This window comes from Grampus griseus (assembly GCF_964374135.1).
Source record: "Grampus griseus genome assembly, chromosome: 1".
In the NCBI taxonomy this organism is placed as follows: domain Eukaryota; kingdom Metazoa; phylum Chordata; class Mammalia; order Artiodactyla; family Delphinidae; genus Grampus; species Grampus griseus.
This window is the reverse complement of record NC_139017.1, coordinates 24,543,188-25,696,620: the sequence shown is the minus strand read 5'-3', so window position 1 is coordinate 25,696,620 and position 1,153,433 is coordinate 24,543,188. Positions and strand designations below refer to the sequence as shown.

At 40.5% G+C, this 1,153,433-nt stretch overlaps 5 protein-coding genes and 4 pseudogenes across 15 annotated transcripts in view; 4 read left to right on the top strand and 5 right to left on the bottom strand.

The window, feature by feature from the left end:
• KIF26B (kinesin family member 26B) overlaps nucleotides 1-211,647 on the top strand; it is a gene marked incomplete at both ends in the record, with an annotated part of 500,266 nt that extends 288,619 nt beyond the window's left edge. The window contains 11 exons of the mRNA XM_082652451.1: nucleotides 58,819-59,002; nucleotides 116,892-117,098; nucleotides 122,357-122,450; nucleotides 123,645-123,907; nucleotides 126,689-126,872; nucleotides 150,270-150,429; nucleotides 187,708-187,870; nucleotides 188,888-192,302; nucleotides 206,883-207,085; nucleotides 207,516-207,666; nucleotides 211,499-211,647. Coding sequence (XP_082508577.1) covers nucleotides 58,819-59,002; nucleotides 116,892-117,098; nucleotides 122,357-122,450; nucleotides 123,645-123,907; nucleotides 126,689-126,872; nucleotides 150,270-150,429; nucleotides 187,708-187,870; nucleotides 188,888-192,302; nucleotides 206,883-207,085; nucleotides 207,516-207,666; nucleotides 211,499-211,647 — 5,173 coding nt within the window. The remainder of the gene's footprint in view (nucleotides 1-58,818; nucleotides 59,003-116,891; nucleotides 117,099-122,356; nucleotides 122,451-123,644; nucleotides 123,908-126,688; nucleotides 126,873-150,269; nucleotides 150,430-187,707; nucleotides 187,871-188,887; nucleotides 192,303-206,882; nucleotides 207,086-207,515; nucleotides 207,667-211,498) is intronic.
• Nucleotides 211,648-258,265: 46,618 nt separating this feature from the next.
• SMYD3 (SET and MYND domain containing 3) lies at nucleotides 258,266-969,655 on the bottom strand. Of its 2 annotated transcripts, XM_082676889.1 has the most exons (13): nucleotides 969,441-969,655; nucleotides 791,516-791,579; nucleotides 774,676-774,783; nucleotides 773,026-773,083; nucleotides 771,004-771,140; nucleotides 543,117-543,176; nucleotides 412,183-412,250; nucleotides 410,548-410,650; nucleotides 404,102-404,212; nucleotides 366,616-366,703; nucleotides 363,267-363,441; nucleotides 276,492-276,600; nucleotides 258,266-258,552 (listed from the first exon to the last, which is right to left on the bottom strand). In XM_082676889.1, exons 1-13 carry the CDS (start codon nucleotides 969,602-969,604, stop codon nucleotides 258,451-258,453), a joined length of 1,347 nt encoding a protein of 448 aa, XP_082533015.1. In that variant the 5' UTR covers nucleotides 969,605-969,655; the 3' UTR covers nucleotides 258,266-258,450. The 2 variants fall into 2 exon arrangements, with proteins under 2 accessions (XP_082533015.1, XP_082533016.1); XM_082676890.1 differs by lacking the exon at nucleotides 543,117-543,176.
• On the bottom strand, nucleotides 401,079-401,433 carry LOC309827977 (non-histone chromosomal protein HMG-14-like; annotated as a pseudogene). Its single transcript has one exon. The product of its transcript is annotated as a non-histone chromosomal protein HMG-14-like (transcript).
• Nucleotides 708,369-708,876, bottom strand: LOC309834422 (large ribosomal subunit protein uL23-like; the record flags this gene model as incomplete). Its single annotated transcript, XM_082673208.1, has 1 exon — nucleotides 708,369-708,876. One exon carries the CDS (start codon nucleotides 708,874-708,876, stop codon nucleotides 708,406-708,408), a length of 471 nt encoding a protein of 156 aa, XP_082529334.1. The 3' UTR covers nucleotides 708,369-708,405.
• Nucleotides 969,656-970,436: 781 nt separating the features above from the next.
• On the top strand, nucleotides 970,437-971,338 carry LOC309819925 (translocon-associated protein subunit alpha-like; annotated as a pseudogene). Its single transcript has one exon. The product of its transcript is annotated as a translocon-associated protein subunit alpha-like (transcript).
• Nucleotides 971,339-987,739: 16,401 nt separating this feature from the next.
• Nucleotides 987,740-1,003,935, bottom strand: TFB2M (transcription factor B2, mitochondrial). Of its 3 annotated transcripts, XM_082669949.1 has the most exons (9): nucleotides 1,003,809-1,003,935; nucleotides 1,003,493-1,003,605; nucleotides 1,002,713-1,002,801; nucleotides 999,157-999,310; nucleotides 998,676-998,824; nucleotides 996,266-996,355; nucleotides 993,442-993,504; nucleotides 990,156-990,307; nucleotides 987,740-988,487 (listed from the first exon to the last, which is right to left on the bottom strand). In XM_082669949.1, the coding sequence occupies exons 1-9, from the start codon at nucleotides 1,003,862-1,003,864 to the stop codon at nucleotides 988,310-988,312; spliced, it is 1,044 nt and encodes a 347-aa protein (XP_082526075.1). In that variant the 5' UTR covers nucleotides 1,003,865-1,003,935; the 3' UTR covers nucleotides 987,740-988,309. The 3 variants fall into 3 exon arrangements, with proteins under 3 accessions (XP_082526075.1, XP_082526073.1, XP_082526074.1); XM_082669947.1 differs by having other exon boundaries at nucleotides 1,003,493-1,003,935; XM_082669948.1 differs by lacking the exon at nucleotides 993,442-993,504 and having other exon boundaries at nucleotides 1,003,493-1,003,935.
• Nucleotides 1,003,936-1,004,151: 216 nt separating this feature from the next.
• On the top strand, nucleotides 1,004,152-1,119,999 carry CNST (consortin, connexin sorting protein). Of its 4 annotated transcripts, XR_014296596.1 has the most exons (13): nucleotides 1,004,152-1,004,334; nucleotides 1,043,713-1,044,138; nucleotides 1,071,380-1,071,585; nucleotides 1,080,149-1,080,179; nucleotides 1,081,963-1,082,049; nucleotides 1,082,494-1,082,608; nucleotides 1,085,396-1,085,417; nucleotides 1,085,590-1,085,686; nucleotides 1,093,052-1,093,944; nucleotides 1,096,321-1,096,371; nucleotides 1,114,108-1,114,243; nucleotides 1,114,597-1,114,893; nucleotides 1,117,391-1,117,480. XR_014296596.1 is itself a non-coding variant. In XM_082652498.1 (12 exons), the coding sequence occupies exons 2-12, from the start codon at nucleotides 1,043,763-1,043,765 to the stop codon at nucleotides 1,117,594-1,117,596; spliced, it is 2,220 nt and encodes a 739-aa protein (XP_082508624.1). In that variant the 5' UTR covers nucleotides 1,004,152-1,004,334; nucleotides 1,043,713-1,043,762; the 3' UTR covers nucleotides 1,117,597-1,119,999. The 4 variants fall into 4 exon arrangements, 3 of the variants coding, with proteins under 3 accessions (XP_082508624.1, XP_082508626.1, XP_082508625.1); XM_082652498.1 differs by lacking the exon at nucleotides 1,114,597-1,114,893 and having other exon boundaries at nucleotides 1,117,391-1,119,999; XM_082652500.1 differs by lacking the exons at nucleotides 1,043,713-1,044,138; nucleotides 1,114,597-1,114,893 and having other exon boundaries at nucleotides 1,117,391-1,119,999.
• A 10,777-nt stretch (nucleotides 1,120,000-1,130,776) lies between these two features.
• Nucleotides 1,130,777-1,138,070, top strand: LOC309819823 (hypoxanthine-guanine phosphoribosyltransferase-like; annotated as a pseudogene). Its single transcript has 3 exons — nucleotides 1,130,777-1,130,890; nucleotides 1,131,926-1,132,005; nucleotides 1,137,369-1,138,070. The product of its transcript is annotated as a hypoxanthine-guanine phosphoribosyltransferase-like (transcript).
• An 8,020-nt stretch (nucleotides 1,138,071-1,146,090) lies between these two features.
• LOC309819742 (large ribosomal subunit protein eL21-like) lies at nucleotides 1,146,091-1,146,577 on the bottom strand (annotated as a pseudogene). The gene has a single exon. The product of its transcript is annotated as a large ribosomal subunit protein eL21-like (transcript).
• Nucleotides 1,146,578-1,153,433: the final 6,856 nt, after the last annotated feature.

The following is a 1,153,433-nucleotide window of genomic DNA, read 5'->3' as shown; positions in this document are numbered from 1 at the left end:
TTAGCTGGAAGCATTTTCAAGAGAGCTGAAGCCCATTCTTATACTGTCTTCTAAATTTATCATTTATATTCTCAAGTAGGACAATAAAAGTGATTACTAAAGTTGAGCCTGTTATTCAGCCTTTGATAGTTATTTTTTAACTCTTGCTGGCCAAAAGGCACCTATGAAGATACAGAAGTCATTAGTGTGTTGACAAACACCATTACAGTGTTTTCAATATCTATTCACATAACAAAAAATTTTGTTTTACTGCACTGAAATATGTTATCTCTATTAATAAAAGTGCATCCTCATTAGTGAATTCTTGTCATACAAAGCTCTGTATCTCTTAGGGCTATGTGTAGGCATTTTCTGCTAAATATATGATATTCATGTTCATGAATTAATTAGTTATATCAACAGACATTTATTGAGCCTTGCCTGGCATGGTTCTAGGTGACTGAGTACAATGGGACAGTAAAAATAAGCTTCCTGCTCTCATAGATCTTACATTCTGATCAGGGGAGACAGACAATAAATAAACCAGAAAATATCTGACAGTCAAAAAGCTATGATGAAATAAGCCAGGAAAAAATCTAGAGGGAGAGCATTCCAGACACATCTCTACTCTTATAAGATGTACATAAAAGCACATGAGCCTTGCACATGGGAGGTATTATTGATGCATTTATTGAATGAATAAATGAATGGATGGGTGCATTTATTTTCCTGCTCATAAAACTTTCACCAGTAGACTGTTGGCGCTTAGTACTTTATTGTGCTAATAAAAGTGATCTTACCTTACGTAGTATTTTCCTTCCAAAGAGACTTCATGGAGAAGCGAGCGGCTGCCTTAGTTGGCCCTCTGTCTCTGGGCTCACTACACCCTCTTGCCCTCAGATAATTAAAACAAGTCAACTCCTCCTTACCTTTCGAGGCTATAATTTCTTCAGGGAACCTTCCCGATCTCTATGGACCTATATTGAAATTAGAGTTTATGTGCCTATCTCATTCTCTAAACCAGGCTCCTCCAGTGTGGACACAGAAAGTTATTTTCCTAATGCAACCAAGAAGTAGATGCAGGGGAACGATTTCCTTTTGAGACGAAAGTCACCGAGCCTGGCCATTTACCTCTGCGTATGTAGAACTGTGGTGTTCCCTTAGGTCTCTGCTTCCTGCCCTCATGCAAATTACCCTTTATTTAGGGAAAATAAATAAAGCATAAACAATAAGAGAACATTTGCAAACCAAGATGGTAAAGAATTGTGGAGAAATGCAGAGGGAATGACAGTAAGAGAATCAGCTGAATGAGTGGATGTCTCTCACCATGGTCTCCTTGACCTGCTCAATAGAGACCATTGGACCAAAGTAGGCCAATATCCAGTCTCTATCCTCCTCTAGTCTTTACTATTAGAGGCAAAGACATTGTTTTGAAAGACCAGTATGCAAGGGTTTTATGATGTATCTTTTATATGATAGTTCTTATTGTTTTCAATATTTTAATTGATGTCTTCGATTTGCCTGAGAGCTTTAAATATTTTATGATCTTGAAATGGCATGTGAAGGCATCAGGGCTTCTAATTGATGCCTGCCGTTTTCATTTGAGTGAGGTGGTGCTGTTACTGGAGTGGTGGTCATCTGGGTGGGTGTGCCCTGTCACTGGAGGAGATGGAAGAGCTTTTTAAAATCTGCACTATAAGCACTTACTCTTGCACTCACTCACTTTCTTTCTTTAATTACATAATTAATCCGTCCTTGATGAGAGGGGTGGAAACAAAGGAGGAAAGAAAGTAAGGCAAAAGGAAAACAAGTTAAATATTCATAATCCCAGCAGCTACTATTTTTTTTTTTTTTGGCTGCGTTGGGTCTTCGTTGCTGTGTGCGGGCTTTCTCTAGTTGTTGCAAGTGGGGGCTACTCTGCGGTGTGCTGGCTTCTCATTGTGGTGGCTTCTCTCGTTGCAGAGCACGGGTTCTGGGCACAAAACCTTCAGTAGTTGCATCACACGAGCTCAGTAGTTGTGGCACACGGGCCCTAGAGCACGCGGGCTTCACTAGTTGTGGCACATGGGCTCAGTAGTTGTGGCTTGCGGGCTCTGGAGCACAGGCTCAGTAGTTGTGGCACACGGGCTTAGTTGCTCCGTGGCATGTGGGAACTTCCCGGACCAGGGCTTGAACCCGTGTCCCCCACATTGGCAGGCAGATTCTTAACCACTGCACCACCGAGGAAGTCCCACCAGCAGCTACTATTAATATCTCAGTGTAAAGCTCTAAATACTTTGAAAAAAATATTTCCTTTTAAAATTTTACCACAGAGAAAATTACAATACCAATTTTCTCACTAACAGAGAACTTCCAGGCCAATAAATAGTTTTCAGACTATGTTCCAAGGAGTGGCAGGGGCCGCCCAGTTCAAGATAACAGGGACCCTGCAAAGGGCCAGGGGGCCCATCTGGTTTTCCCTCCTCAGGGCAACTCTACTCTTACTGAAATATATTGTGTAAAAAACAATTATTTTTGGTAACAGGGTTTCATTGCTCATATAAATAGCACCTTGTAAAAAAGTCACATTTCCATTGAGTAGAGTACTATGTGCCCATCCAAAGTTAAAAACTCTGATAAACACCTCTGTCCATATGCCCTCCCTCCCTGGATGTTGGGCTTTTGATTGGCCCTGGAGCAGCCATCTGTTGTGCCCTGCAGAGACCGTGGCCACCTCTGCCTGTTGGACTGAGCTGTGCAGACAGTTGACCTGCTGGCTGGGAGCCGGCTCAGACCTGTTCATGTTTATCAGGGGCGCCATTGCTGGCCCCAGTTCAGCTGAGGAAGAGTTGGTTGACTAACAAGTGAGTAGGCGGAACTGCACGGTGCCAGTTGCAGAGAAGGCAGTAGGGGCACCACGAGGTATCCTGGGGTGGGCCTAGGCTGGGGGTCAGAAGGTCACTGGTTGGATGGCAGTAATAATCGCAAGAAGAATGGGAGAAATGTTTACAAATCAAGTATCTGATAAGGGTCTAGTATCTGGACTATAAAAAGAACTCTTACAACGCAACAACAAAAACACAAACAACCCAGTTTTTAAAAGGGCAAAGGGTTTGAATAAACATTTCTCCAAAGATATACGAATGGTCAAAAGCATATGAAAACACGCTCAGCATTGTTAGTCGTTAGGGAACTGCAAACCCAAACCACAATGAGATACTATTTCACACCTACCACTAGGATAGCTATAATAAAAAAGACATGGTGTTTTTGCGGTGGTTTGAGTGTTGGCAAGGATGTGGAGAGATTAGAGCCTTAGACATTGCTGGTGGGAATGTAAAATGATGCAGCCACTGTGGAAAGCAGTCTGTCAGTTCCTTAGCAGATTCAACATAGAGTTGCCATTTGACCCAGCAATTTCACCTTTAGGTGTATACCCATGAGAAATGAAAACATACGTACGTTCAGAAACTTGTACACAAGTGTCCAGAGCGGCATGATTCATAAGAGCCCAAATGTCCATCAGTTGATGAATAGATAGACAAAATATTGTATATCCATACAATGAAATGTTATTCAACCATGAAAAGGAATGAAGTACAGATATATGCTAACAAGTGGATGAACCTTGAAAACATGGTAAGTGAAATAAGCTAGACACAGAAGGTCCCATGTGGTGAGATTTCCAGAATAGGCAAATCTCTAGAAACAGAAAGTAGATTGGTGGTTGCCCAGAACGGGGAGTGTTGGGGGAAATTGGGAATGACTCTTTTGGGGGGTAATGAAAGCGTTCTACAGTTGACTGTGGTGATGGTTTTCCAGCTCTGTGAATATACTAAAAACCACTCACTTGTATACTTGACATATAACATTATGTTAGTTGTAGGTGTACAACACAACGACTCAATATATGTATATATCATGAAATAATCACCACAGTAAGTCTAGTTAATATTCGTCACCACACTTAGTTCCAAATTTTTGCATGTGATGAAAATTTTTAAGATTTACTCTCTGTGAATATACTAAAAATCACTTGTATACTTTTCGATCGTGAGCTTTATGTTATGTGAATTTTAACTAAATAATAATTTAAAAATCAGTGAAAGTCAGGTTTATGTTGTTTTTGGCTCCTAAGAAGCCCCCTTAAATGGGCTTCTTACACTTGATTATGGAACAGTAATTAAACAGAGTATAAACAATACATACACCTCCATAAGTCAAAGGGAAAACGGAGTGTACGTGTGGTATACCTGGGAAAAACAGGCAGAGATGTTCTTCATCTGAAATAACTGATAGGAGAGGTAGAGAGAGAAATCTCAGTGGGTATGAGACATGATATTTTTGAGAGTGAGCCAGTACATTTTTGGCAAAAAGGAAGGATTTAGCAGGCCACTAGGTTGTAAAACTAAACTGTAAACTGGAGCAAATTTTCAGCATTACCTTCAATTACGTAGGGTTAGTAACTTGTATTGATGCTTTCTTAGTTCAGTCCTGTCTCTTTTTTTCGAAATCGTTGTTCTAAATCCTGACTTAGAAGGTGTATTTTTGAAGCTCAAGACACACAAGATTCATTCATTTAACAGATACCTTTCAAGCTCCTACTCTGTGCGGGGCAGTGTCCCGGGCACACCAGGGAACAAAGACAGATTCCTACCCTCACAGAGCTTAGATTCTAGCGTGTGTGGACACAGACCACAACTACACGCATAAGTCAGTCAATCAGGCAGTAGATTAGAAGGCGATAAAATCTGTGGAATAAAAGGAAGAGGAGCAGGTGTTAGGAGTGCATCGGTGCAAGTGGCTGTATTACATAAAAGGGCCCAGCCCTGCTGAAAGGTGAGATTTGAGCAAAGACACAGAGGAAGTGAGGGAGTTAACCAAGCAGGTGTCTGCGTGTCTCTGAGGGAACAGCATTCCCAGCAGAGGGAACACCACCACAAAGACTGAGAACGGGCCTATTATGTTCAAGGAACCACAAAGGGTCTGGATTGTCAGGAAAAGAGCCTGAATCCGAAAGGAACTAGGAGGGTCAGATGATGCAGAGCCTACCTAGGGGGCCATTGTGAGGAATTTCCCTTTTTAAAATTGAGATATAATTCACTTATCAGAATAGTTACCTTTTGAAAGCATCCAATTCAATGTTTTTCGGTATATTCTTGGATGTGCAACCGTCACCACTAATTCCAGAACATTTTCATCACCCCAAAAAGAAACTCTGTGCCCTGCAAGCAGTCACTTCGCATTCCCCCCTCCTCCCCAGCCCCTGTCAACCTCTAATCTACTTTCTGTGTCTATGGATTTGCTTTGTTCTGGACATTTCCTATTAATGGAATCGTACAATATGTGACTTCCTGTGTCTGGTTTCTTTCACGTACCATAATGTTTCCAGGCTCATCCACTTGCAACATGTATCAGAATTTCATTCCTTCTTATGGCCAAATAACATTCCATGGTAAGGATATGCCACATTTTGTTTATTCATCAGTTGATGAACATTTGGGTTGGTTCCACTTTTTGGCCCTTATGAATAATGCTGCTATGAACATTGTGTACAGGTTTGGTGTGGGTGTATGTTTTTATTTCTTTGGTATATGCCTACAGGTGGAAGGACTTTGTTTTGTTTTGTTTTGGGTAAAATGGGGAGGCACAGCAAGGTTTTGGACGTATCCGAGGATCACTCTGGCTGCCTTGTTGAGAAAAGACTGTGGCGTGAACAAAAGGGAGCCTAGGCAGAAAACCGTTACGTTGATTTAGGTGAGGAATGATGGTGGCTCAGACCAGGTTGGGAACAGTGATGGTGGAGAAGTGGTCAGACTCTGGATGTATTTTGAAGGTAGCCAGTATAATTTCTCTTTGAGTGAGAAAAAGCGAGGATATAAAGATTAATCCAAAGGTTTTTGGTTTGATCAACTGTAAGGATGGAGTTGTCATTACGTGAGATGAAAAAGACTTGAGAAGGAAGGGCAGGAGTTCAATTTGGATATATACTGAGGTTGAGGTGTCCGTTAGACATCTAAGAGGAGCTGTCAAGCAGGCAGTTGGATAAATGAGTCTGGAGTTCAGGAAATAGTCTGGGCTGGAGATATAAATTTGGGAGTCATTGGCATCTAGATGCTATTTAGAATCATGAAATTGAGTGAGATCACCAAGGTTCCCATTTACTTTAAGGGCCAAATAACATAAATATGGATAGATCGTGGTAATAGTTTCTGTTTATTGAGTTCCAGCAATGAGCTCATGTTATAACTGAAAACACACATCACAAGAGAAGCTTCTCTAGAAATGCACATTTAATGCGGTGATGCTACAGGCACCCAGCGTGTATATAAGAAGTCATTCACTAACGCCTTAGGGGCATATGCCTCGGTATCGTGTGAAGTCTCTTTTGTTCTAATCATGCTTTCCGTTTTTTGGTTATTTTCCTGTTCTCCCGCGTACACCTCAGCTTATGATCGGTGTGAAGGAGTAGGAATGGTTGTGCTGTTGAGACATTACCGCCCCAAAAGTTGGTGGTAACCTTACCTAACTTGACTAATTTGCAGTGTTCCCACGTAGAGAAAGTCGTTTGACAGCAGAAGGCAGGGGATGGTAAAAAGCACCTTTACGTTGTTAGATCACTGACCAAATGTTAAGTCCATCCATAAGAGGCAAGTAGAGTGCTGACTGGTCCGGAAACCACCTCAGGGAGGAATAATTTCAGATCTGAGGGGGTTGAGCCTGGAGGAAACGGAGAGGAGGAAGATAGGAGTTATACTGAAATATCTGAAAGGACCCAGACTCGTATGTTACTCTAGATAGAACCAGGATTCATGGGTAAGGTTTGCAAATTGACAAACTTCCATTTAAATAGGAAGGAACTTTCAGATCATTAAAGCTGCAGAACGATATGCAGGGTATTGGGTGCAGTTCAGCTGCCACCTCTTCGCCTGCTGTGCAGAAGGGGGATAGTCAGTCAGGGTGCAACCAGAGGGTCTCCAGGCTGGGCTCGGACCTCTGAGCACCAGCTTGTAAATCCCATGATTCTCAGGTAGTATGGCTTAAAAAAGAGAGGATGGACTTGCGAAGGGCCTTGGAGAGTTTCTACATTTCCGTGATGCAAATAAGCCCTCGTTCTTCAGAGGATTCTAGTCCGGTCTGGTATTGTTTAACCAGCGACTCTCAGGTTGAAGTGAATGGTTGGCTCGCAACAGTGCATTCCAAGAGTTAGAGCATGTGGGTGATCGGCTGGACAGACTGAGTCTGGGCAGGTGTTTTAGAAATACACTGCCCTTCTGTGCATGGATTGTACCTTCATTCTGTAGAGACCTTGGGATTCTCTGTTCTATTTATCTTATGTGTTCCAAATGCTAATGTAGTTTAATCCTAACACTTTTAGAGGGTTGAGAAAAGAAATGTTTCAAGTTTGAATACAAACCCTTGGAGTCATTAAATATTCCCAGTGAAAGCAACCCCAGAGATCACGTGGTCCCGTTTCCTCATTTTATAGAAGGGAAGATGCAAGGTCTACCCCAGAGCAGTTAGTTGATTCGAACCTTCTCTTCTTATTCCCACGATAGTGATTTATCCACAGTTACTTTACATTTAAGATTCAGAAACAACTACCTTATGAGAAGTACTTATAATGTGCCAGGCACTGCACATGCATTTGCTTATTTAAAATATCACCTGTAAGTGCTATCTTGGAATAGTCATGCTCTAGGAAGAAGCATCTGCTTAGAACCAATGGTGGACCAAATGGCTTTTCTGTTATCTTTTCTACCATGTGGGTTTCTCCATAAATGGTAACTGGCAAAGGCTCTCTTTACAACTCTGTGGCCGTCCCTGGGCTTAGAAAATGCCCACAGCCACCAGCTCAGCTGGCACACAAACTGTTTCGGGTCCTGTTCCCATGTTTCAGTCAATCTGTCTAGGGAACAATGGAACTCCTGAAACATTCTAATGCTCAAATGTAGTGTAAAAAGGACAACAGAAAACTTCAGGCTTCCGTGTTTGAACTACACCCCCGGTAATGGTTGGGGACTTGTCATTAAACAGGAAAACTCGATGTGTGCCCCAGCATCACTCAGTGTTCCAGTCTCCATGCTGTAGAGAGATGTAACACTTATTCCTATTCCCAGATCTTTCACCTTTTTACATGAGGCTAATATTTGAAAATTCTTTCTTTCCCTGGAGTGTCAGACCTCCTGTCAACTCACCATAAAGGCAAGGAATAGATTTTCTTTTTCAACAAGTGAGGACAGCTGTGGCCAAGTGTTGATGATTATTGTAAGAGAGGAATACAAATGTTACCATTACTGAGCGCTAAGTTTTGTTTATTTCTCCAGAATTTCCCAAGAGTCTCTAGGCTGGGAATCTTGACCACAGACTTGATGAACGTCCTTTGCCTCTTTGAAGAGTCTCTAGTTTGATGTGACAGCGTGCCGTAGCCTTCCCTCTTACCAGCAGCATAGCAGCATCAAACCAAATTGCACTCCTCTTGGAACTGTGTAATTTTACTGTCCTCGCTAATGAGGCCCATAGTGAAGGAAGAGAAAAATAACAAATGGGCAGTGTATTTGATTCTAGGAGAATTGCAAACCAAAGGTGGAGATTGTCAAGAAGGCATTTCAATGGGGAGAGACATTTATTTTTAAATAAGAGCTTCCAGTGAGTAATCCTTTGTAGCCAACCTTAGAACCAGATGCTCACTAGGTGGATGTATATTCAGAGATGCATATCGTTTTATATGAAGATCCAGAAAGCCGAATATAAACGTCATTAACCAGGTTCTTCTCAGGGCTTAGGAAGAAACTGCCCGAGGCCACCCTGGTTTCTATGTACATGATATATTCCATCTGCCTGCAGTCCTCCTTTGCAATGAGAAGTCTCACTGTTGGGTGAGATTGAGATGGGAAAGGGGCCAGTGGAAAACTCACTTCATCGATGGGCTGTGGAGCCTTAATTAATACGTTCCTCACTTGCCTCGTGCCTGGGGTGGCTGATGATTTCTATGGGTGTCCCCACCAACGAAGGGTTCACCCAGAGGCACATGTGGATTTCAGAGGAAGGCGTATGCCCTGAAGTCCAGTTCTAAGAGACTAACAAACACACACATAGTCTCCAATGTTGGAGCCTTGGAGTCTGGGAGTGTGGTGTGGTGAATCAGGGTAACAAGTGCATGGTTTTGGGGAATATGAAATTTCATCAATTCAAGTCCAAGTCATTGAAGAAAGCTTCCCCTTTGGGTACAAGAAAGCACAAGTGGTGTGTGCTAGGTTACACTGCCAGGCCTAGTTTTCTTTGGAAGGTGGGGAACTAGGTGTCAGCCAAAGCTCTGGGTCATCTTCTTTTGTGTCTCCTCGGATCTCAGGGGGTTTCACGAGTGCCTGGGGTCTATACAAACATTGATGTTTCATGTAGAATGCAAGAGCCTGGTGGAGAGAGGCTGTCTCAGAATCAGTTGTAATAAAAATAATATTTAATAATTGACATTATAGAACATTTACTTTGTCTCAAGCAGGGCATCATTTCTTTTCATCCTCACAACTTCTATTAGTGTCCCCTTTTATAGGTGAGAAAAATGAAACTTAGAGAGATCAGGAGAGTTATCCAAGGTTACCCAGCTGGCATTGAAATCCAGAGTCCCAGAGCTCGAGCCCTGAACTGCTCTGCCTCGTTCCAGAGCTGGTTTAAGTGCCTGGAATGTCACAGTCTCTTTCTTTAAATTGAAGTAGAGTTGATTTACAGTGTTGTGTGTCACAGTCTCTTTTACCACAGATACTTAACACCTGTCTTGGGGGGAACAGGAGAGGTGCAAGAATAAAGTTTAAATCGCTAACAAGAAATTTCCCTAATTAATTTTGGGAGGACATGCTGAGCATGTCTGAGCACGTTGCTACAGGTGCCATCGCAGGTGGGCACAGATTAAACACGTGCAGGGGTCACAACAGTGGAGCTACCAGAAGGTTAAAAAGGAGAAGGTAACTGGCAGAGCTGGAACATTCACTTTGCGAATTTTGTCAGGTTTGGTGTGGAAACCCCAAATTCTCATTACACAAAACAACTACTTGGAACTGAATCAGAAAGAATATTTCTTTTTATCTTAGTCTGTCAAATGTTTTTCTCTTCCTTTTCAACTTTTAGTAATGTATTTAGTAACATATTGATATAAAAATCTATAAGTAGGGGCTTCCCTGGTGGCGCAGTGGTTGAAAGTCCGCCTGCCGATGCAGGGGACACAGGTTCGTGCCCCAGTCCGGGAGGATCCCACATGCCGCGGAGCGGCTGGGCCCGTGAGCCATGGCCGCTGAGCCTGTGCGTCCAGGGCCAGTGCTCCGCAACGGGAGAGGCCACAACAGTGAGAGGCCTGCGTACCACAAAAAAAATAAAAAAAAATAAAAAAATCTATAAGTTAGTTTTCCTCATTGCATGTTTATGTTTTTGCTTATGTCTTTTCTTCATTCTAATACCTTCTCCTGAACTGAAGCTCTTCGCTGAAACGGTGCTTTGTCAAGTGTAACAGTCGAAATCTACTTCCACTCCAAAGATTTCCAGCTCCATATCTTTTCTGTCTTTCCCTTTACCTCTGACCGCTCTGCCTGTTCTCCCTTATTAAGTGTTTATCATTCTGGGTTGTAATTTTGCTCATTCTGGGCAATATTCTGAATCTTACCTCACTAAAGAAGGTGCTAATGAGATACTCCACATTATGCATCTGTGCTCTCCTACAGGTGCCAGTAAGCTCAAAGCATCTGATGGAGCCACGTAACTGCATCCATCTGAAGCCCAGACACAGTGAATGAAGGCACATAACCTTGGTCATCTGTCAGATGTACCTCATAACACTGTACAGACACTGAGTAACTTCTCTAGTACAGTTTAATGATATAGATTGGTCCCTCTGCTATTCCATGTAGTTTCGGGGATGGATCCCTCTCTGAAATATTTGGCGTACAAATTGGATTGATGGAAAAGAAATTTTGTTGCACAATGAAACAGATTTTGAAGCATTGTTCAAAGGTTGGAGATTTGGAGATTGTTCTAGCAATTTGGAACTTTCTTTTCTTTTTACTGTGGGCCGTTAACTAACTTTCTTCTCTCTCCCTCCCTCCCTCCTCTCTTTCTTTTTTTCTCCCTCCCTCCCTCCCTCCCTCCCTTCCTTACTTCCTTCCTTCCCTCCCTCCTTCATTTTTCTCCCTCTCTCTCTTTACTCCAAAGAAACTTCCAACAGAGTAGATTTCTGTGACAGGAGACCCCGAGAGTTGCTTTTCTTCTCTGGATTAAGTGGGATGACAAAAAAGCAGACACCTTGGTATTTTAAGTCTGTTTTTACAACAGAAGCCGAGAAATTAAAACAATGCTGACCAAGTATCCATCAATAGAGGAATGAATGGATAAACAAAATGTGGTAGACCCATACAATGGAATATTATTTGTCTATAAAAAGTCATGAAATTCTGACACATGCCCCAACGTGGATGAACCTTGAAGACATGATGCTAAGTGAAATAAGCCTACCACAAAAGGACAAATATTGTATGATTCCACTTATATGAGGTACCTAGAATAGGCAGGTTCATAAAGACAGAAAGTAGAACAGTGGTTGCCAGGAGTTAATGGGTACAGAGTTTCAGTTTGGGAAGATGAAAAGGTTTTGAAAGTGGATGGTGGTAATGGTTGTTCAACATTTTGAATGTGCTTCATGCTACTAAAATGCACACTTAAAACGGCAAATTTTATGTTATATACATATTTTACCACAATAAAAAATTTTATTCAGAAATTGCTGCATGTGAAGGTAGCCCGAGGAGAAAACTCTGCATCTTCTTATAAACTGGTGACCCTGTGTAGCCTTTCTCTGGGATCACAGATACTGTGGGGCAAGACTCTAAGGTGGTGATGGTGGCCCTTCCGCTTGAGTGGTATTGACATTTTTTCTATTGCTGTGATGAATAAATGAATAAAGGAAGGAGTTAAGATTCCATTCTGCTTTGCGTCTTGATCGACAGTCATTCTATCTTCTGGTTAAATGTAAGCATCTTTCTTTGCAGCAACCTCCTCCCAGCTGTTCTTCTTAAATATACTGGCATTTACTTAGACTTGACCTTTGCTAAAGGAGCTTTAAAGAAATCCATATACCCTGATTAAAAATAGAAGACTGTATGCTTTCTCAAGGGTTAATGTAGGCAAAGTGAAGAAACCTAATTTAAGTGCCTGTTTTTCCAGGCTCTTTTTGTAACACATTCCTATTGTATCCTGTCCATCCATTTGGGCTAACACTGCTTCATTGAGCGTTTTGTAAAATCACTGAGAAACTCTAGAAAAAGATTCCTGCCTTTTTTTAAGAGGGTCATATTTGGAACAAATACGTTCCAAGGAAGGAAGAAAAGCGTCTCTCGATTTGATAAATCTTTTCCAAGAAAGAAGTTGCGGCAAAGTGTAAGATTGAGCAGACAATTCAAGGGAAAAAAAGAGAGAGAACATTACATAGAGCACTATAAAAATGGTTCTTGTTACAGAACTTTAACATACATAAAGTAATTTAATTCCTAGTATCTCATTAATGCTCACAACGACACAGCAAAGGAGTTATTATTTTGTTCTGAAGTTGCAGCTTTCATAAATGACTCGCTCAAAGTCACACAGGCCACAGGAAGAAACCAAAGTCTGGCAGGCCTGAGTTCATGTCCCAAAGTCTAGAGTCCCGGGCCTGAGGGCTGGGTTAGTTGCAGAGGGCTGGGTCCCCATTAGTTACCCTTTGTGACTCTATGTATATGCAGAATGAACCCTTCATTGTAGAAAACTGAGTTGGGGGGAGGGTGTTTCGAGTTCCTGGAAGTGTTTCACCAATGCAACCATATTCTGCCGCCTCTTCCTTTGTGCACTTGTAAACATGATCCCACCACGTGTTTCTGAAACGGTCTTTAACATATGAATTTGAGATTTTAAATTGGACAGATTTAATAGATTGGTAGCTTATACAAATCTAAAAGAGAAGAGTGCCATGCTGGGACCCACTGTATGGTTTGTGTGGCCCAGTGCAAAAGGAGATGTGGGGCCCCTTGTTCAAAAATGATACAAAAGTTTCAAGATGGTGACAGCAGAGTATTAAACCAAGCACGGAGGGCTTCCCTGGTGGCGCAATGGTTGAGAGTCCACCTGCCGATGCAGGGGACACGGGTTCGTGCCCCGGTCCGGGAAGATCCCACATGCCACGGAGCGGCTGGGCCCCTGAGCCATGGCCGCTGGGCCTGCGCGTCCGGAGCCTGTGCTCCGCAACGGGAGAGGCCACAACAGTGAGAGGCCTGCGTACCGCAGGGAAAAAAAAAATGAGCAAACCCACCTGACATTTGGCCACAATTTTGGCAACAGACCCCAAGAGTAGGTACACTCCCTGAAAACACTACCAAATATACACTCCTTCTCACAGCGTAGGGTTGTATCAGAGGATGTGAGGAGACAGGGACCTGGCTGTGGCATCTGTCACAGCTCCGTCTGAGCAGTGCCACACAGCCTGGTTCCTGAAGGAACAACCTCTACAGAATGAACCACCCTTGCATCCTGGAAGAACCTGGCGCCTCCTGGTCTGTCCATTCCTGGGATTAGATCTGAACCATAGGCCATGTCACTCCTCTGCTGTGGCCCCATCCATCCCCCGTCTGGCTTTTGATGAATGGAAGGCTTGGGTCTGGGCTGTAATGGAGACTTACAGGAGAGTGAAGCATTTTAGCTTTAAGAAAATTATTATAAATATCTCAAGGCACTGAAGTGGTGCTCCATTTGCATTTCAGACACTAAAATCAGAGGTCAGATCTATAAGAGGTTAATTTTTTGAGTGAGTCCTTAATAACAGAGGCACCAAGATGAGATTCTGTATGCCTTCTCCCGGCTTTGCAGTTGGAAGATGCAAAATATACTGATAAGATTAAAGCTCTTCTAGTGACTCTTAAGGGAGCCTCATGCTCTTTTATTTGCAAATGACCTCTACCCTCCATCTCAGAGGACTCCCTGGGCTCCAGTGCCCTGGCTTCCCTTGCACTGGATCCTGTGGATTTGTATGGACAGGAAAGCAGACTCTTATCTCCTACAAGTCGCTGTCAGACATGGAACAGCTAGTCCAGCTTCCACACTCTGGCGGCTAGACCTCTTTGCTGAGCATCTAGGTAAAGACCACTTATGAATCATTATAAATACATCCACCATAAAGAAGTCTTTCTGAATGTTAGGCCGTTTCTTGAACAGCCTTCTTGAAACAACAGCCTAGGGAGGACTGACGCATCCTTTTCAACCCTCAAGAGCAGATATGAGAACGCAGCATCATTTGCTAAACTGCAGTTGCGTGTCCCTTATGAATAAACATGGATTGGATACATGATGCAAATATAGAAAAGATATTTCTATCTCATGGAAGTAAATCTGATGGCTCATTTCATTTTAAAATTATCCAGTCTATGATCAAGTCCTGGGCTAGAAATCTAAGAGGTGTCAGGCCCCATGATGGACTGAAGTGACTTTGGGATAGCCCGCAAGTGTTATCTCAGCCTGTCATTTTCCAAGACAGTGAGATTCAGTACATTTTAACCATAGTGCTGCATCCTTCTTGAAAGATTTAATTTTAGTGTTTGCTAAGTTTGTAATTTTTTAAAGCAAAAAAAAAAAAAAAGATTTATTTTCCATTTCTGATTCTTCTTTGGGATGTGAGTATGTAATGTCCGGGGTTATCTAAAGGAAGAAGCAAACTTTCTGTCCAGAAGGTGTCATAGTATAATATGGTGTAACTTAGTTTAATATAGATAAGAACTCTCTGTTTCTTTAGACACTGCTAATGCTATTTATATTGTTCTAGGACTACTCATAATAGCTAACATTCACTGAATGCTTACAGTGTGCGTGCCACTTTGCTAAGAACTTTATACTAATTATCTTAATTTTTACAGAAACATTTTGAGGCAGATACTGTTAATACCCTAATTTTACAGAGGGAAGAGACAGAGGGTCAGGGAGGTTAAGTAACGTGCCCGAGAACAGCTTGCTAATCAGTGATTGAGCTGTGTATAAAGTCTGTACATGTAACAATTGTACTGTTGTATATAGAACTGTCTGACTACCTGGGATAGTAAATCAGCTTGCTTGCCCACGATAATTAAATGTTGGTCTCTACCTTGAATATTGAACTTGGCAGTTCAGTGCTATCTGTGATTGATTTGTGATTATCTGCAATGGGTAGATCCAGGGAAAGGAAAGATGTGACTCGAGTTGCCATTCCTATATTAGATTATTTACAAACATGAGGGACTTCTTTGTGGACCACATGCCGTCTGGGCTTCTGTAGAACACATTTTTTAAAACTATTTATTTATATATTTTTTATTTTTGGCCGCATTGGGTCTTCGTTGCTGCACGCGGGCATTCTCTAGTTGCGGCAAGTGGGGGCTACTCTTCGATGGGGTGTGCGGTCTTCTCATTGCAGTGGCTTCTCTTGTTGCGGAGCACGGGCTCTAGGCACGCGGGCTTCAGTAGTTGTGGCTCGCAGGCTCTAGCGCGCAGGCTCAGTAGTTGTGGCGCAGGGGCTTAGTTGCTCTGCGGCATGTGGGATCTTCCCGGATCAGGGATCGAACCCGTGTCCCCTGCATCGGCAGGTGGATTCTTAACCACTATGCCACCAGGGAAACCCCTAGAACACATTTTTATTACACAGTCTATATTTGTATTTCTAGCTTGTCAGTGGGCTACTTTCTTCATAAAGAGTAGGCAGTTTCATATTAATGTCTTATCAAAAGCAATGCCCATTTTCCATAAATTCTACTTTGGCATTTGTTTTCTTTCTCAATACTGAGTCCTTGGAAAATGGTATGTACGATGAGAAATATTTGAGTGGTTTACTGCTGTATGTGAACCTTTCTCTCAAGAATCCCAGGTGCTTGTGATTTCCCTGTTTGCGAAGTACATTGTTAACTCCAATTATAGCTGGAGAAATAAAAACAGAGCAAGTAAATGCTGTTTCAAAATATCTGTAACATTGGCAAATAGATCAGATCCTCGTAATTCTTCATTTTTACAGGAAATTCAAACACATATCCACCTCTTCAGTGATGAAGAATTTTTGCTCTTTCACTTTGCTGCTTAGATTGGCATTTGTCCCATGAGAAATCACTGAACAGATTTAATTTTGTTTATTCTTTCTTTTGAGACAGCATATTTATTCTCCACCAGAATTATCCAAAGAATGAAATGAATTTCAACCAGAGATGTAAGGACCTAAAAAATTTAGGTCAAAGCTAACATATAAGACACTTTGTCTTGCTGACATTGGTCTGTTCACGTTTTTCTTCTGAAACGAAAATAACTATATGTTGATGTTTCAGAATTAAAAGTAAACCGCATCACTTACTGAGGTTGTTTCCTGTTACTCTGATATAAAAACTTCTATTTTTCTTCGTCTAGGGCATTCTGCTCATATCCAAGACAGCTCGATAGACACAGGTAACCTAAAAGTTCTGTGCTGGATTCAGAGTATGGTGACCTAACTTGGGCTAGATTGTACAAGCTGGCCCAGGGGAAATGTTACTCTAACCAGAGCAAGAGCCACTGGCCTCCAGGAGCTCCTTATGAAGGACAGAAAACAGGGAGCCCTAAGCAGGACAGTAGATTAATATCTAGTAAACTGAATTCTGGGTCAGGCCTTAACTCCTGAGTCATTTTGGCTAAGTTACCAAATTTCTCTTGACCTGTTTCCTTGATTATAAAATGGAAATAATAGACCAGAAAATCTCTAAGTTCCTGCCAAATTTAGGAGTTCCAGGCTCCCATGGTACTCTGTGCCGGGGACCTTCCTGGTGTCTGCTCTCACAGGAGGGCAGTGAAACAGCAATGCTGCTTCACTCTCTGCATCTTGCTGGGGGGGACATTCCCACTGAGCCCCCTGGACACAAGGGCTGAGCACTGTCAGCTCTTTCCCAGGAAGCAGTTTAAACACTTCACAGTTGTCAGAAATGCCGCTCTGGTGGCCTCTCTATGTTCTTGAGGTGTTTCACTGAAGCGGGATTCAGGTTCTCTGATGTTTCCTTTTCTTAAGATGATATTACAAGCTTTGTATGTTTTCTTCTGATGGGGAGAGGGAAGAGTTCAGTTCTCTTGAATACAGTTCACCTGTCAACTTAGAAAGACTTTTCAGTAACCTTAATTCCTTCTGTGTGCAACTAGGGCTAATAAGAGAACAGGGTTAAACTGGGCCATGAAAAAGCCAAGATTATCATACTTCACGATATTTAAAAAAAAAAAACAACAAAGGTGGAAAACCAGAGCAAATGATAAGGCCATCATGGCCACTGAAGTTTTGCACTGACTTGTGAAGCCAAGGGTATTTTCTAAACTGCCTTAGGCCAATTTGGTTATCTGTAATTATCTTTGGTAGATATCTTAGCTTCCCCTAGTTCAAGGTAAGTGGGGCCATAGGTTTCCTCCCACAAAACATTTTCAGGTGGTATTATAAAGTAAATAAACCTTAAACTAAACTCTGCCATAGTTACCAACACGTGTTAGCAAGCTGGCAAAAAAGTTGTACAATCTGTTTTGTAAACTTGATGAAGAGCCACATCGTTGTCCTTTCAGGCACACACTTCTTCAGCACCTTGCATAAAAGATACACTAGAGGCAGGTGTGGTTCTTTGCTGATGGCATGATTCATCTAGTTAAAGTTGGGCAAAAAAATCCTCCTGTAAGGATCTGAACAATGGACCAATTGGATTCTAATCTATAGGCTAATTGGGCTCCCTGGATTCTTATGTACTGTTTGTGTAAGAGCAAGATTACCTACATAATATTTCTATCCAATCCACATATTTTGAGCACAACCATTTGCACCAAAGAAAACCCGTTTCTAACTTGCATTATTTTAATTATCAATGTTTCTGCTGTTGACCAGTAATAAAGATAGCCAAACCAATTATAGTGACTGCCTCTGGACTGTTACCTTCCAATTAGAATCTCTCAGATAATAACTTGGACTGTCACAGGCACCGACCAATCAGAACAGATTCTTGTCTTAGCTGATGCTAAATTGAGGAAGGCCCCTACTGAGCCAGAGTTGTATCAGAGAGCTGCCAAGGCAATAGGACTTGAGTAGCTAAGATCTGAGAGAGAAGGGAACTACAGAGAGTTGAGAAGATGCTTTTCTTACTCAGGTCATCTGCTGAGAATACAGCAGACCTTTTGGCAATCTTATGGGAATTTGTGTTCAGGGCTGCTAAGGTAGGCAGGACTTGAGAGGTCAAGATCCTGGAGAGAAGGAAGTTATAGAAAAGTGAGCTAGATACTCCAGTATATTTTCTTTTGAAGCATTTGACAAATATTACTGTACAGAACAAGAAACTAAGGAGCTAACTAAAAAAACACTGAAGAGTTTTCAGTATCACAATGCTGACTAAAAAATATTGGCATTCAAAGCCCACCAAGGAGAAGAGGCATGACCAGATACCCCTTTGGGATCCTTAGAGAGCTACATGTAGGAGTAGAGGTAAACCCAAAGTAGACCAAGCCATACAAAAACTCAGTAAGTCTTTGATTGGGTTATGGTGATCACCCCCATTCTGCCTACCAGAGGATAAGGTCACTGAAGGAAGAGAGTATTTTCAAGAGTCTCTAAATTTTTTCATATTTTTTTTCAATAAAGAATTACCAGGCATACCAGAAAACAGGTCCAAGAGAAAAAAATAGGCAATGGAAAAAAAAACCCACTTATAAATGACCCACTTATTGGTGTTATCATTCATAGACTTTAAAATAACTGTGATTGGTATGTTGAAGAAAATTGGTGACATGATGAATAATTTCATCAGAAAACTGGAATTTTTAAAAACCAAATTCTGGAACTTAAAAAATGAAATAATGGATATTAAGAGCTCAATAGATGTATTTAACTGCAGATTAGATGCATTACAAGAAAGAATTTGTGAAAATGGAAAACAGATCAGTAGAAAATATTCAAGTGGATGCATGATGCACAGAGAGCAAAAAGGCTGAAAATACTGAAAAGAGCATAAGAGACACATGTAACATATATTACTCTACATAGCAACATGTGACTGGAGTCCCAGAAGAGGAGAAGAAGGAATAAGGCAGGAACAGTATTTTCTGAAAATGATCAAAGACATCAAAACATCGATTCAAGAAGCCTTGTATGCCCCAACTAGGATACATACAGAGAAAACCACAACTAGTCTCAATGTAGTAAAACTGCTGAAAACAAAACCAAAGAGAAAAATTGTGAAAGCAGCCAGAAAAAAAAATTCATTAATTTCAAAGGAGCAACAATAAGACCAATAGCTCACTTCTCAGAAGAAACAATGGATGCCAGAAGACAATGGAATATCATATTAACAGTTTGAAAGACTATAACTGCCAATGTAAAATTTCATAAATCCAGCAAAAATATTCATCAAAAGTTGATGTGAAATAGACATTTTAACACAAACAAAAGTTGAGAGAATCAATCACCAGTAGCCTAACATTAAAAGAAATACTAAAAGTATTTATACATGTAGAAAGAAAATGATCCCAGAAATGCAAGAAGGACTAGAGAGTGACAGAAAAGGTGAATATGTGCTTAAGTTGAAATATATTAAAAATATAAAATGGATTGATAGCTGGATAGAGAGATGAATAGATATGTAATAAAGCAAATATAGAAAAATGTTGATTAGAGAGTCTGAATAAGGGTTATATGGGCATTCACTATACCATTTCATAATAAAATGTTGAGAAAAATATATGGACAAATATAAATGAATATTGATCACACAAAACATAAATGAAGTCTCATGGAGTCTAAAATATATGTAGATTACATGTATGACCAAAATAATACAAAAAGTGGAAGAGGGCTAAATGACTTTCAAGTGTTATAAGATCACAGCAACATCTGGAAGTACTAAAAGCTATAATTTTACTGTACTATAATAAGTCAAGGACATGCATTGTAATTTCTAGAGTAACTAGTAAAATAATACATAGAAGGGGAAATAGAATGAAAAATACTTGATTAATCTAAAAGAAAGTAAGAAAGAGGAGAAAAGAGAACATAAAAGCAGGTGGACCAATAGAAAACAATTCTAAGATGTTAAATATAAACGCAAACATATCAGTAAGTGAATTAAATGGAAATTGACTAAATACTCCAACTAAAAGATAATTATAATCCTACTGCATTAAAAAAGAACAAAAGAAATCTAACTATATACTGCTTGTGAGAGACACTCCTTAAATAGAAGGACACAGAGAAGTTGAAAATAAAAGAATGAGAAAAGATACACCTTGTAAATACCAACCAAAATGAGCTGGTGTAGTTCTACTTAGATCAGAGAAAATAGATTTTAAGGGAAGAATCATCATTAAAGATAAATAGGAACATTTTATGATAATCAAAGGATGAATCCACAAGAAAGTTACAATTCTAAATTTGTATATATCTAACAACATAGCTCCAAATGTAAAAAGCAAAAATTTGACAGAATTAAGAGGATAAATAAATCAATCCATAATCATAGTGGGAGTCTTTAACACCACTCTCTAAGGAAATAATAGAACAGGCAGACAAAAAATTCAATAAGGATAAAGAAGATCTGAACAATTACTATTAATTAATTTTACCTGATTGATGTACATAGGCCATTGTACTCAATATTGACACAGTACAGGTTCTTTTTCCAAGTTACCAGAACTGACCATATGCTGGCTCATAAAACAGGTCTTGAAAAATTTCAAAGACCTAAATTTATTCAGAGTAAGTTTTCTTGACCAAAGAGGAACTAAGCTAGTAATCAATGACAAAGAAAATAGAAAAATCACCAAAGATTTGGCAAGTAAGCAATCCACCTATAAATAACCCATGGGTTGAAGAAGAAATTTCAGTGGAAATTAGATAATATTTTGAAATTCAATGATAATGAAAATTTGACACATGAAGTGCTAACCGATCATTCCTGAAGTGTGTATTTCTGATTAAGGCATTTTAAATATTAACTAACTTTCCCTATAGTGTAAATTAGTACTAACTCACATATGTATCACGCTATGTATGTTGAAGGACTGTATTTTAAAGCAAATCGCTGACAGTGACAGGAATGGAGATAATTATAGTAATGCCAGTGCTTTATGTGGAATTTCCAATTATTAAATAAAAAGCAATGCTTAGATGAAGCTAGTTTGAAAACACACTTGTTCTATCATATTATATTCATCCATCTAAAAATATACAAAAATATGAAAATAATGCACATGTAATTTCTAAAGTGATTTCTCAACATTCAGACATCATTTATTAAACATCAAATTCCCATCTTCTTCCATTTCCCTGTGTATCTCTTTTCCTACATGGAAGTCTTCCTGGCAGCCGAGGGAGGTAGAAGGGATGAAAACCTGGGATGCCATACTGTATATTCTCATATTTTCAACCCGATGGCTTTAGTGTGATCGGAGAAGCTGGAAACTGAATCAGAGACCTCAGGGGCAACCCAAGTGATGAGTCAGCCTGGATGTGAAAGTTATCACTGTTGGCTCCATGTGCTTAATTAGAAGCTAGTGGAATATTATCATCTCCTCTACCAGCAAAAATCTTCACTTGAGAAGCAAGTGGGTTAAGGAAGAACATGCTGAAAACAGAGTTTGTGAACCATAACTGAAAACTGTTTATCCACAGCAACCACCAGCAATAGCGAGGGTGGGAGAAAGTGCAGCCGTTGGCAGTCTTCTCACAGAGCCTGTGTGTAAGCAGCGGGTACTTTCTTTGAAGCTGTATCTGACGGCACTCAGTCCTGTTCGCTGGCCTTTCTTCCTGAACAGATAGTTTAAATCTGTGTGGATTGTCAGGTTTTCTTCCTCCTAATAATATAGTCATTAATATTTGACTTTCTTTCAGCCTGAAATTTTCAGTAAGTTAATAATAGCTGCCCTCACCAGCTGCCTGTGAGGAAGGTCAGTCTTGCCCACTGCCTCGTGGCTCTGTGCTTCTGCGGGGCAGCTCTGAGAACACCAGGCAAAGAGGCAGGAGCAAGGCTGGTCTCCCCTCACTCCTCTCTCTTGCCCACCTACATTTCCTTTAGTGGCTTCCATTTTTCTTTTCCTCCACACCTTCTGGGCCCTGGGGATGTGACGTCACTAAGTCCTAGGCTGGATAGAAAGATTCCTCTTTGGTCATCAATGGGAGGGAGGTGGCATTTTAGCTCCAGAAAGAAAGGAGCCAGGCTGTTGAAGGAAGTGAGTTTCACCTTTATCCTTACCCTGACTCTTGTGGAAGATACAAATCAATTAATTCACCCCATTCTTATTCAGCATCTTGCCATCCTAAGGTCCCTTCCCAACTCTTCGGAATTCCTTCTCTAATTAAGTACGGTGGTAGAAAATTCAAAGTTTTGCTTGTGTGTGTAAGGGGTGGGGGGGTGCGTATCCTTCCCTGGAGAGGGTCCTAACACTTTACAAAAATAATCTAGATTAATTCAACATCATCAGAGTATGAAGAGGTTAAATAAATTAGCCTAGATAGACTAAGTGATGTAGACAAGGCCACACAGTGAATTTAGTAGTAAAGTCAGATTAAAGATAGAGTCCCTACTTCATACTGACTTTTCCTGCCATATTCCTTGGGAACTATGAGATATGAGATTATTTTCTGATTTTATTTTTTCTGGACAGGTTAACCTGGCTAAATAGCTGGGGGCACAAAACCGACTTATAAATAAATAGGTAACTGTTAGTGGTATAATTTTTGTGACCCGAAAAGTTTCTACTCACAGATTTTCTATATCTATAATTTACTTACAAATAAATCAAGGGCCCGGGAGGCAAAGATGACAGCATCGCTTCAGAAAGCATGTGTTTCTTGGGAACAGCTTATTAGTACACATGGCTTTCAGATTAACCAATTGATGTCCTGGGCCTGAAGGGATAGAAAACTGCGCAGAAGCTTGTTTTGTTGGGGTTTTGCTTGTGGTGTTCAGGCTGGTAGGTCTGATGCCCGGTAAAGTGTGGAGGTGATTATGGATGCCAGGTAAACAGTGTGGAATGTGTGAAGAGGCCATTTTCCTTGGGGGAACTCTCCCTCCCTCAAGATTCTGCTGGGGCTTGGCCAGGGTGGGAGCATCACTTTCTCCCCAGCTCTTTGACCTTTCAGTGCGCACTCTGTTTCCGGCTGGGTGGCTGCGCGCCATTAAGTAGACTGTAGACAGACGACCCCCACTCTTGCTAAGAATATGGCAGTTTGGGGGACTGTGTGTCTTAAACTTCCATTCTCTAAGCCCCAGAGCAGAGCATTCAGAGGCATTCCTTCCAGTTCTGAAATTCCTTGGGATGAAGTTGTGGGTTTACCTCGCAGAACTGAAAAGGTAGAGCATTTCGCCAGGGTGCTGACCTCACACCTGTGAGCTGAACTGGCTGAGCCCTGGGAGTGACATCTGCCCCAATCTTCTGCTTTATAAAGTGATTATTTGAATTGAAGAAAGAGCATTGATCATTTGGCCCACATCCTGATTCCTAAATAAGACTCGTTTGCAATAAATGTATTGAATATCTCACATTTGAGGTCTGAGTTCTTCACACATCTAAGCTTTCTGAGTTGGGAAAAATACATTACTCTGTAAAGTACAAAACCTGTAACCCTATATGACCCAAAGAATAGGTTGAACGCTGGGTTCGTTGTAAATAACGTATGAATGACACCTGGTATGATACCTGTGAACTCGGTGCCTGAGTTGCTCAGTGCCTGAAGCCAATTTGGCAGGAGCGTCTTCTTCTTTTGCCAATAACTTGTCAAAAACGGACTTGGAGTTCCTTCCAAAGTCCCAGAAGAACATTCAAGACAAGGTAGCTTATGTAGCCTTCAGACTTCACAAGGGCAAGGGCTGGCTCCTGGCCCACTTGAAAAGCCACACTGAATTAGAGAAGGAATTCCAAAGAGCTGGGAAGGGACCTCAGATGGCAAGATGCTGAATAAGAATGGGATGAATTAACTGATTTGTATCTTACAACAAGAGTCAGGATGAGGATAAAGGTGGAATTCACTTCCTTCAACAGCTCAGGCTCCTTTCTTTCTGGAGCTAAAATGCCACCTCCATCCCGTGATGACCGAAGAGGAATCTTTCTATCCAGCCTAGGACTTAGTCATGTCACATCCCCAGAGCCCAGAAAGGAAGGCAGGCGATGCCAGGTCGCTTACAGGTATTCTTAGAGGAAGAATGAACTACTTAGCCCAATGGAGACAAGGTGCTGAGGAGGGATTGGGCACTGCCTAATAATTAAAATAGAGACCAAGCCCATGTGATGTGCGTGCCAAGCACTTTTAGATGTTTTATCTTAGACATCCTGGCAATCCTTGAGGTCAGAACCATTATCCCCATTTCACAGATAAAACAGTAGCTTAGAGAACTTAAATAATTTACACAAGGCAGTCTAGTGTAGTGTGTGATGGAGGGGACTCTGAAACCACATCGAGTGGGTCCAATTCTTGGCCTTGCCACTTAGCTGTGTGATCTGGAGAAAAGCTTTTAACTTATTTATGTTTCCATTTCCCCATCTGTGGAAGACAGATACTAATGTTATGTACTACACAGAGTTGTGATGAAGGTTAAATAAGCCCTTAGACTGGGCTGGCACGTGGCAAGTACTGTTCAGCATCTGTTGTGGTGGTTGCTTGTTTGTAGCTGTGCTGAGAGATTTGAAGCTAGATTAATTTGATGCTAGGGTTCTTTGTCGCCTGTTGTTTTATGATTTTATAAACTCAAGTGGAAGAAATTTCCTCTTTCTCTGGCATCTGAAGAGAGATGATAATCCTGCCTTAGCATGCAAAGGTATCATGGAGATCCATATTTACCTACAGAGCACCTTTTAAAGGGAAGATAATTACCATACTGAGCTAGGAGTTAGATTTCACATCAGAATTAGACTTCGTGACCTGAAGTATCAACGACTGCCTTTTTTTCTAAGACTAGCCGTATATTTAGAGGCATATAGAAGTCCGAAATAATCCTGTTCCTTTACCAACACACAGACAGAGGATTGTCAAGCCCTTTGCTAAATTTGGCGCTGCTACACTTCTGTCTTTAGAACCAGCAATTGCTTCATCGTGCACACATTGTGTTTCCCTGATATTTTGGTAGCTCTTGCACTGCTGCGCATTCATAGGATGCCAGGTGTACATCGATACAGTTCTCTGAGCATTTAGCCATCGAGGATCCAGCTAAGGTAGCATGCACTTCAGATAAGACGAACTCCAGACCCAGGACAGATAACCACGGTTTGCTTTTCTGATAAGAAAATCACTGTATCTCTTGTTTTAATAACTACTTGATACGAAAGGTCATTGTAGCGTGATTTCTTCCAACAAGAGATTTTAAATTTAGTGAAAAACTAGATAAAACATATATACTTTCTTACATCTTTTTGAGAACAGCGTCGAATAAGGGGCTGTTATGTTTAAAAAAAAGCAGTAGGGAGGGTGGGAGGGAGGGAGACGCAAGAGGGAAGACATATGGGAACATATGTTTATGTATGACTGATTCACTTTGTTATAAAGCAGAAACTAACACACCATTGTAAAGCAATTATACCCCAATAAAGATGTTTAAAAAAAAAAAAAAAGCAGGAACAATTATCCTGGAAAACCAGGACTCGTTTATGTTGGACGGCAGGCTCCGTAAGATCAAAATTAGGTTTGTCTTGTTCCAGGGGTTTTATACATATTTGTTTGATTGAATGAATGAGTGAATGTATGAAAATAATAGTTACGATCGTAGACATTATCTGAGTATGAGGAGAATGCCCTCTGGATAAGGAAAGAGAAGTAAAATGTCTGGGGAACTAAAGAACACAGGGCATCAGCAGGTACCAAATCCTTCCTTGTCAGGAGCTGTGTCTCCCTGAAAACCTATCTGTATTCATTGGAAAAGAACTTCGTGCTGAGCTCTTTTTTAAACTACACATGCATTGTCCTAATTTATCTTTTAAAAATTACATCTAGATTTTCATGTATCATTTTTTCTCATGCGTATCTCTGATTAACACACAGCTTTCATGTCTATTTGGTTGTGTATGATATGAAGTAAACTTCTGATTTTTATAAGGTACCATGATTTTCATGCTCTCTTTGGGTGGTGCCAACCACCCTGTGTATATACCACACGTCGAGTGAGTTTCTAAGACACTGGCTTTTCCCAAATTCGCCATTTACATTCTCGAAAGCGCTTCCTTTTTCCCACACAGATCTAACTAAATATTAGAAGTATTTGACCTTTCATTTTAAGACATGTTTGATGTTCTGACTCTTTTCAACAAAGGTCTCTGTTCTCAAATCCGTTCTATGTAGAGAAATCCTCAGTTCTTTTGAGAGGGATAAAAATCCTCTCTGAAGTCCACCAGACCAAAGATCAAGGCATCAGAGCCCCACTTATCTGCAGAGTGATTACAGTCTGTTAAAGAAGGCTCCATGGTGATGGGGATGCTTCAGCCCTTGGATAGACCGATGGGTCTGGAGCGAGAACTTGGGAGTTTTACTCTTGGCTTTGCCACGGGGTGGCTGTCTTGCCTTGTGAAGGTTTGAACATCAGGCTCTTCTCCTGTAAGGCTCTCGTAGTTCTCCAAGGCCCATTCAGCTGTACTGTGGAATTTGATGTCACATGGCTCCACTGGGGCCCACCCCAGGCATTAGCCAGAGGCATTTCCTAAGATGTTCCGGAGATGATTGCCGATGGCCATCTCCCAACTGCCAGGTGCAGCCAGTGCGAGGACTTCCCAGGGAAAAGAACCTGGTCCTGCTTTGGTCATTTTCTTCTACCGCTGGAGACTACTTCATGAAACACCAATTTCCAAGCTTTCAGAGCTGTCCTGTCCCCTCCACACACTCTTTGAGCAGGGTTGGTGAGGACAGGCCAGGAAGGCAGTGCTTCAGATGTGGGGAGAGTGGAGGCCCTGGGCTTAGATCTGTCTGGGAGCTTCCACCAACCGTCACTCCCTCCGCTCCACTGGGCATAGATGGCCCCATGCTAGGGCTTCCTCTCCAACCCCTCCACTTGCCTCCCTGTGCACTTTGCTCTCCCCTCTTTTCTCTCTGCTCTCTCCCTCCTTCCTCTCCTCAGTTAAGATTATACCTGTAACCCAATTTCATTCTTTTTTATGGCTGAGTAATATTCCATTGTGTATATGTACCACAACTTCTTTATCCATTCCTCTTTTGATGGACATTTAGGTTGCTTTCATGTCCTGGCTATTGTAACTAGTGCTGCAATGAACATTGGGTCACTTGTGGAAACATGGATGGACCTAGAGACTGTCGTACAGAGTGAGGTCAGTCAGAAAGAGAAAAACAAATACCGTATATTAACACATACATGTGGAATCTAGAAAAATGGTATAGATGATCTTATCTGCAAAGCAGAAATAGAGACATAGATGTAGATATCAAACGTATGGATACCAACGGGGAGGGGGTGTGGGACGAACTGGGAGATTGGGATTGACATATACACTACTGATACTGTGTATAAAATAGATAACTAATGAGAACCTACTGTATAGCACAGGAACTCTACTCAGTGCTCTGTGGTGACCTAAATGGGAAGGAAATCCAAAAAAGAGGATGCTGATTCACTTTGCTGTACAGTAAAAACTAACACAACATTGTAAAGCAACTATACTCCAATAAAAATTAATGTAAAAAAACTCCAAATGGATTAAAGACCTAAATGTAAGGCCAGACACTATAAAACTCTTAGAGGAAAACATAGGCACAACACTCTATGACATAAATCACAGCAAGATCCTTTTTGATCCACCTCCTAGAGAAATGGAAATAAAAACAAAAATAAACAAATGGGACCTAATGAAACTTAAAAGCTTTTGCATAGCAAAGGAAGCCATAAATAAGACAAAAAGACAACCCTCAGAATGGGAGAAAATATTTGCAAATGAAGCAACGGACAAAGGATTAATTTCCAAAATATACAAGCAGCTCATGCAGCTCAATTTCAAAAAAACAAACAACCTAAACCCAAAATGGGCAGAAGACCTAAATTTCTCCAGAGAAGACATACAGATTGCCAACAAACAAATGAAATGATGCTCAGCATCTCTGATCATTAGAGAAATGTACATCAAAACCACAATGAGGTATCATCTCACACCAGTCAGAATGGCCATCATCAAAAAATCTACAAACAATAGATGCTGGAGAGGGTGTGGAGAAAAGGGAACCCTCTTGCACTGTTGGTGGGAATGCAAATTGATACAGCCACTATGGAGAACAGTATGGAGGTTCCTTAAAAAACTAAAAATAGAACTACCATATGACCCAGCAATCCTACTACTGGGCATATACCCTGAGAAAACCATAATTCAAAAAGAGTCATGTACCACAATGCTCATTGCAGCACTATTCACAGTAGCCAGGACATGGAAGCAACCTAAGTGTCCATCGACTGATGAATGGATAAAGAAGATGTGGCACATATATACAATGGAATATTACTCATAAAAAGAAACGAAATTGAGTTATTTGTAGTGAGGTGGATAGACCTAGAGACTGTCATACAGAGTGAAGTAAGTCAGAAAGAGAAAAACAAATACCGTATGCTAACGCATATATATGGGATCTAAAAAAAAAATGGTACTGATGAACCCAGTGGCAGTGGAATAAAAACGTAGAGAATGGACTTGAGGACACGGGGAGGGGGAAGGGTAAGCTGGGGTGAAGTGGGAGTAGCATGGACATATATACACTACCAAATGTAAAACCGATAGCTAGTGGGAAGCAGCCGCATAGCACAGGGAGATCAGCTCGGTGCTTTGTGACCACCTAGAGGGGTGGGATAGGGAGGGTGGGAGGGAGACGCAAGAGGGAGGGGATTTGGGGATATATGTATACGTGTAGCTGATTCACTTTGTTATGAAGCGGAAACTAACACATGACTGTAAAGCAATTATACCCCAATAAAGATGTTTAAAAAAAAAGTTGTATGCATATCAACACTAGATAATCATTGTTGAACACACTTATCTGTATAAAATTATATTGTATCTTTACTATTTTAGAATATATTAAAGAGTTGTTTCGTTGTCTATTGAACTTCTAATCAGTAAATAATCCAAAACTGCCAAAAAAAAAAAAAAACAACCTTAACATAATAAATAAATAAATAAAATTATACCTGTGGCCTGGGCTGTCCCCATCTCACGATGAGGAAGCTTGGAAAACACAGAGTACAAAAGACTACAGGAGGCTACAAAAGATATTGTAAACTTTAAATATCTTAGATGAACCAATCCTTAACTTCCTACTGGAAGATGAACTGCAGAATGATTTAACCTTAGAAAATTAAGCAATAACTCATAGTATTGCTTATAATAAAAAAAAGAAAAGGAAAAAGCTATACCAGCTCCTACATGCCTGACTGCTCGAAATAGTGAGAGAGTTTTCTCATTAACAGACTCGGGATCCACACTGGTGGACAACTGAAGTTTTGAAGATGGAGAGGATTGTATACAAGGCACTGTGTACCACTCTCATTACATATTATAATGTTTCTTCATTCCTATGTCAACATGTCTTTTCCACATAACGTGGATCTTGAAAATAATGGCCAAATACAAACATTTGGAAAATGTGTAGATATGTTGGCACAGCACATCAAGAAACATAAATTACTTTTTAACCATCTCTGCGTTGCATCTCCAGAATATAGATGCTTTGTTTCAATATGAGTGTCTTTGAATTATTAAGGATTTTCATATGTTTAGTATTTCCCACATGGAAATTCACAGGTAATTTAGATATGATTCTCTTTTTAGTTTTTTTTCATTGTTTATAATGATTTGATAACCATTAAACCTTCTTCCTTGCATGTGAATACATACAGTTTTGTATAAAATGTGTCGCTAGAGTTTTAGCAGCTTGGATTTCCTTTCTTTTCAATCATTTTCATTGGAATAGTATCTTCTTATAAGAGGGAATAAGGAAACCACTCTCTCCAGGGCCTACTGCAGAGACAGTGCGGCCTAATTTCTTGTGTCCCCCAATCTATGCTTAGTCACATACCCAACACACTGTGTTTGGGGCTCAGAATCACACTTAACTGAATGCTCTTTCCTTTACTTTGCTGTCTTAAATCCTTCTGATTTTCCAAATTTTTCCAAACTTTCCAAATCCTCTGGGAAACTCTTCTTAATTCCTGAATTCCTTAATTCCTGATGGAATTCCTTAATTCCATCATCATTTGTATAGTTCCCTATCTGTCCAATAAACCGGAATTTAGCCTTAAAGTCTTCTGTCTCTTAATCTATATCTTGGCTGTATATGTGAGTTGATTTGTTTCTCCAAATCAGTGGATGGCCTTAGGTACCATGTTGTTATTCTACTTTTTGGTGTCCTCTGAGGACGGTAGGAGCACCATAGAATGTTACAGATGGGAGCTGTCTATGGGATCAGATGAACCAATGCTTTTAAAAAACACAATGTGTAACTGTAAAGCTCCAATTTCAAATGAAATCCTCAACGTATAAAACAGATAAAAGCAGAGCTACTCTGGTTGAAGGAGGCTCTGACTTTCCTCGTACCGCCCAGGTGGCGCCGGGGCTCCACAGCCTCTGATTTCCTCTAGATGAGGGAACTGAGACCTGGAGATCAAATCAGTTGCCCAGCACTTTGGTGGAAGAATGAGCCGTCATTGCTTTGAAGCTTTGACATCACTAGAGGAGATGTGTGTGGAGACCGCTGGTAGTAAAGCCCAAACAGAGCACAAGGACACCACTGCTTCACCCTGTGGCCTTGCAGGTTGGGTTCTCTGGAGGCCAACACGGAGCTGGACTTGGCCATGAAGGGTGTTTACTAGAGATTAAGCCTGTAGAAATGAGGAGGAGGATGCAGGATTATATAGAGGAAAATGTCAAACTGCCAAACAGGCCCAACAGAGCCTCCGTCAACCCCACAGGGAAGCTCTGGAGCATAAATGACCATCTTGGTGACCTGTATTGGACTTAATGGCTGGACCCTTGAACCCCCATCAACCATTGAATGTGGGTCACCCTGGGAAGGCCATACTCTTGGGTAAAGTGGCTTTCTGCAGCTGAGGCAAATCCTAAAAGAGCTGACAGCTGGAGGCTGACTGCCCACAGCTGGGGCAAGAAGACCTCCCTTGAAGAAAGATCTAGAAAGCACACCTCCACATCCAGTACCCATGGCCATTAGTGTTCTGGTGAACACAAGAGATAGTGGAGAGGCAGGTGGTGGCAGCAGCTTTCCCAGCTGTCTGCCAGGCCACTTCAGACTTCTCATTAGAGTCCCAACTCCATAGTACTGAGTGTGATGCTTGCTGAATAAACGTTTTGACAAATAGGCCAGTCCTTAAGATAGCTTCTCCTTTGTGTTTTAAGATGGAAGCCTTTTAAGATGGAATTCATTTCCATCTCTGTTTCACCAAGTTTCACATTCGGGGCTTCCCTGGTGGCGCAGTGGTTGAGAGTCCGCCTGCCGATGCAGGGGACATGGGTTCGTGCCCTGGTCCGGGAAGATCCCACATGCCGCAGAGCAGCTGGGCCCGTGAGCCATGGCCGCTGAGCCTGCGCGTCCGGAGCCTGTGCTCCGCAACGGGAGAGGCCACAGCAGTGAGAGGCCCGTGTACCGCAAAAAAAAAAAAAAAAAAAATATGACCACATTCACCTGTTGGGGCTTAATTTGGTACAGTGGGAAATGCAGCAGATTATGTGTGGAAAGATCTGGATTCTAGATCTCATTTTGGAAGTTATTAGCTGTGTCCTGAGAGCAAGCCATTTATCCTTTCTGAGCTATGATTCCTCGTTGTAGATGGGGTCTTGATACCAAACGAAACACTTTAAAAAGTATTCAACAGTATTTAAAAAGCCCCTTAGATAGTGATGTACCTCAGAGTTGTTGTGGGCCCTTTTCCTTTGGTGCTCCATCCATCCATCCATCCACCCAACCATGTATTCATCCATCCATTCATTCATTCATTCATTCAATTATTAGTGTCATTCCTAACTTTCAACTTACAATTCCTCCAAACTTTTTAAGCCAAGTAAATGGGAGATTCTGTTCTCTGCTAATTTAAGTGGCCCTTCTCCAGGAGATTTAGTGCAAGCTTTGTTCCCACTTCTTGCATCCCATCTCTGTAAGGACACTTCTTTGCCACCGTTGATTGCAAATGTGACAACTTTCTGAGCCCCAAACACATCAGTTTATCAAAAACCAACTCCGCTATATAGTACATCCCACTGGGTTCACCTCACTCTGGTGCTTTCTTTGCTTTTTTTGTCCTGTTAACCTCCTGTTTAGGTTAGCGCTTGGCAATTTTTTCTCTTCATTATTCATTAAGACCTGACTTTCTGACTAAATCCCAGATGTTATGACTTATTTAAAATTTTTTCTTTATTGTTAAGTGTATCATGCCTACAAAATAATATGTGAAACGTATTAAAGACCAACAGAGCAAACATCTATGTAACAACCACCCAGGTTAAGAAATACTCTTATGATATATTTAGCCACTTAATTAATGCACATTTATTGGGTACCTACTTTGTATCCAAAATTTGGGGATGTATAACAATGATTGAGTGATCATCCGTCTCCATAAAACAGCTCACCACCATCTACTAGGGAAGAGAGAGGCTGATAAATAATTGCAATGTATAAAGGTACTCGCAATAAGAAATACAAACAAAATGTGATTGGGACCATTACCTGCACCTGAGAGAGATAGAAAGGCTTCTAAGAGGATGTGGCTTTGGACCAGGCTTGTCTGGGGATGAAGAGAATTCTAGGCAAAGGCAACAGCAGTGTAGTCTCAGAGCTGTGAAAAGCATGGCACATTTGGAAAGTGGCAAGTCAGTCCTTCTCATAAGTCTCATTTTGTTTCTGTGACACTGCTGTCTCCTGGTTCCCCTCTTACCACTCCAGCCACGCATTTTTAGTTTGTGTTGTCACCCACCCGCCATCAGTGTTGGTGTTCTCACAGGTGTCCCATTTGGAGTTCTTCTCTTTTCATTCACTCATTTACTCAGTCCACACTGATGAAGAAACGGGTCTTCAGAAAGTCCAGCCTGCGTCAGAATCATAAGGTGCAGATTCTGGTCCCCAGCCGCTCAATCAGACTCTTTGGGGTAGGTCCCAGGATCTGCAGTTTAATGCTGTCACCAGCTATTTCTAATGCAGATGATCGGGACACTTGGAGAAACACGGTGAAGGGATTCCTTGTATGGAGAGAGGAGTGTTGTAGAGAACATTCAGGAATTGGTCAGAGATGGTCTTGTGCTGTCTACCTTCAGGTTTGTTTTCCAGCCAGCCAGCCCCTTCCTCGCGTTAACCTGCCTGCTTCAGATCCTCTCTTCCTGTTCCTTCTTCCTCCTCATACGCCTCCACCTGTTCCTGGCCATCTGCAGAGCCCCGTGTGTGTGTCACAGCCCTGCTCCAGGCCACTGCCTCCCTCGGGCACAGTCTGTGTCTGGGCTCTGTCTGCGGAGTGCCCCAAACAAAGGAGCATGGCACACAAAGTTGACAGTCACACTGAAAGCTTCTGCCTAGCCTCCTACCCTCTTCCTTCTGGGGGCTTCTGTCCTGAGGCAAGAAAAAAGAAACAGGAACCCCCCCTAAAAACCTGGGGAAGGCGGGATCAGGGATGGCATCAGAGGCAAAGGGCGCTGTTGGTCTGATTTTCACTTCCATCGCTGAGAGCATTTGAATAGTTTTAAGACATGCAAACTGTGAGAGTAGACATTTTCACTGAAATATATGAATGTAGATGTTAGCCTCGTGGGGATGTACGCCTGCATCTGTTTGTCTACAAGTGCTTACTTGCAGAGTCACACACATATCCAGAACCTTGGTTCTCTTGGCTTTGTCTGCACCAAATGTGTATATGGATGTATAATGAAAGATTTTAAACACTTGATTTTGATAGTCTGTTTTGCAGCTGCTGTGCTCAGAAAATTCATTCCTCAGCTACTGTGTGTTAATGAGAGTTCTAGCAAGTGTTTCTCTGCTGCTTTCTTTTCGTAAAGCTCCTCTCTTTCCTCTCTCTCTCTCTCCCCCCCTCCCTCCCTGCCTGCCTCTGCTCTTCCCTCCCTCTCTCTCTGAGATAGCAGACAAGAGAGAAACTGGAGCAGCTTCCCCTGAGAAGCGTGCTTGTGTGTGCAGATTGGCAGGATCCCGTGAGTTCCTCTTCCATCAATGCAGCGTTCTTGGAGGGAAATGCAATGTTGGAGCAGGGGCTGAGCTGGACCAGGAAGGTGGCTGGAAGCTCAGGGAGGCTGGGATCCTGGTTTAGCCAAAGGCTGGAATCACAGGAATGTTTCACCAGGGTCTGCTCTGAGAATTCCCAGACCCCCATGGATTTTAGAATTTCCCAGCCTTTTCTCCTTCACCTTCGCACTCTCTTACTTCCTCCTGAGATGGCCCCAGATCTGCAAGAGACATTTGAGAGAAGCTATTTATTAACAGATGTGAAGAAATGGATTCTGCACTTGATTATTTAGCCATGAATTATCAATGATGATGGATTGGAAAGCGGTGTAAGTAACAGTTATATATGTACCTGTAGTTAGATGGTCTGTTTCAGTTGCTTCTTTTTTTTTTTTTCTTTTCGTTTTAACTTTTCTGGTGAATTTCCTTTTGACAAAAGTGAAAAGAAAATGTATAAAGTGTAGAGAAGTTAGGAGGGTCCAGATTATATGAGCTTTCTCCTTTTTCAGTTGACTTGCAGAATACATCAGCTGTATCAAATGAGACACGCAAACTACCTACAGAGAATCTGCAAACATCCCCTGCAGGATGGGGCTAAAACAAGAAATAAATGAACCGGGGATCTGAACTGACAATCATTGCTATAATCAGACTTATTCAGAGGTGCTAAGAAATTTGACATTGGCTCATTTTAGAATCAAAGACAGAACTGACATGTGCTCTCTTCACAAGATCTTAAAAATGAAGTTAGCCTGTGGCTTTCGGAACAGGTTGTTTCTGGCTACATAAATATGAGATGGATTTTTTCCCCCTAATGTTGTTCAATGTTAACTATATTTACGTTCCACTTCAGCTTTTCTTGAGACAGAACACCTCCCATTCTAGAACGTAATGTCTGGTCACCCTAGGGCGGTATGACACTGGCATTTTGAAAGCTAGTCATTGCCAGTCAGAGGATTTTCCATCTTTCTGTGCTAGGGCTTGATTTAAGCACTTAATTTCTAGTATTTGGTGGGCAGGGGGAGAAACAACAAGTAACTTGAAGACCCAAATCAGTTCATTTCACAGGAGGAAGGACTAGCTATCTAAAAGATTAGAAATTGGAATTAAAGGATATGATTTGCCTTTTTTTCGAAATTTGAAATGAGGTTAATTTTGTATTGAAAGAGTAACAAACTTTGTTGATTTAAGGAAAAAAACACTTCAAAGGAAACTTTTAATACCATAAATCACTTAGGTAAGAACATCAAAACAGATGGCTGATATGTTTTTATGACTCGTTGCAACTTTCTGTTTTAGAGTCCATACAGCAGTGTTATTACAAATATGTCTGGCTTAAAACTTGCTTAAGTTATTTGGAAGTGGGATTTCTAACACGGACACTGTAATGAGCTTTTCTGAGTCATGTTTGCCTTTCTTCCTCATCACATCCATACCCCAGGCAGGGCTGTTGCCCTTCCCACCCACTCATCCCCCTGCCTGTCTCCCAGCCCCCATCCTTCCCTCTGAGTCTTGGAACATCATGAAAGACCCTTCTAAAGATTCCCTTTAGCACTCCCTGCCCAGCTCTGGACAGAGGGTGTACTGTAATGCAACACACAGGGCTGCCAAATTCGGAATTGAATGAGCTCAGTTGATTCCTGAATATTAAATCAGTTCTGTGAGCCATTGAATGAGATCATATCTTACAAAGCTGACCCAAAGTGTTCCTAACTTTATTGATGGGCATTTAACATTCTTCAAGGGCTGCAGCGCTGGGCACCTGAGGGGACCAGCCTAAAGCCAAACAAAATCCCCAAACTCTCTCGGATTCCTGCTGGTCAGATATACCTAGAGCCACGCCTTTTAAAATATGTCCTTTGTTATCAAGGGAAATCTGAGACAGAAAACACATGTTGGCAGTGTCACGTGAGTGCCGCTGCACATGAAGTGGCTGTATCACAAGGGGAAACGCTTTCGATCTTGTGCCGTTTTGTTTTGGTTTCTTGTTTAGATGGATTCTGTCAGACTCGAGCATCTGGAAGAGATTTGGAGGGGACTGAAAAACCTAAAGCAAAACATGCAGGGAAAAGGGAAATAATTTGAAAGCAAGGTCAGCCTAGAAATGGACTCATTCTCTTACCCAAATTCCATTTCCCATCCTTGGTTTTGGTTTCCTGTTAAAGCAGACACCGATCATAGCCTTCCTGGGTTCAGGGGGATAGAAATTCCTTCCTACTGCTTTTAGATTTTGAGCAAAGGAGGACGATCTCTCCAGAAACAGAAAAGAAAAGCCAATGAGAAACAATCTTTTACGTGTCTGCTCACTTAGAGGCAGCAGCTACCCTCGCTTTCCCCATCCCCCTCCTGCCCAGCCCAGGCTCTCTGTGCCTCAGAAATGTCCCCTGGAACCTCAAGTGTGTCCTATTAAGACAAAAGGATCAACTGCCAAGGGCAGGGTTTTCGTGGAGAGTGAGAGTGCTTTTTAGTGGTGAGTGAGCAAGGTGGGGGGGGGGCCAGTAACGCTCACACCTGCAAACAGTCTTTGAGAGAGGCAGCTGATTGGCATCAGTAGAACTACTGAGCGGTTAAAAAAATACTGGAAGTCAAGGTGAGAGAAAGAGGAGAAAGAAAGGGAAGGAGGAGGGCTGTCTCTGAGGAGTTTCAGGCAAAGTTCTGTTGAGTCCCCAAAAGGTCTAAATAATGCCCGACTTCAGTTAAGGTAGTCTGGAACTGATCACTACCTTGCAGATGGAACGGAACCTTCATCGTGGCCCAAGGTTCTGCTGAAAAGCTTTGCTGGAGATGCGCTGCCTGTTCTCTCGCTCTGCTCGGCGGCCCCTTCTCTGACTGTGTGCAGCTCTGGATCTCCATCTTCCCCGGTGACTGCTTCTGCTCTGTGAGTGGGAGCTTAAGGAAGGTTCTAAAACCAAGGATGGTCCTCAGATCTGTCACTGAGGAAAAGAGCTTCCATTAGGGTCCTCTTCACTCTTCTTAGCAGACAGCTCGCCTGGGTCTAGTTTGTGCCTTTGGTCTGCACGGATGGGCCTTATTAGCTTTACACCTGTCACAATTCTTCTCGCCTGTGAGCTCACTCCTCCCGGGTCTCGCCTGTACTGCAGGGAGTGCCTCACGTTCCTGGGGCATTTCGCTGCAGAGCCGTGGCCTGTTGACACATCGTGTCCATTCTTAACCTCCTTTGCCCACCCGCTCTCTTGGAGAGACTGCAGGGGAGAAATGTGTCTGCAGTAAATGTGGAGAAGGAATCTGCCGGGTGAAAAATGTCTCTGCAAGCTTTCCTAAGGAGGAAGGGCTTGCCTTCTGTCACTGCCTTCCTCTAGGAGTCCAAGAAGAGCTGCTGTTGGATTACAGCTAAATTCAGCAGGACCCACAGTTACTCTGCACAGTTGAGCTATTGGCCAGTAAATCACTTAGCGTCTCTAAGCATCTCTTCTTTGCCTCAGTAAAATGCATGCACAGCTTACCTCCTCAGGTTTTGCGAGAGTTCAATGATGATACATGACCAGGCTTAGCACAGTGCCTGGTCATATCCTTGGGAGGACGCTGACCTCGTGTTCTGCTGGTAGCCGTGGGCCTGTCGGCCAGACACTTTCAACAGAGGACCCACGTCCTAAGTGATGGGGATCCTGAGGAAGACAGTGTGATAGGACAGAAAGGGACCTGGGTAGGAGTCAAGACCTGGGTGTTTTAGTCCCAGCTCTGTCAGTAATCGCCATGTGACCTTGAGGAAGGTATCACCCCTTCTCTGTGCTCCGTCCCTACTGAAACACTTCTCTGTCCCTGAACAGGTTACTCTGTCACTCACCATGCCTCGATGCATGCCGGTCCCTCAGGCAGCTGTCCTCCCCCGCTCCTGTTCTTGGTTAATTCCTTTCTTCTCTTTCCTCTATGAGATCTACCCTGATCCCCTGTGCCGGATCAGGGCCCCCCCTCTGCAATTCCAAGGCACTCGCATCGGCAAGGCTTCGCCCCCCCTGCCTTCCCCACTGTGCTGTAACCACCTCTGTCTGAAGCTGTGCACTTGGTGTCAAGACCAGGACGCTGCTCCGTAAACACTTGTGGAATGGATGCGTGAGTGAAAGAAGGATGAGTGAAGGGTCCCTGCCGTCACCGTCGTAGGTCTCGCGTGGAGAAAAAATGAAAGAACGTATGTGAAAGGCTTTGATGAGAGACGGCCTTTAGTTTTAAGTTTGTAGGAGGCGCAGTGTACCTTTAGTACTAGTATTTTAAGTTGGTTTCTCGTACTAGGATGCATAAGTTTTAGTGGAACAAAAAAGCATTCTTTTTCGGTACTGTCCTCATAGTACGGACCCATTCTTTGTCATAGAAACAGGACAAGCTTTATGTGGGCCAGAGGCTCTGATGTTTGAAACTGTGAGCGACCGAACTTCTCATTCCACAGGGAGAGATAAGGGGCTCTGAAAGCCCAAGCCCCTGGGGGGCAGCCCTGTGTGGCTTCACTCTCCCGGGCATGAGTGGGCGGGGCAGGTCCCAGCTGCCCAGAGGACGCAGGAGGGAAATGGGGTTCTCAGAGCAGAGGTGGGAAGTGAGGAAGGAAAGGGGTCCTGGGGCACAGAAAATCAGCATCGTCGACTTCCTCAGCTTCATCACGGAGGCATGAAAGAGCAGGGAAGGAAAGAGCAGGGACTCTGGCGTCTGACAAGCCTGAGTTTGGATCCCAGCCCCATATGTGGGTCTTTGCTGCATTTAATGAGCCCTCTCGCTGGAGGTTATGGTTTCCCAGAGCAATGCTTGAACTCTGTCCCGTGATAAAACAGCTCTTCCTTGGTGTTAAGTCTGTTTTTCCTTCAGAAAAAAAAAAATTTTTTATTGCATGAAGAAGAGAAACATGTTTAACAGGAATAGTCGTTCCCAATGGCCAGTCCTGATGCAGAGCCGTAAGATGGCCAGAGATGACATGAGATCGTGTCCATGGGTGTGCTGTGTTAACAGACAACTCTGTAGGGATGTATATATTCCTATATATATATACGGAAAAGCCCCGCTGCAGCTGCCTTTGCCATTAGAATGAGTGCACTGTGGATCTGTTATTCACCTCTTCAGGTCCAGCCCAGGAGTTGTGTAGGCTCATTTTTCCCTTTCCTCTGACCCTTGATGTCTCCACAAATGAGCCACCTGCTGTATCTTGGTGTGAGGGCGGAGATGTGGGGTAAAGTAATGAGCCTGCAAGGCCTTCCTATGCCTATTGGCTGCTCTAAAGGGTAGTTGAGGGACACTGCGAAGCCACAAATCTGAGATGTCAGCTCATAAATATGTAAGCTCCTCGCTTAGGTAATAAGCTCCTTGACAGCCAAAACTGTCATTTGCACATTCTAGTCAGCTGAACACAAAGTTCCAGTTGCCAGCCTGTCCCTAGATGCTGGGGACTGAAAGCTGGTGAGTGGAGAGTGGGGAGGGAGGCTGGGCTGATGGCTGCCCGCCATGGCTGCTGTCCTCGCCCCCCGCCCCACCATCGGGGGCTTTGTCTCTGGGTATTTTGATTACTAAGTGTGGGGAAGAATTCTGCACCTGGGATAGGAAGAGGGTTAAATGTGTAAATGGGGACAGGAGAAATAGTTGCCAGCATTTAGGTTTTGGCAGCTGTAACCGAATCTGTCCAAATTTCAATCTCTGTTGTATTATGTTTCAAACTCTACTGGGAGTTTTAATAAAAATCGAATCACTAGTTTACGCTATGTATATCTCATTTGAAAATATAGGCCTGCAGTTCAGATTCAGGGCGGGAAGCAGCTGTTTGGTACACAAACAGTTACTGAGCGCCTAATCTGTTATAAGCACTTTGTAAGTTTGGGGGATTCAAACGTGGATCAAGGAGAGGTGTGCTTAGGACACAACTTAATTCTAGTGTAATACACCATATGATAAGCCACAGAGTAGGTCTATTGGCAAAATACGATCAGAACGTATGGAAGAAAAGGATAAATTCTCCTTTGGGCGGTAGGGAAGGAGTCCCAGGCATTAGAGCTGAGTCTAGAAGGATGAGTAGGGAGGTGGCAGCGAGGGGAGGGCATTTTAGACAGGAATTGGCTGGAGTCTCCGTTTATACACAGAAGCATGAAAGTGCATGGGTGTCATGAAATGATCTTCATATTAGATGGTTAAAACAAAATCGTTTTTGGAGTCTCAAAATAGGCAGTGATTAGTAATAGATCCCATTAAATAGGGATTATAATAATGATGAATTAACAGCTCGTATCAGACAAGATTCAAAATCACATCACATTTTCACAGCTGATTGGAAACAGTAGAACATGAGTCAAGTAGTATTGATACAAGGGAGAGGATGTATAGGAATGGCCGCACCCTGTGTTTAGAACCTTGGTTCTGTGCCTGAGTGGGTGGGTGGTCTCAGACTACTGGTTAACTCATGATATCTGTGTATCCATTTCTAAAAATCATTGCTTGAAAAGGAAGAGCTGCTCAGGAGAGAGAACAGGAGATTGAGTCCAAACAACTTGAATTCACTTGAAAAGTCAGAAAAAGTCACTGGGAAAGTATCTATATTAAAAGTACAGGATGGGGCTTCCCTGGTGGCGCAGTGGTTGAGAGTCTGCCTGCCGATGCAGGGGACATGGGTTCGTGCCCCGGTCCGGGAAGATCCCACATGCCGCGGAGCGGCTGGGCCCGTGAGCCATGGCCGCTGAGGCTGCGCGTCCGGAGCCTGTGCTCCGCAACGGGAGAGGCCACAACAGTGAGAGGCCTGCGTACCGCAAAAAAAAAAAAAAAAAAAAAGTACAGGATTACCTTTCAGGTAATTCAAAGTCTTTTTACAGTTGTAGTAAGCAGCCTGACTGTTAACCAGTTACTTTACTAAGGTACAGGCCCCAAATTCACGGTAGTGGGAAAGATACTAATGAGCCTTCTAAGACCCCAAAGAAGGGTGGGCCAATGTTTTAGATGCTTTTAACAGTAAGTCAAAGCATCAGAGTGGTTACAGAAGCACTTTAGCATTGGGAGAGCCCTTAGGGATCATGTGTTTTGTTGGCTTTTAAATCTTTGAAGAATGGTGTTTTGCAAAAGGAAACTGTGTATCTGGGAGCAGAGTTAGTGAGAACCACCGTACTCTGACATACTCGCTCTTGGGTCCACATATGCATTCATTCTTTCATTCACAAATGTTCATAACACACTTGCAACATGGGGGATAAATACTTGGATAAGATACCGGCTATATCATCCAGGAGCTTACAGCTTTGTAAGGAGGTAAGACATGGATGTAAAGAATACAAATGGGAAGTTATTTTTAAAATAAAATGAAAGGGAGCTATTAAAGTTCAGAAGACGGAAACTTATTTCCAAGTAAAATGGATGACTGTGCCCTGAAATAGAGAATTTGCTATATTAACTCAGACTTACATTTGTTTTATTTGAGAAGTTTTGAACATTCAATAAGGGGGAAAATTAGATAAAATTAAGTGTTTGACTTCACCATGTTTGTTTTCCTGGGGAAATGCAGAGCAGGATTAAAATTGAATTGTTGAATTGTCATTTGTTGACAGCCTAATAAGAACACATTATTCAAGTACAAGAAAATTATTGATTTAATTACCTTGAAAATATGATTGTGACGAATATCTATTTTTCTAAAAAAAAATCAAAGATTCATCAGTTAGTTAGCAATGAATGTGAGCTGTATTTAAAGGCATCTGGCCTCAGGAGAGCTACCCCAGGGAAAAGCCAAGGAAATGTGGACTTGGAGCCCCCTCTGGAGGAAAGAGAGAGAGCCCTCCCCTGTTGGTCTGGCAGCAAATGGTTTCTTTTCTAAAGGTCAGAAATGGAAAAAAGAAACATCTAATCAAATGACTTTGGAATTAACCTTATGAAACAGAAGTCTACAACCTTTAACTCATGAGAACCCAGTGAGGATATTTGTGTCAACAGGCAACTTCAGAAACATCCCTCCCCCAAAGGCTTGCTACAACAAATGCTGGACACAGACTAGTAATGAACACAATAATTATTAGTTTTATGAACATGATAGCTTGCCAAATCCCATACCACAAAATATTTTATGGATTATCATCATTTAAGAAGCAAGCAAAATGTAAAAACAAACCCCCAAAAGTCTGTTTATTCATTCATTCATTCTACAGTGTTTATTGAGTACCTACTGTGTACCAGGCACCATATTGGCAAGAAGTGAAATAAACAAAAGCCCTGCGTGAAACTTACGTGGGAGCAGGAGATAATTAAGCACCAGCTCTGACCATATGCCTTTCCTTAGGGAACACAGCAGGATGAGTGAGGGTGTGGGTATGGAGTCAAAGAAGCAAAGATACTGGTGAATCTGGGAATTCTCGGGTTAGACTGTGCCAAAGTCTTTAAAAAGAAATAGATAGAACCTTATTTTAGTTCCCCTAAAAATAAAAATAATCATCTTTCCCACAGATGATGAGGAACCTGTTAATGTAACCTGACAAGCTTGTTTTGGAAGATATTTAGAAATGTAAATATATCAAAATATGCCCCAATGCATAGCCTTGCAGAACCTCTGGGCTGGAGAAATCCTTAAATATAAATCACCTCCACCTAGACCAATGTTTCCAAACTTTTCTACTGGGAAGCGTGTGAGGACCATAGGGCGGCCCTATCAGGAAGACAGGATGACAGACTTTCTTCTTTAGTGTCATTAACTTTGGGCCACCTCTGTCCATCCATCCATCCATCCATCCATCCACTTATCCATCCATCTATCCATCCATCCATCCACCCACCCGTCCATCCTTACATACATGTTTATGGAATGCTCACTATGGACCAGGCAACGTTGGAATGCAATTGTAGAAAAGACAGACATGGCTCCTGACTTTATGGAACTTTTAGTATTATGAGGAAGACACAGTAATCACAGCCAATTGTAAAAAGCAGTATTGGCAAGTCATGCTTTTGGTCCAGCCCTCATCTTGACTGGGGACCACACCGGCAGGTGCCTGGCTGGTGTGAGAGACATGGCAGTCTGGTTCTATCAACCTTTGTGCAGCAGAGACAACTTATTTCCAGTGCATTAAGGAAAATGATACTGTCTACACCCAGTTTAAATTGTGGGCCAGTTTAAACAACTGTGTTAGTTTCCTTAACACAGTATTTTGGTTTTGCATATGTATTGATTTTTCTAAGTGCCCCCAGGACACTGCCTTATGTGTCTTGGTGAGGGTGAAAATTGGTTGTCCTGCCCCGGTCGTTCTGTCACATGGTTGATATAAGAATCTAGTTTCAGCCGGTGGTTTTCAGGCCAAAGCAACTGCACTGACGGAGATTTCCCTGACATCTGATTTAAGGTTGTAGAAGACCCCGATTTATCGACTGACATCGCCCTCTTTTCTGACCTTTCTTTGCTATAAATAAGGCCCTCCCAGCCAACAGCACAACCAAAACTTCCCTTCAAGATGCCCAGGGCTTGAACACATCAGAAAGCCCTGGTGGGCCGCGTTCTGAGTTGACTCAGAATGGAGCAGGGCTTAAAGCCAAGGCATCTCTTTTACCTTGCTTCTTATGATTTATATTTTAAGAAGCTTATGGGAAAGAATCTCTAAAAAACATTTAGATATAGCTTTCACATTAATATTTTATTATAATAATAATTGTAGCAAGCAGACATTTACTGGGTGTTCACTATGGTCCAGAAATGGTTTGAAGACATATGTTCTAAGAATATGTCTATTCATTTCAATCTTACAACAACCCCACGAGGTGGCCACTCTTGCATCCTGTTTTACAGCTGAGGAAGCTGTGGCACACGAAGGTCAAGGAACTTGAGGAAAGTTGCAGAGCTGTGAGTGTCAGACAGAAGATCTGAACCCAGCCAACTTGGCTCCGCAGTGTGTACTCTGGACTGTTTCTCCTTTCTGCCTCTTGAGCGAACTCTGAAATACTAAAGTACTTAATGCTAAATCAATGTTTGTTGGAGCATGTATTGAATCACACGACTTCCTTTACATACGTCTTTTCTCCACGCAGAGACTCTTTGAGGCCTGTTTAAATCATAGGCATGAAAGAGCCTGGAATGTTGTAATATGTGTTCGTAAGTTGAGATGGTACTTTAAACTACATGGGTGCTGGATGTAATCACGCTCCAAATTCTGCAAAAATGGTGATCAGGGCTTCCCTGGTGGCACAGTGGTTGAGAGTCCGCCTGCCGATGCTGGGGACACGGGTTCGTGCCCCGGTCCGGGAAGATCCCACATGCCGCGGAGCGGCTGGGCCCGTGAGCCATGGCCGCTGAGCCTGCGCGTCCGGAGCCTGTGCTCTGCAGCGGGAGAGGCCACAACAGTGAGAGGCCCGCGTACCGCAAAAAAAAAAAAAAAAAAAAAAAATGGTGATCATTTAACTTAGGATTCTAATAACTAAGAGTAACCACAGCATAAAAAATTTAACTTGACCCATTTTAAATTTCACCTACCTGAAAATAACAGGCCCACGAAAGTAAACAATAGTTAAATGTGCAGTTTGACGTGGCTCAGGTTTCTTTACGGAGTTAACCAGGACCTTTGAACTAAATCCTTGTTGTATTTTGACACATTTCTCTATTGCCTACAATTTAGTTCAAAATAATTTTTATACCAGTTTAATTGTTAATTGTTTGATAATTGTTTTCAAAAATACTTTTTTTCGCTACAAGACAAAAAAGTAACTATGAAGAATGTATTAAAGACTTTAGCTGAGAGAGATGTGAATTACTTGGGAGGAATCCACTGCATTATCTTTTTTATTATTCTCTATTATTTAATTTCTTTAGTATTCTTCCTGCCTTCTCCCTCCCTACCCATGCCCCATACACATACACATACGCACACGCACACGCACACACACACGCGTGCATGTCCAGACCCCGACAATCCCAGGCACAGCGTTAGAGAGAATAAGTGCAAGAGTGGAATGGGAGCAGTGGAGAGCATCCGTTCTTAATGGTTGAGTCCACGTCCTGGCGGTGGAGATGGGCATCCGGTCCTACTTCCTGTTCCCGTCCCAGGCTACTTCATAGCATAACTGCCTTGCTTGTGCAGAAATAATCAAGTGAGCAAGTACATGCATCAAAAAGTGAAGCATAGGTCTTTGTTAGCAGCTTTGATGCGAAGTCACAAAAAAAATTGCCCCTATAGTTTTATTGATTTTTTTTCTTTGGTGCTGAACCCCAGGGATGAACCAGCCCCTATAGTCCTTTTTGTTTTTTTTTTAATATCTAAACAAAATTTTTACTGTGTTAAAGTACACATAAACTTGCCCATCTTAACCATCTTTAAGTGTGCAGTTCAGTCGTATTAAGTCCATTCACACTGTTGTGCAACGTCCTCACCATCCATCTCCAGAACTCTTTATCTTGCAAAACTGAAACTCTAGACATGAAACGGTAACTCCCCATTCCCTGCTTCCCTCAGTCCCTGGCAACCACCATTCTACTTTCCGTCTCTAGGACTTTGACTACTCTAGGTACCATATATAAGAGGAATTAGACAGTATTTGTCGTTTTGTGCCTGACTTTTTTCCCTAAGCGTAACGTCCTTAAGGTTCATCCATGTTGTAGCACATGTCAGAATTTCCTTCCTTTTTGCCACCCCCTAGAGTCTTAATAGGCCGTGATTACTATAGATCCGTCCTACTTTCACAAGTTATTCTGCTCTGGAGCAATCTCTCACCTAGGCCGTCTGCTCTCGACTTTATTGAAAACAGAAGCTGCCTCCTTTCCTCTGCTTCCCAGCCTTTGAATGTGTCTGTGAGGAGTGCACTCTATTGCAGTGTGCTGTTGCCATGTTTTTCAGGGATCTGCACAGACTTCCTCCCAAGTGACCTGCCAGTAAAGTAAACAGGAGGGGCGGGGGTGTGAGTTTCTACCTCTCTCCCTCTAGTGGGGCTGCTGAGGTACCGACAGTCTAAAAGATTGCCCTGGATCTGGGGCTGCGCAGCCTTGCAGTAGAGGGCATGGGGGCAGGCATTCTGAGCCACTGCTGTGTCTGGTTCATATCTTTTTAATGCAGAGACCCCTTACAAATTGTTCTTGGAAATAACTTACTTAATGATTTCCTCAGATTTCAACTATACTAAATAATTTGTTAAATAAAAAGAAATATTGATATTAAAGGGGAAAAAAGAAATTACCTCCATTAGCAAACAGAGCTTCCATTCAAATTTAATTAACCAAGAAGCCCCCAAACCACAGAGTGTGTCACCCAGCATTGACAATTAATTAGCTTTGCTCTGAGAGAGCTACAGGTATTGAGCAAAGAGTTATGGATTAAAGGCTTTGTTTTCTTTGCAACCGCGGTCCATTTCTAGCCATCACACCTTGATAGCAGCTCGCTGCTTCAGGCAGCAAATTATATCTGAAGTATGTAATTTCATGTCAGTTTTTAATTTTACATGATCAAAGCATGGGAAAAATGAGAATAAAGCACTGTTTCTTTGAAAATAAAGACATTAAAAGTGAACAACACAACTGCTTTTCAGTTTCTTATGCTTTTCAAGATAATTTTCTACCAAACAGCTAAGGAAGGTAAATATTAAGGAAAACTAGGGAATTATTGGTTACCCTTGGCTTTTAAATGGGCTCTTGGTTTACGGTAGATCGTGCAGTTTCTTCCTTTGAACATTACATTAGCATATGTATAAATGATTTAACTAGAAACTACTGGCGTTAGCATCTAAAAGGCCACATGATGGAATGAAAAGAACATTAGATTCATTAGATTCTGGAAATCACATTATCTAGAATATGCGTATTCCTTGAAGGAATCATAATTTTACTTGGCTATTTCTTGCAATGTAGTAGATATCCATACATATATTATGGACAGTTGTTTCTCTGCAGAAAAATCAGACACTGGCATTCCACAAGGAATGGGCTTTAATTAGCCTATGATTGTCTTTTTCTCTGTCTTTATTTATAAGCAACTGAAATACCTAGATTGTAGATACATGGTTTTTATCAATTCCATTCAAGAAGACCAGCCAATTCTCAATTATTAATGTCCGTGAAAGACAGCAGTACTAACAATTAACTACAGAAAATCCGAACCAACTTTTTGGGGATGGATTTTTAAACTTACAATTGCACTGACTTGGGTCTGGTGGCTTAGGTGTTTACTGTTCTCTTTTCTTTTTAACTTTATTTATTTATTTTTGGCTGTGTTGGGTCTTCATTGCTGCACCCGGGCTTTCTCTAGTTGTGGAGAGCGGGAGCTACTCTTCTTTGCGGTGCGCGGGCTTCTCATTGCGGTGGCTTCTCTTGTTGCAGAGCACGGGCTCTAGGTGCATGGGCTTCAGTAGTTGTGGCTCGCGGGCTCTGGAGCGCAGGCTCAGTAGTTGTGGTGCACAGGCCTAGTTGCTCCGTGGCATGTGGGATCTTCCCGGACCAGGGCTCGAACCCGTGTCCCCTGCATTAGCAGGTGGATTCTTAACCGCTGCGCCACCAGAGAAGCCCTACAGTTCTTTTAATTTATTCACTGAGCCCGATTTGCAAAGCTCTGGCTCTGGAGGAGGTTAGAAGCGCCCTGGTTTCCCTGGTACTAAGCAGGCTTGGGTTGGGCAGATCAGGCCAGGGACCTAAAGCTCTGCAGCAGGGAGCATCTGGTCAGAAGGGACTGATGGCCAGACAGTCAGTTGGCACAGGGAAAGGTGCATGAGGACCTTAGTGCAAATAAGGAAGAAAGACAAGGAGATCCATCCAGGCTGGGGCAGAAGGCGTCTAAGCTGAACTCAAGTGGGCAAACAGAAGCCAAGATGTAGGTGATCAGGAAGCCAGGTTAGGAGTCTGGGATGACCAAGACCAGGGTTTGGCACAGGCTATAGAGCGGTATCAGGAGTGGGGAGAATTGGAGCACAGCTGGAGCTGAGTCCTCAAATCAGGTGCCTGACCACTGTCACCAGGTCAGACAGCAGGCAAGGCTGTGTCCCACAGGGATGGGGCAGTGTGCCTGCCCTGTGCTTTACCCCCACGTGGCCTTATCCAGGGCATCTGTAGTCAACACCCTTCAAGCAGAGTGCCCTGGAGGCGCACCTCCAGACCTCTGCGCCCGTTCTGCTTTTTCCCTACTCGGTAAAGTCCTTAGGAGTGTCGGAGTTGGAGTCTACCGCGCCAGATCAGCAGGCAGGAAGAAAGTGTAGCCTTGCATGTCTGCGTGGAGACAAGTAATGAAATAAAGAAGCTATCAGCTATGGAGTCACGAGCTGAAGTGTATGTCACATGGCGTCAAAGGCAGCTTACAAATCAGCAGTATGTTCCTTTAGCCTTTTATATTACACATCAAATGAGAATAAATTTTGGTTTATTCTATCCTCCAGTGTCCTTGAAAGAGTGGGGTGCTCTCTCTTAAAATATGAAAGATTGATGAGGCCTGAAGCAAGTTGCATTTTTCTGAGGTCACTGATGCTCAGAGACAGAACTTCCCAGTTTCTGACGTGTTTTCCTCTAGGGCTTGACCAGAGCTGGTGTCTCGGCAGTGTTCGGGTCTGACTTACTAGGTTTGCCGGACACACGGAAATAGAAAAAGAAGGCCCAGGTGTCCCCAGGCTGCCAAAAGAGTGCAGCCCCAACTTGTCAAGTTCTGGATGAGATTAAGTTCTTTAGGAGTTCGTTGGGAACCTCCTCTTGGGCCCTGGAACCTAGCCTCCTGCAGATGGCGTCTTGGCCATTAGTGAAGGCGCTCCCTCAAAGCCCCCATCACATGAAATATTAAACGTAGCTGCCAAGATCAGCCGCGATGTCTGGTATCCCACTGCCACGCGGCCCGAGGTGAACAGAGCTTGGGAGACCACAGAGTACTGAGCAGCTGCTGTATAATGAGCTGAAAGGGCTTAACCCCTGGCAAGACAAGTGGAAGAGTCTTTCTTAAAATGCTCCAAATCCCAGCAGACACCGAGGAAACTTACCTGAGCCCTGAGAAACCAGAGCATCAGAGAGACGGAGACAAAGGGCCTTGGCAGGTCATAGATTCTGCCACAGACACAGTGTTTATTTAGTGTTCCTGAAATCCAGATTTCCACAGCCAGGAAATAACAGATTCATGCTCTGTACTCTTGTTTAGCCTTCCATGCCAATGGCTAATTCTTTTATTATTAAATATCTCCTGCTTTATTGTGTGTATGAAAGTGTTTCTATTTTCACATAAGGAGCTTGTCTCAGCAAACACTTTCCTAGGAACCTGACTTTCAGCAAAGGAGAAGATTTTACTTTGAATAGCTTCTGTAAAAAAAAAAATTAGTTTATGAATGGGCTCCTTTTCATCCCGTTGTTTTTGCCTTTAGTCATATTTTCATTTACCCATAACATTCTCACTTGGGCCATGAAAAATCCAGAAACGAATGGATTAGCCATATTCACCAACAGTATGGTTTTCAAATTTTGCTTTTTACTTTTTTTGTACCGCTAGGCACGAGTGAATGGTGAGCAGTTCAGGGAAAGCTTCCAGCTTCTCCAAGCTTCTCTTTCTCGGCTGCTGGGGAGCCAGTAGAAAGTTCTCAGTAATGCTGGGTGGTGTGGATTCTTCTCATTGCCACAATTTAGGAGTAGATTCTTGAACACAGAGCAGCTGCGGTGTGACTCAGAGATGGCTTGAGTGACGTGCATAGCCTACGGATTGCATAGTTCTTTTGTGTATAGTTGTCGTTCAATAAGTATTGATTGATTGATTGAGTTTCCAGAACATTGTGTTGCATTCTCAGCAGCTTCCAGCATTCTTTTTGTGTCTGTAGAGGGAGAAGCATGAGGCGGTGGAGGATGGTACCTAGAATGGTGCCTGGTGGTGGTAGCTGTTGTATTGTAACTGTCATGCAAGGACTCCCTCCGGGTTGGGACTATAGGAACAGAGAAACCATTTTCATATAATTTGCCTTTCACATCCTAATTCTGGGCATGACCTGACTCACTCAGCTGAGACATTTTCCTCCTGTGATGTGAAGGTATGTTGCTAAGCAACTGGATCAGTAATTGGTAAATGCTTATATATGATTTGATTTGAGTTACATACAAAAATATGTAACTGCTTTTTCTGTCTTCATTTTTAGGCAAGTGATTATCATTTGGTTTTATGTTGCCTAAACAAAATAAAATAACTGCTCCTATGTACCAAATTGCATAACAGCATGAAGTGGTAGACCGACCCTGAGTCTAAAGCAGAAAACTCAAATCCTAGATCCCAGGTATGAAGATCACTAGTCCTGTGACTGTGGATAAAATCAGGTAACTTCTGTGCCTTCATTGCTTTTTAAATCTGTAATTTATGGTACAGACACCTTCTCTGCTTGCCTCATAGGGCTGAGTGTGATGGATGTGACAATGTGTGCAAAATGCTTTAGAAAGAGTAAAACATTCCAAGGTCTAAGCATTTCTAGAACACCAGATACATAGTCTTGGGACTTTGCATATGTTGGTGTAACTCCAAAGGCGAGATCGATTAAGAAGCCTTGAGTGGGTGCGCACTTTGCAAAAAGGTACAAAGCTATGGGGCAGGAAATAAGCTGCAGAAGAAAGGAAACACGTATGGACCTTCAGTGAGTTGATAATTCAGTGATGGAGGCAACACTAATGGCACCCAGAAGGAAAGACCACACTGCAAAGCAGCATCTCATTAAGTGTTACAACATAAGACATAGACTCTCAAGACCAGTTGCTGAGGCCTGAAGTAGTTGATGAGGGCAACTTGTAGAAGCTTTGATGAATGGGTAAATTTTTAAGAGAAGAATAAGGGAAAATTCATAGAGATTATCACTATGGGTTAATGCTTGCAGTAAGTTGCAAAAATCCATCCGTTTTCAAAGTATAATAGTGTCTGGCTGTAGTGTTTTAACACAATATTGTTTGAGGTTAACGGTCAGCCATGTTTTGTCTCCTAGCAGTAAACATTTTATTTGAAGTCATGTCATGAATTACCTTCCTACACTAATGAAATGGATCATTTACATAAAAATCAGAAAAACCCCAAGACCCATATGCTTTTCCGTCTCTGGAGACACAGAAATGACCTCAGTGACAGCCAATTAGAAAATGGAAAGGTGAAGGAGGACGCTCTTTATTCCCTGTTTGGAGAGTTTCCAAAATGACTAACATGCTTCATGGCAGTGCCAGAATACTTTTAAATAGGTGTTATTTCAAAGTGAAGCATAACTGGTATTTTTTTCCATATAGATGGATATCTTAATTGTTTCCAGACGCTTTGCCTCAGACCACTGGCTCTTGTCATATATCCTCGCTATTTATAATCCGTTCTATTTTCTTCTACCCCTGTGTCACTGACCCCATGGATTTCCTGGGAGCTGCTGTGATCTGTCACGTCATTGCTTATTATCAGACAGTCTCAATCCTCAGAGCATTGAAATATTTTATCATGGCACATAAGCCATTGGCGCCCGGCCACTGTCACGTTAAATTGCAGCCTGGATTGTCTTTTACCTGCTGACGGTGGCAATTTTACCACTCTCATCCCCCTCCTGGGTCAGGACCCTCTGTGGGCAGCAGATGTGGCAGTTCTGAGGGCCTTACCCTGCCCTCCTCTTGAGCAGTTTTTCAGTTAATATCTCACCAATCAATTGCCCGGGTCCCATTTAGTAGAGCTTGCATGACCTCTTAATTTTTATAAACCTTTTACCCACCTATCCAAGCATCTCACAGTCGAACACCCGCCTCAGACAGGATGAAATGCTTTCAGGATGTGGTCAGCAACACATGGGACATAGAATTTTTTAAAGGATAGAGAATTCTTAAAAAACGACTATACTGCCTGATATTCCTGCTTGGTATTCCCTAAGGAAAGTTCTTATTTTTTTTTTTTTTACATCTTCTTAACCCTAGAGATACATATACTCATTTTTTTAAATTAATTAATTAATTTATTTTTGGCTAATTAATTTATTTTTGGCTGTGTTGGGTCTTCGTTTCTGTGCGAGGGCTTTCTCTAGTTGCGGCGAGCGGGGGCCACTCTTCATCGCGGTGCGCGGGCCTCTCACTGTCGCGGCCTCGCTTGTTGCGGAGCACGGGCTCCAGACGCGCAGGCTCAGTAGTTGTGGCTCACGGGCCTAGTTGCTCCGCGGCATGTGGGATCTTCCCAGACCAGGGCTCGAACCCGTGTCTCCTGCATTGGCAGGCAGACTCTCAACCACTGCGCCACCAGGGAAGCCCCGAAAGTTCTATTCTTCATGAAGCTAATAATTCTTAAAATGTTGTTAGGTCAATGTATTAGTAATCCCTATACACTAAGGGTGGTAGACCCCCAACTTAAGTCTCATGGGATGCACTTAGAATGAAGCGCTTTCCATTGAAACACTCCGTATTTCTGAAAATGCAAGGTCAAATAGTCTATCACACAAATGCAAAAAAAAAAAAGAAATGTCAGAAAAGCCCCAAAAGTTTCCCCTCTGATCTGTATAACGGAGACCTGACTCTCTCCCACCTAACCAATTAAATTTACTAGATAATCATTTGCCTTTTTTTTTTTTTTTTTTTTGCGGTACGTGAGCCTCTCACTGTTGCGGCCTCTCCCGTTGTGGAGCACAGGCTCCAGACGCGCAGGCTCAGCGGCCATGGCTCACGGGCCCAGCCGCTCCGCGGCATGTGGGATCTTCCCGGACCAGGGCACGAACCCGTGTCCCATGCATCGGCAGGCGGACTCTCAACCACTGCGCCACCAGGGAAGCCCTGCCTCTTTCTTTTAAATCCAGGTAGATCTGGCCAATGAGCACCAGTAACTGTCCCATGTGAAGGTCATCTCAATTCTAAACTGATTCCTGAATTCAGATGGCATCACATAGATGTGTTAGGATAATTGTCTCCTATATGAGATGAGTAAGGCAATGGAGAGAAAGGGTAGAGCCCAGAGCAAAAATCTGAGCTCACTAGGTTTAAATTCTTTCCAGGTTCACATCATTGCTCCTATCCTCACAAGTCTGATACTGCTTTAGCATGGCATCACTTCCTTTATAGGAGCTTAGTGAATATTAATTTCATCCTGCTAGGGAGGCCACCTTTTTTTCTTGAAATAAGGTTCAGAGAATTAGATGAAGCCCATGGATATTTAAAGATGTGTGCAGGCATGAATAGCTCTCGGAAATATGTGATACTGTCCATGGTAGGAATGAGACAAGTGAATATTACTTATAATAGTTTTTTAGGTTAATTTTTTGTTGTTTAAAATCTTATAAGACAACCCACTCATCTGTCCCTTTCCTTATGAAGAAAACTTGTGTAAGGCATTAATAACACAAAATACACTTCTAGCCCAAATGTCTTTTCCTTTTCAATTCTTTCACGATTGCTTCTTCTTTATGTCACTGAATAATACAATTATACATGAATGATTTCTGTACTTCAACCTTCTCCTGTCTGCGTGTCATTGAAGTACTATATAAAAAGATCAGAAGATGCTGACTTCCAAGAAATCGCAACATATAAAATAGAGATCAAACAGTTGGTGATGATGATGTCAAAATTAAAATAAAATGTTCTTATACACTATATGGCTCTAAAATGTGATTTCTACTGATTTCTAAATTCTAGAATTCTTCTAATGTATTTATCTTATATACCTGTTTTCAGAAGAGAGTAATTTTTTATGTATTCTCCAAATAATTTACTGTATTCCTATTTTTCTGCATTGAAGCCAACAGAGGCTTCCCTAAATGAAATAGAGGTTCCAGGAATCATTTCAGAAACTGCATTGGAAGAGATTTTGGAAATCATCTGATGTTCCCAATGCATGCTTTCATCTCCCTGACAGTCCCTGTAAATGGTTTTGTAGCTACTACTTGGACACTTTCAATGACAAAAGCTATTTCATGAAGCAGACCCATCACTAATGGATTACTCCAATTTTTAGAAAGATGCCCCTTTCACTTATAAATCCCCAAATGCCTTTACGTTTCACCTGCCTGTTTTGCTGCCTATTCAGAGATGATCTGAAGCAATATGGGGAACAGAGACCTAGATTCAGTCTCAGCTCCACCACGTATTGTATTCCTCCAAAGTACCATCTATTAAGTACTTCCTGTGTGCTAAACCCTTTACCTGCACTCTTATTTAATTTTCATAAAGTGTCTATAAGGGTAGAAAATATTTTTGCTCTATCTTACGGTGCAGAAACTGAGGCTTGATAATAATATGTGTAATAATAATATTGATGATGATAGTATTGTTGAATGCCAGCTATATGCCAGGTGCTATACTAGGCCCTTTACACACATTATAAACATTATCAGAATTTAAGTAACTTGCCTATTATCTACCTAGTATCTGAAGCAGCTGGATGTTCAAATTCAGGTCAGATAGTCCAAGGAATCTGGATTTAACTCTTTAAGACTCATTTCTTTGTCTGTTAAATGGGAGTCCTATTATTATTTTCCTCACAAAGTTTTCTGAGATTCAAAATGATGGCCTATGAAACTATCTGGCATTATTGCTTGAAAAATACTTCCTGCTACATGTTATTTATTCATTTTTTTTAAAGACAGTTTTTTAGAAAAACTCTTCCTTCCCCTTTCTCCAGGTTTATATTCTCCAGGCTAAATGTTCCCAGTTCCTTCAATCTTTATTCACGTCATTCAACACGCAGGTATGACAGTCTGCCCTGTTGGAACTTACATTCTAGAGAGGAAACAGACAATAAACAATAAACCTGATAACTAAGTAAATCATCTACTATGTTAGAAGATAGTGAGTGCCATGATGGGGAGGGTGGGTGGGTAAGGCATGCAGGGCAAGTGAAATTAGGAGATGGGGAGTAGGTGGCCATGTAGCCAGCTACCGCCAAACCTAGTGGCTTTAAAGCAGCAATGATGGTGTATTACCTCTCATGGTTTCTGGAGTTCAGAAGTTCTGACAAGACAGAATGGGGATGTCTTACCTCTGCTCCACGATGCCTTGGGCCTCAGCCAGAAGACTTCAAGGGTGGCACCTGGAATCATCTAAAGGCTCATTTACTTACATGTCTGGTAGTTGACACTGGTTGTTCACTGGAGTCCTCAGTTCTTCTCTACATGGCCTTTTCCACATGGCCTGGGCCTTCTTGTGATGTGGAAGCTGAGTGCCAGGGGTGAGAGAGACAGGTAGAAGCCATATTGCTTTTTATGACCTAACCCTGGAGGCCATACAACATCATTCCCACCATATTCTGTTGGTCAAGGCAATTTCAGAGTTCTGCTTGGGTTCAAAGGGAAGGAAAATAGATTCCACCTCTCAATGGAGAACTGTCAATTTCATGTCATAGAAGAGCATGTGGGAGGGGATACATGTTGGTGCAGCTGTCTTACAGTCTGCTATGGTGTGCAGGGTAGGTTCATTGATAAGGTGTCATTTGAATGAAGATTTAAAGGAGGTAAGGGAGGGAGCCGTATGCCTATCTCTATCTAGGGCAGAGCATTCCAGGCTGAAGCAAGAGCCTGTGCAAAGGCCCTGAGGTGGGAGCGTACCAGGAGTACTTGGAGGCTGTTATGGCTGGAGCAGAGTAACTGAAGAAGAGAGTAGTAGGAAAGGTGGTCTGGGAGATATGAGGGAAGATATACGGAAGGCCTTATAGGCCATTGTAGTTACTTTGGCTTTTACTATGAGATGAGAAGCAAAATGGAGGGTCTTGTCTGGTTATGTTTTAAAAGAATCAGTCTGGTAACTGTGTGGAAAATAGATTGGGCCAGTGCAATGGGAGGTGGCAGGGAAGGTAACAGAAGAAGAGAGACAAGTTAGGAGACTACTGCAGTAATCCAGGCAAGAGAGGTTAGTGGCTCAGCCCAAGACAATATCAGTAAAGGTGGTGAGAGGGGTTAGATCATAGGTCTGTTTCGAAATTACGGCCAACAGATTTCCTAACGGATTGGATGTCTGGTGTGAGAAAAAGAGGAGGCAAAGATGTCTGGGCCATTGTAAGGATGGAATTGCCATTTTCTGAAATAGGGAAAGCTAAAGGCATACCGCTTTTTAGAGAAAGATCAGGAATTTAGCTTTAGAGATGCAAGTTTACGATACCTATTGGATATCTGAGTAGAATCGTTTTAGTGTGTTTTTGTTGTTGTTTGTTTTGTTTTACTGAGGTATAATTGACATACAACATTATATTAGCATCAGGTGTACGTCGAGATTTGTATATTTGTATAAATTGCAAAGTGCTCACCACAATAAGTCTAGTTAACATCTGTCACCATAGATGTCCTGGCACCTAAAGAAGAAAGTATAAAATAGTAGAAGGATCTCATCAGTGCTCTGATTGGGCAGGTAAGGTGGGGCTCAGAACCATGACATTTAGCAATCGTGGAGGTCATTCACAGCCTTGACAAGAGCTGTTTCAGAGGAGCTGTGGACCACATGCCTGACTGCAATGAGCTTATAGGCAAAGGGAGGAGATGAACTAGAGAAAGCAAGTAGAGACAACACTTTCCATGAGTTTTGCTGCAAAAATGAGCAGGAAACAGAGCAGTAGCTGGCTGGGTAAGAAGAATGAAGAGAAGGGCTTGTGTTTTCTTTTCTGAGGTGGGAGAAATAATAGCATGTTTATATGCCTTTGGGAATGATGCGGTAATACAGTGAAATTGTGATGTTATAGGAAAGAGAGAGGGAGAGAGAGAGAGGAATAGAGCACTGGATTGCTCTTCCTGGGAATGTCCTTCATATACTTTCATTTCAAGGACCCTCACTTCCTCCTCTGCAGGGTCTATGTGGGGAGAGTAAGTGGGCATGGGTAGTAGAGATAAGAAAAAGGAAAAAAGAAGCCAGCAGGCTACTACCTCTTCTGAGCTGCCTTTGAGTGTCACTCCTCCTCTCTGTCTCCACATTTGGACCGGGAACCCACAGCAGCTCCTTGGTCCTTTTGCCACCATCCAAAAGAATCCTAACGTGAATGGATTAAACACCACCTTTCGGTTCCTAGCAGATCATCATCTTCCGCCTTCTTTCTAACTCTCCTTTGCCTATAGGCGTCCTGACTTGAAAGCAGTAAGGGGCTGCTGAGCAGAGGCGTGAGTGTCAGAAGCATGCGATGCCCACACCCACCTTTGGAGGAGTCACTGTTTGTTCAGGGAGAGAATCTCACAGAATAAGGAAAACTGCCAAGAGATGTGCCAGACCAGCCGCTGAACAATTCCACTTCACCTTTCATTTTAGAGGGACAGCATCAGGAAGCGTGACAAAGAAAGCACGAGAAAAAATTACTCCTAGGTTTTTCTTTTTGCTGTTTGGGAAAAGAAAGCATGGTGGAAATCTCCTTTTAGTGTCTTCATTTTTCATCACCTTACAGTAGAGTCACCATAGAGGTCCCTAAGTTTGGCACATGGCATTGGGACTGTGCGGGTATCATTCCATCACAATCTGTCACTCCTCATGCATCCCATTCCTCTGTATTTCACTCTTGTGAAATAGATGTTCAGTTTTACAGCTAAGGAAAATTAAGCTTTGAAGTGGTAATTCTCTTTGCTGTATTTGTTCAGTGGCCATTTTGTAGCTCAGGGGATTTGTCAAAAGCACGGCAATTACGGATACAAAATTAAAACTAACCAGTCCAGAGCTTAAGATTCGGATATTAAGATGGAAGTTGGGGGGAAAGGGGTGCAAACGATGCTGATTTAATCTTTTTGGCCTGCTTTGCTTATGACCTGTTATGCAATTGGTAAGAACACAGGATGGATTGTAAGGTTTTGATGTGTAGAATAAAGTCACGGTAGCCCATTTGTTTTAAGCAGCAGCTAAAATGTTTAATAACCTTTGGTAAGGAAATTGGAATTCTTAGAACATGAGTATAGTGTGAAAAACACCAAGAATGAACCCGGAAGTGAGTATGTTACAGTCTGTGAAATGCCCTTGCCTGACTTTCCCTTCTTCTCTATGATAAGATTGTCATGTTTTAGGTGTCGCAGAACACTTGAACGATGGAAGATGTGATGTGAACAATCAATGTTATTAACGATGCGTCACCTTCCCTCTCACCTTTCTGTTTGCGTCCTCTGCCACCTCTGTGGGTTCTGACTGTATCACCCCTTGCACTTGCCCATGAACTGCATTTTGTGGTGAAAGACCACCCTACATAAAAGCCTGTTTTCCACGTGAGCCACGCCTAGTCTCAGAACCCTACACCTTGGCTGGAGTTTATTCTGTTTGGGTGTTATGTTTCTAAAACCGTTTGATTTGCATTTCCCCGTTGTGCTGGGGTGTGTGTTTTTCTTCCACAATCACGTCCACAACGTGCCTTGAGTGGTCACCGCGTGGTTCTTCCTCAGGCTGGTTTGGATTTTACAAAGTGTTAGAGTTTCTAAAAAATTCATAAGGTCTCTCACATTTGAGTTTATACCAGAAGTTATGGAATGATTAACCTAATAAGTGCTGTGTATCCCCAAAGATGGCCAGCTTTATTCATGCTTAAGCTGAGTGTTTGTGGAAAACCAACAATTCTTTGTAGATCGCAGCTGCAGGACCGTGCAGTGCTGTGGTGTCGTTCTGCCGTGTAAGTGATTGGGCAGCTCCCTGGGTTCACTCGGTTGCAGTCAGGGGCTACCACCAGGCACTCGGAGGAAGAAGAGAGAACCGCTGAGCTGCAATCAGAATTAGGGGCTTCTTTAAGAGAAGGAACAGAAAGTGACCCTAGCATATCTGATTGTGAATATATACTTTTTGTGAATTGTGAATATACTTTTTCCTTTATTGTCTTTTTCTGAATTTTTCCCTCCAGAGCTGCCCAGAAGTTAAATCTATCTTCTAAAAAGAAGAAACATCGGCCTTCCACTTCTTCTGTCGCCGAGCCACCTCTCTTTGCCACCAGCTTCAGCGGGATTCTGCAGACTTCCCCGCCCCCGGCCCCACCCTGCCTGCTGAGGGCCGTCAACAAGGTGAAGGACACCCCAGGCCTGGGCAAGGTAGGCACCTGTGCCATGTGCCACGCTGGCTCTGTGTGTGGGGCTCTGCATCAAAGGCAAGGACGAGAATGAGGGCTCGGTTTGTTTGCTAAAACAAGAAGGTGTCAGGGAGAGAAGGAGAAGAAGTGAAAGTGGTTTGGAAGTACTGTAAAATTTTCTTTGGTTACATATACTAGTAGTAAATTAAGACATTCCAGTTATTGGAGATGCGGTTTGATTTTGGCAGAAAGAAAACAGCCTTGTATTGTTTGACAGAACTGTACCCAATTAAGGAAAAGACCCCATAACACAAAAGACAGAGGCAGAGGCAGGAGAGACCAAGAGACACGGTATAGGAATAAGACATGAAGATGCTTCATCACTTCCCTGGCACAGTTTCATTGTTCCTCCCCTTCAGAGGAATCCCAAGTTCTACTTTTGAACCAGACCACTGGTGGGATTTCTGGGCAGCATTTTCTGTGTGCCATTCTAGCCAAGAAATGCAATTTTGAATTGTTAGAACTGCTTAGAAAGAGATGGGGAACATTATGATGAGATGTAGAAACACCATCACGAGACCTGGCTCAGCTATGTTTGGGGTAACTTCGTTTTTGGATGTCATCGCTTAACGGTCTCTTCTGAGATAAATGTCTGGGTGAAGTAACTTGTGGTTTACTCTTCAATGGGTAAATAAGCTGTGATTTATAAAAACATTTAGTTGAAGAAAGCGGTGGCTGTTTTCTTTCTTTTACTTTCCTCAGAAGGAGGATGGTACACACCACCTTGCCAGTTTCCCACCACCCGCTTAACAGGACTCATTTCGGGAGGTTGCGAGTCTTGCTGAAGGGAGTGGCTGCTCAACTGTTGGACGATTTTACTTATTTAGGTCACTGATTCCCTTTCACCTTGACCCTCAACATGGTTCTTCCCGGGTTCACGGTCTTCAGTGGCCTCAGCCTCACCAGTGGTCCTTCTGGAGTTTACCCCACACCCTCTGCCCTTCTTCCTTGGTGCTCTTCTCCCTTTTCTCGATGATTTCTCCTGCCTCCTCCCATACCCTCCCACCCCCTATTTCATCACCCACTGGGAAAGTCCTAACTTGCTAAGTTACTCCTTCCAACAGAGTCTACATTTTAAGATTATGTTGAATAGAGCAATGTTTATTCTAACGGAAAGCATCCAGTCCTGGAATGTTCCATGGCATTGGGCAGGGCTTTCCCAGGCCCAGAGGTAAAGTAGGAGACCAGGCAGCCTGCGAGGGCTGCTCTAGCATCACTGGCCAGGGAGGGAGATGGAGGAAACCACACGAGCAGGAATCATGCAGGTGGGAGTGGCATCCCCGCGGGGGCACACACACTGCGGTCATAGCGGATGGCTGAGAGGCTGCCTTCTAAGGAGGGTGGGTACAGGTAACTGCAGGGCTTTCAAAACTGTAGAAAACAATTGAATTGTGGTAAGGTACACATAACAGAAAATGTACCTTGTGAGCCATTTTTAAGTGTGCGTGGACTTTGGTTTTGCTAAGAGGAGTTTTGGAACTTTGGTACCGGAGCCGAACTGCCCTGGACACAGTGACATCAAATGTCTCCACTGCAGTCTCCTTCTCCTCTCCTGCTCTGAGTGACACCCTACTTCTCTTCTGAGTACATGTGAACCAATATTTAAATGCTGTCGCTCTAAAGAGGTACTATTCGCCAACCTGTAGTACTCATACACCCCACTACGGCCCTGTCCAGAACACCTTGAAATGAACCACATAAGAAACTATCTTCCTGCATCTATAACAGTGGCCCAGTCTCTGGTTCCTAAAAGGGTTGATGCAGATACATCTTCAGGTGGGCCTGGTCCCCAAGCCTAGGGTCTTCTGTCCCTTCCTTCCCCCATCCCTTCCCCTCTCCCTGGAATTCTGAGACAAAGGGATCAGGGCACCAGTCAGGCACTGAACCAGCAGAAAGACTGTTTCCAGCCAGGGTGACCTGGGACTTGCACGAAAATAATCTGGAAGGCACTGGTCTAATCTTGGTTTCGTGATGTACTCTATGTAGCGGCCAGTTAGAAGTATAATTATAAGTAAGATAAGCAGCATAAGACCAGGTATAACTACAATTAATATTATAATCATTCACACACTAAAGCATGCAAACCACACACTTATTTTTTTTTTATTAATTAATTTATTTTTGCTGTGTTGGATCTTCGTTTCTGTGCGAGGGCTTTCTCTAGTTGTGGCAAGTGGGGACCACTCTTCATTGCGGTGCGCGGGCCTCTCACTATCGCGGCCTCTCTTGTTGCGGAGCACAGGCTCCAGACGCCCAGGCTCAGTACTTGTGACTCCCGGGCGTAGCTGCTCCGCGGCATGTGGGATCCTCCCAGACCAGGGTTCGAGCCCGCGTCCCCTGCATTAGCAGGCAGACCCTCAACCACTGCGCCACCAGCGAAGCCCACGCACTTAGTTTTTTAACGTAAAGTACTATCCGTTTCTCTCATTTGCAGTCCGATGTGCTTCTTTCAGTGGGAGAGAAAGGGTGACATTATCCAGCCAGGAATGCAGGAAGCCCGGAGTTTGTCCATGGAGGTGGGGTCACCAGACTGGGTGTCACAGAAGGTGGCAGAAGGTGTGACTTCTGTCTGACGAGTGACCTCACGGCAGCTGTCCTGCTGAGCGTGGGGGTTGGGGCATTGGTGGCGAGAAAGTGACAGTGGGAGGGGGTGTGCTCTCTGGAGGGCAGTGTCATTATATACTTTTACTTGAGGACGTGTGATTGAAGCCAGAGGTCCGCGAGCACACCTCCCATCATGCTTCCTCCTGGTGAGACGTGTGCTTCACAGAAAGCCAGACGGCCTGGCCTTGACTCTGCCACGGAGGCACCGACCGTCTAAACTTGGTGGAGGCCCATTTCCCAGACTCATGCTTTTCCCACCCCGAGAGTCCACTACAACGAGGCACTGCATTCCTCTTATCCATATGGAAAAATCCCCGTAGGTTTATTTCTGTTGCATGTTAACGTTTCAAAGAAATACAGTGCAGTTTCATATAGAACATAAAAGAACTGGCGCTATATAGAGATCATTACATCTGAAGTAGAAAAGCTTGATTGAACTGCCAAAAGCAACTTAATGACTTAACCTGGGCGGGGTGGGGGGGGGCCCTTGAGGCGGGATGGGGAACAAACCCAGCGCAGCTGACGCCACTTCGCCCCACCTCTTATCCTTAACCACCAAGGACTTCCTCGGGAGACCTGAAGACAAGCTTTTGTGGGTTTGTTTAGAGCTCTCCTCTCATTTGTAGACGAGACAACGGAGGCCCCGATTTTCCAGTGCCTTCTGAGTCAAGCCCAGAGGTCAGGACCTGTAAGACATTTTATTCTCTTCCGTCTCACTGGGTGGCCTCTAGATATACATGACCTTTAAAAATCTGAGTGGAGACAAGAATGTAAGGGGACCATAATGGTAGCAAAATAAATTGGGAAGCGGTCACCTCCATCTGGTGGAGAAGGACATGTGTCCCTTTTCAGAGTCATGGATGGGCGAGAAAGGGCAGTGACGGGCCATGGTAGACACACAGCGAGTCAGAGGTGCTACACTGACCCCTCCCCTTGTCCCACTGCCGGTGATTTCCAGCAACAACTTCCTCCCTCCCCGCACCCCTTTCTCCACCCAGAGTCATTGCTGGCCACCAAGTGCATCTTGAGGCAAAAGCTTTTCTGGAGGCCACAGGGATGGAAGAACTTGGGGTAACTTCAGTGCACTTGGAGCTGAATCACAACACGCTCACAACACAGGAAACACCTCAGAATACCTAGCACCTAGAGCAGTACTTGGCACACGGCAAATATTTATTGAGCATCTTCTATGTGTCAGGCCCTGTGCTGGGCTCTAGGCTTGCCCTGATGGACACACAGGCAGAATGCCTGCCCCGACAGCACTTACAATCTAGTCATTATAACAGTCAGCCTTAGACATCTCACCGACTTGGATCATTATGAAGGGCTATTTGACTTAAGGAAAAGTTGGAATCACAGACTTCAAATAATTCTGCCTAACTTTCGAGTTATATAAAGAAGCTATAGTACTAAGTGGTCTTGTAGAGACATTTTAATGAATAGATAAAGATGATTAGTGGATCAAAGCAGCTTAGTCCCTGTTTATATTTCATGAGTTTGGCTTTATGTAAATGATATTTCTAATCTGTTTGAAAATGGTTCCTTCTCCTAAGCCAGTAAAAGCTCTTCATGAAATTTGTTTGCACAATTAATTAACATCCATGTTTAAGGTTTATTTGTTGGTGTGTCAGACCTCTTAGTATTGGATTACAAGCTTCTAGAGCAAAGCGTCTTATCTGTTTAACTCACTCAGTATTTAGCTCTGCAGCCTCACCACGGGTGCATAAATGCTTTTAAAGGGGAGAATAGTAATGGCCACAGTCACATTCATGATGATGACAGTTCACCTTGTTAATTCTACTCTTCCTGGCAGTATTCCTGAAGGGAAATACATGAAGCATGAAGGGAAAAGAAGCCTTCTTTTCCTTCATAATCTCCAGGAATGTCTCAAAAAGATGGAATCATCACCACTCAGCCTTTGTTCCCCCAGATATGTTTTGGGAATATAAGAAAACTCATATAGGTGGGTACTAGCAACAAGAGAAGAGACTCTATAGAATTTGAAAAGATCATAAAAATTGGATGAAACGAACATGAATAATTATGGAAAATTGAGCTGGAGACAGGTTGCGGAGGGCTTCTCCTACTCGATTCACTCGGTGAATATCTGTAGACATACTGTGTGCCAGGTACTGCAGGAGGTGCCACTGCTGGGGACAGTACACAGAAGCTGGTTGGCTGCTCTGGGCCACATGCCTGCAAAGGAGCGGGGGGTGTATATCCTGATCTCCATGAACTCTAGGCCCCTGTGAAAATGCCTGCCTGGCGTTCAGCCTCAGCCATCACTCCTGAGCTACAAATGCTCTTTCCTTCTCCTGGGGACCCCTGCTTATCCCTAGTCTGGGTAGAGGAAGGGTTGTGTGGTATCCGTCACACTGGATCCCCATCGCCACTCATGCCCATCCATCTGTGCATTTCCGAAGTGCCTCACTGAGATTTCTCCTCTGTAGACGGTGCAGCCCCAAGGCAGACAATTCCGCGGAGTCCTTGGAGTTGCGATTTAGAAATAGACTTGCTTGTTTGGCTAAATTATCTTTCTTATGCAATAAAGGCTGGAGCCATTATTCTTTTTTCTTCACAGTCCTCGATTTTAAGTCATCTGCCTCTTATTTAGCACTACTTTTCAAACCTGGTAGCAACATATTTTGACCTCTGTTAAAACATAAAACATGTATTCTCTAAATAACATCTCTCCCCGCAACACACCTGTACACACACACACACACACACACACACTCGCACTCACTCTCACTCACTACTTCGCTCATTTACCAGGTCCTATATTATCTAGGTTTAGTTTAATTCTAGACTTCCACTTATTTGGTAGTAAACTAATAGCATGGTAAAAAAATAAGTGAACCACGTGTGCTTTTCAGTAGAGATTCTTTCCCTTTACAGATTTCTTAACGTTTTTAGAGCAGAAGTCATTCGATTACTAAACCCTTGTGACACTGTAAGGAAGAAGAAGCCAAGATAACTGTTCAATTTATGTTCTCATTACAAGAGGAAAACAATAAGATAGAAAAATTAGATTAAAATAAGATTTTTTTAAGGTACAAATGTAGCTCTTATTCATTTTTTCAACAAGTAGAAATGGCCGATGTAGCTCTCTTGTTCAGGAAATGATGCCAGGTTATACCAAGGAGAAAATGTCATGCCTTCCAGCCCACCAAGGTCCGGGTTATTTAAATAGTATGCAAATTATCAAATTCCTCATTATCATTTCTACCATTCCTCATCCTGAAGCTTTATCAGAGAGAAAAGATTTGAGTCAGTCTGTAACATTCATTTCAAGTATTCTAATGTGATGGAAAATTCTCGATCCCACTACTCACCAGTGATTACTCCCCCCTTACACACGCCAGACAGTAGAAAGGAATCGTGAGCTTTCTATTTTGGTGTGCTTTGGGGGGTGGGGAGAAACAGACTGCGTAAATAATACATGCACATTCATCAGGATAGCTGGCCTGATAGCTTTGAAAATTGAATTGTTAGCTCTTCTGGGAAATAAACTCATGTGACCTTCCAGTCCCTAATTGCAGTTCTTTTCTGTGCTCGGTTGGTTGTGGTTGACTCGGCTAAGCTCCTGTAGTTAGAGTTTGGTTTTTTTCTCCTTCCTTTCTTTCTTATTTTGACCCTTCCTCCAACCTGCATCTCCAGAGAAAGGAGACTTAGGGAAAATGTTCTGACTCAAGGGAAAATGTTCTGACTCATTAATCTTCGCGGTTTCTTCTCCCCCCACCCACGCCGCCGTGTATGCAGAGGTGCACGCACCTGTCCTAGAGCCCGCCCCACTCCGCCGCACATGCGCAGCGTGATGCTCCGCTACCGGAAACCGGAGCTCAGGCACTGCAGGTGCCGCTGCCCGGAGCGCTGCTTCTGGAGCCTGACTGCGCCGCTAAGTGATGGGGAGAGAGTTTTTTCTACACCCCCTGCCATGCCACTCTTGAATTTAGCAGGCTCATTCTTGCAAAGACGGGGAAGTATTAGGAAGATGTTCTCCATTAAAGGCCACTGGACAGAAAAGTCGTGGTAAACCACGTGTAAAAGAAAGTACGGCGGCCATTGTTGTTTTTCATTATTAACATGACTGCCGTTAAGATAGCTGACCAAGTTGTATGGATATAGTTTTCTGTTGGCTTCATTATTAGGTCGAGAACGAGAAGGGTAAGGAGCACATTTCAGTTTAATTACATCAGATTTCTGATAGGATGGCACATTATATATAAAATACTCGTCTGGTTTTCTTTGCCTGAAATATCTACACAGAGCAAACTGTATGAAAGGACTCTTGGGTAAGCAGGGAGGAAGTTTGTACCCTTTCAATGCCAGATTACATAAAGGACACCCAAAAAACGTTGAGTATTTTAACGTAAGTCTATTTAGTACTAGGCATCCTAACTGGGCATTCAGCACTGTGTAGTGCTGAATGATAGAGCTGCATGATGGAGCTGTTGTAATGAGGCAGAAACACCAAGAGCATCTAAAGGACAAGACCCTAGTGGTCCTTGGCCCTGCTTACTCCTCAGCACCCGAGTTGCCCTGGGAGGGTGACATCGGGGAGATGCTGCTGCCTAGTGCTGGCGCTGTGGCGATGTGTAAGCACCATCAACATCCCTCACTGAGAAGTTTTCCCAAAGACCATCTTGTCCAGTCCTCCCACTGTGCATAGGAAGAAACTGAGGCCCAACAAGATGAAGTAACTTGTCAACCCATTTTTGTGGGAGAAGACAAAAATTTAAGCTTTGGGGTGTGAAAGATCATGAAAGTCATGAAGACTTTAAGGCAGAATTTGAGTGATTCTTAAGTTTTTCCCCCTTTATGTGACTTTCAGCTTCAATTCTAAGACTCTATTTTTTTAGGTAGTAAGTGGAACTGATAGGGAGGGGTGTGTGTGTGTGTGTGTGTGTGTGTGTGTGTGTGTGTGTATGCATACACATGCACATACTTGTGTGGAAGGAGGTGGAAGGTGATTTTTCTAAAGGGTCTTTTTAAAGGCTATAAACCTTTACCATAATTGGAGGATAGGTTTGGGGCCTCCCTGAATACCTGTAATCCCTAATTAGCATCCTGACTTATGGAATGAAAACACGAGATAAAATGAGGGAATTCTCTCTGGAATCAATGCCACTTTCTCAATTAAACAAAGGGCAATAAGTTGGATGATAGTGCCAGAATAGGGCTTTTGATCATTCTTTGTCCAAAAACCACATTTTAGTCAGGCTCAGCACAATTAGACAATTACTGATATCAAGAGTATGGGAACAGTAGGTATATTTTAAGCTAACATTTCTAACATCTTATCTTTCTGCGTCTTTCTCTTGCTGATGGCTGAAAGAGAAGTTAATCATGATTTGCTATAATTATCCCATTAAAATGGGATTGATAGTAATGTTTTATTTTTAAAAAATGGTGAGTCCAAACTGCTGAGTTAATTAGAAAGTTGTCCTTTGTGCCTCAGAGTAGGAAACGCTCTTCTTGCCTACTCAATGACTAGCATAGCAAAACATTTGAATTCCTTTCTAATGCTTCACTGAACTAAAATGTATCATTATGGAGGGGGAAAATCGTTCTGATACATTCTTAAAAGCAAAACATATTTTGCTTAGATTATTAAATAGTGTCTGAAATAAAAATCCTCTAGCTCCTGACAGCCACAACATAAGACTCCTTACGTTCTCTCATATTGCTTTCCAAGTTCAGGTTAGCTCTGTTCTGTGATGCTGTCTTCGTCCGTTCCAGCTACTGTCACAAAAATACCATAGACTGGGTGACTGAAACAACAAACACTTATTTCTCTCAATTCTGAAGGCTGAGCAGTCCAGGGTCAAGGTTCTGGCAGATCTGGTGTTTGATGAGAGCTCTCTTCCTGATTTGCAGACAGTCACCTTCTTGTTGTATTTCACATGGTAGAGAGCAGAGAGAGAGCACAAGCAAGCTCTCCTGTCTCTTCTTCTAAGGACACTAATCCCATTCATGAGGGTGCCACCCTGATGACCTAATCACCTCCCAAAGGCCCCACCTCCAAATACCATCACCTTGTGGGTTAGGATTTCAATATATGAATTGGGAACAGGTGAACAAGCATATGGTCCACAAACCAACCTCTAAGTTCCAGCATTGAATCTGAGTATTTGACTTTCTAGATGAAACAACAGAAATAGAACCGTGGCAGTAGCATTTAGTGCTAGGGACAAAATTCCTTCCAAGTTTCTTTTCCTGTTCCCTTGGTCTTGCCTGTGTGTTCCATGCTATAGCCAACTATTCAGATAGAAATTTTGTTTATTTGCAGCTTAGCTGAGATCTCCTTACCACCAACAACGAGTATTTGGTGATTCATTAGTGGAGCAGTGTACCAGCTGTAGCGAATCAAATCGTGAACTTGATCTGTTCCTTGTTTTAAGTATTTTGAGAAAACATTTTGCCATATTTGTACCAGAAAGTTTTCAGTGAAGGGCAAAGTTTTAAAAACCCAATCAGTAAAATACTCCCTGCACTGTGTCACATAAAGCAGTGGAAAGTTAAAAATCACAGGAAATGGGAAGATCAGAGAGCAGGATTGTTGGTCTGCCTTCCCCCACTCCGTCCCCCATTCTATAGAACACGGTAGAAGTAGCACCCTACAGGGGCCCCAAAGGACTCGAGGGCGAATAAAATGCCATTCAGACTACCACCAGCTACACGGCTCTGAAATCAGCCTGTCTGCTCTGGTTCTAAGTGCAAGTGGCCAGAGCCTGGGCAAGAAGGGCACCAGAAAACTTGCTCTTGTCTAGAGGTCCTGCTGTTTCTCTGCTCAGCTTCTGCTTGGCTGGTTCCTGCCCATCCCAGGGATATCTGCAGAAATGCCACTTCCTGGAGGAAGATTTCCCTGGTTAGGTGCCCCATTACGTGTTTTCATAGCACCCAAAGTTTCTCTTCATTGCATTCATCACCCTATAGATAACTGATCTCTATAGTTCCATGTTTAGTGGGTCTCTTTATTGGCCGTAAGCTTCATGAAAGCAGGGCTATGTCTCTCTCACCCCACTTTGAATCCTACCCAGGTGCTCAGTAAATAGTAGGTGTATTAGTCAGGGCTCTCTAGAGAAGCAGAACCAACAGGATGCATGCGTGTGTGTGTGTGTGTGTGTGTGTGTGTGTGTGTGTGTGTGGAGAAGAGAGGGAGAGAACACACAGTCGTGGAGGCTGGCAAGTCCAAAATGTGTGGGAAGGCCGGCAGGCTGGAGACCCAGGGGAGAATCTGCTGGCAGAATTCCCTTTTCTTCCAGGGAGGTCAGTCTTTTTCTATTAAGACCTTCGACTGCTTGTATGAGGGCCCTTCACGTTATGGATGGTCATCTGCTTTACTCAAAGTCTGCTGATTTAAATATTAATCTCATCTAAAAAATACCTTCACAGAAACATCTAGAATAACACTTGACCAAATATCCGGGTCCTGTGGCCCAGCCAAATGGCCACAAAAAATTAGCCATCATACTAGGTGAATGAATGGATGGATAGAATCATGATCTGGGTCTCCATTCTGCAGTGATGATCCTTTACATCTGTGTAAGGCTTGTGGCTTACACTTCCCTTCATCCGTATTGTCTCTCTCCATCTTTCATACAGTTCTAAGAGGTGGGCAGTAGGGGGCAGGAGGGAGTGTTAGGTCCTCCTGATGGATGAGATTCAGAGAAGGTAAGACACTTCCCAGAGGCGTCACAGCTTTTCAGAGTGGATGGGAACACCCTACATCTTTGTTTCCAGTATTCTTTTCCTGATCTTACACCATATATTGGCCATTTCTTTGTGCCACTGAAGCACCATTCTGAGTGTTTCACAGGTATTAGCTTGTTAAATCCTCATTACGAGTCTGTGGGAAGGGTCTGTTATAATCACCCCCATTTTACATCGGAGGAAGCCGAAACAGATATGAGGAATCTGCCCGAGTTTGCATGCCTGGTCCGTGGTGGGGCTGGGATATATATACGAGCCCTGGTTCTGGGACTTGTTCTCTGGATGGCTACATGATGCCGTCTCTCTACACACTTCATATGTAGTCATTTGGCTTCAGCAAAGACCCGGTAAGCAGACGTCCCTGGCTGTCATGGGGCAGCTGCGTTTGCAAGGTGGTGAACATGGACGAGGCAGGCACCAGGGCATCCTCTTCTGCTGCCAGCATCCTGCCGCTGTCCTCTCCACTCGTCATCTCAGAGAGCTTTGTAACTGTCCCTGTGGTGTTTTAGCCCTTGTATTGAAAGCTCTGATGGTTTGGATTGTCTTGTGTGGCTCCTATTTCCATGCAGTAAGCATGCCAGTGAAAGTAAACTAATGTTCAAAATGATTGTTAAAAGGCCAAAGCAAACCGGAAAATGTCCTGAATTCCATGAGAGAAAAGTCCATTGTACTTTAGCCGTATTCCAGAATGACAACAACTCTGGGTCAGAGCTGGGTGGGACAGGACCCCTGGCGCTGACTTAACAGTGAATCTCATACTACACTATATTGAGCCATGTGGGTGATTGAGTCCCATGAAAATTCTGTGTCTAGAACACTAGCTCAGTGCCGATAGCAATGTTTGAATGTTGACTTCTGTTTTAGGAGGTATGTTGTAGGTATTTATTGAGCAGTGGTCTGTGGAGACAGTGCTGGGAGAGGCAGCACGCCCTGAACCCATCCTGCCTGCCCTCCCTGTCTGGCTTCTGCTCTTAATTTTCTCTCATAATGGACCACTCTCTCCCGTGTCCACACCCACCCCCTCTTCCAGAGCCAGCTAAGTGCCTGCTTTCATCAGCATCCCATATCTATTCCCCAAGCCGGCTCCCCGGATCCTCTGATGTTTTGTACCATGTACTTCCCCTAGCCCAGATTCTGCTCATTAACCATTTACTGCTTTATATTGCTCTCATTGTTTTATGGGTATAATTTATCTCCTCCACTGAGTGTTTAGTCGTGAGAGTGGGGATCTTGGTTGATACTGCTTTCATATCCCCACAGATGCTTAGCCATAAAACAGGCAGACAGAACTTCCGGCACTGAAAGATATTAAAGTATAGAGTATAACGGTCATTTTATGATTATTTTTCCTGCTTTTGCCTACGCCATCCCTCACTCATTTATCCATCATCCATTCATGCATGTGTCTGTCCACTGGTTCATTCATAAGGCAGGTATGATGTACGTGCTCTGTGTCGGTCACTTTGGGAATACACAGATGAGTTCAAAATGGTCTCTGTCCTTAAGGATCCCCCACATTGCGATTTGGAAGAGTTAAAAATCATTCTTTAGGTAGCCAACTCAAACTAAAAATACCTGTTACTGTTATCATCATTCATGAGGCTGAAATTTGTACAAGATAATTGGCTTCCTGGTGAGTTTTCTCCCTTTTTACTGAATACACTGTCATCTTCCTAAAGTATTCAGATTGCACTGTCATGACAACTGATAGTGCAGCAGGCGGGGAAGGATGTACTTTTGTTTCGTTTTTAACACTTTGATGTACTACCTGCAGTTTCGCTGCGATTAGTTCGTATGAATGAATCACAGTGGCGTGCAGAGCGTTTGTGTTCCTGCAGACTCTCTTAAAAGAACTCATGTGTCCTTTACTTACAGATAGAATTCCCTTGAAAGTACGTGATAAGGAAGTTGTACGCGTCCTCTCTGAGGTGGGCTGAAGCAAGGGGCTTTGTTCAAGGTCGTAGAGAAAGCCGTCTACCATCCTGGGTTATGTTCCTCCATTGCCTCTGCATTCTCCATTCTGCTTTTCTCACCGAGGGAGCCGCTTCCGACCTTTCAAAGTTCCCATGTTGCCTGGTTTCTTTTGAGAATGCTCCTGTTAAGATATGAGACTAACATCGATGATCGGTGAGATTCTGAAGTTATCTCGAAAAATATGTGTACTCGATGGTGGTATAGTCTGGAGTGGGGATGAGCAGAGGGGACTAAAGGAGAATGAGAGGGGTTTGTATTAATTAGAAGTCTTTTTAGTTTCAGGCACTTTCACAGAAACTCAAACTGTCAGGAATGGGAGATGACTGGAGGGATGTTGGTGACTATGGCCCCAGACCCGGGAAAGTCAGGAAGGCCTGGAGCTGGGTCCACTGAGGATCCAGGACTGTCTTTCTCTCTCTGCCTCTCATTTGTGCTTCCTCCACGTTTTGGCTTCATTCTTCAGTTCAGACCAGCCTTGGCCCTCACACAGCTGCTGACGGCTCTAAAGCATCATTATCTTATAGCTCCCACCAGCAGACCCCACACACTCCTGTGACCCTAAGCTCAAAATTCCAGAGAAGGGCTGGAGTTGGCCCTGATTGGGTGTGGGGTGTAAAACAGTGTCTGCTCCCATCGGCATATCAGGATTGGAGTGGAGAGGTGTATGTCCGAGTAGAAGGAGATGCTGCCCCACAGCAGACAAAGGAAAGCCATCCTCTGCACTTTCAGAGGATTTGCAGGAAGGTTCAGTGAGCATTTAGGAAGAAAGACTAATGTAGGGGATGACGTACCTCAAATTCAGATGCGACCCAGTCAGTAGTTACTGAACTTTTGAAATAAGGGTTTCTTTGGGAGTTCATTTTGTGGACCACTCATTTAGCGGTTTCTGGGGAAGAGTGACATGCCTATTCAAGAGAGCTTAGAGAAAACAGAAAACAGGCATAAGCTCAGAGAGTGAAGTGGGGAGAAGTGCATGGGGAAGAAAATCTAAGACCTTGGAGACCTCAGAGGAGGACCTCAGCATCTCTGTGGCAGGTGAGCACTGACAGTCTTGTGGTTCTCTCTGAAGAGACAGAGATGCAGCCCCGAGTCAGGGCTCCAGCTTGCAGGTGGCGTTGATCCCAGATGAATGGTCTTACATCTGCCAGTTAATGCTGGCCGCAACCTGCTTACTCTGTAGAGCAAGGATTGCACAAAAATGCCCAAATTTTAGCACATTAATCTTCATCAAAATGATTTGTTTCTCTCTCTACCCCACTCCCACTGTGGCTCCCCACAGCCATCCCATTTCCCTAGTAGTGTGGAACTCACTGCCAGAAGGATGCACTCTCCCAAATTAACCCCATCTAGAAGTTACACTGTGAAACGTACACCTGGAGGGAGGCTGTAAGTGACATCTGTCTCAATCTAGGCCGTGGTCTAACTCCCAAGAAACACTCATTCAACAAACACTCCTGACTGCCTACTCAAAAGTACCAGGCACTGTGTGGAAGACACCAGCTATGTAATAGAGCAAAAACAGATAGAGGGTTTTTTTTTTTTTTTTTAATTTTAGGTTTCCAGAATTTTCCAAATATCTTGGATAGTATCAATAATATGTGTTCATATATATTCATCTTTAGTTAGCAGAAAATCTGAACAGATTGGTAGATTTTAAGTGGCCTTGAATTGGCAGTCTAGGAGAGAATCCAGATCTCTTTGCAGAGGGGTAGCCAAAAGGAAGCTCTCAGCATCTTCACTTTCTCCATTGTCATCACCACCAGCAGTGCGATGAGTTAATGAAGTTGAATGCGGTGCAGTGGAAGGAACATGGATTAGAGATGTGCGTCAGAATCCCAGCTGTCTTCCTTCATTTGCTGTGTGGCCTGAGGGACTTTCTTAGTCTGTTCAGGTTGCTATAACAAAATACCACAGACTGGGTAGCTTATAAATGACAGAAATTTTTTTCTCATGGTTCTGGAGGCTGGAAGTCTAAGATCAGGGTACCAGCATGGTCCAGTGAGGACCCTCTTCTAGGCTGCAGGCTTCTCATGGTATCCTTAACTTGACAGAAAGGTCGAGGGAGCACTCTGGGACTTCTTTTATAAGAGCATTAATCTCATTCATGGGGGCTCCACCCTCACAACGTAATCACCTCCCAAAGGTCCCACCTCCTAATAGCATCATCTTTGGGGGTTAGGATTTCAACATATACATTTGGGGGGAACACAGACATTCCGACCATAGCAGGAAGGGTTCTCTGGGTCTTAAGCTCATTATTTGCAGAGGGGGGAAAATAATTATACTTTGTCACAAGGTAATAGCAAGTCTGCAACAACTGTGCTTGAGGAAACAAGGCCAGCTAGATTTGGACTGTGGGAAAGCCTCTTCTCGTGGTCCCGTGGAGCTCAGGGCGTGGTGGGATGTTCCAGACCAAGAAAGGTTGGGACTGAGACTTCCAGTGATCCATCGGTGTGGAAGCTTTAGGCGGGCTGTTCACGAGATGGCTATGGGAGATGTGAGTTCATATTTAGGTCTCAACTTGGGTTTAAACCTATCAGGGGAAGAGGCACAGGTGAGATACAGGTATTTTTGGGGAAAGGTCCAGATTGAGGCCAATCTCGGAGGATGTCCATCCAACCAGAAGTGAGATATTTAGTCAACAGCCCTCCAAGGTTGAGGGGGAAAGGGGGTGACATTGAGGGGAACAACACTGGGTTTCAGGGACAAGAAATCCATCTTGGATACTAAGAAGGCCCTTGATTCTTAGAAAACTAGAGTCCTAGGATCACAGCCAGAGGAGCCTGGAATGAATGACCAACCATCTAGATGCAGGGCCAGTGGGTGACCACCTGCAGCTTCTTGGGGTCCTCTTGTGAAGGACAAGAGTGGTTCCCGGGCCCACAGGGGACTGAACCTGGATTGTGTCAACGGCTGCCCAAATTCTCCACCCCACTCCTGTCCAGCTGATCACATGGCTTCCCTTTTAAGCTCACCCTTGCCCTCAGCTGAACATCCAACACACTCAGCCGGGGGCTGCCTGGGGCTACTCCAGCCCTCCAGCCTGACCTTTCCCTGCTGGCCCCTTTGCACCCCAGTGAATGGCTTTCAGTCCTGCAAGGAGGGTTCTTCCTCTCACTTCCAGGCCTTTGGACCTGCTCCCACATCTTCCTCCTTGGTTCTTAACTCATCTTTCTTCTTCAGGCTTGAATTTGGGCGTTATTCTCCCCCGGAAGTTTCCCTTGGGCTCCCAAGCCTCTTGCTGTCCTCACAGCACCCGGTGGGGCTCCAGTTCAGTGTTTACTTCGCTGTGTTGGATCTGGCCCACTTCCCCCGGGGGCTCTGAAAGCAGGGACTTCATCTGACCATGTCCAGGCCCGGTCCTCCCTGCACACAGTAGGTGCTGGCTAAAGGTCCGTTCACTGAGGGTCACAGTGCAGAGAGCTTCCGGGACAGGGTGCCCACCATGTTTCCTGCCTGCCCTCTCAGAACATTCAGGTTAAATAATTTCAGTCACCATTTACTTGCAGAGCAACATAACGCTTGGGAAGGACACATTTATTTGCAAGGCCAAATGCATGACGTTGTCACTCACAAGACCTCAGTCCCAGTGTCTCACTTACCCAGGCTTGGAGATAGGTGAGAAGGGGAGAGGGTTAGGTAATGCATTTTCTGTCTAGGCAATTTAGTGTCACAGAAGATGCTCTCAAATCTTTGACAGGAGTCGAGGCAGAATTCTTGTCAGATTATATAAGAAAAACGACTCATCATTCTGCTACATCCACTGGAATCTATTATGGGTTTTCTTAAAGCCTTTGTGTATGCAGGCTCATGGTACTTAAATTAAAATTGAAGGAGATCTGTTTTTACTACCAAATGGATAGTGAGTAACAAAGGTTTTTGATTTGTTCTTGGGTAAGTCTGTTTTTTTCAATCAATATTTTCAGCATTTTGGCTGATTTCATGCCACATTATATGTTACTGACACGCCAGGCCCCTTCGAGGTGCCTCCCTGTCTGTTCACCTGACCTGGTCTCTGCCAGGGATGCTTGTCTCCCCATCACTTGCTGGCCTGGAAGAAATGCCGTTCTTCCCTCAAGGCCCAGCTCCTGCGTTACCTGCCACCTGCAGCTCCTCCCCCTGGTCCCACCTCCATGCACTGTGCATGTGCTCCTGTACAGACCATGAACGTGGAGGAAAGGGGCTGTATCTTACCTTTTTTGGGGGGGGTATTTATTCATTTGAATACACAGATGCCTGTCACTTCAATTCATTGAGCATCTCTCCCATTTGGCATCTCCTCGCTTGGAAGGAGACTCAGATACCCCCAAGATGCAGATCTTGCCCTTAAAGAGCTTTCCTTCTGCTAAGGGAGGAGAGAGACATGTTGAGCTACACATATGATGCTGGGCCTGGCAACTTACTATTTCATTTCTTTCCTATGAAATAAAATTGTAGCTTATAGTATTTTAATTTTAATTCTTCATTTTAATTCTGCCATGATATTTGTTTTAAAATTTAGAGATCATCAGATGTTAATCCTCTATTCCTCTTACTATATTCTGTTCCTAATTCTATTAGCAGAAGAACGAAGAGGGAACTTGGATTTTGTGTTGCTTTCACAGAGTACAGAGGTTTCAAACATCTCACTTCACATCATGAAGGTTCTCGGGGACCCCATAAGTTTCTGGGAACAGAGAAGTGCAACTCTGACAAGCTGTCAGTCTCTCCCCTCCTGAGGAAGTCTGATGTGGAAATCTCAGGTTGTGACACCTGCTGTCAGGTGCTCTGTCTTTCCTGAAGACATCCTTCCCTCCAGCTGTAAACTCCCTCACCACCCCTCACTCCCTGCCCCTACAGTGTTTTCATCAGACAATGGTGACAGACAGACCCTATCTCCACCCAGGTGGCCTCCCCCAGACTCCCCTGTGCTCTGAAGAGAATAGATTCTGGACTTCGGCGTCTCGCCTTCAAAATCACAGCCCCCAAGGGGTGCCATGCTCAAGAATAATGCAGCTTGTACCCTCTTCCTGTGGGAAGCCTGGTTGATAGCAGCACAGATGTGATAGAGGGTGGCCCCGATCCCTTAGGAGAAACGGAAGCACCTTAGAGAGGGGTTAAGTGCTGCCCCCAGAAGCCAGTCACCTGGTGCCCTGGATGCTGGGAACGTTTCCGGCTCACGGGCGGCTGTGTTATCATGAGGGGTGTTAGACAGACAGGAGGCAGTGCTGAAACCCCACAGTGCAGAGCTATTTCCAGTTTGGTCTTGGCCTGTTAATACTGAAACAGCAATGGTGCAGGCACAGACCGACAGACAGTACAGGGGTGGTGGAGGACGAGAGCTGGACGTGTTGGGAACAGCCTGGGCAGCCACAGATACAGAGGGAAGCCATGTGGTGTGTGGAACGCTCCCCTCCCGGGAGAAGAGCAGACCTGAAACAAGAAAGGTGGGGTCATGTGCACACACAAACCAAGTGAGTGAACGGCTTGTGTAACTAAGGGGCAGGTACGTTCACTGTGGAGAGAACCACTAGAGCCATTCTCTGTAATTCTGACTCAGCATTGATTTTTGAATCCCAGCAAAAAAGGGAATAGCGTTCTCATTTCCACGGTAATAATAATCGTAGCTAATACTTACATAGTGCTAACTGCTGAATACTGTTCTAAGTTTTTGGCATACGTTCACTTACATGAATGACACATACATAATACACACAGCATGCTTACCCGTACTAACTTATTTACATATATGGTGCACAAATGTGTGTTTACATACATTAACTCATTTACAGACGTAGTACATTTATGTATTGTCCTGGTCCATTGGGGCTGCTGTAACGGAATGCCATAGACGCGGTGGCTTAAACAACAAACATTTATTTCTCACAGTTGATTGATGAAGATGCTGGCAGATGTGGTGTCTGGTGAGAGCCTGCCTCCAGGTTCATAGATGACCGTCTTCTCGCTGTGTCCTCCCATGGTGGAAAGAGTGAGGGAGCTCTCTGGGGCCTCTTTTGTAAGGGCACGAATCCCATTCATGAGGCCACCACCCTTATGTCCTAATCACCTCCCAAAGGGTGCACCTCCAAACACCATCACACTGGGGGTTAGGTTTCAACATATGAATTCTGGGGGACACAAAGTTTTGGTCCATAACACATATGTTAGCTCATTTACATACACAATACATTTACATACATGAATTTAAATCTATTTTACTGGTGACAGACAGGCACGGAGAGTCCCACGCCTGAGGTCAAACAGATTAACTCTGGCTCCAGAGTCTTAGCTCCTGCGAGCTCTGCGTCAGCTTATGCTGCCTCTCACGGTGTGATTTGGATCAATAGCATGTCTGTGTGCATCTTACCAACTATTATTAGTAGTTTCATCAGCCCACCAGCCCCTCACAACAGACCCACAGAGCATTTTACAAATGAGGCAGAAACCGAGGTTTCCTAGTCATGGAGGGATTCAGTGGGGACGTGAGGGCTTGTCCAGCTCTGCGGCCTCATCCTCCTGCAGCATGTACTACAGTATTAAACCACCCCTCCAACCTTTTACCCCAGGGCCGCGGTGGTCACTGTTGCACACCTGGATGGCTGAGGGGGCAACTTCAGGAGGGACCACATCCTACCGGCAACTTAGTTCTCCAGCTGTCTCTGCTAGACTTGGCCATGAAACCACCTTCCAGCCGTGTGAGTGGCCACCGCCAAGAGTCAAGCCCAGAGATTAGGAAGGGCGGAGGATGGGGGTGGGGGGAGGCGGTGTCAGGAATCCTACAGAGAGGATGAGACGTGAGAGGGTAGTTTGGTTTGTGACTTTAACCTTTTGCACTTAATACGACAGACTTCAAAAAACATAACCTGGTGGCCAAAAACTGGCAATTTTTAGGTTTTACCCTTAAAATAGGAAGATCCTCACATTGCTCGAAAGGGATCTTCAGGGAGAAACTTACCAGAACTCGCACGGTTGGCTCTTCTGGTTCGGCACATGCTCATTAGGAAAGCCAGGCCAGGCCTTAGGATTTGAGCCTCTGTTCCCAACTTTTATGCACACCGATTCCCCTGGTGTCTGCACGACTAGTCATTTTCCCATCTGTCGACACAGTTAGGGAATCTACGTGTTAGCACAAGGCCGAGACCTCGGCTTCTCTGCTCTCTGCCTGGATGACCCATTGCTCTTGGAGAAATCCTTGAGAGCCCCCAGGAGGGCGTGAGTCCCCTTGTCTCTGCCCCTTTGTATGCACTTATCCCACTGCGTTGTCGTTCATTACTTGTCCGACTTCCCATCCGACGGTGAATTCCTTGTGAGAATTTGGAGAATCATTGCCTTGGCCATCTTTACATGGGCCGCCTTCCCACCTCCCAGCACAGAAGCTGGCACTCAGTACATGTGTGTTCAGGGAATGAATGTGAGCTCCTAACAGTGGATTCAGAAAGGAGCCTATTAAAGGCAGAAGTCAGCAAAATTCAAATATTTCACATCAAATTCCATTGTCTTCCTGAAGACACCCCCTGAGTGCAATGTTGAACCCGTCCTTGCTCCTTCCCACCCTCCCGGCCAGGCCCCAGCCTCCTTCCCGGGACTTTCCCACAGGTTCCTGTTTTCTCTACTGGGCATTCTTCTCTTTCTGACCCCGTTCAGTGTGTCCTCCCAACCACAGAATTATATTCCTAAACTCCAAGTGCGATCATTACACTTAATTACACTGGATTCCATTAAACAGCTGAGCAGGTCATGCTAGGCTCTGTACAATTCAATCCCAAATACCAGTGAGGCTCCCCACTTCGTTCCTACCCCCAAACGCCACCACCTGCACTGCAGCCAAACTGAAGCCTCAGTGTCTCCTGACCCTTTGTGTCCTGGAGTCTTCGCACCTGTTCTCTCTGCTGGAATTCACTTCCCCCCATACTCAGCCACACAAACTGCTAATCCTCTGGACCACCCTTCCCCAGGCAGAGTGCACTTGCACTTTCCTCCTGTCTCTGCCAGGACTTCTTCTTGGCCTGTCTCTCTTTACTACTGCTGAGACCTCCTCCAGGGCAGAAGCTGGTCATGATTGCATTTCCTGCTCCCAGCTTGATGCTGGAGTTGCTTCCCCTGCCCTTTTAAATGTGAACGGCTGTGAGGAGGGGACAACATTTTGAAAGCTTGGGGTTAAGTCCTGTCTGCAGTAACTCAGAAAGATAGGAGAAGGACCACCTCAACTGTGTATCTTTACATGAGGCATCAACAAAGGCTTTTCCATTGAAACCCAACCTCAAGATACATACATGTCCCCTCCCATTGCGGCAGAGGTCACAGACCCCAGGGAATGGTCTCCTTTCCAGAATAACGTTATAAAGAACAAAATTTGAATGCCCACAGTTTTTGGAGTTCACTGTGGTGAAATACACTAATTCAGACGTCACTGTCAGGAATGACGGACCCTCGCAAGTCATCTGCACAGTGTTCCTTAGTGTGTGTTCTCGCTCAGGTGAGAAATTAAGGTCATGACATTGGTAATGTCAACAGTATTCCACCTCTGAAATAGATCTACATGGAACAAGGGAGATGAGTTAATTTGCCTCTGTGGCCCTGCTTTAAAGGTGCACAGAGTTAGTTTGTGCAGATTAGTTTCGCGTTTGCTACAGGAAGTCAGTGAGCCATTTTCACGTCATGCGTGGAATAGGTAAGTTGGCTGCGGGGCCTCTCTTCTTTTCAGCTCAGCCTTTACCCCACTTGCCTCCCGCCTTCCAGGTAATACAATACCTGCACCCAAAGGGCCGCACGTTCCACCCCTCAAGTTCCATTCCTTCAGGGTCCTGCAAGTTAACGGCAAATTAGATGACAGTTGTGTGCACTGTACAGAATCTTTTCCAGAATCAGATAGAATATGAATGAGGGGATGAATGAATGCATGAATGAATACCAAACAAATAAATGCAATTCCTTGTGCTAAGATTAAAAACAAAGAAGGGAAAAAAAGAAATTAAGGGCAAAACTAATGATTATGTCTCTTTCCCCAAAGCAGAAGCTTTCAAAGGCAACATACTGTTTTCTAAAACTTGCTTCTCCGGCCATACTCGAGCCAAGAACACAAGGTCAAAGTTAAAATGGCTGTGTGCACCCCCATATCCTGGGTCCCGAGTGTGCATAGCCCTGCCCCCCAGCCCGGGCACAGGGTCAGAAGTAGCAAATGATGATTAATCAGGTGCCTCCTGTCTTAAGACACAGTCAACGTTTACTGTCTCTGCAGACCAGACTGTAGAAATAAGCAGACCCATAAAGGCCTGCAATTACTATTTCCCCGGAGATATTCCAGATGCTGCTGGGTAGACTGTGACAGTGGCAGCGCTCTTCCTGCTTCTGATTTATTCCATCCTGGAAGAGCTTTCCTTACATGGGCTTTTCCATAGAAGTGACCGCTCCTGGCCTTTCAGGAGCTGTTTCAAGTCTTCTTATTTGGCCACCCTTTCAGTGACTGGTGATGGACAGAGCTGTGCCCCCGAGTCCTACCTTGCCAAGTGGTGGAGTGGCAGACTTGCCTTCTCCGGCCCCCCGCCGAGCCTGTGCACCCTTCTTCCCTACCATCCCCAGGAGCTGCTGAATAGGTTTGATGCGAGACAGACCCTGGCTCGAAGGGGCCTATCCCACCCCAACCAAACGCTGACATTTTATTGTGACCTCCAGTGGCGTACAGAGATGACCAGTGGCAAGAACACCACCAGTTTGGATTGGAAGGGCTTTCTTACATTCTTCAAACCAAACCGCACTGATAATTCAGTGGTCCACCATGACAAACTCTGAAAAAACTGGCCTATTTGCTGAGTGGTTCCCACTAGCTGAGCTCTGCAGAATTGGGGGATGTCATGTAGCTGGATCTCAGGACAAAACTCTCCTTCAAATACTAAGAGTGCAAGCGGGATGGGGTTGTGTGGGAGCATGATGCTGTCATCATTCCCTGTTCGAGAGTTTTCGTCTATATTAACAGTCTTGGGTTAGAATTCAAAGGGGAAAAAGGCTCTCAGAGTCTTGTTTGCAAGGCTTGAAAGCGTGTGAAACGTCGCATAGTTGGAGGCATTTCCCTTGGCGTGTGCAAAGGCATGAAAGGGAACAGGGAGCTAGAGGGAGCATTTATTGATTAGCTGCTGGTCTGGGCCAGTGACATCACACTCTGGTCCTGGGGTCCCAGGGTCTCGTGGGGCTTCCTTGAGGGAGTTCTTAAAAGAAACTGAAGTCATAGAGAATTCGTTTATTCTGTGTCTTCACTTGCAAGTTCTGCCTCTTCACTCAGTGTCATAGCACCGGTAAAGGATATGAGAAATAATAAACAACCCCAAGGGTTTCATGATCTCCGAGTCTTAAAGCCATTCATCCAGGCTGTGCTTCTGAAGTGAGCCGATACAAGAGGAATGATTTTAAAAAAACTGGAGATTATGTTCTGTGATTTCCCTACTCTGAGCCAGGGCAAGTTAGACATTATTACCAGGTTTAAGATGATGAAGATGATTGGCTTTGCTCCATGCTCACTGGAGTAAGAGGAGAAATAGGTTTAAGGGGACACTAAGAGAGTTTGGTTGGGTGTGAAGAATATTCCCTAGTCAGTGAATAAATGTTGTGCTAGGCCACCAGGGAAGGTATGCAGCTTCATCACTGGGAATGGAGTTTGGATTTTGGAGCTAGAGGATTAAGCCAATGACCACTTAAGTTCTCGTTCCTTCTCTGTGTACGATTTACTTATAATTTACTCCACTGTCTATGGGTTGTCTTCCCAAAGTATCCCACTGGGCCTTAAGGGACACTTCCCCTCAAAGAAAGCAGAATGAAGAATCCAGCTTCTTGGATGGTCAAGAGTTCTTTTTGTCTTATCTTTCCCTTGAGGCAAACCTGTGAGTTAGATAGGGACAGATGTTTGTTTGTTTTTTTTTTTTTGCCTGTCACTGTTGTGGCCTCTCCCGCTGCGGAGCACAGGCTCCGGACACGCAGGCTCAGCGACCATGGCTCACGGGCCCAGCCGCTCTGCAGCATGTGGGATCTTCCCGGACTGGGGCACGAACCTGCGTCCCCTGCATCGGCAGGCGGACTCCCAACCACTGCGCCACCAGGGAAGCCCTGGGACAGATGTTTTTAATTTCCACTTTATAGATGAGAAAACTGAAATTCAAGGATGTCGAGTGATAATTCCACACAGGTTTGAAACTCTGGCATCATTTTTGTGTTGATTCTGCACACCCCTCATTCAACCCATCACCAAACTCTGCTGATTTTTCCCTTATAATGTTACCTGCATCTGTTGTTTCTCTCCACATGCACTGTCTCCCTTTAGGGCTGTCATCGCCCCATGCCTGGACCGTTACATTGGTTTCCTGCATCACCTTTTCGATGCCAGTTTTGCCTCCTCCTGGATGCTTCCCTGAGTTCTGGAGTCTTGGGAATATGAATTCACGTTTGTTCTGTTCATTCGGCAACTCCCATGGGTTGTGGGCACAGAGCTGAGGATGCTTGTGGCAGGAGAAGTTTCTGAGAGATTCCTTAACATACTGTGCCTTTTGTACTTCAGTGCTAACTCACAGCAGTGCTCAATATTTGCTTTCTATCTGTGGACCCCTGTTTATGTTAGACACAGAGTTGTATGAACGTGAATTTCCCCTTCAATGTTACACGGTCACTGAACGTCAGGTCACGAAAGTCAGGGAAAGCTCACACTGAAGTTGTTTTGTTTTGTTTTCCCAGAATAAGGATTCACTGGTTTCGTTGCAGACTGGGGATTGAGGCAACATTTATCCATCCTTGGAATTTCATGGTCACATTTCACAAAATTACAAGTAATTTTTAGCCTCTTAGTTACATCTAAACTTTTAAAACCTATCATTTAAAATATATCAATTAGAATAACACTGCCTGCTTTATAATCCACATTTTCATCGTTTGAAATAACAAAATTGCATTATATCCTATTTGGTTGCTCTCATGCCTCCTTCTCCAGTTGGGTTGTAAGTCTCTCAGTGACAAAGAACCATGCTTGTTTATGCATTAGGTACTAAATAAGACACTGAGTAAGTACCCATCACGTGGAATGACCCGTACTTACCTGCGGTCCTCTAGGAGTCATGTTGCTTGATATCAGTGATGCACCAGGGCGGGGAGGTGATGGTGTTGGGACTGAATGGGGCCCCTGCTCCCAGCTCCCACCTGTGTTTACACCACGACACCACACCACTTCCAAGTAAGCGTGTTGACTGTGAGAGATCTTCTCAGTTGTGAAAAGTTATTCGATCCCTAGATCAAGGTGCAGATAAGTCCGATTTCCAGTGGATACAGCCCCTTTGTCCTCTGAGCTCTGCTCGTCCTTCCCAGATGAGAAAGTGGTCAGAGGCGATGCAGTGTTCACTGCTCCGTGATTCCATACCCATTGGCTTTTCTTGAGAGGCCCTTGTCCATTAGCTTCACCTTCCCTTTGTCAGGCTCTCTAAACACTTCCAGTAACAGAATTAATTAGGCCTTTCTCTTGATTTAAAAAAAATAAGCAGAGCCTCGGGAGAGGCGTCATCCTGACATGCTCTCTGTGTGCACAGTGGAGTCTAGAGTGTGCCTCTCAAAGGCTTGCATTCTGTTTGGTCATATGTTAGCAGGGTGTCTTCAGTGTATTTACACGGATTCCATTGTGAGCCTCCAGATCCCACCCTGTAAGGACATTCATCCTTACTGCCCTTGACAGACATAGGAAAATTATTTCCTGGTGAGAATCACGTGCTTGTAAGAGCCAGCCTTTCAGAGGGGAATCTGCCGTCAAAGGGGCTAATCGTCCAAATGACGGATACACATGGCTGGCTTCCCTCTTTACGCCAACTTGATTGAGACAAGATGAGTGTGCCTCTGGCCTTAGCCATGGAGAATTATGTGAGAACAGCATCCTCAGGGAACAGCCTTTATCTGCTAAGTATGACAAGTGTGGCAAATGCACACAAAGCCCAGTTACCTTGGCTGCAAGACCAAGGGCCTGTGTCCCTGCTCCCACAGACAGGTGACTCTTCCTCCGTTCCTGTAGGAATGGTGCGCCCTTGGGCAGGCGGGATCTATTTACCTTTCGTCATTTGGCCTGGAATGTGGCATACCACCCTTGCATGCTTGGCTCTGGCTCCCATGGCAGGAGTCACTTTTGGAGACAGAAGGAGGTAGGTGACATTTTCCTCTCCGGACACAGAGAGTGTTGAGGTCCTGGGGTTTCATCACTTGGCTCCTGGCTTTTCATGGGAACAGAGGGGCTGCCTGACCACATGCTCAGGTTTTAGGGTGTGGCCCTGAGAAGGAGGCTGGACACACTTCTGTTGCTCCCGTACGTGCTGGTACCTCAGCCATCACTAACTGCTTGGAGGACCCTCTCACGGGCCCAGACCTCAAAGATGGTCCGCCATCCGGCCTCCGGCCTCCTCTGCACCCGTCACCATCCCAGGACAAATGGGGATGTTGCTGTGGCAGCCGTTTGGAATTCCCTTTAAACAGTCATTCTCAGACATAACCATAGAGGCAGGAAGCGGATTAGTGGATGCCAGCGGGTTAGAGGAGGGGAAATTGCGAGTCACTACTAAACAGGTATGGGGTTTCTTTCGGGGTGATGCAGGTATCCTGGACTTAGATAGTGGTGATGGTTGCACAACATTGTAAATATACTTTTAAAAAAAACACTTATTTCTCCTGGTTAAAATGGAAGATTTTATGTTATGTGAATTTTATCCCCCAAAATTAAAAATAAAATTAAAAAACCAAATATTCAATCTCATCCTCAGAAGGAATCATCCCAGCAATACTATTGCCCACGTTTATTTCAAGATACGTCACATACGTATATTATATGTTTGTTTTTGTTTAGCATGACCCTGTGAAATGCCCATCTGACAAAGGTAATCAAGTTATAAGGCCCTTTAGTGGTTCAGATGTGTTTAACATGAGAAAATGGCTCTGCCTCCTCTGTTGGAAAGGGCGCCCCCTAACACAGAAAGGGAGAAACACACCCTCCCCTCTTCCTGCCCCGACTCTGAGCGCTTGGAATTCTTATAAATACACATATCAGTAAAGTTCTTGACATTTTGCCCAGTACCTGAGGAGGAATAAAACTTTTCTAACCCAAATGAAACACACACACAATAAAATGCAAAAACAAAAAAGAAATCCGAGGAACACAGATGAAAAACAAGGGATGTGCCCTGCCGCATCCCTGAGATGATTACAAGTGGGGCTCATAGATGCAAATTTTATCTAAATTAAAATATTATATATTTTTCACATTAAGGCCCCAGCGTTTGCCTAGGCTACGATGCTTTTTAAATTAATGACAATTATTTTTCAATGACAATTTTTTCTGTATCATCTTATTGCTTATTTTTCTTTCAACTTATTTGATATCTCACTGACTCCTCCCCATTAAAAGGTTGGCTCTTGCTTATTGAAAAGTGGCCAAGGGGAAAAAAAGATCAATTTCTCATATAAGTTTTTTCTGAGAATGAAAATTGACATGCTTTGCTTGGGGGCCAATTTTAGAACAAACCTCAGTAGTCCTTAGAGACCATTTAATTTGAATAAGTATCCAAACAAGTAGGGACTGAGGCTGGGGAGATGCTCCTGGAGCAACCGCAGCAGGAGACTGGACGGACAGCAGGTGTGGCGGGGAGGCTGGGCGCCTCACTCCAGCCGTCCTATATCAGGGCTGGGGTCTCCCTGCCGAGGTTCTGGGGCTCAGTCTGCCTTGTGGCCCACCTTTTGCCTCTCTTGTTTGTGGGAGGGGCCATCAACTTCCCTTGCCTTAGTTTCCGTGGCGCTAAAGGCCAGGGGAGGTACCGTCTACACCAGCCTCGTGGGTGGGGAAGGGGGAGAGGTGTGCTTTTGCTCCAAACGTGCCTTTCCCTATAGTCCTTGCACATCGCCATCCTCCTTTTCAAAAAAGAGTGATGTTTGGGAAGATTATCTTTCTTGTATATTTTTCAAAGTATAAAATACTGACACGCTTTTCAAGTCTGTATGCTCCAACCCCAGATATGTCAGGTTCCTGGAGTTGGTGGCTGAACTCCCCACTGCCTTCTCTAACTCCCCCTCAGAGGGTCACTTGGTTCACATCACAGGGCCTCCGTCCTGTGGGCGAGGATGTTGGGGAAATGAAGATTTAAAATCCGTAACGTTATTAGCATTGTCAATACAATAATTTCATAAATGTTCCTGGGAGGAAACCAGGCGTTGACAGAGGCTACCTTTTCTATCAGTTTTCTTTTCGTGTGACATTTTCCCTGAATGGCTCTTGCTGAGTTATGGAAATGAGGCAGTTGTCGGGGAGAGTCTAGGGCCTGAACTCTTTTTTTAAATTTTTTTAATTTATTTAATTAATTAATTTATTTTTGGGTGCGTTGGGTCTTCGTTGCTATGTGCGGGCTTTCCCTAGTTGCGGCGAATGGGGGCTACTCTTCCTTGCGGTGTGCGGGCTTCTCATTGTGGTGGCTTCTCTTGTTGTGCAGCACAGGCTCTAGGTGCGCGGTCTTCAGTAGCTGTGGCATGTGGGCTCAGTAGTTGTGGCTCGTAGGCTCTAGAGCGCAGGCTCAGTAGCTGTGGCACATGGGCTTAGTTGTTCCGCGGCATGTGGGATCTTCCCGGACCAGGGCTCGAACCCGTGTCCCCTGCATTGGCAGGTGGATTCCTGCCAGGGAAGCCCTGCCTGAACTCTTTCTTGCCTCCACTTGTGCCCTTTCCTTGGATTTGCCTGGGGCCTTTCATGACCTGGAGCTGAGGGAGCATCGTCCACGCACATCCAGCCGCCTGCACACAGCAGGGAGGGTCAGGATTGCCATCACCTTCTAAGAGTCAGTCTTTTCAGGCTCTAACATTTGAAGAGTCTGACTGGCTCTGATGTGCCCCATTTTCCCCAGTCTGAACGTTCGAGAATGAAATGTAAACATTCAGCCTCTGAGACTCATAAGCACAGGTTGTCACTGAGGAGGCCACAGAGGGGTATCTAGGTAACCCAGACTTCCCTTGAAAACAGGCCTGGAGTTACCAGGTGTCCGTCTCTACGTGGAGTGTCATTGTTGTCACTGCTGGAGTTTCTTCTCCGTCATAAGACTTCTCCCTGTTCCTCAGCTCCCCCATCCTCCCAGTAATCATATTTGCTGTCAGCTATCTTTGTGGGGATTTAGTGACTTTTTTAGGGACGAATGCCAGCCCTGAGGCCCTGCAGAAGGACCCGTGATGTTGGTCTTTGTCTGTGTGACAGCCTGATGGGAGAAGTACCCTGAGCTACCAGCACGAGCTGATTGTCACTGTGTCGTGGCCACCTCTGAACCTGCACCCCGAGTGTCTGGGCATCAAATAGGTTTCCCTGGTGCCTTCCCAGGCCTTTTCTGCCTTGTTTCATTGATTATATAGCTAGCATTTCTTTAGAGCTTGGGAAAGGGGGTACTTTACTGCAACTCCTCTAAAAACCCATTTCCACATGAATCACCTCTGGCCTTTTTCTGTTTGGCACGTTGTTTAGATAAAGAGGAGTTTGTCTGTATCACTTCCCACCAGACTCTCCTAAGTGGAAGCCTTGGATTTGGAACCTGGGATTTTTTCTGCCCTCTAAATGAAAGCCTTGTTGACTAGGTTGTTGATAAAGTGCAGTTTCTTACAATTTCATAGCCTAAGGACTGCCTTAGCTACAGGCCGCATTCCCTTATTGTTACTGATATGAGCTACCGTATTTCTACTTGTATATTTCCGGGGATGAATTTTTGCTTCTCAGCATCACTCGTGATGCGATTCACATCTAAATTTAATCTAATGCTATTTACTTCCCCAAATACTTCAACTACACTTCAGAATCTTGTCTCCAAAAATGGTTTCGTAGGTGATCTCATGCAGACGTCTCGTTCTACAGATGAGAAAACAGAAATCTAGGGCAAGGTTTCTTGAGAGCGGCACTATGACATGGGGGGCAAGCTCATTCTGGCTTGTGGGAGGCTCCCTGGTGCACTGTGAGGTGTTGAGCAGTATCCCTGGCTTCTACCCTCTAGATGCCAAGAGCATCCCCCAAATTGTGACAAACAAAAATGTACCCAGACGTTACTAAATGTTCCGTGGTCGAGAACCACCCGTCTAGTGGGAGGCGCACAGCTAGGCTGTGACAGGGTCAAGATTAGTACCCAAGTGTCCTGACTCCCAGATCCACTCTGTCCAGGTTGGGCAACAGAATTAAGTTCTCAACCTGCGCAGAGCTCTGAGTAATAGTCAAGAGAGCTTCCACAGCTCTCGAGGGAGAGAAGAGGACTTAGGAGACTGAGGAACCAGGAGCAAGGAAGCACTTTATGGAACTCTGGGCAGACGTGTTCCCTTTAGCCAACCTCCCATCTACTAATTGAACCTGACCCAATGACTCATTGACTCAACTTCTGTGAGTGAACTGGACAATATGGCTTAGAAAATCATAAGATGTATGTCCAGAGAGAACAGATTTAGGGGAGAGAATACAAGAGGCAGAGGAATGTTTCTCCTGACCTTCCACACGCCCAGAACCTGGGACCAGCCCCGTGGCTGAGGCCCCGTGAGCCTCATGCAGTAGAGCCCCACGCATCCTCAGCCCGGTAGATGTCAGCTGGGCCCTGGTCTCCATCCTCCTGTGGAAGTCCTGACTCACACAGTTTCTTTGGCATTTTTTCCTAAGGTCTGACAAGCACCCAATTTGTACAGGGCTCCATTCTTCTCCTTTAAATCTGTGTCACTTTTCTGTCCTGGCCATGGGCTTAGAGAACACATACAGCACTAGATGTGAGGAGTGTGGCAGCTAACGCCTGCCCTGGGGTATTGCCACTTTCTGACGGAGGCAGACAAATGTAGTTACCAGGGAGTTCATAGGTGAGAGATCAGAAGTTTTCATGCTGGGCCTGATTCGGGGGCCTGGTATGAACCTGGGTTTCCGCTGTATCAAGGTAAGAAAACTCCACTGCCAGGGCTCTGGATTCTAACCTTCTAACTTTCCTGTTCTGAGCTCTGTCCTTGGCTCACTGGGCTCCTTGGAGGTGATCCTAGATGACTTTCCTCCAAACACAGGACCTCATTAGGTGGCTGTACCTACACGCAAAGCGAAAATTTCACTCAGTTCTCTGAGACTTTTGCTTAAATATGCTAGAAATGCCAAAATAGAAACAGAGCTTTTGCATGAAGTTATTTTGGGTAGTTAAATAGGCTCTAAGAGCATAGCTAATGAACTAAAGGGAATAATTCTGGTTATGCTACCAGAAATTGTGGTTTTATTCTAATAAATCATTACTCTGGAGAAAAGTCCTTTCTACACTTTTGCTGTCCTAGTTTTTTTTTTATTCTTCAAATGAACAGTAGGGTACCTTCTGTGTTTCTGAATTCTTCCCTCCCCAGCCACCTGGTCATAATCCAAAGGGAAAAACAAACTAGACTGATTCTGTGAGCTGTACTTCATTGCCATTGGCATGTGGATCACAGTGCTCCATTTTCCACCAAATAAAGGAAGAACATTCTGGAAACTTTGCACAAAGAAAAAATCATGTTTATCTCTACAGTTGAAGTTTCCTAGGGTGAAAACTAGCAGCAAATCAGATAAAAAAGGAGCCTCAGTTTTCTCTAATACCAGTCTGTGTTTCTGAACGTTTTCTTCTTTGAGGAAGAGTTGTGCCTCGTCCCGCTGAGCAAGCAGACTGTTTGATTGAGGGAAAGAGCTCACTCTCTCTGCCACATTTCTCCAGCTGTACAACGGGGATAAGAGCTGTACCAGCTGTCATTACAGTGATGCTCTGAGCAGAGCTGCTGCACCAGTTGGGGCAGAACTCAGACTCTTAGGGAAGGATGTCATCTCATAACAAAACCCCAACATGCCCACCCAGTATTTAACATTAAGCGGCCCCTTCTCACTCCACCACTTATATTCTTCCCTTTGCCATAGATGTCAAAACTAGAGTCTTCTCTCTCCTCCCCTTCCCCAAAGAGCAGCCACTGCCTGAAAACTGAGGGAAACGCAAGAGAAAAAGATACTTCCTGAGCAAAAGCGGGTGTATCAGCAGGGTCCTACTAGGAGGACGGTGTCACACTCACTTATTTTGAAAAGAATTATGGGTAAGGTGTAGAAAACTAGAAAGGCTAATATGGTAGCCCAGGGCCAGTAATAGCAGAGTGCCCATATCCCTAGGTTTGAAGAACGAAGGGAAGGGAGCAGCTTTCTGAGCCAGGGGAAAGGAAGGGTGGAGAGGTCTCCTGACTTGCGTTCCTCCCCCTGGAGTGTGAGAGCAGCGTCTGTTGATGTGATCCAGGCAGGCCCGCCTCCCTGGCACAGAGCAGGATGGAGAACGTTGGAGAATGCATCTGGAGGGCAAGGAGGGAAATTGGCCCAGCATGGATCAGAATAATTCTTTCAAAATAGCCCTCCTCACTTGCTGAGACTAAAAGGCTTTCACTCCTGCCACCCCTCCTTGTCCTTGGCTGGATGTGGCTTACACCTCCCACCCCCTGCCTCACTTGTCATGTTCCAACCTGTTTGTTGCCTTCATTCCTTCTTCTGCCAGTACTGTCATAATGGTTGGAGAAACTAAAGGTTATTTCAGATCATCTCTTTTGCTGCTAACAGCATGAGGTTTGTTCTGCCAGTAGAGTGACACAGACCCAGGATGGGCAGTTTACTCTGAGCTTACTGCATTCATCTTTCTCAGTAGCCACAGCTTGGCCAGATTCTGAGTGTGGGGGACACAGTGGCACAGCGACAGCTTTGGCCCACTCACTAGCCCGGTTGCTAAAAGGTGGATTCCACACTGCACGCCTTTTGGATGTCAACCCTTTTGATCCTCCTGAGTCACATTTAGAAAATTATTTCTCCAGATATGTTGTCAATGCCCAAGAGACCTGCAAGAGCTGATGCTACCTGGAAAGGTGTTCACAAGGCTCTCTACCTCTAGCTTTTTCCCGGGTTCAAACCTAGAGCTATTGATGAGACTTTGCCCTTGGTCAGAATAGCATTGAGTTTTGTTGCAAATACATTATTGAGCATTATAATGATACGGAGAGATGATAGATAGATAGATAGGTAGATAGATAGACAGACAGGTAAGTAGATAGAAGTATGTGTGTGTCTGTGTGTCTTTTGAAGACTGGGGTCAGTTTCCTTCTGTGAGCCATCCGTATTCCTGCCTTGACCTAAATTCAGACAGCTGACTGAGATTTCAGTCCTAGGGGTCTTCAGTTCCTGTAAGAGTCCACAACCACCGGCTTATTGACCCCTTTCTTCCAACTGGAAAACTATTAAATGAGAGGTAAGAGGCATGGACTCTATAACTGGTTCACTTCATCTAACTGTTGAACTTGCATATGTCACTTTACCTCTTTGGGTCTCAGGCAGTTTACCTGTAAATACAGTAAGCATGAAATGGTAGTTCCTCTCCAAGTGAGCAATGCAGAATAACTTAGCCATTTTACTAGCACTGAATGTAACTGTTACTTCCAGGCAAGTACTGAGACGTGAGTGAAGACCTTTATGGCCTTTGGAAATCAGGTCTATTGGAAGGAAGAAGCATGCTAAACTTCACATGACCGTTGTACCATCCCTAGTCCTGTCCAATGTGTCTGCAGAGTGATCAGCAGATCTTCTTAATGGAGGACTGCATGAGCTGAGAATTTACCATGAGTCCACCAAGGGAGTCATCGTATCCCTCAACCTGTCAATAAATTACACAGTAAAGATTTGAGTAATAGAGCAGAACAGTTTCAAAGGACTTGTTACAATCTATCAAGTCAATAACTTACAATTTTAGAAAATCCCTGAATACAAGTTTACAAAATTCTGAGCCATTTTACAACTTATCAGGCCATGAATCTAAGTTTTAAAAGTCCCTTAATATACTTAATCATAGTTGTGCTTATTTATTTATTTATTTTTGTGTTTTTTTTGTTTTTGTTTGAAATACAGAATGGTTTTTATTGGAAGATTCATAAATTCATTAATTTAGCAAATACATATATCTGCTATTTGCAAACCAGTGACCTGTGGAAGGAGTTAATAACTACTATAAGCTGAGTAAAACATTTACATATATTTTTTAAATACAAGGCGGGGGGGTTAATTTTATTTTACGTTTTTGTCTGAATTTTTGAATTTTATTTATTTTTTTATACAGCATGTTCTTATTAGTTATCCATTTTATACATATTAGTGTATACATATCAATTTCAATCTCCAAATTCATCCCACCCCCCTTACCCCCCAACCACTTTCCCCCCTTGGTGTCCATACGTTTGTTCTCTACAGCTATGTCTCTATTTCTGCCTTGCGAACCGGTTCAACTGTACCATTTTTGTAGATTCCACATATATGCGTTAATATACGATATTTGTTTTTCTCTTTTGGACTTACTTCACTCTGTAGGACAGTCTCTAGGTCCATCCACATCTCTACAAATGACCCTAAATCCTTCCTTTTAATGGCTGAGTAATATTCCACTGTATATATGTACCACATCTTCTTTATCCATTCGTCTGTCGATGTGCATTTATGTTGCTTCCATGACCTGGCTATTGTAAATAGTGCTGCAATGAACATTGGGGTGCATGTGTCTTTTTGAATTATGGTTTTCTCTGGGTATATGCACAGTAGTGGGATTGCTGGGTCACATGGTAATTCTATTTTTAGTTTTTTTGAGGAACCTCCATACTGTTCTCCATAGTGGCTGTATCAATTTACATTCCCACCAATAGTGCAAGAGGGTTCCCTTTTCTCCACACCCTCTCTAGCATTTGTTGTTTGTAGATTTTCTGATGATGGCCATCCTAACTGGTGTGAGGTGATATGTCATTGTAGGTTTGATTTCCATTTCTCTAATAATTAGTGATGTTGAGCAGCTTTTCACGTGCCTTGTGGCCATCTGTATGTCTTCTTTGGAGAAATGTCTATTTAGGTCTTCTTCCCATATTCTGATTGGGTTGTTTGTTTTTTTAATATTGTTTCCTTTGCTGTGCAAAAGCTTTTAAGTTTCATTAGGTCCCATTTGTTTATTTTTGTTTTTATTTCCATTACTTTAGGAGGTGGGTCAAAAAAGGTCTTGCTGTGATTTATGTCAGAGTGTTCTTCCTATGTTTTCCTCTAACAGTTTTATAGTGTCCAGTCTTACATTTAGGTCTTTAATCCATTTTGAGTTTATTTTTGTGTATGGTGTTAGGGAGTGTTCTAATTTCAGTCTTTTACATGTAGCTGTCCAGTTTTCCCAGCACCACTTATTAAAGAGACTGTCTTTTCTCCATTTGTATATCCTTGCCTCCTTTGTCATGGATTAGTTGACCATAGGTGTGTGGGTTTATCTCTGGGCTTTCTATCCTGTTCCATTGATCAATATTTGTGTTTTTGTGACAGTACCACATTGTCTTGATTACTGTAGCTTTGTAGTATAGTCAAAGTCAAGGAGTCTGATTCCTCCATTTTTTCCCCTCAAGATTGCTTTGGCTATTCAGGGTCTTTTGTGTCTCCATACAAATTTTAAGATTTTTTGTTCTAGTTCTGTAAAAAGTGCCATCGGTAATTTGCTAGGGATTGCATTGAATCTGTAGATTGCTTTGGGTAGTATAGTCATTTGCCCAATATTGATCTTCCAGTCCAAGAACATGGTATATCTCTCCATCTGTTTGTGTCCTCTGATTTCTTTTATCAGTGTCTTATAGTTTTCTGAGTACAGGTCTTTGACCTCCTTAGGTTGGTTTATTCCTAGGTATTTTATTCTATTTGTTGCAATGGTGAATGGAATTGTTTCCTTAATTTCACTTTCTGATCTTTTGTTGCTAGTTTATAGGAATGCAAGAGATTTCTGTGCATTAATTTTGTATCCTGCAACTTTACCAAATTTATTGATTAGCTCTAGTAGTTTTCTGGTAGCATCTTTAAGATGCTATATGTATAGTATCATTCATCTGCAAACAGTGACAGTTTTACTTCTTCTTTTACAATTTGAATTCCTTTTATTTCTTTTTCTTCTCTGATTGCATGGCTAGGATTTCCAAAACTATTTTGAATAATAGTGGTGAGAGTGGACATTCTTGTCTTGTTCTTGATCTTAGAGGAAATGCTTTCTGTTTTTCCATTGACAACAACGTTGGCTGTGGGTTTGTCATATATGGTCTTGGTTACGTTGAGGTAGGTTCCCTCTATGCCCACTTTCTAGAGAGAGTTTATAGTAAATGGGTGTTGAATTTTGTCAAAGGCTTTCTCTGCATCTATTGAGATGATAACATGGCTTTTATTCTTCAATTTGTTAATATGGTGTATCACATTGATTGATTTGCATATATTGAAGATTCCTTGCATCCCTGGAATAAATCCCACTTGCTCATGGTGTATGATACTTTTCATATGCTGTTGGATTCTGTTTGGTAGTATGTTGCTGAGGATTTTTGCATCTGTATCCATCAGTGATATTAGTCTGTAATTTTCTTTTTATTGTAGTATCTCTCTCTGGTTTTGGTGTCAGGGTGAAGGTAGCCTTATAGAATGAGTTTGGGAGTGTTCCTTCCTCTGCAATTTTTTGGAAGAGTTTGAGAAGCATGGGTCTTAGCTCTTCTCTAAATGTTTGATAGAGTTCACCTGTGAAGCCATCTGGTCCTGGACTTTTGCTTGTTGGGAGATTATTTTTTTTAAACATATTTATTGGGGTATAATTGCTTTACAATGGTTCGTTAGTTTCTTCTTTATAACAAAGTGAATCAGTTATACATATGCATATATCCCCATATCTCCTCCCTCTTGCATCTCCCTCCCTCCCACCCTCCCTATCCCACCCCTCTAGGTGGTAACAAACCACCTAGCTGACCTCCCTGTGCTATGCGGCTGCTTCCCACTAGCTATCTGTTTTACATTTGGTAGTGTATGTGTATCCAAGCCACTCTCTCACTTTGTTCCAGCTTACCCTTCCCCCTCCCCGTATCCTCAAGTCCATTCTCTAGTAGGTCTGCGTCTTTATTGCCATCTTGTCCCTAGGTTCTTCATGACCAATTTTTGTTTCTTTTTTAGATTCCGTATATATGTGTTACCACACAGTATTTGTTTTTCTCTTTCTGACTTACTTCACTCTGTATGACAGACTCTAGGTCCATCCACCTCACTACAAACAACTCAATTTCATTTCTTTTTATGGCTGAGTAATATTCCATTGTATATATGTGCCACATCTTCTTTATCCATTCATCTGTTGATAGACACTTAGGTTACTTCCATGTCCTGGCTATTGTAAACAGAGCTGCAGTGAACATTCTGGTACATGACTCTTTCTGAAGTATGGTTTTCTCAGGGTATATGCCCAGTAGTGGGATTGCTGGGTCATATGGTAGTTCTATTTTTAGTTTTGTAAGGAACCTCCATACTGTTCTCCATAGTGGCTGTATCAATTTACATTCCCACCAACAGTGCAAGAGGGTTCCCTAATCTCCACACCCTCTCCAGCATTTATTGTTTGTAGATTTTTTGATGATGGCCATTCTGACTGGTGTGAGATGATATCTCATTGTAGTTTTGATTTTCATTTCTCTAATGATTAATGATGTTGAGCATTCTTTCATGTGTTTATTGACAATCTGCATATCTTCTTTGGAGCAATGTCTATTTAGGTCTTCTGCCCATTTTTGGATTGGGTTGTTTGTTTTTTTGATATTGAGCTTCATGAGCTGCTTGTAAATTTTGGAGATTAATCCTTTGTCAGTTGCTTCATTTGCAAATATTTTCTCCCATTCTGAGGGTTGGCTTTTCGTCTTGTTTATGGTTTCCTTGCCGTGCAAAAGCTTTTAAGTTTCATTAGGTCCCATTTGTTTATTTTTGCTTTTATTTCCATTTCTCTAGGAGGTGGGTCAAAAAGGATCTTGCTGTGATTTATCTCATAGTGTTCTTCCTATGTTTTCCTCTAAGAGTTTGATAGTGTCTGGCCTTACATTTAGGTCTTTAGTCCATTTTGAGCTTATTTTTGTGTATGGTGTTAGGGAGTGTTCTAATTTCATTCTTTTACATGTAGCTGTCCAGTTTTCCCAGCAGCACTTATTGAAGAGGCTGTCTTTTCTCCACTGTATATTATTGCCTCCTTTATCAAAGATAAGGTGACCATATGTGCGTGGGTTTATCTCTGGGCTTTCTATCCTGTTCCACTGATCTATATTTCTGTTTTTGTGCCAGTGCCATACTGTCTTGATTACTGTAGCTTTGTAGTATGGTCTGATGTCCAGGAGCCTGATTCCTCCAGCTCTGTTTTCTTTCTCAAGATTGCTTTGGCTATTCGGAGTCTTTTGTGTTTGCATGCAAATTGTGAAACTTTTTTGTTCTCGTTCTGTGAAAAATGCCAGTGTAGCTTTGATAGGGAATGCATTGAATCTGTAGATTGCTTTGGGTAGTAGAGTCATTTTCACAATGTTGATTCTTCCAATCCAAGAACATGGTATATCTCTCCATCTGTTTGTGTCCTCTTTAATGTCTTTCATCAGTGTCTTATAATTTTCTGCATATCGGTCTTTTGTCTCCTTAGGTAGATTTATTCCTAGATATTTTGTTGTTGTTGTTGCAATGGTAGATGGGAGTGTTTTCTTAATTTCACTTTCAGATTTATCATCATTAGTGTATAGGAATGCAAGAGATTTCTGTGCATTAATTTTGTATCCTGCTACTTTACCAAATTCATTGATTAGCTCTAGTAGTTTTCTGGTAGCATCTTCAGGATTCTCTATGTATAGTATCATGTCATCTGCAAACAGTGACTGTTTTACTTCTTCTTTTCTGATTTGAATTCCTTTTATTTCTTTTTCTTCTCTGATTGCTGTGGCTAAAACTTCCAAAACTATGTTGAATAAGAGTGGTGAGAGTGGGCAACCTTGTCTTGTTCCTGATCTTAATGGAAATGATTTCAGTTTTTCACCATTGATGACAATATTGGCTGTGGGTTTGTCATATATGGCCTTTATTATGTTGAGGAAACTTCCCTCTATGCCTACTTTCTGGAGGGTTTTTATCATAAATGGGTGTTGAATTCTGTTGAAAGCTTTCTCTGCAACTATTGAGATAATCATATGGTTTTTCTCCTTCAATTTGTTAATATGGTGTATCTCATTGATTGATTTGCATATATTGAAGAATCCTTGCATTCCTGGGATAAACCCAATGTGATCATGGTGTATGATCCTTTTAATGTGCTGTAGGATTCTGTTTGCTAGTATTTTGTTGAGGATTTTTGCATCTATGTTCATCAGTGATGTTGGCCTGTAGTTTTCTTTGTTTGTGACATCTTTGTCTGGTTTTGGTATCAGGGTGATGGTGGCTTCATAGAATGAGTTTGGGAATGTTCCTCCCTCTGCTGTATTTTGGAAGAGTTTGAGAATTTGCCTGTGAAGCCATCTGGTCCTGGGCTTTTGTTTGTTGGAAGATTTTTAATCACAGTTTCAATTTCAGTGCTTGTGATTGGTCTGTTTATATTTTCTATTTCTTCCTGGTTCAGTCTTGGAAGGTTACACTTTCTAAGAATATGTTCATTTCTTCCAGGTTGTCCATTTTATTGGCATAGAGTTGCTTGTAGTAATCTCTTATGATGCTTTGTATTTCTGCAGTGTCCATTGTAACTTCTTTTTCATTTCTAAATTTATTGATATGAGTCCTCTTCCTCTTTTTCTTGATGAGTCTGACTTAAGGTTTAGCAAGTTTGTGTATCTTCTCAAAGAACAAGCTTTTAGTTTTATTAATCTTTGCTATTGTTTTCTTTGTTTCTATTTCATTTATTTCTGCTCTGATATTTATGATTTCTTTCCTTCTACTAACTTTGGGTTTTGTTTGTTCTTCTTTCTCTAGTTCCTTTAGGTGTAAGATTAGATTGTTTATTTGATATTTTTCTTGTTTCTTGAGGTAGGATTGTATCGCTATAAACTTCTCTCTTAGAACTGCTTTTACTGTGTCCTATAGGTTTTGGATCTTCGTGTTTTCATTGTCATTTGTCTCTACGTATTTTTTGATTTCCTCTTTGTTTTCTTCAGTGATCTCTTGGTTATTTAGTAACGTATTGTTTAGCCTCCATGGGTTTTTTTTTTTATGGGCTTTTTTCCCCCTGTAATTTATTTCTAATCTCATAGCTCTGTGGGCAGAAAAGATGCTTGATATGATTTCAATATTCTTAAATTTACTGAGGCCTGATTTGTTACCCAAGATGTGATCTGTCCTGGAGCTTGTTCCATGTGCACTTGGGAGGAACGTGTAATCTGCTGTTTTCGGATGGAATGTCCTATAAATACCAATTAAATCTACCTGTTCTATTGTGTCCTTTAAACCATGTGTTTCCTTATTAATTTTCTGTCTGGATGATCTGTCCATTGGTGTCAGTGAGGTGTTAAAGTACCCCACTATTATTTTGTTACTGTCAATTTCTTCTTTTATAGCTGTTAGCATTTGCCTTATGTTTTGAGGTGCTCCTCTATTGGGTGCATATATATTTATAATTGTTATATCTTCTTCTTGGATTGATCCCTTGATCATTATGTAGTGTACTTCCTTGTCTCTTGTAACATTCTTTATTTTAAAGTATATTTTATCTGATATGCATATTACTACTCCAGCTTTTTTTGATTTCCATTTGCATGGAATAACTTTTTCCATCCCCTCACTTTCAGTCTGTTTGTGTGCCTAGGTCTGAAGTGGGTCTCTTGTAGACAGCATATTTTGTATCCATTCAGCAAGCCTATGTCTTTTGGCTGGAGCACTTAATCCATTCACACTTAAGGTGATTATCAATATGTATGTTCCTATTCCCATTTTCTTAATCGTTTTGTGTTTGTTTTCGTAGGTTCTTTTCTTCTCTTGTGTTTCCCACTTAGAGAAGTGCCTTTAGCATTTGTTGTAGAGCTGGTTTGGTGGTGCTGAATTCTCTTAGCTTTTGCTTGTCTGTAAAGCTTTAGGTTTCTCCCTGTCGAATCTGAATGAGATCTTTGCTGGCTGGAGTAATCTTGGTTGTAGGTTCTTCCCTTTCATCACTTTTTTTTTTTTTTTTTTTTTTTTTTTTTGCGGTACGCGAGCCTCTCACTGCTGTGGCCTCTCCCGCTGCGGAGCACAGGCTCCGGACGCTCAGGCCCAGCGGCCATGGCTCACAGGCCCAGCCGCTCCGCGGCATGTGGGATCCTCCCGGACCGGGGCAGGAACCCGCGTCCCCTGCATCGGCAGGCGGACTCTCAACCACTGCGCCACCAGGGAAGCCCCCCTTTCATCACTTTAAATATATGTGCCACTCCCTTCTGGCTTGTAGAGTTTCTGCTGAGAAATCAGCTGTTAACCTTATGGGAGTTCTCTTGTATGTTATATGTCATTTTTCCCTTGTTGCTTTTAACAATTTTTCTTTGTCTTTAATTTTTGTCAGTTTGATTACTATGTGTCTCCGCGTGTTTCTCCTTGGGTTTATCCTGTATGGGACTCTCTGCGCTTCCTGGACTTGGGTGGTTATTTCCTTTCCCATGTTAGGGAAGTTTTTAACTCTAATCTCTTCATATATTTTCTCGGGTCCTTTCTCTCTCTCTTCTCCTTCTGGGACCCCTATAATGCGAATGTTGTTGTGTTTAATGTTGTCCCAGAGGTCTCTTAGGCTGTCTTCATTGCTTTTCATTCTTTTTTCTTTATTCTGTTCTGCAGCAGTGAATTCCGCTATTCTGTCTTCCAGGTCACTTATCTGTTCTTCTGCCTCAGTTATTCTGCTATTGATTCCTTCTGGTGTATTTTTCATTTCAGTTATTGTATTGTTCATCTCTGTGTGTTTGTTCTTTAATTCTTCTAGGTCTTTGTTAACCATTTCTTGCATCTTCTCGATCTTTGCCTCCATTCTCTTTCCAAGGTCCTGGATCATCTTCACTATCATTATTCTGAATTCTTTTTTTGGAAAGTTGCCTATCTCCACTTCCTTTAGTTGTTTTTCTGGGGTTTTATCTTGTTCCTTCATCTGGTACATAGTCCTCTGCCTTTTCATTTTTCTGTCTTTCTGTGAATGTGGTTTTTTTTCCCACAGCCTGCAGGATTGTAGATCTTCTTGCTTCTGCTGTCTGCCCTCTGGTGGATGAGGCTATATAAGATACTTGTGCAAGCTTCCTGATGGGAGGGACTGGTGGTGGGTAGAGCTGGGTGTTGCTCTGGTAGGCAGAGCTCAGTAAAACTTTAATATGCTTGTCTCCTGATGGATGGGGCTGAGTTCCCTCCCTCCTCGTTGCTTGGCCTGAGGTGATCCAGCACTGGAGCCTACCTGGGCTCTTTGGTGGGGCTAATGGCAGACTCCTGGAGGGCTCATGTTAAGGAGTACTTCCCAGAACTTCTGCCACCAGTGCCACCAGTGTCCTTGTCCGTATGGTGAGCCACTGCCACCCCTCCCCACCCCGCATCTGCAGGGGACCCTCCAACACTAGCAGGTAGGGCTGGTTCAGTGTCCTATGGGGTCACTGCTCCTTCCCCTGGGTCCTGATGCACACATTACTTTGTGTGTGCCCTCCAAGAGTGGAGTCTCTGTTTCCCCCAGTCCTGTCAAAGTCCTGCAATCCAATCCTGCTAGCCTTCAAAGTCTGATTCTCTGGGAATTCCTCTTCCCATTGCCGGACCCCCAGGTTGGGAAGCCTGATGTGGGGCTCAGAACCTTCACTCCCATGGGTGGACTTCTGTGGTATAAGTGTTCTGCGGCGTGTGCATCACCCACCCAGCGGTTATGGCATTTGATTTTATTGTGATTGCACCCCTCCTACCATGTCATTGTGACTTCTCCTTTGTCTTTGGATGTGGGGTATCTTTTTTGGTGAGTTAGGTACTTCTGGTACCTAAATGGGATTCAAGTATCCTGTCGATGACTGTTCAGCAGTTAGTTGTGATTCTGGTGCTCTCGCAAGAGGGAGTTAGTGCACATCCTTCTACTCCACCCTCTTGAACCAGTCTCCCACCTGTGCTTTTTTAAAGTGCTGAAATATGTTTTAGCCTGTTGAGCCACAGCAGTACAAGGAAAAAAAATGGCTTTAGGGAGTCCCACAAAACCTGCCAAAGCAGCCGTAAATATATTCAGCGTAAAGTCTGTTTGGTGTACAGTTTACATGCTGTAGGTTGGGCTTGACCTAAAGAGTTTGTATTAGCCCTCTTGCCTTGTCTTCCCAGGGAAGCAATTGTGGTAGAGAGGAAAATGTATATGACTTCCACCCAGAGCTGGGTTTCATCCTGTTTCTGCTGCTTATTTCTATGAGATTTTAGGGAAGCCATTTTGCTCCTCTGAACCTATTTCTTCTATGACAATAAAAGGCCTACCTTACAGGGTAGCTGGGAGATTTGGCAAAGAGCAAGGCAGAGGTAAGTCCTCAAGAGAGGCTTGTTAAATTGAAACCACTTGCAAGAGCTGGCACTGAGCAAAAGGGTCAACAGCATTCTCCACCACCACCACCTCCCCAAAACCCCTACACACCCACAGTGTCCCTCAGAGAGGCCAGCAGTCAGAATGCACTTACATCCGTATATTTTGTAAATTCAGACACACCCCCACCTCCCAGTCAGCATAACTACCACCTCCTACCCACCCCCTAGAAACAGAAGAAGCAAGAGTTTAGAATCTGAGCAGGTTGCTTTAAAAACATTTCCAACCCTGATCTAATTTGTTATTATTATTTAGAGAAAAGTCTTCCTCTTCCTTCCTATCGTCTTTTATTTTCCTTTGCACCTGCATCCAGAACCTTCCCAGGAAAGATTCCATTTCCCAATACTTCCATCTCTCATTTCTAAGTCTCAAATTAAAACCTTACGGTAGAATTGAGCTCCGACTGGGTGAAAGGCATCATCAGTGATACTGAGGATGTGAAGATAAACGAGATGCAGGCTCTACTTCAAGGCACTCATAGTCTTACAAATTTGAAAATGAGTTTTTTGCCTAGAACATAACTGCCATTTGTAACTGCCAGATCTTTGTATCAGCCCCTGGACTCGGCCACCTAAGTCTCTCTCTTAGCTGCCACCATAATGTCCTACCCAGACACCTCTACCCTACACTCAGTCTTCTGGGGGAAATTCATCATAGTCTCATTTACTCCCTTTTTACAGATGAATGTTTTTTTTTTTTATCATGCATGAGAGTTTATTAAATCAGTTCATTCTAAGTAGAGTTCACTAGAGCTTTCTCTAATGTTGCCCGAGGGCCCATTGCCATCTGGTCTGTGTTATAGGTAGATAGTATTATAATGAGATCTTCTGGTACCTAAATGGGATTCAAGTTGGATCTGGGTTATATCATCATCCTCACTTTGAGGGCGTCAAAGCTGGACAAACTGGCTGGAAGGTTGCCGGTTTTCACCTACCCAACAAAGCAAAATTTGCATTTCCTCTGCCCCACCCAGTGAGTGTTACATGTTTTTGGTGACTGGTTTATTCTGAAACACTTCCATCAAATTCAAGCATTGTTCGGGACGAACTGTGATCCGGAAGCAGAGGATCCTTCCCTGGTGAAATTACCCTAGGTAATTTCAGATTTTAATAACTGTTTTCCACATGAAATAAATATTGACCATTCTACCCAACCATACATGCTTTTTGATTCTAGAAATTGTTCAATGAAAGTGTTAAACATCATCCTCAGATATACTCACACTCATCCACACTCATGCCCGTAGAGTCACACACATTGCAGAGCCAGGACCGTGTTCTCCAGGAGGAAAAATGGTCTCAGAACGATTGCTGACTTCCTTTCATGTTGATTTCTTTATGAGTATAATTTTAATAAGATCCCAAATAATTGCTTGTTTGAGGGAAGAGGGAAATAAAAGAACTTATAGGAAGAGTTGGTCTGGATTTTGTTGTGGGAAGCTTATGCTTCCGTGACAGTAATAAAAGCCCTGGGGGGGGGACTTCCCTGGGGGCGCAGTGGTTAAGAATCCACCCACCAATGCAGGGGACACGGGTTCGATCCCTGGTCCGGGAAGATCCCACATGCTGCGGAACAACTAAGCCCATGTGCCACAACTACTGAGCCTGTGCTCTAGAGCCCGCGAGCCAGAACTACTGAGCCTGTGTGCCTAGACCACATGCTCTGCAACAAGAGAAGCCACCGCAGTGAGGAGCACGCACACCACAACGAAGAGTAGCCCCCACTCGCTGCAGCTAGAGAAAGCCCGCGTGCAGCAACAAAGACCCAATGCAGCCATAAATAAATAAATAAAATAAATTTATATAAAAAAAAGCGCTATAGGGTAAAAAAGCTACAGAACAAATAAGTATAAATGCAAGATTTGGGCTACTTTTAGTAGAAAGCTCCTTAACCTATTGATCCTTCCCTAGGTTAGCACTTATCTTATTTCACTTTAGAACTTGTCCTCAAGGAGAAATATGGAATAGAATCAGAAGCCAGTTTTATTTTGACAGCACAGAAACATTCTTTCTTTAGCTCCCAGAGTATTTAAAACTAATAAGACTGTCATTTGCCTTGGATTTAACATTCACATCAGTCGTGTTTTTGATCCACAATGGAGTTTGAAGGAAATATTCCATGAGGATGAAGCCAACATACCTCCTGAGCAGTGGTTCTCCAAGTGTGAGGCCCAGACTAGCAGCAGCAGCAGGAACTTGCTGGAAATGCTGATTCTCAGTCCCACCCCAGACTTCCTCCTGAATCAGAAACTCTGTGGGGGTGGAGGTGTGGCCAGAAATCTGTGTTTCAACAAGTAGTTTATGTTTGAGTAGTTTCCTGGTTTTTTTTGAGTATCCTCTTTATTTATTTATTTTAAAAAATCAATTTCGTTTAGTTTTTTTTTTTTTATTTGGTTGTGCCAGGTCTTAGTTGTGGCAGGTGGGCTCCTTAGTTGCTGCTCGCCTGCTCCTTAGTTGTGGCATGTGAACTCTTAGTTGCGGCACGCATGTGGGATCTAGTTCCCTGACCAGGGATTGAACCCGGGCCCCCTGCATTGGGAGCTCGTAGTCTTAACCACTGTGGCACCAGGGAAGTCTCTAGCTTGCTGTTTGTAAGTAAGAAAACATGAGCTTCCCCTTGCATGCTTATATGAAATCAATTCCCGGGAACGCAGTTACTGAAAACAAAAATGTGCCAAGGGAGACCATAGCTGGTGGCCAGTTGCCTCATACAAGTTTTTAAAGAAGAGAATCTGTGTTGTGTCCCTTGTGTGACTGATAGAAACCCAGTCACTGACTGGGAGCATGAATCAGCTGCAGGACAGAGTAATGTCCAATAGGTGAGCTAATACGTGATCCCAAGGGTGGAGGAGCGAAGGCTGCGGATTCTCCTCTACTAGGGAGAAAAGAGATGTTCTTTTCTGTCAGGTAGTTCCCTAACAACCACCGACATAGTCTGTTCCGTGGTAGAACAGAGCAGTCTACGTCCTGTGGCTTTATGTACAACTACCGTACAACAAGCGCTCTCTTCTTGAGAGTTCCGAAGCAGATCTGTCTGGCTCTTTCCCTGAATGCAAATGTTTTGGCATACTTTGCTTTCCTAGGTAAGGAGGGTGCCTTCCTCATTGGCATTTTAATAAATATTTATTTGTTGGTTGACTGGTTCATTATTCTCCTTGTCAGGTAACGTGGCTGCTTCTAGCACCAAGTTCACACGCATACAGCAGACTCCTGACTCTGCACAGAGTTGCCATTTACACAAGCCTCGCAGTAGACTCGTTGAACAAGTGGTCAGCACGTCTAAAATGCTACGCTATTAAAGTGCTAGTTACATAAACGCTCTCTTCCTTAACTTTTGTAACACCCCACAGTGGAAGAAAGTTGGTGGTGGTGTTAACACTGGTTTACAGATGGAGAAATCGGGACTATAGAGCTGTTATTCTATTGCAGAGGGATGGGAACCTCCCAGTTACTTTCCTTCTCTGTCCTTCAATGGCTCCCCATTATCCCAGTTAAGTACAAAGTTTTTAGTTTGGAAAGGAAGTCTCTCCACAATCTGACATCCACCTATTTTTGCAGTCAAATTTCTTACCCCTCCTCCACCCTGCCCACCCTAAACAGCATCAGAGTGAAATCATAAAACAATAGTCACTGAGCCCTTACTGTGTGCCAGGCTCTTTGCCAAGAGCTTCACGTGCATCAGCTCATGTAATCCCCATAAGAGTTTCCATGAGGTGTAGGCATTATTACCACCTCCACTTTATAGATGAGGAAACCGAGGCACAGAGAAGATGAGACACTTAACTCAAGTCCCCATAGCTACTTGCAGGTTCCAACACACCAGTCAGCCTCTGCCCACATGCTCCCTCTGCCTGGGTGCCTGCACCCTGCCTTAGGTGCCTAGCTGACCCTGACTCCTCTTCCAAGTCTCATGGATCATCTTCAGGAAACCTTTCCTGGCCCTGCTCCCCTACTGGAAATGTCCCCTCCCAACTGGGTCCTCATGGTTTCCCAGGACAAAGCTCTTTTGTTCCACCTGGTACACTTTTTATCTCACCTGATACACTAAGCCCTTTGAAGACAACAGCTGGTTTTTAAGCTCTGTAACCACAGAGCCTGGCATGGTACCTGGCTCAGACTGAGACGTGCTCAACAGATGTTGAAGGAATGAATGGATGGAGGCTTTCTGATTCCTGCTCTGGGTGTTTCCCCACTAGACTAGTTGGGGAGTGGCCAGGAGTTTAGGAGAGTCACTGGTCATTGCTTTGTCCAGTCCGTGTCCCTTGGGCAAATTTCTTCTAGCCTGAGGTTTCTAAGTCCAAACAAGATGAACTGTGTACCATGATCTGTTGAGGGGACAGCAGTTCAGGCTCCTTGGAAATACAAAGAGGGAAGTTTGTGGGTTCACCTAGAAGGCAAGATAAAACAGCCCTATGTAAGCTGGAGCCCAGGAACAAAGTTCTATCATGGTGATACCTCCCAGTAACAGAGTCCTGTGGCGGTGTCCATTCTACAGAGCCATGATCAAGCTCCCCCACGCGTTCTGATCTTTGAAGAAAAGCTGATTCCACACGATGCCAAAGGGCCTGTCGAGGGTATTTGTGGGACCTAAGTGAAGTTCACTTTCATAGTTTGGCAAGCTGTAGCTTCAGACCGTCCATCCCAGAACGTGGTAAATGCTTCTGACGTTTGCTTCAGACACAGCACGCTAGGATGGCTTTTCAGTTCTCAAATGCAGGAGTACGCCTGATTGATCAAGTGTCTTTCACTAAAGGTCGCTGAAGCCCCTCCGCCACAGGAGTGATGCCCCCCGTCCCAGGCCCTTTCCCCAGGCCCAGGCTTCTGGGCAAGGAGGATGACTGTTGTTGGATTATGGGTATATACCTGAATTTGTTGGGGTTTTTTTTTTTTTCAATTCTTAATATAATCACGCCGGAGAAGACTGCAATTAGGTAAACCTGACATTTACTTGGTACTTCTCTCCCCAAACTCCATCTGATTCTTCATACACACATTTTAAGAAAATAAGGAGAAAACATGTTCTCCAAATAATCCTCCATATTAGAGTTTACCGTTCTGCTTCGAACCTGCGTCCTGCTGCCAGCGAGGGCTTCCCTGCCAAGGTAGAGCCAGTTAAGGGAATTAGAGGGGGTCAGTGGTTTGCCTCTGGCCAGAGGCGGTGGGAGATTTTCACTAGCATTTGCCCCTTTGCCTCCCACTGGGCTTCAGTCACCCTCCTCCTCTTATCAGCATGTCCTTCACCTCCAGGGGCTGCCCAGGTTTATCAGATCCCATCGAGTTCTTCCAACAAGAAGGCAGCGTGAGCTCGGGGCTCTTTGGAGCTAAGCCGAGAGTTCAAGTTGCTTTGGTTCTAAGCCTAAAACCTGAAAATAAAGTAATCTGAAATGGAAATGCCACCTTCTCCCTTTTCTGTTCTACGTAGTTCTGACTTTCCTCACCCTCCCACCTCCGGCTGTGCCTCCCTTGCTCGGCCCTGGCCTGGCTCTGTGCATACTGTGCGTTTCATACGTGTTCAGTGGAATTGGACACATGCACTTCTGAGTAGGGAGGCCTTTCGGAGGAGCTCACAGCGAAAGCGTTGGAGTAATTGTGGCTAGTGTTGCTGTGATTGAACTCTCTTCATCTTTTTTATTGAAGGAGAATGAAAGTCTCTAAGACTCATTAAGGGTCCAGGGTTTGGGGACCGAGGTACTGGCGTCACGTCTTCCTCCTGCTTCCTTCTTCCCTCTCCTTTCCCTCTTTTAGTGTGAGAAGGTCAAGGGAGTGTGGAGCTGGGCATGGCCATCCATTGAGTACATCAGGCTTCAATGAAAGTTACATTTACCCTGAATGCCAGCTAAGACTGTTCCAGATTTCAACCTCTTGGCCCTAAAGATCCCTCAGGTGCTTTTTCTTACCAGGACAAGTCCCTCCTTCTTCTCTTTCCTAGAACTAGGGCTGCAGAGTTGCAGGCTGGAGAAACAGCCCAGTCCTGGAGTGTGCATCACGCCCACGGCTTTTCCAGGAGGGGACTTTTCCAGGAGGGGACTCGGTCCCCTGCATCGACCCCGACCTCCCCTGGGGGCCTGGAGAAGGACGTCTTCTCTCCCAACACCAAGCGTGCAGTCCTGTGGGCCTGGAGAAACCTCAGTGCTGAGCTTGAGGGGGTTCTGTGCTGGCTTACCTGACATCTGTCCCCAGGAAGCACTGAGAACCCGGGCTCATGCTGGCACCCCTAGGTTCTACTCAGGTCTCGTCCATACGGAGTGCTGCCAGGAATAAAATTATCATCCCATGAAGATGCACATATGTGATGGAACTTGGGAGCAGCATGGACAGTGTTCCTAAGTGACAGTTTTATAAAGAAAATGGACTGAAGTGATGAATGCCAGCAAAATACATAGCTAATTATTAGATGATCACAGCTGTTGCCTCTTTCATTTAGATAACTACGCTGTTTATGATGGTGCTTCACTAAATTCCATGGTGGACCTGGTAGCTAGCATTTCTGGATACTCCCCTGACCGGGCGATTTGACTTATTTTCAGAGTTCTGGGTGTTATTTATCTAGGTCAAAGGCCAGAAGCAGTGGGATAGTGCAATTCCTGGGACCAAGGAGAACCCAGTAATGAGGGACAGAAGACACTAAATCAAGTGTCAGGTTAGCAAGCTGAAGTCTTCAAATTTATAATAAACTGGGCTGCAGAAAAGAAAACAGCTTTCCCTTGGCCCTGTTGGTGGCCAAGCTGAACAGCATCTTTGGTGACAGACGAGCTGGCATCCGCAGATGCAGCGTTTCTTGAATGCTCGTGATTTAACAACAGCTCTATTAGTTAGCTCTCCAGTCGTAACCCATGAGCGAGCTTTACAGTAAATGGGCCCTTTATTAACTTATGAGTGCCCAAATCCAAACTGAGTCCACCTGAAAGAACTCTAATTTAAGGAGTGCCCATGGCTGCTTTTCTCAACAATTTCTTCCCTGATCTTTTATCTTTTGAATGGGTATTTCCAAAGATAAAATAACCACAATCACCAGAAACTAACCACAATAGTTTTCCTACCCAGTATTCAGAAAAATCTCCATTTGTCACTTACCCAGGATGTATCAAAAATCGGGCATCAGAGAGAGTGGGTGGCAGTTGGAAGACCTAAGCTAACTCTGTGTACAGATTGGGCGGCCTCGGGCAAGCCTTGCAGCCTCAGCTCTGTAGTGTATGGTGAGATGATGCTTTCTCTCTCTAGCTCTCTCTTATGGGCACAAACGATTAAGAATCTAGTGACTAGGTCTTCTGCACTCCCAGGTCAAAGGTGGTTAAAGGGAGAGCTGGGAGAGCAGAGATCATCTGCTAGATGGTAGCAGATAAATGGTAAATGGTAACTTATTTATTGAGGACCTACTTTGTGCCAAGTACTCAGCATGATTATTTGCTTAATAATCTTATAAAGCCCTCCAGATAGGGGCTATTATTTCCATTTTATTGTTGAGGAAACTGTTAAAATAATATGTTGCTAGTCACACAGCTTGTAAGAGCCAGGACGTCCTGACTTCGAAGTTCATGATCTTTCTAGATGTGGCTTGAGGGAGATTAAGTCACTTGTCCACAGATGCACATCCGTAAAAGGTACAACCAGAACTCAAACCCAGGCAGTGGGTCTCCAGAGCATGTGCTCCGAAACTCCAGGCTGTGCTCCACGTGGTCAGAGGGAAGACACTCAGACAGTGAGCGTTCTTAATATTGGAGAGGGTCAGAATCCCACATCCCACTTGACAGAGAATGCCTGTGTCTTAGGATGTAGCTTTTTTTTTTTAATATGTATTTATTCATTTATTCGGCTGTGCCGGGTCTTAGTTGTGGCATGTGGGATCTTTTAGTTGTGGCGTGCGGGCTCTTAGTTGCGGTGTGTGGGATCTAGTTCCCTGACCAGGGATCGAACCCAGGTCCCCTGCATTGGGAGCACAGAGCTTTAACCACTGGGCCACCAGGGAAGTCCCAGGATGTATATTTAAACAGCTTATCCATTTAAAATAAGTATCCTAGCACTGAACTAAGAGATGGGGCCTTTTCTAACAGGCTGCTGTCAGAGTCGCTGTCCTTGCTGACAGACTAGCCCCTGAAATGTGCCCATCTCCCTCCTCGAATCCTGACCAGATTTTTCCCAACCTGCTAATTGGTGTAAGGGGCCCCGCTCCCGAAGGCTGCCCGGCCATGAGCCTCACAGGAAGGGCTTGTCCCCTGGCTTCGTTCTCCCTCCTTCCAGCACTGTGGTCCTCTGATGGCTGCCTGGTGACAGATGCTGGTGATGGAGGGCGTCAGGGAATCTCCCATCCCCACTCCCCGAAGCGCTTCTTCGCAGAGCACCTCTCATTACGGCCCCGTTTCTGGTCTCGCACATGTTCTCCCACACTTAGCTCTATTATGCCACCACTTGTCTCCGTTCCCAGCCTGGCTTTGAATAACGTAAATCTTTCCTCTTGATAGCGTCGCTGCTCATTATTTTCTGTCTGGTACCACATGAGCTTACCCACTGGTACCTCTGAGAAGCCAGCCACCCACAGTGCAGGGACAGTCCCCCCCCCACCACCATCTCTGTAAAGGTGGCTCAGTGCGGGCCCAGCCCCAGGTGGGAGAGGTTCAAGCCCTGCTGGCTTTGGTGGGAGGACAGCGCTCTTTCTTTGGCTCCGACCCAGAACACACTCTGTGGGAGGAGTGGGTCAGGGGCCACTGCCCTTTCACCTTTGCCAGGCAACTGGCTTTGGACAAGTCACTTGAGTATCCTCTACTGAGTGGTTGATTTTATCAACACGGGGCAGATGCTGCCCCCAAACAGGCCCGGAGTGCCCTCAGCCTCCTGAAGTCTGCCCTCTACCCCCCAAACTCAGCACTGGATCCAACGGCTCTGGACCTCCAGGTGAAGATTAGCCTATGATCTTCGAATATGTCATGTAGGATTATTACTGTGGTTTTATGCAAAGAAATGCACTCCGATTTTGTTCTGTAACTAACAACTCAACTGTGCCTAGAATCTCTGGAGTCCCTCAGTGTGACCTGTGATTCTGTAACAGTAACTATGTTTCGATGGAATAATGACTTTGTAACGTAATGTTGAAAAGCTCCCTCTGTAAATATAGGGAGCACACACCTGCTTGGTGCTCCCTGGACTTCCCAGTATCGGAGTTATTTGAGACCTCCAAGATTATTACTATTTGGAATTTGATTCCATGGTCTCCTTAAAAACTTCTGGAAGGGCTTCCCTGGTGGCGCAGTGGTTGAGAGTCTGCCTGCCGATGCAGGGGACGCGGTTTCGTGCCCCGGTCCGGGAAGATCCCACATGCCGCGGAGCGGCTGGGCCCGTGAGCCATGGCCGCTGAGCCTGCGCGTCTGGAGCCTGTTCTCCGCAACGGGAGAGGCCACAACAGTGAGAGGCCCGCGTACCACAAAAAAAAGAAAAACAACTTCTGGAAGCTTTCAGGCACATGAAATCATCAAGATCTTCCTTTAGAAAAAGTAATTTCAGATTATTTCTAGAAACTTTACCAGAAAAGTGTTTAAACTTTCTCCTGTTCTAAAACCCAATTTTAATTTGTTTCTTTACAAAACATCTTTGCCTGTCTCTCGTATCAGGTGAAGCATGCACATTTGGCAAATCAAAAGGGGGAAAGAAAGTCACATTTGTGGGTTTCAGTGTGCCAGTGGTGGATTAGCAATAGAATCTTACATTATGTTATAAGGAGGAAACCACTCTTTAAATATTGGCTGGAAAGTCACACCCTTAATCACTTGCAGTGTGTTTTAGAAATTGGCACTATTGTAAAAATCTTTTACAATAGATTTGTCAGAATGTCCTAAGCAGAGAAGAATATGGAAGGTTGCTGCATTTCTTGGTAGATCAGAAAAGCGAGTGTGTTGAGAAGAATACATATCGAGAAGTATATACTGTTTAAGGTTCCTGTCTCTTCAGTCATCTTACTTGGAATGGTTGGAGAATTTTCCTGAAGTGGCTAATGTACCGTAAGTAGACAATGTGAGTACGTCTATCACGTGTGACCAAGACAGAAAAGAAGGGAATAAAATAAGGTCAATACCTCATTAGCTTTAGAGCCTCAGATCACATTTTTCATGGGTTACTCCCCTTTACAGAAGATGTCGGTAGACTGTATATTCTTTAATTTGGGGCGGGGGGAGGAAGAAGGAGGATATTTTATTCTTTGTCTCTCGTCACTGTGGATATATATGTTCATTAAATATCTGTTTTCCTTTAATTAAAAAAATTAAGCCTTGGAGAAAGGCTTCTAATGCTATTAATTTGATGTAGAAAGTCTACTTTATACTAGTCGGTTTGAAGAATATGAATTCATTCTTTTTTTCCCTCCCTTCCTTTTTTCTTTGAAGAATGATATTTTATACTTGTATGTTGCTCTAGAGTCTGTCTTTATTTCTTTATTTCTTCACACCTGTCCTGCAAGGGAGGTGACACAGCTGGCCCACTTTAGGGATAAGGAAACCAAGGCCCCTGCCTTAGGTGAACAGCCACACCACGGTGGTGGTGTTTGGATAAGAACCCAGTCTCCTGGCTCCTAGCAGGCAGTGCCCATCACACCTGGAACCTGTAAGAAAGGAGATGTACTTTAGGTACAATGGACCCTTTTGTTATCCCTCTGTGTTTTTCCCTCAAGAGCTGAATCCCATCCAAACATACGTAGAAACCAAGGAAGGCTTCCTGGGCTGCGCTGAGGGCAGCGCGGCACTGCCTCGGCCCTCCCCGTCGCTGTCATCAGGCAGGGCTGGACGTCAGCTCAGTCTCTCGCCTGGGCTTCGCTCTCGCTCATCTGAGGCTAAATCGCCCTTGAGAGACGGGACGGTGGGTGTTTACGTGGCCTACACGCATCACCGGGAGTCTCAGTGTCACCATCGCTGCCACTCTGCCTCAGCGAGAGGGACACAGGACGCCGGCCTGAGTTGTTAGTGCTCCCCTGGCTCTGCAGTTTGGCTCTTCTGTCTCGGGAGATGGCTCCTTTGGGTCTAGAATCCCTTCTGATGGTCTCACCCGCCCTACTTGCCCCACCATGCTTCCTGCTGGCAGATTTTGGTGCACCCATCTCACATGCCTCTGTGTGCCTTGGAGAACCATTTCCAGATGTGTTTTAGGAACTTAAGAGTAGATGTGGAAGGTAAAGATAATTCTGATACTGAGGATGGCTGTGTCCTCTCTGTGTCCCACTACCCCACCATCGTCTGTAGTCTTTCTCTGACTGGTGAGGGACTCTTTGGATGGTCAAATTTGCCCCCAGCCCTCCTGGGCCATATAGTCTGAAGAGAGCCTGCGGCCGGACAGCTTGGGGGTAGAGAGACAGGCAGCGAGGAACCTCCCTGGTCCTCAACCGTGCGCTTGTGCACTGAGCCTCAGGACGGGGGGGGGGGGGCGGGGGGCGCGGCGGGGGGAGGGAGTCTGGGTGACCACGTGGGCGGATCTGCCTGTCAGTGGGCTGCGCCGAAGGCTGTGGCAGCCGGCGCTGCTTCATGTTGATGGAGAGTCTGTCCAGTTCAGGCGCAAAGCTCTGCGAGTCTCACGTATCCACTCTCCATCAGTCCTGCCAGGCCATCCAGTAGGAGGCGCTGGGATGATTAATGAGCAGGACAGGAAGACAAGTGCTGCCTGGAGCAACCGCTGTCTGCCACCATCCACTGAATAATTAGATAACTGCGGCAAAGCGGGCTCTCAACCAGGGAGAGCTTTGGTAGGTGACGTGCTAAGCTAGTCCCAGAGAGTCAGGGCGTCAGGCCCACGCTCCCCCACTTGGGCCTCTCTAGCTCCTCTGCTGCTGGGCCTAAAACAGTGACAGTCCCCTGGACCCTGAGAGCTGGGGAGAAGGCTATGCACGTTGACAGCTGTGGGTACCCTCTACCCAGGGCAGCAGTCAGAGGGAGGGTTGACGTACATGTTGCCAAAAACCTACCAGTGTTTGCAACAAAAGCACAAACTCCTGGCAAGAAGTCGGGAGACTTTCTTGATCACAAGTGGTATCTCCTAAGCACTTTAATTACAGAGGATTAGCAGGAAGTGCAGTGCTGGGCTCAAGGAATAATGACACAAAGAAACGAAGCAGAGAAACCCAATTTCCTTCCTTTAAGGGGAAAAAATTATCCATTTATTTAAATGAATTACAAAGGAGAGAATGGAGTGTGGCATTTCCCTCAGCCCGGAATTCAGTGGATTTTTAAAGAGCTGCGTATCTCCTTGGTCAGACCAGAAGCTGGGATCTGCAGCCTATCTGCAGAAATTGAACTGCAGGCTCAGAAGTTCATTAAGATTCAGGAGCCTTCCCCCTGGACAAATGACTTACTGATCCAGCCCCTTCTGTGCTGCTTCTCCTTGCGGGCCCTTGCCTGGCTCAGTTCATATTGTACATTCAGCACCTCTAGTTACCCAGAAATTGCATGCAAAGTTGTGAAATAGAAAAGCAGTGGGCCATGTGACCCCATCAGTTCTGCCTGGGGTTGCATCATCCTTGACTTGTAGTGTTCAGGGGCTGGGCTAGGAGGTTTGCTTACAGAAAGACCAGAGGGGGGCTTCCCTGGGGATGCAGTGGTTGAGAGTCTGCCTGCCGATGCAGGGGACATGGGTTCGTGCCCTGGGAAGATCCCACATGCCACGGAGCGGCTGGGCCCGTGAGCCATGGCCGCTGAGCTTGCGCATCCGGAGCCTGTGCTCCGCAATGGGAGAGGCCACGGCAGTGAGAGGCCCGCGTACCGCAAAAAAAAAAAAAAAAAAAGAAAGACCAGAGGACCCAGACACCTACCAAAAGTTGCACTTTGAATACATGCTCTTAGCACACCTGCTGTGTAAGTGGGGCAAGTCTATAGTAATGAATGGAACTGAAATAAGATTGGAGACATTCATGGTGAACAAGAAAATTGCCAGAATGGAATGTAGACAGAAGTGATGGTTATTGTCATACACGCAGTGACTATGTGTGAAACTTGACGGGTTTTACTAACAGGAGCTTTTTTTTTTTTTTTTTTTTTTTGCGGTACGTGGGCCTCTCACTGCTGTGGCCTCTCCCGTTGCGGAGCACAGGCTCCGGACACGCAGGCTCAGCAGCCATGGCTCACGGGCCTAGCCGCTCCGTGGCACGTGGGATCCTCCCGGACCGGGGCACGAACCTGTGTCCCCTGCATCGGCAGGCGGACTCTCAACCACTGCGCCACCAGGGAAGCCCCTAACAGGAGCTTTTTAAGGCCCAGCACTTAATACCCAGCTCCATCTGCAGTGATTCCCCCATGGCATCCTGTTTTTGAATCCAGGGCAAGGAGTTCTAAAACCTTATCATTCACACCATGATTGGAAAATGCTAGGATATCGTGATTCAGATTGTGGCAATACAGAGAAGAGGAGGAGAAAAAGGAATCAGGCGCCTACCCTGTGCTCAGCACTTCACATGTCAATTCATTTCATTCCCACAACAGTCCCATGAGATAGGTGATGTTGTCCCTAATATACAGGTGAGAAAACTGAGGCTCCGAGAAATCTGACTGTGTATAGGAGCAATACTTGGCATAATGGAAAAAGTATGGGTTTTGGAGTCAGAGGTGGGATCAGAGCCTAGCCTTACCACCCGCAATTTCTGTAGCATCTGTTTTCTCATCTGTAAAATCTGGACGCCTATGCACTGGCCTGTTGGGAGGATTAAATAAGATACCATAGATAACAGCACAGCCTTAGCACACCATAGACCCTCAGGAAAAGGCAGGTACCATTGTATGACCTCAGAGAGAAAACCAAGATTTGCACCTTGAGGGGTCAGCCTCATGCCAACCTTCCACCATGACACCCGCCCCCTCCCCGGCCTCCGGATCCACACCTGAGTACTATTCTTAAGTGATAAGAACAAGCCCAGCTGGGACACAGTGCAAGCCCATCCGATGAGTCCAGTGCCCTAGGAATTCTTTACCTTTCAGCTTTGCCCACGGCAGATGAGTTCCCATGCCTCAGCAGACACGGCTGAGATAAGCAGGAGGGTGACCTCACTCGGTATGCACAGTGTAGATTATCCTCTGAGCATTTCTGTATGTTTGAAATCCTTTATGTAAAATTTGACAATCCCTTTCCCCAAAATTGCATGACTGAGATTTCTTCAGGCCTGAACATTGATTGGATGAAGAGGGCATGACACAGAGAGGAATTTAAAAATAACCCTGAATATAGCATCAGGATTTGCCACATCGTATTACAAAAATCTCCTGTCTCTGTGTCTGTGTGCCCTGCTCCTCTATGTATTATGTGTCTTCTGCATCCCCAGTGCCTAGCTCAGTGCCTGGCTCATCGAGTAGGTGAAGTAGCAACGCAGTAACAAAGAGCTGGTAAGGGAGCAAATGCTGGCCATTTCCCCGGGATTTGAGCCTCTAGAACTGTGTGTGTGACTTCAACTTGACTTCTGCTCACTTCAGAACTCTAGGGCAAGCAGTCCATTCCCACAAGTACCCCACTCGGCCCCGGGGTGGGGCTGAGCTGGGCTGAGCCCTAGAAATGTCCATGTTCAATGACTTAGAAGGTGGGTTAAAGGGGCACTGCTGCCTGTTTCCCACAGAGACGCACTTTCATCCCTTGAAACGATCATTCCTCTGCACTCACTTAATGGGATCCCAAATAACATGTTTCAAACAAGTCTTTTATCACTGTTGCCCCTTGGCACACATTTCAAATGCTGGCCATTAAAAACAGGCCGTTTCACAGGCTTCTAATGATGACACTAATAACTGTGGGTTTTTGTCTCTAAGAGTCCTGACGGGCAAGACTCAAGGAGTAAATTACGGAGCTAACTTTTATGTACAGGGTTTACTGATCTGTGAGCTTCAAGGGAACTACACCAGCCCCCCCAAAGCTTGGCAGTCCAGATTACCTTTTCATTTAAGTAATTGGGCCACCTGGGTACAGTTAATTTTCTATTTATATTAACAGGAAGACAAAGAACACGATGTGCCAGTTCTGTAATAAAGTAACAGACGTATCAAAATATTCTACCTGGTAATTATAAATCAATTGAGTTTTCCCGTGACCCGCTGAGGGTTATGTTGCTAATTCATTGTGCATTTTATCATAATTTGTCACGAGAAGATTCCATGCTGCCACACATACTTGTGTCTCCAGAGTACGTAAAGGTGCTCCATCATAAAGTATCCAACTGTCTTAATCCCTGTCATTTCCTGCTTTTGTTTCTTAACAGGTGAAAGTCATGCTTCGCGTTTGTTCCACGTTGGCTCGCGATACCTCGGAATCCAGCTCTTTCTTAAAGGTGGACCCACGAAAGAAGCAGATCACCTTGTATGACCCCCTGACATGTGGAGGTCTAAATGCCTTCCAAAAGAGAGGGAACCAAGTTCCTCCTAAGATGTTTGCCTTTGATGCGGTTTTTCCACAAGATGCTTCTCAGGTGGGTACAACCCCTTCTCAGGCTCAGGCGATATTGATTAGTTTCAAGAAGCTTTAACTATTCACTAGGACCCATGAGCTGGGAGGGTATCTTCCAGAGCACTCTGATGGGTCGCTTCCACTGTCTACACAACAACTTTCGGAAGCCAATTTGAATTCCTTTGAATAGTTCAGTCCTTTTGAATCGCTGGTGTCACACCTTGGGCAGGATTGTTGTGCCAGGATTTCAACAAAACATACTCTTGGAGAGAAGGAAGAGAGAGCCAATCAGTGAATGGCAAACAGAAGCAGGATGAGAGCAGGCAGAATTGGAAGTGTCGGGTACAGCTGCATCGAGATGCTGGCAACGGGTCCATTAAGACCCCACTCCTGCCTGGGCTTCTGGGTGTGAGCATGTAAGAAGGGAAAAGATGTTTCAAGGAGCTGGGTTAGAATTAGCAGGGTTTGGGACTTCCCTGGCGATCCAGTGGTGAAGACTTCGCCTTCCAATTCGATCCCTGGTCAGGGAGCTAAGATCCCACATACCTCTTGGCCAAAAAACCAAAACATAAAACAGAAGCAATATTGTAACAAATTTAATAAAGACTTTAAAAATGGTCCACATCAAAAAAAAAATTTAGAAAAAGAAAAGAATTAGGCAGGGTTCTAGGGCTCCAGAGAGGGCAAGTCCTACTGAGGACCTGGAGTGCTAGGCAGGGAAACTGAGGCTGACGTGCAGTCCTGTGGCCTGCATCAGGGGAGCGGAGAGGAAGAAGAGAGGCTGGGGAGAGCTGGTGTGTTGGTTAGCTATTGCTGCATTGGAAACCACCCTAAGCCTAGTGGATTAAAACCATAAGTATTTATTATTGCTCATGAGTCTGGAGGTCAGCTGAGCATTCCTCTGCTCCTAGCTCGGCTCACCTGTGTGTCAGAGATCAGCTCTGGGTTGGGTCGGCAGCTCTACTGATCTTGGCTGGACGCTATCACATGTTTGAGGGTTGGCTAGTTTTAGGCTGGTCCAGAATGGCCTTGGCCAGCTCACCTGGTCTGTGTTCCATGTTGTCTCTTATCAACCAGCAGCTGTCTTGGGCTTGCTCTCAAGGCAACGAGAGGATCCAAGCTTGCAGGCCTCTTGAGGTCTAGGCTCGGAATTGACACATCATCACTTCTGCTGAATGCGACTGGTCCAAATTCGAGGAGTGGGGGAGAGGCTCTGTCTCTTGATTGGAGGAGCTGCGAAGTCACATTGCAAGGGGCATGCACACAGGGAGGGGTGGAGAATTGTGGCCATTTTTGTTAGTCTGTTATGAGTATAATTTGGAGGCTTCTTGGGGGACCAGGGTGCCAAGATTCCTTAACCAAGGCTCCTGGAACCAATCCCAGTAGAACAGATGTGTACTAGAAGATTCACTTACACCATCTGGTGCAATTCATCTGCAATGAATTGGTGCAACTGGATCTTTAGTAGACATCTATAACCCAGGTTATAGGTGTACAGTGGCCTACTTTGCCTGCATTTTGGCATCAGACACATGCATCTTCCTGACAAATTTCCAGCACTTCCCAAGATTTAAACAAAACAGTGTGCACTCGGGTAACCAATAGCCTAGAGCAGAACCTGAAGACAGGGTGCTGATGGGTACGATTTGCAGCTCTTGCTAATTTCCTCCATGTGGTATCTGAGTATAGGAAGTAGTGATGTTCACACAGACACCATAGGCACTTAGCACGTATTATAGGCTCCATTCATTAGCAAGCTAAGCGTGTGGTTTTCCCAAAGAGTTTTACCATGAGAAGACAAAGTACTCTATGAATAAGTTCTGTAGGTTTTCTCCTCGTTACATTTTTTGTGTGTTGTACCACCCAGTGGGCTCACTAATCTAACCCTGACATTGGGTCTAATAAATGGCCTACAAGTAATTTAATTAACACAGTTAAAACTTTTCAAAAGCGAATCTCCCTAAGTCGTAAGAATTCCAAAGCAAACCCTAAATTAAGTGTGGACTATTAATGGGTTTTAGATTTATTCCGGAAAAGGGAGCCATTTTTATTGCTAGTCTTTGCTTACATTTCACACTTGGTTCCAGAGCTCATGTGCTCCCTCTTACAGTTGCTATCGCTTCAGAATGCTTGTTTTTGTTACATTTCCAATATAATAAATTACATTTCTATATAAATTTGTAGTTTTCAAGAAGTTTCATATACATTAACCCGTTCTACTCTTCCTGGAATTCTGTGGTATTGAAAAGGGAGGTAGTGCTGTTTTCACATTACAGACAAGGAAACTGAGATTCAAAAATTCAGTCTCTCATTCACAGACTCTTTCTTGAGTGGACATTTGTCCTGGAGTCTTCCTATTAACCAATCTGCGTCCTGCTCAGGATGGTGTTGTATCTTTGCCCTCTCGCCATTTTATCCACTAGCTACTACCAGTGTGTCCTTGGGCAAGTCACTCTACCTCTCTGGGTCTCAGTGTCTTCATCCATAAAATGAAGACAAGTTCAAAACGGGCCTCACTGGTCTGCTGTGATTCACTGTGTGGATACACGTGAGGTGCTTAGAGCAGAGGCAGAACACAGTGAGCGCTCAACAAGTGCTACTGTTTTTACCATGCTGTTGTCATTGTTAATAGTAATATCATGCTGCCGGCGTGTTCAGCCTCAGCCCCTGTGAAGGAGCACCCTCTGAGCCTCCGAAGCAGGAAAGCAGGAAAGCGTATAGAATGGGCCTCTGCTCTCAGGCCCCTGTTGTTGACCTGTGAGGCAGCAGCAACCGCCGTGACCCAAGGCGGTCATGAACTTTGCTTTTACCCGGTCTTTAAGGACATCCTCCTTATAAGCCACACTCAGTACCCTCTAGTGGCCTCGGCGGTCACCAGCTGCCCATTGCTGGGGCATACCTCTGCTGGTTCTGGCTTTGGGGAGGTGTCTTAGTCCATTTTCACTTCCTTAACAAAACAGCACAGACTGGGTAGCTTATAAGCAACAGAAATTTATTTCTTACAGTCCTGGAGGTTGGAAGTCCAAGATCAAGGAGCTGGCAGATTCAGGATCTGGCGAGGGCCCCTTCTTGATTCATAGACAGATGTCTTCTCACTACGTCCATTGTGGAAGGTCCAGGGAGGACTCTGGGGCCTCTTTTATAAAGGCACTAATCCCCTCCACGAGGGCTCCACCCTCATGATTAATCACCTCCCGAAGGCCCCACCTTCAAATACCATCACATTGGACATTCAGTTTTAACATATGAACTTGGTGGGGGGTATGGGGAACACAAACATTCCATCATCACTAGGAAGGGTGGGCAGCAGGACTGAGTCCTGCCGGTGGGTAACAGGCTTCCTGCACGCCCAGCCCTGCCTGTGGAGTCCACTTGGGAAGGCTCCTGCTTCTCTAGGCTCAAGGGGAAAGACAGCAAAGGGCCTCCAGGGGCCATTGTCAGCTAACAAACACCAGATGGACATGTTGCTGACCGCTCTCTTCTCAGTGGACACTGGGCAAGAATTCTGCAAGGGGAGGCCTGCCCACCCTGTGCCCGTGAGGCTGCTCCCGTTTCTCTCTGTCCTCAGGCCTTTGGACGGGTGATTCAGTAACGTGCGTGGATGTGGTCCACACACAACCATCTTTCTCTTTGCTGACCTTGAATCTAATACACTTTGTTTTATGTATGGCTCAAGGTGGGCTCTCAGCCTCCTGACCCCCATCTCACTTTATGTCTGAGGAAGGCAGAGTTCATTTGGTGATAACTTCTCCTGGCTCTGCAGAGGCACCTTCAGCAAATTCCATCAAGATTCCACCTCAGTCTCAGGGTTTAGCTCTGGACTCTCATTGCCTAGGCCCTGGGGGTGAGACAGATCCTGTGGTCCCCACCGCAGCCTCATCCTGCCACCCACTTCGTTCAGGAGGAGCCCCCAGCAGAGCTGCTGAGGCCATCACCAGAACAACTGACAGTTGTTAGGAGTGTGGTTTTTCAGTTTCGGTTCGGGAGAGAACATTGATTTTCGAACACTTAGCTTCATTGTGTTGTTGCAACCTGGAGCTGAATAACCACATTCAGTGCCGAGGCTGCCGTCCTCAGATTCCCACTGGGAGGCACGTTGCTCCGATGCCCACTGAGCCCCGGGTTTGCACGTCCTCTGAATGCTTCCAGATCTGACTCTGGTGCTGAGGGAGAAAGGAAGGTGCAGCACACGGCGAGTGATTCTGTCTTCCTGCTGCTGTGAAAGCCTCAGAGGCTAACCAGAGAGATTTCCCAGACCCCCAAGTTGGTTCACAAAATTTATTTTCTTATCATTTGCAGAGTGCTGTATTGGGTGTTAATGGGGAAATACAAAACGTTACCAAGAGACTGGCCTCTGTCTAAGGATGTAATAATCACATTGGAGATGAGACACATAACAGGCTGAAGACCACCCATTGTAACATACTGACCAGTGGTGATTAATAGTGTATACATTGAATGTATCTAGAGAGAAAGAAAGAAAAGGCTGGGTTTTTTGTTTTGTTTTTGCGGTACGCGGGCCTGTCACCGTTGTGGCCTCTCCCGTTGCAGAGCCCAGGCTCAGCGGCCATGGCTCACGGGCCCGGCCGCTCTGCGGCATGTGGGATCTTCCCGGACTGGGGCACGAACCCGCGTCCCCTGCATCAGCAGGCGGACTCTCAACCACTGCACCACCAGGGAAGCCCAAAAGTCTGGTTTTGAAAAGAGAAGGATGTAGATGGAGAAAGAGGAGAGAGTTATCAGGAAGACAAAGCAGACATGCATCACAAACCTCCTGCTTAGATTAGAACCATAATGTATCCCAAGGTCACTTTCCTGAAATGACACATCACCCTTTACCCTCTAACAAGCCTAGCCATTTCATAAGCTCTGAGTGTGTGTGTGTGGTGGTGGTGGAGGTGTGTGTGTGTAAAGGAAGGATCTAGTTAGCAGAGGGTGAATGGAATATTTAAATACTTGCCCGGGGAGGAGGCCAGAATGGCATGAGGTCCATGAAAGCACTCTGCGTTCCCGTTCCAGCCTGTTCGTGCCTGGCCTGCAGAGACAGCAGCTGAAATGTACCACAAATTAGCAGAAGGGTGGTTTGCTTTTAATGTGTGTAATGCTCAGGCTTGCGAGTGAGTGGGAAGTACGAAGGGTTCTGCGCACCTCCAGAACTGCGTTAGAGCCGACCCATCTGGAAATGCCATGGCTCTGGGACCCTGAGTCCCAGGAGAGCAGGTGCAAGTTTCCATTGTTAATGGTCGACTCACAGTTTGTGTCTCCTCTTGTGTCTGCCAGGCGGAAGTGTGTGCTGGAACCGTGGCAGAGGTGATCCAGTCTGTGGTCAACGGGGCAGATGGCTGTGTGTTCTGTTTCGGCCACGCCAAGCTGGGTCAGTGAGAGCTTTACTTTTTCATGCTGCTTGCTGGATTTCCCTATCACTTTATCCATTGTTCTGTATTGTACCCAGAGTCCTCGGATGAAGGGAAAGGTGGTTTCCCGCAGGTGCTGAATTGAATAATCATGAATAACCATTTCTGCTTCTGAAATATAGATGCTCATCCTAAGTGGATTCCCAGTCACCTAGGAAAGCCTTAGAGTCCAAGAAATGCACAAAAGGAGTAGTGGGGCTGTTCCCACTCGGTCCAGGTCAGGGTCACGCCCAGAAAGCCAGCAGGAGAATTACATTTCCTGAGCAGGGGTTGCTGGGGAGCAGAGATGACTCCCCTTCCCCAGAGTACTTGGGTTCAACGTAATGCCAGAGGGGCAGCCACCAAGCAAAGGCCGGACCACATTAGCACCTGTCTGGGGAGATAAGTCTGCCAGCATCCTTGCTTCCCACCACCCAACTGTCGGGAATCCACCTGTGCTGAAGCACCTGGGAAAGGCGGCCGCCACACACCTCTGTGAGGGTTTGATGACTGAATCCCCTTGAAGTGCCTTCTTAATCCTGACCTGTGGCCATCTGCTCACCAGGTCTCACTTTACATGCTTGATAAGTTAGTAATATGGCGAGTTCCAAAAAGTGTCCCTGGGCAGGGCTTCCAACAGCAGCTTTGCAATGATGGAGCCGGTTCTAGGCCAGGTCGGAAAGCCCATTTCATCTCACTGCCACTTTGGTCTTCCTGATCTCTGATCAAAGCAGTGATCCAGATTTGAATGGAATTTGCCCATGCAAAATATACGCAGCATTTAACTTGAAAAAGGATATAAAGTGTAAGTATGTGGAGTGAATCCGTGGGGTGGTGAAAAAAAGAACCATATCAGGGATGAAAGACTTCTGCCTTCCCACCATGAGAAAAACAGTACGGAAACTGGATAGCTTGTAACGTTTGAGATCCTCTCCTCAAGGTCAACTGTGGTTTAATCTTGTCGTTAGTCGGGGTTCTCACGTTCTTTATTATAGCTATTCCATCAGTAGTACTTGGAAATGTCAAATGTTTAATATTTCTCTCACCTTTTCCTTTCCTCTCTTCCCATTCCCCACTCCCCATGCCTCTCTTCTGCATCCTTGGCATCTATCTTGAGACTATAGAATGATGCCTGGACACTCAAGCTGCTTTTCTTTCCTTCCTCGCTCTCCCAGGAAAATCCTACACCATGATCGGAAAAGACGATTCCATGCAGAACCTTGGCATCATCCCCTGTGCCATCTCTTGGCTCTTCAAGCTGATAAATGAACGGAAAGAAAAGACCGGAGCCCGTTTCTCAGTGCGGATCTCAGCCGTGGAGGTGTGGGGCAAAGAAGAGAACCTTCGGGACCTGCTGTCGGAGGTGGCCACGGGCAGCCTGCAGGACGGCCAGTCTCCGGGCGTGTACCTGTGCGAGGACCCCATCTGTGGCACGCAGGTGATTGCTTCTGGGGCTTGGCTGGCTCCAAGGTGGCTCATCCCTACCTCGGCGGCTGGGGCGGTTCACCTCGTGACTCACTCAACATGCAACCGGGGGAGGCTTGCAAGTGTTTACTTTAAAGCGGACTGGAACTTTATGGCCTGCAGCTGCAGGGCAGCTGCTCGCCCAACCTAAATATTTGTACCTTGCATCTAATTGACAATGAACAGGAACCACAGTTGTTGTAGCACTGGGGGGAAATTGAATTCACTTTCTTTACTCCCCTTTCAAAACAAAAAAGAAAATACCATCTTTCTTTTGTTTAGCGACAAGCGGAAATGTTTACTGCTTTGCACAAACAGCTCCAGCCATCACTGGGGCTGTTTATGGCTCTATAAACTGCGTTTCTGGCACTGGTTTACAGCCGGACTAGTAGTGCTGTAGGAAAAACTAATAACCACTTTCTAATTGGAACCATGATATAATTGCTGGAACCATGGAAGCCAAGAGAAGTTCCAGTTCGCCTTTTCAGGATGTCATGCCTGTTGGGAGCGTTTCTCCCTCGCTGTTTGACAGTAGAGGTGGGCATGACCTGGGAGGACCCTGGTTCATATCCAGAATAATCAGGTTTTCCCGTCTTTAGCTATAGGCTCTATTTTCTAGTTTTATCAGATGCCTCCTTTTTAAATAGGTGTTCATTTTGATAAGTACCTGCCTCACCCCAGATGCGACTGTTTTCTCGGGTGAGGATACCCACTCTGTTACACCCATCTACTCATACCTGGCCATGTTCCTCCCCTGCTTAGAGCACCTCAGATCCTTCCACTTCCATTATGAATCCTCATGGTTCGCAAGAGGCCCTACACAACCTTCCAGCATCACCTGCTACCACTCCCCTCCTGCCACTCCTCTTAAATTACATTTAGGTCCCCTAAGGAAGCAGTGCCCCTCAAACTTCAGTGTGCATAAGAAGCACTGGTGATCTTGTTAAAATGCAGATTCTGGTTCCGTAGGTCTGGGATTGGGCCTCTGATGACGCATTTCTGACGAGCTTCCCAATGACTGACCACACTTTCAGTAGCAAGGCTCAAAGGCACCAACCATCCTCCCTCTTTTCACTCTGGGCCTTTGAACATCCTGTTCCCTGCACAGAAGGCTGCTGACTCCTCTCCTCTCGCTCTTCATCTGGCTAACTCCTTATTTGTTGGGTATCAGCTAGTTGGCTCTTCTTCCAGGAAGCCCTCTTAGATGTTTCTCCTGACTGTCGATTGTGATTGCCTGGTTAGTTCTCAGCAACTCCCAAAGGTCCTTACCATGTCTGACTAAAATTGGCTCTTCATAGGTTTAACAGATGCATCAGATACCATTTGGATATGAAACCTAATTAGAATGCAAACTAAGTGGTCATACAGACATTCATCCAGTGGCTCTCAAACTTCAGTCTTCATCAGAGTCACCTGGAAGACCTGTTAAAACACAGACTGCTGGGCTCCACCTCTAGAATTTCTGATTCAATAGGCCTGGGATAGAGCCCTCAAATGCGCATTTCTCAGCACCTGTGATGGAATCAGTGTCACCCTACCCACTGCTCCCACTCCAAGCATTACTTAGACATTCAAATATGCTATAACCGCCATTCACTTTTATAACTCCATTAATGAAGTTCCACAGAGGTGAAAGCTCTGGTTAACTGAAGATTAAGAAAAAGAGGAAGAGACCAACATCCTCTTCACCTTCTTGTTGAAAAATCTTAAACATTCTTTGGGTTATCTTTTCTGCGATAGTAAGTATAAAACAACGAGCACCACAGAACCTCTCTGAAGGTTGAGGATTTTGATGGCCTCAGGTTCCAGATATCGACTCTCATGATTCAGAATTATAGACACAGTTAGAGTCAGAATAGAAGACTGTCAACATTTGACCCTAAGGCACATACCGCAAATCATTCCTTTGAATAGATCAGAAATATTAGTTTACTTTTCTTCCCTCCCACCCCCAGTAGAGGAGTGCTGGTCAAATGCTGATAATATGGCCCTGAGTAAGGTTTACTATAATTACCAAGGCATCTCATAGGATTTAGACACGTTGTCCACAGTGCTTCTTTAATGAATTAATGAGTACGCCATGAACATGAATTTAGCAACTAAAGATAAAATAGATAGCCCTTAAATGATATAGATGAGACGCTCAAGTATCTTGGGTGTTTTCATATGTCTTTTACACTTACTTCTTATGTCTTTTACACTTACTTCTTATTTATAACTATGCTAGTAAATGTGGCCTAAAATTGGCTCTAATTAAATAGCTGGGAAAATTGAGAATTGAGTTAAAGCTAACTAAGTTTTTTCACTTCTTTGTGATACCAGTACTATCTGGACTAAAATCACACTTTGCAACCCACCTGCTTCTAAACGCTCTAGTCTTTGAAATCAAGATGTGGTCACATCCTTCATGTTTTCTTAGGTACATGGATTGCCCAGGATGTTGGTTTGCTGGCCTCTGCAGAGGTCAGGGTGGGACACCTGCCCCCGTGGATCACCCAGATACAACCATTTGCTTTTCACACCTGATACTTACAGATTCTACTTCAGTTGTAAAATGGGTGAAAATATGTTTCATCCAATAGCCTGCTCAGTGTTACTTTTCAGATATGAATAAATTAAGCTGAGAATTGCACATGGATAGAGGCCCTGGTTCCAGAAGGACGTCCAGCCTTCAAGAATGCGGAACAGACGGCCAGGCCCGAGTGGCAGGCAAACCGCCCGCCTGCAGCTTCAGTCCTTCCCTTGTGTCTTCCAGCTGCAGAACCAGAGTGAGCTGCGGGCGCCCACTGCAGAGAAGGCCGCCTTCTTCCTGGATGCTGCCATAACCTCCCGGCGGGGCAGCCAGCAGGACTGCAACGAGGACGACCTCCGCAACTCCCACATGCTCTTCACGCTGCACATCTACCAGTACCGCATGGAGAAGAGCGGCAAGGGGGGAAGTAAGTCGGCCTCTGCCCTCGAGCCTCCTTGGCCCTCCCTGGAGAGAAGCCTCTCCTCGAGGGCAGCTGTGACCTTTTTCTTGTTTGTTTGTTTGTTGTTTTGGGGTTTTTTTGTTTTGTTTTGTATTTTGCGGTACACGGGCCTCTCGCTGTTGTGGCCTCTCCCGCTGCGGAGCACAGGCTCTGGACGCGCAGGCTCAGCGGCCACGGCTCACGGGCCCAGCCGCTCCGCGGCATGTGGGATCTTCCCGGATTGGGGCACGAACCTGTGTCCCCTGCATCGGCAGGCGGACTCCCAACCACCGCGCCACTAGGGAAGCCCAGCTGTGACCTTTTAAAATGTAGTACGATCTGACCAGTGTGGTGTGCACCGATGTGTCTGTCATTCAAGACCGTTGTGTAGTCTGGGCTGATGTTTGCTTTCGAACAACCCAGGGGAAAGGGCTCACTCGGTAAAGATGATCTACAGATGTGATTGCCATGGGAACGTGAGAGAACAAATTTGAAAAAGAAAAATGGCTGCTTCATAGTATGTTTTTGTTCAAAAACCTTAAAGGTGCTCATCATGAAAGACCAACATGTATCTACCAAAGCACCCTGGCAATGTTACTAATCAGTAGCTTGAAGCCACTATATGGACCAGAAAGAAACAAAACCATGTCTTTTAAATAGTCTATAAATCAGACTTCTGAATAACGAACCAGATTCTGGCTGCCTCCCTGCCTCAGGTAATGCCCAACTGTGACATTTCTCTGTAAACACCTATGCCCAGGGCATGCTCTGTGAGCAGCTGCGCCTCCGGGAACCCGAATCAATGCTTATACGGTCCGCTCTTGGCTGTTTTCAAAGCTGGCACCGACCTCGGTGTAATGCTCCATCCTTTGTCTGCCAAGTAGTATATACTCTATGCTCAGGAGCTGAGTTCCAGCACTTAGCTGAGTGTCTCAGGTGGGATCCTGGGCAGTGGGCAAAGTAGTCGGTGGACCTCACTGGGCTTTTCTAAAGCAAGTGTGGGCCACAGGGCTGGGCTGGCTGGGCAGCAGCTTCCAGAGTCTCTCTCTGTCCACTTCTACAGGGCTTTCAAAACGTAGGCAACTGGCCCCCAGTGCTCTCCAAATGATTGCCTCAAGGGCACTGAATGCCCGAAAAACAAATAAAAACCCTGAGTTAAGAGACTAAGCCTGGTGCCTAGAAGTTGTGCAGCTAATTGCCTAATAGGAGGCAATCAACTAACCTAATTCCAGATGGAGCCTGGAATTAAGACATGCGACTGGGACCTTTGGATGGGCTCCCCAATTTGGGGTCCTTGTTGCCCAAAGACTTGGAAACCGGTTTTCCTGGAGATAGCTCTTGGGGGCTTCTGTTCCCCCTTTCCGCATGGGGGAAGTGGAAGATCCCTCCTCCCCCCATCTCGATGCCTTTGTTGGCCCAGTCTTCTGTTATTGTTCCTACTCCTTAGTTGTTGTTATTTAGTTCAGGTTTATGAGGTATAATTTAAATTCAGTAAAACTTACCCTTTTTATGTGTCGTTAAATGAATTTTGGCAAATCTGTTCAGTTGTGTACCCACCACCACTATCAAGATATAGAACAAAGCCATGGCTACAGAAAAGTCCTTCTTGCCTTACTAGTCAGTCCCCTTCCTAGCCCCTGGCAACCACTGATCAGATTTTTGTCCTTATAACCTTGCCTTCGTCCAGAACAACATGTAAATGGAATCACGTGGTCTATATGTGGCCCTTCAGTGTCTGGCTTCTTTCATTGAACATAACGCATTTGAGATGCATCCATGTTGCTACATGGACCAGTCATTCACCTACATTGCTTGCCGCCTGCTCCTTTAGTTTTGACTGGGCCCAGAGATGCACCCCTACCCCTACTCCCAGGACTAAAATCTCACCAGATATCCTCGCTGGGGCCAGAGTTCCCCTAATGCAGTCTCAGACCCGCCTCCTTGGCTACCTGCACTGACTGCTGCCCAGGAATCAAGAGGCACTGGCCATCACTTGCACCCAGGGAGACGTACCAGCCGCAGACCAGATCGCTCTTGACAACCAGTGATGGTGATCGAGATCTGACTGGGGATGAGCAAACTATATTGAATGCGAGTCTTTCAGGGGAGGTGGATTCTCAATGAAGCGCTCGCGTCACGTACAGCACTCCCATTTAGAATAAATTGCTTAAAGAAGGAAGCAAGGGATTAGGATAGGGATGAAATGATCCAGACCTTTAAAATCTGTAACAGAATTTTTTTTTCTTTTCTTTTTTTTTTTTTTTGCGGTACGCGGGCCTCTCACTGCTGTGGCCTCTCCCGTTGCGGAGCACGGGCTCCGGACGCGCAGGCTCAGCGGTCATGGCTCACGGGCCCAGTCTCTCTGCGGCATGTGCGATCTTCCCGGACCGGGACACGAACCCGTGTCCCCTGCAGCGGCAGGCGGACTCTCAACCACTGCGCCACCAGGGAAGCCCTGTACAGAATTTGATCCACAGTTCTCCTAACGATCTGGGAGCTGGCTTTAAATCCTGCCCTCACTGATTTTTCTGAGTTATGTCTTAGCAGCATGAATGTGGGAATCTGAAAAATGTTTATTTTATTCTTTTAAGCTACCAATCATAATCATAATCAAAGCCTGCAGTGAATTCTTGTACTCTCAGCAAAGGGTGACTTGCAAAAGATCTGATCCTGGACCCAAATGGCTTCCAAATGGCTCTGAGCAGAAAAGCTCAGGAGGGAAGGATAATCCCTCCCTCTAGGTTTCTAACCAAGTTAAAACAACTTGCTTTCAGGTTTTCACTTTCTTTCATGGTTCTGCTTTCAATTTGGAATCTGAAAGTAGAGAGGAATCTTGAAAACAAAGAAACAATTAAATTATTTCAACTATAAGAACTTAACGTATAGCTTCCACAAAAGTGTAGACTGGGACATTCCCTAAACCCAACAATCTACCCAAGTCCTCACCTAACAAATCTTGGGCACTTATTAAATATTTAACGTCAAATTCATTTTCTTCCTATTTATAAATTGTGAAAGTGAATGGCTTTTAAATAATAAGTTCAGGTTAAAAGACAAGGCAGATGCTATTAATGGCCTCCAAAACCTAGTGAGGTACTTTCTAACGTATCTGTAGATGAGAACAAAGAAAAGGCAGGCATCCAGGCTGATGTGGGTGTTAGCCCCGAAGGACCTGGGGGCATCACCTGCCTGCTACAGTACCTGGCTTCCAGTGAGGAAGGGAATCCAGGCCAGAATGCACACAGCCTCCTAGCCCACGGCTTGCTTGACTCAGTGCCTTTATATCTGTTTAAAATATAATGAGGAGATTTGGAGTGTTGTTTAAAACGGAAATTTTGTTTACTTATATATAAGCAACAATCCCTGCGGACCTGGCAGCCAGAACTCCATTAAGGAAAAGTTTATTAATTAGTCCCCCTGCAGGGAAACAGAGCAGAGCGAGCTGCTGATAACTGGCCATCAGAGGCCAGTGAAGATGCTGGATTCAGAGATCTCTGCTGCAAGAACTAAACACACCATGTGTATGTGGGCACCTGGAGCTTATACACATATATGCATTTTATAAACACACACGTACATACACATATGCACATATAAGTGGACAGACAAAAATGTTTACAACATGTCCAGGCAAGGTAGAAAAGAAAATTCTGTGTGGACGTATCACTGCTTTGCAGATAGCGCTGGGTTAAGCTTAAAATATTCCCTGCTTTAAAATCTTTGGAGCGTTAGTGGGGCTGATTCTTCACCTGTCGTGGAGCCTTCCCCTGCTTTGCAAAGCTATGTCTGTAAAGGCTTGAGATTCCCCTTGGGAACTGCAGCAATGGGGAAGGGACCCTAAAACCATGACAGTCAGGAGGTGCTCCTCATAAAGATGAGTGAATTAGGAGTCCAAAGCCAGATGCTACGAGTGATACTTCAGTGGAATACGTTCACAATACAGAATTTTCTAAGTCCTATTGATTAAGATGGTTTTTAAAAGCCTCACTTTGATGAGTCATCTAAGCTTGCAAGCAACTATTGCCCAGGACTGAGAATGACACTAGGTCTCTGATTTGTTCATTCACGTTATTGCCTCCAGGGGAAGTGTAGAGGCCAAGTGCGGACTGGGCTGGCTGTGTGTGCACCTGTGTACCAGCACCCGGGCATCCATCTGTGTGTGTGCACCTGAACCGCCGTGTGAGGACGTGGACATTCATCTCTGCCTGCACTCATCTGTTTACAAGTCTTATCTTGGTTTTCTTTTGACCACCAAACCCCTCTTTCCTATATCTTGGAATGGCTTGAATCAGCTGATGCCCTATCCAGGGCTGTGCTGTCTGTAGGACTCTAGAGATCCATTATTTGGGTGGTAGATGTAGGAAAAGGGATCTAGGAAGGAGCATTGCTTCTAAATGGTGCAGAACCGGGCCTCTGCTGTCCCGCATTGCAAAGCCCTGTGCAGCGAGGATGGCCACACATGGCGGGGCTACTTTAGGGCTCTCATGTTCCCCTTGGTCAACAGTGAAATGACAGTTTGATGTTTTTAGATTTTTGTAATACAATTTTTAAGATATTTGGCCAGGAGACAATTTTCCAAACCGTGCAGTGTGGAATTCCCACAGTGGTCTCTCATGGCCTTCCCACCACCTGCATCAGAGCAGCAGTTCCCAACCTCCTCTTGAAGCCTGAGACCCCTGCTCTACCTCTTTCAGCAGATAACCAGCTTCCTGTTTAAGGAGAAGAAAGTCAGTCTGGCTATGACCTCAGCTTCTGTCCTCTTAGCATCAAACCTCCTTGTCCCTGTACCTCATTTTCCCCCACTCCTTTCCCATAGGTCTGCTTCCTCCCATCTCCTTGCCTTCCTTATCCTTTCCCCTTCTGCCTTTTCTGGGACCCCACCAATTGGGACTCCATCAATCGTCTTTTTGTGCTTCTATTTTCAGTCTCTCCTACCACTGAAGTCAGGGCTGTCTCATCTTGGAAGGAAGGGAAAGGAAGGAACAATAACGTCAACAATAAAAAACCTTGTCTGTACCCTACTACCCCCTTGAGCTGCCTCCCCATAAGTCTTTCAGATTCTCCCCTCTGTGGAATATCTTTCTCCTTTAAGTCCCATAGCAGTTTGGGGGATGTGAAGCCACTGCCTTACTCACCTTATATCTCAGCCATTCTGGGCTTTCTAAGCCCCATCAGACTACAGGCTCCCTGAGGACAGGGTCCCCTGTCATCTGGCCCCCTGTCCTCCACAGCCTAGAGGTGTGCCTGCACATCAGACCTTACATGTCACACCACATGAAATGTGTGCTGTATGTTAAACAGTGAGTGAATTTCTCCATTACGTAGTTGCAGCTGTTTCAGAAAGAGAGCAACCATTCAATTACTTTTTGGGTAAGCAGGTGGTGTGAGTTCACAGCCCTGTTATACAACAGGGTCAGAAGGAGTTATCAGTTAACGAGAAAGTTAGGTTAAAAAGGGAAATCATATAAAAGGATACATTCATGTCTTAAAACACTTTCAGCTTAAAACATACAATTGTGTGTTTATTCATCGGTCTTCTGATACAGGGCCATGGCTTTCTCTTTGAGATGAGTTTTCAGCTTCAGATTCTGACTTTTGTAAACCACACTCATTAATAATAGTCTGGTTTTTGCTTTCAATTTCTTCTGAGCAATTGAAGAACTTAAGAGACACTTGTGCAGCTAACTGGGTATAGACTTTCCCTAGATTCTTACAATTTTTTCTACTCTGTAATTTCTCATTCACACCTGACTCAGCATCTTTTTTCAAAAATTAACTCATTTTAATCACATCTTTCCAAAGCATTGATTTCAGGTTTTTTTTAGAAATATTAGCTCTCTTTACATAATCATATTTTATTGGTTTACATAATATTTGATTATATTTTTATTTATAATATCAAGTACAAGTGGCATAATTAGGTTTAGGAGGAAACCCAGCTGACCTGTTGATAAGTGTACAGCTCATGTTTTTGGTGCAAAAGTGCATAGACAAACTGGGAACAGCCAACACACCTCACAAGCATACAACGTGCTGTGGGCATCAGGCAGCGTGCCTGACACAGCTGACGGAGGGCCTTGGTTAACCTGGCCAAGTGGCAAGACCATGGTTCCCAAACTTTGCTGCACAAGAGAATCACCTGGGGAGATTTTCGGCTAACCCCAGTGCCTGTGTCATTCTCCAGACCAATTACATTAGAAAGCCTGGGAGTGGGAGCCAGGCATCTGTATTTTCTAAAGATTCCACGGTGATTCTGATATGCAGCAAAGTTTGGGAACCACTAAGTTATAGGAAAGTGAGTTAAAAGAGTTTCTACATGCTTTATAGTTAGCTCTGGATTTTTGTCTTAGATTCAGCATCTGTTTTCTATGAGATCTTAAGTGATTTATTTAACATCTGTGAACCTCAGTTTCCTCATCTGTGTAAAATAGTGCCAGTTCTTGCACTACAGGATCATTGTAGGAATTAAGTGATTTTAGGAGAATTTAGCATTTCCTGGCACCATGAACATGAGCTGGGAGAGTCACTCAGGAGTGAATTAGTATATTGTTTCCTGTGGGAGAGTAAGGCATGTGGGTAATTTCATTTGGTCAAAGTCTAGACTTGAAATATACATATTCAAATATAAATAGTCTCAAGGCAGACTGGGTTATGTTCTAAACCTTGAAGCTGTGACCTCAGAAATCTGAAAAGTCCATGAGGAACCTGCTTCTTACCTGCCATTAATTATCACCTATTTTGTTCATTGATTCTAGAACTTCTTTCTCTCCAGCCACCTGCAGTCATGGAAATTCATGGTCACAGCAGGTGGCCTGTGCTCACTCACTTTGTACCATTTCAGATTTAGCACCATGTGTGAAGTTCAGAATTCTGTGACTAGTGAAACTCCAGTGGATATAGAGCAAAGTTGATTTTCCATTGTTAAAAATGTGACTCTCATTGTGACTCATGCAGGTATAATTATAGGTATTTTAAAATATTATTCTTCAGCCCAGTCTAAACTGTGCCTTTTGTTCTCTGTGTTCTGTTTTACTACATGCACATTATGCATTTTATTCCATTACATCAAATGGACTACTGAAAGTCCAAATTGGTCCCTGTCTTTGCCCTTTAATCTGTGGAGCGAATGAAATATCTGAGCCTCTCCTGTCTATATAATTAGGTTGCAAAACAGATGACAGTTTGCTTTAAAAATAACTATTTCCCTTGCACACTGCCGTGGACTGATCTTGCATGATACAAAATGGGATAAAAGAGAAGTAACATATTATGTCTTTCCTTTTAAGGATTTTAAAAAAATTAATTTTACTTATTTATTTTTTTAACATCTTTATTGGAGTATAATGCTTTACAATGGTGTGTTAGTTTCTGCTTTATAACAAAGTGAATCAGCTATACATATACATATATCCCCATATCTCCTCCCTCTTGCGTCTCCCTCCCACCCTCCCTATACCACCTCTCTAGGTGGTCACAAAGCACGGAGCTGATCTCCCTGTGGTATGCGGCTGCTTCCCACTAGCTATCTATTTTACATTTGGTAGTGTATATATGTCCATGCCACTCTCTCACTTCGTCCCAGCTTACCCTTCCCCTTCCTCATGTCCTCAAGTCCATTCTTGAGGATTCAGATGTAGATCTGCATCTTTATTCCTGTCCTGCCCCTAGGTTCTTCATAAACTTTTTTTTTTAGACTCCATATATATGTGTTAGCATATGGTATTTGTTTTTCTCTTTCTGACTTACTTTACTCTGTATGACAGACTCTAGGTCCATCCACCTCACTACAAATAACTCAATTTTGTTTCTTTTATCGCTGAGTAATATTCCATTGTATATATGGGCCACATCTTCTTTATCCGTTCATCTGTCCATGGACATTTAGGATGGTTCCATGTCCTAGCTATTGTAAATAGTGCTGCAGTGAACATTGTGGTATGTGTCTCTTTTTGAATTATGATTTTCTCTAGGTATATGCCCAGTAGTGGGATTGCTGGGTCGTATGGTAGTTCTATTTTTAGGTTTTTTTTTTTTTTTTTTTGCAGTACGCGGGCCTCTCACTGTTGTGGCCTTTCCCGTTGCAGAGCACAGGCTCCGGACGCGCAGGCTCAGCGGCCATGGCTCACGGGCCCAGCCGCTCCGCGGCATGTGGGATCTTCCCGGACTGCTGCATCGGCAGGCAGACTCTCAACCACTGCGCCACCAGGGAAGCCCTATTTTTAGATTTTTAAGGAACCTCCATACTGTTCTCCATAGTGGCTGTACCAGTTTACATTCCCACCAACAGTGCAAGAGGGTTCCCTTTTCTCCGCACCCTCTCCAGCATTTATTGTTTCTAGATTTTTTGATGATGGCCGTTCTCTCTGGTGTGAGGTGATGCCTCATTGTAGTTTTGATCTGCATTTCTCTAATGATTAGTGATGTTGAGCATCCTTTCATGTGTTTGTTGGCAGTCTGTATATCTTCTTTGGAACAATGTCTATTTAGGTCTTCTGCCCATTTTTGGATTGGGTTTTTTGTTTTTTTGATATTGAGCTGCATGAGCTGCTTGTAAATTTTGGAGATTAATCCTTTCTCAGTTGCTTCATTTGCAAATATTTTCTCCCATTCGGAGGATTGTCTTTTCATCTTGTGTATGTTCTCTTTTCCTTGCTATATTTTCCTTGAATTTTTCTTGCATTTTATTTATTTTTTATAGAGCAGGTTCGTATTAGTTATCTATTTTATACATATTAGTGTATATATGTCAATCCCAATCTCCTAATTCATCCCACCACCATCGCCCTTCCACACCCACTTTCCCCCCTTGGTGTCCATATGTGTGTTCTCTACATCTGTGTCTCTATTTCTGCCTTTCAAACCGGTACCTGTACCATTTTTCTGGATTCGACATATATGCATTAATATACGATATTTGTTTTTCTCTTTCTGCTCTTTATTTATTTTTGTTTTTATTTCCATTTCTCTAGGAGGTGGGTCAGAAAGGATCTTGCTGTGATTTATGTCATAGAGTGTTCTTCCTATGTTTTCCTCTAAGAGTTTGATAGTGTCTGGCCTTACATTTAGGTCTTTAATCCATTTTGAGTTTATTTTTGTGTATGGTGTTAGGGAGTGTTCTAATTTCATTCTTTGAAATATAGCTGTCCAATTTTCCCAGCACCACTTATTGAAGAGACTGTCTTTTCTCCACTGTATATTCTTGCCTCCTTTATCAAAGATAAGGTGACCATATGTGTGTGGATTTATCTCTGTGCTTTCTATCCTGTTCCACTGATCTATATTTCTGTTTTTGTGCCAGTACCATACTATCTTGATTACTATAGCTTTATAGGATAGTCTGAAGCCCAGGAGCCTGATTCCTCCAGCTCTGTTTTTCTTTCTCAAGATTGCTTTGGCTCTTCAGGTCTTTTGTGTTTCTATACAGATTTTGAAATTTTTTGTTCTAGGTCTATGAAAAATGCCATTGGTAGTTTGAGAGGGATTGCATTGAATCTGTAGATTGCTTTGGGTAGTATAATCATTTTCACAATGTTGATTCTCCAATCCAAGAACATGGTATATCTCTCCATCTGTTTGTATCATCTTTAATTTCTTTCATCAGTGTCTTATAGCTTTCTGCATACAGGTCTTTCATCTCCTTAGGTAGGTTTATTCCTAGGTATTTTATTCTTTTTGTTGCAATGGTAAATGGGAGTGTTTCCTCAATTTCTCTTTCAAATGTGTTATCATTAGTGTATAGGAATGAAAGAGATTTCTATACATTAATTTTGTATCCTTCTACTTTACCACATTCATTGATTACCTCTAGTAGTTTTCTGGTAGCATCTTTAGGATTCTCCATGTATACTATCATATCATCTGCAAACAGTGACAGCTTTACTTCCTCTTTTCCAATTTGGATTCCTTTTATTTCTTTTTCTTCTCTGCTGTGGCTAAATCTTCCAAAGCTCTGTTCAATAATAGTGGTGAGAGTGGACAACCTTGTCTTCTTCCTGATCTTAGAGGAAACGGTTTCAGTTTTCACCATTGAGAATGATGTTGGCTGAGCGTTTTTCATATATGGCCTTTATTATGTTGAGGTAAGTTCCCTCTGTGCCTACTTTCTGGAAGGTTTTTGTCATAAATGGGTGTTGAAGTTTTTCAACAGCTTTCTCTTCATCTACTGAGATGATCATATGGTTTTTCTCCTTCAATTTGTTAATATGGTGTATCACATTGATTGATCTGCGTATATTGAAGAATCCTTGCATTCCTGGGATAAACCCCACTTGATCATGGTGTATGATCCTTTTAATGTGTTGTTGGATTCTGTTGGCTAGTATTTTGTTGAGCATTTTTGCATCTTTGTCCATCAGTGATATTGGCCTGTAGTTTTCTTTCTTTGTGACATCCTTGTCTGGTTTTGGTATCAGGGTGATGGTGGCCTCGTAGAATGAGTTTGGGAGTGTTCCTCCCTCTGCTATATTTTGGAAGAGTTTGAGAAGGATAGGTGTTAGCTCTTCTCTATATGTTTGATAGAATTCACCTGTGAAGCCATCTGGTCCTAGGCTTTTGTTTGTTGGAAGATTTTTAATCACAGTTTCAATTTCAGTGCTTGTGATTGGTCTGTTTATATATTTTCTATTTTTTCCTGGCACAGTCTCGGAAGGTTGTGCTTTTCTAAGAATTTGCATATAGTTGCTTACAGTAATCTCTCATGATCCTTTCTATTTCTTCAGTGTCAGTTGTTACTCCTCCTTTTACATTTCTAATTCTATTGATTTGCGTCTTCTCCCTTTTATTTGTGATGAGTATGGGTGACGGTTTATCAATTTTGTTTATCTTCTCAGAGAACCAGCTTTTAGTTTTATTGATCTTTGCTGTCGTTTCCTTCATTTCTTTTTCACTTATTTCTGATCTGATCTTTATGATTTCTTTCCTTCTACTAACTTTGGGGTTTCTTTGTTCTTCTTTCTGTGATTGCTTTAGGTGTAAGGTTAGGTTGTTTATTTGAGATGTTTCGTTTCTTGAGGTAGGATTATATTGCTATAAACGTCCCTCTTAGAACTGCTTTTGCTGCATCCCGTAGCTTTTGAGTCGTCGTGTTTTCATTGTCATTTGTTTCTAGGTATTTTTTTTATTTCTTCAGTGATCTCTGGTTATTTAGTAGTGTATTGTTTAGCCTCCATGTGTTTGTACTTTTTACATATCTTTTTCCTGTAATTGATATCTAATCTCATAGCATTGTGGTCGGAAAAGTTACTTGATACGATTTCAATTTTCTTAAATTTACTAAGGCTTGATTTGTGACCCAAGATATGATGTATCTTGGAGAATGTTCCATGAGCACTTGAGAAGAAAGTGTATTCTGTTGTTTTTGGTTGGAATGTCCTATAAATATCAATTAAGTCCATCTTGTTTAATGTATCATTTAAAGCTTGTGATTCCTTATTTATTTTCATGTTTGATGATCTGTCCATTGGTGAAAGTGGGGTGTTGAAGTCCCCTACTATTACTGTGTTACTGTCGATTTCCCCTCTTATGGCTGTTAGCATTCGCCTTATGTATTGAGGTGCTCCTATGTTGGGTGCATAAATATTTACAATTGTTTTATCTTCTTCTTGGGTTGATCACTTGATCATTATGTAGTGTCCTTTTTGTGTCTTGTAAAGGTCTTTATTTTAAAGTCTATTTTGTCTGATATAAGAACTGCTACTCCAGCTTTCTTTTGATTTCCATTTGCATGGAATATCTTTTTCCATACCCTCTCTTTCAGTCTGTATGTGTCCCTAGGTCTGAAGTGTGTCTCTTGTAGACAGCATATATACGGGTCTTGTTTCTGTATCCATTCAGCCAGTCTATGTCTTTTGGTGGGAGCATTTAATCCATTTACATTTAAGTAACAGCATATATACAGGTCTTGTTTCTGTATCCATTCAGCAAGTCTATATCTTTTGGTGGGAGCATTTAATCCATTTATATTTAAGGTAGTTATCGATATGTATGTTCCTATTACCATTTTCATAATTGTTTCGGGTTTGGTATTTTAGGTCTTTTCCTTCTCTTGTGTCTCCTGCCTGGAGAAGTTCCTTTAGCATTTGTTGTAAAGCTGGTTTGGTGATGCTAAATTCTCTTAGCTTCTGCTTGTCTGTAAAGGTTTTAATTTCTCTGTCAAATCATAATTAGATCCTTGCTGGGTAGAGTAATCTTGGTTGTAGGCTTTTCCCTTTCATCACTTTAAATATGTCCTACCACTCCCTTCTGGCTTGCAGAGTTTCTACTGAAAGATCAGCTGTTAACCTTATGGGGATTCCCTTGTATGTTATTTGTTATATTTCCCTTGCTGCTTTTAATATTTTTTCTTTGTGTTTAATTTTTGATAGTTTGATTAATATGTGTCTTGGCATGTTTCTCGTTGGATTTATCCTGTATGGGACTCTCTGTGCTTTCTGGACTTGATTAACTATTTCCTTTTCCATATTAGGGAAGTTTCCACCATAATCTCTTCAAATATTTTCTCAGTCCCTTTCTTTTTCTCTTCTTCTTCTGGGACCCCTATAATTTGAATGTTGGTCCATTTAATGTTGTCCCAGAGGTCTCTGAGAGTGTCCTCAATTCTTTTCATTCTTTTTTCTTTATTCTGCTCTGCAGTAGTTATTTCCACTATTCTATCGTCCAGGTCACTTATCCATTCTCCTGCCTCAGTTTTTCTGCTATTGATTCCTTCTAGAGAATTTTTCGTTTCATTTTTTGTGTTGTTCATCATTGTTTGTTTGCTCTTTAGTTCTTCTAGGTCCTTGTTAAATGTTTCTTGTATTTTTTCCATTCTATTTCCAAGATTTTGGATCATCTTTACTATCATTACTCTGAATTCTTTTTCAGGTAGACTGCCTATTTCCTCTTCATTTGTTTGGTCTGGTGGGTTTTCACCTTGCTCCTTCATCTGCTGTGTGTTTCTCTGTCTTCTCATTTTGCTTAACTTACTGTGTTTGGGGTCTCCTTTTTGCAGGCTGCAGGTTCATTGTTCCCGTTGTTTTTGGTGTCTGTCCCCAGTGGCTAAGCTTTGTTCAGTGGGTTGTGTAGGCTTCCTGGTGGAGGGGACTAGTGCCTGGGTTCTGGTGGATGAGGCTGGATCTTGTCTTTCTGGTGGTCAGGACTGCATCCGGTTATGTGTTTGGGATGTCTGTGAACTTATTATGATTTTAGGCAGCCTCTCTGCTAACAGGTGGGGTTGTGTTCCTGTCTTGCTAGTTGTTTGGCATAGGGTGTCCAGCACTGTAACTTGCTGGTCGTTGAGTGGAGCTGGGTCTTAGTGTTTAGATGGAGATCTGTGGGAGAGCTTCCGCCATTTGATATTTCATGGATCTGGGAGGTCTCTGGTGGACCAATGTCCTCAATTCAGCTGTCCCACCTCAGAGGCACAGGCCTGACACCCGGCCAGAGCACCAAGACCCTGTCAGCCACATGGCTCAGAAGAAAAGATAGAAAAAAAGAAAGAAAGAAAAATAAAATAAAGTTATTGAAATAAAAAAATTTTAAAGTATTAAAAATTAAAAAGTAATAAAAAAAAGAAAACTGAAGAAAGAAAGAAGAGAGCAACCAAACCAAACAACAAATCTACCAATGATAACAAGTGCTAAAAATTATACAAAAACAACCCAAAAAACTGGCCAGACAGAACCCTGGGCCAAATGGTAAAAGCAAAGCTATACAGGTAAATTCATGCAAAGAACCATAAACATACACACTCACAAAAAGAGAAAAAGGAAAAAAATATATATATCTATATATAAAAAAAAGGAAGAGAGCAACCAAATCAATCAACAAATCTACCAATGATAATAAACTCGAAATACTAAACTAAGGTAAATATAAAACCAGAAACAAATTAGATGCAGACAGCAAACACCAAGTCTACAGTTACTCGCAATGTCCACTGCCTCAATTTTGGGATGATTCAGTTGTCTATTCAATTATTCCACAGATGCAGGGTACATCAAGTTGCCTGTGGAGATTTAATCCGCTGCTCCTGAGGCTGCCTGGAGAAATTTCCCTTTCTCTTTTTGTTCACACAGCTCCTTGGGTTCAGCTTTGGATTTGGCCCTGCCTCTGCGTGTAGGTCGCCTGAGGGCGTCTGTTCCCCGCCCAGACAGGAAGGGGTTAAAGTAGCAGCTGATTATGGGGCTCTGGCTCCCTCAGTCCGGGGAGAGGGAGGTGTACGGAATGCGGGGCAGCCTGCGGCAGCAGAGGCCAACATGACATTGCAACAGCCTGAGGTGCTCTGTGTGTTCTCCCAGGGAAGTTTTCCCTGGATCACGGGACCCTGGCAGTGGCGGGCTGCACAGCCTCCCGGGAGGGGAGGTGTGGATAGTGACCTGTGCTTGCACACAGGCTTCTTGGTGGCTGCAGCAGCAGCCTTAGCGTTTCACGCCTGTCTCTGGTGTCCGCGCTGATAGCCGCGGCTCATGCCCATCTCTGGAGCTCATTTAGGCGGTACTCTGAATCCCCTCTCCTTGTGCACCCCGAAACAATGGTCTCTTGTCTCATAGGAGGTTCCAGACCTTTTCCTGGACTTCCTCCCAGCTAGCTGTGGTGCACTAGGCCCCTTTAGGCTGTGTTCACGCAGCCAACCCAGTCCTCTCCCTGGGATCTGACCTGCGAAGCCGGACCCTCAGCTCCCAGCCCCCACCTGCCGCAGCAGGTGAGCAGACAAGCCTCTGGGGCTGGTGAGTGCTGGTCGGCACCAATCCTCTGTGCGGGAATCGCTCCACTTTGCCCTCTGCACCCCTGTTGCTGCGCTCTCCTCCATGGCTCCAAAGCTTCCCCTCCACCATCTCCGCCAGTGAAGGGGCTTCCTAGTGTGTGGAAACTTTTCCTTCTTCACAGCTCCCTACCAGAGGTGCCGGTCCCATCCCTATTCTTTTGTCTCTGTTTTTTCTTTTTTCTTTTGCCCTACCCAGGTACGTGGGGAGTTTCTTCCCTTTTGGGAGGTCTGAGGTCTTCTGCCAGCATTCAGTAGGTGTTCTGTAGGGGTTGTTCCACATGTAGATGTATTTCTGGTGTATTTGTGGGGAGAAAGGTGATCTCCACGTCTTACTCTTCCGCCATCTTGATGGTCTCTCACCCTTTTAAGGATTTTTATTGAGGAATAGTTGGAGGTAAACAAAATATAACATCCTTAATGTGGAAAATTCTTTGCCACAGGTGTACCAGAGCCACTGGAGGGCCTGCAATGAAATGTTGTGCTTTCTTTAAACCTTTATCACTGTTTTTCTCAGTACTTGATGTGGAAGTTGAGGGTGGGATGGGCAGAGAGACAAGGTTGGGCTCAGGACAGTGTTTCCCAGACATTTTCCTTGCTCTCCTGCATCAGCACTGTCCTGTGGACTCTGCCTGCAGATGTGTGAGCTTCCAGACACTGCCCGCATGCGCCTTGCACACCCAGCAGAACCCAGACACACCCTCATCCCACGCCCTGCATCAGCCTTCTCAGCCAACCCCTTTTCCACCTTGTCCCAGGTGACCTGGCTTCTCCAACAGCTTTGGGAAGTCACCATTTCTACCTTTGCTGTTTTCCTTCCATGCAGAGTAGAAAGCAGAGGGAATAGTGGCTGTCCTAGAGCAATAGGAGGTGGGCCAGTTCTGATGGTGTGGGCTGGGTCACCCTGGAAAGGTAGGAATCCAGAGGCCTGAGAAGTAGGAGTCTGCTGCTGCCTGGGGATTGGGGGCAGGAAAGGGAGATGATCCAGGAGCTCGGGTGATGTGCTGAGGGCCACACTCCCCTGGGCCAGTGGGGCTTAGGACAAAAAGGCAGCTCGTAGCTCCTGCTGTCCCCAGAACTGGCTGAGGCCACATGGTGTCGGATGAGGAGTATATGTCTTAAAGGTCTGAATTCTAGCTCTACCATGATCTTGGGCATATTTTCTTTTTTTTTTTTTAATAGCTTTAATGAGATATACTGTAGATACAATAATCCACACATACTTAAAGTATATAATTTGATAAGTTTTGTCATATGTATATACCCATGCAATCAAGATGTTGAACATATTCATCACCCCCAAAAGTTTCTTTGGGACCTTTTGAAATCACTCCCTCTAGCTCCTTTTCCTTCCCGCTCCCCATACCCAGGTAACCACCACTGAACTCGGCTTCGGTTCTTATACATTAGTTTGCATTTCCTAGAATTTTATATAAATGGAATTCTATCACACAGTCTGTACTATTTTGAGTAGCTTCTTTCACTTAGCGTAATTATTTTGAGATTTACTTTGTTGCATGTATCAATAGTTCATTTATTTATATTTCTAAGTAGTAATCCATTGTCTGGATGACCACAGTTTGCCTGTCTATTCATGTGCTGATGGACGTTTGTTTTATTTCCAATTTGGGTATTACAAATAAAAGTACCATACCCATTCATGTACAAATCTTTATATGGACATATATTTCCTTTTCTTTGGGGTGAATACCTAGACAAACTGGAATAGTTGGACCATACATGAATTTATAACTTTTTAAGAAACTGCCAACCTGTTCCCCAAGATGACCACACCATTTTATATTCCCACTAGCAGTACATGAGCATTCCAGTTCCTCCATATCCTCACCAACACTTAGTATGGCCAGTCTTTTCAATTTTAGCCTTTTATATGATAGATATGAAGTCGTATCTCACTGTGGTTTTAATTTGCATTTCATTAATGACCAGTGATGTTTAGCATCTTTTCATGTCCTCATTTGAAATCCATACATCTTTGGTGAGGTGTCTTTTGCCCTTTTTAAAATTGTTTTTTGTCTTACAGTTAAGTTTTGAGAGTTCTTTATGTACTCTGGTTATAAGTCCTTTATCAGATATATGACTTGCAAATACTTTCTCCCAGTCTGTGGCTTATCTTTTTACTCTCTTAACAGTGTATTTTGAAAACTATGAATATTCAAGGTTAATGAAGTTCAATTTATCTCTGTGTCTTTTATGAATCATGTTTTTAGTATCATATCTAAGAAATGTATGCCTAACCCAAGATCAAAAATGTGTCATATTATGCTTTCTTCTTGAAGTTTTATAATTTTATATTTTACATTTAGGTCTTTGATCCATTTTTAGTTAATTTGTATATATTTTTATGCATTAAAGTTTTTTATATGGATATATCATTTGCTGTAGAAACTATCCTATCTATACTAAATTACCTTCTCAACTTTGTCAAAAATTGTCCATATTTATGCAGGCTTATTTCTGGACTCTCTATTCTACTCCATTGATCTATTTTTTTAATCTTTACACCAATACCACACTGTCTTGATTATGGTGGATTTATAATAAGTCTTAAGATACTGTTGGCCATAACAGTATGAGAAAACCATAATTCAAAAACAGTCATGTACCACAATGTTCGCTGCAGCACTATTTACAATAGCCAGGACATGGAAGCAACCTAAGAGTCCATCGACAGATAAATGGGTAAAGAAGATGTAGCACATATATACAATGGAATATTACTCAGCCATAAAAAGAAACGAAACTGAGTTATTTGTAGTGAGGTGGATGGACCCAGAGTCTGTCATACAGAGTGAAGTAAGTCAGAAAGAGAAAAACAAATACATATATATGGAATCTAAAAAAACAAAATGGTTCTGATGAACCTAGGGGCAGGACAGGAATAAAGACACAGACGTAAAGGATGGACTTGAGGACACAGGGAGGGGGAAGGGTAAGCTGGGATGAAGTGAGAGAGTAGCACTGACATATATACACTACCAAATGTAAAATAGATAGCTAGTGGGAAGCAGCTGCATCACACAGGGAAGTCTGCTTGGTGCTTTGTGACCACCTAGAGGGGTGGCATAGGGAGGGTGGGAGGGAGATGCAAGAGGGAGGGGATATGGGTATATATGTATACATATAGCTGATTCACTTTATTATACAGCAAAAACTAACAGAACATTGTAAAGCAATTATACTCCAATAAAGATGTTTAAAAAAAAGAAAGAGGGCTTCCCTGGTGGCGCAGTGGTTGAGAGTCCGCCTGCCGATGCAGGGGACATGGGTTCGTGCCCCGGTCTGGGAAGATCCCACATGCCACGGAACGGCTGGGCCCGTGAGCCATGGCCGCTGAGCCTGTGCGTCCGGAGTCTGTGCTCCGCAACGGGAGAGGCCACAAGAGTGAGAGGCCCGCGTACGGCAAAAAAAAGAAAGATACTGTTAGCCTTCCAACTTGGTGCTTAGTTTATAAAATTGTTTTTTGGCTATTCTAGCTCCTGTGCATTTGCATATAAATTTTAGAGTCAGCTTCTGAATTGATTTTGTTGAATCACTTTCTACCACAAAAGCCTGCTGGGATTTTTTCATTGGGTTTTCATTGAATCTATAGATCACTTTGGAGAGAATTAACATCTTAATATTGAGTCTTCCGACCTATGAACACAGTTTATCTCTCTATTTTTTCAGGTCTTTATTAGTTTTTCTCAGGTGTGTTTTGTAGTTTTCAGTATACGTATCTTTTGTCAGATTTATCCTTAAGTATTTAATATTTTTGATGTTATTGTAAAAGATATTTTTAAATTTCAATTTCCAGTTGTTTGTTACTGGAAATTGTATTTAGAAGTTGTATTTAGAAATACAGTTGATCTCTGTCTGTTAATCTAGTATCCTGCAACCTTGCTAAACTCAATTATTAGTTCTAGTCGCTTTTTTGTGGATTCCATTAGATTTTCTACATAGATAATCATGTAATCTGCCAATTAAGACAGTTTGACTTATTTCTTTCCAGTCTGGATACCTTTTATTTCTTTTTCTTGCCTATTGAACTGGCTAGAACCTCCAGTACAATGTTGAATTGAAATGGTCAGAGTGAACATCCTTGTCTTGTTCCTGATCTTGGGAGGCATTTAGTTTTCTACCATTAAGAATGCCATTAGCTGTAGGTTTTTCCTAGACACTTTTTATCAAACTGAGGATATCACCTTCAATTTATATTTTGCTGAGCATTTTTATCAGTAGTGGATGCTGGAGTTTGTTAAATGCTTTGACTGCATCTACTGAGAGAATCATTTTTCTTTTTGGTTTGTTAATATGGTAATATCTGTTAAAATTATAATGATAGATCAATTTTTTGTTAACCAACCTTGTATTCCTCGGATTAGTCCCACTTACTCATGGTATAAAATGCTTTTAATATGTTCCTAGATACAGTTTTATAGTATGGTTCACTAATATTTTGTTTAGAAATTTTGCATCATTGTTCATGAGGGATATTGGTCTTCAACTTTTTTTCTCGTAATATCTTTATCTGTTTTGGGTATCAGTGTAATCCTGGCCTCATAGAATTAATTGGGAAGTTGTCTCTCCTATTTAATTTTCAGGAAGAATTTGTGTAGAATTGATATTATTTCCTCCTTGAATGTGTGATAGAATTCTCCGGTGCAGTTAAAGGCACTGCTTTCCCTGTGGAAAAGTTGTTAACTACAGATTCTATTTCTTTAATGGATGTAGAGCTATTCACATTATCTATTACTTCTTGAATGAGCTTTGGTACTTTGTATCTTTCAAGAAATTTGTTCATTCTTCCAAGTTGTCTAATTTCCTGGTGTAATGTTTCTTTATTGCCCTTTTTATATTTGTAGAAACTGTAGTGAGGCCACCTCTTTTGTTCTTGACATTGGTGATTTGTGTCTTCTCTTTCTTTGCTGATCAGTCATGCTAGAGATTTATCAATTTTATTGATCTTGAAGAACCAGCTTTGGATGTCATTGGTTTTCCCTATTGTTTTTTTAATTTTTTTATGTCATTGATTTCTGCTTTTATATTAATTATTTCCTTTCTGCTATTTAGTCTTTAATTTGCTCATCTTTTTCTAATTTACTAAAATGGAAGCTGAGGTAATTGATTTGAGACCTCTTGTTTTCTGATATAGGCATTTAATGGTATGAATTCCCTCCTAAGTACTTCTTTAAAGGCATCTTACTAATTTGGATATGTTGTGTTTTCATTTTCATTCACTTAAAAACACTTTCTAATTTGCTTTTTGGTTTCTTCTTTGACCCTAAGTTATTTTGAGCTGTTGAGTTTCAAAATATTTAGGGATTTTCCAGGTATCTTTCTGGATTGACTTCTAATTTAACTCTAGTGTGTCAGAAAACATAGTATGAATGACGTGAATCCTTTGAAATTTATTTAGACTTATTTTATGTACCAGAATATGGTCTATCCTGTTAAATGTTCTGTGTGCAATTCAAAAGAATGTGTATTCTGCTGTTGTTGGGTTGAGTGTTATACAAATGTCAAGTAGAATGAATTGGTTGATAGTTGTTCAGATCTTCTATATCCTTACTGGTTTTCTGTCTGCTTATTATATCAATTATTGAGAAAGGGGTATTTGAAATCTCCAACTGTAATTCTGGACTTGCCTGTTTATTCTTGCAATTCTATCAGATTTTACTTCACGTACTTGAACTTCTGTTATTAGATACATAAACACTTGTATTGTTATGACCGCTTGATGAATTGTGCCCTTTATCATTATAAAATGGCTCGCTTTCCCTCTAGCAATATTTTTGTCCTAAGTCTCTTTTGTTTGATATTGATATAGCCGCCCCCAGCTTTCTTATGGCTACTGTTTGCATGGTATAGCCTTTTCCATACTTACATTTTCAACCTATTGTTTCTGTATATCTGAAGTGCACTTCTCATAGGTAACATATAGTAGAGTCTTGCTTTTTTATCAAATCTGACAATATCTACTTTCTAATAAGGGTATTCAGACAGCTTACATTTAATGGGATTCTTCATATGGTGTGTTCCAAAGTATTATTTTTCTCTATGTTTTCTATTCAACCCATCTGTTCTTTGTTCTCCTTTTAATTTTATTTGCTTTCTTTTGAATTTATTGAGCACTGTAAATGATTCACTTTATATCCTTTGTTGGCCTTTTAGTTGTAACTCTTTATTATTTAGTGATTGCTGTAGGATTTATTGTATACATCTTTAAGTTATCACAGTCTACTTTTAAGCGATATTATACCACTTCATGTCTAGAATAAGAACCTTACAATAGAGTACTTTCATTTCTCCACTCCTAACCTTTGTGTTATTGTTGTCAAACATTTTAATTTTGCATATGTTATAGCCCACATGTTACATTGTTGTTATTTTTGCTTTAACAGTCAATTAGCTTTTAAGGAGATTTAAATAAGAGGAGGATAGCATGTATTTATTCACATAGTTGTCATTTCCAAAGCTCTTCATTCTTTTGTGTATATCCTTTGTGATGAATTCTTTCAGCTTTTTTAAGTCTGAAAAAGTCTTTATTTCCCTTTTATCTGAGAATGATATTCTGGTTGGGTGTACAACTCTAGGTTGGCAGTTTTCAGTACTTTAAAAATGTTGCTCCATTGTCTTCTCACTTGTATTATTTCCAAGAAATCTGCCATCATCTTATCTTTGTTCCTTTACATGTAGCATAATTTTTTTCCTTTGGTTATTTTCAAGATTTTTTCCATCATCACTAGTTTTAACCCATTTGATTATTATATGCTTTAGTGTAGTTTTCTTCATGTTTCTTGTGCCAGGGGATCATTGAGCTTCTTGGATCTGTGGGTTTATAGTTTTCATTAAATTTGGGAAAGTATTGACCACTGTTTCTTTAAATATTTTATCTGCACCACCCTCTGTGTCTTTCCCTTCAGGGACTTCAATTGCACACATATTAAGACACTTGAAGTAGTCCTATAGCTCTTTTTTTAAATCGGTTTCTGGTTGTTTGTTTTAAAATTTTATCTCTGTACTTCATCTTGGATCGTTTTTATTGCTATATTGTCAAATTCACCAATCTTTCTTTTTGCAATGTCTAATATGCTGTTAATCCCAACCAGTGTATTTTTCATCTCATACAATGTAGTTTTTATCTCTAAAGATTGAATTTGTATCTTTTTAATACATTCCATGTCCCTATTTAACGTTTTTAATGTTTGAAATAACATCATAACTGTTTTAATGTCCTTCTCTGTTGATTCTAATATCTATGTCAGTTCTGGGTTGGTTTCAATGATCTCTTCATTATAGCTCTCATTTTCTTGCTTCTTTTTGATTGGTTATTTTTGATTGGGTGCTGGACATTTCTTTATTTTTTTAATGTTTTTAATCTTTGTTTGGGGATGCAGTTGTTTAGAAACAGTTTGATCCTTTATGGCCTTACTTTTAAGATTTGTTAAGGTGGAACCCAGTCAGTTCTCAGTCTAGGGCTAAGTGTTCCTGACTACTGAAGCCAGACCCTTGCGGGTACCCTACCCAGTGCCCTGTGAATCTTGAGGTTTTCTAGTCTGGCTGTTGGGAACAAGCAGTATTCCTGGCCTTGTGTGAGTCCTGTGCGCTATTACTTCTAATCTTTTCCAGTGGTTAGTTCCCCAGCCATGGGTAGTTTCATCACTCTGTGCTGATCAGTACTAGGTTGAATACTTGAGAAGACCTACTACAAATCTCCAGAGTTCTCTCCTCTCCAGCACTCTGTCCTGGAAATGTTGCTACCTTGGCCTCCCTGGACTCTCAGCTCTAGCTCCTCAGTTCAGAGAGTCTGCCAGGCTCCACCTGAGTTCCCTCTCTCTGAGCCATGGCCCGAAAACTCTGTCAGTGCAGTAAGCTGGGAAACGGCTAGTGCTCACCTCCCTGACTTCCCACCTCTCCAGGATCACTGTCTTTTGCTGTTTGATGTCTAGTGTCTTGCAAACGGTTGTTTTACACATTTTGTTCAGTTTTTGGTTGTTTCCGGTAAGCGGAAAGATCTGGTCGCTGTTACTTCCTCTAGGCCAGAAGTGGAAGTTCTCATGAGCAAGTTTGTGATTTTCCCAGGGGAACTGAATGAGACTGATGTTTGTGCAGCACTTGGCACTTGGCAGGTACTCAGCAAATACCTGGGTGTTCCCTGACTCTGAACCTGGTTGTTCATTCTTCCTGGTTTTACTTTGGGTTATCAACCTGATTCCTGGCTGAGCTTTAGGTCACGGTCTCTATGACAGTCCATCAAAGCGGATAATCACTTATGGGCTATTTATGTTTTAATATCATCAGTTTCAGAATCCTGCTACACAAAGAAGATGAAGGTAAATGTAGACATTTACCTTCTCTGTGAAATTTCATCTAATCCAGCCTACATGAATTATTCATTTATTTATAGTAGAAATATCAGTAGGTTTTAGAAGATCAGGGATGTGTGGTGGACAGAATTTAAGAGGACCATGCTATTTGTTACCCCTCATAATTTTGAGGGGGTTTCCTACTAGGCCATGAACTTCAACCTTTTATTTCCTCTTTTGTCCCATCAGATTTCCCGAGGAGCTATATGAAGGACAGATGAATGTTTGCCAGAACTTAACCACTTCTTTCTTCTCTTGTCTTCTCTCCTGTGACAGTGTCTGGAGGCCGCAGCCGCCTGCACCTCATTGATCTTGGCAGCTGTGTGAAAGCTCTTAGCAAAAATCGGGAAGGAGGCTCAGGACTGTGCCTCTCACTGTCTGCTCTGGGCAATGTCATCCTGGCTCTCGTCAATGGCAGCAAACACATCCCATACAAGTAAGTGACTCTTCTACTCAAAGAATGGGATGAGGAAAGCATGGTGCGAGGGCTGTGTGTGGGATTCTCTGACCAGTGTCATCTGGGGAGAGTTGTACTACAGAGGTACAGTATGGACCACATTGTTAGTTCAGTGCCAGAAACCAGACTTCACTAACAATTGTGTAATGCATGATCTTCCAAATTCAAAAGCTACAGAAATATTTAAATTTACCCCAACGCTAACATTAGGCTGCTCAAGTCAGAAATAAGAAGAAGTTATCTCAGTTGAGGTCTCCAATCACAATTGCCATTGGTAGATTATTGTCACCATTGTACAGATGCTTTATAGTGACGAGAGCAAGGGCCATAAGATTGAATTACCCTTCCCTTAGGAATAGGGCTGCCATATTTAACCAATAAAAATATGGGATACACAGTTACATTTGAATTTCAGGTAAACAACAAGTAGTTTTTAGTATAAGCCTCCCCCCAGTGTTGCATCAGCTATATGGGCATCCTGTATTTTATCTGGTAGTCCTATTTAGGAGAACTTAAAAAGCTTGGGGAATTACCACCCACCATCCTATGCAGATGTTTATTTCACTTCCAAGATCCTTTTCCTCTTTCTGTTGCTGCTCCATGAAGATGAAATTAGAACTTCTCCTATGTCTGGAATAGCCAGAGACTTGCCATATCATCTGTGCTCATGAATGGCCCAGCCCTGGAGCCACCCCTCACCACCATCACCCCAACTCGTCTTTGTCATTGGACAATGTGATGATGGGATGATGGGTACTCTCCTGTTTTTTCAGGCCCTGCCAATGTCCAGCTGCACCTTCCACTAGCTGAACCTTCCTTCACATCTCATAAACTGAGGGTTATAGCTGTATATCTTATCTATATCTCAAGGATAAAAGGCTCAGAGTGATATGTGTATGAAAGTTTTTTGTGAAATGTGTAACACTCTAGTCAATAACCAATAATGATAATGTGGTTGAGCCTATCCTCGCCTATTTAAATGGAAATAACACCTACCTTACCGAGTTGCCTTGAGGATTAAGCAAATATACAGTACATAGAATCATTTTTGTTTAATCTGTAGGATCCTACAAAATATAAATTACTGTTGTGTAGGACGGAAAAGGCAAGTCGGGCAGTTTGTTCTACAATCGCTGAGGTTCAGGACAAGTCCTTAAGCTCTCCTTCCCCTCTGCCCTAAGCTGATGCCAACACTGTGCCTTTATTCTCCACCAGGAAGCCCATTACTAGACTACTTTAGGAGCTTAAATAGAGATTATAATCTTGTCTGTCTCAATTCTTGAAATTTGGAATCCTGGGATAAACCCAGAAATGGCTTTTCTACCCCTTGTGAGGATTCTTTTCTCTGAGAAAAAATTCAATAGAAGGTTTATATAGTTTCATTCAGTATCATTTCTGCAGTTGAATAAAGTCAACTTGTGATTACAAGGAAAGAGAGAAAGAGAGGAAGGAAGGATGGAAGGAAGGAAGGGAGGGAGGGAGGGAAAGCAGGAGGGAGGAAAAGAAAGAAAGAGGAAAGAAAGAAAGAAAAGAAGGAAAGAAAGAAAGGAAAGAGAGAGAGGGAGGGAGGGAGGAAAAGAAAGAAAGAGGAAAGAAAAAAAGAAAAAAAAAGGAAGGAAGGAAAGGAAGGAAGGAAGAAAGAAGAAAGAAAAGAAAGAAAGGAAAGGAAAGAGAGAAGAGAGGGAGGGGAAAAAAAAAGGTCTGCAGAGGTACTGTCAAGGTTGGAGATCTTAGAAAGGAAAGAGTTATCAGGCCTCATTGGTTTCCCTGTCCATAAAAAGGGAAGCATGTCTATTAATGTAATAACTTAATAGATCATGGCATAGACAGAGTTCAAAATACCACCTTATAAGGTCACTGATTATGTATTTTACTTACATTATTTCTGTAAAGTGACATACTTTTATGATTTCAATAGTTGAATTGATGGTAGGAGGGATGGATGAATGCAAGCATATGAAATTACTTTTACTTTAGATAAAGTAACTTCTTTTCGGTTCCAGTTGGGTTTTATTATAAACCTAAAGGGAAACATTAAGAATTGTTTTTATTAGTAGTTCAAGGTCTCTTGTTAAATTAAACATATCTAACATCAGCTAGCCACAACGACCAGCTACCTGCCCACTTGGGAGGGCTGACAAAGTGTGAAAACTCCACTCACCATTCTCTGCAGACATCTGTCTGCTTCAGTTCCCTTCCTTCCCTTCTGGCTCCGAGGGAGTGGTGATTAAAGCGTTTCTATGTCTGAAGTTGGCACAGACGTAACATAAATGTGGTGTCTATGTAAGACACAGGCATAGAGTTGTCCCCCACCATCAGGATCCTCCTAGGGATCTTGCAGAGTTGCCCACTGCTTGATGCCAGGAAACATGGTGGCCTGGCCATGCGGCCGGCTCTGTCCTCCCCGAAACATTTGTTGACAGTGCACTTGTACAGCCAGTTCTATCAGCCCTCCGTCCTTAATGCCCATCATTGTGTGTAAGCTTTCAAAGACCCTTGCTGTAATATCGTTTCAGATTCTCAGCCACAGCATATATTCAATATTTGGTTCTGCAAATACATTTGCAAAGTGATTAATCAACTAGAAACTATCCTCTTTCGAGGCACAGGAAGATAAGGCAAAGATTAACTCAGATCACCCAGCCAGCTGGTGGCAGGATCAAACCGCATCACTTTTCACAGCCTCAGAGACCTTGGCAGTTTGTTGCCAATCCACTCCCCCCAACCTCATCAAGCTCTGTAATATATTAGCTGCCTTTGCTCTGCACAGCATGAGGTCTTCAGCACAGCAGGCTGGCCCAGATTTCTTTTATCAGTTCAGTCGGCGCTCCAAAGCCACATCACATGGCATTTGTTAGCGTACTAAACACCTTTCCCATGTTAAACCTTGTCTTTGCAGTAGGTTCCTAAGACAGGGAAGCTTTTCTGCCCTTGCAGTTTCCTCTTATTCCTGTTCACTTACAGGAAAAAACGGAAAACCAAACTCCGTTCGCTACCTTCCCCCACTCTTCCAAAACACAAAAACCCACTCACGTTTGTCACCCTGGACACTTCTGTGCTTGGAACCTGCATCATTTGTGTTTGCTTCTGGGAAATTAACTGGAATGTGCACAGAGAGGATGTAGCCTGTCCTCGTTTCTCTTCATCATCGTTCCAGACTCTGTCATGTGAGCAAGCCTGAAAGCGAGTTTGTATTCATTACCCATCACAGGTGCTCCCACGGGCACTCTTAGGTGTGCTCTCAGTGGTTTTGACTTTGCAAATGATATTGCCTTTAGATATGACACATGCAAGTGCAGAACAGGTTCCCAGCCTCAGCCACGACATAGCACAGGCTCACCGACAAATCCAAGTGCTATAAATCAATCCCAAATGGTGACACCATTCAGAAAAGCATTCAGGGACAGCAGGGAGACCACCAAGGGCTCCAGCCTCCTAGTCAGTTCTGCACGGACAGGCTGCACAAAACTCCCTAACTTTGGGGAACCTCTTGTCTAGGGGAAGCTGTCATAGTCCTAAGCATGTTGACAGTGCATTTGCCAATTTCCTTCCGTCGCTCAGCCATTTGCTATTCCTCGACACTTCTTGGGCACTAAGGTTGTAGGAGCCTTCCCTTCGATAGATGAGAAAAATTAGGCAGAGACGTCGAAATGAATTCCCATGACAAAAACAAGCGTTGCAGGCACACACCACTAAAACTGGTGCCCACAAGGGCCACCACAGGAATCTGGCAGTGTGCCCTTAGCTTTGGCTAAAGTGCTGTTAGATCCCAGCTGATCTGCAGGACTACAGTCTTTCCAGAGACTTGGAAATTCTAACGACCCCCAAGTTCTCTCGGAATAGAATTTTTCGTCCCTTTTAGATGTCTGGTAAGGCGAAGCATACCCTTCACACTTACTTTAAGCCTGAAACATTTTTCCTTCGTTTGTAACTGTTATTCCATTTGGATAAATAATGACTTTAATAGGTCAAACGGTCTATCTGATTATTTGCCAACAAGATGCTGTCCTCTGTTTCTAAACAACAGATATGTTATCATGTCCCGGCTTCCGTTGAACAAGAGGTCATGGAAGGTCATTCTGTGACCCTCTCGGGTTGTGTCTATCTGAGATGCTATCCCCAAGTGGCTTGAAGCATGGTTCTGCATGAACAATCCCATGATCGAATTGGTGCTCGATGCCTCTCTTTTAGGGTTTTGGTCTGTGTGGTTCAGACCAAGACGAAATCCTTGTATTTTGGAATCTGTCACTGACATACTCTGGGGCTCAGGCAGCTGACTTCCTCACGCCCTTGTTCTCTCTGGAGAAGCAGGTGGAACCTGAGGCAGTTTGCTGTCACGAGGTTCAGTCTGCAGGCCAACACCACTGCAGGGGCCACTTTAGAAGCGGTTGTTCTACAAAAGTGATAAGGATGCCTGTCATCAGGATCTGGAACGGAGGCACTTTTCCTCCTAAGGCCCTAGTGAGGAGTCAGGCACTAAGGTCACGTTTAAGAGAAAAGCAGCATCAGAGCACAGCATTTCATTCAAACCAGCAAGCATCACTAGAGACTCAAATTCAAGTTGGTGACTTATGGAGAAATGACAGTTTGTAAACAGAGGCGACTTTTTCAAAATGTTAACACCTCTTCTCATCCATGCTGGAACCTGCAGGCCTAAGATGTCATAAGGCCTTCACAGGACTTGCATCTCTGAAGAATGTGGACGTTCCTATGCCTTGCTTTGAGAAATATTTCCCCCCAGTAGCCATTTAGATACCGGGTTTGTCTCTGCTTTCTCAGAACTGGAAACCCACTCAGTGTCTGGGAAGCTAGAGAAAGGAGCTCATGACCGATATGAGCTATAATACTCAGTTCCCCTGACTCACACAGGAGACAAAAGGTTTGTCCCTCGTGACTCAAATGCATATTATTTACAAAATGAAATTAAAAAGATATTTTCCAGGAAAAATGCAAAGGAATATCAATTCTGCAGATTTATTTAAGATAGCATGTAATGGAGAGCAGCTCTGTGTAAGAATCTTCGTGTGTGTGTGTGTGTGATATGAGACACATACATATGCATGTTTAGCAACCTGTAAATGTACGTTAATGCTGTATTATCTCCTCCTGATTTACAGGGAGAACATCAATTTAGAACTATTTGCACAAACTCCAGATACCAGTTTATAGCATTCCCTATTTAGAAATAAAATAACCAAAGTCTCAGGTTGCCAAGCAACGGCAGCAATGATAATTCTTAGTGTTGCTGCTTCAGAAATATACATTTTTATACATTTTAATGACTGTTAGGATGCAGAGGAAGTAAGTTCAGAAAATCACCAGCACATACGTCTCTTTTGTATGAGATTTTAGCATCTCTTTCCTTTCATGCTTCCCTCCTACCTCTGTTTGCTTCCCTGGCCAGTGGTATCTTCACATATAATTATGAAAATTTTCAGAGATTGATATTATTTTCTTAAGAGTTGAGGCATCAACTACCAGTAAATGAACTCTGCCAGGTGTATCACAGAAGCATGCAGGTCACTCAGGGAGAAATGAGGCTGTCTGGGGATCGGCTGGGATCACAAGCCCTGGGTTCAAGCAGCGGTCCTTCCACCACTGGTTTGACACATACACTGTACGCATCGTCCTTTTTGTTCCCAGGAGGACCCCTTCGTGCCCCCTCACAGAGCAGATTGTTAGGCCCCCAACTCAGTCATGATCCCTGGCAGCAAAGCCGTGGCATATATTTTTCTTTGTCTACCACGGCTAGTCCCTCTTGGATAATGAGCTTATGGTTTTAGGACTGAGCAGAAATCAGGAGGTTTCTTCATTTCCCTTTTGGCTTTTCAAGAGGTTTTCTTCCTTTATGTTCAATTTCTGAGAGTCCTAATCAGACTCTCTTCTCTCCAGATTCCGAACCAGTTGGCAAATAGATACAAGGGTATGGTTGGGAATTAAAATTCTCCATCTGCTGAATCCTAGCAGAGTGGAAGGAGGTCTCCTCCTATCCCCCCACAAGCATAGACCCCAGGACTCAGGAATGGGCAGAATTGGATCAGCAGAGCAATCCCTTACCCATAGAGCCACATGGCTCAAGAGGAGGGGTGTGTGTGACCTACAGGGGGACAGAGAGACAGACAGCATTGGGCTGTACGTGCCCATGGCCATGTTTACCAGTGCCACCAGTCAGACCTTTTTCCTCCTGTGAGAAGAAGTAAATAAAAGGGCAGAGGGCTTCCCTGGTGGCGCAGTGGTTGAGAGTCCGCCTGCCAATGCAGGGGACACGGGTTCATGCCCTGGTCCGGGAGGATCCCACATGCTGCGAAGCAACTAGGCCCGCGAGCCACAACTACTGAGCCTGCATGCCTGGAGCCTGTGCTCCGCAACGGGAGAGGCCGCGATAGTGAGGGGCCCGCGCACCGCGATGAAGAGTGGCCCCCGTTCGCCACAACTAGAGAAAGCCCTCGCGCGGAAATGAAGACCCAACACAGCCAAAAATGAATATAAAATTTTAAAAAAAAGGGGGGGCAGAAAGAAGGATGGGAACTTTGTTCTCCTTTTTTCCAAGGGGTTAGAGATTCCTGATTTATGGACTTGCTGGGTCATAGGGAGAAGGAAAAACTCGTTTCCGTTACTTGTTTTCTGGGTTTCCAGCTCGGATCCAGGTGGTTGGCGTGTGCATACGTGAGCTCTGGGTGAGGGCTCTTCCATGGTGTGAGCGTGGTGACAACAGATCGTGTCATCGTTTCCTTACTGTGCATCCGGAGCTGCTCTAAATGCTTCCTGGGTGTTTAATTCTGCCGAGAGCCTCATGGCATAGATACTGCTTTGGTCGTACTCATACTACAGATGGAGAAATTGCAACAAGAGGAGGAAGTGACTTGTCCATGTCTACGTGGCTGATAGGCAACAGGGCTACTCCACTGTCTCCTGGTATATCACCACTTCCTAGCACAGTGTCTGGAAGGCTGTGGTCCTCAATCAATATCTGTTGAAATAACAAATGAGGCCAGACAATGGATCTAATGTATCTGCAAAGCTTAAATATGTGCAGTAGGTTTTAAGTGAAAGCGTGAGTCCCAGGCGTGGGACCACCTGTGGCCAGCTGTACATTCAGGGTCATCTCCTGGCCTCACCTTTTCTGTGACGGTGAAGCTGGACTGACTGCCAGATACTTGTGACAGTGAGGAAAGTGAAATACGGAAGATGAGGACGGGAAAGAACTCTCCCTTCCAGAACCTAAGCCACTCGGCAGGGCTGAATCAGAGGAACCCAACAGTCCCAATCCCATATTCTGGGCACCTCCAGCAGACAATCTCAGCAAATCTCAGCTATTTCACAAGTCTTCTTCTCTCTCTTAATTTCTGTCATCTTTCTCATGTAAGAGCCTGAAAGTTCATGTAGCCATTTCATGTACCCCATTCACGGGCAAAGCTGCAGGATGCCCTGATGCTCTCTTAGGATACAAGACCCCCAGACAGCCCTCCTGCCTGGCCTCCAGCACAAGAAGGGTGACCATCTCCCACGCTGGAGCCTGCACATGGGCACAGCCTCCCGATAAGACAGTTTCCAGCCCACTTCCCCCCTGGTGGCAGCTTCTGTAGGTGTGTTGAAGCATTCCTGAGTGAACAGATTCCTGTCAGAATAGGAGAGGTTATCACCCAGTCTGGGTCTTGAAGTTCTGCTGAACAGGAAAGGTAAGGAAGGGAGAGTCAAGAGGTGAGGATGACAGCAAGGGTGTCAGGGCATGAGATAATGAGCTTCCTCCAACACCTGTCTAATGATAAAAGCTTTGGGCATTTCCACAATCGGCAGATGAGATAGTCAATCTATCAACTGGAATTTGTGAAGTTTCTTCAGGCTGCGCTCCCAGAGAAGTATGTGAAGTCAAAAATCTGTGGTTTCCGAAAGAGATGAATTGTGACACGGACCCGGGAGGTGACACTGAGCTGACACCAGGGAGGCATGGGTCCTCGTGCCAGTGCCACTGCCCACCTGCGAACGCTCACTCTTCCTGCGCTTTTCATTCTCCACCAGCTAAATCATAATAACCATCTTCTTTACCTCAGAAACGTGGTAGGTACCATTGAGACAATGTCTGCGATAGCCCTTTAAAGAAACAGGCTTCAAAGGCAAAAATATGACTGTTTTAAAATATTTCAAAACATTATAACCCAGACTGATCTGGCACTATTTATCTTTTTATCTTGATTTTAAACGTATGTGTTGCTTTTGGCCAAATGGATTATAATTACCTTTTGTTGAAACAGAAGCTTCATGCATTTTTCAACGAGTTTGTGTGCCTAATGTACAGGGTCACTGCCAGATACAGACATCTAATTTAAGAGAACGTAACCCTAAGTACTCTGCACAAGGAGAGAAGTAACAGGTTCCTTAGGAAGTGAAGGACTCCACCCGCCACCTCCCTCAGTGAGGCCGTCAGACCTGAGAGTGGGTGGAGGTTGTGGGTGAGCAGAGGGTGCTCGACCCCCAGTTGCATCTGTCTGGCCCACTGACCGCTGCCATTCAAATGTTTAAAGATACAAATGTTTCATATAACATGGCCTTTGAATACAAGCCACGCCTTTCTGGTGCTCAGCCAGAGACAGTGATGTGTTCCAACCCTGACCGTGTTAGATCTCCTGAGAGAAGCGTTTTGCTTCCAAAGAGATTTTTAAGGCTGACCTTGATGATACAAATTTTACCTTACACTTTAGATCCCAAGTGATACATAAAGTTTATTATTCATGAAGCACAGTGATATTCTGATCAGCAAGGTGAATTTTGGCCCAAAGGAGCCAGCTGAGTGAGGAGTTTACGCACCTAATTTTGTTACAAGTCTGATGGAGGCTACCAAACATATACAGGAGATACTCCGAGAAATACGTAGTAGAATATCTGTAAGTTCTTTGATCCATTTAGTCATTCATTATCTATTAATTAAAAAATACTTATTAGACCCCTACAATACACAAGACACTGGAAATATAACGGAGAAACATAGATGATCTCCACTCCTGGACAATTTACAGTGTAGGGGAGATAGAGACATAAACAGCCAGGTCCCACACCTGGTAATATGCAACACCGGTGTTTAACCCGCACCGTGGAAAGGGGAACCCAAGCAAGGCTGAGGGAATCAGAAATACTGTAGTAAAGGCTGTCTGGGGGGACTTCCCTGGCTGGCCAGTGGTTAAGACTTTGCCTTCTGATGCGGGGGGTGCAGGTTCGATTCCTGGTTGGGGAGCTAAGATCCCCCATGCCTTGTGGCCAAAAAAACAAAAACATAAAACAGAAGCAATATTGTAACAAATTCAATAAAGACTTTAAAAATGGTCCATATCAAAAAAAAAAAAATCTTAAAAAAAAAGGCTGTCTGGGCAGAGGTGGTGATCCTGAAACTCTCCTCACTGACTCCCACTCTTTCTCCATTCTCACTCCTCTGTTTTCCAAAGTTTCCCACAGTCCATCCTTAAATGCTTGAGCCATTTCACAGCTGTTCTGTCATTCCCTAGAATGATGTAGACATTGCCTGATACAAATCATGATAAACTGCTGGGCCAAATGCAAGACTCCGAATCTACAGCTAATTGTTATCTTTAATGATAACTAATCATCATATCACAAGTCATGTTGCTACTAGGAGAAAACAGCCAAAGTGGGAGGGCTTTAATTTAGTTCGGGGCCAATGCACATGGAGCCCAAGATGCCCTCGGGTACGCACAGGGCTCCACGATTAGTCAAGGATAGCTTGATTTAGGCACAGTTAGTCATTAGAAGGGATAGAGCATACAAATGAGTTGGGGCTTAATTCATTTAAAAACTGTCTTGAACGTTAATAGAGCTTCAATCAGAGTATCCAACCATAAATTCTCACCTGTTTCACAACTGGTTCAGGCTTCATTGAGCATTAATAGATTTTTTTTCGCCCATGCAAATGAGGCGATAATTCATTTCATGTGTAATTGAACAATTTCCAAATAGTTATATTCATGGAGCAGTTAAGTTGTACCAAATTGTCTAATGTACCTAGCAATTTTTTAAGTAAAATAGAGCTGAATTTTATTTTTGATATAATAAAGAGAGAACTGAAGAAATAGAGATGGTTATGGTACATTTGTTACTGCTTTGAAGAGTAGTAGACTTTACGATATTCCTTCGGGGCAATGGCCACAATTGCTACTTATTTTTGTTTTTCCTGACCATTCTTTCTTATCCTACTCCCTACCAGCAAAATCAGTAAAAATGTTGGGAGTTTCTAGGTTTGGATGAAAGGAAGTAGTGTCAGGGCCCACACTTTATAAGCATGCGTTTCCTAGTTCTGTGCCGCAACATGCCAATTTTACTGAGGGTTAAATACATCTGTCCTAAAAGTACTGTGTGAGCTCTTCCCTTCAGACCACTTACCTTATGCCTCCCATGAACCTTGCATCCCCGAGCATGAAATCCTATGCTGAGGACTAGCTGCAATTGTTGTTTGTATTGAGAGGATTCGTATGTAGTTTCCTGAACAAAGTCCAGGGAAGGCCCTAGGGCACATGACATACCCACTGTTTCCTTCTGAGGATTCTTTGTGGTGAAGGCAAAGAAGGCTTTAGTTTCATCTACCCTCCACACAGCTGCCAGAATGTGTCTTTAAAATGTAGTTCTGATGTCACCCCCTTCTTTAAATCCATCAATGGCTCCTTGTCAGCTACACGTTCAAACCCTTTTATGGCCTAAGAGGCTGTTTATAATTTGGGCCATGCCCACCTTTCTGATCATAGAAACTATGTACAGTCTCCTGAAGCCCCCATGCCCTCTCACGCTCCCATGCTTTGTCGATGCTACTTCTTCTGCTTACAGTGGCCTTGTCCATTCATTCATTCATTCATTCAATGAATAGTTACCAAGAACATGCTATATTTCAGGACTGACCTGGATCTCCGTCTCTCCTTAGTGAGTTTCTGCTTATTTCTCTTACATGTTTTAATTGTGAACTGTGTCATATATACAAATGTAGAAGCACACGTGCCCAATCTATAAAATAACAAGTTAAATACCTGTGTGCCCACCACCCAGGTTAGGAAATAGAACATTTCAGTGCCTCGGAAGGCCCCTGTGTGCTCTTCTGTGACTGTGCTGCCCTTCCGCCTTTCCCAGAGGAGACCACTGTGCTGAAAAAGTTTTGTGTTTACAATCCTTTTGCTTGACTTACAATTTTACCACCTAAATTTGTAGCCCTAAAAACTATATTGTTTAGTTTTGTCTGTTTTTGAACTTTTCCTACATAGAATTGTACTCTCCCTGGCCCTTCTATAACTTACTTTTTTCAATTAATATTTCACTTTGACATCCATATTGATGTGTGTAGCTATAGTTTATTAATTTTCATTGATGTGTGAGCTTTTCATTGTGGGAGGATATCTAACCCATGTCTGCATCTGATGAGATGACCACATGGCTTTCCTCCTTTAATTCTTTAATATGGTAAATTACATAAATCAAGTTTCTAATATTAAAAATTCTGGCATTCCTTCCTGCATCTCCTTTGAGGCTTATCTCAAATATTATCTCCTCTTTGAAGCCTTCTCTGATCTCTTTTCCTCCCTCCCAATTCTTTGCTCCAGAAAAGTTGTTTCCCTCCTCTAATCCCCTATGGCATTCTGTAGGTATTTCACTGTAGGCACTGATGTTATATTTTAATTATTTGTTTACATGCATATCTCTCCTACCACATGAGCTCAGCAAGATAATGATGAAATCTTTTTCTTCAGGTTCCTTATTATTTTTGCACTAATTTGAATTAAACTAACCTGATCCAAACCCTACTTCTTAGTAGCAGAGATGAGTCCGACATCTGCCTTCAACTTTTGATGGCCTGCCTCACTACCTGGAGGATACTGTGGGCCCCCAGACTTGCACTGTGGCCATCAGAGCCCCATTCTCAACTAGTACAAAGTGCGTCTTTTTTGCAGTGTCAGCTGTTTAGGACAGGCACTGAAGGAGAGGCACTTAAGCTATAGCCCTACTTTCTGAATCAGATATAGAGCAGAATTATATTCACTCTACTAGGTTATTTTGACAATTCCTCAAGCAGCTATGATGTATAAAGCATTATTCTAAGCATTAGGGCTGATGCACAAAGCTTACAGACGAGTTGGACAGAAGAAACCAGTACATAAATTAGAATGCAAGGCATAATAAAGCAGTTAAAAGGCACATGATAAAGACATTCAAGGAAGAGGTGAGAAGTTCCAGTAAGTCATCAGTGAATATGGCTTCTCTGATGATAACAAAATAAATACTAGATATGAATATAGGTTCCTATTTACTGCTACAGCCCTCCAAATGTCTAGAATTTGGCAGAAGCAAATATGCCTTAGAGTTCATCCAAGAGATTTCCTTACTCAGACTACATCTTTATTATAATCATGTCTTGCATGGCTTTGAAGTTGGTGCCCTATGGGCCTAAGTATAGGGAAGTTCCAGGAATGCATTAGAACCCTAAGGAAAGGCTGTCGTTATGACTAATTAATGTCCCCAGGTTTGGGAATGGCAGCACATCTCTTGACAACAATGTAAATTTTGAGCTACATCTAGAAAACCTTGTACCCTGGTGCCAAGAAGGACAGTTAGGCTATGTGTGGATGGGGCTTCATCAGCTCTTGTGATTAACGTTTCACAATAAGGGTGATGGTAGTCTCTCCTTTGTAAAGTCCAGGAGGTGCCTGCAAGCCCTTCCAACTTCTGGGTAATTTAACCTCCACCCACTCTAGGAAAATGGACAAATCCACAACCCATATCTCTACCCACTGTGGCCTCCTTGACAATCAAATTCTGAAAAAGCAAACTTCCCTGCTTGATTACTTGCTGGAATAATGAAACCCATCTCGGCCCCTGCTTGATGATTTCCTTCGGAAAAGGAGAATAGCCACTTTCAAAAAACCATACAATTTGACCTTTCCAAAAGCCAAAGGTTTCTGCTCACCAAAGTCATTCATTTGAGCCTATAATTTGTAAATGAAAGGGACCAAGGGACTATTCCTCTAAAAGCTTTTTGGATGAGTTGGAATCGCCCTTTGGCATTAAGTCCTCTGTTCAAGACCCATTTAAGGACCCATTTCACATGGTCTTGGAACCATGGGTAGTGCGCAAAAGCAATAAGAGTAGCAAAGCTACCATTTTGGAGTATTTGCTAGGTACAAGCCCAGTCTATACAATACAAATATTCTGTTTACATCTTCACACCAACCCTAGAAGTAGATGCTATTGTTTCTCCCATTTTACAGATGAAGATCCTGAGACACAGAAATGTGAAGCAAATTGACCTCCTCCTCCTCCTTCTCCATCATCATCATTACCACAACCATCATCTAGTGCTTACTATGAGCCACTGCCTATACTCACTTCTTTGTATTTATTTTTTTAACTCATTTCATCTTCGTGACAACTCCATGGAGTCAGTACTACAAATTGACCAAAGGAAGTTTACTCCAAATTTCCTTTGTCATGGCAGCCAGGAGCATGCAGTAGCAGATAACAGAAATCTCTGTAGCCACATTTGATTTAGCACTGTTAATGGAGCTGGTAAGGGAAAAATTATAAACAAGCAAAGTTTGACTCCTGTGACTCACTAACACCTCTCCCCTCAATTCTGTGCCTCTTCCTCCCAATGAGTACCTCCCTTACCCCCTCCACAGGTACCCTGTACCTTGGTGATGTCTGGAAATGCCCAGTGCCTGCCACTCCACCACCATCCTCCTGGTTGTACCACTGTTAAGAGCCCCCAGTGCCCTAGACCTCATTTTACTCTATACCTACATCAAAACTGCTCTTCCCTGTGGGCTATCCCTTCACACCTTGCTCCGTGGTAAGATAATGTGCTCTCTTAGGTCAAATTAGAAAGGTAGTATCTAGAGATAGCAGAAGCAAGAAGAACTACAATCCTGCAGCCTATGGAACAAAAACCACATTCACAGAAAGATGCATAAGATGAAAAGTCAGAGGGCTATGTACCAGATGAAGGAACAAGATAAAACCCCAGAAACACAACTAAATTAAATGGAGATAAGCCATCTTCCAGAAAAAGAACTCAGAATAATGATAGTGAAGATGATCCAGGACCTCAGAAAAATAATGGAGGCAAAGATCGAGAAGATGTAAGAAATGTTTAACAAAGATCTAGCATAATTAAAGAACAAACAAACAGACATGAACAATACAATAACTGAAATGAAAAATACACTAGAAGGAATCAGTAGCAGAATAACTGAGGCAGAAGAATGGATAAGTGACCTGGAACACAGAATGGTGGCATTCACTGCTGCAGAACAGAATAAAGAAAAAAACAAAATGAAAAGAAATGAAGACAGCCTGAGAGACCTCTGGGACAACATTAAACACAACAACATTCACATTATAGGGGTCCCAGAAGGAGAAGAGAGAGAGAAAGGACCTGAGAAAATATTTGAAGAGATTATAGTTGAAAACATCACTAACATGGGAAAGGAAATAACCACCCAAGTCCAGGAAGTGCAGAGAGTCCCATACAGGATAAACCCAAGGAGAAACATGCCAAGACACATAGTAATCAAATTGGCAAAAATTAAAGACAAAGAAAAATTATTGAAAGCAGCAAGGGAAAAACGACAAATAGCATACAAGGGAACTGCCATAAGGTTAACAGCTGATTTCTCAGCAGAAACTCTACAAGCCAGAAGGGAGTGGCATGATATACTTAAAGTGATAAAAGGGAAGAATCTACAACCAACATTACTCTACCCAGCAAGGATCTCATTCAGATTTCACAGAGAAATCAAAACCTTTACAGACAAGCAAAAGCTAAGAGAATTCAGCACCAGCAAACCAGCTCTACAAAAAATGCTAAAGGAATTTCTCTAAGTGGGAAACACAAGAGAAGAAAAGGACCTACAAAAACAAAGCCAAAACGATTAAGAAAATGGTCATAGGAACATACATATCGATAATTACCTTAAATATGAATGGATTAAATGCTCCAACCAAAAGACACAGGCTTGCTGAATGGATACAAAAACAAGACCCATATATATGCTGTCTACAAGAGACACACTTCAGACCTAGACACACATACAGACTGAAAGTGAGGGGATGGAAAAAGATATTCCATGCAAATGGAAATCAAAAGAAAGCTGGAGTAGCAATACTCATATCAGATAAAATAGACTTTAAAATAAAAAATGTTACAAGAGACAAGGAAGGACACTGCATAATGATCAAGGGATCAATCCAAGAAGAAGATATAACAATAATAAATATATATACACCCAACATAGGAGCACCTCAATACATAAGGCAACTGCTAACAGCTCTAAAAGAGGAAATCGACAGTAACACAATAATAGTGGGGGACTTTAACACCTCACTTACACCAGTGGACAGATCATCAAACAGAAAATTAATAAGGAAACACAAGCTTTAAAGGACACAATAGACCAGATAGATTTAATTGATATTTATAGGATATTCCATCCCAAAACAGCAGATTACGCTTTCTTCTCAAGTGCGCACAAAACATTCTCCTGGATAGATCACATCTTGGGTAACAAATCAAGCCTCAGTAAATTTAAGGAAATTGAAATCATATCAAGCTTCTTTTCTGACCACAACACTATGAGATTAGAAATCAATTACAGGGAAAAAGACATAAGAAACACAAACACATGGAGGCTAAACAATACCTTACTAAATAACAAAGAGATCACTGAAGAAATCAAAGAGGAAATCAAAAAATACCTAGAGACAAATGACAATGAAAACACGACGATCCAAAACCTATGGGATGCAACAAAAGCACTTCTAAGAGGGAAGTTTGTAGCTATACAAGCCTACCTCAAGAAACAGGAAAAGTCTCAAATAAACAATCTAACGTTACACCTAAAGGAACTAGAGAAAGGAGAACAAACAAAACCCAAAGTTAGCAGAAGGAAAGAAATCATAAAGATCAGAGCAGAAATCAATGAAATAGAAACAAAACAGTAACAAAGATCAATAAAACTAAAAGCTGGTTCTTTGAGAAGATAAACAAAATTGATAAACCATTAGCCAGACTCATCAAGAAAAAGAGGGAGAGGACTCAAATCAATAAGATTAGACATGAAAAAGGAAAAGTTACAACAGACACCACAGAAATACAAAGCATCCTAAGAGACTACTGCAAGCAACTCTATGCCAATAAAATGGACAACCTGGAAGAAATGGACAAATTCTTAGAAAGATATAACCTTCCAAGACTGAACCAGGAAGAAATAGAAAATATGAACAGACCAATCACAAGTAATGAAATTGAAATCGTGATTAAAAATCTTCCAACAAACAAAAGTCCAGGACCAGATGGCTTCACAGGTGAATTCTATCAAACATTTAGAGAAGAGCTAACACCCATCCTTCTCAAAGTCTTCCAATAAATTGCAGAGGAAGGAATACTCCCAAACTCATTCTATGAGGCCACCATCACCCTGATACCAAAACCAGACAAAGATACTACAACAAAAGAAAATTACAGACCAATATCACTGATGAATATAGATGCAAAAATCCTCAACAAAATACTAGCAAACAGAATCCAACAATACATTAAAAGGATCATACACCATGGTCAAGTGGGATTTATCCGAGGAATGCAAGGATTCTTCAATATACGCAAATCAATCAATCTGATACACCATATTAACAAATTGAAGAAGAAAAACAATTTGATCATCTCAATAGATGCAGAAAAAGCTTTTGACAAAATTCAACACCCATTTATGATAAAAACTCCCCAGAAAGTGGGCATAGAGGGAAACTACTTAACATAATAAAGGCCATATACAACAAACCCACAGCAAATATCATTCTCAATGGTGAAAAACTGAAGGCATTTCCTCTAAGATCAGGAAGAAGACAAGAATGCCCACTCTCACCCTTATTATTCAACATAGTTTTGGAAGTCCTAGCCACAGCAATCAGAGAAGAAAAAGAAATAAAAGGAATACAAATTGGAAAAGAAACAGTAAAAGAGTCACTGTTTGCAGATGACATGCTACTATACATAGAGAATCCTAAAGATGCTACCAGAAAACTACTAGAGCTAATCAATGAATTTGGTAAAGTTCCAGGATATTAAAAATAAAAATTGATGCACAGAAATCTCTTGCATTCCTATACATTAATGATGAAAAATCTGAAAGGGAAATTAAGGAAACACTCCTATTTACCATTGCAACAAAAAGAATAAAATACCTAGGAATAAACCTACCTAAGGAGAAAAAAGACCTTTAGGCAGAAAACTATAAGACACTGATGAAAGAAATTAAAGATGATACCAATAGATGGAGAGATATACCATGTTCTTGGATTGGAAGAATCAATATTGTGAAAATGATTATACTACCCAAAGCAATCTACAGATTCAATGCAATCCCTATCAAATTACCAATGGCATATTTTACAGAACTAGAATAAAAAATCTTAAAATTTGTATGGAGACACAAAAGACCCCAAATAGTCAAAGCAGTCTTGAGGGAAATATACGGAGCTGGAGGACTCAGGCTCCCTGACTTCAGACTATACTACAAAGCTACAGTAATCAAGACAGTATGGTACTGGCACAAAAACAGAACTATAGATCAATGGAACAGGATAGAAAGCCCAGAGATAAACCCACGCACCTATGGTCATCTAATCTATGACAGAGGAGGCAAGGACATAAAATGGAGAAAGGACGGTCTCTTCAATAAGTGGTGCTGGGAAAACTGGACAGCCACATGAAAAAGAATAAAATTAGAACACTCCCTAACACCATACACAAAAATAAATTCAGAGTGGGTTAGAGTCCTAAATGTAAGACTGGACACTGTAAAACTCTTAGAGGAAAACGTAGGAAGAACACTCTTTGTCATAAATCACAGCAAGATATTTTTTGATCCACCTTCTAGAGTAATGGAAATAAAAACAAAAATAAACAAATGGGATGTAATGAAACTTAAAGGCTTTTGCACAGCAAAGGAAACCATAAACAAGATGAAAAGACAACCCTCAGAATGGGAGAAAATATTTGCAAATGAATCATCAGACAAAGTATTAATCTCTAAAATATATAAACAGCTCATGCAGCTCAATATTAAAGAAACAAACAACCCAATCCAAAAATGGGCAGAATACCTAAATAGACATTTCTCCAAAGAAGATATAAAGATTGCCAACAAACACATGAAAGAATGCTCAACAACACTAATCAACAGAGAAATGCAAATCAAAACTACAATGAGGTGTCACCTCACACCAGTTAGAATGGGCATCATCAGAAAATCTACAAATAACAAATGCTGGATAGGGTGTGGGGAAAAGGGAACCCTCTTGCACTGTTGGTGAGAATGTAAATTGATACAGCCACTATGGAGAACAGTATAGAGTTTGCTTAAAAAACTAAAAATAGAATTACTATATGACCCAGCAATCCCACTACTGGGCATATACCCAGAGAAAACCATAATTCAAAAAGACACATGCACCCCAATGTTCATTGCAGCACTATTTACAATAGCCAAGTCATGGAAGCAACCTAAATGCCCATCAACAGACGAATGGATAAAGAAAATGTGGTACATATATACAGTGGAATATTACTCAGCCATAAAAAGGAACGAAATTGGGTCATATGTAGAGACGTGGATGCATCTAGTGAGTGTCATACAGAATGAAGTAAGTCAGAAAGAGAAAAACAAATATCATATATTAACACATATATGTGGAACCTAGAAAATGGTACAGATGAACCAGTTTGCAGTGCAGAAATTGAGACACAGAAGTAGAGAAAAAACGTATGGACACCAAGGGGGGAAAGTGGCAGGGGGTGGTGGTGGTGGTGGTGGGATGAATTGGGAGATTGGGAATCGCATGTATACACTGATGTGTATAAAATGGATGAGTAATAAGAAAAAAAAAAGAAGTAAACATTAAAAAAATAAAATAAAAAGTCCACAAATAACAAATGCTGGAGAGGGTGTGGAGAAAAGGGAACAAAAAAAAACAAAAAAAAAGGTAGTATCTAGTAATTGTCTAACAATAGACAAGAGTTCCCTTTCTTCCCAACCTTATCAATGCTTGTATTGTCTGCTTTAAAAAATATTTGGCCATCAGGTGGGTTCTTAATGGCACATCATTATAATTTTAATTTGCATCTTCCAGATTACTAATAAGGTTGAGTATCTTCTCATGTTTGTTAGTTATTTCTCCCCTTTTGTATAGCTCTTATTCAAATCTTTTGCCTATTTTTCTACAGAGTTGTTTATCTTTTTGTTTATCGATTCATAGGGATTCTTTGTGAACTCTGGATTCTACTATTTTGCAAATAGTTTCTCTCACACCATTTATTGAATTCCCACTGATCTGCAGTGCTCCTTTGCTCATATAACAAGTGTCCAAATATGTATGTGTCTGTCTCTGGGCTCCCTATCCTATGCCAATACCAGACTGTCTTAATTATTTGGACTTTTGCAATTTTCTTTATAGTATGTTTGTTCTTCATTGTTTTAATTTCTGCACTTTACTATTTCATTCCTTCTGCTTTATTTTGCTGTTCTCTATCTCCCATCTTAAGATGGCTACTTAGCTTTAACAATTTTCACTCTTTCTTATTCTATAAACACTTAGTTCTGTACATTACCCACTAAGTACTGCTTTGCCTATAGCGTCAAGTTCTGATAACGATGATTATTTTCACTATCATTAATTAGTTCAAAATATTTTCTCTTTTTCACTATAGTAACTTTTTTGATCCACGGGTTATTTAGAATAATGTACTAATTTTCACAATTATTTGGAATCAATTTGTCCTTTTTGAGGCTTGCTTTTAATCAGTGCTAGGGCAGGTACAGAGCACCTAGGGTTACTTTGACCACTATTAGAGGACTCTAACATTCTTCTTATTATTGACCCCTTTGGAGCACTCTGTTCAATGCTCCATGTATTAGCAGGTCTTTCCCCTCTGCTTGAACATAAGTTATTCCCAACCCCACGGGACAGACTCTCTCTCTTTCTCTCCAAGTCTCCTCTTTCTTTCTATATTTTGCCCTGAAAATTTTAGCTGTCTTGGCCTCCCCAAATTCTAAACTGTCTCCTCAGTTCAGCAAGGTCACTGCCTGGCTCTGTTTGAGCCCCTCTGTTCTGTGGCCTAGAAGTCCTCCCTGGACAGTGAACTGGGCAAGTTCAGGGCCCACCTCATTTGTTTCCCTTCTCTCAAAGATTACTTTCCTCTGTTGTCCATTGCCCAGTATCCAAAAACCCCTTTTTTTCTAATATTTTGTTTGGTTTTCTAGTTATTTAAGGCTGGAGGATAAATCCAAATCCTGTTTGTCCAACATGGCCAGAAGCAGAAATTGGTCATTCCTGATCATCTCTTTTTTTTTTTTTTTTTGCTTAATTTATTTTATCTCCTTAAACATCTTAATTTCCTTAAACACGTTAATCCACTTTTTGTTGTTTATCTGTAACCTATGTTTGAACATCTCTTTCTGCCATCTATTGTTTCTGCTGGGTCTTTCTCATGATGCCTTGTTTCTTTGTGTGTTTATCTTTGCCCAGGGGGGACTCATTTTTGTTGGCATTTTAGTTGTGAGAATTCTTTGAGACCTTTTATAAAGATGGTTTACTTTAGCATTTGTATGTATTTCTACTTGGTGCCTGGGATTACTACCAGTTGAGGATACTCGAAATAATATTCTCAGCTTGAAACATTTTGGGCCACCCAGGTATTGAGAATTAATTAAGACTGCAAACCTACATTAATTCAGCCTTTGGTTCCAAATTCTCAGGAAAATTTCTTTCTTCTTTTCTCAGTGCCATATTTCAAGACAAATTTCTTGTGTATGTGAGGGGGCAGTTGTTGTTGAGAGGGATTTTCCTATTAGAATCTTCATGTTGGGCAGGCTTTGGGCTTTGTCTCCTATTTTCCATGCCCTTTGAAGCCGTATAAAATGAAGCTTGAATATCACTTGGTTTGGGAAATGTCTTCAGGGAAAAAGCAAACTTCAGTGTTCTGCTTACTTCTCTTGAGTTCCCAACTTCATATATACTTTTTTGCCTAAAAATTTCTTACTTTTGGGCTTCCCTGGTGGCACAGTGGTTGAGAGTCCACCTGCCGATGCAGGGGACACGGGTCCGTGCCCCGGTCCGGGAAGATCCCACATGCCGCGGAGCGGCTGGGCCCATGAGCCACAGCCGCTGAGCCTGCGTGTCCGGAGCCTGTGCTCTGCAACGGGAGAGGCCACAACAGTGAGGGGCCCGCGTACCACCAAAAAAAAAAAAAAAATTCTTACTTTTTTTACAAGTCCAGCAATGCATTTAGTAAGATTTGTGAAAATATCTTATCCATAATGTTTAACTCTATTTGATAAGAAGGTCTTTTCAGGTACCTAGACTACCATATTGCTTTTTTGCTACTTTTCTGTATTTTTCTATTACACATCTCTCCCTGTTCTAAATTACAATTAATGGAACCACATGATTTACTATCCAAACTGAGACACTTTTGAGAGTGAAAAAGGGGTAACCAATACTATTGATTATCTAAAGTTATATTAGTGGGCCCATAAAATAGTTCTAATCAAAAATCACCCTCAAAAATACAATATTTTCTTATAAAAAATGTCATGTGCACCAAAGTAAAAAAATTAAAATTTTCTTTCTATTGTTTGTCAAGACATTAAAATAAGCAGAATAATTGTTCTTGATACTGCTTTCTGTATTTTAGTCACCTTCACCAAGTCTATGTCTAATGTCATGTCAACGCTATTTTTCTTAAGGCTATTTTTTTCTAGTATTATCTTAGAGCCACAGCATTTTTCTTCAGTTATCTAACTGCCTACCCATATATTTATGTATATATATTTGTTAACGTATAAAACTATCTATGTATTTTGATAACTGCAGCTTCTACTTTTCTTGATAGAATATCACAGGCTGGTACAAAATTATTAAGAATTTATGGAGCAACCAACTATAAATTCATTTCAGTAATTCAGTGAGAATATTTTGTGTTCAAGTTTCAGAAGGTCTTCCTCCAAATCAATTTTGGAGCACAATTATAGAATTTTAAAACTTAATCTTTTATATTGTTTGTTTCTTGCTGTCTGATACTCATTTAGTTCCTTCCTTGCTTTTGCAGGGATGTATTTCACGTCCTCCCCGTTTGCAAGTTTTATTTTATTTAATAATTGCAACTCTTTACAGGCTTCAGAGGCTGAGATCTCTGTGTTTCATTTGTTGAACACTTGATTATGGATTTATGACTTTATTTTGAACAAAGTGCAATCAAATTTAGAAGATCTGTTTCTAAAACTCCTATACTTTTTTGTAGGCCACTTAGGTAGATTCATAAAGTATGTTTTGAAGTTAAAAACTGTCTGATGTCAGCAATTTCATATCATTTAAGCTAGTTCTTTAAAGTCGCAAACATTTCTCAAATCCAGTTGATGACAGGCAGCAAGAGAACTGCTTACTCCCTGATGAAGTCTGTTTTTATTTAACATAAGCTTTATCACAACAGTTTTGTAGTTCAGTTACTCCAGCTCTACATGTGTAAATTTTGCTGATTTTGACAATTATGGTTTGTATTTCTCTGGGTATAAATAGAACTGTCTTTGAGCACAGTTACGAATTATGTATGTGCAATAACCTATCAGTTGCCTTTCAGCACAAGTCTCTCCATTCGGTAGGAACGTTATGTCTTAACATGTGAACTCTCTTCACTGCATGTATCAAACACGTTGCAAGATGGGACGATGGAAGTAAAGAGTGAAGCTCTGCCCAACTCTTCCCATCTCATTTTTTAAAGTCCTAATAATAATACTTTGGTTTTTTTTTTAAAAAAAGAAAAATCCAGGAGAAAATAAACCAGATGGATGCAGGATAATAGGCATAAACTGCGACTCTTCTGGGCAAACCAGCACCTATGTCCAGCCTAATTACAGCCCTGCAGACCAGGGGACAGGTCTCATTTGTGTTTGCAATTCCAGAGCCAGCAGGGGGCCTCCCTGTATCCTAGGTTCTTTTTTTTTTTTTGGCCATGCTGCATGGAAGTGCAGAGTCTTCACCACTGGACTGCCAGGGAAGTCCCTATCCTATGTTCTTAATACATGCTTGTTGGGTAAACTACCCAAAATAGCACATTTGTTTGCCTAAGACTTTCTGTGTATTGGTGCAAAGGAATGAGGATGGGCAGTTGCTTTGTAACAAGACCCTCCAACATCCCACCACACAGGGAGCTGCTTCCTCTGCTGAGACTTAACTGCAAGCAGATGACCCCTTATTGCTATTTTGGAACATCTTTTCTACAAGCCAAATATATTGAACTCTGCAAGTTGGCTTTTTCAGTTCTTTTAACTCATACATCCTGTGAAACCTAACGTGTTTTTGCTTTTGAGACCTTCATGCTGTGTGGTATCAATCTAAGAAGAGTCCTGGGGTCGTAACAGAGACACAATTAGCAGACTGACCTCACTGGACTTGGTCAGAGTCTTGACTGAAATCGAGGGCGTATCAGTGGTTCTGACTGTTCCTCTTTGCGGAACGTTGTTGTACACGTTTCTCAAGACAGGCCTGACAGTGACCTTGGTGTGAATATCTTTTCTGTGATCCACCCTTGATGACTGTGAGCTGTGCATGCCTGAGTAGGCCGTGGCTTGTGTTCTAGAACACTTAGAGCGTCCGGAAGAGTCTCTCTTGCTGTACCTCGGTGAGACTGTGAGTCCTGTACTGAGCACTTGACACCCGTTCTAATCCAAGGCAGTGTCATCTACCTTGGTTTTATTCTGACCATGGCTCCTATGAGGTAAAAAAAAAGGTAACGTTTTGGAAGTTATGGAGGTAGGAAGCTGAGGGAGACTTCTTTTGATGGAGAAGTACCCACTAGATAGTTATTTAAATATTTATAGAAAGGCAACTCTCTGCTGCGCACTGTGTTAGACATGATCTCTGCCCATTTTATGCAGTTCTCCAAAAAAGCAGCCATCATTAGTGGCATTTGGACCATCCATCTAACCTAACCCACCAGGAGCCTTTCATAGCACTTTGGGAAAGCACTGAGATGTTTTGAAAATTAAAAACGTGAGGTCAGGGGGCAAAGAGCTGTCACAGAAAGTTGTGATTGATTCCTAATTTGCAAGCCTCTTGTCACTGACAGGACTTTGAGAAAGTGCCCAGTCAGGGATCTTGCAGGGATGACAGTGAATAGACTAAACTCAAACCACATTTATCCCATGTAAGGAATGAATAGCTGTTTGTGATTGAACTTACCAACTTAAAAGATTCAGAATTTGTGCTGCAGTAGCCTTTTTTTTTTTAAAACAAAATAAGTATCACTAGAAAACTCAAATGTTTCCTAATTCTTTTTCAAAAAATGCATAATTCTTTCATGTTTTTCATGTCATTCCCCAATAAGATTTCATGTATGAATTATGGCCTCTCTGTAACATCTTTTCTCAGACTTGGACCAGTAATGGAAACCATTCTTAAACTTAATTTCCTTTTAATTCCTTCCAATTACTAGGCACTGGTCTTTGTGCCAAGAGCCAGTCCAATTGGTACATTTTGTGAAGAGTGTGGAGTCATGTTTCTTTAAACCACATGTGATACCCAGAAGGCATTCTAACAGAGTTACCCTCATCAACGTCCTTAGAGTAAGTTATTCTTGATTTCAAGAGAAGTTTATCCCCAGGCAGTCCTTGGCACATGTGCTTAACAATAGTCTTTCAGGTTTTCCCCATCTGCTGACTGGTTAATGGCCTGCAAGTAACAAGGACCGTATTGGATAAGTATCTTAAGCACAAAATAGCATAAGAAATCTTTGGTAACTCTTATCGGCAGGCTTCTCATAGGAACACCAAATATTGGAAGGCTTTTGAACCACAGATGCCAAAGAAAAATGTTAGTTAAAATCTAAGACTGACAAAGCGTTACCAAAAAATGATGCTTTTGTACATCAAAGGACACTATCAAGAGATTGAAAAACAACCCACAGGATGGGAGAAAATATTTGCAAATCGTATATCTAATTTAGGATTAATATCCAGAATATATAAAGAATTCCTACCGTTCAACAACAAAAATCCAATTCAATTCAGAAATGGGCAAGAGACTTGAATAGATATTTCTCCAAAGAAGATATTACAAATGGCCAATAAACGCATGAAAAGATGCTCTACATCATTAGTCATTAGAGAAGTGCAAAGAAAACCCCAATGAAATATCACTTCACATCTGTTAGAAAGGCTGTTATCAAAAAATGGACTATCAGTACTGGCAAGGACGTGGAGAAAGTGGAACCTTTGTGCATTGCTGGGGGAAATGTAAAATGGTACAGCCACTGTGGAAAAGAGTTTGACAGTTCCTCAAAAAGTTAAATATAGAATTGCCATGCTATCCAGCACTTCCACTCCTATTTCCATAGACAAGAGTAAATAAAGTAAAGGTCATTCCAGGCCGAAACCTGGGATGAACACAGAAGCAGGAGAGGCACAAAAGTCCACACGTGTTCAGGGAGTAATGACTAGAGTGGGACGGCTAGAGTCCACAGTGCAGAAAGGCACCTTAGGATATCCTGCATCTTCTTCCTCACTAGGCTGCCCAACTCCAGGTTCAAAGCCACCAGTTTGTCTTTATTGTCATCTTTTATATGGTAAGGAGGAAGCCTCCTAGACTATCAGTCAATGAAGTAACAAATGGATCAGAACTATGGTCCTGCCAGTGCACAGCCCACAGGGTGAGCACCCAAGGGCTCTCATCTCGGTGAGTAATGGACTTTGTGGCAATGATGCTTCACTCCTGCTCCTGGAACCACTTTCAGTATCCCCCACCTGAGACTTGGAAAGGCCACTGGTTAGGAGTAGGGAGCAAAGTTTGGAAGCAGAGGGCACAAATAGCTCATCCTGACCTTGACAATCAGAATCTCGTTTTAAGCTCCATGCTGCTGCCTTCAAAGAAAAGCCATTGCACAGGAAGAGATATGAGCTTGAGATCACAGGAAGGACACATTTAATCATCTAATCCATCCTCCCAAGTACTGGTCTGAATCCTTCCCGACAGGGTGATATTCTGTACCACTGGCTTCACATAATGAGTCAGCTTCACGTCACCTCTCTTGGAAGGTTGTTCTACAGCACAAGGGGTGCCCACTGATACGCAGTCTGATGAGCAGAGAGAGATTAGACTTCCCTTTCTTTTGTGTGCACAAGATCAGAATACAGTCAAGTGAATGCAAATGAAATGACTGCTAGGGCTCCTATTTGCCTTTTCTCTGTTTATTTTATTTTGATAGAGAGAAAGCATGGAATTGGCTCAGTTGAACTCTGGAGACTGGAAATAGTCACGATTGTAATGCAGTGTAATCGTCAAGCCCAGACTCCTTGTCTAATGTTATTTAACTTCTTTTTGGCCTTCCCAAGGAATGTGGTAGAAGAGGGGTCATCTGGGTTTCCAGTGTTGGAAAATAAAAGCCCTCTAATTCACCTAGTACCCGCATTGCTCTGTCATCTTCGTGTTTTGCTTAGAGAGTAGGTTAAAAAAGTAGATGAGACCCTTCCAGATGTTTCCCTGCCTTTTTTTGGTAAACACATTTCTTTTGAAAGAACTCTAACTACATTTGCAGATTTTCAAAGCCCAGTTTCTGCACCGTTCTAATAACCCTGAAGGGTGATCACAGACTGAGCTATAGAAAGAGGCACCATCGAAATGCCACATCAAACATAAGCTTCATGTAAGTTTCTTACCTGAAGTAAACACTAAAACTCATGAAAAAGCATAGGAATGTTCTAAAACTATAAGTTTATCACTAAGGCGATATAGGAGGCTTGGGGATGGTGTCGTGGGAAAGCAGTGGGAAAGATTTGAGTTCAGGCGCTAGGCGAAAATAGGATTTTATTATATCAAGAATTCCATTTGCAGCTTTCATTTTCTTCTTCTTGAGAATTCTTTGAGAATCCACGGAGAAGGAGGGGGTGAGCAGAAATCAGGGGAGAAGCTCTGGGTTACCATGACAACATGACTCTTGACTCCATCTCTGTCACCCATCAGTGCCTTTCGGATTACTGCAGAGATCTCTGACATTGGAATTAACACATGCCCCTAAACCTGAGGATGATTTAAAGCTGAAGAATAGCAAAGTTTCTAAATAGTACAATGAGCTCATCTGTACTCAGAAGATGTGTAATGCTCATAATGTAACATCATTGAGATATTTCCTTATCCCTCCCCCAGTAAAGCTGTCATAAACCACTGCAAAGGCTCTATAAAAAGTGACAAGGCTATAGAAATGTCTGTTGCAAAACATCGTAATTAATCGTAATGGCTTGGGCCAAATAAATTTTTAAAAGGAAGTAAAACTTCAGATAATGTGTAAAATGTCAGAGTAGTATTTGCATTCTAAATTGCAGTAGCAATCTAAACATTATTATTACTCCTAATCTGGTCCTGCAGATGGATTAAAAAATGAGCATGCATCTGTACAGACCAGTCTTCAGAGTTCACTAAATGCTTAATGAACCATTAAGCACCCCTTTATAGTATCTCAAACTTCATTAGCATACTCAATTTTTGGTAGTCCGTTAATTCAGGGGAAACCTATGGACCTATTATTTTCTATTTGTCCATAAGGGCTACTGATTTGCCTTCTAAGTTATTGTTTTTGTTTTGTTTTGTTTTTCATCAAAGGGATGACATTCCTAGCTCTTGATTATGCTAAAGTAAGTACAACTAAATATAGGATCTTTCCCTTTCTGTCCCGGAGCTAATAAGTCATAACATTGTTTGAATTACTGTGAAGAAAGATCAAAATAAAAAGAAAGATCAAAATAAAAGCATAGCTCTTGCCCTCAAGGACCTTGCTGAAAAGAGCTACCTGGAATTAACCAAACTGTGAGGTTTGAGGGCACAGTCCTTGGACTGCCAAGTCTGCCCAAGACTTCTGACACCAACTGCAAGGAGTTAGGGTCCAACTACAAAATTAGAGGAAGAATCCAGAGAAGACTACTCTCACTTCTGACACCAGCTACAAGTTTAGAGGGTTCCCAAAATCACCTTCAGGTTTGGTAATTCACTAGAAGGACTCAGAGACTCACTGAAAGTACTCACAGCTACATCTTATTATAGAGAAAGGATACAGATTAAAATCATCCAAAGGAAGAGATGCAGAGGGCAGAGTTTGGGAGGGTTCCAAACATGAAGCCTCCATTGTCTTCTGTGGAGACAGAGTGTGTTACCCTCCCATTGTCGATGTGTGACAATATACAGTGAGCTTTGGTGTGCAGAGTTTTTACTGGGGCTTCATTACGTAGACATGATTGATTGATTGATTTCCAACTTGGTTGAACTCGGTCTCTAGGTTGACACATGACCCAAAGCCAATGACCTAAATCACGTAGTTGATCTTTCTGGCATGGCCACCTCCTACCCTAAGACTATTGGGTGTGGCCCTATGATCTCCTGTGGCCAGTCCCCACCCTACACAAAGATACCCCCAGCAGATACAATACAGATTACTTCCCAGAAGCTGAGGGCAAAGGCTAGAGCTCTTCGAGCAAGGCCATATTCTTGACTATACAGGAGTCAAGACAAGTCTGAGTGAAGAGGAAGTACTAAATTATGTGGTAGGTAGAGGGGGGCTTAGTGGAGCTTGGATGACCAACCAACTATTCGAAGAGCAATGGAAGGAACATGGACTATTCCCAAGCAAGAGAACTTTTAAGGAGGACGTGATAAATGTCTTTCAAAATGTGAAGGGCCAGTGTGTGCAAAAGGATTATTCTTTTTGCACACCTTGTGTGCCCCTAGAAAACAGAGTTGAGTGTCTGTGGGTTAGAAGTATAAGGAAGATATAAGTTCAATATAAGAAAGAGCTTTCTAATAATTGAGGCTATTCAAAAATATTACACAGGCTGCCTGGGAGATGGTAAGTGTTCAGTCATTAAGAATATTCTGTCTGAAAGCAGATCACCTGTAACAGTGGCAGTCCTGTTATTAGTAAATGCAGTGACCCCTAAGAATCCTTTCAACTCATACTCTGTGGTTCTAAAAAATTATTTTTCTATTTTTTCTTTTATTCCCAATTAAGAATTTTTATTGAAGTATAAATGACATGACATTATATTAGTTTCAGGTGTACAACATAATGATTCAATATTTGTATATATTGCAAAATGATCACCATAATAATTCTAGTTAACATCTGCCACTATAAGTTAAAAAATGTTTTTTTCTTGTGATAAGAACTTTTAATATTTACTCTCAGCAACTTTCAAATATGCAATACAGTATCATTACTAATTATAGTCACTGTGCCATACATTACATCCCCATAACTTATTTATTTTATAACTGGAAGTTTGTATCTATCTTTCAACCTTGTACCGTAGAATCAGTGGACTTTCTATATTGTGCTTCTAATTACATGAATTATCTTTAAGATGTCTTATGTTATACCTGAGTGCTACAGCCTTCAAATGAATGTATGTTTTCCTGAGCAGAACTTAGATTTAGAATACTAGAAGTAATTCACATTCTAGTAATTGAGTGATCAACGACTAGACCAGGATGGAAATTTTTTCTTGCTCTAGATAAGACGGAATGAATTGTTAAGCAAAAGAATAATATAAGAAAGTTTTCATGAAACACATTTAATGTATATAAGTGAACCCGTATTTTATAGCCACTTCAATAATTGCAAATGTATCTCAAGTGAGATCAAAGCAGATTAATTAGGATTTTAACTTGAAACCTTCTGTTAGCTATAAACTCAAGTTACATTATAAACTTCTTTTGAAATATTCTGAGTCTATTCCCTGTTTACAGCTGGTCTTTCTCATGAAGTGGGCTGAATTAATGTGAATTTTATCTTATTCAGATAAACAGAACACTGATATCCAAGATCAAATGGATTCATGTAGCCCAAATTTCCTTAGATTTCATCTTCCTGTGGGTACAGGGGTAAATGAGTAAAGTCATAACTCAGATTTCCTTGGCCCCCAACCCATCCCTACAGTTTAAACCCTCTAGTTTATGTAGACTGTCTTTCTATCCAGATCCTTTCCGACGTCCCTTAGGGAGCTCTCGTGAATGCTCGTCATGTAGTCCTGCTGGGGGCAACTCCTGCTTCACCTAGAATAGAGGCCCCTGTTGGGCCCCATCACCGCTCTCCTGCCTCCCATTGGGTACAGCCACCAAAGTTGTCAAGCCACCATGGTGCCAGCCCTGGATAAACAGGATGGCATGGGGAGAACGCATCTCTCCCATGTGTTACCCTGCATCAGAGGTGTCCCCAAATGATGCTGTTTGTGCTAGGGTTCTATAGTTTTTACTAAAGAGCTCCATGAGAGAACAGCTAGGTTAACCTTGACCACTCTTAGGACCTTCACCAACAGGTGGTCTTCGGTTAGGTAAGGCGTGAACTCATACCAGGTAGCATATCAGTCAGATCACAAAGGCTGGTCCTTCTGCTGGCAGTGGGTGGTTCTCTTCCGGGTCCTCTTCTAAGCTGTCCTCTGAGGAGCAGTCTCATCATCTCCCACGCTGCTGCATGCCAGTGCTGGCAGAGGCACCTCTAACACACGCGCCAGACACAGGCAGCTATTTTCGCCAGTACTTTATTCTGCAAGCCAGAGTCACTCTCATTGGAAGACCTGAGAACCGTGCTTCTCTATCAAGGTTGCCAGGTTTACGCACACTCCTTCCCAGCATCCCACAACACAGACCTGCTTATGCCATTTGCAGTACAAATGGAGTATTATCTGAAACTGAGCAGAAAGCCCTTTAACTTCATGAACTCCTTTTGAAAATGCCATTAGGATAGCTTGGCTTGTACCAAGGTTTGGGCTGTTCTCTAATACCAGAAACCAGAAAATTCATGTCCTAAAATGTTGGCATCCTTGAGGGGAACATTGCTGAGAAAAGGCCACTCCTGCAGAGCAGACAGCTTCCCAGGCAAGGAGGCGTGTAAAGTCTTCTCCCAAACATGTGAATGTCTGTGAAGCAATCATGAACAGGGCACCACCAATCCCTTACAAATAAATAAACGCAAGGGAAGTGATTTTTCCCTTGTGGATGTATGTATTTCAGTGTCACAACTCAATAGTGTCACAAGTAAGCATACTTGCTTGGAACCTAGAAGACAGACAGAGGCATGAGAGTTTGCCCTCACCCGGGGGCCTGGTGACTCAGTCTGCCCTCTCACAATGCTTTCTAATGAGAGAGAAAGAACCGCACTGATCTTGCACACCTTGGCCAGGAGCAATGGGCCACGGATGCTGGTGTCTTGGGACCCTTGTCCCCAGACCTTGGGCTGGTCTCCAGAGGACAACAATGGTGACCCTTCAGGCAATAGTCTAAGAGGATGTTCACAGACCAACAGGATGTGAGTGGAAGGAGACAGGGTCAGTGGGAGAAAGGGTGTAGAGTAGCGAAAAACTAGGCCAAGTTCATGATTTTAGCCTACCTCTGGGCTTTCTTTGCCTTTCTGTTCTTTGTTCCTCTTCACTCTCCTCTCCCCCGGTGATCAGTGGGTGGATGCAGGGACCTGGTGTTGGGGGGCGAAGGCTGGGAGATCAGAACTCTTAGAGCGGGCTCGATCCCTGGCAACTCGTGCCCAGCATCTCAAGCTCTCTGTCTGGGGCTCTACAATACAGTCTGGCAGTTCACAGGTAAAGTGGGTAGAAAATGGGATAGGTACGAGAATGCAATGTAGTTCCAGGGTCATATCCTTGACCATGTGAGCGATACCAACATTTTCTTGGCATGTAAACATTGGGTGTTATCTTGATCTGAATATCTGACACCGGTAAGAATTCAGTGTGTGGTTTCCATTCTTGAATGCCAATGGTGCATTGCTTAAAAATAAACAAGCCCTGTCTCCCTCTTCTAAAAAAGAGCATGCTTGTGTGTACGCCTGGGTGGATGCATGTGTGTACGTTTATGATTTATACGTCTGCTGCCCACAGGAATCCTTCTCTTGCAAATTGTTCTGGAGATTAATTAGTTTTCTAGATTAACTAAGCTCCTTTCCTTTCATTTTATTTAGAATTAACATAACTCATTTTGCTTTCTTCTGTGCCCTCATTGTTTTTGCATTAAAGGAGGCACATTTTTGACAACAGACCCATGTCTGTAAGTGGACATTTATGGTTCTCTCTCACAAGAAGCAGGCCTTGAGGAAGAGCCATCCCATGGTCCTGTAATTGGGTTGCCCAACCTGGCAATTCAGAGCTCACTATTTTTTTCTCCTTCAAAAGAACGTGGTCCATAGATGCCTTTCTTTCTACTTCCAGAGTTCTTCACCTCCTTCCTGGGGAAGAAATATATTTAACAGCTCTCATGAAAGGAATGGCTTTTTTCTTATGAAATTACCTGGCCAACATTGCAAATGTGTGACTTTGGACATCTCATTTCACTGGTGGCCCGGTACCAGATTACCAGTTGAGAGAGTTTCCCAGCTCTCAGGGTCAGAGAACGAGGAGCTAGAGATTCCAGACTGTCCTTTCAGAAAGGAATTTAGAATTCTGTTGGGTGTTTTGGGGGACCTCAAGCTCATACGTCCCTGGATGCCTGCCACGTAGGAGAATCCCAGCCAAGGAGACATCAAGGTCTGGGTGTTCTCTAGCCATCAGGGAGTTAACAGTGATGGTGGAGACACCCCACAGCCTTGAGGGTCTTTCCTTAGCATGTGCTATTTCAGATTTGTTCTTCTGTTGTTAGCTTTAACGGATGGTATGTGTGTTTACATATGTGTCTCCCTCACTGGATAGCGGGCTTCTTGAGGTCCGCTAGGCTCTCTGCCGTGCACGTTCTCAGCGTCTGCAGGGTGGCTTCCTGATAGTCGGAACTCACCAAATGCTTCTTGAGTGAGCCACTATGGACATTCACGAGTTAACAAGTTGAAGGAGGGTGAGCAACCTCACAGCCCCCTTGAGAAGGACAGGCTCTGCATCACATAGGAAATGACTGGGGCAGTTGCTGATAGCTGTGTCCTGATGGTCAAGTGATTTCGTAAGCCAGCATTTGTTCCTCTGCCTGTTTCCATGCTGCTGACTTTAAAAGCTCTCCCTTCATGAAACATCTGAACTGAAAGAAAGACAACACAGACAACTATCAAATCAGAACAAGATTATTGAATAGTAAGGAAATTAAGACACACCTTTGTGCTCTGGTTGGTAACTCTTTGGCACTCTGTATAAAATGAAACCACCTTATGTCATTACTCTACAACACACGTCAATGGACTTTTTCTGTAAGGGACCAGATAGCAAATATTTGTGGCTTTAGGGGGCCATACAGACTCTGTCACAACTACTCACCTCTGCTGTTGTAGCATGAAAGCATAAAAAATTGGTGTGGCTGTGTCCCAATAAAACTTTATTTACAAATACAGGCAGTGGGCCAGATTTGGCCTACAGGCCTTAGTTTGTCAGCCCCTGTCCTAGAGTACTACATTCTCTTTCATGCTCTTGTAAAATTAATATTATTAATTAAAATTTACTCATTATGCCATCTTTTGGTGTCCTCTTGCTCTAATAAAAGGTTGACTTATTTTGAAAAGTAAGACATTTTTCCAAAAATCATTTTAAAAGGTGTGTACCGTTGGGGTGGGAGGGAGGGGGAATATGTGTGCATAGAACATGGCTGCCTGAAAAAACAACATGGTTCTTCCCAGACCCCAGTCAGCTCTGCTCCATCACCAGTGCTTTCCTCTGCCACCCAACCTATCTCTCCCACACGGCCCCCGAGTCTAAATCCTCGTCCAGCCTGGCCCTGAGGCTCAGTGGCAAGCAGCTCTGCCCCTGCGCTCTCCTCTTCCTCTAGCCTCAGTCTGCATGCAGAGTGCAAACTGAGTTTGTGCTGACCACTGCCCTAGAAACTCTTTTGAACCTTTTTAGTTTCCTCCCAAAGACACTGAGTGAAACCTACAGTTTGCAGCCTTTAGTACCCTGTCCGTTCTTTCACCTTCCCTCCCCAATTTAATTGTCTTTGTTCCAAGTTAAAGGATCATGAAGAGGTGGAAAAAAACAAAGCTTTATAGCCACCATCTTTCACTCCCATAAGGTATGTTTTAGAGTCTAGAGAGGCCCACATGAAACAGGCTTGCCGGCAGTTTTACTGGCTTTCCAAAGGAGAGCTAAAATGCTGGTTGCCAAGCAACACACATGCCCTGGCTTCTTCCAACAATGTGGACTTAAAAAAATAAAATTGTCCTATGATTGACTCATGAATGGGGAATCATGTGGAAATACACAGGGCAAACAGTTTGATATAACAGTGCTATATCTGTTTATTCTGTCTTTGGTATCGTTTCCTGAAGACTTTACGGGGTCACATGGAGAAATAAGTGGGGTGTACCTTCAGCAGAGTGCAACTGATGAACAAGACGTATCAGGAACGTCATCGTACCGTCGGTCCTTGGAATCATTTGCAGATTCCATGTTGTGAATTATGTTCAAAATCCATACTTTTACCATAATTTGCAGACATGCTTAGTAGCAAAAACTCTGAGCCACCCAATGCACATGTTCCCAGCTGAAACTGGACAAGGCAACAGCCCTGCCTTCTTGTTTCACCTCTCTTCATGCGAACAAGGGTCCTTTTTGCAGTCTATTTAGGGACACGTGTTTTTAGTATTTCTGTGCTTTTTTTTGGTGATCTCACTGTTTAAAGTAGGCCCCTAGGTGTAGTGCCGCAGTGCTGTCTAGTGTTCTTTAGTGCAAGAAGGCTGTGATGTACCTTGCAGAGAAAATATATGTTAGAGAAGTTTCATTCAGGCATATTATAGTGCTGTTGGTGTGAGTTCAGTGTTAATGGATCAACAACATGGCACATCCAGAGAAAGGAAGAGGAAATTCACCGATGTATATCTGACTGCTCTGGAAAGTACTCAGGTTACGTCTAAAGTGCATAATGAAGCTGTAGAAACAGGCTGTATTTGTGGATCACAATATGACCAGTTTTTTTTTTAAAAGCATAGTGGAAAATACCATAAGGCTTAAAGCCCAAGAAATTTATGGTCATGTTACCCAGGGTCAGGGAAATGTTCAACCCTTCTCAGCTAGTGTTTTATTATATAGAAAGTATATATAATTCATTATTTATAACAAATAGAAATTAAGGTGTCTTTAAAGAGATATGCACATAAAACAAGATTATGTATTGATCCACTGATGAAATATCGTGACCAGAGGGTCTCAGGAACCTAAAACCATGTATTTCCCCTAGGAGCATGGCTCAGCATTCACTAATTCAGTGTTCATGGAGACATAACAAAAAATAACTATCATGAATAATAAGAATTAACCATATATGATCACAACTTAACCCTAATGGAATCTATCTTCCACTTCCCATATGGAAGACAAAGTCCTAAACTCATCCAGGTGCAGTGTCTCTGCTGAGAATGTGTGCCAGGAATGGGACTTGACTTCCCCATCTGGTCGTCAGCTCTGGTGGTGTCCATGATATTCCTGATAGACATTTTGAAGGAAGTTAAATGTTTAGAGCCCGAAGCTAGGGCTGGAGGTCTCTTCCTCCACACCCCACTTAGCTTTCTGTCCAAGTCAGTTCAGGCTGCTATAACAGAATACCATAGACTGAGGGGCTTAGGTAACAGTCATTTATTTCTCACAGTTCTGGAGGCTGGGAATCCAAGATTAAGGTGCTAGGGGATTTGTGTCTGGTGAGGGCCCACTTCTTGGCTCACAGGCAGCTGTCTTCTCACTGTGTCCTCACATAACAGAAAGGACAAGGAAACTCTCCAGGGTCTTTTTTATAAGGCCACTAATTCCACTCATGTGGGCTCCACCCTCATGACCTAATCACCTCCCCAAGGTCCGACTTCCAGGTACCATCACTTGGGGTGTTAGGTTTCAACACATGAATTTGGAGGACACATAAACATTCAGTCCATAGCACTCTCCTTCCATCACTTTTATCACTGATTATTTTGCTCGAAGGGAAACCCTGCTATATTTTTAAATTGCCCTGGCACTGAGTCATAGTGAGCCCAGTATCCCTGAACTGACACCTTAATTGGTCCCAGACGGAAAGGGAAACTATTGCTCTTACACCAGTCTTTCCTCCCTGAAGGCCTGATGCAGGTCACATGTGAAGTGGTTTCCTGTCTCCAAGGTCTACTCCCTGCTGACAGCGGCCTGCATGTCACACTGAGTCTCCTGAGCTGGACAGTCTCTCTCCAGAGAGCTGAGTTGGCGGGGTGGAGGGGAAAGGAGGGGATGTCTGGCTAAGAGTCTGATGCAGACACAGGCGTGAGGACAAACCCCTCTCATCTGGCAAAATAAACTCAACACAGGGCATGGAAAGCAAAGAGCCTCCCTCAGCCTTTGGGATCAGGGGAGTCTCCAGAGATGAAGTGACATTTCGCAGCAGGTAAGATGATGACGTAAGCAGAAGCCTCTTAAAAGCAAGGCAGGAAGAATGTTGGGACAAGTATAGGAATGGAAAGACATGAGCCATTCCTCCAGACCACTTTTTAAAGAGCCTAGAGACACCATCTGTAAACTCCTGGGCCTCGTTATCACCCCTCAGGGCACTGGCCCCACGCAGCACCTGCAAAGTCCCCAGAGGAGTCCCTTCTAGAAAGTTCTGCTTTCCGTTGCTGATGGAGTGAGTGCTCGGGCCTACGTCTGTGTGTCCCCAGTAATAATCAGGAATATGAATACATTTTCCTTCATCACTACCGTGTGCAGATAGGAGTTAAGAGACGATGGCAATAAAGTGGGTGCAACTCCTTGGCAAAAGAAACCTTGTATGTATTACAGACCCAGAGATCTTCAATACAAGTTCACGGCTGGGGAACTGCTCTTTGTTGTGGGGATTGCCTGGTGCAGAAACTTGCAGAGAAGGGCCGGGTGTGCAGCTAGCATGCCGAATCACCGATCACAGAGCTGTGCTCTCTCCATCCTTTCCTCTCATTTCTATTCCCAGGTCTCATTACGTGCAATGTCATATGCACACACGCAGACACACAGGAATACCCCATCACGGCCAGGACGGCGGTGCCAGGGGAGGTGTTTTGCATGAATTCCATCCTTGGGGTTGGAAGCACTTGCTCAGCTGTCAACTACAGATAGCCTCGTGTAGAAGATGATGTTAATTAGTTTGCCATTTAAAAAACGGGGAAAAAAACCCCACTGCCCACAACAAGCCACGTAGGGGCCTGAAGCCCTACCCTGACAGCCAAAGTGAAGCACGGCCCGCTAATGCAGCCTTAATTCACTTTGTTGGCAGAGAAAGCAAGCTCACCATGCTGCTGCGAGAGTCCCTGGGGAACGTGAACTGCCGCACGACCATGATCGCTCACATCTCGGCCGCCGCTGGGAACTATGCCGAAACCCTGTCCACCATCCAGATTGCCTCGAGAGTGTTGAGGATGAAGAAAAAGAAAACGAAGGTAAGGAGCTTGCAGGGGGTGCAGGTGGCTGAAGGAGCTTTCGTAGCCCTGCCCTGGAACTGAGTCAGAAAGGGCCAAATCAATATTTCGAATCCCCCAGCACCAGGGGCGTGGTGAGCGTGGCTGGCTGCCGCTGGCCCGGCTCAGCAACCACCCCGGGGCAGGAACCCCTTCTGGCCGATACTGAAGTCACTTCCCCTCCGCACCGCTGGTGCTTTCCTCGGTCATCCAGCCTGGACCCCTAACAGGGAGTACTTGGTCCACTTTAGATAGTTTAAATGGATTGCTACTTTGAAAATTTTGAGAGGGACGGGAACTATTCATAGTTTATCTCTTGCCTACCTTGGTGCTTCAACTGACTGACCCCTCCTTGCTCAGGTGGCCCTACTTCCCTTGCATTTCCAGGAGGCATTCTCAGGCTGCTGGGTGTTGTCATGTTAATTCAGTGGTTTCTGGTTGATGCAGAGTCTGCTAGAAACCACTGGGCTCGTTTTCTCAGGCCGAGGCAAAGCCAGGACAGTGGTGGTGTGACAAGAACATTTGAGAAAATCATCATGATTGTGGTCACACTGGTCCATAGCCAGCTGGTGATTTGCGGGGGGCATTCCCCCTCCTTTTTGTATCTTTCTTTTTTTTTTTTTTTGGTCAAAAACACATCTTTCCAGTGTTCCGTGGCACACGTTGTCACAAATGGTTTGGGTGTGCAAACTGGTGACCCCTCCTCAGTCCTTAGGCAGTCAGATGGGACCCGGGCGGGTCACCCCGTTTCACGAGCAGCCTCTGCTTCCCCAGTGCGCCTCACAGGGGTTTCCTTCGAGTATGAGGCCGTGACGTGCATAGCTTGGGTGACTGGCCTGGCACATCCCGGGTGACAGCCCAGAAGCACGGAGGCCCACTGGGGTCTGGATGGCCTATATGGAGCCGGTGGCCTCCACCCGTTGCCCCACGAAGTCAGGGTCCCTGGGAGGGCTGTCTTAGAAGGGTGGCCCACACTAACGGTTCCCCTCTCACTCACAGTACACGTCGAGCTCCTCCGGGGGAGAGAGCTCCTGTGAGGAAGGCAGAATGCGCAGGCCCACCCAGCTGAGACCCTTCCACGCCAGGGCCGCCGTGGAGTCGGACTTCCCAATCCCTCACCTGTCTAGCGACCCCGACTACTCCTCCAGCAGCGAGCAGTCCTGCGACACGGTCATCTACATTGGGCCAAACGGCACGGCCCTCTCTGACAAGGAGCTCACCGACAACGAGGGGCCTCCAGATTTTGTCCCTATCGTGCCGGCCCTGCAGAAGGCGGCCAGGGGTGACAGCCGGTCCACAGAGGCCGGAGAGGCCGCGGCCAGCAAATCGGAAAGGGACTGCTTGAAGTGCAACACGTTCGCCGAGCTGCAGGAGAGGCTAGATTGCATTGACGGCAGTGAGGAGTCCAGCACGTTCCCTTTCGAAGAGCTGCCGGCCCAGTTTGGGGCACAGCAAGGAAGCAAGAGTGTCCCGCTAAGCCAGGCAGCTGGGGCAAGCCCGCTCTGTGAGTCTGATAAGGAAGATGATGGGTCAGATAGCCCGCTGACAGCCAGAGAAGGCAGTGAGCCCCCGGGCTCCAAGGTGCAGGGGAATCACTCCCCTGTCCCTGCTGCGTGGCTCACCAACAGCCCCACCCCTGCCTCACCCAGAAGCATCCCGGGCAGCGGCAGCCAGCACGGTTCTTCCCAGCTCGTGCAGAGCCCCAGCCTCCAGAGCAGCCGGGAAAGCCTGAACTCCTGTGGCTTTGTAGAAGGCAAGCCCAGGCCTATGGGCTCCCCCAGGCTGGGCATCGCCAGCCTGTCCAAGACCTCAGAGTACAAGCCGGCCAGCTCTCCTTCCCAGAGGTGCAAAGTCTACACCCAGAAGGGTGTCCTGCCTTCTCCTGCCCCCCTGCCCACCTTCAGCAAGGATGCGGGCGTGGTATCTAGTGAGTCCCTGCTGCAGCCCGAGGTACGTACCCCCCCAGTCGGAATGAGCCCCCAGGTTTTGAAGAAATCCATGTCTACTGGGAGTGAAGGGTTCCCAGAATCCCCTGTGGACGCCGAACATCAGGCAGCCACTTCTGCAGATGCCAAGAAGGAGATACGCAGCACCACGATGGTGACAGTGCAGCAGCCCCTGGAGCTGAATGGTGAGGACGAGCTGGTGTTCACGCTGGTGGAGGAGCTGACCATCAGCGGGGTCCTGGGCGGCGGCCGCCCCACCAGCATCATCAGCTTCAACAGCGACTGCTCGGTGCAGGCCTTGGCCTCGGGCTCCAGGCCCGTCAGCATCATCGGCAGCGTCAGCGAGGACCTCGAGTGCTACTCAAACGTGGCTCCTGTCTCCGAGGTCAGCATCACGCAGTTCTTGCCCCTCCCGAAACTGAATCTGGATGAGAAGGCCCGGGAGACAGGGAGCAGGCGTTCCTCCATCAGCTCCTGGCTGAGCGAGATGAGCACAGGCAGTGACGGCGAGCCGCCCTGCCACAGTTTCATAGCCCAGACGTGTTTCGGGCATGGGGAAGCAATGGCAGACCCTCCGGCCTCGGAGTTCGTCAGCGGCACGCAGAACACCGCTGTGGTGTGCCGAGAGAAGCCCAAGGAGGGCCCCGACAGTTTGCTCCTCTTGTCGGAAATGGGGGACGACTCCTTCAACAAAGCAACCCCCGTCAAAGGCTGCAAGATATCCACGCTGGGCAAAGCCATGGTCACCATCTCGAATACGGCCAGCCTGGGCAACTGCGAAGGGTACATCCCCATGAAGACCAACATTACGGTTTACCCCTGCATCGCCGTGAGCCCCCGGAACGTCCAAGAGCCCGAGGCGTCCCTTGCCACCGTCAGCTCAGTCCCCAAAGCAGCCCGGTCTCAGGAGAGCAAGGAAAGTGGTGCAAAGAAAGAGATGAAATTTGAGGACCCCTGGCTGAAACGAGAAGAGGAGGTAAAGAAAGAGAATGCCTATCCCCACGAAGCAGGGATGAGGCACGAGACTGCCCCAGGCCCCCCAAAGCCTGAGGCCAGAGCGGAACAGGACAGGAAGGCCAGCCCCAGTGACGGGCTTAGCAGCAGCAGCGGTGAGGTATCTGCCTCCCCTGTGGCTGACAACTTCAGGAGGGTTGTGGACGGCTGTGAGACGGCCCTGCCCAGTGTGGCTGCCCAGAGCCCTGTGCATCTCAACAAAAGCCTGAAGTCGAGCAGCCTTCCCAGGGCTTTTCAGAAAGCCAGCCGGCAGGAGGAACCGGACAGCCTCTTCTCTCACTGCCCTGCCGAGACCAACGGCATCGGCCCGGCTTCCAGCACCCAGGCGTCCAAGGCCACCCTGGAGAGGAAGGTGGCGTCACCCAAGCACTGTGTCCTGGCTCGGCCCAAAGGCACTCCCCCGCTGCCCCCTGTCCGAAAGTCCAGCTTGGACCAGAAGAACCGGGCCAGCCCCCAGCACAGCGCCTGCAGCAGCAACTCCAGCAGCCCCTTGAACCAACCGGCGCCCTTCTCCGCCAGCTTCCCAGACGAGCCTAGCGGCAAGACGAAGGATGCCGGCAGCTGCAGCAGCAAGCTCTTCGGTGTCAAACTGGAGCAGCTGGCCAGCAGGACCAACTCTCTCGGCAGGACAACAGTCAGCCACTACGAATGCCTCTCGCTGGAGAGGGCCGAGAGCCTGTCCTCCGTGAGCTCCAGGCTGCACGCGGGGAAGGACAGCACCATGCCCCGCACGGGGAGGAGCCCGGGCCGCAGCGCCGGGGCCTCGCCCACCAACCCGGGCCCCGCGCAGTCGGCCGGGGCCTCGCCCAAGGCCAGCCAGTCCAAGATCTCCGCCGTGAGCAAGCTGCTCCTGGCCAGCCCCAAGGCCCGCAGCCTGTCCACCTCCACCACCAAGACCCTGAGCTTCTCCACCAAGTCCCTGCCGCAGGCGGTGGGCCAGAGCTCCGGCCCGCCCCCCGGCGGGAAGCACATGTCCTGGTCCACCCAATCGCTGAGCCGGAGCCGGGGCTCGGGCCTGGCGTCCAAGCTGCCGCTGCGGGCGGTGAACGGGCGCATCTCGGAGCTGCTGCAGGGCGGCGCGGGGCCCCGGGGGCCGCCGGGGCGCGCGGGGCCCGAGGCGGAGGAGCGCGCGGCCACCGCCGACGAGCGCCCGCCACCCGCCGTCCCGCTGCCCTCGCCCTACAGCAAGATCACGCCGCCGCGCAGGCCCCACCGCTGCAGCAGCGGCCACGGCAGCGACAACAGCAGCGTGCTGAGTGGGGAGCTGCCGCCTGCCATGGGCAAGACGGCGCTCTTCTACCACAGCGGCGGCAGCAGCGGCTACGAGAGCATGATGCGCGACAGCGAGGCCACCGGCAGCGCGTCGTCCGCCCAGGACTCCATGAGCGAGAACAGCAGCTCCGTGGGCGGGCGCTGCCGCAGCCTCAAAGCCCCGAAGAAGCGCGCCAACTCAGGTAGGCTCGGGCCCGGGCATCGACGGGCGGAGGGCGGGCCCCAGGACTCGGGGGTGGGCGCCCCTGTCCCCAACCGCCTGTCACCTGCTGGGGACAGAGCCATGGAGGGCTTCACTGTCACACCACAGGCAAGTGCAGACTCCGGAATGTTCCGGTCCAAATGTAGGGACTGTGGTCAGTGCACATCATAAGCCATTTGCTTGCCTCAAATCAAAGAAACCAACCTCAAGGGACCCATGCAGTCATGTTGTAATTCTAGACGTTGTGATGTAGATCGCCCCATTCACCCACCCCATCACAGATCGTGAAATACGATGAGGAGGTTAGCCTCCCAGCACGTTCAGGAGTCATCATGGCTGTCAGAATTTCGATGTCTTTATTTCCCAGGCGGTGTATGCATCAGGCTTTGATCTATTTTGACGGTGCTCTACTTCAGACCCTCAACCCTGAGTCTCAGCAGCAGACCTGGGAGCAGAACCCCCTGTATAAGACAAGTGGAGAACAGAAATCCATTCAGTATAACATGACAGCTGTTGGGTCCTATTTTCAGGGTCAAGGGCATTCAAATGTATTGATAGCAGTTACTAAAAATAGCAAAGAAGTGTACCTAAGCCAGAGCCTTTGACAACAACAACAAAAAAATCTGGCCTTCCCCGTACTCGGTTGTTAAACCTTATTATTACAATCTACCCAGCCTTGGTCTTCAAAGTCCAGATTATTGTGTGACGTTTGCCATGTGCTCACATGAGTTTGAGTGCTACAGAGTGCTTTCACGTACTCTAACTTAGCATCTTGAATCTACCAATCCAGTTTATTCTTACAATAGCTTTACCCTTTTTTTGACTTGTATGGTTTGGTTTGGCTGTTACACTGGAGTAAAGAGGAAGAAAAACTAACCACTTGGAGAGTGGACGGCAGGCTCTACACGTGTCCTTGCTTGCTGCTACCTCCTTTTGTAAATGCTGTTCTCGAGGGTCCCTTGTTAGGTTAGGCTGTTTGTGTAAAATCAAAGCACCAGTCTGGGTGCCAGAGATGGGGTTTAATAGAGAGTGCCGAGGGCGTCGGACTGCTGTGAGCAGCTGCCGTAGATCCCAGGCTCCATAATGGATACGGCAGTGGAGATACGCTCCTTGCAGGCTGGGTGACCTTGTCTCGCTTATTTACGATTATTATTAAGAAAAATGCTGGCTGTCAGACATGATCAGCATAAATCAAAAGCAACTTCTTTAAGAGAAGCCATAAAACTCCTCAAAGGAAACTCCTAGCTCGATGGCATGATTTTACAATTACTAGAGACATTTGGAACTGCAGAAGAGACAGGCAATTATCTGTTAGTGGAGGTTGCTTTAATGCTTTGGTTATTTCCTTAGTGAAAATGAACTAGAAATTTACTGCCAGGAAGAGAACCTTGAGTTTTCTGAGTGCTTTGTAGTACAGGTAACAGCGGAAACAACCGAACATCATGAATGTTCACCTTTCCAGTCCCATTCCTAGAGATTCCATGTCGGTGGAGAGTGCGCAGAATTCGACCTGGTGCAGTGGGATGATTGATCTAGAGAGCAGGAGACTTGGGGTCTTGGGCTGTGTGATGTTTGGGGAATAACTATACTCTCTGGGCTTCAGTTTTCTCACATCAAAGTAAAATGAAAGGGTTGGTAGAGAACCACCATGGTATCTCTGTTGCTCACGTTGTAGAAGTTGGTGCAAATAATATAAAGAATATTGGTGGTAATATGACTTCCTTTCCATATGACGATCCGTAGTCAGTGGGATTTATTTTTATTTTTTATTTCCTTTCCTTTTTTAAATTTTTATTTATTTTACATTTTTATTGGAGTATAATTGCTTTACAATGGTGTGTTAGTTTCTGCTTTATAACAAAGTGAATCAGTTATATATATACATATGTTCCCATAACTCTTCCCTCTTGCATCTCCCTCCCTCCCACCCTCCCTATCCCACCCCTCTAGGTGGTCACAAACCACCTAGCTGATCTCCCTGTGCTATGCGGCTGCTTCCCACTAGCTATCTATTTTACGTTTGGTAGTGTATATATGTCCATGCCACTCCCTCACGTCGTCCCGGCTTACCCTTCCCCCTCCCCGTATCCTCAGGTTCATTCTCTAGTCGGTCTGTGTCTTTATTCCCATCTTGCCCCTAGGTTCTTCATGACCTTTTTTTTCTTTTTTCCTTAGATTCCATATATAAGTGTTAGCATATGGTATTTGTTTTTCTCTTTCTGACTTACTTCACTCTGTATGACAGACTCTAGGTCCATCCACCTCACTACAAATAACTCAATTTTGTTTCTTTTTATGGCTGAGTAATATTCCATTGTATATATGTGCCACGTCTTCTTTATCCATTCATCTGTTGATGGATTAAAGACCTAAATGTAAGGCCAGACACTATCAAACTCTTAGAGGAAAACATAGGCAGAACACTCTATGACATAAATCACAGCAAGATCCTTTTTGACCCACCTCCTAGAGAAATGGAAACAAAAATAAACAAATGGGACCTAAGAAACTTAAAAGCTTTTGCACAGCAAAGGAAACCATAAACAAGACCAAAAGACAACCCTCAGAATGGGAGAAAATATTTGCAAATGAAGCAACTGACAAAGGATTAATCTCCAAAATTTACAAGCAGCTCATGAAGCTCAATATCAAAAAAACAAACAACCCAATCCAAAAATGGGCAGAAGACCTAAAAAGACTTTCTCCAAAGAAGATATACAGATTGCCAACAAACACATGAAAGAATGCTCAACATCATTAATCATTAGAGAAATGCAAATCAAAACTACAATGAGATATCATCTCACACCGGTCAGAATGGCCATCATCAAAAAATCTAGAAACAATAAATGCTGGAGAGGGTGTGGAGAAAAGGGAACACTGTTGCACTGTTGGTGGGAATGTAAATTGATACAGCCACTATGGAGAACAGTATGGAGGTTCCTTAAAAAGCTAAAAATAGAACTACCATACGACCCAGCAATCCTACTACTGGGCATATACCCTGAGAAAACCATAATTCAGAAAGAGTCATGTAGGGCTTCCCTGGTGGCGCAGCGGTTGAGAGTCCGCCTGCCGATGCAGGGGACACGGGTTCGTGCCCCGGTCCAGGAAGATCCCACATGCCGCGGAGCGGCTGGGCCCGTGAGCCATGGCCACTGAGCCTGCGTGTCCGGAGCCTGTGCTCTGCAACGGGAGAGGCCACAACAGTGAGAGGCCCGCGTACTGCAAAAAAAAAAAAAAAAAAAAAGAGTCATGTACCACAGTGTTCACTGCAGCTCTGTTTACAATAGCCAGGACATGGAAGCAACTTACGTGTCCATCAACAGATGAAGGGATTTATTATTAAGTTGTTAAATATTGATCAGGCCTCTTCTGTGCAGTTAGAGCTTGGTGATATGGAAGTTGCAAGTGTGGTTGGGGAGGAGCAGGCAGCGTAGAAGACAAGGCCACTGTAAGAAGTGCGTAATCTCACTGGCGAGCAAGGATGAAGAGTGTGGAACAGGGAACAGTGAACTGTGAACCAAGGTGCCTTGCCAAGTGCTGACTGAGGGTGTGAGAGCTAAGGGTAAGAAGTATTTAGACAAAGAGGGCCCAGAACATTGAAGAAGGCTACAGGGAAACATTGGGATTGGGCCAGGCCTTAAAGGATGCTGGGACAAAGCGGGTAAAGGGCGTTGTAGGCTGAGGCAGTGATGGGAATACGAGCTTGAGGCAGTAAGAGCATGGTTTACGGATAAAGAGCGGGGTTAACTCAACAAGGAGGATATTCTTAATGGATGTAATAACGGACAGAAAATGTAAGCCCAGATCAAGTTATTCCTTGAACGTCTGGCCACTGTGATAAGAATGACTGCAGTTGGCAATGGGGAGTCATTATAGGTTCCTGGCTGAGAGTGTCATAAGGTGACAGAAGCTGTGGGTTGCTTTCTATAGATGGATTTTCATCAATCCTTCCACCGTTCCTTGCCAGCTCCCCCGTGGTAGGTACACGAGTGTATACATGTAGCCATTAGCCATGAAGTAGAGTGATGACAGCCAGATCAGGTGGGGAGCGAATGTCCACCCTGTCCAGAGGGCATTCAGTTGCTAAGAGGATGGAAATCGGGGATGGGCAGTTTATGGCGTAGTTGCATCAGCTTGGCCGCCCCTGAGGCCCTATCCTTTCAGTGATTGATAGCTCTTTGGTATCATGTATCATGTGGGCTCTCCCAGACGCTCTCTCTCTTCTTCCTCATGTTCCTGACACTTCACCCCAAACCTGGTGTGTTACCCCCTTGGCTTCTCTCTTTATTTTTTTTTTCCTTCTCTCTCAGGCTGGCTGGGGAAATATGAAAATTAGATCAGCACCTTGGTCTGAGTGAAGTTCATTGCCACTGTAGCAGGCCCGGGTGTGGTGTGACACAGCATCCAGAAAGCCCAGGGGAGACACCAGCCAGGGAGTGTGTCGGTTCTGAGATGCACCCAGGGCTTGACCTGCCTGGACGTGAGCTCCTGAGAGCCCTCTTCGGCACTTGACTCAGCCTGTTGGGTCCGCAGTGCTGGGCTGGTACAGGTTACCATGAATCAGTTGGACACCATTGATTGATGCATTTGTTGGTTGGTTGGCTGACCGTGTGGTCCTACAAGTTAGCTGAGTTCTTTTCTATGTACTTCTCATATCTCGCCCTGCTGGTGACCTATGTTTTAAACATTAAGCCTATCCTCTATTTTCTTTCCCACTCTAAGCACCAAACACTGTGCCTTCCCTTCTCTGGGTGCCGAGTAAACGTTACTGACCGAGGGGTTGCCGGGTTCAGTTAGCAGATCCACTGCACCAAAACCTGTGACTAGTTACTGCTCCAAAGGGCCTAGAGCGCCACGGTTCGCTCTGTCTGTACCCCTCGGCTTGTTCGGTTCTCAGGTGCCATCTTATTTTGTTTTAATGAATTCAGGAAACACAGTGGTTCCTGGCTTAATGAAAACGGGGATAAGGCAGGCAGCATCTTGGCAGCTGTCAGATTTCTAGAGTGTTTCTAAGAGACTCTACCAAGAAACAGATGAGAAAGGGTTCCAAATGAGATAGCCTTTTTGACTATAAGTTGGGAACTACTAGAAAAGTAATTGGCTCGCTAAGACACCGAGGAAGCCCCTTAGAGTGGAGAGCGGGTGGAGGCAGGTACGGGGCTGAGAGGCCTAGAGCAAGTGTGTGAGGGGCCTGGGCTCTGCAGCCGGGCCCCTCGCCGTCTCCTGTCCAGCCTGGGAAGGGTTCACTCTTCAATTCAAGCTTGCAGCAGCCAGTGCAGCCCCATCCTCATTCATCTGGGAGGCCACGGAGCTGACCCTTGCCAGCCAGTAAATCCACACACGCTGATCTTTCCCCTCCCCCCTCCCCCTCCCCCCTCCTCGTTGCGGATGCCCGCGGGTCCTCCTGGCATTTGTGCTTTCTGCTTTTTGACTCAGTATCTTTCTAGTGCCTGTACCCTGAGTCGGAATGAAGACGGGGGGTGACGGAGGGAAAGCTGGTGACGGCGGGTTCTCAGGGGCGGGCGGTGGGGATGGACATCAGCTTGTTCCCTGAGGAGTGTCGTGAGTCCTCGGCGCTCAGAATGCCCATGTTTCCTGACATTTGACCTGAGAAGCAGCATCTTCAGACTCAGTGTGGACACTTTTTTAAAAAAATGTTTTTGGAGTAGAGTTGCTTTACAATGTTGTGTTAGCTTCTGCTGTACAGCAGAGTGAATCAGCTATAGGTATCATATATCCCCTCTTTTTTAGATTTCCTTCCCATTTAGGTCACCACAGAGCTTTGAGTAGAGTTCCCTGTGCTATATGGTAGGTTCTCATTAGTTACCATTTTATACATAGTGGTGTATATATGTCGAATGTGGACACTTTTATCTGCACTCAGTGATGATAAAAATGGAAGGCCCAACATCAGACTCCTCACTGGGGCCATCAGTGCTGCGGAGGGTAGAGTGGGGCGTGACAGGCCGGGGGCCCCTCCTGCTGCACGCAGGTGGCAGCCACGCCTGGATGGGGAGGGGAGAGGGTGGGCTCAGGTCAAATTGGGGCCATTGCATGCAGCAAAGCTATTGGCATTTATCAGCTTAAGTGCTTTGTTCTTTTTTTTGCACACTTGACGTCTCCATGTCCAGACTGAGTGCCGGGCTGATGAGCAGGGAGTGATAGAGAAGAAAAAGGAATCCTGACCCACTGGCATCAGGACGTGTGATCCCAAACCAGACAGCTGCATCTGACGGGGCCCCGCACCACTGTTGCCCGACTAAGGCGCTTCCCCGCAGCTTCCTTACAGCGGACACGTCCCTGACCTTCCAGCAACCTGGAAGGAAGTGGTCATTGACAGGGACTAGGTTCAGCAGAAAGCTGGAAGCATCTGCTTGAGAGGTGGAGAGGGTGGAGCATGCTGAAAATCCAAGAAATCATATTTCTGTGGGGACCCAGGCAAAGGCCCTGTGGTCAGTTCTCTCCTAGTGATGACGTGGCGTTTGGGCACCGTTGTTTCCTGTGCCCTTTCCAGCAGTGTGAGGGCGCCACCCCTCCCTCTGAAACTTCCTTCACAGCATTAAACTCCATTTCCTCTGGTGTGACCACATTCCCCTGCCCCTGCCCTCAGCTTTCCCCATCACACCCCAAGTAAGGCTCCCACTGTACCTGTGGAGGAGACGAGAGGGGAGGGGAGGCTCCTCAGTGGGGGGTGCAAGACCTGGACGATATCAGTTCATTCATGGAATTGATTTACCAGTGACCAAATTCAGAACGCTCAGAAAATGCAAGATAGCCGTTCACTACATGCGGGAGAAACCCCCAGACTGCAACTCACCCGACACTGGGCACTCACTTCCCAGCCTGGCAGGGATTGATTGACGTGGTGAGGAAGTTGAGAAGATTGCAAAACAGCATGGAAAGAAGGCAATGGGAATTAGATTGTCTTCAGGGTATTTCTATTAAGCTGCGAATAGCCCAGTGAAATGTCATTCTCCATTCAGGCTTCTTTACTTCTCTTTCCCCAATCGGGGTGATCTCATAGGTCGTCCTGGAGTGGTTTGGAAGGAGATAGTGACCCTTATTCCTGATATTTTCCCATCTGATCACATCCCATCTGTGGCAGCCAGACTCCTAGGTAGCCCCCAGCGGTCCCTGCCTCCTGGCATTCACCGCGGCTTCGTCCCCTCCCATACTATACTAGGGTTGGTCTCTGTGTGCAGTAGAATAAGGCAGTGAATCACTTCAATAGAAGTGAGTGATGGTATGTCACTTTCAAGATTAGGCTGTGAAAGACGCGGTAGCTGCTCTTTTCCCACTCTGGGTAAACCAGCTGCTATGCCGTAAGTAGCCCTGTGGAGAGGCCCACCGGGCAATGAACAAACTCCGGCCAACAGCCACATGAGTGAGCTTAGAAGTGGATGCTGCAGCCCTAGTCAAGCCTTCAGATGATGGCAGCGCCATCTGACACTTTGACTGCAGCTCACGAGAGACCCTGAGCCAGAACCGCCCAGTTAAATAAGCTGCTCCCAGCTCCCTGCCTCACAGGAATGTAGCTGCTGGGTTTAGGCTAATTTGTTACACGGTGATAGCTAACTGATACACCACCAATCCCATGACCCTCCTCAGTTCCTCCCCTATTTCTCACGTAAACAGATCCTTAGAAGAGTCATCCCAGAAATGTCTGAACACATGCACCCAGTGGATTAAACGACTGAGATGCCCATACATGATTGACCTCGCTTTTAGAGGGGTTGTTTCTCCCTGACTTGTCCTCGGGGTCAGGGGAGGTAAGGGGGAGGACCAGTCACCCTTCCTAGGGGCTGAGTATACATTATCCAACTGAGGGAAAAGGGCTTACTGGGAGCCCCGTCACGAGTGTTTGCTGCCTGGTGGCCAGGCCCAGTCTCCACCTGAAAGATGCTCAGACTCTCCCTGCCTCCGAGAGCTGGACATCCTCCCACTGATGCAGTGTTCCTCGGCCTCCCTACATGTTCTGCAGCAGCCCCATCTGACGGGGGCTGGAGCTGAGCCCACAAAGGCAGAGCCGTTTGCTCAGCGTCAGCTAGCTTGCTCAGGCCGACTTAAAAAACCCAAAACTATCGGCTGGCTTAGTTCCATTGTCAAGGAGACAGATATTTACTTTGCTTCAGTGGTTGACACTTCCCAGTTTTCTAAGTCAGTGTGTGTGAGTGTGTGCGCGCGCACGCGCATGTGCTCGTGCATGCGGGCATGCACGAGATAAAGATCTGGGCCCAAAAAAGGAGGCTGTAGGACAGAGTATGCTTTGTAGAGAAAATTAACCATCAATATGTACTTAGAGTCCCTCGTCGTCTCCTGAAGGAAAGCCCACCAACCCACACTCTGAACAGTCACGCGCTACCCAATCACCACCACTGCCTGGAGCTGCAGGTGGTGGCTTTCCACGTTCCTAGCTCCCTGGGGTGGTGAGAAGGTCGTCCTGTGCCTTGGCCCCCCTGATGATATACCGAAGAGTTCTGGCTCTTTTCCTCTCTGAGCTTGTGGTACTTTAAGCTTTCTTTAGCAGTCAGTGGATCTCTCAAAGTTGGAGAAAAGTACACTGTCTTTCTTTCTGGAAGGGTCATCAGGCCACACAGGCCATGGTGGCCTGGCACTCAACAGGCAGAACCCACTGGAATTGGGGGGAGGAGGATGGAGGGAGAGTGGTGCAGAGAGGGCACGAACTCCTCCGGGGTCCCCTGAGCACCATGGGCGTGGTGCTGTAAGGACCCGTGCTTCCCCCAACAGTAGCCCACTAGCGATGCAGCCCGTCTCCCAGGTCGTCCAGAAAAACCACCAGACTGCGCATCCTTTGCGTTCTCGGCGTTCCTCGGCCTCCCTACGTGTTGTGCAGCAGCCCCATCTGACTGCTGCTGCATCACGGCGTGGAAGCTCTCTTGCTCTCCCTCACTCTCACTGGAGTCTGACTGGGTGGAGCCCACTCTATTTAAAAGCAGAATCAGCCCAGACTCTAAGTGCAGGTAGCCAGGGCTTCAGGCAGACTCAACCTTCTTTCCTTGGACTCAGGAAGGACCACATATCCATCCTGAGTTAAATGAGATCGGGCTCCCTTCAGCATCAAGATAAACCGGTTGCAATGGTGTCACGTTTCCCAACCATCCTCCTTCCAGGAGAAAGCAAGCCTCCTAGATGCCCCTTACTAGAGGCGGGAGCTGCCAGGTGGGTGTGCCTCAGGGGATGCAGCTGTTTGAGGAAGCATTACCACCTACAGGCCCAAGCTTCCCTCCCAGGGGGCCAGGCCCACAGCCTCCCAGCGGGAGAGGGGCCGGAACCAGGGGAACAAACATGGTGGTTGCCCAATGCACGAGTCTAGATCCACTTCAGATGTGGGTGAAAAGATTAGGCCCCGTCCTCAGAAGCCAGGGCCTGGCTTCACTCACTCATGCCACCAGTCACCAGCAAAAGTGGTGCTTGGTGCAGTGGTGCCCCTGGCCCTGCCAGTCCTATGGTGATTGCTTTTAGAATCCTCTAGAGACCTGCCTCTAAGGGCACAAATCTCATGTTATCTGTCGGGCTGCACCCCGCAGGCCCGCAAGCCTGTAGTTGTCCAGCCTCGAGACCGAAGGAAGAGCCCAGAGACAGCGACAGAGACGTCAGTGGTGTTTGGACAGGGGATCTTACACGAAGGGTCCTGGAGCCACACCCCACCTTGTTCGGCAGGCAGGACACGGAAGCAGTCTCCACTACTCAAGGGAGAAGGAGGCTACCCTTTATAGAGGGAGTTGACGTCAGGTGGGCTCATCAGGACTGAGTAAGCCCTCTGATAAAGAGGATTGAATAGTCACGTGAGTGAAGCAGGGACTGGGCAAGCAGCGGATGTACAGAGAGCAAGAGAATAGCCGTCTTAAATGGCTTCACCATGCAGTCTACCCGTACATACCCTGCACCACCCTTACGAACTTGGTCCACCCCTCTCCTGCGATATCCCTAGCGTCAGGTGTGTAGAGGTGCACTGCAACCAAATACCACAAATGCAGTACGGACACCAGCAGCTAAAGAGTATCAAGAGCCCGAGAGGTGGGCAATCTGGAGCCAGGTGCTTATCCGGCCGATTTTTCATGGAAGTTCACAGGAGGACGACAGCGGCGTCTCGACGAAGACCCAGCAATCAAACTCATTTTGTAGTGAGGCCACCGTTGTCACCCGGTCCACAAACAGATTACCTCCGCTCAGACTAGGGATGAAATGTAAGATGTTTAACAGACAGATTACAGGGAAGATCGTGATCATTAAGCAAAATAACAAGCAGTGTCAGCATCCTGAGAGATCACCACCCCTGCCTGCGGTTTGCATCCTTGCCTGCAGTACCATATTGCCCGTCCACCCCCAGTCCCTACAGCCGGTGCTGAATACTGGAGAGACGATGTGATAGAATGGTGCCTTTCTCCAGTAAGGGCCCTGGATTAATTCCCTTAGTAGTCTGTGGGGGGAGTGCAGGTAGAAGACAGGTAAAACCTGTAGGTCCCTTTCTAATCCTATTCCCCACGAGGCAGCAAACCCAAACCACAAGGGGCTTACCTGCCCGTCTCAGGACCATTTTATAACGTGTTCCCCTGGGGGTAGATCCTGTCGCCAGGGCCAAAGTGAGTTGTCATCCTGACCGGTAGTTGGCAACGGTCCTTTGGTGGGCAACTGTTGAACTCTGGTTGTGTTGACTAGTTTCCTCTGGGTTAACATGGCGTCGGCACTGGGACGATTGCTCCTGGGATGTTCAGTTATAGCTCCTAGGGCTTGAGTTAGTCTCCTGGCCCACAGGTTGAGAGAGCGAGTTCCCATCTCAACTGTTGTTTAAGTAGCCCAGTCACCCTTTCCATTAGCCTGGCAGCAGTGGGGTCGTAAGGCAGGTGGAAATGCCAGTGTATGTCATGTTTATCGGCCCATTCCTGAACTGCACGGTCCTTGGTCACTGTCAGTGTCCATGGGGGTCCCATATGTCATGCTCAGCTGTCCTAGATGCCAGATGGTGGTTGTTTGCCTTGCTGGGTGACTCGGGTAGGCCTTCTGTAACGTCTTCCACCTGTTGTAATGCACTGTGGACGGCAGATAGCTCTTGCTGCCACCACACCGTATCATTGCTCTGCCTCCTGCCAGAGCTGGGACCAGAGGCCCAAGGGCGCTCTTATTAGTTTGCCGTTGCCTTGGGCCCCAACTAAACCCTTCTGGGTAACTGGCCACATCCAATTCACAAGCCAGTTCCTGAGTTAATATCCCTAAAGCCTGGGCCTGTAACCGTTTAGGCATGGTAGGTCGGGGGTTTGCTTGTCTTACCCGACCAGATAACACCCTTGATAGGTAATCCAGGTCCTTGCATTTTGTCTGTATTCACCAGCCATCCTTGGGCAGTTAGATGAGCCATGAGCACGGGGCTGCTACTTTTAAACTGGAAAGAGACCCGGAGGTTAAGAAGATAGCATTAATATAATGGAACAGAAAGACATCTCTCACAGTAGACAGCTGCCACAGGGCCCCACTGCAGGATCATCCCTGCAACCTTTGGGCCCTACCATGTTAATGGACAGCCTCCTCGGGATTACCCCTGCAACTTTCCATTCCCGTCCTTTTTTCCCAACATCTCAGCACTCACAGGAGTTTCCTCGGTCTCCCAGCTAGGCTCGCCAGTTCTTGGGATGCACCCTGCAGGCCCACAAGCCTTGCAGTTACCCAGCCTTGAGACCGAAGGAAGAGCCCAGAGACAGCAACAGAGTCATCAGTGGTTTACTGGTCAGAGGGATCTGACGCACAGGGTCCTGGAGCGACACCCCACCATGTACGGCAGACAAGATATGGCAATAGTCTTCACTACTCGGGGGAAAAGGAAGCTACCATTTATAGGGGGAATTGATGTCAGGTGGGCTCATTGGTTATCAGGGACTGATTAAGCCCTGTAATTAAGAGGATTGGGTAGTCATGTGAGTGAAGCAGGGACTGGTCAAGCAGGGGATTTATAGAGAACAAGAGAACAGCCATCTTAAATGGCCTAACCATACAGTCTCTATGATTTCTGTGTATTTTTCATCTCCTCAAATAGATTATGAAGAAAAAAATCAAAAGAATATTCATGTTCAGTGAGCACCTACTATGTGCCAAGTTCTGTGATGTTTAATTATAACCCATCCTTTAGGGAAATCGTTTATTATCTGATATTTTTATTTTTTATTTTGGTAGAGAATGTGGGCAATGGATTTTTTTGGTGGGGGGTGGTACGCAGGCCTCTCACTGTTGTGGCCTCTCCCGTTGCGGAGCACAGGCTCTGGACGCGCAGGCTCAGCGGCCATGGCTCACGGGGCCAGCTGCTCCGCGGCATGTGGGATCTTCCCAGACCAGGGCACGAACCCGTGTCCCCTGCATCGGCAGGCGGACTCTCAACCACTGCGCCACCAGGGAAGCCCGGCAATGGATTTTTTAAACAGGGGAACACTGAGACTTTGGGCAAGTTACTGAAGTCTTTTGTACCTTAGTTTCTGCTTCTGTGAGAATTAAATTAGATACTAGGCTTGTCTGTGACAGAAAACCCTAATAACAATGTAGAGATTAATTTCTCATGTAAAAGTCTGTGTAGGGGGTTTTAAGGGAAAATACTCTGTGTGATCGTATCATGGTGGATACATATCACTGCACATTTGTCCAAACCCCAGGATGTAAACACCAAGCGTGAAGCCCAGTGCAAACTATGGACCCTGGGTATCCCTATGGATAATGACGTGTCAATGTAGGTTCAGTTGTAACACATGTACCACTGTGAAGGTCTCCAGGGTGTCAGGAATCTAGGTTCCTTCTCTTGTTTTTCTGTTGTTTACGATCTTCATGTCATGGACCGGCCAACAGGCCCATATTCCATCCAGGACAAAGGCGAGAGGACGAGGAGAGCAGACCTCATCCTTTCAGGACACTTTCTAGCTGTCACACGGGGCAATTCTGCTTCTGTTGCAGTGGTGGAGCTTAAGTCACATGTACCACACAGGGTACACCTGGGTGGCCGTGTGCCCTGCTCCAACTCAGGGTCTTCTGCAGAGGAAGACGAGGGGGGCAGGTACTGGGGGGCAGCTCGCAGTCTCCGTCAGTGTGTAAGGCACGATAAGTAGGGCCTGGCGTAATCAGTGCTTATTCCAGTGTTGTTGTTAGAAGCAAATAAACTCCTCCTACCACAATACCAAACACTAGGATCTTTTCTCGCTAATGGAACGTCTCTAATTTCACGGTAACCCTTGTCCGTGCTGAGGGTGTGGCCAGGGAGACTCTCAGTTCTCGTGTCCTCCAGCATGTGTGTTTCAGGGGGGAGACCACAGGTGGCTCGACAGGGAAGGGGGGACATCTGAGCTTGTGGAGGTAAAGCAAGTGCCAGGTAAGGAAGTGGATGCTGAGGCGGGAGGTGGGAGGCTGGAGGGGTTCAAACACAGCCCTGCCACAGGCTCCGACAGCCCTGTCACGCCCCCAGCCCTTGCATCAAAACTACATTTAAAAGATAGAAATTCAAAAAGAGAACCCTCTTGCACTGTTGGTGGGAATGTAAATTGATACAGTCACTATGGAGAACAGTATGGAGATTCCTTAAAAAACTGCAAATAGGGCTTCCCTGGTGGCACAGTGGTTGAGAGTCCGCCTGCCGATGCAGGGGACACGGGTTCATGCCCCGGTCCGGGAAGATCCCACATGCCGTGGAGCATCTGGGCCGGTGAGCCACGACCGCTGAGCCTGCGCTTCCGGAGCCTGTGCTCCGCAACGGGAGAGGCTGCAACAGTGAAAGGCCCGTGTACCGCAAAAAAAAAAAAAAAAAAAAAAAAAAAAAACCCTGCAAATAGAATTACCATACAACCCAGCAATCCCACTACTGGGCATATACCCTGAGAAAACCATAATTCAAAAAGAGTCATGTACCACAATGTTCATTGCAGCACTATTTACAATAGCCAGGACATGGAAGCAACCTAAATGTCCATCACCAGATGAATGGGTAAAGATGTGGCACATATATACAATGGAATATTACTCAGCCATAAAAAGAAACGAAATTGAGTTATTTGTAGTGAGGTGGATGGATCTAGAGTCTGTCATACAGAGTGAAGTTAAGTCAGAAAGAGAAAAACAAATACCGTATGCTAACACATATACATAGAATCTAAGAAAAAAAAATGTCATGAAGGACCTAGGGGTAAGACGGAAATAAAGACGCAGACCTACTAGAGAATGGACTTGAGGATACGGGGAGGGGGAAGGGTAAGCTGTGACAAAGCGAGAGAGTGGCATGGACATATATACACTACCAAACGTAAAATAGATAGCTAGTGGGAAGCAGCCGCATAGCACAGGGAGATCAGCTCGGTGCTTTGTGACCACCTAGAGGGGTGGGATAGGGAGGGTGGGAGGGAGATGCAAGAGGGAAGACATATGGGAACATATGTATATGTATAGCTGATTCACTTTGTTATAAAGCAGAAACTAACACACCATTGTAAAGCAATTATACTCCAATAAAGATGTTAAAAAAAAAAAAGAAATTCAAAACAATTAACTTTAGGCTTAATCCCCTGCCTAGGTTCCCAGAGACGGAGGCTCATCCCGGCGCTGTCCCTTGACACCCCCTCCCCTGTGAGGAAACCGGCCAACAGCGCAGGGGTCCGTTGGGTGGACGGCCCCTTGCGCAGCGCCCAGAGGGGCCTCGGGGAACCTTTTGAGATTAAAGTCTATGAAATCGACGACGTGGAGCGGCTGCAGCGGCGACGAGGGGGCAGCAGCAAGGTGCGCCTCCCCCTCCCCACGCGGTGGCGGTCCCCCAGGAGGTCCCCGGGCTGACGCTGAGGCCGCGCCCGAGAGGAGGGCGCAGGCCACCGAGACTCCCAGCGGCTTCCGGCGGGAGACGAGCCCGTGCCCCCAGCTAGGGAGAGCAGCCTGTTTCTCCGCCCGGAGAGCTCTCAAGGCTCTCCTGGCTCCATTTTGGAGCACCAGCCGCCTTCTAAATTTGAGATACGCCAGTGATAGCCCTACCCCGTGAGTGGGCTGTCTGAGCTGAGCCCCCAGCTCCCTCCCAAACTTCCCAGTGACCTGCTCCTTTTGCACTGACCATAAGCACAAGTATTCCTTTCCAGAAGAGGTTGCCTGGGCTGGATTTGAGCTGAAGGTCCTTTCTCCTCCCCCCTCCACCCCCATCTCCTTCCCATCTGTGTACTAGGAGGTCATGTGCTTCAATGCAAAGCTGAAAATCCTGGAGCATCGCCAGCAGAGAATTGCCGAGGTCCGAGCCAAGTACGAGTGGCTAATGAAGGAGCTGGAGACGACGAAACAGTATCTGATGCTGGATCCCAACAAGTGGCTCAGCGAATGTAAGGCCCATCACTGCGACTCCTGGGTTCACCAGTTAAACAGGCCAGGCTGAGAGGGACACAGACGCTGTCTGAACCCGAGGGCCTTCCATGCCCCTTGGCTGGAGATGGGCTCCCTGAGCGCAATCCCGCTCTGTGGGGGGCAGGTGGGAGGGGTGTGAGCAGCAGGGCGGTGAGTATTGCTCTTGCACGATTATTTCTTATGTGTCTCAGTCCAAAGCACCTGAAAATGAGATTTTTCCCCCCCTACGTGTGGTGGACGCTCACCCAGACATGAAGGCTATATTACCAATCTGCTCCCCGGCCACAAGATCACATTGCATATCTAGCCTGAAATAGACAAGAATTTATAGAGTGCTTTATAAGGTAGAATGTGCAATCCTAGAAAAGCCTCAAAAAGAACCCAGAAAGCAAGAAAAACATTTTTGAGTGAAAAGAATAACATTCACGGTGTTATTTCCATTTAATAGAAAGCCCAGGATGACAGTAACCATCTAATAACAATTCAGAACAATTCTGCTCCCTTTGAAAGATGGATTCAATTGTTTCTTATTTATTTGTTTCGAACCATTCCATTTACCACAAAATAAAGCTCAGATCTGGTCCCAACTGTTTCATTGATATGGGGGCCCAATGCTAGACGGCTTAGTCTCTGAAATAAAATACATTACTTCCACTAAAGTTCCTTTCCCTCCTTTCCTGTCTGGCACTCACCAGCTCTTCCCTCCAGTCCCTCAGCCTCCCTGTGCCTCCCTCTCTTCAAGACTGTCCCCTGAAGGTCACATCACCCTCTCCTGAGCATTCCCAGGCCAGTGCCGGGAGCGTGACAGGCAGAGTCTGGGGCTTAGGTTTAAGAAATACTGGGTGAAATGATCCTGGGCAAAGAAGAAAGGACAGAACTTGCTGGTCTTCTAGCTGTGCCCTGCCACTTTCACAGTATGTCTTCAGGTGGCTTCCTTTCCATAGCACTGAGGTAATAACATCTCCCCTGAGTACCTCATGAGTGCATATGAGGATGAACATAACCTAAAAGGAGGACAGGGCACTGGGACCAGTCTGTGATGCATCTTACCTTGTTGAGTTGTACCATTTGTGGTGTCAGCCACAGTCATGCAGACCCACTTTGGAAGCTGGCTGTGAGACCTTGGGTAAGACGCTTAACCTCTCTGAGCCTTGATTTCCTTAACTGTCAGATGGTAGGCACATAATGGTGCCTACCTCATAAGGCTGTTGTGAGAGTGAACGAGCTACTATCAGTCCAGGGCTGGTTACGCTGCCTGCCCATGATGAAGGAGCAATGTCCGGTAGTAATTAGTGTTTGTATTTTCCCCGAGTTAACGAAATAGCTATCCTCAGCAGGAGACATTTCCTCAGCGCCTGCTTGCATGATGCAGCAACGTAGGTCCCTTGTTAGAAATCTGGACCAGAGACATGAACTCCTGCTCTCCAGGGTGTCTCCATCTAAGGCTGTGATAGGGCAGACAAGACACGAATGAGGACATTCGCTGAGGTCTGGCCGCGGCATAAACACGGAGCCTAATGCTATGTTTCTCCCACCTGTGCACACCCTTTTCCTTCTTCCATTAATCCTCAGGCACTTCAAGATCCCAGGGGTGCCCATTCAGCAGTTCCTCTTCCTTTCTGCTGTTTTCATTAACATTTTTTGAGAGCTGTTTATGCCTAAGGCAGGCTTGATAATTGTCTTCATCTTACAAAGTCACATTTTTTCCCAGGATGGGAGCAGCTTAAACGTCGGTACATATGTAGATGCTTCCAGGAAACGATCCCTTCCTTCTTGCCTTTGTTCACGTCAGGAATCAGGGATTTTTTGATGCTGAGAAAGGTAATGAACAGAAGGCCACGTGAAAGGAGAAACACAGATTGTTTCTTCAAGATGAATTGAAACCAAAAATGACCCCCCAAAAATCAATGAGACTGTATTCTGACTGTTCCCTGGGTGTGGGTAATAGGCTGGGTGTTGGCTAGAAATAAATGTTCTGGAATCCATTTTTTTAAATTTCCAAGGTGATCCAATAATATAGCTGATGTGGGTATGGTATGGTGAGGGGTTTTGTTTGGTTTTTAAATATTAGACCGGTATTCAGGAGCCTCAGCCTCGTTCCCAGCCCCGGTCCTTATTAACTGTGTAACCCTGAGCAGGACGCCTCACTTCTCTGAGCCCAGTTAAGTCTCCTATAAAAGAAGTCAGCCTTGATTTCAGCCCTTGATGTTCCTGTAGCTTGCTACAGTTCTCAGACCACATTCACATTCATCGTCTCTTTTTGGTTCTACTCTTCATGACAACTCTAGTTAGGAAAGTAGGCAGACTAGGGATTATGACTCTCCTGTTACTTTTAAGGACCCTTTGGCAGTAAAGATTAGGCGTGACCGACCTGGGAGTCAAGTGCAAGTCTCCTGCCTTGGATTCCAGGGCCACCCCCACTGCCCTGGCTGCTGCCCATGCCTGTCCTCTCCATGCTGGGCACTCTGTAGCAGCCTACCCCCCTGCCCAGTCACCACTGGACCAAGTAGTGGCCGGGGGCCAGGAGAGGGTGGCCTCAGATAATTGCCCTTGAGGAGCTGAAGGAAACAGGCTTTTAACTCTGTGCAGGCCTGAACATTAGGGACAGCATCTGGATCCTAAATCTCAGCTTCTGAGCACAGAATCGTAATTATTATTATTTTTCATTATAGTTGATTTACAATGTGTTCATTTGTGCTGTACAGCAAGGTGATTCAGTGACACACACACGCACATCTATATTCTTTTTTATATTTTTTCCATTACGGTTTATCACAGGATACTGAATGTAGTTCCCTGTGCTATACAGTAGGACCTTGTTGTTTATTCATCCTATGTATACTAGTTTGCATCTGCTAATCCCAAACTCCCAGTCCACCCCTACCTACCCCCCCCACCCCCTTGGCAACCACAAGTCTGTTCTTTATGTCTATGAGTCTAAGAATCGTAATTATTAACATAGATTCCATCATCAGCCTAGTTCCCAAAGGGCCAGTGAGTATATGAAACTGTACAAGAAGTGCCAAGAGGCAGGGTCACTGCATAGAGAGGCAGCTGCACACAGCTGTGTGAGGGACTAACCAGAGAGCAACACACTTATATCAGCAGGCAGAGGTATAAACATCATTCAGGTGAGACCCCAGAAAGGAAGGGTTTCTCCATACCTCAGCTTGAAGCTTTATTTATTTTCTAGTTAATAAAGAAAATGGTGCTGGTAGAGTCCCAAATCCTGTCATGGAGATGGTGGAGGTGGAGAGAGCTTGATGTCACTTTGTAGAGTCAGTAGAGTCGCAATAAAATGTCAGGGGTCTAACGTTATCATTGGAATGAAGGGCCCCAATATAACTACAAGTAGTAAAGTGTTTTGTTCTCGACCTGAGAGCGGCAGAGGGTTGAGCAGGAGGGTGTGGCAGCGCTGCCTAAGACCTTCCGGCACAGGCGCAGGTGCAGGTACAGGCGCAGGTGCAGGTGCAGGTGCAGGTACAGGCGCAGGTGCAGGTACAGGCGCAGGTACAGGTGCAGGTGCAGGTACAGGCGCAGGTAGAGGTGCAGGTGCAAGTACAGGTGCAGGTACAGGCGCAGGTATAGGTACAGGTGCAGGCGCAGGTGCAGGTGCAGGTACAGGCACAGGTATAGGTACAGGTGCAGGTACAGGCGCAGGCACAGGTACAGGCACAGGTACAGGTACAGGTGTAGGCGCAGGTGCAGGTACAGGTGTAGGTGCAGCAGCCGCGGGCCGGCACGGCTGAGCCGTCCGATCACCCTTCCCCGCTGGCCGCACGTCTCCATCGGGCTTCTCCTTCTTTGCAGTTGACTTGGAGCAGGTTCTGGAGCTGGATTCCCTGGAGTACCTGGAAGCGCTGGAGTGCGTGACAGAGCGCCTGGAGAGCCGCGTCAACTTCTGCAAGGCGCACCTCATGATGATCACCTGCTTCGACATCACCTCCCGGCGCCGCTGACGGGAGCGCCGCCCGGCCGGCCCTCGCTCCCTATCCACAGGCAGCCGCGCTCGGTGGGCCCTCGGTGCTGGCCGCGCTCAGTGACCACGGAAGGAGGACGAAGGTCGGTGGCAAGTCTGGAGTGAGCGTGGAGCAGAAGGTGATTTTTCTTTTGTTTTCTGTAGGAAAGGTGCAAACACCAAACACGCAGGAGAGGAGAAAATGCTGGGAAACCCAAGGGACGTGGAAGCCCCCGTGAGACTGAAAAAGCACTTTGAGGAACTTTAAAGAACTTGTTTGTACATAAGAAATGCTGGCAAAAGAGACCTCACTCTTCTCCTGGTTTGTGAGAAAAGGCGAGGGTGGACGTGGGATTGCTGTGGAAAGTGAAAACAAAACAAGTTACTCCGAATGACTGATGAAGTGCCTTGCAAATCTTTGTTATTATCCAAACATTTATGTTCATACTTTCTTGTGTACAGATGGTGCTAGTCAAGATGAAAACAACAAAACGAACAAAAAAGAAAATCAAACACATTTTTGCAATGTATTTACAGCTCGTTTTCTCTTGGTGTTTTATCCTATTTCTGACTTGCTGTTTCTAAGTAAGTTGTGTTTGTAGAGCTATTTCCTAATCGGTATGGCATATGAATAAATGTTAACTGTCTGCTATGGTTCTGCTGGGAAGGCCACTCAAACAGAAGATAGAGACTTCCGGGCACAAGCCAGTGTGTTTCCAAAGAAGGTTGGAACAGCAGGTGATGCTCAATGCCAGCTCCTACGAGTGGCAGTGTCAGCGGGCAGACTCGGAGGTCGATCATGGAGCAGGTGCACGTGAGCTGGAGAGAAAAGAGAGGAGAAAGGGCTGCGTCTCTAGGGGGAAAGGAGCCTGTATGACCTGGGCCCTGCTTACCCTTTGGGTGGGATATTTGCTCCGAATAGTTTCCCCTCACACATCCTGAACACATATACTAGTTCCTTGACCCACGAATCCAGGGTTTTCATGGCCCTCATAACATTTTTCATATTCATTTTTATTCCAAAGACTCTGGATTGAGACCTTGAACCGATTCAGCAGAGCCATATATTTTTGCTCCCTAGTTTTGCAAATTTATTAGAGCAGAGGATTTTTCCCAGTTTGGAGACCTTCTTGGGCTTGTAGATGCTCAGAGACCCCAACAGTATTGGTCCAGAACAAGGATGGATGTGAGGTTGCACAACTTTTCTGTTGCCCAGGGTGCTGCTTAAATGCAAGAAGTCCCAGTCCTCGTGTGAACCAAAGCCTCCATCCCAAGAAACAACTAGGCTTGGCTACTCAACCTTGACACCTGAAGGCAGAGAAAGTTTTCCTGTCATACATCACACACCTGTAGCGAGGCAGGGCACAGAGTTTCATGCATATGGATGTACAAGGCTTGACTTTGGACCTCATTCTCAAATTGAGATGTTCATCCCTGCCACAATTCCCTTAGGGACTATTATACCCATTTTAGTGATGGAAACCCAGGCACAGAGTGGTCAAGGGATTGTCTAATAACAGCTGTGGAACAGCAGGGTGTTCGCCTACCTTCCAGGTCAGGGCCCTCCCCCAGGCCCCTGCAGCCTGCCCACCGATAGAGGTGCCCAGGGTTTTCCCTGTTCTTTTTGCCCTCAAATGCAGCATATCTCCATGAGCCTATTTCCAGGTGAGGCAGTCCTGGCTAACCAACTCCTCAGCCCCAACTGCTCCCCAAGGAAAAGGAACCTTTGCATTTCTTTGACAATGCTCTTCAGGATACGTGTAGCCCAGCATAGCTCAGCTGAACTCAGTAAGTGGGAATCATAGTCTTGTGAGCTTCATAGTACCAGTCCTTTACTGGTCAGAACGGGGCACAGATGGCCCCATTAGCTTTGTTTGGGAAGTCAGCCCCCTAGATAGAAGCCAGCTCTGTGGATGACAAGTCTGGCTCTGTGTTTGGTTAGAGCACGCTCCTATGCAGAGGTGCACATAGAAGCTGCACTCCCATCTGATAGCTGAAACGGGCTATAATACGGTGAAAAGTGACTCCAGAGCGGATCATTTCCCCTCTAGTTTAACAAGTGTGTCTGTCCCCTTGGAAGGCAGGGGTCCCACACCCTAACCTCATTCTGCAGGGCAGCCCCATGGCTCTGTGTGCACCTCTGGTCTCGGCACTTGTGTTAATGGCCTTGTTCAACAGCAGCATAATGGAAGCTTCTGGACCCCAAAGGATGCCAATCTGTTGAGTTTTTTGGGTTTTCCATTCGACACCTCTTTGGTTGCTGGTTTGATATACACCACTTCATGAAAAGCCTTTAACTGAGGGATTGTCGCAGGTGAGTATCCTAGTCTTTGCTGGAAACAAACGCATTTGATTAGTAATCAGTGTCCTTAGCTTTCGCCCTGGCCATGTCTTTCCCACAGGTTACCTCACTGTGCTGACTTCCTTAGCAGGCCAGCACTGGGGCCTTTGTGCCTTTCCTGGAGTGAGACTAAGCGGAAACATCTACAGAAATTAAAATCTTGATCAGTGGAAACTTTCCTAGGGGAGTGGCCTTCCGCTTGCCTCCTGCCTAAACCTGCTTTATATGTTTGTAGCAACTTTATGAGATAGCCAAAGGGCTGAATGAGACCAGGAGCTCTCTTACCAAGTCACATTGGCCTCGCAAGATGCCACACCATGGAGCTTCTCACAGGATGCTTTTGGCCATGGTGTAGGAGAACAACTTGGCATGGAGGTTGTCCATTGGCTTTTTTTCTTACTTTTCTTTTCCTTTCTTTTCTAACGTAAGTAAGCTACAAACATCTTAACACACCAAGTATTTGTAAACCATGTGAAGAAATCACGATTTTTATGCTATAATGTGCTTATGCCTGGTTCTACCTATAAGTTGATTGTACAGCTGGTCAGCTGTTCTGTAGCAGTTCTAATAACTGAAGAACACCTCATTCAATGGCCAGGTGTGAGGCAGGTCCAGGTCTCCTTGTGGTTTTGGTGACAGATAACCTAGGAAGGCAAAGGGAATGTCAAAGAACCCATTATTCCATTTTATTATCCACAAATGAGAGGACCAAACAAATATTTATTTGAAATTAACGTTTAGATGTGGAAGCCTTAATTCTTTGTCTGAAATCTGTTCCCCTTTCCAAATAGTTTAGTGTGAGGTGGAAGCAAAACTCAGAGCCCGAAAGTGGAATAGTGATGCTGTTTCCGGGGAGTGAATCCATATTGCATTTCATGAGGGGTGTTTCACGTTGCCACAGAGTGAGAGTTTGCTTTATCCTGGGCTCTCAAGCCCCACCTGAGAGCTGCAACTTTTGATATTCTTGTCCTTGAATTCCCCTCTACATCATGGGGAAGCTGTCACTAACTTTCACCTCTTCCAGATTTGAAATCGAAACATCCTGTCTGTTGTTTTATCTGCAGTTGCTATTCTGAAGGTAGGGAGCTTGAGATGTAAATGCAAAGGTTGGTCCTGTGTTGACTCAGGTGGGGCTCATACAAGGGACCCCATGCTGGGGAGAGGAGAGAGCTGGGATAAAACGCCATGCAGCCCAGAGTGGGGAATTCGGCAGGCAGGAATCTCGCCATTTGTCATCAATTAGTCTTAAGCTTGGAGTCTGTGTTCCTGGAAGGTGGTGGTGACTACATCATAGCCACGAAACCCATCCAGGGCAGTGGTTCAAAAAGTCTGACACAGACGCATATATATCTTGTGCCGGTTCTCGGATTTCTGTTCGTGTTAAGCAAGAGCCCTTTTTTGGGCTTCAGATTCTGATGCTGATCATGAATTTTGGTTAATCCATCAGCCTTTTAGGTGTTACTATTCAAAAGCAGCTGTCTGATCTGGGTTTCTTGGGATAGAGGCAGGGCTTGCAACAGCCCAAGCGTTTATTACCCTGGCTCTACACACAGTTGCCTGTGTCATTGGCCACTGCTGATCTGTAATCAAGGCTCCCACCATAAATAATGATGTGGTGAATGTTTTTAAATCCCTATTCCAAGAAGGGTTTGGGCTGTAACAGAAATTACTAAAGATGAGTTAATTTCAAAATTGAAACCAGAAGAATTCATGAATTTATTCAGTGTTCTTTTCCTGCTGGAAGATTAGCCCCACTCCTTGAGCACATATTTAAAGATTTCCTCACTTTTAAGGGCAGTGTATTTTAAACCCTGAAACCATGCAAGTAAGAAACACGTTGAAAACCCTGTTCTTGACAAACTGATGCTGAATAGATCACCCATGGGCGCTGGCCCTGGGGCCCGCCTGCCGCCACCCAGGCAGTACGGCCCATCTTCCCCCACAGGGCACGCTCTTCAACATTGCCACACTGAAACTTGACTGCCGAAGAAAGGCCCGTGCAGCCCACTTTTCTCTATGCCCAGTGAAGCAAAACCGACACTCAGTTTCATTGACAAATGCCAGCAAATGGTCTAAAATTTTTTTGGGGGGGGGGCAGTAGTGGGTGGACAGGTAGTAGAATATAGTGTCCCTTTGGATTATAATCTCTCTTTCTCCTCCAGCAAAGATCTGTCAACGTTTGTGGGTAAAAACTCACAAATTGTGTCCCTTAGCAATCTTCCCGACAAAATACATATCTATTCCAAGCTGCTTGTCATTTCCAGATAGCAGCATAATTCCAATCCAGGAGAAGCTCATCTTCTCAGAAAAAGTTTTTGCAAAGTTTTAGAAGCTGCTTATCCATCCCTAAACAATGCATTCTGCATTGGGGTGGCCCTGCTCGGAACCAGAGATGATGCCATAATATCGGACATACTTGAAGTGCTTGAGGTGGCATCAGACCTTTAGTGCACATAATCAATATTCTCTAGATGCAGTTCCCAACGTCCATGCGTGTAGGGCGAGTGCTGAAATCCTGGCACTCACACATCTATTTTATGTAGATGTAGAAATCACCTTCGAAACTCAAAAGGCTCACTGTTTCATTCCCCGTACTGCTAACCAACACCCCACACTGTCATATTCAGTTTATGAAGAAGTTATAATTTATTTGTAAACTCAGGATGTTGTTTTGTGGCGCCTCGTGTTTTATAATTTATTTATACATCGTGGTTGGAAATGCTATCCAAGTGCTATGCATCAAAGTGTAAGTCTGGTGGATCTGCCTATGGCTTTTTTTTCTCCTCACTCTAACAAGCTCTGTTAACAGAGACACAGGCAGCGGGGAGGAAAGAGAAATAAAACAGGAAAACAGGGATTAGGATCCAATCCTCAAAGTCCAGGGCTTAGTTCAAAACCTAATTTGTTTCTAAAGTAAGTAGCTGAAAAGGAAAAGATCATTTCCTTTTGAATTTGATGATAACCATCTTGGAAATCAGCCTCCACAGGCCTGAGTGAAAGAGGATCCAGCCTCCTCCTGCTGGTTCAACACTAAATTTCTGAAAATTGCAGACAGTATTAGGTTCCTACATTTACCTAAGATGTCCCACCTCCCACCCCTGCTGTTACTGAAGGGGTCTGGAAGAGGAAACTGAAGTTCCTTACCTTGGCCTGAGTGAAAGAGGATCCAGCCTCCTCCTGCTGGTTCAACACTAAATTTCTGAAAATTGCAGACAGTATTAGGTTCCTACATTTACCTAAGATGTCCCACCTCCCACCCCTGCTGTTACTGAAGGGGTCTGGAAGAGGAAACTGAAGTTCCTTACCTTGTTTTTTCTGGACAAACCAAAGCACTTTAGTGAGTCTTACAACCCATAATACTTAAAGCATCTTGTCCCCTCACTGGATCCCTGAGAGGCCAGGAGGGGCTGGGGTCAGTAGTCTCATTTGAGAGGCAGCTAAACCTAGGAGAAAAAGCCTTGAGCTCAGAGTAAGGAAACCAGGCTCCAGGCCTGCTTTCCTCGCTCGCTATGCAACCTTCGGCAAGTCGCTTCACGTTGCTGGGCCTCGGGCTCCCCGATGGAAGGTTGGGGGTCATAATAGCTGCCCTTCTGGGAGAGTGTAAAGAGAAAATGGTATAGTTGATGGGAAGTGCTTTGAAGAAATGAAAGCTCTGTTCAGGAGCTGGGGATAATCATTTTAGATGAAGAAACTGAAGTCAATAGCCAATGATTGGCCCACGTTCACAGAGTAGTTTTATAGCAGAACTGGGATCTGAGTCCGGCATCTTGGACTCTTCCCATGAGGTGCTGTTGCACCAGGTCTGTGTGGAAATGTGGACACACACCACACCGATGTACTGACGTGTGTGTGCACGGGGGTGTATACGGATGCATGTGTACAGAAGGTATGTGACCTTCTGGTGGAAGAACATAGAACAGAAAACCTGCGTTCTAACTCCGGTTTTGACAATAGTCCTATGGCCTTGGATATATTCCCCAACGTTTCTGGAACACAGTTTTCTAATCTGGAAGAGGAGGACAGTGTGCTAAATGATCTTTGTGGTTCCTTCAGCTCTAGTCATGTATGTATGTGTGTATACATATGCTAATCTGTAGAAATGGGCCGATTTGAGAACTGGAGACAAGACCTGCCCAGGTGCATTTATTGTGTCGGAAACAGCGAATTCATAAACAAGTTCATAAAATCTCACTTCAAATTCAAGGGTGGTATTTAATGTCATTGTTTTAAATTCACTATTTGGATAAAAGATTGGTGCCATTTTAAAAATTAAGTTCTTAGCTTACAAGTGTTTGCTGTTAAAAACTTCTAATAAAATTCATCTGTTAAAGTCAGAAATCCAACTATTCTGTACTTGGGTAGGTCCCAACGGCCTATTTGCAAACAGGCTGGTTTTGTGTATGGGCCTTCGCATAGCGATATAAGTTAGCTGTTGGCTTGATCCTGATACGTGTGAGCAGGCTACCTGGAGAACAGTCTGGAAAAGGAAGTTATAGTTCTTAAAACCTGGTGACATGACTTCATTAAGCTGTGCGCCATTTCCAGTGTGAAGACATTGTTTGCTGGCTACGATCTCTGACTTTTTTGTGGCATATGAGGTGAAAAATGTTGTCAAAAAAGAATCTGGTGTTTAAAAAGAGTCAAACTATGGTGGCATTAAATGTTCACTTTTCTCCTACTCAGAGTCATGAAGTCCTCTATCCAGTTCACCCTTCTGAACAGAGGGGGAAACAATTCAAGGCCTGGGGCGGATCCCTTTCGCTAGAGCGACACCTTGGCGGAGGACTTGCTCCCAGGCCCCAGGGCCTTCCTAGGATGAGGCCTGTCTCCTCCCACTGTGGGGCTGGCCTCCAGCAAGTTCAGAAGCTCGGGCGGGGGTGGGTGGATGTTGGGCTCAGGCCCAGAGCCCTGGCATTGTCCTGCGTCCCTGAGAGTCACAGGGCTGGTGATCACACATGAAACGTGTCAAGAAGCTAGGTGTTGAGGTGGTGATGGCTTTGTTGGACTGGTCACAGCCCTGCTCTGAATCCATACCTCCTACTCTGCTGATCTGGCCTGGACACGCACAGCTCCAGCTACCCCTTTCTTTTGTCCCCAAATGCTAGACCAGACCCTCGTGGGCTCCCTTTGGGCCACTGTAGCAGAAGCCATGAGTTCTTAAGAATCCAGGAGCCATAGGGTTTTCTAGACATAATGCCTTCAACAGAAGAGCTGGTGGAGTGGCCACCTAACTCTGACCATCCCCTGGGAGAGGAGAGACCATAAAGGTAGCACCTAGAACTGCTTCTAACCCCTTGTTCTTCCCCCTCCCTCAGGGGAGGACTACCAAATACATGACCTTACTTGCATTTGTCTCCTAAACCATTAAACTCTCCAAATTGTTATTAACATAACTGTTATGCTTTTCATCCTTTCCATCCCTTCCATCCCTGCATCTGTGTGGAGAAAATGCCGTCCTGTCTCGCTTAGGGCCTGTTGCACTGTCTGATGCTTCTGCACTCTCTTCTAGTTGAAGGCTTTGTTTCCAGAAAACCTTTATAAACATACAGAGCACTTGAGTGTAAACACATCGGCCTGTCAGCAGCCAATGCGCCCCAGCACCCACGGGTGTCTCTTGTTCTTCTATATCCCCAGTGTCTAGAACAGAGTCTGGAACATGGTACTCAAACAATACTAGTTGAATGCATGAATGAAAGGATCACCTTTGGAAGAAGAAGAGGAAACAGAAAACACCTGGGCAGGAGTCTGCAGAAATGTCAGACTTCTTTAACAAAAGAACCAAAGGTCTGCATTGCAAATGCCCCATTTGGGATTAAGTCCCTAATTCACAATGGGCACCAGGCCCTCACCAGGCAAACCCGTGCCCTTGCTTTACAATACACACAGACTTGACTTCTCTACCACTGAGCAGCCTTGGCCTTCAGGCCTCCTAGAGATGGAAGAGTGGTGTTCCAGCACGCGGATGCCTACTCACCATTTACAAAGTAATCATGGAACAAATCTTTAGCGAGCGCTTGCTTTGTGTCACACACTGCTGGGGCTGATGAACAAAACAGACACCGGCCTCCGAGAGCTCAGTACCTTGACAACACCAGCTGGCAAACCGAAACCCTAGTACAAAGAGGCAAACACAGTCCTCCTCAAAGTAGGGTGCAAGCTTCTTTTGCCAACCTCTGACCCCACCACATGCCCCTTTTCCTCTATTTGGGGCCTTGCGCCAGGCCTCACCTCCAGAAGAGTCTTCTTGGGTCCAAGGTTGGGCGGGCAAGGAGAAGGGGAGGAGGGAGAGAGAATAAGTATAGGTCACCCTGCAAGTCACTTTTTTTCTGCGATGGAAATTCACTCCCCATGGAGCCCCCCACCTGTCCGCTGGGTGTGGCCATCCCTAGTGCCACTCAGCTGGGTCCTCCAGCCCTTGCTTGTAAGCCTTCTCCCTGCACTTGCCAAGAGTCTGAGAAGAATCCAGGAGGCCGAGGGGTAGACTCTTCCTCCAAGTCACCTGACCTCTCCATCAGGGGAAGTGACCTGGAGGCACCCAAGGAAGTTGCTCTGGGTACCTCCCATGTGCTGGGTAAACAGTGTGTCATCTGTTTATTTTTCATTTGTAATTGTTAAATTGCCCTTGTTCTGCCCATCCTTTGGGCCCCTTCCCTCCGTAGCGGTCCCAGGTCCAGACATGTACATTATACCACTTTGCCTGTGCTCAGAAGAAAAACTCAAAATAAAGGCTTTCCACCAGACTACAGAGCTCCACAAACCCCAAGTTCCCCGAAAAGCCAGCAAGAAAAAGGCCTTTATTTTTTTTAAACTGGGCTTTTGAAAAGCTGGAAGTTGAAAATAAAAGTTACCTTTAATCTCACTCCAGACCACCACTGTCATAATAGACACACACAAACACCTTTACAACTTTTGGATAATCATTGACTTAACTCTTTTTTGGAATCTTTCTTCCCCCTTAATAATTCTACCACACACATATATTTCCCCAGTCAAGAACATGTGCTCTTACAACTGATTTTAATGGCTGCAGAATATTCCATCGGGTAGACTGACCATCATTTCAGTACAATTCCCTGCTATTGGACCTTAACATTGTTTCCACTTTTTTGCTATGATAAGTTATACTATAATAAACATGTTGAACATATATCTCTTTTTTGCCTCTCTGGCAAGTCCCTTAAGATAAATTCCTAGAAGTGAAGTAGCTGTAACAAGAGGAATAAAACATTACGAGTCGTTTCATACACATGGCGAGTGGCCATTTTTAATCGTCCACCCAGAACAGTACTTAGAGGCCTCCCCTGATGGCCCCATTTACAGTCATCTCTTCCTCTCTAAACTCCTACTTCATTGATGCACTTATTTGTTCACTCCACAAATATATATCAAGGAGTTCCAAAGTGGGACGCGCTCTTGCTGTAAAATGCACCAAGTTCTTACTTATTCCTTTGTACCTAATGTAGGACAGGTGTATCTGTCCCTAAATATTAAGCTCTGGAGGTGTAGCAGAGGCAAAACTTTACCTCGACCCTCTTAGGGTCTACTGCTGGGCCTTAGAATTAAATTGACGTAAGACAGATTAACAGGAGAAAAGTAAACACATTTATTTAATATAAGCTTTAAGTGCCACGGGAGCCTTCATAAGAAAATGAAGACCCAGAGAGGTGGCGAAACCTAAATGCTTTTAAACTCTGCTGAAGAAAGAGAGGCAGCTGTGGAAACGGAACTAAATATGTCAGGACGCTAAAGGAAAATGAGTTATTTTAACAAGTCTGTTTGTACAGATTTCTCTCAGCCTTGACTCCCTATCCCTGATGATAAGGACGTTTCTTTTCTCCGGGTATGGGGAGGGCATTTTTCATACGGGAGTTATATCTCCTGTTTTCAGGAAGAAAAGGGGAGATCAGAACATCCTTCTTGCATCTGCTGTTTTTCAAGCACCTTTAGCTCAAAATAATCCTCATGCTGAGCTGGCATGTTTTGGGTGGCAGGTTCTGCAACTCTTCCAAGAGTAGAAGATTTTTCTATGGCCCCAGGTGTCAAGCACAGTGCTGGGCACAAAATAAGTGTTAGGATACAGAGGGTTTGGGTCATGACTCTCAGAAAGGAACTTTTATATACATTATAAATATACATGTTTTGGGAACACTTCCCTGAGAATTCTGACATATGTCTTCACTCTTAGCCAAGAAGTCATGAAGCCTGGGTGCTGGTTTGAGAACTGCGTCCCTCAGTCACCTTCGAGGGAGTCACAGAACATCTCTGGGCTCAGATTCCTTGTCTGTGTAGAAGGGAAGCCTCACCTGTGTGGCCTGGGTCCTTCGGGCTTGTTCTGAGGATGAAAGGAGACACTGTATGCGGAAGGATGTCAGAATCTGCTAAGTGCTCACCAGATGTAAGGAAGTAGGGTGCTAGGCATTTGTTCTAATAATTAGAGCAAACACCCTTCCGACAACCTTCACGTCTCCCATTGGCCTCATTCAGTGCTTGTCCATTCGTTTATAAATGTCAGTGGCCTCCATCTGTTAGACGCAGACGGGCTGGCTGTGCCCCACTCCCTAAACTCTGCTCCCAGGTGGGCTGATTGATGAAGGCCCAGGTGGTGGGATTCTGTTACACGTGTAACTTTCTTCCCGTGGCCGCGCCTGCTCTCCGTCCTCGGGCACTTGGAGGAGACCCCGGTCAAGCGGTGCAGGCAGCGGGCTCCAAGAGCCGCCAGCCCTTCCCTGAGCGGAGGGCACACAGGACCAAGTGGAGCCCCAGACCCAGGGCCTCGCTTCAAACGGACAGGCCTGGGCTTGCTGGATGCAGATACCCACCTCAGGCCATGATGGTCCAGCTTATGTTTTTCAAGTCGACCACATGTCTTCAATCTCTCTTATTTTACTGACAGAAATAATTTCAAAATGCCTTAGTAATTCACGAGCCTCCTGGTTTGATTCAGATAATGAGATTTAAAGTGCTTATTACGGGGGCTTCTTTGGTGCGGATCAGAGTTCTTCGCGTGCTGACTAGCCCTGCTGGATGGTGCCTCCAGACTTCGCTGCAGAAGCGGACTAACTACCCCGGAGGTGTTCCCTGAAGCTCCCGCGCACTGCTGTTCACACCGAACGCTTTAAAGTACCGGAGCAGCCCGGGAGCAGCCCGGCGCGCAGGCGCTGCGCCGGGGCGGCCGGGCCATTGCGCACGCGCCGCTCTCCCAAGCGGAAAGGACAGGGCCCGCGGGGCAGGGCGTGGGGGTCGCTGCCGGGTCTGCGCTCTCGACTCTCCTAAGGCCGCTGCGCCACGGCTGACCCGGGTGCAGGTGGAGATGGAGTCTGTCGAATACCAGCGCCCCGAGACCGCACTGTGTACTCGCACGTGCCTGTCAGAGGAGAGGCAACCCCACCCTCAAGGCCTGTGCGGCCGCGGAAGAATCCGACAGCTTGCACAACTGACGGGCATGTAGCGCCCGGGTCCCGGCTCAGCCCGGCGGAGGGCGGGGCGTCCCAGTCCAGCCCGTGGCCCCGACGCAAGGTGAGGAAGACGGTGTGGGGGCGATGCTTGCCTCGGCGCACGCGCTATTGATCGGCAGTCCTCCGTGTCCACGAGGGCGCGGAGCTCTTGGGGGCGGGGACCGCGCTGCTGTGAGCCACGCATTCTAGCGTCAGCCTCAGCGCACCCCACGTTACCCGGCAACCCACACCCGTCCAGGCGGTCCCGCTGCCCTCGGCCAGAGCAACTTCAGTGCTGGCTAATCAGACGACACCATCCTCGGGTTGCTGACCTTTCTGGAAGGTTTTAGCTGTGGAGGATAAAGGAAACGTCTTAGCTTTAGAAGCTAGGCCTGCCTTGAGGGAGTGGCAGACAGGTTGAGGGGCCTGGATTTCTAAGAAGTAGAGAGGAGGCCGGAGGTAAGGTTCCAAGGCTGAGAGGAGACCCCGGTTTTATCTTCTCCACAGCCTCTCTCAGCCCCCGAGTCCTGCCCCCGGAGTTTCCTTTTTGGACACCTGAAAAGCTGAACTGACTTTACCCGCCCTCTCGCGCCTCCCCTCCCTCGTCCTCCCCATTCCCGGGGAATATTTTCATCCATCCCGGCCCTTGTCCGTTTCACTCAGCATCACGTGCTTTTTAATAGGAAGGGGGGGCTGTGCTGTAAAATGGCCGAGTAAGCGCCTTAGACAACGGGCACTGCACCAGCCCGGAGAAGGGAGCGACTTGAACCCTCAGGCTTCTCACACCTCTCATGAGACCACTTAGTTTGTCTATGTCCCACAGCAGCTGCGATCCTAAGTCACGGCAAAGGATTGGGGACTTTTCCGTTCAGGGGTTCTTAGGACGGAAGTATCTCCTTGTCCCTGACGGCACGTTTCAAGTCACTCAGGCACAGACAGGCCGAGGGGCTTGCTCCACGGTGCACCTCTCTGCAGCCTCCTGAGCCATCTCAGGCTCCAGGCCAGTGACAGCCCCTCTACTGGCCCCAACTCATGATTTAAGCATGGTTCAGCCCCTCCATACTCCTGCAGGACCCACGTGGTGAATCCACATCCTTTTTCCGTATGTACACACATCCTACTGGTTTCGTTTATCTGGAGAACACTGACTAATACAGGCTACCTCCCACCATGACTGTGGAACTCATTTTTCTCTAATAAGAGGTCCCTTTGGGAGAGCTCAATAAGAAAAAAGAAAAATCCTCATTAGGACTGTCCACAGGAGCAGTGACTGTGTGAACCCTAATTACTGCCCTTGAATTATGCTTTTCTAGTTGCAAAGGAAGAAATCTCTAAGGTCCTTATTAAAACGTAGGAAATTTCTAAAGAATGGTAAATTGAGAATGCTTGAGTCTTTTTTTTTTTTTTTTCCTGCATCGACAGGAGCATAACAGGTCCTGAGGGCTTCTGAACCCCAACCAGGTCAGCCCAGAACGGCTGCACCCAACACAACCCTTGGAAGGGAAGAAGCGGTAAGTAGTAACTCATGTGTATAGAGCACTTTATACTATACTAAGTGGTTTCATATTTATTAGTGCCTTTGATCTTCAGCACCACCCTCTTTGAGGTAAGTTTTAGCTTGCACCTCTGGACAAGGACAAGTCAGAAAGTGAGAGGCAAGGTGGGAAAAGCATGTGAAAAGAACAGAAAGGAGGACCTGGTTGTTAGTTCATTCATGCACTCATTGCATAAATATTTATTGGTTACCACAATGTGTCACATATGCTAGAAGCTGTAGAGACATCAGTGAATGAGGTGGTCATGGTCCAAATCCTTATGGAGCTTAGAGTCTAGCACACATTTCTTCAACACCTGCCCCTGGCAAGGTACTGTTGGCGAAGTCCAAGTGTGAGGCAACCCAGCTTAATGGAAGGCTTTCCAAGTGTGAAAGGTGCCCTCCTGTGAGCTTCCTTATCAGCTCTAGCTCACCTCTGCCACACTGTTGCTCACTTTCCCTTCCGTGGCAATTACCTATTTAATCATCTTTCTCCCCCTGTTGGCCTAGAACTCCCCAAGAGCAGGATCATTCTCCACCCAGCCCAGCACAGTATCTGGCCCACAGTTCTTAAGGCATATTTATCCACTGATGACCTATTATAAGCCAAGCACTGTGACAGTAGCTGAGGCTGCAGAAAAGGAAGAAACCCAGGCCCTTTCCTCTAGAGATTTGGAGTCTAGTGGGGAGAATGACAAATAAAGAAGCAATTACGTTGATGTGGAAAGATTTGAGGGGAATGAATAGATGCTCAAGCAGCACAGAGGAGGACATGCTTGGAAAGATCAGGAAGAATGAGCAGAAGGTTTCCAAGGGCACTGGGGGGAAGGCAGAAGGGCATGTGGCATAGAGTAAGTAGCATGAGCACAGGGACATGAAGGAACGGACTGCCATGGGCTGGGCTTGGCTGCAGGGTAGCAGGTTTCTGGTCAGCTGGAGGAAGATGAGGCTGGAAGCCCTGTCAAAGGCCACAGGCTGGCAAGCACGGGGGCAAATAGTGGGCAAGGGCACTTGGCACTGGTGGACAGGACTGAACCATTTTTGCCCTTTAACCTCATGGTAGGAAAAAAATGCCCCTCAGACATAAAAATCACAAAATGCTTGTGTTGGAAGTGAACTCAGAAGTTATTCATTTAGTCCAGTTGTCACTGGATGCAGAGGTGATTTACCCAAGGTCACAAAGCTTATGGTAGAGATAGGACACAAGAAGTCTCCTGGTTTTTTTCACAAACATCCTATACCCTCAGGCGATGCCTGCACTTTCACATTCTCAGGAAGAGCTTTCAGCAGTCCCTTGTTTTTCTAAGATGCTAATCTCTCTAGCTCCATCAGAATCTTATTCTCATTTATAGAAAACTGTCAAAAACTGTCTAGTGTGTCAACAACTTATCTCAGATAATTCAGGAAAAAAACCTTTTTGTCCTGTACTTGCAACTTTTCTGGAATTTTGAGATTGTTTTTTAAAAATCCCAATAGGAGGAGCTTCAAGATGGTGGAAGAGTAAGACGTGGAGATCACCTTCCTCCCCACAGATACATCAGAAATACATCTACACGTGGAACAACTCCTACAGAACGCCTACTGAACGCTGGCAGAAGACCTCAGACCTCCCAAAAGGCAAGAAACTCACCAGGTACCTGGGTAGGGCAAACGAAAAAAGAAAAAACAGAGACAAAAGAATAGGGATGGGACCTGCACCAGTGGGAGGGAGTTGTGAAGGAGGAAAGGTTTCCACACACTAGAAGCCCCTTCGCGGGCGGAGACTGTGGGTGGTGGAGGTGGGGAGCTTCGGAGCCGTGGAGGAGAGCGCAGCAACACGGGTGCGGAGGGGAAGCAGAGAGATTCCCGCACAGAGGATTGGTGCTGACTGGCACTCACCAGCCCAAGAGGCTTGTCTGCTCACCCGCTGGGGTGGGCGGGGCTGGGACCTGAGGCTCAGTCTTCGGAGGTCGGATCCCAGGGAGAGGACTGGGGTTGGCTGCGTGAACACAGCCAGGAGGGGCTAGTGCACCACAGCTAGATGGGAGGGAGTCCGGGAAAAGATCTGGACCTGCTGGAGAGACAAGAGACTTTTCCATCCCTCTTTGTTTCCTGGTCCACGAGGAGAGGGGATTAAGAGTGCCGCTTAAAGGAGCTCCAGAGACGGGCGCGAGCCATGGCTAACAGCGCGGACACCAGAGACTGGCAAGAGACGCTAAGGCTGCTGCTGTGGCCACCAAGAAGCCTGTGTGCGAGCACAGGTCACTATCCACACCCCCCGCCCGGGGGCCTCTGCGGCCCGCCACTGCCAGGGTCCCGTGATCCAGGGACAACTTCCCCTGGAGAACACACAGGGCGCCTGAGGCTGTCGCAACGTCATGTTGGCCTCTGCCGCCGCAGGCTGCCCCGCACTCCATGTCCCTCCCTCCCCTCTGGCCTGAGTGAGCCAGAGCCCCCAAATCAGCTGCTTCTTTAACTCTGTCCTGTCTGAGTGAAGAACAGACGCCCTCAGGCAACCTACACGCAGTGGCGGGTCCAAATCCAAAGCTGAACCCCAGGAGCTATGCAAACAAAGAAGAGAAAGGGAAATTTCTCCCAGCAGCCTCAGGAGCAGCAGATTAACTCTCCATAATCAACTTGATGTACCCTGCATCTGTGGAATACCTGAATAGACAGCAGATCATCCTAAATTGAGGAGGTGGACTTTGGGAGCAACGATATATATATGTATTTTTTCCCTTTTTCTCTTTTTGTGAGTGTGTATGTGTATGCTTCTGTGTGTGGTTTTGTCTGTATAGCTTTGCTTTTACCATTTGTCCTAGCATTCTATCCATTTTTTAAAAATTTTTTTCTTTTAATAACTTTGTTTTATCTTCTTTATTTCTTTCTTTCTTTTTGTCCCTTTTATTCTGAGCTGTGGGGATGACAGGCTCTTGATGCTCCAGCCAGGCGTCAGGGCTGTGCCTTTGAGGTGGGAAAACCAAGTTCAGGACACTGGTCCACAAGAGAGCTCCCAGTTCCACATAATATCAAACGGCAAAAATCTCCCAGAGATCTCCATCTCAACGCCAAGACCCAACTCCACTCAACGACCAGCAAGCTACAGTGCAGGACAACCTGTGCCAAACAACTAGCAAGACAGTAGCACAACCCCCTGCATTAGCAGAGAGGCTGTCTAAAATCATAGTAAGGCCACAGACACCCCAAAACACACCACCAGACGTGGACCTGCCCACCAGAAAGACAAGATCCAGCCTCATCCACTGGAATACAGGCACTAGTCCCCTCCACCAGGAAGCCTACACAACCCACTGAACCAACCTTAGCCACTGGGGACAGACACCAAAAACAATGGGAACAATGAACCTGCAACCTGCGAAAAGGATACCCCAAACACAGTAAGATAAGCAAAATGAGAAGACAGAAAAACAAACAGCAGATGAAGGAGCAAGGTGAAAACCCACCAGACCTAACAAATGAAGAGGAAATAGGCAGTCTACCTGAAAAAGAATTCAGAATAATGATAGTAAAGATGATCCAAAATCTTGGAAACAGAATGGAGAAAATACAAGAAACGTTTAACAAGGATCTAGAAGAACTGAAGAGCAAACAAACAATGATGAAGAACACAATTAATGAAATTAAAAATTCTCTAGAAGGAATCAATAGCAGAATAACTGAGGCAGAAGAATGGACAAGTGACCTGGAAGATAAAATAGTGGAAATAACTACTGCAGAGAAGAATAAAGAAAAAAGAATGAAAAGAATTGAGGAGAGTCTCAGAGACCACTGGGACAACATTAAACACACCAACATTTGAATGATAGGGTTCCCAGAAGAAGAAGAGAAAAAGAAAGGCACTGAGAAAATATTTGAAGATATTATGGTTAAAAACTTCCCTAATATGGGAAAGGAAATAGTTAATCAAGTCCAGAAAGTGCAGAGAGTCCCATACAGGATAAATCCAAGAAGAACACGCCAAGACACAAATTAATCAAACTATCAAAAATTAAATACAAAGAAAAAATATTAAAAGCAGCAAGGGAAAAACAACAAATAACACACAAGGGAATCCCTATAAGGTTAACAGCTGATCTTTCAGCAGAAACTCTGCAAGCCAGAAGGGAGTGGCAGGACACATTTAAAGTGATGAAGGAGGAAAACCTACAACCAAGATTACTCTAACTAGCAAGGATCTCATTCAGATTTGATGGAGAAATTAAAACCTTTACAAACAAGCAAAAGCTAAGAGAATTCAGCACCACCAAACCAGCTTAATAAAAAATGCTAAAGGAACTTTTCTAGGCAGGAAACACAAGAGAAGGGAAAGACCTACAAAAACAAACCCAGAACAATTAAGAAAATGATAATAGGAACATACATATCGATAATTACCTTAAATGTAAATGGATTAAATGCTCCCACCAAAAGACACAGACTGGCAGAATGGATACAAAAACAAGACCTATATATATATTGTCTACAAGAGACCCACTTCAGACCTAGGGACACATACAGACTGAAAGTGAGGGGATGGAAAAAGTTATTCCATGCAAATGGAAATCAAAAGAAAGCTGGAGTAGCAATTGTCATGTCACACAAAACAGACTTTAAAATAAAGACTATTACAAGAGACAAAGAAGGACACTACATAATGATCAAGGGATCAATCCAAGAAGAAGATATAACAATTGTAAATATTTATGCACCCAACATTCGAACACCTCAGTATGTAAGGCAAATACTAACAGCCATAAAAGGGGAAATCGACAGTAGCACAATCATAGTAGCGGACTTTAACACCCCACTTTCACCAATGCACAGATCATCCAAAATGAAAATAAAAAAGGAACCACAAGCTTTAAATGATACATTAAACAAGATGGACTTAATTGATATTTATAGGACATTCCATCCAAAAACAACAGAATACACATTTTTCTCAAGTGCTCATGGAACATTCTCCAGGATAGATCATATCTTGGGTCACAAATCAAGCCTTGGTAAATTTAAGAAAATTGAAATCGTATCACATATCTTTTCCGACCATAATGCTATGAGACTAGATATCAATTACAGGAAAATATCTGTAAAAAATACAAACACATGGAGGCTAAACAATACACTACTTAATATCCAAGAGATCACTGAAGAGATCAAAGAGGAAATAAAAAAATACCTAGAAACAAATGACAATGAAAAAACGACGACCCAGAACCTATGGGATGCAGCAAAAGCAGTTCTAAGAGGGAAGTTTATAGTAATACAATCCTACCTTAAGAAACAAGAAACATCTCAAATGAACAACCTAACCTTACACCTAAAGCAATCAGAGAAAGAAGAAAAAAAAAACCCCAAAGTTAGCAGAAGGAAAGAAATCATAAAGATAAGATCAGAAATAAATGAAAAAGAAATGAAGGAAACAATAGCAAAGATCAAGGAAACTAAAAGCTGGCTCTTTGAGAAGACAAACAAAATTGATAAAACATTAGCCAGACTCATCAAGAAAAAAAGGGAGAAGACTCAAAGCAATAGAATTAGAAATGAAAAGGGAGAAGTAACAACTGACACTGCAGAAATACAAAGGATCATGAGAGATTACTACAAGCAACTCTATGCCAATAAAATGGACAACCTGGAAGAAATGGACAAATTCTTAGAAATGCACAACCTTCCGAGACTGAACCAGGAAGAAATTGAAAATATGAACAGACCAATCACAAGCAATGAAATTGAAACTGATTAAAAATCTTCTAACAATCAAAAGCCCAGGACCAGATGGTTTCACAGGCGAATTCTATCAAACATTTAGAGAAGAGCTAACAACTATTCTTCTCAAACTCCTCCAAAATATAGCAGAGGGAGGAACACTCCCAAACTTTCTAGGAGGCCACCATCACCCTGATACTAAAACCAAACAAAGATGTCACAAAGAAAGAAAACTACAGGCCAATATCACTGATGAACATAGATGCAAAAATCCTTAACAAAATACTAGAAAACAGAATCCAACAGCATATTAAAAGGATCATACACCATAATCAAGTGGGGATCATCCCAGGAATGCAAGTATTCTTCAGTATATACAAATCAATCAATGTGATACACCATATTAACAAATTGAAGGAGAAAAACCATATGACCATTTCAATAGATGCAGAGAAAGCTTTTGACAAAATCTAACACCTATTTATGATAAAAACCCTCCAGAAAGTAGGCATAGAGGGAAGTTTCCTCAACATAATAAAGGCCATATATTGGAAACCCACAGCCAACATCGTCCTCCATGGTGAAAAACTGAAGCCATTTGCACTAAGATCAGGAAGAAGACAAGGATGCCCACTCTCACCACTGTTATTCAACATAGTTTTGGAAGTTTTAGCCACAGCAATCAGAGAAGAAAAAGAAATAAAAGGAATCCAAATCGGAAAAGAAGAAGTAAAGCTGTCACTGTTTGCAGCTGACATGATACTATACATAGAGAATCCTGAAGATGCTACCAGAAAACTACTAGAGCTAATCAATGAATTTGGTAAAGTAGCAGTTTACGAAATTAATGGACAGAAACCTCTTGCATTCCTATACACTAATGATGAAAAATCTGAAAGTGAAATTAAGAAAACCCTCCAATTTACCATTGCAACAAAAAGAATAAAATATCTAGGAATAGACCTACCTAAGGAGACAAAAGACCTATATGCAGAAAACTATAAGACACTGATGAAAGAAATTAAAGATGATGCAAACAGATGGAGAGATATACCATGTTCTTGGATTGGAAGAATCAACATTGTGAAAATGACTATACTCCCCAAAGCAATCTACAGATTCAATGCAATCCCTGTCAAACTACCACTGGCATTTTTCACAAAACTAGAACAAAAAATTTCATAATCTGTATGGAAACACAAAAGACCCTGCATAGCCAAAGCAATCTTGAGAAAGAAAAACGGAGCTGGAGGAATCAGGCTCCCTGACTTTAGACTATACTACAAAGCTGCAGTCATCAAGACAGTATGGTACTGGCACAAAAACAGAAATATAGATCAATGGAACAGGATAGAAAACCCAGAGATAAGCCCACGCACATATGGTCACCTTACCTTTGATAAAGGAGGCAAGAATATACAGTGGAGAAAAGACAGCCTCTTCAATAAATGGTTCTGGGAAAACTGGACAGCTATATTTAAAAGAATGAAATTAGAACACTCCCTAACACCATACACCAAAATAAACTCAAAATGGATTAAAGACCTAAATGTAAGGCCAGACACTATCAAACTCTTAGAGGAAATCATAGGCAGAACACTCTATGACAGAAATCACAGCAAGATCTTTTTTTTTTTTTTTTTTTTTTGCATTATGCAGGCCTCTCACTGCTGTGGCCTCTCCCGTTGCGGAGCACAGGCTCTGGACGCACAGGCTCAGCGGCCATGGCTCACGGGCCCAGCCGCTCCATGACATGTGAGATCTTCCCGGACCAGGGCACGAACCCGCGTCCCCTGCATTGGCAGGTGGACTCTCAACCACTACGCCACCAGGGAAGGCCCGCAAGATCTTTTTTGATCCACCTCCTAGAGAAATGGAAACAAAAACAAAAATAAATGGGACCTAATGAAACTTAAAAGCTTTTGCACAGCAAAGGAAACCATAAACAAGACCAGAAGACAACCCTCAGAATGGGAGAAAATATTTGCAAATGAAGGAACTGACAAAGGATTAATCTGAAAAATTACAAGCAGCTTATGCAGCTCAATATCAAAAAACAAATAACCCAATCCAAAAATGGGCAGAACAGGTAAATAGACATTTCTCCAAAGAAGACATACAGATTGCCAAGAAACACATGAAAGAAAGTTCAACATCATTAATCATTAGAAAAATGCAAATCAAAGCTACAATGTGATACCATCTCACACTGGTCAGAATGGCCATCATCCAAAAATCTACAAAGAATAAATGCTAGAGAGGGTGTGGAGAAACGGGAACTCTCCTGTACTGTTGGTGGGAATGTAAATTGATACAGTCACTATGGAAAACAATATGGAGGTTCCTTAAACAACTAAAAATAGGACTACTATATGACCAGCAATCCCACTACTGGGCATATACCCTGAGAAAACCGTAATTCAAAAAGAGTCATGTACCAAAATGTTCATTCAGCTCTATTTACAATAGCCAGGACATGGAAGCAACCTAAGTGTCCATCAACAGATGAATGGATAAAGAAGATGTGGCACATATATACAATGGAATATTACTCATCCATAAAAAGACATGAAATTGAGATATTTGTAGTGAGGTGGATGGACCTAGAGTCTGTCATATAGAGTGAAGTAAGCCAGACAGAGAAAAACAAATACCGTATGCTAACACATATATACGGAATGTAAAAAAAAAAAAAAAAAAAAAGGTCATTAAGAACCTAGGGACAAGACGGGAATAAAGACACAGACCTACTAGAGAATATACTTGAGGATACCGGGAGGGGGAAGGGTAAGCTGGGACAACGTGAGAGAGTGGCATGGACATATATACATTACCAAATGTAAAATAGATAGCTAGTGGGAAGCAGCCGCATAGCACAGGGAGATCAGCTCGGTGCTTTGTGACCACCTAGAGGGTTGGGATAGGGAGGGTGGGAGGGGGGAGGGAGGGAGACGCAAGAGGGAAGAGATATGGAGACATATGTGTATGTATAACTGATTCACTTTGTTGTAAAGTAGAAACTAACACACCATTGTAAAGCAATTATGCTCCAATAAAGATATTAAAAAAATCCCAATAGAAATAATGGTTAATATATTAGTTTACTAGGGCTGCAATAATAAAATACCATGGGCTTAAACAACAGAAATGTATTATCTTAGTGTTCTGGAGACTGAAGTCCAAGATCAAAGTGCTGGCAGGGTTTTTTTCCTCCCAGGGCCTCTCCCCTTGGCTTGCAGATGCCCACCTTCTTGCTATCTCTTCACATCACCTTTTCTCTGCACACATTCCTCTGGTATTTCCTTGTATGTCCAAATTTCCTCTACTTTTAAGGACACCAGTCAGATTAGATTAGGGACCATCCTAATCGCCTCATTTTAACTCAGCCACCTCTGTAAAGGCCCAGTGTCCAAATACAGTCATATTTTGAGGTACTGGGGGTTAGGATTTCAACATATGAATTTGAGGGGGAGACAGAATTCAGCCCATAATAGTTAAGTTCTTCACTGTCCTGACTCCTCTCTCCTGAGGGTCAAATACCCTCTATTTTCTGGGGATTGGCAATGAAGAGTCTCTAGAAGGCTCATTCCATGTCTTCAGCACCCAGGAGATGGGTTTTTAGTGACTGAAAATCACACATTATTGTTTTGCCTGCTCTGTGTCTTCACTACTGGACAGTGAGCTCCAATGGGCTCTGCAGTGTCTGTTTCCCAGTACCCAGCACAGGGCCTTACACAGAATAGATATGTTTTCACTGGGTAAGTGGGTTCAGTAGTCACATAGCAGTTAATTTGAAGTGTTTTAAGAAACCAGAACAGCAAAGAACTAGATAATATTTAACCTTTTATAGTAGTTAGAAATGCATATTCTATTCAGAGGAAGTACAAACCCATAGAGTGAGCTCCCAGAGCATGGTTTTCACATGTGCTTGAAATGTGATGAGTCCGTGTTCCCCCAAAACTCATAAAAATCCAGTAATAGCCCAATATTTAATGTATGAAAATGCTACCTAAATCATAGGGGAATGTTGCACAATCAGTAGAGGCACAATCAATTTTCATATCTAATTCTTGTTTTTGTTTCACATTTTTGATTGTAAATGCATGTGCAGCCATATGAACATCAACATCAATATGTGGTTTCTATAGGAGATTCTCAAAAGGTAGGAAGCCTGTCTGTCTTACTAGCATTTTGCAAAACTCAGCACATTGCTATGTGCAGGGGCATTCAAATCATGAAATATCTCGGAAATTAGTCTATGGGTGATGCTTGTTATTTTTATAGGTTTTGCTTAGTAATTACCCACTCTAATTTTCTCACACTCTGTTATTCTAGAGGCACTGGTTTATTAAATGTGAGGAGTAAAATGCCTGCAGTAGAACTAAAACAATCAGAGTGGTTGATGCAACAGAGAGAGAAGAGAAAGAAGAGAAGAAAAGAAAAAGAAGGGTGAGTAATTCCAGTTCACTCATAGTGGGTCATGCTTCTTAACTCAGCTACAGGGAAATCCCAATTCATGCAAAAATAATTCTGTATTATTCCATAATCTAGGGGTGTCTATGGTGATTTTGCCCTCCTTTTCTGAAAAGAGAAGATCAGCACACGTGTCTTAGCAATACATTCCTCTTGTTCCTACTGAAATGTTATATTAGTGACCACATTTGATTGCAGTATAACCTGGCTCAGGCCCCCTGCTGGGATCTTACAGACCGTTGTTAATGCGGACTCCTTCAGGGGCTGTAATTTGGGACTCAATTTGCTGTAAAATTGTCCTAAGTGTCACCTTAGTAATCGAAGATCATATGACCCGTGAAACACATTGAACTGAAAGATGGCACCTCATGGAAATTAACGTCAAATTGTCTCCAATAGTAAAAAGGCCCTAGTCATTCATTGTATGTGAAGTGAATGTTGCTGTATCTGAGATGGTAAGGGGTGAAGAGGAGGGTGCTCCACCCATATGCCTTGAGCTGGGCCTACAGGGTCTCAGAGAAGAGCCTTCCCCAATAAATATCTCAAGGCTCAGCACACAGACAGGTCAGCCCAGCAAACCCTCCGGTTGATTTTGATGGCCCGTACCTTCTTTTTAACCAAAAATACACATGTGGTTTAGCAAAGGATTTTTATTCTGATTGTACATATAAAGGCTGTTTAAATGTCAAATCTGGCCAAACAAAATACAGTTTGGCTAATCACTAGGGAAATGCAAATCAAAAGCACAATGAGGTACCACTTCTCACCCATTAGAATGGCTAGTATTAGAAAGGAAGGGAGGAAAGGAAGGAAGGAAGGAAATAACAAGTGTTAGCAAGAATATGAAGAAGTTGGAACCCTTGTGCATTGCAGAGAGGAATGTAAAATGGTGCAGCTACTGTGAAAAACAGTACAGCAGTTCCTCAAAAAATTAAACATAGGATTATCATATGTAATTCCACTTCTGGGTATGTACACAAAAGAATTGAAAGGAAGTACTTGAAAAGACATGTGTATGCCAATGTTCATAGCAGCATTATTCACAATAGCCAAAAGGTTGAAACAACCCAAATGTCCATTGACTGAAAAACAAAATGTGATATATATGCAACACACACACACTGGCATGTTTTGTTAGCCTTAAAAAGGAACTAAATTCTGATACATGCTACAACACGGATGAACCTTGAATATGTGTTAAGTGAAATAAACCAGAAACAAAAGGACAGATATTGTATGATTCTTTTTATACCTAGAATGGTCAAATTCATGGAGACAGAAAGTAAAATGGTGTTTTCAGGAGGCTGCAGGGAGAGAGGAATGAAGGGTTATTGTTTAATGGGTATAGAATTTCAGTTTTGCAGATGAAAAGAGTTCTTGAGATTGGTTGCACAACTGGAATGTACTCAATGTCCTGGAACTTTACATTTAAAAATAGTTAAAATGGTGAATTGCTTGTTATATAGATTTTACTATAATTTCTTTTTTAAAGTGGTAATTTGGTTGTCAAAATATTAGAGTTGTTTATGTGGACAAAAAAATAAACGTGTGGAATCTGCCCTGGAAAAACCTAGGCATTCAGATAGCCCCCTTGTAACTGTGTTATAGGTAAGACAACTCAAGACCAGGAGACCCTGGGGAGAAGCAGGCAGAGCGTAGAAATGGAGAGAAGGGGGATGTGTGTCTGTCTCTGTCCCTAGCATCGTGTGCAGTGGTGACTTGCTTGCTCACCTTTACCTGATGGCTCTGGCTCCAGAGAAGGCCAGCCCTAGTGTCTTTGTCTATCCCAGAGGCTCCTTTGGAAACTTCAGCCAAATCAGTCCTTTGCAACCTTATTCTACCACAGGTACTTTTGTTGTTCCTTCTTTTCATGGTGACTCTGTTGATTCTGAATTTAGCCAAGCCGAGTGGGATGGCCTGCATAAGGGCCCTTGAATACATTGTCTTCATTCTCACATATGTCTTCCCCCAAACTCTCACCCCAGTACAAGGCACAGGCAGCAACATTCCCCCATGTGTTCTACAGCAGAGATCAGAGCCAAACTTACCCTGACAGTACTAGAACTTATAAGCCATAGCATACAGGCACTCTTAAGTGATTCTACTATAAAAAAATTCCAATGATTTATCTGATCACTTGGAGGGACCAGATACAGTATGATATAGATCTTTTTACAAATGCAAGAGTACTTTTAATGAAGCAAAATCCCCTTGAGTGGAGATCAATATTTTTTATCCCATTATTCAAGGTATTTTATACTTTGGCTTCAACTCTTCCCACTACACTGATATCAAAAGAGACTGAGAAGCTGAAAAGCTGAGCAGCACTTTGGACAGCTTCATGGGAATATGGGACAAAAACTGGGTCTAGGGCTCAACAACAGGGACCTGATAATCCCCTCTACTTTGGGTTGTGACCCCAAAGGGCTATACCCTAGGAGTAAGGGTGAACTGGGGTAGACTGAAACTCAGCACAAATCATCTCAATTTTTGAAAATAGACTAAAGTTATCTAAGATTGCTACTTTGCATAGCCAAGATAACATTTTCCTATGTCTTATTTCTATAACTTTTTATAACAATGTTAACACTCAATTAAAATATAATCAGGCATACAAAGATAAAAACAACTTGAAGGAAAACCAAAAGAAACAACATATACTTCAAACAGACAGTTACCTGGAGGCCCAGATAATGGCATGATCAGATACAGACTTTAAAATAAATAAGCTTAATATATTCAAAAAGAAGAAAAACAAAATTAAGAATTTGTACAGAAACTGGCTATTCTAAAACAGAACTTCTGTAACTAAAAAATAAAGTAGCGGAAAGTAAGAACTAAGTAGTTAGGTTTAATAGCAGATTAGACTCAGAGAAAGAAATAACTAATAAACTGGAAAAAATTAATGGAAATTTTCAGGATGAAGTGACATAGTCAAAAGAATGGAAAATACAAGAGCGGGTAAGAGACAAGGGGGACACAGAAAGAAGGTCTAACATATACGGAATTGGAGTCTCTGAAGAAGCAAGATAATGAGTCAGAAGCAATAGTTGAACAGATATTTGCTGAGACCTTTCTGTAACAGATGAAAGACATCAAACCACCACTGGTTCAAGGAGACCTACAAACTCCAATTAGAGTAAATGAAAAGAAATCCCAAATTGGACACGTCACAGTAGCACTGCTAAAAAGGAAAAACAAAGAGCTGTATGGAGAAAGAAAACATTATCAAAGAAGCAACAATAGAAAAATATATGACTTCTCAACAGAAACAATGGAAATTGAAGACAATAGAATAAAATACTCAAGTGCTGAATGAAAGTATCTGCCACCTAGAATTCCAATGAAAATATACTTCAAAACTGAAGGTGAAATGAAGCCATATTCAGACAAACAAGAACTGAGAGAATTCATTATCAGCAGATCCACCATTCAGAAAATACTAAAGGGAATTTTTTGCAGGAAAGTGACCCCAGATGGAAGTTCAGAAATGCAGAGAGAAATGAGCAAGAAATAGGATAAACATATGGAAAATGTAAGTGAACATTGATGCTATAAAACAACAATCTCATGGGATTTAAAGTATTTAAATAATACAAATACACAACAAAGATAGCATGCAAATCAGGAGAAATTAAATGAACATAAATTCTAAGATTATTACATTGTTTGGGAGGCAAGTAAAAGTACTAGGAAATATTAGACATTGGTAAGTCAAGGACACATTTTGTAATTTTTAAGTAATAACTAAAAAATAGTATGAGGGAGAGGGCAGGCAGCAGAAGCAAGAAAAGTGACAATTCTGCAGCCTGTGGAAAGAAAACCACAGTCAGAGAAAGATAGACAAAATGAAAAGGCAGAGGACATTGTACCACATGAAGGAACAAGATAAAACCCCAGAAAAACAACTAAATGAAGTGGAGATAGGCAACCTCCCAGAAAAAGAATTCAGAATAATGAGAGTGAAGATGATCCAGGACCTTGGAAACAGAATGGAAGCAAAGATCTAGAAGATGCAAGAAATGTTTTAACAAAGACCTAGAAAAATTAAAGAACAAATACCTAGAAGAATTAAAGAACAAACACACAGAGATAAACAATTCAATAACTGAAATGAAAAATACACTAGAAGGAATCAATAGCAGAATAACTGAGGCAGAAGAACAGATAAGTGACCTGGAACACAGAATGGTGGAATTCACTGGTGCAGAACAGAATAAAGAAAAAAGAATGAAAAGAAATGAAGACAGCCTAAGGGACCTCTGGGACAACATTAAACACACCAACATTTGCATTATAGGGGTCCCAAAAGGAGAAGAGAGAAAGGACCAGAGAAAATGTTTGAAGAGATTATAGTCGAAAACTTTCCTAACATGGGAAAGGAAATAGCCACCCAAGTCCAGGAAATGCAGAGACTCCCAGGCAGGATAACCCCAAGGAGAAACATGCCAAGACACATAGATATCAAATTGACAAATATTAAAGACAAAGAAAAATTACTGAAAACAACAAGGGAAAAAACAAATAACATACAAAGGAACTCCCAAAAGGTTAACAGCTGACTTCTCAGCAGAAACTCTACAAGCCAGAAGGGAGTGGCATGATATACTTAAAGTGATGAAAGGGAAGAACCTACAACCAAGATTACTCTACCTGGCAAGGATCTCATTCAGATTCAACGGAGAAATCAAAAGCTTTACAGACAAGCAAAAGCTAAGAGGATTCAGCACCACCAAAACAACTCTACAACAAATGCTATAGGCACTTCTCTAAGTGGGAAACAGAAGAAAAGGACCTACGAAAACAAACCCAAAACAATTAAGAAAATGGTCATAAGAACATACATATCGATAATTACCTTAAACATGAATGGATTAAATGCGCCAACCAAAAGACACAGGCTTGCTGAATGGATACAAAGACAAGACCCATACATATGCTGTCTACAAGAGACCCACTTCAGACCTAGGCACACATACAGACCGAAAGTGAGGGGATGGAAAAAGATATTCCATGCAAATGGAAATCAAAAGAAAGCTGGACTAGCAATACTCATATCAGATAAAATAGACTTTAAAATAAAGAATGTTACAAGAGATGAGGAAGGACACTATATAGTGATCAAGGGATCAATCCAAGAAGAAGATATAACAATTACAAATATATATGCACCCAACATAGGAGCATCTCAATACATAAGGCAACTGCTAACAGCTCTAAAAGAGGAAATCGACAGTAACACACTAATAGTGGGGGACTTTAACACCTCACTTACACCAGACAGATCATCCAAACAGAAATTTAATAAGGAAACACAAGCTTTAAAGGACACAATAGACCAGATAGATTTAATTGATATTTATAGGACATTCCATCTAAAAACAGCAGATTACACTTTATTCTCAAGTGCACACGAAACATTCTCCAGAATAGATCACATCTTGGGTCACAAATCAAGCCTCAGTAAATTTAAGAAAATTGAAATCATATCAAGCATCTTTTCTGACCACAACACTATGAGATTAGAAATCAATTACAGGGAAAAAAACGTAAAAAACACAAACACATGAGGCTAAACAGTTTGTTACTAAATAACCAAGAGATCACTGAAGAAATCAAAGAATACCTAGGGGCAAATGACAATGAAAACATGACGATCCAAGACGTATGGGATGAAGCAAAAGCAGTTCTAAGAGGGAAGTTTATAGCAATACAATCCTACCTCAAGAAACAAGAAAAATCTCAAATAAGCAATCTAACCTTACATCTAAAGGAACTACAGAAAGAACAAACAAAACCCAAAGTTAATAGAACAAAGAAATCATAAAGATCAGAGCAGAAATAAATGGAAAAGAAATGAAGGAAACAAAGGCAAAGATCAATAAAATGAAAAGCTGGTTCTCTGAGAAGATAAACAAAATTGAGAAAACTTTAGCCAGACTCATCCAGAAAAAGAGGGAGAGGACTCTAATCGATAAAATTAGAAATGAAAAAGGAGAAGTTACAATGGACACCGCAGAAATACAAAGCATCATGAGAGACTACTACAAGCAACTCTATGCCAATAAAATGGACAACCTGGAAGAAATGGACAAATTCTTAGAAAGGTATAACCTTCCAAGACTGAACCAGGAAGAAATAGAAAATATGAACAGACCAATCACAAGTAATGAAATTGAAACTGTGATTAAAAACCTTCCAACAAACAAAAGTTTGTAGTACATTGCCCTACTATTTACAATAGCCAGGTCATGGAAGCAACCTAAATGCCTATCAACAGATGAATGGATAAAGAAGATTTGGTCCATATATACAATGGAATATTACTCAGCCATAAAAAGGAACGAAGTTGGGTCATTTGTAGAGATGTGGATGGATCTAGCGACTGTCATACAGAGTGAAATCAGAAAGAGAAAAACAAATATCATATATTAACGCATATATGTGGAACCTAGAGAAATGGTAAGATGAACCAGTTTGCAGGGCAGAAATAGAGACCCAGATGTAGGTAACAAACATATGGACACCAAGGGGGGAAAGTGGCAGGGCGGGGGTGATGGTGGTGGGATGAATTGGGGGATTGGGATTGATATATGTACACTAATATATATAAAGTAGATAACTAATAAGAACCTGCTGTATAAAAAATAAAATAAAATTCAAAACAAAATAGTATGAGGGTGTTAACTTCTAGCTAATGGAGGGGATAAAAAGTATAAAAAATTTAAATGAAGACAACAAAGGAGTATAGATCAATTGATACAAATGAAAGCACATAGTAAAATGGTAGATTTAAACCCAAATAAATCAGTAGTTATATTAAACAAACTAAATGCTCCAATGAAAAAAATTATGAGAAAGAATTTTTAAGAAAAAACAAAAACCATCTATGCTATGTTGTTTATAAGAGATCTGAATGATTAAAAAAAAGTTTGAAATCAGAAGATTGGGAAGAGATAGCTTTAACATTACTGGTTAATTAGAAATTGCTTATCAAAGTGCTCATATACATTTTATTCCCTAGTATAGTAGTTCTTGTCATCTATGGCCTGCTCAACACTTGTACTATCAGATTTTTAAAAAAACCATCCAGTCTGATGAATGCATAGTAATGTTTTATTGTGGGTTAAATTTGGATTTCTCTGATTACTAATGTTGTTGAGTGCAAGATCATATGCTTTTTTCAGCCCCTTGGATTTCCTCTTTTGCCTGTTTAGATTTTCTGCCATTTGAATTATTTGCCTTTCTTTGTTGGTATATATTAATGAGTTTATTAAACGCACTAGTCTTTTGTAACTTCATGGCTTGAATTTACATTTTTAAGTGTGTTTTTCCATCAAGTCTTCCGTAAGAGAATCACATACTGATGACTAATTCAAAGCACAAACCATGGCCATAGGACAATACCCAACATCCTGGGCTTGTCTCTAAATTGGTGTTTTAACTGAAACTTCATTAGACCATCCACTATTCTGTCAGCTCAGTTACTTCTGGAAGATAAGGGTACATGATAAGACTGGTATATTTCATGGACTTGAGCATGTTACCATATTTCTTTTGCTGTAAAATGAGTTTCTCAGAAGCAGTTTTGTGTAGGATACTGGGAAAGTAAGACATTCTGTGAGTTCATGGACAGTGGTTCTGGCAGAGACATTGTGGAGAAGGAAGGCTAATCATACACGTACACACACATGTATATTTTACACATATGTATATCAATATATATTTACATAAATATAGATTATAGTATATATACTTGTGTGGACTATATATATTCTATTCCAGTAAGAACAAATCATTTTACCTTCATAATGAAAAATATCCAATATAATTAATCTCAATTTGTCTCCAGATGACTGCCTGGTCTCTCTAGGAAATGGTGGACTTTTGGGGTCTCTGATATATTTATATATATGATACACATATTCATTTATATAAATATAAATGATATATTTATATCATTATAATGATTATATTTATTATATATTATTATTATATTATATATTACAATTATATAACAATATATTATATAACAATATATTATATAATATATTATATAATATATAATCATGTTTATAATTATATATTTTAATTATAAAAATTATAATTATATTATAATATATTATTATATGTTGTGTAATATAATATATTATTATATAATAGTATTATATCATATATATATTATAATATGTAATATAATTATTACTATATAATTTTAATGATTATAATGATATAGTGATTATAATGATTCTTAAATCTTTTTTTTCTTTTTCTTGCCTTATGACACTGGCTAGAAGCTCCTGTACAATGCTGAGAAAATATTTCTTGATAGAATATTTCTTTTTTTTAAATGAAATATATTTGACATATAACATTGTGTAAGTTTAAGGTATACAAAATATTGATTTGATATATTTATATATGAATGCCATTGTAGTGCTAGCACCTCTATCACATCAAATAATAATCATTTCTTTTTTGTGATGGGAACAATTAAGATTTAGTCTCTTAGCAAGTTTGATGATTACAATACAGTATTTTTGTCTGTATTCACTATACTGTGCATTAGATCTCCAGAACTTACCTACTAATAAAGGCACACTTTCAATGTTCACTGTTAAGTATGATGCTTGTTATATGTTTTTGTAGATATCCTTCACTTTTTAAGAATTTTCCTTCTATTATTAAGTTGCTGAGATCTTAGTTAATCATGAAAAGATGTTGAATTTTATCAGATGCTTTTTCTGCACATCCTAAGATATTCACATGATAACATCTCTCTAATGTGTTAATGTAGTGGATTTACTGGATGTATTATCTCTTCTATTTGTGCTAACTTTGGCTTAGCAGTATATTAAGTATTGCTAACTTTGATTTGCTAATATTTGTTTAGGATTTTTACACCTATATTCTTGAGTGAAATTGGTTTGTGCTTTTCCCTTCTATACTGTCAGATTTTGGTACTAAGGCAAAAACGTGTAAACTAGTTGGGAAGTATTCCTTACTATTCTCTTCCTTGGAACAAAATTGTGAACGGTTGAATTTTTTTCTTCCTTAAAAGTTTTGGTGGAATGCACTAGTGAAACCAACTCAGCTTTCATTATCTTTTTAGAAAGAGTATAAAGTGTTCATTGTTATTCATTAGTGGATATATAATTTTTCAGATTTTTTTTTTTGGTTATCCATTTTATTTATTTATTTATTTAAATATCTTTATTGGAGTATAATTGCTTTACAATGGTCTGTTAGTTTCAGCTTTACAACAAAATGAATCATATCTCTTCCCGCTTGCATCTCCCTCCCTCCCACCCTCCCTATCCCACCCCTCCAGGCGGTCACAAAGCACCCAGCTGATCTCCGTGTGCTATGCGGCTGCTTCCTACTAGCTATCTACCTTACTTTTGGTAGTGTATACATGTCCATGCCTCTCTCTCGCTTTGTCACAGTTTACCCTTCCCCCTCCCCATATCCTCAAGTCCATTCTCCAGTAAGTCTGTGTCTTTATTCCTGTTTTACCCCTAGGTTCTTGACATTTTTTTTTCTTAAATTCCATATATATGTGTTAGCATACAGTATTTGTCTCTCTCTTTCTGACTTACTTCACTCTATATGACAGACTCTGGGTCTATCCACCTCACTACAAATAGCTCAATTTCGTTTCTTTTTATGGCTGAGTAATATTCCATTGTATATATGTGCCACATCTTCTTTATCCATTCATCTGATGATGGACACTTAGGTTGTTTCCATCTCCGGGCTATTGTAAACAGAGCTGCAATGAACATTTTGGTACATGATTCTTTTTGAATTATGGTTTTCTCAGGGTATATGCCCAGTAGTGAGATTGCTGGATCATATGGTAGTTCTATTTGTAGTTTTTTTGTTGTTTTTCCCTTGCTGCTTTTAATATGTTTTCTTTGTATTTAATTTTTGACAGTTTGATTAATATGTGTCTTGGCATATTTCTCCTTGGATTTATCCTGTATGGGACTCTCTGTGCTTTCTGGACTTGATTAACTATTTCCTTTCCCATATTAGGGAAGTTTTCAACTATAATCTCTTCAAATATTTTCTCAGTGCCTTTCTTTTTCTCTTCTTCTTCTGGAACCCCTATAATTCGAATGTTGGTGCGTGTAATGTTGTCCCAGAGGTCTCTGAGACTGTCCTCAGTTTTTTTCATTCTTTTTTCTTTATTCTGCTGTGCATTAGTTATTTCCACTATTTTATCTTCCAGGTCACTTAACTGTTCTTCTGCCTCAGTTATTCTGCTATTGATCCCATCTAGAGTATTTTTCATTTCATTTATTGTGTTGGTCATCATTGTTTCATCTTTAGTTCTTCTACGTCCTTGTTAAATGTTTCTTGCATTTTGTCTATTCTATTTCCAAGATTTTGGATCATCTTTACTATCATTATTCTGAATTCTTTTTCAAGTAGACTGCCTATTTCCTCTTCATTTGTTAGGTCTGGTGGGTTTTTATCTTGCTCCTTCATCTGCTGTGTGTTTTTCTGTCTTCTCATTTTGCTTATCTTACTGTGTTTGGGGTCTCCTTTTTGCAGGCTGCAGGTTCATAGTTCCTGTTGTTTTTGGTGTCTGTCCCCAGTGGCTAAGGTTGGTTCAGTGGGTTGTGTAGGCTTCCTGGTGGTGGGGACTAGTGCCTATGTTCTGGTGGATGAGGCTGGATCTTGTTTTTCTGGTGGGCAGGTCCACGTCTGGTGGTGTGTTTTGGGGTGTCTGTCAACTTATTATGATTTGGGGCAGCCTCTCTGCTAATGGGTGGGGTTATGTTCCTGTCTTGCTAGTTGTTTGGCATAGGATGTCCAGCACTGTAGCTTGCTGGTCGTTGAGTGAAGCTGGGTGCTGCTGTTGAGATGAGATCTCTGGGAGATTTTTGCCGTTTGATATTATGTGCAGCTGGGAGGTCTCTTGTGGACCAGTGTCCTGAAGTTGGCTCTCCCACCTCAGAGGCACAGCACTAACTCCGGGCTGCAGCACCAAGAGCCTTTCATCCACACGTCTCTGAAGAAAAGATAGAAAAAGTAGAAAGAATTAGTAGAAGTAGAAAGAAAGAAAGAAAGAAAGAAAGAAAGGAGGGAGGGAGGGAGAGAGGGAGCAGGGAAGGAAGGAGGGAAGGAAGGAAAAAAATGAAGACGATAAAGTAAAATAAAATAAAGATAAAATATAATAAAGTTATTAAAATCAAAAAATAATTATTAAGAGGAAAAAAAACCCAAAAAACAAAAAAATGGATGGATAGAACCCTGGAACAAATGGTGGAAGCAAAGCTATACAGACAAAATCTCACACAGAAGCATACACATACACACTCACAAAAAGGGGAAAAGAGGAAAAAGTCATAAATCTTGCTCTCAAAGTCCACCTCCTCAATTTGGGATGATTCGTTGTCTAAAGGAGGGAAGGAAGGAAAGAAAGAACGAAGATAAAGTAAAATAAAATAAAGTTATTAAAATAAAAAGTAATTATTAAGAGAAAAATTAAAACAAAAACAAAAACGGATAGAACCCTCAGACAAATGGTGGAAGCAAAGTTATACAGACAAAATCTCACACAGAAGCATACACATACACACAAAAAAAGGAAAAGGGGAACAAATAATAAATCTTGCTCTCAAAGTCCACCTCCTTAATTTGGGATGATTCATTGTCTATTCATGTATTCCACAGATCCAGGTACATCAAGTTGATTGTGGAGCTTTAATCCGCTGCTTCTGTGGCTGCTGGGAGAGATTTCCCTTTCTCTTCTTAGTCTCACAGCTCCCAGGGGCTCAGTTTTGGATTTGGCCCCGCCTGTGCGCGTAGGTCGCTGGAGGGCATCTGTTCTTTGCTCAGACAGGACGGGGTTAAAGGAGCCGCTGATTCGGAGGCTGTGGCTCACTCAGGCCTGGGGTAGGGAGGGTCACGGAGTGCCGGGCGAGCCTGCGGCGGCAGAGGCCACCGTGACGTTGCACCAGCCTGAGGCGCACTGTGCGTTCTCCTGGGGGAGTTGTCCCTGGATCCCGGGACCCTGGCAGTGGTGGGCTGCACAGGCTCCCCGGAAGCGGGGTGTGGATAGTGACCTGTGCTCACACACAGGCTACTTGGTGGCGGCAGCAGCGGCCTTAGCGTCTCATGTCTGTCTCTGGGGTCCGCGCTTTTAGCCGCGGCTCGCGCCCGTCTCTGGAGCTCCTTTAAGCAGCGCTCTTACTCCCCTCTCCTCGCGCACCAGGAAACAAAGAGGGAAGAAAAAGTCTCTTGCCTCTTCGGCAGGTGCAGACTTTTCCCCGGACTCCCTCCTGGCCAGCCGTGGCGCACTAACCCCCTACAGGCTGTGTTCACGCAGACAACCCCAGTTCTCTCCCTGCGCTCCGACCGAAGCCCGAGCCTCAGCTCCCAGCCCCGCCCGCTCCGGCGGGGAAGCAGACAAGCCTCTCGGGGTGGTGAGTGCCGGTCAGCCCTGATCTTCTGTGAGGGAATCTCTCCGCTTTGCCCTCCGCACCCCTGTTGCTGTGCTCTCCTCCACGGCTCCAAAGCTTCCCCCCTCCGTCACCCGCAGTCTCTGCCCGCGAAGGGGCTTCTAGTGTGTGGAAACCTTTCCTCCTTCACAGCTCCCTCCCACTGGTGCCGGTCCCGTCCCTATCCTTTTGTCTCTGTTTATTCTTTTGCCCTACCCAGGTACGTGGGGAGTTTCTTGCCTTTTGGGAGGTCTGAGGTCTTCTGCCAGCGTTCAGTAGGTGTTCTGTAGGAGTTGTTCCACGTGTAGATGTATTTCTGGTGTATCTGTGGGGAGGAAGGTGATCTCCGCGTCTTACTCTTCCGCCATCTTCCCGGAAGTCAATTTTTTAGATTTTTAAACATTTTTTTGAGTCAGCTTTGGTAAGTTGTATTTTCTAGGAATTTGTTCATTTTCATATCTTTTCAAGAATTTTGGTATACAGTTGTTAAAAATTCTCTTATTTAATGCTGAGGCATCTGGATTGCTGTTCCCTTTCCATTTCGAATACTACATATTTGTAGCTCCTCTTTTTTCTTCATTAATTTTGCCAGAGGTTTGTCAGTTTATTAGTGTTTTCAAAAAATAGACTTTTTATTGTTATTGATCCACTCTATTTTATGCTTACTTTGTGTTTTCTCAAATTCTGCTCTGATCTTTATCATTTCCTTCCTTCTACTTTTGTTCGGTATATTTTCTGAGCTTTTTCTAAGCTCTTGAGATAGGTTCTTAGCTCATTTATTATTGGCCTAATTTTCTCTTTGAACAATACAAGGACCTTAGAACATTTCTAACGTATGTATTTATGACTGTCTATATCTGATTAACTATGACTGATCATACAAGTTTTTGTTATTCAGTTAGAATATGTTTGTATTTCGATTGTAATTTTTTCTTTGATCTTTGAGTTATACCATTATTATTGTTGATATGTCTATTTCCATTAATAATTCTGTTCATTTCTACTTTATATATACAAATGCTATATTATTATGTGTCTACAAATTTTAGAATTGTTGTATCTTCCTGGTAGATTGAATATTTTACCTTGATTAATGTCTCTGTGTTTAATAATACCTTTTGCCTTAAAGTCTGTTATATTTATTAATTATTAATAGCCACACCGGATTTCTTTCGGTTAGTATGTGTATAACATACCTTTTTCTTTTACCTTAAAATTCTGTACCCCTATGTTTAGATGTCTCTCTTTAAGAGCATATAGTTGGACTTTTGAAATCCAATCTGATATTATTTTAGTGGAAACATTTACTATGTATTTACTCTGTTTACTAAATTACATTTAGTGTAAATACTGATATATTTAGATTTAAATCTAATATCTTATTTTGTGCTTAAAATTTCCCTTATTTTAAAATTTCTGCCTCCCTGCTTCCCCCTCCCCTACTCTTTTGATAAGAGATGTCTGAGTCTTTTTAAAAATAATTCCCTTTTCTCTTCTAAGAGTTTGTAAGTTATACACTCTGACTGTCCTGTTGGTGGCTACCCTAGAAATTAAAACATGCATAATTAATTTATCAAGGTATAAAGTTAATCAAAATCTTTTCCCTTGTATGGTTTGGACCATACAAGGACCTTAGAACATTTCAACATTATTTACTCCCTCCTTGTATACTTTTATTGTTATCTAGTGTTTATGTCTCATTTTGTAACCTTAGTAGACATTATTATTACTCTTTTGTAAAAATACAAACTTCATTTGTATTTGTCCAAATAGTAGCCATTTTCCTACTTTTCCATTTCTTTTTGCAACTCTGACCTTCCATCTGTGATTACTTTCCTTCCGCATCATGCACATCTTTTAGGATTTTTTTTCCAGTAAGGGACTTTAGTAAGCTCTCTTGGATTTTGGTTTTAAATGTCTTCATTTCACCTTAGTATTGTAAGATACCTTTGCAGGGTTTAATATTCTAGGGTGACCATTATTTTCTTTCATCAATTTCATTGACCAATTTCATCAATGGAAAACAGCATTCCATTCTTTCTGACTTCTAGTGGTGCTGATGAGAAATCACCTGTGACTCTAACTGGCATTTTTTTGAAGGTAATCTGCCTTTTTACTTTGGTTGCTTTGAAGATTTTCTCTTTTTTCATTTTTCTTAAATTCACAGTGATGTACCTGTTGTGAATTTCTTGTTATTTATCATGCTTGAAATTCATTGGATCTTTGAATCTGTGGATTAATGCTTTTATCAGTTTTGGAAAATTTTCAACCATTATGTGCTGCATATTCTTACTCCTCTATCCTTATGGGTCTTATTAGATCGAGTGTATGGTAGACCTGATTACTATTTCCTCCTCACCTTTTCACTTGTTTACTATATTTTCCATGTTTTTCTCTCACTGTGCTGCATTATGAGTAATTTCTTCAGACCTATCTGCCAGTCCACGAATTTTTTCTTCTACTCCGACCAAATGGCTACCAAGGGTATCCACTGCAGTTTTCATTTCAGTTATTGTATTTTTTATATCTAGAATCTGTATGAGTCTTTTCCAGATATACTGTTTCACTTCTTATTATTCCTTATTCTCTGTAGTTTAAAAATCTATCACTTATTAATTTAAGTAGTGGATGTAATTGTTTTCAGATACGCCTGTGATATTCCTGTATTTGGGATGTGAGCCTGTTGCTGCAGTTTGTTGTTTTCCTGCACATACTCGTGTCACCTTTGTTCTTGAGTTCCTGATTACCATTGACTGGTCAGTCACTGACCTTGAAAAATGACTTGAGGGCTTTCCCAGAGGCCAAGGATGAATATACCCTTCTCCAGTGAGGTTTTTCATTTGTTTCTGCCAGAGATTAGGGGACATTATCAGCTGAGAATCATCCCAAGTCAGTTCAAAACCTGAGGCTCTTTGGTCAGCCCAGACTTTGCCTGCTTGGATAGTAAATTCACATAAGGACTACTCTTTAGGCACTAGAGTTACAGAGTCTTCTTTTTGCCTCCCCTTTCCTTTCATTTTAAATTTATTATTCTTTTCAACATGAAGACATTCCTGAGCCTATCTATCTCCCCTTACAATAAGTATTTAGCCTTTTGGGGTCCCAGTTCAGTATAAACAGAATCTCTCTTAAGTCTTACCACTTTAGGGATTTCATGAGACTTAACTTCTGTCCCCTTTTCCCCATACAGCCTCTGAAATCCGAGTATGCGGCACTGACAAATGCCTTTCATGGGCAAGCAGCTTTGGTTCTGATATCTAATAGTTCACTAACCTCTCTGTTAACAGGCTTTCATCCAAAAATTAGCCTCGAGGTTCCTCAGTGTTTCTTAATCTCTTCAGTGTTTTGAACGTTATTCTTGTGTTTTCCCCCTGGCATTTTTCATTGTTCTTGTTGAGAGAGTTGTGACACAAAACTCAGCATTCCATAATCAGAAGCCATAAAGTGTCCAATCAGTTTTTATGGAATCTTATTCTAAATTATGAATGGATAGCCAGTGGTCACCAGATATTTGAGAAAGAAGTATTATATGAATGATAGAGAATAAAACAAACAAAAAGAAAAGGTAATTTGGTAGAAACAAATTATGCAGAGAAAAATAATCTTCTCCCCACTATCATTATCTTTTTATCTTTAGAGAGATAAGATACTGAATCTGTAAAACAAGAACAAGATGCTATTTTAAAAGAACACTGGAGAATAAAACAAGAGCTCTTGAAAGTTAAAAAAATAATGCTAGCAGAAGTGAAAAAATTCCTATAAAAATTTGAGACTTAAAATGGAGAGAATCTTGCATAAAGTAAAACAAAAATAGAAAAGATAGAAAATAGGAAAGAGAGAGAGAGAAGATAAGAAAATTAGAGTATTAAAATCATTCAGTAGCTTCCTAAGAAAGTATTCATAGGAAATATAATTTGGGAGACTTACAGTCCTTATTCTACATTTACTTTTTTAAAAAAAATTATTTATTTAATTTATTTATTTTTGGCTGCGTTGGGTCTTTGTTGCCGTGCATGGGCTTTCTCTAGTTGTGGCGAGCGGAGGCTACTCTTCGTTGCAGTGTGTGGGCTTCTCATTGTGGTGACTTCTCTTATTGCAGAGCAGGGCTCTAGGCACGCGGGCTTCAGTAGTCGTGGCACGCGGGCTCGGTAGTCGTGGCTCGCAGGTTCTAGAGCGCAGGCTCAGTAGTTGTGGTGCATGGGCTTAGTTGCTCTGCAGCATGTGGGATCCTCCCAGACCAGGGCTCGAACCCATGTCCCCTGCATTGGCAGGTGGATTCTTAACCACTGTGCCACCAGGGAAGCCCTGCATTTACTTTTAATATACTAGGTTGGCATTTATCTTTCAAATTTGGGGTTGTAAATAATTTTCTCTCACGGTTACAGTTAATAATGCATTTGCAGATTTTTGCTTCCTACTCCTGTGACTTTTGGATCTGCTGGCTTAAATGTCTTTCTAAGGGAGGAATGATTCCTCAGGGAATGCAAAAGTGGCTCCATTATTATGGGAACTGAGACTGCCATGTGTTCATTTGGGGCTCTTCATTCCTCTGAGTCAACAGGGGAAGAGCAGATTACTGATCTGGTTGAACTGACTGATCTCAGTATCAAATTGCTGCTATACAATGGGGTGAAGGAGGACCATGTCTGAACCCAGGGGATTCTCTGAAGTGCATCTTAGCAGTTGTATAACTAGTTTAATGAAGATTGACGCAACCCACAAAGGCAAAACCACTAAGGACCCGGACAGTTCAGGAATGAAAATCTGAATCATTTCACCAGGTCAGCACCTTGACAAGGCAAGGTGCTGACTGAAGACAAGACGATCATAGAATGGGTAGTAGAAGAATGAATTTTAAAATATCAGCTCAACTCATGAAGTTTTAAGAGTCAAGAACCTATGCGAGGAAGGTTGGTAGTGCTTACTTTTATAACTGGAAGCTGGATTGTCATGGAATAGAGTTCTTAAGGAATGTTTTTGAAAATCCTATGCAAAGGAACTCAGGGCAAAAAATTAAAGCAAAGTCAAAAAGCAAATGTCAAGCTGAGAGATTAAATATTATAAAGGGAAAATCTCCCTAATATATAAAGATCAAGAGGAAAAAAACCTTTAAAAATCTGGTAGAAAAATGGACAAAAGACATGTAAGGATAGTTCACAAAAGATAGGCAAAAGGCCTTTAAATATTTGAAGACATCCAACTTCACTAATAAGAAAAATGCATTGAGATACCATTTCTCACCTATCATCAGCTTAGAAGAATCCACTCTGTTGGCAAGGCTGAGGGGAAACAGGCATTATTATATAACCCCTCTCAAGGTAAATTTGACAGTACCTAATAAAATTACATATACATTTACCCTTTGACTCAGCAATTCCACTTTTAGGAAATTATCCTGAAGGTACATCTCTAGCAATATGAAAAAACATACGTACAAGGTTTTCCATTATGGCATTATTTGTAATAGCAAAATATAATCTATATTAATATATATTATATTGATATTTATATACCACCATAAGTTAATAATGGGGCAAACCCTAAAGTTGAATTAAAAAAGAAACAAACCTAATTGGATATCAAATTACATAATCACAGAGGAAAATTTAATTCAAATAATTTTTAAACATAGTATTCTGAAAATACAACCTTTTTTTGCCTAAGAACAAAAAGCACTAGAAAAGAATCTTAAATTTCACTTAGTAGGTTTGCTGTTAGTAATGGTTGTAGTCATAATTTCAGAACTATTTTGTGTGTATGAGAGAAGTACAAAGATGGAAGGAGAAAGAGGAAGAATACCCAGGATGCTGGATTTTAATTGGTGGTATCAGTGTGAGCTCACAATTTTAAAGAGGCCTAGAAAGCGGTGACTCCCTAGGAGCAATAAGCAAACACAGCGCCTGGATCAGGGCTTCTAAATACCATTCCTCAGTAAAAGAAACCAGAGCTCCTTAGAGAATGGTTAGTTCCAGGTCCAGAGTGCAAAAGTGTAAGGTGAGCCTGGAATATCTTGCTGCACACCAAAGCAAAAAAGTGTTTCCCAAATCACAGCATCACAGGACACAGGATCCAGCTTGAAGATGATCCCAGTAGCCAAGGCTGATACAACTTGAGCATCAAAGAAGATGTGGCACATATATACAATGGAATATTACTCAGCCATAAAAAGAAACAAAATTGAGATATTTGTAGTGAGCTGGGTGGACCTAGAGTCTGTCATACAGAGTGAAGTAAGTCAGAAAGAGAAAAACAAATACCGTATGCTAACACATATATATGGAATCTAAGGGGAAAAAAAAAAAGGTCATGAAGAACCTAGGGGTAAGACGGGAATAAATACACAGACCTACTGGAGAATGGACTTGAGGATATGGGGAGGGGGAAGGGTAAGCTGGGACAAAGTGAGAGAGAGGCATGGACATATATACACTACCAAACGTAAAATAGATAGCTAGTGGGAAGCAGCCGCATGGCACAGGGAGATCAGCTCGGTGCTTTGTGACCACCTAGAGGGGTGGGACAGGGAGGGTGGGAGGGAGGGAGACGCAAGAGGGAAGAGATATGAGAGCATATGTATAAGTATAACTGATTCACTTTGTTATAAAGCAGAAACTAACACACCATTGTAAAGCAATTATACTCCAATAGAGATGTTAAAAAAAAAGAATTCTGGTTATAGACTATAACATATCTGAATGTTTTTTTAAAAAGAAAAAGGAAGAGGCTTGGTCTAGACCTTTGAGAATGAATTCAATTTAAATAGATGGAGAAGAAAGGTGGTTCAGTCAGTATGAACAAAAGAAGGAAGTGATGAAGAAGACGGCATAATTCAGGAGCTCGGAGTGGCGGGGGGCACTTGGTCCAGCTAGGTTGTCAGGGACACATAGGGATCAGTAAGTGTAAGATTTGGTAGTTTAGACCATCACTGCCAATCTGAAGATTAGACTTCGAGTGCGGTGGCAATGGGGAGCCGCTGTAAGTTTCTGAGCAGAGGAGTTATATGAGGAAATGACGGAATAGGTGTTTTGGGGAGATGACTGGCAGCTAGATGGAGGCAGGGAACAGAGGGATGGCAAGCAAGGAGGTCAGCGAGGAAGTCTTTGCAAGAGGTGCTGGGGGCCTGCAAAGAGCCTGGAAATGGATAAGGATAAAAATGGCTGAAATTTAAAAAAGCATTTCAGAGGATGAATAGACAGAACTTATTCCTCTGATAAGGGACAAGGGAAGAGTCAGTGGCTCTGAGTTTCCGTGCTGAAGGGTAGAAGGACGATGATGGAGCTGAGCTAAATATGAAGAGCAGAGAATTGAGTTTCGATATATTTTGAACTGGTTTTGAATATAGTGACTGTGAACCAATTGCATTTTGATGTTTACAAACCTCAAACAGGTCGCGTGTCCCACGTTGGGGGTGGTATTGCTGGGCTTTCTCAGTCAGCTTGATCTCTTACAGAGCTCAGGTGAGGGCAGGGCTCTGGTGTTTTCCTGAAGCTGCTGCCAGTGGTAGGATTTTGTACTGCTTCACAGACAATGCTCAGAACCATGTCCCTTTGGAATCCCAGTGGGCTACTCTGAGTGAGTATAACATCACCTCCTGGTTGGGCCAGAAAAGAATTTTCAAGGCATAACTCGAGGCGGGGGGCTCCCACGTATGAAATTGCTCTTTCATCCCTGCAGTGAAGCTTGAATGAGGGGACTCTGTGCTTTGTGGCTGTCTGGCTTCATCAGAGGATGGCTGCCGTCTTCACCCACCCGGCGCTCTTGCTTGGCTAGAGGAAGCCTGTCCTGAGCTCTCATAGTGAACAGGCTTCCCAGGCAGCCTTCCTCCCCTGCACTCTTGGCATTCACATGGCATGGCCATAAATTATGCCCAGCGTGTTCATTTTCAGTTTAAATGTGTTCTCATCCCAGAGGAGCAACTAATGGCGTCAGGTTACTGATGTGAAAAAAGCCTGCCGCTGCAGTGACTATGGATTAATGAAATAGCAGTCATGGAGGCTGGGGCAGCAATAAATTGTCAGCCACCGGTGACATGGATTTTAAATTATATTCTCCATCTCCTTTCCCCTTCTCCAAAATTATTTAGCTGTAGAGTTGTTTGTTAAATGCTTACCATTGCTTAAATGTTTGCTTTCTATTAGAAGTTGGTGCAGGCTGGGCCCCTTCCTTTAAAGGGGCTTTTCTCAGAAAACTGGAGGTGGGCTGAGAGGGATTTAAAAGCCTATCATGCTTTCTCTAGGAGGCGTGAAGGCAAATCTCTTAATCCAGGATCATCACTGACTGATAACTTTCATTCAGAAAACTGGCAAACATGGGGCTCTATCGGTGAACTCTGCTCATTTGGCACGTCAGTTACTACCTCTACCTTCTGTTATGGCCTTTTTCTTTTCCTAATGAGTTAAAAATTAGGAACCAAGACAATTCACAGTGTTTTTGAAAGGCAGCAAGTCTATTTTTCATTAGATGAAGGACCCCAGGGAATCCGTTAATGGGCCATAGGGAGTTCAAGAATCCCTGATCCTACAAGCAAATGTGAACAAGCAACTTGCTCATATGTATATGTTTTTCTAGAAAGAAGGTCTGTGGGTTTCATCAAATTCATTAAATGTTCCGTAACACCAAGATAGCTTAAGGGCTGCCATGGGGGACTGCATAAATGTCTACAACGTCTTTCTCTCCCAAGATCTATGTCCTTGTAATAGACTTCGTGGCTCCTCTGACTGAGAGAAGTCTATCCACCCTTGATTCTGGGCTGGCACTGTGATTGGCTTTGGCCCACGGGAGATTAGTAAATGTGATCCAAGCAGATTGGAAAAGTGCTTGCACTTTGGGGCTTGCCTACTTACTGTTCCTGGAAGCCTGCTGCAATGTCAACAAGGCTGGGCTAGCCCAATGAGCTACATGGCCCCAGTCACCCTTGTTTCCCCAGCAGACCCACCAGCAACTGCAGACAGTGAGTGTGCCCAGCTGAGACCAGCCAAGCCAACCAAGGTCTGTGGATTTCATTAAAATCACTAAATGTTCCGTAATGCCAAAAGAGTGCAAGGGCTGCTATGGTGGACTGCATACATGGCCACAACTTCTTCCTCTCCACACATCCATGCTCTTGCAGTGGGACTTTGTAAGGGCAGGGGTATGTGGAGCCTGGGCCAAACCAGAAGCAACTGTCCAGCCAAATTGCTGACATACAGAATAGTGAACAAAATAAGTGTTATTTGGGGATAATTTATTATTCAGTAAAAGCTAACTGATATAAATAGCATATCACACAGTGTGCATTTTGAGGATGAGGGGCACACCTTATTCAGTCTTTATATCTCTTTTTTCCTAAAAACTCAATAACCATTCAATATGTATTTGTTGAATTGGGTAGAACTGGTCTCTCAAAAAGACTTCTCAAGGTCACAATAAATCAGGAGAGATCCCAGAGCATCTAACTCCAGGCCTCAGTTTCCTTACTTATAAAATGGGCTTCAAAACACCTACCTTGTTGGGCTACTGTGGCTATTAGAGATACTGTGTGCTTGAGAGGTGCCTGATACTTGATGGACAGTAGCCCGAGCCAAGCACGCTGATGAAACGGCTGCAGAACTCATCAGCGTGCGCGAGATCAGGCACGTTTCAGTGATCACAGTGCCCACCAGGTGTTCACGTGGATTCCAGTTTCTAGGCGTTAGCTTTCTCTGCTGCAAAATGAGGTTGGTTCCTTCTGGCTCGACCAGACGTCCATGTGTCATTCTGACATGGCTGCCGCCGCAGTGCGGCCACGTGGCCGGAGGATGTGCCACTCCTTCTGGGGTGGTGGGGGAGGCTCCTGAGTTGCTGCTCTGGATTCTGCCATCACTCCCTGTATCTCATTTTCTTGCTTGTAAAATAAGGTGTGGGTGACAGGAAGCTCTGTGAGACTCCTGTCAGCTTCAGTAATACTCCTGGAGTCTTCTCTAAGCCTGAGGGACTAAACTGCTCACAGGATCACGGAGCCATGAAAGAAGTTATTATTTGCTAGAGGAAAAGAAAAGGTTTCTGTGTTTGTCTAAAGCAGAAAGTGGAAAAGCAGGCCACATAATTGGGGAATAACAAACAGTAAGAAAAAAGAAAAGAAAGCAAACCTGATTTGAGCTGGGATGCTAGGACCCTGCTTCCTGCAGGATAATGGAGTCCCATGCTATGTAGATCACAGGGTCGAACCTTAGACATAGAGATTTATAGAAGAAAATTCCCCTTCCAAAAGCATGACATACACAAAGGGTTATAAAATGCTCAGAATGAGTTACACAAAGAGCCATGAGACATATGAAAAACAGTTTTCTTTTTTTTCCATTAAGACCTCCTGTCCTTTTCTAATAAAACCTAACATGACATCTTTCTAGGATTTAGAGTAAAACTTCTTGTGTTGCAGATGTATTTGGAAGTGAATCATGGACATACATATCGTTTACCGCAAGCAGTGAAGACATCTGAAAATCTTGCTTCTTGCCAAAATGGACATTAAGATTTTGCTTGGAAGCAAATATGAAAACATTGATTTTTATCCAACTATCCCTCCGTTTATCTAAGGAGAAAGTTACAACTTATTCTGTTATGCTTTTAATAGGATTTTCTATCTTTAATGCTGAGATCTTAAACATTACCAGTGAGTAAGCAAATAATTAGCAGATGGCATTTTCAACCAAATTTTTTATATTTATTATAATCGTGCTTCTCTACAACTAAAGATTCATGTGGTGTGCAAACCATATGTCTGACTTTATTTACCAAAGTAAATACAGAACAGCATTTCCAGTAGGGGAGGTTCACACAACAAACAAAATATAGAGTGTGTGACCTCAATAAGGCATTCAGTAAAGGTATATAAGCTGTCTCTCCCTCTATGGGGGGGGTTCCCTTAGGGTGCTCTGATGTTGGCATCACATTCTTCTAAGAGCAGAATCAAATCTTCAATCAGGCTGTGCTCCCTGCCATGTGTCACTCTCATAATATCAAAAGCCTAAAGGGAAGAGAAAGAAGACGGATTAGAACCCCAAATGAGGCAGGTCCCTGCCTGCTCCTCGTCTTTTCCCATGACACCAGGAGCCCGAAGAAGCCCAGCGTCTGCAGTGTGAGCAGCACGGTGGTTCTCCACACTAGCAATGAAGTGACAAGGGTGATTCTGTAACGTGGTGCTTGGAAAGCAGACTTACTACTTGAGTCATGCTGGGCCTGCTGTGCAACACCAATCTTCAGGGATTATTAGAGCTTAGGTTTGGTGTAGGTAAAGAGGTTTGAGAAGAATTACTAAAATGATTAAGTAATAGTAAAGATGAACTACTATGCTGCTATCACCTTAAAATATAATTTTCATTTTTGCATGCTGCATTTAATTCTCATCTATATGCACTGTGATACATATAATGTATACATACAATTTTTGTATTCTTTTCATGTCCTATGACATTAGAACACTGGCATTTTGACAGTCCCTGCCTTCACTCCCCATGTTCAATCTTCACTAAATCTTGCCAATTCTACCTCCAAAATATTTCTGAAATCTGGATGGGTTTGTGACCACTTCAGTAATAGAGTGTGATGATGGAATTAATGCTACTGACTTCCAAAGCTAGGTCAGAAAGGCCATGCAACCTTTGCCTCGTTCACTAGTGTGTCTGCTCCTGGAACCATGAGCTTCCGCGCTGTGAGGAAGCCCAAGCCACTTGGGGAAGCCAAGTGGAGATGCTCTGGTTGAGAGTCCTAGCTGAGTCCATCTTTCAAGTCATCCTAGGCTAGACACCAGAAATGTGCATAAAGAAGTCTACAGATGACTTCAGCCATCAGCCAGAAAGTAGCCAGAGTCCAGTCTTCCCAGCTGACACTGTGGAAAAGAGGCGTTATGGAAAAGAGGCGAGCCATTCCTGTTGCGATCCGTTTGAATTCCTGACTCAGAGCATCGGTGAGCATAATAAAAGGGTGGTTATTTTACTCTGCTGAGTTCTGGGGATGGTTTGTTACCGAGCAATAAATTAGAGATAAACAGTACCATCCTGCACTGCCCAAACTGGGGGCTCCCCGACGGGGTGGGGGGCACCAGACCCATTGTCTTCAATACGAACGTGCCTCGAGAGATAGGTAAAGAGACTTTGGGGGGTGCTAGGCGCCCAGAAAAGCACCTGCCTCTCAGTACCACGCTCTCAGCCTTGGCCGCACAGTAGCATCAACTGGGGGCTGTCAAAGGTACCAGCGCCCAAACCCCACACGTGGTCAACTGAAGCCTGTTCTCTGGGGGTGAGGCCTGGGCTCAGGAGATTCTAACGTGCCCTCGGGGTTGAGAGCGACCGATACAGTGAGCTCTCACCAAATAATAACAACTGTTTATTATTCAGTGGTGACTTACAGCCAACATAATTACCATTTTACTGGCTGTGTACAATTCTACTCTTAGAAATTTAGATCACTACCAAGTTTTTGTTATGATGTAGCTCTTCTAGCATAGGACTTTTTTGCCTTTGCTGAATATTTGCTTAAGATAAATCTCTGGAGGTGGATATTCTTGGGTATGGACCTCTTTAAAGCCACAGAGACTTTAGAGCTGTGGAGCACCCCTTCATTCTACTGGGTGTTCAGGGCTAGGAGTGCTTTTGGCCTGTGTTCCTGGCTTTTTGGCCTCTTTAAAAATGTTCCCGGGCTTCCCTGGTGGCGCAGTGGTTGGGAGTCTGCCTGCCGATGCACGGGACACGGGTTCGTGACCCCGTCCGGGAAGATCCCACATGCCGCGGAGCGGCTGGGCCCATGAGCCATGGCCGCTGAGCCTGCGCGTCCCGAGCCTGTGCTCCGCAACAGGAGAGGCCACAACAGTGAGAGGCCCGCGTACCGCAAAAAAAAAAAAAAAAAAAAAAAAAGTTCCCTTTAGCTGGGATAAAGGAAAACAGTCAGACAGACGGGGTCTAGATTTAGCTACTGTGAGAGGAAAAAAAGGGAAAGGCCCGCCACCTCAGGCTCTGGTGTCCCAGCCTGGAAAAGAGCTCTGCCCGTGGCGTTGGCTGTAATCCTGCACTGGCAGGCCCATCACCTGTGACATGCCAGCTGGAAAACCAGAAGGGGGCTGTGATGAGTCAGGGCCGTGAGGATTTGGTTCTTAGTAACCTGAGTGGGTCTGCCCTGTGGGTGCAGAGCATCTGCAAGCAAATCCCGAGGTGCAGTGGGGCGGGGTGAGGGGTGTACGAGATCGAGGGGAGGAGTTGGGAGTAGCCTCCACCTTGGAGGCAGCCAAGCTCGGTGACATGCCTCTGGGCAGAAGATCAGCAACAAATGTTTGATGCCATTCAGGGAACAAATGTCTCCTGTCTCCCTCCCGCCCCACTCCCCAGGTCCTCTGTTGTTCTAGACATCTCAAGGTCCCAGGCAGGGGCCTGCATGAGAGCGCGATTGTAAAAAGAGACTGGAGAGATGCTTCGAGCCCTTCATGGGAAATTCTCTCACTCGAAAGCTGCTTAGATGTTCTCTTCCCTTCCACTTGACAGAGGACCAGCTGTACTTGTGATCTGACAAAGGAGGGTGAATGGGCCAGGAGCATCACCTGAAAAGCTCTTTGCAGAAAGAGAAATAATGCTCCTCCAAGCCCCATGGACAGGTCGGCTGGAGAAAGGCCTGCCTGACCTGTGAGGGCTCTCGCCCTCCCGGCCCCTCACAGCTCTCTGCTGGGTGAGGGCCTGGCCTCGTTTCTCAGGAGAACTCCCAGATCAGCTTCTCTGTGTCCTTCTGTTTTATTTCTCCAGGTTCCTCATCTGGAGAATGTTCTGTGCTTCTCAGGGACTTGACTCAGAGGCTACATGACAGTCATCTTCATACCACTCTGAAGGGTAAGGTCGATCTGCACGTTTTCAGACGTATTATAGCTCCAGCTTCCTTCCTCGCTGCCTTTCTTCCAGTCATACGTTTCACTTTCTCCTCCCTTCCAGCTTTAAGAATAAGGCCTATGGGGCTTCCCTGGTGGCGCAGGTGCTCCGCAACGGGAGCAGCCACAGCAGTGAGAGGCCCGCGTACCGCAAAAAAAAAAAAAAAAAAAAAAAAGAATAAGGCCTACTCCTCAAGAGACAAAGTTAATTGTGGCTGATCTGGAGTCTTCCTGTTCATTCCTGCTCATCCCACAGCACAGCAGGTGCCTGAGCATCAGAGGAGGCTTCCGGCCCTGCAACCCTTCACGAACTGCAGAGCCACAGCCAGGAAGGGAAGCCACCTGGCCTTCCCCAGGCCTCACTTCCATACCTCCCAGCCTGCTTCCTTGCGGGAGGGCCATAAAGACCATCTGGCGCAATGTCCTCATGTTTGGCCTGAGAGGGAGCCCAGGGTGAACCCCGTGTTCATTCCATGACTGCACTGTGCAGCCTCCACCTGCAAACAGTCTTCAGTGACCAAGGAGAGGGCCTGGAGGGTCTCTGACGTGTGGCTTCTGAGACACCCTGAGGAGCCATGAAGGTCTTCCTAGTCAAGATGCTGCTGGTTGTGACCTACGTTCTCTTATCTGGTGGTGAATGCAGCACCGGTAGCAAAAGTGGGGCGGGGGCAACGCCTGGGTGTGTATGTGTAGGATTTGAGATACTAAGGTTAGAGGATCCTATCCACAGGGGTGGCTGGAAGCAGAGAGGAAATGGGCATAGCTGGGTGCAGAGGACCACATTGAAGAGACTGGAAAAAATCCATACCATTTGTCTAGAAGGTAAAACCAAGTATAAATAGGGTTAACAAGTAAACACTGTAATTTTCTCTGAGTGATGGGTGGGGTAGAAGAGAAAAGGAGAGAAAAAAAGAAATAGGATTTAGTAATGTGCAAACTATGGTGATGACTATGTTCTCTGTGTGTGTGTGCGTGTGTGTATGAGAGTAATATGGCAGGTTGAGTATACAGGACGGGAAGCCAAAACTCAGACTTGGTCCAGCAGGACGTCTGGTCCTTGTCTTGGATATCACCTGGGCCTACAGGTGAGCTGGGGCAGCAGTTCTCAGCGATGTAGGAAGGGAGCCCTATGTAGCTGTCAGCACAGGCTGCCTCTGCATGGCGGCCACAGCTCCTCAGCCCAGCAAGAAGATGAGGAGGTCTTTTCTTCCCCCCAAAACAAAGTTATAGTAAATCTCTGACAAACCAGGACAATTGTTTCCTGTAGCTCTGTGTCTCCCTTCTCTCAGCCCCTCCCAACTGCCACACATGCACATGTCAGAGAGAACAATTTTGATTTAATTTCCTGCAGCAATATGTAAAACAGATTAAGGAAATATAAAATCAGAGCCAGCCTGTGCTGGGAAAAGCTTATCTCTTTCCATTAAATTTTATTTTTTTAATGGTAGCATTTAAAAAGAGCCTGCCTGTATTCTTCCACAGAGGACCTATTTGAAGCCTTCAAGGGGGTGTTGCTGCCCCCCGTGTACTGACTCTAAATGTCACATGAGAAAGGGAAGCACAGATTGCCTGCCACATGACAGGCATGGCTCACTCAGGAGTAAAGATAGGTTCTTTGAAAGATCGGGTCCCCAGAACTGATTTCAATCTCATCACAGCTTTTTTTTTCTTTTAAGTAATTGTAGAATTGTGGGTCATACATTAAATAAAATGAATTAAATTATGATTTAAAGTTGCAAACAATATAGCTTTCTTATTAATTTTTAATAAAAATATATTAAGCTTATCAAGGATCTCATATATTCTCTACAAAAAGCCTGAGGGAATTCAATAATGACTTCCCCAAGCAGGATTTAAATATGGATATAAATCAGAGGGAAAAGAAATGTATGCATGATAAAAACCTCTGGAATCAGATCACAGGAGGGGAAAATGCAGGCAAGTTTTCTTACTCTGCCCACCTCAGGATGAAAGCAGAGTAGAGGGGTGGGAGGTGGTGGGCATGCGCTGGGGCATCCAAAGCAGGACACGTAAGAAGACAGACCTGCAACCCATCAAGCAGCTGCAGAGCCACGGCAGCCCTTCACAAGGGGCAGCAGGAAATCCCAAAGCCTTGGATGACCTTCCTGAGCTCACAGCACCCCTGCTGATCCACTGTGCTCTCCACCTTGTACAGAATCCACCGAGAGGACCTGTCCTCCTGGGAGGCAAGATTCCTTAAAGAAAAGATCTATCCATTCATACACTAAATATCGGCTAAGCAGCTGTCATGAACAAGACTTGGTCCTTGCCCTGGGAGGAGCTCTGGCACAGCCAGAAATCAGGGTTCTAGCAGGACAGTGTGTGATAAAGGGGGATGTAAGGTGCTGGGGTTCCAGAGGAGAGACCCCAGAAGGGGTTACAGACATGGTGAGCTCAGGTCTGTGCCTTCCAGTGGGAGTAGCTATTCCAGAAAGACTTGCTGTTGTGTTGTTATGTTTAACTAATCAATCGATCCAATGCATATTTATTGAGCACCTGAGAGACCCTGAAGACATCATGTCTCCTCCCTGAGCTCCGGTTTCCTCACTTGAATAACGAGGAGATTGGACTAGATAAATTCTGTGGACAAAGCAAGTCCCAGACACAGAGCTAGGAGGTGCAGGTTTGGTTTCATTTCAAAATGTGTTATTGATTTCTAATTTAACTCCACTGAGGTCAGAGAATTTACTTTGTATGACAGGAATCCTTTTACATTTATTGAGACTTGTTTTATGGCCCAGAATATGGTCCTTCTTGGTATACATTCTGTGGGTACTTGAAAAGAAGTGTATTTTGCTACTGCTGGGTGGAGTTTTATAAATGTCAATTTGATCCTGTTGTTGAATCCTTCTGTATCCTTGCTGGTTTTCTGTCTAGTTGTCCTGTCAGTAGTTGACAGGGAGTGCTGATGTCCCCAGCTATACTCGTATCCATAAGTCTAGTATCTATTTCTTCTTTTAGTTCTATCAGTTTTTGTTTCCCACATTTGGCAGCTGGGTTGTTTGGTTCATACACATTTAGAATTGCTGTGTATTCGTGGTAAATTGACCTTTTTTCCCCATTATATAATGTCCTTCTCTGTCTTTAGCAACATTTTCTTTGCTCTAAAATCGACTTTATCTGATATTAATATAGCCACTCCAGCTTTCTTTTGATGAATGGTGTTTTAATGATATATCTTTTTCCATCATTTTACTTTCAACGTGCCTATATTTAAAGTGAGTTTCCTATAGACAGCATATAGTTGGGTCATTAAAAAAATCCATTCTAATAACCTCTGTCATTTAATTAGTATATTTTAGACAATTTATATTTTTTACATAGATCACTTGCATAATTAATGTGGTTATTCATATATTAGGGTTTTAAGTTTGCCATTAAAAAAATTTTTCTGTTTTTTTCTTTTTTGCTTCTATTTTCTTTTTCTTGCATTTCTGGTGGATTACTACTTTTTTTTAGAATTCTGTAATGTTTTTGAGTGTATTTGTTTGTGTGTGTATATATATAGAGAGAGACATAGACATATAATTGTCAAATATAATTGACCTAAATATTTCCACTATATACATTTAGAACCACAGGAGACAGTGTTATAAATTTTGTTTCAACTGTCAAAAGATTATCTAAAAAACTCAAGAGGAGAATGAAAGTCTATTTTACTTACCCTTACTTTTGCTTACCATGTTCTTTCTTCCTGATGTTCAAAGATTCCTGCCTTTATTATTTACTTTCTGTTTAGAGAATTCCTTTAGCGATCCTTTTAGAATAGGTCTGCTGGTGACAAATTCTCTTACTTTTCCTTCATCTGAGAATGTTTTGATTTTCCCTTAACTCTTGAAGGCTATTTTGCTGAGTATTGGTTTTTGGCTCAACAGTTCTTTTCTTTCAGTGCTTGAAAAATGTGCCACTTTCATCTGACCTCCATGTTTGTTTGTTTGTTAATATTTATTTATTTGGCTGTACCGGGTCTTAGTTGCAGCACGTGGGATCTTCAATACTGCGTGTGGGATCTTCACTGCAGCACGCAGGATCTGGTTTTAGTTGCAGCATGCGGGATCTTTGTTGTGGCATGAGGGATCTAATTCCCTGACCAGGATCGAACCCAGGCCCCCTGCATTGGGAGCACAGAGTCTTAACCACTGGACCACCAGGGAAGTCCCTGGCCTTCATGGTTTTTAATGAGAAAGCCACTGTAACTCAAATTGTTTTTCTCCTATAAGGAAGATGTCATTTTTCTCTTGCTTTTTTAAAAAGTTTTAAATTTTTTAAATTTTTTGCTGTGTTGGGTCTTTGTTGCTGCGCGCGGGCTTTTCTCTGGTTGTGGTGAGTGGGGGCTACTCTTGCGGTGTGAAGGCTTCTCATTGTGGTGGCTTCTCTTGTTGTGGAGCATGGGTTCTAGGCGTGTGGGCTTCAGTAGTTGTGGCATGCGGGCTCAGTAGTTGTGGTGCACAGGCTTAGCTGCTCTGCAGCATTTGGGATCTTCCTGGACCAGCGCTTGAACCCGTGTCCTGTGCATTGGCAGGTGGATTCTTAACCACTGCGCCACCAGGGAAGCCCCTCTCTTGCTGCTTTTAAGATATTTTTGTTGTCTTTAGTTTTCAGAAGTTTGTCTAGGATGAATCTTGATGTGCATTTCTTTGGATTTTTCTTATTTGGATTCACTTAGGTTTTTTTTTTTCCTTTAAGTTTTTGTAGGTTTTTAAAAAAATTTTTTTTTATACAGCAGGTTCTTATTAGTCATCAATTTTATACACATCAGTGTATACATGTCAATCCCAATCTCCCAATTCATCCCACCACCACCACTGTCCCCCGCCCCACCGTGGCTTTCCCCTCTTGGTGTCCATATGTTTGTTCTCAACATCTGTGTCTCTGTTTCTGCCTTGCAAACCGGTTCATCTGTACCATTTTCCTAGATTCCATATATGCATTAATATACGATATTTGTTTTTCTCTTTCTGACTTACTTCACTCTTTATGACAGTGTCTAGGTCCATCCATGTCTCTACAAATGACCCAATTTCGTTCCTTTTTATGGCTCCATTGTATATATGTACCACATTTTCTTATTCCATTCATCTGTCGATGGGCATTTAGGTTGCTTCCATGACCTGGCTATTGTAAATAGTGCTGCAGTGAACACTGGGGTGCATGTGCCTTTTTGAATTATGGTTTTCTCTGGGTGTATGCCCAGTAGTGGGATTGCTGGGTCATATGGTAATTCTATTTTTAGTTTTTTAAGGAACCTCCATACTGTTCTCCATAGTGGCTGTATCAATTTACATTCCCACCAACAGTGCAAGAGGGTTCCCTTTTCTCCACACCCTCTCCAGCGTTTGTTGTTTGTAGATTTTCTGATGATGCCCATTCTAACTGGTGTGAGGTGATACCTCATTGTAGTTTTGATTTGCATTAGTCTAATAATTAGTGATGTTGAGCAGCTTTTCATGTGCCTTTTGGCCATCTGTATGTCTTCTTTGGAGAAATGTCTGTTTAGGTCTTCTGCCTATTTTTTGATTGGGTTGTTTGATTTTTTAATATTGAGCTGCATGAGCTGTTTATATATTTTGGAGATCAATCCTTTGTCCGTTGATTCATTTGCAAATATTTTCTCCCATTCTGAGGGTTGTCTTTTCGTCTTGTTTATAGTTTCCTTTGCTGTGCAAAAGCTTTTAAGTTTCATTAGGTCCCATTTGTTTATTTTTGTTTTTATTTCCATTTCTCTAGGAGGTGGGTCAAAAAAGATCTTGCTGTGATTTATGCCAAAGAGTGTTCTTCCTATGTTTTCCTCTGCGAGTTTTATAGTGTCCGGTCTTACATTTAGGTTTCTAATCCATTTTGAGTTTATTTTGGTGTATGGTGTTAGGGAGTGTTCTAATTTCATTCTTTTACATGAAGCTGTCTGGTTTTCCCAGCACCTCTTATTGAACAGACTGTCTTTTCTCCATTGTATATATCCTTGCCTCCTTTGTCATAGATTAGTTGACCATAGGTGCCTGAGTTTATCTCTGGGCTTTCTATCCTGTTCCATTGATCTATGTTTCTGTTTTTGTGCCAGTACTATATTGTCTTGATTACTGTAGCTTTATAGTATAGTCTGAAGTCAGGGAGTCTGATTCCTCCAGCTCCGTTTCTTTCCTTCAAGACTGCTTTGGCTATTTGGGGTCTTTTGTGTCTCCATACAAATTTTAAGATTTTTTGTTCTAGTTCTGTAAAAAACGCCATTGGTAATTTAATAGGGATTGCATTGAATCTGTACATTGCCTTGGGCAGTATAGTCATTTTCACAATCAGTTACCTTCTTGAATCCCCAGGTCGATTTTTTTATGTTCAGTGGCATTAATTACATTCACATTGTTGTGCAACCACTACCACTATCCACATCCAGAACTTCTGTGTTATCCCAAACTGAAACTGTGTACCCACTAAACAATAATTCTCCATTCCCTTCTCTCTCCAGCCCCTGGTTATCACTATTTTACTTTCTGTCTCTATGTTTTTGACTACTCTACATACCTGATATAAATGGAATCATACAATATTTATCGTTTTGTGACTGGCTTATTTCACATAATGTCTTCAAGTTTCATCCATGTGGTTTCATTTTTAAGGCTGAATAATATTGTCTGTATATTCCACATTTTGTTTATCTATTCATCTGTCCATGGACATTTAGGTTGTTTCCACCTTTTAGCTAAGCTATTGTTAATAATGCTCGCTATGAACATTGGTGTACAAATATCTGTTCAAGTCCCTGCTTTCAATTCTTTTGTGTTTATACCCAGAAGTGGAATTGGTGGATCAAATAGTAATTCTATGTTTCATATTTTTGAGGAACTGCTATACTATTTTTCCACAGTGGCTGCCCCATTTTGCATTCCTGCCAGTAATACATAAGGGTTCCAGTTTCTCCACATCCATACCAATACATGTTGTTTTCTGGTTTTTTTCTTAATAATAGCCATCTTAGCAGGTGAGAAGTAGTATCTTATTGTGGTTGTGGTTTGCATTTCCCTAATGATTGGTGATGTTAAGCACCTTTTTATGTGATTTTTAGCTATTTGCATATCTTCTTTGGAGAAATGTCTATTCAGGCCCTTTGCCAATTTTTGAATCGGGCTGTTTTGGTATTGTTATTAAAGTTTAGGCATTCTCTCTATATTCTGGAAATTATTCACTTATCAGATACGTGATTTGCAAATATTTTGTTCCATTTTGTGGGTTGCCTTTTTACTCTGTCGGTAGCATCCTTTGATGCACAAACATTTAAAATTTTGATGAAGTTCAATTCGTGTATTTTTTCTTTGTTGCCTGTGCCTTTGGTGGCATATCCAAAAAAGTCATTGCCAAATCCAGTCTCATGAAACTTTTCTTCTGTTTTCTTCTAAGAGTTTTATAGTTTTAGCTCTTATATTAGGTCTTTAATCCATGCATTAGTTTTTAAAAATATAGTGTTAGGTAAGGGTCCAACTTTATTTTTTGCATGTGGATATCCAGTTTTCTCAACACCGTTTATTGAATGGACTGTCCTTTCCTCACTGAGTAGTCTTGGCACCCTTGTCAAAAATTATTTGACATATATCTGAGAGTTTATTTCTGGCTCTCTATTCAATTTCATTGGCTTATATGGCTGTCTTTATGCCAGTACCATGTTGTTTCGATTACTGTAGTTTTGTAGCAAAATTTGAAATCATAAAGTGTGAGTCCTCCAACTTTTTTTTTCTTTTTCAATATTGTTATGCTATTGGGGTCTTGAGGTTTCATATGGATTTTAGGATGGATTTTTCCAATTCTAAAAAAAAATGTCAGTGGGATTTTGACAGAGATTGCATTGAATCTATAGATTGCTTTAGGTTGTATTGACATCTTAAAATGATATTAAATCTTTCAGTCATGAACATGGAATATTTTTCTGTTTATGTCATCTTTAATTTTTTTCAGCAGTGTTTTATAGTCTTCAGTGTATAAGTCTTTTACCTCCTTGATTAAGTTAATTGCTGATTATTTTATTCTGTACGATGCTATTAGAAGTGGAACTGTTTTCTCAATTTCCTTTTGGGATCATTCCCTTTTGGGATCATTCCCTATCAGTGTATAGAAACACAACTGACTGTTGCATGTTAATTTTACATCCTCCCACTTTGCTGAATTTCTTAGTTGGAACAATTTCTTTTGTGGTATCTTTAGGGTTTCCTACATATAAGATCATGTCATCTATGAAGAGAGAGAATTTTACTTTTTTTCAATTTGAGTGCTTTCACTATTATTTCTTCAAGTACTTTTACTGCCCTCTTTCTCTTCTCTTTCTGGGACTCCACTGTTAGATCTTTTGTTATAGGTACCGTGGGTCCCTGAAGCTCTGTTCAATTTTACCTTTTTTAGTCATTTTATCTCTGTTTTTTAGATTGGACAGCTTATATTGTTCTATCTTCAAGTTCATTATTTTTTTATCTTTTATTTTTTGGGGGTACGCGGGCCTCTCACTGCTGTGGCCTCTCCCGCTGCGGAGCACAGGCTCCGGACGCGCAGGCCCAGCAGCCATGGCTCGCAGGCCTAGCCGCTCTGTGGCACGTGGGATCCTCCCGAACTGGGGCACGAACCCGCATCCCCTGCATCGGCAGGCGGACTCCCAACCACTGCGCCACCAGGGAAGCCCCAAGTTCTTTATTAACTCATTCCTCTATCCATTCTGTTGTTAAGTTCCAGTCTGTATATTTTGGTAATTGTATTTATCATTTCGTAAATTTCTGTTTGCTGCTTCTTTCTATCTTCTATTTCTTTGCTGAGGTTCTGTTTTTTCATTTGTTTTGAGGATGTTTGTAATTGCTTGTTTGAGCACATGTATGACTGGCTTTAAAATCTTTGTCAGATAATTCTAAAATCTGTTATCTTGGAGTTGCAATCTGTCGATTGTCTTCTTCTCCATGAAGATTGAGATCTTCCTTGTTCTTGGTATGATGAGGGATTTTCAGTTGAAACCTGGACATTTTGAGTATTAGGCTGAGATTCTGACTTTCATGTAAACTTTCTGTTTTAGCTGGCTCTCTCCAGTATTGCTCCAGCAGGAGTACGGCAGATGACACCATGCTACTGCCAGGCGGAAGTACAAGTCCAGGTTCCTCACTTGGTTCCTGGTCACTGCCGGGCTTACACTGTCTGGTAGGTAAATATCTGCTTGTTTCCTGTAATGTAACTTAATCACTATGCTTTCATTCTATGATTATTCTCTTAGTTATCTTCTCTTTCTTTGGTTCAGCAACATACTCTTGAAACTGATAGTCTCTGTTTTAAGTCAGTAGGGGACGGTCATAAACATCAGAGGCAGGGACTCTGCCAAACGACTCTTTGAAGGCACTACTGATGATTGTGGCACGTCACCTCTGCATGCCCCCTTGTCCTCCCCCTCTCCCTCCCATCTGCCCACATGTTAAGGTGATGTTTTGCATTTAGACGAGAGCTTTTTAACGTTGAGACCGCGGGCCTATAACCCCCTTCCCCACCAAATATTAAAAAAAAAATGTTGTGCAGTGTGGATACGGGGTGGGGGGCAGGGAGGTGGGATGAATTGGGAGATTGGGATTGACGTATGTGCACTGCCATGTGTAAAACAGATCGCTGGTGGGAACCTGCTGTATAGCACAGGGAGCTCAGCTCGGTGCTCTGTGACGACCTAGATGGGCGGGATGGGGGGGGTGGGAGGGAGGTCCAAGAGGGAGGGGATATATGTATACAGATAGCTGATTCACTTCGTTGTACAGCAGAAACTAACACATTATAAAGCAACTATACCCCAATTTTTTAAAAAAATGTGTGTATGTGCATTTTCTCTGGTGAGTCAGTGGTCCTCACACAGTTCCTAAAAAAGAGCGTGACCAAAGAGGTTAAAAATCATTGTAGCAGATTAAGAAATGGGAGCAATAGACTTGCAGGCTCTAAATCATCCATTTAGAGGGGCTTGAAATCAGGGTGCAGGCTGGAGTAGAGAGAGACCAGCATGTGCTTGGAGCTTTGCCTGCATGAGCTGGAATAGCTAGTAACCATGTGGGTATGAGAGGAGCTGTGCTGGGGACTGGGCCTGAGCTCCCTGTTCAGGTCCAGAAAAAGCTAAAAAGATCCTCAAAGTGTACCATGCTTCAACATAATGAAATGAGAAGAGAAAAAACATTACAGTGTAATATAAGAAATTTACATCTAAATAAAAAATGGTTATTGAGGGGGAAGAAGTTGGACTTTTTCCAGCCTGACTTCAGTTAACAAGGCACTACCAACAAAGCAGCTAGTGTAGCCCAGGGTGAGGGAGCTGGCAGCATGCAGAGCTCACAGAAAAGAAGCAGGCTCACTGACAAGACAGGCCAGATGAGAATGGTTGCCCCTGAGGTCCAAGAAGTCAAATTAGTGGCTAACAAAATCCTTCTAAGAAATAAATGGGAAGAAATGAAAATAGATTAGAGACAGGAGAAAGCAAGAGGGAGGTACGGTGAAGGGAGCCCAGGACTGTCCTGTGGCAGCAATCCCAAGAATTTCAGCTGAGCCCAGGGGAGATGGGAGCCTAAACCAAATCAGAACTGGGCGAAGAGGATTCCTTTCCTGGAGGAGGCCGGGCCTAATTGAATCTGTACCTAATTTTTGTTTCTGAAGCTTTTCTCATTTTTGTTTCAAACTCAGCCTCTGAAACCCTTATTCAAACTCGTTCATCCCATTATTTCCAGAGTTTCTAAGGAAGAATGTCTGGGGGTGCCAGTCGAAAGAGAACATCAGTTTAAAAAAGGCAAGAACATATCTTCCCTTGCCCCTCTCTGGGTTACCTGAGCCCTGAGAAAGCTCGGGAGGAGAGGTGTTCTGCAGAACGAAACTGTCCTGCTTCTAGACTCACAGGTGCTGTGAACTTGCAAAAAGATGGAGGTGTGCAGCCTGTCCCTCTGTGTGATACTGGGATATACAATAAGAAATATATACTTGGTCTTCATCCCTATTTCTGGCATTGAGTTCCTAAAACCCTTGGAATTTCCTGTGATGAGAATGATCAAGGTGTCTTTATTATTTTAATAAGGTGACTTTCAGAAGCACCTAAGGATGGGGACTGGTTGCTAGGATAACCAACCATAGGATAAGACGGTTGGAACTTTCAGGGAAGAGGAACTGGAGGTTGAATCAATCGCCAATGGCCAGTGATTTCATCAGTCATGCCTCTGTAGTGAAGCCTTCATAAAAACCCACAAGGACAGAGTTTGAACGCTTCCAGGTTGGTGAACACATGGAGATTCGTGGAAAGCGGTGAACTCGGAGAGACGCCCTATGGGCATCTCTTCCATCTGGCTGCTTCTGATTCATAGCCTTTTGTAATACACTGGTGATCTTAGTAAGTAAAATGTTTCTTGGAATCCTGTGAGCTGCTTTAGCAAATTAATCAAAACCGTGGTGGCATCCTCGGCACCGCTAAGCCATAGCCAGTCAGTCTGAAGCCTATGTGACAGCCTGGGCTTGTGACTGGCGTCTGAAGTGTGGAAGGCGATCTCGGGGGGCAGTGGGATCTGATGCCATCTCCAGGTAAATGGTGTCAGAACTGAGTTGAACCGTAGGACACCCAGCTGTGTCTGAGAATTGCTTGTTGAAGCGGGAAAACCCCTGCCACACATTGGAATTGGGTAGGCAGAACCTTACCCTGCTAGTAAATGGTCAGCATATGTCCTGAGAAGATCTGGTCCACTAGCCACATACGTAGTACATATACATATTAGCTAAAAGAACAGGGCCAGGGTGGTGCTTTTAAAGACCTCTCCTCATTAAAAAATCCATTCATTCAATTAGGTGTCCTTGATAGAACTTGCTGTGTTCAGGGCATGTGTCTAGGTTTGGTAGCCCCAGGAGATACAAAAGGTATCTTGTGGAATTCCCACTCACCTCCAGGAAATGGAACACACCCATGTGAACTGCTGGGGAGCAGTTCTATAATATAATTGTTCAACAGGGGAAACACTGTATAACCCCAAACTCCAAATGCAAGTGCTAAAGGGACTAGATAGTGAGGGAGTGGTCAGAACAAGGGTTCCTACACAATAATAATCCTTTATACTCTCCAAACACTTGGGACTCACCCAAACACACCCTTACACACTACCTTATCGACTTCTAAAATAACTCTATGGGGTAGGTATGATCCTCATTTTTAAAATAAGAAAATTATATTCAGAGGGATTGAGACTTGCTTCAAGTCATAAACGTAGTAAATGACGGGACTGGAACCTGAACTCTGAATCCGAGTGTCTTCCTACTACGTGACACTCCCGGGGCGAACCTCTGCTTTCTGGTCGATATCAGAACCCAGGAGACTCCGTGTCTCTTCCAGTGCCAAGCAGGAAGTTTGGGTGGGGCCATGACTAGCGCCAGGCCTCACGACAGACGTTCTGATGCTGCTCCGAGGTCTTTCACTTGGCAGCTGTCAGGGTCCATATGTGGGCTTATCTTTGGTACCAGGAGCAGAAGATGCTAAAACAATCACCAAGGGAGGCTTCTGGAGGAAATGAGGCAAGCTCACAAGAAGGACGTGAGGAAGACAGAATGGAACAGGGCACGAAGGGTATAAAAGGGCAGCAAGAGTGTCCCAAGAAGGACTGGTGATACGCCTGGCCCACAAATATCCCGTAAATCTGTATCTAGACGTCAGTGTGGGTTCGTTCATGCTTGTCTTTGCAGCTGAGGGTGTGAGATGTCTCCATCGAGAGTCCTGCGTGCAATGGCAATGATAAAGCCTCACGTGAAGAGTAGAAAAGATCCAAATCCCCTCAGATTTCTCTTTCACGTCCTCTTCTGAGTTGGCACCAGGAGCTCAGCGGGATCTGAAGGGGTTTCTACACTGAGTCTTACTAGAGAGTCTCAGTTATTTGCTGGGCCAGTCTAGAGCCTCGGATCCCAGCCTGGATCTGATGACGTGTTCACGTGTCTGTCTCCTCCACTGAACTGTGAGGACAACACTGGGCCTTATTCAGATTAACAGAAGCATTTAATCAACACATGTTAGATTCAATCGAACAGACTGGACCTGGCTCTGGTTCAGTGTGACTCAAAGCCTCCTTAGCGCCTTCAGTTTTCAAATGGACACGGAAATGCCTGGCCCGCTGGCCTCAGATGGCTGTCAGCTGTCATGAGGGCCCGATCAGTCATGTACATGTGAGCAGTATTAATACTTTCTAGTCCCATGAAACATCAAGGACTAATTTGATCACTTATAAAATGCCTACTTGGAGGTGACCCTGGGTTGGGTCCATGATATACGTGGGAAATTTCCTCCACATTGTTTTCCCGTCAGAACATTCACAGGGTAGACCCTCAGTGAGTCTTTTCTGCCCAACTGATTTGACTGGTTGACAACCATTAGCCAGACCAGAAAAGGAAAGTTCTCCTGAGACCGCAGGAGCCTTCCAGTGTTCTCCATCAGTCTGGTAACGACGTCAGACAAGGCAAAGAGAACAGGAAGCGCTGGCCACCTTCAGCCATCCTAGTGTTCTCCCAGTTGACCACAGGCTGATTTCAGTTAGAGACCAGGAAAAGGCAACAGGGCTAGCAATCAACAGAAACCAGCATTAGGGAATCTCACTTGTAAGAATCCCTTAGGCATCTGTTATTTTTCCCATCTGAGTGTGGATCAGCCAGCCCCTAGACACTCCCTGAGAGATCCTGATTCAGGGCCCGGGTCTCTCCACCCTTCTGCGGACAAGGGCATCGTGGCCCAGAGGACCTGGGAAAGTGCCAGGTGCTGCCCATGAAAGCCCACACACCAGCTCTCCATAGCCGCCACCAGTGCCTGGACCAGACCAGCACCTGAGTTCTGCCTTTGGAAGCCACGGTTTGGGTGAGGGGGTGTTCTTCCAGGGTGGAAAGGCCAAGACAGCAGAGAGCCCTGGGCCCTAGTGGCAGAGGAGACTCATTGAGAGGGTGAGGACAGGCATCACACTTTTTTTTTTTTTGGCGGTACGCGGGCCTCTCACTGTTGTGGCCTCTCCCATTGCGGAGCGCAGGCTCCGGACGCGCAGGCTCAGCGGCCATGGCTCACGGGCCCAGCCGCTCCGCGGCATGTGGGATCTTCCCGGACCGGGGCACGAACCCATGTCCCCTGCATCAGCAGGTGGACTCTCAACCACTGCGCCACCAGGGAAGCCCGAAATTCACTCTTTAACACTGCATTCCAACACACACCCAGTTCTCCCCCTTGAGTTTCTCCGCACTTGTTGCTAGCACTGTATTGACCTCTCGCCCTCGCTCCCTTCCTCCCTTCTTCCAACAGTGGATACTTGCTAAGTCCCAGACCTCGCAGCCTCCTGGGGGGCGGGGCAGCAGGTATTCCTGCTGCCCTGTGATGAATGCTCAGCTGACAGAGTGAGCGGAGTTGTAGGGGGGCAGGGAGGACACAACATTCCACCTGGGCCTTAAAGGGTCAGTAGAGTTCTGCCAGGCCCAGGGGCTGGGGTCGGGGGAGGGCATATAAGGCAAAGGAGACAGCTTGGAAAGACCATGCCTGGGCAACAGTGAGCGGCTCAGTGTACACCAGCTGGTGTGTGTGTGTGTAGGTGGGCGGGGGGAGGCTGGAGGTGACGAGGCTGCAAAGGTGGTCTGCAGACAGGTGGTCAGGGGGCTGGGAATGTGGATTCTGTTCTGTGGGTGGGGAGGCATGGACAAGGGTGGCCTGTCCACGGTGGAGAAGGGCACAGGCGCAGTGGTGTCTGAGGCCAGTTTGCACCAGTTAGTAGGAATTGATTGTTAAATTTTACTGATTCTTGTGAACTGGTTGATTTGACATTGGGAGTTTAAAATCAGCAACGGTGGGCATGTTTATACCAAAGACATCAGCAAACATCACAAATCATTTTTTTTTTTGAAGCTGGTTTTTAACATTTATGGGTACGCGTGTGTGTACATATGTGTGCTTGCACATGTGCATACACACACGTGTGTAGAGTTGCTAGAAATCACAAGGAAGAGGCCTAGCAACAACCAGGAAAAGGTATTCCAGGCAGAACTACATGCGATCTTGGCACACTCACCAGCCTCAGATTCTTCATCGCTTGGGGAAACATGCCTTGATGTAACTGCAATTTGCCAACTTTCATTACCTGCACGCCTCTGACGGGATGGTTTCCTGGGAAAAAAATCCTGGAAGAAAACAAATGGCAAACAGTGTCAGTAGCTCTCACTGGTGCAGTCAGCACAGTCAGGAGACTATGAAAGTGGGAGCAAATGCTGGGTGTGAATGTCAGTGAGCCACTGAGAAGAATCAGCTCTGCAGCCGGGAGAACGTGATACCGAGGGAAGAAGCACACTATTGGTCTTCTGTTCCCCAGAATGCCTTTTGCATTGGGGAAAAAAATGACAGGACTGGAATACCTCTCTAATAAACACTAAAAGAAGAGAATCTGGACCTCTGCGTTTATATTTGGCAGGGGGTGTAGGGACCAGGTGCCAATCTTATCCTCCAACCTCCCCCGTGAAACTCCAACACCCAGGATAACCTTGGACCAGAAGCTGGCCTCTCAGTGTATAATTGTTAAGTAAATGAATTTTCATTTACTTTCAGGATTCCCCATATAGAAACGCCCACACGCTCCTTTTAACCGCAAAGCTCCCTGAGTCTCAGTGCAGAGTCCATCATTCATCACAGAGTCCACCTTTCTTACAGGCCCCGTGTATTTATTCTGTCATCACTGGACTCTGTTTTTTTGTTTTTGTTTTTAACATCTTTATTGGAGTATAATTGATTTACGACGTGTTAGTTTCTGCTGTATAACAAATTGAATCAGCTATGCGTATACATATATCCCCATATCCCCTCCCTCTTGTGTCTCCCTCCCACCCTCCCTATCCCACCCCTCTAGATGGTCACAAAGCACCGAGTTGATCTCCCTGTGCTATGCAGGGAGACACTTCGTCCCAGCTTACCCTTCCCCCTCCCCCTGTCCTCAAGTCCATTCTCTATGTCTGCGTCTTTATTCCTGTCCTGCCCTTAGGTTCTTCAGAACCATTTTTTTTTTTTGATTCCATATATATATATATATATATATCACTGGACTCTTTGGATTCAGACACCCCATCTGTGCTTGCTACCGTGTTGCATGTAGGAACTCTGTACATACCTGACCTCCTTCATACCCAACAGAATAGAACAGGGTGTTGCAGTGGACTGAAGAATGAAAACCCAGGACTATGTTTCAGACCCAGTGTTATTTCAACTCGATTCAACAAGAACGTATTACGTGAGATTCAACAAAATGTGTACAGTTTGGCCCCTTCTGCCCCCCACATCCTCTAGCCTGATAAGTCTCCTGACCTCCGGCTGTACGTGCAAGATGGATCCTGAGGCCGGGGGACATACTATACTGTATATATATGATCTTTTCCCTCAAGGCCCAATAATCCCATGAGACACAAGGCAAACATTCATACCACAGTTTAAAAATATCACAGAATAGAACATGATTTAGTGTCCCGATGAAGCCTATGTTAATTAGTAGATGGCAATGCTCAGTTCAAGTGTGTGGAATGAACTGAGAAAATGATACAGGAGTTATGAAAAGGAGAGTTATGATGATTGGTTGGACCAGGGAAGGTTTCTTGGAAGAGGGTAAGAGGACTTAACCTGGCTCCCCAGGATCTGAGAAGGTTTGTCTGGGTGGGGAGAACGGAAACACATCCAAACTGTTGCATGGCACGAGCGAGGGTGCATTCCAGATGCTTCCCATCCAGAGAACATAGGTGCCTGCCTGTAGGCCCGAGTCATGGCTTATACGGGGCTTACCATGTGCCAAGCACTGTTCTGCTTTTCATTTATGAACTAGTCATGGAACCCACATTTAGGCTCTACTGTGTAATAGAGATGAGGTAGCTTTATCAGGAGAGACATGTATGTTCTCTGATTAGTATACTATCTTCAAACCATTCCCTCTCCCTGAACCTCAGCTCTTCCCCACGTGAAATGTGATATAGAAACTTTTTTCATTCAGGCTCTTAAAGAAGCAGAAAGCAGTACCTCAGAGAGAGGTATTTAAATTAATAGAAGGTCGGCCATGCTTCTCTTAAAGAACTGAAAAGGGAGGGGAGGGGGGAAACAAAGGGGACACCTGGGTCCTGGATTTTCCGTCGTCTTCTGAGCATGCCAAGAGATCAGTCACTTCACCTCTCCCCCTTACAAAATGAACAACATTATCTACTTGTGTGGAAAAGATTTTAAGATTCCCCAGACAAAAGGCTTAAATATAGGACGCCACTGCCCTGTACTTAATTGCCTTGGACACTTTCCTTGAAAAACACACCTGCATTTGGAACTTTATTTTATTGCTGTGAATGTGGCATAATTAAATTTAAAGGCCAAAATGTAATTTCATACTAATAATCATTCCATTAAGTGGATGTCTGTCACATCAGTTAGCAGAAGGAAAGAAAATCTTTGGTTCTATGGTGGCAGAGAAAGTGGTGCATAATTACTCCATGAAAGGTACTTGCTCCGGTTGCTTAAAGATTTTAAAAAATGAAGTGGAGTTTAATCAGGAGAGGATGAGGAAGTGTCTGGGAGGGGGACTTCCACATAAATATTTACGGAGCAGCCTAACAGCTCTGGCAGGGGTGCTGAGTGTGTGCCTGGGTTGTTTCTGGAGGCCTCCCAGCTGACATATGGAATAAGCATCATGATTACTTGCTGGAATAGCACCCCAAGGAAAACCGGTAAAGCTCACTCCTGCTGGGAGAAGTTCTCTACCCAGGGCGTGGGCTTTCATCAACTTTACCGTGTGTGACAGTGATGAGAGGAGGCCTGCAAGAGGTCTTCAATCACAGACTGTCAGGAATCAAGGCCAGGCTGAGAGCCTGAACCAGAGAAGGAATCAGGGATGCCTGAGGACTGCAAGGACTGAAACAGGAGTCTGAGTGGGAAGGTGTAGTAGCTAGGAGAGGCCAGGTACTGGGCCCAGTGCATACAGGATGCAAGAAGCCCACGGTGAGTCCCTGCCCTTGCTTAGGATACAGTCTGATTGCAGATGTGAAGTAAGTTGAGTTATGATACAGAGAGGATTATGAGAGCTGCCAGACCACGGCACAGACAATGGGTGCTCCAGAAGCAGTGGAGACCACAGTGGTCAGGGAGATTCCTTGGAGCAGCAGAGCTTGAGCTGGTTCAGACTGGAAGAGGCGATGGGCTGCTAGGACAGCATGTGGAGCATGGGAAGGGCGGGTAGCTCTGGCAATGGTACAGGAGGCTGGAGACAAAGGGCCAGTGAATGCATGATCTGACCGGCAGCGAAGGAGAGCGGGAGAGGAGGTGCACCTGAGGCCAGGCTGTGCAGAGGCATCCATGCCCAGCTAGGAGGTTCAGACTTTGCTTGCAGGCAGCTGGGCCCTACAGAGGGGCTGAGGGTGTTTCACCAGAATAGGAAACAGGATAAACTGGAAAAGAGACTCTAGAGGCAGAGAGACCTGAGTCAAGATGTGGTATTGAGAACAGAAAAGAAGGATCTGATGCAAAAAATGGCCTACAGCTGATTCAACAGGACCTGGAGACTTGCTGGGGTCTGGCAGTCAGAGCTGACTCCAAGATTCAGAAATTGAAATGCCGCCACAAAAAACATAAGCAAACTATGTAATAACAAAATCATTCAGCAAGGCATTCTACTTGTTTGGGTGTTATAAATTTTCTTTTCATGGGTACGGTGCTAACAATCACATGGTCCAGGATGCTGGGCCTAGAATGGAAAAAGTGCCCTTGGTGTTTCTGAGGTGAATAAGTGTATAGGAAGAAGGTGTTTAAACAAGCAGAGAAAAGCAGCAGCACACATGCTAGTTTAATTCAGACCCATAAGCACCAGGATCTTGCTGCCATATTCTACAAGGAGGCTGAGGGTCAGGGAACTGGAATGTCTCAAGTTAAAAGGGGGTAGAGAAAAACATGGCAGGACCTATGTTGGCAGGACCCATGTTGTTGGTCTTGCTGAGGTTTTTCCACATGATGCAATTACCAATCACATTGCTTCATTACAGGTAGAGTTTTGACATTTATATGACAGGAAAAACCATTTATTGTTAGGGTTATTTTTTAGAACTGATATAAAATACATCACTGAATTTAAAACAAGAGCTTAACTTGACTCTATAAACTGTATTTTAGAGTAACCAAATAGCTATAATGTATGAATTTTAGCTGATAAATGTGAATTTTAGCTGATTAATGTGAAATCTAATTCTAATGATGGAATTAGAAAAATCAGCATTTTGCAACTCTTGAAGAATCCACGAAAAAAGTATCACTAGATGAAATCAGCAGATCAAAGAATGATGGAAAATTTTTAAATGGATAAATCAGGTTGTTGCCATCTGAACCCACTGATCAGTCTTAGCATCACTAAAGTGGGACAGCCAGATATTACATGCTACCTGATATGATGCAATAAGAAGGATTTTACACCACCTATAAAGGATCCTTGCCAAACAACAAAAACAGAAACAAAGAAACTAAATTTAATCAAGCCCATAAAGTTAAATTCCATTTCATAGGAAAAACAAGTGGTAGAGGAACAAATAAAAGCAACCAGCTAAATTAGAGGTACGGGAAATTCTACAGGACCTTCACCCAGGATCTTCAACAGGTCAATGGCGTGAAAAGAAAAAGATGGCAGGGGAGGAGAACACTCTAGATTAAAAGAGACTTAAGAGATACAACAGTCAAATGTAATTTGCAGACCTTTTGCTTCTTAAAACAACTGTAAAAAGACATTTCTGATTCAATCTAGGAAATTTGAACATGAAATGGCATTGTGGGTAAGAAAATGTCCACATTTTTCAGAGATACAAACTGAAGTATGCATGGATAAAATGATGTAATGACTGAGTTTTGATTTAAATTTCTTCAGCGTAATTTCTCTTTCCAGCAATGGTGGGTTACCTTGTTTCAGACCAAACCCTGTGCTAAGAACAAGAAACGTTAGACAAAATATTTATAAAATTCTGTTTGGGGCTTCCCTGGTGGCGTAGTGGTTGAGAATCTGCCTGCTAATGCAGGGGACACGGGTTCGAGCCCTGGTCTGGGAGGATCCCACATGCCGCGGAGCAACTAGGCCCATGAGCCACAACTACTGAGCCTGCTCATCTGGAGCCTATGCTCCGCAACAAGAGAGGCTGCGATAGTGAGAGGCCTGCGCACCGCGACGAAGAGTGGCCCCTGCTTGCCCCAACTAGAGAAAGCCCTCGCACAGAAACGAAGACGCAACACAGCAAAAATAAATTAATAAACTCCTACCCCCAACATCTTCTTTAAAAAAAAAAAAATCTGTTTGAAGGTGTCAAAGAATCACAGAGGGACAGGGGTCTGGATGTGGCAAAATGGCAGAAAGAGCAGAAGCTCAAGTAGTGATTCTTACATTTGTTGCTGCTTTTCCCTTTGCTGATTTGAAAGTAGAGGCAGATAGGCTAAACAGCTGAGCAGAAGTTTTGGCAGTCTCAAGGATATGGAGACACAGAACTTGGAGTTCAGGGCTTAGCAAAGATGAGAAGGAGCTCCAGTAAACATCCCCAACTTTCATTTGTGAGCCCCACCAAAGGGCTACAATCCAGGAATAGTGGTAAGCCATAAACAGACTGGCCCTCCCAAAGACTGAATCATTTCAAACCCTGACTGGAGTAAGGTGATCTGTTTCTACCCTGACTGCCAAAAGCAAAAGTAAATTCTCTCTGAAGGAAGATAACATAATCCTGAGTCTCAATTATCTCTCTAATTTTTCTATACAATGTCCTGCATTCAGTAAACTTATAATCAGGCATACAAAAAGATAAGAACTGTCTGAAAACCAAGAGAAAAACATAGACAATGAAACAAACCTACAGGTTTGCAGATATTGAGGCTCTAATAAATCAATTAAGAAACAATTATAAAAAGTACGTTTGCAAACTTAATAATAGAAAAGAACTTTAGCAGAAAATTGAAATTATATAAAACATAACCAATGAAAATTCTAGAACTGAAAAATAGAAAACTGAAATTAAGATCTCAGTAGTTTAACATCAGACTTATCACAGCCAAGGAAAGAATTAGAGAACTGGAAGGCAGGTCAAAAGAATATATCAGTTGCAAAACAAAGAGAGATGAGGAAATGGAAAATAAAGGGGAACACAGGTCTCATATAGGTAAACTGGAATCTCAAATGAGAGATGGGAGAGGATGGCGGAAGCAATATCTAAAGCCATAATGGCTGAGAATTTTCAGAAGTAATGAAAGCTAAGAACTGCAAAAAGAATAAAATAATTCAAATAAGGGGAAAAGAGGGGGAAGTAAGGTAAGAGATAAACTAAGTGTTGCAAAATCTTGATAATTATTGAAACTGGGTAATAGATATATGAAGGTTCATTATATTATTCTATTTTTGTGTATGTTTGAAATTTTTCATAATTAAAAAAGCAGGACACTGGGTTTTACTTTTTCACCTTCTGAAGTTATGGACTCTGGTAGATAACTGCCCCAAGTTTCAGAAGATTTTGGAATTTTACTTAATTCTAAGTCTTATATAGAAATGAAATGATACACACAATGAGTGGCATACAGTGGCCTTCCACACTGTCAAGACATCAGATCGACACTACTTGATAGCTAGAAGAACAGCAGATGTAACAGCAGCTCACACTCAGCATTAACAAGCTTTGCTCTAGGTCTTAAGTGTAGAAACTCATTGTCAAACACCATGGGTAACTGAGACAAGGAAGCATGAAAAGGCAGATAGAGTCATAGGATGTTCCTTAGGGTCTTTCTGAGTTAAACCAGCTGCTGTATGGAAGTTAGTTATGCCTTTGTGGTAGGGTAGCTTTATTTGTAATATGATACATTTTTGTTGTTGTTAGTTAAAAAAAAAAAAGATCCTAACATTGGGAAACCAAACCAAAGAAAAAAGGACAGACTATACTGGGAACTTCAGAACAAGGAGAACTATTTCTTACCATTTCTTAATTAATTCACACAGTCTGGAGAGGTGCTGCTCTCCAAGTGGGGTGATGAAGCCTTACTTCTCCATTACCTCTACAGCTTGGTTCTGTTGGTGACAGGAGGATCAGGGCCATGAATTCTCACTTGTTTCCAAAAGAAAAAGGTCCTGGCTTCCAGCCTAGATTGAACCCTCACCTCTTGCTCCATCTGTGACATGTGCTGTCAGCCCCACAGCATTGAGAAAGATGGCTCTGCCACCCCCCCACCACCTCCTGCCACCTGAGTATAGGAAAATAAATTCATAGTGCTTCTTACAATCCCACCACACATCACAATGGGATTTTACAGTGTTACACTGAGACTTCGTCTCAATGCAATGAGATTTTTCTTGGGTTCATTTTTATGCCATAAAATGAGTAAGCAGGATCATTTCCTTACACAAAGAATGCATTTCTGCCTCTCTTAATTTCCACCAAATAGGTCCTTCACTCACAAGGCAGAGCTTTCTTACGCTCAGAAGTTTGACAATTTATAATTATTTGTATATGATCCATTGTTCGAAAGAATCTCTAAATCAGATAATAAGTACAAGAGAGCTTTTTGTTTATTTTAAATGCTCACGTAATTCAGCCTCTGGAGCAGAGGTTTTATGGTAGATAAATTAGAATGAGGGAGTTTGAGAAGATTTGGATTTAAGACCTGGTTCTTCCAAGCAGTTAGCAGAGTGACCACTTCACATCACAATTAACCTGATGGTAAGAAAACAGATGGGAGAACATTTGGGACTGTCAATCACATATAAACACAAACTAGTATTATTAAGTTTCCAGGGATAGTGGATGTAAGGTAATTAGTTGCAACGCACTTTTACATCCATATTGAGATAAACAATGGGAAAAAAAATCACTCAATTTTGTTGCAAAGTGTAAAAAGATAGCCTAATAGCACCAAAATAGTTATATTCCAACAGCCAAAAGACCCACCTGGATCACCTGTATGTTTGCCTGTTTCTTTTTAAATGCAAGTTGAATACGTAGCAACACAAAGAGAAGCCTGGTGGGGTCTGGAGAAAGAAGATACTGGCTGAGTAGCCAGGAGCTGCCTCCTTAAGGAAAGACTTATGATGCAGATAGGGTTGTGTCCAATTTTGAACCTAAAAGTTTGAGTTTTAGCTTTCTTTTTAGAAAAATGAACAGAGAAGACATTGCCCATACGTATAACTTTCAACTTAGGTGTGCTTAGTTTCATTTAATGCGGATTTGTGCTCAAATTTCCTCATGCTCTTTACAGACCTGCTCATGTGCTGCCTGGCCCACTGGCAGTTTGGCTAACAGCAGGGAGACATCATAGGCCAGTCCATGTGGTTGGCCTTGTATGCAGCACAGTGGAAAGAACTGGTCAGAATCTTCCAGGCAGGCAGGATGGTACTCCACTGTATGCAAATAGTCCTTTTTAATACTCATAATGGTGAGAGTACTGTCCTTTGTCTGGCTTTTGCCTGTCTCATATCTTACAGCACTTTTTTCTTAGGGTATGGAATATTTAATACTATTTTGAAATATTTCAAAAAGGCCAGCCAGTATGACTGAATTATACTGTAACTATAATTTAGTTATTAAGTCCTTGGGAAAAAAATGGCAGTGAGATTTTCATTAGAAAAGTTCCACTTGGGGATTTCCCTGGTGGTCCAGTGGGTAAGACTCCACGCTCCCAATGCAGGGGGCCTGGGTTTGATCCCTGGTCAGGGAACTAGATCCCACATGCATGCCGCAACTAAGAGTCCGCGTGCTGCAACTAAGAAGTCCGCCTGCCGCCACTAAAAGATCCTGCATGCTGCAACAACGATCCTGCACACAGCAACTAAGACCTGGCACAGACAAAATAAATAAAAATAAATAATAAAGTTTTAAAAAGTTTCTACCTTAAAAAAAAGAAAGAAAAGTTCCACTTGTCCTGTACAAGGTCTATCTGTCCACTTATATGGGCAATAAAAGACACCTCTGAAGTTCTGGATAGGTACTCTAAATCCCCTAAATATCTGAATACACAGATGATCATATCACTCTGAGATCATTTCCCAAAAAGAAGCCCTTGAGTAGAAATTTTAAAATTTATTTTCATAAATTATTTATTCATTTGGGCCTGTTCAGATTTATGAAAACTGTTTTAATGCTGTTTCTGGTAATATGGCAAGCTTAATAGCCATATTGATTATCTCACTGAAAACAATGTAAAATGATAGATAAATATTTTTAAAAGTAATAACGTGCTGGCAAGATAGTAAAGAACTGTCAGGCCAAAATCTAAATGAAGAGGTACCCTTGAGAAGTAAGCAGGATTACAAAACCACTGCTATATTGGTGTGCTGAAACCTCTGGCTTCATCTGCTTTTTGGAGCTTGCGGGGCAGAAGAGCAAGCTCAGTGTCTACCCAATGGTGAATGGTCTAATAGGGAAGCTTCCCCTCTTTCCAATCATGGGAGACAGATTATATTCAAAAGAGTCACAGTAAGGCTGACAGTGAAAGCCAGAAGCCAGTAGAATGATACCTTCAATGTGCCTAGGAAAAATTATTCCTAGTCTAGTATTCTATATCCTCAAAAATATCTTTCAAGAATCAAGATGGAGAGGTAAAGGTTCAAGGTTACTTTTAGAGGTGATGAAAATGTTCTAGAATTGACTGTGTGGATGGTTGCACATATCTTTGAACATAATAAAAAAACAATGAATTGTACACTTTAAATGGGTAAATTGTATGGTAAGTGAATTAATTACATCTCAACAAAACTTTAACAAAAAGAATGAGACATTAGCACCCACAAAATGAAATACTTAGGTATAAATCTAGCAAAATATATAGAAGATCTATATAAGGAAAACTACAAAACTGATGAACAAAATCAGAATAAATGGAAAGATATTCCATGTTCACTGATAGGAAGAGTCAATATTGTCTAAATGTCAGTTCTTCCCATCTTGATCTATAGATTCAATGCAATCCCAATCAAAACTCTAGCAAGATATTTTGTGGATGTCAACAAACTGATTCTAAAGTTTTATGGAGAGGCAAAAGACCCAGAATAGCTAGCACAATACTGAAGGAGAAGATTAAAACTGGAGGACTGACACTACCCAACTTCAAGACTTAATGTAAAGCTACAGTAATCAAGACAGTGTGGTACTGTATTTGTGAAAGAAAAGACAAAATGGATCAATGGAACAGAATAGACCCACATAAATACAGTCAACTGATCTTTGACCAAGAAGCAAAGGCAATACAATGGAACAAAGGCAGGTTTTTTTTTTTTAACAAATGTTTCCGAACAACTGGACATCCATATGCCCAAAAAAAAAAAAGAATCTAGACACAGATCTTAACACCCTTCACAAAAAAGAATTCAAAATTGATCTTGGGTGTGGTGGTGCCTTTTTAGTTACAACAACAAAAACATGATCCATGAAAGAAATAATTGAGAAGCTGAACTTCATTAAATAAAAAACTTCTGCTCTGTAAGACAATGTCAAGAGAATGGGAAGATAAACCACAGACTGGGAGAAAATATTTGCAAAAGACACATCTGATAGAGGGTTGTTACCCTAAATATACAAAGAACTCTTAAAATGCAACAATAGGAAAAAAACCAATTTAAAAAATGGGCCAAAAACCTGAACAGACATCTTACCAAAGAAGATACACAGATGGCAATTAAGGATATGAAAAGGTGCCCCACATTATATGTCATCAGGGAAATGCAAACTAAAATAACAATGACATATCAGTATACATCTATTAGAATAGCCAGAACACTGACAACACTAAATGCTGGCGAGGATGTGGAACAACAGTTCTCATTCATTGCTAGTGGGAATGCAAAAGGGTACAGCCACTTTGGAAGAGTTTGGTGGTTTCTTGCAAAACTAAACATGCTAAACAGACTAAACCACAGTACCCAGGAATGGTGTGCCTTGGTATTTACCCAAAGGAGTTGAAAACTTAACATCCACACAAAAACCTACACATGGATATTTATAGCAGCTTTGTTCACAACTGCCCAAACTTGAAAGCAACAAAAATGTCCTTCAGTAGGTGAATGGATAAATAAACTATGGTATATCCAGACAATGGAATATTATCCAGTGCTAAAAAGAAATGACCTATCAAGCTATGAAAAGACATGGAGGAACCTTAAGTGTATAATACTAAGTGAAAGAAGCCAATCTGAAAGGGCTACATTCCAACTCTATGACATTCTGGAAAAGGCAAAACTATGGAGACAATAAAAAGATCAGTGGTTCCCAGGAGTTTAGAGGTGAAGGAGGGATGAAGAGGCAGAGCACAGAGGATTTTTCAGGGCAGTGAAATACTCTATATGATACCATAATGATACATACATGTCATTATACATTTGTCCAAACCCATAAAATGTACAACACCAAGAGTGAACCCTAATGTAAACTATGGACTTTGGGTTACTGTGATGTGTCACTATAGGTTCGTCAATGTAACAAATGTCCCACTCTGATGGGGAATGTTGATGATGAGCAAGGCTATGCATGTATGGGGTAGGGAGTATATGGGAAATCTCAGTACATTCCACTCAATTTTGCTGTGAACATAAAACTGTTTTTTAAAAAACTAAGCCTTAATTTATAAAAAGGAATGAGGTTGAAATAAAGACATTTTTGGACAAAGAAAAATTGTGTATTTGTCACCTCAGATCTCAACAAAAGGAATTTCTAATTATGTACTTCTGGTAGAAGGAAGGTGAGCCAAGATGGGAAGTCTAAGGGCAAGAAGGACTGAAGAATAAAGAGAATGCTTACATGGGTTAATCTACGAACACTGACAAACAAAACAATTTTAGAGGGTTAAAAATATGGTAAAAATAAAAAATACAGTAAGCACACCATATATGTCAGTAGGGAAGAAAACAGGATTCAAGAATTCTAAAGTCCTTCTAAATCCAGGAAGAACCTACAGTGATTACATGCATATTTACCTTATATTTCTTTAAGTAGTTCCTCTATAATTTATATACCTATGGAAGGTAGGATATATTTAATAATAAAATAGTCTTAAATAACTGATTTAACATTCAGTTTTAATTTCTAGATACAAAGCCATTGTGTAAAGAACAATTAAATTAATTATAACCTATGAACTTAATGATCTTAAAAGATTGAGCATTAAATCAAGAAGGGAACACTGTGGTTTTTAATTTTTTAAAAAATTTATTAATTTTACTTATTTTTATCTTTAGCTGTGTTGGGTCTTTGTTGCTGTGCACGGGCTTTCTCTAGTTGCAGTGAGTGGGGGCTACTCTTCGTTGCGGTGTGTGGGCTCCTCATTGCGGTGGCTTCTCTTGTTGCAGAGCACAGGCTCTAGACGTGCAGGCTTCAACAGATGTTGCACGCGGGCTCAGTAGTTGTGGCTCATGGGTTCTAGAGTGCAGGCTCAGTAGTTGTGGTGCACGGGCTTAATCGCTCTGTGGCATGTGGGATCCTCCCGGACTGGGGCTCGAACCTGCATCCCCTGCATTGGCAGGCGGATTCTTAACCACTGAGCCACCAGGGAAGCCCGACACTGTGGTTTTTAAAATGTACATACTTTTCCTTTGTTTGGAAGGAAAAAATTAGATTTACAAAAAGTTAACAACTAGTAAAAAGTTGCACAATCTAGTTTTAAATAGAAGATGAAATATAGTTTGCCATCTATAAGCTTAACCAAGTTGTATGTCTGTATCTATAAAACAGTGTGTCTCTAACAAAACTGAGAGTGTTGCCGTTGACATGTATTCCAGAAGTGACAGGTACTTTTACTGAAATTAGCTGATACAGATGCCAAGCACTCAAGAGCCCCTAGCTCTTGAAGAAGTCTTAGGCTCCCAGAGCACAGGTGTTGGGAGGAGCTGGAATGTGTGCTGAGAAGCAGAGATGTTCTCTTTTGCAGTGATTTCCAAAGGAAAATATAGTCTCTTGGGGCAGAGAATATGGCACTGCTTAGATGTAGAATTGTGAGACAGTGAGTCTGTGGCAAGGGTTGGCAAACTATGGCCCGAAGGCCAAATCCCACCTGCAGCATGTTTTCATAAATAGTTTTATTGGCATACAGCAACACCTATTCATTTACATATTGTCTATGGCTGCTTTCGGTCTACAGAGCAGAATTGAGTAGGTGACTGTACAACTTGCAAAGCCTAAATATTTACTACCTACCCCTTTACAGAAAAAGGTTGCAGACAGTTGGTCTAAATAGGAGTTTCTAGAAGTAAGAGGCTGAAGAGAGGATCTCATACAAAAAAACAGACAGCAGAAGCAAAAAGAACTAAAATTCAGCAGCCTGTGGAATGAAAACCACATTCACAGAAGGATAGACAAAATGAAAAGGCAGAGGACTATGTACAAGATGAATAAACAAGATAAAACTCCCAAAAAACAATTAAATGAAGTGGAGATAGGCAACCTTCCAGAAAAAGAATTCAGAATAATGAGAGTGAAGATGATCCAGGATCTTGGAAAAAGAATGGAGGCAAAGATCAAGAAGATGCAAGAAATGTTTATCAAAGACCTAGAAGAATTAAAGAACAAACACCTAGAAGAATTAAAGAACAAACACCTAGAAGAATTAAAGACCAAACAAAAAGAGATGAACAATACAATAACTGAAATGAAAAATACTTTAGAAGGAATCAGTAGGAGAATAACTGAGGCAGAAGAACAGATAAGTGACCTGGAAGACAGAATGGTGGAATTCAAGGACGCAGAACAGAATAAAGAAAAAAGAATGAAAAGAAAAGAAGACAGTCTAAGAGACCTCTGGGACAAGATTAAATGCCCCAACATTCGTATTAGAGGGGTCCCAGAAGGAGAAGAGAGAGAGAAAGGACCCGAGAAAATATTTGAAGAGAGTATAGTTGAAAACTTCCCTAACATGGGAAAGGAAATAGCCACCCAAGCCCAGGAAGCGCAGAGAATCCCAGGCAGGATAAACCCAAGGAGAAACACACCGAGACACATACTAATCAAATTGACAAAAATGAAAGACAAAGAAAAATTATTAAAAGCAACAAGGGAAAAATGACAAATAACATACAATGGAACTCCTGTAAGGTTAATATCTGACTTCTCAGCAGACACTCTATAAGCCAGAAGGGAGTGGTGCGATATATTTAGTGATGAAAGGGAAGAACCTACAACCAAGATTACTCTACCAGGCAAGGATCTCATTCAGATTAAACAGAGAAATCAAAAGCTTTACAGACAAGCAAAGCTAAGAGAATTCAGCACCACCACACCAGCTCTAAGACAAATGCTAAAGGAACGTCTCTAAGTGGGAAACAAAAGAGAAGAAAGGACCTACAAAAACAAACCCATAACAATTAAGAAAATGGTAATAGGAACATACATATCGATAATTACCTTTAATGTGAATGGATTAAATGCTCCAACCAAAAGACACAGGCTTGCTGAATGGATACGAAGACAAGACGCATATATATGCTGTCTACAAGAGACCCACTTCAGACCTAGGGACACATACAGACTGAAAGTGAGGGGATGGAAAAAGATATTCCATGCACATGGAAATCAAAACAAAGTTGAAGTAGCAATACTCATATCAGATAAAATAGACTTTAAATTAAAGAATGTTACAAGAGACAAGGAAGGCACTACATAATGATCAAGGGATCAACCCAAGAAGAAGATATAACAATTATAAATATATATGCACCCAACATAGGAGCACCAATACATAAGGCAAGTGCTAACAGCTATAAAAGAGGAAATCGACAGTAACACAATAATAGTGGGGGACTTTAACACCTCATTTACACCAATGGACAGATCATCCAGACAGAACATTAATAAGGAAACACAAGCTTTAAATGACACAATAGACCAGATAGATTTAATTAATATTTATAGGACATTCCATCCGAAAACAGCAGATTACAGTTTCTTCTCAAGTACATGTGGACCATTCTCCAGGATAGATCATATCTTGGGTCACAAATCAAGCCTTGGTAACTTTAAGAAAACTGAAATCATATCAAGCATCTTTTCTGACCACAATGCTATGAGATTAGAAATCAATCACTGGGAAAAAAACGTAAAAAACACAAACACATTGAGGCTAAACAATACGTTAGTAAATAACCAAGAGATCACTGAAGAAATCAAAGAGGAAATCAAAAAATACCTAGGGACAAATGACAATGAAAACATGACGATCCAAAACCTATGGGATACAGCAAAAGCAGTTCTAAGAGGGAAGTTTAGAGCAATACAATCCTACATCAAGAAACAAGAAAAATCTCAAATAAGCAATCTAACCTTACATCTAAAGGAGCTACAGAAAGAAGAACAAACAAAACCGAAAGTTGGTAAAAGGAAAGAAATCATAAAGATCAGAGCAGAAATAAATGAAATAGAAACAAAGAAAAGAATAGCAAAGGTCAATGAAACTAAAACCTGGTTCTTTGAGAAATAAACAAAATTGAGAAACCTTTAGCCAGACTCATCCAGAAAAAGAGGGAGAGGACTCAAATCAATAAAATTAGAAATGAAAAAGGAGAAGCTACAACAGACACCGCAGAAATACAAAGCATCCTAAGAGACTACTACAAGCAACTCTATGCCAATAAAATGGACAACCTGGAAGAAATGGACAAATTCTTAGAAAGGTATAACCTTCCAAGACTGAACCAGGAAGAAACAGAAAATATGAACAGACCAATCACAAGTAATGAAATTGAAACTGTGATTAAAAGTCTTCCAACAAACAAAAGTCCAGGACCAGAAGGCTTCACAGGTGAGTTCTATCAAACATTTAGAGAAGAGCTAACACCCATCCTTCTCAAACTCTTCCAAAAAATTCCAGAGGAAGGAACACTCCCCAACTCATTCTATGAGGCCACCATCACCCTGATACCAAAACCAGACAAAGATACTACAAGAAAAAAAAGTTACAGATCAATATCACTGATGAATATAGATGCAAAAATCCTCAACAAAATACTAGCAAACAGAATCCAACAACACATTAAAAGGATCATACACCATGATCAAGTGGGATTTATCCCAGGGATGCAAGGATTCTTCAACATATGCCAATCAATCAATGTGATACACCATATTAACAAATTGAAGGAGAAAAAACATATGATCATCTCAACAGATGAAGAAAGAGCTTTTGACAAAATTCAACACCCATTTATGATGAAAACTCTCCAGGAGGTGGACATAGAGGGAACCTACCTCAACATAATAAAGGCCATATATGACAAACCCACAGCCAGCATCATTCTCAACCATGAAAAACTGAAGGCATTTCCTCTAAGATCAGGAAGAAGACAAGGATGTCCACTCTCACCACTATTATTCAACATAGTTTTGGAAGTCCTAGCCACAGCAATCAGAGAAGAAAAAGAAATAAAAGGAATACAAATTGGAAAAGAAGTAAAGCTGTCACTGTTTGCAGATGACATGATACTATACATAGAGAATCCTAAAGATGCCACCAGAAAACTACCAGAGCTAATCAGTGAATTGGGTAAAGTTGCAGGATAGAAAATTAGTGCACAGAAATCTCTTGCATTCCGATACACTAGCAACAAAAGATCAGAAAGAGAAATTAAGGAAACAATCCCATTCACCACTGCAACAAAAAGAATAAAATACCTAGGAATAAACCTGCCTAAGGAGGACCTGTACTCAGAAAATTACAAGACTCTGATGAAAGAAATCAAAGAGGACACAAACAGATGGAGAGATATACCATGCTCTTGAATTGGAAGAATCAATATTGTGCTAATTGACTATACTACCCAAAGCAATCTACAGATTCAACGCAATCCCTATCAAATTACCAGTGGCAGTTTTTTTTTTTTAAATACAAATGCTCTAGTTTATTCATTTGAATTGCCATATAGCAGTCCACAGACATTCTCTCCCTCGTGATCATTCAGGTTGTTTATAGGTTTTTCCTACTACAAATCATGCTGCAGTGAACATTCTTGCACATGACTCTTCATACACGTGGAGGATTCACTAGGGAATATATTTAGAAGTGGGATTTCTGGGTTGCAGAGTATACATATCCTCTATTTTACTCTGTGTGTGTGTGTGTGGTTACAACATTTGACATGAGATCTACCCTCGACAGATTTTGAAGTGTCCATTTTTGTTGACTATAAGTACAGTGTTGTATAGTCACATCTCTAGAGCTTATTTCTCTTGCTTGACTGAAACTTTTTGCCCATTGATTAATAACTCCGTGTTTCCCCAACCCCACCAATCCCTAGCAACCACTATTCCACTTTTGATTCTATGAATTTGAGTATTTTAGATATTCATATGAGTAGAACTGTGCAGTATTTGTTTTTCTGTGACCGGCTTACGCCACTTAGAATAATGTTCTCAAAGTTCATACATGTTGTCACATATTTCAGACTTCCCAGTGGCAGTTTTTACAGAACTAGAACAAAAAAATCTTAAAATTTGTATGGAGACACAAAAGACCCCAAATAGCCAAAGCAATCCTGAGGGAAAAAAACAGAGCTGGAGGAATCAGACTCCCAGACTCCCTGACTTACTACAGTAATCAAGGCAATATGGTACTGGCACATAAACAGAAATATAGATCAATGGAACAAGATAGAAAGCCCAGAGAGAAATCCACGCACCTATGGTCAACTAATCTATGACAAAGGAGGCAAGGAAATACAATGCAGAAAAGTCTCTTCAATAAGTGGTGCTGAGAAAACTAGACAGCTACATATAAAAGAATGAAATTAGAACACTCCCTAACACCATACACAAAAATAAACTCAAAATGGATTAAAGACCTAAATGTAAGACTGGACACTATAAAACTCTTAGAGGGTAACAGAGGAGGAACACTCTTTGACATAAACCACAGCAAGATCTTTTTTGACCCACCTCCTAATGGAAATAAAAACAAAAATAAATAAATGGGACCTAATGAAACATAAAAGCTTTTGCACAGCAAAGGAAACTATAAACAAGATGAAAAGACACACCTCAGAATGGGAGAAAATATTTGCAAACAAATCAACGGACAAAGGATTAATCTCCAAAATATATAAACAGCTCAATATTAACAAAACAAACAACACAATCAAAAAATGGGCAGAAGACCTAAATAGACATTTCTGCAAAGAAGATATACAGATGGCCATGAAGCACATGAAAAGCTGCTCAACATCACTAATTATTAGAGGAATGCAAATCAAAACTACAATGAGGTGTCACCTCACACCAGTTAGAATGGGCATCATCAGAAAATCTACAAACAACAAACGCTGGAGAGGGTGTGGAGAAAAGGGAACCCTCTTGCACTGTTGGTGGGAATGTAAATTGATGCAGCCATTATGGAGAACAGTATGGAGGTTCCTTAAAAAACTAAAAATAGAATTACCATATGATCCAGCAATCCCACTACTGGGCATACACCCAGAGAAAACCATAATTCAAAAAGACACATGCACCCCAGTGTTCATTGCAGCACTGTTTCCAATAGCCAGGTCATGGAAGCAACCTTAATGCCCATCGACAGAGTAATGGATAAAGAAAATGTGGTACATATATACAATGGATTATTACTCAGCCATAAAAAAGAACGAAATTGGGTCATTTGTAGAGACGTGGATGGACCTAGAGACTGTCATAAAGATTGAAGTAAGCCAGAAAGAGATAAACAAATATCGTATATTAACGCATATATGTGGAATCTAGATAAATGCTGCAGATGAACCGGTTTGCAAGGCAGAAATAGAGACACAGATGTAGAGAACCAATGGATGGACACGAAAGGGGGAAAGTGGGGAGGGGTGGTGGTGGTGGGATGAATTGGGAGATTGGGATTGACATATATACACTAATATGTATAAAACAGATAACTAATAAGAACCTGCTGTATAAAAATAAATTAAATTAAATTTAAAAAGACCCTGTATATATATGAAAATACATTTAGTTTATAAAAAAATACAATGGTTAACTATGAAGATGTATTAGATATGTGACTATATAGTTGTCTCTGTCAATAAGAAGAATAATGATAATTATACCAAATACTGTTAGAGTCCTTGCTACATACCAGGCACTGATCTACCGACTTTGTTTGTTTCAGCTAAATTTATTCTAAAATAACCTATGCAAGTAAACTTTGGTAATGATGATGTGATCGGAGAGTCTCCTCTGCAAAAACAAGTATAAAGCTGGACAAAATTGCCAAAAGCAACCACTTCAGGGCATGAGAAATTGACCAAAGTTAAACAACAAATTGAGAAGCTTTTATTCTCCAAGAAACTGCTAGAGCTTTGAGTAAGAAAAGCAGAGGTCTATAGCCTGCTTGCCTGGGACTGTTTGCATCCACCACCCCGACCTGAATGAGCCACAGAAGGACTGAGACAAGCTCTCCATATCACCTGGGTACCTGGGAAAGTTGATGTACATAAGGGAGACACGAGAAAGCCTGGCGAAAAGTAAAAGCCAAGGGAGACTTGAGAACTGGCTACAGCTTTGAATGCATACACCTTCCCACACACAGCAGCAGGTGGAAGGAAGCCTTATAGGTTCAAGACCTTTGAGCAACACCTCTGCCCACGTCACTGACTGACCACTAAGCTATCCAGTAAATGGAGAAGCTGAGTTCAGAACCCAGCACTTTGCTTCTTGAATCTGTTCTCCTTCCAGTCTACCTCACTGCCTCGCCAAACCTCCCCAATCTAAGTTTTGCCTTAGATTAGCTCTGCACTTTGTTAACTTCTCATAGTGCAACTAAAACATCTCCAATCAATTTCAATAGCCCCTAATACACAACTCTGATTCCACTGAGTACAAACATGCCAGCAGCCTGACATCACCTCTCGCCAGCAGAAGCCTGCTGGTGAAACCAAATTCATCACTTAACTGAAAAAAAAAAGTGTTGAAAAAATGTGAAACCAATGAATCTGCCAACATGGTTGTTTCACCTAGAGAACCGGGAATCCAGCATCTAAATAAACAGCAGAATACTGTTGCTACTAGCTGTGTTTCCATTTAAGATGCCATTTGTGGAAAATATTTATCACAGTCTTCCATTTTCTCTGTGCAAAATCAAAGAGAATTGAGAAATGCCAAATTACATTGTCGTCACAAATCCTGCCATAGAGCATCTCAGCTCTTACAAGCTCTTCTCCAAAGACATTACTGATGTTCTACCAAGCTGATAGAATGATATAATTTGCTAGCAGGAAGAAAGGCTGGCGAACAGAACTGTGTTCATTAGAGCAATATCTTTACAATGCCTTATTCCATTCTCATTATTTTTCAAGATCACACATCATATCACAGGGCAGAACGGGCACCTTGCTATGCCCTAGATTTTTCAGTATTTTTACAGTTGGAAGTAGATTTTTTACACTTCTGCAAATTACAGCTATTCTTGCTATAAGGGGCTCTTTATGTTGCTAGGGAAAAGAACTCTCTCTAAAAGCCTATGTGGCCTTTGTTTACAGGCAGCTACCATCATTTTAGACTCATAAGTTCCTGTGCGGAGCAACCTCTTCCATAAGCAATTCATCAAGCCCAGTCCTGGTGCTGGACCAGGTCTAGAACTGACATTAAAGTTTTGCAGTAAGCACATTTGTCTTCACTCTTTTCATCTCTCCTACTTCCTAGAAACTTTTCATTTTTACCCAGGCTGGAGGACTCATCAGTGGTCTTCTCAGTGGTGCCTCACACATACTGCCTTCCCCAGTGCACCCCACTCCCCCAAAAAGGATCCCTCTTCACCCAATCAAAACTTGTCAGCTTCCTTTAGAAAAGTCTGATCTCATCAAGGTGTTAAAAGAAAGCAATCTTATTAGATTAAATTATAGTTGTTAATGATAATTTCAGAGAGGCATTTGCATTTTGAAGGAGAAATTTTCATTAACTCGAAAGAATTTCAAATGGGTAAAATTCAAAACAATGTAACCAAGTGAATTTTCATCAGTGAGATGGAAAAGTATTTTTGGGCACAAGTACCTCCCAGGATTTTAAAAAACCATGGTGAGTTGAGGTTCCCAAGCGTGGTAGCTGACCACCAAGCATGGTACAGTCAAGGTGAGCAATGTGCTGGTCACACCCTCAGCCTTGCTGCTGAAATGTCCACTGGATCGCTTAGCCCTGTGAGGTAAATGCAAGATGCCAGGAAGGGCTTAAAACCACCTGACCAGACTCCACCACAGTGAATACCAACAACTCCTTTCTAGTTGTCAGTATCTGAGAACTTAATACTGGGAGCCCTGTCATCTGCATTCCTCCCCTTCTACCAATCTTTCACAGGATTAGGATGCCAGGTGATATTCTTGGTACATGCCTGAGAGAGTAAAGGGGTGGGAGGTGCTTTGCTTACAATTATTAAAATGACTCATAGACTGTTTAGAGCTAGAAGGAATCAGAGATCACCTACTTCGACTCCTTCAATTTAAAGATGCTGTAACAGCCTAGAAAAGTTACTCTAAGTCCACTGACTTGCCCTAGGTCATGTAGCATGATAATGTACCATCCTTTGGGAACTGAAGGATATAACTCCTTTTAGAGATATTTTTGTAGGCAGCTCCCTAACGAGGCAAATGCCCCCATCACCACTCACCTATAAATGGAAAGTTGTTGCACAGAGGGGATGAGGGCCTTCTCAACCAGACGCAGGGCTGGAATGGCACTAGAACCCAGTGCAATTTAGCATAGACCTGGTATGACTAGTAGTTTGCAACTCTGCAACCTATGGGCAAGCAAGGATTCCAATGAACAAAAAATCCTAGACCAATGGAAAATCTGTAGTCAACATTCAGATATTTAATTCAATGGACAGAGAATAAGTGACTAGGGTAACAGGGAATGACCCCAAATCTTTTATCGAAACCCCAAATCTTTTATCGGCTATAGAATATTATTTTTATTTATATTTGAGTGGAATTGTGTGGTCTGTGTTTTGGAAATTTCCTTCAAACTAAATACTGGTGCCAGACAAGTGAGGTCTAATGTGAAGAGGATTTCATAAGCTTTCCATTGTACCTGTTTCCACCATTTTCCAATTCCACTCAACACTATCAGCTGGCTTCTCTCAGCCTCTCTCAGAATGTTGCTGGCACAAGGACTCTCAATTGGCTAATGGATTTCCCTGCTCAGGGGTTTGAACTTTCCAGCTGGGAAGCAAAGCTCCTCATATATTCTTAAAGTAAAATCCCCATCATTGATGTGGCATATACCCTGGGGGAGACACACCAGGAGAACCCACTTATCTATTCGTTCATTAGTTCATTCATTCATTCACCATTTACTGAGCACCCATTATATGCCAGGCATTATACAGATAAAGTGGGAAATAAGGCAGACAGTGGCTCCTGTCCTCATTGCTGTGGATGGGCCAGACACTGAGAAGTATTGACAGGTCTAGTGAGTACCAGGTAGGCTTCTATAGGGGTCTACAGCAGGGGATCTAATCTGAAGTGGAGGGTCAGGAAAACTTTCTGAGAAGAGGAAACATTTTAGTTGGTGGATGATAGCTGAGTCAAAATTAGACGGATGATGAATATTCTGGGCAGAAGGAACAGTAGGTGAGACGGTCTTTGGGCACAAAACAACACTACATATTCCAGGAACTGCTAAAAAGTCCAGAGTGTTCTGAGTACAGAATGAAGGTGATATAGATAATATTGACTTGCAGTGAGGAAGAAAGGGTGCACTACTCTACCAGCCAGATCAGCTCAACCCTGGTGGTGAGTGAGGCAACATAAGACAGAGCCCACCCTCATCCAACTACTCATGTGTCAGCTCCAGGCAAGGGAGCTTCGCCAGAGCCAGGGTCACAGAACCCTTAGAGGGCAGGGCCTGGGGCTCAAGGGCGACTGTACCTCTCACACCTAGCTTCAGAGCAGGCCAGCACCCAATAAATGTGAAGTCTTCAAAAAGAGGGAGAGAGAGGCACAAGCACATAGTTAAAGACAGAGCAGCAGCTAAATTTCTGAAGCAGGAATTGCCACAGACAAGCCACAGTGGGAGATGAGTGTGCTCCGTGATTCTCTGGCCCCGCTGCCTGAATCATTTGCATTGACGTGATTAACTTGAAGGAAGACATTTGAGCATCTTTATGAATCAACCAAAATTTGAAACTTAGCAAGAGGGCTGAATTTGAATCCAAGACTCTGGGTGGCTCTCTGTTCCATCTTAACCATCTGGCCCCATTGTTTTCCACTATGGAATAATGAATTTTTTGCCTAATTCACTGTATATTCCTGAGTACATTTTAGTTTTCAGTTGAAAAAGTACTACACCTACCTCAAAAGCCCAGGGAATATAAACACAGGTGATACAAAAGAATCCATTCTGTAATTAGGGACATGAATTTGGTCTTTGTCATTAAGAAAAGATGCACAGGAGATGGCAAGGCAGCTGCAGTGAGCTATTCAGCCAGCCTCTATGTCTTCAGTGAGCTGTGCCATTAAAAAGTGATGTCCCAGGCTTCTCTGGTGGCGCAATGGTTGAGAGTCCGCCTGCCGATGCAGGGGACACGGGTTCGTGCCCCGGTCCAGGAAGATCCCACATGCCGTGGAGCGGCTGGGCCTGTGAGCCATGGCCGCTGAGCCTGCGCGTCCAGAGCCTGTGCTCCGCAACGGGAGAGGCCACAACAGTGAGAGGCCCGCGTACCGCAAAAAAAAAAAAAAAAAAAAGTGATGTCCCTATCAGACAAGCAACTCCTCCCCAGCATCTAAGAACTCAGTCATTTCCTCAAACTGGCCTCTTTTTTTTTGATCATCCACAAGGGACATCTTTATGAAACTGTTCTGGGCATTTTGCAGGAATGAAATCAGCTGAGAAAAAAGACAATGTGTTATTTCACCTAGGCAAAGAGGTCTGGCGAGCATAGCAAGAACCTTTCCAAATCCCTCTTGGGCACCAAAGTACTACTTGCAACACTTGTTAATGCAATGGATCAGTTTATCCTGCTAACTCCGTGACACTGCAAGACGGCATACGGAACCAGCAGCAGTCCCAGCTCGGGGCACCATGACACGTGTCTCTGTCGGTAACCAACGTTTATGTGCTTACTGTCTATGTTTTCCTTGAGTAGGGCTGTGGAGCAGGGCTCAGCCAGATGGATTATCATTTTCTATAGTTAATGAGTTTATCTGTCTCTTAGGAAAGAAATGGAGAGAGAGACAGAGACAGAGAGAGACAGAAAGGCGGGGGGAGGGAGGGAAACAGAGAGAATGTGTCCACGCTCCTATGAGCATGCTGGTCTTTTTTAGCCTCCAGCCAGGTTGCTTCTGATAGCCAGAGGGTTACATGTGTTTGGAAGCCACTGAAGAAGTGACACTGAGCGGCTTCCGCAGGACAGGCAGCCTCCTGCCATCCCCTCGTTTCTTTCTCCAGAATTACGGCCTGACTCCTTTTTCTCTGAGCCGCTGCCTCCCCCCATCACCAGCTCTCCTCTCATTCTTTCTGATTAGTTCTCATTGTCAGGCCCAATGACAGCTGATTAGATTTTTAAAAACATTCTAATCTTAAACACGTATGTGTGTGTGTGTGTGTGTGTGTGTGTGTGTGTGTGTGTTAGTGGCATATGAAATTTCTTCCCCAGAAGACTGCTCTAAGGAATTCTGTCTATGTAACCGTTCTTGGCTTTTTCTCAAAATATGGATAAAAGAGTGCTATGTGCCTAGAGGCTTTACATCCCTCCCTCTCCTCAATTCCTTGCTCCCCGCTTCCTTCCTTCCTGGAATATTTATTGAGTACCAACAATTAGCCAAGCACTGTTCTAGGTGCTGGGTACTTTTCTAGAAAAGCATTACCTCAGTTAATCCTTACAATAATGTGTGGTTAACATTATTATTTCCATTTTACATATAAGAAGAATGCAGCTCATAGAGGTTAAATAATTGTCCTAAATCACATAACTAGTACAGTGCAAAACTGGTCTGTCTCTAGCTGGTAATCGTTTTATGGTGCTATAAGCTATTAGCAGACAGGCCTCTCTCTTTGTAATCAGATCTGGTAAATTAACATGCCTAATTCTTCATGCCACAGTAGACTCCAAAAATTGATTTGTTAATGATGACAGCCAATGGGCAAGATCCTGATCACTTTGGGAACAAGTCAAGAATGAGTTTCTAAACCTCTTCGCTTCTCAATAAGCATGGAATTTTGACATTCCATTTGCTTTTCCTTTTGGGGGTACCAAGCTCATGGGAAGCACAGGGAGCATGTCAAAATGATCTGCAGGCCACGACTTCAGAGATAGCTGAAAATTGTCTATAGTCAACATACAGCTTCTTTACAAACAGTGGCCCTAATAAACAGTTAAGAGTGCAGGCGCAGTCTGCAGGGTAGGGTTAGAGTGGAGGTGGGGTGGGTAAGAGCCGGAAATCAAAGTTCAAAGACAATGAAGTCTTCGCAGGACTCCAGGCAGGCTCAGCTCGTTAACCTCAGCAGCCGGGCAGCGGCTACTGTCATCCAGTGCCGTAATGATGACAAAATCTGCTTCCTTGCGTTACAAATACTGCGTTAAAAGTAACAGCCTCTGATAAAGGCTTGAGTTTCAGCAGAGTCACCTCATGCCCTTTGCTGCATTTCTTGTCAGAAAACGTCTTCCACCTAGAGTCTCACTGTGCATCTTCTGGGGGTGACAGACACGGTGCAGCACTAATTTGGCCATGATTTCCAGACCAGACTCAGGTGGGAATGAAAAAGGTGGTAGCAATTTCCTTCCTACTGGCGAGGCTTCGGCTTCCTCCAAGCCCTCTCAAACCCCCACGCTGTCACACTGAGTGAATGCCACCCAGAGGTCCACACCTCTGCAGCATACACTAGCTTACCAGCCCTCTTTCCTCCAAATAGGCACTCCTGGCATCCACGAGACACACCTCTCGAGCCCTCAGCACTGCTCGCCCCCGCCTCAATCTCTCAGCCTCTGCCCTGCTCTCCACACAGCCCGTCTGCAGTGACTGCCCACGGAGGTCAGGCTGACATGCAAACTCCTAACCCCGGCCATGGACCCCAGATGCCCTGGCTCACTCCTACCTCTCTTTTATAAATACACAGAATTTTATCCTTACTAATGCTTTTTTTTGCCTTAAACCTGCATTGCCTGATGATAGTTACCCTGCTTTCTTTGGGTTAGTGTTGTCATGGTGTCTCTCTTTCCATCTTACCACTTTTAGCCATTTGGTGTTGCTTTCTCCTTAAGCAGCATGTAACTTTGTTTTTATTTTTAAACCCATCTGATAATCTCTACGTTTTAATATTTAAATGTAATCACAATCCGCTTATATTTACGGTGATACATGTGGATTTATAACCTTCTTGTCATTGTTATCTAGAATTTTGCTTTCACCTTTTGATAGAAACATGGGAAAAACAGTTACTTTGGTGGTCATTATTAATTATATTTACTGACATTTCAATAATTTCTATACTCACTATTGTTCCATGCATCCTACAACTTCCCTCTGGGATTACTTTTCTTCTTGTAATATACATCATTTAACGATTCTTTTAGTGAGGTTCTTTGTACTTCCTAAAATATCTTTATTTCATTCTTGCTCTTGAAAGATAGTTTACCTACAGAGAATTCTTTCTCAACAATTATTTTCTTTAGCACGTTGAAGATATTCTTCCATGTGTTCTGGCCTCAATGGCTGTTGCTGAGAAATGGCTGTCAACCTAACCGATATCGGGCTTTCAGATCCTTTATCCTTGATGTTTTCAAGTTTCACTACAATATGTCCAAGTTTGGATTTCTTTTATTGATCCTACTCAGTACTGGGAAGTATGCTTTAAATTTGAGGACTCGTGTCTTTTAAAACTTCTGGCAGAATAATAATTTGCTGGCTCTTTGTTTAGAACCTCATATTAGAAGTCTATTGGAGAGTCTCCAAAACATACAGACAGCTCATACAACTCAACAACAACAAACAACCCATTCGAAAAACTGGCGGGAGACCTTAGGAGACATTTCTCCAGATAAGACATACAGATGGCTGGTAGGCACTTGAAAAGATACTCAACATCACTAATTATTAGAGAAATGCAAATCAAACCTACAATGAGGTACTACCTCCCGCTGCTGGAGAGGGTATGGAGAAAAGGGAATCCTCCTACACTGTTGGTGGGAATGTAAGGTGGTGCAGCCACTATGGAAAACAGTGGGGAGGTTCCTCAAAAAACTAAAAATATAATTATCATATGATTCAGCAATCCCACTGCTGGGCATATACCTGCACAGAATTGTAATTCCACAAGATACATGCGGGCTCAGAGTTAAGATGGTGGAGTAGAGGACGTGGAGTTTGCATCTCCTCACAGGGTACAGCAGGGAGGCATCAGATCAGTTCTCGAGGAGCGCCTGCTGGGTGCTGCTGGGGGACCTCAGACACCTGGGGGGACAGGAGGGGGCCTCCGTGCAACCGGGTGGGGTGTGGTAGGGAAGGAGGAGGGGAAGAGGGTGGAGGTGGGATGGACCAGCACCCCTGGGGGTGGGGGCTGAGGGAGAGGAGCTGTTCCCACACTCGGGGGCACCCACTCATGGCGGGGGATCAGCAGGGATGGGGGGACCTTCGGGGGCTCAGGGGGATGGAGAGGAGTGCGGCGATTGGTCTGTGGGGACTGGGAAAAAGTGGGGCCTCTGCATGTGGTCCTCTGCGGACCTGCGCACTCTGGCCTGGGTTGTGTGCCTCCCAGTGGGGAGGGGAACTGGGTGCCAGACAGTAGGTTTTGGAGGGTGGACCCCGGGGGGTGGACCCTGTTGGCGGTGAGGAGATGGCCTGGAGTAGCAGGGGGAAAGGTTCCATGGCCGGAAGGTTGTGGGGGGGCCTGGGCCACCAGGGAAGCGGGGCACCTGTGTTGAGTGGCATGCAGAGAGCAGGGCCACCGTTGTGGTGCCCCTTGCTGCCCACCCTCCTTGGGCAGTGGCAGAGGCACACACCTGAGCAGGCTTGCCCACCCCTCAAGCCCTGGCAAGCCTGCTAGGGTCCCTGGCCTGAGCCCCGCCCCCGCCAAGGCCGCCTCTGACCACGAAGGTCCCAGGCATGGGACCTGCCGCCGCCAAAGCCTCTGTGGGCCGCATGGGTCCCGGTCCTGAGCCCTGCTCTCACCAAGGCCTCCTCTGGCTGCACGGGTCCCTGTGGACCCAAGCAATGCCCACCCAAAGGCTCTGTGGGCCATGCGGGTTCTGGTGACACACTTGCTGCCCCTGACAAAACCTCCTCTGGCTTTGCGGGTCCAGGTGGACCGAGCGCCACCCCCCTCCAAAGCCTCCCCTGGCTGTGCTGGTCCCTGCAGATGTGCCCGTGGAAGCCTGTGCCCCAGCTGGCCCGTGTGGGCATGTGTGCTCCGGGCCAGCTTCAGGAGCAGACACTGGTGAAAGGAACACATGCAGAGGTGGGGCTGACACTGCAGGTCCTAGAGGTCTTGGAGGCCCTCCTGGGGAGGCAGGGGTTGGATATAGCTCATGGGCGGGGCAATGACACTGACTGCAGAGGCACCAGGGAATTATTAATTTATTTATTTATTTTTGATTTTTAAATTTTATTTTTCCTGTTGTGTTTTGTGGTGGTTGTTTCAATTTTATTTTTTCTAGTATATTTTTTATTTTTCTTATTTTATTTAATTTTCTATTCTTTATTATCATTCTGCTCTTTTTTGTTTGTTGTCTGTTTTTTTGTTTTGTTTTGTTTGTTTTTGGGTTTTTTGCCACAGAGTGCAGCTTGCAGGGTCTTGGTTCCCAGGCCAGTGATCAGGCTTGAGCCCCTCTGTAGGGAGCACCAAATCCAGGCCACTGGGCTAACACGGAACTTCAGGCTTCAGAAAATATTAATCGGTGTGACTCTCCCAGGGGTCCTCATCTCAGCACCAAGACCTAGCTCCAACCAACTGCCTGCAAACTCCAGTGCTAGGTGCCTCAGGCCAAACAACCAGCAAGACAGGAACACAGCACTAGCCATCAACAAAATGAGATCACAGAGAAATATGTTATGGAGGAAGGAGCAAGGTAAAAACCTACAAGACCAAATAAATGAAGACGAAATAGGCAATCTACCTGAAAAAGAATTCAGAGTAATGATAGTAAAGATGATCCAAAATCTCAGAAATAGAATGGAGGCATGGATTGAGAAAATACAAGACGTGTTTAACAAGGACCTAGAAGAACTAAAGGACAAAAAAACAGTGATGAACAACACAATAACTAAAATGAAAACTACACTAGAAAGAATCAATGGCAGAATAACTGAGGCAGAAGAACGATTAAGTGAGCTGGAAGACAGAATGGTGGAAATAACTGCCGAGGAGCAGAATAAAGAAAAAAGAATAAAAAGAAATGAGGACAGTCTCAGAGACCTCTGGGACAACATTAAACGCACCAACAACTGAATGATAGTGGTCCCAGAAGAAGAAGAGAAAGAGAAAGGGTCTGATAAAATATTAGAAGAGATTATAGTCATAAACTTCCCTAACATGGGAAAGGAAATAGCTACCCAAGTCCAGGCGCAGAGTCCCATACAGGATAAACCCAAGGAGAAACACACCGAGACACATATTGATCAAATTAACAAAAATTTAATTCAAAGAAAAAAGATTTAAAGCAGCAAGGGAAAAGCAACAAATAACATACAAGAGAATCCCCATAAAGTTATCAGCTGATTTTTCATCAGAAACTCTGCAGGCCAAAATAGAGTAGCAGAATGTATTTAAAGTGAAGAAAGGGAAAAATCTACAACCAAGATTACTCTACTCAGCAAGGACCTTATTCAGATTTGACAGAGAAATCAAAGGCTTTAGAGACAAGCAAAGGCTAAGAGAATTCAGCACCACCAAACCAGCTTTACAACAAATGCTAAAGGAACTTCTCTAGGTGGGAAACACAAAAGAAAAAGATCTACAAAAACAAACCCAAAACAATTAAGAAAACGGTAATAGAAACATACGCATTGATAATTACCTTAAATGTAAATGGACTAAACACTCCAACCAAAAGACAGACTGGCTGAATGGATACAAAAACAAGACCTGTATATATGCTGTCTACAAGAGACCCACTTCAAACCTAGGCACACATACAGACTGAAAGTGAGGGGATGGAAAAAGATATTCCATGCAAATGAAAATCAAAACAAACCTGGAGTAGCAATACTCACATCAGACAAAATAGACTTTAAAATAAAGAATATTACAAGAGACGAGGAAGGACACTACATAATGATCAAGGGATCAATCCAAGAAAAAGATGTAACAACTATAAATATATAGGCACCCAATGTAGGAGCACCTCAATACATAAGGCAAATGCTGACAGCCATAAACAGGGAAATCGACAGTAACACAATAACAGTAGGGGACTTAAACACCTCACTTACACCAATGGACAGATCATTCAGACAGAAAATTAATAAGGAAATACAACCTTTAAATGACACATTAGACCATATGGACTTAATTGATATTTATAGGACATTCCATCTGAGAGCAGCAGAAGACACTTTCTTCTCAAGTGCGCATGGAACATTCTCCAGGATAGATCATATCTTGGGTCACAAATCTAGCCTCGGTAAATTTAAGAAAACTGAAATCATATCAAGCATCTTTTCCAACCACAACGCTATGAGATTACAAATCAATTACAGGAAAAAAACCTGTTAAAAATACAAACACATGGAGGCTAAACAATATGCTACTAAATAACCAAGAGATCACTGAAGAAATCAAAGAGGAAATAAAAAAATACATAGAAACAAATGACAATGAAAACACAACAACCTGAAACCTATGGGATGCAGCAAAAGCAGTTCTAAGAGGGAATTTTATAGCAATACAATCCTACCTCAAGAAACAAGAAAAATCTCAAATAAACAACCAACCTTACACCTGAAGCAACTAGAGAAAGAAGAACAAAAAAAACCCAAAGTTAGCAGAAGGAAAGAAATCATAAAGATCAGATCAGAAATAAATGAAAAAGAAATGAAGGAAATGACAGCAAAGATCAAGGAAACTAAAAGATGGTTCTTTGAGAAGATAAACAAAATTGATAAACCATTAGCCAGACTCATCAAGGAAAAAAAGGGAAAAGACTCAAATCAACAGAATTAGAAATGAAAAAGGAAAAGTAACAACTGACACCGCAGAAATACAAAGGATCATGAAAGACTACTACAAGCAACGCTATGCCAATAAAATGGACAACCTGGAAGAAATGGACAAATTCTTAGAAAGGTACAACCTTCAAGACTGAACCAGGAAGAAATAGAAAGTACAAACATACCAAACACAAGTAATGAAATTACTGTGATTAAAAATCTTCCAACAAACAAAAGTCCAGGACCACCTGGCTTCAGAGGTGAAGTCTATCAAACATTTAGAAAAGTCCTAACACCCAACGTTCTCAAACTCTTCCAAAAAAATTGCAGAGGAAGGGACACTCCCAAGCTATTCTACGAGGCCACGATCATCTTGATACCAAAACCAGACAAAGATATCACAAAAAAAGAAAATTACAGACCAGTATCACTGATGAACATAGACACAAAAATCCTTAGCAAAATACTAGCAAACGGAATCCAACAACACATTAAAAGGACCACACACCATGATCAAGTGGGATTTATCCCAGGGATGCAAGGCTTTTTCAATATATTGAAAAAATATATTTTTCAATTATTCAATACAAATCAACCAGTATGATACACCGTATTAACAAATTGAAGAATAAAAAACATAGGATCATCTCAATAGATGCAGAAAGCTTTTGACAACATTTAACACCCCTTTATGATAACAACTCTCCAGAAAGTGGGCATAGAGGGAACCTAGCTCAACATAATAAAGGCCATATATGACAAACCTACAGCAAATATCATTCTCAACAGCGAAAAACTGAAAGCTTTTCCTGTATGATTAGGAAAAAGACAAGGATGTCCACTTTCACCACTGTTATTCAACATAGTTTTGAAAGTCCTAGCCATGGCAATCAGAGGAGAAAAAGAAATAAAGGAATCCAAACTGGAAAAGAAGAAGTAAAACTGTCACTGTTTGCAGATGACATGATAATATACATAGAAAATCCTAAAGATGCTACCAGAAAACTACGAGTGCTAATCAATGAATGTGGTAAAGTTGCAGGATATAAAATTAATGCACAGAAATCTCTTGCATTCCTATGCACTAGCAACAAAAGATATGAAAGAGAAATTAAGGAAACAATCCCATTTACCACAGCAACAAAAAGAACAAAATAGCTAGGAATAAACCTACCTAAGGAGGCAAAAGACGTGTATTCAGAAAACTATAAGATACTGTTGAAAGAAATCAAAGAGGACACAAAGAGATGGAGAGATATACCATGTTCTTGGATTGGGAGTATCAATATTGTGAAAATGAATATACTACCCAAGGCAATCTACAGATTCAATGCAATCCCCACCAAATTATGATGGAATTTTTCATAGAACTACAACAAAAAATTTTACAATTTGTATGGAAACACAAAGACCCTGAATAGCCAAAGCAATCTTGAGAAAGAATAATGGAGCTGGAGGAATCAGGCTCCCTGACTTCACACTATACTACAAAGCTACAGTAATCTAGACAGTATGGTACTGGCACAAAAACAGAAATAAAGATCAATGGAATAGCACAGAAAGCCCAAAGATAAACCCACGCACCTAGTCTCTGACAAAGGAGGCAAGAATAAAATGGAGAAAAGACAGTCTCTTCAATAAGTTGGGCTGGAAAAACTGGACACCTGCATGTTAAAGAATGAAATTAGAACTCTATACAATCCTACCTCAAGAAACAAGAAAAATCTCAAATAAACAACCAACCTTACACCTGAAGCAACTAGAGCAACTCCCTAACACCACACACAGAAATAAACTGAAAATGGATTAAAGACCTAAATGTAAGGCCAGACCCTATAAAACCCTTAGAGGAAAACATAGAAAGAACACTCTGACAAATCACAGCAAGATCTTTTTTGACCCACCTCCCAGGGTAATGAAAATAAAAACAAAAATAAACAAATGGGACCTAATGAAACTTAAAAGCTCTTGCACAGCAAAGGAAACCATAAACAAGACCAAAATACAACCCTCAGAATGGGAGAAAATATTTGCGAATGAAGCAACTGACAAGGGATTAATTTCCAAAATATACAAACAGCTCATGCAGCTTAATATTAAAAAAAACAAGCAAACCAATCCAAAAATGGGCAGAAGACCTAAATAGACTTTTCTCCAAAGAAGACATACAGATGACCAAGAGGCACATGAAAAGCTGCTCAACATCACTAATTATTAGACAAATGCAAACCACAACTACAATGAGGTACCATCTCGTACGGTTCAGAATGGCCATCATCAGAAAGTCTACAAAGAATAAATGCTGGAGAGGGTGTGGAGAAAAAGGAACCCTCTTGCACTGTTGGTGGGAATGTAAATTGATACAGCCACTATGGAGAACAGTATGAAGGTCCTTAAAAAACTAAAAATAGAACTACCATATGACCCAGCAATCCCATTCCTGGGCATATACCTGGAGAAAACCATAGTTCCAAAAGACACATGCACCCCAATATTGATTGCAGCACTATTTACAACAGCCAGGACATGGAAACAACCTAAATGCCCATCACAGAGGAATGGATAAAAAAGATGTGGTACGTATATATACAATGGAATATTACTCAGCCATAAAAAGGAACAAAATTGTGCCATTTGCAGAGACGTGGGTGGACCTAGAGACTGTCATTCTGAGTGAAGTCAGAAAGAGAAAAACAAATATCATATATTAACGCATATATGTGGAATTTAGCAAAGTGGTACAGAAAACCTATTTGCAAAGCTGAAATACAGACACAGACGTAGAGAACAAATGTATGGACACCAAGGGGGTTGGGGGGGTGGGATGGATTGGGAGACTGGGACTGACATCTGTACACTACTACGTATGAAGTAGATGACTGGTGAGTGCCTACTGTATAGCACAGGGGGAAAAAACAGGAAGATACGATCTGCTTGCAAGACATATATGAAGTTAACCTTAAAAATTCATTCCAATATACATTAGGTGCAGACAAATACTATTTGATTCCACTTATACGAGGTACCTAGAATAGTCAAATTCATAGAGTCAGAAATCACATCGGTAGATGCCAGGAGCCAGGGGGTGGGGGTGGGGAAGGGGGAATGGGGAGTTAGTGTTAAAGGGGACAGAGTTTCAGTTTAGGAAGGTGAAAAATTCGAGAGATGGATGATGGTGAGAGGAGTTGCATGACAACATGAATGTACTTAGTGCCACTGAAATGTACAGTTAAATATGGCTAAAATAGTATGTTTTATATTATATGACTTTTACCCCCCCAAAATTTAAAAAAATACATGCACCCCTATGTTCACAGCAGCACCATTAACAATAGTCAAAACACGGAAACAACCTAAATGTCCATCGACAGATGAATGGATAAAGAAGATGTGGCACATATATACAATGGAATATTACTCAGCCATAAAAAAGAATGAAATAATGCCATTTGCAGCAACTTGGATGCAACTAGAGATTATCATACTAAGTGAAGTAAGTCAGAAAGAGAAAGACAAATACCATGTAATATCATTTATATGTGGAATCTAAAATATGGCAAAAATGAACCTATCTACAAAACAGAAACAGACTCACAGATAGAGAATAGACTTGTGGTTGCCAAGGAGGAGGGGCTTGGAGGAGGGAAGGACTGGGAGTTTGGGATTAGCAGATGTAAACTATTATATACAGGATGGATAAACAACAAGATCCTACTGTATCACACTGGGAGCTACACTGAATATCCTGTGATAAAGCATAATGGAAAAGAATATTAAAAAAAGAATGTCTCTATGTATGAGTCACTCTGCTGTACAGCAGAGATTGACACAACATTGTAAATCAACTCTACTTCAATAAAATAAGTAAGTAAATAAACGAATAAATAAGTTGATTGGAGAGTCTCAAAATATCTTTCATGCTCCTTAGCTGATTTTTCATGTGTTTAAAAATTTTTTTTTTTCTCTCTGAGCTGTATTCGTTAAAAATTTTAAATTAATTAATTAATTTGGAAATATAGTTGATGTATAATGTTATGCTAAGTTTCAGGTGTACAACATGGTGATTTGACATTTAAATACATTACGAAATGATCACTACAGTAAGTCTAGTAATGATATGTCCCAATAAAAGTTATTACTGCATTATTGATGATACTCCTTATGCTGTATATTACATCCCCATGACTCATTCATTTTATAATAGCACTTTGTACTCCTTAATTCCCTCCGATTTTGCCCCACCCCACCCTTCCTCTCTGGTAACAAGCCATTTGTTCTCTGTATCTATGAGTCTTATCATTTTGTTTCACTTTGATTTTTTAGATTCCAAATATGAATAAGATTACATAGTATTTCACTTTCTCTGTCTGATTTGTTCACTTAGGCCCCAGAACCAATACTGTCTAGAAGCATCCATGTCATCACAAGCTGCAAGATTTCCTTCTTTTTTATGGCTGAGAAATATTCCATTGTGTACATACACATACACACATCCCCCCCCCCACATCCTCTTTATCCACTGATTTACTGTTGAACACTTAGGGGTGCATATATCTTTTATAAGTAGTGGTTTTGTTTTCTTTAAGTAAATACTCAGAAGTGAAATTGCTTGATTCTATAGTAGTTAAATTTTTAATTTTTTGAGGAGTCTCCATACTGTTTTCCATAGTGGCTGCACCAATTTACATTCCCACCAACAGTGTATGAAAGGTTCCTTTTTCTCCCCAACCTCACCAAAATTTGTTATTCTCTATCTTTTTGATAATAGCCATTCTAACAGATGTGAGATGGTATCTCCTTGTTTTCACCTGCATTTCCCTGATGATTAGTAATATTGAGCATCTCTTCACATGCTTCTTGGTCATCTGTATGTGTTCTTTGGAAAAATGTCTATTCAGGTCCTCTGCCCATTTTAAAACTGGGTTGCCTGGTTTTTTTGACATTGACTTGCATTAGTTCATTGTATATGTTGGATGTTAACCCTTATCAGATGTATATAGTTTGAAAATATCTTCTCCCACTTGGCATGCTACCCTTTCATTTTGTTGAAAGTTTCCTTCACTTGTGCAAAGCTTTTTAATTTGATATAGTCTCATTTGTTTATTTTTGCTTTTGTTGCCCTTGCCTGAGGAGACATATCCAAAAAATATTGCTAAGACCAATGTCAAAGAATGTACTGCCCATGTTTTCTTCAAGAAGTTTTACAGTTCCAGGTCTTACATTTAAGCCTTTGATCCATTTTGAGTTTATTTTTGTATATGGTGTGAGGAAATGTTGTAATTTCATTCTCTTACATGTGGCTTCCCAGCTTTCCCAGCACCACTTCTTGAAGAGACTGCCTTTTCTCCATTTTATATTCTTGCCCCCTTTGTCATGGATTAATTTACTATATAAGTGTGAGTTTTACTTCTGGGCTCTCTATTCTGTTCCATTGATCTATGTATCTATTTTTTTTTGCCAGTACCACACTGATTTGATTACTGTAGCTTTGTAGCATAGTTTGAAATCAGGATGCACGATACCTCCAGCTTTGTTCTTCTTTCAGAAGATTGCTTTGGCTATTTGAGGTATTTTGTGGTTCCATGAAAATTTTAGGGTTATTTGTTTTAGTTCTGTGGAAAATGCCATTGGTATTTTGATGCGGATTGTATTGAATCTGTAGATTGCTTTGGGTAGTACAGACATTTTAACAATATTAACTCTTCCAATCTATGAGCACAGTATATCTTTCCATTTGTTTGTGTTGCCCTCAATTTCTTTCTTCAGTGTCTTACACTTTTCAGTGTACAGGTGCTTTCACCTCTTGGTTAGATTCACTCCTAGGTATTTTATTCTTTTTGTTGCAATTGTAAAGAGGATTTTGCCTTAATTTCTCTTTCATCAGAAAGAGAAATTATTAGTGTATAAAAAAGTTCATTATTAGTGTATAAAAAAAGCAACAGATTTCTGTATATTAATCTTGTATCCTACAATTTTACTGAATTAATTAGTTCTACTAGTTTTTTGGTAGTGTCTTGAGAGTTTTCTATATATAGTACTATGTCATCTGCAAAGTGACAGCTTTCCTCCTTCCTTTTCAATTTGTATCCTTTTAATTTCTTTTTCATGTCTGATTGCTCTGGCTAGGACTTCCAAAACTATGTTGAATAAAAGTGATGAGAGTGGGCATCCTTGTCTTGTTCCTGATCTTAGAGGAAATGCTTTCAGCTTTTCACCATTATTATGTGGGCTCTGGGTTCATCATATACAGCCTTGATTATGTTGAGGTATGTTCCCTCTATACCCAGTTTGTTAAGAGTTGTTGTTTTCTTTTTTTATCATACATGGATGTTGAATTATGGTGATAAACTCTTTTAGCTTTTGCTTGTCTGTAAAACTCTTTTTAATTTCTCTTTCAGTTCTGAATGATAACTTTCTGAGTAGAGTATTCTTAATTGTAGCTTTCTTTTTTTCTTTCAGCACTTTGAATATATTGTGCCATTGTCTTCTGGCCTGCAACATTTCTGCTGAAAAGTCAGGTAATTGTCTTATGGGAGTTCCCTTGTACATAACTAGTTGCTTTCCTCTTGCTGCTTTTAAAATTCTCTCTTTATCTTTAATTTTTGCAATTTTAATTAGAGTGTGTCTTTGTGTAGGCCTCTTTTGCTTCATATTGTTTGGGACTCTCTTTGCTTCCTGGACCCGGATGTCCGTTTCCTTCCCCAGGTTAAGGAAATTTTCAGCTATTATTTCTTCAAAAAAGTTCTCTGCCTCCTTTTCTCTCTCTTCTCCTTTTGGGACCTCTATAATGTGGATGTTTATACACCTGATGTTGTCCCAGAGGTCCCTTAAACTATCTTCTTTTTTCATATTCTTTTTTTCTTTTTCTGTTCAGCTTGATTTCCATTACCCTGCCTTCCAGATTGCTGATCTGTTCTTCTGTATCATCAAATCTATTATTGATTCTCTCCAGTGATTTTTAAGTTTGAGTTATTGTATTCTTTAGCTCTGATTGGTTCTTTTTATATTTTCTCTTTGTTGAAGCTCTCACTGTGTTCATCCATTCTCCTGAGATCAGTGAGCATCTTTATGATCACTACCCTGAACTCTTTATCAGGGAGATTGCTTATTTCTGTTTTGATTAATTCTTTTTCTGAGATTTTGTCTTGTTCCTTTGTTTGGAACATATTCCTCTGTTTCCTCGTTTTGCTTAATTCTCTGTGTTTATTTCTGTGTATTAGGTAGGTCCATTATGTCTCCAAGTCTTGTCTTGGAGAAGTGGCTTTATGTTGGAAATGTACTATTGGGCCCAGCAGCATGCTCCCCTGGCCACCCAAGCTAGGTGGTTCAGGGCTGTGTGCTATGTGGGTCGCATGTACCCTTCTGTTGCGGCAGGGCTGATTACTGTGGGCATACTGGTAGGTGGGGTTGACCCCCAGCCCAGTTGGCTGCCAGGCCCTGCCTTGTGCGGTTGTTGCTAGTCTTTAGGTCATTGTCACAGATAGCAACTCTGTAAGTAGTTGTGATTTTGGCATATCTGTGGGAGAGGCGAGTTCGAGGTCTTCCTATTCTGCCATCTTAGTACCCCCCCCACCTCTGAACTGCATTCTAAACAAATTCCTAAGTATTATTTTTAAATTCAATATATTTCTATGGTTTTCTAATTTTAGGGACTATAGTTTTCATTCCTAGGGTCTATAATTGGTTCTTTTCCTCTTCTCCTATCCTATTTCCCCAACCCTGGTATATATTTTTCTCTTTAAGGATTAATAATATATTTAAAACTTTTATTCTATGATTTTATTTCCATATGGATTGAATTTATCTTCTGACTGTGGATTGGTTCACTTTCTTGATGTTATATTTCCTCATGTGTTTTAGAATTTTGGTGTGTAAATGCATTCTCAATGGGATGTTCCCTCTCATCTGTCTCTGTCCCTGTCTCTATTTGCACCATGTCCCCACAAGTGCCCAGGCCCCCATCTTGAACAGAATCGTAAATGATGGCTCAGGGATCCTACTCTCAGTGACAGAAATATTCAGTCACCAAGCCAGCAGGTAGTTTGGCTCAAGTCCTGGTCAGGATCCTGTGTCTGGGATTGTATCCCTACGTCTATAGAGATACAAGCTTCATTTAAGCTATCCTCCTAGGCATTGGTTAGCAGTCACTTTTGTCAGCCTCCTGTCATATAAGTGAGGATGCCCTCTCTCACTTATAAACAGCCCTGGTTTTAAGCAGTGAGCCTGACTCTGCTTCCCACTTCATAGAGAACATATCTAGTTTTTGATACACTGCAGGAGTCAAATTACCAGTCTTTCTGCCTGCTTTATCCCAGAGCTGGGCTGCCAGTGGCTTCAGCTCTGTACCTGCTTTGCATCTCCCTTCTTTTTCTGATCCACAGATCTTGCTTTGACCCTGGCAATAACATTTAAATTTCCCCTTGTTATATTTTGTCTCTTGTGGCTTAAAGCATGATCTAATAATGCCATCTTACCAAGAAATTCCCTGACTACCTTTATAACCTCATTTCATGCCCTTGGCCCATGTGTTCCAGTCACCTACTCCGGCATCTCCTCAGTTATCTGGTCAACCAAGACTCCCATCTTAGGACCAGACACATGCCAGAGAGGAATAGCCAAGCACCAAAACCTCCGTGTTCCTCCTCTCCCCAAATGCCATTCTCGCCTTTCCCATTTCAGCTTGAATACATCTTCTCAAAGAGTCCTTTTCTGACCACTGTATCTTAGACACTCCCCCCGCCCCGCCAACATATTTATTATGGTATCCAGTTAATTTTCTTCACAGCAAAGTTGCAAACAGCCATAAGATCTCTAAAACAGTAGCCAAAGGCCACACTTCTGTCTTCTTGGCCAAACTTACCTATACAACTCACACTGACAGTAGTGCTATCTATGAATATGAAGGTCAAGATTATACATAGGAATGTCCTGATGTGAAAGGAAACATACTTCTTGGGTTGGGAAGCCTGATTTTCTTTTTGGGACTTAGATGATGGAATTATTTGGAAGTCGGTATTATGTTTAATAAGCAAAGATTCTGTTGTTTCAACATTTTACAGAAAGAAAATGTAATAAAACTTTATTTGTTAGGACTAATTGGGCTGATGAAGCAACTTATTTATTAGAAATTTTAAATTCTGGATTCTTTCAGTAAAATAGAGACTGATTTTTTATAAGTCTGTATAATAACAGAGTAGTGGTTAATAGACCACTTCCAAATATAGACTCTGCCAGGACCTACTTTAATAAATAGTGAGGAACTGCCTGTGATTAGTAATGTTTATTTGGGACAGCATGCTGTAAAGATAGCATGAATATTTCCCCTATAATTTCCTACATATCCATCATTTGCTTTTTAGGAAACATTTTTTTTCTTCTGTAGATACTGGAAATGTGAACATCAACCCAAGTCCTCTCTAAACGACCATAAATTCAAAACCAGTGAGGTTAGATCACCGGGATTTGATTTGCACAAAACTCTTGCATATTTTGACCTGAATTTGGAAGGGGATACAGTGTAGTCACTGCATGTACAGGGAGCTCTTTTACTACAGCTCGATCATTGCCCCATCCTGCCGATTTCAATCAGGCAGCAAATATCAGTGAAGTGAGGAGACTCAGTGTTTCTTTCTCCTTCTTTCTCTACAGAAGGCATCACTATTCTGAAGAGTCGAAAAGGAAAGGCCATGATTATAGTGCAAATCCCCTGAGAAGCAATGATGGATTTGGAAGGACAGGAGAAGACATATCTACACCAGCTACTGCACTCAGGAGTCAGATGGTGGAGGAAATTGCTTCTTTGTTAGTATGAGTGAAAGTTTGCAAAAGGAACTTTCTATTCGAGTACCAAATTGCCGGGCACAGAATATGAGGGGATTTGGTGTACTTTTCTTCTGAACAGGGCCTTCCTTCAAATGGCTGCTGAGGCCAGTACAGGAAATGGCCAACTCTAAAGAGATTTCAGATCTGCTGCAAATGTCCACTACTGGTAGCTTTTCAAAACTGTGCCAAGATGTGTCTCCTCATTTGCTTCTAGGTTCCAAAAGAGAGCTGGACCAAGAGATTGCCAAGGCTTGCTACTCGTGGTCTGTTGCCTGTGTGTTCTAGGGAATTCATTTTCAAAAGCTGTAAGACTTTTCACAATATGGGTTCAAGGATGCTCAGCATTTGAGATTAGTAGCTTGGGGCATAGAAAACAGATAAAGATTAGGCATAAAGGTCCAATGTTTCCCTACATAAATGAATCACATTTCAGAAAGTAGAAATAATCTTAATTTTTTTTTTAAGAAATTATCTTACCTTTAAATATATATACAACTCTTGGCTGTTACTGGGTAATTCAAATTTCAGGAAACCACATGTGAGGATTCTCACATCAAGTGGTTGCAGGTGAGCATGGCAGCCCCAGCTGCCCCACCCCTGCCCCGCCACCCAGCCCAGGCTGTTACATCCCTGAGTAGAGTCGGTGCCGGGCTTGGGTTCGGTCCCTCAGCCCTGCACAGAGGAAGCAGTTCCCAGCGCAAGCCAGATGGGCCCCAGCCTGCAGGGAGCTGCAGTCTGAGAAGCCTTTTGAGTCAGGAGCCTTGACTGTTTAGTGTGCACACACGTGCACGCGTGCACACCTTGAGCCCTCTCCATGCTGAAGCGTCACCAGCTTCTCAGCCTACCCACTCCAGAGCAAGCGCGAGAGGGCCAAGTATCAAGGGTCTCGGGCTACCTGTTTTCTCCAGGCTGGGCTTGTCCCATGTGAGGGCTGAACAAGAGTAGGGCAGGCAGCCTTCCTTACTCGGCCACTTCGGGACTTGCGGTCGCCCCTGCGTTTCCATCTCTGGATTACCACTTCAAGCTTCACTCCTCATTCTTGCTGTTCGAGTCTTCAGATCACCATCCTGCCTTTGCTCCCTATTTTCTTACTTCTCCTGCTTCTTTCTTTCACCTCCCCCCAAGAACGCAGTCAGCCCCTGAGTCCCGTTGTTCTCTCCCTCCCTCAGCCTGTGCCGCAGGGTCCCCCTCCCATCACATCCTGCTCCCTCCACTTCCAATTTCTCTCCCTGACGACGTCCTTGTGACATTCCCACAGCCCCCATGTCCATACATCCAACACCGTGCTCCCCGTGCCCCCAGACTCCCGGCGCGCTCACTACTCTGCAGAGCGCCCCGGCCCTTCAGGGTCAGAGGCCCTTCCACTCCTCGAAGAAACAGCAGCATCCAGGAAGCAGGGCTGCGTGCGAAAGCGCCCCCTTCAGGTCAGATGCAGAGTGCGACGGGAGGGTGAGCATCCTCTGACACAGGTGCGCAAAGAGCACAGCAAGGAGGACACAGCGCGGGGCCGAGGCAGCTACGGCTCAGCCGGAAGGTCCACCACGTCCTGCCTCATCCAAAGACTCGGTTCTACACATTCTGCTTCTTACACCCAGACCCAACCTCAGCTGTTCAGGACCCCAAAACTAGTTTCTGTGAACAGTCTGCAAGCAGCTCATGCACCAGAACCAGCAGGTAGTGTTGTCCTAGGTTGGAGGCACTATCTTCCACTCTAGAAGTCCCTCTCCTCTCCTGTCCAATGAAATGACAACTTTATGGGCTTGAATGCACGGAGTCTGGGATTATTTATGACGAAAAGTAGATTTAGTGGCCCTGAAGCAGACTAAATGATGAGTGAGTTTATGCAAATGAACATTTTCAGGCTTTGTCGGAACGCGTAAATAACGTTAATCACGGGAGTAAACTGTGCTCCACACGTTGCTCTGCCTGCATCCTGGCGGCAGCGCTGACACGAGGCATCCATCCTGCCCTGGAGTAGGTTCTCTGTGATGTCTGCTCGTGAACCAGTGAGCCAGAGAGGATTCCTGTGGCACCTCCAGCCCCGGGCTGCACCTGCCCACCTCGGGCTGCAGCGCAGGAATTCACACCAACCGCATAAGCAGCTGGCATCAACTCCAGACACCCCAAGGGGGCATCTGCACTTAATAACAAAAACCTGAGACACCTACCAGGCAGCAGCTGGCCTAAGGCACGTGCCCACTTTACCAGCCTCATTCGGGGCCCTTTGTCCCTCCCCATCCTTCATCTCTCCATTGCCCCCAAGCACACTAGCCTTTGCGCGAATTCTTGAGTATCCCATATACCTCCTGCCTCAGGACCTGCGCGCTTCTCTCCAAGGCTGGCCCATTGCCTCGGCTAATTCACATCACTTTCTCAGAACAGTGTACGTACCCTTCCGAACGCCACCTCTCTCCACCCCAGACCACGTCAGGTCCTTCCATCTTAAGCTCTCATAACAGTGTATCTTCCCTTCATAGCTCTAACACAGTGCCTGACTACATGCTGTATCTTCAGACTCATGTCATTAAGGTATGCCTCTCACACAGGGGTGTGAGCTGCCTGGTGGCAGGATTCAGATATGCTTTTTAAAAAAATACTATATCTAAGAGTGCTTGGTACATGGGAGATAGATAATAAATAGTTAAATATTTAAGAAGCTGATGAATGAATGGTAGTAAGAATGCACCTTAGGTGAGGCAGAGAGCCCTGTCATGTCTGTGTAAACAAGCAGTGGACTGCTGTAGGCATACTGGCTGAGAACAATGAAATCTATGGATAGCAATGGGTGAAAGCCTTGTTCTTAAACACTATTTTGTATAAAGCATAAGGAAAGACTAGGATTTTTTCTGTAATTAGTAATAAGGATCCTAAAACAAGCAGTAGACAAGCCAGCACCACCCATGGGAGAATGAGAGACACCCAGGGGCAGGTCCCCAGGACCTGGGAGAAGGGTTCAGTCTGGCTGATGAAAGAGACTCTTTCCTTGGACCCTGTGGCTAAACATTAGCACTACCTTCCCGATGGGGAAGAGACAGAAACTAAGAACAGGGCACATATGTGGTTAGTTGTACATAATTGAATGAATTTTATGTAGTTCTCATTACACAGCATGGGACTTAGTGATTCTCGACAAATTCTTCGTTCATCACATAAAATCCTGTGTTGAAGAAGCCCTCTAGATATTATGATGTGGGGTGCCAGGACTCACTAGGTCCAATTTGGCTTTTAAAGTCAAGTCTCTGGTGGACAAACCAAATAAACAGCCCCACTTAGAGAATTCGATCTTAAAGAAGTTTATTTTTGTCTGGGTGTGCTACATATTATACCAGAACCAATTACAAATGTTTAAAATAGCTAAACTTTAAAAAATGTGTTTGATGCTTTTATATGTAAAAGAATTTTCAAAAACAATAATAATGCCAATAAACAGAGTATCAGATTTGACAAGGTAGATCACTAAGTGGTTGAAAAGCTTCTCCCAGAGGATGTTGATTAACATTTCCCTCCGTCCTGGAGGGCACTGGAAACAGGCCATCCTTGGCCTGGATTTATTCAACGTCTGTAGCCACGATCTGGATAAAGATATTTAAGACATGTTTATCAAACCTGCGGTTGCTAGAAAGTTCAGAGGTAGGGATAATAGCTCTCTAATCTTGGCCATGTTACTTAATCCATTGGACTCTCCATTTCCTCATCTATAAAATGGGGATAATGATTCCTTTCTCAGAGAGTTATTGTGAAGCATTAACGAGCTAAAAGTATGTAAAGTGAGCCAGTAAAGTTAGTTATGCTCCTTCATATGCAGAGTGGTGGCATCAGGATTAAAAGAAAAAGTCTCCAGTTGGAAAAATAGGCTGAAACTAACAATTATTACACCCCAATAAAAGGGGAATCCTACATTTAGTTTTCCAAAAAAATGACTTTAGGGAAGGATCCACACAAAAACAATGGCACATGAAGAAAACAAATGAGTGGCAGACAAACAAACCAAAACAGAAGATCAAAAAACAAACTTGGAATAATATCAAATCATGTTCTTCCAAAATATTACAATGTCATTTAGTCTTGATCAAGGCTTTGCTATAGCAGTCAATCAGTCCCATCCGTTAAAGGAAGGTTGTGTGTTGTACAGTTCAGTCCAATGATTCCTGGAGAACTGACTTCAGGAATGTCTAAACATTGCTGTGAACATAGTCCACTGTGTTTTATTTTATAATCATTTGATTTATTTAAAATATTTGAGTTACTTTCAGAGTACCCCTGCATATAAGCAAAAACTTACTGAAAACTCACATAATGGGAGAGATCTGACCCAACAGTGTTCCTGGGATGGAGTTCTCCAAGTTTTCAGGGCCACCAGCACAGCAGGCTCCTACAAGGCCACCACAGGCCTCAGCTACAGGAGTCCTAGGGTCAGAGTCAAATACTAACCTCCCCTTCTCCCCAGATCATGAGCTGACTCTTTCTTCTTCTTTACTATAAATTGTAAAAATAGCTACTTGATAGTAAGATCAAAACGAATTTTATTTATTTATTTAATTTCTTGCCAAATGATTAGTTGTTTTTAAGATGATTTTTTAAAAAACTTCTTATACCTCCCAAAGCAGAAGGATTGCTATATTAGAGATGGAATTTGATCACGCTTTGGATACCCCAGGTCAGTGGCTACAGACTGTAGTCTAGGGCCTGGCTCTGGGCTCTGCAGGTTTCTGGCTTCTAAGGTGGTTCCAGTTTCTAGTATTCCCTCATGGGCCTGTCTGTGACCTAAAATCCCATAATTAAACAAAAAAATAACAAAAGTCAAGCTGTGAAGAGGGCGGGGAATGGACTTGACTCCCCACTCTGGAAGGCCAGCACTGCTCCCTGAAATGATAGAATAAGAGGAAAAAGACAGGACCGGGAAGCCAGAGCCATGGGCCTTGTCCTAGTCTGACCCTGGGCAAATTTCTTAACTCACTGAGATATGATGCTCTCATCTGTAAAGCGAGTGGCTGCAGCTAGACTGTCTTTAGAATCCTCTCCAGCTCTGAAATTCGATGATCTGTTAACGGCCTTAGCACATAGGTAGATTGGCCTTTGGGGGATTTATGGATTCCCCCCAAATCCCCACCAAGAGTGGCCGAAATGAGTTAAGGAGCATGAATGTTTAAGACTCACAGGGCTGGCAGTGAAGCTCTACAGTTTCTAAAAATGCCTCCTATCTTTCCTCATTATCTGATTCACAGAACCTAATTTAATGGTGAAATTCCGGAACGGCATGCCAGAACCTCCGACTGTGACATGAAAGACGGTCATCTCGGGCATGGGGCTCAGTTACGAATGACTTGCCATATGCTCAAGCACTCTGCCATTTGCCTCCAGCTGTTTATACATCACACCGAGGCCAGGAGAAGCGCCAGTAACAAACCATCGGCAACAACAAAAATAGCAATTTATGCAAGGTTTCTGAGACACAATTGCTGCTGCCGCTGTAAAACATGTACCACTCCAGACTGGTATTTTAGGTTGAACTGTGTGAACTTGCCAATTTCATAGATAAAAAATGATCAACTAGCAATAGTTTCATATGGTTAAATCTACACAAAGATCCCTGATAGCTGGGGAAAGTAGAGTTCTCCAGGCCTCCCTCTGTGTGCAGTAAACAGAAGGAAGATAGATGACAGTCCAGACACAAAGCCAGGGCACGTGGAGGCTAAATGGTTCTTATATAACAAAAGGACAGTCATGGAGATGCCTTCTGGAAGTAGTGGAATTGGGTGAGGATTCCAGGAAAAGAACAAATTCACTATTTCTAGAGTTAACAAAAATTAATAGAAAAATGACAGAGTCACAAAGTTTCGAAACTTTTTTAAAAATTTGATGTACCTGATTATGAAGGCAACACAAGGGGAAACAGAGAGCTGGAGAGAAACAATGTTGTATCCTTTGAGCCCTGGATCCAGCTATGCCTGAAGCTAGATATTCCTGGACTTTTCAGTTACATGAGTCTTCCCATCACAAATCATACTCACACATACACACAAATAAGAATTATGATATACACAAAAGCTTACGATGCTAGACCAGACTGTCTTAAAATGTTGAAATGAATCACAGAGAGGCAGGACCCACTTCATATCAAAAATTCAAAAAAGCTTAGGCTTCTAGTCTGATTCACAAATCCACGGGGTCAAGCCCCAGGCAGCTGAAAACTACAGAGATGAATTGTTTATCTAAGATTCTGGGTAAAAGAAAAAAGAATATGTTTCCTGTCAAAACAGGAGAAATGAAAGAGAAGCTTCTCACATCCATAGATTCGGCCAGTGTGTTAGTGTCTAATGCAGAGCTGAGAAGGAAAGAGTCAGGCAATTTCACAGTTAGGTCTTCAGAATATAAGACAGAAGCAAGCTTGTTAATGCCCTCATTCACAGGCAAGAAGTTGGAGGTGAGGTGAAAATTACACAAGCCAAGAGCTAAGATTTGATTCAAATTATCAAATTATTAGATTAAAACTATTAGAATATTCCCATATTATTCTAATAATAAAAATATTAGAATAGTACTCAATGTTTCAAGTCAATTTTGTCTCTTTTCTGAGCTGGTTAAACATTTGCAGATGTGCAATGCAGTAAGTAACAGCCCGCTGCTCATTTGTGTCCTAAGTCTTCCTGGCTACATGCTGCTGTTATAATTTACTGTTTTAGGCAAATGAAGATTGATTTTAATTTACTGCCAAAATTTGTGGCATGGGCAAAGGATAAGCTGGAACCAAAAACATATTTTGCTTTTTACCCTCTATTAGTCACCATTTGAAAATCAGTACTCAGTGTTCACCCCATTCGTGGCTCCAGACCACCGAACGAAAATTGTGTCCTCTTCCCAATTCCGACTGATGATGCGCTGTGCCATTATCCTGTGAGCTAATATGAGACTCAGTAGCTGTCCCACCTGACAAATATGCCTTCAGAATCCAGGCTCGAGCACATTACTTGAAGAATCTGCAGGTAGGAGTTTAACATAACTTATACTCCCAAGTCCCTCACTACAGCTTCTGTATGCAGCATAGGACTTGAGGTAGAAGAGTAAAGAAACCAGAGAGTTTTTTTTTTTCTTTCTTATCCCATCATCGAATTGGTTTTGGACATTCCTTCCATCCCTGTGGCCATCTATTACATATTGAGGGCCCCCTATGTGCCTTGGAAAAACTTAGCTGCTGGGAAGACGGTGATGAGTAAGACAGTCTTTCCAGTGGTTCAGCTTCTTTGTTATTCATAGGGATGATCAAAGGAAGAGACAGAGAAGAGGAAGAATTCTAGTCTGGAGAGGTGTGAGAAAGTATTCTAAAAGTACTCCAAAGTGGGGATGCAGAATTAAAATGTACCCAAAAAAGAATGCCAATGCACCACCCCATAGGTCGGTAATTAAAACATTAGCAGCTAATATTTGTTGACTGCTTATTTTGTACCGTGCATTTTGCTAACGTTTAACTCCTTTAATCCTTATTACAATAACCCTGTGAGGCAGGTACTGTCAATATACTCACTTTAGAGATGGGAAGAATGAGGCTCAGGGAAGCTAAGAAACCCACGTCTAAAATAAGGGACCTCAAGGCAATGGAGTTGCAGCACAGCCCTATTTGACTCCTATCTAAACTCTTAGCTGCTATGCTATACTGCACTAATTTACTGGTAAACTTATATCCTGCCAATTTGGGACACGTAGTATTTCTCAAGATGAGTTTTCAAAATGGGTTAAAAAAAAAAAAAAAGCCATGTCTTCTCAAAAGTTAGAAATGAATCTGATTGAGGACAGGGCCTGAAGGTGGGCCTCTGCTACAAATCACGAGTGGGCTGTGGTCCAGCCTCTGCGGCCCACATCGAATCCCCTCCCAGCCAGCACCTGAGCACGTCCTGCTGCCGCAGCGGGGCTGCGGGCAGGTGGGAGCTCTGCTACGGGTGCACTCAGCTCGGCTTCTGGCCAGGGTCGCTCTCCTCAGCACAGAGACCCGGGAGCTGACCAGGTCTCTGTGGGAATGCTGGCCTCAGATCAGAAGTCAAGAAATGACTTATGAGCACAGCCCTGCACTGCAAAGACATTTTTACCAACAAAGAGAAAAAAATTAGGAGAGCGATGAAGGGAAGGAGAGAGGGAAAAAAACACTTGGCCAAGGCCAGACAGGGTCAACCAATTAAGCCTCCCAACTTCTGGCCAAATGTTGATTCCTTGTTCACTGGTGACAAGTCAGGAATGGACTCTAAATTGTTCAAATCTATTTGAGGGAAGCGAGGCTGGCAGTGGCGATATCAGTACTGGCACATGTTAATGAGAGCAGTAAGCCAATTTGAAAATGGCCTTTCGTTCCTGGACTGGTAGTATTTTCTGGTCTCTAAGAAACCAAATAAAATTAAAACGCACCATTAATAACAAAACAATACTATCCCCCTTCCCGTTCAGATGCGACTGCATCTGATCAAAGCTGAATTATTAAATGTCTATAGATTAATCCCATAACTCTCAAGGGCCTGGAGTTTGTAATTTCCCTGAAAAAACAGGCACAATCTATACCGTGAAAAATTTAATTGCACTTTAATTACCAGTTAGGCTGACTAGCATGAGATATGGGTGCCTTCAAGTTCTAACAGTCATTATGATTCCAAGAGAATTCTGAAGGGAAATAATTGAATCTCTGGGGAGTATTCTCTTCTTCTGCCACTGCCAAAATCAAAATGAGAGCAGGAAAAGATGTAAAGGGTGATTCAGATTCTTCCAGATCATAACCCAGGACGGCCCCCAGCAACAGCAAGCTGGCCGTTCCCAGGCAGCTGCGCTACACGTTTGGTAATAGGCTAAGACAGAAGTCGGTCTCCTGCAGTGGAGTTCTGGTACGTTAAACAGATAAAGGCTCTGGGCTGGGGTGTTTCTTTTCGTTTTTAAAATCAGATCCAAGATAGCATACTCGTTTCTTGGTTTCTCGGTGCTGGGCCCCCGTGTGGGCATGTGCCCTCCACCTCCACAGCACACGCGCACACACAGGCTCCTCTCCCACCTGTTTCCATGACGTTTCAAAAACATGATTTCTAAAGGGACAAGGGAAGAAAGTAACACTATCACGGAAGTCTCTAGCAAAAATGGAAAAGGGAAGAATTCAAGAGGATACGAGTTTAGCCTTCTAATGCTTTCACTTTATCAGAGAACCGACTGCCTGGGGAGAGGGCAGCCTCCTGAGAGCTGGTGCAGGAGGTGAAGGGAGGTGAAGCCGGCCACTCCTCTCCTGTCCTCAAGCCCATGTTGGCCTCCTAGATGCCCCAAGGTTCTTGAGGTGTTTGCCGTGTGTGTGTGTGTGTGTGTGTGTGTGTGTGTTTCCACCTCGACTGCAGAATGCCTCGGCCCCTTCTGGGGGACACTGTCCCACGCCGGCACAGGACTTTTTATAATGGGAAGAAATGCGGCTGTGCTTTTTTAAAGTCAGGCTGGGGTCAAAATATGAATTTTCACAAGGTCTCCAAGCAGCTTGGAGCTCTGTACTGACTGCAGCTGCTCTGTGCTGCCGGGTTCATCGCCTCAGCGTTAGCGATCATTTGGTAGCTGGATTACAATTTCGTCTGCCAGGTAAATGTTCAGATGCTCAGAATCATCTACCACTTTTCTCTTCTCCAAATGTGCATCTGTTTTCCTTCTCGGAGGCTCTGTATCGAACTGCACCGACATACAGTGCTGCACTGGGCTTGGGCGGGATTTGCATGTCCCTCCAATAGCTGGGTTGAACAGCTCCCATCCCAGCCACGTGGGTCCCAATCTACAGAGGAAGCAGAGGCCCTCTTTTACGGAGCCCCATGGTTCAAGAGGAGGAGGTAGCAGAGTGTAACTCTGCCATCAATACTTAGAGGTACCCCTTCTCGGAGCACCGGCCGTTGAGTTCCTTGGGGTGGCAGCTAGGCCCACAGACACAAGATACTCAGGTTAGGAACAAAGAGGGGGACAACGTCAGAACGCCATTCTACAGATCACCAAGTAAAGACTGTGAGCTTGTAGCATGAGGCAGCGAGACGCAGCAGACCTCCTAGCTCAGGCAAAGTGGACAGAAGGACAGCAGGGACGCCGAAGACACCTGGGCAGAAGGAGGCTTTCCTCCCTCCGTTCATGCTCTGTGGGTGGAAGCCAGGATAGCACAGCTCCTGAGTTCCAAGTCTCCCCCAAATGTTCCGCACTCCATTTCCAGAACTGTAAAGGTCCTCGTACAGACAGGACTGGAACTGACAAATGAGTATGAGTGGTCAGGAGGTCATTCTGCGGCATCGCCTCCCCATCACTCACCGAAAGTTGTACCTCCACTCGAGCCACTCCTTCCAGGCCCGGTGGGACGGCTTGAGAACTGATCGACGCTCTGAGCTGCACTCCCGCTGGTCCGCTCTCTTCGGAGCCTTGAGGGGCTGCACGTCCGTGGACCTGATCGGCAGCATTAGGTTTGAAGAGGCTGGAAAGGGAAAGCCATCAGGGCTTCTGTGTCTAGCCCGTCTGAGCCCTGGGAGTCTGCATCAGGATGCTGCAATTTGAATGACAGAACTGAACTGGGAGCTGTGGAGAGAGGACCAGTTTCCAAAGAAGTCCTCAGTGGAAAACTGAAATACGATGGCAGCAGGATGCTACAAAGGGATCCAGCTGCTAGAGCCATGTGGCCTGGGAGACTGAGGAAATGCTGTTGCCACATGGAGGCAGACGGAAAAAAAAAATTACCAGGGAAGATTTTTTAGTAGCTACGGAGATTATCAGATATTCTGGCCAAAGTCCCCGATGCTTGTTGTCCTTCCAATATTATTCTCTCGCCTCCCTTCAGGCTCACTGGTGCATCTTCCAATTCAACAGGGCCTCCTGTCTCCGAACGCAGAACTAGTCCCTCTCGGCACTTAAAAGTCTGAAGGCTGCATTGCAGCTGCCACATTCGGGCAGATCACTGATGCAGACTCCTCCGGCCTTCCCGATATCCTGGTGTGATGTGAATGAACACCGTGCAGCAGGTAAACAGAGCGCTAAAGTGCAAAGCACGACTCTTATTTATAGATCAAACACCTGCCATCAATTTAAACAGTAGTTTAAATCTAACTTGAAAGTTGAGCAAGAGACTGAACGCCCTCTTGAAGCAAGCAATTTTGAAGCAGCAGTTCATGTATACAGATGTGTTTAAAGCCTACTTCAGAATGCTGTAATTATCATCAAAAAGACAGATTCCATTAGATATCTGTTATGCTTTCAGCATCTGTACTCCCAGACAGATGTGAACAAATGGTGAAAGCCTTGGGTTTCTTAACACTATACTTTTAACATTATTTCTTTAAAGGGCCGGGGCTTAGGATTTTCAGAATTTGGAAAACCATCTGATCAGAGGTTTTTGGAACAGATGATGATACAGTTTGGCTGTTCCTGTCATTTTGCCTTTTCAACCACAGTTCTGCGTCCAGCCTCTCTCTCTACCAGGTACATAACAAACTTAATATTTAGGGCAAGCTATCTTCCTAAACACAGATCAGTGAAGAGTGAAGGCATCTCTAATCACAAGCAAATAGTGGGGGGGGTGGGGTAGTGGTGGTGGGATGAATTGGGGGATTGGGATGGACATATATACACTAATATGTATAAAATAGATAACTCATAAGAACCTGCTGTATAAAAAATAAAAATAAATCACAAGCAAATAATAACCATCATTTCTTGAATGTTAAAAATTAGGCGATATGCGGTCCAGGGGCACCATGGATATTATTCCATTAATACTTCTGATGAGCTCTTGAAGGTTGGTATTATTACCTTCACTTCACAAATAATAAAAACTGAGGTTCTGAGAGGTTAAGTACACTGCCTGAGATCACCTAGCTAGTAAGTGGAAGAATCTGGATTTGACCATGGGTTGGCCGGGCTCCAAAGCCCTTGTTCTTTCCTCTACGTCATACTAGCTTAGAAAAAGGCCCTTCTTTTTTGCATAGATTGTCTCAAAATTGATTTTCCATTTACAGGGATATGGAACGTCCTTCTGGAAGTAGGTGATGACTATGTTCAGTGGCTGGAAATCGGTTTGACGTCTGGGACATGAGTCAGTCCAAGAACGGGATTCGGCTGCAGGCCACATCAGTCAGGCAGGTCATTTCCCTCAGTGATATTTCTTCTCCCCCAGGAAATCATAAGAATGGATCGGAGACCTTTTACATTCCTTATAATTCTAAAGTTCTATGTGTTTCTGAGTCATGACTGCTTTACCCTCTGCACTGATGAGGACAGGCTTGTGCCCAGAAGGACCTGTACTATTTCAGTTCCTTCAATGTGCCAGCCCTCCTCAAGCAGGAGCTGTTCCCGTGGACTGTAACACCCTCCCGGCTCCACCAGGTACCTCGACAGCTGTGTGATGAATGGACAAGGCAAGGCGTGAATGCAGACAGGTCTTCGCTGTGCTCTGTGGACGGTGTGCCTCCCGGTTTCCTCCTTTATGACCAACATAACACCTACAGCCTGAGTCAACCCTGAGTGAGGGAGGTACGTCGTCTGGGAAAACATGCTTGGGGGTAGGTCTAGGGAACCATCCCCTCATCAGGGTAACCTACAGAGAACATTCCCAGTCACCTGCCATGCATGAGAAACTCACCCAGTAGCAGGAATAAAAAAAGAGAGAGGCAGCCACTCAAAGGGCCGGGGTGATAGAGAAGCACTACCTTGTTTATCAGGATATAATAATTAGCACCTCTTTTTTTCTTTTTTGGTACAAGCTACTGTGAGTGAGTGAGTGAATCTGAGAAATGGGCAAGCCAGAGAGTTTGGCTTCAGCAAGGATGGAGAGGCAGCTGGGTATGGAGGCAGATGAAGATACAGAGTGGCAGTAATGGTGATGAGACTGCTTCTTTCATTTGCAAAGGTCCCTGAGATAAAATTTACAAGGGTCAACACACAGCCTGAGAGGCAAACCTCCCTCCCCCAGGTGCAGGCTCAGCAGCTGGCCTCAGAATAAGATTAAATGAATCCCAGCCTTGAAGGAGGGAGGCTGCCCAGGCAGAAGAATGACACCTTAGAGATGGCAAGAAAGGAAGCTATTCCCTAGCCTAAGGGCATTTGGGAGAAGTACGTGAATAGTAATTACTTGAAAAGAGCTAACCAAAAAAGATTTCCAAGGCCAAGGCCTAGTCAAACTAATCTACTCAACCTCTACAGCGAGGCTAAAGACTAGGTGGGTAATGGCCTACCCATCAAAGAGCTTATTATGATTTCTAGACGCTCCACAGAAGGGCTGCAAATAAGACCAGAGCTGGAGAAGGCTCTGGAAACCACAAAGTAGAAGTGGAACTAGGAGTAGCTGTCCTCAGGAGAAAGGCAACATTTAGAGTTTAGATGTCATCAGAATATTAGCACCGAAACTGTTCCTTCATTTGGGTTACCTCGTGGGGCCTCATCTATGCACAGATGAATCACTGGTATGAAATGAGCTGAAATATTAATTGTAGTTGCTTTTAGGTGATGGGGTTGTTTGGAGGAGTCCACTGTTGTACCTTTTTAAAAAAAAATGATAGTATAACTTTTATAATCAGAAGGGAAAAAAGGGGAAATAAACAGCTGTCCTTAAATCCTGTGAAAGCTGCAGAAAGGAAGCTAAGTCCAGGTCAGCACACTTACTGTCTAGCAAAGGAGTAAACCATGACTATTACATGAGCTATTAAATACGGTTTGAACTGCAGTTCCAAGGGAAAGCACCCGAATTTCTGGGATCCTCTTGCTTTGAACAGGAACAATTTAATAATGTCATTTATAGCCATGTCCGATTGTCCAAACCCTTGTCTTCACAGAAATATTAGAAAATTAAGGTGGAAAAATTTGTGAGGCAGCAGCAAGTGTAAGGACGGATACAGCTCAGCTTTTTAAAAGAAGATTCCTTCTTTCTCGATCTTCTCATTTAATTGGGGGCAAATAGAGAACTTCATTGTTACCCCACACGCTTGTTTCAAAGCCTTGTCCTTCTAGTACTGAACACGTGCAGCCCCAGGGACCTGTGAAACGGATGCTGCTGCAGGATTTTATTTAAATGACATGCTTGATCTCCTGTGCTGTGTAAGTGGCATTGCTGAGGAGCTGCTCTTTCCAAAGGATGTGGGGTCACTTAGCTTGTACCGGCTCTGCCAGGAGCTCCAGTGAGGAAGACTTCAGGACATTTCACCTGACAGAACTTCAGAATTTGCAGCAGGTATATTTTCCTCAGCTCCCGGATCCTTGGGGATGACCTTATACTATGGATTCCGTCACACATACACTCTCTTCACTGAAGGCTCCCAGGATATCTTCATCACAAAAGGGCCTCGGTTAGTGCTTGAGATGGAGTGCAAACCAAGCTCACAGAGGACCAGGTTGGACAAGGCCAGAGCAGGACAACGGTCTTGATCCTTTCTCCACATCTCCAGGTACAGCCTCCAAGGAAAACAACTTTAAGGCAAGCCAGGCAACTGTTGCTACCAAATAGTGGGATATTCAGTGTAAGAAACAGAAGATAGTCTTATATCCGTGACGCCCCCACTATGCCCCAAGGCTCCTTCCCAGACGCGCAGGGATGACGACTCCATTTGTGGCTAAGCATTCCCACTGACTTGCCAGGGGTTGGGGCTCTAGGCTGGGATATGCTCCAGTCTTCCTTCTAAAGTTATAAACAGATTCAAAACTTAACGGAAATCTAGGACCCAGGAACAGAGAGGAGGCTCTCGTTGACAAATGGAACATCATGGTGGCAGAACCAGAAGAGCTGCTGGTTAGCTCAGCATGAAGTGTCCCTTCCTCCCACCCAAGGGTGCACGTGGACATCACACCTGTGTTCCCCTTCTTCCCTCGGTCACCCAGTCCCAGCAGCGCGCTCTAATTTTTCTTGAAGTGTAGCTTATGGATAACCTGCATCAGAATAGTTGGGGCCAAGCAAGGAGATATTAGAGAGTTGGGGCCTAGGGAATCCGTATGCTTAACCCCCAAGCCATCCTGATGCATATTAACATCTGCGCATCACACCCAAGGAAGTACTCAGATCCTGTTGCCAACAGCAACCTGGTGGGTGGTGGCAGAAGCCACTGGGTCCCGGTAGCGCCTCCTCTGTGTGGTTGCTGTCCTGCTCGATGGCATTAGAATACCCTTCACGGATAAGGATGGTGACAAAAGGTAGCATCTTTAGCACCTTGTAGCCTACAAAGTTTCTCCATAGCCTCTGTCTCGTCACATCAACCCCTCTGAGGTATGAATTAGAATCTCTATTTTCACAAACTCAGAAATTATGTGCCCTAAAAATACTGCACAGCCTGCTGGTAAGTAGCTGAGTTGAGGCTGTGGAGCTGGGTTTGGTGATTCTAAAGCCTATGATCCAGCCATTCATTACCGCTGCCCTTCAAGTGTCCACAGTGGCTTCCCTGCACCGTTTACCTTCTCTGGGTGAGTGGGTAAGATGCGGCTCACAGTTCTTTTAAAAGAGCAGTGCACCTCTGTGGAAGAAGATGGGCCAGGGTACCCCAAAGATATTTGGGGCAAAGCCTTGGGATGTGGGGAGGGGTCAGCATGTCCAGTGAAGCTTAAAGGGGACAAAACAACAGATCTAGGAGATCCTTCCTACAGTCAGCCACTACCAGATATCTATGCCAAGAAACCAAGAGTTTTCTCCAAATGGATTACAATTGAGTAGAAGAGAAAATCAAGTCTGTTTCCTTGCAGACCTCAGTGGCAAACGCCCCACAGACAGTGTTCCTTGGGGGCACAGCACCCTCACTCTATCCAGACAGGCCAGGGGGAGTGGGGCTCACTCTGGCGTTGGCTGTAATCACGCTCAGCTAAGCAGGATCCTCAGACACTCTTCGGAATGGGAGACTGAAACAATGCGATATTCAGCTGAGCCAGTGCAAGGCCAGATATCACGTAATCCAAGGCGACCTCCACTGTCGCGGCCTCTCCCGTTGCGGAGCACAGGCTCCGGACGCGCAGGCTCAGCGGCCATGGCTCACGGGCCCAGCCGCTCCGTGGCACGTGGGATCCTCCTGGACCGGGGCACGAACCCGCGTCCCCTGCATCGGCAGGCGGACTCTCAACTGCTGCGCCACCAGGGAAGCCCCCTCCTCTACTTCTTCAATCAAAAGACATTTGTACACATGTGGCATAAGGCCCATTTAAAAAAACTCCAGTGAGACTGTCCTCAAATCTACCAGAACAGGGCTGAGCCAAAGTGAGTGTTTAATAAACAGAACTGGAGGGTGAGCAAGACATGCCTTGCTCCGTCAGCCCAGGGCGGGTGCCTTGAAGCACCCAGATGCTGTGAGAGCAAAGGGATTTTCATTCTCTGTCTCCCTAATTATTACAGTCTCTGTCTGCCACCCTCAGGCACTAGGGCCCTGCAGAGGGAGAGTTCAGCCCTTTGGTGTGAAATACAGAGTGACAGAGGCCTTCGGCTTCAGAAGAAAGGGGCTGGATAAGCAAGTACAAAAGGGAACACAGGAGCTTCCCAGGTGGCGCAGTGGCTAAGAAACCGCCTGCCAATGCAGAGGACACAGGTTCGAGCCCTGGTCCAGGAAGATCCCACATGCCACAGAGCAACTAAACCCGTGCGCCACAACTACTGAGACTGCGCTCTAGAGCCGGGTGCTGCAACTACTGAAGCCCGGGCTCCTAGAGCCCGTGCGCCGCAACAAGAGAAGCCACTTCAATGAGAAGCCCGCACACCGCAAGGAAGAGTAGCCCCCGCTCGCCACAACTAGAGAAAGCCCACATGCAGCAACAAAGACCCAACACGGCCAAAAAAAAAAAAAACTTCAAAAAAAAAAAAAGGGAACACAAGAATGGCATTTAGAGGACCTGATTCATATCGTCTTTCTTTTCCATCTTCTTTAGGACAATTTTTAAATCCATTTTCTTTCTCTCTTCCTCCCTCTCTGCCCCTTCCCTAAGCTTTTCTGTGCTTGAGCTCTCCCTCCCACCCACCCCCCGCCTTCCCCAACACACAGAATTGTGAGTGCGCTCCTGTTTCCGAGGCTGTAGCACCTGTGCTCAGAGAAGCATACATTAGAAAGGCAGGGAAGGAAGAGGGGAAATAAAAGCAAGTATCCTTTTAACCTCAACCATCTAAATCCTACCACCAGTCTCGGTAGGATCTATCAAATTCAGCCACATGGCCAATTTTCATAGATGCTCATTCAAGAAGCTCTCACCGTGCCCACGTGTGCTTTATTGACTCTCTCGTCTGTTCCCCCCGCCCCCCCTAGTCGTTCACTTAGGTGGTCGGGCGACCTTTCAGAAAAGCCTGGACGCGGGATTTCTACTCTCCTTTTCCGCTGAAGAGAGGACGGGCACAGTGGCAAGAATGCCAAACGAGAAAAGAAATTTGGAATGACTTCCCTGATTCAGTCCCAGTCTTGACCCGGGAGGAAACTGCACTGGCGCGGAAGCTCTGGCGGAGCCCCAGGTGCCGCGGGCCAGGCGAGGCTCCATTCCACTGACTGCGCTGCTGGGGACGGGCGAGCGCGCACCCGAATCACGGCGAGATGCCAGCCCTTCGCACGGAGGGACCCAGAGGCCCGGGGCCATGCTTTCCGTGACGCGGCGGCCTCCGCTCCCACTCATGTCTACAAGGGAGGCTCCTACCCCCTTGCTTTCGGCGCAGCCAGCTGACGAGCAGCGTCTGAAAGTGCCCGGGCCCAGGCCACTCTGCACTGCTCCCCGACGTGGGCGAAGACCGGCGGCGGGGGAGCCTGCACAGCCTTGGCCCTGGGGCGCTGCGCACAGCTGGCCACTGACCAAAATATCTGTCACCATTTAGGCAAATGCCCTGAAAGAAGAGATGCTTCATAGCGGGGTATCGCCTCCATACTGGGCACCACTAAAGGTTTCCTGTATAAATGAACGGGGAGATGAAGGGGTGACAGGGCCAACAAAACGAAGTCATGGTTCCCTCAAGCCGCAGGCGGAGCTTCCACTGAGGAACCTCTGATGGTGAAGACCCACCAAGTGCTCAGCAGGGACCTGGATATGTCACCCTGGGGAGGACCCCCGGGAAGCGACCCCAGACACACGAGAACACAGCTTTGCCGTAAGGCCGACATTAAAGGAAGAAGTGCTACCACGGCTCCTGGCAATTTCCTAGCCATCACCCTTGGGAAGCCTTTTCTATTTCCCCCCCTTTTCCTAGACTCGGAGCTCGCAGGGCAGCTCTCAATGACCTCGTCTAGAAGGCTTTCCACCTGCCTGTCATCTAAGTCCTTCTCCAGTTGTACCTGCCTGTCCCAGGCCCAGATCCAGAAGGAGATTCTACCACTGGTAGTCACTGGGATGAGATTTCTAAGCGGCTGTGTTAGTCTGCTGCGACCGCTACACCAAAATACTATAAACTGGGTGGCTTAAATGACAGACAGTTATTTCTCACAGTTCTAGAAGCTGGGAATTACAAATTCAAGGTGCCAGCTGATTCAGTTCCTGGTGAGAATCCTCTTCCTGGCTTGCAGACAACCCTCTTCTTACTGTGTCCTCACAGCAGAGAGAAAGAGAGAGCTAGCTTTCTGGTCTCTTCTTATAATCTCATCACAAGGACCCCACTCTCATGACCTCATCTAAATCTAATACCTCCAAAGGCCCACCTTCCAACACCATCACACTGGAGGTTAGGGCTTCAACATATACAATCTGGGCGGACACAGACATTCAGTCTTTAACAGCTGCCCCTTCATCTAGTCTACTTCCTGATCTCCAGGCCAGGAAGTGCTAAGAACGTGGGATGAGGCCACCCTTGGTCTTCCCTGAACACCTCACCCCTCCATCCACTTTTCTTACTGCCTTTGTGGCTTCTGTTGTGTGCTCACCTCTCCCATGAGAGTCGAAGCCCCTTGGAGAGAGGAATTGATGATAAAAGCACTTATTGAGTATGTGCCCACTGTTCTAAATACACTGTCACTTAATTCTTACGGCAATCTGTGAGAGAGACATGAATTGTTCCTATTTCACATCCAGAGAAAGCTCAAGTTTGGAAGAAGTAAGTAACTTGCCCAAGGTCATGCCCCAGCAAAGGCTTATCTCAGGCTAGAATTGAAGTCTCTCTACAAAACTCTCGGTTACTTTCTCCCCTGAAAGCAGGAACCTCCTTTTAGTTATCTTTGTATTCCTGCTCCTACTTGTAGCACCTAGCACAGTGCTGTATATGTTGTATTCACTTATATACTCATTAAATAAAAATTAAAGAATGTGGGCTTCCCTGGTGGCACAGTGGTTGGGAGTCCGCCTGCCGATGCGGGGGACACGGGTTCATGCCCCAGTCCGGGAGGATCCCACATGCCGCGGAGAGGCTGGGCCCGTGAGCCATGGCCACTGAGCTTGCATGTCCGGAGCCTGTGCTCCGCAATGGGAGAGGCCACAACAGTGAGAGGCCCACGTACTGCCAAAAAAAAAAAAAAAAAAAATTAAAGAATGTGCATCCTACATTCACTCCATCAGATTTTTAAAAAGTGTACAGTTGAGCAATATTAAGTATATTCACATTGTTGTGGATAAGACCTCCGGAACTTTTTTTCATCTTGCAATACTGAAACTCTGTACCCATTGAACAACTCCCCATTTCCCCTTCCCCAACCCCTGGCAGCCACTATTCTACTTTCTGTTTCTATGAGTTTGATTACTTTAGATGCCTCATCTGAGTGGAATCATGCAGTATTTGTCTTTTTGTGACTCTCTTATTTCACTTAGCGTAATGTCCTCAAGGTTCATCCATGTGGTCACAAAAGCAAGATTTCCTTCTTTTTTATGGCTGAATATTATTCTGATATGTATTCCACTAGGTTTTATAAATGCCCTATCTCATCAAGTTGCTTTCTTAACACCCCTTCTTAATTTCACTTCACTCACAGAAGAGCTTTAATAATATGACCACTACCCCCACCAGCTGTTGAGCTCTGGCACTGTGCTAATTGAGCCTCTCACTCTGTGCTCACGGTAACCCTTGAAGGTCATTGTTTGATCTGCAGATGAGGAAACGGAGGCCAGGGAGATGAAATAACATATTCAAGGTCACAGGACTTCAAAGTGCAGCAATCTGGATCTCTGATGCTCTTCCGGGCTCCTCTGACTCTACAGCGTGCTGTCCTCCATTCATCTGTACTTCCTCTCAGTGAGTGACATAACAGAAAGAGACACTGAGGACCAGACACATGAGGTGACACCAAGGGTGCTCTGCCCATCAGCTGCAGAGGTGGGGTGGACCCCTGAATTCTTGACTCCTGGCCCAGGGCTCTCTTCCCTACTCACCTGCCACCTACCTCACCAGGCCATTCCCAATCTAGGTGACCTGTGGGTGTGACTGCTTACTCAATCCAAATCCCATACCTTCCTCAAGGCCCAGATCAAGACTCACTTCTTCCTGACCAAACGCTCCCACTGACATTCCTCGTACTTTGCTTCCCCTTTGCTTTGCATGGACAAATCCAGTACATTCTCGCAGGTAGTGTTATATACTGCTTTATGATCCTCCAAGGAAGGCTGCATGCTTTCCTTCCCACCATACCACCTAACAGCATCCTGGGGATGTGGCTGGCCCTTGATAAATGCTTTCTGACCGGATGCACCACAGAACTATGCAATTTAAGAGCCTCCTTAGGGAACATCTGGCTTAACACTCTCATTTTCCAGTTGAGAAACTGGGTCCCAGAGACGTGTAGTGACTTGTCTGGTTACAGAGCTAATTAGTGAAGACTCGGGCCCGGAACCCAGTCTTCTGTCTCCTGATTGGTGCTCTCCTGCTACTCTGGGTGCCGGGCCCCATTTAACCAGGAGACTTTCGCATTTCTCTGCATCAGAATTGTGTCCTAAGGCCCTAAGTGGGCAAACACAAGGAAAGAGAGGTTAAATCCTACATTCAGTCATTTTAAGGGGATATGAAAGTATTACTTTTTAATTTCTAGAGGGGAAGAAAAAATGAAGAGGAATACTGAACAGAGAAAAATAAAGACTAGTGAAAAATTCCCAGTTCTTATACACATATTAAATAGCTGAAAGACAAGATAGTCTCTCACGGTCCTTCTTCCTCTGCCCCCTCCCACCCCAATATTGCTTGCTTTTAAGGAAGGCCAAGGAGAATGCAATTCTCTCCAGGGTAAAGTGTGAAAATCTAGAAGGGACATTAACATTTTATGACCTCAAAATTTTTAATAAATTAACTTCATTAAAGGATCGCTGGTTTTTTAGTACCTTGAAACTGAAAGGTACTACACCTTCTAGAAAATATATATTCACCTCATTTGCAGGTTTGCTGCATTGTTACATCTACCCACATCTCTGTTCCACTACAAGGAAAGGAAATCATACATTTCTATAGCATTTTATAGTTTATAAAATATCTGAATGCATTATTTTTTTAAATGCTTATTCTTAGACTTGGGGGATTATATAATGGAGGTATTATTTATTTAATCCACAAATGATTTTTGAGAGCCTACTGTGTGCTGGGCACTATTCTAGGCCCTAGGGATACGGAATTACACAAAGCAGAGGAAGTTCCTGCTCTCCTGGAGATTATATTCCAATTAGCTCCCCTTTCATGGATGAGACAACTGAGCTTTAGCGGTTAAGTGATTTACCCATGGCTGCCTGGTTAACAAGCAAGAGGGTTGGGGCTGGGATCAAGGCTGAAGAGGCCAGCTCTAGCTCTCGCGGTTCCAGAATACTCCTGCTTTATATGAGCAGGGGGTTGTTTTCTCTGAAGTCAAGAGTCTCTATGTTCTCTATGTTCTTTCCCTCAACTGTGGGATATAGCTGTGCACAGCAGTTGGTCCTTAACACAACCAGAGTGACTGCCCAGAAAAGGCTTCTGTTTTTCTCTCTTAAAAGATGATATATAACAACTGGATATCTACATGAGGTAGGTTGGACCCCTACACCTCATTCCATATAGAAAAATTAACTCAAAATGGATCAAAGACCTAAATATAATAGCTAAAACTATAAACCTACTAGAAGAAAACACAGGCATAAATCTTCATGGCTTTGTATCAGGCAGTGGTTTCTTAGATATGACACCAAAAGCACAAGCAACAAAAGAATACCTGAATAAATTGAACATCATTAAAATTAAAACTTCTGTGCCTCAAAAAAAGAAAAGAAAAGATAACCCATAGAATGGGAGAAAATACATGCAACTCATATATGTGGTAAGGAACTTATCTCTAGAATATACAAAGAACTATTGTAATAATAATGTAATGACAGTAATGTAAAGACAAACAACCCAGTTAAAATATGGGCAAAGGATATATGAATAGACATTTCTCTATAGAAGAAATAATAATAGGCAAATTGAAACCACAGTGAGATACCAATGCACGCCCACTAGGTTGGCTAGAATCAAAAGACAGATAATAGCAAGTGGTGGCGAGGATATGGAGAAAGTGGAACCCTCACATATTACTGGTGAGAATGTAAAGTTATGTACCCACTCTGGAAAACAGTTTGACAGTTCCTCAAAATGTTAAACACAGAGTTACCACATGATCTAGCAGTACCACTCTTAGGTATATACCTGAGAGAAATTTAAAGACATCCATATAAAAGTCTGTGCAAATATGTTCATAGCAGTATTACTCTTTATATAGCCAAAAAGTAGAAAGAGCCCAAATGTCCATCAACCAATGAATGGATAAATAAAATTTGGTATATTCATAAAATGGAATATTTCTCAATAAAAAGAAATAGAGTACTAATACATGCTACAATATGGGTGAACTTGAAAATATGCTAAGCGAAAGAAGCCAGTCACAAAAGGCCACCTACTGTATGATTCCATTTACATAACATGTCCAGAATAGGCAAATAGAGAGAGACAGAAAGCAGACTGCTAGCTGCCTAGGACCTGGGGACTGAGGGGACTGTGGTGTGACTGCTAATGAAAATGTCCTAAAAGTGCATAAAAAAGATAGTTGCATTTTATAATCTGTAAACATACTGAAAGCCATTGAGTTGTACACTTTAAATGGGTGAATTGTATGCTATGTGAATTACTCTCAATAAAACTATTTAAAAAAGAAAAGATGATGCATAACCTAGTATGAAGAAATACTGAGAGCTGGTGAAAGATGACCCCAATAGCTAGGTGTATAAATGAGCAGGCAACTAGCCTGGGCACCACCTTACCTTTTATCTTCTGTAAACCTACAGAGAATGATCCTCTGGGGAGCTTTCTGAACCAAATAATTTGTGACAGAGTGTAGTCGGCAAATATTGCCCAGACTACCACAGAAAGTAGAAAGCTTAGAGATGACTGATTTTCCTGGCAAAACCCAGCCACTGATAAGGTTTACAACTCACTATGGTGGCACAAGCTGTATGCAGATTCACAAATCTTTCATCTGAGATTGCCAATACCTGTCTTTAAACTAGAAGAGACAGATATTTCTTTCTTCTTCCTCTCCAAATGTCACCCCCCAGCCTCACAATGCCTGGACTGAGTTTCAGAATTGTCCTTTAGAGCAAGATGTAGATTCTTGGTGGGTGGCCTCTTAGCCCACTTCCCTGCCCTTCTTTCCCTCTTCACATCACAAGAGTTGGTCTGGTTTCTCTCATCACAAACAGCGGTATCAACAACCCCGTCCAAATTCCACAGCTTCTTAACCAAACTTGAGCCAATCCCAAGTAAACAGTACTTGAACTTCAGAAGTCTGGGTCCATAGGTTTGTGTGAATGACACACTTCTCAGTATTTTAGCCAGGGCCCACCCTCAATTACTGTTTTTCTGTAACGACAGTACTCTACCTTATTGAGGGTAATAAATGCTTGTCCTCAACAGAGCTACACACAGGACCTCAAATGATGAATTGGCTAAAATATATTTTTATAATATAAAATAAATATATTTATATAAAATATATTTATTTTTTATTTATATTATATAAATATTATTTTTATTTATATTATATAAATATATATAATATAAAATAAAATATATTTATATAAAATATAAATGCTCTGCAAAAAGAAATATATATAGCTGCTCTGTATAGAGTGATGGAACTCTAGCCATGACATATACAAAGAAACTAAGTGTCTTTCCTCATCTTCACCAGTGGGAAGGAGCTAGCATTTAGCTAAGACATCTATCTGGTAAGTACCCTCCATCCATGGCTATTTTGGGGCAAAGCATGTGCCTCAGTAACTTTCTCTCTCATTTGTTATTCTGCCACAGCAGGGGCCAACGCTGCCCTTACCACCTTGCCCCAGAAAAGCCATTAATTACTTGAGGCTTCCATTAGCTAGAAACATACCTGTCATGCAGCCGCTTTACTGCATCACTCATGCAAAGGTTGCCAAGGTCTGGACCGAGTCCAACAGAGTATTTTTCATTTGGTTGAAGTTGTTTTCAATGTTTTCTTGTTTTCCAGTGATTGAAGGTCAAGTCTGGAGCAGGGGACTGGATTAATAAAGCCCTGTGAGGGGAACTGCGGCAGTGACATGTTAACCCTTCACCAGAGAAGAGAAGACCGCCAAGCAAGGCCCTGAGGACAAAAACCTTCAAAGGGGCCCCTCAATAACCTGGTGCTGACTCCGGAGAAGGCCAAGGTTTATGAATGTGTATGTGTCTGTGATGGAAGCTCGCAAGTCGGGTGTCTTGAATTGAAAACCTTGCCAGACATCACCCGAGCCAGTGTTTCGGGAGCAGAGTTTGCTTCTTCCCTCAGTGACGGATGTGAGTTTCCTAGAGCTCACTGCTTTCCTTGAGGGAGGGAGGAAAGGCCTTGTCAACTCTGAGTACCTCCATGTTTTTTAGCCGTATTGTATAATGAATGGGCAGGTCTGGGGCACCCTTACCACATTCAAAGAAGCTGAAAAGGATCTTTATGTCTCATCTGACTTAATGCCTGGCTCAGTAATCAGCCACGAGGTTGGGTCTCACTTTTTAGGGGTCATTTACATGCAGAGCCCCTCTGGGTTCAGCAACTCTCAATAAATCAGTGTGTGTAGCACACTCATTCCCAAACTTAACAGCTATAGTTTTGGTAGCCTTTAGGCTGAGAAGTCATCCTGTGTCAAACGGACAGACAGTAAATAGGGTGGAGCACTTTTACCCAAGTGTTCTCCATGGAACCCCAGGGTTCCATGGGCAGTTAAGTTTGAAAAAATGTACTCCACCTCCGCCTTATTCTGGGATCCTAAGGCGTCATCAATTGTAAGCTCCCCATTGATTTAACAGCAGTTTTTTGAAGGTATGGGGAGAAACACCTGATTACAAGAACGCAGTTTTGCTTTTAAATTATAAGAGCTTACATTTAGCTATACAGGTACTTATAGACTCCCTTCTTCAATTTCTCAGTAACAGTTTGTATCTAATCATTTTTGCCTTCAGATTCTAAAGGTTTTCTGAGTCACTTTTGACCTTTGGAAGTTATCTTAAATATGATGGTGATGAATTGCTTTTTATAAACTTTTCATGATCTTGATTTCTTTTGTACCTTTAGGATAAACAACATAACTCTGAATCCTATAAAGGAATATTAGATTCACGTGGCTTTTCTTTTTGATAAGGTTATAGTTTCCTCTTTTCCTTAACTGAATAACATGTCACTAGAAGGTATCAACTTCCTTAAGTGTCAGCTGGAAGCTTTTGATAGATGCTTGGAGATGGAATTAAGGTTCTTCATAATGAAGGAATAATGGTTTCAAGAACTGTCACACTCTCTTCTCATTTTGAAACTTCTATGATCCATTTCTTGAAATCTGGCAATTTCTATCACCTTTAACTACACTACCTGGGGTGTGGCAGAAAATTTGCCTTTCCAATGCTACTTTATAACAGTCTTTTCTTTCTTTTTTTTTTTTTTAATTTATTATTTTTGGCTGTGTTGGGTCTTCGTTGCTGCACGTGGGCTTTCTCCAGCTGCGGCGAGCGGGGGCAGCTCTTCGTTGCGGTGCGTGGGCTTCTCATTGCGGTGGCTTCTCCCGCTGAGAAGCATGGGCTCTAGGCGTGTGGGCTTCAGTAGCTGTGGCACGTGGGCTTCAGTAGTCGTGGCTCGCGGGCTCCAGAGCACCGGCTCAGCAGCTGCGGCGCATGGGCTTCGTTGCTCCGCGGCATGTGGGATCTTCCCGGACCAGGGCTCGAACCTGTGTCCCCTGCATTGGCAGGCGGATTCCTAACCATTGCGCCACCAGGGAAGCCCAGTCTTTTCTTTTTAAAAACACATTTTGTTTGGGGATAATTTTAGATTTATAGAAAAGTTCCAACGATAGTACAGAGTTCCCATAAACCCTTCTCCAGTTTTGCCTGTTGTTAAGATCTTACATTACCAAGGAACATTTGCCATAACTAAGAAAGCTATGTTGGCATACTACTGTTAATTAAGTTCCAGACTTTATTTGGATTTTTCTAGTGCTTCCACCAATGTCCCCTCTCTGTCCTGGAATCCAATTCAGGGACAACACTGCAGTCAGTTGTCTTGTCTCCCCAGTCTCTTGTGGTCTGTAGCAGTTTCTCAATCTTTCCTAGACAGTCTTAAAGAGCATTGGCCAAGTCTTCTGTACAATGTACCTGGATCTGGGTTTTTCTCATGACTACATGGGGCTTATGGGTTTTTGTAAACAGTATCAGAGGGGGCATGATAGGCACATGGCATCGCTGATGATGCTAATCTACTTGGTTAAGGTGTTGTTTGCTTGGCTTTTTCCACTGCAAGTAATAGCCTTTCTTTAGTTCTTTCTTTTTTATATAACAGTCTTTTAAAAGGCATTTTAAAAGTCAGTGAAAGGATCTAAGTTAAAATTTAACCTTGGTGGGCTATTTTAAGAACTCACTCGAGGGGCCATGAGATGAACAGGTCTCTGGGAAGAGTTAAGTCTCGACATTTTGTGCAGGTGGGGCAGCCTCAGCACATCCGCACTCCCTGCTGGGTGCCAGGCAGGTTGTTCTGACCCGGGCCGGGAGGAGGCTGAGGCGAGATAAGGCTCTGGGCACACTCACTCCTGGGTCTTACCTGCAGGACCCTGAGAATGAGTGCCTCCTTAAACCTTGCACCCTACACAGTTCACTTGCCTCACCCTGCTTCTGACACTAAGATTTACTCCAAGTTTAGACACTAGAATGTAAAAAGATGTGCTCTTTATTTCAGTTATTTTATTTTATTTTATTTTTTTGCGGTACGCGGGCCTCTCACTGCTGTGGCCTCTCGCATTGCGGAGCACAGGCTCCGGACGCGCAGGCTCAGCGGCCATGGCTCATGGGCCCAGCCACTCCACGGCATGTGGGATCTTCCCGGACCGGGGCACGAACCCACGTCCCCTGCATCTGCAGGCGGACTCTCAACCACTGCGCCACCAGGGAAGCCCGTGCTCTTTATTTTAGGATGAAGTGTACTGTACAGGCTCTGGGATGTCCTGCAGTAACTTGTTTAACCCACTGTTTCTCGAATTAATTTGATCATTGAGTCCTTTTTTTCACTTAAGAGGCGTTTCTTCACCTACACCTTGGGGGCATGAGAATAGAGGGGAAGGCAGTGGACTGGGTCCAGACACTTGGGTTCTGGACCGGAATCTGCCTCTAGTCCCACCTGCCTGATGTGACCAAGTTTCCTCATAAAGAAATGCTGTTCAGAGCCCCTGCCATCCTCAGCCACGTTTCTGATGGGTTTAAATGGGTTTCTTTGACCTCTCACTCACCCCAGGAAGGCTGTGCTTGCACTTCTGTGAGCTGTGGATGGTCACGAAGACAGTCCTCTGGGAGTGGCTGACCCCTGTCACCATGTTGGGGAGTAAAAACCATCTAGATGGACAGCCGAGCACTCAAAGGCTGACCCCTGCGAGACCCGTTATCAGAACCACTCACCGTTCCACCGTGAAGGCCGGCGGGCTGCAGCTGAGCCCTGCCCTGCACCCCAGCCCTCCATGAACCTTTCTGTCCTTTAGCTGCCGGGACTCATACACAAGTTTAATAGAATGCACTCCTGTTCTCTGATACAGGATCTTTAACATTTTCTGAAGAACACTGTACCGGCAGGCTACTAGGCTGAAAATTTAGGAAGCAAATTACGATAGCCAACCTCATTTCGCAGTTTTGAGTGGCCCCAATGGAGCAATCTTCCCTTTCAGAAGATCACAGCAACGTCCTGAGTAATGATCGTTCAGCCCACAAGCGGGAGACCAAAGAAGGAGATCTAACGTCAGGCTCTGTCTCGGCTACCGACAAGGACTTTTAGGACACGGGGTTATATTTTTCCTACTAAATGACAGTAGTATTTAGCAGCACGTGTACATGCAGAAACAGGTGTAGAGGGCCATCCATCAAATGAATAGCTCACACAGGGAGTCTCTGGGGGAAAATCCCACATTATGGGAATGGGAACATTTTCAGCTATATGACAAGGTGAGCTTAGAGATCAACAAGGGCAGCTACTCACTTTATTTTTAAAAATCTGTCATCTTTTGTAAAAAGAAGAACGGTATGGTAGGAAAGGTACGAGACTTGGAGTTGGAGGGTCCATGATTTAAGTCCTGTCTCCTGAGGCAAGTTTCTTAACTTCTCTGAGTTTCAGTTTTCTCATCAGTAAAATGGGGATAAGGACATCCTATTGACAATGATACTGTAAGGACCGAATGAGGTAACTTGTCTAAACAATTTTAGCAAGTGCCTGGCACAGAGAAGGTGAGTAGTAAGCATGGAATTTCCTTGCACTGCAAGCTTCCTTTTCACTGGGGATTAGCTCATGGGTGACATATACGGTACGGCCTCAATTCTGCACAAGTTTGATACTCCACTGCCCCAGCTTTGAGAAGGTCTCAGAGACAACCCAGAGAGGCAGGACGCCATTTAAAGCAGTCTCTGGACTGTGCAGCATGATAAGGACAGACACAAGTGCCCTGAAGCAAGTCCATCGGAACAACCCGATATCACCCAGAGCTAAGGTGTCTCGCTCTCTCGACATTATCGAAGGCTCTCTCTCCCTCCTTCTCCTGTTCTCTCTCTGCCCACATTTTGTTAGCATTTATACTGCTCACAGGCAGGAATCAAAAGGGCAGCTAAGACTTGTATTTCCATTGTAGTCATAGCCAGTCTGCTCTGAGCGAGGCGGGTTTTAAGCACAAGTGGGTAGATTAACGTGCATGATTTCAGGTCCAAGATGGTCCAGGGATCATTGCTCTGCATGGCGCCTGGTGACTAGACTGTGATCAACAATTAGCTTAAGGCTTTGATTTCTGCTAAATACAGGTGTCCTCGGGAAAGCCAGCTCACAGCTTGCCAGTCAACAGACGCCAGTGGGGCTGGGGCAGAAAGATCTGAGAGTGGGTTTAGAAGGAAAGGGCTATAGGGAGACAGCAGCGAGGCCTTGGCCCCTTAGGGGCTAGAGGAGCCCCCAGTGCGGGGAGAGGGGAAGGGGTACAAGAGGAATGGCATCACATACGAAGGCGGGGATGCCACAGACTAAGTTTGCTGCACAGACGCGCCCAGCACCAGGATCAGTGAAACTAATTCCTGCATTAACCTTCGGGGGAAGTGACAGACCTCGGTTCTTCATCCTTTCTGTTCTGTCTCCAGGACTGCGAGTGTAGGTGGCTTCTTGTTAGGCAGGGATGTCTCCCTATTTTCACTGGTTTGGTCCTCTACACGGCATCTAGGAGGTGCCTTTGTAGCACAACACCTGAGCCCATGTGGTCAGGCTGCCTCGGGCCAGACCAGAAGCCCCCGGCTCCTGCCAAACACTGGCCACCCTGCAGGGTGTGACCCTCACAAGAGTCTCTAAAGCTACTGGGAAAATACCTTTTGTCAAAACCCAGTTCTGGCCCATTTGGTTAGCTTCAATACTGCTGTGGCCAGGGGACAAGGGTGACACCATTTGGGTAACATATAAACAGACGCTGGAGACCTAAGAGGTGAGACGGGATAAAACCAAAGCCATGACTCAGTCCAGGATGGCCTGGCTTACGTGGAGCTGAGGAGTGAGGCAGGATCTGAATCCCTGCTGCTCCCTTACCTCGGCCCCTGGACCTTCCCCCTGCTGCCCGGCCTTGGATGCCACACCCTGCAGCGTTCAGGGGCCGGCCCCGAGGAGTGATCTTTTCTCGCAGGACATCTTGAGAGAGATGTTTGCGTGTTTATGAAGGTTAATTCCAGGCTCATCCAAAGGCCACGCTAAAGGTGCTAATGATCTGAGTCGGTGGGCTATACACGTACCGTCTGCTGCTGAGCACCTCGCCGTGGTGCACACTTCCAGTCAGTGGACTGGCCTAAATATTTTCAGCTGCTGACAGATGAGAGCTGGCCTTGCTGACGGCGTACATTCTTCGGTTCGCACACATGCTCTTATAAGGAAGTGGAGCTCAGCACACACTCACTCATTCACAGCTGGGGGACCGCTACAGTGCTCGCCAGGATGCTCCAGCTTGGACCCACGCGTGACTCCAGTGCCTCATTTTGTGTTTTTACTGTCACCAGTGTTAATGAAACCTTGACAGAGCAAAGCCAAAAGAAAGGTGTGCCTTGAGAGAAGCCCTGAGAATCAACCTTTAAAGGGGCAACTTTGCTACTGATTTGCAAAGGAACTGGGGCGTCAAACAGGAGCCTATTACCCAATTTGACCCCCATCCCAAGTGATCTTTGTCAGGAGCTGGGGTGATTTTTCAAAATATTTAATAACCTGCAATATGGCGCAGTCCCTAAGCAATCGGAGCGATGCCAGCCTTAGCGACGGAGCAGGTCCCAGAAGGAGCGTAGTGCACCCCCCTTTTGGGTTCCTGGATGATGGGAAAGTGCCGGGACAGGAGCCTGTGTAGCTGCACAGGGGGTCTGGGGCAGTGACTGCTTGCCAACTGGGAAGAAATTATTTTAATGCTATTACGAGCAGTAGTCAGCACCAAGTCGAGGTGATTCTCGGGCCTATTAAGGGTTGGGGGTGACGGTGTGGACACAAGGGAAGAAGCACCGAAGGAAGAAAGTCTCTATAACCTTCGCCTTTCTGATCACACCATGGTATTACCCGCGGGAGCTTGGTCCCCGTAACTTGCTACTGGATCAATAACTTAAGAATAAGAAAGTTCTAGGGCTTCCCTCGTGGCGCAGTGGTTGAGAGTCCGCCTGCCGATGCAGGGGACACGGGTTCGTGCCCCGGTCCGGGAGGATCCCACATGCCGCGGAGCGGCTGGGCCCGTGAGCCATGGCCGCTGAGCCTGCGCGTCCGGAGCCTGTGCTCCGCAACGGGAGAGGCCACAACAGTGAGACGCCCGCGTACTGCAAAAAAAAAAAAAAAGAATAAGGAAGTTCTAGAGAGAATGAAACTGCCCCCCAGAGCCAAGTCTCACATTATTAGCCTGGGGGCTGGCAGGCTATCAGAGACTCAGACCTGAGACACTGGGAGATTCCTTCTCTGTCTCCGGGGAATTCAGTTCAATCTTCCAACAGACAACAGAGGCATCGCCAGCTTAGATTTCTACTCAGAACACATACACTTGTGTCTGGGGAAAGGCAAGCATGAAGTATATACTTCAGTGAAAAGTTGAAAAGCATGGAGGGTAAGTCAATTTTCAAAGAAGAACGTCAGCGGCACAACACGATGGAATGCCTGATTCACCTCTGCGGAGCAGACATTGACTTCCACCCGGGAGAATCACCAAATGAGTTGGCAGTTGAAAATATGATTTCCGACTTTTCATCAGATCTTACATTTTATTTTAAGACTGTGAAACAACACGGGATTAAAAGTCTTATTCAGAAACAGAAGTGAAAAGGAGAATTCGGCGTTTCTCTTTGTTCAGAGAAAATACTTTCAAAGGTACTTCATAACTAAAACTTCAACATGTAGGTGGAAGGTGGGGGGAATGCACGGCTTTCCTTGCTTGGTTCCTGTTGGATAGAGAGACAGCCTGTGAGCTTGGGGGCAACAGACACCTCCCATTTACAGTGCTCACCAGTTGCCCAGGGCCCAACCCTTGCTGACAGATATTTGCAGAACGCTCAGGTCTGTACGGCTCCCTATGACTGCTGTCCTGGGAACAGGCACCAATCAGAAGCCGTACCTCTTGGGGGGGTGGGATGGGGGGGCGAGAAGTAGTGGGAGACATCATTCAAGTATGAAATATTCTGCCGCTTACCGGATGTGGGACCTTGGGTGAGGTACCCAGCTCTCTGGGTATAGCTTTACAGCTATAAACTGGGGCTAATCACTTCTGCTGTTACCTAGAGAGGCAGATCTAGGTTCAGGTTTTCTCATGCCTGCCACTACAAAATATAATTCTGTAGGCCTACTTTAAGGAAAAGAATGCAAAGTTAACAAATACAGAATTGAGAACAGGGTTTTAGAAGGGGCTCATGCAAGTGGAGGATCCTACAGTTTCAGCCTCATTAGCTCCACACGGTAAATCCACTTTTGCATACCTGCCTATCTTAATTGAGATAAGAGGTGAGGATACAAAAGTGCCTTGCAAATTGTAAGGCATTATATAAACAAATGACACGGAATTCTTATACAAATAAATAATGTGTATCGTGTGCTAAACAGTATGCCAAGTGTAGGAGACAAAGCTACGAACAAGACAGACATGTTCCCCCCCTCCCCTTATGGAACCCAGAGTCCAGAGGCACTGCATCATCATCTGCGGCAGGATGTCCTCTGAATCCTGAATACAGAAGTGAAGCTCATGAATACAGAAGGTCTGACTGCTTCCCTGCAACACTAGCCCCTCTCAGGGCTCTCCAAGGTCCTGATTCCTACACCCAGCTTTCTGGGACTTGGGTTCTACTCAATCTCAACCTCTGTCTTCTCCTCCTTCCCAACCATCGTCTTCTTACCGACTGTCATTTTGAAACCCCCAGAGCAACAAGTCAACCTTTCTAACCCCATATTTTCAAAGGTGAATGGACAGTGGTTGCTAAGGGCAGGGGGGCAGTGGGGGTGAGTAAGATTACAGGATAGAGAACAACTAAGGAGCGTAGGGTTTCCTTAGAGAGAGACAGTGAAAATGTTCTAAAATTGATGGTAATATTAGATGTACAACTCTGTGAATATACTAAAAGCCACTGAATTGTAAACTTTAAATGGGTAAGTTACATGGTATGTGAATTATATCTCAATAAAGTTGTAAAAAACTATGAATGGAGAACCATTCAAGAAAAGTTCAGAACACAGAAAAAGACCAGAAAAAATAAACTGAAGAAAAAAAACTTGAAGAAACTGAGATTATTCAGAAAATGGGAGAGCATTTTTTAAAATACCAATTACCCTTAGATTCGAGAAGATGTTGAGTTCAAAAAAATAAGAATCGCGAGCTATGAAAAAGAAAATTTTCAAGAACCAGTTCTTATAAATTTATAAACAACAGTTTTGTTGAGATATAAAAATTCCAATAAAGGTCTGGAAGGTTAAGTCAAGGATAACTCTCAGAACATAAAGCAAAAGGCCCAGGACACTGGAAACAGAAGGTTAGCATCTGACTACCAGGACTTTCAGGACAAAAGAACAGAGAGGAGAGAGGAAATGGAATTAAAAAGGAAAAAAGAAAGAAAAAATTTCCCAGAGATAAAGGCAGACAGGAGTCTTTAAAATGAAAGGATCTAGCATAAATGAAAAAATACCCATGCCTAGATATATCAACGTGAACTTTCAGAACATCAAGGAGAAGAGCAGAGCCTAAAAACTTACAGGAAGATAAAATGGTGATCAACAAAGAAACCCAAATCCAAGTAGAATCAGAAATGATAGATCTCAGAAGACAGGGTAGCGGGCTTTTAAAATAGCCATTGAAAGTGATTTTGAACTGAGAATTTTATATTCTAATTCTCCATCAAGAACAAGAGTACTAAACCTCCATCTAACATTGTGGGAAATCAAGGGACATTGCCTAAAGTTGACAGAATGAGAAACAGAGATTTCAGTATGTTGTTTGAAGTTTCACAGTTAGCCATTAAATGAATTAAATAACCTTTATAATTTTTTAATGGAAAGGAAGAGGAAGGAGAGAGAAAAGAGGATAGTATACGCTAGAGCTTTATTTTTTCATAGTTAGGAGTAGATAATTTATTTAGTTGAAACACAAGAAACATAAATCAAAAAACTATTATTCAGGGGTATAAAAATAACTATCAGAAGTGCTGAAAACAGAAATGTTTTTAAAGAGTTGCTCTTAAGAAGCAGCCTTGAAAGTGGGGAGGGGTGAGGCAGAAGCCTGTTTTTTTTTTATTTTAAAAATGAAATATAAGGGGTCAAACCCATGCCCCCTGCAGTGGAAGCTCAGAGTCCTAACCACTGGACCGCTGTGGAATTCCCTAAACTGCTCTTCCTAATAGCCTGGCATGAAATGTGTCTTCCTCTAATTCCAAGTCATATGTCCTGGTTCCTCCCTCTCTGGTCATGAGGAAGAGTCTACCCCCGTCCTACCCTACAGCCCTTTAAAGATTTGTAAACTTATAACAGGTCTCCTTTTCCTTCTCAAAGTCTTTGCATCTTGTGGTGAAACATCTCCATTTCTCATCGGCCATTTCTCATATGATGTTGCTACAAGATTCTTCTCATTCTTGTCACTCTTAGCTAGGAACTCTCTAGACACAGTGCAATGGATGCGTGTGTCCAGTCTCTTACAATTACCTACAATCATGCAGCATAAGGCTGCATTATCTTTCTTGGTGACTGCACTGCACTAGTCTCCTGCAACCCCCCATATATGTCAGTTAGGAGTCTTTATGTTGTATGAACCAAGAAATCCAATTCACACAGGTTGATAAAAAATGAAATTTATCAGCCTAAGTGTTGTGTAACTCAATACTACAGGGCTGAATTTGGTTTCAGGCAATTCTTGAACAATGGGACCAGGATCTGTCTCCATTCCTTACCTTTGCTTCCTGAGTTTCATCTCCATTCTCACTCTTTGTGGCCCCAAGAGACCTAACAGCCTGCATCTCCTGTGGCCATATGCTTCCTCTATCACGAGCCATAGCAGTGGGCAGTTTACTTTCCTAATATTGTGAATAGAAGTCTAAGAATAGACCATCATTGGTTCTAACTGGTCTGGCTTGAGTCAGGTGACCAGGGAAATATGGTTCTCTAGCTTAAGCTAATCAGGCACTGCCTCTGTGGTCAATCAATCACATACAAACTACACGGCTAGGACATCTGAGGTTCTATTAAGAAAGAGAGAAAAAAAGAAAAAAAAGAAAAAAAAAAAAAAAAAAAACAAAGAGAACGGAGGAATTAATGCTAGTGGGACATCCAAACATAATCCACTACTACAAAACACTAGAAAAATTCTCCAGCCTGTTACTGAATTTTTAATCACAAATGCAGACTTTTCCATGTATCTCTGTTTAAGTTCATCTTGTTGATATTGGCCAAATGTTTCTAATTAAGGAGATAATTTTGAAGTTTGGTTTATTCCCCCAAAGTAGCAGTTATTCTTCTCAGCTTTGCATCCCTTGCAAATTTGATATACATAACGGCTATGTATTCATCTCATTAAGTCTTTAATAAAAATGTTGACTCCGAACCAAAAAAGTGGAGCTTTGAGGCACATACCATTACATATTTCCCAAAAGGAGTCTATCAATCTGTTAATGGCTACAGTTCAGAAACAGCTGTTTAAAAGGCATAAACAAACCTTACTAGCCCAATTTTTCCATCTATAGGAAATGTACCAGAAGACATTATCAAATACCTTGCTGAAATCAAGGTGCACTCTACCTGTAGCATTTCCAAAACAAATGCAGTCTTCTGGCTATGTTCCTTAGTGCCTACAGCCTGAAATAGGTAATGCACACTGGGACTGAAAAACCTTCACAAGATGTATCACACGTTGCCATCAGGCACACTTTCTTACACAACTTCTCTGCCTCAGGTAGGGCCTCACCGGCCTCCCCATCCATCCTTTCCTCTTACAGCGAACAGACTTCTTCTCAAGAAGCTTAGCTTGTGTCCTGGTCCAAGTGAATACTGCTGCTCTCTTTAAAATTCTAGGAACCTGCTCTTGCAGAAATTCATTCCTCACGCATAACTCTAATGGTACAATGCTGCTTTTTCTTTCTCTCCCATGTCATAGCTTTTTACTTATCAGCCTTTGGACTCTCTTTACCACCTGTGAATTTTTTTCTTTCCAGAATTTTTACTAGACTACCTGAGTAGACTAGTGCAGTGGACAGCATTCTTCTGCTTTGTCCATCATCCACCTACCCTCCATCTTTGGAATACCTTCCGTCCATTCCACACCTTGTTACTGGTAGGGCTGCCAGCATGTTATCTCCCTTGGTCCAGGCAGCGGTGGGCATGAGACCCAAAGAGGCCAAAGAAGTCCATCCAAAACACATATTTTAAAATGTGGAGCTAGAGGAACTTCCCTGGTAGTTCAGTGGTTGACACTCCACACTTGCACTGCAGGGGCACTCAGGTTCCATCCCTGGTCGGGGAGCTAAGATCCCACATTTTGCATGGTGTGGCCAAAAAATTAAAAATTAAAACAAAAATTTGGAGCTAGAGGAAACAGAACCTTTTGTTTTGTCACAGAACTAGGAGAATGTGAACCGGAGGCTGCTGGAAGCCACCTTCTCTACCACATTGTGGGGAGACCACCTGTGTGGTAAAGAATGAAAACAACATAGAGGAATGAGCAGAGCAGAGAGAAACAGATCCAGGGAAAGGAGTAGGGAAGGGCTGAGAGGAAGAGAGACTGTATCCCTGAATTCTGTCACACCAGTTCTGTCCCTGGCTGTGCAGTTTCATGGTCAGTGAACCCCCTTTCATGCTCAGGCAGTCTGAGGTGGGTTTCTGTCACCTGTAACAAAAAGAATCTTGATACATTCATGTAGTAGGAAGGCGAGGGGTAGCTGGAAAGACCACTCAGCCCGCTATAGTACAGTAACAATCCAGACCTTTGTAACTGAGCAAACCTGGGTTCAAGCTGACTCAACTGCTCTTTTGGTAAATTATAACCAAAATAAAATAAATAAGCCTAGGGCTTTCCTGGTGGCTCAGCGGTTGAGAGTCCGCCTGCCGATGCAGGGGACGCGGGTTCGTGCCCCGGTCTGGGAGGATCCCACATGCCGCGGAGCGGCTGGGCCCATAAGCCATGGCCGCTGAGCCTGAGCGTCCGGAGCCTGTGCTCTGCAACAGGAGAGGCCACAACAGTGAGAGGCCCACGTACCGCAAAAAATAAAATAAAATAAAATAAAATAAATAAATAAGCCTAAGGTTTGAACCCCAGCTCTGCCACATACTTCTCATCCTCAGTCCCCTCACATGGAGGACAGGACAGGCTAAACTTCCTCCTCACTGTGCTGGGAGGGTTAGAAAGCCAAGCGAGCTGCCTGGTCCACAGGACGCTCTTAATAAGTAATAGCAATTACTTTTCAGTTGAGGAAAGCTGAAAGGTAGAGGAGAGCTCTTAACAGTCCTTTCGCCCATTCCTCTCAAAAGATAATGCTAACAAATAGCTGACAGATGCTTCTGCAGTGGCTGAACCCGATTTATCTTACTTTGGGAGGATATTACGGTGATGGTTCCCATTACAAGTGAGAGCAGATTTGCTCTCTTTAATTCTGAAGGGCAGCGTGATAGCGTGACTGGTGTTCTTTGTGCGGGAAGAGCCATTTCCAGCAGCCTTGCGTTCTTTGCAGAGTGAGCACTGTCTCCACTCCCTTCGCTGCTCCCAGGGCCCCGTCCACTGCCCTGTTGCACTCCAGTTTCCTAGTCCCTGATGGGGCCGCTTCCCTTGAACATATTACACATTGTTTCCAGCCTGTGTGCTCTCATGAGCTAAGAGCTTTGTGCTATCTGGGCCGAAGGACATTTTTCGAGCTCAGAATAACTTGGCTCTCTCAAAAACTGGGACCTATCTTTTTCGGGGCCATTAATTCCCCACCTTTCATTTCTTTGAAGGACCTCTTACTGTTCCTTACAAGTGCTATCACCACTCTCTATAAGTGATCAAAAGCGTGAGGCTTGATAAATCAGCTTTACTTGTGCAATTTAATTGAAGGTCCATTCATCTATCCTTGGAGAAGTTCTGAAAACTCAGTATGGACTTCACTCAAAATACACAAATAGCATGTGACCAAAAAATTTTTTTAAATTACAAAAACATGTATTTACATGAAATTGAAGTTGGTTTTAATCAGTTCTTTTTGAGCCCTTCAAAGTTATATCCATCATTTCCCACTTCTCAGGCCTGCCTGATTTTCTGTTGGCTCCCTGCAGGGGAAAATGGGATATTTTTTTCTCTACTTTCTCTTCCAAGAGCTGAGAAAAAGGACAAGAGATAGCAGCTATGTAGCTTCAGGGGCAGCCAAGCAAGAGATTGATTCAACAGGAGAAATTTAATGCATCCCAAAAGATTCCCTAGGATTTGATATCCTGCCGCTTAGGGTACAATCTGTTGTAATAAGAAACTGAAGATGTTCTGTCAGGAAAGTCAAAGTACTCAGAGACGGCTTGTGAAAATTTAAAAAAAAAAAAAGTGAAACGTAACAGGAAATGTTTTTATTCTGGAAATGCTTTCTTAAATAGGAGGACAGGGGGCTTCCCTGGTGGCGCAGTGGTTGAGAGTCCGCCTGCCGATGCAGGGGACACGGGTTCGTGCCCCGGTCCGGGAGGATCCCACATGCCGCGGAGTGGCTGGGCCCGTGAGCCATGGCCACTGAGCCTGCGCGTCCGGAGCCTGTGCTCCGCAACGGGAGAGGCCACAGCAGTGAGAGGCCCGCGTACCACAAAAAAAAAAAAAAAAGAAAAGGACAGAAGACCATTTCTCAGAGAATATACATGGGTGAACACAGAAGATGAAATGCTTTCCTGTGCAGGTACCTAATCCCAGGGTGGAGGGCGGCTTTCATCTTGCTCCCCAGGGAGGTTGTTTACCGGGAATCAGGCAAATGCAATGGACAAGAAGTACGTCCTGTGCCCCGACCTAGCCTGGGGTGTCTAGAGTCAAGGTAAGTGTGGGGATGGATGACGCTGGCCCATGGCTGTGGGATTTTCTTGTCTGAGAGGAGGAATGTGGCTCTGGGCAATGTGCTGATCTAACAATCCTGGCACAGGGGGAGTGGGCGGAATAAAGTTCAGCAGAGGGTTTCAACACTAGATCCAGGGTCTCTGAACGATGGTCAGGTGGTGGCCCTCCGGTAGCCAGGAAAGACAAACATACAGAGCTGTGTGGCCAGGAGACAGCAGGAAGCACGGGTTTCACGTGTGTCCTGCTGTGCACAGCATGTTGGGGGCAATGTGTGGGTCACCTTCCCCTCCCCAGCAGGGGCTGTACATATACCAGTAGCACCCAGTCATTTGTGCCACCCTTAAGTCAGGTGGGAATACCCAGGCTGGATTAAGGCTTGGTCTGTGAAGCTATCACCTAGGCCCGTCTGCTGTCACCGGGAGCTCTGTCACCATCTGCAGCTCTTGTTCAAGGGCCAGAGGCCTGGGGTGGTGGCAACGGGCAGGGGAGCTGCGGCACCCAGGAGAATGGGTGGGCTCGTGGCCGCCCCTCCCCTCTTCCAGAGGGGCTGGAGGGTCAGAGCCTCGTGCCAGTTCCATGCACAGACTACCCTTTATTTCTCTTTCGGAACAAAACCCACACAGCTGGGTCATTCTCATGCAACTAGTGGGGTCAGGGCTGGAACCACCCAGAACACTGGTCAGTAAATGTCTTTACCCAAACACACAGGTGGCATCCCCAGCAAGGTGGTTAGAGCGAAAGGGAAGTTAGGGTGTCTTTAGAGGAGTGGACCACTGAAGGCAAGATGGTTTCATTCCTCCGCTGCCCCAAGGGAAGTGCAGTCAGAGAAATTAGTCATCTTGCTCTTCTTTATTCTCCTACCAAGAGCCTCACACTAGCTCCAGGTTATCTGGACCTGGAAACACGAGTAACTAGGGATGAGCTCAAGTCGGTAGTTTAAGTAAACACACGTGCACCTGAACCGCGGCATCTCATCATCTGCGCTGTTCTCTTCCCCTTCCTCTTCCTCTTTTCTCTCCTTTGCCTTCTTTTTCCTTTTGTTGTATTTCTAGATTCTGAATTAAAAGAGCCCTTTGGAATTAAACTAAGGGGCTGATATTAAGCAGGTTAAATTAAGAGTGCTGGGGCCTCGACAGGCCCCTACCCCAACTGCCAGGCTGGTGGTCATTGCCCCAGTGTTAAGACAAGGGGCCATGACTAAGAAATCAATCTCACAGAACTGGCAGCAAAGAAAGAGAGGCCCCGATTAGAGGTATCAGGCAACTCAGTATTTTACACAAACATGCACACAGAGCTCAAACTCTCATATAGGGGTTTGGCCACCAAAGATACTTTAATTGAAAATTACAGTGTGGAAAAAAAATGATTAAGTGGCTAAGGGATTATTGTCCACATCAGTAAGCAGAGAGTAAAACATTTGTTCATTCATTGGGTGAAATAATTCTGTAAACCTCACCATGGAAGACAGATTGCAAACAAGGTGCGTAAACAGTACGCTGGGTGAAGCTCCGATTCTCATGTCCCCTCCTGGCTGGAGACCCAGCTCTGCTTTACCTCTGGGTCCTCCTCTGTGAGTCTGGAGAAGTCCTACAGCTGATACGCCCAGCCAAGACCTTGCCCTCTAGGAATGAGCTTCACGGACGGTTACATGGACACAAGCATCCTCCTGGAGCAGCCTAACAAGGTCTGTGACACGGAGAGACGAGGCCACAGCAGAGCAGGCCCAAGTAAGTGCCGAGTGAGTGAGCGACTACGCCCCGGGGAACGTGCACCCACATATGCTCTGCTGGCTCTTGGACTAGACAAAAACCCACAGAAGACCAATTGTAAACGTCTTCAGAAGAAAAGCCAGCTTGAAAACAGTCGTAGAAGGTACTGCTGTGATGAAATCTTACATTTCATCAACTTATCTGCTAAAGCTTCTGAGGGAAGAGTCAAAAAACTACTGGCAAAATCAAAACGGAAATGGCTGCTATGTAATTACTGGCAATCTCTGAGTTACAAACACTTACTCGTAACTACGTCATATACACAAACCACCAGCTGCATTTTACTGCCATTCTTCCCACTATTTTTTTTTTCTGACAACAAAGCACAGAAAACGATGAGAAAAAATCTTACTCTTTCACGATTTCCACCCTTGAGGAGGATTTCATAACTGTCATGCACTCACGTGTAAGACCCTTCGTCATTCCTGTTCCTCTGCCTCTTTCCAGGTAACTTACAAAACGTCATTCCCAGCACTATTTTTGGATAAGTAAATCAATACAAGCAAACCTCACTCTATAAGAACAGACTTTGATCAGGAAAAGGCCCTTATATATTATGAAATGAATTTAAATCAGATATAATCAATATCATGCTATCCATTCTTAATTCTTTTGGGAAAAGAGGAACACTTTGGTGGACGGGGGACACAATTTGATAATGGTTATCTACATTGAAAATGTACATAACTTTTGATGCAGCAAGTTAGCATTTAGAAATTTATCATATGGATTCATCCTATGGCTTCAGTCACAGCAGAACACAAGGATGCAAGTATGTGGCTGTTAATCATAGTATTGTTTGACATGGTAAACATACACGGAGACCAGAGGGACGAATGGACAAATTATGGTACATTCCTGAGATGATATACTAGGTATCTGTTAAAAGGAATGAGGTAGGGCTTCCCTGGTGGCGCAGTGGTTGAGAGTCCGCCTGCAGATGCAGGGGACACGGGTTCGTGCCCCGGTCCGGGAAGATCCCACATGCCGTGGAGCGGCTGGGCCCATGAGCCATGGCCGCTGAGCCTGCGTGTCCAGAGCCTGTGCTCCGCGGCGGGAGGGGCCACAACAGTGAGTGGCCCACGTACCGCAAAAAAAAAAAAAAACAGAATGAGGTAGACATGCAGGAGTCGATCTGCACAGATGTCCACACTTTGTCATAAAGTGAAAAGAGCAAGTTACGGAACATGAGACGGAGAGTGACCCTATTTTTTCCTTCTCTCTCCCACTAAGGAGAATTCTTGGCTTCTCCATCCCTTTTCTCCTTGTCATCTTTCCTTCCTCACCCACCACACGCCAGTGGGCATAGTTAATGGATCAGGATTGGGACCGAGTCTCTCCCCAAGAAAGACAAGAAGAAAACAGAAAGTGAGGGAAGGAGGGAAAAGTGGGGCTTTGGAATAAATTCAGACGAGTCCCTCACACATGGAAAAGTGCAGAAAGAAACTTACCATGGCTATCTTTAGGGAGTGGGACAGGATGTGAAAGATGAGGATGATTTTTACCTTTCCGTCGTTTTGAAAATGTCCTTTCCTAGGAGTATGTATTATTCTTACAACAAAAATTACCAGAACGTGTGAATATATTGAAATGGACTTGAGGTCACGGGGAGGGGGAAGGGCAAGCTGGGATGAAGTGAGAGAGAGGCATGGACATATATACACTACCAAACGTAAGGTAGATAGCTAGTGGGAAGCAGCCGCATACCACAGGGAGATCAGCTCCGTGCTTTGTGACCACCTAGAGGGGTGGGATAGGGAGGGTGGGAGGGAGACGCAAGAGGGAGGGGATATGGGGATATATGTATACGTATAGCTGATTCACTTGTTATACAGCAGAAACTAACACAATATTGTAAAGCAATTATACTCCAATAAGGATATTAAAAAAAAATTAACAGAACGTGTGAATATATTGAAAGTCCTCCTCGAAGCCTTAAGAAGCCTCTGTACCTCCGTATCAGCCTCTGGTTCCTAAAGAAAATCAACTTTAATTTGTATTCAACATAATTTAAATCTTAGTTTTTAAAACTATGTTCAGTTTTGTTTTTGTTTTTCTTTCTCCTTTTTTTAAAAAAATGTACAGCCTACATTGACGATGCTGAGCAGACTTTCACGGGCTAGTCCAGGGGACCCCAGCATGATCTGTAACACCTTCTTCAATGAGAAAATGCTTCCCAAGTCCTAAACTACCAACAGGCAAACTAACTTTTGAAACCCAATTCGTCTTACAGCTGAGATTTGACTGAATTGTATTTTTAAGTAAAATTTGGGAAATACCTTTAAATTACTTAATGTTGGTAGTGCTAACAGACAGATGACTGCATATATAATCACAGATACACACATAGATACTCTCAGGAGAAGTACTGTGAGTTAATACTAAAGATTGCACATTTTGTTGTACGTGAATTAATTCCAAATTGCTTTATGAAACATAAAGAACTTAATATTTTATGTTGCACCATAAAAGGAACTTCTATTGAGTAAAAATAAATGATGGAGTGACAAGAAGGGAGCCGAGGGCAACGCGGTGATTTGGATAAAAATGGAATAATGGATGCCTTCTCCTCTAAGGTCAGCAGTTAAGATTTAGCCAAGGTCAGCAGTGACAAAATCATCACTAGAGTCTTGACCTCAATCTAGTTGCTGAAAACAGTATATTAACATTGTAAAACTGTTACGGCAGATGGCAATCCAGTCACCTCTCAGTAACAAATGCCTAACTACCCGTGTCCTTGGCTACAGGTGGACAAAAAGCCCACCCGAAGCATTTGCCGGGAGACCGTGTAGACGGGGGAGGCCCACAGCGTGAGTTCCCTCGTGCACACCTGCGGGGTGAAAACCACTGCCCACCTCGGGATTCCTACCTCACACTCTAAGATTGTTAAAGGGCTTTCAGGGCATCTGGCCCGTTAGTTCTTTATTTTCACTTTTGCCTGAGCTAACGGGCAAAAGGGCCAAGTCTGTCGGCATCCATCCCTCTCATTTCTCTTAACTCTGTTGGTCTGGATTACTGATAGCCCTTTTCTCTGCTACAACTTTGAAAGCAAATAGTTCAGATCTCACTCGTTTGAAGTGGATCATTGCAGATTCGATTTCTTGAAATACAGAACACCACAGAGCAACTCCTTAATAAGCTCCAGGGAGGAGAAACGGAGGGAAGCTTGGAAATGTGTCACCCAGCGTAAGAACAGAGGGTACATTTACAGAGAGACTGTGACCTGCCCAACACCAGGGAAACATAACCAAAAGTATTCCAAACAACATGGAGTACATTCCGTGGACTTGGCCTCGCTTACAAGAAAGGCCTCTTTGTTTGATTCAAGTTTAAGTCAGTGAAACTGCCAGTTAATAAAGGGGGTAAGAAAGTCCTTCAGGGAAGCCTTGGGGGCTACGGAGAAAAGCGGATTCAAAAGTACACGGAGAACGAGCTCCCTCAAAGGCATGCGGCTTTCTTAATGAAGTCGGGGGACCAACATATATTCCTGCGCCTGGGCGGCGGGCTCAGTGCACTTCCAGCCCCAGACGGCAGCGGGGCGAGCCGCCGCCGAGGGGGTCTGGAGGAAAGGATTTTCCGTCTTTGTCTCCTGGCCGGATTCCATCCGCTCACCGTGCAGCCTGTGGTTTGGCGTCGTGAGCCCGAGCCCTGAGTTCAAAGGGGTAACGCCAACCGTGCCCAACCTGCCTCTCACTGCAACACAGAGAACGAATGAAGCCTTATCTCTCTGTATTCAATTCATATTTTCTGAGAACCCACAAGATTCATCATACCTAACAGACGTTTCACGCTCATGGGAAAGTCTACAGTCCCAGCCCTCAAGGCAATCTCTTATAAATTTGATTAAAGCTGACTCACAGTCTGGATTCCGAAGCTGTTCAACCACAAGGCACCGGGAGAAACCACCTAGAGAAGCTCTGAAAAACACCCTCAGGGTCACCCTGGTGCCGTGGCTGGCCTATGGACTTCTGCCATGCACCTGGCTGGTGGGTCTATGCCATCTTTAGGTCCTTCTCTGTCTGCACCATGCTCCTGGCTTCCTGACCAAATGTGTCACTTCCGGCTTCCTCCCTTTGCCCGGACTGATATCCCAGACCCTGGACTTGCTTCTGTTTTTATCGTGTTGATCTTGGTAACTTCCCAGCTCCGGTGTCTTCTGAGGCTCTTCCTCAGTGGGGACAGGCGGCGCCCTGGGCTCTGCCTCCCTCCCCTCCTTCCCTGAGGACCACTCCCCTGCCTGTTGCCCATGTTGCATAGGACTAGACCTGGATCTTCACTCTGCTCAGCCCCTTAGGGCTGACATCATGTCTGCACGGTCTTCAGAGCTGGGAAACTCAGTATCTGCCTGGAATGGTGCCCCTCCTCGCAGGGGCCTCCCCCAGCCTCCCCAGGTCCCAGATGCTTTCAGAGCACCTTCCGCACAGTGAGTGACCTTGTTCTGTGCTGGAGGCGGCTCCTCCAACCTCAGATGATGGTATATGCGTCTCTGTGCCTTTTCTTCTGGACTGATCTATCTCATCTTCCAAACTTATGTTCTTGGCCCACTGCAAACCAGGGTCCCACACCCACCAGCACCAAATTCTCAGCACTAGACTTCAACACTGCCTTCCCTCTGGAAGCTCCCCTGAGTAACCAGAACCTCTAGGGGCAAAACACGCATGGGTCTGGAGGAGATGAGGCCGGTCAAGAAACAATTCATTACCAGTAGTTCCTTCCTCTGACTCAATGACATGTTTGAGCAGGGCTGTCCCCCTGCTCTCCTGCTTGGGTCATAAGGTGATTATGAGGTCAGAGGGCTCGAGTGAAGGCACCCTGGGAACCAGAACGCCCTGAGAAACGGAAGAAACCAGAACTGCTGTCAGCCAGGTGGAGGGTCCCACACCGGCGTCCTCACCTAGATCAGCAGGGCTGAGGCCACAGGCCGCAGCCCCCAGGCTACGTCTGTGCCGAGCCCCTCTCTGCTCCCCCAAACTCTGTCCTTGCCTCTGCCATCGCGAGCACTGCACCTTATTCCAAGCACTAGCTCCACGTGCAGACAGCATCTCATCAGTCCCTGCACACCCACAGTGCCTGACACACGGAAGGGACTTTACAAATGAAGAACGAACGCATATATGAACGAAGGTGTGGTTTCACACGCTGTGAGAAGCAGATGGAACGCTTTTACAAAGCAGCAATGATCAGGATGATGTCAGGCTCTCTCGAGCCTCTGCCCCAAGCCAAGACACGGTAGCCCTTACTTCAGCCCCTCCCCGGGACTCACCTGTACGGCTCCATGGTCCGAATGCCGTAGAACAACGCCTCCTCCAGCAGCCCGAGGTTGATGCAGGCGTCCATGGCACAGTCGAGCACCTTCAGCTGGTAGATGTTGATGTCAGGAAGCCGCTCTGCGTTGCTGCTCAGGGTCGTCTGGCACATGGCCAGAACCTGTTCCCACTCTGTTATTAACCTTAGTTAAGGATTCACTGTCTTCATCAAGGAAAAACAAAAGTAAAATGAGATTCTGAAAAGGCTGAAGAGCTCCCAGGCACAGGAGGGAAGGAAGCGTCCATTATTTTGCACAGATGAGCTGCCTGAAAACACACTTGAGAAACAAAAACATGTGAGTGGCGTCTCAGAGAAGGAAATTCTGTTTACATCAACAAACCATCTTCCAACCAAGCCTGTGCTTTGAGGGATTAGATTTCCAGAGAACCATTCTTCCTTCCTATTCCTACACGGATTCTCTTTAAACCTAGCCATGAAATAAATGCAGCTGTTTATTAAATGAGTTAAAGAGTAAGTTCAGTTTAAAATTGTTTACTCAGTTTCTGTTTCAAAAATGATCTGAAATGAAAGAAGCTTTAGAGAGACTCCTTTTAAAAAAGGAAGAGCTCATTTTTGCTTCTGTGTCATTTGAACCTTGGGCGTATAAGAAACCAAAAACACAACCCCAGGCACACACTAGGGGAAACAACTTAAAGAAATCCATTGCCAGTGGATCTCAAATTTAAGTTTTTTGATTATAAAACAAAAGTGATTCCAGTCTATGCTTAACCAAATAAAGGTATTCTTATCTAAAACCCCCAAAGTAAAAGATAAACATTAAGAACATGTGGCTTATGTACATAAATTGCAGGTAGGGGGAAAGGATGCTTTGAAAAGGAGGGGAGAAGACCCAATATTCACTTCAGAGCCACAATGACGTTCTGATTAACCGGAAGTCCATAACTTACTCTCATGGAGCCCAGTGCGACCTTACTTTTTAAAACTGACAAGGCAGTCAGAGCACTGAGGACGTGGTGCACGCAACACGCCTCGAGTCCTTCAGGTGAACTCCCTCAGAAGCACAGCTGCAGGTGGAGAGAAGGCAGGCCCCAGGGGCCTGACACAGTTTCTTCCCTTTGATGCTGTGTTAGGCAAGGCCGAGGCCTAGGAGGATGCTGGGCTGGGGCTGCCCGGCCCCGGCTCCTCTCTCACCTTCAACCTGTGTAGCTCCGAATTCATCTGCTTCCATAGGCTGGAATTCCACAGCGCGCAAGGTTTGCCGATTTACAGAAATGGCATAGCGTTGGACCGCAGATAAAGCTGGATTTAAATCTAAGCTAGTTCTGTCACTGGTCAGATTTGAGGTTCTGAGGACGTCACCTGTGCTTTGAAGTAGGCCAGAAATAAAAATGCCTAATGTCGCTGTAAGAATTAAATAAGATACCGTAGGTAAAGTTTTTAAAAACGCTTCAGGTCTTCTCTCCTGAGCCAGGCAGAATTGTGTACCTGGGACACAGTGGGAGAACATTTAGTGTCTTGCACAAGATCATACTGCACAAATATCAGTGCCTTCCACCTCCTTTTACTGTATCATGACCTCCGAGCGTGACCAGCTTAAGGAAGACGGTTCAGTGGAGTAAGGCTGATGGCATTTCCCCGCCATACACCCACACCCTGCCCGACTCTCACACAGCCCAGGGCTCTCCGCCCCGCCTCCAACTCAAAGCCTCTTCCTCAGGTCCTAACACAGCATCCCCCGTCCTGGACAGATGGCCCACCTGTCCTTTGCCCTCCCTCCGGCAAAATCTACCTTTTCCACAGTTCAGACTCGCAGGGCACTGCTTTCCAACACATCAGTGAACACTTTTGATAAACCAATCAAGCCACTTGCGTGAGTGAGAGCTCCTATTTTTAAATTAACCCTTGCAGGAAATATATCTTTCTTTCAGCGGGGGCCTCTGGTGGCATGATACCTTACCCCACAGGCCCGACTTCCTGGTTAGAACTACAGGCCCCCTAACACATGGCTGAGGGCCTTTCTGTACATAACACTCTGTAATTTTAGGACGAGTCCTGTCTCTGAGGAGTTGTCTCTGGTCTCGGAAGAGGCACATTTATTGAAGAAAAGTGACTTGATGACTTTCTGTGGTATCCACCTGACGTGCATGTTTGAAGTTTGCGGCATGTGGCCCCCAGAGGCTGGGGGAAGCAGAATCTTAGGCAACGCACTGGTTTCGTAACAGACCGCCAGGCTAGCCTCTGTGGCTTTTCATCCTAGGATTAGATATTTGACGGATCGTCAGGAGGAATGCCTGTCTCTTACACAATGCCAGACATTTCTGTGGCAAGACTTTGACTCTATTTTAACATCACGTTGCATGACCTCCATAATTATTTGCCTGTTCATTTACATATGCTCCAACTCATTTTAAAGAGGTTTGAGGTGACAAGCCTTAGAAGTAAAAACCAGATGCAGCCGCTGACAGGAATACATCTACTTTCTCCCCCAGCAAGCTGGGAGGGACCACAGGACAACTTCCCTTCGAAACACTGGCAGCAGTCACCTGGCAAACAAGGCAAATCTTTCCTGTAAAACACATCAGTGAGCAAAAAAATGGAATAATTTTAACTAAGAGGCTTTTCTCCCAAGCTAATGCTGACCTGTATTTGCATTTTCTGGGTGTTTACCACAAGTCACTCTGCTCCAGTGAGGGGAGCAGGGAAGACAGCCCACCCAAAGAGAACAGACTATGGATGACAGAACAGGCACCTTTCTGCAGACTTTTCCATGACCATAAGACGACTGGGGGAAAAGAGAAAGGGGAACACAGTGAATCCACTTGGGAGTTAATCAACTCCTTGAGACTCAAAGGCTGAAAGACCACGGGGTCTTACAATCCTCCAGGGCTTACGGTCCTCCTGAGGTCCCCTCACTATTTACGCCAAGAAAATGTATTGTGAAGCAAATCCCATTGCCATTGCAGTCATGGTTGACTACAGTCATTAAATTATAAGGATTCCAAGTTATACTTTTTAGAGATGTAGGTTACGGGAGGAAGGGAATCCAGAAATCTGCTACCTTGTACGTATAAAGAGAGTACTACTTACTGTCCCACTAATCCTGCCTATAAATTTGGATTATCATCTAATGGTGGAGAGGAATTCATGCTGACCTTACCATATCTTCCTTAGCCATTACTGAAATTGTTGGCTGGGGTCAGGGATGTAACCTATGACCACGGAACAGAATGAAGCTCTCTGGCTCGTGGAGAGGTCAAACCCTGGACATGGATTCATTAATACTAGGCTCCAACCAGTAAGGAAGCAATCCTACAAAACAACTCAATGCACAGGTAAAAGGATACTCCAATGTGCCTTCAGTTCTTCAATTTTTTTCAGGGATTCTTGAACTTCCTTCCACACTTGTTCATCACCAGTTAGCATATCAGCATCCTGCTCAGGCCAAATGAAAAGAACAGAGGAAGACAAATTCCTCAATTAAAAAATGGGCAAAGGATCTGAATAGATATTTCTCCAGAGAAGATATACAGATGGCCAATAAACACATGAAAAGATGCTCAATATTATTGGCCATCGGGGAAATGCAAATCAAAACTACAAGGAGATATCATTTCATAACTAGGATGGTTATAATCAAAAAGATAATAACAAATGTTGGGAAGGTTGTGGAAAAACTGGAAGCCTCATGCATTACTGGTAGGAATGTAAAATGGTGCAGCCACTTTGGAAAACAGTTTGGCAGTTATTCTAAAAGTTAAACAGAGTTACTATACAATAATTCCACTCCATAGATGTATATGCAATAAAAATGCGGATATATGTTCACATGAAAACTTGTGCATAAATGTTCACAGCAGCATTATTCATAATAGCAAATAAAGTAGAAACAACCCAAATGTCCATCAACCAATGAATGGATAAACAAAATGTGGTATAGCCATACAATGGAATATTAGTTGACAATAAAAAGAAATGAAGTACTGGGCTTCCCTGGTGGCGCAGTGGTTAAGAATCTGCCTGCCAATGCAGGGGACAAGGGTTCAAGCCCTGGTCTGGGAACTTCCCACATGCCACGGAGCAACGAAGCCCGTGCGCCACAACTACTGAGCCTGTGCTCTAGAGCCCGCGAGCCACAACTAGGGAAGCCCACATGCCTAGAGCCCGTGCTACACAACAAGAGAAGCCAACGCAATGAGAAGCCCACGCACCTCAATGAAGAGTAGCCCCCGCTGCCGCAACTAGAGAAAGCACGCACACAGCAAGGAAGACCCAACACAGCCAAAAATAAATAAATTAAATAAATTTTTTTAAAAAAACAAATGAAGTACTAATACATGCTACAACATGGATGAACCTTAAAAAACATCATGCTTAGTGAAAGAAGCCAGTCATAAAGGACCATATATTGTATGATTCCACCCATATGAAATGCTCAGAATAGATAAATCCACAGAGACAGGAAAGTAGATTAGTAAATGGCTAGGGCAGGGGGTGGTGGGTAGGGAGAACGGGGGAGTGACTACTAATGAGTTTTATGGGGGTGATAAAAATATTCTAAAATCAATCATGTTGATGATTCCATAACTCTTTGAATACATGAAAAGCTATTGAATTGTACACTTTAACTGATTGAATTGTACCATATGTGAATTATATCTCAATAAAGCTTACATACATACATATATGTATGTATGTATTTATCAGGAAGGGGAACAGAGGCAAGAGAAAGAATCATTTGTCAGGAGACCCATGGATAACACTTTAAAAAAAATTTTTTATTTATTTATTTATTTTTGGCTGCATCAGGTCTTCGTTGCTGCACGCGGGCTTTCTCTAGTTGCGGCCAGTGGGGGCTACTCTTCGTTGCGGGGCATGGGCTTCTCATTGCGGTGGCTTCTTCTGTTGCGGAGCACAGGCTCTAGGTGCACGAGCTTCAGTAGTTGTGGCACCCGGGCTCAGTAGTTGTGGCTCACGGGCTTAGTGACCCCGTGGCATGTGGGATCTTCCTGGACCAGGGCTCGAACCCGTGTCCCCTGCATTGGCAGGCGGATTCTTAACCACTGCGCCCCCAGAGAAGTCCCTACACTTCAATCAAATATTGAGTTATCAATCAAAATGAAGTAAGGTAAAAGATGAGCGTAACTACACCCACGTGAACCAATGTTGACTTCTGCAAAAACTAAAGCAAAACAACTTAAAAAGCAATTCAAAATGAAGGTAGGAGTTACCATTTATTCATTGTCTGTCTTCCTACTGAGTCCTCTATTTTTCCTGTATGTCCACATTTCAAGAGCTCAGTAGCCACGTGTGGCTGTGGCTACCATATTGGGCAGCGCAGACAGAGAACAGTTCTATCATCACAGGAAGTTCTACTGGATGGCACTGCGTTAAAGAGGCTAACCAAAGGGTAAGAAATTCTCATCAGACGCTACTCAAAACCATGTGTTCCATATCCACTAGATTCTCAGGAGATGTCAGGGAGAAGAACCATTCTAGAAAGTGATATCAAATCACAGCCACTGTGGGGTGATGGTAAAGGTGAGGGAGGGAAGACTTTTTCAAACTATATGTATCTCCCTGGAGATTCTTACATGCCTACTAGGGGAGGTTTATAGAATGACCCCTGTGAGAACCACTGCCAGAGTAAGCCCTATGTTACTGGTGGGAAGATACATGTCACTCAAGTGTGCCAGGGCAGAAAAGAAGGAGGGCCACCAAGTACCACAGAAAAGAGATCTCAAGAACGGGAGAGGCAGTGGGTGTGTGTAGGAGGAAATGTGTGCATTTGTGTGAGTGTGTCTGTGTGACAGGGCTTTATGAGTCTCTGTGTACATGTGTTGTACATATGTGTAATATAATAGGGTGGTTTTTAAAAAGACACCATAAGTGGACCCTACTTCTTCTAGGAAATTCCAAGTAAGAACCTAGTGTTTTGTGTGTATAAGAAGGAAATAAAAATCACTTGCGTTTAAAAGGTTAAACATCAATCTCCCTCCAAATACCTGCTCTAAGTCCATCTCCGTCTCCTGAAGCCACAGTCCCACCATATCACAAAAGCCTTTAGAAACTTCCTAGTGCCTCCCAGTTGAAGCCCCCATATTAAAACTTGACAACCATTCGACAGAGAAATTAAAACCTTTAAAGACAAGCAAAAGTTAAGAGAATTCAGCACCACCAAATCAGCTTTACAACAAATGCTAAAGGAACTTCTCCAGGCAGGAAACACAAGAGAAGGAAAAGTCCTACATAAACAAACCCAAAACAATTAAGAAAACGGTAACAGGAACATACATATTGATAATTACCTTCAATGTAAATGGGTTAAATGCTCCAATCAAAAGAGACAGACTGGCTGAATGGATACAAAAACAAGACCCATATATATGCTGTCTACAAGAGACCCACTTCAGACATAGGAACACATACAGACTGAAGTGAGGAGATGGAAAAAGATATGCCATGCAAATGGAAGCCAAAAGAAAACTGGAGCAGCAATTCTCATATCAAACAAAACAGACTTTAAAATAAAGACTATTACAAGAGACAAAGAAGGACACTACATAATGATCAAGGGATCAATCCAAGAAGAAGATATAACAATTGTAAACAGTTATGCACCCAACACAGGAGCACCTCTATACATAAGCCAAATGCTAAAAGCCATAAAAGGGGGAATCGACAGTAACACAATAACAGTAGGGACCGTTAACACCTCACGTTCACCAATGGAGAGATCATCCAAAATGAAAATAAATAAGGAAACACAAGCTTTAAATGACACATTAGACAAGATGGACTTAATTGATATTTATAGGACATTCCATCCAAAAAACAACAGAATACACTTTCTTCTCAAGTGCTCATGGAACAAGCTCCAGGATAGATCATATCTTGGGGCACAAACCAGGCCTCGGTAAATTTAAGAAAACTGAAATCATATCAAGTATATTTTCCAACCACAATGCTATGAGACTAGATGTCAATTACAGGAAAAAAAACTGAAAAAAACACAAACACATGGAGGCTAAACAATACATTACTACATAACCAAAAGATCACAGAAGAAATTAAAGAGGAAATCAAAAAATACCTAGAAACAAAAGACAATGAAAACACGACGACCCAAAACCTATGGGATGCAGCAAAAACAGTTCTAAGAGGGAAGTTTATAGCAATACAATCCTACCTCAAGAAACAAGAAAAATCTCAAATAAACAACCTAACCTTACACCTAAAGTAACTAGAGAAAGAAGAACAAATAACCCCAAAGTTAGCAGAAGGAAAGAAATCATAAAGATCAGATCAGAAATAAATGAAAAAGAAATGAAGGAAACAATAGCAAACATCAATAAAACTAAAAGCTGGTTCTTTGAGAAGATAAACAAAATTGATAAACCATTAGCCAGACTCATCACAAAAAAACGGGAGAAAACTCAAATCAACAGAATTAGAAATGAAAAAGGAGAAGTAACCACTGACATGGCAGAAATACAAAGGATCATGAGAGATTACTACAAGCAACTCTATGCCAATAAAATGGACAACCTGGAAGAAATGGACAAATTCTTAGAAATGCACAACCTTCCAAGACTGAACCAGGAAGAAATAGAAAATATAGCAGATCAATCACAAGCAATGAAATTGAAACTGTGATTAAAAATCTTCCAACAAACAAAAGCCCAGGACCAGATGGCTTCACAGGCGAGTTCAATCAAACATTTAGAGAAGAGCTAACACCTATCCTGCTCCAACTCTTCCAAAACATAGCAGAGGAAGGAACACTCCCAAACTCACTCTACGAGGCCACCATCACCCTGATATCAAAACCAGACATAGATGTCACAAAAAGAGAAAACTACAGGCCAATAACACTGATGAACACAGATGCAAAAATCCTCAACAAAATACTAGCAAACAGAATCCAACAACACATTAAAAGCATCATACACCATGATCAAGAGGGGTTTATCCCAGGAATGCAAGGATTCTTCAATATATGCAAATCAATCAATGTGATACACCATATTAACAAATTGAAGGAGAAAAACCATATGATCATCTCAATAGATGCAGAAAAAGCTTCTGACAAAATTCAACACCCATTTATGATAAAAACTCTCCAGAAGGTAGGCATAGAGGGAACATACCTCAACATAATAAAGGCCATATATGACAAACCCACAGCCAACACTGTTCTCAATGGTGAAAAACTGAAACCATTTCCTCTAAGATCAGGAAGAAGACAAAGTTCCCCACTCTCACCACTATTATTCAACATAGTTTTGGAAGTCCTAAGCATGGCAATAAGAGAAGAAAAAGAAATAAAATGAATCCAAATCAGAAAAGAAGTAAAACTGTCACTGCTTGCAGATGACATGATACTACACATAGAGAATCCTAAAGATGCTACCAGAAAACAGCTAGAGCTAGTCAATGAATTTGGTAAAGTAGCAGGATACAAAATTAATTCACAGAAATCTCTTGCATTCCTATACACCAACAATGAAAAATCTGAAAGAGAAATTAAGGAAACACTCCCATTTACCACTGCAACTAAAAGAATAAAATACCTAGGAATAAAGCTACCTAAGGAGACAAAAGACCTGTGCACAGAAAACTATAAGACACTGAATAAAGAAATTAAAGATGATACAAATGGATGGAAAGATATACCATGTTCTTGGATTTCACAATCAACATTGTGTAAATTACTATACTACCCAAAGCAATCTACAGATTCAATGCAATCCCTGTCAAACTACCAATGGCATTTTTCACAGAACTAGAACAAAAACTTCCACAATTTGTATGGAAACACAAAAGACCCCGAATAGCCAAAGCAATCTTGAGAAAGAAAAACGGAGCTGGAGGAATTAGGCTCGCTGACTTCAGACTAAACTACAAAGCTACAGTAATGAAGACAGTATGGTACTGGCACAAAAACAGAAATATAGATCAAGGGAACAAGACAGAAAGCCCAGAGATAAACTCATGCACATATGGGCACCTTATCTTTGATAAAGGAGGCAAGAATATACAGTGGAGAAAAGACAGCCTCTTCAATAAGTGGTGCTGGGACAGCTACATGTAAAAGAATGAAATTAGAACACTTCCTAACCACGTGCACAAAAATAAACTCCAAATGGATTAAAGACCTAAATGTAAGGCCAGACACTGTAAAACTCTTAGAGGAAGACATAGGGAGAACATTCTATGACATAAATCACAGCAAGATCCTTTTTGACCCACCTCCTGGAGTAATGAAAATAAAAACAAAAGTAAACAAATGGGACCTAATTAAACTTAAAAGCTTTTGCACAGCAAAGGAAACTATAAAGAAGAAGAAAAGACAATGGGAGAAAATATTTGCAAACGAAGCAACTGACAAAGGATTAATCTCCAAAATATACAAGCAGCTAATGCAGCTCAATATCAAAAAAACAAACGACTCAATCCAAAAATGGGCAGAAGACCTAAACAGATATTTCTTCAAAGAAGATATACACAGATTGCTAAGAAACACATAAAAGGATGCTCAACATCACTAATCATCAGAGAAATGAAAATCAAAATTACAATGAGGTATCACCTCACACCAGTCAGAATGGCCATCATCAAAAAATCTACAAACAATAAATGCTGGAGAGGGTGTGGAGAAAAGGGAACCCTCTTGCACTGTTGGTGGGAATGTAAATTGATACAGCCACCATGGAGAACAGTAGGCAGGTTCCTTAAGAAACTAAAAATAGAACTACCATATGACCCAGCAATCCCACTACTGGGCATATACCCTGAGAAAACCATAATTCAAAAAGAGACGTGTACCACAATGTTCATTGCAGCACTATTTACAATAGCCAAAACACAGAAGCAACCTAAGTGTCCATTGACAGATGAATGGATAAAGAAGATGTGGCACATATATACAATGGAATATTACTCAGCCATAAAAAGAAATGAAACTGAGTTATTTGTAGTGAGGTGGATGGACCTAGAGTCTGTCATACAGAGTGAAGTCAGAAAAAGAAAAACAAATACCGTATGCTAACACACAAATATGGAATCTAAAAAAAAAAAAAGGTTCTCATGAACCTAGGGGCTGGACAGGAATAAAGATGCAGATGTAGAGAATGGATTTGAGGTCATGGGGAGGGGGAAGGGTAAGCTGGGATGAAGTGAGAGAGAGGCACTGACATATATACACTACCAAACGTAAAATAGATAGTGGGAAGCAGCTGCATAGCACAGGGAGATCAGCTCGGTGCTTTGTGACCACCTAGAGGGGTGGGATAGGGAGGGTGGGAGGGAGACACAAGAGGGAGGGGATATGGGGATGTACGTATACATATAGCTGATTCACTTTGTTATACAGAACACACCATTGTAAAGCAATGATACTCCAAAAAAGATGTAAAAAAAAAAAATCTTGACAACCATGGCCATTCTTGATTAAATTTTTGTTTTATATTTCACTACTGGCAGCTCAAACCTTTTGCTCTAGGCAAAATATCTCCCTTGTTAGACTCTATGGTAGGCAGACACATGCAGCCCCAAAGATGTCCATGTCCTGATCCCCAGAACCTGTGAATATGTTAGCATACATGGCAAAGGCAAATTAAGTTGACAGTGGCATTCAGACTGTTGGTCAGCTGACCTTAAAATTAAGAGACTGCGGCTTCCCTGGTGGCGCAGCGGTTGAGAGTCCGCCTGCCGATGCAGGGGACGCGGGTTCGTGCCCCGGTCCGGGAAGATCCCACATGCCGCGGAGAGGCTGGGCCCGTGAGCCATGGCCACTGAGCCTGTGCGTCCGGAGCCTGTGCTCCACAACGGGAGAGGCCACAACAGTGAGGGGCCCGCGTACCGCAAAAAAAAAAAAAATTAAGAGACTGTCCTGGACTACGTACGTGGGCCCAGTGGAATCACAAGGTTCCTTAAAAGTGGAAAGAGGCAGAAGAGAAGGTCAGAGCAATGTGATGTGAGGAGGACTTAACCTGCCTTTGCTGGCCTTGAAGACAGAGGAAGGGACCCACAGAGGAAAGAGTACAGGCAGCCTGCCGAAGCTGGAGAAGGCAGGGAAACGGATTCTCTCCTGGAGCCTCCAGAAAGAACGTAGCCCTGGCAAGACTTTGATTTTAGCCCAGCGAGGCCTGTGTGAGGCTTCTGACCTCCAGCACTGTAGATAATAAGTGTGTGTTAAGTCACTAATTTTATGATAACTGTTACGGCTGCCATAGGAAACTAATACAGTCCCTAACATGCTTCTGCTCTTCTGGCCACTGGGACTTGGTACATGACCCTCCTGGTACCTGAAGTTAATTAATTCCATCACTCATCTATTCAATTAAAATCTACTGGGTGCCAACTGGGCATTGTTCTAGGCACTGAGGATAGAGCAGTGAAGACATCAGACAGTCACAGCGTTTACGCTGAAGAGGGAGAAGGAGAATGGGTTGACAGAAAACACACACACAGACACAGACACAGACACATACACACAAATTATATTTGTCAGAGGGAAAAACAAATAAACAGGGAAGAGGGATGGGGAGTACTAGTCCCAGGGAGTTTAGCGCGATCGGGGAAGCCATCGCTGAGATGACTTAGAGGTGAAGGGGTGAAGGAGCAGAGGTAAGAGTTCTAGGAAGAGGGAACAGCAAGTCTTGAGGTGCAGAGGCAGGAACAGGCCTGCATGTTCCAGGAACAGCAAGGAGGCTGGTGTGGATAGAGGTCCTGGGCTGTCGTCTGAGCACCATGTCATATTGTCCCCATTTCAACAGTAATATAGGTGTCATTCTTCTTTGATCCTGCCTCTCCCAAATACCTACCACAGAACCATGTATGTAACAAAAGCTCAGTTAAGTGTCTGTAGAATGGATTTGGAAGAAGAAACTGACATTTATTTGATCATGATGTGGATGACTCTTGTATGTATCTCAATTATTCCTCACAACATCCTTGTAGGGCATCAATGCCCACCATTAACAAACGAGGCACAAGACAGTCTTAAAGCTTAAGTAACGGTTACAAATGTCCTTATGCCCCTAACTGCCAGGGGTAAGATTCAAATTCAAGTCTGTCTGGCTCTGGAGCCCGTGCTCTTTCTACTGTCTTCGTGTTGAATTTGAATTTGTCTTTCTCCTAGGCTTGCTTGAAAGGTGAAACTCATGTTCGTGAGACAGTTAAATTCAACACATACTCAACTCATGGCCCCTATGATCTTCCTAGTCTTAGCACTTGGAAAACGGCAATAAAATCCTCCAACGTGGAACCCACAGTGGAACTTGCATTCTTCCACCAAGCGGAGTGAGACCATGGCCCAAGGCAGAGCAATTTCATATGGGAATTATATTCACAAGGAAATCCCCACCATTATCTAATTAGCTGTTTTTGGGGTTGAGCCTAAGGCTTTATTTACTTAACAGAAGAGCAGGCAAGCTTTGAAATTGTTTCCAAACATTCAGAAACAATAGCTCTTGGGAGCACTTTATACTGGAGCTAGACAAAGCTACATTCACTCACAGCTAGCCATCCACGCCAGGAGTGTTTCACCAAGGTGATAGTCTCCACTCGCAGGTTCCCAGCGCACCTTACCTCACTGCCATGTCCTGACCCTCCCGTTCCATTTTGTCACTTCTTCTGTAACGGTCCCTATAATGGGGTCTACCTCCCCTCTTCCCACACCAACCAGGTAAGAGGAGACCATTCACAGGGGTATGTGTGTGTGTGTGTGTGTGTGTATGTGTGTGTGTAATATATATACACAAACAGAGAAACTACTTAGGGAAGCATAAATTAAATCTTCTAATTTTTCAATTTGCAAATATAAGAGTAAATGAGTGTGCTCTTTTTCACAGTCCCTGACGTATGAAATTAGTAAATTTATTTCATTATTTCTTATCCAAACGTACCCAAGATGCTTGCTATCATTTAGGGAAAGAATTCCTTTTTGAACTTCAGCTTTACTATGTAAAAGGAGCTTGAATAGGTGAGTCCTGAAATTTGTTTTCAGTAGGGGGAGAACATTATATATATAAAATAAAATGTACTATTGCTGAGTTTTCTACAAACGATCAACATAATTTGGACTCTAAGCAGAAGGGTTCCTGAGAAGGTTCACTCTGCTGGGAAATGATGAAGAGAATGAGGAGCCAACAACAGCACCTCTGTCCTGAGCCCTGTGTGTCCCTGGCAAGGCCTCCTTTGTCTGTCCTCAGCTTCCCCACTGGTAAAATGAGAAGGTGGTCTCATGGCCACTTGAGCCTGGAGCAGTGCACAGCTAGTTCGGCTCTACTTCTGGTGACCACTCCCTCGCACAGCTCCAGTAGAGTCCTTAAAAAGTGTGTCTTCATTTTAAACAACAAACACATGGAAGTAGCTCATCTAAGGCAGGACTGTGCAAGCTGTTCTCAGAATCTTGGCAGGAAGGAGTCTTCCTTCTCCCTTCGACCACTCAAGCTCCTTTACCTGTCCCACCCCCCCCCGTGGCCAGGTGCAAACTCCCCACAACTGCAGTCATTGCTCTTGACACTTGATTCCTTCTCATTCGCCCCCTTTCTTTCCTCTCGCAGCCCCCCACCCTGCCCGAGTCTGACCCATCCCCGGCTCCATCTTACTGCCAATACACCTATTCTTCCAAGTGCAATCCTTTCCCTCTGGATTCTGTCAGGACTAGGATTGCAGTTTCCTGCTCTTTTCTTGGATCTCTATTTCCAATCATTTCTCCCGCTTCCTTCCCATTTGTCCCTTTTGGACACAGTGTCGAATGTTCTCGATCAGGAAATGTTGTCTATCCGCCCTCCTGAGACACCACAGCCACTCTGCAAACCTCTCTCTTAGCACCAAGCTGTCTTTAATGATCTACTGTTTCCTCAACTAGCTCAGAACTCCTTGAGGGACCACCTAATCAGAACTATTCCCAGTGCCATCGTGGCAAGTTACTCAGTAAATGTTTGGGGGCAAAGCAGATGAACGTAGGGAGAGGAGTGATCTTCTACGATCCATAGGTAACAGCACTGTAAGAATAAAATACCGAAATTCCACAACAACAAAGACGATCTCAGCCAAGGAAACAGAAGATTGTTCTCTTCACTCCATACTCCTATCTTGTTGCTAATATTACTATATCATGATTATGTTGGAAAATGATGTGTTCTCAGTGTAACTGTTGGTATTTACCAAATGCCCAGATACTGGTCTAGAACCTAAAGGTGACTGCTACCCACAGCATAAGAAATCCCACGCAAGCTCAGGACCCGTGCTGTGGGACAGCAGCATCAAGGCTGCCTGGGAGGGAGCTCTGTTCACTCCCCTGGCTTCTATCTCCCACATCATCCTGAGCTTCCTGCCACTCACCTGGCGGAGGTCCCTGCCCCCAACTACCTGTGGATGGATCAGTGAGGCCATCTAAGTTCCCCCATACATGGCTGCTAAATAAATACCCTAACTTTATTCCCTTAAGAGTAAAAAATAGGTACCAGATGATATGAGATACTCCACTACGTCAAAGGGTGTCCGTCCACACAATTACATTCAATTGGTCAAATGCTTCCTCTAGGTTTCAAAGTAGAAGCATCCCTGCCAGGTGCCAGTGGTTATTGTTAGAATTAGAAATCTGAGTTTCTTCAATAGGGCAAGGTTGGAATCCAGCAAGACTGGTTGACCACATCCTTGGGAAAGTGACCAGTGGCTCTATCAGGCTCAAACATTAGATGCAGCCATCCAGATCTACTTTGCATCTGGAACATTTAAACATATGTGATCACTTGGCTCACAAGTGTTTGATGTTGAAACTCTTGCACTGGGTTAATTTCAGATGGTTCACATTAAGAGGAAAAGGAGAAAGGCAATCTGCTTTCCAGTACTTCCTGTTACCCAATCCTCATGCAAACTCTAATTAGATTGGATTGGAGAGAGATGAGTACAGGCTAGGAAATAAAATTACTGAACACATAAACTTCTCCAGTAATTCAATAATTCTAGTGTCTTAAGAGGAGGTTTTTTTGTGTTTTGTTTCGTTCTGTTTCTAAAGTAAAATGAAGTTCAAATATAGTGTCTGCACTTCAGAGAGAGATGGGGAAGTCCTGAAATTCAAAATTATGAGGCAAACAAAGTACAATTTGCAGTGCTTTTGACCGAGGTACTCTAGTTCATGGATAATATACTGGGAACTAATAGATTAATATACAACATCATTGAAAAACCTTATGATTCACAGGAAACATCTCTGCTGGAACCAATTTCCACCTCCTCTGGAAAAAACTGAAAACATTTCAGATTTAACTTGAGGGGGAAAGCAGCTCTCCCATAAAGTGGAAAAAACAGTGGTTAAAAATAGAGCATTCACTATTATATCAACCACAAACCAATCAAGGGGCATTATGGACAGGGAAGAAGAATGTTCTCTCAAGGAAGCAGGTACAACTTGCAGAACGTCTACTTGGCAATTAAGCAACGGTACACAATAATTAGAACTTAGTGAAAGGAACACTGGATTTGGTCCTAAAGTGAATCTCTGCTCCATAGCTGTGTGATCTTGGCCAGATACTTAACCTCCCTGAAGCTAAGATTTTCAGCAGTAATAATTCTGCATAGATGCACTTTCTAACCCATTACCTTTGCACCCTCTAGAAGCACTAATGTCATGAACGGCATAGTGGCCCGAGTTTTCAATTACCATCCTAGAGGGCAGGGGTCTGACTGGAGTCTGCTTTGTTTGGTGGGAGGGAGAAAAACAGGCTCATCCTAATATTAGGAAGAGGAGCAAATTACAACGTAATCAAGAACCACTCGGCCATGCCCTGCATCTCTGCATATTTCATTCCCCCTGCCTGGAAGGCTCTTCCTCAACCGAGTCATCCAGACAAACTTCTCTCGCGCACCAAAACCCTCCAGTCTTCACAGGCACGATCTGTCGCGTACCTTCCACTGGGCTCCCTGATAACTGTAGCAATGGGTCACACTGATGCAGATGGATGCCATCCAGATGCAGATGGAGGGCAATCACCTTGCAAAGGTTCTTCCTTTCACCTACTTCATAAAATGGTGAAATCTCAATGCCTGCGAGTGATGTGCACAAACAGTCTACAGCAGGGCTCAAAACTCTGGTCTCCAAGAGCTCGAAGGAAGCTCCAGCCTCCTGCCCCCTCGCAGCCCCCGAGCTGGCTGACCCCAGACTAGATGTCTTCTTCTCAGGCTGGCAAGCCTTCTCCAGACAGCCATCCTGTCACTGCCTTGGATCCGGGGAGGAGCATTTGGGCAACACGTAGCACTAAAGCCCAGTCCAAACAAGTGCTGATGCTGTGGGGGGGGGGGGGGCGGTTCACGAAACCACCTGGGCCCCCAGCGGTGCTGTTTCTCTTCACCACCACTGAACTTTCCGTTCCCGCTGCAGCTGTCAGCATTTGTCAATGCCCATCGAACTTGACTCCTCAGGACTCTACCGCAAGGCCATACACTGGAACCAACTGCGGGGTCAAGGTTAAATGTCCAGGAACACGGAATTGCCAGCAGGAAGGGGAATGCCCCTTCAGGGATTCTAGGAAAGTGACCAAAGCCTTGAGTGTGACTGAGAACCATCAAAGGCCTTTCCCGGCTACGACCTCAACACCTCCCCTTCCTCTGTGCTGGGTATTCCCAAAGCAGTGACTAAAACTCCTTCTCCGAGAATGAAGCTCATTTGCTTATATGAAATCAGGTCCATGTAGAGGAAATAAAAAGCAGTTGGCATCCACACACTCGGCGGAGTTTGAAAGACTATCCGTGTCCGTGGTGTTTGCTGGAAATCTGCCTTTAGTGCAACAGTGTGTGGGTCCGCGTGACCGGCTGATATGCAAAGGCAGGTGAAGATTAAACGAAGACGCTGAGGCAGCAGACACTTCCCACCACCCTCCTCTGCGAGAAAGACATGTTCCTGAGAATACAGAATGGGCTTATACGCAGCAGAAGGCTACTGGCTCTGTTTGCAGAAGCACATTTAAGGAGAATTTGTCGCAACTCCCAGCAGAGTCCTGCGGATCTTGTGTAAACACCACAAGGTGGAAGGTTTGAGACTAGGAAAAATGCAAATATTTTACAGGAAAAATTGTTCTAATGGCAACCCTCATTAAGGCAAAGTATACCCTCAAATTTCAGGGCAGGTTTTGTTTTAATGGAGATGCAAACCACAGCCCTCATCTCCTCCTGCCTCTCACGCCTCCACTTCATCGTTCCTTCTTTGGGAACAGCTGCTTTCACTTTCCTCTGAAAACACAGAGGAAAGTGCTTGGAACCGCAGCAGAACAGTTTCAAGTTAGGTATAAGGGGCAGTGTTCTGAGTGCGACGGTTAGCATGACCTGGACGTCGTTCCTGCAGAGACATTTATAAATAGGATGAACAACAGCAGGATGTGGGTTCTCTGCTTGTGGCATATGGGAGTGTGTGACAGGCAGCATCGTGAAATGGAAATAAGGAGGCTGGAGCCCCAAGCCCAGCTCTGCTGCTGGCCTGCTGTGTGCCCTGTAGGCTAACAATGCCTCCTGGCTCAGCTACCCCAGGTGAGAACCTGATTAAGGTTACCATGGAGATGGAAACGAATCCTTCCACTCCATTAGTCACCTGTGTATATAGTGTCTGCTGTGCGGGAAGAGAGACCTGAAATTCTGATGGGAGAGACTCTGGAATCTGTGGTTGTGCAATAGACTGCAAACACCTTCATTCTATTTTAAGCTGATTTTTCTCATGTATAAAATACACCAGTCAGAGCAGAGAGAGTATGCAGAGGACGGAACAAAGACTAGACCCAGCCCAGTCCTGCACTCTGCCAACCAAAGAACTTGACAATGATTATTTAACCCACACATCTCCTCGAATGCTTGCATGTATAATGACTAGAGTGGGCAACTTTCCAAACTCACACGAGAATATGGTATTTGCTTATCTGCTAAAGCAAGCACATCAGATTATTTAATCTGTGGTCTCAAACTGAGGGACTACTAGTTTAGTTGGGGTCCACGCTAACGATTTCAGATAATGAGTCCTGGACAGAAGTCTAGACGTGCTTTTTTAGGAGGTAATCGTAAGCGTAACCAAAGGAAATTATTTAATGTGACATCAGAATCTGTCCCTTAACACCAGTGAAGGCCATTTCTGTAGCTTCCCCTACCTTTTCATAGCTGGCTTGCACCAGCCCTTCGCCAGTTCTTACCAATACCCTGTAAGGAAGCACTGAAATCCACAGACCATGTGCCAGATGGGCAAAAAGTTCAAAAGAAATATGTCCCGGTTTGAGGGAAGAATTATCTCTAATATCTCAGTCATATTTTCAAAAAGAAAGCGCTCAGGATTGCATTGGTCTCTCAGAGGAGAAACACCGGTGCTACTCCAGTTATTCTAAAACAATTCTGTCATCTGTGAATTAATCCACACAGAGCTCTGTTCCTGGAAGCTGGCGGGAGCAGGGGGGGAGGGTCATTCCAGAGCGCATCACTCATAAGCTGAGGGTCTGGCAGGGAGACCACTCCTTCTAAGGTCTGGGAGAGGAGGTGACCAAATTCCACGGTTCAGCTCTTTTTTGGCCCCACCTCGTACCCATGAGAGACCCTGCACAAAGTCACCAGGACTCAGATGCTCTTCCTGGCAACTGTGCAGGCCGTGGAAGTGAAGTCCTGGCCGAGGGCTCGGTGAGCGTTCCCTGGCGCCCCACCAACAGAAAGCACACGTCTGCATTTTATATTCCAGGAAACTCCAGTCTGGCCCTCAGCCAGGGGACCTTTTTATAATGTCAAAGATAAAAGCACTGGCTATGTTTGGTGCCCTGCCTCCACCTCCATTCTCTTGTAACCATGTCAGAAACCAAGCAGGCATTACTGTTAACAGAGCCTTCCAGACAAAAGTCTGATGGAGCTTCATAAACATTACCAGATGATGATCAGAGATGTCCCCACTTCACAGGAAGAGAAAGAGGTACAGGAAGGGGCAAGTGATTTCACGGAGGGCCTGCTGGAAATCCTGGGGAGAACTGGAAACACACACTCAAGTATGTACTCAGAACCTTCCTGCTCCTAAAGACTACTCACTGAGTCATGGGCATCTTTCATGGGGACCTGGCATGTTGTCAACGTCAAATCTCAAATCTGCCCCCAAATAGTATAGGTATAATCTGTACACTGATGTCTCACAAGGTCCCCACCAAATTTCGGGTGTCCAAAATGTCATTTTGGGTGTACAAGATGGCCTAATTCTCTCTTTTCATACTCCTTGCCCCAGGGAATGCAATGATGCCAGCCACAGAGGATTTATAAAATCATTACCTCTTAATCAGTTTTTATTTTCTTTGTGAGTCATACTCTGTGGGTCAAAGTATACAGCTCCAGCTGTTTTCCTTTAACATTTCTGTTTTATTATTTGTTTAACTTCCCAGATTACTTGAAAGTAAGATTCTAATATTAGTCAATGCTCATCATCAATTAGAATATGCATGGAATTCTTTTCTGGAAGTAGACAAATAAGAAAATCCTGCTTGCTCTGCACAAGTGTAGACAGAACTTCACTCAGAGAGCTTAACACATGAGTGAACCTGATTTTCATCACCAACGGGAGCTGAACTCTTTGGGATATGCCTATTTTACATCTATCAGAGGCTTTAGCTCCCTCTGGGAGGCTACAGAGTGCTGACTTCCCGACACATCCTACCAATAACGCACAAACAGCAGATGTACCAGGAATGTGCTTTAAGGGATACCAAGGTCTCTGACTTTGTTCCAAACTCACACCTATTGTTCCTCCAGCTTTGGTTCTCTTCCCTGCTGTCAGGGTCTGATGCAGTGGGTATATTTTTAGAATCACTTGAAGAACTTTTTAAAATACAGAGGTCCAAGTCTCCTCTGGGCAAATGATAGCAGAATTCCTCAGGGGCGGGCAGGTGTCTGCATTTTTTATAAGTTCCCCAGGTTATTCCACCACACAGTCAGGACCAAGGACCACACCTGGTCTTTGCTGCCTTAGTCATTGGCTCTAATCTCTTCGATCCTACTTGTCACTTTTCTTGCAAGACTTGCTGCAAGCGTTTAATGGTTTAGGCTTATTTTCCTGGTCTACTCAATCAACAGTTACATCTCCCATGCTCTCTGCTTCTGCACAGATGAGTTTGTTTAGAATAGACACAAAAAGTGACCAAGTCCAGGGCACTATGATTGTCTTTTTAAAAAATAAATTTATTTATTTATTTGTTTATTTTTGGCTGCATTGGGTCTTCGTTGCTGCCCGCGGGCTTTCTCTAGTTGTGGCGAGTGAGGGCTACGCTTTGTTGCAGTCCGCGGGCTTCTCATCGCGGTGGCTTCTCTTATTGCAGAGCACGAGCTCTAGGCACACAGGCTTCAGTACTTGTGGCAGGCGGGCTTCGGTGGTTGTGGCACATGGGCTCAGTAGTTGTGGCTTGCGGGCTGTAGAGCGCAGGCTCAGTAGTTGTGGGCTTAGTTGCTCCGCGGCATGTGGGATCCTCCCGGACCGGGGCACGAACCTGTGTCCCCTGCATCGGCAGGCGGACTCTCAACCACTACGCCACCAGGGAAGCCCCACTCCCATTTTTAATGCATTTTTGTTTTGTTTTGTTTTGTAACAAAGCAGCCGTAGTCTTGATGAGTCGTCATTAAACTATTGGAAAACTACGAGCTTGTAAAATTCTTGACGGTCATTTAAGTTCGCGTTTGCTTTATCCAGCTCTACTCACACAATGGCGCCAGTTCACCTTCCAGAACAAAATCTGAGAGCATGATGCTAAAATAGGCGTTAAGCACTTCCCAACAGGAAACAGGACTAGAGGACCAACCTCACAGAGTCGGCATCAGGACTAAATGAAATATAACGTGTGTAAAGTGCTCAGCACAGTAACTGCTACACACACACACACACACACACAAGCTGTATCATGACAGAAGGTCAGACAAGAGCACACAACCCCCAGACAGTTCGAGAGAGGAGCAGTCACCCATGAGAAGACAGTGAGGAAGGTAATGCTGAATGACGGCGGCTTTGAGAAAAGGTTCCAGGCTCTGTGAACAGGAAGCAAGCACGAAGGCGATTCGCTGCTTGGGGTACAAAGTGGTACAAAGTTAACAGACGACAGAAAAACCAGGGCTGCATGATTCTGATTTTTCTCCCTTTCCTTTCTCCCAAAAGAAATTATTCTCAAACAGGACAGAGTAGAACAAGGTATTTCAGGAAAGTTCACATGTTTAATTCTAGACGAACTATATCCCAGGGTAATCAAAGAACTTTGCAGAGATAGTCATCAAAGTATTATTATTCCTCTGAGGAATGAGAGAAAGGGAGTGGTAGCGGAAGCCCAAAGTGGTGGCAGATACGGTCCCAAGAAAACATAAAAGTTTGCATAATGAAGCCTCCTCCAATCAGATAACCCAGTGTCTTTCTCTGGCTAAGGCTTACTGTGACTTAAAAAGATAAAGTGCTCTCCACTAGAGGATACCAGCAGGGGAGCAGCGAGAACAAGTCCAGCAGTCTACACTCATCTTCTCATAGTGACTGTGCAAGTACACAGGGTGACTATTACTAACACCGTATATTTCTACCTCAACAAGTATTTAACAAAGTCTTTCATGATATTCTGTGGGCAAGATAATAAAAATCGGAGACCTACTCTACAGCATACTGCCCATCACTGACAATACTGTATTGTAGACTTAAAAATTTGCTAAGAGGGTAGATCTTACGTTAAGTGTTCTTATCACAAAAAATTAATATTAATAAAGACAGTAGAAGGAAACTTTTGGAGGTGATGGACATGTTTCTAGCATAGATTGTGGTGACAGTTTCATGGGTGCGTACTTATCTCCAAATTCATCAAGTTGTATACGTTAACTATGTACAGCTTTTTGGAGGTCAGTCGTATTTCAATAAAGTGGTTTTTTAAAAAAGGTAATGAAACCTGGTTAGGATGAGAATGCATGTATATCTGCATGCAACCAGATTCCTGTCTCGGTGACCAACCAACCATGTCTCAGGATTAACTGATGTTAACCTTGAACCACTCCTTGGTAGGAATTCTTTTCCTTATTTTACAGATGAGGCTGAATTTCAGAGAGCTGGCTAGCTACGGTTCAAAAAATGACAACACTTATTGAGGTTTATTGAACTAGTTACTTGAAGTGCTTTATCTCATTAAATCATTTTGACAAGGTATAAGGTAAAAACCACTCCATCCCTAATTTATAGGTAAGACTGCAACTGAGAAAGATGAACTAACATCCTTAAGTTCAAGGAGCTAGAAAGTGGTGGACACGGAGTTGAGCTCCTGCTTGTATAACGGACGGCCTGAATGCTCTCTGCTAAGCTACGCCGCCTCCAACACTCAGGCGGGTGATGCAAGGAAGCTATTTACTCTCCGCTGCTCCACGAGGCAGAACTAGGACACTGACGTAAGTTTAAAATGGCAGGCTTGCGTTCATGAGGTTAACTAACAATCGCAGGTGCCAGAGAGAGGAAGGATCTACCCAAAGAACTGAATGTGCTGAGCTCTCCACCAGAACTGCTCCCATCGAGCCGGACACCCACCAGCAGGAATATCGCAGAGGAGCTGCCTGCCCTGGTGGGGTGGGACCTCTAAGGTCCCGTCCAATCATGGGCTTATGGGTCCCTATGAAATAACTCTCTTATACTTTATTAATCGTCAAAACACCGATATCCAACAGGATAATGTGAATAATATTTATGCTCCTGATCAGACTAGAAAAATCGCATATCTAGGTATGCACCACCCCGGGTTACTTTCAAAGTCCGGTTTCACGCACGCTGGAAATGTGTGCTTTCTTGGAGGAAAGCGTGCCAGGGGCACGAACTGCACGTGAGAGGGGGTCTTCCAAGAAGGTCACCGGAGCTAGGCACCCCGTCTTTCTGGGTGGTTTACGTCTTTCTGGGTGGTTTACGTGCAGGTTTGTAAGCCTTGGTGTCGGGAACTGGGATAGGTCATGTTCAAAGCTAGAAACTGTTGGAGGAAGAAGGGCAAGCACATTCCCTCCTGACAGCCCATCATTTAAACTATTACGAATGAGCAAGTTTTATGTTTATGTTGTTTTCCGAGCAAAAGTCATTTCAAAGCTTCCAGTAACGTAGTTACTTGGCATATCCTGTAGCGCTTAACTCAACAGTAGGCAAATAGCTGTACTTATTGACTTATTCATTCATGCAACGCTAATTTGTTAAGAGCTATAATAATTACGGAAGCAGCGAGTTGGGCATTGAGGACATCACAGAAAACAAGACCGATACGGTCCTTCTTACTTTCTTAACAAGTGAGCAAACAAGCAAATACAAATAATAATAATACGTAATGACTGTTTGCACTACAATGGAGATGAAGAGGGATCAGGAAATAACAAGGAAAGAGGCACCTGCTTTTCACAGGGCAGTTGAGGATGACTTCCTGAGGAGGGGAGGCTGAGCTGAGAGCTGAAGAGGGATAAAGAGCCAGCCAGGAAGCCACGTGCGAGGACCCCAGGGCAGGAAAGAGCTTGGCAAGTTCCAGCCAGGAGACGGGGCTGGGATGGGAAAGGTGAGCAGCGGCAGGCCACCCAGGGGTCTTGCCAGTGTCGCCCCATCTCCCCTTTCAGCGCGTGGGGAGTGGCTGAGGTCCCTCCTGAAAACGTCCTTCTGGCTTCCGTGTGAAAGCTAAGTTCTGGAGCAGCGGGGTAGAAAGAGGCAGCCCACTCAGCGCACCCCTGCAGTGAAGCAGTCCAGGTAGGAGAGGATGGTGCTGAAGAAACCCCTGGAGAATCAGAGCTGTGAAGGAAAGAAGTGACAACGGTCTGGTGTGGTCACGAGGTCTGGACTTGCCTCACGCTGGCGCGCTGGCCAGCAAACACAGCTGCTGCTAAACCTTCCGCAGGTTTGCAACCAAAGTCCCTGTTGGCTTCTGTATTCCCAACTCTCTCAGTCATCAAACCCTTATCTCATCTGAAAGAGAGCCAACGGGCTCTCTATAGCTTGGAATTATTACTATAAGCCAAAAGTGAATTGATCATCTCGGATGACTGCTCTAAACCTACTTTTAACCATCGGTGGAGGAGGGGGGAGGTAGCGATGCAAAAGAGAACAAAGTTTGGGAAATCTGCAACAAGGCCTCTCAGTCAACAGTTTAATGACTTAAAGTAAATAAATAAATAAACGTACTAGAGCACCCTGGGGCCCCAGTTCTTATTCAGATACACATCTGTTCGGCGATGGAATGAGGAAGTTAATTACTTTTCTATGACATGTATGTATTTTGTGAGACATCGCACTGTACCAGTTAATGATGATCTACCTTCTGTTGACACAAAATGTTTAAATTAATAAAAATCTAAATGCTACATCTCATCGCAAAGCATACTTAATTGAAAGGCTGGATGGCAAGAGTAGTAATTTTCTTGGGTAAAAATTATTGGGATGAGCTGATGGTAGCATGAAAAGCTCAATCAACAGAGGGACTTATGTAGGCAAAGTGTTTTCAAGCAGCTATACTTTATAGAGAGGGTAGGCTGGGCTTCGCTAATCGCTAACACAGTGGCACTGGGATTGTTACAGTAAGAAACTGAGGCTGATAGTCAGTCATTGCCCACAATGGACAATACTAGTGATTTTACACTTGCAGAAAGGGCATAAGCAATCCCTTAAAGCTCTGCTATGAATATTGAAAAGCCTTCTTCTCTTCACTGAGTACACCCTTGATACTTAGATACTAAACCAACAGCATTACGAAAACAGTTTATTTTTTCCAGACTATAGAATGGTATTAGATTAGCTCAGAAAAAATCCAGATAACATCTCAAGCAGGCTCCCAGCACTAAGACTGAGGGGCATACTCCAAATAAACTTGACAGGGATGTCTTGTTCAAACCCTGAAACAACCCAAAGAAAAGTCTGAAACCCAAGACACTGTAATAATCCTGTTATTTTCCACTTATTTGGGGGTAAAGGACAAAATGGTCTACCACCTTTCTTTCGTTTTAAACTCCCCTTCTCACTTCTCTCGTTGCCACTCTATCGTGCTTAAAGAAACAGAAAAAACAACAAACAAGCAAAAATATTGGGACTGAAGTCCAGAAGTAAACTTTATCTCCTGTGTGCCAATCTGTTTCCTTTTGAGTGTGATGCTGAAGGACCAGGGAGGAGAATAGCTTCCTTCTGAGCACCCAGAATCTCTATCCCCGGAAACCAACAGGACATCACGACACACAGATGGGCGCGACATGGTAAGGATACAGGCAAACACCTAACAGGCTTCACCCTCTTCTCATTCTTGCCTATTTCTGGCCTGCTTCCCGGGAGCTTCAGTGAACAGGGTCTTCTCTTAGCCCTTCGAGTACATGGCGGTTACTCAGCAAATGCTTGCTGAGTGTCATGTGAATCAGCAGATAAAGGTGAAATGGCCCAAACCCAGAGTGGGTGATTTTTAAAAAGTCTAATGTTAGGGTGAAATTCCTTTTTTAGTGGTAGTATGTGTGATTTTTAAAATCCTCCCCCCGCCTCCCCCCATCTAACGTATCCAGGAACCTATTGGAATCAAAGGATTCCGGAACTTGAGGACTGGGAAGCTTCTTGGGAATTCAAGCGACAGACAGATGGGAAAGACTTTGTTCTTAGAAGATGCCCCACAGAGGAAATGCCACCATGTTTAAAAAAGAAAAAGAAGTTCAGAAGGTCAGTACATCTATTCCAAATACTTGCAGTTTAAGTCTATTTCCCCAGGCTTAGTGACAACTAAACACTGCAGGTCACCCTGCCTGGATGCAGTCCCCACCCCTTCCCCTGCAGGCCGCAGAGTCCTAGTTCCCTCATCTTTCCTTAGAGTCTTATTTTTCTACAGCGCTTCTCTGAGCACATGGGAGGTTCTCCTTGTCCTTTTTTTTTTTTTTTTTTTTTTTTTTTTGCGGTACACTGCTGTGGCCTCTCCCGTTGCGGAGCACAGGCTCCGGACGCGCAGGCTCAGCGGCCATGGCTCACGGGCCCAGCCGCTCCGCGGCACGTGGGAGCTTCCCGGACCGGGGCACGAACCCGCGTCCCCTGCATCGGCAGGCGGACTCTCTACCACTGCGCCACCAGGGAAGCCCCTCCTTGTCCCTTTTTAAGTTACGGGGCTGCTGGACCTGGTGAACTGCAGCTTCAGAAAAAAGCTGCTCTGGGCCTTTTGATGAGCTGAAAAGCAGTGCTATGGAGTCACAGGTTAGTCTGCGCAATTCTTACAATGACTCTAATTGACCTTATTTGTAGCAAGAAGCAGTTGTAAAAAGTAGATATTCACTGATATGATGTCAAACGCAGGGAATTTTTCTCATCTTCTGAGTCTGTGTGCTATTCCCACTGAGAAACTCTCCATGTTGAATGCGGCCTAATTGTTTAGAAATAATTAACATGCTTTTATTTCATTTGTAGAACACATAATTTATTAACTGGCTGCTACTTTAAGTGTTTCAATTTAAGAGGCACAATAAATAAAGAAATTAGCATAAGAAGGCACTGAAAAAAATGCCAAGATTGACTAAATTCTGAAAAAAGCAAGATGATTCTAAATTAAGGATACGCAAATTTATCGCATAAAGGGATTTAATGACAAATGTGGAGATGACTGTTTTTATGGGCCCTTAGCTGCAGCTTTCAAATTTTAATTTCACAGACAGGAAAGCATTATCAATGCTTTAATAACTCCAGGGTTCCAATTTACATATCAAAATGAGAGCCGGAGAAAGCCCACATCTTTCTTTACTTTTTAGAGTGCTCAGGGTCTGAAAATGACTTGGCAATAAAGGTTGAAAGAAAACAGCAGACATGCTGATGTCTGCATCTGAAACAATACAATATCCGAATTACCAAGAAGTACAATTAGTTCAGAGAACCATCACACCTCTCCTTAGCAATTAATACTCAGCACAATTGGTAAATATTCTAGTCTTTAACTGAAGCACCCAGACACAGCCTGTAAGCAGATGAGCCTTTGAAACAGACCAGTTGCTATATCCCCTGGTATTAACTGGACCCAGTAACATCTCGTTCATTGGGGTGGCGAGGAGGGGGACGGCTGCCATTACAAATATGCAAAAGCAGCTCTCAAAAAGCCCTTCTGGATGGAATAGTGTGAGAACCTCACTAATTTCCTCGCCTGTGTTTAGAGTGTATGATTCTCCTTCCTGTGCAATAGTTTCTCACTCTGTTTCTACACACACTGTTATATTTTTTATCTGGTTGCTGCTGGTCAAAAGCCAACCCTCACTTTCTTCAATGGCCTCACACCCCTCCATGATGAAAATCCAAACTCTGCTTGACATACCTCTCCCCTCGCCCCCAGTCACTACCCTTGCCAGCCTTTATCCTCCAGGAACACTGAATCATATGCAGCTCCCTGCTACACGATACTCTCCAAACCTCCGAGACATTTCCCGGGGTGTGTCCCCAGTCTGAACTGCCCCCTCTGAACCTACCTCACTGAAAACTCCTATATAATTTCTACATCTCAGGTCAGTGTCTCCTCCTCTGTGAAGTCTTCCCTGACTGTGCAGGGAGACTTTTTTTTTCTCCTCTGTTCCCACTGCACTTAAAAAAGGCTTCCATTAAGATAACTGCTGCACTGAACTGAACTGTGTCTGGTGTCTGTCTCCACACTAGAATGTAGGCCACTTGTGGGAAGGGGAGATCTTAGGATTCCCATAGTTGGTATATTACAAGCCTTACTTCATCAAATACTTGAAGAAGGAAGAAAGAAAGGGTGAAAAAAGAAAAGGAAGGAGGGAAGGAAGCATTCACGCAGGTTTGCTGAAAGACTGGAGGTAAATGGTAACTGTGGACGAGTGATAGGCCTAAAAGGAGACTTAGGTCCACTCTTAAGTCCTAAGCAATAGCAGAAGCCTGATTTCCTGAGGGTTAATGCTCAGGCTGGGAATAGAAAAGACCTGCTTGGGAATCACAGTCCTATCTGGGGGTGTGAGTCCAGGCTCCTCGGATGCCCCACAGTAGCTAGTGGTTTAATCTCTTCTTATAGGCTTGACCTAGTCTCATCCTCCTGGTTGGGCAGTGAAAGCATTAGTGAATGTTAGTCCACGGTCTTGGACAGACATTCTAATTAAAATATGCTAAATTATCCAGACATTTATAATGAAAATATGCTCTATACACATTTTCTGTTTTTACTTCTATAGTTCTATTATCCAAAGGACTTGAGAAAATTGGATAAAGATACTATTTTAAGAACTTTAAAATGAGGTGTGAACAAATAGAAATGATCTTTCAAGAAAAACAGTCAAAGGGGAATTTCTAGCCAATTTACTCTTTAACCTTTGCCCCCATGCCCAGGTGCAGTAACCACAGCGCCTCATCAAAAGAGCACTGCCTCAGAATTAGGATACCTGGAATTTCTGGTCCCGACTCTCCAATGTCATTCATTGTACAAGTCATTTTTCCTCTCTATACAAGGAAGGTATTGAACCAGATGCCTAATGTTTCTTCCAGCTATTCAAACTGAATTGACTCCTTCTGACATACCACTTAGCCTCTGTGATATTTATGGGTCTAAGTAAAAAGTATGCACTCTTATTTCCACCTTTTAGGCTCTGAAGGTATGCACTTAACTACACGTAGGAAGAGCCCAATGTGACCATCATTTCAGCAGGTTTTGGGGAGAGAGTGTGGAGAAATGCAGGTGCTCGATATAATGTATTTACCTGGAGCTCTGTAACTACTTTTCAGAGCAAGGGGCTAAGAAAGTGGAACCACAGTTGGTAGCCCCCCATCCCCAATTCACAGACCTGCACTACGTATTCTACTGGAGCCCACCAATAGCACCAATTCCCCAGCTTCATCCCTTCGAGGAGGCAGTGTCACTGCAGGGGCCTGTCTATGACTACGCAAATAGTGAGCCCCAAATAGTTACCATGAAATTCACTATTTAGCTTACTTCTTCCCACATTACAACAGTGAGATGTTAGTGGAAGTTTGTGTGACCAAGACCTGCAGGATTCCAAAATTTTGTGAAGTCGAGCATGTCATATTTTAAGGGCTTTGAGCAGGTACCATGGACCAAAAGTCTCAGCCTTCAAGTTTGCTGTTGAGCCCAGCAAATGTACTTTGCAAGTAGAACAAATAAAAGTTATTTTTGAATGGCATCATCTCCTCTTAATTTCTACACAGATTAAGATAATTGAAGGGATTAGAATACCCCGTCTTCCCACTCCTGATTTCTGGGACATCCTTCCCGTTGTCACTGCTAGGTCAGCTACAGGTTTTAGGTACAGCCCTCGGCTGTCCACTCCCACTGCAGAATGAGCTGGTCTCCACCCACCTCGGAGCCCTGAAGCTGTTACAACCACTGAAGACGACTGTTCTCAGGCTCAGGGCTGAGGAAGGGTGAGTCACACTCCCCTGCACTGTAGTCACAAATAAATGGCAAGGGAAGCCTTGTCTGATCTCTGCTCCCATGGAGTTTCATTATTTCTGTTTCATTGTGGGCATAAGACTCTATGGTCACACTCAGAAAGGGAGAACAATTCCCATGTGGTAAACCTAAAAGAAGCATAATCTCCTTTGGGAGGGAACTTGATGGAAGAGAGTCCAGGATGACATGTACTCTGTCCAGGGATCTGGGGGGAAGGGGAGAAATGGCCTGCACATCACTCTGTGCAGTGCCGCTCATGCGCTGTCTTCTTACTCATTCTGAAAGCCCCCGCCCTAGTACACTTCCCCCCCCACACACACACACATACCTGGACACCCCTACGTACAGCCTGCCTACACACCTCTCAGTATGAGCCATGTCAGGAACTGTAGGCTTGAACAGGGCAGCATGTGATGGAGGGCAGTGAGATACCCTAGTCCGGACACAGGTCAGCTCCCGTCTCAGGACGGAGAGCCCAGGCTGGGGAGGGGTCTATGCCAGGGAGAATACAGGAGTGAAAAGAACCAACCACTGCAACACAGTCATCACTGGAGCCGCAAAGAAGGGACAGAAAAGGGGAAGGAATCAGAGATTACGAAAGGTTGGAGCGGGAAGACTTTGAAAGTTATCAAGAAGATTATGTGAGCAATTCGGAGAACCTGATCAGCAAATGATGGGAACTGAGGATGCTATAATTCCTGGAACTTTCCATATAGACGATTTCCTCAGATCATTCAATAACAATAATGGCTACCATTATTGAGGAACTTCCATCTCCCAAGCTAGACTTAACGTTATCTAATTGAATCCTCCAAGCTGCTTTGCCAGATACGGATTATTCTCATCTTACAAAAGAAAAAACTAAGGCTAATCTAGGGAAACCTGCCAATATCAAATAGTTAGGAGGCAGCAGACTCTACATGCCTCTAAAGCATGTAGAGTTAACTGCCCTGTTACCTACCATTCAGACTCGATCTCTCTGGCTAACGTCACCAGTGTTATTGCTCCAACACTAGAACCCAACTACTCCTATTATCTAATTCTGCACTTTTTCTATAGTATCCAACTGTCTTACATAAGATATTGATGCAACAAATGGTACTGGAATAATGGGACATCCGTGTGCATAAATAAATAAAGAAATAAACCTTGTACCATATATAAAAATTAACTCAAAGATGGATCAAACCTAAAACCTAAAACTATAGAATTTTTAATAGAAGACATAGGAGAAAAATCTTTATCCTCTTGGAGTAGGCAAAGATTTCTTAGCTATGCCATCCAAAGACTGATCTGTTAAAAACAGATAATGAAAACTGGACTACAGCAAAATTCAAAACTTCCGTTCTTCAAAATACTCTTTCAAGAGAATGAAAAGCCAAGCCACAGACAGGAAGAAAAGATTTCTGAGACAGGTATGTGATAAAAGACTTGTATGCAGAATAAAGAACTCTCAAAACTCAAGAAGAAGAAGACACCTTTTTTAAAATAGGTAAAAGATTTGAACAAATATATCACCAAGTAAGATAGGCAGATGGTAAATAAGCACATGAAAAAAAATACATCATTAGTCATGAAGGAAATGCAAATTAAAAGCAGAATGTGATATCACTATAAATCTATTAGGAGGATTAAACACAAAAACAAAAGCAAAACTGACAAAATCAAGCGATGGAAAGGATGTGAAGTAACTGGCAGTTCCGTTCATTGCTGGTGGGAATTCAAAATGGTGCAGCTACTGTGGAAAACAGTTTAGCAGTTTCTTACAGAGTTTAACATATATTTACCACACAACCCAGGAATCCTACTCCTAGGCATTTACCCAAGTGAAATAAAAATTTATATTCATACAAAAACCTGTATGTGAATGTTTAAAGTGGCTTCATTGATAACCACCAAAAACTGAAAAAGAACCCAAATGTCCTTCAGTTGGTGAACAGATAAACAAACGGTGGGATAGCCACATAATAGAATACAATTGGGCAATAAAAGGGAACCAAATACTGAGATTACATATTTACACGCGTTGTAAAAATAACAGGGCTGAATATCAAATGCATTGTGCTAAATGAAGGAAGACAGAATCAAACGGTTGTTTGGATCAATTTATACGACATTCTGAAAAAGGTAAAGCTATAGTGACAGAAAGCAGATCGGGGTCAGCAGGGGCTGGAAGCGGGAGTGGAGGCTGAATGTAAAGCGGTATAAAAGAATCTGGGGACGGGTGATGGGGCTGGTCTGTATCTTGTTAGTGGTGGTGATGCAGACTGTACGTATTTGTCAGAACTCACAGAACTGTGCACTAAAAAGAGTGAATTTTGGGCTTCCCTGGTGGCGCAGTGGTTGAGAGTCCGCCTGCCGATGCAGGGGACATGGGTTCGTGCCCCGGTCCGGGAAGATCCCACATGCCGCGGAGCGGCTGGGCCCGTGAGCCATGACCGCTGAGCCTGCGTGTCCGGAGCCTGTGCTCCGCAACGGAAGAGGCCACAACAGTGAGAGGCCCGCGTACCACCAAAAAAAAAAAAAAAAAAAAAAAAGGAGTGAATTTTACTGAATGCAAATTATACTCCGATATTTAAAAACTAAGATAGGGAAAGTGTGTAAGTTATTCATAAAATTATAGAGACAGTATAGTGGAGTGGTTAAGAATACAGCTCCTGAAGATACCTCGTTTGCAAAGTGGGAAGAAGAGCAAGCACTCCCCTGGTAAAATGACGGAGATTAAATGAGACGAGGTACATAATCCCCCAGTTCGCATGCCCAGCACACAGTAAGTGCCCCCGAAGCTCTGGCAGGCATCACGATGATAACATTCTGAGGACGCGCCCCTCATTCCACAGCCCTCCTTGAACACCGTGTGCCATGTGCTGAGCGAGGTGATGAGCCTGTTACACATGAACACATACCTCCATGTCACAGTAGCTGCCATCACTGAATCTGCTCCCCGAGCCAGAGCTTCCTCTACACCAAAAGCCAGGAGAAAAGAATTTTTATGCAACAACTGGAAAGGTTGTGAGTGGAATTCATGTCACCACAAATTGCGGACAGACCCTCTTCTTACCCCTGGCGTGGGCTTTTGGACAAACCAGAGTCACGTGAAGCAGCCTGGGGGGCAAAGCTGTCTGCTCTCTGGGGAGAAGAGCGTGTTGAAGCATTGTGTCCTGTGATGTGGGGAACAGCATATCCCAGGGCTAACACGGTAGCTACAGTGTTTATCTCCCAGCTGACTTTACAGCCCACTGTGTCCACTGTGTCACGCCCAGAAGCCTCGCCCAGTCATTCACAGTGACACTGCTTCTGGGATTATGTGGCTATGAGATCAATAAACCCCTTTCCTCACTTTAACGTTAACGACAGCCAGCACTGCACCCACTCCTGGGAAACCCGTTCTTCTGGTTGTTTGGAGAAGCATGATAGGTAACACACAGTAATGTTAGGTTTGACTACTTAAAAACTCACCCCCCCCCACACACACACATACACACACACACACTCTCTCTCTCTCCTTCAATTCCCTGCCAAATCTTCCTAATTTTCCTGAAGATAATGTAATTCAGTTATGACGAAAACTTTAGAAACAGGAAGCACATTCTGCTTAGATTGTTAAAACTTGAAATATAAAACAATTCAGAGCTGGCTGGACTCATCATCGCACCACGAGGCATTCCTGCTTACCATTAATTTAGCAAAACAGGGGAAGGCAGCAGAAAAAAATCTTGGTTTTCTAATGACCTTTAAGTAATTGCTCATATTTCAAATAGATTCAAGTTACCATAAAAACTTTTTCTTGGGCAGTAAACTCTCATTTCCTTTGAATACAGCTTTAACCCTACATTCCTTTACTCCCTCTTCATACAATCATTGCTCCTTCCTTTGGTTCAACGCTGCCTCCTTTCCCCAGTCTTCCCGGTTTAACAGTGACAGCCTGGGGAAGGTGCAGCACATACAGGAACCGAGGCCACTCTCGCCAGTACTAGTCGTGTCTCTGAGGGATGCTGGGCTACTCTGGGCTCCGTCACCCACAGATGTACTGAAGGGCCTCATAGGGACCCAAGAAAGTGACTCCATGTTACAAAAGAGAGTCTCTGAAAAGAAACTGCAATATTTACCAAAGACAATCATTAACATTGCTTTATTTCTACAAAAGAAAATGAGAGTGGGTGGACTTAGAACTGTAGCATCAAGGAATGAGAAGCTTCTTAGGGCGTTTCCTCCTATTAAACTGTTTTTGAAATGGATACATTTTCAGAATGATTCTACTCAACTCTCCCTCCAAAGAAGGCCCAGGGATACAAGACACAGATCTCTGCTCCACAGACAGGCAGGTACTGGGTAAAAGTGCACACATGCTTGGAAGCCCTCAGGAGAATTAGATCATTGTTTATCCTCGTATTTTCCTCTGCCGCCAAAGACTTGAATTCTTAGCTACGAAAAGCGAACAGCAGGCTTCCAACAAGATGTTGTAAGTTCAGACTTGGAGGTGCTCTCTTCTACTCCAAACCCATAGTAATGATGAGTAAAATATAAAAAGAAAAACCAAAAGTGGCTTCACTAATTCAAAAACAAGATAAACTTCTCCCTGGACCAGTAACAGAACAGAAACGCAGAGCCCTCAGCAAAGCCGAAGCCAGGGCCTCCGGTCTAGAAGCTGGCAGTCACAGGCACGAGTTCAGTTCCAATGCTTAAAAGAGATAAAAATGGTTCACAGAAGAAAGGTGAGTAGAGTCTGCTTTAAAGCTTAAAGGCAGGGGATGAGGTGAGGCTCCCCTGGTTACAAAAAGAGGCTGACAATATAGGTTGATGACACGTTTCCTTGGGATAAACATTTATAGAAATTATTGGACCTGGAAAGGCTAGAAGGCACAGATAGAGTCTCTCCAGGTAAGGAGTCAGATGCCTGTTGCCTAAGTAACCAGGTCTGCAATAGCCTCAACATTGCTGTGGTGCAACACCTACAAATGCCATGAAGTCTGGATTCTGAACTGGGGCCTGAGGAGCCTGAGGGAGGCAAGTGCAAAGCTACCAGACAGAGCAGATGCACAGAGAGGAGGAAAAAGGAACAAAATAAAGAAAAACTTTCCACTAAAAATGGGCCTGCCATACAAAATTCCAGAACACACAGTGAAATGCAAGGCTAAGGAAGATAACCGACAAAAATCAACAATCAGAACACAATTTCACTCCAGTAAAATAAACTATAGCACTGACTGACCAAGACTTGAAGTATGATGAGGATGCTCAAATAGATAAATAACAGAGGAGTATGCATTGGAAGTGAATAAGAAATTATGAAACAGAAACAGGTAGAAATAAAACCTAAACTGGAAGATATGGGGGGAAAAAAGCAAATTTGAAATCCTGGAAATAAAAAATAGTCATTAAACCAACCCAATAGCAAAAAAAAAATCCCTAGGATGTGCCTTAAGGGAACTTTAGTTTTAGAAACATGGAATAAATACCAGAAGCTGAGAGGGGGCACCCTCTGGGGGGCAGGACTCAGGCAGCAGCAGGAGAGAATGTACCAAAGTTTTCAACTTGGGTCTAGTACTTTGACTTCTCAAAGTGTATACATGTATAGCTTTAATACATTTTTTTTTTTTTTTTTTTTGATACGTGGGCCTCTCACCGCTGTGGCCTCTCCCGCTGCGGAGCACAGGCTCCGGACGCGCAGGCTCAGCGGCCATGGCTCACGGGCCCAGACGCTCCGCGGCACGTGGGATCCTCCCAGACTGGGGCACGAACCCGTGTCCCCTGCATCGGCAGGCGGACTCCCAACAACTGCGCCACCAAGGAAGCCCCTAATAAAATTTTTTTAAAAAAATTAAAAGACTACAAGAAATAAGGAAGGATTACCTAAAGGACATGCAGTTCTTGCTTTCTTCTATATAGTCTCAGTTTTATTCTTGGAATGAAGTAAACCATCAGAGAGATGAGAACATAGATTACATAAATTTTCACCTTCCTTACTTCTTTTATTAAGTTATAATGTGAAACTATGTCAATCAACCACACAGAAGAATATTATAAAAATCAGCTCTTCAAGTCATTGCGGATTCTGATAAGGATATTGCTCATTCAGTCTCAGTGGGACCCTTGGTGAGTGCCTCAGGCCTCAGTTCCAGGAGAAACTGCTGCAGCTGAGGAGCACGTATGTGTCCTGTCTTCCAGCTACTGTGCATTTCGAAATTAGTCTTTAGCTTTGGCTGCTGAGAAATTTAAAGCAAATTTGTGATTTATTTCTTGTCACCGTATAGGATCATATGGCGTGCATTCTGGGTTCTAACCTGCTTTTATCTTATTTTTTGCCACTCTTATTTCACAAGTCAATATAAAATTTATTGTTGCTGTATTGCATATACAGGTATACATTGATACATATATGTGTATATGTGTGCATGGGTGCCTGTAAGCCACTTCAGAATCTTTTGGGTGGGGAAATTGTATAATTAGATAAAACAATTTAGGTGAAACGAGTTGCAAAAGAGAGGAAAAAGGAAAAGAGAAAAAAAGAAACAAATACAGGCTGGATCTTGGGGTCATGACTTGCAGGACACTGAACGCCAAGCTAAGAGTCTGAAGTTTATCCTGAAGACTAGGGATAATGCTGAATATTTAAAAAATTCTGAGCAAACAACGGCATGGAAATAGTGCTATTTCAGAAAACTTACTCAAAAACAGTGTGCAAAAGAGATGAAAGGAAAGAAATTGAGTGCCAGGTGACCAATTAGGGGCTATTTCAATAAACTAGGAATGAGGCAAGAGGGCTGTGAGTAAATTGACTGACATCGCGTTTTAAAAGAAGCATCATATGTGACAGGCTTAGGAAAGAAAGTAAATACAACCTTCTTTTTGCAATAAAGCATGTGACATTCAAGGAAGCACACTATGTACCATCCACAAACTTACGGAAACAATCAATTCTATTTGGTCTGTTCTGCTTCTATTGCCTTGGATTCTGACCCGCACAAGCCAAATCATCCCAAAACCTCCTCTAGAAGGTAAGTTTTATTTCTTCCAGAAATTAAGTTGTTGCTGATTACAAATGACAACTAACTCCATAAATGCAAATTACACCTGTTATTAAAAGGCCTCTTGCCTTCCTGAAACATGATACCACGCAAGTCCCCTAACATACAGATGTGGCACGTAATAAATATTGCTTGATGCAGAAACCTGTTGAGAGGAATTTTCTAGGTTCCAAGAAAAACGGAAAAATAAGCTTGAAAACTTTAAATCTAGGAACTGAAGTAAATTTAATTTTTGAACTAATTTTTAATTTATGCTCTTTGGGGGATGGGCTAAGTTGAATTTAACCTCTGTAGTATTTTTGCAAATCAAAGCAACAGTATAGAGATTTCAGAAGGGATGTTTATATCACTGAATAGAACAAAATTCTCAGATAAATAGAAACTCAAAAATATAACTGATGAACTAACTGAAATCAAGTTTATATTTTCATCTAAATAGATATCCTACTCATTTCCACCAGGAAACATTTCACAGAAATATGGGATAATAGAGCTGGAAGGGGCCTTAAGACCATCTTGTCTAATTCCCTTGTTTTACAGATGATGGAGCAAATCAGAGAGGCTGAATGACCTGCCCAAGATCACTCAGTCTGTAGATACAGAATGGACTGGAATCCAGCAGAGTAACTGAGCACTTTTTTTTTTCATAATTGAGATTTTATTGGTGGTTTTGAGGATCGGTACACAGACATTTCAATTTGTACATAATTCTTAAAATCTGAAAAATCACGTAGTTGTGATACTTTTCTAAACAGTTATTCCAGTGACTTTCCAGTTTAAAATTTGAAGGCAAATTTCCCTTAATAGGATATCAAGTACCAATATCTTCCAATACTGTTAAGCTGTTACATCATAATTACCACTAATTCACAATTTAATATCGTATACATTACATACTCACATTTTCAATCTTTTGCAATACATTACCAAAGTTATCAGGAAAACTGCACTACCAAGACCAAAGATGTTATGGAACGCACACAGTTCTGAAAGGGACACCCAAGGTCAAGGGGTAGTTTTCTTTAGGAAACAATTCTACCAAAAACAACATGGGAATGGAAGTAATTTAAAATGTCCAAGACATAGTAAATGTACAACGTGACTCCAAATTGCCATTTGGTATGCTTTGTATTATAAGATATAATAACTAATCCCCATCTATGGAATGTTAAGCTGACACCCAAGACAATCAAAGCCTCCTTATTCAATATCCCATTATTTTCTGGTCGTACTAAAAAATAAACAATGAGCAAATGATTTCACCTCTTTAAAAAAAAACCCTTTACACTTAAAAAATGTGAGGATGTGGGATTCCCTCCTTAAAAATGTTTCTAGAGCCTCTAAAAAAACTTGCATTCACAAAATAGTTGATAAAAATATTCCTCTGGATCATGCAAGAAGGGAGACAGGGGCCACTGATAAGACATAGTAGATGATATTAATCAGACTTGGCTTTTTTTCTCCTGCTTCATCAGAGGTTAGACTCGCCTGATTTTTAGTTTCTCTATTTTCTCCAGGTTAATCTTCTTTAGTTTCTTGCTTAGCCACTTCGGCCTGTTTTCTCTTTGCTCCCCTTTTTCTCTTTTGTGTGCACTTTTTTGTCTGAAGGTATATCCTTTCCTGCTGTCTTTTTTGGCTTCATTCCCACTTTTTCAGGAGCAGGCTTAGCTGACAACCTTGCTGATCTCCTCTTGGGCTCCACATTCACCACCCCCTCTGTGGAGTTGACCTTCCTCTTGGGCATCATCATGGTTGGTCAGGTGTGCACCAGGTGCCTGTGGGCTACTGCACACACCTTCCCAAAGCGGGAGGCTGCCACTCCTCCCACCCTCAAGTACTTTTTTGATTATATAGCTTGGCCTACCTCTAACACAATATTTGTGATGACTAACGGTATGTGTCAACTTGACTGGGCTGCAGGGTGCCCAGACATTTGGTCAGACATTATTCTGGGTGTATCTGTGAGAGTGTTTTTGGATGAGATCAACATTTGGATAAATTGACTGAATAAAGCAGATTGCTCTCTCCAATGTGGGTGGGCCACACCCAATCAGTTGAAGCCCTGAAAAGAACAGAAGGGCTGACCCTACCACTAGTAAGAGAGAACTCCTCCTCCCTGATTAGGTGGGACAACAGTTTCTTCCTGTCTTTGGACTCAAACCAAAACACTGGCTTTCTTGGGTCTCCAGCCTGCCAGCTTTCAGACTGGAACTTACACCATCAGCAATCCTGGGTCTCCTGCCTGCCAACTGCAGATTTTGGGACTTCTCAGTCCCCACAATCACATGAGCTAAATCCTTACAATCAATCAATCAATCAATCAATCAATCAATCTCTCTCTCTCTCTCTCTCTCTCCACACACACACCCTGTTGGTTCTCTTTCTCTGGACAATCCTATCTCAAATAAACTTTGAACTCAAAGGAATAAAGAAAACGGTCTTAACGGATATGATAGACACTGTAGATCAGCTACCGAAAAGCTATCCACAGCTTTCTTCTCCCTTGTCTTCTTCTAGTGAAAAGCTAAAATTCTGTTTCCTTGCCTCTTGTATACCTACAGTAGGATGTGACAGAGTTCTGACCCATAAGATATAAGTGGAAATCCCTAGGAGGATTTCCCTTTGTTCTTTGCATTTTATTACCCCTTCTTTTCTTTTTTTTTTTTTTTTTTTTGGTCTAGAGCTTGGATGCACTGACTAGGGCTTGTGGGCAGCAGTCATCCTGGCACCATGAAGACAAAAGCATATGCTAGGGCTAGCTAAGGAGGAACACAGGAGGATTCTGGGTCTGTGATGAGACCCATGAGTAGCTGCTCCCATGTTGGACTGCTTCTCTAGAATTCTTGAGAAAAACACATCACACCTACTAAAGCCAGTTTTAGTCAGGTTATCTGTTATTTGTAGCCAAACTCTTTCCTAATATACTATTTTAGCCCAGATTTCAACTGTAACAATAAGCCAAAAGTGAACATGACCCCAGCTTTAATAAAACAATCACTTACTCAAAGAAAAAAAAAATTGAGGGTCTGCCATATAGATGGCATGTAAGAGGCACTAAATCCAAAAACCTTCCCATTCCCAACCAAGGATGCTGGTGGGAAGTTAGCTTGCTCCCTGCCATTCCAGGTTGTAATCTGAGGAGGAATCCCAGGGGATCCCCTATGATGCCTGGAATGTTTGTGAACTGCAAAACGGGAACACTAAAGTGGACTGAATCTTGGGGAGCTATTAGCAATGGGTCCAACTTTTCCCGTTCAGTTCACTTCTTTCTAAAAGTTCTTTTTAATGAAAAACTAATCATGATCACTAACTCCTGCATCTTTGGAATGAGCTCAGGGTCCTTTTGCATGCAGTGAAAGCAACTACCTCTCTCCATCGATGTCAGTGTCAGAAGTCACAGGTAGTTGTGGTACAGGGGAGGGAGCAATAGCTTTATCAAAAGCTAATGTGTTTAAGACTTGGTGCTGTCACTTTTCCTTCACCCCCTCCCAGAGGCACATTTCTGAACCTTTCTGAGTTCTGTTTCTTAATTTATGAGTATTAAGTTCAAACGAGATCATGATTACAAAAGAATTCCAACAAACGTAAAACACTCTACAAAAGTTAAGATTTCATTAGATAACCTGATTGTGTGCAAACTAAGAGTAAATAGGTTCAATGTGAGGAAAGTATAAGATTCATATGAGAAAAGTTTATTCTTTATCTTTATGGCGTTTATTTTGGATCTTCTTCATTTCTCAGAGAGTAAAAGCTGCTAGATAAGTGGTCACCATCTGATAAAGTAGTGCAGCAGAAAGGCTTACAGAAGAAATTTGAAAGAAATAAAAAACTAGACAAAACTTGAGATGTTCACTACTGAGCAATAGCTGTTACCAATCATAACATAATTAACCCTCTTGCTGCAGGCTCTAATAGCACTCTGGCCTTCAGTGTCCTTTTTTTTTTTTTTTTTTTTGCGGTATGCAGGCCTCTCACTGCTGTGGCCTCTCCCGTTGCGGAGCACAGGCTCCGGATGCGCAGGCTCAGCGGCCATGGCTCACGGGCCCAGTCGCTCCGCGGCACGTGGGATCCTCCCGGACCGGAGCACGAACCCGTGTCCCCTGCATCGGCAGGTGGACTCTCACCACGCCACCAGGGAAGCCCATTCAGTGTCCTTCTAATTACATGCTTTACACCTACATTCCCTCTAGACTCTAAACTCCATGGATCCTTACCTGAGATTAAACCTCTTACTGTCTGCTGGGTGATAAGAGTTCCAGGAAATAAAACATATGCATATTTTATTTACCTTTGTTTCCTGCTATGCACTGAGGGTCATTTACTTCTGGATTAATGAAATAAAAGCAGAGTTCTCTGAAAAACCACGCAGACATTGCCCAGGAGGTGTTCCAAGCTGGTTCCACACAACATACCTTGTCCTGGGTTTGACATCTCAGACAGTCACAGTCAAAGCAGTATTGGTCCCTCAGCTGCTTCCGGCGCTCCTCGCTGGTCATCAGCATATCCAGGTAGCAGATGGTGAGCTGCGGAGGCCAGAGAGGGAGGGGTCACACGGCTGCTGCGATCATTTTCTTTAACCAATGGCTATTACTGTGAATCATTAAAGTAAAACACGTTTTTATCGCACACCAAAAAGTGTAAGTAAGAGAGAGTACAACTTATGGTCCCTCCACCCAAATAATCACATGTAAAATTGTTAATGCATTACCTTCCAGTCTTTGTTATGTGGTGAACACACGCGTATCATATATTTATTTTAAAGAATTGGGCTCATTAACTCTATATGCTTTTGCACCTTATCTTTTATTCACCAAACAGTAAAATATCAAGAGCTGTTATACGTTGGATATTACTAAGTTTTGGTAATAAATTTTGTAACCACTGGCAATCAGAGAAGCCAAATTTATCCTGGCAATCAAATGGGTGGCAGATTATTGTAGCCAGATTGCTCTTAAATCCTAATCAATCCTAGAGCTGCTTCATGGAATTTAGGGTCAACCAGATTTGGAATCTTGGAACTTAGGAGACAGTTCCCTTACTTGTGAGGCTTTTATTTATTTATTTGTACAATATATTTATTTATTTATTTTTGTCTCAAGCCCACGCTAAGCAATAGTCTGTAACAACTGGGTTCCTGCCGCTGAGACCACAGCCACGTTTTAATTCCCTAAATCTTTCTTTTGCCTCATGATCTGAAGCCAGGCTGCCTCTGAGGTACAAAGGGCCACCGTATCAGGCAAGTTCCTCTTAAATTCCAAATAACCGATTTCTAAGCACACTTTTTGAAACAGCCTGTGAGGAAGTCTGGGGCAGCATACACATTCATCTTGAATTATCAGGCTCTCAGAGGCCCAGTTTCCTTACATGAGGTGAGACGGTAAAACGCACTGATCTCTGTGTTCCCTTTTGGGTTAACTCTAGGACCCTAATTCTCAATCCAGCCCAATGGCTCTCAGTCATCAGCCCCAGCTATCGGCTCAGATTAATTGGTAGTACTTACCGGGTGATTACAATGGGCCCAGTGTGAAGCCGACAAATCCAGGGCCTGTCACACCAGAGAAATACGCTTGACAGACCTAAGAGTCTATTACAAGGGCCAAAACTCATGAGTGATCATGCCAGGCAGTGAATGGGCAACAGGAGACTAGTTATTTCATTTAACCCCAAAAAGAGACTCCTACGGCTCCCTCAGTGTTCTGTAACTGCCTGGAACCATGACCTGGACTGTGCAATGGCTTTCTAACTGGCCCCCCTGCTGCCGTCAGTCTACGTTGCATCTTCTAGGCTGCTTTAAGAGAGATCTTCCTAAAGCTCATATTTGATCATGTCATTTCTCTATGCAAAGAGTTCTGATGGTTTCTCCCTGCCTATAGGATAAGGACACGCAAGGCTTCCCCAGAAGATTTTCTGTCTGCCTTTCTAGACTCTGCCATCTCTCCCTACACCCTACCATCTGTCACCATTATGTACACTGCTACCCGCTGAAACAAGGCACGCCATGCAACGTGTATGGTGTTGGCCTTTACCAGCCAACGCCCTTTCCTCCACTCTCATCTTATTCAGAATTCCCTCCTCCTTCAGGCTTGGCTCAAATACGCCTCCTCCAATGAAGAATGTCCAGTTCCTCCCATGCCTCTTTCACGCCACTGAAGTCTACAAAAATACACTGTATCAAAGCTGAAGGTCTCAACGGCAAAAACATTTTTATTCATATTTTTTGGGAAAAAAAAAAGCCGGATTACTAACTAGTAATGACAGCTAAATCATTTTATCAACCAAAGATAAAAACCTTTATTAAAGACTCGCTGACTCACTAGTTTTAATGGAGAATCTGCTCACTAACTGTAGGGCTCATCTAGTGGGAACATAGATATGAAACTTTGCCATTGATCAGTGGATGTTTTAATGGCAAAGAACAAAACTGCATTAAAATATTAATGCTACTGACCGTGGCTTTGCCGTTTTAGTGCAGCTCTTATGGAAAATGCAGTAAATCAATTCCAACATTAGAGTAATATCATGAAAGGTATTTGCTGGATATTGAATTTGTTGCTTACTTGAAAATTTCAAGGCAAAGTGAACCCCTTTTCCCGGAAGCCCATCTTCTCATTATGTACTTTGGAGTGGATAATAAGATCAAATTAAAATTAGACTTGGTCTTCGTTTCTCGAATTACATTGTCACAATTATAAATTTTTCTAATACTGGCTCTCAATTGAAAATAGACTTTGAAAAATCCTCCCTGTCTTTAAAGTCAAACCTGAGTGTTATTCATGTCTCTTCTCTTTGTCACACCCTCAGAGCCAGTCAGTTTTCAAATTCTGCTAATTCTAGCTCATAGATATATTCTTCAGATCCCCCATCACAAGCCACCACCTGAATCTCCCGTCTTCAGGCTGCCACTGTCACCTCCTGCCCGGATTATGCATCATTCTCCCAATCTTGCCTACACACGGAAAAACTCACCGTGCCGTTCCTTTGCTTAAACTCTTCAGTGATGACCCATTTCCTGTCCCCCTCCCTTCCAACAAATATTTAATGAGGGCCTCCTATATACCAGGCACTGTTACAGACCCTTCAGGTGAACTGAGATCCTCAATAAGGCCCCCGTGGGTTGCTTGGTCTGGTCCCTGCATATTCCCTCATCCGCTGGTCACAACTGAATTTGTCAGTCTATTGATGTGAACAGCTTCCTGTTCCTTGAATTCACCATTCTGTCCCTGGCTCCTGTGTCTTTTTTTTTCGGTATGTGGGCCTCTCGCTGTTGTGGCCTCTCCCGCTGTGGAGCACAGGCTCCGGATGCGCAGGCTCAGCGGCCATGGCTCACGGGCCCAGCCGCTCCACGGCGTGGGATCCTCCCGGACTGGGGCATGAACCCGTGTCCCCTGCATCGGCAGGAGGACTCTCAACCACTGCGCCACCAGGGAAGCCCCGCCCCTGTGTCTTTGTCTAGAATGCCTGCCCCTGTCTTAGCCAACTTTAACTCGCTGGATCCTTTAAAAGTCTAGGAGTCACTTCTCTGGAAGCCTTCCTTATCCTCTCCCATCACCCCTGATCCTTACCACCACTCGAGTGTCCCTGCTCTGAACCTCTAGAAAGCCCTGTGCCCATTTACACTATTTTAGTTTTCATATTCTATTATTGTGTTCTGTTCTGTGTCAGTTTCCTCAATTACACCTTGAATTCCTGAAGGCAAGGTAAGGTCTTACTCATCTTTGTATTCCCAACGCCCACCCCAGTACAGGATACCAGTAAGTGTGCAGTGAATTTGTTAAATGACTTAGCAAATAGAGATGGCTGGGAGAAGACAAAGACCGTTACTATCCCAAAACATTTTAGATGAAAACCGATACTTGGGGATACTGATATGTGCTCAATCTGTGCAGATCACATTTCTCTCAATTGCTGTGGCTCCAGAAAACACCGGCACCCAGTGGCATTATTTGTAACAGCTACAAGCTCCTCTAACCAGGCAAAACCAGGAAGCCTGGACTGTCCAGCTTTCTTCCATGATCCACGTTCCTGAAGACTGTCAGCTGATAACATGTGTTTCGTAGCTTAACAAAACCCAGAAGAGACAGCCATCGGCAACCCAGCGTGTGAGCCACGACTTAAACTATAATACACACATCTCTTGGTAGGAGGTACTGAATGAGAGACAAAACCCCCCACAAACAAACAAACAGAACAAAAAACAGCCCTTACCCCCTGCTAGACACAAAACAGTCCCAGAACTCAACATCACAGTGAAAATCCTTAAACAGCGAAGTGTTATAAGTGGTGCTGGTATGAAGGGAAGTGGTCCAAAAAGTGCAAAGGATGACTTTATGTGGAGAGAAACAAAGGTAAGAAATTTCTGTTATGGTGGAACCCTGTGTCATTTTCCAGGTCTCCTTGTCTGAGGTGTGAAATGTTCTCATCTCAAACTGGCAATGCGCTGGCTTTCGTGTTACTTTCTTTCCGGGGCCCATGGGACACACCTGAGGATTGGTGGTAGCTTCAAAATGGGTCTAAGGTTCTATTCCACCTCTGGTTTTGTGTCCAGCAAACCTCATGCATTCACTCAACAAATACAGACTGAGGAGTTTCTATATTACAGGCGCTATCCAGTCTTCTCTCGTGCAGCCTACATTCTGGTACTTCCATCCCAAATAGCACATTTTAAAACTGGGGGCGCCCTAATGAGCAATAAAGCCAAAATGCAAAATTGATGCTGTAATACAAAACTTCTACATTTCCTTCTTTATCCAATTTCACAAAAGCCAATATTTGCACAGTAAAAAGGAATTGTCCCTCTTAATTAACCTCAGAATGTCCTTTCTCCCTCTCCACTACCTCTACCACAGGGGGCTGGTTTTAAGTGTGCAGGATGTATTTTCAGTACTGGGGTGGCTATAAGCATGAAGTGAGCAGGGACTAGACACGGGAGTTCCTCACTGATGCAACAGTCGTACACAGCGAACAGCTGTCCCATCCGGGATGCCAACAGCGCCCTCAGTGAGAAACACTGCTGGTCTTTACACCACGTATGCTCGATTTAACAGAAAGTCAACCCAACCAAGTGTTACTGAATGCCTCCTGGGCTGTAAGGCCAAGTGCTAGGTGCTAAAGGAGACACAGTAAGACACAACTGTGTCTTCCTGTCTTCAGGAAGCTCACAGCTGAGTGGAGAAGTCACCAAAAGAGCTGGAATAAGTGCCAAAGAAATATTAATAACCACTGTAAGAGAGAGCTCAGAAGAAAAGATCTTTTAATTTGAGAAATCAGGAAACGCTTTATAGAAGACATGATGTTTGAGAGGGCCTTGAGAGGTGTATAACGTTAAGACAGGTAGAAATGGTGGGCAGACAGAAGGGGAGCAACTGCGCAGAGAAAACGTCATGCACCAAGACATGTATAATGGTGGGGAAAGAAATTTATCTTCTGAACAAGCTGGTATAAAAAGGACTTATAGGGAGAATCCTCTCTTTGCTGCTCCAGAGATGGAAAGAGAAGGACATGAAATAAGCACCAAAAGACAGTGTTTTTTCAACTAAATGAAAAACAACCCGGGAGAAGAACTGGCAGCCAAGCCTAGGAAAAAAGATATAAAGAGATTTCTTTGTTGTTTCTGAAAAGTCCAACTGTTACCAATAGTTTTTCTGTTTGCTTGTCAAGTTACCTTTTCTTTTTAAATTTAGTAGAACACCACCACCACCATCATTATCAAAAGGCAGCCATCCCTCAGCTCCCAAAATGTTGAAATTGGATAGTGGTCCCCCCTTCTTACCTGCCTTGAAGTCACATAGGACCCAAGGAAAAAAATCTAAATTCTATATACTGTTGACAGGTATCCCAGTGTACCAACTACACTGATCCTAAAAACTGGAAATTCAGTAAGTGGCTGTATAAGAGACAGCTTATTCAGTTGAAAATCAGTTTGGACCGAGTCTTATCAAAGCCAAATCCCTGTCTACATAAAATATGGTACCTCTGAGTTTAGGTTTTATTGGCTGAGTGCTGCATAAGTGCAATAAAAGCTTATGATGGTCTGTTTTCCTTGCAATAAATATCCACTTTAGCAAATTGGAAGGTAGAAGGAAACTAGGTTCTAAAAAGCGTAAATATCTATAACCCAGAATTCTGGGTAGTAACTGTGTAAACCCTGTCAGGATCAGGTTCAGCAGCCCTGGAGCAGCCCACCTGCAGCTGTCTTGTGAGACCTCGGACTTCTGAGAAGGCTCCTCTCATCAAAAGAGGCTGGCTGGGCAGCCTGTAAAACTGGAAGGGTCAAGGCCAGTTCATTGCTGGAGGTCACACTTCCTGTCCCCTATTCCCTTCACATCTTTGCCTCGACAGTTACCCAGAGATGCTGACGCTGATAGGTTTGTAAAGGTCCAACGACAACCTGAAAGAGTACAACTCGTTTGCTTTCTTAACACGAAGGTAAAAACGAATCACCTCTGAAATGCAATTAGGGACCTTGGGAATCAGTAAGCCCTTGGGATCTCATTCACAAGCTGGGCTGCCCTCCCTGCCTATGGAAAGATGACCACTTGCAGAGATGCGAGGGGCCGCTGAACTGTCATACGCACAAAACACACACTCTGTCACACACACACCTCTCCCCCACATACATACAACAGGAACTGTCATCATCCAGAAAAATGGTGATTAAAAAAAAAAACGTTAGCTCATCTATAATCTGGGAGAGGTGATGGATAAATGAGTCGCTGGGTAGAGGTGTTATACATCTTCTCCTTGGCAGAAGGACAATGAAAAGCTGCCCCTCAGGCACAACTGGCTGTAGGGCAGGGCCTTGCTGAGAGGGTCTTTGATGGAAAAGGAGGCCAGCCAGTGGGAAACACGGGTTCCTTACCTCCTCTCCGGCCTCAATGTCTCGGACTGCACGCAGCAAGAGGTGGGGTCCGTTGAACACAATTGAACAGTTGGGGTCACAGCTGTGATTGAGCAAAGACATACTGCAGGAAAGAAAAAAAAGGAGAGACCATCGTGGCCCAGTAGATGGAGTCAAATATCTAAACATAATTGTGGGCAAAAAACACTTTAGCTTAGGGGCAGGGGGACAGGTAAGGTTGACAGTGTAAAAGGGATTGAGTGCTCTGGGGCCTCTAGCCCACTTCCTGTGAAGTGAAACGCTCCCCAAGATGGAGCTCATTAGGGAAGTTTGTTAATAAAAACATTCTGAGTCCTTCTGGGGGATGGGTGAGGGGAGGTAGTTGTCTCATTATACCAGCCAGTAAGGCAACCCAACATGAAGATGGGGAAAAAAACTGACCTGCAAAGGAATAATTTCTGAGATAATGGGATACGGCAGTTAAAGCCAAGACACCACTGAGCTTCCCACACAGGACCGCATTTGTCAAGCTCCTCTGGAGGAACTGCCACCTTCACGAGAACATGCACAACTACACTAAAGAATAATTAGGAGTACTTCCTCTGCAACAGAACGCTAGGTTTATCTCGCTAACGAGACCCTCATGCATTCTGGGCCGTGGCCAAGTCATTTTATTACCTTGGAGGCACATTTTTTTTTTCCATCTGGGGAGGGAATGGATTTAAGCTGCCACCACATTTACAGTTAGAAATAACTGTAAGTAAGCATCACTATGTAGAAACCGCTTTCTTAGCACTTGAGCATGTTTATCAGATTTAACCATCACCATAACATTCTGAGGGTCATTTACTGATGAGGAAACTGACACATGGAAGTTAAATGACTTCCCCAAGGACACATAACTAGTAAATGGTGACTGAATTTGAACCGGGTGGTCTGAACTCAGAGCCCATGCTCTGAACTAGTCTATGTTACTGCTTTTTGAGGACCCATAGCATAGACATGTAGTGGATAACACGTGAGAAATAAGAAGCTGAATTCTCAGATTCACAGTTAATTATAAGAAAGACCCTATTTGTATTAGGACCCTAATAGCATGAAAACAAAATCAAACTAGGAGTGACCCCGGAGTGCTTGTGGAAGGATAGTCTAGTAGCTCAGTGATTCAGATCACCTCAGAGATAGCTGGAGAGAACGCTTCAGAAGGCCAGAGCCTGAAAGTGTTCTCGCCTCCTGGAGCAACGGGGCTCAGAGTATGCTAAGCGGAAAGACCAAATGAACCCGACTGGTGCAGTACAGCAGGTCTGGTGAAACGATCATGTGCATCGGCCCAGAAGGGTCGGGGAATAACAAAATCTCAGCCTGATGGTTTATTAGCACCCACAATCCCCAACTTTTTACCCCAAAGTTCCTGAGAACAAGAATTTAGGTCTGTGGTATACCTCTTTGTTAATACCATAGCATATAATGTGGGGATATAAAACGTTCTGTTTTTTTTTTTTAACTTCACATTTTCTTGTCACTTATCATTAAGTTTCAAGCGTGGCTCTTGAAGCAGCTGCTTGTAACAGCCTTTCTAACTACTTTTAAAAGGTTGGGGAGGTGGGTGGGAATTAAAGTTGCTTCTTCCAGGAAATGAAATGCCATTCACCATACCTAGGATACAGGCCAACACCAACTTCCTGCATCTCTGCATTACAGATGGTGAAAGAGTTGCAGATCACCTGTAAAAACAAGGGGGAGACAGGATTACCAGTCACCTAAGAAACTTCACAGGCAAGAGAACAAAAATTTTCAAAATAAAATGTAGGATCCTTGGGACTTCCCTGGTGGCGCAGTGGTTGAGAATCCACCTGCCAGTGCAGGTGACACGGGTTGGAGCCCTGGTCCAGGAAGATCCCACATGCCGTGGAGCAACTAAGCCCGTGAGCCACAACTACTGAGCCTGCGCTCCAGAGCCTACGAGCCACAACTACTGAAGCCCATGTGCCCTAGAGCCCATGCTCCGCAACAAGAGAAGCCACCGCAATGAGAAGCCCGTGCACCACAACGAAGAGTAGCCCCCGTTCACCGCAACTAGAGGAAGCCTGCGTGCAGCAATGAAGACCCAACGTGGCCATAAATAAGTAAATAATAGGGATGGAGCAGGCAAGAGAAAGAGAAATTTTAAAGAATATGTGCCATGTGTTAGATTTACTTCTCTTCATGATTTTATTTATTTATTTATTCTTATAAATTTATTTTTGCCTGTGTTGGGTCTTCATTGCTGCATGCAGGCTTTCTCTAGTTGCAGCGAGCGGGGGCTACTCTTCATTGCGGTGCACCGGCTTCTCTTGTGGTGGCTTCTCTTGTTGTGGAGTGCGGCTTCAGTAGTTGTGGCTCGTGGGCTCTAGAGCACAGGCTCAGTAGTTGTGGCACACGGGCTTAGTTGCTCTGCAGCATGTGGGATCTTCCCGGACCAGGGCTCGGACCCGTGTCCCCTGCATTGGCAGGCGGTTTCTTAACCACTGCACCAGCAGGGAAGTCCCTGCAGTGTGTTATTTGAAATGTGCTTGCACCCAGTCACTCCAAACCTTCTCTCTTACCTTGTCACTTAGAAACAGAACATGAAAATTATAAAATCTAATCTGACTGGTTTTTAAAAAGTAAATGATAGTAATGGTAAACATCAAGTCATGAAACCATGATACTATCTAAGGCCAAACCAAAAACATTCATTTAAAAATCTATGTGTTGGGCTTCCCTGGTGGCGCAGTGGCTGGGAGTCCGCCTGCCGATGCAGGGGACACAGGTTCGTGTCCCGGTCCGGGAAGATCCCACATGCTGCGGAGCGGCTGGGCCCGTGAGCCATGGCCACTGAGCCTGCGTGTCTGGAGCCTGTGCTCCGCAACGGGAGAGACCACAACAGTGAGAGGCCCTCGTACCACAACAACAACAAAAAATTTATGTGTTGATAAATAATGCTTTTTTTGGGGGGGGGTGTACAAAACTAATTTAAAGCAAATTAAACTATGTATATCACTTGTTAAATGGACAAATTAAAATTTTGTCCTTATATGAATATTATTGATTTTGCAAATGTATTTTACTGTACAAGCTAGGTAATAAATAAAACAATCTTACTTAGCTAAACTACTTTATCACATCCCATATCACAATATACTTGGACATGCGTCCTTCTACACCCTGGTACATTCAAGTACTGTTCCCACAACTTTAAAAGTGTCTGTCACATTTCAAGCTGTGGTCACAAATAGTGTACACTCGACATACAGAATACTCAGCATTGACTTGCCAAGGCTAAAATCAACATCAAGGCCAATGTCATAACTGAGGGAACAGCAATCATAAAATTGTGCTTCCTATTTTACATGTTTTCCAAGGTCAAACTACCAAATGTTAGCAAATGAGGATTCACAGAATGAAGCCCCTTTAGATAAAATGTTTGCTTTCTAAAATCCACCCATATTTTCATTTTTCTAAGGGCTTTACTCACAGCAGAACTTATTATATCTTCAGCAGTTGTCCTTGATAATCGAAAGCAAAACAGGAATGATATTCACAAATTTGCCCATTGTTCCTTCCCTGAGGATATTACCTAGCATTTCACCTCCTTATAAGTCATCTGATGAAAAAAGCACTTACTATAGATGTCTGTCAAGTATGTATAAAAATATAAAGCCCTGGAACATGATTTCCATTGTTTAACTTCCCTCCCACATCCTGAGGCTCAGAACTACTATGATATTCTTAAATTATAAAATTTAACTTATTATAGAATATTGTTGTAGGTTTCCATAGCTCTGACATAAGAGTCTTTTCTGTTAAAAATTTCATTTAGTCATGCTCTTATCCAAAAAGTTTATAATCACAATGAATTCAACTTTTTTCCGCAGAGCACACTTAAAGATTCTTTTGTTCAACTCGAATTTCTAAAAATGTTCTCTTACCTGATAATCTAGTTTCACCATTCTCTTTCCATGTAATTAGAGCAAAAATCTACCCGTGGGCAGTGCCAGTATTCCTCACTGTAATTTTTCTGAGTTTCAGTACTAAATTCCTAAATGAAATATGCTAGGTGGTGAGTATCACCTGACTGAGGCTGAATTGAATACAGCAGTGTGTGCCTCAAATCAAGTTAATTGATTTTCCATCAAGTTCACGGAGAAAAGAAAACTGCAGAAAAATATTCCACGTGAAAGATAATACTGAACACTAACCCACTGCTTAATGTAATCCCCAAACGAAAGATAAATTCAAGTGTGAGCTGAGGTTATGCTCACTATGTAGAAATTAAGGTGAATATTCTTTCCAGGAGAAAATTTGGCAGGCGAGGGTTTGTCATACTGATCATACTTGACATCTCAGGGACTGAAACCCCAGAAGCATATATTTCACATTAGAGCACGTGAAGTGTGCATGACTCATCTGCAAGCTGCACGGGCCTGCACCAGGGTGTTTTGGGGACTAGTGCCTGGAGCTGCTTCTGGCAAGCAGTGGCCACAGATGAGGGAGCATCTCAGTGGGTCAATCCTTCTGTGGCTTCCCAAGCCTACCCAATCTCTGGACACTGCCCAATGACCCACGTGAGCGGAAGCCAGGAAAGAAAGGACACCAGACTAGAGAGTCACAACTCTGGTTACGTAGTCCAGAGGATGCAAGAAATTAGACTCTGAGGTTAGACAGTCTCTCTTGTGATCTCTCAAGGTGTGCTCCTTTATTTTCAGAAATATAGAAGCAAGTAAAAGAGAAAATAAACCATGGCTTCATTCCCACCCGCACCCCAACCCTTTCTCTAAGAGGTAATCAGTCCTTCCCCGCTTCCACCAGCCACTCTTACAAACAGACAGATACACAACAGATGGGTGAGACTTCAATGCAAGGACACGATGTGATTATTTGTCCTTTCTTCTGGTACCATATTAAATTAAACAGCATAATGAATACACAAATGGTACTCTTCCCAGCCTCTCTCCTGACCAGGCGCCTCAGGTGGTGATGATAAAACACCGGCATGCACCCTGCACCACTCCAGTAGTGCCCTACAGAGATTCGTAAGGGAAGACCCCTTGTCCCATTCAGAGTTCATCAGAATGTGAAGAGGAGGGGATTTGAAAGGCAGATTAAATACACCTTTTCTTCTATAACGTGTATTGCTGAAAGTAAAGTCTGATAGACTCTTCTTGGCTACTTAGTAGGAAAGCAATATAGAAGCATGAGCTTTAAAAAGATAGACAAGCCCTGGGCGAGGGAGAGAAGCTGACTGCTGGGCTTGGATCTGGTCCTGATCAAATCTTCCAGTCTCTTCGCAGCCTCTTCTGAAAAGTCTTCTCTCCTGGGAGGCCTCCGGTCTCACCCGGCTGGGGAGGGAGACCCCTTGGCCTTTGTTTCTGCATGCTGTCCACATACTCACTCCCACACTCGGCACAGGATATTACAGCTATTTCTGTATACTTGACTTCCAAGAGAGTAGAACTTCTACATTATTCTTTTTTTTCCTCCTGGCTCAGACATGTCTGACACACTGTGTTCAAAAACTGTTTGTTTAATATTAGTGACTTTGTTAGCCTTTGTGACTTCTATATAGAATTGTTAATAAACCAAGGCAGAACTTCCCAGGTGGTGCAGTGGTTAAGAATCTGCCTGCCATTGCAGGGGACACGGGTTTGAGCCCTGGTCCGGGAAGATCCCACACGCCGCGGACCAACTAAGCCCGTGCACCACAACTACTGAGCCTGCGCTCTAGAGCCCGCGAGCCACAACTACTGAAGCCCACGTGCCTAAAGCCCGTGCTCGGCAACAAGAGAAGCCACCACAATGAGAAGCCCACGCACCGCAACAAAGACCCAAGGCAGCCGAAAATAAATAAATAAATAAATTTATTTTAAAAATGTAAAATATAAAATTATAAAAAAAGTATAAATAAACCAAGGCAATCATCACCATACAGCCAAAAAAAAAGTTCTCTTAACATCCTCCTCTCCTTCTCACTTTTCTCTCTCTCCCCATCTCCATTCCTTCCTACAACAAAGTCATAGTTGTAGGAGGTCACAGTGACTTACACAGACTAGGTTCTGGAACTGTAAGAAGATACAAGGTCAGAACACTGCCCTCAAGGACTCTGAGACCAGCAGGGGAGACAGCTGTATTAGTCAGTTAACAACATTCGAACCGTACTAGTGCCCAGCAGAGGGGTCACTAGCTCAGCTGGGGCAGGTCAGTGAAGGCTCACTGACGAGCAGATGCCAGAGGAGGTACCTGGAATCTGGAGTCACGAGTGTAACTCAAACTTCTTATTCCTTATGGGACACAGTGGGAGAATATCAACTTAATTATAAACCCTAAAAATCTGGTTCCTTAGATTGAGGAAAACTGGCATAAACCTCATACCTACACAGACCCCTTTGACTTTCAAAAGTTAAAGGTGGTGACATCTGATAATAGTAGCTATTACAAAGTAAACACCAATAAGTAAAAGGAATAGGGGTCTAGGGTTTTGACACAGATTGTAGAAAACACCCACCACATTTCTTTCTTGGTTTAAAAAGACTCACAAACCTCTAAAATGTGTCTTCTCCTCACTCCATGTTGTGGAGAGGAGAAAAAAAGGCACAGTAGTATTAAAGATATTAAAAGTATTAAAAATATTAAAAAGGCACAGTAGTATTAAAGATATTAAAAGTATTAAAAATATTAAAGTAGTACCTAAAATACCATGATTTAATTGTTTTCTCTGAAGAGCCAGGAAGGATATACTTCAATTAAAAAAAAAGAAGGAAAGAAAGCAAAGAAAAAGAACCAGAAAGGAGATGTAGGAAGGGCTGAACGCAGGCCAGGGGGACTCAGGAGGAGGGCGGCCTGGGTAGGGATGACCTCAACGCTTTCCTCCACCACTTGCTGAGGCTGTGTGAAAATCATACAACTGAACTCACAGTTTTCCGGCACAGAAAAGCCTTTACGAAAGCCAAGTGTTTAGCCTGAGGGACACCTGACATTTCTGTGGTGCCCTTTGAAGGCCTTCTCATCTCATCTTGTCTACTTCTCCAGCCTCTCACCAACAAGCTATTAGTACTTCAGCTTCATTTTAAGGACGAGGAAAAGCAAGCTAAGAGAAATACACGTGCTGTTCTCTGGTACACGTTCACCAGCTCTCACAAAGCAGCAGAATGTAGTTTGTCTTAGCAGAAAACTCAGGCCCGAAGGAATTATATACAGGACAGATTGGGAGAAGGGGGTGAGCGAAAGGCGAGGTCTGGAACAGTGCTGTAGCCGGGGCCTTCAGAATTAGAGATTTATTCACTCATTTATTAAGGGCCTATTATGCACCAAGGCACCGCCAGCAAGGAGTAAAAACTACCCCTTTCACCACTTTGCCTGGTGACCCAAGTGAAATAAGAATGTAAAAAATGTCACATTTCTCTCCAGTTCTGACAAAGTTTGGCCTCCCTCGGCCAAAGATTATTTTCCTGACTATTGGCCATATCTCTTTGCAAGGCACTCTGTCGAAATACAAGTTGCAATGACGCAGGGCAGCACTCTAATCTGTCAGCTCAATTTAGAAACACATGAGACGGCTGGTCTTCCACGGCCCTGGGTGGCGCACTGGCCCCCCCACCCTCTGATCATTCACACGAAGGATTGCTGGGGATTACTGAAGACCAGCTGGGAGACGTAAATTAAAATGGGTGGCCTTTGAAGTTTCCACTCTTCCATTGTTTGACTGCAGCCAGCCGCCCTTACCAAATTAGCGCCACAAAGAAAGGGATGCTCGCTCCCCAATACAGGCTGGAAAGATCAATCAGCTACAAAAGAGGAAGCAGCTAAGGAAGAAGGAGAAAAGGAGGCCTTGATACCTTGTCACGTGACTGTCACGGTATTTGTAGGCATTCACACAGGGAAGGATCTGAGACAGAGTACGGAAAAAACTCTTCCTTCCCACATGGCCCTCCTGCCATCTTCCTCCCAAATAAGCATGATTGTGGTCTCCTGTTTCACGGATGCCTTCTGCCTTCGCACCTGATCACATTTAAAAACTTAGGGAATCTGTATTTTTTATGTGGGGTGAAATGTGCTAACTTACGTGTCTGCATTTCTACGCTATTGGCCCATTAGTTTAGATTAGGAAAAGCCAAAAATAAAAGACCAGAATTTACCAGAAAGCTATAATCCTGAGGAATTGTGCAGATTAAGTGAGATAATACATGCAGGCCTCCGAATGGCTCCTGGCACACGGGAAGCTTGGTAAATAGTAGCAAAATCATTATTATTACCCAGTTCATCAACTATAAGACAGACTCAGTAATTAGTAAGATGCACCATTATATTATGCACCACTAAGAAAAACCACTAACAAACTATATTATGCTATTAGTCGTAAAACAGATTCCAATTTCAGAGAGGTAAAACTGTGAAAAATATGAACCTTGGGATTAATGAAATACAACATCACTATGTACAGCTCCAGGTTCCTGGAAGAATGCAAATAGAGGTCTATACAGCGGGTACTGGGGGACATACAGGACGTCTGTGTCAGCACAGCCACATCAGGCCCTGAGCTTCTGACCTCCCAGAAACCCTCCCACTAACAGACTGGGCTGCTCTGGGTTGGGAGACTCTTAGCATCACCCGAAGGCATTCACCACTGTCAGTTCATTGTTCCCTATCCTCTGAATCAGTCATCATAAAGCAGACTACCATAAGTCACTCAAAACCCGAAGTACAACCCCGGTATAAAGTTACATCGCTTGCGCCAAGTCAATGGTCTTGCCAAATCTGGCTACACTCTGGAGGTGACCTAATGCACATATGTTCCCAGTATCTTCTTTCAGTACTCAGTTAAGCAGTGCAATTTTCCCTGGAATGGAATTTAAATTAGTTACTTTAAAACCCAAGTTCACATTTTCCTCCACCTACCACATAGCTCTCTCTAAATAACCAAGTGAAAGCGTTTATGAGGATACATTGGGTAGAGACACTGCAGACGGATTTCAAAGTCACTCATCATTATCCTGACAAGTCATACAGATAGGTATTGTATGCTCCGGAATCTTAGCCGGTTATTTTTCAAGGAGAGTACTGGCCTTCAAGACAACACGTAAGGAACTGAAGAAAGACATACAAAGACGTATACAGAAACTACACAGGACCTGAAGAAAACCAGGGCACGTTGCTTCTGCAACACCCTTGTTACCTAAATGCCAAGGAGTGGGTAATCTTCTATAGCACCAGCCAGAGTCTTTGGTGGCCAAGAGCCCACTGCATTCCTTGGTTATACAAATATCTGAGAGTAAATTGTCCACTCAATGTTCATTTTATCACAATTTTCATATACTCTTCAGATATCTTTTTAAGAATACCTTTAGATGACCATAGACAAAACCTAACTATTAAAAATCAGAATATGCTGCCTGTGGTCTGGCCATTAAAACTCCTCACTTCCTTTGCATCGTCCTTTATAATGATCACTCTCAGAGTTGCCTCCACAAAGAAGAAACATCCGAGCTTCCTAATTTGTGAGATTCAACAGTCCACCTTCATGATCACAAAAGAGTCAAGTTTTCCTTTTCTTAAGTTATACAGATTTAATTAGATGTTTTTAAATAAAAAATAAAATTCCAAATGATTCTTTCTTTCCCTCCAGTCTATTTTGCATATTCTCTCTCCTCATTTTCCAGCAACATCTAAATGCAAAACAGAACATATTCACTAAAGGAAACAGAGTTGATAATTAAAGCAAATATAAATGAATTTGCATATGTGAGGCTTCCAACTTTGAATTCAGAGAGAGTGAATAGCATAACAGTCCAAATGAGAATTAATCTGAAGTTTGCAGAAAAAATTTAGTTAAATCAATGGCAGGAAAAGAAATTTGGTTTCAAAGAAAATAACACACAAACATCCCTAAGTGAAGATTATTACTGTAAAGCATATCTGAAAGGAAAAAAATAAACCAAAGCATTATCAGTAAAAGAGAAGTCCAAAAAAACTGAAATGCAAGGATCATTTTAGGAAATGGAGCAAAAATGAAATAGAAAAGAAAAAGGCATGAAAAGAAGATTAAGGAAACAGTAAGTTGACAATAAACAAGTTTCAAAGACTCGCAGTAAAGAGAAGTATAAGAATTACTGATTGCCAGTATGTATTTGGCTTGTCATGAAAAAAATAAAAGATTGACAAGGATAGAAAAAAGATACAATGATTTTACATGGCTGCCTGATAATAATTCAGTCCAATAAGTCAGAGAGTTTATTTTCAGAAGCAAATCAATAAAGAGGCAGCTTATAGGTAAATGGGGAGAGTATTGGGTGATGGGCACCACTGTTCCCACTGTTCTACTGAACAGACTGTGATACAGGCTCCCCAGATGTTCCTGCTAATGACTAAAGAAAGGTGTCCCTCCCTGCTTCCACCATGGCTAGCATTCTGTGCAAAAGAAACATTGAAAGTCAACATGCTCTAATGATATGTTTCGTAGTACAGTGTAGACAGAGCAAGTTTTCACTAAGCTAGAGGCAGATAGAGCATTGGCTACACACAACAGCAGAGGGCTGTAAAAACTCTTCCTAAATGAGCCTCAACTCCCCAAATGCCCTCAACCACATAGAGCGTGTCATGTCCCAACCAAAGCCTTCTTAATATCTCCAACTACCTTTCCTTACGCAGGGGTCAGCACATACCTAGACGCTATATCAAGGTGAAGACTAAATATCTTTAGTTTTAGTAAGGCACTAGGATCAAAACAGAAAGCCAGTTATTAGATAGAATAGGTAGCAATTAGAGGCTGAGCAGGAATAAGAATCTAAAACAGAGGAACTTGGTAGGCATGTAATCATGAAATCCCCAAAACATCCCAGAAAGTGAGAAAAATAAATACCTTTGGGTAAAGTGTTGTTTCCCCAAAGAGGAATTCAAGATAGTTAGACCTCTTTGGTCATAATATAAACTATTATCAGTGTATTAGGAGAAAGAAACAAAGTAAGGTGAGATTTTTTTTTTCTTCCATATTTAAATTTACTACATTGGGAAACTTGTCTACACATTGATATACTGGACTCCAACTATAAGAAATCTTTAAATAAACTAAAAATTTTTTTCAGGATATTAGTCTGAGCAGAGGAGGTAGGGATAGAAAATTTAAGAAAACTAGCTCACATGTAGGGCTCAGTTTTAAAGAACGAAACTAACAAAAACTCTGCTTATAGTTTCTGAATTATATTCTGTGATTAGTTTGTGGCCTGTTCTTCAACCACAGTGCTACATATCACAGATGAAGCCTAGCAGCTCAACACCAAGGAAGGTTAAAATGTGTTTAGTAAAGTGTACCTACGGAGGCCAATAGAACTTTAGGAACATTTTCAACAATGATTTTTGTTGAAATTAAAAAAAAAAAGATTTTCTGTTTAATGTTTTTGGAACACAATAATCCTCTTTACCTTGAATAATTAAAAATAAAAGAGCTAATGGATGTAATACTGATCTTGGGTGGCCTTAGCCTGCAGTGGCTTGAAGCAGGGTTTCAGTTCCCGGCCAGAGGTTGAGGTTGGGTCACGGCAGTGAGAGGACCAAATCCTAGCCTCTAGACAAGTGGTCAGTGACAAAGCCCTGGCCCTTTGGCTTTGCAGAAAAGAATTCCCGCAAAGATGGAAAGTTGTGAAACAAGTAAAGTGTTTATTAGGAGAAAAAAAGAGTGTAGTATGTGTGGATAGACACATGGGCAGACTCAAAGAGAGAGTCGCACTCTCCTGGTAGTTTAAATCACTTATATGGGGCATTTCTTCTGGGTTTCCTTTGGCCAATCATTCTGATTTGCCTGGTTCATAGTCCGTATTTGGTAATATCTCAGGATCCTCCCATGTGTGCGAGTACATCTCTCAGCCATGATGGATTCTATCGAAGAGGCCTATGGGTAGGCCTTACTATGGGGTGGCGCCCCCTCCCTTTTTGATCTCCAAGGACCTTTCTAGTCGGGAAGGTCTTCTTGACTTCAAGAATGATAAATATGTGGTCTCTTATCTTCTATCTGGGCAGGGCCCAGCCTCCTCTCTCAATTGTCTTGCTGTTCTCATCTTGGAGTATCGGTCCACAGAGAACCAATCTCCAATTGCTTTCCCGGGGGCGGGGCGGGGGACAGACAATCTACCTTCTGCCTCAATACTTTTAAGTGAAAAGAAACTACCATGTAACACATTAGGCATAATACCTTTACATGTTAATGCAGGGATGTGATTAAATCAGAGATAAGTGGTCAAATCCTGAGAGATCAACACTGTAATTACGAAAAGTATATTTCTCCTTAGACTTTACACATTTGCCCTGGTATAAATATTTGTAGTGGTCACATACTGCTAATCTTTCCCAGACGAGTGTTTTAAAGATGCTAGGTAAAATGCAGTTGGTAACTCTTTTCCTGAGCTGCTGTTCAGTGGCAATTAAATAAATCAAGGATGCAGATCAAATGAGACAGATACAGGAGTCAATGTAGAACCAAGGCAAAAAGGTAAGCTAAGGCAAGTGGTAGTTCATTCCAGATTCAGTTACCAGTCAGGTCATATCTCTGTATCACCTCTCACATTCATCCTTTTCTTTCCATTTCCACTACTTCTTGGACCTTCAACGATCTTTTTTTTGCAACTTTCCAAGGTAGGCTCTCTGCATCCCCTCCCACCCATCTTTTTCCACTCCATTCTTTAAACTGCCACCAGATAAAGAGAAATATGAGATCCACCTAGTGGCTGCAGAATAAGGACAAAATTCTTTAGCATGACATTAAAGGTCCTCAATCTATCCTCATCCCTCCTTTCCACCACACCCAGCCCTCACTGTCTGTTTCAGTTACACTGGTCTCTTTGTCATCCCTCAGTTGTGTCCTGTACTCAGGTGGTGTTACGTTTTTCTTAACACTGTTTCCTCTTTAAACAAATTCTTCCCTCATGATCTGAGTTGCTCATAATTTTATTCATCCTGCAAGATCCAGCTGAGGCGGCACCTCCTTCAAGAAGCTTTCTTATAACCCATTAATTTTACTTCTCTATACTCTCCTAGCCTTTATTCATACAGCATTTATCACATTCTACTTTGAATTGAAGCTAATTATATAAAATCAATCTCTATACTAGACTATAAGCAACTGAATCAACGAGTTACATCTCTTAAGCACTTTGTGGCATTTACTTGCTAATACGTCTTTTCTATTTCAATAATCCATAAATTTCCTGAGGTCATGATCCACACCTCCCTTTAAAAATATTTTAAATAAAAAATTAAATACATATTTTAAATATAAATATAATACTTAATATAAATCTATGTCAAGGTTCTATTTACCCACTGAATAAACAGAAATTACCTAGAGCTTCCCATATTGGTAGAACAGTACAATAGCTTTTGTGCTCCCCCATCTCACTCATTCCCTCTCCATCTTCCAGTGATAATCAAAATCTTAATTTTGTGTTTCTTATTCCCTTGTTTTTATGATAGTTCATCCCATATGCATGTATCCCTAAACAACATATTGTTTATTTTTGCACGCTTTTGGTTTCTTATGAACAGAATCATACCGCGTTGACGGTTGCAACTTGCATGTGTTTGTTTTTGTTTTTTTGGTTCAACATTATGCTCCTAAGATTCGCATACACTGATGCGTGTAGCTGTAGTTCATTCATTTTCACTACCTAAGAGAACCTCCTGCAAAGGAGCTCTGGGAGGCACATATGTGAAAAACGTCCATAGTAACATCCTTTGTAAACGCAAAAACTGCAAATGACCCAAGTGTTCCTTACCAGGAGGCTAGGCAAATAAATCATGATATTTTCTACGCTTGCACTTACTAATGTGTCTGGCATACTGTAAGCCTCCATGAGTATTTTCTGAATAGATAAATGGACTTGAGGAAAGACATACAACTGATTCACCATGGCCTCCTCCTCTGAGCCCAACACATGCTTAGAGGCTCAGTACTGAGGCTGGCACTGGAAAATACTCATAAACTGACAACTCAGATAATTTGCGCTGAGCAAGTGAGAGAACAAAATGGAAACTGTGACGTGGGAATGCCTACCACAAGTTAGGTGGACGGAGTGTTAATTCCGTTAGTGTTAATTCTACCTGCTTACTTTTGAGTTCCTAGTGTTAGTGTTAATTCTACCTGCTTACTTTTGAGTTCCTACAAACCACTGTGGTTCATAAGTATCCCTCTCTCCCTCTGCAACCCTCCTTCTCCCCCACCTCCTCTATCTCCTTTGCTACTCCCTTCTTCTGGATGAATCTGCTCTGGTACACCTGGGAAGGATTTAGGGATGGTGGTAAGAATTGACTTTCGAATTTCCCTTCTCTGCCGACCCATCTCAAGCTCTGACTCAGTCCAATGATAATTACATTCTGTTGGGCAATGATTTGTCTCTCACTGTGTCATCATTTGAACATTGTATACCCATTTTAAGGCAGTTGAGCTACCCTGCTTATTTCCTTTTTAACATATTTGATGTCAGCTCTTGAGCAAAACCAACCCCCTAGAAAAATGATCACCATCCCAGCATGCTATTAGTCTATTTCTCATTTTACTGAAATAGAAACTACTCCTCAGGATAACACTGCCGGTAAAGATGCCAGGGAAGACAAATTACACCAAACCAAATGAGTATGCGTTTATCTGCAGCGCTTAGTCAATTACTTTCAAAGAACTGGTACAGAAAATAATGAAAAGGAATTAAAGCCAAGACTTTAAAGACAGTAAAGACTGTCAACTACAGACAAGTTTTTCCATGAATTTCAGTATTATTAACGGAAGTTCATCTCACTTTGAGTTGCCTTCCTCATTTTACCATGGTCATAATTTAGACCTGACTATTGAGCCAAAAAAAAAAAAAAAAAAAAAAAAAAGGCAGGGGTGCCTGTGGAAAGAAAGGAAGGGAAAAGGTCATTATTCTGACACACTAGATATACAAATAAATGCTACACATCATCCTTTCCTTCACTTCTGCTTCGTCATTAAATCTCCCTCCTCCCCCTTTCCCATTGCTCCACTAGATTCACTTCCTCTTCCACACTTCCCTTGCCTCTCTTTTTTTTTGTTTTGTTTTTGTTTTGTTTTGTTTTGTTTTTTTTGTGGTACGCGGGCCTCTCACTGCCGTGGCCTCTCCCATTGCGGAGCACAGGCTCCGGACGCGCAGGCTCAGCAGCCATGGCTCACGGGCCCAGACGCTCCGCGGCATGTGAGATCTTCCCGGACAGGGGCACGAACCCGTGTCCCCTGCATCGGCAGGCAGACTCTCAACCACTGCGCCACCAGGGAAGCCCCCCTTGCCTCTCTTGATAAAGATCCTTGGAAGGGGTTAAAGAGTGGCCGGTCCTTACTCTTTAACTTCAACTTTCCTTTGGGCAAGGCTTTTCCTTTCTAATTTGAGTTATGATTTCACTGCAAATAATTCAACTCTTTCTATTACACCCTGGCTCTTTCCTGGGGTTGCTGTATTTCTTACATGTGCTTTAGCTAATGCACACCCTCTGCTCCCGATATATTGCTACTATATTTGGGTAGGTTCAAAATCCTTCTTCAAACAAAATATATCTGTCATATAAACATTGTCTCCTCCACATACTTCAGTCAAATCTAGTAGCTTCCCTGACCTTTTTGTCTGACTCTCCCAGAAATCCTCCTTATCTAACTCTCTTAGGTAAGCCTGCTAAATGCAGGATATCTGGAAAAGACATAACTTACCTTTCTAATTACTTTCTCTCTCAAAGCCTTAGGAAGTAATAAGGGGAATCTTTACTTTGGATTTAATTTCACTCCAAAATGTAGAATTGTGTGGTTAGGTAAAAATGACAGGATTCCTGCCCCAAAAAAGGCCAGTCTAATGACAGAGTTCACAACAGCCAAGGTAGGGGCTCTGGATGTAATTATTACAGAGACTTTAGGAAAAGAAGGGAAACTAATATTCTGAATAGCTACAGTGAGTCAGGCACTATGTGAGGTGCTTTCACTCATCCTTCTACCTGTACAAAAGTTAGGGAAAGTTAGCATCAACCTCACTTTACAGATGAGGAGACTAACGCTTAGAAAGGCCTAATGCCGGTGTCAGGATTTGAATCCGGAGTTTTCTGGTCCTCTCACTCTGAAGCAGGACAAGTTAAAGTTGACGGCATCTTAAGAGGGGTGAAGGCCTGACAACACAACGGCACACAAGGCAGGCGGCTGCACAGTCTGCTCCCACATTCTTCCCCACCTTCCCTCCTAGCACTTGCCATACATCTCCCTTCCCCCAGCCATAGAGAGCATTGTACTGTTCTCTAAAGCGATGTGCTAATGAATGATTCTGTGCCTTCCCGCAGGTTGTTTCTTCTGTCTGAAATGCCCCTGCTTCTTTCTTCATCTACTTATCTCCTATTCCAGACCCCAGCTCAAGGGTCACGTCCCTCAGGAAGCTTTTCCTCACCTGGTTCCAGTCTGATTTAGATGTACTTCCTGCATAGCAAGGTACACACCCCTCCAAAGCACTTATCCCGCTGGACCATAATTGCTCATTTATTTGATGGTTTCCCCTAGTAAGCTGTAAAGTTACTCCTGGAGGGGAGGAGCCACATCTTATTCCATTTTGTGTCACTAGCACATAGTGAATGCCTGATCCATCAAGGAAGAAAACTGGGACAACTGGACAGAACTCAGAGGGTAGTCCAACTGGGATACGCATACAGAAAATCTGTAAGAGCTGGACTGTCCATCTCACGGACCGGCGTTCAAGCAGAAGCTAGATAATAACCCATCGTGGGTGGTAAAGAACTCCTAACACCACGTGCGGAGTGGTGCAGGTGAGCTAGCACACCCATTCTAGCTCAGATGGTCTGTGGTTCCTGACGACTCCTGACCAAGTTCTCTGATGAAGATGAGCTGACGTCTCAGAAGCTACCATGGCACGATACCAAGAAGACAGACACAGGAGTCAGAAAACCTGGGTCCTAGCCCTGACTCCACTCTGTGACTTTAGGGAGACACGTCATTTCATCTCACTTTCCCCATTTATAAAATCAAAGGTGAAAAGAGAGTTGGGTAAAGGTGTCCAACTGGATGGCCTCTCAAATGCCTTCCTACTCAAAGAAAGGCTTCCTGTTTGTTTTCCCATCATTTGCTGTGTTCTTATGCGACATATTGATACCAGTGCCCAAAGCCCTCTGCCCATCTATCTTGCACCAAAACTTTTTTCTCTGTCTGATGGCTCTTTTTCTAAATAGTAAGGTATGATATGCATAGAAAAAATTGAGTAAAACCTACGTATTTTATTTGAGTGCACTGGACAGGATGACTCCTGGGAAAAAAGTTAGTAAAACAAATGAATGCAGGTCAAATCCAAGTCCAAGGGGACACTGGTATTGACTTACAAAATTTAATCAGCTGCACTACAGTAGACACTTAGTATTCATGAATTTTACACTTGCATATGTGATGCCGAAGGTACATGATACATGATCATTTGTAATTTTATTGAGAAAGATATTTGACTCCTTGCTCTAAGGCTGATGTCCACAGGAAAAGGTCCATTACCTAGTGACTGATTCATAGGCTCTGTTATTCTTGGCTTTTGTAATGAAAGCAGAAACTTGGGTAAAATGGAACAAACTTTTTTCTGTCTGAAAATGATCCTGACGTGAAAATTAACTGATAGTGTTGGTGACAGAAGTGAATCAGTCTATAGAATAGCCAGAAATTAGCTTTATAAATTACTTTAATCCTGAATTTATGGAATCATTACATATCTGGGTTACTTAACTTTTTCAATTATACTTTACATTTTTCAGGGAGAGAAAGGGAGAATTACACGTTATATGGCATATTTACATTTGGAGATTTACAACTGCCCTGGGACATATTCCATATGAATGCCAAAGGTCTCCTCTGTGGTATTTAGCCCCTTAAAATGGCAACAGTAAAAAAAAAAAAAAATTCCCCCCCTCCCCAAATCAACTCAGTTTAGTGAAATGCTACCAGATGTCTTTGAAAATTACTGAGGGAAGGCAGAGTTAGATAAGGTTTAAGCGTTTGTAGGTATCTGAAAAGAACTGAAGATAATCACAAACTAGGGTTCATTATCTACTCAATTTTCTCTCAGGCACAACAACAAAGAAGTTTCAAATGCTTCTTTGCAGAGCTGCACAGGCTCATTCTAAACTGAGTCAACCCTGATTTCTAAGAACATAATTTTGAACCAAATGATTTTCTTGAGTTTTCCACTTTTCCCCCATCAGCTGGCTAAGAGAAGATATCTGGGCTATAACTTCATTTTTAAAGGGAATGAGTCTTTAGAGAACACTTCATCTTGTCAGCATTTTGGATCTAAATTTCCTTCTCATCCTCTCACCCTACAGTATCAGCTTGCATAAGACACAAAGTAAAACGCACAGCTGTGAACATACAAGATGGCTAAGGAGGGCAAAGCAGACAAGTTGCTAATTAGCTCTCCAAACTGGACACTCAGACATAGCAATCATCATACTCTCCTACCTGATATTTCTGGAAGAGTTTATGTAAGTAATGGAAAATTTAAATGCCGTCATATAATTCTACATTTTCCCACTCTAGCTCTGAACAATGTTCTGGCTGTTAAGATGCATGACCTATTGCAGTGGTTTTCACACTGTGCCCTCAGGAACCCCTGGAGACAGGGAGAGAGAGGAGGTAGAATCAGGAGAGGTCCCACGTCCCCTAAATCCATTTTACTACAATTCATCTTTATTATGAGAATGGAAGCTCCATGAAAGCAAGGATATCTACCTGTTTTCTTCACTGACATATTCAACAAAAACTTTTGAATGTACAAGTGAAAGGATGGATGAATTGTATGCTTAAGACACCTGGGCACTGTCCTGGTTGGTTTTCACAGCCACCCTCTGAAGCAGGTACAGTGGTCATCTTCCTTTTACAGATGAGGCACCCAGGCAATGTGGTTTCAGAGTCTCAATTCAATCAAATACTGCACCACACTATACAGCCTCCCACGTGGCCCAGCAGCTTTTTCTCATCTACTTCACATAAGCTAGTTCCCAGCACTAGACTAAAGAAAGGGTGGGTGGTAGAGAAAAAAATATGCCTCAAAACCATTGACTTGGAAGAGAGATCCAAAGGCTGCAAGTAACAAGTCTCACTCTTGCTGTTTTTACCGCCACCTCTGGGACTTCAAGCAAGTGGCTGAATTTCTCACTGCTGCAGGTTCCCTCATCTCTCTCCACCGTTTATCTTGCAAGGTTACCAGACGTGAAGTGATTAGAGAATCCTGATGTTGTCAGAAATACAATTTTGCTAACACTAGTTCCAGAACTGTGAAACAAGGGGAAGGACTAGGTGATCACTACACTCCTTCTAAAGTTCAATGCCTCCATGATGAAAAGACTTTGTGCAGGGCTGTCCCCATGGTTATTTTATTCTTGAACATCCTTTCTGACTGAGCAAGCCATATGGCTTTTGGTTCGGTTACCAGGCAGCCTGGCCAAGTTCCTATCAACATGTCAAGCAGATGAGGTGGAGGGGGGAGGAGAAACAGAACCCTGCATGTTGGTTGTGCTGAACGCTAAAGAGAAAACAGAGACACAAAATCTTGGGCCAAGGTTTGACCTCAACAGCTGCAAATCCGATCATCTCAGTGTTTCATTATGTTTCTAGAAACGTCCATGGAGGAAAAATCACAGTAGCCTTTAATATATGATAATGCCTCCCGTGGGCTTACTTCTGGTATGATGTTTTAAATACGTGACAAAACCCAAAAAGCTACAGTTTCAGATCTTGCCAGAAATCGGGATTTTACTTGAACTGTATAAGAGTCATGGGGAGCTTACTGGGTAAGACACGAAGTCCTTCTTTATAAGCTCTTATAAAAGTAGAAACTGTGGGATTGCTATACAGTTCCTGCTGCTGGCATTGTGTTCAGGAAAATAAAATGGTCCAAAGCCTGTTTTATTTATTTATTTATTTATTTCAATGCAGAGATACTTTTATTTTTAATTTTTTAAAATACATCTTTATTGGAGTATAGTTGCTTCACAACGCTGTTAGTTTCTGTTGTACAACAAAGAGAATAAGCCATATGTATACATATATCCCCATATCCCCTCCCTCTTGAGCCTCTCTCCTACCCTCCCTATCCCACCCCTCTAGGTGGTCACAAAGCACCAAGCTGATCTCCCTGTGCTATGCGGCTGCTTCCCACTAGCTATCTATTTTACATTCGGTAGTGTGTACACATCAATGCTACTCTCACTTCGCCCCAGCTTCCCCTCCCTCCCCACCCGTATCCTCAAGTCCATTCTCTCTTTGTCTGCGCCTTTGTAACTGCCCTGCCACTAGGTCCAGCAGTACCATTTTTTTAGATTCCATATATATGCATTAGCATATAGTATTTGTTTTTCTCTTTCTGACTTCACTCTGTATGACAGACTGTAGGTCCATCCACCTCACTACAAATAACTCAATTTCGATTCTTTTTATGGCTGAGTAATATTCCATTGTATATATGTGCCTCATCTTCTTTACCCATTCATGTGTCAATGGACATTTAGGTTGCTTCCATGTCCTGGCTACTGAAAATAGTGCTGCAATGAACATTTTGGTACACGTCTCTTTCTGAATTACAGTTTTCTCAGGGTATATGCCCAGTAGTAGGATTGCTCGGTCATATGGTAGTTCTATTTTTAGTTTTTAAGGAACCTCCATACTGTTCTCCATAGTGGCTGTAACAATTTACATTCCCACCAACAGTGCAGGAAGGTTCCCTTTTCTCCACACCCTCTCCAACATTTATTATTTCTAGATTTTTTGATAATGGCCATTCTGACTGGTGTGAGGTGACACCTCATTGTAGTTTTGATTTGCATTTCTCTAATAATTAGTGATGTTGAGCATCTTTTCCTGTGTCTCTTGGCCATCTGTATGTCTTCCCTGGTGAAATGCCTATTTAGGTCTTCCATTCATTTTATCATTGGGTTGTTTGTTTTTTTTGATGTTGAGTTCCATGAGCTGTTTGTATATTTTGGAAATTAATCCTTTGTCCATAGTTTCATTTGCAAATATTTTCTCCCATTCTGAGGGCTGTGTTTTCATTCTGTTTATGGTTTCCTTTGCTGTGCAAAAGCTTTTAAGTTTAATTAGGTCCCATTTGTTTACTTTTGTTTTTATTTTCATTACTCTAGAAGGTGGGTCAAAAAAGATCTTGCTGTGGTTTATGTCAAAGAGTGTTTTTTCTATGTTTTCCTCTAAGAGTTTTATAGTGTCTGGTCTTAACATTTAGATGTTTAATCCATTTGGAGTTTATTTTTGTGTATGGTGTTAGGGAGTATTGTAATTTCATTCTTTTACATGTAGCTGTCCAGTTTTCCCAACACCACTTATTGAAGAGGCTGTCTCTTCTCCACTGTATGTTCTTGCCTCATTTGTCATAACTTAGGTGACCACATATGCGCGGGTTTATCCCTGGGCTGTCTATCCTGTACCATTGATCTATTTTTCTCTTTTTGTGCCAGTACCATACTCTCTTGATTACTGTAGTTTTGTAGTATATTTTGAAGTTGGGGAGCCTGATTCTTCCAGCTCCATTTTTCTTTCTCAAGATTGTTTTGGCTATTCAGGGTCTTTTGTTCTTCCATACAAATTGCAAAAATTTTTGTTCTAATTCTGTGAAGAATGCCATTGGCAGTTCAATAGGGATTGCAATGAATCTGTAGATTGATTTGGGTAGTATAGTCATTTTCCCAATATTGATTGTTGCACTCCAAGAACATAGTATATTTCTCCACCTGTTTATGTCATCTTTGATTTCTTTCATCAGTGTTTTATAGTTTTCTGAGTACAGGTCTTTTGCCTCCTTGGGTAGTTTACTCCTAAGTATTTTATTCTTTTTGTTGTGATGGGAAGTGGGATCGTTTCCTTAATTTCTCTTTCTGAGTTTTTGTTGTTAGTGTATAGGAATGCCAGAGATTTCTGTGCATTAACTTTGTATCCTGCAACTTTACCAAATTCATTGATTAGCTCTAGTAGTTTTCTGGTGTCATCTTTAGGATTCTCTATGTATAGTATCATGTCATCTGCAAACAGTGACAGTTTTACTTCTTCTTTTCCAATTTGTATTCCTTTTATTTCTTTTTCTTCTCTGATTGCTGTGGCTAGGTCTTTCAAAACTATGTTGAATAAGAGTGGCGAGAGTGGATATCCTCGTCTTGTTCCTGATCTTAGTGGAAATGCTTTCAGTTTTTCACAAAGCTCTGTTTTAAAAACAGGATGAGATTTCCAGTTTCTGGTCCAACATGTAAGGAGCTTAGAGGTCACCACTCCATCCTAACAACAAGTAAAAAGTTGAACAAATGAAAAATCCATGATTCTTCTCAAAACTGTCAGAGAAGTGAGGTCACAGGGCAGACTGCTGCCCCCAAACTGGAGAGACAGTTGCAGAGAATCACAACCTACAGGAAGCAGAAACCTCCAGGGGAACCAGTGCTGGCCCAGGAAAACCTAAACTATAATTGACAAATTGCTGGAGGCTCAATGTGGGCAAATCTGAGACTGAAAAACTCCAGGGGACCCAGTGACAGGGGACCCCATACCTTTGTGAGTTTTACCTCCAAGAGCTCTACCAGGTCCTCACAGTGAATACTGGAGAAAAATCCTTTCATGCTTCTGGCAGAGGAAGGGGAAAAGGAACCATGTTGACAAACACCACGGAATTCTGTTCTTCACAAGGCCTGGCCTTGGGTGAAGCTATTTACCCCTGCTGGAGTTTTATCAGAGCCTAAATGCCCTGGGGAAGGGAAATACCCTACTCCATCTTGAATGCTTTAGCCATCTTGTCCTACCTGGGAGGGGGGATAAAACAGAAGCACAGTGAAGTCCACAGCCCAGGGTACATGCTCACCCAAAGACTGAGACCTAACCACAGGGCTACAGAACGCTTCCCAGTCCCTCACATCTTGTGAAAGGCCTATTTAGAGCAGTTCCTTTTATCCTCTGCATCATGTCTGCCTTTCAACAAAAAATGACAAGGCATAACAGAAAGCAAAAAACACAGTTTGAACAGACTGAACAAGCATGAGAACCAGAATCAGGTATGGTAGCTATACTGGAATTATCAGACAAGGAATTTTTAAATATTGATTTATATGCTAAGGGCTTTAATGGAAAAAGTAGACAACATGTAAGAATAGCTGGATAATGTAAGCAGAGAGATGGAAATTCTAAGAAAGAGTCAAAAAGTAATGCTAGAGATGAAACACAATGTAACAAAAATGAAGAATGCCTTTGATGGACACAGCTAAGGAAAAAAATAAATCTCTGAACTTGAGGATATGACAATAGAAACTTCCAAAATGGAAAAGCAAAGAAAAAAAAAAAAAAAGAACAGAATATCCAAGAATTGTGGGGCAACCATAAAAGGTGTAACAAATGTGTAATCGGAACACCAGAAGGAGAAGAGAGAAAGAAACAGAAGCAATCAATACTTGAAGCAATAATGAATGAGAATTTTCCCCAAATTAATGTTAAACATCAAACCACACCTCCAGAAGCTCAAAGAGCCCCAAGCAGGATAAATGCCCAAAAAACTACTCCTAAACATACCATATCTAAGCTTGAGAAAATCAAAGAGAAAGAAAAAATCTTGAAAGAGCCAGAAGAAAAAAGAACCTTACCTATAGAGGAATAGGAAAAGAATTCATCTGACTTCTCCTCAGAAACAATGCAAGCAAGACAGTGGAGTTGAAATATTTAAAATATTGAGAGAAAAAAAAAAATCACCAACCTAGGCTTTCTCAGACAAAGAAAAATTTAGGGAGTGTGTTTCCAGTAGACCCATCTTGCAAAAAATGTGGAAAGAGTCTTCAGAGAAAAAGAAAATGATGTAGGTCAGAAAACTGGATCTACATAAAAAAAGGGAGAGCAACAAGTGAAGGTAAAATAAAACTTTCATCTTTCTTATTTTTAATTGATTTAACAAACGAAAGTTTGTTCAAAATAATAACAGCAATGTAGTCAATTATGTATGCTTATATATAAGTGATGTGAATGACAGCAATTACACAAAGAACAGGGAGGAGAAATAAGGATTATTTTGTTATTATAAGGTACTCATACTATCCATGAAGTGGTACAGAGTTATTTGAAAGTTGACTTGGATTAGTTGTTAAATATATATTGCAAACTCTAGGGCAACCACTAAAAAAAAAGTTTTAAAAGACATATAATTGATATGCTAAGAAAAGAGAGAAAACAGTATCATATAAAATACAGCTTTTTTATAACTGCCAAAACCTGGAAGCAACCAAGATGCCTTTCAGTAGGTGAGTAGATAAACAAACTGTGGTACCTCCAGACAATAAAATAGTCAGTGCTCAAAAGAAATGAGCTACCAAGCCATGAAAGACACGGGGGAAAGTTAAATGCGTATTATTTACTAAGCGATGAAGCTGATTTGAAAAGGCAACATGATGATTCCAACTATATGACATTCTGGAAAAGGCAGAACTACGGAGACAGTGAAAAGATCAGTGTTGCCACGGGTTAATGGGGAGGGAAGGATGAATAGGCAGAACACGTAGGGTTTTTAGGGCAGTGAATCTACTCTGTATGATACTATAAGGGTTGATACATGCCATTAAACATCTGTCCAAACCCACAGAATGTACAACACCAAGAGTGAATGCTAAGGATGTGTCAGTACAGGTTCACTGACTGTAACAAACGTACCACTGTAGAGGGGGTGTCAGTAGTGAGGTTGTGCTTGTGTGGGGAACCCTCTGCACTTTCTGTACAATTTTGCCATGAACCTAAAACTGCTCTAAAAAATAAAGTTTGTTTAAAAAGATGATTTTCAGGAGCATATTCACTAAAGCCTTGACAACCACTTTCCTCCTTCTTTCTTCTTCTTCATCACGATGATTATTTTCCTGCATTATTTAGCTATTCTTAGCAAGAAAACAATATATACATATTAAAATGTGAAAAACAGAGGAAAAAAGAAAAATTACCAAGAGTTTTCCAACTGGGACTACAATTATGGATTCTTTTCTAAGCTTTTTTCTAGGCATAGATGAAAAAACAGTCTGCTTAGCTCTGGCTGCTAAAGATCTGGCCCTTGGGGAGACAGACCTTTAGATAAGCCAACACCCCTATATTCTCCTCACCCTCAACCTCTGCTGCGCCTGAGGTCTGGGGCTCGCTCCGGAATCTGTAACTGCATATGACGGGGCACTGCCCCTGGTTATAGGGAGTAGAGGGGCGGGTTTTATGCAGTCTCTCAAACACTCCTTCTCCTTCAAGCTCCCACGTCAACCCATCCTCCTCAGTACCCGGCTTCTTCAATTTCTGAGCCTTTCCAGAGTTCTGCAGGAAATCTGCTGCTTCTCTTTGGCAGCCGCTGCTGTAGGCACTTAGATCTCACCAAGCCGTACCCTGTGAGTGCAGCCATCAGACCTCCGATGGCCTTCTGTCTTCATCGCTGGTGGACCAGTGTTGTAGGTGACTGCTGGTCTCATCAGTTCTACTCACTCTTCCCATCATTGTCGGGGGATGGATGATTTTTGAGAGAAGAAAGAGGCTGAAAGGTCTTTATTCATAATTCTTTTTTTTGCGGTACGCGGGCCTCTCGCTGTTGTGGCCTCTCCCGTTGCGGAGCACAGGCTCCAGACGCGCAGGCTCAGCGGCCATGGCTCACGGGCCCAGGCGCTCCGCGGCATGTGGGATCTTCCTGGACCGGGGCACGAACCCGCGTCCCCTGCATCGGCAGGCAGACTCTCAACCACTGCGCCACCAGGGAAGCCCCCATCATAATTCTTAATCTTATATGATATTCTAGTATTATATTCTCTGTATTATTATAGCTTTTTATATATTTCATTGTCTGTTAGGAAGATACCCATTTCAAATATGACTAAATGTTTCTGAAAGTCTTTTTTTTTTAAAATTATGAATAAGTTGCCAAATAAATGAACTGGAAAAAAAGTTCAAAATTCCAAATACCATTTTCATATGTGGAACTTCCTCCATCAGCTCCTAAGATAATGCCAGGCACATAGCTGGTGATCAATACCTGTTGAGTGATTACGAACAAGCTGTTTGGGAAAAGTCAATAGCATAGCAGCATTTATGGAAACCTGGGCTTGTCCCTGAAAATCTGTTATACTGTGAATTGTTTTCAGTCTGAGAAGCAAAACAGGTTGGCCTGTGACCACATCTGGTACGTATATGTACCTACTATGATGGGTGTTGGGCCATAAAAAATGAAGCATCTGTAACACAGACTTAGTTCATCTGGAGGGCTCACCACTGGGCTGCTTATTGTGTGACACAGACTTCCTGGGGCCCTCAGATCAGGGGCAGGCATAATTTAAGAATTTCTTCTTAATTAAAGCAACAGAGATCAAAGACCTAAACAGAGCGGTAATGACAGAGCACTAAATGCAAAGTAAATGCATCATTCCTTGAATAATTCCAGTTGTGACTAATTTACCCAAATAGCCATAAGGAGAAATCAAGTTTCAATGAAATGGTTGGTGTAAGGCAACAGGCAGGAAGAGTGGCATGAATTAACGTCTTTATATTTCCACAGCTTATGCACCACTTCGAGGGAATGTTAAATTTTTAAGCATCTACCTTGTGGCACAAGGGTGTTTCTTAACTTCTCCCAAACCTTGCATCCTGGACCAGTATACTGCAGTATTTATTCATACCTCTGGGAAACATCTGTGACAAAGTTAATGTTCCCTGAACTCGATAAATGAAAACCCAGATTTCTCTTGCTCCCTAACAGCTTCTATGGATAATGTCACTTCTCCCTCAGTTTATTTCCACACTACTCCAATCTACACACTGCTGTCAGAACAATCTTAGAACACAGTTCTGAGCACGTTAATCCTCCCTTCAGAAATGGCCTCCTTCTGCTTCCCAGCTCCTGGCCTAAAACCCTCACCTACGGATACACTCAGATCTCCTCAAAATGAACTACTCTTTATTCCCTGACTAAGCCTGCAACTTTCTCACCTCCGCGCCTTTGCCCATGCTGTGTCTTCTTCCTGAAATGCCCTTCATCAGACAATTGAAATGGCAATCATCCTGCAAGGCCCCCACTCCTTTTTTAAGAAGGAATGGTTAAAACTTTTCATTTTAACAAAATCATTCAGAATCTGCACTACGTTGAAAAAGGACACTATCTAAAACAGAGGGTAAAAGCAGCTCAAGGCCAAGTACATTTTGTTACCAACACATGTTACACACACCACTCTGAGGCAAAGCAGAAGTACTGGATTTTTTGTTTTTTGCGGTACGCGGGCCTCTCACGGCTGTGGCCTCTCCCGTTGCGGAGCACAGGCTCCGGACGCGCAGGCTCAGTGGCCATGGCTCACGGGCCCAGCCGTTTCACGGCATGTGGGATCTTCCTGGACTGGGGCACGAACCCGTGTCCCCTGCATCGGCAGGCGGACTCTCAACCACTGCGCCACCGGGGAAGCCCCTAAGGTACTGGATTTTGAAGTCAGATACATGTGGGTTTACATCCTGGCTCTGACATCTTTTAATCTCGTGACCTTGTTTAAGTTATTCAACCTTTCTGAAACTGAGCCTTCTCCACTATAGAACAGACATAATGATATCTATGTCACAAGTGGAGATGGTAGACACAAAACACACATTTCCCATATTCCAGTGAATAATTCTGTGCTGCCCGTGTCCCTCCTACGTTGTTACTTTGGGCCTTTTCAGGTCTCTTTCTCTTGCCGGTCACTAATGGAGGCTTAGTTCCAAGGGCTAGTGGAAGATGTCTCCACAGGCTGTTGAGGAAACGTCCCCTCTCCGCATCCCTGCTCACGAGGGAAGCTGATAATATTCTACATTAGAAAACTCTGAGACTTCCAGACTTCAGGGATTGCTACTGTGTCCTGTGAAAGCAACTTGTAAAAAGCATGCAATTCTGATTGTTTTCTCGGTTAATAACGTGTTACCCTGGTAGTACCATGAAAACTGATCTATTTCCCCCCAAATGTAAGTACTTGTGAATTCTCTTCATTAAATCAGAAGGGGAGGCAAGATAAAATAAAAATAAATCTGCAGAATTTATTTCAACTAATAAATTGAGAGCCTTGGATGAATTAAAACGAACACAGGGTCACTGTGAAAATTAATCTCAATAATGAATTAATGACTTCAGTAGACAGAACATAAATCATAGCAACAATGTAACAACTGCAACCCCTTCTTCCAACAGTAGTGATGGGAATATTCTGCCAGAGCTTACAGTACACACGCTTTCAAGGCCTCAGCCAAGACCTCTCTCTACTACAGTCGGAGGAAAGCACAAGCAAAGCTCTCGTGTCTGAATCAGCTGAGCTTCTTAGCCAGGGTATCTGGCTGACCCTGTTCTCCCTGCTGAATTTGCCATCCCGTTGTAAATCGGTCAGCACGAACCCAGAAACGTACTCCGTTCATTTACTTAATAGCATACACCTCTTCACAGGGCAAAGGGTTTTGAGGAAATCCAAACTAACAGAGGAGGGGAAAAGGCCGGAAGTATGGATTCCTCTGCTGGAGATAAATGGTACCTATCAAAGGCACACACAAATCCCTGAATAAATACCAAGAGCATTCCTCTGTGTTGTTTTAAAATTCAGACTACATTAAGAAAAGAGCAAGGTGACTTATTTTTCATCACACCGCTAAGTCTTCACTCCGTCAGAACGCTATTAGCATTAATGGGAGACTTTATTACCTCTCAAAGTATGTGTAAAAACCAAGTGTCTCTGAAAAGTATTATTTTGTTGGCATTTATCATAAGAACGATCAAAACAACCTACAAAAATGTCAATGTTTCATTTCAATACCTAGTTGCCCCCCAAACTGGCTATTGCACTATTTTAGTTTATACAATCTATTAACAGAACACACACTCTAGTCTGATTAGAATGCATTATCCTTCCTGAGGGAAAACCTGAAGCTCCTTTGTGGTAGGCCCTTGGTGTACACAGTCCGTGATACTTAAAACGACGCTGTGGGATAGGTTTCACTAACCCCCCTTTTCAGAGGAGAAATCTCAAGCTTGGGAAGATTAAGAAACCTGTCCAAGGTGACATAGCTGGTAAGTGACTAAAAGAGATTCAGACTCCAAAGCCCAGCTGAAGTGAGCCATGCGTTGTCCTCTCTGTGTGGTCACCTCCAATCACTGAACCGCTTGCCCCGATGATTGCTGGTCTCACGGGACCTCGGGGCACCACTGACCCCTCACTTCAACAGACCCGAGTGAGCAGGGGGCACTGATCTGAATGTATTCATGTCCTCGAACATCTTAATAATTCGTGATGTCAGATCGCTCTCTTGTCCTCACCTGTATCTCCTGAAAGCAGAGGTCAAGGAAATCAGATTTCGACTCCTTAGCATTATGCTGTATTTTCATTCCACTACTAGGTCACGGGCACTTCAGCTGCTGGGTAAGTCTGGTTGGAGACATGCTTCTGAAGCCATAAGTGCGTTAATGTACATGAAGCTCTACCGTCAACTCCAAAGGGTTCGAGGACAAGGACGAAGCGTTTGATGGCGATGGGATGGGGAGAAGAGCACGGACTTTGGAATCTAACAGTTAGGATCTGCGCCCTCCACCTTACAACCTGGTGATCTCAGGCAAACAGGTTAGCTAACCTCTCAAAGTTTAGTTTCTTCATCTGCACAATGTACAGAATGATGCTTACACTGCAGGCTGTGTTGTTCACCAACATCTGTTCCCAGGCTCAGCAGTGAACTAAGTTTCCAGGGCCAGGCTTGGTCACGTGGCTAAGCTTCTCCCCAGTGGAACACAAGTGAAAGCTTGGGGAGCTACTTCTGGGTCTAAGCCTCGAGACTGTGGGCTGGCCCCTCTGTGCTCTCTTTTCTCCTTCTTGGTGGATAGAACCTACGACAAGCCGCTAAGGGATGGTGGAGAAACGCCATGGAAGGAACCCGGAGCAGAGCCCCAGCCATCTACTGGTGAGAAACAAACAAGCGTCTATCTCCTTCGAGCTGCTGAATTATTGTTGCGTCCCACTGTTACAGCAGCCTGGCCTTATGTTAACCAACAGAGTATTTCCACCTATCACAACGCCTGGCACAAAGCAGGCACTCAGTAGATAAATGATGACACCACTACTACCTTGACTACCACGCAAAGCACCTTACTGCCCACACAGGTTGCGTGGCTCCACGGCCGCAGACCCCACTGCTGCCCTCAGCTACGGGAAGGAAGAGTTATGAGATGAGGAAAAACAAAGACAAAACTTCCACCTGAAGAGGAAAGAGCTTTAAGTTGTTTTCAAAGTGCACAGCGCTGTGATAAAATAGCTATATGCTTTGCTGCTTTTGCTGGGGTGACCGTCATGTTTTTGAGGTTACAGCAGGAAAGTCTGCAGACACAGCACTAGAAGGAATTTCAGGAGGCCATATAACTAGGGGTGTCTGTGCTGCACACAGGGTATTCACGCAATCTACAAATATCCATTAAACACCAGCTGGGCACCAAGTGTTTACTAAATGATGGAGGAACAGACATTAGTTCCTCCCTCTACTTTCACAAGAGTTTTATCCAAATAAAACCAGGTGAAGGGCTTCCCTGGTGGCACAGTGGTTGGGAGTCCGACTGCCGATGCAGGGGGCACGGGTTCGTGCCCCGGTCAGGGAAGATCCCACATGCCGCGAGCGGCTGGTCCCGTGAGCCATGGCCGCTGAGCCTGCGCGTCCGGAGCCTGTGCTCCGCAACGGGAGAGGCCACGACAGTGAGAGGCCTGCATACCGCAAAACAAAACAAAACAAAACAAAACAAAGGATATGGTGAAGCCTCAGCCACCAGGACCTCAGAATGTGGCTTTCTTTGGAAACAGGGTCACTGTGGGTGGGATTAGTTAAGAAGAGGTCACACTGGAGACAGGGAGCCCCTAATGCAATACGAAAGGTGAGCCTTGTAAGAAGGATATATGAAGAGAGATGCAGGGAGAACTCCACATGCAGATGGGGGCAGAGGTTAGACAGATGCACCCACAAGCCAAGAAGCACTAAGGATGGCCCGCCGTCACCAAGAGAGAGGAGTGGGCCAGCCTCCCCCTCAGAACGCTTAGAAGGGGCTAACTCTGCTGACACCGTGATTTCAGACTTCTGTGCTCCAGAGCTGTGAGAAAGTAAGCTTCTGTTGTTTTAAGCCACCCAGTTTGTGGTACTTTGTTTTTGTTTATTTTGCTTTGCAGCTGCAGGAAACTAATACAGTGTCCAAATTCAGATGTCTAAAAAACCTGTGTCGGCCAAACAACACATCTGTGGGCTGGATCCAAGCCCCAGCAGCCAGACTGCCTCTAATTCAGTGCTTACTATCCAAGGGGTAGTCACATTTCTGCTGAAAAACAAAAACGCTATTATAAAACTTTTTTTTTTTTTTTCTGGCCAAAATATTCACTCTCCGGATGTTACAAATCAGCATATGTACTTGTAAAGAGCTGAATTATCTTTCAGGGTTTGGAGGTTAGAAGCATGGGTTCAGACTGCCTGGGTCAGCCCTGCCGCCCACCAGCTGCGGGGTTTGGGCTCTCTGCGCCTCAGTTTCCTCACCTGTACTAAATGGGGATGATACTATAATGTGCCTCACCAATGAGTACACAGGGCACGCTGGGCAGCCTTCTGAATGACACAGAGGAAGGAAAGCTCAGCGGTCCAAGCAGTGCACTTTCTATCACAGGCTGGATCATTTGACTGCATTTTGCTGTGCATTATTTTCTGTTTGCTTGATTGTGAACTTGTCTAGGACAGGGCCTGTGTTTCGGGCATTTTCACCTTCCTTGCATGTATGTGATAGACAGTCAAACGCACTGGGGAAGGGCGGCAGGAATTTATTTCATCTCTTCGACCTCTGTGACTGTGAACTCCTTGAGGGCAAAACCTGAGTTTTGTATCATCCACAGTGTCCGGCATCAACTAAAAGGTTATGCACAGAGTAAATGGAAGTCCTTCTGCAGGAGAGATGTCTGTGGCTGGGTCACTCCGCTCTATCAAGCTGGAAAGGGAGCCAGAATTCAATGCTTCCTTCCAAGTTCAGTGCTTGGAGCTGAGTTTGCCTATTTCCTTTCTGCTCACCGCACACACATAACATGTAGAACAAATCAGGGTGATGCTTCCTAACTGAGGACTCTGGGAAAACCTATTAAACCCAAGGCAGAGAAAACAATTTCGAAAACATGACAAATGCAGCGGTCAGTAATGTTGCAATGACCGGCAAATGCTGAGCAATGCACTTACTCTCTACGGCTGCCTGATGCTGCTTGGAGAGATGCCTTACAGTCTGTGAAACAAAAGCCTAGTCCAGACTGTGTGATATGGATGTTGCCGCACCAGATCGCTGGCATTACCTGGACAAACAGCCCATGATACACCAGCCACCTGTTATAAAGTTTTATTGATACTCGGCCCTGCCCATTCTCTTACATATTGTCTACGGCTGCTTGTTCAAGGACAGAGTAGAATAGTTATAACAAAGACCAGAAAGCCTAGAAAGGCCCAGAAAGCCTAAAATATTTACTGCCTGGTTCTTTACAGAAAAGTCTGCCAACCTCTAATCTGAACCATCTTGCTGTGATTATACTAAAATTTAAGCTCTAATAGGACAGAAACCTTGCCTGTCTCACACAGACCTCTATCTCTGATGCTTTGAATATCTGGTTTATAGCAGGTACTCAATAAACCTCTGAGTATAGAATGAACACTTAAGCCAAATAAATGTTGAGATTCTATGACAGGTAGTAGCAACAACACACCAAGTACTAGTGGGATGCCTACAGGGCCAGGCCAGTGTCCAGAGGCTCTGTCCCCTTGGAGGGGACAAACCATGAGTATCTTCGTGCAGCAACTGGATGTCCCTTGGTTAACTAAGTACGTAGGAGCCCTCTGGCAGCCCAGGCTGGACAAACAACCAGGATGTAATGATTACAAGAATTCGATAATGCTGGCCTGTCAGGACAGATTAAACCTAACTACGAAGAACCTTTCAAAATCCTTTTTCTATATATATACATTTACATTAGAAATGTTTTAAGGGAATAAACACTTGCAAAGCAGTTCAAATTTAAGGGTTCCCTTACACAGTTGAACCCAAAACAGCTGTCAGAAGCCAAACATTTATAAACACAAATGCTCAAGGTACTGAGAAAAAAAAAAAAAAGACTCTCAGATCTGAAAGAAAAAGCCCAATTTAACCTGCCATAACAAAAGCAAAGAAAGAAACAGAAAAATCAGACATTTCTGAGTAAGATCCTTTAGCGTTAATATTAAAAGCATGTGCAAGTTCTGGCTCCAATAAAATTGTTCATGGTTAGATTCAGAGTAAGAAAGGGTCCTTTAACTTGGAAAATGATCACATGGAACTTGTTCCATAAGGGAAGATTTTGATATTATTTTCCTCTTTCTATTTTTTTCCTCTCACTCAAAGAACTCTTGCTTCCATGCACGTCTTCAAGGCAGGCTTGGATGGAAGACTCTCCCAGTCCTGCCTCCAGGGATTTGGGGCAAAATTCATGGTCACTGGGACCCTAAGCACTGTAGTGTCTTCTTTTCGGGAGGCCTATAGAGCTGTAACTCTCTCCTAATCCAGGCATATTCTCCCTTAAAATTTTTTGGGTAATACTGAATTACCATCTTTGAAGGCATTGGAAGTTTTAATCACTGTTATGACAGGATCACATTTAGATTTAAATAAAAGTGGCATTTGTTGTCTCAGTGTCTGATGAAATATGAAACAATCAAAATAGCATTCCGAAGGCTGACCTGACATAACAATTAAAGTAAAATTTTAAGTTAAATACTGTATCAAAGAAATCTCAATGTAACAAATTTTTAAAATTTAACTCCCTCCTAAGCCCACGTATTTCATATTTAATTCATATCCCTTATAACAAAAATCCAGGTACTATGGGAAAATGTGCATGGTCCATACAAACTGTTTTCACAATGTTAAGAAAATTTACTTATTCCACAGGAGGAGCACAAAATCAGACAAGGATTGACTCACTGGAGTTGCTTTGGGGAGTGCTGTATTCCATTTAGAAGGAGTACAATTTCTTTTGTAGTCACACCATGAGGGATGTGGTCAAGCGTTTCTTACAACAATCTCTAAAGTGCTGGCGCTCTGCGTGATGGTAGATGATGTCCCAATATGACCCTGTTCCCCTGCTACCAGCTGAGAACACCCGGTACTGAAGATCTAACAGATGTAACTTGTCCCCTCTTCCTTCCTTATCTTAATTTGGCATGACCTTCAGAACACTGTTTTCAGTGGTAGATTTTCAGAATCTCACCCTTAAGGGATTCTGTGCCTAGATTAGAATTAATGTAAATGCATTTTCATCAAATGGAAAGAAAATAGCAAAAGAAAAGTAATGGCTAATTACAGCAGATCATTATTTTATCAGGCATGTCAAAATGGTGCTTCTTTGTCAAAGTCCTTCACAATACTGAAAATGGTAAAATGAAAGGACAACCAACTACCTTTTCATAGCCAGCTAAGAAACATATCTGAGGAGATCAAAAGTCCAGCATATATGGGCCACCTGGCCCCTTGACCAGACACCCACAGTAGATTTTTAAATTGTTCCACTTCTCTTCTTAAAAGAAAGGTTTAAGGTTTGATCATTTCAAACCTCCTGGGCGGGAGTGTTAATAAAATCTAACATCTGTAAATCTCTCATATTGACATGATGGATCCTTGCTGAAGTTTTCTTCCTTATTCTGATTTTGAGTGATGTGACCTCAGCCATCTCCCAAAGTATCCAATGACTAAGACGATGATGTAAAAGCCCCAATGAAATCACGAACAAACAAAAAGCCCCAAACACCTAAAGACATAGCCTCCAAACATAATGGTGCGATGGGACAGTTTTGGTTGGAAGGAATCAGAAACCAGTAAGTAAATTAGCTTGCTCCTGGTGAGAAACGGCCAGGAGAAGGAACGGAATGACAGAAAGAATAAAGAGATATTTTAGCTTCAAATTAATCATACACTAGTTCAACTAGAAGGCAACACTTCCAAAACTTAAAGGTGTCTTACATTAGGATGGACTCAATCAAGCTTCCTCTCATCCCAGATTCTTTCAGTAGACAAAGCCGCTGCCTATTTCTAAAAGGAAACTTATGCCATCAGAAGCAACTTCACAACCAGCCACCATGAATCTGTTTGCACCTGAACGCTACAGAGGTGCCTCCCCTCCTGTGCAAGGTGTGTGCACCCACCTGGGCTCTGGATCCCACCCCTCCTCTCCCTCTAGGACAGGAGTTCTCAAACTTGAGTGTGTATCAGAATCACCCGGAGGCTGGTTAAAACTGGCTGCTGGGGCCCAAACCCAGAGTTTCTGATTCAGTAGATGTGAGGTAGGGGCTGAAAATGTGCTTTTCTAACAAATTTCCAGGTGATGTTGACACCGCTGGTCCCAAACCAGACTTTGAACAACATTATTCCAGAACCCGTTACACTAATGATCCACTCTTCCCAGATGCTTGAAACTCTCCCTCCATATTGCTTTTTTTCAAATCTCAAATTTCTCTCATCTTAAAATACAAACAAAAATCCTCCTTGACCTCATTGGGAATGGGAGTAGTATATTTCTCTCTCCTTTCTTACACATCCAACTTCTTAAGAGAATGTTCTCCACATATGACTTTCTCTCAAGTTCACTGGACCCGCACAGCCTACAGTCCTGCGTGCACTAGAGTTTCCAGGTCGATGGATGCTTCTTAGTCCCCATCTTTTTTTTTTTTTTCAGTACGCGGGCCTCTCACTGTTGTGGCCTCTCCCGTTGCGGAGCACAGGCTCGGGACATGCAGGCTCAGCGGCCATGGCTCACAGGCCCAGCCGCTCCGCGGCATGTGGGATCTTCCCGGACCGGGGCACGAACCCGTGTCCCCTGCATCGGCAGGCGGACTCTCAACCACTGCACCACCAGGGAAGCCCCTTAGTCCCCATCTTACTCGATCTTTCCACGATGTCTGGCTTGCTCACCTGCCCAAATGGCATTCCCTTCTCCCTTGGATTCTGTAACACCTCTCTATCCTGGGTCTCTTACCACCTCTCTTGCTGTCCCTTTTTGGTCTCCTTTTCTAGGAATGTGTCCCTTTTACCATCCCCTTAAGTGTTGGTAATCCTTTGGGTCCTCTCCTCTTCTCGCTCTATACATTTTGCCTGAGAATTCTCATCTATGCTTGTATTTCAACTATCATCTATATCCTGATGACTCTCGAATCTAGACCTCTCTCCTCAACTTCAAATACATCAAATAGTCACCAACTAGACAATTCTTTCTATTTGTCCAACAGGCACCTCAAAGACATCAATGCCTAAAAGTGAACCCATTATCTTCAACCTCATTCCTGTTCCCCTCCCTTTATTTTCTCATAACATCCTCCCACTCCATTACCTAGTCATGCAAGCCAGTCCTTAAGGACAAGCAGGTCCTTATGTCTCATGACCAATCATACCCTAAGCCTGTCCAATCCACCTCCTATCTCAAAACTGGCCATTTGTCCCCATCCCCATCACCTCTGCCCCAACTTAGGTCAACATTATCCAGTCTGGACCAATGTAATGTCTACCATTCAGGTCTCCTTACTTCTAAGCTCTCCCCTTCCAGTCTCTACATTGCAAACACAGTGATCTTTCAACCATATCTGATAATCCTCTATGCAAAATTATTCAATGGATCCCATTACCACTGAAATAAAGGGTTTTTGTTTTGTGTTTTTTGTGGTTTTTTTGCGGTACGTGGGCCTCTCACTGCTGTGGCCTCTCCCGTTGCGGAGCACAGGCTCCGGACGCGCAGGCTCAGCAGCTATGGCTCACGGGCCTAGCCGCTCCGCGGCATGTGGGATCTTCCCAGACCGGGGCACGAACCCGTGTCCCCTGCATCGGCAGGCGGACTGTCAACCACTGCGCCACCAGGGAAGCCCCCCTTCCTCACATTTTAAGCTCTAGCAATACCAAACTATTTAATTACATCTTTGAACGTGTCATGTTCTCACACATCTAAAAACTTCTGTATATCCTATTCCCCCTTCCTGGAAAACCATTTGTCCTTAAAATCCCTGCACCAGTACTCTCCTTTCCAAAACCTTCCCCAGTCCTCTTGGATTTAGGTCCCTTTCCTGCTCTCTTTCTACGTGGCATCTGCCCTCCACTAAAGCAATGGTCTGTTCTTAAGGCGACCACTGCACCAGACTGTAGGGTTCTCAGAAGTAAATCTTTCAAGCTCCACTGCTGTGGGTAATACCAGGCTCAAAGTATGATCTTTACTAAAAATAAATTTTAACTAACATATCAATGACCCTGAACAAGGGGACATGTTCCTCTGGCAAAGCCACTGAAATACTAAATTTTAGACCACCAATGTCTTGTATTTATTTCACCTAAATCTCAATGTGTTGATTTCTTGTTCACTTCATTTCTTCAAGGAACTGGGGAAGGAGACACTGAAACTGGATTTGGGGATGGTTAGGAGTCTGTTGAAAGATTTTTTGAAGAGTTTCTCTCATTACAAGAGTTTTTCTCCTCTAGTCATTAGAAGAATGAGGGGAGCTAAGGGAAGCTGGTACTTGGGAATTTTCCATTTTCTGTAAGTACCTGAGTTTGTTTTCTGACATCTGAATCAAAGACAGCCACCTCAGATTACATCTGGGCTGTAGGAAACTGGGCTGTTACTCCTGCAGCTGGGCCGAGTATGACGGACTACCTACACAGCCCCTCACGAAGTCCAACTGCTTTCACACTATTATGAGACCAGAAATAAAATTACAAGAAATTTTAAGGCCAGTTGTAAATGCCCCAATGAACTGACTGAAACCGGTAGCCTCTGGGCACTTTCATGGTCTTCAGTGAAGGCTTTACTGCCCTGAAGAGCCCAACCGTGCACCATCAAAGGACGGACACTCTGCACTCTCCACGCCCAGCTCTTCAGTGTGAGGCGCCACACACACCCACAGCAAGGCTGCAGCAGAGCAGCCCTCAGAGAGGGTGAGCTGGGTGCTACCTCCATCCACTTTCAACAGCTACGGTCTTTTTATTTTATTTATTTTGGGCTGCCTTGGGTCTTTGTTGCTGTGTGCGGGTTTTCTCTAGTTGCGGTGCGTGGGCTTCTCATTGTGGTGGCCTCCCGCTGCAAAGCACAGGCTCCAGGCGCACGGACCTCAGCAGTTGCGGCACGTGGGCTTCAGTAGTTGTGGTGCACGGGCTTAGTTGCTCTGTGACATGTGGGATCTTCCCGGACCAGGGATCGAACCTGCGTCCCCTGCCTCGGCAGGTGGATTCTCAAACCACTGCGCCACCAGGGAAACCCAACAGTTACGGTCTTGCCTTACGGGCATTTTAAAGAAAATCTGTTCAGATGGGCACAGCAAGCAAACATGGATTTGAGGATCAAGAAACAAACATAGGGCTTCCCTGGTGGCACAGTGGTTGAGAGTCCGCCTGCCGATGCAGGGGACACGGGTTCATGCCCCGGTCCGGGAAGATCCCACATGCTGCGGAGCGGCTGGGCCCGTGAGCCATGGCCGCTGGACCTGTGCGTCCAGAGACTGTGCTCCGCAATGGGAGAGGCCACAACAGTGAGAGGCCCGCGTACTGCAAAAAAAAAAAGAATAAAGGTTCTTTAAAGAAAAAAAAAATTAAAAAAAAAAGGAAACAAACATAAATAGAACTAAATGAACACACTTGCCTTTTATGTAAATGTCAATGCACACGTTGTGGGGTAAGGTGACTCTGCTGAAGAGGACACCTCATTCTCATTTTGAGTGAGTCGTCACTGCAGCTGCAGAGGAAAATGCTGACAGGCCTACACTAGAGAAAGTGGATCACAGCAGCCTTGGCAACAACCCACTTTTATGATGAAACCAACTCTCATATTATGCCTCCAAACATAGCTGAGGCCTGAAAGTAAGCAGAAGAGTATCCAAAAAATCTTGAAGAATCCAGATGTTCCTGTAATCGTCCACTGAAAAATTTCCCAACAGAAGAGAACTTACGCAAGGATGGGAAATTTCCAGATGTTTAATATCCAAAGGATATTTGCACGCAGAGAAATTTCGCACTCAGACCACAGGAAGTCACAGTCCTACTGTCTGCTGATGTGGTCAGACATCTAGAATTTTGTGCTAGCTTCGACGCCCACACTGCTACTCACTTTCTAAAGAAAGTGGAAGGGATCATATTTTAAGAGAAAAATTAAAATGCACCAAAAATTAGGGGTGAAAAATAGGGATCTTGAAAATACGTCGTTAAAAAGAGCTGAAGGGGGCTTCCCTGGTGGTGCAGGGGTTGGGAGTCCGCCTGCCGATGCAGGGGACGCGGGTTCGTGCCCTGCTCCGGGAAGATCCCACATGCCGCGGAGTGGCTGGGCCCGTGAGCCATGGCCACTGGGCCTGTGCGTCCAGAGCCTGTGCTCCGCAACGGGAGAGGCCACAACAGTGAGAGGCCCGCATATCGCAAAAAAAAAAAAAAAAAAAAGAAAAAAAAGAAAAGAAAAAGAGCTGAAGGAAGCAGGGGAGTTTAATAATTATTGATAACTAGTAATATCCGATGAACCCTTTCTGTGTGCCAGCACTGTGCTAAGAAATGTCGTGTGTTTTTTAAACTTATTCCTTGAAACAAATTTTTTAAATATCGGCTGCATTATTATTCCCACTTTACAAATAAGAAAACTAAGGCTTAGGGATAATAAGAAACTTGCCCAAAATATATGACTTAGAAACAATGGAGAGGGGATATGAACTCAGTCTTTCTGATTCCAAAGCCCCAGCTCTGAAGCACCACATGAGAAGCTGAAGAAGCAAATGGCCATGGGAGACGGGACAGCAGTCTTAATATTTGAAGACATGTGATATGGAAGGGAGAAGAAATTGGTTGTGTTCCAAAGTAGGGGTTCCCAAACCTGTCTGTGCCAGAGAATCACCTCTGGAACTTTAAAAAAAAAAAAAAAAATTCCAAGGTCTCACCACCAGACTCTAATTCAGTTGAGCTGGCATAGAGGCCAGGGAACTGTATTTTTCTAACGTTGTCCCCAAAGGACTCCAACACTCTGCTGGGCCTGAGAACTACTGCTCTGGACCTCAGAACTGGAATAAATGCAGAGGGGTTACCAAGAGGCAGGTTCGGCTTTACATTATTAAACAGACCGACCAAACCAAATCTCACTCACACACCAGCCTCAAGAACCAGAGCTTCCCCAACATGGTAGCAGCTACCTCCTAGGGGATCATGACATACGGAAGAGAGTTCAATCCCTGCAAACACACTCGGCTGGCTCCACTCCTGCTTCAGCTGGTTTCTAGGCATGCAGTGGTCAAGTTATTTTCTCTCTCTGAGTCTGTTCTCTTAACTGGAAATTACGGAATATGACTTACCTCAAAAAACTCTTGTTACAAATTAGAGACAATTACGTACACTTCCAAGCACTGTGGTTGGCCTGAGATGGGTGCTCAATAATGACACCCTTAATCTCTCATGAGCAAGTGACGCCTCGGCCCACCTGACACGTAGTCACCCCCGCTGGCTGCTGCAGGGGCCTCTGCCAGCATCCACTCCCCTTATCCCCACCACCACCCTTCCCGCGTGGGATGCAACGGAAGGGCCTCCAGCTTCAGTTTACTGCGGGCCCTGGTTGGCCCAATCCAATCAGCCGACGCCTGGCCCCCTTGCCACAGCGATAGGCAATAAGAAGCCTAAACCAATCAGCAGGTGGTGTTCCTCTGGCCACAGAGGCTGGTTTGGAAGGGAGGCTGCATAGGTGCCCTAAATGGGGCCCATCAGAATGAACCCAAAGGCTTTTGTTTGAGAGGAGGAGTACTTCCTCTCCCAGACTGTGGGGTATGCCAAAACGAGACCTGACACTCAGCAGCTGTTTTGCTACCGAGAGCCTTTATCAAATGATATCTAAACCTGAGCTAACTCTGTATTTTTTGAGATCTGTGTGCCAATAAATTCCCTTTTACAATTTGAGCTGGTTTGAGGTTCTTTTTCTATTACTAAGACCGCAAACATTATTATTTATCCAGAATCACCTGCAGGGGAGTGGTGAGATAGAACCACCTGGATCATTTCTAACTTTAGGATTCCATGACTTCTTAGACTATTTACATAATTAGTGCCTGTTGTAAAATTCACAACACTTATGATGACTGGTTTCTGCAGCCTGGAGTGCCCTGCCCCCCTTCTCCTCCTAAAAATTCCTCCGCATCTTTTAGGGCCCAACTTAAATGTGACCATTGGCCCAAGGCCTTTAAGAGAAACACTCTTCCTCTGTACTCCCACAAGCACTTTACTGTTCCTCTTTTATCCCTAATTTCGCTGTGAAGTTTCCTCATGCTGATCTCCCCCTAAACGTAGGTGGTGAGCACCTTGAGGACATCATCTCCAGGCATTATCGGCTCACAGGCAAACAGCACAAATCTAGCTCACTGTGTGTGTTCGATGCCAGTACAGGGCTGGACCTGCAGAAGGCAGGCAATAAATTACTGCTGATTCATTAAATGCCAGACGACTGGTTAGCTGGATACAGGAGAGGGGAAAAAAGTGGCGAAGGTTTCTGCCCTAGCCTTCTAGATGCCTTGCCTTGTGCCTTGAAGGAATCAAAGAGAAACATTTTCTACCTTGCACTGCCGATTTCCAATTACAAGTGTCCCCCCAACCCAAGCTTACAGGTCCATTTAGATGTGAAAGGGTTGTGCTGATAGATGTGGTTTATAGTCTTTTCCAACCTTATTAAACTTAAGCAAAGCTTAACATGTACAATAAAGGCAAAAAACTCAAATCTTACAGGGTACCTTGCCTTAAGGTATGAAAATGCAGTTTTTAAAAATAAAATATTATATATGCCAAATAAAGGACATCTATTCAGTGATCTCTGACAGATGTAATGAAACTATCACCTCTTCTGTAAACCATAAACATCACAACTCAAAATTCTAATATCATCCTGTATTACCTATGTGGGGAGATGCTTCTCCTACATTCGTTGTATTTAAATGAGAGAAGTGTTAAGAGAGAAGAACTCTCTCGTAGTAATAGTCCTAATTCAGTGTGGTCCAGGTCACTGGACCTTATGTGAAATCTCTGGATCAGGAAGGAAACATGCAACAGAAAGCGGAAGTAGATCTGTTAATCCAACACTCCATCACATCCTCAGTGACTGGGAGATTTCCTGCAATTCAGATTCTTTGTTGGCATGGGTCTTCTTGGTCTGGAGGAATGCGGCTATAATCTAAGGAATGAGAGTGGTCTTTAGAAGCTGGAAAAGGCAAGGAAGCAGATTCTTCCCTAGAGTCTCCAGAAAGGAACCCAGCCCTGCCTACACCTTGATTTTTAGCCTCGTGTAACTTGTATCAAACTTCTGACCTACAGAACCATAAAATTACAAATGTGTGGTGTTTAAAGCTACTGGGTCAGTGGTAACTTGTTATGACAATATTAGAACACTAATACTTTGACTTTCCCATACAGGTGATTGCTACCTCTTTGGTATTTAGAGCAGCTCCTTTCCAAATTGAGTGCTACTGTTTAAAACTAACTGTTAAGTTTCTCAAACATAGAGCATGGTAGTAAGTCATAATCATAAGTTGAAGTTAGATTAGGAAAAAGAAAATATTGTTAAAATGTATCAAGGATCCAAACAAGAGGAAAATTCAGATAAGTGCCCAGATCTGAGTATCAAACATTCCTCTCATATTTACAAAACAGACTTAAATAAGTAGATACTTTAACTTAAATGCCTTTTCACCCCTATGAGGTGAGCACAGTTTTTACCCCCAAGTGACAGCTGAGGAGACTGAAGCACAGAGAGGTTCATCCACTTGCCCAAAGCTGTATCACTAGGAAGAGGCAGTCAGGATTTGAACCTAGGTGCTTTAGTACCTGAATCCATGTTCTAAGTCACTGTACTCTACTGGTTCTCTAACAGAGTATGGAAATAATGCAAGTAAATACACTACTTATAAAACATTAGCAGTACTAAAACTTGAAAAAAAGAAATCACACTTTAAAATTTGGTTCAAAAATAGGCAGTATGATTCCACTTATATGAGGGACCTAGCATAGTCAAATTCATAAAGGCAGTAAGGAGGAAAGTGGATGCCAGGGGCTGGGGGACGGAGGGATGGGCAGTTACTGTTTAATGGGTATAGAGTTTCAGTCTGAGAAGTTGAAAAAGTTCTGGAGCTGGATGGTGGTGATAGTTGCACAACACTGTGAATGTACCTAATGCCACAGAATTGTATACTTTAAGATGGTAAAGTCTATGTTATGTATACTTTCCCACAATTAAAAAAGAAACAGACATTAAACTCAGTACCTGATATTCCATTCAGAAACTCACACAAAATGAAGAATCCCACATATTTAAGCACTTGAGATGCTTAGAAAATAGTTTAGTTGTAAAGCACAGATAAGAAGCCAGAGGATTTGTCTGTTCTGGTTGGTTCATCGTCTTTCTTTCACCCTCTTCTGGCTGCCCTTTCCCTCACACAAAAAATAAAATGTTAGAATAGTTCCCTTTACGCTTGTATCTCCCAAGTTGTATAAGCAGCAATTTTAAAGTGAAAATTGCAGCCCAATCCTAAACCCAGGAAAAATCTGCCCACACTATTAAGTGCTTCATAGCCTATACTTTAGGAACTACTCTGTGATTATCATTATTTACACTCTTCCCCAGACATCTCCTGTGTGTTTCAAGAGTCAGAGACTGGCCCAACAAACTGAAAGCACTGGAGTCAGGAGAGAGGGAGCTGGGAACTTGGGGGTAGAGATGCACAACAACAAACGGGCACCTGGCAGTCAGGGTTTCTTACTAAACTCCTGTTGTGGATGTGTTGGCTCATCAGAAGGGACACGGGAAGGTTACTTTCTTCCCGGGTTGGCCCCTTGGATTAATGCTCTTCCCTCGTCCCCATCCTCTGGCAGAGACACTTTCTCCTAGTGCATCTGGGAGCCCTGGGCTACTTCCTCACCACCACGGTTGTCCTCCACGTTTGAGCTGGAGTTATCCTTCCACGAGGTGTCTCAGGTCTCATTTCAGAAACAGGGAAGACCCTAGTCATAAATGAAGTTTTATGCACTTAGTTAAGAACACAAATTTGTAATTCACCAATCACTTCCCCTATTATCCATCCATAGGCAGATCACAATATTTGGTGGTATGGAGTGAGATAAAGTAAAAGATATAGAAAATTTTAAAAAAAGAAGAAGATGCTGTAAAAAGGACACAGTTCGTAAAACCCAACCTCCAAAAAAATTAAATTCTTAAAAAATACAAATAAACAAATAAGTAAAACAAAGCATATCATTTCCCTGAATGTTTCTGATGCCCACTTACCACACTGACTTTTGTGCGTGTGAACGCTACACATTGAAGGGGGCTTCGTAACCCTCAGGACAGCCTGAGAAGCCCTGAGCTGCAGAAAGGTCACTGCCAACTCCTTTACTGTCCCTGTGATTTCCGCTCGCGTGACAGTGTGTAACCTAAGCCTGTTTATGCACCTGAACAGTGGCGAAAACAGTCACAAACTCAGAGCCACTCTGAGCATTAAATAGATGATTTATGCCAACAAGTTTGGTAAATCTTCACAGGTTAGGCAGATAGGAACTGTGGGGCTGGATGACATCTCGAGGCAGTAATCTGTACTCTCCTCTTTCTTTTTCTCCCAGGGAGCAGACTCTGCCCAGGGCCTCAGTGGAGGCGCTGGGGATGAGGGGGGCCGGGAGGTCTGAATGAACAGGGGCCTGGGCCCCGATTCTTGGTAGCGCTGACACCCTGGCAGCACAACTTCCCCAGGAGTAGGAAATGGGTAAATAGAGCCACACGCAACTTCACGTGACCTTCCTGAGTCCTCTGTGCGGCGAGGAAGCAGCAGAGGGCTGCCAGCCCTGCGGCAGAGACGGCCGCAGAAAGACCCGAGCCCCCAACGGCTTGGTCCTGGGGTCACCCCAGGACCTTGGGAGGGGGGCTGTTTTCCACCACACCAGTGGAAAGAGGAATCTGAGCCAGAAATTGGGCAGCTTTAGAGAAAAAGTTTTAAGTGTTATTTCTTGCACACTGTAGCTTTTGGACTGAGACTATACTCATTACGTCTAATTTCCAACACCTAATATTTTTCTGTCAGTTAACAATGCTCAATGTAATGAATGTTTAATAAATTTTCTTGCTTTGCTTTATATCTATATATGACATCTTAACTGACTAAAAAGAACATACGCATTATACTGCTTTAATGAAAAGAGCAGTAACTAGCAGGGCATATTCTGACATGATCTTCTACATGCTGCAAGGTACACAGAAGATGCTCAGTGAAAACCTGCTGGCTGACTGGTGACGAGCCATCCAGAGCCGCTCCTGACTTCTCCAGATACTTGAGCTCAATAGCAGAAACCTGCCAACCGGGTGGCTGGAATGAGGGATGTGGGGTGTTGTGAAGAATGGAACTTTTCTCTATATAATGCTTATGGGTCTGCATAGAATAGAACTCATGTTATGGACATTACTCTAAACACTGTGACCTAACCACTTGAGAATGGAACAAATAGATAAACCCATGTGGGCAAGACCTTGTCTATCTAGTTACCTAATGCATTCACAGGGTCTAGACAAGTGCTAGCACATAGTAGGAATTCAGTAAATACCTGACACATTTTGACAGTCAGAAGACACAAGACCACTACCGCCAAGTATGAAATATATATATATTTCTAAGATATAAATATATAAGGTAGGGGTAGCTGAAATATAGCCAAACCCAGGATTCAAGAGTCCAACAAAATCATGAATAGCACTCAGAACAAGAGCTGGGTGGTTTTCCAATATCCCCATCCGAACTGGGGACACCTCCCGAGACACAGAAAGCTCAAAGCCTGTGGTTGGGGGGCAGAGAGGGGAGAGGGAAGAGCTATTTATCAGCCCCAGGTTTCAACTTCCCTCAGCTCTTTCCTATTGTTTAGCAAGATGCCTCTGTGCTTTGGATGAAGCAGTCCGCCCCAGATACTGAAGCCCTAACATGACCTACATTCCAGAAGAGTTCTGATTTATGAATTGGCACTGAGACTACATCAGTTGGTGCAGACCGCCAGGGCGTCTGTTTCGGGGAGATGTATACATGGAGTGCTTTTCCACGGGTGCAGTCAGCTCTGGCTCTCGGGGCTTCTGAACTCAGTTCAGGGCATGGAGTTTAATCAAAGAAATGACAAAACTGGCACAACGAGACATTTAGTGAATTTATTCAACGGTGCCAAACATGGGGATCCCCCTTTAAATGGACTAGCACAAGGAACGGGAAGAGAAAGATTGATTTGTTACAAGACGTCTCAGAGCAACTGAGTCACCTGAGTGCTAATCAAAGGCAACGGGAAATGTCACTGGGGGGGTGGATCCCTGGAAAACTGACTTCCCTGTGAAATCAGAAGTGTGAGCATCTTTCTTTCGGCTGGGATTTACTGAGCTTATGCTTTGTGCTGTGGGACATAGAAGACTCCATCTCTCCTCAAGAGCCTGTTGAGAGATATTAACAACTAACATTTTTGGTGAGCAATGCATTATCATCTCACATGATCTCATTCAATCTTAGCCGTGAATCAGTAGTGACAGGGATTATTTTCCCTGAGAAAAACTGAGACGTGGGCTGGGGCAGGGCAGGCAGCGTGGTAAGGGACTCTCTCCAGGTCACTTAGCTATGCAAATGGCACGGCATAAGCAAGGGCTGCAGCCCACACTCCTGATTCCCAGCCCCTTCCCAGAACCACAGAGCATCCAGGAGCACCAGGAAAACCATACCCAACTCAAGGCAGCTGGGGTAGGTGAGGACACAGGAGGAAGCACAAAGGCAACAGGTGAGGACGAGGGCCTGACAGTCAGGGAGTGAACAGAAGTGCTGCGAGTGGGACTAGCCACTATGAGGTGCATCTCCAAGCCCTCAGCTGCCCTGAAGAGATAAGAGCTTTCTCTGGCAGGTGCTCAGACAAGAGGTCATGCGTAGGCACCATTCTGGCAACGCCCAGACAAACCAACCTCTCTCTGATCCCAGCGGAAAGGCTGGACAATAACATAGTCTGTAGACAAGGAAATCCAAAGTGTGGCATTCCTCCAGGGAAAATGCTGTGCTGGACCTAGGCTAGGGCTGCCAACACCTGTGAGCGAGTGAATTCCAAAACGTACAGTCACAGGCTGGCTCCTCTGAGGCTCAGCTCACAGCGTTTCTTCAAAAGAGAAATGAAGAAGAGAAGGTATCTTTCTGCTAAGAGTCCCACTTAGGTAACATCCACCCTCTCCTAACTGCCTTTTGGGAGGGTATGGAGATCATTCACCCCGGATAAAAAGTACAATGAAACGTTCTTTTCTGAACTCTTCACTGTTTGGAAACCTGATAGCTCTTATCAAGACATGATTCTTGTTGAATAAATAATTGTAAGTCAGGGACCTAACCATGGACTCATGTCTGAAATATAGTTTGATGTTTTGAGAAATTAGTTTCATTTTAAGAGCTATAATTTTAGTAAGGGACTATATGACAAACACAATGAGATAGCACTTCATACTTATTAGAATGGCTATAAGAAAGAAAGAGACACAGAGAGAGAGATGGAGTTGGGGGAAGGAAGGAAGGAAGGAAGGAAGGAAGGAAGGAAGGAAGGAAGGGAGGGAGGAAGGGAGGGAGGGAGGGAGGGAGGGAGGGAGGGAGGGAGGGAGGAAGGGGAAAAAAGAAAAGAAAAAAAAGAAAAGAAAAAGAAAGAAGAGGAAAGAAAAAGAAATATTGGTGAAAGGATGGCCTGGAGACACCATTTGCACATGCGTATTACTGAATAGTGAAGCCAGCAGCCCCAAGAAGGGCAGGAGAACTGTCTGCCTGGCAGCTGGGTGTGGGGACTAGACATGCCTCGGAGAGGTTGTGGGTTTGGTTTCAGACCATGGCAATAAAGTGGATATTACAATAAAGAGAGTCACATGAATCTTTTGGTTTCCCAGTGCATATAAAAGGGTCTTGGTGCTCCAGCAGGGTGTCAGGCCTGAGCCTCTGAGGTGGGAGAGCCGAGTCCAGGACATTGGACCACCAGAGACATCCCGGCTCCATGTAATATCAATTGGAGGGAGCTCTCCCATACAGCTCCATCTCAACGCTAAGACCGACCTCCACCCAATGGCCAGCAAGCTCCAGTGGTGGATGCCCCATGCCAAACAACTAGCAAGACAGGAACACAAACCCACCCATTAGTAGAGAGGCTGCCTAAAGTCATATTAAGTTCACAGACACACCAAAACACACCACCAGACGTGGCCCTGCCCACCAGAAAGACAAGATCCAGCCCCACCCACCAGAACACAGGAACCAGTCCCCTCCAGCAGGAAGCCTACACAAAACACTCAACTAACCTCACCCAAACTGGGGACAGACACCAGAAACAACAGGAACTACGAACCTACAACCTGTGAAAAGGAGACCCCAAACACAGTAGTTAAAATGAGAAGACAGAGAAATATGCAGCAGATGACGGAGCAAGGTAAAAACGCACCAGACTAAATAAATGAAGAGGAAATAGGCAGTCTACCTGAAAAAGAATTCGTAATGATGATAGTAAAGGTGATCCAAAATCTTGGAAATAAAATGGAGAAAATACAAGAAATGTTTAACAAGGACCAAGAAAACTAAAGAGTAAACAAACAATAATGAACAACACAATAAATGCAACTAAAATTCTCTAGCCGAATAACTGAGGCAGAACAGATAAGTGACCTGGAAGACACAAAAGTGGAAATAACTGCCGCAGAGCAGAATAAAGAAAAAAGAATGAAAAGAATTGAAGACAGACTCAGAGACCTCTGGGAAAACATTAAACACACCAACATTCGAATAACAGGGGTCCCAAAAGAAGAAGAGAGAGAGAAAGGACCCAAGAAATGATTTGAAGAGATTATAGTTGACAAATTCCCTAACATGGGAAAAGAAATAGTCAAGTACAGGAAGCACAGAGAGTCCCATACAGGATAAATCAGAGAAATATGCCAAGATACATATGAATCAAATTATCAAAAATTAAATACAAAGAAAAAATATTAAAAGTAGCAAAAATATTAAAAACACAAGGGAATCCCCATAAGATTAACAGCTAATTTTTCAGAAGAAATTCTGCAAGCCAGAAGGGAGTAGCAGGACATATTTAAAGAGATGAAAGGGAAAAACCTACAACCAAGATTACTCTACCCAGCAAGGATCTCATTAACATTCGACGGAGAAATTAAACTCTTTACAGACAAGCAAAATCTAAGAGAATTCAGCACCACCAAACCAGCTTTACAACAAATGCTAAAGGAACTTCTCTAGGCAGGAAACACAAGAGAAGGAAAAGACCTAAAAAAAAAAACCCCAAACAATTAAGAAAATGGTAATAGGAACATACATATAGATAACTACCTTAAATGTAAATGGATTAAATGCTCCAACCAAAAGACACATTCTGGCTAAATGGATACAAAAATAAGACCCATATATATGCTGTCTACAAGAGACCCACTTCAGACCTAGGGACACATTCAGACTGAAAGGGAGGGGATGGAAAAAGATATTCCATGCAAATGGACAAAAGAAAGCTGGAGTAGCAATTCTCATATCAGAAAAAATAGACTTTAAAATAAAGACTATTACAAGAGACAAAGAAAGACACTACATAATGATCAAGGGATCAATCCAAGAAGAAGATATAACAATTGTAAATATTTATGCATCGAACATAGGGGTACCTCAATACATAAGGCAAATGTTAACAGCCATAAAAGGAGAAATTGACAGTAGCACACTAACAGTAGGGGACTTAAATACCCCACTTTCACCAATGGACAGATCATCCAAAATGAAAATATATATGGAAAAAAAGCTTTAAATGACACATTAGACCAGAAGGACTTAATTGATATTTATAGGACATTCCATCCAAAAACAACAGAATACGCTTTCTTCTCAAATGTTCATGGAAAAATTTCCCAGGTTAGATCATATCTTGGGTCACAAATCAAGCTTTGGTAAATTTAAGAAAATTGAAATCGTATCAAGTATCTTTTCTGACCACAACGCTATGAGACTAATATCAATTATAGGGAAAAAAAAACTGTAAAAAATACAAACACACAGAGGCTAAACAGTACACTACTAAATAACCAAGAGATCACTAAAGAAATCAAAGAGGAAATCAAAAAATACCTAGAAACAAATGACAATGAAAACACGATGACCCAAAACCTATGGGATGCAAAAAAAGCAGTTCTAAGAGGGAAGTTTATAGCAATACAATCCTACCTCAAGAAACAGAAACATCTCAAATAAACAACCTAACCTTAACCCTAAAGCAATTAGAGAAAGAAGAACAAAAAACCCCCAAGTTAGCAGAAGGAAAGCAATCATGAAGATCAGATCAGAAATAAATGAAAACGAAATGAAAGAAACAATAGCAAACATCAATAAAACTAAAAGCTGGTTCTTTGAGAAGATAAACATAATTGATAAACCATTAGCCAGACTCATCAAGAGAAAAAGGGAGAAGACTCACATCAACAGAATTAGAAATGAAAAAGGAGAAGTAACAACTGACACTGCAGAAATACAAAGGATCATGAGAGATTACTACAAGCAACTATATGTCAATAAAATGGGACAACCACGAAGAAATGGACAAATCCTTAGAAAAGCACAACCTTCCAAGACTGAACCAGGAACAAATAGAAAATATAGACAGATCAATCACAAGCACTGAAATTGAAACTGTGATTAAAAATCTTCCAACAAACAAAAGCCCAGGACCAGATGGCTTCACAGGCAAATTCAATCAAACACTTAGAGAAGAGCTAACCCCTATCCTTCTCAAACTCCTCCAAAATACAGCAGAGGGAGGAACACTCCCAACCTCATTCTACAAGGCCATCATCACTCTGATACCAAAACCAGAGAAAGATGTCACAAAAAAGAAAACTACAGGCCAATATCTCTGATGAACACAGATGCAAAAATCCTCAACAAAATACTAGCAAACAGAATCCAACAGCACATTAAAAGGATCATACACCATGATCAAGTGAGGTTTATACCATGAATACAAGGATTCTTCAATATATGCAAATCAATCGATGTGATACACCATATTAAAATATTGAAGAATAAAAACCATATGACCATCTTAATAGACTCAGAAAAAGCTTTTGAAAAAATTCAACACCCATTAATGATAAAAACTCTCCAGGAAGTAGGCACAGAGGGAACCTACCTCAACATAATAAAGGCCATATATGACAAACCCACAGCAAACATCATTCTCAATGGTGAAAAACTGAAACCATTTCTTCTAAGATCAGGAACAAGACAAGGCTGCCAACTCTCACCACTGTTATTCAACATAGTTTTGGAAGTTTTAATGACAGCAATCAGAGAAGAAAAAGAAATAAAAGGAATTCAAATCGGAAAAGAAGTAAAACTGCCATTGTTTGCAGATGACATGATACTATACATAGAGAACCGTAAAGATGCTACCAGAAAACTACTAGAGCTAATCAATGAATTTGGTAGAGTAGCAAGATACAAAATTAATGCACAGAAATCTCTTGCATTCCTATACATTTATGATGAAAAGTCTGAAAGAAAAATTAAGGAAACACTCCCATTTACCACTGTAACAAAAAGAATAAAATACCTAGGAATAAACCTACCTAAGGAGACAAAAGACCTGTATGCAGAAAACTATAATACACTGAATAAAGAAATTAAAGATGATACAAACAGATGGAGGGATATACCATGTTCTTGGATGGTTAGAATCAACATTGTGAAAGTGACTATACTACCCAAAGCAATCTACAGATTCAATGCAATCCCTATCAAACTATCAATGGTGTTTTTCACAGAACTAGAACAAAAAGTTTCACAATTTGTATAGGAACACAAAAGACCCCGAATAGCCAAAGCAATCTTGAGAACGAAAAACGGAGCTGGAGGATTCAGGCTCCCTTACTTCAGACTATACTACAAAGCTACAGTAATCAAGACAGTATGGTACTGGCACAAAAACAGAAATATAGATAAATGGAACAGGATAGAAAGCTCAGAGATACACCCACGTACATATGGTCACCTTATTTTTGATAAAGGAGGCAAGAATATACAATGGAGAAAAGACAGCCTCTTCAATAAATGGTGCTGGGAAAACTGGACAGCTATATGTAAAAGAATGAAATTAGAACACTCTCTAACACCATACACAAAAATAAACTCAAATTGGATTAAAGACCTAAATGTAAGGCCAGACACCATAAAACTCTTAGAGGAAAACACAGGCAGAACACTCTATGACATAAATCACAGCAAGATCCTTTTTGACTCAACTCCTAGAGAAAGGGAAATAAAAACAAAAATAAACAAATGGGACCTAATGAAACTTAAAAGCCTTTGCACAGCAAAGGAAACCATAAGCAAGACAAAAAGACAACACTCAGAATGGGAGAAAATATTTGCAAATGAAGCAATATACAAAGGATTAATCTCCAAAATTTACAAGCAGCTCATGCAGCTCAATATTAAAGAAACAAACAACCCAATCCAAAAATGGGCAGAAGACCTAAATAGACATTTCTCCAAAGAAGATATACAGATTGCCAACAAACATGTGAAAGGATGCTCAACATCACTAATTATTAGTGAAATGCAAATCAAAACTACAATGAGGTATCACCTCACACCAGTCAGAATGGCCATCATCAAAAAAATCTACAAAGAATAAGTGCTGGAGAGGGTGTGGAGAAAAGGGAACCCTCTTGCACTGTTGGTGGGAATGTTAATTGATACAGCCACTATGGAGAACAGTATGGAGATTCCTTAAAAAACTAAAAATAGAACTACTATACGATCCAGCAATCCCACCACTGGGCATATACCCTGAGAAAACCATAATTCAAAAAGAGTCATGTACCAAAATGTTCATTGCAGCACTATTTACAGTAGCTGGGACATGGAAGCAACCTAAGTGTCCATCGACAGATGAATGGATAAAGAAGATGTGGCACATATATACAATGGAATATTACTCAGCCATAAAAGGAAACAAAATTGAGTTATTTGTAATGAGGTGGATGGACCTAGAGTGTGTCATACAAAGTGAAGTAAGTCAGAAAGAGAAAAACAAATACTGTATGCTAACACATATATATGGAATCTAAAAAAAAAAATGGTTCTAATGCACGTAGGGGCAGGACAGAATAAAGACACAGACTTAGAAAATGGACTTGAGCATGCGGAGAGGGAGAAGGGTAAGCTGGGACGAAATAAGAGAGTAGCATTGACATATATACACTACCAAATGTAAAAGAGATAGCTAGTGGGAAGCAGCTGTATAGCACAGGGAGATCAGCTCGGTGCTTTGAAACCACCTAGAGGGGTGGGATAAGGAGGGTGGGAGGGAGACACAAGAGGGAGGGGATAGGGGGATATATGTATCCATACAGCTGATTCAATTTGTTATACAGCAGAAACTAACAACACTGTAAAGCAATTACACTCCAATAAAGATGGTTAAAAAAAAAAACAAGAGAGATATGGGGACTTCCCTGGTGGTGCAGTGGTTAAGAGTCCACCTGCTAATGCAGGGGACATGGGTATGATGCCTGGTCCGGGAGGATCCCACACGCCACGGAGTGTCTAAGCCCGTGGGCCACAGCTGCTGAGCCTGCACTCTAGAGCCCGTGAACCACAACTACTGAAGCCCGTGCACCTAGAGCCCATGCTCCGCAACAGGAGAAGCCACCGCAATGAGAAGCCCAAGCATCGCAATGAAGAGTAGCCCCTGCTCACCACAACTAGCGAAAGCTCATGTGCAGCAATGAAGACCCAACACAGCCAAAATAAATAAACAAACAAATAAATAAATAAATCTATCACAAAAAAAAAAGAGAGAGAGACATGTAGCACAATGTGCATTGCAGCACTATTTACAGTAGCCAGGACATGGAAGCAACCTAAGTGTCCATCGACAGATGAATAGATAAAGAAGATGTGGCACATATATACAATGGAGTATTACTCAGCCATAAAAAGGAATGAAATTGGGTCATTTGTAGTGAGGTGGATGGGCCTAGAGACTGTCATACAGAGTGAAGTAAGTCAGAAAGGAAAAACAAATACTGTATGCTAACACATATATATATGGAATCTAAAAAATATGGTTCTGATGAACCTAGGGGCAGGACAGGAATAAAGATGCAGATGCAGAGAATGGACTTGAGGACACAGGGAGGGGGAAGGGTAAGCTGGGATGAAGTGAGAGAGTGGCATGGACATATATACACTATCAAATGTAAAATAGATAGCTAGTGGGAAGCAGCCGCATAGCACAGGGAGATCAGCTCGGTGCTTTGTGACCACCTAGAGGGGTGGGATAGGGAGGGTGGGAGGGAGGGAGACGCAAGAGGGAAGAGATATGGGAACATATGTATATGTATAGCTGATTCACTTTGTTATAAAGCAGAAACTAACACAATATTGTAAAGCAATTATACTCCAATAAAAATGTTAAAAAAAAAGAAATATTGGTGAGCATGTGGAGAAACTGGAACCCTTGTGCATTGCTGGTGGGAATGCAAAGCAGTATAGCTGCTGTGAAAATCCGTTAACATAGAATTACCATATGATGCAGCAGTTCCACTTCTAGGTATATACGTAAAAGAATTAAAAGCAGGAACTCAAACAAATACGCCAGTGTTCACTGCAGCACCAGTTACAGTAGCCAAAAGGTGGAAACAACCAAATGTCCATGGACAGATGAATGAATAACGAAATTGTGGCACATGCATACAATGAACTATTATTCAGACATAAGAAATAAAGTTCTGATAGATGCTACAATAGGGATGAACCTTGAAGACATCATGCTACATGAAAGAAGCCAGCCATAAAAGGATAAATAGAATAGTCAAGTTCATAGAGACGAAAAGTAGATTAGAGGTTACCAAGAGTGGGGGAGAAGGCAATGGGGATTATTGATCAATGGGGTTCAGTTTCTGTTTCAGGTAATGAAAAAGTTTTGGAAATAAAGAGTGGTGATGGTTGCACAATGTTGTGAATGTAATTAATGCCACTGAATTGTACATTTAAAGATGATTAAAATGGCATATTCTACCACAATAAAAACCAACCAACCAAATGTAAAACCAAAACATAAGGGAGAACATAGTGTGGAAATTAAAAAAAATAACAACACAGAGAGTTTACTCAAAAAATATTTTTTTTAAAAAAAAGAGACTGTGATAATGACACGCTCTGTTGTCATGAAGTTTATTTCCAAAGGTAGAAAAAAATATAGGATAATGGTAATATTCACAACAGGGTTATATTAACTAATTTACATTATACTTATTCTATACCAGGAGCTGCTTTAAGTGCTATACATATATCAACTCATATAATCCTCGCAATAACCCCTTGATGTACCTTCTGTTATAATCCCTATTTTAAAGTCAGTGATTCTTCTGAGATATCTAATGGTTAAATAACTTGCCCAAGGTCACACAGCTAATAAGTGGCAGATTTAAACTCAGGAAGTCTGGACCCAGAATCTGTATTTTTCACAACTGTGTCTCTTACCAGTATAAAAGACATAAGGATGAGGGTGCCCCCCACCCCACAAAAAAGGAGGTTAAGGATAGGGATGTATAAAAAAATTATAGGCTAACTAAAGTAAAAGAGACAGATAAAGGCTGATGAAACTGACATAGTCCTCTTCTTTCAAAATCAAACATTAACTCTTGAATAAATAGCACAGGCTACTACTGATCTTTTAGGCTCACCCAAGTCCCTTCCAGGAAGAGGAATAATAGCACAAAAAGAGCACTGGACTGGAAGTTATAAAATCTGGTTTTAAATCCTGGCTCTATCACTTTACTTATTCATTCAGCAAATGTTTATCAACTGTCTCCTGGGCATGGGGCACAGCGCTGGCCAGTTCACTCAATGTTTTGAATCGTAGCTTCTCAGCCATAAAATGGGAATAATTATACCTACCTCAGAAATCGTTAGGAAAGGTAAATGAAATAAGCTGTGACTGCAATCCCACTACTGGGCATATACCCAGAGAAAACCATAATTCAAAAAGACACATGCACCCCAATGCTCATTGCAGCTCTATTTAGAATAGCCAGGTCATGGAAGTGACCTAAATGCCCCTCAACAGACGAATGGATAAAGAAGATGTGGTACATATACACAATGGAATATTACTCAGCCATAAAAAGGAATGAAATTGGGTCATTTGCAGATGGACCTAGAGACTGTCATACAGAGTGAAGTAAGTCAGAAAGAGAAAAGCAAATATCGTATATTAATGCATATATGTGGAATCTAGAAAAATGGTACAGATAAACCGGTTTGCAAGGCAGAAATAGAGACACAGATGTAGAGAACAAACGTATGGACACCAAGGGGGAAAAGCGGTGGGGGAGGATGAATTGGGAGATTGGGATTGACATATATACACTAATATGTATAAAATAGATAAGTAATAAGAACCTGCTGTGAATAAATAAATAAATGAAATTCAAAACAATTAAAAAAAAAGAAAGAAGCTGTGACTGTTCTTGACTCCCATTTACTCTCCATAATGGATGACTGAAAACATTTTCTCTTGCTTAACTCCTCAGAATAAAGATTCTTGATAACGATCAGCTATATAAATCTTGGTGCTTGTTTTTGCAAGGAAGGAATTGTGTCTGCCAGGCTGCAGACAAATAAGCACAAACAGCTACCTTGTTTCTTTTGCCCCTCCCTCTTTCTTACCCTCAAGCTAGCCAGATGGTGACATGAGGCAGGGTGCTAATAAAAGTGTCAGTATATACTTTTCTATTCTTCCCAGAAGAGGTGGGAAGAAGGGCGGACAGGAAGGAGTGGGGAGAAAAAAGAACACAGAAGATAAAAAGGAAACAGGATGTGAAGACAGAGATGGGATATTACTTCTTTCCCATCCCTCCCAGCAGGGGAGGAGAGGCTGTGGTCTGTAGGAAGCTCCCGCTTCCATTTCTCCCTAGAATGTCCCACAGCATCAGTCATGCCCCCAAACTGAAGATGACAGCAAACTTATCTATACCCTCAAAACCAGGCCTGGGTCCAAAGGACTCCTCCCCATATCCCCCTCCCCCGGACACCGCCACATGCACATTCCCATTATGATTCTTTAGTTTGCAACAGGCCAAAGCAGTCATTAAGGAGTTTCATTTTCTAAGATTCACTAATCCAGATAACAGAGAACTCAAATACCAGGTTGAGAGGCCTTATGTTGATCGCGGGTTATTCACTGAGTCCCTACTCTCTAGTAAACTGTAGGGTTCTGGAAGGCAGAGAACATGTCTTACTACAAGGTAACAACAGTGAGTATTTCTTAAATTCATCCTTGGTTTGTCCAGTGTTGGAAAACAACAAGATCAAAGAGTCCTTTGAAAACAATATTCGACACGGATTGAATGTCTAGATAACTTAAACCGAGACTGCCTTATTTCACCTAAGTAAGATTTTATTTAATTGTTGAAGTCCTGTGGTGGCGAAAGAAAAGCCTCCCGGTAAGCAACACATTTATTTACACTACTTCAACCAAGCCTTATGAAATGGGGCCACCGTCCTGCTCCTCTGACGGAGAGGGGAGCAAGGTTCATGGAAATGACACTCCTCAGGCCATCAGACAGAACCACATTTGGGGTCATTACAGGCCAGTTGCAAACACTGCTTTCCAATCTATTCACCTGAACTTCACTGTAATGTGTTAGTGTGAATTAAATTACATCTGGCAAAATGTACTTCTGACTAGTGAGGAAGTTTTACTTCAACAGAAGATGAATTGCACCCAAGAGAAAACATGCCACGCGAGCCCATCCACGTCTGCCCACCTACAAGTTTGATTCCCATAAGCACCTCCTCCTCTTGCCAACCCACCTTCAACCTCATAGGGAGTATCGGTGTTTTGAAAGTTTCTCCTTGCTCTAAGTACTCTAAAGAGACAGGTCTAGCTTCATTCTAGAAACCAAAAGAAATGAGGAATTCATCACATTTTGAAGGTGAGGAGAGTTTACATTAGCCACCCTTGCCAAAATCGAAATCTGACAAGCATGCCTGTTTCCCACCAGGTGATGCGTGGCTTTGCAAAGCTGTGGTTTGAAGCAGGAACCGGCAATAATCCCATACAGCTAAGGCCAGCTCTTTCCGGGGATGACTGCAAATAGTTTAAACGTTTTTCATGATCCTCTTTTGAACTACAAATGATAGTCAAACAAAGGTCAATTCTCTGAGTAATCTTCAGAAATGCAGACCTTACAATAAACAACGTTCACAGATGGTTCCCTTCCTTGCATATCAAGGCTCTTCCTCTTTGGAGCTCAGAATAGAGCACTAAACTGACTGGGAGGGCACAGGATCCTCTGGATTGCCCCTCATTTCAAAATGAGGGGTTTAGACAGAGGCCCTGGCAGCTTCCTTTCGGTCCTGGTTCTGAATGATGCCCTAGAAGGTCACGATACTTTGTACGCTTCCCATATTCTACACCCCGTGCCAGAGCCTCTATCCTTCTGATTGTATTTGCTAGAACCAAACCCACCGTTTCTGAGAAAGCACCAAATTCATTGTAGGGAAAAGCAGCAAGGTGAGCCCACTGAGGAGACCGTGCAGATGTGACGAAAGACTCCAGTCTGAAGGGCAAGATGACCATCTCCTTGCAAAGTAGCCCCTGTAGTTGGTCCCACTGCATGGCTCATAAAAGTCTCAGTCTATCACCACACAATGTAAGTGTGTTGTACACCCTCAAATAGAAAACGTGTATGCATAGCAAGGGAGAGAAGAGTGACGGTTCCAAGTAAAGAGGATTGGTGGGCAGGACTTAGGAAGAAATGTTAAAGAGTTAGAGGGAAAGATGGTAAAAGGGCAAAGAAATACCAAGTGAAGACACGCAGACACACAGAAGAACAACTGGAACCAGAATAAGAAAAGTGGAAAAATTATATTATGCTATGGGGCTCTAATTCACACTCCATTAGGCTTTGAGGCGTCCCAACAGAACAAAGTTCTTACCTGCTTTTCAAACCCATGGTGGGGCATTAGGCATATCCGTGCTACCACAGCGCCATCTAGTGGAGTGGTGGGACCCATAATGGACCTAATCAGAATTGTCTAGGACTAAGTCTATACTGAAAATATTCCAGGCAATAAATACAGGTGACAGAACCTATTACTAAGAAATATGTGCAACTTAAGTTCAAAATTTTTTATGTCCTGTGGGTTACCTCCTCTCACAACAAGTGGAACACAACTTGACATTCCACATTCTGAAAGACCCACCCCCCTTTCAAAATCAGCTCAGCTATCAATGAAATTTGTAATGGAAAAAACATTGCTATTTTTTCTAATGATTATCTATTTTAAGCCTCTAACAAAATTAGATAAATATATATGTCATAAAACATGTTTATTATATTTAATACAAATATTTCATATATAGTCATTGAATATTAATATACAATTTTGTTGCTTATCTTTCTCCATAGGTTTCCTATGAAATTTCCTTAAAATGACAACAGTGTAAATCTCAGCGATTTACCGTACAACTGATTATACTAGCGATATTAGGACCCAGGACATGGGGCTCCAGCAGTGCTATTTATTGACTTTTGTGTGGCATCAGGTATGAGTTCTGGGAAGCAACATAGGGTGGCGGTGAAGCATATGCTTTGACTCCGCTCTCGGCCGGAGTTCAGACACCACCACCTACTGAGTGACCTTGGGCTTATTATTGAATTTCTTGAGTCTGTATCATTCCTACCTGTAAAACGGGAATGCCAACATTTACTTCATTGGATTGTTGTAAGGATTCAATGGACACACAGTGCTGACATTTAGGAAGCGCTAAGTAATTCTTCTCCAGCTGCCCTTTCCTGAAGAGAGCCACCACAGAAAGAACACGTCTCATCTTCGGTCGAGCAACCACAGGAAGTGTCCTCACCTCTGACTTGTCTTATAAAAATACAGAGATGAGACAGAAGAAAAAGCCTTCCGAGATCCTGACACCCCTCACTGCAGTTTTCAGTTGAGAGTCAACCAATTAATGAGCCCTGGGGTGAAGACCGAATTCTGCCAGGCATGGTACCTGGGAGAGTTCATAACACACTTGACTTTAATTCATGTGCACTATAATCCTGTGGGTTAAAGGGCCATAAAAGTTGTTCTGTTTTTTCTTACACTTCAAAGGAAGCAATTTAATGGCCATGAATTACAGTTTCCTGATTACAGTGTAACTATGAAACACAACTGTTCTGGTAAGATTTCCAGCCTGGCTCCCTCACCAAAGGAACTTCAAGGAAAGAATTTAAACAAAATAACCTTTCCAGGCTTTCATCCAGCTTCCTCCTGCAGGAGACTCTATCCTTGGGAGCCCAAGAACACACATGCACACAAAGGGTTACGTGTGGGGTTTGGGACTAGAACAGGGTAGGCCATGAAGTGGAGTTGGGGACAACCCATGAAATCGGGAGCAAGTAAATACTGTTCCCTGGGAAAACCCACGTGATGACAGATGTTATCAGAAATAAAATAATGGGGTAACAATGAAAACATTTAAAGGGAGGAGGGTCATATTAGGAATGGAAGGAGAGAAAGGCTTCACAAATGGGGGCTCTTCCTATCTTTCTAACCACTTACTAGCTAGGTTAAGGCAAGCCTAAGAGATTCCCATTGCCCTGAGACCCAGTAGACAAAGTATAGATCTTTTTCACAGCAGCAAAGCAAATGCTTACAGGAGGGAAGCAATCACACACGGTGGAGAGAAGACTCCACTTGAAATTGGATTTAAACCCTGGTTTCTCAGCTAACTAGCTGTCTGACCTTGGACAACTTCCCTGTACATTGGTTTGGTCATCTACGGTTTAAAGATGTAAAGAGGCAACCTTAGAATGATACTGCAAAAGTAAAACATACGTATCTGCTTAGTACAGAGTCCTAGGAAAACTGCAAAGGGGGTAACGAAAAGGCCAAGTCCCTCAAAGCTCCAGTCAGTCATTCACTATCATTACCTGAGGTCCTCACTGAACCAGCCCTGGCGAGAGGTCAGCACACATCTCTTGATATTTAAAGTTTATCTCCAGTCTGCCTCTATACAGAGCTGACCTCCATACCAGTCGTGGCGTTTGAGAATCTAATTGTCCCCAAGCTCTGTGAGTGGGGTTTACGTACCCTAAAGACACCTGGGAGGTTAGAGGGTAAGGGAAAAAGGAGAAACAGTGGGTCTTGACTGTACTTTTGGGAATCAATTCTACTATAATGTTTTAAGATTAGTTTAAAAAATAAAGATTGTGCATTGGATGTTTGCATTAAAAGCACAAACATGCCCTGATTGTTAGAGGAAATCTAACTATATGCAATGGTCCCCCAAGATAAATTTTAAAGTTGTTGGAGCACAAATATACTTTGTAGGGAAAGCAAGTCTTGCCATTCTGCGTTATAACTGACTAGAAAGGGAAGGGGAGGGGGAGTTGACGGAGGGGTGCGCGTGTGCACAGAGTGCTGGAGAGGCTGGGGTAGGAGAGGGGAGATAACACGTGTGGAGAGGGACAGGTCAGGAGTGTTCAGGCAGCGCCACCTACGTGGCTCTTCCTACCCAACGGCAGCTAAAGCCGGCTCCCCACCTTCCCAGACGGAAACACTGGGCGATGATAGGGAAAGCCCTTCCCTCACCTCTGCCTTTCCTCAAAGTTTTAGAAAATGTGTGAGAAAACTGCGCCATGATAAGCAACCCATGCATGATTCTGACTCACTCTGAGAAGATTTCTTGTGAATAAAAGAGATCGTGAACCAGGGAAAACCAGCTAGTTTCTATTGTTCTTGGGGGCTGTTCAGGTTTGGTCATTGCCAAGGACAGCAAGGTAAATCAAGGCTATTTTAAGGCATCCTGAGGTTTGTTTTCAGGACACCTTAAAAAGGCTCAGAAGTAACCTGAATTCAGCTACGGCCTTTCCAGTGTGTGGATCAACAGGTAAAGGCAACAGGTATGGCGCACTGACCTGTCTCACATAGCAAAACACCTGTCCTTCCCACCCACAGAACACAGGTGGAGCACAGACAGTGCAGCGAGCTGTCTCTGAAGAAGCCCTCCACGTGGATCCCACTACTATGTCAACTGTAATTAACATCATGAGCACAATGAACACACAGTGGCAGGGCTACTGGTGACTTGACAATGAACAAGGCAAAGGATCTGAAACCTCTAGAATATAAGAGCAATTAACACCATGAAATGCAAGAACAGGAACAGCCAGAGATTGAGAAAAGCAAGGGAGGGGAAGAGCTGGATTATTCTTTCCTGATCCAGAGCAAGAAAGGGCCATGTCTTTCCCTTCCCTGCTTCTTCCCTGCTATCCCAGTTACATACTCAGAGGGGCTTTCCCTACTGGTCCAGAACTGAAGCTAGGACAGAACACTAAATTCCCCATAGTCTGAGGAGACTGCTGGAGACGCTGCCAACAGTTGGTACCAGACATCTTTCCCCCCAGGGCTTACGAAGCAGAACTCTGCTATCAGCTCTCTGTGACCACACTTGTCTTTCCCAGACTGCAGAATGTGAAAAATGTGAGTTTGTCTTTGGCCTTGTTTTCAAGATGAAAAGTGATTCCATGAGGGATGAGAGGGCGTGCTTTCCCTTCCAGAATGGAATGTTCTGGGGTACCTATAAGAAGTGAGTCTAACAGAGAACAGGCACATGGCTGCCAAGGGTGAGGCGGGGGTGGTGGGGAAGGACAGACTGGGAGTCTGGGGTTAATAGGTGCAAGTTATTACATACAGAATGGATAAACAACAAGGTCCTACTGTATAGCACAGGGAACTATATTCAACTATATTCAATATCCAACATTATGGATAAGCCATAATGGAGAAGAATATAAAAAAGAATATATATATATATTAACTGAGTCACTTTGCTGTACAGCAGAAATTAATACAACATTGTAAGTCAACTATACTTCAATAAAAAAATAAATTAAAAAAAAAAAAAGAAGTGAGCCTAGTGTCAGTTCCCTGGTTAGGTGTCCACTTGAGCAGCCGATTTCCTGATCTCAGCCCTGCCTACCTGAGCAGGGAATATAAGAAGGGGAGAGCTGATAAGAAGGCAGTGGCATAGCCTGTATGCTATCAATTGCTTTGTTACAAATACATAGGTGACCCATGGGACAGGTGGACACCACAGAATATAGCTGAGTTTAAGCCCTCTTGCTACTGCCTAACCCCAGAAGTGGCCAGCGAAGCTGGACCAAAGCTTCCACATCCAGCACCTCCACCATGGTGGGAGGAAGACAGGGCGACAGGGCCCTCCAACTTACCCACATGCATGTGGCAACAGTCAATACTTGGATTCTTTTTTTTTTTAATTTTTTAAATTTTTTTTTGCAGTACGCAGGCCTCTCACTGTTGTGGCCTCTCCCATTGCAGAGCACAGGCTCCGGACGCGCAGGCTCAGCGGCCATGGCTCACGGGCCCAGCAGCTCCGCGGCATGTGGGATCTTCCCGGACCGGGGGCAAGAACCCGCGTCCCCTGCATTGGCAGGCGGACTCTCAACCACTGCGCCACCAGGGAAGCCCAATACTTGGATTCTTGCAACAGAGGGTGTTCTAGAGCAGCAGCACCTTTCTCCATGAAAGAAAACAGCACTTGTCTAGAACCATCCCCTGACTGGCCCAGCAGGGCGCATGTGCCAAAGTGTATCCTCAGAGGGAACGTGAAGTAAAGAAAAGAGAGGCTCCGTATCCCCTCTACTCTAAGCTCCCTGAATTTTAAGTCTATCGTGTGATGGGGAGAAAGAGATCTGAATGAGATATAAAATGGGATTTAAACTGGACTGGACTATTTTTAATACCCAAGGGAAAACCAACGTAGTTGCCCCAAATCTCACGAAGGTTCAAAAAAAAAGGGCGGTGGGGGGGGGGCGGTTAATCACAGAACAACTGTTAGCAATAAACACCTAAAGGAATAAGTAAATACCGTTAAGATTTGGGCTCCTTAATAAAACAGATCCGTGCATCTAGCACTTTGGATGTTCATTCTACAGAGGGAGAGATGGAAGAATTAGGGGAAGAAAACGTGATAAGGAAAGAACGGAAGATTCCCCTTCTGGGTATTATCCAACAGAATTGAAATCAGGATCTCAAAGAGATATTAGCCCTGTGTTCACTGTGGCATCATTTACAGTAGCCTAGGTGTGGAGACAATCTAAATGTCCACTGAAGGATAAATGGATTTTTAAAATGTGGCATGTATATACAATGGAATATAATTCAGCCTTTAAAAAGAAGGAAACCCTGTAGTATGCGACAACATAGATAAACCTTGAGGACATTACGCTAAGTAAAATAAGACGTTCACAGAAGGCCAATTACTGCATGATTCCACTCATATGAGTTATCTAAAATAGTCAAGCACATTGGACTTCCCTGGTGGCACAGTGGTTAAGAATCCACCTGCCAATGCAGGGGACACAGGTTCAAGCCCTAGTCCGAGAAGATTCCATGTGCCGCGGAGCAACTAAGCCTGTGCACCACAACTACTGAGCCTGCGCTCTAGAGTCCGCGAGCCACAACTACTGAAGCCCATGCACCTAGAGCCTGCTCGCCGCAACTAGAGAAAAGCCCGCACACAGCAAAGACCCAATGCAGTCAAAAATAAATAAATAAACTTATTTAAAAAAAAATAGTCAAACACATAAAAGTAAAGAATAGAATGGTGGATGTCAGGGGCTAGGAGGAAGGGGGAATTCCGAATCAATGGATATAAAATTTCAGTTATGGGAGATGAATAAGTTCTAGAGATCTGCTGTGCAACATTGTGCCTCTAGATAACAATACTGTATTGTTCACTTAAAAATCTGTTTAGAGGGTAGATCTCATTGTTAACTGTTCTTACCACAATAAAATTCTTTTTTTTAAGAAAATAATGGAAGAAAAGGCAGAAGGCTAAGACAAGAAATACACTCCAGGGCAATCTGTACTCAGAAGTGAGAAACAGGATTAAATTCATTAGAAAAGAATGAAACTGAAATTTTGAAAAATTTCAGTAATTAGTCATTTAACAAGCTATTACCCTATTACCAATGTCAAGGGGGGTGATTTTATACCAAAAAAAAAAAAAGTATAAGTCATGGCCACTGTCCATACAACAAAGGTGCCAGGAAAAACAAAGCCAAGCGATGCCACTAAATGAATGCTGTTCCCAGATGCTGGGTGTCTGGAGGGGGATCATTGGTGCCGTGCTTGTGTGACAATAATGAAGTCCCTTCCCTTCTCCTGCCTTTCCTTATCTGTAAATAGCGCAAGAGAGGAGGGTCAAAACACTCAGGGCCTTTAAACTCTGAAGGTAACGAAGAGCCACAGGCTACGTTCAGTAGCTGGTCCAAGTGACCTTAGAGAGACTGGCAATCAGGCCCTTACCCACACATGCTCAGAGCCCGTGTGGGGAAGACATCAGTCACCACTCCCCTCTGTGATGTCTGAGGGCTCTTTCTATATTCTACAACTGCAAATAAATAAGAAATAAGGGTGGGCCTCAGAGAGGCCAGCGCTCCTCTGAGCTGAGAACTGGCTTAGCCTGAATTTCCGGGAACGAGGCTGCGCTCTCGCCTCCAACTCCCTGGGTCCATGAACATTTTCTGTGCTCGGAAGTCCGCTGGGATCCTGGAGGGAGTGAGGGCTGTATGAATGCCACCACTATTTTTCAAACTGTGAACAGCAAATACTAGAAGGTCTGCTGGCAAGAACGGTGCTTTGGGAGTAGTGCCCCTCTGAAGTTTAACTTTCCTTTCTCTCCAGCCAACACGGGGAGGGGGCCGTTTAACGAGGAGCGGCAACCCAGGGAAACAAAGCAGCGCAATTTTCTAGGCTTCGGTTTTCCATGAATGCCGAAGTCATCTGTTTAGAAAATAAGAGCCCCTCCTTTGCCCTCAGTATCCCTGTTAAAACATTAAACCACAGGATTGACTGTGTTTAGGCCGGCAGATTGTGGGCAAATCCACTGAGACACCACAGCGCCTTTTCCAGGTGAGACGGCAGAGGACAAGGGCGAAGAGCTTATTAGACCCTGGAGTCAAAGAGACCCAGGTTCAAGGACGAGCTAAGCCACTTGCTGGCAATGAGACCGTGGGCAAGTCATTTAGTCTGTTTCTTCTCCTTAGCTGGAAACTAGGGTTGCTGTGAAATGCCTGACCCCCGCATAGCCCATACATAATACATGTTAACTACATAAAACAGTGGCAAGACGAACAAAATATCTACAGGAATGTGTAACTTTGCATTGCAATGAGATATTATACTCAAAGCCCTTAACGCACGTCCGTCACGATGCTCTGGTGCTCCGGACTGTGGTGGTCAAGTCATAAACACTCTATGGATCCTTGTAATGGGGGAAACACCATACCAACGTATAGAAAGTTTAGGTGATATGTCAAGGTCGATTTTGGTGCAGAACAGCCTGAAGCTAGAGGACTTACTTAACCTCCTTAAGTGTCCTTTCCATTTGCGGGAAGATTCTACAATCCTAACTTCAATGCATTCTCATCTAAGCTAGGAGTCTTCACACTTTTTGAAGTCATGGAAATATTTATGGATACACATGTACATGTGTGTACACACACATACATATGCATACATTTATACACACATATACGTGAACAGGTATCAAAGGAGAAAATAACATGGGTTTGCATGTATAACACAGTGGAAAGAATATTAGATTCCAAGTTAGACCACCTACTTCCAATACTGAGGATGGTAGGAATCTTCAGGCAAGTCTCAACCTTTCTGATCAAGTCTCAGTATTCTTATTATTTAAAAAAGGAAAGGAACATCAAACGTGTTTTCTTTTTCATTAAAAATGAAAAAAACCTTCAGAATATTGTTGTGACCCCAAGAAGAATAACTAGAATGAAGAGGAAGAAGCTACTGAGCGGTGGTGTTGCCTCATATAAGACCGTGTATATCACAAAGTTTATTATTATCCCCAATAAGAGCTTGAAATAATAATGATAACAATTTTAAAAATAACATTGGAAATGGTATTTGTGGGTGTTACAAGACTCTTCTCTCCTTTTTCTGGACTTCTGATGGGAACCAGAATTCAGAATTATATTTTCTATGTGGAGCAACAATTTGGTTGTAGTCAAAATCTTGAAATGAATAAAAACGGACTTTTAAAAATTGACGTCTACTCTTGTATTCTCCTTCCCTTCACCAGTTTACTACCAGGCCTCACACCAGTGATGAAGCTTCTCCATACAGAAAGTAAGGAGCATGAGGTATTCACCAATGAGAGTCGTGCCCAGCTTTTATCCTTGGATAGAAACGTCCCCTAAAGCAATCAGCCAGTTCAACATGTATCCAGACTAAGCATAATTTAAGAAACTCCCTCGGGCTTCCCTGGTGGCGCAGTGGTTGAGAGTCTGCCTGCCGATGTAGGGGACACGGGTTCATGCCCCGGGACACGGGTTCATGCCCCGGGACACGGGTTCATGCCCCGGTCCGGGAGGATCCCACATGCCGCGGAGTGGCTGGGCCCGCGAGCCATGGCCGCTGAGCCTGCGCGTCCGGAGCCTGTGCTCCGCAACGGGAGAGGCCACAGCAGTGAGAGGCCCGCGTACCGCAAAAAAAAAAAAAAAAAAAAAAAAGAAACTCCCTCTATGTTTTCTTCCTTTCCTACTAATTTGGTTTGCTCAAAAATGAGTTCTTAGAGGGAAAATCTGAGTGCATTTTCGGCAAGTAGTTAACTGAATTACCTTTGCTGACTTGTAGAATGAATAGTTATGACAGAGAAAATCCCAATAGGAAAAAGAACAGGAGGTGGGGAAAACTTAATATCCCCATCTTTAAATAGCCATCATAAAATATTTCTTAGATTAAAAAAAAAAATCTTAGCCATGCTTAAGGTCTGGAGGTCTAAAATAACTTCCCAAAATAGCTGTTACGAGGCATTGGATATAAAATGTATGTCATCTATTTACTATGTATTAAAGGCCAAGAATATCAGGCTGAAGAGGGTTAAGGGAAGACGGCGTTTCCCCAAGGAAAGCTGTGTTTATCCTAGTTTATCTGTGAATCTTCTAGGAAAACTTTGGAGAATTTCTGTCACAGAAAACACGTAACTTTCTCCCAGAATCATGAGGCTAGAAGAGGGCTGGAGAGGTTATCCTGTCACCACACGTAATCCAGGGAAAGTAAAGCCCAATATTGCAACTGGACTAGAAATCTGCATTTTAAATAGTATTGTAAATTTATATATCTAATGGCATATTGTAAGACAAATTCCAAATACAAACACATAGGTACAAGAAACCTCAAAATCTTCTTATCTGATTGGACTTGAACTGCCCATTTTAGAGACAAGGAAATAAAGGCCCTAAGAGCTTAAGAACTTACCCAAGTTTAAGAAGTAGCCCTCAAATGTCTACTGTCTCCCATCTATTACTGTTTCTCCGTTTTCTTTCTTTACTACTCTGCCTGAGTTTTGGCTTTCTTGAGCTTAAAAAGCCAATACGAACACCACAGTATGTCAATCCTCAATAAGACAACTTAAAGTTTACCACTAGTGGTTTAGCAGGGTCAGAAAGTGAGCACTACACGTCTGGCCCATATGTCTGAAAATTTTAGAAAAGGAGTATGAGGAAGGGGGAGAATTCAGAAAGCCACTTAGGCCACTGTCTATCCTGTGGGTGGGAATCCCCACTCCCCCAGGCTCCAGTACAAGCTCCCTACAATTTAGAAGGTTAAGAAATGGTCTAGGGGCTTCCCTGGTGGCACAGTGGTTGAGAGTCTGCCTGCCGATGCAGGGGACACGGGTTCGTGCCCCGGTCCGGGAAGATCCCACGTGCCGCGGAGCGGCTGGGCCCGTGAGCCATGGCCGCTGAGCCTGCGCGTCCGGAGCCTGTGCTCCGCAACGGGAGAGGCCACAGCAGTGAGAGGCCTGCGTACTGCAAAAAAAAAAAAAAAAAAAAAGAATAAAAAAGAAATGGTCTAAAGAACAGCAACAGCCTCAGAGACTGGAATCCAGTAAGGTTATGTCCTTCACCTGGCCCTGTGTTGCCTTCTGACCTAAGCTACCTGTTTCTAAACATAGAGTTCTTTCACTCTGTGAAAGCCACTGAATTATACCCCGGTAAATGTGTACAGCGGGCATTGGTCTCTTGCAATTCAAGTGGTCTGAAACCTACATGATCACACACCATCTGCCAGAAACTCCTCCTACGAAGTTCACATTTGCTCCACTACATACACTTAACACCAGCTCTTAACGCCCTCAAGAGCTATACTGTTTTCCCCGCAGAAGGATGAACGCACAGTAATGGCAAGTCATCTGATAACCCAAATGAGTCCATGTATGGACAGTAGTACAAGCACCCAGCAGTGGCCGTCACGAACTGTGGATGAGCTGCTTGCTGGATGACAGGACGCGACAGCAGTCTCAAGCACGATCCTACTTTTTCATCCCATCCATCATTAGCAGCTGTAAGGAAGAGAAATTCCTCTTTTGTTTCTGTTTTCTTAAGGGAAAAAGCACCAAAAGGGAGCGCCTTAAGCTTCACCACGTGGAAGAAAGTGTTGAAAATCGCACAACGTAAACAAGGGCCGATGCATGTTTTCAATTTGAATTATCTTCCCATACACTGTGAAAACCCATATTTGATAGCCTACTTTATAAGGAATGCACGAGATTGTACATGAAGCGTTGGAGTTTCCCCATGAAGAGACAAGAGAAAAGCTCCCCAGTGATCGAGCCTAGCGTTTGCCCCCATATTTGTGCAACAGAACTTGAAGCTGTTCCCTGATTTAAACAACAGGTGGCACTGCCATTGCTACATCTTCCCTGGCAAGAAACCTTTGCAGTTTGCGATTTCACCTTCCAGGAGGCATCAACAGTTTTTGTAGTCACCTCTATCGACAGTGTGTACATATGTTCCTATGTGGTAAATGCAAACACGAGTAGGGAAACGTTGGAATTTGCGTAACTGCAGTTTTACCAATTGCCACCCTCCCATACTCGTGCCCCTCCCCACACAATCATCTACACACAGGTGTAATGTCCCTCAAGGACACACCACGGCAGGGAAGAAGCAGAAGGGAAATAGGTTCCATCACGTTTGTTCTGATCTTCAATTACTATAGACATGTATATCTCCACCCACCCCTGACACGCGCACAAGAGAAGGGCAGCATCATAAGGTGCTGGGGCACATTCTAGGCAAATGCCTGAGAAATCTAGGACCTGAGAAGTCTGTTAATTAATTCACTTCAAGAAGAAACACTCTACTGTCCATTTTTCATAAGCTCTTGTCTTCACTCTTCTGCACCAAAAGAGCATGCTTAATGTTTAGAAGGAACAAATAGGTACACAAATTGTATTCCTACAAGGAAAACACAGAATTCAGGACTGTTCTCGAATGTGTCAAGAAGACAGATTACATTTCATAGGCTTTTTGTGTCTGCTTTAAATATGAGAAAACTGTTATGTCAAAGAATCTCATTCAACACCTATGGCTCACTTTTTTATTCACACGCACAATTTTATTATGTAGCAGCAGTTACTATACGATTTCTAGACTATAATGTAACAGTTATTGGTTTGATATATTAAATTTATTTAATTTTGAGTTTGTGGGTTGCTTTTTTTTTTATTAGGACAAGTTAACAATGGAAATCTTGCCAATGAAGCAAGGCTGAGATCAAAACAACGGATGGGCAAGTCATAAGCCTAAAGGGACATGCCAGGTATGAGACAGTTTGGCATGTTTAGCTGCAGAAGTACTAAAAAGTTTATTTTTGTAAAAATGGATGAGTGGGTAAGAGGAATTACAAGGAAAATCATAGGCTGTACTGCAAAAAAGTAATGTGCTTTTGTCGTGCTGCCTCTGTTATATAGTATCAAATGTCCATACTCTTGCTTTCCGAGAACAGAGAACCTGAGAAGCCTTCTGGTGTACAGTTTACACTATCTTATTAATATTATCTATAAATACAAAAAAAAAGAGAGAAGAATGCATATCTCCTAGAATTCAAAAGCATTATAGAAATTTGGCTTTCATTAGCAACTTTGTCATGAAGAGAAAGTACGTGTCCTAAGTAACAAACTGTAAAGTTTTGCCCATATGATTTCCTGGTGATCAGGTAACATAACATTTGTGCTTTCTGGAGGAACTGGGGTTTCATGAAACAGCATGAACTTTGAACGAAGAGGTATGGGGCTTACTCCTGACTCTACCACTTACTAGCTGGTTAACCAGTCATATCATTAACGTCTCTAAACCCTGCTTTTCCACTGTTCAATGATAACATAACAAATCCTTTGTAAGGCTATTGTGAATATTTTAAAAGGATTATTTGTTTATAGCAGATGAGGTCTTCTGGACTTCAGTAGGTATCTCCTTTTAATTTCCCATTAAAATACCCCTGAAAATGCATAGACTCTAGCCACAGTACATATCAACTAAAGATGAGAGAAGATTCTTTACTCAACAATCTGAGGGGAGTTCTCTTTGAGGTCAGCACCAGTGAATGAGTGTTCGAGCTTCTAACTGGCTGGCATTTTGAAATCTAACCATCAGAAGCCCAAGCAATTACCCCTGCTCACATGAAAAGCGGACGTCTTGCGCTGCTCATGGCTGGGCCATCCTGTCTGTCTACCGGCAGATGCAGGTTAGAAAGAGAAAAGCATGAACACGGGTCTATACAGTACAAGGGAAAGAGAACGTAACACTAAAGTCACAGAATAAGAGCACGCATTTGAAAGTGTTTCAACGCGGGAAACAGATGAAATGCTGTCCTCAGTGAGATGCAAGAAGGGGGCAGGGATAGGCTGAGATGAAGATGGAGTGGGGATGCGGGGGTGGACAGTAAGCTCGCTAAGGTAAAAGAAAAACAAATACGAGGAAACGGAACTACCTTAATGGAAATAAAAATACATACTGAAAAAACAAAGTAATGGGAAAACAGCTGAGCCAACGCGTGGCCATTCAGAGCTGCCATGAGGGGTTAACACTAAGAATAATGGTGAGGGGTCGTTTCCAGTCTTTTAATGATATTTTTGTACACAGTAAAGAACCCACGGTATGTACTGCTTATTAATAGAACTTTTCCACTTAACACTATAATACAAGTATCTTTCCATTTTTTTCCCCTTTCTTTCCATAGTATAGAATACCAGATATCAGTCAGGATATGAACATTTAAGGCTTTTGATACATATTGTTAATCTGCTATCCAAAGGGTTATATCAGCAAGGTACGAGACTACCAGCACTGCCATTTTTAATTTTGTTATTTAATTTTTTTATTTCAAAAGAATATCAAAGTTAAAGTTGCAAAAACAGGACAATTTATTTGTTCTGAACCCTTTGAGAGGTAGCTGCCTCATCCCCACCAAACTGGGTATTTCCTGTACACGACCACATTGTCCTACAACAGAGCCATGAAAATTAGGAAATTAACCCTGGCACATTACCGCCATCTAATCCTTAGACTCTATTTCAGGTTCGCCAATCATTCCGTAACGACTCCTATGGCAAAAGGATCCAGTTCAAAGCATACATTTGCTTAACTTTCATGACTTTGACCCTTTTGAAGATTAGAGGCCAGATATTTTGTAGAATGTCCCTCACTCTGGGTTTGCTTGATGTTCCTTCATGATTAGATTCAGGTTATGCACCTTTGACTAGACTATCACAGAAATGATGCTGTGTTCTTCTCATTATAGCCTCTCAGGTGGTACCTAAGTTCGATCAGTCCTATTACCGATGCTATTAACTTTGATCACTTGGCTAAGGTGGTGTCTTGCCAGGCTTCTCCACTGTGAAGTCATTCATTTTCCCTTTGTAATTAATTAGTATTCGAGGGTAGAGGAGTTACTTTGAGACTATGCAACGAATATCCCATTTCTCATCAAACTCAGCCTTTAAGCATTGATTTATTTAGATCAGTAGGGGATCATGAATGCCCATTTTATTCAACGAGTTATAATCTATTACTATCATTATTTTTGATGTTCAAACTGCTCCAGATTTGGCTAGCCCCTTTAAGCTTGCTCCTATGTCCTTTTGATGTATTCCCTACTTTTCTCTGAGCACTTCCTTACAAGATATTCCAGGCTCATCTACTTTCTCTGTCTCAGCCCTAGTATCAGCCATTTGACCAAGGAATACTTTTAAGTGTAGACAGTGCTTAGAAACCAAGGTCTAGGACTAGGTGTGCACTAGGTAGCACTGCTCACATAACACAATGATTTACATCCATGTCTATTTCTCCGTCTCTCTCTTTCTACTTAATGAGTTCACACCAATACCTTCAATGAACAGAGTTCATTCCAGTTTCCTCCCTCTCCATGCCTCTGTCATGCCTCTGTCGCTCTCCCCAGGTCCTGCTCCGACATGAACTTGTGAATGTTCTCCTCACTTCCCCTGAGTTCTGACACTTGGCCCTGGGCCACTGTAGCTCTCCCCTCTCCCGGGACCGTTTCCTAACCAAGGCCCCTAATTTGCTCTGCTTCATCTAATAACTTTTACACTGAACTACGGAGAAACACTGAGGACAAGAGACATTATGAGTTTTATATATGAGTTTGAACACTTCATGTCTGCCGTTACATTTCGGTGTGAAAATGGTTTCACGTGCTTTGCCTGTTTCTTCAAATGGATCTTTGTCAATTTCCTGTGGATTAGCGTACGATCTTTGTATGGTAAAGGTAGTTAATTTTTTGGCTTAACTGTTGCAAATAATTTCCTGATGTCTTCTTTAGTTCTTAATTTCTTTTACTTTTTAACAAGAACTTTTATTTTGTTGACTTAGAAAATCTGAACCCCTTGTTGCTTTTCTACTGCCTCTGAGTCCCACTTTTTTCCTGAGTTTTTGGCATTTCTGTGATTCTCTATTCCAGTGTCCCATAGGGGACATCTGGCAATGCCTGGAGACATTTTTGATTGTTGTCACCTGGGGAGGGGGAGTGTGATTGGCATCTAGTAGGTTGAAGCCAGGGACGTTGCTAATCATCCTACAACGCACAGGACGGCCTACAACCAAGAATTAAACGTCAACAGTGCCAAGGTTGAAAAACCCTGCTCTATACTCTCTCCACTGCTTATAGGTAGTCTTCTGATTTCTTCCAAAACAAGATATTGGAGAAGAAAGACTAAAAAGGGAAGTTTTTTTTTTTTTTTTTCTTTTTTTCTTTTTGCGGTACGTGGGCCTCTCACCGCTGTGGCCTCTCCCGTTGTGGAGCACAGGCTCCGGACGCGCAGGCTCAGCGGCCATGGCTCACGGGCCCAGCCGCTCTGCGGCATGTGGGATCCTCCCGGACCGGGGCACGAACCCGCGCCCCCTGCATCGGCAGGCGGACTCTCAACCACTGCGCCACCAGGGAAGCCCGGAAGTATCTTTAATGTAGACAATGGCTTTCTCTAAATTTGATTTATAAATATTGGTCACAGAGCCTCTTATAATCCAAAGTCATTGTAAAAAAAAAAGAAGAGCTGTTATTATTATTTCCACAAAGGATTTTCTTAGCTGAGGTCTTGACATAGACATTCACCTGCTCCATTAAGTCTTGAATCTGTGTTTGCTATATTGTCAAGAATTCATATTGATTATCTGGGTACATTTGCTCTATCATAAATGGCCACAAAAAAGGAAGGAAATGAATAATTTAATTTTTTCAAATTCTATAATGCCAAGGATATTGGCAAGTACTAAAAGAAATACTAATAAACATATATATTTTTAAAAAAAGAGCAGTGTTAAAAATAAAATCCTTGCTTTCTTGGAACTCAGGTCCTTGAAAGAAAATATTTATACAGCAGAATAACAGGAAGAAATAAAACAAGAGTCAACTATACCTCAATAAAGCCAAGGGGGAAAAAAAAGAAATTTAACAAGATATATAGATATATTAGAAAGAAAGGAGATTTCAAAACATTTTTCTCTTCACATACACAGCATGTATCTTCTTGCTTATAGAATCGTTACTGGCCTGCCAGAACAGTTTACTATCATTTTCACAAGTATGCAGTTCTTAGAACCAAGGGATTTCATGAGCTCCTCTACCCAATCAGAGCAATGTCTTTGTCCCAGATCCATCCGAACATAATCCTATCCTCCTGACAGATTTGACATCTACTTTCTGCCACCACTGCACAGGAATGGAGCAGAGTGCTGACGCCAATAAGACTTATCGAGAGGCTAACTGCCAAACAAAAATCTATGCTGAATCCCTTTTCTTCAACATAATACCTTTAAAAAAGTACCACAGGTTAAACAGTATTTTCAGAAACTGTGATTTCCAGTGAGAAACTGCTAAACTCGATAGAGAGGCTTCTTGTGGTCTTGATTCCCTAAGGAGCTGTGGGAACTTACACAATGAAGAGAATTCTTCTTAGCCTACTACGTAGGTTAAAAGCCTAGAAATTCTGTAACTTCTGTTTCCTCTCCTACAGTCACTAACCCTAGCTTTTGTTCAAATTTTTAACCACTCTATTTTAAATGGTTTGTCCCTTCCCTGACTTGTTACAAGAAAATAGCCTGTGAAAATGACAAATAATTATTATTTAATAATAACAATCATAATCGTAGCTAACATTTATTGAATTGAGGGTTTTCTATGGTGTGACATACTATTCTAAATGCTTTACATGTGTCAACTCAATCCCATGACAACCTATGAAGTAGATACTATTATTATAATTATTAGTCCCATTTTATAGATAAGGAAACTGAAGCCCAGGGGTTCAAATAACTTTTTCTAGGTCAGAACCAGGATTGAAATCAGAAAGCCTGATTAGAAACATAGTATCAACCACTATTCTGCCTCTGATTTCCACCCTCCTCACAGCATTATGGTTTCTCTTTTAGGTTCATTAAGTTATATGCTAAAAGGAATGTTACTTTGTAATGGGGAAAAGAAAAAACTTTCTTCAACTTTTATTTTTGATTGAATCTGAAACTTCAACATTCATTATAGCATGAAACCCAGAGAGCCCCTTTTTTATAAGGCCTAACTGCATGAGCACGTTTACATAGTTGCCAGTACAAATCTTTATAGGTTTGTCTGAATCAACGGCAAGTTTGATTGCAAAAATAAAAGCTAAAGAGAACATCATTTGCTTTGTTAAGATGACAAGCAACTATTCTCAACGCCTATGGCAGAAACATGTGACTATCACAAAGTAGTCACCAGATTATCCGAGAAAAAGAAAAAACGGAGCGCATCTCCCCAAATGCCGATGAAAGGCCTCTCTATCACCTTCTCTCTCCATCTGGGGCAAAGACTGGGAAGACCCTGCTGCTGCCCTTTCTGCCATCAGCAGAGTTCAGTGAAGACAGAGGAGCTCTGAAGGCTCGTGACATGGGTACAGAATTCCACTATGTCTTCTATCTCAGTGCAAAACATAACTCCATCATGATGGGAAGTGTCCAGAGTTAATCCTCCTGTGGTAGGATAGCATATTCTGACTTCGGATCTACCCACACTATCCCACAAGCCCTTGCTACAGGGCAGCCTGTGGTCAGACAACAGAGTGTGGACTGAAGCCTATGCTCGGAAGGACTGCCGCCTATGGATCTGGAGTCCTACAACCACAAAGACACCTGCCTGGCCAACCAGCCACTCGATCTAGTATAAGGATCGGGTAGCTATGAGGGAAGAAGGGTACAGGAGATGCTTCTTGGGAGGCAGTCATTATATTATTGATCAGCCGCAACATTCTCTGATGTAGTAATGAATCACTGTATTGATGAAAAGCCATCTCAGCTTTACAATTCTGTTGCTTTCTCAGCCATACAGGCAAAAAATTCACAGGTCAAGTTTTGTTTATTTTTTATTCTTTTTTTTTTTTTTTTTTTAGCAAATCTAAACCCATTCAAATGGAAAGTGGAAAAATGAAACTGCACTTTTCAGTGTGGTACTGAAAGACATAAGACATCAGTACCTCACTTTGTAAGTGTTGTATTACTTCAATATTCTGCAGGGGACCTCTTTGAAGATTTGACTCCTGACGAGTAAGTACCCCAAACTGTTAGATAATCAGGGTTTCCTGATTATCAAAGTCTCCTAGGCTTTGAATGACACTGATAGTTGAAAACATGGATTCCAGCAGCAACTGAGAGCCATTACCACTGAACACAGCCAAAGACTCATAGGCCTTGTATTAGATAAATAAAAATCTAATAATACAACAAAAGGATTGAAATTCATTGTCATTATCAAGATGATACATTGCTATGCTTAAGGCATCAGCCCCTCTGGAGATAGGCTGTAACCTCTTTGCACAAGTCAATATCATTTAAAAAAAAAAAAAGAGGTTGGCTCTCAAACATCAAAAGGTACATATCGGGCTTCCCTGGTGGCGCAGTGGTTGAGAGTCCGCCTGCTAATGCAGGGGACACGGGTTCGTGCCCCGGTCTGGGAAGATCCCACATGCTGCAGAGTGGCTGGGCCCGTGAGCCATGGCCGCTGAGCCTGTGCTCCGCAATGGGAGAGGCCACAACAGTGAGAGGCCTGCATACCACCAAAAAAAAAAAAAAAAAAAGGTACATATCAAAGAGAAATATTTCACACACATCTATATACAAAGATGTTCACTATAGAAATATTTGTCATAGTGAAAAACGGGAGACTAAAGTCCGTTAGCAGGGGGTTGGTAACGTGAATTACAGTGCACACGTGGATTCTGGGGCCTCACAGCCTTGGTTTAAATCCTGGTTCCACCACATACTGACTGCGTGACCTTGGGCAAGTTACTAAACCTCTCTGAATCTTGATATCCTCATCTGTACGTAAAGGGTTTAATACAATACCGGACACAGAGTAAGAGCTCAACAAATGTTAGCAATCATTATTATACATTACTATTATGCTATGTATGTGACCATTAAGAAAAGGATAGGTCTGTATCTGTTAGCATATAAAGATGATCTCGAGTCATTGTTGCAAGCTGTAGATGCATGTAAGTCGCATACCTCTGTGTGTGTGTGCACACGTCTCTGCGTGGGTGTGTGTGTGTGCACGCACGCAAGTGCACATGAAAGGTCTGCAGGGATACGTACCAAACTGTAACATGGATCCCCTTGGAAAATGAGGAGTGACAAGGTGATAGAAGGCTTTCACTTTTACACTTTTCATGGTGCCAGGGTGATCCCACATCACAGTAGTAAACAGCAATCATAACAACCTTAACTCTAGATTTTTCTTATCTAAATTTTAATTCTGTGAAGAATTTTCTGCTTCTTTTTCACATTAGGACAGTAGGACATAATTTAGGAAGAGTGAGGCCACTTGCTAGCCCAGGAATTTTTACAGCAGCAATAAAGTATACCTCTCTACTTCTCTACCAACCCACTGTCTAAAATTCCCAGCCAGGGTTGCCTCTCCGCCTAGGACACAGGCCGATTTTTGCTCCTCTCAAACTCACTGGGTAATTGTCTTGGACTGAGTGTAGTGGTGAATGAAAACAGCTAGGACGCACAAGTAATGGGAATTGAAGACGCACCTACTTAAAAAGCAAACTCTTGCTAACCACTGATCAGAGTCTCAAGAAATGATATGCTGAGAGCTCTGATGGAAAGCTTTGTTAGAATATGAGTCCAGGAAGAACTGTGGTCCTTTAAAATTAGCAATTAAAAAACAGAAGATTAGACAATATAGCAAGCTCTCACTGATAAATCAAATGTGTCTTATTACTAGATTACGGAATTCAGATACGATAAGAGAAAGTTGAATCTGTGAAAATGACCAAGTGAAGCTGCCTGAATCATTTTCCTCTTTTTCCCTGATGGTTTTCACTAGAAAAGGGTCCTGCTTTGTCATTTTCCAAAGCCGTTACTATTTTAGAATTGGCAAGAAAAAAGGCTACATGTTTTTTCTTTTCAGTGTATAGGATGATGCTGAGAACGGGCTGCTTCACTTCATTCAGCTCCTGGTCTTGTTTGGAGAATGAAGCTGTGGCTTTCACTTTGAGACAAAGAGAAGCAGATAACGTAGACGAAAAGAGACAACATGCTCAGGAGTTAAACTGCATGAGTGCAGACTCTGGCTCTCCACTTTTTAGTTATTCATGTTGGGCAAGTTATTTAACCTCTCTGGAGCTAAGTTTCTTCATCGTGTAAATGAGGAAACTACTAGAATCCCCTTCACAGGATTATTCTAAGGATCACATGAGTTAATTCATGTAAAGCGCTTTAAAACAGTGCCTGGTTCTTAGTACAAACCGAGTAGCTGTTAGCTATTATTTCAGAGAGAACTTTGTGGATGGTAAATAGTGGTCATTTAGCAAAAATAAATAGAGAATAATGACAGATTAACTCCTTCAAATGACAATACGTATGACTACCACTGTACTAGGTGAGAGGAGATAAAATGAGAAACTACAGAGATCATCAAGTTGACAGACAGTCAAATGTCTTGGCCAGGTCATCTAGGAGTGAACTTGAACTAAAATCAGGTCTCGTATCACAGTTCAGTATTTTTTCAACCACATCACACCATATTCTGCCTTCTGTGAAGTGATATGGAGGTGAGAAGATAGGAATCTCGGACACAGTAATAGATACACAATATAGCTTAGCCTTTTTCCAGAAAAAGGAGAACCTCAGTATCATCTCTGTCTGAACAACAAAATGCTAAAGACTATATTGATGGACAGCGTCTAAAAAGGAAATTATGACAGATCTGATCCAAGAGGAAAACAAATAAAGAAATAGAACAGATCACCTTGAATGTAAGAGCGCCATCAGAAAGGATCTGTCCCCTCCATCCAAATGTTTGCCAAACAGATTCCTCCTAACAACCCTCTATAAACCAAAAAGCAGTGCCAGTGACTACACAGGTCAGGTCTCTGGAATTAACTCACTGAGTCATGAAGAGGATAATGTTAGGTCTGAGCCTATAGCTCAGAAAAGTCTGGCTAGGTATCCTGTACACTCTGCTGGCCTAACCCACAGAGAGGACACAGACTCTCCAAGACTCAGAGCCCTTGAAGAGAGAGGGACTTGGGCCTGCCTGAAGCTTAGCAGTATACCATCTTGATAAAGACAGTGAGTATAATTTCTCCTTTTTGTCACCTGAGTAGATTTATGATTATATTATAGGTGGGTAGGTAGACGGGTGGATAGAGAGAGAATGAATGGACACGGTGATGTAACGAAGACGGAGCAACAGGAATTTCAATGAACGAAGGAGCTATAAACTTTAAGCCCCAAGTGTTCGAAAGGGAGCCCTGTCCCAGGAATAAGGTTGCCCTTTCCTCAAAAACACAGAGAGTCCTTCTAACCTTCCCTAAGTTCTACAGAAGAGGTAATAAGGAACTCTTAGATCATGCACTCTCAATTAAACCAGTACTTTAAAATTAATTATCTGTTTATCTATAGGATATACATAGTTTAACCACAGAACCCCGAAACACACACTTGCCTAACAAAATTGTAGTTTTTCTGTTTATCTTTGGGAGAAGACAGGTTGGTTGTTTTTTTTTTAAGTACATCTAGATTAATCATATAGGTAAAAATCAGAATCTTATAGGACATGCAAAATCAAGCAGATACTTACAGCACTCTATATCATATTCTAGATGGCCAATCCACTTAAGCAGTCTTTGAAAAAAGCTTATAAGCTTCTTCAAAGTTCCATTGTTGCCAAACTTGTCACACAGGAGATAAGGGCGTACCCACACACAAATTATGTGTCATTTACTACGTATCATCGATGACGGAGCCCTGAGAAACCTCATAAAGCATCTTGACTATAATTTTCAAACTGTTTTGCAGTGGAACCCTTACATCAACCAACACATTACATAAACCCCCCAAAACACAGAATCTCAAAATAAAAGTGATCTGATGTGACGGGAGGAAGACGTGTGTATGTGTTTGGGATGCGGGGGTTGGTGCACGCACATGTCGGTGTTTGAGGGGAGAGGACAGGGCTGCTTCGCCAGAATGCTGTTTGAAAATCACGGATGCAGTGTAAGTTTCTCATTCCCAGACAAAATTAAACAGGTGATCACACTCCAGGTAAGGAACTTCCTTATACATAAACGTTTGTTTTCTCCTATAGGCTTCTAGCAATAGTATTTCATGACTCTATGATATAGGGTCCTCATCATCATGGGCGTGATAGTCACTACAATAGATCACACTAAACAATCCTGGTGGCAAATTACCTATCTGCCGAGAAAAAAGCTCAGACCACCCTGGAATCTCATTTATGTATTTATTATATAGTAAATATTGAGATATGAAACTGAGTGAAGAATTAACTGAGAAAATCTGTTATTATAACAGAAATAATGTTGACCTCTGGAAATAAACATTATTTCAGGTTACAAAGATGTTAAGTGTGGAAGAAGCTGATTTCAAAAGGCTTCACTGCTGTGAACATAAAATCAGGTCATTTTCATTCCAGTTTCATCATAGTCTGCAGGGACTAAACTGAAATCAGCCATTTTAATTCAGAAACATTATTTAGGTGGCAGAAAGCAGTTATAACCACCCGGCCTTTGTTTAAAATCTCTGAAACAAAAGGGGTATTTCCTGTAATAGTATAAATTACACAGGCTCTAAAGTTATGTGGAAAAGACCCTTTCACTCTTGCAGCAATGTGCAATTTTGTGGCTGCAAGTTTTTGAAACTGCTTAATAAAACTTCCTCCTTTTTATTAGAAAGAAAGAAAGCAAAGTACCAATAGTTCCATAACAGATGCCCAGGTAACATCACTCTACTTATCCAGAGCATGAACTATTAATAATTAACTGTTGGTCAGGCACACTGAGTAAGCACTCTTCTCCCAAAGGACAGTTTCCTGTCAAGATGTCACCCAGATCATGGACAAGAAAAAAAGACAGTGGAAAACAGGCAATATTCAAATAAAGTGATTAGTTAACAGTACTGTATTAATGTTAGTTTTCTGGCTTCAATATATATGTAAGATGTTAACCTTAGGAGAAACAAGGTGAAGAGCATTTAGGAACTCTGTACTATGTTTGCAACTTTGCAAAATAAAAAGTTAAAAAAAGGCAGTGCCTGACGCCAAAAAAAAAAAAAAAGAAAAAAAAAGATGTCATCCAGAAATAACCCTTTAGATTACAGGAAAGGGCTGCAGTTCCCCACAGTGCATCTAACAACCATAAACACTGTCAGAGTTTCAGTACCCGCCACGATCAGATCACCCCGCACCTGGAACTGTCTCACTCCCCTCCCTCCTTCTTCCACTCACATCTTTCCCACAAACACAGCGATAATTGATGGCATCTGCCTTTCTGAGGATCACTAGTCACCAGCTGCCTGCCCCAGCACTGAAGGATGTACAAGCTGAAAGAGAGACGGCAACCAGACGGAAGAGGGACGGAGAGTTTATATCCATCTGAGCCCTGGCTCTGCCCTTGATTCACTGCTCAAGTCCTTCAACCCTTCAGCAAAGCAGGGATTGTAAAAGTTGCTGCCTTTGCGTTGAAATGCTAGGAGCTTTAATATAATGATGTCTATCATGGACTGTGGTATCTTCTGTACTGATACTTGCTGTCTGCTCTCATGTACAGTAGCATAACCATTAAATCACTTCCTCATTTTTAGGGATCCAAGGTCAGGTGGAAACAGCATCCTCAGTCTTCCATTCCAAACACTGTTACATGTAAAGACTACGTACTGTATTAGAGTCCTTGACTGGAAAAGGTAGGGATTTGGAGAGTCAGACAGACATGAGTTCAAGTCATAGCTCTGCTACTTACTAGCTACGAAAGCTTGGGCAAGTCAACTAACTCCTCTGAGCTTCAGTTTCCTCATCTGTAAATAATTAATACTAGTAGTAGTTGTAATAAACAAAGATGATGCGTACTTTAGAGGATCACTGCAAGTTTCCTACAAAACGTGCAACTACCATACAGCCTGGCAACTGTTCTCCTGAGCATTTATCCCAGAGAAATGAAAACTTATGTTTCCATAAAAACCTGTGCGTGAATTTTTATAGCATCCTTATTTGTAACAGCCAGAAACTGGAAGCAACCCAGATGTCCTTCATTGGGTGAAAGGTTAAACTACTTAGTAATAAATGGAATACTACTTAGTAATAGACAAGGAAGTTAACACACACAACAATCTGGATGAATCTTCAGAGAATTATGCTAAGTGAAAAAAAACAATCTAAAAGGTTACATAATATATGTTTCTATTTATACAATGTTTTTGAAATGATAAAATTATAGAAATGGAGTACAGGTTAGTCGTTGTTTGGGTTAAAGAGGGGTTGTGGAAAGAAAACGGATGAAGCTATAAAAGGGCAACATTCAAGGGATTCTTGTGGTGATGAAATGCTGTTTCTTTCTTTTTTTTAACAAATTTATTTATTTGTTATTTATTTTTGGCTGCATTGGGTCTTCGTTGCTGCCCGCAGGCTTTCTCTAGTTGTGGCGAGCGGGGGCTACTCTTCGTTGCGGTGTGCGTGCTTCTCATTGCAGTGGCTTCTCTTGTTGTGGAGCATGGGCTCTAAGCGCACGGGATTCAGTAGTTATGGAACAAGTGCTCAGTAGTTGTGGCTCGCAGGCTCTAAAGCGCAGGCTCGGTAGATGTGGCACATGGTCTTAGTTGCTCCACAGCATGTGGGATCTTCCTGGACCAGGGCTCGAACCCATGTCCCCTGCATTGGCAGGCGGATTCTTAACCACTGCACCACCAGGGAAGTCCCGAAATGCTGTTTCTTGGCTGTAGTAACGTCAATGTTCTGGTTGTGATACTGTACTATAGTTTTGTAAGATGTTATCCCTGGAGGAAACTAGGTAAAAAACACAGAGATCTCTCGTATAATTTATGACAACTACATGTGAATCTACAGTTATCTCAAAATAAAAGGTTTAATTAAAAGAAATTTTAAAAATAATAATGCATATTTCAGAAGATCACTACAAAGATTAAGAAATATATGGAATTAAACAATACTTAGGGCTTCCCTGGTGGCGCAGTGGTTGAGAGTCCGCCTGCCGATGCAGGGGACATGGGTTCGTGCCCCGGTCCGGGAAGATCCCACATGCCGCAGAGCGGCTGGGCCGGTGAGCCATGGCCACTGAGCCTGTGCGTCCGGAGCCTGTGCTCCGCAACGGGAGAGGCCACAACAGTGAGAGGCCCGCATACCACAAAAAAAAAAAAAAAAAACTTAAACAATAATTACATAATTATTAAATATTATTAAATCTCCTAGCATGGCCAATTCTTGGCAAAAACAGAGACTCACTAAATGTTCATTTCTTTCCACTAGGAAGTTGTTCACAGTTAGAATGTGTGTTCTGGTGGATTTTTGTTTGCGGATCAAATGAAAATGTAACTCCATGAAAACGGTCTAATAATTATTGTATTATTGATTGTTTGCAACCTTTCTTGGCCTTTATTTCTGTAAATCCAGACTTTCAGGAAAATGTGTATTATTTCATACCAAACAGAATCAGTCCAATTCCCAGAGCAAAACTGTACAATTCAGAAACCACCAAGTTTTTTAACAAAAATGTGAATAGTGGGGCAGGCGGCAGAGGATTTTGATTCAGTTGGCTAAGAGCCACTGTCAAAAGAGAAAAACCATGGCCGAAAATCAATGTGTATGTTCTGTTACAGACACTGAAGAAAGAAAATGGAAAGGATAAAACCTGGTTTCACATGCTCAAGAGTTCACTTCTACTTAAGGAAGGAAAAGTCTCACACACGAAGAGTCAGAGAACAAGTAAGTGGGGAACAGACCATCAGTGCAACACACCTGCCAAGAAGGGAGAGGTGAGCATGGTCTGGGGATCTGGGCATGTGGCTGGGAGGGGGCGGGGCATGTCTAAGCAGGACGCTGCCGATTTCACGTAGTGCCACTCCTGGTACTGCTGGTTGTACCAGGTACCATGCACCTGGTACGTGACCTTGGCCTCCTGAAGGACTGCAGCCATCCTTAGTACTTTGCTGATGTTGCAAAGTAATCCCACCTTTCCCAGAGATCTCTAGCCCCTTTGCCTGATCCTTGCTATATAAATTAGCTTGATGAAGCTCCTAATTACAACACAGGCAACGGAAAACACACACAAAGGCACGTGCACAGAGGATGAAGCATCATAGTGTTCTAGCCTCAAAAATAAAATGAGAAGCAAAATCTTTGGCAGTACAAACATTCCCACCCCTATTCCTCCAGTTCACTGCCTCGGGATATATAATTACCAGGCGCCCTGTCTGAACTCTTCAATTCTAAATTAGGGCCTGAAATGCTCTACACACTGTCCAAATCTTTTTCATGCCAAAATTAAGGTGGTAAACATACCTGTATTTCAGTGATCAAAACCTTGCAATTTGTTTTGTTAAACCCCTACTCCATAGCCATGTATTTGAGGGACATATGTTTTCAGAATAGCATTTATTGTATAAATGCCATCTTGTTCCAAGCCTTCCAGCTAGGAGAGTTCCCTGTAAGCCGCTGGTCCTGAGTTGAAATAAATGGAAGGGAATGAGGGTCACAGCCTACAGCAAAGTTCCCGGGATGACTCCTGTGCCACTCACTAAATGAGCCTTTTGACTGACTCCGACTTCAGGACAGTACTGTCATTTCATGAGGTGAGCTATCGGACAGATGCCTCCGAATCACATTAATTGGAACCTCTTGTCTCAAGACAGCAGCATTTCAATTTCTCTGTGGATGCTTGTGTGCTACACGGTATCTGGCAGGTGTAAGAATCTCATCTCTGATTGCCTATATTCTCAATCTACTTTCTCTGCCTATTTTCGTACTGCGAGGCAATTACAGTTGAAAATTCGTTTGCAACATGCGCTCATCCATATTCAGTTCTTTCCACTTCAGGCAAATACTGCCCAGAAAAAAATAAATAAATAAAAGGAGACAGATTTGAGAAATCCAGATTTGTTCCTATATTTTGATCGTCTGATTGTCCAAATGTTTACTTGTTGATAATCCAAAATTTTCTCCATGTCAAAATAAATATTCAAAAGATGCAGCTCCAAACAACTAAAGCATACATCTATCTTAAAGAGAGACAACACATGCACAGAAAAACCTCAATAAATCAGACCAATAGATGGGGGCAGGATGAATTAGTTGAAAGCCCAATGATAGAGAACATTTTAAAAAATAAATAGTGTTGGGCTTTCCCTGGTGGCGCAGTGATTGAGAGTCCGCCTGCCGATGCAGGGGACATGGGTTCGTGCCCCGGTCCGGGAGGATCCCGCGTGCCGCGGAGCAGCTGGGCCTGTGGGCCATGGCCGCTGGGCCTGCGCGTCTGGAGCCTGTGCTCCGCAACGGGAGAGGCCGCAACAGTGAGAGGCCCGCATACCGCAAAAAAAAAAAAAAATAGTGTTATTGATTTCAAGCATGCTGAGGAAAACAAAGATTTAAGAGGCAGTACCAGGGACCAAGCCCAACTGGCCAGCGAAACTGGGCTGAGGAGACAAAGCAACCTCACTGAAGCCTTAGGAGCCAGCACATCACACTGGATCTGCCAATCAGCTTCTCAGATCTTGTTTGTGAAATTATCAGAAGTCACAAGTTGGGGACTAGAATTTTGAGATTCTCCTAAATTAAATTTTCAGATGAAAGCTATCTAAGACTGCAACTAACTGGTCCACAAGATTATTCTTACTTTATTTTTAAATAGGTAGAGGACACATAGTTTTCGAGGGCAGGAGCCTGCTGTGCCCCCCTTTGCCTGACAAAGCAATAAAGCCACTCTTAAAAAAAAAAAAGGTACATACACTGACATGAATCAAAATTGAAAAGGTTCAAAAACACATAAAAGGTCTCCCTGCCCCCAGCACGCCCCTCTCCAGAGGCATCCAATTTTATCAGTTCATGGGTTTTTAAATTTTGTGCATATGTAACAAAATGTTTATGTATTCTTTTCTTTCCTAATTTTTACACAAATGGGCATATACTACACACCCTATTTTCATTTTCTCTTCATGCTTAACAATATAACTTAGATTTAATTTCATATGAGGACATAAAGAGCTCCCTCATTCTTTTTATGACTTCTTAGTATTCCACTGAACAGATACAGCTTAATTTATATAACCCGTCTATTGGTAGATGTTAGGTTATTTTCGTTCTTTTCATGTTACAAACAAGGCTGTACTGAATAGCCTTATACATATGTCACTTCATGTATTTGCTGAAGTATCTATTGGAAAAATTCATAGAAGTGTAATTGCTGGGTCAAAGGGCATATGCATTTGTAATCTGAGAGATAATGTGTACACACACACACACACACACACACACACACACACATACACAGCTTGTTTCCCTGTACCCTTGCTAACACAGGGTACTAGCAAACACCTTGCCCTTTGCCAATCTGATTGGTAAAAAAGGACATTTCAGTGTCGATTTCCCTTACACTGCTCCTATTATGAATAAGCTGAGGATCTTTTCATCTGTGCCCCCAGGAGGCTGACTCCGGAGGACAGCATCACCTGGCCTCCCTTGCCTGGTGGGGTTCAGTAACCAGGAGGCACCAGGAGGGGACCGGAAGGTGGGAGGAGAGAGGCGTCAGCGTGTTTCTTTCCCATTTCTGTCTCATTCCAATACCATGTTTCTTATGGTTATGCCTCCATACTCCCTTTGGGCAATCCGTCATCCTCTGCCGTGGTTCTCACTGAGTTCCGGTAACACTATCTCTCTTTGTGCCTTCAATCCAAGGGATGGTAATGGCTTCCTGCCCTTGCTGGTCTGTGAGTGTCTCATCCTGCCTTGTGCATTCCCTTTGCCCCTTAATCTATGTCTCCTCATTTGAAAACTGTTTGCTGTTTTTGTGTTTTTTTGCTGAGATATTAACATACAACCCCTTGCCTACTTTTCTATCTAGTAGTCGGTCTTTTTTATATTGAGTGGTAGCTGTAGGAACTCATTATTCATTAGAGGAAGGGGGGGCAAACATTTTCTGTAAAGGGCCAGACAGTAAATATTTTTGGCTTTGTGTGCCATATGGTCTCTGTTGCAACTGCTCAACTCTGCCACCGTAAGGTGAAATCAGCCCCAAACAAGATGCAAACGGATGGGTGTGTAAATCAAGTCCTGATAAAACTTGATTTACAAAAGCAGGCTGGACTTGGCCTTGGGGCTGTAGTTACAGACCCAGCATTAGGGAAATTATCTCTTCTCTATGATATGAGCTGCAAATATTTTTTCCCCAGTTTGGTTTTTAACTTTTCTCATTGGGGTTTTGCCCTGCAGAATTTTTAAAATTTTTATTTTAACATGGTGGAATTCATCTGCTATTTATGGCTTCAGATTTTTGTGTTACGCTTAGAAAAAGAACAAAGAGTTAGTAAAACCACAAGAAACTCAAGGCCGGAAGCCTGTATCTTAAACTCAATCAGGTAGCTTGTGCTACCATCAATAGTCTTATTAATGAGACCACTCAGTCTTCTACGACCAGAGTTGTAACAACATGTCTCAATTAGTGGAACCTAATAAAATCTTCCATGGAAGGAAGGCTGCATCATAAAATAGAGTGAGCGCCATGGCTGAGGCAAACCATCTACTCCCAAGCACCTGAGGGACCTCCCAGGCCACTAGATTCTAGACCTTAGACGCCACTTCTCTACACAAATACTAAGGACCTTAGAAATCAGAAGAGTTTTCTACATCACATCCTTGTAACAAGTCCAAGAATTCTCCATTGCACCATGTACAGAGGCAGATGGCATGCCCACCACCTGCAGTGGGTCTCACCATGAAGGCATCTCTCAGCGTTTCCATCTCAGACCCACACAATCCTTCCTGTATAATTTTGCTCCAGGGTATAAGGGTTCTTAGCCTTAGTTTGTAGTGAATTTAGTGTAGTGAATTTCTGCCATCTACAAATTAAAAAACAAATACCTTTAGGGAAATTTTGTAAGAAGAAACAGGGCAATTAAAACATTGCCAATTTAAATACTGATTTGCATAAACTAAGATAGGTTTTTCTTGTAGGAAAAAATATTGGACATTCAAGTCTCTACTGGGATTTAATATTTTAAAGCCACAATTAGCTTTGCCTATTTTCTCCTCCTATAAAGAAGCAAACACAGTTACAGGTAAAGGGACAAAACGCAAACTGGAAATTTGGAGGTTTCAACATGGATTTGCATCCTAAATAATAAGACTAGCAATGAGTAATAACAATCTGAAATTTCTCAGTTGAGTTATAAAAATAATCCTTGAAATTGCAATCGGTTGCTCTGTCCACGGCAGAACAAATTTATTCATAGTTAGATGCCCCTCTCTCCATATATGTGCATATGCAGATACATATATTACATGTTCATCCACATGTAAGCATAGATACATGCAGATATATACCCACACCATCTCATTATCTTGCCTACAAAATATATGTTAGAAAATATATATTTACAAAGGCCAACATATAAAACCAAAATGGCCAAGGTAGATATAGGCTTTGGGGGACAAGGAAGACACAGCTCAATAATAAGTACAATACCTAGGATAATCTGAGGCAGCCTTTGAAATGTGACCATAATATCACTATATTCCTCAAAGGAATAACTGATGCTTACAAACTGGTCAGAGACCTCATGTCTCCATTCACTAATTGACTCAATAAATTTTACTAAGCGCCTCATGTGCAAGCATACCACGTGGGATTAAAAGGGTAGGAGTAATTGGTGACAGCTGAGTTGAGTCACAAGCTAACAAACATCAGTTATATGGCAGTAAAGAGAGGAGAACCCTCAAAAGAAAAGCTGTGGCCGGGAGTTTTCTCAATTGATTAGGTCATGCTGTAGTGGAAGCAAGGTCACAGGTTCAATCCTCTCTTTGCCAATTACCTTTTATTGTGCTTCAAAGACACAGCCCAGGCCTGAGACTTCTCAACATCTTACCACAAGAGCAAAAGAGATTTGGGAAGAAAAGAGAGTGGCTAAACACAAATCCATCCCAAGTACTAGAAAAGTAACTTATACTAATTCAGGGTGAATCAGTACCATTGTCGTCATCTAAATTATAGTTCACGTCCAACATAATATGTGGCTATGTAAAATTAAGTAAAACATTTCTCCTGGGTAGCATAAAACTGAATTTATTCAATCACCTAACAAGACGCTATAATGAATCAGAAAAAGCATTCACTTTTCAAATGGATGTATTCTAATGCTTTGGTTTACAATTAATTTGGGGCTGTTTTGGATATTTACTGCATCACAATCTGAATGTTATTAACATGCAAAGATTAAAAAAGGAGGAGGAGGGCTTCCCTGGTGGCGCAGTGGTTGAGAGTCCGCCTACCGATACAGGGGACACGGGTTCGTGCTCCGGTCCTGGAGGATCCCACATGCTGCGGAGCGGCTGGGCCCCTGAGCCATGGCCACTGAGCCTGCACGTCCGGAGCCTGTGCTCCACAACGGGAAAGGCCACAACAGTGAGAGACCCGCGTACCGCAAAAAAGAAAAAAAAAGAAAAAAAAAAGGAGGAGGATTTATTTAGCTCCAACCTGAGGGGTTAAAGAAATAGGAAAACCACCAGGATTAAAAACTCTTGGCTTTTAATCCATCACAGTTTATTCAAAAATCACCTACTTGTGTTTTGCCACCACAGAACTAACAAATGCTGTTGCTTATCTTTTCCCTCACACAAACATGAACATGGGCTTGGAATGACTCTGACACAATGCTTTGCTTCTCTCAGATGAACTACCCCAATAAAGTTGACAATGCCCTCTGAACACTGCTTTCTGATACGAGTTTGCCAAATTAATTCAAAACGCAGCTCCCAAAGACAGAAACACTCAGAGTTTAGCCATATTGGCATAAAGTTTTCTGGGTGTCAGGTTTCTCAGCTGGGGCTTATATTAAACCAGTAGTTACAAACTCTGCTTCCAAGAACCTCCCCAGAGTCTGGCAGGCTGGGTAGGGGGCAATCAAGGAAGAGGCGTCAGGCTCCTGGGGACCCCACTACCCTCAGTAAGCATCTATGTACTCTTACCAAAATGGCTTGGTGGGCTCCTCTATCCTCCTTCATTTGAAGAAAGGGTTTTATGCTAAAATATTTTGACAACTCCTATACCCAGCTGATTCTTAAATTCTTATAGGCCTTTAACATTTTGCGGTCTACATTTCATTGATTCTACTGCATCTTAATATCCTGCTGCTTAGAGTTTTATTTGAAAACTGTTAAATATTACACAAATGGCAAATAACTGAAAGACAGATGGTTGTGCTTTTTCCATTTCTGAAATAAAACTGTTGAAGAACTACACCCTTGGAGCTATAATACCTCCTAATTAAGTTTATACCTATCATCCTGAGGGTGGGAATAAAATCTTTCAAGTCCCCACGCAGTGAAAAGATTTGGGGCTCCTTACTTTCTCCCCACAGTGTAGATTTCAAAATAAAAACACTATACATCAAAAGAAAAAATGCTGCCCATGCTGAAATTAACCTACATCTTTATAGAGCGTCTAATAGTATATTTCTGGTTAACTTGTTCAGAGTTGACCTTTTTTATGAAAGCAAAGTACACACGTATGTGTGCCTATGCATGCATCTCAAGGCTGCTGGGGCATTTAGCATGCACACAATAGCCTGAAATCTGCTTAGTGGGCAATTCAACAATGGTTATATTCTACAAGAAAGTAATCCTAAAGAGAGAACGAGTAAAACATTCACAGCTAGAGCAATGGAATACACTGGGTACATTAGAAAAATCTGAATTTCTGGTTCTGAAAGCCAGTTAGAGAGGTCATAATCTCTTTTCCAGTAGATTCAGATGGAGGTATATCCAGCTCAATTTAGATGGTATGAAATCCTTATTTTTATAATAAAGATTTGACCAAATACATAGTTTGCATTCCTAGATGAAACTTCCAATAAGGATAGCTACTATTTCTTGGGCCCTTATGAGGTACTTTGTAACACTGTCTCTAACAGCCTCTCCTACAAAGTTAGTTTTAGTGTGTTCATTTCATAGTCAAGGAAATTGAGAATCAAAAGATTCAGAAATTTCTCTTAGGTCATGACTGATAAGTGACATTTTGAGGATGTGACACTGGGCCCATCTGATTCCAATGCCCACTTTCTCCCAACTACAACAGGCTGCTGAGGTAGGTTATCTGTGTGATCTACGGAATGCATAGCTAAAAAGACAATGGACAGCCAACTATTTTCCTCTAAAGTCTATCCTTATGCAGAACTTCCTTTGGATTTTTTATATCTTCAATGCTAATTAATATTTCTAAGATGTTCCTCTGGATTCCAAGATATAGATTACATATTGTAAGAATGGGAAAAATTAAGATTGGAAACAAATTAATATGACAAGAAAAAATTGGGGGGAAATATATAGGGAATTTTTGGTAAATAATCATAATTCAAGAACCATATGGTTGTCAGAGGAAGGAGGGTTGGGCAGGGGGCTAACTGGGTAAAAGGGAGCAAGAAGGACAAACTTCCAGTTATAAAATAAATAAGTCATGGGGATGTAATGGACAGCATGTGGAATATAGTCAGTAATATTGTATGAACTTTGTATGGTGACAGATGGTAACTAGACTTATTGTGGTGACCATCTCACAATGTATACAAATGTCAAATCACTACGTTATACACATGAAACTAATATAATAATGTACGTCAATTATACTTCAATTTAAAAAGAACCACATACTCAAACTGTCTATAAATTCCTAGTTGCAAGTTAAATAATAAGAACCACAGAAAATTCAGTGGCAACAGTTTTGCTCTTTGTATTGTTAGATTATCTACCCATACGAAAGAATTTAACATTATTAATGAACCAATTCTAAAACAGGCACCTAGTGTGACATCTTAAGTTCAAAATGTTTCTCCCCATCCCCCAAGAAGAAATGAAAGCTGTATTCATCAACCAGTCATGTCTGCTGTTTCCTTTGCATAAAGCCCCCCTTCCTCCCTTCTCTGTCAAGTGACCTCCTTCTTAAACTTCAAGACTAAACCCAAGACTCACTTCTTGAAAGCCTTCTTGAATTCCACTCTAGTATGGAGGCCTTATTTTGTGCCTTGACCTGGGAACCCTGCTTTTACCAAAGCCTCGACCACATATATCCCTGCTTTCTCTTCCACTAGACTAAGTTCTCTGAGGCTGTCTCCAGGGCTCTGTATAGTTCCTGCTATTATTAGCAGATGCTTAATAAATGTGTCTTGAGGGATAAAGGAAAAATCAAATGGCCTAAATGGCTTAAAACAATTTCCAGAACACAGTGGGAAATTTTTATCTATTTTTTCAGCAATTCTCACTACTTCTTTATCCTCACTCTTACCTACATACAGATAAATACATGCCGACATATGCACATAAGTACACACACAGAGACACACACAAATACACACACACACACACACACACACAAACACATCATCATCTATTCTACCTTCTCCATGGACTTAACACTGTCTCTGCTACCATTATTATCAAAAATAGGCAAAGAGGAATCAAGAAATCTAAGAATTTCTGATAACTCACACAAAATTGTATAATCCATCAGTCTCACCATGCATCGCTGCCATTCAATCAAACAAGTATTCATTGAGCTCATACTGCTATGTAAAGCAGTAAAAGCAAGTCAATTAAGACGCTCACATATTCTGAACATGAAATGCCTGAACATCACAGATATTCAGAAAAGTCCAGAAAAGCAAAATTAGCTACTGCACAGAATTAAAACATATCTTGCGATAGAACCAACACTACCAAATTAAGATTATTTTATTATGCGGGATGGCCTGAAACACAGGGAACAACTCAATGGGACATGGGGGTAGCTCTCAGCCTTTGGACAGATAGTAGGACAAAAAATAAACACACATTCCCCTGCAGAGCACAGGTTTATGGTTAAAAATCAGTGCTGACTTAGAGTGGATAGTGATTTGATAATTTGATAAACACTGTTTACCTTTAAAATGTGATTACAGCATTTATAATGAATATGCTTAGAAACTGATGAATGATGTATCACATGTACAGTAAAAGGATAATAAAGATAAAATAATTGTCTGAGGGGTTAGTTTTTCCCTGGCAACTTCCCAAAGCTATGACAGTCCGTTCTTTTCTCAGAAACACTGGGGTTAGAACTCTTCAAGAGGCATAAATCCTGAACACAGAGAGTAAATTGAATAATGATTCCCACCAAGGATTTCTGAGAAGGTAAAAGTAAAGGAAAACCTGTCAGAACACTCAATATAGGAAGATTCAGGGTTTACTATAACTGCTGCAGTGTCCTCAGGTGGTTCCCGGTGAGAAAGGGTAGACCCTCTAGGTCTGTTTTATTTTTCTCCCAGATCTCAATGATGTCCTCTTGCAGCCTCTTTTATCTATGACTTGTATTTAAAAAATGAAATCATGCTGCAAAATAAGATATATTCAAATTTTCTTTGAATTAGAATGGTTTTGTAAATAATTAAACACAGATCTAATTTCAGTTGATACACAGTATATTTTTCTAAATTAGGGGGAGTTGATTGTGCAATAAAAATGCATTACTTGGGCTCAGTTCTTAGTGCAAATTATAAGGATTCATGGTTCAGTTTATAGGGAATAGCTTAAATAAGTCCACATCCATACACACCAAAATAACATGTTCTAGATGAATACACAGCAGGAAAATGAAGATATCACATGATGTTCATTTTACTTTCAGGGAAATGGGCATAAACCTGTTAATGCTTATGCCAGTATAAAGACTCTCATATGAATGGATGGTTTGGGGTAGAAATCATGTAGGTACATAAAGACAGAACTAATTTAAAGATGACACAGGCTGTCTCATATTTGGCAGAGAGGCCAGAGGTCAGGTCACTGAGAAAAAGCTTCATCAAGTAAACTGATTTCCGGCCCTCCTCACCAGGCACAAAATTTTATGATGAAGAATTCTCTATTTGAAACAAGGCTGCAGAACAGGTAATGAGGCCCCTTATGAAGACCAGCATGTATACAACAAATTAGGTCGATAAATAAGTATATTAAAAATACTTAAATAGGGCTTCCCTGGTGGTGCAGTGGTTAAGAATCTGCCTGCCAATGCAGGGGTCACGGGTTCGAGCCCTGGTCTGAGAATGTCCCACATGCCGCGGAGCAACTAAGCCCGTGTGCCACAACTACTGAGCCTGCGCTCTAGAGCCTGAGAGCCACAACTACTGAGCCTGCATGCCACAACTACTGAGCCTGCGTGCCACAACTACTGAAGCCCGGGCACCTAGAGCCCATGCTCCACAACAAGAGAAGCCATCAAAATGAGAAGCCCGCGAGCAGCAACAAAGACCCAATGCAGCCAAAAATAAATTAATTAATTAATTAAAAAAAAACTTAAATAGGAAAGATGAAAATTACTTAAACATGATAAAGACAATTTAGCAAAATTCAATAGCAAACAACACTAAATGGTTAAATGTTAAAGTCATTTTTATTAAAATGAGAAACTCAACACTGCTAAATATTTTCCAATATAAAAATGTAAAAAATCGGGCTTCTCTGGTGGCACAGTGGTTGAGAGTCCGCCTGCCGATTCAGGGGACACGGGTTCGTGCCCCGGTCTGGGAGGATCCCACATGCCGCGGAGCGGCTGGGCCTGTGAGCCATGGCCCCTGAGCCTGCGCGTCCGGAGCCTGTGCTCCGCAACGGGAGAGGCCACAACAGTGAGAGGCCCGCATACCGCAAAACAAACAAAACAAAACAAAACAAAACAAAACAAAAATGTAAAAAATCAACATGTTGTACACCTTAACTTACACAATGTTATATGTCAATTATAGCTCAATAAAAATGCTTTAAATAATTATTTATGTATAAAATAAAATAAAACGAGAAACTCAACAAGGGTGACTGTCATTATCTCTTTTACTATATTGTTTTGAAGGTGAGGTTGATGTAAGAAAAATTTATATATATATAAATTTACATTTATATATATATAAATTTTTATATATTCATATAAATAGTCTTTACTTGCAGAAAAGATTACATACTTTGAAAATCCAACTCTAATTGAAAAAATAATTAAACTAATAAGAGGATTTACTAAGATGCATAGATGCAAGAAAAATATACCAAAAAATCATTAATTTTTCACTATAGTAGAAATAAACAGCTAGATATTTAATAAAAAATATTCAACAAAAAGTAGCAACACATATCATATGATACATAGGGTAAATTTAACAAGAAAATATATAAGGTATATATGAAGAAATATCAATAAGTAATACAAGTTAATTAGTCAGAGGGCAAACAGTGAGTGTGTTAATACAACCAATGGGCAGGCTTTCACAAAATGCATGGAGGTTAGGGCCATAAACTATAAGCCAATGTTCTTTTCACTTCAAAATGAAAGATTAGAGGTTTGGTATAGGCCTTCACTAGACCTATAGTCATGTCTAGAATTTTTATATCGTTCTTCAGAGGATCACCGAAAAGCCCTAGCCCCACAATGGTCTCTAGACAGGTAAGCCTGGTCCACTACACACAAAAAATTTCACAGATATAATCTTAGCCAACTATGAATTCAAAGAGCATCCACGTACAATACAGCACTCCCTTGGTATCAGCCACAGATTGGTTCCAGGACCTCCCCAGCCCCCTGAAGATACCAAAATCTGTGGAGGCTCAAGTCTCTTATATAAAATGGAATAGTATTTGTATATAATCCATGCACATCCTCCTGCATACTTTGAACCACCTCTAGATTATTGATAATACCTAATACAATATAAATGCTATATAAATAGTTGCCGGCGCACAGCAAACAAGTTTTGCTTTTTGGAACTTTCTGAAATTGATTATTTTTTTCCTGAATATTTTTGGTCTGTCATTGGTTGAATGTGAGGATGCAAAGCCCATGGACATGGAGGGCATACTGCATATTTGTTAAGAGATAGCTACCAGGTAGACTAAGAGGAGGGCATCCTGTACGGGAGGCTGGGCAAAAGATGAGGGTCTCAAGAGCAGGCTAGATTGGGTGTGCTGTTCGAATAACCAAAGGCAGTCTACCTGGAGGAACAATATTAATCACTGCTGAGGAAGGCAACAGAAGCACATACAAGAGGTGGTTCTGAATGTCAGGTCCCATGTACATGATGAGATCATAAAAAGCAAAAGGATTCCAAGGCCAAACGTGAAGAAGATCAGAAGCTAAAGGGTATAGAGAAAGAAAACTGGATCTTTGTAAGCAGTTCAAAACTAAAATTATGAATACTGAGAGATGGGTGGAGAATTTGTTATATTGTGCCAGTTCCATAGTGTGTTTGTGTGCTTATGCAGGCCACACATGGATACAAACCAACCGGGAGAGAGCAAGGGAAGTGCAGGTTTCGTGGCTTAGAGGAGGTGGGCAAGACCAAAGTTCCAACAGAACATTAACCATCAAAGTATATTGTCTCTTACTGAATATTTTAATATTGTCTCTTACTGAATAAGAATTCAGGATTGCTTGGGACCAACCACAGTTAAACTGATAGAATAAATTATCCACGTGGGGAAAAGCTATGCATGTCATTAGGATCCCATGATGAGAGCTAAAAGGATAAGGAAATTCAAGACCACAGACATACCTTGATGTAAAAATATAAAATTATGGAGAGGAACACATCCCAAGAACAATTCTTTAAAAACATGAGATTTCTGTTAAGCACAGCTTAATATTAATTTCCTTTTTAATGTGATAGACTAGGGAGTCATGCAGAAGTTAGTATCATATCTAAAGCAAATGGAGAGTAGAAGTACTCTCAAACCTTTATACAAATTATGTAACTAAGGCTAACATGAGCCACTTTCCCTTTTCAAATCAATTTCTAGCTTAGATACTTCTCCCTGACACTGGAAAAATTCAGCAGTTAAACTGAAGACCAGAAAACTAACTTCTTCTCCAAAACAAAAAAACACAGCAAGCAAAATGTCATTTCTTCTCTTTCTGACCTAGATTATACCAATTACTTTAGATGTTTTATTTCCCATATGTACCAGGATGTTCAAATGATACAGCCTTCTAAGAAGACTGTGCATCATTCCCCAATGGTACTCTCTCTGAAACAACAAGCTTCACTTATTAATCATTCTGAAAATTGTATGCTCACAAAAATATGAGCAAAATTGGAAGCAAGAACCTTTCAAAAATAAATAACCAACTAAATCAGATAGGCAGATTTGAAATCTTTTTTCATCAGGCACTGCTGGCATGATCACAAAATTTAAAAGACCCAGATGATTCTGCATAAATCTAACTCATCATCTTTCTTTTCAAAAGTCCAGCTCTAATGAAGTCCATAATGATCTGGATAAAATACATTTAATTAGATTATTAACTGCAACATAAAACAGCTGCACCATGCCTTTCAACATTTTCTTCTCTGAAGATCAGAGGATTGAAAAAGGGTTATAAAACAGCCCATTCAGTTTTCTTGTCTTTTAAAAGGAGGAAGAAAGAACCATTAGGCACAACCAAAGTTCCAGAAAACTTCTAACAAGTGAAATACAAGTCTGCCGTATTCTGAGACCTCACACATAGGGCATGATAGTGGTGCCAGGTAACCAACACATCAATGGGGTGGCATGCGATTAGACAACTTTCTAAAATTCTAATGATTTCCTATGTGACACTGATAGTATAAGACTTATTTTCTGCTTCCTGGTGTCTAGATGAGATAGACAAGAGAGAAAAAAAATCCAGGCTAATTAATTAAAATGCATTTCAGAGATAAACCTGACGTGACTTTCCAGTGGTACACAAGTCCACCATGAGTTTGAGATGGTGGACTAAAGACTTATCTATCCTTCCATGAATGTATCTATCCACTCATATAGCTTATAGATTTACTTTAGGTTGGGAGAAATAGAAGGTGAGAAATAGGCATGCAAAAATTGCTAAGAATATCTTTAAATAAATATCTGTAGTTACCAAATATATTACCTTGACTAAGAGCATGGTCTCTGGAGCAAGCAGACCTCTCTTGAATCCCAGTTCCAATATTCAATAGCCCTGAGACTCTGGGCAAGTGACAACCTCTCTCAGTTGCAGTTGCCCCACTGAACATGGTGAGAACAATACATGCTTTAGGGTAATAACGGGGGATTAATTGTAATCTTTGTGCTTTGCCTGGCCTAGAGTAGGTGTTCAATAAATTAAATCACAATCAAAAGAGATAGACACATTTGAGAGAAATTAAAGATGACTACTAGGTGAATGAAGAGATTTACCATATCCATCAGGTTGGAAAATTCAATATTAATATGTCAAATCTCCCCCCAAATGATCTATATTCAATACCATTTCAATTAAAATATCAGCAGGCTTAAAAGAAAAAACCTAACGAAACTGATTCTAAAATTTATATGAAAAGGTAAACAACCTGGAACAGCCAAATCAACTTTTAAAAAAGAAAGAAAAAGTTAGAGTGTGTAAACTACCTGACTTCAACCCTTACTAAAAAGCTATATGAATCAAGATGGTACAATATTGAAGAAAGGAGAGACAGAATAGACAATCTAGAAACAGAGCCAAATATATATATATATATATATATATATATATATATATATATATATATATGATCAATTATATATGTGATCATCTTCCAACAAAGATGAGAAGGTAATTCAATAGGAAAAGGAAAGTCTCTTCAACAAATGATGTTAGAACAACTGAATAACTGTATAGAAAATAAACATCAATCTTAACTTCACAACATGTGCAAAAATTAATTAAAAATAGATTATAAATCTGAATGTAAAAGCTAAATTTTAAAACATCTATAAGAAAATCTTTGTGAATTTATGTAGTCCAAGATTTTTTAATGAGATGTAAAAAAAAATAAACCATAGAAGAAAAAACTGTTTCACTGAACTTTACCAAAATTAAAACTTTTGCTCTTCAAAAGATACCATTAAGAAAAGAAAAAGGAAGATCACAGATAGGGAGAAAATGTTTGCAATGCATATCTGACAAAGTATTTGTATCCATACTATATAAAGAACTCTTACAATTCAATAACATGAAGAAAAAATATATAAAATGGGAAAAAGGTGTGAACAAATATTTCTCAAAAGAAAAATACAAACAGCAAAAAAGCTCATGAAAAGATAATTAACATCATTAGCTAATCAGAGAACTGCAAATTAAAACCATAATGAGACACCACTACACACCCATTAGAATGGTTACAATTAAAAGATTGGCTGCACCAAGTGTTGGCAATGACGTAGAGCAATTGGAACTCTCATGTCATGCTAGTGAGAATATAAAATTGTATAACCACTTTGGAAAGTGGTTTGGAAGTTTTTTAATAAAGTTAATCATAAACACCATGTAACCTAGCCACTATGCCCTAGGTATTTACCTAAAAGAAATGAAAACATAGTCCACACAAAGATTTGTATATGAATGTTCATAGCAGATTTATTCAGAGTAAATATCCACCAATAGGTGAATAGAAAAACAATATGTGGTATGTCTACACAATGGAGCACTACTCATCAATAAGTACGAGTGAATTACTGATAGTGCCAATAAAATGGGTGTATCTCAAGACCATTATGTTAAGTGAAAGAAGTTGGATATAAGGGTATATACCGAATGATTTTGCTTATATAAAATGCAAACTAAAGTACAGAAGCAAAAAGGAGATCAGTGGTTGCCTAGGGCTGGGGATGGAGGGAGGGAGGGATGGACTAGAAAAGGGTTCAACTGCAAAGAAGATATACAGATGGTCATTATTATGCACATAAAAAGATGTTCAACATCATTAATCATTAGGGAAATGCAAATCAAAACTACAATGAGATACCACTTCATACCCATTAGGATAACTATTATCAAAAACAAAACAAAACAAAACCCAGAAAATAACAAGTGCTGGTAGGACGTAGAGAAACTGGAACCCTTGTGAACTGCCGATGAGAATGTAAAATGGTGCAGCTGCTGTGGAAAACATTATTGCAGTTCCTCAAAAAATTAAACACTATGTGATCCAGCAATTCCACTTCTAGGTAAATTAACTAAAATGACTGAAAGCTGAGACTCAAACAGACATTTGTACACCAATGTTCAATGCAGCATTAATGACCACAGCCAAAAGGTGGAAATAACCAAATATCAAACTGATGAGTAGATAAACAAATTGTGGTATGTACATACAATGGAATATTATTCAGTAATAAAAAGGAATAAGGTTCTCATAGTTGCTTCAATGTGGAATAATCTTGAAAACATTATGCTACGTGTAAAAACGCCAGACACAAAAGAAAAAATATTGTATGAATCCACTAACATGAAATATATAGAATGGGCAAATTCATTGCGAAAGAAAGTAGGTTAGAGGTTACCAGAAGCCGGAGGGAAGGAGAGAATGAGGAGTTATAGCTTTAAGGGTACAAAGTTTATATTTGGGGTGATGAAAATTGTTGGCAACAGTTAGTGGTGATAGCTGTACAACATGGTGAATATAACTAATGCCACTGAATTGTATACTTAAAATGGTTAAAATGGCAAATTTCATATTGTGTATATTTTACTGCAATAAAAATGAGTATAAAGAAAAACGTGGCACAGGAAATCTTTTTAGAGTAATGGAAATGTTTTGTATCTTGAGTGTGATTATGGTTTCATGGGTGTATAAAACTGTCAAAACTCATCCAATTAAATAGATTCATTTAATTGTATAAAATTATTGCTCAATAAAGTTGATAAGGGAAAAAAAAGACACACACAAATTAGCAAGAATATAATTTATCATGCCTTTCCTCCCTGCCTTCCCTCATTTCATCTTGCCATGCCTACTAGCCCCCAACCCCCGCCACTGCCATGACAAGCAGGAGGAAAAGGGAGAAAAATTCATTCATTCAAAAAATATTTGGGGAGCATCTCTTTCATCTGTTACTCCAGTAACAGGTTTATGGATGAGGAAACTAAGGTTTGGCATGGTAAAGAATTTATCCAGGTCCCACAGAGAGGAAACAGTAGAGCTCAATTTGCAACCACTGTCTGTGATTCAAAGTCTTCGCAGATGTGCACTGCAAAGATTTTCTCCCTATCTGTGATCTCACCAGGCCCACAGACGTGAGGGGAAATGATGCACGAGCAGAATCCTACATAGAGGAGTGCAAGTGATAAGATGTAAAGCCATGACCATCTTGTGTTATCAATCAAAATAAAATGTGTGGAAAACAGGTACTTCTGTTCACATTTAAGAACTTCTTGTAAAGAGTTCAAAACTTCTGTCTTTGGCAATTTCTCCTTACTTAAGTCAACATTTGAACATAGAGGTTAGGAGCACAAGCCCCAGAGTCACTCTTCCCAGGTCCCAATCCTGGTGCTGTGTATTGATATGATCTCTTGCTGCTTCAGCTTTCTCAAAGGCAAAATGCAGATTATAATACTATCCACCTCAAAAAGCTTTTGTGATGATTAAATAACAGATGTGACACATTTAGCATAATGTTGGGGACATCATGGATTCTCAATAAATATTAGCCTTCTTCTTCCTCCATAAACTTCACCTGTAATATCTAGGTACAGAAAGAATAGAGTTACATGCAAAAATGAAGAAGAAAAAGGCAGCTTCTTAGATGGTGGTTTAAATTCACTGGCGTTTTCCTCCCTCCCTCCCTCTCTCCTAATGCACTACTGTTCTTCAAATAAAGTTTTTGCATTAAAAATGTATGACGGGGGCTTCCCTGGTGGCGCAGTGGTTGAGAGTCCGCCTGCCGATGCAGGGGACACGAGTTCGTGCCCCGGTCCGGGAAGATCCCACATGCCACGGAGCGGCTGGGCCCGTGAGCCACGGCCGCTGAGCCTGCGCTCCGCAACGGGAGAGGCCACAACAGTGAGAGGCCCGCGTATCGCAAAAAAAAAAAAAAAAAAAAAAAAAAAAGTATGACGGAAACTATGAATGATAGAAGCAAACCCCAGTCAGTAACCTAAAGTAGGTTCTTATGAAAGAATAAATGATTCATTTCTCTTTGGCAGAACTGGGTCTCTTCCCTGCCTTTCTCTTTCTAGGGAAATAAAAATTTTACCCTTTCTCAAAAACTTGGGAGATCGCTTTTGAAAAGCCAGTGTGAGTAACCTTGAGGAAGTCTTTTGATAGCCCAGTATAACAGCTGGCAGTCTGAAGGGCCATGTAAAAACATTTTGCTGTTCTACAGAACTCAAATCCAAGCCCTCACAAAAGCAAAACCATTTTTATTGAAGAAACAATAAAAAATTGTTGGAAAATTTCCAAGTCATGTAGTACAGAAAAGGACTTTTAGTGTAATAAAAATAACGTATAGATAACATTCCCTGTAGTTAACAAAGGCAGCCACTTGCCTAGTCAAATCCTACATTTCTAATGGACTCCAAATTCACTAGTGGTAAAAGTAAACGAGAAAGGCAATAGATCCTTGGGGTATGATGTATAAGCCAGGTCAGGTGGCACGCTGCTGCTAGGCTTCCCAAAGTAGCAGAGTCTGGGATAATAAAAGACAGTCAGTTAGAAAAAGAAAGAAAAAATAAAGAATATTCAGATTAAAAGGATTATAAATATTTGATAATAACAGGAAAGATTTTAAAGTAGAATTAATTGTGCTTAAAACTCAACAGCTATTTGACCAACTGTAGGTGTTTCATCTGCTGTGACCCTGGAATTAGGATCCTTTCGCTCACATTTTACTAGCAGGTATGTTGAGCTGACCTTTGTCATATCAGAATGTTGCACAGTCTTGAGAACCAAAACTAAAAGCAATATCTCTCAGAAATTATAAGAAGTAATTTTAGACTTGAGGCTGAGGGATAGATGGATTTAAGGAAAACAACTGTTCCTTTCCTTTTAAGAGATCTTAAACTTTTATAAGAAGCTTCAGGAAAAAGGCAAATAAGATAGTTATTCTGTGTCATAGTAATATTTCATTTTCGGAAACTCAATTAGGAGAACTAATGAAGAAGAAATGTGTTTCTTGCTTGTAGAAGCCAGCTAAAACTGGTAGAAAGCCTAATTACCAGCAATATTTGTTAAGCAAAATCCATTTATGTTGGAAAGGAGGCATATAAGTATTATCATGAAAGTTAAAATAGAGAAGACAGTGCAGAATACTTATGTAATAATTTCAAATTTGGCAGTGCTAACAAACAGAGTTACTCCAGAGATCACTAAATTTACTGCTTTAAAAAAATAGTTTCTTTAAACAACATATTTCTGACTTGTAAATTTTAATGAATTTTTAGTTGTTGCTCCCATTTCCAGAATGAGTCATAGATCGGAGCTCTGACATAATCACTCAGTTCTCACCAAGAAAGACACTCAGGACCCATTTTATCTTCTTGTTGCTTTGCTAAGTCAGGCAGTCAGAAGCCTGGGGAGGTGGTCACTTTTACCAGTACTAGGAATAACCATCAGCTTAGTGTACATTACTGGTCACCAACCTGACATTCATTCCTTCTTTTTCATTTCTAACATAATCCTGATTTTATTCAGGTACCTACCCTCATTAGAAATAGATGTTTTAAACTTTTTTAAATGCTTACGGGTAAAATAACAGGGAAAGATAGCTGCAACAAGATATATAAGTGGGGAGTTGGGTACCATATGAATGTTTCAGCAAATAGATAACAACTGGAAAAAATGTGCTGATTCATGCTCTTTTAGGATCAAACGGGCAGCAATCCACGTCAAAGCCACAAAAAGTGTTTTCAAATGTTAAATTTGGTAAAATAGAAAAAAAAAACAACCTAACAAATAAAACCCCATAAACAGTGGTTTGAGTATAACCCTCCTGATCCATTTGCAGTAAAAGGAGACCTGCCTTGACAGCCTGGCTCTATCACAAAGATGTGCGCAGCCTCAGAAAGGAGCGGTACTGCTCAGACGTTTTAAATCAAAGACTGAAGCAGGACAGACTCTTACTTCACCTGCATGTGTTCCACATCACCTACTTAGTGGTAACAGAAAGACCATCACCATACATTGCTCGTAAGTGAAAGAAAACATCTGAAGACTGTTTCCCTGAGACAATAAGCAGGTCAGTCACTGATTTAGGGGACCTTTGAGCCCACCATCTGAGTGTGACTTGACCTCTCTTCAAGAAAAAATACCCATCAGGAGTAGCCTGAAAACGTGCTGAATTTAGGGCACTTACCTAAAGTGACTACCACTATACACCTCCTAAACCAGTGAAAAAGGTTCTGAGTCTTAGTTTTAAATATATCGTGACATCAGAAGAGGACAAATATTGCTTGAGTGATGATGAACCTGGTATGTGTGGCATGTCCATTTTGAATCAAGTAAGTACAAGTTTCCTAATTTCATATACTAGTGCCCTGGACCACTAACAGAGGAACACTTAAGGTATTGTTTCTCTCAATGACAAAAATATTTACATATTGAGATATTTCAGCAATTCATTTCTGAAATGAATGCCATTTTATTTTTCAAAGGCAAATACCTTATTTTTCCCAGTGCAATAACTTCTTTGAACACTCGACCCATATTCCAAAGCATCAATATGGCCTATGAAATGTCAACCAGTTCCAAACATTCAGCTTTCCACAGATACTTGCTGAATGAATTAATGAATGAAGATATGTTGAAAAAAATTAATTTTTCTGATAAATTAATTTTGAAATAGGCAACCCATAGTCAATAACTAAATGTTAGCTCAAAATAACTCTAAAAAAGCAATACAAGGACTAAACTGGAAAACATATAGTAGAACTTATCACTGCTCCCACCCCCAAACCTGCTTCTCCTTTCACGTTCTTTATCTCTGTGAGAGGTACCACTACATCGAGAGATGACTGTGTCAGGAGGAAGCCAAGAACACCCCTGGTTTCGATGATTCACAGGAAGGACTCACAAGACCGCACAGTCATACTCAAGGCTGTGACTTATTACAGTGAAAGGACACCAAGCAAAATCGGCAAAGCGAAAAGGCACGTGGCGTAAAATCAGGCAAGTATAAGTTTTCAAGGGTCCTCTCCCAGTGGAGTCTAAATTCCTCCAGCAAAGAACTGTGATAACATGTGTGAAATGTTGTCAACCAGGGTAGCTTGCAGAGACTCAGCGCCCAGGGTTTGCATTGGGAGCTGGTCACATAGGCAGCCTCTGTCTATTTCAGACTCCCAAAAAGACACTAGGTGCTCAGCATAAACCACAGTGTTTGTACAGACAGCTTATTAGCACAAGTGATATAGGGAAAACCATCCTGAAATCTAAGTTCCTGGATGTCAGGACCAGCCTTGCAAGCAGGCCTTTCCAAGGACAGCAGTTCAGGCCTGCTACATTAACTCTCTTCTGTGCAGCGACCATGCCCAAAGCCAAAGAGTAATCTCAGTGCCTACTTCTTCCTTGCTGTCCCTCATCTGTTGAAAGCCAAACCCATCAATTCTGCCCCTTAATAACTCTTGCATCCAGCCCCTTCTCTCCATCCTATCACCACTTTGGTCCAGACCTGTGTCACTTCTTACTTGAATCCCTGCAGGAACTCCCACCTATTTCCCTGCCTATGCTCTACTCCATTTGCCACAGGGCTTCCCGCGATGAAGAACCTGCTGTCTTCATCTCACTGCTCTCAATCTCCTGGGCACAGCATCGCAGACCCTTTTCTCTTGTGCCCAAGTTCTCCGTCTCATTTCTCAAGACTTTCTCCCTTTGGTACTCTCTGTTCCAGTCATACTGAATGATTATATACGATTCTCAGAAGGCATCATGCTTTCCTGCCTTTGGCACTTTGTACAGAATACTTGCCCTGTGTCCCTGGAACATTTTCTACTTTTGCCAGGGTTAAGAAGCACATATCCTTTAGCGCTTAGCTGAGGCATTAACTCCTCCAGAAACCCTCCCCAGATACGCTTCCTCTCCCAGGCTGTGTCATGACACCTTATGCCTCCCCCCCTCCACAGAACTTATTACACTGTACTGCAAAGTCCAAGTCTATTTCACTTATTTATCCCCTCACACTGTGTACTCCTTAAGGGTATGGTCTGTGCATCCTCGGTGGCCGGCATGGTAACTGACAAATTGTTCAGGTTCAAGAAATATTTGTTAATTGGTTGAATGTTACACTTCTAGCAAGGTTCTCCTTAGGTCAGCTTTATCTCTGAGCCTTTGGGAGAGGACTCAACTTACTTCTGGCACAGACACTGGGAGTGCTGCATTATTCATGTTATCCTCTTTGTATTGGCTTTGTTCAAAAGCCAGCAGCCAAATGTGTGGTCTACCTCTTCTGACTGTGTAGCTCTTCACAGCATGGAATTTGTATACTAATCCCCAATCTGCTTTCAACTTATCTTCCTTTCCTAACTTCTCAACCTGATTACTTTACTTATACTTCATCTGTTTTGTTTTTTTAAACTTAAGTTCTTTCTAGAATAAGGCAGAATATAAATAAATATGCATAAGTCCCAGAGAGAGGAAACATTATCCCATTTTCCTCTCGAGAAAGTGAGCCCTTGATATTTCTCGGCGACCCGTTCCTAGCTGAATCCAAAGCACATCTTACCAGAGGAAATATTTTCCTTCTGGTTCTCAGCTCAGCTTCATGCAATTAAGTCAGTCTAACAAAAGGCGTGCACAGGTGTGCCCATATTTTCCTCAGAGGATTTAGGAACAAAACTCAAAGAAGCGAGTCCAGATGTGCACCTTGTTTTATTCAGTCAATGCACTGCTGAAAAGCTGTGTGTAAAATGAGTTGTGTAAACAAAATCAAAATTTAAATTTATTTGAGATGCTCACTTTCTAAAGGAATGCTATGGCAAATCAATGAAGTAACTCTGGGGTAAAGGGAGTAATTACCCCACAATTATACCTATTTTGTAATCCCAGATTTATATACTGAGGCTATTTTAAAATGTACTATGAGAAAATCCTCCTCAGATTCTACTGTGTATAAATACGCAATCCTTTTAATTTGTTTCATCACCTCTAAATGTAACTCAAGTTCAAAACCAGCCAGAAAAATCAAATTAATATTAAATACTGAAACACTGTTTTCACTGAATTCACACCAGAAATTATTAACACCTTAAATGTGAGAATGTGCTCAAAGCCCTGTTAATTTCTGCCCCCTTGACAAACATTCTTTAACAAAATCCTAAGTAAAACACTGTGCTAAGTATTGAATGGGATTCAATGCAATTAAGGTACAGTTCTTGCCCTCAAGGAACTTTAATGCCTACTTAATGAGCAAACTCATTCTGTTCCTTCCCACCCCCCTTTTTTCATTATTACAAGAATATCTAACTATTACTGACATCAGACACTTTTTTCCAGGTTTTTTTTTCCCTCCTTTACATCTGCTTTTGTTTTATAAACACCCAGGCAGGAGATAATTTTCATTAATTTGCTTTATAAAATTCCTAACAAATAACTACAAAGAGAAGGGAAAACAGTACATGCAGAGTTGGAAAAAAAACCCTGAAGAAGATTCAAGGCTTGTCACCATAAAAATATCTAAATTTAATACTAAATCTTACTAATTTTAATTACTGGATGAAAACTCCTTCTGAATTAATTACAGATTTGAATTTTTAAAGCATTTCAGTTTAATTTGTCTCAAGTACAAAGACAGTAATTCAAACTGGGCTAATCAAGGTGGCTTAGTGGACATCCTAGGAGGTTTGCTTTTAATGAATTAATAGATTTGTAATTCCCTTCTCATCAACTTGCGTATAAACAAGACATTTTAGACAGCATCTGAAAACTGTTCTTTACTGTTGGTTACAAATCAGTCTCAGTATGGTGACAGATGGAAACTAAATTTTTGGTGGTGAGCACACTGTGTGAATACGGAAGAAGAACTAAAATGTATACATTAAACTTACATAATGTTATAAACCAACGTTATCTTAATTAAAAAAAGTTAATTAAAAAAGATTCAGTCTTTTAATATTTTTTACATTATTGTTTTTAAATTATTTTTTACAAACAGTGAAAAAAGGTAAGTTTTAGCCAGTTTATGTCCAAAATAACGACTTCTAAAGTACAATCAGATGGAAACTATCTTATGAATGAATTTGACAATGAACCATGACTTAGCAAAAGAAGACACTGTTGTTTAAGCTGCTCAATAAAATTTGAGCTAAAGTCTAAATTTACAAGCAAACACTTTCTAGAACATCTGATAGATCAGTGTTTTTAAACCCTTGTTAATTGTTTAAAGGTCCCTTATTTTGTTATCTGTCACACTGCATGTACTTAACCTACTCACAGGTATCTATGCTAATTAATTAGCTCCCTCAGGGTGGGAAGGGCAGACTTTATCATCTTAAAGCACTGATGCATGGCTTCCCAGGTCAGAGACAAATAAATCTTTTAGTATAATTGCATGTTGCTTTATGTGCTGCTGTCTCCCTGCTGGGAAAAATGTTAAAATATTTAAGGTTTACTATCTGGTGTGAGAGTGGTTTGATAATTAAAGTGTGGAATGGGAGGAGAGGATGGCAGAATTTACCACTTTATTTTTGTTGGAATAACGTTTCTTGGAATTAGTAAACTTTCAGAGAGAGAGTCAATAAAAGTAAAAGTTCTGGTGAATAAGAGCTGGTAAGAGTCGTTTTGAGATCCCTGTAAACAGCCATTTGGAGACAGGACAGTTCAATTAGGGCAGAGTTAGAAGAACTGGGGGACTCTGTATGTCACAAAGATCATGATTACTGTCAATGATAAACTAAACTAAACCCTATCATCTGTGCTAAAGCACACTAAGCTCTAATACCACAACTGTTTTTACGTATCTCCTCCTCCATACTTGTCCATATACCAGACAGCCAGTGGCGGAGCACAGTTTTGTTCTTAATTAGCACACGATTTTGAGCTAAACTACCTGGTTGCAGGGGTTCTTAAAATTCTTAACGCTGCTCTGCAGACTCGTATAAATAATAGATACTCCTTCACTCACTAATGCCCTCCCAGGGCCCACAGCCTTGGGGGTCTCCAAGGAAAGGAGAGCTCAATACCATAACTAACTGAGGACAACTTACTACTGGATGTGAATCTAACGAGAATCATTTGACACATTGATTCAATAAATAACTTGATTTAAATCCTCTCTATTATTTTGCTTGAATAAAAAGCATATGCATAACAGCAGCCTGGAAGAGAAACTGGAGCTTTCAGATGCCTGTTATTGTATGTGCACCATGCTCAGGAGAGGTGTGGCTCAATCAGCATCATGTGGCAGGAAAACCACAAGTAGTCGTAAGGCCACACACTCCAGTGCCGACTAAGCTGGTGCTGCTGGCAGAGGAGCAAATGGTCCTTAGCAAGACCCTATTTGGGGGAACAAGAGACTGTGTGGAGGGTCCATGAGAATGAATTTGTGCTTTGCAACTGGCTAGTCAATTCTCAACGTAAGTGAATCCAACATATGTGACTGTTGAGAAAAACAATTAAGGACAGGTCAGTAATTCTTGGTTAATTGATTTTCATCTGGAGGTGTGGTTGGAGGAGGGAGCCTCCTGGAAACTAGGATCAGAAAGAAGTGTTTAGTGTGAAAAAAAATCACTTCCAGATGATTTTGTTTATATCCAGACTTTTTTTTTTTGAACTCAGATCACGTGAGACTTTAATCGTTGAACAAACAGACAATTAATAGCAGTTATACCATTGAAATGTCCTGATCCAGCATCAACGTCATAAACCGTATTGCTGATATGAACTCTAGAATACAATTACACTGTTATCCCTAGTAAAACTTGTTCCGTTGATCAGTGTTTTAGAAGAACAGGTGATAAAGCATTTTGACTAGCTGGCCTAAATTTTAATCACTCAGAGGTGGTTTTATTCTCCAAAAAATAAATGTTGCACGGACTCAAGGCACACCGGCTTCAGTAGTTGTGGCGTGCAGGCTCAGTAGTTGTGGCCCCCTGGCTTAGTTGCTCCGTGGCACGAGGGATCTTCCCGGACCGGAGATCGAACTCGTGTCCCCTGCATTGGCAGGCGAATTCTTTTTTTTTGTTTGTTTGGTAAGAATTTTTTTTTTTTTTTTTTACATCTTTACTGGAGTACAACTGCTCTACAATGGTGTGTCAGTTTCTGCCCCACAACAAAGTGAATCATCTACACATATACATACGTTCCTATATCTCCTCCCTCCTGCAGCCCCACCCCACCCTATATCCAGACTCTTAAGTCTAGACACTGGAAATTAAACTATAGGTCAGCAAAAAAAGAACACCCAAGAGGTAAAAGGTTGTCATGTCACTTTGCCTTTATTAAAGGGGTGCAGTTTGCTTCCTTCAAATCAATGTTTTATAATTCTCTTCTTCATAACAAAACTTGTATTCTGGTGATACAAAGAATTGAAAAAGAAAAATCAAAAGTAAAAATAAAGCAAAACTAAATGCCTAAGCTTAATATGTCTGTGTTGATCAATGCAATGCTCAGGAGGAGGGTACGATTAGGAAGGAACATGAAAGGCTGGGGAAGAACAAGAGCAGAAGAGACAGTACCCTTCAGCCAGTCACACTTTCCTCATCTCTACCAAAAGTGCAATAATGCACATAAGTATATGGTCAGTAGTAATGAATTTCACAAGCATTTGTTACTTACACTAATAGGAACCACAATAATAAATACCACTCATTAGTACCAAATCGAAGAATCTCCTTCATGTGGAATCAGTGTGAATGGCTCTTGGTAGGGAATCAGTTTTACAGGCATAACAGCCATACAATCTGCAAAGTCATCCGTCCAGAATCACCACACGTAGCTCCACAGAGAAAGGGCCAACGTCTAATGTTCATGGTTAATGAAAAGGTGATCTCCTTATCAAAAATAAAACGCCAAAACTAACACGGGAAGAATCGCTGACTAGGATATGTCTGAACTGGAAACGAAGTACCACCCATCTAAAAATAGAATGAAAATGATCAACTACATAGAGTACCATTTTGACTGTTATCTCCATTTTTCAGATGGTGCAACAGAGTCACAGAGATGATAACTTGCCCAATGGCAAATTGCTAAGCAAGTGGTCTGGCTCTGGGCCCCCTGTTCTTAATCTTGACATTGTAGCTGCCCCATCTTGTTCTGCCATGAACAGAAAAATTTTGCAACAAAAATGTAAATCAAAATGTTTTAATATTTAATAAAAGAAAACAAACTATGAGAATTGGCTAGAGACATGAACATTTTCTTCTGTGTAAGGAAAGCTTCATGTCAGATACCTTCAACTCAACATTAATATCCAACACATTTCACATAAACAAAAGATTATTGTCATGGTAATGATCACGCTCCGAAACTCGATAAAAATCTTGAAAACAAGTCTCTCTACAGAGTTAATCTGCTAAATTACAATAATGCACCGTATTTGTTTTTGCAAATAAACCATGCAAAACATTTAAGGACAAATATGTTGTCAGAAATTAAATATAAGACAGGTTCCTAAATGCATGTATTATTTTCCTAATTGTTTTAATGTAAGTCAAACAAACAATCTCAACTCAAGAAACAAAGCCAACATAAAGGAGAGGATGGCATTTGTAATCCCAAAAGATATCACCTCAAGCTTTTCATTATGCTATTTCAAACTCATCTCTATCCAACCCCAAAAGTACGTAGAACAGCTTTGTTGCTTCGAAACAAGAATTCAACATTCTCTGCAGGCTCATTTCTGAATCAGAGGCAGCAGTATTCTCTCCCTACTTCAGCCACCCGCTAAGGCCGAATTCCACTTGGAGTTAGCACTGGGCGGGCCCTGCATAGGGTACTGCCTCGGACCCCATCATTCTCCCCACATCCTCACGATGTGTAGCCTCAGTTGTGAGAAGTGAATTATAACACCCCATTTCTCTGTCATGCTCGTGGATGTGGTGGTCACTTCGTAGGCCTGAATCTGTGCTCTGAGAGATGTTCACCCTCCCTTTCTTAATCTACTGTAAGGCAATGGGGACTTAAGAGTCACAAAAACCAGAGACGAAGAAAAGTAGCAAGGAGTGAACTAACAATTCCTAAATACATGGCAATAGCATATGTCTCAGGTCCTCTTCCTTTCCTGTCCTCCTCCATCCCTGAGGGCTACACTGATAACATCCACCTTACCTCTTTGTGTAAGATGAGAAAACTTGCCACAAGTGAGTTAAATTCTCAAAGAAGGAGAAACAGAAAGTAGTATTTAAAATTGATCAGGTCCAATTATACTTTCTTGATGTTTAGCCAGAAATACAATTGGGTATTTCTGTAGCAATCTGTAAGAGAATTTACAAATGTATCCATTTGAAAACACCCTTTACTCATTCCCATTTTATCTTTTATCCAAAAGATATATCGTTATATCCAAAACGATTTTTTAAAAAAGTTTTAGGCTATTAGAGCACCAGAAGAGAAAGTCTCTGTCTGTATTCCATTCCCCTAACTACCCCAGGGATCAGGCCCAAGGGGAGTACCCCTCACCCAGGGATCTGTCAGAACTCTAATCAGAAAGTAACAGAACCAAGCAAGGCAGTGGGACAAAATGGAAAGTTAATGATTGTGTCTAACTTTACAAAGGCAGAGTTCCTAACTAGTGACAAATCTCACTGTGGAATTATTTTAATGACATGTACCTTTTATTGCTTTCAAATGCATAGAGTTAGCAGAAAAAGCTACTACTTTGTTAGATAATGAAACACAAAAATTTATATGTAATCGGTACATTTTAAACTACGGTATAAAAGCAATTTATCTCTTAGTTAGAAAAAATATTCTTTTAAAGTCATTAATTGGCAACCATAAATTTTAATTCTATTCTTGGCCCAATTATCACAAATTTCAAGAAAGTAGGCTCCAAAACAATGAAGCTTTACTGGTTCAATTAAGAATACAAGTTGAAGGGTTTCCTAAGGAGATTACAATAGGATAAATTAACTCTATCTTACAATAGGATAAATTAACTCTATCTACAGAAACACTGGAGAATAGAATACCAAATGTAGTAGATCTGTATGTGGTAAACATGGAAAGATATCTAAGGCCTGTTAGTGAGTAAAAGTAAGGATGTTACACACACACTCACACACACACACACATAATATAATCCTACCTATCAAAACAGCACAGAACAATTCTCTGTTTTTCTTATGGGATGTGTGTTGTGTGTGTGTCTGTGCAATCTTGAAGATCACATGGCAAAATGTTAGCACCTCTGGGAAGGTACGCAGGACAGGTAGAAGGAGGGAAATGGGGACTGAGAACAATGACTAAAGGGGGGGTTTAGCTTTGTACGGATTTTTTTAAATGAAACGATTGTGTTTATATTATTGTTTTTGCAACTAAAAATTAATTTTAAGATTTCAGATTATTTATACCTCACTGTAATTAATCACAAGTCATGACTGCTGGGTACTGTAGAAGCCTAGTGCCTAAAGGTACTAGGAAAGCATTATGGTAGATGCTGTAGAAATTCCTAGAGCATATTACTCCATTAATGTTCCACCTTTTGAGATTCATGTCTCAGACACAATTTCTGAAGAAGAAATCAAATGTAATGATTGGCAAATTGATTGTGGTCTAGGTCTTTAATACCAGAGAAATATCTAGACAGGATCATACTAAATTAAGAAGTAGTCTGTACCTCCAAAGAATTTACTTTGATACTTCTGAGAATCAGAGTAACTCTGAGTAAAACATAGTTTGCAAATAAAAACAGGAGAAGAAAAAATTATCTTCCTTCTTTATTGGCTTGCCAAAAAAGCTGTAAACATGTACTAAAAGTAACAGTTATTAAAATTATAATAAGCCTTCTGGTAATGATGAAGTAGCTTCTATCATACCAACCCTCCCAGATATAATGGCTATAAACTCTAGACAAAATATAAAAAAACAACTATCTGAAGGCACTGGAGAGTGATAAAAAGTAGGCAGAAACTGTAGGGGAGTTAACATTTGAAATAAATGAACAACACTTGGTGAGTTTCTTGTTTTTAATGCTTTTTTGACTGAAGGAAGATCCGTGCCAGCTGGGCAACTGAAACTTGAAGAAACAGAAGAAAGTGAGAAGAAACGTCCCAATAAGCGCCACAGAGAGGAAACCCTAAATTGACTGCATCAACTCTACCTGAATCTCTGGTTAATCCCTGCAATCCATTTGCATCAAGCAGATGACAAGCAGCCCAGCTAAGGGCAAAGGAACTGAAAGGCTGCCCTTCACAGAGTTAACAAACTTTGGAGCATGAGTTGAGCCAAGTTAATAGCTTCCTGAAACAAACAAATTCAGTATTCCTCAGAGGAATAAAACAGAATCCAAAATCCTATAGGAGGTTCAAGATGATGGAGGAGTAGGTGGATGTGGAGTTCATTTCTCTCCACGGATGCATCAGGAATACATCTATAGATGCAACAATTCTCACAGAACACTGGCTGCAAACTAGCAGAAGACCTTGGACACCGGAAAGGACTATAAAGATCCCCGTATAACTGGGTGGGACAGAGAACAGACGGGAAAAGGAGGAGGAGAGGAAGTGGGATGGGACCTGCACCCAGCGGTGGGGGAGCTGAAGCAGAGGAGAGATTCCCGAATTTGGGGAAACCCCCTCTCCGACGGGGAAATCGATTGGGACAGAAGGGAAGTATTTGAGGCTGTTGGAAGAAGGTGAAGCGGCCAATTGGTGGCAGATGGGGGAGAGTGAGAAATACACAGCCGGTCCCGGCCTTACGTGCCCTGGACTGGGATGTGTGTTCACGGGTGTGCAAGGCAGCTGGGAGCTGGAGCGTGAGGACTGGAGAAAAGGCCCAGAGCGAGAACTGCTGTTGGGGAGATGGACTGATGGGACGGGAGGGGGGAAATCCACAGCAGAGAATACCTATGGAGGAGGACCGGACTGCCATGGAAGGGGGGCGCGACTGCTGAGTCCCACTCTAGGGGAGGAGCCACTATTGTAGCCTCTCTCTCCCCACAGGCCAGCGCCTGCCGATGACAATAAAAGAAGCCCACTCGGGGCTGGCTCTCGTGGGCCATCTGCCAGCAATAAAAAAAAAGCCCCCTCAGGGATGGCCCTTAAATGCCTGCTGCCGACTGCCAGAAAATAAGCCCGCCCAGGGCTGGCCCTCACATGCCTTATGCCAGGCGCCAGAAAAGGCCCTCACTAGGGCCATATCTCTTGCGCCTGTGGCCAATGGCTTCCATGGGCATTTGGTGCCACTGGGGCTCCCGCAATCCAAGCAGTCATACCACCTCTGCGCCCGGTCCTCACAGAGGCAGACCCAAGAGCTCCAAGGCAGCCTCAGGACAAGACTCCTGTGGGTGGACAACATGCAGAGGTGGGGATAAACCAAAGCTGAACCCCAGGGATGGGGCGACTAAGGAAGAAGATCGAAAATCTTTCCATCAGCTGTACAAGTTGCAGATTCACCCCCGCAATCAGCTAGGCAGACCTTGAGTCTATGGAATATCTGAGCAGACAGTGACTGCTCCCACAAATGGAAACGGTCTAGCTCTGGCAGCTGTGGCCTGCGGGGGCAGCACACGTGGGAACTGGGCCACATCAGAGTCTGAGGGGTCCCAACAGGGCCCACAGCAGGTCCAGAGAGCAGCCCAGAGGCACAGGAGAGCCTCTTGGGGAGGCGGAGGTGGAGGTGGGCTGTGGCTCATGGTATGTGCAAGGACACTTACAGCGGAGACCCCAGGGAAACAGAATTATTACTATTAATTTTATTATGTTTTGGTTCATTCTGTTGTTGGTTCTGGCTTTTTTTTGTTGTTGTTTTTTCTTTCTGTCTTTCTTTTTGTTTGCAGTTGTTCAGTATTTTTTTTTTTTATTTAGTCTTCTGGGATCTTCATAGTCTATAACATTTTTATAAAATATATATTTCTGGGCTTCCCTGGTGGCGCAGTGGTTGAGAATCTACCTGCCAATGCAGGGGACACGGGTTCGAGCCCTGCTCTGGGAGGATCCCACATGCCGCAGAGCAACTGGGTCCGTGAGCCACGATTACTGAGCCTGCGCGTCTGGAGCCTGTGCTCTGCAACAAGAGAGGCCGCGATAGTCAGAGGCCCGCGCACCGCGATGAAGAGTGGCCCCCGCTTGTCGCAACTAGAGAAAGCCCTCGCACAGAAACGAAGACCCAACACAGCCATAAATAAACAAATAAATAAAATTAAAAAAATAAATAAAATATATATTTCTAATTTTACGTTGCTTTTCTGTTGTTCTTTTCCATTATTTTTTTCTTCTTCTTTCTCTTTAACATATATATATATTTTTTTGTTTTGTTTTGTTTTGTTTTTTTGCAGTACGCAGGCCTCTCACTGTTGTGGCCTCTCCTGCTGCGGAGCACAGGCTTCAGACGCGCAGGCTCAGCGGCCATGGCTCACAGGCCAAGGCGCTCCACGGCATGTGGGATCTTCCCGGACTGGGGCACGGACCCATGTCCCCTGCATCGGCAGGCGGACTCTCAACCACTGCGCCACCAGGGAAGCCCAACATATATATTTTTTATACTTCCATTTCTACTTTGCTTTTCTGTTGTCCTGGGTTTTTTCCCTTTTTATTTTATTATTTTGTGTATAATTTTTATCAGTTTATTCTGTTTCCTTGCTTTATTCTTCAGCTGGCACACTGCTTTGGTTTTGCTTTTAGGTTTTGTGTTTCTGTTAGTCTTGATCCTAATTGCTTGATTTCATTTTTGAGTTCTTCTGTTTGTCTGGTCATTCCCTTGTTTTTGTTTTATTTGGTTCTGTTTTTGTCTCTTTTGTGTGTGTGCGCGTGTTTCCTCGTTTCTGTTTTTGTTTCCCTGATTTTATTTTTTACCATTTGTCTGGGCTTTGTTAGTCTTGTCTTTTCTTTTCTTTTTTAATCCCCTTTATTGCCAGGACGAGTGACTTGCAGACTGCTGCTTCCTCGACCAGAAGTCGGGCCTGAGGCTCTGGGGTGGGAGCACTGAGTACAGGATGCTGGACCACTAGAGACTTCCCGGCGCCAGGGAAGATTAACTGCTGAGAGCCCTCACAGCGGCCTCTAAATCCAAGACCTGGCTCCACCCAACTGTCAGCAGCTCACAGCACTGGACGCCTCACACCCAGAAACAAGTAAGACAGGAACACAAACCCACCCATCAGCACACAGATGAACTAAAGTCATACTAAGCTCACAGACACCCCAAAACACACCACCCAACACATGCTCATCAAAGGGAAAAGACTCAGCTCCACCCACCCAGACTCAGTTCTCTACCCAGAATGCAGGCACTAGTCCCTACTATCAGGAACCCTATGCAAGCCCCTGGACCAACATCACCACCAGCGGCGGAGAACAGAAGCAAGAGGAACTATGACCCTGCAGCCTAGAGAAAGGAGACCTCAGTTACTGTAAGCTAGACAAAATGAGAAGATGGAGAAATACCTTGCAGGCAAAGGAGCAAGACAAAAACCCATAAGAACAAGTAAATGAAGAGGAAACAGGCAAACTACCTGAAAAAGAATTCAGAGTAATGAGAGTAAAGATGATCCAAAATCTCAGAAATAGAATAAATACAAGAAACGTTTAACAAGGACCTAGAAGAACTAAAGAGCAAACAAACAGTAATAGACAACACAATGACTGAAATTAAAAATACTCTAGAAGGAATCAATAGCAGAATCACTGAGGCAGAAGAACGGATAAGTGAGCTGCAAGACAGAATGGTGGAAATAACTGCCACAGGGAAGAATAAAAAAAAAAGAAAATAATGGAGAACAGTCTCAGAGACCTCTGGGACAACAGTAAGCACACCAACATTAGAATTATACGTGTCCCAAAGAAGAAAATAAAAACAAAGGGTCTGAGAAAAGTATTTGAAGAGATTATAGTCAAAAACTTCCCCAACATGGGAAAGGAAATAGTCAATCAAGTCCAGGAAGCAGAGAGAGTCCATATAGGAAAAATCCAAGGAGAAACGCACCAAGGCACATATTAATCAAACTATCAAAAATTAAATACGAAGAAAAAATATTAAAAGCAGCAAGGGAAAAGCAACAGCTAACATACAAGGGAATCCCCATAAGGTTAACAGCTGATCTTTCAGCAGAAACTCAGCAAGCCAGAAGGGAGTGGCAAGATATATTTAAAGTGATGAAACGGAAAAAACTACAACCAAGATTACTCTGCCCAGCAAAGATCTCATTCAGATTCTATGGAAAAATCAAAAGCTTTACAGACAAGCAAAAGTTAAGAGAATTCAGCACCACCAAACCAGCTTTACAACAAATGCTAAAGAAACTTCTCCAGGCAGAAAACACAAGAGAAGGAATAGACCTACAAAAACAAACGCAAAACAATTAAGAAAATGGTAATAGGGACATACATATCAATAATTACCTTAAATGAAAATTGATTAAATGCTCCAACCAAAAGACACAGAATGGCTGAATGGATACAAAAATAAGACCCACTTCAGACCTAGGGACACATATAGACTGAAAGTGAGGGGATGGAAAAAGACATTCCATGCAAACGGAAATCAAAAGAAATCTAGAGCAGCAAAACTCACAGCAGACAAAACAGAGTTTAAAATAAGGACTATTACAAGAGACAAGGAAGGACACTACATAATTATCAAGGGTTCAATCCAAGAAGAAGATATAACAATTGAAAATATATAGGCACCCAACATAGGAGCACCTCACTACACAAGGCAAATGCTAACAGCCATAAAAGGGAAAATTAACAGTAACATAATAATAGTGGGGGACTTTAACACCCACATTCACCAATGGACAGATCATCCAAACAGAAAATAAATGAGGAAACACAAGCTTTAAATGACACATTAGACCAAATGCACTTAATTAATACTTATATGACATTCCATCCCAAAACAACAGAATACATTTTCTATTCAAGTAAACATGGAACATTTTACAGGATAGATCACATCTTGGGTTGCAAATCAAGCTTTAGGACATTTAAGAAAATTGAAATTGTATCAAGCATCTTTTCTGACCACAACGCTATGAGACTAGATATCAATTACAGGGAAAAAAACTGTAAAAAATAGAAACACATGGAGGCTAAACAATATACTACTAAACAACCAAGCTTGATCACTGAAGATAACAAAGAGGAAATCAAAAAATACATAGAAACAAATGACAGTGAAAACATGACAACACAAAAAATATGCAACAAAAGCAGTTCTAGGAGAGAAGTTTACAGCATTACAATACTGCCTCAAGAAACAAGAAAAATCTCAAATAAAAAACCTAACCTTACACCTAAAGCAATTAGACAAAGAAGAACAAAAAAACCCCCAAAGTTAGCAGAAGGAAAGAAATCATAAAAATCAGAGCAGCAATAAATGAAATAGAAATGAAGAAAACAATAGCAAAGATCAATGAAACTAGAAGGTGGTTCTTTGAGAAGATAAACAAAATTGACAAACCATTAGGCAGACTCATCAAGAAAACAAGGGAGAGGACTCAAGTCAATAAAATTGGAAATGAAAAAGGAGAAATTACATCTGACACCACAGAAATACAAAGGATCACGAGAGACTACTACAAATATCTATATGCCAACAAAATGGACAACCACAAAGAAATGGACAAATTCTTAGAAAGGTATAAGCTTCCAAGACTGAACCAAGAAGAAACAGAAAATGTGAACAGACCAATCACAAGCACAGAAATTGAAACTGTGATAAAAAATCTTCCAACAAACAAAAGCCCAGGACCAGATGGCTTCACAGGCAAATTCAATCAAACACTTAGAGAAGAGCTAACACCTATCCTTCTCAAACTCTTCCAAAATATAGCAGAGGCAGGAACATTCCCAAACTCATTCTATGAGGTCACCCTAATGCCAAAACCAGACAAAGATGTCAGGATAAAAGAAAATTACAAGCCAATATCACTGATGAACACAGATGCAAAAATCCTCAACAAAATACTAGCAAACAGAATCCAGCAGCACATTAAAAGGGTCATACAACATGATCAAGTGAGGTTTATCGCAGGAATGCAAGGATTCTTCAAGATACGTAAATCAATCAATGTGATACACCATATTAACAAATAGAAGGATAAAAACCATATGATCGGCTCAATAGATGCAGAAAAGGCTTTTGACAAAATTCAACACTGATTTATGATAAAAACTCCCTAGAAAGCAGGCATAGAGGGAACCTAACTGAACATAATAAAAGCCATATATGACAAACCTGCAGCCAACATCATTCTCAATGGTGAAAAAATGAAAGCATTTCCTCTAAGATCAGGAACAAGACAAAGGTGCCCACTCTCACCACTACTATTCAACATAGTTTTGGAAATCCTAGCCATGGCAATCAGAGAAGAAAAAGAAATAAAAGGGATACAAATTGGAAAAGAAGAGGTAAAACTGTCACTGTTTACAGATGACATGATACTATACATAGAAAATCCTAAAGATGCCACCAGAAAACTACTAGAGCTAATCAATGAATTTGGTAAAGTAGCAGGATACAAAATTAATGAACAGAAATCTCTGGCATTCCTATACACTAACAATGAAAACTCAGAAAGAGATATTACGGAAACACTCCTATTTACCACAGCAACAAAAAGAATAAAATACCTAGGAATAAACCTACCTAAGGAGACAAAAGACCTGTATGCATAAAACTATAAGACACTGATGAAAGAAATCAAAGATGATACAAACAGATGGAGAGATATACCATGTTCTTGGATTGGAAGAATCAATATTGTGAAAATGACTCTACTACCCAAAGCAATCTACAGATTCAATGCAATCCCTATCAAACTACCAATGGCATTTTTCACACAACTAGAACAAAAATTTCATAATGTGTATGGAAACACAAAAGACCCCGAATAGCCAAAGCAATCTTCAGAAAGAAAAACGGAGCTGGAGGAATCAGGCTCCCTGACTTCAGACTATACTACAAAGCTACAGTCATCAAGACAGTATGGTACTGGCATAAAAACATAAATATAGATCCATGGAACAGGACAGAAAGCCCAGAGATAAACCCACACACATACGGTCACCTTATCTTTGATAAAGGAGGCAAGAATAAACAATGGAGAAAAGACAGCCTCTTCAATAAGTGCTGCTGGGAGAAATGGACAGCTACATGTAAAAGAATGAAATTAAAACACACCCTAACAACATACACAAAAATAAACTCAAAATGTATTAAAGACCTAAATGTAAGGCCAGACCCTATAAAACTCTTAGAGGAAAACACAGGTAGGACACTCTATGACATAAATCAGGGCAAGATCCTTTTTTGACCCACATCCTAGAGGAATGGAAATAAAAACAAAAATAAACAAATGGAACCTAATGAAACTTAAAAGCTTTTGCACAGCAAAGGAAACCATAAACCAGACGAAAACACAACCCTCAGAATGGGAGAAAATATTTGCAAACAAAGCAACAAAGGATTAATCTCCAAAATATACAAACAGCTCATGCAACTCAATATCAAAAAAACAAATGACCCAATCCAAAAATCGGCAGAAGACCTAAATAGACATTTCTCCAAAGAAGACATACAGACAGCCAACAAACACATGAAAAGCTGCTCAACATCACTAATTACTGGAGAAATGCAAATCAAAACCACAATGAGGTATCACCTCACACTAGTCAGAATGGCCATTAGCAAAAAATCTACAAACAATAAATGCTGGAGAGGGTGTGGAGAAAAGTTAACCCTCTGCACTGTTGGTGGGAATGTAAATTGATAGAGCTACTATGGAGAACAGTATGGAGGTTCCTTAAAAAACTAAAAATAGAACTACCATATGACCCAGCAATCCCACTACTGGGCATATATCCTGAAAAAAACGTAATTCAAAAAGCATCATGTACCACAATGTTTATTGAAGCACTGTTTACAATAGCTGGGACATGGAAGCAACCTAAGTGTCCACTGACAGATGAATGGATAAAGAAGATGAGGCACATATATACAGTGGAATATTACACAGCCATAAAAAGAAACGAAATTGAGTTATTTGTAGCGATGTGGATGGACCTAGAGTCTGTCATACAGAGTGAAGTAAGTCAGGAAGAGAGAAACAAATACCGTATGCTAACACATATATATGGAATCTAAAAAAAAAAAATGGTTCTGATGAACGCAGGGGCAGGAAAGGAATAAAGATGTAGAGAATGGACTTGAGGATATGGGGAGGGGCAAGGGTAAGCTGGGACTAAGTGAGGGAATAGCACTGACATATATACACTACCAAATGTAAAATAGATAGCTAGTGGGAAGCAGCTGCATCTTGCAGAGAGATCAGCTTGGTGTTTTCTGACCACCTAGAGGGGCGGGATAGGGAGGGTGGGAGGGAGACGCAAGAGGGAGGGGATATGGGGATATACGTATGCACATGGCTGGTTCACTTTGTTGTACAGCAAAAACTAACACAACATTGCAAAGCAATTATACTCCCATAAAGATAAAAAAAACAAAAAACAAAATCCTATAAAATATTTAAAATAATCAGAATAAAATTCAAAATTACTCAACATATGAAGACAGAGGAATAGATGATCCATTCTCCAGGGCAAAATGCGACCAGTGGAGGGCTTCCCTGGTGGCACAGTGGTTGGGAGTCCACCTGCCGATGCAGGGGACATGGGTTCCTGCCCCGGTCCGGGAAGATCCCACATGTCGCGGAGCGGCTGGGCCCGTGAGCCATGGCCGCTGAGCCTGCACGTCCGGAGCCTATGCTCCGCAGTGGGAGAGGCCACAACAGTGAGAGGCCCGCATAAGGCAAACAAAAAAAAAAAAAAAAAAAAAATGCGACCAGTGGAGACCAACCGAAGATGATACATATGTTGCAATAACTAGATAGGAATATTTTTATAACTATGCCTAAGGAAAGAAAGGATAATATGCTTGTTATAAATGAATAAATAGGAAATATCATCAGAAAGTTAATTTTTTAAAAACCAGAAAGAATCAAATGGAAATTCTAAAAGTAAAAACTTCAGTATCTCTAATAAAAAATTTATTGGGTAGCTTAATAGCGGGTGGCAAATAACAGAAAAAAGTCGGTAAAATCATCCAATCTAAAGAACAGAGAGACTAAGATTCAAGAAAACTTTAAAAAGCCTCAAAGACTTGTGAGGAAATATCAGAAGGCCTAACATGTGTAATTGGAGTCCAGAGAAAGAGCAGAAAGAGAGAAAGGGGAATAGGGTGGGAAAAGTTACTTGAAAATGCAATGACCAAAACTTTAGTAAATTTGGTAAAAGAAAAAAAACACATTCAAGAAGTTTAGCAAACCACAAGTAGGATAAATACAACACCCCCCGCCCCCCACATTTAGGTATCATACTCCATCTGGTGGTAAAAAAAAAAAGGAACGAGAAAATCTTGAAGTAGCCAGAAAAAATCATATTACATACATACAGGGAAACACTGATAAAATTATTTTGAGGGACTTCCCTGGTGGTCCAGTGGTAAAGAATCCACCTTACAATGCAGGGGATGCGGACTCGATCCCTGGTCAGAGAACTAAGATCCCACATGCTGCGGGGCAACTAAACCCATGAGCCACAACTACTGAGTTCATGCGCCTCAACTAGAGAGACTGCGTGCCACAAAATACAGAGACCATGAGCTCTGGAGCCTGCACGCCACAACTAGAGAAGAGAAAACCCACATGCTACCACTAGAAAGGACCCCGCACGCCACAACGAAAGATCCCGCATGCCTCAATGAAGATTCCACGTGCCGCAACTAAGACCCAAAGCAGCCAAACAATAAATTAAATAAATAAATAATAAATCTTTTTAAAAAATTATTTTGAGTTCTCCTTAGAAACTGTGAAGGGTAGAAGGCAGTGGAACAATATCTTTAAAGTGCTGTGATAGGCAAATAATTGTCCCCCAAAGATGTTAAAATCCTAATCCCCAGAGCCAGTGACTGTGTTATGTGGCAAAGAGAATTAAGGCTGCAGATAGAATTAAGGGTGCTAATCAGCTGACCCTAAAATGGGGAGATTATCCTGGATTTTCTAGCTCGTCCCAATATTATCACAAGGGTCTTTATAAATGGAAGAAAGAGGCAGACAAGAAAGAAAAAGAAATGGCAATGATAAAGCGTCAGCCTGACATTGCTGGCTTGGATGATGGGGCCGTGAGTCTAGAAATGCAGGCAGTCTCTAGAAGCTGGAGAAACAAGGAAGCAGAGCTTCCCTTAGAACCTCCAGAAGGAATACAGCCCCTGCTGGCACCTTGATTTTAGTCTGCTGAGATCAATTTTGGACTTTTGACTTCTAGAACTGTAAGATAAAAGAAACTGTATTGTTCTACGCCACTAAGTTTGTGGTAATTTGGTACAACAACAATAGAAAACTAAAACGTGTTGAGAGCGGAAGAAAACCCTGTCACCCGTAATTCTATATCTAGCAAAAATATTATTCAAGAATGGAAATAAAATAAAGACATTTTCATATAAAAGAAAGCTAAGAGAGTTCATTGCCCGCAGACCTGCAAACTACAAGAAGGGCTAAAGAAAGTCCTTCAGGCTGAAGGAAAATGATATCAGATGGAAACTTCAAATTTCATGAAAGAATGAAAAGTACTAGAAATGGTAGTTATGTGGATAAACATAAAAGACTTTTTCCCCCTCTATATTTCTTCAGAATACATATAACTATTTAAACAAAAAAGTAAAACATCGTATTGTGAGGTTTTTTGAAATATGCAAATACTAACAACTGTGAACATTTAAGCATGTGTATTGTAAACCCTAAAAAATAATTCAGAGGTATAGCCAGAAGGCCAAAGGATAATATTCAATAATTTTTTTTTCCAATTAACCCAAGGAGGGCAGGAAAGGAGGGACAGGAGAACAAAAAACAATAGGACAAAGAGAAAAATATTGGTGAGATGGTACACCTAAAAGGTATAGTAACTGCAATAAAATAAAGCAGAATTTCCCAAAGTAAGTTGGTATGGACTAAATGTTTCTGTGTCTGCTAAATTCCTGTGGTGAAGCCCTAATCCCCAATGTGATGGTACTTGGAAGTGCGGCTTTGAGACGCAATTAGGTCATGAAGGTGGAACCTTCTTAAATGGGATTAGTGCTTTTATAAGAGACACAAGAGAGAGACTCTCTTTCTCTACCATGTCAGGGTATGGCAAGAAGGCAGCCACCTGCAAACCAGGAAGTGGGCCCTCACCAGATACTGAATCCACCAGCTCCTAGATTTTGGACTTCTCAGTCACCAGAACTGTGACAAATAAATATTTGTTGTTTCAGCTCCCCAGTGTAGGGTAATTTGTTATAGTAGCCCAAGCTGACTAAGACATAAGTGATAAGTGAAAAAAGTGTTCTACCATCGTACAAGTTTAAGAAACATAGGGATAAACAAAGTTAAACAAGTTTTTTTTTTTTGAGCAGAACTTCTCATCCTTTAATATGCAAATATACACTGGGACTCTCCAGGGGTTATACCACCCAAGCCCTGTACCTTGATACCATCACTTAGGATTAGTTTTTCATGAAAAATACTTTTGGCAATGGCATTATAAAGTCTCAGCAGCAATGATCTCATTCATCCATTCCTTACCAATATGGTCATTTGCATAAGAAGTGGTATGAGACACACTGGCAGATTTAAACATGTACACAAACACATACATCCATTAAAATGTCTTAGTTCTCTACTTTTCATTCAATTAAAGAAGAATGAAACCATAGAAAGAGACACCAAAAGGCAAAATAGCAAATCCATCTTTAGTTCCGCTGTGTCCATTCACAACTCCCACTTTTTCTTTGAAAAGCTGAAGAAACAACTGAGCTGAGACTTCATGTCCTACATATGCAGCCAAACAGTGTTTGTTTCTTCAGTGTAATCCACCCACTTACCCACACTGAAAACACCCAGGGTGGAGAAACACTACGTTAGGTTTCAGGGTCTTTCCAATAGATCCCCTTTTATTCAGGGCAGAATCAAATTTGATTCAGTGTAACTCTTCTGGGTTTAAGACAAACTTCAAAATCTTAGACTATACTGTATGGTTGATTACTATATAAACTAATAATTTAAGACCATAAATGGTATTGACTAAAATACTAAAAAATAAGCCAAGAGTATGTCAGTCACTTGCCCTTTTTGGCTCCTTTATTTGAACTGCTTCCACTAGCATCCTATAATTTTTGCCATGGTCAAGGCAGAAAAATGATTTGTCTTCCCTTCGGTCGAGGTAAAAACAGAAAAAAACACTATGCTTCATAGTGAGTCTGCATTTATTAAATGTATTTATTGTAACACTATTTATTGGCAGGTAAGGACAGATCCACAGATGACTAAGACAGCCCTCATCTTCTAGGACTTAAGTGAAATACCTACGCTATATACACAAACAGATAAAAAACACGTCTGACTGTCATATGGAAGCAGATATGAGGAAACATTGTTTCTAGTCAGAGAATCAGGAGGAGCTGGTCCTTGATGAGTATTTCAGAGGTGAGATCAGAGTGGGGAACCTAAGGTAGAAATAAGAGAGCAGAGAAGTGTAGGGCATTTGAGCAAAAGGCAGGGGGGTAACCCAGTATGGCTGGAGTATACAGTGGACACAGGTGAAAGCTGTGTGAGAGAGAAAATGCTGGATATGTAATTTTGGGTCTTGACGCCGAGCTAAAAAGCTCAGACCTTACTCGACAGGCAGTGGGTTCACTGAAGATTTTTTTTTTAAACTGTGAATTAGCATGCTTCTTTACTTACAACAAATATTCTTTGAGAGTCTACTGAGTGCCCAAAACTGAGCTAACAAGTAAGAGTACAAAACTGAATGCCACAAAGTCCCTCAAGAAGACTATGGTCTAGTGTGGGAGCTAACTGTGTAAAGATAAACAATTTCCAAAGCAGCAGTGTGCAGAACAGACTGTAATATGGCTCTGCCCAGCAACTAAGGCAAGACTGGGATTGCCTTACCCAACTCATGCCCTCTGGGCGACATGTAACACAACATGCAAAACTGAGTAATTTAAAATAATAGAAAATAAAGGAGAGACTAGAGGAATCAATTTTTGCTGTAATCAGAATACCCATCATCTAGTAAAAGATCATAAACTAGTGCAAAATAACACCACTAGCCTGAGAGAAGAAAGAGATTTTTTTGTGGCAAAAATTATTGCAGAAACCTCTTTTGCACATGCTCTGGTGTTCCCTTCTTGTTCTGGTGATATTCTCATTTTAAAAAAGGAAATAATGGTTTGTCAAATGAAAACAAAAACTAATGTTTTCCCTTCTTTAAGGTTTCAAAATTAGCTCAAATAAAAATCCATATTGCCAGTGCTCAATAAAAGTATATCTCGGCAGCTTCTTTTAAGTGTCCTCCATAAAACAAGCAGGAGATACACTCACAAACATACACACACACTTTTTTTTTTTTTTTTAATTTGAGATAATGTAAGTTTTTTTTTGGTTTTGCTTTGTTTTTTTCTCTAAAGCATCTGGGCAACTTTCATTTGAGACATTCAAATATTTTTTCCCCAAAACACTCCTTATTGGGCTATTGTTATCCCAATTTCACTCTTAGAAGACAAGGAGAAAAAAAAGGAATGAAATGAAATGACTTAATGACTCAAATACCACACAGACCCAGATGCCCTCAATTCCCAGTGTTCCCTAAGACGGTCATAGTTTATTTCTAACAACAACAATAAAATGAACTCTTTTTTAGCTGGTTCCCCTCTACCCTACAACTATGATATTCTCTCACCTCTAATACTATTCAGTTCACTTTAGTCTTGAGAGTATATGAAGTCCATCCATCGGTCAAGTGGGATACTCAAGTCCCAATGAATTAGCCTTTCACTCATTCACTTAATATTTATTGCACACTCTATGTCAGACCTATGTTTGCTTCTAAAGTTATAAAAAATTCATAAGATAGGGTCCCCAGCCTCAGAAAAATAAAAGAATACCAGGGGAGGCAGATAAGTAAACAGGCAATTTCAATACCATGGGATAAGCACTCTAATTAAAGAGAGAATCAGGACACTATGGGAGCATAAAAGTGTAGAAGCTTATGACCCAGACTGGAGAGTGCAAGGAAAGCTTCATAGAAAAGGAGCCAATGGGGGACTTCCTCGGTGGCGCAGCGGTTAAGAATCCGCCTGCCAATGCAGGGGACACGGGTTCAAGCCCTGGGCCGGGAAGATCCCACATGCTGCAGAGCAATTAAATCCGTGCGCCACAACTACTGAGCCTGCGCTCTAGAGCCCACAAGCCACAACGACTAAGCCTGCGTGCCACAACTACTGAAGCCCGCGTGCCTAGAGCCCGTGCTCTGCAACAAAGAGAAGCCACCGCTGTGAGAAGCCAGTGCACCACAACGAAAAGTAGCCCCCGCACGCCACAACTAGAGACAGCCCGCGTGCAGCAACGAAGACCCAACACAGTCAAAAATTAATTAATTAATTAATTAATTAATTAAGGAAAGAAAAGGAGCCAATGGCCATTGTGGGTGTGATTTCAGACATGCTCCTGCATCACTGAGAACATGAATTTTCTGAACTGTATCAAACTCAAGGACACCACCAGCCGTTCTCAAAACAGTATCTGCTAGCAGCTGCAGCGTTATGGTCTCAAGGTCTCCCCTTCTAACTATGCAACCATTTCGGGCCCCAACTAATCCTAGCTTAACAAGCACCCTTACTTCATGCCAGTTCCAATCCTAATTCTTCACAAACAATTTATCTAACTTTGTGGTTTCTGCCTTTGTAATTCTCTCCCATTTTGTAATTCCATGGAACACAATTCACGTGCTTCTTGAATCTGTGTTTTCCAGGGTATGGTCCTCAGTTTGGCTCAAATAAAACTCCTTTCTGTTCCTATTATAGATTGTTTATTGATTATTTCCACTGACAAATGTGATCTCTAATGACTCACCACAGAGCAGTTTAATGCCCAAATAATTACAAAAGAATGAGAGAGGTAGAATAAGAAAAGGGATGATCAAGTAAGGAAATAGACAGTTTGGGAGAGGGCCTTTTCAGACCTTTTGGGGCAATTTGGAATATTAGTGCTGCACAGGAAAACACAACTGCAATAATCCTTAAATTATCTTTTACTTTCTTCATCAACTCTTAAGTCAGTGCCCTAGCAGAACCTTACCTTTGTAGGAAAAGTCCTTTAAGAAAGCTGGGGGATCTAGAAGGAAAGAGAACTATTATAAAAAGAAAGATTATCAGGGAATCTTTTCTTCTTGCCACACAAAGGGGGAAATCCTTAAGATATCTTGAACTTAATGTCCAAGTTCAGTGTACTCTTTCGCTACGTAACACACACCTTTATTTTACCATGTTTCTTGTCTATCTCTCAACTAGAACGTGAACTCCGTAAGGACAGGGAGCTACAAAAGAGATAACATTTCTTACAAGCTATAAGCACAGTTAAATGTAGGACTTTTTTTTTTTTCCTAGCTTCTGTCTCTTAATTACTAGTGTGCCAGCTGAGAATTGAATACACCTTTCCCTTTGCTAGAAAAATTTTTAAATAGATGTACTTCTCTCAAGTTGGCCTAAGGGCCAAATTGAGCTCCTGGATTTTTGAAGAGTTCCCTTCATACAGAATTAAAGCGCCAAGCCAGTAACACAGCTGGTCTTGCTTACATTTCAGATTAAGTCAAAACTATTAGCCCTTTCTTACTGGGTTCCAAGTTCCAGTCCTTGATCCAAACAGATAAACAAACAAAAAAACAGACAAAACACAAAGGTCACAATTTGGTATCTGCTTAAGAATCACATAATTCAATATAAATCAAAGCCAAACTAAACAAAAACCTTTGTTAGGAAAAATTATGAAAAACTTGGAAATAAGGATAACTGTGTGTCCTTTCAAGGTCAGACTGGATCACTGTCTCACAGGCCCAATCAAGGATTATTTAGCAGCGTAGGATATTGCACCTTGGTGTGGCCTACTATTTATTATCTAGCAGGGTCTAGACTGCTGTTACTTGTTAACTTGTAGATTTTTGTCCGTAGAGATGCAAATGATTGTTCTGTGGTAGAAAGATAACCCCAAAGATTACAGTTTCATTGCCCTATAAAATAATAACCCAATTTACTAATGTTACAAGCTTACTTCGGCATTCTGTAAGTGCTTATGTACACTTAGCCTCTGGATTTGGGGGAAATCAACTTTACCATGCTGTTTGCCACACCCATTAGGCAAATGAAGTTATGACGCGTTCACTTTGTATTTGTATGAGAATCTTATTTTCATGTATTTTTTGAAAAATACAGTTTGACGTCTTAAAGTTTTGATATACTTTCTCCTCAGATGCCTACAGAATGTAGGAAAGGTAAATTGTTACCGCCCTACCACTGGCAACGAAAGAATGTAAATCAATTGCATTATTCATTCTTCAGCAGGCTGATTATTGATCCTATAGTGCTACTGTTGAATTATTTACTTAAAAAGTCTAGTAAGTAATTACAAATTATCAGTGACTATCTGTATTCTTTAGTGTACACTATTTTACCCCTAAAGATGCACATTAATATTTTATGATGAGAGTACCCAGAAGAATACATGAAAGAGAGTACATATTGTTGCTAAATGCTGCATTTACCTGTTTTCCTCCCAATGCAGCCTTAAGCTGTATTTACACTGTACTTACTAAAGAATACTGCATTTTCTCTTTTAAAACCACCCTATTTTATCTTCCAGCAAAGGCACTGTTACACCTTCTATAGTAACTCTTAAGTACTTCAATACAGAAGTATCACAGTGTGATTTATGTTTTAGTGAGTTTCAATTCACACCCAAAAGGTATTAGTTAACATCTCAAGTACTTTAATGAGGAATTACTCCAGAAGTGGTTAGTTACAATCTGACACTGCTCACTATGCCTCAGAGCCAGAAGTAGCTAGTAAAAGGTTTCAAATATCTTTGTCTCTGGTCAACCTTAAAAGGTATGTTAATTTGCATCAAAGATGATAGAAGTAATTTTTCCTTGGTGGAAACCATGAGTGTTTAAGACATGCATATGGATAAAAACAGTTTGTAAATAGGTATCTTTGCTTTGCATGAGCAGGGTATGAGAATCTAGCCTGTCCAATGCTAGGATAACCATAGGTTCCAATTTGCGTGGTATAGTCCCGGTTAACACCACTTATTCCAGAATAATTACTAACAGCTCCTCCTTTTATTCTCAAAAGTATTCTGGCTTGGACAATAAATTATATGGACACTGTACAATATAGCATACGCTTCTTAAAGGCCCCCTCTATTTAAAAATACGTTGGAACCTGAATGGACTTTTGTCAACCAACTAGGTTGAATAGCTGAGTCCTGAAGCTAAAATACCACTGCATCTACCTCTGGTGAACGGTCGTTGCAAAGTGCTTGTTACAGTACTAAAAGGACAAACTTCAAGAAGTTTACAGAACAGGCAGTGTGACAATTTTTGTGCCTGCTTGATAATAAATGTTCATGTTTGTGCATGATCCCGTCTGAGACCTGTTTTCATTACAACACACTGCCTGGAACTGCCTGCAGGTGACAAGACCGTCAGTTCTCATTTACCTCTAACTGCTGGAGGCTACAGACATATTTCCAAATAATCAATAACAAATAAGTTTGCTTAGGTCAGTCTGCAATAGATATATACCTTGAGGACGTCATGACGTTTGTCACCGCGCACATGCCTCTGAAGACCCTGGAAAGAAAGCTGAATGGCAAAGTAGTGACGTGAGAGGACTGTACATTTTCAAAAAAGTACAGCGAGGAAGGCAGTAAAATGCTTCAGTCCCTGAAGCAACAATACGACAAGGACAAACAAAAGGAATTAAATACGTTAAAAACTCCAGCTCTGGGAATCAAATCAAACTCTGAGGTGGAAACCTTGTGATGAGCTGGATAATAACAGACTCAAATACAGCACAAATGAAACACAGCGGAACTACCGATAAGGTTTATAAAAGGTCATCTAAGGAAATGGGGTTTTCTTTCATGTTAGAGGCTGAAGTGCTTCTCTCCTTCCCTCCTAGGGCTGCAGAACACCTCAGAAGCAGTGCCAGCGGCATCGTTCACTCACTTCTCTTTACTCTCCTCTTTGCTATTATTACCTATAAACATGGCACAGTTTGCGCAGATGTGTTTTAAAGGCAAAGGTACTTCAGTACTTTTACAGCTTTGGAGCACGACACAGAGAACCAAAATGCATCCAAAAATTCCTCAGTTCCATCAACTTTTAATCACATTCTGTTATGGCAAGTGTATTAAAGCTGTGTGCTGACACAAGGCCTAATCTGACATAAATAAATATGAATATGTGTCTGTGTATAAAATCATTAAGGATATTGCCAAACACAAGAAGAGGAATAATATAAATGCAACTTACTTTTAAAAAGCAAAACACATCAGAGGTATAGCCTAAGAGGCGTTATCATTGATTTCCTTTTAAGTAGATTCCAACCTAACTAAACACAACCTAAAATTCCTCTCAATACACTGATCTCTAGAGCTGAACTTTGAGGTGGAAATCTTGCTTACGACTGGCTTAGGCAATAATGACAAGCTCTGACAAGCTTTTTCTGGTCAGGACCCCAAGCAAAGCCTACCAGAGCTGCTTGCCCAACTCTCACCCATGTGACTGGGATCAGCGTCCCCGGGACTGAGGTTGTGGGCACAACCAGAAAAAAGTAACCAATCATGTGGAACTAAAACTAAAGGTAAATGGGGTTAGGGAATATACAAGATCCTCAATGGCAAAATATTTCCTGTTAATATTTGAAAAGAAAAATTGAGCATTTTTGAGATCTCTCTTAGGAATACCTGCTCAGCACAGACTAGCATAACTTGATGTAATACACTGTAAAAAACACCTTTTTCGTCTATCTATATGAAAGGGAAAGAGAGATCAAGAAAAACTAAGTAAGGAAAGAAGGAAAAGTTTATTGAGCATGTACACTTATTAGGCATCTTTAAAATATCTTCTTTAGTTTAATCTCATTTTAAATTAGCTACTTTTGTAACTTATTTCTCAGACAGGCAAATACCATTATCCTCAGCTCCCAAAAAAGGGATCATTAGCCAGCATACCTTAGAAGGATGTCTTTTTCTTAAGAGTTAGTGCTTTCTATAGTGCACACGATGTCAATTTTAACCATTTTGCCAACTTCAAGATCATATAAGCTCTTGAAAATTTCTTATGGCTCAAATGTTTTTAACAAAGGGATAAATCCTCCACATATTTGCTAGAACAAACATCATAACTGAATGAAAATGGAGAGATCCTCAATATCAATACCCTCATATGAATGAACAGTAAGAATTTCTAAGAATATCTGTCTGCCCCTGCCGCGATCCAGACCTTCAGTGGACCTAGGGAAAAGGAAAACCACGTGACTGAGAAGCTCACATCCCCATCCATTCATGGACACCACTCTCAACTAGCCCTAAATTTTGTCTTGCAGTTCTAGCCTCTCCATTCTCTCATGACTATTTGAGGTCTTTCTGACTCTCCTCAAACCCAAACTCCCCATTTACCCTGCCTGCAATTCCCAGCAGATGAATGCTTGTCCTGTATCTCAGAGCAAATAGAGCTTTTGGCCAGAAGTATCCTCAAATTCTTGCCACCAAATCCACAAGTCCATTTGCCTATTTCCAGATGCATCCTGCTATCCTTGTTTTAAGGGAATTAGAATCTTTTGCTACCTTTTATCACTTGTCCAATATCTTTCTTCCAACACTAGACTATAAGCCCCATGAAGTCAGTTGCGTTGCCTTTCTTAATCATCTCTATATCCCTGGATTCTAGCACATTTGGCATGGACTGATTAGTCAATAAATATTTGTTGAATGAGTAAATAAAAGAAAGATTTCCTGGTGTCTCCTTTAGACTTCAATAGTTGCTTTTCTCCTTTTGAAACAATGGGAAAGCAATGGCAAGGAAAAAAATCTGAGGATAGAGGCTCTTAGAAAGGTCGCAAGGGAAAAAAGTTTAGATAGTAGTTGTTTTCTGTGGCATCCATGACACTTTTCTCTAAACAAGCAAAGGGTTCTATACAAGCTACTTTTACCCACTGACACAGCAACTCTACCTACAAATATGACATGACTGTACCTGCTTGTGCATCTTGATTCTAATTTTTAACATGCAAAACAAACAAAAAAAAAACCCCTCAATTTGGCAAAGTCGAGTTCCAACATCGCTGTGATTGCAAGGTTAAAGTACCAATGATCAGGTCCACTCTGGATTCCACACGATGATTTAAACTGGAGCCCTTCCAAACGTTAATCAAAACAGACTCCCAACTCTGACTAGACTTACAGCAAGTATATGTTTAAATTTAAACTTAAAAAATAAAGTATCGGTTCTAATCTGTTTCATACACTGACTTTCTAACTAATGCCATACTCTTGTTCCTCTATGGATCCCTTTGGTACATGAGCTGCCAATTTCTGAAACCTCCAATGCAGACTGTCCCTATCTAAGGGAGGGGCCGTGCACATTTTCAGCAGGAAATGCACATCTGACAAAGCCCAGAAATGCCACAGGAATGTAACCCATGTAAAAGCACATAAATATACATGCACACACATGTACTCTTCAGGAGTTCTCAAAAGTTGAGAGGAATGAGAGAAATTTCACAAAGTAATCTAGTTAAAATTTTATTTTACCCAAGAGGTAAGTCTGAGGAGACTGGTGATTGCCCATTTCTGTTTTGAGTACGACATCACAAAATGGTTTTTTTTTTTTTTTTGCAGTACGCGGGCCTCTCACTGTTGTGGCCTCTCCCGCTGCGGAGCACAGGCTCCGGACGCGCAGGCTCAGCGGCCATGGCTCACGGGCCTAGCAGCTCCGCGGCATGTGGGATCTTCCCGGACCGGGGCACGAACCCGTGTCCCCTGCATCGGCAGGCAGACTCTCAACCACTGCGCCACCAGGGAAGCCCACAAAATGCTTTGAAAAATTAGCTTTGTATAGGCCATAACATACTTCCTACATTGCATCCCATTTTAATAATTTCAAAAAAGCTTATAATTTCTACAGGAAGGAGTCACATGTTTATTTTATGAATATGATGACAAACTGAAATTATAATGAGGCAATCGTAGTTCAGGCATACAAAAATGGAGTCGGGTGGCCATTGAGGATCTGTTCTCAGACATGTCCCTGGGCCACTGGAAACCTGAATTTTCTCTGAACTGTATCCAACCAACCATACCTGGAACAACATCCACCAGCTGCAACTTTATGGTTTCAAGGTCGCCCCCTTGTAACTATGCAACCATTTCAGACCCCAACCAATCCTTGCTTAACAAGCACCCTTCCTTCTTGCCAGCTCCAATTATAATTCTTGACAAACAACTTACATAACTAACTGTGGCCTTGCAACTTTTGCCTTTATAAGCTTCTTCCATTTTGTAGTCTGTATTCATGTGCTTCTTAAATCTGCGTCTCTTGGGCTATAGTCCTATCAAACCCCAAATACGTGCCTCTTTATTGCAGTCAGGTCTCTATTTCTGAAGTTTTGGTTAACAAATCTATATGTCTGTGTGCATTCACACTACATACATATATGCTATGTCCAGAAGAGCTTTAACCACATTGTTGGTTTCAGAGGTTTTTGAATCCTTGGACGACTGTGTGGGTAATTACCTGACCTTATTTGAAATTTCAGTGCATAAAGATTATATTTCACTAGTACATTCCTTTCTCCTAGAACTAAACATTAGGCACTGGGAGTTACATTCTCCATGTCCATAAATAATATGATACTATATTTCCTAGTATGTATTTTAATTGTAAATATCTGATCCAGAGAATTATTATTTTAGAAAGGATGTATATCCAACTCATCTATATTTCTAGTTGGAATCACTTAAACTGCCCCAAATCACTTAAACTGTTCCTTTAAGGCCTCCAGAAAGGAATATTTCCAATTTTCATAAAACTTTCACAGAAGCTCACTGAAGTTATCAGCTTCCAAAACCATTCCCATTTCACCTGATCATGATGTTCACATCTTTTGTACACCCATGAAAATAGGCTTATGACTATTCAACCAAAGCCTCTGGTAGAAAATGCCCCTTCATCTTCAGTAGTAGTAAAGGCATTGAGGAGTCCAGGAGATGAGTAGACACGATGATAGACTTTTACTGACCACCTGTTCCCACTCCAAATGCCAGTCACTCATACATACATTGTCTCATCCTCCAAATCGCTGAGTTTCTATGGTGCTGCTATTGAATACCTAACTCTGGATTAGTAGACTTTTTTTTTTGGCGGGGGTGGGGGCGATGTTTGTATAGGGAGATTGGGAGAAATGTGGGTATGGAAAAATTTTCATTTCCAATTCCCAGTGGCTGAGACTAAAAAAAATCTAGTCTGTTTTTTTCCCCTTGGTCCTGTAGGAGTTGCACTCAGAGAGTCTACTGTTCCATCTACCATTGGATAAGGAATTATTTTCCCATCAAAGAAAAGGTAAAACTGTTTCAAATCAAGGCTTAAACTGCAGATTGATAAAATATTAAAGTTTAAAAATTTTAGAAAAATGCATATAAACTGCAAAACTGACCAACACACAAGCTTTTGCATGAGCACTGAATGGGTCCTAAAAGAAAGAGAAACCAGTTCTAGAAAAAAAAAGTTAATCCCATACAAGAGGCTCTTCATTTCTAGCCCCTCAGCGACAGCTACAAGTTGATCATTAAATGGGCACTGGGGAAACAGAGAGGATGCGTGCTCTTTCTGAAGAAAACCCTGACGTCAGCCAAGAACTAAAATCAGTTCTGGCTTCACACTGGGAAAATGTGCTTTTAATTTGGCTGTGGTTGTTTTCTCCAATGGTCAAGGAGAGTATGCTAGTGATTTGTGCTTTGGCATTTCCATTGCACACTGACAGGCAGCTCTTTTTGAACACATACTTGAGTGATTTAGACAAAGCTCTGTGTATGACTGTAGCTTCAGCAGAAATCCTAATAGTTCCTGGAAAAGCATGTGCTCACCGAGTGAGATATAGTGGCAGCAGACATGAGTAATTAGTTTGGTGCTAACTCTGCATCAGAAATATTAATTTTGTGCTTCAAATGCTACTTTCAACTTTAATTTCAAGGGATATTTATATCAACCTCAATGTTCATAATACCTGTAACCTTTCTATCGGGCATGGAAGACCGAACAGTGAAGAAAACAGGTGTTTTAACCAAGTTATCGCTGTTCATCACCGGCAAAACTGGTAATAATCACAGAAACAGAGATACCTGGATACTTCCTCTCATCATTTAATACATTTTTTTCTTTAAAAGCGTATGCAGGGCTTCCCTGGTGGCACAGTGGTTGAGAGTCCGCCTGCCGATGCAGGGGACACGGGTTTGTGCCCCGGTCCGGGAAGATCCCACGTGCCGCGGAGCGGCTGGGCCCGTGAGCCATGGCCGCTGAGCCTGCGCGTCCGGAGCCTGTGCTCCGCAATGGGAGAGGCCACAACAGTGAGAGGCCGGCGTACCGCGAAAAAAAACAAAACAAAAAAAGCATATACAGTCATTACTCATCTATGTTATACAAAATTCTGTCCTAATTATGCATGTGATTTATTCAAATCTTACTTTAAGCATAAAAGATCAATTTAGATGAAAGGCCATGTGTGTACTATTATACTTTACTTATGATAAAATGTGATTAATTAAACTCCATAACTGTGGAGTTCATCTTACTTTTTTGGGGTTGCAGTCATTTTAAATGTTTATTTTTTTCCAAAAGAGAAAATGTTGAAATAACTTCAAAATCCTTACATGGCCCAGTGCAAACTTAAGCTGCTGTTTAAAATTATCCAAGACCCATCAGATAAGAGGAAACCACTGGAGAACCAGGAATAAACACATTCCTACTTTTTGGGGAAAAAAACCTGTACATTAAAAATTTGAAGTTTCTAACACTAGAAAACAGTACCTTTGAGCAACAATTTTCTAGTTTATTTTTAAAATTCCAACAGAAATTATATCAGCATGAGGATAAAGTTCTAAAATGTTATCGGAGGATGCTGTGCCTATTTGGATTCATTTAAAACGTAAATAAATCTCATTTACTGGCATTTTCTCCTCCTCCCCCACCCCAAAATTTTTTAAAAAGAAGAAACACACAATCTGTACAAATTTCTGGTTTATGTAAAGTATGTGTGGTGTGTGCCCTGTCACCCAACATACGTTCCCCATCAGGACAGGGGCAGGACCGTTAAAACACCAAAACCCACTTACTTAACTACAAGGAAGGGAGCTTCCAACAGGTCGGTTCCCACTGGGGAGGAGCTGTATTCTCAAAGCAGAGACTTCTCCAGCCCCCATCACAGGGGCAACTGCCTGGGAGAGAGACCCCTAGGAGTACACAGAGGTTTTAATAGGCACGCTCTTTCTGGCCACAGGAAAAATACTACCACGAAGGCTGGTGATAACCTTATAATGCAACCAAGAAAGAAAGAGAAAGGGACTCAGATGCCAGGCTCTGAGCTGGGGCTTTCCATACGCCACATTCTCTAATCTCCAATCTAATCCCCACACTGACTCCACGCCGGGGTCACAGCTGTTGGTCCTAAGCAGCCTTCAATATGTTACATAACGTTCCTAAGCTCACGTAGTAAGAAATGGCACAGTGAAGGCCGGAACATAGGCGTTTCTGCTCACTGCACCACACTGCACCACTTACATCTGCGTAACTGTGACTTAGAGTATATGTCTGGATACTTGGGCTTCCCCAGGTCGATCCTCTAGAGAGGGTTTTCCCTCCCACAGTCTGTAACTTTCCATACTTTCAGACCTCTGGTTTGTCTGAGTTCAAAGAATCACCCTTCATGGCTCAGGCACGTACACAAAGGTCCAGAGTAATTGTTTTTTCTTTTCCAAAACAAAACTTACAGAGCTATTTCTGGCTGTCCCTTGGGAGCTTTAAAGTCATACACCACATGAGTCACACCGCATTTCTTCAAGTCTAAGTATCCCCCCACAAATACCAGAAATTTGTTAACATAGCGCACTGAACACATACCACGGTTCCCATTTTTCACATCTAACCAGCAGCAAAATCGACTGAGTATTATGTATTCCACTCTGGTTCCTCCTTGCCGTACCCCACTCCCTGCCTTGGTTAGACTTTTCTCTTCTTTGGCCTTGGGTGTATGCAGGAAGCGCCTTATTGGTGAGACCCCTCCCCCATCAACGGCTTCTCCACACTACAGCCAATGATCCTCTTCTACTCGGGCACCACCCTCTCCAAACAGCCTTTTCTGGTCTCTCAGTCCTCCCCTGGCCTTCTAAAGCCCCCTGTACACATTATCCTATCACTGATGCACAGTATTGTAATTTGATTCCTTGTCTGTCTCTCTGTACACCATGGGCTTCCCGGTGGCTAGCACAAACTTGACATGCCTGTCCTTAACAGGAAGAAAAAAACCTAAAAACATAGGTATGAGAAGAAGGAAGTACCCCACAGTCACTTAGTATCTCTTAATCTTTCTTAGGCTTCAGCTATTTAATAGTTCATTTAACAAATACTTATTGAACTTAGACTTTATGCCAGACGCTCTGCTAGGCACTACAAGTAGAGAGATGATTAAGACACAGTGCCCTACAATATGTAAAGGAGTCAGACATGCAAACGTAATTGTAAGATGGTAAGGTAAGCACAAGGTTCTCTGAGAACACAGACTGAGAAGACAAATCATGCCTAAAGATTTGGAGAAGACTGCACAGAAACCTAGATGCCTGGGCTAACGACTGTCACACTGGTAGTTCACCAGCAGGAGACACAGGGAAGGGCATACCGTGAGACCAAAATCACCAGTCAAATCAATCAAGCCAATAACAGAGCCTTGGTGAACCAGCTCTGAAGGAGGAATGACCTGAAACATCAACTTCAATCCTACTGTTATTTTCATACATCCGGACCACCATTAAGACTCCTTTTAAATAAGCTAAACATTCAAAGATAGACACCTTCTATCAAACCATGATTATAGTAGTATTTCCCCAAACTTAGTGAAAATTATAAAATATTTTTCTATATGAATACTAGAAAGGCAATGCTGTGAGGATTGACTAAGCAAAACGTGTGGATATCAAACACCACCTTCTCTACAAATGAGAAGCGGAAGCATCTTCTGTATAAAAAAACACCCCAAAATGTTAAAAAATAATGTAGAATATATATATGCACTCATGCTTATTTCTATTGGCTCAAGTGTCCAGAGCTGCTTTGTGTCTAGAGCTTGCTTTCTTCAATCAGCAAACTCTGAGCAAACAGAATAGACAACCTGAAACACTAAACCCTTAACTGGCCTTGCCAGAGGACTTAGCAGAAGCTCGATGGAGATGGCCTCTTATTACCCCCTGGTCAAGGCCTCTTTGCTGGCAAAATGTGTAACTGAATAAACAGAGAGACAAGGTCTGCAATGCCTCAGCACTCAGAAAATTATGACAGCGGGAAGAATGAAGATCTGAGGTCTCAATACTTTAAACAGGAATAATCTTTGAGGAAATCTGGCAACCTCAGTCCACTGCATTTATGGGAATGCTTTCTAGATACTCTGATTAATATGAGTACTCTGAAGCAGGACCACAAAGACCCAACTAGAATACGCTGTAAACCAGAGCCTCAGTCTCCAAATAAGTTAATAAGCGTCTACTGGCCTGAGAAAACAACGTATATGAAAAAGATACCAGAACCAGCTTTTGTTGAACAAAGGATTCATGGCTCTTGCAAGTGTTTATTGTCTAAACCGTACTTCCAATTACATGACAACAAACACAGTTTATGAGAAGAGACACTTATAATAACTGCCACATGACCTGCCCATCTTACCAAAGGCAAGAAAAAGCTGGGCTCTCTGCTAGTGCATGAACACTTTTTATCCAAGTCTTTGATTTGTATGTGTTCAATCCATTTTCTCATGCATAATCCAGGCATCTAAGGAGTTTTATAAGTACCAAGCATAGATACACAATTTAAAGTCGCCCTACTGGGCCAGTTAAACGTTCTTGCATTACAAAGTATTCATTTCTTGAGTTCTTAAATTTGTGGGAAATTTATAAAACATACGAAAAGATAGTTTTTCAAACAAAGAAACATCATTCTGATCTTCTTCTGTTTTCTCCCCAGGAACAGAATTCATTTCAACCCATTTCCTTTAAACCCACTGTTTTCCTAATTTGTGCAAAGCACTGAGCAGAAGTTGGGAGGGGGTGTAAATTATGGTGATTCCCTGTAGTGCGCTGCACTCTGGGTGAGTCCAACCCTCTGAAGGGATAACAAAGGCAGGAAGTGCACAGCAAGCACCAGGCCTGCCGAAATGGTTCCAAGACGGCTCACACTGGGCCCCAGGGGAGCCTCTCCACTTTTCCCAGGCCAGGTTCTCTCCATGTAAGAAAGGCCCCCCATGCTGCCAGTGTGCCTGTGCAAACTCTACTGGCCTGACCAGAGTCTCCTGGAGAAGCAACAGGTCTTTATAACTCCAGGGTTCTCAAACAGACATGTCTAACTCCCCATCACTCCTTTCTTCCAACCTTCAAATCCAACTCCCCCTGCACCACACCCCAGTTCCAACCAGTACTTCCCACTGGGGGGGCGGCTGTGCTACTCCACGGGATGCAGTTACACATCCCTCCCACTTGACCATCCACCTCCTGACCTCGCATATTAATATGAAGTGAAGAAATATTTGGTGTCCGAGACCTAGCTCACCTTCTTAGGCACCTGCACTGACCTTCCTTGGAGACAAGCCTAGTCTAGTTGGCTTTCCTTAAGAACTTATTTCTTTTTCAAGTATGCTTCTGTGATTGCAATTATATGGAATCAGAATTTTAGTTTCTATTACATTTTATAGACACTGACTGGCACTAAGTTATACCTACTTGCTTTTCCACCATCCTTATAATTTTGTTTCTTTTTGTTATAATCTTGTTTTTCCTTCCTGTATCTACTTATTTCTAAATAAGCAGTGTTTGTTTCTTTTTGTTATAATCTTGTTTTTCCTTCCTGTGTCTACTTATTTCTAAATTACCATTAGACTCATTTTAATATTTTATTTGTATCAAAAATATGAATAAGTTACAAATATATGCCCTCAAAAAATAATAAGCAATTGGGGGAAAACTATATCTACACACGCATCCAAACAGACAATATAATTCAGTGCAAAGTTGTAAATCAAGAACAAGAAAGAAGACGGGATTAATTCTCAAACTACTGGTGTTCATATTCATTTGCTTGCTGCATGCCAATAAGCATATCTCAAATATTCGCTCACTGCCAACCTAAGAAAGCCCTAAGTTAAAAGCATTGTATCCGTGACTTGAGATCTTCCAGGTATCCTGCACATTCGAGAACTTACCGTCTTAAGAGAGTTCATGAACAGCCAGAAACACCAACCATAGACTTTAGAAGAAAATACTTTCTATTTTGTGAACTTAGAGCCCACTGTTTGAACATTCAAATCTTAAAAGCTAATAAATAAGGAGCTATTATTTTCTTTTTAAAATATCTCTTTTCAAATTGCCCTGGAATATTTTGTATGCCATTTACAAAATAATTATATGCTGATAACAAAATGTTAGGAAAATTTTCATGTTGAGTGGCTTATTTTATCTATATTTTTCTGAATTTTACATTAAGAAACAAAAGTATATTCATCACTTAGAATATAACACTGTATTTTTTTAAACAGCTTCCCTTGTCCTATTAAAATAGTTTTTAAATTATAAAAAATTTATTATACCCAACTTTTTAGGAACATTATTACATAAAGACAGGTATGTGTGTGTGTATACACACACCTGAACTTGAACCCTTTGATGAAAACATAAACACATACGCATAAGTCTTATACATAAAAACGTTAAAATATGAAAAAAGTTCCAAAAATAACTAAAATGCCATTTGCCAAACTATTTCCAAGCAGTCTCTGAGCAAAGAAAAGTGGAATTCCAGCCAACCTCTTCCAACCAGTCTCAGTCTTCAAATAATACTAGAGATCGACAAAAATTTTCAACTAACAGATTTAGCCTGTCTGGTTTTGCGGGACTAGTGTGTTGAGAACAAAAGGCGGTAACTGCACAGTTCACATGCTCTGGAGACGGACACTGCCCTCGCACCCTCACTGGCCAACAGTCTCTAAACAAACGAGGTGGCACCAAGCCTTCGCTTATCAAAACGTCTGATAAACTACTTTTCAAGCTCTTCATTGATGTGAAAGAGAATCCGTATTCATCATTCACTGCTTGTTACGTAAACTGTCTCGAAAGAGTGTTGACAGAGCCTTAAACCGTGAATCTAGGTCCAAAACAAGTACTTAAAGACTTCAGCAAAAAGTAGTTCTTATTATTAATATCCTTGGGTCGAATAGGCAAATTATTTCCTCAGAATAACATTCAATTTGATCTTTATTTTGGCACAAACAATTATTCTGCCCCACGGCTGGCTGTGAAATAAACAGCTTTCTCTGAGTTATTGGTAAAGGGCTAGCAAAATTCGACCACGTCATCTCCCCATCTGCCTCTCTGTGGCAACAAACTGATCTACGTGCAGCAAATAACTACAGCAAAGCTGTCTGTTCAACAGAACAGAACATGCCTCTAAGAAACAATGGAGCAATTACTGAAAACGAGCACTAAAAACTGTCACCAGTATCCACAATAATAAAGCTTTAAACCCAAAAAGATGTAAAGAAAACCTACAAGTCATTCTGGTTTGGTCCCTGTGGGGCTATGAAAAACTATTGTCTATTAAACACTGATTCACCAACAAGTGGAGGGAAAAAAATATAAAAAAAAATAAATTCCAACAATTATGATGTTAATAATAATTTCATCTGCAGGAACATTCAGGAAGTTGATTAGATGATCCTAATGGGTGATTTAAAGTGAAAGGAAAAACACCCTTAGCATAATTTAGTAAGTTCTTCAGACTGAAGCATCTTCAAGAGTTTCATGAAAGACCTTCTTTAATAGCTCTTTCCAGGTCCAATTAACTTGTTAAATGCCAATTCTCATTACCTCATCAGAAATCTAAAGCCAGCCCTTTCTGATTAAATCATTAAATAACCATTAACAGCACAATGTCTAGTACGTATTTATGGACAGTCCAACACAGATAAGCAGCTTGTAATTTTTCATGCCAACAGAATAGAAAAGCTGGAGTTTTTCTCCAGTTAATAAAAAAAAATCATAAATTTGTCTTCAATTTTGGGATGCACTAGGTTACATTTACCTAACATGTCATCCTTCCTAACTGTTTAGATTAGCATAACCTTTTTGTAGACCCTCAATACACAGTGCAGAAATGTTGATTAGCAGAGAGTTCATTTACATGAAAACCCAGGTTGGTACTGAAGAAATCAGAAGGCACTTGTCAAGTGTGAGCTGCCATACCTGCCAGTGTGATGAGTAAAGTCACCCCACTTATGAGTCACTCAAATGTCTGCAGACCTCCGCTGGGCAAGCACTACACTGACAAGCACTGCCAGCGTCAATCCTATATTAACACTCACTGTCTCCACAAATCTGCCTGCAACCTTCACTTCCCCACCTCCCAGGCTGCGTGCTGCCCCTGAGGACTGGAAAAGCCTGGCTCAAGGAACCAACAAGCATACCCAGGAGTCTGGTTCAAAGTTCAAGGTTGTGGGTCTTCCCTGGTGGTCCAGTGGGTAAGACTCTGTGCTCCCAATGCAGGGGGCCAGGGTTCGATCTCTGATCGGGGAACTAGATCCCGCATGCATGCTGCAACTAAGAGTTCACATGCTGCAACGAAGAGCCCAAAGGCCGCAACTAAGACTCAGCACAGCCAAACAAACAAACAAACAAAAATACTAGTAAAAAAAACAAAGTTCAAGGTTGTGCCCACCCTCCCAAGACAGAGGACACCTACCCACTGGACTGTGAACAGGTCAGCTCTGCTGCATCCTCTTTCCTTGGACTTTGATTTCTTGTGTTTGTGAGCAACCTCAGACACTGACCCTCTGAGAGGCTGACTCTGAATCTGCAGAGGAGGATCCACAGGTACTCAAACCTCCTTTGCTTACAATGTTATACACAGAACACTTCTGGTCTCTGTGTACCTTTTTTATCCCCATGAAGCCTTACAGATATTATCATTGAGAAAACAAAATAAAACAAGATCAATAAAAAGTACTATTTAACTTACACTGTAGGTCACTATGCTGAATGAAGCAAAGGAATTATTAAGTTTCAGTCTCTTCCAAAAACCAGATAAATTGATAAAACTTATTTCAATGAATATGTTACTAGTAACATTTTGATTTTTTTAGTTGAAATAGAGTTGATTTACAATGTCAGTTTCTACTGTACAACAAAGTGATTCAGATATATATATATTCTTTTTTAATATTCTTTTCCATTATGATATGTCACAGAATACTAAATGTAGTTCCCTGTGCTATACAGTAGAACCTTGTTGTTATCCATTCCATATACATTTTGACATTTTTTATGGATTAAGAAGCTTGTAACGTGACGTCCTGTCAACTACTTCTTGAGATGCTAGGGTTGGTTCTGCTTAGATTATACTTCTATTCAGAGGCAGCCAAAGATAAGACTGACTGTGAAAAAAAAAAATAATTGCAGGGACTTCCCTGGTGGCACAGTGGATAAGACTCCGTGCTCCCAATGCAGGGGGCCTGGGTTCAATCCCTGGTCAGGGAACTAGATCCCACATGCATGCCACACTAAGAGTTTGCATGCCACAACTAAGGAGCCCATATGCCGCAACTAAGGAGCTGGTGAGCTGCAACTAAGGAGCCCGCCAGCCACAACTAAGGAGCCCATGTGCTGCAACTAAGGAGCTGGTGAGCCGCAACTAAAGGAGGCTGCCGGCTGCAACCAAGGAGCCCGCCGGCCACAACTAAGGAGGCTACATGCTGCAACTAAGGAGCCGGAAAGCTAAAACTAAAAAGCCCACAAGCCGCAACTAAAGAGCCCATAAGTCACAGCTAAGGAGCCCTCCTGCTGCGACTAAGACCTGGTGCAATCAAATAAATAAATATTTTAAAAATTGCAATGCCAGTATATCTTTATATCTTCCAATTAAGGGCTAACATCAACAAACAGGAACAAATATAACAGTATCACATTCATAACAATGGTTTAGTGAAGACAGGGTATTATCCTTTAAAAATTGTTAAAAGTATTACTGGACTCTGCCTATTTATCCCTACCTCTTCCAACACAAGACCCGAAACAAAGTGGGCTCCTTAAATCTCTGCCAATACCCATCCACACGTTCTACAAACTAGCAGGGAATTTCCCTGATTAAATGCTACTTGCAGTATTTTTAACTTACTCTAAATCATCATAGTACTTAAATACTTAGTTTATATCTTTTCATATTTTAAAAATATGGCTTATATAATTTTCATAACGATATTTTATGTGTAAATATGTTAATATATTGTTCCTCTTCTCAAATTATTTCACGCTTACTTTTAAATAAATAAATAAATAAATTTATTTGTTTGTTTGTTTGTTTTTGGCTGCATTGGGTCTTCGCTGCTGTGCGCGGCCTTCCTCTAGTTGCGGGAGCGGGGGCTACTCTTCGCTGTGGTGCGCGGGCTTCTCATTGCGGTGGCTTCTCTTGTTGTGCAGCACGGACTCTAGGCACGCAGCCTTTAGTAGCTGTGGCACGCGAACTCAGTAGTTGTGGCTCGCGAGCTGTAGAGCTCAGGCTCAGTAGTTGTGGTGCACGGGCTTAGTTGTTCCGCAGCATGTGGGACCAGGGATCAAACCCACGTCCCTTGCATTGGCAGGTGGATTCTTGACCACTGCGCCACTAGGGAAGTCCTCATGCTTCCATTTTAAAAAATTTCTCTAACTGTACAGTCCAAGGAAATTTCTCTAACTGTACAGTCCCCCTTTTTCTCCTTTAGTAGCTTTGCACTCGTCCTAGTAGATAAGCAAAAGATCAACACCAACAGTTGCACTTAAATTGGCTTCTTTTGTCTTCTGAGGTCAATTTCCTATAAATTTTAATTAAAGGATAGAGCAGTATGATGTTGTTTGACATTCCCTTAGCTCCGCCTGTGAAAACTCCTCCATTATCAGTTTAAACTACCTATTCCTACATGTTGGTGACTCCCCCCTTCTCCACCAAACCCTCGCTGGCTTCAATTTCTCCACAGTCCTCTCTCTGCACATGAATATCTAGCTTCTTGCAGACAGCTCCAGGTGTCCCATACAGTGTCTAAAGCTGAACTCATCGTCTTTCTCCTCAATATGATTGCCCCAGGCTCTTAGTGGTGGTCCCACCACTTACGTAGCTCAAGATCGAACTTGTGTCATCTCATACTCCTTCCCTCTCTCTCACTCTCTGACCTCAATCAACCTCTATCTCCTGTCAATTCTCCTTCTCTTTCTCATATTAACTCCTTATTCTATCCCCGATACTGCCTATCTAGTTCAGATCCTGATCATTCCTCACTTGAGATACTGTAGTGTCTTACAGCTGGTCTCCCTTATTCTGCCCTTGAAGGGGAGAACTTATACCCCGCTCTCCACAGTGGCCAGCATACTCTATCTAAGCCTTAATTTGTTCAGTTAACTCCTCCACTTAAACGTTTCAAAGGTTCTTCCTCACCCGAGCACAAATTCCCACATGTCATATTGGGTCTGCAGGAATCTGGGTCCTGCCTACCTCTCTCTCTAACCTCTACATTCCCGTCTCCTCTTTCTTTTTTTTTCCGGTACGCGGGCCTCTCACTGTTGGGGCCTCTCCCGTTGTGGAGCACAGCCTCCAGACACGCAGGCTCAGTGGCCATGGCTCACGGGCCCAGCCGCTCCGCGGCATGTGGGATCTTCCTGGACCGGGGCACGAACCCGTGTCCCCTGCATCGGCAGGTGGACTCTCAACCACTGTGCCACCAGGGAAGCCCTACACTCCCGTCTTCTTGAAAAGTCCCTCTTACTTCTTTTCACCTAACTTGAACTCATCTCTTAAGACTATTTTCAAAACTCATCTCTTCCAATGCCTTTCATAGTCCTCAGTCTTATTAGCAAGATTAGCCATCTCTCCTGTGAGCCTACTTGCCCAGACCATATTGCTGTCCCCATATTTATCCTGTGAGCTCCCTAAAGGCAGGGCTTACATCTTACATTTATATGCCCAGCTCATAATCCAATGCTTCTCACAAGGTAGCCTTCAATAAACACTGAAGAATGAATGAACATGTGGAACTCAAAAGTGAGAGCTAAAGATCTATATCAGAGGGCTTTCCCTGGTGGCGCAGTGGTTGAGAGTCCGCCTGCCGATGCAGGGGACACGGGTTTGTGCCTCGGTCCGGGAAGATCCCACGTGCCCCGGAGCGGCTGGGCCCGTGAGCCATGGCCACTGAGCCTGCGCGTCCGGAGCCTGTGCTCCGCAACGGGAGAGGCCACAACAGTGAGAGGCCTGCGTACCGCAAAAAAAACAAAAAATGATCTATATCAGAAAATGAAAGTCAAAGATCCTAGCTGCTATATAATAAAGAAATCCCTACTACGTTCTCTAGGGCAAATCTGTATTTTGTTCATTGTCTCCTATTTCAATTTTTACACTGCTTCTCCCATTCCTGAAGTAACCGCAATTATTTTGAGAATACCAAGAACATTGAAAGTGACACTTCTATCCTCTCTCCTCTTTGCTGCAAAAATCATTTGTATTTTCATCCACGGAAAAACGTGTCCCTCTGTGAATCAGTTTATCCATGTGAAGGAGCTCCTGACCCTCACCTAGCCTCTCTCCCCCTGCATTCCACACCTTTACTTTCACCTCAGATACGGTCCTTAGGTTGTTTCCCTCCTCTAAATTCCCAGAGTCAGGTCTTTAACACCTCTCACTAAAACTATTTTATTTATTTATTTATTTGGTTGTGCCAGGTCTTAGTTGCAGCAGGAGGGCTCCTTAGTTGGGGCAGGGAGGCTCCTTAGTTGTGGCACGTGGGCTCCTTAGTTGCGGCTTGCTGGCTCCTTAGTTGCAGTACGTGGGTTCTTAGTTGCGGCATGCATGTGGGATCTAGTTCCCTGCACAGCGATCGAACCTGGGCGCCCTTCATTGGGAGCGCGGAGTCTTATCCACTGCGCCAGCAGGGAAGTCCCTCTCTCGGACTATTTTAACAACCTCCTAACTAGTCTCCCCTCCCCTAGCCTCTCCTTTGAATAACCTACTCTTTATACTATCTGATCCCTACACACAAATCTGGTCAGGCTTTAAAATTGTCTCATGTGATCAAGAAAAAAATGTAAACTTCTTAGCCTGAAATTCCAGGCCCTATACCATCTTGCCCCATCCTACCTTTCTAACCTCACCTGCCTTGGTGCATTCTAGAATCACGCCCATCTGCCAATCACTGATCACTTCTTATCAAGCTATGGTCTGCCATATCTCTCCAAGTTTGCTCAAATGCTGTTCCTTTGACTATCCGTTTGTCAGTCTGAAAAATCCCTACTCATCCTTCAGGAAGACCCAGTTCAAATAAGCTTCTCCTCTATTAGAACTTCCAGCCTGCCCAATTACAAATTGTGACTGTTTTCAGGGTTTCCATAGCATTTAGTTTATACACCTGTCTGGCACACAAAATACTGACTCTATACTATAAAATGGAAACTCTTTGAAAAAAAAAGTCTGTGACTTACACATCTTTGAATACTCACTACCTAAGATAAATCCTAAAGCAAAACGAGTGCTCCAAAATAATAATAATAATTAAGCTGTCTTCATTACACAGCAAATTCTCAAAGGCAGGAACAATGTCTGTTCATCCCTGCATTTTTAGCAGCACCTAACACAGCTGCAAGATCAAGACAAACTTGCGGAATAAAAGAATGACCTGCTTTTGGGTCAAACACACAGAATAGGTAAATGAGCTAATGTGAAATATTTGGAAAACATAAATATTTCCAAAATGATTTAAACACTTTTATTATGAAATATTTCTGGCATACAAAGCCTAGAGTGTGCCATTGACTACGAACACAGTTATGGGTCTACTGTGAGATACGAACTGAAATAAAGAATAATTGTTTAGAAACTTTTATAGCAACTTCACAAGGTTGACACATCCATATACAACTTCCATGGGCTTGTCTTAAGGTACTGGCTGGGTCTCGTTGAACTTACGTGGTAAGTGGCACATACAGCAAGAGCTGAAGGCTAGTAACGGCTCAACAGGTCTGCATATCGGTCCGCGATGTATTGGAAGTGAAAGGAAAAAATGGTCTTTCACTAGAGACAGTTTGAAAAACACCAGCAAAGACAATAATGTAACAATGTCCCATGTACCACAACCAATTTATATTCACCTTCCATATTCGCTTGAAACCTTTTTCCTCGTGACATAAAATAATACAGACACAGTTGAAGCCTTCTCTATGTCCTTCCCCAGTCCTTGTGTCCTCCTTTCCTCTCCAGAGACAGCCTCCAATATGACTTTTTAAATAGGCTACTAAATCCTGTTTAGTCATGTGAAATTTTCCTGCTGAGGTTTACTGCAATGTTTCACTAAAAAAAATACCAATATTTACCAGTGATCGATGTTATTTTGAACACTTCTGCCTATTTAATATCACTGTATGTGAAAACCTGTGTTGTGTCTCCTTATCTCTGATCCTCCAGCCACTGACAGATCTGAACTCCAAGTAAAGGGACATCTGCCACCTCAACCTTTAGAGAGAGAAAGACCTTCTTAAAACGCCCACAACTTGAAAAGAAAGATTAAAGAGCACCGGGTAAGAGTATAGAAAGAAAGAAATCAGTGGGAACACTGATTTCCACTAATAAAACAGGCTTTCTGAGAACACTGGGCTGGTGAGACTTAACTATAAAAGATGCATCTTTCAATGTTAGAGGTCAGCTTGGAGAAGACACAAGAGAGAGAAAAGATGCCTGACATGACAGGTGGAAAACACACGCTTTCCACGGTTAATCAAATGGGCACTGCCAAGCCAATACACCTCCTGAAACTCAAACCTTTGATTTTTGCACGACTGCCAACTCATTTACAAAGCATCCACAGTTAATCAAACTTGTTTGGCTGCCTCCTTATCGAAACTTCACAAAACTTTAATTTCAGCCTCATGAGCCCTGCAGCTGTAAATTAATTGGATAAAATTTACAAACATTATGCAGTGAAATAAAGCACTTTCAAAGTCTTTTCCCTGTTCAGGTGACTTAGCTGCCTAGCGCGCCAGTTTTGCTTGATGTAAGTTCAGAGCCCCTGGAAACCTTCCCATTCCTGCTCTCTAGGCCTTGTGCCTATTCACGGAACCATGTTAATGCGTATCCGGAAAAGTAATAAACCTCAGATGGGTTTAAACACTCAGAAATATTCCGGATACTTCTTGCCACTCATTATATCTAGGCATCCTTTGCAATGGGAGAATCCTTCTCAAAAGATCACAGCAGCAGCAGATAAAATCCCTGAGGTGGGCTTCCCTGGTGGTGCAGTGGTTGAGAGTCCGCCTGCCGATGCAGGGGACGCAGGTTCGTGCCCCGGTACGGGAGGATCCCACGTGCCGCGAAGCGACTGGGCCCGTGAGCCGTGGCCGCTGAGCCTGCGCGCGTCTGGAGCCTGTGCTCTGCAATGGGAGAGGCCACAACAGTGAAAGACCCACGTACCGCAAACAAACAAACTGATTAAAAAAAAAATCCTTGAGGTTATTAGCATGCAACAAAATATCTCATTTAAGATTTCTGTGGTCTAAAGCCCAGGCCAGGAATTAAATTTACTGAAGGTGAAATCGCTTATGCTTTGGTTTAATACAGATATTCTCAAAACTGTTTTCTGAACTCATCCATCTCACAATGAGAGTGCAAAAATTATCACGAGTTTTCAAACAGCAAAGGGAGTAAAACCACTCCCATGTCTGCCAACAAGCGAGCAGCTCACCAGTGCTTACATGACCCTACATCACACTGACAGAGAAGACAAAAGACTTGATTTCTTAAAATGCACAGTCCTAATATACCAGGTACCATAATTAATTTATGATTTACGTGGTTACCAAGAAAAAGTCGAAATGTCCCCCTCTGGTTGATTTTCACAGCACAACTGCCACCTCTTCCAAGGGAGGTCAAGTCTTTCAGCTTCTCAGAAGCTTCTGAGATAAGCTTCTCCCTCATGGACGGAAGACTTGGGTTTGAAACAACCTCTGATAACTACTGCTAAGGGAGTTTTGTAGATTTCGTAAGCTCTCTGAAACATTGTTCTGAACAGTAAGGTGAGGATAACAATAGTGCTCAAGCAGGGTTGGTGTGAATGTGAAATAAGAGAAAGTAATGCAAGAGCTGGGCACAGAACAGGCTCTCAATGAGAAAACTTTTGAAATGTAAATGTATCTATTTTTCCCTTCTTTAGACAACAAACCAAAAATAGAGCCAATTTATCCAACTGGTGATTGTACTTTAAAAATATGGCCCTTGCCAAGGGGTAGGGGGGTGAGGGGGATGGATTGGGAGTTTGGGATTAGCAGATACAAACTATTATATATAAGATGGATAAACAACAAGGTCGTACTGTATAACACAGGGAACTATATTCAATATCCTGTGATAAACCATAATGGAAAAGAATCTGAAGAAGAATGCCTAGATATATAACTGAATCACTCTGCTGTACAGTAGAGATTAACACATTGAAAATCAACTATAATTAAATAAAATAACTTAAATAAATATATAGCCTTATACCAGAATCAAGCAAGTACGCAAATTCTTAAAATTTAGTCACAGAAAAGATCAAAATATCAGGTGTTTGATCGCCGTAAAAGTGATAGCCCTGCCTCTGCCCTGCCAAGCAAGAACTGGATAGAGTAATTCCTTGCAATAAATGCTCATGACTCCCCTCAGAATTCTCAGTGGGAAAATTAGCTAACTCAAACAAAGTTCGTTAAATAAATAAAATTCCAACACTTGTCTCTTTAGACAAAAAACAGATGGAAACAATACAAAAGACGGCTAATGCTTTGGCAAACTAATCATTCTTCCAAATGCCATTTACAAAAGCCCACCAGACCTCCGGCTGTGGCCATGCCATGGGAACCCCCTACAGCGATTATAAGTGTATTTAACTCAAGACCATAAACATAAGACTGTTTTTTAAAAAAACTCCCAAATAAACAAATTTAGAAAAGAATTAGTTTATATCACAGAGTCATAGGTTCAAGTAGCCAACGTTAATGATGAAAAAAAATATATATGTATATATTCACACATGTATATTTCAGGTAGAAGGAAATCCACCCCCCCACCCGGCCTTTCTTGAGCTCTTGTGGCTAGACTAATAATAAAATTGACACAAAAATACAGATTAACAGAAGAGAAACAAATTTTAATTCATGTGCATGAGGTCTCATGGAAATAGGACCTATGATGTCACCAAAGCAGGCAGTTTTTATACTTTTCAGACAAACAAACATAAATTTATGAGGAATCAACAGGACAAAGAAACCTAGGCTTTGGGTGCTTACTTAGTGAAGAATCTAAACAGAGTTTGGGCTTGGGGTAGTAAATTAAAGAAGTAATAGGTTTGTTTATACAGGACTCTTGGCCCCAAAGTCCCTATATCTGGCAATAAGGGGTATCCTTCTACCTTCAGATGTCCAGAGTGTACCTTTCACATGACAGATTTATTTCCTGCTTTCAGGGGGACAGAGAGGAGGGTCAGAGTGTCCCTCTTGCATTGGCTGCTTCTTAAGTAACTCTAATTCAAAATAATCAATATGCCATTGAGGCATATTTTGGGGCTGCCTGTCCTGGGCCCCTATATATATATGTATGTATATATATATATATATCTCCACTTTATCATGTAATCTCTAAACAATAAGAACTTTAGTGAGTTGTCAACAAGGAAACAGTCAGATCTAAGAAGCCTGGGCAGTTTCTGGAAAATGCAAGTCCAGAGAAACTGGCTCATACACTGAAAATTATAACTGACTTTTAGAACTAGCTAGCCTTGTTTCTGACAAGAAACAAAAATCTTGGGCAAAGGAAGAATTCAAGAGAGGAATTCCTTATGCAGGCGGCAGATGCGTCCATCAAAACATCCAAGTACTTACCAAGCACCTACTACACACCAAACACCGTACCAGGTGCTGCAGTAACAACAGCAACAACAAAGTGAAACTGGTCCCTGACCTCAAGCAGTTTATGGTCCAGGGGAACAACTGACGATGACAATACAAACAGCACAAGAGCTATGCCAAGGAGGGTCACAGGTTAGCTATGAATGCAGGAATCCCAGAAAACAACCTTAATAACAACCTCAACAATCACAGAGATTATGCCCTCCCATAATTAATGTCATCAACATTAACCTAGTCTCTAAAGTTCACCTCTTCTAAGTTCCTTGCTTTACTGAATTCCAGATCTCCCTCTAAAATATCATCCAAACTGGTTCTGACATCGCAGCCACCGCCTGCTTCTTAACATATACCCTACACCTTCTGTTATAAATGCTTCTCCACCTGCGCCCTGACTTCCAGCAGACACACCCTTCGTTATTTACTAGTCATCTACTAAAATATTTTCCACCAACAAGAATCTGATTTCACTCCCTTTCTTAAAAGCCTCCAACAGTTCCTGATGGGTAGAGGCTGAAGTTCAAACTAACTAGTACAGCGCAGCCCAACCAGCAAAGCAAATACTGGCTTTATTTCCCCCAAGCAAGCTTCCACAGAAGCAATCAGACTGAACTCAGTGTTGACAGACCACCCCACACTCTATCAAGCAGCCAGTGCTTTGTACATGCTGTTCCCTCTCCTTAGAAGGCCCCTTCCCCTCGGCCTTGCCCAGCTAGTTCTTTCTCCTTCTTCTAATGTGCTGTCTTCTGTGTAGTCTCTTCTGTGTAGTCTTCCTTGGCTCCGGGCAGATTTAACATCTGGCCCTGTGCAGCTGTAATACTCTGCATATGCCACAAAACCGTATTCAGTATACTGGCGTAATTTTATTTGTCTTTTCTCTTCCTAGAAAAAGGCCATTTCTTAGTCATCTCCCAGAACCTAGCACGACATGCGACACAAAGAATATATTTGATAAAAATCTGCTGAATAAACTAGAAGAATTACTAATCCATCCTAAATACAAGTCTAATAAAGGAAATTACTGCCTATTAGGATGGTACCGTACCACGTTAGAAAGATAAAATTATCCTGGGCCTGATAAAGAAATACTATTATAGTCCTGGAAAGAGCCGGAATCGGAGGCTGTTTATAAAGGGATTCTTTACGATTCACTGCATCAGCCTCTAGGGCTGGCTCCACAGCGGTCACTTCGCAGTTCGCAATGCATTTGAGGTTTGAAGTTAGCTCAAGGGAAAACAGGACTGGTTTCTGACAAACTTATTTTTAAGCTTAAGGTCAGCTTTTATTCTAAAAACATAAATATAATGTGTTCTAAGAAGCAGAAGAATTTGTTTCAATCTCTCTCTTCAGCTGAAATCTCTGTATGGTCAAGAAAACATTAATTGTGTGCTCGCCTCCAGGAAAGTCGTTAACCCACACTAAAAAAAATTCAGGTTTCATTGATAGCCTCACACATCCAGCTCTCAACAAACCATGAATAGAGCTCTCTTACCAAGTTCTCCCTTACAACCGAACCACTGATTATAGATGCCCAGGTCTCCAAGTTTGTTTTCTTCGCTAAAATAAATGTCTCCTGAGGCTACAGATGCATACCAGGCTGCTGATCAGGTGGAAAGAGGCCGAGCCTCACGGTGAGGATGTCATTTTGCCACCTGGGAGCACGGAAGAGGAAGCAGAGCCTCGGGCGAGGGCACAGGAGTAAGTGCTTTCTTGCAAGGTCCCAGGACTCCCCATTAAATGCCACAGGAAGGCAGGACTCTTAGGATAAGAGTAGGAGCAGGACACAAAACAAGGGGTGGTGATGCCTTCATATAGTCAGAGCTCCAACTGCAGCCACAACAGGACACACATCCAAGCTGTTTCTCACTCGGCAATGCACACCTACTCCAGGGTAGACAGACTCCCAGAGGTGGCAGACCTCAGCAGCAAGTAAACAGAAACTGCGAATCACACCCCACTGAGGAAGGGTCATGGGTCTAGAAATCAGAAGTCAGGTTCTGTCTTGGCTTAGTCTCTAGACGTGTGGCCTTGGACAAGTCAGTTAACGTTTGGGGGGCTCAATCTCTTCTCTGTAAAATAAGAGTCCAGTCAGAGAATCTTAGGTCCCTTCCAGTTCTGAACTACTACAATTCCAGGTAAGGATTCTACACTATGAAAATTAAGATGCTATAATATTAGACATTTTTCCAATACAAATTTAAGAAAGAACCTTTCATTAGGATGTTTCCTCTTTCGTTGTCCAAGAGATACATCACCATATCCTCTCACAAAGAGAAACAAATATAAAATACAACAGAAATGACATTAAGCCTCGCCAAAGACCCTCACCCAGCATAGCATTTGAGCACAGCATCATATTCGAGCATGGTATTCATATGATAGAGACATGCCTGGAGCTTTCATACCCCCCTATTAGCTCATTAAGAAGTTTTAACGCCCAAAGAAGAGAATCTAGGTGTTTTCACCACTGACGCTCTCTCTAAGTGATCCCAGCCATAATAACCAGTGTTCTACCAGTGTTATACCCATCTTAAGGTTTCCTAAGTTGAATGCCCTCCCTCTTATTTTGACTCAAGAGCAAATGATCTTGAAGGCAATCCACGTGGGCCAGTGCAGCTGGAAAAAGCCACATTGGGCAAGCAGAGGTTCCTTCCACACCACACAAACAAGGAATGCCTACGGTGACAGAATTCAGTGCAGCCTGAAGAATCTTTTGCTTTTCCTTAACACTCTTCTGGATAGCTTTGCTCAAGAACAAGTTTACTTGAGCTCCATATCTATCATTCCTCTATATAAGCTCCTCTACATCAGGAGGACTGGTTTCCTTCATGTGGGTAATGTCTCTATACAGCTCATGTGTGATCCTTCTTTCTGGGCTCCACTTTTTTTTTAGCGTTACGCGGGCCTCTCACTGCTGTGGCCTCTCCCGTCGCGGAGCACAGGCTCCGGACGCGCAGGCTCAGCGGCCATGGCTCACGGGCCCAGCCGCTCCGCAGCACGTGGGATCTTCCCAGACCGGGGCACGAACCCGTGTCCTCTGCATCAGCAGGCGGACTCTCAACCACTGAGCCACCAGGGAAGCCCTCAGGGCTCCTCTTGACAAGGAGGAGTGCCCAACAGTCACCAAAACAGTGGACTTCCTCTTTGCATCCCCACAGCATTCTGCTCGTTTATGTAATATCACAATCACAGCCATCCATCTGGAGGGGATCAATGACAGTACTTTTTCCCACATTATTTTACTATGTAGGGTGAACAATATAGTTAGCAACAGGTCTGCTCAGTTTATGGCTAATACAAGATAGGCCATCAAGAGCTGCTTATTAACCAGCTCTTAATTTATACATACTGCACAGAAGTTAGTTTTGGAGGAATATTTCTTGTACTATACTATGCTTAGGAAAGGATTCCATAGTCTTCAATAAGGAATGTTTACCCTGGATAGAGTGGGTGCATACTCCCTACACACTTAAAATTGCTGATTACTAAGTTACCCTAGGATTAAGGCTGTACTGCATTTATAAACACTGCCAAATTTACCCTTATGAGTTTATTCTTCAAAAGATAAGATAAATTACCAGGCAGAAAGAGGAGCCAACCCTCATTTCCTTGTTGTTGCCAAAATTTGAGCTGTTTTCTCTAGGACTTCCATTGACTATTGTGAAAAAATTCAAAATTGGTCAATTTTGGAAGCAATTTAAAAGTGGTCAAATGTTCTAATAAATCTATGTTAAATTTTCGGTTCTACAATGACTGTACCATTGCATTACTTTATTTTGTTTCTCCCAAATCAATTCTTTACTAGAGTCTACTAAATTAGGTTAATAATTACGTTTCTTTAAGAGAAATGACGATATACATAGATTGCTACCAAGAAAAGGATCAGAGCTAAATAGGTCCAGTGTTTCTTCCTTCATGTGCAACGTAAGACAAGGCTACTGAAAAATTTATATTGTGGATTATGTGTGCTTTGAAAACCCAAGCTTTGAGAAGTACTATTTTGTTTGTTTGTTTTGGTATCAAAAGACAAAACAAAGAAAATTAAAAGCTAGGTATACTAATGTACTTTTTCAAATATACCTGGAAAAGAAACAATTTCATTTAATAATATCCTGGAGAATAGCAATGCTTCTGTAATGTATTTTTACAGAAATAGTTCTGCTTCTTAAAGCACAGGTTAAAATACCAATGCGAACCCAACATCTCACAGTTGTTTTATAGAAAATAGAAGAGATTTAATAAAAAGAGACAATCCTATTTTTTCCACTAGAATTGCTGCCAAAGAGAATACATATTGAAAGATCAAGGCTTAGAAATGCTGTACATGGTAAACAGAATAAAACTCGTCACCAATCTGAAAAATTATATAAACAAACAGCAAATTCTACACAGATGACTACAAATTAGTAAATTGATAAAAAGTGTCACCCGGAGACAGTCTTGGTAAGAAGAAATGTCTAAAGTATTTTTTTGCTCTTTGATGGTTTGTTGATAAATGATAAAATAGAGAACTTTGTTTTCACCGAGAAATCCAAAGTACGTTAAAGCACCAGGATGGCTGGTATTGCTCAGCTTATGCTAAAATGGTGCAAGGAACGACAGAGACTGTCTCTGTTGCCTAGGTCTTTAAATGGAAAAGCCACAGCTTATCACATTTTATTACAATTGCCTATCTGCGTATTTGTTTCTCCCACAGACAGAGCTTCCCATGGACTAGGACATCTGCTTCTCACTCACCCTGTATCTTCAGCACCTGTACGGCCAAGACTGGCACACAGAGAGACTTTAAAAGTACGGCAACTTACAATCTCATTCTTGAACGTTTTAAAAAGAGTCTGTGGGGAATAATAAACATATTTGCTTAGAACTGACCACCTCCGTCTGCTCTTTTTCAGAATGTCCACTCCATGCTGAGTCACCATCAATAGGCAGAGACTTGGCCATCCCCTTGGCACTCCCTGTAAACCTGTTTAGGAACCCACAAAAGGAAGAGGAGTCCACTAGGCAGCATGGGGTTGGGACTTCTTGGGGATGCTGTGTAGTTTTCCATGGTGGGACCTATATCTTAAACTTATACCACTACTAACATAACTCCATTATCAAGAGGAGAGAAAAAACACTAAGTTCAGATGGGCTCTGAACAGGGCATGGCATTAAGAATTTAGATAGAGAAACTCCACTTACCGGCCCAGATGGAGTAATAAGAACTGGATCTACCCTTTCACATGAAACAATAAAAAACCTGGACAAAGTATATGAAAAATATGAAAAAAAAAAGTTTTCATGACACTGAACATTAGGAGATGAAAACCAGAATCACTGAGAGACGGGAAAAGAACAAAAAGATGGCCCCAGTTTACTGAAGAGAGTTATGGTGCAAGAAGAGGGAAGCCTGGTGGATTCCTTGAGAGAAGATGATGAAGTTGAGTGTAGAAGGAGACCAAAAGGGCTAGACCTCCCAGGTCAGAACGCCGGAGAGGAAAAAACTGCACAGTGGGAAATCTACAAATCTGCCATTGCTCACCCTTCAGGACTCAACACAGTACTGATCAGCACAGGCACATGAAGACACTACCCTAGCCTGGGTACACACCAACTGAAAGGATTGGAGGTAACAGTACCAGGCAGTCAAGCAAGGCCAAAAATCTGCTCCCATCAGCCCAAGGAGAAAACCTCAAGATTCACAGGGCACTGGAAAAGGACTCGGAGAGTCTTGCTACAGTAACTTAACCAAGACCAGACATTGCTCTGGTACCACCCTGTAAATCTTGAAAGCAAGACTCCTCAAAATCAGACTGTTTCCAGGTAACTTAACTATGTTCCAGAAAAACAGCTCGAGAATAATTTGAGGGAATACAAATATATCCATCACTCCAAAAGGTAAAATAATGGATGTCTAGCCTGCATTGAAACATTATTAGGCATAGATAGAATCAGGAAGATACAATCCACGAGGAAGAAAAAAGCTATCAATTGAAATAGACCCAGAACCAACGCAGATGTTAGCATGAACAGACAAGGACACTAAGAGATATTATAATTGTATTCCATATGTTCAAGAAATTAGACACAAGGAAGATATTAAAAAAAGACCCAAATCAAACTCCTAGAGATGAAAACCACAACGTCTGAGGTGAAAAATGCACTGGATGAGGGGGCTTCCCTGGGGGCGCAGTGGTTAAGAATCCGCCTGCCAATGCAGGGGACACGGGTTCGAGCCGTGGTCCGGGAAGATCCCACATGCCGCGGAGCAACTAAGCCTGTGCGCCACAACTACTGAGCCCACCTGCCACAACTACTGAAGTCTGCGCGCCTAGAGCCCCAGTTCCTCAACAAGAAAAGCCACCGCAATGAGAAGCCCATGCACCGCAACGAAGAGTAGCCCCAGCTCGCTGCAACTAGAGAAAGCTGCGTGCAGCAACGAAGACACAAGGCAGCCAAAAAAAAAATAATAATAAATAAATTTATTTTAAAAAAATGCACTGGATGAGATTCATGGAGGGTAACTTGAAGACACAGCAATAGAAAATATCCAAAATAGAACACAGACAGAAAAAATAATTTAAAAAAAAAACTAAAAAGGGAAAGAGCTCAGTGACCTGTGACTTCAAGAGATAAAATACACCTGAGAGGAAAGAGCAGTCTGGTGTCAGCACATTTGCACTAGACAGCTGTCCCATAGTGTGGTCAAGGATGTGGTCTGGGGTCATAGATGACCACAAAGGTAACAACTGTTCCTTGATGAAGTCAGACCCATTACTTCTGAACACTTAGCTCTTACCAAATGACACCTTCCACACAGGGAGAGAATGAGAAGGACTCGGATTAAGAGGAGATGGACCGGGCTTCCCTGGTGGCGCAGTGGTTGAGAGTCCACCTGCCGATGCAGGGGACGCGGGTTCGTGCCCTGGTCCAGGAGGATCCCGCATGCTGCGGAGCGGCTGGGCCTGTGAGCCATGGCCACTGATCCTGTGCGTCCGGAGCCTGTGCTCCGCAACGGGAGAGGACACAACAGTGAGAGGCCCGCGTGCCGCAAAAAAAAAAAAAAAAAAAGAGGAGATGGACCAGATGAGCCACTAAGAGCCGTCAGTAAGAATGAACTGTAATCCTACGCATAAAGCACCTTGAGATTCAGACACACACACACACACACACACACACACACACACACACACACACACACACACACACACACCATACACACACACTTTCTGTTTGACAGTAGGCCATGGTTTACATCGTAACCTTCAGAGCACAACTAACAGTTCTCAATTGAGGCCACTTCCTTCACAGTTTATCTTATAAAATAGGGCTGTAACAACGAAATCAATAGGTTAAATTTACCACAATATAAAAACAGCACACATAATAGATTTAGAACGGAATTGCAGCTTTATCTTCATTGGTTCCCTTGCAGAGGGAGATCCTGTAAAACTTTATGATTCCTCTTTTCACTTATAAACCAGAGAAAAGAAGTACTAGTTACTTGTTAAGCACTATACGCTGTTCTTTATCTTAAACACAGAATGCATCAAAATACCAGAGTGATGGTATTTTGATGGTATATCTTTTCTTTCAGAGAGAAGCCCTTAGCTGTGCTGTTTTACCGTCCTTCATCATAGGGAAAAAATATCAAATATTAATGAGAAACAAGAATAGATTTCATACACAGTAAATAAAAGTAGTTAGCTAGGCCCATTGACAGGACTTCAGCCATCCTTTACAGAAAAATAGTATTGCTTCAATTAATTTGGTAAGCATATTTTCAAAGGTCAAGGGCATGAAAACAATCAGTCAGCTTAGACCTCATTCCTTGCAACAAATAGGAAAAAAAAATTTTATGCAGGCAATATTTTTTAAATAAAACAACAAAAAATTAGATCTCTAACTCTAAAAATCAAAATTTGGTCAAACGGCATTAAGTTCCCCTTTGTTTTAACAAGAAATGAAATGGTTTTCCTTAGAAACTCTAACTCCAAAGGATAAACATATTAAAATAAACCACCAAAACCCATTGGAGCATCTGCTTTTCTATAAACACACAGGATATCTTGTGGGAAACAAGCCTCATCGAAAGCAGGACTGCATTAAATAACACAGTCCACATTTGCTTGTCAGATTTTAGAACAACAACAAAACCCACAAATACTATATCTACTTTGCAACATCTGTATAACTAAGCTAAAACTGACAAGTAGAAATCTAAATCATGTTATTTTAATTTTTTCTAATAATTTTTAGGTTTAAATAAATAAAAGGTATTAATTTCAACATTCATTTCCTTCAGCATATTTGCATGGTACAACCACTTCTATTAGAAGGAAGCAAACCAGGCTGTTGACTTTCCAACTGATTTCTCTGCTGCCCCCTTCTGCTTCAACAGGACACAGGAAGCAGGTTCCCCGATGACAAAAATATCTCGAAGCCAGGTTAACAGAATGCAAAATCCAGACTGGCATTAAGACTTGATTAACTCATTTTTTTTTTAAAGGAGTTTTTCATTTTGCCACAGTACTCAGTTCATGTACATCCTGAAATCCGATCCACGTGTCAGGTTATGCAAACCCAGTGATGACAAGGCACTTATTCTGTTAAGTAGGAAGCAACTTAGGAATCCATTCTGTCATGCATGCAGCCGGCAACTCCACATTTATACTAAAAAGAATTACTCTTTAAAAATTGGGTTCCTTTATTCCTAAAAAACAGTGCAATAATAGTATTTCTCAACACTGGTCAAACGTATGTATCCTATGACAGGGTGTCTTTCTGTTAGGGACTTATAAGCTAATAATTACGATAACACAATTACTTCAAAGGCACGTGCCCTCATTCGCTCCTCTGCCTTCTTCAGTGCAGAAACAATGGCTGATGCTCCAACAGCTGCCTTGAGCCATGCAGGACCTTCAAGAAGAAAGCCAGGTGCAGCACGGCCAAAAACAGACTCAGCCAGGAACTCTGAGGACTTTTAAAGCTGTTACTCCAGCCCTGCAATACTTGCCTGGTTCCTTTTTTTTTTTTTTTGCTGTACACGGGCCTCTCACTGTTGTGTCCTCTCCCGTTGCGGAGCACAGGCTCCGGATGCGCAGGCTCAGTGGCCATGGCTCACAGGCCCAGCCGCTCCGCGGCACGTGGGATCTTCCCGGACCGGGGCACGAACCTGTGTCCCCTGCATCGGCAGGCGGACTCCCAACCACTGCGCCACCAGGGAAGCCCTGCCTGGTTTGTTTTATGTGCCTATATCTATGTCACCGTAGTTGGGTCTCTGTTGCTTGCAGCTAAGTGTTTTAATGAATACACTCCCTCCTGCATGACTCTCCATTACCCATCAGATGTCCCAAATCCTGCTCCACCTTCTGTTACATGCTTCCCAACTTCACCTTCTGTCACATGCTACACCGTTTTTCCTAAGAATTCTATTCCCTATCATGCCCCAAATTTTCATAGATCAGGTTCCTCTGCCTGAAACCAGACCCCAATCCACCCACTATTGGCTTACAAAATTCCTAGCCCCCATCCTGAGCTCAAGGGTCACTCCCATGTGGTCTTTGCTGGCCCTTTCTTCCCCAGCCCAAGTGAGGCTCTCCTTTTCTGTGTCTCTCTTCCCCCTCTGCCAGCATCCCACTCACAGCTCTCCTTGTTGAATTTTAATCATCTGTATATGTATCTGTCTTCTATAAATCCCTGTTTCTGAAAGCAGGGAGTATGTCATATTCATCTCTATATCCTCAGCATCTGGCATAGTGTGTGGCTCATGACCTTGACTAGAGGACCAATACCTTGATTTATAAATAATGGGTGACAGGCCAGCCAAGCTTGAATGTGACTTGTTCTGTGAAATCATTATCCTTAACCCAACCTCTACCTCCTGTGTACCTCCAGAACACTCTGTACACACTACTGAGTAATGAACTGTGGTTAGCTATTTACACATTTGCCTCTCCTACCAAACTGGGAGAACCAGAAGGGCAGGGACCATGTATCACACAAGTTGGTACCAACACTGAACACCGTGCCTGACTTACAACGCTTGCTCAATAAATATTTACTCAGCCTTGACACAGAATGACTAAATAAGGAATGCCTTCGATAATCTCCTGTTCACCACACTACTACACTAGGGATACAAAATAATCATATAGAGTCCCTGCTTTGACTGAGCAGAGATTCCTCCCACACGTTTGTTTGACTTTACTTTCCAGCACTATCATAAATTTTGAAACCCCTCCCATTTTGTCAAGGACAACTGCTCTCCTAATTATTGTTCATTTTAATGGTAATCTTTTAAGAATGAAAGAGCACGTCTCACTCCCTCTTGCGAGAACACCAGAATCACAACTAGCTGCTGGACAATCATCGACAGGAAGACATTGGAATTTACCAAAAAAATACCCCACATCCAAAGACAAAGGAGAAGCCACAATGAGATGGTAGGAGGGGCGCAATCACAGTAAAATCAAATCCCGTAACTGCTTTGTGGGTGACTCACAGACTGGAGAACACTTATACCACAGAAGTACACTGGAGTGAAGGTTCTGAGCTCCATGACAGGCTTCCCAACCTGGGGGTCCAGCAACAGGAGGAGGAATTCCTAGAGAATCAGACTTTGAAGCCTAGTGGGAATTGATTGCAGGGCTTCTACAGGACTGGGGGAAACAGAGACTCCACTCTTGGAGGGCACACACAAAGTAGTGTGCGCATCGGGACCCAGGGGAAGGAACAGTGACCCCATAGGAGACTGAACCAGACCTACATGCTAGTGTTGGAGGGTCTGCTGCAGAGGCTGGGGGTGGCTGTGGCTCACCGTGGGGACAAGGACATTGGCAGCAGAAGTTCTGGGAAGTACTCTTGGCATAAGCCCTCCCACTTGGCCATTAGCCCCACCAAAGAGCCCAGGTAAGCTCCAGTGTTGGGTTGCCTCAGGCCAAACAACCAACAGGGAGGGAACACAGCCCCACCCATCAGCAGTCAAGTGGATTAAAGTTTTACTGAGCTCTGCCCACCAGAGCAACAGTCATCTCTACCCACCACCAGTCCCTCCCATCAAGCCTCTTAGATAGCCTCATCCACCAGAGGGCAGATAGCAGAAGCAAGAAGAACTATAATCCTGCAGCCTGTGGAACAAAAACCATATTCACAGAAAGACAGACAAGATGAAAAGGGAGAGGGCTATGCACCAGATGAAGGAACAAGATAAAACCCCAGAAAAACAACTAAATGAAGTGGAGATAGGCAACCTTCCAGAAAAAGAATTCAGAATAATGATAGTGAAGATGATCCAGGAACTCGGAAAAACAGTGGAGGCAAAGATCGAGATTATCCAAAAAATATTTAACCTAGAAGAATTAAAGAACAAACAAACAGAGATGAACAATACAATGACTGAAATGAAAACTACACTAGAAGGAATCAATAGCAGAATAACTGAGGCAGAAGAACGGATAAGTGACCTGGAAGAGAGAATGGTGGAATTCACTGCTGTAGAACAGAATAAAGAAAAAAGAATGAAAAGAAATGAAGACAGCCTAAGAGACCTCTGGGACGACACTAAACACAACAACATACGCATTATAGGGATCCCAGAAGGAGAAGAGAGAGAGAAAGGAGAAGAGAAAATATTTGAAGATATTATACTTGAAAACTTCCCTAAAATGGGAAAGGAAATAGCCACCCAAGTCCAGGAAGCACAGCAAATCCCATACAGGATAAATCCAAGGAGAAACACGTCGAGACACACAGTAATCAAATTGACAAAATTCAAAGACAAAGAAAAACTATTGAAAGCAGCAAGGGAAAAACAACAAATAACATACAAGGGAACTCCCAGAAGGTTAACAGTTGATTTCTCAGCAGAAACACTACAAGCCAGAAGGGAGTGGCATGGTATGCTTAAAGTGATGAAAGAGAAGAACCTACAACCAAGATTACTATACCTGGTAAAGATCTCATTCAGATTTGATGGAAAAATCAAAAGCTCTACAAACAAGCAAAGGCTAAGAGAATTCACCACCACCAAACCAGCTTAACAACAAATGCTAAAGAAACTTCTCTGGGCAGGAAACACAAGAGAAAGAAAAGACTTACAATAATAAATCAAAACAATTAAGAAAATGGTCATAGGAACATACATATCGATAATTACCTTAAGAGTGAAGAGATTAAATGCTTGAACCAAAAGACACAGGCTTGCTGAATGGATACAAAAACAAGACCCACAAATATGCTGTCTATAAGAGACCCACGTCAAACCTAGGGACACATACAGACTGAAAGTGAGGGGATGGAAAAAGATATTCCATGCAAATGGAAATCAAAAGAAAGCTGGAGTACCTATACTCATATCAGATAAAATAGATTTTAAAATAAAGAATGTTACAAGAGACAAGGAAGGACACTACATAATGATCAAGGGATCAATCCAAGAGGAAGATATAACAATTATAAATATATATACACCCAACATAGGAGCACCTCAGTACATAAGGCAACTGCTAACAGCTATAAAAGAGGAAATCGACAGTAACACAATGATAGTGGGGGACTTTAACATCTCACTTACACCAATAGACACCAATCTTACACCAACAGACAGATCATCCAAAATGAAAATAAATAAGGAAACAGAAGCTTTAAATGACACAATAGAACAGATAGATTTAATTGATATTTATAGAACATTCCATCCAAAAACAGCAGATTATACTTCCTTCTCAAGTGCGCACAGAACATTCTCCAGGATAGATCACATCGTGGGTCACAAATCGAGCCTCAGTAAATTTAAGAAAACTGAAATCATATGAAGCAGCTTTTCTGACCACAACGCTATGAAATTAGAAATGAATTACAGGGAAAAAAGCGTAAAAAACACAAACAGATGGAGGCTAAACAATACATTACTAAATAACCAAGAAATCACTGAAGAAATCAAAAAGGAAATCAAAAAATACCTAGAGACAAATGAAAATGAAAACATGACAATCCAAACCCTATGGGATGCAGCAAAAGAAGTTCTAAGAGGGAAGTTTATAGCTATACAAGCCTACCTCAAGAAACAAGAACAATCTAAAATAAACAATCAAACCATACACGTAAAGCAACTAGAGAAAGAAGAACAAACAAAACCCAAAGTTAGCAGAAGGAAAGAAATCAGAAAGATCAGAGGAGAAATAAATGAAATAGAAACAAAGAAAACAATAGCCAAGATCAATAAAACTAAAAGCTGGTTCTTTGAGAAGATAAACAAAATTGATAAACCATTAGCCAGACTCATCAAGAAAAAGAGGGAGAGGACTCAAATCAATAAAATTAGAAATGAAAAAGGAGAAGTTACAACAGACACCACAGAAATAAAAAGCATTCTAAGAGACTATTACAAGCAACTCTATTCCAAAAAAATGGAAAACCTGGAAGAAATGGACAAATTCTTAGAAAGGTATAACTTTCCAAGACTGAACCAGGAAGAAGTAGAAAATATGAACAGACCAATCACAAGTAATGAAATTGAAACTGTGATTAAAAATCTTCCAAAAAACAAAAGTCCAGGACCAGATGGCTTCACAGGTGAATTCTATCAAACATTTAGAGAAGAGCTATCACCCAACCTTGTCAAACTCTTCCAAAAAACTGTGGAGGAAGGAACACTCCCAAACTCATTCAATGAGGCCACCATCACCCTGGTACCAAAACCAGACAAAGATACTCCAAAAAAAGAAAATTACAGACCAATATCACTGATGAATATACATGCAAAAATCCTCAACAAAATACTACCAAACAGAAACCAACAACACATTAAAAGGATCATACACCATGATCAAGTGGGATTTATCCCCGGGATGCAATGGGATACACCATATTAACAAATTGAAGAAGAAAAACCATATGATCATCTCAATAGATGCGGAAAAAGCTTTTGCCAAAATTCAACACCCATTTATGATAAAAACTCTCCATAAAGTGGGCATAGACGGAACCTACCTCAACATAATAAACACCATATAGGACAAACCCACAGCAAACATCATTCTCAATGGTGAAAAAATGAAAGCATTTCCTCTAAGATCAGGAACAAGACAAAGGTGCCCACTCTCACCACTATTATTCAACATAGTTTTGGAAGTCCTAGCCACAGCAATCAGAGAAGAAAAAGAAATAAAAGGAATACAAATTGGAAAAGAAGAAGTAAAATTGTCACTGTTTGCAGATGACATGATACTATACATAGAGAATCCTAAACATGCCACCAGAAAACTACTAGAGCTAATCAATGAATTTGGCAGAGTAGCAAGATACAAAATTAATGCACAGAAATCTCTTGCATTCCTGTACACTAATGATGAAAAATCTGAAATAGAAATTATGGAAACACTCCCATTTACCATTGCAACAAAAAGAATAAAATACCTAGGAATAAACCAAGCTAGGGAAACAAAAGACCTGTATGCCGAAAACAATAAGACACTGATGAAGGAAATTAAAGATGATACCAACAGATGGAGAGGTATACCATATTCTTGGATTGGAAGAATCAATATTGTGAAAATGACTCTACTACCCAAAGCAATCTACAGATTCAATGCAATCCCTATCAAATTACCAATGGCATTTTTTACAGAACTAGAACAAATAATCTTAAAATTTGTATGGAGACACAAAAGACTCTGAATAGCCAAAGCAGTCTTGAGGGAAAAAAATGGAGCTGGAGGAATCAGACTCCCTGACTTCAGACTATATTACAAAGCTACAGTAATCAAGACAATATGGTACTGGCACAAAAACAGAAACACAGATCAATGGAACAAGATAGAAAGCCCAGAGATAAACCCACGCACCTATGGTCAACTAATCTATGACAAAGGAGGCAAAGATATACAATGGAGAAAAGACAGCCTCTTCAATAAGTGGTGCTGGGAAAACTGGACAGCTACATGTAAAAGAATGAACTTAGAACACTCCCTAACACCATACACAAAATTAAACTCAAAATGGATTCGAGACCTAAATGTAAGACCGGACACTATAAAACTCTTAGAGGAAAACATAGGAAAAATACTCTTTGACATAAATCACAGCAAGATCTTTTTTGATCCACCTCCTAGAGTAATGGAAATAAAAACAAAAATAAACAAATGGGACCTAATGAAACTTAAAAGCTTTTGCACAGCAAAGGAAACCATAAACAAGACGAAAAGACAAACCTCAGAATGGGAGAAAATATTCGTAAACGAATCAACGGACAAAGTATTAATCTCCAAAATATATAAACAGCTCATGCAGCTCAATATTAAAGAAACAAACAACCCAATCCAAAAATGGTCAGAAGACCTAAATAGACATTTGTCCAAAGAAGACATACAGATGGCCAAGAAGCACATGAAAAGCTGCTCAACATCACTAATTATTAGAGAATTGCAAATCAAAACTACACCAGTTAGAATGGGCATCATCAGAAAACCTACAAACAACAAATGCTAGAGAGGGTGTGGAGAAAAGGGAACCCTCTTGTACTGTTGGTGGGAATGTAAATTGATACAGCCACTGTAGAGAACAGTATGGAGGTTCCTTAAAAAACTAAAAATAGAATTACCATATGATCCAGCAATCCCACTAGTGGGCATATACCCAGAGAAAACCATAATTCAAAAAGACACATGTACTCCAATGTTCAGTGCAGCACTATTTACAATAACCAGGTCATGGAAGCAACCTAAATGTCCATCGACACACAAATGGATCAAGAAGTTGTGGTACATATATACAATGGAATATTACTCAGCCATAAAAAGGAACGAAATTGAGTCATTTGTAGAGACGTGGATGGATCTAGAAACTGTCATACAGAGTGAAGTAAGTCAAAAAGAGAAAAACAAACATCATATATTAACACATGTATGTGGAACCTAGAAAAATGGTACAGATGAACTGGTTTGCAGGGCAGAAGTTGAGACATAGATGTAGAGAACAAACGTATGGACACCAAGGGGGGAAAACCGCGGTGGGGTGGTGGTGTGGTGTGGTGGTGTGGTGTGCTGAATTGGGCGATTGGGATTGACATGTATACATTGATGTGTATAAAATTGATGAGTAATAAGAACCTGCTGTATAAACAAACAAACAAAAAAAAACAACTAATACTAAATCTTAACCACTGTGCCACCAGGGAAGTCCCAATTATTTTTCTTTCACTTCCTAAAATTAAGTGCAGGTAACACCAGACTCTTTTAATGACAGATGGATGGATAGATGGATAAAGACTTGTCCTTAGATGGATAAAGACTTGTCCTATAGGGCAGTAACTACAAAATGACTGCTGTGGAAAGGAGGAAGTATGCATTCTGGAACTGGCCCTTAAATGAGTATTTAGTGATGTCACTCTGGGATAAAGAACACAGTGTTAATGGCATCTGGGAATATCACCCATGACAGGAGCGTCACAGCACAACAAAGAGATTTACTAAAAGATTTCTAATCAAACAAAATATCATAAGCAAATTAAAAATGTCCATGCTCAGAATAAGATACCAGTTAATACAATACCTATATCCTCTTTTACAGTAACGTATATCACCTCCAGTGAGCTACCGTGATACTCAAAAATAATGAATATTTCCATTTCCAAGGGAAAACCCCCCTTTATTCTCTTAAATTTTTAAAAGAAACATATTTTATAGAATGTTTGGGGAAGAAAAACTGATACCACAGAGAGGAAGAAATGAAAAAAATAATTTCCAGCATTTTATGGAGCCAAGGAGACACAACATCGAGAACATACATGCTCCTCTCAATCACACACATCTACATCCTTATGAAAATGTATTCGTGTAAGAGGTTCCTAAGAATTCTGAAAACTACTCCTTACTGCCAAATGATAAACTGCTAAAGCCCCAAACATCTGTCATGTATTTCAAAAATGATTCACTAAATCCTATTACATGTTAATGAAATATCCCCAGTTGCCAAGTAATTTTCAAAAATGCACCAACCATTACAGAAAAAAAATCACATACTTGACTAAAGGACATATTTCATTTAACTCTTACTGAACCTTGTCAACTCTAGGTGGTCATTCTGATAAATCCAGCTTTATGACAGAGCTGGAACGCAGCAACCAAATGCAAGGTGGCAGCATGTGCTGTGCTGTGATAGACCAAACTCAGCTGATGTCCTAACCAAGGAAATCAAGCAAACATTCTTCCTCCTATCCAGGACTATTTTCATATCTGTACTAAAAAAACGCAGTGTGGAATATAGCAACTACTAACTTCAGGCAAATCCTATGGTTCCCAGAGGAGGCATAATTTTAAATCCATGGTTCATGGAATTTATTCACAGGAAGTTTCTGTCAAGAGAAAACACACTTTGAGTTTTTTGGTTTTTACTGTGATTTCCAGGGAACATCATCTCTATAATACTCAGTGAAATGAAGTTAAAGAGAAAGATTAAAGGGGAGATAGGAGACTATCCTCCACAATGAATTCTCCTCCTTTTTTATCCTGTTCTCTCACCAAAAACTGAATAACTTTAGTCAACTATGGAGTTCAAATCCACAGAAATCCAAAACTCTGAAGTACCATAACACCCTCCAGATGATAACTCGAGCTGAGTATGTTCAAAGCAATTCAAAACTAAAGAGAACTTCATGCTGCAGGCATTTGAGGGCCCAAACAGAAGAAGAGCCATAGATGCCAGTCTGGGCGTAAAATAATACTTTTCCTAATGGTGACCGTCCTTGGTTTGCATCTTTATATTTTTGTTCTAATAAAACTAAAGCTATTAAAATTGTATTACATGCTTTTATTGTTTTACATAAGGTAGTATATATACTAAGTCCAAAAGACCTAATAAAACCATCACACAGAATTGTGTGCTGTCAAATGTTCCCAGTTTCTTTTATTCCGGGAAATGTGTGATTTCAGACAGGAACCATCAAGGTAATAGCAGCCCCAGCACCAAAGGGTGGGCCTAGCTCTCCTTCTGCGTTCATCAGCCGTTCTTCCCATCAGTGACTCATGCAGGTCATCTCAGCCACCCCTCTCACTACCCCCTCCGTCACTGTCCATCTATAAATGCATTACACTTTCTTTATTTTTCAATCTCTCCATTTAAGATCCTTCTCAGAATATAATTTTTTTCTTTGTATATACCTCACTGCTAAAGTCTAATATATTTTGTGCATAAAAATGGTCAATATATATTTGTTGAATTAATAATGAACTAGCCTACAACTGTCACTGTGAAAGCAGCAGTCAGTTTTAATAAGTGAAAAATAATCTCTTTCTGAAGAACTTTAACCTATATTCTTGATTTCGTTCTGTTACTAACTGGCTAATGATTTAGGGCAAGTCACTAACGTCTCTAGTTTTCTGTTTCCCCATCTGTTAAACATGAAGTTGGCCAAGGTGATTGCTTTTTTTTTTTGCTGTACGCGGGCCTCTCACTGTTGTGGCCTCTCCCGTTGTGGAGCACAGGCTCAGCGGCCATGGCTCACGGGCCCAGCCGCTCCGCGGCATGTGGGATCTTCCCAGACCGGGGCACGAACCCGCGTCCCCTGCATCGGCAGGCAGACTCTCAACCACTGCGCCACCAGGGAAGCCCAAAGGTGATTTCTTTAAGAAATTCTTTCCAGCAATAAAAGTCTACCATTCTATAATTTTTTTAAAGGCTACATTAACTGAACCAGTGTCTAAAAGTCTTTGAAAGTGATTAAAGAAACTGTAAAATTCAAAGATGCTGTGCTCTAATAAGAAGATGAAGCGGGAGCAGAGCCGATTTCCTAATATGTACTGATCACTGATTAAGTGTAACACACTGTGCTAGGCAATATGAGTGCACAATACCGCATAAGACGATCCCTAGGGCTTCCTATCTAAAGGGGGGATGAATAAGTAAAAGACTAACTGTAATATAAGGCAGATGTCCTAAGGCTAGAGAGACACACAAATAGCATAATTTTAAAAAGAAAACAACTGGCTATGATGATGTCTCAAGCTAGAATACATCTCATGGTCACACACAGAGACCTGGACAGGTCTCAGCCCAGGCCACCCATGACACTGCAGTGGAGTGTGATCTTCTACTTAAAACAAAATCTGATCTATTTCCTTTAACGGATTTCTGATGTGTCAACAATTAGGAAAATTTCCTCTAGTTGGTAAAGATGATGATAACAGCATATGTAAAACCTTGAACGATTTTCCTTAGTGCTCCATATATTGAAGTAGAATCAATATTCAATTTTTCTCAAAAAAAAAAATCCACAAAAAAACCCCTGCAGAATGAATACAATTTACGTCATTAGAATACAACTTTCATCATTTCACTCATCTTAAGAACATGTACTGACTCTACTGTCTGTCATATCAAATGAAAGACAAGGTCCTGCTGTGTCCATGTGGTAAATGTGATAACCATTACATACTAGAGGTTTCTATGACAAAGAAACTAGGGCTTGCTAGATCAACTCTTTTAGATATTTCTTATTCTTGTATAGATAGAATAAAAGAGGAGTAAACAAAAAACAACATGAATTTAAAAAAACTAATATTAGGGCTTCCCTGGTGGCGCAGTGGTTGAGAATCTGCCTGTCAATGCAGGGGACACGGGTTCGAGCCCTGGTCTCGGAAGATCCCACATGCCGCGGAGCAACTAGGCCCGAGAGCCACAACTACTGAGCCTGCGTGTCTGGAGCCTGTGCTCCACAACAAAAGAGGCCGTGATAGTGAGAGGCCCGCGCATCGGGATGAAGAGTGGCCCCCGCTTGCGGAAACTAGAGAAAGCCCTCGCACAGAAACGAAGACCCAACACAGCCATAAATAAATAATAGATAAATAATAAATAAATTTTAAAAAATACTATGATCAGACAGAAAATGTTAAAAAAAAAAACTAATATTAAAGAAGCGACCCCCGAGTTTACAGCAACGTTAAGAGTACGGCTGAGGACCATGATACTGATGAGTTGTAAGAAAAGAAATACTCTGACGGAGTGGAAACATATCATAAAAGACACTTTGGTAAAGTTAAGAGGAACGAAAGAAAGAGAACAGCAACAGTGACGACGGTCATGATCAGAAGTGGTGACAGGGATGCTGAGCAACAGACAAATGTCAGTACATGGCTGTGAAACTGAGATGACAACAGAACGAAAAACAGCCCATCGGTCAATAAACCCTCAACAACAACCAGTTCTGCAATCAGAAAGGTGGTGAAAAGGAGTGAAAACTACCTATCCGTTCTATTCCTTTTATACACAATAACTTTTGAAGAATCTGTAAAATGTATCTGAAGAAAGGGGCTGGGGAATCAGGAGAATTAGAAGCCACCTGAACAGATTTCAGCCTGCCCAGAAGCTATCAGCCAGCCATCTGGAAAGTGCTTCAAGCAGAACAGTTCCAGAGCATGAAGGGGCAGCACGGTGCCAAGCTAAGTCATGAAGAAAAGAGCACTGTAGCTTGGGTAGGACCCCACGTGGCACAAGAAGTGCAGAACAGCTTTAGACCAGTAGTTCTCACTGGGAGTGGTACCACCCCAGGGGCCATTTTGGGTGTTTTCAATTATCACAATGGCATTTGGTAAACTGGAGCCAGGCACGCACGCTGGACAGGACAGTCTTCAATAACAAAGAATTACTCTGCATCCTGCAAGTCTTTCAAATGTCCCACTGGACTTTCTCATAGAAGAAAAAGTCCTGTTTATAATTATCTAAATTTAGAGCCCAACCTCAATTTACTTATAGACACAAAGTTCCTTGCACATTTTAATATCTACTAAATTTTCAAAGACTACAATTTCCTTGAATCTAAATTGAGGAAGGACGGTTCTTTGTTTTGTTTGAGAGACGTGTGTCAAGGGACTCACTAGAGGTTACCTGAAGGGGCTGCCAGGAGAGGACTCATCTGTTCACACAAGAGGAATAATTTCTCCATCAGGGTTGAGGAAGTTCTGAACAGATTTTTTTCTCTCTTTTTTGGACTGAAAATAGAGATAATTCCACAGTACCTGTTAGCTGGTAAGGCAAAGACTGTACTAAACTCTTGACATATAAATATTCATGACCCCATAACAGTAAATTCTTCTTTGGTATGCCCTTCACTGAATTATCTCAAGTATTTCTAAAACTTAAAGTTCTGGTGAACCACGTATGTGATTGTAGGTATGTCTACTCCTATTTAAAGGCACAGAGACTAGGAAACTAAGAACATTAAGTGATGCCACAATTCGAAGACAAGTTAAAAACGCAAAAAAAAAAAAAAAAAAGAAAGAAAGAAAGAGTAGCCCCAAGAAGATAGGTTCTCCAGAAGCAGGTGACCACAGCAAGTTACCTGCAGAATGACTCACGTGTTATTGGGTTTTTCTAGTACCAGAGAATTCGTCACATCACTTTGGGATCCTCAACCACTGTGCCACCAGGGAAGTCTAATGCACTGATTCTTACAGAGCGGTCGCCCTTTCAAAATCAAAACTGCATCACTCAAAGAAAATTACAACCTATATTTATTATTTATAAAGCAGCTAGAAATTTTAAGTAAAAACGATGCATTTTTGTTTTCAAAAATCCAATTTTTACTCTCCTTATAGAACAGAGAACTTGAATCTCCTCCTAATCACAAGGAGAAAATGCTGTTTGGATTAAACAGCAATTACGTGCCACTCACTGCACTTCAGATGGTTCTGACCTTTTTGAAAGAGACCAGTTTTGCATTTCCATTTCTCCTGCCTAAACCATTGCAAGGGCTTAATAGCCGGGCTCCTTCCCTCCAGCCCCTTGACTTTCTAATCTATCTTTGACACTATTACCAGATTTATCTTACTAAATCATCATAATCATGTTATTCTCCTGCTTAGAAACTTTAAATAGCTCCCTATTTACTACAGAATAAAGTCCAAACTTCATAAAAGAGCATTCAAGAACCCCACAATCAAAGCTGGTTTCATCTTTCCAGTCCCCTGTATCACAACAAAGCTCAACGGCCCCAGGGTTCCAAGGACTGGGTGCACACGGAGTCCTTTTATGGGTCCCTCCACTGGTCTGCCGCTGAAATTTAACATCAACCTTACTCCACACATATTCTACTTCTTTCATGAAGATGTTCCTGACCCTCATAGTCAAAATTACTTGTTTCTTCCTTTGAATTCCTACCACACACAGGGTTTATCTCTAGAATGATGCTTAGTTTATCATGATTAGCATTATAGGTGGCTGCCTGCATTGTCCTCTTTCTTGCTACTGTATGAGATTAAAGATCCTGTCTAGTTTAACTGCAGATCATCAGAGGTATCTAACAAAGAACCATGTACATGGTGGTCGCCGTGCAGTGAATGCTTGCTGAATGAAAGAATGAATGAATCATGCAATCACCCAGTCAATCAGTAAGAAGGGGACAAGATGAAGCTTTGAGTCAATGACAGGGCTTTGAATACCTGCACTTACACATGTCATTACCACAGGTTTTTCAGGATGCAAGGTAAACTTACCAAAATCAAGTAAGATTGTGTGTGTGTGTGTTTGTGCGCATGTATGTACGCAAGAACACATGGACACACAGAATTTTAAAATCAGTACCATTTATAATTGCTCAAAAATGAAATACTTAGTTATAAATCTAGCAAAACATATATAGGAGTTGTATGATGAAAACTACAAATTGATAAAGGGCATCATAGAAAATCTAAATAAATGGAGAGACATATCATATATCATGTTCACGGATTGGAAAACTCAACATAGTAAAAAAAGTAAATTCTCCCCAAATTGAAACACAGGTTTAATGTAATTAGCATCAAAATCCCAGCAAGAAATTTTGTAGATATACACAAGATTATTCTAAAATGTATTTGGGGGGTTTCCCTGGAGGTCCAGTGGTTAAGACTCTGCGCTTCTACTGCAGGGGGCATGGGTTCAATCCCTGATCGGGGAACTAGGATCCCACATGCCGCGTGGCACGGCCAAAAAAAAAAAAAAAAATTTATTTGGAAAGGCAAAGGAACTAGAATAGCTAAAACAATAATGAAAAAGAATAAAGGGGGAAGTATCAGTCTACATGATTTCAAGACACTACACAGCTTACAGTGACCGAGACTGTGTGGTATTGGTAAAGGGATAGACACACAGATCAATGAAACAGAACTGAGAGTCCAGAAATAATGATAAAGTCTTTTGGATCTAGGACTAGGCAAAGAGCTCTTAGACTCAACACCAAAAGCACTATCCAAAAAAATAAAATACTACTGATAAACTAGACTTCAACAAAATAAAAAGATGAGTTACATACTAGGAGAAACTACTTGCAAACCATGTATCTGATAAAGAACTAGAATCTAGAATATATAAAGAACACACAAACCTCAACAGTTTGAAAAATTGAACATTTGATTTAATGCAGAAAAGGTAACTTTCCCAAAACATGTCAATTAAGTCAACTTGTGTAACCTGACTGAGGGAAAAGCAGGGTAAGCATTCTGCTCCCAGGCTCTGCAGTTACTGAAAATGTCAGTTGGTCCACTTCCTACAAAATCAGGAAAGGATGAGAGTGTTTTCCATAGCATATCTCCATACTTTACTAAATGGAGAAGCTAGAAAGCTTTAAAAAAGAAAAGAAAAGAAATACTTTCAAAAGGCCTGAATGTTATTAAACTTGCTATCTGATGATAATAGTTCATTGCCCTTCAGTAGTTTTCAATTTTGTTTCCCTTAGTTGGGAATTTCTACAAAAAGAAGGGCCTAAGGGGCCCATCTGTTATAACCACTTACCTGGTCTAAAACCTGATACTTGACTCATGTCATCATTATTGGCAGCTACTAATAGAGGAGTATACTATACTGGGAGCAGTATGAGGAAACATCTGCTTAAAGAAATTAAAACTTTCTCTCTTTCATGAATATATTTTTTAAAAAAACAGCAGAGAGAGCGAGAGCGAGAACGAAATAAATTCAACTGCTACCAAAATGATACTTGAAAACATTTCATTATTTTATTAACAGCCAAAGCTAAGTTAGCAATTGACACCGCTATGGCTATCGTTATTATAATGAAAATTATACCCTAAGTTTTCATTTTAAACTCCATAATTAAACCATTGCCATCTATAGGCTAAAAGTACTTCAAAAGGAACATATTATTGTTATGATCAACTATTTAAAAATGCAGGCTATTTGCACCACAAGAACCCATTTCCATACACACTCAAAGATAGCCCTGGGGAAATGACTAGTGAACCTTCAGATAAAATGACATTTTAATCTTCCTTTATAAACCACATCTCCTACCTGGCTTCATAAGCATGTCAGCTCACTTTGTCACTTGCTGTATTACATTAAGAAAAATGTTTTTATTTTCTCACCTCTCCTTCTAGAAGTGGCATATGACTGACATTTCAAGAGGAATAGCCTTTACTTGGAAATATTTTCCTTTAGAAATAGTACTCCAAAAGTATACTCCAACCTAAACTCCATTAAGACATAATTTAAATTGGGGCTTTTCATAAAAACATTTAATAAACATGTACATATTCAGCTCAGCTAGATCATCTATATAATTTATAAATAATCTAGATAATTTATAACTGTGGGCAAAATTTAAATTATATATTTATAATATAATTTTCATAAGATAAATTAATACATACTATTTACGTGCTCCTAGCAGGTCCACTAATGTGCTTCAGGATCCATGAACTCCTTGAAATTATATGCAAATTTTGTATGTATGCTTAGTTTTAAACAGTTTCTCAAAAGAATCTGTGAATCATTGGTTTATTCCCGAATGACCATTATATTATTTAACTATAAGTAGCATCGCTGAACAGGAGACATAATGCCCTCTGACTTTTAGAGGACTTAAATCATGTAGCTTTCCATTTACTTCTACACTTATATGCAATTGAAATGAGTTTGGATTTACCAAATTTTCTTTTTTTTCTCACTCCTCTTTGATGACTCATTTTTAATTTCCACTCAAGCACTAATAGCTACCTTTAAAAGATGCTTGTTTGTACATTAAGCCGACCTAAAAATTGTGTCCCCTAGAAAACGTTCACAGTCAAATCACGAAGAAAATTGGGCACATATACTGGAGGGGCTATTTGGACTCTGGGTAAGTGCTGAAGTAGGCAGTAAGAACTAGAAATGAGGAGGAGCGTCTCTGACTTAAAACTACATCACTATTTGTGTGCAAAAACTTACTATCATTTAAAACTCTAATACGCTCATTAAAATCAAAAAGTACATCTTCTTCTGCCGTGATATATTGAAGAGCTACAACAGTTTGGTAGTCTACCTGAAAGTTTCTCAATTCAAACCTTTTAAAATAGGTCTGTCTACGCTACTCCTCTATGTGCTGCTTAGAGTAGGACCTCTGTCTCATTCATCTTTCTATATCTAGTGTCAGACATAGGGGCTGGTTAACACAGGCAATTAAAATAGTTTTTTTTTTTTTTTTTTTTGCAGTACGCGGGCCTCTCACTGTTGTGGCCTCTCCAGTTGCGGAGCACAGGCTCCGGAAAGCGCAGGCTCAGCGGCCATGGCTCACGGGCCCAGCCGCTCCGCGGCACGTGGGATCTTCCCGGACCAGGGCACGAACCTGTGTCCCCTGCATCGGCAGGCGTACCCTCAACCACTGCACCACCAGGGAAGCCCTGTTCAATAGGCTTTTATTTTCACAAAGGGTGCTTCTTTGCCTGGCATATGATAAGAATGTTACAAGTGTTTGTCAATTAGAACATTAACAGACCATCAATTCATCAACTGTTTAATTAATAACTTAATGAAAGTGGTTTTTTTTTTTTTTTTTCGGTACGCGGGCCTCTCACTGTTGTGGCCTCTCCCATTGCGGAGCACAGGCTCCAGACGCGCAGGCTCAGTGGCCATGGCTCACGGGCCTAGCTGCCCCGTGGCATGTGGATCTTCCCAGACCGGGGCACAAACCCGTGTCCCCTGCATCGGCAGGCATACTCTCAACCACTGCGCCACCAGGGAAGCCTATTAAAATAGTTTTTGATTAACTTTAATAATGCATGACCTGATTAAATCTTATAATTTGAACTTTTGAAAGCTATCCAAATTTAGACAGCTTCAGTATGCTCTAAAATAATGGAGGGTCATAAATAAAATAAGTCATACTAGGGACATGTGTCAATTTCTTCCATAGAACTATCACTTTTGGTAGCATTCCTTGAGTCATTTCATAACAAGTCAGTGGTAGTAAACATAGAAGTAATTGGGCAAAGAACATAAACTTGCTTAAAATACAGAGACAATAAGTGATTCCAATATCCATCACCCTAACGCTTCTCAATTAAATGAATGTGGGAATTTTCACCAAAATAATATATGTAAAACCAGAGTAGAAATACACAGTTGAAATTATTTTCATATTCAAGCCAAAGTGAAATTCTAAATAAAAGAGATGCATATGAGATCACACAAGTAGAAGGAATTGCTAGGAGTTATCTCACTCAAAAGGCATAAAGCTTTCCAAAATCATCCTTTGTTCACTTATGCAACCAGGAAAGAAAACTGGTTGAGAAAAGCAGAGGGTTCTCAAATCTGGCAGTGCCCACTGATAACAACGGTACTTGGGATTGTTAGATCAGTCACTGGTACTGATTCCTCTATCCTTCATATCCTTAAATCCTCTCAAATATGTCAGGAGTTACACATGTTCCCAAACTACCATCTCAACATAGTTCCGACAGATTAGAGTTAAGCATATACAGAACACTGCAGAGTTGAAAGCCTAGGCCAACTCTGATAAATACGCAGATCTTCCTTGATTTGTAGTTACCATCCAGCAATAGCAAAAAAAACAGGTGAAGAGTAGCTCTTCATTTTTTAGTTTGATGTCTGTTATCAATTCTAAAAGCATAGGTTCCTCATGCTCAGATCTGAAAGTTGAAAGAAAGGCAAATGTTTGAGATCCCTCATGGAGGAGTCTAGAGACAGCTGGGAAGAATAAATCTCCTGCTGTCTTCATTCCTACTTTGAGATAGAATCTTCTTTTGTTATTTATTGGGCACTTTACACAGAAGAAACACTGACTCTACAGTGGTAAAGAGAAGTAGCAGAGAAGTGGTGGGATGTAAGGAGGGCCTTGAGAATGCCTAGGACTGAAGAAAAAAGATGGGAAGAGGGCTGGGATGAAGAAAAGAATGGGCTCTGCATCTCAGGCAGAGTGAACATACCAACTAGCAGGCAATTTTAAGATAAGGAATATAGTTTATGGAATGAATGAGTGAATGAATGAATGAACCAACCAACAAAGCAACCAATGAACTAATAAAATAAATAAGTGAATGAGTGAACCCATAAGTCAACCCATAAGTGAAAGGCTGGAACTAAGATACAGCTAGTCCTAACGCAATGAGTTTGAATCTACCCTAAAAAGCAGGTAAGAAAGGCACTCCTTAGAGCCGTACAGTACACAGTCTGCCCAACTGTATGCAGACTTGCCAAAACCAAAGAGAGTTCACTGAAAGTTTTTATCACTATGAAATAAGTGATTGAGGAAGATTAATTAGGAAGCAGTAGGTAAAATATAAGAAACAGAAGACTTACAACAGGTATAATAACTACAAGCTAAGCCACTACTTTGACTACACAAAACCAACATATGACATGCACATGATAACTAGAAATTTAGCATTAATAATCTCTTAAAAAATTGAGATATAATTCGTATAGTGTATCTGCAAAGTTATGCAACCTTACCACTATCTAATTCGAGAAAATTTCATCACCGTACCTATTAGCAGTCACTCCCCATTCTCCCTCCCTCCAGCCCATGGAATTAACATGGTGTAATCTCGATATGAATTTCTATTTTTTTTATATCTCCACAAAGTGCATATATGGAGATTTGTACTTAAGAGTCTCAGTAGAAGATAAACGATCATTTACGAAAGAAATACTGTCAGAACTGAGGGAGTATCAAAGAAGAAAATTTTCTTTTCTATCTACCTGATGTGGCATTTTTACTTTCACTTGGTAAATAACAATTTTCAAGGTTCATTAAGGTTTTTAAAGTACCATTTGGTTTCCCAATTGCAAAAATTTAAGGGTTTTTTCTCCCCTTTGGATATCATAACAATTTAAATATAGTGGCCAGATCAAAAGATGGTTAAAGTAGATGGTGTACAACTAATCACCCACTTCAGCAACCACAGCCTTAGATCATAATTGATTTTTCCTCCAAGCCCCAGAATGAAACTGAAGTTCGTCCAAGAATGCACCGATATTTCTCTGCAAGTCCCTAGATGGAATCAGTGGGTTATAATGTAACCGAGCAGGACCCTATGGGGCCTTCCCGGGACAGGCCTTTCCCCATATCCTCTGCTTTAGCTCCTTTCTGAAGTACCTAGATAACAGTATTTGATGCACATCTCCTGAGCTGTTTTACAGATGTGAAAAACCCCCACCAAATGGAAGATGTTAACTACTTGATGACCATGAGCACGCTGCCTCCAGGCCTCCTGGAGTCTAAGGGCTGATAACATTAACCCCATTGATACTGCCCTGTTACCTCACCATCAGCCAATCAGAGAACTGTGCACGAGCTGATCACATACCCTGAGACCCGCCCCCCTCCCCCCACCATGCCCTTTTTAAAAGCGACCTGGCTTTTAAAAACCCTTGGCCGAAACCCTTCCGGGGAGCTCGGGGCTTTTTAGGGCCTCAGCCACCCGTCTCCTTGCGCGGCCCCTAAAATACATCTTTCTCTGCTCCAAACTCCAGCGTTTTGGTGTTTGGCCTCACTGTGCATCGGGCACATGAACTTGCGCTAACAGTAAGTTTAGCTGAATTCTTTTTTTCCATTTTAAGGTCAACTAAGAATGAACCTCCATTAAATTTTGTACTTATAATTCTACTATTGGGTTTTGGGATTGTTCTTTAGTAGCACATTTTAAAATAAGCAAATCTCCGAATTTCTCTCAGAGATTATTACCATGAATTTTAGAAGAAACCTCATTTGCCTTTATATGCCCCCGACACACATTCTTTTAAAAATGCAAAATATTTTCATTTTAAAAAATATTTCTCAAGTTAATGAAATCAGGCTGAACAAAAATAATATGGGGTTTTACTTATTTTCCCCATTCTATGAATATGGCCCAAGAGACTGAATTTACCAACAAGACAGGAGTTGTACACAGTTCTCATCTGCCCCATTCCCATCCTGCCTCCAGCTGCTGCCCTCTGAGGACCCACACCCCCTTTACACATGTGCACACACCAGTTGTAAAAGACATTAATATTAAAACAACTGTTTGAATGATATTTGCTTCTGGGACTGAAAAAATAAAACCCAAGCCAAAAAAATATAAAGAATGTGTTTTGGTCAGTTCACATTTTCCTATCAACTATTAGAAAAAAAACTATTTTCTTGTTTTAAAAGTTTAAATACTTCCTACAATGTCTACATTTCTTTGAACAGCTCTCTATAAACGAGCATACGTGAAACATTTTTTCAAAAGTGGTCAGGTCCATTACGTTTGCTGGGCACAGTCTAACCCTTTATGTCTCTTCCTGGCAACTCCAGATTTTGTAGGCTGCAGGGTGGTTGAGAAAGCAAGGAGCCAGGGGAGATGGCCTCCACAGGCACCTCGGCCACCAAGCCCTCGTCTGAGCATTCAAGGCAAGAGATTTTATTTTCTCCCTTCACAGTGCCTGAATACCCTGAGGGGATCTTCCATCAATAATTCATGAGCAGCAAAAAGAACATGCTTTAATCAATAAGGAGTAATGGTGAAACTCACAGCAGGTTCCACAGGACTGATGGGGTGTTATATTAATATCTGATTAAACTTCCCAGGAAGTTTAATTTTTCATAAACCAAAGACCTAAAATTAACCTTTTAACCTTATGTTTATAAAGGATCTTTCCCAAGAGCACAAAAATATGTTTTAAAAACATATCTTAACGAAAGCAGGAGGCTAAAAAGAGTATTTCAATACTTAGGAGATTTGCTCAGGATCACACAGAAAAAGAGAATTAGAACTTAGTTTACCTCATACTTACCTAAAACATTCTTAATTGGAGTATTTTTACACATCTTTAATGATTATTTTCAAATGCATGCTATAGGGGTTTTAAAATACACTCGAATTTTTCAATCACCAATTCCCTACATTCAAGATAAGGACTTTGGAGCACTCTGCACCTTATTCCTCCTTTTCTAATAACTTCCCTGTCCATTCATGGCAAAACAATCAAATCACATGCCTATGTGAATTGTCATGAAGTCAAATTAGTAAAAGTCAACTATGTATAAAATGAATAAACTACAAGGATCTATTGTACAGCACAGCGAATATAGCTGGTATTTTATAACTATAAATGGAGGATAAACTTTAAAAACTGTAAATCACCATGTTGTACACCTGAAACTTATATAATACTGTAAATCAACTGTACTTCAATAAAAAAAATTAGTAAAAGTCTAAATTCTCCAGATTTTGCTTATTTATGTTTGGGACCCCATAAGAAACTTCTCCCTGGGCACAATACTTCTCAAAGTTGCCCTGGATCCCCCCATCAGGTGAGTAAGTCAATATCATTTATCTGCTCATCTGGAGCAACACCCAACTTACATAACCCCACAGAAAGGCACTGGATGAAGATAATGAAATTTGATTTATTGCAGAAAAGGTAACTTTCCCAAAGCTTTCGCAGTGGGCAGTCAGATGTTTTCATCCTCACAGAGCAGTAGCATGGTGAATAAATTGCTTCTAGAAGCTCCTGTAAAGATTTATAACTTTAGCTGGAAGAAAAGCTGGAGATTTCTTTTCCATTCCCTGACTGTACTTATAAACTGCTTAGCAAGGCTCTCCTTGCCCAGATCGACAGCATCCTTGTAGAGCTGACAAGTGGTGATGGATACACCCACCAGAGTATTACTGAGGATTTGAGAGGCTGTTACTGCCATGTGTAACAGAGGCTGTTACTCTTCGATGCAATCCTGTGGACTACAGTGTTTCCCCTCAGATACTCAAAATTCTGAGATGAAACCAGCCTTATAATTCTAACCCAGCCCCATCGCAATTCAATTTCTTCTCTGGGTAACACTGAAGAAGCAATGTGTTTTTGGTATTTGAAGCTCATTTTTATGTTTGCAATAGTGTCACTTTGGCTGACCCATTATTATTAAACTACAGTTTTTAATGAAACTCCATTTCACCATAGCATCTAAAATACTACAAGTGAAATTAATTATACCCTAGAAGAGAGTAGTAACAGTCTTCCCTATTTGAAATACAAAATGGAAAGCTACTGTTTTATTTATTCTTCTAATTATATAAGAATGGACAAAGTAATACACCCTCCCTATCAACAAATTTCAAGAATCTGCTTTTAACTTTCTCTTTTTTTTCTCCAGTCAGAATTGCTATTAATGACAGGAGCATATCATAATTTAATTAGCTGACACTGACTGGCAATCTATCCATTTCTTTTTAATTGGAACCATTTCACAGAACTATCCATAAAGGCAGATTATGCATAACTAATAACCTTCATAAGTAAGACCTTTAGAAATCTCATAGAGAGATATAAAATATTTGGACATAGTCACTATGTTCCCACATCACTGAAGACTAGGGGCACAGAATTTCCCCACAGCATACCTACATGGCTAAGTTGTGAAAGCAAGAAACAGGTGCCCTGGGTAGCACAAATCTGCCAAAAAGTTAACTTGGCCACCACCTTACATAAGCATCACTTAACAATATACAGTGACTCAGAGGTGTGGCTCTGTTTGTGAGTGCCATGGAACGCATTTCAAGAGACTGAGTCTCACTAACCTGTCAAATCGAATTAAAAGGGGAGTAGCTGCATCTTAAAAACATAATGGGAAATGTGGTTACAGCCAAATGTCATTTTCATGGCCTTAAGATAAAATATACACTTAATCTGCCTGAAAATAGTTTGGAGACAATTTCTAGAGCACAGTATTCTGGGTAACTGGTGTTAGGAAAGCATGGGTGTGTGGTGTGTGTGGATACGTGACTCCTGAAAATTGTACAAGTATTTTCTTTTAGGAAACAAAGCCTGTGGAACTGAAAAATAGTAACATAATTTTTAGATTTAGGCTCACTCCTTTTATAAAATGTCAGGCTCCTTGGAAGTAGATTTTTTTAAACACAAATATCAATAAAATAATTGTTTAAAACACGATTCCATTCTCAATTCACAACATTTTCATCCATCCACAACTTTGTAGGAATTGGACTAAATCAAACTGGAGTCACCCTAGGCAACAGGGTTTTTCCCTTTATAGGATTACGGTAGTTTCACTGAGAAAGCTCCACATGGGTCAAATAGGCTGGCTCTCCAGTAACAGTCCTAATTAATTAGGTGTGTGTAGTGGAAAGAACATGGACCTGGGAATCACATCTGAGTTTCAACCTGCGCTCTGCAACTGTAGCTACAATGTGACCTTGATCACTTTTGTTGACTTCTCTGAGCTTCAGGTTCTTATTTGTAAAATGAGTCATGCTATGAACATGTAACTCACAAGGTTGTCATGAAAATTAGTTAAGTATGTAAAGTGCTCTGCAGTGAGTAGCTGCTAGATAAACAGCAACTTTTATTCTCACGACGATAATACATCAATTTTGGCTAATTATACGGAGTTGTTTAGGATCACAGTAAATAATTTTGTGCAAGTGCTTAGACAAAGATACTGTAGGTATCTCAGCTTCACTGGATCAAGGACCATTTTTAAAGTGTAGTTCCTGCCCTTCCATTGTTTTGATTAGCAAAGTGTGGTTACTAAGTAACTGCTATATTCTTACCAAACATTCCTACCTTTAAGGAACCTGCAAGCTAAGGAGCACAGGCTCTGGAGTCAGATGACCGAGTATTAGCTTCAAGCTTTGCCACCTTCTAGCTGTGTGACCGTGAGTGAGTAACTCAAACTTCTTAAAGCCTTGTCTTTCTCGTCAAAAAATAGCAGGTAAAAGGAAAACAGTATGGGGCTTCCCTGGTGGCGCAGTGGTTGAGAGTCCGCCTGCCGATTCAGGGGATGCGGGTTCGTGCCCCGGTCCGGGAGGATCCCACATGCCGCGGAGTGGCTGGGCCCTGTGAGCCATGGCCGCTGAGCCTGCGCGTCCGGAGCCTGTGCTCCGCAACGGGAGAGGCCACAACAGTGAGAGGCCCGCATACTGCAAAAAAAAAAAAAAAAAAAAAAAGGAAAACACTATGGAGGTTTCTCAAAAAACTAAACATAGAGCTACCATACGACCCAGCAAGTCCACTCCTGGGTATATATCCAAAAAATAAAAACCACTAATTTAGAAAAGATATACGGGAGGCTCGGGCTTCGGTCTGAGCGCAGGGAGAGGACTGGCGGCCTGAACAGAGCCTGAAGGGGTTAGAGCACCACGGCTAGCCGGGAGGAAGTCGGGGAAAAAGTCTGGACCTGCCGAAGAGGCAACAGACTTTTTCTTCCCTCTTTGTTTCCTGGTGCGCGAGGAGAGGGGATTAAAGCGCTGCTTAAAGGAGCTCCAGAGACGGGCGCGAGCCGCGGCTAACAGCGCGCACCCCAGAGACGGGCATGAGACGCTAAGGCTGCTGCTGCCGCCACCAAGAAGCCTGTGTGCGAGCACAGGTCACTATCCACACCTCTCCTCCCGGGAGCCGGTACAGCCCGCCACTGCCAGGGTCCCGGGATCCAGGGACAACTTCCCCCGGGGAACGCACAGCGGGCCTCAGGCTGGTGCAACTTCATGCCGGCCTCTGCCGCCGCAGGCTCGCCCCGCACTCCATACCCCTCCCTCACCCCGGCCTGAGTGAGCCAGAGCCCCTGAATCAGCTGCTCCTTTAACCCCGTCCTGTCTGAGCGAAGAACAGACGCCCTCAGGTGACCTACACGCAGAGGCGGGGCCAAATCCAAAGCTGAACCCCGGGAGCTGTGCGACCAAAGAAGAGAAAGGGAAATCTCTCCCAGCAGCCTCAGGAGCAGCGGATTAAATCTCCACAGTCAACTTGATGTACCTGCATCTGTGGAATACCTGAAAAGACAACGAATCATCCCAAATTGAGGAGGTGGACTTTGAGAGCAAGATTTATTATTTTTTCCCCTTTTCCTCCTTTTGTGAGTGTGTATGTGTATGCTTCTGTGTGAGATTTTGTCTGTATAGCTTTGCTTTCACCATTTGTCCTAGGGTTCTATCTGTCCTTTTTTTTTTTTTCTAAAAAATTTTTTTTCTTAATAAATATTTTTTATTTTAATAACTTTATTTTATTTTACCTTACTTTATTCTATTTTCTTTTATCCTTTTTCTTTCTTTCTTTCTTTCTACTTTTTCTCCCTTTTATTCTGAGCCGTGTTGATAAAAGGCTTTTGGTGCTACAGCCAGAAGTCAGTGCTGTGCCTCTGAGGTGGGAGAGCCAACTTCAGGACACTGGTCCACAAGAGACCTCCCAGCTCCATGTAATATCAAATGGCGAAAATCTCCCAGAGATCTCCATCTCAACACCAACACCCAGCTTCACTCGACGATCAGCAAGCTACAGTGCTGGACACCCTATGCCAAACAACTAGCAAGACAGGAACACAACCCCACCCATTAGCAGAGAGGCTGCCTGAAATCATAATAAGTCCACAGACACCCCAAAACACACCACAAGACGTGGACCTGCCCACCAGAAAGACAAGATCCAGCCTCATCCACCAGAACACAGGCACTAGTCCCCTCCACCAGGAAGCCTACACTGAACCACTGAACCAACTTTAGCCACTGGGGACAGACACCAAAAACAATGGGAACTACGAAGTTGCAGCCTGCAAAAAGGAGACCCCAAACACAGTAAGATAAGCAAAATGAGAAGACAGAAAAACACACAGCAGATGAAGGAGCAAGATAAAAACCCACCAGACCTAACAAATGAAGAGGAAATAGGCAGTCTACCTGAAAAAGAATTCAGAATAATGATAGTAAAGATGATCCAAAATCTTGGAAATAGAATAGACAAAATGCAAGAAACAATTAACAAGGACCTAGAAGAACTAAAGATGAAACAAGCAACAATGAACAACAAAATAAATGAAATTAAAAATACTCTAGATGGGATCAATAGCAGAATAACTGAGGCAGAAGAACAGATAAGTGACCTGGAAGATAAACTAGTGGAAATGACCACTGCAGAGCAGAATAAAGAAAAAAGAATGAAAAGAAGCAAGGACAGTCTCAGAGACTTCTGGGACAAAATTAAATGCACCAACATTCGAATTATAGGGGTTCCAGAAGAAGAAGAGAAAAAGAAAGGGACTGAGAACACATTTGAAGAGATTATAGTTGAAAACTTCCCTAATATGGGAAAGGAAATAGTTAATCAAGTCCAGGAAGCACAGAGAGCCCCATACAGGATAAATCCAAGGAGAAATACACCAAGACACATATTAATCAAACTGTGAAAAAATTAAATACAAAGAACATATTAAAAGCAGTAAGGGAAAAACAACAAATAACACACAAGGGAATCCCCATAAGGTTAACAGCTGATCTTTCAGCAGAAACTCTGCAAGCCAGAAGGGACTGGCAGGACATATTTAAAGTGATGAAGGAGAAAAACCTGCAACCAAGATTACTCTATCCAGAAAGGATCGCATTCAGAATTGATGGAGAAATTAAAACATTTACAGACAAGCAAATCCTGAGAGAGTTCAGCACCACCAAACCAGCTTTACAACAAATGCTAAAGGAACTTATCTAGGCAAGAAACACGAGACAAGGAAAAGACCTACAATAACGAACCCAAAACAATTGAGAAAATGGTAATAGGAACATACATATCGATAATTACCTTAAATGTAAATGGACTAAATGCTCCCACCAAAAGACACAGATTGGCTGAATGGACACAAAAACAAGACCCATATATATGCTGTGTACAAGAGACCCACTTCAGACTAGAGACACATAAAGACTGAAAGTGAGGGGATGGAAAAAGATATTCCATGCAAATGGAAACCAAAAGAAAGCTGGAGTAGCAATTCTCCTATCAGACAAAATAGACTTTAAAATAAAGACTGTTACAGGAGGCAAAGAAGGACACTACATACTGATCAAGGGATCAATCCAAGAAGAAGATATAACAATTGTAAATATATATGCACCCAACATAGGAGCACCTCAATACATAAGGCAAATACTAACAGCCATTAAAGGGGAAATTGACAGTAACACATTCATAGTAGGGGACTTTAACACCCCACTTTCACCAATGGACAGATCATCCAAAATGAAAATAAATAACGAAACACACGCTTTAAATGATACATTAAACAAGATGGACTTAATTGATATTTACAGGACAGTCCATCCAAAAACAACAGAATACACATTTTTCTCAAGTGCTCATGGAACATTCTCCAGGATAGATCATATCTTGGGTCACAAATAAAGTTGTGGTAAATTTAAGAAAATTGAAATTGTACCAAGTAACTTTTCTGACCACAACGCTATGAGACTAGATATCAATTACAGGAAATGATCTGTAAAAAATACAAGCACATGGAGGCTAAACAATACACTACTTAATAATGAAGTGATCACTGTAGAAATCAAAGAGGAAATCAAAAAATACCTAGAAACAAATGACAATGGAGACACGACAACCCAAAACCTATGGGATGCAGCAAAAGCAGTTCTAAGAGGGAAGTTTATAGCAATACAATCCTACCTTAAGAAACAGGAAACATCTCGAATAAACAACCTAACCTTGCACCTAAAGCCATCAGGGAAAGAAGAACAAGAAAACCCCAAAGTTAGCAGAAGGAAAGAAACCATAAAGATCAGATCCGAAATAAATGAAAAAGAAATGAAGGAAACGATAACAAAGATCAACAAAACTAAAAGCTGGTTCTTTGAGAAGATAAACAAAATTGATAAACCATTAGCCAGACTCATCAAGAAAAAGAGGGAGAAGACTCAAATCAATAGAATTAGAAATGAAAAAGGAGAAGTAACAACTGACACTGCAGAAATACAAAAGATCATGAGAGATTACTACAAGCAACTCTATGCCAATAAAATGGACAACCTGGAAAAAACAGACCAATTCTTAGAAATGCACAACCTGCCAAGACTGAATCAGGAAGAAATAGAAAATGTGAACAGACCAATCACAAGCACTGAAATTGAAACTGTGATTAAAAATCTTCCAACAAACAAAAGCCCAGGATCAGATGGCTTCACAGGCGAATTCTATCAAACATTTAGAGAAGAGCTAACACCTATCCTTTTCAAACTCTTCCAAAATATAGCAGAGGGAGGAACACTCCCAAACTCATTCTACGAGGCCACCATCACCCTGATACCAAAACCAGACAAGGATGTCACAAAGAAAGAAAACTACAGGCCAGTATCACTGGTGAACATAGATGCAAAAATCCTCAACAAAATACCAGCAAACAGAATCCAAGAGCACATTAAAAGGATCATACAGCATGATCAAGTGGGGTTTATTCCAGGAATGCAAGGATTCTTCAACATACGCAAATCAATCAATGTGATACACCATATTAACACATTGAAGGAGAAAAACCATATAGTCATCTCAATAGATGCAGAGAAAGCTTTCGACAAAATTCAACACCCATTTATGGAAAAAACTTTCCAGAAAGTCGGGATAGAGGGAACTTTCCTCAGCATAATAAGGACATATATGACAAACCCACAGCCAACATCGTCCTCAATGGTGAAAAACTGAAAGCATTTCCACTAAGATGTGGAACAAGACAAGGTTGCCCACTCTCACCACTCTTATTCAACATAGTTTTGGAAGTTTTAGCCACAGCAATCAGAGAAGAAAAGGAAATAAAAGGAATCCAAATTGGAAAAGAAGAAGTAAAGCTTTCACTGTTTGCAGATGACATGATACTATACATAGAGAATCCTAAAGATGCTACCAGAAAACTACTAGAGCTAATCAATGAATTTGGTAAAGTAGCAGGATACAAAATTAATGCAGAGAAATCTCTGGTATTCCTATACACTAATGATGAAAAATCTGAAAGTGAAATCAAGAAAACGCTCCCATTTACCATTGCAACAAAAAGAATAAAATATCTAGTAATAAACCTACCTAAGGAGACAAAAGACCTGTATGCAGAAAATTTTAAGACACTGATGAAAGAAATTAAAGATGATACCAATAGATGGAGAGATATACCATGTTCTTGGATTTGAAGAATCAACATTGTGAAAATGACTCTACTACCCAAAGCAATCTACAGATTCAATGCAATCCCTATCAAACTACCACTGGCATTTTTCACAGAACTAGAACAAAAAATTTCAGAATTTGTATGGAAACACAAAATAGCCAAAGCAATCTTGTGAATGAAAAATGGAGCTGGAGAAATCAGGCTCCCTGACTTCAGACTATATTACAAAGCTTCAGTAATCAAGACAGTATGGTACTGGCACAAAAACAGAAAGATAGATCAATGGAACAGGATAGAAAGCCCAGAGATAAAACCACGCACATATGGTCACCTTATCTTTGATAAAGGAGGCAGGAATATACAGTGGAGAAAGGACAGCCTCCTCAATAAGTAGTGCTGGGAAAACTGGACAGGTACATGTAAAAGTATGAGAATAGAACACTCCCTAACACCATACACAAAAATAAGCTCAAAATGGATTAAAGACCTAAATGTAAGTCCAGAAACTATCAAACTCTTTGAGGAATCCATAGGCAGAACATTCTATGACATAAATCACAGCAAGATCCTTTTTGACCCACCTCCTAGAGAAATGGAAATAAAAACAAAAATAAACAAATGGGACCTAATGAAACTTAAAAGCTTTTGCACAGCAAAGGAAACCATAAACAAGACCAAAAGACAACCCTCAGAATGGGAGAAAATATTTTCAAATGAAGCAAGTGACAAAGCATTAATCTCCAAAATTTACAAGCAGCTCATGCAGCTCAATAACAAAAAACAAACAACCCAATCCAAAAATGGGCAGAAGACCTAAATAGACATTTCTCCAAAGAAGATATACAGACTGCCAGGAAACACATGAAAGAATGCTCAACATCATTAATCATTAGAGAAATGCAAATCAAAACTACAATGAGATATCATCTCACACCAGTCAGAATGGCAATCATCAAAAAATCTAGAAACAATAAATGCTGGAGAGGGTGTGGAGAAAAGGGAACACTCTTGCACTGCTGGTGGGAATGTGAATTGGTACAGCCACTACGGAGAACAGTATGGAGGTTCCTCAAAAAACTACAAATAGAACTACCATATGATCCAGCAATCCCACTGCTGGGCATATACCCTGAGAAAACCATAATTCAAAAAGAGTCATGTACCAAAATGTTCATTGCAGCTCTATTTACAATAGCCAGGAGATGGAAGCAACCTAAATGTCCAACATCGGATGAATGGATAAAGAAGATGTGGCACATATATACAATGGAATATTACTCATCCATAAAAAAAAACAAAATTGAGTTATTTGTAGTGAGGTGGATGGAACTAGAGTCTGTCATACAGAGTGAAGTAAGTCAGAAAGAGAAACACAAATACCATATGCTAACACATATATATGGAATTGAAGAAAAAAAAAATGTCATGAAGAACCTAAGGGTACGATAGGAATAAAGACACAGACCTACTAGAGAATGGACTTGAGGATATGGGGAGGGGGAAGGGTAAGCTGTGACAAAGTAAGAGAGTGGCATGGACATATATACACTACCAAACGTAAAATAGATAGCTAGTGGGAAGCAGTTGTATAACACAGCGAGATTAGCTCGGTGCTTTGTGACCACCTAGAGGGGTGGGATAGGGAGGGTGGGAGGGAGTGAGATGCAAGAGGGAAGACATATGGGGACATATGTATATGTATAACTGATTCACTTTGTTATAAAGCAGAAACTAACACACCATTGTAAAGCAATTATACTCCAATAAAGATGTAAAAAAAAAAAAAGAAAGTACAAACTTGCAACCAGTAGATTAAAAAAAAAAAAAAAAGAAAGGAAAAGATATAATCACCCCAATGTTCATAGCCACACTATTTATAATTTTCAAGGTATGGAAGCAACCTAAATATCCATCAACCTAAGATGAACAGGTAAAGAAGATATGTGTGTGTGTGTGTGTGTGTGTGTATACACACACACACACACACACACACACACACACAATAGAATAATGCTCAGCCATAAGAAAGAACAGAATTTTGCTTTGAAGCAACATGGATGGACTTGGAGGACATTATGCTAAGTGAAATAAGTCAGATGGAGAAAGACAAATACTATGTGATATCACTTATATGTGGAATCTGAAAAATACAACCACCGAGTGAATAAAACAAAAGGAAACAGAGTCGCAAATATAGAGAACAAACTATTGGTTACCAGTGAGGGGAGGAAAGGGGTTGGGGCAATATAGAAGTAGGAAAGAAAAAAGGGTTATTATTGAATTATATGAAATCATATGTATGAAACTTCTGAAAATTGTAAAGCACTATAGAATTTAAAGAATCATTCAGTTAAAAAAATAAAGTGCTGAACTTATGACTAGACAGACACATCTATTATAAAATGAGCATACTGCACATAGATAAATGCTAGCAATTCTCTTATTCTTTTTCTTTTTTTTTTTTTTTGCGGTACGCGGGCCCCTCACTGTTGTGGCCTCTCCCATCGCGGAGCACAGGCTCCAGACGCGCAGGCTCAGCGGCCATGGCCCACGGGCCCAGCTGCTCCGCTGCATGCGGGATCCTCCCGGACCGGGGCACGAACCCGCGTCCCCTGCATCGGTAGGCGGACTCTCAACCACTGCGCCACCAGGGAAGCCCTCTCTTATTCTTTTTATCATTGTAAATAAAGATATCTTTCCTACAAGCAGCCAAAAACAAAAACAGCAGGTAATAATAACAGTACTCACCTCACAGACATTGTGAGGGTTGAATGAAACAATCCCTGTAGATTCCTTAGTACAAGGCCTGGCACGTAGTAAGTACCCCGTACATGTCAGCCATTACTATCCAATTAGTGACAATTCGAGATTATATCTGCTATAGAGGCTTAGAAAGGTCCAAGAGTCTTGCTGCTGCTAAGGAGTAGAGGTGGGAATTTTATCGCAGGTCTGTCTGACTTATTATGATAATGAAGAAGATGAAGGGTATACCTGGCCTCAGGGAGCTTACTACATATCCTGGAGAAACAGATAAGAGACTGGACGTTACCAGATAGGGTGCCCTGCCATCTGATAGGAAAAATACACAGGGCTCAGGGAGCACCACAGGGGAGAGACAGGGAAGTGAATAAACATGGGACTTTTTAGGAGACAAGAATACAGGTAATAAAAATGCTTACATGAACTCACACTCGACCTTTTCTTAAAACCAAAATTCCCAGAGATGTCCAGCAGCTCAGGATGTTTGAGTATCAAGGATTCAAGCTGCAGGTGTGCAAAGGCGCCAAAAAGAAGGAAAATGCTTATGGATTGAACTCAGTAGGGCAAGTATATGCAGGGTAACATCAGGGTTTGAGAAAGAGTCCCCTGCCAACCTTTTCAAACAAGGGGCAAAACAACTTCCTCTACAACTAAGGAAAAATGTAACAGCACACAGACCTGAGGCATGGTGAGGCATGAATGACCGATAGGAGACCTTTCCAAAAGGTGAGTTTTGAGGAGGACAGAATCAAAGGGCCTGGAAGGGAAGCCGTGTAAAGAGAACTGTAGTGGGAAATAGGATTAACAGAAATGAGGTAAACTAGCTGAGGAATCTAAACAATGGAGCCTCTACAGCAGAGCCACAGACCTACAATTAACCTATAATTAACAAGACAGAAAAATGCATTCTGAGAGGAGGAGAAAGAAGGATTGAGAACCGGGAGAGAAAAGCAAAAGAGGCATCTTAACATTTCAAGCTCCAAACTGTTTCTAATCTAGTGAAGATTCATGGTGTTGTCCATCTACTCACTGAGGTAAACACACAGAGAACCCACAGATGGCCCTGTGTGGTTTTCAAGTTAGATTCGGGCCACTTTCTTGTTAATCTGCACACAAGGATGACAGTGCTTGGCATAGGACAATCTGTTCAAGAATAATTAGATTCCCCCTCACTTCTTGCCTTGGTGGCAGAGGCACCCGGTATATTTACAATATCCCATTTTTGCTTCCATCTGAATCCATATGTTCACTGGTGAGGTTAAACCTGGAGTTGCATGGCACATTTTTCACTGTAAACAAACTTTGCTTCGGCAAACCCTAAGGGAAAGTAGGGGATCCTGCTATATTAATTTCCCAGGCCTAGGAAAGGCTCACCTCCAAGAACAGGGGAAGCTCTGCTGATTTATTGCTGGAAAAAGGCCATGCCTCAGAGGATTCATGTCAGGAGCTGCAGGTACAGCCAGGGGAGCAGCCCTCATTTACAGTGAGACAGGAGAGAAAAGCAGGGAAACAGCCCCCATGAAGAATATGCCTTTATCGCATGTTGAAAGCAATGTGAATCAGGATGTGCTCCGTGGTTATAATTCCACGCTATGATTTAGAGGCCAAGACTAAAGGGTGGAGGAAAGATGGAAGGAGGAAAAAAAGATGGAGAAAAATCTTACAGGTATAGAGTGCCTGCTATTCAACTGCACAGTTCTAGGCACGCTACACAGCTGATCTCAAAGCACAGGTTACTTCGTGACATCTAAAGTTAAAAGCACAATTCCCATTTTAGCCTCCAACAACCTCCTGGGATCAGCCCTTTACTTGTGCAGTAAGAGATAACTAATCTGTCACAACTCTGCCATCAGGATGACGTTATGGCAGAGACCCGCACCACCTAAGCAGCCAAGGGCACTTGAAGGCTTGGTCTAGTGTTCTCAGGTGGGTGCGTAGCAAGGAAACCCTACATCCCATGGCCGGTCCTAGGACAAATGCGTTGGGTTTAGCAATGTGGTTACCTTGACAGGAAGTCTCAGTAGAGTGGCAGGGACCAAAGGGTGATGGAGTGAGTTTAAGAAAAACTGGGAGGACAAGAAGTAGACCAAGGAGTAGAGACATCTCCTTTGAGACGTGTTTCTGTAAAGGAAACTAGGGGCAGTAGCTGGTCAAAGGTGTGGGGTCAGAAGAGTTATGAAAATTAAACAAGGTGGAATTGAACAAAATACCTCCTGTTGCATTTGGATTAAATTATAAAAACAGTTAGCACTAAAAAGAACCTCAGAGATCTAAATCGAAGCCCTTCTTTCTATATGAAGAAACCAAGACTCAGAGAGTGTAAATGACTTTTTGTTCAGAACACAGCCCTGATGAATATTCAGAATTTGGGAGTCCATCACCATCACTTAGCCTCTGCTCCATCCACCACTAGGCCATGCAATGCTATGTCCCTCCCTCCACTGTGATTTTAGTTTTGGTTTTGTTTTCACTAAGATGTTTCAAAAGAGCTTGAAGACAAAGGTATCAGATTAACTAGAAGAAGTGAATTTTTTTTCCTTTCAGAAGGGAAATTTTAACTCCCTTCACCAATAAAGGGAACTGCATTAAAAATAATGAGGCAGATAAAGAAAATATTTTATTATTTTAATGAATTCAAAAGCTGGAAGCATTAGTGAGATGAGCAATGTGTTCATTGCCCTAATCCGATGTAATCATATTTAAAAAATTATTCTGCTTAGGAATTTTTCTGCTACATCAGACAAAATCCAAAATGTCAAGTAGACAGAATATCAGAATTAACTTTAGATCCTGAGTGCCTTCAAAACAGAGATCAGTATTCTAAGGGCCATCTTTGAAAGTACCACATAGAAGACATGAAGCTCCTTGATATTCCAAGATGGTCCTACTGTCCACAATCTAACCCAAAGATTTCTGTCTACCATTTAACTCATGTCCTGAGAAATGTATAATTCTATACATTTTTTTAATCTGAATCAACCATTTACTTCTGTGTATAAGGGAGCCCATTTAACCTCTCTGTTCTTTTGCATCCGCAGCTATCGAAAAAGAAATTCAGTTTTCTGACTCACCTTATCACTGGGATTGATTCTAAAGAAGAAAACACCACAGTAACTTTTAGCATAAACATAAATTTCTACACAAATGTTTTAATCTTTTAAGTCACAGAAGAAAACATCAAAATCTTTTCTTTCCCAAACAACTTGAATGCCCAAAGAAATGTTACCCAAAGAAAGTATAACATATAGGATAACTATAATAATACTCTCTTCTTTCTCAAAATACATCACATTTCTTGGCTATTAGGTTCTGCTACAATCTTGACACACTGAGCTTAGATATTAGTACTCAGGTAACTGGGGCAAAAATGACTTTGATGAAGCAAAGTTAATTGCATTTCACTTATTTTGAGGCTTTGTATTTTTTACTATAGCTCACTCATGCTGGACATATCAGTTCAACAAAAAAAGTGAGTCACTAATCTCAGGTTCAGCTTTGATTTCAACAAGAGCACAGCAGTAGTTATAATTAAACTTGGAAGAAGAGTTCAATTTATCTTCCTACAGATTTGTGATTAAAACCACTTATTGCAAATTATTCCAAAATTGTGTCCCAGCTATCATAAAATGATTATGCCATGTTCAACAACCCCCAAAACCTCACTAAAAATCCAATCTAGAATACAGCACATCAATCAGGCAAAATTCTCCATACCCCAAATTTGTAACAGAATATAATATAAACTTCAAAATTAATATAAATATTAAATGAATGCGTGAATTTGTAATTCAGATTTTGTAATTAGGGGTCAACTACCTGGTTTATCATTTCCCAGAATCTCCCATTAACATCTTAACTGCCTACAGTCTGCTAAAGCTGTTGGTCTGAGTTTCCATAGGAATAAGGGAAACAGACTATCCCCACCCTCTAAGTAGCCTCTAAGCAGGGCTAGTAAGAAGGTCTGATGAAACATGTTTTACATCTATTGGTTAAAATAATGTAATACTATATTGCTAATTCTAGACATACTAATGTTTCTATCTGCATAAGGCATAAGAATAACCCATGTGGACAGACTGGGACCCAAACCAAGGATTTCTCCTCTGCAGCCATGGAGGGGACAGACTGAGACTGCTTGTCCAAGAAAGGAAAGGCCTGACCCAACCATGAAAGACAGCAGAGGTGGGGACACAGGGAAGAGGCCACAGGGAGACCGAACCAATAAAATTCAGTCCATGTTACCATGGTTATACCCCAATGGCTTATTTTCCTATCTAGAACCCTGCCAAAAAAACCTAAATATTTGGAAAATAATGTCCCCAGTTTACCAACCTGAAGGATATTGGAGAAAAAAGGCTGGTTTAGAAGCTTGGCTCAGGCTAAAATGAAATTCCACAGAAGTTACAACTTAAACTATTCTTTAAGGGAAAATAATAGCCCTATAACCCCCTATTTTCCATACGTCATTATGTCCTTCTCCATGCAGGATGCAGCTTCTATTTGCTGGTGAGTCTTTCTGAGACAGCAGGAAAAACACAGGGTTTGAGGCCAAGCTGTTTAAAATCCTGGCTCTGCTACTTACTAAATACAGCGCAACGAACAAGTAACTTTAATCTCTGATCTTCAGTTTCCCAATTTGTGAAATGGAGATAATAAACCTGCTTTGAAAGACTACTGAAAGAATGAAAAAGTAAAATGAAAAGGACCTAGCCTAAGGCCTACGTTCAACAGACACTCAATAAATAATTATTTGTTCATCTTTTTTCCACAATCTCCATTGTACGAAGAGGTAGGTTCAAACACACTTGATTAGATAAGCAAATATGTGGCTAGTTAAGAAAAATTATCTTTAAGGTCCATTTTAGCCCTGGAAGTATATTCAATACTATACAAAGATATTTTAAGAGCCTACACTGTGTATACCCAAGGATTGAGATACATCTAGGCAGGTTTCACATTCTAGTAGACTTCCTCTCCAACAATCTGCCAGTGAGAAGAACCTAGAATCTTCTGAAAAAAGTAGTCATCCTAAGGGGAAAAGCAGATGCCTACAAATATGGTCAGAGAAGAGTGGAGGAGTAAAGAGAGGAAGAAGAAAATTCTCAGACCTCCAGGTCTGAGGTCAATGCCCTCAGATGTTGGGGGGAAACAACAATAAATGAAGAATTGCTTTACTGAAGGGGCTGTTTCTGGGCGCGCAATATAGCATGACTTCCTTTTGAGCCTACAAAGCAGAATATAATCACCTGAGGTGAAGGGTGAAGCCTAATGGCTGCTGGAGCAGGACATGAAGATAAGAGAGCATGGGTGATGGAGAGAAGAGGCTCCCAGCAGGTGGCCCACATCTTGACTAGAGAAGAGATAGCTGAGGATGCCTTGCACCTAGAAGCAAGGATGATGAAGCTAGAGAAGTGGAGGGAAGAGAGTGTCTATGAGCACATCCCACAGGCACGGTGCACTTGACAGCCACAGGACTTGCAGAACTGACGTGGAGGGAGGAACCTGCAGTTGGGTATGTGGAGACAGAGCATCGCATTTTGTTGCTATTTTCATCCTTAACTCGTATAACCTGGTAAACCCAGAGTTACATGCCTTTAATGTCATCTCAAACTAGGTGCTTATTAAGAGCGGAGTGGGTAGCAGAGGAAGGGAACCAATATTTTCTATGCACTTACTATGTTTAAGCAGCGTGAGGCTTTTTCTCATTTAATTCCATGTAATTTCATTCTAAAGAACTGAATGTCAATTTTATTTGCTTAGATATACTTCTACCATAAAGGCTTTTGAGTGAAAGCAGGTTTAATTTTGATGCTCAGGCTATATTCTTTGAATGCTATTACCAAAAAGATGACTTACCCTGGAACTCACATCAAGGATTTTTATTGATTTATTTGGAAAACATACCTACTATGCACACCAGTGGTTCTCAAAGCAGCTCTCAAAGACCCTTTCAGAGGATCCGAGAGGTCAGAACTATTTTCATAACAATACTAAGATACTATTTGCCTTCTTCACACTTATCATCTCGTGAGTGGACAGAGGAGTTTTCCAGAGGGCACGTTATGGGAGATCACAAGGGACTGAATGTGCAAGTAGATGTAAGAACTCAACTGTTGTCTATTAAGCCAGACATTAAAGAGATTTGCAAAACCATAAAACAATGTCAATTTTCTTACTCATTGTTTGTTTTTGAAAAGTTATTTTCCATAAAAATATTTTTATTAACATTTAATAGATTATTTTAAATGAATTAATAAATACTTTAAATTTCTCAGTTTTAAATTCTAACATGGTAAAAATTGATAGATATAACCCATATAAAAATGTATCTTAGGGGTCGTCAATAATTTTGAAGAGTATAAAGGGATCCTGAGATAGAAAGTTTGACAATCACTAGTGTATATCATAGTTCATCTTTTTTTTTTTTTTTTTTTGCCAATGGCAATGGATATGTAAGGATACTGACAACAACATTGGAATAGCAGAGGAATTGAAAATGCTATACATTGATCAATGGGAAACTAGCTAAATTAATTATATTGCATATACACAATAAAATACCATGAGGAAAGCAAACACATATATAGTCTTTGGTTGAACCATATACCATTCTAAGTGCTCTACATTACATATACTATCTCACGTAATTTCCCAACAATACTACTACTATCCCATTTTACATATGAGACAAGAAGTTAAGTAACATGCCCAAGATGACACACATATATATATATTTTTCTATGTCATAATATTGACATTCAGTCCAGTAATCCTCCACTGTAACAGCTCCTTTACTTTGAAGTGAAAATTGATTTGTATATTTTTTGCCTCTGAGTCCTCGTGGGATTTTTTTTTTTTTAATTCAAACAGAAAGTCACAAAAATTATAATCATCCTCATCAGTTCACTCAGTCCCATGTAATTAATTTTTTTCATCTTGATCTTTTGTTAGCACTTTTATGAATTCATCAGTTTTCCATCAGAGTTCTGAAAATGCTTATTCACTCAGTTCAGTAGTATAGTCAGTTACTAGAAACCTGTACTTGTCAGAGTCTTTCCCATGAATTCCTTGAAGATGAAACCCTCTTATAGGAACATTTTTGCAAAAGCATCAGAGTACACCCAGAACTGTCTGTAAATGACAAAAGACTTAAAAATGACCATGGTTAAAGATTTGATGAAAGTTCATAATAATGCAATTGACAAGGAAATTTAGTTATTTCTGAGATATACATTTTAAAGTAACAACTAGAATTATGACTTATAACATTATACCAGAACATGTAAGATTTTTAGAAATTTCATGTAATGTCTAAAACATTTATATTAACACATTTCCATACAAATAACCCAAAGAAAGTTTAGTATTAGTTTTTTGTTTGTTTGCTTGTTTGTTTATACTGCAGGTTCTTATTTAGTCAAGTTTGACAATCACTAGTGTATATCATAGTTCATCTTTCTCCGCCCTATCCTAACTACAGGAAATCAAGAAATGGATGATTCTACCTCAAATCATGCTGACCTTGCCTGGGATGATTTGAAATCCAATTTTCTACAAAGAACAAGGAACACATGTCCTTTCTTCTTCTGCTCTTCCCAACTAAGCTGTATTTCTTTCTGAGTTATGTAGGAAGCATTTTTTAAATGAACAAGCTGTTAGATTTTAAGGGGTCTATATTTTTGCTATGAATTTCTGGGGTTTTTGTGCTGTAGTTATTGAGATTTTCTTTGGCCTAATGCATAATCAAATTTTGTAATTAGTTTTATGATCATGTAAAAGAACAAATGAACTCCTAATTGTTCCTTACTCAAAGCTGTTTTCTCTTTCTCTAGAGATGCAATGTACTCTTGAATCTCACAGAGAAACAGTTTTAAAGTTTTCTCCTATTCCCTCAGTTGCTCTGGAGTGAGTCTGAGGGCTGCCAAGTCTCTTCATATGCAAAAAGACTTTTTAAAAATGTTGGTCTGTATTGTTTGGTATTGATATGCCCTTACAACCCATGTAAGTCACCGTTCAGTGTTCATACACTGTCCCCAGTAGGGATTCCTGTCTATAATGGGTGAGTGAAGAAGTCAGCCAGTGCATTTCACTCTGGGGGATCTAAAGGCCAAAAAGTTTTAATAAACTCATCACACAGTCCACTGTGCAACAGACCACATGAAGCAGTGTTATTGCTTACAGTTTGTATTTCCCAACAGAGTGGTATTAGTTAGAGCCAGTACATTTCCTCCCTATTAATGCTGATACTCAGCTCCAAGTCTTTCGGATGGAACTTGAAATATCTCAAGTACTAAGCTCTACTTCTATGGTAGCAAATTGTGCAGCGACTGATCAGTCAAAAATAGTGCCCACAGGAACACCTAACATGGCCAAAACTTTTTAAAGAAACAGAATACCTCAGGAAAAGCAAACTTCCAAATGTATATTTTGGATGAAAACCTTACCCCACCCTCCAGACCCACTGTGACTCCCCTCCTATTACGTAACCACTCCCCTTGCACTCTGGTCCCTTGGGTACTCTGTTCTCCAAAGACACTAAACTCCTAAACCCACTCCAGCTCTACCCCCTTTCCCACCTTCCCAGACCCCAAGGGGCATCATTTAATTCCACATAACTTCAACCCTTCTATCACCAGCATCATCAACTCCTTTGCTTTTTGTATTTGTGTCTCATCTACCCAGCAGAATGCAACACGTTGTAGTCCACTGTGCACTTTTCTGCTCTAACCCAGGAAAGCACAAGCGAGTGCAGGCTCTGAAACAGCACTGCCTGCACTTGGACATCAGCCCTGCTACTTATTATCTGTAGAACATTGAGCAATGTATTTAACTTTCCAGTCCCATCTGCAAGATACAGATGGTAAAAACAGGAGCTTATTTTATAGCATCGTTGTGAGGACTGCGTGAGTTACTACAATAAGGTGCCTGGCACAAAGTAGGCACTCAATAAATGTTTGCTATTTTTATTTGCTATAACACCTGGCTGCTAAGCTGTGATGGAGAGACTCGTGGAACTCTGTGGATTGGTGCTTCGACACATGGATGGTGCCTGGTTGACCCTTATAACTTGCACGTGACCCTGGAATTCTATCACAGGGTCCAGATTCATTCCCTCAGTTCTCTCAGATCTTCAACCCTCTGCTCAAGCCCCAATCCTGTGTCTGCTCTTCCTCAAATGACAGTCGTGCTCCCAATTTTACAACCTGCTATCAACTTCCTACCCAGACCCCGTGAACAGCATGTGTGCCCATCCTTTAAATTCTCCCCTTTTGAGAGAAACAGTCCTCTTCCTACTCAGACAACCCATTCTCCCGTGTTCTACACTTCATCCTTCCTGCCTCCTTCCTGCTCCAGCAGTTATAACTTCTACTTCCTACCCTTTACTTTCTTTCTCTCCCCACTGGCTACTTCTCCTAAGCCTACAAACCTACTCAGAGCCTTCCATCTTAAAACAAAGTAAAACAAAGCCCTCCTCAACTCCATTCACCTCTAGCTACACTTTATTTCTCCCTTTATAGCCAAGTTGCTAGAAAAACCCTCTACACTTGTTATCTCCATTACCCAAATTTTCAATATTTTATAATATGTACCATGACATCATTAAGCCCTCGCTCTAATCTTGGTTTGGTTTCCAATGACCTCTTATATGCAAAGTCAGAGGATTTTAAAGTTTGTACTTTTTGCTTACTCTCCCACCCTTGAATCATTCTTGTATATTTTGGTGGCTTCACTATACTGTAAGTTCACTTGGCAAAGTGAACAATGGCAAAACAACGGCATGGTTTTGTCTCTATATCCAAGCATATAATACGGTACCCAGACAGTACTGAATCAATCAGTGAAAATAATCTCAGAGTCTTGGTGGCTCCAAAGCCTTTAGTGTGCTATCTCTGCTGATTCCATCTCCAGTAAAAACTTAAAAAGTGATTCAGTAAATGACTTTGTCGGCAAAGTGAGATAGCAAGGAACCAAGGTTCTGCCTGATGCCGCTCTATTCAGCTCTTGGTTTTTTCCTGGTGGGAAATATGTTCACTGATATAGTGAGTGAGCCAGGGCTTAAGTCTTCAAAGCCTTACCCTGGCTCACCGCACAGAAGGATGCCCAATACAAACTTCAAGGCCACATAGCTTTATCAGTAGTGTTACAATGATCTTGGAAGCTGAAGCCAGTACCCCTCCTAGTTAATCTTTCTTTTAATACAGTCTCAGACCTAATGTTTTCTCCTCTCCTTTCTTTTAAAAACAATGGGATGGTACCTAACAAAATTTTGCAAGAAGCACTACAACACAGAAAGAGCTCTTCCTTTATTTTTTTTAACGTTTTTAGACTTTATATTTTTAGAGCAGTTGTAGGTTAACAGCAAAATTGAGGAGAAGGTACAGAGATTTCCCATATACCCCCCCACACACACACACAGGCACAGCCTCCACCATTATCAACATCCCTCATCAGAGTGGTACATTTGTTACAACTGATGAACCCACATTGGCATCATAATCACCCAAAGTCTGTAGTTTCCATTACTCTTGGTGTGGTACATTCTATGGGTTTGGATAAATGTACAGTGACATGTATCCATCATGACAGTATCATACAGAGTATTTTCACTGCCCTAAAAACCCTTTGTGCTTTCTGCATTCATCTCTCCTCAATCCCTCCAACCTCTGGCACCCTACTTAATTTATGACAATGACAGTGTATTAAAGAAATGAAATTACTACAAAATGAACATTACACTAACCAGCGAAATGAATTAATGAATTAGTATTCTTCATTCCCAAACTCCTTTACCCTAAACAAACCATGCATCTGATGAAGAGAGTGAAAGGAACTAAGAAATTTATCTTATTATTATTATTGCAAATAGTCTGGCATTACTTTAAAAAGGAAAAGATTATTGCTTAATATTCAGCTTTTTCTCCATGGCAAATTCCAGTTCTTTGAAGATAATAAAAAACATAAAGCAGATAATCTTCATCCCTTTCATTCTATAATTTTCTTGATTCAAAACAGCAACCCAGTGGGAATAATCCACTGTTTCTATATGTTTTGATTAAATAAAAATATAAAGCTTTGAGCCCATCAACCAGCTCTTCTCTACAGTAATCAAAACCTATCTGCACTATAAAGAAAAAAGTTATCAAACCAAATAGCTTGATCAAATAATCTCTCATCAAAGCTGAGAAGGAAATATAATCATTCATTTACTGATTCCTCTCTCACCAAACATCCATTACGCTAGATGCTGGCAATATAGTGAATAAGATCCACTTCCTGCCCTCAAGATTGTCAAGAGTCAGTGGGAGAGGTAGAACCCAAACTACAACATGGCAAAAATCTTACCTATCCTCAGCTATGACAGTTCTGAGGACAGAATTTTTTTTTTTTTTTTTTTTTTAGCGTTACGCGGGCCTCTCACTGTTGTGGCCTCTCCCGTTGCGGAGCACAGGCTCCGGACGCGCAGGCTCAGCGGCCACAGCTCATGGGCCCAGCCGCTACGCGGCATGTGGGATCTTCCCTGACCAGGGCACAAACCCGTGTCCCCGGCATCGGCAGGTGGACTCTCAACCACTGTGCCACCAGGGAAGCCCCAGAATTTTTTTTTTAATTAATATTAAGTTCTGGGAGGTTTGCCTTGGCTCTTAACTTCAAATACTTAATTTGACTATTATGTGTTTACTACGTGCAGAAAGACTTCCTTAGGTGTGCTCATCATTTCAAGTAAATTTAACTAAGACCCTTTCCTCAGACAGTCCTTACCCTTGGTCCCAGAAGTCCAAGAATTGATAACAAAAAAGTGAAAGGAAATAAAACAACAACAGGAAAAGGACTGTGAAAATCCTGCCACTGGGATGTCGTTGATGAGGGCGACTGGCAATTCACCAGCACACAGAATCAAAATTTTTAAACAGTTTAGATACTAAACTTAACAAAGGAACTTTTAGAATGCCATCCGCTAATACTCTAAAGCTTGTAACCCTAAGTTATTTTATTTTCCCATGAAGGTAAGTTCTACATCATGGTTAGGATCCCAGGTTAACTCACAAAGACCTATTTCTCTGATTCCTTCAATAAACATTAAATGCCTATGAGGTACTGTGTCAAGAATTAGGACTATTTTGTCAAATAAGGCCCAATCTCTGCCCCAACGAGCTCAGAGTCCAGCAGAGGAAATAATGCTTCCAGAAGAATACGCGAAGTGTTTTCTAGAATATTCACAAGGCATTTTGAAGAAAAGGGCCACCGAAATCAGACTGAAGAGGGAGAGCCCCAGAACACTTCCCTATCAGAGGTCATGTTTGAGCTGAATTTGAAGGTTGAAAAGGAATTAGCTAGTAGGTAAGACAGAGAACACACCAGACTGGTGGCTGATTGCATGATGGGGGTGGGTGACACAAAGGAGCCTGGAATGACCCAGGTGTCTGGTTTGGGTAACTGATTCATGGTGGGTACCCTTCATGGAGAAAGGAGTCACAGGAAAGATGAGGGTAAGGCTGAAAAGTTCACATGCAGACCATGAAAAGTTTAAACCTCTGCCTTACATCTGTTTGGAACAGCAGGGAATTTCTATTTAGGGCTTATATCAGAGAAGCTGAGGAGTCACATGGTATGAGACAAAGGACAAGAGCTGCCCCAGGCACCCCTGCAGTGACAGCGCACAGGTGTTTACCTGCCCTCTCCCCCCACGTGGCATTATGGACTCCACTTTTATTTTTTTTATTTTTGCGGTACGCGGGCCTCTCACTGTTGTGGCCTCTCCTGTTGCGGAGCACAGGCTCCGGACGCGCAGGCTCAGCGGCCATGGCTCACGGGCCTAGCTGCTCCGCGGCATGTGGGATCTTCCCGGACCGGGGCACGAACCCGTGTCCCCGGCATCGGCAGGCGGACTCTCAACCACTGCGCCACCAGGGAAGCCCTGGACTCCACTTTTTTTGCCTGTTTGAGATTTGTACTTCAGCCTTGGCAGTAAAGCACGCCTCAGGAAGCTCTGGCTAGCCACAGTGCACAGATGAGAAAACAGGCACAGAGACAGTCAATAACTTGCTCCAGAGCAGGCGTGTGGCCCTCTAGCCTCAGGGCCCGAGCTCCTCCCTAGGACACTATACTGCCTGGTTTAAGAAATAGCAATTCCTTCTCTTACGAACTCATGTTTTCCAAAGACGGGCTCTCAGCCACTAAGACACCATGTGTCGTCATCAAGGAAAGAGATGCTAAGAGGCATTCCCTTTCAAATGGTTCCTTCTGATCTCGTCCTTTGCTGCTGTGCGAAAGGCCTGCGTGAATACCAGGACTTCTCTTTAGCCTTACAGGGTCATCTGGGTAGCCCATCCCAAAGGGCTGCGGTCTCTAGTGCCACAGCAGTAAGCTTGTCTTCTTTCCACAGGTCTTGCTTCCTTTTCTCGTGTTCCACTACGATCTGCTGTCGTGCTTAATCACACAAGAGTTCAGCAACTATATCAATCCCTACGGAAACTGCTTTGAGAATCTGCAAATCAGGCCATCTGTTACAGGGCTTCTAACTTCTCGGTTGCCACAGAACCACATGCTTCCAATCACTGCGTTAAGGATCTGGACCCACGGTTCACATAAAAGATGAGCTTTATAAAAGAGACATGTTGCCAGTGAGATCCCAGTAGTTGAAGACTGCAGGAAACAGAGATGCGTAAATTATCCTGGTTAATGGGCTTATTCTCCACTGGTTATGCACGGTAGATTGAACGGACAGTTGCAGGTGCAAACCGAGAGGTAAACAGACTTCTAAATAAGTAAAGAGCCAGGGAGCACTGGCCTAGGAAGCGCAGGTTTCAGAATGAATTATTAATACTTGCACTGGGGCTTCCCTGGTGGCGCAGTGGTTGAGAGTCCGCCTGCCGATGCAGGGGACACGGGTTCGTGCCCCGGTCTGGGAAGATCCCACATGCCGTGGAGCGGCTGGGCCCGTGAGCCATGGCCGCTGAGCCTGCGCGTCCGGAGCCTGTGCTCCGCAATGGGGGAGGCCACAACAGTGAGAGGTCGACGTACCGCAAAAATAAAAAATAAATAAATAAATAAAATACTTGCACTGGTTCACAGTCAAGGGTACGACTGATTTCTAAGTGAGGACATCTTCCCCTGAATGCTGCGACTTTAAGGTAAAAATAGACTCAATTCCCTTCGCTCTCTCTCTGTCATTGGTGAAAAATGAAATAGCTCCGTTGGTTTGTAATTGATGCGTCTGACACTAAAATTTCATTCTCTGTACTGCCATCCTTTGAAATGCACAGTAAGGGAAGAAGAGTGTCTTGACGTGCAAAATAGCACGTTTTTGACACAAAGCCATTGAGATATATGTGAAAGAGCATTTTCTACTGAGACAGAAATGCAGTTCTATTTCAAAGTTCACCACACATCTCAAACTTCACTTTAAGCAAACACTTTAGAATAAACAAATATACAGTGGTGAAAAGAGGAAACTGGCTTTACTTTTGCTTTTTAGAAATACCCAGGAAAGGTAGAGTAAGGTGTAAATTTTTATATTTTCTTTTTTTATACAAACTATTTACTGAAAAATATGAAAAGCTAGAAGGCACTTTAGATTCCCAACCACATAATAAGTGCCCAATTTATTGATCTGAATCACATAAAGATACGCACAAGCACAGACTATATAAATATATAGATTATATAATCAGCCCAATACCATTCATTCTACTTCAATTTATTTTTCCTCTTCCCAACAAACTAAATCAAAAAAGTTGCTCTTTAATCCACATAATACATTTTATATTCACTTAAGAAATATTTACTAGCATCTACTTTGTATCAGACACAGTTCTTCATGCAGACAGAGCAGTGGATAAGATACACTAGGTCTTTATTCTAATGCAGTTTAATTCTACACAAAGTGAGGTGTACAGTACCAAGAAGTAAAGAAACAAGATAATTCCACATAATGTTAACAATGTGATGATACGAAAACAGTGATGGAACAGGAATGTGAAAGGAAAAGCTATTGATGGGAGGACCTGGGAAGGCCTCTTTGTGGAGGTCGTTTTTAACTGAATCCCAAACGATGGGTAGGAGCTGGCCATACAAATTAAAAAAAAAAAAAAGTGGTGGGGGAAGAACACATATAACATTCAATTAAATTCAGCTGCTTACAACAGTAAAACAAATAAAATAGTTCACCCAAACAGTCAGTTCTTTTTCTCATAGCTTGGGCCTGCCATTGGAGACCCAAGCTCCTTTTAATGTTTCCTTTGCCACCCCTGGTGTGTATCTTTCCACCTTATGCTCACCCAGAGGGCCATTCTACCACTTTGCAGGAAATCAGCATCCTGCTGGGGAAGAATGGAGAAGGGTGAAGGGTGAAAGGCCCAGCCAGCCTAGTCAGTCCCTTCATATGGGAAAATAATAGCTTTCTCAGAAGCCCTGCCCGTAAGCCTCAACTTACATCTGCTCTGAACACTGTACCACAGCGACTGCAAAGCAGCTTGGAAAGCTGCATGCCTTTAACTGGCCTGGGCCTTTTGCAGCTCCCAAACCTAGAACTTTGTTAGTAAGAAGAAAGCATGAATGGGTGTTGGCCTGCGAGGAGCTGTGTCTGCTGCGCCTTGCTAGACAGGGCAGTGGCAGGTGCAAAGCCCCTCATACGACAACAGGCTTGGATTGTGACATAGAAGACCAGTGTGTAGGAGTGTAGGGAACACCAGAGTGCAGTCCAGGAACACGGTTAGTGAGATGACAGCCACTGGTACTGAGGGCCCTCAAGTCTTAGATGTGGTGAACTAGAGAAGTGTTTTTCATACACCATCTCATTTAAGTCTCCCCACAACCCCATGGGATGGGTATCACCTTTGTTTTACAGATAAGGAAGCAAACTCTTAGGTTAAGTAACTCACTTCAATTCACAAAGCTACGAAGGAGAGGAGACACAACTGGAACTCCTAAATTCACGCTCATAACCCTGTCCTCTTCCTCCACCTTCATTTCCCTGCTTTAACTACGCCTCTGAATACATTGAACTGACAGAATTCATGCTTCCAAATCCATCCTGGTTATTACCACTGTTCTATTCACTCACATTTATGAGAACTGCTTCTTTATTTGTTCTAATATTTTCATTTATTTGGAATTCTAGATAGATTTCCATGTGATTCTTTACCTATCTAATATGTATGGGAAGAAAAAAAAATTCTTAAAAATTGAAACTGATTGGATCTCTTTCTGACATTGAGGTTTAGGGGTATGAAACTCATATTAGTGGGAAAGTAAATCTCTATACTGCTCCTTTTCACTCTGAGATACACGGGGAGGCAAAAAGAAAAGAGTGAAATTTCAAAGCTCCTGCCAGCTCTTCAGTGCTGTGAAACATTAATGAGCTTCTAGATTTGCAAAGGTGGGCCCAGAGCCTAAGGATGTTTGAGAGTTAAATTGCTCTGCATAATGAAATAAAGGTAACTGAGTTTCTTGAGGAATTGGAGAATGAAAAGTTCTAGGAAAATGGAGAGAGCAGGGAGCTAGGGAGGCACCTGTTGTCCAACCTCACATTACACCTTGCAGGATTCCAGCACGACCCGAGTTTCCACAGGAGGGAAGTGGCAGCAGAAAGTGAGGATTCTGCAGGTGAATCCTGTGGGCAGGTACTGGGCAAATGCACAGAGATCACATCACACCTAGGACAAGCCATTATTTAAAAATTGGGAAGATTAAAAGGAGATGGTGAGTCTTAAAGAAGGGCACGAGGCTGGCAGAGTTCCTCTGGTTTCTCCAGGGCAGAGACACACGGAAGGGGGGGCTGTTTGCGTACACCTCTCGCCCAGAATGTTACTGCCCTGCACGCTGAGATCTAAAGATAATAACATCAGACAAGCCCCTTGTTCTAGCAATCGCTTTAGGTGAACCTCATTCCTTCCCCCCCGGGCACCGTACCTCCACCCAGCGCCTCCAAGCAGAGTCTTCTGCAAATGCAAATGCATCTGGCAGGGCACCTGGTGTAGTTGAACCCCGGCGGCCAAGCGTGACAGACTGTTTTCACTGTAGTGCTTAAAAAGCTCTGTTTTCCTCCAGAGACCTCTTCTTCTCTGGGTCCAATGGCTTTCGTTGTAAACCTCAAATTCATGTAACTGTGTATTAAAATGCTTCTGAGCGGCCCTGCCTATGCTCCGGCCTCACCTTGTGCTACTCCCCACCCGCCCCTGACCACCAGGAAGACTGAGCTCCTTCTGTCTCCTCTGTGCCAGGTTACATGCTCTCCCACCCTCACACACACAGGCTGTTCCCGCTCTTCCACGCTGCACCTGCTTTCATAAAACTATCTTCTATGGACACGTCAAAACCCAATTCAGGCATCACTGCCTCCAGCAAGCCACCCCCAGCCTCCACATTTGACTCAGGTGGCCTCCTTCACCTCCCCTCCCCAACGCCCCCCATCACCCTTAGGTTACTCTATCCCAGCGCATCACGCTCTCCTGAAGTCATTAATTTACTTCCATGCCTCCCCAATAGCGGTACCCAGAGCCTAGTACTGTGCCTACAACATAGCAATTGTTCAATAAATTCTTGATGATAAATGTATGACCTAAAAGTTTTCATTCCAAAGCCTAAAAATATAATCAGCTACAGATCTGCCCTAGAAGAGTACATTTCAAAAGGCTGTCAGGCAGGAATACGTCTTCCCAAATCCTGAGTTTTCCTTCAACACATAGCTATGACTCTTCTGGCCTCTCTCCAGACCCTCGTATTACTGTTCCCTAGTTAAACCAATAGCAGCCTTCAAACCAAAAGTATGAATGCTATTTATGAAATGGTAATATTCTTTCATTCAACAAGTGTGTATCATGTGCTTCACACAGGAAGCTCCGGGAATACACTAGCGAACAAAACCGACATTAATCCCACCTCGATGGAATTAAAGCAATGAATAAATGTCTACAATATTACAGTTGTGATAAATGCTTTATGATGAAAATAACAAGGTTATTATGAAGAGTGTTAACAGCTTAGTAGGGGAACCTAATCTAGTCTGCGTCAAGAGGTGAGAGGTTTGCCAGTTATACGGATTAGGGCAGGCTTCCTTTTGAAGTAGGATTTGCCATCAACAGCGTGTGTGTGTGTGTGTGAGTGCGTGTGTGTGTGTGCATCTGTGAAAAGATGGTTATTACAGAGGTAAAAGCCTGTGTGCAGCCTGGAGGAGCTTAGAAAGTTTCGGGAACGGAGAAAAGGACAGTGTGGCTGAAGCCGTGAGCTCCCGGTATAAGCGAGTGAGGTTGAACCAAGCTGCAGCGTCTCCAGTTGGCTAAGCTAAATTAGTTTTTCCTTGGTGAATCTGTCAGAGAAAGACTAACTGCTCAGGCTACATCGGTAGGAGCAATGTATCTAAAGTGAAAAACAAGCATAATAGTGAAGTAACGCCAGACTGAAAAGATCATCCATTGAAGAGGCAGCATCTCCCAATTGCCTAAATGAAGGGACAGTCTTACCCCAATTACTCCAAGAGAACCCTCCAGAACTAGGTTAAGCTAATGAGAATAAGTATACGGGGTTGGGGGTGTTTCTGGGAAAAGGAGTCTGTCAGACCCTGGCACAAGTAACGGCTCAAGTTGCCTCAGACACAGCGCGGGCTAAAGCCCTATATAGACAGAAGTATTTCTGAAGACTGCAGCCAACTGATCGGAATGCTACTGCCACTCCAGGCACATTAATTCTTTTTAAAAATAGAATGGTGTGAATGCTGTTGGATCATTTAAAATTCTTATCTCCTACTTATAAGGATCTGGGATTTTGTCTGTGTTACCTCTGTATTCAAATTTATACGAGGCTGAGGAGTCCATGATTTTCAGGCATAATTACAAAATAACCAGCACTTCCTAACAGCTGGTGGCAGCAAAAATCTGAATCTTGAGATCAGATTTCTTAGCTATGATGCCTAGCTATGAATCACTTCAAACGCTCAGGCACAATAACATGTGAGGATTATTCCAGATGTAGAGATTACTAGTATGTCAGGATTCCCTAAAAGGATATGAACTATATACCATATACCTACATAGTGAACGACTTCAACTTCCTATTTAGGTGTCATAATTGCAACTCATGTTGAAGATCTTATGTTACTAGTATTTGCTTTATGCAAGGAAAAATTATTTTCAGTTAAAGTGGTAGGGTGCCAGCAGCTTACTTAATATTATATATATCCTAAATGGCTTAGGGGCTAAGTACATAATCCTTTCAGTTGGATGCCTCAGTTCCATTTATGTTATTGTAGCGACCTACTGCACAGTTAATCACCTTCATCTGTATTGTTAACCTGATGCTTTAAATATTCATACTCTCAGAACACATCAATTATTTTTTTGGCCATTCTTTCATTTGAAAAGATGCTCGGAACATTAATGGTTGGTGAGATAATAGATGCCATGTTCCTGATATTATAAATTATTGTGACTTTTATACTCAGGGACTGGTTGTAAGTTAGAAATTCAAACCCACAACTATATATGACTATAAAACGACAATGAAAATAGGAGTTCATTCTATACTTACAGGCTGCTTGACATTTTCCAGCTCGCCCTGATTTTATAAAAAGAAACGACCTTGAAAATAATTAAGCATATCAAGTGGCAAGGCTGCAGCTCACTGAAATATGACAATATGTTCATGTCTTTATAATGCTGCTAAGCATTCATGAAGTAGAACAAAATTTTATTGCTCTTTAATCAATTTATGCTTGTATTTTATAGGCTTATGCATATTCACCAAAAGGCCATTCTAATCTTTGTTTACCTATATCCCTCTGAGCTTGGAAATAAAGGCAATCATGTCTCAGCCTACTAGACTGGGAAAAAGATCAGATTTTCCAAGAGGCGTAAGGGTCTGGCTGACATTTTATAAGCCTGTGTTTAATTAGAGTGCTCTCAGTAAAAACACAAATTCAGATTAGCTGGCTTTGCTCAATGTTTATTAACTTAGACACCCTTTACAAGGGAACACGTAAGCATCTTGATAAACAAATTCAGCTGCTGTCACTTTATAAAAGGAACAAGTGCAACAATAACAACAAGAAAAAATGACAGTGAGATGGAAAGAAAAGACCTATGAGACCTGGATGTTATCAGGCCCGCTGTGTCCGACTGAGAGTGCCCCCTGCAGTGCTGGGACAGGCTCAGGGAAGTCACCTTCAGCCACATGTCAGGACCTCAGGGTAGAGGGTACTGACAGAAGGTCCTAGGAAAGTCAGAATCGCCAAGAATGGAAGACCAAATACTCAGAGATCTAAAGAAGAGATCCTCCAAATAAAAGGAATACTCAGGAGAGAAGGTACTTTCCCTGATTTAGTTCACGTTCTCTTCGGGGGCCTCCTCTTCTACCCCCACCGTAGCAGAGTCAATTCAGAGCACAAAGTTTAAATGTAAACATAGTGTTGAGCTCGTTTTTCCCAACAGGTCCCTTTGAAAAGGGCTTGAAGGAGGATGGTGTAAACATAAGGCTGTTCTCTTGAGGTGAGGGGCTATTTTAGAGATTTTTTGAACAGATATGGTAGGAGGTTCCCAGAGAAAGAGAATCAGGCATGGCTCTCTTGACAGAAGAGAAGCCATTTTTGGCCTAAGCCATTCTGTGATCTAAGCCTGGTCACCATGCTTGCCCTTGAACAGGTCTCAGTAATGAATGGTCTTAAGGGAAGTGAGGGAATGCAGGAACAAAGGAAAAGCAGCCAAGAAACAATCGTTCAGCGATAAAACAGAGTCCTAGTTCCTCCTCAAGGGATATACATAACAATCGGATATATATCTTGAGCTCTGCAGGATCTAAGGCCCCCGTCCAGGTGGAGGAGACCCCAGACTGGTCAGAACCCAAGGAATGATGATTGTTTCTAACCTTCAATGACTTTAATCAAGTAAAGCTTGGACTCTGGCAACCTTTGCCCCAATTCAATGCTGAATTCTCCTCTGCTCAGCCCCTTCAGACTATGCATGTACCCTTAGCTTAAAGCTTCCCCAATCTTGCTGTTCTGGGAGACGTTGCTTTGGGAAAGATCTCTGGTGCTCTCCTTACTTGCTGCAAGTAGTAAATCCTTCCTTCTCCTGCTCTTTGGTTTGGTTGTGTCTTTTGGCTTGACACCCACCAAGAGGGGAACCCAGTTTTCAGGTAACAATCTGACATTTTCAAGTGCCATGATGCCCAGGCCCAGTAAGCCAAACACTTTATGCTTAATCCTTTCCTCTTTCCATGTGAAAAAAGTCAGGGGGCCAGGGCGGGGGGGGGGGGGGGGGAGGGAGAAAGAGAAGGAAAGTTTCTTAGAAAACATTCTGACTTTCTACTTAACATAGGCGGCAGCAGCACTAATGGGACCGGGATGAAAAAAGAGTTCAGGGCTTCCCTGGTGGCCCAGTGGCTGAGAGTCCGCCTGCCGATGCAGGGGACATGGGTTCGTGCCCCGGTCCGGGAGAATCCCACATGCCGCGGAGCGGCTGGGCCCGTAAGCCATGGCCGCTAAGTCTGCGCGTCCGGAGCCTGTGCTCCGCAACGGGAGGGGCCACAACAGTGAGAGGCCCGCATATCGCAAAAAAAAAACCAAACAAACTGCACAGGGAGATCAGCTCGGTGCTTTGTGATCACCTGGAGGAGTGGGATAGGGAGGGTGGGAGGGAGGGAGACGCAAGAGGGAAGAGATATGGGAACATATGTATAACTGATTCACTTTGTTATAAAGCAGAAACTAACACACCATTGTAAAGCAATTATACCCCAATAAAGATGTTAAAAAAAAAAAAGGTAATTAAAACACAGGTGAACTTTGGGGATCAGTCACACTTAGACAGTAAATGCGAATTAATGAGGTCGCCCAGAAAGAGTGTGTTGAGAACAAAGGAAGAGTGGAAACGAGCCCACAAACGTGGAAGGTAGTGATGTAGGAAGTAAACTGGGAGAGTATGGTGTCTCTTAAACCAGGAAAAAGCATTTCGAGGAGCCATGCATAGTACACACACAGTCACAAAGTTAAATATAAAGAGGACCCAGTACTCACTGGATTGAGCAACATGAAGACTGTTGGTGACACCAACTAGAGTGGTTTCAATGGAATTAACGGACCTGAACATCAGACTGCACTGGGCAGGTGAGCCAGTGAGAAGTGAAGGCTAAGAGTGCAGACAATTTCAGTTTTTTGTGAAAGAAGAGACTGATTCAAAGATACGTAGAGAAACAGGTGGGGCAGAAGAGTTTTTCTTTTTCCCTCCCTTCTTTCCTCTCTCTCTTCCTCTCTTCCTAAAATAACCACATGTAAAGGCTGAAAAGAGAAAATAATGGAGAATAACTTGGTGGAGTGAGGTCCTTGAAAGAATAAAAAACAGTGGAATCTAGAAAGCAGGAGGAGACATCCTTTCCCCTGGGAATTGAGGGACAGGAGGAGGAAAGATGCTGATGGGAGCAACGGTGGGGTGCGGAGCAGAAGTAGACAATTAAAAGTTGAAAGAATCTCCTACCTAATGCCTAAGGCCAGGTAAATTCTCAGGCAAGATTCAGTGCAAATATAAGAGGCCCCCAGAGACAGGAACATGTACTTTAGGTTTGGTTACTTAACAACTGGTAACAGTGAATGGGAAGTTCGAGAGAGGAGAAGGTGGGTTATAGTTTGATTAATAAATTTACTTAACAGAGGGACATATAAAATTTGTCCAACTAGGCAGAAATACTTGGGTAACACAATGATTCGCACATTTTTAAATAAAACATTTCCATTTATAACTCCAAGTGTGGGGTTAAAAACCTGGAAATGTAGATACTGCCGAATCAACAAGTTCAGTAACCAAAGAGGACATCCACACGCGTACATGTGAACTGAAGAGGTGAGGAATTCAGCGAGACCAGGTTCATGCACTGCGAGGCGCAGCCCAGTTACCTAACCTCAGGCAAGCGGTTTCCCCTCGCTGTGTCCCAAGTTGTCCTTCTATTTTTTTTTTTTTAAGAAAAGTACTATCTATTTTTTTTCAACTCCTCAGGGATACTGTGGAGATGAATGCAGCGTATATTTAAAGCTTCTGCGCAACTTAGCAAAGCACCTGAGAACATCAAAGACCTGCACTGAACAGGAAGGATCTCTGGGCACAAGCTACCCCGGGCCACACACCAGTAGGCTCCCTTCACACTCAGGAAGATAAAAGTACAGAGGTGCATAGGGTCATTTCAGGAGCATTTCTCTCACCTGAATCATTTGTCCCAGTATGCATGACTGAAACCTACCCTAATTAGAAGATAACATCACGCTGTCTGAACATGCTTGAAGCCCTGTGACTCCCTTCTTACTTCTCACTGTGAGAAAAGGCATATTAGTTCCTTGCTTACCCAAAATGTAAGTCCTTTATTTACCGAGTGTCAGCTCAATAAACGCAGAGTCTTCATATTTGTCCGCCCCTCTGTTAATTCTTGGAGATGGTAGGATCCTAGAGCCTGGGAACCATGTCAATCACTGTGCCCTGCATATGTTAAGTACTCAGCATAATGTGTGCTGGGGACAGTGCTTGCCTGCCTTGCTCTGCCACAGAACATGTGAGCATGTGCTCCATAAAAGCAGCAATAACTGCAGGCCAGGGGATGGGGGATAGCTTAGTCATTTTCATTTAATTTTTTATTAAGGTAAAATCCACATTACAAAAAAATTAACATTTGAAAATGAACAAATCAGTAGCATTTAGTGCATTCACAATGTTGTACAAGCACCACCTCTACCTAGTTCTAAAACATTTTCATCACCCCAGAAGGACACCCTGTACCCATTAAGCAGTTGCTCCCGATTCCCCCTTCCCACAACTCCTGGCAACCACCAATCCGAGTTCTATCTCTGTAGATTTATCTATTTTGAATATTTCATATAAATGGAATCATACAATACGTGGGCTTTGGTGTCTGGCTTCTTTTATTTAGCATAATGTTTTTGAGATTCATCCATGTTGTAGCATGCATCAGCACTTCTCCCTTTTCATGGCTGAAAAATATTCCATTGTATGGAAATAACACAACTGATTTACCCATTCATCCATTAATGAACATCTGGGATGTTTCTATCTTTTGGCAATAGTGCTGCTACGAACATATGTGTAAATATATTTGTTAAGTATTGGTTTTCAGTTCTTTTGGGTATATACCTAGGAGTGGAATCACTTAGTCACATGATAATTCTATGTTTAATTTTTTTAGAGGAACTGTTTTCCACGGTGGCTGCACCACTTTGCATTCCTACCAGAAAATGTACAAGGGTTCTAATTTCTCCATATCCTCACCAACACTTGTGATTTTCCATTGTTTTGATTATAGCCATCCTAGTGAATGTTAAGTGGTACCTCACCGCGGTTTTGATTTCCATTTCCCTAATGACTAATGATGTTGAGCATCTTTTCATGTGTTCATTGGCCATTTGTATAACTTCCCTGGAGAAATGTCTATTCAAGCCCTTTGCCTTTTTTTTTTTTTTTTTTGGTACGCGGGCCTGTCACTGTTGTGACCTCTCCTATTGCGGAGCACAGGCTCCGGACGCGCAGGCTCAGCGGCCATGGCTCACGGGCCCAGCCGCTCCGCGGCATGTGCGATCTTCCCAGACCGGGGCACGAACCCGCGTCCCCTGCATCGGCAGGCGGACTCTCAACCACTGCGCCACCAGGGAAGCCCTGCCCATTTTTTAATTGGATTGTTTGTCTTTTAGTCATTTTTACGCAAGGCACTCTAATACTTGTCTCTAAACATACTGCTTTAAGCAGACAAGATGCAAAACGAGACATTAGCAGTGTAGTAGTTAAGAGGTTATGTTCTGAAATCGGATTGCTTGGGTTCACTCTGCAACTTACTACCTATGTGACCTTGACAAAGCTACCTCTCTGAGCCACAGATTCTCACCTGTAGAATGGAGACAGTAATAGTAAACTTCATGGATGTGTGGTGAACAGTAAATAATGGAATCAATGTAATATGCTTAACAATAGTGTCCAACACAAAGTAAGAACAATAAAATGTGTCAACAATCAATACAGTTTGTAGGGATAGCACCTCCATGTAATTACATGTGTATTCCCATAGAGCTGGGGGAAATGCATGAACCTCTTCCACATTCAGCCATGCGAGGGGAAGATGAACTCCAGGGAGGAAGTCAGTATTTTCCCCCCATGTTAAGTATAAAATAGTCTCAAAATAATGAAAAGCGTTAGACAAAATATTGTTCTTTACACCTTTTTAACAACATAGGAAAAGCATTCTTACACTGTGGCACGGAAGGCAGAACCCACATCTGTGAAGACAGTTTAGTGACACAAACAGTAAACAAGGACCAAACCTTCTGTCCCATCATACATTCCATAGAACAGAAAAGATGGAGAAAGTTTGCAGGCTGCTGTATTTTACAACTGTGATTTCTTTGAAATGTCTATCCATCACTGTGAGCGAGAACAATAAACCATCATATATGGCTGAGAAGCATCAAGACTCTCTCCTTTCCATACAAAGAGAAACGTCATCGCACCCAGAGGAATCATGTCAAGCAATGCACCTGCTCACATCCAAGAGTCATATGCGTCTTTCTGCCAAGTCTATGTTACTGCTATTACGCTTTGCATACTCTTTAGAAAGGAGCATTCGGTATAACATGTGACACCAATCCAAAGTCAATGTACAGTGCTTCCCTGGTGGCACAGTGGATAAGAATCTGCCTGCCAATGGAGGGGACACGGGTTCGAGCCCTGGTCGGGGAAGAACCCACATGCCGCGGAGCAACGAAGCCTGTGCGCCACAACTACTGAGCCTGCGAGCCACAACTACTGAAGCCCGCGTGCCTAGAGCCCGTGCTCCACAAGAGAAGCCACCGCAATGAGAAGCCCGCACACCGCAACCAAGAGTAGCCTCCACTCGCCGCAGTTAGAGAAAGCCCACACACAGCAACGACGACCCAACACAGCCAAAAAAAAAAAAAAAATTCAAAGTCAATGTACAAAGGCCTCTATGCTCCAGTTCTATCCTAGATTTGATAAATAATGGTCCTTCCAGGATAGGGGTTCAATATCACCTACTACATACTCCAGTCCAATTTCAATTTGTAATATACAATTTCATACCTGTAATTTTTCCTATCATTTTACATTGCTTTAGTAAGGAATGGAGTCCTGACTTCACTTGAATTCCTTAGGGAGCCCGGGTTTTCTAAAAGCTTATGTATGTCCTTCCCCACATCCCCTGCACCAGCAAATTAAAACCTTGACCTACTAATTAACTTGGATTTCAATCCATGAACCCTGCAAAGGACAGATGCCAAGGAATTAGAGTCATGGGTAAGTTCATATTTGTTCGCAATACTAGAACAAATGAATAGGAAGGAAGGGGTGGTCAGAAATTAGTAACTTAAGAGGAAAAATGCCAAAATTAATTTACCAAGTAGAGAGAAGAGAAATTAGTGAAAGTCTGCAAGAAACTTTCTTTCTTTGAAAAACCTCTAGCAATATGACATATGAAATGGGCAAGCTTAATAAGTGAAACTACTCTAAAAAATTATGTTCCTGGAAAAGCAAATAAATAACAATAAGTCCTGGATTAGACATCAAAAGATTCTTGCTTGTCCCAGTTCACAGTTAAAAAAGAACAGGGGCTTCCCTGGTGGCGCAGTGGTTGGGAGTCTGCCTGCCGATGCAGGGGACGCGGGTTCGTGCCCCGGTCTGGGAGGATCCCACATGCCGCGGAGCAGCTGGGCCCTTGGGCCGTGGCCGCTGGGCCTGCGCTTCTGGGGCCTGTGCTCCATGGTGGGAGGGGCCGCAGAGGTGAGAGGCCCACGTACCGCAAAAAAAAAAAAAAGAACAGAATAGTACAATGCACAGCACTGGGAGTCCCAGGTTTGAGCTCCAGCTCTAAAGATATGACAGGTTACTTAAGGTCTAAAATGTACCTAGTAAGCTCATTTTTCATAGATTATTGAAATGATTTTGATTTTCAAGTTTGATGACAACCAGAATTTGGTGCAGCTTGATTCTGGGTACTGCATTTTGTTTGTTTGTTTGTTTTCTAACCATTATAGAAGATATAGAAATCACAGAATAATATAAAGAAGAAAAAAGAGAATCTATATATACTACATATTATAATATACAGTATATATACTTTATCTTTTCCCTCTAATGCTATTTTTAATTGAGTTATAATCCACAAACATAACATGTATAGATTTAGATATAATTTGACTAGATTTGAATTGATAGGTATTCATGTAACCTATACTCCCATCAGTACATAAAGTATTTCCATGACCATAGAAAGTGTTACAATATTTTAATTTATAATACTATAATATGCCTAATTTTAAAATTAGCAGAGAACCATGGAGTAGCAATCAGAGAAAACCACATTCAGTTTATTAGGTATTTACAACTTAAGAAAAGGAATATTTTGGGTATATTTCCTAATTATCAAAGGCGATGATTAATTATTTTGTGCCATCCTAAATTAAGAATTTACGTACTATGATTTCCTCCCTCTCAGAAATACCTCTGATAACAAAATATCAGAATGATGTTATATATATGTCATTCAACTAATATTGCACGGTGGTTATTTTCCCATGTTATTAAGTAAGCTTAACAGTTTAAGTAACTTCTTTTTAATTTTATTTATAATTCATTTAACCACTTCCACATTGCTGGACTTTTTCTTGTTTTGCCATAAAAAAAAAAAGTACAATTACTAGTTGCACCAAATAGGATCATTATGAATTAATAATTTTAGACTGGATAAATATTTCTAAATTTGCGTTGTACCAATTATAAATCAATGTACAGAATAATAGTAGTAATATGCAAGTGACTGCCTTACTAAGCTCTTGCTAACATTTCAGCATTAACATTTCTTGTTAATTTCTGCCAAATGGTCTCGCTGTTTGCCTTTCTTTGACTATTAGTAAGATTAATTTTTTTTCACATCTTCATAGGCTACTTTTTTTGTGGATGCTCTGAACAGTACACTATCTTGTCTATTCATTCTTCCACGTGAACACTAAATAATCATCTGGAAAAATGTCTCAAAAACATTTAGTTTGGAAAGACTGCCAACTTTATAATGCTTCGCCCTTCATCTATGAACATAGTATGTTTCTCTAATTAATCTCCTTCTATCATTTCTTAAAGTTTGCAGATTTCTTTGTATTTTCCTTGTGGTATTTGTGGCCTCTAACGAGCTTATTGAAAGACTTCTCAGAGTTTTTTTGTAAGCAAAATATATAGTACTTTCCATATCACCCTCCAATCTTGTTTCTTTAAACCAGAACATTTTTATGGTTGTGACATGAGAATGACTATTTTTAAATTATGAATTTCTGAGTACAATTTTGCCTGTTTTCTATAAGTGTTATGATTCTCTATTCTTATTTTCCAAAAACTTTTGATTTCCACTTTGGTCCAATAGTTACATTTTCTTAGTTCCCAAACAATGAGTGCAGTTGAACTAATGTTCAATGTTGCCTATGTTGAAAGAACAATCAATTTTAATAAATGTTTCAAGAATAACTGAATAAACAGTATATTTCCTTTTTTGGGGAATATAGTTGACAAAAAATATTATGTTAGTTTCAGGTGTACTAAGTAATGATTTGACATTTGCATACCTTAATTTGACACTGCATAAGTCTAGTAGCCATCTGTCCCCATACAAAGTTATTACCGTATAACTGACCATATTCCTTATGCTGGATATTACAACCCCGTGGCTTATTTACTATATAACTGGAGGTGTGTGACTCTTAAATCCTTTCAAGGATTTCACCCAACCCCCCAACTCCCTCCCTCCTAGCAGCCACCCAGATTTATTTCCTTTATGAAAGATATAAAGTTTATTCCATTTAATTCTTTTTATCTTGAATTCTATTTATATGACATTGATACTGTACTCCCTTTCTTTTAGTTTAATGTACCTGATTCACCTTGCCTATCATTTTACTTTAATCACAAATTTTTTGGGGGGAGGGGGGGTGTAGTCACCTGTAAATATCTTAAACTTTAGAGTATATTTTTTAATAATAGCAGATCTATTCTACGAGCTAAAAGAACACCTGCAAAGAACAGAGCCTCAACAACTATTAAGTTGTTAATTTTAATACATGTTTTTTTCCATCATGCTTTCCTCTGGTAAGTACCTAATAAACTGAAATGAGGTTTTCTCTGATCACTACTCCAGGGTTCTCTGCTAATTTTAAAATAGGAATACTATAATTTTACAAATTAAAATATTATAATACTTTCTATGCTCAAGGAAATGCTTTATGTACTGATGGGAGTGTGAGTTATATGAATACCTACACATCAATATTCAAATCTCATCAAATTATATCTAAATCTATACACCTTATTGTCTGTGAATTATAATGCAATTTAAAAAAGAGTATGGGAAAAAATATGAGTATGATTCAAGGAGTCATATAACCCGTGTAGAAGAGACACTGGTGATACAGACATAAACATCAATTTTATTTATAAAATCATATTTGAGTAAAAAATACTATGTCATGGTATTTTGTGACAGGATAACTATCCCTTTTTTGCACCAAAACTTAAAGTTAGGTTTCAAGATGAATTATGATAATAAAATTAGTACTTTTCGACTGATACATGACAGTATCACAAACAAAACAAAAAGCATCCCTGAGAGAAGTTTATGAATCAAGCAAAATAATTGCTTTGGTCTTTGAGATTTAAAAGAACAATTATTCATGTATAAAAAAAAAAGGTTAGTTTTTTTTTTTAAGTAACCTTTACACTGTAGACTTACCCTAAACTCTAAAATCCCTTCACTACCTAAAGATTAAAACGCTATAAATATTCACATCTACCTACTTAAGTTGAACCACACTTTCCATCACAGATCCGGAAGTACTTCATAAACCATCCAGGAAGACAGGGCATTACAGCATGAGCATTCATTCAATTTGTAGAAATAAAGTATCCTTCAGTCCCTTACAATTTTGCTGAATAACAATTGCTAAGGGAAGTTTCAAATATTTGTTGGATATACTCCTGGAAAATAGAGGGCAATTTACTGGTGTGTGTGATTGTCAAGTGGGAGAATATGTCAATCACCTAATTACCAACTATTCATTGAGGAAGGCTTTTAAATACATTGCAAATGAAACGTGTAAATTAGCCACAAATTCCAAATGTATTATACTATATAAAACACAGAATAGAAACCTTTTTCAAATATGTAATTTATTCAAAGGAGTTTCCATCTTAAATACATTCTCCGTGAAAAGCAATTTGCATTGACCCAAGTTACTACATCTTCCATGATCCTTTTAGAAAAGGTATTTATTCAAAAGCAACACGATAATGGGGAACAAGTCTTCCAGTTTAAGCTGTTAGGCAAAGACACTAAGGAGATCATTTTTTATTCCACTCCAGTACCCTTTCCTTTCAATTGCCTCCTCCAGGACCCTGCACAACCTCCACTACCAGTAACCACAAAATAATTCTTATTTTTTACATGACCCTTAGTCTCAGAAACAAAGTGCAGAGTTGCAAAATTGGAGATCAGTAAACAAAATGAGCCTCCCTCAACCACACTGATGAGTGCCAGTGTATAAAAGTCATTCCTAATTCCTCCCACTGCTATCCAGATCCAAAAGGGGAATCAAAATTTGGGGCCGTATTTGGCTTTTCAGAGCCCTTGGCAGAAAGAGAAAACATTATTAAAAAAAAAAAAAATGCAGCATTTAAAACTGAACTGGGGACTTCCCTGGTGGCGCAGTGGTTAAGAATCCGCCTGCCAATGCAGGGGACATGGGTTTGAGCCCTGGTCCAGGAAGATCCCACATGCTGCGGAGCAACTAAGCCCATGCACCACAACTACTGAGCCCGCACGCCTACAGCCCGTGCTCCGCAACAAGAGAAGCCACCGCAATGAGAAGCCTGCGCACCACAACGAAGAGTAGCCCAGCTCGCCGCAACTAGAGAAAGCCCGCACGTAGCAATGAAGACCCAATGCAGCCAAAAAATAAATAAATTTATAAAAAAACAAAACAAACAAACAAAAAAACTGATACTGTGACCAAAAAGTAATTTTTTGTTATTTAAAGCAGAAATTACATACATGGTCTAAAATCAGCAACAGGAAAACATTTCAAAGCAATGAGAATAACACTTCTATTGGGCTTTTGTCAATGACGCTGGTAAATGCTGGCTCTTCCCCTTAGGTGGTGAGGTTAGCCACTCTTGAGCTAAAAGAACACACAACATGGGCCTGCCATATCGCACAGGGAACAACTATATTCAGTATCTTGTAATAACCTATAATGGAAAAGAATCTGAAAAAAAAATGTGTATGTGTGCATATACGTGTGTGTGTGCATACATATATATAACTGAATCACTTTGCTGTACACCTGAAACTAACACATTATAAATTAACTATACTTCAAGCTAAAAACAGAAAAAAAAGAACACACACATAACAGACGAACATAAGGTATGAATCCCCAAATTACACACTTTAACCAAAATTGGTGGAAATACAAAATATTCCTATTTAAATATAAAGTAAAAGGAAGAGAAGTTTTGAAATTTTTGTCAGGCTTATGCTTCACATATTGTAGGAACCGCTGTGATTCACATTTGGCCTGAGGGTACAAAGATCTCTGCTTATATCCATGACTTAGTCAAACCTTTCATAACATCAGATATACCTATTTATGATATTAAGATCACTGCTTTCTTAAATGAGAGCCCATTGCTTACAATCCTTATATCATTTAAGAGTTTGTAAACTTCAAAGAAGAACAAGAACAAAAATGATAATTCATTATTATCATTATTATCAAAGGCAGAGTTGTGCCCAGAGGCATGGTGTCAGTTTTCTAAATAAATTCTAGACTTATTAGTCTATTGAATAAGTAAAAGCAATTCATAATCCCAACAACTAACGACAGGCTAAAATGATCTTCCCAAACCTTGCTGAGTTTTAACTGCCCACACACTACTCACCAAATGAGGTTAAAAGCAGCTAAAAATGATAGCTAGTGGGAAGCAGCCACATAGCACAGGGAGATCAGCTCGTGCTTTGTGACCATCTAGAGGGGTGGGATAGGGAGGGTGGCAGGGAGGTGCAAGAGGGAGGGGATATGGGGATATATGTATACGTATAGCTGATTCACTTTGTTATACAGAAGAAACTAACACACCATTGTAAAGCATTTATACTTCAATAAAGATGTGAAAAAAAAAAAAGCAGCTACAGACCATCTAGTACTAGCTCTGTTCGCCATTACTACATAATTTAAAGGGCATTCCTCCTATACTCTTTGAATTTACAACTTCAGTACTGCCATTAAGAATTTCTAAATACTAGACATGATAATGCCAGGCTAGACGCTATATTGAGCAAGAAAGGTATGTTCACTCTTTAGTGGAGCTCAAAGGCACAACGTAAAATCAAGAGACCACTCAGGAGAAGAATAAACATTTTCATGGCAGAAGCGCAATGAATAGGTAAGGAATGCACATGGAATTGCCGAAAATTAGATTCTGAAAAGGCTGTGAGTTGCATTCCAAGCAAAGCCTAGCACACAAAATGTCTTGTGACCAGACTGGTGTCCAGTCCTACTTGAAATATGGGGGAAAAAAAGAGATAAGAAAAATATGTAGGACCATGAGGAGAAAGTAGATGATGATAAATGCAGAGGAAAGTTGCTATTTCTAAGGATTTAGATGAAAATGGGGCAATTCAAAAATCAATCTCTCCAATTACACCAATCTCATCCAGACAGATTTTCTAAACATTCAACCTAGCAACTCTCCCAGACCTTACACCAGGCTTCAGGGAGGGGGCACGCTCTTGTTTCCTGCTTTCGAAGGGGAGCTGCCTCCACTTGGTGATGTTTATAAAAATGGCAGCAGTTTCCTATTTGAATGTTAATTACTGTTATGACACACAAGATAATTTAACTTGCTTCAGTAATTTATTCTTCCTTGTAATTAGATGTAGTAATTGGAAAATCTTCCAGAGTGTAACAACAGTTCCAAAGGTGAAATGGCAGGGGGAGGGAGCTTTCCCATAGGATCTCAACTATAAATCAGGAGCTGGCTGTTCTATGGGCAGTCACGGGATGAACCAGGCCAGGAATCAAAGAGGGTCCTTCTGGAATCGAGCAGGGGGCACCCACAACCTTTAGGAACTGGATGATTCAAGAGGAAGGCAAAGCTCCAGCAGATGGTTAGAGCTACCCTGTGAAGAATATTAACGACTAAACTTGAATGAGTCCAGGCATGATACCACACAGTGCCTTTTTTTTTTTTTTGCAGTATGCGGGCCTCTCACTGTTGTGGCCTCTCCCGTTGCGGAGCACAGGCTCCGGACGCACAGGCTCAGCGGCCATGGCTCACGGTCCCAGCCGCTCCGCGGCATGTGGGATCTTCCCGGACTGGGGCACGAACCCGTGTCCCCTGCATCGGCAGGAGGACTCTCAACCACTGCGCCACCAGGGAAGCCCCACACAGTGCCTTTTTAAACCCTCTGGTCTGGGAGCTATTCACATTCAGTTCAGAGACTCTGTAGAATGAGTACAGGCCAAAAATACCACTGGGGTGTGATGGGCTCTATTCGTTTTACTTGATTTACAGAAGTATTTTAGTACTTACCACATCATACATGTTCAATAAATATTTACTGAAATAAGCAATAGATTGGATAAATGAATGGGTACATGCATGGCTTAGAAATAATTATAGCCAATAATTAAATTCAAAAATTCAATACATAGAACATACCAGGTAACATGTTAAGCACTTCATATCTCTTTTCCTCCTCTCCCAATTTCCTTTTCATTGTATCCAAAGCTTTACTACATATCTTGACCTAAAATTCTTTTTTTTCGTTTGTTTGATTTTTGTCTTGTTTTGTTTTGTTTTGTTTGGCTGTGCTGTGCTGCGTGGGCATGCGGAATCTTAGTTCCCCAACCAGGGATCGAACCCGTACCCCCTGCAGTGGAAGAACAGAGTCTTAACCACTGGACCGCCAGGGAAGTCTCTCACCTCAAATTCTTTTTTAACAATATTCTATGACAGATTATTTCAAACATATACATAATTAGAGAGAACAACCCATGTACTCATCTTCCAGCTTTAATAATATTGACCAATCTTTCTTCATTTACACCCTGTATTATTAACCTTCCTGTATTATTTTGAAGCAAATCCCAAATATCATATCATCTGTTAATAGTTATAGATGTAATAACTTCGATGTAATAATTTAAAACTTAAAACTTTGATGTAATAATTTAAAACTTCAATGTAATCATTCCTTAAGTATATTAACAAGAATTCCTTAATATCAGTCAGGCATTGTACCTTTTCCCCAACTGTATTATAATCTTTTACAGTTTGTATAAAATGGCATCCAAGAAAGATCTAGACATTAGGATTAGTTGACATATCCCGTAAATCCTTTTAATCTATAGATTTCCTCTCCATCTCTTTTTTAATTCTGTTGCATTTTTGCTGTTGTTGTTGGTAATGGAACAAAGTCATTTGTCCTGGAGAGCTGCCCAGTGTAGATTTTTAAAATCGTATTTCCATGTTATTTAATTCACTCTGTTCCCCTGCCCTCTGTATTTCCTGTTAATTGGTAGTCAGAGAAAGAGGTCAGATCAGATTACAGTTTGAAATTTTGGCAAGAACACTTTATAAGCTGTGTACTTCATTAGCTGAGATATAATCTCGGGTTGCCTTTCTTTGTGATGTCTATAGCAAGGGGTGTTCACCACTTGGATTCATCAACTCACTGGGGTTTGCAAAATAAAGAATTCTGACTTTCTGAATCCTTCCTCTGTTGAGTGGGACTGTCTCTCTAAAAGGAGACTGTCTCATCAACTATTCGGTTAATACGAGGTACAATTTGTTAAGGAAAGCAAGTTACATACTTGATTCTTTCCTTTTATTTGTCAGTTTTCAAAATAAGGATCTGACTCCCTAATATCATTACAAAAAAAAACCAGTAAGGGTTTTATTTTTAACGCTGAAATTTCCTTGAGGGGAACATTCCCCGTAGCCGTGTCAGAAATCTAAAACTGTCCATTACCTAAGTATTTCTAGGGGTTGGAGTAAATAAAGATATAACCTGCTTTAGAACGGTCTGTTTCATTAAGTCCTCTACAGCAAGCAGATCTTTTTTCTTAATTTGAACACCTCCAAGTAAGAAAGTTAAAAAATTCTGTGCCTTCAGTGGTTGAGAGTCCGCCTGCCGATGCAGGGGACACGGGTTTGTGCCCCGGTCCGGGAAGATCCCATGTGCCGCGCAGCGGCTGGGCCCGTGAGCCATGGCCGCTGAGCCTGCGCGTCTGGAACCTGTGCTCCGCAACGGGAGAGGCCACAGCAGTGAGAAGCCCGTGTACCGCAAAAAGCAAAACAAAATAAAAAATTCTGCGCCTTTATTTAAGAATATTAAATATCTAACACCTTCCTCTCAAAGTCATGATGCAGACGCTTGCCACCTGATTATAGAACCCCAAAGGGCAGAAGAGAATAGGGAGCAATCAATATATAGCTGTCCCTGGTATCTGCAAGAAATTGCTTTCGGGACCCCCATAGATACTAAAATCCGGGGATGCTCCAGAGTCCCTTATATAAAACGGTGTAGTATTTGCATAGAACTTACACACATCCTCCAGTATACTTTAAATCATCTCTAGACTACTTATAATACCTAAGACAATGTAAATGCTATGTAAATAGTTGCTGGCATGCGGAAAATTACATTTTTACTTTCTGGAATTAAAAAAAAATTTTTTTTGATCCTCAGTTGAATTTGTGGACATGGAATCTGCAGATATGGAACCCATGGATAGGGAAGGCTGACTGCAGCTAGTTTCCAGCAAGAGATGCCACCCTTTGCAAACATTCCTCAGAAGTGATAGAAACAGAGTCTGTGATGTAAGGAGCCATAAAGAGACGTGATAAAAGCAACCAAATGCCACGCAAGGAACATATTCTATTATGGTATGTACATCACATGGGTTCTATTTTTTCCCTAGAGATAAAGTGATCACTTAAACTATGACAATTACTATCGTCTCTCTCCCCACATGCATTTCCACACTTGAGAAGTGGTGGGAACTATGGGCCTACATGGTGTGCAAACAAATGCTCTTGTGAACAGAGAAGAACTCGTTCCTAGAGGTTCCATTCCACACAGAGGAATAACTACGCAAAACAGTGCCTCAAGAGAGCAAGGCCGATGGAGGTTCACCGAGAGTACACTATAAACAATTAAAATACAGCTGACTGCAATGGAGGAAAATGTTTCTCCTGTATTCTTCCTACATCCCACCTTCAAACAGACAGCCTCGTCTCCACTCCAGTGGAAAGGAGAGGTGTCCTTGAAATTATATGCTGATGTGATGTAAGCAGTCTCTCTACTTATAAAATTAATGAAAAGCATTTCAGACTATCAACTGACATTCTCTCCACCCCTGAAAGCTGATACTGCTCAGGAACAGCAGTACATCTGACATCTTATTTGCCACATACAGGACTCAGGAAATTCAAGAAAATGTTCTGAATTATATCAATTCACGAACGGCACTATGGCAACCAAAGATCCTCTCTACACACAAACACAGGAAATCTCAGTATTTCTGTTCCCCGGGGTACAGATATTTTCTTAATCTGTATAATTTTATTTATAAGAGACAGAATTCAAGTTACAGTAAGTCCCCTACATATGAACGAGTTCCATTTTGAGAGTGCGCTTCCTAAGTCCAATTTGTTCATAAGTCCAACATAGTTAGCCTACGTACCCAACCAGCACAATCAGCTATATAGTACTGCACTGTAATAGGTTTAATACTTTTCACACAAATAATACATAAAAAATAAACACAAAAAATAAAACATTTTTAATCTTACAGTACAGTACCTTGAAAAGTACAGTAGTACAGTCCAACACCTGGCATACGGGGGCTGGCATCGAGGGAACAGGCAAGAAGTGTTACTGACTGGAGGAGGGAGGGAAGGTGGGAGATGGTAGAGCTGAAGGATGGTCAGCAATAGGAGACGGAGGGCAAGCTGCAACTTCACTCACGCCTGGCATTGATGGCACAGGTTCTGGCTCCTTGCTGGATTCAATTCTATCTACGCTCTTGAAAAAATGATCCAGTGATGTCTGGGTAGGAGAGCATTCACATCTTGGAAAGTTGGCAACTTGAAGGTTCGTATATAGGGGACTTACTGTACTGGATTATGAAACAAGGACATAGACTAAGGTGGTCTGGTTTGGGATCCATTCCCAAATATGAGTTCAAGAGGATGAAGGGCTCCTATCTTTTTTTTTTTTTTTTTTTTTTTTTTGCGGTACGTGGGCCTCTCACTGTTGTGGCCTCTCCCGTTGTGGAGCACAGGCTCCTGACGCGCAGGCTCAGCAGCCATGGCTCATGGGCCCAGCCGCTCTGCGGCATGTGGCATCTTCCCAGACCGGGGCACGAACCCATGTCCCCTGCATCGGCAGGCGGACTCTCAACCACTGTGCCACCAGGGAAGCCCCAGGGCTCCTATCTTTGAGGTATAGTATTACTTCTGCTACCTGTGTGCCAAGCACCAGTTGTCTAAATAATATATCCTCCAGATACCCACACACAGCTGAAAGCAGAGAAGCCTCATAGAGAGAGCTGAAAAATTGGATTCTAGCACTAGCATATTATTTCCTAAATAAATCGCTTACCCACCTTACACCTTCATTTCTCCACTTTATGGAGATAACTATTGATATGTTTGCTTATTTTGCAGGAGTATTTTTGAATAACAACAACAACAAAATTCTTTGAAATCTTCAAAGAAAGGGCACAACTTTAACCTAATTAGGAAGGAAACAGAAAGAAAACCTTGAACAAACAGTCTCAAATCTTGCCCTATTAATCCAATTAAAGAGAGAGAGATCAACTTCTAAGACTAGGAAGAACCCATTATCAGTGGCCATAAACACTGTCTTCTTATCAATTCCTTACTGAAATTAAAACCTCCTCACCTTGCCTTTGCATCTCCTTCCTTCCTCCTTCTCCTACCACCACAGACTTTCCCCAGGTACTCTTGATATCTCTGGGACCCCATATCATTTCCATCTCCCCTATTTTAGCCCCTCAGCAATTATAACCTCCCTCCACTGTCACCCATCAGAGTGAGCTGAAAGGGATCTAAATATTCTAATGAAGCTCACGCACAGTAAAAATGGAAAGGTGAGGCCTAAAGTGATGTAGGCACAGGCTCAGCGTCAGGTAGCCAATCATTTGCAAAGCTGGGTCCTCATCCAGAGATCTGCCTCCTGGTATAAGTGCTCTTTCCACTGCACCATACTACCTTCTACCTGGCACTATTGACTCTTACCCAAGAAAGGGATTTGAGGAATCAGTTGATGGCATCCCATTGTTTTCTACCATAAGAAGGGCTTCTAGTCACAATTAGAAAAGTAAGATAAAACTGATCACATCAATCAGATTAGAATCCTCTATCTAGAAGAATCCTCCAAAGTTCAGATTTCTTCACCCTTAATCCACCTCATCCAGGGAGTAAGATTTGAGGGCCGATTCCACAGTGACCCTTTCCCAATGGTTCTTTCCACTGTTCAACATGGCTGGAAGGATATCTTCTACGGGTCAAACCTAAATCCTTCCTGAATGAAGAAACAGCCCTTCGAGCTATATTCAATATCCTGTGATAAACAATAGTGGAAAAGAATATGAAAAAAAGAATGTCTATATGTGTATAAGTGAGTTACTTTGCTGTACAGCAGAGATTGACACAACATTGTAAATCAACTATACTTCAATTTAAAAAAAAAAATTTTTAAAAAGGAAGAAAGAAACAGCCCTTGATTCTTAAATGTGATATTGAAGCACAGTCACCATAAAAGGTTGAAAAGGCACTCGACGCAAGCCCCGAAGTGCAAGTGGGCATGATTAACAAAGAGAATACAAGGAACTTTTGTAACAACAATAGCTAAACTTCTCCACAGCCTTACCTTTAGCAGGTTAAATAATCTTAGTTCCTTTATCAATCCTTTAGTGATATATTTGGCTTTTGTCTAAGGTCGCTTCAAATCGAATATGTTGCTTTTTGGAAGCTAGACTCTAGAACCAAGAACAGGTTAATATAAGGACCAAGGACATCCTTAATATAAGAGAAAAGCCATCAACAAAAGTGTTAGAAAATTCGTATAAGTCCAGGGCAATTGATGACACCTCCACGCAAAAGAGGCAGAATTCAAGACAACAGCACTTTTGGGATAGACTAACTTGTGAACTTAAGGAACAACCAGAAATGAAGGAGAAAACATTACATGAGTCTTAAAAATATTTCCAAGCACAAACTCAAATATAATCAGTCCAACAGACATTATTTAATGTGACAACTCTAACCATGTAGCTAAATATGAGGTTAGCCTAAGAGATGAAAGCCAGAAATGTCCTAGCTAAATCCCTTAAATAGCTACAGAACAAAGTTAGGAAGCAGCAAGGTGAAGAAATTAGGGAAAATGCAAATAGAAATTCCATTTCCTACAAGGAAATAAACAGACAAACAAATAAATACATAAAATTCCTGATTGAGCTAGGGGAGTGTGTTCAGAAAAAAATAAAATAGTATGTAAACTCCTGGTATAAAGTCTTGAGAATAATAAGGCTGCTAAATTGCAAGCACCAGGGAAGTGAAGTACTAGCTCAAAAGATTATGAAAATTTAGCTTTCCAAACTGAACTGGAAAAGGAAATGGGTAAAAAGAGGTCAGTGCCTCATAGGCAGGAAGGAGTTTCTATTATTTAGCCGGCCGTTTCAAATTAATATCCTGGAACATCAGCAGGTTAAAGAGCCCTATAAAAACAGAAAGAGAGAAGCAAATGGTGTAGAAACAACAGCGTTTACACCTTAGTAATAGAAAGGTATTACTACAAGGATTTACAAGATACGAACATGACATATATCAAAGTCCAAAAGGCGAGCTTTAATAAATGATGAGAAAAGGCATTAGGCATGGAAGTAAAGCCAGAGGACTTGAAATAACTCTATCTACGCACATACTAGATTATTTTAAACCAAGTAAGCCACCCCCAGATCCATGAAAGATCATACTTTATTATTCCCTAAGAGGCAGTATTCCCATTGCATCAAACCAGTAAAGGCAGTTAGGTGGAAAAACTAAGAATGAGAAGAATATAAAACACTTGTCCTTTCCCAGATCCTGTTACAAATGCTGAAAGAATCTAAAGAAATACCTTGACCCAAAGAGGTCCCAGCTTTTAAATTAAAAATGAAAGAAAAGCAACTGCATTGCCCTTTTTTTTCTATTGGGAAATACTTGGAAGATAACAGTTGAAAAAACAGATGAGTAGTAATAGGTCAGTATGACTAACAGTTTCCAAGTCAGCACACACACTGGCAGCACCAAACTCATCAAGGCTTGGCTGATGTCTTCAACACTAACCCGGTCACCTCTGAGGACAGTACTTCCTGTCATCTCCCAATCTGTACCTTAGATGTGTGATTTCTGCTTCTAAAAGTATCATACCTTGTGATGTTTGTGGCCTTGCAAAAGTCGTATGTTGAAGCCTTGACTCCCAATGTGGCTATATTTAGAGAAGGTGCCTCTAAGAAAGTAATTAATGTTAAATGAGGTCATATGGATAGGGCCCTGATCCAATAAAATTAGTGCCCTTTTAAGAAGAGACAGCAGAGAACCTGCCCTCTCTCACCACAAGTACACACAAAGGAAAGGCCATGTGAGGGCACAGCAAGAAGGTAGCCATTTGCAAGCCACAAAGACAGTCCTCAGCAAAAATCAAATCAGCCAGAACCTTGATCTTGGACATCTAGGCTCCAGAACGTAAGAAAATTAATTTCTATTTTAAGCCACCCAGTCTGTGGTATTTTGTTGTAGCAACCTGAGCTAAGGCTCACCTACTCTATCGATGTTACTTAGTGACTTCCTAGAAAGCAGGAATGAAATCTTAAATTTATTTCTTATATTCCATAATGCAATGCTCTGTGAGGCTGAGTGCTTCAGAAATGCTTTTTTGAATATAATAATGGTTAAAAAATGCCACTGACTACCATAACACCCACAGTTTTCCATAAGCACTGACAGTAATATAAGCCAAGATATCATTTTCACAAGCAAACAAATGTTTCTCCTATTAAAAACATTGTGGAACACTCACCCTTTATTCACTCACTACTGAAAACTGTCAATAGCAATTCAAGTACTATAATTCCTTGACAAGAAATATAAACAGCAAAATAAACTATCTTCTGTAATGCTAATTTATATGACATGTGTGCTAAAAATAAAACAAAGAATTTCTGTTGCAGTTTTTACATAAGTAAGATACTTAAGTTCCTTGATTTTTATGCCAATTCACCTAGACATTATCAAACTTAGGACAGTGCACTTCCGGCTTACAGAACATGAAATCATAAAATCACAAAATCAGAGAATCATAGACTAGAGATCATTTAGGTCAGCTTCATTTTTTTTTTTAAATAAGAAAAGCATAGCTCAGTGACATGAGTGCCTTATTCAAGGTGACATAAATAGATCCTTTAATTCCCAGAACTGTGTTCTTCTACTATATTGTTAAGGAGTAATTTTTTAAAAGTTAAAATAATGAATCTCAAAAAAAAGTGTGAAAGATTTTATTTAATTCTTTAATGGGGAACCAGTAAGATGTTATAACCTGTTCAAAAGAATCCAAAGTGAAAACAAATATATAAGCATCAGTAGTGCTACAAAAAAAGGCAAGGAAAAACTGATCACTATACATAAGGGCAATAATCTATTGCATTTACTGATCACAGTTAGCTTGTCATGGACAAGATCATTTGCTTTACTGTCTGAATTCTACAATATGCAGAGTTATAAAACAGCCCAAAGACAATGAAAGGCAGAGAGAACTAGGTGAGCTAGACAGAACACACACTAAATTTTTTATAATTTCAAAGTCTTTCACAATTTTTCCTCATAGTCTCCTACCATCTATAAATATTATAAAACTAGAGAACAGCATGGTGGTTATGCCAAGAGGCAGAATTCTTGTTTAGTTGTTTAGTCAAAAAAAGGTCCACGTTCATTTCACGTCAGCACAAAGACTTAGAGACAACAACATCTCTACCAGGTTGGCCCAGCATTGTCCACGCTCAGAACTCCTCCCCACAATGATCCCTGTTAATACAGGCAGTAATTCCATGAGGGCAACAGATTCAGAACAGAAGTTCCTTATGCAAGTAATGGTAAGGCCTGTATGTAAACTCAGGTCTTCTGCTTCCGAGTCCCACTCTCTTTCCACAACATCACAGGTCTCCAAAGCCCCTTAAAGTCTATGAAAAGGAGGTCTAGGAGAACGAATTTTTATTGTTCTTCAGATAAAATATAAAATGAGAAAAGACATGAGAAGAAATAATCTGCTACACAAACATACAAAGAATGTATAATAGGATAAATAAACAAGTGACATGCTGATCAAGTTTAACTGTGACCCCAATTCCACAGCTCTGGTCAGAAAATCTACATTTAAGAAAGGGGAAATAAATGGGGACGAAGAGTAGAAAAAGTATAACATGAGGACTCAAAAGTGCAGTGAGGAACAATGAGAAACAATAGGTATTGCTCTTGTGTGTTGTATCTAGGCAAAGAATCACAGGACATGGACAGGAGGAGAATGGGAATCAAGGGATAATTTCCTTTTTTAATTTGGCACAATTTTTTTTTCAAAATACTCAAGAGGATCACTGCAGAAAACATTCAGAAGAGCAACAATAACATAAGTAACTGAAGAGATTTTAAAATAGCTCCACTGTGAAAAAAAAACAAACACATCTTAAAATTGCAAGCTTTGAAATCTTTAAATATCTTAATTAAAATGCTTCTGGATTCAGTTCATTCTTAAGCAGTACTGATGCTCTAAAGGGACTACCAAATTTCTATCCATTTTTCTTGAAACAAACATGCTTACATTCATTGTTTGAATAGCAAACTATGAAAAAAAGAAAAAAAACCAAGCAAGCAAATAAACAAACCACCATAATGGAACCCATTCCCTGGAAATAATAATAGTGCAAAGCGAAAGGGAAAAAATGAAAGAATATTCAGTTAAGTATTAATCTCACTGAAGACCTTGATATTGATAGAAATATTGCTGGTAAGTCTTCTTAAAAAGTCTTTGGGGCTTCCCTGGTGGCGCAGTGGTTGAGAGTCCGCCTGCAGATGCAGGGGACACGGGTTCGTTCCCCGGTCTGGGAGGATCCCACGTGCCGCGGAGCGCTGGGCCCGTGAGCCATGGCCGCTGGGCCTGCGCGTCCCGAGCCTGTGCTCCGGAATGGGAGAGGCTGCAACGGTGAGAGTCCCGCGTACCGCAAAAAAATAAAAGAAAAATAAAAAAAAAAAAGTCTTTGGCACACATTCCTCACATGCACTAAGGATGGCCATGGTAAAAATCATCTAGCAGACCTCAGAGTTCAGTCGTAAACCTCTAACGCATTTCAATATTTTTAAGAATGTTTAATAAATAATAATTTATTCATTTACAATGAAAAGATAATGAGTGAAAGGTTCAGATAGTCATCTTCCGACCAGCATGTTCTCTCCCTGCATTAGAAGCCAAATTACAATCGGAATATTGTTTTGTCTGACGCTGTAGCGAGAGCAGTAAGTTGCATACATAAAACACTGAATAAGAGGCTATTCATTCATTCAGCAGGTGCCTGCCTAGCAGTGAACAAGAGAGCAGATTCCTGGCCTTGTGGAGCTTACAATCTCTGGACTGAACTGCACAAAGAGGGTCTACTTTGCACTGGATCTGTGCAGCATGATACTAGTTCCACCTTTCCTTGGACTGGATTACACCCGAAGGAACACTGTGAATATTCACCTCACTGACTTTTTTAAATAACAAAATGTGTCATTTTAACCATTCATAAGTGTTTAATTCAGTGGCATTACCACTATTTCCAAGACTTTTTTATCACCCCAAATGGAAACTCTGCAATAATTACTGCTTTTTTAAAGGGCCACAGGTTACTAACATTTCTGGTTGACATATTTCTTTTAAAGATATCTATCTTATTAGTTAGATTATAGGACTGCCTAAAATCTGTCCCTTTAGCCTATGTGATACTTCAGCCATTGTGCTTTGATTTTATAATCATTCTCCAGAAGCAAACATAAATTTCTTGAGAAGAGAGGCACCTCATTGCCATGCCATTTTCCCCACCCAGACACTGCAGAGATGCACTTTCTTGTGTGGTGTACTATCTTACCCAAGTCTTACAAATATCTACAGAGACATTATTATCACATTTTCACAGATAAGGAAGCTGAGGCTCAAAGGAATGAAAAAATGTTCTCAAGGCTACTCAGCTAGTAAGGGAAAAATCCAAGAATCAATACCAGTTATTCTATATTGTAGCAATGATGAAAGAAAGCAAAGTGGAGCAGAAAGAGAAGGAGGAAGGGAGGGAGGGATGGAGAGAGGAAAAAAGGAGAGAGGGAGGGAAGACATATGGTTGGTTTGGGTATAGGGTTACCATTAATAATAAATATTCACTAAACCCTGATCCTAAATCTGAATGCTGTGTTATATCTGTTATTAAAATACATATTCATACAAGAAGAGACACATAAGAAAAAACAGGAAAGATGAAAATGATTTTTTCAAAGATACAGGAGAGGCTAAGGAAGGATTTTAAATGCATATGCTTTCGGAGATATTCCCAACTACCTCCCTATAAATGGGTCACCTCAATCACTTAGGGTGGCTGTCTTTTTCTAAAAACTGCCAAATATTTCAAGGGCAAAATAAAGAAAAAGAGCCTGATGTACCCTCGCAGTTTACTGTTGTTTGTATCATGGGAGCACTCTGTGGTTTTAAGACAAATTGAAAACTCCATCATTCACTGCTTTAAAGACCAAATGACTAGAATAAAAACTCTCAGGAACAGCAAAGGCAAGATACTGCCAATTTTGTGTGCTTCAGGGAGAGGCAAATATCGCTGAAATAGGGAGAATTCTTTCCTTCTCTTTACAATAATTTAGAAAAAAAAAAAGAACTGAGAAATAAGAGGAAATATGGAGACAAATTTAAAGTCAGGATGTTGTTTTTTGTGGATCCTAATTTATTTCAAGAAATCTAGATTATTAAATTCAACTATCTCGTCTGAGTAGTGGTCTCAAATGGGAAGTAATACAAACTAGTCCTTAAATGCATAAGCTCTGGAGTCCAAAAGGCCTGATTTCAAGACCCAGCTCTATGACATACTAAGTGTGACATCTTGGCCAACTTACATAACCTCTATGACTCTATTTCCTCAAAATCATACCTCATAAGGTCGATGTGAGGATTAAGCATCAATAAAATGGTGCATATAAAGCACCACACAGAGCCTGCCACACATTAAGGCTTAATATAAGTTTTAAGAAGAGTGGAAAGAGGGGAAGAGAGGCTGAAGACCAGGATGAGTTTCAGGTCTGAAAGCACAGTGATTTAAATTCATACTCAATAAGACTAAGTAAAACATATCAAATCTTCCTCTGTCCTACAGGAAAAAAAAAAAAAAGATAACAGCAAAATAATAATAATAGTAGACAGTCAGGGTCATGATTTTCAATTTGTTCTCCTTCCATTATTTTTCTCTACTCTTTTTTTTTGGATTACAAGGGTCCAAGGTCAAAGTACAACAAAAGGAGGAAAGCAAGAGAACACAGAAGGTAGGAACTAGAAAAAACAGTATCAGAAAAGTGCACCAGGGCTTCCCTGGTGACACAGTGGTTGAGAGTCCGCCTGCCGATGCAGGGGACACGGGTTCGTGCCCCGGTCCGGGAAGATCCCACATTCCACGGAGCGGCTGGGCCCGTGAGCCATGGCCGCTGACCCTGCGCATCCGGAGCCTGTGCTCCGCAACGGGAGAGGCCACAATGGTGAGAGGCCCGCGTACCGAAAAAAAAAAAAAAAGAAAAGTGCACCAACATTTGCCTCATAATATGAGAAAAGATCACTAGGCAACATTCAGAAGGCAAGCTCCAAATACTGGGTGATGCTAGGTTTGACTTATCATTCTACAAACATATGCTGAATACCCTGAACCAGTTCAGACAGAAATTGTGAGGAAGGGGGAGAAAGCACATGTCATAGTTCATTCTGGATGCCACTGTTCTGCACACAAGAGTTGTGATTTTAAGATTCCTTGTTCTGGATCATTCATGATCCATCCTCATTTGCTACACCCACAAACAGTGGTTCTGCCTAGAACCATCACCACAAATTAGAGTGAAAAAATGCCAGAGCACTAGGCTAGTGGGTAAAAAAATTCAACATCTTTCCTTATGATTAAGAGAAGGCCTTAACAAGTTATATCAGCTTGGGTGGCCTTAACAAGTTACATAAGCTTTTTGTTTCTACAGAAGGACTGGCATTTTTCGAACATCTTGAGGAACAAAAATCAGTTATATCTTTAAAGGGGAAGACTATTTTAAACACATATTTATTAAATGTGAATACCAGGGGAGGACATATCTACATAGAAAAATGGGTCTGTATAGAATGCAACAAAAATATCAAACATCTGAAATCAAGAGATTTTTGGGGGGAACTGAACTCTTGTCCTGATCAGGAGGACAACTGAAAGGTCCTCATGGGTTCTCATCTTTAGTCAACCACTAATTCATTACGTGCCACGGGGAAAATCATGAATTGCTACAAGGCTCAGGTTCCTCGTCTATATCTGCCCAACACCACACTGGGTTCTTGTAAGGATCAAATATACTAACACAGTCATTCTTGAATCGTGGTCCCTGTTACCAGCAGCATCAGGAACCTGGGAACTTCTTCAAATTGCAAAATCTCGAGCCCTACCCTAGGCCTACTAAATCAGAAACTCCAACAATCTGCAATTCTAATGCACTAAAACGTTTGAGAATCACCACAAAAATATATATGAAAACGATCATGAAATTTTAAAACATTAAAGTTACAGTGGAAAAATGAAGAATGTTACATTTGTTCAAAGTTTTAAGGACTTCCATTTACACGTAGTTAGATATAGATAAGGTGTGTGTGTGTTACACCCAGATTCACATTCCAACAGCTTTTTTAGTAAATGTCACTATAAAATGAAATCTGAAATTATGAAACACCTATCAATGCTAAAATGTATATTATTTAGTCCTAACGTTAAAAGTACTGGGGGAAATGAAATCAAATTAATAATCATCACATTTTCTTTAAAAGAGTAACCATTAGACTAAATTGACTTAAATCCAGTTATTAATAAATTAAAGAATGAATTTGAAATTAGATCTCTCTTGGGGAAGGAAAAAAATAAATCTTACTGAGATCTTTACATTTGCTTGGTAACAGTAATGCATTCATTATTTTTTAAAAAGGTAAAATGTGAAGTCAAAATAAAAAGAATGTGGTTGCAAAGGATGCATTTCAAAGACAATGCAGGCTTTTCATGTAATAACTATAGGAAGTCTTTGAGGAATTCTAGTAAGTAGAACTAAATTAAGAATAAAATACGCTAAGAAAACTGAGAGGTGGTATGAAGATTATTTTTTCATTCTACATTCTAGTTAAGCCCAATAAAACATGTTAAACAAAAATATTCCTTATTAGAAATATTCTTAGCTTATTTTCATCTTCATATCCCATTTATCACTTCTAGTTAAGGGAATCCAGGGCTGCAGGCCCTGACAAATTGGAGACAACTTGATAGTCACATTGCTAACAATATACGTTTCTGAAGTAAATGAGATGGAAAAGTAAGGAAGGAGAGGGGTGAAGAATAAATTAACATTTAAAATACAATAAAAAATAGGACTAACTAATGAAAAGCTTTGTCTGGAAAGGTGAAATTACCAACTATTTGGAGCTTAGAACCGAACTATACTGTAAAGGGAGGACCTCCATTTACACTAGACACATCCCTCGTCACCTCCAGAAGAGAGCCTCCACAATCAGGCTATTGGTACCCTTAGCTCCGCAGATACTTCCCTTTCTTTTTCTCTTTCCTTAATTCTAGGCCTGTTTTCTTTCCTTCCTACCTCTGTACCCCCTTTCAAACTTCTCCTTTTATTCAAGGAGGGGAAATATATGGCAAAACTAGCAAAGCATCCCACATCATGCTCACCCAGTCCTGAGCTGGGGAACAAAATGGAAACAAATTTATCATCTATGTTCTCTTTCATTCTGGGACACACATGATTAAGAGGGGTGTATTCTTTTCAGGTATATTTCTCTATAATTCCAAAGTTCTAAGGGTTCCTGATTCTGTCTTGAAATATATGAGATATATGTGCAATGGTGCTATATTTGGAAAGTTAAAATAAGAGATTTATTCTCCTCTAGGATGTCATTTAAAAGAAGTATCATATCGATCTACACACTTCCTAAAGGGAAATTTAACATTTTTTGTGTTCTCTACTGTGCCACAGTTTTTGGACATTATCTGATGAAAAGACGTGACAAACATAACGCTCTAGAGCTGTGCTATTTAAATTAAAAATTAAATTAAATTAAATTAAAAATTCAGTTCCTCAGGCACATTTGCCACATTTCAAGTACACAAAAGATGCATGTGGCTAGTGACCACCATATTGTCTTGATACAGGTCATCTACATCATCGCAGAAAGTTCTATTGGACAGCATTGTTGTCCTTTCTCCTTACTGAAGATTTTCCACAAAAATATCTGTAGAATTACACTTGGTCCCTCTGGCACAATGAAGATGAATTCTCTCACTCCAAAGCTCTTACTAGAACCCTGCAGGCTTCTGCATGAGCTCTCTTAGAACCGCCTCATTTTTCACCACTGTAATTTTCTACACTCTACCTGGCCCATAGAGAGCACGAGTCTTCCAATTCTGACTATATTCTAACCTCTCCTGAATGTCTAGCAAAGGTTTGGGCCAAAAAAGACATCAAATTGTTGCACATACTGTTGCACATATGTTCCCAGGGCAGTGGCAGAAGTCAACTTTATGCTGCTGAAGTTTTGCTTCAGCCCAGGAGATCAAAAGAACTTGTGCTACTGTGAAGTAAGTAACAGTAAATAACTTAATGGGTTTTTAAATGAACGTAAAAAAATTTTTAATGGATATAATGTCACTTTCAAATAACAAAAGCTATATTTGAAATAGACCTCAATTTTAGTTAGATTTCCTTTAAAGTCTGAGAGCAATACTGTAGTGCAGGCCCACATAATGTAATGTGACATTGGGCCTCTGCGACAATACGTAAATTTTCACAAACACTTAAGCGCATCTGGACTCTATTCCAGTGACCTACAAAGTAATACATCATTCTGTCAGTTGTACAGTATATTCATAAACCCAAAAGGATCCAGGAATTCTTGGACCATATGACACACACACACACACACACACACGCACGCACACACACACTGAAACAGCATTATAATAGTTCAACTTTCTTCTAAATTTTACCTTCTGTGATTCAGTCTGTCCCTATTCTGACAAAGAACACCTCTCACTGAGTTATTACTTTGCAGGTTACTAGAATATATATCATCACATGCTTGGATTATTGAAATGGGTGGATAGTTCTTCCATGTAGCTCTGCAGCAGGTTGGGAAACTCTACGAAAACTCTGATTTTGCTAAATTTTTAACCAAAGGATTCAGAGACTTTGTCGATATCCGTTGTTGCAGTGGTTGGCTGCCTGTGATAACAGGCTACTTTTTACCTTGAAAGAATGAAGATTTTTCTCAGAATAATATATTACCATACAGAAGACAGCACTGTCTTAAAAGCTAGCAAAGATAACTTTTACTGTCATTTCTGGATCTAAAAACAAAAACAACATACTTTTAGAAATATCACTGAAATTTAAAAGATTGTTACTTCGTAACATTCAAAAGCCACAAGATCTCAGACCTTTGGCAATTCTTTAGGCTTGGGCAGGGGTGATATTTGTCCAGAAAACACCTGACGTGATCTCGTCGTTTCTGGCTATCCTGTTCTCACCGATCAATCAGTGCTAGCTATTAAATACTCTGAAAATTACTCTGGGGCACAGATACTGAAGTCTGTCTTTTTTTTTTCCATTATGTAACTAAGATAGTAAATCTCCAGCTTCCAAGTGCTAAATTCAATTGCTGACCTATTTGCATTTCTAATTCTAATCCAAATTAAATAAATGGAAATTCCACTGTAAAAGAAAAGCACAGATGGTACTCTTCACAGTCACTATCCAGGGAACCATTGTTTTAAAAAATATCTTAAAATCTATAAAGGCAAATTTAAGGAGACAGTTAAACAATTCTAAGACAAGAGTGCAAGTTCTTATAAAGTATGTTTTCTTTTTCAATTTTATTTTTGGCAATTTTTGACTGCAGCTATAATAGAACATTCTCTCTATAAGGAACAACAAATGAAAACATTTAACATTTTTGGTTACCAACGTTTAAAAGTCCTGCTCAGTATAGAAGCTCAGGCAGCTCAAAAAGCCAGAGTTAAAAACTTTTTCTAAGCCCTAGCAGCAAAGACATGCCAGTAGCGATAAACATGACTAGCATCCAGCTCTTTGGCTTCTAATACCATTCCACGATAAAAGAAACCAGGGCTCATTGAAGAAATGGTGGATTCAGGGAGTAGAGTGGGAAATATACAAGATAAGCATGGAGCATTCTGTGATGCCAGAAAGTGAGGAAATGTTAAAAAGAAACAAACAAAACTCCACAAAGGTGGGGATATGGCAAAGGGACACTGGAGGACTCAACTGAAAGAGCTCCCAATGACCAAAGATGGAACAATTTGAACAACAGCATAAATGAAGCAGTATTGAATTATGACCCAAAGTGTAAAATAAATATCCATGAGTCCATGTATGATAAATAAATAAATTCAATAAATAAGGGAGAAGAGACAACATTCCTTTGCAGAAGAATCCCAAGCAATTTATGTCAATACTCTCCCTTCAAGGAGATGGGCCATAACTCTCCACTCAAGTGTGAACTGCACATAGTGACTTCCTTTCAAAGAGGACAAAGTGGAAGGGGGAAATGTACATTTGCAGAGGAGAAACTTCACAAACACTACACTCAGCCAAGTGATCAAGGTCAAAATCAACAGTAAGTCATTTCATTTTTCTAAGGAAGACATACAGATGGCCAACAGGCACATGAAAAGATCTTTAACATCACTCATTATCAGGGAAATGCAAATCAAAACCACAAGGAGATACCACCTCATACCCGCTGGAATGACTAATATCAAAAAAGCAAGAAATAACAAGTGTTGGCTAGGATGCACTTGATGGGAATGTAAATTGGTGCAGCCACTGTGGAGTAGGGAGAATTTTCAAAGAATTAAGAAATTGAACTACATACAATCCAGCTATTGCACTTCTGGGTATTTACCCAAAGAGTACAAAACACTAATTCAAAGAGATATATACACCCTAAAGTTACCACCAGCATTATTTACAACAGCCAAGATATGGAACAACCTAAGTGCCCATCGACAGATGAAAGGATAAAGATGATGCTGTACATATATACAATGGAATACTCTTCAGCCACTTAAAAAAAAAAAAAAAGATGAAATCTTGATGTTTGCAACAACATGGATGGACCTTGAGGGTATTATGCTAAGTAAAATAAGTCAGACGGAGAACGGCAAATACTAGATGATTTCAATCATAGGTGGAAGACAGATGATAGATAGACAGATAGATAGGCAAGCAAACCAAAACACACACACAGATACAGAGAAAAGAGTAGTGAGCACACTGTACTGTATACAGAAGTCAAAATATAATGTCATACACATGAAATTTACATAATGTTATAATCAAATGTTACCACAATAAATTAAAAAACAAAAACACAACGTCATGTTGAAAGTACATACTCCGATACAATGTGATGAAAGCACTTTTCCTCTGTAGTCTTCCTCTCCAAAACCCAAAACTCCACGCTCATCAGGAGAAAACTTCAGACAAATCTTACTTTCTTTCCATTTAAGCATCATTCTATAAAAACCTGACCGGTACTTCTCAAAACTGTCAAGGTCATCAAAAACAAAGTCTGAGAAACCGTTGCAGAGGAGCCTAAGGCAACATGACGATGAAGGGTAATGCGGTAATGCGTGTGGGATCCTGGTACAAAAAAGGGACATTAGGTACAAACAAAGAATATCTGCATAAAGTATGGAAGTTGTTAATAACAGCGTATCAGTATTGGTCCACTGACTGTAACGAATGTACCATACTAATGTAAAGTGTTAATAACAGGGAAAACAGTGCAGGAGATAGTGGAATTCTGTACTATCTTCACAATTTTGCTGTAAATCCAAACTGCTCTAAAATTAAATTTTGGGACTTCCCTGGCAGTCCAGTGGTTAGGACTCCATGCTTCCACTGCAGAGGGCCCGGGTTCAATCCCTGGTCGGGGAATTAAGATTCCCACAAAAAATTTAACAATTAAAATTTTAAAAAAATTTTAACAAAAAAATTTAAATTAAAAGTTTATTTTGAAATTTATACTATCTTTTCAACACTAAATCATATTACATACCACTTTTGGTTTGTTTTTACAGTATTTATTTGACATTGCAATTGTGGTGAAGAGTATCAAACTGCTAGGATTTGTATCCAGTTCAACTGTCTAGATTGATTTTTACTAGCTATGTGCCTGCCTTGAACACAGTATATATAGCTAACTACGGGGCCCAGCCTGACTTCAGTTATATTCAGCACAATCTCTGCTTTCCCAATGAGAGAAAATAAGATAAGTAAAGCCCAATCAGCCATGACCTTCTTACCACGGGGTAACCATGTCTAGCAATGGCCCAGGCCAATGTGTTGCTCTGAATAACACTGGGAATAAGCAGATGGCAACCTCATCCCCATTCACAGTCAAGGCAGGTTCTCTTTCCCAAGAACAGATGTAACCAGCAAAGTGATTAATGCCTCTGAGCAAAGTGCAGGACTGATTTTAAGAACCATCAGCAATTTCACGTGATATGAACACTACCTGCTTATTACTTCTAATATGCAGATGAGGCTAATGAAATCCTATTTTCTTTCCACAAGCAAAGCTTATTCTAAGAAAAAGGAGCAAAATGAATTTGATGAAAATAGCTGAAGATACTTTGAATAAAAAATGGCCAGGGTTCATAGTGCTGTTTATAAAAAAGTTTACATGTTGTTAAGATTTACAACTTTCCTACAAATGAATGCTTCTCAAATGAATATTCATGCAGCAATTATACTGGCTTTTGCCAGTGAAGATAGTCATTAAAGGCTTGTCATCTTGGTCCAACAATGCCTCTGGTGCTTCCAAATTATTAGATCTTAGTCTACTGCTTTGAATGCTACAATAGCAACGTAAAACAGAAATGAATTACCAGTGTGAATAATCAAAGGTCACAATTTTCAGCAAAAGCTCAGAATTTTCTAGTGTCACCTACTTTTTAATATAAAACTATTAAGACACTTTTTCTTCATCAGATTAAATAAGTAAAAAGATGAAATTAAGTGAAACTAATGAAAAGGCTGAGTAGTAGCGATCCTGTAAAAAGACTATAATTAATGGGAATTAGAGGGCTTTTTTTAGCTTAAAACTTCTTAATTAACTTTTTTAGAGTTAGATTAACTGTCACTATACCTGATACTAAATTTAAGCTGGGGTTATGCCTCAGACTGCGCCACATGAGCTACTGTGCTAGAACCAAATGCCCTCTGTGAAGCCACTGAACTGAGAGCACCGAGGGAGCAGAAACCCAATCTTTGAATACACTCCAGCACCTAGCACTGGACGGATAAAGAGGAAGGTCATCAGCACACAAATGAAAGTACCTGCTTGTGAAATTATTCCCAGTCAAATGTACCGGTCAGGGGACTTTGGGTATAAGCGATACAAACAAAACAACCCAGGTAATTTATGTTTTAAAAAAAAAGTATTTACTCTAAGGGACCGGAGCAGTTGCGGGGCTCTGAGCAGTAGAAACCACTGGTCAGTCACTCCCTTCAGGACACTATTCTACACGTTTGCAGAATCATGCCACATAGCTCAAGAATCCGAAGAGCACATCTGATTGGCTGGCTTGGGTTGCATGTTCACCAGGGATCCTGACTGACAGTTGTATCAAGGCTTTATCCAAAGGTGGAGGAGAAGTTATCCAAAGCAAACGTAGGGGTGCTGTTCCCAGAAGAGGGAGATACGGATGCTGGGCGGGCATGAACCCGGACGTCCCTTGTGATAGAGAAGGAGCAAGGTATGGGAATAACCAGCTAACCTCCAGGAACTGTAGGAGGCATTCTGCTTTCACATCTAATTCAATTCTCCAAATAACCTTGTAAGGTGGGTATTATCAGCCTCATTTTACTAGAGTTGAAATTGAAGTTCACAGAGTTTAAGTTACTTAGCTGAATTTCCCAAGTTTTATATGCTGGTGACAAAAACAAACAAAAAACTCTAGGTGGGCCAAATAAAGTAGGCCCCAAATCTTTTTTCCCTTATTTTTTCCTTTAATCTCTTACCTTCCCCGTTTCCTACCTGTCATTCATTTCTTCCATTTCTGAAATCAGGTTTCTTTGCACCAAGTCCTTTCCATACATTCCACTCTGAAGTCCCCACAGCTTTCCTGTCATCCTCCCTATCTCGAATGTGAGCTCCTTGAAGGCAGACTGTGTATATTTTATCTCCATATTTCAAATGCTTAACACTGAGTCCTCAATAAATGATTACCGAGTAAAGGACTGGCTTATCCCTTTGGAACAACCAAAATGCATGGAGGAACTGTAAATCAAAGAATTCCACCTTGAATAATTTTGTAAAGGCTCACCATTTATTTTATATACCTATTCGCTTCATTGTTTTAGCAAGATTCCTGCCTATCATGTCATGTATCTACTCCTACATGGCACGAGAGCTTAAATGTCCACTTTTCTTCCAAATGGCAAATTTTAGCTTCTTGAGAGGAAAATTCTGATATAATTCTAACTCATTTATTCACAAGGTCAATTATCTACGTGCTTAACATTTTAGAACATAGTCAAGCGTCAGGAGATAAGAAGAAATTCTATGAGTTGTCAGAATAGATGGTTAATATTCATTAACTTCACTCATATGGGAACGCTTCAGGCCTTCATTTGGAACCTACTGGCTTTTAATTCTTAAACATAACTTTATTTGGAGGGGAAATGTATCTGGCCAGAAGTATGTTCTATTACATTAGCCTGAAATTCAGACTTAATTCCTGAGATATTGGTTTACTGTTCTGTAGAGGTGTCTTTCGAGCCCACTCAGGACTAGACTGAATTTACTCCCTCTCGTCTGCCTCTCTGAAAAATGGTCTAAGTACTCCAGGAGGGTGGGCTCTATGAAGACTCCAATAAAGAGGTCTTTTTATTTAAAAGAAGGTGGTGACTTTGGTGGACATCCAGTCCACTAATGCTCAGCCTAACCATATCTCTCTGTAGGAAAAGGAGAATGTGAGTGACCCTACACACTCCCATACAGCTCTGCTTTTGTTCAATTCCTGCATAACAGGAATCAGACAAAAATGGATTAAAATACCAGCTCCAGTACTATGCTAAGCCAAGTCACTTAACTTTTCTAGATCTTAGCTTCCTCCACTGCAAAATGGGGATCTTAATGTTAAAACCTAGGAAGGCTGAGATTTAAGTGATGTGATGAAATACGTAACATCCTATCTTCACTTTAATTTCAAAGGGAGAACTAAGGCTCCACATATTAGAATTACCATTTCAGCTGAGGTTTTCATATCAGACTTGGAAAACTGCCCTCATTTATCCCTGATGTGGCTTCCAGGTTACGAGTCAGATTTTCTATTGAAAATGTTGCATGAATAATATTCCTTATTCTTAGGACAATTTCAATCACATATGGAAGTAATAGGAAAAAAACACAACACTCTGAAAATATGTTTTGTTAAAAACTAGAAACCATTTAAACCTAAAATGAATAAAAAGAAAAAGCTATAAAATGGCAAAAAAAAAAAAACCCAGCAAAAAACAAACAAAAAAAACACCTAATTTTATTGGTATTTCTTTCTCTCTCTTTTTTTTTTTTAATGTTAGGCCTTCCTGGAAATCTGAATTATGTGTCCTGTAACGTTTACATACTCTCAAAAAAATCAGAAAACTATTTTGGACCCAACCTACCATAAAACAACTATCATAAATTAAAAAACAAAAAATTGGTCTAGATGATAGACCAAAAGATCAAAATAGGGGGTGAAATCTATATTGAAGTCAATATTCCACCATAAAACAACATGAAATCTTCTTATAAGAAGAAGATAAAAGGAATTTTGAACTTCTCTTGAGTAAAAGCAATATGAATTCTGTGGGTAAATGAAGCAGCTGAATATATTAAACAGGCATTTGAGCATGCTGAATGTCAAACACAAGAGAGAAGCTGAGTTAGTATCACATGGAAAGTTTCAGTGATACCAAAAAACCCTGCACAAAACCAACAGAGAAAAACTGTGCACAGAAATGGTACGCTTGAATGAAAGGTTGCAAGTATTATTTTTCTCTTGCTACAAATGCAAAACAAGCAAAATCAATAACCAATTTTATTTCTAGATTTGTATCCATTGTAGTGCATAGAGGCAATCTGGGCACTGAACAGAACTCCTAACTCAGCATCTTCTCAGACAAGTAAATTTGTCACTCTGACCAATACATAACTAATCAGACAGTGGCAAAGAGAGCACTTTGTATTGTATTTAATGCTTTAAGAAAACTCAGAAAAGGTTGGGGGAACCTTAAAACATTGGCTACTTTAAAATAAGTATATTACTTTTTTTTTTTTTTTTTTTTTGTGGTACGCGGGCCTCTCACTGTTGTGGCCTCTCCCATTGCGGAGCACAGGCTCCGGATGCGCAGGCTCAGCGGCCATGGCTCATGGGCCCAGCCGCTCCGCAGCATGTGGGATCTTCCCAGACCGGGGCACAAACCCGTGTCCCCTGCATTGGCAGGCAGACTCTCAAACACTGCACCACCAGGGAAGCCCTAGAATAAGTACATTACATTTTAATATAGTTTTAGAAACTATATAATTTCAGCTGATTTAACAACTCTAAAAAGCCAAATTCATAGTATATAATCTATATTAATTTTTCAATTCACTAACAGAAACAGTGATGTGCCAAAAGTGCTGAAAGACTCAGAAGCTTTCTAAAAAAAAAAAAAACCAAATTGATTTTCCCAAACATTTCATTGCTGGGCATTAGCAGGGCATGCCATTCTATGCCACAGCATATAAGGCAGATATGAGGACTTCAGATTACCTAAAATGAACACCACGGGAGGTCATTTCTGTACAGATAATGGATATTGGACATCAAAATTAGATTGGAATTGTCATACCCAAGCTATATAAAATAAACATTTTACATGAAACATAACAAAATCTGAATTCCTGGGTATGAATCATTCCTATGTCTACTCTTCTCTTTTAAATAATTCTTCATCACCATCATATTCTCATACCTATTACCTGGATGTATGTTTCTCTTACTTATTTACATTGCACCTTCTTCCGTGTTTTCATGTTTACCCTTGGCCCATGCTATTATGTTAATCTTATTCTGTAAGCCTTAAGATCTCCCAGAGCTCCAAGATGGAACATCGTGTCCTCTTGTTTCCACCTAAAATACAGAATAAGGAATAGAAAAGGACAATGGTTTGGGTGCTACTAAGCAAAGATCATGGGAAAACAAACCATGTCACAAGGAATGTAACCCACGGGAAAGTGCCATTTATGGTAATATTTATCAGGGACACTTGTATGAAGAGTAAAAAGCTGAAAAAGCAATCCAAAGAAAGGTTGAAGAATATAACAAGACAATAAGACAACCCTCAGAACAGAAGAAAATATTTGCAAATGAAACAACAGACAAAGGATTAATCTCCAAAATATACAAGCAGGTCATGCAGTTCAATATCAAAAAAACAAACAACCCAATTAAAAAATGGGCGGAAGACCTAAATAGACATTTCACCAAAGAAGACATACAGACGGCCAACAAACACATGAAAAGATGCTCAACATCACTAATTATTAGAGAAATGTAAATCAAAACTACAATGAGGCATCACCTCATGACAGTCAGAATGGTCATTATCAAAAAATCTAGAAACAATAAATGTTGCAGAGTGCGGAGAAAAAGGAGCCCTCCTGCACTGTTGGTGGGAATGTAAATTGATACAGCCACTATGGAGAACAGTATGGAGGTTCCTTAAAAAACTGAAAATAGAACTACCATATGACCCAGTAATCCCACTACTGAGCATATACCCTGAGAAAACCATAATTCAAAAAGAGACATGTACCACAATGTTCATTGCAGAACTATTTACAATAGCGAGGTCATGGAAGCAACCTAAATGCCCATCAACAGACGAATGGATAAAGAAGATGTGGCACATATATACAATGGAATATTACTCAGCCATAAAAAGAAACGAAACTGAGTTATTTGTAGTGAGGTGGATGGACCTAGAGTCTGTCATACAGAGTGAAGTAAGTCAGAAAGAGAAAAACAAATACCGTATGCTAATGTATACATATAGAATCTAAAAAAAAAATGGTACTGATGAACCTAGTGGCAGGGCAGGAATAAAGACATAGACATAGAGAATGGACTTGAGGACACGGTGTGGGGGAGGGGAAAGCTGGGTGAAGTTAGAGTAGCATCGACATATATACACTACCAAATGTAAAATAGATAGCTAGTGGGAAGCAGCCGCATAGCACAGGGAGATCAGCTCGGTGCTTCGTGACCACCTAGAGGGGTGGGATAGGGAGGGTGGGAGGGAGACGCAGGAGGTAGGGGATATGGGGATATATGTGTGCATACGGCTGATTCACTTTGTTGTACGACAGAAACTAACACAGCATTGTGAAGGAATTATGCTCCAATAAAGATGTATAAAAAAACAAAAAGAAATAAGTAGCAGTTCAGCTCCTCCTGACTTACCATGTGAGTGTAAGAAAAAAAAAAGAAGAAGCTTTACAGTCTACAAATTTATAACTATGGGATATGAAGCATATTTTTCATTTCTAACTAGAAGAAAGAAAAATAAATGACATGTACCTGGTAGGGGAGGATTTGCTTAAGAAAGGTTTTAATTTTAAATTTGCTTTTTTTGGGTTGACAGGCACTTTTTAACCATACCTATTATTGAATCTCAGTTTTTCACAGGAACCACATTAATACAACTGAGGCAAGGATAGGACTCTGAAGAGCCTGGGAAGCAGCATACTTTGGGCGGTATAGTTAAATAAGATATGCAAATTACCTCTGATGATACAGATGTAAACTTGCATTCTCAAAACTGTGTCAAACGAAGAGTGATGGGAAAGAATATTCCTCATTCTAACAAAGTCACACTAGGAGAAGCTAGGTGAAACAACACACTCTTGGCCTAAAATATGAGAAGGATACATAAATAGTGAGAGAACAAAGGGCAAGCCACATATCTGTTTGTTTAGATGTTGAGATAGACTGTGCTTAAATATTTCCTTATGAAAAAACAAATATAAAGTAGGAAGCATAGCATGAGCCTAAGAAAACTGCAAGCTTTAGGATAAGGTTCACATTCCTTTGGAGGTACATAGGAAATCATCTTGAAAATGAATTAGTGTGACTATTTTAATGACTTCTGTTTTGTATTCCCAAGGAAACATAAAAACCATGGCTTCAAAAAGAACAACAAATAGAGATGAATATGATATGAAAGGTCCTTCCTGGCGGCGCAGTGGTTAAGAATCTGCCTGCCAATGCAGGGGACACGAGTTCAAGCCCTGGTCCGGGAAGATCCCACACGCCGTGGAGCAACTAAGCCTGTGCACCACAGCTACTGAGCCTGTGCTCTAGAGCCCGTGAGCCACAACTACTGAAGCCTGCGTGCCTAGAGCCCGTGCTCCGCAACAAGAGAAGCCACGACAATGAGAAGCACACGCACCGCAACGAAGAGTAGCCCCCGCTCGCCGCAACTAGAGAAAGTCCAGGCGCAGCAACAAAGACCTAACACAGCCAAAGATAAAATAATAAATAAATTTATTTTAAAAATATGATATGAAAAGTCAACAGGTTGAGATGTAAAAGGAAAGGTAAGGAAAATGGCTAAGATTTTAGAAGAACAAACGGAAACTTAAAATATGCATCCAAGGCAATAAAAAGCCAAACTAACAATACAGAAAATCAATTCTGAAGAACAGAAGACAAGTCTGAGAAATTCTCCAAGATATTAGAACAGAAGTCAGTAAAGTATAGCCTGAAAGCCAAATCTGGCTTGCACTCTGTTTTTTTAAGTCCTGTGAGCTAACAATTGTTTTGACACATGAACCCTTGCAATCAATTAATGATAAGAACTTTGAACCCCAATTAACCGAAAGGTTATCTATCCCAAAAAGAATGACATTCTTCTCATTAGTAGATCTGTATTATAACAAAACAAAACGAAATAAATTCTACTCAATTATTATTATATTCATCAATAAAAAATGTATAGAAATTTGTTTTCTCTCTTGTTATAGTAGCTACATAATATCCTCAATTTTGCCTCTTTTTCCACAAAGTGTAAAATATTTACTAACTGGGTCTTTACAGAAAATGTTTTCCAACTTCAGCTTTAGGGAAAAGAGAAAGAGATCTACATGCTGGGAAAAAGATAATGCCTATGCGGTCAGGGACATGAAAGCCAACCAATGAATAACGTGTATCTCCAAAGAAGAACAAAAGCAAATGAAAGTAATAAACAACGATATAATTCAAGAACGCTTCCTGATCTAAAGAAATATCGCAACCTGACATCAAAATTCAGAATTTTAGGCAAAATTAACTCAAAGTGATTCACCCCTGGACAAACCTTAGTAGAATTTTGGAATTTTAATGTTAAAGTAAAGAATTCTAAGAACATACAGGCAGGTTTGGGGCGGGGAGGAGAGTACAGGTTGCCTATGAAGAAACAAAAATCAGGGTGGCCTCACACTTTCCCTCTGCAACAGGAAAATGATGACATGATGGAGACAGTTGTATTTTTGTCTTGAAGAAAAAAGGCTGTGATTCAAGAATTTCATATTGAACTAAATTGATGTTTTATGTCTAAAGGTTGTAGACACACTCTCACATGCAAAGGTTCAGAAAATTTATCACCCACCCCAAAGATTCTTAAAAATGTATGAGTGTGTATATTTTTCCAGGCAACAGAGGTGAGGCAGCAGGAGTGCAATGTTTCAGAGCATGGACTCTGGAAAGAGACAAAGACAGAGACAGAGAGAGGAATTTATCCGGAGTCCTGGCTCCAGAAGATTTGTGACCATGGACAAATTATTTCACCTTTCGATGTCTCGACTTCTTCATCTATACGGTGGAGATATTAATGGATCTACCTCAGAAAAATGTGCAGAAGATTAAATATGAGTTAGCTCACTGATACAAAGGGCTGAGCACAGTGCCAGTGGCACTTTGTAAATACTTAATAAACTTTGGCTGTTGTTGGCTGCTGTTACTATCCTGCTGACTACCAGATGAAAAGAAATTAAGAACCAGAAAAATTGGGAATTTAAAATATTATAGCACTGATGGACAACATGACAGTTAAACAGTCAAGTCTAGATAATAACTGTAAATGTGTTAAAGTAAAAATCAATTATTGAAGGAGAAAATATATTAAAAAAATTAAAATCCACTAATGAAAAGTTTTAGAAGACTAGTTTTAGAAACTGGGGGCAGAAAAGTCACAAGAAAATACATTGTTTTTGAAATATAAGTTGAAAAAGTAAATTTAGTTCTTAGATTTTGTAATTAGATTTAACTTCCAATCATAGTAGAACATAAAAGCAAACAAAACAAAGTTCAGGTTGCAAAATAAGCAAGGAAGCATGGAGTACAGAAAACATAAAACACCTGTCAGTTGGTAAAATATATGTAAATAATTTTAACTCTCCTTAACCAGGACAAAGAACTTAAAAAAGGGTGAAGAAACAAAATGAAATGGAAAGATTAAAGATTAGAGAGCAGGCAAAGACATGTCAATCATAATCAAAAGCAGAGTTAACAAATTAAAATCAGATTACAATGGAAATGAATCTAAAAAAGCATATATATATGTATAACTGAATCACTTTGCTATACACCTGAAATACTGTAAATCAACTATACTTCAATGAAATAAAATAAGATAAAATAAAATAAATCAGATTACAAAAAATTCAGGGCAAAAACCAAACCCATAAGTCAATTTATACTGATACCAATCCTATAATGAAACAATTGTGAACCTTTTTTCACTCAGTCATGTAATATCAATATATGAAAATCAAAAGCTATTAAAAATGAATAAGAACAAAAACAAAATTATAGGGGAAGACTGAAACACAATGACTAATCTACAAATACTGTTGTGGAAGATTTTACCTACAAGACTGGATTATTAACTACACCAACTCTGTATCTCCAAATAATATTGTACTTTTTGAAAAATGTCCATGAAAGAGTCTGAACAACTAATCATCTATAAAACAAAACAGTAATAAATACATTGAACATATTCTGAAAACTAGAAATTACTGAATGTAAATACAAAATTCCATTCATCTGAAAACTCAAAAGGCAGATGTATAATAACATATTTCTTAAAAAGTAAAAAAAGAAATTGTGGAGAAAAGGGAACCCTCTTGCACTGTTGGTGGGAATGTAAATTGATACAGCCACTATGGAGAACAGCATGGTGGTTCCTTAAAAAACTAAAAGTAGAACTACCATACCACACAGCCATCCCACTACTGGGCATATACCATGAGAAAACCATAATTCAAAAAGAGTCATGTACCACAATGTTCACTGCAGCACTATTTACAATAGCCAGGTCATGGAAGCAACCTAAATGCCCATCGACAGATGAATGGATAAAGAAGATGTGGTACATATATACAATGGAATATTACTCAGCCATAAAAAGGAACGAAATTGGGTCATTTGTAGAGATGTGGATGGATCTAGAGTCTGTCATACAGAGTGAAGTAAGTCAGAAAGAGAAAAACAAATATCGTATATTAACACATGTATGTGGAACTTAGAAAAATGGTACAGATGAACCGGTTTGCAGGGCAGAAATTGAGACACAGATGTGGAGAACAAACGTATGGACACCAAGGGGTGAAAGCGGCGGGAGGTGGTGGTGGTGGTATGAATAGGGAGATTGGGATTGACATATATACACTAATACATATAAAATAGAAAACTAATAAGAGCCTGCTGTATAAAAAAATTAATTAAATAAAATTCAGAAAAAAAATAGAAAGTAACAAAAAAGAACTCATGGTATAGGTTGCAGCCAACACTGTGCTTATAATTAAATTGATACCCTTAAAGACTTTCATTATTAATTTAAAAAGAAAAGAGGGGCTTCCCTGGTGGCACAGTGGTTAAGAATCCTCCTGGCAATGCAGGGGACACAGGCTTGAGCCCTGGTCCGCGAAGATCCCACATGCCGCGGAGCAACTAAGCCCGTGCGTCACAACTACTGAGCCTGCACTCTAGAGACCGTGAGCCACAACTACTGAAGCCCGCATGCCTGGAGCCTGTGCTCTGCAACAAGGGAAGCCACCGCGATGAGAAGCCCACGCACTGCAACGAAGAGTAGCCCCTGCTCACCACAACTAGAGAAAAAGCCCACACACAGCAGGGAAGACCCAAAGCAGCCAAAAATAAATAATAAAGAAAAAGAAAAGATAAGCAAATATACCAAAAACATTCAAGTTAGCAAGAGGAGGGGGCCTTAAGGAAATCTTTTTGTTCTTTTGGCTGTGCAGCATGTGGGATCTTTGTTCCCTGACCAGGGCTTGAACTGGTGCCCCCTGCAATGGCAACGTGGAGTCTTAGCCACTGGACCGCCAGGGAAGTCCCAAGGGAATCTTGAGTAAAGAAAAAAGAAAATGTACAGTAAATAATGGAACAGGCAGCAAAAAAAAAAAAAAAAAAATCATAACTTTATTGCAATGGTACTCCTATTGGTAAAAATTTAGATATAACCTAAACAATAGAGAACTATATTAATTTTAGCATATCTTTTCTTTTTTTTTCTTTTTTTTATTGGGGTATAATTGCTTTACAATGTTCTGTTAGTTTCTGCTGTACAACGAAGTGAATCAGCTATCTGTATACATATACTCCCTCCCTCTTGGACCTCCCTCACCCCCATCCCACCTAGGTCACCACAGAGCACCAAGCTGAACTCCCTGTGCTATACAACAGGTCCCCACTAGTTATCTGTTCTACACATGGTAGTGTATGTATGTAAATCCCAATCTCCCAGTTCATCCCACCCCCTCCTTCCCCCCCAACCCGTGTCCACACATTCATTCTCTTACATCTGCATTCTCTGTTCCTGCCCCGCAAGTAGGTTCATCTGTACCATTTTTCTAGATTCCACATGTTTGCGTTAATATACAATATAGCATATCTTTTCACTAGGATTTCTTTTGCTTTCTAAAAACCATATCTACAAAGAATTTAATGAAATGCAACGTCTTTAATATAATAAACAAAAATGCAGCATATAAAATTTCATATACAACGTGATACCAACTGTGTAATAACAAAAAGAAAAAACACATAAACACAGAAAAACAACTGCAGTTACCTCTACAGGTTAAAACATGGGTAACATTTAAAAATAGGTTTTGGTATCCTTGGAAGGTCCTGGAACAAATCCCCCGTGGATTTTCCATTGCACCAGGGTTCAACCTTCAACTGTATCATGAAACGATTACCACCAGAAGTCTAGTTAACATCCATCATCGTACATAGTTAGCAACATTTTTTTTTCTTGTGATGAGGACTTTTAAGATCTATTCTGTTAGCAACTTTCAAATATGCAATATAATATTAGAAACTATAATCACCACGCTATACATAACATTCCCAGGACTTATTTTTTTAATAACTGGAAGTATATACCTTTGACCCTTCACCCATTTCAGCCACCCCTAACCCCTACCTGTGGCAGCCACCTTATATATCTGTTCTCTATGTCCATGCAGTTCTCACCTTTCATATGAACTCTATTCAAGTTCAAATTTTTGTTTTGAGTGCTATTAATTATACTTGTACATTTAGGAAAATTGTGAGATTTTTATAAGCACTGAATTAGACAGAAAATTGAACTTGAATAATTTACAGAGCAAGAAACACATAACTTTCAAGTTTTCTGATGTGAGTGATCAATAATTGCCCTGTACCTATTTGCTAAGTCAATGCTACATTTTAAACCACTGTCTCATGTAAACCAGTTAAACCTGTACATTGCTGCATGACATGGGCTCTCAACTGTGTATGAGACTTCCCAGGTGCCTCTCCAAAACAGCTCATGGACTCATTTTTCCTTCAGGACACCAAATGTAAAAATAAGCACAGCTATTTGGGAGCTGTCATATTTTATTAGAAAAATTATTATTTCCCTAGAAATCTGTGATTTCTAAAGTCTTAAGAGACTTGAAACCTTCTTAAATTGCCTATGTCTTGATGCAATGTCTTTTTGCCTAGATGAATATCTATCTATATAAAGAAAATATAAAGGAATATTTATAGAAAAATATTTATACAAAATATTTATAGAAAAATATTTATACAAAAATTCAGGTGACAGGGAACTTTTTAGATGCATCTATTCTATAAAGTAAGATTATACATTTTTGCTTTCTGCCTATATGACATAAAATAATTCTAGAATGAGTCATCCTTACCTCATAGGTTAATTGAAAGCACAGCTATTACTCTGTGTGCACCTTTTGTTTCTGCAACAGAGCTGCTGCAAGAGCCATTATAATGGCTGCAGATTCAACAAGGGGAGTTGAGAGACCACGGCTTTGTGAACAAGGCTGAGACTATTCCACTGACTTCATGTGGTGAAGGGCATTACCAGGGAGCTGATATGACTGCAAAATGTACATATATACTATTAGGCCGAAATAAATCTAAAGATATGGATAGTTCCCTTCTCCTAACACTTCATTGACAATAGAGTTAAATATTCTGAATAGTTCATTTCTAAGGGATTACTGCACTTCCCCAGTACTCAAAGTCATTTATATCTTTCAACTTATTCGGAAGGTTAAGGAATAACTCCTCAAATATTCATCGCTTGTCATATTCTAAAAGCTGAATTTCTGGATGCAAACACACAGGTCCTATTAGTGATAACAGAAGTTATATATTTGTACCTAGGAAAGAACATACATCTAGAAACCTGTTCTCTGCTGGTTAGAGGCAATTGCGCTGCATTTTCTCTTGTGGACAAAATGAAAAGGCATCGCTATTTATGTGGAACCATTCAGGTGTTACAGGCACTTCTATAACATCCAAGAATGCATTAGCCAAAAACAACTAGAGTCATTTATTTGTCTCATCATCATTCAAGCTGAATTAATAATATTAAACAGCATGTGGGATGAGGGAAAATGCATTGCAGAGCAACATTAAAATCCCTTTCCACTCAAGCATAATTCATTTTGATCTTTACTACTTGATTCAGCTAAAGGTCAAACCATATACAACGGTTTAAATGCAGAAAATATATTATTTCACTGTTGAGTATGGTCCAAGATGAAGGCAACTAATTTTAAAATGGAAGCAATTTAGAAAATATAAGTGTAATGAAAAATGTCTCTATTACAAAGTATACAGTAATCTATTTGATTACTACCAACATTTTAAACCTCCCCACACATATTGGTGATGCCTTTAGTGCAACTTAATTTTCTTCCTATTGTGTTGTATACATTCAGTGAACATCATTTTGGTTAAGGGATCAAGAATAAGGTCAGATATGTTAGTGATGATAAATTACAGACCTTAATAACTTTTGAACAGATTTAAATGTCCAAGTCATTTGTAAATCATTTACCTTGATAGATGAATGGTTAACAAACTACATAAACTAATAAGAACCACGTGTTACTAGTCTATACTACTACATGGCATGAAACCAAGATCGCAAACATGGTCTAATTGAGACCAAAACTGTGTTTCGGAGCATACATAACTGAAGAAAGAAAAAAAAGAATTATCCTATTAAAAGACTGTATAAACAATAATTACTCATTAGTTTATGAAAATATAAGCACACAAGATTTTATTAAAGGACTGGCCAGATTCACAATTGACAGACCCTGTAATGTTATCAGCTTTGGGGTTAAAAAAAAAAAAAAAAGTAACCAGTCAGTTCAGGTATTTGCTTGTTCATTTGTTTTTTGCTTTCAATGAAAGGCAGTTTGAAAATTTAGTCTTTGGCGTCTGTATTGCAGATTAATACAAAGCACTGCTTGTGTACTTTATATATATACTCCCATTTCTTGCTCAGGTGTGAGTCACAAGCAGTATAACTCTACTGAATCAAAAGCAGTTCTAATATGGAGAGACATAAGAACCGAGTTGGAAGAGGCACAGATTGAACAAGTAAAACCACAACAGGTAGTTTCCATTATTGAATTAAAACTGACAGATGACATCTTGCCCCGTAACAGTGACAAAATCTTCACTAATCCATCTACTTCGGTATTTCTTAAGAGTGGGACTCCTAGCACCAGTATCAGAATCACTCACAGAGCTTGTTTAAAATGCATATTCCTAGCGGAAGCAAGAAGAACTACAATCCTGCAGCCTGTGGAATAAAAACCACATTCACAGAAAGACAGACAAGATGAAAAGGCAGAGAGCTATGTACCAGATGAAGGAACAAGATAAAACCCCAGAAAAACAACTAAATGAAGTGGAGATAGGCAACCTTCCAGAAAAAGAATTCAGAATAATGATAGTGAAGATGATCCAGGACCTCGGAAAAAGAATGAAGGCAAAGATCGAGAAGATGCAAGAAATGTATAACAAAGACCTAGAAGAATTAAAGAACAAACACCTAGAAGAATTAAAGAACAAACAAACAGAAATGAACAATACAATAACTGAAATGAAAAATACACTAGAAGGAATCAATAGCAGAATAACTGAGACAGAAGAACAGATAAGTGACCTGGAAGACAGAATGGTGGAATTCACTGCCACGGAACAGAATAAAGAAAAAAGAATTAAAAGAAATGAAGACAGCCAAAGAGACCTCTGGGACAACATTAAATGCAACAACATTCGCATTATAGGGGTCCCAGAAGGAGAAGAGAGAGAGAAAGGACCCGAGAAAATATTTGAAGAGATTATAGTCGAAAACTTCCCTAACATGGGAAAGGAAATAGCCACCCAAGTCCAGAAACCGCAGACAGTCCCAGGCAGGATAAACCCAAGGAGAAACACACCGAGACACATAGTAATCAAACTGACAAAAATTAAAGACAAAGAAAGATCATTGAAAGCAACAAGGGAAAAATGACAAATAACATACAAGGGAACTCCCATAAGGTTAACAGCTAATTTCTCAGCAGAAACTCTACAACCCAGAAGGGAGTGGCACATATATTTAAAGTGATGAAAGGGAAGAACCTACAACCAAGATTACTCTACCCGGCAAGGATCTCATTCAGATTCGATGGAGAAATCAAAAGCTTTACCGACAAGCAAAAGCTAAGAGAATTCAGCACCACCAATCCAGCTCTACAACAAATGCTAAAGGAACTTCTCTAAGTGGGAAACATAAGAGAAGAAAAGGACTTAAAAAAACAAACCCATAACAATTAAGAAAATGGTAATAGGAACATACATGTCAATAATTACCTCAAACGTGAATGGATTAAATGCTCCAACCAAAAGACACAGGCTCGCTGAATGGATACAAAAACAAGACCCATATATATGCTGTCTACAAGACATAATTCAACCATAATTCAAAAAGAAACATGCACCCCAATGTTCACTGCAGCACTATTTACAATAGCCACGACATGGAAGCAAACTAAATGCCCATCAACATACGAATGGATAAAGAAGATGTGGTACATATATACGATGGAATATTACTCAGCCGTAAAAAGGAATGAAACTGGGTCATTTGTCGAGATGTGGATGGATCAAGAGGCTGTCATACAGATTGAATTAAGTCAGAAAGAGAAAAACAAATATCGTATATTAACGCATATATGTGGAACCTAGAAAAATGGTACAGATGAACCCGTTTGCAGGGCAGAAATAGAGACACAGATGTAAAGAACAAACGTATGGACACCAAGTGGGGAAAGCGATAGTGAGTGGGTGGTTGTGGTGGGATGAACTGGGAGATTGGGATTGACATATATACACTAATATGTATAAAATGGATAACTAATAAGAACTTGCTGTATAAAAAAAATAAAATAAAATTCAAAAAAATAAATAAATAAAATGCATATTCCTAAATTACCTTCCAGACCTCTGGTAATAGGATCACCAGGAACCAGTTGCCCAGGAGATTTTCATGTGCCCTAAAGCTTGAGTGGTACAGTCCAATGAAGAAGGCCCAAGAGGCTCTTCATAATACCACATCTGCGCTGCTGCAATGCCACCTCTAATTTCCTACCATCATACCTACTGTGTACCTGTCAGCAATACAAGACATACCAGACTCTTAACAGCAGGATAGTGCCTTGAATATCAAGCTAAATGAATGTGTGAACATATGCATGGATGAATGGATAAATGCATGAATGGGAAAACTGATAGTATTTCTGAAATAAAATAGGAATTCTGATTCCTTTAGAGTTGGCTCTAACAAATCTATTCACAACTAGCTCTCTAAAAATTCCCAAAGTGTTCCAAATTTTTCAGTCTATATATTTGACAATATGATCTTAATGTCTCAAATACTGATCGCAGAAAATTGTGCAGAAAGAGGAAATGCAGGGCCCTGATTCTGATTCCTCAGAAACGTCACAGTGCTGCACTGCTTTCTAGCCTGCATAGTGTGCTGGCAGACACCACCACTGTCCCCAGCACATCTGCAGTGAAAGCTGTTGCTTAGCAACAGCAATCAATGCTGTATTTCCCCTTCACAATTTTCCTGAAGATTGAGACAGTGCTCCAAGGTATTATTTTCAAATACCTTCTGTTTCACTGACCAAACATGTTTGTTAATTTTTCTATTATGAAAAGAAGAAAAGAAAGAAAAAGTCATGAATCAAATCAACATAAGGATCCAAGAAAGAAGAGTGAAGGAAGGTCAGTATAACACACTGTGCTTTGGGGCTTGTTTGATGAAGAAAAATTCTTTGACAGCTCATTGACTTTATTTGCTATATCCTTTCATTCTGCCATTTTAGAATTGATTTCTGCTACCTCATGGGAGATGAAAGACATTAGCATGAATTATCATTCTAAATGCAGATCGACAAGGTACTGCCATAAAATACAAAAAGCAAATGATTTCCAGAAACTGGTTTAATACACATCTCACATCTCTGTTAAAGCTCACATCTTGGTTACATTCTTACTAACCACTAGCTACACTTTCCAATGTCTCTCCACTGATAGTACAACATAAGATTCTTTCAGATGGGCACTGCTTACAAGCTAAATTACTTGGTGCTTATGATGCAATTTACAAGCTAAATTACAAATACTCAATACTAACACTGACTTTGGGAGGAGGCGATAAGAATTCTTATTTTAAACATATCATTATAGGCTACCAATGAATGGATTCTTCATACAAAAACAAGAACGACACCCAGGAACTTTATGTGATGCTTTCCAATAAAAAGAGTTGATATTTGCTTAAAGCGTATGCACAGATATGTTAGTAGGTGGTGGAATCCATCGAGGAGGGTATTATGTGATAATTATTTTCCATGTTTATTGAGCACCTAATATACGCTCACATCTTTATGGGCAGCATAAAGATGAGTAAAATCTGATCCCTGTACAATCTCGTGGTAGAAACAGTCATATCAGTAAGTAATGCAGGAGCTTCCCTGGTGGTGCAGTGGTTAAGAATCCGCCTGCCAATTCAGGGGACACAGGTTCGAGCCCTGGTCTGGGAAGATCCCACATGCCACAGAGCAACTAAGCCCGTGCACCACAACTACTGAGCCTGCTCAGTAGTTTATATATATATATATATATAAACATATTTAAAATTTTGATACAGTAATTGTTTATCTAAGAAAGTATTTTAAGGAAATAATTAAAGATGTCAACAAAAGACATTTCTTTCAGGTACATTTAAAATTGTAAATACTTAAACGCCCAATATTAGAAGAATGATTAAATGAGTAATGATACAGTTATATGACAAGCACTATTAAAGTATTTTTCAGGAATATTTTATGAAAAGAAATAATTCTTATAATGAGAAGAAAAACAATGAAACAAAATAACCAATACATAAATGTATAGAAAACATAGTGGAGGAAAACATATCAAAATATTAGTAATTAGGGGTGATTATTTTCCCTTTCTTTTCCTATGCCTTTCTAGTTTTTTCATACTGACAATTACATATTTTGTAATCAGAAAAATGTCCTAATAAATAAAATACATCAGAATTTTATTTGAACGATTAAGAGATCTTTAAATTTCAACTCAGAACTTCAACCCTCACTAGTCTCCTAAGTACTGACAAGCTGAAGTACTTAAATTTCAAAAAGTATTTTTAGATCAACAATTTTCACTTCCATAAATATAGATAAATTTAGTCAATATTACCACAGAGAACAGTTATAATAAAAGCATATAATTTAATTTAATCTAAAGAAAAGCATCCTTTATTTAACAATTCAACAAACATGCACTAAGCACAGAGCATACAGATATGGACAGGATACTCTTGAGATGTTAGGGATATATTTCAGTAACCTTCCAGAAGATACAGGGGCTTCAGGCAAGCATTCCTCTTGTACCAGAATGTACTCACTTTTCACAAAAGGAGTTTTTAGTATCATCTGGGGCAGGTGATTACGCTACCTACAACTGCTAACCCCCTTAACCCCCTGCCAGCAGAGAGACTGAAGGGTCAAGGATGCAGAGAAACAAATAAAATTAAGAGAACCTTGTCAATGGAAATTAGTATTTCTTTAAATCTTCCTCTAGAGTTCATGTTTTATATGTATATACAGATATGGAAGATTTCATATATTCTTTTTCTCAGTGACTATGGGTGCTGACAAAAGCCATTTTCTAAGTCCAAAAACTGAGAGGCAGACTTTTCATTCCTTACACCAGCAGAGAATATATCAATATATCCATTATCAAAGGAAGAAACTGGAGTTTTGAATGGTAAAATAACTTGGTCAGGGTCACCCAGCTAACCAGCAAGAAGACAAAACTCAAGTCTAGGTCAGCTTACTTCCTAAGTCTGTGCTCCTTCCATCATAGCACATGTGACATTTGGGTAAATGAATAGGAGAAAGGTATGTATTTCAAAAGAACAGCATGGGAGAAACAGAGAGCAAGATATTCTCAGGCCCACACTCCCCCCTGCTCCGCACCCAAGTCTGCTACAACAGGGCAATGGAACACTCAGCTTCCTGGTTCCCGTCAGACTGGCCCTATCATCTACTGCATTTCCAGGCCAGGACAGTGGCCCTGTTCAAAGATCAAGATCAGTCCTACCCTGACGCACCCATCCAGCTTATTGACTTCCCATGATCCCCAAAACAACTGTAATGGCCATTGGCTTTGAGTAAACCCCAGTTTTAAATCTGCATATGACTAAAGAACTTTTCCTCCTGTCCTGCTGCTTTCTCTTCCTCAATACAGCTCCTCTTCCTTCAAGAAATGTCTTTGGTGGTACCTTGGGTATCCTAGCTTATAACATCTTCTGAACTCCCGCTGTCAAGAGCTCTGCAGAACTGGCTCCCATAACCTGCCCTGTTTGGTGGCTCACCTGTAACACCAAACTCTACCTCTTAACATCAGAGACAGAAGTTGCAGTAAATTGGTCATGGTTTAATCTAGGTACTAAATTAAATACATACTCTCCTCCCCACCTTCTAGAAGCAGCCAGACTGTTTTTTTCTTTGAAGAAGTAATGGTGTTCGCCTAAATGGAACATGGTCTTCATAAAGCCAAGCTGTGAATAATGATGTTGAAAAAGACAAGGATGGGGTCTTCAAATCTAGCCAGAGAATAGATTTCACATCCTAGATCACTAATCAGTAGGGAGGTGATATATTTTTAAAAGATTTATTTGATAGAAGCATGCAAGATGGACTGAAAAGGAAAGAGACAAGTATCAAATGTCATAGCAATCTAGCTAGGAAGCGTCCAGTCTGTGCTTCAACATTAAGCCAAGCATGGCAAGAAATCTCAAAGGAAGAACAAACACAACACTCAATTAACCATATCTGGGGGAAAACAAAGGGAAAAGACAAAGAGTTGAGGTTTGAAACCAACGGGTTAAAGTTAATAATAACAGCTTATTTATTGTAAGATTAATGAAATACATTAGGAAGTTAAGATAAAAACCAAGAAATTAAAAAATTAGCATGCTGTAGTAAATAAATAACCATACAATAAACATGCCCCCAAGAAGTAGGGCTAAGAGAGAAACTGTTTTAGACCACTGGGTTCTGGCATGTAAAGAGATGGTTCTGTTCTATCCAACATTCTCCATTGTGGTCACTGAAAATACGTTTAAAACCTTCCAAAGACAACTAATGGGATATTTAGGTCTAAAAATTAAGAAACAGGGCTTCCCTGGTGGCGCAGTGGTTGAGAGTCTGCCTGCCGTTGCAGGGGACACGGGCTCGTGCCCCGGTCCAGGAAGATCCCACATGCCGCGGAGCGGCTGGGCCCGTGAGCCATGGCCGCTGAGCCTGCGCGTCCGGAGCCTGTGCTCCGCAGTGGGAGAGGCCACAACAGTGAGAGGCCCGCGTACCGCAAAAAAAATAAATAAAAAATTAAGAAACAGAACCTTCTGATTACTGAGGAATGCTAATTTAAAAACACAAACAAAGAAGGATGAAGAAAAGTCATTTTGCAGCTAAACTAACTAAATCCCCAAAATTATATGCTCATGTTTATGTTAGCAGTATTATAAAAGCATATATATTATCTAAGTCATTTTTCCACTATCTAGTAAGTTAAAATTCATGGATATACCTTATTTTCTTTTTCTCTTTTTTTAAAGATTTTTTACCTCTCTAACGAATGCTTCTGCTGAGCTTTCTATTTTTTATTCATTCAAATTAAAATGCAATGATTCATCAGTTATTACCAGAATAGCCATACACATGTTGAAGAAAAGCTCATGATTATAATCAGCACAACTACTGACTGCTAGAAAGCATGCCTAAACAGTGTTTGAAAAAGCGGCTTCATTTCCAATTGAGATCAGGACAGTAATAAAACAGTTTCACAATCTCTTCACTAAATACATCTTTGTTTGCATGGTCTATGAATATTGTCATGGGGCAGGTGTTGGAAAATATAAAATATAAATATTTAAAATCCTACTGAGCTGCTGTGAAGTCAGTGGCAAAGAAAAATAAAAACATGGGGGCTTCATGTATGTAGCTAAATACATAAATAACCATGAAATCATCAAAAAGAAGCAGCACAGCCATATTTCTTACTTGGTGCTTATTATTATTCACAGAGATACATATTTTTTTAATCCTGAGCCATTTAAAAAATATGTCAGGCAACACTAAATTCATCAAGTCTTAAGCCCTAAAGAAAGCTACCAGTAATGAGCAGCAACATTAGGTTAGATTTATATTTAAGAAGAAATCTTTATCCATCTGTCTTCTCCCCATAAAGTAACTTGGATCACTCTTCATCTTCATCATTCTCTGGCCATCTTCATGCAGTTGGGTTGACCAGCAGCAGGACACAACAGGGTTCAGCAGAATTCAGTTGCCCAAAGAAAAGTCCAATGACAAACTGGTTTTGTTGTATAAAGCCAAATGTCTTTTTTTAAAGCACACCCAGGGATGAAATCCTGGGTGAGGTCAGTCCACTTGCCTGACAAAACTTAAACCTTATTAACTATTTGCATGAAAGTCAGTGAGCTAACCACCTCTGTATCTTCGACTTGAAAGGCAAAGCTCTTTAAAAAGGACATAAAAATATTTTTTTCAACTAAGTTATAGTTCTTTAACTGCATATCCAAATAATCAGCAACTCAAAGGAAAGTGAATAGAGAGCAAAAGATGTAACACTTTTGGCTACTTGAAAAAGTCAAGAGCAAACTTCAGAAAAGGACAAACAGTAAAATGTATTTCCACATCTGAAAGCACAGTGAACCAAATAACCCAAATAGCCCTACTGAAAAATAAATGCATCACTACATTATTTGTATTCTCATTTTAGAGGAAAAAAATATATTAAACATATTTAGGGACAACTGGGGAATTTGAACATGGACTAGGTATTAGATAAAATATTAGAGACTTCTTATTCATTTTCTAAGGTGTGATATGGTACTGGGACTATAAAGGAGAACGTCCTTATTTTCAGAAGATGCACAGCAAAACATCCAGGGTCAAGTGTCATGATATCTGCAACTGACTTCCAAATGGTTCATCGTATACACACACACACACGCGCACACACACACACACACACACAGCAAATATGACAAAATACTAACAATTAATGAATCTAGGTAATACACTTCCTACCTTATCGCTTCATCTTTTCTGCATGATTGAAAGTTTTTATAATTAAAAAAATAAAGAAAAATTAAGGCATGTAAGAAGTTCCATTAAAAAACAGAAAATTGAAAAATAAAATTCGTCATTCAGATGACAAGAAAGAGAAATATCATTAGATGACTGCTGTGAAGCAAAAGCAGCAAATCAGAGAGGTAAGTAAACTCTGAGGCTGGCTCTCTCACTGGGGACATTTGGCTAACACAGGGACCCTGAACTTCCATTTTGACAGTAGCCAGGGTTACAAAGCACTAGGAACTGTGCCTGGGCCAAACTCCTGAATAGACCTGGGTTCCCAAGGGTCATACCCTTAGAGTGAATTCGAATAAGCCTACCCCACAGAAGGGACAGCAAGGAAGTTGCCAGTCTAGACGTTAGCACTGGATAGAGTGGGATAATTTTTTTCCGGAGAACTCATAGCCATAACTTGACAACTGGCCAAGTCTGAAGCCTAAACTAACATTATACTTCTGGCCCAAGAAGCCTCAAACACAGGAATTAACCTTAGAGGGATCTGGGGCTGTTATTGCCCTAGTGAGCCACCAGAAAAAAAGCAAATTCACTCTGGATGAAAACACCTTCAACACAGACCTCAAAGAATTTTGAAAGCACATGAGCTTACAGGTTAAAAAAAAAATCACAAAACAAAGAAACAAAAACTAGTGAGGAAGACTCGGCAGAAATATCATATAGCTGAATTAAACTCACAAAGATCTCATAATTGGGGTTGTCAGAATTTAAAGTAAATGTTTAACATGTTTTAAAAATAAAAGATTACAAAAAAAATTTTAATTTAAATTTTAAAAAAGATTACAAATATGAGGAAAGATAAAAACATTCTTTAAATGTCTAAAGCAAAAAATGTCTAGAACTGCAAATTATAATTAAAATAATTAAAAATTGGCAACAATCCTTAAATCCTACAACGTCTAATGTTAGCAAAGATTTGAAACAACACGAACTCTGATACACAGATGGTTAAGTATAAATGTATACAGTCCCCTTGGAAAATCATTTGACAGTATCTAGTGAAGCTGAGATAAGCATACTCATGGCCCAACAAATCCATTACAAGTTATATACCCTAGAAAAACTCCTGTAGATGTTCAACAGGAGATAAGTTTATAAATGTTCATGGCAATGGAGTGTGTAATTGTTAAAAACAGAAAGCAAATAAACTATGATAAACTCACATAATAGAAAACTATACAGTAGTGAAACTGAATGAGCTACAGCTACATTCATCATCATGGATAAATCTCAGAATACTGGGCCAAAAAAGAAAGTAGAAAAAAAATTAAATAAGGTTAAAAACATAAAAATAAACTAAAATATCAATTGTAATACAGATGCGAAAAACTATAAAGAGAAGCCAGTGAATGATACGTAAGACCTGAGGTAGTGGTTACATCATAGGACAGAGAGGGCGTTAAGATAAAGGAAGTACAGGGAACTTCAAAGGTAGTGGGAACGTTCTATTTCTTAGGCTGATCGATTGCTATACAAGTTTTTGTTTACTATTATTTGTGCCTTATACTTATGTTATAACCATTTTTGCTATGTGTTTAGTAATAAAAATTACTTAACAAAACAAAAAAAGCAACAATATGCATGGGCATCCTGGCCAACGCACAAAGTTATACTAGTACTGCATGCGAGAAACATGCCTTAGAAAAAAGGAAAATAATAACATTCGTCAAGATGATCATGGCAAACATCCATGTGCTTCAAGAATATATTGGATACTGTGGTGAGTAAATGACCAATCTACTCAAGTAGACCTCCATCCTATGGAGCACCAACAGCCTTCCTTGAGCGCCTAGGAGATGTCAAGTCTATCCGTAACAGAGGCTGGGCTTAAGCTAACTAATTTAGTCTTTTGTTTTCCCCTCTATTTCCGTTCATTCAGTTTCAACTCTAATGCTATCTGTAGGTGTAATTTTTGGCATTTGCTATGTTCTTCTAAACCTAGCCTTACCCTCATATGATGCGTAACCTAAAATACCATCTTTCATCTTATATGATGAAAATCTTAAAATTTCCTAGGCGGACACTACCCCTTTCCACATCTGTTGATGAGGATATGACTTATATTCTGTGTGACACTGTCTCTTCACAGTTCATGTTAGAGCTGAATCTGCTATTTTGACTGTGATGTTTTGGCTAGCAGCTGAACAGATGGATAGTTTTTCCCCAGTATGAATATTTTCCAACAATTGGAAGGGTGTAAAACTCATTCTCAAAGAAACCCAAACATAACCATGAGGAGTCTAACAAATAATTATAATATCCACTGTTGCAGATAGAAGTCTTCACAGAATCATGACGTGTATTCAGAAATGGTGGTATAAAATGACAGTTAATTAAAAGACCACTTTGGTATTGCTGTTAAATTAATGCTACTAATAGTCATAATAGACCTTGGAATTTGTATGGGTATTACATTCATATTCATCTGGTTCTCATGGTTTTACAAAATAGATATGGAGGTATTATTAGCTTTTTTTTTTTTTTTTTTTTTCCTCCGGTACGCGGGCCTCTCACTGTTGTGGCCTCTCCCGTTGCGGAGCACAGGCTCCAGACGCGCAGGCTCAGCGGCCATGGCTCACGGGCCCAGCCACTCCGCAGCATGTGGGATCTTCCCAGACCGGGGCACGAACCAGTGTCCCCTGCATCGGCAGGCACACTCTCAGCCACTGCGCCACCAGAGAAGCCCTGGAGGTATTATTAGCCTGACTTTATATAGACAAGGAATAAAGCATAGGGAGACACCCATGTTATCACAGAAAATGGGCTGACTTCAGAAATTAGACCTGGGATTTGAGCTCATCTGTGCCTCATTAGCTGCATAACTTTGAGTAAGAACTTAATTTCTCAGAGCCTCCATCTCCTTGTTTGTAAAACAGGTGCAATAATAGCTAATTCACAGGATTCCTGTGAGAATTACATAAAATTTAAAGAAGTTCCAAACAAGAGTACCTGTCATTGAGTAGGTTCTTAATAAATATATCCTTCCATTTAATAATGAAGTCCCAGTTGACAAGAAAAAGTCCCAATTTTCACCTTTACTCCCTTCAAAAGAAGTCTGAGGTACCTGAGATTTAGGACAAGACAAAGTTTACACCTAAAACATCAATATAAACTGAAGGTTGCAAGGAACTCTAACCTTTCTATAATCTCACTTCAGTGGCTTCTCACAGACATCCTGAAGGAGTAGACAGAACCTAATAAGTGGGTCATTAAGTAGTTTCCAAGGGACACAATTGCCCTATTAGTAATAATCATGATTCATCTGATACTAAATCATACATGCTGGGCTCCCCTGGTGGCGCAGTGGTCGAGAGTCCGCCTGCTGATGCAGGGGACATGGGTTTGTGCCCCGGTCCAGGAGGATCCCACATGCCACGGAGCGGCTGGGCCCATGAGCCATGGCCTCTGAGCCTGCGCATCCGGAGCCTGTGCTCCACAATGCGAGAGGCCACAACAGTGAGAGGTCCGCGTACAGCAAAAAATAAAAAAATAAATAAATCATACATGCTCTAATATTGTTATTTTACATTAATATATGCATATCTTTTCTATACAGTTAAATAGTATACTCCATATCACATACAGACAGCCCTTGACATTCATTCATAGACTCCCTGTTTCTGATATTGGGGATTTGTAATTTGTAGAATCCTCCCTGAGCTGCAAGCAAACACCCCTCTGACCAACTCCTCTGGTTCCCAGCAGGGGATGGCAGACAGCAAGGGTTCAGAAAAGAGAGTCCCCTGTAGCCAGGGATGAGGAGACAGGTAGGCACAGGGAAGCAAGAGTCTGCAGATGCATATCCACCCACAAATGTCTCACCAGGCAAAGAAGAAAGAAGTGTAGCCAGGGAGTGAGACTGAGGGTGTTCTCAGATCAACTACGCAGCCTGAGTTTCCTGTAAATATCTCAGAAACCTTCCAATATCCAAGATTTTAATTTCTTGTCCCTATATTTTCCTGCTTGAGGGTGACATACCACACTTATTTATTTGCTCATTCTGACATTTTGAAGAAATACTGAAAAGGGAGTCACAGTTATTAGAGCGGATGTCCAGCACCCTCTTGCTTCTCTTATTGACCTAACCCTATGCTGGAGCTACTAAAGGCACTCAAAGATCTCACCTAACCTTGAGGTCACTTTAGCAGGCCTGCCCCGTCTATGTTCCCCTTCTCCTCCGTGCAGCATACCATTTCCTCTTACCTGATAGGCACACTTGATTGGAACTGTGCATTCTGATTGGTCCTTTAGTATATGGAAAACTTCAGTAATTATAATATGCTGGAATTGCTAAATTCTATAATTTCATTAGATGAACTTAATCAAATCATAGCATTCAGTTTGACTTGTTTCCAAAATCACTTTTGATTATAACCTGAAAAGAACTGAAAAATTCTTTTAGTTGTAAAGACCTCTCATTTGTAAGAGGATTTTAATCCTTCTAGAGTGTTTATTCAAGCATCTTTCATTGAATACACAGGGTTTCTTTCTGTGCCCTGCTACTAGAGTACTAGTAGCTAGAGTGAACCAGACCAGCAAGGGCTCTGTCCTCATGCAGCAGAAAGACAATAAACAAATAAATAAGTGGACAACATTTTAGACAATGCTATTGCTCCAAAGAGAATAAAATACAGTAGATTTAATGGGGAGCTCCTTTAGATGGAGTGGTCAAGGAGGCCTTTCTGAGGGGGTGACATCTATACTGAGACCCACAGACTTAAAACCATCCCAACCAGAGAACTAGCAGTTACAAGGGCTACAAAAATAGCTTGGTATGTTAGAAGGACAGACAGAAGGCCAGTGTGGCTGAGGTCAGTGATTTAGGAAGGGTGCGGAGCAGTATGTCAGAGAGGTAAGCTGGGGTTATATATGTTAGTACTGACTGGCATGAGGAATTCAAATTGTATTCTAAGTGTAATGAGGATTAATGAAAGGTTTGGGGAGGAAGGAGCAAGTACAGCCTAATTTAATTTTTAAAAGATCACTCTGGTTGGTGTGTGGAAAGGTTATAAAGGAGCAGGAAAAGAAGAAAGAAGAGCAGTGAAATCTGGAAGAAAACAGATTTTAGTTGTATTCTGAACGAAGTGCTAACAGGACTCACTGATGGATTAGACCGGGGGTGGATAGTGATAGAAAGAATTAATCAAAAGTGATGACTACACTTCTGTCCTGAGCAACTGAATGGAGGGTAGTATTAATTACTGAGGTGAGAAAGAGACAAAGAGAGATAGGCGGGAGAGGAGGTGGGGGAATAAAGAGTTCTGCTCTGGTTCTGAGATGCCTTTCAGATATCCCAGTGGAGCTTTCCAGTAGGAAGCTGGATACACAAATCCAAAGTTCAGTGTAGAGGTCAGGGCTGGAGATACAAATTTTGGAGTATATTCACTAAAAGAGGGCATTTAAAGCCATGAAACTAAATGAGAACCCTTAAAGGAGACAGTTTAGTTAGAAAGAAAGGGAGAAGACTGCCCAGAACCGAGCCTTTGGAAATTCCAATATTTAAAGGTTGATAACAGCATAAAAACCATCAAAAGTTGTTGAAAAGAAATGGCTATCCAGTGACAGAAAATGAGGAGAGCGTGGGATGCTGGAAGCCAAGATGTGAGTCTATTAAAGAAAAGGGAGTGGTCAGTTATGTGGAAGGCTGCTGAAAAGTCAGGAGGGCAGAGATAAGACACTAGATTTGGCATGGTTAAATAAAGCCTTTGGTAACCTTATTAGTAGAGTTTCAATGAAGTATGAGGAATGAAAGTCCCCTTAGAATGAGCTGATAAGAGCATGGAAGGTGAGGAAAATGGGCTGGGGGTCGGGGGGAGCCTGACTACATTCAGACCTTTTAAAAAGTTTCACTACATTGGCCCAAACATTCATATTCCCTTTGAGTAAGTTGTTGAGTTATCTGAATTTATTCACCCAAACTTTATCCAAAAGAGTTACCTAAAAACAAAAGGTTCTAGGGCTCCACGTATCTACACTTCATGCTTTTGACAAAGGAAGGCAGAGAAAGAAGAGAGGCAAGTGATCTGAAAGCCAGGAAAGAATCAGAAATGATAAAATAAAGGCATTTGTGTCTCTTTGCAAAAGCAAGATCTGTTGCAGCAAAACGTATCTTTCTTTGGGATGGGAAGGCTGCTCTCATCTTCATATACACAGTTCTTTGCTACCTTATTAAGAGCAATAGGGATTAATGTGATGTTTAAGAATGGGGACACTCTCCACTGAAAACATTGGCCAAAAATAGGGCCAAAGCAGAGAATTCCAACCTGACACAATAAAATTTTAGTCCCCTTTCAAAAATTAAATAGTTTGAATTATTTATTTTTGCTTGGGATATGTTTCCTCACTGTGTCTAAAGCCACCCAGGTATAAAGATGTGCCTGGAGAACCAAAAGAACCAGTAGCAGGTCCTAGAAAAGAGGGGCCAATGCAGACCACCCTGTAAATTGTAACCATATCAGGAAAAAAAGTTTCCCTGTGCTTAGAAACATAGCAGTAACTGCAAAGAATGTTAAGTCAGAAGAAGTGTGTATATGTGAATGTGCACATGCACTCAAAATAGGTAACAACAAAAGTCACTGTAAGAAATGGAACATATTTAAAATCCCGTTCCTCGGATTCCCATTCAAATCAACCTGCTGAAGTCTAATTGTAAAAAACCTCTTACTGAATAAATGATGTAGACCCACAACTCATATACCTCTTTTATTCAACCTCTCTATCCATATTTTTCTTCCAAATCTAATCAGGAGTTCTGAGGATGGATTAGGATCAACTACAGTCTTCATTGTTATAAACATGTGCAAATCAGCAGCATTTTGTAAGTATTAAAAGATTGCAAGGATAGACGTACCTCATAGGACACACAAAAAAAGTTTTAAGATTCTCTTCTACCTGGAAATGGGAAAAATCGCTAAAGAAAGTTTGAATCTGATTTTCTACCATTTCCAATAATGAAAGCCAATCTATGTCCCAGTCACCTTTCACAAGATAAGTCTCCATAACATAACATATATAGTTATGTTAAAGTCTCCATAACATATTTATTTGCTCTTTTTTACACTCTCTGGCCCCCATTTTGTTCTGGGGAGTTTCCCCTTACCTAATAGAAACTTCTATCCATCTGCTCTACTAAATTGAACTGAAAGTGTAGCATTTTGATCTCCATAAACAGTTTGGACTCTGTCCTCACAGAGCAAGTACTAAGGGACTAATAACTATGAAAGCCCTGGTACTTGCCTTTTGTGGATAGTGAACTCCTAAGTGTATTGCAAATACAATTTCATAGCCTTTCCATTAACTTGGAGGAGCATCTTTTCTACTAGGCACACTGCATAAGTTAAGAAAAAAATTTTAATTTACATAAAGAGTAGTTAGTGATGATGCCACGTACTGCAGATTTGTTTAGTCTACATGGGATGTTTGGTATATTTTCACAATGACTATTGCAATGATAATGACAAATTGTATAAAAATTATATTAAAAGTATACAAAAATTATATAAAAATCAAACATTCCATAAGTAGTATAGTTTGCTTAGAGTCCATCTTTGAATGCTGATTATACATATCACTAACTGATAAAAGGTTTCCACTCAAGTCATGGAGTGACTTGTAGCACCATCACCATTTGTGCTACCATTTATACCTGCACAGTACAAATCTTTGATGTGTCCAATTTCTTTCAACTATGACTTATTTAGAGTGGAACTGGGAAGCACAGTGATTTCTAGTCCTTCTATAACTTTACTGTTCTGATTTTTTAATCCATATTTGGAAAAAAGAAAAGAAACTCTGTTATAAGATTATCAAACTAAGCTTTGAATAAACTGGAGGCACGCAAATATTCCAAAAAGGCAAATATATATATATATATATTTTTAATATGAAAAATAACAAAGCAAATAGTATCTAGCAATCATGATCACTGAATTTTAAAGCTCAGGAAGATCTTATAAATCATGTAGGTTCATCTCCCTTGGTTTCAAAATATAGTCTTGGTTTGTTTAGCATCTGATTATTAGGTGAAGTTATTTGTTCTCCCTAATTTTCTTTAATATTAATAATTAACACTTAATAACCACATAGGATAATTATTGACACATTAAATTTTATACCTCAGCAATAATTCTTGGAGAACATTAACCAAGTCCAATTTCCCATATATATATCTCATGGTAAAACGTTAGACCCTGAGGAGAAATGGGGTAATACTTTCATTGGAACACATCACAATACATGATTAGATGCACTTTCCACTTTTTCTACTATTGGAGAACAATGTTTCTATTTTAGGAAATGTTGATTATATATTCTACCCTTTTTTGTTTCCTTACCATCTAATGTATGCAAGAGCCCTCAGAAGGACTAAATAAAGCAACTCCATCCTAAGATGGAAAACTGGGCTGGAGAACTGTGTTCCTTTGGCACTTTATTAACATTTTGAACTTAAGCAGATGACCTCTCCGCCCCATTTAGCTTTATACATAAAATGAAAATAATACTAGTTTATACATAATCATTCAAGTAACTTTCCAAGGTCCCACCTACCTCCAAAAATCTACGACAAAAGTATTTATAATCTAGATTTAACAACACATGCTGCTATTTACACTTACATAAAAATATTTCCCTTATTTCAAAGTTTACTTCAGAAGACCCTAAAGCAGGGAAATTCAATTGGCTTCCATGTTTAACAAGAACGAAATAGTTTCTCTTATAGGACTCTTAAGTTTATATCTTTTTTTTTTTTGCGGTACATGGGCCTCTCACTGTTGTGGCCTCTCCCATTGCGGAGCACAGGCCCTGCACGCACAGGCTCAGCGGCCATGGCTCATGGGCCCAGCCTCTCCGCGGCATGCGGGATCTTCCCGGACCGGAGCACGAACCCGTGTCCCCTGCATCGGCAGGCGGACTCTTAACCACTGTGCCACCAGGGAAGCCCAAGTCTATATCATTTTTAAAGGAAGGCAAAGTTCATAGAATATTGAACTGGGTGGTACTGTTTCTATCCTAACTTCGAATATTTTGAGGCAGAAGAAAATCAAATATGTTGTTCTGAGTCCCACACATCCTTTCTTGCATTTTCAGTACTAGCTGGTGATTCTCGACCTGCCCTCATTCCCATCTCAGGGCCTCCCTGTATTTCTGGCTGAATGGCAGTAAAAAATCCCAAGTGCTCATAAGTCTTAATATCTAGATCACATCTTTTACAGCAGCTGAAGTGGCAATTTAGGTTTCAATGGTTAAGAAGTTCAAAAACCTCTATTCTACTGATATTCCTTTATATATGAGTTTCTCAGAGAGAGAAAAACAAGATGTGCGTTGTCTGACAGCAGTCACTTATCTGATTTTATGAAAACAGTTAAAACTCTACCATCCAGATACAATATTTCTTCAAAAAGAAGTAAGGCCTCTTTTTAACTACGGATATTATTTCAGATTGCTCCATTGCTTTTAGAAGTTCCTGTTATCCTTGGAAATATCCATAATAAAACCAAAATTGAATGAATGAATGAAGTGGGATTTTTGAGCCAGATTTAAAATTTTCAGATAAATTTAGAAACTATATTAACATCATTTAGATTAAGAAGAACAATTTTGTGGCCTGAAATAATTTCCACAAGTAAAGCACCAATATTCTTTTTTATATTCATTAATAATGACAATTATTCTAAGTCTGCAATTAGTAGTTCATAAATTTAAAAGTCATTATAGGAATAATGTTAGAACATCTCCTAAGAAATTATCTTTGCTTATATCCCAAAATTCTACACTATCTTTTTACTGAGAAACTCTACATCTGGTTTTTGTTCATATTATCATCCTGCTAAAATTCTTTTAAATCAATTTCTCTCACTAATTAAAAATAAAAGGGATAAGTGTCAATTTAAATGAAATAACTAGCAATAACCTGCTGAGTAATTAGCTTACGTTAATAATAGGTGTTACATTGCTTCAGTCTATCTGCCATAGAACAAAATAATACCAATAATGTATTTAATCCTAAAAATTTTTTTAATGTTAAATCTATAGAAAAATGATTAAAATTGCCCCTTATCCATTTCATAGAGACGTTGCAAAGTTACATAACACACCTTTCAATTATTGTGAGCTTCTGAGAAATTTACATAATATTGAAACTATCTCAATGTCTATGAACACCTACAACAAACATATATATTTTTAGTCCTAAAAATCTGGGTCTGGGTTTTTCCAGGTGTTCAAACAGATGAACCCCCCCAAAATGAGGCATTCACATCAAAGTCACTGTCTAGACACATAAAATAATTGCAATATCATAGAATTTAAACACTAATTTGAGAAATTTCTTATGATTTTTAAGTTTGAAAATGCACCAAGCCTATAAGAACCATTGCTTTTCCTACATGGTGTTTTCCAAATATCCATGCCACTCTGTATATAATGTTTTGCATTTTTCCAATTGTTCCCAATGATCAATTCATTAATTCTCACACTATTATGATCTGTGGGTTAGTAATATCAATTCTTTTTTAACAAGTAGGAAAACCAAGCTTGAAAGAGAAAGAAAGGGTCATTTATTTCTAATTCGTACCCCCCGAGAAAGATTTAAAGTGCTTTGCATAAATACAATTAATACAACAGGTTGACAATTTTTTTAAAGGTACACAAAGAAATCATAACCTGGAGGGAGGTCCAGATCAACATGGTGAGTAAGAAGATCCTGAGCTCACCTCTTCCCACAGACATGCCAAAGCTACAACTGCATATGGGACAACTGTCTCTGAGAACAACCTGAAGACTAGCAGAAGATTCTCTACTACTAAGGATATAAAGAAAAGGCCACATTGAGACAGATGGGAGGAGTCTCCCGCCTACAATATGACAGTCTAGTCAGAACCCCCAACCCTGGTGTGGCAACCCAAAAGCAGGAGGGATACCACAACCACAGAGGTCCCCCCTGGGAAGTGAGGGGTCTAAGCCTCAGACTGGTCTCTTTGACATCAGTCTTGGCTATATTTTTTGGATCTGTCTCCTCAAGCAAGGGCAACAAAAGCAAAAATAAACAAATGGAACTACATCAAACTAAAAAGCTTTTGCTGAGGGAAGGAAATCATCAACAAAAAGAAAAGGCAACCTACTGAATTAGAAAAGATATTTTAAAATCATATATGCAATAAGGGGTTAATATCAAAAAATATAAAGAATGCTTACAACTCATATCAAAAAAACCATCTAATTTAAAAATGGGCAGAGAACCTGAATAGACATTTTTCCAAGGAAGACATACAGATGGCCAACATAAACATGAAAAGATATTCAACACCACAAATCATTAGGGAAATGCAAATCAAAATTTATTACCTCACACCTGTCAGAATGGCTATTCCTCCCCAAAAAAGCAGAAATAACAAGTGATGGAAAGGATGTGGAAAAATAGGGGACCCTTCTGCACTGTTGGTGGGAACGTAAATTGGTGCAGCCACTATAGAAAACAATATGGAAGTTTTTAAAAATTAAAAATGGAACTACCATATGATCCAGTCATTCCACTTCCAGGTATTTATCCAAAGAAACCAAAACACTAATTTGGAAAGATATCTGCACCCTTATGTTCACTGCAGCATCATTCACAATAGTGAAGATATGGAAGCAACTTAAGTGTCCACTGATAGATGAATGGATAAAAATTATGCAAATTATATATATATTTTTTATGGAATATTACTCAGCCATATAAAAGAATGAAATCTTGCCATTTGAGACAACATGATGCACCTAGAGGACATTATGCTAAGGGAAGTAAGTCAGACAGAGAAAGAAATATTGTATGATTTCACTTCTATGTGGAACCTAAAAAACAAAACACAAGAACAAACAAAATGAAACAGAAACACAGACTCATAGAAAGAACAACTGGTGGTTGTCAGAAGATAGGCAAGTAAGGAGTTGGCTGAAATAGCTTGAAGGAATTATGAGGCATAGCTTCCAGTTATAAAATAAATAAGTCATGGGGATATAATGCCCAGCACAGGGAATACAGTCAATAATACTGTAATAACTTTGCACGGTCACAGATGGTTACTAGACTCATTGTGGTGATCAATTTGTAATGTATATAAATGTTGAATTACTACACGGTACACCTGAAACTAATATAATATTGCATGTCAACTATATCAACTTAAAAAAAGAAAGAGAAAAAAAAAGAAATCATAAGCTAAAGAAAATGAGAGAAGGAACAGCAAAGCAGGAGTTAGGCTGGAATACAAAACACATGCAAGGCAGGTTCAAGTTTGGAAAGATACAATAATAGGTCCAAGATACCACAGAGAAGTTTTAGAGCAGAGCTGGGGATAGCTTCATTGTTTATGATTCTCAGGTTACTATTACGTCCCCAGGCGGAGTCAGCTGCAAAATATATCCTCACTCTTATACCGTTTGGCTTATTTTTATCATTAAACAACAGTATCATGATCCTTGTACCTTTCTTGATTAAGAAGAAATTCTTCTAGAGCAGCATTATCCTAGATAACTTTCTGCAATAATAGAAATGTTCTATGCCTGCGCCATTAAATATGGTAGCCAGTAGCCACATGTGGCTGTTTAACACTTGAAATATGGGTAGTGCAACTGAAAAACCTGATTTTAAATCTGATTTTATTTTAATTAATTTAAACTTAAGTAGCCAAATGTAGCTAGTGGCTGTTGTATTTGACAGTTTAGTTCTAACGTATATGCATGTGTATAAATTTCTTTGTCCTGGTAGTATCTTTCTCAGTTACATAGCTTCCTAATTCAGAAGTATTTTTCATATGAGGTATATTTTCACCTAAATACTTTAATTACTTTTCTAACTAATGCATTTTATTCAAGAGAGTTTTTCAGATTATGAACTCAGTATTCTCTTGCCTCATGAGTTCCCTGGGTTAGTGCTAAGCACGATTTTGAAGCACTCAGATTCTGGTCCTCATTCATTCCTGAAAGCAGTCTTTCATTCTCTTAAACTATCAATCATTCATACCCTTCTCTCACTCCAGCTGACATTCCACTTTCAAAGAGGTGTGCTTTCTCTCCTGTTTCTTGCTTTTTTGATATGGCTTGTGGACACTTGCAGAGTGTAATAAAGATGCTGTCCAGAAAGCAGCTTCTGTGGTCACTGGGCAGTTGACAGCAGCAGCAATACATGGACTTATTTTAAAAAGCAAATACATATCCCTACTACAGGGAACAATATAGATACAAAATGCAGCTGTAGTATTTTTACAGTGTTCAGACAAGCATCAACGTAATAATTCTAAACTCCACATTAAAAACTGATTTTGGGGAGTTTTACTAAAATGCACATCCACACACATTGATATACAGAAAAAAGAAAGCACGCTTTAAATGGCAAGGGAAAAAATCAAAATAAAATCTTAACATATTTCATAAATATCCTGGAGACAATATCCCCGACATTTCAAAACTGCCTTAGTCATCTAGGGCACCAGTTTTTCATCAGATACAGCACTTGACACATAAAGGCATGGCATGAATGACAATTACTGTTTTGGGTACAAATCTGTACAGATCACACACAGGATCCAATACCAGTCAACTTCCCATAGCAAATCAATTTTTTCAAAATAAAGGGTACACTCAATGTTTATTTTCTGTTAAGGATGGGAAATTAAATGAAAGGGGAACAAGTGACATTAAAATCCTTATGCCCTAGTTTAGTTTTGCCATGGGAGCAATGAACAGATTTTATTAAATTTAACCTAATTTTGCTATGGCAACAGTTGTATCATATGAGATCATAGTCCGGGAGAAACACAGTATTTACTGTCTTATTCTAGCACTTTGAGCTTTCATAGTTTGACTTAAAAGCCATAGATTTTAACGCCAATGAGAAAAATATAGGAAGAGAGAGAGAGAAAGAGACATTTAGGATGATTAGAAAATTTACAATAAATGTAATTCATGCATCTTCCTTTGGAAGCCCTTTTGTGACACGAAACTTAGTGGTTAGGGGGTTAATGAATGAAATGGATCACTGGATTAAAAATAAAAATCACTATTAAAAAAAAATGCGACACCAAGAGAATTAGACACTACATAATACTGTAACCACTGAGAATTCTCAACAGTAAAATAAAGCCTTGTAGTCCCAGCATTTTCATTAGTTTTCCAGTAGCGCTGGATGCGGGGTGAATTACAATGAGGTAGAAAGCAATGGCTGCTGCCTTTAAAGAACAGGCACTGTACAGAGGGAAAGCACTCCTTCAAGACACGCTGCGATGGTTATTGGCCTCTCTTGCCATATGTGTCTTACATTTTAACACCTTAAATTATCTCATGTGAGGGAATATTGCATTTATCCTGCAAGATGATAAATGCTAAATAGCTAACATAGTGAACCATGCTGCAATGTACATTTTAACTTAAGACTATAGAATTCTATATACCAGTTAAAACTTGTGCACAATTTGGAATTAGAATTATGTTTAAATTATGTGTCTACTTAAGCTGATGCAAAAGTAACGTAAAGAGTGATTGAAACCAATACAAAGGGAAAAAAATCAGGTTATATTACCTACGAGACCATTTCAGTTCAAAAGGAGAAAGGTGGGGGTGCAGAGATGCACTGACTACTGAAAAGTGAAACGTGACACTAAATCAGATTTTACAGAACAGATTTATATTTCACCCTGCATAGGTTTCTAGTCTCCCACTCCTACAAATAGGACTACTTTTGAACTACTAACTTGGAAAAAAATTAAAGGTCAACTATCTCATTAACAGATCTGCTCTTAAGCGTTAAGGCTCAGACAGGAAGATCACAGAAGAAAAAAACAAGAGTTAACACTTTCATACACTGTAATTAGAAAGTGTGGATCCCATAACAACACTCCCAGTTTGTGAGTCATCCACAAACCCAGTTTGTGGATGACTCACAAACTGGAGAACAATTATACCACAGAAGTCCACCCACTGGACTGAAGGTTCTGAGCCCCATATCAGGCTTCCGAAATTGGAGGTCCAGCAATGGGAGGAGGAATTCCCAAAGAATCAGACTTTGAAGGCTAGCAGGATTTGATTGCAGGACTTCGATACGACTGGGGGAAACAGAGACTCCACTCTTGGAGGGCACACACAAAGTAGTGTGCACATCAGGACCCAGGAGGAAAGAGCAGTGGCCCCTGGAAACTGAATAGGAAACTGAACCAGAACAATCTGCTAGTGCTGGAGAGTCTCCTGCAGAGACAAGGGGTGGCTGTGGCTCACTGCAGGGACAAGGACACTGGCAGCAGAAGTTCTGGGAAGTACTCCTTGGAATGAGCCCTCCCAGAGTCTGCCATTAGCACCACCAAAGAGCCTGTAGCCTCCAGTACTGGGTCACCTCAGGCCAAACAACCTACAGGGAAGGACCTCAGTCCCACCTATCAGCAGACAAGTGGCTTAAAGTTTTACTGAGCTCTACCTACCAGAGCAACATGCAGGTCTACCCACCACCAGTCCCTCCCATAAGGAAGCTTGCATGAGTCTCTTAGACAGCCTCATCCACCAGAGGGCTGACAGCAGAAGCAAGAAAACTACAATCTTGCAGCCTGTGGAACAAAAACCACATTCACAGAAAGACAGACAAATTGAAAAGGCAGAGGACTATGTACCAGATGAAGGAACAAGATAAAACCCCAGAAAAACAACTAAATGAAGTGGAGACGGGCAACCTTCCAGAAAAAGAATTCAGAATAATGATAGTGAAGATGATCCAGGACCTCGGAAAAAGAATGGAGGCAAAGATTGAGAAGATACAAGAAATGTTTAACACAGACCTAAAAGAAGTAAAGAACAAACAAACAGAGATGAGCAATACAATAACTGAAATGAAAAATACACTAGAAGGAATCAATAGCAGAATAACTGAGGCAGAAGAACGGTTAATGACCTAGAAGACAGAATGGTAGAAATCACCGCTGTGGAACAGAATAAAGAAAAAAGAATGAAAAGAAATGAGGACAACCTAAGAGACCTCTGGGACAACATTAAATGCACCAAAATTCGCATTATGGGGATCCCAGAAGGAGAAGAGAAAGACAAAGGACCCGAGAAAATATTTGAAGAGATTATAGTCGACAACTTCCCTAACATGGGAAAGGAAATAGCCACCCAAGTCCAGGAAGTGCAGAGAGTCCCAGGCAGGATAAACCCAAGGAGAAACACGCCGAGACACATAGTAATCAAATTCACAAAAATTAAAGACAAAGAAAAATTATTAAAGGCAACAAGGGAAAAACGACAAATAACATACAAGGAACTCCCATAAGGTTAACAGCTGATTTCTCAGCAGAAACTCTACAAGCCAGAAGGGAGTGTCATGATATATTTAAAATGATGAAAGGGAAGAACCTACAACCAAGATTACTCTACCTGGCAAGGGTCTCATTCAGATTTGATGGAGATATCAAAAGCTTTACAGACAAGCAAAAGCTAACCCAATTCAGTGCCACCAAACTAACTCTACAACAAATGCTAAAGGAACTTCTCTAAGTGGGAAACAAAAGAGAAGAAAAGGACCTACAAAAACATACCCTCCAAAATTAAGAAACTGGTAATAGGAACATACATATCGATAACTACCTTAAATGTGAATGGATTAAATGATCCAACCAAAAGACACAGGCTCACTGAATGGATACAAAAACAAGACCCATATATATGCTGTCTATAAGAGACGCACTTCAGACCTAGGGACACATACAGACTGAAAGTGAGGGGATGGAAAAAGATATTCCATGCAAATGGAAGTCAGAAGAAAGGTGGAGCAGCAATACTCATATCAGATAAAATAGACTTTAAAATAAAGAATGTTACAAGAGACAAGGAAGGACACTACATAATGCTCAGGGGATCGATCCAAGAAGACGATATAATAATTATATATATACACACCCAACATAGGAGCACCTCAGTATATAAGGCAAATGCTAAGAGCTATAAAAGAGGAAATCAACAGTTAACACAATAATAGTGGGGGAATTTAACACCTCACTTACACCAATGGACAGATTATCCAGACAGAAAATGAATAAGGAAACACAAGCTTTAAATGACACGATAGACCAGATACACCTGATTGATATTTATAGGACATTCTATCCAAAAACAGCAGATTACACTTTCTTCTCAAGTGCACGGAGAACATTTTCCAGGATAGATCACATCTTGGGTCACAAATCAAACCTCAGTAAATTTAAGAAAACTGAAATCATATCAAGCATCTTTTCTGACCACAATGCTATGAGATTAGAAATAAATTACAGGGGAAAAAATATAAAAAACACAAACACATGGAGGCTAAACAATACATTACTAAATAACCAAGAGATCACTGAAGAAATCAAAGAGGAAAGCAAAAAATACCTAGAGACAAATGACAACGAAAACACAACAATCCAAAACCTGTGGTATGCAGCAAAAGCAGTTCTAAGAGGGGAATTTATAGCAATGCAATCTTACCTCAAGAAACAAGAAAATTCTTAAATATATAACCTAACATTACACCTAAAGAAACTAGAGAAAGAAGAATAAACAAAACCCAAAGTTAGTAGAAGGAAAGAAATCATAAAGATCAGAGCAGAAATAAATGAAATAGAAACAAAGAAAACAAAAGCAAAGATCAATAATACTAAAAGCTGGTTCTCTGAGAAGATAAACAAAATTGATAAACCATTAGCCAGGCTCATTAAGAAAAAGAGGAAGAGTACTCAATAAATCAGAAATGAAAAGGGAGAAGTTACAACGGACATCGCAGAAATACAAAGCATCATAAAAGACTACTACAAGCAACTCTATGCCAATAAAATGGACAACCTGGAAGAAATGGAGAAATGCTTAGAAAGGTATAACCTTCCAAGACTGAACCAGGAAGAAACAGAAAATATGGACAGATCAATCAGAAGTAATGAAATTGAAACTGTGATTTAAAAGATTCCAACAAACAAAAGTCCAGGACCATATGGTTTCAGAGGTGAATTCTATCAAACATTTAGAGAAGAGCTATCACCCGTCCTTCTCAAACTCTTCCAAAAAATAACAGAAGAAGGAACACTCCCAACTCCTTCTAACGAGGCCACCATCACCCTGACAACGAAACCAGACAAAGATACTACAAAAAGAAAATTATAGACCAATATCACTGATTAATATAGATTCAAAAATCCTGAACAAAATACTAGCAAAGAGAATCCAACAACACATTAAAAGGATCATACACAATGATCAAGTGGGATTTATCCCAGGGATGCAAGGATTTTTCAATATATGCAAATCATTCAGTGTGATACACCATATTAGCAAATTGAAGAATAAAAGCTATATGATCATCTCCATAGATGCAGAAAAAGCTTTTGACAAAATTCAACATCCATTTATGACAAAAACTCTCCAGAAAGTGGGCACAGAGGGAACCTACCTCAACATAATAAAGGCCATATACAGCAAACTCACAGCCAACATTGTTCTCAATGGTGAAAAACTGAAAGCATTTCCTCTAAGATCAGGAACAAGACAAGGAGGTCCACACTCACCACCATTATTCAACATAGTTTTGGAAGTCACAGCCATGGCAATCAGAGAAGAAAAAGAAATAAAAGGAATACAAATTGGAAAAGAAGAAGTAAAACTGTCACTCTTTGCAGATGACATGATACTATGCATGGAAAATCCTAAAGATGCCACTAGAAAACTACTAGAGCTAATCAATGAATTTGGTAAAGTTGCAGGATACAAAATTAATGCACAGAAATCTCTTGCATTCCTATACACTAACAATGAAAGGTCAGAAAGAGAAATCAAGGAAACAATCCGATTCACCATTGCAACAAAAGAATAAAATACCTAGGAATAGACCTACATAAGGAAGTAAAAGACCTGTACTCGGGAAATTATAAGACACTGTTGAAAGAAATTAAAGATGACACAAACGGATGGAGAGATATACCATGTTCTTGGATTCAAAGAATCAATACTGTGCAAATGACTATATTACCCAAAGCAATCTACAGATTCAGTGCAATCCCTATCAAACTACCAATGGCATTTTTTACAGAACTAGAACAAAAAATCTTAAAATTTGTATGGAGACACAAAAGACCCCGAATAGCCAAAGCAATCTTGAGGGAAACAAACGGAGCTGAATGAATCAGACTTCTTGACTTCAGACTATACTACAAAGCTACAGTCATCAAGACAATATGGGACTGGCACAAAAACAGAAATATAGATCAATGGAACAGGATAGATAGCCCAGAGAGAAACCCATGCACCTATGGTCAACTAATCTATGACAAAGGAGGCAAGGATATACAATGGAGAAAAGACAGTCTCTTCAATAAGTGGTGCTGGGAAAACTGGACAACTACATGTAAAAGAATGAAATTAGATCACTCCCTAACACCATACACAAAAATAAACTCAAAATGGATGAAAGACCTAAATGCAAGACCAGACACTGTAAAACTCTTAGAGGAAAACATAGGAAGAACACTCTTTGACATAAATCACAGCAAGATCTTTTTTGATCCACCTCCTAGAGTAATGGAAATAAAAACAAAAATAAGCAGTTGGGACCTAACGAAATTTAAAAGCTTTTGCACAGGAAAAGAAACTACAAACAAGACGAAAAGACAACCCTCAGAACGGGAGAAAGTATTTGCAAATGAATCAATGGACAAAGGATTAATCTCCAAAATATATAAACAGCCCATGCAGCTGAATATTAAAAAAACAAACAACCCAATCGAAAAATGGGCAGAAGTCCTAAATAGACATTTCACCAAAGAAGACATACAGATGGCCAACAAACACATGAAAAGATGCTCAACATCACTAACTATTAGAGAAATGCAAATCAAAACTACAATGAGGTATCACTTCACATTGGTTAGAATAGGCATCAACAGAAAATCTACAAACAACAAATGCTGAAGAGGGTGTGGAGAAAAGGGAACCCTCTTGCACTGTTGGTGGGAATGTAAATTGATACAGCCACTATGGAGAACAGTATGGAGGTTCCTTAAAAAGTAAAAATAGAATTACCATATGACCCAGCAATCCCACTACTAGGCATATACCCAGAGGAAACCATAATTCAAAAAGAAAACATGCACCCCAATGTTCATTGCAGCACTATTTACAATAGCCAGGTCATGGAAGCAACCTAAATGCCCATCAACAGACAAATGGATAAAGAAGATGTGGTACATATTTGCAATGGAATATTACTCAGCCATAAAAAGCAACAAAACTAGGTCATTTGTAGAGACATGGGTGGACCTAGGGTCTGTCATACAGACTGAACTAAGTCAGAAAGAGAAAAATAAATATCATATATTAACGCATATATGTGGAATCTAGAAAAACAGTATAGATGAACCGGTTTGCAAGGCAGAAACAGAGACACAGATGTAGAGAACAAACATATGGACACCAAGGTGGGAAAGCAAGGGGGGGTGTGAATTGGGAGATTGGTATTGACATATATACACTAATATGTATAAAATAGATAACTAATAAGAAACTGCTGTATTAAAAAATGAAATAAGATAAACTGCTACAAAAAAATTTTTTTAGGAAAAAAAAATGAAAGTGTCATAAGCCCTACACTAGTTTCTATCCTAATCATCCTATATTTAACACCTTCCAGTTCACTGAAATTGAAGAATCATTATCAATTTCTGCTGGAATATGAATAACACATTGTCTTCAAGCCAGATTACAATGCCCTACCTATATACTTACTAATGTGTTATTCAACTGAGGAAGATGCAGAATTATAAAATATAATCCCTGCTCTCAAATTACTTATAGTCTTCTTAGAGATACATAACCATACATGGCTATGCAGGTAAATTAAATACAATTGTGGTCCTCAGATGGGCAACAGCAAGGCTCTGGGGGAAATATACATATAGAGGGAGCCATCTCCACTCATCAGTTTCATGGCAGTGCCACATCCTATCAGAGCTCCCCACCAAGGAAGGAAGTGAAATCACTGTTTGGTTGTAGTCAACATCGAAGTTTATCAGAAGAACAAAATATTTGCTGAACTTAAGGTCCTGAGTCTTTGTGTCTTGGGGTTTGTTCTGGTCTTGGTTTCCTATTTAAATTTTGTTTTCCTGTCCTGGATATTTTTAATGTACCATACGTACTTTTACTGTAGGCTTTCTCAAACCCTCTATGGAACAAACTGGAGCACAAATATGATTAAACAACCAAATGAAAAACAAATAAATGAGTACATTTTAAAAATTCTGTTATTACCATCACCAAAAACAAATGAATATCTGGGCAGGAAAACATGGTTAAATTAGTAATTGACTGAGACCTTGGCCTTCTATGTTATCTATGATTACATGGTTGAACTTGCACTTACAGAGTTGGAAAAACTGTAGCTGTAACTTTTCATACAGTATTCAGAGTAAAGTCTGACCATGAAAGAATCACCTTTGCAATACTGAGAAATAAGGTCCTCAGTGGGGATGAGTACCACCACTCAAGGGTGGTGTAGAAATGTCATAAGGCTTACTCAGAACCACAACATTTTTCAAACATTTTCTACTTTAAATCTCAAGTTTTTACCTCTTAGATACAAGTTGCTATTATTTTGTTGAGATGTTTCATTTATAAAATGTTTCACTTCTCTCTCCCTTTGGGGGCTGGGGATTATCCCAAGGGTGTTGAGTGTCTGCTCTTTTCTTAATATAGTAGAAAGTATATACTTTAGCCTGTTCCAAAGTATTTTTGTTCCCAATCTTTATTCTAATTTTTAAGTTTCACTTTATTTGGAGATGAAACCATAAGGAAAAAATAAAAGCTAGTAGCTGTTTAATTCCTTCAGCAACTTTATAGATTCCAGGTTCTTGGTCTGTTTGGCCATAGTAGAATTTATGAAAATCTAAAACATTAACGATGCCTGAAAGGCAGGCTGCCACACCGAGATGAACACATTGCCTGGTCTGATAGCAGAATTATAGAAATTTGAAACCTCAGCATTTTGAAGATCATTAAGCTATCATTTTTGTATGTGTTCAGAATATTTCACGAATAATGTTTAGATGGAGTTCGTATAAACCCAATTCATATTAGAACTGAAATATTTTTTCTTTATAGAAAACGTAACTAGACAGTAAAAACAGATGTTTAAATACTTATAGTAGGCAACAGAAAACACTGTGCAAAAATTCAGTAAAAGCAGTGTTAGTAGTGCTTCCTGTCCCTTTTTATAGGATGGAAAAATATGAAGCACAAAGAATGTGATTATATATGCAGAAGATCAGCTCTTATGGTGTAAATTTTATATCTGCCATTACAGACCAACAAAGCATCTTTCACTGTCAAATTGAGTTAGCTGTGGAGCATATCACGGATGGCTTTAAAGCTATTTTCCATTAATAATAAGGCATTTAAAAATATGAAAATAAATTATTACAGTATATACCACTGGTGCTTTCAGTTTGCTGATTTGCGTGAATTAAATCCTATTTATAGGGTAGCATTATTGAAAGTGAATGGAGGAAAATGATCCAGAAAATCAGGACTTCTTTCACATTCACAAATTGGAAGCCTCATTCTCTCCAATGAAGTGAGTCAGCACTTCAGAATTAAAAATTCTACTCTGCAGCTAGTCTCAAGGTGCATTTTAAATGGGGTCACTCAAGAAAGTGAAAAGTGCAATGCAATTGCATTTAAGTTCCTTGGACTCTTTCAGGTGTGGGAGTTGAGTGATGAGTCGCTGATACGTGAACTGTAGCTAACCCCTTTTATAGCATATTTTTAGAGTCCAATAAAATAAAGGAGGGAAGTGTTTTGTGTTAATGTTTCCTGTGTATAAGAGATGATAATAAAATATTTTTTTACATGGAAACTAATTTAGCAGAGATTCTCTTAATATATATTTTCCTTTTTATCTATTATTATCCTTCTCCTAAACCACTAGGCTAGGCAAAATCTGTAACAGTGGTCGATTGAATCTGCGGTTGCCTGGACATATGTTTTAAATTTGACCCAAATTACGCATACGACCCAAAAGTATGCATGGACAGAGTATAAAGCTTTTATTGACGATAGGCTACATTTCAGGTTGTATTTCACATTAGATTGAGAGGTCAGTTGGCTTTTACCCTTAAAATAATCATCTTTTACCTCCAAATAAGAGGGAAAAAAATATTTTAAAACCTTGAAAATGTTTCTTTCTGACTTAACGCTCAATCTGTTGTGTTCTCTGTCCATGAACTAAGAATTCTTTCTGCACCAACTTTTCAAGGTAGGAATCAAAACAATATTGAAATAGTTAAACTTTTTCCTAAGAATTGCCCCATGATTTAAAAAAGAAAAAATTCAATATATGGACAAACTAATAGAATAAATATAGCCAAAGACTGACTTTGAAAGTAAAGTTCAGAAAAACTCCCCGAATATGTATGAAAAAAGTCTAAGTAATGGATAATTTCGGAAATAAGACTTTGAGGTTAACATCTAGGAAGATCAAGATCTTTTTATTAGGATTTTCAGAAGCAGATAATAGTCAAAACAGAGGGGAGAAAATAATAAATGAAATCATAGAAGAATTCTACACAAAGCCGATAAAAGCTATACCAGTATTCAGACTGAAAAAACTCACTATGTGTTGGGTCAGATTAAAAAAAAAATCTAATAGTCAGATATTACTATTCTCAGTTATAATTCCATGGATTAAAAAATGTGTGTGTGTGCGTGTCTGTGTGTGTATCCCTACATACTTCTAGAGAGAAAACAGTAAGCTGCAAAAGATACAAGAACTACACTAAAATTACATTTCTCACGAGCCACACTGGATTCTAGAAGATAATGGAGCAATATTTTCAAAGTTCTCCGGGAAAAAAAACTTTAGCCAAAAATCTTTTGTCGTCAAAACTATCTATTAATTAAGGCAACAATAAAAAATATTCAAATATGCATGGATATAAGCCATTTAATACTATCCACAATTCCTATATGAAAAATAAATATTTGGAGAGTTACTTAAATGAAATGACAATGAATCTAAGAAAAAAGATAACTTGAGATGTCAAAAACAACAGCAGCAGATTGAATCCACTTGACCTTGATTCTTGGAATATTTTCCTTTAAAGAAGACAGGATTAATGGCATTTCCTCTTCTGTGGGTCTGTTCACCTTGCCACCATACTTAGTTCTATGCTTAATAATATTTATATAATTAGAATATTGTAAATGCTGTCTATTGGTTTTTTAGCCTCCTAAACTCAACTAATGAGAAAGTACAGAGGACTGAGTTCTAGTTATGGAAAAGAATTTAATAGTTTATGGCAATGTAAAATAATACTATAAGAAAAATCAAGAAATGTAGGAACATATTATTTAAAACTATGATGGTAGGCATCAGAAGAACAAAAATAATACATTTTAGAAGTGTTTGTTTTTTTTTTTCAGAGAGAGTAATGTTGGAGGAACATTTTCATTTTATACTTAAAAAAACTATATGCATATATTACTTTCCTAGTTTTAAGAAAAGCTTAAAATTTAAAGGGCACTTTCATCAATAGGGGATTGTTAGACTACAGTTCTTCTTTATAATGCAGCAGATAAAACAAATGATAATACTAATGTATTGCTGAAATCAATATTTTTAAGGGAATAAAGTTGCCATATGGATGGACGGCATGACATAATCTAGGTTAAAATGCTTTGATGTTTACATATATTCATGTGAAAAGAAGTCTAGGAGGCTACAGAGCTACTCTCACTTCTTCTTCTAGTTCTACAGATATTTAAAGGTTTACAGGGGCTTTTAATAATCACCTTTGCAGTTGTAACACTCAATAAAGACATTTTGAAAAATGAAATTATTTGAAGCCCAGAGAAGGGGAATGACTTGACCCTGACCAGATCAGCCAGGAAGCAAGTGGCAGAATCAAAACTGAAATCCAGTCAGTACTGGGGTTGCCAAGGCTTGGGAAATTTTAGCCCGCCTCTCCAAATTTCCATCAGCCTTCCTAAGCCACCCCTAATAAAAATGTTAACAACAACATCAACAATAACAATGACAAATATATGTGTTAAGTTTTATGTAAAGTGTGAATAAAAGTATCTTCAGGGGAAAAATAAGTCTATATCTCTGCCATCTTGGTGTGGGATCGGGATGATAAGGAAAGGCTTAATAAAGGAGGTGACTGCTGGGTAAAGCCTTGGACAACGGGCATAGTTTGTGACAGACCAAGGTGAGAGCAGAGCTGTGGTCAGAGTTATTCCAGGTACTGTAAGGGCACCAAAAAAGAACTTGTGTGACAAAGGCCGTCTTTTCTGTTACTATTCATGTTTCTTGTGAAATAAAACCGCAGGTACCATAAGATCAAGGATCCCACCACAAGGACAAAGACAAAAGCCAGGTGGTAAAGGGGAAGAGAAGAGAAAGATCATATTAAAAAATTTTTTGGACTAAAGAAGGCCATAGTAATTGAATGTAAACCTTAGCCCTGGCTTTCCTAGCAGCTGGAAAGAAAGTGAAATCATTGTCTGGTAGCAGTCAACATCTCAGTTTATCAGAAGAACAAAATAATGCTGTGTGCTAAATCAAAGACATTAGTAATATGCTGTGGGAAAGCAGGAGAATGCTGTAATTCTGACTAGATGGTCAGGAAAGGCATCACAAAGGAGGTAGACCGTGAACTGCATTGAGAAGATTTTGCCTGGCAGAGGGGACAAGTAGAAAGAACATCATAAATACAGAGATGAAGATTGGACAGAAGTTGGATTACGGAGCAGTCATGTCATGGGATAACTTAGTTTAACAATCTCCCCTTTTCTAGAAACGTTTACCAAACGCTCATTTCTGAGCTATATGGCCCTGCTGACTGATGCCTAACCCAAACCAGTCCAAACAGATTCCCATTCTAGGGTACAAAGGTTTGAAACAGAGACACTCAGAGACAGGACACTGCTGGAGTGGTCGCATCTAAGGGAGCATTCCAGAGGATGTGCAGGTCCACGAGTTCTGACTTAGCTACCAAGGAATTTGTTTGATCTCATGAAATAATCCAAGGTTCTATCAACTAATTCCCCTTTGACCTAAGCTAGCCAGAGTTGGTTTCTGTTACACTCAATACCAAGTCTCTTAATTAACATACTATCTTGGGGAAATGGCTGTGGCTGCACAGGAAGGAGAGTGATGTCATGTGGTAGGAACTGCTCGAGGCCTTGAATGCTGGATCAAGGTGAGCCGTCGCTTTTTTTTTTAATATATAGTGAAAACTTTTATATTTAGAATTAGTCAGCTGGACTCAGTTTAGATGATCCCAATTTTGTTGGCAACATCCAAAGCGTCATAGTCAGGAGCCGGTCGAACATATGCCTTCTTCTCTCCATCAGGCCTGATCAGGGTGTTGACCTTAGCCACATCAGTGTCATAGAGCTTTTTCACGGCCTGTTTAATTTGGTGCTTGTTGGCCCTGACATCCACAATGAACACCAGTGTGTTGCTGTCTTCTATTTTCTTCATGGCTGACTCGGTGGTGAGGGGGAACTTGATGATGGCATAGTGGTCAAGCTTGTTTCTCCTAGGGGCGCCCTTCCGAGGATATTTGGGCTGCCTCCTGAGCCGCGGTGTTTTGGGCCGTTGGAAGGTGGGTGACGTCCGGATCTTCTTTTTTGTGTGGCTGTGGACGCCTTTCAACGCTGCTTTCTTGGCCTTCAAAGGCTTTGCTTTGGCTTCGGCTTTGGGAGGGGCAGGGACTTCCTTCTTCGCCTTCGGCGCCATCTTCCTGCATCGCTTTTTAACCAAAATTCAAGTGTGCAGCTCTGGGATGATCCCAGTCATACCATACTGTAGGGTAGATCTGCTCACACTTCCCTTTCCTTTACCCTTTCCTTTTCTCCCCTTCCTTTCCCTTCCCTTCATTGATTGAAACATCTAAGTTTCAGTAAGGTTTCTGATTTAAAGGAACACTATGGTGCATCCTCCTGTATCACAAATAATTACATCCTTAATTTATTTTGTAAGTCAAGGGCATTTGTGAATGAGAATTTTCTCTAGCCAGACGTACATATGGAAATTGATACATACCGAAGTCCTACATCTAATGAACTCATTACTGGGACTGTGCCGTGAAGAAAAGAGAAATAATGGCCATCTCTCCCTCTGATTATGTGTGGTTATCACAAGATCTTTAATTTGTAACAAAGGTTTACTCCAGGGAAGTCAGTGGCCATGAGCCTGGCTGACCCCAGTTCACATGGGAACCAACCACTGATATGGCATGTAAAAAAGGACAAGCAATTCAAGAGATGACAAAGCCTGAGAGGTTACCAGAAAATGAAATTGGAGAGTGGGAGGTGACAGCCAAGTTACTATGCTGCCCTTACCAATTTAGTATACAAATGAGAAAAGAGTCAAACATACAGCTTCATCCATGACAAAACTGGGTAATGAGCTTTTCGTCAAATGTAAGGGACCAGACTGAATTAAAGAGCAATCTCTTTCACTATGCAGGCAACAAATGGCTAAATAATTAGGGAATGGGAGGGCTTCTACTTAATAACCTAAGGGATTTAGGGCCTTCACCTTCTTAAGATCATGTCACCACCTGGGCAGAGTATGAATTACACACTAGTACAGCATTCTCATTTGAGTTGGAGCATTAATATTGACGAGATGTTCTGACCCAAGAGAGAAATGTGACATGAAATCACAGGAATTTATTTTCCAACAGCTTAAAAAAATAAAAAAAGACAATAAATCAGGGTGTGATGCTCACTTGAGATGGAGTTTGGGTGGAGACTACAGAGAGTAAATAGGCACTTTTATTTCTTCCTGATAAAATTACCATCTTGGTGTTAGCACCCAGGGTGGGTACCAGGCTGACAGTGGTATACCCAAAATGACCATGCCAAGAACTAGGCAGCTGCCAACAAAGGAGAAGAGGTCAAGACCAAGACTCCAGTTAGCTGGGAGATGTGGAACGTGAAGAAGCCCCACTGATTCAGTGAAAAGAAGGTGATTTCCTTGATAACAATGGCACCTCCAAAACTGTACATCTCCAATTCATAAGCTCCAGCCTACAATTATGGTTACCGATGCTGTTTATTTTAAAAAAACACTTAAATTATAAAGATATTCAAGTATACTTATGACATATAATGTACAAATAAAGGAAAATAGAGAATTTTAAGTATAGTCTATAAAATTTATTGTTCAAAGGTATTCTTTACATTGAATAAATATAAATGTGCTTTATTATATTGAATTGGACATTGCTCTAGTTATCCAAATGAGATCCTACCTGGAGTACAAATATACATTTTTCTACTGGACAGTCCAACTGAGTCTATTTGAGTAGCTAAGGTTCCTGTCATAGTGGAAAGAGCACCAATCCCAAGTAATGAGGTTTCCAAGTAGAGTCATTATCATAAGTGGAGAAATTCAATCCATGCTCCATATTACTCCAGAGCCAGTATAACTTATGAAGAGTGAATTATTCATGTTATATATTATATATTTGTTATGATCAAAAAAGCTTCATATTCATAAATGAATTCTATCAAATGAAATAAATGGCACTTACTAGGCACTTTATAATGTGCATTAATAGTATAACTATAATTTTTATTTAATCCCCACAGGAGCCCTATGAAGTTGCTATTTTTAGCATCCTCATTTTACAGATGTGGAAACTAAGGCATAGAGAAGATGTCCAAATGACACAGTGTTTCTGCCAAAATTCAAGCCCAACTTGCCTGATGCCAACATTTTAAACTGTTGAATATGATTATAGTATCTGAAGTAGGGATGAAGACATCTGAATTCCAATTATTCAGATAAGTAAATGCTTTTATGGAGAAAATAACATTCAGCATATGTCTTGGTTAGCTACAGATGTCAAATACCCAGATTACACATCCAACCACTAAATGTACTAATAGGCCAAATGCTAAAACAACTTCCTTATTAGGCTTGAAGGTTATAGAGCTGTGAATACACTTGGCTCCTGATCTGAATTCAGGCTGCTACTCCGCTATGTCCGTTGTGTCGTATGACTTTGCACTGAGCCCCCAGAGGAGCCGCAATGAAAAATTAGCTGCTCAGTATAACAAGTTGCCAGATGCTGGACTCCAGCAGGTTACGGCATCTCAGAGTCCTTGTGCAGCTTGGGAGGAAATATCCCAAGCCCCAGATCTCGAACTTCATGGGTTATATATAAGTACAATGCTAAAAACTCAAGTTTCATTTCTTTGATTAAATACACGACCTTAAAAGCCTTTTTAAAGAAAACAAAAACTACTGTAACACTTTTTATTTTCTAGCTAAGTGTCACCTATTTTCTTCACAGGGATAAATTCAAGTGGGTTACAATGTCTGCTTTGAAAATTTTTAGTAGTCTTTTCCTCCTAAAAGAATCCAGGGGGACTTCCCTGGAGGTCCAGTAGTTAAAGACTCTGCGCTTCCAATGCAGGGAGTGCAGGTTCAGTCCCTGGTCGGGGAACTAAGATCCCACATGCTGCGTGGCACGGCCAAAAAGTAAAAAAAAAAAAAGGTTTGGGTCTCAATTTAAATAGTTATCAGGGAGTGAGGGTATCTCTTTTGATAACAAATTCTGAAGTAAAAGATTAGGACATTGAGTCATTGAGAAAGTGTTTGGGAGTAAACTGTTTCATAAAACTGAAAAATAACCACAAGAAAGCGCCAGTAAGACAAAAACTGATGATTTAACGATTTTGCCCAGACTGTTTCCTGACCACATAATCAAATCATGCCCTCTAACTAATGTAATATACACAGGAAAAGTCTGGTCACAAAACAGAAGCTGGGCTCTGACGCACTGATTTTGGATTTTGAAAAGATTTCACAAGATTTAAAATCTTCCTGTCTCATCCAAAAGTTGCTCTTCTTTCCAACTCAAAACTTCTCCAGAGACAATATTTTATTGGAAAGTAATTTTGACGAAATCAGGCCAATTAGTACACACAAACTAATTTCTCTTAAGTCTGGAAACTTCACTTCAATTCAGATCTAAGTGCCTGCTTTCACTAGTTCACAAAGGCTGCCTCTTCTGCATGGTTTTCCTGATAAAGCTTAGTCTGAGTCATCTGTTCCACCATCAACTACTGATCAGTATTTAAATACTTCTTTTCCTAAACCAAAGCTGCTCCTGGGTTTCCTCGTGCTTATGTTCTAATCCTCACGTGATAGCTCTGCATTCAAGCTCCGAAAGCCTGGATTGTAGACCCACATCTCTGGGCAAATCATGTAACCAATCTGGCCTCACCTTCCTCATCTAAAGAATAAGGAAACCATCTACCTGCTTCACAGTGGTCTGAGGATCAACTGAGATCATGAACAAGATGTGAAAATTGTAAGGGCAACAAAACATAGGATGATATCACTATTATTGTTATGCAACATTCCACACAAGATGTAGAAAAGACATAAAATTTACATGAATTTTTCCCCAGGTTTTAATTCATGAAAAAGTGCCCAGAATGGACCTTTATACAGTGTTGTTGTTGTTGTTAATTTCCTCAATGCACTGGAAAAAATATTCCTGAAAAAAACGATAGGTTCTGTAAAAGTCTTCATTTAAAGTCATATTTGAGAATCATGGTGCAGCATGATTAAACAGTTTTTATCTAAAGCAACATCAAAATACAGCTTCTCTTTCCCCTTTAAAAAAAGTTTGTCTCTGTGTGTGTGTGTATGTGTGTGTGTGTGTTGTGTGCATGCGTGTTTATGTACTTTGAAAACTTGTTTTCCTTATCAGTTAATAATATAAGGTCACATTAAGTCTATTGCCCTTACCTTTCACTGCAATATATCTGCTTTGACAACTGTTTCTTAGATAGGATATTCTATGAACTTGCAAGTTACTTCCCCCTCAGATCAGTGATCTTGTCCTTTTTATATTAAACTTTGTCTCTTTTCTGCTGATAGCAGTTCCCCCAGGTAGTCAAATCTGGTCCATGTTAACTTGCCTCTAAACTGAGCTGCTTGTGGAAATGTGCCATTATGGAGTCCACTAGTCTTTTTTTTTGGGGGGGGGCCTCTCACTGTTGTGGCCTCTCCCGCTGTGGAGCACAGGCTCTGGATGCGCAGGCTCAGGGGCCATGGCTCACGGGCCCAGCCACTCCGCAGCATGTGGGATCCTCCCGGACCGGGGCACGAACCTGTGTCCCCTGCATCGGCAGGCAGACTCTCAACCACTGCGCCACCAGGGAAGCCCCCACTAGTCATTTTAAGTGCTTGCAGGGTGAATTCAAACGCATTCCTTTCCATCCCCTTTTTCTTCATTCTCCCACCAACTCTACTTTCCCCTTTCTCTTTCTCTTGATACACAGCTGCAAAATTGTCTCAAAAACTCTTGCTATGAAATCTACATTTAAAAAATGGACTTCTCTATATTCACATGATATACTGATTCTCCAGTCTAACACTTCTCTACAAATTTGGCAACACTATCTAATCTATCCTCACCTTGTGTCTACTGTGACTCCTTTGAAATTTCATTTTCATAGTCCAATACTCACATCTTCAACTATTTCTTGAGAAATCTGGTTGTCATGGAATGTCTATTGAAAGAAAAGCAACTAAGTTCAGAACACTATTTTCAGTGACTGCAAAACTACAGCACGCAATGCAGATAATTTTTCTCATAAGCTAGGTGTAAAGACATATAATGTGCAGACTTCATAAGAGAATATTTTATTTTGAAAAATAAATCTCACCAGACCAAACACATAAGTTTACAGAAAACCAGTAAGACATCATTACACTTATATAACACCTTGAATAATCCAAAAGAAGCCCGCTGGTAACATCAGAAATAGTCAACAGGGTTGTAACACTGACAAAATGGTAGCATGTGTCTAATGGAATCAGAAATTAAATTACAACTGAAGTTCCATTTCTTAAGGCTATTTTCATGCATTTATAATTTTACCAAGCAAAACAAAAAAAAAGTAAGTTTGATAGATACTTTTAAAGATGACTATGAAACTTTAGACTGTAAATACAACTGTCCTAAATCAAACTTTAAAAAGGCAGCCATCTGGCACCAAAAGCAAAGGCAACAAAAGCAAAAATAAACAACGGGACCACATCAAGCTAAAAAGCTACTTCACAACAAAGAAAATCATGAACAAAATGAAAAGGCAACCTACCATATGGGAGACAATATCTGCAAATCATGTATCAGATAAGGGGTTAATATTCAAAATATATGAAGAGCTCCAACAACTTAACAGTAAAACAACAAACAACCTAATTAAAAAATGGGCAGAGGACACAAATAGACATTTTTCCAAAGAAGATGTAAACAGACGGAGATGGCCAACAGACACATGGAAAGGTACTCAACACCACAAATTATGAGAGAAATACAAATCAAAGCCACAGAAAGATATCTCATACCTGTCAGAATGACTATTATCAAAAGGACAAGAAATAGGGCTTCCCTGGTGGTGCAGTGGTTGAGAGTCCGCCTGTCGATGCAGGGGACACGGGTTCGTGCCCCGGTCCGGTAAGATCCCACATGCCGTGGAGCGGCTGGGCCCGTGAGACATGGCTGCTGAGCCTGTGCGTCCGGAGCCTGTGCTCCGCAATGGGAGAGGCCACAACAGTGAGAGGCCCGTGTACCGCAAAAAAAAAAAAAAAAAAAAAAAAAGACAAGAAATAACAAGTGTTGGTGAGAATAAATAAATACACATACATATATTGGAATGTTATTCAGCCATGAAAAAGAAAGACATCTCACCATTTGAGACAACAGGGATGGACCTTGAGAGCATTATGCTAAGTGAAATAAATCAGACAGAAAAAGATAAATACTTTATGATCTCACTTATATGTGGAATCTTAAAAAAAAACAACAACTGAGCTCATACATACAGAGAACACACTGGTGGTTGCCAGAGGTGGAGGGTTGGGGGAGGACAAAATGGGTTAAGGGGGCCAAAAGGTACAAACTTCCAGTTATAAATAAGTCAAGAGGATGTAATGGACAGCCTGGTGACTACAATTAGTAATGCTGTATTGCATATTTGCAAGTTGCTAAGAGAGAAAATCTTGAAAGTTCTCATAAAGAAAAAGTCTGTAAGGATGTACAGTGACAGATGTTAACTAGACTTATTGTGGTGATAATTTGCAATACACACAAATATTGAATCATTATGTTGTACACCTGAAACGAATATAGTGTTGTATGTCATTTATACCTCAATAAAAACCAAAACAGGTAGCCATCTTTAAATAATAGTTAATAGCTTTAAGAGATCAATAAACTAAAATGAAAACCTGAATGCCAACTACTTTAAGCTCTTCTAACAATTAAAGACACCCTACATGTAGTTCTGGAAGTTTGTTTCAGATGTGATTTCTTAATTCAAAGAAAATCAATAGGTAGAACCAACACAAATTTGTGTTGGGAGTGGGTAGTCTATTTGAGTTGGGAGGTGAGGATTGTGTTGCTGGATTTGAGGGGGTGAGGGAAAGGAACTTCACAGAGGAACAACTTTTTTTCTCATAATAGAAAGTAACCTGAGTTGACTTCAAATAGTAGTGGCTTCCTTGAGATATTTATAGGTAGGCTGTAGATATAAGACACATCTACAGAATGTTATCACTTTGTGATTGGAGCTCGTCTCAAGTGCAACAACAGTCGGCCTGCATCCCTAAAAGGGCCCTTGACAGTGTACTATTTCAGTTGACTTTGAAGGGTTTCATCCTTTATTCCCATTTCCCTACCCTACTCTACATATCATACAATAACAAAAAGATAACACTTACACAGTGTTTGCACAGGTGGGAACTATTATTATACCCATTTTTCAGGTAAAGAAACTGAAGCACAGAGAAGTCAGTAACTTGCCCAAGGTCATACATTCAGTGGTAGGAACAAATCATATGTATAATTACACTGACTCCAAAATATAATGAAATAAATTTGTTCTCTGTTAAAGATTTCTGTTTAATTCTGCTCTGAGTAGTACATTCTATTGTTTTAGATTCATTCCCTTTACTGAAAGCAGATTTCTTTTCAGATTCATTTAGCCAGATTTTACTACCTACATTAAACCTATCACTGGGTACAAAGCAACTGGTTTTAATGAGGCCTTGGTTACTGTAAGCAATGTAGTGTATAAGGCAGAGGCATCTTTTCATAAATACTCCTTTCATAGAAGAAACAAAGGCATATTTCAAAAAAGAGAATTTGTGGATTTCAGTTATAGATTGTGTCTGAAATAAATATATTCATACATGACATCATATTTAAGTATACACTAGCAGAACAAATCCTATTAATCCATAGTAAATAAACACTCAGTTCTATTACAATACATGGAAGTCATCAAGCAGACAATACTTTTTTCATTAAACCCTGAATCATTGTGTCCTGCCAGCAGCATGAAATAAATTAATGTTTAATATTTAATACTATACGATGGTAATAATGAACCAAATATGTATTTTAAATTTTATGTTATTTGACATTTCAATTTTAACTCAAAAGTATTTCTAAAAGGGTTGAAAATCTGTGCTTGAAAGTAATAGTTTAAATTTAATAAGTGTTTCTGGCTTTTTAATGCCCCCTTACGGTCATAGCATTCGATCCTTTAATGATGATTCAAATCCAATTTCAGAAAATGTGAGGCATTTTTCGCATTAAAGATATGATAATCTTCAAACGAAGACATCCACAAAATCAAAAAATATAGAAAGGTCATCAAATGACCTATGGGATTTTAAAAATTATGTATAAAATGATCAGCTTAGCAATCAAAGTTTTTAAATGGTTAAATTTAAAGATAGACAAAGCACAAAACACATTATTAAAACATGAATTGACCTTAAGCGAAAACACAGCTGTGCATTTAGCATATTTCACACTAGCAATTCTTCTTAAAAACAGCAATAGGGACCAAAACGAATCAGTTCACTGTTGTCTAATAGGAAGAACAGATCATTTTCTCTTCCTATTAAGAAAGAGAGGAAAAAGTTCTTTAAAATATGTGGCACTCTGTGCAGATGGGCACAAACAGCAGCCTGTGTCACACATACATCACATCCCTTTGGCATCACTAGGCTTAACTTCTGTCGATTTTCAATCACGAGGCAAAAATGCAATAAATCTGTTTATAAGAACCATAAAATGTGTAGAAGTGAGGAAAAAATAAGCTGTTGAAATTTCAATACCTACACATCTCTTTCTGTATCCAAATTTTAATCCAATAATACAATTCTGCTGCTTCTGCTCATTTCCCATGTTCTTTTGTTATTATAGAGGACATCTAAATGTAAAAATATTTCATGGGTTTAAGCAATAAATCTGTGAACAAGAGAAGGAGAATTAAGTATGAGGGCAGATGCGGGGGAGTGTGTGGGTGTGTTTGCATGTGTTTTCTTCTTAGAGTCCCAAATCCCTTTGGATTATTAGTGAAGCTCAGACAGAACTTTAAAGCAAATACAGGGAAATGACAACTAAAGTCCAACTTCATAATGTATAAGAATCCCCTGTCCTAAACCTTGACACGCCTTGAGAAGAGGGAAAGGTGTTCTTTATTTTTCACTATTTTACTAACAATTATTAACCATCTGATATGTGTCAGACACACTCCTGGACACACTTCCATATTTTACCTCATTTAATATTTTTTTTAAAAATTTTTTAAACATTTTATGTAATTTTTAAAGGCTACTTTCCATTCACAGTTATTACAAAATATTGGCTATATTCTTTGTGCTGTACAGTAAATCCTTGAGCAATTTTACACCCAATAGTGTGTATTAGGTTGACCCAAAAGTTCGTTCGGGTTCTTCTAAAAGACTGTGTGGAAAAACCTGAATGAGCTTTTTGGTCAACCCAATACCTCCCACTCCACCACCCCTACACTGCGCCCCTCAACACTGGTTACCACTAATTTGTTCTTTATTTGTGAATCTGCTACTTTTTTGTTACATTTACTAGTTTGTCATATGTTTTTAGATTCCAAATATAAGTGACATCATACAGTATTTGTCGTTCTCTGTCCGACTTAACACTTAGCATAATGTCCTCCAGAGTCCATCCATGCTGCTACAAATGGCAAAATTAGTTTGTTTTTTTTTATAGCTGAGTAGTATTCTATTGTGTATATTAACCACATCTTCTTTATCCATTCATCTGTGGATGGCCACTTAGGTTGCTTCTGTACCTTGGAAAATGTGAATAATTCTGCTATGAACTTTGGGACGCACATATGTTTTCGAATTAGTGTTTTTGTTTTTGTTTTGAATATATACCCAGAAGTAGAATTGCTGGGTCATATGGTAGTTCTATTTTTAGTTTTTTGAGGAACCTCCATACTGTTTTCCACAGTGGTTGTACCAATTTACATCGCACCAAGAGTGACAAGGGTTCCTTTTTCTCCACATCCTTGCCAGCATTTGTTATTTGGGTTCTTTTTGATTATAGCCATTTTGACAAGTGTGAGGTGTTATCTCATTGTGGTTTTGATTTGCATTTCCCTGATGATTAGCGATGTTGAGCATCTTTTCATGTGCCTGTTGGCTATCTCCATTTCCTCTTTGGAAAAATGTGTATTCACTTCTCCTGCTCATTTTTTTTTTTTTTTGAGGTACGTGGGCCTCTCACTGTTGTGGCCTCTCCCGTTGCGGAGCACAGGCTCCGGATGCGCAGGCTCAGCGGCCATGGCTCATGGGCCCACCGCTCCGCGGCATGTGGGATCTTCCCAGACCAGGGCACGAACCCGCGTCCCCTGCGTCGGCAGGTGGATTCTCAACCACTGCGCCACCAGAGAAGCCACTCCTGCTCATTTTTTAATCAAGTTGTTTGTTTTTTTGATGTTGAGTTGTATGAGCTGTTATATATCTTGAATATTAATCCCTTATTGGTCATATCATTTGCAAATATTTGCTTCCATTCAGTAGGCTGTCTTTTCGTTTTGTCGATTAACTCATTTAACCTTGACAGCAATCCTTCTGACGTGGATTTTATTACCCTTATATTTCTGATGAAGAAACAAACTAAGAACACTAACTAATTTTCCCATTTTAGACCACAATTTCAACTCTGGCCTTCCTTTCAGTTAATAAACATTTCTTAGTATTTTCCGTACATACCAGGCCCTACGTTTAGCTCAGTAACTATCCTAAAAATCCATCTCTCTTTTACTGCACCACATACCCAGTCCCTGACATCCAGCATGGGTACCTAGCCCATATTAGGTTCTTAGTGAAGATTCACTGAATTATTTGGTTAAATAAGTTACTTGTCTCTACAACATAGCATTTAAATAGATATCTGGATCCAGGGTGATTTTACCTCAAAATAGCTTGCTATATTCAACACTAAAATACATATTTTAAAAATAATTTTTAAGAGGAATTATTTCACTGATTATGAGCATCCAGGCAACCCACATCAGATGGCAAATACTTGTACTTCAAACTTACATGGAGAAGGAAGTGTGGCGCAGTGGGATACGTGCAGCATGATGCACATTACCTCAACCTAGTGTATAAAGAAACCATCACACAGTCATCATCCAATTATTTCAAGACTGTGTGATCTGCATACCCAATTCAGTTACAGACATGACATGGGTATAGTCTTCTAATGCATTTTCACAGACTCAGGGCATAATGCATAGTGTTGGCCAAAAAAGCAACATAAGGAAACCACACAACGTGAAGATTACTTTGTAGTCGGACATCAAGGAGTTTGAATGCTACCTCTGCCATTTACAAACTACCTCATCTTGGGCAAGTTACTTTACTTCTAAGCCTCAGTTTCTACATTGTAAAATGCAGATGATTACAACTGCACCTAGCGTACCCTTCAGAGATGATTGAGGACTAAATGACATGACGTACATAAAATATTTAGCACATGCCCAGGTCAGAGTTACGGTTCATTAAATGTTAGCTTTATATTAGAATAAGAATTAAGCTGGGATGAAGTGAGAGAGTGGCATGGACATATATACACTACCAAATGTAAAATAGATAGCTAGTGGGAAGCAGCTGCAGAGCACAGGGAGATCAGCTCGGTGCTTTATGACCACCTAGAGGGGCGGGATAGGGAGGGTGGGAGGGAGACGCAAGAGGGAGGGGATATGGGGATATATGTACACGTATAGCTGATTCACTTTGTCATAAAGCAGAAACTAACACACCATTGTAAAGCAATTATACTCCAAAAAAGATGTTTAAAACAAAAAAAAGAATTAAGGAAGCTGGGAAATAAATTTTCTGGTAGGTCTGGGGTTGAAGAGACTAGACACCTTTCTACTCTCTGACCTTTAAAGCTTCATAGTAGGCAGGCAAATGCCTGTTCCTGAATCAGCTGATCTCCATAATGTAGGATTCCAGAAAAATCACCTCATTTATTTTTCTTAATTTAACAGCATCCTGCTTAAAACACAAACACATACCTTTTCATACTACCATTCAAAATAACTGCTTATAACTTAATAGTAAAAATGGGAAAAATTACTGATTTCTTTCTAAATTATCCTATACTCCCTCAACAAATTTTACCTTTTAATTCTATAAAGAAAACACTAATTCCTCCCAAAGGCATGATCAAACCCAAAGATTAGTGATAAATCTGAACATTTAAAAAAATATGTCTCAGAAAAAGAAATTATATTAGCCACTTATTCATGTATTAAATGAAAAATGTGTAAGATTGTAACTGGCTTAGATAATTATGTTCCTCCTTATTAGGTGGTACACAATTACTCTTTTATCTCCAAATTACTAATTACTTTGATGTAAGATGTCTATACAACCAACAGATAGATATATTAAGCTCTTAATTTCTAAGTCTTAGCCAAAAGACCATATTGCCCCAATAGAATAAAAACAAATGTTTCGTTTTGTTTTTTTCATTTTATAACCTACATATAGGTATGAGGAAACTCAGGTTTAGAATACAGTCCTCTGAGGGAAGCCAGATAGATGGAAACTTTTCCTGTTAGAAGCAAAACCCATTGTATCTTAACTAATCACTCATTTTATTCTATCACTTGGGTATTCATCTCCTTTTGAATTAGTATATAATTATTCTGGATACAATAATTCAATACAATCATCTTCCAAAGGTCCATTTTCAGTATGTTTTTGAACAAGCAGTAGAAGACAGGAACAAAGCACAAGCTATAGCAGGGCTCAAAACTAATATTATTGCCTACAAAGAAAACAACAACCTGCCCAAATGTGGCACAGGTACCCTAAATAAGCAGAAGTGATAGGTCTTGACAGCCTGGGAAAGATTTAGTTAGTAAAGTCAGACATCTAGGCATTCAGCTCCGTCACCAGTGTGAAGATTAGTAAAACTGAGACAACAGCTCTGCAAGAAGTTGAGAGAGCACGCAGTAGGAAAAACTGTTCAACAGGATAATCCTTGAAGACTGGCAGTTATTCTGAGGTAGTACAGAAAGAAAATGAAGCAACTAAAAAGGAAATCAAACACCTCCTCTCCAATCAATCTTTCACATTGTTACCAGATGTGAAGCATAATTCCCATCATGTCATTCTCCTGCACAAGAAGGTACCAGCCTAATCTGTAATACACGGATTTTCAAACCTTGCTTCATGACACTCCAACTGTTCTGCTGAGGAGCAAACATGATGTTAATGGGGGAGAGGATTCGCAGGGAGGGTGGGAAGCCAGTGTCTCTATCAACCAAAGCAACTCCATTTTTCTCTTTCGTATACACTGGGGTTTTGTTGTAAAAATGTGAGAAGAAAATTCTGCTGGTAAATAACAATTGAAAATGGTTGTCTTGATACAGTTCCACCTTCTCTGGCTGGTGTTGGGGACATCCATAAACAGATGCTACTCTACCTTTCAAAACTTCTTTCTCACAACTCTTCCAAACACTCCAGCCATTCCAGTCAACACGACTGGGCTCTACATGTTCCATGTACATTACCTCTTCAGCCATTAACCCCGTTGTCAAGAATGCCTTTGTGCTTGCCTTCGTGTACCTTGTTCAATTCAACATATTCTACACAATTTCTGTGGACAAAATGCTTTGTTAAATTAGACATGTCCCTACCTTTCAGTAGCTTTCAGTCTAATGGACAGGAAAACAGACAAAACAATTAACACAATATAAATAAGAAGAGGGCTTCCCTGGTGGCACAGTGGATAAGAATCAGCCTACCAATGCAGGGGACACGGGTTCGAGCCCTGGTCCGGGAAGATCCCACATGCCACGGAGCAACTAAGCCTGTGGCCACAACTACTGAGCCTGCGCTCTAGAGCCCACGAGCCACAACTACTGAGCCCGTGTGCCACAGCTACTTGAGCCCGCACACCTAGAGCCCGTGCTCCACAACAAGAGAAGGCACCGCAATGAGAAGCCCGCGCACTGCAACGAAGAGTAGCCCCTGCTCGCCGCAAGTAGAGAAAGCCCGTGCAGCAACAAACACCCAACACAGCCAAAAATAAATGAAAAAAAAATTTTTTTAATATATAAATCAGAATAAAATCAACATTAAAAAGAAGGCCACCCCCCCCAAAAAAAGAAGGCCAAACTCCTACAGCTTCTGAGAAAAAATGGGAAAAAGCAATTTTTTTTCTAGTAGAATCAGAAAAGGTAAGGATATTTGAACTGGACATTACTGGATGTGGATACAGAATATAGTGGAGAGTAAAATTCCTATAGCATAAACATACAGAACAAACTTTGCCAAAGTACCTGACATATTCTGGGGATGTACAGGAAGGTATGTGACTGGAATAGACTGGAGTACACTAAACTGGAAAGAAACCCTGGAATGAGTTCCTTAAAGGCCTAGGATGCTTTGGTAAAAACAATCTCTAATTTGACAAAGCATTTTATAGTTTATAAAATAGTAATTTAAAGCATAAAAATGTAATAATTTTAAGCATAAAAATAATTTATGCTTTCAGGTAAATTATTTCCATCAATCGTCAGAGCAATCCGACCACATTAGCAGGGAAAAAATTATCAACTCTATTTTACAGATGAGGAAACTGAGTTAAGCAAGAAGACTAATATTTACTAAACATCCACTATGTACCAAGCCCTTTGCAAGGTAAATAGCAAACATTATGATCTTCTGAGATAAAGAATTGTTAGCACCCCAATCTTATAATTAGGAAAACCAGTTCAGAGAGGCTGACAATCTTGCCCAGGGACATGTGACTAGTATGTGACAGATTCAGGACTGGGACCAGGTCATGCTTCCAACTTGTGCTATGCCATCACGGGAGGCCAATTTTTAGAGGCTGTTGAAGACAGCGGTATCAAGACCTGACTGTTTTTAAAAGGACTCTTAGAGCATTTCAAAGGGTACGTTAGAGAAGGACAGAGGGGGATTATCAAAGTAATCCAGATGAGAAACCTGGGCCTGAAATAACACAGAAGCAGTTAGGATGGCACAGCAGATGAATGTAAACGTTAGCCGCAAAGTGGCAGTGAAGCCACAGGGTTTGACTGACCCCAGTCAGATACACGGATTGCACCCAAGTCCCACGACTGCCTTCTAAGGTCTGGTCTTGACTGTTCTTTTTCTAGATTCTCACTACCCTTCTCATGAGTACCACATGGTTAAGCATTTGTAAGATGTCATCAAATCTAAGATGCCAATGATTTTAAGATGCATTATTATCTATGTTAAAAGAAAAAATGCTGTCGAAGTATAACATGCCATTGACTTTAAAATGCACACTGATTTCAGGCAAAACAAAATGCGAAAAAAGATCTGCATCTTAGAATTAATGAAACATGGTAACTTTTCTATTTTTTCAGTACGACTTTATTCTCACACCTCAACAAGACCATGCCTTTCAAGGAATAGTTTCTTAATGCCAAGGCCTTAAATGCAATGCAGTGCTTTGTAATCATTCTGTGGGGACTGCAGGCACTGTCTTCACAGACAAAGAGCATGCAGTCTAGACCAAATCCTTCTCGGTCCACAACATTTATGGGCTTCCTGAATTCCTGAGATCTGACACGTAACTGGCTATTCCTCATTACCTGTCAGTGACTCTGCAGTAACAGACAACATGAGAGTAAGCATTTACCAAGAATGATGAAGATGGTGGGGGTGGTGGAGGTCCTGGTAGTAGTGACCACAAGAATGATAACTGCTATTTATTCAGTGCTTGCTATGTGCCAAACATTCTACATGGACTCTGTTGCTTAATTCTTGCAATTCTATGATGCATACAGTACCAGCAATCTTATTACTAAAGAAGAAAGTCGGTTTCCAACTGGTAATCTTGAAGAAATAAAAACCTAGAGGAGAGTGATTTTTAAATCAAAGGTACATATGAAGAGAAATACGCCTAAGAAAGAATCCTGCTAGCTTTTGTTTATCCTGATTTTGTGAAACATAAACTCAACTCGTTAATTGTTCTTGCATGGTTCTTTATTGACGATGGATCAGACTGACATTCCTGGTCAGCATATATTTCTTTCTTCTTTTTTTTTTTAAAGAATAAACCCTCATTTCATAAACATGAGCCAGCAGAAAGAGACAAGATAGACTCCAGAGAACCTGCAGTCCTCATTCTTAAAGAACACATATTTCAGGGATGATAGCTCTTAGGATATTCACATGTTCAGCAGACCTCAATATAAACATGAAACAACAACAAAAAGTCAGCAAATCAGCAGGCGGAATAAACATGTCAGAAACATGATGGCATTCAGTGACCACCACGTATCTTAATAAATGAGCTCATCGTCCAGCTTGTGTAAGTCTTCTCCTGTGGGGCATCTTGATAAACCAAAGAATCAACAGAAAATACTCCCGCAGTGCTTGCTTTTTTAAGTAGGATTATGTGAAAGTAACTGAGAATTACTGCCATCCCTTTACATTGACAATCTTCCAATTAATGAGAAAATGGATTTTTTTCCCCAAAGTATTGGGTTTGAGAATATTCTGTTCTCCATTAACTAATTTTTCGCAAATGTTTTTAATGCTTAAGGTACACGTATTTGCTATTTATAAAAACGCAGATGCAGGGCTTCCCTGGTGGCGCAGTGGTTGAGAGTCCACCTGCCGATGCAGGGGACACGGGTTCGTGCCCCGGTGCGGGAGGATCCCACATACCGTGGAGCGGCTGGGCCCGTGAGCCATGGCCGCTGAGCCTGCGCGTCCGGAGCCTGTGCTCCGCAACGGGAGGGGCCACAACAGTGAGAGGCCCGCGTACCACAAAAACAAACAAACAAACAAACAAAAAAAACCACGCAGATGCAGTTGACTCACCTCCTTACAATTTTGAGTTTGTTCTTCAAGACACCGCTAACTTTTCAGTTCTCCTGTGTGCTGAAAACCTGATTCCAAAAGGGAATCATGCAGATCCCCCCAACAACTCTTCCATTTTAGTCATCCTTAACAGTCATCTCATCAACTTTTTTTTGCTCACCGTATATCAACACTTAAGATTCCTAAAAAGTTCATTTTTTTTTAAAGGACAAGGAGAGAACTCTACTGGAAATGCCATGCCTTTCCCTCTAAACCCCTTCTTCTTTTCAACATCAGGCAAGTTTATATTCACCCTACCAGGACGAGCTCAAATATCATTTCCAAACTGCTCTAACAGAATTAACAGTTCTTCCCTCTGTACTCCCCAACTATTTGTCCATACTACTATTAGAGTACTAATAAATTTATTACAGTAAATTGTTTATATCCCAGATAATGAAGTCTATGAAGACACAAAACATCACTTATTCATCTCTGTATGTCCAAAACATACCTGAGCCAGGGGCAGTTATTTAATAATTTTTGTTGAATAATTTTATTAATGTGACTCAAAGTCCTCAGTAATAATTTTATTTTATTTAAGGAAAATATTGTAATATTAGTCTTTGAAACGGCAGTGAGAAAGAGAAAATATCTTTTTAAGTAGTAGAAACACAAAATGGAGTATAATCCCAAGTAAAAAATATAAATTGCAGAAAATAATATTTTTCTTTTCTCATTCATTTTCTATGGTTTCTTAATTCTCTTCCATTAAACATCACTTGGGGAGATTTTTATTTATGAATGGTTATATCTAGTTTTATGAACCTGACAAATGTCTTGCCCCAGAGATATGAAATATATATTTAGTACTGAATAATGCAAAATTCACTTTGCAACTTTTTGTGAGAATATTTGTCTGCCTTTTAGAGATGAAATAAAGCAATATTAAAATGTATATGCATAGCATGAATATAAATCAGCATAGAGATAGTTGAATATATATGCTTGGTCAAAGGGAAAAGATGGACCACAATTATAAATATAGCCTAGATAATCTAAAAAGCTAATAATCATATGTTGACATACGAACTGAAATTTTATCAATTGATAAAACACCTATGAATCTATATTCTGAGCCCCATTATAAAAACAGAAAAAATATGGTTTATGTTATTTGATTATTCCCAGTCCATAGCAAATCTCTAAAATCTGACATGAATAATGCTTTGGGGAAACATTTTCAAATTTTCATCTGAACATACTTGACATCATACTTCTCAAATACCAGCAAACTGCTCTTGGCATATTACTCATTCTGCCACTATACTTAGTAGATACACTTAATGACGTAACTATAACCTCTATTAATAACTCAATAAATACTGAATTAATGACTTCTATGTTATCACCATAAGAATTAGTTTACTATTGTGATGCTGATATTATATTCTTATTTTCTAGATCAGGAAACTGAGGCTCCTAAGTTAAATAACTGGTGGCAAGTGATGGAGCTAGAATTAGAATCCAGATCTAATTTATACATTCATATTCTTTCTCCCATACTACAGCATGATTCTTGCATTTATTCTGTCAAGTATTATTCTTGAATGAGCCTAACAGGGTTGGCTTAACATTTCTAGTACGTCACTTGTAAAACTGAATTCCTACATAGCGGAGGGCAGGGGAGCACGGCTGAGATGGCAGCTACTGGCTCTCTGTACTGTCAGAGATGCTTCAGGCTGTGTTCCCATGGGATGTGATTGACTCTCAGGCTGCCTGTATCTGTGATGAGGCATTTTATTTCACAGGGTTTATGGGCGGGCTAGTCAATAAAATTTGGATGAATCTGGACTAGATAGAAGGACTCTCAACCTGAATTAGTGAAAATCCAGAGTTGTAGAAAAAACTTTTAAGTCATTATATTGCTTTCAATAATATGCAGTAATTTAGCTACTAAAAAAAAGAAAAAATAATCATGTGCATTTGGAAAACGGAGTACACGACATTGAGCAGTAGTGGCCTGAAGCAGGAGCCCCAGAATAAAACACTGGGTTGAACGTCAACGTGCTCACATCAGTGTTTTTGCTATACGACTATGTTCTTTCTAGAAAAGTCAGGCATTATAAGACGTCCAGGCGTGAATCTTAGAATAGTAAAACTAAAGGAAGAATACATCAGAGGTTTGTGAAATTTGGATATTATAGAATTGATTAACTATTGGAATCACAGAAACTGTAAAAAATAAGTATGTAACGTTTTAAGCCACTAAGTTTGTGGCAATCTGGCACTCACAACAGAAAACTAATAGAGAGGGAGATACTTAAATGGTTAAAAAGGAAAACCTTAATGCCTCCAATAAAGCAGGCTTTTTCAGAACACAAGGGCTAGGCAGAGGTACCTGTCCAGACCACAGAGCCACTTCCTTGTTCAATGAGTAATGCTGCCCTGTGTTCCTTCCTGACACCACACTAGTCCAGCATGTCCAGACCCTAAAGCATTACCATGTATGGATCACAGACCTCACCACAGTCCCTATGAGCGCCGCAGGGAGCATGGTACATACTGCACTTTCAAGCAGTACCCTATTCTCTTCTGGGAAGACCCATACTCTCTTGGATCTAAGGGGCCCCAGAGGACATGGCTCACAACAATCCTTTAGGAGCCATTAAAGCCAGGATGGGAGATTGCTGTGACCAGTTCTTTTGAGCATGGGGTTCTAGTCTACAACTGAAAAAGAAGGGTGTAAGACAAAGACAGGCTCTTAATTTCTGTAATATATTTAGCATTAAACTCAAAAATGCAGAATAGTGAACAAGCAAACACACAGTATGGAGAGAAAAAAGACAGTGTGGTATCATAGAAAAAGAACACTATAAGAAGTCTGAAATGCTCTGACAGCAGCAGCCCTGCCCATGGGCTACTAAACGGGAGGCTTAGGACGCCTTCAGGTGTCTTCCAGGTCTAACAGTCCTACATTCTTCAGTCTTCACGTAAGAATATGTAGTTCAACAATTATAGTAACAAGCAGCTACTACCTTAGAAAAAAAGTGTACTAAGACATCAAGAAAGCAACTATTCTATCTGCTAAGAGTACCTATTCTCAGTAACTAAGATTAGCAGGCAGGGCTCTGAATGTTAGCACACATTGTATCCTTAGCATTTGAGAGTCTAGTCTTATAAATGTCAACCCATACATCTTGGCTGCAAAGAAAAGGCCATTCAAATCCTTTAAGATAACCTCCAGCTAATTTATATATGTATATATTCCTTTGTTATTCTACTTTAAGTTTAGTGTTCAGAAGTCATTATTTAACGTACAGTTTCTTACTATAAATATAACTGTGAAATACTGACATTTCATATGCAAGCTATGAGTAGTGCTGGTTTAATGTTATAGCCAGCTAGCAAAAAAATAGGCATAAATTAAAGTATTATGTTATAAAGCCTACCAAGTAACTAAGATCAAAGGAATGCACATGATATTTCCAGGCTTTTTCCGGCATATGCCAACAAAGAACAGTCAGCAAGGAAAATAACTTTGGTTGAAAGTCCTATGCTGCCATGTCAGAAAAAAGAGAGCTAAACCATCTACTTTCCATCGTTCATCTTGTGTCACTAGTAGTCTTTATCATTCATTAAAAATGGTTAAGTATTCCTACCTAATTTTTTAGCAATTCTCTACTATAGCTTGGTATTAAAAAGCTTACATTTGGACTGTACATTTCAGTTTCTATTCTCATTCCAGTTTACAGAGAAGTAAAGAAGTACTGTATTTGCAACTTAGGCTGGTATTAAACTGACCCCTGCTGGCCTCATCTTTTCTGCATTTGTCAGATACAACACCCAACTGCATCCTACTGTTGAAATTGCATTTGATCAGATTCCCATATCAAAAACATGACAAAGGAAAAGGACGGCTACTCCCACAATTGCAAGTGGAAAGATGCCTGCTTCAGTCTGGCTATTTTATTTGCAAAGACCTAACAATTAAAATCACCCTAGTGTTCCACAGAAGTGTTTCCTAGAACCTACTGATTTATTCTACAAATTCATTCATTTAACAAACACTTACAGATTTCTGGAAGAACACAGAAAAGCAGAGATACTTAGAAGTACAGCACCTGCCCTCCAGGTACTCACAGGCACTTACCAGTCATTAAAAAGATACATTTGAGAATTAAATTCTAGCATATGATTGTATACTACAAAAGTAAGAAGGAAGTAGGGCTACCATAGAGCTGGTGGTATAGCCTGCCTCATGGGCTTGAGTTCACTTAAGATTCTTTACTGAACAAGCCCAGGAAAATTTTATCTCCTTCTTCTTTAGGAACCCATTGTACTTCATGAATAATAATGGCTGCCATTTACTAACGATCTCCTATGTGCCAGGGACTGAGGCGAGGTGTTTTCCAGACACTATCATATTCACCTCACTTGATAACTCTATGAAACAGTTATTTTTATGCTTATGCTTAGTTCATAGATGAGGAAAGCTGTACACTACAACTACAATGCTTTTGTTTTAAACAGATGTTTCTCCTCTACAAGAAAATGAGCATCTTAAGCATAGGGGATTATGTCATTGTCATGTTTGTTTCCCCAGAACGTAGCACATCTCCAGTACCTGGCGTATAGTATGTACTCAAAAAAATGTCTGCAGGATATATGAATGGAGATAATATTGAACAAATGTGGCTTCTAAATGCATACTATGAGCATGACCTGTGCTTAAGCTCACAGTATGAGAAAGTAGTGGAAGAAAAAAGAGGAGAAAAAAAGTTTTGATTCCTGAACATAGACACCCATACTCAACTGTGGCAAGAAAAGGAGAAAATCCCAAGACATGAGTTAAACAGAGCGTTATGGAAACAGAGCTTAACACTATCCAGTTAAAAACCAAATAGAAAAAGGACTCCAGCATCAGAAGATGATGACATACACGGGTGCTGGACTTTAATAGAACCTGAAACCTATTAAGAAGAGGGAAAAGAAGAAAAGAAAAAAGAAGAAAACCATGGAAAGAAGAGAATCATGGAAACAAACACAATGTAGAGATTCAAAAATTCTACTATGTTCCCAAGAAGTTAATGTATTTTTTCTTTTCCTACCTCCCCTTATTTTTCAACATCTCTTTTCTTGTCACTTAGAGACAGATGAAGATAAATGAAGTACAGTGGTTAAACTTCCTTGTCTGGATACAAATGATCTTGTGCATCAACGTTATTGTTATGTAAGCACTTTTAATACTGCTTCTAGCAGATGAGACTTCTGCTTCAACATATGTTATGGGGAAAAATGGTAGAAATGCATTCATGACTAAAATAACTGAACAGTCAAAAACCACATAGAAAATATTATACATGAATCTGGTTTGTTGTGCTTGTTAACGATTTAAGGTAAAACCGAGGATGAAATCTCTCTCCCCAAACAGGAATGAATAACCCCAGATTCTCAGTATTGTCAATACTTTCTATGTTGTCCTACCCTACACCAAACCACTGCTGCAAAATCATTCCTTAAGAGGGACTGGAATTTAACCCCCTCTTCCTGCACCTTCCCTGGTACAGGAAAACATGAGACAGAGGAAGTAGGGTTCTTCTCAACAACGGCCACTGTAAAAATCTAAAGTTTGCTGTGGGAACATTAGCTCCCAGAGAATACAAAGCAGTGGTCAAGCCAATGGGCCCTGGGTTCAGATCGAAGTTCCACAACTGTAATTGTGGGCAAGTCATCTACTTTTCTAAATCAAATATAGTAAGATTACCTTTGTAAAACCAAGCTATCACATGCAAAGAGCTTAGTGTACTATATGGTACATAAATGTTCAATAAGTATAAGCTACAACCATTATTACAACCCTTATATGACTTCCCTCCTAAAGTCTTGCCTTCGACTCTCGATCTTAACAAAGAGATAGGACCTCTGAATCCTCACTCTGGCTAAGCTGGGCTCTGAATGTGTTAAATGAGTCCATTTTACCCTCCTTCCTTCCTTTCCCTTTCTTGCCAATAATCAGCACCTCAGGAAATGTTGCTCTGCTCATACATAAATAAAACTCCTGTTCATATATAATATTTGTGATTATGTCTTATTTTGGTAACTAGAGGTCTCAAATTAAGCAATGTGGTCCAAATTGCAATATTCTGCCCCATTGGTCCCTAAATGACACCATCTTCTGTGAGACCAGAAAAAAATATAATGGTCACATCTGTAAGATCAAAAGCACAAGATCATTTGTACATAAAGCTTACAGCACTCACAGAAACCTACAAGGTTGTCTGCTGGCCATATCTTTAGAATTCATATCTCCCACTCTTCACACTATCCAGTCATTAACAAAGACCAGAGCACACTCCATCTTTCAGATCCCACGACAACTGTAACTATTCACAACCTTCAGATACACCATTCACAACAGTCCATTTTCCAATAATTGATTAAAAAACAACAAAAGGAGGTGTCTATATCAGATTAGTGTCAAGCATTCAAATTCAACACATCAATATTTAAATAAAATAGCAAACCAACCAGTAGAAAAATTGTTTTAAACATAAATTACTCTTGAAGAAGACTACACGTACTCCTTAGAAATGAAATTTTGCTAGAGAGGTACATTCCATGTCACGTGCAGCCTTAAGCATTTCCTCAGAGCCAGTATCAAGAGTGTTGGTGAACACGCTGCACACCGGCATATGAGGCTGTCAGATGCTGCATATCAGCAACACTTTAGCTGTTAGATTAAGATTTCCCAATAAGGAAATGTTGCAGTACTTCTGCATCTGGCATCTGGTATTGTGTTGTAAATGCAGAACAAAGAGAGCAGCAGACTCAGAAGTCTTTCAGCTTCCTTTTGGCCACCTGCAGCATATTCCAAGAGTCACCTGGTCTACACGGTGAATTCTCCCAATTTCATGAAATGCGAGCAAATCTTCCATCATCTGGGGTTTCTGACTCTAAAGTAAAGTCTCTCCCCCACAAAAAGCTTAATGAAGAATAGTAATAAAACCTTGCCTTCTAACACTTGAAAGCACTTTTTTTGTTTTTTAACCTGACCATCATAAATCACCAACCTGCCCCCAACAATGCCTCTTACAAGCAAGTATTTTCCACCATCTTGGGAAGTCCAAATTGATTGAAATTTTGCCATACAAATTAATTCCCCAAGTTTTCACTCAGTGTAAATTTGAGTATAACACAAGACCGATACAAGTTCTGTACTCACATTCTGAGACTACTAGTGCATGTTTTCTACCAACTCCTTATATAGAGAGTTGAATAGAAAAAATAGGAATTTGTATGTAGCAATAATGTACCAATATAACTATGAATATGGAAACACTGTTTCTGTTCATCTCAGTACATTCAGCACCTAGCAGATGGCCTGGCACATACAAGACACTCAATATTTGTTGACTAAAGAGTAGATTTGTTGCCTTTCGAATGTTTGGTAGTCAGACTTTTTGAATTACAAATTCAAATGGGAAAATTTGTTACCACTGACCATCATTATAAAAGGGGAATGGTACACCTTTGCAAAATACTTGATCCCAAGATATAATATAATAAAATCACATTTTAAAAAGCAACAATCATTTTAGAACTCCATGAATATTAATTAATAAGAAAATATTAATAAAGACAAACCCCAAAAGTCTGATATTTACAGTCCAAAGTTATTCTAACTTAGAAATGTTTTTCTCAGATAAATGCTATTTTGAGTAATGATTAGGTCAGATGAGCTAAAGATTTCATTTTATAGTTTCATTACAAGCCTATGATCTAATCACTAATCTAATAGTTTATAATAGTTTATATTTTCCACAAATGTATTTGGCATCCTGTCTGTTGAGTCAGGACACCGGAAGAACTTACTTCCCTGTCCAAACATGGCTGGAAGATGTGGTTCAAATTCCAGTTCCATCCCTTGCTAAGTGACTTCGAGCAAGTTATACTAAATCTATCTTTGCTTCAGTTACCACTTTCTTTGCTTCAGTTAGCTTTGCTTTTTTGTGTTTACCTGCCTGCATTTTGGAATATTTAAGTTTGTTGAATATTAAGGGCATATTAAGGGATATTCAAGTTTGTTGAAACCCGAATACAAAGAGAAAGCCTCAATGATCAGTTTTGAAACCCAGAAACCATGATTTTAAATCAACCGCAAGACAACGTTCCTGAAAGTTGAGTCTTGTCAGGAGAGACTGTGTTTTCTAAATTCTTTAAACTTCAGTTTTAACAATTAGGGATGAAGAAGGCACAAGAGCCTCAGCACTGGTAGTGACCTGATTCCCTGAGCATTGCTGCACATTAGAACCACCTGGGTCGCCTTCGGAACTTTTTGTTTTAACATCTTTATTGGAGTATAATTGCTTTACAATGGTGTGTTAGTTTCTGCTGTATAACAAAGTGAATCAGCCATACGTATACACATGTCCCCATATCCCCTCCCTCTTGCGTCTCCTTCCCTCCCGCCCTCCCTACCCGACCCCTCTAGGTGGTCACAAAGCACCAAGCTGATCTTCCTGTGCTCTGCAGCTGCTTCCCACTAGCTGGCTATTTTCCATTTGGTAGTGTGTACACGTCTGTGCCACGCTCTCACCTCGCCCCAGCTTCCCCCCCACACCCCCGTGACCTCATATGCCTGACCGCACCCCCACCCATGTTGATTGGTCTGGGGCGAGGCACTCAGGCATTGATAATATATTTAAAGCACCGTCAGGTGACTCTGATATGTAGCCTGGCTTTGGAATGATAGCTCTAAGAGAAACCTCCCATTTGATCCAAAACTGTGACCAACACAGAACAGGAAGGAAAATCTGGCAGTGCCCTCCTGGCCCCCTACAGCCATGTGTGTAGACTGTGCAGGAGATCTTGTGACCCTGTGGAGGAATGTGGAGACTGGGACAGGATGGCTGCAAGTAGGAGACTGGGGCCAGAGTGGAGAGATCACGAGAACAGGGGCCAAGGCCAGTCAGGGACCAGACTATGCAAAGCACCGGGAGCAGAAACAAATCGGTCCAAAGGACAGCCATGTTCCCACAGTCATGGACAGCGCACGAAAGAGAAGATGCCAAGGGTTGAGCACTTACCTGAAAGAAGCTGGGCTACCCAAGAGAAACGAAACTAGAAGAAACAGAAGAAGTACCATGACTTGCCAAGTTTGTCCTAGTTGTGTGCATGCCTCCACCCTACCCTTACCCCATCCAGGCTGAGGTGGAGGCAAGTGAGGAATTATAGAATATAAAGAAGCCATTGTTATTAAAGTTACCCAAAAATTGAAAAAAAAGGAAAAGGTGAGAGAGCCACACGTTCTTTCAGTGTCATATTGGGGTACCATTTAATAGGCTGACCCAGGGTTTATTTAATTCTCTAGAAGAATGTCCCTGCATTTGACTTTGTCATATACTCTTCCATCAGAGTGCAGACACTGCACAACTGCAAGTTACTTGTAGGTTTGGGTCCAAGAGAAATAATAACCCAAAAAGTTATAGTTTTACTGACTGTAGAACATTCGCAGTTTTGTCTCCAACCTAGAAATCTTATTTTATATATATATATATAAATGTTTGTATATATGTAGGTATAATAAGTATATGTAGATACAATATGTATACATAGACATGATATGTGTGTGTGTGTGTGTGTGTGTGTGTGTGTGTGTGTGTGTGTGTATATTTTAATGTTGGAACCAGCAGTAACCTTTACGGGTTCCCTTGTTAATAAGTTAATAAATCACTGACATATTTCTTTCTGTATTTCTATGAGTCAAGTTCTAACTTTTTGAAGATTGTACTTTGATACTACATTTTCTTTACAGATCTAACAGTGTTTGTGAATCTACCACCCAATGACCCCGATCTCAAATGGATATTTTACAAGATAATTCGAGTAAAGTGCTTAGCACAGTGCATAGCACATAGTAAATGCTCAGTAAATGTGCTATTATTCATAGCTGCTAGTAGTTGGAAGGGATTTTACGTGGCCTCTAGCAGTGGCCACAGACTTACCAACAGGATTTCAAAGCAATAATCGAGGGTGACCCAGGTCAGTAGTTACATGGAAGCCTCCCTCAGTTGGGGCCACTTGCAAATATTATGAATATAGGGAGCCACTCTGCTCAAAATAATTCCCAAACTATCAATGCAGATGATGAGAATCACTTGTTTATTTATCACAATAGGTGTGTGGGCCTATGGGGAGAAAACAATGATAACTTAGCAAAATCAAGTACACTGATCTAAAAGAAGCCATGTCCTTGGTGACCAAAAGTGCGTTCTTCCATACTTTAAGAGGATGTTTGAATGATATTCAAAACTTATGTCATTGATCCAGTTACAGAAGAAAAAGCAGTACAGCAAAGTTAACTATATTGGTATGTGAGCAGAGAGGAAACTGGTTAAGGGAGGGAGCAAAAGCTCCCAGAAAGAGAATATACGGTTAATTTCTTAAATTATAAACTCCAAAGGTATGATTTTTCTACAGGAATTTTCTTCGCAAATGAAGTGCACCTGTGAAAACAAAAGCTTGTCTAATGTTAAAACCGGGCTTATAAGAAACCTCAGACTTAACTTTGACTTTAACTTAGAGGGTGAGAGTTTCAGATACATCAATACACTGTCAAGGCCATGGCCATTTGGTGATTCTTCATTCCACTGCTTTTCTTTCAAGTGTCAGGAGTTCAGTTTTCCTAATATTAATAAGCAATACCACAACTACCAAGACAGAAGGAACAAAAGCACACACACCTCACAAAATAAAGAAAACTCTATAGTATTCTCTTTTTTTTTCCCACTCCATCTTGTCCCTTGCTCAGATTTGGGGTGGGGGGGGGGGGGGACTCTAGCTTTATTCTGAAGTAAACACACATAATTAGACACACAATCTTCATAATTTACCACCCTGATATCTTCATCATCAACTAACCTATCAGCAAATACACAGCAGTTGAAAGAAAAGTAATAATAAATCTCTGAGGTTATATACTTCTTTTTAAACAGGTAATTTTCCACTTTATAAAATAACTAATTTCCCCTGTTTAAAAAATAAGACTATTTGTTGCCTTATGATGGTACAATTAAGCAAGCTGTTAAGCACAACAGAAAATATGTAGGTTAATAAAGTGATTTTAATAAAAAGAAAAGAAAGATTTGAGAATTATTGGTGTTTCCATATACTATAGAATATTGACTGTATGGTCAAGATGAGCATCAGTTACAAATTATGTGTACAGCTTGCTAACAAATTAGGAAAATGTTCCCCTTTGGTTTCTTTTCTGACTACTTGTAAAATAATATTCACACACAAATTTACAATTCAAATATGATGTCTTATGAGTACATTCTGCAGATCATGCTCTGAGAAGTGAGAGAGTGAACTTAGTTGCACGGAAAGTATAATCTGCTGCTGGCTTTTAGCCAGAAACACTAGACCAAATGTTTAGAGACTGTGAGGCATCTAACAAGCCCAGTGCACGTGTACTTCTCAGTACTAGTTGTTGCTGTTTATATGTGGACCTCCAAATAAAGGGCAAAATAAATTTGAAATTCATGCATTTTAAAATTTATTTATTTATGTTATTGACAGGGGACAGAAAAGGAAGCAACTTGAAGGCCCTTTGGGAACATTTGTAACAGTGTTGACAAGAAGTCCCAATGATTTAAGCGACACTAATAACCATATGTCTGTACCTATGTTCAGCTGTAATTTACACATTACGTTTAAGTTTTTATTTTCATACTTGAGAAAACATGCCAAGTATTCAGTATGCATTATCAGAGTTAACTTTCAGAAAGAGAAAGCTAATTACAATAGAAAGAAGAAAATATCGGTCTTAGGAAAAAAATGAATTTGATTATCATACAGGTAGGTAGTAAAGGAGTCATTACTACCTCCCACAACTAATCAATATGTCTGTACCTTAAACTTACCATAACTGTCACGTACTAAAAAGATATGATCACTATATGGGCAAATATATTGCTAATAAAAATCTACTCCAACATACTAGTCACTCCATCACAGTACAGTATAATTTTTGCAGGTATGTGCTATAATAAACCATGTGACACAGTAAAAGGTATGACATATTACAAGTCTCCCTTACACAAAATACTGCGAGCAGGTATGGTCAACCTATTACTTGAGATCACTCAGGGGTAAAAAGGTCAGGCCCAAACAGCAGTCTGAAACCTTATAAGGGGCTGAGCAAAGACAGAGGGAGATCAGGCAGGGAGTGTGGGGGTGAGGGGAAAAGAAAAAAAAGAAGGAAAGAAGTCAATGGATAACCATTTTCAAGAAAATAATTTTAGTTGATGTTAGGTATTAAGATTGAAAACTGGGGCTTCCCTGGTGGCACAGTGGTTGAGAGTCCGCCTGCCAATGCAGGGGACACGGGTTCGTGCCCCGGTCCGGGAAGATCCCACATGCCATGGACCGGCTGGGCCCGTGAGCCATGGCCGCTGAGCCTGTGCGTCCGGAGCCTGTGCTCCGCAACGGGAGAGGCCACAGCAGTGAGAGGCCCGCGTACCGCAAAAAAAAAAAAAAAAAAAGATTGAAAACTGAAGCCTGAGTTGAGAAAACCTGAAGGCGAAATTGAGGAGGACTACAAAGAACAATTCGGCTGCCACACTTGGTGAGTAACTGCCTGTCTTTCTTACCGCATCCGTGCTAGGAAAGCACTGCAGACAAACTAGAACACATGTGATATTATTCTACACGCGGTGGTAATCATGAGGCCAATTTGCAGCTCCTCACCAGGAAGGGATTGTGAATCCCTAAAATATATCATATCACCCCGTGAGGACAGTCGTGGGCCCACGACCTCATAGGCAACCTCATGAAGAGGCCCAGCGCTGGCAGGCCCCTTCTGAGCTGTGCTGGTTGTCAGTGTGCACAACAAATCATTCACGCCTCTCTCCTCTACATTTACCATGTACTTTTTTTTTTTTTTTTTTTTTTTGCGGTACGCGGGCCTCTCACTGCCGTGGCCTGTCCCGTTGTGGAACACAGGCTCCGGACGCGCAGGCCCAGCGGCCATGGCCCACGGGCCCAGCCGCTCCGTGGCATGCGGGATCTTCCAGGACCGGGGCACGAACCCGTGTACCCTGCATCGGCAGGCAGACTCTCAACCACTGCGCCACCAGGGAAGCCCACCATGTACTTTTAATGGTTCACTGGCACCTTAGAGTACCTGGTGCTTCTAGAAGGCTACTTTAATATAAGTGTGGTCAAGGTATACTTTTTATTAAACTGTGATTTATTTTAAGCTATTATCAGAAGGTGAATTAAAAAATTAGAGGGCTGTGACCTCCAAGTAGTATAACATAGGCATATGCACATGTGTTTCCACTTTTGAGGACATGGGGCATTTTAAGGCTCTCCAACTGGTGAGGTCTCTCCAGTAAGTTTTCTAGCCTGCATAGTGACAACCCACAACAGTCTCAGAGGGAAAGTGTCTATCCCAAGACTCAAGGCTAATTCCTTTGCTCTCACCTTCTCAGAAATTTCACTTCATCACTAATAACCATCTCCTCCACTTACCTTAAAATATGCATCCTTACTGGCCCCCAAGTTCAAAACTCTTTAAAACAACCAGCCAATCAAAAAACTATTTTTACCTTGCTAACCCCCATCCTGTTCTTTATTTCTTATTCATAGCCCAATTTCTTAAGATCCAGCACTCATGACTCTGAGGCGCTCTAGCAAAGCTCACTAAAGGATTCTTTACTATTGAAATCAATTAACACTTTTCAGTCTTCATCTTAATTGACTTCTCTACAGCATGAAACTGTTGACTTCAATCTTGAGATGTTTTTTCTCCCTTGGTGTCTATGACAGCTTTCTCTCTAGGTTTTCCTCTGACTCTTCGTCTCAATCAATCACCTTTGCCGGCTTCTCTTTCTTTTCAATTAGCCTCTTAAATATTCCTGTTCCACAGGGTTCCATCCATACTGTTACTGTCTTCATTGTTTCCACCCTCTCCCTGTATTATTCCTACCTCCACAGAATAAGAGATCATCTCTATATTTTTTGAGAATATATACTATATTCTCAAGTCTTAATTTCCTACCCAAATCACTGCTGAGATTCAGTCGCACATATCCAGATCCCTTAAGAATACATCCACCTGGATGTCCCACAAGCATCTCATACTGAACACATCCAAAATGCAATTCATGATCTACACATGCAACTCCCTCTCCTCTTTCTCTCTTCCCCTACTGTCAACTCCTCTGGCTGTACTCACTGTCTTTCTGAGGTACCACCACTCACGCCTCAAGTCTGCCGAGTTAGAAACATGAGCATCCTCTCTGATTCCTTTCTTTCTTTTAATACGTCCACAGTGGGCAGCCCCCAAGTGCTAGCAACTCTACCTTCTTCAAATATTCTCATTACTTCCCTCTTCCCTTCGCACAGCCATGGCTACTACTGCCAGAGTACAGGACCACATCATTTCTTTTGTTTTATTTTAAAAAATTTTTTTAATTTTTTAATTTTATTTTTTATATAGAAGGTTCTTATTAGTTATCCATTTTATACATATTAGTGTATACATGTCAATCCCAATCTCCCAATTCATCACACTACCACCACCACCACCCCCACCACTTTCCCCCCTTGGTGTTCATACGTTTGTTCTCTACATCTGTGTCTCTATTTCTGCCCTGCAACGGGTTCATTTGTACCATTTTTCTAGGTTCCACATATATGCATTAATATACGATATTTGTTTTTCTCTTTCTGACCAGAGTGACCCTTTTAAAAGAGACATTAGATCAAATCATTTCTCTGTTCAAAATCCTGCTTTTTTTTTAAAACTTAGATAGCTTCATTAATTCAGAAGCTTGGACTGACTGATTTCCCCATTGTTTAGAACAGTGCTTGGCACATGGTAGTGTGAAATAAATAGTTGTCAAATGAATGAATAGAAGTACAGCAAAAGAGGTATGTATATGACATAGGGGGAGCCCAAAGGCAGAAACATGAGTTCCTCTTGGGTAAACTGGGAAAGGCTTCACAAAGCAGTGGATGCTTGAATAGATTTGTGGAATAAACACAAATCGGTCAGGTTAAAGTTCTGAGAGGAACGCACCGAAAACCAATAGCATAACACCTGTAAAGACAGAGAGAAACAAAGAAGCATGGTGCACTCTGGAACTGCATGGGATCCAGGAGAGCTGAGACAGAAAGTGTAAGTGAGCAGAGAAGACTGAGTTGAAGAGGGAGGCAGGTGCCCCACTGCTTGCTGGCTCTCCTGGCCTCCTGCAACTGTCCAGACCTTCAGGACCACATCATTTCTTGAGCTGACGACTGCAGCAGTCTCCTGCTCTCAGTTTTACTCTCTTCCAAACATCCTCCAAACTGACATAGAAAGAGCTTTCTGAAGTGCACATCTCACTCACCAAATCCCATGTCCCTTGTCAACTTAAGAATGTGTAAATGGGTCTCCCTCAAGATAAGGCCCAACTCCTTGGCGCCAGCCTATCGTTAGCCTCATTTCTAACCAAGTTCCTGCCTCCTGCGCACACCAAATTGCTTGGCAGCTTCCCCCAAAAAACATCTTGTATATCTGTGCCTTGGTATAGGCTGCTTCTCTGCCTGATAACTTTTGTCCCCAATTTATCTAGCTGCAAAGACTCTCCCAGAGCCTTCCCAGGCACCTACAGCCTGAGTGTAATGCCCTTCCCATGTGCTCTAAGGGCAAGAGCCCCCTATGAATAGTAGACAGTACTATGACTTCATATTTGAAGAAATGAACCAATAGTTTATTGGCTAGCATAGCAGGCACTCAATAAACGGCTTTCAAAGAATGTAAGATGATACCCAGTGATGAAGAAGAAGTTGCTTTTCCTTAGTATTTCATTCTTCATCTTGATTTTTAGGGCCTAGAGCTGATATTCACAACTGTTAAGTAGCAATAGTGGAATTAAAACATGGGCATCTTTTTTATACTTCTTGTAGATACAAGCTATGATGTTCACCTGTAAAATACGTCATCACTTAATTCTAATAATTCCTTTTAATAAAGGAAGTTTTAAAAAAAAATGTAAGATGAACAAATAATAATTTGGCTTGAACTCCACAGCTGGCATAATGGCTGGAACACCTGAGAAGTCTATGTCAAACTGTATTTATTCAGAACTTCAGAGTCATATATTTCTTGTTATTTTTATACTAATACTAATACTAATAAAAGGTCAAAGAAGGGACCAGTCTCTAGGCCTTGATAACAAAGTTGTCTCAATAGACGCATCATATACACTTGAAGGAATTCATGTGCCCTCCAAAGGGTCTGACTACCCAAATTATCAACCAGACCACTGGCTACAGAGGCTGTCTTACTCATCTCTGCGTACCTAAGTCCCTGACACATAGTACCACTCACAAGGTCTGATGAAGGCCTAATGAATGGGAGATTATAAAGAAATATATAGAAACAAATAGGGCCTGCCCTGTTGAAGAATTACTAATTTCTAATTTCCTTCAAGAAATTACCTACAAGTGGTCAGTCTTACTGAGTCTTACATTTCCAAGAAGTCTTCAGCTCAGTATTCACTTATTCAACAAATATCCAGTGTCAACTATATGCCAGCTACCATGGTAGGCACATGAATTAGCAGGGAAAGCAATGCAACTAGAAAGAGTACTCTTTCTTTCTTCCAAATCCACCTAGATATTTAATAGTTGTGAGATCTATGTGCCAACCAATTAAGCTCTCTGCTTATAAATGTCTTCGTATATAAACTGAGAGCAATGTATCTATTTCACAGGGTTATTGTGGGAGTTAAATGAGATAATACATAAACCCAATATGGTGTAAACATATTAGTTATCCCTATATTCACTATAAATCAGCGGTCCCCAACCTTTTTGGCACCAGGGACCAGTTTCGTGGAAGACAATTTTTCCACAGATGGCGGGTGGGTGTGTGTGTTGTAGGGAAGGACGGTGCAGGCGGTAATGGGAGCGATGGGGAGCGATGGGGCGCGATGGGGAGCGATGGGGCGCGATGGGGTGCGATGGGGAGCGATGGGGCGCGATGGGGCGTGATGGGGCGTGATGGGGAGCGGTGGGGAGCGATGGGGCGTGATGAGGAGTGACGGGGAGCGATGGGGAGCGGCAGATGAAGCTTCCCTCGCTAGCCTGCTGCTCCCCTCCTGCTGTGTGGTCCAGTACCTAACAGGCCACAGACCAGTACCCCTCGGCAGCCTGGGGGTTGGGGACCCCTGCTATAAATAAAAGGCAGTAATATTTTATGTATTACTTCACATAAGACAAATAAGACAGGAATTATTATTCCCACGTATAATTTTTAAAACCAGCACCAGGGTATCTAAGCCATTTTCCCAAGACCACTAATGCAGTTGGTCAGTGGCAAAGTTCTTTGGTATCAAGTATGAAACTGTGATTCTCTTTACTTACTGTCTCTTACAAATCTCACTGGCACCTAATTATGAAAGACCCTACACCAAAGAGTGGGACTACAGCTGAGAAAACATAGGTCTTCCTAACATAGTAGCTGAGGGGTTAATGAGCAAAGAAGTGTTTAAATTAACTGTTTTTGTTTTCTTAGCCGACACAGGGTAGTGCCAACTATAAGAGACACCGTAAAGTTTTTATAGTCAGGGAAAGGTCCCCAATGTCATAAGTTTTGCTTTAACAAGAAAATTCTAATATTAAAAACTGTCGGGTTGCCATGGTAACAATCTATTTGCAATCATGATGCTGGTATTATTCCGTTATATTTCTCTCAAGGAAAAGTAAACTAGATGTAGCAAAGGAATTTAATGAAAGTATCTGCTGGACCAAAAGCCAAGACATGACCATTTTTAGGCAATACAACATGATTTAAATATACAGCAAGAGATCCTCAGGTTACAATAACAGTTCCATCAATAAAATTAAAAGATTTTGACCTTGACACCAATACAAGGTATAGCTATATTATCTGGAGAACTCAATTCTATGAGTAAGAAAAATAAATCATTAAACAACTGAGATGACAGCCATGGAACAAGAAAGTCAGAATTCATCAAAAGGAGAACAAAATCAGTCCTCAAAGGAAGTATGAATTATCAAGACTAAATTTCTCACAGCAAGCTCGAAGGTTTCATTTTGGTATTTTGTTTTGTGTGTATGTGTGCGTGTATATGCTGGGGGAAGGGGTATATTTTGAACTCTAGGACATCCTTGGATGATTTAACCTTCTACTTTTATTTAGAAAATGTCAGAAGGACATATTCAAAATAAATTGATTCTAAATAAAAAAAGGAAGTAAGTTATCGTTCTTGAATGGTCTTCAAAATTAGACCATTTTGAAGTCTGGACACACAGACTGTTTATGCAGACAGGACAATTTCCACACAATCAGCAAAGCCTCAGCCATGACTATGAACATCATATAGATTTTCTCTTCTGTAAAAGCTTTTCTAATACTTGTTTCTACAACAATCCGAGAAACGATAACATTTTCCCCACAACTTTAGCTGTGAACAAATCATTTCTTGTCTATTTGTAATGATTTTACAGAACAGCATATCCGTGCTCAATGTCCTCAAAGACAACCAGAATAAAAATTGCATTCCCTCTGCTTCAACAATAAACTGGCTTTGTAAGAAAATATCAGCATGCAGAATTAAAGAAATATTTTTCTTCATTGGCCAGCTCTTTCCTTAACTTCAATAGTCAGTGCAGATTTGGTAATATATGTTTACATTATATATACTATTATAATATATATTTATATCATATATAATAGCATCTATTTTTACAAATATAAATATTCATATATAAAATAACTAGTTTGTTTTCTGAAATACAATCCTGAAAACTATGTGTAATCAAATTTTCTGTATAAGCCATGCTTTCTCTCTACTTTCAATATAAAATTATAGAACGTGTCTCCAGCCTCCCTGAAAAGGATTGGCTAAAGACACCTTTTTAAAAATAACAGTTAGGGAATTCCCTGGTGGTCCAGTGGTTAAGCATCCACCTTCCAATGCAGGGGATGTGAGTTCTATCCCTGGTCAGGGAAGTAGGATCCCACATGCCATGGAGCAAATAAGCCCTCGTGCTGCAAAAAAGATCCCACATGCTGCAACTAAGGCCAAGGCGGTCAAATAAATAAGTAAATAAATAAATATTTTTTAAAATTAAAAAAAATAAAATCACAGTTAAGATTTCAGAAAACTTCATAAAATCTAATATCTTAAATTTTATTAAATTCATACAAAATATTAACAACTTAAATAACAACTATAGCTAGCACAGATTACATACTTTTGCTTATTGTTCTTAAAGATTATGGAGATTAAGGTTAAGACCAAAGGTTTCTAGGTTGAGGAACTTAGATGGAGGATAATAACATTAAATGGTAAAGGAAATATATGAGTGAGTACAAATTTTTTTTAATTAATTAATGTATTTATTTTTTGGCTGTGTTGGGTGTTCATTTCTGTGCAAGGGCTTTCTCCAGTTGCGGCAAGCGGGGCCCACTCTTCATTGTGGTGTGCAGGCCTCTCACTGTCGCGGCCTCTCCTGTTGCGGAGCACAGTCTCCAGATGCGCAGGCTCAGTAGTTATGGCTCACGGGCTTAGTTGCTCCGTGGCATGTGGGATCTTCCCAGACCAGGGCTCGAACCTGTGTCCCCTGCATTGGCAGGCAGATTCTTAACCACTGCGCCACCAGGGAAGCCCACAAGTGAGTACAAATTTGAGGGAAAGTGCTAGATAATCATCCATGCTCTAGAAAGACTGAATAATGAGGTGGAGATATGTGGTAAACAGTCAGAAGTTGTTAACAGAGGGCTGCAACTCAGGAGGGCTGTCTGCAATATTGACGAAGGTTCACTCACTGGCGAATGAGCAATAACTGAATGTACAAAAGAGGATGATACCCCTTAGGGAAACATCGTGATAAAGAGACTAATAAAGAGAAACAAGGATAAACCTTGAGGGAGACTAAATATTTAAAGGTTAGTGGAATTTTAAAAAAACAAGGTGACAAAAGTGTCTTGAAAGTCATGAGAGGAGGGTTTCAAGAAGAGAGCAGTCAACAACATACACCTCAAAGAGCTCAACAGAACATATCAACAGAAAAGGCATATTGGGATCTGCATTTCAGATGTAACTAGGCGTATTAGTGGAGTCATTTTCAGTACAGTAGCTGAGGCAGAAGCTAGCTAGCCTCAAAGGGTAGAGTGAGAAAAAGGAAACAATGCATCAAACATTGCTATGTTCTACATGGTTAATGCTAAAATCAGAATCCTCAACAAATAAAACTTAGTGTTTCTGGATTATATAATAACCATTCTTATGTGAAAGAAACAATAGCAGATTTGTTTTTGTTTATATAAATTTATTTATTTAATTTATTTATTATTTTTGTCTGTGTTGGGTCTTCATTGCTGCATGCAGGCTTTCTCTAGTTGTGGCGAGCGGGGGCTACTCTTCATTGCAGTGTGTGGGCTTCTCATTACGGTGGCTTCTCTTGTTGCAGAGCACGGGCTCTAGGCGCCGCGGGCTGCAGTAGTTGTGGCACAGGGGCTTAGTTGCTCCTCAGCATGTGGGATCTTCCCCAACCAGGGCTCGAACCCATGTCCCCTGCATTGGCAGGTGGATTCTTAACCATTGCACCACGAGGGAAGCCCGCAGATTTGTTTTTAAAGGCAAAAACTTGAAATTAGTGACTTGTACTAGGAAGCAGCAATCCATCCTTTTTTTTTTTTCTTTTTTTTTAAATCCCGGCAGTATAAATAAATTTCTTGGCAAAAAAAAGAGAATATTTTCTCATGCATCAAATGTCAAAATTTATTTTTTCTGATGTGTAAATGCCATAGATACATTGCAACTATTAAAGGATGCTCTGAATCTATCTGAGATTAGTAATGCTTTTAATTAAAAGATTTTTCCTTCCAAGACTTCCATTTCAGTCCTAAATATGTGTTTTCCCCATTCATCCTTGTCTCATAGGACAATGATCTTCATATTTTGGAGGGAGACAGATTTACTTTTTGGTTCCTGTTAACAGAACATCTTGGATTTAATTGCCAATACTATTTATGAATTACAAGTGTAGGAGTGTTTTTCAATATGATGAATATTCCGTCATCTGAAATTTTTAAGAGATGCCAAATATGAAGAGGAATAGGATAGTACAGTTGCTCTTTTCCTCTCTCGCTACACCCTCTTCTGGAAAGACAATAAACAACATAGGCTTTTTCCTTTGTCTATTTAAATCTGCAGGTTCAGAGACAGTTTTGTCAAAAGTCAAAAAGAAATAAGAAGGAACTTCTAAGAGAAGTATCCCTAAAAGACAAGAACATGCTTACAGAGGTAAAATATAATAATTAGTACCTATTACTGCAGGCAAAAAGTGGGGGGAGGGATAAAATATAACTGCATAGTAATATCAAGCACTACAAAAGGTAGTAAATTGAAAAAAGTTTTAAATATTGAATATTAATTTTCTCCTATAACCAAAAAGTATAGTAAAGCTTACAAACTCAACTAATGCCTAATGGGCTGATTTAAATTCAAAGGACTTGAATGTAAAGAAGAAAGCTGAGAACACTATAAGGGTTCTCCTGTGTTTACAGTACAATTTCAGATATCACATAGGGGCTGCCACATTTAGTTCCAGGTATTCTTTCACAAAACATCAGAAATGAAATGGAAGTTTTGCTCTAAAAGTAAAAGATATACCCCACCAGGTTAAAACATTCTACACCTAATAGCTTTCAAAATAAGGCTGTTCAAAAAGCTATCATAATGTTGTGACAATGACTGGACTATCAAGCATATACAATATTACCTGTATATTAGACTCTACCATGTAAAGAAGGAAGAAACATTTCTACTTTTAAAAGCCAGAGGAAATGTCTAGGTCTGCTTAGAATTGTCATGGCCGCAATTTCACAGAGAAAAAAGAGTCAGTCTCAAGTTTTTATCATGCAAAACTTCAAGATTTAAAATGCAACAGAACTAAATAACATAAGAAATTAAAACTACAAAGAGATATTATTTACAGCATTTATAAGATGGACAAGGATTAAAAAGAATGATAATATCTCATGCTAGCAAGGTTGTAAAAAAACAGTGCACTCATACAGTGCTGATGGGGTATAAGTTAATACAATACATACTGGAATACAATTTGACAACATATATAAAAATGCAAAATATGCCTCAGGAAATTCATTTCTATTCACTTATCCTATGCAAAAACAAAAAAACAAAAAAACTTTATTTTATAAAGATATATGTATACTGATGTTCCATGCAATGGAAAAAAAAAAATGGACGTAACTCAAAAGGGTACTGGTTAATTACATTTTGACATGTTTCATACCATGGAATGGTATATAACTGTTAAAAGAAAATTATATATGGTATGCATTCAGGAGTGTATATATTAGATATAGATACAGACATAGACCCAACAGCAGTCTGCTGAATGATGGAAATGGTGGTCTCTAAGAAGCAGGGTTTCTGAGGCACTTGAATTTCTGATCTGCACTTTTATTGATTATTTTAATTTTTTTATAATGTACATAAAATTTTTTTAAACACTTGAATAAATGTTTGAAATAAGTGATGAAATTTATTACCACAGTTGAAAAATACATATTTGCATATATTATAGACAATGGCTTTTGTTTGTGTCAAAGGATTAAAGATACCTAGAGATATGAAAGCTAATGTGTTGACTATATTCTACCACTGTTATTACACAAGAGATGAAAAGAAATACACAAAATTGTCATCTTGGGAATACTGGTGAGAAAATTAATCCAGCAAATGTTTAATATATTACCAGCATGAAGATGCTATCAACCTTCAGGGTGGTGGGAGGGGGAAATGGGTGGCAAGGTATGAATTTGGGTTTTTAAATGCCTCTGTGCTTTTCAGGTGTTAACACCATGGGCTCTGCAATGAGCGATACATGGTTTAGGGGCCAAATTCTGTCAGTGACCCTGGGCAGGTTCCTTCACCTTTCCAAGCCTCAGTTTATCTCCTACAATACAGGGATAATAATAGTATTACCCCCATAAAATTGTTGGGAAGATTTAAAAGATAATATATGCAAGGAACAGTGCTTGGCGTATGGCCAGTTTTCGATCTGGGCTCTTATCCTTCTCAAAGCACACCAAGTTTTTTTCATTAGCAATTACAAAAACCTCATGAAACCGAAGCCTGAATTTTATTGCAGAAAAAATAGAAATGAGGGATGTTAACTTCAGATTGGATAACAGAAAACACCCAGCCAGTCAGTGGAATTCATTTTAACTCTATAATGCTACCCATCCTAAAGATAGTTGTAGCTTTCCAGAGATATAAGTCCTCTCTGATTATTAATACCAACCCTGACTTCGTGACACGTACTAAAATAATACCAGTTCAAAATGTACACATAAAAAACTGAATGAAGAACAAAACCCAATGTGCCTGTTAAACATCAATGAGAACTTGAGGGAAAATCTTGACAAAGTCTTATGAACAAATAACTATAAAGAGAGTGAAAAAAGAACTGCAACTGTTTCCCACAATCAAAGCACATACATTTCCATCATTCAACAGAATGAAATCAACAAACATGTATTAAGCAATTCATTGCCCTCAGGAATATCCAGTTCTACTACAGAAGCCAAGATAAACCAACAAGTAACTGTGATACAAGAATTACCAAGCTCCACAGGAGCCTGTCAAAGAGATAGCACGCTTCTTGCCAGGCCAAGGGACAAGCATACAGGTACAGTGGAAATGCCTTTCAGGTATGAGTACAGACAAGATGGTCACAAATTGAGTTTCATTCATCTAGCAAGTTTGAAGTAATGAAACTATGTTTTAATAAGCTGCATGCACAAACTTTATACTATCTATCGAGAGTCTATTTTGTGGAAAATATTGTAACATGCTATAAGGGAACACAATAATATTTCTGATACACCCTAAGCTTTACAATCCAGTTGGGAAACAAATGATACATATTGTATTGTGAATTCCCCAAGGGCAACTGATGTGTCTTTTTTATCTTTGTATTCCCATCCCCTTGCACAATGCCTGCAAAATCACTGGCACTAAATAAATGTCTGGCAAATAACTGAATAAACAAATGACTATAATACAAAGCAGAATATTAGATGTGCTGCTGATCATCAGTATCAGAGAAGTTTAGCAGAGGGACACAGAATTTGCAATAGGGCAAGCAAGGAAGGTGAAGGTAAGTACCATTTTTGTCATCCAGCATTCATCCCCATATTCCTCTGGTAATCATCTCTTCCCCTTTATCTGTCTCCCTGCTCCCTTGGAGCTAACTGCAGGGGTGGGCATGTGACCTAGGCTGAGCAAATCGAAAATACAGCATCCTCCTGGTTACAGAAAATGGTTCAAAAATGCATTCCTGGGCTTCCCTGGTGGCGCAGTGGTTGAGAGTCCCCCTGCCGATGCAGGGGACACAGGTTCGTGCCCCGGTCCAGGAAGATCCCACATGCCGCGGAGCGGCTGGGCCCGTGAGCCATGGCCGCTGAGCCTGCGCATCTGGAGCCTGTGCTCCGCAGCGGGAGAGGCCACAACAGTGAGAGGCCTGCGTAAAAAACTCAAAAAAAAAAAAAAAAAAAAAAAAATGCATTCCTGACCCAAGCCATGCTAATTAGATACAATCATCACTAATCTTGGGAATTTTGCTTAAGCAACCAAAAACACAAGTTCTTTTTCATGCTGGATTTGCAGCTGAGAGGATGAAAACTTAGAGCTTGCAACCACTGTCTTGCCACCACAAGGGGAGAGCCTATCTGAGAATGGAGGCATCGCATGGAAAGAGAGCCTAGCAATGGAGAGATACCAGATCCTAATGACAGCTCTTGAGCCTCTGGATTTAGTTTAGCAGTGCTTGACGAGGCATTTTTCAGTTCATAGCAAACAAATCCCTTTTTGCTTCATTCAATATCAAGCCAGATTTTCAATCATATGAAACTGTAAGAGTTTTCGTGCAAAGACGGAATTGGAATTGATCACTGAAGAATGTTTTCAATAGGGAAAGAGGTTCCAAATGGAAAGAACTACATACAAAACAAGGAAGAGAAAAGAAACAAGAAGACTACTTCAGTTACAGTGATTTTAAAAAATCTATAGCTCACGTTTAAGTTTAGATTAAGTCTGAATGGGTTGGGGTTAGCTGAGTGGGCTCAGTATAACAAACTGGAGTGCTCACACTTCACTAAAAGTAGTAGCTGCTACCCAGCTCAAGCAAATCGTTGTCACGTGGGAAATAACCCAGTACAGCCACATCCATCTCCCTCCCTCTCTCTTTCTCTCTCCCCTCTTGCCCCCTCTCCCCTTCAAATACACACACACACACACACACACACACACGCATACATATAGCTGGTTGTTTCTCTGAAGAATTTCAAAGATGTAAGGTAGGGCAAACAATTTATAAAAATACTTTTATTAATATATGTCTTGAGAGTGATTTTAAAGTGATTTTGTAGGAGGAAAGTAATTGTTTGCTTCATGTACTGTAGACTAGAATCCAGTTGGAAATATCAAGTTCAGGATATGCAATGACAGTCTACTAACCTAAAAATAAAATATAGCACCACAAAGTTATTTTTTAAGTATTTTAGATCAACAGATACTTAGCATGGAAAAAAGCATAATAATCTTACTGGTAAATAAAATCCCATATCACACATACAGTATTAAATAATGGTACTATATTTCAGATGAAACTAGCAACTAACAAAACAGGACCTAATATAGAATACATTTGAATGAATTCCTATAGGCCACATATACAGAAGAAATACAGTAGTAAAAATCTGTACAAAGCAAAATAAATTGAAAAACTTCCTATGGAAGTAACCATAGTACATGTAGAAATATATTTCAGTTAAAAAAAGAAAATAGCTCAAAGCATACAGAAAAATAATGAATTTGAAAAAATACCCCTGTAATGTACACACATGCCATAAAATCACACATTGCTCTGAATATTAGTAAATGACAAGCAACAGAAAACTGAAAATGTGATTTTAAAAAAAAGACTTCAATGAACACATAAGCAGAAAAAAATAGTGAGGAAAAAAGTATCATAAAGATTTTTTCCTTCACCCTCAAAATGAAGTGAATCACAGACCAAAGCCTAAAGGCCACCCACCCACCCACCGATGCTGCTAGAAGTGGGAATATTCTCTTCATCTCCAGCATTCATAGTTAGTCACAGTCATAATTATCTTGAAACTACTAATATTTTCCAGCAAGATCACTGTAGAGACCTGTGACATCAAGATGGAACTTAATGTTCTGTCAATGCCTCTGTTGCTTTTGAGCCCTTGGGTACAAATTAATAAATTTATATCTGAAATAATATAGGAATAGTCCACTGATAAATCTCTGTGGGTTGTGACTTAACTTTACTTAATGAGACATGAAACTTTCATCTTGGTTGAAAATTATTACATTCCTGAGCTCCACCACTGAGCACAGCCTTGCTGCAGCTCACCCCAGAACCACTGAATCTCTACAATACACACATAAGATGTGGTGTGGAATAAACTCTGATACAATTATTTGGAGTAAGAAACAAGGATAACTTTACAAATGTATATCTATTCCTAACATTATAATTCACTTTTCCTGAGGTTGCTTCAAGCTTTTATGAGAAGTGTCCTAAATCGCTCACAAAAATTGCTGAGTCCCAAAGGGTTCAGAGCTCACATTTTGAGGAGCACAGACTTCATTTACTGAAACAATGATTAAAGATTCCATTTCACATTCGTTTCTAAAATCTTATAAGATATAAAACTGCCTCAAGAAAAAAGTTAAACTCAAACAACAATTTCATAGAATTACAGAGAACCTCATTTCAGCACAAGCCTCAGCATAAGAGCTTCCTTGTTATCTCCAATATAACACAAATCGCCCTTTTAACATAAAACACTAGGGGTCATGGTAATTTCACAGCCTTATTACATTAGAAAAAAATTTTAATGGTCGAGTCAGACTGCCTCCATTTTATAATATGCATATAAGGGCTACTTTCTCATACAGATGTTAAGAAATGAATATTAAAGAAGGATGATAAAGGAAATAAAACCATTTTAAAAAATAATTTGAAATTAACATATAAGCTTCCATAGTCATATGTATTGAAGGAAAATTCTAACTGAAGTTTGACTTTTATTAATTACCACAGAATTTTTAATTAGAAAATCTACGAACTTCCCTGGCAGTCCAGTGGTTAAGACTGCGACTTCCAATGCAGGGGTGCAGGTTATATCCCTGGTCGGGGAGCTAAGGTCCCATATGCCTTGTGGCCAAAAGACCAAAACATATAACAGAAGCAATATTGTAACAAATTCAATAAAGACTTTAAAAATGGTCCACATCAAAAAAAAAAAAAAGAAGAAGAAGAAAGAAAATCTAATATGAAGGAACCAAAAATACTTTAAGGCCCCTTTCTTTAATAAGTATACAAGGTTAGTTTGTCCTATGATTTTTCAACTATTACCTTGTCTTAACAAGTGAGTACGATATTTAACAGCCCAACCCTCCTCTTTAATATGCTCCTGATACCTAATGGCAGCATTCAACCATGACAAACAACGTTACTAAAGTTCTCATTCCCTTCAAGCTTGTAAAGAGCTAGACTTGGTAAGTAAGCCAGGTATTCACAGCACTGATTTTGGGAACCTTCTCAATGGCACCACAAAATGTATTTCTGCGTTGCGTTGAAAACATGCAAGAGAATATACCTTCAAGCTTTACTTTACCTATGCCATTATTTTCCTTCAAAATATTTTTTTCAAAAACTTTATTGTCTTAACGCTCATGAAAAAAACCTATATTTTCTATATACAAATACGAACATTTATGGCCATTCAAGCAGCTCCCTATTCAAAATAGAACAATTTGGTTTACATCTCCAACACACCTGCCAGCGAGTGACTGTACTTTAACAGCAGGATGGAGCCGTTACCATCATGGCTCTTCAATGGACATGGCTTTTTAATGGATAATCACTTTACTTAGTGCCTTAGTACAATAAGAGATCACACATATACATAAAGATAAACCTACACTTACAATTTAGTAAGTTATAAGTAATCCCCAAATTAAATGTGTGTACCACCTTTAGGGTTAATACTGTAAAACGATGCTTTACAAAGGATTGACTAAAGCAAATGACGGCTCAGATAAGACCATCCTGACTTCCTTCTTCATCCCGGATACTTTCATTATAGAACATAACACGGTCACCAAAGTTTGTAAAATCCTAAATCACCATGACTCTTGTAGCTCTTCATGAAATACTTTCAAAAATACTAGCTGATTTTCAGGCCAATGAACTAACATACCAATTTAGCTAGAAGTAATTCTGAGTTCAAATATAGGGGAGGCGAGGGATTTTCTTCTAAGAATGAGAAAGAATAACTCAGTTTTTCATTAGGAGCAATACATCCTGAGAAACAACTTATAATTTTGGTAAAAATACCAAAAGCCTAATCACTCAACTACTATTCCGAAGTAAAACAAAAAAAGCCTTCACACTTTGAGTCTGCATAAAATATAAAAACAGCACTAGTGAATTTCTCTCTTTTTTTTTAAGATCCATTCAAATCTAAGACAGACCAATGGATTTCTTTTTTTTTACTCTTTTTTATTTTCTTATTTAATTTAAAAAAAATTTTTTTTTGGCCATGTTGGGTCTTTGTTGCTGCGCGTGGGCTTTCTCCAGTTGCAGCGAGCGGGGGCTACTCTTCGTTGTGGTGCGCGGGCTTCTTGTTGCAGTGGCTTCTCTTGTTGCAGAGCACGGGCTCTAGGCACGCGGGCTTCAGTAGTTGCAGCATGCAGGCTCAGTAATTGCGGCACACAGGCCCTAGAGTGCGTGGGCTTCAGTAGTTGCAGCGCGTGGGCTCAGTAGTCACGGCTCATGGGCTCTAGGGTGCACAGACCTCAGTAGTTGTGGCACGCGGGCTCTAGAGCACAGGCTAAGTAGTTGTGGTGCAGGGGCTTAGGTGCTCCCCGGAATGTGGGATCTTCCTGGACCAGGGCTTGAACCCGTGTCCCCTGCATTGGCAGGCGGATTCTTAACCACTGCACCATGAAGGAAGTCCCACCAGTGAATTTCTAATTGCTAAACTGAATGCCGTATTTATGCCCCCTTAACATCTCTGCACTTCCATATATGTTGGCCATCTCCTTTTGGAAACTGTTTTCTTTCGTGGATACCAAACAACCTGAGATCACCAAGGCTCCTGAGACACCTAGGTTACTCTTTCTCTTCACGTCTTTTAAAAGATGCTTCTCAGTTTATTTTGAAAAACAAAAAGCAAAATAAACAAAAGTCTACAGCCAAATTTCCCACTTGAGAACGTGCCTGTCATGAATTAGGGGATTCCATCAGGGCCAGGAAGAGCAAGTGCACGTGGAGGGCTCACATAGGGGAAGCGAGACTCACTGGAACAGCCTCAGGTTACGTTTCAAGGAAAATCTTAAAGCTCCTAAGCAAAAATAGTCAGATTCGTTAAACTTAAACCAGAAGCAAAAATCTCCTTGGATTGCTTCCTCCTCTGGCAACCAGAGCCACAGCAGTCTACTTCACAGTTCTGGGGTCTGCACTGACCTATGTGGAACAGTGGCTGCTAAATTCTAGGAAGTCAGCACTGACTCTTCCACCTGGAACACCTTTCATTAAAGGCCTGAATCAAATGATCCCCCGGCACCTGATCTCCATCTCAGCACATACTACCGTTAGTTTAGTCTGCAGAATATTCTGAGCAACTACAACGAACGGAGTCTGGCATGTAAAATGTTTTAAAAAGAAGATTAAGGCATAGTCCTGCTTTCAAGGAACTTTCAATATAATTATATTTAAGTTATTTATATATTTCTTTTATGTCTCCTACCAGACAAGTCAGAAACGAAGTGTTAATTACCCTTCTTTTCCCACAGAGAGGGTATACATTTGTGGAGCTGAAATTTACTAAGCTGGCTCTTTCTGACCCAAAATATCCAAGTAAGAACCCCAGGGCTTTGTTTTGACCCTACTTCTCCACTTCTCCAAGATTTTCTAGAAATAAAAGGAGCTTAGGAATGACAAGGCAAACCAATTGTTCCCCACTTCGTTACTGTCAGTACATGACACTAAATACCATGGTGACATACAAAGCTGGGGAAAGGGTTTAGTCTCAGAAGAACGCCCTCCTAACCAACTACAACAGCAGTCTCTAGCGAGACAGCCTACCAAAGTGACAAATCAAAACAACAATAGCATATGATACTGCAGAGGAAGAATGGTTCACATTTAAAATTTATGATTGCACAAAGGCACTCTAGAATTTTATGTTCAGTGTACTGAATAAAAAGCAGCTGTTAGGCAAAGAACGATTAAATGACTTCAATGTGAAAGAATTAATCACATTTTCTTATACTTGGGATTCTGCTGACACTGAAAATAAAGATGGAAAGGACTGCAACGTCAACATTCTAAAAACAACATCCAAAAAGCACCCAAACTGGTATTCACCTACAAAAATGTAAAATTACTTCCTTGCCTAACATTTTAAAAGCTTAATTACACTAAAAAAATGTTAAGCATTCATTCTATATTAATATAATAGAACCTCGAAGTTATTTCTAAAATCAATAAGTATTTTTAATTGTTTAAAATTATTTAAGGTTCGGAATTCCCTGGCAGTCCAGTGGTTAGGACTCAGTACTTTCACTGCCATGGCCTGGGTTTGATCCCTGGTGGGGGAACTAAGATCCCACAAGCTGCACAGCGCGGCCAAAAAATATATATACCTATACATATATTTTTTAATCCCTCCTGGCTGGAGGGATAAAATGATAGACATGACTGCTCTTATTTTTTTAATCCACTTATATTTTGTACTTCAACTTTCTCATTCCTGTCATAATGGGCCATGTCCAAGGAAGTTGAGAAAGACTTCCTAGGAAAGGGGGCATTTGAAGTGAATCTTGAAGAATGAAAAGGAATTTGCCAGGAAGAATGGAAAGAGCTGTACATGCAAAGCTTGGAATTAGGAAAGGAATCTTGACTGTTAGGTGAAATGATAAATGGCAAGAGTTTAGAGTACTCTGAATCCTACGCAACTAACGCTGATAACTATTACTATATATGTGAATTATCACACTCTCTGAGCCACTATATTATTTTGTAATTGAAAACATGAAGTTGTTTTCAAAAGAACTTTCAAATACCAAGATCCTCTAAGTCTAAGCACTCCTTGCCATGTAGAAAATACCCTTCTACTCTAATAAGCCAAAAGAGCCCTAACTATAACCACAGAGCATAATGCCTTGCTTCCACAAAATGCAAAGGAATTTGCAAGCTTCTCTTTAGTGACTTTGAGGACGTCAGAAGTGACAAAGATCATCCAAACATCACTGATATGAGGAAAATATTTTCAGCGTAGAAAACTTATGTTTAGCAATTGCTCTAAAGAAAAGCTAGAAGCCTGCCTGACAACCATTAGCAAACACATAGTTATCTTCCAGGAATGGAATTCCAAAATCTGATCACATCCCTGTAATTCTCTAATTATCAAACCCAGCAGTGTTGACAAAGCAGAAGCCCACTCAACTACTGCTGATAATTTGTATTCAAAGCTAAATTTCCTCTATCAAATCAGAATGACTCCGAGATAGAAGCACACTACCTTAGGATCCAAAGGAACACAATGATTTCCACCTCCTTGCTTACGCATTTACACACACACACACACACACACACACACACACACACAGCAGCAGCAGCAGCCGTAACCAGGCTTTGCTCATTTGTCACACTGGCTTTGACAACCTCTCCTTGTGTATTCTCATATACACAGGCAGCTTTACAAATTGGCTCAAAAATACCTTAGCCTGTCAAAAATAATTCCGTATCCAGAGGACTTAACTTGCCCTGCCTACCTTTGTTTGCTACTGCCATAGCAACAATGCTTCAGATATCATCAAGCTTTGGAAGTGTGAAGAAACACACTGACGATGCAATAATGTGAAGGGGGAAAAGCAAAATGCAGGTGACGATGCAACAATGTAAAAGAGCGAAAGCATGCATTGACTGAATCCCTGCAACTTGCTGGTTACTATGCAAGGTGCTAAGAAAATGGTTACACCCCTCAAGTTACAATCTATCCAAGCAGTCATCCAGTTCCAGGAAAGCAGCAATGGGATGAGGCCTGCAGAGTCCTCAAATGCTATATTTTAAAACCTTAATTTTACACAACAGGCAGTAGGAAATCAAAATTTAAAGCAGGGGATACAAATGATCAGATTGGTATTTTAAAAATATATTTCTAGGGCTTCCCTGGTGGCGCAGTGGTTAAGAATCCACCTGCCAATGCAGGGGACAAGGGTTCGAGCCCTCGTCTGGGAAGATTCCACATGCCGTGGAGCAACTAAGCCTGAGCGCCACAACTACTGAGCCTGCGTGCCTAGAGCCCATGTTCTACAACAGAAGCCACCACAATGAGAAGCCCATTCACCACAACAAAGAGTAGCTCCCACTCACTGCAACTAGAGAAAGCCACGCACAGCAACGAAGAACCAAAGCAGCCAAAATAAATAAATAAAATTTTTTAATTATATATATATATATATATATATATATATATTTCTGAAAGCAGTATTAAAAATGGGTTGAGATCCAGGGAAAGAGAGGCAAAAAGATTAGTTAGAGCCAAGTACACAAGATAAAAAGACTTAACTAGGCCAGAGGCAAAAAATATATAAAACGAAAAGAACAGAGTTAAGAGATATTTCAAAAGCAGCATAAGCAGGGCATATAGAAGGCAAGAGAGAGGGAATATTCAGGGGCATCCTTGACGCTTCTGGTGTGGCTGACTCAGGAGACTGCCATGCTCAGAAAAGAGATAGAAAAGATGGAGAAGCAGCACATCCTACTGAGGATAAGACAAGAGTTTAAGTATTGGATGAATCTGAAGTTAAAACAGATCATGCAAATGAAGATTTTTATTAAGTAGAAAATATGGGATTGGATCTCAGAGGAAACGGCAAGGCTCAGCAAGTCAGGCCATGGCAGTGGAATGCTTGTCATCCAACAGGTAAAAAGAGAACTAGAGAATGATAATTTTTTTTAAAAAATGGTATGAGACATAGGAGAATCAGCGGCAGGTCATGCCACAGAAGGCAATTAAAAGAGTTCTAAAATTTGGACAATATCACACCTTAAGATCTGCATCCTTGAGGTTTAAGTGGGTACTGCTCTATGGACTCTCGGACAAATGGAAAACAAGAAAACCCACAGTCACCTGCTATTACAAAAGACTTCTGAGGCACCAAAACAACATACCTTACCAAGTTTCGCTCTAAACTTGAAACACCAAGAGCCCATAAACGGCTGTGAAGGATGAAACAGGGGGACTTCCCTGCTGGTCCAGTGGCTAAGACTCCGTGCTCCCAATGCAGGGGGCCCGGGTTCGATCCCTGGTCAGGGAACTAGATTCCACATGCCACAACTAAAAGATCACACATGCTGCAACAAAGACCCAGTGCAGCCAAATAAATAAATAAATATTAGGGGAAAAGAAAGGATGAAACAAGGCCCAGGACATCAACCAGCAAGTCACATGGGCCTCTTCAGATGCTGAGTTGGCCCTGTATTTCAATAAAATACTGCCACCCATGATGGGGGAGGAGGGTAGGAAAGAAAGTGCTGTAAAGTGTATTTTTAATCCTGTTCCTAATTCAACTGATCCAGTACTTCAAGGTTGTGGAATCTAGATTTCAAAAGTTAGCTTAACGCCATGCAAATTCCATTTCAGTCATCTTTATTTTCACATAGAGTTGTGGCAGCATCAGCTCAGAAATATTTGATATGAAAAACCCACCCTCCCCCGACCCTCCCTGCCAGCCCTTTTTAGATTTGAATATATGAAGCAGAGACATGTAAGACATGATGCACCACCTGTATGAGAACAGAAGGAATCCTAATTAAATAATTTAAATCTTTGCCTATAGTAGTGCTTTAGTATTAGTGATAGAAATCTTATCCTACATATTCTCATTTCTTTCACTCCGGTTTTGCTCCTAAGGCTTACAATAGTTCATAATTAGAGCTTTAACACAAAACTAACATAACACCAGAATGCAGTATGGTGGGAATGCAGTATGGTGGGATGGAGAAAATCTAAAATCATGATAGTCAAGTTAAAGCTCTGGTTCCTTTATTTAAAAACAGTGTGACCTTAAGCATTCCATCATCTGCAAAAGGAATAATAACAATAACTCAGAAGGTTGTTGTAAGTAATAAATGTGATTATATTTGTTAAAGTACTTTGTAGAGTAAACAATAAAAAATAAAATTGGGTGGGCTTCCCTGGTGGCCCAGTGGTTGAGAGTCCGCCTGCCGATGCAGGAGACATGGGTTCGTGCCCCGGTCTGGGAAGATCCCACGTGCCACGGAGCGGCTAGGCCCGTGAGCCATGGCCGCTGAGCCTGCGCGTCCAGAGCCTGTGCTCCGCAACAGGAGAGGCCACAACGGTGAGAGGCCCGTGTACCGCAAAAAAAAAAATAAGTAAAATAAAATAAAATAAAATAAAATTGGGTGAGTGCAGCACTAGGCAACTTGTGATAAATCTCTCAATTATCGCTTGATCTGTTCATGTAAGACAAAGACCAGTGTCTAAATACCCACTGGCTTCCTGGTAAATATGGGACAAAAAAAATGAGGAATACAAAACAAATCCACATATTGTTAAGTATGTAATAAAGCAGCTCTGTTTATAACAGAGTTATCTGAAGGGAATGTATCCAGATGGTTTGGAAAGCCACCATCATTTAAACATAGCCATACAGAATCCCTGAGACTGAAACTCATCATTACAGAGACAATCTAATCTAGGTTCCAATGCTGTTAAGAGTAATCCTATGGTGCAACTTATTCTTAATTTTCTGGCTTTATACTGATAACCTTCAAAATAAGGAATAGAGAGGGGTGGTGCCAGGAAATGGGGAGATGGACAAAGGATACACACTTCCAGCTATAAGATGAATGAATTCTGGGAATCTACTGGATAGCATAGTGATCGTAGCTGATAATACTGTATCATATTTAAAAATTGCTACGTGAGTAGATCTTAAATGTTCTCACCACACACACAAAAAAATTTGGTAATTATGTGACCTGATAGACATGTTACCTAACCCTACAGTCAGAATCATTTTGCAATACGTAAGTGTATCAAATCAACACGTTGCACATATTAAACTTATACAATGTTATATGTCAATTACATCTCAATAAAGCTAGAAAAAATATATAAGGAATAGACATTGTTGAAAAGTTGCTTGTAATGTTAAGTTCTGTTTGCTCTATCACATTTTTACTTCAACTTAGAAAGTAATTCTTGAGCACTCAGGCATCAACTAGGAGAAAGAGCATTTGAGCTCAAAAGACCTAAATTTTAGCATCCATCCTGTCATTGGGTGACTATTTTATTAACCTTCTCTGAGCCACAACTGATGCATCATGGAAAGAGGGAGAGGGAAGGAAGTGAGGAGACTACGGAGCTGGATAGTTTCTGTGATCTTTTCAGGCCTAAAATTGTACGGTTGTACTATGCTTAAGGAAGGAATTGGGTAACATGACTCCTATTCTCACAAAGTTTACCATCTAACTGGGAATGTAGGAAATGAAGACATATAGCTAATTAAAAGAATATTCACCATTGCCAAATGATTGGCGTAGAAAATACCAGTGGCTACTGATTTTACAACAAGGAAGGATCAATCCTAGTCAGGTGGACTTCATCAAAGAAATAAGCTGGGGCTTCCCTGGTGGCGCAGTAGTTGAGAGTCCACCTGCCGATGCAGGGGACACGGGTTCATGCCCCGGTCCGGGAAGATCCCACATGCTGCGGAGCGGCTGGGCCCGAGAGCCATGGCCGCTGAGCCTGCGCGTCCGGAGCCTGTGCTCTGCAACAGGAGAGGCCACAACAGTGAGAGGCCCGCGTACCGGTTAAAAAAAAAAAAATAAAGAAATAAGCTGGACTTGGATAGAGAGGATGGGGAAAGATATATTACATTCTTCCATTATGTACCATGAGTACGACAAACACAGAGCACTTTACATATCATCAAGCCTTACCTTATTCATGGAGATAACTCATCCTGACATGTGCTTCTAATCTGGAATGAAACACTTCCAGGGACAGGAAGCTCCAAGCTATGCCAGGGCAGCCTGATACATCCTTGGACCACTCTAATGACAAAGCTCTTCCAGATACTGAGCTATAGTCAGCTTGCCCAATATGACAGGGCTTTCTGTCCTTCCTTCGTCATACTTTACAAAGAACATTTATCTAAATACATCTCCTTAAATACGTAACACTAGGTACTGAAGAAAAATTTAATGAAAATTGACCCTTTCAGATAGTAGTTGGGCTATTTTCTCTCTTGATCAGGCCACATTTTTTTCATCTGACTTAGAGAAGCCATCCCCAAACTTACCTGCTTACCTTTATAATATACCACCTTGTTTTCTTCATCATATAGCAATGTCTGATTTCTGCCATCAAAACTATCACTCTGTTTCTAAAAATAGTAAAATTTAACAGAGCAGTTTATCATAATTTTTCATTACTATTAGTGTTATACCCCTAAAACCTTTTTTTTCCTCCCATGAGAGGTCCTTCTCATTCATAACAGAAACAGTCAAATCACAAAGTAAAATCTGAAGGCAATATCCATTATCTAAGAAAAAGATCTGAAGACTCAAACAAAAAATTTCTGAACCCGAGTTACACAGCCAAAATAATTCTACTAGGAAAATGTGTCTTGGGGCTTCCCTGGTGGTGCAGGGGTTAAGAATCCACCTGTCCATGCAGGAGACACGGGTTCGATCCCTGGTCCAGGAAGATTCCACATGCTGCAGAGCAACTAAGCCCGTGCTCCACAGCTACTGAGTCGGCACTCCAGAGCCCGCGAGCCGCAACTACTGAGCCCGCGTGCCACAACTACTGAAGCCCACACACCTAGAGCCCGTGCTCCACAGCAAGAGAAGCCACCACAATGAGAAGCCCACGCACCACGACGAAGAGTAGCCCTCGCTCGCCGCACCTAGAGAAAGCCTGCGCACAGCAACAAAGACCCAACACGGCCAAAAATAAATAAATTAAACAAATAAAATTTTTTTAAAAAAGAAAAATGTGTATTTCTTTTCAAGGCAAAGTAACAAACTATAACATCTGCAGTTAAAGAAAACAAAAACAAAAGACCAAGAATGATAGTTTAAGTATGTAAGACATTAGTAAAGTACACATTTTTTCTATTTAAGAATTTTATTTCTTCCTAATCCTTAGTGAAATACTACATCTCTTCTACTATATTACTGAATTAAAACATTTTAAATTTATTGAATCAAATGTTTTGAGGATAAAAAATAATAAATTCAAAAAACAATTATTGTATACATGCTATGCTTACAAATGTCATTGGCAATGTAAAACTGTAGAACCAGTGGCTAGTTAGAAGGTAACAAATAAAATATTTCCTATCGTTTTTTTTTAATTAGAGAAGTTTTTGATAACACGTGCTGTCTCCTACTGTGTACAAAAAAATCTTTTGGCTTACAAAAACTAATTTAAGGGTTGGCAAGCAATGGCCCATGGACCAAATCTGATCCACCACCTGTTTTTGCACAGCCTGCAAGCTCAGAATATTTTCTTACATTTTTAAAAGGCTGAGGGAAAATAAAAAGAGGAATATTTGGGTACAAGTAAAAATTATACGAAAATCAATGTTCTGTGTCTGTAAACAAAGTTTTATTGGAAGACACCCACACCCGTTCACTTATATATTATCCATGGATGCTTTCCACTATAATGGAAGAGTTAAGGAGTTGCCATGGAGACCATAAGTAACCCTCTCAGCGTGCATTACAAATCGCCAGTAATAATTCATTTTTGCTTCTTGGCCTACAAAGTGTAAAATATGTGGGATTTTACAGAAAAGGTTTGCCGAACTCTGGAATAATTAATATAATGATTCATTATTCCCTGAAGAATTTATAATAACAGCTTCTGTGATTCTGAGCTATCAACTGAACTTCTTGAATTTTACCATAATAAAGATTCCTTTTTACCTAGTGTTGTATATTTACAGTACTGTAATAATTTTAAAATATATTTAACAAAGAATACACCATAAAACAGAAAAGGTACAGTTTTCATGCATTACTTAACTCAGTCAACAATTAAACCCTACTGTATACAATGAAGATTTCTAGGGATTCAAAATAAATAAAATGTAATTCCTAGCTCTAAGAAAGTCATACTCTAGTGGGGAGACACAGTACTCTAATAAAGATTTTTGTCACTAAAGGGAAGGCCAAAGCAATGAAAGTAACCTCTACCATTTCATAAAGACATACTGTCATTTTTAAAATATTACCTCTATATGAATTAATGGCAAGTTATACACTCAAATAAATAAGGCAACAAGGCTTGGCCAACACGTTTATCCATTAATAGTTTTAATCAGAGCATTAGCCTTATGTACATAATCAACCTTGACCAACACACATGTAAGTAAAAATGCTGATTAAGAATTTACTAATTATCCTTCTGAACTTTAGAAGTTAGTTGGCCATCTGGTCCTTAACTATGATAAACAGACACCAACTCATCATAGGTTATTTGTACATAAAGGAAGAGAAATAGTAACTGAATGGTTAATAATGAAGAACATAATAGATAAATACCATCATTAAAAATACATGAATTGTTTTGTTTTGAAGTCTCAAGTGTCCTACAAGTGTCACTTTACTTGGAAGAACACTTCTGAGAAGAACTGTCCCTTCAATCTCCTCAGAGATTCAATCTATTGTAAAAAGTAAATAAATAAATCATAAATGCATCTGCTTTTCATAATTAGAGTGCCAGGATGTGCATGCAGCTACGAATGTTGGCTGTTTGCCTGCTTCACTTAAAACCAGAAGGAAAGTATAATCCCAATAATGAACTCTTCTAGCAACTGTTGTGAGCAGACGAGAGAGACGTCTCAACTAGCAACTACCTCCAAATGTAGAGATACATGCACCCCGGTGATTGGAGGTTAGCAATCCTGGTGTGTCTCCTTGCTTTTAGTATTAAATAATTAATGGCATATTTTTTCCTTAATGGAATCCAGGCACATCTGATCAGTCACTGGGATCATTTAGTAATGCAGTCAAAGTTACCATACCGCCATCTTATAAGCTTTGTAATTAGATAATTCGTCACTTTACTAATTCAAAAGATTGCTTTCTTTACTACTTTATAGCATGCTACGGTAGTGAAATTCAACTAAGCTGATCAACAAAAAGGCTCTAAAATTTGGTCCTATATGAACCTGAAACCTCCAGTGGCAAACACACACACTCTTGACCTTTCAAAACAACTGTGGTAATATGTGTCCCACAAATTAGCCTAACAGCAACAGTGAAGTAATAAAGCACCAGTACATCCAGAATGAGAGGGCTAACTGAACGAAAAATTTAAGATTAAAAAACTGAATATATCATAAACAAATTTGTTCTTGCCTTTTACTGAGGTACACCATTCTTTGGCAAGTAAAAAGACCCAGTAAGCGTTTACTTAGTAATTTTTTCCTCCATGATGACTTCTATACTTTACTAAAATTATGAGGCTATGGCAGAATATCACATAGACTATTTATTAACACTCGAATGGCACATACCAGGCAAATGCAAGTATAATCTTAAATATATTATCATTTGTGTCTTATTTCTAACATATCTCAATCAAAAATATTAAATTACTATTTCTTTTCATCCTATGAATTAGCAGATTCTCGTTTTAACCCATTCTCCACTGTTTCTCAATAAACAAAAATTCTCCCCCAGTGAAAAAGAATTTACTCAGAATGAAACTGAATGTAAACTTTAAGTATCATAGTACAAAAAGCACCTAAAATTCTCACTTTCAAATCTATACAACCACAGTGTATATTGCAAAACCAGCTCCCCCTAATAGCATTAAAAATTAGAGTTCAGAAGGCAAGCTCTGGAGGTCACAGATGTGCCCTAAAGAGCAAAAATAACATTCTACCAGGAAAATTATTATTTTGTTTAAAAGACAAAAAGAGGGAACATCTTCTCAAACAGATGTGAAATTTCTAATCAAAAAATTCTGTTGCAGTTACATAATATTATCGAGTTAAAAAGTACTTTGCAGAGGTCTGGCAGCACGAACAATGACATCTGTTTTGTGGTCAGGAAGTTCACTTTTATTCTTGTTGCTTCCAATTTGATGTCTGGTTTTGAAACATTTTATGCAACTAGTCCATTTTCTATTATTTTGTTCAGAGCTTATCACATTCTAATCAGTCTACCAAATGCATTTTTAGAAAAGGAAGTTTTAAGTCCAGAAAAAAAATAAGTATATTGTTCTAGAACTCTGCACAGTGATCGTTAAAAAGTATACTCTATGCATAGAAAATAAGCTCAGAACTAAGTCTACTGACATTAAATTTAGAATAACCATTACCAATAATAACCAGTGTATGTTTGGGGGGATGGAATAGAGACATTCCATGTCATTTCAGTGAACTATGACATAACAACTAACAAAACCCTTACAATTTAATTTCATCCTTTTAAGATTCACGTGTGAGAAACATCTCATTCATCATAGTAAGCTTGCTTTTATATTTCCTACATGAAATCCCAAGGAACTACTCTGAAATCATGGAGTTGCGACGAATGTAGGACATAGTACACGATTTCTGTCCACAATAGCTATGGGCTGAAACCAAGCCAGTTACTAGGGGAAAGGTACTATTTTCTGCCTGCAAAATTTTTTTCTCAACAAGATAGGTAAGTCTCAGCATAGGCATGGGATACCAGCACTGGGCACAACTGTAAGCAACCATCTGAGACTCTGGTTTACAATCAGTTGCAGATTACACTCTTGGCTACATGACAACACAGGGAGACATACAACACTGAAGTTTTATACTAGAATACAAATAAGTATGGGAAATAGGCACAGCAGCAGTAGAAATTAATAACGTGTCAGACACTCTAAGTACTTTAGAGTTAATCCTCACTTTAATCTGTAAATATTATTATTATTCCCATTTACAGATGAGGAAATTGAGGTTGAGAGAATTTCACTCACTTGTCTGAAAAAGCAACTTAGCCATCATACTACTGTTCAACCTCCCATTTAAATTTGCCCTCTAACTGTAATTGTCTCACCTTTTAAAGTTTACAGTCATCATTATTTGTATATACATTCTCTATATTTGTAGCAAATGTTTCGAACTCTATCAACAGATTGAACCACAGGAGTTGTCTTGCCAAGATAAATCCATTTTGAAATCTAACCAGAAATCTTATTTCAAAATAGAAATGGAAGGAAAAAAAGTTGGGGAGTGGGAAGGAGGAGGGGCCTGTGGAGATGGAAACATACATCTTCCCTTCTCTAAACAATCTGAAAAAGAGCCAGCAGAGATGAGTCTGGCCTCTATTTTTGATGAATATACAAATAGTCACGCGCCTCCACTGTGCTCACTAACAAGTATCCCCAGTACATCTCCCACCCTTTGGCCACCTTCATTATTGTCAGTGGTGAACCACCACTTTCCTCATACCTTACGCTTTTATTTCCATTCAGCCACACCCCCAAGTAACACACAATCTAAGTTAAAAAAAAAAAACTTATGCAAATAAAGCTTCAAGCAAATTACTCCCACGTTTCCATCCAACCAGATCATCACTCTGCAGCTCGCCAGCTGTAGAAATTCTAGAGGTACTACTACCCTCACTAATTTTCTCTTACTACCTAAAGCAAAACAAACATTTTAAGCATCACGCTTTCATTCAAACTCTTTTTGTAATCACTAAATATAACTGAAACATGTATTCCACTGGTAACAACTGCCTTTTCAAATCTTCTCCATAGGAAGTCAACATATTTTTCTTACCCGGGGGTTAGAGGAGTTAGTACCCCCTCGCTCCCCACAAGTATTTCTAGACCATTCTCTATAATTGTTTCCCAACACCATCTTCTCTTCTGAAATTCATGCCATTAATTTCTGCTTCCTATGTGAAGTCCTCCTTGATCTCCTCCCCTAGAAAAATTTCTTCTTCCTACTTAACTTTTACAACCAGGCAATAAGTTCAGAAGTCAACAGGATATTTTATACAGTAAAGTACTATCTCTAAATCCCAAATTCCAGTTGCTCTGTGTGTGTGTGTGAATGTGGGGATGGGTAGTGGGAGGCTAATACTGGTAACCAGGAAGTGGAGAAAAAAGGAACACTTGGAAATATAACTGGAAAAAAGGCTACACAATAATGTGTTCAGAGTAGTGAAGGGGGACGGGGGGACATTTTCCAAGCAAAACCAAGTCCTGAGCAACAGAAGCACAAGAGGCACTAAGAACCTAGTCCAACGGGAAATATACACTATCTTTCAACAGAAAACCCCAGAGTGTTCAAAATACAAATTGCTAACTTTTGAGGAATTCATCATGGTCTTCTAGGAGAAAAAGCTATCAGCTCAGCAGAGAAGAAATTTGCTCTCAGGACTAAGAACCTTCTCATCCTCCACCAACCCCTTTCCTTTCCAGGCAGTACAAGTTTGATAAATATATGCATAACCCCAAGTAAAACTTTTGACTTGCTGAGGTTCTTTGCCTTGGTAGATAATTTTCAGAGTTAGAATTAACCATGTATTTTGATAACCCTGGACAAGAGTGCTTGCTGCAAACAAAAACAAAACAAAACTTGCATAATTTGATCAGTGAATTCACTAACAGACACCTCTCTCAGGAGGCCAAGAGGCCTGATAGCAAAAGAGTAATTGTAAGGAATGTTTGGAAACCCAAATAAAGGAAAAGAACATCTGTGTGACATCTATCAGATATAAAACAAGTCTGAAAAGTATTGAAACCAAGTGATGGAAACATGAGGGTTCATTAGAATTGTCTCTCTACTTTTGTGTGTGTTTGGAAAAGTCCATAATCAAAGATTCAAAAAAATTAAGATAGAAACAAATCAGCAAAAGCTCTCAGAATTCCTCTTGTCTTAAATGACAATGAGAGGAGCCAAAACACAAGCTTCGCATGTCTAATACCTGCACAGAACCTGCATGAACATAAGTGAGTGGGAGGAAAAGCAAAACATAAAACAGGCTTTTCTTTTTGAGGCCAGGTGAAGCCAGCTTTCTTTGAAGCATAAATTAAAAAGTTAGTTCCTGAAGGTGGGAAAGGCAGGTCAGCATAGAACCACTCCTGACAGACTGTACAGGTAGGTGCAGCAAAAGAAAGCAGCACTCTCTGAAGTGCCCATTTCTTCTCTTTGATTAATTCTATGCCAGTAAGATGGGGCGGGGGGGCAGTAGATAGGGATAAAATTCCCTGTCCAGCATTCTCCACCCACTTCCAACGCATTTGTCATGGTCGGCGTCATCACACACTTGCAAAGTTATAAGCTCAGTGGCTCATCCCTAAGCTTTGCAGGACACTGATCAGCTTAATTTAAGACTATTCTATTCTTTTAAAAAATGAAGGACAAGGAGGGGGACGGATGGAGGAGGGGAGAAGGAGGAGAGTTTTCTCTTTTAAACACAAATGTATAAGCAGAAAAATAACTACAGTCTATAAAATATAAACAAAACTTCTACAAGGAAGTACAGGAGCCATAGGTTAATGCTGCTTTCCTCTGATTATTAACCTATATTTTAAGGCAGAAATCACAGCTCTGAGTCCAATTCCCCCATACACCACAAAAATGTATACGTTTTACTTTTGTAGCAACAACAAATATAAGTATGTGGGGAGAAGGAAAGCACATTACTAAAATTCTGTCTGCTTAATCATAATGACAGAATTTCCCCCTACACAGCACAGAGAAAAGTTCATTGTAAGATACGTGAGATTAAAATTATTTTAAAAGAAACAAGAGAAATAAGATAGTAATTTACAATTTACATTAAGCAATGAAAGTATTTTTAATTCGTTATTATGAACACTAATAACTCCAGTAATTAGCACTTGAACATTTTTCAACAACAGGAAACACCAGAAATGAAGTTACAGTCATCATAAGGTATATTTTTATCTTTCAGTAGGTGTTACGTTGTATAGCATGTAACATCAAAAGAGCCTGTATGCACTGTATACACAGCGTTACTATAGGTTGTAATTTTCAGAAGCATATGAAATAAACATGAGAAACTTCTCAGATGCATTATAAACAACATTTACATTTTGAAATCAATTTTAATTAATAGACAAACCAGAATGTAATGCTAAGATGATATTATCGGAAAATCGTAAGAGCATACCTAAAAGAATAAAACTACATTTGGGAAAAACAAGAATAAATCTGTAGCAATCACACTAATCACATTTAAATTCTTAGAAAATAAGCAGGTTATAAAACATACTTTAAAAATATTCACAAGATAAATATATCATTGGATGTGTGCATATAAATTGTAAAATTGACAACATCACCCTCAAATGTAAAATTTTACTTATTATTAAAAATATGATCAATATTTAAACAAATCCAAACACACAATATGAGAAAGTAAGGACGGCAAACACATGATAATAACAAAGGATATACTGGTTCCTCTGTCCCTATCCCAGGGTAGATATCAAGAATCAATCAGGGACTTCCCTGGTGGCACACTTGTTAAGAATCCGCCTGCCAATGCAGGGGACACGGGTCCGAGCCCTGGTCCAGGAAGATCCCACATGCTGCAGAGCAACTAAGCCTGTGCACCACAACTACTGAACCGGCACTCTAGAGCCCGTGAGCTACAACTACTGAGCCCACGTGCCACAACTACTGAAGCCCACACACCTAGAGCCCGTGCTCCACAACAAGAGAAGCCACTGCAATGAGAAGCCCACGTACCACAACAAAGAGTAGCCCCTGCTCGCTGCAACTAGAGAAAGCCACACACAGCAACAAAGACCCAAGACAGCCAAAAATAAATAAATGGATAAATAAATTATAAAAGAAAAAGAATCAATCAGTGCATTCTTTCTCTCTGGACCCAAACAAACCCTCAGAAGCACTTCCAAAAAGAGCACTCAGGTACCCATTACCAAGAGACCACAATGAAATATTAAATTATACCTATTTTCTACCCCTAATCTAAGATTTTCATGACTTAAAACATTTAAACAAATGTTTTGGCAATTTGGGCAATTATTTTAAAATCAGAAATGGTTATATTTTCATATCATTTAAAATTCACTTAATCAAGAAACGGATTCCAATGATTTCTTTCACTTCAAGTAAGGTTACATTGCTGAAACAACCACCACAAAACGAAATGGACTCAATGGCAAACTTAAATCCATTCATAAAAAATAATGGAATATGTTACTTTCTTTTGAGAAAAGAAAGCACACTCTTTTGAGGGTGTGCTTTGAGAGCTGACAATGAACATACTTGGGCCATTAGTAAGAATACTGATAAAGCAGAAAAAATAATACTCTTTTCAATATAAGCAATACATTCTCCCATTCTCTACTCAGTAAAGCAGGGGACTGATAAAGGCATGAAGGGTCCTGGATTTTCACGGATCAACAAGGAAATAAGGAGTAAAGCGTTGATTTATGGCATTAGCAAAGATATCAAAGTTAACACTTACTTTTGCAAATGCTTCAAAAATGTCAAAGGAAGGTGGCATCTGAGAAGCATCCTGTATTTCTTCTCTCATGAAGTGTTGAAATGTCAATACAAGTTGCCTGAGGCCCTCTTTCTTATCTTCAGTCAGTTTGTTAATATCTTTTTTAAAGATAAAATAAATAGTACAATCACACTGTGAACTTTCAATGGATAATTTTCAGGTGTTCAATGGTAGCTGTTAAGGCAGATATTTCCTACCCAGATTCCATTCTGACAGAGATCAAATGCATCTTTTTATTTTTTGACAACTACAAATCATTATCATACATTATCAATCAAATTCTGCCAAACGTTATCTACAAAATAAGATCAAACACCTAGCAAAACAAAATAAATACACAAACTGATGAAAAAACATTAAAACCAAAATCAGTAATGATGTGTGTTAGCAGATTTTCTACATCCTTCTGCACACATGTTCAAACCACCATACATGCTTATTTAGTTAGTGAATTTAAGTAGACTTTTCCATGAAACAATTTACAGCCAGGTCATAACTAACTGATAAACAGTATCATCTCAAAGACAAAAAAAACCTAAAGCAAGAACAGAAAAGTTCAGTTAAATTAAGTTCAAATTGGTGAAATTGGTCAAGTAGAAAGTACATCAAGAAAAAAACATGAATCAACCAAAGAAATCTCATTTTCAAGTTCTTTTCAGGTTGAATAATAAACAAAATATGATACTGCTTCAACCCAAACAGAAGAAGAAAGTTCCAAAGCCAATATCACCCCTTTAAAAACTCAGTTTCATTCATACCACAAAGGGGTGTGAGGACTAGGAGTGCACAGTTGAATTAATAACGTTTGAGAGCACTTCACTTAAGGCAGCGTGTATGACACTGGTACTGAGCAGGGCTAATGTTCATAGTAAAACTCACTGCAAGAGATGTTATTTACCTAGCAGTAATATAAGAAGAAAAAAATAGGGCTTCCCTGGCGGCGTAGTGGTTGAGAGTCCGCCTGCCGATGCAGGGGACATGGGTTCGTGCCCCGGTCCGGGAAGATCCCACATGCCGCAGAGCAGCTGGGCCCATGAGCCATGGCCGCTGAGCCTGCGCATCCGGAGCCTGTGCTCCGCAACGGGAGAGGCCACAGCAGTGAGAGGCCCGCGTACCGCAAAAAAAAAAAAAAAAAAAAAAGAAGAAAAAAATGACTAGTTCTCTATTAAAACTTGAAAAGATAGATCAAGATGAAACTACAGCATAACTCTGTTGCTCATGTCAGGTCTACATATTTTCTTTAAATTACTTGTTCAACAGAATAAATTAACCCAATGATTCCTTAAATAATAATTTATTATCATTGGCACTTAGGATTCCATAACCATAAATCCGTACTAGATGATTTTATTTGTCTCCATCTAGAAATATTAAACTGTGTAGCACATTTACTCCATGAGCTCTTGCTACTTTTGACTTAAAAGTCATTTACAACTTCAACAAAGAGGATCTGTGATCTGTGCCAATAGAAAGAAACGTAAACGCTACGTTCACTTCACACTCAGATTTGCAAAGCCTCTCAGTATTAAGGAGGTTGGCCACCACCATGGTAGTTCAGGAAAAGAACAACGCTCAGTGCTGTCAGAGAGCCTAAGTCACCAGTACTTTCTACTTTCCTTATTATCTAAATGTTCCCTGGAGCCCCCATTCACATTACTGTTCCCTAACATCAAAAAGAAACCAAGAGTAGGAAAAAGGGAAAGAGGAGGAAAAACAGAAGTAAAATGTATTCTGCTAGCTGGACAGAGGGTTATACTCCCCTCACTGCCTAACTTGGACACCTCTATGGCACCTCACAAACTCCTATAGGGCCAAAGCTACCCTAGAATAAATTAAATAAGCTAATGTGTCTATATAAAAGCATGAAAAGGTTTGCTGCCTCACATAATAGACAGAAAAACAAAGTTTAAAAAAAAAAAAAGGCAACTCATCAGCTCAGCAAATAAATGATAGAACTTAAGATGCTGATAGAGAATCACTTACTTGACTCCAGATCATAAAATGAGTAAAGTTTCTCCGATTCAGAGGGTGTTTCTTCCATCTATGAAGAAAGGGGGAAAACACCAAAAACGATTTCAAGTGCTCCAATATATAAATGAATATGTTTGCATATCTTTAAATATTCAAATGGAAGTCCGTTAAAAAGATAATTTTCTATATTATCCTTCTCATCATTCTTAGAGTTAAATTATTCAATCAGTCACAACTTTAAAATCTGTGTTGCAACTTGACCCACCAATTTAATTTCCAAACACAAAATTCTTTTACAAGAAGTTTCCATTTTTTTCCCCAATTCTACCACAGACTTGTATCACTGTAAGGAATTTACTACTAATTATTATAGAAAAGCAAAGATGGATGAATAAAAATAAGAGTTTATTACAAATTGTGCAACCTTGGGCACGTTATTTAACCTTGAGGTGTCAATTTCCTTATGCGAAACACAGGAGTAATAATAGCACTGAGTTGTTGTGGGATGAAATAAGGTATATCTTGTAAAGCAATTAGCACAGGGCCTAGGAATAGTTAAGTGCTCAACAGAAAGTAGCTATCATTACAGTTAGTTTCTATTAGATTCTGATTCCATAGGTTGGGGTGAAGACTGAGAACTAGAGCCCTGGGTGATTCTGAAGCAACCCATTTCTGCTCTAACAGTGGTTCTCTATCTATTCAATACTAATAAAGCAAAAAAAAAGTTCAGACTCAAATATAATATTATTATACTTTTAATATCCAGTGATTAAAGAAACGCATAATGACAAAGTTGCTCTGAATTTATTAAAGCTCTGAAATAAATTTGTGTATTTTAGTTCAACACAATATGTACATTTAAAAATAGTAGTAAGTATATGTGACAGATGTTGTATATTCAGTCCAAAGACAATGCCAATTTGGCATTCTAAATCCATTTTTCTTTTAGTAAAGATGTAGTTGATATATAACATTGCACCAGTTTTAGGTATATACTTTTACATCCCTAAATTCCTCTGTGAAATTTTATTGCCAAAAGAAGTTAACAGACAACAGGACACAAGAGAGCTGAAGCCTGCAATAAAGAGATATTCATTCTAAAGCCTGGCAAAAAAAAAAAAAAAAAAAAAAAAAAACCAAAACTGGAAGGTGTCGCCAGAGGGGGATTTCAGGGAATCCACTAGCTGCTTTGGCAGAGTAGGGAAAGGGACTGGAGAAACAATTTCAGTGAATGTTGGCTTAAATAAAAAACGAAAAGAAAAAAAGATAAGTACCCTTCCTTGTAAGATTAATTATCATCTAATTAAAATTTCACTTGAAGAGGCAACCAAAAGAATTATATACTTGCCCTGTGCATTAGTTCTCAGTAGAAAAGTAATAAAGGCAATGTAACAGGCATCACTAACATCTCATGTCCCCAACATAGGACTTTAGGTTTCTATTCACAGGAGATCACACACAGGGTCTTCAAAGAGGGACGGTGCACTTTATCACTGCTGTGATTAATAGGAAAACAAGTCTTGTCTTAAGACACTCCCTGGAATAATCCACCTTCTACCTTAACATGGATTTAAATTCAGTCTTAAATATGAATAATACATGCAATTGCAAGCGCTTATGCTAAATTAAAACCCAAGCATATTTCACAAGTTTTATACTCACAAGTTTGAAAACAACTCTGCCAAGAAGTCGGACAGAGTCGGGAGGATATCTGGGTTTGCAGCTTTTAAGGCATTTGCATTCTCGCTTGTGGTCCTGCCAAGCTTTTTTCTGTTAAGACAAGAGTGAGGAGGGCATATAAGACATAAAAATTTAACTTTCATTTACACTGGTTTTGAATGTTGTGAGTCATCAACATTAATTTCAACAGCCTAAATATAACTGCAAATAGAAAATGAAAGCAATATTCTAATACTATTAATGATCCAGGATTCAGTATGCAATTACCAGGCATGGACATCAAGAACTTCCATTTCACCTCTGTCCTTCAATTTGTCCCTTGGTTATTACCTAACTGGTAGAGTCCAAAGAAAGATTCATTATGTCTTTCTTAATAATTTATAAGATAGCCTTTTAGGTAATTAAATAGGATTCAATAATAGACAGTGATTTTGAATACAAAAAGAAAATATCACTCCAAATTAGAAAACAAAACACATGGTTCAAAAAAATCAAAACAGGGCTGATAGCTTTCTGAATTTCTGCGCTATTACAGTAAGTATAGAAATATCAGGAGGGCTAACATAAAAAATAGAAAACCTTTTTGTTTTTTTAAGACAAGATAGAAAGGGGTTATTAGCTAAAATGACCAAATGCCATTTTTACCCAGGACCATCTTGGTTTACTTATGTTGTACTGGCCTAATTATTAATACTGTCCCTTTCCATTCTGAAAAGTGTGGTTTGGATGATAAATTATATAGTCACTTTTCCCAGGATCCTAGCCATGTGCTAGTGGGGCTGAAGAGACCACAGAGCCAGTCACCAATCTCGCAACACGAGGAATAAGAGGACTAAATGGATGGACATTATCCTTGAGTCTGATGTCAGAAATGCCATGACTCCCTTTACATGGGATTACTTCTATATGGAAATGAAATCCAGAGTATCCAATATTTAACCCTGGCAAGTGGAAGACAGCTAAAGCAAATATCTAGTATGTTCTTTTCCAGATGAGAGCTGGAAGTTCAATCACTCCCAAATTCTGGGCCTATAAAATCCCCATAGAAGAGGTTTCTCTTTTCCACTTACAGCACAACATGCAGCACAACCAAGACAGTAGCTGCAGCTACTTTGAAATTGTGACTCAAGTTCAAGACAGCATTTTGCTCAGAAAGACTGCCTGTGTCAGGTTGCTGGGTGAAGGCGTGGTTTGTCTGCTGCTATTTCCTTGTAAACCAAATCTTGGAGACACTGTTTACAAGGGGTACTTCTTTTATCAACTCTATTCACAGTTGCCTCATTTCATTCCTTCATATCCACTATGGCAATGCTCTTAATGTGTTTTTTTTTTTTTAGTGTTTATACTTTACTCATTTCTAAATAAAACTGAGTTGTTTTCAAAGTAAAGATGAGTATGAAATAAGGTTGTAAAATTAGAAACAGAAAATGTAAAAATTATGGAAAAAAAAGTCCTCTAGCATTTACTTAGCATTCTACAGTGTTAGACACATGACTAAGCAATTAAAAAATATTTTATTTGATTTTCACAATAATCCAAATGGTAGATACTGTCATCCTCATATTAAAGGTGAAAAAAGTAAGGCTCAAGAGCTGGGATCTAACTACCAAGCTACATAAATATAAAGGGGGAGAGTATAAATTCTTAGTAAGCTAAACAGGAGAGCTAAGCAATTATCGTGCTTGTGTGCAACGATTATTTGAGCTGCCTCACAGGCAAGGCAAAAAGAAAGCATAATGGCTTAAGTAATTCTCATCTTTATCATATACATAATTCTTTATCATATATATAATTCTTATATATTATATATATAATTCTTATATATTATATATATATAATTCTTATATATTATATATAATATATAATTCTCATGTATATCTCATATCTCATATATGTAATTTTTATATATTATATATATAATATATAATTCTCATGTATATCAGAAGGAAGAAAACCTAATACCACAAATATGGTTGAAAGATAAAGGACAAACTAGGAAAAGAAAATTTTAAATGCGTATGTAGATAGTGTTAACTGTCACCAAAATACAAAGAGGTCTTATAAAATAACTAAGAAAAGGGTGAATATTTCCATAAAAATAGTAAAAAAAGTGAAGGACATGAAGAGAAAATTCATGCCTAAAAAAGCAATGCCAATAAACAAAAACTAAAAACCAAACAAGTGATCAAAGAAATGTTAATAGAAACAAGATAACATAGGTGACCCATTAGTATAGCAAAGATAAATGAAAATATTAATTCAGAAGTCTCTAGGGTGTAGGGAAGTGGGGACTTTCTAACCTTGTCCTTGGAATCGTAAGTTTCCCTAATCTTTCTGATGGGTGTTTGGTAGTAAATATCGGGATTTTCAATGTGCATTTTGCTGGCACAGAAATAATATTTATAATGCAATTAATCCTAGTTTAAATGATGTACATAAATAAGCTTAAGAATGCTCATTGTAGATTTGCTAAAATACTGGAAATTGGCAATAATTTTCCAGCTTTTCCTATAAGAAAAAGCTACTTTTGTTTTTCTCTTTATACTTTCCCAATACTGTTATCTTTGACTAATATCATGTATTATATTTATAAATAAAAGCAAAACATAATTATCTTTCTTATATCTAATAACTGTGATTCGGGGAGAAGCATTTTTATGTGAAAAAGAAAGCAAAATCACGGTTACTAAACAACTTTTTTTTTTTTTTTTTTTTTTGCGGTACGCGGGCCTCTCACTGTCGTGGCCTCTCCCGTTGCGGAGCACAGGCTCCGGACTCGCAGGCTCAGCGGCCATGGCTCACGTGCTCAGCCGCTCCAAGCCACGTGGGATCCTCCCGGACCGGGGCACGAACCCGTATCCCCTGCATCGGCAGGCGGACCTTCAACCACTGCGCTACCAGGGAAGCCCTAAAAAACAACTTTTTAACGTTTGTTTATTTTGGAAAACCTGGTTGTAACTCAAAAAATCTTTTAAATGTATTAATTTTTAAATGTTAAAAAAATGCTTCAATGAATTCTTTTGTAATACCAATGAAATCTTTTGTAACGCAAAGACTTAGTAAACTTTTATCAATTTTTAAATATTATTTTATTTTTAGCTTTGTTTATGTCTGGTTTTCTTAAATAAGTATACTACCAGCTAGGCGCAGCATGCGTGTAACAGGTGTTCAATAGATATCTGATGATTTATTCTAAAATCAGTACCACTTAGGAGATATAATTTACTATATATTTACCACTGTTTATTTGAAATTAAAGCCATGCAAAAAGGTCAGGAAAATCCCTAGCAATTCTTGCTTTGGCCAGTCTGAGACGGTTTTGATTGCTTAATTATGAAAGGAGAAGATTGATGAGATGTTACAATAGAAAGAGAAAATCCATTTATTTCTTCTTTCTTACACAAAATAACCTTTACACTATTATTGTAACATTTCCCTCCCTGCCTTGGATACAAAGCCACTACAGCTCAATAACCCATTTAAATACTATTTAACATTGAATTTTAGTTGGATTAAATACTCATTTTAGGGCAGCTTATTATTTTGTGGGATGGAATGTGGGAAGGATCAATACATATTAAATCCAGTTTCAGTAAAACACATCTAATTCACCATCAGGGCTCACTAGACGTTTATTCTGTAAGAGGACTGGATTCATTCATATCTAAGGTAACCTCTCAATGATAAAAATCTATGATTCTGTAATCCCCATTCATAACAAATAATCTGAATTATGTCAAAAAGGCTTGAAACCTCCCCATGTTAGGCTTACAGAGAACTGAAAATTTGGAATGGTATTTTCCTCAGATTTGGGGATATTTAAAAGAAATTGCCTTAAAATATGTAAAAAAGAAACGAATTCTTTTAAGCCAGCTTATTCAACAAGCTCATTTTGTGACTAATAACCACTATTAATTGAACATTTTCTATGTGAAATATTGTCATGATTTTTTTTAACCACATGTTCATGACTCATTCCGCTCTCAATCAATCATCTACAGAGGTCTGCTATAGGCAAAACTTAGGATAGTTGAGCTGCCATGCAACTTGCAGGAAAGAAAAGAGACTCAACAGTCTTCCATTCACTTACAGGCTGCTTAACAGCAAATAAATAATATCTTCTGTATGCATCAAATGTAGTACACTAATGAATTACAGGTTGACAGATGCATGAAGACCTGAAAAGCTGGAATCTGGGAAAAGAAAACTGGAAAGCTAAGCACGCTGGCTAACAAGCTATAGTTGACTGACAGGTATTGATTAAAATCTTGCGTAAAACCTCCTTAGAGCACACTAGAGACCTAGCGATAGACATTAGACTTAGCACTTTAAAAGCTTTCTGGATGCTGTAACAAACGTAGGACAAGAGTGCCTCCCCACTAGCCTTAATCAAATTAGACCGATAGGGCCAAATATAAAGACAGAATAAGGCAGGAGGATGGTCATAGGGCAAGAAGTTGACAAAAGAAACAAGAATAAAGTATTACTCCTTAGGAAAATGGGTATTACACTTTCTTGGTTAATTGACGAACCTTATAATAAATAAAAACATTAGAGTCCCAAAGTAAGTCAGTCTAGTACAAGGTTCAGGTCAAATCCATTTTGCCACTTGTTTCTGTAAAGTTTTATTGAAACATAGTCAATTCATGGTATTACACTCACTAATTTCATACTATGACAACAGAGTTGAATAGTTATGACAAATCCTATGGCCCACAAAGCCTAACATGTTTATTATCTGGCCCTCTACCGAAAAAGCTTGCCAATCTCTGATCTAGTGAGAGGTCATATCAAGATGGAATGACCTAATTGATACATTTTAGCTGGAAGGGCAAAATAAATCATTCACCTCTAAGGACTTCTTTGAAAGAAACTTCCATGCTAGATTGATCAAAATGTCAACGCCGAGTTCTAGTGCAACATGGCAGATGGGGCACATGCATTTCATCTCCCCAACACAAGTAATTATCAGGTTTTTAACTCCCAAAGTGAACCGGAAGGGCCATCAATGGATGAGGTGTTTAACCTCATTTCCATTAAGTCAGAAAGTCGGGGTAAGAGAACAGGCTACAGAAACAGGGCAAAGGAGGCCGCCTCAAAGTGGCAGGTAACTTTGGAGGCAGTTACCTGCAAAGTCTTTGACTCCTGCCAAACAGAACTCCAACAAGAATTTAGAATTGAAGACTACGTATGGGACAGAGAATGGGATTGAAAAGTGACTGAAAAAGAGACAGTGAACCAGAAGTCTGTATACCAGAGGGTCCCAAAACACCTTCTTACTATTGGCACGATTTTGAGTAAGCAGTGGAGTGTTAAAATGGAGACTCTAGTTGAATGTAACGCTAAGAATATCACTGATCTAGACCATTTCTTCAGCCTTCTGTTTGGTCTTCCCTCCCCAATGCTTACCATCTTATAATGGTTCCCTCAAACAGCAGTCTTATTCTTTGAGTGGCTGAAAGGTTGTGAACACTTTATTACAGAGGAAGAAGTAAGAACTATGCATACTTAATGGCTCTGCAGTGAGCAGTATTTTTTAAGGAATGTATTGAGATATAAATTACAATAAAATGGACCCATTTTAAGAGTATAGTTTTATGTAACCAACACCAAAATTAAGATATAGATTGTCATTACTCCCACAAATTCCTTTGTGGGCCTTTACTTTCAACCCCTCAATCCCTGGCAACCAGTAATCTGGTCTCCATCATTACAGACTAGTTGTGCCTGTCCCAGAACAGTACTACTTCTTTCTATCTGGCTTTATTTCCTCCATATAATGTTTCTGAGATTCACTCATGTTGCTGTATATATCAATAGTTCTCTTTTATGGCTGAGTAATAGTAAATTGTGGGTGTATCTATGTGTGTATACACACACACACACACACACACACACACACACACACACGCACTACCTAGGAGTAGAATTGATGGGTTAGTTGGTAAGTGCACATTTAACACTTTTAGAAACTACCAAACTTTTCCAAAGCAGTTGTAACATATCACATTCCCACCAGCAGAGTATGAGGTTCCAGTTGTTCTTCCTTGTATGCACTTGGTATAGTCAGTCTTTCTCATTTTAGCCTTTCTAGTGGGTATGTAATGGCATCTCATTGTGGTTTTCATTTTCATTTCTCTGATGACTAATGATGTTAAGCATCTTCTACTGTATATCTTACTGAAGGGTCTATTCAAAGCTTTTGTCCATTTTACTGGATAATCTTACTACTGAATTGTAAGCACTGTTTAAAAATTATGGATACAACTCTTTGGTTGGATATATATGCATTACAAATATTTTCCCCAGCCTGTGGTTTGTCTTTTCATTTTCTTAGTCATGTCTTCAAAGAGCAGAAGGGTTCAACTTTGCTAAAGTTCACTTTATCAATGTCTTGTATAGTGAGTGCTTTCTGTGTCCAGCCTGAGAAACTTGACCTACCCCGGGTCCAAAGATTTTCTCCTAAGTTTTCTTCTAAAAGTTTTAGAGCTTTAGCTTTTAAGTCTGTAATCTATTATGAGACTTTGATGGGGGAAAACTGTATTTATACAATTTCTTTTCCATGTGCATATCTACCACAATTTGTTGAAAACACTATCCTTTCAACATTGAATTACCTTGGCACCTCTGTAGAAAATCAACTGGCTATACATGTGTGGGGTTGCATTTATATTTTTTAAATTTTCTGTATATTATGATAGTATGACATCTTAAAAACCTTTCTGGCTGGAAAGAGAGACTGCCCATCCCAGAGCTAGGCAATTCTTAGAGACAGCAAAAGGCTCAGCAGGGAGCATGCCTTTGATATGCAAACTAACCAATCCAGAGCCCTACCTCCCTCCATCAGCTTTAAAATTCATAGAGCCAGGTACCAGGAATGGAGAGGCCACTCCTATAGCTCAAAGCCCGCTGGAATTATCCAAATTAGCCAATCCTAAACTGTTTACCTTACCCTGCCTTGCCTTTCCTGAGGAAACCTTTTTTTTTTTTAAGTTTTATTGGAGTATAGTTGCTTTACAATGTTGTGTTAGTTTCTACTGTACAGCAAAGTGAATCAGCTATACGTATACATATATCCCCTATTTTTTGGATTTCCTTCCCATTTAGGTCACCACAGAGCATTGCATAGAGTTCCCTGTGCTATACAGTAGGTTCTCATTAGTTATCTATTTTATACATAGTATCAATAGTATATATATGTCAATCCCAACCTCCCAATTCATCCCACCCCCCCCTTTGTTCTCTACGTCTGTGTCTCTATTTCTGTTTTGTAAATAAGATCGTCTATTCCAATTTTTTCAGATTCCACATGTATGCATTAATATACGATGTTGGTTTTTCTCTTTCTGACTTACTTCACTCAGTATGACAGTCTCAAGGTCCATCCACGTCTCTACAAATGACCCAATTTCGTTCCTTTTTATGGCTGAGTAATCCTGCGGAAACCTTAATAAAGGCTCTAGCCTCAGTTTTCCCCTTTCTCCTCCTTTCTGCCTCCAGACCACCCTGAGGCTTCCCGCACACGATGCTGTGCGGCAATCCATCGCTCCTGTTTCTAGGATCTCTGAGGGTAATAAACTTTTTCCTGAGCCTCTCTGAGTCCTCTCTTGTGGCCATAGCTAACTATCACATAAAAGAACACAGAACAGGGCCAATTTGTAGACTCTCTATTCCAGGGGTCCCCAGCCCCCGGGCCGCGGACCGGTACCAGTCCACAGCCTGTTAAGAACCCGAGACGCACAGCAGGAGGTGAGCGGGGGGGGGGGGGCGAGCGAGCGAAGCTTCATCTGCCACTCCCCATCGCTCCCCACCGCTCACATTACTGCCTGCACCACCCCCCAACCCCATCCATGGAAAAACTGTCTTCCACGAAACCAGTTCCTGGTGCCAAAAAGGTTGGGGACCGTCACTCTATTCTACTCATTGCTCTATACGCCTAACTTAACACCACTGTCTTCATTACTGTAGCTTCAGAGTAAGTGTTTAAATCAAGCGGTCTAAGTCCTCCAACTTTGCTCTTCTGCTACATAAGGGACTCAGTTTCTAAGTCTTTTGCATTTCCACATAAATTTCAGTCAGCTTATCCATCCGTGGGACTTTAAATGGGACTGCATTGAATCTGAATCTAGAAAGTGATATTTTAAAAATCACTTATGACTTTTTACTGATTTTGACTTTTTAAAATCATTACGCGGGACTTAGTTTTGTGTTCTAGAACAGCATGTAAATATCACTAACCTTGACAATATAAAAGTAAAGGTACAGCTGGCAAATTATGGAAAATAGAGTGATAAGAGAGGAAAGAGTGGGAATACTAATATCTTCACCTTAAAGGTAGGGAATCAAAAGATACGATCTACAATTGATAAACACAGATGGAGGCTTGCACATATTGTTTAAAGTTACAGACATGAGAAAAGGAAATTGAACCTAATAGACATATAACAGTTACTGCAAATCTAACACAGCCAAAGCAGATTTTTCCCACCTAAAACTGGGTCTATTACGCTATTACATGGGGGTCTTGTCTTCCCCATGTCAGTAAATGGAATCATCATCTACCCAATTGCTAAAGCCAAAAACCAAGGAGTCATTCTTTATTTTCTTCTTTTTTCGGCCACACTGCGCAGCTTGTGGGATCTTAGTTCCCCAACCAGGGATCAAACCCACGCCCCTTGCATTGGAAGCGCAGAGTCTTAACCACTGGACAGCCAGGAAAGTGCCCAAGGATTCATTCTTGATTCTTCTCTTTCCCTCTCCATCCCCATATTCATTCTTACATTTTTTCATGCAGTCCCAGCCCCCATTCTGAGCAAGTATATCCAGTTGCCTATTCAACATCTCCATGTATATGTTTAATAGGCACAAACTAAAAATTTGTAAATTAGAATTCTCTTCTCAGAACCTACTCTTCAATAAGATTTCTTTAAGTCACTAAATAGCACCACCATTCACCCAAAGTTGCTGAAGGCAGAAACTTAAAAGTTCTATCTCTGGGACTTCCCTGGTAGTCCAGTGGGTAAGACTCCACGCTCCCAATGCGAGGGGCCCGGGTTCGATCCCTGGTCAGGGAACTAGATCCTGCATGCATGCTGAAACTAAAGAGTTCGCACGCTGCGACTAAGAGTCTGCATGCCGCAACTAAGTCCGCATGCCAAAACTAAAAAAAGAGCACACATGCCGCAACTAAGACCCGGCGTGGCCTAAGTAAATAAATAAATAAATATTAAATGGAACTCCATTTAAAAAAAAGTTCTATCTCTGACTTTTTGTCTCACCTCTTACATCTAATCTATTAGCAAACTCTTCCAGTTACACCTGCAAAATACATCTCAAATCCAATAATTTATTACCACCTCTACTGCTACCACTCTAATCCAAGTCATCAGAGCTCTTGACTAGATCAGTGCCTGCATATGTTGAGTTCTCAACTTGAATGAATGAATGCAACCATGAGCAAATTCAGTCAGTTCTTCCTTCAAAAGATACCCCAAATCTAACCAATTCTTTTTGCTGTTGCTACTCTAGTCCTAGCCACCATTATATGGCAACCAGACTAGTGTAACAACCTCCTAACTGGTTTCTCAGCCTCTATCCTTGCCCTCCTAAAACCTATCCCCACAGCAGTCAGGAAAATTCCTTTAAAATCTCAGACCATAATACTGATCCCCCCTCCCCTTCCCGGAACCCTACAGTAGCAGCCCATCACACATGGAACAAAATGTTTATTTTTAGCCATAGTACACAATGACCTCATAACCTGGCCCCTCCTATCTCTCTAATCTATCTCCTACAACTCTCTTTGTTGCTTACTCTGGTCCACCATACTGGCCTTCTTGTCCTTCAGTGAACACACCATATTCATTCCTGCTTTTACATGTGATGTACATCAAACCTGAAACTCCCTTCTCCAATCTTCACGTGTCTTACTTCTTTCAGATCTCCACTCAAATGCCACCTCCTGAGAGGTCTTAGGTAGACAGACAGACAGATATAGAAATACTTATCTCACTATAGATATAGATACAGATATGGATATAGATACATAGATATATCTCTTTCTCAATATCTATATATTAGATATATAGAAAGAAGTTAAATATAGATATGTATATGTACATATGTGTGTATATGTATTCACACACACATACATATGTAAAAATAGCCTCCCAATCCCGATCATTTTCTCTTGCTCCCTTTATTTTAGGCATAAAAATAAGACAATATTATATATCTGTCTCACAAGGAAAATGAAAGCTCCATAAAGGCAAGGGTTTTCTGTGTCTTGTTCAATAATATTGTGCCAGAGCCAAGAAAAGTCCCGGCACCAGCACTAATATTTGCTGAGTAAATTAATGGATGGATGAATCCATTATCAAGTCCTTCCTCATTGGCCTCACCTCCAACTGCTTTTTTTCCCTATGATTTATTTTTTTAAGACATTAACTTTTAGAGCAGTTTTAAGTTCATAGCATTGAGAGGAAAGTACATAAAGTTCCCATATACCCTCTGCCCCCCACACATGTACAGTCTCCTCTGTTATCAACATCCCCATCACAGTGGCGCATATGTTACAACTGATGGACTTAGGCGGACACATCATTATCACCCAAGTCCATAGTGTACATGAGGGTTCACTCTTGGTGTCAAACATTCTATGGGTTTGAACAAATGACATGTATCCACCATTATCCAACTCCTTTTTTCCCCCAAAGAAGTATAATTTAAATTTATTAATAATTAGTTTTTTTAAATTCTGAGAACCAGGTGTGTAATGAACTAGAAAAAATGTTTTTGACAAAGTCTCAGTTTGGCCACTAAATTTCTCTATTTTCCAGCTAACCAGAAGCAACTATAACTCAAAAACATGCAGAACACATAATTTCACAATACTCTGTAAAAAGCAGGGCAAGAATGTTATTTTAGCATTATTTAATTGTAAGTCATTCAGTCATTTTTGTTTGTGGTCATATTTGGTAAAATAATAAGGATACACACTCTGGCAAAACATTTTTTTCATTTTTTTCATATGAATTTGTTAATCTGTTTACCTCAAACTCCTCTTCATTCCTCTAACATGACAAGCTTTTTTCCTCCTCAGGGCCTTTACATTCGCTGTTCCTTTTACATTAAAAAAAAAAAAAAAAAAAACTGTTCCGAGATCTTTCCGTGGCTGGGTACTTTTAGACTCCAGCCAAATGTCACCTATACAGGAAGCCCTTCTGTAACCATCTGTGCAATGGCAAGCTCACACTCATCCAAATCACACTCACTCATATAATCATGGCATTTGTTACTGTCTGTCTCCTCACCCCTATAAACTTTACGAAAGCCAGGACCTTGTTTATTTGTTCATTGCTAGCTGCCCACCACCAAAATCCCAACTTAGAACAGTGACTAGCTAGCAGGTACTCAATAAATATCTATTGGATAGACTCTGGATGAATGGAGGATCCTGATATAGCGATGTAAAAAGACAGAGAGGAAGCAGATGCTGACATAGGTGAGCTAAATTCTGTTGTCTATCAGAGCAGGAAGTTAGTAGACTATGCCTATACTGATGAATTAAGACATATTAAAACCTTAAAAATGCATTCCAATATACATTAGGTGCAGACAAATACTGCTTGATTCCACTTGTACGAGGTACCTAGAACAGTCAAATTCATAGAGTCAGAAAGTACATCGGTAGATGCCAGGGGCCAGGGGGTGGTGGAAGGGAGGGGGGAATGGGGAATTAGTGTTAAAGGGGACAGAGTTTCAGTTTAGGAAGGTGAAAAATTCGGGAGATGGATGATGGTGAGAGTTGCACGACAACGTGAATGTACTTAGTGCCACTGAACTGTACAGTTAAATATGGTTACAATAGTATGTTTTATATCCTGTGACTACCACAATAAAATAATGTTTTTAATTATCTCTCCCTATTAGGATTTATATTATACACAGGCAAGGATATTTGTCTGTTTTTTTTTCCCATGGATGCATTCCTGAGTGCCAATAATAGTCACTGGCTCCATAATTTTTGAGTTAGAGGATTAAGAAAGTGTCACAATCTAGAAATGCAGCAGACCCAGCTTGATGGCTCTAAATAAACATTTGTTGAATAAAAGAAAACAAAAGACATATTATTATGTCTCACTTATATGTGGAATCTAAAAAAAAAAAACAATTATATTGGGACTTTCCTGGTGGTGCAGTAGTTTAGAATCTGCACTCCCAATGCAGGGGGCCTGGGTTCGATCCCTGGTCAGGGAACTAGATCCCACATGCATGCTGCAACTAAGAGTTCGCATGCCACAACTAAGTAGCCCGTGAGCCGCAACTAAGGAGTCTGCCTGCCACAACTAAGACCTGGCGCAACCAAATAAATTAATAAAATAAATAAAAATAAATTTTAAAAAATTATAGATACAGAGAACAGACAGGTGTTTGCCAGAGGCAGGAGATGGGGGTAAGTGGGGGAGGGGAGAAATGGGTGAAGATGATCAAACGGTTTATAAAAATTAAATAGTTCTTGGGGAGGGCTTCCTTGGCAGTGCAGGGGTTAAGACTCTGTGCTTCCAATGCAGGGGGCGCAGGTTCAATTCCTGGTTGGGGAATTAAGATCCTACATGCCATGCAGCGTGGTCAAAACAAAAAACAAACAAAAAATTCCTGGGGATGTAACGTACAGGTTGGTGACTATAGTTAACAATACAGTATTGTATATTTGAAAGTTGCTAAGAGAGTAAATCTTAAATGTTCTCATCACAAGAAAAAATATTATAATTACGTGTGGCAATGGATGTTAACTAAACTTATTGTCGTGATCATTTTGCCATATATATACACCTATCAAATCATTATGTTGTATATCTAAAACTAATACAATGTTATATCCCACTTATATTTCCATCTAAAAAAGAAATATTACTACGGACAGGTTATTTAGAGATGATGTAATTTTAAAAATGGAATTCAACAATTATCACTGATGAATGTATTCATTCATTCATTCACTCAACAAATTATGCTACATCTGCAGCAGTGACCCATGCACAGAGCATACCTTCAAGGAGCCTGACATCTAACTACAGAAACAGGCAATTAACCCAATTAAATTTCTGTATGATAAAGGAGGGATACAAACTAGTCTCAGGGGGTTAGGAAAAAGGGAGTGACATTTAATCTGAGTTCTAAAGGATAAATAGGAGTTCAGTAGCTGGGGGGAGAGGTCTGCTCCAGACCCAGGGACTTACATAGCCAAAGGCCCAGAAGTAAAAACGTGGCAAAATCTGCCAGTTTGAATTTCACCCTGAGGAAAGAGAGGGCCAGGGTTTCAAGCTGGTGACTGACAGATCACACTTACATTCTAGAATAAAATAATCACTCTGGTTCCTGTGTAGAAAAGAGAATAGAAGCTTGTAAGAGTTTAAAGACTGCAGCTAACCTAGGAAAGAGATCATGGTAACATGCACAAGGGTAGTGGTAGAGAAGCTAGAGAGAAGTGAACCAATTCAGATCTTCAGGTGGTAGAATCAGCAGGACGTGGTGATTAAGGGGATGTGGAGCCAGGAAAGAACGTAAATCAGAGCTGATGACACCCTGGCAACTAGGACTGCTGAGTGGCTGGTGAGATTATTCACTGAGCTTGAAAAATGCGAAGGAAAGAAGGTCTGGGGTAAGATAATGTGCTCAGGTATAAATATATGGCATTCCAGATACCAGTGCAACACCCAAATAGAGGTGCCCCGTAAGATATGGGTCTGGTGCTCAGGAGAAAGGAGGAGGCTGGAGATGGGAACTGAGAATAATTAATATACAGATGTCAACTGAAGCCATGGGAGTAGATGGGATCACTCTGCAGGCAAATGTAAAGCGAGAAAAGAAAAGCTCAGGCCTGCAGACATTTGCAGAAGTCAAAAAGTTAAATATGATCAAATAATTTTAACCTTTCTACAATATTCCCTTTTTGTTTACAGTTAGATACAAAGCCAACTTCTCTACAGAGCACCCAGTACATATTCTATCAGCCTGAAGCCTGGCACAGAGCTATTTATAAAAACCAAGGGCTTGGCTTTCTTCATTATCATCACTTTGGGTATGATACTACAGAAACCAACTTATTAAATCACGCTGTTAAGTGCTTACTAATGTGGAATTCATCAAAAATGAATCAAATCATTCTACAACTAAACATAAAATGCACACTCAAAAATATGATTCACATTTTTAAAGAGGCCTATAATTATCAACAAAAAATAGAGCCTCTTTCTGCTAATACAGTACTTTTTAAAAGTATGTAAACTGCAATTTGATGTGGTATCCAGCTGCTTGTTTTGCTCTGCAATTAATTCAATTAGAAATGTACATATTATGAATCAAAGTAAATCCAGCAGAGATGAAATAGTAATTGGTGAATTTGCTTAAAATTGGTTTACTTGCTATCTATATTACAAATTTTGAGAATGTTTTTTCATAAGAAAACTTAGCCTGTTCCTCCTCTTTGATCTCATAATCATCTGTGATATGCTGATTATGCCAATATAGAAATAAGACTGGATCCAATATATAACCCCTCTATTACATTATATGACACCTCATAACAAGGTATATACAGAGGAATACGAACAGTTCTGTACGTAGCAGTAAATATATACATGTATGTGTATACTACGTATGACGCATAGACGAACAGTTTGGTGTGTATCCTCCACTCACAAAACAAACACAGAGAGACTACCTCTGGAAAAGAGAAGTAGGAATGGGAGAAGAATGCTGGAGGAAGACTTTTACTTTTCACCCTGCATTAGTCTATACTGTGCTAATTTTTATAATGCAAATGTATCCTTGTATCGCTTATGTTTAAAAATGAAGTGTGAAAACTGATGCCACTGATACCTTCCTTATGAGCACAGGGGACATTATACCCTATAACACCTCAGCTTCTTGTGGAGAGCTCATTGATGCTATGGCCCCATACATCAAACGCTAAGCTACTGACAAAAGTTATGTCCCCCTAGGGTAAACGTATTTTGGATTTTATGTTATGAATTCGCATCCTCTATATCAATTTCCATTCCAAGTGCTTTTGTTCATTACTGTTCATAGTTCAGTCTGTCAGTTTAATTTTGTGCTGCTTTGTAGGTATCCACAATAATTACAATGTTTAATGCTGTACCTTAAGGGTGAGCTTAACAGAGCAGTTTAAATGCATATGTTCTGGCCATTCTTTGACTCCCATCCCATCTCCTCTACACACACACCCTATCCCCCGCCCACAGACAAGCATGTCCACTAGCTGTGTTATATATGATATCTTTCATCTTATTAGCTATTTTCCCATTACCTTCTACAGTATATCTGATGATGACATTATTATTGATGCTACAGTAAACAGCTAATATATGTGGTAAAAACACATGCACTATAATGAATCAAAATGACATACCTACCCACCAGACTCCCTCTATTCATTCTAATCAGATAATGGGTTTTGTTGTTTTTTTTTTCTTGAGTGTACTACAAAAGGAGGAAGTAGCCCTGGGGAAAAACAGTCATAAAAACAAGGGAAAATAAAAGTAAATGTTTAGTTCATTGAGAAGGGAAAGGAAGCTCAACTAGAAAATCTGTATCAAATAATATAATTCATTTGGTTCTATATGTAGTCTTCTTAACTTGAAGTTCCCTGAAGCATGGGTGGCAAGTGACACAGACACATACCCTCCAATTAGACTTTTTATTATGACCTAATTCATTAGAGCATAATTAAATTTCTTATTAAATGATTAACCATAAGGTTAGAAGAAAAGGTCATGTTGAATGTTAATTATACATCCTTTAAAGAATTTCAAAGATGTTAACAGCAGTACTCTCATAGACTGTCTGTTGTTGTTAATTAACTCAAACTCTTGGAAGGCAACTGAGCATTCTCTTTAAAAATTCAAAATGCATATATCCTTTTACTAATCAGTACAACGGGGAAGAATTTATCCTACAATCAATTTGCACAAGTGTGCAAAAATGTGCATGAAAGGATGCCTGGTGCAGTACTGGCAATACCAAATATTGGGAAAAAATTACGCATTCATTAGTGGGGAAATTATGATTGTGGTGCATCATATGATAGAATGAACATGAGGATACAAAAAATTCTTCTAGATAGATTATTAAATGAAAAAGAAAATCAAGGTATAAAAGAATTTGTGCCAGAATAACCTGTATTTGTTTTTAAAAACAAAAGATAAAGATACATGAATGTGTTTACACCAAAAAAATGCTGCAAAGATACATAAGAACCTTAACAGTGGTTAGCTCTGGGAAATGGGACTGAAGTCAAGAGGACAAGAAGATGGAGAGGAGTAAACATTTAACTTTTCTTCAATGATATATACACACACACACACACACACACACACACACACACACTATGGATAGAGTTTATGTATATATTATGTATATATAATTATTACCATATACATACATGATTTTTAAGTTGAAGGAAAAAAACAAGTTAAAATAAATAAAAGATTATGAAGAAACAGAAATAGTTCAACAGGCATAATGGAGAACAAATTTTATTTTATTTTATTTTTTTTGCGATACGCGGGCCTCTCACTGTTGTGGCCTCTCCCGTTGCGGAGCACAGGCTCCGGACGCGCAGGCTCAGCGGCCATGGCTCACGGGCCCAGCCGCTCCGCGGCATGTGGGATCTTCCCGGACTGGGGCACAAACCCGTGTCTCCTGCATCGGCAGGCAGACTCTCAACCACTGTGCCACCAGGGAAGCCTGGAGAACAAATTTAAGAGTAGAGAGCTTACATACAGCAGAACCTTCTTACCTGACACTTAGCACTACAGTATTTGGCAACTCGGCATTGAGAGCATCGCATCAGCTTTTCCTTCCTGTTAAAAAATAAAGTTCACATTAGGAAATGAATGAGAATCATATATGGCTGAAGAAAGAAAACATAAGTCAAGGTACTGACACCAATATGTTCTTCTCACTCTATCTGTATGGTCCATGAGATTTAGATTTTCACAGTGATGAACATCTTCTTTCACCTTCAATGTGAGACATATACCTAATAACTAGTGTTCTTTTTTTTTAAATTGTGGTAAGATATATATAACAAAAAATTTACCACTTTAACTATTTTTAAGTGTATGGCTTCAGTGGCCTTAAGTACATTCACATTGTTGTGTAACAGTCACCACCACTAATGTTCTTTTTAACATAAATTTAATGAAAACACAGAGATTCCCACTTAGGCAAAAAATTTCACTTCATAGAGTTCTTTTTTCATAGAGTTTTTAATGTCTCCATATGAAATTAAGAATCTAGCCTATCAACTAACTGAAAGTACCCTACACCATTCAAATAGAAAAATTTTACAAGTTTAAATTTATCATGTAGTTTAATTATAATATACTCCTTCTGGGAAATGATTTTCAATTTCCATTAAATTCAATTACTACTTTCAACTTGCTAAATTGAGATGCACCAAAGTTATGTCCTCCCCAAATCGCCTGAGGAAGGAAAAAGCCAAAACAAAGAAAAACTTGGATTATAAAATAAAAACAATAAATCTGATGATGAAATTCACAGTAACAAATATCAGACAGGACTGGAGATACTTTCAAGGCAGCCAAGAGCATTAAAAGTCAAACTATAGTATTAACAACAGTGACAAAACAGGAACAAATCTTTCTAAGCACTTCTGATGTGCCAGGTAGTGTTCAAAGTTCTTTACATCTATTGACTCACACTTAACTTCAGATAGTCCTATAACTAAGCAGTTTTATTATGTCCATTTTAGAGATACTTCAATACGTTTTCAAGAGATAAGAAGCAGATGACTAAGGAAACACACCATAAAGTTCAAGTGGCAGGTGACATTGAAACGGTAACAACTGAACGCTGCAGAGAATCAGAACTTGAATATACCAGGTACCTCACCCATAGGAGAGCAGCAGTGAGATATGGAGCATATAACATGGGGGGAGGTTAAAAGTCTAAATAAAGCAAAGTCCAAACACCTCCTACCCCCAAGTGTAGAATTACAGGTGTCAGATATCAACATCCCAGACAACAACCCAAACCCAAGCAACCTGGCCCTAAATTTCTTGCTTTTAACCATCATATTATACTACCACCCTTAGACAAAACTGGATAAAAACAAAATCCACCCATAGACTATTTTTTTAATTAATTAATTTTTTTAATTTAAATTTTTTTTTAATTTTTGGCTGTGCTGGGTCTTCATTGCTGCATGCGGGCTTTCTCTGGTTGTGGCGAGCGGGGGCTACTCTTCCTTGCGGTACGCGGGCTTCTCATTGTGGTGGCTTCTCTTGCTGCAGAGCATGGGCTCTAGGTGCTTGGGCTTCAGTAGTTGTGGCATGCGGGCTCAGCAGGTGTGTCTTGGAGACTCTAGAGCACAGGCTCAGTAGTTGTGGCACACGAGCTTAGTTGCTCCATGGCATGTGGGATCCTCCTGGACCAGGGAACGAACCAGTGTCCCCTACATTGGCAGGTGGATTCCTAACCACTGTACCACCAGGGAAGTCCCGTCATAGACTATTTATGAGACACACTCCAAATAAAAGGACATACAAAGGTGGAATGAGATGGATATGCTTAGGCAATATTAACATTAATATTAAAATTAATTAAACACTAATAGAAAAAAGCCTGTGTAACTATATCAATATCAGAAAAAGAGACATTAAGGTTAAAAATATTACTACAGATGAATAAGGTCAATACACAAAGATAAAAGACTCCAATCACTAGGTATTAAGTACCTAGTGTTCGCAGTCCAAATGTTCGCAGTCTAAAAATACATAAAGTAAAAGTAACATCTAAAAAAATGATCAATACACAATAAATTAATACAAGTAAGGCCTTAAAAATAATGCCTGGAATATACTAAGTACCATACAAGTATTAGTTATCAAGTCTTTTTCAGGAATTCATAGATCAAGCACATAAAGAATAAGGAGCTCTATAATTTTACTTGATCTCATGCAAAACACAGACCCTTGCACCTTTTATATTAATGTGTATTCACATACTCTTTTCAAGCACCCACTGGCCATTTACAAAATATGCCCACACATTAGGCCACAGAACAAATCTAAAAATCCCAAAGAATCAATATTATACAGATAATTATCTCCAACCATAAAAGAATTAGATTAGAAATCAGTAAAAAAAAAAAAAAAAAAAAACCCAGTAAAATCTCATATTTATAGAAATTTAAAAGCTTATATAATTCAAGGATCAAAGAGTTGTCATGAAAATTAGAAAATGTATTATATTAAATAATAAAAAAAACGAAACGTGAGATACAGCTAAAGTAATACTTAAAGGAACATTTATAGCTTTAAATGTTTATGTTGACCGCAGTGGCATAATTTTTTAATCTCCGTAACTTTCCCCATAAAAAAATGACAGAGTAAGTAGGAAATAGGAAAACCTAACCATCACTCCCCACCCTGGAAAATATCTACAACAAACCCAAAAATATTAGCAGGAAAAAGAAAACACACACACATACACACACACACACTACTAGCTTCAAGACTTAAATTAAATCAGTATATTTGTGGGAGAAAACAAAGACGGCAACTTCCAATAGACCTGAAAACAGAAGAAGCCCCAAACTGCCAAAAGATCCCTGGCAGAAAGCCTGTCAAGCCAAACTGAGAACTGCAGCCAAGACTGGGAAAGTATGCTTTCTGCAGGAACACTCCTGAGGATGAGGTCCCTGGGGCTCCCCTGAATCCTGCTTTCCTTAGACCTGGCTCCTCAGATTTCCCCTCATTTCCTTTTTTCTTGTCTAAGTTATTCAGAGGCTATTTCTGTTGCTTGCAAATAAAGATTCCCAACTATACAAAGTGTTTCATCTCCATTTTTAAAAATAATAAGCAGGGCTTCCCTGGTGGCACGGTGGTTGAGAGTCCGCCTGCCGATGCAGGGGACACGGGCTCATGCCCCGGTCCGGGAGGATCCCACATGCCGCGGAGCGGCTGGGCCCGTGAGCCATGGCCACTGAGCCTGTGCGTCCGGAGCCTGTGCTCCGCAACGGGAGAGGCCACAGCAGTGAGAGGCCCGTGTACCGCAAAAAGAAAGGAAAAAGAAAAAAATAAATAAACAAATAAAAATAATAAGCAGAATCAAAATACCCAGGAAAATCAGTGATGAACCTGGTAGCAAATATTAAAACTTCGTCTTCTCCCTCCCATAGCTCTCAACCACAGGCTTTAATGAATTTTAACACAGAATTTCAGCAAAATAAATAGCAAGATGATTCAAAGAACTGGGATAATTCAGCTGCCATTTGATGTGTGAAAAAAAATTCCTTAACATGAGTTATTTAAATGTTTGGGGTTACTTTTACATATCAAATAACCAAACAAATAAATTTAAGTTCTCAAGTTTCAAAAATAAAGGTCAACTGAATCCAAGAGAAAAGTAGTGTGTCTGATTAGAGGAACCACTGAGGCTTTGAAGAGTTACTGTTTTTCCCTGTTGAGTAAGGTTCAGAGTAATAGCCTCCTGGTAAGGTCTCCCTGCAGAGAAAAAATTTGGGCAGCAGTGGGAGAGGAAAATAAGTATTAGAAACATAGCCACCCAGACAGTTCATGGAAACATTCTTTCTCTCTTAAAAAAAAAAAATCAATACATCATTTCCAACTGAAAGACAAACCAACATTTTTCTTTAAAAAATCAGAAATGTACATGTCAAATAAAAAACAGAATTAATTAGAAGCCCTAAATAAAAAGGATCACTTATTCTAGGTGGTAGCTCCAGAGGCTAAAACAAGAAATACTGAATGGAAGCGCGAGAGGGACAGATTCTGTCTAAAGGTAAAGAAGATCGTTGTGGCAACAGCAACTGTTCAAAAATCAAAAGAAATGCCCTGAGGAGGTGGAGTTCCAGGTCATTTGACATGTTCAAGGAGAATCTGATAGGTACATTTACAGACATATGTACAGGAAATTCCAGCACTGCAGAGGAGCATGAATTAAATGTTTCCTTCTAATTCCAAAATTATTTGGTTCTGCTTCTCCTGTGTAACAAAAAAATATAAATAAAATTTGAAGATAACAAAATTTGTGCCTATTATTAGGCCAAACATGATAATCTCACAGGAGTAGAGAAGTGAGCAATATACAATTCTCACAAACTCCACAAACATCCTGTTTGCAAAGCGATTATTTCAAGAGTCCATCCAGAACTGGAATTTCTGAATAAAAAGGAGTCTAAAGAAACAGGTTAGGAATGTATCAGTAACAGAACCTCTTTTTTCCCCTCCACTTAAGAGACAAATAGTAGCAGGCTACCTCTAAATTAAAGAAGATATTAAAATTATTGTATACTAAAATAAATGGAAGTTTTAGGCCCCCATCCCAAAAAAGCAAAATGGGTTCCCTTATCACTTGTTCATATAAACTTGGATGTTACTGAACACAATGTCAAATCAGAGAAAATTCTCAGCTTGCTCCAGTGCTCCAGACACAGTGATTCACGGAGCATAAGTTAAGTCCTCTCTTCCAAGTAAAAGTTGGGTCGTAATTAGTTTCTCCAATAGCCTAGGCAACTGAAGTGTGGAAAGGAAATTAAAATAAAGCTAAATTAATTGTTCTGCTGCTATACAAATCAAAAAGTCATACAGTTGACCCTTGAACAACATGGGGCTTAGGGGCGCCAACTCTCCATGCAGCTGAAAATCTATGTATAACTTTACAGTTTGGCCCTACATATCTGAGGGTCTGCATCCACGGATTCAACCAAACTCGGATGGTGTTGTACTGTAGTGTGTATTTAGTGAAAAAAGCTGCGGTTTTTTCACTAAAACATAGTGAAAACTAAAACATAGTGGACCCACGCAGTTCAAACCCGTGTTATTCAAGGGTCAATCGTATATGGATATAGGGGAAACCACTGTCTCTAAGAAATCAAAGAGGAAAGGGGATTAATTGGCTCCCTCAGATCCCAACAACTGGAGTACTATTTAAGGGAACATCTCTCTGTCCTTCTTGGTTATCAGAGGGCAAAAGTATCCTACTGTTTAGAAACTCTGCCCTAAAATAATACGGCCAGTTGCCAGGTAGAGAGAAAGAAGTTTCCTGGAAAGGATATAGAAAATGAACAAATTCTATCCCAAATTTCCCCCAGCCCTGGCACGTACAGAATCCATTTAAAACTTCCTACAGAGGGAAAAAATGCATCTACAACACATTCATAGATAATATACTTATCATACAGGGTTCCTTCCTAGCAACATGCCTCGATCTCCTAGAAGTCTCCCAGTGTGTCTAGCAGTTGAATCTCTCCTTCAACAGCCATCCTCACAGTGGAAGGAAACTGGCTCACTGTTGACCAGTCAGATGCAGGCGAAGGCTCAGACACCACAGGGAAGCCAGGCGACCCTCCCGCTCGCTGAAGCACACTCATCTGGATGGAGCATAGCCCAGCACAATCAGAAGCAACCCCAGAGCCCAGGGTGTGCCTTTGCAGCCTCCTCATTCAAGGTGAAGATCCCCGCCCAGTGATCTTTTGCACCGTGAATATCTCAAGGACCAGATTTTACTTTGTGGCTGACCAATGAGGAAATTTATTTTGTGGCTGATTTCTTTGGGAAGAAATCTGAGCTGAGAAAAAGACCAGAGCACATTAAGTAAAGCCTGTACCACTTATAGGTGCTAAGGAAAAAGTGTTGACTTATGGGATGTCTGATTTAGTACCCCAGGCCTTATACAAGTGTTAAGAAAATTCCCTAAGTAGAATTCCTATGAAAGTATTTTTTCACATAATTAAGACCCAAGATGCTCTATGGAGTATGAGAAATACTGAATGTCATGATGGGCAAGCTCTTAAAAATAAAGAATAAAAACTCTCCATTTGTTCTTAAATGGAGAAAGCCAAAATACCTAAGTGAAAGAAGTCTAAATACAATTTTTTAAACAAAAATACCACAGAAATATTTATTTACAGAATTTTTATGTTTGTTAATATCTTTAAAACCTCAGAATCCTGATTCATTAGAAATGTTAATGTCATGTAACCAAGTACTTGGCTATATTTCCCCCTGGAAATTTCTGAAGCAAAAGAAGTTCTACATTATGAAAAAGAGATTATCCCAAATAGAATCATGTTATTCTATGCAAGGGTAGTGCAACACGTACCCTGGCCAAATAAAATACACCGGAAAATGCTAAAGAACTCCTTTAGGCATAAATATTCATAATAATATATTAAAGGGATCCTCCATTTTTGTTTGGAGATGGTAACTGTGTGGGTTTGGGCCCAAAGGCCTTTTTAAAAATTAAAGAGATTCATATCTACCATCCACCTATCAAATGGTTTTTAATACAAAGCAGCAGATGTGATCAAAATAATATATAACAGATTCATAACACAGGAATATAGAAAGAATTGGTTTGGACTCCTTTTTCTATATTCCCTATCACTTTATTTCCTATTTCTAATATTTAAAGTACAAAACAAGAAAATGCAATGGATAATATTTCAGGGAAAATGAATCTGTGATTCACAGGCACCATAACTTCATGGGAGAAGCACAAGTAATTTAAACCCACATTAGCACTTAGAGAAAAGCACAGCAAAGTATTTGAGCCAAGTTAGTCAAGAGAGGCAGACCCTCTGACTCGGGGACTTCCGTTTTTCACTGTCCTTGGTCTCTTAAAGCTTCTGTACTGGCGGAGACTATGCTACCTGATGAACACAAACTCCAGTAGTTAAATCAACAAGTGTTCAGTGACTGGCCACCGTGTAAGTTGTAAGGTCCTGGGTGGGTGGGTGTGAGGAGGGTATTACAGTCACTGTTTCTAGGAGCTCGTGGTAAAGGAGGACAGATCAACACATACCACTTGCAGAATGAGCTACAATACAAAACTGTGTTTTGAAAAGCAGCACAGCTACAGGGCCCTAGTTCAGAAGAAGGAAAAGTCACTTTCTGACCGGTAAAGAGTGAATTGGAGAGGGTGTTATAAAGGAAAAGGAAGACACCATACCTAGGAGGGAAAATATTTTACCAGTTTAGAGTTCAAAATTTGTAGTCCAAGTGCTATAGTCTGAATGTTTGTGTCCCCCTGCCCTAAATTCATGAGTTGAAATCCTAACCCCCAAAGATATTAGGAGGTGGGAACTTTGGGGGGTGCTCAGGTCTTGACGGTTGAACCTTCATTAATGAGATTAGTGTTTTTATAAAAGAGACCCCACAGAGATCCCTTACCCCTTCTACCACGTGAGGACAAAGTGAGAAGGTGCCAGCTATGAATTAGGAAGAGGGCCCTTATCAGAATGTGACCAGGCTAGCTGCTCGATACTGGGCTATCCAGCTTCCAGAAGTGTGAGAAATAAACTTAGTTTGTTTATAAGCTACACAGTCTGTGACATTTTATTACAGCAGCCTGAAAGGACTGAGACACCAAGTCCACTCCCTACTAGCAGTGTAACCTTGTAACCTCTCTTAGCCTCAATTTCCTCCTCTGTAAAGTGAGAATAAGTGACTACTCATAAAACTGTTGGGTAGACTATGTGAGGTAATCTACATAAAGTGGCTGCTAACAGAGCGTCTAAGCATAGAGTTAAAACTGAGGATGCTAAGTATATTTTCAAAGTGCTCAAGATAATGTTGCCTATTTCTGTGCCATATCTGAAAATCCCACACCTCTTCCATGGTTGCTAAAAAAGCAAAATCCACATGTGCCACAAATCTGGTCATCTCCTTGCAAGCACACAGAAAATTCACCACTTTTTTTTTGAAATCCACATGTTCCCATAATACTTGACTCTAATTTCAAAATTTGACTAGCATCGTTAAGTGTTTCACTGCTCAATCACGTTCACTAAAGTTTGTATTACTACTATTTTTAATTTGATCAGAATGATTAACTTCAAAGTGGTCTGATTCAAGAAGCTAAAAACGTTTTATGAAAGTTTCATCTGTGGAAATTAAAATCAGAGAAGGCTGTTACGTCTTCAGTAATATTAAAAGGTAATTACAACTCTTAATATTCTGCTTGCTTTATGTAAAATAATGTCTATTACAAGTTGAGAAAATTAACATTTTTACAAGAGTACAGATTTAAACTCTCCTCATTATATGATATTTCTCTACAAAATTGGATATTGTGTGCTGTGGGTCACTCTAACAGCTAAGAATTGAAAACTGGTGACTTAAAGGTGTTTCTTAGGCAGAGCACACACAAGTAGACTGAAGAAAGCTGTGACCAAAACGAATTGCTGAAGAGGGATTGTTTTCTAGTGACAACATCTTTGTTTCTAAATAGGAAACCTCTTTAGCCTAGTCGAGTAATACAACTCTGATAAGTCTAAGAGATATATTCGTTTTCCCTAAGTCTTGAAATTTTTTTTAAGTGAGGAAGAAGAAAAAAACCTGACTTTGCCTAAAGACTGAAATCAGATACCCTTTAAATATGTTAAGTATTGCTATTATAAACATCACACAGCATACACATAAAAATAAAAGTACCATGGGTAAAATATCAAAGAAGGTACAAGAAAATCTGGTCAACATTTTCATTAACATACTAAAACCTAAGCCTTCAAAATGGCAAAAGCTGCTCACCTTGGTTTCAAATGCAGGGTATACTTTATCACCATGAATGAATTATCTATCATGCTACCTCTAATTAGAAAATGAGGTTATCAGCAGCATGTTTCCATTTTAACTTGAACAGTGAGAAATCCAAAAGTCAAAATCACTATCGAACTATATTTATCTGTTCACTTCAGAGGCCTGGAAGCCATTTTCTCCTGGCTGCTTAAAAATTTGCTCTTCTATTTTATAATTAAGTATATTACTTCGTTTAACCTCTAACTATAAATTTCCTCAAGTCCTCCTGGAAGTAAGCATTAATGAAATCTCAGATAACTCATTCTCAACTTTGGAGAATAAAATGGCACTTTAAGTTTATAAAGAAACACTGTGCTGACCTAATCCCAAAATAAAGAAACCTTAAAAGATGAGTCCTTAGGAGACACAGAATTAAATGTTTCACCTGCCAATGCATTATAATTAATTGTAAATTCTTAATGATTTTTTTTTTTTAAGGAGAATGATCATCAGCTGATAACCGCTGAATGAGAGTTAACAGGGGCCGTGCAAGGGTTTTCATGCCTGTGTTGTCCTCCTACAGCGAGCAGGTACTATGGCCGATATAAGGTTCTCCCACGGCCCCCCAACGTTACCCTCACATACTCTACTTATCAAACACCCTTATGAGTTTGATAATATATTGTGATGAAATGCAGACATCACCCCAAAAACCTTATGACTACAAGTCATTTGCAACTTAGTATGAATTACCTTAATCAGATAATCGCATTATTTTTCTCTAGACCCTTAGCTGTGATTTCTTGCAATAGACATTTTGCTTAGAGCAGGTATAGAAACGGAGGAGAACTACCAGAGTGTTCGACATCTAAAAGACCTAGGGAGAAAAGATATCAGAAACCGTGACAATGCACCAAAATGGAAATTAGAAATGTACAAGAAGACAATTTCATTTGCCCTGAAATGTGGACTCCAGCTCAGTATGCAGACAGGTATGGAATAGAGAAGGTAAGCTGAGCAGAAAAAGTTCTAGGAGAACCATACTTTAAACCTGGCTGCTTCATTTATTGCTCTGCAACTGATAGTAATAAATATACTTCTCTGTCCCTAAAGTTGTAAGTTATTCTAAGTCTATTATAATAATAACAATAATAATAAAGCCTACACCTAGAATGTTGAATGGATTTTTCATACTACATATACTTTGTGAAATTAAGTTCTTGTAATGTGTGAAAAAAAAGAGTGAAAAGAAATAGACCAAATTGTTGAAACTTTTCTTTGAGTGATATGAATTGGGGTGATTTTCCCTCTTTTTTCTCTTTTCCAATTTTATATAATAATATTATTTTACTTCCATAATCAAATAAACATCAACTTTAATGAAAAAGCAATATGTACTATTTAATGGCTTTAAATTGCTCTTGGTCTAAGGCAGGACACAGACAGAAAGATCAACAATTTATTCCAATGTTTGGAATAGTAAGCGCAAATGTATGCTTTGTTTGCACAAAATTTAAATGAAATTATACTTTATTAATTGAACTTATTTTTAACTGGCATTTGCTACAAATGTAGTGTTAAAAAGTAAAATTGTTTTACTCTTTGATAATATATGAGAACCTGATAATTTAAAATAATGATATCTATCATCATACTATATTTAAAAACTAATATTTCTAGATTTAACATCTTCCAAAATATAAAAAGCAATCATTTCAGAAAAGGAACAATATGAAAAGAAAGAAAAAGTTTTACCACATGAAACTTGGGCTACTTAGCCTCTTTCTGAATACAAGTTTCAACTTCAACTGATGCTTCATTTTTTATTATTCTCTGACTTATTTAACTTGAAGTTAATCCATATAAAGTAAAATTTCTTTATTCTCTTACATTAACTTTCACTTTGATTTGGAGTTGGCCAGTCAAAACACCACGTTTTTTAAAAAATTCAGATGCAAATGGAAAATCTTTGAGATACGAGAGAAATCAAAGGCTGTTTCCAAAAATGACCCCGTCATTCATTCACCAATTCATTCTTCAACAAAAAAGTGCCAAGTCCCTTCCAATTGCCAAGCACCTGATTAGGCACATGGCAGGCACTTTCCATTGCTTACCCAACAACCACTTCACTCTTCCCTGCCAAGGGTACTGTGATTTGTTGAAATAGCAGAGATCTCTGGATTTCAGGAAGTGTAGGTTGCCGACTCCAGGGGGATAAATCATCGCTGGTCTAAACTAGTAAAAGGCTCATGCCCCATGGCCACTGGTTGCTCTAATAACAGACCCTGTTACCCAGTTCTGGCAAATGACTTGTAAAGAGATACAGCTGACCCTCATTATTTATGGGTTGTTTATTTGAAAATCTGCCTACTCACTAAAATTTATTTGTAACTCCAAATCAATACTTGCACCATTTTTGTAGTCATTCGTGGATATGTGTGGAGAGGCAAAAAAATTTGAGTTACCCAATGCACATGTTCCCAGCTGAGGTCAAATGAAGTGACATTCTGCTTTCTTATTTCAGCTCTCATACTGTAAACGAGAACCCTTTTCAAGGTCTATCTAGTGCCACACGTTACTCATTTTTGTGCTTTTCATTGGTGATTTCGCTATTTTAAACGGCCAGCTAGTACAGTGCTGCAGTGCTATCTAGTGTCCTAAGCACAAGAAAGCTGTGATGTGTGTTACCCAGGAAATATGTGTGTTAGATAAGCTTCATTCAGGCGTGAGTTATAGTGCTGTTGGCCATGAGTTCAACGTTAATGAATCAACAATACGTATTAAATAAGGTATCTATAAACAGAAACACACACAAAACAAGGTTATGTATTGACTGGCTGATTAAAGTGTGCCCAGAGACTTATAGGAACCTAACTTTGTATATCCCCTAGGAGTGATGGTTCAGTTTTGGCTAATTCAGTGTTTGTGGTGAATAACAAGAATCAACTATATTTCTAATGAGAGACACTTTGTCCATTTCAACTTTCTTTGCTCAAGAGGCAACAAGAGAACAAATACCATCAGACAGAAAGACCCCGATAACATCCAATGGCCAGCAGCTACCAACCTCCAGCTTTTGGATGGGAAAAATAAGTTCCTATTTGTTTAAGCCATTACAGTGGAAATGTATATATAAAGATATAATAAAATGATGCTTCCTTTTCAATAAACACACAGTATACTACTCCTGAAATAAAACAATAACATGTTCTACATTCCGAAAAACCAAGTCCTATAAATGCTGCTTACTGTGCATTCTAGTCAAATAGAGTAGCTTATGTAGCACTTTTATTTCTACCTTTTGAGGTTAAGGTCAACAAACCTGCAATATTATGAACTAATATTTAATTCTTAATAAATTTTGCACTTATTTTTATCATGTACTTACTTAGAAAAATACATTCTCAAAAATCATTTCATTTGACATATAAGGTAAGGAACATCTGACAAATAATACTGTCTGATTAATATATAATTATGTATGAATGTGTATGTATGTGTATATATAAAGATATATGACAATTTATTTTGCCATTCCACATTGAAAGAATTGGCATCGTGTCCATATTGATGGACATTTGGGTCAATTATTTTACTCTTAGAAAACAATGTTATCTGCATTGTACACATATACAATGATTTTCAAAACTATCTGGTCTCAATCTGGACTTAACGTATACATACTACTATATATAAAATAGATAATCAACAAGGACTTACTGTATAGCACAGGGAACTCTACTTGATAATCTGTAATAACCAATATGGGAAAAGAATCTAAAAAGAATGGATATATGCATATGTATAACTGAATCACTTTGCTGTATACCTGAAACTAACACAACACTGTAGATCAACTACACTCCAATAGAAAATAAAAATTAAATTTAAAAAAATTATTGATGGGGCTTCCCTGGTGGCGCAGTGGTTGACAGTCCGCCTGCCGATGCAGGGGACACGGGTTCGTGCCCCGGTCTGGCAGGATCCCACATGCCACGGAGCGGCTGGGCCTGTGAGCCATGGCCGCTGAGCCTGCGCGTCCGGAGCCTGTGCTCCACAACGGGAGAGGCCACAACAGTGAGAGGCCCGCGTACCGCAAAAAAAAAAAAAATTATTGATGGACTCCAAAGAGGTTTTATTTATGTGGGTTACCTCTATTCATATTTACTATATTAAAGACTAAAATTAAGAAAATTTTAATATATTTATTCATTCATTTAAAATAATAATTCCATTACATGTTGATATAAATAATACATTTTTATGAAAATAACTATATTTTCCAAAATAAAAATAAGTTAGTGAGCAGAGTGGCACTGTTTTACATTTATGCAAATCTCTTAAATATATGGCTTAATAGAATGCAGCTGGATTCTCATTTATGGTTATCATGGAGCTTCTGGAAAACTCCACCGTATACTCATGAGGGAATGAGAGTGAAAAAGGCAAATACTGTCTTAATATTACTATAAAAATAGTTTTAAACTTAGAGGTCCTCTGAAAGTACCTTGGGGAACCCCCAGACATTTCAGGACCCCACTCTGACTTCTGCTGCTTCAGAATACATATTCGTAGAAGTAGAATTGCTGAGTTGTAAGAATGCACATCTTGAAATATTTCACATATTGACAAATGGCTCTCCAAAGTGGTTGTAGGAATTTACACTCCTGCAGCAGCCTAGTGAGAGTTCTCTTAAATCCATGTCTTGTCAGCCCTGTTGACAGTCATTTTACTTTCTGCTAGCCTGACGGGTGTGAAACGTTGTCTCACTGTGCTTTTACTGGGCATTTTCTAGATAAATAGTCACAGTTTGAGCATCTTTTCAAGTTCATTCACCATTCATGGTTTCTTTTGTGTGAACTGCCTATTCATATCATTTGCCCACTTTCTGCTGGGTTGTCTTTTTTTTTTTTTTTTTTTTTTTTACGGTACGCGGGCCTCTCACTGTTGTGGCCTCTCCCGCTGCGGAGCACAGGCTCCGGACACGCAGGCTCAGCGGCCATGGCTCACGGGCCCAGCCGCTCCGCGGCATGTGGGATCTTCCCGGATCAGGGCACGAACCTGCATCCCCTGCATCGGCAGGCGGACTCAACCACTGCGCCACCAGGGAAGCCCTGGGTTGTCTTTTAAAGAGATTAAACCTACTGAGTTTGATCTCTTGTTGGATGCATGATTTGTAAATTAATTTCTCACAGACTATGTCTGTATTTATTCCTCAATTAGGCACTATAAGAGAATACAATATAGTAGTTAAATCATTGACAATGAAGCCATATGGCCTGGAACTGAATTCCAGTTTATCATTTCGTAGTTGTGTGATACTAAGCCATTTAATCTCTCTAAACCACTGAACAAAAGTGGGAATAATAACAATACCAAAATTATTTGGTTGTAATGAGAATTAAATAAAACATGTGGAAAACTTATTGTGCTTGGTTTATAGGAAATACTCCTTATTATCATCACATTATTATTATTACTTTAAGAGATTTTTTAATGGTAAACTCTCAAAAGACGTTTCTAGATATTATTTGAAATACCTCAAGTGCTGGGTAGAAATATATTAATATAATAAAAAGTTTAACCTTCTAGACATTCAGAATTTTATAAACCCTTGAATGTCTATAAACATTTGGAATATTTTTCCCAGTCATTTCCAAGTCCTTCATATATCTATCTAACTATGAAAAATTATTGAAAAAGTATAATAGCAGTATAAGTAGAAGTCATTTACTGAAATATTCATGGATATAATGAAATGGTAGTTACTTCTTAGCTTAAAAGCAACCACACATGAATACAATAATAATGAAACTAGTGTTTCTGGAAAAACTGTTGGTCAACATGAGTTTTTTTTTTTGTTTTTTTTGTTTTAAAGAAGATGTTGGGGGTAGGAGTTTATTAATTAATTTATTTATTTTTGGCTGTGTTGGGTCTTTGTTTCTGTGCAAGGACTTTCTCTAGTTGCGGCGAGCGGGGGCCACTCTTCATCGCGGTGCATGGGCCTCTCACTATCGCGGCCTCTCTTGTTGCGGAGCACAGGCTCCAGACGCACAGGCTCAGTAGTTGTGGCTCACGGGCCCAGTTGCTCCGCAGCACGTGGGATCCTCCCAGACCAGGGCTCGAACCCCTGTCCCCTGCATTAGCAGGCAGATTCTCAACCACTGTGCCACCAAGGAAGCCCAACATGAGTTTTAAATGTTCTAGAAAGTCAACATCTGACCCAAATAAGTAGAAAACTTTTACATATTTTTCTCTTATCTCAAAAAAATCAGAAATAATACAGTGGCAACTTATACTTTTATTTTTCTACAGAGATTATAAGAAAGGCTGAGAAAATCTTAACACATCAACTTCCCTCTCCTCTCCACTCATTAGGTTAGTAGTAAAAAGTCTTTCAACACAGAAGAGAAAAGATAATTAACTCTTTTCAGGTAAGCTGACTCATTTTACTAAAAAGCAATCTCCCTGTTTATAGCTCATTTACAATAATCCTTAGACAATGGAAATTTATAATTGATCAACCTTGACTAAACTAAAAGAATCCCAATGGCAACAATTTATAACATCTATTTTCCCCCAGAGGAAATGAGAAAGAAAACAATTTTTGAAATGTCATTACTCAAATGTTTTTTTAAAACTATGTGATATTTAAATGGTAAAATTTAATTATCTTTTTTTCTGATATAAAGATCTTTTGAAAGCCAAATCCTTCCTATTGTTACTGCTCTTTATTTTACTGGGCCCATAAATATCACTAAGGACCATTTTGTACGATGAACTATGGGAGGTTCTGGAGAAACAGGGGTCATAATAAGATACAGTTCTTGCTTTCAAGGACTGTTGATGCTACAACAGAAGCAGAATAGCAGGAACAGCAGTAATGCTTACTATACACCTATTATGTTGTGTCAGGGACTGTGCTAGACATCTGTAAGATAGTAGTTGGAGAGTGGGAACCCTGAAATTGAAGTAACAGAAGTAATAGTTATTGGTCACCACCGGTTCTAGGGTATGGCCACAGGAAGAGGTAGCTAAACTGTGATAAAGGCAAAGATAATTAAAAATGGGGATGAAGAGGCCAGGTGCTGGGTGGATATTCGCTTCAGCAAAAATGACACCAAGAGTAATGATGAGGAAAGAAAAAGTGAGCCATGCATGTAAAGGAATAACCGGAAGGTGAGGTGATGGAGATATAATGGCAAATGCTTCAAAGGACCTGGCAATTTCGAGGGAGAAGAGAAATGGTCTAAGAGCAGCATGGTCTTAGTACCTCTCTAGACGCTGAGGTATTTAGGATATGAGAAAAAATAGCCACTACTTAGGAGGACAGGAAACACTGTCCTTAAAAAGCAGTCAGATTTCAGTTAGAGCAACAAGAAGAGAATATTCAGAGAAGACCTTCAGGATATAGAGGTTTTGCTGATGATAAAGCACACTCCAGGTGATAGAGAAGAAAGGATGGGGGCCAGTGTTAAGAAAGGGTGAGGAATTGAGTGAGATTAAGGTAGACACGGAGCCATATGGAGTTAAAAGTCTGGTACGAACAGATAACGTTGGATGTTACCTGATTTCAAAGGCCATGCTCATTCTACCTACATTCTACTCTTAAAATATCCTTGATGCAAAATGACAAATGTTTTAGTCAAAATATATAACAAAAATCCAGGAAAACTCAAGATTAGAAACAAAGAGCTGTCAGAAGGCAGCTCATTAAAAATGATCAACGAAATCAGAACTACAGAATGGATGAGAATTTCTGAGTGAATAAGGTTAAAAGGGGATGGTGGCACTCCAGACTATGGGAACAGCTAGAGGACACTCCTTGTGAGGATTTAGAGCCATAAAAAGAAATAAATATTGATACATGCTACAGCATGGATGAACCTTGAAAGTATTATGCTAAGTGAAAGGAGTCAGTCACAAAAGATCACATATTATATGATTCCACTGATGTGAAATACCCAGAATCGTCAAATCCATAGAGGAAGAAAGTGGACCAGTGGTTGCCTGGGGCTGGGTCGGGGCGGCGGAGGATTGGGGAAGTGGGAAGTGCCTCTAAAAGGCTCAGAATTTCTTTTGGAGTGATTAAATTAGAACATTTAAATTGATTGTGGTGATGGTTTCACCACTTTATGGATACACTAAAAATCACTCAACTGTATACTTTAAATGACTAAATGGTACAGTACGTGAATTATACCTCAGCAAAGCTGTTACAGAAAAAAAGACAACCAAGAGTGATTCCTCTGATTAGTTCAGCTCTGTTCTGAAGTCTGAGAGGGAGAGAGATTGTTGGGGCAAAGAAAACTCTTTACTCCTAAAGTGAACGTAGCCCTTTGCTTCCTTTAGAAATGGAAAGAAATAGAACGTCCACACAATGGCTAAATCCCACCTGGGCAGATTCTAACCTCCCCACGCTCGGACCTCACCTCCTGCTGTAGAAATGGGTCAAGCCTGTTCTACCCTTCACCTGAAACATTTTTCTCACCTTCTCTCTCCCTCCACAGCTACTAGAGAACAGAGCAGACTTTTTACCTGACATAAAGAATACATGCAAGATAGATATGAGTTCAGGAAGTCCCAAGAAAGGCTCTCAAAATAAAGGGTCTAAATGCAATCTGAATAAGCAGATTTGTTAATTTTGTTAGAGATGAAAGCACTGAAAGAGTTAGTGAACCCAGGATATGCTTATATGCAAAAGAGGAGATATTAAGTAATTCATTTAAATTATTTAAATATAACATAACAGATACAGGTAATAAAATAAACAAAGGATAACACTGATGAGATTAAAGACATTGCCTGGTAAAAGAGTGGGGAAGAGAGACAAAGTATATCAATGCCTTTCTGTAAAATACCATAGACAAACTGCAATCAAGTCAAAATCAGAAGACTTAAAGATATTCTTATACCAGGAAGGAAGACCAGTGAACACAGATTGATTGATAAGTGCACTGAAGGCTGTGGATTTCCTTAAAAGTTGAACGGCATCTGGTACCTCTTTATAATCCCATCAATGTCCCTCACAGTACCTTGCACATTTTACACAGTGAATAAATATTTGCTAAAAGAATAAGTGCACTTACATATAAAAGTACTTTCAACTAGACCACCAACACCAATAACGGTTGAAATCTTTAAAAGAAAATCGGCAAATTTTTCTAAAACGACTTTCCTGGAGGTCAAGAGGCAAGTTTCAGATCGAATAGTCTAATTTTAGCCCTTTGTGTTTCTCAAACCTTGTACTATTTCAAAGATAAAAGCAAAACGGTCTCTACTTCATTCAGATAAACATCCCAACAAACACAATATGGTTTTCAAAATTTTGTTAAATGCTTAGTTTAAGGGCAAACTCAAAATTCTCACCTGGTAATAATGCAAACTACTTACAGATAAAGTGTTCTAGGGGAAAAAGTATACACCACCATGTTTTTCCCAACTATGGCTTATACAGCAAGTTTGAAATTTTATAAGTTCAAAAGTGAAAATATGTGCACATATAGAATAACACTTCTTTTTAAAAAGCCAATAACAGAAACACTAACAAAAATATAAATTAGGGAATAATTATCATTTGTTAAAAAGGAATTCCTTATATTCACTTTTCAAAAATATTTACTGGAGTATTCTATTAAATGGGACTGTTTCTCCTACACTTAACATTATTAGATTCATTTAATTTTATTTGCACTTGTCATGCCAAGACTATGTCTCCAAGTTAAAATGTGTCTGTCTCTACATATATCATAAACACAAGTTCTGACATTCTTAGGCCAGAGGTCAGCTAAATAAGCAACTCACAGAATGGGTCCAACCTCTCCTCAAGTGAGGTGCCCCTCCTCCCCTCGGGGGTGGGGTCATACAGAGGGAAGGCAAAAGGACCTTACAGGCATGAAAGATGCTTAAGGAATCACTAACCTGGCCTCTGTCTTCACAGCAAGATCTACCAGCTGGGAAGACAACTGAATGAGATAGGAGATCTCAGCAATCACTGAAAGAAGACTTCCTGATAATAACCTCCTCCCAAAATGACAGAAGATGACAACTGCTGGTACCAGCAGTCTGGTTTCATTTGGGACCTTAACAAATTCCCCACAACTACCGTATCAGAATCTGCATCTATATGCAGATTCTATATCATATCTATATGAATCAACTCGAGGTGATTCATATTCCATTAAAAGTAGAAAAACACTGGTCTTACCTACAAAGAATAGCCATATCTGAAATGGAATTGTAGGCAATTATTTTGGATACGAAGCCTCTTTGGTTTCAAAATATATTATCTTTGAAATGGTAGGCAGCAAAGTCTAACATATCACATGAAATAAAAGCTGTCATGATGCTTTTTAGAAGATGGTCAAAATATCAAGATGATTTATCCCTGGTCCATAAAACTTAGTACAGAATACACACACACACACACACACACACACACACACTAAATACAATATTATGTTATACCAAATTAAGTCAAAAAGAAACTGATCAGGAGAAATACAGAATTATAATCAATCCAAATACTTAACCAATTACCTAACCATTTGAAAATTTAAAATTGGTAGCCATCATTTTACATAAGTTTGTTTGAAAAAACACTGATAAAGGAAGGTCTAATTTACTTCACCAACATGAAGCTTCAAATTTAAAATATACACTGTTTCAGTGACGCATGCAATACAGGACAATTACTGGTAAAGGTGACAGTACAGCCTTTTAGTAGACCTAAAAAGTACCCAGACTAAAAGAAAAGAGGTACAAAAATGCTACCAGGAATAGAAGGAAAATTCATGATTAGGGGAAAGGCAAGGAGGAATAAAAGCACAAGTGAATTATAAAGTGCAATAGTGCTCCCAGGACTATACACAGCATGTGAAACAATTGCTATTTTCTTAATAACATGCTATTCTAAAAACTTTAAATTGATTTTCAAGGCCAATGGAGCAATTCTGAAATGAAAGTGATAAGTAAAAAGAGAAGATCCTTTTAAAATATGCCTCACAGTGAATTTCCAAAGTACATCTGTCTTTCCCAAGACACAGCTGCCATGAAGTCTGGCATCTCTAAATATTCAACTTATAAACTAAAGTAAGTCACAATGGAGTCCTCCACTCACTGGGGGACTATTTCACTGAGTTATATTTAGTGACTTACTCATGTGTTCTTTACCTCATCCCCCTCCATGTCTTTATTTCATTGGCATCTGGTACAGGGCCAAGCATATAGCAGGTGCTCATTAAATATTTAGTGAATAGATGAATGATTCAGATAGCTTAATCTAATGATAAAATTTATAAGAAATATATATAGGTTTGTACACACACACACACACACACACACACATATATATATATATATATTTATATATATATATGGGTTTGTACATAGGAAAAAAACTGCCAACCCAACAGTCAACCCTCATTCCACACTGAGTACACTGCAAACATTTATCACAAGTTATGAGGAAATGACTATAAGAAAAAGTAGCAAAACTTGAAGCTTAGTATTATCATCTTAGTATACCAAACATCACTATCAAATGCATTTTGTCCTCCTCAAAGGACAAATCTTTCAAGTGAAAGTATATGTGAAAGATCACCGTCAAGTTCAGTCCAAGAAGGATCCCTAGACAGGCACGCCAGCTGCTGCTGGTTCATACCCATCAAGGATAAGCATCTCATTCCACTCATCTTTCTTCCCACTCCTCTGCCCAAGTGTCCCTACTTGGTTAATCTACCAGAATTAACAAATAACTCCTTTCAGCAAAACTCACTCTTCTTCTTAGACCACAACAAATCCCAACACCTTTGTTTCTACTGACCTGTCACACACATTCCAAAGTGTGCTAGCATTTATTCCTTTCTTGTTATCTACAATACACAAAAAGAATGTGAAAGATATGGTAGGAAAAAAACTATGGTTAAGGAAAAGATAAAGGCATTGTTTAAAAATTAAATGATCTGCAACAGTGGGTGTAATTAGTGTCTGAAAGTAAACACCTGGGGGTTCCTGCAGGTATTTAATAGACAAACCTGACATGGAGTCAAAAGGAGAGAAGGAGGGTGGAAAACATGTGGCTTGCTTTCACTATACATGTATCTCATATAAAATATTTTCTTCTGGGTAAATTGGAAAATAAAATGTATCTATTTTAAAGCAATATCATGACATGGAAATATTCAAGAAAATTATCCTGAGAGATAAATCAACCTTCAGATATTTTTTCTCCCATGCTACATGTACTCTTTTTGATTTTCATGTTTTTTTTAATAGCTTTAATTTTTGAGCACTTTTAGGATCACAGCAAAGTTGAGAGGAAGGTACAGAGATGGCCCATATACTCCCTGCCTCTCCCACATTCATAGCTACTCCCATTACCAACATGCCCTCAGCACCACATTTGTTACAAACTTTACATTTGTTACAAGATACATTATAATCACCCAAAGTCCATAGTTTACGTTAGGATTCACTTTTGGTGTTGTACATTCTCTGGGTTTTGACAAATATATAATAACATATGTCATTCAAGTGTCATACAGAATATTTTTACTGCCCTAAAAATCCTAGGCTCCACCTATTCACCCCTCCCCTCAACTCAACCCATGGCAACCACTGATCTTTTTCTGTCTCCATAGTTTTGCCTTTTCCAGAATGTGATATAGTTGGCACTGTATAGTACAGAGCCTTTTCAGATTGTCTTCTTTCACTTAGCAATATGCATTTAAGTACCTCCATGTCTTTCATGGCTTCACAGGTCATTCCATTTCAGCAGTGAGTGACATTCTACTGTCTGGAGGCACCACAGTTTATTTATCCATTCACCTACCGAAGGACATCTTGGTTGCTTCCAAGTCTTGGAAATTATGAATAAAGCTGCTATAAACATCCACATGCACGTTTTTGTGTGGACATAAGTTTCCAGTTCCATTGGGTAAATACCAAGGGGCAGGATTGCTGGATCATGGTAAAAGTATGTTTAATTTTGTAAGAAATGGCCAAACTGCCTTCCAAAGTGATTATACCATTTTGCATTCCCACTAGCAGTGAATAAGAGTTCGTGCTGCTATACATCCTCACCACCATTTGGTGTTGTCAGTGTTCTGGATCTTGGCCATTTTATAGGTGTGTAGTGGTATCTCATTGTTGTTTTAATTTGCATTTCCCTGATGACATATGATGTAGGATAGCTTTTAATATGCTTACTTGCCATCACTATATCTTCTGTGGTGAGATGCCTGTTAAGATCCTTAGACCATTTTTTTTTAGGTGTTACTTCCATTTATTTATTTATTTATTTTAATCTTTGGCTGCGTTGGGGCTTCGCTGCTGTGTGCGGGCCTTCTCTAGTTGCGGCAAGCGGGGGCTACTCCTCGTTGTGGTGTGCAGGCTTCTCATTACGGTGGCTTCTCTTGTTGCAAAGCATGGGCTCTAGAAGCGCAGGCTTCAGTAGTTGTGGCACGCAGGCTCAGTAGTTTTGGCTCGTGGGCTCTAGCGCACAGGCTCAGTAGTTGTGGCACACAGGCTTAGTTGCTCCACAGCATGTGGGATCTTCCCGGTCCAGGGCTCGAACCCGCGTCCCCTGCATTGGCAGGTGGATTCTTAACCACTGCACCACCAGGGAAGTCCCTAGACCATTTTTAAATCAGATTGTTTTCTTATTGTTGAGTTTTAAGAGTTCTTTGTATATTTTGGATAACAGTCCTTTATAATATAAATCTTTTGCAAATATTTTCTTCCAGTCTGTGGCTTATCTTCTCATTCTCTTAACATTGTCTTTTGCAGAGCAGAAGTTTTTAAATTTAATGAAGTCTAGCTTATCAAGTATTTCTTTCACGGATTGTGCCTTTGGTGTTACAAGTTTACTCCTATCCTATCTTCCAGGAGTTTTATAATTTTCCATTTTACATCTAGATCTATTATCTATTTTCAGCTAATTTTTGTGTAGACTCTAAGTTCTGTGTGAGATTGATTTTTTTTTGCCTGCATATGTTCACTTTTTCCAGCACCATTTGTTGAAAAGATTATCTTTGCTCCATCGTATTGCGTTTGCTCCTTTGTCAAAGATCAGTTGACTATATTTATGTGAGTCCATTTCTGTGCTGTCTACTCTGTTCCACTGATCCATTTGTCTTTTATTTTGCAATAGCATACTGACTTGATTACTGTGGCTTGATAGAAATTCTTGAAGTTGGGTAGTGTCAGTTCTCCAACTTTGTTCTTCTTCAATATTGCGTTGGTTATTCTGAGCCTTTTGCCTCTCTATATAACTTTAGAATCAGTCTGTCCATATCCACAAAATAACTTGCTGGGATTATAACTGTGATTGCATAAAATCTACACGTCAAGTTGGGAAGAACTGACATCTTGACAATATTGAGTCTTCCCATCTATGGACATGGAATGTCTCTCCATTTATTAAGTTCTTTTTTAGTTTTATAGTTTTCCTATATCATTGAGGATTTTTGCATCTATCTTCATAAGAGATATCTGTCTGAAGTTTTCTTCTCTTATAAGGGCTTTACCTGGTTTTGGTATTAGGGTAATGATGGCCTCACAAAATGAGTCAAGAAGTATTCTCTCTGCTTCTATCCTCTGAAAGAGATTGTAGAAAATGGATATAATTCCTTTTTTAAAATTTGGTAGAATTCATCAGTGAACCAAAACGGGCCTGGTACTTTCTGTTTGGGAAGGTTATTAATTATTAAGTCAATTTCTTTAACAGGTATAGGCCTATTCATTGTGTATTTCTTTTTTTTTTTTTTTTTTTTTTTTTGCGGTACGCGGGCCTCTCACTGCTGCGGCCTCTCCCGCCGCAGAGCACAGGCTCCGGACGCACAGGCTCAGCGGCCATGGCCCACGGGCCCAGCCGCTCCGCGGCACGTCGGATCTTCCCAGACCGGGGCACGAACCCGTGTCCCCTGCATCGGCAGGCGGACTCTCAACCACTGCGCCACCAGGGAAGCCCCATTGTGTATTTCTTGTGTGCATTTTGGCAGACTGTGCCCTTCAAGAAACTGGTCCATTTCATCTAGGGTATCAAATATGTGGGCATAAAGTTGTTCATCGTATTCCTTTAACATCCTTTAATGTCCATGGGATCTGTAGTGATGCCCCCTTTTTCATTTCTGATATTAGTAACTTGTGTATTCTCTTATTTTTCTCTTAGTTGGCCTGACTAGAGGCTTATTGATTTTATTGACCTTTTCAAAGAACCAGCTCTTGGTTTCATTTGTTTCCTCTATTGATTTCTTGTCTTCAATTTGATTTCTTCTTTAAATCTTATTATTGTTTTCCTTTTGGTTACTTTGGACTTAATTTGCTTTTCTTTTTCTAGTTTCCTAAGGTAGAAATTTATATGACGGATTATAGATCTTTCTTCTTTTCTTATATATTCAATGCTATAAATTTCCCTCTAAGCAGTACCTTCTCTGCATCCCCAAAATTTTAATAAGCTGTATTCTCATTTTTGTTTAGTTCAAAATATTTTTAAATTTCCCTTGAGATTTCTTCTTTGACCCATGTGTTATTTAGAAGTGTGTTGTTTAATCTCCACATATTTTAGGGTTTTCCAATTATCTTTCTGTTATTGATTTTTAGTTTAATTCTATTGTGGTCTCAGAGCAGACACTACTATGACTTCTACTCTTAAATTTGTTAAGGAGTGTTTGATGGCCCAGAATATGAACTATCTTGGTGAATGTTCCATGTCAGCTTGAGAAAAATGTGTAATCTACTATTGTTGGATGAAGCAGTCTATAAATGTCAATTATATTCAGTTGATTGATACTGTTCAATTATGATTGATGAGTTCAATTATGTCCTGATTTTCTGCCTGTTAGGTCTGTCCATTTTTGATAGATGGGTGTTGAAGTATCCAAATATGATAGTGGATTCATCTGCTTCTCCTTGCAGTAGTATCAGTTTTTGCTTCACATAGTTTGAGGCTCTGTTGTACATACATGTTAAGAACTGCTATATCTTATTGGAGAAATGACTGCTTCATCATTATGTAATGCATTTCTTTACTCCTGTGGAATTTTCTTGCTTTGAAGTCTTCTTTGACATTAATATAACTATTCTTGTTTTCTTTTCATTAGTGTTACCATGGTATAGTTTTCTCCATCCATTTACTTTTTTTTTTTAATTTATGTATTTTATTTTTGGCTACGTTGGGTCTTCGTTGCTGCATGCAGGCCTTCTCTAGTTGTGGCAAGCGGGGCCACTCCTCCCTGCGGTGCACGGGCTTCTCACTGCTGTGGCCTCTCCTGTTGCGGAGCACGGGCTCCAGGCATGCAGGTCTCAGTAGTTGTGGCATGCGGGCTTAGTTGCTTCGCGGCACGTGGGATCTTCCCAGATCAGGGCTCGAATCCATGCCCCCTGCATTGGCAGGCAGATTCTTAACCACTGTGCCACCAGGGAAGTTCCATCCATTTACTTTTAATCTACATGTGTCTTTATATTTAAAGTGGGCTTCTTGTAGACAACATATACTTGGGCCTTGTTTTTTTGATCCACTCTGACAATCTCTGTCTTTTTAATTGATGCATATTAGATGATTAACATTCAAACTGTTGACAGAGTTGGATTAATATCTACGATACCTGTTACTATTTTCTATTTGGTGCCCTTGTTCTTAATGCCTTTTTTATCTCCTACTCTTTTTTTTTTTAACTTTTTATAGTAGTTGCCATAGACTTTACAATGTACATTTACAACTAATCCAAGTCCACTTTCAAATAATATTATACTGTTTCATGGGTAGTGCGAGTACCTTATAATAAGAAAATAATCCTAATCCCTCCAATCCCTTGTATCACTGCTATGGTTCATTTCACTTATGTGTAAATAAATACATATATATGATATATACATAAGCATAGATTTTGAACAATCAGTTATCTGTTAGATCAATGAAGAAGAAAAAAAGAACTTTTTATTTTACCTTCACTTATTCCTTCTTCAATGCTTTTTCTTTCTTTATTAGATGCAACAATACTATATTATTTATATATAATTTTTCTTCTCTCTGAAGAACTTCTTTTAACTTCTTCTAAAGAACTTCTTGCAAGGCAGGTCTACTGGCAAAAAGTTCTTGCAATATTTGTTTGTGTGAGAAAGTTTTTATTTCTCCTTCACTTTTGGGTTTTTTTTTCTTTTTTGGGGGGGCTGCATTGAGTCTTTGTTGCTGCACACGGGCTTTCTCTAGTTGCGGCGAGTGGGGGCTACTCTTCATTGTGGTGCACGGGCTTCTCATTGTGGTGGCTTCTCTTGTTGCAGAGCACAGGCTCTAGGCGAACGGGCTTCAGTAGTTGCAGCACACGGGATCTGCAGTTGCGGCATGCAGGCTCTAGGACACGCAGGCTTCAGTAGTTGTAGCACGCAGGCTCAGTAGTTGTGGCTTACAGACTCTAGAGCACAGGCTCAGTAGTTGTGGTGCACGGGCTTAGTTGCTCCGCAGCATGTGGGATCTTCCTGGATCAGGGATCAAATCCATGTCCCCTGCATTGGCAGGTGAATTCTTAACCACTGCGTCACCAGGGAAGTCCTCTCCTTCACTTCTGAATGATAATTTCACAGGGTACAGAATTCTAGGTTGATAGAGTTTTTTTCTCCCAACACTTTAAATATTTCACTACACTCTCTTCTTGCTTGCATAGTTTCTGAGAAGTTGGATGTAAATTCTTATCTTTGTTCCTCTATACATGTGTTTTTCCTCTGGCTTCTTTAGGATTTTTTTCCTTTGATTTTCTGTAGTTTAAAAATGATATGCCTAGATATAGTGTTTTGGTATTTATCCTGTAGGGTGTTCTCCAAGATTCCTGGATCTAAGGTTCACTGTCTAACATCACTTGGGGAAATGCTTATTTTTGTTTCAAATATTTTTTCTGTTCCTTTCTCTCTTTCTTCTCCTTCTAGTATTCACGTTTCAGTTATGTTACACTCTTTGTAGTCCTACAGTCTTTGTATTTCCTGTTCTATTTTTTCTCATTGCTTTTCAGTTTGGAAACTTTCTATTCAGATATCCTCAAGCTCAGAGATTCTTTCCTCAAGCATGTCTAGTCCACTAATATTAAAGAAATTCATCATTTCTGTTACAGAGTTTTTTATTTCTAGCATTTCTTTTTGTTTCCTTCTTAGGAGTTCCATCTCTCTGCTTGCATTGTCCATCTGTTTTTATATGTTGTCTACTTTATCCATTAGAGCCCTTAGCATATAGCTGTTTTAAATTCCCAGTCTGATAATTCCAACATCTCTGTTATATCTGGTTCTGAAGTTTTTTCTTTATCTTCAAATTGTGTTTGTCCCCTTTTAGTATGCCTTGTGATTTTTTTTCTCGATAGCTGGATATGACATACTGGGTAAAAGGAACCGCTGTAAATAGACCTTTAGTAATGAGGTGGTGAGTTGTGGGGAGAAAGGAAGTGTTCTACAGTCTTATGATTAGGCTTCAGCCTTCTAATGAGCCAGTGCTTCTGGACTGTGAACATCGCAAGTGTTAATCAGGTTTTTTTTTCTGCTTCTTTAGGTGAGAGAATGGCTAGAGTGGACTGGAGTTGGGTATCTCCTTCTTCCCACATGGAAGGCGGAAAGGACTGGAGGTGAGTATTTATTTCCCTTCTGTCAGGTGCAATGCTAGAGCTGACAAGACTGTGTATTACCCTTTCTCCAGGTCAGTTAGGCTCCAGTAATACCCCAGCAGGTTAGGATATGATAAACTAATTTCTCCTCAGGGCAGGCCTTGTTAGGAAGTACAAAGCGCTCTGGTGTTTTTCAAAATGGTTCCTCTTCCCCTTCCCCTACCAGAAGCATGAGGGAATTTTTCTCCAATATTTACTGTGAGAATCTGGTCAAGCTCCCTGAGATAAAACTCACAAAAGTATGGACTCCCTCCCATGACTAGGTTCCCCTGGTGTTTTTAACCCTCAGATTTGTCTACACTGAGCCCCCATCAATTCATCTGTTACAGTTCAGGTTTTCCTACTCCAGGATTGGTTTCTGCTCATGAATTTTTGCTCTGGAAAGCTGTGACTCCGTGGATTAACTTGTCTGTCTCTTCAATTTTGGAGACAGTAGGTTGCCCTGTCTCCGTACCTCTCTTACAGATCCAAGAAGAGATGCTGATTTTTCAGTGTCTTTAGCTTTTTACTTTTTGTTAAAATGGAGTGATAAATTCTATGCTCTTTACATGCAGAACTAGAAATTGGAAGTACAATGTGTTTTCATCTTCCTCTTAAGGTCAGATCTCATAGACCTTCCTGTTCCAGTTCTATTTATAGTTGAGACTAAATTTAGAAATGAATTCCCATAATGTTCTAAGCAGAGATGAATACAAAGGGAAGAAAATGTAACTGATGAACAAGATAAGACAATGCCTGATAGAAATTTTATGTGTAACGTATGTGTGTGTGTCTACAAAAGTATCACCACTTACTGTCCTTAAAAAGCCTTAGTTTAGAAAATAAATTATAATGAAAACCATACTTCAACAACTCAGTAATAAAAGACAAAGGTACTTAATTGATTCTTCTATTTATTAGCTGTCAAAAGACATTATTTGTAATAGCTGAACTGGGCTGATTTTCTTTTCACCTTAGAAATATTTCACCCATGAGACATATATAATATTGCCCAAGACTTGCAGCGTGATAAAAACCTGACCAAATTTCTAATAAAGAAACTTTTCATTCACACATTTAAAAAAATAAGAAGAAGAAAATAAATTGTTTAAGATTCTGAAGGGCAAAGCATTGATATTTTCTGTCTGGACATTTTACTAAACAAAATCTTACAAGACTAGGTTTTCGTATGTGCTCAAATATTGAAAATTTATTGTTTGTTTCCAGAATGTCTTTTACACTGAATTTAATAGCTAAATTATTTAAACTCTATGTACATAACACAATACCAAAGATTTGAAAATTGATCTGCGTAAATGATGAGCATAATTCTCTGTGTGAGACAGAGATCTGCGTAAAGGATGAGCATAATTCTCTGTGTGAGACAGAGAAACAAAATACGCAAATTTCCTAAATATTTCAATATCTCCTCAGTGCTTAAAACTCACATGACTCTATAAACTTTAAAATTTTTATAAATATTAAGAGCAAATGCCTTACTGCATTTCTGCTTCTACCTCAAATCCTCACATAATAAATTAAGTCATGTTGCTTGGAGAAAAAGGAGCTAGCCTCTGTTACTTAGAATAAACATTAGAAATGTTTCCCCTAAAAGAAAGAAAAGATAAAGAATAACCTAAGTGAAGTGATTCAATGAAGAACACTGTACAAATAGCACTCCCCCATCAAACTGTGTATAATATTCTCCATGAACAAGAAAGAAAACAGACATGGACCAGTAGAAACAGGAATCCAGCAGAATAGTGTTTTTCAGAGAAACCACCTGGGAACCTTGTTAAAAATGCAGATTCTAATTCACTAGGTCCGGAGGGGGCTTCTCTGCGTTTCTAACAAGGTTCCAGATGATACTGATGCCGCCTGTCCATGGACCATACTGCGAGTAGCGAGAGAGTAATAACATCCACACCTCATTTGCGGGGGTAAAGTTGTGCCCAAAGACTGCCAGTTAGCTTTATCAGCTTCGCCACAAGGAAGGGTGCACGTCTTGGGAAACCAGGCATCTCTATGCGGGAGTTAGAATGAGCTTAGGGGGCTCACAGAATGGGCTCTGGGTTTGTGCTGGGTGATTTGGGACAACTGGCCAAGGAAGTGGAAGGCTGTTCTGGAGTCAAGGTTGTCAAGAACCAAAGATAATTTATTGTCTGGATAGCTTAATAATTTTTATCTAGGAAGCAGGAGGAACAAAGAGGGCTAGAGTAGATAAAGAAGCAATAGTAAGTCACTGGTGTTACGGAGGATATAGAATATGCTCAGCTAGAGAATTAATGGGAAGAACTGTCCACGCTATTACATAATTCCCAATCTCCTTATGGGGATCCTTGTACTGGTATCAGAAAGATCAACTCTTTCTGGGCAGAACATGGAAGCAGAACCACACAATAAGCAAGAGTCTTGGAGGTACTGACTAGCAAATTAATATCCTTTGGGGCTTGGTGACCAGGGGACTACCCACATTACATGACTTTCACGAAGAACCCATAAGGAAGGCAGGTGCAGAGTAGAGCAAGCAGATTGGCTGGCACAATGCCAAGGACCAGTGCTCAGAAATTACCATCAGCATTTAGAGGCTGCCTTTAAATAAAAAGAAACCACTGGATAAATACCTCTTGTAAACACTGTGTGAGGCAATGTATTGCAGCACTTAGTATATAGTAAGGGCGTCAGACTCTTGATTAGAATCTGGCTCCACACTTACTACTTATATGATTTAGGATAATTTAGTTAAGCTTTTTCAACTTCATACTCCTTGTCTATAACACGGAGACAATACTGCTAACTTTATTTTAAGAAGTAAAATTAATAATAAATGCAAAACATTTAATGTAGTAAGTAGCCTCATACTTGGTCTTTCATAAAGGGCAGTTCTTACTATCTTCCAAATTATCCTCAACAAAATTTAAGTTAACATATTATCAAACCAGACTCAAATGCTAGGAAAACATAAATTCATTCAACAAATTCTGCTACTATGTGCCAGACACCGTGTATGCAAGAGAAATACAATATTTTAAAAGGTACCTGCCTCCTGGAGTTTACAATCTAGCATAAAGCAACAATTAATCTGACAATGAAAAGAAGTACTGGATGTTACCAGAACACACAGCAGAGAGATCTAAAGCAGAGAAGTAGTATGAGACAGAGAAGTCTCCTCAGAAAAAGAAAAACCTGAAGGAAAAGTAACAGTTCTGGAGAAACTTCTAGTTATGGCTACGTGAGGAAGTCAGTAATTCAACGCTACACAGAACAAGTATAAAATCGGACAAAATTATACTAAAATTTACAACATTTCTGAGTACTGAAAATAGACCAAAAGCAGATAACAAGTTGGAAAGCATTTATTTTTCAAAATCTGCTAGAGGCTTATTTATATAATCAATATAAAAATTATCAATGAGATATTTTACTTTCTGCATTTCCTACTATGTTGCTGAAATCCAGTTTGTATTTCACCTTAGCATATATCAATTCAGACTTGCCACATTTCGAGTGCACACCAGCCACAGGTGGCTAGTGGCTATGGCATTGGACAAAGCAGCCCCAGAGCCATCACCAGAAGAAATAATCCAAAAAAGATGACTTTTAAAAATTAGCAAATTTTTTAAAAAATTAGCAAATTAAAATGGTACACTCAAAATACATTTACTTAAAAAAAAGAAGACAGTAACAAAGGACAGAGGAATAAAAAAGATATGAGACCCACAGAAAACAAACAGCATAATGACAGACATAAACTCAACTACATCAAATATTACATTAATGTGAATGAACTAATAAACATTTAAATCTACAGGGAACTACTGTCAGACTGCATAAAAAAAAGCAAGATCAAATTGTATGCTATCTAGAGAAGATACACTATACATTCAGATACAAACAGGCTAAAAACAAAACAAATCAGTAACCACAAGAGTGCAGTGGCAACTATATTAAATAGTCTTTAAGACAAGAATATTACTAGAGACAAAGAAAGATATTTCATAATGAAAAGAAAGACATTTCATAATGAAAATCTGGACATGTTAAGAAGGGGAACAACAAGAATGTTCTGAGCATTAAAGGTTCAGAAGTAAGAAAGGTGTTTCGCTTTCCTGCTGATACTACACTTCCACTGCGTCTCAGCATTGCATAGCGGAGCAGCCCTATTATTCTCATCTTACTATGCATTTAAACATACACTTGCATCACCCAGAACAGTGACCCCAACATTGTGCATGACCCAACTCATCCTTCAAATTTCAGGCTGTCTATAAAGGCTTTACTGAATCCTAGGCTCTCACCACAGCTTGCACACCTATATTAAAGCACTCATTATTCTACAATTATCATTTTGGTATCTCTCTCTCTCCAGACTTTCTGAAAATAAGAACCATCATATTTTTTCTTTGCATTTTCTAATTCTTTCAAAAACTATGACCCATAATAGGTGTTCAATAAATGCTTGCTAAACAAATGAAAAACTGAACATACTTAGCAAAGACCACTGTTGGTAGAACTGGGAGTTTAAGATCAAGGTTATTTTTCACAATTCCCTCAGAGAAGTTAAAAATAGAGTCACTAGGAAGCATATAGCACATGAAGAAATTGTTATAAGTGATAACAATAATAGTAACCAACATAAAGGAACATTTAGTATGTGTTAAGCACTGCTCTAGGCAGTTAGCATATATTAATTCGTTTACCTCAAAATAACTCCATTAGGAAGGTACTAGCTTTACCACCACTTCAGAGAAGGGTCAACAACAAAAAACTCAATTAAAATAAATGGACATTTCTCCAAAGAAGATATACAAATAGCCAAAAAGCATGTGAAGAGATGCTGAACATCATTAATCATCAGGGAGACAAATATTAATCAAAACCACAATGCTATACTGCTTCAAACACCAGGATGGATATAATAAAAAAGCAGACAATAAACAAGTGTTGTTGACCAGAGGGCAGACAGCAGAAGCAAGAAGAACTACAATCCTGCAGCCTGTGGAACGAAAGCCACATTCACAGAAAGACAAACAAAATGAAAAGGCAGGGGACTATGTACCAGATGAAGGAACAAGATAAAACCCCAGAAAAATAACTAAACGAAGTGGAGATAGGTGACCTTCCAGAAAAAGAATTCAGAATAATGACAGTGAAGATGATCCAGGACCTTGGAAAAAGAATGAAGGCAAAGATCGAGAAGATGCAAGAAATGTTTAACAAAGACCTAGAAGAATTAAAGAACAAACACTTAGAAGAATTAAAGAACAAACAAACAGAGATGAACAATACAATAACTGAAATGAAAAACACACTAGAAGGAATCAGTAGCAGATAACTGAGGCAGAAGAATGGATAAGTGACCTGGAAGACAGAATGGTGGAATTTACAGCCACTAAACAGATTGAGAAAATAAAATGAAAAGAAGAGAAGACAGCCTAAGAGACCTCTGGGACAACATTAAAAGCACCAACAATCACATTATAGAGGTCCCAGAAAGAGAAGAGAGAGAGAAAGGACACAAGAAAATATATAAAGAGATTATGGTCGAAAACTTCCCTAACACGGAAAAAGAAATAGCCACCCAAGTCAGAAAGTGCAGAGAGTCCCAGGTAGGATAAACCCAAGGAGAAACATGCCAAGACACATAGTAATCAAGTTGACAAAAATTAAAGACAAAGAAATAACGTGTATGTGGAACAGACGTGCATGTATGTGGAACCTAGAAAAATGGTACAGATGAACCAGTGTGCAGGACAGAAGTTGAGACACAGATGTAGACAACAAACGTATGGACACCAAGGGGGGAAAACTGCGGTGGGGTGGGGATGGTGGTGTGCTGAATTGGGCGATTGGGATTGACATGTATACACTGATGTGTATAAAACTGATGAGTAATAAGAAACTTCAGTATAAACAAACAAACAAAAAAACAACTAACACTAAACTTTCTTTGGGTTATTTGTATGGAAATATGTTAAAATAAATGTTTCAGACATTACATGAAATTTCTAAAAATCTTATATGTTCTGGTATAATGTTATGTCATAATTCTAGTTATTACTTTAAAATGTATCTCTCAGAAATCACTAACTTTCCTTGTCAATTGCATTATTTTGAACTTTCATCAAATCTTTAACCGTGGTCATTTTTAAGTCTTTTCTCATTTACCGACAGTTCTGGGTGTACTCTGACACTTTTGCAAAAATGTTCCTATAAAAGGGCTTCATCTTCAAGGAATTCATGGAAAACACTCTGACAAGTACAGGTTTCTGGTAACTGACTATACTGCTGAACTGAATGAATAAGCATTTTCAGAACTCTAATGGAAAACTCATGAATTCATAAAAGTGCTAACAAAAGATCAAGATGAAAAAAAATTAATTACATGGGACTGAGTGAACTGATGAGGATGATTATAATTTTTGTGACATTCTGTTTCAATAATAAAAAAAAAAATCCAACGAGGACTCAGAGGAAAAAAATATACAAATCAATTTACACTGCAAAGTAAAGGAGCTGTTACAGTGGAGGATTACTGGACTGAATGTCAATATTATGACATAGTATGAGTGTGTTTCATGTTTGGTAATTGCAATCATTGTTGCTTTTGTTGTGGTCATCCATTTACAAAGCTTGGTGTCAGTGTATTTCTCTCTTGTAAAAATAAAATACAGTGTGTGTGTGTGAAAAAAAAAAGACAAACAAAAATTATTAAAAGCAACAAAGGAAAAATGACAAATAACATACAAGGGAATTCCCATAAGGTTAACAGCTGATTTCTCAGCAGAAACTCTACAAGCCAGAAGGGAGTGGCACGATATATTTAAAGTGATGAAAGGTAAAAACCTACAATCAAGATTAATCTACCGGGCAAGGATCTCATTCAGATTTGACATAAAAATCAAAAGGTAAGAGAATTCAGCACCACCAAACCAGCTCTACAACAAATGCTAAAGGAATTTCTCTAAGTGGGAAACAAAAGAGAAGAAAAGGACCTACAAACACATACCCAAAAAAATTAAGAAAATGGTAACAGGAACATACATGTCGATAACTACCTTAAATGTGAATGCATGAAATACTCCAATCAAAAGACACAGACTTGCTGAATGAATAAAAAACAAGATCCATATATATGCTATCTACAAGAGGCCCACTTCAGACCTAGGGACACATACAGACTGAAAGTGAGGGGATGGAAAAAGATATTCCAGGCAAATGGAAATCAAAACAAAGCTGGAGTAGCAATACTCATATCAGATAAAATAGACTTTAAAATAAAGAATGTTACAAGAGACAAGGAAGGACATTACATAACAATCAGGGGATCAATCCAAGATGAAGATATAAAAATTATAAATATATATGCACCCAACATAGGAGCACCTCAATACATAAGGCAAATGCTAAGAGCTATAAAAGGGGAAATCGACAGTAACACAATAATAGTGGGGGACTTTAACATCTCACTTTCACCAATGGACAGATCATCCAAACAGAAAATTAATAAGGAAACACAAGCTTTAAATGACACAATAGACCAGAAAGATTTAATTGATATTTATAGGACATTCCATCCTAAACAAGCAGCTAACACTTTCTTCTCAAGTGGACACAGAACATTCTCCAGGACAGATCACACCTTGGGTCAAAAATCAAGCCTCAGTAAATTTAAGAAAACTGAAATCATATCAAGTATCTTTTCTGACCACAACACTATGAGATTAGAAATCAATTACAGGGGAAAAAATATAAAAAACACAAACACATGGAGGCTAAACAATACATTACTAAATAAACAAGAGATGACTAAAGAAATCAAAACAGAAATCAAAAAATACCTAGAGACAAACAAAAATGAAAACATGACGATCCAAAACCTATGGGATGCAGCAAAAGCAGTTCTAGGAGGGAAGTCTATAGCACTATGATCCTAACTCAAGAAACAAGAAAAATCTCAAATAAACAATCTAACCTTACACCTAAAGGAACTAGAGAAAGAAGAACAAACAAAACCTAAAGTTACCAGAAGGAAAGAAATCATAAAGATCAGATCAGAAATAAATGAAATAGAAACAAAGAAAACAAGAGCAAGGATCAATGAAACTAAAAGCTGGTTCTTTGTGAAGATAAACAAAAATTGATAAACCATTAGCCAGAGTCATCAAGAAGAGGGAGAGGACTCAAATCAATAAAATCAGAAACGAAAAAGGAGAAGTTACAACAGACACTGCAGAAATACAAAGCATCCTAAGAGAGCACTACAAGCAACTCTATGCCAATAAAATGGATAACCTAGAAGAAATGGACAAATTCTTAGAGAGGTATAACCTTCCAAGACTGAACCAGGAGGAAATAGAAAATATGAACAGACCAATCACAGGTAAAGAAATTGAAACTGTGATTAAAAATCTTCCAACAAACAAAAGTCCAGGACCAGATGGCTTCACAGGTGAATTCTATCAAACATTTAGAGAAAAGCTATCATTCATCCTTCTCAAACTCTTCCAAAATATGCAGAGGAAGGAACATTCCTAAACTCATTCAAAGTGGCCACCATCACCCTGATACCAAACCAGACAAAAATACTACAAAAAAAGAAAATTACAGACCAATATCACTGATGAATATAGATGCAAAAATCCTCAACATAATACTAGCAAACAGAATCCAACAACACATTAAAAGGATCATACACCATGTTCAAGAGGGATTTATCCCCGGGATGCAAGGATTCTTCAATATACGCAAATCAATCAATGGGATACACCACACTAACAAACTGAAGAATAAAAACCATATGATCATCTCAATAGATGCAGAAAAAGCTTTTGACAAAATTCAACATCCATTTATGATAAAAACTCTCCAGAAAGTGGGCAGAGAGGGAATCTACCTCAACATAATAAAGGCCATATATGACAAACCCACAGCCAACAGCATTCTCAATGGTGAAAAACTGAAAGCATTTCCTCTACGATCAGGAACAAGATAAGGATGTCCACACGCACCACTATTATTCAACATAGTTTTGGAAGTCTTAGCCAAAGCAATCAGAGAAGAAAAAGAAATAAAAAGATGCAAATTGGAAAAGAAGTAAAACTGTCACTGTTTGCAGATGACATGATACTATACATAGAGAATCCTAAAGATGCCACCAGAAAACAACTAACGCTAATCAATGAATTTGGTAAAGTCGCAGGATACAAAATTAATGCACAGAAATCTCTTGCATTCCTATACACTAAAAACAAAAGATCAGAAAGAGAAATTAAGGAAGCAATCCCATTCACCATTGCAACAAAAAGAATAAAATACCTAGGAATAAACCTACCTAAGGAGGTAAAAGACCTGTACTCAGAAAACTATAAGACACTCATGAAAGAAATTAAAGATGATACAAACAGATGGAGCGATATACCATGTTCTTTGATTGGAAGAATCAATGTTGTTCAAATGACTACAGTACCGAAAGCAATCTGCAGATTCAATGCAATTCCTACCAAATTACCAATGGCATTTTTTTTTACAGAACTAGAAGAAAAATCTTAAAATTTGTATGGAGACACAAAAGACCCCAGATAGCCAAAGCAATCTTGAGGGAAAAAAACAGAACTGCAGGAATCAGACTCCCTGACTTCAGACTACACCACAAAGCTACAGTAATCAAGACAATATGGTACTGGCACAGAAAAATATAGATCAATGGAACAGGATAGAAAGCCCAGAGATAAACCCATGCACCTATGGTCAACTAATCTATGACAAAGGAGGCAAGGATATACAATGGAGAAAAAGACAGTCTCTTCAATAAGTGGTGCTGGGAAAACTGGACAGCTACATGTAAAAGAACAAAATTAGAACACTCCCTAACACCATACACAAAAATAAACTCCAAATGGATTAGAGACCTAAATGTAAGACCGGACACTATAAAACTCTTAGAGGAAAACATAGGAAGAACACTTTTTGACATAAATCACAGTACAATCTTTTTTGACCCACCTCCTAGAGTAATGGAAATAAAAACAAAAATAAACAAATGGCAAATGGGACGTATTGAAACTTAAAAGCTTTTGCACAGCAAAGGAAACTATAAACAAGACAAAAAGACAATCCTCAGAATGGGAGAAAATATTTGCAAATGAATCAATGGATGAAGGATTAAGCTCCAAAATATATAAACAGCTCATGCAGCTCAATATTAAAAAAACAAACAACCCAATTAAAAAGTGGGCAGAAGGGCTTCCCTGGTGGCACAGTGGTTGAGAGTCCACCTGTCGATGCAGGGGACACGGGTTTGTTCCCTGGTCCGGGAGGATCCCACATGCCGTGGAGCGGCTAGGCCCGAGAGCCATGGCCACTGGGCCTGCGCGTCTGGAGCCTGTACTCTGCAATGGGAGAGCCCACAACAGTGAGAGGCCCATGTACCGCAAAAAAAAAAAAAAAAAAACTGGGCAGAAGACCTAAATAGATATTTCTCCAAAGAAGACATACAGATGGCCAAGATGCACATGAAAAGCTGGTCAACATTACTAATTATTAGAGAAATGCAAATCAAAACAACAATGAGGTATCACCTCACACCGGTTAGAATGGGCATCATCAGAAAATCTACAAACAACAAATGCTGGTGAGGATGTGGAGAAAAGGGAACCCTCTTGCATGTTGGTAGGAACGTAAACTGATACAGCCACTATGGAGAGTAGTATGGAGGTTCCTTAAAAAACTAAAAATAGAATTACCATATGACCCAGCAATCCCACTACTGGGCATATACTCAGAGAAAACCATAATTCAAAAAGACACACGCACTTCAATGTTCATTGCAGCACTATTTACAATAGCCAGGATATGGAAGCAACCTAAATGCCCACAGACAGACGAATGGATAAAGAAGATGTGGTACATATATACAATGGAATATTACTCAGCCATAAAAAGGAACAACATTGGGTCATTTGTAGAGACATGGATGGACCTACTGACTGTCATACAGAGTGAAGTAAGTCGGAAAGAGAAAAACAAGTATCATATATTAATGCATATATGTGGAATCTAGAAAAATGGTACAGATGAACCATTTTGCAAGGCAGAAATAGAGACACAGATGTAGAGAAGAAACGTACGGACACCAAGGGGGGAAAACCCCAGGGGGGTGGTGGTGGTGGTGTGATGAATTGGGAGATTGGGATTGACATGTATACACTAATAGGTATAAAATATAACTAATAAAATTCTGCTGTATTTTAAAAAAAAAAGTGTTGTCAAGGATGAGGAAAAATTAGAACTGTCACACATTAAAGGTGGGAATGTAAAATGGTGCATCGCTTTGGAAACAACTTGGCAGTTCCTCAAAATATTAAACATAGAATTACCATATGATACACCAGAATATGGAGCGACAGCTAATGGTTAAAGATTTTCTTACAGGGGGAACAAAACTGTTCTAAAACTGGTGATGGTTGCACAACTCTGAGAATATATTGAAAAAGACTGAACTGTACAATTTAAATGGGCAAATTGTATAGCATGTGAATTGCATATTTTAAAAGCACTAACTTAAAAAAAATTAACTCACCCATTATTATATAGTTATTAACTGGCAGAGCCATAATTTGAACCCAGGCAGTCTGATTCTGTGCTCTGGATACCTGCATACTTCACAAAGTTCAAAACAGAAGCATTATACTTAGCTCATCTTCAAAAAAGGACTGCATCTAAATATCTAAGCCAAAGCAATAAATTTTAATATAAGCATTTTTCTATTAATGTAATATTTTTTAAAAAAGCTAAGTAGCATAAGAACAAAATTTATGATATAAAAAAATCTAAAGGAAAATTATTTCTAACTCCTTTCTTTACTTCGGTGACATCCTATGGTAAAAAATGAAAGCTAGCTTTAGCTGTTGAAAGAAGATGATTTTTCCATATGGATTCTGTTTTTCTTAGTTTTAGTTATACTTATTTCATATAAACAGAAAACAAGGAAAATCTAAACAGTTATATTATTCCTCCCTAGTGTCATATCCTCAAAATGTTATCCTGTGTTCTTCATGGAGGGGGTTAGACTAGTAGGCAAATGGTATTTGTATTTTGATTGCTCTTTTTAGCATTTACCTAAAATATTAGACAAACTAACTCATATAACACAGGTGTGTAAGTGATGAAACCAATGATCTCTAACACATCTGGAAACTGAGGAAGTACTCATTTCCTTGAAGAATGGAATCCAAACGGCTAGTACTAACCAATACACACTGTGAGATTCCTCCCGTGCACCTCCTCTCCATAATGAAAGGAAATTTAAACCCACTGTACACAAACCTGACTACACAGACAAGACCTGATGTCAGAACACCACAGAGAGGGCCTTGCAGTGTGAACATACAGCACCAGAATAACTGCTATTCGGCAGATGCAAAGCCTCAATCATTGCTACCAACCTTTAGAATCCTGCTTTGAACTTCACTGCATCACAGTCTTTTGATGTAGAGATTAGAATATCTCCAAACAAGAAACCACCAGTATCAAGTACTCAAGCTTAAATCCTATTGCTGTAAAGAGACTGAACAATAAACAGCAGTAATCAACTCATTAATTTAGCTATTCTTTATCATGTAAGAGTGACAATTTGGCCACCTGTTGGATAGAACCACCTGGGAAAACAGCCTTAACATGAAGAAAAGGGTTCAAACTCCCTCCATTTTAAAACAAAACAGAAGATTGAATTTCTACCATTATCCCCAAGCAAACAATCTATAACCAAGTAACATGAATTTTAAAATATAAATGTTTGAGATGAAACCAGCTAAATATATTACCATACAAATCCACACATATATGCAAGTACATGCATAGAAATAAGTCATTTTTCTCCATCCCTGAAATGTTCAACATTGGCCAGATAAGCAACCTCAACACCAACATCACTCATACATTCCTACGGGGAAAGATTTTTTCTATTTCCTTTCAGCCGGAGACAAATTTACTCTTTTCAGAGTCATCTGATTGCCCTGAGGGTTTCTCTACAAGTAGACAGAGCCAAAGCACTGGCTGTCATTGTGCCTTTGACAAGTTCCCCCATTTTCACAAATGGACCACGTGCATCACCCCTTCAATGGGGACCACCGCCGTGAGGCAGGCAAGGGGGCCGCAATCACTGGCTCTGTGTTCTGCCCCCACCTGAAAAGTATGAGCAAGGACATCACATGCCCAGAGCCTGCAGATGTCAAGACACCTACGTCAAGTACATGAGAGGGTAGAGGAGCTTTTAAACCTGGTTTTAAAAGTACAAAGTAAGCAAAATGTATGAGGTAGTCTATCACCGCGGTCCCCAACCTTTTTGGCACTAGGGACCGGTTTCGTGGAAGACAATTTTTCCACTGGCGGGAGGGGGCGGGGGGGGATGGTGCAGGCGGTAATGTGAGCGATGGAGAGCGGCAGGTGAAGCTTTGCTCGCTCGCCCAGCACTCACTTCCTGCTGTGGGGGCCAGTTCCTAACAGGCCGTGGACCAGTACCGGTCCATGGCCCGGGGATTGGGGACCCTGATCTAACAGGAAAAAGGAAGATGTCTGGTGCAACTAAGAGCTTGGTGAAGGGTCTGTGTGGCAGTGAGGGTTACTGTATCTCACCATGGAGGGAGCCTTAGGAACACACCCCAACATACCGGGGAGCCTTAGGAAAATATCATTCACTTTAAGATTGAGATAAAAGTAGGAGTTGCTTTTAATGCATCTATTTCATAGAGACATACTGTCTTCTGCAAATCAGGCGTTACAGGGAACTTTGTATCTGTATCTCAATGATACAGCATGTCTCCATTTTTCTCAATCCTATACTCTTTAGAAATTTTAGTTTTACCTTCTCAGCTAGTTAATTATTTATTATTCAAAAGTGATGGTTCGCACAGGCTCACTTACTCATTACACCTCGAACTATAAAGCCCTCTGAGCTTCTGCTCCTCTTTATCACCCTATATGGATCATCAGGAAGCTTCTGAATTAGAATTGGATTAATGTCATCATCATATATGAATATTTTGTGCATATTGGACTAATTCAGGATAGCTTTCATAAAACTAAAGAATAAACTATTATGCAATCTCAGTTTATTTTGATATTTATAAGATAACCAAAGCTTTCATATAGTCAGCAAGTATAAAAACTGTACTTAGCCAAGTGAATAGATAGATAGTAATAATATTTCTTTGCAAAGTGTGGCTTAAGACAAAGTAAAAAGTGTGTCACTGTGACATCAATTTTCCAGAGATTGCTAGGAATCCTTAGAATTCGTGCTCTCTTGGGAAAACTGTTCAATTTCTTATCTGCCTGTTGGACCATGAATTTTTAGGACATAGTCCAATCATATACTAGCTCTGTCATCTTCCTGACTACGTGAGATGGTTGATTCCTTTGCTGTCTGTGCTAGAAAACTGTCTCAGAAGATAGGAGCTATTCTAGCACAAGCCCTAAATCCCTCACTTATCCATTATCAAAAATAATAAATGTTTATTATTGCCAGGCCCCTAAGAAGCTCATGATCTAGTAGGGAAAAATATATATAAACAACTGTTAAAGGTATGATAAAAGTTATAACAGCGGTATGTACAAGGTGCAGTGGCGATGAACTCTGCTTAAGAAAAGCTTTACAGGGCCTCCCTGGTGGCACAGTGGTTAAGAATCCACCTGCCAATGCAGGGGACATAGGTTCGAGCCCTGGTCCAGGAAGATCCCACATGCCGTGGAGCAACTAAGCCCGTGCTCCAGAACTACTGAGCCTGCACTCTAGAGCCTACGAGCCACAACTACTCAGCCCACGTGCCACAACTACTGAAGCCCACGTGCCTAGAGCGCATGCTCTGCAACAAGAGAAGCCACCGCAATGAGAAGCCTGCACACCGCAACAAAGAGTAGCCCCCACTCACCACAACTAGAGAAAGCCCGCGTGCAGCAACGAAGACCCAACACAACCAAAAATAAATAAAAATTTAAAAAAATAAATTTATTGAAAAAAGAAAAGAAAACTTTATAAATCAAATACTTGACATGGTTCCTAAAGGATCGGTAAGGTTCTCCAGCAGGCTGACAAGAAAAAGGAGGATATTCCAGGCATCAGGAAAAGCATGTGCAAAAGTACAGTGGCATGAAAGAGCACAGTCCATTCACAGAACCATAACTAGCCTAGAATGACTGCCGCACAGAGCATAAACAGGGGGACACTGGGGGCTGAGGTTAATTAGATAAGCAGAAGCCAAAAGGAGCAGGAGAACAGAAAACAAAAACTGAGAATGAGATACGCACAAGGGAGGAAGAAAAACAGGTGAGATCACTCTCAGAAGCCAAGGAAATGGAGAATTCAGTCTGGACACAGCTGTATAAAATAGATGGAATCAAACTAGATCTAATACCCAGCCCTCTTGCTACTATTCCTAAAAGACTGATTCACACATGGTCAATTGCCTAGCATACCCAGTCATACCATAAAGGAGTAATCTTGAGATGGCTGTAGATTTTCTCTTGTGATTTCAATTATACACATACACATATTTAAATAAACTACCATTGAAAATGGTACTGGGAAAGAGAAGAAAAGATGAGAAAGACAGATACCTACCCCTAAGATCTTATATCCTACCAGGCTATAAAGTCATTTATGCATTTATAGCAATATGTCATCCTGTAAACTTTATTATAGAGACTAGATATGAGACATTCCATGTCCATAAATAAGATGTATTAACATCAACTTTAAAATTATTTGTGTTTATGGATTAAAGACCTCAATGTAAGGCCGGATACTATAAAACTCATAGAAAAAACATAGGCAGAACACTCTCTAACATAAATCACAGCAAGATCTTTTTCGATCCACCTCCTAGAGTAATGAAAATAAAAACAAAAATAAACAAATGGGACCTAATTAAACTTAAAAGCTTTTGCACAGCAAAGAAAACCATAAACAAAACGAAATGACAACCCTCAGAACAGGAGAAAATATTTGCAAACGAAGCAACCGATAAGGGATTTATCTCTAAAATATACAAACAGCACATGCAGCTCAATATCAAAAAAACTAACAACCCAATTAAGAAACGGGCAGAAGATCTAACTAGATATTTCTCCAAAGAAGACATACAGATGGCTAAAAAGCACATGAAAAGATGCTCAACATCACTAATTATTAGAGAAATGCAAATCAAAACTACAATGAGGTATCACCTCACACCAGTCAGAATGGCCGTCATCAAAAAATCTACAAACAATAAAATGCTGGAGAGGGTGTGGAGAAAAGGGAACCTTCATACACTGTTGGTTGGAATGTAAACTGGTAGAGCCAGTATGGAGAACAGTATGGAGGTTCCTTAAAAAACTAAAAATAGAGCCACCACATCATCCAGCAATCCCACTCCTGGGCATATATATCTGGAGGAAATCATAATTCAAAAAGATACATGCACCCCACTGTTCACTGCAGCACTATTTGCAACAGCCAGGACATGGAAGCAGCCTAAATGTCCATCAACAGAGAAACAGATAAAGAAGACGTGGTACATATATACAACGGAATATTACTCAGCCATAAAGAAGGACAAAATAATGCCATTTGCAGTTAACAGGGATAGACCTAGAGATTGTCATACTGAGTGAAGTAAGTCAGACAGAGAAAGACAAAAATCATATGATATTGTTTATATGTGGAATCTCAAAAAGGGCTACAAATGAACTTATATACAAAAACAAAATAAAGTTACAGATGTAGAAAATAAACTTATGTTTACCAGAGGGTAAGGGGGAGAGGGATAAATTGGAAGATTGGGGTTGACACATACACACTACTATATATCTATATAAAATATAGATATTTTGTATCTATATAAAATATAGATATTTTATATCTATATAAAAATAGATATTTTATATCTATATAAGAATATATTTTATATCTATATAAAATATAGATATTTTATATCTATATAAAATATAGATAACTGTTATCTATTTAGATAACTATTATCTATTTTATATAGATATACATATTTATCTATATAAAATAGATAACTAATAAGGACTTACTGTATAGCACAGGGAACTCTACTCAATGCTCTGTAAAGGCCTATATGGGAAAATCTAAAAAAGAGTAGATATATGTATATGTATAACATTCACTTTGCTGTACACCTGAAACTATCACAACATTGTAAATCAACTATACCCCAATAAAATTTTTTAAAAAAAGAAAAAAATTATTTGTGTTTAGAAACATAAAATTCAAGGATAGAAATGAAAGATTCTGATCTACAAATCAGTACATTTTAATTATTAATTTATATAATGCTCTCATGGCATCCAAGTATTAAAAACTCTGACATTAATAAGCCATTCAACAAAACTAATATAGTATTGTAAGTCAACTATACATCAATGAAAAATAATTTTAAAAAGCCATTCAACAAGATCACTGAAATTACAGTCATATTTTTAAGGGACAATTTTCATCTTTGCCTTTTATCCCCTTAGATTGCTTTTTTAAAAGAAATAAAAGGCAAAGAAACTCCTCTAAGATCAAAAGCTATATATTGGGCTTCCCTGGTGGCGCAGTGGTTGAGAGTCCGCCTGCCCATGCAGGGGACACGGGTTCGTGCCCCGGTCCGGGAAGATCCCACATGCCGCGGAGCGGCTGGGCCCGTGAGCCATGGCCGCTGAGCCTGCGCGTCCGGAGCCTGTGCTCCACAACGGGAGAGGCCACAATAGTGAGAGGCCCGTGTACCACAAAAAAAAAAAGCTATATATTTAAGGTACATAATCCTAAAAAAAAAATGTTCAATTGCTAAGTGACTAATTTTAACATATGTCATCAGTTTAAGAAGTCACTCATTCATTTATTCATCTAACAATTATTTATTAAGCCAGATACCATTTAGGCAGTGAGGAATAAGCACAGAACAAAGCAGAAACAGTACCTGCCTTCACAAAGCTTCATCTTAAGCTGGAAAATAATTTAACAAGGAACTAAAACACAGTATGTTAAGTGCTTTTTATAAATAAGCTTTGCAGCTGCACTAGCAATGACTTGCACTTCAACTTTTCATTTCAAATCCATTTCCTAAAAGTCCTTGAGGTATTTAGGTAACTTTAAGAAACAATAACATGGTTGACATTAGTCATTAATGGTGCTATTTTATGACTTCTAATATTGATATAGTATAGATTCCTAGCCACTTCCAAATTCTTGCCCCTTTCAAGCTACTGCAGTTGAGATGGAAAACTTAAGACTTTTTTTTTTTAAAACAAAGCAAAACAAACGATACTAGCCATGTAATAAAAGACCTAATACACTAACTTTATTCATTTAGTTATCCTGGGCAGGAAAAAAAAAAAAAAAGGACTACGAATTACATGGCATCTGTGCATGTATTCTTTGGAAAGTACTGAAAAATAAAACCATTCACATGGAAAGAAATGACTATTCCCATCATTGCCCTTTTTCAGAAACACTTGAAATTCATAAATTTCACAAAATCTGAAATTTATAAATAAAAAAAAACTGGAAATAGTGAATATGATACTATCTTTTTAAAAAGTGTTTGGGACAGCTGAATATCATAGTATCTTAAGACTTATACTTTCTTAGATTAATTCAATGATCACTTTAAAAGCTAAAAAAAACATTTCTAGGTAACCAAGAAGAGCCATTAAAATGGAAAACACTGATAATATTAAAATCTAAAAATAATGTATGTAATAACCATATAAAGTTTTAAAACATCCCAGTAATACTATTTTTAAAGCCCAGAAACATATTATATTATTATTATTATTATACTGCATTCTAGCCTAGGATAAAATAACCTCTCTAAGCAGTATATACTACCTTCACCCACCCTTTCTTTTTCCGACAGAATGGCAAAAACAAAATTCCAATATTTTTACTGTAATCATAGGAACATTAATTCAATATATATGGAGTTAACACATCAAAATACAGATGTTTATTCATCCTATTGTGTAAATTTAAGATTACATTTGCTGATTACCTATTTTCCAAATTTATGAAATACCATAATGAAATGTGAAGCAAAACTGTTCAAAACCACTTAAACTTGAGTCCTGATGTGCTAAAATGATTAACAACACCATCTTAAAGATGATCCCACATCTGAGCACGTGATACCTCTGTGATTTCAGGGCACAAATCCCTCTATCCATCAAACTAAATGGAAGGTTGGAAAGGTTAATAGAGACAGAGTATCTGTAATAGACTTCCACATTTCATTCTCTACTCACTATACTCCAACGATCATTGAGCTATTTGTAATGTTCTTATGAATCAAGGCTCCCTTCACATTCTAGATAGAGACTAGAAGCCGCGGTGTGAAGTGATAAAGCTCACCTTTGCAAATCCTCATCAAGCTGTTCTGATGATTAAATCTATGTGAGGCTTCATAAACAATTGAAGCACAGGCACAACTTTAATTAAAAACTCAAATGGCACTGCTAAACACCTAAATAAAACATGAACAAGAACAGTCACCTGCAAAGAGCAATGCCAATTTCCAGCCTCTGTTTACCAAAAGAGATTTTTCTCTATTCACACAGTCACCCAGGCTGTGTGATCCCTGGGCTAGCAGTAGCAGTCAATAATTTAAAATTATGGAAATAAATTTTGAATGCATACTTACATTTTATTATGAATTGCACAGTAGCCGTAGAAAATTGTTACAGACAGAAAAAAAATGAAGTTCTCTCATTTGCTAAGCTGACACCCAATTCTATCCTATTTTTTCATAAAGATTCACCATTGAAAAAAACACCCCAAATCTTCACATGGCAGACTGCTGATAAATCAAGGTCAATTTACTCTACTTGTGGCTGATTAAGGGTAATCCTGGGACTACACGACTTTTTTTTTACTTCATCCCTGACAGAAGGACAATTTCTAGAAGAGTGAGACTACAGAGCTGGCTGGATGAGTCACAGTCCAAGCCAGAAGGTTGTAGGGGCAGAAAGATTTGTGCTGGAGAGCCATACACATGGCCTGGAACATAAAGTTGCTTTTGTTTTCCTTTATTTGCCTACCTTGAATTCAAATTTCCCTGGTGCTATGCTGACTTTGTTGGTTTAAGTGACAGAGCCAAACTGTAACCTCTTTCCATTTATACTTTGTCTCCCCTCAGGGTCATATAATCCTGACGGTTCTAGCCAGCTCCATGTATAGAGAACATAAAGGATTTAGGTCAGAGACACCAAGGTTGAACATTTAGCTCCATCTCTTACTAGCTGTGTGATCTTGGAGAAGTTAGTTTTCCTGTGTGAGTCCATTTCTTCAGTTATTAAATGAAGATAATAAAATTTCTCACATGACTGTTATGAGAAAAAATAAGATGACATATGTGACAGTGCCAGGTACCCAGAAAATAATATATGTTAGTTCCCATCTCTTCTCCCTATTTTAAATATAGCCTATATTCCAGGTCCCTCCTTCCTACTGCTCTCTCCTTCTGAGAGGTGGATAATCTATGCCCTATCCTTGCTACCTTCAAACAATAACGCAACAGAAAGTGTAATCAACCGAAAGAACGTTTAACTAGGAAACAACCCATAAGCCCACTGACAGGAGAATGAATAAAGTGTGATATATTCTATACAGTGGACTATCATATAGCAGTGAAAATGAATGAACTATAGCTACGTGCAATAACAGATGAATCTTGAAAATGTAGAGTACCAAAAAAATCCCATAAGACTACATTCAGCAATGATACCACTTTATACAGCTCAAGAAATAAGAATATCTATGTTTAAGCATACCTACATTTGTGATAAAACTAAACATAGAAAAACATCTCAGATACCCTGATTCAAAGTCAACGTTTTCACAGAAATGTATTCATGTTTGAATACACACTTAAATTGGAATGTATACTGCACTATTCATGGACGCACAAAACACAAACAACCTACTTCTGTTCTAATATTGTTGATTGTTTTTAAATAAAGCCAGCAACTTACGCTACCTTTCATTTACCTACCTTGAATTCACATCACGATGATGGCTCTAAATGGAAATTTTCTGATTTTTGTTATAAAAGCTTTCCACATACTGTGGCAACCACAGCTGTTGATGTCAGCAGCATCATGGCAACTGTGAAGGGTCAGCAATTTAGTTCTTTCGTATCGAGGTCTCGGCTGTAGATCCCATCTGTGCTGACTTCAGGCTGAAGGGAATAAATTTCCTCCAGCCTGAAAACTGAAACATATGCTGCAATAATTAAAGGTTTCTGGAGCCAGTTCAGCAGTGCTAGGGATGCTGAAGCCGATGACCTGTGAGCACACCAGAGGACTTTACACGGGGCACCCACCTGCTAAACAAAGGACACCTCTGAAGGCATGGCACTAAGGCCTCCGTATTCAAAAAGGCAGAAAGAAGTCAGTCCCACTCCCTATTTTCTATACCTTATAGCAGACTCGCTCCTACTGAAACACAGGGTGGTGGTTTTGCAAGTCCAGCATTTTCTCTTTGCGTCCCCTTTACTTACCTAGACCTGCACTAGACCTGCTCACAACAGTCCCACAAGGTAAGTAACTCAATGGACCTATCCCTTTTCAGATGAGAAAACAGAGACGCTGAGAGGTTAAGTAGCTCATGTAAGATCCCACAGCTAGTAAGTGGCAGTGACTGGATTGGAATGGAGGCAATCTGGATCCAGAGTTCCTGCTCACAGCCATTATGCAATATTGTCTCTATATGCTGAAAGCTCCCTTCCCAAACAAACAAAGCATTTCCAAACTAGTTGTTAGGTAATATTATCAGAAACAGACACCTTATGTAATGGGTTCGGCAATGAGAGGCAAGGGGAGAATCTCCTGAGATTTGGATGGGACCAGAGCAGTAATCACTGTCCCTTGGCAAATGTGGATGGAATCAACCTCTTCTCAGAAGGGTTGGCACTGATCCCTCGGAGGTGTGGTAGAAAGCTGTGAGGGTCGTTTGGTTTTCACTATGACTGGGGGGCACCATAGGCATTCACTCTGCAGAAGACAAGTGTGCTTACATCCTGCAATATATGTCACAATCCCACACAGCTTTCAAATGTCCAACTAGCACATTTCGGTCTAGAACCGAATTCCTTTTTACCTATGGGCAGAAGCAATGCTTGTATTGTTTTAGTATACTTAACATGCAGAATTTTCCAGGATTGCTATTACTAGGTACACTGAAGAAAATTAGTTCTTTTTTGTCCAAAACTTTACCAAGAGGTGTTCATCATTTCAGATGATAATGTCATGCTACCTGAATCACCAACTCAGTACATTTCTATCACTCTCAATTAGAGCTGCACATTTACCGTAATTCTTCCATGAATTCTATTAGTACCTAAACGTTCATATATGGTAACATACACTATTTTATGATAACTTTCCATTTATTTCTCCTTTATATTATCATTAGGGCATCATGCTGGCATTTTGAAATTATGTGCAGAAGTAGCTATATTAGCTAAGATTTTTTTTCCTTCAGGATAGTAAGTGTGTGTGTGTGTGTGTTTCAAAATACATGTTTATAAAAAGGGGACATTGTTCTGTGAAACAAGCTGGTGGTACACAGAATGAAGTCATGTGATACCCACCTTGCTGTTTCCTATCAATATTTTACTATCCTCAGAGCTCCATACCACAACACCAGCTTTCTGGCTGCCCAGGATAAACAAAGGAAAAACTAAAACTTGTAAATACTCCACAGAGTCCTGGCGCCTCCCTATGCTAGTCCCTACCCTGAAGCAAGTCTGAGGAATAGAAACTACTATCCCTCCTCTTTCTTTTATCACTGCCCGCCTGGCTGAGTCAACTTGGTTTGGATTTACCATTCTCAGCACAACCCCAAGAAGCTACATAAAGGCCCATGATGATCTCAGGTTGATCACCATCAGATCATCGCAAACTCTCAGCATCTTTGGCCACCCAGTGAATAAGAATGACTTTCACAATCCCTTGGGTAGTTCCTACAGCACTCTCCCAGCTTGAATATAGTTTACTAATGTTGCTGATATTTCCATCTCCAAAGACAGAGCACTGGGCTCCGATTTCATTTCCCTGACCTACCAGGCATCTCTCTAGTTTCTTACCTCACAGCTTCTAATGAAAACAAAACAACTGCATTGCCTATTCTTTTATTTTCTACTTATTCTTTAGATATAAAACCTTAAAGCTCTCTAATACTTGATCTCTTCTCAATGCCTTCTACTTGTTTCCTATAATTCAGCCAAAAAATAGGGCAGGCATTAAAAAAAGATCCCAATAAAACTAAATAAAACATATTGAATGACAACTACTTACCATGTATTATAAAAGAAAACTTGCTGGGTTTTTTGGAAAAGGGGTGGAGTTAAAAGGTTTTCTGAATTTGCAGCATTCCTAAAGCGAACTAGAAAGAAAGGAAGAAGAGAATGACATAGTGTGCAGTTTTACAGTTTTGCTATGTACCAGACCTTCCCAATTATTTGATAAGGAAGGTTACCCAAAACTTTTAGGCTGAAGAAATCAATACAGAGAGGTTAAACAGTTTGCTCAAGGTCAGGGTCGTGTATAAAAACATCTCCACCCCGACCCCCATCTCAGTGCTACGATTATAAACCCTGTTTGTCTAATTCCATTATACCTTGCTGCCTCTTCACAATAATCATTAAACTAGTGCTAACAACATACCAGGAACTGTGCTATATTTTTAATTTAATCTTTATAATAATCCTAAGAGAGAGGTACCAAATTTAGCCCCATTTTGCAAATGAGAAAACTGAGGCTAGAGAAAATAAGTTACATTGCCCAAAATCACATAGTAAATAGTGCAGCTTATATTCAAACCCAGGCAGTCAGACTCCAGAACCCATGCCCTTAATCATTAGACTATACTCGCTGCCAAGACTAAAATTCACTAGGCAAAAACTGAGTAAAGAGCTAATTTTCACCAGTAAAGATTACTAATGGAATTACAACAATTCTATTCCCAACAGGATGGTTTATTTAACAGGAGCTACATTCATGAGGATGGATTAGCAAATCAAAATTGGATTTTTTAAAGTGCACAAATGATGAAAACTCTTAAAAATCGTAACTGTTAACCTTAACGATGAAATATCCTCTTTTGATGTGCTAATGTAAATACTGAACATGAAGTGATTAAAGAATAATTCCCTATAATTGCCGTTTATGGGTGGAAAGGGAGTGGTTGATGTTTAATGGTGCAGCACAGAAATGTCTCCCTATATCTACCCCATTGGAAATCCAGTTTTCTCCTTGGACTCTAGGCCCCTCCTATCCCTTGGGCAGTCAGAAAGAAGTGGCTACAAAAAGCAAAACAGAATAGGCAGTCTCTTGAGAGAGAACACAAGGGCTAAGGTATCACACACTGTTATTTATAAGTAACACCAACAGTGAGAAATGTGAAGGATATACTAATATATTAGAGGAAAGCAAAAGGTTCTAAATAAATCATTTTAGTGGCATTTAAAGATTGTTCTTAGAAAATATGTAAGGAAAAACTAAAAACATTATCTAATAAATTAACAAAGCCCTGAAGCAAGTATGAGATATCCCAACGAGAACCATTCTCTTCTTCATACAGGTTAAGGTTCAGCACAAGTTTTCAAGAACTGAGATTTAAAATGTGTTGTATCATGTAAATAGTTCTCACTGTCATCATTCTGAAGGTTTTTATGTATATATTTTATCTGTATAATATACATGTAGACAGGATACATACATATATTTTTTTCACATATATTCATACATATATGTTCACAGATATATACATATATGTAAATGGAAATATATGTCTGAATTAGGTAAGCCTAAATATTGGACTCAGATTTCTGAATCTACATTGGGCAAATCCTGGTGAGCAGCACAGCATTTGTAACAAAATGCTGTCTTAATTTACGGCTTACTACTTAGGTTTAGGTATATTTCATATTACTCTAATGAGGATAATATCCAAAAGAGGATAATGAAACTAATAAACCCTTGGAACTTTTAACACAGATATAGTCTCAGTAATTTTTAGCCAAAAACTCCCATGCTAATTTGCAATCTTTTCTTCTCTAAACTCAGATAGGATTTATTGCCTCCAGGCTTAGGATTCCACAGCTGGGAGAAGTGAGACCTGTCTTATAAAAATAGGGATATTTCAGAACCCGGAGAAAGAAAATGGGAAATTCATCAAATTCCCACCAAATATGGCTGGCTGGCTTCCCAATTAACCATTTTTGCTCTTCTCCATGACTGCTTCTCCTCCCTAAACTATGCTAAAATTTTAGTGGGCACTACCTTCCTGTTAATATTTGCATTTTAATACTCTTTCTGAAGACTTATTATCTTGAAAGCTTTCTGTTGGTGGGAATTTGATATATCAGAGCAAACCAATGCATCAGATATCTGGGGGCAGCTGAATCTTTTAGCTCCTTGGGAAATCATGCCAAGTATGTGAGTATCTTCTCTGCCCATTCATAAGACCAGGTCTGGACAGGATCACAGATTCTTGGAAATAAAACTATAGTTCTGGACTTCCCTGGTGGCGCAGTGGTTAAGAATCTGCCTGCCAATGCAGCGGACACGGTTTGAAGCCCTGGTCCAGGAAGATCCCACGTGCCGCAGAGCAACTAAGCCCATGTGCCACAACTACTGAGCTGCGAGCCACAACTACTGAGCCCACGTGCCACAACTACAGAAGCCCGTGCACCTAGAGCCTGTGCTGCACAACAAGGGAAGCCACCGCAATGAGAAGCCCGCGCACCATAACAAAGAATAGCCCCCGCTCGCTGCAACTAGAGAAAGCCAGCACACAGCAAAGAAGACCAGCGCAGCCAAAAATAATTAATTTTAAAAAAAATTATAATAATAATTTTTTAAAAACTATAGTTCTTCATGCATCCTTTCCAACCTGTTAAAGTGAATTATTTATGAATGAACCTTAGATGATGGTGATTCCAAATTGACTATAGTCTGAATTATCACTGACTGCAGTGCACTGTAGGAAGTAGGTGCTCAATACATGTTTACTGCATGGCTATGAGGTCACTGTGCCTCTACTGGTTCTCTTTACTTCTAGCCCCAAACTGTAGGAGCAGTCTCATGCATTCTAGAATCCACTTATGTTTGTTGTACTCTCTGAGAAACTTCTTCAACTTTATCTTCTAACCTTTTTATTTAGCTGCTCATATTAGTTTCTTATTGCTCTTAAAACAAATACCATAACTGTATTCACTTACAGCACTGTATATTTATTATTTTACAGTTTGGAAGGTCAGAAGTAGCTCTCGTTGAGGTAAAATCAGTTGTCACTAGGCAGCGTTCATTCTGGAAGCACTACAGGAGATCTACTTCCTTGCCCTTTTAAGCTTTTTTGGCTTGTAGCCCCTTCATCAATCTTCAAAGGTAACAGTGTAGTATCTTCAAATCTCTGACCTTGATCTTCTGCCTCCCTATTCTATCCTTAAAGCACTCTTGTCATAAAACTGGGCACACCAGGATGATCGAGGAATAATCTCCTTATTTTAAGGTCAGATGATTAGCAATCTTAATTCCCTCCACATTCTTCATTACCTTTTGCCACGTAAGGTAACATATTCATAGGTTCCAGAATTAGGACACAGACGTCTTTAGGAGGCTATTATTTGGCCCACTACAGTTCATTTCTGCACTTGTGATTTAATTTCCAGGAATATTTGTTTTCTGAGTTTTTTTAAAAACAGGGTTATGGTAAATTTTCCCTAAGGTTAACACAACAGGTTTTTGTTGCTTCATTTTGTTTCCTTCCTCTTGCATTGTTTCTTTTCCAGTAGGCTCCTTTTTTTTTTAAGTTTGTTTTCTCTCTGTCTTTCATATTAACACGTTTCCTCAAAAGTCTAATGATCTTTGACTATCTCCTCTATGGCAGAGTATTTTTTTTTTAATTTTATTTATTTTGGGCTCAGTTGGGCCTTTGTTGCTGTGCACGGGCTTTCTCTAGTTGTGGCGAGCAGGGGCTCTAGGTGCGAAGGCTTCAGTAGTTGTGGTGCATGGGCTCAGTAGTTGTGGCACACGGGCTTAGTTGCTCCATGGCATGTGGGATCTTCCCAGACCAGGGCTCGAACCCGTGTCCCCTGGATTGGCAGGTGGATTCTTAGCCACTGCGCCACCAGGGAAGTCCCTATGGTAGAGTATTAAAAGCTATTTTGAAGCTGAGTGAGCAAGAGCAGACTGTTGAGTAGAAGGCTCCATTACAGAGCAGTGCTGTCCAATAGAAATATGTAATTTTAAGCTTTCTGGTAGCAACACATTAAAAAGAAATAGGTTAAATTAATTTTAATAGGATGTTTTATTTAACCTAGTATATCAAGAATATTATTTCAACATGTAATCAGTATAACAATTAAGATGTTTTACATTTTTTTCTTATTAAGCTTTTAAAATATAGAGTGCATTTTACTATCTCAATCCAGACCATCTACATTTCAATGCTCCGTAGCCACATGTTGCTCAGTGGCTACCATATTGCACAACAGAGGCCTTGAACGATTTGGCCCAAAGCCTGATTATTGGATCTAGGGCTGGTCAAAATTCCCCAGAAAACAGAAAAGTGTCCTCCCATGTCCTGCTGTGGGAGTATAAGCCTACCTGCCATTGCTCTGGGATTCAAGTGTGCAAAGGATGGGAACCCAGTACCGCCTTTCACTTCCCCACCCTGTGTTCAGCGTGGCACCTCACCCTCAGCTATGCCTGATGTACCCCCCCCAGGGGCAGTTCCCAGGCTACGCAACATGAGGGAGAGCTTGGGGGGTCCAATTTATTCTTTGTTATTCTTTCAACAGATCTTTAGCATCTTTCAAGATTATTTCATAGGTTCAGGATGCTAGCAAACACTCACTTTCTGTAGTCTGTTTACACTTCAACATTTGTTTTCCATCTAAGTGAGCCTCTGGCTTCTTAAGTCAGCTTCTAACATTGTTGGGGTTTCTTTCTCCTATTTTTTACATTGTAGTCTGTTAATGCCAATTCTCCCCCCCTCCCCTTAAATATCTTTCCTTTGTTATTTTAGTTGGATTTTAAGAGGCAGCTGAAGTAAATGCTGGTATTCACTTAGCCATTTTTAACTGTTCCACCCCCTTTTTACTGCAGTTTCCAGTGTCTCTCTTGGTGGTCGTTTGGCCTGCTGATTCTGACTGTGGCCACCAGAACTCTGTGATTAACCTTCCCTCAGCCCGGGTACTCGACCCTTATTGACTCACTCACTGAGTCCCTTTCCTGTTCTGAGTGCTGAGAATACAGGGATGGACATGCCCCTTGGCCTCTCAGTCCAGCAGAGGAAGATTTACAAAGGGATGAGCAGCTGCGTGTGCTTGCAGAGCACAGAGGAAACAGCTGTCCAGCTTCCCAAGGCAAGCTGCCTTTCTCCACTGCACATCTGGTCTTGTTTTCTTAGCACCGCTCGTCTCATTTTCTTTTTATTCCCTCTTTTCATTCTTTGAAGACTTTAAATTTGCAAACTTTTATTTCAGTCTCCTACTCCAGGTCAGCCAGCTCCTTTCCCAGCCCCCAGTGTCTCACAAGCTGATCACTTTTAGATTCCTCTGTCTATCTGAGCCACTTCACAGGTCTCTGACATCAGGCACAACCTGGAGTCATGCCAGGCAAGGCTTACTCACAGGCAGAGAGTAAGCCCTGAGCCAGTGGTGTGACCTGCTTCACTGTGAAATCAGTTACTTTCTTCATTCAAAGACTGCAGAAAATGTTTAAATGTCCATCCTAATAATTTACATGCTTTTTAAAATTTAAAATATCTAACATAAAATTAGCCATTTCAACCATTTTTAAGTACAATTCAATGGCCTTCATTACATTCACAATGTTGTGCAATCATCAACATTATTTCCAAAATTTTTAAATCAACCCCTCACCAAAAAAAAAATTCTGTAACCATTAAGCAATGAGTCCCATTTCCTCCTCCCAACCAGGCCCTGGTAACCTCTAATCTACTTTCTGTCTCACTGAATTTGCCTGTTCTACATACTTCATATAACTGGAATCACACCATACTTGTCCTTTTGTGTCTGGCTTATTTCACTTAGTCTGATGTTTTCAAGGTTCATGGATGTAGTAAAATATAACAGAACTTCATCTATTGGTTTTTGATCTAGGCATACTAATATGGATAGTCATACTAATTTTCTCTTGAAACATTTTTATAGTTTTCAATGCAAAAACGAATTTTTTTCTCCTTTTTCTTTCATATTATATGACCTTAGTAACAGCTTTTCTCTACTTTTCCCAGTGGATACTGTTATACTTGTGAGCTTATTGATTCATGCTGATGAACAGTAATTTCTTGCAAGGTATCCTGGCATGTAGGGTTCATTTTTCATGTGATCTGCATAAAAATAGTGGTGGTGAATATTAATCAAGTAAGAATGCAGATTTGAATGCTAAGCTTCAAAAAACACTTAATTAGCCAGCCCTCTGCAGGAAAAGTACGCTCCATAGTTTTACAGCTTGTTCCAACCTACAAATTCATAGGTGTCACTGTACGAATAAGAAATTGGGGGTGGGTGGGACAGAACCGCTGTTCTCATATGACATTCTCAAGATTGTTAACTATAATAGGTAGCATATTTTACATCAAATTAGAATTGTTTTCCCAAGGACAAAAATATGGGTTTATTCAACCAGTTAAACCAAGTTTACTTGTTGAAAAATGTATATGTCAAGGTACTGCGCTGGGTGCCACATAGGAGATACAAAGAAATATAAGTTCTCCAGGAACATCCAGTCTAATGAACTTATCTGTGGGAAGTTTACACCCAGACAGATGCAGTTCAAGACATAAATATATTTCTCACAAACATCAGAAAGTTAAAACAGCAACACAGAATTAAAGAATGCATCAAGAGTGCAGTAAAAGTGATATCAAAGGATAAGTAATAATAACTAAATGAACTTTGTAGACTAGTGGTATTTAATATCTTTATTTTAAATAGTAAAACCCTTTTGTTCTCCAAATGAAATCTTAAACTTAAACCTGGTATGTTAAAAAAAAAAAGTGAGAAAAAGGCTTTTTTATTACTAGAAGCCAGACTTCCAGACCCAGCTCTGCCAACTAACTACATGACCTTAGACTATTTACCTAAATTCTAGGTCAATTCCCTTATTAACAAAAGGAATTAATAATGGGATTGTTGTAAGGATTAAAAATAATGGAGTATGTAAAGCACTTAAAAGCATCTGGAAGTACTAAATACATTTTTACTATTAATACAGGCATAACTCATTTTATTAAGCTTTGCTTTACTGCACTTCACAGATACTGCATTTTTTACAAGGTGAAGGTTTATGGCAACCCTGTGTTGAGCACCATTTTTCCAAAAGCACTTGCTCACTTCATGTTTCTTGTGTCACATTTTTGTAATTGTCACAATATTTCAAACGTTTTCATTATTGTGATATTTGTTATATTGATCTGTGATCAGTGATCTTCGATGTTACTATTATAATTGGGGGTACCACGTACCTTGCCCAGATAAGATAGTGAACTTGATAGACGTTGTACATGTTCTGACTCTTCTACCGACCAGCTGTTCCCTGTCTCCCTCCCTTTCCTCAGGCCTCCCTATTCCCTGAGACACAACAATATTGAAATTAGGCCAATTGACAACCCTACCGAGGCCTCTAAATGTTCAAGTGAAAGGAAGAGTTGAACGTCTCTCATTTTATATCAAAAGCAAGAAATGATTAAGCTTTGTGAAGAAGGCATGTTGAAAGCTGACAGAGGCCCAAAGCTAGGCTTCTTGTACCAAACGGTTAGCCAAGTTGTGAATGTAAAGGAAAAGTCCTGGAAGGAAATTAAAAGTGCTACTTCACTGAACACACCAACAATAAGAAAGCGAAACAGTGCTATTGCTCATACGGAGAACGTTTTAGTGGTCTGGATAAGTAGGTCAAACCGCCACAACATTCCCTTAAACCTGAGTCTCATCCAGAGCAAGGCCCAAAATTTCTTCAATTCTATGAACACTGAGAAAAGTGAGAAAGCAGAAGAAAAGTCTGAAGCTGGCAGAGGTCGGTTCCTGAGGTTTAAGGAAAGAAGCCGTCTCCATAACGTACAAGGTGAAGCCGCAAGTGCTGTCATAGAAGCTGCAGCAAGTTATCCAGAAAATGCAGCTAACATAATTAATGAAGTTGGCTACACTAAACAACAGATTTTCAATGTCGATGAAACAACCCTCTATTGGAAGAAGACGCCATCTAGGTCTTTGTTAGCTAGAGAGGAGAAGTCAATGCCTGGCTTCAAAGGACAGGCTGACTCTCTCATTAGGGGCTAATGCAGCTGCTGACTTGAAGTTGAAGCCAATGCTCATTTACCATCCTAGGGCCCTTAAGAATTATGCTAAGTCTACTCTGCCTGTGCTCTATAAATGGAACAACAAAGCCTGGATGACAGCACATCTGTTTACAACATGGTTTACTGAATATTTAAAGCACACTGTTGAGACCAACTGCTCAGAAAAAAAGATGCCTTTCAAAATATCACTGCTCACTGACAATGCATCTGGCTACCTAAGAGCTCTGATGGAGATGTACAAGGAGATCCATGCTGTTCTCATGCCTACCAACACAACATCTATTTGCAGCCCATGGATCAAGGAGTGATTTCAATTTTCAAGTCTCATTATTGAAGAAATACATTTTGTTAAGGTTAGAGCTAGTGATTCCTCTGATGGATCTGGGTAAACTGAAAACTTTCTGGAAAGGATTCACCATTCCAGATGCCATTAAGAACATTCGAGATTCATGGGAAGAGGTCAAAATATGAACACTAACAGGAGTTTGGAAGAAGTTAATTCCAACACTCACAGATGACTTTGAGGGGTTCAAGACTTCAGTGGAGGACTGGTGGAAATAGCAAGAGAACTAAAATTAGAAGTAGAGTCTAAAGATGTGACTGAATTGCTGCCATCTCATGATAAAACTTTAATGAAAGAGGAGTTGCCTTACTGATGAGCAAAGAAAGTGCTTTTGTGAGATGCAATCCACTCCTGGTGAAGACTGCTGAAATGACAACAAATGATTTAGAATATTACATACACTTAGTTGATGAAGCAGCAGCAGGGTTTGAGAGGACTGACTAATTCGGGGAGAAGTTCTACTGTGAGTAAAATGCTATGAAGCAACACTGCATTCTATAGAGAAATCGTTCATGAAAGGAAGGAATCAATCGATGCCACCAACTCCATTGTTGTCTCATTTTATGAAACTGACCCAGCCACCCCACCCTTCAGTGACCACCTCCCTGATCAGTCAGCAGCCGTCAATATCCAGGCAAGACCCTCCACCAGCAAAGGACTCAGATGATAGTTGGCATTTTTTAGCAACAAAGTGTTTTTTAATTAAGGTATGCACATTGTTTTTTTAGATATAATGCTATTATTGCACACTTCATAGATTGCAGTATAGTGTAAACATAACTTTTACATGCGCTGGGAAACCAAAAAAATTGTGACTCACTTTATTGTGATATATTTATTTTATTGCAGTCACCTGGAACCTAACCCACAATATCTCTGAGGTATACCTGTACATGTCAAGACATGGTCTTGTAGAAGTAGGATATCCCACACTGAAATAGACTCTAAACTCCTCAAATATCCATTCTTCTTCCATTTTTACATTGTTATGTCTAATTGGCAAGGGTCAACTCTGCATCATTGACTGACAAGGAATAATCTAAATTACTAACTATAGGAAGAAGTTTAATTTACATCAAGATTATATTCAATATTTCACTGTGATCAAATAAACGAAACTACCAATAAGGCTAAAATAGATGTACATTTTGGTGTATCTTACGATAAAGAACAGTAAATGGCTTGACAAATCCCTTCCCTTTTTTAAAGATTCCTTTACAAATATGTGAAGACCAGTAAAAGTTATCAAAAATTTTTGAATAAAAGGATATCAAGAGATGCCCTTTATCTAAAAACACTAAACCAATAAAATGTAATAAAATGATAAAATCAAAAAGGCAATCTGCAAATCCATGAGAGAAATGGGGAAAACTATGCCCATAAAACTAAAGCTTAAAGTGATTTTATTTTACTGAAAGTCAGAGAGCCCCAGGGTCTGTATTAAAGGCAATCTTATAGGACTTAAAATACTAAATAAAAAATACTAAAAACAACTCTAAAGAATCTAGACGTACTTGAAAATAACAGAGGATAAATAAAGGCAATAATATAAAAAGGAGATTTTTAACTCTAAAACGGAGCTAGAGGAGGCTGCTGCTCAGGGAGAGGAAAGCTGGCGCGCAAAGACCCAATTATCCAGCGCAAAGTGAGAAAGACAACTTAACACTGCAAGAGAGGTCAATGCTCCTCCAAAGGAAAACCTGGGTGGGGTTAAAAAAAACTTCACTGGCTGCACGATTTTTCCTAGAGGCAGTGTTATTGCACTACACCAATGTACTTACCTATGTCAAGAAACAATGCGATTATTTAATGTTTTAAATTCAATTAGAAGCTTTTGAGGCCCTATTATCTGTTAAGCATATTCAAATATAATATTTCATTTCAACAGAGTACAAAAGAAGTTCAGATTAAGAAACAATCATTTAATTCTGAGCACTGGGAAAGATGTCACAAAGAAGATGGCATTTGACATTAGACATGAAAGACAGAAAGGATTTTGACAAATAGGAATGGGCGGCAAAAAATCCTAACGGAAAGAACAAAAAGCAGCATCTAAAAAAGAAAATGGAGAATACGTATGGGAATGGCGACAAAAATAGGAATGGGCGGCAAAAAATCCTAACGGAAGGAACAAAAAGCAGCATCTAAAAAAGAAAATGGAGAATACGTATGGGATATAGAGTAGGAATGGTGATATGGAAAACTGGAGACAGGAATGAATGACATGGTGGAAGGCCTTTGATGATGGATCAAAGAATTTTAAGGCAATCAAAAACCAACAAAAGGGATTTCCCTGGTGGTGCAGTGGTTAAGAATCCGCCTGCCAATGCAGGGGACACGGGTTCGATACCTCGCCGGGGAAGATCCCATATGCCGCGGAGCAACTAAGCCCATGTGCAACAACTACTGAGCCCGCATGCCACAACTACTGAAGCCTGTGTGCCTAGAGCCTGCGCTCCACAACAAGAGAAGCCACTGCAATGAGAAGCCCCCGCACTGCAACGAAAAGTAACCCCTGCTCGCCGCAACTAGAGAAAGCCCACGCACAGCGACGAAGACCCAATGCAGCCAAAAATAAATAAATAAATAAATAATAAATTTAAAAAATAATAATAATAAAGAAGGAGCCTTATTAAAAAAAGAAGGTTTTCTGCAAAGAAAAATGATATAATTAATCTCCCTACTGTATATTTAACCTGATTACAATGGATTTTGGCAGGGAAAACTAGGAAGGAGACCTCATTATGAAGTTGTTTATAATGAATGAATAAACAGTTGGAAGGGACTTCAGACATTGCCTGTCCCCATTCCATCATTTATCAGGCTCAGAGAGTATAACATACTTGTGGTCAGCTACAGAATTATTAACAGAGGCTATAAGGTTTCCACACAAGGAAATGATAAACACCCTCATATTTAATATTATTTTCGGACAAAGATAGCTATTTTTATACCATCACTTCCTTAATGACTGAAGCCTGCTGTCTGTCTTTTCTTTCTTCCTTTCCATGTATATTTATTGAACCCCTATTAAGTGTCAGGTGCTATTCTAGAAGATAAAGAAAATATTTACTCCTTCCCCAGTTGGATTTAAAATTTGACAGAAGAAACAAGACAAAAAATAAATCAAGACAAAATATGTCACACAGTGATAAGCATTATGGATAAAAATAAAGTATGGTCAGAGGGAAAATAAGTGCAGAGTGGAAGGTATTACTATTATATATAGAGTAACAAAGAATGCTTTTCTCATAAGATGACCTGCATGAGGTGAAAGCCTGAGTCATAGAATATCTGAGAGAAGAGTGGACCACAAAAATGGAAAAACAAATACAAAAACCCACAGCAGGTAAACACTTAGCCTGCCTGAATGAGGGAGGGGAGGAAGGAGGAGGAAATGAAGTCAAAGAGTCAGAAAGTTTGAGATCATGTAGATTTTACAGGTCACTGAGAAGGTTTTACACTGAAATCACCTCAGAAACAAGGCAAACCAGAAGACAATGGAACAGCTATAACGTACTGAAAGGCAATAAAGAAAGAAAGAAAGCCAAGCCAGAATTCTATACCAAGCAAAAACATCATTTCAAATGAAGGCAAAATAAAAATTTCAGACAAACGCAAAGATAATTTGGTACCAGCAGACCTGAAACTTAAAAATTTTTAAGGGAGCTGAAAAAAAAGAATATCAGATGGAAATTCATATAAACACAAAGATATATTAGAAATGTTATATATGTGGCTAAAGAATAACAAACTTTGTTTCACATTTTAAAATTTTACTTGAAAGATCATTTATTGCTTAAAGCAAAAATGACAATATACTGTGGGGTTCATAATACATACAAGTAAAATTTATGATAAAATGGGAGGGGGAAATGGAAGCATACTATTGTAAGGTTCTTACATTATACGTGAAGGGTGTAATATTATTTAATAGTTGACTATGATAAGTTAGAGATAAATATTTTAAATCCCACAGCAACAACAACAAAAAGTAAAGTACAGCTAATAAACCAAAAGAAGAGATAAAATGGAATATTTAAAAATACTCAATTCAAAGGAAGGCAGAAAAAGAAAGGAAAGGAACAACAACAATAGAAAATAAGTATACTTAATAAAACTTGGCAATAAAAATGACTACCAAGCAACATATTTAAGCTAGTCTGGCTTAGTGTATCTATTGGGAATAAAGGTGAAAACCAACATCTTGACTAATGGATATAAACGTCTACCAGTGGGTTTCAGAGAATATATACTGTAATATGCTCATTTTACATATTCCCTTTCAATCTGTCACATTGTGCAGGTTTTCAAAATCAAGAGATATTTTTAATTAGCCAACTAGTTTACTGATAAACATTCTCATTCAAATAAGCTTTTGGAAATACTAGGCATCATCAAATAAAATTAGCAATTGAGGGGACTTCCCTGGTGGCACAGTGGTTAAGAATCCCCCTGCCAATTCAGCGGACCCAGGTTCAATCCCTGGTGCGGAAGACCCCACATGCTGTGGAGCAACTAAGCCCGTCCCGTGCTCCACAACTACTGAGCCTGCGCTCTAGAGCCCGAGAACCACAACTACTGAGTCCACGTGCCACAATTACTGAAGCCCATGTGCCTACAGCCCGCACACCTAGAGCCCGTGCTCCGCAACAAGAGAAGCCACCGCAATGAGAAGCCCGCACACCACAAGGAAGAGTAGCCCCTGCTCGCCCCAACTAGAGAAAGCCTGCGTGCAGCAACGAAGACCCAATACAGCCATAAATAAATAAAAAAACAAACAGCTAGCAGTTGAGGATTTATAAGAAGAAAAACAAGTAAAATACTGAATTAAAATAGTTATCTGCAAAATCCTGAACCTTTGATTCAGAGAACCATTATGGATCTCATACACTATATAGTTCCCTGATCAACATTCAAAAATCACATGAACATATCTTTTTGCAAAATTATGCTTTCTTTATTTCATACTGTGATAATAAGGATCAAGGAACAAATATATTACAATTCATATTGGCAGAGGCAAATCGAACCAAAAAAAATTGCTTTTTAAAAATAAACAATTGTCGATGTTAATTTATCCTATTTCATTAAATTTCATTGGCAAAAAACCACAGGCACAATGTAAAACTGGTCACAGCAAGACCAGCTCTTTCCAAGAGCCAGGCCAGACTCTCAGCAGGTCTGGACAGAGCACAGGGGAAGAGAGGTCCTGTGGTGGAGAAGCCCACCAACTCTTTGCAACAGAAAAAATGCACAACTGCTCCCTGACTCATTTATGGTCCCACTCAGAGAAGACTACAGCTCTCCAGGTACTGGAGATATGACACTACATAGACAACAAAGCCCACAGAGTACCTCCACCTCCTCAGTTTGGCTTGAAACTGTAATATCTCCTACATCTCAACAGCACAGATCTGGAATGCCACTGCAACATAAGCTGCTGGTCTACTCAGCACTCACCACTCCCTACATTCTTATAGCTTTCTACTGCTGCCACAGCTACTCTCTGCCTGAAAGCGTTGGAGGAAGATTGTCGAGGGCAGGCCAGAGTATCAGGGAGAAGCCAGCCACCAAAGCTGGGCAGGAGGTGGTGAATAAATACTCCAGCTTCTTTGCCCTCAGGTGAGAGAACTCTGAGATGATTTCTATGCAGCTTCACAAAAGCCCCCAGTAGGATTGAGATCCAGCTGCTACCAGTGGGAGCCCATTCATATGAACACACCCTAACATTGGCTTCATTGCATTTCATCTCATTCCCCACTCCCACTCCCCCACAGGTGCTTCCTGGGATCATCTCTCAAATTCACTCCCTGCACTCAAATCCTTGATTACAGCTGTACAGTGCTGTCATCCTGTCCTACAACAAGGCATGACTTTAGTTTTGTTCAGTTCTACCTTTAAGCCTTTCAGGAGTGTTTTAAAGTTTGTTTCATATCAGTTTTGCACATTTTTAAAGTTTCATTCCTGAGTATTTTATCTTTTCTGTTGCTATTATAAGTGGGGTCTTCTCTTGCATTTTATCTTCTAACGAGCTATTGTTTATGTATATGAAGGCTTTTGATTTTTTTTTTTTTTTTTTGCGGTACGCGGGCCTCTCACTGCTGCGGCCGCTCCCGCTGCGGAACACAGGCCCCGGATGCGCAGGCTCAGCGGCCATGGCTCACGGGCCCAGACACTCCGCGGCATGTGGGATCCTCCCGGACCGGGGCACGAACCCGTGTCCCCTGCATCGGCAGGCGGACTCCCAACCACTGCGCCACCAGGGAAGCCTGCTTTTGATTTTTTGTATGTTAATTTATATCCTACTATCCTATTGAAGTATTTTACTTTATGAGTTAGATTTTTAAAAACACTTATTAAGAAATAATTTACATATAAGTCACGCCTTTTAAATATATGATTCAATACATCTTAGTATACTTATAGAGTTGTACAGCGAAAACCACGATCTAATTTTAGAAAGTTCCATCACCTCAAAAAGAAACCTTGTGCCCATATAGAGTCACTACCCATCCCCACCTCCCAGACCTAGGCAACCACCAACCGACTTTCTGTATCTATAGATTTGCCTGTTGTGAACAATTCATACAAATGGAATCATACAGTATGTGGTCTTCTGTGTCTGGTTTCTTTCACTTAACATAATGCTCTTTAGGTTCATTGAGTCAGTTTTACCATTAATTCACTAGGGATTTCCAAATAAAATACCATATAACGGCTAAGATGCCTCTAATTGTTTTCTCTTGTCAACTACACTGAGTTTGTTTCTAACCTTAGTGGGAATACTGCTAGTGTTTCCTGTTAAAGTAAAATGCTGATTATTTAATAGTTTAACTCTGACAGGACAAGCATATTCCTATATAGGTCACTGTCCACATGTGTGTTAACTAGAAGCCACTGTTTCTTCGCCTAAAATAGGATAATATGTGTGCCCTATCTACGTCTCGGAAATCCTAAAAAGAAGATAGATATGAAATGCTTTGTAAACAACTAAACTTTCTATACATCTAAAAACCTGTGTTAGATTAGCCATTAAAAATAATTTAGAGGGCTTCCCTGGTGGTGCAGTGGTTAAGAATCTGTCTGCCAACGCAGGGGACATGGGTTCGAGCCCTGGTCCGGGAAGATCCCACATGCCGTGGAGCAACTAAGCCCGTGCGCCCCAATTACTAAGCCTGCGTTTTAGAGTCCGCGAGCCACAACTACTGAAGCCCGTGCACCTAGAGTCCATGCTCGGCAACAAGAGAAGCCACCACAATGAGAAGCCTGCACACTGCAACATAGAGTAGCCCCTGCTCACCGCAACTAGAGAAAGCCCGCACGCAGCAACGAAGACCCAATGCAGCCAAAATAAAATAAAATAAAATAAATAAATTTATTTAAAAAATAAAATTAATTTAGAAATTACTGAACTCCTTTGAAAGCATATGTTTTTAGCAACTGACCAAGGAGACAGGGAGAAAGAGGTTAGTAGAAAAGAAACAAGGAAACCAGAACCTTCAGCCTTGCAACTGTGTATAAGAAGGAGGGAAGCTAATGTCACATTGAGATACTTCGGGTTTTCTGTCTTCCTCACAATGGTACAGTCACTTTTCCTTGTATTCTTTTGTAAACCAAAGAACAAAGTAATAGATAACTTGTAATCATGATAGGTATTTTCCCCAAAACACACCTTTAGGTCAAATTTTTCTAAAACGAATTTTTTTAAATAAATTTATTTATTTTATTTATTTTTGGCTGCGTTGGGTCTTCGTTGCTGCGCACAGGCTTTCTCTAGTTGTGGAGAGCGGGAGCTACTCTTCGTTGTGGTGCGCGGGCTTCTCATTGCAGTGGCTTCTCTTGTTGCGGAGCATGGGCTCTAGGCGTGCGGACTTCAGTAGTTGCAGCACGCAGGCTCAGTAGTTGTGGCACACAGGCTCAGTAGTTGTGGCACACAGGCTTAGTTGCTCCGCAGCATGTGGGATCTTCCTGGACCAGGGCTCGAACCCGTGTCCCCTGCACTGGCAGGCGGATTCTCAACCACTGCACCACGAGGGAAGCCCTAAAACGAATTTTTTTAATGCCATAGGGAAGGTTGCTTTTTAAAGGAATGTTTTCAAAAGTAAGTCAATCACGTTGTACAGCTAAAAGTAATACGTTATATGTCAATTATATCTCAATAACACTTGGGGGGAAAAGTCAGTCAATACCCATGTCATTAGACAGTGTGACATATGAGATGTAAGTGAATGTTTACCAAGGGTTACATTTAGTACCTATGATGGGATGGACATTATTACAACCAAATGTAGTTTTAAAAGGGGGAAAAAAAAGTAAAGGAGTCTGCATTTTCAAGAAGTTAAACTTTAGAGATGTATCTGAAAGGTTAAAAGATTCTTAAATCTTTAACTTATTATACGGGGATTCCAAGAACAAACATGGAGATGGGTATATCAACATGACACAGGAAGTAATTGAAAATATTTGCTTTTCTATTCAAGGGAACTTTCAAACAAATTTTAAAATTTTTATAAGTAGGTGCTAAAGGCCGATATCATTTTTAATGCTTATTTGTTAAAGTGAGGGGGAGGGAGAGCCAGTTCAGTTAGCTCTCCTAAAAATGCTAGGACTGATTTTTTTTAGTCCTAGACAAAAGCAGTCTGTAAAATCATAATTCTCACATTTTTTAAGAATAACTTTAACCTATTATGTAAAGTATGTAGTGGTCAGGAAGTCAAACTACTTATTAAATATTTACCTTTAAGCTAAATTCAAATTACTCTCAGAATTCTGAACTTCATCAGTATACAGTAGGGTGTTTTTCAGTGGAAAACAACCAAAAGCATCGATCAAACTGCATGAACAAAAAAAGAAAGCCCAGAGAGAGGGTAAGTTTCAGAGTTGATTAGCAATAATAACAATAATAGTAACAAAGCAAACACAATGTGCCAGGTACCCCCTCTCCATTTTCCATGTATCATTAATCCTCTCCACAACTTTCTGAGGGTTATTATCCCCATTTTACAGATGAGGAAGTTGAGGTGGAGTGAGATTGTGTTACTTTGTTTGCCCAGAGGGACACAGCTAGTAAGCGGTAGAGCTGGCCTTCAAGCCCACGCATTATAGTCCAGAGTTACACTCCTAACCGCTAATGCTCTGCTGCTCTTCACACTTTCTCGGGCCACAGCTCCTTTCTCTTCAATTCTCTTGGCTCTGCCCTTTTCCACAGATAGCCTGAAGCTGAGACTGTCTCCCCTGAGAGGTATTATGGCTGCCAGGAGCTCCTATCGCTACAGACTACCTTGTTCTCAGGCAAAAGGAGACTCAGCAAGTATTTCTTCTCACCAAACAAAAGCTCGGAGTCTTACTTTAATTGGACACATCTAGTTGTTGTTCCCACCACAGAAGCAACTACTGGAGATAAGGGGTGAGGTTGCCCTGAGTTATCTATACCAGTAGGAACCCACCATGGGCAGGAGGGTGAGGGGAGTCCCCCCCTACCCAACCTGAACAACTACTGTGTAATGTGTCTGGGTTGGAAAGAAGGTTGAATAGAAACTACAATGTTCACTGCAATCAATAACACCCTTGGGTGACACAATCCCATGAATGGAAATCACTGTGAAACCACACACTATAATTTACTAAAATTCATCAAACCTAAGGGGCTATGGATCGTGTGACATGCCATTATTAAATATACTACTAAACCTGGTATAACATTGCGAACTGTTATTGTAAGAGGCTGTAAAATTCATGAAGTGTAAAATCCATCCTAATTTCAGAGATAGTAAAGTGTGGGGGAAAATGTTCATCTTAAGAGTCAAATAATATGATAAATGAAAACAGCCAGGGTTCAAAAAATCTACAGCTGCTTCCCCACATATATCCAACATGAGTCTAGTCTGACTCCACACGCAGGCTGAGAAATGGAACAGGAATCAATCCTGCTGTGGCCAGAACTTATCGTGAATGGTAACTAAGAGCTGCCAAAAGTTAACACTCCTCAACCCCTCTATCAGACACCCCAACAGGCCAGGACATGCCCACCATATGCCAGGCCCAGTGTTTGGGTCCTGTGAGGGAACACGTCTTAACTCCAGCCTGAAGGATATGATAGACTGGTAGGCGAGATAAGGCAGGTACTAAATAATTATACAGAATAATTAGCAGAATGAGGTTGTGCCATTAAATGGGTTTCAATAAAATACAGGAGTTCACAAAAAAGGAGAGAGAGTAACTGGATCAGGGAAAGTTTCAGGATCAAGCTGGCATCAGAACTGTCTGAGCATCTGTAAGAGACGAGGATCTGCTTAAGAGAGGGAGGCATGAAGCAAGAGAAAATAACAAGGATATGGGCAGGTTCAGGACATACTGGTAGAAAAGCAAGTATTTTATTTCCCTAAAGCAGAGGCACAATGGAAAATGAAGCTAGAAATATAGCTTAAAGCCAGAGCATGGTAGGCAAGAAGAGGCACTGAATGTTTTTAAGGAGAGAGACGACATGACCAGAAAGGTTGGGGGGCGGGGGGAGATCCCCTAAAGAGTTGTTTGGAGACACTAGATTTAAAGGGCTTATGGGACATCTTGGTGATTTTTCTCACTTACTGGAAGTGCCCAGAAGCCAGCTAGATATGAGTCAGGAATGCAGAAGAAAGATCTGGACTGGGAATTTTTATTTAGGAGTCATCAGGACCACATGACAGTCCTTGGAAACAAGACATTTCCCCAAGAGGATGTGACACATAAGCAAAAACAAAAAGAAAAAAAGGAACCCAGAGAAATAATCTGAGGAACATCACCATTAGTGGGATGAGCAGAAGAGCTCACAAAGAATAAGAAGCAGCAATCATATAAGGGGAAAGAAAATCAAGAGAAAGGAAACCAGTACGTAAGAAAGAGAGACGTCAATACTGACAAATTTCACAGCAAGATGGAATAAGAAACACGTCCCCAGGGATTTAGGCCGTTGATGACCTGGCTGAAAGCAGTTTAAGTGGAGTGGCAGGAATGGGGGTGGAGTACACACTGGGATGTCAGAAAAGACTGCCCTTGAGCTGAGCTGAAGTCACCCAGATGAACAGGGAAAGTCATCAGGTGGAAGGAAAGGAAAAGAGCATCTGCTAAGGATGAGCTGGATCCAATTCCAAGATGTTTATCCTAAACAAAAAAAAAGCTGTAAAGCACACATAAAGAGATTTTCAAATTTAGCAACAATAATAACTTGTTATTTTGAGCAAAATAATCTTTTAATTGCAACCGTAATTTTTTGAGAAAAAGAAACCAATCAAAAATATGGCAAGGGAGGAACCAAGATGGCAGAGTAGAAGGACGTGCTCTCACTCCCTCTTGCAAGAACACCAGAATCACAACTAGCTGCTGGACAATCATCGACAGGAAGACACTGGAACTCACCAAAAAAGATACGCCACATCCAAAGACAAAGGAGAAGCCACAGTGAGACGCTAGGAGGGGTGCAATCACAGTAAAACCAAATCCCATCACTGGTTGAGTGGGTGACTCACAGACTGCCAAACACTTATACCTTATAACACAGAAGTCCACCCACTGGAGTGAAGGTTCTGAGCCCCAAGTCAGGCTTCCCAACATGGGGGTCTGGCAACGGGAGGAGGAATTCCTAGAGAATCAGACTTTGAAGCCTAGTAGGAATTGATTGCAGAACTTGGACAGAACTGGGGGAGACAGAGACTCCACTCTTGGAGGGCACACACAAAGTAGCGTGTGCATCAGGACCCAGGGGAAGGAGCAGTGACCCCACAGGAGACTGAACCAGACCTACCTGCTAGTATTGGAGTGTCTTCTGCAGAGGCAGGGGGTGGCTCTGTTTCACCGTGGGGACAAGGACACTGGCAGCAGAAGTTCTGGGAAGTACTCCTTTGCGTGAGCCCTCCCAGAGTCTGTCATTAGCCCCAACAAAGAGCTCAGGTAGGTTCCAGTGTTGGGCTGCCTCAGGCCAAAAAACCAACAGGGAGGGAACCCAGCCCCACTCATCAACAGTCAAGTGGATTAAAGTTTTACTGAGCTCTGCACACCAGAGCAACAGTCAGCTCTACACACCATCAGTCCCTCCCATCAAGCCTCTTAGATAGCCTGATCCACCAGAGGGCAGACAGCAGAAGCAAGAAGAACTACAATCCTGCAGCCTGTGGAACAAAAACCACATTCACAGAAAGACAGACAAGATGAAAAGGCACAGGGCTATGTACCAGATGAAGGAATAAGATAAAACCCTAGAAAAACAACTAAATGAAGTGGAGACCTTCATTTACCTCCCAGAAAAGGAATTCAGAATAATGATAGGGAAGATGATCCAGGACCTCGGAAAAAGAATGGAGGCGAAGATCGAGACGATGCAAGAAATGTTTAACAAAGACTCAGAAGAAGTAAAAAACAAACAAACATGAACAACACAATAACTGAAATGAAAACTACACTAGAAGGAATCAATAGCAGAATAACTGAGGCAGAAGAACAGATAACTGGCCTGGAAGACAGAACGGTGGAATTCACTGCTGCGGAACAGAATAAAGAAAAAAGAATGAAATGAAGACAGCCAAAGAGACCTCTGGAACAACATTAAACACAACAACATTTGCATTATAGGGGTCCCAGAAGGAGAAGAGAGAGAGAAAGGACCAGAGAAAATATTTGAAGAGCTAAGAGTTGAAAACTTCCCTAACATGGGAAAGGAAATAGCCACCCAAGTCCAGGAAGTGCAGCAAGTCCCATACAGGATAAAACCAAGGAGAAACACGCCGAGACACATAGTAATCAAATTGGCAAAAATTAAAGACAAAGAAAAATTATTGAAAGCAGCAAGGGAAAAATGACAAATAACATACAAGGGAACTCCCATAAGGTTAACAGCTGATTTCTCAGCAGAAACTCTACAAGCCAGAAGGGAGTAGCATGATATACTTAAAGTGATGAAAGGGAAGAACCTACAACTAAGATTACTCTATCTGGCAAGGATCTCATTCAGATTCGGTGGAGAAATCAAAAGCTTTATAGACAAGCAAAAGCTAAAAGAATTCAGCACCACCAAACCAGCTCTACAACAAATGCTAAAGGAACTCCTCTAAGTGGGAAACACAAGAGAAGAAAAGGACCTACAAAAACAAACCCAAAACAATTAAGAAAATGGTCATAGGAACATACATATCGATAATTACCTTAAACATGAATGGATTAAATCCTCCAACCAAAAGACACAGGCTTGCTGAATAGATACAAAAACAAAACCCATAATATATGCTATCGACAAGAGACCCATTTCAGACCTAGGGACACATACAGACTGAAAGTGAGGGGATGGAAAAAGATATTCCATGCAAATGGAAATCAGAACAAAGCTGGAGTAGCTATACTCATATCAGATAAAATAGACTTTAAAATGAAGAATGTTACAAGAGACAAGGAAGGATACTACATAGTGATCAAGGGATCAATACAAGAAGAAGATATAAAAATTATAAATATATATGCACCCAACATAGGAGCACCTCAATACATAAGGCAACTGCTAACAGCTATAAAAGAGGAAATCAACAGTAACACAATAATAGTGGGTGACTTTAACACCTCACTCACACCAATAGACAGGCCATCCAAAATGAAAATAAAGAAGGAAACAGAAGCTTTAAATGACACAATAGACCAGGTAGATTTAATTGATATTTATAGGACATTCCATCCAAAAACAGCAGATTACACTTTCTTCTCAAGTGCACATGGAACATTCTCCAGCATAGATCACATCTTGGGTCACAAATCTAGCCTCAGTAAATTTAAGAAAATTGAAATCATATCAAGCATCTTTTCTGACCACAACGCTATGAGATTAGAAATCAATTACAGGGGAAAAAAACAGAAAAAACACAAACACATGGAGGCTAAACAATACATTACTAAATAACCAAGAGATCACTGAATAAATCAAAGAGGAAATCAAAATATATCTAGAGATAAATGACAATGAAAACACGATGGTCCAAAACCTATATGATGCAGCAAAAGCAGTTCTAAGAGGGAAGTTTATAGCTATATAAGCCTACCTCAAGAAACAAGAAAAATCTCAAATAAACAATCGAAACTTACACCTAAAGGAACTAGAGAAAGAAGAACAAACAAAACCCAAAGTTTCCAGAAGGAAAGAAATCATAAAGGTCAGAGCAGAAATAAATGAAATAGAAACAAAGAAAACAATAGCAAAGTTCAATAAAACTAAAAGCTGGTTCTTTGAGAAAATAAACAAAATTGATAAACCATTAGCCAGACTCATCAAGAAAAAGAGAGAGAGGACTCAAATCAATAAAATTAGAAATGAAAAAGGAGAAGTTACAACAGACACCACAGAAATACAAAGCATCTTAAAAGACTACTACAAGCAACTCTATGCCAATAAAATGGACAACCTGGAAGAAATGGACAAATTCATAGAAAGGTAGAACTTTCCAAGACTGAACCAGGAAGAAACAGAAAATATGAACAGACCACTCACAAGTAATGAAATTGAAACTGTGATTAAAAATCTTCCAACAAACAAAAGTCCAGGACCAGATGGCTTCACAGGTGAATTCTATCAAACATTTAGAGAAGAGCTAACACCCACCCTTCTCTAACTCTTCCAAAAAATTGCAGAGGAAGGAACACTTCCAAACTCATTCTATGAGGCCACCATCACCCTGATAGCAAAACCAGACAGAGATACTACAAAAAAAGAAAATTACAGACCAATATCACTGATGAATACAGATGCAAAAATCCTCAATAAAATACTAGCAAACAGAATCCAACAACACATTAAAAGGATCATACACCATGTTCAAGAGGGATTTATCCCCGGGAGCAAGGATTCTTCAATATATGCAAATCAATCAATAGGATACACCATATTAAGAATATGAAGAAGAAAAACCATATGATCATCTCAATAGACGCAGAAAAAGCTTTTGACAAAATTCAACACCGATTTATGATAAAAACTCTACAGAAAGTGGGCATTGAGGGAAACTACCTCAACATAATAAAGGCCATATACTACAAACCCACAGCAAACATCATTCTCAATGGTGAAAAACTGAAAGCATTTCCTCTAAGATCAGGAACAAGACAAGGATGTCCACTCTCACCACTATTATTCAACATAGTTTTGGAAGTCCCAGCCACGGCAATCAGAGAAGAAAAAGAAATAAAAGGAATACAAATTGGAAAAGAAGAAGTAAAACTGTCACTGTTTGCAGATGACATGATACTATACATAGAGAATCCTAAAGATGCTACCAGAAAACTACTAGAGCTAATCAATGAATTTGGAAAAGTAGCAGGATACAAAATTAATGCACAGAACTCTCTGGCATTCCTATACACTAATGATGAAAAATCTGAAAGTGAAATTAAGAAAACACTCCTATTTACCACTGCAACAAAAAGAATAAAATATCTAGGAATAAACCTACCTAAGGAGACAAAAGACCTGTGTGCAGGAAATTAAAAGACACTGATGAAAGAAATTAAAGATGATACCAATAGATGGAGAGATTTACCAGGTTCTTGGATTGGAAGAATCAATATTGTGAAAATGACTATACTACCCAAAGCAATCTGCAGATTCAATGCAATCCCTATCAAATTACCAATGGCATTTTTTACAGAACTAGAACAAATCATCTTAAAATTTGTATGAAGACACAAAAGATCCCGAACAGCCAAAGCAGTCTTGAGGGAAAAAAACGGAGCTGGAGGAATCAGGCTCCCTGACTTCAGACTATACTACAAAGCTACAGTAATCAAGACAATATGGTACTGGCACAAAAACAGAAACATAGATCAATGGAACAAGATAGAAACCCCAGAGGTAAACCCAGGCACCTAGGGTCAATTAATCTATGACAAAGGAGGCAAAGGTATATAATGGAGAAAAAACGGTCTCTTCAATAAGTGGTGCTGGGAAAACTGGACAGCTACATGTAAAAGAATGAAATTAGAACACTCCCTAACACCATACACAAAAATAAACTCAAAATGGATTCAAGACCTAAATATAAGAACGGAAACTATGAAACTCTTAGAGGAAAACATAGGAAGAACACTCTTTGACATAAATTACAGCAAGATCTTTTTTGATCCACCTCCTAGAGTAATGGAAATAAAAACAAAAATAAACAAATGGGACCTAATGAAACTTCAAAGCTTTTGCACAGCAAAGGAAACCATAAATAAGACGAAAAGACAACCCTCAGAATGGGAGAGAAAATATTTGCAAACAAATCAACAGACAAAGGATTAATCTCCAAAATATATAAACAGCTCATGCAACTCAATGTTAAAGAAACAAACAACCCAATCCACAAATGGGCAGAAGACCTAAATAGACATTTCTCCAAAGAAGAGATACAGATGACCAAGAAGCCCATGAAAAGCTGCTCAACATCACTAATTATTAGAGAAATGCAGATGAAAACTACAATGAGGTATCACCTCACACCAGTTAGAATGGGCATCATCAGAAAATCTACAAACAACAAATGCTGCAGAGGGTGTGGAGAAAAGGGAACCCTCTTGCATTGTTGGTGGGAATGTAAATTGATACAGCCACTATGGAGAACAGTATGGAGGTTCCTTAAAAAACTACAAATAGAACTACCATATGACCCAGCAATCCCACTACAGGGCATACACCCAGAGAAGACCATAATTCAAAAAGACACATGCATCCCAATGTTCACTGCAGCACTATTTACAATAGCTGATCATGGAATGCCCATCGACAGATGAATGGATAAAGAAGTTGTGGTATATATATACAATGGAATATTACTTAGTCATAAAAAGGAACGAAATTGAGTCATTTGTTGAGATATGGATGGATCTAGAGACTGTCAAACAGTGTGAAGTAAGTCCGAAAGAGAAATACAAATATCGTATATTAACTCATGTATGCGGAACCTAGAAAAATGGTACAGATGAACCGGTTTGCAGGGCAGAAGTTGAGACACAGATGTGAGAACAAACGTATGGACAACAAGGGGGGAAAACTGCGGTGGAGTGGGGATGGTGGTGTTGCGAATTGGGTGGTTGGGATTGACATGTATACACTGATGTGTATAAAATTGATGACTAAAAAGAAACTGCAGTATAAAAAAACAAACAAAAAAAACAACTAATACTAAATTTTCTTTGGGTTATTTGTGTGGAAATATGTTAATATAAATGTTTCAGGCATTGCATGAAATTTCTAAAAATCTTGTATGTTCTGGTATAATGTTATAAGTCATAATTCTAGTTATTAGTTTAAAATGTATATCTCAGAAATAACTAAAAAAATAAAATAGAATATCTGGCAAATACACTGCTCAGCAAAATTTGATGAAAAGGTATGTAAATGAGGAGGCCACACTTTTTGTATGACCAATTTCTAAAAGGAGCAAATTTATGTATATCTGCTGTATAAAGTACTTTCCAATTCTGCCACAATCTGTTCAAGCTCAATCTAGGCAACGAAACTTCAATCTTAATCTTCATTTTTACTCAATTCTTCTTTTCTTAAGAAGGAGCCATTTAAAAAACTCAATTTTACCTTTACCTTTTTGAAATTTAGAAAAATCAGTCAGTTCCTAAAACGCCATATTTCTGGCTACACTGCAGGAGAAGAAAACGTAGATAGCACAATATATATGTAGGTTTTTGACCTCACTGTGTGACTACAGATGCAACACAAGGGTAGTAATGAAAAAGTTATGTCAAACTCAGACTGGACTATAAGTGTGAAAGTACTATATCCATTAGCATTTGCTCCAAGGAAACTATCAGAGCCATTTATTATCAACTGCATGTACACAGCAGAACTATCAGTTATGTGATGCCCTATAAAAAGACACAATTATTAATTACATCCATTCCTTCAATTACTCTGGAGAGTGATTACATATTTAACTTGGCTATCTTTAAAAAATAAGTTGCTTTAATGAAAGTATTTCAGATAGCTATGCCACCATACATCAATTAACACGTTAATTGTTCTCACAAAGAGATTTTAAAGGAGGTGGGGAGGTGGTAGTATTCAGTGCTTTTTAAAAAGTTAATTAGAGGGCACCCAGTAAGAGAGAGATCATCCAGGAAATAAAGTTTATCAAAAACTCAAAATCTGTAATCTGCATAGAGCCAAGAAATAGTAAGAGATTCTCTTTAATGCATTTACTCATGTTCACTTCAGGAGAAAACTCCCACTTCACTGTGTCAGGTTTAGTTTTCAATATGCTGTGAGACTTCACTATGTAATAAGTGACTACTCTAGCATTTTTCTTAGAATATTTCTAAGAGACAAAAGGTCAACAAAGTCATAATCTATGACTAACAAAGCTCAAAATTAGCTCAAATACATTATAAATTAAACTATAAATAAGAAAATTTTCATATAATAAAATCTAAGATATTACCAATCAGCAAGTAAATCATGTGGTACATCTGCAGCACACATTTCCCTCATCCTAGATTCATTAATAATAAAGCAACTTACTTCTATAGATGAGTACTCCATCTTAAAATGTAAACTCATTATGATTTTTTGTAGGCAAATGTGTCATCACTAGCATTTAGTGTTAGAGGTAACTTTCAAAACATATACACAACCTTATCTTCCACAGATGTATCGGCCTTCCTGTACATTACTTTATACATATTTTATGCCATTCCTCCACTACCTTCCATAATCCCGTTAGTAGTCCCACACACTTCTCTCAGGACAATTCAGACCACACAATAAAATGGTATTGTGCCCCAGCTATATCTCAAAATCTCATTCAACTAAATAAGATCAAACGAAATAAGGCATATGAAAGTGGATTTTGCACAGTCTACGACATAGAAGACGTTTAATAAACACATGTAATCTGAATTCAGCACAATCCCTCTGACACCAAATCATTAAGAAATAGAAGGTTCACAATTAACATCAAAGAGACTAACATCCCAGCAACAATATAAGGGCAAATGGAACACATCAAGAATGGAAAGTGGGGGCTTCCCTGGTGGTGCAGTGGTTGAGAGTCCACCTGCCGATGCAGGGGATGCGGGTTCGTGCCCCGGTCCGGGAAGATCCCACATGCCGCGGAGCGGCTGGGTCCATGAGCCATGGCCGCTGAGCCTGTGCGTCCGGAGCCTGTGCTCCGCAAGGGCAGAGGCCACAACAGTGAGAGGCCCGTGTACCGCCAAAAAAAAAAAAAAGAAGAATGGAAAGTGGAAAGAAGTAAAAGAATTTGACGTAACTGCAGATGAGACACAGGAATAATGTAAAAGATTCCCAGATCTATCATCCTTCAGCTATATTCCGTGCTCATTCCACTGAAGGAAAAAGAGAAGAGCACTCATTTGCTTGGTCTTCGCTACTTAATTGACAGCAGACTATTTCCTAAATCACATTCCTACTCTGAAGGCAGCCTTCTATTTTACAATGATCCTGCTGTATGCCTTCACAGTCATCATTACAAAACATTCCACAGTCCTTTTTTTTTTTTTTTTTGCGGTACGCTGGCCTCTCACTGCTGTGGCCTCTCCCACTGAGGAGCACAGGCTCCGGATGTGCAGGCTCAGTGGCCATGGCTCATGGGCCCAGACGTTCCGCGGCATGTGGGATCCTCCGGGACCGGGGCATGAACCCGCGTCCCCTGCATCGGCAGGCGGACTCTCAACCACTGTGCCACCAGGGAAGCCCACAGTCCTTTTTTTTTTTGACAACTTTTCACTGTTTGAGTTATCATAATCACCCCCCCCAATCATTTACTGATATGATAAGAAATAAATCAAGTATCAAAATAAATTGAACTTCATTTTTGCCCCAAAACATGATTCTTTATCTGGGGTCAACAAATAAGCTTTGGTGAGATCTGCTTACCTGAAATTACTGCAAAACATGTATGTATACTCTTTTTTTCTTTTTGCCCCGCCACGCAGCTCGCGGGATCTCAGTTCCCCGAGCAGGGACTGACCCTGAGCCACAGCAGTGAAAGCTCAGAATCCTAACCACTAGGCCACTAGGGAATTCCGTATACATACCTTTTTTTACAAAGCGGTTTCATAAGTTATTTTCTTATTGCATGAATAACACCACAAAATAAACCAAAAAAGCAGCAGACTTTTAAGTGAAGGCATTTTATTTATACTCCAAAGTTTCTTTGGTAAGAGTAGTCTGTTAAGCAAAAGGCATTCTAAGAAACTGTAGTACTAGACAATGTACAACCAGGACAAGACCTACCACTCTTCTCTGAGTTAGGAAAGCCATTAGTGGGTTGAAGAAAAGTAACAGTGTTGAGGTGTTCAGATTGTAAACAGGAGAAGAATTCCAAACAGAAGGCATGAAGAGACTGGAGAAATAAAACCACATTGAGTAGGATGTCCCGCATGACAGTGAAATTTCCTCTACTACAGTGTTTCCTACATGCTCCAAATAACTGCAAGTTATCAAGGGGACAGACCTCCCTTAAAAGTCTTTGTACCATGGGTACCAGCTCAGCACCTGTCACACAGCTGCTACTCAACATTTCATGAGTCAACAATGCAAATAAGAGTTGGAAGTAAATGCCAAGTTGTAAAAAATTTTTAGGCCTGAAGCTTTTAGCAATAGTTACATGTTCAAATTTCCTGCACACCAACTTAAGAAATAAAACGTACAGAACCTAAAATATTTGAGAGGGAAACTTACTTATGAAACCTTGTTTTAATAAAACTATATAAAAATAGTAGAGGATTGCAAAAGAACCTAATCTTCCTAAAGTGAACGGAAATTTACAAATTTAAGTCTCTTAATTGGGGATGGGAGCTTTCTTTTTAAAATATCTCAGTCATCAGGCAGCAGTTAAATAAAAACCTACATTTTTTCCCTTTAACTTTTTATCTTAAAATAATCTTAAACTTACAGAAAAGGTGAATAGTACAAAGAATTCCCAAATACTCTTCACCCAACTTCCCCTAATATTAACATCTTACTTAATCATACCATAACTATCAAAACTAAGAAAAAAAATTGATGTAATACTATCAAGTAAACTACAAGCTTTACTCAGACTTTACCCAAATACATTTTTCCACTAACATCCTTGTTCTGTCCAGGATTCTACGATGCATTTAGGATGTATCCTCTGTCTTTAGTCTCCTCCAATCTGTGACAACCCCTAAATCTTTCCTTGTCTTCGACATTTGATAGCTTTGAAGAGTAATGATCAAGTTATTTAGGGTCCATCTGATGTTTTCTCACAATTAAATTGAGGCTATGCATTTTGGCAAGAACACCACAAAGGTGAGGCGCGCTTCTCTTTGCCAGGTTTATCAACAGTAAAGTTACTCTCTTTCCCTTCTAATTAATATCTTGGAAGAGACACACTAAGATTCTCCAAACATCCTGTTTCTTATCAAACTCTGATCCACTAATTTTAGCATCCATCACTGGATCCTGCCTGTGACAATTACTACTGCGGTGTTCTAACGATGATTTTCTACTTCCCTTATCCCTTCTACATTTAGAATTCAAATTCTTCTATATGCTACCTCCCCACTTATTTCTTCATTTATTTTATTTTTTGTATCAGTATGGGTTCATAAATATTATTTTATTCTGTGAGTTATAATCCAAAACTATTGTGACATTTTGTGGTTCAAATTGTTCCAGCTTTGGCCATTGAAAGCTCTTTCAGGTTGGCTCCTGTACCTCTCAACATGCCCGCACGCTTCTTTTAAGAACTTCCTTAGTTCTAGTACCACAAGATGCTCCAGGCTCATCTTGTATTTTCTCTAACCCACTTCTGGGATCAACCACTTCTTGAAGGAACCCTAGTTTCTTTAATTGGATAACGGTATTTAGAAAACAAGATATGGGAACCATGTGTACTCACTGCCACTGGGCTGTCTCTGTTCTAGACCCTTCCAGTGGACAGTGATAAGAAATACTGTTGACCTTTGAACAACATGGGGGTTAATTCTCGTACAGCTATGGTCAGTCCTCTGTAACCTCAGATCCTCTGCATCCTCAGATTCAACAACCTCGGACCATGTAGTACTGTAGCATTTACTATTGTTTTTTATAAATGTATTTATTTGTTTGTTTTATTTTTGGCTGAGTTGGGTCTTCGTTGCTGTGCGTGGGCTTTCTCTAGTTGCGGTGAGCAGGGGTTACTCTTCGTTGCGGTGCACAGGTTTCTCATTACGGTGGCTTCTCTTGTTGCGGAGCACGGGCTCTAGGCATGCAGGCTTCACTAGTTGTGGCACGTGGGCTCAGCAGTTGTGGCTGGTGGGCTCTAGACCATAGGCTCAGCAGTTGTGGTGCATGGGCTTAGCTGCTCTGCGGTATGTGGGATCTTCCCGGGCCAGGGCTCGAACCCCTGTCCCTTGCATTGGCAGGCAGATTCTTAACCACTGCGCCACCAGGGAAGCCCTGTTTACTATTGAAAAACACCTGCATGTAAGTAGACCCATGCAGTTCAAACCCATGTTGTTCAAGGGTCAACCGTCTATGTATGTATAATACCCCCCCACACACACACATACATCTATATTTATTTCTATATCTATTTACATATATACCTAAAATATTCAGAATGAATTTTTTTGTTTGTTTGTTTGTTTGTTTGTTTGTTTTGCTTGCGGTACACGGGCCTCTCACTGTTGTGGCCTCTCCCGTTGCGGAGCACAGGCTCTGGACGCGCAGGCTCAGCGGCCATGGCTCACGGGCCCAGCCGCTCCGCGGCATGTGGGATCTTCCCGGACCGGGGCACGAACCCGTGTCCCCTGCATCGGCAGGCGGACTCTCAACCGCTGCGCCACAAGGGAAGCCCCAGAATGAATTCTTAATGCCATTTCTGATTATACTCCAACACCACAGGGTTCATTCTAATCTGTCACTTTCCTTATTTGTAATTTCTCTGACAGTCAGAAAACTGAATCTCCTTACCTACTATACCTATTTTTTCAACCCTAGTAAACATATATAGTTTCAGAATTGTTAATCCATACTTCTGCGAGAAACAAATATGCTAACAAGAGTACAGTGCTTGTGTGCAGCTCTCTTTTGTCTTTAGCCTTCCAATATCCAGTCAAAAGACTATTTTCCAACATTAATTAGGATAGTTCTTTTCCTTTCCTCTCTCTTTGGGGAAGTTGTATTATTCATTTGTTAGGTACATTAGTAATAGTTTGAATTCCATTTTGGTTTCCCCTCACATCCTGGTTGTTTTTAATGTACATAGAGTAAAATATACTCTTTGAGGTATACGGTTCCGTTTTGGTAAATGGGTAGAGTCATGTATCCAACACCACAGTCAGAATACCCCAAAATTCCCTCATATTGCCCCTTGGAATCAACCCCTTCCCCATCTCCAACTCTGACAACTCCTGATCTGTTTTCCCTTCCTATAGTTTTGCCTTTTCCAGTTTAATTTTTTAGTGGTTTACAGTGCTATCAATTGCGCTTACGTTTGATCTGTTGATACCATTCCATAGCTTTTAGAGGCTCTGTTCTGTGTTTTTTCTACTCTTTTTTCTCTTTTTTGATTTTCTTCTCTTTTTCAGTAATTTCTATTGGCCTATTCACAAGCTCACTGATTCTTCCCTTGGCTGTCAGAACTACTGATAAGCCCACCAAAGGATTTCTTCATTTCTGCCTTTTCTCACTTCTAGTGCTTCTAGTTAATTCTTTCTTGCAGTTTCTATCCTTCTGCTAAAACTACTCATCTAATTTATCATATTGCTTAATCTTTTTCATTAGAGCTTTCAATACAGTAATTATAGTTATTTTCAGTCAGATAGTCCCAAAATCATATCTAAATCTGATTTTGTTGATTGCTCTGTCTCTTGGCAGTTTGTTGGGTTTTTCTGTTGCCTTTTTGTACACCACCTCATTTTTTTGTTGAAAGTTGAACTTATGAAGGAGGTTAGGAACCAAGACAGTAGTTTTTATGCATAAAAAGCGGCATACCCTTTTCTTTTGCTATGCCTTTCGGGTGGGGGGTTAAGTTAATCGAGTCAGAAATCAGGCTAGGTTTGAGATGTATTACGGATATGGTTACCCTCAGGGCACCACAGTCTTCAAATTCCTCTCCTGGTAACTTGTGTTTAAAGTGTTTAGAGTGGGGACTCGTTCTGAATGTCTGCCGTTCTCTCAGCTTTAGGTCCTTCCCTCTGTGCTGCGCCTCAGAGAAGTCTGCATGGTCTGGCCACTCTCCCAGCAGTATTCCACTGTTACTTGTTACTTGATGCTTACCACTCTGGTGACAGGAGACAGGAATAGGGATTTCCTGTTGTTCCGATTATGCATAAATCTTAGACAGTCACTGTGTCCCTGGGTCTCAGGAATATGGCCTTCTCAGTGCCCCTGCCCCTTACCCAACTATGGTTCTCAACCCGTCATGCCACCCAACGGTAGCTTTGATTCTATTTCCTACCCTCAAGTGCAATGGGTTTTTACCAGTACCCTAAAGGCAACAGTGATTTTTCTGCCCTTCCCGTTTTTATTCAGTAGAGGAGAAAGGAAAGGTATGGAAGAAGGGTACTGGTGTAATTTCTTGCTTCATCTACAGCAGCTGCTCTTCTCCACAATCCCTGCACCACCAGAGGATGCTTTTTCAGGAATTTCACCTGTCTTTTGGGGGAACACCTGGTAGAGTTCACAGAGAAAAAAGGCTGCAAGTGGAGATAAACTCTACCTGTATGTGCAGCCTGCAGAGTCTCCACATTCAGCATCCATCAATTTCTTTATTCTAGCTAAATTCTTACCAGTGCCCTGCAGTGACTGCCCCAGGTAAGCAAGTGCTCACGTCTCTCTCTGTAGCCACCTGTTTCTCCTTAGACCTCAAGCCAGTTGGTGGCCCTGTAACCTAAGCTGTCTGATGTATTCCAAAAAAATCATAAGCTTGCAGCTGTCCGGCCTGTTTTGGGGTGGGGGTGGGGGGGGTGGGTCATGTTTTAAGGGTGGAAGAAATGCTCTTTCTGCACAATTTTGTTTTTATTAATGCATGAACTTATTTGCTAAAAGATAAGACTATGAAACCAAATTTAAAGCGCATTGAAAAGTCAACTTAAAAGCAACATTCCAAATTCCACATTAAAATACTCTAATATAATATTTAGTCTTAAAACCTAATTAGAGAGTTTTGGCTGTTCACTGATGTGATTTTTTCCAGCTGTTTGTTGATATATCAAGAAAACTCTATTTCCCTAACAATAAAATAAATTCAAAACTAAATTACAATAATGCATTTAGACATAAACTACACTAAGGATTCAGCCTAATAAAAAACACATAACAGCTGATAATGATTTCTTAAAAGCATTTACTTTACATTTGACAGAATGCTTTGAGAACACCAATCATGTATTCATAGTCCCTATAATTTTGTTTTACAAAATATTTCCTCAAATCTCTTGGGAGATTACTACAGGGTTAAAAGCTGCCTTAAGATCAAAGATCAAATAGAGGAAAAAACCCTGTAATTCTCCATAGCAGCTCATTGATCTTTCCCATCTGCTATTCAAAAAGAAGGTGTACGTTAAGTTTGAAAAAAGAAAACCTTTTTAACTAGAAATGACAGTAAACTGATTCTGGCAAACGTTCAGAGGGAATTTTTTCTTTATGAGATCCAACTCCCTTTTGCCAAAATATAAACGATGTCAACAATAGGAAAATAAAGTCTAGTCAGTAAAGTACTGTCTCTTATTTATATCTTTCTTCCTGCAAATATATCACATGATTAGATTTCTATTATAAAACCACACATAGTAAATGAATTTTCAACCAAGAAGAGGACTTTATAAGCACAAGCTTATGGGTGAATGATGAGAGACAGCTGGAGCAAGACAGTGAAAAATGTAGTTAACTCAGGCCCAGAGAAATTACTTTCCTGGTATAGGCCAACAATTTGTGAGCTTCCCTAGACTTTCCTTTATGTTAAAACCTAGAAGCTCTGTCCTATATCTTCATCTTGGAAACAACCAAGAAATTATCAGAAGACAAACGACACGGCACATTTTTTAGAACAAAAGAAGCACTTTTTGTCTCATAGGCTGTATCTACAATTATAGCCTTTGGTACCCACCAAAGTATTCTAGAAGGGGGTCTGGTTCTTTCCTAATGTGCCTTTACCTTCTCTGTCCTCTCACAATCATTGAATTGTACATTTACAGTGGTGAACCTCATGGTATTTAAATGATACTTTAATAAAGTTGTTTAAGAAAAAAGAAAAGAGAAATATTACTGGATCCATGTTACTGAACCAATGAGTGAATCTACAGACGATCCCCATTTTACCTCCTATATACAGAGGTGTAAATAAAAGACACCTCAAAAAAAGACAGAGGGAGGAAAAAAAATAGTCTTTTCAACAAATAATACTGGGACAACTGCATAGCCACATGTAAAACAATGAACCCTTACCTCAACCCATGTATGAAAATTAACTCAAAATAGATCAAAGAACTAAATGGAAGAGCTACAACTCTTATAAGGAAATGCAGATATAAATCTTAGTGACCAATGCATTAGACAACACTTTCTTAAATATGACACTAAATGCACAAATAACAAAAGAAAAAATAGGTAAGTTGGACTTCATCAAAATTAAAAACTTCTGTGCATCAAAGGACACTATCAAGAAAATGAAAAGACAACTCACAAAATAGGAGAAAATATATGAAAAATCACATATCTGATAAAGGTCTTCTATGCAGAATAATGAACTCTTACAATTCAACGATAAAGAGACAAATAACCCAATTTAAAAATGGGCAAAGGATTTGAACATTTCTCCAAAGAAAATATAAAATGACCGATAAGCCTAGGAAAAAATGCTCACATCATTTATCATTAGGGAAATGCAAATCAAACCACAATGAGATACCACTTTATACCAACTAGGATGGCCATAATAACTTTTTTTAATGGAAGTAACAAGTGTTTTTGAAGATGTGGACAAATTGAGACCCTCATACATTGCTGGTGTAAAATGGTGCAGCCACTGTGGAAAAGTTTGGCAGTTCCTCAAAAAGACAGAGTTACTATATGATCCAGCAATTCCACTCCTAGGTATATACTCAAGAGAAATAAAAAGATATGGCCACACAAAACTTGTTCACAAATGTTCACAGCAGCATTATTCATAATAGAAAGTGGAAATAAAACCCCGAATGTCCATCAACTGATGAATGTATAAACAAAATGTGGTGGTATATGCAGACAATGAAATATTATTCAGCCATAAAAAGGAATGAAATCACAATATATACAAATATCAAATCATTATGTTGTACACCTAAAACTAACTTAATGTTATATGTCAATTATCCCTCAATTTTTAAAAAGGAATGAATGAACCTTGAAAGAAGTCAGTCACAAAAGACCACATATTGTGTGATTCCATTTAAATGAGTTGCCCAGAATAGGCAAATTCATAAAGTCAGAAAATAGACTAGACCAGGGGGTAGGGAAGAGGAAAATTGGGAGCTATAGAGTTTCTTTTTGGAGTGATAGAAATTTTCTAGAATTAGATAGTGGTGATGTTTGCACAACGCTAAATATGCTAAAAACCCAATTGTACACTTTTAAAATGGTTAAAGTGGTGAATTTTATGTTGTGTGAATTTTATCTGAATTTAAAAAAAATAATAAATGGAGGAAAGGGTGATGGTAGCCAGACTGCAGACTCTCTGAGCAGAAATGCCTTCACCATGGCTCTTTCCTGGGACCAAAATGAACACCCAGTCCCAGGACAGTGGGCACACCTTAAACCACTGTCAAAGATTAAGTAGACATGAGTTAATTAAGAATAGGAAGTGACAGCCACAGGATCTAACAGGTGGTAGGAGTTCACATTTACTAATAGAGGGAGACCTGAATTTGGATAACCAATAGTATCCATGAAGGGGAGCACCTATACCCTCAGTCCCACATGTAGAGGGAGGAAGGCAGGGTCCCTCAGTTAGCAACTGCTGAACTATTCTGTAGGAGATTAGAACAGAATTTTCACATAGCCAGCTGCAATCCATTAGTGGGTTGTAAAATCAATTTAGTAGGGCACTTTTTTTTTTTTTTTTGGTACGCGGGCCTCTCACTGCTGTGGCCTCTCCCGTCGCGGAGCACAGGCTCTGGACGCGCAGGCCCAGCGGCCATGGCTCACGGGCCCAGCCGCTCCGCGGCATGTGGGATCTTCCCGGACCGGGGCACGAACCCGCGCCCCCTGCATCGGCAGGCGGACTCTCAACCACTGTGCCACCAGGGAAGCCCTAGTAGGGCACTTTTTAAGTGAGCTAAACAAGGACCTAAAGATGAATGGAATAAAATATATCCCAGATCACAGGTAGTAAGGTGTTATTTACTAGTTTCAGTTATAAATATATATGTTTGTACTAAGTCAAGATATAAATTTTTGTGAATTCTAATTCCAAAAAATATCTGAAAAAAACTAGTCTTACAATAGCTAGTGAAAGTCTTTGTTGCAGACCATTAACAATACACAGGTATAAAACAATCAATATTTATAAACGTGCTTTGGTTTTCACCATCATCAGAGCCCCAAACTTTGCTTTACAACTGGAAAAAATACTAATAGTTTTTTGTCCCTTTTGGGAAGAGTTTAATCACTCCAACTTGTTATATTCATTTCTTAAATATTTATTATAATACTAAATCTGAAGATAATTCTGTAAGTTTTTCTTCTTCAGTGTACATGAAATAGATGTTTTGGTGATCTAGAGAATAGGTAATCTCTAAGTTTCTCAAACAGAAGTCTACTAGTGAACAGAGGTAGTAAATACTCAAGAAAGTTTCTCTCAAATATTCACAAATAGTGCTTTTTGTTGCTTCTTATAGTTGTGTCTAATAAAAGATAATTCAAAAACCTAAAAGGCTGTATTTTATAATTATTCTATTATGTGCACTTCAACTAAAATTTTTCTTTTTAAAAGCGTTTGTTTCACAAATTGAAGACAGTATTCACTACAGAGGATTGGAGATGCAACCTCAATTCGATTTTATTTCAGAGTTCAATTTTTTTTTTTTTTTTTTGCGGTACGCGGGCCTCTCACTGCTGTGGCCCCTCCCGTCGCGGAGCACAGGCTCCGGACGCGCAAGCCCAGTGGCCATGGCCCACGGGCCCAGCCGCTCCGCGGCACGTGGGATCCTCCCGGACCGGGGCACGAACCCGCGTCCCCTGCATCGGCAGGCGGACTCCCAACCACTGCGCCACCAGGGAAGCCCCAGAGTTCAATTTTTATTTCATAAATTGAAGATGAATGTCCTTGTGATATGATGTCTCACATTCAGTTAATATTTGGAAGTGAAAATACATTAGTTAGTAAATAAACAAGCTCTGCAATTCTTACAACACAAAAGGAAGAAGCCATATGGGGTGCTGGTGACACTATGGTGTTCAGTTTGTAAAAATTCATCAATCTGTATGCTGTGTGTGTGTGTGCGTACATATATATAATTTACATAAACATTGCTTTTATATATTTTGTATATATATTAAACATATGTATTATATATGTATAAAAATAGTTCAATAAAAATTTTTTAAGAATTGATGGGTATATAAACAAATCCTTTCTGTGGGTGTTTGAGTTTTTTGAAGAGTATATTGTTGCTGTTGTTTTGTTTTTTGGATGGGTTTATTTTCTAATTCTAAATTTTTATCTTCAGATATAAAGAAAACGCTTCTGGCTCCACAGTTGTATTCAGCAAATCATCTCCACAAATGACACATGGCAGTTTTGACATACTTCATGTAGGTCAAACAATAAAGCATAATCACGTTTTAGACCCTCTAGATGGGCACTGCCCAATAGAACTTTCTGCAATGGTGGAAATGCTCTATATCTACAGGAGCCACTAGCCATTACACTTTAAATGTAGGTATGTGGTTAAAGTACTAAATTTTTAAATTTAAATCAATTTAAATTTAAATAACCACAAGTGGCTAGTAGCTATTATACTAGACTCTGGGGCTCTAGATAACACCCAACACTTTCTGCTTTGCAGACATCAAGCTGAGCTTCACTTTTATTAGCCATAGAACATACTGAAGTACTAGACTCACTCTACTACAGGCACAAGAAGTAAGAATCTCTAGACATTTCTCCCTCACATGTGAAAAACATCCTTCTCTTTCATTAGTATCAAAAGACTACAATGAATAAGTCTATAAATTTAAGACTAATATAATTATAATGACCTAAGAAACCACTAAAAAAAAACCCAGCTCCCACTAATTATAAGCAGAAGGCTATGGTAGGCACATAGAAAACAAAGGACCTCTTTCACACAGGGAATTAATTGATAGTTAGGGCTTGAATATGTTAAGTAAGGTTATAAATCACTAAGTCTAATAAGACCTTTGAGCTGTAAAATTCTCAGAATGGTAAAATTTTCCCAGGGAATGAGAGTTAAGAAACATTAGTCCAAATCAGTATTTACCAAAGTATGTTTTGAGGAATAATAGCCTAGAATAAGAAGCTAAATCTGCTGCGAAAAGACTGATCATGGTTAAGCTGGGAAATGCTGGACTGAACTAAGAAAAAATAGCTTTTGGGGGACTTCCCTGGTGGCGCAGTGGGTGGGAGTCCGCCTGCCAATGCAGAAGACACTGGTTTGATCCCTGGTCTGGGAAGATCCCACATGCCACAGAGCAACTAAGCCCGTGCGCCACTACTACTGAGCCTGCGCCCTAGAGCCCACGAGCCACAGCTACTGAAGCCCACGTGCCACAACTACTGAAGCCCTCACACCTAGAGCCCATGCTCTGCAACAAGAGAAGCCACTGCAATGAGAAGCCCACGCTCCTCAACGAAGAGCAGCCCCCGCTCACCACAACTAGAGAAAGCCTGTGCGCAGCAACGAAGACCCAATGCAGCCAAAAAAAAAGCTTTGGGGAAGTCATTTTTACATATCCTTTAATAAGATAATGTCTCCAAGAGGTAGATTATTGAAGATTTATAAACTTATCTGATCAATAATCATGGAAAATAAAGCTCTAGTCAGTATTTCTCAAATTTGCCTGGTTATAAGAATCACCTGGGGTCAAATACATAGATTTCCAGGCCTGGAGATTCTGATTCAACAGGTCTGGAGCAAGCAATCTTACTCCAGGTAAATCTTGTTGTCCAGAAAGTTTGTATATCCAAGAAAAGTCTGAAACAACATATACACATACAAACTTGAACTGACTGTCACAAACACATGCAACCAGAGTGCATGCAAAAAACAGAAAATAACAAGTGTTGACAAGGGTGTGGAGAAATTGGAACCCTTATGCACTGTTAGTTGGAATGTAAAATGGTACAGCCACTTTGGAAAACAGTATGGCAGTTCCTCAAAAACTTAAAAATAGAACTTCCATATGATCCAGCAATTACATTTCTGGATATATTTACCAAAGAATTTAAAGAAGGTTCTTGAACACCCATGTTCAGAGCTGTACTACACACAATAGCCAAAATGCAGAAGTAATCCAGGTGTCCATCTACAGATGAATGGATAAACAAAATGGTGTGTGTATATATACGATGGAATATTATTCAGCCTTAAAAAGGAAGGAAGTTAGGACACCAGCTACAACAGGGATGAACCCTGAGGAAATTAAGCTAAGTGAAATAAGCCTGTCACAGAAGGACAAATTCCATATAATTTCACTTATATGAGGTACCTAGAGTAGTCAAATTCAGAGACAGAAGGGGGAAGGGGAAGTTACTGTTAATGGGCACAAAGTTTCAGATTTACAGAATGAAAAGAATTCTGGTAATGGATGGTGGTGATGCCTGCAAAACCATATGAATGGACTTAATGCCGCTGAAGCATATGCTTAAAAATTACTAAGATGATACATTTGATGTTATATATGCTTTACCACAACTTAAAGAGAGAAAAAAAGACAATCAGGATTGCTTGGTTACACAGCTAAAGGTTATTGCTAGAAGCAGCCTAGAGCCGCCTGACTGTCAGGCCACTGTCCTTATCACCACAACCCGTCAGTAAGAACAGATAGCCAGGTATGGGTCAGAATAGAAAGTCATAGGTCCGAGAAATCAAACTTCAGTACTTCCGGTGCATTCATTATGCTTCTAGTCTCAGAGTCTACAGCTACCATTTCTTGAATTATATTATGGGAGTAAAAACAAAAGGTTGACTGTTACCTAAAACTAAATCTCTCCACACGCTTTTTAAGTTATTCCAGCAATAATGCATAATTTCCCATCGTTACTACTGAGTCCGGTTTGCATTTTATTAAACATACACTAACAAATGTTAAAAATGAAGCGGCTATATTATATATTCTAAAATTTTTAATATCTTCACATGAAGACAGTCATTACTACTTTGTGCTTTTTATGTGAAATTCTGAGAGAAATTTTATTACCACAGGATCAGTCAGGATTTTATCTTCTTTTAACCCAAATGTAACACAAGAGAAATAAAAATTTGATTGGCAGATCATCTAATTTTACCTCAGACAGATAAAAACCTACTTTAGAAATTTTTCAAAAAGTCAAAATAGAGTTTGGGAGACGTTTATAATGATCAGCCACCCCATAATTCTGCATTCTTTTCCACCAATACCCTTAGTGCCCCAAACACCAAATGTCATCCATATATCCTACAAAGTAAAACATCCTATCCCAAACAGGGTGGAGGTATTCTCAATTTACCCTCCAGCTAAAAAAAAGTTAAACATTATTTCTGCAGGCTGTCACGGTAGTTTTCAACAGCATTCTGGAAGGAAGGGAGGAAGGGAAGAAAAAAGTTCTCACTCTGGCAAACAGTCATGTTTGTGGGGAGTTTTTTAAATTGTAAAAGAATGTGGGACTTCTCTGCAGTGGTTAAGAATCCGCCGGCCAGTGCAGGGGACACGAGTTTGATCCCTGGTCTGGGAAGATCCCACATGCCACGGAGCAACTAAGCCCATGCGCCACAACTATTGAGCCTGTGCTCTAGAGCCCGTGAGCCACAACTACTGAGCCCACGCACCACAACTACTGAAGCCGGCGTGCCTAGAGCCCATGCTCCACAACAAGAGAAGCCACCACCATGAGAAGCTGGCGCATCGCAATGAAGAGTAGCCCCTGCTCACCGCAACTAGAGAAAGCCAGCGTGCAACAACGAAGACCCAACGCGGCCAAAAATAAATAAATAAATTTATTTTTTTAAAGGCAAAATAGATTTTTTTAATTGTAAAATAATGAGAAAAACCAACATAAGCTAATAATGCAATTACCCAGAAAGACAACCACCGTTAATCAATACACACACAAAACATATGTCCGGTTTTATTTTTTAAGACCTGGGATACAGTTTTGTAATTTACTTTTATAACTCAATATGATTATTTGACCCATGTTATTAAATATCATTAAAAATGAATACTAATAAAAGACACATACCTACCACATATTAAGTCCTTATCATGTGCCAAGCACTAGACTTAGCACTCACTCTCCGGGATACCCTGGGCTCATTATACTGATGAACAAACTGAGTGTTAAATATTTAGTGATATTTAGGGTCACAGGACAAATAATCACAATAGTACTGTTTTTTTTATTGCAAAGTCAAATCTATAGAAGTCTTTTCAGGCAGAACCTAGTGAGGTGGGAACTCTCCTCAAATCATCAAGTGCATGTCTATGAAAAAAAGTTCAAAGTGCGAAAACTAAATTAAAATAAGAATGCAAACATATTTAAGACGAAGTTGAAAATCTTGACTTTGATGTGACTAAAAAGGAAAGCCTCACATTTACTACCATATACTATAAGTAGAGAGGGGGGATTCAAACAACCTGCAGCAGCGTCACGAGCTTTCACAGAAAAGGTTCACAAAATCCCTTTCATAATTACAGGGTTGGACCCTTCTCATCTGTGACCATCTTTCTGAATGCCCTGGTATACCCCTTCCTTTGTATTTTCCTAAGAGAGGAAGAAATCCTTTCATGAATGGAACAATACCCTTGGTGCCATGTGTTGTAAGGCTATCCATGCCTGCTGCTTGGTTTCAGGCCATTCGGAATTGTGCACACCTGTTAGTGGGAGAAACATGGTCCTTGAATCTGGTCATACTATGCAGAAGCAAATTATAGGTAACCCTTGATCTCTGTTTTGTGCCTCTCCCCTTGGCCTGCCATTCATACGCATACACGTATTACAGACCTATGAGGAAAAAACTTTTCCCCAAGACTTTGAAAGAGCTCACTAGGAAGCTCACAGAAAAATCTCTAAAAAGAATCATTGTAGGTAAAATTCATTCTAAGCTGGTTCTTTCTTAGCTCTCATTCATGGCCATTTACTCATTAAAGTACCAAAACACCTTTGCTTCAAGGTCACTTCACCTACAGGGCAAACTCATGGTTTGTAACAACGCTGCAGAGTTTGTGATCACAGCACTCCATGTCATCTCATTTCACCCTCACAAGAACCCTGTGAGGAAAGCACCACCGGTCACTCCTTTTTTGACATCATTGAAACTTCAAAATCTTCAAGAAATTGGAAAGCAATCTAGTGGCTCAGTAGAAACACCGAAACAAGGACAAAGAACAGCTTCTTATTTTCCCTAAATAAACAAGACAAATCTTAGCACCTAAGTAACTTTTAACTCCTACGGAGAATATACTCCCTATTCTCTATTGCTGAGCCTTCTCCTCTGAAAAAGCAAAGACAGCCACAAGTCTGATATTCAAGACATTTAACTGTATAAGTAAAAGTGTCAATTAAGTGTCAAGACATTTAATTGTATAGGTGTCAATACATTTAATTGTATAAGTGTCATTTATGAAATAAAAATACTTAACATTTAGTGGCTGTTTCCTTTTAATAGGCACTGCCTAAACCTGTTGCACACATTAACTTATTCAGTACCCACAATAATCACATAAGGTACATTTTATCGTCATCCTCTTTTGGCAAATGAGCAAATCAAGGCACACTTGCCAAATAACCTGCACAGCTAATTAAAGTCAGAGCCAGGATTTGAACCCAGGTAGCCTGGCTCTAGAGCCCATAGTCTTAACCTCGAGGCTATAATGCCACCTAGAGTGGATCAAAATAGACTATAAAAGCTTACTTTGTATTTTCAATTAAGAATGAACCAAAGCTGAGTTTCCAAGCCACTCTCACTTGTCTTTAATCTGTGAAATAAAATTTGAGAAGTAATTCATGGAGTAGGTATGAGGATTCCATGAGTTAGTGCACACAAACATTTTTGATGTGGGTATTAAACTAGACCAGAGGTTTACAGCTTCCAAATGAATGTATGCTTTAGCTCACTGGTGAAGCAGAATCATTAAAGCAAACACTGGCTTTGGTTTTGGGAGATGAAGCAGGGCAAAAAGGGAATGGATGGATGATCATGGGAGATCAACTCAGGCAGGAATCTAACGCCTTGGGAAGGAAGGTTAGTTTTCCCACTGGGCACCTAACCCCTGTGTCCACCTAACCTCAGGCTACCTTCTCTACCCTCTAGGATTCTTGCCTACCGACTTCTGTGACTTTGACTTTTGGAGATTTCCCATATAAATGACATCATACAGTATTTGTCTTTCTGGGTCTGGTTTATTTCACTTAGCATAATGTTCTCCAGGTTCATCCATGCTGTCTCAAAAGGCAAGATTTCCTTCTTTTTTATGGCAGAATAATATACCCACAGCATATATGTATTTTAAATATATTTTTGTTGTAACCCTGAAACTGTAGATTTCACTCATTAACTTAATGAAATACGTCTACCAAACAATCTAATTGCTAAGCATGTCCTCATTGTCAGATCAATAAACCAAATCTAACCTACTGTCAGAAAAGCCTGACTTCATTTTTAAATTCAGGTAAATATGCTAATCTGCCTTCTCAGTAAACCCTGCTACCCCCTGCCCCCTGCCCCCTGCCCCAACACACACACACACACACACACACACACACACACACACACACACGCAGGAATCAAGCCCAACTCTAAAAGAAAGAAATAAGGCATGGAAACCTGTCATGCGTTTGTTACCAAAATAAAATAAGGCTCTGCCCCATCTATGATTCTGGCCAAAGCTATCTCTGCTTTGCTATTTACAAATTCTCACTCAGGAGCCAAGAACTGTTAAATGGTCCCTTCACTGGGAGAACCAGAGGTTTTTACCTCCTAAAGCAGTCAACTACTGAAAGATTCATGCTAGGTGAGAAGCATGAGTGACTGTCTTTGTCAAGTGGGAGAAAAGCAATTGGTGAAGGGGAAGGTAGGAAAGCCGAATCAGCCAACCACAAGTGCTCTCGGGCAACCAATTTCAGGAAAGTAAATATGTGCATTGATCAACTAAATACCATCTAAGCTCTTTTTGTATGCAAAATCTCTGTAAAGTTCCCATGAAAGGCCAGGTATATATATACTCCAGTTTGAAGACTAGAAATCTAAGAACAGCTCCAGAGTGTAACTCAAAATTGAAAGCCAGACACACAAACTAAAAATCATCAGTCATGGGGCTTCCCTGGTGGCGCAGCGGTTAAGAATCCACCTGCCAATGCAGAGGCCACGGGTTCGAGCCCTGGTCTGGGAAGATCCCACATGCCGCAGAGCAACTAAGCCCATGCACAGCAACTACTGAGCCTGTGCTCTGCAGCCCACAAGCCACAACTACTGAGCCTGCACGCCACAACTACTGAAGCCTGTGCACCTAGAGCCCATGCTCCGCAACAAGAGAAGCCACTGCGATGAGAAGCCCGCGCACCGCAACGAAGAGTAGCCCCCACTCGTAGCAACTAGAGAAAGCCCACATGCAACAATGAAGACCCAACACAGCCATAAATAAATAAATAAATAAAATAAATAAAATCTATTAAAAAAAAACTATAAGTCATTATGTCCTAAGCAAAGAAGCAGAATCAAGATACAGGGCAGCATGGCAAAAGCTCTAGGATATGTAGGTTCAACATAAGAGTACAGAGATTGGACTCTGGAATCATAATGCTCAGGGTTTGGATTCCAGCTCTACCACTTAAGAGCGCTGTGACTTTAATTTATTTATTTATTTTTGCTGTATTGGGTCTTCGTTTCTGTGCAAGGGCTTTCTCTAGTTGTGGCAAGTGGGGGCCACTCTTCATTGTGGTGCGCGGGCCTCTCACTATCGCGGCGCACAGGCTCCAGACGCGCAGGCTCAGTAGTTGTGGCTCACGGGCCTAGTTGCTCCGCAGCATGTGGGATCCTCCCAGACCAGGGCTCGAAACCGTGTACCTTGCATAAGCAAGCAGATTCTCAACCACTGCACCACCAGGGAAGCCCGAGCCCTGTGACTTTAAGTAAATTCCTTTACCTCCTTTTTTTGTTGACCTTTATTGAGATATAACTGACATATAACATTGTATAAGTTTAAGGTGTACAATATAATGATCAAATATATGTACATATTATGACATGATCTCCATGATAAGGTGCGTTAACACACCCATCACCTCACACAGTTACAATTTTTTGTGTGTGTAATGAGAGCTTTTAAGATCTACTCTCTTAGCAACTTTCAAATATACAATACAACATTGTTAACTATAGTCACCATGCTGTACATTAGATTAGATTTTGTATCCTGCAACTCTACTGAATTCGTTTATTAGTCCTAACAGTTTTTCAGCAGTGTCTTTAGGATTTTCTATGTAGAAGATCATGCCATCAACAAACAGAGACAATTTTACTTCTTCCTTTCCAATTCAGATGGCTTTTATTTCTTTTCTTGCCTGATTGCTCTGGCTAGGACTTGCAGTACTATATTGTATAGGAATGATGAGAGTGGGCACCCTTGTCTTGTTGCTGATCTTAGAGGAATAGCTTTCAACCCTTCACCATTGAGTATGATGTGTTACATATGCCTGTCAATAAATGTGGTACATCACATTCATAGAATGAAAGATAAAAATGATCATCTCAATACATGAAAAAAAAAAGCATCTGACAAAACTCAACATCCACTCATGATAAAAATTCTCAACAGGGACTTCCTTGGAGGTCCAGTGGTTAAGACTCCAGGCTTCCACGTCAGGGGGCACGGGTTCAACCCCTGGTCAGGGAACTAAGATCCCACATGCTGCTCAGCGCAGCCAAAAAAAAAAAGAAACTCTCAACACATTGGATAAAAAAGGAATGTATTTCAATATAAATAGGCCACACATGACAAGCCCTTTATCTCCTAAAGGCTCAGTTTCCTCACCTATAAAACAGGAGTGATGGTCATCATGTCATGATGATGATGATAAAACTATGTTACAAGTAACCGTGCTTCACTGAATTGTTATCAAGGTTAGATAAGATAACATGAGGCACTTAGCCAAAGCCTAGCATGTAGTAGACACTCAATAAATGCTAACAGGTCTTCCCTGGTGGCGCAGTGGTTGAGAGTCGGCCTGCTGATGCAGGGGACACGGGTTCGTGCCCCGGTCCGGGAAGATCCCACGTGCCGCGAAGCAGCTGGGCCCATGCGCCATGGCCGCTGAGCCTGCATGTCCGGAGCCTGTGCTCTGCAACAGGAGAGGCCACAACAGTGAGAGGCCCACGTACCGCAAAAAAAAAAAAAAAATGCTAACATACAATTATTTAGGTTATGAGTAAGAGAGCTATTAACAGTCAACTCAGATAAAATGGAGACGTTATTTTCAACTACAAGCCTGTCCTATGTCTCTAGAATTGACCTTCATGAATCTAAACCCAATCAGAGCACAGTTTAAGGAAAACGTAAGAATTTTCCCTTCTTTCTATTGACCTGAGGGATAAACAGCACTAATAAGATTCTGCTATTTTTTAAGCCATTCTCAAATCTTTATCTGAATTTCAAATTGTGTTTAAGGTGCCCAGAGTCCAACAGTATATGACACAGTTAACAAAGAAAATGAACTCAAGAGAGCTAAGTTAGAAAACCCCTACAGGTGTGAAGAGACAGTCTTTTGCAAACCAAGAGATTAGGAATTTAATTTGTGCAAGTATGGAGGAGACTTCCAGTCATCTGTCTGGGAGAGCTTAGTGCAGATAAGAACTTAATTTGACTGAATGACCTAAACTTAATTCCACAAACATTCTCACTTCTGAAATGGGCCTGGAGCTTTAAGTGGACATCCAAAAAAAAAAACCTAGAAATAAAAGAATTAATTTAGTGACTCATAAAAATAAGGCATTACTAGACATCTGTTAGGATTGAACAACATATGAACATATAACCAATGAAATGCTCCACAGAACAAGTTCATTCACAATCACAAGCAGTTAATTCCATTTCATACTTTTAAAACCTTTCGAGAACTGGTTTGCTTTTTAATCTTTACCTCCCCATTTACTAAGGTAAATCAGAGACCCAGGATGTAATTATATCAATTGCCTCTAAAAACAAAGACCAATACTGAAAGAACAAAGAGGATACTGCATAGTCTCTCAACACTTTTGTGGAAGCAGAGCCCAAAATCATGGCTTATGTTATTAGCAAACTATGAAACAGAGTATATCACTACATGTAGCAAGTAGGCAGAGAATCAAGGCATAACAGTGCTACATCCATAAGATAATGTGTTACCTCACTTGTCCTAAAGACAACTCTAGAAATAATTCTGTTTATCTAATAAGAAAACGCATGACAATTTACTATATATAAACAACATAATCCTTCAAAGAATTTCAAAAATTAAAAGGCTATATTATCCAATAAGCTCTGTGATCTGGGAGAGAAAATGTACTAATCTTTAGTAAATGATACTTTCACATTAGAGATACTATCAAGAGGTGCTGTTTATCTAAACCCATTCAAGCTAACTCTTTGATCTCTGCCTATGAGAAGTTTCATTTCTAGAAATTCAATTAAAACTTATCTATGATGTAGATTGGTATCATATGGAGATAAGTTTTATGAACCTCTGTAAGTTGAGGCATCTGATGTCACTGCATTATTAAAAGGAATTTTCTATTACTGCAGTAACACAGAAATTTAGAAATGGCATCCTAGGTAATTTTATCACACCATAACATAGAGAAAGTTCTATATTTTAAGATATATAGCTTTCAAAACCAAATCCTATAAATGAATATTTTATTGAAATGTTAAAAGAATTATTATCATTATAGGGTTTCCTTTGGAAACTAGATTTAATTGTAAGGTAATCTGTGATGTTTTGTCTTTTTCTGAGAAATTGGGTGGGTGATTAAATAAGTGAATTAGAGTGTGCAATATACTTTTTTGGTTCCATAAACTTTATTAATGTTAAGTAACAAAATGCAGTATGAAAAAAAGAACACTTGTAAAATCAATACCATGATACAAATTGCTTCAAGACAGAAAAATTGATTATTAGCTACAAAAGCCAGAGGGAAATTTCAGGCTTATGACAAGATGAAAACAGTAAAAAAAAAAAAAAAAAAATTATATTTGAAAACAAATCTAATCCCCATAGTTTCTCTCTCAGAAACATCAGAGAGAGAGACCGACTCATTCATTCACAGGTCACATACCTGAAGTTGTTGTACCTATCTTTTAAGATTGATTCTCTCAATACAAGGATGACTGCCTTTCCAATATTTCTTTTTCAACCTTATAGTCTACAGAAATACCCACATAAGGAGAGGGAGAAGGACATGCATACATCATAAATCACAGGGGACAGGTCAGCTTCATGCTTAGTCAATTCTTCATTCAACATCCTTTCCCAGTTCAAGGCAGCCTCATCTCCCGTGGGGAATTAATCGTCACGTAATCATCACGTGGATTACTGAGCTCTACTCTTTTACACCCAGCTTTGTAAGAGAACTGTTTTCCTTGTTTTCTTCCCACTTTTTTCAAATAGAAAAGGGGAAAAAATACAATGATTACTAATATATCCTTCCCCCAGATTCAACATTTGTTAACAATTTGCCGTGTCTACTTCATCTCTCTACACATACATAAACGTGTATGTTCTTTTGCTCATCCATTTGAAAGTTGCAGAAATCATAACTCAACCCTAAAATCTCCAGCATGTGATTCTTAAGATTAACATCTCTTATATGATCACAAATTATTACCCCACACAAGAAAATAAACAATAATTACATAATATTATCTAGTATTCAGTCTGTGTTCAAATTCAACCAATTGGTGAAAAGAACATTTGTTTTAACTTCCCCCTTCAACCTAGACCCTGGATCCAATCTAAGTTCATACATCACAACTGGTAATTATGTCTCGTTAGCTTCCTTTAGGCTGGAGAATTCCCTCTCTCTCTCTCTCTCTCTCTCTCTCTCTCTCTCTCTCTCACACACACACACACACAGAGTCTGCTTTTCATGACAATGACATTTTGAAAAGTTCCAGAAAATTGTCTTATTAAATGTCATGCATTTTGAGCGTATGTGACTGTTTTCCTCTTGGGGCATTTACCTTGTTTCTCTATCCCCTGTGTTTCCTATAACCTTGAATTTGGTACAGGCTTGATTACAGTCAAGTTAAACACTTTTGCAAGAACACTTCACGTTGGTGATGTTCTATCATCCATCTATACCTGTTGGGGGAATTCTTCTGTTTCTAAGGTGGAGCTTTGCTTTTTATTTTTCTCTCTCCCCACCACCTTTTTGGACTACCTCTATGGATTAATGGATTGTTATCTATTCAAAATGTTAAAATCAATTAGACTTATTATTCTTTCTTAAACACTCAAATTGCCCCAAATTTGATAATTAGGAGCTTCTTTAAACTGCTGTTTTTAAAAACCTGAGTCTTAATACAGTACGATTAAAGTCATGTCTTTTTTTTTAAAGGCTTTTTCTCTACTGAAGAAAATCATCTACTCATTTATTCAAATTAATTCAAAAATATCTCTTAAGTATTTACCATGTGCCAGATGCTTTTTTAGGTGTTGGGGATATATTAATGAACAACAGAGTCCCTACTACCATGAGGCTTACATTATTATTATTTACGAAGACAAACAATAGAAGGAAAAATAATTAAGTAATACATCAGATGGGGGTAAGTGCTTAGGAGAAAAATAAAGCAGTGTAGGGGATGAAGAATGACAGAGAGCTGATAGTTTAGAGTACAGAGAGCCCCTCCAATGAGATAACATTAGGCAGAGACCCAAATGAAGTTGAGAAAGTAGCTTGTAGCATCTGGAAGATGAGAAACACAGGCCATGCGAACAGAGCAAAGGCCCTGCTTGGAGTGTTTGAGGATCAGCAAGAAGGCTGTGTGGCTGGAGTCCAGTGAGCTGGGGGTAGTTGCAGGATATAAGATCAGAAAAGAATGGATCCTGACATCTGCCATATACTAAGCTTATAAACATGATTTGTTTTGTTTTGTATTTTACCATAAAGTAACAATTTTTCAAGCAAGCAACTGAGCAAGGTTCTTGCAGTAGGTTGAAAGGTGGCCTTATAAAAATATGAACATGGGGCTTCCTTGGTGGCGCAGTGGTTAAGAGTCAGCCTGCCGATGCAGGGGACACAGGTTCGTGCCCCGGTCCGGGAAGATCCCACATGCCGCGGAGCGGCTGGGCCCGTGAGCCATGGCCGCTGAGCCTGCGCGTCCGGAGCCTGTGCTCCGCAATGGGAGAGGCCACAGCAGTGAGAGGCCCGCGTACCACAAAAAAAAAAAAAAAAAAAAAAAAAAAAGAACATGGCCTAACTCCAGAAACTTATGAATGTGACCTTATTTGGAAAAAGGATATTTGCAGATATAATTAAGTGAAGGATCTTGAGATGAGCTCCATCCTGAATTATCTGGGTAGGCCCTAAATCTAATGACAACTGTCCTTACGAGACACAGAAGATGAGAAGACAGAGAGAAGAGAAGGCCATGTGAAGATGGAGACAGAGACTGAAGTTACGCAACCACAAGCCATTGAACACCTCCCAGCAAGCTCCGTTACAGAAACTGACAAACTGACTCTAAAATTTATATGGAGAAACAAAGGACCTGAATGATTTTTACAATGAACAAAGTTGGAGAACTCACACTATCTGACACCAAGATTTACTGTAAAGTTAGAGTAATCAAGACAGTACATTACTGGGCTTCCTGGTGGTGCAGGGGTTAAGAATCCGCCTGCCCATGCAGGGCACATGGGTTCGAGCCCTGGTCCGGGAAGATCCCACATGCTGCGGAGCAACTAAGCCAGTGTACCACAACTACTGAGCCTGCGCTCTAGAGCCTGTGAGCCACAACTACTGAGGCCCGCGTACCTAGAGCCCATGTTCTGCAACAAGAGAAGCCACCGCAATGAGAAGCCCATGCACCACAACAAAGAGTAGCCCCTGCTCGCCACAACTAGAGAAAGCCCTCGCGCAGCAACAAAGACCCAATGCAGCCAAAAAATTTTTAAAAAGACAGTACGTTATTGACATAAAGACAGACATATACATCAAAGGAACAGAAATAGTATCCAGAAACAGACTCCCATATATTGTCAAGTGGTTTTCTACAAAGGTGTTGTAGTGGATTGAATAGCGTGCCCCCAAAATTCATGTCCACCCAGAACCTCAGAATGTGACCGTATTTGGAAATAGGGTCTTTGCAGATGTCATTAGTTAGGATGAAGTCATACTGGATTAGATGGGCCCTAAACCCAGTGACTGGTGTCCTTATAAGAGCACACAAAGAGGACACACAACAGACACAGAGGAAGAAAGCCATGTGACAACAGAGGCAGAGAGTGGAATCATGCAACTATCAATACAAACCAAAAATGCCATGAATTGCTGGGAAGCCACCAGAAGCTCACAAGAGTCAAGGAAGGATTCTCCCCTACAATGTTTAGAGAAAGCCCTGCCAAACCTTTATTTCAGACTTCTAGCCTCCAAAACTGTGAGAAAAGGCATTTTTCTTTTAAGTCATCGAATTTGTGTTAATTTGTTAAGGCAGCCCTGGGAAACTAATACAGTTTTAGTTTGTTGTTGTTGTTTGTTTGGTTGGTTGGTTTTTACTGAGGTAAAATGAACAAAACATAAAGTTCACATGAGCATGAGTTTTATAGCCAGACTGGCCTGGGTTCCACTGCCTCCTCTCTCACTTCCTATACCTTCCAGAGCAAACTGCCAATCTGAAACTCATTTTCTTCCCTATGAAATGGGGATACAGTCTAACCGGCCTCGTGGCTATTAGGATTCCTTGATATAAAGCCGTGGTTCTCTATTTGAGCATGCATCAGAGTCACGCTCGTAGAGCTTGTGAAAACATCAATTGCTGGGTCCCACTCACAGAGTTCCTGATTCAGTGGGTCTGGGGTGAGGCCTAACACATGACATCGCTAACAAGTTCTATACGATGCTGAAGCTGCTGCTCCTGAGACCCCACTTTGAGGACCAATGCACATAGCCTGGGATAAAACAGATGCTCAATAAATGCTCCTCTCTTCTTCCTCTACTCTTTCCTTTCCAGAAGTCCAACAGTCATTACCCTATGAAAAGAAAATATATTTGAATATATATTATACAATCAATCCTTTAGCAAGAAATGTCCATCCCTAACACACCTACTGTGAGAGACTAGATATACAAAAGAACAATAGGCAAACCATATATAAAGACAGAACTCTGACCTACAACCTGCAGCAACAAGTCCAGGAAGCCAACCCGTTATCCACAGTAACCAGTGCAGGAACTCAGAATGCAATCTCTAACAACCGGTCCAAGGAAGCCAAACAATAACTTCTGCAACAATCAGCCCCAAATGGCCAGGAGTTGATTAATAACTGACAGCTTCCCTCATTTTTGCCCCTACTTCAACTTAGGACCAACACAGAAACCCAAAAATGTACCCCAACCAATCGCATAGGATGTCCTGCTTCTAATTAGCCTGGCTACAGCTTCCCCATAAAAATAGTCTCCAATCCAGGCATACCTGAAGCCTCCCTTCTTTCCACTATCAAGGTTTCCCACTCTACTACCTGCCTTTGAATCTCTGACAATTCCAAGTGATGGTGGCTGATTCCCTTGCTACAGCAAGCTCTAAATGAATAGCCATTGGCTGTCCTAATTTGGATGGCCTTCATTTACTTCCACAACCAGGATAAAAGAAGTTAAGATCCTCATTTTATCTTTGTGGTGTTTTTGCTCTGTAACTTAAAAATTCCTTCTTCTAAGACAGTATGATATAATGGGGGGGGAGGGGTGCTGCTTTGGAACCAGAGAGACCTGGGTTTCAAGATCTGACTCCTCTAGCTATGATCTTATAGAAATTCTATAATTTCTCTGAATGTCAGTTTCCTCACCAATGTTCCCAACCGAGGGAACAATAACTTTTAGGGCTTATCGCCCTAAAAAGAACACAAAGAGGAACAGTGCCTAGCACAGAATGAGTCCTCAATGAAGTTAGATGCTTTGATTAGGCTACAGTTTTCAGCACGGAAACATTTAATCCTGTGATTCAATAAACCTGCTGCTATTAGGGGTGGGAGTTATTTTTTGTTTTGTTTTTAAACTATATCATTAGCAATACTAGTGCCAAGTCCCTCATCTTAGAAAGTAAAGCACGGCAAATGACAGAAAATGACAAATGACAGAAAACCACCAAAACACCAAAACCACCAAAACCAGTTAATGTAAAATCTCACAGACAGATCCAAAGTACATCTAGGACTGAAAAGGACTGAATGTGAACTAATAAATAACAACTCAAGAAACCAGGTTACTCTCTCAGGAAATGCTTTGTTTGATCATCCCTGTTTTTGTTTGTTTGTTTGTTTTTAATTTATTTCTTTCTTTTTGGCTGTGTTGGGTCTTCGTTGCTGCACACAGGCTTTCTCTAGTTGCGGCGAGCAGGGGCTGCTCTTCATTGTGGTACGTGGGCTTCTCATTGTGGTGGCTTCTCTTGTTGCAGAGCACAGGCTCTAGGCGTGCGGGCTTCAGTAGTTGTGGCACACGGGCTCAGTAGTTGTGGCTCGCAAGCTCTGGAGCGCAGGCTCAGTAGTTGTGGCACACAGGCTTAGTTGCTCCACAGCATGTGGGATCTTCCCGGACCAGGGATCGAACCCATGTCCCCTGCACTGTCAGACGGATTCTTAACGACTGCGCCACCAGGAAAGCCCCGTTTTTCTTCTAACTGGTTTCCTCTGCTAACTCAGCCCACACATGGCCCATAAAAATAGCCACCCCAAGATGGTAATGATCTATAACTTGATAGGGATTCGGTTTAAACACATGTATGCGTTTGTCAAAACTCATCTAATGGTACACCTAAGACATACACATTTCACTGTATATTTTAATCTCTTTTCATATCTGTCTCTCTCTCATCAAAAAGAAAATCATATTCAATTCGGAATCCCCAACACTAGTACAATGCCTAACATATAGCCAAATCTCAATAAACGTTTCATTATTAAACAAAGGAAGGCAAACTTAAGAAATTGAGAAATTTTACTTACTGGAATTCATTCTGATATATATTAAAAGTTCTCATTTTAATTAGTGATTACATCCTAATCAATTAATATAAACAGATTTAAATTTTACTTATTATAAAGAGAAATATATTTACAAGCAAACAATTAGTGACAATTACGGTACAAACTGCTCTGGGTACATGACACTACCACCACCTAGTGGAAATAAATGCACATTACCATGATTGGAAACTCGTTAAGGAAGAAACAGAATTTCCAAATGGGTTGAGGGGCCATAAGCAAACACATTTCAACCACATTCACCATGCACCTGCTAGGTTCTGGAAATTATGCCAGGTTCCATGAGGACAGGCATAGCTCATGTCTGTTTTGATCAATGCTGTATCACCAGAGCCAAGAAGAGTGACAAAGTACTTTGTTACCTTTTGGTAAATATTTGTAACTAGATTGTAAGATTAAAAGGAGACCGAGATATGATCTTCAGGAAAGGCATCTGAAGTTAATGACAATCTCAGTATATGCCAAAAATGCTTATGAAAAATTGTAAAGCCACTCCTGATTTTTAACCCATAGCAAAATAGCAGATGATTTTTTCTTAATATAATTGAAAAATACAAAATGCTCTATCAGTCCATAACTTTCTGATGTTTCATTTGAACCATTATTGAAATGCTAAACCAATGAAACATTAGAAACGTTTCTGTTGAAGTCTAGAAGGAAGCAAGCTCATCTTACTGATCTAGAAGTACTAGCCAGTGCAAGGGAAAAAATGGTAAGTTTTTAATCCATCAAACATTTTTATGGTGATTGTGTCAGAGACTGTTCTAAGCACTTTATAAATATTAAATTATTTAATTCATATACTCTTCATAACAATCCTATGAGGTAGTACTATTATTATCCCATTCTACAGATGGGGAGATGGAGGCACAGAGAACACAAGTAACTTGCCCAAAGCCACGCAGCTAGCAAGTTAGGGGAGATGAGGTTACAATCCAAGCAGTAGTGGTTCTATGCTCTTCAACAATACGCTATATGAAACGATATTGCAAAGGAGAAAGCAAAAGCATCCATAAATACAGATGATACAACTGAAGCTAGAAAACCAAAAGAGAAAAAAGGTGAACTGCTGTTGGAAATGAGAATTTACTAGAGTAGTTGATTACAAAATCACGTAAAATATCAATAGTATTTCTATATGTTAACAGTAAAAACTTAGAAAATACATTTTTTTTTCTTTTCTTTTTTTTTTTTTTTTTTTTTTTTTTGCAGTATGCAGGCCTCTCACCGCTGTGGCCTCTCCCATCACGGAGCACAGGCTCTGGATGCGCAAGCCCAGCGGCCATGGCCCACGGGCCCAGCCACTCTGCGGCCTGCGGGATCCTCCTGGACTGGGGCACGAACCCGCGTCCCCTGCATCGGCAGGCAGACTCCCAACCACTGCACCACCAGGGAAGCCCAGAAAATACATTTTTTAACAAAGATGCCATTTACACTACCGACCAAAAAAACACTAACAGAAAATAGGAAATATACAGTTCCTATTTGAATAAAAAGTTACAACTTTGCTAGCTTATCCATGAGTATGAACTCCACATTTATAGGAAGTGAGGTATTCAAACGGTATGGACTGGCTCAGAGGGCTCCTCCAGCACTAGCTGTCAGGGTAGGAAGCAAACCAACACCCCTCCCCCACCTACCTGGATCAGGTGATCACATGATCACAAGGGAAAGCACATGAGCCTTGTCAAGTAATTTACTTATGCCCAATCTCTCAGACCAACCCGTAAGAAATTTAATCCTTTGCTTTACCAGTCCAAGAGCATGGACAGGATGTGGAGTACTCTTTCCGTAAAGTATCAGTAAACCTCAACTGTGTTCACACAACAGTCCACATTTTTATTACCTAAGTAAGCACCAAATCTCGGAACAAGGAGAGGGAGAGGGAATCTGTTGGAACCAGTAGATCTTCCCATTGGCTCCTATTTCATGAAAGACCTTGACTACAGTTGCGCAGTTTATGTCTAGATGAAGACAGTGGCTTCCGACCAGCTGACTCACATCAGGTTCTAAGTGAGGAAACTGTTCATAGGACAAAAATACAAATCCTGTATATACAAATATACAGAAACATGCTCCCTGAAAAGTAAGGATCATTCAAATATGAAATGAGTTGAGAGAAACTGGGGTTCTCTCTAGGAAATATTTTTCATAGGACAGATATACAATCATAAAGAAACTGTCATGCACTGAGATGGGGAAAATGCTTTCTCTGTCAAGGATAGCCCCATAACTAATCAGTCAGCTAAGCAACCAATCAATAATTTATTGAATTCCTACTATGTGCACAACTCTGCAGCAGTTATAATATTAAGTAAAATGTAAGATACGGTTCCATCAAGAGAAGTATTTATTAAAGGGGTGGGGAGACAGAATAAACACATGAAGAGAACACAAGCAATACATGAAATGGATAAGGCCAACTAGTAATGGAAGAATTTCTCTCTCTGCTTTCCCACATATGTATTAGGAATAAGAATACAAGAAGCAGTCAATCAGAACAGAATTTTATCTCCTCCAACTTTTAGAAGCTGAAAGGATTTGAAGCTTTTTAAACACACACCGGTAAATAATCCATAGCAACGGTAATAACTGTTCAGAGATTACTGAAAACACACTAGAACCTCAAAGAAATCTCAGTAATGTTTAGTCTCCTACCTCAACAAAGCATATTCACTAACTAATTTAATTAATCACTACAATATACACAAGCCACTGTGCTAGGCTCCTACTGAATGAGCCAAAATGAAACAGATTAAAATACTGAGAGTTCTTATATAAAGCAACAGGACTGGACGCAAGTTCTGAGGGTAGCTCTTTAACAATGAAAGAACTGGGACTGAAATTCTTGAGTCTGTAACTGAAAATAGCACATTTGGCTGTCTGGTCACCTCTATTTATACTGCTAGGATAAAAACTGATGATGAGATTAAATCAATGTCCTCCTATCCTTAAGATAACCTTCTCCACAGTACCACAAACTTATAACTGAGGAAATGCAGATGATAGTTCACATGACTTCAATTCAACAAAAATGTACTGAGTCCTAATAGTATGCTCAATGCCTGAAATGTGAAGTTGAATAAGACATGGACCCGGTTTACCGTGTTTTTAAATAAAGATACAGTCAAGTCCTTAATCTAAAAGAGCTCATGTTACACGAAAGCAAAGGATTAACCTCCAAAATATACAAACAGCCCATGCAGCTCAATATCAAAAATCCAAACAACCCAATCAAAAAATGGGCAAAAGACCTAAATAGACATTTCTCCAAAGAAGACATACAGATGGCCAACAAACATATGAAAAGATGCTCAACATCGCTAATTATTAGAGAAATGCAAATCAAAACTATAATGAGGTATCACCTCACACCGGTCAGAATGGCCATCATCAGAAAATCTACAAAAAATAAATGCTGGAGAGGGTGTGGAGAAAAGGGAACCCTTTTGCATTGTTAGTGGGAATGTAAACTGATACAGCCACTGTGGAGAACAGAATGAAGCTTCCTTAAAAAACTAAAAATAGAACTAACATATGACACAGCAATCCCACTACTGAGCATATACCCAGAGAAAACCATAATTCAAAAAGTCACATGCATCCCAATGTTTACTGCAGCACTATTTACAATAGCCAGGACATGGAAGCAACCTAAATGTCGATCAACAGAAGAATGGATAAAGAAGATGTGGTACACATATACAATGGAATTACTCAGCCATAAAAAGGAGTGAAATTGGGTCATTTGTAGAGACATGGATGGACCCAGAGACTGTCATACTGAGTGAAGTAAGAAAGAGAAAAACAAATATTGTATAGTAACACATATATGTGGAATCTGAAAAAATTAATATAGACGATATTATTTACAAAGCAGAAACAGAGACACAGAGGTAGAGAACAAACGTATGGATACCAGGGTGGGTGCAGTGGGATGAACTAGGAGATTAGGATTGACATGTATACTCTATTGATACTATGTATAAAATAGATAACTAATGAGAACCTACTCTAGCACAAGGAATTCTACTCAATGCTCTGTGGTGACCCAAATGAGAAGGAAATCCAAAAAAGAAGGGATATATGTATACGTATAGTTGATTCACTTTACTGTACAGTATAAACTAACACAATATTGTCAAGCAACTATACTCCAAATAAAAAAAGACGATTTAAAAAAAACAAAAAAAACAAAAATGACTTAGAAGATACAAAGCAATATGTAAGAATGAAAAACAAAAAAGAACTCATGTTACAGAGTTCTTTCTCTTCGCTGGGGAAAAACTGGCATGCCTTTAAAAAGTAAGCTTCCTTGGGCTTCCCTGGTGGCACAGCGGTTGAGAGTCCGCCTGCCGATGCAGGGTACATAGGTTCGTGCCCCGGTCCGGGAAGATCCCACATGCCGCGGAGCAGCTGGGCCCGTGAGCCATGGCTGCTGGGCCTGTGCGTCCGGAGCCTGTGCTCCACAGCGGGAGAGGTCACAGCAGTGAGGGGCCCGCGTACCGCAAAAAATAATAATAATAATAAACAAATAAATAAATAAAAGTAAGGTTCCTTGAAACAGTCGTGTTTTTCCAATCATTAAGTGCCTAACCAAGAGGCTACAAAGCTGGAAAACCACTACACCTGACTTGTAATAAATGAACGGAATATGAATTGGAAATAAAATTAAATATCTCTAAAACTATAATGCTGTACTGGTTCAATATAAAACCATGACATCCTACATCAAGAAATTTTATTTACACTAAATCTATTACACAAAGCAATATATAAACAGCTAATATTTCACTGCACTATTACCAAGTATAGATTGGTTTCCAAGTAAGAAACGTGCACTACTAAAAGCTCTGAGAACACTAAGCCTCCAAATCCTGTAGAAAAGGCAGATACAGCCTTGAGGCAAAAATGCTAGGAAGTGATAGAATACCTTCTTTACAATTTGCAGCTAGGTTATTACCCATGATAAATTAATAACCATTCATTAACTTTGAGAGCAAGAGACAACTGGCAGGCTATTTCATGCCTCAAAGAATTTATGGCAAAAATGACAGGTGACTTTGAATTCAGAAAATAAAATGGATTCTTGGTAATTGTTACTTCTTCTAAATAAACTTGGAGGCAGATACAGGTATTTGCTACTGATAAGAATTAAAGGTCATGATTTTCTACATCAATGACAAAAAGATTAATGTTTATCATTTGCATCAGTCTGTCAATCAACAATATATACATGAATCAGGTATTTAAGGTATCAGGAGATAGACAATTCACTCTGGGTCATGAAAGGAAAGAATTACGCAAAATACACATTAATAACAATTAAAACAGGGTACAGGGGCTTCCGTGGTGGCGCAGTGGTTGAGAGTCCGCCTGCTGATGCAGGGGACACGGGCTCGTGCCCCGGTCCGGGAAGATCCCACGTGCCGCGGAGTGGCTGGGCCCGTGAGTCATGGCCGCTGAGCCTGCGCGTCCGGAGCCTGTGCTCCGCGGCGGGAGAGGCCACAACAGTGAGAGGCCCGCGTACCGCAAAAAAAAAAAAAAAAAAAAACAGGGTACAAAAAAGATTTAGGAATTATGTTTGCAGATTCTCCTTGACTGGTACATCCTTGCCACATACCACAATGTTGGTGTTCCCTAATTAGGGTTTTTGTCTGGTTCTATTTTCTTCTAATTCTCCCTGTTCCCAAACTGATCTATACCCAAGGCATCAGCTATCACTTACATGCCACAATCTCCAGGATTAAAGTGATTGTCAACCCTGGCTGCACATTAGCATCACCCTAGCAGCTTTTAAAACATACCTCCCACTACTGGGCATATACCCTGAGAAAACCATAATTCAAAAAGAGTCATGACATTGATGTATCCAGTCCTCTTCATCTTTTCCTCAGTCTTTTTCTATGAGAAATAATTCTGCCATGAAATCTTTTTGAAATTTTCTAAATGTGAGTTCCTAGAAGTAGAATCATTTAGTCAATTGGCATATGTATTTGAAATGCTGATGTTTATAGTTATTGCGAAAATGCCATTCATGACTTGACCAAACTTACTACTTCCCTCACTTTGGAAAATACATTTTTGACTACATTCCAAAATAACAGTGCTTGGCAAACATTTATGTTATATGAAAATCTGATTAAAGAAACTGTTCTATTTGTATACTTTAATTACAAATAAATAAGTTGAATTTGGGCACCTAAAGAACAACAACAAAAAAAAGAGTCATGTACCACAATGTTCATTGCAGCACTATTTACTGTAGCCAGGACATAGAAGCAACCTAAGTGTCCATCGACAGATGAATGGATAAAGAAGCTGTGGCACATATATACCGCATACCGCAAAAAAAGAAAAAAATTAGAATCTCTATGGGTAGCACCATGTCATGGTTTTGTTGTTGTTGAGTTTCCCTAGCAGGCAGTCAAGGTCCAGACCTACTGCTCTTCTAGGTCTATCACACCACCCCTCCTGATGACCCTCAACTGAACATCCCACAGGCAACTCAAACTTGTCTCCTGTCTAACATACTCTTCCACCAGCACTAAGCTAGAGCATTTTCTTCTCTTCTTCCTTAACTGACCCCAGGAGCATTCAGCAGTCCTTCCTCCAAGCTTCCACAGAATTCTGTCCATGCCACCATTAAAGCGTTTATCACCATTTATTGTAACTGACTATCATCCCCGTAAGACTGGATTTTTTTTTTTCATTTTAGCATCCAAAGCATCCACAAATGGGTGGCACCAGAGGATGAGTGATAGCCAAAAAGACTAACCCAGTTTTTACAGTCAGTTCTAAGAAGTAACTGCAAGACTGGAAAACAAGAGAAACGGCTGAGGGATGATTAACCAGGTAAAACGCAGGGTGAGAGTCATGAAGGAGGACACAGAGGGAAGGGGATGGTACACCTGAGGCTCAGCTTTATTAGCCTCCACCCCATATACTGAGCGGACCAGACTGATTAAATCTGACCCTGTGCTGGAGCGAACAGTCTGAAAAGTCCAGCTCCCCAAAGTAGATCATATGTAAGTTCTTTTCACCCTCATTGCTATAGCCTTTAGGTGGAGCCTTCACTGTCTTTTGCCTAGACTTTTAAAACAGCATCTTAATTCATGCCCATCCCTTGCCACCCCAGGCTAAGACTGACCACAGAGTTACCTTTTAAAAAAGAAACCTCCTCCCATTACTCCTTCATTGGAAATTCTCATGTAGCTCTCAGAGAATGAAGTCCAAATTCTCTACCATCACCTTTGTAAGGCCTTTTTCAACCTGGCTGTAACTAATCTCTTCAGCTATTCTCCAACCATAATCAATGCTACATTCACACTCGATCAGCTCACAACTTAGTTCCTATACACAAGCTGTTCTTACAGTAAAAATGTCAACCCATTACCCACCCATCTTCCAAATTTTACAGATCCTGCAAAAATCAGCTCAAATGTTACCTCTTCAGTGAGGCTATAGCAGATGAGCACATTCATTCTGATTTTTTCCAAAAGTTCTTCTGGAGGCCCTACTATCTGACAGCCACCGGTTTAAACCAGTGGTACTGTGTTCAAACTTGAGTTATGACGGTTATAATGATGTGTTAATAACACTAGTGATTTTATCTTCTCCGTCAGTCTATGCATCTCTTGAAGATAAGAACCATATTTTCTGGTCCAGCTCTTTTGTTGTTCTTACTTCGATCCAAGAGAACCTGAGCATGCCAGGTTATGTATGCCTAGTAAAGAGTCCCTTGAGGTCAGTTCATAACTGTGGGGGGCCCTGGATCAGGCTATGAGGACTGATACTGGTCTGAGCCCACATGTAGAATACAAATAGTGAAAATGGAGAAGGGTTAAAGATCTTCATCCCAGATGAAAAGAACAGAGGTAAAAGTGACAAACAGGGCAGGCAGAGATGAAACTTAGGTATGGAAAAATTGAAGACTAATTTTGAACTAACATAATGAATACAGCTCATCAATGCATCACTTCTCTGGAACAGGGCCATAACCTTCAAGGGGCAAAACCATTCTAAATACATTATATTAATCTCTGTAATCATCGTACAGCCTAACCTAGTAACTAGGAATGGATGCTGCAAAAATATGCTGAATTAATTAATACTTTTGCAAGCAATAATTATATACACATGTATACAGTGTGTCTTCATATGACCCAGCAGGTAAAACCAAAGACACTAGAAACACTAATTTTAGAGCAGGATGTCAGAAGAGATCTAATCTAAAACCAGTGACTTGAGATTACTAACATTCACCATACATATCAAAAGACTAATTTATTCTACCATATACAAGTCACATGCAATACAAAGGCTGGACTGAAATATAAAATCAGGAGCTTTGAACATAAACTGTCACGTGGACGGAGCATCAGAGCAAACCATTTTGCAGTAAAACAAAAACCAAAGCAGTCAAGCAGAGAGAAGCAGAGGTGAAAAAATGCAGGATAACATGCCTGGGATCTTGAAGCCTTTCCAGGCCCTAGTTTCACTCTCTCCCCAGTCCCTAATTTCATGCCTCCCTCAAGGCAGAGATGCACCCCTGCCCTTCAGTTCTCTGAGACACCCTGAATCCTTTTAATATATTTGTCTTTGCTTAAGCTAGCTCAAACTGGTTCCTGTTACCTGAAAACAAGAAATCTTACACCAAACATTAAAACCACAAGTGCTTTGCCTCTGCTGCCTTGATTACATCCAAAAACTTCATTGCCAAAAACATCTACTCCTTTTATAACTCCTATTTCATTTCTTACACATCTTTCCAACCACCAATGCATTCAATTAGCAGCTAATGAGCACCAGCACTTCATGCCAGGCACTGCTAGGACCTGGCAACAGAAGGATGAGGACACCATGGTCCCTGCACTCAAATTCATAATCTAGTGTAGTACTTCTGTCAAAATGTGAGTCTTGATCAATTTGTAAAATCAATTTAGTTGGTCCCAGGAAGCACTTTTTAAAATTTTGGGGCTTCCCTGGTGGTGCAGTGGTTGAGAGTCCGCCTGCCGATGCAGGGGACGCAGGTTCGTGCCCCGGTCCGGGAAGATCCCGCGTGTCGTGGAGCAGCTGGGCCCGTGAGCCATGGCCGCTGAGCCTGCGCGTCCGGAGCCTGTGCTCCGCAACCGGAGAGGCCGCAGCAGTGAGAGGCCCGTGTACCGCAAAAAAAAAAAAAAAAAAATTTGACATATATGAAGATAAAAATAGAGATAAGTGGTAAAGTTAAATATTGTTTTCTGTAACTTTTCTTTCAGCTACATGTGTGTTTGTAAGGGATAGCTATATAATATGTATTTCTTACTGAGTCATGAACAAAGAGTTTGAAAAATACCAGTGAATCTGTATTTCCTAATAACCTCAACAAATAAATACCAGATAAAAGTTGTGCCCTAGAGAATCCACTAGTGCTTAAATTAATAAAAATAATTTGAATTGGCACAGCCTTAGTTTGTGTTGATTTTACATGCTTGAAAACAGTTATTGGTTTGCCTCAAGTACATTAAACATTCCTCCTTGTTTAGTTTTAATTAGCTAAGCAAATCCTTTTCTCTTTCCCTTAAACAGTACAAAGAAAGTTCAAATCAGCATGTCAGAATATTATAAACTCTTAATTAGCTTAGTATAAATTTAGCAAGTTTCTACCATACTTCCAATGAATGCTGACTGGGCGAAACCCCAATCATCATCAGGGCAACTACTGAGCTACAAGAGATGACAAGTTAGCCTGGAAAAAGAAGACCATGAGGCAGAAGATAACAGAGTTCAAATATTATTAAAGGGCTACGATGACTCTAAATTGTCTCAGGTAACTTCTGAAAAACACTAATTGAAGAGAATGTAAGAAGAATACATCAAATGAAACGGGCATATTCTGGTATTTCATGTATCTTCCAAGTGACTTGAGGCTAAGAGTCTGATCTCATTTCAAGGAAAATGAAATCAAACATTAGAAATAGTAGTCTTTAGTTTATTCTCTAATTTAAAGACTACCAATCTTTATCAGATAGCAGAAGTTATGATACCCTTGATTAGTTAACAAGAATGTTTCCTAAACACACAGTACATGCTGCTCCAGGAATTATACAGAACACCATAAATACTGTGGAATGTCATGAAATATTGATATGTCAAAATTCATCATAATCAGTCTCCCAAGGCAACAGAAATAAAAGCAAAAATAAACAAATGGGACCTAATCAAACTTATAAGCTTTTGCACAGCAAAGGAAACTATAAACAAAATGAAAAGACAACCTACGAATGAGAGAAAATATTTGCAGATGATACAACCAACAAGGGCTTAATTTCTAAAATATACAAACAACTCATACAATTCAATAACAAAAAAACAAACAGCCTAATCAAAAACTGGACAGAAGACCTAAATTGACATTTCTCCAAAGAAGACACACAGATGGCCAATAGGCACATAAAAAGATGCTTATCATCACTAATTATTAGAGAAATGCAAATCAAAACTACAATAAGGTACCACCTCACACCAGTCAGAATGGCCATCATTGAAAAGTCTACAAACAACAAATGCTGAAGGTGGTGTGGAGAAAGGAAACCTTCCTACACTGTTGGTGGGAATGTAAATTGGTGCAGCCACTATGGAGAACAGTATGGAGGTTCCTTAAAAAACTAAAAATAGAGTTGCCATATGATCCGGCAATCCCACTCCTGGGCATATACCCAGACAAAACAATAATTCGAAAAGATACATGTGTGTACATATATACACACACACACACACACACACACACACACACACACACAATGGAATATTAGCCATTAAAAGAATGAAATAATGTCACTTGCAGCAACATGGATGGACCTAGAGGTTATCATACTAAGTGAAGTCAGAAAGAGAAAGACAAACACCATATGATATCACTTAAATGTGGAATCTAAAATACGACACAAATGAACATATCTACAAAACAGAAACAGACTCACAGACACAGAGAACAGACTTATGGCTGCCAAGGGGGAGGAGGGGTAGAGAAGGAAAGGACTGGGAGTTGGGGATTATCAGATACAAAATATTTTATATATATATAGGATGGATAAACCACAAGGTCCTACTGTATAGCACAGTGAACTATGTTCAATATTCTGTGATAAATCAAAATGGAAAAGAATATGAAAAAATATACATATGTGTATAACTGAGTAATTTTCCTGTACAGCAGAAATTAACACAACATTGTAAATCAATTATACTTCAAAATTTTTTAAATATTCGTCATAAAAACTTAGGACAATTTTAATGGCAGAAAGTGATCATGTCACAAGCATGTTTCTGTATAAAAACAAAAACCTATCATACAAAGCATAGCAGTCTATTTCCATGTTTTTTGAAAAATATACTTGCTATTTATTCATTCATTTTCTTAGGGAGAAGTATGTAAACGAAAGTTACAAGGGACAAAGAAGGACACTACATAATGATCAAGGGATCGATCCAAGGAGAAGATATAGCTATTGTAAATATTTATGCACCCAACATAGAAGCACCTCAATACATAAGGCAAATACTAACAGCCATAAAAGGGGAAATAGACAGTAACACATTCAGAGTAGGGGACTTTAACACCTCACTTTCACCAATGGACAGATCATCCAAAATGAAAATAAATAAGGAAACACAAGCTTTAAATGATACATTAAACAAGATGGACTTAATTGATAATTATAGGACATTCCATCCAAAAACAACAGAATACACATTTTTCTCAAGTGCTCATGGAACATTCTCCAGGATAGATCATATCTTGGGTCACAAATAAAGCCGTGGTAAATTTAAGAAAACTGAAATTGTTTCAAGTATCTTTTCTGACCACAACACTATGAGACTAGATATCAATTACAGGAAAAGATCTGTAAAAAATACAAGCACATGGAGGCTAAACAATACACTACTTAATAACGAAGTGATCCTTGAAGAAATCAAAGAGAAAATCAAAAAACACCTAGAAACAAATGAAAATGGAGACACGACAACCCAAAACCTAAGGGATGCAGCAAAAGCAGTTCTAAGAGGGAAGTTTATAGCTATACAATCCTACCTTAAGAAACAGGAAACATCTCGAATAAACAACCTAACCTTGCACCTAAAGCAATTAGAGAAAGAAGAACAAAAAAAACCCCAAAGTTAGCAGAAGGAAAGAAATCATAAAAATCAAATCAGAAATAAATGAAAAAGAAATGAAGGAAACGATGGCAAAGATCAATAAAACTAAAAGCTGGTTCTTGAGAAGATAAACAAAATTGATAAACCATTAGCCAGATTCATCAAGAAAAAAAGGGAGAAGACTCAAATCAATAGAATTAGAAATGAAAAAGGAGAAGAAACAACTGACACTGCAGAAATACAAAAGATCACAAGAGATTACTACAAGCAACTCTATGCCAATAAAATGGACAACTTGGAAGAAATGGACAAATTCTTAGAAATGTACAACCTGCCAAGACTGAATCAGGAAGAAATAGAAAGTATGAACAGACCAATCACAAGCACTGTGAATTGAAACAGTGATTTAAAATCTTCCAACAGTGCTTCCCTGGTGGTGCAGTGGTTGAGAGTCTGCCTGCTGATGCAGGGGACACAGGTTCGTGCCCCGGTCTGGGAAGATCCCACATGCCGCAGAGCAGCTGGCCCCGTGAGCCATGGCCGCTGAGCCTGCGCGTCCGGAGCCTGTGCTCCACAACAGGAGAGGCTACAACAGTGAGAGGCCTGCATACCACAAAAAAAAAAAAATCTTCCAACAAACACAAGCCCAGGACCAGATGGCTTCACAGGTGAATTTTATCAAACATTTAGAGAAGAGCTAACACCTATCCTTCTCAAACTCTTCCAAAATATAGCAGAGGGAGGAACACTCCCAAACTCATTCTACGAGGCCACCATCACCCTGATACCAAAACCAGACAAGGATGTCACAAAGAAAGAAACCTACAAGCCAATAACACTGGTGAACATAGATGGAAAAATCCTCAACAAAATACTAGCAAACAGAATCCAACAGCACATTAAAAGGACCATACACCATGATCAAGTGGGGTTGATTCCAGGAATGCAAGGATTCTTCAATACACGCAAATCAATCAACATGATACACCATATTAACAAATTGAAGGAGAAAAACCATATGATCATATCAATAGATGCAGAGAAAGCTTTTGACAAAATTCAACACCCATTTATGATAAAAACCCTGCAGAAAGCAGGCATAGAGGGAACTTCCCTCAACATAATAAAGGCCATATATGACAAACCCACAGCCAACATCGTCCTCAATGGTGAAAAACTGAAAGCATTTCCACTAAGATCAGGAACAAGACAAAGTTGCCCATTCTCACCACTCTTATTCAACACAGTTTTGGAAGTTTTAGCCACAACAATCAGAGAAGAAAAGGAAATAAAAGGAATCCAAATTGGAAAAGAAGAAGTAAAACCGTCACTGTTTGCAGATGACATGATACTATACATAGAGAATCCTAAAGATGATACCAGAAAACTACTAGAGCTAATCAATGAAGTTGGTAAAGTAGCAGGATACAAAATTAATGCACAGAACTCTCTGGCATTCCTATATACTAATGATAAAAAATCTGAAAGTGAAATTAAGAAAATACTCCCATTTACCACTGCAACAAAAAGAATAAAATATCTAGGAATAAACCTACCTAAGGAGACAAAAGACCTGTATGCAAAAAACTAAAATACACTGATGAAAGAAATTAAAGATGATACAAATAGATGGAGAGATATACCATGTTCTTGGATTGGAAGAATCAACATTGTGAAAATGACTCTACTACCCAAAGCAATCTACAGATTCAATGCAATCCCTATCAAACTACCACTGGCATTTCTCACAGAACTGGAACAAAAAATTTCACAATTTGTATGGAAACACAAAAGACCCCAAATAGCCAAAGCAATCTTGAGAACGAAAAACGGAGCTGGAGGAATCAGGCTCCCTGACTTCAGACTACACTACAAAGCTACAATAATCAAGACAGTATGGTACTGGCACAAAAACAGAAAGATAGATCAATGGAACAGGATAGAAAGCCCAGAGATAAACCCACGCACATATGGTCACCTTATCTTTGATAAAGGAGGCAGGAATGTACAGTGGAGAAAAGGCAGCCTATTCAATAAGTGGTGCTGGGAAAACTGGACAGGTACATGTTAAAGTATGAGATTAGAACACTCCCTAACACCATACACAAAAATAAGTTCAAAATGGATTAAAGACCTAAATGTAAGGCCAGAAACTATCAAACTCTTAGAGGAAAACATACGCAGAACACTTTATGACATAAATCACAGCAAGATCCTTTTTGACCCACCTCCTAGGGAAATGGAAATAAAAACAAAAATAAACAAATGGGACCTAATGAAACTTCAAAGCTTTTGCACAGCAAAGGAAAATATAAACAAGACCAAAAGACAACCCTCAGAATGGGAGAAAATATTTGCAAATGAAGCAACAGACAAAGGATTAATCTCCAAAATTTACAAGCAGCTCATGCAGCTCAATAACAAAAAAACAAACAGCCCAATCCAAAAATGGGCAGAAGACCTAAATAGACATTTCTCCAAAGAAGATATACAGATTGCCAACAAACACATGAAAGAATGCTCAACATCATTAATCATTAGAGAAATGCAAATCAAAACTACAGTGAGATATCATCTCACACCAGTCAGAATGGTCATCATCAAAAAATTTAGAAACAATAAATGCTGGAGAGGGTGTGGAGAAAAGGGAACACTCTTGCACTGCTGGTGGGAATGTGAATTGGTACAGCCACTATGGATAACAGTATGGAGGTTCCTTAAAAAATTACAAATAGAACTACCATATGACCCAGCAATCCCACTACTGGGCATATACCCTGAGAAAACCATAATTCAAAAAGGGTCATGTACCAAAATGTTCATTGCAGCTCTATTTACAATAGCCAGGAGCTGGAAGCAACCTAAATGTCCAACATCGGATGAATGGATAAAGAAGATGTGGCACATATATACAATGGAATATTACTCAGCCATAAAAAGAAACAAAATTGAGTTATTTGTAGTGAGGTGGATGGACCTAGAGTCTGTCATACAGAGTGAAGTAAGTCAGAAAGAGAAAGACAAATACCGTATGCTAACACATATATATGGAATCTAAGAAAAAAAAAAGTCATGAAGAACCTAGGGGTAAAATGGGAATAAAGACACAGACCTACTGGAGAATGGACTTGAGGATATGGGGAGGGGCAAGGGTAAGCTGTGACAAAGTGAGAGAGTATCATGGACATATATACCCTACAAACGTAAAATAGATAGCTAATGGGAAGCAGCCGCATAGCACAGGGAGATCAGCTCGGTGCTTTGTGACCACCTAGAGGGGTGGGATAGGGAGGGTGGGAGGGAGAGAGACGCAAGAGGGAAGAGATATGGGAACATACGTATTTGTATAACTGATTCACTTTGTTATAAAGCAGAAACTAACACACCATTGTAAAGCAATTATACTCCAATAAAGAGGTAAAAAAAAATTCGTCATAAAAACTTAGGACAATTTTAATGGCAGAAAGTGATCATGTCACAAGCATGTTTCTGTAGAAAAACAAAAACCTATCATACAAAGCATAGCAGTCTATTTCCATGTTTTTTCAAAAACATACCTGCTATTTATTCATTCATTTTGTTAGCGAGAAGTATGTAACTGAAAGTTAAGAAAAATGCGTGTAAAAAAACTACAATTGAGAAAATGTCCACACAAACATATTTTTTTCTGACACAGAGAAAAGTACTTCCATTATTTGATTTTTGCTGTGGCACATACTTCTTACCTCACAGAACACCCATGTTCATGCATTCATTCTTATTTATTCTAAGTTAATTGCATGTCTGCCTAATTCTAGGGGCATAAAGATGAAGGTACTCACTGTTTAGATAAGGAGCAAACACATAAACCTAACTGTAATTTAATTTGGAAAGTGCAACAGAGGAGGGTACCTAATGCAATGTGAGGTGGCAGAGAGAGCAAGGAAGGCTTCCATGCAGGAGGTGAATCTAAAACAAAGGGTAGAAGGTACCCAGGTAAGGTGTGTGTGTGTGTGTGTGTGTGTGTGTGTGTGTGTGTGTGTGTGTGTGTGTGTGTGTGTGTGTGTGTGTGTGTGTGTTCAGGACAGAGGCAATCAGAGGAGCCCAGAGTTGAGGGAAGGATCAGAACTGCAGGGCTATAGAAACACACTAAGGAGTTTGGACTTGATGTTACAAGAAATCAGGATCCAAAGAAACCTCAGATAGCTTATCCTGGTGGCTAACAGAGGATGGACTGGTGAATAAGAAATCAGGAGGCAGCAAAACCACCTTTAAGAGGCTGTGGCATGGTGGCATTCAAGTGAAATAAGGGAGGCGTGAAGTATGACAGTGGTAGTAGGCATGGAAAGAAGGAGAATTCAAGAAAAACTCAGTAATATGGACAGTAAAAATAGCTGGAGTTGATTGACTGGAATGAGAAGAAAGAAAAGGAAAAGGTTAAGTGGTTCAAGATGAGGCAGGGAGGGGCATGTAGGCACATAAGGATTTTAAACCCTAAATTAAGAATAATAGCTAGAGGGGGAACAAAAATGGGTACAAGGTGACAAATCAGGAAACGATCATAGCAGTTTACGTGAGGGGTTATGGCATGATGGTATGATGGTTTTGACTAGGGTGAGGATAGTGGAGATACTGAGATAAACATACACTTAAGAAATATTTCCAAAAAATTTTAAAGTTAAAAAAAGAAATATTTCATTGCTAAAATCAATAGGATTCACTGGCTATCAGACTTATGGGGCAGAGAGAGGGAGAGAAAATGTCAGAGATGTCTCCCAAGGCATCACAAGGGCAAAATGGTGGTAACAATCACTGAAATAAAGAAAGTGGGAGAAGAAGATTTAAGAAGGAAGACTGAGAATACAGTATTTTAAACATGTTCAATTCCAAGCACCTCTGAGATATCCAAGAAGAAATATCAAGCAGACAGCTGAATATAAAGATCTCTCAAAAGAGAGGACTCTTTACACTGAAATTATAATTTGGGGAACCACTAGTATATAATTAATTGCAACAATACCTGAGATCACCAGAGGAAATGGAAGAATGTGGACTGAAAAGATGGCCTAGGAACAGGCACTGAAAAGGTCTAAAATCTAAACTTTAGATGCTAGTGGAAGGGAGAACCTACATAGGAAACTGAAGTGGAGTCTTTGATTGTAAATAAAGTTTTGGAGACATTTGCTCGTGGAAAAAAGAAGATAATACAGTAAGTAGTCTTAAGAGACAAGAAGCTAAGGTAGAGGGGTGCCGTTTTATTTTTTGATGGAAGACAATGTAACATGTTTAAAGTGCTGATAGGAATGAGTCTGTATAGAGAGAAAGGTTAACAATATGAGACAGAAATGACACTCAATAGTATAAATTCCAAGAAAGCTGGAAAATGGGCTCTAGCACCCACGTGGGGGGATTAGCCCCTCCTCTCCCAGATGATGTCTGGCTAAACAAACGTTTGTGTGGCTTTAGGACGGTGGTTGAGGAAGCAGTCCACCAGATTCTCAGTTTTTCCAGCCCATTGGTTATGGTTAATCTGGACTTACCACTAAATTGGTGACCACTGAAGTACAAATGGTCCTGTGTGGCCCTTTTTTTTTTTTCCAGGGATCTGTGAATGTTTATTTATTGTAAGTAAGGTTTTATTTGGTCCTGTATGTTACAGCAAAGAAAGATGACGGTTTTGTTATATAATCTTTTTTTAGCTTGATTTGAGGGATTTGAGATTGTCATTTGGTATATCTTCTTCCTTTAGGAAACGAATTCCTTGAAAGTGAGAAGCACAAAATGCAGGGATAAATTAAATGAAATGAAAGGCTCTCAGCTAAACCTCTTATTTTTGCTTTCCAGATGCTACTATCCTTCACGATGGTAATAAGGAGAAGATGGAAAACTACCCTCAATAACAACCAAAAAATGGTAATTATGTGAGGTGAAGGATATGTTAAGTAACCTTACTGTGGTATACATTTTGCAATATATACATGTGCCATAACACTGTACACCTTAAACTTTCACAAGTTGTTAATTATATATCAAAACAGCTGGGGGAGGGGAAATGCCCAAACACCGACTGATGGATTTTTGTTAAAATCTGTCTCATCAAACCCAATGGATATGGCAGGAGATGATATTCTACCAAATCATTTGGATCCTCTATCTAACAATGTGAATTGTTTCAGGAAAAATGGACTAATTCACAAGCCTGGTGAGTAATGCATTTGTAGGAACTCTACACTGCCCTAGCTCTGTAGATGAATGAAATATGATAGCATCTACTTCTGGATCTGTGCCAAATACACTACTAATAACTCCTCCTATGGCACAGAGATTCAGTGCTGATAATAAAACATAAATTAATGGAAGAAGTTCAGGAGTTTGGGAGAAATATTGAAAGGACATCTAACACTAAAACACTGGGAAGTTGGTATCATTCCATTATTTGGGCCAAGAAATACACAACATTTGACAAACTAGAGTTTTCATATACTGTAGGATGGCTCCTCTTTACCTTGACAAAAAACACCCAATATGCCTTTTTAAAAATTTTACATACTGTTAAATTCACTTTTTTGACATACAATTCTCTAATTTTTCATAAATGCATAGATACAGAGAACAGTTCCATCATCCCCCAAATTCCCTTGTGGTACTTCTTTGTACTTATTTAATCCCTCTCTCCATCCCTTATCCCTGCCAGATGGCTTTTTTGGGACACTGTGCTATCACACATTACCAAGGTCCACAAGCACAGTCATCTCCCTTTGTTCCTTAATTCACGACACGTGGCAGCCTTTTCATCCTAAACCCAGGTCAACTGCCTACCCAATGGCCCATTCAGTACCTCCACAGTCCATCACTAGAGCAAAGGGGAACTACTGGAATCCCAGCATGACAAGTCCATACCATGGAGAACCAGGAGTATTGCCATATTTAGCCAATCTCTTTGGCCACCCAGTGGAGGGGCCTCTGCTACTGGCCATCTGCTCTCCACCATCACCACCACCACCTATCAAACACACCTCCCAAACAGGTGCAGTCTTACCAACTACTTCTTTAATCCGGGTCTTTTTCCTCTTCCCACAATTTCCCTTGGTTGGAAAAAGCCCTAAAATATTGTTAAATTTCACTATCTCATAGTCTAAGCTTGGGTGTTAGTATATCAAAAGAAGCTAAAGGACAGATATAAACTATTATATATAGAATGGATAAACAACAAGGTCCTACTGTATAGCACAGGGAACTATATTCAGTATCCTGTGATCAACCACAATGGAAAAGAATATGAAAAAGAATATATATATGTGTAACTGAATCACTTTGCCATACAGCAGAAATTAACACGTAAATCAACTACACTTCAATAAAATTTTTAAAAATTAAAATAATTTTTTTAAGAAAGAAGCTAAACGAATTCATAAAAACAGCTGATTCCAGACTGGGCAGGGAAGATACTAGACAAACCTAAAACATTTTGTTGTTGCAGAGTAAGTGTTCCAAAAAATATGGAGGAAGATCAAAAATACAGGAGCCAGCTTGAAGGGGCCCCATAGTTAAATCTATGATAATTTCAGCATCAAAACAAACAGAACAGAGCTTCCCTGGTGGCGCAGTGGTTAAGAATCCGCCTGCCAATGAAGGGGACATGGGTTCGAGCCCTGGTCTGGGAAGATCCCACATGCTGGGGAGCAACTAAGCCCGTGCGCCACAACTACTGAGCCGGCGCTCTAGAGCCCGTGAGCCACAACTACTGAGCCCACATGCCACAACTGCTGAAGCCCACACACCTAGAGCCCATGCCCCACAACAAGAGAAGCCCCCGCTCACCACAACTAGAGAAGGCCTGCGCACAGCAACGAAGACCCAACGCAGCCAAAAATAATAAATAAATTAAATAAATTTATTAAAAAAACAAATAGAACAATAATCGATCATACATAACCCATTGAATAAAATAGGTTTTTTACTTTTTTAACTTATCAGTAAGAGTCCACACTGATATAAACAGATAAATAACTGAGAAGGGGGCACTCTTCTTTGAAGAGAAGAAACACTTATAAATGTGGAGAGAGTGAAGGAATTAGAAAATCATTATTTTACAACCATCACAGTAAATTTTGGTTCAGGCAAGAACCAATCACAAAGAGATGCTAGATATATGGAGAAAAGAAAATGATGGGGAATAGATGTTTGCATGGTCTCAAAGTGTCTTCCCCACAGACTGGCTTACTAGTTACAAGGGGAAAAACAGTAACTACTCAACCCAGGCAGTACCTTGACCAGCTGATCAAAATTTCACCAATGAGCAGCACATGGACATTGTGTGTCTCCTGATGTGACACCCTGAGAAGGACACACCGTAATTTATGTAGTGCTCTGGCTGGGCGTGAAAAAGCCAAGTCTTAAGAGGAAACACCCGACAAACTCTATTTTAGGAACACCCTATAAAACAGCCATCTTGCATTATTCAACAATATTAGCATCATACAAATATTAATGTCATGAAAGACTCAGGAAGGCTGAGGAACTATTCCAGATTAAAGAAGACTAAAGAGTCATAACAACCACATGTAACATGTGATTCTAGACTGGATCTTGGATTGGAAGGAAAAAAATGCAACAAAGAAATTATTGGAACAACTGACAAAATTGGAAATACAGACTACAGATACAAGTATTGTATGAATGTTAAATTTCCTTGATTTTACTAAGTATATAGTGGTGATATAAGAGAATATCCTTGTTCTTAGGAAACACACACTAAAGTATTAAGGGACATTATGTATGCAGTCTTCTCTCAAATGGTTTAGAAAAAATAAATTGTGTGTGTGTGTGTGTGTGTAGATAGAGTAAAAAAGAGACGATAAAATTAATGTAGCAAAACGTTAAAATTTGCTAAATTGGGGTGGGTAAAGGACATGTGAGAGTTCTCTGTACTATTCCTTCACTTTTCTGTAATTTTAAAATTATTCCAAAATAAAGCTTTTTAAGTGGTTTAGCCAATTTAAAAACATACTTAAAAAATAAGAATGCATTTACTTTGTCTTTGATTTCACCATAATTAGCAAAATAATAAAATATACCTCCCAATGGAAAAGATCTAAAAATCAATGTGATATAAAGCATAGATAAATACTTCATGAGAGGATTAAAGCTTCAGCTAGCACAGCAATTATGCACTGGTGCTCAGCTTATTGTTTCACTTGGATTTCATTTGGGGCTCATCAGGGATCCCCTGAGTAAGATTAAAACACTTTATCTCTTATCTAGAAATAGATCATTACATTTGGATAAAAAAAGTTCTATAAAAGTGTAGGAAGACAGCTCATAAAGTCAACTAGGTTGAGAACTGCACAGGCACCAAATCTGGCTCTTAATCTCATTAGCCTTTAAAAGCTAATTAGCAGGAAGCCCAATTCAAATACAGAAAGTGGAGGACATTCAGACCACTCTTGGGAAATAAAAACTTAAACAAGTTGTTACTTATGAAGTCTTATGCTATGGATGGTTCTATAAAAACTATGTAAGCACTGAACCTAAATACCTGATTTTAGTTTTCCAATGACTCCTGATGCTCTTTAAGTAATAAAAATATGGGAAGAATATAAACTAAAGGTTAATTACCCAGCACAAGCCACAAGAGCCTCAGAAAAACACACACACCATGTTTCTACAAACCCACTCACGTAGCACTCATAGAGAAGTGCCATGTGTAATTACAAGAATCAGAGGCCTTCAACGGTATGAAAAAGAACCCAGAACAGTGACAGGCAGCCCTTTCTGCAATTTAATGAGTGGATTTTTAATCACAGTAATATACAGCATATGGTTAAAAAATCAAAGAGTACAAAGGGCTCCCTTCTCCTGTTCCCAAAAAGCAATCATATTTAACCATGTCATTTTAGGGCTTTTCTTGCAGTTACTCTCACTTTTCTAAATAATTCACTTTTACCACTTTTTTTTTTACCACTTTTTACCACCATTTCTTCCTTTATCACCTATAGTTACCCATGAGATACATCTGTTAGGATATGATGCTTTAGTCAACTTACACTTCTCATAAACACCCCTCTCTCTTCCTCTCAATGTATATCACTAATTTTAATTCTTTTGTTGGTTACTTTTAAGATATACTTCCAATCTCATTTTTTGTTCTATCGAATGCAAAATATTCCGACTCCTCCTTCAAAACGAGACTATCAGAATCTATATCCAGGGCTTCCCTGGTGGCTCAGTGGTTGAGAGTCTGCCTGCCGATGCAGGGAACACGGGTTCGTGCCCTGGTCTAGGAAGATCCCACATGCCGCAGAGCGGCTGGGCCCGTGGGCCATGGCCGCTGAGCCTGCGCGTCCGGAGCCTGTGCTCCGCGGCGGCAGAGGCCGCAGCAGTGGGAGGCCCACATACCGCAGAAAAAAAAAGAAAAAGAAAAACAACTGCCATGTGAATCACAGTCACCTGGAGAACTTGTTAAAAACACAAGACTGATGGACTTCACCTGGTGAGTTTCTGATTCTACAGGTCTGGGGTATGGCCTGAGTCTGCATTTCTAACAAGTTCCCAGGGGATGCTGATGCTGCTGTTCCAGGGACCCTACTTTGAAGACCACTGGTCTAAAGGATGATTCTAAAGGTGAAAACCAATAAAGAACGTTGCTCAACAAAGGGCCAAATAATACATTAAGATTACATTTCATTCTCTATGGTTGTAATGTCATGACCCTATTGCTACTAGAAAAAGAATGTTCCTAGTGTCACAATTAAATACAATATCCTTTCTGCCTACTCCCAGTTGCTCCAAAGCACACCAGGTTTTAATTTGACTCATATTTAGATCGCAATTTATTGCACTCTTTCCCCCTTTGGAATTTGTTTTCCTTTATGTTTTGTGTGCGTGTGTGTGCACTTTTTACTCATTCCATTTATAGCTTAGATTTAAAAACTAATGGCCTTCTCTTCTAATTTGAACCAAATGCATGCTATAAGCAGTCATTCTGGGATTTCATTGCACTGTAGGGTAGTCTCCTGGAGATCAGGGTAAAGGTTGGGACTGGAAAAATACATTTGAGAGTCACCAATTTACAGGCAATGTTTTAAGAGACAGCCAAGGGTTATCACTAGGGTATAAACTTGGTAACAGATCGGTCTCAGATTCTTTACCTTTGGTATCACAGAATGACAAGGAACACTTGCAGATTAAATATACAATCTTACTTATTATTGACTCCCACCTGTCCTTATCCCAAAAGGAGAAGAAAGTGAGGTTCCTGGTTAGAAGGAATGCTCCACAATCTCACTAACCAGTAAAGGCCACACAGAAGGGAGGAAAGTAGGCCACCATCTCTGCAACCTGTCAGTCACCTACGACACTGACTCCTTGAGCCTCTTTTGGTCAGATGAGAAACAGTTCTTCTGTACAGTGAGGAGGTCTTAGCAGGTGAGCAAATTCCCAGGTGCTCCAGAAAAATGCTCAGAATTTCCAACGGCCAACAAATGTATCCAAAAGCTTCCCTCTCTATCCCCCTGCACCATATACACACTCATCTAAAGTTCAAACTAACCCTTAGAATACCATGAGCAAATTTTACCATGCTCACAATTTTAGAACCACAGATTCTAATCTGGTCAGTCACCTGGTGACCATCTTAAGGGAGTCACGTTATATCATACCTAAAAGCGAAGGAAAATGAAGGCCTAGAAGGATCGCCTCTGCTATAGAAGGTATTTAAATGCATGAAACTGGATGAAATTACCTAAGAAAAGAGTGCAGAAAGACAAGAAGACCCAAGATTGTACCTGAGGTACTCCATATTTCATGGGCAGGCAGAAGAGGCAGAATCAACAAAAGAGACTAAGAAGTAGATAGTGAGATAAGAGGGAAACCAAGAAAGTGTGGTGTTATGTGCAAGTCAAGAGAATTAGGTATTTCAAGAATAAGGGAAACATTAGCCATCAGGGAAGTGCAAAATCAAAACCACAAGGAAATACACTTCTAACCCACTATGATGGCTACAATCAAACACAGATTACAAATGCTGGCAAGGATGTGGAGAAATCAGAATCCTCACATATGCTGTTAAGAATGTAAAATGGCACAGCCACTTTGGAATACAAACTGGCAATTCTTCAAATGATTAAACATATATGATTCAGAAATTCCAGTCCTACACATGTACCCAAGAAAAATGAAAATGCCCACACAATAACTTGTATTATGAATGTTCACAGCAGCATTATTTACAAGAGCCAACAGGTAGGAACAATGCAAGTGTCCATCAACAGATGAATGGATAATCAAAATGAAATCTATACATACAATAAATATTATCCAGCCATAAAAAGGAATGAAGTTGATATATGCTACCACATGGATGAACCTTGAAAACATTATGCTAAATGAAAGAAGCCAGTCATAAAAGACCACATATTATATGATTCCACTTACATGAAATATCTAGAAGAGGCAAATCCATAGAGACAGAAATTAGATTAGAGGTTACCAGGGGCTGGGGAAGGGGGAGTGGAGAGTTACTACTTAGTGGTTACAGAGCTTCAGTCCAATATGATTAAAACAGTACTGGAAATAAATAATGGTGATGGTTGCACAATATTGTGAATGTAATTAATGCCACAGAATTATACACAAAAATGGTTAAAATGACAAATTTTATGTTATTTCAACGTAAAAAAAAAAGCTGGACAGCTACAGAAAAGTGGTTAAGAAACGGCAAGAATGTAAACAGAGAACCAGGAAGCTATTAGAGTTATTGTGGCAAGACATACTGTGACTTGAATGAGGGTAACCAGTGAAGATAGAGAAAAGTATGTGGATTCAATATCTTTGAGAGGTAAAACCAGCAGATTATGCTAGTGGACTGAATATAATGGAGCATGAGAAAGAGAAAGATGGATGGGGATTGTACACTAGGGGCTACTCCCAGTAGTACAGGCATAAGACCTGGGGGGCAGCTCCCTAGGGTAGCACTGGGTTTAGCCTTGGCAGATGCAAGTTGGGGAGTGGTACAATTCTCCAAAAATGATGCCTTTTCAACTACAAGGTAATATCAAGACTTATCAGATGTTCAGACTATAATGAAGACAACAGATGAAGCTCACTCTAAGATATCGATATAGAAAAGCCTGTCCAAAGTTTCCCCTTTTCACAGACATTATGTGGCACCTGTCAGAACACAAAACCTCCTCTGAAATATTCTTGCAAAACAGTGATCAAGTCTTGATCCAACTATCAATTTATAATTTACAGGGAAAGAAGAACATATTAAATGGCAGTTTGGGTATACAATCAGAAAAAAAAACAGATTTGGGGAAACCCTAGAGGCAAAAAAAAAACCCATTTCCTCGAAGAATAAACTGCAAGGAAAAGAAAAAGATACAGAATGAATCAATAGAATTAAGAACCAATATCAAGAGGGGATGGTTGCACAACACCGTTAATGTACTAAACGCCACTGAATCGTTTTTAAAATGGTTAATTTTATGTTTTGTAAATTTCACCTAAATTTTTTTAACGTCTTTATTGGAGTATAATTGCTTTACAATATTGTGTTAGTTTCTGCTGTATAACAAAGTGAATCAGCTATACATATACATATATCCCCATATCCCCTCCCTCTTGGGTCTCCCTCCCACCCTCCCAATCCCGCCCCTCTAGGTGGTCACAAAGCACCGAGCTGATCTCCCTGTGCTATGCAGCTGCTTCCCACTAGTCACCTAAATTTAAAAAGTTTTAAAACTCCAATATCAACCCATTACAATGTCTTCCTTATTTGGATCCTAACTTAAACAAAAAATGAGACAATTGGAGAAGTTTAAACACTGAAAGAATGTTTAGCAATATTAAAGAATTACTGTTAATTATTTATTATGACAAGATTTTGAGTACTCTTTAAAAAAGTCATATAGCTTAGGGTTATATATTAAAATATTTATAGGTCAAATGATTGATACTTGAGACTTACTTCCCAAACTGAAGGGAAGTAGGAAGAGAGTGATCCAATCACACAGTAAAACTACTCATGAATAACAGCCTCATGAATGGTGGCTTATTTGCACTGCAACCTCTCCAGTATCACTTCCACAGAAGCAAAGCACTCTTATTTGGTAAACTTTTCCATCCCTTAAATTGTGCGGCTCTAATCCCACCTGCTTGCCTCCTGACGCCAAGAAAGGAAGGCAACATGAATTCCCAAAATATCTCCCCTCTGCCTCCAGACATCACCTGTATCTGTACCAAACTTGACTCCCACCCAATCTAATGTGCCCCCAGAAATCAGTCTTTTATTCTCTCGTTACTTGACTTATCTCAAGGATTTACACACTGTGAACCATTCCCCCTCCTTGAAACTCTCCCTTCATCCTGGCATCTATGACCATCTCCTTATTATCTTTCTGTCTCTTGCCGGCTCTCTTCTTCTGCTACTCTTTAACCATATAATGTTCCCTTAGGCTCAGTCACCACTCCTAATCTCTTCTCACTCTGAGTCTCCCCAGAGTAATTCATCCATCCCTATGACCCCACAAGTACCCATATTGAGCACACGACTGTAACAATGCTCAGCAAAATTTGTTGAAATAAATACACCTACACAAGCAATGCAAAGTTGGCAAAAGAAGGCAGTGACCAAAACACAGAAGTAGTAGCAGAAAGCAGACCTATTTAATGTAAAGGACAAACTCTAATAAAAATACATAAAGGAACATAATTGGGAAAGAGGCATCAACATCTAAAGAACTTAGTTCTTTACGTGCAAAGAACTTAGTTATATGCTGGTCTTCACAGGAAATGAATGTACACAAAGGATAATTTCAAGTAACAAGCATATCCTTTCATTAGACCATGTTTTTTTCCCCATGAGATAAGTGAGTTCAGATGCTTTATTATGCACCAGGGACACTGCTCAGCTTAAAGACAACTGCATATCTGTCTTCGTTTCTCAATTCCTGTGCCCTGCATGCTTTAAACATCCCAGAACCTCTTTTAGCTGAAAATGATTTAAATATGAGGATCATTAAGTCCTTGCCAAAATTATAGGAGGGTTATTAAGTTGACTATGTTTTTTATTACAATCACCAACTCTAACCACTTCATTAAATAACACTCTAGCCTCCTGATAATCATGAGGACTTATCATAAAAAAGATGAAATTATTTTTTCACACATTTTCCACTTCAATCAACCTATAAGTATTTATCAAGGAGCCACCTTGTGAAAAGCATTGTTTCTACGGTTAATTAGTACTCCCATATAACTCCAATTGTAATGAAGGTATTAGGAGTCATTTTAAACTAATCAATGATTATTTCTCACTAATTTGGTTATTATTCTTCCCCAGTTGGATTAGGGTCTCCTTCTCTAACATACACATCTATGACTACTCCAATATCCAGTAATCACCCAGATTCCTGAACTGTACTTATCATCTGTACCACAAAAAATAACATTAATGATAGTCTGTCATTTGTTTTCTAGTAATTTCATTTGTTTTCACAACTGCAACAAAAGGTCACTGATGAGGTCTGGCACTTGGTTTTCCCTTTTCTTATATCCTGCCTAATATCTCACATAGTTCTTAGCATATAGGGGCATTTACTAAAAATTTATTGATTAAATTTATTGATCAAATTTAATTGATTAAATTAAATTTATTGTAGATTATTATTGTAGATAATAATCTACACCCCTGTCAATATTTTACTCATTTCTTTATTCAAATACTTACTGAGTAGGTACTATGCCAGTCGCTGCACTAAGAACTAAGAACTCTTCTAGAGAGAGATCAAGATGGCAGAATACAAGGACACGGAGCTCACGTCCTCCCACGAACACATCAAAAATACATCTAGGGACTACGCTGGTGGCACAGTGGTTAAGAATCTGCCTGCCAATGCAGGGGACACGGGTTCAAGCCCTGGTCCGGGAAGATCCCACATGCTGTGGAGCAACTAAGCCCATGCACAACTACTGAGCCTGTGCTCTACAGCCCACGAGCCACAACTACTGAGCCCACACTCTGCAACTACTGAAGCCCACGCACCTATGGCCCATGCTCTGCAACTGCAACAAGAGAAGCCACCGCAATGAGAAGCCTGCACACCGCAATGAAGAGTAGCCCCGGCTTGCCTCGACTAGAGAAAGCCCGCGCACAGCAACGAAGACCCAACGCAGCCAAAAGAAAACAAAAGGAATAAATAAAATAAATTTAAAATATATATATATTACATGAAGTCAGACAGAGAAAGACAAATATATGATATCACTTATATGTGGATTCTAAAATATGATACAAATGAACTTATTTACAAAACAGAAACAGACTCACAGACATAGAAAAAAACTTATGGTTACCAAAGGGGAAAGGGGGGGAGGGACAGATAAGGATTTGGGGATTAGAAAATACAAACTACTATATATAAAATAGATAAACAACAAGGTGCTACTGTTTGGCACAGGGAACTATATTCAGTATCTTGTAATAACCTATATTGGAAAAGAATATGAAAAAGAAAAAAATATATATATACACACATCTGAATCACTTTGCTTTACACCAGAAACTAATACAACACTGTAAATCAACTATACATCAATTTTAAAAAATGTTTTTTAATTAAAAAAGAAAAGAACTCCTCCAATAGTACAACAGACATAGTTCCTCATAAAGTTCACAGTATGGTAGAAGACATGGATAAAGGAATGGAAAATACCAATATAATGCAAAGTGTGCTATGACAGGAAAAATACAGTAAGCACCTAAGAGGAGCACTTAAGCCATGTAAGGAGGTACAGGAAGGCTGCTGGAAGAAGAGACCTGTAAGGTGAAACGAGAAGGATACGTATGATAGCAATTAGCCAGGCAGAGGGTATAAGGTAGGGGAGAAGACAGACCAAAAGAACAATACAGGCAAAAGCCAGAGGCAAGGAAAAGCATGGACCATTTATGGACCTGAAAGTAATTCAATTTGGCTGGATTACAAAGGTGGAGGGGAAAGAGGGTCAATAGATACAGCTCGAAAGGTAAAGAGAAGCCAGCCAATTTGTCTTACAAATTAACCCAAGAGCAATGGAAAACCATAGAAGAAGTTGAAAACAAGGGAGTGACATGATCAGACTTTTATTTTTAGAAATATCATTCTAGATGTAGGAAAAAGGAACTGTAGAGAGCAATACTGGAGGGAGGAAGGCCAGTTGGCTGTGCACTGATAAAGGAAGAGATGATCATGAGAGCTGAAGTAAGGAAGTAACAGCAGGGGTGGAGCAAAGTGGAGAATTTTAGAGTTATTTATGAAATGGAATAATGAGAATGTGGTAATGACTGGATATTGTGGGTAAGAGAGAGAGGGAAGAATAAGAGATGATACACAGGGTTATAGCTTGATCAGTCGAGATAAGAATAGAGGAGGAGGTTACTGGTTTGAGTTAGAGATAAGGAGTTTGAATCCAAGAAGAGATGAATAATAGTTTACTTGAGATATGGGTATGGAATTCAGGGAAGGCACATGGAACACAGATAAAGATTTAAAAGTCATGGGTTCCCAAGAGTTGAAACAATAAGTCCACACAAACGCTTGTACATGAATGTTCTTAGTAGCATTATTCATAACAGGTGGAACAACCCAAATGCCCAACAACTGATGAATGGATAAACAAAATGTGGTATATTTATGCAATAGAAATGATTCAAGTATAAAAAGGAATGAGGTAATGACACATGATACAACATGGAGGCACCTTGAAAACATTACACTAAGTGAAAGAAGTGAGACACAAAAAGCTACATACTATAAAATTCCATTTATATGGAATGTCTTAGAATTGGCAAATCCGGAGATAGGCTCCTGGTGGCCAGGTACTGAGGAGGTTGGGGAGTAAATGCTAAAGGGTACCGGGTTTCTTTTAGGGGTGATTAAAATGTTCTGGAATTAGATAATGGTGATGGCTGCACAATTTTATAAATATACTAAAAACCACATAATTGTACTTTGAAAAGGGTGAATTTTATGGTATTTTAGTTGCATCTCAATTTTTAAAAACAGGAAAAAACAAAACATGTCATGGGTAATTGCTCCTTTATGGGGCAGTCCTCCTGCACATAACAACTATAAACTCTGGGCAAAATATAAAAAACAACTACCAAAGGCACTGGAGAGCAACCAAAAGCAGAGAGAAAATCACAGGATAAGGCAGGAGTGTGGGGAGGTGGGGAATGGGGGTTATACTTGGAAGAAGGAAAGGGTCCTGGGTGAATTTCCAGGTCGGCTGGTTGGTTGGTTGGTTTGAATGACTTACTCTGAAGGCAGACCCCAGTTTGTGCTATGCAGGACAGCTGAAACTATGATAAAAATTCAGTCTTGACTTACTGGCTTGAAACACCAGAGTTTGGGGCAACTATAACTGCTTGAAAATGAAGGGGGGAAACCAAAAAGAGAGAGACCCAGAGAGAGAGTGTGTGCCCCAAATTCTAAGTATAATTACTCTACCGAAGTTTTTGGCTGCCCCTCAGACCACACAGGGATAGGGCAAGCTGCAAGCAGCCCAACTAAAGCTAACAGAACTGAACAGAGATTTCAGCTGCTGCCCACTGCAGAGGAAAGGGTCTAGAGCTTGAGTCCAGCTACCGTAACTATGATCAAAGATGTGAAGATTTCACAGTCACAGACAGAGTGATGGTATGCAAAGCCTTAGGAGATGAGTCTGCCCAGGGCCCTCACTTATATAAATAAACGACAAAGGTTTCATATTATAATCTATAATCAGTTGATAATGGCCTGCTAGGAGGAGAAAGGTATTAAGAAAGATTGTGAGGCCAATTCCAAAATACCATAGGAGGTTAGTCACGTCTGCTCAGAGAAAAAGGAGTGCTAGCATGCATGACATGTTTCTCACATTTCTGGTCTAAGAGATCAAAATCATGATTACTGTACACCCGATAAAGCTAATACAGAGGCCTGTACACCGTGGACTTGCTCTTCTTTGAAAACCTAATCACCCCTATGTGTTTTAATGCTTCCTGCTTTCTGCTCTTCGATAAATAGCAAAGTCTGGGACGGGACAGAAAACATTGTTTTAGGTTTACTTCTCCAAAACCCAAATGTAGTACATGCAGTTTTGTCAGACCATTTCTTCTCTTAAAATGCACACATACACACACATGTGTGTTTGTGTGTGTGCAGTTAAGTAGATATAGGTATATGCATGCTTGTGTTTGTGTGTGTGCATGTGTGTCTGCTTAATGTCAGCTACAGTGAAAATAAAGAGAAACGTACAAATTCAAGTTACATTTTGAAGGAACAGCTGACAACACAATGTTTAACTGAATGCAGAAAATGAGACAATTCTCTTTAAAGATTTTCCATACTTTCTACAGCTTGATTATTATTAAAGAGTCATACAAGAGTTTCTGATCAATCTGGTCTTCTCTGATGAATCTTTTCCATTCCCTTACTTAGCATGTATCTTAACGTTTTAGCTAATCTTTTTACACTGCTTAGGTTCTGGTAATAAAGAAAACCAGTAAACTAAGTCTAACTTGTTTCACATCTGGGAGACTACTTTAGCAGTCTGAGTCCAGAATATATTTAGAGTAAATCTGATTTATTATGGTATTACTTATTTTATTATATACATATTTTTAAAACTGGGAAAAGTACCCTGGCTCCTTATTATTTTTGTTGATGGGTATTCTGTTCATCTCAGAGAAGAAAACTCTTTTATGACTAGCTCTATAAATTACCACTCTAGGCTTATTTCAGAACCATTCTTCTAAAAACATTTGCTTTGGCTCAGAATATTACCAACTTTCTAATAGGTCTTGTAAGGTTCAAAAAACATTTTTCTGTACTAAAATTGCCCCCCTTCCATAGCAGACAGACGCTCTACACTGACAATCCAAAACCCATTTATGCCTTATATGACTGGTGAGTTTGGGAAGCTGGACACACAGGGCTCAGTCCCTTTAGAGTTCTTTTCGGGGACAACTCCTCCGTGTCATAAGTTGCAGAGAGGCAGGTTCTGCCCCTCAGGAGAAAGCCTATGGTTGTTCAGCATTGCCAGGAGACTAAGTTTGCCTCTGTTGCCTAATCCTGTGGAGGCCAACGTTGCCACATACCAAAGCCATGTCTTCCAAATGCTCTATCACTAATAAGGCTGAGATTTTGATCTTCAAAACAAAACAAATCTGTAGGGCCATCAAACTCACTATACCTTAAGCCTACCAAAAGCTCCCAAGACTTATTTTTAACCTAATCCTATATATAATCATAACTAATACCTAAATAAATGGAATAGAATACAAAATATTCTAATTCTACATTAGGGTGCTTTCAGCTTTTACTTAAACTTTACAATCTGTATTTTCTCCCCATAGATAAGACAGACATTCGTTTTACACAGTTCTTATAGAAATTCAGGAGTAATGAGGCTTGACTACTCTTTTTAAAAATTGATGCGAAACAATTATTAACAGCAAAACTTAATTCTACATATAGAATTATAATATGTAGGCACTGGGTTTTTCTTCTTTTAATCTCTAATATGTATAGAGGATTCCAACATTTAAAGCACAGGTCAACAACTCTTCGAGGTTAATGGAGAGAAAAGGGTAGACAGGGAGAGGTGGGGGGAGGGAGGGAGGATGCTGTCTGCAGGTCATTCTCCCCCTTCCTTTCCACTATCTCTCTTTTTCCTTTCCTCTACCCCCTTTTCCAAGAAAGTGCTGTTTTATGAGGCAATTCAGTCAAATATCGGGAAGAGGAAGGAGCTGAGCCTTGGACCTAGGATTGGTAAGAAAGAAGTAAGAAAACGGCCTTATCTGTGCTATCAGAATTTAAGGTGCTGCCTTTGGTACTTTTGACAGAGATGGTCAAATCCTCAACTACAACCTTATGGTGATTTATGGGGTGTGATTATGATTATTATTTATAGGATTATTTAAAAGTTTTTATGGTGAATTTGTACTTAAATTGATTTTATTCATGCTCAAAAGTCATGTTATCTAGATTTCACTTTGTTATTCTATGACAAGTAATATTGATACAGAAAGATAATACTAGTATATGTTCCTAAAGCTATTTTTAATAACCTTACCAATAAATTAATAGTGGGGTTCATGGTAAAGAACCTGGGCATTTTATTCTGTAATTACTCATGTACGCTACATCTTAAAAATATCTTGCTAATTTTTTTAAAGACTTTTTGATGTGAACCATTTTTAAAGTCTTTACTGAATTTGTAACAATACTGCTTCTGTTTTGTTTTGGTTTTTTGGCTGTGAGGTACGTGGGATGTTAGCTCCCCGATCAGGGATCGAACCCACACCCCCTGCATTGGAAGGTGAAGTCTTAACCACTGGACCACCAGGGAAGTTCCCTATCTTGCTAATTCTAATGAAGCACTCACTTCCTGTGAACTCCATTCCTCTAAGCATTGCACATATACCATTATTTTATCCCTGTTCTACAAACAAGGAAACTAAGACATGGGAGGCTAAATAACTTGCCCAATGTCACAACATTAGAAAGTGTCAGATTCAGGATTTAAACTCTGTCCATAGCTGATGTTCAATTGGTGCTTCTCAGACTCTGAAATGCACACAAATCACCTGGAAATCTTGTTAAAATGTATAATCTGATTAAGCTGGTCTAGGGCTGGGCCTGACATTTTACATTTCCAAAAAGCACCAATGCTGCTGGTCCACAGACCACACTTTTAGTAATAAGATTCTAAATCACTTCACTCTGCTGCCCAACTACACACTAGAATAGGATGCTATTTAGCTTAGGATTTAGTGACCTAAGCAAAAAGGCATTTATATCCTAAATTCAAGTACTGAACCAAGGTGCTGTTTTCAATCTATGTGAAGAGTTCCAGTTTACAGTGAAGTTCTAGACCCAACTAAAGTACACTTGATTTGTGCAATGTCTTTTTTTCTACTCTTAGGACAAAAATCTATTTCTCCCTATTCCCATGCAAATATATAGAAGAAAAACAACTCTTTCTTTGGGGGGGGGAGCAGACAAACTCTTTCAACTTGGCATTTGACTGAACATTACACGTGAAAGCAGACATAATTAAGACACGAAACTCATAACTACTCAATTCTCAAATATGCCACAAAAAGCTGCAAAGACAGCTTGTCTCTGGATTCCTCCAGCTCAGCAACTTTTTACAGGAAGGATTACAAAAAGATTTTGTTCCAACTAGTCACGCTTGTCTACTAAAAACAACATGCTTTAAGCCCTTACATTTAAAGACATCTCTGACATGAACTGAAATAGATTTGCTTGTTTGAATCTATACCAACATTAAAATATGGTTAATTACTAACATACTTAAACTTCATTTCTCTTTCTCAAAATCAATCTGTTTCTAAAAATTATCTTGTACAGTCTCTTTTAAGGACTCAGAGTTTTCTTTGTTCATGCTTTCTATTTTGTCTCCTTATGTGATATCTGAATAAATGTAATTAAGGAATTTATTAGATTTTGAAATTAAAATCTGGTCTTATTAACCAAGTTAACTATAATAACTTTCTCTAACAGGTCACCTTTTTTTTAAAAGGGTACTTTAAAAAAAAATCCCTGCAGGGCTTCCCTGGTGGCACAGTGGTTGAGAGTCCGCCTGCCGATGCAGGGCACACGGGTTCGTGCACCGGTTCAGGAAGATCCCACATGCCGCCACGCGGCTGGGCCCGTGAGCCATGGCCCCTGCGCCTGCGCGTCCAGAGCCTGTGCTCGGCAATTGGAGAGGCCGCAGGCGTGGGAGGCCCACGTACCGCAAAAAAAAAAAAAAAAAAAAAAAAAACTCTGCATTCTAAAATCACCTTTCAACATGAATATATTCTAATGCTCTTTTTGAAACCTAGAGAAACTACTTGAAGAAAAGGGTAGAAGGACTATTTTTTATGGCATTCCTACAAGCAAGTAGGCACAAGCTTGGCAATTAGGCAGACCCAGATCTATATTCTGGGTTTATATTCACTCTTAGTGATTGTGTGACCTTTGGGCAGGTTTATCTAAACTTGCTATGTCATAATTCTTTATTTTATGTATAGTAAATACTCAATTACATAGTTATTTTTTCAACAGATATTATAGAACCCTTTATAAAAGAGAAAGTTAAAGCTCATGGAATTTTTGCAACTTGTTGAAGGTCACATAATAACTGAAAAAGCTGGAATAAGTCCAGCTCTATCTGACTCCAAAGCCCAGGATTTCTCCTGACCCAGATATTGCATTTCTAATGCGGGGTTATTGATTGCTTAACCGAGATAACACGTATTTCTCACGCACTGAGTGGATCTTTAATTTTAAAAAGGCTACACCTATACTGTATCACAAAATCCACCTACATCTACAGTATTGGTACTAAGACAACCGATTATCAAATATCAACTCACTGGATGGAAAAAACATAAAAGTGAATCTCAAGTAAACTAATGCATACGTATGTTGCTGAGGACAAAGATGACTGAGAAAATTAGCTATTAGGCCCTCCCAGTTTTTTATTCTAACAAACATCTGCTGAAGACCTACTATGAGAACATAGTGCTAGGGAGTTATAGTTTACCAAACATTATGAGAGGAATTTAGACTAAAGATAAAGACAATTTAAAACAAGAAAAATAAACTAACCTAAACCACACTAAGAATATATAATAACTAATGTTTTAAATGATAGGCGATTTAATTTAATTGCATCTCAGCACACTCACCTAAAAGTACAGCTAAATACTAAAGCTCTTCTGTATAAAAGTGTTAGTGGGTGAGAAAGTGTCTATGGACATGCAAGTGCTCAGGTGTACACACTTGTCCTCTATCTTGGAGGCAGTACAGGGTCATAGTTCACAGCATGGACCTGCAGTGGTCACAAAGACCTGAGTTTAATACCCAGCTCTATCACTAACAGCTGTGTGACTTTGGTCAAGTAACCTCTTTAAGCCTCAGTGACCTCAAGTGTCAAATGGAGATAAAAATTGCACTTACTCAAAAAAGTTATTCATTTAACACACTTTCACTGAAGGTATACCTTGCCATCTGGCACTGCATTAGGCACTGTGGATAAGCTGTGAAAATACATGTAATGTGCTTGGCATGTGTCAAGAACAAAACGGGGATTTTTATCTGTTTTGTTCCCAGCTGTATCCTCAGTACCTAGAATAATGACTGACAAGTAGAAGGCTTGAAATAAATACTGTGATAAATATTGAATAAACTGTTTAGTGCCAGGTGGGTCAGAAACTATTCCCTCCTCCATGACCCTTGTTTAGCTTCAGCCTTCTTGAGCATATGTATTTGTAAGCATCGCTGAAAGTGCAGGTCTCTTCATTTGGGTTTAATAAGATTTAGAAGTCTAGCCCCTAAGACTCCATGTGAGATTTTCTATCACATGCTTAAAGTATTTCTAATTGAACATTTTGTACAATAAAACATTAAAACCATACAAAGAAGTATAAGGCACCTTCATGTATTCATCAATCAGCTTCAACAATAAGCAACCCATTTTTCACTGTATTAAGATGTTTCCAAAATCTTAGCAAGGTAAGACTAATAAACTACTTATTCAGACATAACTGTTAGTTCCTAGTCTAACAGAAAGCAGGAGGTGTGTGTTGATGTTCTCTCACACAACTGTGGCTTTCACATCAGCTCTCTTATAAAATGGCACTGCACAGCTAAAAAAAATTTTACTAGCAAATGCGCACTCACAGAAAACACAGCCATCAATCCTCCCCTGTGCCTCTCCATTCTGCTTATTTTGGGCCTTTCTGATAAAATGAAAGCAAATCTCAATGGGAATCTCAATGGCAAAACCCAAGTAAGGGTTTTTTGTTTTTGTTTTCAAAAGATCCCTTTAAATCTCCATTTTAAAAATAGCCAACAGGGAAGCAGTGTTACACATAAGATTATGGATGAAATAAATCCGCTCCAAATACTTTCAGGTCAGTATGTCATTTTCTTTCTGAGGAGCTCAAAAAACTTCCATAACTTCTTTCATTAAAGTGATTCTCAGTTTGCCATGAGAGGTGATATGACATTCTAGGTCCGGCCAGGACATAAAATCTTTACACGGATGGTCTCACTCAGGGTGTTATATGTAAAGCCACGGCAGTCCTCCTCACCAACCCAATCCTCCATGTTACAGATGCACACTAGGCACTTTTTATCACTTTAGAAGTTGATTCATCATGTATCTAGATCCATCACATAACACGAGCATCCATATGATAGAAGCTCCCTCAGATTTTTTTCACAGTTACAATCGCTGCTGGAACCTACCTCATCCCCGTTCCTGGCCTCGATCAGGGCCAAGTATAAGCAGGAGCAACCAGGGTGGGCTCTCCACAGCCCTCCCTCAGAGGCACAAGCACCCACCCTCTCACATGTCCTGGGATAAATAGCTACTCAATCTCAGTACAGCACCTTCTTTTAAAGAAGTGGCCATCCCCTGAAGTAACAGACAGAGAACTTCAGCCAGCAAAATTAAGGTAATGAGCTACATATGTTTTATAAACACTGTAACCTAGGAGACAGTGAGAAACAGGTCTTACTCCAATTTCAAGTGCAGGGAAATGAAAGCCATATATTCTCAATAGCAGAAATGTCCAATAAGATCCTGAAAAACCGCCAGCCAGGAACAAAGACAAGAAAACATTGCACCACAAGCAAGGGTGGACCAGAGAACCTCTAAGATTCCCAAGAGTCTATGGTTATAAGAAGATTTCCCAAAGAGATAAAACTAGTTACCCCAAATTTTGGGTTACTGCTTAGACCATACATTCTTATATAACCAGATTGATCTCACTGCCCCTCTTTTTTTTTTTTTTTTGCGGTACGCGAGCCTCTCACTGTTGTGGCCTCTCCCGTTGCAGAGCACAGGCTCTGGACGCGCAGGCTCAGCGGCCATGGCTCATGGGCCCAGCCGCTCCACGGCATGTGGGATCGTCCCGGACCGGGGCACGAACCCGTGTCCCCTGCATCGGCAGGCGGACTCTCAACCACTGCGCCACCAGGGAAGCCCTCACTGCCCCTCTCTTGAACCTAAACAAAACCCAGTTGTACACCTAGAAAAGATTTACTGTTCACAGAAACACAACTGATTTTCTACTGCACCCAGATGACTTCTTTTTTAATGTTCCTTTTTAAGGTAATGAAAGGAGGAGTTCCCCCTTGATGATATGTATACCTCAGTTGATGTGCTTTAACATTAAACTAAGAATTAACCTGTTGATAAGTCCTTGAAATCTGGTATTCTCATAAAACAATCACATTAATTCAAGCAAAACATTAAAGAGCATTATATAATGAGTCATATTAAACTGGTGATGAAAAGAACAACCATTAAGGCACCCAGAGCATCAGCTTAGCACAAGTTATCATTCACAGCACGAAAATATGTTTTAAAACTAAAGTCAAAATACTTACTAAGCCCCCAAAGGTACCCTATTCTTCCCTTAAATACACAACATTTACCAAGGCATTGTTGTATGCAAACACAAAGACTGCTTTCTCTAAAAATGAAACTAAAGAACTTCTTTGTTCTTTGGAAGAACAGCCACTAAGTTATCTCTATTGCTGACCTAAAGGCTTAAGGGATCATTTAAGGGTTGTGTAATTATGTAATTATGTTCTCTCATACACCTGTGACTCTCACCTCAACTTTCTTACAAGAGCACGGAGCAAATAAGATGGCACAACACAGAAATATATATATATATACCAGCAATGAGCATTCACAGAAAACGTAATAACCAGTACCTCTCTCTTCCTTTCTCTCTCTCTCTCTCCCCCTTTCATCTATTCTGCAATTTGGGGTCTTTCTAATAAAAACAAAGAAAATCTCAATGCAGTCCAAGTAGTTTTGTGGTTAACTGCAAATAATATTTCATATTTTAATAAGAGTACCATTGTTTTTTCACTATTTTAACAGACGCGATTCACCAAAAAAAATTTTAAGATACTGAAGAGCACAAAAATACATAACTTTCAACCTAAATTTCTAAACTATTAAACTAGCTACACATTACAAGAAAGGGTTTTATATATTCAATCTTGTCTGTACACTTTTTTCTAATCTCTAAGAGAGAGATTATTTTATTGTCAATTTTATTGAGTCACAGAATGTATAATTACTATTGACATCTGACAAGTTTCAAACAGAAATGAAAAGCTTAATTAGTAATAAAGATCATGGGCTCTGACTTCAGGTGGAATTAGTTGCATGACTTGAGCAAGTTAAAACCCATCTATACTTTAATTCCCTTATCTATAAAATGGGAATAATAAGAATACCTACAGAGACTTCATGAGATTTTGCAAGATTATATAAGATAATGCACATTAAAACCCTTGGCATTGTTCCTAACGCAGCAAGTACGCCAGAAGTGTTAACTATCATCATCCTCTATATTTACTACCATCATTACTACTTACTTATCAGTCACAAACAATATCTTAGGCATGGCACTGGATGCTGGACACTTTACCATACGTTTTCTCTTTTATTCCTTTCAGCAAGCTTGTAAAGTAGTGGTGGTGGTGGTGGTGTAATATTATTATTACTGACCCCATTTCGTCAATGAGGAAACTAGGTTTAGCTAATTTTCCAGGTTCATACAATTAGTAAATAGCATAACCAGAACCTAAACCAGAATCTAACAACAAAGCTACTTAACAGATATGACAAAAGTATTAAAAGGTTCAAATTCCTCTAGAATGGGTAATAGCAGATTCATTACCCACACACAAGACATTATAGGTGACATAACTACACTAACTTCTGAACGTTCCAGCCAAAAACTGAAAAACCCAATTCCAACTCTAGATTTATTAACTGACCTTTCATTTCTAAAAGCTATTTCAGAGATGAGAGTGATGATTATGATAATATATCACATTTATACAATTCTTTGGTATATTAACTAATTTGATCTTCACTACAATCCCATGGATATAGGTAGGAACTATTATCTCCATTTTGTAGATGATGAAAATGAAAGGTCACAAAGCTGACAAATAATGGAAGAAGGACTCAAACCTAAGTCTTCTTGCTCCAAGTACAGAGCTATTTTTTTTACTACACTATGTAGATAGACAGATGAATAAATACTAATTAAAAACTCTTAAAAAAGAGTAACTGCCCCCCCCAAAGAAAGGAGTCCACACATCATACTCATTCTTAGCAATGATCAAAGCCTTAAAGACAAAACAATGTTGCAGTTCTCCAAATGACAACATTTAAAGAAAGGTGAAGGAGCGTAATACTCTTCAAAAACGACGACCTATAAGGAAGGCAGAGGATCAGTCTCTAAGAAAAGAAAATAAATAAAATTATCTATCTGTACTAAAAGAAAATACAGCTTAGAACTATACTGAGGAATTTAATTTACATAAGGAAGAACCGTCAGAATTGGTATATATTGGCAGTACTACAAGACATAGTTCTTGCATCAGAGCTTCCAGAGGAGACAGAAAATTATACAATAAATATTGGTTCAAATAATCAACTAAAATACAATGTAGTATGTGGGATAAAAAATATATGTTATGAGTACATGGACGAGCGAGCACCACGTTAAACAAACAGGGTACTCGAGTAATCTGTTGACGTACAGAAAGAAAAAGGAAAAAAATAAGAGATGCTCCAAAACACAAGAAAAATAGTTTCAGGAGGTGTCAGTCTGCTGCAGAAAACCAGGCTCAGTTTCTAACTTAGCCTCCACTTAACAGTCTTTTACCATTTCCTATGCCTAAGAGCTACATGAATCATTTGACCTCTCAATAAATCGATCTTCCACAAGTGCACTGCTCACTAAATCCTACTCATTAAGGGGTGGGCTCCAAATTATAATTAAATCAAGTTATTTGCTCTGTGACCGATAAATTAATGATTAAAGATAGTTATTACACAGCCATTTTAGGTTTGTTTTTTTTTAATAAATTTATTTGGTTTTTTTGGGCTGTGTTGGGTCTTCGTTGCTGCGCGCGGGCTTTCTCTAGCGCGGGCTTTTCTCTATGTCGCGGTGTGCGGGCTTCTCATCGTGGTGGCTTCTCTTGTTGCGGAGCACAGGCTGTAGGCGCGTGGGCTTCAATAGTTGTGGCACACGGGATTAGCTGGTCCGTGGCATGTGGGATCTTCCCGGACCAGGGTTCGAACCCGTGTCCCCTGCATTGGCAGGCAGATTCTTAACCACTGCACCACCAGGGAAACCCTACATGGCCATTTTAAAATAGACTTCTAGAATCATCTGCCAACTTGAGTTGTGTTTGTCTATTTACCTATTTGTCTATTTATTTATTTATGGTTGTGCTGGGTCTTCGTTGCTGTGCACAGGCTTTCTCTAGTTGCAGCGAGCAGGACTGCAACTATTCTTTGTTGCGGTGTGCAGTCTTCTCATTGCGGTGGCTTCTCTTGCTGCAGAGCACGGGCTCTAGGCGCGCGGGCTTCAGTAGTTGTGGGTCACGGGCTCTAGAGCGCAGGCTCAGTAGTTGTGGTGCACGGGCTTAGTTGCTCCGCGGCATGTGGGATCTTGCCGGACCAGGGCTCGAACCCATGTCCCCTGCATTGGCAGGTGAATTCTTAACCACTGAGCCACCAGGGAAGTCCCCTGAGTTGTATATCCTGACTGAAGACAACAGAAGATCTGATATTACCATAGATCTCCAATATAAGAAGGTCAAATTCAGGAAATTCAATCAAAAAGCAAAGTTAAGACAGATGAAAGTGAAGTTTGCTAAGAAAAAAGTCTGACTAAGCTCAGAAAAAACAGTAAAAATTTTAATCAGGCTGTTACTGAGATTTGCTGCAGATATTCACATTCAAATAATATTTATTTGGCCCTAATATTCTCAAACTTCAGTGCCAATAAGACAAAGTATGCAAAGGACAGATTCCAAAAGGAATGTGTCCTTATCCTGCAGGTAAGCAGGGCTTAAAATCTGGTGGGTACCAACATCACCCAGGTAGTCCCATAAGAATGTAGATTACTGCACCTAAAATAGTAGATATTTTGAGGAGAAACACAGAAAAACATTTTAAAATAAGACCCACTTCCAGCTAATTCTGATGGTTGTGGGTCATGCTTTAAGAAACAATATTCCAGGCACTGTACTAGGTACTCTCGAGTGTATTCTTTCATTTAACCCTCATAAAGATCAGGTGACATAGCTATTATCCTTACTTTATGAATGAGGAAACAAAAGTCCAGGGGTTAAGATTAAACAACTAAAGAGAAAGGAAAAGGACAAGAGAAATTTGTTTGATTAGACAGCAACTTGAGAGTAACCTAAAGAAGCTAAAAATCATTAAAAAATAAAAATAATACTAGATCAGAGAGCTTCATTATCTTGTTCACTCAAAGATACAGAGAAGTGAAAGGTCAATATTAAAAATTATAACTAAACATTAAATAATTATTTAAAATTACCTCTGAAGTTGGCTGTGTGTAGGCTGAGGTGGAGAGTAAAAGTACACTGGTATGAAGTTGTCTATGTTTAAAATCTACTTTCTTTGAGCTTTAAGTCATCTTTTATAGGTGAATTAAATACTCATCTATGAACATCTCTTTTGATATAAACTTTTTGGTGACTACATAGAATTATAGTTTGATATGAAGAATTCAGCCTGTGTCCCCAAATATACTAGCTGTCTTAAGCAGTAATACCAATTGACAGAGTGGTAATTAATTAAGGGAAGAAGAAAGTTTCAAAGGATCATGAAAATGTCTCAGGTGTTACCTGTAGACACAGTGCTCTGATAACCCTGCAAATCTCAGAAACTGAGACGTTTATGGAGCATCCCTGTGTGCTCAGCACTGTGCTAATCCCTGGAAATTCACAGAAACATAAGACTAGGTCCCTGTCCTCAAGGAGGCTAAAACCAAATGGAAAATAAAATCTAATAATAGCCAAGTTAAGAACAAAAGTATGTAATATTACCTAATGCCACAGATCAATGGAGGAAATCAATGAGAAGCAGAGCAAGACCATTCATCAAGTATGAACGCCTATTATAGACTAAATACTTTCACATGTGTTATCGCTTTTAATTCTAAGAATACCCCCTGAGAGGCAGGGTTCAGAATGAAGAAAACAAAGTTCAGAGCAGTTAAGGAGCTTCCCCCAACTCACATAACTAGCAAAGACAACACAAGGGAAAGCACCTAAGGGAAGTTAAGTATGACTGGTTCACAAGGCACTGAGGAAACCAGTCCGACTAAAACAGAAGGTACAATGGGTAATAAAGCTGGCCAGAGTCGGGCCAGATTAGAAAGGTCCACTATTTATGTTTGATGAGATAAGAACCAGTCATTAAAGGGACATTTAAGGGAAACTGTTATGTTAATACTTCAGAATAGAACAAACTTTATTAGGGAAGATCTATAAAAAGATATAATTAGCTAAGACAGGGGTCCCCAGCCCCCGGGCTGCACAGCAAGAGGGGAATGGCAGGCAAGTGAGCGAAGCTTCATCGACCGCTCCCCATGGCTCACATTACCGCCTGAACCTTCATATCCCCACCACCACTCCGGTCCGTGGAAAAATGTCTTCCACGAAACCGGTCCCTGGTGCCAAAACGGCTGGGGACCACAGGGCTAAGAACCGGCTCTAGAAAGGAGCTGCCCCTCACTGCCAGAGCGGGCCTGGCAGCAACAGCTATCCTATGGTGTTGCCAGGAGCTGGCTGACACAGCTAGGCAGTGGTGTTCTCCTGTTGATCATAAACAATTCCACAAGCATCAACGTCAGACAAAGCTACTCTGTGGCCAGGATGGATCAAGACAAAAAACAAGACCTCTCTGTAATCATGTCTGAACATGGACGAAACGTGAACAATGTCCAAGCCACAAAAATGATCAAACATTCCATATCCTGGCTAACACAGGTGATCGCTGCTTCTTTACCAATCACAGCTTTAGCCCCGTTTCATTCCTCCAGCCTTCTAGTAAGATTTCAATCATGGAACTGCCCCCACTTCTTCACAGCCTCCAACTCAAAGCAAAGCCCTACTTCCTTGAACCCTCTCCAAATCACCTAACACAAGCTAAATCCTATAATAAATCCTTTCTAACATCCTCTGAGACACCCCACAATTCCCCCATGATCTGTAAGTTTTCTGTTTGCAACAAGTTAATAAACCCCACTTTGTTCAACTACTAGTGTGTTGGTGGCAGTGGGAATGGAGGAAAGAAAAAGACATTTCCAGGTAAGAATGAAAAGAACTAGTAACAGACAATTAAAGAAGAAAAAAAAATCAAGACTCATACACCACTTGGAATACTGAAATATTATGAACTTAGAGTGGATCTAGTTAAATTAGCTCATTTTTTATGAACTGCATAAAAGATAAAGGAAGACAGAAAAATATTTAGTAGGCAATTTAGAGATTAAACAATAATGATGTCTGGGTCCCACCTCCAAAGACTCTGATTTAATAGATCTTGAGTGTAGCCTGAGCATCAGGCTGTTTTAAAGCTCCCCAGGTGGTTCCAATGAGCAGACAAAGTCAAGAATCACTATCATGAGGATGCTCATGGCTGGGAGGAAAAAGGAAAAGCAATGGGAAGGGTGAAAGAGACCCAAGGAATTACTGGGGCAAAAAGCTAAAATGAAAAAACTGGCTTGAAGACTGAACAGAATTCCAAGGTACAGAGTAATGAAAATGATAAAGGAGACACTGCACTTAACAAATGATACACAGAAACCAGATAGGAATGTGGAGATAGGTTTAGATGACTGGGAAACATGGTCGACTAGTAAAGACAATTTTCCGCATTAGAAAAATCTTCGAGTGGGAGACTTTCAGTCCTCTGAGGCTGCCTGCATAACAACTACACCTACTACTACAAACAGATGTAAACAGGTACAGCCTGTTGTAGCTGTGCACAAATAGAGGTGAATTCCTCCAGCCATTTTTCCTACCTGGTGTTCCCACACTGCCATCTAGTGGGTCAAAATGGCAAGGAGCTGATTTGAGCTGGAAGTGATTTCTAGGTGGCTGTGAACTCATTTGGTTACAAGGCAGGTGGAAAAGAGCCTGAATTCAAGGGTTTAATCTTAATGTTTCCCTCTGTTTATTTAGAGTAGAAGACCGGCTTAAGGTACAGGGTTTCTTTTGGAGATGACGAAAATATTCTAAAATTGACTGTGGTGATGATTGTGTAACATTTTGATGTACTTAATGCCACTGAATTATACAGTTAAAAATGGATAAGATGGTCTTTTATGTTATGGCACTTTAAATGGATATGGTATATGAATTATACCTCAGTAAAACTGTTACAAAAAAAGGAGGAAAAAAACAAAAGGAGGAAGAGGCTGCAAATACAGAAATGATCTCAAGAACTGAAGAAAACTTTTAAAAGGATGTCAGAAATCATTCAATCTCTTCATTTCAAGCCCCCTTCATTTCAAAAAATGTAAAATTGAGGCTCAGAGGATTAAATTACTTACCTTACATAGACAGTAAAACCTAAACCCAAAAAAAGGGGATCTATTACCTTATTTAATAGCCCTCTCTTGTCTCCCAGCCCTGAGAACTGATTTTTCTGAAGCTTGGTCCTCAGCAGGGCTATCTTTTGCTGCATAACTTATTACCTGAAAGTCTCACCCACACCAAAGTCTTCAAATAGCAGTAGTATCACTACTACTAGTATCATTATTCCAACAATTCAAGCTCAAAACCCTGCACTCATCCTTCACTTCTCCCTCGCATGACAATCAGAGAATTGGGTCAACCCTTCCCTCAAAAGGACTCATTTTATTGCCAGGCTCTCTACCACCCTCTTAACTCAGGCCTTCACTACTTCACACCCAAAGTAAAGCAAATTTTCTCTTGTCTAGAATCCCCATCTTCAGTCTTTCCACATCTCTCCCCAATCCCATTCACCAAATCAGTACTCCAGCACACATCTAAATTTTTGTACATTTCACATTGCTACTCAAAATCTTTATGAGCTCCTCAATACCTACAAAATAAAGTGCAAATTCTTTAGCGTGACCATCAAGGCCTTCTGTATTCCAGAATCTATTCCAATCTCATCCCCTGTAACCTTCTACACAAACCACTCCAATGTAGTCAAACTGGTCTACTACAGAATCCATATGCATCTCTCCATTAGTTATACCCCCATAGTTACTATCTATGCCACTTATATTAACTATTAACTGTTTGTCTTTTTTTTCCCCCTTTCCTAAAGGTTCTCAGTTCAGGCTATGCAACAGTCTTACCTGTAGGGCTTTAAAGATGTGGCCCAAACATCTGGATATTTTTCAAAATTCTACAGGTAAATTTTTACAAGGAGTGAAAAAGCAATGATTCACAGACTATAAGAAGGTCTTCTGTAAAATGGTTAAGATTTCAGCACCTAAACTGAGTGCTAATATTATACAGTTATTACATTATTAGTTATAATATCTAATATAATACAGTTATTTAGGTAATAGTTTCTCTGAGCAATTTAATTTTTTATTACCTAAATAACCAAGCATTCTTTTCTTGATCACCTGTACCACATAAATCTTTCTAATTAACATCTGTTTCCTAACAGGAGGTAAACACAGTAGCTGAAAGATGCTAACAAGAATTAAATTTTGATATACTCATCAAATTAATTTGTGAGAAACACCACAACCATTCAAATTAAAAATGCAACTTAATACATGTTTGTCCTACATATGACAATCATTTAAATGTGAACAGAACATGCTAATGTAAATATCCAGTTTGAAATTAAACAGCATAGTTATGGATATCATAAGTAGCTTGACTGAACCCAGCTGTGCCAATTTCACCCTGGCCCTTGAATTTAAAGATGCAGGAAGGGAGTCAGTTAAGATGAAAAAGAAAGAGAGTAGTAGTCAACCCAGACTGCACATTATAGCAACCTGGAGAGTTTTTTAAGTTTCTATGTCCAAGCCATACTCTCAACCAATTAAAACAGAATCTCTGGGTGGGACCCATGCATCAGTATTTTTAAAGCTCCTCAGCTGCTTCCAATGTGTAGCCAATGTTGAGAACCTATGAATCAGAAAATCTCTCACAGAAAAATCTGAAGATCAGAACTGTTCAGAGATTGAGACAAAGGGGGAAAAAAATCCCAGAAATCAAGTATTACTTTATAAGTAAGTTGCTTTGTCTCATTAATTTATGAATGATTTTTACATATTAAGGATATATGCCTTTTTATGTTGCAAATATTTTCCTGTTTCTTGGCTTTCCTATTATAAGACAGTTCTTTGACATACATGTGTTTTTAACTTTTATGAAGTCAAATCTGTTGATCTATCAATCTATCTTTACTCCTTGTGAGGTTTCTCTTATTTCTGCCTCAATGGTTAATAACAACAAAACAAACCAGAGAACTTTATAACATTATAATTCTCAACCAAAGTAACGAATAAAAAAAATCAATATTAACCTAGGACTATAAATGCCCTTAAATGTTTAAAACTGAGCATGAATAGGCCACGTGTAAAACAGTAAAATGGAAACAAGCTAAGTTTATTATTATTATTTTGGCTGTATTGGGTCTTTGTTGCTGGGCGCGGGCTTTCTCTAGTTGTGGCGAGTGGGGGCTACTCTTAGTTGCGGCGCGCGGGCTTCTCACTGCGGTGGCTTCTCTTGTTGCGGAGCACAGGCTCTAGGCGCATGGGGTTCAGTAGTTGTGCCTCGCGGGCTCTAGAGCACAGACTCAGTAGTTGTGGCGCACGGGCTTAATTGCTCTGTGGCATCTTCCTGGACCAGGGCTTGAACCTGTGTCCCCTGCATTGGCAGGCAGATTCTTAACCACTGCGCCACCAGGGAAGCTCAACAAGCTAACTTTAAAAAGGATACTTTCTTGATTTTTACTGTACTCAAAGAAGTAAAATAATGGCTTTATTTGACAATTTCTACTTTTAAAATAAAATGTCTAAGGTGTTTGTCACATCGGTTATCTGCCTTTTCAGGAACTATTCAGATATATACCTATGCTCCTGGGAAAGCAATCATTCGAGTTCTAAGATTAGAACGAGATATAAAAGACAAGGTTATTGCACACAGTCACATTTGTTATTTTCACTCTAACAAGTAATTATTATAGCAAAAACTGGGGGGAAATCATTTGCACAAAGTGTTTCATAGTAATAAATATAAGTAGATGAACAGGCACAATTTTTCCCCCAGGTCATCACAAATTCAAGTTCAACTACCAGTTTCAGACATGATTTTGTGATTGTTAATGTGAATAACATGATCATTATTAATACGGCACTGTTCGGAATTCCCTGGTGGTCCAGTGGTTAGGATTCTGTGGTTTCACTGCCGAGGGCCCGGCTTCAATCCCTCGTCAGGGAACTAAGGTCCCACAAGCCACGCAGCACGGTCCCCTGCCACCCCCCCGAAAAAAAGGCACTGTTACCGTATCAGTTTGTCCAAAGCTCTTTCATCATGGTGAGTTTTATAAAGATATTCATGACAAAACTTGATTTGAGTGGGTTTTTTTGGTTCAAATTCAAAACAAAAGTTATGGTAAATGTCATAGGTTGAGAGCAGTTTGGAAAGGAGAGTCATGAAGGTGATCACTCAGGGATATTAAGTTTTAGTAGTAGAAAACCAAGTCCCTCACTATTCTGAAAAAATGTTTGTGTGCTTTTCACGCCATTGTCCACCAGAGTGAGCATCACATCTAATTAAGACTGCTTGCAGAACTCTCAGAGGGAAAGGGGAAATCATCTAAAACATTAACCTGCAAAAATTTTAGAAGCAGTGTATATAGATTTAAAAGTAAAATACAGAACCCCTCAAAATAATCACAAATGTAATATTTATCCAATAACTGGGTTGCTGAGAAGTTAAAGTTTAAAAGTACTTACAGGACTTCCCTGGTGGTGCAGTAATTAAGAATCCGCCTGCCAATGCAGGGGACACGGGTTCGAGCCCTTGTCCAGGAAGATTCCACGTGCCGCAGAGCAACTAAGCCCATGCGCCACAACTACTGAGCCTGCGCTCTAGAGCCCGCGAGCCACAACTACTGAGCCCACGTGCCACAGCTATTGAAGCCCGCACGCCTAGAGCCCGTGCTCTGCAACAAGAGAAACCACCGCAATGAGAAGCCCGCGCACTGCAACGAAGAGTAGCCCCCACTCGACACAACTAGAGAAAAGCCCGCGTGCAGCCACAAAGCCCCAATGCAGCCAAAAATTAAAAAATAAAAGTACTTACAGAAATCAGTTTGTCTCAGCTTAATGTAAATACAAGTTACACAGATATCTTGAAATTATGTACAGAAAATGTATATTCTGATTCAGTAAGTCTGTGGTGCAGCATGAAACTGCACTGCTAACAAGCTTCCAGTTGATAAAGGTGCTGCTCATTCATAGACCACATTTGGAGCAGCAAGAACTGAAAGACAACATAAACTGAATTTCCAAACGCAAAGGTTTAACTCTTACATAAAATTAGGGAACTGATCATAAGGAGTGGGGCCCCAAATATGAGATGCAAACATTTGGGCAGACACTCATGAAACTTAGTACCCTGAACTCCCAAATTGTGTTGAATTCCTTTTACCAGCAAAAGCACTCTGAAGGTGTTGGTTTCCCTTTGCCTGAAGAAACCTGCAAAGGCCTGCCCTATGCCTTATGAAGGACTACTGATTCTCCTCAGGAACTACTTTCACCACCTCTGAGAGTTTCTAGATCTACGGCCAGACTCGAGTCCTAGTAGGGCCCCAAGGATAAAACTAAAAAATGCGATCCACTCGGAGGTGCATAACATACCAAAAGAACTGCGAGATTTTGCCAATTTCTATCAACAAAAACTTGGGGAACACATATGGGAAAGGATGCGAAGAGTGTTGGAGTGTTGGATTCAGGTGGAAAATAATGCTGGATGAAGACGAATTTATTGATATGAGTGGATTTATTGATATGGAGCAGAGACTGTGGATTCAACAGGTTGGTTCAAGCAGCTGGAAATGGCTCTAAGAGTCTGCTTGGTTGGTTGACTGAAAGCTGAATCTAGAGGTGACCTACACTAAATGAAGTTGAAATGTCAGAACTCTGGTACACTGAGAAGGAAGTTGCCTGATGGCTTAGGGAGATGAGGATGCTCAGTGGATTTAACATCCAAGACCTGCTTACCCACCCCTTAACCATGTCCCTGGGAGGACCCAGAAAACATTCCATTCACCAAGCTAAGAGAAATACCTTCATGAGAGGAGCCCTGGCCTCCCTTAAGAGCTCCCTGGTGGCTGTTCTCCATAGGCCAGGAATAAAAATGGTAACTCCTGCCATCAAACTGGGCTCCCTGAACTGAGGGGGGGATGGTGGGGGCCCCATGGCAGCAGAGATGATAGTACTTAGGCACCAAAGATAAGGTGGGAGTGGATACCATAAAGGCAGCCAAGACTGTAACCAGAAAGATCTGAACTGCAGAGATCTTTGACCTAGGCTAATTAATCACAGTGTCCCTAGAAATGAAATAGAACGGCAACCTACTAAAGTCTCACTTGATTAGTGTAACTGGAAAAGCTCTGGGTCTGGCAAACAGAAGTATGACTTCAATAACCAAAAAAATAAAGTGCTGTAGTCCCTCCACCAATTCCCAGATTTGAGCCATTTCACAGACCCAGAGTCCCTTGAATGAAGGGAAGGGCCAGGTCCTTGAAGAAGAACTCTACTACAGAGCCAAATATGCAGAGTATATATTTTCCTCCTAGGCTTTCCAAAAGCCATCTACAGCCATTTACAAGGCTGACTTTGCACTATGAAGAGGACATAATCCAGACTTCGGTGGGGGGTGGGGGTAGCGGTGGGCAGGGATTACTGGACACTGGCTCTGAACTAAAGTTAATTCCTGAAGACCTAAAATACCACTGTGGTCCAATGTCTCAGGAACAGGAGCTTATGGAATTCAGAGGATCAACGCGATTTGGGCTCAGATTCATCTCACAGTGGGCTTTGTAAGCCCCCAAATCCATCTTGCGGTTATATTCTCCAGTTCCAGAATGCAGAGTTGGAAAAGAAATCCTCAACAACTGTCAGAGTCCCCTCTCTTGTTCCCTAACCCGTAGAAGTAATGGCTATTACGGTATAAAAGTCCAATTGGAAGTCAAACTGCCTTTATCTACCTTAACAGTGAACCAAAACCAATACTGCATTTCTGGAGGGTGTAATGCTAACATCAATGATTTGTGAGATGCAAAGGTGGTGATTCCGCCCACATCCTCATTTAACTTGCCTACATGGCCAATGTAGAAGACAGATGGATCTTGGAGAATGACATTGATTACAGGATATCAAAATGATAGAATATCAAAGGGAGAATGTGATTCAGCTGTAAGAAGAACGAAATCACCCAAAGATGGGTAAAGGGATTTTGTATACTCTTTTTGGAAGAGGGCTAGTGTTTTTAGTTGTGCAAAGAATAGTTAGGTGGGAGAGTGAGCTTGCATTTGTCTCTTAAGTACCTTAAGTATGGTTAAATAAGGTATGTATAGTTGACAAGGGACTGTGGTGGCTTCTGCAGTTTATCAACATAGCAAACTGGAACTACATTTCCCAAAATTCTCTCTCTGTATGATTCTAGGTGAAGCTTGGCCACAAAAGACATGGGTGAGATTTGGAAGGCAGAAGTGCAGCAACCTTCATTATATTCTGACAGTCTATGTAGGGTACTGCTGCAGCTTGTGTGCAATGTCGCTGATCTAATGGCTCGCCTTGTTGGCCTGGGGCAGCAGCCAGGCCCTCTCTTCCGACAGCTCCCGCTGTATCTCTTCCTGAACCTTCTCCAAGACATGGGGCCCAGCACATGAACAGTTCTGTGGCAAAGGGCATTAGCAATTTCTGTAGGCCATCAGTGTCACTGAGGGGGGAAGGCAGTGACAGACAGACACAGGTTCCAATTGTCCTATTAGTTCCAGTTGGATTCCAATTTGTTCTTGCTTCCTCCCACTTGATATCAGCTTATCTTCCTGCAAGCTCTGCTGACTTAATAGTGTCTTCAGGCCTACCCCATAATGCAGAGGCAACAGCATCTCTATCAACTTATGTAAAGTCTAATCTCTATTATCCTTATGCTTCGTCATTCAAGAGTTCTCCTTCTTTGAACAAACCCTAACTGATACAATCCCTTCCCACAAAAACTGACCAGCCCCAGAGAACAGCCTTAACAGTTGGGAGACACCAGATGACCATATATATAGTCACCTACTGGGCAAATGCCCAGAATTTTTTTAACCTAAGACCTTTTGGTGCCTTGCTTTTAAATATGATTGGCCAAGAACGAGCAGACACTTAAGGACAGCTCTTTTTCCTTTCCTTTTATTTTACTTTTTATCATAGAAAATTTCAAACATTCCCCAAAGTAGAGAGAATAGTACAATATACCACCCCCCCCAACCAGCTTCAGAAATTATCAACACATGACCAATCTTGTATAACTTAAACCCCACCAACACCTCCCAACTACATCATTTTAAAGCAAACACCAGGGAATTCCCTGGCAGTCCAGTAGTTAGGACTCCAGGCTTTCACTGCCAAGGGCCCAGGTTCAACCCCTGGTTGGGGAACTAAGATCCCACAAGCTGCATGGCACAGCCAAAAAAAAAAAAAAAAAAATAGCAAACACCAGACAACCTGTCACTTCATCCATTATCCATCTCAAAAAGATAAAGCCTTCATTATTTTCATTTTTTAACTTTTCATTTTGAAATAATTTCAGACTGATTAAAAACAAGTTGCAAGGAATAGTAAAGAATTTCCATATGTCCTTCACAAGGATTCCCCCAATGTTAATATCTTACATAACTAAAGAACAATTATCAAAATCAAAACATTAACATTGATTCAATACTATCATCAAATCTATGGGGTTTATTCAAATTTCATCAGCTGTCCCACGAATGTCCAATTTCTGAACCAAGATCACACTTTGCACTCAGTTGCCATGCTTCCTTGATCTCCTTTAATCTTGGAGTTCTTCAGTCTCTCCTTGTCATTCACATCCTCGATACTTGTGCAGGGTACTGCCTAGTATTTTGTAGACTATCCCTCAATTTGGCTTTCCTTGAAGTTTCCTCATGATTAAATTCAGGTTACGCATTCTGGCATCTATACATCACAGAAGTGGTGCTGTGTCCTGTTCAATGTATATCAGGAAGCACATGATGTCAGTCTGTCCTGTTACTGGTGATACCAACTTTGATCACCTGTTTTACACTGTAAAGTTACTGTATTTTTCCCTTGTACTTAGTAAGTATCTAGTAAGAAGACTCTTTGAAATTGTGTAAATATCTATTTCTGATCATACCCTTGCCCACTTATTTTAGCATCCATTGATGATTTTTGTCCAAAGGCACTGGATTAGATTCCTTCTGAGATCCCATCCAACTCAAACATTCTATCCCATGATTTTATTAACACCTTAAATTAAGAATTTCACCTTTATTTGGTGAAACTTGGAAACTTTAGACAGCAAGACTGCAGTGGGGGAGGTAATTTGCATAAACGCCACACTGATTAAAATTTCACAACACTGAAACACAGATTTATTTTATTGATGCTCTTTACCTAAGCAAGCAAGCCAGAAATATAAAGAGACTTACATACAAATTGTTTCTATAGTCTCTCTTAAGTAAATGTATGGTGGGATATTCATAACTCTAGAGGAAAAAAATCATATGAGTCTCCACAGATGAAGGAAATGCCTTAGGCAGAACTCAACACCTCTTCTTAATTAAAAACTCATGAGAGAGACTGGGAGTCAAGATGGCATACTAGGAGGATGCAGAATTCATGTCTCCTCACAACTAGGGCACCCACCAGCCACCGGTGGGGGACCACATACACCTAAGAGGATGGGAGGAACCCCCAGGGACCAGCTTGTGGGATCTTGGTTCCCAGGCCAGAGGTCGAGCCTGAGCTCCTGTGGTGGGAGCTCCAAGTCCAAATCTCTGGACTAACAGAGAACCTCAGACCCCAGGGAATCTCAAGCGGAGTGAGGTCTCCCAGAGGTCCTCATCTCAGCACCAAGACCCAGCTCTATCCAACTGCCTGCAAACTCCAGTGCTGGACGCCTCAGGCCAAACAACCAGTAAGACAGGAATACAGCACCACCCATCAAAAAAAAAAAAAAAAAATGAAATGACAAAAAAATTTGTTACAGACAAAGAAGCAAGGTAAAAACCTACAAGACCAAATAACTGAAGACAAAATAGGCAACTTACCTGAAAAAGAATTCTGAATAATGATAGTAAAGAGGATCCAAAATCTTGGAAACAGAACGGAGAAAATGCAAGAAACATTTAACAAGGATCTAGAAGAACTAAAGAACAAACAAAACAAACAAACAGTGATGAACACAATTACTGAAATTAAAAATACTCTAGAAGGAATCAATAACAGAATAACTGAGGCAGAAGAATGGATAAGTGACCTGGAAGATAAAATGGTGGAAATAACTGCCAGGGAGTGGAATAAAGAAAAAAGAATGAAAAGAACTGAGGACAGTCTCAGAGACCACTGGGACAACACTAAATGCACCAACATTCAAATTATAGGGGTCCCAGAAGAAGAAGAGAAAAAGAAAGGGACTGAGAAATATCTGAAGAGATTATAGTCAAAAACTTCCCTAATATGGGGAAGGAAATAATCAATCAAGTCAAGAAGCACAGAGAGTACCATACAGTATACACCCAAGGAGAAACACTCCAAGAGACATATTAATCAAACTATCCAAAATTAAATACAAAGAAAAAGTACTGAAAGCAGCAAGGGAAAGCTACAAATAACATACAAGGGAATCCCCATAAGGTTAACAGCTGATTTTTCAGCAGAAACTCTGCAAGCCAGAAGGGAGTGGCAAGACATAAAGTCATGAAAGCGAAAAACCTACAACCAAGATTACTCTACCCAGCAAGGACCTCATTCACATTCGACGGAGAAATTAAAACCTTTACAGATAAGCAAAAGTTAAGAGAATTCACCACCACCAAACCAGCTTTACAACAAATGCTAAAGGAACTACTCTAGGCAGGAAACAGAGAGAAGGAAAAGACCTACAATAACAAACCCAAAACAATTAAGAAAATGGGAATAGGAACGTACGTATCAGTAATTACCTTAAATGTAAATGATTTAAATATTCCAACCAAAAGGGTTAGGCTGGCTGAATGGATACAAAAACAAGACCCTTACATATGCTGTCCACAACAGACCCACTTGAGACCTAGGGACACATACAGACTGAAAGTGAGGGAATGGTAAAAGATATTCCATGCAAACGGAAATCAAAAGAAAGCTGGAGTAGCAATTCTCATATCAGACAAAATAGACTTTAAAATGAAGACTATTACAAGAGACAAAGAAGGACACTACATAATGATCAAGGGATCGATCCAAGAAGATATAACAATTGTAAATATTTATGCACCCGACAAAGGAGCACCTCAATACATAAGGCGAATACTAACAGCCATAAAAGGGGAAATCGACAGTAACACATTCATAGTAGGGGACTTTAACACCCCACTTTCATCAATGGACAGATCATCCAAAATGAAAATAAATAAGGAAACACAAGCTTTAAAAGACACATTAAACAAGATGAATTTAATTGATATTTATAGGACATTCAACCCAAAAAAAACAGAATACACTTTCTTCTCAAGTCCTCAGGGAACATTCTACAGGATGGACCATATCTGGGGTCACAAATCAAGCCAGGGTAAATTTAAGAAAAGTGAAATCATATCAAGTATCCTTTCCAACCACAATGCTACGAGACTAGGTATCAATTACAGGAAAAAATCTGTAACAAATACAAACACATGGAGGCTAAAGAATACGTTACTAAATAACCAAGAGATCACTGAAGAATTCATAGAGAAAATCAAAAAATACCTTGAAACAAATGACAATGAAAACACGACGACCCAAAACCTATAGCATGCAGCAAAAGCTGTTCTAAGAGAGAAGTTTACAGCAATACAAGAAACAGAAAAATCTCAAATAAACAACCTAACCTTACACCTAAAGCAATTAGAGAAAGAAGAACAAAAAAAAACCCCAAAGTTAGCAGAAGGAAAAAATCATAAAGATCAGATCAGAAATAAATAAAAAGAAAAGAAGGAAACAATAGCAAAGGTCAATAAAAATAAAAGCTGGTTCTTTCAGAAGATAAACAAAACTGATAAAGCATTAGCCAGAGTCATCAAGAAAAAAAAGGGAGAAGACTCACATCAACAGAATTCAAAATGAAAAAGGAGAAGTAACAACTGACACGGCATAAATACAAAGGATCAAGAGAGATTACTACAAGCAACTATATGCCAATAAAATGGACAACCTGGAAGAAATGGACAAATTCTTAGAAAAGCACAACCTTACGAGACTGAACCAGGAAGAAACAGAAAATATAAACAGACCAATCACAAGCACTGAAATTGAAACTGTGATTAAAAATCTTCCAACAAACAAAAGCCCAGGACCAGATGGATTCACAGGTGAATTCTATCAAACATTTACAGAAGAGTTAACCCCTATCCTTCTCAAACTCTTTCAAAATATAGCAGAGGGAGGAACACTCCCAAACTCATCCTACGAGGCCACCATCACCCAAATACCAAAATCAGACAAAGATGTCACAAAAAAAGAAAACTACAGGCCAACATCACTGATGAACATAGATGCAAAAATCCTCAGCAAAATATTAGGAAACAAAATCCAACAGCACATTAAAATCATCATACACCATGATCAAGTGGGGTTTATCCCAGGAATGCAAGGATTCTTCAATGTATACAAATCAATCAATGTGACAAACCACATTAACAAATTGAAGGAGAAAAACCATATGATCATCTCAATAGATGCAGGAAAAGCTTTTGACAAAATTCAACACCCATTTATGACAAAAACCCTCCAGAAAGTAGGCACAGAGGGAGCTTACCTCAACATAATAAAGGCCATATATGACAAACCCACAGCCAACATCGTTCTCAATGGTGAAAAACTGAAACCATTTCCACTGAGTTCAGGAACAAACAAGGTTGCCCACTCTCACCACTATTATTTAACATAGTTTTGGAAGTTTCAGCCACAGCAATCAGAGAAGAAAAAGAAATAAAAGGAATCCAAATTGGAAAAGAAGAAGTAAAACCGTCACTGTTTGCAGATGACATGATACTATACATAGAGAATCCTAAAGATGCTACCAGAAAACTACTAGAGCTAATCAATGAATTTGGTGGAGTAGCAGGATACAAAACTAATGCACAGAAATCTCTTGCATTCCTATACACTAATGATGAAAAATCTGAAAGAGAAATTAAGGAAACACTCCCATTTACCACTGCAACAAAAAGAATAAAATACCTAGGAATAAACCTACCTAAGGAGACAAAAGACCTGTGTGCAGAAAACGGTAAGACACTGATGAGAAAAATTAAAGATGATACAAACAGATGGAGAGATATACCATGTCGTTGGGTTGGAAGAATCAACATTGTGAAAATGATTATACTACCCAAAGCAATCTACAGATTCAATGCAATCCTTATCAAACTACCAATGGCGTTTTTCACAGAACCAGAACAAAAAAATTCACAATTTGTACGGAAGCACAAAAGACCCCGAATAGCCAAAGCAATCTTGAGAAAGAAAAACGGAGCTGGAGGAATCAAGCTCCCAAACTTCAGACTATACTACAAAGCTACAGTAATCAAGACAGTATGGTATTGGCACAAAAACAGAAATATAGCTCAATGGAACTGGATAGAAAGCCTACAGATAAACACACACACCTATGGTCACCTTATCTCTAGGCAAGAGTATACAATGGAGAAAAGACAGCCTCTTCAATAAGTGGTGCTGGGAAAACTGGACAGGTACTTGGAAAAGAATGAAATTAGAATGCTTCCTAACACTATACACGAAAATAAACTCAAAATGGACTAAAGACCTATATTTAAGGCCAGACACTATAAAACTCTTAGAGGAAAACATAGAACACTCTATGACGTAAATCACAGCAAGATCCTTTTTGACCCACCTCCTAGAGAAAGGGAAATAAAAACAAAAATAAATAAATGGGACCTAATAAAACTTAAAAGCTTTTTGCACAGCAAAGGAAACCATAAAAAAGATGAAAAAACAACCCTAAGAATGGGAGAAAATATTTGCAAATGAAGCAACTCACAAAGGATCAATCTCCAAAAGATACAAGCAGCTCATGCAGCTCAACATCAAAAAAAAAACCAACCCAATCCAAAAATGGGCAGAAGACCTAAATAGACATTTCTCCAAAGAAGATATACAGATTGCCATCAAACACGTGAAAGGATGCTCAACGTCACTAATCATTAGAGAAATACAAGTCAAAACTACAGTGAGGTATATCACCTCACACCAGTCAGAATGGCCATCATCAAAAAATCTACAAACAATTAATGCTGGAGAGGGTGTGGAGAAAAGGGAACCCTCTTGCACTGTTGGTGGGAATGTAAATTGGTACAGCCACTATGGAGAACAGTATGGAGGTTCCTTAAAAAACTACAAATAGAACTACCATATGACCCAGCAATCCCACTACTGGGCATATACACAGAGAAAACCATAATTCAAAAAGAGTCATGTACCACAATGTTCATTGCAGCTCTATTTACAATATCCAGGACATGGAAGCAACCTAAGTGCCCATCGACAGATGAATGGATAAAGAAGATGTGGCACATATGTACAATGGAATATTACTCAGCTATAAAAAGACGAAATTGAGTTATTTGTAGTGAGGTGGATGGACCTAGAGTCTGTCATACTGAGTGAAGTCAGAAAGAGTAAAACAAATATCATATGCTAATACATATACATGGAATCTAAAAAAAAGGTTCTGATGAACCTAGGGGCAAGACAGAAATAAAGACACGGATGTAGAGCATGGACTTGAGGACACGGGGAGGGGGAAGGGTAAGCTGGGAGGAAGTAAGAGAGTAGCACTGACATATATACACTACCAGATGTAAAATAGATAGCTAGTGGGAAGCTGCTGCATGGCACAGGGAGATGAGCTCAGTGCTTTGCAACCACCTAGAGGGTTGGGATAAGGAGGGTGGGAAGGACATGGAAGAGGGAGGGCATATGGGTATATATGTAGGCATTTTGCTGATTCACTCTGTTATACAGCAGAAACTAACACAACACTGTAAAGCAATTATACTCCAATAAAGATGTTAATAAATAAACTCATGAGAAAATGTAAATGAATGGATGCCTCCTTAACATGATAAAATATATGTACCTGAGTCGTAAAACCAGCACCTTAATTAATAAGGAAACCCTAATGTCCAGGAACAACACAAGAATGCCAACTATCTTCACGACTATTAAACATTGTTCTGGAAGCATTACTCAAAGTAATTAGCCTAGAAAGAACACTCAGAGGCATAAAAATTGAAAAAGAAGAAACTACGTGTTTGAAGATGACATAAGAGTACTCCTAGAAATTAAATTATCTGTAATTAAAACAGTGTGGTACCTATGCATAAATAGACAGATAAACCAATGGAAAAGAGTAGAAAGTCAAGAGTTAGACCCAATTAGTATATGATCTAGAATATGATTACTGGAGCCAATCATTGGGACAAAAATAATCTTCCTAATAAATGGAACAACTGGATATCCATTTGGAAAAAGATAAGATTAGATCCATTCCTTACACCATACATAAGAATAAACGCAAATGAATCAGAGATCTAAATGTAAAGATTTAAAGTATACAAATTCTAGAAAAAAACATGTGAATTACTCTATCACAAGAAAAGTTAAAACACAAATGACAACCAGAAAGAAAATATTTGCAATATTTCTCAAACATGAGACTAATATCTCTAATATACAAAAAAAGTTTTAAATCTGAAGGAAAGAACAAAAGTCTTATAGAAAAACAGGCAAAAGATATATAAAGACAATTCACAAAGAGATATTCATATAATCATGGCCTTTAAACATATGAAAAGATGTTTAACTTTATTGATAATACAATTTAAATGCAAACTGAAAACTATACTGAGATACCACTGTTCACCCATCAGACTGGTAAAAATTCAAAAGGTTGACAGTACACTGAGTCTGCAAAGCTGAGGGAAACCAGCACTCTCATACTGATACGTTGCTAGTGGAGTTGTGAAATGGTGCCGCCCCACACATAGGCATTTACACGTTCACCTAACAATCCCACTTCTAGGAATTTACCCTGAGTATATACCGGCAACAATATAAAAACACCTATGCGCAAGGTTATTGATTACAGCACTATTCACAATTGCAAAATACTGGAAATTACCTAAATGTCCAAGCATAGGAAATTAGAAACTATGGTACACACATAAAGTGGAGTACTTTGGAGCTATAAAAAAGAATAAGAAAGATCTCTGTAAATACGATATGGAGTAGATTTTTTAAGTGAAGAAAGCAAGTGCAAAAGAGCAAATAAAGTATGCTACCTTTTGTGTAAGAATGGAAAATAATAAACACATATATTTGCTTCTCTTTACCGAAGAGAGAGAGACAGAGAGAAGATAAACCAGAAAACAATGAACTTGCTTATCTACAAGGGGTGGCAGGGAGGAACAGTATGAATATGGGAGGGGGGCTAACACTTCGCTTTTTCATAGTTTGAGTTTTAGAAGCATGTGGATGTTCCATATATTCAAAATATAAAATTAAATCAAAAAGGATGAGGGGGAAAAACTAAAACTGAAAGCAAAGTGAAACAAATGAACTCAATTGTATTTCTTTTTTTTTTTTTTTTAATTATTTTTTTGGCAGTGTTGGGTCTTCGTTGGTGTGCACGGGCTTTCTCTAGTTGCAGCAAGCACGGGCTTCTCATTGCAGTGGCTTCTCTTGTTGCAGAGCACGGGCTCTAGGTGCACGGGCTTTAGTAGCTGCAGCGAGTGGGCTCAGTAGTTGTGGCGCATGGGTTCTAGGGCATGTAGGCTTCAGTAGTTGTGGCATGCAGGCCCAGTAGTGGTGGCACATGGGCTTAGCTGCTCCGCAGCATGTGGGATCTTCCCGGACTAGGGATCAAACCCGTGTCCCCTGCATTGGCAGGTGGATTCATAACCACTGCGCCACCAGGGAAGTCACTCAATTGTATTTCTAATAAATACCAATAAATATAATGAAGGGGAAAAAAAGAAAGAATGTAAAACGAACACAGTATTTAACTGTATATTCTCAGTCTTTGGCAGAGTAGAGGGGAAAGGGAAATTGTAAACAAATTCTGTACTGTTTCAAATAGGGTCTTTTTTTTTTTTTTTTTTTTTTTTTTTTTGCGGTACGCGGGCCTCTCACTGTTGTGGCCTCTCCCGTTGCGGAGCAAAGGCTCCGGACGCGCAGGCTCAGCGGCCATGGCTCACAGGCCCAGACGCTCCACGGCATGTGGGATCTTCCTGGACCGGGGCACGAACCCGTGTCCCCTGCGTCGGCAGGCGGACTCTCAACCACTGCGCCACCAGGGAAGCCCTCAAATAGAGTCTTTTTGGTAATGATGTGGGCAAAGCAATTCTGAAACAATTTTAGATATTATATAGAGTTGAACAAATGAGTAAATACATTGAGGCTTTCGAGGGCCAGAGTTCTCACTGAGCCAGAAAGGATATACAATTATGGAACCGGGAAAGGCAAGAAAGAACCCTGAGGAGACAAGTCGGAATTGAAAGTACTGATGTGAACTCATGATTTCTAAAATATGTGTACGTATGTGTATATGTATGCATATTTGCATGAACCTGCATACTTCCTCTGTCCTCTGAAAGAGTCAAAGAGCAAAAACATCCCAGGGGCAGTGAGCATATCTAGCGCTCAGATCTTGGTCTCTAATATTATTTCTCACTAAAAGAAACCAGGAATCCTCAGAGAAATACTGATTCCAGAGTTTTGGCAGGATGGGTACAGGATGAGTCTAAAACATCTGTTATGCCAGAAAGCAAGGAAGTGTTAAAGAGAAAAAAAAAAGGAGAGAAGAGAAGGAAAGAAAAGGAAGGGTAGGTAGAAAGAGAGAGGGAGGGAGAAAGAGAAGAAGGAAGGAAGGAAGGAAGAAAGGCAGGGTGGGAGGGAGGAATAAAGAAAACTTGGGGGCATATCACAAGGACACAGGATCTACCTTGAAAGGTTTCATACTAAAAAAAGATCTGGGACAATTTGAGTACCAAAACAATTAGGTACCTAATTAATTCTAAACCACTGAAAAAATGGAAATACTTGAGTCCATACTGATAATAACAAGATAACTAATAAGGAAGGAGGACAGGCTCTTATGGTGGAATGCTGAACTGAATGTCAACTGGTAAGTGTGGAGGAGTGCTATAGGTAAAAAATGAGCATTTTGCAACTACTATACCAAAGATTCAATCAATAGTCACCCATGGATGCATAAATCTCAGGGGAAATTTTAATGAACAGGATATTTCCATCTTACAACGTCTCCCCACAAACTGGCTGAGGGGAAAAATAATACACAGTGGCAAAAATAGGACAACAGCTTGACTGAGTGATCAGTTTAACACTATCAATGAAAGGACCCTGTTAACCTCCAGATGTGATACCTAAAATAAGGAATGTTCTGTTAAAAAGAAAAACATGTCTGCTGTAACTACTGAAGCTCGCCCCTAGAGCCTACACTCTGCAACAGGAGAAGCCACCGCCATGAGAAGCCCGCGCAACGCAAGGAAGAGTAGCCCCAGCTCGCTGCAACTAGAGAAAGCCCGCGTGCAGCAACAAAGACCCAACGCAGCCAAAAATAAATAAATAAATAAATAGAATTTTAAAAATAAGTAAATGTTCAAAATGATCTTTAAAATAATTCCAGGTTCTCGTTTCATACTTTCTGCACACATAATACTAAAACTAAATTCCAGTCCATGATACATGAAAGAGATATGCACTTAGGAATCATTTCAACATCTGATTATGTATGTATAGTCTCGAATTCCTTTTCATCTTATTCAGGATGCTCAAATATCCACTGGATAAGTGTTTACTGAGTACTTACGTTAGGCTATAAGTCATTTCATCTACTCTTTTAAATCTCTGCTACGCGTGTGTGATCAGCAGACCAGCAGCTTTAGCATCACCTAGGAGTTTGTTAGAAACGCAGAATCTTACATGCAACCCAGACCTTACTGAAGCAGAATCTGCACTTTAACAAGATCTTCAGGTGATTCTTCTGCACATTAAAGTCAAATAAGGCCTCCTCTAAGTGACTTAACAGATTTATTTCTAGCTCCTACTAAATCTGGTGCATGTAGAGTGATTCCCCAGAGCAGCTCTCTTCCATGCCATGACTCATACTTCTTGTTTTCTCCATCTCAACTCACTGCCCCCACAGTCATCAAGATAAGGTAAGAGAGAGCAGAGAACATGGCACAGGATATTTTATGGTAGACCTGGAAATGGCTTGTGCAACCTCTAGCCCAAACTCCATTGGCCAAAACTGAGTCACAAGCCCCAGTCTAACAAGGAGGCTTGGAAATGTAGTCATCTTATGTACCCACCCAAGGAAAATGAATAAAGTTTATAATGGATACTGTGATATCTCAGAAACACCATGGAAAGCTGAATAACCAGGCCTGAGCAAAGTCAGAGCAAGGAGAATTATGATGAGGACCATGAAGAGAAGTTCTACTTCTCTCAGTTCAAATTCTAATGCCAATGGCCAGCCAGTAAACCGGCTCACCTGGCTCACGTTTTATCAAGAGGTTCACTCTTGGTCTAATCAGCTGGCAACTCAAAGGAAAAAAAAAAAGCAGACATAAACTGGCAAAAATTTCAAAGTCACCTTCATCCCAAGCAGCACCACCCTTTTATACAATTCCAAATGAAACAAAGACTTTCTCAACGTTTATTCAAATCTTTAATTACAAAAAGTGATACAAGCTTTGAAAAATACAAAATATATAAAGTACAAAAGGATATCTTCCCCCCTCCAAGTCCCATCCTCCGAAAGTAACCGTATTAGAATTCTGGGGTGTTCTTCCAGACCTCTTCTACACGCACAAGTACATGCACACAAAAATTTTATTTAAAATACACACATTGTTCTACAACTTTATTCACCCAACAATGTGTTACTGACATCCATCCACATCCACTGTAGAAACAGATCCACTTCAATCTTAACAGCTACATGGATTCTACAATATGGCTGCACCATAACTTAACCAGTTCCTATTAATGCACATTAAAATTCTCTCTCCTTTTTTCTTAATTACAAAAATGCTATACTAAGTATTCTTGTGCAACCATTGTTATTTTCATTTGTCAGAATCCCAAAAATATGGTCAAGAAAACACAGTGCTCAATTTTGCTAGGTACTACCAAATTGCCCTCCAAAGGAGCATACCAATTTACACTCTACAAATGTCTGAATGCTCTCTAGTTCATATCTGTGCTTACAAGGAACATAATAGACACTTTAGAGTCCTTATGAGAATTAAGTGAAGTACTATTTAAGGTAAAGCGCTTAAAATCATGCCTGTCATTGCTTAGTAAGTGATAATCATATTAGCTACTGAAAAATAATTTTCAGTCATCATATACTGTGGTAACAAGTAAATGGAAAATGGCTCTCTTACTTTCCCTTAATAATCAAGGTTAATCATCATCGCAAGTCCCTTGACTCTTAAACGACCAGAACCAGCCAGAGTTAGAAGACGGGAAGCAAACGTTGAACAAGTCATACTAACAGAGAGGCACTAACTCCATACTTTGGTTCCTGATCCCAGTATATCCTGGCAGGTTACAAGAAAACCAGAACAAATATTGTTCATGGTTCACAACATACACTAGAGAACAAATCTGAGCCTCTCCAAATGTCACAAAAGACAGGTACAGTCTTTTATAACGGTGGTTCTCAAAGTAGGGTCCCGGGACTCCAAAGCCCTTTCAGGAGGCCCACGAGGTCAAAACTATTTTCATAATAATACTAAGACTTTTTTTGTCTTTTTATTCTCTTTCTCTCACAATGTACAGTGGAGTTTTCTAGAGGTTAAATGACTCGTGATTTTACAATACACTAAATGCAGGAGCAGTTGTGAGAATCTGAGGGTGTTCTATTAAGCCAGACATTAGAGAGACATACAAAAATGAAAGTAAGCGAATTTTCTCAGCAAATTTTCTTTTGTTTTGCAAATACAGTCTTTGTCATTAAAATCCTTGTCAAAATGCAATGATTCATTATGTTTAAATCCAGTCGTCCCTTGGTATCTGCAGTGGATTGGTTCCAGGACCCTCACAATACTAAAATCCTCGGACGCTCAAGTCCCTTATGTAAAATGGCATACTATTTACATACAACCTACACACATCCTTTCATATACTTTAAATCATCTCTAGATTATTTATAACACCTAATACAATGTAAATGTATGTAAATAGTTGTAAATAAAAGGTAAATGCTATGTAAATAGTTGCCTTTGCACTGCAAATTCAAGTTTTGCTTTTTGGAACTTTCTGGACTTCTTCTGTCCCCTGAATATTTTTGATCCATGGAGGGCTGACTGTATATTTCAAAACTTATCAGTTTTAATATTTTAAGCAGTAAAATCAATAAATATAACCACACTGCTTGCATGGTTATGTTTTGTTTAAACCCCTGCAGGGCCCTAAATAACTTTTTTTTTTTAAACCCTCCTATGAAATCTTTTTCTATAATTCTTAAGAGGGTAAAGTGGTCCTGAGACTGAAGTTTGAGAACCACGGTGTATGAAATCAGCTGCCTCAAATGACAGCATATAAGTCAAGAGAAGTCAAACCATAGGTATTAGCCCGCTGCTTCAATTCTCTTTCTGTGAAGGTCAGAGCCAACCTTGTAAGGAGTAGCACAGCTTCACAGAAGATTTCAGTGGGTCTCAGAGATGGCAGCACAAGTAGAAAAGGCAAATCCAAGGGCAGGAAAAAATGAGTGTTCCAATGAGAACAAATCAATGATTGCTCCATGACAAAAGGGTCTAACATAAAAACCTGACACCAGCTGGCCAGGTTCCCAAACATGTGCTGCCATTTGGGGAACTCAGGATCCCTAACAAACTGGGAACTCTGTACCAGTAGAAGCCACAATAGCCATGGTGAGAGGAAGTCTGCACTGTTGAGTTCTAGGCACCAGCCTCCATCCCTGTCCCCATGGTTGCTCTGTTCTTGAGCCCTTGAACAAGCACCAGGCTGTCTGAAGAAGGAGAACTTACTGCTATCCACAAAGCAGGTCATCCTGTCTGATTAAGAACGTCCTCTGCTGTGGCAATCACATGGACCAAATGGTTTCAGGCTCAGGGCTCTGCCATACAGCCCTTCACCAAACTTCCATGCAGAAGAAAAGGTAGTAGCAAAAGAAACAGGAATTATAACTCCCACTTAAAAAGAAAAATGGAAGTCATATCCAAAGAGTCCTTTCCCAACCCACCTCATCAATCCTTCTACTTTATTTTACTCTAAGTCCTTGACCTTCCAGTAAGCCCATGAACCACTGTCCAGGAATGTGCAAACCCTGATTTCAATGCTCTCAAGGTCCTTCCCTTGAGAAGATTTTCCTAGTCTTTCCATCTTCCAAGCCCATCCCCCCAGGAAGAGTCTGCAACACTACAGCAGCTCACTTGCACCTGGTGCTGGGATACTTCACAAAACCAGCTGTAAACCCACAGAATGTCTTTTATACACTATTTGAACAGAAGTGAGTGCCTCCCTGTCTCCACTTGGCTCTTTCTGGTCAGCCCTTAAACCCCGGGTCAGGAAGCCAAAATGAGAATTCTGCCTTTGTTGAAACCATTCCTTCCAATGCCTAGCATTCTTGGTAACTTCACTTATTTAGAAGATTCATCTAACACCTCAGCCTCTCAGTCTCCTGATCATTCCAACATTTTTCTTATTCCCTACCTCAGTCACTTTCTGCATACCCTAAACCCTGTGGTACCAAATCACACACTACTTCTAAAGCATATATATGTCAAGTCACCCCATCCTCTGACCGCTCCACCATCGCTCTGAGCACATCAGGTCCTCTAATCCATTGCTTCCACCACATTTCACTGTTCATCACCTTCCTCATGACCTCAGTCCCTAGCTTAGAAATATGGTCCATGATTACACTCTTCCTTGCCCACGACTTCAGCTTCCTGCTTCCTCTCTCCACCCATCATGGTAACCAGGCAGCCCTGGGTGAGCCCAATTCTCACAGTCAAACTGCCAACCACTGGGAGAAAAGAGCACTAGTCTGCTAACTGCTCTCACGGTAAATAAATGAACAAAAGTTTTAAGTGGACCCTTAGCACTTCCCAGCAACCCCGCTATATTTTCCTAAGCAATTCACTTTCCTCTCCTAGAAGAATATTTCACACCTTCTCCTCTCTGAGAATCTGTCACTCAGCAGCCGCCTCCCTAGTTGTCCTCAAGCCTTGCAGTCACTGCTGTTACCTTCTCGGGCACCTCTTCTTCTTACCCCAGTATAAGAAGGTATTCCCTCCTGCTTCCACCCCAGGTTCAGTCCTTGGCCAAGACGGATTACATCATCTCACCAGGGTTCTTTTTTTTGCCCTTTACTGCCTGATCATATTTACCCACACTGTAGCTCAAATGTAGTTGCTTTATTTCCTATAATTGATCTACTCTGTCTCATGAACATGGGGCTGTTTTTTCTATAATTAATCCAAGCTTCCTCAAGAACACTCACCCTAGTAAATAGCCAGAAATGTAATATTTGCCAAATAACATCTCAGTCTCTTCCAGTTAATATTCAGACATTTAAGTTTAACTCCTTACCAGAGCTGGTTTCAACAGTCGCTTTCAGGTAAATATTTCTGCAAGTGGGGCTTATGGGACATCCTTACGGTGGCAAGACCTCAGATCTTGACATCTCTAAGGATCCTCACTGGTCTCTGCTGCAAGGCAGTGATCAGGTCCTATGGCTGGACTGGTGCCATCTCACCTTTTGGGATGTCATGCTGCCTCCCACCTCTGGTCTCCATGTTCCTGACCTAGAGTCACACAGCCCTTTGTCATGATGCCTGCTGTTCCACCAGGCCTCTAAGCTTGTCCACATCCCTGAAGTGATATGAGAGCACTTCAGAATCCCCTGCCAGCACAGACTCATGCAGCCAGCCACTTTCTCTTACCACTGCTATGCCCTAGGCCCCAATGTTGGCACAGCAACAGCCTACACAGCTCTCAAGCTTACAAATAAGGAGCAGACCCAAAGGTCTTCCACTTTTTTTTTTTTTTAAGGCCTTCTACTTTTGACTGACCCATCAACCCATTTAATACCCTCACCCCAACCCCAGAACTTTGGCCAGACAAGGAAGGTCAGAACATATGTTTCTCACAATCTATTTCCACCCCCCCCCCCCGCCCATCCCCTGCTTCCCATAAGCCACCAGGGCTGAAAAAAGATGGACTTTCCAATTCATTCTCCTTCCTCCTGGGAGGCACTAAGCCTCATACTCAGCTTTAGTGATGGAAGAAATACCCTCTTTACCCTGCAGAAGAAACTATTATTAGAGTTTGCCATGGAAGCTCTTGATAATGGAAACTGCAGGCAACTTGGAACTTTAGAAAACCAAAAACAAACAAAGAATGACTTTAAATTCCCCAAAATATTATCCCTTCACAACTCCAACAGTTAGAATCACTTGTGTACTAGGTCCCAGAGATATAAAGATTAGACTTAGGTCACTAAAGTGGGGAGACCTACAAACAAAATAATTACAATGGAATTTTATGTGTTACATATACCAAAACAAACAGAAGACACAAATAACCCTTGTCAATCTTCTCCAGCTCCATCAAATTAAAAATGGATAAGAAAAAGGATAATATAAATTATTTCAGGTCACAATTTCATTGTCATTTAATCTTTCTCCAATTTATATACCTCATTCTTTCCCACTCACAACACAAAATACCAGGAGCCAATCCATGAAAAAAAAAGGAAAGGAAAGGAAAAGAAAAGGAAAGGAAAAAAGCAAGAGAAGTCATAAAGCAGGTTTAAGTTTCTCTATTAATAAAAATAAATATGCAAGAACTAAAGCACTAATCAAAACAGCCCAAGGCCAAAGGAAATCAGGTAGAATCTTATAACAATAAATGATCTGGAGAGTAATGAAGTAATTACAATAAATACCTGTTCTTTTATTCTATTTTGGTCCCCCCCCCCACTTCCCATGGAACTGTTGTTATTCGTTACAAGCTAATATTTTCATTCTATTTCTTAATTCAAATGGAAGGCAGCAAAAGGACAAAAACAACTAGAGGAGAATTCTGCGAGATGTTCATACTACAAATTAAAAGCTTACTACATGCCAGGCACTGGAGTTTACAAAAATTGAAAGACATCTACTCTTAAGGACTTCACAGCTAATAAGAAACAAATTTTACTTACAAGGTGATAAGGAACACGGAATTGTATCCCCCCATTGATGAGCATTCAATATTGGTAGAAAACTGCATAAGACAACGCACCAAAGTTTGATTTCTCTAACACTACCCTCAGGCTGCAGTGATTCCCAGCTAAGCACTTCAGAAACACAACAACCACTGAAGCAGAAGTGTTCAACAGAGCTCCTACTACTAGGAGCACTAGTTCAGCACCTGTGAACTATGTCCTAGCAATCCAAAATTAAGTGCAGGGCTTCCCTAGTGGCGCAGTGGTTGAGAGTCCGCCTGCCGATGCAGGGGACGCAGGTTCATGCCCCGGTCCGGGAGGATCCCACATGCTGCGGGGCGGCTGGGCCCGTGAGCCATGGCTGCTGGGCCTGGGCGTCCGGAGCCTGTGCTCCGCAGCGGGAGGGGCCACAGCTGTGAGAGGCCACAGCAGTGAGAGGCCCACGTACCGCAAAAAAAAAAAAAAAAAAAAAATCCATTTGTTTGTTTTAGTTTGTTTTGTTTGGATCCTTGGCATTTACTGATATTACCTTTCCTATGTTTATGTTTGCTGATTTCTCCATTATAATATGCATATGGTGGGAAGTAGAACCTACCTCCTTTCTTAAAAGCCACGAAGGCCAACTACTCACCTTCTCAACTTCCCTTGTAGCTAGGATGCAGGCAGTGACCCAAGCTCAACCAATCCAAGACACCCACTGAGAACTTTGAATCAGAAGCTAATATCCGGAGTTCCCTGGTTGCCTAGTGGTTAGGATTCCGGGCTTTTACTGCCACGGCCTAGGTTCAGTCCCTGGTCGGGGAACTGAGATCCAGCAAGCCTCGCGGCACAGCCAAAAAAATTAAATAGAAAAAAAAAAAGAAAGAAAGAGAAAGCTAATATCACAAAGAAGCATGGCTGAGCTGGCAACTTTCCAGCAATAACCAGTTTCCCAAGCAGCAGTGGCGGCGGCAGTGGTGGCAAGAATAGCAGCAGCAGTAGGGTCCAGTGTCATAGTGCTGGCGACACATGCTGCAGAACCCAGTATTACCAGGCAGCGTCAGAAGGAACGTACTCTCCAGGTCCCAACCCCATCTACTTCTGAAGTGCAATTCTGACTGTGGAACTCCCCTGGTTCCTGCCCATTTTCAGAGCTGGGTTTCCTCTAGACTTTAAAAGGATGCCAAGAACTCCCCAAAACTCTTTCATGAAATTCCTTTTCTCGTTTAAATCATTACAGTTCTTGTTAATAAGAAAAATAAGTGACAGCAGTAATGGAATTTTATTGGTAAATCAAGAAGTATGCCACATACAAAGGGCTGGGTTTGTGCAGTCTATTTGGAAAGTGGACAATTCCATGTTCCATGTGAACTAAAGTTCAGCTCTGATAATTCAATTAATAATCTGTCATCGTGTATTCATTCCAAAACTTTTCTATTCCAACTACTAAATAACTTGGCAGTCTGGTTTCATCTGCAAGATGATCCACATCTTCATCAATTAATGTTATAAGACTTAAGAAAAAGCAAGTTCTCTGTTCTGGGCTACATTCAAACTCTAGAAACACCTCCAAAGGATTTAACAGGATGAACATCCCAGCTTTCTCTCTAATTTGCCTGAATGAGAATCAAAGGTCTACAACTTTCAATGTTGAAGCCTTCAGCATTTCATTTCTTGAAAGGAATGAATTGTTTTCAACCACACAGTTTACAAAAGCTTCAAGGTGTTCACTCCTCAAAGAATTTTTGTTGTTGTTGCTGTTATCATTACTTCAGGAAGCAACAAATACAATTAAGTAACTTTAAAATATGAGAATAAATTCCTCAATTATGAGCCAAATAAGGACATAGTAATACTAATGGTCAAGCTACTGATTTGAGCTTTGCACTTACCCCCTCACCTCCATCCACCCCAATCCCAGACTAATAGGTCTGGAAGAGCAGTCATGGAAAAAAATCATCCCAGCCATCTAAAACAGAGCTCTTCTCCTTGACATATAATAGGAGCTCAAGAACAATTGTTGCTTGAATACAATTCCTATGACTGTGCATACATATTACACATTTCCATAAATTGCTCTCCCATAGCACTTTACATTGACCCAGTGCTTACAGGCTTACAAATTACTTTCACATGAATTCTTGCATCTAGATAGGTGGTTAAGAGTTAGACCTGCCTGCAGTCATTAAATGCAAAGCACACGATGGAAGCTCAGTAACTTATGCTCCTACAGCACAGTACTGCATCTCTATTTCAGCCCTTCTGATACACTGTAATTAATTATCTCGCTCACTTATCTGCTCCTTAAGGATTCTTAAGGACGTCCCGTTCATCTTTGTGTCCCCAGGCCAAACAGAACCTGGACCACAGGAAGTGCTCCGTGAACACCAAGATTCTTCTGCGTCCTGCGAGCCCCGCACTTTCTTGGCGAGGCCTCGGCCGTCAGCCTGACTTACACCATCCGTTCTCCCACTCACCCCCACCTCCTCCAACTGTGATTTCCACAACGGCACCAATGAAGCTTATCGCCTGAGACACAGACTTTTTTGTTCCGCAGCAAAACTACCCACGGCTCAACGTCTCCCCTTAAGTCTGCCCACCGGCTCTCTCCAGTTAATACTACGGCGGGGTGGGGTGGTAGCGGGTCCAGCTGGGGCTGCGTCTGGGGTCCCTCCAACCCCCGCCGCGGCAGCCCAGGGGACGGCCAAACGGAGTCTGTCAGCTGCGAGGCGCCCCCGGGAGCCGCTCATCTGGGGAAGTGCGGGGCTGGGCATCTGGGCAGCACCGGCGAGACCTTGTGCAGCCACAGCCAGGGGGAGTCCCGGGGAGGGCTGCCCCCCCGCGCCACGCCCTCAGCACCCCGGACCCCTCACTGCTCTGGACTCAGGTGGGCGAGGGAGGTACGTACCCGAGGAGGCAGCGGTCGCAGACGACACCACGACTCCCCTTGCACACCGTGTACGCTAAAGGATCCGAGCGGAAAAGCAGCTCTCCGGGGCGCAGTGGCGCCAACGCACGCAGCCCGTTTCCCCTGTCGGCGGTGCTGAACTTTTCCACCTTCGACGCCTCCATCCTCGCAGAGCTCCCGCACCTCAGGCGTCCGCCGCGTTTCGCAGCTGGCGTCTCGCGGGCTGCCGGGAGCCGGGCGCCTGCGCCTTGCGCTCACGTACCCCGAGGGGCGGGGCGGGCGCGACGGAGCCTCTGAGCATGCCCAGATGGAGTCTCGAGGTTGGTCCGGCTGGTTGGGGTGAGGGCGTTGCTGGCCTTCCCACCTGCTCTCCCAACCTTTCGGACCCGAGGCGGTTCCGCGAGGAGAGGCGGTGTTTTTCCCCTCCAACATTTTATTAGGGTAATTTTAATGCAGACGGGAAGTTGAGAGCACAGTGCAGTGAACACCTGTATACCCTCCACCTAGATCAAACAATTCTTACCATTTTGCGGTTTCTGCTCATTTTCTCCCAGTATGGATGTACGTATGTGTGTATGTACGTGTGTGTGTTTATAAAAGTTGTTGAGGGCTTCCCTGGTGGCGCAGTGGTTGAGAGTCCGCCTGCCGAGGCAGGAGACACGGGTTCATGCCCCGGTCCGGGAGGATCCCACATGCCGCGGAGCGGCTGGGCCCGTAAGCCATGGCCGCTGAGCCTGCGCGTCCGGAGCGTGTGCTCCGCAACGGGAGAGGCCACAAAAGTGAGAGGCCCGCGTACCGAAAAAAAAAAAAGTTGTTGAACCGCTTGAAAGTTGTTGTGTTGAACCGTTTGAGTTGCAGACATCATAACGTTCCATAACTAATACTTTACATCATGACATGTCATAATTAAATACTGTAGCATGCATTTCCACAGAATAAGAACAATATGCTATGAAACTACAACAAACAGGGACCGGACGCCGGAGCGGCGGCGCCATGAAGTCCCTCCCCCGCCTGCTGCTGCTTCTCCTGCTGCTGTTCCCTGCCAGCCTCTTGCTCCGAGGAGATCCTGGAGGCTCATTGGCAGTGACTCGAGGTCTTACAGAAGATGAAGAAACAGTGGAAGATTCTATAAATGAAGATGAAGACGATGAAGCAGAGGTGGAAGATGATGAACCCACATATTTGGCCGAAGATAAAGAGGAAGAAGATGTATCTGGTGAACCTGAAGCTTCACCGAGTGCAGATACAACCATCCTGTTTGTGAAAGGAGAGTTTCCAGCAGATAACATTGTGAAGTTCCTGGTAGGCTTTACAGACCAGATTTTATTGTTGAATCTCTAGACACCTCATTCCGTTATCTTCAGGACTACCAGTTTTACATCCAGAATTTCACAGCTCTTCCTCTGAACACTGTAGTGCCGCCCCAGAGGCAGGCAGTTTTTGAGTACTCCTTCATTCCTGCAGAGCCCGTGGGTGGAAGGCCCTTTGGTCTGGTCTGAACTACAAAGATTTGAACGGCAACATTTTCCAAGATGCTGTCTTCTATCAAACAGTTACAATTATTGAGACAGAAGATGGGTTAGATGGAGAAACAGTCTTCGGGTATATGTTCCTTACTGGTCTTGGGCTCTTTGTGGTTGTTGGCCTTTATCAGCTCCTAGAATCTAGAAAGCACAAGAGACCCATACAGAGGTAGAGATGGTAGGTCAAGTCAAAATGATGTTGACATGAGCTGGATTCCTCAGGAAACTTTGAATCAAATCAATAAAGCTTCACCAAGAAGGTTGCCCAGGAGACAGGCACATCAGTGGGATCTGATGAGTAAATCTTACTTTGTGCAACAGTTCGGTCTTTACTTAACCTGCAAGAGTGTTTTTCAACATGATGGGAATTAGTGCAGAGAAGCCCTATCACCATAGAAAGCAACTATTACTTATGTGTGGACTGAGCAATCAGAGTCAATAATATTGCTGAAAATCCACTGCATTTATTTTTCTAAAGTAACAAATCTGGGGACTCCCCTGGTGATCCAGTGGTTAAGACTCCACACTTCCACTGGACACAGGTTCCATCCCTCCTCGGGGAACTAAGATCCTGTATGTCATGTGGTACATCCAAAAAATAAATAAATAAATAAAGTAACAAATTTGAGGGTTTTTTAACCATTAAAATCTATGTGTGTGCGTGTGAGCAGTTGGTCTTACCAGAATCATAGTTAACTACCTGAAGCATGCCTTTAGAATACTAAATATAATGCTATTGTCTCTTCCTTTTGGATGTTTTCTGACATTTTCCCCCAAAACTCAATATTTGCCCAATATGATTATAGACATCCTGCCTTGCACTGTTTTTAAAGAAAACAATGCTTTTTCCTTAGAATAGCTCAAATCCCAATTGATGGCGCACTTTGCATGTTGTTGCTGTTCTACAACTAGTATTCTAAAAGCACAAGCAGGAGTAGCTGCTTTTTAGCAATAGAAGTGGTTTGGTATTTTGCTACTGTTTACTATAATGCACACCTTCAGAAACCTTCCCAAATGAGTTCAAGGAATTTGGGGATCTCTAGCACCAAAATTGGGAAACATGAAAATTCTGGGTTTGATATATAAAACCAACTTCTCTCTTTTAAAAAGAAAGGGGCTTCCCTGGTGGTGCAGTGGTTGAGAATCCGCCTGCCAACGCAGGGAACACGGGTTTGAGCCCTGGTCCGGGAAGATCCCACATGCCACGGAGCAACTAAGCCCATGCACCACCACTACCGAGCCTGCACTCTAGAGCCCGTGGGACACAACTACTGAAGCCCACACACCTAGAGCCCGTGCTCCCCAACAAGAGAAGCCACTGCAATGAGAAGCCCGCTCACTGCAACGAGGACTCAACACAGCCAAAAATAAATAAAATTTTCAAATAAATAAAACAAAGGGAGGGAGGCAGGAGGGAGGATGTAGGGAGGGACAGAGGGAAGCAAGGGAAAATGGTACATTTGTGGAAAGTGTGTTGTCCATTGTTCTATTTCTGACCCAAGAGATAGCTCTAGAATGATTTTAGACCACTCTTTTTTTTTTAATAGATCTTTATTGGAGTATAATTGCTTCACAATACTGTGTTAGTTTCTGCTGTATAACAAGGTGCATCAGCCATGTGCATACATATGTCCCCATATCCCCTCCCTCTTGAGCCTCCCTCCCACCCACCCTATCCCACCCCTCTAGGTGATCACAAAGCACCGAGCTGATCTCCCTGTGCTATGCTGCTGCTTCCCACTAGCTATTTTACATTCGGTACTGTATATATGTCGATGCTACTCTCACTTCGCCCCAGCTTCCCCCTCCCACCCCGTGTCCTCAGGTCCATTCTCTATGTCTAAGGTACATTTCGCTTATAATTAGTCATGTTGAGCATTGAGCTTCTTTTCACGTGCCTCGTGGCCATCTGTATGTCTTCCTTGGTGAAATGTCTATTTAGATCTTCTGCCTATTTTTTAACTGGATTGTTTGGGTGTTTTTTGATATTGAGCTCCATGAGCTGTTTGTATATTTTGGAGATTAATCCTTTGCCTGTTTCTTCATTTGCAGATATTTTCTCCCATTCTGAGGGTTGTATTTTTGTCTTGTTTATGGTTTCCTTTGCTGTGCAAAAGATTTTAAGTCCCATTTCTTTATTTTTGTTTTTATTTCCGTTACTCTAGTGTTTTGTTTTTGAAGAGATCATTTTTCTCTCCTTAATAGAAGCATCTTGCTTAAGAAAAGTTGCCTTGGTCTACAGACTATTAGTCTACTAACTAATCCTAATCTGTGAAAGAATTGGATAATTGTTGATGGCTAACCAATTGCTCTTTATCTAACCTTTGGGGTATTTTGGTTGTTGATTTTTTTTTTGAGTTAATCTGAAGAACTCCAAAATTTTAAGCACTTAAGATCTCAGAATCAAAATTAATTGGACTTCATAAAATTCCTCTTAGTTACCCTTGCCCTAGGTAGTAAATAAATTTGGCATTATTGTCAGACTGGATAAGTAGTACAGTAAAGTAGTATGAACAAATAAGAGGCTTTTCCCATCTGTCTTTAAGCCATATTCTCCCACACATATTTTGTAAGGAAATGGTAAATGAAAAAATTTAAAATAAATTTTTAAAATGTTTATTTATTTACTTCTTTGCATTGGGTCTTTGTTGTGACGTTGACAGCCCTCTAGTTGTGGCACTCGGGCTCCAGAGCACACAGGCTCAGTAGTTGCAGCGCACGGGCTTGGTTGCCCTGTGGCATGTGAGATCTTAGTTCCCTGACCAAGGATCCAAACGCTGTCCCCTGCATTGGAAGGCAGATTCTTAACCACTGGATCACCAGGGAAGTCCCAGTAAGTGAAATTTTAGTAGCTGTTTAGTTCCTGATCTGTCTTCATTATATTGAACTGACCCCTCTTTATTATAATCCCCACCTGCACCCATGCCCATGCAAAAAACAAGAAAACAGAACACAAATGAAAAATCTTTCCAAGTTGCTTAAGTATTTAAACATCTGAGCCAAAGCTGATGACAATAAAACAAGTTACTGTATAGCTGTTAATCACTTTGCAAGTAGGACTAAGCACTAAGGTGTCAAATTAACTATATTGGCAATGCTGAGCTATAAACTTTCTATACCTGTAAAAAAAAAATAACAAAAACTACAATATCATCACATCTAAGAAAATTACAAGCAAAAAACATATTCACTTTAAGAATGGCTTTGGTAACTTTTTCTTAAAAAACTGGGATTGCATTTTCTTTTTCATGACATTGACTCTTTCAAGATTCCAATCTAACAGCCACTATGGAGAACAGTATGCAGGGTCCTTAAAAAACTAAAAATAGAATTACCGTATGACCCAGCAATCCCACTACTGGGCATATACCCAGAGAAAACCATAATTCAAAAAGACACAGGCACCCCAATGTTCATTGCAACACTATTTACAATAGCCAGGTCATGGAAGCAACCTAAATGCCCATTGACAGACGAATGGATAAAGAAGATGTGTTACATATATACAATGGACTATTACTCAGCCATAAAAAGGAAGGAAATTGGGTCATTTGTAGAGATGTGGATGAATCTAGAGACTGTCATACAGAGTGAAGTAAGTCAGAAAGAGAAAAACAAATATCGCATATTAACTCATATATGTGGAACCTAGAAAAATGGTACAGATGAACCGGTTTGCAGGGCAGAAATTGAGATACAGAAGTAGAGAACAGGGGCTTCCCTGGTGGCGCAGTGGTAGAGAGTCCGCCTGCCAATGTAGGGGACATGGGTTCGTGCCCCGGTCCGGGAAGATCCCACATGCCGCAGAGCGGCTGGGCCCGTGAGCCATGGCCGCTAAGCCTGTGCGTCCAGAGCCTGTGCTCTGCAACGGGAGAGGCCGCAACAGTGAGAGGCCCGCGTACTGCGAAAAAAAAAAAAAAGAAGTAGAGAACAAACATATGGACACCAAGTGGGGAGAAGCAGTGGTGGGTGGGAGTGGTGGTGGGATGAATTGGGAGATTGGGATTGACATGTATACACTGATGTGTATAAAATGGATGACTAATAAGAACCTGGTGCATAAAAAATAAAATAAAATAAAATTCAAAAATTCTAAAAAGAAAGATTCCAAGCTAGGATTCTTGTTAAAATGTTCAACATCCTGTATTTGCCTATTGTTTTCTCCTAGTGCCATTTCACTTGTTCCGCTATTCCCTGTATTTCCTGTAAACTTCAGACTAGATCTAGATGTTAGAAACTAGAGGTTTGATTTGATTCAAGTTAAGTGTTTTTTAGTAAAAACACACTACAAATTATATATTGTTCACTTCTTAGTGCATCACATCATATCAGAGTGTGCATAATATCAGGTTGTCCATTAATAAGTTTGATCACTTGGTAAAAGTGGCGGCTGCTAAAACTCTTCATTGTAAAGGTACATTTTACCTTGGCAATTGGCAAGTAATCCATGCGGTGATATTCCTGCACTGTAAGAATAGCCTGACTTTCACAACCTGGAGAGGCAAACTTCTGGCACTTCCTGAAATAATCTAGAAGTGGCTGTGCTGTAGCGGAAAGAGCAGTGAGTAAGGATTTCAAAGACATGGATTTGAGTCCTAGTTCTGCTGTGTGACCTTCAGCAAATTTTCCAAGCCTGTTTATTAACTGTATAATGAAGATAATACCTTACAAAGTGATGAGAATAAATCCTATGAAAGTATTCTGAGAAATCTTTAATTCACCTTACAAATGTAAGGAATCATTATCCTGAGTTAAAGCTTTTATGTCTGTAAGGATAGGATAATGCCGGAGCACTCACCAGCACTACTAGTATAATCATCTCATACCACTGCTTAGCATTAAGCATTGTACATCGAAGGAGCTCAGAAACCGTTTCCTGAACAAAATAACACGTCCTAAGGAGTTCCAGAGAACCAGGGGCTAATTCTACCATAGAATATTCCCAATTACTAGAGCATGTGAAAAGAATTCTCCAGGGGAACATTAGGCTGGGATCCATTCTCAGAGACGGGATGACCTAGTCTTTCCTATTCTGGGATGTGGTTCCAGCTACCTGGACATGATCCCATTTCCTCTAATGTATGTCTTGTTCCCAAGACCCAGAAACTCAACTGCCCCAGACCTTAGAGGAATGTCCCATTCCTTCAGTCTAACTTTCTTCTAGTCTGTGCATATATATGTTTCTCATTTCCCACTGGTTGGAACTTGGATGCAGGGCTAGTGGTGAGCCATTACCCACCAAAAACAAAAAGGCAATATCCCAGAAAACGATGGAATGAGAAAGGAAGAGCCCTACACCCCTGACTGTTCACCTGGTTGGACATTTCCATGGGAGAGACAGCTTGGTTAAATAACCCTTATTTTGGTCTGTGTTAAAGAAACAAAACCAATGTCATCATCTTTAGCCTCTTTTGTAGCTAAAGTGCAATACTTGGGCTGTGCCCATCTGGCCTTCCCACTGCAGAGTTATGGAGGCCTTGGGGAGCTCTGGTTGCTAGCAACTACTTTGAAGTGCACCAAAAATAAGATGGATTAATGGATAAATAAAGAAATGGGTAAATATATAGATATGTAGAAAAGCCAGTATAATACAGTAAGTCCCCCACACATGAACGAGTTCTGTTCCAAGAGCACGTTCGTAAGTCCAATTTGTTCGTTAAGTCCAACAAAGCTAGCCTAGGTACCCAATTAACACAATCAGCTATATACTACTGTACTCTAATAGGTTTATAAAACTTTCCACACAAATAGTACATAAAAAACAAACCAAAAATTAAACATTTTTAATCTTACAGTACAGTACCTTGAAAAGTACTGTAGTACAGTCCAACACCTGGCATACGGGGGCTGGCATCGAGTGAACAGGCAAGAAGAGTTACTGACTGGAGGAGGGAGGGGAGGTGGGAGATGGTAGAGCTGAAGGATGGTCAGCAATAGGAGATGGAGGGCAAGCTGTAACTTCACTCACACCTGACGTAGATGGCACAGGTTCTGGTTCCTTGCTGGATTCAATTCTATCTACCCTCTTGAAAAAACGATCCAGTGATGTCTGGGTAGTAGCTCTATTTTCTCATCATAGATGACATGGTAGAACTGGATTGCATTCTGAATTGCTGCAAACTTCGTGTACCTTTCTACGTTTGGGTCCTGTGCGTCAAAAACTAACAGTGCCTCCTCAGATAAAGATTCCCTTGCCATTTCCTGCACCCTGAATCTCATCAGTTCTTCAGTTACTTCTTCCTCTTGTCTCTCTTCGTCCTTTCTCTGGGCCTCCAATACCACCAGGTCTTCATTAGTAAGCTCCTCGTGTTGCACAGCAAGGAGTTCAATGAAGTCATCCTCTTGCAGATCTAGCTCCAGCTTCTCGCTGAGGGTCACTAAGTTGCTGAAGACCTCTTTGGACTCCTCATTCACCTTCTCAAATCCATAAAAATTGTGAACAAGCTTTGAGCAAAGGTTCTTCCAAACCCCATTTATAGTGACAGCCGTAACCTCACTTCAAACAATGTCAATGTTTTTTATGGCCTCGTAGATGTTACAGTCCTTCCAAAGTTGTCACAAGGTTGTTCCTGATTCGTCACTCACCTTTACTGCCTGACAAAATGTGTGACTTAAATAATATTTCCTTGGACTTGAGGACATGAGGAGGGGGAAGGGTAAGCTGGGACGAAGTGAGAGAGTAGCATGGACATATATACACTATCAATTGTAGAATGGATGGCTGGTGGGGGGCAGCCACATGGCACGGGGAGATCAGCTCGGTGCTTTGTGAATGTCTGGAGGGGTGGGATAGGGAGGGTGGGAGGGAGACGCAAGAGGGAGGAGATATGGGGATATGTATATATGTATAGCTGACTCACTTTGTTATAAAGCAGAAACTAACGCACTATTGTGGGGCAGTTGTACTCCAATAAAGATGTGAAAAAAAAAACACACCCAAGGTCAGCAGAAAAAAAAAATTCTTTAATAAATAAATAATATTTTTTCTTTAATAGATCTTTATTGGAGTATAATTGCTTCACAATACTGTGTTAGTTTCTGTTGCACAACAAAGCGGATCAGCCATGTGCATACACTATAACTCCCTGGCCCATAGGTTGGATGAGCAACATAGTATTCGGTGGCAGGTGCACTACTTTGATGTTGGGATTAAAGTTGTCCGTGAATGCGGCATGGCCCGGAGCACTGTCCAGCAGCAAAAGAATGTTGAATGGGACATCCTTCTCCAAGCAATATTTCTCTACCTCCAGGATAAAGTGGTGGAAAAACCAGTCCTGGAATATAGCCTGTGTAACCCAGGCTTTGGGGTAACTCTTCCACACAACGGGAAGAGAGCCCTTGGCTATGTTTTTAAGGGCTCCTGGGTCCTCTGAATGATAAACTAAGAGAGGCTTCACCTTCATATCGCCAAAAGCATTGCCACCAAACAACAGAGTTAGTCTAACCTTTGCTGCTTTATAGGGTGGCATCAACTTTTCCTCCATACTTATGTAACTTCGGTCTGGCATCCTCTTCCAGCACAGTCCTGTCTCATCCACATTAAAAACCTGTTCGGGTAAATACGTGCCTTCATCAACAGTTTCTCGAAGTGTTTCAGGAAATTCCTGGGCTGCTACCATATACGCACTTGCTGCCTCACCACTTACTTTTACATTGTGAAGGTTGGCTCTAGCCTTGAACCAATGAAACCAGCCATGGCTGGCATTAAAAGATGCGCCCTCTGATTCTTCGCTGTGTTTCTTCTTTAAGTCTTCATAAAGGCTTTTAGCTTTCTCTTGAATTGGCATTAAGCTGAGCAGAACTCAGTGCTGATGTTGATCCTGCAACCGCACGCTGAGAAGTTTCTCCATCTCCTCCATCACTTTCCCACACTTCTCCAATATTATTGTCGACATCATCGGCACACCAGACTTCACATGTTCCATGATCTTGTCCTTGTTCTTTAGAGTCGTGTCAATGGTTGAACAATTCATGTTATAAGAACAAGCGACATCTACCATCTTTTCGCCTTGCTCCACCCTCTCAATTTTCACTTTTGTTTCCGTAATTATCGCTTGGCCCTTCCTTGCAGTACCAGCTACATCACTGCTGCTTTTATGCTTGCTTCCGGACATCCTGGGCTTGAAATAAAGACACTGTACTACTGTACCCTATACGGTACTGTACAGTAAAGTACACAAAAGCGCAACCACTTGTAGAGGATGCACGCACCTGACAATCTACACCAGACACGTGAACTAACTTACGTGATTGGACATGGGGACGCACGTTCGCATCTTTGAAAGTTTGCAACTTGAAGGTTCATAGGTAGGGGACTTACTGTAAAATGTTAAAGCCAGAATCTAGGTGGTGATATACAGTGTTCACTATAAATTCTTTCAATTTTACTGTATGTTTGAAAATGTTCATAATAAAATGTTAAGGGGAAAATACCATCATCTCACCTTAAAAAAGTATCCTAATAGTCTCATAAATGTTTTTGTTGTTGTTTGGTTGTTTGCTTTTAGAGTAGATTTGTTTAATTCAGAATCCAAATGCAGTTTACACGTAACATTTGGTTAATATATATCTTCGTTATTTTTCTTTGTTTCCTGTTCATCGTCATTGCTGGGATTCAACAGGAGCCAAGGCAGGCAAGATATGCCTGGAAAAAGTGTAAATTATTTCACCAGAGCCAAGAGAATTTAGGAACTCTCATCAAGCTGCTTATACTAGAAGAGGTCATCTATGCTTCCAGAAAAACTCAGTGTCCAAGAGGCTGTGCACAAGAGGTCTCTATTTGGACCCATATATGGCAACAGGGACTCAAAACTTTTGATCTCAGAAGCAGACATTGGGCATCAGGAAGGTATCTAACAAACATGGGGGACCGTTTGAGGGATGCACACTCCCATCTTCCTGTACTCTTAAATGATGCATTGCTCATAATTAGCATGCAGAGATTTGACAGATGAATGAATGGCAGGGTCTCAGTCCCTGTTCTCCTGGGTTGTTTCTCTCATGAATCTGCGTGTAAGAAGTGCACCTACAAGAGAAGGCATGAGCTCCCCAACTGAAGGTTTAAGACACACAAAGAATGTAGGATTTCAGTTATTGAGATGGTATGTGAAGCCAGGATAACTCGATGTTGAGTCATAGAATGTTGGAATGACTTAAACGTTTCCTGATTTGAGTTTTTGTGTACTGAGCCTGGTGTTGAGGATATTTGAGCCTCAACTAAGAAGAAGAAGAAGAGGGCTTCAAGAATCAGAAGTAGCCTACTCCATGCATAGCATTTTTCTTACTAAGCAGGTCACCCACTGTCCCTTGCTTGGCCAGTGCACAGAGGCTAAGGAAACTTCATAGGCAGAGTCCCTTACTTGAAAAGCTCCTTTCCAAGGCCCTCAGTTTTCCTCAGTGAAAAAAGAAAGCAAGCAGTAGTCTCAGGCATGTGGAAGCCATGGACCACTGGGGGTCATCCTCTATTCCTTGGTGGCAGTCTCAAGATTGTCAGCAGTCCCTCCACATCCACATATTTGACCCCAAGGAGAAAAAGCTAAATGAGTCACTACTTGGGACCACTATGATCCCGGTTTCACTCACCAACCCAAGACCATCCTGGCAGAGGTAGGTTTCACGAAGTGGGGAGGACCAGATACTTCAAGGAGCTGGACTTGGGACAGTGTGGAGGGAGATCAAAGGGCTGGAGCCCCAAGGGGCTCACTCTTAGGTGAGAGGCACCACCAGTGCAAGACAATGCAGAGAAAGTTAGAGACATGGAATCACGAATTAGTTTAGAGGCTGAAAGAAAAAATTTTAAACTATTAATAATCAGAAAAAATTTCAATCAACCAACATAGAGGGAAGGTTGAATTATCTTCTCACTCTCTCTATAGAAACTGATACTATAAAACTGTCTTGCTCTCTGGGCTCAGAATTAGTTTGTGGTAATGTGGCTAAATGCACTAAAACGGTCAGAATTGTTAGTAAATACGGGACTGTAATGGTGCCTCCTTCAGGGTAATTGTGTAGAAAATTGAAATCAGCGAGCACACCAGCCAGCACAGCTCCTTCTGTGGTAAAACCAAGACGAAGAGACAAGCTGTGGGGATCTGGCACTGTGGTTCCTTCATGAATGGTAGCTGGTGGTGCCTGGACCTACAATACCGCCCCTGCCCTCACAGCCATCAGAAGACTGAAGGAATTGAAAGTCCAGTAGAGGCTCCACCATTTGAAACATTGCTAGCTTATAATAAATGGGTAAATTTATTACAACAACAACAACAAAAAATTGTTGTCTTGTGAAGAAATGATAAAGAGTATGCAGCCAAAAAATGCAGGGGAAAAAATGTATCACAGGGCTCTATCACAGCTAATAACAACATATGTTACTTTTTTCTGGATTTTTTGTTGTTTGTATTTATCAGCTTTTAAAAATTTATATTTTTGTTATTTTTTTTTCTTATTCCAAATATTCCCTTTTGTACTTATATTTATAATTTAAATTTTTTATTTTATTTTTGGTTGCATTGGGCCTTTGTTGCTGCACGTGGGCTTTCTCTAGTTGCGGCAAGCGGGGGCTACTCTTCGTTGTGGTGCGCGGGCTTCTCACTGCGGTGGCTTCTCTTGTCTAGGCGCGCGGGCTTCAGTAGTTGTGGCACGTGGGCTCAGTAGTTGTGGCTCGCAGACTCTAGAGCGCAGGCACAGTAGTTGTGGTGCACGGGCTTAGTTGCTCTGTGGCATGTGGGATCTTCCTGGAGCAGACCTCGAACCCGTGTCCTCTGCATTGGCAGGTGGATTCTTAACCACTGCGCCACCAGGGAAGTCCCCTTATATTTGTTTTGTTTTAATATTTATTTATCTGTGCCAAGTCTTAGTCGCGCCTTGCGGGATCTCCATTGCTGCGTGTGGGATCTTTGTTGTGGCATGCGGGATCTTTTATATAGTTGCGGCGTGAGAACTCATAGTTGCGGTATGTGAACTTATAGTTGTGGCATGTGGGATCTAGTTCCCTGAGCAGGGATTGAACCCGGGCCCCCTGCATTGGGAGTGTGGAGTCTTAGCCACTGGACCATCAGGGAAGTCCCTCCTTTTGTACTTATATTTGTATTCATTGTTTTGTATCCTTTTTCTTAAAAGAGATCCCATTACCCAAAAGAACTGAAAGCAGGGACTCCAAGAGATACTTGCACACCAGTGTTCACAGAATTACTCACAATAAGTCAAAAGGTAGAAACAACCCAAGTGTCCATCTACAGTTGAATGGATAAATAAAATGTAGTATATTCATACAATGGAATATTATTCAACCTTTAAAAGGAATGAAATTTGATTATGTTACAATGTGAATGAACCTTTAAAATATAATGCTAAGTGAAATAAGCCAGACACAAAACAACAAGTACTGTATGATTCCACTTATATAGGGTCCCTGGAATAGATATGTTCATAGAGACAAAAGCTATGGGCCAGGGGAGAGGGGGGAATGGAAAATTAGTTTAATGGGTTATAGAGTTTCTATTTGGGATGATGAAAAAGTTCTGAAAATATATAATGGTGATGGTAGCACAATGTGAATGTACTTAATGTCACAGAATTGAACACTTAAAATGGTTAAAATGGGGGTCTTCCCTGGTGGCGCAGTGGTTGGGGGTCCGCCTGCCGATGCAGGGGACACGGGTTCGCGCCCAGGAGGATCCCACATGCCACGGAGCGGCTGGGCCCGTGAGCCATGGCCGCTGAGCCTGCGTGTCCGGAGCCTGTGCTCCGCAGCGGGAGAGGCCACGGCAGTGGGAGGCCCACGTACCGCAAAAAAAAAAAAAAAAAAAAAAAAAAAAAAAGTTAAAATGGCATATATATATTCTTACCATTTTATTTATTCCACAGTTTTAAAAGGGGGCTGCCTAAAGTTGTTTAAGCCTTAGGCCCACAAACTTGGATCTGTTCCTACCAATGGAATAAACAATTCCATAATAACACAAATATAACATTTTAAAATGAGAATCACATATTCAGTAACAGAAGGGTTAAGGGTGTTTTTCTTTTTTTCCTCTTAATAAACGAGATTCATCAAACTATTGGAAAATGGGAAGTTCTGCTTTTCAGAAATCCTAAATGATAAATCACAAACATCAGATTCCAGATTTTCTATACAACGACCACTCAGAAATTAAAGATGGCTGACTCATACTGTTCTTTAAAGTTGCCTAGGAGGGGGCTTCCCTAGTGGCACAGTGGTTAAGAATCCATCTGCCAATGCAGAGGACATGGGTTCAGGCCCTGCTCCAGGAAGATCCCACATGCCACGGAGCTACTGAGCCTGTGCTCCAGAGCCTGCGAGCCACAACTACTGAGCCCGCGAGCCACAACTACTGAAGCCTGTGCACCTAGAGCCCGTGCTCCGCAACAGGAGAAGCCACCGCAATGAGAAGCCCGCGCACCACAGTGAAGAGTAGCCCCCGCTCACCGCAACTAGAGAAAGCCCGCGCACAGCAACAAAGACCCAACGCAGCCAAAAAAACCCAAAAATAAATAAATAAAATAAATAAATTTTTTAAAATGCTGGTGTATATATATTAAAAAAAAAAGTTACCTAGGAGGGACCACATTATGGTTTAGACATGTTATAGAAACAGAAGTCCAGAATCCCTAGGCACTCATTCCTATCCTGCACTCAACAAATTCTTGTGGAAGTTTCTTTTGTATGAAAACAGTAAAAGAAAGTTTATTTTAAAGAGAACTGGAGGATGTTATGAAAGTTTCATGATATGTAGTAGAGATTTCTATACCATAAACAATGAGGAAATCCTGGAGCTGACCTTTTTTCTCAAAGTTTTGGAGAAATCTTCTTTAGAGAAGATTTGATGTTTCCAATAAAAATCCTTACTAATGTGCTTTACAATTAGCTTTCGCCAGGAATCTAAGTTGAAATTTAAAAATATACTCTACTTGTTCCATTACTTTCATATCCTCACTTTAAATGAGCAGATAAAAACCAAGAAGAGCATAGAATGTTCTGCCTTATTCCCCATAAACCCGAACTGAAAGTTTAACACACTATTTTATTAGCAAGAGGTAAATTAAGTAGTAGTTATAATTTTTTTTTTCTTTTGGCTGTGCAGCAAGGCATGTGGGATCTTTGTTCCCTGACCAGGTATCAGGATTGTACAGGCGCCCACTGTGGTGGAAGCGCAGAGTCTTAACCACTGGACCACCAGGGAAGTCCCTTATAAACGTTTAATACAGAATTACCCAGCAGTTTTAATAATAAACTGAATGAACATTTAACCAAGAATTACTGGATTATTTTTAAAGTCTATTACATATCTCATCAGGTAACTAGAATTCCTCTTTCAAGCTTTAGAATGGTGCAAATAATATACTCACAGGTCATGGAATTAAAGAAACCCTTCCTTTTATACTAATCCAAAAGTCCACACTTGTGGCTTGGAGATCACCAGCCACAGTCATCACTTTAGGAGCATGCTAATTTTTAGTAGTTAAACTCAGAAGAGTCCCTGTATTAATGTAGAAATGGGATGTTATTAATGAGTGTTATTAAGATAGTATTTATATTAGGACTCTGGATTAAAAGTGATAGAATTCCATCCCGAACTAGTTTAAACAAAAAAAGGAAATTGGTTGGCTTCGGGCATTTTCTTGGCTTTGGACACGTGTATGGCTTCGGGTATGGCTGGAGTCAGGGGTTCAAATGTTATCAGAATGTTGTCGCCCTATTTCCATGCTTTCTCTACGTTGACTTCATTCTCTAGAAGATTTTCCTTATGTGGTTGGCAAAGGAGAAATTTTCTTCCCTATAGGAGATACACTTTGGACAACACATTGTCAGATAATTACATAGGGTATTACAGAGAAGAAGCCCACATAGTTAACTCCTTCTGTTTTGCATGTGCAAAATCAAGACCCAGATAAGTAACCTGCTGAATGCCATTCTACAATTTAGTGATACAAGAACAAATGGTAATACTCCACAGTAACAAAGAACATTTTTTTTTACCCTACTAATGTAGAACATGCATATTTTGGTCCCAATCACTTTCTGAATTTATGCTGACTGCATTCTTATTTATTCTAGAGAAAAACATCTATTTTTTTTCTTTATAACTTTATTCATTTTATTTATTTATTTTTGGCTGCGTTGGGTCTTCACTGCTGCACGGACTTTCTCCAGTTGTGGTGGGCGGGGGCCACCCCTCCATTGTGGTGTGCAGGCTTCTCATTGCGGTGGCCCCTCTTGTTGTGGAGCACAGGGCCCAAGCGCGCAGGCCTTAGTAGTTGTGGCACATGGGCTTCAGTAGTTGGGCTGCGTGGGCTCTAAAGCAGAGCGCAGGCTCAGTAGTTGTGGTGCGTGGGCCCAGCTGCTCCATGGCACGTGGGATCCTCCTGGACCAGGGCTTGAACCCGTGTCCCCTGCATTGGCAGGCAGACTCCCAACGACTGCGCCACCAGGGAAGCCCCCAAACATCTATTTTCTTATCAATATTTCTTACCTACCAATATTGTAAAAACGGACACACAAAAACTTCCTAAATACCACTGAAAGGGTCTCCTGTTGTAATAACTCAAGTTCTTAGCTCTCCTAGCAATCTTTGAACCAACATGATCTTACCTGCACACTCTGGAGCCTGTGTGCCGCAACTAGAGAACCTGTGAACCACAACAAAAGATCCCCACACGCTGCAACAAAGATCTCATGTGCTGCAACAAAGATCCTGCGTGCCACAACTAAGAACCAACGCAGCCAAATAAATAAATTTTTTTTAAAACGAGTTGAGGACTTCCCTGGTGGCACAGCGGTTGAGAATCCACCTGCCAGTGCAGGGGACATGGGTTCGATCCCTGGTGCAGGAAGATCACTGCAATGAGAAGCCTGCACACAACGGAGGGGTGGCCTCTGCCTGCCGCAACTGGAGATAGCCTGTGCATCAGTGAAGACCCAACGCAGGCTCAGTAGTTGCAGCATGAAGGCTTAGTTGCCCCGCGGCATGTGGGATCTTGGTTCCCCAACCAGGGATCAAACCCACATACCCTGCATTGGAAGGCGGATTCTTAGGCACTGGACCACCAGGGAAGTCCCCATACTCGATCCTTTATCTAGGCTAAGAGCAAAATGTGCTTCTCTTGTACTTTGATCCCATTCCTTTTCTTATGAACATCAGTTAATCCTTCTGAGCTATATTTAATATGTCTTTCTCAGCTGACTTCATTCTTGTAACCTAGTAACATGTTTAAATGTCTCATCTTAAAAAAAATAAACTAAGAAATATAGGAACCCATCTCCCAACTCTGAATTCTCTTTTTTCTTGCCTTACACAGCCAAGGTTATTACAAATCATACACTCCCACCATCAGGGTTCTGCCTACACCCCCTATTTGAAAGTGGCCTGACCTACTGACTGCTAATGATATTGGCTGTAAATTTTTAGTTAACTTAATTGGCCTTTCCAGAGAGTTCAGTTCCTATTGATGCCTCTGGGTTTTTACTGTGTAACAAGGCTACCTTTAATTCGAAATTCTTGGGGCACCTGACTGCTACCATGAGCAACTACCCCCACATATTAAGCTTCATTAATTACTCATATCTTTCAGTGAATAGACAACTGTAAATTCGTTTTTTTTAAACTCTAATTTTTTGAATGCAGAATGAAGAGCACAGAGGTCTCTGGCTACCTATATATGAGGGAGTGGGGGAAGATAATGCATTACACCAACACTTATAACTACCACTGTCAAGTTTCTACACTAAGCCCTTTTTCGTAAATGATTTACTCCTGACAAGAACCCTAATATATGCCACTATTACCCATTAGGAAACCAAGGCCTTAGAAGAAACTATGGTGAAATAAATGTTTTAGGAAGTTAATATAGCAGTAATAAACAAGATGTATTGGAAGATGAGAGAGAGGTAGTTAAGAAGTCCCAGGAGAAATTTAGGCCTAAGGCATCGGATTGAGAAGACAGAATGACATTATAAAGATTAGGCAGATTATGTAATGGCAGGATAGGAATTACAAGAGAAAAAAGGATTTAGGGCTTCCCTGGTGGTGCAGTGGTTAAGAATCCGCCTGCCAATGCAGGGGATGTGGGTTTGATCCCTGGTCGGGGAACCAAGATCCCACATGCCGCGGGGCAACTAAGCCTTCACGCCGCAACTACTGAGCCTGCGCTCTAGAGCCCGCGAGCCACAACTACTGAAGTTCACGGGCCTGGAGCCCGTGCTCCGCAACAAGAGAAGCCACTGCAGTGAGAAGCCAGCAGGCCGGAACAAAGAGCAGCCCCCGCTTGATGCAACTAGAGAAAGCCCGCGCGCAGCACCAAAGACCCAACAAAGCCAAAAAAAATTAAAAAACAAACAAACAAGGATTCAGAGTTTCTAGCTGGACTGAACTGTGAACCAAGGACAACAGTAGGGACGTTGGGAAGAACTGGTTTGGCTAAGTGTTATTAAAAACACACGCCTTACAAAGAGTTACTAATAATATGCCTTAGGTATTATGAAGTGTTATAACAGCAAAGAAATCTAACAGAGATTAGATGTCTCAGGTAAAATCTAGTAGCTTCTTCAAAGAGCTAAGAAAATAAATATTCTTAATTCCATTTAGGTTCATGTAAAGGTCTAACTTCAGATGAACTTTCTTGATGGAATGAAAATGCATGAGAGTTTTGAATAACACAGACTGAATTACTCACTGAAAGTATATTGACTATAAGTGACGGAATTTAAAGTGAATAAGTTAGGGTCAATTTTATGTTTGAACAGATAGGCACAAAATCTTATTACTTAAAATATTTTAATTTCTAAAAAAATTTAAACCATATTAAAATTTAAATAATTTCATTGTACAGTACTTGATAATACATTTCAACAAACTGAAAAGTAAAAAAACCCACTAAATCAGTTTACTTTCCAAGTTTAATTACGTACAAACTCTTCTGCTCCCCCAGGAGGATATAAAAATCGACAGTGAAAATGGAATATTTAAGTATAATGTAAGATATTTGGCCAAAAGAATTTCTAAAACTAAATTTCATCTGCTAATACCCTATAACTACCAGTATGCTTATAGCAGATAGGAATTTAAAACAAAACAAATCCAATTTGATCAAATCCACAATTAACTGAAGTTTTCCTTTTATTCAGTTTGAATAAAATAGCAGCCATTATTTTATCCAATACAGTAATGGTATCAATGGCACAAGAATTGATCCGCCTAGCTGTGCAAAACAAGAACAGTTATCTTCTGTTGAAAGGATGTGAGTTTTTCAAACTCAGTTCTTTTTCATTTGTGCCATAATTTCCAAATAAATAAACAGCTCCAGTTAATGTCTTAACAGTCCACTTCTCTATATGATTACATCTTCCATGAAGTCATCATATAGCCACTTATAGTTATCATCTTTGGAACACTCTATGGTTTCAAAAAGGTGCTGAAAGTCTTCAGGGTACATATCTATTACTTTCACATCTTTATTTTTTTTAATTTGCTTCAATATATGCATTGCATCAATTGGACTCAATGAACTGCAAAATAAATACAAAGTAAATGTGCTTAATTCTTTATCATAACAACTGTCAGTTAATATTGATAGAAGCGGCTTCTAAGCCCAATTTAAAATGCCTAACTTATTATATATAATTAATCTTATTCAGTTTAATAGCCTGCCTATTATATATAGCTTTAACTATGTCTATTCCTAAAGTTCCATGGCTTGCCTGTAATGAAAAGAGCTGATTTAGGCTTTAACATGTTCTCATCAGTTCTTAGGCAAATTCTAGTTTAACATTGCCCTTAAAAATTCTTTTGCCTGGGCTTCCCTGGTGGCGCAGCAGTTGGGAGTCTGCCTGCCGGTGCAGGGGACACGGGTTTGTGCCCCGGTCCAGGAAGATCCCACATGCTGCAGAGTGGCTGGGCCCGTAAGCCATGGCCGCTGAGCCTGTGCGTCCAGAGCCTGTGCTCCACAACGGGAGAGGCCACAACAGTGAGAGGCCCGCATACTGCAAAAAAAAAAACAAAAACCCAAAATTCTTCTGTCTACCTTTCATCTTTTAATTCTCTTTGCAAAAATATTCTTAACTCTATTTAGGTTCATGTAAAAGTTTAATAAGTAAACACTTAGGTTCATGTAAAAGTTTAATAAACAGCAGGAACTACTGTTTGTTTTCAGAAGAGGAAATAATTTTCACATTTTTATGTAACAATTACTGTGAATAAATTATAAAGCAGAAAACTGCCTTATTCTATTAGCCTAGCAAGAAACGACCAGTGAGCCTCTGACAATAACAAGTAAACAACTGTACTAAAATATTTTGGTGGAAAATATTTCCAATACTTTTTGACTGTGAATGGAATCTTGGTCACAGCTGTAAACATCCTTTCAATCCACAGGCTCTCCAAGGCAATTCTTAACATTTTAAACCACAGTTTATCATACGTGTATTCCTTAATTTCCTACGCTCCTGATAAGATGAAAAACAGATGACTTTTACGGGTCTACTGCCACTTTTAACATTTATTTTTACATAAATATTGTTCAATCAGCAGCTCATTCAGAGTTATACATTAAATGATGATCAAATTAATTAAAATGATTATTTATTTTGCCCATCCTCTGACAGTACTTTGAATGACTATGGGCTGATGAGTACATGGTAAAATGCATAACTTCCAGAACTGTACACATCAGCCCTACGTAGAAATTATATAGATACAAAGCAGGCAGTAACAGTATAATTTTTATAAGGCTTTAGGTAGAAACATAGAATTTGATCCAGAGCAGGACTAGGGTGGTATAATGATCTGTGCCTACTTTGCCTAGGAAACAGAACCACTAACGACAGGAAATGACAAGAGGTGGATGGTGGGTATGCTGCCACTAATGCCAGGGCAAGCAGCCAGTTCTTCATGTAGTTAAATTAATCCTGACAAAGATAAAACAAATTGTAGGCATCCCTGGTTGTTTTTTCAAAGAAGGGAAAAAAAATTAAGCTCAGGAGATTATGTGGAAAATATATTTTCCTCAAAATGTATACTGGCGAGAATGAAGTATTTTGTACAAATAGATGAGTGAAAACATGGTACCTCACTGTTAATGAAGATATAAAAAATATAAAAAACAAAGCTCTAACATGAAAGTACAATTCGCACATTAAGTTGCTACTTTTATATTTGCTTTTATTTTTCTTACTTACTGTAAATGGTCTATTAGCTTGGCATTGCGTTTCATAAAACACTGCCTTAACATGTGAAAAAACACATCATAATTAAAAGGTGTTAAGGTTCCTGCAAATAAATTCCTATGAGGAGTCAGTTGAATAAAACACAGGTTTTGTTCTAATGATTCCTGCAGAGAAAGGAAAATAAAATGTGTTAGTCATAAAATATTGCCAGTGCCAGACATTGTTCACTTACGCATTCAAGCTACCTTTTTGAAGAGGCAATCACAATACACCCTGCGTGTCCCTATAGGTTATTTTTGGATGTGACAAGAATGCAAGGCCCCAACTGCTCTTAACCTGGGCCATTCCTCAGGGTTGTTTGCAGTGAGTCACCTTGGGGGATGAGATAATGTCTCTCTATAGACTGACATTAATGTTTGCTAAAGAGAGGTGGATTCCCCCAGCTCTGTGTTCCTCAGCTGCAGTGCAAACCCACTGCATGCATACCACACAACTACGCAATATCATATTATTCCACAGGACACAGGAGTCTGTGTCTTTGCCCAGCACCCATGAAACAGTAACAGCTTATTAACTTATAAGCAGGGAAAAATGAAATCCTAAACGTGACACTAGCATATGCTGAGTCTCTTCTGTATTTGAGGCATTAACACCAGATCCTAAGCATAAAAAAAATTATTGCCGGGCTTCCCTGGTGGCGCAGTGGTTGAGAGTCCGCCTGCCGATGCAGGGGACACGGGTTCATGCCCCAGTCTGGGAAGATCCCACATGCCGCGGAGCGGCTGGGCCCGTGAGCCATGGCTGCTGAGCCTGCACGTCTGGAGCCTGTGCTCCACAACGGGAGAGGCCACAGCAGTGAGAGGCCCGCATACTGCAAAAAAAAAATTATTGCCTTATAATTTTTAATTGGATTTTTAAAAAATATAGGGTTAGCAAACTATGGTACATGGCCTGCCTGTTTCTGTATAATATGGAGCTCAGAACAGTTTTTACATTTATAAAGGATTCTTAAAAAAACAAACAAACAACAACAAACCCACAAAGAATATGGGACCTGCAAAGCATAAAATATTTACTCTCTGGCCCTTTACACAAAAAGTTTGCCAACCTGCTTTAGTATATAGTATTATACAGGTTAAAATAAAAACTGTATGTGACTTGATGTAACATTAAGATGTTTTTTCCTCTAAAATTATTCCTCAGAACAGAGGGAACCTTATGTTTGAGTTCTTAGGAAATCTCACGTATTAGCTAGTAACCCCTTATTTACTTTATAATAAATACCTATGTATATACATATTTAAACATAAATACTGTTTGTGGAAGACATGTTGGCCAAAAAAAATTTCAATCAATTCTGGTTTCTAGTTTTGAATTCCTGTAGCTGAAGAAATTAGTAAAAAAGGAAGGCAATAAAATTTTAACATATTTAGCAATTATCAATTAGGGAGGGGAATAACCTCACAATTGATAGCATTATATGTTGTTAACAAGTCTTTTGAAGGTGACTTTATTTTTTATTTATTTTTAAAAATATATTTATTTACAGTAGTTGTGGCTCACGGGCTCTGGAGTGCAGGCTCAGTAGTTGTGGCGCACAGGCTTAGTTGCTCTGCAGCATGTGGGATCTTCCTGAACCAGGGCTTGAACCCCTGTCCCCTGAACTGGCAGGAGGATTCTTATCCACTGTGCCACCAGGGAAGTCCCTTGAAGGTGACTTTAAACAGCATCTTGTAAATAGATTTGGAGTTACAGATAATAGGTTTACTTGATAAGTAGGGAAAAAACAACTTTCCTGATGTTCAACAAATGGTTATATGTAGCTTAGGAAAAAAGTTCCAGTGACAGCACAAAAACATGGCTTCAAAAAAGTATAAACCTCAAACCACTTGGATGGAAATGAAGATCATGTGCTTTAAAAAACTGTTAAATATCTAAAAGCGCTTCTGTAACAATTATGAACACACCGACATCAGACATGTGAAATATCTGAATAAAATTTTCTCTTAAAACATAACATTTGGTTATTTCATTTTCATCCCTAAAAGTTTATGCATTTATGTCGGCCAAAAAAGTGTTTTAGCTTTTGACACTGTCATTGAGAAAATGGGAAAGTGTCCTATATGCAGGGTTATTAATTTCAGGGTCATTTGGATAAATTCCTACTGGTATCAAGCCAAAATGTATTACCCCTATTCTGTTTTGTGAGGCTACATAAGTTACGTTTATGGATAGTGAAACAGAACTAAAATCACAATGATCACTGATTATTCTAAAATCAGAATATTTCTAAATTGATAGTTTTCCTTTAGCGGCAAGAGCAAGAAAAAAACCAAAGTAGTAAGCAATGGGAAAGTCAGACTGAACTAATACGGTGAGATTAGGGAATCATTAGCATTTAATCCTGAAGTGGAACTTCTGAATTGAGTCCGAAAATTGTTTTTAAAACTTCAGCTACTTTATTACAACTTCACTATAAGTAGCCCTATATAATCTAAATGGAGGATCACTCTATAACATAATCACTTTGGTTCTTTATGAAGGGAAAAAATAAACAAAAATTAAAGCCCAACCCCTAGGGTAAGAAACAAGATGTACCTGTTAGTGAAATAAACCATTATAAGTAGTAATATTATATATATGATTTATTAATAAGGTATAAAATCTTGTTTTCAGTTTATCAAATTAGATGAATAAACATTTTAATATTCATGTGTTTTCCAAATTTGAGAGGTATTTTCATTTCAAAAGTTAAAAATAGAAGTCAGGGGCTTCCCTGGTGGTGCAGTGGTTAAGAATCCACCTGCCAATACAGGGAACATGGGTTCGAGCCCTGGTCCAGGAAGATCCCACAGGCTGCAACTAAGCCCATGCACCACAACTGCTGAAGCCCGTGCGCCTACAGCCTGTGCTCCGCAACAAGAGAAGCCACTGCAATGAGCAGCCTGCGCACGGCAACGAAGAGTAGCCCCCACTCACCACAACTAGAGAAAGCCCGCATGCAGCAAAGAAGACCCAACGCAGCCAAAAATAAATAAATAAATTTATATATTAAAAAAAAGTCAGAATCTGTGTTTAAGTCTATTACTATGCTAGCATTCACTGTATAAACAGCTGAAAAATATAACTCCCTTCCAAAATAATTTGAATATATTAAAATCAATAAGATATGTTTAAAAATTTTTCTAGATATTCTAAAATTAAAAATTTAAATAAATACAGAATACCAGATAATGCAAAAGAAAACAAAGACTGTTACATTAGAGGAAAAAAGGGAAAGGTATTCATTCGTTCTTACCCTATGCTTTTGCTTTGCCAGCTGCCCATTTGCGGTATATGTGCCAAATGATAAGCAAGACTCCTTGAGTGAAGATAAACAAAAAGAAAACATTTCTTTCAGTTCTCTTTGTGCAAAGTGCCCCACATTATTACTGCCTTTAAAATTGTCTTGCCTAAACAACATAATGAATTAAAGCCAAGTCTCCAGTCTAACTGAATGTAAGAAAAACAACATGTGACAGTTAAATCATATACATTTCTCTTCTCTCTCATTTTTTTTGGATAAAGAAAAGGGGAGTCAAAGGTCTAGCCAAATACTGGTAACTCTATTACTTGCTTAGATAAAAGAGAGTTGCCCTTAATATAATTATGCAAATACATTCTAAAGTTATTTTTAATAGCCAGCATATTACAGTCACAATCAGTTTAGGGTCTATCAGATCAATTATGGGGATGTTTTTGCCCTACCTTAGTGGAAAAACCACTGATATGAATATGCTGGGACATGTAAGGAGATAGACAAAGAAACTTGTGTCAATTTTTAAAAGGATCATTGCTTTCTTGTATCTAACTTTTGTACATACAATTTTGTATGTGAAGCAATTTTAAAAGATGACCCAACTGAAAAATTATTGTGTGTGTGTGTGTGTGTGTGTATAAACACATATACACACATTAAATTCCAAAATAACAGCATTTGACACAGACTTAAAAGACTAAAACTTATAATATTGGATGTAAGGTCAGAAACGATAATTTATTACTAATTGCAGTGGCAACTGACGTAGAATGAAAAATGCAATTGTTGCTCATCTGTGAAACTCCCAGCAGCTCCAGGAATGTCACTAAGTGGAGGAAGGCAAAGCAGCAGCAGCAGCAGGCACTGCAGCTTCCCCCCACACTCGGTCTATCCACAGCAGTTTAGGGCACTGCAGTGGGCACAGAGAAGACCTCACTCCCATCTACCAAACCCACAGGAGAGGAAGACCTGCAAGACCTTGGGAATTGGATTCAACAACAGACCATCCAGTAGTAGATATATAATGGACAAATGTTAAAAATGCTGGGTCTAGAAAGATCTCTCCTTTCTGGAGGTTAATACATGGCAAAACTCAACATAGGGCTTTTGAAAACAAATACTGCAGAAAAAGAAAACTGTCCTGAAAGCTGAGGTCCTCAGAGGGCCTTCTATCAAGAAACTAGCCAAAAGCCAGGAAGAGAGAACTGAGATGAAAAGCCAACAGAATGAGAGGAGATCAGTGGGGTTAAGAAGGATTTTAGGGAAACCAAGAACTACAGTACCAAGATTACAATATGTAGTATAGGCAGAAAGCAGGGTCAGTGCCATGAAGGCTAAATGTGAAAAAGATTTCTGGGAATACAGAAAAAGGATGAGAGTATGACAGATACGAAAGACAAGGAACAGAGAGAGCCAACCTAAGAACCTGATACATTCTGGAGGAAAAAAACCAGAATCGGAACAAAAGCTAAAATCAAATGAGATAACATTCTAACAACTAAGTATGCACTGAAGGTCTTAATGTGTTCCTGGACAAAAGCAATGAAGAGACTACATAGAGGAAACACTCTTTTAAAATTAAACCAATATATCCTTGGAAGAACAAGGGCTCATAAAATATACAAACATAGGGCTTCCCTGGTGGTGCAGTGGTTGAGAGTCCGCCTGCCGATGCAGGGGATATGGTTTTGTGCCCCGGTCCGGGAAGATCCCACATGCCGCGGAGCCGCTGGGCCTGTGAGTCATGGCTGCTAAGCCTGCGCGTCCAGAGCCTGTGCTCTGCAACGGGAGAGGCCACAACAGTGAGAGGCCCGCGTACCACAAAAAAAACAAAAAACAAAAAACAAACATATTCTGTATAAAAACAATTTGATATATACTCTAGTCTACTAAAATAAAAAAAAGAGAATGGGTAAATTATGGTATGAAAGAAATGGTATTTATTGTTTTTTTCTTATGCTTTTAGGCCTCTATTAAAAATGGCAGACACACACACACACACACACACACACACACACACACAAAATGGTAGATACTAGTCTCATGTGGCTACTGAACATGTGAAATGTGTCCAGTCTGAATTGGTTGTAAGTGTAAAATATACAATGGATTTTTAGTACACAAAAAAGAATGTAAATTATGTAATAACTAATTTAAAAATATTACACACTGAAATAATGTTTTGAATTGAGAAGATTCAATAAAACATAATATTAAAATTAATTTCACCTGTTTCTTTTTCACTTTCCGTAACCTGGCGACTAAAAAAAATGTAAAACTACATATGTGGCTTGCATTGTCTTCCTATTAGACAACTCTGATCTTGCCTAAGGAAATAAACTAAAAAGGGGAATGCTCTATAATGAGGTATTATAATCATTAAAAACTTAATTTATAAAAACTTATTATATAGTCTTAAAAACTTAAGAAAAATGTTTAGATAGAAGGGAAAAAAAATCTTATAATTAACTATTAGCTATTAAATAAAAAAATAATATAATCTCCTCTACACAAAAAAGAAAAAACAGGAAAAATAAAAGACTAAAATTATGCCACAAACAACAATAGTGACCTCTGGGTGGTAGCACTGTAGTGATCATTTTTTAAATTCTTTTCTTTCTTTAACATGTCTCACATTTTTACACTGAGAATATATTAGTTTTACAATGAGAGAAGTATATAAATATTTGTGACAGAAAAACATCAGAATAGTGCTCTATTATCTTAAACACTTGGAAAAACAATAAAATTAATCTGGTCACAGAAATACAGCCTCTGAAAAACCATGAAGTTCTTTGTTGAAATTTAGAAGGATTTTACTCACTGTATGCAGGAGCTTAATCCCACAAGCTATTTGACAGAGCACACTTAATGCTTGATACAAGCTTGGATTTTGGGGATTTGCCATTATTTTCTAGAAAAAGGAAAACAGAAGTTACATGTTATACATAGCTATAGCCAATCAGTCAAAATCATATGTCAGATCTTAATACCTTAATGATATCTAGAAATGAAAGAAAATTAGAATTAAATGCAGAATCTTAACCATTTCAAAGAAAAGAAAGTCTTCTTAAACTTTCATATTGAAATATATCATCATGTACACTTAAAATATAATGTATTTGAGACTGATTTCCTTTAACCATATCACCTATCAGGGCAAATTCTCATTAAACAAAAAGTGACACAGAAGTGTATAATTACTGTGGTGAAGGGTAAGTGTGATAGAAACGTGCATTAGCTGGGCTATTAAATTTTGAGTCAAGAATTACTTAGGCTGACACTTGAGGATCAGAGGTACCTCACTGAATGAAAGGGCACTACAGAGAGAGAAAACCAAATGTGAAAAGGTCCATGGTAAAAGAAACATTAGAACATTCTACTAGTAGCAAGATGAAACCTGACGAAGCATTTCCTATTTCTCTTCCTTTCATTCCTTCACGTATGCACACAGCCTCAAGGTTCTGAGTCCCCTACTCTCTTCCAGGGACAGTCACTATTTACTTACTATTTGGATCTTGGTAAGCAAATCATCCTTTCATCTCTTGCTTTCATCTCCCGCCGCCCCCCATCTCAACCCATAGTTCTCTTATATACAAATAAGCATTTCCAGTTATCTTGGATTATAAGATTAGTAACATGAAGCATTCTGGGCAGCAAAGAAACATAACTCTCAAGGACTTCAGGAAGCCCTTTGATTTCAAAGAACAAAAAGTCTAAAACCCTATGTTCACTACAGCACTATTCACAACAGCCGAGAAAGGTATATAACCTCAGTGTCCACTGGTAGATGAATGGATAAAGAAGATGTATATGTTTTACATATATATATATACACACACATATAACTCAGCCATAAAAATGAATGAAATCTTGCCATTTTTGACAACATGGATAGATCTAGAGAGTATTATGCTATGTGAAATAAGTCAGACAAAGGAAGATAAATAAATATGATTTCACTTATATGTGGAATCTAAAAAACAAAACAAATGAACAAACATAAAAACAGAAACAGTCACAGATAGAGACAACAGAAGGTTGCTAGAGATGAGGGGGTGGGGGAATAAGTGAAACAGATGACAGAGATTATGAGGCACAATCTTCCAGTTACAAAATAAATGAATCAGGGGGATGAAATGTACAGTGTGGGAAATAGTCAATAATAATATAATATCTTTGTATGATGAGAGATGGTAATATATAAACATGTCATCATTTTGTAATATACAGACATATCAAATCACCATGTTGTATAGCAGGAACTAACACAATGTTTAGGTCAATTATATTTCAAAAAACAAACTCATAGAAAAAAATCACATTTGTGGTTACCAGAGGCAGGGGTGGAGGGGAGAGGGAACTGAATGAATGTGGTCAAAAGGTACAAACGTCCTGTTTTGTAGTGTACAACTACATAATTAACACTGTGGTATGTTACATATGAAAGTCGTTAGAGAGTAAATCCTAAGAGTTCTCATCACAAGGAGAAATATTTTTTAATTTTGTATCTATATGAGATGATGGATGTTCACCACATTTATGATGGCAATCATTTCATGATGTATGGAAGTCAAAACATTGTACTATATACCTTAAACTTATACAGTGCAACATGTCAATTATATCCATTGACGGAAATGGATAAACAAAAGGTGGTGGGGTGGTGTCTAATTATATAATGGACTATTATTCAGCCTTAACAAGGAATGACATTCTGACACATGCTACAACTTGGATGAACCCTAAAGACAGTATGCTAAGTGAAATAAGCCAGACACAAAGTGGAATACTGTATGATTCCATTTACATGAGGTATATAGAATAGTCAAATTCATAGAAACAGAAAATAAAACAGTGGTTACCAGGGGCACAGGGGCGGGGGGGAGATGGGGAATTAATTTACCACAAAAGCAGAGTTTCAGTATGGAATGATAAAAAGTTCTGAGAATAGATGGATGGTAATAATAGTTGTACCACAATGTGAATGTACTTAATGCCACTGAATTGTACACTTAAAATAGTTAAAATGGTAAACTTTATGTTATATATATTTTATCACACAGAAAACCTTTTAAAAAATAATACCTAAAGAATGCTCTATAGAAATTTAAAAACAACCTTAGTACTCTCAAATGTCATGAGCCCAAATTAAAATCACACAGATTAAGACTACTCTGAGAAAAATCGCAGAACATTTAAAACAAAAAATTAGGTACTTGTTAATAACCTACCCGGCATTCCTTTTCACTAATAAACAAGTTTAGTTCTAGTCGTCCATATTTATATATAGAAGTACAGGAATACAGGTCATGTAAAAGTTTCCAAAGTGCACTTCTCTCATTTTTAGGTGGTAAGATCCCAATTGCTTTTAAAGGGGCACCTGTTAAGAATACAAGCAAAAATATTTAAATAAATTCTTAACACTTTTTTCCTACGACCATATTTTACTGAGTCAAATTAGGTTAACAAACTATATTACTTTAAGGTTATTTCGAGCAAAACTAGGCCTTAGCATCTTTCCTTGATCTGGAACTTGGCTTCCACAAAACTGCTGATTGTATCTAGGTGAGGGAAAAGCCATATTCAACTTAAGAGCAACCACCCATAAACTGTGTAATATAAACATGTACACACATCTCAACAAATCTGGTGTACTGCTAGAGAAAGCTGACAAGTTATAAGGTACTTGCTTTACTGAATGACAAAAATCACCTTTTGACCAAGGCTGTGCTTCTATTCCCAAATACTGAAAAAGCATATCTGAAGTCATAACGGGAGGTGTTAGTATTCCACGACTTCTAGGATCCAGTTTAAAGAAGTCACAGTAGACCACTTCTAGTCTTCCATTCACCTTTTTTCCTAAGGACTAAAGAGAGACAGAGAGAACATGTTTAGAAATTTCAGTGTTAGGCAGACCTTGTAACAATTCCAAGATCTACTTCAAAAAGTAATTCTTATAAAAAATATTGCTACCTCAATAAAGAGGCAAAGAAAACATTACTAACATACCCTAAAATGTAACAGTTAATAGAAATGAATTAATGTCTGAAAAGTGAATATAATATTACCAAGAAAAAGCACCCAAAATAGAAACCTTCAACAAATTATTACATATCCTTTTACTTTCTTTACTTTATCTAAATGGTTTCTGTTATTCAGAGCTGTGATTCATCTGCTAGTCATGGGAAGATGTTTTAACAGAAAATAACAATAAAAATATTAAAGTGAAAGGCAGATAGATGCAAGAGAGCATTCCTTTTTTCCAGAACAGTTTAGTTAGTCCTTCACCAAACGAACTTAGCTCACTGTGTAGGTCACTCTCCATTTTCCTCTTAATTTTTCATTTACTTTTCCTAAAGACAGAGCCAACTATAGAAGGAAAACTCCCTGCACACTAGAAGGTGTCCAATATACCTCAATCTTTTTACTGCCCTGATGTGTTCACCTGGCAGTAGCGCTGGAGAACTTAGTAGTGAGAGGAAGTGTTAGCTATAGACCCTACAAACTTAATTCGAAGTTACAAAAAACCAAATAGAAGAGAGCAAGGTTTTGATGTGCACACTGAGGTTCTCATGCACAGAAAATTCTACTGGTATTTATCAAGGTTTTAATGAATTTGCAATTTAAAGTTATGAGTTAAAAAACCTAAGTTTTCTTAACTGTTTGAACTCAACCTATAAGTATGGTTCTATTCCTAAATTTAGTAAATTTTAATGATTACTTTCAAGAGGACCCTTGAAAAAAACTAGTGAAAGGAACAGACTGGAGGTAGAAACCACATATTTTTGGTCATGTTAATTTTGAGATGCCTATTAGGTGATTAAAGTGGAGATGCAGGTAGGAAGTTATAGACCTGAATACTGAAGTCCAGGCTGAAGACATAAATGTGCTGAAATAAGACACAGTTTACCACAAAAGCTGATGTCTCTTCATCTGAACACATACAGATATTTCTGCAGCAATAGTCTTCACAATTCAAATGAGATATATCATGATTTATTATTTTGGTTTTTTTTAAGATATTTTATCTTTTTTAAAAAATTGAAGTATAGTTGATTACAATACTGTGATGATTCATTATTACAGAACACAATTGGCAACATGTGTCTCTCTAGCACATCCAGATAGGAAAACAAACTGTTCCTGCTTGAAGCATTGTTAATGTGAAGTCCCAGGAATTTTATCAGGGAAATGGAGTAGGGGTGAAGAGGGATTTTTTTTAAAATTAATTAATTAATTAATTTTTGGCTGCGTTGGGTCTTCATTGCTACGCGTGGGTTTTCTCTAGTTGCAGTGAGCAGGGGCTACTCTTCGTTGTGGTGCGCGGGCTTCTCATTGTGGTGGCTTCTCTTGTTGCGGAGCATGGGCTCTAGGCACACGGGCTCAGTAGTTGTGGCTCGCAGGCTCTAGAGTGCGGGCTCAGCCATTGTGGCGCATGGGCTTAGTTGCTCCACGGCGTAGGGATCTTTCTGGACCAGGAATTGAATGTGTGTCCCCTGCACTGGCAGGTGGTTTCTTATCCACTGCACCACCAAGGAAGTCCATGGGATTTTAAATTTAGATAAAAATCCAGAGTCAAGCATTATCCTTGAAAATAATTTTAGTTCTTAGGAGCAAAATTGTGAGCCTTTGGGTGGCTAGAAGCACTGTCTGCTAAGAGCACCACTTCAAGGCCCTGATTCAGGGCTGCAAAGGTTCTATATAAATGATTACTTCTCTTTTATTCTTGCAAACATACATGAATTCACACAAAACTTTGAATGGCTTTTCACTTTACAATGAGTGAAAGAACGTGTACTAATGGCTGAGCTCAAGTTAGTGTTGGTGGGGAGGGGGGAATAGGGAGTTAGACGTTTAAATTTTGCGCTTACATTAACAGCTTCAGAAACATTTTATGACTGATATTCCTGTAAGAAATACTGTGAGGAATTCTCTAGTCCCTAGTCACTCTATTTCATTGATTCAACTGTTTTTAAATTGAGACTACTGTTATCTTGATCTTATAGAAAAGCAACCGTTGTGTTACAGGATAACAAACTGTAAACAGAAGGACATTTTAATACCACCTTAATTATTTTGTGAACATGTAGATTAATCTTCAGAAGTACCCCCCGTTTAAAGACCAAGATAAGAGCTATTTTGTTTTTAATTTCCAGGTTGAAATTACAGATGGCTATGTTTACTAAATCACATTTCATGATCTTGAATCTTTGAATAATTTTATGGGTTCTTTTTCTCTTCATGTTTTTGGAATTCCAGCAGATTTAACATCAATTAAATAATCTGAATTCAAAAACCCTGAATTTTTTCAGTTGTAGAAAAACAACCATCTAATGTGACAGTTATATTTAAAAGAGCAGGATTTTGTATACATTTTCATCATTTTTTGTTGTCATCTTGCACTTTCAGATAACACTATTTTACATGGTTTCAGGAAGCTGGCACATGGAGGAAAAGTTTCCTGAATTGAATCAAAAGATTTATAAAGGAGGGAAGAAGAGAAAGAGAACAAAAAAGAGGCTGACAATGATGCAAGGAATTTCCACTTTACTGTATGTGAACTTGTCAGCTATACATGAAGCCAAATTCACTAAAAAATCCATTTGGATAATGCCTTTACTCCATGCAATTTATTCTGAATACACCAAACTTTTCTTGCCTCTGAAACCCTAAGTCCAGAGTTAACACAGTCCCGTTAACCTAATCTTAGCATTCCAATTAGATTCTAAGCTCACTTATCCCCTTCTAAGAAAGAAGAGGCACAGCATAGCCTGCTAATACGAGGAAACAAGCCTAGAGATACCAGTTATACATTTTGTTCAATCACCTATCTGTAGCAGAGCTAGAACCAGAAAAAAAGTCCCTGAATCCATCTTTCAGTCATTCAACAATCATTGATACTGTGTTCTAGTCACTGGGGCTAACAAGATACGGCATAGCCCCTAAAAGTGATTGTTTAAAAATAAACTGTGTGGGGCTTCCCTGGTGGCGCAGTGGTTGAGAGTCCACCTGCCAATGCAGGGGACATAGGTTCGTGCCCCGGTCCGGGAAGATCCCACATGCCGCGGAGCGGCTGGGCCCGTGAGCCATGGCCGCTGAGCCTGCGCGTCCGGAGCCTGTGCTCCGCAACGGGAGAGGCCACAGCAGTGAGAGGCCCGCGTACCGCAAAAAAAAAAAAAAAAAAAAAAAGTGTGCTTAATTTTACTTCCCTAAACCACTCAAAGGTAGCTGATTGAACAATAAATTATTTTTAGAAACAAAAATATACCTTCAATTGTGGAATAAAAGTCTCGTCACTTTCAAGGGCAATCACTTTGGCACCACTTTCAAGCAATGCTCGTGTCAGGATTCCAGGACCTAATGTATTAACAGAACGAAAAGTTTATTTGCAAAAGAAACAACATAATCTTTTTCAATATCAAAGAAATTAGATGTTTTACCTGTATGATATAATTTTAATTCTCACAACATTCCCAAAGTGGATATTACACTCCTGATTTACATATAAGGAAACTGCGGATTAGATACAGTCACTTGACTCCACCATCACAACTGGAACGCGGTGCTGCCTGGCTTTGAATCCATTCCGTCAAAGACCGCAAAACCTGCGCTCCTTACAATGTTTCACTACCTCTCAAGAAAAAACAAACAAACAAAATAGTTGCCTCTAGCTTACCACTTACTCATAGACTCTCTGGATACTTTATCATCAAAGATATTGCCAAACCTAAACAGAACTGACTCCCCATGATAGGAAATGGTGCTTAAAAAAATTATTTTTCAAAAAGTCTATAAATCTTGTGTTCCCGGCATCCTGCTGCGGTCTATAGAAGATGCACGAAAGGGTAAGATAAAAGTTCTTTTGGGAAGATGGTGAAATCTAAGAGCATGTTTTATCAAAACAGTTTGTAAAGTGCAAACTGCTACGGAAATATCTTGTGGAGTGATGATTAACAGAGGCCATATAAGCTGCTTAAAGGAAGAGGCCATGTTTTACACAGTCTGCAAAAGTGAACATCCAAGAAAATGAAGGCCACGAGGGTCTCACCTGGATTGCATTCCAGGAATAGCTGGCAAGATTTTCGTTTTCCCCGTAGGATCCGCACCAAGGTCTCAGCCACTCTAGGGCTGGTTATGTACCGCTTGGTCTCTGAGCGGCATCTGTAAACACGCGAGGACGATTTTCCAAATCCCACATTGGGCATCAGGTGCGGGTAGTAGTCAGACAAGCCACGGCGGTTCCCCGCCGGGACGTCCATCAGCCTCACCGCTCCCGACTTCAAAATGCAAAAGCGCCCAGCGCGGGTCAAAGCTGACAGCATCAGCCTCGAAAGAAGTCCCACCCCTGGGACCCACATTCTCACCCTCTAAGTCCTGTCCCAGTGTTACCCAGGGTCGTTACATCCTCGACGAACTCCATACAGGGAAGCCCATGTGCTACACCTCCTTGCCCCGGGTCTAGGCCGGCGGAAGTAAACAGGCCAAACTGTGCGTGCGAACGACCTCTCCATCTTGCCTTTTCCGTCACTTCCGTTTCCGTACCGGCGCCGACGCCCGAGGACTGTGAGTGGACGGCCGAGGAGAGAGACGGACCATCTAGGCGGTGTCTGAACTCGAACTCTATGGTCGTCCGTCCTCTGCACCTCCTCTCTAGCCATCCGCGCTCTATGCTCCGCGGTGGCGGGCCGCCGGCCACCAGCCAGCCAGCCAGCCAGCCGGGAGGGGTACGCAGAGGGAGGCGGGGCGGGAAGGCGAGAGGTGTCTCCTACACTCGAGCGGCGGGAGACCCGAGCAAGCTCTGTGACAGCTGGTCGGCCGCCATGTCAGCAAGGGGGGCTAGAAGCGGATCCGGCGCCCGGCGGTAGCCCTCCTTTCGTCTCCGGTTCCCAGGTGAGGAGAGGAAGAGCGGGTCGCAGCTGGCCGGCCGGCTCGCGTCTAGGGTAAAGCCTTTGGGAACCCCCTCGCTGCTCCCCCGGCGCTGTCTTCCTCCGGCAGCAAAGCCTCTGCCTTCTCGGTGCGGTGGAGCCCTGTTCCCTCACCTCCTCCCTTTCTGCGCTCTCCCGTTTCCCTCTCTTCTGTCGCCGCCGTGGCCTCTTCCTGCGCAGCGCGCCCATTTCTCCCTCCCTAGGGCACTCGCGCCAGGAGTTGTCCCTCTCCCGGCTCCCCGCAGAGCCTGCGGCTTCCACGGCGCCTCTGTTCGTTTTTGTCCTGTTGCCCACAGCCGTGTCTCTCCACCCCTGTGGGTGGTTTTATTTTCCTTCATACCTGTTTTCTTCCCCTCACCGCTTAGATTGTCAAGAAGCACCTAGTGTCTCCCTTCCGTTCCTCCCTCTGGGCCAATATTTATTTTAGTCTGTATTTTTATTTGCGCGTTTATAAGATTTAAAGTTAAGATTAAAAAAATAGGATTGAAAAGTTTAAAGTTCCTTCCTGAGCTTGAAAACAGTAAGGTCTTAGGATGCTTATTTTGTTGCCTTTGTAAACTTAGTCAAACACATTGTACTGTGGAATACAATTTAAAAGACCGATTCCAAAGACTCTAAAAATAGGATGCTCTAATGGAGAATTTGGCAGTCTTTTTACCTATTGGATAGTGATAGAACACTCAATTCTTTGAGAGCGATTTCAGTATTTAAGGATTATACTCAGAAAGAGCTTTACCCGTCACCCTTTCCACCAAGGCAGGAAACTGCAGCCATTCAACTTCCTATTTTAAAATATGTACAGTCCTTTCTGCGTACCTTACTGGGAGCGTAATTGAGCTTGGTATTTTAAATGCACAAGGAAAAGATTCCTAAGGAATGTATCGCCTAGCAAATAGAAGTCTGAAGATTTATTCGGCTGATGAATATCAAATGGATAAAGAATTGATGGCCAAGTATGGCCTTTTTCGGGTTGTAAATTTGTGAGGACACCGTAGAAAGTGTCTTGTCAACTGTTGTGGAAGCCCTGGGAACCCTTTGGTCTTAATTTTTTTTAATTCTTTTTAAAATATTTTCCCCATTGACAAGTCTAGAAGTTATTCTTGCATCCTCTGAACGCCTGAGAGAGCTCCATACCCCCGATCCTTTTACTGAGCTGTCTCCCCATCTCTCCTTATAAAAATATTTCTGTACATTCAGAAATACACTGGATTTTTTTCCCCAAGAGCCCTTGAGGCCTAAATATTTTAAAAATCAAAGCAGAAAGATCTATTACGGTAGAGGAAGAAATGGTTCACTCATAGAACTGTGTTGTTGAATTTCTCACGTTTAAAATATACTTTAAAAAATTGTGGTAAAAAATACCTACCTTAAAATATGCTTTCTTATTTTATATTTGTGGACCAAAGATAACCTACTCAACTCTAGAGAAATTAATGTCGTTTTTAATTTTGCTTTTGAGTGGTGTTATATTCTTTTGATTTTGGAAAAGAGAATTAGGTTATGGTAATTATTTCCCTTTTTATAGTGTTAATGGTTTGTTTGTGGTTGACGATGCTTAAATAATAAGAGACAGAATCTTACACATTTTATTTTTCTGAGGTCCCAGGTGCTAGAAATGACAGAAATATCCATTTCCCTTAAAAATGAACTTTATAATCAGCTTTGAGAGCTACTTCTTTAGAAAAACCTTGTTTGTATATTTCCCATCTTACTTTTTTAAGAGGTGTAGTTTTTGCATCCTGTGCTATTTTTGCCTTTTTGAAGTAATGTAATATCTGTTTAGTGGTGTCAGGCAAACTGATTCTACTATTTTTACACTATTCTTAAGTTATTTTTTTTACTATCCCCGTTTAATTGACAGAGAAGTTAAAATACTGATTTTTCTTTTGACTTTTATACGGCAGTTGTAATTGGGAAATGCCAAGTGACAGTTTGCTACCAGAATTTAGACTGTGGATCTACAGTAGTGCTGCCCAATAGAAATATAATACAAGCTATGTGAGCAATTTAAAGTTTTCTAGTCACATTAACAAAGTAAAAAAGAAGTAGTAGGTGGAATTAATTTTAATATTTTATTTGATTTCTATATATATCATTTCAACATGTGATCAGTTTTAAAAGTTAATGATGAGATGTTTTACATTCTTTCATACTGAATCTGCAAAATCTCATGGGTATTTTATATTTACAGTACAGCTGAATTCCAACCAGCTACATGTCTTAGCTGGTGGCTAAAGACCTTATTGAGCAGCACATATCTATAGGATTACTGTGTGATTCTTAAGATATCTTCTTACCCTGAGAGTCTGGGGTAAATTCTGTGGAGTAAATTTAAAAATCTTTTTCCTAAAGTGCTGGGATATTCAAACTGAGAAGATTCTAGCAGGATGAAAGTTCCAAAAAGTCTCTTCCTTTTTGTGTTGACTGAGGAGGATTAACAGGTGCCCTGTGCTTGTTTAGTGAGTGTCGTAAGATGTATAGAGTGCTCAGTCATTTCCTGGTGTGTCATCGTTACAGTTAATTACATCTGCGTGTCAACAGTGTGTCAAGACACTGTATGAGTCTTTGTCTACTATATCTGTTGGTATTAAGTAGGGAGAACTTGAAAACATATGAGAAGTTTGAACTTTATGGTAAACAGGTAGAGTACCTACTGTTGGAGGCTTATTTTCTGACTCGGTTTCAGGTATGGCTAAGAGTTCTGTAAATGCGCTTCTATATATGATGGTGTTATTAAAGGAAAGAAAATCTTTTTAGCAAAAACTGAGAAGGAAGAGGGTATGTTTTTTGGCTGTAAAACACTGGGAGCCTGAGTAATAGCAAAACACACACACGTGTGTGGTGGTTTGGTTAAACTGTAAAGGGAATATGGCAGTTTTTTAGAGAACGCTACTGACATATTGACAAGGAATGTGTTTTAAGTTGTTTTTGCAACAGATGTGGTGATTTGCACCATCTCTTGTTCAGAGCTGTTATAACTTAAAGATAACCCTCTTTGAAAGGTGACTGCAGCTCACTGACTTCAGTGGGGATCAATAGGACCCATCATCATTCTTATCTTGATGTCTGTATTCTGATAAGCTTACCTAAATACTATTTTAGCTGTACTTTTACATTTAATGTCAGAATTTACTTGAAGACCTAATTAATATTCTGTATAATTTAATATGAGAAACATGCCTCCTCCACAACTTTTATGGTATAAAGAAATCTTAAATTACCTGATCAGTCAACAAACTCCCTCTGTAAAACCTAGTCAGTATAAACCTAGCACAGTGTTGGCAGTGTGTGGAATGTTAAAGGGTCAAAGACAGATTTGGGGAAGGGGATAGTTATTGGATGTTGCTTGTTTCGTGAGAGGTGCATACACATTATGTAGGAAAACAGAGCATTTTCATTTTGTCTTTAAATATAGATGGCTATCCATTGACACCATTTTAGTTGGATAAGAGAATACGTTGTTTTGTTGCTTCAAATTAGTCTTAGCAAATTTTTCTTTAGTTATTTAAGGAAGAATAATTGATAGTCTGGCAATTTTCTGTTTTTAAAAAGGCTCAATTTAAGTGGTCTTTGCAAGGATTATATTTTTATTGAGAAGTTCTGCACTCAATATGTCCATCTGTCTTGATACAGTTATGAGTGTGTTCTGTTTAGGGCCTTGAAGATTCACATGAATATAGGCTTTTCCTTATTTATGTATCATTCCTTTGGGGGAAATTATATTTCCTTTTAACCAAGGAATACTTTTTTTTAATGCATTTGAAGTAACTATAATATCCTTTAATAAAAACTATAATATCCTTTAATAAAAAGGAATACTTTTTTTAATGCATTTGAAGTAACTATAATATCCTTTAATAAAAAGTAAAAAAAATCATATCTAAATCTTCAAAAAAAAGAAATACATTATTAAAAAGTTCTGAATCTTATAATAGGTTGAGATTTCTTAAATTGTTTTAGTCACAGTTTTCAGATTCTGCTCTTTAACATATTTGGAGATGAAAACTTTTTGCCTTTATATCACCTCCTCCCTTCCATCTCTTAGGACTTCCCGCTTTTTCATCATCATTAGCCATGTGGAAAGGAAAAATAGTGTGTGTTTGTCAAAATACTGACAAATCAAGAGTATTTTTCCCTTTGACTGTAGGAAGAATTCTGAAGGAGTAAGTGACACATTTAGTCAACTTTATTGACATTTGGGCATTTGATATTTTAATTGACAGTACCTAAGAGATTTTAGTAATTAACAATATTTTGTAATTGTTATACCTATTAAGTTCTCTTATGAGAATACTAACCTGATTTTCTTGGAAAGCTACTACCTGAATAAATAATTACATTTTTTCTATGTTTGCTGCATTTTGAAAACCCAGTGAATTAGGTGGCTGTGGATTTGTAATTTGAATGAAGGCAAACTAATATTTTGGGGGCTTCCCTGGTGGCGCAGTGGTTGAGAGTCCGCCTGCCGATGCAGGGAACACGGGTTCGTGCCCCGGTCCGGGAGGATCCCACATGCCGCGGAGCGGCTGGGCCCATGAGCCATGGCCACTGAGCCTGCGCGTCCGGGGCCTGTGCTCCGCAACGGGAGAGGGCACAGCAGTGAGAGGCCCGCGTACCGCAAAAAAGAAAAAAAAAAAAACTAATATTTTGAAGCACCTTTTATATATAGGTTTTTAAATAAATAATTTCCTTAAAATATGTGAACTTTATAATAAGATAAAGTATGCTGTTGTTCCTGGATATTGGAGAGCATACCACTTGTATTTTTATTTTATGCCTACATTGTTTTCCTCGTTCACTTTTCTCTCTTCTGCAGGTATTAGCTCTGTACAACAAAATCTTCAAAAAGAATTATTAAATGAACTGAAAAACATTGCTTAAGATTTTTCAACAAGGACTTATTTTTGTGAACATGTGTTTTATTTATTGAAGCCTAGTGGAGTTTTGTTTTGTTTTTTATTTTTCTCCCTTATTAACCACCAAAGATTAGTTTAGATTTTTCTTTTTTCCACTGTGGACATGAAAAAGTTTACTTAAATCAGGTCTCAAAAGGATTCATACCAAGTAACAGACTTGATTTCCTCCCTCATGTTCAACTCAAAAGAGGAGTGGAATTTTGTAGAAACTATACTGATTAGAAAATTATGAAGTTTAGTTTCCTGAAAAAAAGGTTTTGTATCCATTTGTGATTTCTTAATCCAAATTCAGTCATTAGGCTTTATTTTTTTCAACAATTTACAAAGTAATCACTAGGTTTCTTTTGCTCCAATAGTTTAAGAAAACAAAATTGTTGTGGAGTTCTTTGTCACGCCAGTTAGAGTTTTTAACTATAGCATTGCATAAGCACTGTAAAGAGCCAAAATTAGAAGCAATGTTATGTGACTTCCTTATTTTAATCATATAATTAAATGTTTTATAAGACAAGATGGTTTGTTGTCTTAGTCTTACAGTTGAACTCTAGTTTAAAATTGACCTAATAGGTCTTATGTCCACCAAAGTTCGTATTTTTGCTAGCCAGAGAAAGGTCTATTTCAAATTAACCTAAAGTGTCTAATTCAGGAGGTAATTTTTTATTATATCAGGTACCCTCTTGGTTAATTATAATTTTGTGCATTTTGATGCCTATAGGCTTTTTGTCCTCTTTCAGCTGTATGCCTGGGGAAAACCTAGGGACTCCCTAGTAAACCATGACAGGGCTTTGACCTTTGAGTATTTGGCTTACCTTCCCTGACAGCCTCAAAGAGTATACCTATGTGTGCAGAAAACTTATGAGCAAAAATTCTCCTCCGGGAACACTTATCTATGCTGATGAAACAAATATTCTAAGAATGTCTGTCTTAAAACTACAGTTTCCATGTACTTGTATAATACTTTGTATAAAACTATGTATTTTGTATAGCCTTTGCTGGAGAGTTTCCATTTTGTTACAGTGGTTCAGAGTACGTAAAAAGATATCCAGAATAATATCTCCTATAGCTTATTCTGCCTTATCTCACCTTTTGGTTTTTTCCTAACCTGCCTTCCATGAAAAGTTCAAAAGTCAGAACAGGTCATGGTTTATTATAACCTTGGGGTGGGGTGGGGTAGGAGTACAACACATTTTACGCCTTCCTTTTTTCCTTTCCTTCCTCTCTATTACAAAAGTAATAGTGCTCCAGAGAGAAAAAAAGGTGGATAAATTTTATTTTATTTTTATAAATTTATTTATTTTTTGTTTATTTATTTTTGGCTGCACTGGGTCTTCGTTGCTGCGCACGGGCTTTTTCTAGTTGCGGCGAGTGGAGGCTACTCTTCGTTGCGGTGCGTGGGCTTCTCATTGCGGTGGCTTCTCTTGTTGCAGAGCATGGGCTCTAGGCACGCGGGCTCAGTAGTTGTGGCTCGCAAGCTCTAGAGCGCAGGCTCAGTACTTGAGGCGCACGGGCTTAGTTGCTCTGCGGCATGTGAGATCTTCCCGGACCAGTGTTCGAACCCATGTCCCCTGTATTGGCAGGCGGATTCTTAACCAGTGTGCCACCAGGGAAGCCTGATATATTTTAACTTAAGGAAAACATGGTTATTCAAAAATTAGAGTTTTTTCCTATAATGAAAGTTGAACAGAAGCTTTAATTTAGCAGTTAGAATCCATTGATCACTGTCATCATACTTTTGATGTCTGGTGGATTTGCCAGGAAGAAACTTTGAGTACAGGTGTTACCTATACTGCTCACTGCGCAACAGGCCAGTAAATCGGGAGACAAGTTCATGGGGCAAGGAATAGTGAGTGACTTTATTCAGAAAGCCAGCAGACTGAGAAGGTGGTGGACTAGTGTCCCAAAGAACCATCTTCCCCCAGTTAGAATTCAGGCCCCTTTATACTAAAAGATGTGGGGGTGTGGTTGGTTGCTGCAAACTTCTTGGTGCCAGAATCCTTCATTCTTCCAGCTTTCCAGGTAGGTCCAATCACAGTGTTCCTATAAACCTCCAACAAGACAAATGTTATTTTCTGTTCTGCAACTTTTTATCTCTACGTGAATGGAAAAGTGTTTTACCTTTAAAGGTCAGAGTCTTGAGAATGGGCTATCCTGTATATTTTAGGATATAGGCAACATTCTTAACTTGTGACAAAAAGCAATAGAATACAAACGTTAAAGTAGAAGAAGCAGATCCAGTATGGTGTCAGACTTGTTCTTCCCTATTACAGAAGGAAACTTTGAGTACACCAATACTAAACTGTGCTAGAATGTGTGTGTGTGTGTGTGTATGTGTGTGTGTGTGTGTAAATACATATATTTGTTTATTTACTTGGCTGCACCACGTGGCTTGTGGGATCTTAGTTCCCCAACCAGGGATTGAACCCAGGCCCTCGGTAGTGAAAGTGCCAAGTCCTAACAGCTGGACCGCCAGGGAATTCCCAGTAGAATATATTTAATAGTGTCTCTTTCATCATGTGTGTTTTCTTTAGGGAATATTCTCCACTGAAATAAAATATCTTCGGGGAAAAATCGTATTCTGTCAACAGTCTTTCAAAGTATTGGAAGGTATCTTCTTCTGGGACAAATATTTTCTCTTGGTTTTTTATTCTTTTCTTAGAATTTATTACCTAGGATAAACTACCTTACTCTGGAATTTTTTCTTTTCCCAAACCCCCATCAAAATACTTTCTCTTGAATGACTAGTTATAGGAAAGCATATTCACTTTTACACCTGTCTCCCTTCCTGCCTTTCTATTAACTTTTGTTATGCTGGAGATATAAATTAGTATGTCACTGTTGTGTCAAACATCACAGTAAGAATTAATATCATAAATATTTAGATATTATAGGAATAGAAAACAATATCTACCTATTTGACATGGATAAGGTATAATTTCTTGGGAACAATCAGAGTTTTGTTTTTTTTGATTTTATTTATTTATTTTTGGCTGCGTTGGGTCTTTGTTGCGGTGTGCGGGCTTTCTCTAGTTGTGGCGAGCGGGGGCTACTCTTTGTTGCAGTGCACGGGCTTCTCATTGTGGTGGCTTCTCTTGTTGCAGAGCACGGGCTCTAGGTGCGTGGGCTTCAGTAGTTGTGGCATGCAGGCTCAGTAGTTGTGGCTCGTGGGCTCTAGAGCGCAGGCTCAGTAGTTGTGGCACACAGGCTTAGTTGCTCTGTGGCATGTGGGATCTTCCTGGACCAGGGCTCGAACCTGTGTCCCCTGCATTGGCAGGCGGATTCTTAACCACTGCGCCACCAGGGAAGCCCAACAATCAGAGTTTTTAATGTCAGGCCCAAGAATAGACTTCAAGGGGTCTGTGAGCCCCCTGAAATAACATTCATAACTTAGCGGTAGTATATGTGTATTTTTCTGAGGAGGGAATTCTTAGCTTTCATCAGATTCTTCAAAGGTCCATGACCCAGAAAAAGATAAGAACCACAGAATTAATTTGAGCTTGGTTATAAATCTCTAATCCTTCTCATCAGTGATAGTTTTGTAAGGATCTCTATATATAAGCTTCATTTTTTAGTAGTATTTTATTTATGACAAAAATAATTTAATAGATTATCTTATAGGAAAAGGCATACTGATTCTTTTAAAAAACAAATCTTCCTCAAGTATCTTACCTATTGTTTTGTATACCTTTAGACATTTCTCAAGTATCCTGCAGGTTACTTTGTTTTTTATCATTTGTTTGCCATCTGTGCATTTTACAGAAAGATGATTAATTCTTGTGACTGAATTTTTCCTGGCACTTCAAAAAGTTGTTCATAGAGTAAGGATTAGGATAAAGGAAAGCTGCATTTTGTGAGGATGCCTTACGCAGTGAGAGGAATGAGTCCATAGGTAGGTTGATTATACACATATGCTCCTGATGAAGTGGAAAAGAGTAAGAAAGGGAAAGAATATCCTTGAACAGCAGATAGAAACATTCTACTACTGAGATAAGAGGGGGAAATACTAGTTACCAACTAACATCTGGTAACCTCTGTTTACATGTGGCCCAGTTGAGACTGCTGAGCTAGGAATACAAAGAGGACTGGAGGCCAGTGGTAAAGGTTTAGAATAGCTTTGGGGGATGTGGTCCCGGGAGCTCTCTGAGGAATGATGTCTGGCCATCATTGAGGCTCCTACCTGAGGTTGGATGGATACTGTTTTTACAGTTACCAATCTGCATAATTGTGATTTTCTTTAGCAACAGATAGCAGCTTGGGTATAAGAGCAGAGAAAGTGGTTAGGTTGATCAGGGCTGGAGTTTTATAGGGTGGGTGCAGAAGAAATATGAGAACTAAGGAGGTAGCTAGAGATGATCCATGAATTCAGTGCTCGATAGGAAAGAAAGTAATGCCAGGAGGAGGCTAATGTTAAAAAAAAAAAAAAAAGGCAGAAGTCTGAAGGCTTTTTGTTGTTGTTGTTTTAAAAATAATTTTATTTTGTTTACTTTTTTTTGTTCCTGGCCACGCTGCGCCGCTTGCAGGATCTCAGTTCCCCGACCAGGGATTGAACCCTGGCCATGGCAATGAAAGCCCAGAATCCTAACCATTAGGCCACTGGGGAACTCCTGAGGCTGCAGTTCTTGATGTAGTTGAACTGGGTAACGGTAGTGGGGGTAATGACAGTAGGGGATTGAGAGTTAAAAATAGGAATAGAACCAGATAATGGGATATTGGTAGTGGCATATTGGAGATATTAAGACTTATCTGAAGGAACAGATTGTTTTGATGCTCAATAAAGTCTAAGACCAGGGTGACACTTGCTAAATTCACCAGACAGTAAGATGTCATTATAGAACTTTGAGACATGGAGAAATATTCATTCCACAAGTCTATCAAGTCACTGTCTTTCTTATGTAAAACACGAAGATAGTGTGTTTTCTTTTTTTTAAAATTTTATTATTTTTTAAAATTAATTTTTACTGGAGTATAGTTGCTTACAAAGGTAGTGTTTTCTGAACAGTAATCTGCCTCTGGCTTGCAGGATGGATTGAAAAGGCTGTGTGAGACAAGAGCCTCAATTAAAAGTAAACATATCAGCCTAAGCTCATTTTGAAATTTCATATCTTCTGAAACGATAGAATTAATAGATTTTTGCTTTTTGTTCAAAAGAAGAATAGAGAGTAAACTAGAGAGCTCCTGGCTTAGGTTTTATAACTGTGAAATAGTGTTAAAATTATGTTTGACGCCGTATGGGTTATGTTCTTTTTCCTAGTTGAATTCATAGGTTAATTTTAATTTACTGATAATCCATATGAACCTACACATTACAACATCCATATACACTTCGGTGAATAATTTTGAAATATGGTGGCTTGTCAATGACCTTGAAGCTAGCATTAGTTCCTATTAGTTTATTGTCTAATGTTTGAACCCATAGGTGATCAGCATTGTACTAAGTACTGTGGGAAATGCAGTAAAAATGAGCCCTTTCATCAAAACATTTGATGAAAAATACAAGTCCCAAATATATATAAGTAGTTTTTTAAGAAAGGGAAGAAAACATATGAGAACCTTTTTTGGTTTAGTATAATTTATAATTAATTCACTAAATATTTTGTAGAATTTATTTCCTCATTTTACCAGAATTTTAAATGCCACCTTCCCCCCCGCCCCCGGTACGTGGGCCTCTCACTGTTGTGGCCTCTCCCGTTGCGGAGCACAGGCTCTGGACACTAAGGCTCAGCGGCCATGGCTCACGGGCCCAGCCACTCTGTGGCATGTGGGATCTTCCCGGACCAGGGCACGAACCCGTGTCCCCTGATCAGCAGGCGGACTCTCAACCACTGCGCCACCAGGGAAGCCCAAATACCACCTTTTTGACTTAGGGTTTGGTAAACATATAGGGAAAAGTTATGTAACAATTCAGATGAGTTCATTTCTAAGATCTGTAGAGTTCCACCATAGAGGTTTCTACTTTGTGCCCTTGAGAACTGGCTTTGTAGGAACTCCTGTTTCTGTAGGTTATTGGCAAATATATCCAGTGACTCTTTGATGCTCTAAAATAGTTAGGGTCTTAAGGCAATGGGAATCCTCTGAAATGGTGGATAAACAAACCTTACAAAAAAAAAAAAACCACACATTTATCGCATGAGATAACATATGTTAAAGTGACCGCCTTCCACAGTGTTAAGCACATAGAGCAGTTAGTAAATTGGTTGTTTTGTTTTTAATTTGCTAACTTTGTGATAACCTTGTATATATTTGGATTATTTTCTTTGTAAAGAGGTGAACAATATTAATATCTAGATTAACTGTGTAGCATTCTTTGGAGTTTTTAAAAATACTGTGTCCTTGGTTCAATGCTTTAAACATTTTTTTGAATAGAAAAATATTGTATGTTTAGATATATGCAAAATGCAGAAAAGTACAAAACAAATTAACTTGTACTCCCATCAGCCAAGAGCAAGAATTGTGAACATTTCTGTATATTTACTTTCAGTGTCTCTGGAGTGTGTGTAAACATAGTTGAGATCATATTTATTTGTTTTAGATTCTATTTCCCTCATTATAGATTCATAATGTACATATTTTGTGGTGTTGTAATATCTAGGGTATGAGCTAATTTACTTAATCATTCCCCTATTATTGAACATTTAGATTGTTTCCAATTTTTCACACATTGCCACAATGACCTTGGACAAACTATCTGGCTGCTTAGTTTTCCCATTTGTAAGTGGGAGAAACAATACTTTGTAGCAATTAAAAGGATTAACTGAGGTAATGTGTACAAAATATACAGAACAGTTCCTGGAACAGAATAAACTTTTAAAATAATGCCTTGCTGTTCATGTTTGTGCATAGAGAATCCTCCCCCTCTCCCTTTTTTCTTTTTTTGCTTGCTATTCAGAGTATTTCTTTAGCATAAACCTTCAGAAAGAAACTTAGTAGGTCTTAATTGTTTTAATAGTCTTACTATTTATTATGAAATTGTTTTCTGATAAATTGTGCCAATTTATATTCAAATTGAACAGCATGTGACAAGGCATATCTTAGTAGAAGATTAGTAGGGAATAAAGTTAGATGGATTGTTGAGAGATTGTATTAAGGTTTAGGAGTTAGGACTTGAACTGGATTAAGGGCAATGTGAGTTGAAGAGGCAACTTCAGTAGATCTCTAGCTACTTCTTATACTTTTCCCATCCAGCCAAGCTGTCGCACTCATTTTCCTCTAAAAACTCCTTGTCTATTATCTGTACTGAAGTCTCTATCCTATCCCACCTCTCCTTACTTTCCATCTATCTAATTTTTCCTTCTTAATCTTCTTCTCAATCTTTTCTCCTCTGTCTTTTCCTGTCCGGAGGCCTGCCCAGCTAAACAACAGAGCAGAGCAGGGTCTGTTTTCTGCTGACAGGCTCACTCAAGAAAGAAAGGTGGCTGAGACAGTTAAGATCAGGTATTACCAAATTTACGAAACAGATAAATCAATCTGCCTCCCCAGAGGTGAGTAAAGGAGTACATCAGGAACGAGGGAGATTTCTTCATAACCCTCAATATTTATAGTAACGTTGCCACATTCTTAGTGATTATATATATTAGCATATATTCAAATGCCTTTTAAAACGTTTTTTCTGAGTGTAAAAATAATGCACCTTACAACTCAATAAATAATAACCCAATTAAAAATTGGGCAAAGGATCTGAATAGACATTTCTCCGAAGAGACAAATGGCCAATAAATACATGCCCCCACCCCCCTCTTCCCCCAACATATGCTGCACTGAGCCTGGTGGTATATATTTAGTAGGCTCTCCGTAAATGTTAATAAAGGGTGTTACCTTTGCCTTCTGGGAGCCATGGAAACTTGGCCTTCAAAATTCAGGCACGGGCCAGAGTGCAAACATTCGGAAGTCTCGTTCTAACCTGGAACAGTAAAGTAACAGTTTTACGTTAAAAACTTTAAAATATTGATTTTTGGTTCTTGGTTTTTTTTTGGCAGCTTGTGGGATTTTAGTTCCCCAACCAGGGATCGAATCTGGGACTTTGGCAATGAGAGCATGGAGTCCTAACCCCTGGACTGCCAGGGAATTCCCTTGATTTTGGTTCTTACCTTTTTAGAAACTATCCTGCTCTCTGTTTTTGATGGGTTATTGCCAAGTTATAGCTTTTTTTGAAGATTGCTAAGGTGGACATTTTCCTTTCAGTAAAGAAAAGAGCATGTACTAAAATGATTCAAGTGCAAATCTTTTTGTGGTTAAAGCATCTTCAAAATTGACAATTCTTATGAAATAAAGATTTAAGTAGTACCAACAAATCCTGTTGTACTATTATTATGACTTTGCTCTTCATTCCTCTCCCTTTATAGCCTCTTCCCTCTCCTACTTTTACCTCCTTATTCAAATTCTCTTTCTAGACCTGACCATTCTCTGGGTCTGTTTTTTGTTTGTTTGTTTTGGGTTTTTTTAAATAAATTTATTTTATTTATTTATTTATTTATTTTTGGCTGTGTTGGGTCTGTGCGTGGGCTTTTCTCTAGTTGCGGCGAGCAGGGGCTACTCTTTGTTGCGGTGCGCAGGCTTTTCGTTGTGGTGGCTTCTCTTGTTGCAGACAGAGCATGGGCTCTAGGTGAGCGGGCTTCAGTAGTTGGGGCACGTGGGCTCAGTAGTTGTGGCTCTCAGGCTCTAGAGTGCAGGCTCAGTAGTTGTGGCACACAGGCTTAGTTGCTCCACGGCATGTGGCATCTTCCTGGACCAGGGCTCAAACCCATGTCCCCTGCATTGGCAGGCTGATTCTTAACCACTGAGCCACCAGGGAAGTCCCTGGGTCTGTTTTTGAACTAACTTTGGGCCAAGCTTACTCTGAAACTCAGTAGTCTGTGTGATATCCTGTAATCCATCCACTATTTTATACCCATCATCCAAATTTTTAACGTATGTCTCCACTTTCACTTGGACCTCTGAGGTTACTCTCTTATTATTTTAGTCTTTTACTTTGAAAATTTCAGGAGACTCCTATTAGTAAAATAATATATTTTCTTAATTTCAGTAAGAGTGGTCATAATTCTTATTGGAACCAGTTTTATTCCATTTATTTCATAGATTTCATTTTTGTCTTTTAAATGGGCATGGAAATATCTTTTATGTTTTTCTATGGTAGAGAAATCCAATCTAGAATATGAGAAGGTGAAGCTTTCAGGTAAAATTGTAGTTGAAAAAAAAAAGGAAAGTCTAGGTTAAAATAAATTTGACCTTTGTCTAGTTCCATTTGTCTCATCTCTATTTTTGAAAGTAACATAAAACAGTTCTTCTGTATGTTCTTTGCATATTTAAATCTTATCCTTTAATTTGCATAGCTTGAGCAGTAAGGATTTATAATTACAGATTCAGAATTTTCTGGATCAGAAAGTAGAGTGGGTCCATTTAATTTAATCTTTGCTTTTTGTACTAATTCATGCTTCTTTTTTCGAATTTGCTGACTTGCCGTTATATTTAATCTTTCAGTGACAAAAGTACTCTCTGTTTTGGCGTTTCCCCTCTATTTCTGTTTCCTACCAGATATTTGTGGGGTTTTTGTTGTTAAATATATTTTAAACATTATCTTAAGTGATGTAATCATTTTTTCTAAATCTATTTCCTTAGGTAAGAGGAAGTGAAAAAGAGACGTTACTGTTTTAGTTCAATTGAACAAGCATTATTTAGGGCCAATTATGTGCCTAGGACCGTGCTGTGGTAAGGGCTGCAAAAGAAGTAACACATATATTCTCTTGCTTCAAGCACTTGAATTCTACTTGGGAAATAATATACATGTATGGAATAGCTTGTGAAAAAGCCTAAAGCAATAAATAAGCAAACTTGAAACAGTATCCACTAGATACTTTAAAAAATACAGTGCTTATTTCATTAAAAAAAAAAGTCTTTGTGAATATTTTAGCATAGATTCTGTGTAAGCTATTGTCTCCATCTATGATTGGACTTTTCTAAGGTCAAATAATAAATTTGTATTAAATGCATTGTAAATTGTATTATTACAGTTTCCTTTCCTCCTCCTCCTCCTAATTTGTCCAAACTCTTAATCTTCAGCACCTAGCTCAAATTCTACCTTGTGTATGGCTGTCAGAGGCAGCATGGACTCTGGAGCCAGTCAATGTAGGTTTGAGTCCCAGTTTCGACAGCTGTTTGACGTGATGAGTGCTTAACCTGTCAGTGCCTCAGTTTGCTTACCCATAAAATGGAGGTGCTAATAATATCAAAGCTACCTAAGAGGATTATTGTGAGGCTAAATGAGTCAGTATGTACAGGGCACAGAGTAAGCACCATATAAATATTTGCTTTTATTCTCATACTTTGTTTTTAATGGTATTCCTAACAACAAGTGTAATCATTCTATGAAGACGTCTATTTGAACCTAAAGATTTTTTGGAATTTTATATATGTATATTTTTTTAATGAATTTATTTTTATTTATTTATTTTTTGGCTGCGTTGGGTCTTCATTGCTGTCCGCGGGCTTTCTCTAGTTGCGGTGAGTGGGGGCTCCTCTTTATTGAGGTGCGTGGGCTCTAGGCGTGCAGGCTTCAGTAGTTGTAGCACACAGGCTCAGTAGTTGTGGCATGTAGGCTCAGTAGTTGAGATGCGTGGGCTCTAGGGCGTGCAGGCTTCAGTAGTTGTGGCTCGCGGGCTCTAGAGTGCAGGCCCAGTAGTTGTGGCACACGGACTTAGTTGCTCCACAGCATGTGGGATCTTCCCGGACCAGGGATCGAACCAATGTCCCCTGCATTGGCAGGAGGATTCTTAACCACTGTCCCACCAGAGAAGTCCCAGGAATTTTATATATTTTAAAATTCTGCTCTGTAACATCTGTTTTAACATACAAATAGTTAAGTAGTTCCCAGCTCAATTTTTGTAGTGAATTCATGTTACCAGAAAATGTTCATTTATCATCCTGTGACTTTGCAGATCCCTGGGCAGCTTTTGCTCTTTCCTTTTTTTCTCTCTTTACTTTTTCTGTTAAATATTTATTCATTATACCTGGCTATCTAGGTTATACATGTGTGCTCTCCACTAGCTTATAAATTCTTCTCAAGGAGGCATTCTGTTTTGATAATGATGACAAATGACAAATGTAACAATTATTGAACACTTAATGTCGTGCATCACTAGAAAATTCATGATTTCATGATTAGTCAATAAAACAAACATTTTAATATTGTGATTCAAGTATAAAACATGGCTGGAAGTGCCATCCAACATTATTTCTACTCAGTAGTTTGGGTGATATCCTATAACCCATCCACTGTTTTATACCCATTGTTGCTACTCTTAAAAATCTGCCAAATACTTAATTGTTCTCAGGGTTTCCAATAACAGACTTATATACCGAAGGAGAATGTTCATTCAGCAGACAGTCCTTGAGTGACTACTTTACATCTAGCACTAGCCTAGGCACTAGGAAGAAGTTTTTAAAAGTGGCAGTGTATGATAATTAACAATGCATACTCAGGCTCACATAGATCTAGGTCAGATCTCAATTCTGCTTCTTACTTGCTGCATAAGCTTTGAGCAAATTGCTTATCTTGCTTTCTGTTTCCTCATCTGTAAGGTGGGAAAAATAGAAGTGTTTCCATGAGAACGAAATGAAATAAGATATGTAAAGTGTTAACATAGTACCTGGCATTCATTAAATGTTCGATAAATAATCACATATAATCAACAGCTGTTTTAGGAGAACGGGATGGGGGCAGTTATCCAGTGGGCTTGAATTTTAACCACCACATTGGGACAGAAAAGGAGGCCTTAAGACTTAACCAAGGAACCTGAACAGGGCATTGGTATTGAGAGCTGCACATACAGCCAGGACCCTGAAGATCTCAGTTCTCCAGTGATGGATTTGGGGGGGAGGGGGTGTCTGCCTAGGAGCAAAGAGATAAGGAGTTTTTCTGTCTCTGCCTTGATATTCTGTTGAAGAGAGTGACTTCTCTCTGTTTATATTTGTGTTTGTAACCATGAGTCTGTTAACCCTGAGGTTTGGGGTTCATATTAATGCTTTCCTCAGTTGAGAATTAATATAAAAACTGGCCCTAGTTGGTAACATAACCAGGGACACCTGGCAGAAGCAAAAGCACTCTGGAAGAAGCGATCCTTAAATCAGCCTGTGCAAGATCCCCACAGATAAAGCCCTTCACTGCAGAGGAGCTCATTATCCAAAATTACAAAATAATCCACCGTGATCAGGAGTCGACAGAAACAAACAATACATTTAGACTCCTAAGAATGAGCATTTTTTTATCCTTATAATTATATACTTCTAATATTTATCTTTAATAAAATAAATATTAAAGTGGGATAAAAATGGAAAAGGAAAAAGGTACTATCAAAAAATTAAAGCTATTTTAAATAGTACTGTATGACTTCTAAGAATAAAAATCACAGAAATAAACTGAGCAGACAAATTAAGCAACAAATTGTATACAGTTGAAGAAATGATATTGAATGACATCTGTGAAGTTTGATTTGGAACTCAAGCCCCCAATCTCAATACAAAAATATAAAGAGAAGTTATAAAAGAGAAATTAAGTGATGTAGATCAGATAGTAAGGAAATCTAAAATACATCTAATAGGAGTTACAGAGGGAAAGAGGAACATGAGTGGGGGAGAGACAGTATGTAAAGATAAAACTGATTGTTTACCAGAATTGATGAAACATGAGTACTTAGATTTGGAAATCACACAGAGTCCTAAGCAGAACAACTTAAATTTCTAATTAGAATACACGGCAAGAAATATTTCTGATGAGACAGTTGACTTTTTTTAACTGGAGCATAGGATTTCATTACTGTCTTGACTGATGTCCAGGGACTGTTTGCAATCTTGAGAACGAAAAACGGAGCTGGAGGAATCAGGCTCCCTGACTTCACACTATACTACAAAGCTACAGTAATCAAGACAGTATGGTACTGACACAAAAACAGAAAGATCAATGGAACAGGATAGAAAGCCCAGAGATAAACACACCCACATATGGTCACTTTATCTTTGATAAAGGAGGCAGGAATGTATAGTGGAGAAAGGACAGCCTCTTCAATAAGTGGTGCTGGGAAAACTGGACAGGTACATGTAAAAGTATGAGATTAGATCACTCCCTAACACCATACACAAAAATAAGCTCAAAATGGATTAAAGACCTAAATGTAAGGCCAGACACTATCAAACTCTTAGAGGAAAACATATGCAGGACACTCTGTGACATAAATCACAGCAAGATCCTTTTTGACCCACTTCCTAGAGAAATGGAAATAAAAACAAAAACAAACAAATGGGACCGAATGAAACTTAAAAGCTTTTGCAAAGCAAAGGAAACTACAAACAAGACGAAAAGACAGCCCTCAGAATGGGAGAAAATATTTGCAAATGAAGCAACTGACAAAACATTAATCTACAAGAGTGTTCTTAATTTGACTTATGGATGGCCTTAGAACTTTCCCATAAATTAGATCTCATTTCATTCTTACAAGAAAGAAAAATAAGTCTCATAGAGTTGAAATAATTTGACTAAAATTACACAGATGGTAAGTATAGGAGCCTGTTTTTGAACTGAGGAGGGAATGACTCCAGCATCAGAGCTTCCCTTTGTCCTGTCTCTGGCCTTCATTCATGTTTTGAAATGGAATGTCTCATACTTAGGAATGATGGGGAATTCTTTTTTTTTAATTAATTTATTTTTAAATTTTTGACTGCGTTGGGTCTTCATTGCTGTGCATGGGCTTTCTCTAGTTGTGGTGCATGGGCTTTTTGCCAAGCAACAAGTGGCTTCTCTTGTTGTGAAGCATGAGCTCTAGGCGCACAGACTTCAGTAGTTGTGGCACGCGGGCTCGGTAGTTGTGGCTCACGGGCTGTAGAGTGCAGGCTCAGTAGTTGTGGCACACGGGCTTAGTTGCTCCGTGCATGTGGGATCTTCCTGGACCAGGGCTCAAACCCATGTCCCCTGCATTGGCAGGCGGATTCTTAACCACTGCGCCACCAGTTTTGATTTGCATTTCTCTAATAATTAGTGATGTTAGCAGCTTTTCATATGCCTCTTGGCCATCAGTATGTCTTCTTTGGAGAAATGTCTGTTCAGGTGTTCTGCCCATTTTTTGATTGAGTTGTTTGTTTTTTTAATATTGAGCTGTTTATATACTTTGGAGATTAATCCTCTGTCCATTGATTCATTGGCAAATATTTTCTCCCATTCTGAGGGTTGTCTTTTCGTCTTGTTTGTAGTTTCCTTTGCTTTGCAAAAGCTTTTAAGTTTCATTCGGTCCCATTTGTTTATTTCTGTTTTTATTTTCACTACTCTAGGAGGTGGATCAAAAAAGATCTTGCTGTGATTTATGTCAAAGAGTGTTCTTCCTATGTTTTCCTTTAAGAGTTTTATAGTGTCCGATCTTACATTTAGGTCTCGAATCCATATTGAGTTTATTTTTGTGTATGGTGTTAGGGAGTGTTCTAATTTTGTTCTTTTACATGTATCTGTCCAGTTTTCCCAGCACCACTTACTGAAGAGACTGTCTTTTCTCCATTGTATATCCTTGCCTCCTTTGTCATAGATTAGTTGAACATAGGTGCGTGGGTTTATCTCTGAGGTTTCTATCCTGTTCCATCGATCTATATTTGTTTTTGTGCCAGTACCATATTGTCTTGATTACTGTAGCTTTGTAGTATAGTCTGAAGTCAGGGAGTCTGATTCCTCCAGCTCTGTTTTTTTCCCTCAAGACTGCTTTGGCTATTCGGGGTCTTTTGTGTCTCCATACAAATTTTCAGATTTTTTGTTCTAGTTCTGTAAAAAATACCACTGGTAATTTGATAGGGATTACATTGAATCTGTAGATTGCTTTGGGTAGTATAGTCATTTTCACAATATTGATTCTTCCAATCCAAGAACATGGTATATCTCTCCATCTGTGTCATCTTTGATTTCTTTCGTCAGTGTCTTATAGTCTTCTGAGTACAGGTCTTTTACCTCCTTAGGTAGGTTTATTCCTAGGTATTTTATTCTTCTTGTTGCAGTGGTGAATGGGATTGTTTCCTTAATTTTTCTTTCTGTGTTATCTCTTTTCTTTTTGATGATGGACATTCTAGCAAACGTGTGGTGATATCTCATTGTGGTTTTGATTTGCATTTCCTTAATGACACTGGGCACTGGGCATATTTTAATGTACCTGTTGGCCTTTTGTAAATGTTCATTGGTGATGTATCTTTTCAGGTCTTTTGCCCATTTTTTAATTGGATTATTTGGATTTTGCTATTGAGTTGTATGAGTTCTTTATATATTTTGGATATTAACCTCTTAGAGTAAACACTTAAGGACAGGTTGTGTCTTGTCTGTCTCCCTCTTCCGCCACTGTACCTAATAAGTATAGCTTCTTCATAGTAGACCAGATTGATTACATTAACCTGAGGCTAGCTCAGTTAAAGCGCTTTACTCCTGAGGTCAAAGTTCAGTCTTCTTGTAGTGATTTATTGGTGTTGTTTTGTGTCCTGATACTAAACCTTTAATGCTGACCAAATGTGTGCTTTTGATCAGGGGTCCCCAACCCCTGGGCTGCGGACCGGTGTTGGCCTGTTAGGAACTGTGCCGCACAGCAGGAGGTGAGCGGTGGGTGAGGCAGTGAAGCTTCATCTGCTGCTCCCTATCGCTTGCATTACCACCTGAACCATTGCTCGCATTACTGCCTGAACCATTGCTTGCATTACCACCTGAACCATACCCCCCAACACCCTGTCCGTGGAAAAATTGTCTTTCACGAAACTGGTCCCTGGTGCCAAAAAGGGTGGGGACCGCTGCTTTTGATTACAAAGAGCACTGGGTGAAAAAACAATGAATTAGCACATGAATTGTATAAACAGTTCAAAGCTAATATTCTCTTGGATGTGGGACAGGAGCTTCATATTTCCATTCAAAGGGCAACCTTATATCATTGTTTTTCAAGATAAGGAACGACAGAAGAAAATGTGTGTTTGCCAGTAGCTGTACTTTTAAAGTAGATTAGAAGTGATTGCAGCTCACAAACTAATACCCGAGAAAGTAGATATTTGTTTAGACTTAATGCAGTAAAAGACAAATAATCGAGAATTTGGGAACTAATAACTAGAATCATCACGTGTTAATGTTTGGAGGAATCTTATATCCCAGGAAATGAGATAATATCAGAACTCAAGTTTTCTGATTCACTAAATCAGTATGTTGATTTTCTTATACAGGCACAAGAATTTAGTCTTATATCTACGTTTGAAAAATCTCAAATTGCTAAGAGGAAATAAGATGAAATTCGAAACCGACTTTAACCAAAAACGTGGCATTTCAGAGATAGGTGTGGGACTTCTCTGGTGGTGCAGTGGTTAACAATCCACTTGCCAGTGCAGGGGACACGGGTTCGATCCTTGGTCTGGGAAGATCCCACATGCTGTGGAGCAACTGAGCTTGTGTGCCACAACTACTGAGCTTGCGCTCTAGAGCCCCTGAGCCACAAGTACTGAGCCCATGTGCCGCAACTACTGAAGCCTGCGCGCCTATAGCCCATGCTCTGCAACAAGAGAAGCCACCGCACTGCAGTGAAGACTAGTCCCCGCTCGCTGCAACTAGAGAAAGCCCACATAGCAACGAAGACCCAACGCAGACCCCCCAAAAACCCAAAGATATGGTGTTCCTAAACTATGCAGAACATAAGAGCTTAGTGAATAGCATTTGCAGCAGGTTAAAATGAGGTGCTATTACTTAAAAAAAATTTTTGGTGTACTTTTGAGTACAATTACAGTATGGGTCAGGATTTTAAGAATTCATTTTCTTTAAATGAAATAAACCTGAGGCAAGTATTTTACCAACTGCATTCAGTTGTCTGCATACAGAGGTAGGAAGAAGAATGGTGAGCTGTGCAGAGGAATACAAATGAAGATAGGTGTTGAGATGGACTGAAGAAATCTCTCTCCTAGTACCCTGAGAAAATTCCAGCATTTCTTTCGATACTTTGAACTCATGTAGAAGGTTAGGTAAAAGAGTCTCCTTTTAGCTGCTTTTCTGTGGTTTGTTTGCGCCATGAGATTAATTTGAAGGCAGTGTATATGACCAAGTAGAATGGAGACTACAAATTTGTAGTGAACTAATTTCAGTGGTCCCTCAGCAGCAGCCCTACAAACTTCCACTGGCTATTTTAAACCTTCTGTATGTTTCCCAGGTCCCTGCTCCCAATACCCCTTCCCCCCATTCAGCAGATGTCCTACTCACTGTTTCCCTGAGAAAGATATATTACTAAATGGAAATGCCTCTAACTTAACTCCAGTGTAAACACTATCCCCCACCCCGCTTCTGTCACAAGCCTCTGTCACAATGGAAAATGTGCCCCTTCTCCTGTGTAAGGATAGTCCCTCTGCCTGTGTCCTGGATGCCTTCCCACTCCTCAGTCTTTGCACCATTATTTGTCCAGCACCCTCTCTCCTGTTATCCTTAACTTCTCTCTCTCAACTGGCCCTTTCGTTTCATGTTATTAAAGATCCACACAAGTGATTTTTCTGATATGTAAACCAGATCATGCAACTACTCTGGTTAAAAATCTTTCAGAGGATCCCTTCTGATACAGCATGATTAATGATTTGGAGCTATGATTTTATTATAGCTGTTATCTAACTTTTTTGTTTGTTTTTGTTTTGGTCTGCTGCCTCTCCCTCCAAAGTACAGCACAGCATTAATTCATTTGTTAGAAGTTAAAAGCAGTGAAATTTTTTTTTCAGAAATTTTTAATGCAATTTCATGATATCCATTGCTGTCAATGAATTCAGTGTTAGTTCTGTTTCTTGTCTAAGTAGCTGCAAAATAAACCATGGGACTCAGAGATAGCAGTTATTTATTAAGCACTGAAGAGATTTGAGATAAACAAACAAACAAGACAGATGGACCTTTTAGCAATGTATCAGGTCTTAAGTTACCCAGAACTGTTGATGTTGGCACAAATATATAGGTTGGTGTGCATATGTAAAAGACAGTATATGATTATTATCTTAACGCTTACACTAATTTAGTTATGACTTAGTTGTTTGGGGATATAAATTTTCATTCAATCTAGTATTTATTCTGAAACTACCAAAGAGAAAATATTCATACATCAGTGTTATATAATATGTAGATATTATAGGTAAAGATTTGTTCATCATAGTAAATTATGCTTAGATAGCCCTAGTGATTGGATTTAAAAAACAAAATAGATTTTAGGAAAGTTACTCTTTGCTTTCCCACTTAGCAACTCATCTAAATGAAATTTTCTTGAATTGGTTAAAAAGTTATTAGATACCTTTTGTAAAGTTTAGCTTTTTTTTTTAATTTAAATTTTCTATTTTTTGAGGTATAATTGACATATATTAGTTTCAAGTGTACAACACAGTGGTTCAATATTTGTATATATTGTGAAATGATCACCATATAATTCTAGTTAACATCTGTCACCATACATAGTTATAGAATTTTTTTCTTATGATGAAACTTTTAAGCTCTACTGTTTTAGCAACTTTCAGGTATACAATGCAGTATTAGCTATAGTTGCCACACTGCATTACTTCCCCATGACTTATTTATTTTATAACCGGAAGTTTGTGTCTTTTGACTTCCTTCACCCATTTTGCCTACTCATCACCCTCCATCTCTGGCAACCACCAATCTCTTCACTGTATCTATGAGCTTGTTTTTGTTTGTTTGTTTTTAATATTCCACATACATATGAGATCATATGGTATTTGTCTTTGTCCATCTGGCTTATTTTACTTAACATAATGCTCTCAAGGTTCATCCATGTTTTTGCAAATGGCAGAATTTCATTCTTTTTAAAAATGGTTGAATAATATTTCATTGTGTGTGTCTGTGTGTGTACACACATTTTCTTTATCTGTTCATCTGTTGATGAGCACTTAGGTTGTTTCCAAGTCTTGACTAATGTAAATAATGTTGCAGTGAACATGGGGTTGCGGTTATCTTCTGACGGTCGTGATTTTGTTTTCTTTGGATAAATACCTGGAAGTGGGATTTCTGGATCACATGGTAACTCTATTTTTTATTTTTTAGCAACCTCTTTACTGTTTTCCATAGTGACTGTACCAATTTACATTCCCACCAACAGTGCACAGGGTTCACTTATCTCCATATCCTCACCAACACATGTTATTTCTTATCTTTTTGCTAATAGCCATTCTGACAGGTGTGAGGTGGTATCTCGTGATTTTGATTTGCATTTCTCTGATGATTAGTGATATTGAGCATCTTTTCACGTTCCTCTTGGCCATCTGTATGTCTTTAGAAAAAATGTCTATCCAGATCCTTTGCTCATTTTTAAATTGGATTATTTTGCTATTAAGTTGTGTGAATTCTTTATGTATTTTGGAAATTAACCTCTCATCAGAGATATATGATTTGCAGATTTTTTTCTCTCATTCAGTAGGTTGCCTTTCATTTTGTTGGTGGTTTCCTTTGCTGTCTAGAAGCTTTTAAGTTTGATGTAGTCCCAGTTGTCTGAAAAATCATTACCATGAATGATGTCAGGGAGCTTATTGCCTATGTTTTCTTGTAGGAATTTTATGGTTTCAGGTCTTACATTCAAGAGTTAATCCATTTTGAGTTAATTTTTGTGTATGATGTAAGATAGTGGTCTAATTTTTTTCTTTTGCATGTGGCTGTCCAGTTTTCCCAAAACCATTAATTGAAGAGACTGTCCTTTCCCCATTGTGTATTCTTGGCTACTTTGTTGTAAATAAATGTGCGCATGGGTTTATTTCTGGGTTCTCTATTTTGTTCTATAGATTTCTGTGTCTGTGTTTATGCTAATACCATACTACTTTGATTACTGTAGCTTTCTAATATAGTTTGAAATCAGGGAGCATGGTGCCTCCAGCTTTGTTGTTCTTTCTCAAGATTGCTTTGGCTATTTGGAGTCTTTTGTGGTTCCATACAAATTTTAGAATTGTTTTTTCTATTTCTGGAAAAATGACATTGGAATTTTGATAAGGATTGCATTGAATCTATAGACAGCCTTGAGTAGTATGGCCATTTTAACAATATTAATTATTCCAGTCCATGAGCACAGAATGTCTTTATTTGTGTCTTCTTCAATTTCTTTCCTCTGTGTCTTACAATGTTCAGTGTATAGGTCTTTCACCTCCTTGGTTAAATTTATTTTGGGGCATTTTATTCTTTTTGATGCTGTTGTAAATGGGATTTTCTTAATTTCTCTTTCTGATAGTTCATGATTAGTGTATAGAAACAGATTTTTGCCTATTAATTTTGTATCCTGCAACTGTATTCATTTATTAGTTCTAACAATTTTTGTGGTGGAGTCTTAAGGATTTTCTGTGTATGGTATCATGTGTAATCTGCAAAGAGTGTCAATTTTATTTCTTCCTTTCCAAGTTGGATGCCTTTTATTTTTTTTCTTGCTCTGGATAGGAATTCCAATACTATGCTTAATGAAAGTGGGGAGAGTGGGCATCCTTGTTTTGTTCCTAGTCTTCGAAGGAAAACTTTCAGCTTTTCATTGAGTATGATGTTAGCTGTGGCCTTGTCATATACAGTCTTTATTATGTTGAGGTATGTTCCCTTCATACCCACTTTGTGGAGAGTTTTTATCATAAAATGATGTTGAATTTTGTCAAATGCATCTTCAGCATCCATTGAGATGGTCATATGATTTTTAGTCTTCATTTTGTTAATGTGGTGTATCACGTAATTGATTTGTGGATGTTGAACCATCCTTGCATTCCTGGGATAAGTCCCACTTGATTATGCATGGTGTGAGATCCTCTTAACGTAAGGTCGAGTCCAATTTGCTAATATTTAGTTGAGTACTTTTCATCTATGTTCGTCAGGGATATTGGCCTGTGATTTACTTTTCTTGTGTTATCCTTGTCTGGTTTTGGTATCAGGGTAATGCTGGCCTCATAAAATGAGTTTGGAACTGTTCCCTCCCCTTGTATTTTTTAGAAGAATTTGAGAAGGATTGGTAATGATTCTTTGAATGTTAGGTAGAATTCACTAGTAAAGCTGTCTGCTTTTGGACTTCTGTTTGTTAGGAGGTTTTAAGTTACTGATCAGTAAATCTTATTAGTAATTGATTTTCAGTTTTTCCTGATTTGGTCTTGGAAAGTTGTATGTTTCTAGGAATGTATCCATTTCTTCTAGGTTGTCCAGTTTGTTGGTTTACAGCTGTTTGTAGTAGTCTCTTAGGATTCTTTGTATTTTTGTGGTGTCAGTCATAATGTTTCCTGTTTCATTTCTGATTTTATTTGAGTCCTCTTTTTTTATTGGTGAGGCAAGCTAAAGGTTTCTCAGTTTAGTTTATCTTTTCAAAGAACCAGCTCTTGGTTTCATTGATCTTTTCTATTATTTTTCTAGTCTCTATTTCATTTATTTCTGCTCTGATCTTTCTTATTTCCTTTCTTCTACTAATTTTGGGCTTCATTTGTCCTTTTTTTCCCTTCAGATGTAAAGTTAGTTTATTTGTTTGACATGTTTCCAGTTTCTTGAGGTGGCATTTATCATTATGAACTTCCCTCTTAGAACTGCTTTTGCTGTGTCTTATAAGTTTTGATATGTTGTATTTCCATTTTTGTTTGTCTCAAGGTATTTTTGAATTTCACTCTTGGTTTCTTTGTGGATCCATTGGTTTTTCAGTAGCATGTTGTTTCCTCTCCACATATTTGTGAATTTTCTTCTCGTAATTGATTTCTAGTTTCATACCACCGTAGTTGGAAAAGGTGTTTGAGATGATTTCAGCCTTTTTTAATTTGTTAAGACTTTTTGTGGCCTACCATATGATCTGTCCTGGAGAATGTTCCATGTGTACTCAAGAAGAATGTGAGTCTGTTGCTTTTGTTCTTTTTTTAAATTAATTAATTAATTAATTTTTGGCTGTATTGGGTCTTTGTAGCTGTACGTGGGCTTTATCTAGTTGCAGTGAGCAGGGGCTGCTCTTTGTTGCAGTGCACAGGCTTCTCATTGCCGTGGCTTCTCTTGTTGCGGAGCATGGGCTCTAGGTGCGTGGGCTCAGTAGTTGTGGTGCATGGGCTTAGTTGCTCCACTGCACGTGGGATCTTCCCGGTCCAGGGTTCAAACCTGTGTCCCTTTCATTGGCAGGCGAATTCTTAGCCACTGAGCCACCAGGGAAACCCTGTCTGTTGCTTTTGGATGAAATGTTCTTTATATATCTGTTAAGTCTATCTGACCTAACATCTTATTTAAAGATGATGTTTTTGGATGATCTATCCATTGATGTAATTGGGTTATTAAATTTCTCTACTGTTATTATTGTATTGCTATATATTTCTCCTTTTAGGTCTGTTAGTATTTGCTTTAAATGTTTAGGTGCTCCTATGCTGGATGCATAAACATTTACAAATTCCTTATATTCTTGTTGTATTACTCCTTTATCAATGTATAATGCCCTTCTTTTATTACAGTCTTTGTTTTAAAGTCTAGTTTGTCTGATGTAAGTATAGCTATCTCAACTTTCTTTTGGTTTCCATTTGCAGTGAATATTTTTTCCTATTCTTTCATTTTCAGTTTGTTTAGGACCTATGTCTGAAGAGAGTCTCTTGTAGACAGCATATAGATGAGTTTTGCTTTTTTTATCCACTCAGCCATTCTCTGTCTTTTGATTGGAGAATTTATTCTATTCACATTTAAAGTAGTTATCGATAGGTATGTATTTACTGCCAGTTTGTTCATTGTTTTTTTGACTGTTTTGTAGTTCCTCTGATTTTTTTCTTCTTCTCTTGCTTTCTCCCTTTGTGGTTTGATGGCTTTCTTTAGTGGATGTGCTTAGATTCCTTTCTCATTATCTTTTGTGTATCTATTATAGGTTTTTGCTTGGTGGTTATCATGTGGCTTCCATATAACAGCTTCTACTTACGATAGTCTATTTTAAGTTGACAACAACTTAAGTTTGAACACATTCTAAAACTCTCTGTTTGTACTCCCCTCCATGTTTTTTATGTTTTTCATGTCACATTTTTCAACTTTTTTCTTATTAGACACCATTTTGCATGAGTTCAAAAGTTATACTCGTTTCTTCATTCTAAAATCTTTTAGAAATTAATAAATTTACCCTTGAGTTCCAGTTCTAGAGTAATTTCAGTTATTGTATTTTTTAGATCTAGAATACTCATTTGGATTTTTAAAAATTCAAATATAGTGATTTGATTAAAAAGCAAAATAAACTATTTGCTTTTGTCGCTATATTGTCAATTCTTTTGAAATTTTCTCACCTATTCATTTAAGTCCTTGAACATTTTAATAATAGTTGTTTTAAAGTTTCTTTAAGTTAACTCCAGTATATGAATTTCTTGTGAACCTGCTTCTGTTCACTGCATTTCCTCCCAGTTTTTTTTGTCACGTTTTGATCTCTTGTATGCCTGGTTATTTTGGATTATATTACAGGCTTTATAGATGAAAATTTGTGGAGGTAATTTGAGCCTTTGTTGGATTTCTTCTTCCAGAGGAGATTTATTCATGTTGCTGGCAGGCAACCAAGTTAGGGCAGATCATCTTAATTCATCCAGAAATGAAGATCATTCTACTGGGCTTTAGTCCCTGTGAAGGCTGGTCTATTTCAGATTCACTGTTTCTTCTGGGGAGTAGCCGTTTTTGGTCCCACTTGAAAGCCTAAGGCTCCCTTCTTCTTGGCAAGTCCTAAACCCCATTGTTTGTGCCAGCTCTGTAAGTCTGCTAAAGGCTCTGCTCAGCTTTTTTGGCTTCCAAATTGAAGCTCTCTGCCAGCTTCTCTAACTGCTATCAACAGGAGGGTTTGTCTGAAACGAGCTAGTCTGCACTTCCCAGAAGTAGAACTCATTCATCTTTTCTTTTCAAAACATTTTTATTTTTATTTTTTTATTTTATTTTGGCTGCGTGGGGTCTTAGTTGCGGCACGCAGGATCTTTGTTGCGGCATTCAGGATGTTTAGTTGCGGCATGCAGGCTCTTAGTTGCAGCATGTGGGTTTCTTAGTCGTGGCATGCAGGCATCTTAGTTGCAGCATGCAGGCTTCTTAGTTGCGGCATGCAGACTCTTAGTTGCGACATGCAGACTCTTAGTTGTGGCATTCAGGCTTCTTAGTCGTGGCACACAGACTTCTTAGTTGCAGCATGAGAACTCTTAGTTGTAGCATGCATGCGGGATCTAGTTCCCCAACCAGGGATCACACCTGGGCCCCCTGCATTGGGAGCACAGAGTCTTACCCACTTGACCGTGAGGGAAGTCCCTTTCATCTTTTCTTAATATGTTTTTGCACATGTTCAAAAATGAGTGTGTGTGTGTGTGTGTGTGTGTGTGTGTGTGTATATGTGTATATATATATATCCAGTATACATTCATATAGGTTATGAACAAATATACATATAGTGGGTATGTGTTTCTTTGCTCATTAGGGGTATACTATCAAAGTATGAAGACTCTTGTACTTTATTCCCTTTAGCTGTGATGTTGGTTCAGTAAATACTTGTGATCGGCCTAGTAGAAATTATTCTGTGTGTACAAGGGAACGTGTCAAATTCTTAATGATGGTCTCTAATGGGGATATGATATAGATTAATGTGTAATCCTAAAGAAATGAGTTCATCACATTTAGAAATTACATTAAGTAAATAGTCTTATTGGTGGGTTTTATTTTATTTTGCCTCAACCTATTTTCTAAACTCTATAATCTGAAAAACATTTCAAGACACTAGAAATTTTTCATGTTGCTATCTCCTTAGGGCTAGCAATTTGGTGTTTACAAAATATACATGAATATAGTTGATTTTTTAAATTAATGTGAAAATGATTATAGTGGTCAAGGGTGTAGGCTGTGGAGTCAGGTTCTTTGAGTTTGAATCCAGACTTTGTCATGTACTAGCTCTGTGACCTTGGCCTATTTATTGAATCTTTTTGTTGCTGTTTCCTTCTCTATAATATGGATGTAATTATAGAACTACTTTGTAGGACCTGTGTGAACATTAAATTTTATATATTAAATTTATAAATTTAAATTATTTTAAATTCATAAATTCACATATATATTACACATGACTGAAATACTGCCTGATAGTAAATATTCAATAACTGTTGACTACTGTTAATAATTAGCATTTTATTCAGATAATGCTATTTGGTCAGGCCTCTTAAGGGAAGGTTCTAATGAACAGTTTGCTCTTGCCACTATATTAGCAAGAATTATTTTAAAACAAAATATATAGATTCTTTTGTATATTTAATAATTAAAGTGTAGATAGATTGCCTTATGTTACTAGTTGTATAGCAAAGTGCTCAAAGTTTAAAAATTATTAAGACAGTTTCCATGAAGATATATAGTATATATGTAATAGTAAACATAGTTTTTGTTTTAAAAGTATTTTAAAAGTTATGGTCTGAACTAAAAAGTATTTTCAAGTTCTTAGATTCTGTTGGTTGTGGCTTCAAAGTATGGTTGCAATCAGTTTTACAACAAAGAAGTATTTAAAACCAAAAAAACATAGCTTATGCATGACCCTAGTGAAATGACTCCTTCCCCTAAACTGTGGTTCTCTCAATGCATGTGGTATTAACTCTGTGGAACTAACTGAAAAAAATGCTTGTGTTGCTACTGTAATTTCATATGCTGTGATTTGCCCACCCTTTATCTTCAAGTGATAGACGTTGTTAATTTCTAGGAGCATTTGAATCATAAAGTCAGTCACCCTGAAGTAGGCAAAATTTATAATTAATGATTGTTAAATGAAAAAATTGTTAGAAATTATTGCTAAAAATACATGTGTCTGGATGCCTGAAGATGTCCTTGCATTCACACTATTTTAAAGATTTACTTTTCTGTTTTTTCTTTAAGTAAAATTTATATATGTCTGTATATAAGAGAGAGGAAAGAGAGGAGAGAGATGACTCTATTTGTCTTTGCACTGCTTGGATATACCCCCACTGAGGCTTTTGACATGTCATTTCCATTTATGTAATGGATTTTGAACTTAAAGTCTTTGTTGATGTGTAAGCTATCTTGAACTGAGTCCCATTATGAAAGGGAGGATTGAAGAAAATGAAACAAATTATGCTTCCTTTTATTCAGCTTACCTGCCCCAAGGTTGTTTTGGGTTTATGAGTCACATGGTTTGTGAGTTCCTTTATATTTTAAGAGTACTTTCTCTGCATAAGTAAAATCCATGTTTGTTGTATTCTCCCTTAGAATCATTACCTTCACATTTTACAGTAATGGATTATTTTTCTTGTTTTTCTTTTTTGTATTCTTGTAGTTGTGTTGTATACTTTGTTGCATTTTTATGATTTAACAAATTTTTTTTATTGAAGTATAGTTGATTTACAATGTTGTGTTAATTTCTGCTATATAGCAAAGTGACTCAGTTATACACATATATACATTCTTTTTTATATTCTATTTTATTTTTATACAATTTTTTCATTTAACAATCATTAATTATAAATTTTGTCTACTGACTTTATGACTCAAATGCTCCTAGAAATTAACAACTTATGTATCACTTGAAGATAAAGGGTGGGCAAATCACAGCATACGAAATTATAGTAGCAACACAAGCATTTTTTTCAGTTAGTTACACAGAGTTACTATTATATTCTTTTTATATTCTTTTCCATTATGGTTTATCTCAGGATATTGAATATAGTTCCCTGTAGTATATAGTAGTATAGTTCCCTATACAGTAGGACCTTGTTGTTTATCCATTCTATATGTAATAGTTTGCATCTATATACTTTGTTATATTTTTATCCTCCTCCTTAAGACATTTTCTATGACCGTTTTTCTTAATTAAGAGTAAATTCCTTATTGTGAAATTGTGTTTTTTATTCTTACTAAAGAAATACTAAAACAATCTGGCTTACTTTTGTACGTAGTATTATATAGAAATTAAACTATTTAGAAAGATTTCTATAAGGCCATTTTACTAGTTATAATTACCATTTAACATTTCTGAAGTACCAGGAATAATTTGAATATGGCAAAGTACCTAAAGAGGGGGACGACATGATCCAGAAAATAAGATATAAACAAGTACTTACAAATTAATTTTTTAAACTTTTAGTATCTATTTCTTTCATTAGGTGTTTACCTTATTTAATTATAGTAATAATAACGTCTATACCCGGGAAATGTCGACAGCCTAACTAGTATTAGCAAGAAAGAATCCTGAATGGAGTGATTCACTATGAGCCAGGACTTTGGCTACAGTGGCACTATCAAAGCAGTATAATGGAGAGCAACATTGTCTGATAGAAATAGAATGTGAGCCATATATAGAATTTTGTTTTCTAGTAACCACATTAAAAAAGGGTTTTAAAAGGTGAGATTAATTTTAATAATAGGGTTTGTTTAATCCGTTAGATCAAAATATTATTTTAACTTGTAATCAATACTTAAAATTATTAAAGGCCTATTATTTTTATATTCTTTCTATTCCTAATAAGTCTTTGAAATATGGTGTTTATTTTGCAAATATAGCACATCTCAATTTAGACACATTTTTTGTTGGAAATGCTTGATCTATATTTAAATTTCCTAAAATTTAGGTGAAAAAGCAGGTTCACATACCCAATTTGTTTCAAACATGCATAAGTTTTTCAATAACTGAATCAATATGTTTTAGAATTTAAATTAATTAAAATTAAATAAAAGTAAAAATTCAGTTCCCCAGTCTCACTGTTCATATTTCAAGTACTCAGGAGCCATATGTGGTTAGTGGCTACCATATTGGATAGCATAGATATAGAATATAGCTGACAACCAAAGATATCAACTAAGGGACCCTGAATCAAGCATAGTATTTTAGCTAAATTTTAATGTGAGGTCAGTGATATAAATTAGCAAAAATTATTTTACTGAGATTTGGGGGATAATATGTTAAGTGAAGTTTATGTCCGAGTTTCATATGATCTGCATCATTTTCAGAAAAAAATTTGGAGATAATTACAAACTTCTCTAGTGCTCAGTTGGTGGTCCTTAGGATGAGACTGTTAATTCCTAGAAACTGCCTTATTGCTGTGGTCAATGCTCATTAGTGAGGTATGAAATCTACCTAGTAGACCTTGATCAGCATTTAAAGAAAATAAGAAATAGTATTGAATAGAATGGAGAATGTATCAGAGTGCTTCATGTGTGTTTAGTTTTGAGAAATCTTTGTTTCAGTTATGTACACGTATTTTGTATGTACATGATTTCAGTGAACAATGAATTGTTTATTTTGGGCTGCAAAATTTTTGAGAATCATTCTTCTGGGGCATGCTTTTTATTGCTGGTATACTGAATATTGCCTACAGGTACATATGTCTAAACAAAGCATTCATCACAGAAAACTATAGATTTAGCAATGAGATATAAGTAGTATTGGAACACGTCAAGTGAGTAAGATGACGAAATGTAAAGTGATATGTAGTTACCATCATAAACACAACATATGAGTGTGGTGACTTTCTTCCTCAATTCTGAGTTAACTGTGAGTAGCCAGATTTGAATTTAGGTTTAATAGAATACGTTATTTGGTAACTTCTAAATTTTGGGTTGACTATAAGTCATCAAATTTAAACTTGGGGTTGCATCTTAATTCTTAAGAAGAATCTTGGCTTCTTTCGAAGGTAAAAGTATAGTATTTAGGCCTAATTTACTTGGATTACAGAAAAATGGCACTCAGAATCTTCTTAAAGCATTTTAATAAAATAATTGAGTAATATTATATATTTAACCATTCCTATAAATTAATTTTTAAATTTCAGTAGCACCTGATGTTTAATCTCACCAGATAATGCATTAAGATGTATCAAAAATGAAGTCAAATCATACCTGGGAGTGAGATTATTTTTTTGACAAAATGTAGATTTCTCTTTGTTAGTCTGTTACTTTATTATATTTAAATGTTCTTCCTCAAAGTTTTGTTTTTTAACTTTTGTATGAGCCTTACTTGAATAGTTTGTTTGAGATTCTTCAGCTTGAATAGTTAGCTTGAAATTCTTCAGTGTACTAAGTCAACATGTCAAATAACTTTTATACAATGTACATATTTGGTATGCTATTTTGCCACAAGAGGCTGGAAACTTGGGCAACACTTACTATCATGCTTTTGAAAGGCAAAATATGCCCGAGTCAGTGTTGTGCAATGATTGTACTGTGTCGCTGTTCTTTTTCATTCTTTTTTTAAAAAATTTATTTATTTTATTTTTTGGTTGTGTTGGGTCTTCATTGCTGCGTGTGGGCTTTCTCTAGTGGCGGCGAGCAGGGGCTGCTCTTCCTTGAGGTGTGCAGGCTTCTCATCACGGTGGCTTCTCTTGTTGCGGAGCACGGGCTCTAGGCGTGCAGGCTTCAGTAGTTGTGGCACATGAGTTCAGTAGTTGTGGCTCACGGGCTCTAGAGCGCAGGCTCAGTAGTTGTGTCACACAGGCTTAGGTGCTCCTCGGCATGTGGGATCTTCCCAGACCAGGGCTCGAACCTGTGTCCCCTGCATTGGCAGGCGGATTCTTAACCGCTGTGGTACCAGGGAAGCCCTCGCTGTTTCTTTTTGTGAGAATTGGTACAGCCGTAGGGACTCATAGAATAGACGTACAGCTTAGATATAGCAAATAACTTAGAATGCCTTTTCTACTGTACTTCTAACCTCCAGGTCCCATATAATGTTAGGGCATATTTAAAAATACTATGTATCAACTGGGGCTTCTTTCTCCCTATGATTTTTCTCTTGCCTAGGTGCTTTCATATAGCGAGATACAGGTGTACATGAAGATGAACCTTTTTAAATGCTGTTGTTATAGCATTGAAGGAAAGGAAAGAGGAGGAAGAAGACAAAAATAGTATTTGCTTATAACTGTTTCCAAAAATAGTATTTCTTTATAACTGTTTCCAAAAGCAGTAGGCCCGTACTAATTTGAAATCCCATTAAGAATATTATCCTACTGCTTAAGTTAAAGTGTTCCAATTGAAATGTGTTAGGAATGCAGATAGAAGCCAAATATTGTATAATAGGTTCCTTTACCTCTCAGAGTAGGGGCAGAGGAGTGTATAGAAATCCATGTGCCTTTCTCCTTTGAAGACAGAAACTGTAGAAAATAAGCCCTCCACTCCTTCATATATATAATAAGTATAAGGCCCAGAGCTAGACATTGTGAAGAATAAAAATTATCTGTGGCTGGAGTTATGGGTATTCAAATGGCTTAAATCTGGTAGGACACATATGCAAATATATACAGTGCAGAGAGTTGTATTTGGGAGGGACTCTATGCGTGGTACAGAGTGCCATAGAGGAATGCATCATGTCTTTTGGAATGGAGAAGTCAGGGAAGACAAATTGGAGTGACTTTTGAGCCAAGCCATGAAGAATTGGTCAGTGTCTATTAAGAACAATTACAGATTCACACCTATAAGTATTAGTATTAGAAAGTAGTTTACAAAGTAGCCTTTTGAGAATTAAACTAATTACGTTGTCACAAAATAATAGGAGGCAAAATGTCTTGAGGCCCAAAGAAAGGAAGACCTACTTTACTGGTAATAGATATTTAACATAAATAGTATATTAGTATGTCTTTTTTAAAAAACAGTTCTCGACAGAAGAAGGTGGATTATTTTAAGAAATTGTATATTGTTTGGATCTAGCAATTCCCAGGGATAGAGAGAACTTCCAGGAACTTGAACTTCATGTTTATTAGAGATGTGTCCTGTGTTGTAGGGTAGAGATTCTTCACTGAGGTATACCACAGCTGGCGTGAAATATTCTTTAAGTTATTGATACTTTTACCCCATTGTCCATAAAGCATAATTGTTGAGAGTATGGCCTCAAGATCACAACTGATCCATGTTCTATTTCTGAACTTACTAGCTGACCCTTGATGAGATATGACACTTGGTTTCTTCATTAGTATAATAGGACTAAAAATTACCCATCTGCTAGAGTAATTGTGAGAATTGAATTAGAGTATCGGTCTGAAGAGTTTAACTGGTACATGACACTCATTAAAGTTGCGAAGTGTGATCTGTAATTTTATACTCACCAAGGAGGCTTAATCACTAATTTTTTTTTCTTAAATATTTATTTATTTATTTGGCTGGGCCGGGTCGTAGTTGCAACACATGGGATCTTCGTTGCGGCCTGTTTAGTTGTGGCATGAGGGCTTCTTCATTGCAGCATTCGGACTCTTAGTTGCAGCATGCGTGTGAGATCTGGTTCCCCGACCAGGGATGGAACCCGGGCCCCCTGCATTGAGAGCACGGAGTCTTACCCACTGGACCACCAGGGAAATCCCTTAATCACTAATTTCTAGACATCCTCATCATCTGAAATGGTGCACAGAACAGATCATTAAATATTCCAGGAACTTGCTGAGATATCCCTATCATAAATTAATACTTCAGCATTCTCAAATGATGCTGGTTAACATTAGTCTATCATCAGGAACCTAATTATTTCCAGGAGGTCTAGAAAAGCTCTGTTTCTGAACCTTCAGTAAGGCTACAGAGCTGCTTGAATAAACCTACTGGTGTTCAAGGCCAATCTGTAAGATTTGTTGGGCAATAATAATGGCTAACTTTTCTTGAGCATTTACTGTGGGCCAAGTACTCTGCTAACTGCTTTACCTGCCATATTGTCTCAGCCTCACAAATGACTCTTCGAGGTAAGCATTACAGTTCTCTATTTTCACAAAGAGAAAATTAAAGCTTGGAGATGCTAGGTAACTTGCCTAAGGTCACCACACAGTTTGTTAAATGGCAGAGCCAAAAGTTGACCCTTGGTCTGCCTGTGTTCTCGGCTATTATGCTGAACTGCACAGGATGCAAATCAGGAAGACCTGGTTTCAGATCCAGTTCCACTTCTTTCCAAGAATATGATTTTAAACAAGTTATTTTTGCCTCTCCAAGCCTCAGAGTCTTCATCTAAAACACAGTATGAGCACCTCCCATGTAGGCTTGTTTGGAGAATTAGAAATAAGGTGTGTGAAGTGCCTGGCACGGCTTCTAATACATGACAGAGACTCAACAAGAGGCAACTCTTATTGTTTGGGGCTCTGTGGATTGCTTTCTTCCTTCCCCTTTGGCATGAGATCTCTGTGTCTCTTTCAGATAAAAGTAAAACCTTTATATTTTCAACTGCAAATACATGCTAGAAAATAATTTGGTTATTTAAATCAGAGAACAACCGAGGCTGTTGCCAGTTTTAAGGACTGACATTTTTCCTACATAGCCACATAAAATTTTCACTGTTTTTATTGTGATAAAAAATATGTGACAGAAAATATGCCATTTTAACCATTTTTAAGTATACAATTCAGTGGCATTGATTACATTGACACTGTTGTGTAACCGTCACCCCTGTCTCTTTCCAGATCTTTTCCATCACCCTAAGCAAAATCTCTGTAACCATTAAGCTGTAACTCCCTCCCCTGCCCTCAGCCCCTCTAATCTAGTTTCTATTTCTATGAATTTGCCTATTATAAAATTACACATAAGTAGAATCATACAGTATTTATCCGTTTGTGTCTGGCTTAATGTTTTCAAGGGTCATCCATGTTGTGGCATGTATCAGAACTTCATTCCTTTTTATGGCAGAATAATATTCCATTGTGTGAATATATCACATTTTGCTTCTCTCTTCATCCGTCAGTGAACATTTGGGGTGTTTCCACCGTATTAGCCACATGCACTTTTAAAGTCTCATTTGAATTTGGATTCTCTCATGAGAGAGATCTTGAAGACACTTTATTAAAATAATAATTACTGGGACTTCCCTGGTGGCACAGTGGTTAAGAATTCTCCTGCCAATGCAGGGGACACGGGTTCGAACCCTGGTCTGGGAAGATCTCACATGCCATGGAGCAACTAAGCCCGTGTGCTACAACTACTGAGCCAGCACTCTAGAGCCCATGAGACACACCTACTGAGCCTGTGTGCCACAACTACTGAAGCCTGTGCGCCTAGAGCCCGTGCTCCACAACAAGAGAGGCCACCACAATGAGAAGCCTGCGCACCGCAATGAAGAGTAGCCCCTGCTCGCTGCAACTAGAGAAAGCCTGCGCGCAGCAACGAAGACCCAATGCAGCCAAAAATAAATTAAATAAATAAATTTATAAAAATAATAATAATTACTTTTCAATTAAAAATTATACTCTAGTTAGAATTCATTTAGGTCTAAACTAAGTTATTCTAGTCAAGTTAAATCATTTTACTTTTCATATTACATACTTCTTAGTGGAGCTATGTAGTATATATTTTAAGGAAAATGATACCAGCCAGATTTAGATATTTTTATATTTGACAAGCAGTACTTTTATGCCTGAATCAAATAAAATATTCCACTTGCAAAATAGTTGAAATCATGTGATACAATCAGTGTAGAGCTCATGTTTTGTTTTATACTTTGTTTTACTGGTTTTAAAAAAATTTTACTTTACTTAAATATATATTTATTTATATATATTTACTGACTTTCTAAAGAGCAAATAAACATTTCTTTTTATTAGTTTGAAGAATTTACAAAATTCTTTATCACTGCGTTTTTCTCAAAATTGCTGAAATATTATATTTCATTCAAATCCAAAGTAATACTTGGCAAGCATAAAAATATCTAAATCTGGCTGGCATGATTTTTCTTAAAATGTAATATACTTTTGGATGAGAAGAGGGGGTAAAACATGACTGATACAAGGCTTAAAATCTATTTTGTATATCTTTAAAATGTTAGAAGGATTCTTGGAGTAGACTGAGATTTTTTTCCAAGACTTAAACTAAATAGCCTAGAGTTAATCATGGCCCTCTTTTTTTTTTTTTTTTTTTAATTGTATAAAAGGAATCTGTTGACAATCCTAAGGTACTTTTCAGGGCTTATTTTTAGGAAGGATGTAATGAGAATATAGTATAAATATATGCTACCTGAATTTTCCCCCATATACTTTTTAAAAAATTTATTTTAAAACTATTTTTAAATGTTTTCATTTGTAAATATTGCTGCTGTTTGGCCATATAACGACTTACATAAGTAACTTTCACTTGTTTGTTAAGTGTCCAGGGATAACATGAGTGATTGGTTTTAGCAGACAACCTTTAATTTAGCAGATAACCATTAATTTCTTTCTTCAAGGCAGTGGTCCCAACGTGATGCACATTAGAATAATCTAGAGAACTTCAAAAAATATGTCAGTGTTTGGGCTCGATCCCCAGAGATTTAGATTTCAGAGGTCCATGATAGAAATTTGACAAGCTCCATAGGCAATAAACTTACAGCCAGGGTTTAGAACCATTGTATTCAAGCAAGAACTAGGTGAGGTGGGGTAGGGTTGTAAGTGGGATAGAAGTAGTAGAAATGAGCCTTAGTCATTTCTCTCTTCCCTACTTACAGTAGAACAACCCAGGAGAAGAGGAAAATCAAAGATCCCCGAAAATCCAGAGTTTAAAAAATGAATTTTTTTTCTTTTTGTCATTGTAGACATTGAAGGACTTTAATGAAACTTAAACGGTTCAACAAAAGATGCTCTAATGGATGACAGTGAAACTCCTACATATAATCTGCAGATAGAACCACAAGTTGGATGTCATCCTGGTGATGGCGTGGAAAGTACTGTAACATGCTTGCCCTCTGCATCAGATGAAAATGAAAATCAACTTGATGGTGATGGGCATGAGCTTCTGACCAGCAGTGACAGTGCAATGGGTAAACCTGAAGCGTTTGAGCCGGACAGTCTCAACAATAATGAAAGCTGCACATCAAGCTGTGAGGTGGCTGCAGGTGAGAACTTGGAAAACACTGCTTGTGAAGGCCCCAAAGATGGACAGGCCTTCTTGAGAAAGGACCAAAAAATACCTGGAAAAAGTTCAAGAAGCAAAAAAGGCACTGTTAAGAAGATACCACAAGGTATTTTTAAAAAATTATTTATACTATTGTTTAAGAATAAAGTCTTCCCATCCCATACTGTGTGTATTGTCCTGCTTCTTGCTTTTCTTCTCTTAATATATTCCAGAGCTAGTTCTGTGATAGCACATACAGATACATCTGTGTGGTATGCCATGCATGTGACGTATGTCTCTATAGTGTTCCATTATATGGGTGTACCATAAAGTATTTAACCACTTCTTTATGGCTGTTCCCAGCATTCTGATGTAATAAGTGTGCTGAAATTGACATTCTTTGTACCTGTCTTCTCACTAGGTGCTTTAAATATATATATATATAGCCTCCTTCCTTTATATATTAGACCATTTTCTACCAATATCAACCTTAAAAGTTTCCTTCTTTCATCACTTTGGCTTTGATTTCTACCCTGTGAGTTTATGGGCTAGTACAATCTTACTCAGCCTCTTTATAGGATCTTTCCATCTCACTTAGTAGGTGAGTGGTAAACATTAACATATATTAATATACATCATCTAACAATGTTGAATAAGACATCTAGCTTTATATTACTTTGGTTACAAAGTAAATCAGAGTATTTCTCATCTGGCTTATAATTTGGCAGTTAAAATTTGGAGCTGTGGACTTTTTTGCCTGAGTCACAGGGCACGCTTGGGAAAAGGCAGCCTCTCGTTATTTTTGATCAAAACCATTTGTCTCTAGAGAGTTCTTGACACCCTAGACTGGGACTCTTTAGTGTAGCACCACTTTACCCACACAAACAGCTGCTCTAGTGAACAAAATGGAGTGTCTCCTCTCTTCTGCTTCTTTGGCTGATTAGAAACATAGCCAGTCTGTCCATATCCTATTTTTTATTTGTATTTGTTTATTTGGAGTAAAATATGAAACTTCCTGGTTTCTACAAATCAATCCTTGTTTATTCAGTCGGGCAATTTGATAACTTTTTAATGTAACTCATTAAACTCATTTGGCTTTCCAATTAATGGATCCCTTTTTCTTTGCTTTTCCTTAGTAGACTCAAAGCAAATTAAAAAAATTTTTGACAAGAGAAGTGAAAGCATTTTCTTAAAAGAACTAATTGTAAACAGATGATATATACAGTGCTATCTGTATATAAATTGATTTATTCAGTAACCATAATTCAAGTGCTATTTGACTGTTCCTTTCTAATCTGATCTAGTGATGTTTTTAAGAACTGACACCTAGTTGCATATATATGAGTCAATCATAGCTTCAGGATTCATGGCTCCTTTTATTTCTTCTTTCCATGACCTATTCCAGTTACCCTAGGTGTGATTATATAATTTCAAGTTATTTAGTGATTATCAGTGAGCAGATATGTGTAAAATTACTGTCGCCTTATGCATTTGAAATATATGACTTATAAAAGTTAGGGACAGCCTTTATACAGATTATTTAAAAAGTTATTTTATATATCTTTAATAAAATGAGTTTAAGAGTGTAAGAAAACTGAATTAGGAGTTGTACAACCTAAGGTCAAATCTTACTTCTGGTCCTGGGTCACTTGGTGAGACTTAACCATTCTGTACTTTAGTTTCCTCATCTGTGTAATGATGATGTTCATCTACATATATCTATAAAACTCCTTTCTGAGCTGTGAATTTCTCAGATTTCTGAATAGAGATGGTATAGTCTAAACTCAATTAAAATTTGGTGATTCACCTCCAGTGTATCTATAGAGTTTTTCATGTATAAGCGGTACGTTGGTACATTTTTGTTTTTAATCATCATCTTTAGCTGGAGTACTGCAAAAGCCCCCTAAAGATGTCTCCCATCTTGTTTCTTGCTAATCCATTCTTCATGTCAAAACTAAAAATGCACAGAGTTTATGGTTAGAGATCTATGGGCATATTTACTCTTTACTATTTAATTCTAAGATACTAAGTAAATAAAGTTTCACAAAATTAGCAGATAAGTACTTTTCTAATAATAGAGTAGCTTCTCAAATGTGAAATGAAATGACATATAAAACATGATATTCAATTCCAAACCAGAAATAAGTTTTTTGTAGGTGAGTGCCCTCTCAACAGTTTTTTGGAAACATACATTAAGGTGAATTTATTCACTGTTATGCTTACCTAGTTTAATTTGTAGTAATTTTTCATGTATCCAAAAGCTAGTACTAGGGGAAAAAAATTGGAGCAATAGTATTAGGGGACATCATTATTTACTGGTTTTCTGGAAGCAGCATTTCTGTAAACCTGCTAAAACCTGGAACTTGTCCCCAGGAAAAGTCCAGTTGTCATTATGTTACAAGAATTTTTTTTTCTTAAGAGAATGGAGCAGGGTTTCAAGCTGCATTGCATCAAGTTTTCACTGTGGTTAAATCTGGTGTAGCTTTAGGTAAATGTCCTAAAAATGAATGAAAATGAATCAATAATATTTTTAAATTTTTTATTGAAGTATAGTTGAAACCAGTAAATCTTTAACAGCTTGATTGAGATATAATTCACATACTATATAATTCACTCATACATTTAAAGTATACAGCAGTTCAGTGATTTTTAGTATATTCACAAAGCTGTGCAATCATTGCCACAGTCAGTTTTAGAACATTTTCATCACCACAAAAAGAAATCCCTTACCTATTAGCAGTCACTCCCCATTTCTCAGACTCTGCCCTTAAAAAGCCTATGGGAGCTCTAACAGGCATGCGTTTGTTAAATTCCCTTGGAGTTTCGTGAGTTTCATTTCTTGAAATGCTTTTTCAGATCTGCTGTATATAAAATCTAAATATTGAGTTTAGGATACTCAGACAAATGTGTATCCTAACTAAGTGAGCCTTTTATATGAAAGGAGAAAATAAATAATGGTTTTTGAGTTCAGGACAGTCTGGCTGGAGGCAGAGGTGCTTAAATAATCAGGTAAGCTTGTAGAGCTAGACATTGGCTTAGTGTGGCTCATTAAATTTCCTAACGAATAATTAGAGCTCTGCTTCTTTAAGAGCTCAGCAAAGCAAACAAGCTGTATGAAGTGCTGTTCTTTCCACTCAAGAAAAGTGCCCTTTGTGGCATATGCGAAGAAAATAAGGATAATCTTTTGAATGTTTATATGTCAGAGTCTCCTATGATGGCACATTCCTACTAAAACGCTTAAAACATGAGTGATTTAGCTAGTGAAAGTAGTGGTCTTTCATCCTTGTTTGAGTCCCATCCCCCAAAACAGTCCTGAGGTATTAATAGTAATTTTCAAGACGCTGCCTAAAATAAAGTTGTGGCTATTTTGATGTCTTTCCTTCTTTATATTGACATTGAAAAAAATGCCTTCATTGCTGTAATTTCATATTATGATTCTTTGAGCCATTGCACAACTAAATTCCTCAAATCACCTGCGTATGCTCATGCATATCTTGGCCATAAGTTTGGAAAATGGATCAGAAATAAATTTGAATACATGGTTATGTAGTTCCTATGCTAAGACTCTATGTGCTTTGTTCCTTTTATTTTCCTTCCAAAATTTCCTCTCTCAAAGGTTCAAGTTAGTGCCATGAAAATAGAGAGAAGAGTGCTCAACATTTAAATATCTTCAGTTGTTGGCTAAACACATTTAAGCAGTTAAAAGGAAATATTCCTTCCTTTTCCTCAACACTACATACTAGTATTATGAGAGATAAAGTTGAAAATGAGCCAGCTTCCTTCTGACCTGACCTGGGGTCAAAGGGATAACTTATGTAATTATAGCATAATTACCATTTGCTTTGCATGGCACATTCCCCTCCTGTGCCCTCAGGTGGCAGCCTCTGCCTTTAGAGGGAGCAGCACAGGGGTCTGTGGTTAGGAGCTCAGGCCACAGTCAAGCTGCCCTGTGACCTAAGGCAAGCGACCTGACTCCTCTCAACCTGGCTCCTTATAAATTAATGGCTAAGGATAAAATGAAGCACTTAGTAGACATTCCAAGTGGTAGCACTGTTTTCTAGATTGGGCGTTATTGTCTGATAGGATAATTATCTTTGTCAACTGAAAAAAAGAAAAAAGCACAACCTAAAAGTTGAGAATTAAGTTTTATTTGGCGACAAAACTGAGAACTTAAGCCCAGGAGACAGCCTCTCAGATAGCTCTAAGGAACTGCTCCGAAGAGGTAAGGGAGGAGCCAGGATAGTAGGAGTTTTTGCAACAAAGACCAGGTAGTCGGAACATCAAAAGATCACTGTTAACTAGAGAAAACCAGACATCTCAAGGAATTTAGCGCTTTTCTATGAATGGGAAGATGCAAGAGTCTGGGCTCATTGAAATCATTCTTTTGATATACACCTCAGCTTTCTGGGGCCAGTATCCTGTGCTTTCTTATCCTGAGTCTCCTCTGGGTGAATCATTGGGGTGGCTGCAGAGGCTGACTGTTAGAGGGTGGGCATCCTCTTTCTATCCTCAGTTCCCTCAGGGTTCACCTTCTGGGCAGCTGTACTGTGATGGCTCGATGGCTGCAGCATCCTTTGTTTACTGATATGGCAGGCAACATTTTTTCTTTAACATCTTACTAAGTTCACTGATTCTTTTTCCTGCTTGCTCAAGTCTGCTGTTGAATCCCCTAGTGAAGTTTTCATTTCAATCACTGTATTTTTAAGTTCCAGAGTTTTTGTTTCACTTCTGTTGATAATTACTATCTCTTTAATTGATATTCTTATTTTGTTCATAACATTGTTTTCCTGATTTCCTTTGTCCATGGTTTCCATTAGCTCTTTGGGCATATTTAAGACAGGTGATTTAAAGTGGTTTTCTAATCCAACATTTGGGCTTCCTCAAGGATGCTTCCGTCAGTTTATTTCCTCTGAATGGGCCATACTTTAGTGTTTCTTTGTATGCTGTGTGACTTTTTGTTGTTGAAAACTGGACACTTGAATATTATAATGTGGTAACTCTGGAAATTATATTCTCCCTCTTTCTCAAGGTTGGCTGTTCTTGATTGAAGTTATGGTTTGTATTCCTTTTCCATTCTTTATGGCTCTATGCTTAGGTCCTTCCTTAACACTTAGCCAGACCATTTACAATTCTGCCTCAGCCTTCACTTCCTGCTGCCACTGAGCTTATTCATCCAGTGGGAAAAGCTTAAGGTGTTCTCCCGTCCCTAATAAGCATGCTTCCTGGCCTGGGCATATGTGTAACTTTCTAAATTCCCTACTATATGCCAGCGCTTTTGAATGCTCTGATTTCCCAAAGAAACTCTATCCCTGGCCTTTGCTCCCTGGTTTTAAGCAGTCTATTGTATGCCTCAGTTGTGAATTTTTTGCCCCAGGTGGCTGCAGATTTTTTGATCGCTTGATAATGTAACAAAGCAAGGGCTTCTGTGCCCCCAGCAGAAGCTCTGGCACAAACTCTGAGAGCTGGTGTTTGCAGCAAAATAAGGGTTTTTTGCAAGGCACCAAGTGAGGGAGTGGGAACCAAGTCTTAGATCCAATTCAACTTGGTCTTTAAGTTATGGGGTTTTTTGTTTTTGTTTTTTGTTTTTAGGGGAAGAAAGACTGGGATTGTCATTTTGTGACATTTCTTAGTCAGTGTTTCAGGAGTCAGTATGTCTCTGGTTTACAATTTTCAGGCCAGGTGGTCCACAGCTTGGGGAAATCTATTAGCTTATCTTGCCATAGAGAAACAACTTGAGTTTGTATGTTAATGATGATACCTATAATAGTAATTTTAGTACATTAATGTTATCGACAACAGCAATTTTAGTCATCTGACTGGTATGTTTGTGTTCAGTTAGCACAGGATTGAGGTCAGAGAGGACAAGAAAGGGAATGAAGTTTTGCATAGAGAGATTGATCCTAAACTCAGCAGGAGAACTTGGTTTTAGGGGCACTTGGTATAAGTAATGCTTGCCAGCAAAGCCTGCTGCTTTTCTGCTCTGAGGGGGTTCTGAGTTAGGTGAAACAGAGGTGAACACCTTGCATCAGTCCTTCAGGTAGTCCCAGACAGGTTCGAATAGAGAAACAGTAATTTTCAAGTAAGGTCTGCCCTGCTTCCTTTGGAACCAGGGACCAGTGTCCCATATAGGGAGGGTGCTGTTGTCTTCAAGACCGTTGCTGAGCTGGAGAGGGCAAGGGCTTTTAATATGCCACAAATCTCGCCTACCAGTTTTACAATGCCTTTTTCTTGATTCAGCATTCACTTTGTTCCTGTATATCTGTGACTGTTTTTCCAGAGTTGTGACAAAGTTGATTTCGGTAGTTCTAGTTTTTGTTTTTGTTTTTTTTAAATATTTCTATGAAGGGATGGGAGTTTGGAGCTGCCTACTCCATGATTTTGCTTATATCACTCAACACCTTTTAATTTTAGGGTTTCCAATAGCAAGAGCTATGCCCAGATGCATGGATTGAAAATGCTCTGAAGAATACTACTGTTCCGTATTTTTGTTTGATAGCACCTTTTTAGATAGGGATGCTGTTGATTAAGAAACATCACCTCAATCTTTGGGAAGTGATATTATCTTTGTTTTAGAGATGGAGGGCACAAAAAGCTTAAATATTGAAGCCTCATAAGGATACAGTGGTTGAGAAGTTTAAATGCAGTAGAGCTCCAGGAAAACAGTTTGGTAGTTCCTCAAAGTTAAACATAGAATTACCATTTAATTCAGCAATTCTACTTCTAGACATGTACCCAAGGTAATTGAAAGTAAGGACTCAGATACCTGTACACCAGTGTTCATGGCAGCATTATTCACAGAAACCAAAAGGTATTAACAACCCAAATGTCCATTGACAAAATGTATGAAACAAACAAAATGTATGGAAAAAAACATATATATGGAAACATTATTCAGCCTTAAAAGGAGTGATAATGTGATATATGCTGCAACATGGATGAACCTTGAAGACATTATGCTGAGTGAAACAAGCCAGACACAAAAGGACAAATATTGTTTGATTTCACTTACATGAGGTATTTAGACTAGGCAAATTCTTGGAAACAGGAAATAGAGTAGAGGTGTCGACTGAGAAAAAAGAAGGCAGAACCTAGAAGTTGAGAATGTTTAATTTGGCAGACTTTCTGAAGACCTAAACCCAGGAGGCAGCCTCTCAGATAGCTCTGAGTGGCTGTTCCTAAGAGGTAAAGTAAAAGCCAGGAGATACAGCAGTTTTTGCAACAAAAACCAGCTAGTCAGAACATGGAAAGATGACTTAATTAAAGAAAACCAGACATCTCAAGTTAATGAATTTAGTGCTTTTCTGTGTACAGGAAGATGTGAGAGTCTGGGCTCATTGAAATCATTCCTTTGATATGCATCATAATTATCTAGGGCCAGTATCCTGCTTTTTTCCATCCTGAATCCCATCAGGGTGCACCATTGGGGGGCAGCTGCAGTGGCTGATGATGGTGGCAGGCAGCCTGTTTGTCTCCATCCTGAGTTCCCTCAGGGCTCACCGTATGGGCAGCTGCAGTGGCTAATGGCTTGATGGCCACAACCTCCTTTGTTTACTGATGTGGCAGAGGATTCCAGATGTGAAACAGGAGGGGAATGGGGAGTTAATGTTGAATGGGTACAGAGTTTTGGGGGTGATGAGAAAGTTCTGGAAATGGTTAGTGGTGATGGCTGTACAACATCGTGAATGTAATTAATGTCACTGAATTGTACAGTTCAAAATGGTTAAAAAATGGTTTTATGTTACCTATAAAAAAAAAATCACCAAAAAAAGTTCATAGAGCTCCAAACTCACTGGTATGGACATATAGAGTTAATTTGATTGAAGCTTGCTGAGTTTTAAACAAAAGTTCTTGAGTATTTATTGAGCACTTACTGTATGACTGCCACCATGATGCATGCTTTGTATGAAATAGCTCATTTAATCTTCTCCAAAGCCTTAACTAAGTACCACAATTAGCCTCAGTCTACAGATGAGGAATCTGAAAGCACAGAGATAAGTAAATTGCCCAATATCATATTGCTCACAAGTGACACTCTCAGGATTTGATCCCAGGCAGTCTGACTTCAGACTGAGCCTGATTGTTAGACCATGCTATTTGACTTTTTCTGAATTCTAATGTGTGTTTAAAGGAAAGTTGTTTCATGTTTGACTGACCATACTTTGCCTTTTCTCTGAGTATGTTGCCAGCCGTGCTTCTTCAGAACAATTCCTGCTTGCCAGCCTCAGCAAGATGAAACATAATCAGAGAAAGGGGTAATGGTTCACTCTGAAGGAAGTGGTGGAGTTTGGTTTGTTTCAGTAATTGTCTCTGAATCCTGGTATAACTTTTCCTCAGATTTCGTTATTAGATCTAGTCTCAATGTAGTGAAAGGGACCTTCGACAACTGGGTCAAGGAAAGTATTTTTATGAAAGCAGTGAATGTAGGTTTTTTCCCTAATACTTTTATTCAAAAAGCTCAGTGTTCTTAGTTGAAAGAAGAGAGGTCATGGAATTGTGGATAAATAGCAGTGTGTCTTACTTTATTTCTTATCTAAATGTAATTTCTGAGGAGAGTCTGTACAGGGCAGTATCCCCGTTTAACAGGTAGGAAAATTAAGAGGTTGACTTGCCTAGAGTTGCAGAACTAGAAAGCAGTCAATTTGGGATTCAAACCCAGGCACCTGACTTCAGAGTCAAGGCTCTCATTTAAGCTCTGATGAATTTCAATTGCTTTATCTATAATTTCTAATACCCACTTTATACTGTTGTGAGAGTCCAGTGGCGTAGTGAATATGGGCTCGTAGTATACTCCATGGTACATACTCACATTTAACCAACTTTTTTCCCAAGAAGTATTTTAAGTACCTGCTCTGTGTTAGGCACTGTGCTCAGTATTGATGTCACAATGGTTAATCATACCCCTGCCCTTGAAAAGCTGACAGACCAGGCAGAGGGAACAGCATGAACAAAATGCAGATTGTTTTCTAAAGCCCCACAAACCTGCATATAAAATAGCTTCCTTATACTCTTGAGTAGTAGTATACAGTATATGAAATGCATTAAGCCTTCATTTTTTAAAATTGAAGTATAGTTGTCTTATAATGTTTTGTTAATTTCTGCTGTACAGCAAAGTGATTCACTTATACATATATATACATTCTTTTTTTAATACTCTTTCCCATTATGGTTTATCCCAGGATATTGAATATAATTCCCTGTACTATACAGTAGGACCTTGGTGTTTATCCATTCTGTATATAATAACCTACATCTGCTCACCCCAGCCTCCCACTCCATCCCTCCCCCAACCCCCTACCCCTTGGCAACCACAAGTCTGTTCTCTGTGAGTCTGTTTCTGTTTCATAGATAGGTTCATTTGTGTCATATTTTAGATTTCACATCTAAGTGATAGCGTGTGATATTTGTCTTTCTCTTTCTGACATACTTAGTATGATAATCTCTAGTTGCATCCATGTTGCAGCAAATGGCATTATTTCATTCTTCTTCATGGCTGAGTAGTGTGTGTGTGTGTTTGTGTGTGTGTGTATACATACACCATATCTTCTTTATCCATTCATCTGTCGATGGACATTTAGATTGTTTCCATGTCTTGGCTATTGTGAATAGTGCAGCTATGAACATAGGGGTGAAATGCATTAAGCCTTTAAATAACCCTTCTCCCATCCCCAAACATCCCCATCAGCTTAGTTTACATTATTACTTTCACTATTTTATCCTAAGTATAGCCGTTGCTGCTATCTTTACCTAGGCCTTGATGTCTTCTATGTAGCATCTTTTCAACCCCCATTTTGCCTGTGATAATTTTTCATTATCTTGATTAATTACTACCTAAGGTATGAGATTTTTACCTTTAAATTATCTAGTCACATCATTCTCCCTGTCACGCAGAGAAACAGTTAATATCCCTTCGGTATATTAACAAATGGCAGATTTTAGATTATTAAAGAAGAATACTATGAGTAATTATGTCAGGGTACACTCCTGATGTTTCAGGGTAAAGGATACTGGTACTGTTCTTCCACAGGTGTGTCTCTTGACCACTATCAGAGACAGATTCTAAATTGAATAAAATAACTGTGTCAAAACTGACACAAAACTCAGGTGGTGTGATGAATTGAATACAATCTCTCAGTTAAGGTAATTCCTCTAATCTCTGGCCCAAGGCAGTTACAAGTAATTTTTTAAAAGAATGTGAAACCTCAATAGGTACATGTAAGCTATGATGTCTATTTTAGAACTTGATGAAGTTGACAGATATTAAATTAAATGAAGGCCTATGATTGACTGTCACCACCTACATATACTTATAAATAGAATCACCAAATTGCTTAATGAGGTGTTTTAACTATAGCCCATTTGACTTTCACAGATGAAGATAAATAGAATTTTTTGCTCCTATGTGGATGTGTAGATTCATACCTAGTAAAAGAAAGCTTCTTTTGTATTGAGTGACAATTTGTAATTAAGGTGAAATTATATGTGCTGATACATGTTTTGATTTGGCTTTTCTCAGTAACTATAAATACAGTTTTACCAGAAAAGTTTTAATATATTTAGAAGAAATTTTTGTATTAATTGATGATATATTCTTAATTTTTTCAAGCAAAACTTTTGTAAGACCATGTGACATGAGAAGTAATGACATAAAAATTATTTTGAACTCTACATGGAAAAATACTGAAACTTCCATGTTATGTCATAAATGCTTGATTACTATTACTTCAGAATGTTTTAGTACATTATAAAGGTATCAATTCACAATATGCTAATCTTTCTGAGTACTCATGGTTATGCTAGTGTTTATTTTCTTTATTGTCTTTATTAAAAATAAGTTTAATCATGTTCAAACTTACAATATTGGTGACTAATAGATAAGCAGTTTAATACTCCAACGTAGTTTTTATAATTCCTGTTATTCACCGTGACATTAGCAATATGTGCTTCATTAGCTTTATTTACACTTTGCTCTGAATGTTTTCTTCAAAGTGAAAAAAGAAATGTAAAAGCGCACTGTCTGAGAAGTGCTTTATGATTCCTGTGACCTTTTTAATTCAAGTGACAGTAAAACCTCTTTTTAGGATAAGCTTTGGGAGTACACCTACCTTTTGCATTCACTATCTCATTTAATTCTCACAATAATTTTATAAGTTGGTAGAGTGTCCAGATTACAGATCAGGAAACTGGGGGGTGAAGAGATTGACGGATGTGCTGCAGGTACAGCTAATACGTAGTGGAAGTAGGATGGGTACTTAGGGCTGCCCTGATTTCCGTCATTCTTCTTCCAACTCTTTGGGAATACATAGTTTTCTCAGTATGAGTTCTTTATCCTAGTAATGTGAAATTAATAAGGACGTATTTTAAGTAGTTTAAAAATCGATTATCCAGAATATGGCTAAATCCTGTTTTCCCATTGAATATTTTGTATGCCTAAGGCAAAGTATATCCTTGTCATTTAATAACATGTATAGTAACAATTTATATGTTTCTTTAAACCATGATAAAATTATTGTCCTTCAAGCTTGACAGCACTGGAAACAGAAACCTGCTTTTTAGTATGGAATGTGGCAGAATTCTTGCAAGGCCATGCACTTATTTTCTTGCATGAAACTCTGATATGCCACTGTTTATGCAATCTACATTTTATGCAAAGTTAGTCACAGTGGTTAAAAAAATACAATGTGTGTGGGGGAGGGCAGCTAGAAGATACTTGTATTAGACAGATACCCTTACCTTCAATTTTCTTAAATAATTGACAGCCTTGTTTACAGTGATATTTTACATTTCAATTCATTTATTTATTTAAATTGTACGTATTTAAGGTGTGCAACATGATGGTTTGATATACATAGTGAAATGATTACTACAGTCAAGCTAGTTAACATATCTCCTCACATAGTTACCATTTATTGTGTGATGACTGCAACTGAAATCTTCTCTCAGTATATTTTCAGTGTACAATACAGTATTATTAAGTATAGTCATCATGCCTGTACATTAGATTTCTAGATTTATGCATCCTACATAACTACAACTCTGTACCTTTTGATCAACATCTCCCCGTCTGCCCCCACCAGTCCCTGGGAACCATCATTATACTACTTTGCTTCTGAGTTTCATTTAAAAAAAAAATTTTTTTTTTTTAGATTGCACATGTAAGGTGAAATCATGCAGTGTTTGTCTTTCTCTGTCTAGCTTATTTCACTTAGCATAATGTCCTCCAAGTTCATCCAAGTTGTCACAACAGGCAGGATTTTCTTCTTTCTCATGGCTGAGTAATATTCCATTTTATATGTGTACCACCTCTTCTTCGGCTGTTTATCCATTGATAGACACTTGTATTATTTCCATATCTGGGCTATTATAAGTAATGCTGTAATGAACCTGGGGGAGCAGATATCTCTTTGAGTCTTGATTTCATTTCCTTTGGGTATATACCCAGAAGTAGGTTAGCTGGATAATATGGTAGTTGTAGTTTTACGTTTTTGAGGAATGTTTGTCCTGTTTTCCACAATAGTTGTACCAATTTGCATTTCCACCAACAGGGTACAATCAAATTGTTTTCTTGCTATTCATTTGTTTGAATTCCTTATATATTTCGGATGTTAGCCCCTTTTCAGATGGGATGGTTTGCAAATATTTTCTCCTATTTCATAGGTTTTCTCTTCACTTTGTTGATTGTTTCCTTTACTGTGCAGAAGCTTTTTAGTTTAATGAAATCCCATCTTCTACTTTTGCTTTTGTTGTCTGTGCTTTTGGTGTCATGTCTGAAACATTATTGCCTAGACCAATGTCAAGAAGATTTTCCCCTATGTTTTGTTCTAATTGTTGTATGGTTTCAGGTCTTACATTTAAATCTTCAGTTCATACTGAGTTGATTTTTTTTTTTTGATTTTTGTATATGTAGTGAGATAAGCATCCAATTTCATTCTTCCGCATGTGGAAAACCAGTTTTCTCAGTACCATTTATTGAAGAAACTATCCTTTCTCCAATTATTTGTTTCTTGCATCTTTGATCAAGTTCATAATTGTGTGGATTTATTTCTGAGCTCTCTGTTGTGTTCCATTGGTCTGTATGTCTGTTATTATTGCCAACCATCTTATTTTGAATACTAAAACTTTGTAGTATTTTTTGAAATCAGGTACTGTGATGCCTCTAACTTTGTTCTTTTTACTCAAGACTGCTGTGGCTATATGTGATCTTTTGTGGTTCCATATACATTTTAGGACTTTTTTCTATTTCTTTGAAAACTGCCATTGAAATTTTGATAGGGATTCCATTGAATCTGTAGATTGCTGAGTATTATAGATATTTTAAAATTCTTCCAACCCATGAACATAGTATATCTTTCTACTTATTTGTGTCTTCTTAGTTCCTTTCATAAATATTTATTGTTTTCAGTGTACAGAGCTTTCCCCTACTTGGTTAAATTTATTCCTAAGTACTTGATCGTTTTAAAGCTATTGTAAATAGGATTTTTTTCTTTATTTCTTTTCCAGATGGCTCATTGTTAGTGTATAGCAACGCAACTGATTTTTGTATGTTGATTGTATATTCTGCAACTTTACTGAAATCATTTATTAGCTCTAACAGTTTTTTAGTGGCATCCTGAGGGTTTTCTATTTTATAAGATCATATCATCTGCAAACAGACAGTTTTACTTCTTCCTTTTTGAGTTTGATGCCTTATATTTCTTTTTCTTGCCTAATTGCTCTGGCTAGGACTTCCAGTACTGTGTTGAATAGAAGTGGTGAGAGTGGGCACCTTTGCCTTGTTCATGACCTTAGAGGAAACTATTTTAATCTTTCACTGTTGAGTGTGATGTTATCTGTGGGTTTGTCATATATGGCTTTTATCATGTTGAGGTTTCCGTCTGTAACTTCTATGTCAAGAGTTTTATCAGGAAAGGATATTGAATTTTGTTAAGTAACTTTTCTCACATCTACTGAGATGATCATATGATATTTATCCTTCATTCAGTTAATGTGCTGTATCACATTGATTGATTTCTGTATGTTGAACCATCCTTGCATTCCAGAAATAAATCCTGCTTGATCATGGTGTCCAATCCCTTAAATGTGCTGTTGAATTCAATTTCCTAGTATTTTGTTGAGAGTTTTTACATCTTTATTCATCAGAGATATTGGTCTATAGTTTACTTTTCTTGTAGTATCTTTATTTGGCTTTAGTATTGGGGGAAATGCTGGCTTTGTAAAAATGGGATTGGGACTGTTCCCTCTTCTTTGATTTTTGGAAGAATTTAAGAAGGATTGACATTAATTTTTCATTAAATATTTGGTAGAATCCACCAGTGAAACTATATGGGCTTGGGCTTTTCTTTTTTGGGAGATTTTTGATTACTGATTCAATCTGCTTACTCATTACTGGTCTGTTCATATTTTCTATTCATGATTCATTCTTGGTATGGTGTATGTTTCTAGGAACTTATCCATTTCTTCTTGGTCATCCAATTTGTTGACATATAAATTGTTCATAATAGTCTCTTATGATCCTTTGTATTTCTGTGGTATTAGTTGTAATGTCTTCTTTTTCATTTCTGATTTTATTTATTTGAGACTTCTCTCTTTTTTTCTTATTGTAGCTAAAGATTTGTCAATTTTGTTTATCTTTCCAAAAAACCAACTCATTGTTTCATTGGTCTTTTCTATTGTTTTTCTAGTCTCTATTTCATTTGTTTCTACTCTAATCTTTATTGTTTCTTTCCTTTTGCTAACTTTGGGCTTAGTTTGTTCTTTTTCTAGTTCCTTGAGGTATAAGGTTAGTTTAAACGTTTATTTGAGATCTTACTTTTTTTGTAATGTGGGCATTGATTACTATATAGTTTCTTCTTATCGCGGCTTTTTCTGCATCACATAAGTTTCGATAAGTTGTGCTTTCATTTTCATTTTTCTCAAGATACTTTTTACTTCCCTTTTGATTTCTTTTTTGATCCATTGGTTGTTCTGGAGTGTGTTGTTTAATTTTCACTTATTTACGTATTTCCCAAATTTCCTCCTGCTATTGATTTCTAGTTTTATAACATGGTGGTCAGAAAAGACACTGGATATGATTTCAGACTTTTAAAATTTGTTAAGGCTTGTTTTGTGGCCTAACATATGATCTATCCCGGGGAATAACTTGATAAGATCCTGTGCTCTATTGCTGTTAGATACAATGTTTTATATAGTTCTGTTAGGACCTTTTGATCTATAGTGTTGTTCAAGTCCACTTTTCATTATCAGCCTGTATGATCTATTCATAGCTGAAAGTGGGGTATTGAAGTCCTCTATTATTATTATATTGCTGTCTATTTCTCTCTTCAGTTTAGTTAATATGTGCTTATATATATTTATATATGTGCTTGGTTACATATCTGTTTACAATTATTATATCCTCTTGATAAACTGACCCCTTTATGTGACCTTTGTCTCTTTTGACAGTTTTTGACTTAATTTTGTCTGATATAAGTACAGCAACTCCTCCTCTCTCTGTTTATCATTTGCATATAATAATGTTTTTCATCCCTCACTTTCAGCCTATGTGTGCCTTAAAGCTAAAATGAGTCTCTTGAAACAATTGTTGGATCTTGTTTTTTAAATCACTCAGGCACCCTATGTTTTTTGATTAGAGAGTTTAATCCAGTTACACTTGAAGTAATTATCAGTAGGTGAGGATTTACTATTGCCATTTTATAAATTGTTTTCTGGCTGTTTTGTAGTTCCTCTCTTCCTTTCTTTCTGTCTTCATTATTTGATAATTTTTATAGTGGTATGCTTTGATATCTTTATCTTTTGTGTGTCTACTGCAGGATTTTTTTTTTTTGGTTACCATGAGGCTTATATAAAACATCATATATATATATATATATATATATATATATACACACACACACACACATATATATATATATATATAATTGTATTTTTAGCTGATGACAGTTTAATTTTTACCATAATCAAAAAGTACAGTTTAGGGAATTCCCTGGAGGTCCAGTGCTTAGGACTCTGCACTTTCACTGCTGAGGCGGTTCAATCCCTGGTCAGGGAACTAAGATCCCACAGGCTGCAGAGCATGGCAAAAAAAAAAAAAAAAAGTAGTTTAACTTCTCCTCCCCTGACATTTTATGTTATTGATGTCACAGTTTACATTTTAAATATATGGTTTATCTATTAACACTTTATTGTAGCTATAGTTACTCACAATACTTCTGTCTTTTAACTTTTATACCAGAGTTAAAAGTGTTTACGTCAATCACGTGATACATTACATTAACAAAATGAAGAATAAAAATCATATGATCATCTCAATAGATGCAGAAAAAGCTTTTGACAAAATCCGACACCAATTAATGGTAAAAACTCTCCACAAATTGGGTATAGAGGGAATATACCTCAGCATAATAAAGGCCATACATGACAAGCCCACAGCTACTGTTATACTCAACTGTGAAAAGCTGAAAGCAGTCTCTCTGAGATCAAGAACAAGACAAGGATGCCCACCTTTGTCACTTTTATTCAACATAGTATTCGAAGTCTTCCATCAGACGAGAAAAAGAAAAGGAATCCAAATGGGAAAGGAAGAAATAAAACTGTCACTGTTTGCAGATGACATGATAACTAAGCATAGAAAATCCTAATGATGCCACCAAAAAACTATTAGAACTCATCAATGAATTTGGCAGAGTTGCAGGATGAAAAATTAGTACACAAAATCTGTTGTGTTTCTATATACTAACAACAAACTATCAGAAAGTGAAATTAAGAAAACAACCCCATTTACAATTTTCTCAAAAAGAATACAATAAGTAAATATAACTAAGGAGGTAAAAGACCTGCACTAAGAAAGCTACAACACTGATGAAAAAAACTACAGATAACACAGATTGAAAGATATACCATGCTCATGGATTGGAAGAATATTGTTAAAATGACTGTAGTACCCAAAGCAATCTACAGATTCAGTGCAATCCCTATCAAAATACCAATGGCATTTTTCATAGAAATACAGCAAATAAATCTAAAATTTGTATGGAAGCACAAAAGACTGAATAGCCAAAACAATCTTATGAAAGAAGAAACAAGCTGGAGGTATCATGCTCACTCATTTCAAGCTGTTCTACAAATCTACAGTAATCAAAACAATATGCTACTGGCACAAAAATAGATGCATATACCACTGGAACAAAATAGAGAGCCCAGAAATGAGCCCACACTTATATGGACAATTAAAGACAAAGGAGGCAAGAATATACAATGGGGAAAATTTAACCTCTTAAATAAATAGGGTTTGGAAAACGGGACAGCTACATGAAAGAATCAAACTGAGCCACTTCCTCACACCACAAAAATAAACTCAAAATGGATTAAAGACCTAAATGAAAGACCTGAAACCATAAAACTAGAAGAAAACATAGGCAGTACACTCTTTGTCATTGGTCTTAGCAATAGTTCTTTGGATATGTTTCTGCAGGGAAGGGAAACAAAAGCAAAAATAAGTAAGTCAAACTAAAAAGCTTTTGCACAGTGAAGGAAACTGTCAACAAAACAAAAAGGCTGACTACTGAATGGCAGAAAATATTTCCAAATTATATATTTGAGAAGGGGTTAATATCCAAAATATACAAAGAACTCATACAATGTGATATCAAAAAACCAGACAACGCAGTTAAAAAATGGGCAGAGGACCTGAGTAGACATTTTTCCAAAGAAGATGTACAGATGGCCAACAGTCACATAAAAAGATGCTCAAGACTGAGCTCTGCCCACCAGAGCAACACCCAGCTCTACCCACTACCAGTCCCTCCCATCAGGAAACTTTCACAAGCCTCTTAGTTAGCCTAATCCACAGGAGGGCAGACAGCAGAAGCAAAAAGAACTACAATCCTGCAGCTTGTGGAACAAAAACCACATTCACAGAAATAGACAACATGAAAAGGCAGAGGGCTATGTACCAGATGAAGGAACAAGATAAAACCCCAGAAAAACAACTAAATTAAGTGGAGATAGGCAACCTTCCAGAAAAAGAATTCAGAATAATGATAGTGAAGATGATCCAGGACCTCAGAAAAACAATGGAGGCAGAGATCGAGAAGATGCAGGAAATGTTTAACAAAGACCTAGAAGAATTAAAGAACAAACACCTAGAAGAATTAAAGAACAAACAAACAGAGATGAACAATACAATAACTGAAATGAAAACTACACTAGAAGGAATCAAGAGCAGCATAATTGAGGCAGCAGAACGGATAAGAGACCTGAAAGACAGAATGGTGGAATTCACCGCCACGGAACAGAATAAAGAAGAAAGAATGAAAAGAAATGAAGAAAGCCAAAGAGACCTCTGGGACAACATTAAATGCAACAACATTCGCATTATAGGGGTCCCAGAAGGAGAAGAGAGAGAGAAAGGACCCGAGAAAATATTTCAAGAGATTATAGTCGAAAACTTCCCTAACATGGGAAAGGAAATAGCCACCCAAGTCCAGGAAGCGCAGCGAGTCCCATACAGGATAAACCCAAGGAGAAACAGGCCAAGACACATAGCAATCAAATTGACAAAAATTAAAGACAAAGAAAAATCATTGAAAGCAACAAGAGAAAAACGACAAATAACATACAAGGGAACACCCATAAGATTAACGGCAGATTTCTCAGCAGAAACTCTACAGGCCAGAGGAGAGTGGCATGATATATTTAAAGTGATGAAAGGGAAGAACCTACAACCAAGATTACTCTCCCTGACAAGGATCCCATTCAGATTCAATGGAGAAATCAAAAGCTTTACAGACAAGCGAAAGCTAAGAGAATTCAGCACCACCAAACCAGCTCTACAACAAATGCTAAAGGAACTTCTCTAAGTGAGAAACAAAAGAGAAGAAAAGGACCTACAAAAACAAACCCATAACAATTAAGAAAATGGTAATAGAAACATACATATCGATAATTACCTTAAATGTGAATGGATTAAATGCTCCAACCAAAGAACATAGACTTTCTGAATGGATACAAAAACAAGACCCATATATATGCTGTCTACAAGAGACCCACTTCAGACCTAGGGACACATACAGACTGAAAGTGAGGGGATGGAAAAAGATATTCCATGCAAATGGAAATCAAAAGAAAGCTGGAGAAGCAATACTCATGTCAGATAAAATAGACTTTAAAATAAAGAATGTTACAAGAGACAAGGAAGGACACTACATAATGATCTAGGGACCATTCCAAGAAGAAGATATGACCATTATAAATATATATGCAACCAACATAGGAGCACCTCAATACATAAGGCAACTGCTAACAGCTATAAAAGAGGGAATCAACAGTAAGACAATAATAGCGGGGGACTTTAACACCTCACTTACACCAATGGACAGATCATCCAAAATGAAAATAAATAAGGAAACAGAAGCTTTAAATGACACAATAGACCAGATAGATTTAATTGATATTTATAGGACATTCCATCCAAAAACAGCAGATTACACTTTCTTCTCAAGTGCTCACAGAACATTCTCCAGGATGCGTCATGTCTTGGGTCACAAATCAAGCCTCAGTAAATTTAAGAAAATTGAAATCATCTCAAGCATCTTTTCCTGCCACAAAGTTGTGAGATTAGAAATCAATTACAGGAAAAAAAAAGTTAAAAAAACAAACACATGGAGGCTAAACAGTACATTACTAAATAACCAAGAGATCACTGGAGAAATCAAAGAGTAAATCAAAAAATACCTAGAGACAAATGACAACGAAAACACAATGATGCAAAACCTGTGGGATGAAGCCAAAACAGTTCTAAGAGGGAAGTTTATAGCAGTACAAGCCTACCTCAAGTAACAAGAAAACTCTCGAACAATCTAACCTTAAACCTAAAGGAACTAGAGAAAGAAGAACAAACAAAACCCAAAGTTAGTAGAAGGAAAGAAATCATAAAGATCAGAGCAGAAATAAATAAAATAGAAACAAAGAAAACAATAGCAAAGATCAATAAAACTAAAAGCCGGTTCTTTGAGAAAGTAAACAAAATTGATAAACCATTAGCCAGACTCATGAAGAAGAAGAGGGACAGGACTCAAATCAATAAAATTAGAAATGAAAAAGAAGTTACAACAGACACCGCAGGAATACAAAGCATTCTAAGAGACTACTACAAGCAACTCTATGCCAATAAAATGGACAACCTGGAAGAAATGGACAAATTCTTAGAAAGATATAACCTTCCAAGGCTGAGCCTGGAAGAAATAGAAAATATGAACAGACCAATACAAGTAATGAAATTGAAACTATGATTAAAAATCTTCCAAAAAGCAAAAGTCCAGGACCAGATGACTTCACAGGTGAATTCTGTCAAACATTTAGAGAAGAGCTAACACCCATACTTCTCAAACTCTTCCAGAAAATTGCAGAGGAAGGAGCACTGTGAAACTCATTCAATGAGGCCACCATCACCCTTATAGCAAAACCAGACAAAGATACTACAGAAAAAGAAAATTACAGACCAATATCACTGATGAATATAGATGCAAAAATTCTCAACAAAATACTAGCAATCAGAATCCAACAGCACATTAAAAGGATCATACACCATGATCAAGTGGGGTTTATCCCAGGGATGCAAGGATTCTTCAATATATGCAAATCAATCAATGTGATACACAATATTAACAAATTGAATAATAAAAACCATTTGATCATCTCAATAGATGCAGAAAAAGCTTTTGACAAAATTCAACACCCATTTATAATAAAAACTCTTCAGAAAGTGGGCATGGAGGGATCCTACCTCAACGTAATAAAGGCCATATACGACAACCCCACAGCCAACATCATTCTCAGTGGTGAAAAACTGAAAGCATTTCCTCTAAGATCAGGAACAAAACAAGGATGTCCTCTCTCACCACTATTATTCAACATAGTTTTGGAAGTCCTAGCCACAGCAATCAGAGAAGAAAAAGAAATAAAAGGAATACAGATTGGAAATAAGAAGTAAAACTGTCACTGTTTGCAGATGACATGATACTATACATAGAGAGTCCTAAAGATGCCACCAGAAAACTACTAGAGCTAATCAATGAATTTGGTAAAGTTGCAGGATACAAAATTAATGCAGAGAAATATCTTGCATACCTATACACTAATGATGAAAAATCTGAAAGAGAAATTAAGGAAACACTCCCATTTACCATTGCAACAAAAAGAATAAAGTACCTAGGAATAAACCTACCTAGGGAGACAAAAGACCTGTATGCAGAAAACTAAAATACACTGATGAAAGAAATTAAAGATGATACAAACAGATGGAGAGATATACCACGTTCTTGGATTGGAAGAATCAATATTGCAAGAATGACTATACGACACAAAGTAATCTACAGATTCAATGCAATCCCTATCAAATTTCCAGTGGCATTTTTTACAGAACTAGAACAAAAAATCTGAAAATTGTATGGAGACACAAAAGACCCCGAATAGCCAATGCAGTCTTCAGGGAAGAAAACAGAGCTGGAGGAATCAGACTCCCTGACTTCAAACTATACTACAATGCTACAGTCATCGAGACAATATGGTACTGGCACAGAAACAGAAATATATAGATCAATGGAACAGGATAGAAAGCCCAGAGATAAACCCACGCACCTGTGGTCACCTAATCTATGACAAAGGATGCAAGGTTATACAATGGAGAAAAGACAGTTTCTTCAATAAGTGTTGCTGGGAAAACTGGACAGCTACATGTAAAAGAATGAAATTAGAACGCTCCCTAACACCATACACAAAAATAAACTCAAAATGGATTCGAGACCTAAATGTAAGACTGGACACTATAAAACTCTTGGAGGAAAACAAGAAGAACACTGTTTGACATAAGTCACAGCAAGATCTGTTTTGATCCACCTCCTAGAGTAATGGAAATAAAAACAAAAATAAACAAATGGGACCTAATGAAACTTAAAACCTTTTACAAAGCAATCTACAAACAAGATGAAAAGACAGCCCTCACTATGGGAGAAAATATTTGCAAGCGAATCAACAGACAAAGGGTTAATCTCCAAAATATACAAACAGCTCATACAGCTCAATATTAAAAAAAGAAACAAACCAATCTAAAAATGGGCAGAAGACCTAAATAGGCATTTCTCCAAATTAGACATACAGATGGCCAAGAAGCACATGAAAAGCTGCTCAGCATCACTAATTATTAGAGAAATGCAAATCAAAACTACAATGAGGGGCTTCCCTGGTGGCGCAGTGGTTGAGAATCTGCCTGCTAATGCAGGGGACACGCGCATTCGAGCCCTGGTCTGGGAAGATCCCACATGCCGCAGAGCGGCTGGGCCCGTGAGCCACAACTACTGAGCCTGCACGTCTGGAGCCTGTGCTCCGCAACAAGAGAGGCCGTGATAGTGAGAGGCCCGCGCACCGCGATGAAGAGTGCCCCCCCCCAGCTTGCCACAACTAGAGAAAGCCCTCGCACAGAAATGAAGACCCAACACAGCCAAAAATAAATAAACAAAAACAAACAAACAAAAAAAGCCAAGCATTTAAAAAAAAATTACAATGAGGTATCATCACCTCACACCAGTTAGAATGGGCATCATCAGAAAATCTACAAACAGCAAATGCTGGAGAGGGTGTGGAGAAAAGGGGACCCTCTTGCACTGTGAGAATGTAAATTGATACAGCCACTATGGAGAACAGTATGGAGGTTCCTTAAAAAACTAAAAATAGAATTACCATATGACCCAGCAGTCCTACTACTGGGCATATACCCAGAGGAAACCATAATTCCAAAAGACACATGTGGGCTTCCCTGGCGGTGCAGTGGTTGAGAGTCCGCCTGCCGATGCAGGGAACACGGGTTCGTGCCCCGGTCCAGGAGGATCCCACGTGCCACGGAGCGCCTGGGTCCGTGAGCCATGGCCGCTGAGCCTGCGCGTCCGGAGCCTGTGCTCCGCAACAGGAGAGGCCACAACAGTGAGGCCCGTGTACTGCAAAAAATAAAAAACAAAAAACACATGCACCTGAATGTTCATTGCAGCACTATTTACAGTAGCCAGATCATGGAAGCAAGCTAAATGCCCATCTACAGATGAATGGGTAAAGAAGATGTTTTATATATATATATATATATATATATATATATATATATATATATATACACAATGGAATATTACTCAACCATCAAATGGAGTGAAATTGGGTCATTTGTAGAGACGTGGATGTATCTAGAGACTGTCATACAGAGTGAAGTAAGTCAGAAGGAGAAAAACAAGTATATTAATGCATATATGTGGAACCTAGAAAAATGGTACAGATGAACTGGTTTGCAGGGCAGAAATAGAGACACAGATGTAGAGAACAAATGTATGGACACCAAGGGAGGAAAGTAGTGGTGGGGTGGTGGTGTTGGGATGAACTGGGAGATTGGGATTGACGTGTATACACTAATATGTATAAAATGGATAATAAGAACCTGCTGTATAAAAAAATAAATAAAATTCAAAAAAAACAAACAACTGAAATGTAAGTCCTCCTCCCTGACCAGAATCTTGATTCCTCATTTCCCTTCTCTATAGGGGAATTTCTTGGATATCTTTCCAGAAATATTTTAAAGTTCTGGCACCGAGCACTAGCTCAGATCTTAGGGTATGATCTCCTTGCATTCTTTTTTCTGATACACAAATGAGGAGTATACAGTACTATTCTGCTTTTTTAAAAAAGAAAGAAAGAAAAGATGCTGAACGTCACTAATCGTCAGGGAAATGCAAATGAAGACCACAGCGAGATATCACTTCATACCCGTTTGAATGGCTTGTATCAAAAAGACAACAAATAGCAGGTGTTGGTGAGGACATGGAGAAACGGGAACCCTTCTGCTCTGTTGGTGGGAATGTAAATAGGAGCAGTCACTATGTGAAAATAGTATGGAGAGTCCTCAAAAAAGCAAAAGTAGAACTACCATATGATCCAGCAGTTCCACTCCTGGGTATTTATCTGAAGGAAAGATAAACAGTAATTCAAAATGATACATGCACCCCTGTGTCTATTGCAGCATTATTTATAATAGCCACGATATGGAAGCAAGCTAAGTGCCCATCAGTAGATGAATGGATAAAGATGATGTGTTCTATACACACACACACACACGCACACAGATACATGCATATACAGTGGAATATTACTGAGCCATGAAAAAGATTGGCATCTTGCCATTTGTGATAACATGGATGGACCTGGAGAGTGTTATGCTTAGTGAAATAAGTCAGAGAAAGACAAATACTGTATGATTTCAGTTACATGTGTCATCTAAAAAACTAAATAAGTGAACAAACATAACTAAAGAGAAACAGTCATAGAACAAACAGGTGGTTGACAGAGGGGAATGGGATGGGAGGAGGAGAGAAATAGGTGAGGGAGATTAAGAGGTACAAATTTTCAGTTACAAAATAAATGAGTCACAGGTATGAAATGTACAGTGTGGGGAATATAGTCAATAACTACGTGATATCTTTGTAATGATGACAGATGACAATGAGACGTATCATGGTGATCACTTTGAAATATATAGAAATATTGAATCACTAGGTTGTATACCAGGAACTAACAGTATTGCAGGTCAATTATACTTCATAAACAAACAAACTCATAGAGAAAGATCAGATTTGTGGTTACCAGAGTTGTGGGGTGGTGGGAAGGGGAATTGGGTGAAGGTGGTCAAAAGGTACAAACTTCCAATTACAGGATAAGCAATTACTAGGGATGTAGTGTATAACATGATAAATATAATTAATGTTATGTGTGAAATTATGTTATGTGTTATGTATGTAATGTTATGTGTTATGTTATATGTGAAAGTTGTTAAGAGAGTAAATCCTAAGGGTTCTCATCACAAGAACATTTTTTTCTATTTCTTTAATGTTTTATCTATATGAAATAAACTTATTGTGGGATTCATTTCGTGTTTTATGTAAGTCAAATTGTTAGGCTGTACACCTGAAAGTTATACAGTGCTGTATGTCAAGTACATCTCAATAAAACTGGAAGAAAAAAATTTTAATAAGTAAATAAAATAACTTAGAAAATGGATCTAGCAGGAACTGTGACCATTATGCATCTATACTGTCTAAATAACTGAGGTAATCATATGGCGTGTTTTCATTTCCATTATTTAACAGGACCCTTTTTAGACTTCCTTTAGATAATGGAGTCATAAATTCTGTCCTTTATCCTTACTTTGGAAAATCCTGCCCTTCTTTGGCCATATCCTTCAAGGGTTTTATTTAAATTCCCTCTACAGAAAATGAGCATTATAAAATTCAATTTTTCAAAGAGGAAATATGGAGTAATATTTGATAATTATGTGGGAAGAATTTAATGAAAAGAAGTATAGAATTTGAGAGGTTAGCCTTATCACAGTCTATATGAAATTAAATAACTTGGGCACAGTAGTGTGGCTGGAGAAAAAGGAAAGAAAACAGTATTTCTCTTAGTCTCTTTGTAGTTCTCTATACAAAGCTTATGTTCCTACATTGGCACTACTACCATTGTGGTTAGAAAATTAGAAGGCAGAAGAATCATCCGTGTTTTCACAAATACTGTTCCTGCAAAATAAAATGGCAGGCCATCTCTAGGCCTTGTACTTCCAGAGTCCAAACGACATAAAATTTATAGAAGAGAATTTTCTAAAATATAAGGAATCACTGTAGGTGATTATCTGTAGAAAGCACAACACTTGGAATTTTAATGCTGAATACGCTACTGGATATAACTGCAATACTATAGTAAGTAAATTAATCCCTGTGCTGTAGGAGTTATGATCTAATAAAGATACGACCCTTCACCAGTCACTGTAATACGATCCTTCACCAGTCACTATAATACACTATAATGCAAAGCCCTAGCGGACTTTCCATAGACCATATATAGGATTTAGAGGAAAGTAAGTTTACTTCAGGCTCATGTTATAGAGAAATATATGAATTTTTTAGGGTAGAACTTAACTAGACAGATGGGAGGAAATTTTTTTCTTTTTTAATTTTCTTGGCCACACTGTGCGGCATGTGGGATCTTAGTTCCCTAACCAGGGATCGAAGCTGAGCCCCTTGCATTGGAAGTGCAGAGTCTCAACCACTGGACAGCCAGGGACGTCCAGGGAGGAAAATTTTTTAACTGTTAGGATTTGTAATTGCTCAGAAAGGTGCAGAGTATTAATACTAGGGAGATACAGAATTGGCCAGCTTGGCTAGAGCAGTGGATTTATTTAGAAGGCAGTAGAAGACAGGGTTCTGGGCAAACTCCCCAACCTTTTTGGCACCAGGGACCGGTTTCGTGGAAGACAGTTTTTCCAGGGTTGGGGGGGGTGGTGTTTCAGGCAGTAACACGAGCGATGGGGAGCGATGGGGAGTGGCAGATGAAGCTTCGCTTGCTTGCCCATCACTCACCTCCTGCTGTGCGGCCCGGTTCCTAACAGGCCTCGGACTGCTATAGGTCTGCAGCTCACGGGTTAGGGACCCCTGCTCTAGAGGGCTGGCAGGAGGCAACTTCAGTCATGGTATGCACACGCTAAATTACTGAGAAAGATCCTTTCCAAGCCGGACTAGCTAAAGGTATGTACAGATGCAGACAGTCTATTCAATTTCAATATGAAAATTAGAACTGATGCTGAGATTTCAGTGAAGGGTGAAGTTATAATGTGTAACATTTAAAGTTTAAAACTTTGGTGTGTCATTTCAGGAGCTGTGGGCCAAGGATTTATTCACTGATTTTTTTCCCCCAAGTTTGTGTTACTTCTTTTTATTAGGAAAAAAGCTTCTGTGGCCATTAGCTCTGGACATCTGAATTCCTTCTGCTCTGCTGGGATCCAGAAGTAGTTCTAAAGTTATCAGACCAAGAGTTTAGAGAGGAAGGCTTAACTTCTTTAGCCTTTCATATGATAAACACATTTACCTTCCCATGTAGTTCTTTAATTTTGCGTAAGACATGACTTCAGATTATAGTTAATTCGTTTTTCCTTTGGGAGAATCAAGTTTTTGGTCAGATTTTAACCTACTTTTCTTTAGATCTTTTTTTATATTCTTAATTATAATTCTTAATTAAGAATATAAATTATATTCTTAATTTATAATATAAATAAAAAAGTTATATAGATCTAATAGAATTGCTTCTATTAACTAATCGCTAATAGAAACAATCAGATGTCAGCACAATCTTAATTTATTGAGGAGAATAACTTGTGGTTTCTGTGGGTTTGGGGTTTTTTTTATGTGATTAGCTTTATTTGAAAATTTTATGATTAACAGGCATAATTGTTTTAAGGTGTTTACCATGATGGAAATTTATCCTAACATAGGCATTTTATTTACCTCTCAAAGGACTTTCTTCAGGAGATACCACACCCTTTATGCAAGAAAATATATTACATGCAGCCATACATGCTGTTAGTGATGAAGAATCTGCAGAAGTAAATGCTAATGATCAACTAGAAGCCCCGAAGCTGGTTCTGCAATCTCTGTTCTCACTTATACGTGGTGAAGTTGAGCAGTTGGATTCAAGAGCACTTCCCCTTTGCCTTCATCAGGTATCATGTTAAACACTTCACTTTCAGCCTCACTGAAATTCTGGGACCAATATTTGTAATAATCTAAAATCCTATTCTCTGTAATTGATTTTACCCCACCTGTCATTGGTGAGTCCAAGAGGAGGTGACCCTGGATCAGTGACTGGTAGGAAATTTGGCATATCACTGACTCGTGGCCACACATTGGCTTGGATCATCAATCTATAGTTCATACTGTTGCTAACTTCTTTTGCTTAGTGAGTAAGCTGTGTACAAATAAGAGTGAATGTAGTGAGTGCTTAATTAAAGTACCAACAAGGTACCAAAAACTAAGCTAGACGCTAGGGAAACAGATTATGTAACAGAGCATGTCCTTAAGAGAGGCACTGTGGAATAGGAGAAACAGTTTGTAGATAACTAATTGTAGAAGTCTGTACAAAGCATTAGAGTAGATACGTGTTTAAGGTTCAGCAGAAGCACAAAATGCATGATTAACTTTGTCCTTTGGACATCAGGGGAAAAAAAGGTGATTCTTGAGCTGGGTTTTGCAGGATGTTTAGGCTCTCACTAGATGAACAAAGTGAGCTGGTACAGAAAGAGAGAACAGTCCCTGCAAAGACAGGGATGTTGTTGAAGATTAAGATGTAAAAGAGACAGGAATTAAGACTGGGTAGCTTGTGCCATTAAGGGCTTACTTTTAGAGGCTGAGAGCCTTTTTTTTTTAAATTTATTTTATTTATTTATTTTTGGCTGCTTTGGGTCTTCGTTGCTGTGTGCGGGCTTTCTGCAGTTGTGGCGAGCCGGGGCTACTCTTCATTGCGGTGCATGGGCTTCTCATTGAGGTGGCTTCTCTTTGTTGGGGAGCATGGGCTCTAGGCACACGGGCTTCAGTAGTTGTGTCATGTGGGCTCGGTAGTTGTGGCGCACATGCTTAGTTGCTCCGCAGCATGTGGGATCTTCCTGGACCAGGGTTCGAACCCGTGTTCCCTGCATTGGCAGGCAGATTCTTAACCACTGTGCCACCAGGGAAGCCCGAGGCTGAGAGCTTTTAATTATGCAGGTGCCATAATTTGAATTTTAGAAAAATAACTCTTTTGATGATTGGGAGGGTAAGCTAGAAGATGGAGAGCCTGGAGACTGGGAGATCTATAGGACAGTGATGAGGAAGATACACAGGAGATAATTCCAAAAAGATTAAGATATTTATGAGCTGTGTTTTATTTTCTTTTAAAATGAAAATAATTTGTATATGGGTGTGGAAAAAGCTTCACTTTTTATTTCACTCCTCCTGTTTCATTTAACTTTTGCAGTGAGCAGTGAATAATTTTTAAGAAGTAAAACAGCTTTTGTCCTAAGGCAGGAAAACATATATTCTTACAACTTTATGTTACCTCCTCGGTGGACTTGAAGAATGCCTTTGAGAAAATGTGTACTGCTTTTTGACCTCTAATGTGTTACTGACATATATGGTATATGTTTATCATAGTTAGAACTGTAGTTGAGAACCACCAATATTAAGGCAGCTTTCTAATCTTTCAGCCTTCCTTGAATTTGTACAGTGGATTGAGTTTGTAAAGGGTATTTGCATTAACTGTTATTTCATTCTCCAAACAATCTAGAGAGGTAATTATTATCACCATCTTTACAAGTAGGGAGGCTGAGACTCCCTCACAAAGCAAGTTCCTTATAATTCTAGGGCTACAATTTGTTAGTTCCATTCAATGAATCTGTTTTGGGGACAACTTGGGAGAAATTTGAATATGGACTGTATATTAAATAATACTGTTGCATCAGTGTCAGGTTTCTTGAGATTGATAATGGAATTGAAGATCATGTAGGAGAGTATCTTTATTCTTGGGAGATACATGTGCAAGTAGTACTTAGGAGTGAAGTGATAGAATGCCTGCAGCTTAAGATATTTCAGTGGGAAAATACATGTAAGGGAGGGAAAGACAGAGAAAGCAAATTTGGCAAAATGTCAATAATTGACGAATCTAAATAAAAGGTATATGGCTGTTGATTTTACTGTTCTTTGAACTCTTCTGTAGAATTTCGATAAAAAGTTGGGGAAAAGGACATTTGGAGTAAATGGAAATAGCAAGTGTAGTCAAATCTTTTCAAGCAGTTTATGTCACTGGCCTATTACATTAAAGGTAGGAAGAATTCTCTTTTCTACAGGCAGGTGATCCTACAGCTGAAGCAGATCTAGTAGAAAATCACATTTTTAGGCAGGAAGACAATAACAGTCTTGATCAGATGAAGATTATTTTTCTTATGTCTCAAAGTAAAATTCTACCTTCATCCCCCAGAAACATGTCAGTTTGCTGGGTCCCGTATGTTATGCTTCTTATATATCTCAGCAATCTGTCCTCTCCTGGCAAAGGAGCTTAGAAAGTATAGTGAGTTTTTTTTTTTAATGCCACTTTTAAAAAATTTATTTAATTTAAAAAAATATATTTACTTAGGCTGCGCTGGGTCTTAGTTGTGGCATGCGGGATCTTCGTGGCGGCATGCATGCGGGATCTAGTTCCCCAACCAGGGATCGAACCGGGGCCCACTGCATTGGGAATGCAGAGCCCTACCCACTGGACCACCAGGGAAGTCCCTATAGTGATGGTTTTAAAGTATGAGCTTTGGCTGTACCACTAACAAGCAAAGTAGCTTTTAGTTTCTTTTCCTGTAAAGTTGTAGAGGACTCAGTGAAATAATGCGGTAAAAGTACTTAACATAGTACTTGGTACACTTAACATAAAAGCTAAATAAATATTAAGCATTATAACTATATTTCTCTGTCACTACTTCAAACATTGCTTGTTGGAAAGAGATGCTGAAGCCTGCAGTAAGCTGAGACATCAGGGCAACAGGAGTCAGCTGATGGCTGCCTTCCTCAGCCCAAGAATACAAAATATCCTGTCACCTCCCAAGGGAGACACAAATCAGGGAGAAGTGGAGTGAGTTTTTCTTCTTTTCATTATTTAGTAATTCCCACTTTCATACTGTGCCTTTCACTTGGATTGACAGTTGTTGACATTTTGCCAGATTTTCGTTTTCCTCCTACCCCCCAGCCCCTCTCCATGCACGTATTTTCCACTGACACATTTTAAAGTAAGTTTCAGGCATTATATCACTTCACCCTTAAATATCAATACTTGTGCATAAATTCCCCAAGAACAATGATACTCTCCTACATAACCTACAATGCCATTATCAACCCCAAGAAATGAGACATTGGTTTAATATTATTTAACATACAGCCTGTATTTGTTTCCCTCAAGTTATTCCACAAATATTCTTTATAAATAGTTTTCCCCAGATCCAGGATCCAGTGAAGGAGCACACAGTGGGAAGATTCTTTAGTCTTTGGTAATCCAGAACAATTCCCTGCCTTTTGTTTTGTTTTTTTTATTTGCTTGTTTGTTTATACTTTTATAACATTGACACTTCTGAAGACTCAAGAATTCTTGTAAAATGTCCCATAATTAGGATCTGCCTGATTATTTCTTCATGATTTGATTCAGGTTAAAATATATTGGCCAAGAATTCTACCTAGGTAACATTCCATACTCAGTTCTCTTTTTTTTTTTTTTTTTTTTTTTGGTGATACGCGGGCCTCTCACTGTTGCGGCCTCTCCGGTTGCGGAGCACAGGCTCCGGACGCGCAGGCTCAGCGGCCATGGCTCACGGGCCTAGATGCTCTGCGGCATGTGGGATCCTCCCGGACCGGGGCATGAACCCGCGTCCCCTGCATCGGCAGGCGGACTCTCAACCACTGTGCCACCAGGGAAGCCCCTCAGTTCTCTTTTGAACTCACTCCAATATGGCCTTTGTGCCAACTACTCCATCAAAGTTGCATTGTAAAGGCCAGGTGTGACCTCCATGTTGCGTGCCCATACGAATCTAGTGGTCAGTCCTCAGTTTTCATCTTACTGGAAGTATCAGAATCTCTGACAAGTTGACCACATACTCTATTTTACAGCATTTTCTTTTTTTGCCTTTTAGGACCCCTCACTTTTGGCTTTTATATCTTACCTCACTGGACATTCCTTCTCTGGCTCATTTGTTGAGTCCTCCAAGTTTTACTAATTCTTAAACATTGAAGTGCTTCAGGATTCAATTCTGAACTACAGACTTAAACATCCAGCTTCCTGAGGCATCTCATGGGCATTTCAAACTTAAGATGCCCAAAATCAAACTTTGATTTTTTTCTCCAAAATCTTTTGCTTTCCTAGTCTTCCCCCTTTTGTTAAATGGCAACTCCATCCCTCCAGTTGCTGAGACCAAATACTTTGAAGTCATCCTTCACTTTTCCCCACGTCCAAATCCAGTCAGCAAGTCCTGCCACTCTATTTCAAAATATATCCAGATTCTGACCTCTTCTTACCTCCTGCATTGACACCATCTCAGTGCAAGATATTATCAAATCTCACTTGGATTCTTGCAGTAAACTAATTGTAGAAACCTCCTTGCTTTACCTTTACTTCCATTTAGGTTTTTTTCTCTCTACACAGCAGTCATTGTGATTCAGATAAAATGTTACGTCAGATCATGTTACTTCTCTGCTCAAAGCCATCCACTGACTTCTCTTCGCATTCAGAGTAAAAGCCAAAATCCTTACCATGGCCTACGAGATCCTACATGATTTGGCCCTGTTACCTCTTAGGCCTTAATTCCTAAAACTCTCCTTCTTGTTCACTCCTTTCCAGGTACACTGGCCTCCTAGCAGTTTGTCAGATATACCAAGAATGTTCCTACATCAGGGTCTATGGTACTTCCTTTCCATCCTTTCTCAGGAAGCCGCTAGATGATGTACTCCATCAAAACAAGGGAGTAAACCAAGGAACAGGAAGATTGAGATATAGGAAACTGGGGATGCTACCAGGAGAGAGGTGAAGGGAATCTCTAGGTGAAGGGAGATTCTAAGATGACAGCTTTGTACCAAAAAGGAGAGAGTAACCACTTCTATTTGAGCAGATCAGAAGGGTCTGGGGAGGAACTTTTATATCATTTTCCTATTTCTGAATATTTGCAGTATCTGAATGTATTGAGGGAAGATTTAGACTCCTGGTGGACTATTTAGAGTTGTATAAGTGATAAGTGCATGGAAAACTTTTTTTTTACAAAAAAGGGAAAAAAAGAAACTCCAGGGAAAACAAAAAGTTTTCAGGAAAGGAAAAATAATGAGTTTACTACTTGGCTTAACTCATAATAAGGTAAACATTAAATGTTTATCTACCTGTTACTACAATATAATAACATGGGATAGGTGAATATGTGAGAGAAAGTGTGTGTCGTGTATGTTTGTAGGGTTTGGATGGGGAGGAGCAAAAGACCCAATCCTCATTTTCTAAAACTGAAAAAATCAAGAAATAGCAAATATAAGCATAATGTTTAGAGATACAGCAAAAAATATATTTTTAAACAGGTAAGAGAAATCTAAGTATGTGCTTGCTCCTGAAGAAAGGAGAATAGGGCAAGAAGGGTAGGGCCTTTTTTAACACACCTCATAAAACTATTTGACTCTTTAAACCATATACATGTGTAATCTTGATAAAAATAAGAGCTAGGGCTTCACTGGTGGCGCAGTGGTTGAGAGTCCGCCTACCAATGCAGGGGACACGGGTTCGTGCCCGGGTCTGGGAAGATCCCACATGCCGCGGAGCAGCTGCGCCCGTGAGCCATGGCCGCTGGGCCTGCGCGTCCGGAGCCTGTGCTCCGCAACGGGAGAGGCCACAGCAGTGAGAGGCCCGCGTACCACAAAAAAAAAAAAAAAAAAAAAGAGCTAAAAGAAGAAATTTATAATTCAGGCATAAGGCTAGGATATCCAGTTGAAAGGAATGGTAGTACCACTAACAGAAATAAGGAAGTATGGATGGGAAGAGTTAATTAGGGGACAATTATATTATTATTATTTTTATTTTATTTTTTGCTGTACGCGGGCCTCTCACTGTTGTGGCCCCTCCCGTTGCAGAGCACAGGCTCCAGCCGTGCAGGCTCAGCGGCCATGGCTCACGGGCCTAGCCGCTCCGCGGCATGTGGGATCTTCCCAGACCTGGGCACGAACCCGTGTCCCCTGCATCGGCAGGTGGACTCTCAACCACTGCGCCACCAGGGAAGCCCAGACAATTTTATTATTTTTAACATGATATTATATGGATGAATATATGCTAAAGGCCATTTGATATAATGACTACGATTACTTTAGATATACACTTACACTTTTAGCTCTTGGAACTCTTGAAGATTCCATTTAAAAATTATTTTTTTTGGGTTTGAGTAATCTTCCTACACTGACTTAGTTAATATGACTGCAGGTTAGCTTTAAATATGTAACTGAAGTCATAAACTTAGAAGTTTCTCATATAGAAGTAAGAAGAAAAAGATCAAGTGCTGTACTCTGTGCTCAGTGAGCTTATACTGAAACTCATCTCAGACTCAGGCAGGATATGTCTCCGCTGGGATCCTTGAAGCCACTCTGTAAGACTATGGCCGAAAAACTACACCTTCCTAATTCCCTTTCTTTTTGTTTCTGGTAGGTAAAAGAAGCCTGAAACCAGGAGAACCTTAAAATTATTACCATCCCAAAGTGATTTTCAACTTACTTCTTCACATAATTCTACTCTGCCTCTCTCACTTCTAGTCCAGAGTCAGACTCGAAAACCATTTTAAGCACTTACTGCTATGTGCTGGGCACTGTGCTAGATGCACGTTTCCTCACTTAGTCCTTACAGCAGCCCTGTCTCAGAGTTGTAGGTATTATTGTCCCTATTTTACAGATAAGGAAGCTGAGTTTGAGACTCAGCATGTCCAGGGTCACACAGCTGGTAGTGGCAAAGCTTGGACTAGAACGCAGTCAGGTTATTCACTTTCAAACCTCACGTTTTTCTGTTATACCAGGCTACCTCCCAGATCTAGACATATGGGGCATCAAAGAAAATCACATTTTCTTTTGCCCTGCTAGACTTGCCAGGGGTAGGTTTTTATAGGGGATATGATCTGTATATTTATTTTTCAAGCTGCCCTTTCACCTTGGAAATGTCTTTTATTTTTGATACCTTGGGTTTCATGACCCTGTCTTTTTATATATATATATATATAAATTTATTTATTTTTGGCTGCGTTGGGTCTTCGTTGCTGCGCGTGGGGTCTATTCTTCGTTGCGGTGCACAGGCTTCTCATTGCAGTGGCTTCTCTTGTGGTGGAGCACAGGCTCTAGGCATGCAGGCTTAAGTAGCTGTGGCTTGCAGGCTCAGTAGTTGTGGCTCGCTGGCTCTAGAGCGCAGGCTCAGTAGTTGTGGTGCACGGGCTTAGTTGCTCCGTGGCATGTGGGATCTTCCCAGACCAGGGCTCAAACTTGTGTCCCCTGCATTGGCAGGCAGACTCTTAACCACTGCGCCACCAGGGAAGTCCCATGACCCTGTCTTTTTAGTTGCACTTAATGGTACTAGAACTGTCACGGAAATCTGAAAGCTAATTGATTAACAGTTTACAAAGAGGTGATTGAGTCCATCTATATTGTATGTTGCTCCTGGAAGAATGTTAGATATATAGAATAAATTTTAAGCTAGGCAAATATTTCCTTTAAAACTATCCTTTTTCCACTGTGGGTTTTGGGAAAGACCATTCCTTTTTATTGCTAGCTTATAGGTTTGACAAGTGCTTTATTGCTCTTTGCCTTGGCAGCTACCTGGGAAATGGAGATAGTGATCTATAAATGGAATACCTTTTTCACTAGAGACGTACTAAAAATCAGTGGAAACTGTTTGAAAGTGTAAAGTACTTAATGAAATATTTTAAATATGACAGTAGTCAATTTATGAAAATATTTCTCAGTGAATACTTTCAGTTTTACTATTCTATTTATAAATGCTATATCTAAATGAAGATCTAAATAAAAGATCCCAAAGTTTTTAGAATCAAAGAATTTTTAAATTTAGAGATGCCCTAGAATGAATCTGCTAAGTGATAAGCCTCAACTGAGTCCAGATCATGAGTCTCTGGACCCCACCCTCCCATCCATTGCCCTTTATACTGTGCAGCACTTTGTATATATTCCAAAGATCATTGCTCAACTATTAGCACTTGGTCTGTCCTTTTCTGAAATATCAAAAAAGAATGAAAAATCAGTGTCCCATGAGGTAGTTTGTGAAACAGAAATGAAATGAATAGGTTTTAAGATTTCATGTGACATGACATATTTCAACTTTTTAATTTATGATAAAGTCATCCTTTCACTCATAATATACTTTTATAAGCCTCAGTAGCATTTCCCTCATTGTTTAGAGTTCTTACTTGTAAACTCTAATGAATCAGTGATGTTTGCTTTGACTTGAAATAGAGTAGGAAGAATGAGATTGTATATGGACCAAAGAATGTCTATGTTTGCTTTTCTTGAGATAAGTGACTTCAGAAATGTGTCCTGTGCCTACAGTCTGATTTTTTCTGAACTGGCGAATGTAGTTAAATAAGAGTTTTCTTAGTTCAATATCAAAGACTTTGAGAATTTCAAGGTCTTGGTTTCTTCTAAATTTGTCTTTTCATCCAAATGTTAATTTAATTTCCTCTGTTTTTTATTTGTTTTTAACAGATAGCAGAGTCCTATTTCCAGGAGGAGGACTGTATCCTTTTCTTAATTACAAGAAGAAATTCACAGATTTCTTAGAGAACTGCCCATTTTTAAAAACTGAGATTTACGTACAATGAAATGTATAATCTGTTGTTTTCACTGGGTTTTAATTGTTGTATGCGCCAGTGTAACCATCTCAGAAAACAAGATGTAGGGAATTTGTCACTCCAGAAAACTCTCTAGAAGCACCCAAATTTGACCTCCCATGAACAAGCCCTAATTTTACCAAAATCTAAATATTTGTGTGTTGGGGGGAGGGGGAAAAGCATGTTGCAAAAAACAAACAAACAAAAAAAACAACCCATTGAATTTTTTTTCCTTTGAATTAAACAGAAGTACAAGTCAAGTAATATTCGTATGTTAGAGTCTGTCAAGCGTATTATACATAGTAAATCTCATAACTGTCTTATTGTAGCTATATATCAGTAAAGGGAAGATTGAGTTCTTCACTAGTAATAAACAGAATAAATGTTCTCAAAGGAGACTGCATGTTAACTTTTGTATAGGAAAGATTTATTCCCTTAGCTTTTAAATTTTCCTCATTTGAAATTGTTTTTGAAAGATGGCCCAATATATTCTCTAGAAAGAATGTATCCTAAGTATCTCTATTTCCCTATTTGTGTGATTTCTTTTTCCTCCTAACCTTATTGACTTTCACGACAGATTGAGAGATAAGCCATTATCATCCTGAACCCTATCCAGTAAACTACGAAATGAAACTTCAGACAGTGGCAGTTCATTTCTAAGTATGTAGGAAATCAAATTCTTATGGAAAGGAAGCTAGATCTACCCAAATAATGAGTATGATGTAGTGCAGTTCAGATCAGCATCAGCATCCCTGGGAGCTTCAGAAACGAAAATTCATGGGCCTTAGAATCAGAGCTTCTGGGGATCAGACCCATGAATCTCTATTTTAGCAAGATTTTCAAACACTTTTTATGTTCAGTAAAGTTTGAGAAACATTGGTATACTTTTAAGCCATGCACAGAGGAAAATGGAATTGTCTCTGCTTCTCCCTGACCTATTTTATGATTCCTGGCATATCTTTAAGACTACAAATGAGAGAGAGAATTAAACCTCTGAGTGATCATGGGAAGGACAAAAAGCTAAAACAGTGAGTTTTTTCTCTTCCTTCTTTCTGGGTCAACATTTAGAACATGGCCCAAAGGAAGGTAGACAGTTGCACAATTTATTATGACCTCATGTGATGCTAAATGTGTGATACAGATGGAGAAGACAGCAGTTTATAAGAAAATCTACCAAAAAAGTAGAAGCACATAATTATGAAAATCACTGTGGCAAGTTAATTTTTTTTAAGTGTTCGGTGAGAAATAAGTAAAGGATCACAGGCAGTTGAAATCAGAAACAAACATTTGACTAGAGGGTAACATAGTTGCTTGACAGAAGGTAATTTAAGGAGAGAAAGAAAGGGAGGGGGAACACTTAGATACAGGATTCCACATGGGTCCTATTTCTAATTAAATTATATTTAATTGACTCTCCTAGAGATATTGTTAGCAAGCAGCCATTCCTTGAACGTTAAAACCTTCTTTTTATTTCTACTGTTTGCTGATAGAGTAGAACCCAGGTAGCTACTGCATGATACGCTACATTAAAATTTACCTACTTCAGAACCAAGAAACCTTACTTAAGTTTTGTTTAAATTTAAAAGTATTTAGAGTCCTCTCATTTTTTGGTAAGCTTCAAATTTATCAACTGATATAGGACATTATTCTTTAGGCTGGATTTCTGTTTTCCTCAAATTTTCTATTCAGATGAGAAAGCAATGAAATTCATTCAGCTCGAACGACTGTATCATGAGCAATTGCTCGCAAATCTTTCTGCCATTCAAGAACAGTGGGGTGAGTACAGACTAACAGAAGGTGGAATTATCAATAATCTAACAAGTTGCTCTCTAGAAAGTTAACATATTTGACCTAGTTTTAGGAAATAGACATTTCTAGTCAAGTTAATGTTGCAAAGAAAGTAGCATTTTTAGCACAAGTTTATGTCACTGTAAGAAAATTTTTCTCTTTGTATTTTGTTCTTCATATCAGTGCCAAGAAAAGAACACTTGCAACTGTTTGCATTTCTTCTGATCACTTTGTATGCCCTATTGGCTAATTTAGTCTCTGGGATAATATTTACTTAGAATGAAAAGTAATCACTTAGCTATTTCTGTGTTAACTTTGGGGTTGAGAAGATACTTTTGCATGATGATCTTTATCAGTGGTGCCAGTTATCTATTTTTTCCCTCCTAAACATGTTTTATAACAGCCAGTGACTAACAAATATTTTAAATTTAGAAACAAAATGGAAAACTGTACAACCACATACAGTTACATCTTTGAGGAACTCAGAAAAAGGATTTAATGGTGAGGATTTTGAACGGCTTGCTAAATTTTGCACAACACATCAAGAGTAAGTACTTCAGTATTTGTTTACAATGAGTTTGAATAGAATATTGAAGAAGCACTGTAGCATTGAATATTTGAAATACAAGATTCATTTCTTTGTTTTGTTAATGCTTTCAACTGGAGAAATTAAAATTGATAAAATGATTAGGTTCCTTTCTCAGCTTTTATCTGTTTCTTACACTAAACTCAGCGAAAGGTCTACTTTACAAAATTCAAAGCACCTTCTAATTAGAAATTTTTAAATGTAACTTCTAATTTCGATTACTTTTTGGTTAAGAGATTAGGCGATTCAGATGGAAAAATTTGTGTTAGGATTTTTTATTATAATTGTTTTTCAATGTTTGTATGTTTGTCAGTGTTTCTATGTTTTTACTATACTATGTTATAGTAAAAACACATTTTTAAGAGTAGTCTAATACTGGAAAGCGAACGCACTATGGTATTTAACCAAAATACTGTAGAAGGAAAAGTCCATTTACCAGATAATTTTAAATTGTTTGATTTATATCAAAGAGTTGGATTTTTAAAACTGAATATAGTAATAATAAAGAACTTAAATATATTTTTTTAATTCATTATTTGAAGACTCAGAATTTTAAAGGTGAGGGGACATGATAGTGATTAAACAAGTGCAGATTTCTGGGATGTACAATTTTCTTGTGTTAGTCAATTTGAACCTTTGAAACAGTATTTGTATGGATTTTGCATTATAACCTAATTCTTAGTGAGTTAAATAGGTTAACTTTTGACTTTGTAGAGGTTTTAAACAACGGAATCTTTTAAAATAGATAAAGGAGATTGTTTTCTTTTTTTTTCTTTTCTTTCTTTTTTTTTACATCTTTATTGGAGTATAATTGCTTTACAATGGTTAGTTTCTGCTTTATAACAAAGTAAATCAGTTATACATTTACGTATGTTCCCATATCTCTTCCCTCTTGCAGCTCCCTCCCTCCCACCCTCCCTATCCCACCCCTCCAGGCGGTCACAAAGCACCAAGCTGATCTCCCTGTGCTATGCGGCTGCTTCCCACTAGCTATCTACCTTACGTTTGGTAGTGTATATATGTTCATGCCTCTCTCTCGCTTTGTCACAGCTTACCCTTCCCCCTCTCCATATCCTCAAGTCCATTCTATAGTAGGTCTGTGTCTTTATTCCTGTCTTACCCCTAGGTTCTTCATGACATTTTTTTTTCTTAAATTCCATATATATGTGTTAGCATACAGTATTTGTCTTTCTCTTTCTGACTTGCTTCACTCTGTATGACAGACTCTAGGTCTATCCACCTCATTACAAATAGCTCAATTTCGTTTCTTTTTATGGCTGAGTAATATTCCATTGTATATATGTGCCACATCTTCTTTATCCATTCATCCTATGATGGACACTTAGGTTGTTTCCATCTCCGGGCTATTGTAAATAGAGCTGCAATGAACATTTTGGTACATGACTCTTTTTGAATTATGGTTTTCTCAGGGTGTATGCCCAGTAGTGGGATTGATGGGTCATATGGTAGTTCTATTTGTAGTTTTTTAAGGAACCTCCATACTGTGGAGATTGTTTTCTTACTTTCACAATTTCAGTATAGACACTTTTTCTGCCCTTCCCATGGAACTAATAATTTTTAATGTGTTACAAATGTTTTAATTATTTAAAAACAATTTTTTTTAACCTAATATGAGCATGACTTTGTTTTTCTTTTTTTTTTTTTCTCTTTTTAAATATAAGGTAACTTGCCAACACACAATTTAAAAGCTAGTCACATTGCTTCAGATCACTAGAGAATTTCTGGCTAATGAACAGTGGATAGTATAGTAAACAAAACCTCAAATTTTTATGCTTTAAATTTGATAATTTCCCAAAATTATACTCCTAAAATTTTTAATATAAAAAATATTTTTGAGTTATACATACATTAAAGTACCCAGCTTGATGAATTTGTACATGTACAGATACATAGTGTAACTACCAGTCTGACCAAGATACAGGACAGTCCAGCCCCTCAGAAATCTGCCTAATTTCTGTACAAAGTCAGTATCCATATCCCAAAGTAACTACTGTCTGAGTTCTATAACAGTGTGTTTGCCTGTTCTGTAATTTAATATAAATGTAATCACACAGAGTAGATTTTTGTATCTAGCTTCTTTTGCCCATGGTTATGTTGTTACATGTTATGGTAACTTGCTCTGCTTTACTGCTGTGTGTATTCATTATATGACTATGCAGCAATTTATTTATCCATTATATTGTTAATAGACATTTGGTTTGTTTCCAGTTTTTGAATTGTATGAATAAAATGGCTGTGAACATTTTTGTGTATGCTTTGTGGTGAATATATGCATTCTTTTATCTTGGGTATTTCCTAAAGTATAATATTTAAAGATTACTTTTGTTATCCTTTTCTATGGATAATGCATATAAAATTATCTTCCACCATAATTTTAGACTATAATGACATAAACTAAAATTTTAATAGTATCTGTGAAATGCTCTTGAAATACATTATTAGCAAAAGGTTGACACTTTTCCCCCCGAATCTCAGTATTTATAGCTTCTATGGAGGTTTTCATTAGTTATTGGCCATCTAAGGAGATTAACACATGAGATAGCTGCACTTTGAACTATGTGAACCAGTGGTAATGTTTCAGCAGTGGAAATGTTCTGTGCTAATATTAGAATCCAGAGAAGCTCTATTTTTTTTTTTTTACAGCCCTTTCAGTGACATTTGTTTGGAAGCATATTGCTGCTGTAATTTATTTTTTTAATTCTTTTTTTTCTCTCTTTTTTTCTACAGTCCTCTTTTATCCAAACATAAGGTAAGAGATTTTCTTTGAAAATGTCTATAGGAAAAATGTGTCATGTTTGTTGTATGGACTGTTTTAGAAAATAATGAAACCTTTCTCAAATTATTTTCAGCTTTCTAATTTAATGTAATAGTTTCCTCCAAAGTTTTATTTTTCTTCTTCTTCTTTTTAAAAAACTTTTTAGATAGCAGCTGTACAGAAGTCCCTGGGAAGGAAATGCTTTATGCAGTTAATAGTATCTGAAGATCCAAAGGAAAGAGGAGCTACAGCCAAAGAGCCGGGTATGTTTTTAAATTACAGGGGGATATAGGAGATATGCCTGCCTCTTATAATAAGTATTCTACAAATGTTAATCTGAGTTGCTGTGAAGGAGTTTTTTTGCGTATACCTCTCCTGCACAAATAGCAAAGCAAGACTTTTTTACATTGTGTAATTCTATTTTTAGATATCTAGTAGTAGGAATGATAAAATCTGAATTCTTGTAAAAACATAAAATTATTTCATGTTTTCAGTAGGTGGTTATATGTGTCTAACAGAATATGACAAGATTGTACAAATAAGCTCTGAAATAGAATTGGTTTTAGTGTATTCAGACATCCCTTTCTGTTAAAAAAAATCAATTTTTGTACAAACTTTATCAGAAATTTTTTCTGTAAATCTAGATATTATCAAGATAAGCTCTGTATCCTTATAGTTTATCTATAGTAATTTATTCTTTTCCTTTTTTTGTTGACTAACATATGGTATACTTTAATTTGTACATATATATTTCTATAGCATTCATAGTATATTTTATAGCACTGTGTCTTATGTCAAAGGTTAAAGATTTCTAGAAATTTTTTTTCTTACAGTAGTAATGTATGTTCATTATAAAAACTTTAGAAAATAAAGATAAATAAATATGTTTTAGGGCATTTATTTCTCCTTGTTTATGATTTTAGTACTAATTTATATTCCTGGGCTTTATGTTCCTGGGCCTGAGAGCCCTGATAGTAAACAGGCAGCATCAGGTCTTTTGACTTGAGATGCCTGAAGAGGTAAGATGATGACGATGACGCCTGCAATTTCACTTGCTTTTTTCTCTTTATGTTTTTTTCCCCCTAAATCTTATTTTATCCCCTCTTCTCTTATGAGGCAAATTTGGGTTGCCTTAGGTCAATCCTACTATACTCTGTTCTTCTTGTCTCTTTTTCCCAGTCATTTTTATTTTGGAAATCAGAATACAATGAGCTTCATAAAAATCTTAGGGGAAAAAGTCACAAAATAGTCACCTAGTTTGGGTGTGAATGTGTCTCTTTGCTGTGCACATTGGGAAGAAGGCTGTTATTACATGCTGAGTGTTTGAGTCTGACACTGCCTAGCACTAGCTTGGCACTACTTCTAGCTTGGCCTTTACTGCGAGATAGGAACTGAGACACCACTATCTCAGACAGGAAACTGAGATACCACGTTTAAGCCACTTGCTTGGTGCTTTGATTCACAACTAGAACCTGGGTCTTCTGGTTTCTAATTAAATTGCAGCATACTTCTGCTAAGTAAGTTGTGTGGATTTTCAAAGACTTACACAATGCAGACATTTCATTAATAGCCATTTTATGGGGAGGGTGTGGACTAAGTTCTGGAGAAAGAAATCTTGCCAAGTCTGATAAAATAATATCTTTTAAGGAAAAATGTCAAATGTCTCATAATGAGCCTACTGAGATTGGTTATTCTATGAATAAATACATAGAAATGTAAGAAAGAATATGAGAGAAAGAAATATGAAAATATTACTTTAAATGATTTGTATTTAATATATTGTCCTTGTTTTACCCCATATTCCTTATTTCTAATGTCTTACATGTTCTACAGTGTAGACTTTCCCTTTTCTTTCTCTCTACATATCTTGGTCTTAAGCTCCTTATATAATAAGTAACTTGCTTTTTTGTGTGTGTGGTGGTTAAAGACATTGTTTCTGGCACCAAACTTGTCTGGTTTGAATCCTCTCTCCACCACTTGAAGTTGTGTGACCCTAAGAGTCTTCCCTGGTGGTCCAGTGGTTAAGACTTCACACTCCCAGTGCAGGGCACATGGGTTCCATGCCTGGTTGGGGAACTAAGATCCTGCATGCTACACGGTGCAGCCAAAAAAAAAAAAAAGTTGTGTGACCATAAGCAAGTTGCCTGATTTCTCTGTCCCTCCCTTTCCTCAGCTCCAAAAGGTGGACATTAATAGTTCTTACCTCATAGGATTCTTATGAGGATTAAATTAGTAATTTCATTAAAGTTTAGAACAGTACCTGGCATAAGGTAAGAAAAATATGTGCTCACTGCTCTCATTACTCTTCCTCCACCACTTCCTCCTCATGTTATCACTACCCCCTACTTCTAGTATTCCATTAATGTTCTCTATGTGTTATTCATTGCTACTTTTCTAATTAATCTATCATTATTAAAGTCTTCAAGTAAGTTATGTAGTATTTTATATTTTCAAAATACTTTTATGTATATTATCTCATCTTTTCCTCCTAACAACCAATTTAAGGTAGGCTAAATCATTTTAAGAAACTCAAGGAAGGTAAGTGACTTATTCCGGAACAGAACTAATTAGAACACAAAGCTAAACCCTATTTTTCTGACCCTGAAGCCCATGTGTTTTTATTAATTTATATTTTAATTCATTTTATTAAGTAATATTTTATATGTAAAAATAATATGAAACGTACATACATTTTAACAATTGATAGAAAAATGAAGACCTGTGAACCTTGTACCTAACAAGGGACTAAATTGTCAGTTCTGTTACAGCTACCTTTGTGTTCCTCTCTATCCCATCACCCGCTTCACTCCATTCCTGAGGTAACCATTATCCTGAGTTCTCTATTTATCATTCCCTTCCCATTTTTAAATCAACTTTATTGAAGTACAATTTCCATACAATAAAATGTACCCATTTGAAGTGTATAATTTGGTGAGATTTGACAACTGTATACACTCATGTAACTACTACCCCAGTCAAGATATGGAACACATTCATCACTCCAGAATCTTTCTCCCAGCCCTCTTACACTCAGTCCCTCCCACCTCCAGTCCCAGGCGACCCAGTGCTTTCTCTTATTATCAGTGGGTTTTCCCTGTTTTAGAATGTAATATAAGTAGAATTGCTCAGCATCCTTTTTTTTTTGAGAGCCTCCCATATTGTTGTATGTATCATTAATTCATTTCCTTTCATTGCTGAGTAGTATTCCACTTTTTTGACCATACCACAATTTATTTATCCATACACCTGTTGATAGATATTTGGGTTGTTTCCAAGTTGTAGATATCATGAATAAAACGGTAGGAAGGTTTTTTTGTAGATACATGTTTTTATTTCTCTTGGGTAAAGAACTTAGGGTGGAGTCATTGGGTCATAGGGAAGGTACATGTTTAGCTTTCTAAAAAACTGTCAAATAGTTCTCCAACGCTGTTGTCCTATTTTATACCCCACCAGCAATATATGAGAATTCCAGGTGTTCCACGTCCTTGCTGACATTTAATGTTGTCGGTCTTTTTTTTCTTAAGTCATTTTAGTGGATATGAATGTCATTGTGGTTTTACCTTGCTTTTCCCTGATGACTGAGTATGTACATTTTTAGTTTTGAATTAGCCTCTGTAGAAGTTGTACTAATTTATACTATTACCAACAGTTCAGACTTAATTTAGGCACATTTCTTTCCAGCTGCTAAAATAGATATTAACATTGAAAATTTCTTTTTCAAGCCTGATATCACTCAGATGTTCTTACCTGATGATAATTAATGAGATACTCAGAAAATATAAGAAATGTGTTAATTCATGAATGCTTTAGTCTCACATCATGTATTGTATAGGGGATTTTTCCCTAAAGAGAATTCATGGGGGAATGGGAAATGAGAGAGTAACGCAAAGGTATGTGCATTTGTAGAGCATGTGTTAGAACTTAGGTTTAAGTCTAACTTCTCATTTTAGAACTACCTCTTTAATTTGGTATTATTAAGTATCTGTCATACACTCAGCTTTTATTCCATTTTTATGTCATCAGAGTAGAATTTTTTTTTTAGTACATCTTAAGTCAATGCAGTAGGGTTTAGTAAACTTACCTCACTAGATCTTTGGGTTCAGGAGAACCAATTAACAGAAATTCATGTTAATATTAACAGAAACATTAACAATAAGTTTTATACTATGATACATACTCGTAGAAAATTCAGAAAATATTTTTGGTTAAACATAGTGGATCAAACATTTACTTCCACTTTCTTTTTGGAACACTATTAAAATATCTGAAGGGGATCCTTAAAGGCAGAAAGCCAGAAGGATAGAACTGGCAAGGACCCAGCAGCAGATATGACATCCAGAAAATTTTGGAAGCTGGAAAGCAGATAGATGGGTGACACCTGGCTTAACATACCAGAGAAAGCCAGAAACTAAGTGTCTACAGGGAAAAGGTTGATTTCTGCTTGGGAAGGTTTGGGAATTGGAAGCACAGAGGGTACCTCTAAATTTAAGGGTTTAAAGTTGGGCTAAAAGACTGTACAAGAAGCATTTAGACCTTTATATTCTCCTTCTACCGAATCGGAGGCCTGTTGGAAGCTAGACACAATACAGCAGTGCCTTCAAAATTGCGAGAGAGAATGATTTCTAACCTAGAAAACTTTACCCAACCAAAGTTTTAGTCAAGGGTGAAGAAGTAAAGACTTTCAGATGTGAATAACCTTAGAAAGTTTACCTTCCATGTACCTGTTCTTAGGAAATGTTCTACTAAGAGAGGATAAACAAAGAGGAAGACCTGGGATTCAGAGAAAACAAGGTTTCCAAAATAGAGCCAAAATGAATTCCTAGGATCACTGGGAAAGGAAATTCCAGGATGATAACTGTGTAGCAGCCCTGGAGAGGAGTTCCAGGTCAGGGACTCAAGAAGGATATGTTTTAAAACTGATGGATTACCTCTTGGTACATATGCCGTAGTTGTACATCTGTCAGAGTTTGAAGACACATAGGTAAAGTTTTTTTTTTTTAATGAAGTAATGAGGCAGTTATCAACACCAAGGAAAACAAAGCATAAAGGAGAAAGGAAGACGTATCAGAGTACATAGTGTGGGTCAGTTGTGAATAATACTTACAAAGCCATAGTAACATAAGCATTTGAATATTGATTTGCCCTAGAATTGTGTTGAATTGTAATGGGAGCTAGAGGAGGAGAAAGAAAACATCATTGTTGGGGAAAGGAACCATGAGAGCTAACTCTCTTCCATAGTAGGAAGTCAGTAGGTGTTCTCTAAAACTGAAAAGTCAATAAATAACAATGTAAGTCTTATCTAGAAATGGAGAGTAAATATGAGAGGAAACAGCTAAAGGAATTGAAAATTGGCTGCCTCTAGAGAGCAGGAATCAGACAGATGGGAGGGTAAGGCAGCAGACTGTTTTTCATTACCTGTAAGGACAGGTTTTAAGTTTTTCCCCAAAAGCATGATTTGATACAACAAATTATAAAATAGCATATATTATGTGTGATTTGGAGACTGAATATGTATTAAAAATATCACTTAGATTTTATATGGCGTCAAACAAACTATAGCTACTCTCCTGATCTAGTCTGAAACTCTTGCCCTTTGCATCTTAAATTACTACTTCTTTTCATATTTTATATTGTTTCTAATAGTGGAATGAAGCAACTGTTTTCAGGCCAGTATTTATAAGTAATACATTGTACCTATGCGTAGTCTTTATTACACACCACTTAAGTGGTATCTTGCTTCATTAGAAACGGTACTTAAAGTGACTGTATTTTGTCTAAGTAACTATAGTCAGCCACGTCACTTTCTACTCATGTAATGGCATCTCAGGCTGATTCTCTAACTTTTCAGTCACTTATAGCTATTAAATAGTCTCATTTTGATTCTTTATGACTTAGTCCTTTTCAATTCCAAACTTTGCCATAACACTTAAATCTCATTATTCAAAGCTCTTCTCTGTCCACCAGCTCTGCAGGGGCTGGGAGCATGGTCTGCTCTCTGGTGAAGCTAGCTAGATTAGTGCATAGGACAGAATCCAGGCTATGGGGACGTGTGGTGGCTCCGGCAGGACCAACTGAGGAGGCGCTTACTTCCAAATTGCTCTCCTAGACATCTGTGGTCCTTTAGGTAACTGGCCCTCAGCTAGAGACAGCACACCCCGTTCCTCTGATGTGGGGCCCTCTCCGCCCTGTGTGTATGCTATTTACTCTCTGAATTCCATGGATGTGTTTTGAGGGCCGCCTTCTGAACCTTTGGGTACTGGGAACTTGTGGAGGAGAGCTTGGCCCCCTTTCCATCTGGCAGGGGCCCTCCTTGCTCTGACATCCCGCATCTTAACAGAGAGGCAGACCAGCAAGCTCAATGGTGAAGCAGACAACCTAATGGGAATTAAAATGTCCATGTGTTTTTTTTTTTTTTGCAGTCTTCCAAACTTTGAGTGATTCCTTGGGGTGAGACAAGACAAAGAATGCTGTACTCTCCCCAAAAGAGACCTATTTTTCCTTGTCCTCTCCTCATCTGATGTTCAAGTTAAGGCATTGGGGGAGGTAATACGAACTCTAATAAGCTCAGCAGTGCAGAGTTGAGGTGGCCAGACTCCATCCCTGATTCTCTGAAACCAGAAGATGGCATTTAAGTTCTGTCTTTTCTTTGGTATGGTACGTGCTGCCATTGCCAATTGGTAATTATTAAAGTACCAATAAATGAAAAACCAGGTAGAATATAATCATCACTATATTTCACTCTTGATTTTAACCTTTGGCCCATGATTTGTATAAATTAAACAATATATGACAAAAGAAAAAGTTAAAACTCCTGTGGTAGTTAGGAATGCTTAATCGACCAAAAACTCAATCATGAGCAAGCTTCTCTCTTATCTACTAGTTTATGCATTCAGTATATATTTTGTGAAAGTTTTTAATGCTTTAGTTTTAAAGTGGAAGAAAAGTATTTTAAATTGTTTTATTTAAAATAGAAATGGAAAGAAATATTAAAATTCCAAACCCATTTCTGCCTGGTACCAAGACTTATGCTTTATACCACTACCTTTGACTGCCTCCCTTTAAGAAGTTAAAGTAATTTTCCAACACATTAATTAAGGATGTTATTATTAAAGATATTATGCTTAAATAAATTTGAACAGAACAGACTTACGTTCCTTAGTTTAGTCTTAATAGATCAGAACCAGTATTGTTTTTCTTACACTTTAAATTATGTATTACATGGTTCATCATGTAAAAATATTTATTTAATATACCATGTCTTAAATACACTGAAAATAATTTTTCTACACTTTAAAATATTCGTTTAAATATACACAGCCAATAAAGCTCAGAAGAATATCTTCTAAACCTTTGAAAAAAATGACTTTTTCAATTATAATGAAGACTAAATTATATATTCATATTTTAACATGTTTTTGAATAATCTGTTAATTTTCATATCTAAAGGATTACTTACTAAATGTTTAGGATGTTTCCTCTACCTAAAGACACTATTATCCATCAGGTAGAATTTCCATTTCAGAGGTTTAGAATATCGTTGTGTCCCACATTTTATTCATGTCCTTTCTCTTCCCTCCTGTACAAAGTTGTTTTGAATCTTAAAACAGCTTGCTTTCCTTCATTTTCAGAGAGTGAAACTTGTCTTGGCATGGAATCAGGAAAAGAAAGCCAACATAAAAGAGAGACCTGCGAGAGCAGTCCCTGCTGTAATCAGATGGACAGGCAGGCAGATCCCCTGAGCCTTCCGGTAACTGCAGGGAAGGGCCACACGGAGGAGCCGCTCTGCAGCGCTGAAGCCACACTGGAGCTCCACGCCCTGCCCTTGGAGTCGGCAGGGAGCAGGTCTGGGCTACTCTCTTCAGGGCATGCTTGTGAGGATGACAGCCGCTTGCAGCTGACTCAGTCAGAGGCCAGCCAAGATGTGGCTGAAATAGAGGGCATTGCTAAAGACCCTAAGGTTTCCAGCGAGTCAGTGATAGAGCCATTGATTTTACCAGGCTCTGACCATATACCTCCTGCGTTGATTTCTGAGGGTAAATACTCACAGACGCAAAGAAAGGAACTCCAGTTGCTACTTGAGGATGCTTCTGAGGCGTTGCCCACAGACCAACTTGAGAACAATGAATTAAATGAGCTGCAGCAACCTGATCTTACAGACAGTGATGGAAAATCACCACAGGGGCAGACTGACTCAGAGGGCTCTGAGAGTGTACTTTGTGAAAATAATCAAGTATCTGATTTAAGTACAGTGCTTCCAGAAGTGTATATGGCCCCAGAGGAACAGGGAGATAAACACGAACAAGTCAGTAAGGAAACAGAAGACTATTTGAACAGCCTTTTAGAAGAATGCTTAAAAGATACTGAAGATTCCCTTTCATATGAAGATAACCAAGAGGAAGACGCTGATCTCCTTCAAGATCTTTCTCCTGAAGAAGAATCCTATAGTCTACAGGAGAACCTGCCTTCTGATGAAAGCTGTCTTTCTCTCGATGATCTTGCAAAAAGGATAGAGATTGCAGAGGTAAATTTGAGATTTAATATAAATATGATTTAATATAAAATACGATTAAAATGATGAAATTTGAAAGCACATATATGCTAAATATTGCCTTGTTTTTGTAAATTTTCCCTGGCCTCAAACATGAGGGGGAAATTTAGTTAACATAAATTTTTAATCATTATGTATAATCATGATGTTTATACCTCAAAAATTATATCGTATGCCTCTAGTATAGTAAGCATTATGTACCTCATTTTTCATATTCTTATGATTTTTATTTGGCAGTCCTGGGAATTATTAACAAAATAAGATTAGTTACATTCTTGTAAGGAAATCTTATTTTTCTTCTCATACATCTAGAAGATAAAATATATACTCACTGTTTCTTCTTATTATTAATGTATTTTAAAATTCTTTAAAACAGTATAATAGAATGAAGGAAACATTTTAAAATACAGTAAGAGTAGGAGATACTGAATGGATTTATAAGCTCTAGGTTTGAACAAACTTAATACTTACTGCTTGACTAAGTCAAATATTACAAATAATTCTAAGTTTTAAAGTTTCTCTAAACAGTAATTAAGCTAGTCAAAATCCAAAAAAGGGGGCAGGAGAGAATATCAAGATGACCATCCTCCTTTGTTTGATAATACAATTTTTTAAAGTTCAGGGGGGAAAAATAAAGCCATACCAAAACTATAGCGCCTCAGGAAGGCAGCCTGACCTAGTGGAAGGAGCAGAGTCTGGAGAGCCTTAGTTCAAATACTGACTCCACCAGTTATCAGCCTTATGGAGTTACTATCTAACTCTCTAATTCTGTTTACTTCTCTGAGAATTAGGTTGCTAATTACTTTTCTTCTTCTTCATCTTATATTTTTTTCCAAATAAGCTTTTAATTTAATTTATGTCCATTGTTTTCTAATTCTGCATTATCACTGGAAAAAAAAACCCATCAAGTAGAAAATGGAAATGTAACAAAGACAAAATAGACAACAGAATACATATGAAAATGGAACCCTGTGGAAGCTTTCTAAGATGATTACTGTTATGACTAGCTTCCTTTATTGCTATTTATAGTCAATTCTCCATCAACTATGATTTTTATTCTGAATTTTTTTCTTGACAAAATTAGATAAAATAGTCATTCTTTTGTTTATTTTAACTAGATCTTTTTATTGCCATTTATAGTCAATCCTCCATAAACTGACTTTTCTTCTTAATTTTTTCTTAAAATTATTTAGTAGTGCTTAATGAGTACAGAGTTTCTGTTTGGGGTGATGAAACTTTTAGAAGTAGTTTTGGTTGTGGTTATACAACATTATGAATGTAATTAATGCCACTGAATAGTACACCTAAAAATGGTTTAAATGAGAGTTTTCTGTTTTATATATATATACATATTTTTAAACCATAATTTTTAAGAATAGTAAAAAAAAAATTTTTTAATACAGCTAATAGTATAACACTGGACCTTCTCTTTTTTATTTTCATCAGACCTCTGGTACAGGGAATTATCAAGGCAGAAGTCACAACCATATTCAAATCTAGCTGTAATACCAAAAAGTTACCATTATCTGACTGCTTATTTTCAAGTTGAATCAAGCTGACCTTATGTATGGTCTAATTTTACTTTTTTAAGTATAAACTGTGAAGAAGAACCAGAGTACTCCTGTTGAGTCTCCCTGCCGTAAAGGACATTTGTGGTGTAGAATTACTGTTAAATTAACATTGTACTACAACTAAATGGAATAGTCCTTCCTCAAACTCGTAATGTCGGTTTTTCCTGTAGATAACACCTAGCTAGAGGTGGAAATTATATGTATGAACATTTTAAAGTTGTCTTTCCTGTGAAGTTACTTTTTATACATGATGGTCCCCTTTCCTAAAAATCTATTGGTCTGTTAAGTTATACTGTTTTAAAAACCCCGAAAGCTACATATGACTAACAAAACTAGTTTACTTTCCTATGATAATGCTAAACAGATTGTTTCTGAATACTTCCTTCTCCGTTCTGAAAAATATACCTTTAATAGAATCTGCCTGTGTCAGGAAAAGTTTTTAAAATTTCAAAACTGGAAATCACTATGCTTACTACTTCCTTAGTACCCTAAGAATGAAGTTTTGAGCTAAGTAAAATGTCCAGGTAACAGTGGGTTTGCTTATAAGTACAAACTTCTTTTTAATCCAAACACTGTTTATTTCGTGCTTTCAATGTAATTGTATTAGGGGTATCTTCATGTGTCAGGTGCTGAGGATAAGTGAGGAGTCAGATGAAGTTCTTGGCATTTGGGGACTCTCTGCTGCCACATTTGTGCATACTTTTGTGAATATAGGATACAGAACATAATTTCTTAATAACTAAATAATGTTCACGAATAATATTTTTCCTGCCCTCAGGAACCACTGAGGCTTGTGAGCCTGCTTTTCTCCACATCACTGTGCTATCCTGTGAGTCCTTCTCTCCCAAATCTATCATTTCTTCCTGTGAGTGACTCTGCCCCTTACAGATTTCCTTACTGCTTTTCACTCTTTCTACCACTGTGTTTATGGTAGAATATAATAGTACGTTCTCTCATTGCCAGTTTTCCCCTTTTCTCTTGTATCTCTGCTTTCATTTTCTTGTCATTTCTGCATTGCTCAGCTCTGGCTTCAGTGGAACTTGGCCTTGATAACCATTACCAGCACGGTGGAAGTGTCTGTTGTGTTTTTTCTTAAACAATTAGCTTCATCACATAAAGTGAAGTTTTTGTATAAAATCTCATAGAGAACTGAAAATATGTACACTAATTTAATTCATTAATGTAGAGACATGTGGGGGACGTCCCTGGCAGTCCAGTGGTTAAAACTCTGGGCTTCCACTTCAGGGGGCACGGATTTGACCCCTAGTCGGGGAACTAAGATCCCACATGCTGCATGGCACGGCCAAAAAAAAAAAGACGTATAAATGAAACTTTTCTAGGTTTTGGAAGCTTTTCCAAAACCGGAGTAATTTTGCTAAGTAAAACGATAGCTTAATATCTGAAGCATTGGTGTTCTTTCTTATGTAAAAAAGGTGACATACTGTCATCAAAAGTATAATCTCTACTGTTTTACAAAAGCATCAAAAACATTTATGCTCATTTCATAGATTTTTGTTTTTTTAATATTTTATTTATTTATTTGTTTATGGCTGGGTTGGGTCTTTGTTGCTGTGCACAGGCTTCTCGAGTTGCAGTGCGTGGGCTTCTCACTGCAGTGGCTTCTATTGTTGCGGAGCACGGGCTCTAGGAGCATGGGCTTCAGTAGTTGCAGCACACAGGCTCAGTAGTTGTGGCGCACGGGCTTAGTTGCTCCGCGGCATGTGGGATCTTCCCAGACCAGGGCTCGAACCCGTGTCCCCTGCATTGGCAGGCGGATTCTTAACCACTGTGCCACCAGGGAAGTCCCCATTTCATAGATTTTTTAAGAAAAAAAGTTTATCACATGTAGAGCGTCAGCAAGTTAGAGAGATTCACTTATTTATCCCCTCATTAAGTAATTTTTATATGAGTAACTTCTGTGCGAGTGCCATGATATTACAGTTGCAGTGATTAAAAATTCAGAGAAGGATGCTGTATGTATGAAGCCTCAGTCTAACAGTTGTCTGGTGGCAAGTGTTACCTGTTTGCTGAATTTGAGTATCCCAGTTTTTAGAAAAAGATGAAATTTTATCCCAAAACCCATAATATACTGACATTATTTTTTTTTTCATTTTATTTTTTGCGGCACAGGGGCCTCTACTGTTGTGGCCTCTCCTGTTGTGGAGCACAGGCTCCGGACGTGCAGGCTCAGCGGCCATGGCTCATGGGCCCAGCCGCTCCACGGCACGTGGGATCCTCCTGGACCGGGGCACGAACCCGTGTCCCCTGCGTCGGCAGGCGGACTCTCAACCAATGCGCCACCAGGGAACCCCCTGACATTATTTTAATGTCAGAATCCAAACCCCTTTGACCCAGGAACCTAGTAATGCTAATAAATCATTGACTTGCTGTGTTCTGGAACCTGGGAGGGTTACACTGTCTTCTCTTTAAACTCTTTAGCTGTTCCTAGCATCAAAACCTTAGAGAGGAAATACGTTATACAAGTTCAAGTTGGCATTAGGATCCAACCTCATATTGGTAATAAAAGTCCACTCAGCGTACAGTAGGCTGTTTGTTACATGTGTGGGGATGAAGGAGTTGTTTTGTTTTCTAAATAAGTAACAGGTCAAGTATTGGGTAAATTTTACAAAAAGTAATCTATTCACATTGAAAATAGTCATAGTATGTAATTCCGAGGTCCCTTTGTGAGCAGATTTTAGCAACATGATGTGCCATATGGAAATAAACCATTCATTTTTCTTCATTTAACATATGTGTGTGTGATCTGTTTGCAGAGATGTCATATGTTCAGAAAACTATTTTAAATGCTTCAGATTCAAGTGATTTTTGTTTTTAGAAATAATATCCTAATGTGATAGCTGGAGAAGAAGCCACTTTACTACTGCTTGGGTCTTTAAAAAACTTTCAATCTGAAAGAGGGCAAAATATGTTCCCTACCCCCTCTGTCTTTATTGGCAACATTTACTTAGATATCTTCAGGTCTACCTGTCTCACAAGAAACACAGTGGGGGAGGACATAACCTAGAACTTTCTGACGGGGAGAAAGATGAGAGCCCAAAATTGGTTTTGAGTTTGTCTTCAGAGAAGCTGTCTAATCTAAGTGACTTCTGTGCAATATTCATCTCTGTCTCTTGGCCAAGATCAGGAAATTTAAGTTACATTAAGACTAGCCACTGTGGGATTCTCTTACCAAGTTAAGATGGGAGGCTGGGACTAAGCAGTAGGATTTTATGAAATCATATAGTTAGCTGGTCTTTGGATCTTAGACAAAGGAGGGTCTTAGAAACAGCAATCATGGTGTTCTTGAATGGCTCTTTTAAGGGGAGCAGGGGAAGTCCAGCTTCCTCACAAAAGAGGAAATATAGTCTTCCAATAACATAAGAAGGTTCATGGGTTCATGGAAAATGTTTGACCCAGGACTTATGTAAGTGTCTAAATGAACCCCAAAGGATTATCCAGGGATTACCTATCTTTTCTTTGTGCCAGATGGTCTCGTCTTTGCCTTTCTTTTTCATCCTGCCCTTTAAATTTTCTAATTAATGAATGCTTCTCTTATTTGTCATGTCTCTTGCACCCAGCTCCTTTTCTTTTCCATTTAAATCATTCTTTCAATTTATATCTTTACTGCCTCTTCCTGGGCTTTTGCAATAGCTACTTAATAAGTTTCCCCATTCCTCATTTTCCTCTCCAAATGGTCTTACATTAGCACTGTATAAACTTAGGGTCTCAAACTGATACCCAAAGGGACCAGTCAGACAATAGTAGTAGTAGATGAAATGATTTAGTTGTAGGTGATAGGGAGAATAGAATGTTCCCATGCCTTGTCTAGAAGGCTGAATAGCTTTTTGAAATACTGTAGATGAAACCAAACACACCTGAGGGTCTGGGTCTAACACATAGACTGTTAATTTAAACCTCTGCTATAAAATAATTTTTGCTTGTCAGTCTCTTCCCACGACTCCATTTGGCTCCAGGATGAAGGCTGTACTAAGTGGCTTGTTATTCAGGACAGTTGGTAATCTGGCCCACTTCACCTTTCCAACACCATCTCCTGCCGTTCCTTTGTTCTTAACCTATACTGTGGTCAGCCTGGCCTCCCTGCTGCCTTCCGGATACACCTCACATATTGTCACCTCTGATCTTTACCTTCTGTCACAGGTGATGAACCCTTTTTCACATATTATTTCTTCTCAACCCTCAAGATCTAGTTCGTGACTTTTTAGCACAGAGTGCAAGGCACAGTGCCTGCCATGGTCCGTACTCAATAAATGCTAGCTGCTGCCATTATTTCGTGATCACTGAAGTCCATAATGAGGGGGGGGCTTGAACACCATTCCTCCTAAAGTCCTGTCTACCTGTAATATTCCCTTGTTATTATAGGACACACACATGCGTGGGCGCATTGCATTGGATACTAAATTGCAGACTCCTTAAGCGCAGGGATCTTGTTGAATACCTTCTTGTATTCTCTACAGAGCCAACACAGCCACCTATACACAGTAAGGCTTCCTCCTCGCCTCCCCCTTTTTTCTTTTTTTTTTTTGACCTAGTTCACTTAGAAAAATAAATTACCTTTAAGGACAGATTTGATTATTTTAAGGGAAATAGCTATGTTATTCAAATAAGTATAGGCTAGGTGCTGTCTTTATATAAATTGCTCATCTATGTATTCATTTGCTCTTTGGCACATTTCTTGAGCACCTACTGTATTGCAGAAACTAAGGAGGCACCCGTGAACACAGATCAAGTACCTGCTCTCGTCACACTTACTCTTCAGAGGGAGAGACACATAATAAATGAGTTCACATAAAAACAAACAGTACAGTTTCATATATTGGTAGTGGCTCTGAAGAAATCTCAGCAGGGTGGAGGGGTGTAGAGAGACTGAAGTGGTGGGTAGGATGGAGGAACAGGCTCTATTAACCAGGGTGTAGGGGAAGGCAATGGGAGGGCCAGCAGGAGGGCCAGCACATCTGGAGCACAGTGAACAGGAGAAGGACAGTAGGAAGTCCAGGTGGAGAAGGCAAGCTGGAGCTGGTTCCTGTAGGGCCTCATAGACCAGGGTAAGGAACTGGAATTCAATTTAAATGGTGCTAGAAGTTTGAAATGGATTTTGAACAGAAGATGTGACTTGATTTGTTTCCTGCCTGCTCTATGGAGACTAGCAAACTGCAGGTAGGGGCCAAAGAAAGGCAACCAATCCAGTTATTGCAATTATTCAGATGACAGATAATGAAGGACTCAGTAGTGATGGATGTGGTGAAGATATATTTTTGAAGGAAGAACTAAAAGGATTTGCTAATGGATTAGATATGAGGTAGCGTGGTAAGGAGCAGTTCTGAGAGGAAGAGAATCAGGAGTTCTGTTTTAGAATCTACCTATCTAAATGATTTACTGGGGCTTAAAAAGTGGGATGCTATCTTGATATTCTTACCATTTCTTTTCCTATTTTATACTTATTAAATTGTCCCTTTAAGCAAATAAAAGCTAGTTACAAAAACATGAGATAGTACCTAATCTACAGACTTAGGTACATTATAAAACTCATATTTTTATTTTAAAAAACTTTTTTCCTTTTTATTTATCTTTAACACCTTTATTAGAGTATAATTGCTTTATAATGGTGTGTTAGTTTCTGCTTTATAACAAAGTGAATCAGCTATACATATACATATATCCCCATATCCCCTCCCTCCCACCCTCCCTGTCCCACCCCTCTAGGTGGTCACAAAGCACCGAGCTGATCTCCCAGCAGCTATGCGGCTGCTTCCCACTAGCTATCTATTTTACGTTTGGTAGTGTATATATGTCCATGCCACTCTCTCACTTTGTCGCAGCTTACCCTTCCCCCTCCTCATGTCCTCAAGTCCATTCTCTACGTCTGCGTCCTTATTCCTGTCCTGCCCCTAGTTTCTTCAGAACCATTTTTTTTTCTTTAGATTCCATATATATGTGTTAACATATGGTATTTGTTTTTCTCTTTCTGACTTACTTCACTCTGTATGACAGTCTCTAGGTCCATCCACCTCACTACAAATAACTCAATTTCATTCCTTCTTATGGCTGAGTAATATTCCATTGTATGTATGTGCCACATCTTCTTTAGCCATTCATCTGTCAATAGACACTTAGGTTGCTTCCATGTCTTGGCTATTGTAAATAGAGCTGCAGTGAACATTGTGGTACATGACTCTTTTTGAATTATGGTTTTCTCAAGGTATATGCCCAGTAGTGGGATTGCTGGGTCATACGGTAGTTCTATTTTTAGTTTTTTAAGGAACCTCCATACTGTTCTCCACAGTGGCTGTGTCAATTTACATTCCCACAAACAGTGCAAGAGCGTTCCCCTTTCTCCACACCCTCTCCAGCATTTATTGTTTGTAGATTTTTTGAAGATGGCCATTCTGACTGGTGTGAGGTGATACCTCATTGTAGTTTTGATTTGCATTTCTCTAATGATTAGTGATGTTGAGCATTCTTTCATGTGTTTGTTGGCAATCTGTATATCTTCTTTGGAGAAATGTCTATTTAGGTCTTCTGCCCATTTTTGGATTGGGTTGTTTTTTTTTTTTTTTTTTTGATATTGAGCTGAGCTGCATGAGCTGCTTGTAAATTTTGGAGATTAATCCTTTGTCCGTTGCTTCATTTGCAAATATTTTCTCCCATTCTAAGGGTTGTCTTTTCATCTTGTTTATGGTTTCCTTTGCTGTGCAAAAGCTTTTAAGTTGTATTATGTCCCATTTGTTTATTTTTGTTTTTATTTCCATTTCTCTAGGAGGTGGGTCAAAAAGGATCTTGCTGTGATTTATGTCATAGAGTGTTCTGCCTATGTTTTCCTCTAAGAGTTTTATAGTGTCTGGCCTTACATTCAGTTCTTTAATCCATTTTGAGTTTATTTTTGTGTATGGTGTTAGGGAGTGCTCTAATTTCATTCTTTTCCAAGTAGCTGTCCAGTTTTCCCAGCAACACTTATTGAAGAGGCCGACTTTTCTCCATTGTATCTTCTTGCCTCCTTTATCAAAAATAAGGTGACCATATGTGCGTGGGTTTATCTCTGGGCTTCCTATCCTGTTCCATTGATCTATCTTTCTGTTTTTGTGCCAGTACCATACTGTCTTGATTACTGTAGCTTTGTAGTCTGGACTGAAGTCCGGGAGCCTAATTCTTCCAGCTCCATTTTTCTTTCTCAAGATCACTTTTACTATTTGGGGTCTTTTGTGTTTTCATACAAATTGTTAATTTTTTTGTTCTAGTTCTATGAAAAATGACACTGGTAGTTTGATAGGGATTGCATTGAATCTGTGAATTGCTGTGGGTAGTATAATCATTTTCACAAGGTTGATTCTTCCAATCCAGGAACATGGTATATCTCTCCATCTTTGTATCATCTTTAATTTCTTTAATCAGTATCTTATAGTTTTCTGCATACAGGTCTTTTGTCTCTTTAGGTAGGTTTATTCCTAGGGATTTTTATCTTTTTGTGGCAATGGTAAATGGGAGTGTTTCTTTAATTTCTCTTTCAGATTTTTCATTATTAGTGTATAGAAATGCAAGAGATTTCTGTGCATTAATTTTGTATCCTGCTACTTTACCAAATTCATTGATTAGTCCTAGTAGTTTTTGGTAGCATATGTAGGACTCTCTATGTATAGTATCATGTCATCTGCAAACAGTGACAGCTTTACTTCTTTTGCAATTTGGATTCCTTTTATTTCTTTTTCTTCTCTGATCCCTGTGGTTAAAACTTTCAAAACTATGTTGAATAGTGGTGGTGAGAGTGGACAACCTTGTCTCGTTCCTGATCTTAGAGGAAATTGTTTCAGTTTTTCACCATTGAGAACAATGTTGGCTGTGGGTTTGTCATATATGGCCTTTATTATGTTGAGGTAAGTTCCCTCTATGCCTACTTTCTGGAGGGGTTTTATCATAAATGGGTGTTGAATTTTGTCAGAAGCTTTTTCTGCATCTATTGAGATGATCATATGGTTTTCCACCTTCAATTTGTTAATATGGTTTATCACATTGATTTGCATATATTGAAGAATCCTTCCATTCCTGGGATAAACACCACAGATCATGATCCCTTTTTTAATTTATTTTTTATTTATATTTTATTTTTTTATACAGCAGGTTCTTATTAGTCATCCATTTTAAACACATCGGTGTATACATGTCAATCCCAATCTCCGAATTCATCACACCACCACCCCCAACCCCCCGGCGCCTTCCCACCTTGGTGTCCATACATTTCTCCCCTACGTCTGTGTCTCAATTTCTGCTCTGCAAACTGGTTCATCTCTATCGTTTTTCTAGGTTCCACATACTTGCGTTAATATACGATATTTGTCTTTCCCTTTCTGACTTACCTCACTCTGTATGACAGTCTCTAGATCCATCCACATCTCTACAAACGACCCAATTTCGTTCCTTTTCATGGCTGAGTAATATTCCATTGTATATATTTACCAAATCTTCCCTATCCATTCGTCTGTTGAGGGGCATTTAGGTTGCTTCCGTGACCTGGCTATTTGGAAACAGTGCTTCAATGAACATTGGAGTGCATGTGTCTTTTTGAATTATGGTTTCCTCTGGGTATATGCCCAGTAGTGGGATTGCTGGGTCATATGGTAGTTCTATTTTTAATTTTTTAAGGAACCTCCATTCTGTTCTCCATAGTGGCTGTATCAGTTTACTTCCCACCAACAATGCATAAGGGTTCCCTTTTCTCCACACCCTCTCCAACATTTATTGTTTGTAGATTTTTTGATGATGGCCATTCTGACTGGTGTGAGGTGATACCTCATTATAGTTTTGATTTGCATTTCTCTAATAATTAGTGATGTTGAGCAGCTTTTCATGTGCTCCTTGGCCATCTGTATGTATTCTTTGGAGAAATGTCTATTTAGGTCTTCTGCCCATTTTTGGATTGGGTTGTTTGTTTTTTTAATATTGAGCTGCATGAGCTGTTTATATATTTTGGAGATTAATCCTTTGTCCATTGATTCGTTTGCAAATATTTTCTCCCATTCTGAGGGTTGCTTTTTCATCTTGTTTATGGTTTTCTTTGCTGTGCAAAAGCTTTTAAGTTTCATTAGGTCCCATTTGGACCACCAGAGGTCAATCAAAAAAAATCTTGCTGTGATTTATATCAAAGAGTGTTCTTCCTATGTTTTCCTCTAAGAGTTTTATAGTGTTCGGTCTTACATTTAGGTCTCTAATCCATTTTGAGTTTATTTTTGTGTATGGTGTTAGGGAGTGTTCTAATTTTATTCTTTTACATGTAGCTGTCCAGTTTTCCCAGCACCACTTATTGAAGAGACAGTCTTTTCTCCATTGTATTTCCTTGCCTCCTTTGTCATAGATTAGTTGACCATAGGTGCGTGGGTTTCTCTCTGTGCTTTCTATCTTGTTCCATTGATCTATATTTCTGTTTTTGTGCCAGTACCATATTGTCTTGATTACTGTAGCTTTGTAGTATAGTCTGAAGTCAGGGAGTCTGATTCCTCCAGCTCCGTTTTTTCCCCTCAAAACTGCTTTGGCTATTCGGGGTCTTTTGTGTCTCCATACAAATTTTCAGATTATTTGTTCTAGTTCTGTAAAAAATGCCATTGATAATTTGATAGGGATTGCACTGAATCTGTAGATTGCTATGGGTAGTATACTCATTTTCACAATGTTGATTCTTCCAATCCAAGAGCATGGTATATCTCTCCATCTGTTGATATCATCTTTAATTTCTTTCATCAGTGTCATATAGTTTTCTGCATACAGGTCTTTTGTCTCCCTAAGTAGGTTTATTCCTAGGTATTTTATTCTTTTTGTTGTTATTAATTTCTTAATTAATAATTTCTTAATTGTTATTAATTTCTCTTTCAGATTTCTCATCATTAGTCTATAGGAATGCAAGAGATTTCTGTGCATTAATTTTGTATCCTGAAACTTTACCAAATTCATTGATTAGCTCTAATAGTTTTCTGCTGGCATCTTTAGGATTCTCTATGTACAGTGTCATGTCATTTGCAAACAGTGACAGTTTTACTTCTTCTTTTCCAATTTGTATTCCTTTTATTTCTTTTTCTTCTCTGATTGCCGTGGCTAGGACTTCCAAAGCTATGTTGAATAATAGTGGTGAGAGTGGACATCCTTGTCTTATTCCTGATCTTAGAGGAAATGCTTTCAGTTTTTCACCATTGAGAATGATGTTGGCTGTGGGGTTGTCGTATATAGCCTTTATTACGTTGAGGTAGGTTCCCTCTATGCCCACTTTCTGGAGAGTTTTTATCATAAATAGCTGTTGAATTTTGTCAAAAGCTTTTTCTGCATCTGTTGAGATGATCATATGGCTTTTATTCTTCAGTTTGTTAATATGGTGTATCACATTGATTGATTTGCTTATATTGAGGAATCTTGCATCCCTGGATAAATCCCACTTGATCATGGTGTATGATCCTTTTAATGCGTTGTTGAATTGTGTTTCCTAGTATTTGGTTGAGGATTTTTGCATCTATATTCATCAGTGATATTGGTCTGTAGTTTTCTTTTTCCATAGTATCTCTGTCTGGTTTTGCTATCAGGGTGATGGTGGCCTCATAGAATGAGTTTGAGAGTTTTCCTTCCTTTGCAATTTTTTGGAAGAGTTTGAGAAGGTTGGGTGTTAGCTCTTCTCTAAATGTTTGATAGAATTCACCTGTGAAGCCATCTGCTCCTGGAGTTTTGTTTGTTTGTAGATTTTTAATCACAGTTTTAATTTTATTACTTGTGATTGGTCTGTTCATATTTTCTATTTCCTCCTGGTTCAGTCTTGGAAGGTTATACCTCTCTAAGAATTTGTCCATTTCTTCCAGGTTGTCGATTTATTGGCATAGAGTTGCTTGTAGTGCTCTCTTAGGATGCTTTGTATTCCTGTGGTGTCTGTTGTAACTTCTTTTTCATTTCTAATTTTATTGATTTGAGTCTTCTCCCTGTTTATCTTGATGAGTCTGGCTAATGGGTTATCAATTTTGTTTATCTTCTCAAAGAACCAGCTTTTAGTTTTATTGATTTCTGCTACTGTTTTCTTTGTTTCTATTTCATTTATTTCTGCTCTTATCTTTATGATTTCTTTCCTTCTGCTGACTTTGGGTTTTGTTTCTTCTTCTTTCTCTAGTTCCTTTAGGTGTAAGGTTAGATTGTTTATTTGAGATGTTTCTTGAGGTAGGCTTGTGTACCTATAAACTTCCCTCTTAGAACTGCTTTTGCTGCATCCCGTAGGTTCTGGATTGTCGTGTTGCATTGTCCTTTGTCTCTAGGCATTTTTTGATTTCCTCTTTGATTTCTTCAGTGATCTCTTGGTTATTTAGTAACGTATTGCTTAGCCTCCATGTTTTTTACGGTTTTTTCCCCGTAATTGGTTTCTAATCTCATAGCGTTGTGGTCAGAAAATACGCTTGATGTGATTTCTTGAGAAGAAAATGTAATCTGCTGTTTTTGGATGGAATGTCCTACAAATATCAATTAAATCTATCTGGTCTATTGTGTCATTTAAAGCTTGTGTTTCCTTGTTAATTTTCTGTTTGGATGATTTGTCCATTGGTGTAAGTGAGGTGTCAAAGTCCCCCACTATTATTGTGTTACTGTTGATTTCCTCTTTTATAGCTGTTAGCAGCTGCCTTATGTATTGAGGTGCTCCTATGTTGGGTGCATATATATTTATAATTGTTGTATCATCTTCTTGGATTGATCCCTTGATCGTTATGTAGTGTCCTTCCTTGTCTCTTGTAACATTCTTTATTTTAATGTCTATTTTATCTGATATGAATATTGCTACTTGAGCTTTCTTTTGATTTCCATTTGCATGGAATATCTTTTTCCATCCCCTCACTTTCAGTCTGTATGTGTCCCTAGGTCTGAAGTGGGTCTCTTTTTTTTTTTTAAACATCTTTATTGGAGCATAATTGCTTTACAATGGTATGTTAGTTTCAGCTTCACAACAAAATGAATCAGTTATATATATACATATTTCCCATATCTCTTCCCGCTTGCGTCACCCTCCCTCCCACCCTCCCTATCCCACCCCTCCAGGCGGTCACACAGCACCGAGCTGATCTCCCTGTGCTATGCGGGAAGTGGGTCTCTTGTAGACAGCATATATATGGGTCTTGTTTTTGTATCCATTCAGCCAGTCTGTGTCTTTTGGTGGGAGCATTCAGTCCATTTACATTTAAGGTAATGATTGATATATATGTTCCTATTCCCATTTTCTTAATTGTTTTGGGTTTGTTATTGTAGGTCTTTTCCTTCTCTTGTGTTTCTTGCCTAGAGAAGTTCCTTTAGCATTTGTTGTAAAAGTGGTTTGGTGGTGCTGAACTCTCTCAGCTTTTGCTTGTCTGTAAAGGTTTTAATTTCTCCAACAAATCTGAATGAGATCCTTGCTGGATAGAGTAATCTTGGTTGTAGCTTTTACCCCTTCATCACTTTAAATATGTCCTGCCACTCCCTTCTGGCTTGCAGAGTTCCTGCTGAAAGATCAGCTGTTAACCTTATGGGGATTCCCTTGTGTGTTATTTGTTGTTTTTCCCTTGCTTCTTTTAATATTTTTTTCTTTGTATTTTTTTTTTGTTTTTTTTGTTTTGTTTTGTTTTGTTTTGTTTTTTTGTGGTACGCGGGCCTCTCACTGCTATGGCCTCTCCCGCTGCGGAGCAGAGGCTCCGGACGCGTAGGCTCAGCGGCCATGGCTCACGGGCCCAGCCGCTCCGCGGCACGTGGGATCCTCCCAGATCGGGGCACGAACCCGCGTCCCCTGCATCGGCAGGCAGACTCTCAACCACTGCGCCACCAGGGAAGCCCTGTATTTATTTTTTGATAGTGTGATTAATATGTGTCTTGGAGTGTTTCTCCTTGTATTTATCCTTTATGGGACTCTCTGCACTTCCTGGACTTGACTATTTCCTTTCCCATATTAGGGAAGTTTTCAACTATTATCTCTTCACATATTTTCTCAGTCCCTCTCTTTCTCTCTTTTTCTGGTACCCCTATAATTCAAATATTGGTGCGTTTAATGTTGTCCCAGGGGCCTCTAAGACTGTCCTCAGTTCTTTTCATTCTTTTTTCTTTATTCTGCTCTGCAGTAGTTCTTTCCACTGTTTTATCTTCCAGGTCACTTTATCCGTTCTTCTGCCTCAGTTATTCTACTATTGTGTCCTTCTAGAGAATTTTTAGTTTTAGTTATTGTGTTGTTCATCATTGTTTGTTTGCTCTTTACTTCTTTTAGGTCCTTGTTAAACATTTCTTGTATTTTCTCCATTCTATTAACGAGGTTTTGGATCATCTTTACTATCATTACTCTGAATTCTCTTTCAGGTAGACTGCCTATTTCCTCTTCATTTATTTGGTCTGGTGGGTTTTTACCTTGCTCCTTCATCTGCTGTGTTTCTCTGTCTTCTCATTTTGCTTAACTTACTGTGTTTGGGGTCTCCTTTTCACAGGCTGCAGGTTCGTCATTCCCGTTGTTTTTGATATCTGCCCCAGTGGCTAAGGTTGGTTCAGTGGGTTGTGTAGGCTACCTGGTGGAGGGGACTGGTGCCTGTGTTCTGGTGGATGAGGCTGAATCTTGTCTTTCTGGTGGGCAGGACCGCATCCAGTGGTGTGTTTTGGGTTGCCTCTGACCTTATTATGATTTTAGGTAGCCTCTCTGCTAATGGGTGGAGTTGTGTTCCTGTATTGCTAGTTTTTTGGCATAGGGTGTCCAGCACTGTAGCTTGCTGTCGTTGAGTGCATCTGGGTCTTAGCGTTGAGGTGGAGATCTCCGGGAGAGCTTTTGCTGTTTTATATTACATGGAGCCAGGAGGTCTCTGGTGGACGAATATCCTGAACTCGGCTCTCCCGCCTCAGAGGGTCAGGCCTGACACCAGACTGGAGCACCAAGACCCTGTCAGCCACACGGTATCTATAAAATGTCTGGGAGAAACCACAGCAAGGCCGGGTTCTTAGCAGTTGCAGCCGTAACAGGAAGCTTATTCCTCCCTATGGGTGGGGCAACAAGTCTTCCTGCAGGTGCAAGGTTGCCTCCTTGGTCCTAAGAAAACTAACTTCTTGTCACCCTCACTATGGACTAGGCGCCGACATTGTGGTAGGACCACGCATGCGCCCTTTTTTCCTTTTTAAATTAATCTTTGAAAAATTCAATATCAATGTACTTCATCATCATTTGTTTTTTACTCTCCATGTTGTCTTGTTCTAAGATGCAGCATTGTAGTGCCAGAGAGCACCGTCGTGTTACTTCTAGAAGACGGATTTCCTCCATTTAGCTGCCTCCTCTTGCTCCTGCTGTGACTTGTTATATTAATTTGCTGTAGTAGTAGCCATGACATTAATGTACTTTCGGATTATTGAATGACACAAAGGATTTTTCATCTAACCTTCTCCTCCGCAGTGTCTCTAGACTGACGGTTTTAGCCATTAGTTTAAGTATCTCTTAATTCAGGTGATGTATAAGATAAGGATTTATTGCTATAAAGTGTTTTGGAAAGACAAAAGAAATTTATTAGCTTTATTTGAAAGTTCTGTTCATCTAATTTGAATTGTAATATGTATTATAACAAATGACACTAAGCAAAATTTTAATACTCATAGAAAATAAGATCTTTTCGCATTAGGGAAATGGCAAGAGGTTTAATCTTGAGTTAGTATTCAACTCTGCCCATAACTGGTGCTACAAATGTAAGCAAGTTATTTAAGCTTTCTCAGCTTGGCCTCTTCATCTGTAAAATAGGACTGGTAATGCCTGTGTAATAGAGTTGTAAAGATTAAGTATGAAATATTATGTAAAGGTCTTTACATAAAGTGCAGGTTCACTAAATCATAGTTCTTATTATGGAGCCCAAATCTAAAGGACCAGGCGGAGATCCATGACTTGTTCCTTCAGTGAAGAACAGTACTGGAAAATTTGACCCTGAATGACCGGAATTTCATTCTCTACAGTGAAATTGCTGGCATTTAAGCTGTTTATAATATACTAATATGATTTATGAATGTTATTTCTCAAGTTGTCTGGAAACCAAGCAAAATTTACCAACCTTGAGTTTCTGGGTTGAGTAAAGCCTTGATCAGTAGAAGAATATTATTTGGTATCTATTTTCTCCTCTAATTTGAGGAGGCAGATCTAACAGCAAGGCCTCTCTGAATGTGCCAGCAGAGTTGCAGAATAATTTTGTTTTTTACAAACAGTTCATTATTAAAATGCTATTTAAGATGATCATTGCTGTTTGAGGGGAAAGTGCAGAAGAGCTATTTATTTATAAATATACAGGGCTAGGTCGGATGGATGTTTCGTTATTTGTTTTAATTCTGCACTTATTCATAGAGTACCACCAGTAACAATTACACTAATTACAGCTTAGACAGTCTTTTTGTTCTCAGTGTAAAGGCTTGGTATACTTTGTTTTGGTAGGAAAGGAATTTGGTAATTGAAGCGGGAAACTAAATTTAGTCTGGTTTTTTTTTAACGTTTTTTTTGGCCGCACCATGCGGCTTGTGGGATCTTAGTTCCCTGAACAGGAATTGAACCCAGGCCCATAGCAGTGAGAGCGTGGAGTTCTAACCACTAGACTGCCAGGGAATTCCCTAAATTTAGTTTTTAAAGCTTTATTTTTTGAGGTTTAAAGTTTCTTAACCTTTTAATATTGACATTATGTTAAAAAATTAAAAGCATAGAAATGTTTTTTAAGAGTAGTTTGGAGAAGACACATTTCTGTGTGCCATAACTCAATTTCCCAACCTACTTAGAAACACTTGGCAGTCTTCTGAATGAAACTGTAGACTAAGACCATGACTTTGTTTTAACTTAATTGCCTTCTACCATAAAATTAAGGTAAACTCTACCAAAGTCATTTCTTTTTGTTTGACTGTCTTGGTATGATAAGTAGGAATTTCTGTAGTAGGGGTAGGTTCTAAGACGCTTGCCCCAAACTCTTGTCAGAACAGAAAGGACCGCACCCACCTGTCTTCTAAGAGTTTCCCCCTTGGCTTGCATCTCCTATGCCTAAACTTGGTCCCACCATCCCTATAAACTATAGGACAAGAGGGCAGTTAAAAAAAGAAAGATCCCTGGAGAAGATCCCTGAATAAGACTGAAAGGAAATAATGGAAAAGAACACATTCCTTCACTTCAGACACTGGAGCAGGCCTGCTGAAACAAAAGATTCTTGGTGGGAGAGAAAAAGGAAAAGCATGTAAAGGCTGTGGATAGATTTTTTGCCAGGAATTAAGGGTTGAGTGGGGAGGGTGTCAAGATAAAATGTTGGCTCATCCCACACAACTGTAATGTCTCATACTCTTACTTCTTCCCTTTTTCAAAAATTTGCCAAAGTTCATTGCCATCCATAGTAAATAAGATGGGGCCACTTGGGAAGTCTTGTATCCCTTAACTATATGACTTCTGGAGCCCAACACACCAGATTAGGGCAAGCAGGAGGTAAGGTAGGGGCCTAACAGCTGCTGTACTAGGACTAGCTTCTAGGTCTTGGAAGCACATTCTGTGTCTTTCCAGATGATTTTGAGAGTTTCTCTTGGTCTTTCAACATCCATTTATTCATATTTGCAGTGTCTTTTGATTTATTATTGGGTCTGTCTCTTGAATTTACAGATTCAAAACTCAGATCATAAAGACATACAGTTAACAGTAATGCAACTCTGGAGCTTGTCTTTGTAACTATTCTTAATAGGATTGTTTTTTCTAAGTAGTTAAAGCAACTTCAAAACACCTATGGTAGGTGAATTCACTCTTGGTAAATGTACTATTTTATGGAATGAAATAGATAGTGAATGAATCTATGAAAAGTTCCTATTTTTTTTTACATTTACTAAAAATTTAAAAAGTCAATGATATATCTTTAGTAGTAATATACTCATTAAAATTAATTTCCATTTTCCATGTCTTGCTCTTTAGAAACTTATTAGGGTTTCTTTCCCTTCCTCAAGTACCCAGTTTCAGCAAGGTACTTGTAAAATCATTTTTCTTTGCTGTATGAAGATGGTCTTTAATATTGTTGCTTTCTAACGAAAGATTTGAAAAACTATTCCTCTGCATAATTTGTACTTATCATTTTAATGTCACTAAAGTATTTTAGCTTTCTCAGAAGAACTACCTCATCTGAAATACATATTTTCTATAAAAAGAATAAATTGCTAACATTTTTTTTTTTTGAGATAATGGTTTCTATAGACCCATGTTCAGGGAAGCCCAGTAGAAGACTATATTGAGTTATTTGGCCCTAAAAGCATTGAGTTATAAAAAGAACTAATAGAATCTGTAGTGTTTATGTATAGCTCATTATCAGAGGTGGCTGGCTGGAACTGGAAGTCATATTAAATATTTTATACCATTGATCCGATAAATGACATTACAGGAAGTCCTCAGCTTACAGTGATCGGATACCAGCAAGTCACTGACATCAGCAGTGTTAGGGCCACAATGCCCACCTATGTCATCACCTACAGCTTGTTCAAGCAGGCAACTCACAAGTCAACTTCTGTGAATCAACCTACTGCCTAGGGGGGCCTATGGTAAGGCCTCCAGCTTCCCAGTTGGCTCTACCAACTGATTCTGTTCTCTTTCTCCCTGTGCCTCAGAGTCTTTTAACTCCTAAATGGCAAGGGTTTCTGTTTTGTCTTTGTTCCTAAATAAAGGGTGGGGTGGAGGCAGAAGAGAGGTGTCCCAAGTGAAAACTGGAAAGACAGCATAGAAGGGGGTAGCAGGGGGACTAAAGAAATAATAGAAGTCTTTTTCTATTTCTTTTCTTTTTCTAAGGGCCAAATACTGAACAGTTTAGACTTTATGGTCTGTACTCACTTCTGCCGTTGTAGCAGCCATACACGATATGTGGATAAGTAACCTTGGCTGTGCTCCAATTAAATTCTATTTGCAAAACTAGGCAGCAGGCCTTTGGCCTAGTGGCCATAGTTTGCCACCCTCTGCATACTACAGGGTGTCCCTAGTAAACTGGGTCTAAGAGATATTCTAGAAGAGAAGTCCTTAAGACATTTAGAGCACTAGAACATTACTTAGTAAATGTGTAGTTTCTCAGGGGAACTGAGGACAACACTCATTTTGATGGTAAAAGTTGGTATCGAATATATTTTAAGTCTCACATGTTCATTTCTTAAAAATTGCTGATGAATGAAAAAAGCAGCCTCTGTTATAAAGCAAAACCCAGGACTAATGGTTAAGCAAAGAGAGGCCATAAGGAATCACTTTATAGATGACTTAACAGGGAAGCGGAGCTGTAAATGAGGATAAACTAGGCCTGATTTCCAGTCCATGCTGTGTCACACTGCCTGGCCCTGGAATCAAGTCAGGGCTTTAGAGGAGCAATCAGACTTTTAGATATGTGTATTTGGCAATATCTGAAGACAAAGTATTATTCTGTTAGATTTTGACAACTGTGATTTTTTTCTATAGGAATTGGTTAAACCTCTAATAGGACTTCAGATACCCCTTAAACTGAATTAGCCTTCTTACCATTACATGTAAAACATCACTGATATGTCCCGCCATAATATAACAAACAGTGCTTACAATCTCTGACAGGTTGTTCATGCTGAAGGATTGGTCTCTATATTAAAGAAGAGGAATAATACTGTAGGAGATCATCCTGCCCAGATGCAACAGAAACCATCTAAGCGAAGAGTGAGATTCCAAGAAATAGACGACAGCTTAGATCAAGGTAAAGTGCTCAGACTGTGTCTAACACAGATTTGATCAGTGTTTGCTGAAAGAATGAATTAATGTACAATAAGGTGTTTGGTAACAGGATTTGTAAAGAATATGTGGACTTAGTTGCTTTATCTTCTGTAAAGAAACACAGAGGATCAAACTATCATCAGTTCTTAAATAATTCCTAAGCAATTTGTTTTGCTCAAATAAGTGAGCAAGTTGCAAAATTCATCTCATTGCCTTCCTGTCCCACAGATAGTCCTCAATTTTCAGAGCTTATTTCAGTTTCTTTGTTTCGTGTTTTATTTTCTAGTTTTTGTTTGGTGTTTTTTAGTGAGCCTGCTATTTTTGTCTTCTTTTCAGTGGCAGTTCATACTCCTTCTTGACTGATGTGGAAAATATTTATGGATTACAAATATTTTCTCTTCGGTGATTTCTTCTTGACTCTGTAGAAAGAGGTGTCTCTCAAGAGTACAGTTTAGGGCTTCCCTGGTGGCGCAGTGGTTGAGAGTCCACCTGCCGATGCAGGGGACACGGATTCGTGCCCCGGTCCGGGAAGATCCCACATGCCGCGGAGCGGCTGGGCCCGTGAGCCATGGCCGCTGAGCCTGCGCGTCCGGAGCCTGTGCTCCGCAACGGGAGAGGCCACAACAGTGAGAGGTCCGCGTACCGGAAAAAAAAAAAAAAAAGAGTACAGTTTAACACTGTTGCTATTGTTTGATTTTTTTTTCCTCCTGGGCTTATATTTAAGGTAGTGGTTAAATTTGTCTAGGGCCTAGGTAAATCAGAGTGAGTAGAAATATAGCCAAGAACCTGTCAGTATGCTTTTCATGTTTATAAAACAACTGCATTGTTAAAATAACAGTGTCAACGTTTAGATACGCTTTCTAAATATGACATAAAGTGATAGCAGTAGAGGTTTCTAAATTTTTACAATTATAAAGCTGGTAGGAACCTTGGAAATAATCTGTTCCCACCCCTCATTTTACCTCTGCACCTTGCTTGTAACTATCACAGTCCTCTCCAGATAAAGTGCTCAATTCTTTGTTTGTACCAATTGGTATTGAATCATTGCATACACAGTAGGGGGAACCCAGGATTTAGAACTGACAGTCCCTAGTTCCCTTAGTAGTCATCTCGTCTTACACTAAGTCATGTAACTTGTGCTCAGTAGCCGCCTGTGCCTCCTGGCTTCCATGTTGGACAGCACAGCTCTAAATACTATCAGTGCATGTAGTTAAAACAAAGTAGATGTTTTAAAATAAATTGTATCTAAATGTTTGTATATAAATATATGATAATGAAGAAATACCCAGAAAAGTACATAAACTAGATTGTTAACAAAGATAAGAGGGTGGGTGGGAATCATGCCAAAAAGAGAAAAGATGGTAAAAATACTGAACTGACCAAAAACCAAAAAAACCCCAAGAAACACAACATGAATGATATGATCCTTTTTGTGTGTATAAAAATTATGCTAAGTATAAATTATTAAATCTATTAATGTCTTTTAATTATTAAAATCTATTAAACTGTAAATGTGTAAATCACAGGACAATACAATTACATAATCCTGTTTTTATAAAAATCCTGAAACCACATGTGTTTGATCTAGAAGGATACACACCATATTTAACAGTGTTTACCTCTTGGTTGAGAGGGGAATATGATTGGGTAGGAATAAAAGGGAAGAGTCCCTTAGACTCTTAGATACTTTCATGTTTAAATTTTTATGGGGAGAATATATTCACATATTACTGTAAAATCTTCCAAATAAATTCTATTTGGTTTATATTGGGTTCTGTAAAATTTGTGTTTTTAATCATAAAAGTAATATACACTAATCATGAAAAAACTTAGACAATAATGAAGTAGAAAGTTTAAGGCTCCCAACCCTCCCTCCCTTGAGGGTTTCCCCCAGGTATTGATTGAAGTTCTTACCATCCTTTCAAAACACATTCTGTATATATGCATGTATATGTGCGTACATACACATGTGCCCTTTTTTTTTTTAACATGAATGGTTCATTATATACCGTTATGTCACGGCTTTTTAATTTAACCATCAATCTTGGACATCTTTCTTTGAACAATGTATTAAATTTACTCCATTCTGTAAAACAGTTGCATAGTATTCCATGATATGAATCTCCCATAATTATTTAACTCTTCCATTGTAACTAGAATAACTAAGTTATTCTCAACTTTATGTTATAACAAACTTTGCTGCAGTGAACATGCTTGTAAATATGCTATTGTGTTTTGTGCAGATCTGTAGGCTTAATTCCTGAAAGTGGATTTGCTAGGCTAGGTGATCAGGACCATATGGACCAGTTGACCTCAGGCAGTCCTTCCTTGTTTATACCTATTATCCCAGCACTGCATTCACTTAACACTCTTTCACTGTCAAAAGTGCCCCAGGCTGGATGATAAATTAATTTAAAATGTTAATAGATACTGCCAGATTACCTTCCAAGAAGGTTTTGGTATACCCTCATCATGCTGATCATAAAACTTCTTAGTCTTTTCCAAATATTTTTAATTTTTCTTTAATTATGAGTGATCATTAAGACTTTCAACAGAGAGTAGTTATTTTCTTCAATATAGAAAGACTTATGTGGACATTTTTATTAAAAACAAGCCTGCCAAAGTTGTTTAAGAAATGAAATTACTGTACTAGCTAGAACTTCACTATTCCACTGAAAGATAAAATTGAGTATTACTAAGATGCAAGATCCCACTCAGACATTTTTGCTTGTTTGTTTAATATCAAATTGACTTTGCTTTAAGGTGGTCCCATGATGTGAACTCCAAAGATACTGTAATAGTGAGGTTACATATAATTTGTACTCTAAAATAATGCTATGAGCACATCAGAGAAGTATTGCCATTTTTTTCTTCTTTTTTTATGGAAATGGTTATATTCATTGTATAAATGAGCTAGTTTTAATTTTAGCATTCACAAGCTCTCCAAGTATATATCTTTATGGTAACTAATAGGTCCTTGTATAGTCATTGGTGTCCTAGCTTCCTGTCAGTGACTATCCATAGAGGACTAATATTAGAAACATCTAGTTATCTTAATCAGTGAGCAGACAGCAGATACTAGGCATTAATTTTGTGTCAGTTTAACCTTACTCTGTTTTCCTGTTTGCAGATGAAGTTGGAGGTGGTTCCTGTATTTTACTGGTCTTGCTGTGCATAGTGACGGTTTTCCTTAGTGTGGGAGGAACTGCATTATACTGCACTTTTGGTGACACGGAGTCACCTGTTTGTACAGACTTTGCAGACAACATGGATTTCTATTACACTAAGTTACTGCAGGGAATAGCAGGACTTAAACACTGGATCTACCTCTCCTAGCAGCATTCAAGAGGGACAGGCATGCTGGCCGTGAGAATCAAAGAGTGAAACTTTCTAAATAGCTTTTATTTCAAGAGTTCTGTAACATGCGCCTCCCTTCCCCAGTGAGGAACCACAAACATCAGAAACAGCAGCTTTAACTGGCAAAACAGAGGAACTCAGAATAATCCACATAATGATACAGATATTGATCTGAGCACTGTGGATGGAAGGAATGGTCTTTGGAGAGCATGTCCACCTCCTCCTCACTGTTTCCTAGTGTAATGAGCTACAGAATTAAACAGGGCAGTGTTGGAGCCAAACCATTTTGGGCTACCTTGTCAGGCTAATGGCTAAGGACACTTGTGGTTTATAACCGTTTGTCCAAAGACATTGCTTCCAGCCATCACGCAATAAGTTTGTGTGTAATGAAAAAGAGTTACCTTACAGTTTCAGTGTCTTTTTTTAGTTCACCTTGGGAGCTATGTAATTTAGGCTTTGGGCACTCTCCAGATTTCCATTTGTGAAATGATTATGTTTGTGTGTGTGTGCTTGTGTATTTCAGACAGTTATCATAAGCAAAAACCCAACGTAGAATAACAAAGATTATTCTTTCAACATGACTATAGATGTGCAGCCACAAAACTTTCAAGAAGGCTTAACTGTGGAACAGATGAACGGTACAAATCTTGGCCCTGAATTAAGAAACTGTGACAGATCTGTGACAGTTAACTTCATTAACTAGCCAGAAATTAATCACAGGCCTAGAGGTAAAATTAAAGAGCTCCCTCTGAGTGTCAGGCAACCAGTTTCATCGTGGATTCAGTGCTTCCTGATATAATAAATGCTGGATTCATCTCGAGTCAATAAATACTTATTGAGCACCTATTATGTTCTGAGAATCTAAGAACCCTTCTATAAAGATAAATAAGGTATTAGTTCCTGCTCTAGATGTTTTAATTCTGGCCTTATGTAAAATAAACTAATACTTTGGCAAATGAAATTAAATCATCATATATAATTCAGTATTAACAGATCATACATTCAGATGCTTGAATGTGCGTTCATATCATGGGCTTGATTTAGACCTAATGTGAGGTCATTAGGTGAAAATTCAATCATATCTTAAATAGGCAAATGTCTGATTTTTATTTAAATCTGTCAATTTCCTATTCTAGGGTACAGTGGTCTAACAATTAGGAAGCCTTGCTTTGGCTTTTTATATCATTGGCAGCATTCTAAAAGAAACAAAACACATGAACTATAGTTTTCTGGAAGTGACTATTATTTCATGTTTTTCTGTGAGGATCATTTGAAAGAAAAAGAGAGTTTTCTTTCTAGTTGTTACTGGCTGGTACAGTACCTCCCTTTGTGTTTCTGCTTATTTATTTAGACTTATGATTTTTAAAGGGCTTTTTATAGAAGTTGAAATTGTGTCATTTAGCATGCATCTGGTTATCCCAATGCTAGATATTTAATTACTGTATACTTAGTGTTTTGATTTTCTATAATTTCAGCTCAATGTGGTTTTAGGCTTGTTTATTTTTAAATTGATGTTTTATTTTTACTTATAATACTGTTTGACTTGTCTGTATCATGTCACCATAAACTATAATATTTTCAAGGATTATAGATCAAAGATATTTATTTAGAAGTGTACAAGATACTGAAATCTAGATTCCTTATACTTAAGGCTGATTTTATTAGAAGATTATTTTAATGTTCTATTATAAATTTTAAGAATTTGTATTCAAATTGTATGTAAATATTTAAAATGTTGATGGTACTATATTATGTGGTTCTGTAAAAGACATTCACAAAGTCTACTGTGAGGGGCATCCCCATCAGAGACAAACCTCTTCTGTTTTACCCTCATGATTTCTAGTTACAGAAATTTGGTGATGCTGATTTCTGCCAGTTTTATGTGAAGATAAGTCAAAATTTCCCTCCTGTTCACCTTTTTAGGTCACTGTTGAAGTCCTAAAAACTCTATATGTCATGTTTTCCTATTGGCCACCAGGACCATTACTTCTGAAACTGAAGGTTTCCTGGGAACCTTCACACTGAGGTGAAAGAACTGAGATAATACTTTGGTACTCTGTGGAGTCCAGTTGAGTCTCAGAAGAACCACGTGTGTCCTCACTACTTCCCAGGGAGGGTGAGGTGAGCTCAGGAGCATATTGATGTCTTGATTTAAAATAGGCATGAAATCTCAACTAGAAAAATTAGGACAACTTTTAAAAATGTAATTGTCATTTATTGCATGAATTGGAGTAATTCTATCTGGTGATGAGAGAAATTGTTATCTCTCGCATAAAAAAATCATCCAGTTTTACTATAATGTAATTTTTTCTGTCATTTGAAAGCACTGACAACTATTTGTAACTAATCTTCCTTAAGAACTGTATTTGAGGGTAACAGATCAAGCTTGTAATTTAAAATCTATACCCAAAAAATGTCTCAGAGAGTTTATTTGAACCCCTTGGGTACTGAGAAAAACCGCTTTAAAGTGAAAGTAAAATAATTTCAGAAGTTGGTCTGGCACCACGAGTAGATTACTTTGGGTAGTCTAATAGCTCCCTACGTAAAGGCTCCTATGCTTCTAAAACACTTTCCCATCTGCCTGAAACAGCAACCGAAATTCACTCTAAAAATTCATTCCTTTAGATTTAAAAATCAAGTCCCTCTGGGAGGTTTACTATATTGAGCTGTGAATTATGCTAAGAGGATTTAAAATTTGAAGGTAGGCCTTATTTTGAAAGGACAGATGTGAATTGGATCTTGCTGGAATGGCAGGGTGGAGGAAAGGGTAGGAATTTAGAAGTAAAAGAGGGAAGGTGGGGAAAGGACAAGAAATCTTTTACCTATTACCTGTTTTGCTGAAGCTGACTTTGTGACGTTTAATCCCAATCCAGAGAGAGACTGAATATTTGTGTTCCCACTAACGTGACCTGTATAACTCTGTTCATTTCTATGGGCTCAGTTAATATTAACCCACCCTTGTATACTTAATTATGAAGTGTATATAGTGTTTTCACATTTATTCATTTGATGCTTACTTAGATTAGTAAACACACATCCCTTAAATCAGGTCTTGTGACTCCCGAAGCCATTATACTTTCTCTTCTATCGTGTTGCCTCCATCCTCAAAAAGAATAAGAGTGATCTAGGGTTTATGGCACAAGTTCTAGTGCCATCTGCTATTTTAATAACCTCAAAGATAAACATTTGGTGAGCCTCATGTACTAAGGAATTTTCTTTAAGGAATTCTGGTAGCTTTTAAATCTCTCTTGGTGTAGGCTACTGAGCATCTCTTCTTCCTGGTCCTGAGAAGAGTAAGTCCTGAAATCAACCTCTTGTCTCTTGCCCCGAGAACAGTGCAGAACCATGAGCAACAGTGTTTATTACTCTCTGTACCTTGGCAAACATTGGAGTGTCTGCAGTGTGCCAAGCACTGAGCTGGGTGCTGGGGCTCTCGAAACAAGAAATGGTACCAGCTTAAAGAAGTTAGTGTCTGGTAAGGTAAATATATTTGTGAAAGGGGAAAAAAAAATGAAGAAATATAGGATACTACTACTCATGGGGATAGAAACTTGAGCTCATTCCTCCCTACCATGTGTCATGCTTTTTTAGGAGGAAAAGTAAAATTCCCTCTAGGCCACCTGCATAGCAACTTGATAGACAGGAATCTTTTCTTCCAGCCAAAATTCTATTGAGTATTACTTTTTGCCTCTAGTTAGCATTTGTGTCATTAATAGCGGGTAGGCTTTCCAGGAGTAGAAAACTGCTTGGCTAGAGCCTTCTTCAAAATTGAAAGTCTGAATAGCACTAAATAGCACAATTGAAAACTTTCTCACAGAACTGCAGGTCCAGATGCTTCTCCAGTAAATTCTAGCAATCATTTCAGTAAGATATAATACCCATCCAACAAAACACTCTTCAAATAGGAGAAAATACTTGCTAATTCATTTTATGAAAACAATATTGATCCCTAGACCTGACAACAATCCCTATCAGAATTGCAGCAATTTTTACAAGTTGATAGGCTGATTTTAAAATGTTTGGAGATGCGTGTGCCCTAGAAGACAGTCAGTGAACTTGTTAGAACAAAACTGGAGGACTTGTACTTCCAGATTTCAGAACCAAATGCTGCAATAATCAAACCATGGTATGGCAAAAGGAAATCCACATGTATGTGTTCAATGATCTACAAAGGTGCCAAGGCAATTCAAAGGGGGAAAGGAAGTCTTCAACAAATAATTGCTGGAGCAACTGTATATCCCACTAGGGAATATAATTAACGTAGACTTTTGCCTCACACAACACAAAACTTAACTTGAAATAAGTGGATCTAAGCTATAAAACTTCTAAAACAAAACAGGAGAAAATCCTTGCAACCTTTGAGTAAGCAAAGATTTCTTAGAACACAAAATACACAAACCATAAAAAAAAAAGAAAGGATTAGCTGGACTTTTAAAGCACATGCTCTTTGAACATGGTTAGGAAAATGAAAAAGCAAGCTGAAGATTGGGGGAAAATTCACAATACGTTTATCTAGTAAAGGCCTTGTATTCAAAATATGTAAAGATTTCATGCAACTGAATATGACAACCATTTAAAAACTTTGAACACCCCTTTCAAATATATATATATATATATATATATATACAAATGGCTAATGAGCACATGAAAAGATGCTGAATATCATTAGTCATCAAGATGCAAATTAGAACTGAGATACCACCACACACCAGGTAGAATAAAATTTAAAAGACTGTCACAACCCCAAGAATGAAAGGGTGGTTCAGCCTACGAAAGTCAACGAAATACCTCACATTAATAGAATAAGGGGGAGAAAACTATGATTGTTCCAACTGCTGCAAAAAAAATTTGACAAAATCCAACATTCTTTAATGATAAAAAAAATCAATAAACTAGAGGGGAACTTCCTCAACACGATAAAGGGCATTGGTGAAAAACCGACAGCTAATAATATATATCTCCCAAAGAATACACAAGAAAGATGCCAGAGCTAATAAACAAAATTAGCAAAGTTGCAGCATTACAAGATCAACCCATGAAAATCAGTTGTTTCTCTATACCAGCAATTAATTAACATTACAGAAAGGAAATTAAGACAGCAATTTCATTTGCAACAGAATCTGATAGAATAAAATACCTAGGAATAAACTTAACCAAGGGGGAGAAGACTTGTACACTGAAAACTACAAATCATTGATTAAAAAATTAAAGAATAAATAAATGGAAAGGTATCTTGTGTTTATGGATGGGGAGACAATATTGTTAAGATGTCAATAATACCTAAAGTGATCTACAGATTTAATGCAATCCCTATCAAAATTCTAAGAGCCTTTTTTGCAAAAATGGAAAAGCCAATTATCAAATTTATATGGCATTGCAGGGGGACCCAAATAGCCAAACAAATCATGAAAAGAGAAAGACAAAATTGGAGGACTCACATTTCCCAATTTCAAAACTTACTACAAAGCTTCAGTAATCAAAACAGTGTGATGCTGGTATAAGGATAGACCTACAGACCAATGGAATAGAAATGAGAATCCAGAAATAAGCCCACACCTCTTTGGCCAGTTTATTTTCAATGAGGGTGTCAGGTCCATTCAATGAGGAAGAATTCTCTGTTCAACAAATAGTTCCAGGACAACTGGATTTCCACATGCAAAAGAATGAATTTGGACCCCTGCCTCACACCATATACAAAGATTAATGCAAAATGGATTGATGATCTAAATATGAGGTAAATCCACAAAACTCTTATAAGGGGTACATACAACATTTGGGTACATCTTCATGACTATGGATTTAGCAATGGATTCTTAGATATGACAACAAAGGCACACAACAAAAGAAAAAACATAGGACTAAACATTTTTTTTAGGACTTCCTAAAAAAATTTTTTAATTTATGCATCAAAGGAAATTATCAAGAGAATGAAAAGACAACCCACAGAAAGGGAGAACATTTTTTGCAAGTCAGATATCTGGTAAGGGTTTAATATCCAGAATATGTAAAGATCACCTACAATTCAACAAAAAGACAACCCAATTTTAAAATGGGCAAGAGACTTGAATACACATTTTTCCAAAGAAGATACACAAATGACCAATAAATACATGAAAAAATGCTCAACATCACTGATCATCAGGGAAATGAAAATCAAAACCACAATAAGATGAATGAAATGATACATACTACAACATGGGTGAACATGGAAAACATGTTCTGTGAAATAGCCAGACTCAAAAAAACAAATAGTGGGGCTTCCCTGGTGGTGCTGTGGTTGAGAATCTGCCTGCTAATGCAGGGGACACGGGTTCGAGCCCTGGTCTGGGAGGATCCCACATGCCGTGGAGCAACTAGGCCCATGAGCCACAACTACTGAGCCTGCGCGTCTGGAGCCTGTGCTCCACAACAAGAGAGGCCGCGGTAGTGAGAGGCCCGCGCACCGTGATGAAGACTGGCCCTCGCTTGCCACAACTAGAGAAAGCCCTCGCACAGAAATGAAGACGCAACACAGCAAAAATAAATAAATTAATTAATAAACTCCTACCCCCAACATCTAAAAAAAATTTAAAAAAAATAAAAGAACAAATAGTGTGATTTGACTTGAATGAAATATCTATAATTGGCAAATTCAAAGAGACAGGAAATAGAACAATGGTTACCAGGGGCTAAGGGAAGGGGGAAAGGGAAGTTATAGCTTAACTGTTACTGTTTCTGTTTGGGGGATGAAAAAATTTTGTAAACAGATAGTGGTGGCAATGGTTGCACACACTGTAAATGTACTTAATGCCACTGAATTTTACACTTAAAAATAGTTAAAATGGCAAATTTTATGTTAAACATATTTTACCACACATGCATGTGCACACACACAAAAAGACACCACCAAGTGTCTTTGTTGGTGAGGATGTGGACCAACCAAATTCTCACACACAACTAGTGGGAATATGAAATGGTACCAACTGCTTTAGAAAACAGTTTTGCGGTTTCTTATAACGTTAAGTACACACCTCTGCATGACCCAGCAATTCCACACCTAGGTTCTTACCTAAGAGAGATAAAAATGTGTCCACACAAAAACTTTACACAAATGTTCACAGCAGCTCTATCCATAATAGCCAAAAAATGGAAACACCCCAAGGTTCATCACTAATAGAATACTATTCAGCAATAAAAAAGAACAAACTATGGATACACAAACATGGATGAATCTCAAAATAACTGAGTGAAAAGAAGCCAGGAACAAAAGAGTACATATTGTATGTTTCCATTTATATAGAATTTTAGAAAATACAAACTAATCCATAGTGACAGAAATAGATCAGTGTTTCCTTGAGGGGCAAAGGATGGTGGGAGGATGGATTATAAAGGTCACGGGGCAACTTCTGAAATTGATAGAAATGTTATGTATCTTGATTGTGGTCATAATTTCATGGGTTTATACATCTTTCAAAATGCAGTGTACACTTTACATAGATGCAGTTATGTACATAAATTATACCTCAATAAAATTGTTATTAAAAAAGAAGTTCAGGGCTTCCCTGGTGGCGCAGTGGTTAAGAATCCGCCTGCCGATGCGGGGCACACAGGTTCGAGCCCTGGTCCGGGAAGATCCCACATCATGCGGAGCAACAAAGCCCGTGCGCCACGACTACTGAGCCTGCGCTCTAGAGCCCACGAGCCACAACTACTGAGCCCGTGTGCCACAACTACTGAAGACCACGCGCCTAGAGCCTGTGCTCTGCAGCGAAGCTACCGCAATGAGAAGCCTGCATGCTACAAAGAAAAGTAGCCCCCGCTGGCCACAACTAGAGAAAGCCCGCACGCAGCAACAAAGACCCAACACAGCCAAAAATAAATAAGAAAATAAAAATAATTTTTTTAAAAAAAGTTCAGTTTGTAGCTACATGGCATCTCAAGGTATCATGAGGGGCAAGAATACTTTATTCCCTTTCACTGTTGTTGCTTAATTGGGCTAAACAAAAATGTTTGGTGACTTCCAAGTACTACCCCTCATTTGTACAAGACCTAACTACTCAACCAGCTCCTTATAAAGTGTCACCTTATAAAGTGTTGCAGTGAGGTCGCTAGTTCAAAATGCCTTGATTTCAGTCCAGTGTTAAATCACGTTGAGATGGTGATTTAAATCTATGCTCTTTTTCTACTTGATGCAGCAGTCCAAATTTCAAACCCAATCTAATTATAGATATTCTGTAAGGACACCCTGATCTCCTCTGGCCGGAATGCAGTGATCAGAAGTGAGGTTTTATGATTTTATTGCTTTTCTTAATTGCCTTGGATCAAGGGTCAGGTAGGAGACATGCACTTAGGGAGCATAGAAGGTTCACATCATTCATCAGAATGATGACAGCCCATAAATGGCTGGTTCTTATTTTCTGAGTACAAGATTGGGGGTTGACAAACTAAACAAAGAAGAAAATAGTCCTTGCCTAAGCTTCTGGCCTGGACAGGAACTTGGTCCAAAAGTGACTGTAAATAGAGGCAGTCTTTTTTTTTTTTCATTTCATTTTTTCTTGATTGGAAAAACTAAATTATTAAGATAGGAATAGTAGTAGTTTGGCCATCGCTGGAGGGGAGACTAGGATATAAGATAGTTTGGTGGTAACTAAAAGGCAAAGAAGGGAGGCAGTCCCCAGAGTTGGAATCTGGATGATGAATGAGATCACATCAACTAGCTGTTTAGCCTCCTTTCTGTACTTCAGTTTCCCCTTCTAACACACACACACACACACACACACACACACACACACACACACACACACACACACACACAGATATATGGCTGCGCTGTGGCGCACGGGCTTACTTGTTCCGCGGCATGTGGGATCTTCGCGGACCAGGGATCCAACCCGTGTCCCCTGCACTGGCAGGTGGATTCTTAACCACTGCGCCACCAGGGAAGTCCCCTCTTCTATACATTTTTAACGTAACTTCAAACTTTAAAATCCTCTGATTCTCTGAATAACCCAAAGCTTTCCACTTTCCATCACTGAGAAAGGACAACTTGGATGTCTGTATTTGCTGGATAAATGCAATAGTTGCATTAGGGTGGATAGGGGTCCTTTGAAGCTGTGCATGGGAGGAAGACGTGGAGTATACTAATCGATTCATAGACCTTGAAGTACCCACTGTGCCCAAAGCCCCTTCGGAGGAAGATACTGGGCCAGGTGGTTCCTTCTCAACAAGGTGCTAAGCTATGTGTTACATCATCCTGAAACTCTGGCCACGGTTGTTTAGATCTGGGGCTTGGTGCCCTAGCCTGATGCATTTCTTGAAGCCTGAACATGAGGAAGGATAGTGATCTGGACAAATGTCTAGTCTCCAAAACAACATAGAATCGGGAGTTTCAGTAAATAGTATCTGCCTCAGCAGGTCCTCTCTCAGCTCTTTTGAATTTGGGGTCCAGAGTTTGCATCCAGCCCTGGCAAATAGGAAGGAGGAGAAGTCGAGCAGACATCAGGGAGACCGCATAGGCTGGAGTCCCACAAACAACAGAGCCTGTAGAGCAGAGACCTGGGACGTCCGTCTGGCTCTTGAGAGTCACCAAGACCCATCGCCCAAACAACACTCCGTTTCCAGAAGGCTTGGCGCTTAGAAAACATTCTTTATTATAAGTGCTCCTTATACTTGGTGACCTGGGAGAAGGTCTCTTCCCTGCAAATGAAGAGAAACAAGCTATGCGACAGACGCCTGACTGTTTAAAACCATATTCTTTTAGAGTTATTAGTCAGTGTAGGCACTGTTGTGTCAGAAATGAAGCTGGGATCCAAGGAGTTAGAGTGACTTCCTTAAGGTCAAGATCAAGAGAGTTACAAAAGATTCTCCACCTGTGAACATGAAGTTGGAAATATCTATAGAGCATTTCTCCTGAGGTTGCCACTGGATCCTCCTCCTACTGTTTTTTTTTACCTACAACTTTGTACCCTAGATCACTGTCACTCTGGGTCTTACATGTGGAAAAGACAGCAGAGGCAGTTACTCCATACTGCAGGCCACAGGCATGGAGCAGTTGGTGTGCGGCCATCCCGTGCTTGTGTAAGGGACTCTGGGGGATCCCAGGGACAAGGCAGACCGCCTATACATAGCCTAGGGATGCCAGATAAAATACAGGATGCCGGTTATTGCACGAGACAAACTTATACTACAAAATTTTGTTGTTTACCTGAAATTCAGATTTAACTGGGCATCCTATATTTTTGTTTGCTAAATCTGGAAGCCCTACCAGTGTCACAGCATAGTACAGACCCTGAGGCCGAGAGGGCGCAGCTCATCAGCGTGAGAGAATCAGAGGGGATTAGACACGAGGAGCTCCGGGGAGCAGCCTCCAGTCCCCCCTTTCTGGATTCCCTAGGCATCTGCAATGTTTTGGTGTAAAACAGAAGACAGACCACCAGCACAGCTATGAGATCCACGTGTCTACAAAGGGACAGAATGCGGCCAGAATTTGTTGGCATTTATGTCTGTAGAATTTAAAGTGTTTTCAATCCAAGACAAAAATGAGAATTTAATCAGAGCTTAGAATGTAATTTTAAAAACTGATTTAGTACTTTACCTGAAGTGCAAAACCTTCCAAATGTGGTTCTGTGTGATGGTTGTCTTATGGTGCCCATGTCAGTCAACCATCCAAACTCACGGAATTGTGTTTTACTCCTGGTTTTCAGATGTCACCAGCTAATAACACAAATATAAGATATGGACTCTACTACTCATTTTGTTTTAGCTCCCAGGTCATCTTGTTTTTATTCACCCCTTGTTCCAGATATCTGATTGCTGGCTGTTTCTAGCTGAAACTGAATTATTCATTTCCTCCTCTCATGAAAAAAGACGGCTTTTCTGTTCGGTGTATTCATAGGCTTAGCTTTCGATTGCCACTGCTTTTCACCAACAGCTTTTCGCTCCTCTGCCTTTTTGTTTTCAATCAGTGAAAACAGCATCTTATGATGAGAGCTTTGGTCTTCTCTGTCTGATCTTCTCTTCAGGACAGCAAACTCCATTTTCTGTTTAAAATGATTACTCATAAATAGAAGTCCATTAGCATTAGCTGTGGCCAAAATCCATCTGGTCGCTTCCCTTCTGCACAGAGTGATGAATTGGCAAAAGGACAGCAAGGGGAGGGTGCAGGGGCAGGCGAGGCTGGTCCCCGCGGAGCCACAGCCTGTGGACAGATGCCAGGCTCCTTGTGCGGGGTGAGCGTCTCTGTGTCTCACCCTCCCCAGAGCTCCCTGGCCACTGCAGATCTAATATAGAACACAGTAAATGCCATGTTTGCCTACATGTCTGCAAAGCAGCCTGGATTTGTCAGAGGAAAAAGTAAGAATAGAGGGGAAGGGCTTCCTTGGTGGCGCAGTGGTTAAGAATCCGCCTGCCAATGCAGGAGACACGGGTTCGAGCCCTGGTCCGGGAAAATCCCACATGCCGCGGAGCAACTAAGCCCATGCGCCACAACTCCTGAGCCTGCGCTCTAGAGCCCTCGAGCCACAACTACTGAAGCCCACGCACCTAGAGCCCATGCTCCGCAGCAAGAGAAGCCACTGCAATGGGAAGCCCACGCACCACAATGAAGAGTAGCCCCTGCTCACTGCAACTGGAGAAAGCCCGCACACAGCAACGAAGACCCAATGCAGCCAAAAATAAATAAATTAAATAAATAAGTTAAAAACAAACAGCACCAGCTTAAAAAAAAAAAGAGTAGAGGGGAAAACAATGAAAGATAACAGAATTTTAGAAATCATGCATTTTGAGTGTGTGTATATATGTTTTTTCCCCCATCTGGTTAGTTACTATTCAGTCTAGCAAGGCATAAGCACTTAAGGGATCAATCATTTAAATAATAATACATTTATATGGATAACATTGAAATGGTAAAAGAAAAAAAAATCCCAAATGCAGGCCTGAAAGAGGACAGAGTCTGGGAAGAGATGAGAGGTACCTGTCTGCAAAAGCCTTCGTACAGAAGGTGCTCACACAGCCAACAGACCTTTGTCCAGAACCTGCGTTTCCCTTCCCCAAAGGCCCAGAGGCAGTGCTCCTGGGGAACCTTCCACAGCAACCTTTCTATGACCTCACATACTGAGCGTTGTCTTAGCTACAAGGTGGAAAACACAGTCAGCCACCACGTTACTTCTTGGGTTACGTAGGGGTTAGGACCCCCCGTTGTCCTTCCCTCCTTAAATATTCTAGCTCCTATTTCTAATGGTATTGTTTTTCCCTACATCATTTTCTATAGGATTTTTTTTTAAGTTCTTTTGTGGAATACTGTAGTAAAAAATGAAAAGAAAAATTTTCTTATTCCAATAAGGATAAATTGTGACAAGTGAGAAGCCGCAGAAGACCTCAACAGGAGAGAAGCCCCCAGTCTTCAATTAATTCCTGGATGCCTTTCTGAGACTTCAGCTCTTGCCTTGCATAATTGCAAGGAGGAATGTTTTGTGGGTACACCAATCTGAGCCTGAAGACCCCTTAAAAACACATGGCCCACTGGAGAAGGGGCTGGGAGCTGGGGCTGGAAAGGACGCAGAGCCTGTTTTCAACAATTATTAATGCATATCACCAGAGTCAGTTAAGCCAACGAGAAACCAGGCATTGGCGAGAAAGTCTTTTGTCCTCTTCGGTAATGTTTCTAAATCTACAGATAGTGACAAGGAAGTGAGGTGCATTATTTTTCATATTTTCTAGTAAGTTACAAACAAAATTATTGACATGCTATATATTTTTTTTTCGGTACGTGGGCCTCTCGCTGTTGTGGCCTCTTGCGTTGCAGAACACAGGCTCCGGACTCGCAGGCTCAGCGGCCATGGCTCACGGGCCCAGCCGCTCCGCGGCATGTGGGATCTTCCCGGACCGGGGCACGAACCCGTGTCCCCTGCATTGGCAGGCGGACTCTCAACCAGTGCGACGCCAGGGAAGCCCTTGACATGCTATTTTAATGCATGTCATCTTTCCTGCATCACTGAGTCGCCTCAGGTCATTGAAGCTGATCATTGGGGGAAAGCTTGGCTCTCGCCCTTGAAAAAAATGTAGTGCTGGTGGCTTGGAGACGGCCTTCCTTACAACACAGGGAGGCTGACAGCATGGCAGGTGAGGGTTGGGCAGTGCCAATCTGGGGTGAGGAGCGACTGGCACCCATATAGCTTCCAAGATGGACCCCATGCTGGAGGGATGGCGAGCTGGGGAGAAGAGGCTTGGAACAGGCAATGAGAATTCTCAGAGGCACAGAGGTGAACCTGGCTTGCACCCGGTGAACTCCCAGACAGTCAGAGCATGACTCCCCTCTCCTCTCCACCAGTCAAGGGCTTGCAAGTTGCAGACTCTTTTACCAATCAGAGCCAGGCCCTCCTCTCCTCTCTTTTCCTCCAATCAGGGCCTGCACCCTCCCTCTTGCCCACCAATTCCCCTGCCAATCAGAGCGAAGCTTCCTACTCTTATCTTCCAATCAAGGCTGTGGACAAAGAAAGAAAGTCCTTTTCATCAAAACCCACATGAATTCCTTCATCCTCTACACGGATGGTAAACCTCTGCATGAATGCTGTACCTCCAGGGGTTTGTTGTTATGTTACTATGTTTAGAGGAAAGAAGAGGAGAAAAGCAAAGAGAAGGGAGGGCAGGGGAAAGGTAGGGCAATTTTTAGGAGTTAAACTTAGTAGGATTGTTCTGTTTTTTAAAGATCCGTATGTGTGTCTTGAAAACAAGGAACCCCCCCTCCCCAAGTGCAGATGTGGCTTCAAGCTCACTGTATCAGAAGGCCCCAGATTCTCTGGGCTTTGCCTACTCGGCATGGTCCCACTCTGGACCACGTGCTCAGCTATCTTATTCCCCTTGTCTCCTCCTTCAAGCCCTTTGGGTTGACGCTGTTTGGGAGTGTTTGCTTTGGCTCCCATTCTACTTCTGCAGGAACCTTGTCTTTCACGTTCCCCTTTGCTCCCATAAAACCAGATTCATGTAAGACCCGCCAGACCATTTCACTGGTCAATAAGAGTCTGAAACATCACAGGATCGAAAACATGCTTTAACTCAGATGTTCCCGGGACTTTTGACATTACAGGTAAAGAACATTTTTCCTAACCCATTAAGTGGAATTTATTGCTCCTTGAAATACAAATCTCTTATTAAAGAAATCAGTCTAGTGCAGTCCCCCGAGTCATTGCCTAATAATATGCTTGTGCAAGTGGAGTTTTATTTGGGAGGAGCTTGATGAGGACAAGGGAAGAACAATGTACAGGTTACAAACATTTACGATTAAAAATTTTTATTCTAAGAAAACCAGTCTTATAAGTGCTTTGGCTCCCAGGACCCTGGCAGGCAGAGATCTGAAACTGTGAAAAAGAATCGAGGGTTTAGTGGACAGTCGTCCAAAGCCACTAGTGGTATGTGAGTCCATGTGCTAATGCCATGCCTTAGACTACATTAATTAAAAATGTACTTTAGAAAACCAGGGTCGGGTGGTGAGCACAGTGGTGTGCTGCCAGAGCCTGCTTTGCAGGAAGACTTGTTGCCTCAGCTGCTGGGGGTACTGTGGTGAGATTACCTGGTGACCCAGCTCCAGTTCTAGTTGAGCTACAAAGATTCCTGGAGATAGTTGCTCAGGGTAGGTCTGTGGGTTTGTTTCATAAATAAATTCCATGGCAAACTCACATTGTTTATCCTCAAATAAGAGGTTCCACAGGCTAGGCCTTGACGGAGAGGCTGCTTTTCTGCATACAGGTTATAGGCATTAGGAATTGCCTCAGCTTCTGAGAGCTGCCTCTCCAAGGTCACACACTTACCCAGGGGGCCACATCCAGTGATGGATCAAAGCCAGAGATCCTTGTGGGTTCTCCAAGGCTGCGGTTGAGCCTGTACTCAGGTCCACTTCTCCCTCTGCCCACTCCTGCTTTGGTCCCCTCTCTTCCACAGGTGTTGATCTTGAGGACACTCCTCTATAAACATCCTGCCCCCTAAATTCCACTTCAGAGTGTGCCAATTCTCTGCTCTGTGCTGGTTATAGCACACTTGCAGAGCTGCCTTCAGAAACTGGACCAAGATTTTGTTCAATCTACAAATCTCGCTGTTAGTCAAAGCTGCCTGAAATGAAATAAGCATCTTGTGAAGGTGAGGAGATCTTCAAAGAGGAGCTGTTCAAAGAAAAACACTATTGGAAAGATGAGTGGGATGTGAAGGGGTGAAAGCAAGAATCCTAAGGGTGGATGGACTGGATGTCCTTTAGGTCCCTTCCTGCGTCAAGATCTTAGTATCTGTATTCGTTTGCTAGAGCTGCCATAACAAAATACCACAGACTGTACGGCTTAAACAGCAGAAATTTATTTACTTACTGTTTTGGAGTCTAGAAGTCCAAGATCAAGGTGTCAGCAGGTTTTGTTTCTTCTGAGGCTTCTCTCCTTAGCTTAGCAGGTGGCCACCTTCTCCTGGTCTTCAGATAGTCTTCCTCTGTGTCTGTGTCTTAATCTCCTCTTCTTATAAGGACATCAGTCATAATAGATTAGGACCCACCCATATAACCTCATTTTACCTTAATTACCTCTTTAAAGGCTCTATTTCCAAATACAGTCACGTTCTGAGGTACAGGGATTAGGACTTCAACATAAGAATTTTGGAGGGCCACAATTCAGTCCATAACAAAATCCCAAGATTTTACTCTATCCCAGATATATAGTACCCTTTAGCATACATCCAGCCCAGTGTTATAAAAGATCAAATTCAGTATTCAGTTACATAAGACAGAGTTGGCCAGGTTATGTTTGAAGGAGCTACAGAATTTAAACTGCTAAACAAATAGCCAATCTTAGCCTTTTAAAACGATGTTGCCTTCTTATCTAGTAGCTATGAGTATCATTATATCCACTCTACTTCATCCAGGAATCTTAGCACTGGCCAGGCCAGCCAGTGTATTTATACCAATGTATACACACAAACACAGACTCTACACTCAAGAAGGGACAAGGGGAGTTTTTGGACATAATAGGATAACTGGATTTTCTGGGGGTAGTATCTGAGTATAAAAAGAAAAAGGCTACTATGATGGCTTTACCTCTTGTATTCACTCACTATTCATTTATTCATCCCTTCAAACACTAATCATTGGGTTCCAATTACCTAGTAAGCATTGTGTTAATTGATTTGGGGAAAATAACCTTGTAAAAGTCAAAATCCCACCTCCAAAGAGGGAATATTTTGGTAAGACAAATAAGCTGTGCTGCAGTAATGATGATGCCATAAAGCATGGGCTTCATCCTCAAAAGGACTGGGCTCCACCTCCTAGAGAAATGGAAATAAAAACAAAAATAAACAAATGGGACCTAATGAAATTTCAAAGCTTTTGCACAGCAAAGGAAACCATAAACAAGACCAAAAGACAACCCTCAGAATGGGAGAAAATATTTGCAAGTGAAGCAACTGACAAAAGATTAATCTCCAAAATTTATAAGCAGCTCATGCAGCTCAATAACAAGAAAACAAACAACCCAATCAAAAAATGGGCAGAAGACCCAAATAGATATTTCTCCAAAGAAGATATACAGATTGCCAACAAACACATGAAAGAGTGCTCAACATCATTAATCATTAGAGAAATGCACATCAAAACTACAATGAGATATCATCTCACACCAGTCAGAATGGTCATCATCAAAAAATCTACAAACAATAACTGCTGGAGAGGGTGTGGAGAAAAGGAACACTCTTGCACTGCTGGTGGGAATGTGAATTGATACAGCCACTATGGAGAACAGTATGGAGGTTCCTTAAAAAAACTACAAATAGAACTACCATATGACCCAGCAATCCCACTACTGGGCATATACCTTGAGAAAACCATAATTCTAAAAGAGTCATGTACCACAATGTTCATTGCAGCTCTATTTACAGTAGCCAGGAGATGGAAACAACCTAAGTGTCCATCATCAGATGAATGGATAAAGAAGATGTGGCACATATATACAATGGAATATTACTCAGCCATAAAAAGAAATGAAATTGAGCTCTTTGTAATGAGGTGGATAGACCTAGAGTCTGTCATACAGAGTGAAGTAAGTCAGAAAGAGAGAGACAAATACCGTATGCTAACACATATATATGGAATTTAAGGGGAAAAAAGTCATGAAGAACCTAGGGGTAAGACAGGAATAAAGACACAGACCTACTAGAGAACGGACTTGAGGATATAGGGAGGGGGAAGGGTGAGCTGTGACAAAGCGAGAGAGAGACATGGACATATATACACTACCAAACGTAAGGTAGATAGCTAGTGGGAAGCAGCCGCATAGCACAGGGAGATCAGCTCGGTGCTTTGTGACCGCCTGGAGGGGTGGGATAAGGAGGGTGGGAGGGAGGGAGACGCAAGAGGGAAGAGATATGGGAACATATGTATATGTATAACTGATTCACTTTGTTATAAAGCAGAAACTAACACACCATTGTAAAGCAATTATACTCTAATAAAGATGTAAAAAAAAAAAACAGGACTGGGCTCAAGGCTCAACTCCACCCTGGGTCAGCTGTGTGACCTTGGGCAAGTCACTCAACCTCTCTAAGCATCAGTTTCCTCATTTGTGCAATGGGGATAAGAATAACACTTACCAGTTGGCCTCTCCAAGTGGTGGGTTGGGAAGTTTTAGTCCCTCTCTTCCATAACTGCCATGAGCATCCTCCAAAGCCACCTTGAATCAGTATGAAATCTAAGTGAAAAACAGCCTGTTTACTTGGCATCTCCCCCTTCCAGTTAGATTGCAGCCCTGAAGCCCCTCCTATATAGAAACCTTTGAGCTACCAGTTTGCCTCATATACTGTGAAAGTTAAACAAGGCAATGCATGCAGTATGCTTTCTCGTGTAAATGTCCAGTAAATGTTAGCATTATTAAGGCATTTTGCAGTGAGTAACATAAGGGTAACATGATCAACTCATCCCAGTCCCTTCAACCTTCATCTCAGGATCCCTCCTCAGTGCCAGACAAACCTACATAAGAAGGTCCAAGTATGTTACCTGTAAATGATGTAAGGATTCAGAGGGATAAAGGGTCACTTTTAAACTTTTTAAGAATGAGGAATGTTCTTTGGAAGATGTAAGATTTAATCTGGTCTCTGAAGCATGGCAAATCCAAGTGGAAAGAATAACATCAACAAAGATATGTAGGTGGCGAAGGGTAAGGCGTGTTCCTGTAACGTGGGTGCCCCTATCAGATGGATCTTTGCTGGGTGAGGTGGGAGTTAAGGCTAAGAGTGAAGATTGGAGCTGAAATCCAAAGTGTTTTTATAAGATAGGCTGAAAAGGTTGAGGTTGGTATTCTGTAGTCAGTGAGGAACTACTGACTAGTGAAAAGTTTTAAGCTGATAATTGAGTTGATCAGAAGTGTTTCAAGGAGATGGCTCTGGTAAGAGCCTTTGGCGACCGTTGGGGCCATGGGCTGATTTGGAGCGGAGAGAGATCAGGAGAAGGAGACCTGTAGGAAAGAAGCTAATGAGATTGTCCAGAGAAGGAGGATGAAGACCTGAGCTAAGGCAGTGGCTGTGAGACTGGCAAGAGAGCTGTAGATGGAGAAGCCCACCAGGAAGACGTTCTCCTATGGGGCTTGGTGGACAATTGGTGGAAGAGATAAAGAGGGGAAAAGGAGTCAAGTATGTCATGGTCGCTCTAGCCACAAACAGAAGTACAGGAAGTAAAGAAGAGGGGCTTAGAGAAAGAGGGAGACGTAGAATTTGTTATGAGTTATTGACAGAATTGATGAGGCGGCCAGACATTCAGAAGAAGATGTTCAGCAGACATGGAAACTGTCCATGATTCAGGATTGAGATGTGAAGTTGGAAGTCAGTCCTAGAGATGTGAGCCCCCAGCTGGGGCAGAGAAGGAGACTACTGGTATTGGTGGTGGAGGGGCACAGGGGGCATACGTAGTCAGAGCAGGGAAACAGAGGGTGTAGGAAAAGCCAGAGACAGGGGAGAGGGCGCAGACTTATCATCCATCCATCCATCCATCCACCCATCCATCCATCCAGCCAGCCAGCCAGCCATCCATCCATCCAGATGAGGGGTGTATTAAAATCTGCCCCAACAGTCCAGAAGTTCAAGCTCACTGGGAAAGGCTGACAGGAAGGAGCCTGCTAGAGGGCTGTGGGGACCAGAGCAGAATGTCTAACTTCAGGGCTCCAGCCTGCGTGGACAGAGAGCCTCCAGAGATCAAGAAAATAAAACAAATCAAAGGAACAAGAAGAATCAAGTCTGGAAAAGATTTTTGGATTAGAAAAGCTGTGAGGCCAGAAATCAGATTGCAAAAGATAAAAAATAAATAGGTGGTGAAAACATGGAGAGAGAGAACATTGCTAGATTAGCAATTTTTTTTAATTGAAGTATAGGTGATTTAAAATGTGTTAATTACTGCTGTACAGCAAAGTGGCTCAGTTATACATATGTATATATTCTTTACATATTCTTTTACTGTATAGCACAGGGAGAGCAATTACTTTTTTAAATGATAAGACCCAGTTTGGGGAGGAGGGGGATCCCCAGGGGATGCTCAGAAAAGGCAAACAGACACAGAGCTGGGAGAATATAAATTTGTGCAAATCTTTGGGCTCATAATCTGATAAAATATCGAAAGCCTTAAAAATGTTGACATACCCACATAATTATATTTCTAGGAATTTATTCGCATAAATAATAAACGATGGACACATTTATGATGGCAGAAAATAGCAGACATTAGGAAGAGCTCTGGGATGGACCTCTGGCTTTCCCACATGCAGTCTCCTCACGAGGCTGCCCTCAGCCCTCGTGCCAGCAGGCTGCGTTATAGCGACCTGCAGCCCCTGCGTCGTGAATAGTGATGACGAGCCAGGTTATGACCTAGATTTATTTTGTATACCTAATCATTATGCTGAGGATTTGGAAAAGGTGTTTATCCTCATGGACTAATCATGGACAGGACTGAACGGCTGGCTTGAGATGTGATGGAGGAGATGGGAGGCCGTCACATCGTGGCCCTCTGTGTGCTCAAGGGGGGCTATAAATTCTTTGCTCACCTGCTGGATTACATCAAAGCGCTGAACAGAAATAGTGATAGATCCATTCCTATGACTGTAGATTTTATCAGACTGAAGAGCTACTGTAGTGACCCGTCAACAGGCGCCTTAAAAGTAATTGGTGGAGATGATCTCTCAACTTTGACTGGAAAGACTGTCATGATTGCTGAAGATATAATCGATGCTGGTAAAACGAAGCAAACCTTGCTTTCCTTGGTCAAGCGGCTTAATCCAAAGATGGTCAAGATTGTGAGCTTGCTGGTGAAAATCACCCCTCGAAGTGTTGGATATAGACCAGACTTTGATGGATTTGAAATTCCAGACAAGTTTGTTGTAGGATATGCCCTTGACTATAATGAATACTTCAGGGATTTGAATCATGTTTGTGTTATTAGTGAAACTGGAAAACCAAAATACAAAGCCTAAGAGAGAGTTTAAGTTGAGTTTGGCAACATCTAGAGTCCCATTGAAATCACCAGTAAAATTATTAAATCTTCCAGTTCTGTTTTCAGTTGCTCAGTAGAGCTTAGTGCATGTGTCTTCTAAGAATTTTATCTGTTTTTTATTTTAGAAATGTCAGTTGCTGTAGTCCCGAACTCCTTATTTGCACTATGGGCCTACGGACGATCAGTTCCCTTTGGGGGGATTGTTGTTGGACTCGTGAATGAAAATTCTCTTAAACCACATCACTATTGAATAAAAATATTGAAATTATATCTGAGAGAGACATTTAAAGAGAAGAATATATTAGTTTTTTAATTGGTATTTTAATTTTTATTTATTCAAAAAAGAACAGAAGTAATTGAATGTTGTTGATTATACCACTGTGTTTAGAAAAGTAGGAAGCATTAAGTTTCATGTCAGTGACAGCACTTAGAGGTGCTGTTATGTTGGATAAACCATATGTCCTGGAATTATTTTAGTAGGTTTCAGTAATATTAACTGTATTTTCCCGCTTGTTCAGATTATTTCCGGTGAATCTTTGTCAAAATTCCTTTTAAATGCAGATCAATAAATTCCAAAAACCTACTACTTTTTGAATTCTTGAATGTAAAAATCCTTAAAATGAAGGCTGTCTCTTTAAAAGAAAAAAAAAGAAAATAGAAAACATTAAATATCTAATAAAGATTGGTTAAATACAGCCATTTTGAGATAGCAATCATCAAAATATATATTTTAGCCACATCATATGACAAAATGTCCGTGATACGTTAAATGGGAAATTATAACATAGTAGATGCAACATGCCACCAATTTTATGAAGATGTATATTGTACACCTACACCCCCCCCCCCACACACACAGACACACAAGAGTTTAGGCATCAACAGAACTGTTAATGAATTTAAAAGTGGTTGTCTCATGGTAGTGGAATAATAGGTGACTTTTCTTTCTGATACCTTTTTGCATTTTCCAAATTTCTCCAATATACACGTAATGCTTTTTAAACAGAAAAAAAAAAGTTTGAACTTAAAAAGAAAGAGGAGGTAACTGGCAGGGACAGCAAGGTCAATGGAAGTGTGGGGATAAGAGAAGGTGTGTGGGGCAGAAGGACTGAGGGTGAGAAGGGGAATGATCGATGCCCTGTGCTCCCTGGAGGAGGAGGGCGAGAAAGAGACAAAGGGCCCAGAGGCAGGCACTGACTACTGCAGAGAAGAGAGGTGAGGGTGAGGGGACAGATAAGAAAGGTTAGAAGGTGCCTGAATTCATTTTGAGTGACCTAGATCTTCTCTACCAAGTGAGTGGCTGGACAGGGGACGGGCAGGGGGAAAGAAGTAGGTGGAATGTGGGGAGTCTTCCAGATATGGCTCAGTGGTTGGCCAAGAATCCCTCAAACCCTCAAGAAAGTAAGTAGACCCAGTTATGCAAATTTATGACATCCTCCAGAAAGGTCACCTCCCCAGGGAGTACCCTTGGTCTTAGAATCTTATCCACTTATCGGTTAGCCCAGGGAGCTCATTAATCAGCATTTTTAATTGGACAGAGTGAGAGTGAGAGTGTCATCTCTCATTAAGCTCGGCCTTCCACGAGGCATCCCAAAGAGGGGCTCCGATCTGTCTAGGGCAGCACAGAGACAGTGACTGCTTCTCATGCCAGGAGTTCACAGAGTCAGAACAAAAACATGGCCTTGCCCCCCAGATTGCAAAGACTACCACTTTCCAGCACCACCCTGCGTGGCCAGGCAGTTGTTCTCCAGGAGAAGCAAATTCACAGGAGTAAGACCTCGAAGTAGCTTAGCAGCTAGACCAGGCCCTCCCTCTTGGCCCCCTCATTTCTCAATTGTCACAGTTGGCATGAGGATTATTTAGTGAATACTTTGGGGTTGTGGGAATATTCTTTCATTTATTCATTTACTCAAATATTATTACTCAGTACCCAGCACTTTGGACATTCAGTGGTCAGTAAGATGGGAAGTCCCACTTAAGGTTTCCAGCATGGAAATGATTTCTCCCTTCCAGCTCTATCACTTCTTTCTCCCACACCATAGCTCCAGAGCTGCCTCTTCCAGTGCAAACCAATGAGGATTCATTCCTCTCCAGTGTCTGGGTCAGTAAGTTGTGTTGAATGCTATTTTCCCTTATGCAAAAATAAATGAAGTGGTCATTTCTTCTGTACAGCAAAGTGACTCAGTTACACACACACAGGGAACTATATTCAAATATCCTGAATATATATATATATATATATATATATATATATATACAAAGGATATATTCATATGCTTTTCCATCATGGTTTGTCACCAGAGTCCCTGTGCTATACAATAGGACCTTATTGTTTATCCATCCTATATGTAATAGCTTGCCTCTGCTAATCCCAGACTCCCAATACTTCCCTCCCCCACCCCTCTCCCCCTTGGCAACCACAAGTCTATTCTCTATATCTGTGAGTCTGTTTTTGTTTCATAGGTATGTTGATTTGTGTCCTATTTTATTTTATTTTCAAAGAATTTTTATTTTGTTTTTACATTTTTTGATGTGGACCATTTTTTTTTAAGTCTTTATTGAACTTATTGCAATATTGCTTCTGTTTTATGTTTTGGTTTTTTGGCGCCGAGGCATGTGGGATCTTAGCTCCCCAAAGAGGGATTGAACCCACACTCCCTGCATTGGAAGGCAAAGTCTTAACCCCTGGACAGCCAGGGAAGTCCCTGTGTCCTATTTTAGATTCCACATACTTCAGTAAAATTTAAAAAGAAATAAAAAATTTTTTTAAAAAAAGTGTGCTGTAAAACTGAAAAAAAAAAAAAAAGTAGATTTCATGACAGCTTTGCAAGGCAATTTTGGAATGAGATCCAGCGAGCCCACCACAACTCTGGTATATAGCACCTTCCATCTGAAGTGTATGCCACCCTAGACTATATATCCCTAGCAGGGAGCCTGGGATGTTTCCATTCATGTTGGCTGAATGAATAAATGATTCAATAAATATATGCTTACGTGGACCCAGCACACACAACCTTGCATGTAGTTTATTTTTCTATGTCTCCCCACCTAAATTAGAGGTTTCTTTAGGTCTGGGAAGCTGGCTTGTTTCACCTTTGTAATCTGCTCTCTGCCTTCCCAGTGGATATTTGTTAATAATCTTTTTTTTTTTTCCTTTTGCAGTTGAGTTGTAGTCGTTCTTGTCTGTTTTGTATATAAGACTTTTTTTCAGATATAGGATTACAAATATTCCCTCCCATTCTGTATGTTGCCTTTTCATTCTGTTGATATTTGAAGAGACTATTTTTTCCCACGGTGTCATCTTAGAACCTCGGCGATTATCATTTGGCCATGTATGTGTCAGTTTATCTGGGGGCTCTTTATTCTGGTCCATAGGTCTATCTGCCTATTTCTATGCCAGTGCCATACTGTTTTGATTGCTGTGACTTTGTAATGTTTTGATGTCAGGAAGTGTGAAACCTCTATCTTCGTTCTTTGTTGTCCAGATTGTTTTGGCTCTTTGGGGCCTTTTGTGGTTCCCTATGTATTTGAAGAATGTCCTTCCATTTCTATTAAAATGACTTTGGAATTCTGATAGATGTTGCAAATGAATCTGTGCATCACTTTGGGTAGTATGGAAATGTCAACAATACTGTCTTCCAGTGTATGAACATGGAATGTTATTCCAATTAATGTGTTGCCTTTAATTCTTTGAGAAATCTTTGGTAGTTTTCAGTGTACAAGTCATTTACCTCCTTAGGGCCTTTTGCCCCTGCTACCCCTGGATCTTCCAGAGTCAGGGGTGAGAAGGATGGGCTCATGAGGAGAGTGAAATTTACCTCCCTCCCATTTGTACCTGCTCTCTGAGTATGTCTAGCAGAGGAACACTGGACCATGCTCTTCACCTCTGCTTACAAGTGGGCACCCTGCTGGGAATTCCTCTAAGACTTAGGTGTTGACATTACTGTTTGAGTGTCCCCAGGGCCTCACATAATGCCTAGCACATCTGCATGAGCACAGGAAATACCTACAAATGAATGAACAGATCAGGCCAGCAAACGACTCTGCAGCAAGGAACAGCCAGGGGAGAGGCAGTAACATCTTCCTCCTCTTTGGATCTCTAGAGGTGCACTGTACAGTGTGGCAACGACTAGCCAGATGTGCCTGTTTATAATTAATTTAATTCAATCTATAATTAACTCAAGCTATTATGATAAAATAAAGCATCCAAATTGCTCAGTCCCACTAGCCACATTTCAAATTTGTCAATACAGTTGGAATTTCAGGTTTGTAAACTTAGAGGTGAGAGCTATAATGGGCCCAAAGAAGTCAGAAGTTGAAAGGTGATTCCTTCAGGATCTTTCTCGCATTTGAAGGTTTGAAACTGTGATCAATGTCTTGTTAAAGGGCTCTGACTCCACAGAGCACAGGGAAGGTCTGAGAACTTGCAGGAAAAATCAGGGTGATGCTGTGTGACCTACCACAACCTCTTAACCTGCTGCCTTTTCTTGCCCCTTCCCCCTTCCCTCTCTCCACTAGTAGCCACTAATTTGTTTGTTCTCAATACCTGTGAATCTTTTTTGTTATATTCATTCATTTGTTTTATTTTTTAGATTCTACATATGAGTGATAACATACAGTGTCTTTCTCTGTCTGACTTATTTCACTAAACACAATACCCTCCAGATCCATCCAAGTTGTTGCAAATGGCAAAATTTCATTCTTTTTCATGGCTGAGTACTATTCCATTGCATGTATATACCACATCTTCTTTATCCATTCATCTGTTGATGAATACTTAGGTGACTTCCATATATTGACTATTGTGAAAAATGCTGTTATGAACATTGGGGTGCATGTATCTTTTCAAGTTAGTGTTTTCATTTTCTATGGATATATTCCCAGGAGTGGAATTTCTGGATCACATGATAGTTGTATTTTTAGGTTTTTTAGGAACCTCCATACTGTTTCTACAGTGGCTATACCAATTTACATTCCCACCAACAGAGTACAAGGGTTCCTTTTTCTCCACATCCTTGCCGACATTTGTTATTTGTGGTCTTTTTGATGATAGACATTCTGACAGGTGTGAGGTGATATCTCATTGTGGTTTTGATTTGCATTACCCTGATTATTAGCAATGTTGAACATTTATCATGTGCCTGATGGCCATCTGTATGTCTTCTTTGGAAAAATGTCTATTCAGGTCTCCTGCCCATTTTTCAATCTTCTATGAGCTGTTCACATGTTTTGGATATTAACCTCTTATCAGTCATATCATTTGCAAATATTTTATCCCTTTCAGTAGGCTGTCTTTTTGTTTTGCTGATGGTTTCCTTTGCCATGCAAAATTTTAAGTTTAATTAGGTCTTATTTGTTTATTTTTGTTTTTGCTTCTTTTGCCTTATGAGACATATTCAAAAATATATTGTTATGATTTATGTCAAAGAGTGTTCTGCCTATATTTTCTTCTAGGAGTTTTATGGTTTCTGGTCTTACATTTAGATCTTTAATTAGTTTTGAGTTTATTTTTGTGTATAGTGTTAGGGAGTGTTCTAATTTCATTCTTTTACATGTAGCTGTCCACTTTTACCAGCATCACTTACTGAGGAGACTGTCTTTTCTCCATTGCCTATTCTTGTCTCCTTTGTCGTAGATTAATTGACTATAAGTGCATGAGTTTATTTCTGGGCTCTATTCTATTCCAGGATATATGCATCAATCCTTAGAATCTACTTATATGATGAAAAAACAAAAACATAAACATACAATACTTTCTAAAGCAATTTGAGGGTTTTAAAAATTAAATTTAAAATTATTCTTAGTAACTAATATTACTCTCCTATTTCTGCACCAACAATACACTTAACACATTCAGTTGTAACTCTGCCTGCTCATCTGTATTTCTCCCTAGACTGTAAGATATGGGAGGAGAGAGATAATGTTTGCTAGTTTGCTGTAACATTCCCAAGGTTAAATAACTATTTTTCACGTTGTCTTGTTTAGAAAATATCTATAAAGATCTGAATCAATATACAACAATCTTTATTATATTTTCCATGTCACGTTACATCAGAACCCTGAGGCGGACAGCTGTGAGTCTATGTTGAGATCTCTTCTTTACCTTTTCCTTTTATTTCAATTAAATTATTTCCTGTTCTTCTGTGCAATCCCTATAACCACACATTACAGGGGCTGCAAGTTATTCTCCCTTAACTCCATAAATATTCAGGGAAGTCTCAGTAATCAGTGAGGATTTCCAATCATTTTATAAATGTTTCCTAAGAGCAAATTTCTGATTATTTAAGTCACAACTAAAAAACCCAGAAAGGAATCTAGAGATTTTCACTCATCCAAAAATTCTAATGGTTTTGTAAGTATCAATTCTCTATATTAGTTTTTTTTTTTTTTTTTTTTTTTTGCTTAAAGTACTTAAAGAAGTTTTTGGCTTCCTTACAAGACTTGAATAAAATAGAATAGAGAACCAAAAGTGTTTCCAAGAACTTGACCATCAAAAATGGCAACTGGGAATTGTTTCATCTCTGCAGGTTGTTTTGGAAGGTCCTAAGTGGAAAATATATACTGGCTTTCCATAGTATGAAATTGCAAATAACTCTAAATTATCATGTTTGCCTGAATGATGTGCCCTTTGAAGGCAAGGCTTAGTTAGGGAGATGAACTGGCTGTTACAAAAGAAACAGTATGAAGGATTAGTCACTACAAGACTTGATGGACTGGTTGATTTTGTCAATATGCAATAGCCTGTGAGTGGGAAATTACTAGTTTGGGACTTTAAATTTTCAGCCCAAATGTGATTTAAAAATACTTTTATGCATTTTTCAGATCACTCTTAAGTGTTTTTTAAATTTTTTTATAGTAGCAGAACATAGCTGTCTCTAAAAACCAGACCCATCTAATACTTTTGGTTCCAGAATTAAGAGGTGAGTGAATTAAGAACATAGCTAAGTCTTACATGAAATTTAGAGCATTAATTAGGAAAAAGTATCACATTTAAATTTCAGCTGAATATATATGGAAGCATTTAGATTGATCTGAGCATTGAGACTGCATACTGGATAGTTTGGGCTTCATGGCTCTGAAACCAGCAGGCAATGGTGTGTGTTATTACCCTGGTTGGAGTGATTGATCCTGCTATGTAATGGTTATAAAGGGATGTGTATCTGGAATCCAGAAGATTTCCAAGGGATACTTCATTGTACTTCCTTGTCTAATTAATGAAGACCACTGAATCTAATGTAGTTGGAGCTACCAAGAAATTTCCACCAAGTAAATAATCATAAATAACTAAAATGATTTGAAGACAAGAAAGAGATGGACTAGGTAGTGGAAAAATGAAATTAAAAGCACCAACATCTCATGACTAGTTTTAGGCATTTAGAAACAGTTAGGCACACTCTTCCCTTTCATTTTAAGTGGCATATAGTAGCCACTATTTCCTTTCTTCCTAAATATTACATGTAAGATGTGTTGGTGGACCTTTACCTTATAATTTGATCTCTGATTATCATAGAACAGTATATTTTCATTAGGAAAAAGAAAAAAAACATAACCATCACCCAGAGATGGATATAGTGATTGATTCAACTGTGGATCTCTACCTTGAAAAGAGAGTTTCAGGACATCTTCATGTAAATGAGGAATGGGTTGTGTTATTATAGATCAACACATGCTATTTTTGATTTTGCCATTGTTCAAAAGTTAAAATATAAGTCATTAGGTTGAACTGTGGGAAATAATGGAATTTTGGCAATGACATCAGTTCCAAAATCCTTCTGTGCTCTCCCTTCTGGTGGAAGGACTGTAAGCCTGGGAATTACATATCTCAATTCCCTTGCCTCCAGATTTCTGGATGGGATTTTAAGTTCTACCAATGAGATAAACTTGCATGACGTTCAGAAGGTAGAAAGGAAGTGGATGTCCTATTAATCTTCCTGTACTAGTGGTGAGCAGAAGTGCCTGTTTTTGTTTGTTTGTTTTACAGTCCATGTCTTTTATTTTCTTTACACCGGCCATGCCATGAATTCACAGGGAATGGATTCCAACAGCTCAGGCTCCTTTCTGTTGGTTCTCATGAAGTGTGCCTCTCTGGGTGGAGCACGCCGGTGCTTCAACTGAACCCCAAAATCTTTCTCTTTTGCTTCCTGTTCACTTTCTTTCACATGTTTCAGGAAGGTATCTCGGCTCTCAGAGTGCTTAATATGCTTTATCACACATTAATTCTCTTGGCAAGAATCTTGCCCTTAACTTGTTTGTTTTTCAACAATGGTAACAGCATTCCAGGTCAGGTAACATCGTAGACTCTTCCAGATTTGCTATGGTGACATCTGTGGGGCATTGCTTTTTGAACAGTGCCTATTCCCTTGATGTCTACAATATCACCTTTCTTGTAGATTTGCAAGTATGTGGCCAGAGGAACAAATCCATGTTTTCTAAAGGCCTAGAGAACATATAACAGGTGCCTCTCATCTTGCCCTTTGTTTTGGTCATTCTGGTGAATTGCTGGAAGATGGCAGTTCCCGCCAAAAGACCAGAAGTATATGCTTTTCTAAAAGTGAGGTTCTGGGGTTTTTTCCCCAGCGACTTTAGGTCATTTTTCATTGCCTTGGCTCTGCAAGTCAGGAATAGTAATGGTGACGGTGTCGTGAAGAAGCAGGGAGATGAGAAGCAGCATCTTACCGATTCTCTGGCTAAAAACTCATGAGTAAAACTGAAACTTACAAATTCTCCCTTTGGCTTTTATTTCTTTAGTACCTAAACAATTTTATAAATATCTGATTCCCTGTATTTGATACCTGTTGCTGAAAAACTGTTAATATGTCTTTTTTCTACAGTAAATACTGATTGATTCAGGTAGCCAATCTACCAGTAACTCAGCCAGTGTCTCCTTCACTACAGATTGATACAGTTTTGAAAGTTGGAATATTGGATGGTATTTCTAAAATCTATACCACTCTCATGAATATATTACTGAATTACATAGGAAAATACAACATATCTCTATCTGAATATTTAATGTTACCAATTATTTTTGTTCCATGGGAAAAAATTTAGTTTCTAGAAAATGTACATTAACATAATCTTTAAAATATCAAATGAGGATTTATTCTAGCTTACAATCTTTCTGTGAACATTGATCTCAATGGAACAGTCAGCTTTGCATCTCCCAAGTTAAGTTTTTTAACTGGCCAATTCCTGATTAATTTGCATCAGACAAACAAAATAAATAAGAGGTTTCATTAGACATAGCAATATAAAATGAATAATCAAGTAAAACAATTGAATTAAAAATTTTAAAAAAATAGGTTTACAGGTAGGTAGGTAAGTAAGTGCATAGTTACATGGATATATAGATCTTTGTATAGATTTATATACTAAATACCTTCTGAACATCTCCATGTGGCTCTCTGAGAAACTTCTCAAACTTAACATGCCTAAAACTGAACTTCTGATCTCTTTCTCTCACTTCAACCTAAAATCAGCTATGACTTTCCCCATACCTATCTTTTTAGTTGCTCAGGACAAAAAACTTGGTTTCGTCCTGCGGTAGGAGGTAGATGGGTCACTGTGTTGAAAAGCTGGAGTTTGTCAAGTGGAGTGAATTGGAGCTTTGTTTGCCCTGACACAAAGGAGCTTTGTCCTTTTCAAGGACAAAGTTAGTGGCAGAAGCTGAGCTCTGCTGGAGTAAAGAGATAAGGTGACCACATCTAGCACTTCTGAGGTCAAGGAGACCTCCCTCACTGCACATGCACAGAAAGACTCCTCAGTGGTCAAAAAGGGAGAGGACGTTACTCCATAGTAGGTGCTATCAATCTCCCATAGGCCCTCGAGCTGGAATCCATCTTGGCTAAAAGATGTGCACACGTGTCGGGCAGGGCACTGGGACAGGTCATATGTGGGCAAAGAAGTGATGTAATTGGCCAGAGGAGAACAAAGACTGGGAAGAACCACCCTATATGAGTGATTTAAATCACCTCTCTGGCACTCTCTTCATTAGGTAGGATGCCCATACTCTTCTCTGGGTGTGTATTTCTGCTTTGCTTCTGCTCTAAATTAACTGCATCTTTGTTCTATTTGCACTCACTGCGCTGCCAATAAACTCTGTGCCTGCTATACAGTGTTTCTTTGTGGAATTCTTTCTTCAAAGAGGACAAGGACCAAGGTCCTCTCACCTGCCAACGTCAATCCTTGATGATTTATTCAAATACACACCTCAATCCTCCAATAAATCCTCTCAGCTACCATCATTGATTGCCTGGAATATGCAAAAGCTTCCTTATAGATTTCACCTGATTTTGTCCTTGTCCTTATAAATCTGCCCTTTAAAAATTCCAGGGTGACCTGGTTAAATAGAATCAAATTATATCAGCTCCCTGCTCAAAAAGTCAGCTTCCCCCTGGCTCACAGTGAATACAATAGCTGGTAATATCGTTTTATGGGGAATCTAACACCTATGCCTCCTTAACGATATCTTCCCTGTAGCCTCTGCGTATTGGGAATCCTTCAGACTGCCCTATTGTTTCTCAAACACTAGAGCATTTACACTGGCTGCTTCCTCTGTTTAGACACTTTTCCCTGAACTATTTGTATGGTTAGTACCCTCATCTACTTTACATCTATTTGTTTTTTTTTTTGTCTGAGTTGGGTATTCGCTGTTGCGTGTGGGCTTTCTCTAGTTGTGGCGAGTGGGGGCTACTCTTCGTTGCGGTGCACAGGCTTCTCATTGTGGTGGCTTCTCTTGTTGCGGAGCACGGGCTCTAGGCACGCAGGCTTCAGTAGTTGTGGCATGCAGACTCAGTAGTTGTAGCTCATGGGCTCAGTAGTTGTGGCTCATGGGCTCTAGAGCACGGGCTCAGTAGTGGTGGTTCACGGGCTTAGTTGCTCCACGGCATGTGTAATCTTCCCGGACCAGGGCTTGAACCAGTGTCCCCTGCATTGGCAGGTGGATTCTTAAGCACTGTGCCACCAGCGAAGCCCTACATCTATTTTTTTTTAACATCTTTATTGGAGTATAATTGCTTTACAATGGTGTGTTAGTTTCTGCTTTACAACAAAATGAATCAGTTATATATATACATATGTTCCCATATCTCTTCCCTCTTGCGTCTCCCTCCCTCCCACCCTCCTTATCCCACCCCTCCAGGCGGTCACAAAGCACCGAGCTGATCTCCCTGTGCTATGCGGCTGCTTCCCACTAGCTATCTACCTTATGTTTGGTAGTGTATATACGTCCATGCCTCTCTCTCGCTTTGTCACAGCTTACCCTTCCCCCTCCCTATATCCTCAAGTCCATTCTCTACTAGGTCTGTGTCTTTATTCCTGTCTTACCCCTAGGTTCTTCATGACATTTTTTTCCTTAAATTCCATATATATGTGTTAGCATACGGTATTTGTCTCTCTCTTTCTGACTTACTTCACTCTGTATGACAGACTCTAGGTCTATCCACCTCATTACAAAGAGCTCAATTTCGTTTCTTTTTATGGCTGAGTAATATTCCATTGTATATGTGTGCCACATCTTCTTTATCCATTCATCTGTCAATGGACACTTAGGTTGTTTCCATCTCCGGGCTATTGTAAATAGAGCTGCAATGAACATTTTGGTACATGACTCTTTTTGAATTATGGTTTTCTCAGGGTGTATGCCCAGTAGTGGGATTGCTGGGTCATATGGTAGTTCTATTTGTAGTTTTTTAAAGGAACCTCCATACTGTTCTCCACAGTGGCTGTATCAATTTACATTCCCACCAACAGTGCAAGAGGGTTCCCTTTTCTCCACAACCTCTCCAGCATTTATTGTTTGTAGATTTTTTGATGATGGCCATCCTGACTTGTGTGAGATGATATCTCATTGTGGTTTTGATGTGCATTTCTCTAATGATTAGTGATATTGAGCATTCTTTCATGTGTTTGTTGGCAGTCTGGATATCTTCTTTGGAGAAGTGTCTATGTAGGTCTTCTGCCCATTTTTGGATTGGGTTGTTTGTTTTTTTGTTATTAAGCTGCATGAGCTGCTTATAAATTTTGGAGATTAATCCTTTGTCATTTGCTTCATTTGCAAATATTTTCTCCCATTCTGAGGGTTGTCATTTGGTCTTGTTTATGGTTTCCTTTGCTGTGCAAAAGCTTTTAAGTTTCATTAGGTCCCATTTGTTTATTTTTGTTTCTATTTCCATTTCTCTAGGAGGTGGGTCAAAAAGGATCTTGCTGTGATTTATGTCATAGAGTGTCCTGCCTATGTTTTCCTCTAAGAGTTTGATCGTTTCTGGCCTTACATTTAGGTCTTTAATCCATTTTGAGCTTATTTTTGTGTATGGTGTTAGGGAGTGATCTAATCTTGTACTTTTACATGTACCTGTCCAGTTTTCCCAGCACCACTTATTGAAGAGGCTGTCATTTCTCCACTGTACATTTCTGCCTCCTTTATCAAAGATAAGGTGACCATATGTGCATGGGTTTATCTCTGGGCTTTCTATCCTGTTCCATTGATCTATCTTTCTGTTTTTGTGCCAGTACCATACTGTCTTGATTACTGTAGCTTTGTAGTATAGTCTGAAGTCAGGGAGCCTGATTCCTCCAGCTCCGTTTTTCGATATCAAGATTGCTTTGGCTATTGGGGTCTTTTGTGTTTCCATACAAATTATGACATTTTCTGTTCCATTTCTGTGAAAAATGCCAGTGGTAGTTGGATAGGGATTGCATTGAATCTGTAGATTGCTTTGGGTAGTAGAGTCATTTTCACAATGTTGATTCTTCCAATCCAAGAACATGGTATATCTCTCCATCTATTTGTATCATCTTTAATTTCTTTCATCAGTATCTTATAATTTTCTGCATACAGGTCTTTTTCGTTTCTTTTTATGGCTGAGTAATATTCCATTGTATATGTGTGCCACATCTTCTTTATCCATTCATCTGTCAATGGTCTCCTTAGGTAGGTATATTCCTAGATATTTTATTCTTTTTGTTGCAGTGGTAAATGGGAGTGTTTTCTCGATTTCACTTTCAGATTTTTCATCATTAGTGTATAGGAATGCAAGAGATTTCTGTGCATTAATTTTGTATCCTGTTACTTTACCAAATTCATTGATTAGCTCTAGTAGCTTTCTGGTAGCATTTTTAGGATTCTCTATGTATAGTATCATGTCATTTGCAAACAGTGACAGCTTTACTTCTTCTTTTCCAATTTGGATTCCTTTCATTTCCTTTTCTTCTCTGATTGCTGTGGCTAAAACTTCCAAAACTATGTTGAATAAGAGTGGTGAGAGTGGGCAACCTTGTCTTGTTCCTGATCTTAGTGGAAATGCTTTCAGTTTTTCACCACTGAGGACAATGTTGGCTGTGGGTTTGTCATATATGGCCTTTATTATGTTGAGGTAAGTTCCCTCTATGCCTACTTTCTGCAGGGTTTTTTTTTAACATAAATCGGTGTTGAATTTTGTCGAAAGCTTTTTCTGCATCTATTGAGATGCTCATATGGTTTTTCTCCTTCAATTTGTTAGTATTGTGTATCACATTGATTGATTTGCATATATTGAACAATCCTTGCATTCCTGGAATAAACCCCACTTGATCATGGTGTATGATCCATTTAATGTGCTGTTGGATTCTGTTTGCTAGTATTTTGTTGAGGATTTTTGCATCTATGTTCATCAGTGATATTGGCCTGTAGTTTTCTTTTTTTGTGTCTGGTTTTGGTATCAGGGTGATGGTGGCCTCGTAGAATGAGTTTGGGAGTGTTCCTCCCTCTGCTCTATTTTGGAAGAGTTTGAGAAGGATACGTGTAAGCTCTTCTCTAAATGTTTGATACAATTCACCTGTGAAGCCATCTGGTCCTGGGCTTTTGTTTGTTGGAAGATTTTTAATCATAGTTTCAATTTCAGTGCTTGTGATTGGTCTGTTCATATTTTCTATTTCTTCCTGATTCAGTCTTGGCAGGTTGTGCATTTCTAAGAATTTGTCCATTTCTTCCAGGTTGTCCGTTTTATTGGCATAGAGTTGCTTGTAGTAATCTCTCATGATCTTTTGTATTTCTGCAGTGTCAGTTGTTATTTCTTCTTTTTCATTTCTAATTCTATTGAATTGAGTCTTCTCCCTTTTTTTATTGATGAGTCTGGCTAATGGTTTATCAATTTTGTTTGTCTTGTCAAATAACCCGCTTTTAGTTTTATTGATCTTTGCTATCATTTCCTTCATTTCTTTTTCATTTATTTCTGATCTGATTTTTATGATTTCTTTCCTTCTGCTAACTTTGGGATTTTTTTGTTCTTCTGTCTCTAATTGCTTTAGGTGCAAGGTTAGGTTGTTTATTCGAGGTGTTTCCTGTTTCTTAGGGTAGGATTGTATTGCTATAAACTTCCCTCTTATAACTGCATTTGCTGCATCCCATAGGTTTTGGGTCGTCGTGTCTCCATTGTCATTTGTTTCTAGGTATTTTTTAATTTCCTCTTTGATTTCTTCAGTGATCACTTCGTTATTAAGTAGTGTATTGTTTAGCCTCCATGTGTTTGTATTTTTTACAGATCTTTTCCTGTAATTGATATCTAGTCTCATAGCATTGTGGTCGGAAAAGATACTTGATACGATTTCAATTTTCTTAAATTTAGCAAGGCTTGATTTGTGACCCAAGATATGATCTATCCTGGAGAATGTTCCATGAGCACTTAAGAAAAATGTGTATTCTGTTGTTTTTGGATGGAGTGTCCTATAAATATCAATTAAGTCCATCTTGTTTAATGTATCATTTAAAGCTTGTCTTTCTTTCTTTATTTTCATTTTGGATGATTTTTCCATTGGTGAAAGTGGGGTGTTAAAGTCCCCTACTATGAATGTGTTACTGTCGATTTCCCCTTTTATGGCTCTTAGTATTTGCCTTATATATTGAGGTGCTCCTATGTTGGGTGCATAAATATTTACAATTGTTATATCTTCTTCTTGGATCGATCCCTTGATCATTATGTAGTGTCCTTCTTTGTCTCTTCTAATAGTCTTTATTTTAAAGTCTATTTTGTCTGATATGAGAATTGCTACTCCAGCTTTCTTTTGGTTTCCATTTGTATGGAATATCTTTTTCCAACCCCTCACTTTCAGTCTTTATGTGTCTCTAGGTCTGAAGTGAGTCTCTTGTAGACAGCATATATATGGGTCTTGTTTTTGTATCCAATCAGCCAATCTTTGTCTTTTGGTGGGAGCATTTAGTCCATTTAGATTTAAGGTAATTATCGATATGTATGTTCCTATTCCCATTTTCTTAATTATTTTGTGTTCTTTATTGTAGGTCTTTTCCTTCTCTTGTGTTTCTTACCTAAAGAAGTTCCTTTAGCATTTGTTGTAAAGCTGGTTTGGT

Bases quoted from the DNA above. Each gene is read 5' to 3' on its own strand.
- SMYD3 (XM_082676889.1), bottom strand. From the start codon at position 969,604: ATGGAGGCGTCGAAGGTGGAAAAGTTCAGCACCGCCGACAGGGGAAAC. The intron at 412,251-543,116 runs GTATATATCTAT...TTGTTTTTACAG, and splicing joins AACGTCATGACGTCCTCAAG to GTGATCTGCAACTCTTTCAC. The intron at 366,704-404,101 runs GTATGTTGTGTG...TGGCCTGAGCAG, and splicing joins GATGTCAAACCCAGGACAAG to GATGCTGATATGCTAACTGG.
- TFB2M (XM_082669947.1), bottom strand. From the start codon at position 1,003,802: ATGTGGGTCCCAGGGGTGGGACTTCTTTCGAGGCTGATGCTGTCAGCT. The intron at 1,002,802-1,003,492 runs GTGAGACCCTCG...TTAATACATTAG, and splicing joins ATTCCTGGAATGCAATCCAG to GTCCTGGAATCCTGACACGA. The intron at 990,308-993,441 runs GTAAGAACGAAT...CTTTCTCTGCAG, and splicing joins TGGCAAAGCAAAAGCATAGG to GAATCATTAGAACAAAACCT.
- CNST (XM_082652498.1), top strand. From the start codon at position 1,043,763: ATGGATGACAGTGAAACTCCTACATATAATCTGCAGATAGAACCACAA. The intron at 1,082,609-1,085,395 runs GTAAGTACTTCA...TTTTTTCTACAG, and splicing joins TTTTGCACAACACATCAAGA to TCCTCTTTTATCCAAACATA. The intron at 1,096,372-1,114,107 runs GTGAGTCCTTCT...AATCTCTGACAG, and splicing joins CCACATCACTGTGCTATCCT to GTTGTTCATGCTGAAGGATT.